Raw genomic sequence first — 1,080,270 nt, 5'->3', positions numbered from 1 at the left:
TCTATCTCACGAAAACCGCTAGCATAAAACATTTTTTATGCAATAATTGAGCTCCTCTACTTGTCAACCTGCAGACGCAAGCTCAAGGCCTTTGGATTCATATACATATCTTGATAGGGATCACTTCAGTTCCTGAAATTCATTAGAGTGCTGGACCTTTTATGGTTTGTATGTCTAAGCTGTCGCTAAATAGAATAGAATAGCTGCGAAAGTTTGCAATAAAAATTTATCGGATATTATGTACTATGCATCTAATAGAAGGGAGCACCAACCATTTTGAAACACCCTTTTAGAAATTACCATAGAAGCACATACCCTATCCGCTCCTTTCGCTTTAAATGACAGTCTTGGTACAAGCTCCCCAAAGCGCTATTATGCAGTACCCTAGTAAGTATGGACCTACATATGTCTGTATTTGTAAGCACTTATTGAATTTTTTATGTACATATAAGCAAAGTGTACACATATCCCATAAATGAATATGATGCGTTGTCGGAACCAGGCGAGCACAATATACCGACATTAGCAATCTATACAAGCTGCCACACGCACACTACTAAAGTTTAGGTGCTTATGAAAGTTTACACAAGTATACATACGAGTATGCATGCATGTATGTATGTGTGTATGTGCTATATGTGTTGTTTGCATATAGAAGATTACCTCCGATATGCATCGCAGCACATACACGCATAGCGGGATTCACCATATGTACAGTATGTTTTATTGCATTATATAGAATTGGTACGAGAACATACTCGTCGTGCCCATAGAAAATAGACCGAGTGCACCGAGCCTAGCAGCGCCAGCGCGCACTCACTCACACGCTCGGCAGCAGCTCAGCTACAGCAGTCCGACATCTGCCCATCACCGGCAGCCCACAAAATGCTGATCCACATTTCGTGCATGCGGCATGTGGTTTGATGGGGTGATGTCATATTTTCGGGTGGTCGCCACTGGGATTCGGCTGCCCCGTTGCTGCGCCTGCAAAGTTTAGAAAATCAATCAATTGGAATTAGATTAAAAGCAAGCGTCCGAGCGATGGATGCTGGCGCCCATAGCTACGAAAGTGGCGGTGTCATTTGATGCGCCGGCTGAGGGGATGTTGATGCAAGGCTTTCGTGCACAGTCGGCATCCCCCTTGGCAAATAAACGCTCCCTACTGAATTTTGCTAATTGTATATTGTCTGTGTTGTTCAGCATTTGCGGCTGCTCGCTAGTCATTGTTTGTGTGTCATTTGGTGGTTCCCGTTATGTTAAGCTGACCTGCGGATCTTGCAGCAACAAAAACAAGAGTAGCACTGCCAGCAATAAAAGCAAATTGGCACCAAAAGCGCCACGGTCACATTCGTAGCTATGACAGTAACCCCAGGGAGTATGACTTTTGGCCCGAACCCATGTAAACTTTCTCTTCACTGGCTACAGACTGCTGCACGGTGCTTATGGAGCTCCCATCCAGGCAACCAAACACAAGGTGTGCGTTTGGCGCTTATCGAACACCCATTGCTGGCCTCCTATATACAAGCTAAAAACTTATACATATAAGAATATATATACATACATACATACATATATACATCTTTATGTACTTTCGGTCGCGTTCTGTCCTCTTCAGCAATCGTTCTTGCCGCGCTAGCATCTCTTGCAGGCCAAAGTGGCATCAAGTGCACTTTTATATGTATATAGAAGTACATACAGACGTGGCTATAATCATCTACCTGTGTGTATGTAAGACTACACTAAATGCGCTTTTGGCTGCACCTACTCCCTCTTCCATCTACTTATATACCTACAGCCAACGTCAGCCGTGTCCCAGCCACTCCCGAATTGCTGGCGATAACTTCTCGGTGTAGCACCAATGCAACAAAATCAAAACACAACAACTAGGAGGTGCTTGTAACGGTGGGGAGTCGGAGGCGCCTGAAATACCAACACCAAATTCATGGCACAGCGCATAATAAATGACCTAGCAACAGCCGCGTTGCAGCTCGAGCCAAGCGTCGGAGCGTGAAGACGGAGTGGCGCAGTGGGCGAGGCGTATATAACAACCACTATATGTGTATGCTGGGCTATGGGCAAGGTGCGACGCGGTGTGCGTACACTGAAGCTTGCAAACTCAGCTATGTGTTCGTACTTAGTATACCTACACGGCGGTGGGTCGGTGGCATTATGTACGCGTTCGGCAAGTACTTCGTATGCGTTCGTTTACAGCTTCGTGTTTTATGTGGCACTTCTTATATTTTATTTACATACCGATATCTGTGTGTGCATAAATATATGTATATGGATGTGTGTAGAATGGAGCGCTGAATAAAAACGGGTGGCAACGTCGTTGGTATGATATTGCAGGAATTGGCGCTATGGGGGTTAAAAACCATTACCGATTGGATTACAAACTAACTTAAATAATAAATTTATGTATTTGTGTTTACATAAATATGTTTGTGTCTTTAGGTGCATATGTACATATGTATGTATGTAAGTACAAGAACATGCTTTAAAGTACATACACACATACTTATACACATGTATCCATGAATGTACGAGTATCTTTTCCGAGCTTTCGTTTTTACAAATTTATTTGTGCTACGTAAATATGTATGTATATCAGCTTTGGGTTAAAAGGATGTGAGGGTTTATATATGGTAGTGCCAAGAAAATAAGTTGTAAAGAATTTATGTAAAATGTAGTATTCGGTTCAATTGCAAAAATTAACTTTATTTATTTGAAACTTTAAAATAGGCGCCTGACTCTTAAACCAATTCTCTGTAAGCTTGTTATAAGCCTTGACTGGGATTGCTTTTAGTGCCTTCAGCGAATTGTTTTTTTTCGGCCTCAGCCCATTTTTTGTGTGATGTTCGCTAGATTTTTGGACAGTTTCGACGTCATATTCATAAAACCACGTTACAAATGAATGTAGGGTCATCTGCTACGTTATCAGGCATCTGTTTTGCGACCTCTATGGTTCGAGTCTAAGATTAACACGCTATATCCAAAATATTAAGCAAAATGTGTTAAGTCGATGATGTCAACACCACGATTTTCAAGCATTGTTGTTACCGTTATTAATAGAGATTGGTGGACGACTCACTGAGGCAAGTTTTCAATGGCTTCAGAGCCTTCACTGAATACTTTGTGTTACTCAACTACTTGTATAAATGATAAATAGACTTGACAAAACACTTTTGCAATATTTTCAACGATTCCATTGACAATTATTTGAAACCAAAATCTGCGTATTTTAGCTAGGAAACGAAAATGGAACCGGTTGCAACACCCTTTACCCATTGCAGATATTTATATACATAAGTACATACTTATATTACAAATATGTGCATAAAAAGTACATGTGCTCGTAAAGAAAATGGCACAACTATACTAAAATAAGAAGCAAACAACTCGTTGCGAAAGTAGCCACAACAAAGCAGAAAAAATAAAAATAAATAAATAACGGATGCACTCACATTAACAATTTAAATAGAAATAGCAGCGTGTTGCAACGCCATATTTCTATGGAAGTTGCAGTTGGCGTTATTTATTTGCTTTGCACCAACTTTTCGTTTTCATTTTAATAAACCGAAGCCTTACATATACATACTTATGTACATATAAGAAACAGAGACTGGGCGTGAAGAAAGCAGACTAAAGACAAAAGATAACGTGTAGTACATACATATAAATGTAAGCATGTATGTACATACATATGTATATGCGAATATACACTATGAAGTATTTAAAATTTTCTCCAGATGAGAAAACAGTTCATGAAGAGCTGAAACTTTGCGATAAATAATCATCGGTCATCAAGAGATGATCATGAGATGATTTAGATTAGAATGATCGATGATGAAACTCTTTTCCTTAAAAATTGAGTACAGATTAGCAACAGGAATGCTCACGCCATAGCTCATTTGGCCCCCAACAACATCTTTTCCTACAAATACTGTATTTTTAAGACCAATTAGAAAAATTATCACAGCAAGCAATGCTGGCGTCGTCTGACTCACGGTTTATTTTTTTCTTTTGGATGAGAAGGCACAAAATGCGTTCCGTATCTTCAAAGCTTTTGTCACATTGCCATAACAACGGTATGTGCCCTTAGCCCTGTCAGTAAAACCTCTCTCCCCACACTATGGAATTCCCACTCACACAAGAACCACGTTTGCATTACTTCAAGATTGCGTTTCATTTTTTTCATTTAAAGATTTACATCTGCGCTTCCGTGTACAGGTCTCGCTTTTTAAATTACGTTCCTGTTATTTTCCCGGACTTCATTTAACTCCTAAGCCTAGTTCTCGGTGGCTCACTCGAAACTATTCCGATAATCATCATCCATTCATCGCTAGCTAACATTGCCTCTCATTCACTCAGCTTTGGCAAACTTTTTGTTTGTTTTGAACTATTTTTTGTCATTCTTAGAACTATGTTGTTGTAATTTTCATTTTTCTTGTCACGCCTGGATTGGAGCTTCGTCAGCTCGGTTATAGTTATGGAACCTATCATAAACCTGAATTTTCTAAATAGTACGCGGGACGGCAAGGGTTACTGAAAGTGGAGGAGCTTGCTTTTAGTGCCCGCTGCCACCAGCCGGTGCATACCGAAATTCGATTACAAAACATTTTAGCAAATAAATATGACAGAGAACATGCAAATACCCAAAGATTACAGACATTTACATGTACATATTCGCTCCTGCTCTCAATTCATTGCCAGACAGCGTCTGTCGTCAGCGCTCCAATATCCCACGCACACTCCCCCTCTCAAGCAAGCAGTACTACCAAGCGCCGAAAACCCCAGCAATAGCTCCCAATTGCGCTCTCACTCGCTGCTCTAACGTCTGTATATAAAAACATAAATACATACATACATACTTATGTATGTATGTAAGAGTGTAGTTTGCACATTCTAATGCAACGAATTGTACAAACACTCTCAAAGCCTGCCTGCCTGCATACACTCAATAAAAACGCAACGTCGTCGCCGTTGTGCTGTATCTATTTCTTGTGGGTCCCACTCGCCTGCTCGTCTGCCTGCTTTTGGTGAGGTTTCGCAAAAAGCTGTTGTGCCAATAACAGCCAGAAAACTACAAAAACAAAAGCAACAACAAGTCACCGTAGCGTATTGGTATCGCCTGCTGTTGGCTCCACGTTGCGCCTCAAAATACTGTTTGTGTGTTGTACATATGGATGTAAATGTAAATGTGTATCTGCGGCCATAGTCGGCTGCCATACAACAGTGCGGTCGCGTCGAGTATTGCCGTTTCCAACTAGTCTCGTGCCAGAGGCCCCGTCGCAGCGGGCGGTTTTTTTCTTTTTTCCACAATTAATGCGCGTTTACTCTACTCAACAAAATGTCTACTGCTGCTGCTCGCTGCTTCTTCTTCTTCGGTCTCTTTTCCGTGTATAAAATTACGTCGTGTTACGTACATATACATACTTATTTGTTATTGTTGCTGCTTTTATATAGGTACTGCGGGCGCAAGTACACAGCTGCTGACGCTGCGATGACGTCGCCGGCGTCGTGTTGGTGTTGTCATTTCGGCTGTTCATATTGGAAATCGTTCGCTTACTCATTTGCTCGCACACTCATTCGCATAGTTTACTCGTGCGCTCACTCTCTCGTACCTACGTATTTGTTGCTGTTGTGCTTTATATTCGGTATGAATGGGAAACTTGTGTATTCTGTTTGTTTTTGTTGTGATTACCTTCAAGCCATGTGCGCGCGAACATGTGGTGCTGTCATTTTGGCGTCGGCTGTTGTTGTTGTTTCTATTGTTATGTGGAATGCCAATGGGAAAATCGGAGTGGTTTGGTAATTAATACGAATCCAAATTATTAATACACACAGCGCCAGTGAATGGGGACCGAAATTAGTTACATACATATGTACATACATACATACTTTAAATAGATAAACAAGCAAATGTATGGATGTATGTAAGTATGTATTCGGTGTGTATTTATGCCAATTTTAAATAACGAAATTGTGTACATATGTATGTATGTATCTACTATTCGAATCTTGTCTTAAAAAGTTATCGACAATTACATACACTCGTGGCCACGCAAACCATTTTCGTACAAATACATTGTTTTTTTTTTTTTATAGTAGGAGGAAGCATCGAAAGCCGGAGTGCGGGACTTTAATCCGCTAAACCTAACCTACTCCCACCTCATGTCTCTCCCACGGGACCACTAGACAAAGCATTACTTCATGCGTACAAATATGTACATACATACATACATATATGTATGTATATGCACTTTAGCTGTAATTATAAATAAAATAACGTATAAATACCATTTACCGTATGTCCGCCTATTTCCGGAAAATTGTGAGACGAGAACGGTTAAGCATCCTGAAAGCCAAATGGTCTGGGCGTGCTTTTCTTTTTATATCCGAGGTCCTTTGCTTTTTATTGATGGGATGATGAATGCTCAGAAGTATGGAGAAGTTGTATCCCATTTTATTGCGCCCGTCGTAGAAGAACAATATGGGCATACTTCTGAGGCCATCTTTCAGGACGACTCCACACCGTGTCATCGGGCTAAATCGGTAAGTTTTAAATGCTAATAATCACCGATATATCCTCATGTTTATATTTAAGAAAAATGACATCTGTCTACATTTTCTTTTTTTGCAGGTTCAGGAAATGTTTGCAGACCTTGGGGTATCGCATATGACATGGCCGGGAAATTCTCCCGATTTGAATCCGTTCGAGAATATTTGGCATGCCATAAAAATGAAAGTAGCTCAAGACCGGCTAAATTCAAAGACCGAACTGAAAAAAATACTTAATAAGGTGTGGGAGCAGGGAATTTCAATTGAATACCTTGAAAACCTCGTTGTTTTAATGCCAGCCCGGGTCGAAGCAGTTATAGCCGCCAAAGGTGGTTCAACTGCATATTAAACCTTTTAATTAAATTATCATATCAAAAAAGCGGCCACAAGTGCATGTGTGTGCAGGGTTCTAGCACACGAATTCTCCAAACGGTTTTTAAAATAAATATTTTTCTTACTGGGTAGTTACCGTTGGCTTAGTGTTTTTTGCTTTCATATTTTTATGTTTATTATTTTAGCGTTTGTTTAGCTTTATCGGCAATTTATAGTATATGTGAATGTACTTATGTATTGTATACAGCAAATTTACAAACGTGCTTACAGTCTGTCACTAAAATAGTCGTACGTCTGGTGAGCGAAAATACATGCATCGTATACATATAATGAAAGAATTTTGTAGCATACCTGTTTCAACAAATCAATTCTACCGTTCGTCATATGCGTATTGGCGTAATAAAGGCTATTTTAACGTCCGTGCCGAAAAAATTTAACCCTAGTAGGGTAACGATACGTCAAAAAAGAGAACTCATTAGAGTACGTGGAGAGAAATCCGGAGCCTGGAGATGATTGTAGTTAATTGCTAAAGAAAAATCTTTTTACACATCACGAGGCTCTGTGAGAACTCCACGCTCGGTAGGAATTCTCTGCGATACCCCCCATCGTTCACATGTACAGAAACAGTTAAAAACAACAACTATTTGCAATGTTAATGAGAATTGAAATTAAGCGATCCATTTCAGAACTTTTTCAGTCTTTAATATTTTATGTACATATTTACTATTTTCCATAACAAGTCGTCAAAGAGAATACGCTTACTATTATGACACACTGTGTATTTAAACCACTACAAACAAACATATTTATTTATATTTTTTAATGATTGGGGTTTCTACTTGTGAATTGCCAGTGTTGGTTTGGCGCGAAGTGTTCATTGGTTCCCACGTCCTACAACACCGCAACACCCGCATCTTACTCCAAGTATATACATATGTATGTACATTGTATGTATGTGCAAAAAAGAAGCAATGTATGTACATACTATATGCAAAGGTATCGCTTACTTGGCGCTCTATGATCTCTCGGCTCCTATTGATATGTACTTTGTATGAATGTTGTACTATCTATAATATCTCAACCGCATAACGGGCACATACAGATATGAACATACAGATTTACTGTATTTTGTTTGACCGTCGGCAGTTCATTCGCATCTGCTACTTAGCTTGTTTTAATTGCCTTATTTATATTTGAAATGTTAACTTGATATGTACATACATATGTATGTATGTATATCTGTTAAAGTAATTAAAGTATTACAGCATGAAAAAGTGAAGGTGTGCTGGTATGTACATACATATGTACATATGTATGTATGTATGTACTTAGGTATGGTTTCCCCTAAAAATTCGATTCGGGCTTAAGTAATTTTGTTGGCACATATCGTGAATGTAGGTATCTTTGGTGCCATACCGTTTCCATATTCCTGTTCATCAGCCTGCTACTTAGCATCTGCTCGGAAACCTTAAGAACCTAGTTTAACCCCTAGTGACTCGGCGCGAACTTCTTTCCTACCACTTTCTTAGAAGCAGGGTTTTCTGTTTTTACGCTAACGAATAATTTAACAAATTTTGGACCTGACAAGTCACGTTTGAAGCTTCTATATTTTTGTCTAAAACATCTTCAGAGGTTACGCATTATTTACCTAGCGGGATTCCATACTTCTTTTACTTTTACTTTTTTCAATTGGAATCAGGGTTCGATTATGGTACTCGCCCGAGTTATCTATTAAGGGATTGTCTCAGTGTGACCCTCTGAAAAATCACTGATTTTCGTGATTTTTTTAATGTTGAAATTAACTAATCGGTGCGGTCCACTCTGTTCCCTTTCTACAAGAAATAATTTAATAATTTGGATTTCGAATTTTTCGAAAATATCACACTGAGACGATCCTTTAACAGATGTACATATGTACATACTTACTTACATATCTAGGCATCACGATTAGTTTATTTAGGGTAAATAATTAAACATATTCTTCCTGGAATCAGTTAAAATGTTCTTGGAAGCATGTTTAACTATTTTCGCATTATACATACTTATATTAAATACATTGTATGTATGTACATAGGCGTTAGTCTAATCTGCTTTACGTGGAATTTTAGGTAGTAAATATAAATTTTTCTACCGTGTACCTGCTGCCAACAAAATGTACATGTATGTATGTATGTATGTATGTACGTAAATAAGTACTTCTAGGAATACAAAGATTAACAAATGCATACACACATATACATACATATGTACATACATTCATACATTTTCATATGTAAGTCAAACGCCATTTTGAAAACTTGAAGCCTCAAGTCACAAACAACGACCATTAAAACGGGCTCTGTGAGCATCTGTGCAAACATTAATAAATTATCATGAAGTTACCACCCCTAAATTTCAATATAACTTAGTTGAAATAAAATTAAGTACACTTACACACACACAGAAATATTGTATATGTATGTATGTATGTATAGATGTACATGCATACACAAGCAGAAAAAATATCAGCTACATGTACGCTTCGGAGAAAAATCGACTTTACCAGCGCTAGCGATTAAATTTTCTAGTAAAAAACGTCGAGATTAAGGATAATAAAGCACAGATACATACAAAATATACATACATATACACATACCATATATGTACATGTGTATGGGCATATACGGTCTTTTTAAATTTACGTACCTCTTCTACGCATTGCTCACTTTGACCAAAAACCATTGAACGTAATCCACCGCCAAATATCCGCTATGCCAACAAATAAAACAGGCAATAAAAACCAAGCCCTTCAGTCATATACTACATAAATCTTCTCGCACCAATACATGCAAGCCCATTCAAAACTAACACATACACACACTCAGAAAAGTACAGTAGTGAGCATTCAAGAATGCATTGAGCACTGTACCCACTCGATATTTTGTGTACCCATGAAGTATTTCCGTCGCTTTCACTCATCCTCAGTTGCCAACTGGCTACATACCAACGGAGTCATTGGAATTCTGCAACAATATTATAGATACAAACCGAGTAGATATGTAAGTACGTAAGTATTTATACTACATATATATACTTGTACATACATATATTAACGTTATCTGCTTTCACTCTATACAAAATACAGACTAAACTAATAAAAATATTAATTCCAGTAGGTACATGTACCGATAGGTATTACTAAAATAAAAAAGTAAAAAAAGTAAAAAAAAAATTGAAAAAATCATTAACCTAGTTGGTCGTTTTGTCTTACAATTTTAGTCCAAATAATACTTGAAAACCCTTGCATGCACTAATATAAGAAAATCGTTTAGAGCCATGGCAACGGTGCACTATTAGTCAATTGTTTCACATAGTCTCATAAAGTTATAAGTTATAACGAACCGAATACATAGCATTCAGAGTTGTATTTGCGTAAACTTATTTTAGTATGCAATCAAACAACAATTTTTTTTTATCTAGTATAAAAATTTTCATTCGGCGAAGCGGGATATAGGTCTACATCGCAGTTCTTCAACGTTTCCAATTTAGTAGTCGGTAACTTCTTATCTTTTGACTTTTGCTTCTGCCCCAACGTCACTGCCAGTGATCAAGTTCACTTTTGAGCTTGAAACGTCGCGTTGTTTATACAAAAGGCCTTTGAATCTATCAAGTAGTCAGTTAGATTTTCCATTTCTTTGGTTTTCAAAGTAGATACTTTTTCATGAAGCTGAAAACTCAGTTGAACTCCATCCAATACTTCTCTAGAAAAGCACGTCTTCAAATCTTCGCCGATAGTATCCAACAGAATAATGTACACTGAGACTATATACTTAGTATTCTTCGCAAAGTTCGCATGCAGAAATTTTCGCATTTTGTTTGTCGGTTGAAAAGTGGCTTGCTAAGTTTGAACGAGGCGAAATGAGCACCGAGGACGTTGCAGGCAGTCAACGCTCTAAAGAGGCTGTTGCCTGATGAAAACATCAAAAAAAGTTCCCAAAATAATTTTGAATACCCGTAAACAGAAATTATTAATCGTAATAAAACCGGATTTTTGCGTTGATATCTAACATTGGTCGAAACATGGTTCCCTCTTTATAATTGGCAGTGTGAGAAGCTGAGTTAACTCAGAAGCCGATGCTTTCATCAAAACAGCTAAGTGAGGACCAAACTAAATTTATGGTCTGATTTCCACAATTGCATAGCATCATGAACATTGTTCTCTGCTGTGATAAGAAAGCAGTTCAAAATCAATCATATCTTTGTAGTTTTAAATTAAATGTCTGCTGATGGGACAGAAAAAAGAGTTGAGAATTAAATATCCTCTTTCATGGCTATTTCAAATACTCTACAGTCATACATCCATTTTTACTATGTATGTACATAAGTACGTATGTATATCTAGTATATACATTTGTACATACATAAGTACATATGTATGTATTTCCTTGCGTTCTTAACTTTTCAGTTGGGCTATTTGATATTTTCATGTCCAGATACATTTGAACGGTTAAAGCTGCCTCACTTTTGGTAATCAGACACTCGGTACATGGCACGAAACAAGGACCTTTATATACACATACATATGTATATATTTATGTGCTTGCTTTTAGTTAATTTTCAACCCTGTTTGTGAATTTGGTTTCCTTTCCTCCTGGGTTTTAAGTAAAAATCCTGCAGCCAATATTTTGACAGCTAAAGTTTCGATGCACAAGAAACATACATATGTATGTATGTAATTTTGAGCCAACGTTCTATGTATATATGTAAGTATGTACTTAGATACACATTTTTGTTCATATACAAGTACATAGATACGTATGTATGTACATATGTATGTAAGTATATGTAGCTCGCTGAAATTTAGCTGCGAGAAATTATACAAAATTCAATTTGGTAATATTTTTAAGTGGTCTTATGACTAAGTATAAGACCTCTGAGCAGAGTAAGAAGATATGGTGGAGTAGAACGATAAAGCTCAACTCTTGGTACATCTTCCTAATGTATACATATGTATGTATGTATATAGCCCATTTCGTTAAGAAAGATTTGAGATGTTTTTTTTGTCAGGCCGGGTCAAATTTGATCATATGGAGATATTTACTGTTGAATGAGAATACCTTCTAATATCCCCTTTTTGATGCCTTACAGTCAGGGAAATTTATCCATGTTAGTTTTGATTTTTCCAGGGGGAAGTTCAAGAACTTATTCTGGGATTTCTCAGTACAATAGTTATGCTTTTATTCAGGGTATAGTGTTTCAAATTTCTTTCTATTTTTGTTACCATCGAGCGACGCTTGATTATACTAATATACTTTCATGTAAAATACCGTTTACGTAAATACCGGCTCGTGACTCAGTTGGACTATCGGAGAACATTTGCAAAATATCTAAGAACAGTTTTGAGCCTAGGAAGTAAATTCATAGCTTGATTTAGAGTTGAGTTGGAATGAGATCTTACATTATCTTTCAAGTGGGGTGAAAAGACTTTTCGGGCAAATTTCTGATAACAGGAAGATTAAGGATCCATTTTAACTGACAGCTGCTTTCAAACATACTACACTCACGAAGAAAAAACTGCGTACTCACGCACACTCTGCAATAAAAAGCTATGTAGAAATGTGCAGCTGGCCAATGGAAGTGGGCAGATGAATTTGGGCAATATATTAAAGTTATAAATTCTTAGCAGAGTGAGTTTCAAAGTGCAGGCAGTGTGTTGTTTTGGTCCAACCGGCAGGCGTAAGGAAAGGAGTGGTTATAGAGCTGCTGGTAGCTAGGACGAACGTGCCAGGGATGCAGAGACGAAAAAATACGTAGGTAGCAAACTGCAACATAGCGCATAAAAACAACAAAAATGTAGAAAGAAGAGATGGTGCGCTGCTGCAGCGGACGTCGGACAAAGTTCAGTGGCACAGTACAAATTCTCTGTTGTAAAAAGAGATCAATGTCTACACAAATTACATTTTGCTGAAAACTAGGTAGCATTTTCTTAGCTAGAATTCGCAGCTGCTTTTTCAAAGAACCCCGCACAAACTCCTAATTGCCTTTCCAGATTTTATCAACATGCCGAAAACAAAATGATTATTGTAAGTACAGGTCCCACAAAAAAGACCTATTTAATAGAGACTGCTTGAGGAATTTTCAAGTAAGATGTTGGTTCACAAGAAAAGTCCTTGCTGTACACTGATTTTGTACCGATGCACTGTGAACGGTCTTTATATTGGATCTACTCTGAAATAGAGCGGCTTGTGGAATCTTGAACGGTTGCTTCTGTCTTATTTATTCGAAGAATATCGACACTTCGAATTCGGAGAAAATAGGCTTGGATTGTGGATTCTGAAGTTTCTTCACTTTGTCAAGGTATTCACATACAGGTAGTTTAAAGAAATGGCAATTCTTCACAAATTTTGTTTATAACCCGTGCGGAGTGGACGGCAGAACGTGCAATTTTATGTCTGATGAGATGTTTACCTGGAATGGCATACTATTACAATGATGAGAAGTAGGTACGAGACATAAGATTAAAATTCGTTTGTTTTCTATACATATGTACCTACATATATACTTATGTATAGAAACATAATTAGTAGAAACAAAGGCCACACAAAAACAAAGGACCCACTCTTTAATACGAATCGTGGAATTTGCCTATCAAAGGAGAAATTATAGTGAAGACCACAAATAGGTACCTTCCCATGCTTATTTATGAAGGTTACGTAGAACATAAGTTTGATGCAGTTCGTACCTGCTACCTAAAATGTCTTACTAGAAATTTACTCAAAGCCGTATAGGTAGGTGGGAAGCTACTTACATAAGTACATAAATAGAATCAAATTTGAAGGAATACTTTTGGAACCCTTCTTAATAGAGACGGTGCATACATAAATAATTCAGGTCTTCGACGAAAGGTTTGTCATTTTTAAAAATGTGTAGGTCTGTGTGAGAAATATCTGGAGATGAGCACCTCAATTTCAAGTACTGATTCATTATTGTACCTAAGGTTAGGTTAGGTTAGATGGCTGATCAAAGATCGCACGTGGACTACACGTAGTCCTTTGTGATGCCATAGAAAATAGAACTCCCGTGTTCGGACTTACAGATCGGCAAAACGTTTGGTGGCCGATACAAATTTGCAAATGCGCTTGATATCTACGCCCACCAGTTCGGAAGGTATGTGCCCCAAGTGTCTAAGTCTAAACCTCCCGAATGCGGGACAGTCAAGAAGGAAGTGCTGGCTAGTTTCTGCCGCATCTTCCTCTAAGCAGCTTTTGCAAGCGGCATCCGGTAAGATTCCTAGTCTTACAGCATGCGTGCCAATAACGCAATGGCCTGTCAAGAGCCCCACTACTAAATAGGCTAGCCTTACTTATTGTACCTAAACACAGCAATACAATTTTGTAGGTTACAACAAACTTTTTTACAAAACATTTAACCCTGTTTTTTCATCAAACCAAATTAACGAAGGGATGATGGAAATTGAAAAAGAACTTTAGTTATCAATCTACGGGGGCTACCAACCGGGACCACCACAGCTCCGTTTGCATACATACTTATGTATATTCACCCAAATTCCGGAAAAAAAGTCGGCCAACATCATGTTAAGCATAACGCGCGTTATTGATGGCAATGACATTTTCAGACTAATATCGAAAGAAATAAAGCGCGATGATACTACCATGCCACAATCCGGACCAAACGTTTAATTTGTTGGGATGCAATTGCGTTTCGTGAATCAAACGAGGATTTGAGACACCTCAATAGCGAAGCCAAGAGGTCAAAAATGGGAGAACGCGAATTTGCGTAAAAATCCTGGCCAATGGCCAAGCGTTGTACCAAAGTGAAACGTAATATGATGAAATGCCAAGCACATTGACAAAATTGGACACAAGCCCCTAAACAAACATGGCCGCCATAAGCTGTATGTACATACATATGTATGTATGTACGTAGTCTCTGTTGGTAGAGCAGATGTTAAAATTGAGTTCCTCAATTTTTGGTCTTATTCTTCAAATTTAAGTGAAATATCGCCTAAAAAATATTTATATTTACATATTTTTCTTTCTTTTCTTTATAATAATTTCTTTATATTTCTTTTCTTTATAATAAAATCAACCAATTTCGAAACAAGCTCCCTCAGCATGGCTCTCAAAAGGTCTGAATTGATTGAGATTTTTATATAGAAATCTACATACATATGTACATATATACTATGTATGTATGTATATGAGTATACGCAGAAAATTGTATAAAGATTTTGAAAACTCATTATATACATATGTACATACATATATAAACAAGTGTGTATGCATGTACTTCATTACTTTGCAAATACAAATGCAATAACATTAGGGTGGATCGAATCGAATTTAGTGACAGCATTTTTAAGATGAGGAGGCTTTTTGGTACGTTCTAACATAGACAAACTTGATTTTGTATGCCTAAATCAAATCAAGAGACTACGTACTTCAAGAAATCTGGTTTTTACTGCCGAAAATAAACGATTATCGGAGAAAACTGCAAAAATCGTATCAGAGTCACTTGGTTATGGCCAAAAAAGCCATTGAGGTTTACTAAAGGCTGGCGTTACTATAAAAATGAGACAAAAACACAAGTGCATTAGAAGAACTAATCAATTTTAATGTTGGTTCGGAGCTAGAAAGCTCTATATTGACGATAGAGGGAAGAAAGACCTTAGAAAAGAAAATTTTCTCGATTACCGTAAACACTCTTTGCGCACCTTAATGTTCGCAAACATACATATAGATTACATTTTTATTTGAACCCGTTTGTAATTTCAAATATTTACTTAATTATTTCTTTGCTTGCTTCTAAAATTTCATTTTGTACTTTTTATTGGCATTTTGCTTATATTTTCCAGCTTTTGGCGCACACAAATGCATTTGAAAAGAGCAAAAGACATACATATGTATATACACATATAAATATGTATCTAAGAATTTCTGCAAATGAACTATCTATGTACTTATATACATACAAGTACATCTAAAGGGTATTCGTTGACTTGTATGGGTGTAGGTATGTGTGTAGGTATACACTCAGCCGACGCTTTTCATACTTCTTTGTTTCTTTTATGTTTTTATTTTTAATTTTTTTTTTTACTAATTCTTGTTTCTCATTTTGCACAAAGTTCAAATAAGCGCGACGGCAATACATACATACATACATATATATGTATGTATCTACCTAGCCTATGCAACAAAAAGAAAAACAACAAGAGGCTTGTAGCAGCAGATGCAACAACACTATGAAAAAATTGGAAAAGAGTAAAAATACAAATGACAGAAAATGGCAAAAAACCTCCAACCGGTTTTCGGAGTGCGCGACTTTCGTATTGAATGGAATTTTTATTTGAAATTGCTTGGTGGAGGCTGTGGGAGCGGTCGCGGCGAATTGGGCAAGAAGCAAAGTCAAAAAAAAATATAATGAAATAAATAATAATGACGGCACATACATACATACATACATACAAATTTATGTTAATACATATAAGTAAGTAAGCGAGAATTAGAAGCAAAAATTCGAAAGGAAAATAAAATAAGGGAAATGGAGGCTAATGCGCAGGGAAAGCGCAGAACTGCCAGCCGCGTAGTTGCTATTCTATGAAAAAATGCAGATCAAGAAATTTTAGAAAATTTTTTTGCAGCTGTCGATTTTTGTAGCATGTTACATGTATTCGCTCGAGGCAAGATCATACAAAGTGAAGGGATGTTTGAAAGTTGCTTATGGATGCAAATATGCATTAAATTTGTGTTGGAACAGAGAAGGCGTAAAAATTTAATAAACCTAGTGAAAACAATAACATTTCTTTTTAATTATTAGTAATAAAAACAGTTCATTGAAAATCTATAAAAAATAGTCTCTTGCAAAAAAATAAACCGAATTTTTCTCAGAACATAAGTATGTATGTACATATGTACATTTAGAACGGTAGCGTTTTTGGGAATAACGATTCTTGGCTAATGAATCTATCAATCGTCCAAATTTAATGTTGATGTTAAGCACCGAAGCTATACCCTGACCCGATCTGAAAAAATTTTTTCGGATATTGAACAATTGCCTCATTTATTATACATACATACATACATAAGTATGTATTTTTATGCTCACTTTTCGTATTTAAAGATTTGTATCGAATTGCTTTTCGCTCGCCATTTGACAATTAGCACGAATATGAAAATCAGTAGAGCTCAAAACCCCCCTCATAAATTGTCTAGCATTAAAGCCATTTAATTTCAGAGAAAAATCTATAATTATCATAGCGTGACACACATTAAGAAATATGGTATGAAATCAGTATCGCACAATGCACATAAAAGTATATCTATATGTAAGTATATGTATGTATATGTACATACATATGTATGTATGTATGTACTTACTCAGATGTGTACATAGAAATGTATGTACATATGTACATAAAAATATTTCATTGTATATAGGCTAGCATCCCAGTAGGAACCGCATGATATACGAGAGCAAGTTCATCTAAAAGCAAAACAAAATATTCATTCAAAAAATTAACAAAATTATTTACAAAAAAATAAATTCTTTCAATTTTCTTTGCCAATTTTGCAGCACTTTTCAAACTGCGCACCAAAGTGGGCTCTGATTCGGAAAACTGAATTATACAGAGAAAAAAATTCATTTATCAATGAGTTTTCCTGCACGGCCGCTACAGCCCGCAGCCATACCATTCAGCCAAAACGCTGTAAACAAAGACATGATTTATCGTAGCAATTTAATTTGTGCTTAAGCCCAGCAACACGAAAATTAACCCAACACAAATACCAATTACCAAAGCTGCGTTAGTATTGAGCACTTACACACAGATACTTCGGTATACACAATAGGGTACACGTATATATGTACATACATACGTATGTATGAATCCATACGTATGTATGTATGTATTGTAAAGAATTATATTAGTATTTGTATAAGTTTTCATTTTGCTTTTCACTATTTTTCGTTTATTCTTTGCTCGAAAACCTCGTCGCTGCCATTGTTATTTAGACAGAGTGGGTCATGTGATCAGCAAGTACTCGTGGTAAGTTCATAGATACCTACATACATTTGTAGTATGCGAGTATATACACATGTATGTATGTATGTATGTAATTTCAGGAAGGCAGGCGCTGCTCTTTCAGTATATAAAATGTATGTTCATATGTATATACTCATATATGTAAGTATCATATCTTAGGTTAAGTCTTTTTCTATAAAATATTCGTATTCTCATCCTGGTTATTATTTCTCACCACCCAATCGAGAACTCTGTTGTTCTCTCGCTTGTCAATGTTTTCCAATAAAAATAAAATTTCCATAAAATCGAAAAACCAAAATGATACATTCTCAAACGCAAATTTATGTATGTATGTATGTACATATGTACCTCAAACGCCAACTCTAATTTGCCTATATACAGAATTGTGAGCCAAAAATATGCATGTACATACATACATATGTACATATGTACATAGATATGTATGTATGTACTAGATAATTTACTACTAGTCATCCACGACAGGCATCAGACTAGTCCGAAAAATACTTTTAGGTTATAGTTTTAGTAGTAGTTAGAATTGGGCATATTTTTGGTCCAGAGAGCAACTAGTCCCAAAAAGCTGAAGAGTCTAATTACCAAACGACTGGAACTAGTACTAGGACTTCGGTCCCAGACTTTAAAATATGTATATTATTTTTGCAAGGCCGATCTCGTAGAGTTGCATTACTAGCGCACAGCTTGCTAACTGTGCAAAGCTAGTCATGGAGTGTCTGTTCTCACTAGAAATAACATGAAGCTACTTCTTCATCAAGCTTGTTAGGGTAACTGGTCATAGCGGTATCGCTGACAACTACAAAACCAATGAGCTAGCCGAAGTCGCACCTTTGTCCCACTAACAACGGTATGAATGGATCTCCAATGGCGTCCTGCTTTCTAGCACTGGACTAGTGGCTCTCGCATGAGCCTAGCAGGCACTCGTCGACGATTAGCTCTTGTGCGACTACGAGATCTTGGTGTAGAGTAAAATGAAGTTATATATAGAGGAGCGTGTGGTAGATATATCCAGACACTTTCTTCGCCATTGTCCAGCCTTTTCAAGACTAAGGCTGATACATCTCGGTAGTCTTACCTTCGGTGAACCAGAAGACATAGCCGTATCAACGAATTCGTGATAGACTCAAAGCGCTTTGTCGATTTGTAAGGCACTTATAATATAGTATTATATAGAAGTTATAGGTATCACAACAGACCGGCGTTTTAAGCTGTCTGAATGAGATATCTGTTAGCACCGACCTCTTAACATAACCCAGTATGAGACTAGTAGTATCACAACGGACCGGCATTCTAAGGTGTCCAAGTGTGATATAAGTACATGTATTAACCAAATCTAACCTAGTGTGAGACTAGTAGTTCTGATATCGTAGGATACCGCCACATCAAAAATATCACTCACTTGCAAAAAAAGTCAAGAAACATAATACATTTCAAGCACATTCGACAAAAATTGATCCTATAGGCTACGCATATAAATTCCATAATAACAAACAAATTTTCCATGCCCACATTCCAAATCAAACTTAAGAGAAATTACAAAACCTTTATAAAAATTCGGGTATGTAATGAATACGTCTAACGTATAGTCTTACGGACGTAATCCAGGGTTCTGTAAACCACGTAGCCAAGATGTTATTGACCTTCGTGAAGTCCAGCTTTCAAAAAACTGTACAGAACTTAAACTTCTCTTCTGGGTTTTTATGTACTATCCTACTTTCTCAATGTTTGGTTAGCAAACATCTGTCAGTTAAGTTAACGAAGACTCCTTCTTTCGATAAATACATACTTATGTATATGTATACAACACATGTATATAAAAAAAAGAATTATTAAAGAAATGGCTCTTTAGAATGAAAATTTAATACCTTTTTCGCATAAGAAACGCTTGTGAATTAAAGCCTTGTCGGAAACGGGACGCTGAAGAGAGTGAGGTAAAATGAGAGAGAAAATTGTTCAGAACTAGTATAAAACTTTCGTAATATACCTACATAAGTATATACACATAAACCTGTACATACATACATACATATTAATTGTAAAATACTGCTTGACCTCTTTTGAAATTCCGTATCGCCCTCAACTTAAAGGGGGGCAAAACTGAAGAGGTACATCAGTTCCGTGCGTATTTCTACCGATTAATACAATACTTGTACAAACGCAAAAACAACAAAGAATAAAACAAAATGAAATGGTCGTGTACAGCACTACAAAAACAAAAAAACGATTAAATTGGAGAATAACGATGAAAGGCAATATTGGCGATTTTTACTAGACTCTGTATGCCTGAGGGTATGTACATATGTAAGTATGTTTGTGGGTCTCTGTGGAGCAGACTCATGCTCTGCATGGTTGTTTTTGTTGCAGCTGCCGGTCTGGAAATTGCGAAGTATGATTGTTGTTCGGACATTTTGGCCAAACTTGGGCGGAGGCAACGGTTGCCGAAAATGACTGGCGATTGCCAGGACGGGTGACTGGCCGTCGGTGGGAGAAATTTATTACTGATGACTCATCAAAATGCATGTTTTTCTAAAGTTTTTGCCAAATCAGCTGAAAAATTAACAAAACTGAAACGGTAAAACTGCAATATGTGGCAAGCGCAACATCAGCAACAACACAAACAACAAGTGGTAACAGTTTTAACAAAAATATCGAATGAAATGGGAAAATAGACGCGCACGCAGACATAAATATATACATATGTACATAGTTACATGTACAAAAATGTACAATATAAGTATGTAGTATGTATGTATATGGACATGCACATATACATACATATGTACATATATGTATGTATGCATACATTCATATGTACATATGTATATTGATAGAGTATCTGTTAATCTAACTGTGCATGTGTGAGTGATGTTGAAATTTTCGCCAAGTAAGCAGCATAAATTACTCGAAATGCATACTAAATGTGTACACTCGCACTTACATATGCACATACATATGCAAATTGCCACAGAAAGCGACAGCACGTAAACAGCAACAACAATAAAACATGAGCAAATATAATAAAAACAATAATTAACGCTGCAACATACGTACTTACACGCTTATCCCATTTGTATATACATGTATGTGCAACAACAACAAAACAGTATAATCAAAAAAAGTTTCTTTGTTGCTGCAACAAAGATTTGCAAGTGTGTTTGTATAAATACGAAAAAGTGTTTAAAGCCAAAAACAAATGAGAATTCTCGCTCAGTTATCGTTGCAAAAACAAAACCACAACAAGAAGTACACAGCGCCAACTACAACAACAGCCACAGTCTATGTATTTGTTGTTTTGTTGGGTTACAAGTAACAAAAACAACACCAAAGATTATTCCACGTTCAAATTGCAACAAAAATGTACCGTCACATCGCAATACTGTGAATTGTGTGAGCGAAAACTGAAATATGGGGCAAGATGTTGCCACCTGAGGTAAATGTGAAAAAACTAGGAAAGTATGCAGAGTTCAAACCTGGCTAATGCTCAATTCCGGTGGACCAAAACAAAATAAGAGACGACTGCTAGCCGGAGTATTGAAGTCAGTTGCCCTATTCGGCGCCTAAATATGGGCTAAAGCCCCCGAAATCAAATCGTATCGTCGCGGCCTATTTTCCACGTACACCATATGCACGTTAAGAGTATGCTCCGCGTTTCGTACGGTATACGAAGATGCTGCCCTAGTAATCGCGTTACATCCAATAGACCTCGTAGCCAAAGAGCAAAAACGATGGGAAGACAGCCGAAATGGTCGCTGGACATTTCGGCTAATCCCCAATATTGAACTATAGCTAAAAAGATCGCACGGTGAAGTAGATTTTCACCTAACCCAAATTCTCACTGGATTCGGCTGTTTCAAATAATATTTGAAACGATTCAAACACGAAGACAACGATATATGCGATTATTGCAGAGGCGAGATCATCGAGAATGTGGAGCACACAATGTTCCATTGTGCGAAATATGACGAAGAAAGGCAAATTTTAAAGAACGCATTGTGAATAGAACCAACCCCAGAAGATCTTGTGTTCCAAATGATCTGATAAACAACTGAGAGACGGTGGGCATTTATACAGACAGACCGACATGGCTGAATCGATTATATTAAATATATGTGACCTGGTCTACGAAAAGGGAGCTAACGTGCGAAAACTAGTTTTCTGGGAAAAGCTGTTAAAAATAATCGTCAGTTTCTCGTTATCTCATTAATTGTTCTCCTTTTTTTTGACACCTAAGCCCCCTTTCCGTAGACCAGGTCACACACTTATGTGTATTTCTCAATGGAATTTTTAAGGTACATTTTCTACAAATTCGCAGCTCGGCTTTAAGCGTTCACAATCTTAGTTAGGCCAGCAATTTTCTTCGAGTGAAAAAACGTTCTCAAGAGTGTTTTTACAAATAGCGAGATGAGATTCTTTGGATTTCGGAATCTCGTCTACTTTAAAAAAATTGCTAGGCTTTAGAGCGCTCAAATATCTTCGTAGAATCTGGCAACTATTCCAGCTTTATAAGTGGAAGTACTTTATATACTTACATACATATGTACATATTCATGTAAATATGTATTTGTAAGTGTATGTGCTGCATTGAAGATCGCATACACCAAATACAAACAGCAACAACAATCCAAGGTAACCCACTGCATGTTGTTGTTGGTTGGTGCACAAAAGTGTAGGAAGAACAAAGGCGTTGGCGTGACTGTTGGTGGGGCAACATTGATAGTAACAGTAAAATGGAAAATTATCAATATGTATCTATGTACCTATGTGTTGTTGTGGCTTATTTACTATGGTAGTGGTAGCCAAGTTAATGAAGTGGTCGGTGCAGTCGAAGCGCATGGTGCGGCGAGGGGTTTAACGGTAAAGCAAAGATAAAGCTTTGCGCAACATTGTGGCAGTTGCAGTGCATGTGCTGAAGCGTTTGTGTTTGCATAAATTTTACAAAATTACAATAACAAAGCTATTAAAACAAATAACGTTCTCGATATGCTAAGTGTGTGTGTGCGTTCGTACGTGTAATTGTTGACATGCATCCAGAAATGTGTGTGTTTATAGCTATGTACATACATACATATATATGTACATATGTATTGAAATTAAAGTTTGCATATAATATGCATATGTATGTACATACATACATATGTAAACAATAAGCGAAGACTTTCCGACAGTGAACTGTTATCTACGATTATATAATAAACTGGCAAAACCTTAGAGGTGTTACCACAAATATACTCATACTTGCACACACATACATACATATGTATGTACCTATACATATTAACGTATGCAGGGTTTGTCCGGAAAGTAATAGGACTGAGTCGATTTAAAAAAAATGTGTTGATCCAATCGTTACAATTCTTTAGAAACTTTCAAAATAGGCTCCTTCTGCGTCAATGAAGCGCTGCCAGTGCGATTTCCAGGCATTGAGGGCATCACGGAAGGCATTCTCCGGAATAGCCTTGAGAGTCGAGGCTTGGATCCCCTCTGTCGTCTCAAAATGTTTGCCTTTTACCGGGCAAGGAAAAAAACTCCGGGGAGGCCACATCTGGGCTATAGGGAGGCTGCGGAGGCATTTAGATGCCGACCTTGGTTAGGTAGCTGTTCACAAGAAAGACGGGTGAGCGGTTGCGTTGTGTTGTCGGCCACATCTGGGCTATAGGGAGGCTGCGGAGGCATTTAGATGCCGACCTTGGTTAGGTAGCTGTTCACAAGAAAGGCGGGTGAGCGGCTGCGATGTGTTGTCGGACCAGATTGACCGTTCGTTTGAGGCTCTTGAGGACTTCCACGTAAAACTTGACGTTAACGGTTTGTCCAGGAGGAACAAATTCATCATGGACTATGCCTTTGATGTCAAAATAGACAATGCACATCGTTTTCACTTTGGATTTGCTCATTCATCAGCGACCTCTTCCCGGCCCGCCAAAAAGCCTTGATGCCACCGAAACGTACTAATTCTTGCTAAAGCAACATCTGGGTAAGCCTGCTTAATCATATCGTAGATTCGCCGTTGGAAGTATGGCTGGAAGATTGCTTGTGCTTTATGTTCTGACATGATAAATTTTATGGATCAAATATTTTTCTGAGGCGTACTCCTATAATTTTGAACACAGCTGTATATATGTATGTGTGTACATACACACACATAAATTTATGTATGTATATAAACAAACACACTTTTATACTTCCATAAATTCATATATTTTTCGCTGAAACAACGCCTACGAAAAAGCAAACACCACAAATACAACAGCCGCCATGCAACACCAACAACATACGAACAACCTCAAAAACAATAACAAACAATTGAGTGAGTGGCTTTTGCTTTGACTACGCCTCTCCCGCCGCTTCCCAGTGCCGTAGTTATTGTTGTTGTAATGCCTGGTATATGTCTATAACAATGGCGATGGCGATGGCGACGGCTTAAGCTTGGTGTATTTACGTGGGTGCAGCCGTGTGGGCGGCGTTGGCACGACTGAAACTGCTGCATGTTGCATGGTAACGTGGGCGGTGGTGAGGCAAGTGCGGGTAAAAGAATACACGAATGGTGGATGTCACATCCAACGGTCGGCTTGACTGCTGCTCAAATGTCGAACAACGGTAGCGCAAATAATAAATCGGTTTAGGTCAGGTTGAGTTCAGCAAAAGTCCATTCTGGTTGATCTGCCGCCGCGCCACTACAACAAAATAATGACAATAAAATACAACAACACATGGCGGAGAGCAAAAGTTTAGTGAAGAGATTTTTACTTATCGAGTGCAATTATCAATTGAGCTCGGGCCAAAGTGGATTGTACTAGGGGATACGGAAAGGCCGCTAATCGGTTTGTGGCTGAGCACAGCATTGGATATGACTTAATAACTTAAGTCCCAAAGAACGACAAGGCGATGGAAGAGCGACTGAAAAGAATGTTGTTGAGATAATTGATTCGCCACAACCTTGAATAATTTTTGGAGCAAGAATGACCTTGAAAATTTTTGCACAACTCAAAATACAGCGTTTCAAGATAAAGGAATTGAAAGTTTTGGGAGCAGATTACACTAAATTAAAATGGTCTTACAAATACGCACATATCTCCGTCACTATTTGTCTAATCAACTTCAAATTTTCGGAGAATATTCTCAAATACTAAGTACATTCGATATATGTATGTATGTATGTATGTACATAATATGTATGTAAGTATGTATTTGCAAAAATAAAAATCGATTTTTTTTTAAATACATACTATTTATATGTATACATATGTACATTAGGGTGCACCTTAGCTATACGGGAGAAAAAGAAATATAGCGTACAGGGTACCATGTTATTCAAAATTTGGTCACACATGGTCACTTTACCCTCGTTGCGGCACGTCTTCCCATTATCCAATCGCCACAATTTTTTGCAGAACATAATATTATACTCTAATGCAACTTTTTGGGGGGTGTGATGCCCTGTACGCTATATTTTTTTTTCTCCCGTATAGCTAAGGTGCACGCTAATGTACATATGTAGATATACATACAAATGCTTGTAAGTATGTGCAAGTGATTGGTTGGGTATGTACATATGTATGTACATGAATTTGTATAAAAGTGTGCGTCTGTATTCCAAAATATAGTCTCACTTTCAGCACTTTATTTTTAATTGCATTTTTGTGAATATACAAACCGGTTTAAGTTTGCCAAAAAAAGTAAATATTTTGCTGCATACTTGTTTGAAAACAATGCAGAATCCTTACTACAGCGCTCTCTTCCATCTACAATGCGCGGTTTCAGGTGATTCATGTTAGTATGAAAATATTTAAGTAGAAATAAGATAAAATAAAAATTCAAAAAATATAAACGAGATCGTTAATCATTTGATCGTATACTGAAGCATTGACAAGCGAAATGAATCACACGGAGAGCAGTTCAAAGCACTCGGAGTGTGAGCTAACAAAAAATAAAATCATGAAAAATACATACATACATACATACATACATATGTATGTATGCACATACATGTACATGTAGATACTTATGTACATATGTATATAGCATATTAAAAAGATTATTGGCTTGAGATAATTGGCTAATATGAAAATATAATATATTACAATAAAAATAAAATTTTGCAAAAAAATATATGTATGTATTTTGAATGTATTTATAAAATTACACAAATGGTTGCCAGTAAAAGATATGTATGTATGTATGTTTATTCACCCGCTATCAGTACAATATTCATATAGTATGCATCTATATACATACATATGTATGTATAGCATATATTGTATGTATGTATATGTATACAATCATATATTGTTTTGTCATTTATGTGTTTATGCAGTCATCAGTTTATCAGTAAAACTTATAAGAAAAATACACACATACATACATATACATATGTATGTATACATATATGTCCATACATAAGTATATTCATAAGCATATCAAATATAGAAAAATTAAAATAATCACGTTTTATATTATAAAAAGATCTACATGTATGTATGTATGTATGTATGTACACCGTACTCATCATCATATTCATCATCACATTTGTTGTTTTTTGCGCGTTTCACTAGAAAGCCGCATTGCATCATCATTTCAACTATGTAAGTCCACGCACTTATATAAATACTTATTTATAAAACCGATTACTCAGCGCTACATCGCTAAAAAGCCCCCACTCTAAAGCGGGTATTACCAGTGAGTGTGTAAAATTATCAATTCACATTGACAATATCACATACATACATACATATTATATAGTTACATATCCATGTGCATATTTATAGCTGCTAATTGCGTTAGTCCCAGTCTGACTCCGAAAATTCATTAGCAATTAGATAGGATACCACCACAACTCTGGTGTCGAATCTTCTTCTTTACTGGCGTAGACACCGCTTACGCGATTATAGCCGAGTTATCAACAGCGCGCCAGTCGTTTCTTCTTTTCGGAAGGTGACGCCAACTGGAGATTCCAAGCGAAGCCAGGTCTTTCTCCAGCTGGTTTTTCCAACGGAGGTCTACCTCTTCCTCTGCTTCCCCCGACGAGTACTGCGTCGAATACTTTCAGAGCTGGGGCTCGGACGACATGACCTAACCAGCGTAGCCGCTGTCTCTTAATTCGCTGAATTATGTCAATGTCATCGTATATCTCATACAGCTCATCGTTCCATAGATTGCGATATTCGCCGTGGTCAACGCGTAAAGGATCATAAATCTTCCTTTCTCTCGAAAACTCGTAACGTCGACTCATCAGATGTTGTCATCGTCCATACCTCTGCACCAAATAGCAGGACGGAATTAATGAGTGACTTATAGAGTTTAGTTTTTGTTCGTCGAGACAGAATTTTACTTCTCAATTGCCTAATCAGTCCGAAGTAGCTCGAAGCTGTTGGTAATTTTTCATGGGTAATGGGTCCAAAACTCAGTGCTCAACCCTGTGGAGGAGATGTTTCGCCTTCTCACTTTAGCTCGCCCACAAACGGATGTTCTTTGTCTACCCAGAGGATACTTGGTCTAGGACCGGCCACTCCTAAGTGAATGGCAATCAGAAAACTTTCCTCACTTGCGTGAACTTCTACTCATGACATGATGTCGAATGCTTATGAGTATTACTCAACTTGGTTAACAGTCAATCTTCTTTCAGATCACTCGAAACATCGGGCAATTTCGAATACTTATTAAATATTTTAAAGAAATTCTTCAAACGACAGTGAGTTTTCAGATAACACAAAGGTACGTATGGAGAACTTTCGCTAAGACTGCATAGGAGCGATGGGGTTTACTACTATGTCAGAACTCTACATTACATATATAAAGTTGGTATAATACCTCTATAGGATAGCAACAAAGTCATATAGTTTTCTCAATCTTTAGACTATTTCAATAAATTTGATTGAGAAATGTGTACTTCGAAGTGAGATTGTTCCAAATATCTACCCTAAGTTCTCTAAATAGTTTTTAATGGATTTGGATAATTTTATGAGATTTAAGTTTTGTGAAAGATATTTTTGAAAAGATATCACTATGAGCTACACACATACTTATACAATGAAAGCCAGGGATTATCCATCTGAACAAATAATTCGGGCATATTGGTGTGTCCTACGGTGTGATATGAACTTTCCGGCAAAGCCAAGTAAACCTCAGCCGCCGACCTTCATAATTTGTCCATTAGAATCCGTTGCACTACATGAGAGACGGCATTAACAGACGAACCAATTCGATCACAGACTAGACAATCCGTAAAATAAAGTTGCTTGAAAACTTTAGCATGCTCCAAGGCGTTGTGAAGCCGGTTTCCATTGTAGATGAGTCTTTGTTTGTATCGAAACAATGTAGTAGAGAGCCTTACGGCGGTCGAGAGTCGATTCGAAATATTACAAAAGATTAAATCTGTATATCGAGGTATACGCAAATAAGCGTCTTTGTTATTAAAAAGTTTGGTTAGCGCTAAGCCGCCGACCTGTGATATTAGTATGAAGTTCCGAAGTCGAAATCGTAGATATCGATGTTAATGTGGGTCATTACTAATATTATTGGCTTATTAGGGTTAATGCAGAGCTGCTTCACATTAGCACAAGCCTTAACTGTACTAGGTACTCATATATTGTCCACCCGAAAATTACCAGCTTTTCGGAGGTGGAGATCCGAGTGTTTTGTACATTTTTCACTTTCCTGTTTGTGATATTCTTACCGCATTGAATGTATGTGTGTGTATACTCATCAATAACAAAACAAAAACAAAGTTGAATGACATTTAAACATTTTCCATTAACTTGCGTGTATGTATGTATACTTTGTACATAAGCACATGCATACGTCTGTACGTGCGTATGCACGGCAGTCCCATAATAAAGGAAGAAAGAAACTCGGCTGTGGGGAGGGTTTCAATTTAGACAAGCACATAGCCATATAAGCATATTTAAAAGTATGTACAAAAGTGTGTGTGCGTAAATGGAATGGAATTTTAACGGTGAATCCATAGTTTTCTACTTGTGAACTTCATATATATACATACATACTTACATACATACATTATTTTGAAAAAATACATTTACATATACATATGTACATACATGCCTTTGTATGTATATAAACAATTACATACATACATACTTACATATATGTAAGTACACGAAGTAGGGACTGTGTTATACAACTGACCATAACATTTTATTTATGAGGCACATAAAAGTCTATATTTCTAGATAAGTATACATATGAATACATAAAGCACTGGTATATACATACATACATGTATGTGGGTATATAAGTGTGCTTGTACATATGAGCATATCCGAATATAATGCACTATGACTGCCACTGAGCTCAGCTCGACGCCACTCATTCCAGGCAACTCAACTCTGTGCACCGCAATAAAGCAAAGAAAATCCAATTTTCTTTTCTGAATTTATGGAAAATACTTCAGTGCAATTCACATGTACATACATACATACATATGTATGTATATGATGCAGTAGGTGGGCGGGCGGTCGCATTGGGGCGTGGCACTGACGCTTGTTAAACTTTTATTAACTGTTGCTGCAGCTGCGAAGCTTAATGCAGGAGAAATTGCACATAACTATGTATGTAAGTATATATGTAATATATAAAACATACAAATATATACATATGTATAAATATATGTATGTATACATATGTATGACCAAGCAAGTGTTTGCATTTTCCCACTCTATTTTCTTTTGTTATTGTTATTCTCCAGCACACGCTCACTGGCGCAAGCAGGTAGTGGTGGGTCGAGGTGGTGTCTTTGAAGTCAGCCCATTTGTGGATTGAATTGAAAATTAAGTTTATTCAATATGCTTTTGTTTTTTTTTGTCCCTTTAGGAATTCGTGCATAAATATATTTTCATATATGTACATACATACATATGTACATATGGTATGTATGTAAACCATCCTTAGCTACCCTCTGCTTTGAACGGCACGGACAGCGCTTATTTTTGCGGTCGACAGGGTTGCATTATGTACATACATACATATGTATGTAAGTATGTGTTTTTTTCTTTTTTTTTCATCTCGCAATGAGCCAGCACTTAATCGGATTTAAATGCATTGCAAATTTTATATACATACATACATATGTATGTACACAAATGTATGTACAAAATTGGATTTCTGCTGAGCTAGGCTTACCAGATGTGTTAAAATCTGTGCCATTTTTTCTACTTTCTCCAGACTAGATATGGAAGCAAAGCAAATGGGTCTGGAAGTCAACGAGGGCAAGACGAAATATGTATCTCCTGTCATCAAACAAACAGTCCTCGCACCCGCGACTAGGCTCCCATGTCACTGTTGACAGTCATAACTTCGAAGTTGTAGATAATTTCGTCTATCTTGGAACCAACATTAACAGCAACAACAATTTCAGCCTCGAAATCCAATGCGGAATAGCTCTTGCCAACAGCTGCTACTTTGGACTGAGTTAGCAATTGAGAAATAAAGTCCTCTCTCGACGAACGAAAACCAAACTCTATAAGTCACTCATCATTCCCGTCCTGCTATATGGTGCAGAGGCTTGGACGATGACAACATCTGATGATTCGACGTTACGAGTTTTCGAGAATAAGATTCTGCGATAGATTTATGGTCCTTTGCGCGTTGGCCACGGCGAATATCGCATTCGATGGAACGATGAGCTGTATGAGATATACGACGACATTGACATATGTAGTTCAGCAAATTAAGAGACAGCGGCTACGCTGGCCAGGTCATGTCGTACGTATGGACGAAAACATTCCAGCTCTGAAAGTTTTCGACTCAATACTCCGCGGGGGAAGCTGAGGAAGAGCAAGACCTCCACTCCGTTGGAAAGACCAGGTGGAGAAGGACCTGGCTTCGCTTGGAATTTCCAATTGACAGCACGTTGCGAAAAGTAAAAACGACTGGCGCGCTGTTGTTAACTCGGCTATAATCGCGTAAGCGGTGTCTACGCCAGTAAAGAAGATGAAAATTTAAAATAAGTTGCAGTCAAAATGATGAAGAATGACATTAGTGCACAGAAATGAGGATGACTTTCCAGGATTAACGCCACCATTTCGCCTGTTTGTAGAACATTTTTTCAGGTTTCATCCACTGAGAATCACTGCAGCAGTGGAGGACCTTATTTTAGTACCGTCGGAGATCGCGTGTAACGCGAAATGTGTTTAATTTTTTTTCACTACTTTGTGTAATTCCAATATGTATAAATATACCCTTAAAATTTTAATTTTTTTTATTTTTGTTTTCAAATTCTCAAAAATAACCTTTTCGGAGACTGTTACAGTGGTGTGCCCCTTAAAAAATAATATAAACATGTGTGTACATAGGTATATATACTGAGTACATTACATTTTTTTGCTTTGCTAAGTACTTGGAAATAATCGTGAGTATGTACTTATGTATTCACATATATACATACATATATGTATATGTATGTACATAAGTATGTAGGTACTACCGACAATGCCGTCATTAATCTGCTACACGTGCGCTGCCACAACAGCAATCATATTTTTTCTGAGCTTCAAGTTTGCGTCTTTGTCTCGTTTTCATGCAGTATTCATAATTTAATGCCATTTAACTTTTAGCTTGAACTTTTGACTTTGCAAATGGATTTATCTGTGTAAAATTACATTCATACATATGTAAATACATATGTACTTATGTATGTATACAAATAGACAAATGTATGTTCATATGTACATACATACATGTACAACGGAGCATATTGGCTTGCAAAATACATACCATTCGCGGCTATCATTAATTTCGCTGAACAAACTTACTTTTAATTAATTATTTAGCAAATCTGGAGGTATTATACACTGAGATCAGCCTCCGAGGAATAACCGGAATGTTAATACACAATATGTATGTACATACATATTAATATGTGTGTATGTACATAATTATATACTTGTAGCTTGGTACCAATAAAAAATTTTATAATCCGCCACCCACCACCACCTTCTCTTCCATGCAAAGTACTGGTCGCGTACTGGGTGCAAAGCCAGCTCCCGAGGGTAAAATAAATACCCATTAGTACTTTTATTCATATTTACTTATGTAGATCAAAGTAAAGTACATCAGACACATACATATGTATATAAGTACATATTTACATATGTATGTATGTATGTACCTCATGCATGCAATTGCTTTTAATGCAATAATAAATCAAATTCATTGCAACTGATTTTCTCTGGTGTAATAAGCAATGATACATACATACATATGTATACATTGGTACATTCGTATGCATATATAGTATGTATGTATATGTGAGCATTGGTTAAATAAAATTGCATATATGTATGAACAACGTATTTAAATAAAGGTCGTATATATTAAACATATACACATGTATGTACATATATATATACATATGTCTGTATACCCTTTATGCTTGTATGTATATTTAAAATATTTATTTAAAATCAGCCAAGAATGATAGACAAAGAAAATACAACAAAGACTATCGAAACCGAATAGCCGAAACATGCCAAGACGATGCCGAAGTTGAAATCGCTAGGGGATACATAGGAGACAGCAGTGTGCTACTCACAACGACTGCTAAGTTTGTTGTTGTAGATGCCGTAGTATTAAATTGCTTAAAGCAAAATTGCGAAAAATCTCACAACAAAATTAAAAATACACATACATATACATATGTATGTATATGTATGTACATACTATATACATTCTTATGTACAAGCATAGCGTGCTAATTTTACAGTTACAAATATTTGCTTTTATTGCAAAGCCATTGGATTCCGTAATCTGTGTAAATTACCGTAACATGTAAAATAATTAGGCCTGAATAATAGAAATTTTGGAACGGCAGAAGCCTAAGTAGTCATTAGAAACGATCCAACGAACATTTTTAAGATTCTAATATCCTGTAGTTTTCATTGGTAGTGTTTTTTATGGGACGGGTCCCAAACACGGCACACAACCTTGTGAATGTGCTTTGGCTACCCAGAGAATACTTGGTCAAAGACCGGAAGTCGTGAGCTGCTTGAGCCATATGTAAAAGAATTATTCAGATCAGAGAACTTTCCTCCCTTGCGTGAACATCTACACATGACTCCATCCTCCCACAGTCTTCACACTCGCGACTAGACACCCACGTCACTGTTGAAAGTCATAACTTCGAAGTCGTAGATAATTTCGTGCATCTTGGAATTAGTATCTACACCAACAACAGCGTCTCTTACCAACAGGTGCTACTTCGGACTGAGTAGGCAATTGATAAGTGAAGTCCTTTCTCGAAGAAAAAAAGCAAAACTCTATAAGTCACTCATTATTCCCGTCCTGCTATATGGTGCAGAGGCTTGGACGATGACATCAACTGATGAGTCGACGTTGCCAGTTTTCGAAAGAAAAGTTCTGCGGAAGATTTATGGTTCTTTGCGCGTTGGCCACAGCGAATATCGCATTCGATGGAACGATGAGCTGTATGAGATATTTAAGTATTTTTTTCTCAATAAGGGTACAAATAGACACAACACCAAAAATATATGTACATACATACATATGTACATAATTTGAAATATGGATACCAATTAAGGCTTAATATTCAGGCGCCGATATCTACATACATACATACATACATAGGTACTTATGTACATATGTATGTATGTTTGTATATAACCACATCAGTAACTAAGGAAAAACTTATTACATTACCAATTACCGTTATATGTGGCTTTTTAGCTTTGCATGCGGTCAAAAGGCGTGTCTTCAAATCGCTGCCGTGAACATTATTTTCATGTAATTAAAAATCGCGCAACAGCAACTCAGAAGCTCATACATACAACAGCAGTAACTATACTTATGTACATACATATGTACATACATACATACATATGTATGGGTTTAACATATGTATGTATGTATGTATGTTAATACAAGTATAATGAAGATTTTTTTATTTTAATTTTCTAATTTGCCAACGATATTGAGGCCAACTTCGGTGCTACTATGTGCCGTTAGAGGCGATAAGTCGCAGCCCATGGAGCATAGCCTAAACACACACTCCTATATATATTTACATACAAATACATGTGTGCCCACATGGTTATTCTCGAACAAAGAAATAAAAATAAACCAACAACCTTCATTGCAATTTCCGTTGGCTTTTTAGTTGTTGTTGTTATTATCATCCATCATATCATATCATGTCGTCTCATTCGTTAAGCACTCGAAAATTAGATGAAAGGAAATAACAATAAAACACAAGCATACATATGTACATACAAACATATCTAAATACTTTAGCATCGGTATGAAAAGATAAACTCACACATCCACGCACACACAGAAACAAAAAGTTACATACATACAAGAATTTATTTGTGGAATGGCCATCAGCAATCACCGTCGTCATTTTCGTCACTGTATTGCTTTATTGCTGTTTGTGTTGTTGTTTTTGCCCCATTATAGCTACCACTTGGCTGGCTGGTTGGCTCGCTCGCTGACTAACTAACTGACTGGCTCGCCAGCCTCAGCAACAACGGCAAATGCCGAGCAGGGCCTCGCACGCACGAGACTATCTCTAGATAACAAAAACGGCAGCAGCAGCAGCACCGGCATCAGCGTCAGCACACTCAAATATTCACAAGCAAAAACCAAAGCGAAATGAAAAATAAACACACACAAAAAAGAAAGAAATGAGCAAACGAACGAGCGAGCGTACGAAGGAACGAATGCGCGTCGCAATGAATCGGCCACGGCGGGCAACAACCAGCCAAGGCAATGCGCTTCATACGAACCGGCTTTGCAGGGAGGGCGAGTGTAGCCGAGCACATGAACATACGATACGGGTCGCGCAGGGTTATGCGGACAAAATGAGCGTCATTCACTCGAACTTTGCTACGGCGTCGCAGTGCTTAAAACATACAGATATTTGTCGATATGTTTGTAGTATATAATACATATGTAAGTAAACACAAGTATACTCTGTCCATACATTGTATGCTTATACAAAAGTTTATGTATGAAAATGTGCGCTTAGATATGCGATTTTTAATTTTTTACATATATATGTACATATGTACATATGTAAGTTAGCAAGTAGACCCATCGTCGATTATACCAGGCCATGCTCGGTACATGCCGCCGTTCGCATCAACATTGCCATCATCGGGTTTCAGCTGGGTAGAGTCGAATCGACACTCGGGTATTGGGGTCTCAAGTTGCTAGTCAAGTACAGTCATCACTGATTCGTTCGTTGATTACGAAACCATTATTGCGAATGGGGGTCAGATGTTTTTTTTTTTTTCAAAAAATATTGCAGTAGGTACATACATACATATGTACATATGTATGTACATACATACATAATTACACATTCATTACGTGCAATAATACATAATGCAACGATAATTTGGGAACAAATTAAATAAAGAAAATATCCAACGAAAAAAATTAAAAGAGATATAATGTAGAACTAAACAGTTTAGTTCGTAGGAAGGCACCTATTTATGTACATCTATTAATCCACATAGAATATACATACATACATACATATGTATAAATAAATAACTGTAAGGTGAGTTGGTAGTTATAATGTATTTCCAACTAACTACATATGTATGTAAATATACATACATACATATGTACAAACATGTGTGTAGGCGGAAATGCGATAAAATTTAAGGTTTCTCGGTATTTTATGGAAACTAAGTGTGAGTCAGAACTAAGCGAGCAATAATTTAAGCAACAATTAATAAAAAACAACATCAAGAAAAACTTCGACTGACCTGAAGTCAGATAATTAAGAATATACATATGTATATACATACATATGTATGTACATATGCGTGTATAATCTACATATAAAAAAAGATAAAAGTTTTCCATAGAAGAACTTTATTTTGATCGTTCAGTTTGTATGGCAGCTATACAGGGTTTGTCCTAAAGTAAAAGGACTGATTTTCTTTCGGCGCGACTGTACTTCAGAGCGTGCGCGCACCGACTGGATTCGGTAGAGGGCGTTCCTAGCTAACGTACGAGGGGCTGGTCAGTTGCCTCAGAGCACCTGGAGAGTCAGTACAAACATTTTCGCGCGACGTGTTTCTGTGAGTGATGTAAGCCGAAAATGCAGCGTTCGCTAGAGCAGAGAGGCGACAGAGACGTTTGTTATGATGCGCCTCCTCGCCCAAAAAGGGAAGAATGAGCAAATCCAAAAAGAAAACGACGCCATTGTCTTTTTTGACATCAAAGGCATCATCTGCCACGAATTTGTTCCTCCTGGACAAATCGACAGCGCCAAGTTTTACGTAGAAGTCCTCAAGAGACTCAAACGAAGGGTCTCACGGGATGTGTGCATAATCGATATCACGAAAACTGAGGGACTAGTTCGGGTATATTCGGACAGACGGACAGACAGCTGCTATGTATGTACATAAATATGTATTTTTTAGGACCCCCACGTGTTCTTTTGGATGTTAGAAATTCTTGAATAACTTATGTATGTATATATGTATGTACATAAGTATGTATAGTTTAAAGACCACCACTAAGAAATAGCTGCTCAGATATTACTAAAAATCCACAACCAATTTAACACAGCAGGCACACTTAACGACAAAGAAGTAACTATAGAACGGTTGGTTCTGGGCAAAAATGGACTTGATGTTATCCGTTTGTGAAAGAATTTGATTGATCCATTGTCTACGTACACCGTTTACTATTGCTCGGATACGATGAGACTTGCACACCGCTTTTCAGAGGACATGACATAATAAAAAAACTTATCAATCAGAAACACTGTAGCCTCGATACGGAAATAATGAAAATCGGTCAAGCATTCCAGCTTTTCAAGTCAAAAAGACACATACTATGTACATATGCATGTACATAGGTAAAAAGTTGCTGTGAAATAACTACTAATGTATGTATGTATGTAGCTAAAATGTAATCGAAAAAATATGTCATGATTATCTTTCATATTATCACTTTCGTCTAGTTAATTCCAGTTATTGCTAAAAAAGTATGTTACTAAAGATAAAACTCGCCAAAAATTAGTATACATATGTACATATGTATGGATACATACATACATACATACATATGTATGTAGATAGGTTTAAGGTACCTTCCCACAGTAATCAGAATTCCCAACAAACGAAACCACAGCAATAATGGTGTCTGCCCCCCTTTGTACCCGCACACAGTTTCCACGAACCCAAAAGCCACAAAAAGTCCCACAATGCTAAACACATTCCATATGCTGACACGCCTGCCCCCCACCATACCATTTGCGAAAAGCGGCGTTCCCCTTCATTAAGTCGCAAGAGCTTCTTTTCATAGTCGAAAAAAAACGAAAGCCCAAACGAAAACAAAACAGAGAAAAATTCAATGACAACACACACAGCACGCTTTTTATGTGACGAATGATGTTCAGCAACGGGGGGGTGCAGCGCTGAGGTGGCGCACACTGCTTTGATAGTACGAATGCGAAAAGTGTGAAAAAGCAAAGATAACAACAAACACCGAAAAACTATCAGAACAACAAAGAAATAAGCAGCAGCAACAACGCTAATCAAGGTAAACGAGAGTTATATGAAGTGTCGCTGGGAGCCGAAGGAGCGCCACATTTACAACGAAGAGAGGGCCAATTTGTGAGCACAGCAGAAGACCGAAACAGAATCAGAGTGCCACAAACTGACAGAGAGTTGATGTAATTGTCACAAAAACAACAATGTGAGACATCAACAGAGCCAAAGGTTGGAGACACCGTCGCATGGGCGCAGAGAGCAGTTTTGGCGAAACGAAATTTGTAGTCAGTCTGTGTGGAATCGCAAGTATTCTTTTTTTCAGCTGTGCCTCTGTTTGGCGCGCAGGAAACCCAAATAACAAAGCAAAACACTGTTGAAAAAGAAATTAAAGAAGACTTTAAGCGGCGAAAACCTGAATTAACAGCAAAAAAGCAACACATTCAACGCTAGAGAGAACGACAGCAACAGGAAAGTGTCGCCCGATTGAGAGGAAGCTGAAAGGAAGCAGCAAAAGGCTGGTTAACTAACAGGAAGTGTGGAGGTGGCACGCCAAAAGCATGGCACACCAAACGAGGGGAATAACGAGCAAACATACACACACATATATATGTGTACATATGTATGTGTACATAATACCATTATATACCGACTAATGGCAAATACGAGACGACTGTCTGCCTATAAAAATCTCACGAGACTGCCGCACAGCCTCGGCTGCCAATACCGGTACCGGTGGTGTGCTTGGCTTGCGACCAGCTGGCGGTATTCCTACATACACACACATACATATGTAGCTGTCAATGTTGGTGCAGTGACGTTGCTTGGCAAGGTGCACGAGCTCGTGCAAGTGGGTGGGTGGCTGGCTGGCTGCTTCGCTCGGCAGATGGTCAGTTTGAGTACTAACCGAGAATTGCTTCGGCCGCGCACGAGAGTAATATCTACATATTTATGTATATGCATGTACGTGTGTATGATGTGGAAAGGTTGCAAGCACAGCAGCTGCTTGCCAGACTGACTAAGGGAGATTGGGTGCCGGGGGACGTCGGTAACAAACTAATGCATTCTTAGGACCCATTGAAAAAATTACTCAAACATTCATACATATGTACGTAAATATATGGACGTATTTACGCGTAATTAAACAAGAAACAGGTTCACTTAATTCGATTTGCAAGTGCTGTGTAAATATGTACTTAGGTATAATAATATGTCAAAAGCAAATAAACTGTCAAAACAAGAAGCTCAGAAGTGAGTATGCTGGAAGACAACAAGTACTGTTTCCCTTGTAAAAACTGAGCAGATGGCTGAGAAATTATACAAATTAATTATTTAATCTAATAAATCAAGGTTCGTCTTCTTTAGCACTGCGCTCCGAACCCTGGAATGGCGATTCCAAAATTGTAAAATTTCACCAAAAAACATTAGCGTCTACTGCATAACACAAAATATTTCCACAACAGCCGGTTCTATGCAACGGCTGTTATTTCGGCGATCTAACTTTGTTTGGATCTCTGTTCTGGGTTATCGCGAGTGTTTGGTCACGTGTAATGTGATGAACCAAGGCTGTCCAGGCGTCCAGAAAAACAGACTTGGTCCTAGCACACACATCCATATGTACATAAATATGTAGTTAAAAGATATGTAATCAGATGATGATTTGAAAGTTTTAAATGGTCTGATATCAATTTTCAGATGCTTCTGAATGTACATACATTTTACATACATACATACATATATAATTTCGAAGTTGTAGATAATTTCGTTTATCTTGGAACCAGCTTTAACAGCAACAACAACGTCAGCCTCGAAAGCCAACGCAGAATAACTCTTGCCAACGGGTGCTATTTTGGACTGAGAGGAAGGTTCTGCGAAAAATGTATGGTCGTTTGTGCGTTGGCCACGGCGAATATCGCATTCGATGGAAGGATGAGCTGTATGAGATATACGACGACATTGACAAAGTTCAGCGAATTAAGAGACAGCGGCTACACTCCAGCTTTGAAAGTTTTCGACGCAATACCCGCGGGGGGAAGCAGAGGAAGAGGCAGACCACCACTCCGTTGGAAAGACGAGGTCGAAAAGGATCTGAATTCGCTTGGTATCTCCAATTGTCACAACGCTGCGAAAAGAAGAAACGAAGAACTTCTACACATGACTCCATTGGTGAAATACAATAAGTATTCTGACCGAAAAGAGGTTAGGTTTTTTTGCTATTATGGTTTGGCCAATTATGTTTGCGTGTTACATAAAAAAGTAATCAAAATACATACATATGTATATACAATCCATATAAACACTCCTTAATATTTACACTTGCTGCGATATAAAGGTAAAGATAAATATGTAAGTATGTAAATCGCCCCAACCTGTTCAACTGATTCTCATATTTTCGCACACACTTTTGGAAATTTTATTTTATCTATTTTCGTGTTTTTTTTCAGTAGCAGCGCTATATAGAGAAAGTGGGTTGGATTGGCACCTTGAGATTCGTTTATAAATGCATGTATATACATACATACGTACACAAATACTTATATGCTTGTCCATATACATCAAACTCATATACATACATATGTATGTATGTACATACATACTTGCTTACATACAAATATTGCTGTATTGCGTGAGCTATTGATGTAACGCACACCGGGTATAAAGGTAGTATATGTATGTATGTATATGTTGCTATATACATATTTATGTATGTATATGTTTCATCTGTCTGTCTATATGTATGTACGTCTGTCTGCATTTTTATTGATAGCGGTTTCTTCACTGCGGTTGTGGGCTAATTGGGCTCGGCCGCAGCAAATTTATTTTGCTTCAAAGCTTAAATTAAACTATAAAATTGGAATTTTGCACGCCTCACGAAATGCTACGTGATGATCATTTGTGCTGATATATGTATGTATGTAGTACATATAGTAAGTACGCATGTACATATGTACATACATACCATGTACTTATACTTATGTAAGTATATATGTATATGTAAATATGTATGTATATACATAAATATTACTTATATATAGTAAATTATACTTACATACATATGTATGTATATAAATATGAGCATCGATATAATTTCAGTATTAAAATACATACATACATACATTTGTATGTAAGTATGTACATTAGGGTACTTCAAAACATTTTTATGCTCTTAACAGACATCGCGAGTGAAGTATTTAATACTTTTCGGATGGTCTCGTGGGTTACTGATTTATGGCAATTATTTTTAAGGTACAAATTTGATTATTCGCGCCTACTGAGATTTGGTGGTATGCCTCCTGAGTGTTTTAATTCCATCGTATTTTCGTTTTCCATGCATTCCTTAAATAAGACACAGTCAAAAGCATTTCTTCTTCTTAATTGGCGTAGAAACCGCTTAAGCGATTATAGCCGAGTTAACAACAGCGCGCCAGTCGTTTCTTCTTCTCGCTACGTGGCGCCAATTGGATATTCCAAGCGAAGCCAGGTCCTTCTCCACTTGGTCCTTCCAACGGAGTGGAGGTCTTCCTCTTCCTCTGCTTCCCCCGGCGGGTACTGCGTCGAATATTTTCAGAGCTGGAGTGTTTTCGTCCATCCGGACAACATGACCTAGCCAGCGTAGCCGCTGTCTTTTAATTCGCTTAACTATGTCGATGTCGTCGTATCTCGTACAGCTCATCGTTCCATCGATGCATTTAACATGAATAAATATTTAGACATACATACATACATACATTGTATGTATATGTATATACATACATATGTAAATATGTATATGCATAACTTTACCTAACCTGGAAATATTTTAACATATTCTTTTGCTATTTATAGATTTCTAAAAAGTACCGAAGAGTACAGTTACTTAAGTAGTAACGCAGTGGGGCCAAATGTAACGGGATTTTTTCGTTTTTATTGTTTACTTGGCAAGTCAGAATATGTTAGTAAATAAATTTAAATATGAGAAGCTGCTGCACTACTAGTTTCATGATCACAACTGTATTCTATTATTATTAAAAGTAATGTATTTAAAAAATCCATAAGTACATAACTGTACCTAACCTGAAAATATTTTTACCTGGTCTTTTGTTATTTATAGATAAAGAGGAATAACGAATACCACAACTAATGTCCATTCCAAGGCTATTGAAAACGAATTTTGAGTTTCGAAGGTCAAAGCGGACAGTACGAAGGGAAATGAATAGAAAATAGTTTTCAGGTACTTAGTTACGTACATATCCTGGGTACATCACATTCAAAATAATCATGGTTCTATATAATGCAACAAGAATATCCCGGTCCCGGTTATAACTAAGAACAGAACACCTACATACATACATACATACATATGTAGTATATTACTACTAATAGACTTATATAAGAATCACTTTAGGGTTCTACAATTCTAAGCCACATTTTATCTACTTATACTCAAGATGAAATCTGACCCGGATTGGTCCATTTAAAATTCGCCCTCATTACGTACTACCTTCATTCGGCTAATGGTGCGTTCTCTGAAGAGGATTTTTCAGTTTCGAGAGACAGAAAAACATCATAGGGTACCATAGGAGTGCAATTTAAATATGTATATCAGTCCAGGTTAAATTTGAACTTGTGTGTATTCGCATCTTCCATCTTAAAGATTTTCTCTCCGTATTTCTGGCTTTCCATTACCCATGCAATAGGGACTTTGGAGATCTTATATGATTCGTAGAGATTTTCCTTGAAATACGCCGGAGCCACTCCAGTGTTTCGTTTTTTGCCTATTGCGTTCATATTCATTTCTTTGTTAATACCGGGACCGATGGGCCACAAATGTTAAAATAGAGCATTTTTTTGGTGCGTTCTGCTGAATTTTACAACCTTTGGACATAGTCCATTATTAGTCTATATGTATGTAGATACATATGTATGTACAAGTAAGTATGTATGTAAGTATCTTGCAAACATATTCCAGACTTGGAGAGGTTTGAATTTGATTGTATCAGTAGAAAAGTAAATCAAGGATATTCAGCAGAAAGGACATGCTCAAAGATTTTATTTCAGGAGAATGACAAAAAAATTACCGCAAGTAACAGAAAATCTTCTCAATTCAATGAGAGAAAATGGAAAGCATACAAAGTACTTAAAATATGTTTTCATCTATTCTTGTTCTCTTGTACACTTACCTTTGACGCCAGGAATATGAAGTATTTAGACTTTTCTGCTCATATCTTCTGTTGTTGTAAGAATTTCGTGTTTTGTTTTTCCATCAATTTGAAGAGTACACACACATACATACATACATTGTATAAGTATAGTATAAATTCGAAGATCTATAATCAAGAACTCTTATCTGTTAATATTTAGTATTTCAAGAATAAATTTAAAGCTTGGTTCTAACACAGTTCACTGTACCAATTCACACACCGACTACCACTAGATTTAAGAGAGGTCCGCGAAACCCATTGCTATTACGCAGCTAATCAATATGTCCAGCAATGTGCGAAAGCTGGAAAAAACTGACACAAAAAACATCCATAAAGTGAATTACACAAACAAGTAAAAGAGTTAAAGGTAAGGAATTTAAATAAAATTAAAATCCAATCACCCACAACCCCTTAATGCAGCCCTTTACCTTTGCGCTTGTCGGTCGACATCGGCTTTTTTTATGAATAACTGCGTACAATACAACAAAAATTTTGCGGCCAGTCCAAGTACATAACGGCAGCAACAAACAAGCACAAAGCCGGTGGCGTTGACGTCGACCGTAGCAGCGCAAATAAATAGAAGATGGAGAAATAACAATAAAAAAAATTATGTGGAAGTAGACAAAAGCCACAAGCAACAACCACCACGACCAAAACCAAACGCCCCACACGTGCATACAAACGTATCGGCGGCGCTGCACACACATGCATACAAACCGAGCATTCAATAAAACAATAAGCAAAAAAGTGAAATATTCCACCAATTTGCTTTTGCCTTTTTGTTGTTATTGTTTCTGCAATCGAGCACTCATATTTTTTGTTGTTATTTTAATATTTTTTGGCGTCTGAAGCGTGCGAGCGAGCAAGCGAGTGAACGAATGAGTGCACGTGTGTATGTGACTGTGTCTTCGACAATACGAATACTTGTAGTCGCTGCTGCTGCTGCCCGCAATTCGCCATCTACTCTCGTTCGTTAGCTGCGCTTCGTCGCTATCAGCAACACACACCCAAACACACAATTGTGGTGCCTCCGCAGCGAGCAAACGAGCGCGCAAAAGCCATAAGAGACAGCTAACGAATTTCAACCGAGCCGCTGAAACGGGGCCTGCCAAATTGTTCGCATGGCCTTTTCTTTGCCTGCCATATTAGTGTTCGCCCGTTCGCCTGCCTTCGCTGCGGTCTCTGCCACTGTCATCGTCATCACTGCCTTCATTGTTGTTGCTATTGCTTTCGTTGCCGTTGTCTGGCCTGGCCTGCCTGGTTAGCATATAGTACGACTGTGACGACGACGCGTCGCTGTCGACGACGCAGCTACGGCGACTGCGAGCAGTGACAGTGATGGTGGTGGTGTATTTTATGCACAAAAGTGTGCCTGTGTGCGTTTTGTGTATATTGGGGGCTTCAACTTCAGTTCGTAGAAATAATTTTCGTTACGACGATCACACTCGTTTATGTATTGCGACGACGTGAAGACGTAGCGAAGACCGCGACGCTTGAATTTTCGCGCACAATACAAGCACTTGAAGAAAGCATACATGCATATGCACACACCTAATTGCGATTAGAAATTCATTTAAAACGTTGCTTATACAAATTTATTTACGAAATTTTTAAGCCAACATCAATGTGTAGTGCAAACAGAAATAATTAACGAAAGTAGGGAAAATGAAAAAATTAAACGAAGAAAATATGGAAAGAGTGCAAAGCAAATAAACGTGTGAGTGAATGTGGTGTGAAACTGTGGGGAAGGCCCCTATACAAGACGAAATTATCTGATATTTTTGCGGAAGAAAAATTGTTTAAGTGAGGTTCGATAGGTGAACTAATGCCTAAAAACATTTTGCATTCACAAATAAGAAATTTTAAAAAGTGAATTTACAATATTTAAATGTTACAACTGCGGGCCGATACTGCTGTTTAAGCGGATGGGCATCGAGCCCCGCTATCGTTTCACTCTGTGTGTGTTGCCGTCTGTGCCATGTTGACGCGACAATACGGTAGCGTATGTGCGTCTTGTGCCGATTAATCTAAAAAAAAGAAAGCCTATACAACAACAAATTAATAGCAACAAAACAACAGAACCACAGTACAAAGCAAAAGGAGAAAGCTTTGCTCACGCGAGAGGAATACGAAAAAAGTAACTGTGTGCACACATTTACAAATTAATAATTAACTTGTGAATTCCCCTATTCAAACGAATCACTCTTTAAACAATATGTAATAACAATAGTGACGTTATTAATTTATACACAAAGAAAAAAATAAGTAGAGGTCATAGAGTGAAAAATGTAAAACAATAGAAAGCGAAAATTAATGCAGCACTACAAGAATTGTAAAAATAATTAATATGTTAATTCTAAATCCTACTACCTTTAACCTTCTGCTTTATGGCTGTATATTTTAAATTTCCAAAAAGTGATTTCATGCGTTTATTGTGATTGGCGCGAGAGAATCATTTGATATTCAAAAACGCACAAAGTGAAAAGAGTCATAAATTAGAAAACATAATCACAAATTGAAACGAAACAAAATAAGCAAATACCCTATTTGTTTATCGTCAATTTACGCAAAATATTTTTCCAGTTTCATTAAAATTAAATCTGCCAGCTGAGATAGACTCTGTCGCAATGTCTGCCGATATACAGATAGTCAGCGTGATTGGAGCCAACGGTCAGCCGCTGCCCATTCAAGGCAACAGTATCGGTTCGAATTGGAGTGCACCTGTGAAGCAGGAGCGCGCCGATGAAGCTGAAATTCAAGAGTTGGCTGCTAAAATGGTGGAAACACAAAAGGCAGCATTGGCTAAACAGCAGCAACAGGCTGCGCAACTGGCTACGCGACAACAACAACAATTGGGCGGCATGCAACCGGGCGTTCTTAACAATACCAACCAACCAAATATTATGAATTATTTAACACGTCAAAAGAACCTGCCGAACGGTACCAATGCCAATGCCAGCAATGGCAGTGGACGCAATGGTTCACAACAAAATGGTAACGCTAACAATGGTGATGTTAGCAGTGAGAAGAAAGCACCATGTGATGAAGAGTCACAGAAGGGTCATTTTGGTTGGACTACATTTGGCAAAACATACATTCCCTATATTTATCGACAGCAGGAGAAGTACTGTTCGGTACGCATGATTGAAATGAAATTATTGGGCAAATATCTAAATTGCTTGCATCCGGATATTTACTCGAGTTGCACATGTGTGCGCAGCTATTACATTACAGAGGCGGAGGCGAGACTACTAATTGAAATCAATATAAAACACTGTGATGGTGAATTTGGACGAGACATATTCACTCAAAAGGATTTGGTGGTGCGGCTTTCAGATGCAACCAAGTTTTATCAGTTCCTAGACATATGCTATCGCAAACTCATGTCTGGTAGCAAGTCACCTTCGGAGAAGTGCGGTTTTATACGCATAAATAAGGAGTCGGTAGTACCGTATACGGTGCGCAACAACGAGCAAGTGGTGCCGCTTTTCTATTTCGAAGGCGAAACAGAGAATCTCAAACAGAAAGCCGACTATCTGTCTGGATGGGATCTGGCATATTTAAAGTTTTGTTGCAAAGTTCAGGGCATACGCAATGAATTGTTCTCCAGTGAAAATGTTGCAGTCATATCACTCACAGACATAAAAAGCTATTTTCCCAATGGCACCGAGTTTGAGGACTATTGGCCCAGCAAAGTTGTTGACTCAAATCTGCTGATTGGCAATCGGTCAAATGCTAATAATTCTGTTAATTGGACCCGCCAACCATCGCAGCCACCTCCGAAAGTGATGTCTCAATCCAGTTTGTTACAAAAACAAACTGCTGCTGCAGCGGTTGCGGCACAGCAACAGATGCTGAAACGTGGCGCCAATGCTTATGCATCACAATCGCCAGCAGCGGCGGCGGCGGCTGCTGCAGCCGCGGCCATTCAACAACAACAGCAACAACAATCCAACCAACGGTTGCATCAGACAAACGCCACATTAGCGTCTGTGCAGGTGCGCAACATAAAATTCATCTATATGACCTTTAAAAAACTAATTCAACCAAATCTTCGTATTTTTCTTTCATGTAACGTTCTTCGAAATGGTCTTCTAAAATGGGTTGTTTCTCTGATGCGATTTTTCTAAAATTTTTTGCAAATAGGCTTTAACAAACAGTTGGATGCAGCAACAACCGTTAATACATGCGCAAATGTTGGCATCACAGGTGAGAAATGAGAGAAGTCTATCTTTTGACAGACAGACGTGTTGTTAAGCGTAATAGGATAAAGAGGGGTAGACAACTTTTTCTGATTTGATATAATTTTTTAAGTAAATTTACCGCTATTATAGAAATAAAATATTTTTAATTACAAAACATTAATTTTTGGGTTCTTTATTCATTGCTCACCAGCTACAAAGTTAGTTCGGACGCACTGTTGAGCACAAAGCAAAGTCAGTGTAAAAAGTACAACAAACCCGCTTTAATCTAATGTCTGCTTACTAGTTCGAATGCCTGACTGCTTGCCTATATTTGGCCTACATTTGGTTTCTTGCTATTTCGGGTTTCTCTTTGTTGGCATATTTCTTCTGATACTGCCACAATCTATGGAAAATGTTACTTACCACCCGTAATTTCTTATTAGCGTCTTAATCTATGTATACGTATGTATGTATGTATAGAGAACCTTGTATTTATGTGCCAAATACTGACTAAAGTTGTTTACGTGGCTCTGACAGCGCCCATTCTCTTTTGAACATATTCCGTGCATATAAACGTGTTATACCATATGTATGGATGTATTATGTACAATATGCTTCTTGGAAACTATTGTTATACTTTAAATATTATTAATATTGCAACTACACAGTTATGCTTGCGTTTTTACATTTTCCTTTAACCGTTTTGTTCTCGGCATGCTATAAACAAAGTGGCTGAGTCTAAATAGAGATTACAGGTGGCGTCTATTCCAAATTGTTTAACTGTTCTTAGCAGGAATTTAGTACATAACAAGTTTTAGACCATTTATGTATAACTGTTTAATTTCTTAAATAAAGTACTCTTTTAAGAACTCGAATAAATTTAAAAATTTAGGAATCTATGCATTTATACCCGATGTAACAGTTGAAACTTCTATAATACCTTTATCTTATATGTATATGCGGTAAGCAAGTCACACCCTTAAAAATACATTTTGTATACTTTCAGGCGCAACAGTCCCACCCAAATTCACGTGCTGCTCAGTATCAACGCAGCCCTATGGAGAATATCCTGCTGGGAAACCGGCCGGCCTATGCTGCCTACAACAATCAAGCGATTTCTATGCAACCCGTGAATAGTCACAATCAAGCGAATGCACCGCCACCTTTGGTGCGTTCAGGCGCAGGTCAAAGCGCCAACCATATGTGAGTATGAATAGATGTTTTTATAGAACTACAAATATTACATTTATAACTCTTAAACTTTTTACTCAATTCAAAAGTTTTTTTTTTTAACTTGTTTGCAAAATTATTAAAAGTCTATACAAGAGTTTTGACTGAAAGTTTATCTGTTCTAAAAGAAACTGTTTACAAAAATGTGTTTTTCAAATTTAGTTGTAATTCGTTTTTCGATTACTTTATATTTAAATTCTAAACAAGAAGAAAACTGAATTTTATTTCTGTTGGTGCATACGCGCTTCATCTTGTCAGTTATGTTTTTTATGAAAAGTATGCACCATACAGTAAAATTGTATATGTATGTTTTTGCTTTTTTCTACGTAAACAAATTTCCTTTTGAAGATTGTTTTAAATTTGGATACATATTTGAAATTGTTTTATTACAAAAAATCGGTGGTTGTGCACGCATTTAATTTAGTACTTTTCACCAAACAAAATTCGTTTTCCCCCTTCCTCTTATCGATATTGGGTTTCTTATTGTTGTTATAGATTTTTGAAAAAAATTTAAGAAATTATGCCATGCCATGAAACTTTATACAAATATATATTTTCCAAGTTATAAGGTTAACTAAGCATTCAAATATGCTTTGATTTATTTTTACATCACATACCTTTTTGATGCCATACTATGCAGTTTGTGCTTTAATTTCCATCAAAAGAATCACATATGTATCTATGTGTGTGTTATTCGAGCACCGTATTGTTTAACCATTTAGTTGAAACTCATTTTAAAATAAATTATCACTCGCAATAATAACTTAGGTAGAAGTAGTCAAAATGTGATGTATGTTTCTAATTCATATATATTCACTAATGGCGCCATAAACTCTGCCACTAAACAATTCGTCACTTTTGTTGTATAATAATTACTTTCAATTGCTTTAGTATCACGATTACATGCATACGCAATCACTTGAGAATTTTCTACATTTAAAGGCTTCTTTTTGAATAAAACTCGTTCAGTTAATAATTTTCACAAGTAATGTTATTTTGTACATTGTTGCAATTGTCAACTGTCAAAGTGATTGAGCAAGTTGGAGTGAAGGACAAAAGAAGTAGTGCCCATGCTTGCGTGTACAGTGCTGCATTATGCGGAAATAAAAGAATTATGGCTGTTATTTTTAAACAAAAGTTTTCTTTAATTTTGCACCTTAAAGCAATATAATTTTTCAAATTAATTGTGGTTTATTGCGGTATAAATTGGAGTAGCGTGCAAAAATGCTTAAATGAATATTTCAAATTGCCTTCTAAACATTGAAATATATTTTATTCTCGTTTGCTGTAACACTTAATAGTATGTTTAAACTTTCGCTTTATGTATTTAAAAGCGTTTGCGCTTCTATTGAATTCTCAACACAAATCCTTTGCATGAATTTATTTTTTTCCTATGCATTTCTACATATGCTCACAGATTTTCCATTTACAACTTTTTTCAATCTTTTGTTAATATTGAATGTCTTAATTGAATAGCTGGCATCGAATAATAATTATTTGTATCTTAGTCACATTGATTTGTAGCATTTGTTGAAGAACAAATAATTAAAATTTATTTTTATGTTTGATGAAATAACTTTCACTGTATATCATGTAATCTAAAAAAGTAATTTTAAAAAGGAACTACAACATTTGAAAAACATAAATTTTAACAACAATTGATTAATTTTACAAGTACCTGTACAATTAAATAGTCAAACATAAATGTAAACAATCAACCCAGTCTGTATCCCTCCCAACTTCACTTGTTCATTCGAATATTTGGCTCTCTTGCTCTCACCTTTAGCTCTTTGTATTGAATCTAACAACATACCAATAATGTTCAGATATTTTTTACCCTAGATACATTATATATAATGCGTGTACAAGAACAACGAAAGTAGCGTCAATTCAAAAAGTCAATGTGGTTTAATTAAAAGAGAAAATAAATACTCTGCTGCAATCATTTGCTGTTGATAATACATTAAATTGCTTACAAATAATAATTTCCGAAAATACATAAAGTATATACAACTGCGATAAACATAATAAATGCAGCTAAATTAAAATAATTAAGAACATCTTAAAATTGAATACCGCGTTATTATGGAAATTACTTTAATTAATCGAATTGCAATTAAATTTGGAAATGTACAATTTTGTAAATAAAAACCATTAAATAAATGAATAAAAAACTATGCGCAACGCACAACGTACGTGAAACTGACAAAAATATTCTATATATAATGTTTCTAGGTCAAATGTCGAGCAAACTATGCTGCAACAACAAACACAACAGCAACAACGACATTCTTCCTCTTCCGCCTCCCCGCATGCGTCTGCCACTCATATCCAAAGCCCCTCACACCCTCTTTCGCAGTTGCACTCTACCTCCGCTGCTGCGTCCAGTGCTGCCAATTTGTACAATTTTAATTTGCCCTCCACTGCTGCTGATTTAGCCTTTTGGAATCAGTTGACTCCATCACAACGTCTGTTGCTTACACAGCAAATCAAAAGTAATGGCACAGTGGCGGGTACTGCAGCTGCCTCAAGCGCTGAGCGTTCGAATAACAGCGGCATTAATATTAGTAAACCCCCTGCGTTTCCGATCTTTCCCTCGCTACCATTGGATACTGATCTTAAAACTATGCTGGATTACAATCCACACAAGCATAGTAGCAAGAGCAGTACGTCCTCGAGTAGTTCGGCCAATGGACAGTTTATGAAACCAACGGTACCGCCTTTGATACCGGTGAGCAGCTCAGCGGATGTTTTAAACAAACGCAGTGCCACGGGTACAAATACCAGCTCTTTGCGTCATGCAAGTGCGTCGTCTACATCCGCTTGTGCGACAGTACCGTTAAATTCAACAGCATCATTAGAGGATTTTGAAAAAAAATTCAAAATGACGGACGAAATGAAAGCTGTGGTACAGAAGGTACTTTCTAATCCCGACTTGTCCACGTTCATACAGACGAATTCGTCACAGAATTTTGTTCCTTTTATGTCGCCACCCATATCGCCGGCGCCGTCGCTGTCCATTGTGCCCAATCCAAACGTAACCATTACGCCACATATACCCTCCCAATATGCACATTCACCGCACGCATCCTCTGCTGGCAGTGGTTGTGGACGTCAGAAAAGCGTCATTTGTTCGACGAGTGCAGCGCTGACCGTGCCCCCCTCACCTTCCACGTCAAATTCCACTTCCACGCCTTCACCATCGCCAACGCGATTGCACGGCTCGTCCGGCGGTTCAGGCAGTGGTGCAAGTAAGAGTGGCGGCCATTACTCCTCCCAACACTATAATAGCCATCAACACCACCACTCCTCCCACCATCACCACAGTCAAAATCATCACCAGAATACGCCACCAATGGAAGTAATTGATTTATCTTCCCCCCGAAGGTCCGTTCAAGCTGCCTCCGCTTATCTACAACAGCAGCAAGAAGTGCATCAAGCAGCAGTTGCCGCAGTACAACAGCAACATCGCTTAGCTGCCGCTGCTCAACACCATGCGCAACAAAATGGTCGCGCGACAGGTGGCTCTTCGGCGAATGCGAACTCGGCGAGCATGCATTTGCAACGCCATGCTGCGATGGCCGCAGCTGCCGCCGCTAATAATGCGCAAAGACTGTCAATCATACCCGAAATGCAGCAGTACGAGCGCGCAGCCAGCAACATGGGCAATCAACCATATAAAGTACAGAAGGTTTACGTGGACAATCGGCTGGTACCTTGCATCAATATGAAGGCGTACAATGACTCCGATCAGCTGATGACGCTAACTGATTTTCAGAAGAATTTCTTCCCGCACGAATCCTTGGAGAACTGTAAGGTGCTGTTCGAGACATTAGGTGTAGAGCTGTACAAGGGCAATCGGTGAGTATATCGAAATGGCATATACACTTGCGGTCAATAAAAATTCACCATATACATACATATGTGGACAATCTTCAGTTATAAAACTGTAAACTAGAAAAAAAATCTACATCTAGTAGGTAGGTACTCAGAAATTATTTTTGAAGTGAAAACTTCTTATGGCGCGTTGGGCACTTTTGTGGGTGAGCATTTTCAGCCGTTCTCTAGACAGATGAGATTTTACACAGATATACTCCGCGTGTATTCTTATAATATATGTATGTATACTATACGTGCTCTTTGCATGGGCATTCGGTCGTGCTTTCGCGACAGACGAGATTACATACCTATTGCAATTGACATTTTTAAGTGAGTTATAGTCTTGTGTCGCCTGCAATTCGAATATACTTGTATGCATACATATGTACAAACGCATAATTTTGAATTTGCACAGAAATAAAGGTGTTTATGAGTGTATGCATTTGTTTAAAATCTGATACAAATGAGTTATACCGTGCGGAGGAAAGGAAAACATCGAGTGATAGGTTGGTGATTGTGGAAATATATAAGAGAAAAAACGGGTAGCAAGTACTCAATCCGAAAAAAAGTTATTGTCAACTTTATAAGTAATCAATCCGAAAAAAGTTATTGTCAATTTTATACAAACAGGAATCAAAAGCAAAAAAATGCGAGCATCTTTCATATTTTCGCTACTTATACTTGTAGTTGTACTGATTAAAGGAAACGTAGGAAAACCAGAAAGAATATACATATGTATATGCTACGATTATAAGTAGCTTTAAAAAAATCTACATTTTTATTTTTTTTTGATTATAGATTTGTCTTGAAAATGGATCCGGATGATTCAAATGATGCTCAAAAAATAAAAAGAAAAAACTCGATAGATGAATCCACTTATGAGGATGAAGTAGAAAAAAGAAAACAAAAAAGAAAAGAATATGATAATCGATACAGAGAGAAACACCCACATAAGTCAGACTTGGCGAAACAAGCGAACAAAGATTATTGTAAACGATACAGAGATAAACGAAGAACGTTAAATTTATTATCAACTGACCAAACGTTATGAAATTGGGTTGGGCCGTATGCCAATAGATGAAGAAAATAGCAGCTAGAAGCAAAAAAAAAAAAATAGAATAGTGATGTTTTGGAGGGTAAAAAGGAATCAGGTCGTAGTTGAAAATCAACTGGGAGAGCAACTTTTTAAACAAATTGCTCATGTGACCTTATTTCAATTATATTTGGTGGTGCGTTTTTATTGACCGCCAGTGTAGATACATATATTTATTTATACAATTCATGGTTATATAATAAATTTCGCTTATTTTTATTAATTAGGCGACAACTTCAAGTACTAATGGAAAATGACCGCTCACATAATGAAAATATACCGTTGGTTCAAGTTCGTGATGTCATGAAATATATGAAGCAGTTATTGTTTATGACTCGAAACCAAGATCAGCCGCATTCTAAGCGGACACGCATAAGCTAGGAAATGGGTTGGGGAGCACAACATATACAACAACAACAACAGCAACAACATCAGCAGCAACAAGCTCAACAACAGCTTCAGCAACAATTGAAACATAAATCACCAACGTCGTCATCGTCATCGGCGGCTGCTGCACATCTTCAACAACAGCATCAACAGCAAAACGCAGCCGCGGTCGCTGCAGCTATGCATGCACCCCTTAGCACACATGCAGCTCCGTTGGCGCCACCACCACCTCATCCTCACACGCACCCGCATTCGCTTGATATGTTGTACTCCCAAAACCGCCAACAACAGCAACAACTCCATCACTATCACCAACACGCACAACAACAACAGCAACAACCGCTTTACCAACAGAGCAGCGTAGGCAGTAACAGCAGCACTGCTAGCCATGATCACGGCTTTGGTTCTAAAGACGCTGGCAACAATTCATCAACAACAAAAAACAATGGCAACGCTTCCAGTGGTGGCAGTAGTAGTAGCTCGTCACGACATTCTTCGGCAACTTCCAATACTGCTGCGCAACAGTTGGCTGCTGCAGCCGCAGCAGAAAGTGCAGCCGCTTATAACTTCCTGTGTGGTTCTGCTGCAGCAGCCGCTGCCGCCGCCGCCACAATGCTAAGTCCACCATTAAGCGCCAACTCTACATTAGCCGCCGTCAATCCCTTCGCCAACCCATTTGATTGGCTAGGCGCAAGCACTGCCACGGTGGACAAACAAATACGCCCTACTCCAGCTGAAAAGCAGGCGCGTCCGGTTGATGCCAGCCGCTATAATAGAGCTTCTCAACAACAGCAAACGCAGCAGCAACAAAACAACAGTGCGTCAGCTGCAACGCCAACATCAACTTCGGCAGTAGCAGCGGCTGCAGCAGCTGCAAATGATTTTATGTCTCTCTTTAGCGCCGCAGCTGCTGCTGCTGCGGCTGGTGAACACGCCAGTTCACATCGTAGTTCTTCGAATGCGTCTGCTGCGTCGGTGGCAAGCTCGACATCATCTACAGCGGCGGCGAATGCGAGCAGTAACGCGCATAAACTTACCGCAGCTGCGGCGGCATCGTCAGCTGCATTGGCTGCAGCCCATGCGTCGTCTTTATTCTCTCCCCCTACGGTTGCAGCGGCCAATGCATATCATTTACAGCCGCCAAGTGCGGCAGTTGCTGCAGCCGCAGCGGCCGCCGGCACACATGGTCTGCCCTCGCCGACAATATATCCGCCAACACCACCACCGTCAACACCCTGGATACATCCATGGTACGCGGGGGGCGAGACGTTTTGAAATTGACGCGGACATGCGATCTAAATAGAATCCTAAACACTGAACATAAACGACGGAACACCCTGTGTTAAAGGTGGTGAGCGTAAGTGTGCGTTGGTGTTGTTTCAAAATTAACCAACGAATTAATTTGTTGCCTACTTTTCAAAGTTGTTCTACAAATTGTTTTATGTTGTGTTTTGTACATTGACACGTTATCGAATATATTCGCTTCATATTGAAAGTGATCATAATTTAGACTAATTTTTGTATACCAATAGTTTCGATATTTAACTTAAATAATTAGTTGATACCCTAATACCCTGTATAGTAAAATTGAAAACTATACATACATTAAGTTATTTTAAAAATTAAAAGTGAAGTATGAGCATAAACTTCAAAAATTATATAAATGTACATCTCCCCATAGACCATGCAAAAATTTTTGTTGTGTAAAAAAAGAACTGAATGCAAATTTAGTAATAAAAAATAAATACGTGAACTGCAATGGGTACTAACTGAAACTGGAATGTTTATGATTATTTGAAAAATAATTACAAAAAAAAAAAAAGAAAATAAATTAAATAATCAGAATTGAACCTAGAACCTAGAAGGTACACTATAGTTTCGTAAGATTGACTGTATAAATAGCGCATAGCACCAAAATTAATCATCTAAGCTAGAACATAAACGTGGAAACTACTGAAAGCGATTACTAACGGCAACTAGTAATAACTATTTAATTAAATAAGATATTTTCTAGTTGTTAAGACCAAACTATGTCAGAAATCAAATTTCGTTTCATACATAAAGAAAAGAGCAAAATTAATATTAGCTATGTAGATGTAGATATGTATTTGTCTATTAAAACAATTCTTTAATTTATAGTGGAAAACACCTACTTATAAACAAAGTGAACAAAAAATCTAATTACTAAATTTTGAAATTTTAAGTGGCTTTGTATATATTGACTGAAGAAGGAAGAAAACGTAATCAAACTTCCGTAGTATATTAGTAATATTTAGTTCATTAACTAATTTAGCTTAAGTTACAGCATATTTATTATTTAATACTGGTAATTTGGCTAAAAGTTTACAAAAAAATTTAGCAAATGCTTTTTAAGTCAAACAACTTCCAAACAAAATGGTATCGAATTCGAGAGCATGTGACATTCGACCATTGTTGCTATGCGGAGCCGCTTGAAACGTTAAATTTGTTAATCCGTTTTATGGATTCAATAAAAGTATACAGCTTGTTAATTTAAATATGATTATCATATAAAAAATATGCAAATAATCATAGCAGAAAGTAATTTGTTATCATAAAACCTGGAAGTATTCGTTCGCTCCTTATTAGTTAGAAATTACAGTTACTACAGTTAATATGCTTTCTTTGCAGAGCATGAACGTGAGTTTATTTTTTCTCTTATTAATTTATTAGATATGAGATCCAAAAGATTATTTGATTATTTTCTATTTATTTTGCAATAAAAGCATAGAAAAATGAAAAACAAAGACTAGAATTATTGGTGTTATATTTAGTATTAAAATTTAAAATAAAATAATCATGTGCAGATATAAAATAAAAATAAAACCAATAAAAGCATATGTAATAATAAAAGTTGATATATCACATTTGATTAATCAGTAAATTTAGGATTGCATCATCAAAATATGATGCATTGTAAATACAAACATACGTATGTTGAAATGAAAAACCGTTTATAACTATATGAATATGTGCCAAAGTAAGTACAAGAGCCTTTGAAAAATAAGAAAAAAAATTCTTCGATTGAAGCTAGAATAAAAAAGTTTTCATGCAAGAGCTCGATTTTGATCGTTCAGTAGTTATGTATATGCTATAGTGGATCGATTTGAAAACTATTTCAACATTGCCTGGAATATTCTGTGCCAAATTTCGTGAAGATGTCTTATCAAAGAAATGAAGGACTAGCTCGTGTATATACAGGCAGACAGACGTCTAAATCGAATCAGCTCGTCAAAATGATAATTTATGTAAAAAGTTCATAGGGTTTCTGGGTGTTACATATGTGTGTATAATAATCTCTACTTACCTGCAGTTTAGACTTTTTGATTAGGTGCCCCTGTGTTGACCGCCTGCTACACTGACTTCCCCTTTGGTATTCATATAACTTAATACGAAATCTAGATATTAGAGCCTTCAACACTGCGGTCACTGTTGCCCCACTCAGCTCAATACAACAAATTGATTTTAAGAAGAAAGTTTTACACATCTTACCGAATATAATTTTACTTTTTTTAGGTGAGGAAACTATTCGAGTATTAATAATTCATTTTTAAGTAAAAAGGAAGTTTATTTAAAATAATACGTATGAATTCGATATATATTGTAAAGCGGCGCGTCCGGGATTGAAGTAATGCTTGTTTCCTCAGTTCAATGAAGTTGGAGTGTTGCCAGTTTGAAGAAAAAAGAAATAACCGCATTAGTAAATAAATACTTATATAAATTGAATCGGTTAACTCGTTAATTAGCAAAGAGAGCTTGTAGAGATTTCCGTTAAAGTTTCTGAGTTTCTTAAGACAATATTGGCAAAACTAACTAATAAATAAATTAATTAATTATATTAAACTAATCGAAGCGTTTGATTGGCGCTGGGTAAATAATTGCAAAAAGCATCGGAAAATTATTATGTTCACAAATTTCATTATGGTATTTCCAAAAAATATTAATTTTAACATAATTTTTAATGTAATCGACCACTTTTACCGATATTGAATAAATTTTTTCTAAACCAAATACAACCCTGAGCTGACAATCTGATTGAAATTTTGTGGTAGTTGATGGATGAAGTGGGACAGAAAATTATATCAGCAACAGCAAAAGTTGGAGATAGTTAACTCGCGGAACAAAATTTTTGAGTGTTTTATACGCAACGCAATATAAATTTATTGTAAAAATTTACCAGGTAATTCTAGAACTAAAAAAATTTGTCATATCTAGTATTTTAAATATGAGTAATACCGATATAATTCACATTTTGGAATGAGTGTGAAATTAGTTTTACTTGTGAAATTTTCTGTCATATCGGTGATCAATTACACTACCACCAATCTGCCAATCGGACAGACGACGTCCATCTTTTTGAACCGTGGCGGATTTGTCCATGTGCGTTGATACATATGTATATTGATGGACATGTGTAAGTGTATTTTTGCAAAATTGCACTGCATTTTTTTCCATTAAAGCGATTTAGAGTAAAATTTCGCAATAATGTGACGAACGGATGTTTAACATCAGGTGTATATGATATAAGGGATTAGAATCCAGAAAAACAGAATTGTCATATCCGCAAGCAGCTGCAACCAACCTAGAATACACTTTGGTACTACACGTGCCTGTCATTTGGTTGGTGAAGGGGTAAAGTATAGACAAATGGTTAGGGATGTCGCGGTGCACATACTCCTTAAGAATTTTAATTGCTTCATGAAATAAAAAATAATTCTCTATCATAGCTTTGCGTTATAACACAAACAAATGAAGATTTCGCAATATGTATATATAGTATATGTAAATGCTGTTTCACCGAATGTATTATGTCTGTAGTATATACATACGTACACTAAGCATTAAAAAATGTTTATTTTATGTACTTTTTATATACCATATTAATACTGATCTCTTATTTGCAGTTTAAACGCATTTTACTTTCAAATAAATTGTGATTCGTATCAATTTACAAACCCGTTAGTAGTGCCTGTAACTCTTCAAGTGGAAGAGAGTGTTTCTTTATAACACTAGAGAGCGACACGATTTTTGTGGAGCACATAGTGTCGAAAATAATCCAGTTTTGCACCGTAACGCAACCAGATACTGCGCATCGCAACCTACCATCTTAGCTTATTGTATTATCAAAGCAGCAAAATAATAGCAAGAAGACAACAAAATCCACACAACTGCAAAATTCTTTTTTGAATTTTTCTTTTATTTTGGTTTGTTTGCTTTTCGTTTCGCAACCAATCAATTTTGAAATTTAGAAGTTGCTTCTGACAACGGTGAACACATTTAAAAAATTCTGTAATCAAAAATCAGTGGAAAATCAACGTAAACGTCAGTTGTAATCTGAGTGGAAAGTTTACATTGGATAATTCATTATCGGACAATACTCTTTGATCTTCGTGTGAATTGTGTTGCGCACCCCAAGGAGGGGAGTTACTTGTTTTATATGACTTTTGAAAGATTAATAGGTGAGTACTTATGTAAAATTAATGTGTTTTTGAACTCGTTCTTGTATAATTATTGTATAAATTTTATTTTGTTTGATAAAAATAAGGCATATCTCTTTGTACAGAATGTTATCAAATTTTTCAGATTATTGAATAGTAAACTAATTGAAAAATTTTAAACAAATAATTTTAAAACAAGTTTTGACACAAAAAAAGAAGAAAATTCACATCCCGTTCCTATCAATATACATATATTATATGTATACTTGTATGTTTGTGAGTGCAAATTTTAAAACTAGTTACTTTCATTTTTCAATCTTATTTTGTACATAAAGTAGACGAAAAGTGGACGCGAATAACAATGGACTAGCCAACTCATAGCCTTTGTTGGCTTAGTCTTCATTATAAATCAAAACAAAATAAAAGTAGCAAATTGTATGCAGAAATCGAAAACCAGTTCACTAGCCCCGTGATTATGCAGTCGTGATTTTGATTTACGAATTGTTTCATTTGTAATAAATCTTAATTGCATTTCATTCAGTAAATTTTTTTCTCACGTTATTTCTAGACATTTTTTAGTTTTAGTAGAATTGTTTGCAAATCATTGTTTGATTTAGTTATTATTATTATTATTTTTTAAATTGCTGTGGTATTGAATCATTTGCGTTGTTTGCAAAAAGCTCAACATAAAATTTCTACTTCAGTTGCAGGTGAAAAGGTTGAAAATAGATAATTAGCTCTTTGCATTATCTTTATTTAGCCTTAACTTTTTCGAAAATCGTTACAAAAGTGCTGCACTTTTCCAGTGCTTTGTCAGAAGTTGCAACACCGATCTAGTTATACATAAATTCCATGCATACATTTTTGTCTTCTTTTATTATTCACCCGACTGCACCACAAGCATTGCCAAATATTGCCTGAAATTCGCTATGCAGTCTGGTTGCGTTTATGGACTTTAGTTGTTACTAAAAAATTTCTTGGTATTGTTGTTGCCTAATGTGTTTTTGTTTTGTCTGCTTTTCTTTTAACCTATTTATAAAGCCTAATTAAGTAGATTTAAATTCAATTTGTGGCATTGAAAGAACTGAATTAGTTTTATTGCATTGCAAAAGGGCTCAGGGTTGCACTGTATATACTTACATATGTACATACATATATACACACCTATAATAAAAAGGTGTGTTTGTGCTCTGCGTCAATGACTTGATAAAAGGAAAAGTTGATGTACTATAAATAATTTCAAATATATTTCGCACGTTCACAAACCACTGTTGATTACGTGTTACATTGTGGTTTGAAATTTGTGGCTTAAATAATAAAGTTGGTTCTGAGTTTAATTAATTTCCTTGGACGGAAATAAACTTTATCACTAAATACCTTTTTTTTTATTTATTATACCTTTCATTTCTATATGCATAATTTTTGCATTTCTCATTCACTTGAAATATTTGTATATATGTATGTATAAAAGCTTGTGCACTTGTCTGAATGTATGCACTTGAGTATATTTACATACCTACATTCCAGTGCAATTCAATACCACTTATTCAGTCAGTTTGTATATAGTTATGTAATAAAATTACAGAAAATCAACTTGAGATGGTGCATTACAGCGCATATAAATATAAATTCATACTTACATATATGCAAATATAGTTTGTGTGTGCGTGCGTACAAAGAAATTTTGCATAAGTATCTTGCAGCGCTTCTGATTTAAACCAACGAGTGTCGAGTCTTTGTCTACGTGAACGCTTAATATACAGTTTTCCGATATTTTATATACATACATATACATATATGTATATAAATTTAACTTGAGCACTTTCGTTTGTTTATTTAGCAAAATTTTAATTTGATCGATCAGCTTTTGATTGTGCGAAAATTAGCAAAAAAGTGAACGTAACAAACGTTGATAAGGCTTCAGCATTCTGCATTTCCAATAGTTAAATACAGGGTGCTAAAGGCTTGAGAATGCAAAATTTACGACAAAAATTCCCACTCCGATAAAGGTTGCTTTAACTGTTCACCTACTTTACATAAAACCTATTTTCCTGAAAACAATTTTCAATTTTATCAATTTAGGTGCATAGAATGACATTTTTGCCTTCAGACTTTAACCAATTTATTTTAAAATCAAAATAGTAATTACTTTTTTTTACACAGTTTTGCATTTTTCATTACTAAGCAAGTTCATATAATCCAACAGTTAATTAAATTCACAGTTGTGCATAATATACATACATACATATGTATGTGTGTATGTAAAATATATGAATCGCCCAGATAAAAATAATTTTGTTTTAAATAAAACTAGTCAACTCAGCTGTTTTTGTGGAACAATGATATGTGCGAATGTTTCGGTAAATATACGTTGAAAATTTTGTTTTACAAAACTAGAACTCAGGAGAAGAACAATAGAATGTGACAAAAAATATACACGACGAAATAATAAGTGTGAGTTTAGCTGGTAGTGTTATTTTTGTACCGTCATATTTTGAACTATGTAGTTTTGTTCTTACAACTCAAAGTCCTTTTAACTCTCCGTAATTTAATTAAAAGTAATACTTACTTTAATTTTTTTCTGTATGTGTATAAAAGTATTTTTTTGTAATTTTTTTTTATTTCTAAATTATTTTTGTTTAAAACTTTTGTAAGTAAAATTTTTTTCCTTTTAATTTCAATATATTTTTTTTTCCAAAATACTTTTTTTAATATTTTATAATTTTTTCCAAAATATTTGATATATAGAACATACATACATATGTATGTACATTGTATATATTTTTTAATTTGAAATAATTTTTAATATTTTATAGTTTTTTTCAACATATTTATTTTTTCAAAGTATTTACTTTTTCAGATTATTTTTTTTAATACAAAATATTTTTACTAATATTTTCTTTTGATTTTCTAAATATTTTTTGATATTTTAGATATTTTTGTTTTAAATTTTTTAAATATTTTTCTACATGTATTTTTATTTCATACTATGGTAAGTCATTTACGCTCGCACCAGTTCTCACTACTCGTTTTTCTGAAAAATCTTGGCAATTTCACACATATTCAAACTTTCGATTGGGTCATAAACTGTCGCCTTCATGGCAATTAGCAGGCAATTTTACGTTAACAATAAACAAAACAGATAAATATGTGTTATTCTTGCGAGCGCAATAACGTTTGCTCACAAATTTGAAACAAGCGGTTAGAGTAAATTTTTTTTATTACCAAGAAAAATGAGTAAGCGCCATTTTTTGAAGCATAACAATATAATCAAGTGACAAGCAAACTCTTTTCTGTGTCCAAAACTGTAAATTAGTGAGATATTTAAATTTCTTAAACACATTTTAATGCGTCAATTTGCTTAGAGATTCAAACAAATAATATTTACATTTTTGGTCATTTGTTCTGCTCTCTTTTTTTCCATATCTATGTATCATTTCGTGTTTTAATCTTTCTCCCGCGCTCATATTTTGTTGTTGAGACATTTAATTTTTAGTTCGCAAAGTTTGTTAAACTGTCATACATTTTCAAGGTAGCGAAAATTCTAATATTTCCGCAAGATCGTCAGCAACTTTTATTTTTAGCATTTAGTAGCCAAGCGTGCAAGTAAGTAAACAAGTATTTTCCTGCAAAGCGCTCTGTAATTTGATCGATACGCGTTATTTCTCGCTAAATATTTTCTTGGTGATGCCAATTTTTGCTGCTGAGGGAGTTCGCCCTCCCGCCGCTACGCTAATTTCTATTTTCCAATTATTTGCTTTGTTTGCATAGAAAATTGAAATTTTCCCGCTTTTTCCTTTGGCGATTTGCTCATTAACGTGCTGCTAGAGGCGGATCGGATCCTGATTTGTTTAATTTGTTTGTTAACCGCTTTTGATGTTTTTATGTCGCTAATTTACAACTTTCCGCGTTTTCAATTTCACCGCAGCGCTAATAAGGACCCCCAGTTAGTTGGCACCTCAATTAGATGCACCAGTAATTATTTGCTTGTCTTCCCCCTCAGTTGGGCCTTACATCTCACAATTTCACCACGCTTTGTACACACTTTTTCCCAGCAATTAATTATGTTTTGTTAGCGCATAATTGGGCCTTTTACACTTGTTAAATCAATAAGGCGCGTCTAAGGACACCTTTGCGCCGCCATATTGCGCTTACTACCTGCGCTGTCTGGCCCACCTTTTAATTTTTTCCCATCAGTGTTGTGTTTTTGTTAGCTTTTAACTTGTTTATGTTTCGAAATTGCATTCACTGCGCCTAACACAAGGCCAATTAAATTGTGCGTACACAGTGAGCTCTTGCTGCCTTTTTATGAGGACATATTTTTTCTTGTTTACTATGCAAAACCAACAAAGAAAGCGTTATTGAAGTGGGCTGGTCCCTCCTCACGCAGCAGAGCTTGACCTGTAGGAAATTTTGAGTTTAGCAGTAAAAAATTTGTCAAGTCGTGATCTAAAAATGTATAGCACACATGTTTTTAGTTAATTGTCAAGTTCTTCATTTGACAGCTGGAATGAAACAATGTGTAGGTGTTATTGAGTAGCAAAGATTTTTTTACATTGTTGCTAATAACGTTTTCTTTTCTCACAAAATTATTGCCATTATTCTGTCCTATTGCCGGGCTGTCAAAGTTGCGTGTTCTTTTCACAGATTACTGCTTTCTGACCTGAAAAAAGTAAACATTTGCAGCCCTTCTCAAATCGTAAGAGTGAGAGTTGTTTATTTGTCGTTTTCACTAATTATTTTTTTTAAATCAAGTTTTTCCACTAATTACACAGTACAACAGCTAATCTGGGGGGTAAGAAATTCCAAGTCAGGGTGATGGTACTAGGTCAGTATAGTAAAACCCTTTAGTTGGTTGACTTTTTTGTTCTTTTCTCATGTAAAAATTGGAACATTTACATATATGTACATATATGTAATGTTGCCATATAGTGTTAACTTTTTGAAACATACTTCAAAAAGCATTTTTGTTATTTATTTTTTTTCAACTTTTTTTAAATATATTTCTTTTTGATTTATTTCTATTTTTTTTATTTTTTTTTAATATTATTAGTGCTTTTTTACTAAAACATATTTAAGAAACATACTTGAAAAGGCATTTTTGTTATTTTTTTATTTTCTCAACTTTTTTAAATAATTTTTTTTAAGTTTATTTCTAATTTTTTTAACTTTTTAAAAAATTTTTAGTTTTAATTTTTTTTAACTTTTTTAAAATTGTTTATTCATCTTTCATTTTTTTATTTTTTTAAATTTATTTTTACGCATGTTTAATTTTTCTTAATATTTTTCTTTTAATTTTTTTCAGTTTTAAATTTTACAATTGTTTTTTTGGTTTTTTTGGTTACTAATATAAAATAAATCGACTTCAAAATATAATAAAATTTTTATAATACACTTTAAAATTTTCCTGTGGCTTTTCTTTACTTTTTCCTTCTATATTTTTTTGTTTTACTATTTTCCAAGTCTTATTGTCCAATTCAAACATTTTACATCTGTGTTGTCTTGTACGAGTATGTACATATGTATGTATGTGTATAGCTCCTCTAAATTTTCACGATTAGCTGTGTATCTGTGTGTGTTGTGATTTTCCTGTTAACTGCAGCTGTTTTTCCGGCTGGACTCGAATTGCGCAAGCGCTGCGCTCTGTAGCAAGAAAAACTGTCTCTGAGAGTGTAAGGATAGTAATTGAAAGTTTGAAAGCCACTGTAATGAGTAAACCATTATTTTTATGATACAAATATTCTTGCTTATTCAAAATTTTATAAATTCAATAAAAGTTTGAAAGCAACTTATTTTGAAAAAAACTAAATTTATGCTATTTTTGTTGTAAATAACTGTAAATGAAAAAGACAAAGTTTGTTAATTGTGGTCTTTGCTTCGTACTTTTCGCATGAAAAAAGTTTTTTATCATTCCCAATTTATAAGCTAACATTAAAAAGCAAATAAGTTGAGAAGTTATAAATCAGATTATTGCCAGAATTAAATAAAAATTAAGAAACCGCAATGTCGTTAAAAAATTATTATTTTTTACTTTTCTTTCCTTACTTTTGACACATATTTTTAATATTTAAAAAAAAAACTGTAGTTATTATTGTATTCACTGTATTTACGGTTATTTTCACGACTGTTTTTATCAATTTATTAACGGTATTTGTTTTTGCCAAGAAAAGCACCATTTTGTAGTTACCGTAAAAAATCTTTAGTAGCACTGTATTATACTGCACACATACATACATAGTATGTACCAGCACACCTTGCCCTCTGCGCTGAGCGAAGCCTAGCCACATAACGGTAAATAGAGAATACTCATACGTACAGGATTATTGCACTTGAGCACGAGACACTGCCAAACAAACAAGCCGACCCACGAATACACACACACACAGGCACAGAAGTCTCGGATTTGACACCACCAGCAGCGCTGCTTGCGCGTTCAAGCTTCGTGTTTAGTCGTTTTTTATTTGCCATGCTGTCTGGATGTGGATTTTCCAGCAAATAGTCAAAGCCTCTCAACGTAAAGCAGAAATAAGTGAATAAAGTTAAATTAAATAAATTTTAAATAAAATTGTAATTACAAAAACAAAAAAAAACGCTACAAACACTTAACACATACTAAAAGAGGAATATCGAAACTTGCGACTTGTGTGCGTTTTGCCACTAGAGCGGCTGCAAAGCGTTCGTTGAATACAGAATTTCACAGCAAATCGAATATTCATTGAAATTGAAATAAGATTTTTAGAATTAAAAATTTAAAAATTAATGCTAATGTAAACGTTAACGTCGCCAGCCACATTAAACAAATACAAAAAGTAATATACTACACACAAACAAATACCAACATACAAACAAATAAACGTCTATAAAGTGCAGCATTCGGTCAGCAGCGGTAGCAAAAGCAGCCAGCGGCCGACTGAGGTCAATCCAAACGCGTGCAACCGGAAAGAGGAAATCAAATTTGGCAAAAGTGCGACTTGCTTTGCGTTGCCCAACCACGGACAGCGCAGCAGATACAAAAGCAAAAAGAAAAACAAAGCGTATAATTATAAAATATCACCAGCGTCGGCGGCAGTGCCAAGGAGCAAGCGACAAAATCAGAGATCAGCAATTGTGCGCGCGTGTGTGTGTGTGTGTTTTACTGCGCGAGCGGCAGACGGGCTTTGTTTTTGTGTTTATCGCACGCCCAAAGCCGAGTCCATAAATATTTGCCATTTGGTGCTTATGTCGCCTAAAAGCGTGCTACCGCAAACAGTTGCTGCCAGCGTGTACGCCTAAAAGCAGGCTATAGCAAAGCGTTAAACTGCAATTTTGCCAATCTAAAACATTAAAGTATTTCCGCGCTGCGAAAAGCAGAAATTTTGAGTGCAAACTTCTGCGATTTTTCGGGTTTCCATTTGGATTTTCGCGTGATTTTAGTTATTCTAGTACCGTTATAAATTATTACTCTTGGCTACACACGTCCATCGGCCGTTTAGCGAGAAAAACAACAACATCATATGGTGTGCGGTTTGTGGGTGTCATCAGTGGCCTTTAACGCCCTCTGCACAAACAACAACAGTAAGTTCATTGTGGCAGCAGCACCAACAAATGTGCTAAAAACTATACAATTTTTGTTCGCAAGTAATGTGTCGGCTGAAAAGTCACGCATGGTTTTCTAGAAGGATTCGAAGTTGCGGCTGGTGGCTGAGTACTTTTCGAAATTGAGCAGTAATACGCTGTTTTGCTTTAGCTGTGAATATTGAGCCAAGGCTAATGCTTTTTATATAGATCTGGAAGACCCTATACTTACATTTACTCAAAACTATCGATATTGTTTTTAGTAAAATCATCAAAATTGATTTCGAAACGTGCTAATACCACAATTATGGGATAACGTGCATCTTTCGATGTTTCGCATTAAATAATTCTGTGTAGTAGTTTTCAAAAATGTGCTTACTTTTTCTTGATCTCGTTTATATCTAATGACAAAATACGAAAAGACTTTTTCGACTACACATATTTATACATTTTTTTTTCGAAGAACGCAGAATTTCATACAAATATTTATAGCGAAACTAATATAAATAATAATAAAATATATAAATTATAAAAATAATAAAAATTTTAAGCTTACGAGCTTCAGAAACACTTTAAAAATTACAGGTTTAAAAGATTTTTTCAAAATACAAAAGAATTGTCGGCATTACATAAAATTTATTAATACTATTATGTGAAAGAAACAAAATTTGCTTAAAAATGTCTGAAATTTTCATATGTACATATGTATGTATGTCTATAGGATAAGTTCGAAAAAATTGTTTGAAAGAAATTGATTAAATTTTTCGAAATTAAGTCCTTAACTACTCTAAAAAGCCTAAATTTCTATACATATTATTCTCTAACAAAAATTTAATTTTTCGAAATTAAGTTTTCTATTTCGAAAATTCGAAGTTTTGAAAACTGCATAAAAAGCTCAAATTTCTATACAAAAGATTTCCAAGTAAAAAATGCGTGAGGAATATTTCATAACTCGTAGGATTTTTTGAGTTGTAGTCAAGGGTTGTAGGGGTCACACCACCACCATTTACTAAAATGACAAAAATAGCTGTACGTGATGGAAATTTTTTGATCTGAAATAATCACAATTGTTGAGTAGTGTAATTATTTTTGTTGCTTGTATACTAGTCTTTCGGCTTTGTAGAACTAATATCATGGAATTTTCCAATAGTGATAGTTTTTGTAACGGTACATAACCTAATATGAATTTTTTGTTAAATTGATTATAGATGTTAAATTGTTTTCCATGCAAGCGCTTAAATCACCCCGCCACCCACCCGTGCCATTCATTTTTTTTCGGTGAGCATAAAATTGCTTTGCTGGCATTTTTTATTGCTGCTTGAGTGCTTGCCTGCCTCCCTTCAGAAGTGAAAAGCTCAAACTGCATGTTTTCTCATCATGCTACCGTTTAAAGTTACTTTAAATCTCGTGTAATTAGTTTCTGTTTCTGTTTTCGTTTCTACTTTTTTGCTTTTGATGTCTTTTCTAATTTTCTTTTATTTTTTTCATTGTAAGTTTTAAATTGCAATCAATTTACTTGCGTATCTTCACTTGAAAGGATTCCCCACCCACATTTTCGACTTCTTCGTGACTGAATTGCTGTTTTTTTGATGTTTTGTTGTTGCTTTGCTTGCTGTTTGTTGGCTACTCGTATTTTCTGCAAATTTTGCAATTTTCGTGCTTTTGTTTTAAACTTTTGTTTGTCTCGTAAATGCATCACTTCGTTATATTCATTGCATTCGCAGAGCAGGGTTTCCATTTCATGCTTCGTTTATTCGCCGAACGTTCTTGCTCCTCGCTCACAGTATCATTCGTCCGGCATCAGCGCCATTACACGCACTACTTAACCATATCCGCTTATGAGTATGTACATTTGTATGCGGACATAGAGACATACATACATACATATGTATGTATGCTTCTTAATTTGTCCTATGAAATGCACATTCGAGATTATTCCAGTTGAATTTGCTGGTATTAAAATTTTGGGTCGATACATTTTGATTAATTAATGTTTGAAATTCGAATATTAACAAATTCAACTCTATATTAAAATTTTTAATTTTGAAATGTATTTTCGAAATTAGATTTCAACTGTTTCAAAATTGGTATTTCGAATGTTCGAAATTCGAATATAAGGGAATTAATTTTTTTTACTTTAATACTAAAATTTGTGATTTTGAAATTTTTATTCGAAAATAGTTTAGAAATTATAGTTTCGAATTTAATAATTTTCGTTTAGATTTAACTATTAAAAAAATTAGTATTTTAAATTAAATGTTCGGAATTCAAATAATAAGAAAATAAACGTTTTTACTTTTATGTTAATGCTTTGTAAAATTTTTATTCGAAATTAGTTTAGAAATTATAGTTTCGAATTTAACAACTTTCGTTTTTAAACTTTTGTTCGAAATAAGATTTTAACTATTTTCGTAAAATAGTTTTTCGAAATTAATGTCCAAATTCAAATATTAGAAAATTCAAAATTTTTACATCTGTATTAAAGGTTTTCATTTTGAAATTTTTGTTCGATATTGGTTTAACTATATTCACAAAATAATTTAAATTTAATATTAAAATTCATATATTAGAGAATTCAAAATATTTACTTCTACATATGTATGTACATATATTAAAACTTTTCGTTTTGAAATTTTTGTTCGAAATTAGTTTTTAATTATTTAAAAAATGGAATTTAGAATTTAATGTTCGAAATTCTATTATTAGGAAATTTAAAATTTTAATTTCTCAATTATTAAAAAAAATTATTTTGAAATTTATTTTCGATTGTTCGAAATAAGTTTTTAATTATTTAAAAGAATGAAATTTAGAATTTAATGTTCGAATATTAGGGAATTAAAATTTTTCATTTCTCTATTATCGAAGTTTTTGTTATTTCGAAATTTGATTTTACGTTTTTACATCATAAATTTTTGTTAAATAATTTCCAAAATTTGTTGTATACATATAAATGTCTGCTTATTTTCACGTTCTCTGCGCTTAAGACTTGTCATTTGCTGTCCTCGCGTTATTTGAATATTTAGCATTTCTTCTGACGTTAATGGCAGTTCTATTATATTTTCTTGCCTTTCCAATAAATCTGCTGTTTTGCCGCAATGTCCTTGACCGTTGCCGTTGCCTCAAACCTCACTATTCCAACGCGTCTAACCTCACTCTGCTCTTCAGCCGCCACAGCCTACCCACTAAAACGTGCCTAAACGCTGCTGCCTCTAACACTTGTTGTGCATGAGCTCTGCCGTCACGGTACTTTTTTCTTCCATTTCATTTTATTTTCTATTTCATTCGCCGCTTTGCGCTCTGACACGGCATATCTACCACTTTTGTGTGGAATTATAAATTTTTTACAACTATTTTCCACTCTATTTTATTCCTCATTTGTGACATTGCGTTTTACAACGTATTTGCTTACGCTACGCTGCGTTGCGTTGTGTGTGTATGTTGATCCTTTTTAATTAAGCAAAATATATAGTGCTGATTGCCAAGTAAACAAGCATGCCATTTCCTTTGCGCCCAACAGCAGGCTTTGGATTTTTGAATAATTTATGCAGTGAAGCGTGCGAGTAGGTCATACGCTGTGGGGGACGGGGTGTTGCCGCTATGCATTAAGTCAAACAGTTAGCGTATGCCACAAATCACCGGGGAGCACAGGCAACCAGCGGTTAGAAAATGCTGTTGACAGCCTTGAAACACATAAATATACATATATGTATGTGACCAAATTGGCGACACTGTAGTCCACAGCTAGGCGCTAAGGGGTGTTTGGTGTATGTAGTTGATGTGTCATTAATAGCACTGCGGCTACTTTTTGTTGATTTACTTAAATATCAGGTGCGAGAGTCAATACATTTAGGGGGTTACTTTTACTTTTGACTTATGCACGTGTTTATTAAAGCGTTCAAGGTTCTGGCGTGACAGCGGTAATTCTTGAAACCCGTTGTAACTGCTTTGCATTAAATATTAATATTAAAAATTGCCGCTGACCACGGCACTTTCACTGCTAATAGGCGCGTTTGAAGGCTGCTAAATTGGTAACCGTTTTTATTAGGCAATCAACATGCAAATGTCAGCTGACTAATTTGACTGTTGTCATAATTTAATTTTAGAAAATACAGCAGATTGTGTAAATTATAGAAATATAGTAAATTTATTTATAAATTTATTATTAAAAATTATTTTTTAATTTTCAATCATAATATATAAATACTCGCTTCTTTATTTGCAGAAACACCAGTATTCAAAGGAGCACCACCAACTCCACCTCAACGGAGCAAGTTGGTTAGTTCGTGCATGAATTCACATAGGCGATACTTAAGTCATAGGTAAGTAAGCCACACACGCCTACTTTCAATAACATATTTAATTAATCTATTCCCATTTAAACACAACCAGCGCACCAACATACGTTTTAGTTGTCAAAAAGCGGCTCAGTCCAAAAAAACAGAAAAATATTTAAAGAAAATTGCATACACTCTCCGCTGCCTGGTGTTTCTATATCCTTGCAAAAAAAAGTCAAGTAATGAGCAGCAAATGCGCAATTTAATTTTCCAGCTTAAACGGCCATTAATTTCTCCACATATTTAGCGTGTGTGCGCATATTTAAGCAATTTAAGCGCTTGCTGGCTGCCACCATTACACTAGCAGCACAGCAAGGCGTTCTCTGTGTGCGACAGGCGCCTGTGTGGCGTTGTCCGCACGGACGCGCTTTACCCCACTTTATGACGCTGTGTGCCGTTCGGTGTACTTAACACTGGCTGACAGCGCTATGTCAAGAATTTCATTCAATTTTTAAGTTATATATCCTCATGTCAAAAAGAGGGGCTTATAGCATGTTGGTGCGCCTAATGGCTTTCAGCGCTTTATATCATAGATAAATCAAACTCACGCCGCTTCTAGTGCAAGGCTGGCGCACGCTTTTGTGAACTTTTCTGGGGTATTTTGAATAAATTTTTATTATTGATTGTTTTTGGGTATTATGTTAGAAAATTTAAAGATTTTGTTGAAAGGTGTTCAGTTTTCGGACACATTTTCATTAAAAAACGTTTGCATGTGCCCTAAAGTTAATGTAAGGTGTATAAAGACAACGTTTTTTGATAAAAAAGGTATGCAGTTTTTTACTTTTAAAAGGAAACGTCGGACACATAGTATAAAAGTGATCAGCATGACGAGCCTGTCTGTCTGTATATACTTACAGTTTTTGAGAAATCGATTTGAAATTTTGCATCTTTTTACTTCAAAACACTGCTCATATGTCGGAATCGCCGATATGGGTCCACTATATGATATAGCTGCCATACAAGCTGATCGATCAAAATGAAGTCCATGTATAGAAAAACTTTTGATTTGATAAGATATCTTTACGAAATTTGGCATGGATTATTGCCCAAAGCAACAGTACAATCTCCGTATAAATTGTTCAACTCGGGCCATTATAACATATAGCTGGTATACGAGGTTTTATAGCTTCAGTGCAACATGGACTAAAGTTTTAATAGTTTTTTTTTCAGATACTTTTTTCTAATTTCTTTTTAATAGTCTTTTATTCAAATAATTTCAAGTTTTTCTAATCTAATCTCCACCTGTGTTTTCAACTCTCTTTCAGGACTTCAAAATTTTCCAGTAACAGACATCGGAAGCTGCAACCTTTTAGAGAAACGTGAGCCAATCGCACATCATTAGGCACCACGTTTTCCAATTTTTCCAAATATTTATAAAACATAATTGTAATCCAGATATCTAGCAGCAGCAAACATATAGCACTAAAACTGATAAATGTAAAAAAAAAAACAACTAAAAGAAAAACATCTTTCATAAGATACAAAAAAATTTACAAATATATTTAACAAAAAAGTCCAAAAATTCACTTCCAACCTCAAAGTGGGGTGAAAATTGCATAAAAGTTTCAAAAACTGGAGATTTGTAAAGCAGAGCACATAACAACAAACAATATAAACAAGCAAGTAACAGCCAAGCGTGATTTCCAATTGCGCATTGTGGTTTGATTCAAAATCGAAGTAAAATCCAAAAACCAACAACAAAAAAGCACACACAGCCGTCAAATTGCAGTAAATTACAAAAAAAATTGACAAACAGTGGAAGCAAAAGCACTCGCAGCGGATATTAACAAGAAAATCATCATAGCAACAGCAATAGCACCGGAAAGCAACACCACTGTCATAATTAGGAACCAATACCAAGCGCCAATTGAAGTGAAAGGAAAAGCGAACTTCATGAATTTATCAATAAAGAAATACAATAAATCAAAAAATAAAAATTTAAGTACCATAACGTCTTCGGCATCGTCTTGGAGGGCGTTTCGGTGCTACGACGTCGAAACGACAGCATACAACGTAGAAGAGCAAGCGTACGCCGCAACCGGAGCAGCAGCTGCCGCAGGATCCACAACTAACTTACTGATGTACAGTGCCATCAATTGGTCACCTTGTTGAGGTTGAAAGCCGAATGCGAACGTAAGCCATAATATATTATCTATATATAGTATAACGGCTAGAAAGCGCGAAGCGAAGCAGCAAAACGAAGTGCGTGTCGCCGAAGAAACTCGTACGCAACGCACGAGAGTTGTCGGAAATCGCTAAAGCAGAAATCAAAAGCAAAATTTTAATTTTCAGCTAAATCTGTAGCGTTTATTACCCATTCTCAGTTTTTATATGAAAACAAGAACAACAAAAACAACAGCAGAGAGTAGTAGCAGCAGAAATAAACTCTAAAACCAACACATCGCGAGACAGCAAAGTGTGAGCCGCAAACTAAAATAACCATTAATAATAAAAAATATATAAAATTTAATATCACCGAGCCGCAAGCGCAAGCTCAGCACTTTCGTCGACGTAACAGTTAAAAGGAATATTGCCAAAATTACGCACAACGAGCAGCGCGATTTATTATATACTGTATATCTTTACAATTCTTCTATACGTAAAAAACGCAAAGCAAAACGCCAACAACAACAGCAACAGTCAATCAAAAACATTATTCAAAAAACACAAATAAAATTAATATAAAAACATCTAAGGAAGCACAGTAAGAAGGAAATAGCAAAAATGGGTTCTGTTAATGTGAATCGTAATGTCACCGACATTTTCTACCGTTATAAAATGCCACGCTTGCAAGCTAAGGTCGAGGGCAAAGGTAACGGCATCAAAACCGTTATTGTTAATATGGCTGAAGTGGCACGCGCCATCGGACGTCCGGCCACCTACCCGACCAAGTATTTTGGCTGCGAATTGGGCGCTCAAACACAATTTGACTACAAGGTAAGACATTCTGGGCGGAAGTTTATTTTGTAATGTTAGCTGGGTTGCAGAAATTATTAATAAAACCCATTTTCTTTGCAGAATGAACGTTTCATCGTAAATGGCTCCCACGATGCCAGCAAATTGCAGGATCTGCTCGATGGTTTCATACGCAAATTCGTCTTGTGCCCGGAATGCGACAATCCGGAGACCGATTTAACCGTCTCGGCTAAGAATCAAACCATTTCGCAAGCATGCAAAGCTTGCGGTTTTCATGGTCTCTTAAAAGTCAATCACAAGGTTAACACGTTCATTTTGAAGAATCCGCCAACCGTCAATCCAGCTGCACAAGGCTCCTCATTGACCGAAGGTAAACGTTCGAAACGCGGCCAAAAGAAGAATGGTGAGAATGGCGTGGATGGTGATAAAGGTGCCAGCAACTCTGGTGGTGAGTCGGATGGCGGTAGCGGCAATCAGGCCAGTCAAACCGAGGCAGAAATTAGCGCTGCCATACCGGAGAAGAATGGTGATGACGATGATGATGATGCCAATTGGAGTGTCGATGTGTCCAAGGTAAGTTGAAGGCTGCGAAATTAAAACCCATAAAAACCAATGCTTTCTCCTTTTCGACATACTAGGAAGCCATACGCGCTCGCTTGCAAGACTTGACCGACGGTGCCAAGGGCATGACAATCTCTGATGACTACGATAAGACCGAAAAGGAGCGCATTGACATCTTTTATGAGTTGGTCAAGAAGAAGCGCAATGCCGGTGAGCTCGACTCCGTTGCCGTACACAAGGAGCTGATGATCGAAGCTGAGCGTCTTGATATTGTACACAAGGCAACTCTGGTCTTAGCCGAGTTGCTCTTCTCCGACAACATTACACAGGAAGTGCGCAAGAATCGCAATCTTCTGCTGCGCTTCACACACAACAATCCTAAGGCACAACGATATCTCATCGGCGGTTTGGAGCAGATAATCGCTTTACACGCGGCCAAACTGATGCCCAAGGTGGCTGGCATTTTTAAACTCTTCTATGATTCGGACATACTCGAGGAGAAGTCCATACTGGAGTGGTCACAGAAAGTGAGCAAGAAATACGTTTCAAAGGATGTGGCCACTGAGATACACGAGAAAGCCAAACCGTTCATACAATGGCTGAAGGAGGCCGAGGAGGAGGAATCTTCGGAGGAGGACGAAGACGATTCCGATGTGGAGATTGAGTATAACGATCGCGCACGTGTAGAGCCATTGAAGGCAGCCGCTGTGGCCACTGCTGCCAAGAAGATTGTCGACGATGATGACGAGGGCGAAGAAATCGACATCGATGATATATAAAGAGGGTGTGGAGAAAGAGCAGTAGCAGTAGCGTATGCGCAGTTCAAGGCAGCGGCTTTGCAATTGAAATGTGAATAATCGTCTGCGAATTATTGCTAAAGCAACCGTAGTTTTAAATCTTCCATTCTTTCTCTTTGCGTGTTTTTTATATAAGTTTGGACTTTATGCGCTCTGGTGCCAATTAGGCATGAAAAAGCAGTGTCTTTCACACGTCACATTACATTTTGACTGTATCTCTGTCTACAAATATTCCAAATTTTATCTCATTTTTCATTTCGCTTGCTGTACACTACACCAATAACATCCTAACTGCTGCAAAAATTATCGGTTACTCTCTCTTCTATATCATTGAAATCTTTATTTTTTGATTTATGACTTTATTATATTTAAGCTTTTTTGTGTTAACGGTATTTACACGTAATTTCAAACGGCAGAAACTAAAGACGCAGCTTCGATTTTGTCTCGACGCCTCACAAACACCGTACACAGTAAAAAAAATATTTCTACTTACTAAAAAATGTATAAATAATATTTATAACGGTACTTATATGCCAACTCCGTACACACATACATATACGCCATATTGTTCTGTCTCTACGCTTTTCACACGATAGAAACGCCGAGTGCTTACTTTTCCGAAAATAAAACTTTTGCACTAAAACTGAAGCCAAAACGTTGCAGAAAGCTCAATTATGAAGTAACACACATCCTATTTCCCAATATTGCCTATATTTGTCGCAACAGTTGAACACACAACAAGGAAAAGGGCACCAAAAAGCTTTAGCGTTTTTCGAACTGTCGTAAGTTTTGAAATTTATTATGCAAGTAAAAAATGTAAAAAAAAATACAAAATATAAAAATGTAAAAAAAACAAAGAAATGCTGTTATTTACTGAAAAGTGAAAAAAAAACGTGATTGACTGTATTTGAAGAATATCGAATGATTTTGAAATAAACAAAAAAGTTACAAATAGTCCCAACAACAACATGCCTGATGTCAAGGATAATAAATATTCTCAACAAATGTCAATTTTTACAGTTAAAAACATATATTCTTTGTAGTTAGTTTGTATTTCGCAGATGCATACAGTTAGGACCCGAATACTGTAGAATATTTATATGAGAACCGTTATAGCTGTGAAAAAGCAGACTTAAGGATATTGGTAAAAATAATCAGAATCAGAATCTTGGTGATGGCGCACAAAATGAAAACGGATTTCAGTTTTACAATGATTTCATTCGTGTAAATTTTTTAACGGTAACAAACCTGTACTTTTAATACACTAAGTACTCATAAATCGTAATTTCAGGCTTGTTTTTGCAATCAGCCTCAAAATCTTATGAAACGATCGCAGTTTTAGCCAGCAGCAGCTTATAATGATATCGCTCTATGAATATCAGGTGATGCTAGTCGGAACTGCAGAAACTGCTTGGAACCCTTATGCCAATATTAACCGAATTACAAAAGTTTAAGAACTAAAAATAACAAGGAAATGGTTCTACTATTTTTTCGTCACAACAGTAACCAAAGCAAATTACTTCTAGGTTTCTGACCTATACAATTGTGCCGTTTTGGGTGAGTATGGTGGACTTGTTGTTGTTGTAGCGGCAAAAAACATCTCTAAATTAATTTGAGCGAGAGATGGTATCTCTGTTTAGTTCTGCAGCTCGAGGTTACGAGTTCTCGAGAGAAAGGTTCTGCGGAAGATTTATGGGCCTTAGCGCGTTGGCCACGGCGAATATCGCATTCGATGGAACGATGAGCTGTATGAGATATACGACGGCATTGACATAGTTCAGCGAATTAAAAGACAGCGACTAAGCTGGCTAGGTCATGTTGTCCGCGTGGACGAAAAGACTCCAGCTCTGAAAGTATTCGACACAGTACCCGCCGGGGAAAGCAGAGGAAGAGGAATACCTCCATTCCGTTGGAGGGACCAGGTGGAGAAGGACCTAGCTTCGCTTGGAATCTCCAATTGGCGCAACCTTGCGAAAGAAGAAATGATTGGCGCGGTGTTGTTAACTCGGCTATAACCAGTAAGCGGTTTCTACGCGTGTAAAGAAGAATTTGAGCGAAAGCTGCCGAACTGGCAGTCCTTGGCCGTATAAAAATGAACGACTCTGTTTCTGCTAGCATCCAAACTACAGGGTCTTTTTTATTAAACCGAGTCTTGCTCCAGTGGTACTAAGAAAGACACTATACCAAGTGTTGTTGTAGCGGCAGAAAATATTCCTGAAGTAGTCTAGGGGGAATGATGTCGAATTCAAAGTCCTTGGCCGGTTAAAAAGCCGGGTCATTTTCGGTTACTTAGACTTGACTGTAATTGGAACGCACATACCTCCCTGTCTGATTGATCTATACATGCGGAAAGCTGGAATTGCTTCTTGAATCGTTCAAAACTACGTCTTGGTCTTGTAACAGACTGAAACACTTTGCTAACTTGACATTTACATGCTTACGTGCTTCTTGGCACGCATGAGACTAACTGCTTTGTTTATATCTTGAAGACAACTCTTAAAACTCATATGATACTGATTACACCCTGTCGAAACGGTTCATTTCGTGCACTTACAGCGAGGCGGAAACTCCTTTCGTTTTGGGAAATGGAAAAATCACGCTCAGATCTTTGTTGAGTTGAGAGAGAACTGCCTTATTTTATGTGAAAAATATCACTTGCCTTCTAAAATTTCTTCGTAGGAAAATTAGAACGTAAAATTCTCAAAACATTTTAAGTTATAGCCACTAAAGTAAAATCAGCGCCTTGGGGTAGGCAACAAATTGCAGCAATTCTACACAAGCTGCCTGGTAAAAAGTGTATCCTCCGTTATTCGTTCGAGAGAAAGCTTTCATTTGCGCACGAATACGGTGACGCTAAGCACGAGACACGATGAAATGGAGCGTATAGAGCACACAATACAAGGTGAGCGTAAAAATGTGAAGAGCGAGCATACCTGTAAAGGTTGTTGTTGCTTTTAGTTGTGTTGTCAATGTTCTTGTGTTTTGTTTTAATTACAATCGGTTAACCGTTTATATGAGATGTTGCGAATTCGAGCTGCTCAGTTGGTGCGTGGCGTTGCGACAGTTTGTTAGTGGCTCATTGCCTTCGCTGCTTTGCCGAAGACATGAATATTTAATGCACGGAAATTGAAATGTATTCAACATACGAACACACATGCGGGAATAAATTGCTTGCTTCGTGAGTCGTGTCGTAGTGTGGGCATGAAAAAGAAAAGGAAAAAATGTATTTATTAATTGTTAATATGCAAACAAAGTGTTGAGCGAACAAGAATCTGTGAAAACTAAAAGAAAATAACAAACTTCTGTGCAAAAAATAAATATTTCGCGTTGTGCGTAGCAGCAGCGAGAGAACTTAAGCGTAACAATAAATAAAGTAAGCAGCGAGCATTAGCTGAGCAACGAAAAACGTGTTCCGAGCTCAAGCGTAAGCGGGCTGGTGGCAGGCGGTGGCTGCGGCAGCATAAGATCAATAAAATTCAGCACCGGTGGAGGCAGCACGTCACAAGCGCATACAAATCTGCTTGAAGAAACGCTCGACCAACGAGAAATCGGAAGTCATTAAACGTAAGTGCATCTCATTATTTATTTTATGCAATTTTGCTTTTTTCTGTATTAGCGTGTGCTTTTCGTGAAAAATTATCTTTTTTGCGCTCTTCGAATGCTCTTGTACATAACAAGCTTTTGCTGAACGAAGGGCCAGCGTTATTTTGAAAATAGTTCTTCTATAACTTCTAAAAAAAAAGTTATACACTACTTCAACCTTAATTTTTATAGCTTACTCTGTACCGAGAGTACCTATTTTATTTATAGAACGTTAAGCAAAATGATGAAATATATGTTCTGTAGTCCATTAGCTGACTCAGGCCTTATCCACTAAGTCATCCTTATTGGGTTCTAAAAGCGGTTGAGACGATTGCTTCCAAATTATGTAAATTCGTACGCTAAGTCTTCCAAACGGACCGAGAACTATCGCGAAACGCATTAATAGCTGGTTGAGGAGGAAAGAAACATTGGCTTGAACATTAGTTTCGACCATAACAAAACAATAAGTGACTATTCTGCGGAGAGTTCCCCCAAAAGTTAAAAATTATACATTATTTCCATCATAAGTGACACTCCGCGAAGAAACGCACTTTGAGTTGCAAGTACAAAATTATGTAGTTAACGATATCGTTCAGAAATTTGTCACGGTTCCTTTTTTCGCAAAGAAGCTGCTCATTTGTTGGAATTACCGACGTCGGACAACTATAGCATATAGCTGCCATACCAAGACACATATTTTTATACCCTTTTATGTTATAAAAATTGCCTCTGTGAAGGGTGTTATAGTTACGTTTTATTTTTTTTACTCATCTGACTTCCTAGTTCTAAGCGATCTAAAAATATATACTCATATTTTTCCACAAAATTTCCGATATGCTGTTGCGCTGCCTCTGATTACTTGGAATCTATAAATACTTCTAACTTATTTGTTCCCCATTCCCCGCAATTGATTTATTTTCTTTACCAGCAGGTGCAGACCTATGTACCTGCACATGTGGTACGTGTAGTTTTTTTTGTAAATAAACATCTACTCGTGAGTTTCCACACTAATCAAGCATTTCAATTGAAATTTTGTTGTTTCGATATTCTGCCTTCGCTTTTCATCAACAATTTTATTATGTTTTGCAATCTATTGAGTGGTCATAAAAAACTTTGCACGCGTTTCTAAGTTATAAATATAGATAAGTATGTTAGCAAAGTTACATACAAACTTACATACAAACAATTTTTAACGCATGTTAGAAACCAGATGAATGAAATCTATATGTATGCATATAAATATTTGCATACAAATGCTATATTTTCGCATACGTCCAAAGAAGCGTCCAGTTCGGCTATTTATAAACCAAGCGCTTGTTCTTTTACGCATCATTATTCCATACGCAACTATTGTTATAACACGTTTTCAACGTTTTTGCTTTAAAATAGCTTTTATAGACCATACCGAAGTTCACACATAAACATATAACTTTTAGCCATTACACAAACAAAGCTCGGCAAGCTTACTAATGATGACTTGTAAATATTTTTGTACTTCTGTCAACTTATTGCGTCCATGCATCTGGCTCACATGCAGCCTGCTTACAAGCGCTTTTTTCACATATCCTTTGCTTGGCCAGCTGGTTTGTATGCATATCAAATCTACTGGGCTTATGGATTGCTTTATTGAGTAAAATATAGCCGCTTTTGACGCAGCGTCAAATGAGATTCCATCAGACATTTTCGGTAATTTTCTATTTATCGCGTTGTGATGAAATTTATTGTAGGGCTTTTAAGTGACGAATTTATTAGGGTTGTGGGGAAGTAGGGCTGCTAATTAGCTGGGTTTTTATTAAATAAAATATATTGATTGAAGTGGTGATGATTTGACTTCAATTGAATTTATAATAACAAAGTAATATGGCGTTCACACTTTGGCAAATGTTTAACAACCGCAATCTATTATTTCTACAATTATAGGTAAACATATTTCCGCTGTACGTACAATGTTGTACCCTCGATTTTTAAAGCTAAGCTTTATTATTGCTTTAATTGCAAAGGCGATTAAAAAGATTAAGCACAATGATGTGTCGTGTATTCGGTAAAAAGATTTTCAACGCTTGATTATGTATAAATACATGCTTGCATTTCGCAACCATAAAAATAATAATTTTTAATATTAAAAAAAAAAAATATAAACAAATATGCACATAAACTAAAAAAAGCACTTAATTTTAAAATATGACGGTCAAGCATTTAGTTTTTTTTAACAATTTTTAATAGAGCAATAAATAAGAGGATTAGGTCTAATCTAAATATATTTAAAAAAGAAACATCTACGCTGCCATTATAATATAATTTTGCTCGACACTAATAAAACTAAAGCAGATTTCTTATTTTTTATATCATGAATGCCTCGTCTTTCATAGTACTTCTTGCCGACTGGTGCTCATATGTATTTACATGCTTATACATATGTATGTGCATATAACTAGTGCTATAAATCAGTAACTAATTTGCAAAATCACATTTCATCAAAAGCACTAATACTTCTTAGAAAGAGTACTTGTTTTTCTTGTTATTAGCTATTTATTTATTACGTTCTACATACAAATTTATCATTGTCCATGTTTTTAAAAGGGAACAATTAACGATTTGTATAATTTTTCAACTGTTCGTACTAACGTTGGTAAATGATTAGCGAGAAAATCATTCTATAAAGTGTATTCTTCGTAAATCGATATAAAAATATCGTTTTAATAATGATATGCAACAACAAAATATATACACCACATTAGCAACAGAAACAAAATATTAAATAATTTAATTTTAATTTGGTGTTGTTTTTACGTATAAAATAAGTAATAAGTAACTGTTTTACGACCGCTTCCACATGTAAATATTTTTAAGAAACAGAAAATTTATAGGATTCTGTTATCATTTCTGTTTCTGTTACTATTGTTGCGTTTGTGTTCTTTAATTTGAATTTTTAATTCTCATAAAAAAGCCATGCAAACATAAGGAAAACTTAAGATTAAATGAATATGGCAAAATGTGATTTATTATATACTGTATTCGTCAGTTCCGTTATTGTTTGGCCAAAAAGTTATTAATTTATAGAATATGTTTCATAATTTAATACTTACATATCTCCAATTATAGACGCGTGCAAGATTGTTAATTGGCGCTACTTGAAATCGAAAGCACTGCTTTCCGGGGGACATATTTGCGCTTATGCAGCGAAAGCGCACTCAAGAGTGGACGCCATGTTTGTTTAGACAGTTATCTGTTATTTAGTAAAACACATAGACCTCTTTAAAATTCTGTTTGTAATTGATGTTTTTTGTTAATAGTATTTTTGATAAACAAGAAGCAAGTCCATATTAGACTCAGGTTACTAGAGATCATCGCATATCAATCGCGATTGCGCATATCAAACGACTGCTTATTCAATAGTTCTGCTCAATGTTTATCTGAAGAGTTTTGGAGTATCGTTAGATCAAGCGAGAATCCAAAACTATGGTCTTTTATTAAATGTTTTTTTAACTAGCTTAAGAATTACAATCCCTTCGTAAAAGGGGAAAGTTAACCACAGCACTTTCGAATTTTTAAAATCTGATAAGAGACTTGCAGAAACCGGCATTATCGTTGAGAGAACGCAGTTCTAACGCGATTTTTTTTGAAAAACAGAAGAGCTGTGCTTATCAATTTTTTACCCTGTTTTTATAAACCCACTAAATTCTTATAAATAAATTATCTTTGCGTGTCATTTTGCATACAGTTCGGTGGGTCATAAAGATTAGCCGACTCGAATGTTGATATATGATAAATAATTAAATACATATTTATAGAGGTATACACCGATAAGGAATTTATAGCTTCATCATGTCGAAATACTTGAAGATGTAGTTACGTTTGATTTAGATAGCGTTAGTCTTCTACAAGTCGGGAACTTTCTGTAATAGCGCTTTAGATGATAGAACAGAAAACAAGAGTGCTTCATATTGCAAGGTTGTGATTCTATTTTCCGCCTTTTTTTACTTTTTCGCTTTACAGACTTAAAAATTCCCCGCAGAATGACTGCCGTCACTATGGATGTGAATAAACTGCCACACTCTCAGGACGGCATTGAGGTGCAGATGGATAGTTTAGACTCGAGTCATGCTTTCACGAACTCGCTCGAGGAGCCCATTCCGCCCAAATCCAACGTGTTCAAGTCGAAAATTTTCATCGTTGCCGTTACCTTTTCTAGTGTACTTTTTACCATCATGTGCATAGGTTTTTTGGTACACTATGAAATGGCCAGTGAGGTCTATGCTGGCGAAGACATACCCTTCTGGAATGTGCAGTTGCCGCCGGAGCAAAAAGTGTGGTATGAGAAGGGCATTGAGGAGCTAAAGAATGCGCTGAGTCGTGAAATCAATCGGCGCCGCGCGAAGAATGTTATACTCTTCGTGGGCGACGGCATGGGTCCGAATACTGTGACAGCGACACGTATTTATGGTTTCAAAGAGGAGGGTTTACTTAGTTGGGAGCGCTTTCCGCACATGGGTTTGCTAAAGGTGGGAGCTTTTTATTACCTCAAATAACTTTTTTTTACATTTTTTGCGTCTTACAGACATATTGCGCCGACAAGCAGGTGCCTGATTCGTTTTCTACTGCCACGGCGCTTTTTGGTGGTGTTAAGGTCAATTATGAAACGGGTGGTGTTGATTCGAGCGTCTTGCTTAAAAACTGCAGCGCTTCGCTGGATACTTCGCATCATGTGCAGACAATACTAAAGTGGGCTCAGCTGGATGGCATGAATACGGGTTTTGTGACGACGACTCGCGTAACACACGCAACGCCAGCCGCTTTGTACGCGCATACATCCGATCGCCGTTGGGAGTGTGAGGCTAAGATGTCAGCGGAGGCGCAACAAGAGGGTTGCAAGGACATAGCCAGGCAGTTGGTGGAGGATGAAACGGGTCGAAAAATAAATGTGATTATGGGCGGTGGACGTCAAATGTTAGTTTCCGGCGTGACGGACAACCCAGCCGATCCGATCGACACTTGGGGCTGCATATCAAAGGACGGACGCGATTTAGTGACCGACTGGAAGACCTACAAACAACAGGCTGGTGAACGCTACGCAGTTGTGCAAAACAATGGCGAACTGAATGCATTAAACGGTGACTCCGTGGACTATGTTTTGGGCATTTTCGCAAATGGGCACTTGAAGTATGACCACGAGCGCGATCGCAGCGACGCGGGTATGCCATCGTTGCGCAACATGACTGTGAAAGCGTTGGAGGTGTTGAAGAGTAAAGACAAGGGATTTCTGCTAGTAGTGGAGGGTGGCATGATTGATCAAGCACATCATCGCGGTACAGCTAGACGTGCGCTCTCTGAGGCGCTGGCGCTGAATGAGGCAGTCGATGCAGCGGTGCAAGAGATGAGGTGAGTTGAAACATGCGGTTCCAACAGGACGGCATAAAAAATTAAAGAATTTTCTAAATCTTTTAAATTTCTAATTGCAGTGACCAGTTGGACGAAACTTTGATCATCGTAACCGCTGATCATTCGCACAGCTTAACTATAAACGGTCATCCAGAAAGGGGAGCTGACATACTCGGCGTTGCTTCAACCTCCAAGACGGAAGGCACACCATATACAACACTCACTTATGGCACCAGTTATAAAGGTTTCCAAGCCGATGCTAATGGTAATCGCGTTGATCCTACCACTCAGGACACTACCGCTTGGGAATATACACAACAGGCGGCTATAAATACCGATGAAAATTTGCATGGTGGCTCCGACGTCACAATACATGCTAAAGGTGCGCCTAAGCCGAGAATTACGAAAATTTGGTCAAACTTTAATATCGTTTTTTTTTAAATTTCATTTCAGGCGCCATGGCCTACTTGTTCCACGGTGTACACGAACAAAGCTATGTGGCACATGTGATTTCGTATGCACTTCGTATCGGCCGCTTTCGTGATAGCACTATTACGGAATCGTTGGCGGAACTAATGCCGTTATAGTATAAAATTAAATTGGCATAATTATTGGATGGTGCTACGCATATACAAATTTATATCGGCATACAAATAAAGGACGTTACACACACTAATTATTTCTAAAATTTCGTTAACCTACAGTTGAAACTTTAATGCGAAAATAGAAAATTAATTGCGTGTAAGTGTGCGAGTTGTTCGTTATAGATAAGAAAATTTGTAAACTAGATTAATCGATTATTTATTAATTGTGATATTGTATGCTATTGTTATTTTAAGTTAAAACAGAAATAAAACTGACGAAAATATTAGAAAGGTAAAATAAAAATGTAAAATATGGTATTTCCTTTCAGCATTATAATTATAATTATTGAATTATAGTTACTTTAAAAAAACTTCTAAAATTCAAATTTTGGAGATATTATTGCAAAAATACATTGAATATCTCGAAAATAACTGTAAAATTGATTTTTTTTTAAAGCGAAATCAAAATCTATATGCCATGAACACTGGCAAATAAAATTAACAACAATTGGCTATGGTAATACCGTCGTTGTTGAAAATCCAATCAGCTGATAGGGAAACAGTGTTGCATGTTACTTTTTTGGTGAGCCAACAAATGTTTGTGAACTAGATTATGTTCACATTTTATAGTTCATAATTTGCCCTTAAATAAATACGGAAAATATTGTCTTCAAAGAAAAATTGTTCAAATTATCTGCTTTCAAATTTCGTAACTAAAAGTTATTATATTTATTGCGTATAAACTATTTGGGGCAATAATTGTCAAAGATGGCAACACTCAACGGCGCGACTTGCTCGCCTGCTGATTACTTATTTTAATCAGTGCAATTGGGTTTTAAATCGCGTACAGCTGTTTAATTTATTAAGTGCTGGAGTTTTATAAGAAAAAGTACTTTTGATTTGTGATAAATATTAACTGAGCAATAACTAAATTTCCCACCTTCTGCAAAAGTTAGTGAAGCAAGACGAACAGCCAACTACGAGAAAGGTGATTGTAATTTTTTGCTGTACCGTAGAGTGTCGTATGGAGTAGCTGATATTGGGAAATATAGCCTACTTACTTCTTTTTTTAATAACTTTACATATAGTAAAGTATTGAAAATGAAATTAGAGCAACAAAAAACAAATTGAAATACATACATATGTAAGTATGTACATATGCTATTGCGAACATTTGGAAAATTGTATTTGTATACGATGATGCAGTGGAGTATAATACAATGCTTGACGTTATTTATAGTGAGCGGGCAGAGGAATTGTAAGGCGCCGGCATAACTCATTAAATTGTACTAGTGTAAACTGCATTGTACTGAAGTAGTCATAATCGAAAATGAAATACATTGTGGTGTTGTAATGGCAAAATTCCATTTGACCAGTGCATAGAAAAACCGCAAACACTTTGGTGACACATTTTTGATAAGTGGCGGCTGTGTCTAAGCTATAATTCTTATGACATCTGATTGCCATTTTACGCTGACTGAATTACAACGTTGACTTTCTACGCTAACCAGTGTCATTAGGTACAATTTATATTACACATTTTATCCTCATGGAGCAGCACCCATTTTTACTACTTGCCACACCACCTGGTACATGTGACGCTCCAATTTCAATACAGTGCTCTTGCATAACTTGTCATGAAAACATGTTCTAAGGAAATGAAACTAATTTTGGTTTTAATACACCCACGCGTATTAAGATTTATGTGTTATTTGTGTCTGGAAACAATTTTAAAACGAGTGTGGAAGTGTCTTCTGGTCATGGCAGCAGTTTTAATGCATAATGCCATCATTTATTTCAAACTGTTTTATGTAGAGACACGGTGCTGTTTTGTAGAAATCTGTAATCTATTGCTCGCTTCATGTGACTACATGTAGTTATCATGGTTGGCATATCTTCCTAACTTGCAAAGTCCAAGTGTATTGTCGCTTAAAAATATTAAAATACATATGTACATACACGTTTGCGAAAGTGGGTTCTGGCTTGTGTGCGCATTAATTTAAGCCGTTTCGCAAACCCACGTAGAATAAGAACAAAATGTCGAATGGAGGGGGTAATAATTACAATCGTCAATTGTAAATGATTCTGGCTACTTTGTGGAGCAGTGTCACACAAGTTTACAAACCACTGTCAGTTTGCAGCTGAAACAGCGATTGGAATCAATTTAAGCAATAAAGCGATTCTTACATCATTGTCGCTAGATAGGTTGCTGCTATACATATGTACGTACATATGTTTGTACATTTACAACACACTTGCTAAAAATACCTGTCTATGTTATACTGGTTTAGAATGAGCAGTCATCGTCATTTCATCATGACTATGGGATGTGATCAATTCTACTGTTCTGTAAGCTCACCGTAATTTATGCTCAGAAACTGTGAAGGAAGGGCACTCAAGAATCAGTTGTTAATATATTTTTGTTGCTTGAAAATCGAAACAGTAAAAACTTTTAAATTATATATGAAATTCTCTTAGTGTTCTATGTTTTATTTTTTTTTGTTATTTTTTTATATGGTAGTCTTTTCCACATTCCCATATTAAATATTCCGTCATTATCGTCGAATGCACCTTATATTGCGTATGTCTGTCTGAGTTGCCTCTAATTTTCCTTATATTACACACTTTTAGTAATAATATACTAAGTACGTGTGGCTGTGCGGTGGCGCTTGGTGTCAACATGTCTGCGAAATCGCCTCTACGGCGTCATTTAGCTGCACATTTCATTTGCTTTCGTCATTTTGAAGATATCTTTTGCCAAATACAAGTGCATGTGGGCGCTTGTTGTGTGCGCGTGGCGCCTAAGTGTGGGGTTTTATGGTTCAAAGAGTGTATGTCGGAAGGGATGATGATATGGCGTAACTGAGTCAAGGGCGGTAGTATATAAAATGTATAATATGTGCTAATATTATAATGTTTTTAATATATGAAGAAGCACATTATTTATTTGAAAATTATTATACAACTAATTAAATTTCTATGTATGTATGTACATAAGTATGTATAACTCTGAAAGCCATGGAAATGTTAATATGATGTCATATTTTGCTCCAATTCCACGTCGATATTACTATACACATATTTGCATATATGTATGTATATGTATGTAAATATACATTGATTTTCGCTCTCTACTTTTCACCTTTAACCCAGTGTTAATAACATTCTATTATTGTGTCTTTAAAAAAGAAAAAAACATGCACTTTAAAACAATTTACTCGCCATTGTCTACACTTTGCGTAACCATTATCAGTTGCCTTATCACATTGTGTGTTTACTTTTATTTTGAGTGTCATTTTCCGCTCGCTCAAAGATGCTGTAGCTGTGTTAGAGTAGACTATAGCTCAAATTGCTCCGAAATTCAATGAGAGAACGGCAAAGCGAAATCCGATAATCGCCATGCCAAGTTTATGATGTACATACTTATATTATACTTTATGGCCTTGCCTATTCTTGCCTTATTCTTAAAGTAGTGTTTAAAAAAACGTGATTTGCTGATAAGAGTGATAAACAAGAAAGCACGTTAACTACTTGATACCCTTCACAAATAAAGAGCGAGGCACTAGTTCACCGTCATTTCATTCTAGTTGTTACAAACTTCGTGGCAAGCTTATACTCTGTATAGGATATAAAAAATATATAGAATGCATATATTTTCCAAATATCAACAAATGACTGTAAAATTTTTTATTGCATGAGGCACATTTTCTAATCTTATCATTTGATATCATTTCTTATTATAAAATGCACCGTTATCATTATTCTTTAGCTATCTTATATTACAAATTTCTTATATATCATTACAGCTACGTACAAAGGACGCGCACACTACTAAAAATACACAAGAACAATAACACAAATAAATAAACTGTTTTCTGGCGACGCACACACAAGTCGCCGCAACGAGCACAATTACTAAGCCAGCACAAATTATGGGCGCTAGCAACGTCCTACAACAGCGCCTGCGTGGCAGCGGCTGCTACATGTCCTTGGCCTGTTCCATTGGCTCGATGAGTTTGGCCTGCGGCAGCCTGCTGCAGATACCCAATATTACAGATCGCATTTCGCTGCAGCGTGGCCTCTTCCTCACCTCGCTGGGTTTCATATACTTTGTGTCGCTGACAGATTTCTGCAATAAGTACCTGTTGAAGACGAAACGCGGTTTGCAGTTTCGCAAAAAATATCGCCTTATGATGTCGGATGTGCTGGAGATTACTAATAAGTGAGTACACGTGTGTTGTAATTAGTTATGAATCACGTGGATATTTATTTAGCGCTTGGTATGCTCGTGTTTAAGTGCTGCTTCAGTAAAAGACATGAGTATGTACATACATACATATTTACTATGTAGACTAAACGCCAAAATTTTGCTATTTTTAGAATTATTCTGGGTTCAAAAAGTTTAGTTCTCATTTCGTATAAATTTTATTAAGAAAATATACATATATACATATGTATATATAATGAATTATTTTGTTTTAAATTTTGTATATTTTTTATCTCTGTTAATTTTGATGTCGCTATTTGACTCATGCAGTTCTTGTTTTACCATTATTTTAGCCAATATTGTATTTTGCAGTTTCGCAAAGGTTTTAGTGTAAATTATTTTTTCAATTATACATGTTCATTGAAATTTCATGAGTCAAATCAGTTCGCGGTTTCCATTATTTTAGCCAACACTGTATTTTAATATTTATTTATTTTAACCGCAATAAGCTTGCACCCAATTTTGTGACATCAAAGCTTAACAGCTTGATTCAAACGAATACATACATACTTACCTACATATATAGTACATATGTACATATGTATGTATGTGTAAGTATGTATGTCGAAATAAAATTGTCAATTGTTCAATGCGTTTAATTGCGTGCTATCGAAAATGTTAAATATTTATATCAATCGTGTCATAACCAAATGTTCATTAAAAATATAAAGATAAGATACATACCCACTTACACACACATACGTTTTGTACTTTGTCAGCTGTTGCGGTTGTTAGTCTATTAATTGAGTGTTTGTTTACCTGGCAAGCACGCTATTATCGCCACAAAAAATATAAAAATTAATTGATGTTTGCATTTTGTTTTGTTTACCTGGCGGGTGATTTTTTAAGAGCTTTTTTAAAAAAAAAACGCTATTATCGCCACTTTATTTGAAACGTTAAAAAATATAAAAATTAATTGTATAGTATGTTTGCATTTTGTTGGGAATTGTGTAGTGAAAAGTGTCTCTGTAGTGATCAATAATATATAATTTTCGGAGCAAGTGAACAGTTTTCGGATTAAAGAGGGCAACAGGCGCTGTTGATACTTTTTAAGCCAAGCACATTAAATTTAATTCATTATTATTCGTTAAAGCTATGTATGTATAATGAAAGTGAAAGGCTTTCGAACCGAAACTGAGTTAAAAAAACAAAACTAAAAAGCATTGAGCATCTTTCTCTTTGACACCATGGCCGTGATCTGAAGCAGAATTCTAACCTCAAAAAAACAAATAGAAATGTTTCCATACAACAGGCGCTGTTGATTCCGATTCATTATTATTCGTTCAGTTTATGTGGCAGCTATATGCTATAGTGGTCCGAAAGCGGCGAACAATGTTTTTCATATTAATATATTATGTACTACATACATTACTAGTTGTTGTAGTTTTAGCGGTATAATTCTGCCGAGTTGTCAGTTTTTGGTCAAATTCCACGCATCGCGAAGCTATAATTAGCATTTATATTCTTAAATTTAGTCAATTAGCCATATTTTTAGATTTTTGTGCGATTACTTATTTGCAATTTTATCTATTTTTACACTTTTAATAATGTGTTTTTGCTTGCGTTGCATTTGCTTCAAAGTTCAAAGGCTTAGGATATGGCATTTACCATTTTTTGCTACTTAAAACGAGTGACAAGTGCTCTCTGAATCGATTTGCATATTTGCGAAAAGGGGCACGAAAATTAAACGCTACAGAGTGTTTGACAAATACCAGGTGCTTAATTTGAATTTAAGTCTTTAGGTGAAATATATTTGTAAAGTTTACTAAATGACGAATAAATTAGACCGCATATAACCGCAATGAACGGAAAAGATGAGAAGTACGTCAGTTTACAACTTTATTCGAGATGTCACTTTCATAAATAATCAAAATGTTATTGCTGTCATCCGTTTACTCTATCGACAAGCGATTCCCGAAAAGTTCCTGCCTTGCGGGTATCAAATAAATAGAGTTTATCTCTTCTGAGCTCCAAATTAGTAAAGATACCTGAAGCCTCTCTAGAAACGAGCAACTTGTCGTTAAATACACCGATTGTAGGCAGCGGTCACAATGTCCGCTCCAGATTTCACAAAAAAACCTCACAACCAGTACAACTCTTATATTATGAACTTCAATATCGTTCACAAAAAAATTTTATAAATAAACTTGAAGTAAGATATACAAAATTCTATATACAGGTCACATACTTGTATGTATGCAGATATGCAATTTGGTCCTTCAAGCGACGGCCTATTCAATCCTATTTAAGCTGCCACGTTCCCATTGAACTTCCCGCTAATGGCTTAAGGTCTGACAACCGACAGGCATTTGGCTCGACATGTTTCGATTTCTGTGAGTCTTTCGAACGTTTTACCCGCTTGTTTCGCTGTATTAGCTGACGCAGCGTGATGGGCGTGTGAAAGGATATGGTGTAGTCACTGCATGGATTATTTGAATCCGATTTATCGGTTTCTTTTGGCGTGATCATATCCGATTTTTGTACTAATCTGCTCTCGTTTGCAAGCCTCAATTTCGATTCGTGACCTCCCAGCCAAGTGCTTAATTCTTTGTTGGACTCGGACAGCAATACACTCGAGCCGCTACTCGAACCCAGCGTACTGCTACTGGTCTTGGTATTTATACACTGCACTGCTTTGTCCTCGCGCTGCTGCGGCTTTGTGGCCTTATCCTTTATATGCCTGCTGTGCTTGATACGACGACGAAAAGTTCGGTAGTGACGAAATGATTTCTTCTTACCAACGCCAACACGCGTCACTTTGCTTATTCGCTCAACACTTCTTTTGGACTCTTTATGCAGCGCCTTAGGCAGACTCAGCATACTAAGCCGCTCAGCTATTTTGCTAATGGGCTTAGTTTTTGTTGTGGTCTTAAAGGCTTGCGTGAGGCGTCGCAGTATAGCTATGCTCGTGTCTCCTTTTTCTGCGCAAACCGCTTTACCAAACTCTGAACTTTGTTTTAAACTTTGGAAACATTTGAAGCTGCTCCTGCGCGGGCACCAAATGGATATGTCACTTAGTTTTTGCGTGAAATCTCGGAAATTAGTCTTTCGTAAGCGGTCGGCCTGGGAAGTGGCTGTTGAAAGCTCCAACTTTGGCGTTTTACGCACCGATGGTGAAATTGGTGCCAGTGACACTTCTTTTAGTGATTGATGCTGTAGAGCTCTGCCAGCTATCTGCGCATTGCCTGTGAAATTTGTGGCTTTTAAAGTTTGCTTCCTCTTCTTCAGCGCTACCTTCATTTCCAGAACTGACTGTTGCATATTTACTCCTTTCTTCAAAGTATCGGCAAGCTTCTTCTTAACGATTACTGATTTGCGCAATACTTGCGTATTGAGTTGTTCTGCGCCACCTTCCACGCGCTCGCTAACGGTGCGTCGTTTCTCGTTCTCCAAATTCTTTTTGCTCTTGGCGAGCGCTTCTTCGAAATGTGCGGAAAGCGAGTACTTGTCTCGGCGTCCCCTTGACCCAATATACAGGCTACGCTTTTTACAATTAGTTGACACTGGCGGTGTGGACTGTGAGGAGCGTGGACGTTTTTTCCTACCAGGGTGCGTCCACATATAACCCTCCTGTGAAGAGTTGAACGACAGTTCACGTGGTTTCATTATCCATTCCACAGCTCTGGTATCATATGGCTTTTGCACCGACGTTTGAGCGCGACAACGACGGAATCCATTGCGCATCTTCTCGAATACCACATTATGAAAGTTCCAGGCGCCAGCCCTATTGATATTCGTCTCATGCTTCGGTTTGGCGCTAACATAGGGATTATTGCCGGTGTTGAGCGTCACATGCCACAAATAATTGCTGTTGTTGCACTCACTTTCATGATGAAACCTTTGGTCGCCGAGTTTACGCATTTGACACACATCTTTGAGTCTAATGGGCGGGTCGCGGTGATATACTCGCTGAATGGTCTTTGCGATTTTATTGTGCGGACAAATTTCACCTTTATCAAATAGTATGGGCTCGTAAATTGGAAATTTTGGCATTTTTTTATTTATATTTTTTATTGTTGTCTAATTTTGTAAATTGTCTGCCGGAAAATAGAAGAAAACAGCTTTTGAGCGACGAAAGCGACTGAGTCGAAAGAAAAATTACAGATGTTCTTAAAATTCTTTTACAAGACCTGCACTACACAATTTTATTTCGTACAGTAACAAAGTACAAAAGATTCCCCAAGGACAGAAAGGAATTCAGATTCTGAAATACATATATGATTATAGGAGATCCTCTTAAAAAGAGCTCGTGTGTTCTTTTCATTTATAACCAATAGTATATCTTCGATGTGATTCCTCTCGAATCATTGCTCAACCCTGTGGTTTTCAAACCTACTCTTGGCCACTATTGTAGGTCCGTTGAAAAATATTCTTTATGATCCCTGATCAACCCGGTGGCTGTAAAACTTATACTCGACGACAATAGTAGGCCCGTAGTTAGTTCTATATTGAGTAGGAGCAACCATATATGTAGCTCTGAGAGACTTCAACCTTTTTTGTAAGAGTTTCATTTGATCCTCCTTTCTCTCTCATATGGGCGGAGGAGTTCTGTGGCGAATCTAGCTCTCTACGCTACCAACTGTAGATGACCCCGAGAAGTTTTTTTTGAATACTCTGTCTTACCTTTGACTGCGGAGCCCTGCACATCAATCGAAAATAAAAGGAATTAATTTCAAATTTCTTCAATTTATTTATTTTTTGGCTAGAACACAGTTGTCTCAACTGCGCATGTTTTCGAAAGCGGTTGTGCCAGCCGGTCATGCAAATTTTGTGCTATTTTCAAAAAGTGTACAAAAATATTTTACAAATTTTATTTCCAAATTGACCGCTTTCTATGCGGACGACTTTCCCCTGCCTTTCAAATAGATATTTCTTAGACGAAAAATCTTCGCTTTCGGCGGCGTTGGGGTTTTTTCTTCGTTGGACTTGTATTCGGTAACATGAAATCCGGTAAGATCTTCGTGCTGGGTTCTTGTTTGAACATATCCACGGAGCTTAAATTGCGCGGCAAATAGATAGCGCTATTGGCGTTACGGTAATACTCCATTTCGACGACGGACAAGGTCCTTTGCAGCTTATTTTTATTGCGCCAACACATTCCCCTATTCTGTACCGTAGAATTGGCGGTCAGTTTCCTGCTATTAGCTCGCTTGGGTAAACCGCCGCTGAAAATTGGCAAATACTCCATCTTCAGAAAGTTAAGGCCCACAATGTGACTTTCAATGCTTCTTTTCTGTAGCCAAAAAACAAATGGAAGAAATTAACGAAAATTCTATACGACAGTTAGAGCTTTGGTAACTTTTCATGACGCGCAGATACCTCAGCTCTGTTTGTGGCGCAGTTTTAGCAAAAACTTACAATTGAAATTGCGCGGTTTTTAATGCTTTTACAAAGTTTTTTATGGTAAATTTCGACGAATATATTTTATGGAAAACTTCTTGTTAAAGTGAAGAAGAGCATCAAATGTCGGCTCTAAAAAAAAATTGTAAGTGCAGCCAGAGATCGTTTGTCGTTATAGAAGTTTACACAGGGAGTTACTGAACGCCATTTTTAGAAAAACTGGGGCACGTTTCGTTAGGTCTTGCAACATCTGCGTGGTTTTATTGGAATACGTGAGAGACCGCTGATCTTCGTTAGGGACGCCGATCGTTTGCTTATCTAAGCTGATTTTCTTTGTCTAGTGATCTAGTTGTAATAGATTGTTTCCGACATTGTGGATGAATATTTTTAGTCGACAATAGATGTCACTTCGAGGATTTCACATGCATCGATGGAGTTAGAGTAGATTTCTGGGTTAGTCATATGATCTCTGAAGCATTTCTTGGGCGTTTCGCTTGGCTGAGACTGGTCCCTCATACTGTGTTGTGAGTCAGTTGGATGGGAGAGAAAAGCTCATACGACTATCAATTTTTATTGTGTATTTTCAAACGCATAATTACAAATATGTGAACTGTTTCATAAGCTTGTAGTTCTTACTGTTATGTGGATCTGTAAAAGCTTACCGTTGAAGCGTCTTAATCTCGATTTGTCACGGTTTGACAAAATCTGTCTTGTTGCACATTTCGCACATAACAATAACAACCCTCCAGCATATGTAGAAAATGGCAAATTCTAAGCATTACTAACCCCCGGCAAGATTTTTCTCGAGTAAAAACTGAAATAATACTGGTTATAGCGGCCAAAAGATGCCAGCGCCATTACGCTGTAAATTCAGCTGCTTGCGTTCCTCGTTCCACACGCGCGTCGGATAGTGTATGGCGCGTTCTAAACATTCGCCGGTTAGCGTGGTACGCTGCAGATTTTTAGCGCGCTCAGCTTTCTCCTCAACTTCAAGCGCCTGCCTAACCGTGCCCTTGCGCCATAATTGCTGCTTTCGTAGCAATTCGTCCTGGTATTGGGTGTAGCTGTCACCCTCGCTGCCACCATACTCCACTGTAATACATTCTATGTCCGAATCGGTCTGCTCATCATCCGTTATGCTGAAGCGTTCTGCGCGACAGTGCTTAGGTGTGGCGTGGATCGTCGCTGGTATAAACGCCGGACTCAAACGTGGTTGTGGCTCATAATTTAGTCGCCCGTTTGCGTCCGCTTGTAGTTCTTTGATATTTCGATGTGCGCCTGTTTTCTTGTAAAAAGCTCTACAACGTGCGCAGCGCTGCTCGTTTTGTGTCTGCAAGCCGTCCGTTTTGCAGGACTCACTGGAGAGTCCGCTCGAGCTTGCAGCACTTTGATTTGCCGCTGAAAGGATATTCAACATTTTTAACTGCATATTCTCGGGGTTTGAGCTGCCGAAACTTTCCTTAGTATTTTCCGCCTTCCGCTGTGATACCGCCGACATCTGCGACTCTTGACTTGAAAGTTTCGGTAATTCCTCTTGTCTGCCGCTTTCCAAACGCGGACGTGTCGGGCTGTAATTCAAAACGCAACTTAGCTCTATGTTGGATTGCGACTTTTTAAGTTGTTTGGCTCCCAGTTCGTTAGAGTCGTTGGCTGTCTTCTCCTGTTTTAAGCGTTGTGCTGCTATGGCGGCTTGCTCAGGCCAGAGTCGTGTGATCTGATGATTCGAATCGCTTTTTTGCTCTATAAGCGGCCGTTGATTTGCGCGCTTCTCCGCGCTCGAGCTCTTCGATATTGATTTCTTCTGTTTCTCAGCTCGGTAAGTGCTACTGTTCACGGGTAAAGGTATACGGGATTTCCTAGCAAATTTATTGTTTAATTCGTGTAGTCGATTTGTGACATGCGGTTTGTCGTGTTGTTGTTGTTGAAGCGCGCTTTCAACCGCACTGAGACCACAACTCTCGGACAAAGATGGTGTGCTATTTGGCGACTTCAATTGTCCGTTTCCACTAACTAGTTGTGACGGTTTCACTGCAGGTTCTATTTCAGACTTCGATTGTTTACCCGTCATATGCAAAGATTGTGCCATTACTGTGGTAGGACCGAGTTTACACTTACCGCTGCTTGGCATCGTTAACATTTTACTTTGATTAATTTTAGCTAAACGCAAGATTTCTTCGGGCTGCGCAATGAATTCATCTGCGGCGTAGAGTTTGCCATCCGGGCTGGAGAGTTTGGTCAGCAGTGTTCGCAGCGAGTGCTGTGGCAGCAGCTCGTTCATGGTCAGTTCGGCGCAAATTGCCGCTCTTTGTTCCAATAGCATATCAGAATCAGATCCTTGTGCTTCTCTAAGAAAATTGGCTTGCGTATTGCGTTCGGCATTTTTATTAGACTGCGGATAGCCTGTTACAGTACCACTCGCATGTTCTTTCTTACTTGCTTTTGTGTTTGCGTTCATCTTTTTTATTGATCCGTGGCCACTGGCGGCCTTGAGGGAGTTAGCTTCATAGCTATTATTAGATTTAGGCACCATTGTTCGCGCCATATTTCTGGCGTTACTTAGAGCATACTCCTCTATGTCGTTAAAGGCGGGTTCAATTGCTTGCTTACAGCATCCATCTGCTCTGCAAGTTTCTTTAGTTGTTTTAAAAGCTTTAGGTTGTGTGGCTCTCTCTTTACAAGCGCAATCATCCCTACACCTTTTGAGCTCATCCCTTGCTAGCTTGGGTGGTCCTGCTTGATATGACTTAACCGTAATTTTTCTCCGTGCCTCTATCCTATCTTCATAGTAGCTGGCGGGCACATACTCCTCATTTTTTTTAGTGGTTTCCTTCTGGTTTGTTTTGTCCTTGCGTATGCGTATACTTAAACGCTCTTCAGAGCTGGTGCTGTTGTTAATTTGTGGATCTGCAGTATTTTTATCGCTGTAACTCCCCTGTTGCGCTTCCACCGAATTTCTTCTGCTCCCTTGCTCGCTTTTACTTACTGCATCCTTCCAGCTCTTATCACCTTTACGTTCCGTTGCCATACTATTTTGCATTAATGTAATATATTCGTTTTCGTTATCTTCAGCTGATTTACTGCTCTTGCTATTTCTGCTTTGTTTTTTAGTCGATTTTCTTTTATTTTTTGTCGGCTCTGGGCTGCCGTTGCTGTAACGCTTCGGGCTAGATATTTCGTTATTGGTGGGGCCTCCACTTTGCAGTTCTATGGTTCTTGTGAATGTTTGTGTCACTGTTCTGCTTTCGATTGGATCGCAAATGCATTCAAAATTTCTTAGCTTCGTTCTCTCACTTTTAGGTACCGATATTGGGATTTCGTCTGATTCGCAAGTGCATACACTAGTTCGTGGAGCAACCCTCTCGCTTTTAGGTGCTGATGCTGAACTGTCGTCTGTTTCGCAAGTGCATTCAAACATCTGTGCTTTAGACCTCCCACTTTTATGCCTGACTGTTCGGGCTTCGTCAGAATCGCAACTACATACACCGGCTTGTGGATGAACTCTCCCTGTTTTTGGCCTGACTGTTGGGATTTCGTCCGGTTCACAAGTACATTCAAATGTTTGTGGTCCTGTTTTCCTGCATTTAGGTGTCCATGTTGAGCTTTTGCCTGCAACTTCGTCTAAATCGCAAGAACATACACCAGATTGTGGCTTCATTCTCTCACCTTTAAGCCTGACTGTTGGGTTTTCATTAGAGTCGCAGGTACATACACCAGGTTGTGGCTGCATTCTTTCAACTTTGGACCTGACTGTTGGGTTTTCGTCATAATCACAAGTACATACACCAGCTTGTGGTTGGACTCTCTCTGTTTCAGACCCGACTGTTGGGATATCGTCTGGTTCACAAGTACATTCAAATGTTTGTGGTCCTGTTCTCCTGCATTTAGGTGTCGATGTTGAACTTTTGCCTGCATCACAACTGCATACACCGGCTGGTTGTTTGATTCCTTCTGTTTTAGGTCTGACTGTTGGTCTTTCAGCAAAGTTACAAGTGCAAACTCCTTTCCGATTTTCATATGAATGTGTTCTATTCTGCAATTCGTCTGTTACAATTTTTTGTATGTGACTTTTAACCATCTCATGCATAATCTCTGTGGCGAGCTCCTTAGCTTTCGAAGCGCAATCGCATACACAGTTTTCATACATATTTTGTGCTTGTGTTCTGTCTCTTTCACGATCTCGGTTCCTGCGGTGCTTTCTTAGCAAGTTCGCGATAAACTCTCCTTCATCTTCTTCATCCACGAAGTCGCAAGCCGAATGATAATCACATGAGTCATACTTGTTCTGCCTTAGCGCATTTATACGTTTTGATTTCTCTTGCAAACGCTTTTTCCTTATTATCTCTCTTATGATTTCCGATTCTGTATCCGATAACTTGCTGCCGCAATTGCATTTGCAGCGTGACTTACGTTCCATGCACATTCGTGAGGGTAACTTGGGCTCATTGTTGTCAAATTTTAGTAAATACACGTCGTCATTCACTACAGGCGTGCCAGTTTCGTCCATCAGATCACAGGCGCAAACTCTACACTTTCTTCTATCCCGATTGAGCTGCATAATTTGTTTCACGACTCTTGGATTCGTCGCTGCCAAGCCATCTGCTAAGCTTTTTGGTAAACCATCAACCAGTTTATTTGATCTCTGTAACTGCAGTGACGTGCTGTCCTCACATTGTTCCGTCTGTGTGCCAGCTGTGTCTCTAGCCATTCGGCAAATCGCCACAATGCGACTGCAACACTTTTTAAGTTCTTTGCATGAGGTTCGACTTAGACTATATTGCATATCATCGTCACTCCCGCTATCCGTGTGCTCATATTTTCCGTGGCGCTTGCGACGCATGTCTCTTTCGTTGTAACTACTGTATTCCGAGTAACCGTTAGAGGTTTCATCACAATCGCTGTCGCTAAAAGAATCGCAGTGACGTTTTTTTCTTTTGTTTTTATTTTTATCGCGTTTTTTGCGTAGGCACTCACGTAAATAATCGCTGTTACAGCTACCACTTGAAGTTTGTCTCTGCATTTCTTTATCTGTACTGAATTCCTCATTCATTTCGGGTGTATTCTCTTTTTTGTTGCTATATTTGCTTTCTCTATTTGGTTTAGATTTTTTGTTAGCTGCAACTTCCCCACTTTTTCCTTCGCGGTTAGTTCTCATTGGCCCGCCTTTCTTGCTCTTGCGACTCGCTTTCTCTGACTTTCTACTTCCGCCTTTTTGATTTCCGTGATTTGCTTCGTCTACCAGATTTTGGCTATTGCTATGCTTCACTTCTTCGTGTTCAATTGTTCGACTTTCGTTCGCTTTAATTTCAACGTCTATGAGATCGCTGCTTTTTCCATTGCTCTCCTTCAACCCATCGCTATTGAAAACGTTGTAATTCTCAGTTTCTTCTACAGAATTTTCTACTCCTGCAAATTGCCTCAAACCTTTATAATAGGTATCCATGGTAGGATTGTTTATGGCATCTGTGGATAAATCTAATTTTTGGTTTGGAAGATTTGTTTGTTGAAGGGACTCGTTGCCAAGGCTATAAACATTTTCTGCTTTTTGGGTTCGACTTGGGGTGGCGTCTGCTATTTGGCCGTTTGATGTCAGATACTGTTTGGATGTCTGTTGTGTCTCTAAATATCGAAGCTCATTGATGTTTTTGGCAGTTCCGCTAATATTGATTCCATCATTGACCGTTACATATTGGTTTGACGCACTTGCTGGCTGCCTGGTCTGGTGGGTTTGCTCACGTGAGTTCCTGAGCAAACTGAATTCGGTATTTTGCTTTCTTCCTTCGACTGAAATTGGCTGTATAGGTTGTTGTGTTACAGTAAATTGTTGACTAAACTGCGTTGGTGTTTCAGCACGCATATTCGACTGTTCCAGAGATTCTACAGTAGGCATTGTCTTTTGTAACGTCGGCCCTTGTGGTGTGCGCGAGAGCACATATTCCTCGACATGGGATTTATATATGCCTTTCGGCAGAGTTCGTATCGAGGCATGTATTGCTGCGCCTGTTGGTGGTGGGGTGCATGCTACGGGTTGTCTGCTTGCTCCAGGCATATACTCTTGCGGCATGCCTGAACGTAGCGGCATTGGAGTAGGTTGTGAGTAAGCCACGCATGGATATTGCGGAAATGAATAGCGTTGCGTTGTAAATTGGGCATTTTGCACTTTTTCCTGTGCTTGTGCGGGCAACTGCGGAGTCGGTGAAGTTGCAACTGTTGGTGCGAGTGCCTGTGGCTGCGTTGCTGTTGGCGCCAATTGTGGTATCTGACGATATTCTCCTTGTTGCATACATTTACCAGATGTCTTTTCAGCCTCCGTATTTTGTGAGCAAATGCAATTCTTGTTAAAACTGGGATAACGCGTGTTTTGAGTGGGTACATGCGTTATATGCGTTTGATAGACTATTTGCTGCGGCAATTGCATCCCAAAGTGAGCATAATTTTGTTCATAATGGGGCGTGTTCGGTGGTATATCCCTAACTTTGGGCTCGTCTTCATTTGTGATACTCGTATTTTCTATTATTGCTGGCACCTTTGGCGCATAGGCCTCCCGTGTCGGGGCAATACTATTTGTTGTCGTTCCATCCGTCACATCACCCAGTGTACGAAATAATTTATCCATAAATCTCAACATCGCCTTCGTGGCGCAAGGGTTTTCATTTATAGTTGCGGCATTTGGAGGAGTATTTTGAATTCCTGGATGGTTAGCAGTCTGTTCCAAATAATTCCCACTTGGTCCGTCTGCTGTTGGTCGTGGTCCTTGAGCGTTAATAGCCGCTGGTGGATGCTCCCTTGTAATACGCATACAATTTTTGGTGTCTACCCCATTTCTTCTCCTCTTGTAGTCGCATTCGTCATCGGCTTTGTAGACCGAATCATAGTGTGTTCGGATCCTACGGCAATTCTTTCGTTTTCTCTGCCTACCTTTACTGCTGCTTGTCGTAACAGTAATTTCGGAGTCACTCTCCGTCTCCCCATCAGTACTATCACTGTTATTTGCGTACCTCGAGCTAGGGTAAGTAGAATAATCGCGTTCATCTGTCGCGAAGTGCTTATTTTTACCGCGACAGTTGCTATATTGCCACACATAATTATCGCCTTCATAATGTCTCCTTCCGCCGCCTTTTTGACGTGTTATTTCGCCTTCAACGCAAGCGACCTGAGGTATACGGCCGTTTTCCTCAACCGTCAAGAGCCGACGAGACATTGTTCACATTTATAATTTTACGTTTGAAAAATTGAAATTTTCATTTATTATATTTTCAAATATTTTTCATGCCCAACTTCTTTGAATCGTTTAGAGCGATTGCCATCGAAAAAATATTTAAGAAATATGTATATTTATTTCCACTCAAAAGTAACAACTTTGGATTTAGTACTACTTGCTTTACTTGGGGTTTTGAATAGTATAGAATAGTACGAATAGAACAGTTTAGTTTTCGGTTCTTTTCGGATATCGTGGGGACACGTTCACCTCTTACAATTGCACTGCAACGCTCTGTTCTTTTTGACTCGCATCAGAATATACTCATAGCTTTCATTGTTATTCGGTGAGCATAATGGGATTGAACAAAAATTTTCATTACAATCTACAACCGTGACATTCGGTATGATTCTAACACTGGTGGCTGATAATTTTTGTAGACCATTTTTATAACCATACGGATAGATGGGATAGTTTGTGTTCGCCCCGTTAACCGCCTGACTGCCTGCGCTCTGTACATAATTACCCCCTAAGCTCTCCCGGCCGGCGACACCAGACTGAGTCGAACTCCTTACCGGGTGTGTGAAATGCATATTCTCTGGATCGAATTCTGTGGGATACCTCTCCATAAATGTAAGACTACTATGCTTCTCAACAGCTTCCAATGGCTTAGAAGGCTCTTGTCCGTATTGATGTGATTGCTGTTGTTGTTCGTAATGCTGCTCCATTGGAGGAGCTAATTGATGAGCGTGTTGTTGATTTTGTTCTGGAACTTCAGTGATCGGTTCGGCACTACCAAACGATTGCCTTGGAGCGTTTTCTAATTGATTCTGATTGTCAGTTACATTAGCGAACTGGCCGTTGTTGACATCAAATTGCTTGCCTAAAACGCGGGTTTCAACTGGCTCTGTAAAATCACGTTTGGGATTACTTGGATAGAAGTAAGGTTTTTGTACCATGCCGTTACCATGCAGTTTCTCTGGTGGTGGTAGTGGTGGTGGCTGCGGATGCGGCAGTGTTTGCGGTGGGGGCGTGTATTGCTGGGGTCGAGTTGTCGACGTTGCTTCTGGACTTTCGGTAGGACTTGGCGTAGCAACATCAATTTCGAGTTTCGTGCCATTAGCATTTTGTAGTGTGCATAATTTTTTGAACACCAGTTGGAAACACTGCAGCATTTGCTCTTCACTCAGCTCGCAAAAATGTTGTCCGTTCACAGGCGTCACGCTTTGTTCGCGCGCGTACGCCATTTCCTTCGGTGCGGCAACATTGTTTTTGCCGCGTGTGCAGCTGCAAAAGTCTGCATTCCTATCGTAACCGTTCGAGGGACGTCTATCATAACTATACGACATTCTTTCTTCGTCATGATCGGCAACACTATTGTTGCGGCGTGTGCAGCCGCAAGAGCCTACTTTTCTATCGTAACCATTCGAGGGACGTTTATAATAATTATGCGACATTCTTTCTTCACTGTCATCGTAGTCGTCGGCATGCTTGTATCGTCCACTTCTTGAACCCCTATGCCCGTTGCTGGTGCTATTCCGTGCATGTTTCGATGTATGCTCGTCAATGCTTGTACCACTGTCATAACTATATCGCCTTGGTTTTCGCGTGTGTTCGTGCTTCTTCGTTTTATCCTTACTGTTTCTCCTTCCATTGCCGTTATCGGCCGGCAAACTTTTTTCTTCGATACGAGTTTTAACATATTGCAGAAATTCATTGTCTGTATTTGTTTCATCGGCTCTTGGTAAAACAATTTTATTTCGACTATCCAATTTATAAATGATGGTTTCCATTCGAATATCTCCATCGAGTTTTTGCTTATTGCTGCCGCCCTTGTGCCGCTTTCTCTTGCTCTCCACATCGGATTGCGGTTGTCGTTTGTTGCGTGACTCAAAGGAGGATTTTCTTTCCATTTATGCACATTTGTAATTTTGCGTTTGAATATTTGTTTGTATGCGGTGAATTTTCTTTTCTGATTTTGGTTTACAACAAATTGACACCTTGTTTACACATTTTGAAAACTTTTAACCCTTCGGTGGGGCTCTCGAATTAGCCTTACATCCCAGATCTTTCGAAATAAATCAAGCGCTCAGTTTAGCTTAGGTAAATAGGCTGATATTCGTGAGACCACGTACAATGCCACTTGGACTGCTGGATACACTTGTTCGTTGAAATCCCCGGAACTGTAAAGTACGGATCAAAAAGACCGTTGTATAGCTACCAAAGCCCTAGAACTAGCCGCAAATTTATTCAGTCGGCTAGTATCTACTTCAGGTAAGTCGGCAAGTTCGCAGAAAATATGGCAATCAAATTGCTTCAACCTTACTCTGACCGAAGCTTGACAGTGAAGGGGACCAGCAGTTGAACAGCGAAATGTTTCACGAAAAATTACTAAAACTGTGTCTTCCCTTTTTAACTCTCCTTGAAAACATTGAATTTAAGCTGGAGCGGTGTGGTCAGCTTGTAGCTCATCTCACCTAGCACTTTTCTCGTAGTCCCACTATCGAAATTGACTCGCAATTGACTAAAGACTGTGGGCTTGTCGGAGGGTTGTGCACAATGCGTCAAAACTTTCCAAAATGAAAGAAATGGGAATGGAAATAAATATGTATATTTAATTTAATAAAAAGATGATTTTACTTCTTAAACAAAAAGGTTTGCGTTAGCAGAAACTATGAAATCTGTAAACTATTAGAAAAATAATTATCAAATTATACTTTAACTTTTTCGCTCCGGAAAGCTACGTTTATTTCTTGGATCCTTTGCACATATTGCAGTTGACAAATTTAACGCGAAGACTACGTCTTACATGAGACCACCCACATACATATTTGCATTGGCAGTCACTGCGGTCACATATAAAATGTAGTTGCTTGCCTTAATTTTGACAACCAATACCGTAAGCATATCCCTTGTGGAAATTCTTGTCGGACTTCCTGCGCGTATCGCTGTTTAGTATGAGACTGTAGGTCATGTGCCTGGCATGCGCCAAGGACACGCCTACCTGTACTGGTTTCCCCAGCACATATTCAGGCACATACGTGTTCTCAATACCCGAATCACTCGTGGAGTTCTCAGTTTGCTTTTTCGTTTTGACTTTACGTTTAGGCGTCTTATACGTAGCGCTGGACACTTTTTGCAATTTCCTTTGACTATCTTTATCTTCCTCGGCTTTTGGTTTTTCAATTTCTTTAGTTTTCTTTTGGGATTCTTGTTTCTTTTTAGATTTGTTTTGTAAACTGGACCTGTTCCTTTTTATCGCGAAACTCGAACGGTTTTGTTGACAGTAAGTGAGGCCTTTGGATTTCTTGTCGAATTCGGTTTGCGATAGCAGTATTGGACATCGCTTTTGTTGCATGACTAGATTTTCAAATTCTTCATAGAGCGCACTGCAGTAAGAAATATTTTCAGGTTTCGGTTTGAGGGTTGCTTCATCTACTCTTTTTTGTTTTTTCATGTTAATGCCGTGTTGTGACTTTCGCTGCCGTTTAGCTTTGTTTGGTACACACGTGCTTGAACAGCAAGTCCAAAAGGATGTGCCTGACGACTTGCTCTTCGGTGCTGCATGCTTAGTTTCGCTCGGAATCGGCGCGTTCTCTGTTTCATCTCTGGCAGGAATATCGTCTAGATCGCCATCACACCAATCCCAGCAGGTTCGAAATGACGTTTCCGATTTTGTTTTAGTTCTAGGTCTACTAATTTTCGTTTTGCTTTGATCTTGTCGTGGAGGACTTTTAGATTCAATTGGGGCAAGTGGTTTAATGGGTTTTGGTTTAGTACTTCTCTTTTTGCAAAATGCACAGAATGCTTCGAACGGATTTTGGGCCCTCTTCCTAGTTTTGGATTTCATGGGTCTCCTTTTGGTTCCCTCCAAAGTTTTTGGCTTACTCTTTTTATCAAATGAACAGCAAGAAAAAACAGAAGTGTTAGATGGCTTCTTTTGCACCTTTTCTGTGCTTTTGACTTTCACAGGTTTTTGCTTAGGAACATCTACTTTCTTTGGCTTATCCTTTTCGAAGATTGGGCAGCAGGTTACTTCAGACGACTTCTTTTTAACTTTTGTCTGTACATTGGTTCTCGGTGGTTTCTTTGGAATATCGTCTGATTTCTTTTGACTATCCTTTTGGAAGAGTGAACAACAGGACGTTTCTGATGCTTTTCTTTTAATTTTTTCCTTTACTTTGGTTCTAGGTGACTTCGGTTGAGAATCATCTGTTTTTCGTTGCTTATCTTTTCTATAAATTGAGCAGCAGGACGCTTCAGATGATTTCTTTTTTGGGGGTTTTTGTTGAGTATATTCCGATTTCTTTTGTTTATCCTTTTTAAACGCCGGGCAGCAGGATACTTCGGAAATTTTTTCTTTCACTTTTATCTTTTGTTTGGTTCTCGGTGGCTTTGATTCGGGTGATTTTTCGCTCTGGAAAGCTGGTTTCTTTAGAAGTTTTTCCTGGTTTTTGAGGTTTTTGGCATCGTCTTCCTTCTTTGTTTTGCTCTTCTTATCGATCGAACAGCACCACATATTAAACAAATTTCTTCGGGTATCATCTGATTTCTTGGGCTTACCTTTTGTAGAGATCGGACAGCATGATTTGCTTGCTGGCTCTTTTTGAACTTTTTCTGAGATTTTCACATGTTTGTGTTCAACTTCCTTTTTGGTCTTATCCTTTTTTGGGATTGAACAACATGACACATTGGGCGATTTCTTTGGTAACTTGTCGTGATCTTTTGCCTTCGGCGGCTTTTGTGCAGTGTCGTCTAATTTCTTCGATTTCTCTCTTTTAGAGAATGAACAGCATGACACGGTAGATTCTTTCTTTTGAGGCTTTTCCTCATCTCGGGTCCTCAATGGTTTTTGTTGAACGTCAGTTGGTTTCTTTGATTTATCTGTTTTAGGGAACGAACAACAGGACACATTGGAAGATTTCTTTGGTAACTTTTCTTGCTCTTTTGTATTTGGCGACTTTTGTGCGGTGTCTTCTAATTTCTTAGATTTCTCTCTTTTAGAGAATGAACAACATGACACCTTTGATTCTTTCTTTTGTGGCTTTTCCTGGTCTCGGGTCTTTGATGGTTTTTGTTGAAGATCAGCTTGTTTCTTTGATTTATCCGTCTTAAGGAAGGAACAACACGAAATATTGGACGATTTTTCTGGCAGTTTTTTATGTTCTTTGGACTTCCGTGGCTTTTCTTGAGCATCGTCTAATTTTTTTGATTTCTCTCGCTTGGTCAAAGAACAGCAGGATGCAAGAGATGTTTTCTTGCGGGGTCTCTCGGGACTTTCGGCTTTTGGTGGTGCTTCTTTCTTTGACTTCTCCTTGTTAGACAAAGAACAGCATGACATAAAGGATGACTTCTTTTCAAGTTTTTTACTCTCTTTCTTAGCACCAGGTGATTGCTCTCGCACTTTTTGTTGGCTAACGATCTTCGCGGGCTTGTGCTTAGAAAAATCCTCCTTCTTTCTTTTATTGTTTATGGCGAACGAGCAGCAAGATACGTTAGAGTCTGTCTTGCGCACTTTTTCAACTTTTTTTGGCTTCTCCGATTTAGGATGGGGCTTGAAAGTTACCGCTGGACGTTTCACATTTTGTATTTTCGGTTTGTTAATTTGTCTACCATTCTGACATCTTCGTCTCAAACAGCCAAAGCAGAAGCAGTCTTTGTGTTTTATCCGTTTGGTACGTTTTTCCTTTCTGTCAGAAGAATAGAAGGAGCTATCTGATTTACTCTTACCAGTTTTAGGTTGCTTTCTACGTTTTACATTGATTTCTGCTGATTTGGTCATTCTGGGTGTGAATGATTCATCCTCGGACCGACGTTTTTTTTTTTTTGACTTCGAGCCGCAACAACCTGGCTCCTCTGGTGTAGGTGGTGGCGGCGCTTTGCGCACCACTTTCGGTTTCTCTCTTGCGTATGTTTGCTTCAATTTTTCCAGTAACTCGATTTCTTCGGGTGTCAGTGGACATTCCAGCGATGCTGTCGGCTTTTTACTTTTCTTGGGTGCGCTCTGCTCCAGTTTATACGCCTCGAATTCCTCCTCCTGCTTATCAGCCTTGGATTTTTTCTTTCGTGTGCCACAACATCCTACCTCGGATTTTTTATCCTTATTCTTTTGCTTCTTATCGTTCTCACGCTGGGATTGTGAGCGACGTTGACGCGAGGAAGCGTCACCTTTACTATTTCTCGTTCTTGTCTTTGTTGTGCTCCCGGCATCAGACTTGCGCGACTTATGCTGTTTATGCTTGGCGCTGTATACTGAGTCATCACTTGAGCTTTCAAGATAGTCAATATCTGCATCATTTTCCCTCTTCTTGTCCTTCTTCTTCTTGAAGCATGTTGTAGCTGTTGTCGGCTTGTTGGCTGTTTGTCGCTGCCTGGGTCTGGTGGTATAGATTGATTTGAGCTCTCTATAACGTCTAACCTCCTCTTGTGTTTTGAATCTTCCATGCAAATACGAATTCGGTCGACTGCGGCTCTTCCTTTCATGCTCTCTTCTCGGAGATTCCCTTTCTTTAGATTTTCTTCTTTTCGATCTCTCCCTTTCTACCCTTTCTTTGGATTTTCTTCTTTTCGTCTTTTCCATGTCTTCCCTTTCTTTCGATTTTCTTCTTTTTTTCTCTTTATCCACCCTTTGCTTACTTCTTGATCGTTGCGACGATTTTTTGAAGCACAAAAATCCTTTTGATTTGTCTTCCTCATCCTCATCTTCCACTACCGTTCGTGAGTAAACTTTCGATAATCTACGTAATTCCTGTTGCACATCTTCATCTAGCATCACATCACAATCGCAGTCACAGCCGTATATGTCCGTTAACGATTCGCCCATTTGCTTGGCGTGCGGATTGAACCAAAGTTCACGCACCTCCTTCCCCTTCCGCTTGCCGCGTGCTTCATCGCGCTTAAGACTCGATTTGGGCTTCGCGCCGCGTGGTTTAGCTGAAGGCATTATGAATATACGATATGGGTATTCTTTTTTACAGGATCACACAAATATGTAACTGTATTGGAGAATGCGTGACCGCAGGTTTTCCACAAATCAGTTAAATTTTTGTTGTGTTTTTATTTAAATATTTTTTTTTTTGCTCAATTATTTGCGCATGCTGATCGCGCTAATTTTGGGTAACGTAATCCTTTACGTTGTTTTATTTGTAATTTATTAATATTTTTTAAACGTAAAAATTTCGAATTTGTTTACAAAAATGAACAAAAAATTTTGAATATAAAATATCAATGAGAGATAAATTGTTGAAAGGAAAGCAAGTGCCGAAAAGTTTGATTGAAGATCATTTGTAAAATTCCCTACATAACGTTGCATGTAAGTGGGAATCGAAGAGAGGAAAAGTGTATGATTTTTTGTAAAAATCTGATAAACTTATGGTAATTCTATCCTGTAAAATCTTGTATAAGTCCCACCGATGTCATTTGCCTATCTTGAATACGCGATTTGATATCACTGCTGGGTTGCAGCCATCGATCTTGATTACTCGAACAGCCCGATTCAGGGTCGTAAATAGCACGTTAGATAGAAACCACCGTCAAGTCCGAAGAACCGAAGAAAAAAGCTTTTAATCCCCGCAACCACAAGAAAGATCTACTGATTAAATAACATAAATATTCGTGCTTCCGTATGATATAAGGTTGTCAAATATCTCCCTTCCGCCTTTTTCCTCATTATTCAATGCTTTATAAAACGTGTTACAGTGATCGGATTTAGTTCAAATACATATATACATATACATATGTATATCATCTAGACGGCAACTTCATAATACCCCCCTCGTAGAAGCGCCCCTCCTTATTTGCGGTGAACTCGGACATCCACTTTTCACAAGCCTCGTTTGAGTTGAACTTTACACCAACAAGGGCGTTCGCCATGGACAGGAATAGGTGGTAATCACTTGGCGCTATGTCCAGGGTATATGGTGGGTGCGATAAAACCTCCCATCCGAACTCCCATAGCTTCTGACGAGTCATCAACGAAGTGTGTGGTCTGGCCACAAAAACCTTCCTGGCCGCCAATCCCGGCTTGGCCACTGTTTGGGACGATTCACCGGCCTTCGACCACGACCGTTTTCGCTTGATATTGTCGTATGTGCTCCATTTTTCGTCGCCAGTCACCATCCGCTTCAAATGTGAGTTGAGTTCGTTCCATTTCAGTAGCATATCGCAGGCGTTGATTCGGTCCAGAAGGTTTTTAGCGTCTTCTTGTCAGCGCTTTTGCACAATATTTGCCCGAAACAGTCTCAGGAACCATCGTTGGTAAGTGGTCTATATTTATATCCTATCTGCATATGTGATCAAGGATACATACCTTATGCCTTCATTTCAATTTAAAAATATATTGAGTTTTAGCATTTTTATATAAATTTTTTTTCGCTACATTAATACAAAATTTAAATTGTTCATGAAGAATAGAGCTGTTTGTACAAAAATTTTACAGACAAAAATATTCAGAAAAGTGCACATGAGTCTTATCCTTCTCCAAATGTGGCACTAGGCCAAATTAACGTTGCAACTACATCTCACACGTGTTCGCTTGTAGGCCGGACCTTTATAGTCACATGTCAAATGTAGTAGTGCCCGTTAAGTTTGAAAGGCAACCTCGTGCCTACATCCTTTGTAAAGATGTTTGTGGTATTTTTTCTGTGCCTTAAGGCTCGGTAAGAGACTGTACCTCACCTTACGCGCTCGAGCGATGACTGCGCCTGTTCGCTGTGGCTTACCCAGCACATATTCTGGCATATAAGCTTTCTCCATGTCCAAGTCGCTGGTGGACTTCTCGCTTCGTATTTGAGACCTGCTTCTCTGCTTTGAATTTTGATTTGGTATGGTTTTTTTATTTTTTTGTTTACTTGCTCTCTTTTCTTTGGTATTTTGGTTGGTTTTTTCTCCCTTTTGTTTTTGATGCTCTTGTTTCTCTTGCTTCGATTTTAGACTTGATTTGGATGACTTCGTATCTGCGGCCTTGTTTATTCTAGTTTGTGAAATCATTATTGGGCATTGGTTTTGTTGCATGATTATGTTTTCTAATTCTTGATAGAGCGCCTTGCAGTAGGAAATGTCTTCTGGCTTAGTTTTAACAGCACAATTATCTTCTTTCGATTTACTGTCTTTGTCCTTTGATAGTTTATGACTGCTGGAGCAGCAGGAACAGAACGATGACTCTGATGGTTTAGTTTTTTCTGCTTTTTTGTTCCCTTTTTTCGGTTTTGCTAGATCTTCCCCTACAGGATGGTCGGGTGCAGCCTTTTCCTTTGATTTCTCTTTTTTACTTCGTCGTGAAAACAGAGTGTATTTTTTGATTGGTTTCTCTTGCACAACTTCTTTTTGTTTGGCTTTCGATGGTTTCGTTTTCGAATCCCTATCACTTGTTCCTTTTGAGCAACACGAAGATTGTTTCTTTTGAGCTTGCTCTTGACTTTTTGCTTTTGAAAGCTGTGTTTTGCTACTTGAAGACTTCTGTGATGCGTCTAATTTTGTGGACTTATTCTTTTCACTTTTTGAACGAGAGGAGCAGCATGATGTTTCTGATTTTTGTCCTTTCACTTTTTCTTGACTTTTCACCTTTGTGGGCCTTTCGTTGGGTTTGATCAGCTTCCTTAGTCTATAGTTTGGAACCTTATCCTGGCTAGTAGCTTTGGAATCTGTCAACTCTTTTGATCTACCTTTTGAATTTTGTCACGACTTTTACTTTTTGTTGCTTTCGTTTTGGATTCGTCCAACTTCCTTGCCTTTTCTTTTTCTCCACTAGAGCGACAAGACCAACAAGATGTTTTCGAAGGCTGCTTTTGAACTTTTTCTTGACTTCGAGCTTTCGGAGGCTTTTGTTTAGAATCAGCTGGCAGCTTTGACTTATCCTTTTGAACTTTGTCTTGAACTCTACTTTTTGATGGTTTCTTTTTTGATTCGTCCGGTTTCGTTGTTTTATCTTTCTCACCATTGGAACGACAAGACCAACAAGATGTTTTCGAAGGCTGCTTTTGCACTTTTTCTTGAGGTTTATGTTTAGAATCAGCTGGCCTTTTCAACTTATCTTTGTCTTGGCTTTTAGTTTTTGATAGTTTACTTTTTGGTTCATCCACTTTCTTTGCTTTTTCTTTTTCTCCATTGGAACGACAAGACCAACAAGACGTATTAGAAGATTGCTTTTGAACTTTTTCTTGGCTTTTAGCTTTTGAAGGTTTTTGTTTAGAATCAGCCGGCTTCTTTGGCTTATCCCTTTGAATTTTCTCCTGACTTTTACTTGTTGATGGTTTCTTTCTAGATTCGTTCGGTTTCTTTTCCTTGTCTTTCCCACCACTGGAACGACAAGACCAACAAGACGTATTCGAAGACTGCTTTTGAACTTTTTCTTGGCTTCTTCCTTTTGACGGTGTTTGCATAGAATCAGTCGGCTTCTTTGGCTTATCCCTTTGAATTTTCTCCTGACTTTTACTTTTTGAAGGTTTCTTTCTAGATTCGTTCGGTTTCTTTTCTTTGTTTTTCCCACCACTGGAACGACAAGACCAACAAGACGTATTCGAAGACTGCTTTTCGACTTTTTCTTGGCTTCTTCCTTTTGACGGTGTTTGCTTAGAATCAGTCGGCTTCTTTGGCTTATCCCTTTGAATTTTCTCCTGACTTTTACTTTTTGATGGTTTCTTTCTAGATTCGTTCGGTTTCTTTTCTTTGTCTTTTCCACCACTGGAACGACAAGACCAACAAGACGTATCCGAAGACTGCTTTTGAACTTTTTCTTGGCTTCTTCCTTTTGACGGTTTTTGCTTAGAATCCCGGGGTCTCTTTGTCTTTTCTTTTTGAATTTTGTTTTGACTTTTACTCTTTGTCATAGGCCTATCTTTTAGAGTTTTGTCTTGGATCTTGGTTCTTGAGGGTTGCTTCTTATCTTTTTCTTTATTTGAACGACAAGACCAACAAGATGTCTCGGATGACTGCTTTTGAACTTTTTCCTGACTTTTTGCTTTGAAGGGCTTTTGTTTGGAATCTCCAGTTTTCTTTGGTGAATTTTTATGTACTCTTGCAGGATCTCTGGCAAATTGTTTGTTATCCTGACTTTTGCTCCTTGTAGTTCTTTTTTTAGGTAGATCCGATTCCTTTGTTTTCTCCTTTTTGTCACTAGAACGACAAGACCAACATGATGCCTGAGATGATTTTCTTTCAATTTTCTCCTGACTTTTGCTAGCTTTTGCATGTTTCTGTTTAGAAACGGAAGATTTGTTTGGATGATCCTTTTGAAGTTTTTGCTCACTTTTGGATTTTGCAGGACGCCTTTTAGATTCATCTATGTGGTTTGCTTTTTCTTTGTTATCGCCTGAACGACAGGACCAACAAGATGATTCGGATGTTTTCTTATCAAGAGTTTCCTTACTGTTGGACTTGGAAGCTTTCTGCTTAGAATCAGGATGTTTCTTTGATTTTTCTTTTTTAAACTTTTCTTGACTTTGATGCTTTGATAGCTTCTGCTTGGAATCATCTTTCGGTCTATCTCTGTACAGTTTCTCCGTACTTTTATTTTTCGAAGGCTCCTTTTTAGATGTATCTGATTTTTTTGTTTTATTCTTTCTAAAACAAGACCAGCATGACGTGCCTGATTGTTTCTTTTCCAGTTTTTCCCGACTTTCGACTTTCGAAGCTTGTTGTTTTGAATAACCTGACTGTTTTGGCTTCATCCTTTGAACCTTTTCGTGACTTTGTGTAGGTGAAGGTTTCCGTTGTCGTTTCTTGGGCTTTTCTTGAACCTTTTCGCCACTTTTGACTTTAGCTGGTTTTCTTTTACTGCCAGCATATGCTTCGGGCTTGTCTTTTTTATGGCCTGCAACAAGATTTTTATTATTTATTGTGGCGATAAGAGAAGTTCCAACTTTCTTACCTTTTTCCTTAATGTTGCTTTGTTCGAAATTATTTTTGGCTCTTAAGCAAGGACAGCAAGACGTTTCAGAGCCAGTATCCTTTTTTAACGAGCTTCGTTCTGGTTGTTTGGATGACGGTTTTGCTTTATTCGGTTTTGTTAGAGGACGAATTTTACCTCTGGCTGTAGCTTTTCTCTTATCACCAGGCGGTGGCCTCCGGTTCACGGAAGAAGATGAAGTTTTTACTTTTGGCTGTGTTTTCGATTCAGGTTTAGGATGAAAAGCAGGCTGATTACGACGTCTTGCCTTTCTGCCATCTGCTTGTTGTGGTTTATTTTTCGAAGAAGATAGCGGTGTTTTTGGGGATGACTTGGTTTTCGGCTCAGGTTTAGGATGAAAAGCTGGTTGTTTACGCCGATTTACATTCACATTCCTACCTTTTTCTTTTTCTATAGGTTTTGTGACTTGCTGCCTGCGCTTCTGCGGTTTCTCCGGCGAAAAACTTACGGCTGTGTGAGGTTTTTTTCGTTTCTTAACTAGTTTGGTTTTTGTTTGTGGTTTATCGCCTTCAATCTTTTGCTTCTTGCGACATAAGAAAGAGCAGCAAGACGTTTTCTCGGAATCCTCATCTTTTGGCGGGTTCTGATTTTTCGTGCCCTTAATGTTTTTCGGTTTTCGCTTAGTGGTGTACATAGAATTAACCGATTTGCTCGTATCTATTTCGTTTTTATGTTTAGCACTTATCCCCACAGATTTTGTTTTTCTGGGCGCTTGCTCTTCATCCACTTGCAGAGAAATCATCTCCCGTGTAGGATATTTAAAAATATGTTCTTTATTTCCATTCTTAGAATCAGACGAATCGCATGAACAAAATGGTTCGGCTGCCTTATCGTATTGCTTACTCTTGGAGTCATTGGTTTGGGTAATCCATTCCGTTGCCTGGTGCTGCTCGATTTCTTTAGGATAATTATCCCCACAACTGCACTCACAATAGTAACATTGTTCACATAAATCAGCCTCTGCCTGCTGCTGTTTCTTTTTAGAGTTCGAGCCACAACAGCCCGTTTCCTCCTCTGTTGTTGTAGCTGTTGGTGCTGCGGGTTTCGATTTTTGCTCATGCTCAGGTTTCACTTCACGTGTGTAAGTGGCTCTAAGCATTTCTAGCAGCTCCATTTCTCCTGCTGTGGGTGCACATTCCGCCTCCAGGTTTGGCCTTGGAGTTTGTTTGTCAGAGCAATGCGCAGGCGTGTAGGCTTCATATTCCCGTTGCTGCTTTTTAGCTTTCGATTTTTTACGCATTCCGCAACAGCCAACCTCAGAGTCTTTGTGGTCATCCTTTTTTAACTCCATATGCTCTCTTTCGTCTGCATACATGGGAGCATAAGATCGATCGCGTGGATAGCCGCTGTCATTGCTTCCTTGCGGTCTTGTTCTTGGTTCCGTCTTAATCTTACGTGATCTGTGCTGCCTTTGCGCGGCCGTGGTTACTGAATCAGCACTTGAGCTTGCGGCATGCTTTTTTGGACTGCGTCCTTTGGCTTCAATCGTATTCTGGGGGTTAGATTTTGTTTCAGTATCATTTTGCTTATCTGAATGCTGTGGATTTCTTGGTTTTGTGGTATAAATGGCTTTAAGTTCACGATAGCGTTTAGCTTCCTCACGCGTCTTAAATCGTCTATTCACGGGAAACGGTCGATTACTGCTGTGACTTATACTTTTTTCATGCACTTTTTTCGTATTGTCTTCCTCTTTTGACTTCTGCCTTTTTCTTTGCTCCTTTTCTTCTCTTTGCTTGCTATGTGAACGTTTTGTTGATGATTTTTTAAAGCACAAAAACCTTTTGGTTGGTTCTTTCTCCTCTTCCTCAACCGAACTCACCTTTCCCTTTTTTGTTTTCGGTTTCGGTTCCGTTTCCTCTTCATCTTTCATACCCGGTGGGTTCTTATGTGAGTAAGCATTTGCTAATTTTCGAAGCTCTCGTTGCACATTTTCGTCCTGCCAAATGTGACAATCGCAGTCACACAGGCATATGTTCATGCGCGACTCGCAAATCTCCGTCGCATGCGGGTTGAACCAAAGTTCGCGCACCTCCTTCTGCCTAGATGTGCTGTGCGCTTCAGCGCGCCTTTGATCCTGCTTGCGCTTGGCAAGACAATGCTTAGCGGTTGAGGGCATCTTGTATTACAAGCGGCCAAGCAAGCTCTCCGCGAACCAGTGCACTATTTTCACGAATATTTTTGCCTTTACATGCTAATTCTGGTTTGGATTGTGTCGGAGTTTTGTTGAAATTTTAGAAAATATTTTTTGTTAACATATTTGCACAGAAATTTTATTAAAAAAAAATTTGAATGTGAAAAAGAAATAAAACTGAGACAAGACACTTGTCGGTGATGACAATGCATGATAACTGAAATGCTACCGTATTGTGTGGAAATTAAATATTTTTTTTTTTACTTGCTGAACTCTCCGCGCTGAGCCTCAAGCGCTTCCATAAATCCACTTTATTATTATATCAAAGCTCACAGGCGCTACATTTTCATTTTATTGGTGGTCGCACTCTTCTGCGCGGCAAATTATAATTACTCGTGCCGCGTCGACCTCTGCGCCTTGGCTTACGCTCATCCGCTTCCTTTTGCTCGCGCGCCATGCGTTCTGAGAGCACGTGAAAATACTCCTCTAGCGACGATGTGCTCGGCGTTTCATGCGGATCTTTATAAATGTTCCGATTGTGTCGCCTTATAGCATTGATTGCTTCCACGTATTTCATATTTGTATGACTACTGCTTGGTAAGTGGTCAATATTTGCTGTGCTATATCTAAATTTCCGCTTCTTGTACACCTTTTTCAACTCTGTTTCACTTGACGCCTTTTCTTCCAATGTCGTCACTCGCACTGGCGCCTTTTTACGAGCTTTCAAAAACGGCAAACAATTTCCGAACCTCCCGTGTGATATCGTGCTTTCTATTTCGCGCACTGTTTTTTTATCTTGCAGCGCACACTCTGCATTAGACGCGAGCACCTCAGGGGTTCTTGAAAAAAGTTTCTTTTTGTTAACGATTAGCGCGCTTTTACTTTCATCTTCATTTTGCAATGACTTTGTTTCAGCTCTTAAGCAATTCAATCTGAACGCCAACGTCTTTTCTCCAATTGTTCGTTCGTTTTTCACACTCGGGCTTGCAGGCTCCTTCTCTTTCGCTGTGGGTTTTGGTGGCTCCATAGCTTTCACTTGTTGCTTTGGTGTCTCTTCATCTTTTACGATCTGTTTTAATGATTTTCCATTTGTTACCTTTTGTTTTAATATTCTTGCTCTTCCCATCACTCTCTGCTTTAACACCTTCTCCTCACTGAGCTTATGCTTCAAAGCTTCGACATCCTTCACCGACTGCTCCGCAAGTTTAGTAGGGTATCGTGTTTTCACTTTTTCTTTGGCAATTCGCGTTGCTTGTAGACCACGCTTGAGTTTGCGGCAAAGCGTGTCCGTCTTACATTTAATAGCTTCGTTCGCAACACTCTTATTATTATCCTTTATCACTGGCTTTTGCGCACACTGCGAAGAATCGGGTTTCCGTTTCGGCTTAAAATAAAGCATGAGGCGTTGTAGCGTGCGTGCGCTGCGCCGGGTTGCTGTGCTGAATTTTTGCGGTAGCGCTTGTACGCCACTCTGTGGTTTGCGCGTACAACTCTGGTTCGTTGGCAGCGGCGCGACCCTGTTGGTACCAGCTGTTGGTTTAAGATGTTGCGTCGGTCTCTTTGGATTCACATTGATTGCCTTTGCTAATGCGTTTTGACTTTTCCTGCCGACAGCGCCGACCCTGCTGTTTCCAGCCTTGATTACAGGTGGCTCTCTACATTGTGTTACAGGTTGATGGCTTTTGTTAACTCGTGGCGTTGAGATACAGTTATATTTTGGTTGTAATAGTATTCTTAAGTCGCGGTTAACTCTTCTTAAGTGCTTCAAGATCTCCATCTCTGTGCGTACGAAATGTGGTAGTTCTTTGCGTCTTGTTTCATTTTGGCGCATATTCTTTCCTTTTGTTGATTTCCAACCCTGATTTGGCTTGTTTGGCGATTTATTTGCTTGTTGTGCAGTCTGTGTGGTTTGAGGCAGACCGGTTGGGGTGTTCCACTTTTTTGAGCTCTCTGATGTTCCACCGCTAGGTTTCTGTTGCTCTCCCGAATTTATAGCATCTTCCATGCTAAAACTGGTTCCGGTCTATTGTCTAAACTAGAATTTTTCTGCTAATAGCATTTACTCTTTTTTTGCAAGAAACAATCAAAAAATATAAAAAAATGTTATTTAATAAAAAAATATTCACTTCTTTGTAATTTTGACAATTTACAATATTGAATAAATTATTTGATAAAAGCACATGCTTGGCGCAGAAAGTATGTGTTCAGTGAGTTCTAAAATATTACATGGCTGTGTTCCCTGCGACACCACGCTTTTTTAAAGAATTCTAAATCTTCGAAAACGAGAGCACTCCCAGCTGTACAAGTTTTTGTAAACTACGTATAATGCCCATCCTTGGGTGGAGATAGCTATGCAACCGTGTATATGGCCTTCTAAAGCTCTAGATAAGCTCGTCTAAAGTTCTGCCGGTTCTTGCTCACAAGATTTGACGATTATTAAATTGTCATTCCGTTGCAAGCTTTGGAGCTAATCAAAGCTTAGCAAAACCTCAGCGTAAATAAAGAAAACACGCCCTTAAAAGCCCCTAAAAACCAAAATTGAAACCGGTCGCAGTGAAATAATCAAAAGCTCCGTTTACAGTGAATATTTATTGGGACAATTTAAATACATAAGCGGACATTTTTAGATGAGTCAAAGTAATCTGTAAATTGCATATCACCACAAGACACATTGCTTCTATGATTGGAGTTCTAATATGAAAACATGACACACTACTACAAGCTACGCTCATATGCTATGAGCACAATTCCGGGGGTCTAAGACAGCTGAACAATTTTTCATAGCGACTTAAGCTTCTGATTCCTGCACACCATTTGACGACTTTTTCTTCAGTTTGCGTCTTCTTCGAGAGTTCGGTGGTGTCGATGGCGGCGTTAGGTTTTCCGTCGACTTTATGTTTAGAGAATGCGAACCGATTGCGTATGCGATTTCAATGCTGTGATTTTGTTGTCCGAGTATGAGTGCGTTGTTCCTCACGAGCGGTATCCGTATAGAATCTGCCAGCGGCCTGTGCTTGTGGCGCTTTCGTGGCTTGTTAATCTGTTTTCTAGATGCTAGCCGGCCTTTTGCTTTACTTGATTTTCCCGCATCTTTTGCGTTTTGTTGCTGTAGTCGTATTTTCTGCGTGCAACTGTTGGTGGTTTTGTCGGAAATACCATGTTTTTTGTTATGACGCTGCATGAGTTGAGTTTTGATGTGTACCAACATTTCTTCCAGTGACGATGTGCTCGGCTCACAGCGTGTTTCGTTGTCCGAAGTGGAATACGTGGATTTGAAGTCTTGTATGACCGCGCATGATTTGATGGCCGCCTTACTTGATGAGGGAACGTCATCAGCCATGTGATTTAGAGAAATTTTGGTCACTGCTGTACACGAAGAGAACTCGGGTTTCGAGACAGCTCTTGAATTTAACGATTTGTTGAATTTCACGGAAGAGTTTGTTGCAGTTTGGACCAGCAGACGTTTATTACTTTTCTGACGCTGTCTTAAGAGCTCTAGAGAATTTTGCGCAGATAGCTCGTAAAGTCCCGCGTGACGAAGACTTGAATTCGCACGGTATTTTCTCCACGGCAAATTTTTATTTCTATAGTGCTTACATGTACTCTTCGGCACTTTGACCCTTGCGTTGAGCTTCGCTTTCGTTTTTGATTTGATTGGTACATTGGAACACGGTTGTATGGATCTAGCGCTCGAATACGAGTGGACGCTGCATTTCTCACAAACTCTGTTCTCGTCACATAATTTGGAAAGCGATGTATGCAATTTTTTCGAATAATTTTTCTGTTTTGTCTCTTTTTCTATCGCGTCAACTTGATTTTCGCGTATGCGCTCAAACTTTTTCCGTTGCGCATGGAAGCTTTGTAGTGTGTTTCTACGTTTCTTTACCAAACCTATATGCTCCAACGAATCACGTGGTTCAATTGACGCAGCAAATCCTCCCTTTTTATATTTCCTAGACTTCAGTTTCTTAACTTGGACCACAACTGGTGCTTCTTCTTGACAATTATCCAGTTCAGCTTCCGTGTGAGAAAGTTTCTGTTGGCAAACTTCGTTTGCCGCTTCGTGTGAGAGTTTGCTTCCCACTCGTAGGGATGTCTTTAATGACCGCTCACTTATTTTCAGTTTTTTCATCTCAGTAGCAATTTTTGCGAGATCATCCACCTCGGAGGAAAAATCTATCGTCACCTTCTTATCCACTACATCGCTCTGCGATATATCTCTGCCTGCTTCGGCGCGGAAATATGTCATTTGCGTGAGCTCCCGTTGCCTATCGATGTCTTTAAGCCTTTCCAGTTCTTCACAACCTAATTTTGTTTTCCCATGTACTATACCGCGCGATTCCGTCCTCGCGTATCTACGCATGTTCGCCATTTGCAGGCTAATTTCGGAGTCTCGCATGCGTGTTACATCCCTCTTATGCCATATTAGTTCCAATTTATTACTTTCTTTTGTTCGTTTGCTCTCATGTTGTTTGTCCACTGTCATTTGGACGAAAAGATCTTTCGGAACCGGGAAATGCTTATGCCGATTGTTGTCCTTGATTTCCGACCTTTCCTTATTATTTTCTTTATCCTCGCGTTTCTTATGCGTTCTAGCTGCTCTTTCCTCTCTACTCTTTCGTTTGCTTATAACACTCTCCTTCTTTTGCACTTTCTTCGTGAGCTCCGCTGTGGCTCTGCGGTATTCCGCGTTCAAAATGTTTCCGAAAATCGATACCCCCGATTTGGGTCGATACCCTGAACTCAGCGCAGCAGCCAATTCATAGTTTTCTTTCGGTTGAAATATGCCTCCGTTACACACATCGGCTTTGATATTTGACCGTATTTTTATGCGTGACGTTTCATTGAAGTTTTTTTTTTGCTAAACTCTCCATCCTCCCCGCCAGCCATACGTTCATTGTATTTACTTTGCCTCAAACTTGAATTCCTATTTTTTGTGGTGTTTGGTGAGTCCGAGAAGCATGTGTCGCTTATGGTCTGTATGAGTCCGCGCCGTTCACCCTGCCGTGATCTTGATTTTGCTCTGCTTTGCCGTTGTGGCCTACTTGCGCGTTTATCCGTTGTTGCCGTAGTTGTCGAATAACTCTTATGGCGTTTCTGAAGTCGCTCGCGAAGTACGTCGCAAAAGGGTGCCCGCTCACCCTTTGTATCGACGCCATACAATGGATTTCTAGCCAACATGGCCTGCTCGTGCTCCTCCAACAAATTGAGAAACTCTGGGGAAATGTGCTTAAAGCTTTTCGGGTCCATGAGTCGCTGCTCACCATCCCGTATGGGTCGTGCCAACTGCAAATGCTGATGCGGTTGGTACGACTCACGCGACGAGATGCCAAACATTTTGCATTTCTCACTCAAATTTCCGCCCATGTTCTGCTCACGCTGGCACTCGTACCACGTAGTAGCCGTATCCGGTACGTAAATACTCGACTTCTTCGCGGCAGACCACAAACTGTCGGTGATCTCATTGCAATCAGTGCGACAAGGTACATTGTTGCGACCCAGCTGTTGCAAACCCATTTGCTGGTTCAAACGTATGGCCTGATTGGCGGCATCAGGCATGACATTACTGTTGATACTGTTGATGAAGGCGCTATAGTTCGAGGGGCATAAGTAGTCTTGTTCCGCTTGTTGTTGTTTCACTCGTAAACGCTCCTGCTGGGCCTGATATTTATTGAAGGTTGGCTGGTTTTTGTTCGTAAAGAGATCTGGGCCATAATAATTGCCGCAACGTGAAGCTGCCAAAACTTGCGACGTTAAGTAGCGATAACAGTTAGTATTACCGAAATTTCCGAAATTCATGTTGCCGAGTTAATGATGTTCGTACATTGGAGACCGAAACATTTACTATGTAATATGTACACTTAATATGGGGATTTAGTTCGTTTTTCCTAATTTTTGTTTTTATATTTTTTCCGAAATGGAAAACGTTTAATATACGAAAAATTTTATTTGAAAGTGACAAAGTTCGAGTTGTACTTTGAGAGGTCGGGTCGAAATGCTAAAAACAGATTTTGAAAATAAACACCTTAGCTGGAGAGGCGGAAAAGGGTTGCCATGCTGAAGGATTATGATTTTTTTACTTGATTGCGTGCTTGCTCGAGCTATTTGCTTGCTTGAAGGCCTTAGCGGAAGAACGCTTTATGTGTACCTATACTTAACAGTGTCTTAAACGTGTACTAGGTGTACTAGGGTCTGGGCCTGTAACAGTAGGTAAGAAATAGTTGCAATTCCCGGGCCTTTTAATTGCTTTCCATATTTGTAAGATCATGGTTTAACATGATCTTTGCTATTTTTCCTCGATCCCCGCTCGGGTTTCCCTACTTAGAACATATTAACTGGGGATCCGCTCTTCATATGGGTATAAATTCGGAGGAAAACTTCTGTACTTGTCTTTGGTCCCATTATATATTTCTCTTTACTGGTAATCTCCTTCTTCACATATAATTTCAGACTGCATTGAACTCTGGAGACCAATAAGTACCTCAAAGTCTTAACTACAAAATTTGAATATTATGTAGAGAGTAGTTCATTCCAGTTGCGTAAACTTTGTAGAGGAATCTCTTTTTCAGTTTAAAAAATATAGCTTTTCTGAACTTATAATATATATAATATTTATATTATTAACCATTTGAGAATTGCAGACATTCTAGCCAAGGGAGCAAAATAATTAACTTACATATTGTCTATCTTTTCGCTTGCAGAATCGTTTCCGCTATACAGGCCACATTCTCTTTTCTGGTCGGTTTCATCGTATGCAAGTCCTCGTGCAGCAAATCGTTCGTGTATGCCTCACATTTCCTAATGGAGGCATATGGTTGGTTTGGCACCGCTTACTTTATGTACGACATTTGGTCCATGTACAAAGTGCACACACAGAAAATCGCCGACAAATTGAAGCTGATGCGTTTGAATGCAGCCGCCTCAGGTGCAAATTCATCAAATGGCGTATCACTAAAGAACAACAGCAATGGTGTGTCAAGTGCTGGCGGTGACAGCGGTGATGAGTCACCTGTTCGAGTGTCCGCTCAGCAACGCGAAAACGATGACATCTACGATTATGATGGCGAATGCGTGCAAATACCGAAGGATGGCAAATGGGATTTCATCAAATATGTGATCACGCATCCGGTGATGATGATACATCATGTTTTCATTGGCACTTTCGGCCTGTTAGTCGTAACGGTGAGTGTGTTACGCTTAAATTTTGCAGGCTTTCTATTAATATTTAATATTTTTTCTCATTTAGTACATACGCGGCGGTGGTCACTGCATTTACAGTTACATGTTCATGATGGAGTTCTCCACACCATTTGTTTCGATGCGCAGCATACTGAGCACCATGCGTTTGAAGGACTCGCGCGCATACATCATAAACGGTCTGCTAATGTTAGGTTCCTTCTTTGTGTTTCGTGTCGTTATGTGGCCTTATGTCATGTACCGTTATAGTGTGGCTATAAATGTGAGCTTCTGGCAGGTAAGAAACGTCGACAAGCGTCTATTTTGTAGTGTTTGACTTGACATAAAATTCAGTAAGGAGAGCGGTCTATTATACGATGTCAAATTGAAGTATTAGGTTATGTTGAATTACAAAGAGGAATTGGCTATGTTCATGGGGGGCGCACTGCACGCTGGACATTTGTATGTATGTATATTTTTGGCATGCTGTGTGTGGTTTTTGATTACGCAGGTCGCTCTGCATATGGATCTGGTGGTTTGGCCGGTTATGTTATGCTGGCTGATGTAACGTATTTATTTCCCAAAATACTTTCTGTACATCAGTGGGTTTCTCAGTAGACAACAGATCTCTCTTCTAAGTAAAAATCAGACAGTTATAGTTTTTGTGAGAATACCGCTTCATGTATTAAATTAACCTCTCCTAGTTAATGTCTATTAGAAAACCGTTATAGATAATCTTGATCTCAATAATTTACTACTTGCATTTTTCCTTTCAGGCATTGACCACTTTACCACGAGGTTGCATTATTAGTATCATGATACTTTTCCTACCTCAATTGTATTGGTTCTTTTTGATGGTAAAAGGTGCATTAAAAGTGAGTAGAAATATCTAAAATACCAATTAGAATTAAGTAATTATTTTTTAAACTCAAATTTGATTTTTTTCTCATTTTACAGGTCTTTTCAACGCCCAAACCAAAGGAAGCTGCACCGAAAAAACTCAGGCAATCGAAAAATAATAATCTCTCACCGGTAACACCGAACGCTGAACATGACTTTAGTCAAATTTGTGCAAATGAGGCAAACAACGCTGGCACCAAACCGTCAGCAATAGTCCACCGGCAACCATTAGAAACCAATAATGGTCAAATTTAGATAGACCCACAAACAAGTTGAGTTTTAGAAGCAGCCAAAAGCAGTTAATCGCTATAATAGTGCGCAAACTAGTAGAAAAAATCCTAAGTGGCCCGGCGCCACATGCGAAATTTTCGTTAGCTGCTACGCTGCGCAATTCAATTAAGTTTGTACAAATTGAGTTTGTGATTAATATACTTATACATACCTACATACATTGTACGGCACAATTTACTGAATAGCTAAAAATTTATGTAAAATTAATTAAGTGACGATTAACTCTCAATTAACTTGTATGCATTTCCAGAGTCTTCTGTTATAGATTTGATTTACGCGCTGCTGGACAAGCCACAAAATAACATTCTAAGCAAAGTTAACGTATTAATATTTATACAAAGCAACTGTTTAACTTAAAAAGCGAGTTGTGACTCCAAAATATTGAAAATATTCTTTTTTGCAACGATTGTCTTCTGGTATGTTCTTCTACTTATTGCTGTATATGTATAGGTGTATTTGTGTAATAGAGCGTATACAAAAGCTAATTATTTTAGCATTACACATAATCATTTACAATAAATAAATTACTTTTAAACATTTATTAATATTATATACGAAATTTACCACATAGCAACTTACATATTTGTAAATGTATAAAAAACAGAACAAATAGCTATTATTAATAATAATTTAAGTCATGTAATTTTGTAAAATTATAGTGAATGCAGTACAACTAATTTTTCTAATAATTTTTCTTCTTGAGTTCCTTTAATTACTAACATACGCAAAGACATAACAATTTGTGTACTTGAATATTGATTAATTATAAAATTGAATTTGCACTTACATAAATTGCCCACATAACTAATAAACAAATGTATGTATAATAGATGTGTATTTAACAAAAAAAAATGCAATTTATAAGCATTTATCGAGCTTCAGCAAAATATGTAGAAAAATCAAAGCAAAACAAAACAAATAAAAATTGTACGTGATGAAACATGCAAGTTCTCGCATTTTGCTGTACTTTCTAGTGATGCATTTTAATGAGATAAAATGTTTTTGTGTTGTGAAATAGACTACTATACAACGGTATATGTAAATGTACACCAGCAAAATTCACAAAATTTCATGTGCTTAATGTTATCATGTGTGCAGAAAAATAAAGATTACTACAAATTGTGTGGCTATTTCGGGCGTTTTACTTAAACAAATCAAAGGTGTAAGAGATCTGGTTTAGAAGGCATGACAAAACGTAGATATCAGCTTACCCACTGTCATTCTTAATATATGTTGTTCACCAGCTAGTTAAGGCTCTGTTGTTGTTGCTGATGTAAGAGCAGAAAATATCGCTGATGTAATTTGTGGGAATGCTACCGAGTCTTACCGAGTGCTTGGTCTAATTTCGGATTCGTCGATCTGACTCTCGTGGGAACTGTCGAGGCCCTTCTAATTAACGTCAGGACGTGTTATGTTAGAAAAAGACAACAAGAATAAAAATGCGTGAGTTGTAGCAAATCACCAAGTGAGTGCTCTCAAAGTTTTATTCTGTCATGTCAGCTGACATTCGGACACCTGTGCCAGTAGTAACCGGAACCGAGAGGAAGTAGCTGCAGCAGGTTGTTGTGCAATTAAATTAGCTTTTTTTTAACACAATCTACAAAGATAAAGGTTGCTTTTTCACATTCTCCCATTTAAAATTTCTGTAATTAAGGAACTTTATCGTCCATAAAGCTTTTAAATTTATAAACAAATTTGCGCTTTTCCTTTTCCTGGCGGAAAAATATGTGGACAGTAAATAAAAAGCATGTGTTCCACAAAGGGGATTGTATAGGTGGTGAAAAACATGTGAGTGGATAAAATTTTGAGAAAATGTGATTAACATAATACATTTTCGTAAAACAAATACATAATTTTCATATAAAAATCTAAATGTGTATTGCAATAAGCAAGAATATAATTAATCAGTAGACTATCCAATACAAAATCAAAATTTTTAAATGTAAAGTCATTAAAGTGTGGAATATATTATTCCTGAAAGTGGCAACACGTGGCCAAAGTCAACTTTACTGCTCGGCAACTCTGTGTGGCTCAGTTGATTTCGGAATCTCGGCAGGTACGGAATAAAAAATAGTGCGAAGCGTGTGAATTGTGCGTTGCCTCGTTTACGAACATAATTTCCGGATCGCGTTGTGAAAAAAGTGTATTATAATAGTTTTGTGCATTTGAACGTGTCCGGCGAAATCGCATATAAACCAAAAATGGTGAGTAGAAGTGTTATTTGATCGCACGCTATTTGTATGTGTGCTTAAAAATTGTTAATCGTCAAGCACACGCTGTTCTATTCTGCAGCGGGTGCTGCGCTGCCGAGGCAGCCCATAAACCAAACCAAGTCAACTTGTTATTACGCCTCAATAGAGTTACTGGTAGTGCCTTAAAAATTGTGCCATGTCCGTGTTGTTAATTTCTTGGCGAAGGCTAGTTAAGATTTGTGCAAATCATGAAATCTTCCAAATTTGTTTGTCGCTTGAAAGCAGCGCCTGCTGATTATTTCGTAATTTTTTCATGTAGTAATATGCTGAATGCTCGCTGGTGTTTAGTGCCTTCGCATGTTTTGCATAATTTTTCATTGTTTGTATTGTGTGCATAAGCGGAGCGTTGGAATAAATTTATTCTTTAACGTGGTCATAATGTGACCATTGCATGAAATTTTGTAAGTTGAAAATCAACTATTACAATGAGTATTTTGCATTGCTTTTGTAAAGACATTCGTTTTTGTTTTTTCCTCTTTGCGCGTTGCTATGTCGTCGTTTCATCCAGTCGCTTATCTTCGTTTGTTCTTTTCGTGTGTTTTGTTCTTTAGCAACTCGTTGCGTTATTCCTCGTCTTTTCTTGTGCTAATGCTGATTTTATACAGGTAACCAGTATTGTTATCTCTTTTTGACACATGCGAACGAGCGAGTTTCTGACCAGCTGTTTTGAATGTCGATTTGCGAATTCGTGCAGGGTTGTGTTGGGAGAATTTGCAATTAATTTTTGGGGATTTGTGAATATTCAAAATCAGGATTTTCTAAAAATTTCATAAAATTAACAGGATGATTTGTGAAATTTTAGCAATAAATTTATTGGAAAAGCTTTCAAAGTAAATTTGATTTATCTTTTCTTTCTACTAAATACTGGATTTTAAGAAGTGATACAAAGCGGCTTCTGTACGTTGTGATTGTCATCAGACCAATAAATCATAACAAAGTGAGAAAAATTACCATTCCATAAACATTTGGGTATATGTAATTGGTAAATACGCTAATAAAACAAAACTTTTTTTTTTCAATTATAAAACTAAATTTGTTGGTTTCTTGTCGAAATTGGACCTATCTGGATTCTATAATATTGGGAATTAATTTGGTCGAAATTAAAAAAAGAAAAAATATTTCTAAAAATAGTAGGTTTTTTAAATTTAGAAAACCATAGCGCGCATTATTAAATTTTATGAATATATTCGTATATGGGTGGTTTTGGAAATCTTTCTGTTTAAAGGATTTTTATTTATGGATTTCTGGCAACACTGAGCGCGGGGCATTCCCGTATTATATTGACAAAATGATAAGATTTTAATTGCTCCGGTTATTTTTATTTTTAAGCCCTTAGTATGCGTCTATATGTATTAACTTTCCAGTATGAAATTTCAAAAAATCGTGTGCCTCGTGTGCCTATTTATAGCCACCACGTTCAATTCGATTTGGTAAGCTTAATTATAATGAAGCTTAAGTTCTGTGCGTCCCAAAGTGTGCTTGTAAATATGGATGTATGTTTATACGAACATATGTATGTATATAAGTTCTTGTATGTATGTTTGTACACTCGCTCTCAAACCACCCTACTGTAGCTAGCTGTAGGAGCTTTCTGCTTGGCTCTGCAGGTTGCTATTTCCTGAATATACAATGTCATATGTGCAAGCTTCTACAACAACAAGCCAGTTTGACAGCGCATGCGCGGGCGCACACCCCTTATCACATCCTGCGAATACATATGTATGTATATAAAGTGTTGGCGCTTACACACAATTTGTGTGTGTGTATATCCTCGCCCATCAAATTTTTTCCATGCATTTTCTTCTGCTTCGCATTTTTTCACAGTGTACAATTTGAAGCTGTGAACATGTGTTGATTTTTTCCGTTTTTGTTTTGCTCGCACTTTTTTACCAAGAATGTGCTACATTTTTCGCCTCGTTTTCTGTCGTTTTTTCGTATTTTTTTCATTGCGCCATAGGCAGCCATGTACATGCTCCTGCTTTATCGGCGTTTTCTGTTTTTATTTTTATTTTCGCATTTGCAGCAAGTGAAAATAGGAAAATAAGCGAGCGTATCCTGGGCATTATCCTTTTTTATTTTCATGCAACACACATACACAGCTGTATGTATATGTATGCAAGTGTGTGCAGTTAATGGCGCATTTTTATATAGGACACAGGACATTTGGTGGCGAAACTGCGCTGCTTTTGTTATTCTAACAGTTTTTTGTTTTGTTATTTTTTAGATTTTTCCGATTTATTTTTTCTCATTCATTTGTTGAGCGTTTACTCTCATTGTTTAGTTTGCTGCTTTCTTTTTGAAGGTCGTTCGCTCTTGGTTTTGTATTTGTATGCTTATCGGTCAAGGAAGTGAAATCCTTCAGTGTCCTTTTTTATATTTATTTATTTTTCGTTTTTCATTTACTTGTGATGACTTTACGGCATTATTTGTTATTTTTCCTAGTTTATGGCCCCATTAGTAGAGGAGCGGATGGGTCGTCGAAAATTTTCAAAGTGGGTATTCAATGCTGAAACTACATACATATACATACATATACTTATTATATCTGTATACTTCTCTATAATTATGGGAAAAAAATATGGAGATTTAAAAAAATAATATTTCGAAATGGATTTTTTTTTGGTTATGTACGTTTTTTTTTCGAGGTTATTTTATTTTTTTTAGGTTATGTAAGTAAACCAAATTCTATAAGTCACTCATTATTCCCGTCCTCCTATATGGTGCAGACAAGATCACAAGACAAGATGACAAGATCTGATGAGTCGACGTTACGAGTTTTCTAGAGAATGGTTCTGCGAAAGATGTATGGTTCTTTGCGCGTTGGACACGGCGAATATCACATTCGATGGAACGATGAGCTGTACGAGATATACGACGACTTTGACATAGTTCAGCGAATTAAGAGATAGCAGCTGTGCTGGCCAGGTCATATCGTACGTTATCTGTAGTAATAGATTCCAGCACAAGAAAATACATCAAGCTACCTGGCTGGCTCCGGATCGAAAATCCACCAACCAGCCGTGACTCCATCCTCCGAATATGCATATGTATATACTTACGAAAAAATCTCTTTGTAGTAAGAACCTGTCATAAAAGTTCGTATATGAGCTTCTCTAGGTGTAAACATATGCATTTTCAAGAGCATTTGTTCAAAATTACTATAGAAAACACGCAGCCTACGTCGATAGCCATGAAAAAAGGGGGTTTGGAGGTTTTTTGGACAGCTTGTATTTTTGTTTTAGGCATTTGATAAGAGAGGGATTCGAATGGAGTTGCAAACGCTTCACTATCAGGCTAAAATCTTTGGCCTGCAGCTAAAGTTCGCAACAATAGTTTTTCAGCCTACAAAATACGGTGCATTGAGGTGTGAAAGCACTACACTGGACGTGGTGGGGGCTGCTACCGAGATGATGGCAGGTGCAAGTTTGTGCAGTTGTGCATTTTCCACGTCCACGCCCTGCTGTACAAGCTCCCTGTGGAGCTGTGTGCACTTCGATCGAGTACTAGGCCTCGGCGTCCAGTGCGACCTCCTCAGAAAATGCGACAGAGCGCCAATAATTGTTTGTATTGCGGCTGTTGGCAGTTGTTAGCGCATCCGTTAGTGGTTGTGGCAGCCGAGGTGTATTTATTTGTACCCCTGCAGTTGGCGGTGGTGGTATTTTGAGCATAGTTTGCCGTTGTATGCTCGTACATATACCCATATTGGGTATTGCTCGCTAATTGAGGCACTACTATGTGCCCCCGCTTGTTTTTGTTGTAGCCGTCTCGCTGCTTCCAACTATTTTGTGCCTTTCAAAAGCCTACTGTCCACACACACACACACACAACTCAAACGGACATAAATCCAACCATCGGTGAGTATTTCATCTATACCAGCCGCCGCCCACCCGCACGGCAAGCGTCTCTCCACGCATTATATACCAGCTGGGTGTTTTATAGCCGGCACTGGCTTGCCTCCTACCCACCGCCACCCACCGCCCAGCGCTCTGTTGTGCTATATGCTTCAATGTTTGCTTTGTTTTTGTGCAACGGCTCTTTGCTGTTGCTGCTGGTGTTGTTGTATTATTATATCCTATCGAAAGGGTTGTTACGCTCGTTTGACGACTCTTTCCTGGCTTGCTTTTGCGCGCCTGTGCCACTGCTGCTGTGTGCGTTGATATCCTCCGTTGTGCCTGTGCCACACAGCAATTACAACAACAATAACGGCCAACAACAGCAGCAGTGAATTTGTGCTTCAAAATGAAATTTTGTTAAGCTTGTCGAGAGTGTGTGACCCGGTCGTCTATAGACACAGCGCCAGTTGATGAGTACGTTAGTTGCTGTGAAGACGTCAGTACTTTGCGCTCCCAACAAAACGAAACACCCAAAAGTACCAGTGTGGCAGCGTAGTGAAGAGTGCATCCTGCATTTGGTGTTACTAAAAAGTGTGTTAAATTGCTGAAGGTGCCGTTATTTAGTGAGTTTTTAATAGTTAGATTTTTTCTGCTTAACGGGGAATGTGCCTGAAATCTCTAGCTTTACTTCGCAGCTCGCTTCCGCGCCCAAATACCTTTAATTCGGCGATTTTGTGTACGCCGCTGAATGGCTATCGATTTTTGAGGTGGCAACATTTGCCCGAGAATACACAACATCGCTTATACAGCTATTAAAACGAGTTAACTTTGGCAGTAACTTTGCTGGGGGTCTGGGGTTGTAGATTCAAGCTTCTTTCGACGTGTTTTGTGTGAAAACAACAAAGGCGTTCTCGTTTCAGGCGATAAGAAAATGCACTAAAAGCTAGTTTGGGCCACAAAATTAAAATTTAAGAAATTTATGTCGAAAAGTTCAAACAAATTGCCATAAGAAAGACTTCTTTATTGTACGAAAGCAGTTAATAAACTTTTAATGGGTTGAGTGAGCCTGGTGACAATGAGATAATGAGATTTTCTTTTAAAAAATACCCAGAAGGAAACGGCGCAGTCCACATCATCAGATTGGCGAGCTGAGTCGAATTTGCCGTGTCTGTCTGTCTGCCTGTATATACGCGAACAAATTGCTCAGTTTTACAGATACTGAGCTGAAATGTTTGCTCACGTCCTTTTTTCACCAGGAAGGTGCTCATTTGTCGAAACCACTATAGGGTACCGTTCAAAATCTAGTCCTTGTATGGAAGACAAGACAAGTTTCGCATGAATTATTGTCAAGGTGCTATAATCTCCGAACATACTGTTTAGATCGGACCACATGGCATATAGCACAGAATTTCACCGATCAATATCTAGTCTCTGTATGGAAACTTTTTTATTTGTGAAAGGTGTTATAGCTTCGGTGCTGTCGAAGTAAGCTTTTTTCTTGCTTTTTCGTAGCAAAAGTTCTGTTTAGTACCACAGACAGTTTAAGAAATTCTTTAAGCACCTTCTTCCCATGGACCCTCCTTTTCTGAAGCCAGTATATCGTTATTTCGGTCTTCTGCAATTGGTTTGGCACTGTAAATGGTTCTTCTATATATCTTAAACAACTTACTTACATAACTCACTAACTTCCATTTGTCATAATGTTCTCTTACTTTCAGGCTTCTTTGAAAAAGTCCATTGATTTTAAAGACGATTTAGATGATGATGATGATTCCTGTTCTGACTTCGATGATGATGAAGATCCAGATAAAATAGAAGTGCCAGGTGAGTTGATTTGATGGTTTTGGAAGAGAGTTTGTAATTCTCGACCGGTTTATATAGAATTGTGTTTGGAGATTAGGCAACTGGTATAAATATAATAGAATAATGTCTTGTTTATATACATCTGATTAAATTTGACCCTTATAAACAAAAAAATCCCGTATAAACCTGGAATTCTGCCGAGTTGTCGTTCCTTGACCGGATAAATAACCTTGTTCTTTCCGGTTACTTATCCCCGTTTGTCGTGGGAATGGAGACTTTTATTTGTCAATCTTAGTGGCCTTCTTCATTCAACTTCTCTATGTTCAGCAAGAGGTATATTTTTAATTTGGATATACACTTACAGTCAACCAAAATAGACATTTAAATTTTTCCGTCGTAACTAATGATATACCATCGAAAACACTGTTTCCAAGCGAGGTCTGCCTTTACAACAATTAAAACTGCAATATTTCCCACCCGAACTGCTCTTTCCTTTTGCATACTTCTGAAAGTTCGTACAATCTTTCTTTGCCTTACTCTACCACACCATCATCTACCACTTTGTTGAGTCTTTACGTTTCATTACTACAAATTTGACGCCCTGACACAGCTACAATTCATTTCCAAATTAAATTCTTTAAATACACGAAAGTAAGACTCAGCCGCCTCGCATACACACACTTACTCCCAGAGATCACGCACACTTGCATATCAACCCAAATATTTATCCGTAAAACCCAAGCAGTTAGCTTATTTATGCCAACCAACAAGCAACCACCCATTTAAACACATTGGACTGTGGATATGTGGCAGAGCGAAGACTCCCGCCACACATAAACGCCACAGAGCTTTATTTAAAATTTTCATGCAAACTACATTCACGAATTTAAACGCCAACACCACCAACAACCCTTCAGGATAGTCCAAAGTTTCCCCAACCACTGACAAGAGGTTTTCGGGTTTTCGAAAAAGAGCTTTGCAAACAGCATACAACAGTTTCATTCAAGTGAAGATGGGCACCAAAGCGCAATGAACGCATGGTACACGAGGCTGGATGGCTGAGTGCGTGAAGCCAGTTGGCCAGGGAGTTGCTGTTGTTGATGGAATGGCTGTTGGCATGAAGTGTGTCCCGTGTGTCGGCAGCGTCAGTCGAATATTTGCTGCAATCGTTAGTTTTGGGCCGGCAGCGCTCAACTTGCTGACAAAATACAAAAACTTACAAAGTCGAAAGTTTTGCTGCTTTGCCCTTTAAGCGTCACATACAAACACACGCGGCAGGTTTTTGTCGCTACGCACTGTTGTGTAGAGCTTGTGTCTTCCACGTCTATACTGTTTCGAAAATCAACGCTGAAAATGTCCGTGCGTGTACTTACAGCTCCATACCTCGCTCTCTTGTTCTTCCATTATACGTGTCTCTGCCGGGTTCTCCGCATTCTTTTGCTCCGCTCCTCTGTTATAGCTGTATTTTCATGTTGTCAAAATTTTGTGCACAAAAATTCGATGCCCCCATTCCCTAGCCGCACTCAATCACGCAACCATGCACATTATTTGTATTTCTGGCTAACCTCAGCTCCTGTCCGTATGCCAGTTTGTTGCTGCAGCTCATATTTGCATTCATACTGCGGTAGAATTTTGTGATAGTTTGACATTGTGCATTCCTGACCCCACAACCGGGTTGTTTACACAGAGTACAATGGTTTTGCCAATTTCGTAGTGCGTTAGTTTGCAGAAATTTGTTATTCCAGTGATCAACTTTGTCGATGTATTGCAATTTCCTAAGGCTATAACATTTTTCTCAGTTTTACGTACAGTGCCATATCTAAACTTTTCCATAGTCCTATGAAATGAAAGTTCCTTAACTTTACTGGTTTCTAGGCCTATCGTATAGAGTTCGGACACGCACTTGTTAGACCACGGGTTCGCTCTAAACATCGTATTTTCGCATTATATAATACAATGCAATACAAGAGAACTTTGAAAGGTCGCTATAGCCAGCACGTACATCACCTTAAATACCTAGTTTACGAGCTCCAAGCTAGGGGATACTCAAACAGCTGTCAAGTTATGGATAAGTAGAAGATGTATCAAGCGGTTTTATGTATACACAACTCCGTTCCCACGACAGTCGGGTAAAAGTAACTGGTACGGAATCGAATTTGATCCGGCCAACGACTGTCGGCACCGCTCCTCCGAATTACTTTAGAATTGTTTTCTGTCGCTACAGCAGGAACAACAATGTAGTATGTATACACCACTTTTTGGGTTGACAAAGTAGCTGTCTGTAACTACCAACTGTCGATTTGTGTGGGTAAAAAATCTCCGCAGGGATTTCGACTAGATTGTGCGAGATTATTGTTTATCATCGGAATGATAAAACTCTTCATAGTCGTTCCGTTTGTATCTACCCGTCTCTCTGCGGAAAAGAAGATCTCAGTTCGAAACTTTTCAGACAAATCGGTGTACTTTTTATATACATATATTCTGCAAGTTTCTGAAGTTCTTTCCGTGTTCAGTCCTACACCATCGATAAGATTAATTAATGGAAACCTATACAATATCTCGCTACATCTAGTTCGACATAGCGACTTCTGAAGTGGCTGGGTACGTTTTCCATCGCAATTTTCTGCCTTTTGAAGCTTAGTTAAGAGGACTGGAGGTAATTCCTTGAATAATCAAAATTTATCTAAGTTTACTGATGGTCAATAAGTTGACAGTTTACTTTTTCGGGTAGGAAACCGCGCTGAAATACATCTGCAATCGTCGGAATCTACCTTCCTGAAGTTATGAAATTTAAAATATGTGTTTTTTTTTCATTATTCATAATCCCAGTAACTAGTTATAAGTTTTCATCAATTATTTCCTTCCTGCAGTAGGCGTATATCAGGTGTATACTGATCCCATGCGCGCTGCAGTTAAATTGCAGTTACCTACAACTTCCCAATTCGTAATCCTTCTCTCACTCACTCCTTTGGTATCCCTCCCGACTTCCTTCAATAATTTGCGTAGGGCTTCATACCCGAAGCATGCTGCAGCTCTGTAGGTGCCTTCCACGCGTGTGTGTCCACATAATGCATGTGTATGCGTGCATGCATTGTTCTGCATTCACGCAGTTGTCCATCGAATTGTTGTGCCAGGACGAGCGACTTTGTTGCTGCTGCTGTAAACGTTGTTATTGGCCAAGGCATTGCTCATTCCACCAATGGGCGAACGTGTTGCTCACAGTTGGCTCCTCGCTCTGACAACTTTTGGGCCGAAATACGCACCGTTCGTCGGCCGTGCGGCCGACCCATACATTTGAAATTTATGCCGTCCGTTCGTGTGCGTGTTTGCGCATATGTATTGGTTTGATTGCATTTACTATTGAAAATTAGTGGAATTTCGGTGCTGTACACTCGTACCCCACTGATGATTACATAACTCAAGCCTTGAACCGCTACACATAGACACTCGACTGTGTGCTTGTGGGTAGGCTTGTCATTCGATATATTTGCACACCTGCTGCTAGTTTGCTTTAACCAACGCCTCGATGGACTCAGCTCCTTACATAGATTATAATTATAGTGCAGAACTTGGCAACCCGCACACATCCTTGCTTCACTTACACTTGTGACTCGTTCTCAAAAGTTTGGTATACTACAGACTCTTGAAGTTCGCCCTTCACCAGCATTTTTCCACTACCTGCCGCTGCTTCCATCTTCCGTGCTTATAGGAGTTCCGGTTGAAGAGGTGGTGCCAGAATTAGCTTTATGAAAATCTTATTACTTAAGTTGTCGGACTTTGGCAGTTATGTGGAGCTAAGTGGCAGTTCCTGCGAAATGGAATGCTTTGTCCACAGGTATTAACTTCCTTGTATTGAGAATAAATGAACTAGAAGGATTATAAGGAAGTATATCTGTACATCCTAGAGCCCGGAGTGAGTTTGAAGGCGAGATTTAGAAAGTCGCTCAGGCTGGTTGGTTGAAAAGAGAGGCGCATAACCGCCGGACCGCAGACGGATGCACTTAGGTCATCATAAGCCCCATTGTGCTCTAGGGCGGTAACCAATTTAAGTGTTATCCAGAAATTCTTTCGATTTGTTAAAAAACTTGATTCTTTTCCATCTCAGCTGCCCAATGTCTCTTAAGTTGGAGTATTCGATGCGGTGGAATATGTTCCTTCTCATACGCCTGAGGGCTGGCCATTCGCATAGATAATGTCCCAGCGTATCATCATCCTTAGCACATGGTTTTCATTCTGCCGAATCCACTTTCCCCATTTTCTGAAGATGGGACCTTAAAGGTAGGTCCCCATTCAATTTGACTAAGCTCCCTTTTGCATAGAAGTGGGTGCTTTAGGTCGCTTAAGTTAACCCAAAGATGTACCAGAGAAGTTTTTAGCAGCATCAAAAGCTTTAGTTGAGGAAAGACTTTAATACTTATTTCTTAATAGTCCATACACTTTTGGAGTTAGCTATCATTACTACAGGTCATAGTGAAGTCCATCTTCATCACTTCCCACAAACCTCGATTAATTTCCATATATTCCTGCTTGACTTTAAATTTGGTCTCTGCGAATTTCCAGTAAATTTAACAGCTTGAAACCCTCCATTCACTTAATAATCCTTGCACTCCTTCAAGAAAAATATAACACAATAATTACCCTACCAACCGCACGAACACTTTTACTTTCTAAGCGAGTTTCCCACGCCCGTCCATCACGCGCCCGCTCCACCCCGGCAATTTGTCACGAAATGTGTGGAAATACAACAACAACTACATTCTTAAGCAAAAACACTTTCGTTTTCATGGAAGAATATTTCCCGAAAGCAATTAACTACTCCTTCCTCCCAATGACCATTAGCTTAAGTGACACACATGCACACACGAAGTCGTAGGCTGCCGAGTGTGTCTCAGCAAATTGGCCACAAAATGTACTTAAGCCACTCAACTGTAAGAAATGTAAATATAAAACACTTGTAGGCATTTAAAATGTAAATTCTAGGCCGCAAAAAATATGTGGTTGTGTGTGTGTCTACGTTGATGCCATGCCATGATGTGCCGTGCCATGCTTGTAAGCATTACTTGAGCTCGCCAGCTGACCTAAGTGACCGTTGTCTGGCCGAAATGTGCAAATTTTAGCAATATCTTAAACTGTCAGCCGTTTTACACATGCATCCTGGCTCCATCCTGTCCGTCTTTATTGCCTTGTCTTGCGGCTGCATGCGTACGTGTATCCTTCCTGCGTGTCCTTGTCAGTTGCATTCTTGATTTCTCCTCTAATTTGGCTAAGGCATGGCCTACTGCTTGCTTAGATTTGGTAATCCATGCATTTTGTGCGTTTCCTTCGTCCTTTTCTTGGGCGCACTTTCACACTGGCTTACATATGTATGTACGGTGTATGTATGACCTTTTTGGGCACACAAGCGCTTGTTGTTTGGAATGTTTTCCTATTTATCTCAATTTGCTACACTTGTTCACCAACATATTGACCACTGTTTTGTTTGCGTAATCACTGTTGTCCTGCGTGTAATATCCTGTTTACCAATTTGACTACTATTTGAGTAAAACAATGAGTTCTCCACGGCTAGCTGAGAATGTAGTCCAGTGTGCCTGGCTTGCGTCTTCGTTGTCTTCAGTGTCTTTAATGTCTATTTAATGTTTCTGCTTGGACTTGGGGAAATTGTGAAATTGTGAAAACTGCGTAATCGCTTAAAGATTTTAAGATTTTAGTTGCATAAGAATTTAATAGGTTATTCTGTACTGTTAACAAATTGCTGTAGTATGGCAAAATTCACCTGAGACTGACACAGCGTGTTCAAAAACAGGAATATGGGAAATTTGAGGCTTCTTTTGTATTGCTTTAGGGGCTTATGTTTTACTTGTTTGAAGAAAAGGACAAGAAAACCCTCGAAACCAAACCAAATTTTGTAAAAAAACAGTAGCTCCTTCATAAATGATATCTGTCATCTAATTATCGCTTGACAACTCTCTCGTGGTTTTTATGTCAGTTCTTGAGGGTTTCTTGAAGTAACTATAGGCAAGAATTAAAGTTAAGCAACCGGTCTCCAGCTTTTGCTTCTTTATGGAGGAAAAGGCGACAGAAAACATTTCTGAAGTAATTTCGAGGAATGGTACCGTTTTGACAGTCCTTGGCCGAATAAAAATCCGGGTCAGTACCGGTTGCTTAGACCCGACTGTCGTGAGAATGGTTTTCTTGGAAGGTCTTTGGTAATAGTCACACGCCGCTATTTTTTATTTTTATTTTTTTTTCATTCTCGACTCTTATTGACTGGTAACAAAATAAGCCGCTAGTTATGGTTCATTCCTGACTCTTATTGACCGGTTGTATTTTAGACGAGTTATGGTTTAGAGTTATAATCTTTGGATGCTGGAAAGATTTTGAATCAAGTTAGAACAAGTTCATCTGCTTCCATAAATAGATTTAGATTACTTTAAGACGAATATACAAAGGAATTAAGAATACCGATTTACAGAGAGAGATCTTATAAATGACGGTCTAAGGCACTCGCTTCTGTCTTATATTCCGATGTAGCACCGCGAGTAAGAATATGAGGGCTTAAGGCACTCATTTTTGTGTCTAAATATCCCGAAATATAATAGCTCCGTGGGTAAAATATTTAAATTAACTAATATCGGCATGTCTCTTAGCGGAGACCGAACGAAGCCTTTGACTAAAAATGTGCTGTTTTATGGTTGGAATGCAGTAAATCAGACCTAAGTTTTACAAATTCCTTTTGCTATAGTTTAGTTTGTCATGAGCAAGCCATAGACCTACGATCCAGCCAACGGCCGTCAGAACCCCATTTTTTATAAATTTCGGTTTTGCTTCGAGTTGACTTGAGATCTACCGAACCATAATTCCGAGCTTGTCCCAAGCAAATGCTGGACTATGCTGTACTTCTCAATTCTTCGAAGGGAAAAGTGCAGTTGAAACATTCAGCTCTTAAAATAATTATCTTAATTAGTAATTTCAAAGCTGTCTTGCGTTCCTTTGGGATTGTTTTGCAGAGTTATTAGTATTGTATTGCAGCACTGTGCTATGCCGACCGCTGACCACATAATATCTTCGTTCGACAACAGCAATGCAAATTAATACACCCATACCAGAGCAGCTGCAGTCAAACAGGTCTTATTCCTATAATATTTGGTTACTAAAAATCGTCAATAATTCATCGCTTGCATAGTTTCGGCATGACAACCGAAACTCAAATATGGAATTCGAAATGCCACATTCAATGGAGACCACTCACATTTGCTGACTGTCGGGGACGGAACGGGTGGGGGAAGGCAGGCGTCGGAAGTACAGTTGGATGGGCGTTATCAAATAATTATAATTATGTTTATAATGTCTTCAGCAGCAAATGCATTTGCGTCAGCCGCAGATATTGCGATGCCAAGGATAGCGGAAAATGAGCCAAGTCGAGCTGAGCTGAGCTGCGGTGGGTAGGAGGTCCAGCGAAGTAGCCGTAGGTGGATGTGTGGTTGTTGAAATTTCGGACGTTGTTTGCTGCGCTAACCTTGGCTCCGTGTGTGTGCGTTTTGAGCACTGACCGCTGGTTAGTTTCCGCTTGTATAGGTGTACTTAACGGCAACTTACATGCACATAAGTGCTCAAGCAAACGCATATGCTTATGCTAATTGCATAACAAAGACCTAATGCAATTACTTCGAAGATGGCAGCGATGCTCGGCGCGGTTGCTTGTTGTTGGCCGAGTGGTGTGGGTTCGGTGATGTTTTCTTAAGTTTTGCATTTGCAATAACTCGAGTGTATACACAGTAAAGCTACTGCAGCTTGTTTGCTTATGTGTGATTGCTTTAGTTGCACCAAGCGGGTTCGGCGGGGTTTTACAAGCGTGGATGCCAGGGCGTGGCTTGTTTGCCTCTTCACAGGTCCGTTTGCTGGTTTGTCAAAATGTTGTAATCCCAGGACGAAACGCGTCAAATTTGCGCAATAAGCTGCCAATTATACGAAGTGAAATATGTCGAAGTTGAGTGAAAGCTCAGACTACATGTCGCTATCGCAGTGCAAAAACTGGTTTGTCTGGGACAGATGTGTTCCTTATAACTGCTTCTGACATTTGGAGTGACAGCAAGCCCCAAAGTGTGGGAGGAAGAAAAAGTTGTTACAGAAGATTATTCGGATAATGGTGTCTCAGTTAAGTCTTTGTCGCATTTCATGGTCACTGAAAATCTTGCAGCTGAATGACAGGTGCTTCCTCTACTTTTCGCTTTTCTAGGTCTAACAGTGCGGGCCTCAGTCTTGATTTATATTCATTGATTCTGGGCTTTACTCGATTACCTTTGACTTTAGGTTAAGCAATGGCTTCGTCAGAGAACTGAATACCTTGTCTGATAAGTTAGACGGATATAGGTATAGAGAAGCTCTTCGGACGGACAGGACAGAGTTTTGTCTGTCGAGCGTGTAAGACTTTTTCCTCAATTCTTGGAAAGGTTAGTCAGACCTGCTTGCAAAACTTATATGCATACTTTGAAACATATAACTGAAACAAAAGATCGTTGGAGCTCCTTAGACATTATTGAAGACTAAACAACTCTATTCATGATTTAAGCCAGGATTGAGGAATGCGAGCCATTACTTTCGCAGTGGCTATTGTTATAAGAAAGCACTGATATCACGGCTGTTTTAATTGCAGAACTTCAAAATTAACTACCAACGGTAATGAAAGTCCATTTTCATAAAACTCTGTTTGAAGCCAGGCAGTGGCTCAACTAACCACGCTTCGGACGCTGTTGGCGACAAATCTTTGCAACTTACTATGTGAACACAAATATTTACACAACGTGCTTTGACTAATCACCAGCAGTTGACGACACTGCCCAGCAAAGAAAGTTCTTAGCAGCCGTCAGTGCCCCCTCCATGCCTTTGGCCGCCTTTGTTTGTGTTTCACCGTGTGTTTTAGCAAAACAAATGAAATCTACCACGCTGTTGCAATAACACTTTTGCTATTCATAAGTCCTCACGCGCCCAACCATTGCGTTTCTGGATTTCTTAGCGCGTCCCTCCCCCGCTAAAGCCCGCAAAACTCGTGTTGTTCGGTCTGTTTATCCTTGAAGAGGATGTATATGTGCTTGTGTGCCTGCTTATCCTTGCTGCAAACGCAGTTTGTCTTCGCCCAACCCACACCCCGAACCCAGCATGTCTAAGTCGCAAACCCAAAATTCGTCTTCTAATTAATAATCAAGATAAACAGGTCGGTCGCTGCCATGTTTAAATTATTATCGAAATATTGCTTATACATAAACGTGCATATACATATATAGTATACTTAAATATGTGCAAGCTAACGGTAAACAGTTGCTAATTATTTACATTTCCGAGACAGCCTTTCTGCGCTCAGCGTGACTTGCGCCCAACGGCATATGCATTTATATTATAAATAATGCAAGTATATAACTGTTAATGCAGTTGGGCACATAACTACACACACACACACACACATACGTATATAGCAAGCAGCTTTGCATTCTGCATATTTGTCGGCGCATCTTACGAAGAAACACCAGTTTAATCCCTCAATTGGTTGGGTCAAAGTTGAGTTATGGCGTTGGAGTGGGCGCGCGGCGTACATATATACATATTTGAAACTGCATAATTGACATGAACGGCGTGTGGCTGTGTGTGCGTGCATAATTATATAGCATAACTCCGACCTCGAGAAGCTTGTAATGCACTAATTGAAATGGTAGTTCGATTCAATCAAGGGTACACTAGTAGATTATGCGCTTGAGAAATGCTCTTAGCAGCTGTCAAGGCGTAGATATGTATATACAATTCTACATATGTATGTACATACATATATACAGTCGGAAAAGAAAATACATATGTATGTATGTCGTATAACCTTAAAAAACTTCTGGGAGAAAATAAAGTAAGAAAGATTTTCCATTGGAAACCAAGAACAGCAACCAACAGCATTCTAAAAATAGTTTTTGGGTCGCTAGTCCCTGACTAGACCTTCCGATTACATTGACCGAACTGTCTAGAACGCAAAAAAGTCTACTCTGCCGTCTTGGTTAACTTAACCATGACTAACTGCCTTTTGAGGCGATATACTGGACTGCTTTCGTCGTAATGAACTTATAATTGTATTCTAAATATTTTAAAACGATTAAGACCAACATTCTTTACGGGGTTTCTCTGAATGTTACGATCAAAATACTGTCAGAAACATTTAGAACACGGTTTCGCCAATATCGTTCGCTTTATATCGCGGCATTCCGGTTTGGTCGACAAGAAACTGTTGACATTATTCCGCAAATCGTGTATATCTTTCAAATACTACATTTGCAAAATCGGAAAACATATTCCGGGGAATCTCTTACGAAAAGATCTAGGGACAAAATTATTTTCCGAAAGTGCAGGAAGCGATGGTAAACCAACGGTCAAGTTCTCGTGAAACCCAGCTATCCAGTAGTAGAACACATGAGGAGAGGGGAGCACCGTTCCCATTCTGCTAATAGCGGAGCTAGGGTACCCTTCTTTGGCAGCTCTTCGGCTTTATAGTTGAATGCAGTTTCGCTGCGGCCTGCCACCCATACTAGTCTTATCGCAAAGTGGCTCGCTGCCATTGATAATGAGGTTAGGTATTCTTTAATCAGCTTTGAAGACAGGTTAGTGAGTCACCGAACACTTTCATTGACTCGTGTTAGTCTTCGGCTTCCAGTAGTTTTTCTTTGTCATACCTTTGTTATCGCTTGCTTCTTGAGTGGTAATCTTTATTCGTTTATGTGCTTGAGCACTCATTTAGCAGTAAATCTTCCAATTAATCTTCTAACACATGCATTTACAGTTATTATTGCTTTTTATACAAGACATAATGATAGCGCAAAGGTCGTAGTGTCGTAACCCAATAAGTTAATGAATCTCTCGCCTTTAAGTGTGCACATACATACATATGTATGTATGTACTTTAGTCGTTTTTTACTCTTTTGTTTCTCTTTTCTAGTGTGTGCTCATACTTTTGACGTCATTTTTCATGAATTTCACTTATTCTTAAGATAATTATGAATTTTATTTTTTTCAAATGTTTAGCGGGCACGCCAGAAGATTAATGTTTCAGAAGGCTTTACTTCATATTTATAGCTGCAGATATAGACTATGTTTATGGGCACAATATGTGTATTTATAGGGTGATCCATTTCGAGGTTCCTTATTTTTTTTTTAAGAAAACACACAGAAACTTCAAATTTAATGGAGAATATTTATTATCATTCGAAAGATCATTCTTTGGCGTTTATTTTGTGAAGGTAATCTCTGTAAAATGTTGGCCGCGGCTACGTCTCAAATGGTCCATTCGTTGAGTCCAATTTTCGACGACTCGTTCGAGCATTTCGACTGTCATTGCGTGTGTGTTTTGCTCGAAGGCCTGAATCGAAGCGTGTTTGTCCGCATAGACTTTTGATTTTACATATCCTCAGAGGAAAAAGTCTTAACGGTGTGATATCACACGATCGACCGGCCCAAAACATGAAATTATCTGCTCACCGAAGTGTTCCCTCAATAAATCCTTTGTTTGGTGCGATGATGTGTGGGAAGGAGCGCCGTCTGGTTGAAACCAAAAGTCGTCGGCATCACGAGCTTTCATTTCAGGCATCACATAGTCGGTTATCATGGCACGAGAACGGTCGCCATTGATGATTACGTTCTCACCAGCATCATTTTTGAAGAAATATGAACCGATGATTCCACCGGACCACAAACCACACCAAACCGCTTTTTTTTCTGCATGAAATGGCAGCTCTTGAATGTCTTCAGGTTGCTCTTCGTACCAAATGCGGCAGTTTTGCTTGTTTGCATATCCAATTATATTTCAAAATTGTGAGAAATGGGCCTCATCGTTGAACAAAATTTGGCTCGTAAACGTCGGTTCTACTTGGAACTTGTTAAGAGTCCATAGAGCGAAGCAATGTCGCTTGTCGAGCGGCTTCAGTTCTTTTACAAGCTGTATTTTGTACGCTTTCAATTTAAGATCTTGATGTAAAATGCGCCAAGTCGCTCCATACGTCAGACCGAGTTGCTGCGAACGGCGCCGAAGAAACTCTCCACGGGTTTCGTGTACACTCTCAGCTATGGCTGCTATATTTTCTTCGCTGCGTGTTGGACGTGGTCTTTTCGGTCGAATGTTATCCAATAATGAATGCTGGGTTTCAAGTTGGGTGATCGTGTAGCGAATAGTACGCTCAGTAGGCCGATTATGTTGCCCATGAGTTGACCGAAACGCCCGAAAAACAAATTCTTTACCGAACGCGAATTTTCGTAATAAAGTTGAATGGTTTGTCAACGTTATACAGGCGTAAGTCTTTCCATGATGAAAAGCCAAACAATACTGAAGCAATGTGTCATGACAGCTTACAGGACTCACGCGTAATTTGTCAAAAAAGGTTATGAAAAAAGTACCTTTACTTGGATCACTCGTTATTATATTTTTTCAAGAGGCTTAACTTATATGACATGGTGGAACTCAGGAATAAATATTTCAAATACAGTTAGAAAGTGCTTTGGAAATTAATTCAACTTATTTTATTTTTTTTTCTTAGCGATCGCTTATTATCCAACCTTAATTTTTGTTAATTTTTTCCGAAAACGCAGCGATTTTTTGTTAAGCCTTCTGTTAGCAGCAAACCAAAGTATCTTTTTTGGTGGCAAATCGCCAGTGTTTATTTTTGCCGACCACGTGCATGAACTCACTAACGTTGTCGCAAGGTTTTCCCCTCTACGCTCTGCCGCTCATGCTCAAGCGTGTGGTTTATCAGCCGCAGCGCGAGCATTTGCCGCTTTCTCGCTCGTCTGATTTGATTTTTGCTTCCGCTGACCACTCACTTTGGCATTACGCACAAGAACACGAGCTCCGCAACATTTGAACGATTTCAAAATTGTTACAAAATGTTTTTTATTGGTTTTTTGCTCTTTATCTCTTGGCGGCCAAGCGCCGCGTTTGACAATGTCAATTTGTATTTTTATTGTATTTTCTTCTGATTTTCGGTTGTCATGTAATTTTACACGACCGAGTGACATAAAAGGCGTTGTGCGGCTGAAAATCAAAATCAAAATAAAATTGATAATAAGTGAGAAAACCTGTTGGGCGACCACGTGCTTGTCTAGGCGTTTAAATTTACTCATCTTTCATTAACAAAAATCTGCGTATGTATGTGTGTAGCTGTGTACAAACTTAAAAAGAGGGGATTACTAAAAATCAAAAACAACGAGGAATGCTAATGACGTCATTTTTATGTAAACTCAAAAGTGTCGAAATGCGGCGCTCTCGCGCTTCAGCACAACGACAGCACGCGGTCAGCTGCCGCGCTGTAAATGTGCTTGAAAGTGACGGGAACCAAGCGGACAGAATTGTTGAAACACGTTTTTATGCGTTCGAACAGTTTTCATTTCAATTTATATTTTTGTTTTGCTTATTCTATTTTTAAAACTTTTTTTAAATATAAATCCTTTCGGCCTTACAAGAAACGCAATAAATCTCTGCTGAAACTTCAATCGCCTAAATCAAACAAAAGGAATTTTTTGTCGTGGGCAGGGTCAGGGCTGTTCAATGCGTACCTTCATACTTATTTTATAGTAGCGTGCATAAAATGTGAAGAGCAGTTGAGTCATCCCCATATTCTACAGAGAATTTTTTTATTGCTGCGAGGGAAATTCCTATAAATTTAGTTCAGATTTGCTGAAGGGGTTGCGGTTTTTGTTGTAGAAAACATTTCCGAAGTAATTTCGAGGAATACTCCCAGGTCGACAGTATAAAAATCTGAATCCCTGTCGTTTACGTATACCCAACTGTAGTGGGAACTGCCGCGGCTACCGTCTTTACAGTCGCCTAATGCTTTGGACTACAATAACTTTTGTTTCATAAAGTATTTTGAAAGATCTCTATCATACCTTACTCGAGTCTCATGTCGTTTAGGCAGAGTTAGTAGGTTTTGATTTAACCTTTTGTCGCTAATGAGCTTCAGCCCGTTGTGAGCGCCTACTGCTTTACTACGTCACATCAGTGGGTTAATTAAAGCGGGTTTCTTTTTACCATTGGCAACCTTTTCTCTACAACGCAAACTCTTGATGGAAGCTGCTACTTCTTCTCAACCTATTTCAGGAAATTCTTACTCTCAGTATCTAAGAAGCTGTCAGGTTCTTAATAACATAGTCAATGTTTCAAAAATCTGTCAGGTTGCAATTCAGAGCCACTCGCCTCTAAATATCTCGGGTTTTCAATTAAACCGTTAGAAACGCTGAGGGACACACCAAAGGGGTTTGAAATATTGTGATTGCAAATTTCATATCAATAAGAATGGCCAATCCGGCTTCCGTAAACACAGGAATGACAACCTGATAACAGACACACAGAGTGCACTCGAAATTGGGAGGTCATATTTCTTGAACCTGCTAAATGGGGAAAGCAGTGCTGCAATGGACGAAGTAGAATCGGCACCAACAATCTAATGCGGCTTAAGAACAACATAGCCCAGGGGCCAATTAATTATCGGCTGAGCTGTTCAATGCTGGCGGCGAGGAGCAGGAAACGAGTAGATTCCGTACGAGTGTACTCTGCCCTATCTACAAGATGTGAGGTTCCGCAGTCTGCGATTATCGCGGGATCAGCCTTCTTAACATTGTATATAAACTTAAGCCCGTTGCAAATAAACTGATTGAGCCTTATCAGTACGCCTTTAGACCTGTCAAATCTACCATAAACTATGCCCCAATGCGTCAAATCTAGGAAACGATCCTTGGCAACGACGCTATGTTTCCATGTCAGCGCAACCTTTTCCAGAAAAAGAAGCGAAAGAGGTTGGTCTTGTGGTGAACGAGGACAATGCAAAATATTTGGAGCTCACACACAAAGATTCCTCGCGTCTTGAGAACTGCGTCACTGTTGGCAGCTATATATTTGTAAAAGTTAAGGACTGGATATCTTGGAACCAACATAAATTCCACCAATAATCTAAACCTGGGAGTCAAGCTGATAATAACTCTTGCCAATCGGTGCTACTCAGAGATCGGTAGGCGATTGAGAAGCAGATCCCTCTCTAGGTACTATGTACAGGTCTCTAGGTCTCTAGGTAGGTCTCTCCTTATTTCCTTCTATCGAAATATGGACGTTGAGGAGCCGACATAAGAATGCACTTGGAGACGCAGATTCCTCTGAAGAGTAATTGTAAAATAATTAAATTCGATCAGAAAATATGCGAAAATAATTCTTTGATGATAAGAAGCACATTTTCTTACATTTGTACACACATCCACACAATTCAAACATACTTTTCCTTATTACTTTTCGATTGCACATCCACACCGAAACCACATTTTTCAATTATTTTCCCACAAACCGGCGAACAGTGTGTTGCCACTGAGCTTTTACCCCACACACTTACACAAACACGCGTTTCAATAAAAATGGAACTCGGCCAACCCTCATTTGAAATCGAAATCGAAATGTATAACAAAGAATGTAACACATTTTTATGCCCTCGCACATCCACACACAAATGCGCTTGTATAATTTAGTTTTTTTACTTTTTTTTTTGCGCTTGAAACTTGTTGCTGAAATATGCAAAGTACACTCGCGCTACAAAAAACTATTTATATACATACATATATACCTATAACTCACAAAAACACATGTAAAACACGAAAAGAACGCGCTCATTATCAGCGCAACTCTACAACTCTTTGCTATCAGTCGTTTTGTTTGTATTTCTATTTCGTTTCTGGCGCGCACGCGGCCGCCGCCAACAACACTGACCAACCAGCCAGCCGTGCCGCCAACCAGCAGCGCAACAAAAGCGCTTTGTCAGTGAGACAGCGCTGCAAAAAAGCTGGGCAAAGTAAAAAAGCCAAAAGTCCAAAACAAAAAAGAGCAGACAACATAAATGAGAGCGCCAATGTGATTTGAGCAGAAGCAACTAAAAATGCCGGCATTTTTTGTTTGTATTGGTTTTCGTTGGCAGCGTGGAGCGGTGAAAAAGGAAAAAAATGTCGGACAGCGACGCCGCAAATGTAAATAACCAAGTGTCCCATGGGGGCAATCATATGATTTGTTGAGAGAAACAAACACAAGCAAAGAGAGCGAAAAAATTCGTAATTTTTGTTAGTTTTTTTTAGATACTTTGATATCAAATCAGCTGATTGATCATTGAAGGCAAATAATTAAATGTTGCAAAGTGTTATATTTTTATCTAGGTCAACAGATGAGGGGTAGAAAGAAGTGTTAATTTGACGGCAACATTTGGACCAAATTTGAAGAAAAAAGACTTGAGTTATGTTTGAAATTTAAGGTCAACTAAGGAAAGGTCTAGAAATATGCCTTTTCGACAGAACTTGAACGAAAATGATTTGAGTCAAGTTTAAGTAAGATTAACTAACGACAGGTCGTAAAAATAAGCCTTGTCAAAGCGACTTAATGTTCTATTTAAATGGCATACCAAAGCTGGTTGGATCTCTGGTTATGTAATATTTTAACTTAATAATTTGTCTGAGCAATTAGAAATTAGCTTCAGTATTTCGCCTGAGAGCGGTTCTCGCAGTTTTGAATATACGCATTTGTTTCAAAAGTTTAAATCTGTTTTGATATGAGATGAGTCTGAAAGACGAAAACTAAGCAACGAATTCCTTGGACGTTGGAGTCAGGTTTGTCGGTTTGAGTGGTTATTAGCTCTGCTATTCGCAATATAGTTTTGCACTGATACACCTGACCTCTAAAGGGCCGAATTCGAGCCGTTAGTCCCACTGTTCCTCTAAGTACCCAGTACAGATCCGGATTTGTATACGGCCATCGACTGCCAAGTGGACAACATTAGATGTCCTGTTAATTGGGGCTGTCGGATCTGGGTACAGATCCTGTGCCAAGTGGACAACGTTGGACTGTTCTAGGAAGTGCAATAGATATCGGATTTGTATATGGTCAGATCCGTTGGCCATCTTTCCTTGGGACAGTCGTATCCAGTGCTCAGTAAAGATCCGGATTTGTATGCGGCCAGCAATTGCCAAGTGGACAACGTTGGCCCCACTGTTCTTTGGGACAGTCGGATATAAGTACTCAGTACTGATCCGGATTTGTATACCGCCAGCGACTGCGAAGTGGACAACTTGAAACAGTCGGATCTAAGCACTCAGTACAGATTCAGAATTTGAACCGGCCAGCGACTCATTTGAAATGGTTCATCTTCTTTTTATATTTTTAGCGAGCCCCTTGATAATGTTTGACAAATGGAGGGTCCTACAAGTTTTGAGCCGCCTCCGAACAGTTGATGAATTTTATTAGAAGGTCCTTCATGGTAAAAAGATATTCGTAGATCTGCGTTGGCCTGTGAAGGATGACCATTTCCAGAAAAATTTCTTTGAAATTGGTAGGACTCTGAGATCGAACCCATGTCTTTCAGCGTGGCTGCCTTAATGTCGGTCTCAGTCGCTGAGGCACCAATTAATTCCTCGAGTAAACATTTGGTTGAACTTTTCTAATTATTTTTAATCTGGGTTTTAGCATTTTTAAGAGAGGAAAGTTGGCTTCTATAAACTCTAAACCGCCTCGGAATTTCCAATATGTTGGCCTTGAATTACCGTTTGTTGCTTTTTCTCTATACACTTTTTCCAATTCTATAAACGTAAGCTATTATTTGTATTCTTTATTAAATATTCGATTTCTGTGCTCTTTTCCAGGCGGTGGTCGTGATCTACAAACCGCGGTTATATATGCGAAAAACAGCGGACACAAACCAAACAGCGCCAGCAGCAATAACAACAAAAATATTAGCAATAATAATAACTCTCTATTAACAACTAATCAACCGCGTATAAATAATTCTATAATAACAACAAAACCAACAGCAGGCGGTGTTTCATTACTGAACAACAACAATATGCCGAAGAAAAGCACAGCAGCACCGGCAGGTAAGCAAGCGAGCGAGTGAACGGGCTAATCTCTAACAATAATAATGGGAACATATGCGAATCTAATTACGCTAGAGCTAGTCATTAGCTGAGGAACAGCATGCAATTGAAAAATATGTTTTTATAATGCAGGTGTACACAGTTTGTTTGTAAATTTGTAAATATTCTGTGTTTTCCTGGCAAAAAAGTGGGCTGGCAACACACGCCGCTTAAAAAATAACTGTTGACTTGAAAGCAATAACGTGACTTTTTCGAAAAATTAAATTAATTGAATTGCAAATTTACATAACCTCAAACTGTGCACAATAAACGCTCCGCTCTCTGTATGACTAGTGTATAATGTAAAATTTTGTATCGTCTTTTTTATTTGTTTCTTTTACACGCCCGCAATCAATTAACTAACCAATCAACCGTACAACTAACCAACTAATTAACTAAATATGTAATCACAATCAATTAAATCACCATCAACCAATAAAATGACAAATGCATTTGCAATATATAAACATAGCCATCGGAATGTCCAACTATCCGAGCAGTTCGGGCTCCGCTGCAGCAGCAGCAGCAGCCGCCGCCGCTGCGGCCGCCGGCTACACCGGCCTACCAACGCCACTGCCATTCAGCGCCAATCAGCTGATGAATATGGCCGCGTATGCTGCAGCCAGTGGCGCTGGTGTTGCTGGTCCGGGCAATGTACCCGGCGGCGCGGCCGGCTTAAGCGCGCTGCTCGCAGCTGGTCTCGGCGCGGCTGGCGGCCTCAACGCACTGCCCAACATCGGCGCACTCACTAACACTAATGCGGCTGCCTTGGCGGCGGTCGCTGGTGCTGGCGCGGGCGTGTTGGGCGGCACAGGCAATTACTATCAAACAAATTCGAATCTGAATATGGCAGCGTCTTTATTGGCGCAGAGTAAGTCGAGTAATGTTGGTAACAAACAACGTTTTTTCCTCCTCAAACGCTAGTTAAGATGTTCTACACTAACGACATACTATGTACCAGTAGTTAAGCGCTAGAAGTTTAAAAATATTTTTGAAAACATACATATTTATAATAGTATTAACTTTAGTTTTGTTGGTAAACTAAAAATGATTGTGTGCTTTTTCAAAAATAACATTGGAAAACAGTTTTTTAAACAAAATAATTTTATGCGTATTGGCGGTAGTTACTTCACAAAACAAAAACAAAGCATACATTTGTTAATTTGATTTTCTGATTTTTTTTAAATACATACATATGTGAAAATACTGAAAACTATATGTGTATGCCAGCACACTCTACCAACATTTACTCAACACTTGCATTGTGTACATTAAAAAACAATAACAATTAACCCAAAAATACCAACAACAAAGTCTACTAATTATAAAAACATTAGTTTGACGTTTTTGGATTATTTTGTATAAATTTATTTTAGATTATTTTTTATATTTTATTTTTAATTTTTTGTTTTTTGAAGATCTATTTCAAAATCATTCATGATTTGCTTTGCTAAAACTCATTATATTAGCATTTATCTATGATATTCATATACATAGCTTAATAAAATGTTTATCGTCTCTCAATCACACATGTCTTTCACCTATTTTCGTATTTGCTTCTTTCCCCTTTTTTTATAGTGAGCATGGGCCTTGGCTATGATGCAGCGCCAACAGCCGCGCCCAGCGTGCCCGCTAACGCCAATCCGCCGGCTACCGCGGCGTCATCACAAGCCAAGACCAACGCTTTGATAATGCAGAAAATACAAGCCTTGGTCGCGGCTAATCCATCTTTTCTTACCAGCGGCATACCGAATCACGTGCTGGCACAGCTCTTCATGCAGCCGATGAAGGTAAACCAGACGCAGCGCCATAATGAAACTAGCACAGAGTTAATTTTAAAATGTTTTCCAGATGGCGCCCGCCACTGTCACTGCTGCGCCTGCACCTGAGGAGGAGGAAGTGGACTATGAAGAAATGGGTGTTGCCGAGACTTACGCCGAGTATTGGCCCGCTAAATGTAAGTTGCACGCGCACAACAGTATAAAATATCACTTTGTTTTTATAAATATTTCGCTTTTTTATTTGCAAATTTAGTGAAATTGGGCAAAAAGCATCCCGATCCAGTGGTCGAGACCGCCTCGCTCTCCTCCGTCGAACCCTGTGATGTTTACTACAAACTCTCCATTCCACCGGACACCATTAATAGCGGTTACTTGAGCGCGCTGCAGTTGGAGTCCATTACGTACGCCTCTCAGGCGCACGATCACATGCTGCCAGATGGCACACGTGCAGGCTTTTTGATTGGTGATGGCGCCGGTGTGGGCAAAGGTCGTACTATCGCCGGCATAATCTATGAAAACTATCTGAAGGGGCGCAAAAAGGCGCTCTGGATTTCGGTGTCCAATGACCTGAAGTATGACGCCGAACGCGATTTGCTGGACATTGGCGCGAGCAAAATCGAAGTGCATGCGCTGAATAAGGTTGGTAATCATTATTTACAACAAATTTCAAATTTCGACTACATTAAACACTCATATTTGTACTCATCGCCGCACAGTTCAAATACGCCAAAATATCTTCAGATGTGAATAACAATTGCAAGCGCGGAGTTATATTCAGCACATATTCAGCGCTCATCGGAGAATCCAATAACAAGACTGGCAAATACAAATCACGTTTAAAGCAGTTATTACAGTGGTGTGGCGAAGATTTCGATGGCCTCATCATATTCGACGAGTGTCACAAGGCCAAGAATTTGTGCCCCGTTGGCTCAGGTAAGCCCACGAAGACGGGCCAAACGGTATTGGAGCTACAAAATAAATTGCCAAGGGCGCGAGTTGTCTACGCTTCGGCCACAGGCGCTTCAGAGCCCAAAAATATGGCTTATATGGTGCGTTTGGGCCTCTGGGGACAGGGTACTGCATTTCCGGCATTTAATGACTTCATTATGGCGGTGGAGAAACGGTAAGTTATTTGTATGCTTTTGCGCAGATTAACGGTTATGTAGCGGAATGCAAGATAGGTCGGAAATATGGGGTGATATACATATACACCCCATACATGGTACCTCAAAACCCGATTCCCGCCTCCAGACCCGACGCCAGTTTACCTTTGTTCCTTAATTCTTCTTCCAAAAGTGACCGAAGAATCATTTCATATTTGCAGCGGCGTTGGCGCTATGGAAATCGTGGCTATGGACATGAAATTGCGTGGCATGTATATAGCCCGTCAGCTAAGCTTCCACGGTGTGACATTCAAAATTGAGGAGGTGGCGCTGTCCAAAGAGTTTCGCAAGGTCTACGATCAGTCTGTGGAGCTGGTAAGCGCGTGTGACGCTTTCAACTGCATAGAAAAGCAATTGCATAGTTTGTCTTCTATTTCAGTGGGTCGAAGCCATGCAGAAATTCACCGAAGCCGCCGAACTCATAGACGCCGAGAGTCGCATGAAGAAGACTATGTGGGGCCAGTTTTGGTCGTCGCATCAACGTTTCTTCAAATACCTCTGCATTGCGGCGAAGGTTAATCACGCAGTGCATGTGGCGCGCGAGGCGATTAAATACGGCAAATGCGTCGTCATTGGTCTGCAATCCACGGGCGAAGCGCGCACGCTCGAACAACTGGAGAGAGATGATGGAGAACTGACTGATTTCGTGTCCACCGCAAAGTAAGTACCGGAAAATGAAATAAACAGCGCCATTTCTAACGGTTATGTCTGTGTTCTTAACCCATAGGGGTGTTTTTCAATCACTGGTGGAGAAGCATTTCCCCGCACCCGATCGCAACCGTATCAATCGCATACTCGGTTTGGGTGGTTATTCCGATGTGAAGACAAACATTAAAAGCATAATTGCGGAAGTGACCAGCAAACGTGAGACCGCGAGCATTAAAGAAGAGCCTTGCTCTTCGTCATCCAGCACTGTGGGTAGCAAACGCAAAATGGGGCGAGAGGATGCACGTACAAAGAAAACGCGCAAAAACTCGTGGAATGATTCCGATGATGATTCACAAAATGAATCGGAAGATAGTGATTTCAAAATGTCCCACTCAGAGTCTGAGGAGTCCGATGTGGCCGCGCACTCGGACAGCTGTGAGTCCTCTGACTTTAATCCCTTCTTCAGCGGCTCTGACAGTGATAATGATCCGTGGGTGGCGCGCTCGAAGAAGAAGGCCAAGAAGAAGGCAAAACCGAAGGACACAACTGCCAATAGTAACAACAACAACAGCGCCAACACAACAGTCCCTACTGCTAGCACTACAAACACTAACGGTGTATCAGCCACTGTCAATGCGGTGGTACCAAAACGCAAAGGTTTGTAGTTTTGATTTTTTAAATTTTCATCCTAACTTATATTTTCGCATGTATCACTTAGGGCCAGTCTCCACACAAGATCGCATACAAGACCTGCTGCAGAAGAAACAAGAACTGAAGGGTACCGTTACGCAAATAGGTGTTAACGGCATCAAATTGAATTATGGTCCACCACCGAAGGACGCCATTGAGCGTGCCTGTAGCATGAAAGAGGAGCTGTTGCGTAAAATTGAAAGACTCGGCGATCGCTTGCCACCGAACACGCTCGATCAGCTGATTGATGAGCTCGGCGGCCCCGACAATGTGGCCGAAATGACCGGCCGCAAAGGACGCGTCGTGCAGTCAGACAATGGTTCTATACAGTATGAGTCGCGTTCCGAACAGGATGTGCCATTAGAGACGCTCAACATCACCGAGAAGCAACGTTTTATGGATGGCGAAAAAGATGTGGCCATCATTTCAGAGGCGGCATCTAGCGGTATTTCATTACAGAGCGATCGGCGCGTGCGCAATCAGCGTCGACGTGTGCACATCACACTGGAGCTGCCATGGTCCGCTGATCGCGCCATACAACAGTTCGGACGTACACATCGTTCCAATCAAGTGAATGCGCCCGAGTACATATTTCTCATATCCGATTTGGCGGGTGAGCGGCGTTTCGCCTCGACAGTAGCGAAGCGTTTGGAATCGCTCGGTGCGCTCACACATGGCGATCGTCGCGCCACTGAGACGCGTGACTTGTCTCAATTCAATATAGACAACAAATATGGACGCACCGCCCTTGAGACGGTGATGAAGACGATCATGGGCTACGAGTCGCCACTGGTGCCGCCGCCCAATGACTATAAGGGTGACTTCTTCAAAGACATTGCTGGCGCGCTAGTCGGTGTGGGTATTATAGTGAATAGCGAATCCAATCCGGGCGTCTTGAGTTTGGACAAAGAGTACAACAATATATCGAAGTTCTTGAATCGCATACTCGGCATGCCGGTAGAGCTCCAGAACAGACTTTTCAAATATTTCACCGACACGCTGAACGCCATCATCAATCAGGCGAAGCGCGGTGGACGCTTCGATTTGGGCATTTTAGGTAGGTCAACACAGTTTGCTAGTTATTTTCATATTATGGTTGTTTAATTTTTCGATTTCTTCCTCATTTTCGCAGATTTGGGCGCCGCCGGCGAAAATGTAACGCGCGTCAAGCTCGTTCGCTTCATACGCAAACACGCCACCGGTAAAGCACCCGCCGAACTGCATACGGTACGTGTGGAACGTGGCATGATCTGGCAGGAAGCTATTGACAAGTGAGTAGTAGTAACGTATACCGGCCAACGCAGCAACGAGTCCGCGGACACCACAGCTGCAAAGGATACAAAGCAACACTACATAACCTCAATTTTTGCACTGCCATTAATTGTCTTTACAATTTACAGATACGCCGATTTAATAAGCGAATTTGAGGGCTTCTATGTCTCGCATCAAGTGCGCAATGGCAAGCGCACCGCTATTCTTGCGGTGGAAATTGAAACGCCACAGCCACAACAGCAATCCAACAGCAAGAAAAAGGAGAAGAGTCTCAACAAAAAAGACATAATGTATCAAGTATATCGGCCAAACACGGGACTCCAAATACGTCACGAATCATTGGCAGAGTTGGAGAAGAAGTACAAGAAGGTGCCCAGTGAGGAGGCGGAACCACACTGGACGCAACAGTATGACGCATCGGTGAACACTTGTTCGCACGCTTACTGGAACGGCAACTGTCGCAATGTCAATTTGGGCAATGAATGCGAGGTAAGTAACCGAAGAAAGTAGAATTAAGACAGAGCACAGCACAACAACAAGGGAAAGGAATTACGTTTTATTTATGCAAAATTACTCAAAACCCATTTCGGCTATTTTTATTTTTATAATTTTCTTCTGATTGTGATTTGTTTGAAAACTGAAAGTTCATAAAAACATTATATTAAGAAATCATTGTTGCTTGTTGGGTACGCATATATGTACATATTTCCTAACTATTTCACTTGCTCACGCACTTTTCTTTTTTACAGGTTGGCTTGCGCCAGCGTCTATATTACGTTCTGGCCGGTTCCGTGCTCTCCGTTTGGACGCGCGTCGAGCAGGTGTTAGCCATGCGCAACGCCAACAACAAAATGCAAGTGATACGTTTGAAGACCACCGAAGGTGAAAAGATTGTCGGCACGCTTATACCGAAGTCTTGCCACGAACTGCTGCTGCAAGATCTCAAGTCCGATGCAGAGCGAATTGAGGAGCTGAAATTCTAAGATTTGAATAAAATGAAAATAATTTCAACAAGACAATTGAAGTGCAGCGGAAGCTGTGAGAAGAAGAATGTAAAAATATATAAAGAAGAGTACGGCAAAGGATACACAAACACGACCCAAAAAGCGCAAATGGCTTAAGTCATGCTAATGTGTAAAATTAGAAGGGATTGCATACACACAAAACAAAAATGGAAGCGGATTGGATAAACTACAAATCTATGTAAACGTTCCCTTTACCATTTAGTACGTAGTGATTACGCTGGATGCTATGGTGCGCCTGCGCAACAGTCGAGCAGCCACTTAGTTATTAGTTATGAAACTAGCTGTCACACATGCATATATACAACATAAAAAATGTGTTTAGCGTGACTTGGCATTACTTCTACACTGTAAATGTTAATATATATACAAACTAATGCATAAATTTATCATATTATATGCGTAGTAAACAAAACAAAAAAAAAAAACATATAAAAATGAAATATATATATATGGAATCAATTTGCATATGCAACAGTGCATATCTAGCAACAAATCGCTAATGTATACTACTACATATGTAAATGTGTATTTTTCGCGTGCACGGTGGCACCCTTACGAAGGGTGCACATGCGCCACCTTCTTAGTTGGTAGTCTCGTATTTAAATAGTTACCTAATGTTATTTTGTATTAATACTATTAATAGTATTCCTTATGTTAAAACAAGGCAAATTCATTTCGTCCAACTGCCTCGCGGAAATGAATTTGCTAAAATGCCAAGTTTTTTGCAAAGAAAAATGATTCTATGATTCATATAAATGAAAACGCTTATCAATGGACTTTTTTGTTTTTGTAATATGTATTTAATTTTAAACTTAAACATTACAATTTATTATAAATACATACCACATACAATACAAGCATACATATATCAGAAATTATTGCTAATAAAAATATAAAACAAATCATATAAATCAATAAATGCAGAGGATAATATGAGAATATATAGACACAGTGTTTGTATTGAACAGCAACGGCTGTGAATATTCATTGGGGGTACAAAGGGGAAATGTCAGATTTTATGGCTTCACGCGGGGTCTGCTCGTAGTAGTCAAATGTTGGTCTAACATTCTGATATATGTATTTGTCGTAGGCGACAAATCGTTCAACTGTGAGGCAACAGTTTTATATTAGTTTTAATCTTTTGATTTCTATATAAATTTTTTGAAATAAATTTTTATTATTTTTTAATTAGTTTATTTAATTTAATTTTTTAAATTAATTTAATTTTATTTTATTTTTAAAAAATTATATATTTTTTAATTAATATAATTTTATTTTATTATTTATTTTAATTAATTTCATTTAATTTTATTTTATTTTTTTAATTAATTTTATTTCATTTTTTTAATTAATTTTATGTTATTAATTGTTTTTTTAATTAATTTTGTAATTTTTTTTTATCAGTTTTCGTTTTTAATACAATTTTTTCTGCATTGAATTTCTGCCACCTGTCGGTAGAATTTGAGAAAAAAAATTCAAAACCGACAGTTTTTGAAACCGATAACAGCAACACCCTGTGCGCGTCGATATCTATTCGGTTTCATTTCAACTCAGCTGTTCTGCGAAAACAGCTGATAAACGGCATCCATTTGTTATATTTTTTTACGTAAAAAGTACAAGTTCCACAAAAATGAATCTTGCGCGAAGTTTTAAATCGAATTTTATTACAAACACCATAAAATATGGAAATATTAATGAAAGCTGCACAAAATTATTAACACAGTTGCGTAGAAAAAGTGTGCAAGTAACAGCTGGATCAGGCGCAGTTGATGATGGCAAAAACGACGCTCCGCAAGAGTCGTCTGAGGAACGCACAACACATTTCGGCTTTCAAAAGGTGAAAGAGAGTGAGAAGGATCAGAAAGGTGAGCACCAATAAAATGTTACACTGTATAACTCTTACACATTTGCATATACTTCTTTGCAGTGCACAAGGTATTTGAGGATGTGGCCAGCTCCTACGATCTAATGAATGACGTTATGTCCGTTGGCATACACCGTATCTGGAAGGATGTGTTCATGGATCGTTTGGCGCCTATGCATGGCACACGTCTGTTAGATATGGCAGGTGGCACGGGCGATATTGCTTTTCGTTATATACGCCAACTTGCCGCGAAAAAAAATAAACTGCAACGCCATAGCTATGTAACTATCTCTGACATAAATCAACACATGTTGGATGTGGGCAAAGAGCGTGCCAGACTTCAATTGCTCACCGAAGAACACCTGCCAGATATAAGCATCAATTGGCAACAAGCCGATGCGGAGCAATTACCATTCAAAAATGACTCTTTTAATGCATACACTATCGCATTTGGCATACGCAATTGTACGCATATTGACAAGGTAGATATTTTTATTGTTGCTATTTTTGTATGCTATTTGCATGGGCAGAAACGTATTTAAGGTATGCGGCAAATTTTGCTTTTGATGTGACACCAAATAATGTATTGTGTAATTCTTAATTGTATACTTATTTTGTAGGTACTGCGTGAGGCATACCGCGTCTTGGAACCAGGTGGACGATTTATGTGTTTGGAATTCAGCCATCTGACGAATGGTGTAATGCAATGGATGTACGATCAATATTCATTTCAGGTAATACCGCCGATGGGACAAATTTTGGCCGGACAATGGCAACCATATCAATATTTAGTTGAGAGCATTAGGCAATTTCCCAAGCAAGAGGAGTTCAAGAAGATGATTGAGGAAGCAGGCTTCGAGTTGGTGTATTACGAAAACTTGACCTTTGGCATTGTGAGCATACACTCAGGTTTTAAGCTATAATTTGGAAGCTTTTATAAACATACAAACACATAATTATACAAATATTTAAGTTTAAATATTTTCCTACGAAAAGTTTATTTCTAAACTTTTTAACTACGCATGTAACAAAATAAAGTAATTTGTAAATTTATATATACAGTGATTTTATTTTTCTGTTATACATATTTCAACAAATTAAGTGCTAAAGTTTTGGCCGCTTAAACAAGTTAAGCTTAGTAAAGTCGCGCGACCTTGTTGCTTCAACTTTCCCACGTACTTTATTTTATACAAATGTTAATAAAACTAAATCCAATTGTTGTTTGCTTTACAAATCACCAGAGTACCCGAATACTAACACAAAAACTAATAAATACAGTTTGTGTTGGCATTTCTATGCAGGTTAATATATATTTCGCAATTTCTAAGCGTCAAAAATTTTAATAAAACGTTTTGACATACTCATGCACATGTAAATACACAAAAAAAATCATTTAAACATACATATGTATTTAAAATCAGTACACGTACACTAATTGTTTATACGAGCGCTAATTTAATGCTTTTGCATAAAATTTGAAGAAGTAATATTTATGGGCGGACGACTGTGCATAGTACCTTTTTGCAATATTTGTGACTTTTTTTTTAAATGTAATATTTGAAAGCTCTCAAATTTATAAAATTAGCAATAATAACTTCCATAAAAATCTGGTTGACGCTTGTAGGATACATTATTTTTCCTTCTGTTTGCATATCTCTGTATATACATACATATGTACATAGTAGCATCAAAACGAAGGCACTGTAGAAGGCTTCTACACACTGAAGCCAAATCAATATTTTCAAAAAAAATTGTTTCTTTTGTTTTCTACGACACACATACATACTTGTGTAAATATTAATCAGAAATATGGAAACGTTAATCAGAGAACGTTTAACGTTCTCTGCGTTAATTTCCGAACTGTCAAATTTGTTTTATTTATTTACAAATCATGTTACTCATACGCCATGCATTGCTGACACAGTGTGATACTCTGAAATTTTTTTGTAAATATTATTAAAAGATTATAAACATATGTATGTACATATGTGCTTTTGATATGTGAGTGTTTGTATACATTTGATTCGTGTTTAAAATGACCAATGCCACCCAAGCATGTACATATGTATGATATAATTTCTTGTAGTACACACCCAAATAAAGGTGAAATTTTAGCCGCATAGCATAGCTTTTATGGGCGCAGTCGTAATATTTGATATGTATGTATGTATGTGCGAGCACATAAAAACAAATCCACATACAAACAAAACAAAAAAGAAAGAAGTTAAACACATATCACCCCAAACAACAACAAATCAACACATGAACAAATTTAGTCATGCAGCAATAACAATTTGAAAACGACGATAACGTCAAAAATAGATGGACATATTATTTTCAAATAAGCGTTAGTATTTGATGCAAAAGTTATATAATTACGCCGTATACTCTTTTGGCAGACTTGATATGTGCCATTGGTTTTTAAATAAATTATTAGGAGGCCGTTATTTTTTAATGAGGGTTACCATTTCTTTAAAATTTGGTATAAATATATCATATTATAGCTATAATATTCAATTTAAATTCATATGCATACCTATTAATATAAACATTATTTTTTCTAACAATTAAATTTATTATTAATATAATATTATTAACTACTTTTAATATTAACTCCTTTAAAACGAACAAAATATGTTTCAATTTTTTTCTGAGTAAATTTTATTCTGATCATTAACATCGGTATCTGACGCACCCTGTGCGTTGCACAGCATCCACGCTATTGTGACTGTCAGCTGTTTTAGTATTTTTCAGCTTCCGTTCTTTTTCAAGTAAAAGTTAATTTGTGCGCGTATATTGTGTACGTTATTAAGTGTTTTTGTGTTGAAATGTGTTTGCTTGTTACTGCATATCGTAGTGCATTCATTAAGTGTAAATTAAGAGTGAAAGTACGTTGGAAAATGAAGCGCAAAGAGCAAATATTGCGGAAGGTGCTCTTGCGGGCAAATGTGCTTTTAAACCACAAGTGAAGGATTCTTGCAGGTGCGTTCAGTATTTAATAGTTATAGTTAGCATTAGTGACTATAAAATTACTTGAAAATACTCTTCCGGCGTTACATTAAGTGGAAGAGGTTTATGTGCACATAGGTGCACAGTCATCACATTTGAGGTTATGTGTAAATTGTTAGTGTGGAAGGATTAAATTGACATTTTGAGGATATAACAATCAAATTGAATACTCCAATATTTGAAAAATAAACAATTGTTCACCCATTTTTATTTTAAAATATTTTACATTAGAATGTACATGCATTGTTCGTATTTGCCGGCAACTCTAAGCAAATTTCCAACAATCCAAATTTGCAAAAAATTCAAACGCTTTAAAATGCAATTATAATGCTAAATTATCGAGAGTCGTAGGAATTTTAAGCTTTCACTGCCGTCACACAAATATTTACCTCACTACCGTCTCCGCGCTCTCCCTGCCTTGCAACGCTCAAACTGCATAATTACAAAAGTCAAATTTCGTCAAATCGAATTGCATACATTTTATATTAAAAAAAAACATCTAAACAAATTGTTATTACTGCTTACTGTATTGCTGGCGCATTTAACACTTGTTGCCTTTATTGCTGCTGTAGCTTTTGGGCGTAGCTAAGCGTGCGCGCACGCGTACTGCTCAGTATGCCGACTTTTGCGTCGTGCACGAATGTGCTTAGAATTTTAAATGATGCCGCCAATAAACATTGGAAGTTGCAGGCGTTGCTTGCTCAGTCTTTTGTGTCTTCTGGTATTTAGTTTTTGTTGCTAGATTTGTGCTGCTTCACTTTTAGCGTGTATGATCTGCTCAGTAAATAGTTTTTATTCGTGTCTCTTACTCGAGTATGTTGTAATTTGTTTACAGTACATTGAGATACCAATTGTCTTGGCTGCTGATATAATTCACCGAACTGGAGCACAGCTGTTGGTTTGGCTATTTGGCAAGCAAGTCGTTGTGCTGATTGCCCTAGATCTCGTCTTTGGCCAACTGACGCAAGTTGACATCATTTTGCTTTTAATGGTTTTGACTTCGTTTTTATTTCGTATGCTTGAGGAAGATCTACGAAGAGATCTTCAGTAGATAAAATAGGGTTTTGAGGAATTCGCGAAATTTGCTTGGTATTTCCTTACAAATTTCAAGAGCAAATTCCTCAACCAGTCCAAGAAAAAGGGGAAGCTAAATGCTTGGTTGAAATTACCAAAAATTGGTACCATTAAAAGGTTTTGCTTATAAATTCGGTCTCTTCTACTTGCCCAATTTTTTCTGCTGCTACAAGCGTGAAGTTTTTCTCTGAAAAAATAATTTCCTTATATAGAAGGACATATATCCATTTGCGTTTAAATATCTATATTTAGTATACATATGTATATGGACAAAATAGGTGCGTGAGAAATCCGCATTTATAATTCTTGCCGTGGTACAGAAATTGCGTACGTATAACGTTTCGTGAAGTGGTCAATAATACCAAATAAATTCGCTCACTTTCGATTTCGCGCGGAGAATGCCAATCAAGGGCAATGCGGCGACCGAAGTTGTCAAGTCAGTGCCGATCGATGACTACAAAGTGAAAAATAGGCAGTGAAATATTTAGACTTAGTGGAAGTGTAAGTGAAATAAAAGCAATAAAAAGAAAAAAGTCAACATTAATGCAGACCCAGGAGACCAACGGCCTATCAGCGTCGAAATATTTATAAGTGAGTAACCGCAAGTACGTGTGAAGCATGTATTATTTGTTGGACAATGCGCAACTTAAACTGATTAGCGTATTGGCTGATTGACCAGCTACTTGATTAGCTGCTGTCAGGGGTATTACCTGTTTGAGCTGTATGATTGAGACGTTCCGGGGTACAACAGGTGGAATTTAACTAGTATTACATAGTTTTCTGGCCAAAAAATGCAAATTAAAAGCAGGCATACATAAGCGATTGAGCACGTACGTCTTCGATTGGACGTCGATTGCAAAATCGCGCTGTAGCAAATCGTATTGAAGAAGCGTTGCTCGCTGGCAAACTGTGGTTGGAGAGCCATTGTTATGTATGTACGTTTAAATGCCTCTTCGACGCTTGCAATAGGCGTGTGCAGTCCGCTCAACCACCCAACGTCCAGCAGTTGCACATCCGCTTTATAAATACACCATCTGCGTAGGAAGCCCATTTTATTGTTAAACGAAAGGCAGACGCGTACGCGTCGTGATTTAGAGTGCGTACGTTACTTCACAACAAACGTGAGACTTGTGAAATAGACTTCAATTAAACGCTACAAGTGTTATATAATAGCGAACAATTGTGTTAAGCGACGATGAAAGTGAATTTATTAATAGCCCTCACGCTATTGGCAGTTATTGCTGCCAGCAACGCCGTGAAAGTTCGTCCACTTGGTAGATACGGTCAGAAGCGTGCTGTGGAAAGTGAACAGAAAAAGGATATACAGTTAGTAGCAGAAAAAACTGAGGACGCGCCAATTGAAGAGAAATCAGACAAACAGTCAGAGTCCTTATCACCGTCTTCAGCACTCGATGAGCTGCAGCGGAAGGAAGATGTTGGCAAGGATGTGCACAAACGTGGCATCTACTACAATGGTGGCCTAGGCTATGGTGCACATGCTGCCCAAGCCGCATACTGGCCTAAATCCTATGCCGCACATTATGGATATAGTTTGAACTTGCCAGGCGCCTCTGCCTTTTCCAATGTAGCCGCACACGCGCACGCCCACGCTCATACACCCGTATACGCGACTGCTCCAGCTTTCGTTCAAGCACCTGCCTACTCTCACGGACCCGTGTACGCCGCACATGCCCACGCGCCCACAATATTGAAGTATCCAAGCGCTGGAGGCTATCATATTAAACAGTTTGCCTCTGGTCCCGCCGCGTTTCCTATCGCCTCATATGCTGGTTCTAACATTGGATTAGGCAACACTGCCATTGGTTTTGGTACTGCAGCTGCTGTACCCGCTGTTGCGCCTCCGGCTGTGCAGACATTACCGCATTTGCATGTTACTCCGTTTGCGCCCGCTGCTGCACCCGCTGTGGCACCTGTGGCGCCCGCCGTCGCAACTGCTGCTCCTGTTTCGCCATTCGTCTTGCGTCCTGGTGGCGCTGTCGTTTCTTCATACAGCGTAAACTATCCTCGTTTCCCTCAAAAACCAGTAGTAGCTGTGCCGAATCTTACCCCCGTCCAACCGGTGGCTCATGTGCACCCAGTGCAACCGGTACAACCGGTACAGCCGTTACAACCGGTACAGCCGTTACAACCGGTACAGCCGTTACAACCGGTACAGCCGTTACAACCGGTACAGCCGTTGCAACCGGTCCAACCGTTGCAACCAGTGCAGCCATTACAACCAGTACAGCCGCTTCAACCAGTGCCGGCTTTATCGCCAGTACATCCGGTTCAAACGGTCCATTCTGTTGTGCAAGTACAACACACGACTCATCCTTTGACATCTGTACAGCCGCTACATCAGTATCCTCATTATTTCCAGACGAGCTTCGTTCAGCCACAACGTATCCCTGTCACTGTGCCAGCCGCGCCTGTGCCCGCAATACCAGCTATTCCTGCCGTACCGGTTTCACCAAGTTTCCCTGCCGTTCCCAGTTTTCCTCCAGCGCCCGCTTTGCCCGCAATTCCCACATTCCCCTCAGCACCAGCTTTTCCTAGCATACCCGTAGTGCCTGCAGTTCCCAGCACGCCAGCTGTGCCAACCACGCCCACAGTGAGCATACCAACGGTACGTCCCACGGCTTTGAATCCCAACCCTGTTTTTCCTATCGGTGTTCAACCACCCCGTCGGCCCGAGCAATCACCCACCTTCGTAAGTATACCAGTGCAACCAGAGGCGCAGTTTCCACCCCTTGTACCGTTGCCCGGTTCGCAAAGACCGGAAGGTGGTAGCGCCGAGGCAGCACCGCAAATCCCAAGCATTCAGCCAATCGCTGCACCACAGCCTGAGCCCGAATTGCCCGCTGTACAAGGAGCTGAGGAGCCCTGGAAACCAATACTTTCCTACGGACCACCCAGTGTTAACCGACCAGCGCTAACTCTATTGCCGCCCTATGGCAGCTCGCCGGGAGAGGGTAAGAAAAAAACACGAAGCGACTATTAAGGACTTAGATGGACTATGTATTACTATTTTTTCTCTCACAGCTTACTTGCCACCAGTCGCTTCGGCGCAACAACAGCAATACCAGCAGCAGCAACAGCAGGCTGGACTTTTCGATAACCTATCGGATTCAGAAATCGAACAAATATTCGCACAGGCGGCCAATTTAGCAGCGAAGCATGCGCCGCAACATCAACACCACCGCACTTTCTCTCACTATTAGGTGAAGGGAGGTAACAAACTTTAGCTTTTAATCTAGATAAGTGTTAGTGTGTGAACTCAACTCAAGTATTGAAAAAGTTTGGAGCGGAGATTTCGAATGCGGAGAGTTTATAATAATCTTCGGAGTAGATACGAGGAGATCCATGATGCTTCGTGCGCAGCGTCAGTTTTTAATTTAAGCTCTTAAGTTATTCAATTATTTATTTACAGAAATAAAATTGTAAGTGAAAATTTAAAAAAAGTCGTCTTTGATTAAATTCAATATCTAGAACGTACAATATCGAAAGTTGGGGATTTCGGGATTCATATATGGTAAGGGCCAGCTCAGTATAGAGACCAAAATATGAACTGAGACCCCAATGATTCTTAAACAATGAAACCGGGAATATCTCTTCTTCATCTTTGGTACTATAACTGATGATCGGGTTGGGCAGAGAATACAAAACTTCGTCAGTCGCAATGTTCCATGTGAACGTCATGGCCTAACTCGAATATTCCTTGGGTTTTTATGTGCTTTATATGGTATATCCATCCATTTTCTTCGATATTCATCTCCAAAGATCTTGCAAAGAACAGTTCTCTCGAATGCTCCAATCCTTCTCATCTCGGGTCGTCATAGTCCATGTTTCTGCGCCGTATAATAAGGCGGGCACAATGAGAGACTTATAGAGCGTAATTTTTGTTCGTCGAGAGATGAATCTGCTTCTCAATTGCATACCGATCCTAAAGTAGCACCTGTTGGCAAGAGTCATTTTGCGCTTGTTATCCAGGCTTAGACTAAACCGAGGAGGTGCATGGCTAATTTATAGAGCTATGATGCTCGAAAATGCTTTCTTTATCTATTCCTGTCTCAATGAGCTTCATAAAATTAGCTAAAGCTGTATAAGATTTGAAATAAAAGTCTGAGCTTTCTAATTTTGTCGTCTTCGGAGCTTTACTTCATTGAAGTCTACGTCATTTGGATTCCACTAAACCATATTACTAATTTCGAATTTACCGCCAAAGTTTATTCAACGCCTAAAAGCTCTAAAATCCCAACGTCTAGAAGCTCTAACGCACTCAACGCGTGAAAGCATGCGAGCTTTTTTTAATGGAACAACCCTCTCGCAAGCGCTACATTTGCACCCCTATACTCCCATTCATCCGAGTGCAATCTGCCACGCCGCTTTTTCATTCATAAATTTCTGTTGTGCCGTTATTTTATTTATTCAGACTGATTCCGCTATTGCCGGAACTGTTTTGCTTTGCCGCCATAATGCTAACGCTCTGCCGCGGCCGCCGCCAACGCTTCGAACCTCGTGTGTATGCGGTTGTCGTCTATGCGTTCGTTTTTATATCGTGCCTTTGCCTTCTTTTTGCTCTGTCATTTGTTGCAAGCACGCAGCTAGACGCTGCGCCTCTCTGGGCGACCAGACGCGGCTGACGCTTGATTGCTGGCTGCTGTTGGCTGTGCGCTTCATCAGTTCTTCAGTTGATAGCGGCAAGCGGACGCGTTTAGAAGTGCCGCGAAGACAGACAATTCGGAAACTTGCGGATGAAATTTGAAAATTTAAATTCAAAAGAAGCGCCGAGAATAAAAACGGTTTTAGTTTGTGAGGTGAATGAATAAATATTTAAATATAAAAATTTTGAAAAAAAATTCAAAAAAAAAACGAAATATCAAATGCTAAATAATAATACAATTTAAATAAAAGTGTGGAAAAAATTCGAATTCAATCCAAGTTTATGCAATTCATTGGGATAAGTCCAAATTACGAATAAGCCTAGTATTTAATTGTGTTTAGTTGACTTCAAAAGTGCACTGTCTCACCGACGCTACTGGTAAATAGTTTTATACGCATAATTCCAAAACAAAAAATTAATAATAATCCATAAGCTTTACCAATAATTAATGCCGCAACGGCGTGTGGCTTTCGGTGATAAGCATCGCGATGTACGCAACATTTAATGCGGTAAACATTGACAGTTACCGAAAGGTCAACTGAAATGGCCTTGAACCGCACGCAATTTGACAGGTGATTCAGTCGATTTTTAGCGGATTAACAAAATTAAACAAAATTAAAAAAATGCATATAATTAAAATTCTCTAACGAAAGTCGAAGTGACTTGCGTGTGCGGGAAAAAGTGTGGGCGTTGCGCCGTTTTGTTTACCTTCGAAAATTTTTGCTTACATAAGGTGTTTAACTCTCCAAATTAATGCGCTAATTTAACCGAACCACCGCGGCTGAATGCTAGACATTTAGATTTCACTGCTTTTTTCTTTCTATTCCTCACATCTTCATATGATTATTGCGTTATTGTTTTCTTTAGTCTTGTTTTTGCACTCATCACTCAATTTGAAATATTACTGTCAATCATAAATTTCCAGCGAATTGCCGGCCGCTAAAGAAAAACTTGATGTTATGATACTTTGCTCGGATATTTGCCTTAATTCATAAGCAAATATTTCGATTAAAGTTTATTTGAAAAACGTGCGGAAATGGTGTGCTGAGTTATCAAAGTAAAAAAAAATTAAAACCTAATAGCAAAATATTGTTTTAAGATCAAAGCATATTGCTGGAAAACAAAGTCTTTTGTTGTTAAAAATTTAATGGCTACAAAGTAAAAATTAGTTGACATATAACTGAAAAGAATTTTAATAAAAATTTGTAGGTAATATAAAGTTTATGTTTTTAACATATTTTGAAATATTTAATTAATTAATTGGTATGCAGATTTTAAATTTTGTGTCTTATGTTATGTATTTTTCAAAGTTTTGTACGTTAAAAAAAAAAACAAATTTTAAGTTTTAACTTTTTTAAGTTTTTAAATATTTTTTTAATTTTTTATTTAAATTTTTTTTTTAATTTTTTGTTTAATTTTTTAGTTTTAAATTTTTTTAACTGCTTAGTTTTCAATTATTTTTTTTAAATTTTTTAGTTTTCAATTTTTTTTTATTTTTTAGTTTTCAAAATCTTAAATATTTTTATCGCTAAAAAATGTTATTTTTTGTTGTTTATTAAATTTTTTTAAGTTTTATAGTTTTACATGTATTATTTGTTTTCGAAAAAAAAAATATTATTTTACTAATTTGTACTTAATTTTTCCATCTTGTAGTATGTTTCACAAAAATTTAAAATTTCAATTTCATTTGTTTCACAAAAATTTAAATCCTTAAAAATTTGTTTCTTTTTTAATTTTTTTTAATTAAATAGTTTTATATATTTTATTTCAGTTTTTTTTCTATTTTTCAAAAATTTCATATTTCTATTTTTCAAATTTTTTTTATAATATTATTTTAATAATTTGTATTTAAATTTTTCATTTTGCATGTTTCACAAAAATAAATCATAAAAATGATTTCCTTCACAAAAATTTAAATTTTGAAGTTTATTTGTTTCACAAATAGTTTTTTTTTTACATTTTTATTTTTTTGTTTAAAAATATTAATTTTTGTTTATCAAAATATTTTATTTTTCAAAATTTTTCATTTTTAAAATTTTAATTTTTTTCATTTTTCAAAATTTTTTATTTTAAATTTTTTTTGTTTCTTAAACTTGTTTATTTTTTAGTTTTAAAATTTTTTATTTTCAAAATTTCTTTATTCAAAATGTTTTATTTCCAGAATTCAGTTTTCTTTTTTTAATTTTTAATTTTTTATTTTACAATATTTTATATATTTTTAATTTTTCTAAATTTTTTTTAAATATTTTTTAATTTTTCAAAAATTTTAATTTTTTTAATTTTTGATTTTAAAAATTTTTGTTTTTAAAATGTTTTATTTTTCAAAATCTCTTATTTTCAAAATTTCTTTTTTTTTAATTTTTACAATTTTTCTATATATTTTTTATTTTTCTAAAACTTTTTTAAAATTTTTTTATGAAAAATAATTTCACAATTTTATTACTTAATAAGGGAGCTTTCATCGAAAAGCTGCAACAAAAGAAACTTTATTTAAAGCTTTTATGGCGCTTTTTTTGACTTCATAAAAAATTTTGCAAAATAATGATTCTAGCTCTGTTTTCCATCCAATAAAAAATTGTTTAATGCAATAAAGATTAGGTAACCTTATAGCAAGCAAATTAAAATTTATCGAAATTAGTTAAATTTTATTGAACTGAAATTGTTAAACTGGCTTTCATTAAACTTTGCCACCACAAACCAATTTTTGCGCACAGAAACGCGTCAGACATACCTTTTCCTCATCACAATTGCTATTAAAATTGAAATCAAACCATATAAGTCTATTTACTTGATTAATTGCACGAGTGAAAATAATAACATGCTTCCGATTGACTCTTTCTCACAATTGGTTTGTCGTTACGCTTTGTGCATCTTAATTCTAGACGCTTCGACGGCTTCATTTCTTACTCACACACACACAAACACACCTGAACATTTTATTCATTTGCTACAATTCGTTCGCGTATAGAATTGAGTCAATATATTTAACATACATTTAGGCAAATTAGCATTTTATATGCCTACTCTGCCAGCGGAGCTTACGCCAGGCACTTACATACGTTCAATCTACTGCCGCTGATGTGGTTCAGTAGCTTGTAGTAAATATACATATATTATTCCATGTTGACAAAGTTTACTCCACGTTTCTAGGTATTTGTCTACTTCTAAGCTGGTTTCCTCACTTAATTTCAACACACCCAAAAACTTTTTTCTTCTTCATATACTTTTTTTTAATTTTCCAACCAAAACCGTTATAAAATCTGTATGTCCACAGAAGCACAGAAAATAAAATGGCATCGCACCAACCATAATTTCATAACCTTCATTCCACCTGCCACGAATTTACTCTGAACCTGAAATTGTCAGCGTTAGATCAAAATCCCCCATTGTTACCGTGAAGCATTTGATAGCACCCATAAAGCGAAATCCGATGGCATACATACCGAGAGATTATTGATACCTGTGACCATTCTCTAATTTGTAAATTGTAATGTTTATTTAGCTGCTGGATTTTTATGACGTGATATGCTTCTGTGAACACGATGGTCGAAAGTTTTATGTTTAGAAGGCACGTGACTTACCTGCATTGAGAGATTTCAAGCAAGAAGTGCTTCTATAAATAGTTAATAAACACTAGATTAGTTTTAGAGTTGTATTCTCGATTCGTAAGGGATGTAAAGTTTAAAGTTTTATTCTTAATTCGTAATGTTTGCATTTAGTTTCTGTTTTCTATTATCTAAGCATCCCCACTAGATCTTTCGAATGTCAGATTTGTGAATACACAATATCAATGTCTAAACTTTTGAACTCAAAGCTTTCAAGCTCGACTTTTCATTGAACTTTGTTTTCATCGGTCAAATCTGAGTTCTAAGAGCTGAGAAGGTAAAGGCCATCATCGACAGGTATTTGAAATGCCATAAGTTTTAATAAATTCAAACCTTAACGGCGGTTACTGAGGAAAATAGAAGTTTACGATTGGTACGTCGTCTGGCGACGGTTTTTGGAGAGATTTTTAGCAAGCAAATACGGTTTTATTAAAAGACCAATTCTGGGACCAATAGTCACCATCGACTCAGTGGACTTCCAACATTTTTTTAGAAGGTAGAAAGTGAGTACGCCCAGCATCGCTGTATTCAGTGCTATTAATTTTCAGCAGTTATTAGCTTTCGTCTTTTTTACACCGCTTTCCGATTGAACTTTATACACTCATGAATCCTTTAATCCTCCAGTCAACTCGCCACATATTAAATATTTAGACCACGCTCATACTTACACTAGTATTTGTTGCTGGCTTTATTTGCCACTCATATTCACACGCATAAAATAGCTAAATTAATAGCTGGCAATTGTCGCTATTGTGGAGCTTCAAAGCAAACAGAAACTGTACAAAATAGAAAACGACACCAGCACGAGCAATGAAAATCTACAAGAGTCTGAGTAAATAAAGAAATAAAAGTGGTTTTGGTTGGTAGAGTTCCCATGGCATAGCATGTAATTACAAAGCCAATGTAAGGGCGCTGGAGAACTGTAGTTGAGTACTAGTATAGGGCTTCACTCGTAGAAAAGAAAGCGCTGTTTGTGCCTCGAACTATGTTTAGCTGAAATTGTATACAGTTATGTTAGCAAAACTACAATTTGTTGCAATAGTTTTTTGCGAGTCACAAAGAAGCTGAAAATATGCGCTTTACTTATAAGGGAGATTATTGAGGCAAGATTCTTAAAATATATGACCCATTTCTCCAATTGAATTGGCAATAGTGAAGGGAGAAAAGAGGGATTTTATTGCAGATTTATATTTTCTCTTACAGGTTTTCTTTACTCTTTGCCTTAATTTTTTAAAACTGTCTTAAAAATCGGATGTGGCTATTCTGATAATTTTTTAGTTTCGGTTGATATGTTTTCCTTCTTTGACCAATTTTGAGTACTCATATGCGCTTTTAGATTAAATAATCGACATTATTTTAGTAAAATTATAAAATTGTGCACTTACTTTTTATGCCAACATAATTTTTAAACCCAAAAATTGCACAAAATTAATAACTTATGCCGAAAAATAGAAAGAAATTCCGATTTATGACGCTTTGTAGCAAAAATTTAATTTAAAAGAATATTAATAATGCACAGCTAAAAATTATGCGTCGGCGCGCAGCATTGCCTTTGAAGTGCCGCATTCGTGCCTAAAGTGTGCTAATAAAATTTCGGTTGGTTGCCTAAAAGTATGCTAATGGTGTCATAAGTATCCTTAGTATCCTTTAAGGATAATAAGACACACTGGCATTGATAGCATTTCGATTGCTTTCTAAATTTTGAGTTTACTCAAGAGAATTTAATGGAAAACCACAGCAACTTAAAGGGATAAAATGAAATTTTAATTTTTTGTTTAATTTTTAATACAATTATTTTAATTTTTTTACATATGAAAAATTGCTTCCTCAACTCCTTTACTTGTTGCTCACACCTAAATGCCGCATGTTATGCCTCTTGCTCCATACTGATTAATGACATGTTTCTAGGAATTTTCCAAAATGAAAAAATAAAAAGTGTACTTGTTGAAAAGTCGTTAATATGTATAACTTCACATGTGCTGGAAAACATGCCGCCACGTACAAACGTTACATAATCACAGTCAGATTTACCCAAACTCCCAAACTCTGCTATAACGCCGCAAACTATGCAATAAAATGAGCAGAAACGTTAATGTAAATTGCTTAGAAATTCTTGAACTTCGTTGTATATGGAAATTTGTCTATTTGACCTTTGACATGCAGGCCAAATGTACCCATCGACACTTATTAATGACTCTCTTAAACCCTTTTTATTGGCAGTGACAGCTTGTCCTACCAAAAAGAAAAAGGTCCAATGCTTTTGCTTGGGAAATCTTTTGCATTTCTCGTCTTATTGTTGAACATTTTTGCCAGGCGAAATCAATACAAATTTGTTCAAGTGCGTAAATCTTTCTTACTCCCATCTAAAGTCGCTTATGGAAATCACAAAATAGTTGGCTGTTTTTCCAGTCACTAAAGCGTGTGTCTGTGGCAACACCGAAGCGCCTTCACAATCCTTTTTATCCGCTCTCAACACACATTCAATGCTGTCTATCCTGTCTACATACACTTATGTTTATGTATGCACATATAATTTAGTGAAGATCCGGTGTTTATGCATCACTTGTCAGTTCAAATTCATTCCGAAGCATTTTTGAATCTTTAATGTAGTCAACAAGTGCCTTTTTAATGATTTTAAGGTTGTTTTGAAGAGTAATAAATTGCAATTTGTTAAGTTGGCGGCATAAGCATTACTATCAAAAGAATTAATAATATTACATCTTTTTTTTTAGAAGCTTTAGTCTTAGTTTCCAAGTAGATATACTTGTAAGAGTATGTTGAACGAAAATTGTCTGTGAGTATTTCCTTTATCCTTTAACCTTTGACAAAAATTCTGCTCTAAAATATCAAAACTTTTGACAACTTGTGAAAATGACACAGAAGTTAATTTTTCTTAAGTTCTTTGCTTTTTTCAATAACATTTATTCGAAATTCGTCGTATTGGGTGTATGTATTTGCTAAAGTACAAGCCTAAATGTAGGCAACATTTTTAATCTAAGTTTGTTGGCAAGAAAAAACATTGCCTACATTTAAGAGGATAGTGAAAACAATTAGCAAAAAAAGAGAAAAAATTTGTACGCACATTTTACCGAAAAAATTGAAATATCGAAAAGTATTTACCTTACTGCGAATATACGCACTTATTTATTATTTTTTTTGTAATAAAACATAATTTTTAGATATTTATTATTTTTAAATCTTTTATAATAATTGTCAATAAATAACGAATCATTTGGTGATAGCGGAGTCGATTTTAAAGTGATTTACAAATTTTTCTACAAAGAATGTTGCCTACATTTGGGATTTTGCGCCTGGAAAGAAGGTTGAAACCTCTAGAAAGTCGTAAATAAATAAGGAGTGACTCGGTGGTATAGACAGAAAAAGCAAAGCTTCGAAACGACTTAAACATGAATCCGTGGGGCCTACAGTGCAAAATTGTTGTGCAGGGCACCACTCCCCTCACTTAAATGAACATAAAATGTACGAAATTGTTAATGCATTATTTCCTAAACACGTAATAAGAGGCGATGAAACAAGACCGACGCAATTCCCCAACGAAGTCGGCATGTCGCTTTTTCATGCCGGTTTCTACCGGAGCTACGATGGTACATTAAGCCTCGATATACCCGAGCACACATACCTAGTCGTGTAAGCAGACGACATTGCTGCGCGAGTCAGAGGATTTAAACTTGCCATCCAAAAAATGAGCTAGTACTGCTAACAAATAAGCATATTAGGATTATAGTAGATATGAGGACAGCAACAGAGACTCTAAGAACACAAAAAATTGTTAATTACCTGGGTGTAAGGTTAGTCTATAGGCTTACTTACATGGCAAACATCCAACACGCTGCGGAAAGGCAACATTGAATGTGTTGTTCTCTGGAGCAGAGCTATGGGCAGACCTAGTGAGAAAAAATAAGCGACGGAAAGCACTAGAAAAAGTGCATCGCACAGCTGCTCTAAGGTAGTATCGGCATTCCGGGCAGTCTCAGACGAAGCTGTGTATGTAACAAACGGACGCTGGAGGAACAAGGTACAAATGTCACCACCACAAAAGAGGATATAAAGAATTAACTTGTACATGGCTGGTTGGATAATATAGTGCTTAACACGGATATTTTAAGGACCAAAAATTGTCCAAATTCAACAAAAACTGTTCTAGCCCTTCTGCACCGAAAAATATGGACTCCGGAACCTATAGTTGAATTTTTACTGCAAATATCGGTCAATGTGTGAGATTTATAATTGAAATTCAGACATAATCCTTTTCCTGCAATAGTTAGTGGAATCGGGTCAATACTTCCCCTAGCTCCCATATACCTAATACAACGATTTTCGAACATCTAAGTGACTTTATAGCGTATATATCGGCCAACATGTGAGTCATCTCAAAGTTAATGAGCAAGCGTGTTTTACTGATAACAGTGTGTCTTTGTGTCTATAATGCATAAAATTGGGCGAAAACTTGACCTAGCACTCATGTAACAAACATATAACATCCGGGTGACTTTCCTCCATATGATTGGTGATGATATGTGAGGTACCTTAAGGAATCTCAGGGAACATTTTATTAAGGTATTTCCCTGGCTTTGATTCCTTACTTGTTTGTTTTTCTTTTATATACGGTCCACAGTATTAATAAAAATACTCATTGCTATAAGAGACACCTTAAATTTGCTGATGACTTGGCAAATTCTAAAAATATTTAGAAAAATTATCTAATTTCAAAAAAATAGTTTACCATTGGAAGACCACTTTCACACCTAAAATACTTAAATTAACTTCAACAACCATTCAGCAAATAATTTGAAAGAAATAATTTTTTCGGTCGTTTCGTGACGTCGGCAGCGCAAGTTAAATACTTTGTTAAATAAATTTTGTTTACATACCGTATAAATGAAGACACGCACACATAGATAAAGCGATAAACACGGCAAACATGTGAGTTCCTGCGTGATTCGCTGTTGTTTTCGACGATTAAGTCTTAACCAAAAATAACAACTTACGTAGCCGCAAAGGCCAAGCGAATGTGAATTAGCGGTGAGAGACGCAGACAGCTCAGCAGATAGCGCTGGAATGCAGATTCGCAATTTCAAATAGGAATTCCTAATCATTAATGAAGTCCAGGCAGTTCAGGCAGATATGTAAATACCGGTCGGCGAAGCGGCGAAAACATTTTAACATCGTTTATTGCGCGAAGTGGGCGAAAATAGAAATATCTATTTATCTACATATGCCTGGCATACGTACACATATACATACATGTGTGTGTGGAAATCCAGCAACAATTATAAAATCATTGTATTTGAGTTGCGACGTTGTGATTGCCGAACGGCGCTGTGCAGCTAGCAAGGCAAATGTAGAAATCAGGTGTTTGTTCTGCTTCAGCTTCGCTGGGAAGCTGTTTTATATTTTTGACGTACGAGCTGCTGTCGTTTTGCTTATAAAAACACACTTAACAGCGGGCCATATAAATTAACGCGAACAGTTAGTTGGAGTGTGTATGTGTGTGTGTGTGAATAATATTGCTCCAAAAAAATCTTGGCAAAGATATATGCACTCAATTGTTACATATATTATTTTGTTGGTCGAAACGAAAAAAAATACTCAACTTGCTGTGTACATAGCGAAAGACGAATCCAGAGGATATTAATGCTTATCGTTATATCTCGAATTGTGTGTTGACGTTTTAGAGAAAGAGAAAGCTGCGGAGGTGATATTCCTATGCCGATTATAAATTCGGGCCTGATCTGATTACTTGAACTCGATATCGTGGAAGTGACTTTGTAAAAATGCTTCTGTAACATTCAGATAACATAATTGATCAGCGAGACGAGCTGAATCGATTTAGTTTTGACCGTCTATCTGTTCATCTACATATATATACGACAACTACTCCCACGGTTTTTGGAATATCGATCTGAAATTTTATCTCCACATTTCGAGGGAAAATTTCTGAATACCGTGTATGAGCAAATTCAGAGGTACCTTAGCATCGTTAGCAACGGCCTCCCCACAAATCCTAGCAACACCGAACTGGTTTTATTCGTTAGCAGTACAGAGTCCCGGAGGCGCATCTACCATCAGTGGGAGGTACCCGTTTCAAGAAGCTCTCAACCACCATCAGTTGTGCTGCCACAAGGTCTTTCTAGCCCTGAGTAAATCGTAAGAGGTCTATGTTTTATTTCAATGGTTGTAGAAGTTCCAACCAGACACTGCCCGATTGGGATTCATGCAGTAGAAAGAACCTGTTACCGGATGCCAGCAGTGGCACTGGCCAGGCACGGTGCCTGTTCTTCTGATATAGAGTCAACTGGCAGCCAGCTACCGTTGAAGCCACCTCATGACTTTCAAATCACAGCACTTCGCGGCGTGAGCGTCACCCAAGCACTGACCAGGCACGGTGTCTGCTTTCAATTGAAACATTTCGGTAAAAGTTTTGCCAATTTTAAAACAAAATTTAATGTTGGCTCTTTGTTCAAAGCTCATTTTCGCACCGATAACACAAACATACTGATACTTAAAACGCAATCACTTCACTTCCAATCGATGAAATGTCATGAAATTCTCACTGGACAATCGATAAAGATAGCAGATTTAACGCACCAGTCGACATATATGTAGATGGCGAAACCAGGGGGCCATCCTGTTTACTTTGGAACCTACCTTGTAAAGCTGCCATTCAAACTAATTGATCAAAATCAAAATAAATATATTTTTATAGTATAAGATATGCAGCGGTGAAGGGTACTGTGACTAATAACGAAGTTTTCACTGTGTTTATAGACTATAATAACTAACTGTATGTCAGCTTCCGCCAAATTATGTACAACAATAGCTAAGAAATAAGTGTCACTTTGTCAATCCTGCTGCCAGGAGGCTATGCTGATATTAATTCTTATTAGGTCATTCTGCTAAAGTAATTTCCATACTTAATAAACTCTGAAGTGCTTGTGGGTACGGGTGTGTGTGTAACTGCTTAAAAGAACCCGTCTTTAAGTTTCAGTCAACATATCAGTCGAACGCCAGAACGTCGACCGCGAATATTGTGTAGGCGCAAGCACGTGTAGCTGGCGACTAATCTCTTAATCTTTTAAGCGTTCCCCTGCAGCAGGCCAATAGTTAGAAGAAGTGGTCTGCTAAACATTATTTATAAGCTCTAATGAGCGCTGCGTGTTCCCTCATTAGAAATGTGTGTCTATTATTTAGTTGTAGCCAAGATGAGGATGAAGCGCCATATATTGTAAAAGGAAAGCGACGAAGCCGAAGTTGTATTACTTATGTGAGTGCTTATCTTAGTTCAACGCGCTCCTTACACAATCACAAAAAGCCACAATTAGACAAATTGCGCTCCTACTGCGCCGCTTCTAATTGTCATGCTAGAATTACTACTAATTCAGCTGCCCGATAATCGTATGTGGAACGCATATCATATGCCGACTGAACACTGTTAGTTTATTTCTTTCAAATTTCGCAATAAATAATTCAATTAATCAATGCCACCCAAATATTCAATCAATTGTTTATTGTTTTATTGCCTACGAGCGAACAGATCAATTAAGCATTTGTTACTCGTAACAATAATAAAGAAGCGCAATGTACAAGAGAATAACAATAAAAACCCCATACAGTTGCCAATCAAATATTTGGGATGTGTTTAGGGGTGTGTGTTTTGGGCGACGGGCCATTAAGTTGGTAGTCGATACCAGGTAGTAGAGAAATTATTTTGATTATTAACTTAATTGTAACACTCAAACAGTCGGCGGTTGACCAAACTAACAAACATTTGGCAGCTGTGCATGAAATTTCTAGAATTAAAAAATTGTTAAAGAAAATTAAAAAAAAAAAACGCATTTCTTAATTGTATGCCCTTTTAACTGCAAAAAAAAAAAAACTATTGAAAAGTAAAGTTAAGTGGCAACTCTGCTCTAAACATACATTACTGAAAATCAATTTTTAAAAATTTCATGCACCTCTCTCTTTGCTTAGTAACTCCAAAAGTGAATAATAATTTGACTGACAAAAAAATTTTAGTGGCAACACTGTCCTAAAATGCAACTGTAAAATCCATTTTTAAAAAGTCTTCTTTTATTTTCATGCAGCTTTTTGCTTAGTAACTCCAAAACTGAATAATAATTTGAAAAAATTTAGTGGCAACACTGCTCTTAACTATAACTGTAAAATAAATTTTTAAAATGTGTATTTTTTTATTTTCATGCAGCTTTTCGCTTAGTAACTCCAAAAGTGAATAATAATTTGAATGAAAAAAGTTTAGTGGCAACACTGCTCTAAAATCTAACTGTAAAATCAATTTTTATAGAATTTTTTTTTCCTGCACTTTTTCGCTTACTAACTCCAAAAATCTATAATAATTTTTTTGAAAAAAGTTAAGTGGCAACCCTACTCTGTCATAAAGCTGGAAACTCAATTTTTTAAACTTTTGTGTGCATATTTACGTTTATATAAATTGCGACAGTATTTTATTTCTTTTAACTTTAACTTTAAAATTGAAAAAATGCATACGTGGCAACTCCAAAAACTAAAAAGAGTTATAATTATTCTTTTTGTTTGTAACTGATTAAGTATTTAGTATTATTTTTTTATAAACTGCATGCTCTAACACCTGCAAATATTTAAATAAAATATTAGGTGGCAACACCAGTTCAAAAAATTTTATATTTATACTATGTTTAGATTAAATAATTTCATTGAATTTCGATTTTAAATTACAAAAAAAAATTACAAAATGCATAAGTGGCAACTCTAAAAATTAAAAAAATTTACATTTTTTGCAATTTCTTATATATTATTATTTTTTTTTAAACCTTTAAAACATGCAAATATTTAAATAAAATAATAGGTGGCAACACCAGTTAGAAAATTTTAATGTTTATACCTGTTTAGATTAAATAATTTGATTGAATTTTTTCAGTCAAGTGCGTACCTGCTGCATACTTTCTTTTCAGTACTTAATCATTCTTAAATACCCACAGAACTACCGTTAAATATTGAAATATGTTTGTTGGCGTATCATTCAGTTTTTGCAATGTAAACAATTGTTTGTTTAGATATTAAGTAAAATGTTCTGTTTACGCGATTTTCGAAAGAATAAACTATTTTAGTCACATTCTTCAAATATTTTGCGAAGCTTCCACTTTTCAGCACTACTGTTTGCTGGGTTGCTTGAAGCGTTCAACATCACTGTTGCTCGAACTTTCTTTACTCGTGGTCATGCGGGTTGGCAACTCCATGTCAAACTGTCAGTCTGATTTTCGGGAATAACGTTAGCTAATTAATGGTTATATATGTGTGTATGTATGGTTACAAGTTTCTTGATATAGACATCTATTGACAAAATACGAAAACACTTTTTCGACTACCCATATTTTATTCCTTGCATGTGTTATTTTGCTAAATAGGACATTTTCAACAAATTAATTTTAAATTTTATTTCCAACAATTAGTTTGTATATTTTGTACTCACTTGTCAAGGTTAATGCAAAGCTAAAGAAAACAAAAAAAAAAAACAAAAAAACAAATGTAATAAAAACACTTCAAACTACATAGAAAATATAAATAAAATCAAAAAACGGAAATAGAAAAATTTAAAAGTAAACAAAATTAAAAAAAATAAATAAATAAATTAGAAATAAAATAAAAAATATCAAAAAAATGTAAAAAGTACAAAATTTGAGCAACAACAAGAAAAACAAATTATAAACAAATAAAAAATAAAAAACATAAACAACAAATGACCGCGCTGAAATGCTTAAAAACAGACTACAAGTAAATATAATTGCTTTGCACAATAAGTACAAACGATTATTGCAACAAGAACAACAATAAAAATAGTTGAGAAAAATTATTCTAAACAAAAATGCTTTATAAATTGTTAAAAATAGCGCAGTCCAAAAAAAACCGAGAAAAACCTCAGCGATTTGTGCGTGCAAAACAGCATTTGCATGTATGCGTGTGTGTGTGTAGTGTTTGTGTGCTTATGTGGCACACTGTAGTTTATAAAATGTTGCCGTTGATGTGATTATTTGCTGGCAACACATGCGATATCTTGCAGATGAGCCGGCGAGCAGCGCTCACTTCACAATAAATACATAAACAATTGCTTTACCGCTGCGCCGCTCATGTACATAAGTGTGTGTGTGTAAGTAGTTGCACAGTGTTCCGGTGGCATAGTTTCCATGTTTCCTTTTCGAGCTGAGGGGGTGGCGAGTACAGCGGCGACGCTGTGCGTTTGTTTTAATTGTGTATGCGTGAGCGTGTGCATGTGCGCGTATTTCCCGGCGGCCGCTGATGCAAGCGAAATGCGGCGAAATTGTTGCACTGCAATTTTGTGTGCAAATCGGCCTTTCTAGTCACTAGAGAAGCGCTAAATTTAAGGAAATAATTATAGAATACGCTTGCACATTTGCCTGTCAATAAAAATATATTTAGAAAATTGTTGCTCATGTTTGTGTGTGTGTGTGTACATCGAATTTCATTCAGTTTATAGTAATATTAGACATTGTTGCCGCCAATTGCGCTGTCTGTGGCAGCCTTTGTGTATGTGAGTGCCAATAAAGAATCATTAAAATTGCCAACTAATTTAAAAATGTAAGTGCATGTGTGTGTGTGTCGGCAGAAGTGCGAGTATTTTGCCAATACTTGTGCGGAAGAAAATTTTTATATTTTATCTAACTTCTATTACTTGCGTATATATTTTTGGCTAACTTGGCAAAGGCCATGGAATAATTAACAATTTGTAGCATTTGTGAATAGCGCATATAATGGGCGGTAATCGAATTTTGAAAAGTAATTAACCTTGATTTTTTATTATTTTTATTTATCGTTGAGGCAATTTGTGAACAAATTTTAGACTAAATGTTGTTGTGTTTACAAAAACAAAATTACCAGCGGATGTTAACGTTTAAGCACAAATTTAATAGAAATAAAAAAATAAAATTGAGAATAGTTTTGAAAATAATTTTGGTTGCGTAGTTATGAAAGAACCTTCATACAGAACAAAAAACAAAATAAAGAAACAAAAACTTTTAATTAAATTATACAAAAAAAGTATTTAATTAAATTGTTATTATTTAAATTATAATTGTTTAATCTATATTAATTATTATTTTTAGTTATTTCTTTTGCTAATTAAAGTATTATTAATTAAATTATATTAATTTTTTTAAATTAAATTTATTATTTAGTTTTCTTAAAATCATTCTAATGATTTTAGATATAAAAAATCTTATTTTATAAAGAAAAGAATTACGAAATATTATTAAATATTTTTCTTTTTTAATCAAATAAACTCTAAAAATATCACAAAAACTTTTAATTAAAATATGCTCATTAATTAAATTATTATTAAATAAATTATAATTGATTATATGTATTAGTTAATTTTGTGTTATATTTATTTATATATTAATTAATATTATTAATTAAATTATATTATAAATTTTTTAAATATATATAAATTATATATATAATTAAATTAAAATCATATTAATAATTATAAATAATAAATATATATTTTAAATTATATTAATAATTAAATAAATAATAAATATATATTAAATTATATTTAATTAAATTATATTAATTTTTTTTAATTAAATATTTTATTTAATTTTCTTAAAATCCTGTTCTAAATATAATAAATCTTATTTTAGTAAAAAATACGACTAGAATTACGAAATATTATTTAAAAATATTTGTTTTAACCAAATTAATTATATACATTTTTTCTATAAATTATTTTTATAGTTTCAAAGTATAAAACCATCCTATATTAGCTAAATAACCAACTCTAAAATTATGAGATATTTTTCTATCTGTTTGTTTAAATATTAATCAAAAAACTTTTCGATTAATTAGAAAAATTAAATTTTTAAATTCCAATAAATCATAAAAATATTGTATAATTAATCATTTTAATAATACAATAAATATTAAAAAATACAAATTTTAGTGAAAAAGAGCAGCATTTATATTACGAAATATATTTTTTAATTTTTTTGTAATTAATTAAAAAAAAATTTAAAAAAAATGTTTTTTTTTTTTATTTTTTTAATATTTTTTTTTTAATTTTTTGATATTTTTTTTTCTAATTTTAAACCAAAAATTTTCCGACTTTTTTAAGTTTATTAAATTAAGTACTACTTTCTTCTATTTTCAGTGAGTTAAAGTATTATAGTGAATAAAAGAAATTCCTCCGCAAAATGTGTTGCGTTGCCTGAGCTTAGATTTCGCTCATTCGCCTCTCTGAGCAAACACATCTGAACCGGTTTAATGCTGTCCCTAACAATTATTTCTGTGATGAAACATAGCACTCGCTTCGTTTATGTGGCGCTGGCAATTGGTAAGTCAATTTTTTTCTTTTTTTATTGTTATACATAAATTTGTAATATTCAATAAAATCTTTAAAGCAATTTCGCTCCCAACATTCTAACACGTCAAACGTCAATTAGTGAAATGAAGTAAATTTACATAAGTTTCTGATCTCTTCTCTGCTTTAAATGTCGCCGAAAGAATTTTTATTCGTGCTTTGATGGCTTCACAGTTAATTTTTAAGAGTTGCGCTTTTATGGGTGTGCGTGCGTGTCTGCCTCCTGTTTTAATAAACGGACTTACAAACTTGTTTGCGGTAATTTTCTGTTTAAAAAATGTAATTAAAATGTTATTAAACATGCTGAATAACGGTAAATTGTGTTCAGTATTAGTTGTAAGCATTGGGGAATGCTTTCTATAATACACACACACACACATACACATATAGACATATTCGTGCGCCTGAGTATATGTGTATGTATGTTTGCTAGCTTTTCCATTAACATTTTAATTACAATTTTGGGTTGAGTTTTTATTGTGCGCTTCTATTTTAATCCCTTTTAGCATGACATTTAATATCACAGACGCCCACAGTCGGCTGCATAAATTATTTGAACTTTTTTCGGCCACGGTACTTCCACTGAGTTGCGCACAATGCAATTTCACCTGAAATACATACATATGTACATCGTATTATGTGTAAGGACTGGGTTTGTGCTGGCGTGGTAACTAAAAAAGCTTGCTAAAATACCGTTATTCTTTGAAATAATAGTTAACATACTTATGTATACACCAACTATTGTTTCAACTTTGTTTAACCAAGTAGTCGGACACGTTGTGATTTGTAATTTTGTGGTGTATGTGTTTGCATAAAAGCACCGTTTTTTTCTTTTCGAGCGTTACAGCTGACATAATATTGTGCTCTTTCTTTCAAAATCTAATGAAAATACTCAATTAATACATTATATTTCGAAATTCAGGTATACCCAAATGTACGATCAGTTCTCATTGAAAATAAGCGAAAACTCAGTGCTAAAATAAATACCATAAATTCCGCTTATTTTGTTTAATCGAAGTTCATGGCCACCCGCACGTCTTCAACTAGTTGAACTTGATCCAACGATCGGTTTCAACGAAGCCACGACTGCCGTTGATACACTCTGCCAAAAGTTTAATGAAGAGTGTCACTTTGTGAGAAGGAGTATATGTATATATGTGTGTGTGTGTGTTTACGTTTGGTGGCACATGACATGCCGCAGGTAACTGACATTGTCTGCGATTATCAAATCGCAAATTCAAGTTTACGTTTGGCGCTTGGCATAGGCGGCTTTGGCAAGTCGTGGGCATGCACTTTTGAAGCCAACGGAAGTAATACTACCTCTCTGGCTTTCTTTTGACAGTTGGCTTTGAGTCAACAAGTCGTTTTTTAAACGGTGTCTTATATAAGCACTTGAAGTTGGCGCTCTCTTCTTCCTAGCAAGCAAATTCCTGTTTTGTTGCATACTTTTAGGCACCGTACCTTAGTTTCTTAGCAATTTTAGTGAGTTTTTACGATCAGGATAAAAAGTTTTGATCATGTTTTGTCTTTATAATCAAGAGTGGATTGCTCTAAGTTAACTGCTTTAACCCTAAATGTATGCTACATATTAAAATTTAGTTTTGAAATATGCTTTAAGAAGTCGTTTTTGAAGTATATGAGTGCATTGATAAATCAATGAGTATAAATAACTAGAAAAACATGAACTTCGGGTGCACCGAAGTTGCATATCTTATAGCATAAAATGGTATAAAAAGATCTTTATTTTGATATTGAACGGTGAGTTTGTATGACAGCTATATGCTATAGTGGTCAGATCTAGATAATATATTCGGGGACTGTAGCGTACCCTTGAATAATAATCTCTGCCAAATTTGGTAAAGATATCTTCGAAACTGAAAAGGCTTTCTATACAAGAATTTGATTTGGAATGGTCGGCTTGTATGGCAGCTATATGCAATAACGGTTCGAACTGAAAAAATTTCTTTGGATATTGTAGCGTGTAGCCGTGGACAATAACCTACACCAAATTTCATGAAGATTTCTTGTCAAATAAAAAAGTTTTTCATACAAGAACGTGATTTTGATCGACTAGTTTGTATGGCAGCAATATGCTATAATGTTCCGTTATCAGCGGTTCCGAAGAATGAGCAGGTTTTTGAGGAAAAAGGAACGTGTGCAAAAATTCGGTTTGATAACTCTAAAACTGAGGTACTTGTACGCGTATTTTCAGACAGAAAAACAGATAGGCGGTTTGATGCATGAATGGACGTGGTTTAATCGAATCAGCTCGTCATGCTGTTCTTTAATATATATATATTTTAGAAGGTCTCAGGTGTTTCCTGCCTTGTTACAAACAAAGAACCATATTTTCGTGATACTAAATGTATGCTACAGATCCAAAGTTCATTAATTGTAATTGTTAAAATGGTTTATCTATTTAAATTTTAAACATAATTTATTATTTATTTTATTTGTGTGTTCCTTTTTTGCACAAAAATCGTGGCGGCGGAAAATACAAGTGTAAATCGCGCACCACCTTTTTTGTTTGCTTTTCTTCTTAACGAAATAAGTAATTTATGACTTCATTTCCTTTCCAATACATAATTTATTTATTATATATTTTTTTTGGACTTACTCAACGAGTGCAATGTAAGCCTGCGAAAATCCAATGCGAAATTTATGGACTGCGAATAATTCGCATATTTTCGCATTACGATGCGCACCGAAAATCGATTAATATAAATTTAATGAGCCGGCGGAGCGCAGACGAGAGCGGCCGGGGAATCGATGTGCGCGAAATGTCCAAAAGCAAAAAACAAGCAACAAAGTAAGGAAAATGTTAAGCACAAAAATAAATAAATTTTTTTGTATAAGATATAAATCAGAACTTCTTTATAATTGTCTAAAAATATATTTTATTACCTACCGATAAGAAAATGAAGCAAACACGCGCACGCACACATAAATACGGGCAGTTATTTTGTAAATTTCGAAATTTTTTTTATTTACTTTTTGCTCGGTTCTTAATGACCCTGTGACTGCCACCGCCGCTGACAGCCGCTGTCAACACTCTTGCTGCAATTGTTGTTTTGACGACAGCAACACGGGTGTTTTTGTTTATCACTGTTATTAACGATGAATGAAAAAATAACAAAAACAACAGCAACAGCAACAAATTATTTACAGATCATAAAACGTGATGCACAAGCGCAAGTTTATTTTTGTTTTTGTGGTCGCCAGCGTGGGCGACAGCGGTCGGCAGTGGTTGGTGTCGACGCGGGGAGGGCTGTGTGATTACAATACTAATGCCACATACATCGAGTTGAGGGGCGTCAGGTGGGCGGTTGTTCAAGCAGTAAAATCTACTTCCCCACCGTGTTATTGACACTGGTTAATTCAGTTATTGCCGCGCACTTTTATGCCTTTTCACAAGTTGCTCCCTTTTAAATGTTTGTAAATAGCTAAAAGTGATTAATTTTTTACACATTGCCTTCAATATATTTGCTTTCACACATTACGTTTCCATGAGCGCAATTGTAACCGAAGGTAGTGGAAAAATTGTGAGCAGTTTTCAACACTGTTTATTTTGAGAGCCTATTTTTAAGCGGTTTTTATTTATTTTTCAAGGGTGTTTTTTCCTTAAAGAGTTTCCACGTCAGTGGTTTCGTCTTAAATTAAATTAAAACAATTAATGAATGGCTAAGTTCGGGTATAGTTGAAAATTTCAGACTGTTGCAAATTGCAAGAACCAAAGCTTGGAAAAGTCCTTCAGTTTAGTAGAAAGAGATTATTTCTGAATTTCTGTAATTAATTCTGTTTATTACATATTGACCGATAGATGCAGTATAAAATGAAGCGGAAGTTCGAAAATACTTATGCTAGAAATATGGGAGCTAAGAGAAGTGTTGACCTGATTTTACCCAATTTTGGCACAAGTTATAGTTCGATTTCGTGATTTTTAGGCGCAAGATAAAAAATTTGTGTGCTGAATTTATGCAAAGTTGTATTCTTATTTATCATATGGCAAGTAGGCATGGTTGTCACTAGGTTTTGCATCCTCCATATTCACAGGATCTAATAGGAATGTTTGGATCTCTTCACACACCGAATTTGGTAAAAATCGATCAAGTAGTTCCTGAGATATAGAATTTCACTTAAAGACGGTCGATGCAACACCCATCGTCCAAGCTTTATAACTACTCCTGTAAAGCCCTATGTTTGTTTAAAGAGATGCTAAAGTGACTTTTGCTCAGCGAGTTCGGTTGATATAACTTTTACGGTTTGAAAGTTAAAGTCTGATCCCGCCCATCTGCAAAAACAACCTCTCTTGGGCGCCAAGGAATGTGTGTACCAAGTTTTAGCAGCATATCTAATTTCACTTGCACGGACAGACGGACGGACGGACAGACAGCCGCTTGGAATTCAAATCGTCTCGACTGATCATTTATTATATTTAACATAACTCGATATACATATATCTCGATAAGTTATAGGTGATGTAAACAACCGTTAGGCGAAGAAAGCTAAACTAAAAAAATAATACATTATAATTTAATTTAATTTTGAGGCACCTTGTATTATAGTCTGTAGCAATATATTGCAAAAGTATAAAAATAGAAACATAAAGAAATTATGATGTTATGCTAAGGTGGAGTTGTCGTATAGCTTTGATATCTTGGAATACTTACTTCCCTCATTCTTGGGAAACCTTACCACTTAAGGTTCTACTAAAGGATGAAAAAAAATTAGCGATTAGTTTTTTGCTTTGTGGGTTTAAAGTGAACCTAGACCTTGCCTACGGATTCCAATGTTTCTTTCTTCTACTCTTCTTCTATATTGGCAACGTTTCTTTCAGAAATTTGAAATTAATGATAACTGGCTCAGGCGATGGAAAAAATCTCATCACAAAATATCAGAAAGAAAAGTTCAAAGGCAAAATTTTTATATTTCGATTGATTTTGAATAGGGCTTAATGTAGGATATTTTCGTCTTAAACTTGCTTCTTCTTTTATTGCGCTTGCTAAGCCTAGTTTGCAGTTCTCGACGAAGTAAAATTCAGGGTCGGTTACGAACGGTCACGTGGAACCAATCGTCGTGGGAACAAATGGTTCTTGAATTAGTAAAGCATGAAACAGGATGAAAGATGGAGTCAAATATTTGAATTATTTAAGTTTGGGTGTAGTAGGAACAATTTCAGCAGAAGACATGGTAATTTCCCAGTCTTAAAAAGTTATCCAAAAATATTTCTAGGTGTGCTACACAGTGAATGGCAGTTGTAAAGCGTTGCAGCCTGAAGTCAAAGCTATCAGCGCGGACTTTGTCTGGTTATGGTTTCATAGATTTCGTTTAAGAATTCGGTCCAAATTTGTGGTGGCAATTTTTTACTTTGGCATTGCCAAATTGTTCTGGTTCGTTTCTATATTCAATTGGAATGCCTAGACTTGGACTGTGTGTGACCAAGACCCTAAGATATTGTTTATTATAACAACTTTTTGAGATTTTTTTTAATTTTTTCGCTATTATTTTGACTATTCAAAGAGAAAAAAAGAGAGAGAATTAGACGCTTCATTGGTTTCGTTGCGAACCTTGTTGTTGCGGAATATTATTCAATTAAGCCTGTGTATTTCTATAGTTGACTTTTACTGTTATAAAAATGCGCATTTCTATTTTACTCGTACATCCTCAATAAGCGCCTGATGAAAATTTATGCCCATTTTCAACACTGTTCTTGCACAGCCAATCGTCTTAATTCATTTTCAAAGACAACGAGCAGTCAATGCAGAGTCCGGTAATTAAAATCGTCGATACTTTTACGAGCTCACCTGCAACGGCATTTATTGCGCACACGTTTATGCCAATTTCCCTTTGTTTTTGTTATTTTTTTGTGGACATAATTGTGTTGTACGAGTATATGCCTCGCTGCCCGCATTGTCGAGAAAGTCAATTTTAATGCATAAATAAAGCAAGTTGAAATGAAAATCAGACGACCAAACACCGTGACCTTGGTCATTTATGGGCAAAACAAGATATTTGCGTCGGAATCAGTAAGGTAAAAAATATAAAAGTAAAGTGTAAAAACAGCAACAACATAAAAAAGTGCAAAAAATTTAAGTAACGCGCACGGAAATAGTAAAGAACCAACAAAAATAACAATCGAAATGCAAAAAATATCAGCTACAACAACAAGGCGGGGATTGCTAACGATGCAGGAAAAGTAAATAAAGTGCAAATAACAATAAAAACGTAACCGTAAAAGAAAAAAATAGAAATTGGCGAAGTAAACGTCTGCGAGGTTTTACAGTGAGAGAAATGTACCTAGCAACGTGTAAAGGGAGAGCGCGCAGCAGAAATGGCGACAACAACACGAAACAGGCAAATTGCACATATTTCACGATTATTCCAAGCGGCGAGTGCTGCAGCTTTAAAGCAGAAAGCGATAAAAGCTGAAGAAATGGCGACTGCGGGCGACTTGAGTGCGCGGATGTGCGTGAGTGGCAAATGTGTCTCATTTGTAACAGTGTAGGAAGTACCGAATCCAAGTGTCACAGTTCAGAAAAGCTCTGTGTTTCAAAAGCAAACTTTTTATGACATACATAGTTTGAAATTGAACACACGGGTATTCTTGGAATAACTTAAGAAAAAATATTAATCGTCTGCAAAATTCTAGTTAACCTCTTTAGAGTAAAAATTGATGATCCCGATTTCGATATAATCCCGAAAATATAGAAATCTCGAATGACTGTAATTCCGAAGTATCTAAATTCCGAAATATCGAAATCCCGAAATCTCGAAATCCCGATTTCGATATAACCCCAAAATTACAAATTCTCGATTTCGATATAATCCCGAAATATTGGAATCCCAAAATATCGAAATATTGGAACCTTAAAATATCGAAATCCCGAAAAGTCAAAATCCCTTATAATTGAATTCCTAAAATGCCAAAATCCGATTTCGATATAATCCCGTAATATTGGAATCCCAAAATATAGAAATCGCTAATAACTGAAATCTTGAAATATCAAATATCGAAATCTTGAAAAACAAAAAAACCCGAATTATTGAAATCCCGAAATATCAAGATCCCGATTTCGATATAAAACCGAAAATTGAAATCACGAAATGTCAAAATCCCGATTTCGATATAAACCGAAACAAATTTTTCAATATTTTAAACATTTCGGGTCTGAATACGTCATTGTGGAAAAATATAAACATAATACATTGAAACAAAACTATAAAAATAGGTGGCAACAGAATAGAGCTTGTTATCAAGAAATCCGCAAGTAAACCTAAGAATGGAAGAAGAAACGCATTAGTAGAAACACAAAAAGCAAACACCGTAGACCGAGAGAAGCAAGGCTAGCAATACAAGTCAAACGAAATGGCGTTACACGTGTCGGTTAACATTCAGCGCACGAGCGGCACCAGCCCCGGCAATATGTGAAGAGGAGTGTCAAATAGCGGCAAATGCAAAATCGCAAATAGTGACAACAACCACAAGAATAGACAAGTAGCCAATGTTCACGGTCTTGTGACAACAAAGAATTTTCCAAGTGCGTGGTAACGTCATCGCACTCGAAATGTATCGTCAGGCGGGTGAAAGTGCAGCAAACGATTGTGTATCAATCCAGGCAGCTACACTACCACTACAACATACATACATTACTACAACAATAAATTTTGAAATATTAAAAGCTTGTGGCCTCAAGCCACCACATCTGAGAAATTCAATTGCTCACTCTCGTTCGGAGGGGGCGAGTAGTGCCTGAGTTCGTAGCGCTCAGCGTCGCACTGTCGTCTGGAATTTGCGTTTGGCCGTGTGCCATGCGTGTGATGGATGCGGCACTTCCATGTGGATGCGTGGTCACTTGACATGGGGGCGCCGACATTTGTCAATGCTGTTTACTCACAGCGACAAGTTATTGAAACGCGCCACTGTGTGTGTTGATGTAGAAAGTGTGAGTAATTGTAATTGATAGTGGGAAGTTGCCAGTTTTTAGTTGGTCACTTTTAGTTGAAAACCGGAAAAGCTTCCATTTTGCGAGTTGACCGAATAGCGCTTTGAGTGAGTGTGACTCTTCTTTTGCCGGAAGAGAAATTTCTAGAATGTATGTATGTATTTTGGTTTGCCTCTAAATGGGACACATTCTTCTAAATCTAAACGTATTATGTAGAGGTTGTTCACTGCTAGAGATATGTCTGTTTTTGTTATTGTTTTCTAAAGGGTATATATTTCAGTCTAGCCGACCTTGACATTGTTACCAACGAAATAATAAAGTGAGAACAGTTTATATGACAAAGTATTTACGCCGTTACGTATAAGAGAAGCTATATTTATCAAAATATTATGTACACGAATTTATGAAATGAGAACAGTTTTATTGCGCACAGTTTTTTGCGTCTATGATGTGAATGAGTAACCACTGCTCTTTGCTATTAACAATCCCAGTTTTAATTTTGTTATAAATGCAAAAATTATAAAGTGAGAACAGTTTATATTACAAATTATTTGCGAGACATATTGTTCCTAAACATAAGAGATTATATAATTGTCAAAATATTGTGTAGACGAGTTTATAAAATGGGAACAGTTTTAATGAGAACATTTTTTTGTGTCTACGGCGTCATCGAACCACTAAGCTTTGGTTTTAACAAACTTATTTGCAATTTTGTTGTAAAAACAGAAATTACAAAGTGAGAACAGTTTATTTTACAAAATATATGTATATGAACTTAAAAGATTTAAAAATTATTAGATTTTTAGGTAGAAAACGAAAAATCTTTATACGTTAAAGGAACAGTTCGGGTACAAACAGTTTTTGTGCTGCCTTAACCAATGTATTACTTCATTAAATGTTCAAATGTGACCACAGTTTTAAGTATGTTAATTGTATTACACACTTCAAAAATAGTATACTTATGAACAGTTTATGTATAGATAGGTACTTGCATATTACATATTTTACATATTGTCCGTATTTAAATTGTTGAACTGAAAGATATTACAGTCAATACTTAACGAAAATTATACCCAAATACCATGCAATCCTGTCCTCTCAGCATTAACAACGCCTCTTACACTTCCAAAATATATATTAATGATTTTTCAACTCATTTTCTTTCACAGTTTGCTTGCTGCCCACACCTGCCACAACATTCCTACCGCTAACGCTGCCTACCACCACAACAACAACAGCAGCAGTGACAGTGAGCACTGGCCTGGCGACAGCGGCGGTCAATGAGCCAGCCGACGCAATTATAGCGCCCGATGTAATGGACCAATGTCCAATGGGTTACTTCCATTGCAATATTTCGGCGCAATGCGTGCCGCAGCGGCTGAACTGTGACGACAAGGCGGATTGTGATGATGCCTCGGATGAGTGGAACTGCGTCAATGATGTGGACGCGAAATTTTGGGATCATTTCTTTCGTAAGCAGCCATATGGGCGGCACGACGACGTGCCGGTGGAGACTTGCTGTAAGTGCCGGAGTCTAGCTGTACGATTGTAGTTTTATATGTGTGTGTATGTATGTATGTATGTATGCCTGTGCCTTTGGGAGTGTGTGTGCTGTTTGGCAAGTCGTATGAGTGACACTTAAATTAACAGTTATTGGCACTAATTGCCTTGCCACATGCAATGGCATTGAGACAATTGGCGCTGGCGCTAAGTGATAGTTTGTCACTTAATTGCTTAGCAAAAGTAGTCCCACACTTTTCGCTCTATATTTTCGGTCATTTATTTTACGGAATTGTTGTGAGAAACGTGCGATGCTTTGTTGTTGCCGCAAGTTGATGACCAGTGCCATTCATAATACCTTAAGCAGGGTATATATTATTTGCCACAAAGTTTCTAATACCCAGAAGCCTCAAGGGAGACGAGCTGAGTCGATATAGCCACGTGCTTCTGTATAACTGTAGATACGCAAAGCAGTCCCTCAGATTTTGGGATACCGATATAAAATTTTGCACACGTTCTTTTCTTCTGATGCTTCTCTTTTGTCGTAATCACTGATATCGGACTGCTATAGCTTATAGCTGCCATAGGAACTGGCCGACCAAAACTAAGCCTTTGTATAAAAATTTTTTATTCAAAAAGATCTAAAATTTTGCATGAATTATTCTCCAAGATAATAACATAATCTCCGACAAATTTTTCAGAGCGGACCACTATAGCACATAGCTGCCTTGCACACTACTCTCTCAATAACACGTTCTGGTAGGGAAACTTTTTTATGTGACGAGATATCGTCACAAAATTTTGTGTGGCTTACAACCTACAATTTCCGAATAAATTCTTCAGGTCGGACCACTATAACATATAGCTGACATACAAGCTGAACAATCAAAATCAGGTTCTTGTAACAAAAATCTTTTTATGTGTAAAGATATCTTCATGAAATTTGGCATAGATTATTGTTCAAGGCAGGGTTACAATCCCCGAAAAAATTGTTCAGATCGGGCTACTATAGCATATGGCTACCATACAAACTGTTCGATCAAAATCAATATAAAGATCTTTTTATACCCTTTTATGCTGCAAAAAATGCTTCAGTTAAGCATGTTATGGTCTCGATGCAGTTGAAGTTTACGTTTTTTCTTGTTTTTCTTATTGCTCTTTAGACTTAATTATTACAAGTATTCCCTGCGTTGCTTCTCTCTTAATTCCTTACTCATTTTCACATTTCTCATTCGCAGATTGGCTCAACAGCACCAATTTCAGCTGCCTTTGTCGCGGTGATGAAATTTTATGTCGCTTCCAGCAGCTAACGGCAATGCCCGCCAATCTGCCCGCCACGGAGCTGGCAATGCTGTGAGTATACTTCACCAATGAAAATATACGCCTATATAAATTCATACATACGTACACGCTTACACTTATAACTATTTATGTACAAATTGTAGCTGCAGTGTCAGCCACAGCCGTGAGGCATACACTTCTACATACACACACATACAATACATCTTTACTCACGCGCGTGTGCTTGTGACACTCTTACTGCGGGATGAGCATCACAAATTGCCTATCATGCGCATAATGCCTTTTGCCACTAACGAAAAAATACTCGACTAACGTCGAATAATTAAGTTTTTCTTTATTAAATAACTTTTGAAACTTTTGAAACTTTTGATTCCTGTCACTGCGCAGCCAGGCAATGCTCGCTCATGTGAAATATTCGCTTGTCATAATTTTATGAATATTTTTCCTTTTTTGTGCTGAAGCATATTAAATTTTATATCCATATTCTTTTTGTTGTAGCACGCTTTTATTGATATTAAAATTAATTAACACATTAACTGTCATATTAAATTGCCTTTATCAATTAATATTTACTAAGGAAATATTTATACTTCCTGTTGCAGTGATTTAACCGGAAATAATTTCCCAAACATTGACGAAAACTTTTTCGCACAGCTGCCAGTGGTTGAGAGCCTGTAAGTATGCAATAAATTATTCAAATTATGTTATTCGCAGTAGAAAATTAACAGTTATTACAGAACTATTATTGCGGACAGTATCAAAAAAATTTGAATTACTTTTAAACAAGATAAAACGTTAACTTCACATCGAAGCTAATATACCCTTCACAGTTGCATTTATTTTAGTAACTATGTGTTTAGTTTGTATGGAAGGAAGCAGTTTCACAATTTTCTCGGAGATTATATTATTACCTTAAGCAGTAATCCATGTCAAATTTCGTGAAGATATATCTTCAAATGAGGAAGTTTCCCATGCAAGCATTTGATTCCGATCTTTCAGTTTTTATGGCAGCTACATATTATAGTGGTCCGATATCAGCAATTCCGACAAATGAGCAGCTTCTTGAAGAGAAAATGACGTTTGCAAAATTTCAAAGCGTTATCTTAAAAACTGAGAGACTAGTTTGTATACGCAGTTCAACATACTGATCATTTATATATGTACATATGTATATACCTTATAGGGTCTCCGACCTTAGAACCTTATACTTATATAAAATAGTTATTTTTGCATGGTTCTTATGCGTAAACCCAACCGTTTAAAAGATATTAAAAATTATTTCTTCTTATTAAATTTATAACTCAATGAAAAAAAATTTTTGAATGATGTACACATAGTTTTGTAGGAAATTTTGTTCAATCTACTACGATATTTCTCGCGCCATACGACGCATTCATCGTCAAACTCTCTGATATTAGGGTGATTCAAAAATACCATTTTTTTTTTCGTTTGGTACCCTGAAAAACTAGACACCTCTAAGAAAACCTCCCCAAAAATCTATTCATAAAAATTTTTTTTCATTGAGTTATAAAATTTACTGAAACTCAAAAGTCGCTAATGGTTACCGTTGATTTTTAAATTTTTAAGAGACCATATTTTAGAGCATTCAATTTCCTACATAACCTAATTAACAAAATATTTTTTCAAGTAGTTGGAAGCGAGATATAAATTTTTCTATCTGATAATAAGAAAAAATAGAAAACCGTTAGGCGGAGGACCTGTATATATCTTATAGGGTCTCCGACCTTAGAACCTTATACTTATATAAACCATACGCATTCCGAAGACTCTCTGAGATACCATTGAAAACGCTGTAAGTATAACTTTTACTGAAACTCAAGTCGCTAATGGTTACCGTTGATTTTTATTTTTGCCAATTTTTTTGCCTAAGGTGTATTTCATTTTCTTCCATACCATTCCAAATTTAATAATTTTATATGCAAGAAATTGAGCTACACCTGAACATGAATGCAAATTTTGTTGGTTTTTACTAAGTTATGTACAAGGTTTTGAATTTTGATTTTTGTTTTAATATAAACCATATTTTTCCTTTGACACTACGGCTGAGCGATCCGAGCATCTTGTTCCACCCAGGTGGCCTCGGTCTACCCTTTGCTCGTATCGGAGGCAAGCGCTTTTTTGTATTAGTATTTTCCTATGTAGATCTAAGTTGGTATTCTTAGGACTTCTGAAGATTATATTTTTATTGAGGGCTGAGAAAGGTCAGAAAACGAAGGTGTGCGAAGCACCTCCCAATTCGTGATTATTTTGCTAGTATACATTGTTACACAAATAATGTTTTTCGAGGTAGGGCCAATATATATTATATTGTCACTATAAAGATAAGTAAAGACTCACCTCGTTTGTTGGTATCTCTGCTACCCCATACTGTGTGGTGCGCATTTGCTTTTTCGCCTATCATCAGGGGTCGTTTTGCTTTATCCGTCGCGTCCACCAACCTCTGGAGTTCTACTGTTGGCGCTTCACCGTCATGAGACATGTAACAGGAAGCAAGGATGATACATGCCATCCTTTACAGCTACTACAGTCAAGTCATCTGAAGAGAAATTTTGATCAATAGATGACTGCATACTTTGCTTTACCAATATGGCTTATTTCTCACCCTATTTGTTGCATTCGGGAAGTAGGTATAGTATGTCGGCGACTTTAATCCAGATACCTTATTTTCGGAGGTTATCCATGGTTCCTGAACTAAAACCACATCATAGCCGATGCTCTATAAGTTGGGGATGAGTTCGACAGAGACCACTTTTGCTCTAAGCAAATTTATTTAAAGACCTTCACTGTTTTGTTTGGCACCGTTGCTTGACTTTCAACGGATCGCTGACTTTTTGGCTGCAATTAGCCCAAGCCAACCTTTCTTCTTCCTCCTTCGTCCGGTTGGTCATGCAGCCAAGCCTTTCATAGACTTTCAGGTCGCCTTATAGGTCGCTTTTGTTTTCAACACCTCCTTACTTGATTTTTCCCTCGACCTAGTCTTTATCGCCGACATAGCACCTTTGGCATCTCAAGGAGAGCGTAGCAGAGCTTTCTTTTCTATTCTGCTCACGCTTTTGAGGTTCGAGTCTTCACAGACTGTAGCACCTCTACGTTGCAAAGCGGGTTCGGCAGTAACATTGCAACTACCGTCAACTGGTCGCCGACCATAAATAAAACATTACTAAATATGTTTTGAGTAAATAAAAAATTAAAAAAAATCTTTGAAATATTTTCTGAATAGAGAATAAAAAAACTTAAAAAAAAAGAAATTATATTAAAAAATATATTCGTTTTTTTTTAATTTTTAATTTAATTTTTTTTTTAATTGTTAATAAACAATTAAATTAAAAAAATATATATATTTTTTTAGTTTTTAATTTATTGTATTTTTTTAAATAAAATATGTTCAACCTTCTTTATTTATAGTCTTTTTATTATTTAATTACATATAAATTAGCGCATTACATTAACGCATTTCAATTAATTTCTTCCTCTTTTAAAGCTATTTGGATGAGAATAAAATCACCAGCCTATCGGAAAATTTATTTTCGGCGGAAAATTCCCTGATAACGCTGTGAGTATAAATATTTCGTTATATAAAATATTATTATTAAAATTATTGACATTTAAAAATGTTTATCGTAACTTTTGCAATATTCAAATAAATTCTGTTAATATATTTTTGAAACAAAAAAAAAATTTAAAAATTTAATTCAAAACAAATTTTATATATCTAATTCATATTTTATGTAAATTTCATTGAATTTTATGAAAATAATTTTTTTAACAATTTAACTCAAAGCGTTTTTTAAAATATATTTAAAATATAGTTTTTTTAATTTTTCATAGCAAAGTTTTTAATCTTTTATTTGTTTATATAACTTTCTTAAAGTTCAATGTGTGCTAAAAAAATCAATTTTTTTTATAAATTTAATTCAAAAAATGGGTATATGAATATTTATTTATATTAAGTATTTTTGTCACAAATTACAATGGTTTTTAATTATTCAAAAACGTAAGAACATAATATTTTAATTTTAAATTAAAAAATATACACTTTAGTGCATCGAATATTATCATTAAATTTGCATAAATATGCCTTCCTCGCAAATAATTAATATTAGTTGCGTACACATTTTGCCTGCCTCATTAGTCAAAAGTGTTTGCTCAAGTGGCACTCATATGAAAAGTAAATGAGCTTCAACTAACCGTAAAATCGTGCCTTTGCATACACTCTATTAATCATTTCTTTACTTTTACAAGTGGTTCCTTTCATTTTGCCATACATAATGAAACACAAGCACCCACACACACACAGACACTAGAGCGCACCGTTAGTGGTAATTATGCGTAAAATATGTGTCCTTTTGGCATTTACAACGGCGTACGCTCTATCAGACACCTACACAACTACATGCGTACAAGTTTGCGGTTTATATATCAAACGTGCGCCAGCGCTGTGAATGTTACGTATACGCCACGTTGCACGCGATACTTGATTTCTCACTTTAACAAGCGCGGCAGACGCCGGCACTGGCACTGTTGTTGGGCCAATCATATTGTTGTTGTTGTACAATATTTATGGTTAATTAATAAAAAGTGTGCCACAAAGCGTTGTTGCCGCTGTTGTTGTGGTGAAATCGCTTAATTAGTGGAAAGTTACGTATACGTCATGGCGCATCGCGCTAGTAAAATACCAGAAAGCGTGTGTGCACGCTGCAGCAAATGTGGCATTTCACAGATAACACTATCGAATTACGCCGTTTATGACTTAAGTTGCAGCAAATGTGCGCCATTTAAGTGAAATGAGTGCAAGGTGAGTGTGTATTCCTGCACTTTTCATTGAAAAACCACACGTGACATGAAATATACGCAAAATATTGTGTGCCATACATGGTGGGTGTTGCATTTTTGTGTAATTGCATAAACGGCGACAGTGTTTTGCATATAAATGTCCGTTATAAGCCATTTAAAGGCCAACTAAACGCACTAGTCGGCAGTAAAATGCTTACTAACTTAAATTCTCGGCTCATAACTGTGGCTGGACTTGATTCCAATGCCTGGTTTCATCCTGCGCTGCATTTCTGTATGCAATAATATGAATGTTCGGTATAAATTGCGCTCATGTTTCCGTCTACGTGGTGTCGCCTGTCTTTTATAGACCGCCTTTGCATTACTTAAGCTCTGCAACTACGCCTGCAATTTCAATTGCGCACACACGTACAGGTCTTTAGATGTTGCTGCTGTGTTTCGCCGGCCATTTCCGTAGTCATAAATGTCAGACACAAACGTATCTTAGCCATGAAGATATTATTTCCCAGCAACTTGTGTTCTCTGTTGTACAAAAGTATTTCTTCCATTTGCATTTTTCCCTGCATTTCTGTTTTTTTTTCTCTCTTAGCGAACATGTTACGTTGATTTCTACATATTCTTGCGCTTTATTGGCTTGCAAATGCTTAGCATATGCAGATAATTTGCACTAATGCGGCTTACTTAAGCAAATTAGACTCTTGTTTTGCGTTTTATTTTTCAAATTTGATGTGTTTATTAAAAAGGATTATTCCAAAGGAAGCAGAAATATTTTATTTCATCGCAGCTTCAGCAAGCTTTTCGTTTGATAGATCCAAACTAATCAATTATTATGGAGTTCAGTCACTCTGAGACCTCGAGATGCAGTTGTGACTCAATTTTGATAATTAATTATGAGCTAAAATTAATTTTTTGTATTCTATTCAATATTTATTGTACGAAAAATTGCTTTAAATATCACGAAAATTTACTAATGTGGTGAAGATAAGCAGAAAATGCTGCAAAAACTGATCTTGAGAGTTTGTGCCAAAAATTTGTTGAACTCTGCTAATTTTTATACCCTAAACAGGTTATATAAAGTTTGTCAGAAAGGTTTTAATACCCATAAGGCAGAATAAATTAAGAATTTTAAAATTATGAACAAAGTCTCACTATTTTTTGCTCATAGTAACGTAAATGTTCAGCGTGACGAACTGACTCCCCATTTGTCTACATATGGGTGAAGTACTCTCTCAATTTTTGAGATATCGGTATGAAATTTTGCACAGATCATTTTCTCCCCGAAAAGCCGCTAATTTGTCAGAAACGCCGATATCGAACATCTATAGCGTAAAGCTGCCATACAAACTGAACGTTTGAAATCAAGTCATTGTATGGAAAACTTTTTAACTCGAAAACATTTCTTCACGAAATTTTGTGTGAATTATTCTCTAAAACAATGGTATAATCTCTGAAGAAACAGTTCAGATTGGACCACCACAGCATATAGCTGCCATACAAACACTGACCCTTAATTTAGTCCTGGTAAGGAAAATTTTTTTATTTGACAAAATATCTTCACGAAATTTGGTACAAATTATTGTCTAAGCCAACGCTACATTATCCGAATAAATTTTTCAGATCGGACCGATATAGCATATAGCTGCCATACAAACTGATCAATCAAAACCAAGTCCTTGTATGGAAACTTTTTATTTGACAAAATATCTTTACGAAATGTGGTATAAATTATTGTCTAAGGCAACGCCACATTCTCCGAATAAATTTTTCAGATCGGACCACTATAGCATATACATATGTAGCTGCCATACAAACTGATCGATCAAAACAAAGTCCTTGTATGGAAACTTTTTATTTGACAAAATATCTTCACGAAATTTGGCATGTGTAATTGTACAGGGCAGTGCTCCAATCCTTGTAGAAAATGTTGAGATCGGACCAGTAAGCATGTAGCTGCCATACAAACTGATCGATCAAAACAAAGTCCTTGTATGGAAACTTTTTATTTGACAAAATATCTGCAGGAAATGTGGTATAAATTATTGTCTAAGCCAACGCTACATTATCCGAATAAATTTTTCAGATCGGACCGATATAGCATATATGTAGATGCTATACAAACTGATCGATCAAAACCAAGTCCTTGTATGGAAACTTTTTATTTGACAAAATATCTTCACGAAATTTGGTATAAATTATTGTCTAAGGCAACGCCACATTCTCCGAATAAATTTTTCAGATCGGACCACTATAGCACTATAGCATATATGTAGCTGCCATACAAACTGATAAATCAAAACCAAGTCCTTGTATCGAAATTTGTTTTTAATGGTATTATAGCTTCGATGCAGTGGAAGTAAATATTTGTTCTGGTTTTTCCTTAAGGCAGTGAAAATATAATTTTTTTTAGAGCTAAATAGTTCAAAAAGTGTGGTCTCTGCGTTCCTTCCAGTATTTTTCAAAGATTTTTTGTTTAGAATTGTTTTTAAAGCGCCGCCATAATTTTAACTTTTCCAAAGCTATCTTCTCTGCTGCTTATAATTTCTGTCATACAAGTTAAAAGGAGTAATTTCATGCTCATACTTTGATATAAAATAATTTTAGTTCCAAGAAATCTTTCTATGTGTCTCAGTTCTTGTGCTTTCTCAACTATCATAAAAATTCAGAATTTGTGCCAACAATCTACTAATTTATGTTAAAACTTTAGCTCTGCAAATACACAGTAAAACAAATTCTGTACCGTTGGTAGAACACGTGATTCTACTTCTAAATTTTACCAGGAAATCCCATGTGACTTTGCTCTTAATTTCTATGAGCGCCAACTTTTATTTAGCAGCACACAAATTAGCATAATCATGAAGGAAAAACTTTTCATAAATGCTAATAAAAACGTCATTATTACTTGGAGAAGTAATTAACTTCCCCACCTAACATACTATATTACTTATTTTGTCACGCAAATTGCATGTGTGTTACTCATACGCACCGGTGCACCGTACAAATTGCACGTGCCTCAAGATGTGCAATATAAAAAGCGAAATGTAGAAACTGCAGTCGTCAGCTACACACCGACACACACACACACCCACATACCGTCATTGTATCGCTGGGCGTGACGAGTAAATAACAACCTTTACTTTACAGATTCCTGCACAAAGGACACACAATTTGCCTAAATCATAATTATAATGACCTGTCATACTTGTAATTTGCTAGTCAACTCGCTTGAATACAATAAAATTGCCTCAACAAAGCTGGAGATTTTACAAATTTGTTGTTGTGGTTGCAGTTTGGAACTTAATTTTGGGAAAATAGTGTCGGCAGCGTCGTTTGTTTGCACCGATTTCGGGTTGCGCGTGGGCCAAAGTGGCTGGGGGAGTGAAAGTTTGGGGCGCATTTGTACGGCGGTTGGCAGTGGGCGGTTCTTCGGCCACAAGCAGCCCGTGCCATTGTTTGGCGCGCAATTGTTGTGCGGTTTAGTTTATGAACTTGCAACGCCGAGCTGCACTTATCTGCAAGCGAGTGGAATGACGCATATTTTTTGGCACAAACTTGCTGCGTTTAGTTGTTGTGGTTCCCAAACTTGGTTCAAATAACTTTACGTTGACACTGTTGGCTAAATTTTAATTTCCGTTAATTTGGTAGCATAATTCAATTAAAGTATTGATGTAGAGAAAATTGTTTAAAATGAGCCTTGCCACCAGTTTAAGAAACAAATTTAATAAGATTTATATGAAAGCTGCTTTACAGACAAAAAACGTTTAAGAAAACTTAAAAGTCGATATATTTGTGAGAAGCGTTGCCACTAATTTCAGTTTATAAATTAAAACAAGTAAAAAAGGGATAAGTTCGGTTGCATACGAAAATTGTATACTCTTGGCACATGCAAGCATCACAGCAGTGGAAAAATTTTATTATATATATTATATTTAATTATATTAAAGTATATAATAAAATTGAAAAAAAGTTAACTTTAGCTGCATCGAAGTTCTAATACCCTTAACAGGGGCATAAAATGATCTAAAAATATTTTAATATTGATACTGATCGATCAGTTTGTATGGCTATATGCTGTAATGGTACAATATGAACAATTTATTGATAGATTGTAGTGCTGCCTTAGACAAGAATCTATGACAAAAAACGAAAGGAAAAAGTACAAATTACTTTGTATACTATGTCAGCTATATCTTATTGTAATGCGAAATCAACCGCGTAATAAACAGTTTTTAGAAAAAAAGATCGTGTACAAATTTGTTTACATTTTAAGAGGCAAATACCCATTTGTTCACATTTAGGCAAGTCAACAACCTTTGTTTACATTTTGGGTCATTGATCCTTTTGTTTACATTTTATAACGTCAATGAACTTTTTGTTAACATTTAGCTAAGTTCACAACCTTTGCTTACATCTAGCCAAGTCAACAACATTTATTTGCCTTTTATGGGGTCAATTTGGGAGGTCAATGACCTGTTTGTTTACATTTAGTTAAGACAGACACCTTTGTTCCACACGTATAAGAAATGAAATGTAGCCATATTGACATCAACAAAACAAGTTACCTAATGAATTTAGTTAGTTTTTCAAAAACGGTTATATTTATTTTTGATTATAAAAATTTAATTTAAAATATAAATGTTTTTAGGAACATATTTATAGTTGAAAATATTTGTTTGAAGTGTTGCCACCTATTTATTCATAACTTCTAATTTCTAATTTAATTCTTTAATTAATTTCAAAAATAAAAAAATAGACATCAAACAAATCAGATTGTATAATAATTGTTGTTAGTGTTGCCGCCTGTTTCATAAAAATTGCATTCATTTACTTATTTTTACTTTTTTTCAAACAATATGAAAATTTGAGTAATAAATGTTGTTTCTGTTTCAGCATCCTGTCGGGAAACCGCATAAAAGAACTGCATAACTACGATTTTCAACATTTGGAGCGTTTGACTGAATTGTAAGTATATGTTATCGTCAACACGGTGTACGATCATACATGTAGAATTATATTTATAGACTTCTTTAAAAAAGCTACTCACAGAGAGACAAAAATGTCACCAATGTAAATTAAAGCCATTCATGAACAATCAAAGGCTTTTGCATATTTTTCAAATCAAATACTCACAGAAGATTTAAGTAACTGCGCATAAAATTATACACAGCAGCACATCCACAACCATTAAGGCAAACATTTTATCTCAAGATGATTTTCTTGAAGACAAATTATAGAATTGCCATAAATCATTTTCTTTCAATATAATCACATTGTAGTACCGTTCTCTCTCTTAAAAGGCATACTTACAACTACATATATATACGTATATATACACATATACATACATGAGCCCTTATGTTGGCCTATAGAATTTGGAAGAATCGCATGTTTCTTTGACTTAACTTTTCATTTGTTGTTGTTTGTTTGCAGAGACCTGCGCGGCAATCGTATTGAAACCTTTGAAGCGGATGTGTTTTGCATGCTGCAGAGTCTGGAAGTGCTGTAAGTAAGAGGGGATTACCAGATAAATAACAAAAATTTTAGATTAAAGAGTGGGGGGTGGAAAAATAAATAGAATAAATATAATTTCTAGGAAGTAAATAAGTTGTAAGTATTTGCTACATGTTAGAGTATTTAGGTGGGCAGTTTCGGCTGTAAGCAGAGGAATATGTTTGTAGTTAGGTGTTTTTTTATTTAATTTTTTTTTGCAAAATTTTTAATATTTGTTAGAAAATAAATAAAAAAATTGGTTTTTATAAAAATTATTTACAACTTTATTACAATTTTTTTTAAGTTATTATTCTTTATTCTAATCTTTATTAAAAAAATAATAGTAATAAAAGTTATAATAAATTTTTAAATAATTTTTATCAAAAACAAAAAGTATGAAACCTCTTTATTAAAAAGCCTGAAAAAATGAAATCATGTTTTTTCATATTTAAACATAATTTTCATAACAATTATTTTTGTTTGTTATCAAAAAAGGTTTTTTTTTTAATAAGTTTGATCAAAAAAAATTTAAATAATTTGAAATATTTTTTTTTTGTTATTTTAACATAATTTTGATACAAATTATTTTAATTTTTTATCAAAAAAAGTTCCTTTTTTAATAATTTTGATAAAAAATAAATGGTTTTTTGTTCATAAATTTTTATTATATAATAACCAACTATTTGATAACATTGTTTTTTTTTATAAACTTTTTTTTTTTAATTGCACTAACTTTTTATATTTGAATTTAAACTCAAAAATCTTTTGTGAAAAAATTTAAAATTTAATTACAATTTTTTTTTAAATTATATTATATAGAAAAATTGGTTGAGCTGAATACTTTTTTTATTTTTGATAAAAAATTGTTTAGAATTTTTTGGAATAAATTAAAATTTTTGAATAAATAAAGCAATTTTTTTGGAAGGAATTAAAAAAACATTTATAAAGATGTATTCAAAATTTTTTCCCGAACAAATATTATTTTTTTCTTTTTGTTATTACAAATTAAAAAAATATCTTTATGAAATTATTTTTTTTTGGTTGAGGAAACTATTCTGCTTTTATTAAAATTATAATTTTTATAGTATTATATATATTATTTTTATATATTTTTAATTCTCTTATATTTGATTTAAAAAAATTATGTTTTTGTTTTCATAAAATAAATTATTTTAACTAAAATTTAATTCAATCAAAATCAAAGAAAAAAAACTCATAAAAATAATATATAAAAAAATGATTATAATTAAAAATATGTATAAATATCTTTTTATTACAAACAAAATTTTTGGCTTAACTAAAAGAAGATAAATTAGTTCAGACACAAATTTTGTTGGTATTAAAAAATATGTATATAGTACATATATACTTTTAATTGTAATAATTTTTTTTATATGCATATAATTTTTGAGTTTTTTCTTTTATAACCACATTTATCAAAAAAAGTTGACAAATAATTGTCATCATATTGAAGAGCTTTGCTTTTATTCAATTACGTCAACAAACAACTCGACCACATTCGTGAAAATGCTAAAAGAATCAATTTATGAAGCTCTAATGGCTTGTATTTATTTTTGATTGATTGATGATATGGAAAGTGAAAGCATTAGCCACAACCGCCTGCCTGCTTTCAGGCACCACAAAATGTATGAAAATGCAAAAATCATAGCGCGAAATGTTGCTCACTTTTGTAAAGCAGAAAAAAATTGCAAAAATAGAAGAAAACTCTATAATATGTTTCATAAAGTGTCCGTCACACTTAAGCGCTGAAAAGAGTAAATTAATAAAATGTTCCCTTTTTTATTTTATGCACTTTGTGTCCACGATTATCAGCGCAAACGTGACCTTTCCCAGTCAAATAAACGCCAACATAATTGAATGTCGCTACTAAATTACCGTTAGTGACGCACAAAAATTTAAATATTGATTGTTAAATGTTCGGTATTTAAGTGCCAAGGACGTGCGTGCGAGTAGGTGCGTCATTGGCCTACACGGCGTATACGCAACATGACAAGCTGTGCTCATGCATAATTTGAAAATAGTCATTTATTTGCACAAACGATTAATTGCGTTTGTACGCAAGCGAAATTTATCTCTTAAAATTATTTATTTTATTTAGTTTTACAATATTCAAAAACTTCCTATAATGTAAAAATGTGTGGCAGGGGAAATAGTCGAGAACATTGTGATACATTTGAAAGCCGTAAAGAAGAGCGAGTAAAATTTTTTGTTATTTAATATTTTTTTAACTAAATTTTTTTTTTTTTGTTTTTTGTATATATATATGTCAATCCAGCGTTGCCAGGTATTCTAATTTTGCTTAATCTTCTTTTATACTCAAATTTTATTGAAGTAAATTGAAGTAAGCGGATTAAAAATTAAAAGTGAATAATGTCGCAAAGGAAAAACAACGGTATTAGAAGTTACTAAGTGAAGCAAAAATAAGGAAAAATATTAAATTCGGTTGCGACGAGGATATAATACCTTTCATAAGCGATTTTCTCATAACATAAAAGTGTATAAAAACAACATTATTTTGATTTTGATACTTCACTTTGTATGACAACTATACGCTATATTGTACCGATCTAAAAAATTTTTTCGTAGATTGTACCGTGAACTGTGCCAGTACTCCATGCTAAATTTCGTGAATATATCGTATGAAATGAAAAGGTTTTTAATACAAGACTAGATTTGGATCGATCAGTTTGTATGACAGCTATATGCTAGGGTGGTTCGATCTAAATAATTTGTGCGAAGATTGTAGCAATAACTTTTTCAATCATTTCTGCCAAATTTCTTGAAGAGATCTCGTCAAATAAAAAACTTTTCCATACAGAGATTTTTATGTTTAATGGGTTAGTTTGTATGGCAGCTATATGCAATAGTGCTCCGATATCGGCAGTCTCGACAAATGAGCAGCTCCTTAGAAAGAAAAGCATGTGTACCAAATTTCAGATTGATATCTCAAATTATTGTTAAGGTTAAGGTAAAGCTGAAGGAATATTTTAAGATTGGTTTGGGGATACGTTAAAGTTAAGTGTAATGTAAAGTTAAAGTTAGCATAATGTTTTATTTTTTTTATTTTGGAAAAGATTATCTAAAATTAAGTTTAAAGTTTAACATTAAGTTTAAGTTAAGTTAAAAATATTAAGTTTAAAGTTAAGTTCGTAATTAGGTAATATAAATACGGGTAAACATTTCGTATACTTTTTATAGCAAAAGCTTTTTGGTTCTTAATACTTCATTTGTCTTATTTTGTAAGCTGAGTGCAAACACTATTGCTTAACTCTTCAATGATGCACTCATCAGTTTCACATATTTTCCTATTTTACAGTTACCTCAATGAGAATCACATCCATCAGATCCGTCCGGGCATGTTCCCGGTGCTCACAAAGCTGCACACTTTATCGCTGGCGCACAATCGCATCGCCGACATCGAACGGAACTCGTTTACATTCCCGCGGTTATTGCATTTGTAAGTATGTGCGTGTGTGTGTGTGGGTGTGTGTGTGTGTGTGTGAGTTTGCATAAATATTATTTAACAGCACCGGGTGATAGTTACGCCAGATGTGGTGTGGGTGTGTGTGGGCGAGTGGGAGCGAAGATGCGTGTATAGTTAGGGGCGACTGAAAGGGGATTAGAGCGAAATAGCTCACTTAAGTACACAAAGCTCCAAATTTGTGTACGCGTATTATTACAAGCATTACAGTTGTAGCTGTGTGAGTGCTTATGCTTACGCTCCGACACATATGCAAATGCAGATTTTAGCTTCCAAAATATTTTTTCGCACACACATGACCCTCTTTGGGGTATGCCGGCATATGGCGGTGCACTTGCACTTAGAAATAACTTAAACATGTGCTCTTGCGCATATTTCAACTTTATTTGCTTGATGGCGCACCCCTCGCGAAATGCTTGGCAAACAAGCGCGTACAAAAACACACACAGAGAAACATTTATACCAACGGTTAGCTGAAATTCACACACAAATGCTTAAGAATTTATGCGCGCCAGACGGAAACGTGGCATTCGGCAAATATTGCCAAATATTTCAATGCAGTTGTTGTTGTACATGCATTGAAGCAATAGTAAAGACAACAACTGCCCTTAGAAATGTACCGGTATGCACACAATATCTCATCCTGTTGTTAACAAGTTGGCAATGTATCGAATTCGCTCAAAAGAAGAGCCCCTTAAAAACTCCAATTTCGGCAGTTTATTGTCTCAAATATAATTTCTAATAAATTTAGTTTTCTTTGTCTGCGCAAATGCACATTTTCATTGTTTGCAGGCATATTTTGTCTTTGCTTTACTGTACATAAAATGTTCATTCCATACAATCTATTGTTATTTTTACACATTTTCTTTTGTTCCATTATTTTCTTTGCAGATTTTTAGCCGGTAATCGACTGTCAGTGCTGCGAGCACGCACTTTTTGCCCACTTCGGCTGCTGCAAGGACTGTGAGTATACATTTGAAGTACTTTTGTATAATTACCTAGTAATTTGCACAGAAATTGTGCTACTGTTTGAGCACAGAGTACTCTGTATCAAGTGTTTTTGCTCCTGAGAGTGATTTATGGCTTTAGCTAATGCTTTTTCCGCATATATTGATGACAGAAATTAACCTGCATGAAGCATAAAAAGTATGACGTAACATACTGAGGTCAGAATAAGGTTAAAATTTTCGTTGAGGTTGAAATTTAAGTTGAAATTCAAGTTGAGTTGAGGTGGTAGTTGAAATTCTGGTTAACGTTGTTGTTGAGGATGAAGTTGAGGTTTATGTTTCGGTGAGGTTGAGCTTACGGTTGAAGTTGAGGTTGAAATTCAGGTTGAAATTGAGGTTGAAGTTGAGAGTGAAGAAGAAATTGAAGTTTATTTTGTGGTTGAAATTCAGGTTGAGATTGCGGTTGAGGATAAAATTGAAGCGGAAATTCAAGTTGATGTTGAGGTTGAGATTGAGATTAAACTTCTGATTGAGATTGATGTTGAGGTTGAGGTTGAGACTGATGTTGAGGTTGACGTTGAAATCGAAGTTTAAATTAACGTTGATGTTGAAATTAAATTGGAAATTCAGATTGAAGTGGAGGTTGAACTAGAAGTTGAAATTGAATTAAGTTGAAGTTGAGGTTGACTTTCGTAGTGAAGTTGAAATTAAAGTTGAACATCTTGTTGATATTGAAATTGAAATTCAGGTCGAAGCTAAGTTTGTGATTAAGGCTGAGGTTGAAATTGAATTTGAAGTATAGGTTGAGGTTGTGGTTAAGGTCGAAATTCAAGTTTATGTTGAGGTTAAGGTTAATTGTGGTTTGAAAATAGATTTAATTGTATTAAAGCGTAAAGTAAGAGTCAACCGTACAGAAGAAAAATATGTCTAAAATTCCTAAATACTTAAAGAAGGAAGAATCCATTTCATAACACCAATATTTATTGAACAAGAGGCAACTTTAAAAATAGACTTGTTGATTTTGTTGAGATTTCGTTGTGGAATTTCAAATTCGATAAATTGACAAGTTCTTCAATCAACGTAATGCTTTGTTTGTTGTCCATTAGGAAATGAAATAAGATATCCATTTATGTATGTGTGCATATACATTCTAGCATGCAGACGTGTTAGATGCCGGCGGGTACTTGGATAAAGTTGAAATTCAATTTGAGCAATTTTCTTTCATTTAATGTTCCAGTTTTTTATAATGTATTATTTTAGTCAATGAGTGTAAACGACAATTTGAGTCTGAAATGTTTTAAGCTCTCTAGGCATTTAGTTGCAGGCCATTAGTGGCGAAATCTGATAGCGGCAAAGCAATTTCGAACTGGAAGGAATTTTCTCATTTCTGTTTGAAGACCCTCCGTCTTTCAAGTTTCATATGAAAATGTGCAAAAAGAATTTGGGGAAACAAAATAGTTGATTTTTCCATTGTTCTATAAATATTCAGTTTTATTAAAATTTAAACTTGTATGCAAGGTGGGAAAGCACGATTTTTCATGGCCACTGAGGCGTATACGCAACCAACGAATTGGCACATAGCCACTACATATGTGACAGCCACATTATACACAAACGCAGAAAATGCCAAAGCGACTAAAGCAATCGAAGAATTGTGTAGCGTACGTATTTCGAAATTCTTAAGTGTTAGCGTCAGCCTTAAAGCATAGTTTCAGGCGCATTATCCCATAAATGCGTTGTATTTAGGCGGACTGACGCCAAATTTCTTAAGCTTCAAGTGCACATTTCTTGTTTAGTAATAATACGCATATTCAAGGGCACTTGGCGAGACATTAAATTCAAAGAAAATTAAAGCAGGGATTCGTAAGGTCAAACACGTCGCTCGTGTAGTGTGTGTGTCATGCAGATCAACGCTGACGGCATGTCAATGTCAATACAATTGGAAAAACACATGGCCAATGCTGTGCCATAGGCCATTACTATGAAAATATTGGGGTGAAGATAAAAGAAAATAAATAAACAGGTTACGCTTTTTGGCTACAAGTTGCGTGGTCGTTAAAGGATAAAGAAAAATAATACGAAAAGTATATTTGATGAAAAGCCACAGATCTGCAGCTGAAGGTCACATGAACAACTTATAGCTTAGCAAATGTTTATTTGTCAGCTATTTCTTCGAGCCTTGCCACCTTTTTATCAATGCTTATCTATTTGTGGGCTCGCTTTGGTTAGGGCAGCTACTGCAGATTGATAAGCTGTTGCCGCATGGTATTTACTCACTGCTATCATAGCTTAGATTAGTTTTATGTGGTTGGGTCCCTTTTGACTGGATTTTTCCGCTTTTCTTTTGGCAATCATGCTGATAATAGGCAATCAATAGCAAATTGGATTTCGTAGATTACATTCAGCAGCCAAGGCGGAGGCAAGGGGGCGTATTGAATTAAATAAAATACATATACCTGCTTACCTAAACTAAGCATAAGGAAGGCGTTAGAAATGTTGGCAGGAATTCATGAAATATTGTGAATTTTTTTTAGTTATGTTGTTGTTGATTTGGTTTAAAAACAGTGCTTTGTGTTACAAAATTTGAGATTTTTTTTAGGTTTTTGATATCTCTTGTTTATGTTTGCTTCAAAGCTGCTTAAATTCATTGAGCTGTAAACGTCTTCACAATTGGTTTTATTCATTTGGAAGCCTTGAATGGCTTTTGGCATTTATATAACTTTTATTTTTATTTTTATTTTTACTTTTTATATTTATTTTTTGACATGTTGCACGTAACTTGTTGTGTCCCACGTGTGACTCTTGCTAGTTACGCATCTATTGGTATTTTTGCCTTATGAAAGTTTAACAATGATGTAAATTTGCTCTCTGGAGCCAACTTAAAGCTTATACGGCTCTCCGTGTACTATAACTTCCAGACATGTAGCTTGTAATCTTCACAGCTGAATCCACTTATATACCCGAATTAGTCCATTGGATTTTGAGATATCAATCTGAAATTTTGAAGAAGTTATTTTCCTTCTAAAAAACTGCTCATTTGTTGAAATCGGCGATATCAGATCACTAGAGCATATCTGGACGATCGAAATAAAGTGCTTGTATGAAAGTTTTTTCATTTAACGAGATATCCTCATGAAATTTGGCATATATTTTATTTGAAAAAAGCGATACAATTTCCAAACGAATTGTTTAGATCGGACCACTATAGCATATAGCTGCCATACAAACTGACCGATCAAAATCAAGTCTTTGTACAGAAATTTTTTTTACTTGACGAGATATCGTCACGAAATTTGGCATGAATTATTACCCACAGCAACATTGTAATCTCCGAAAAAATTGTTAAGATCGAACCACTATAGCATATATCTGTCATACAAACTGGCCGATCAAAATCAAGCTCTTATATAGAAGACTTTTTTATTTGACAAAATTTCTTCAAGAAATTTGGCATGAATTATTACCCACAGCAACATTGTAATCTCCGAAAAAATTGTTAAGATCGAACCACTATAGCATATAGCTACCATACAAACTGCTCGACCAAAACCAAGATTAAGATCGTTTTATTCTCTTTTATGCTGTAAAAAATACACCTGTGAAGGATCTTATAGCTTGGGTGTCACAGAAGTTAACGTTTTTGTGCTTGTTTTTACCTTTATTCTTTACTAAGAGTATTAAAAATCCTCAGAAGCTGGTATTTGGAAGATTAACTTTCAATATTTTTTTCAGTCCACTTCCTTTTCCACTAAGCGCAAGCAAGTTCTTTGCAGCATTTTTCGATCGATACTATAATAATCTGCACAGATATACATATATACATAACAAAAGGGTCAGTCGTGTCACATAGCTATCGTATAACTTTTCTCCGCTGCAAATTTCCATATTTTTAAAAATTTTCTTTCATGTGAAATTCTCACTGTTTGAAACAGGTTGCTGCTTGTGGCGTTGAAAGTCATGCATGGCCCCATATACACTAGACTTCATTTCGTATACGTATTTGTATTCATATGCATAAACTAGACGGCTAACGGTGGCTTGTGCCTGATAGCTTGTGGCTTTAGTCCAATGATTTTCATTTCCAGCTTTTTCTGCTTTGCCTGCATAATCTACATTTTCTTTACTTTTTCAACGCCCTCTATTCCACCAGGCACCTGAACGACAACCGCTTGGCGCAATTTGAGTTGCACGCCTTCGATTGTATGCAGAATCTCACATCGCTGCTGCTGACGGGCAATGAATTCAAGACATTGGATCCGCGTGTCTTGCAGAATCTAAGCAGTTTGAATTATATGTGAGTAGCGCAATATATAATACGGAGTCTGCATATGTAGAGTAGCTGTGTGTGTGTGCGCAAGTGCAACGCCTTAGCAGTTTATATGCCTTGCCATCCAGCTGAGGTATTCACTTCATGCGCCACACGCCCTGTCGCTGTGCAAATGTTGACTTCTTACTCGGTTTCATTTCTCAATGCCACAGCAAACGGAAGACAGTTTTCCTTTTTCTTCTGCCTTCATCGATATCTCTGTTTACTTTGTTGCAGCTACTTCTCGTGGTTCCATTTGTGTCGCGCCGCGTTGCATGTGCGCGTCTGCGAGCCGCGTGGCGACGGCATTAGCAGCACTTATCACTTGTTGGATAATCAAATATTGCGCGGCAGGTAAGTGCAAGCGTGGCTAAAGGGTGCATATTTACGGTTATTTTAAGCATATCTTGAGTAATTGAAAATGCATAGAGGAGAAGTGGGTGGGACTGCTTTAACTGTACACGAATTGAGGCACTTCAAGAAAAGAGGTTGCGATAGATAGTATTTGATGCGTTTTGTGGACAAGCCAAAGTGCCCCTTTGTAGTGCGATAACGGTGCATTTAAATTTACATGCCCCTAGATATATATATATACATATATATATATATATATATGCCCCTATATATATAGCATATATGTATGTATATATATATATATATATCAAATCGTCTTTCTAACAGTGCGCAAACTATTCCTTCAGTTTTTGAGATATCGCTCCGAAATCTTTCACATATCCTTTTCTCTCCAAGAGGCTGCTCATTTGTCGGAACCATTGGTATTCGACCACTATAGCATATAGCTATCATACAAACTGAACGATCGGAATCAATTTCTTGTATGAGAAGCTTTTTCATATGACGAGATATCTTCACGAAATTTAGTGTGAGCTATTGCCTAAAGCAGTGACGCAAACTCCGAAGAAATTGTTCTGATCGGACGACTACAGCATATAGCCGCCATACAAACCGACCGATTAAAATCAAGCTCTTGTTAGGAAAACTTTTTTAGTTGGCAATATAGCCTTAAGAAATTTCGCAAGGATTATTGTCTAAGGCATTGCTATAATATCTCAATAAATCTTCCACACCGGACGCCTATAGCATACAGCTGCCATACAAACTGAACGAACGGAATCAAGTTCTTGTATGGAAAATTTAAACCTGTGAAGGGTATTCTATTCTTCGTATAAACTTTTTTGCTTATTAGATAGCATAATGACTTTTTATCTTCTTCCATTAACATAAAATCCCTTTGACTTTTGAGTTGTAGTTATAGCAAATACAAATTGGAATTTGGTATAAAGCCAAAGCAATCACATTTAGAATTCGAAGCTTTGAGTTTACTAAATTGATATTTTTATGCACATTCACATATATTTATAAAGGTATATAGTACTGTGCTTCAAATTTGCTTTGCTTTCGCTGCTGCCAAGCAAATTGAAGTAAAATTCTTGAAGGTTACTTATACGCCATGACAGCTAAAACAAATATTTTACTGATTATCTTTTTCCTTCAACTTAAAAGAGCACCTGACGCTCTTAGCATGCAAATTAGCTAATGAAAGTATTTCCGGCATTTTTTCCTGCCCTCACTCCCACCCACTTGTCCACCAAAGAGTGAAGCTTAAAAAGGTAACAAGCGCTAAGTCACTTCAAAAGAAATATCTCCGCCAAACACGTTCGCGCAACAAAAGGCAAATATGAACTAAATGTAACGGAACGCTAAGCAGTTAGTTGGTGGCACAATAACAAATATCTGCAGCCTCTAGCACGTGCTGGATCTATTTGCCAGCTGTTGACTGCCAAAGTGCAAGACAAATAAGCGGGACACCAGACAACAAGCGAAAAATTGTGTTTTCAAACTAAAAGTTTCGCGAACGTGTTGTAAATTTTCAGCGTAGCAAAAAACTTTGCTTAGAAAAAATGAAATATGTATATGTTTTTGTATATTTTTTGTTATTATTTGATGGCTTGCTGCATGAAAAGTTTATGCGGCGCGCAGCTGACGCCCGGAAAAGTGAAAGTTAGCGCACTTTAAGTTCAGTAACTAAAATTGTATTAAATGTTAAGGCCTTTCCATTATAAAGGGTGCCTCTAGGCGAAGTTTGGTCGCTAGTCGCTAGTCGATGTAATAAATATTTAATATAAAATATAGACATTAGCACTTGCGATTTATTAACTATTTATCTGCTTTGTGCGTTGACAGTGTGTGGGTAATGGCCTTTGTCGCCACCGTCGGCAACTTGCTCGTGCTGCTCGGCCGCTACTTTTACAAATCGCGCAGCAATGTGGAGCACTCATTGTATCTGCGTCATTTGGCCGCCAGCGACTTCCTCATGGGCATCTACTTAACGATAATTGCTTGTGCGGATATTAGATTTCGCGGCAAATACATTTACTACGATGAGTTATGGCGACAAAGCGTTTGGTGTGATTTCTCGGGTGAGTATACGAAGTGAGCTGAGTGCATGGTGGCCAGTTTTGAAAGAGAGAAACCAAGTGCAATAAAAAAAACTAATTAAATCGCCAAAAAATTGAGAAATCATAAAAAAAAAATTAAAAAATATTAAAAAAAAAATTAAGTAAAAAATTAAGAAAAAATTGAAAAATTAAGAGAAAAAAAATAAAAACTATTAAAAAAATTAAAACAAATTAAAAAAAAAATTAAAAAAAAAAAAAAAATAAAAAAAAAATAAAAAAAATTAAAAACTTGCTATCTTAAATCTTAAAAAATATTCAAAAAACTAAAAGTAAAAAATTATCATTGTCATCATCTTTGCCATCAAATATTTATTGAAATTTCGTGCACAATTTTGTCTGCCTATTGTTTGCATTTACGTGATTCGCCTTATTTTTGTCATTGCTGTTTACATTTTGCTGTTTTATATGTCCTTTCCAGGCTTTCTCAGCACATTCAGCTGTCAATCATCGACTTTGCTGCTAACATTGGTTACATGGGATCGCCTGATGTCCGTGACACGTCCTCTAAAGCCGCGCGATAGCGGTAAAACGCGGTAAGTAAACAATAAATCAGTACTACTGTGACTCAGTGACTCTCTACTGAGAAGAAGTGAGAAATGATAAATTGCATGTACATAGGTCGTGTGTCAAAGTGCAAATTGCTACTGCGTGTTGAAGGCAACAAGTTATGTTAGTCATTTGTGTATTGATGACAATTTTCAGTCACAAAAAAGTCATAAATATTTCAAAAAAGCTCTGAGAACTTCTTAGGAAATTCAATTAAAGTTATTCTGAGAAATATTTTAAAGTTTCTAAGCTCCATTCTTGCAACTCGACTCTCATTGATGAAAAAAGCTGTTGCTAAACAAACGAGGACTTGAGTTCGATCGCTCAGTTTGAATGACAACTATATATTATAGTAGTCCGATTTGAACAGTTTCTTCAGAGATTACAAATTGACAATAAACTATTTAGAGACTTGACGCCATCGACTGCAATATTAAGGTCAAGTCTGTACTCCTTCATCCAGTTTGTAAAGGGTTATTAATTCGGAGATCTAACCCCGTTTAGATCGGGTTATAAAGAATTGGCTTATACTTGTACATTTAAAACCCTTAAATCATTTAAAGAGAACTGCTCTGGAGAGACTGTACGGACAGTCATAATTCTAGACCACTGTGGTTAGGAAAGGGTTCCTTCAGGTCTGTCTTCCTACACTCCTATAGTTCCAAGTTATGTAGGTTTATGAGATCAGGTAGCAGATCCTTTGAAATCTTCGAAAGATGATTCAGAGTAAACACAAGCTATGTTCTCTTAAAAAAAGTGAGGAGGTTAATCCTTTATTTGGGGGAGAAAGTAGATTTGTCATTGCCTTGTACTTAGCAAGGTCTTCTGAAATATTTTCAATTAAATTTTACCTTCTAATCGTTCAAGCAAGTTTTCTGTCATCTCCTTTAACAGCTCGAAGCAATTTCTACCAACTTATGCATATCCCTCATATTTATTTGTTATTGTTTGCACAAGGTTCGAAGCCACAGCCTTAAACCAAGGAATATCTTCGCACGCCACATACATTCTTATATACTCACGGTCAGCGTTCTGTGCGCTTTGCATAAATAAAACGTGACTTATGGTGGCTGAGGTGTGAGCTGACATGGCGAGCTCGTGTGGCTCGAGTTCTGCTGGTCACCCGCTTTCTGTGCAGTGACCCTCCCAGTGTGTAGTGTGACTTTATTGCAGAACAGCTGGATGAACGTCTGATTGCGTGGCGGACTGCTTGGGTTCCTTGCTGTCTGGTACACCGCCTGCAAGTGTTGTTGCTTGCTTATAAAATTCGAGCTTTTACGACACGAACACTTAGACTGTGAAGCGCTGGTGACTGAGTTTAGTGCGATTTTTTTATAACTGCATACGGTTTTTTATTTTTATTACTCTTATTCTTGGCTAGTCTTCATTTGCCTTCTATTTTTCCGATACATTAAATCATTAATTTTTTACGTTTCCTAGCCTGCATTTTCAAGAGCTTAACACACAGTAGAATTTAATGGCTTTTAGCAGTAGAGCGTGAAAAGAATTTTGGTTAGAGTGAAATAGATTTCAAGTTGCCTCAAAATGTCATAACCCATCGCCTCATAATAAGGCGACTAAGCGTTCTTGATAGAGCGATGTCCTGTGATATTTTTGGTATCAAGATGGATGGCTCAATTTGCAAGGAAGGAAATGTTCTCTGTTGTTATGATGTTGTGGGAATGTTATGATGGTTCTTGAGCTTCTCATTCTGCGCTTCTGAGCCTTCAGTTAGATTGTAAGAATCATAGGACAATATGTAAAATGTCTGTGTCTCTATAGGTGAGAGCCTCAAACCGCATTGAAGCTCAGGTGATGATTTTACGTCACTGAAAATACCATATTTTTTCCAAAAACAAACCTATGTATGTCTATGAACAGCAGCAAAGCAGGACTTTTATATAATTTTTTTTAAGTGATAAGTGAGACTTGTTGACTATAGATCTCTCAAAAACTACGAAAGCTCTCCTTAATGTCAACATTTTTTCAACAATCCACTTGCTTTGACTCCTTGCTCTCACTTCTGCAGGTCATAAAAGTTTTTTTTTATATTTTTTTCCATTATGCAGATAAATCTATTTGTCCATTTCTCAGTTTGCTTTCATTTCTCTTTCGTTCGTTTTTACTTATAAATTTTGTTTTTCTATTTACAGTATCGTTTTTCGCCTTGGTCTGCTATGGGGTATGTCCTTCGTGCTTGCCGCTTTGCCTTTTCTGCCGATAAAATATTTCGGTGGTCATTTCTATGGCACTAACGGTGTTTGTCTATCACTGCACATACACGATCCATTTGCAAAGGTGAGTGAGAGTGAAAAGTAAACAAAATATACGTACATTAAGTAGAAATTGTAGAATATATATATCTAGCAAAAAATGAGTAAATACCCAGTAAACCAAATCTTGTGGAAAATCCGAAAAATATGCAACAAACAATTTCCGTAGTTGTAGAGTAATCTATATATTATTAGAAGTAATAGATGGGTTGAAAAGTTCGTAAGTTATCATAGAAAACATTATTTTGATAAAATTTCATTTATTTCTTCGTGGGCTTTACAATGATTATAGCGTTCAACGAATTTTTCAATACCATTTTTGTAATACATTTTACTGAAGCCTCAAAATAAGCTTCAGTTTCCGCGATTACCTTTGCATTTTTGCCAAATTTTTTTCTAGCGAGCATTCTTTTGAGGCTAGAGAACAGGAAAATAATCACTGGCAGCCAGATCTGGAGAATGCGGAAGCAATTCGAAGCCTAATTCATGAAAACTCGGCAGCATATCCATTGATTTGTGACACAATGCATTGTGTTGATAAAAAAATCACTTCTTTCTTCTTCTAATGCGGCCGTTTTTCGCGATTTTTTCCTTCAAACGCTCCAATAATGCAAACCCATTTGAAGATGAATAGTATACGAGTATCTAAAAATACTGATGTCATAACCTTGTCATCCGACTTTTGCATTTTGGTTTGTGATCGGTTCATCATGTACACTGCGCTCGGCTGATTGTCAATTAGACTCCGGTGTAAAACGATGGAGCCATGTTTCATCCATTGTCAAACGAAGCATCAGTTCGTTTTTGCACTTGATAGGTTTTGAGCTCGCACAGAGCTTTCGCATACTCAAATATTCATTCGCAATATATCCAATACGTACCTTTATCTTTAGCGTCTCTTTATCGATATCTTTATCTTTAGCGTCTCTTTATCTATATCTTTAGCGTCTCTGCGCTGTCGGACAATTTCACTTATGGGCATCCGAAATTATTTTGGGCACTTTTTTTGATGTTTTCGTCGGTAACAGCCTATTTTGGGCGTCCGTCCACTGCCTTCATCGTTCAATTCCAATTTACTGCAAGCCTTTTATTTTGAAAGGTATTTAGTTTAGGGTGACATGACTTGGCTAAATTAGCATTATTTGACTCTGCGCCTAATTGTGGACAACATTTGTTTATTATTATATTTTTTTATGGAAAATTTAATGATTTTCGGCATTTCGGTAAGCTTGGTTTACTGGTTAAAAATATTACATATAACTCTACATATTTTTGATGCATTTGGTGAAGCGTTAGCAGGCGTCGCAGGCACTTTGTTTACGCAAGTCACCACTTTTGTCGCGCTATGTAAATTACATTTCGATTTTTTCGACTTTTTCTGCTAAAAAATTGTGATTTTTTAAAAATAACGCTGTTAAGTGCGCGCTACTTATTTACATGCACCCTTCCATATTATTTCTAAGTCCCTCATCATTCAATTATTACGCCATAAATTTGTTTCTTTTGATTTCTACTTCTGTTCGTTCACAGGGCTGGGAGTACTCCGCGCTGCTGTTCATACTCATCAACACCGTCTCGCTGATTTTCATATCGAACTCGTACATTCGCATGCTGCAGGCGATACGCGACTCGGGCGGCGGCATGCGGAGCACGCTGAGTGGACGTGAGAATGTCGTTGCTACGCGGTAAGTGATCCCTATTTGTTTTCCTGTCGCTTGCTGTGTTTATTTTACTTGTTTGTACGGGTCAAAGCGGCCAATGTATGCGAGGAGCGTGAAAAACCAAAAACTAATGAGAATTGGTAGAAAACGCATTAAATTTGATGGCCGGCGATTGATGAAATGCTTTGGGTATTAGTTACGCGCCCAAAGGAAGCAGGAGCAAATGAGCAAGCGCGTTGATTTTTTATTTCGATTAATACATTTTCATCCAACCTAATTGTCGCCTACAACTGGCTTTTCAAGCTTTTGGCACTTATTCAGCTCAAAAAAACGTTAGCTGTATAGACTGCTGAATGCCCAAGCGTTTTGAGATTAGACCAACCCTCTGAAACAGTTAATGCTGTACATAAATTCAGCAAATTTTCTCTAAGTGAAACCGACTACATGTAATTGGTATTCGGAGCTTCGGTGTGAGTCGGAGTGCTTACGATGGCAAGTCTTTCAAAATTTTGTCTATATATATGATTCGGGTACCGAAAAATACTTTACCAAATAACTTCTCGGCTTAAGTCAGAAACTTAGAAGCATATTGGGGTAGGAAAGGACCTTGCTGAAATCTAACATATTCTCAAAAAGTACTTCCGTAATTTAAATTGGCTTATTTATCGAATAATTTGACAACCTTTAAAGCCTTTGGTGCTTAAATGCTGAAATTGTTTTGAAAAATGCTAAGAAAGTATAATTCCAAGTAAAGCTAATGAACCAGGTTTACGCTGGCGAAGTCAAAAAGAACTTCAGAAAAGGTTGAACAGTGGAAAAAGAAAGTACTTGTCAGACGTAAGAGGGGATAATAAGAATATACTTTCGAGCATTTGATTACTCCGGAAGTCGTATGAAGTTTAAGATAGTTAGTTTTTGTGCAGGCATAACTCTACTCTGTATTTTATCTGTTGTCAACCCCACTATTTTTTATAACGCACCAATTTCTCTTCCATTTTTCGCACAGTTTCGCGATAATCGTTACAACTGACTGCGCCTGCTGGCTGCCGATAATTGTCGTCAAGGTGGCAGCGCTCTCGGGCTGCGCCATCTCACCCTCTCTCTACGCCTGGCTCGCAGTGCTTGTGCTACCGGTGAACTCAGCTTTGAATCCGGTGCTTTATACGCTCACCACGGCGGCGTTTAAGCAGCAGCTGCTGCGCTATTGCCAAGCGGTGCCCACCTCCTGCTCACTCATGACCGATCCACGCTCACAGACGCAAACCGCCTTCGACTCGAACCTCAGCATGAGTTTGGGCCACTTCAGCAGCATACGCACGAATCACAGCCACAATTACAGCCGCTCTTCGAGCAGAAAGCGCTCGCAGAATAGACGCCTCAGTTATGTGTGATGCCAGCGCTGCAGCGAGGCGAGTGACAAGCTGGATGCAGAGCGTTGGAGGCAAAACCACACGCATGCAATGGACTGCTGAGCCGATAGAGACTCTGGAATGAGACTGTCTTCTTATGTAGTTTTACTTTAGTTTTAGCAGCGAGATTCCTTCATTGCTATGTTTACAAAAAAATATTATCGAAATAGTTTTTAAGGCGCAAGTTGGCAACAAGCTTCCAGTTTGAAAGATGTGTAATTGTTTACAAAGTAGAAAAATATTTAATTTAAAAATTTTTGTGAAGCCAAAGAGAGTTTCAGAATTTCATATTAAAATATTTATTTTTTAAATTGCAAGAAGAGAGCAGCAATCTGCACTTTTTCACATTGTATTAAAAAACTTTTCTGGAAATTTGTTACTCTAAGCCAACGTATGTTGTGATCTTTGAAGTATTATCCATACATATTACAAAAAATAATAATAATAAAAAATAGTTTTGTAATTATGTAAATATTTACTTTTATAGTCATAAAATATTAATGAGAAACTTTTTAACTTTTACTGTATGAACAGATAATTTATATGTCAAAAACTGCTTAAAACTGTTTGCAAATTTAGCAACTTTATTGAAAGAAGAAATTAAAATTTATGTAAGCAGCGTGTTATAAGCGATTTTTAATATAAACGCTTAGCGAAATTTGTTAGTTTTAAGTGAAAATTGTTGTAAAATGCTTTTAAATAAATAAATATTGTTTTAAAATTGTTTTCGGTTTCGTTTTTTGTATCAAAATAACTACAAAATTGCACTGAAAGTGCATTGAGAACTCCCAAAGTATTTTAGTAAAAAAATGCTAAAAATCGTTTAAAATATATATATATATTATACAAAACTAACTGGCAAGCACTGCCGTTACATACCAGAATTATTTGCTAATAGTAACCCAAGAAATTCCCATGTTTTAGCGATTTTTCCCGTAAAAACCGTCGATTTTAGTTACATTTTTAATTCTAAAAAATGTTACGTGATTGCAATTTCTAATATTTTCCAGTAGACTTGTAGCCCATGCGTTTTTACAAAATACAAAATTTACAGAACCAAAATCGGTCCAGTAGTTTAGGAGTTATTCGCGTTTTTGTGTTTTGCGGCTACCTACTGCTTACTCCTGGTCGCCTGGTGCAATTCCCAGGATTTTGCGAAATTCTGATTGCTTTGTCGCGGAACATTTTGGCTGCTTAGCGCCCTCTGTAGTACAATAGTGTCCCTGCTAACAACAGCTTGACTGTGCTGTTAAAATGAGCTGCTGTAATGTTTGGGGCGCTGTTACAGTGCTTGCAAGTGCATAAATTGACCACTTTTAATAAAAATTCGCAAAAATTGGAATTTTAACGAAAAGTAACGAAATTTTTAGCAGAATGGTGAGAATAATGTCTAGACTATGGATTGCCAACAGCACTGGTGCCAAATAATATTTTTTTATTGTAAAATTTTGCGAAATTCTTATATAGTAATTGCAATTTTTTAAAACTATTTTTTTGTAATTTCCCGAAATATTTTGTAGAATTTTATGCACCTATATAGTGTGGAAACAAATAAACTTTTAGATTCCTTACATTTACCGATAAAATTCCGGCGTTTTAGCGCCTTTTTCCCTAAAAACCGTCGATTGGAGTTACATTTTTAATTCTAAAAAATGTTACGTAATAGCAAAATAATTTTTTTTTAAATAGGATTGTAGCCCATGCGATTCTACAAAATACAAAATTTACAGAACCAAAATCGGTCCAGTAGTTTAGGAGTTATTCGCGTTTTTCTATTTCGCGGCTACCTACTGCTCACTCCTGGTCGCCTGGTGCAATTCCCAGGATTTTGCGAAATTCTGATTGCTTTGTCGCGCAACATTTTGGCTGCTTAGCGCCCTCTGTAGTACAATAGTGTCCCTGCTAACAACAGCTTGACTGTGCTGTTAAGATGAGCGGCTGTAATGTTTGGGGCGCTGTTACAGTGCTTGCAAGTGCATAAATTGACCACTTTTAATAAAAATTCGCAAAAATTGGAATTTTAACGAAAAGTAACGAAATTTTTTGCAGAATGGTGAGAATAATGTCTAGGCTATGGATTGCCAACAGCACTGGTGCCAAATAATATTTTTTTATTGTAAAATTTTGCGAAATTCTTATATAGTAATTGCAATTTTTTAAAACTATTTTTTTGTAATTTCCCGAAATATTTTGTAGAATTTTATGCACCTATATAGTGTGGAAACAAATAAACTTTTAGATTCCTTACATTTACCGATAAAATTCCGGCGTTTTAGCGCCTTTTTCCCTAAAAACCGTCGATTGGAGTTACATTTTTAATTCTAAAAAATGTTACGTAATAGCAAAATAATTTTTTTTTAAATAGGATTGTAGCCCATGCGTTTTTACAAAATACAAAATTTACAGAACCAAAATCGGTCCAGTAGTTTAGGAGTTATTCGCGTTTTTGTGTTTTGCGGCTACCTACTGCTTACTCCTGGTCGCCTGGTGCAATTCCCAGGATTTTGCGAAATTCTGATTGCTTTGTCGCGCAACATTTCGGCTGCTTAGCGCCCTCTGTAGTACAATAGTGTCCCTGCTACCAACAGCTTGACTGTGCTGTTAAGATGAGCTGCTGTAATGTTTGGGGCGCTGTTACAGTGCTTGCAAGTGCATAAATTGACCACTTTTAATAAAAATTCGCAAAAATTGGAATTTTAACGAAAAGTAACGAAATTTTTTGCAGAATGGTGAGAATAATGTCTAGACTATGGATTGCCAACAGCACTGGTGCCAAATAATATTTTTTTATTGTAAAATTTTGCGAAATTCTTACATAGTAATTGCAATTTTTTAAAACTATTTTTTTGTAATTTCCCGAAATATTTTGTAGAATTTTATGCACCTATATAGTGTGGAAACAAATAAACTTTTAGATTCCTTACATTTACCGATAAAATTCCGGCGTTTTAGCGCCTTTTTCCCTAAAAACCGTCGATTGGAGTTACATTTTTAATTCTAAAAAATGTTACGTAATAGCAAAATAATTTTTTTTTAAATAGGATTGTAGCCCATGCGATTCTACAAAATACAAAATTTACAGAACCAAAATCGGTCCAGTAGTTTAGGAGTTATTCGCGTTTTTGTGTTTTGCGGCTACCTACTGCTTGCTCCTGGTCGCCTGGTGCAATTCCCAGGATTTTGCGAAATTCTGATTGCTTTGTCGCGCAACATTTCGGCTGCTTAGCGCCCTCTGTAGTACAATAGTGTCCCTGCTAACAACAGCTTGACTGTGCTGTTAAAATGAGCTGCTGTAATGTTTGGGGCGCTGTTACAGTGCTTGCAAGTGCATAAATTGACCACTTTTAATAAAAATTCGCAAAAATTGGAATTTTAACGAAAAGTAACGAAATTTTTTGCAGAATGGCGAGAATAATGTCTAGGCTATGGATTGCCAACAGCACTGGTGCCAAATAATATTTTTTTATTGTAAAATTTTGCGAAATTCTTACATAGTAATTGCAATTTTTTAAAACTATTTTTTTGTAATTTCCCGAAATATTTTGTAGAATTTTATGCACCTATATAGTGTGGAAACAAATAAACTTTTAGATTCCTTACATTTACCGATAAAATTCCGGCGTTTTAGCGCCTTTTTCCCTAAAAACCGTCGATTTGAGTTACATTTTTAATTCTAAAAAATGTTACGTAATTGCAATTTCTAATATTTTCCAATGGACTTGTAGCCCAAGCGTTTCTACAAAATACAAAATTTACAGAACCAAAATCGGTCCAGTAGTTTAGGAGTTATTCGCGTTTTTGTGTTTCGCGGCTACCTACTGCTCACTCCTGGTCGCCTGGTGCAATTCCCAGGATTTTGCGAAATGAAAAATGCGGCGTGCCGGCTGCTACAGTTTGGCCGGCACTGTAGCGGGTGGGTGGGAACTTCGCTATGTGTCTTGACTAAATGGTGAGTTGTGGTGGGTGGTGTGTGGACTAACTTGTGGATTGTGAATTGGGTTTGTGACTTTGCTGGTGTGTGTATAGGCTAAAAACAGGGTGCTAAGTGAAATTAGGTGTGTGACTTTGCTTAACTTCCTGTTAACCATAAAAGCAAAAAAACACATGTTTTTATTGTTTTTTTTTTTAGAATTTTCTCATTTATTTCATATTTGCTCATTTACATGTAAATCACTTCAGTTTATTTTTTTGTTTAATATTTTGCAATTGCGTTAATTTGCATAAATTCTGATACTTCACCACTTTATAAATATATGCGCTAATATTACATATCTAAGTGTATGTGTGTGTGTATTATTAGGTGTGTATGTATATGTTTTATAGCCAACTGACACTTGCGAGTTGAGTGCTTTGCTGGTCCTGTCTGTTAGAGTGACCTTCGAATTTGCCTAACATTTGTAAATTTCATTATTTTTTATGATTATGTCATTCTGTTTTGTTTTTAACTAATGGATTAATATAATAAAAATAAAAAAAACTATGGTAATTAAAATTCAAATAAAATACAAAAAATAATACCTTGAATTTTCCACAAAGCAATCATAAACCAAAAAATTATTTTACAATTTTTCTGAGCTTTTCGCGCAATTTGAGTAAAACTTTTCCATATACAAAGTAGATATGTATGTATGTGTGTTTACAGAAGTGCAATACTAAATAATAACTGTAAATTTATATTAAGCAAATATTTCGTTAACTTAAAAATAAAATAGGCATAACTTAAAACGAGATTTTTTTTTATAAAATTCATAAAAAATATTTGCCACAACTTAAAATTCAAAATATTTTCTTACAAAATCTAGGGCTTAAAGTAGGTTGTTTAGTTGCTAAAAGAATCTATTTACAAAATGTGAGTCATAAATTTTAAATACATATTTATAAAAACTAATATGCAATAGTTAAAAGTGAAATAAAGTTGTTGTAGTTGCTAAGCTGTCTAGTAATTTTCCGCAGCTGTTAGCGAACAAGCTTCAACTTTTTTGACATTTTCACAATTCATTTTTGTAATTTTTCAACAATTTTTTTCAGAATTTCATACATACCTATTTCAGTGACTTACATATATAATAATACAATATTTACAAAAATAATATAAGATGTGTAGTGGCGGCGACAAACGATGGCGCAAAAATTAAGTATATAGCAAAAGTATACATGGGAAATCGGTTTGAAACTTTCGAAAGCTTTTCAACTGGTGCGAAAGCTGCTCAAAACTCTAAGCTTCCGAAAGCTCAAAATTTGGAAAGTTAACTAAATTAAGTAGAAAGAAAAATTAGTCACCGGGAATCGATTTTGAAGCTTTTAAAAGCTCTTCAGCTGTTGCCATAGCTTCGAAAAAGTCGAAAATCTTATTTAAAAAAATAGTTGAGGGTGAAAGCTCTGAAAAAATGCAAAGCACACAGTTTCAAGTGGAAGCTTTCGAAAGCTCTGAAAAATAAGTCGGCAGAATGTAGCTTTTTACTCTAGCTCTTGTGCTTTTTATGCTGTCCTTTATAAGTTTTTAACATTTTGCAAGTTCTGGGGTGCTTTAAGGGCTCTCTTTTTGCAATTTTTTCGTATAATTCCTCACATATGCATATGAGCTATATTTTTGTCGCTTGAGAATAGAAGTTTTGCCCACTTTTTCATCACTTAATTTCGCACCATCGCAAATTTATATTGTTTGTCCTCGCTTCAATCGGTTCTTTTAGGTTTCTTATAGAGCTGCATATGTGCCTATAGCATTGCCATGTCTACATATAAATATTACAATACAAATTACATTTGCTTGACGCATTTTAAAAAATATTAAAAAATAATAATAATACAAAAATATTTCATTTATAATATTACCGTTACATATTTACATGTGTGTGTGTGTTCACTTACTCCTAATGCTCATTAGTTATGCTAGTTGTCTCAAGTTTTTAATTAACGTATTCACATCAAGTACCGTTAAGTACTAGTTACACATCCACATTCACATGTGTCTTCTACGATTTCTGCGTCCCAATTTTTACGATTTTTTCTTACATCTTTAATTATACAATTAACATATTGTTTTTTACTCGGTAGAAACTTAAATTTAATGATATTTCTCGCTTTGCTCGTTTTCTCACCAACATTGCTTCATAAGTTGCTTGTAAATTTTGTTGATTGGCAGAGTTGCCAATTATAATTATCTAATAGCCGCTATGGAATTTTCGCTAATTTGTGTGAAAATTTTACACTTTTTTCACATTTTTCTTTTATGCAGTTTTTGCTGCTTTTGTCGCATTTTCGGCTTACAGTTATGATTTAAGTGAGTTCACATATTAAATTTAATTTTTTACACATACATATACATATATAAATCGCTTTAATCGTCTTTACAACGCCATCAGTCTTTAACTTAGGGATTAAATTGTGTACTTGCTTAAAACTAATTATTTTTTTTTTATTTAGTGAAATTGAAAAATGCTTTTAGAGGTGATTTTAGGTTTGGAAATATTAATTTTTCGAAATTTTCAAATAAAAATGTGAAGCTACGCAAGGAAAAGTAGTAATGCTTTTAAGAAAATATTTAAAAAATTAAAAAAAAATATTTAAAAAAAAATATTAAAAAAAATTACAAAAAAAACAAAATATTATTTAAAAAAAAATTAAAAATTTGAAGAAAATAAAACAAAAATTAAAAAAAAATAAGAATTATATCATTATCTCAAAAATTTTAAAGAAAATTCAAAAATTAAAAAAATATGTCACAAATTGAAAAAACTCATAAATTTGATAATTAAAGCCAATTTTCAAAAATTAAAAAATTTTCAGGAACTGAAAAAAATAAAAATGAGTCAAAAAATTAAAAAGAGATAAAAAATTACCAAAAATTACAAAAAAAATCCAAAGATTAAAAAATTTAGTCAAAAGTTAAAAAGTCAAAAATAAAAATTTGAGAATTAAAAAAGGTGTTTCAAATTAAAAAAAAAATCGAAAGTTACAAATACATATATGTATATGTAAAAATTATAAGAATTAAAAAAATAAAAAAGAGTCAAAAATTAAAGAAAAACAACAAAATTTTAAAAAGTCAAAAATCATAAAATTTTTAAATCTTAAAAAGATCCCAAAAATAATCAAAAAACATTAAGAAATTTACAAAAAATTTAAATATAAAAAACACAAAATTTAAAAAAGTAAAAAGAAATAAAAAGTTTTCAAAACTGAAACATTTTTCTAAAATATAAAAACAAATTATAACATTCAGAAATAATTAAATATTAAATATAATCCTAAATTTAAAAAAGGCAAAAATTAAAAAATTATAAATATTAAAAAAATTTCAAAACTTAGAAAGTTCTCAAAAATTAAAACAAAAACTAAAAATTCAAAATAAGGCAAATTTTAAGAAAAGTTAAAAGCCCAAAATTGTAATAATTAAACAAAATTTCAAAAATTTAAATAATTCCAAAAATGAAAAAATAAAACCATATAATTTACAAAACTTAAATTTCACTAATTACTAAGTTTGTAAATTATTGCTTGAAATTATTTAATATTATTTGTGACATTTGCATTTGTTCTGTTCGCTTGTAGACATGGTAAATTATAGCAAAGTAAAAAAAAACCAAACAAATAAATGAAATAAAGTTAAAATTATGATTTGTGATGCCAAAAGCCTTGTTTTGAAATTTATAGAAACAAATTAAAATGCAAAAAGCATTTTTGATGCCAAAAGCCTTACTATTTTACTTGAAAACTTAGCTCAGGGAAAAAAAATTCAAAATTTAAATTTTCAACAAAAATATGTGAATTTTCTTTCATGCAAAAATTCAAATTTTCTTTTTCTTTTATTTCTGATTTAAGTACTTTTATTTTTATGGCTATATGCTAATTAATTTGAAAAGTAATTACGAAAACTTTAAAAAAATTGTATTGACGGAGATTCAAAAACTTTCAAAATTATATTTTAATTCATAAAATTTTTGACACTAACAAAAAAGTGAAATATTTAACATTTTAAAATTTTTGAAAATGTTTAAGAAATTTTTTAATATAGAAATTTCAGCTGTTTTAAACTGGCAACCCTTTGAAAATATTATATTCAGCTTTTAATATTTAATTATCTAAATTTGAAAGAAATTTAATTTTTCATTTTCTTTTTTAAATTTAAAAAATTTTGAAATTTCATAATTTTTATTGGATTTTTGTTTAACAGAAATGTTGAATATTTTAATCTGGCAACACTTCGAAAAGATAATGTTCAACTTTTCACATTTACTTTTTAATTTTTTTTGATTTACAAGTTTTCGAACTTTTAAAATAATTTTTGATTTTTTTAATTAATAGAAATTTCAAATATATTCATTTGTCAACACTTTAAATAGATAACATTCAACTTTTCACATTGAATTTTTCAGATTTTTAGAAATTTAAAAAATTTCGAAATTTTGATCGGTTATTTTTTTTTATTAGAAATTAGTCTGGCAACACTTTACAAATTTTATACTCAGCTTTTAACATTTAATTTTTCAGATTTTTTCAAATTTAAAAAAAATTCAAAATTTTAATTTACTTTCTTTTTTATCAGAAATGTTGAATATTTGAGTCTGGCAACACTTTGAAAACATTATATTCAGCTTTCAACATAACATTTGTCAGTTCTCTTCTTCAAATTTCCACATTTAAAAATGTCCAAAAATTTTAGCTTAGCTTTTGGCACTTTCAAATTATTTACACGGCAACATTAATTTAAAATTTAATTATATACAAAAACGAAGTATTATTGTTTATGTTTTTTTTCAAGATCGTACACTTTTTAACATGAAGGCACATTTGACATTTTTGTTCTCTTTTTTTCAAGTGTAAATATAAAGAGCATAGTAACAAGATTTATTTACTAGAATTTACAATTTTTTGTTCTACAAAATAAGACAGCTTTTTAAGGAGTCTGTATTTAAAAAAAAGTGTTTTTGTAATATTTGAGATTTTTGTGTTTTCGATAGATAAAATTTACAAGCATTTCTGTCAATGCTGGGGAACACTTTATCGCTTTAACACTGCTTCGAAGTAGCAATTTCTCATTTCTTTTAATAACAAAAAATCTTTCGTTCGTTTTTGTAAAATACAGCGAAGAAATTGTCTTCGTTAAGTACCGCACAGTTTACATTATTTTACTGACGAGGAATTTTAACTTACTTTGTAGGTAACGGCGTCAAGGTAGAAGACAGTTAGGAGGGTTACGCTGGAATGAGATGATTTTTAGATGAAACTTTGCAGCAGACAGGTCGGTGGCAACATATGTTTGGTTCACTTGTTTGTTTTCTAGTGAAGCTTTTATACATTTCAAATAACTTTTAGCAGTTACCAAGCGCCTTCACGAGCGCGCGTTTTGACAAACTCCACAAGTTTTTAGGAGCTTTCACGCACTTTCAAATTCGTGATACAAAAAATTTTTACAGCCGCTTTCTTCATACCACCTAAGACCCACTGTTTTGCTTGCCTTCAGCCAGCTTAAAATTCCGCTCAGAATTATCAGAAAAATTCGTTGCTGCCCGCCACACCCTCTCGCCAACGCTCATAGTAATCTGCCGCATTGCCTGCACCGCTACCGCTACTGCTCTCTCCCACTCTCCCGCCCATCCAGCTATTGCTGCCGCCCGCCCACCAACTGCCCAGAAATCACCGCTCACTCGCGTGTGTGGTCGAGCCAATGCCGCCACCATTGCCGATGGGCCGCTTGAAGAAGCCCAGCGTGTCGAGTGTGCGGAAGGTGCGTCGTATTAGCTCGTCTTTGTACTTCCAGATCGTTTTGTCTTCGACCGAGTTCTCGCGGTACTCCTCACAGCTCTTTTTCAGCGTATTAACGCAGTCGGCGCGATAATGCTGCAGCTGTGCGTCGGTGGTGTTCACCGGGTAGGACTTACAGACGCCACCGAGGCAGGCGAGCGGAAAGTGATTGTGCAGAGTGAGCACGCGCTCCGGGTCGTGGAAGCACTTCACATACTGATTGGGTTTGGTGTAGTTCTTGGCGCGATGCACGTGTTGCAACATGTGCATGTACTTGGGTATGTCTTTGTGCCAGCCGTGCTCGTGCTGTTGGTCGTCCAGGAAGTAGACATTGCGGAAATTGTAACTGTTGTAGCCTTCGGGTTTGATCTTCAGCGATTCGGGCACTACCTTCTCCATTAGCTCCGACCAGAGCACGAAGTTGCCCTTCGGCATGATCACTTCGTCGATATCGAGTAACGCAATGTACTTGTATAAGTAGAGATTCTTGTACAGACAATCATTGTAGGGTATAACCTCGTTTTGACGCTTGTGATTCGTCTTTTTCGTGAGGTAGAGATGTTGGAAGCCGGGCACATTCGGTTGTCCGCCCGGTAGCGTCAGCGGTATGACTTGCACTTTGCCCTCTTGCTCATAGTGGCTGAGCACTTTTGTGATATTCGGATGCACTTGCAGATTGTAGAAGTAGATCTTATCGGCGCCCAAAATATTCAACATCTCGATCCACTCAATCAAACGCACCGAGAGATCATCGTAGAGGAAGTCCAGACCCTTCACGCAAACGGCGAAACCTTTCTTCTGGTCATCTGGCGGCCGATTGTAAATGACGCGCAAGTTATTTGTCGCCGTATCGCATTCCTTCTCCACCATTGATACCGAGCTGGGCACGACGCCGTGGAAGGGTTTCGGTATTTGACATGCTATCAGATAAGGCTGATAGATGCCCTGCTTGTAGTTACCCCACTTATTGTACCAGATGTATTTGTATTCGAAGGTCTTAACAATGAACGGTTCCTTCTGGCCATCGAACCAGAACTGACAGTACGTCTTCACTGTCGGCTGTATGCGATCGATCATGCCGAGTATACGTACCGTGGGACCAATACGCGAGGTCTTACGTATGTCATAGTATGCGCCGAACAGCTGAAAGGTGCCGTTGGATGTGCGCATTGTCTGCCAGTAGATGTTATTGAACTCCAACTCGAAGATGGATGGATATTTGGCGCAAGTATTGGACTTTTGCTGGCGAAAGTTCTTGTTCTTGCTCCAATAGGCGATGGGGAGCGAAGGGATACGAGACTCAACATCGCGCACCAGCTGATCATCATCCATGGCTGGAAGCGAGGCGGAAAAGAGACAAAAAGAAAGCGAATGAATTAGTAAGAAATAGAAATTTAGATTAGAAGCTGGGTAGAAAAGTTTCACGGTCCTGAAAATATTAGGACGGGATTAAAACTTTCGTTTCCAAAAAGATTGAGTAAGGTTGGACTGTCGTGTGAAAAAGAGGACACTACCGGGATATGTCTTCGCGGACGTCATAAGGCGTGTAAAGTGTTCCTCTTTTCGGATAGGGAATACGTCTTCGCGGTAGTAATATGGACAGGTCCCCACATGGGACTAAAGCGTTTCACCGTCTTCTTTGTAGAGACAATAAGGTAAGTTTTAAGTGACATACAACGTATTCTAGCTCGTTTCTATTTATTGTCGGACCGTTGAGAAAGAGACGTGTCATACCTTGGTTCGTAACAATTTCGGGACGACTTTTATCTCAGTATAGATTGAGTGCAACCTAGGAGTATGCAGTCATATGGACCACTTAGGAACTTAATATAGACTTTCACTAGGATTCACTCACCTGTTCGATTGTCCACCAAGATCTCCGAAGGATCAAAGCGATCCGTTGTAGTCGAAGTAGTCTCCGCGTAGCGCAATATATCCTTCTGCAGCAAAATGCGGCCGCTCAACGGCACGGCGCTATACTCCTGTGAGACAATATTGGTGCCGTGCATTTTGAAGAGACCGATTATGACGAAGGACCACACGCAAAGCGAGAGCAAAACTTTCAAGATAATCTTGGAACTGGCCATTTTGCTGTGTTTGTTGCTTATAAGTAATGATTGTTGTTGGAGAAGTTAAGTCTAAGTTATTGTTGTTTTTGTGTTTGTGCTTGTGCTTGCTTCGGCGGTAAGCACGTGTTTTCACCAGTCACGGCGTATTATTGCTGTTATTGTTGTGGCGCGTCGCGGTTCCTCTTTGATGAATGTCGGAGACTCTCTGCGGCACACGAAAATTCCATTAAAACTTCGAACAACTGAAACGAGACAACAAAGCATTTGGAGCGTAAGTAAAATATGAAATTTATATAATTATTTGGGTGAAAGGGAGCGAGAGAGAGGGTGGGAGTCCCCAGTGAAATGCTGAATGGCTGTAATCGCTTTGTTCGGCCATCTAACAGACGTGCCATTGCATTGACGAGACAAAGCGCATAAAACATTTAAAATAATTGCCACATTTTATATTACTTGCGGCTTTGTTGTAATTGCTATTGTTGTTGTCGACAAATTTCTTGTTTTTATAGCTCAAAATAACAATGTTTGCCAACAAATTATGATTGAATATGAAAATGAGCGCAGAGTGGGCGACGAAGCAAAAAGCTACAAAAGCCCGCAACAAAGCTCCGTAGGTAAAGCTTCGCTGCGTTGCGAATGCGACAACAAAGCGCACTTACGATTCTCCGAAGTGACATTCAAACTCAAAGCGGCGTTGAAACAAAATAAAGCCATAACGGCGCTTGAATGGACGCGAAAGTTGTCACTGCGCGCTTTCTTGCGGCCTGTCTGCTACCGACTGGACGTGGCCAGTGGTTAAGACGTAACTTACGGCATTCTTGTTGCGTTTGTTTTAATTGCCGCATCAATAAATAATGCAAGTCATTACGGCAATGCATAAAATTCGCATTTCGGTAGAGACGTTGAGGGAGAGACCGAGTACCGCGCTCCGCGCACCAAGCGGCCAGAGCCAGAGCGCGTTCGCAAGCTTATGCCTATCATTTGTAGGCACGTCGGCGTCTTTATTTGCAATTTTCGCAAATTATTGCCACTAATGAAATGTTCGTCGTTTCCGATATGTCTGCTGCCCTTTTAGTGTTGTTGCTGTCACAACATTGTTTTGTGGTCGGCGAGCTCCTGTAGCGTAGACACGTGTATGTCTCGTCTGGTGCTTACTTATTATTGCCACAATGATAGAATTTTACTTTTATTGTTGTTGCTTGTTCGCTCAATTATTTGTCGCTGCTTTGGTTGTTAACTTGTAAACGACACGAAGTTTTGTTTTTTTATTAGCCTTTTGTCTGGCCGCGTCATTTCAGTCTGAGCTTTTGTTGGCTCAATGAGTTGGCTGAGTGGCTCAGTGGCTGAATGGCCGGCTGTTTGGTTAGTTAGCGCACACTGTTGATTTGTCTGGTGGCACATTCTATTGCACAGTGGTGTCTGCTTGGCTTTTTTGGAGACGATAAATGAGACTTCAGAGCTTGTGTCGCTAAGAAAGTACCGATTTAGGATGAAGGAACGAACTGGCTGCTCACGTCAAGCCACAGTAAAGTTCAGTCATGTTTTCGGGTGTTCCGAACTTGTAATCAATATTTTACTTAAATGAGGTACTTAGGCAGATTGAGTACGTAAAAGAGACGCTTAGGTCCATCGATCCGAGTATTAAGACCAAAATGTTTGGTTATGTAAGCGGGTTCGGTACTCAAACGAGGGATCAAGCCATCTACATAAGTCCCTTCTTTTTATATGGTGTCTAATACGTGTGGTAAATGCTGTGGAACCGATCTCTCTTCGTCGGGAAAGCGAAAATCGCTTATTCACAATATACTTGATTAGCCTTTGTATCGATCTCCTCTAATTTAACTGCTTTTCTTGCGACCTACGCACACTGTCGGCGTCCCCATTGAGTGGCCACAGTTGACATCCACCCACGCCGGTTTTTGAAGACTTCCAATCTGTAACATTGTTTGTATGTGACTCGACAATAAAGGAAAGCACAATAGACAATGCCGCAGTGGGCTTAATATAGCCACAGCGGAGAGACGGTAAGTGGAAGCAAAGAGCGCAGCAAGCAGCAACAGTGTGCCAAACAAACAACGGCTGCACGGACGGACACGCTTTCCGCCTTGACTTCCTCCCATTACAAACCCGTCTACTTCCTGGCCGCAGAGCAGACAGGCATGACCAGCCGGCTGGCTGTCAACTTGCAGAATACACGTAATTTGTTCCAGCAGATGGGCGGTGAGCGCCAGCAGACATATCAATATAAGAGCTTAGGAAGACAGTGAGCTTTAAAATAGAAAGAAAATAAAGAATTACTAAAAACACCGCAGATATTTGAGGGAAAGGCAGTTCGAGGTAGAATAGAAGACAGGCAGACAGACTGATAGGCTGCAAGGCCGACAGGCCGACAGGATGTAGCGCCAGATAGCGCTAAACAGACGATAAGTGTCCCCTTAAGTAATGCTGATGTACATAGATGACGATGATGATAACTTGAGGACGAGCATGAGGTGCAACTTGGTTTGGTGATAAAAGTAAAGCACGTGCGCCTGCCGCCCGCTTTGTGTGGGTGGCAAGTGACATTTGTGGCAGGTGCGGTTGGCTGTGGCACGCTCGAGTGTGTGTGTGTGTTGTAGAGTGATAAAAATAACTGTGGCTACGCCGGTTGGGTAGGAGAGGCAAGTTGGTAAGGAGACCTTAAGTGGAAGTGGAGCGGCAGCAAGCTGCTTGACTGTGCCACTTGGCAAGCGCAGCGTCAGCAGAAAATCTACGCCTATACTACCGTTATGTCACACACACACACTGATTCAAGTGTTAGCAGCAGCCATAAGGAAGTAGCCTTTTAGAGCGGCGCAAAATTTTAGGGCCACACACCGGAAAGGACACTCTCTGTGCGCTCTCTATGCGGTGCTTGAAGTAAGCTCGGGTCCTTGAAGCTGAATGCCGTGAATACCATGAATGCCATGCATGCATAAATAAATGCGGGAATGAACATACGAATGGCGCATAGAAAGAAATGAAAGTGAGAAAGACAAAAATACAACAAAAGCAGCAACAAGGACAAAAAAAAAGGACACACGGTGGAAAGACATGAATGAGCGTATATATTAAGCTTAGAATGAATGAATTTGTTAAGCATAATTGACGCTGACATTGTAGACGAGACACAGGGATGCTGCGCATGCCACAAGTAGCGGTATGTGTGAATGTCCTTACATACATATGCATGCTGTTTGTCTTTGGCTACCTCACTCAGAAGATTTATTGAGACTTAAACGTTGCTCGCTTTTTATTTTTCCCGAGTCTATGTCTTCTTGGTTGGAAAAAAAGCACAAAAGCGAAAGTGAGACGTCGTAAATCACTAGCTTGTTGTGTGCCATGATTTTTTCCGGCGCTGCAAGGTGATGAAAATCGACGCCGTATGGCTAGTAATCCACTAAGTGGCCATCAAATTTGAGCTGCTCAAAAAACTACGTCAGAATATTTGTCACATCGAGTTTATTGGCATTGCTATAAATCTTTATTTTATATGGTTCAATTGGAATGCGGAAAAGCAGTAAAAGTGTGATTAAGTGGGAATGATTTAGGAGACACAAGGAAAGAATGAATGTATTAGAGTATAAGTGGATGGGTATATCAAGTGAGATGGCATATAAAAACAGGATGGAGGAAAAGTAACTTTGACTGGTGATTTCTTGAGCATAGCGAAATACAATCGGTGAAAACTTTGAAGGCTTAGTATCCTTCTTTTCTCAAAGCCTATCGACGGAACTGACGACTTAGGTCCTCTGCCTGACCGGCCGAGCATTTCAGATAAACACGAAAGTCGTTGTGCCTAGATAACTTTCGAGTCAGTTTAGTTTTTGGATAGCGGAAGAGGTAATACAAAATATAAGGACAAAAAAGGCATTGGGTGTTTCTAAGAGGGCCTTCAAGGCTTGATCAATCAAAGCTAACTGAAACTTGTTTCATTTCAATGATAACCAAGGTCTTTTGTTGCAAATAAGACTGGAACTATAGTGCCAGTGAAAGACCAAGCAACACTGAATAGAATCGAAAATTAATATAATATCTTTTCCGCGAATGGTCGGCGATAAATGTTGTCGATTTGAGTATAATAAAAGCTAATTTAAAAAGGCAGCTGCTGTAATTTGCAATAACAAACGTTTCTCGAAAAACTTTTAAACAACGAACAAAGCACGACGAGTACAAAACGAGCGGAATTGACCGAGTTGCTTTTACCTGCTGCAAAACGAGATACCCCAAATCCATTAACGTAATTTATTTCGTTTGGAAACCTTGCAGCTGCAACCCTTCAAAGCATTTTTGCAGCTTCCCCCTTTCCCACGTCACGCTGCGGTAAAGCAAGAAAAGAAAGGTAAACGTTGCAAAAAGTGGAGAGAAATATCAATAAAGCATTCAAAGTCAGTCTAAACGAAGCCAGAAGCGAAAGAAGGTGACAAATGTCTTGTAGCTTGCACCTTGGAAAACCTACAAATGTCAGAGACAAGTGGCAGCGGACACTCCGCAGGAAAGCTGAAGTAGTGCGCCAACAAGCAGGGAACGCAGCAAAGCAGCGGGAAATGTGTGCGAAACTGTTACGTTGCAAGGGGAGACTGAGCCGCGGTGTACAATTCTATGTACATATGTATGTATTTTTACGCGGCAGTCAGTCAGTCAGCGAAATTTGCGCAAATGTCAAGGGACAAAACTCATAAAGTGTGTGAACAAGTGGGAACAACAAAAAAGAAGAAAAAAAACGCTTCAGAACGACACAACGATTGTTGATTGTCAACGGCGCATATGACTCATGCGAGGCCAAAGCGACGAGCGGTACACGAGCACAAGCGGACGCCTGCAATTCACGGAGTCAGTCATTAAAACTCACTTGCACTTGATTTTTCCCCCTTCGCTCCTTTTGTTTGTATGCCCTCACTTTACATACTTACATCTGTTGTCCAGATAAACAACTTGAGAAGTGCATAGAAGATAATGAAATGCGAAAATTACTGTTGCGAGTTGTTGGAGTGAGCAGTGCGGACTGCAGTTGATGTGCGGGATGAAGCATTTTAATTTGAATTAATTTATTTTTTATAAGTTTATGTCTGCAGAAAGTTGGAAAATGCACGAACAATTTTTGTTTGTGGTAAAATTCTGGGGTCCACCCAGAATTACATAGAACAGATACAATTTTTAACACAAACATTATGCTTGTGAAAATGTTGCTTAACAAATTAGAGCCATAAAGCGAAGTTAAATTTTGGAATTCAAGAGAACAAAGCAGCAACCTTACAAAATTGTTGCCAAACATGTTGTGCAACATGTTGCTTGATAACCACAAAATATACTAAGCTTTATATACATACATAAATACAAATAAGTTATGAAAAAATCCATAGAAATACACAATTTTAAAGCTTTCGAAACGAAAATGTTTACAAGAAATGTTGCAGATTCATTACAAAAAAGAACTAAAAATTATATAAAACTTGAGCTAGCTAAAATACACGCAAGCCAACTTGATTCCAATTTTATTCAATAAAATGTGTCTAAACAATGTTGAGCAACATGTTGCAGCAGCATTGAAAAGGCTCTTAACTAACTATAGTAGGTGAATTTATTCAAATATAAAGAGTTTGTAAAGAAATTACGTATATTTCTAATAAAATGTGTCTAAGCAATGTTGCGCAACATGTTGTAGCAGTATTAAAAAAGCCGAAAACTAATTAAAATCGCTGAATTTATTCAAATTCGTAACAAAATTACGAATATTTCCAATCAAATGTGTCTAAACAATGTTGGGCAACATGTCGCAGTTCTGTTAAAAAAGCTTAAAAGTAACTAAAATCGCTGAATTTATACAAATAAAAAGAATTCGTAACGCAATTACAAATATTTCCCAACAAATGTATCTAAACAATGTTGAGCAACATGTTGCAGTAGCATTGACTTCAAACTAATTAATATTGCTGGATTTAGATAAATATAAAGAATTTGTAAAGACGTTACGAATATTTATAACCAAATGTGTCTGAAAAATGTTATGCAAGATGTTGCAGCAGCATTGAAAAGATCTGAAGCTAATTGAAATAGCATAAATTCAACAAATATAAAGAATTTTTAATTCGTTACGTGGTTACAAATATTTCCAATCAAATGTATTTAAACAATGTTACGCAACATTGCTTATAATGAAAGAATGAAGCATATTTGTCACGTTTCCTGCGAGGCATAAGCGGATTCCCAACTAAAAAAGCAAATTTCAATATTTTATAATTATTCCCAACCCTGCTGTCGGAAAACTGCCTGTCTGGCTGCCAGCTTCACTCTTGCTGACTTCAGCATGCATTTTTTTACAATTCTACTCTCACAGCTCAAGCGGAGTCGAGCGCTGCTGTTGACTGTCTGTAAAAATTGCTATCATTTTAATGAAGTTGCTGACACATACGCTACATGCGCTGCGCTAGAGAGGCTGCCACGTCGTGAGTACGAGAGAATGAGCCATCCGGTGGCGCTGGCACTTAAGTATTTTGTCGTATGCTCGCACACACGTATGCACATTCACCCGTCTGTGTGTGTTTGTCATTTAATGCGCCGCTGATGGTATTTAAATGATGCGCATAAATTAACAAACACTGCAATGCTTTTGCAAGAAGCGCACAAAAAGTGCATGAAACCATTGCAAAAAGAAGCGAAGAGTGGAAAAAACGCGCGCGCAATGTTGCTGTGCATGACGCTGCTGCATGTCGCAGCGCTTAATAACAGGTCTGTCTTCCATGCAGCGCGACGGCTTTGTTGACTTGATATGTTTGCATTTCTTATTCATTTGTTAATGAAGTGGCAAGCTACAACAAGCATAACAACAACAGCTACAACAAGTTGTTATGGCAATGAAGCAAAGCAGTCCACAGGGAGCAAAACAGAGAATTGCTTGCAATATTACAAATGGCAATTTCCCTTGATTTTTCTGCATCATTCACTAATTTAAATTCGAAATGCTTTGCGTTTTGATTTTTTAGAATTTTTTGAAGAGTTTAGGGATTGGACTGTATATACTGTATAAATGAAGAGCATGAAGTGGTGAGTCGATTTAGCCATATTCATATGTATAAAAGTCCTATAGTTTTTCAGAAATCGATCTGAAATTTTGCACACGTACTTTTATCTTTAAGAAGCTGCTGGCGTGTCGGAACTGCCGATATCGGACCACTATATGATATAGCTGCCGTAAAAACTGTTCGTTCGAAATTAAGCTCTTGTATGGAAAACTTTTTTATTTGACAAGATATCTTAACGAAATTCGGCACGGATTATTGTTCAAGGATTCAACAAAATCTCAGAATAATTTTTTTTAAATCGGATGGCTATACTATACAGCTGTCATACAAACCGAATGAACAAAATCGAGTTTTTGTATGAAAAACTCTTTGATTTGTGAATATTTTTGTAGTATAGTTCCTTTGCAAGCAAATTTAACGTGTTTTCTTGCGTTTTCATTAACAATATTTCTACATTGTTACACACACACACATAGGTACTTTTCACACATAAAACCATAAACGAGTATGCAAAAATTCTCACTACAGCTTTGGACTAAAAATTATTTGCTTCAATTTTTAATTCTGCATATTTGACTAAAGTGCGGTTAAGTTATGAACTTAACATGCCACAAAATCAAATACTCAAATATGCAACAAACAATCACACACTCGCATACACAATCACTTAAAAATGCCATGAATGCAATATGAAGCCACAAAAATACCGATTACCAACGCAAAAAATGTCAAAAGCACTGCATGAAATATATTTATATGAACATATACACTCATATATACATATACCTACATATTTACATATATATGGCGCACATATACGCATGCCAGTTCCCATTTGAAATCGAACCAAGGCAATAGAGCAACTGCTAAATTATATTACAACGAGATGTGCTCAATATGGCCAGCGTTTTTCTGCTAAAAACGCGTTAACATGCATATTTGCATGCATTTATATTATATACGTACATATATAATTCATGTATATATGTCCGCATATCAACCAGAAATACTATCGGTTAAAAACACCGCAGCTAATGCCGTTGAAATGCAAACGACAATGCCTGAAGTTACAAATTTCATTAATTTCGCATTTTCATTTTCAAATAATTCATTAATACATTATTTACATACTTCATGCACTAATAAATAAATAATAAACACGGCCTAACACTGTTGCGCTGTGGTAAGGCACTGTTGCACGCCGAAATGCGATAGGCGCTGTGAAATGACTTTTTGCGGTGTTTGGCGGTCAACAGAGTTGCCATGCCCCCGCTGAGCAAATTGTTACTAATTTTTTAATATTAACTCGCAAATATTACAGACAAAAGTATTTTGAAAAATTTTTACATATATCTATATATTTGAGCAATTTCGCACACGCTGGCAATTCTAAGCCTTTTTATGTATGTAAATATCTAAAGCACGTAATCGCGCAACAGGCCGTCAGCAGCTCGCTTGGTTTACCAAAAAATGTAATTAAATGCAGATAATTGAGCCAATATTGTGGTTTTATTTAGAAGCCACAAAAAATAAATAAAATTTTATTAAAAATATGTGATATTATTAAATTAATAAACACATTTTGTTTGGCTTATTGATATGTGTTAGTTTGCACAAATATTTGTGGTCTTAGTCGCTTGTCAGAGGACAGTGTATAAGGAATTAAAAACTTAATACAAATTTTAATCACATATCAATAATTTAAACCATACGAAACTTGGAAAATATTTTCTGAAAAAAAAATAAAACAATTTAAAATATTTATCTTTTTGAAAGAATAAAAAAAATTATTTAAACAAAATTATTAAAAAAAAATTATTCAAGAAAGAGTATTTAAATAAAAAAAATATTAAAAAATGCTTGAAAATATTATATATGAAACCAAAAAAAGGTTTTTAAAAAGTTTCATTTATGAAACAAAATTCAGGAAATTTTTATATTATTCAAATATTTTTTTAGAATGATTTGAAATATGAGTTATTGAAAAAATCTATTGAAGTATTTTAACAAATCGTACGGACAAAAATATAAATAATAAATATAAATAAAAATATTTTTTGAAAACCGTATTTATAAAAAAAAAAATTTATATATAATTAAATAATTTTTTTTTCAATATATTACTATTTAAAAGTTTAGTTTTTCTTCACGCTATTCGTATTTCTGAATGTTATTATACATTTTTATTATTTTCAATTTATTAATTTAGTATTCGCTTCGAAAATATTAAATTTTTTATATTTTAGTTTTCGGAGTTTTCAACATTAAAAAAATATTTTTTAAACATCTGAAAAAGTATGGATTTGTAAAAAAAGATTTCAAAACTAAAAAATAAAATAATTTTTTTTAAATTTAAATTAAGTGAAAAAAATTTTTCAAAACCAAAAAAATGTTTTTTTAAATATTTTAAAAAGTTAAAAAAAAACAAATTTTTCAAATTTTAAATTTAATTTAAAAAAATGTCAGAAAAAATGGTTCAAAATTAAAAAAAATCCAAATTAAAAAAAGAAATATTTTTTAAACATTTGACAAAGTATTGATTTGTAAAAAAATTTCAAATAATATAATTTTTTCAAAATTTAATTTAAATTAAAAATATTTGAGAAAATAATTTTCAAAATTAAAAAATAAAACAAATTTTTCAAAATTTAAATTTAATTCTAAAAATTTCAGAAAATAACTTTTCAAAATTAAAAAAAATCAAAATTAAGAGAAAATATTCTTTGAACAACTGAAAAAGTATTGATTTGTAAAACAATATTTCAAAATTAAAAAATTTAATAAGTTTTTCAAAATTTTATGTTAATTAAAAAAAAATTCTGGAAAAAAAATTTTTCAAAATTAAAAAATCAATTTTTCAAAATTAAATTTAACATCAGGAAAATTATTGATTGGTAAAAAATTTACATTTACAAATTTTATTTTTCCCTTCGCGATCCTTATTTTCAATTAATTATTGATGATAAATTTTTTAAATTATTTTTAGTACAATTTGTTTTTAATTTATTTCAGTACTTTTTTTAATTTGTGAAAATTATTGTTGATAAATTTTCACTATTTTTTTAAGTTAATAAACCACTCATTGAAAAGAAAAGAAATTTGTCATAATTTTTCGAAATAATTTTTGGAAAAAGATCATAAGAATTTTTTTACTTTTAGTTTTTCATAATTTTTCAGAAAACAAAATTGTCGAAAGTAGTTGTTTTTAAATCATATCCGAAAAAAAAATCTTAAAAATTCTTTGTCTTGGTAAAGAAATGTGTTTTCCTTCATAATTTTGTTAACTTAAACAACAATCAATTATTGCCAAATTATTTCATATTTTTAATAATTTTTCGCTTATTTTCGCTTCTGAACTTGACTTTTATGATTTTAATGCCACAATTTATTATTCGATTGACGACCATTCATGAGGCTTAATTTTCACTTTGTTAGCGGCGCAGATTTTTCTTTCGCAAATAATTTCGATATTTGGAGCGCGCAGACGCTGCGACACCATTTGCGAAACCGTAAGAAATTAAAAACTAATTAATAATAATTTCGTTGTGGTGACCCAAATAATTGTTTACCACATTTTTATTTGTTTGCTTGCGCCTTTGGCAAATTTTTCGCTTGAATTACTTTTCACATTCGTTTATAAAGCAATATTTCATAATTTAGAAGTTTAATTTTGTTTTGGCTGTTATTGTTTTACTTAAATTATTATTATTTATTTATTTTGAAATTTTCTTAATTTTTTTTTATACAATATTTCAATAGAAGTGGCACAATTTAGAGAAAAATGTCAAAAGAACCACTTTCAAATGCATGCCTGACATCAATAGCGCAGAGGCAATTCATCAAGCTGTCACTTCGGTCACAGTCGACAACAAGCGTCACATGCCAGCGGCGGAGGCAGAGGCAGAGGCTGACGCCCAGAACAATTGGGAGCGTGTTCGGAAAGCAGTAAGCAGCTTTGCGGAAATGGGCGCAAGCAATATTAATGAATTTTAAATTTTCTAAATTTGGGCAAAAACCCGACAAGCCGACAGACAGCACGACATGAGCGCACTAAATAAGGCGGCGCAGATCAACTGGCGGCTGCGAAAGGAGCCCGTGGAATGTTGTGTGGCTGAATGTGAGCAGCGTGTACAAATAGCTGCATAAATTAAAGGCGGCTGAGACCTGTTTTTCTAACACTTTGACAACGCAAAGGCGTTGCTGGGAATCAAGAATGGTTGCTACGAGCTTTCAAGAAACACAGGGAGAATGCCGATCAACTGTAAACGGTATCTACGCAAGAATATCTAAACGGAATATCGGTGAAAGACGCTCGAACACGTCGCGCTGAATTAAGCAATACACCTAGTGTGAGCTGTTGCTGTTACTATTGTAATGATTAGCATACGACGACGCTGTAGTGTGGCAGAAAGTGGCGCATGCGCTGAAGCGACGGCCGTAAAAACTGGTCTGACCAAGCATGCGCGCGCAGGTTAGAATGTGAATGAGCGCCGCCCGTAAATACATACATATGTATGAGAGACACTGAAGACAAATAACCAAAAACAATGACAACAAATATGTATTGAAATATAGGAAAAATAAAGCAAATGCAGAATAAATAGCGAGCTGACCTAAATTTGAGAAATCTAAGCACTGAACACAAACAAACGGCATAAAATCTTAAGAAATAAAAAACAAATGAAAATATCTAAATAAAAACAAAATCAGAAAATCAGCAAACAGGCTGTAAAAGTTACCACAGATGCGCGAACGTGCGAAATTGGCGTGACGACATTAAAAATATATTAAAAATACATAAAAATAAAAACGTTTGTATGTATGTATGTACGAAATTTCGAAAAAACCACAAGAAATTTATAAACAAAAGCGCACATGAGCAGAACTAGAACGCAGCTCATGTTTATGAAATTAGTTAAGTGCTGGTAATGAGTGAAATATCTGTATGTAAGGTGAGTAGAGTGTGTAGAGGGTGTGGTGCATTTGGCACAAAAAAACTTTGAAAATGCCTGGAAGACAAATTCTGCGCATGCGCAAATAACATGTTGGCAAGTCCGTAAACAGCGTAGAAAGTTGCCTGTGGGAGACTTAGGTTACAATAAAGTTGAAAAAACAATTCATAAATACAATAAAAAAAATAAAAAAATTAAAAAAAAAATTCAAATAAAAAAATTATAAAAAATTTAAAAATGAAAATACTTAAAAAGTAAAGAACGATTGAAAATTATAAAGAATTAAAGAAAATTATTAAAAACTGTAAAATATCATAAAAAAAATTTTTAATTAAAAATGAAAATTAAAGAACGATTGAAAATTATATTAAATTTAAAAAAATTTCAAATAAAAAATTTAAAACTTAAAATATACAAAAACAGTAAACAACATAAAAAATTAATTAAAAAAATAGTGATAATAAATATTATAACATATGAAGAAACTAATTTAAAAAAATTATTAAGATAATGGAAAAAAAGAAAATGGAAAAAACTAATAATAATTTAAAAAAATTAAAAAAAAAATCCAGAGAATAAATTAAAAAATTATAATTTAATGATATATAAAAAAATTTAAGAAAATTAAAAAATGGTTAAAAATAGACTAAACACAAAATTTCCCAAAAATTTCAGTTTTCGCAAAATAAAATAAATAACAAGAAAAGTAATTCAATATAAAATGTTAAAACCCACAAAAACGTTTTTCGAACACGAAAAAGCTTTTTGCGCCAGCACTCGCATCTCATTTTACGACAACCGCAGGCGTTTCGTATCAATCATGCGCATTATTTGCCTAAACTTTTTGCGCAAAATCTTTTATTGTTCTGCCGCGCAAGTCGGTCACAGCAGTTGTGGCACAAATCACGATTGAAGACCACTCATTAAAGCACCGTTAGCTGTGGTTATGCGTTGTACAAATTGAGTGGCGATAAAAGTAATTGAAAATGAGGTGTGAGAATGTGACGAGGAAAGAACAAGGAAAAAGCGCAAATGAAGCCATAAGTGATCTACTTGGCGATTCATTTTTGATTAACGGGAGAATTGCTAAATTAAATTTTATACTTTACTTTGAATGTTTTAGATATGGTTACCACAGTGGGAGGATTGAGAAGTGTGAAAAACTTCATTTTCAAAAGCCCAAAGAAAAGCTAATGTTTTTCGATTTCAAAATTATGAATTTTGAACCGCGCTTTAGATAATATGTAGGACTTGAGAAGTGTGAAAAAATAGTTTCAGCAGAAAAGCAACGTTGTAAGTACCGTACAGAGATAGCTTCTAGGAAATACTAACTTTCTAGAAATCTTTTCTTTCAACAGAAGCTAATTACAACGATTTTAAGCCAAGCTCACATGGTTTAATAGAGAATCAATCACCAAAATAAAAATACGTAGTATGAATGTTAATTATAACCTCGTATTTTTTCAGAGTTTGAATGTCTAATTTACATATTTCAAAGGCTAAACAATTATTTCATAAACCATATGAAAAGTACTGATATGAACAGCTGATCGAATGAAATGTAAAGCACTTACTTTGTAACGCCTAAAAGAAGGCAAACAAGCTCATCAAGAAATAAACTTCTTACAAAGTTTAAAGTTTTCACTGACGCTCATTTTCAAAACTCAAAAAGTCAGATTTAGACTCAAAAGTATTTTCAGTTGCTGCAACACAATTCGCCATATTTTTTTAATTTGTGATATTTTAAGCAGTATATTCACTGTATTTCGAAAACACTCACTTTAACACCATTTTTATTGCTTTGCTAATATTCACACCGTTATTTCTCAAATTATAAACACTTTTCGAGCAAACCGAACTAGTTTGCAGAATTATGCCTGATCACTGAAGCACACACACCGGCACCTTTCGCTAAATCTCCACCAACGACTAAGCCAACTGTTTGGCCGACTCGTGCCGTTAACGATTGGCAGCGGTACAAATTAGCAAGCGAGTTTGACTATTCGCCTGACCGCGAGAAAAAACAAGCAGCAGCAAGGAAATACAGAACTAGAGAACGAGCACGAGAACCAGTTCAGATCATTGATCTTTAACGTGGTGCGCAGACCAAAAAGCACAAACAAACTACGCGTGAGCCGTAAACCCCGCAGCTTCGACTGCGTCAGCGCACACGCACCGCGACAAACTGTTTCGTGTAGTAAAAAGTTCAACTTTTTTACTGCAAGATCATATGAAGCGGAGTTCACCGTGTTTTTATTTGAAAGAGCATACGTCTACGTTCGAACGCCATAGCCGGCGTCTTTGTGTATGTGTGTGCGGACGAAACGTGTTTACGCGGCTAAATGGTTCAATTCTCGTTGATTTTTGGTTTAAAGTCAGTTTGGTAAGCTGATCTACAGCTGATCTGGCGAGTGATCTTGCGCACAAGAGCCCGGTTTAAGCGTTTAGCTGCTATCTTACTTTGCAAATTGCCTTTTCCAGTTGCGCGTGGTCCGTTATTATCGACAGGAAGCGTTAACTGTTTACTTTCGAATTTATGTATTTTCCCCTACTCTACTCCAAGTGCCATAGCTACCGTTCTAAGTGCATCTAACGGTGCATCATCGGCTTCAACATATCAGCATACATGTGGGTTTAATTACAATTTAACCGTTTTGTAATTTACTCGCGCGAATGTGCTCGTAAGCACCGAGAATTCCAAATAAATTTGTGCGATAAGCGAGCCAACGCATGCGACGCAGCCGAGTTCAAAGCGTTTGTCGCATGAGCAGCCTCGATCTGCTGGTATTTTATGGCGCGTAATCAACGAATTGCAAATAAAAAAGGCGAGTAAATGTATATAAAATTTGAATTCTGCGAATTATGCCAACTACTGCCGCTTTTAATTGCACATTTTCTATGCTTGAAAGTCACTGGGTGCCGGCTCCAGACGCTAAGCGCGTTCGCCATGCACGATCGCCGCCATATTTGCAATATGATCCATGGCATGTCAGTTTTGACACGATCAGTCGCCGCAATTGCACAGCCAGTCGGTCTGGCAAGGGTGCAGGCGGCCGCAGTGTGGCCTGGCCGTAAGTGAATTGTGTCTGCGCTGGTTCCTGCTAGCTGTAGCAGTGTTGCAAGATCGGCTGTGGCGGCAATGTTTGATTTCTTCCCCACTTCGTTTTGCGTTTTTATACCCGTACACGATATAGTATGCCATAAATGCGCAAACGGCGACGATCGTGCAACATGCAACGTGAAAAAGATGAGTAGAAACGTATTGCAAAATGAAAGAATAAAATTGCGTCTCGAAGAAATGTGATACAAGCTTGCTAGTCTGCAGGAATCGCATGCTGGCTGAGGGATCATTGATCACAGTGCAATCTACAGAATCGAGCAGATACATTGAAGATGCCGTGACCATGGAGTGAGGAAGTTGTTGGCCTTTCGATTGTGGAGAAGCCAAAACAGTATGATAGCGATCGCTACTTTGACTTGCGAAACGAAGAAAATTATCTTGCGAGTTTATGTGAGGATCATTAAAAATGCGTACACCCAGTAGATGATAGCAGTCATAAAATACAGTTTTTAATGAATTAAGACAAATGGTGAAGACAAGCCAATAAGTTTCATATTCTGCCAAAAGCGTACTACTGAGTAACTGATCCTCGAGTGGTCTTGTAATGGCATTATTGAAAGAATTCATAGGAAGAAGGCAAATGAAGACATGTATCCTCAGCTAACCGTCGAAAATCGAAGTAAAATTAGCGCTGTATCATTCTTATGAAAAAAAATTCATAAGCTAAATTCTTGAATTCTTGATATGTGTATGGTGATCTTTGAACTTAAATGGTTCTGAGGAGGACCAGCTGTGCGAATTTGTAAGTGAATTCATGCCTACAGTTCGTCTGATACTCATTTTCTTCGCCAATATTATGCCCTTAAGGGCACTGCCGCTACACTTTCCGCTCGGTTGCCTGCTGCCCGTCGTACTGATCGTGTATAATTCGCAGCCAGTCTTCAGAGTGAAGGCAGGCAATCAACCCAATCAAAAGTTGACTGTAATTATTGGTTATCAGCCAGCTTTTTTTGCTTACAAAACAAATAAAAGAAGCATAATGCGGGGTTTGTAAAAACGGCTTGGCGCAATTTGGCTTGCCACTAAACGCAATACGCGTAATTTGCTGACAAGATCGCATGCAAGGATCACTTGATTTGCCTGCTCATTGCGGCGTAACAGACGAGCCGCTCTAAAATGCGTCTTATAGTATGGCTGTGGGAAGGCAAGCGCTCGTTATGCACACTGTAATTTGCAGGCCTGTGATATTTACTTTATTTGCACAGCTGCACGATCGGCGCTGCTGCATCTTCGCAATTAAGTGAGTGGTTGCGGGAAAAAATTAAACGCGTTTCATTGTATAAATGAAGAAAAAAGGCTGACTAAGTTTCACGCTTATAAAAATTAATTTTTTGGGGTTTCGGCGCGTTCATAGCGATCGACGCAACACGAGCACTGAGTCATGATCACGTTTGCCGACTGTTAGTTTTTCAAAGCGTGTGTTTGTGTTCGTCTCGCTTACAAATTTCTTTAGTTTTTTCCCTTAAAATTTCTTTGTTTACACAGCCTCCATAGTGCTGAGTTATTCTACCTTTGTGTGTGTGGCGTAAATTGCACGATCACCTTGTTGAAAAGTATTATTCAGCTGTGTTTCGGGAATTGCTTCATCTTTCGCTTTACTTATTTTTAGCCCGCTTGATTCTTTTTTATTTGTTCACTGATCGTGCTTTTCTCGATCATCTTTCCGCAGATATTTTTGCTGGCAGTAAAGCTTCGCGGCGAATCGAATTTGACGCGATCAGTTGATCAGTAAACAATGCTGAGTCAATTGGACGCAACTTGTTTGGTTTTATTTTTATTTTTGGCATTTTTTTGTTTTGTAAGCCTTAACATTTCCTTATTTGCGGTTTGGCTCAAACAAATTGGTTTTGGCTGGTGGTTATTTGATTGATTGATTGTTGAACTCAGCCCAATTGTGGTTGTCTTTAGAATTTCTCCACCAATTGTGGTGATAAAATGCTTATTGATACAAAGGTTTGGAATTTTTGCGCTCACAAACAAGTTATAAAGAAATATTTTTTTATAAATTTCGTGAAAATTAAAAAAAAAATATTTTTTTGAATAAATTAAGTTGAAATTTTGCTAATTTTTTAACAAAAAAATTAGAAAGAGTCATAAGTAAAGAAATAAATTTTTTGGTTAAGTTCTCAGGAAAATTAGACGACATAATTTTGAATTAAAATTATTCCTTTTGGAAAATTTAATTTAAAAATTGTTGTAAGAGCTCTTACGAATGAAAAATGATGAAGCAAGAAACACTGGTTTTTGAACAGGGTACCTTAACAGTATTCATTGTTTTTGATTTAGAATATTTTCACTAATTAAGCCGGAAATATATATGTTTGATTCCAATTGTGAAAAATCAACTAAGGCCCTGAAGGTTTATCCTTGACATCCGGTTTATACATAAACAAGTGAAGTATGAGACAATGTTTACGACCAGTTGGTTCAAGATTCTAGGCCATTGAAGGTAAACTCGGCGAATTCATACTCGGCTTTGTTAATGAACTCGGGCTAAAATGGCATTGCGGAAAAAAATACAAAACGTTTTCATTTAACAATAGATAATAGTGGATTAATGGATCTGTTACGTATATCTACAGTTCCAACTATGGAAACTACATATTCACCGACGGATCAACGGTTGAAATAAGAACAGGAACGGACTTTTTTTGTAGTAATCCTTATACAGAAGGCAGCTTCACACTAAATGACTACACTTCAGTCCTTCAGTACGAAACTATGGGCATAACAGTAGGTGTCAAGTGGGCCTTTGCCCTAACCAGCATGTCCATAAACTTTCTAGTTAATAGCTAAGTAGGAATGATGTCTATTCAGAGCGCCAATACTAACTCAAGGGACGTTGGGCAGCTGGGGTGGAAAAGAATCAGGTTTTTTTCCTTGAATTAATTTTCAAAAATATTTAATTTTTATTTTAACTGATTAAATTAATTAATTTTAAATTAATTATTTTTGAAAATTATGTTTCTTTGTATTTAACTTTTTTTTATTAATTTTAGATTAATTTTATTTTTCATCAAATTAATTAATTTTTAATTAATTCTTTTTGAAAATTATGCTTCTTTAATTAAAAATTTTATTTATCTATTTTTTTTTTTATTAATTTTAAATTAATTTTTATTTTAACTGATTAAATTAATTAATTTTTAATTAATTATCTTAGAAAATTATGTTTCTTTAATTAAACATTTTATTTAACTTTTTTCTTTTATTCATTTTAGATAAATTTTATTTTACATTAAAAATTAATTAATTATTTTTGAAAATTAATCAATTAATTAAAAATAATTTAGATTGTTTATTTGAACACTCTAATTTATTTTTTCTATTTTTACAATATTTGCTTACAAATCTTTAATATTTTTCAAATTTATTTCAAATGTTAAAAGTTTCGCAAAATAAAATTAATCAAAAAATAAAATATACTTTATTTAATTTAAATAGAAAATAGCAATAATTTGATTTAATTTTAATAAAAAATTATAATAATAATTAAATTAAAAAAAAGCTATAAATTAATTTAATTTTTTTAATTTCTAAAATTTTTAGCTAAAGGAAAATAAAAAAATAAAAATCTCAATTCTAGATTATTTCAATTAAAAAAAAATTATCTAAAAAAAATACTTAATTTAATTAAAATAAAAAATAGCAATAATTTAATTTAATTTAAAAAAAAAATAATACCAATAATTAAATTAAAAAAAAACTATAAATTAATTTCATTTTTTTAATTTCTAAAATTTTTAACTAAAAAAGTAAAAAAGAGTTTAACATTTTTCAACTTTATTTCATTTGTTAAAAAATTTAAAATTTTGAAAAAGAAAATTAGTCGAACAATTATTAAAAAAATAATTTATATGGAATGTTTATTTAAAAAAATGTATTTTTTTCATTTTTACAATTTTTGTTTACAAATGTTTAATATTTTTCAAAATTATGCCATATTGTAACATTTATTAATTTTTATTTTTCATGGGGCGTCACTCAAACGTAAAATGTATGCTCTTTTCCTGCATTCAAATTACCATTTAATTAACATGCAATGCAAATATTAGTTTACGGCACACAAACATACATAAATAACTGTATGTATAGGTATATAAACATATGCATATATGTATTTGTATGTGCTTATATATAATATAAACAAATACTTGCAGCAAGTGCTTTGTCCACTTAATTGCATAATTATTATGTCAATGTCATTTGTTGAAAAGCAAAAACAAACAACCAACGTACCGGCGATACAACAAATATGGCGTATCAATACGTGGCGGCTGCGGCGAGCGCGAGCAGCGCGAATTCGCTATTAAAATTCACAACTTCCGGTGCACGCATGCAACATATTTGTTGTTTTTGTGGCACTTACAGTGGTTTGCTTGCGTATTTGTGTGACTGGAATTTATTAAATAATATAGCTGCAACAACAACAATAACAACTGCGAGATATATGCAAATTCAATAAAATATAAATAATATTTGCGTGATTTAAACTCGTTTTGAACCTGAACCTGAGCGCACGAAGCGCTTGTGGTCGATAACGCGGGCTGCGGTCGCTGATAACGGTGGGGCCGCTGGCAGCACAAAAACAGACAGTTCAATTTCGACTGCATTAATTTTAATTGTTGTTGTTGCTTTATTTAGTCGCTGCTGTCATTGCTGCGCGCCCCATTAAAACGCTCCCATATCGCGGCTGCCAAGCGTTTTTCTTCCGCTATCGCTGCCGCTGAGCATGTCATTCCACGGGAAGTGCAAAGCATTGCAACGTCACACACACATACATACACATGCGCGTGCATACACACCGAGATCCAATTTGCACTTTTTCCAGCATTTCGAAAGTCATTGCTGGCATATGTATGCGCCCAACGCTCGCGGCAAACTAACGAAACGGCGAAAAATATGCAACGCTGTTTGCGAAAAGCGAAAAAAAGTTGCAACAAAAATATTTGTAAATACTTGTAAAAGCAGCAAACAAACGAAAAACGCGAAGAAAAATAGTGCAGCGCGAAATCAACGAGGAAGCAGGCAGCAGGTCAGCGACGCAGCAGTGCAGCGCGCCGGCCGCAGGCCAAGTGAAAATCTAATATAAATGCAACACTGCATAAATGCGTTTTTCGCACACGCACACATACATATATGCAAACAAGTATGCAAATATAAATAAAAAGCACACTCATGTGCAAAAGTTTGCGTGCAAAGCAGCGCACATCCGCCTGCCGCTCGTGTTGCATAGTTGTGTTGCAAATAAAAATTGTTCCGTCTATTTGACTTTTTATTTTGTGTGCGCTTTATTTATTTGCCATGTTTTTGTAAAAAATATTACTTTCCACAATAAAAGCAGAAAAAGCTTTAATCGAATATGAAATGCCCAAACTGGAATTCTAAAATAAATCTAAAATACATTTTTAATTTCAAATTTCGCGCTTCGGCATGACAACTGCAACAATAACAACAGCAACAACAACTTTCACGTGAAACGTCAATGAAATTTTTTCGACTGTTGCACGAAAACGCCATGAATAATGGACGGCGCCGCTTGCAACAATGCCAAAGTTCGCAATCGCAGACAGAAATGCATTCAAATTTTTGAAATTACACACATAACGGTGCGTGTAAATAGTTAATGCATAATTATGCACATTGCAGTGGAAATTAATTTGCGAAAATTAAAAGTTCAAACGATAATTGCAAGTGAAATATGCGCTTTGCAGCATTCGAGCGCGATTTACAAGCCGCAGTACAGCTATTTGAGGTGAGAGGCTAATTATGCATATTCAAAAATATTTCGGAAAAATGCTCATTTACAAAAGGTAATTATTAATTCGTGGAAATTTACTTACTTTAATTGATGATTTGGCTGAAAATAGAAAAAAAATGGAGTTACAATTTTTAAGCAGATTTTCTTAGAAAAAAAATTATTCTAATAATGTGTGAATTTAACAAAAAAAAATATTGAGTTTTGTATAAAAAAAATATTAAAAATTATTAAATAAAAAAAAATAAAAAAAGAACAAAAATATTTACATATATATATCTACATATATTTTTGTTTATATTGGGTAGTCGAAAAAGTCTTTTCATATTTCTAATCAATATAAAAATATAATTTTTAATTTAACTTATTTTTGGAAAATTTAAGAAATTTTTTAATCAGAAATCTATAAAAAACAAGAAAAAACGTTAACTTCAGTTGCACCCAAGCTAGAATAAGCCTCACTAGTAAAACAGTTTCTATACAAAAAGTTTATTTTGTTTGTTCGGTTTGTATGGCAGCTATATGAACAATTTATGCGGTGATTGTAGTATCGCTTTGAACAATAATCCATGCTAAATTTTGAGAAGATATCTCTTCAAATAAACAAGGTCATATAATAACCTGATTTCGATCGTTCAGTTTATATGACGTATGTATATGTTGTAGTGCTCCAATTTAAACAATTCTTCGTATATTACAATATCGCCTTAAAAAATAATCCATGCCAAATTTCGTGAAGATATCCCATCAAATGAAAACGTTTTCCATATAAGCAATTGATTCCGATCGTTCAGTTTATATGGCAGCTATATGCAATAATGATCCCATATTGGCGGTTCCGACAAATGAGCAGCGTCTTAGTGAGAAAAGGACGTGTGCAAAATTTCAGATCGATATCTCAAAAACTGAGTTCGCACAGAAGGTGGAGGGTGTTCGTAAAGGCTACATTTGCAAATAAACTTGAACGTGTCCACAGAGCGGCTCTAATTGGCATCGCCGGTGCACTGAGGACTACACTACAATAGCACTTAATACTCTTTTAGACATAGCCCAGGTGGACATAACCGGCAGGTGCATGACTAAAAGAGCGGGATAAGGCTCAGAGATGGGTATATGTAGGTGTTCGAATAAGGACACGTCAAAAATTTCTACTCCTTCAACCGCGTTCCTGAAAACTTTGATAACTGCCTCGTATTGGTTACTTGTGGCGGCTTTTTCTCTGGTAACACATCGAAAAGAGGATATACGGATGGAGAGTAGTCGCGGGAGAAGAGTACGGATAGATCGAAGCTGGGTACGAAGGTCGGAGGGGGAGTTTTCTGTAAGCAGTTCTCAGTTAGCTTTAGGCTACCTAACCGCTGTAGTGACATTGCCGAAACTGACATTAGCCGTGTCAACTAATGGGTGCTGGGATGAAAGCGCTTCGTCAATTTGTAAATGATATGATAAATTATTTAGTTGTTTGAGGTAACACAACGGACCGGCGTTTTAAGTTGTCGAAGTACGCAAATCATTTTGGCAGGCCAAAAATTTACCACAATTTTGGGTAAAATTTAAGTTTTTTTTAAAAAGCCGTCATGTTGACAAAATGTTGATATTTTTTGAACGCGAAAATGATTTTAGGAAATTAAAACTATAAAAAAATTTAAATATTTTTGGTTTTAAAATTTCCTTGGTAAAACCCATAAAAAATCCACCACACAATTACTTAATTAACTGCCTTGCGATGCCAACGCATTAAATCCAGCGGTTTTTACGTTGGCTGACAACCGCGCCTTACCCTCTCATGCGAGCGCGTCTTCGTGGCCACAACAGTCAGCTCTGACCACCTTTCAAGCGCTGCTGCAGTAAACCGCAAATCAAACGGGCTTAAGTGTGTGCGGCCTATTTTCACAAAGGCCATTTTCCTGCATTTTTTCTTCCGTTGGCTTCTTAAAGCAAAACCAACAGCAATCAACTGATCCACCGCACTTCCCTGTTGTTGTTGTGGTTGCATGTTTTTCCTCGTCTTCTTTGTAGGCTACTGTTAAGCAGCACATTAAGCCAGTAAGTTTAATTAGCGTCAGAGGCAACAAAAGCGTGCAGCCGACCGAGCGGCCTACAACACACTCACATGCGCGCACTCACACTCGCATTCGGCTCACTCATTTGCTCGCTGCACTTGTACTTGTCTCAACTGAAAAATTTCCAATTTGCCCTTTGACACTTGGCCTAATTGGATTTGCGGTTGCCACTCGTACCAGTGCGTCTGTTCGTCGGCTTGGCAATGCCCATATAAGCTCCATGCAGTGACCATGGCCAACTGTTGCTGTGTAACTGCTAATGCTACCCCTGCTCTTGCTTTGCTTGTTGTTGTTGCCATTGTTGCGGTGAACGTATCTAATTTTTCTTCAAAGCCGGCTGGTCGTTATGGTTTCTTTCCGTCGCCGGCAATAATGAGCTGCAACGCAAGGAAAGCTGGGACATTGGCACTCCATTAAGGACGGGGAAATGATTGCGGAATTAAAAAGAGAAGTGCAGGGCTACGTATAGAGGCTTCTGTTGAAGATTCAAGACTACAGATGTAAGCTCTCAGCGGAGAAGATGACAATTTAATTGAAAATTTTTGAAAATACTCGAGTGCGACCTTCTGTAACTAGAGTGTTTTTGAAAACGCGCTTCTTTAAACTTCAAGTTCTAAGAGAGATGTTATGGATACAAGTTCTGTGAAAACCCTGGGAATTTGAGATTAATTTTTTTATTTTGTACAATAAGAGGAAGAATAGCTCGTCCGAAGTCCGTTGGACTCATGAGTGTAAAGTCGTCGAATCGAATAGTTTGGACAAGAAGAGTGATTTTCGCTAAGCGAGCTCATGTTTAACGAGAAGTAACATTAGGTTACAATTAGTCTGGTTTAGAACGAAGTTTTACGGTGCAAAGTTGGAAGTAGGCGTCGCCTAGGAATTAGCACCAGAACCATAAGAAATTAGACAGAATTTGTCACACCAATTAGCTGCTATCGACCTTCCACTTGGCTTTGAAGAGCGATAGAATAAAGCATGGGGGACCGAAGTGAGCATTTCCATATCGTCTTCTGTTATTTTTTGACCGTTAAGAAAATCTAGTGAGAGAAGAATGTTGATTCAGACTCAAAGTCTATATATTAATCACTAGCCTAATGTTGTCTAATTTAATTTATCACAACTTCGACTACTTTTCTCTATAAGTGCTCTCTTTACGGAATAACTGTTAATTAATTAATGAAAAAAAGATTTGTATGTAAAGCTAGAAAACACACACGCCTCTTTCATTGCCGGTTATTGTGACACGGCCAGCCACTTGTATACAATCGCCGATAGGTGTTCCGCCAGCATTGACACTTCATTAAAAATAATCACACTTGTCAATTAAAGAAAATGTTGCACGTACTAAAACAAACTCGCGGCGACAGCAGGCGGACACCGACTTCAATAACTTTGACTGTGACTGCGGCGGTGACGGTGACGCCGACCGACACGGCCAACCTGGCGAGACAGAAGCTTTACGATGCGCCATAAACGTACACATAAGTCTAGAAGTGGGCACGTAAGTGCGCGGGGCTGTACTTAACACAACAGCGGACCACTTAATGGGCCACAAAAAGTATGAAGTAGGCAAAATGAGGAGCAGAGCCACACAACGGTGTGTCTATGTCTTGGTTGGTGCAGAATATTTAAAGACGCTTTGCAGCTAAGATTCTTTGCCGCAGTAGCAACAAGGAAATTAGAATTTGCGAAGCCCTGAGTACATTCAACTTTCATGCGAGCGCTGAGCGTACACGACAGTACTTATGAAAATTATGTAGACACGTATGCCGTTAAAAGGCCCTGCGGATAAGCGCGCGTATTGAGCAACAGTGCGATGGGCGCATTTGAGTGCCTAAATACGTTTGTGAGTGGAAATGTGCTTCTGCAAGCGCTCGTGTGTACATCGCTTGATTGGTTTGGTTGTCGTCGGTTGAGTATTTTCTTTTCTACTTTGCATAGATAGGCTGGGTTAGCTAGGTAGGAATGGCGTATGTGCTCGTTAAATTTTAACATAAAAAATATTTCGCTTAGCAACACGTTGCGAGTGCTGGTCTATTATGAATTTTAGAATTTCAATTATGCCGTTATGAGAAGTAGACAGACAGTGATGCGTACTCTTGGGGTACAATGATGGGTAATATATAGACAAAAATTTAATATTGTGGAATTGTAGCTTTTAACAAGTCTGCCAACAGTAATATCTATCTGTCATCTATCTATCAGTTTATCTGAGTACAACACTCTCCCGAGAATTTGCACGCTCAGATATTTACAGTAGCCATTACTTTCAGGTAAATAATAATATTCAAAATTTCCGAAATTATAACTTTTTAGTATATTTAACAGGCTAACAATACTAAAGTGAAAATCTCGATTAGTCCCGAAATGTTTCGGGATACCGAATAAGAAAATCTCCAATCCCGAAATATATACAATCAAAATTAAAAAAAGAGTGGCATAAGAAGCTTTTAGAAAATCCGCCGCCAGCAATATTCTATCCCTCAACTACCATATTCTCGGGAATTAAGACGCTGAGACTGCCACTGTATGTACATATGTAAGTTCTACTTTTTCAAGTAGAAAATTATTCCATTATTTAATTATTGTTAAATAACTGTTTTATAAAAGCAGAGGATGCAGAAAGTTTGTGGTAAATTTAGTACTCAGAAAACCCCAGCATAAATTTTAGTTAAAAACTTTCCTACGTACTATTAAAAGGAAATAGAGAGGATATCAAATCACTACATAAAATCTGGTTATACCGTTTTTATGAAAAATCAAACTCAATCTGCACCAAAAATTGCATAAAAAGTTTAAACTCGCCAAATTTCCCATTCGTTGAAGTGGAGCAAGCATACTTTTAGGCGATTACCATCACCGCAATACTCATTTTCATTTATTTACACATATGCTTGCCGGCGCCAAGCAATTTCCAGCTCAAAACAGCACTCACATGCTTGCAACAGCCACACAAAATTACTGTTGTTACGTGCCACACTGCCGCCACTCACGGCGCTACACAGCAGCTCCGCGCTAGCCCTTCACCCCGCCGCAGCACTGCACACTCCCTTCAATGCTCGGTGCTCAATTCCAAAGCCAAAACCTAACGCTGGCACTCCAATCAATGTCGATCAAAGCAAATTTCTATTGGCGGCGACAACACCAATATTGCTGCTGCCTGCTTCTGATGTCTGCCGAAGTTGTTGCTTTACTTTTGTTGTTGTTGTTGGATTTCCTGTGTTTTGTTGTCCTTCACTCTACAAGTGTGCTTGTTATTATTGTTATTGCACAGCAAACTGTTGGCGTGTTTGCCGCTTCATCGTCGCACTTGTCCTGCTCACCTCTCCGCTCTTCTTCCTTATTCACTGCTACTCTACTCATCCTCTGCTCCTTCGCATATTTGACTGCCTAACAGCAATTTCGATTGGCTTGTGTCACTCGCTGGCTTGTACAGAATTTGTGAATTTGATTTTCTTGTCACGTCGTCAATGTCGTCGTACGCGCCGACGGTGCTGACGACAGTGTCGGCTTACAAGCAGTCGGAAGCCAGGAGGAGTAGCTGAAAACAGTTGTAGCTGTGGCAAGCAGCAAAGGAGCAGCAGTCCAACACGCTGTGGGCCAAACGTGGCCACAAAGCTTCGAACTGTAATGAGCGAATGGAGTGACTTGGCGATCTTCTGCCCATTTGCAGTCAAAGCAAGGCAGTTGGTGTGGGGTGGGTAGCAAGACGTTCGAAGGGTTCTCCTGAGGGGTCTTCGAAGTCTACAGACAATTGCTGGTTGCTGTTCTTCCAGCAGCATATCACGACGATTGACTTTGAAGCTGAATGCAATCAAGAATGCTGTAGGTACAGCGACTGCCAGAGGCCCGACTGCATATGCCACCGAGCCTGCTTGCTTCTCGCCTTATGAGCCATGTTGCCTGCTTGGCACTTGCATACGCTCGTTCAGTGGGAATGTCATCTTGCATGCAAAATGCATTTGAACGGCAAAAGATGAAATGAATAAAATTTAATATTCGTAGTTAGTGGCTGCTGAGCGAGCGAGAGAGAGAAAAAATGCCGAAGCGGAAGAAGCTGATGCAGTCAATGATTGGAGATTGACTGACAGCAGGGAAGACTGCGGCTTTGTAAGAGCGTAGATAGCTAGGGAAAAGATAAGAAAGGCAGTAGGCAACTGTTGAATGGGGTCCGAACTAGAGTTTGAGAATCCCGAAATGCGCGATTTTCGCGCGATAAGGAAGAAGGAACAAAGTAATTTATAATAACATGATAATCAAAATAAAGCTATTGATGAATCCTGAACATTTTCGGGATCCCGTTTTCACCAGTCCCGAAATCGCGTTTTGCGCAAAATTTTGCAATAATAATAAAAAAATATGATTGATAAATCCCGAAAAATTTAGGGATCCCGTTACAACTATTCACCAGTCCCGAAATCGCGTCTTGCGCAAAAATTTGCATTACGAAATGCTCTAACATATATGTATATATGTAACGGCATATTCCATTTGTTGCCCACTACTATCACTGCGGCTGCCGCACTGCCTCGGCAATCGAGTTTAGCAAATCATAGTTGAAGTCGTTGATTTAGTGCAATGGCGCGTTAAAATACTATGCTCGTGCATAGTACATATGTTGGACTATTAAAAAGAATTTCCAATTTCCTTGCCGAAATTGCCAACTACAACTACAAGTACAAAGTGCAGCGGACTGCTCAGGTCCACGGCAAAAGCCAAGCGGCAGCTACCAGTAGCGATTGCAGGTGGGCTGTTGTGAGCTTTATAGATATTAATTTTTAATTTGTAATTTCAACGGCACTAAATTTGTTAAATTTCAGTGTAATTGAGTATGGATGCACATGCACACACACAGAGTAGCATTTAAATGGCTTTGGCTGAGTGGAATTCATTGTGGATGCTGCAAATTAGGTCGATTTGGCGCCTTAATGGGTTGTTGCGGGATGGAAAGAGAGGTTTGAAGCACTAGTGTGCTTGGTATATGAATAGGTAAAACAACAATAAATGCATATATGGAAATTAGATGCAACACACGGTCTTGGCGAACAAAGTTAAAGTTAGCAGGAAGCGGAATGAAATGAATTTTTCTTAGCTCGGAAAATTTTAAATTTTTAACTTTTTTCTAAAAAAAAATATTTTTTTATTTATTTTTATTTATAAATTTATTTTTTTATTTAATTTTTTATATATATTTTTTTAATATTTTTTTTATTATTTTTTTTTTGAATAAAAATCAAGTGAAATTAAAAAAAAATAGTTATAAAAAAATTGAATGCAAAAATGTATCAACCATGAAGATTATTTTTTAAAATAAATAAATTTTTAATTTTTTTAATACTTTTTTGCAATAAAAATGAGAGATAAAAAATAAAAAAACTGGAAATTAATAAATTTTGAATAGAAATTAAGTTAAAACTATAAAATAAAAAATAAATTAATAATTAAACTCAAAACTGCCAAACAGCAAAGTTGACTCCAAAAAAGCAACTCTGAAACTTGTGTTTCGCTTTTATGCCCAGATTTACCATGCATCCATTAATATTATATGGCACATATGTACATACATGTAAACCCATAAAAACATACATAATTTCATATAACGCGATATTTTTTGTCTATCTACTAGACTACTATCAGCAACTGTCGCTTTAAATTTATGTCAGTTCATTTTAATTGCAGAGAATAATAAAAAAGGGTAAACGAAATATAAAAATTAAAAAGTCAAACAAAAAATGGGTTAATAATAAAATAATAGTGCAACTAGCAACATTTTGAAACTGGCTTTAAAAAAGAGTTGTCGGTTTCGAAAAGTTTCAAAAAGTTGGAAAAGTTTTGCTTTGCAAAAGGGCAGAATGAGCAAGGCTGCACAAAGTCAAGCATGTAAGTATGTATTATGCCAATTTGAGTGGCATTATTTATATGCAGAAATGTAGTTAAATAGAAAAAAGAACAGAAAAACAAATAGAAAATAAAATAAAGTAGAGCATAAACGGCATGAAAAGTGCAAAATGACAGAAATTTTAAATTTGCACCAGTTGGCTGCAAAAGTCAACCGCATTGTTGGCAAACGGGACTGTTGGCTGACACACTAAGTGCTGGCAGGTTGGCCTGTAGGAAATTTTACTTAGTACTAACCAAAGCAGCTATGTTACTTGTATATGTAAATTGGTCAGCTCATATCTTTCTTTGAATTTCAACTATGCAATGTGGCAAAATGAAAAAAAAAAAATTAAAAATTTTAGTACTTTTTACTTTTTAGTACATATTTTCGAACAATTTATACACATTTTTGAAACTTTTAAGCCCTTGAGATATTGGCATAAGCATTGCCAAGAAAAAGTATTTTTCAGAACTTTTTAGTACACTTTTAGTACATATTTTTGACTATTTTGCATTTGATATATTGGTTAAGTAGAGGCAAACTAAAATATTTTTTTGTACTTTTTAGCACAGTTTTAGTACACATTATTGACCATTTGAAAACATTGATATTTTGGCTAAAGCATTGCCAAGTTAAAATATTTTTTAGAACTTTTTAGTACCTTTGATATATTGGCTTGACTAAACTATTTTTTGGTATTTTTACCACATTATTGACTATTTGAAACCTTTGAAGTATTGACATAAGTTTTGTCAAGCTAAAATATTTGTTTTACAGTGCAGTACATGCTTTAGTACACATTTTTGAAACTTATAAGCTTAGTACTAACGAGCGAAAATAATTTTTTTTGTACGTTTAGTTCATATTTTTCAACCTTTTAAACCCTTGATATAACGAAATCAACATTGATAAGCTAACATATTTTTTTAGTACATTTTTAGGACACATTTTTTAACATTTTCAACGTCTTTATATTGACATAAGCTTTGATAAGCTAAAATACTTTTTTAGTACTTTTTGGTACAATTTTAGTACACATTTTTCAAACTTTTAAGCACTGGCAAGCGCTAATTATTTTTTAATTCTTTTTAGTACAATTTTAGTAAACAATTTTTAACTTTTTAAACTTTTGACACATCGATGTAAGCATTGGCCCGCGCTTGTAATGTCTATTAGTACTCCAGTCCGGTTTTTAGTACTAATTTTTAGTAACAATTTCCTCAATTTACAATTTTTCCTATATGATAATCAATGCAGTCACAAATTTGGTTAACTTGAAGGCTTCTGTGCAAAATAAATTTTGCCTACCTAATTTCGCAATTTTAGTACACTTTTTAGCACTACTACTAGCTTTTTTGGTTTTATGTTAATAATTTTAGTACTTTTCCAAATATTTTCTAGAGAAAACTGCTGAAACTCACAATTTTGGCACCTATTTTTTAGTACTTGTAAAGTAAATGCATACAGCAATTTTTAGTACTATCTCTTTTGATTACCTTTGGTTCAGTGTTTACTTAGTTTTGGTAGAACGGTTTTAATGCAGTGTCATTACAATTTTAGTACACACTATTTCATACAAGACTTTTTTGACTTTTGGTACACAGTGTAACTAAAAAAATTGTCGCCTTAAAATAATTTTTTAAGTTTTTTCCTACAGAGCTTCTTCCGTTATATGGCTGTGACAGTGGTTTACGTGTTAGAACCAGGCAAAAACAAGAGTGCGCAAATTGGCTCAAGGTTTTCCAACGCCCATTGGCAGAAAATGAAAGTGAAAAAGTGTAGTTGGAATTATTATGGAAAAAATTGCATTAAAAATGCGAGGCATAAAAAATGCAAATACTCATAACAAAATAAAAGTGCAAGTGAGCGCAGGCAAATGTCGCGGCGTTGACTGTGTGAGTGTTATTTGCATATTTAAAGCAAATGTGCAGAGGTTACATAACAAACATTATTTTTATTTATTTAGAACGAGGTGTTGTAGCGAGAGGAAAAGGCGAGCAGAGTGAAAAAATCGAGTATTGCAAGGAAAATCGTGCAAAAAGTGCAATAATAGCTGCGAATTGTGTCGCCACGCCGATACTGTCACGCTCTAACGCTGACAGCTGACACGCGACATGCGACACGCGCCGATCGGTCAAAGTTAAATGTGAGACTGCAATGCAAATGGTGGGTGTTGTTGAAGTGCGACTGAAAAATGTTGCAGTGCGGCGGGGCATTAGTTGGTGGTGTGATAGGTGCCTTTGCTAGGGGTTATGTGGTCTTTGCGGCGCTGCTTGGTGCAAGTTTACGAAAAGTAGGCAGTTTGGCAGGTGAGTGGTTCTTACAAGGGTCACCGATAAGCGAGTTTTTTATGTTATTAAATGCTTGCCCCTTTTTCTTAATTGAATATATTTACATATACACATATATGGAATATGTATGTAATTTATGCAATCACGTATATATTATTTAATATATATGTACATATTATTTTTAATATTAATTTTCACTATTTATGACACATCATTTGCCAATTTGGCTGTCAACAAAAATTCTTATCAAAATTCAACCAGCTTAGAGCCGTAAAATAACAAAAAATTATTGTTACATTTCAACGAGTAGTATATGCATAAATACAAGCATATTTACTAACCACATTAGAGACTTTTAATTTTTGTGGTCTACAATGGTTATCAAATTTAAATGCATATCGTAATTGATCGGCTTGCGGTTATTGACAAACACACACACATGTCGAGTGTAGAATTCGTGTTTGCATATTAAAAAGTCGTTTAGGAATTGTTAAAGCGTAAAATGGCTTCATGGATTATGCGCAGAAACAAGGAAAAAATAAATTAAGCAAAATGTTAAAATATTGGCTAGTCGAAAAAGTATTTTCGTATTTTGTCAATAGTTGTCGTTGCAGTCGTATATCTCCATTGCTATCAATTACATTGTGTCATACCGTATAGTGTTGGAAAGGTGAGATTTTCTAATTGGAAGATATGCCAGCAGATTTGAAGCACCATACAAGTCAGGAGCTAGAAGAAGAGAAGACTGTAAAAAAACTGTTTTGCGGATGCTAGGCTTTGTATAAGATGAGAATCGAAACTATCTGTCGAGGATTTCTTGACGACGTTTCAGCGGTTGTGCGAATAGAAGTTTTTTACTGATGCATTTATTCAGAAACACGGGGTGCTTCAGAGAGGAGACAACTGATTGAGGGGATTTCAGTCTCGGTTGTATCATGATAGGCATCCTAAAGACCTAAGTGCGTCGTCAGAAAGTCCAACCACCTAACTACCTACTTAAAAACAAACAATAAAAAGGCAGTATCAAGAAAAAATTATAGACATTATATATAAATGGCTTTTATAATCACAATATGCAGCTTTGTGTATAATATTACAAAAGTCTATTTTTCTTTTGAAAATTGCAGTTAGTTGCACATATTGTCATGAAAATTGAGCAAACTGATTTGTGGCTTCAACGACTTTTTAAAAATAAATTAACAATGTCGGATTACACTAAATAATCGCAGTTTTTTTGTATTCAATAATAGTTGAATTAACTACCGTGTTTAAAAATGATTGACAGCAAATTTAAATAAAAAAAAATATATATTTTATTATCTGTAATTTTTTGCGTTTAAACATTTTATCATGCGCAAAAATATTTCAAAAAAATTTACGTACAAATTTGCTGCGTTTTTACATTTTTACATAACTTTTTAGTCGCTTGCGAAGAGATATTATATCACCCAAATAGTTATATAATTATTATAATGAACGCGCATAAAAACAAAATTGAGGAAAAAGTAACATTTTCGCGCTAAATATTCACGAGCAGTTCACAAATTTAGCGGCAATTAGAGCTTTATAAAATTAATAACGCTACAAAAAATCTGAATTTGTGTGTGAAGAAAAAAGTGAGTGGCTGTTGGCTATAAACATTTATGAGCTTATTTAGTAGGTGAAAAAGCGAAAGAGAATGCTTCATAAAAATTGGGTGCTGACTCAGTGAGGTAAAAACAGAGCAAAAAAGCGCATAAGTCAAAAGAAGAAAATTAAAAAATAAATTGTAAATTTAAATATTAAAAATTTTAACTGAGAAACTTTAAATTTAGAATTAATTACTGAAATTAAAAAATAATAATTCAATTAAATTAATTATTTTTAAATTAAATAAATAATATTTAAAAAAAAAATCACTTAAAATTCATAAGTTTAGCCAAATAATTGTTTGAGTAACCAAAATTATAAATTATTTTTCAATTTTCAGTCAAAAAAAATTAGCAAGGCTTGCATTTTGTATAAATAAATGAGTTTTGCTCCCAGAATTGCTTTTAAGCAACTATTAGGTATTAATTTGCGCATTTTCAATTCATTTATTTCCTTTTTTGACAAATATGGCAACGCCACAAAAACTTTTCAATAAAACTCTCTTGCACTTCACTTAAATTATTCATTAATATTGCGCACATATGCATTTTATTAGCGATTGCATTCAAAGTGTTTTATAGTAACCAGACAGTTTTTTTTTCATGCAACGTCATTGTTCCACTGCGAACGCCTGAAAGTGACAGTTGTCACACTAACCTCAAAAAACTGCGAAAAAAGAAAAAATAATAGCACAAGTGCGAAATGAAATAGAATGCGAAATAAATTGAGGGATGCGGCAATGGTATGCGACAAGACAAAAATAAATTAAAAATAATAATAAATTAAAATAAATATAGATAATTTAAAATAAAAAAAATTAAAAAATTTAAACAAATTAAAAAATGCAAAAAAAAAAGAAGTTAAAAACTAATCTTTAAATTTTTAAAAAATAAGTTAAAAAGTCCAAAACGAAAAATACAAAAAAATTGTGTCAATCAAAAGATAAAAAAAAAAATACTTTCTTAACTTTTTTAAATAAATAGATAAATTTAAATGTTATGGAAATATATTAAAATTAAACACAAAAAAGAGAAAAAAAAAAACAAATTATTTTTTTTCAAACAGTTTTAAAGTAAAAATTCAAGTAAAAATTTGAAAAAATATAAAAAAAAAGTTTTAATATAATATAAAAAAATAAGATAAAAATTAAGTTCTATATTTTTTGAAAATAAGTTTAAAATGCCAAAATCGAAAAAAATTATGTCAACCAAAAACATTTATTTTCTTAACTTTTTTTTAAATAAATAAAAAACAATTTTTTTTAAATTGTTAAAAATATGGAAATATAGTAAAATTAAACATCAAATAAAGCACAAAATATTATTAAATATTTTTTTAAAAATTTAAAAAAACAAAAATATATACATATGTATGTATATAAATATATAATATCAAAAAAAAAAAAAATAAAAAATAAAATATAAAAGAAAAAATAAAAGGCTAAGTATAGGAGATAGGGTTGGCATTGAACCGATTTATCTATTTTTGAAAAATTTTAAATAAACATTTTAATAAAATAAAAAATATAAACATTTTGGAAAAAATTATAGAACTAAAGACAAACAGAAGATGTTTATATTGCATAGATTCGACCATAAAATCCACATAAGAATTATTTCTGCACATTAAACTGTGTGCGCATATTTGGCAAGCATTATTGCCGAAAAAACATCAAGCAAATAATGAAACTGTGGCAGCAGCACAGCAGCAGACAATGGCACACACTGCAGCGTCGATTTTGCTGTAATAAAATACCGTTACACAGCCGCAAAGTGAAGGCAGTTAAAAATGACTTGTTGTTGCTTTATTGGCGCATTGTTGCAAGCGACAGGCATTGTTTGCACGCATGTGCGACTGTGTGTGTGTGTGCGACATGCCCAAAACTGCCATCCATGGCACAAAAAAGTACATAAAAGACGCCACAAAAAAGAAGCGAAAAGGCAATGAGTAGCAATAAACCAATAAAAACTAATGAAATCGAGCGTTTTGCGCACACAAATACACACACAAATAAATATATATAGAAATATACATATTACCGAAAAATATGGAAACAAACAAAGGCGGAAAATGGCATAGTTTAAAACTGCCATGAATTTTATTTTTTTTCCTTCCATTTTTATTATTTTATTTTTTTTTTTTTTTTTTTTCCCAATTTTTTATTTTTTACAATTTTTTATTTTTTCATGCCACCAAATAGTGAATGCTGTTTGTTTGCCGGCTATGCGGGGCAAATCGCTTGCGACCTCTGTCGGGGTTATGTATTTTTGTTTGCATTGCAACATTTTTCTGCAATTTTTTTCATATAAAATTTGGTATTGCTTTCCATTTCCTTTTTTGTCAATTCGATCACTGCTTTGTGTGTCGTGACGCCGGAAATGTTGGTCAAAGCGAAAGTGAAATGTTTTTTATTTAATTTTTTATTAATTTTTTCCATCTCAAATTTCTGCTGTTTGCTTTTTATATTAAAGTGAGTTGCTTTGAATTGACACGCGAAAATGCATAATTGCCACATTTCTGAAGCAAACAAGCGGCTGATGTAATATACAAATCTTTATGCAACGTGAGAAAACCGAGAAATATTTGTTTGTGTAAGCCACAAAACATAAAATAAAAATACTCATAAATAATAAATTTAATTGAAAAATGAGGAGCCTGAAATGCAGCTGCCGTTAAAAGTAAACTGGAAACAAAAATTATTACAATATTTTCGAAAAAAGTATTGAAAATTTTTCGAAAAAAATACTGACATTTTTTTGAAAAAAAAAAGAATTTAAAATTTTTCCAAAAAAAAGTATTCAAAAGTTGTACTCAAAAAAAGTATTGAAATTATTTCGAAAAAAAATATTGAAATTAAAAAAAAATTAAAATTTTTTCGAAAAAAACTATTGAAAATAAAAAAAATTAAATTTTTTTCGAAAAAAGATATTGAAAAATTTTCGAACAAAAATATATTGAAATAAAAAAAAACAAGTTATGACAATTTTTCGGACAAAAACAATAATTTTAACTTTAATTTTCTGATAAAATGATTCCTAAATGGTTTGAGAAATTCCAATAAAAAATTAGTGCTAAAATCGAATGTCTTGTGCACTATTAATGACATTAACACAAAATCAGGCGACTGTTCTTGCACAAAACAGTTGGGAACGAAAAAAAGCGGTGAATGAATTTTAGCTTGAAACCTCAGCAAATTTATGACTTGACGCCCGCTTAGTGTCCAAAGCAGAATTCTGCTGTAAAGATGCGGTTGTGCATAGTAAATTTGCAATTTCGAAATTTATTGCAAGTAACCAGTAACTAGAACAAAAACAAAAACCAAAGGCGAAAAATAGAAATACTAAGAGCGGAGAAAACGAATGAACAGTTATGAATATAAAAGCGTAGCAAAACGTGCTGTTATATTTACCACAGTTTTATTAATGCATATACAAATAAAAACCAGGAATGCATTTGGTAAACAATGTGTGTCCACATATTCAGTTGTGTGCGTGTGTGTGTGTGCTGTGACAACAGTTAGCTGAAAGGCTGCCACAAAAGCCGGTGCCAAAATGTCAGAAAAACGGACAATAATGTAGAAGCGCACACACGCTGTGTGCAATTACAAGCAAACAACAAATGCAACCCTGCTGACGTGTGCATGACTTTTCGACCCGACTGTGTTTACAAACCGAGACAAAAGGCAAAATTTGCTTGCTAAATACAATAAAATGCTAATTTTGCATGTAAAATCGGCACAAAATTTGTAAATATAAACTAGAATGCAATTAAATAAAGCGGCAGGGTTACCATATTGTGTGACATGAAGAATTTTTTCCAAAAATTAAGGGATATGCCATATCATAAAATATAAAGAATTAAAGAAAAATTAATAATAAGGTGATAAAAGCTAATTTAAGGTATTAACCCACTTATAAAGTAAAAACTGTAATGGAAAATAAAAGTATGGCAACTCTACACTTTGAATTTTCTTAAATGATGCAATCTGTGGCAACTCTGTACCTACAAATAGTTTCAAAAAGCGAATAACCTTGTAATTCGTGTAAGTCTTGTCTACAGAAGCTACCTGACCCTTTCGTCCTTGATAGAATTCGACGGTTTAGAACTAAATTTCGAAAATGCTTCGAAAATTTTACACAAAATTTGTTGTTCGGAAACTAAGCCAAACGTACTTTGCTCCGAACTATTTCTTTACTTGCCACCAAACTGTCAGTCCTCAATGTAATATTCAGTGAACTTGCTCTGCTATCAACCGAGGTTAGAATGGTTTTTTCGACAATCTGATCTTGCTTTCCATCTTCTGGTTTATAAATGTCTAATGAATGATTATAAGTGTCTTTTCGGTACATTCGGAGCGAATCACTGCCCTGATTTACTGAAGACACATGCCTAAAAAAGGTTAAGCTCGATGGAACAACGAGATATCTGTCCCGAACTAACTTGAGGTGATCATTTTGAACAAAGGGACCAGGTTTCGAAACTGAGTAAGAGATATTAACGCAAAGTTATAAAAATTGTAACAAAGTTTCCAGAAGGATGGAACCACTTTCTCGATTTCCTTAAGTGGAATTATCTTAACAGTCTACAATGTAGACCAGTGGGCCCTGTTCACCTTATCGAAACTTGCTATAATGACACAAATGGACGATTTTGTATGAACCTTTTATCTTTTAGTTTCGCTCACTCGCTAAACGGATTAGCCTGTGGGAGGACATTTCCACTTTCGCCACTTTTAACTATGCGTTATAACGGTGCAATAAAAACTGCTAGATAAATAGGAAAGTTAAGGAAAAGCTTCGTGCGAATACTTTGTTCTTGCTGCCGCTGACTTTTCCGAACGCGCTGCTAAGTCCTGCTGACCCGCTTTATTTTTTGCTCAATACAGCACAGAGCACTTGCACACAATTGAGTTTTTATTTCATTACCATAAGTAAATTAGATCCACGCACACACACACACAGAGTAAAAGCGAACGCGTATAAATGCAGTTCTAGGTTAGGCAGTGGTCTGTTCGTGGCAGGACGCGCTGGCAAGAAGGCCGCGCCACGCGAAAACAAACTAAACGCAAACCAGCATGAAAAGAGAGTGAGTGGGAAAATGCAGAAAGGAACGAGAGGTGAGGCACAAGCGGACTTGTGCGGATGACAACACTGCGTTCGCTGTTTGTGCGGCTCAGCAGCAAGTCGAAAAGTTGCAAGCTGCTTAGGTCCTTTTTATGCGCGCCCACCAAACGCAGCCGACGTGTACACCACCGCTCAACCGGCATGCAGCGCTGTGTGGTAATGCAACACTGCTGTTTGTATGCTGGTAGCGGAGGTTGTCAGCTTTTGTCGTCGGGTAAGTAAGGTGGTCTCTGCCATTTTCGGCTGTCCAGTGTCGCCATATTTACTTTTAATTTAAATGCGCATAACGTGGACGTGGACTTTGCTGTGAGCGCGCGGGGAGCATTGGCACGTTGGCTGTTCAGCTGTCAGTTAGACAAGTGGAAACAGACAGACAGACAAGCTGATAGATAGAGCGAGCAGCGACAGACGCTTGTCGTACGAACAGACATGAAATACGCCCTACCCCTCCATGGAATGCAGACGCCGAGTAATTCAAACAAATCAAGTGCATACCTTGTCCGCGACCACACCACCGTGCTTCTTCAAGCCTCGCGCTCTAGATGCGGTTTGTTTGCCACAGTCTGTTGTCGGCGCTGCAGCAGTCTGCCCAACAAGTTGGCGAAAAAATGGACGTGAAAATGCTGGAATTAATTTGATAGCGTTGTTGACATTCTAACGGATTCGATTTTTTACAAACATCGCGTTAGAACAGTTGGCGGCAAAGTGACAGTGAAAGTGGGCTGCGTTTGAAAAACAGTCCGAGTTGCGTCATGATTTTGTTTCGGTAAAAAATCGCGTTGAGTTGCACGATGATCATCGCTTTCATCATCAACGCGAGCAAAAGTGAAATATTTCATGCTTATAATTAAATTGCTGATAGCGTATTTTGGCGCTGATGCTAGACAAATTACGTCATTACTAAGGTAAGATGATTACATGGACTGCTGCTAAGGAAATACGTTAAAGAGGAGAGAAAAGTGAGAGTACGAAAGTGAAAGAGGAGGCGAGCTTATGCCTCAAAGACAGAGAATTGACGCAAAAACGGGAGAGAATTAGTAAAGCACAGTTTCCAAGGTCGAAATGCAGGCAGAAGAAGCAAGTTATAGAATGAAAAAAAGCAAACTTTATTGGGTCATGTCGATAAACACTACTAGTGTGGTAATCCGTTTTCATGGAAGGTGATCTTTTTCATTCCTAGTACATTTGGGGTGCTTTTGGGTCTAAACGGAACCTCGATCGTAAGGAGTATAGTTTGGATTAAACTTTTTAAAACGGTACTGCTAAGTCTGGCTCTTTTTTGAAACTCTGTAGAGTCCAGCACTATAGTCGAGGTACATTAATCTTTTCGTCTCATTGGACTGGCTCTCGGCAAAACCGATTAAAGTAATCAGAAAGGAATAGCTATTTTCGGATAATTGTGAAAGCTTTCTTGTTAAAAATATGTTCCAAGCTTTTTTGAATTTTATAGTGTTAGATGAAAGCTTTCAAATTTTGTAAAAGTTCTAGTTCTTTATAGTGTTAGGTGGAAACTTTTAATATTTGTTAAAGCTCTATTGAAAAGTAGATTCCAAATTTTTTACAGGTTTTAAGTGTTAAATGAAAGCTTTTAATATTTGTGAAAGCTCTATTGTTAGGAACAGGTTCCAAGCTGTTTAGAGCTTTATAGTTTTAAGTAAAAGCCTTTAATGTCCTTTTTAAGTAATTTTCTTTCAAAAAACGCTTAAGCTTGTTGGTGTGTGATTTGAATTTAAATTAAGCTCACAAAAGGCTCAAATGGATTTTTTATAGGAAAACGTGTTATGGAAGCTTTGTTGGTTTTGCGTATTCCTAAAGTGCTCTTAATCATCGAAATATGCTTTTTTATAATCTTTTTTCACTTTCTTTCACAAACTGCTTCTTTACAACCCTTTCTTCCCTTCAACATTCTGAAACTTTTTCTTTTCATCAAGAGCTTATTTAAAAATTGCTGACGGCTTGCTTTAATTTCACTTCACAAGTGCCACATCCTTTCTACGGCATTGCCAGCACTTTTCGTTTAAGCGACAAAAATTTTTAAATTTATTTATCTTTTTCATCGTTTTTTTCGCAAACTGCCAACAATTGTGAAATGCCAAAAATCGTTAAAACTTTTCAATGCAATTGTGTGCAGTTCTCTGCGAGGGTGACACACAGCCACTGACAGACTTACACGCATAGCACAGCACAGCACAGCACGGCGTTTATATTTATGTGCTTGTAAATAAATATTTTCATAATTTGAAAAGAGCTGACAAAGCGCTTTTGTGTGCAGCATGCGGCGACGTCTGACGGTAGGCGAACTGATAGATATGGGCTACTCGACATGTTATGTACATGTGTATGTCTGGAGTTACGAATACATGTTGTAGATGAAGGAATAGGCAAGAGAAAAGATTATGCAGCAGCTGTCAGAGCTGAAGCGCATTATGAAGAGCCATTTTGGGCAGTGACAATTTGTTATAAAATTTAAGAAAAAATTTAGAATAAATACTTAGAAAACTTAACAAAATAGGAGTTAAGAAATATAATTTAAAAAAGTTAAGTAATTAATTAAAAATTTAAAATAATTAATTTAATAATTTTGAAAACAATTGATATTTTTTTTTAATTTATGTAAAGAAATATTAAATTAATTATTCTAATTTTTTTAATTACTTAATTCATTTTTTAATGCATTTAATTAAACTAATTTTTATAAGTAATGTAGTTAATTAAATTAGTTTTAATGTTTAATATAATAAAGTCAATTATTTAATATTATCTTAAGTATAAAAAAATTAAAAAAATAAAAAAAATAAATATATTTTAACAAAAATTAATTAGGACAAAATTAATTCGCTAATTTTTTTTTAATATTTATATTAATTCATTATGTAATTATTACAAAAAATTAGTTCATTAATTTTGATAATTAACAAATAAATAATTAATAAAAAAAATTAAAAATAAATATTTAAAAATTTGACAAAAATTAATTACATAACAATGATAAATTAACAAATTATTTCAAAAGATTAATTAATTAATTTTGATAATTTTTTAATGCATTTAATTAAATTAATTTTTATGAGTAAATAATCTAATTAAAAAATTAATTAATTTAACTAAAAAAATAATTAAGAAAATTAATTTATATTTAATTTCAGTCAAATTAAATTGTAAGTAATTTACAATAATTTTAACAAATTAAAGAAAATATTTTTCTGAAATTTTTTTCTTATTTCAATAAAGCCGTCTGTGAGTTGAAGCCAGGCAGAAACAATTTAAGTGAAAGGCAGAATAAGGAAATTGACGAACAAGAAGTGGCAGTTACCGAGGGAGCGAGCAACAAGAAGCTGCAAGCATACGCAATGAATGGAATTCTGGGGCACAACTGAAAGAAACTGGTAAAAAATATTTCTATGAACATGAAAAAGCGACAGAGAAGGCGCCTAATGAATAGAGAAACGCACATACACACACACATGCAGCTGGCAAAGAAGTTTCTTAAAATTTTTTCCTCTTTAGTGCTTGCTTGCAATGCGGAAGACAGATGAACGTGCGACAACGTTGCTGTGAGTGTCCACGGCAGGCAGCAAGTGGAAGAAAAACTTACACTCTGCCACACAAGCCATGCAACAAGCGCCCAACCACACACTGCAGCTCATTCAACTACAACTTGTAGTGGCACTTACAGCCAAAAGAACTATTATCAACGTCATTTTGTTGCAAGCAACACACAAGAAAGTAAATGCGCATAAGAAAGCGTAGAAGGAGCGAGCGCATGTGGAAGTGGGAGAGCTGAAGCAAAAGCAAACGCATAATGGGCTAAGTACCTCGGGGTGCTGGCGAATACTCGGCGAAAGGAGCAAAGGATCGAATTTTTGGCATGAAAATGCGAGTCCACGGAGGTAGAACATTATCGAATGTGCTGAGGAAGAAGAAGAAAGATATTCAAAAGAGGTTGAGAGACATAACGCAGCTGAAAGCAGAGTTCCCAAAGTTATGGAAAACGGGACTAAGCTGTCCAAACTAGATGGGAACCAACTGCCCACCCTCAATTTATATAGATTATGGTCTCAGCTTTGCAAGAAAAAATTCTCTTCCAAACTTTTTTGATCTCGAAACTCGATGTTCGCTTCCAGATCTCCGAACGACCTTGCGACTTTATTTTCGACCTGTGCCTCCTGTAATGCCGACCAGTGTACGCAAATACCCAACTATATAAGAATAAGGGAACGTCGTGCTCCGTCTACGTGTGCTTCCTTCACTCCGACTGTGGCTGATGACGATGACAGCAGCAATATTGCTTGAGCAAGCATGAATAGTTGTTTGCCCGATTCGAGTGTGTGTGTGTATGGTTGTTTGACTAATGGCACCGGGAAGAGTGGGCGACTGCATGACTAGCTGAATGATTAGATTGGAAAGCTGCTGCGGTGGCGTCTGCGGCGGCTGTGTGCAACACAAATACGCTTTGCATTACATGCAACGCTGTACGTGCAACATATGGACAACAACATGTAATTTTAATGCTTAACATAATTGCATTTGTAATTATTTTGTCTAATTTTTTGCTCATCATCCCTTTTGCTAGCTCCCTCTCGGTATACATATGTATATTTGCAACTCACCCCCCAAAACCCCCACCTAATGACAGTTAAATACCTCGCTATGGTATACTTTCATTAATTTTTCACTCGTACTTGTCTGTCTTTTGTGGTTGCGGTGCTCTGTGTGTGCGCTGAATGTGGCATATGACGGACGGAACGACAGACAGACAGACCTAGCTTCTATATAGCGTTGGCAGCTGATGCCATGATAGTTTTGCTTTTGCCGGCGCTGCTGCTGGAGAGCGGGCGAAGCAGATTTGTCACAGTCAAAGTGTTGGCGGTGGATTATGGTGGCTGCTGGTGGAAGCTTAGTAATATTAATGTGCGGCAGGGTTTAAGGTAATAATTCATAATTTAAAGCAAGCAGAAGATGACAAAGAATATTTTTAGATCACTCACTAGCAAGATAAATGGCAAGAATAAACAGTAAGGGTATCTTTAACGAAGAATTCTTTAACTATTTGAGGAACTTAAGGAAATCATGCTATTATTTAGTAAAAGAGTTTTCAAAATGGGTCCAACCTTACTTAGGTTCTATACTGAAGGCCTTCGAGTTTTATTTCGTAAACTGGATAGAAGTGATCTTAAGAATTTTTCTTAGGTTCTATATTAAAGGAGTGAGAATTTTAATTTGTAAACTGAGTGGTCTTATGAACCCTACTTGGGTCCATACTCAAGGACTGCGAGTTTTATTTCGTAATCTGGTTAGAAGTGATCTTAAGATTTTTATTTGGGTCCTAAACTCAAGAACTGCGAGTTGTAAACTGGATAGAAGTGATCTTAAGAATCTTACTTATTTCCTATACTCAAAGACTGTGAACTTTAATTTGTAATCCGCCTTAGGAACCTTATTTGAGTCCTATTCTTCCGTTTGTAAACTGGGTGGTCGTTTGCTCTTCACCTTGGTCTTATACTCAAGGGCTACGAATTTTAATTTGTAGACCGGATATAAGCGGTCTTAAACTTCACCTAACTTACAAGTTATTTGTCGGCGAAGTCAAAACGAAAGATAATAGGAAGTTAAGTTTGTCAATATCACCCAGACCAGAGTAATCGCGAGATATCACAAAATTTGCCACCGTTCCCAAGACGGTCGGGTCTACGAAACCGAAACGGACCCGGATTTTCATCCAGCGAAGTTCTGTTAACTCGACAACATTCCTCTAAACTATTTTAGGGATGTTTTCTGGTGCTACAATATCGACAACCAAATTTTGCATCCACTGGACGGTAAGAAAATCTTGAAATGAAAGTTTTTTCGTACCTCATTAAAGATATTAATTGGAACTTCAAAGCAGCTTTTCAAGCGTTTTCCTTAAACCTCATCCTACTTCTTTCAAAACGAACTGCGACTTTGGAGAGCTTATGGAATCAAGTTTGAACAGCGATCACAAACTCGTTCAAGGTTGCTTAACAGCAAGAGCAAAAAATAGTTAAAACAGTGCTGTGTGTCGGATATGATCTCTATATTTTTGCAGTAGAAATTTAGTCTTCTTTTCCAAAAATATTTCGTTTATGGTTCGCATGTCTCGAACTCAGAATTTCCGGCATTTACCAGCCTTCCTTAAACATTGCGCTTTATAGACCTCTTGACGCCGTCGCTCTGTACCGGTTGATTCCAACCCAATAGGTCCTGTTCGCACATCGAGCTCATTTCATTTTCCGCTGGAGCTTGTACTTAGCTCCCAAATTATCCACTTTCATTGCATGCATTTCCGTCATTCTTCTTCTTTATTTTCCTGCGTTATCCATCTTACGATCTTCCTTCTTTTATGCACTCAATGGATATCTTCCTACAACATTCTGTCCGACTAACGCAATGAGCTTCTTTCAATTACGCGCAAAACCCGTCAGTCGAGAAAAACTGATTGCTGCGCATTTCCGTCTTCTGTCCGCGCTTTGCTCCTTTTATTTTACACACTTTTCACATGCAATTGGCACATAAAAGATCATTGAAAATTTCACCTTTTAACTGCACCATTGACGCAGCTCTTCACTCGCTGCCTGCGCCGCGTCCCTGCACAACTCTGCGCGCGCTTCCATTTTGCCGGTTTCGTACGGCATTGAATTGCTACTTCGCCACGACTATTGATACGATTTTCAAGTGTATTATCCGAGGCAGCGGGCCACTTAAGTGTCCATAAACTTGGACTGCATTGCTTACTTAGTTGTATGCCGCTGTGTTGGAGTGAGTGAAGTATGCCTGTGGTCTCATTGTATGCTCGTACTTAAACTATTGACAGCGCTGACCGAATGCTGTGTGCGAATGGTCAATGTTAGACGGACGTGCAACGAGCGCGAGGCCGCACTCTCCAAAGCTGGGCCGGGCTTAGTGTTCAAGTACAGCAGTTTTAGTGTTGTTGCACTATTAACTATCTAACTAGTTGTTCGCAGTTTGGCAGCAACGGGCTCGGAGCGTTGTGCGCAATTGAATTGAATTCGCTTGTAAGTTGTCAGTTGTCAGAATGTCGGCTCAATGCCCGGCTTGCTGGTTGTTTTTGCAATAATGTGCGAGTTGCCGGCACTTTAGTCATTTGCACGTTGGCGGTGAAGTGGCCGCTGCAATATTTGAGTTTACTTTATAGCACTTTAACCGCAAGCGCAGTGAAGTTTATTTGCTCAACTCTTCTTTATTGCTTATAACGGTTGAGAAGCAGTCTCGCATCTCTTGTGTAAGTAAAAAGTGTCTTAAACAAGAGACTGTGTTGGCTTAACCTTGTTTATAGACGTACTGTGTTTAATTTTCGCACAGATTTTATGCCGGTGTACTATCCTTCCGAAAAGAGCACTTCAAGCTCTATGGCTACTGTAGTCGGCAATTACTAGGCAATTACTAGAGCGTAAGACTCCGTGGACCTCTTTTGCTATTATGGAACCATCTGCAGCTAAGTTCCACAGCTCTCAAACAATTCTTCTCTCTTATAGTTTTTTACGCTTCCTTCAATACCGATTTTTAGCTCATCACTATTTTCTTTCCATAACTTTTGTACTCCATAATCTCGTTTTCTTTGTTATCAGTTCCATTTATGATGTCACTCAAACGCTTCTGATTTCTTTTTTAGTAGAAAATTTAGTTTACTCACCATTAGACTTGATTTCGAAATGTTATATGCTCTCATTGTTGCTTACACTCTGCACCCACACGCCTCACATTCTCCGCTGTCGCCTTTTGTTCGCACTGTTGCGCGCTGTATGTTCGCGGGATTAAGTTTTTCATTTTGATTAATGACTTTAATTTGAAGTTCTGCTTACCCAGCGCGCATTGTCCCCATTACCGCCGCTTTATCTGCGTCTACGATTTCAAAATGTCACTGCGACAGTTTTAAATCTTAGAAAAACTTGCATTGGTGTGTTTGAGAGTGCGTTGTCAGCGCCCACCCGCGCCAGCGCCAAGCAACTGTCAGTTGTGTCAGCCAGGAGAACTGACGTGGGTGCGGCTCTTATGCGCTTATAGACTTGTTCTAAGCGCGTACTTCGCGTGGGTTAGCCGCTTTTCGTGTACGTAGATTGATTTATGCCTTCCTTGTTGTGGCTAACCGCGACGGATCGTGTGAGAAAGCAGTGACCGGTGTGCGCTTTTCTTGTTCACTTAATTCTGTTGAAGAGTAAAAAAACCGACTCAGCTTGATTGCAGAATTTCAATCATAAATTACTGGAGTTGTTGGCAGATTTAGGTTAGGTAAAAAGGCTGATATTCATGAGACCACGAATAATTCCGCTTGTACTACTTGAGACGCTTGTCCGTTGTGGAAGGGGTAGTTTCATGGACTTCCTACGTTCCCTACGGGCCCGAAGGCTTACACAACATCGCAAGTGCTGGTTGCTGACCAACGCTTTCTGAGCTCACGCGAGGTCCATAGATCCAGCGCCCGAGTGTACGAGGACAGTGGAATACCTGCCCATTCCCATCCTAATCGGATTTGATTAAGTGTGAACTTTTTATCGCCAGATGTAAGAGTCTAAGAGTTCGGACTCGACGAAGATTGAAAAGCTGGCTCAGGAATATAGTTCCAGTTCCATAAATTTAAAAAACAGCATTGAAAGCATTTCAGAGCCTTTCGCAAGTCCTTTAATACTTTCGTCTGCATAGTTTTTTGTAGTCTGTCTCCTTAAAATGCTGTTATTGACGCTTCCACAGCTTTCCTTTACGGCTCAAGCTCTTAAATTTTGCGTAACTTCCAAAAGATTGGCTTCTCCTAACCAAAGCTAGTGCGTTGGCGTACCGACGAGACACTTTGCATGCGGTCAAGCGTGCTGCGTGCTGGTCGAAAAGTTGCACCATTGCCATTTGTGGCAACTGAACTTCCAGCTGCGGCTGCAGCATATCTATTTCTCGACGTAACCCCGCACAGAGTCCAAGCAGCGCCGTCGTACGGACACTTTACTTTGTGTTGAGTGCCTTTAATGTTGCCACAAATGCCATGCAACAATTATTTGCGAGTCAACAACAGCATAAAAACTTTTGCAAGTTGTGCGCTTTGGATTTGTAGGCGTTGTTGTTGTTTTCTATGGATTGCCGTTGCGTGGGTGAAGCAGGCAGCGCCCATGAATTTGCGGTTGCACGACTGATGAGGCCGCATGCCGGCGTGCTGAGTGTGCCTCGTTTCGGCGGGTGGCGTGGGCGGCTACGGTCTTCGGTCCAAAAAGTTGGCAATTTCAAATGCCATTTTAAATACTTTATAATTCGTCGGTTGGCCCAACAAATACACAGCTGCATGTTGGCCACTTGCTCGAGTACAACACTGCGTTTTTACGTTTCAAGTGGTGTTTGTTGCCTTCGAGTACTTTGACTGTGGCACTTGCGACGTGTATAATACAGCTGCTTGACTCGATTGCTGGCCGACAAAGTTTTCGCCAACTCGCACAAACTGCTTGAATTTGCAACAACAAATTCGGTGTTGTAAAAAAGTATTAAAGGAAAATCAGAAGATTCTTTCAAGTGTGTTTAAATTGTGCGACATCTCTGGACTTTCTTGGACAACGAATTTGGCATACAAGTTTGCGGCGCAATAAATTGATTTTCACACGACGGCGGTGCTAGGATTGCGGAGGCCAGTTACGGCGATTTCTGGGTCAACGGAAGGCGTTGAAGTGCCAACAACTGCCAGATGGCGCTGCAAAGCAACTTTTGCTATAAATGCAATCTTTCATATACATTCTCTATGTTTTATTCCCGACAGTTACCGAAAGTATTGATCTATAACTAGATACGTGCGGTTTTTTTGTTCAAAATATAAAGGACAGAAGGTATAGGATTTTCCGACAGTTTATGGATTTCAGCCCAAATGAATTGTGCCGGATTGGTAGCCAAGAATAAATCAAGTAAATTTTTGATATCCTGCCTTGATGTGAACCGTATTCCAGTGCGGGCCTTCTGCATCGAGCGGAACAAATGGTAGGCAGAAAGATTAAACTCTGTGCTATAAGGCGGGTGAGTCAAATTTGCAAGCCGCTGTTTTACAAATAGTTTTTATCCAGTCTTACAACACGAGACGGAGCTTTGCTGCGTCTTGTTACAAATTCTGGGTCTTTTCCGACAATCGCTCGTTTCAATTTGATGAGCTCTTGTCGACAGGGTTCTCTAATAGTGGTTTCACACGGTTTTAGAAGCTCTCTTGGCTTTAGAAACTCACAACACAGCACCCGCTTTGGTCCTAACAAATACAGATCGCGTTCGTTGCTGGGCCTGACTGGCTAGCTTTCGATACGCACGTTTTTGTGTTGTCGTAATGCTTCCGATTTTCATCACCAATCACAAAAGGACTTCTTTTTGCAACGTTCAAGACCAAATAATTGCCACATTGGAGCGCAAGTTGCCCAAATGGACACTCAATTATAACACGCCACTTTTTGGCAACTTTTAAACTTTATTTCGAACTGTTTTTTGCATTTTCTTTAAATCTAATAACCTTCGCTTTCAGTGCAGTTCGAATTCGCAAGGCCTTAACTTTCTAGCATTACCGCCATTTCCGCCGTTTCCTCGCCAATTGCCGCTTGCCACGGCTTGCTGTGCATTTAAATAAACTCGCACTTTCCACTAAGCACACTCGTATCCACAAGCGAACGCGATTGCAATGGTGGCTTTGCACGACGCTCTTTTCCAACTGCATGCAGACCAACGAGCGACAGGATGTGAATAGGATAATGGTATAAAGTTTTCAATAGAGTCGAATAGCAACTTCCGTGAAGTCGAAAATAAAATAAATAGAAAATTGTACAAAAAATGCAAAAAAAATGCAAAGAGTAAAGCAAACAACAAAAATGGAGCAAAGCTGGGAAAGCAACCCACTTTCGGTAAGCAAAGAAGCAAAGGAAGAGCACTGCAGCAACTAGAATGTGGCACAGTTTACCGCTGCTGCAAGCAGATAAAAAGGCAGGCATTGTTGCAATGGTAAACTAGCAATCGACAGGCGCTTAGAAGCTGGACGTCAACGGTAAAGCGGGTGAGGCAAAAGCAGGCATACAGAGAGGATATACCGAGAGGATTGACTGGCGAACAAAGACACAAATAACTGAAAGCGAGTAAAAAGCGAAAATAAATGGAGTAAATAAAAATAAAGGGAAAAAAATATAAAGAAAAAAAATAGGTGAACTGCGAATAAGCTACTGACCAGCTCGAGCAACACAGCGAGGAAGCAGAGCCACTAAACAAAGTGTGTCGTCCTCGCCGCTAGAACATGCTGAGCGAGGTTTCGGTGCGGTTGGCGGCTGGACAACTTTAGCTGCATACGTGTTTGGCGCGCAGCTCTCCAGCCAATACATGCACGCTGTTGAAAATTATTATTTGTGGGATGTTATACAGTATTTTGTATTTGTGTTGCATGCGGCTGAGTGCAGAAGTTGCTGCGCCTATACGTTGTAGATAACACGCTCAAACTTTATTGACACGAGCAGCAAGCTTTTTATTTCATGCTTTTGTTATTTCTGTTGTTTTGTAGTAGCGCGTTTTTATTTTTGATTTAGTGGCGGTGAAGAAGTTTCGAAATACCGTTAGTGTGTATTGAAATAAATTATGAGCGCGGCAGTTTGATATACGGGCCTAAACTGGAACGTTAAAGGATAGAGACTAGAGTAGAGAGACTAGGCGTATTGAAAAAGGCGCTACATATGTATTTCTTCCATCTCAAAAAATGCGACTGAAATTCTCGACTGGTTTAAAAAATTATGTTTATATAGCAGAAAGTGTCACAATCGCATCTAATTGCAGCCATTATATGGTAAAAAATAGTGTAAAATATTTTTTTCATTTCAAAAAATTAGTATGGAATTCTCGACAGGCTTTTAAAAATATTTTTATATACAAGAAAGTGTGTGGAGCGCAACTAATTGCAGGTATTATGTAGTGGGACTCAGAAAGAGCGCGGAAAAACAACGAAATGGCAGTGCCAGTGATGCTAGTGGCCAATGTTTTCAAAATGCAAGCCTGCAACGTTACCAGCAGAGTTTCAGAACTAATTTTCTTCGTATCAGTATCATTTCTTTCTTAAAGATATTATACAAGTATTTGATTGCTCTTTTCAACAGCTAATTTCTATTCTATATACATATATGCCACCACCCGCTGTCTGCGAGTATATTTCGCACTCGTTGGCACTCGCACTTCGGCACCCTGACTCATGCACCAACATGTTTACCAAGTCAAACAACGAATCATAAAATAATTTTACACAGAACTTTTACTTGTTGGCATTTCAACAAATTTGCACGACAACAACAGCAGCAAGTGCAAAACATGTGCATAAATGCAACATTGTTTCCGACACAAAAATGCAAGAGTGATGAGACACCAGCAAGCCAGCAAGAAAGGCATAAGTTTCGTGCTAATGCATAACTGTAAATGTATGTCAAAAGCAAAAGTCTGAAGAACAGTTGAAGATAAATGACGCCCACAAAAAAAGCGCAAGAGTTGCGCACAAAAACTTGCAGCACACAACTAAAGTGAGGCAATAACTTTGCTTGATGCAGATTTAATTGCATAAAGCATAACGGGAATGTGTGTGGTTGTGTGCGAATGCAAAGTTTTTGAATTTTTGGAATGCCAGAAACTTGTGCATGAATTAAACAAAATCAAACTGTAATTTACTCAAGCCTAATCTGTGGGGCTTGTTGGCAAAGTAATGGTTTTACGCAGGATTGGATGGTTTTACACGCTCTGGCTAGGCTTTAGGGTTAAGTTGGTATGTATTTCATTCTCAGAATGTCTAGTGTAGAATTCAGAAAATTTTCGACGAGTTGGAAGGTTCTTCAGACAGTTTTCGTGTCTTTTCTGCAGTGATGGATGCATTCTCATATCTTTGGATATAGAGATGTATGAGTTTTAGTGTTTCTCTTCGACGAGTTAGCAGTAAAACTCATAATACCGAAGGACAAAATCGGTATGTGGTAGGTCGAAAAACGAATACCATTCAAATCCAGAAAATAATAAGTATTTTCGGTGCCAAAGTACTTAACAATGTTGAGACCACAAAATGAGCGTGTAAGGATAACGTTAAAACTTCGTTCGGTTCTTACTTGTGAAGAAACTTAAGAGAGATGGAGTCTTAATTGACTAATATTCTTAGTAAGAAGTGCTAATATTTTGAGTGTTCTGGAGCAACGAAGTGTTGAAACCTCCTTCATAGTCTTTTGCGCCCATAAAACCAAAGGACAAAATGAAAATGACATTGTTGAACTCGAAGCTCTTGGAATAACATCTAAAACTATAAAATGAGGAGTCTTTTTTGTGCGAAAATGGTTAAGATTGTGGTCGTATAGTCAACATGAGTGTGTATGTGCAAATCTAGCTCTTCTTAAGGTTCGTATTAGTGAAAAGAGATTTCTGAGAAGAAACTTAAGGAAGCGATAGTCTCATATAACTAAAAATCTGAACAATAAATCTAAAGTTTTGAGGGTTTTAGAGCGACAAAACCTCTTGTTGAGACCACTTTCTTAGTCTGTTGCACTCATAAAACCGAAGGAGAAAACCGGAGTGTTTAATACTTCATTCACCAAATAGTGGTCGGGTAACATCAAGAACTGGCTAGACTGGCTAGAAAACAAAGAACATAAGTTCAGAGGTCTTTCGAGTTTCTTATCAAAAAAGCTAACAATTGCTCAGTAAATTATAAAACGTGTTCTCCCAAACTGAGAAACTCATTGATTCGATCCTTCGAACTTCATAATAAAAATGTACTCAATATGGCTCATTTGACTATCGGCGGATATTGCGCTATATTCAGAAGAATTCTAACTATTTTTGTAGAGAAAGATTTAAACCAAAGAACTATATAGAAGAAGCTCATATTTGGAAATCTTTTGTGAGATTAGAAGCTCGTATTTTGAAATATTTTGTCAGATTATGCAACATCTATTTGTTTTGTGAGAAGTGCATATATTACATCATCATCATTTAGTTATGGCCTTGAAATAAACCTAGTACCCTAGATAGCTTGACACTTTGAGGTTATCTTATATTTTCTGTCTAAGTATTTTATTTGTTAAGTCCATATCTCATGAAAATTTTCCCGCGTTAAGACTTTGAAGAGATAACGTGATTTAAGATTTTATGCTGGTAGACTAACTAAAAACAAAGTAGATCGACACTTACCCTTTAAAAAGACAGAAGTTGATGTTCTTCCGCAGAATCTGCAATATAGAAAAAAAGAAGATATTACTTTTATGTGTCTTATCAACATAAAACTACTTGAAATGTCTTGTCTTAATCAATTTGAAATTAAACCAGTTTGAAGAAACCGAGCGAGTGCGTTAAACCGTAATAAAATGTTTATGAACTTTCCACGTATGAATGAGTTTCGTGACAGATAATAACAAATCCAGAGTGGAAAAGCACAAAATCCAAACAAAGGTAGACAAACAAGATAATGCAAAAGCAATGATAGCGAAAGTTGCCACGGCAGGCGCATAAATGACAGCTGCCAAAATAACAAAAACAAAAAATAAAAAATAAAATTAAAAAGAAAAATAAAATTAAATAGAAACCAGCGAAAAACGGCTGCACGAAAAAGTAAAAACAAACTCGTTTTCTATTGGCAGGCAGCGCGCCACAGCAACAGCTGCCACAAACGGCGGCAATTGCCACATTAAACCACTTTCATTTATGCATTAGTGACGACGGCGCAGCCTGATTAAGCCGAAAGTGGTTTGTGATTTATGAAATTAGCCGGACAAAGCGTCGCAAAACAGTTAATAACATTGGCTAATGCTGTAAACTTGCCAAAGCACAAGCTTGAGTGCTTACATACTTTCGTGCGCACTTACGTACGTACTTGCATGCTTGTGCACTTAGCTGCATACTTAGTTACCTAAAGGCCTACAAGACAAGGTAACGTCACACTTGTTGCTTATAAAGTACTTACGAACTTATGTTGCATATATGTACTTATGCGGTACTTATGTATGTACAAGTATGTGCTTAGGTACATATCGTCACCTAAAATGCAAAATAATATAACAACACTTTTCATAAGTTTACAGGCGAAGGAAAACCGATATAATAGCAGCAACTCATATTGAAACAAAATTTGAATTTTGAATTTTGGTTATAAATTGGATATAAATTAGTTATAAATCGGTTATATATTGGTTATATCCCACAGCAAAAGCTGGAAATTTTCTGCTACATATATGTAATGTGATGTAGTGAATCGTAAGCAATAAAAAACTCAATTTTTATGTTTTTGACGATACCTTGTTTTACATTTTAGGTGACGATATGTAGTCGTGCTCTCATATTTAAGCGTGAACTGGCAATTTTATGCGTAAAGGACTAATACACTTAGATAATAATATATTTGAACGCTTAAATGCTTAAGTAATTAGATTCTTAAGAACAAAAAAAAAAGTTTTTTATACAAGAACTTGATTGGGATCGATTAGTTTGTATGACATGTGATCCGATCTAAAGAGTTTCTTCTGATATTACAGCGGTTCATTGAATAATAATCTATGCCAAATTTCGCGACGTTACCTTTTCAATGAAAAAAGTTTTTCAAAGAAGAACTTGATTGGGATCGATCTTCGGATCAGACTTCATATGGTCTCCGACGTTTACTTCTGAGTATGACAAACTTCATATATAAATACTAATGAGTAATAAAGTAAACAAAAAATCAGAAAATGCCAGCGTCTAAAACACTTAAAATTTATTAGAAAAGAAACAATAAACTTAGATATTTGCACAACATAAAAAGGCGACGCTCTCATCTTGAGTCGTAAAAAGGGATTGCTGCTGCCCTCGATTACTTTTCTCATTACAATTTTATTATTTTAGATGAGCATTAGAAAAAATTCTGCCGAACTTCTGGCGCGTTGCTTGGCAACCCAAAAAGTTGACTGTGTCGCGCGCTCGACGCGTTTGACACTTTGCATATCAAGTTCCAACATTGCGCGTATTATGGCGCGGCCGCTGCGAGCTGCCCAAATATATTGTCAGTTATGGCGCGGCTTGCTGTAATGCGAGCAAACGCCAGCGCGCGTCAAAGCACGTCTCGCGGACACAGACACACGCGCACTTGTTGCCAAGCGGTAGCGCGCATTTTTTTCATATTTTTTTTTTTGTAATTTAGCACTAACAGCAGGTGCCGTCGCCAAACTAGAGGAGCGCTTGCGTGGCGTCGCGCACAAAACAATTTTTCTATGTTGCCGCGTAGCGTTTAGTGTAATTAATGCAAATAAAAATATAAACAAATGAAGCGTCTACGCATGGCTGGCTAGCGCGCTGGCGGAGGCGCGTTCAAGCGGCGCTGCGAACAGCGTTACTCGTTAACCTCATGAGTTAATCATCATAAACAGCAGCGTATACCTCATCATCGACCTCAGCTCAGGCAAACCTAACATCATCAGCTTATCCAACATCATGCGTTTATCCGTAATCATCAGCAGCGTTTGCTTCTGACTGCTGAAGAGGTAATTGAACCGTGTCTAACCTTGACTTAGGCGCTGCTCAAGTGCGCTTTATGGCGACTTTGACTTTGTGGTCGCTCGCCGCGTCAGCTGTTGCAAGGCAATTTTTGCTTTTGTTTTTGTTTGTTTACGTCGCTGGCGTTTTTTACCTCACCTCGATGGCTTCTGTGTGCTTGGCGCTGCTCAAGTGCGTAATTGTGCGCAGCTGTTACTGGTTTTTGTGGTTGTTGTTGTAATTAGTGTTGTAAATGTTTGTACAAGGTGCCATAACACTTTGGGCATTGTGTGTGCTTTTGAACTTGAAAATTTATTGACCACTTTTTTCGGCGCGCGTGTGGCAATAAATCGCTTTAAGATGCTTAGTATTTGGGTAAAGAGCACTCGTGGGATCTTAAATACTTTAAATGGATGCAGTAACTTTAGATTGTGGATGAAGTGATGTTAGAGATTGTGGCATGGAGGTCAATGTGTTTGAATAGACAGATGCGGGGACTAGATTAGAGGTTTTAGGCAATGACGGACTGATGAAGAAACCCTGAAAAAGAATAAGCTCGGAATAAGAAGCTGCACAATTTAGGTTAAACAAAGAAAAGGGCATAACTCTTGCCAACAAGTGCGTCTTCGGATTGAATAGGCAATTGAGAAGTAAATTATTCAGCGACCTCTGTTCGAGATGCCTAAAATCACAGTTTTTACAACGCCGTCGTCTGACGGTGGATTGTTTATATTACGGGTTTATGGATATCAGAGAAGCTGCAGTCTCTAACCGGGTATACAGTGTTTATCCGGATTTCGTAAGGTTGATTTTCTTGGGAACCAACCTCCGATTGTATCCGTGTCTGATCGAAACTCAAATTACAGAGTTCTTAGAGCTCAAACACTCTCAGCGTTTTGAATAAATCATCAGCAGAGGGTTTCAAAAATATATCGGAAGTTGGTGTACTAAGGCAAGCCGACTTTCTTCCAAATTTCATACAAGTTTTGATAAATTACAGCCAAGACGGTATACTAAATTTCTAAGCAAAAATAGTAGCCTAGCGGAATCTATGATTATTGCTTTTCCTAATAAAACAACATCAGGCGAGCCTCAATCCAAAAGCAACTACTCTTAAGTTAATGCATCCGCCATACACTTTATGAGAGAGACTAGAAGAGTTTGTAATTACTACCTCAACTTTATAGGCAGCATTTTTTGCACTAAAATCAGTAAAACTTTTCAGCACGTTCTTAATCCGTTACTTCCTCTAAATTCTTAACACGTCGCAACAGGTTTATCCGAAGCGACGACCCACAGTCATTACCCTACTTCATTATTTACACTTTATTATTCTCCATTAACCCCAAACCGTCTTCTTGCTGGTACTCTCTGACAGCTCCATTAGCCGCCGCAGATCTAGGTATACGAGTACGCGGTGGCGCACCCAAAAGGAAGAGAACCAGCGCGAAAAGCGGCATAAAAGCAAAGCTGTTAAGCGCAAGATCGCCAATCATTCGCTGATTCACTGGGCAAGTGTAAGGCCGCGTTGTCGACCGACACGTAAACACATGAACTTCCCACGCCAGCTCGCCAGCTCTTTCGACTCCCCTCACATTAATTACTTAATTACAATTTCCTTTCAGAATTGCGCGCAAACTAAATCTAAGTTAATCTACAGCGGATGTTCTACCTGTTGGACGGCGATGTGGCGCGCAGCCACTGCAAGCCCAGCGCAATCTTCTTGCAATTTGTCATAATTTTTATATGCGTATCGACAAAACCGGCCGAGCCGACTGACCGACTGGGCCGTACGCTCACTTAAAGGCTGAATGAAAATCGCATGAACGCACAAGTGAGCAAAGTGAGACGCGTACAGGCGGTGCGGGGGGCCATCCGGAATGTAGCCAGCCTGTTGGCGCTAGAAAGTTGCGCGTGAGATGCTATTGACCTCGACGGCAGTAATGAATGACAGCGGAGCGTTGCAAAGATTAATAGCGCAGCTGTGCGCGGCGCGCGTTGCCGCTTTAATTGGTCCATAATTGCGGTAATACGCAACGATATGCGCAAATTTGTGGTAGCAGCCGTAATTTCGACTTTAAAGCGACCGTTTTTTAGGGGAAAAATGTGAGACGTTTAATTTGTGGCTGCCGTATGAAGTTTGAGGAGTGTGAGCGCAATATTTATGTGATTATAATATCGAAATGAAAGCAGCAGTAGCTGCAGCAGCAGTGGAAATGCCAACGACCAGGCGCAGGCTGTAGAAAGAGTGGATTTGCAGATCGCAATGGGAGCACCGCACAAATCAACAGCTAATTGGCATACGTTTGAGGTGTGCCATGGAATTTCAAGTTTTACAGCTTCGCGTCAAAAAAAAAAATAGAAAAAATATGGCGCGTTTACCAGAAGCTGGTGGCGACAAGCGCACATTTACAGCTTACTGCTCAGCGCATTTTCAGCGCTTATGGCAGACCGCAAACAGGCTGCTGCTACTTAGCAATCACATACTCGTTTATTGGCCCGTATGTAGGCTGCTTGTGGCATTAAAAAAACAGCGCTGACAATTTAAACACGAGCTGGAGTGCATTAGAAGCTGTGGCAGCCCACAGAAACCGGCTTGACGTGTTGCCGCTGTGCAAGAAAAGTTGAAATGTTAGATGCAGGCGTGGTTATATGTGCGGCAAATGTGCAACAAGCAATGACAAAAAAAAAAACTGAAGGAACAATGTGGTAAAATAAAGCGTTTACACGAACGTGGCTTGGAGGAGGTAACACAGACTCTCGGTGACGCGGATAGCATAGGAAACATAGGTGAATGTGATGCAATCGTAGACAATGGAAAACTTTGCTTTAGAGTAGTAATGGCCGCTTTTGTTCTGGTTATTGGGTAGTCGAAAAAGTATCTTCATATTTTGCCAATAGATGTCGTATGTACATATATCTCCAGTGCTATGAATCACATTGTGTCATACCACATAGTGTTGGAAAGGTGAGATTTTAAGCAAGCCGCCAATGAAATTTGTGAAGTTTACGGAGATGATGCTGTATCAGGTCCTGTAGCACAACAATCGCTCGCTTCCGTTCTGGAAATTTGGATGTGAAAGATGCACCTCGCTGTGGTCGACCTATCGTTGAAAAAGTCAATGAAACATGAATTATCTGTGAAAAATTTAATCGACCGAATTAACACCTACGATTCTTTGCTGAAACGAAATGACATCGAACCATTTCTTAACAGGAGATGAAAAGTGGATCTAAAACGACAATAATGTGCAAACAAGATCAAGCTCCAAGTGTGGTGAAGCTCAACAAATGGTCGCAAAGCCAGGATTGACGCCAAGAAAGGTTATGCTGAGTGTTTGGTGGGATTCGAAAGGAATCATCCACTATGAGCTGCTTCAGCCTGGTCCAACGATTGATTCTACATTTTACTGTCAACAACTGATGAAATTGAAGCAAGCAATCGAAAAAACTGAAAACTGATCAACAGAAAGGGCTTCGTCTTCCATCAAGACAACGCTAGACCACACACATCTTTGATAACGCGGCAAAAACTGCGAGAACTTGGCTGGGAAGTTTTGATGCATCCTCCATATGGCCCTTACTTTGCACCATCGGATTACCATTTGTTTCGGTCAATGCAGAAATCCCTTAATGGAGTAAAGTAGGCTTCAAAAGAAGCCTGTTAAAATTACTTGTCGCAGTTTATCGCTAAGAAACCAGAAAAGTTTTACACTAATTGAATAATGTCTCTGGCGGAAAAATGGCAAAAAGTTGTCCACCAAAATGGTACATATTTGGTTCATTAAAGTTCATTATAAATACATATAAGAAAAATAAGTTGAAATTCGATTAGAAATACGAAAAGACTTTTTCGACTACCTAATATTTGACATAAATATATGTTTTTAATATTTTTAAATTCACATTTTTAAGGTTTTTCTGTAGATTCTTTGAAGTAATTTTATAAAAAAAATTAAAAATGTTTTTCTGAATAATTATGCGACATTATTTCACATAATTTTTTTTTTAATTTATGTATATATTTCTAAATTCACATTTTTAAGTTTTTATTTTTGTAAAAAAAGTTTAATTCTATTTTTTAATTTTTAATTGTGAATTTTGCTTTTTTTATTTTGTATTTCTGAAAAATTAGACTGGATTATTTCACATAAATACATTTTTTATACTTTTCTTTATTATTTTTGTATTATAAATTCACAATTTTTGCAATTAAACTTTTTGCACACGTCGCAACATTTATGATTTATGCATTTTATTGCAGCGGGCCACTTTACCAACACTTCACTTTATTTCTTTAGCGCACGCTATTAATCTTGAACTTGCTCCACTAGCATGCGGCGCATGCGTGCGGCCACACGTTCGAGTCTTTTTTACTTAACTCTGTCGCACTGGACAATGAGTGGACAAAAAGCCAAAAGAAATAGCAGACACTATTGCGCTTTTGAGCAAATATATGTCTATGTATGTATGTGTGTGTTTGAGTTGGTGGCTTGTGCTTGAGCACTGCTGCTTTGACTGCGCGCATGCGTTGACTGACGCTGAAATGTGGCCAGCGCGTGACCGCAAATTACCGTTAAACACAAAGCAATAAAATGATTAATGATTTCGCGTATTTATTGCAATTTTCTGGGTTTCACAAACGTTTATGCGGTTCATTATGGCGGCACTGGCGCTAGTTTCTTCGCACTATTCGAAAGCGTTTGAAAAGTTTGGCGAAACATTTTAATGGTTTTTTAAATTTTTGTGGAGCGAAAAATTGCGATTTGTACGCATATGAAAATTGCTGAAAAATTTAATTTTTTGCGCTGTTAATTAACTTTCTTCCGCTCTGAAATCTGCTGCCACATGTCACATTTTAATTAAGCGCGCACACGAAATCACTTGGCTTACAAGTTTGTGTGTATGTGTGTGTGTGTGCGCGCGGTTATGTATTTTGCGCGGTGTTAATTTGCAGCAGTTAATTTCTTTTCAGCGCTGCAACACACAAAATTCCATTTATTTACTCAATTAGTTGACGTCTATCCCTGTGTGTGAATGTGTGTGTGTGTGAGTGTGGGACGAGCGCGAGTGAGCAATCGAAATGCGAATGCAGTTTAATTTACATTTGTAGCACATCAGTTCCGCTATGCGTCAACAACAAAACGCCCATGTGTATGTACATATGTACATATATAAATAAGAATGTAAAAAAATTTAGTGTCGAATACCGAAATCGCAGTATCGAAATATCGGGATTGTGAAATTCAGTTTAATATTTAGTTTTATTTAATGCAAATAAATATGAATACAAAAAGGAGCTTTAGTTCCCGAACCCGAAATTTCGGGACTGCGATTTCGGGATTTCAGTAGTATGAAATTTGGCCTTAAATTTTAATTGAACTTAATGCTTCGAAATATAAATATAAAAAAGCTGTTGTTACTGATCCCGAAATTTCGGGACTGTGACTTCGGGATTTCGGGACAATAAAATTAAGATATAGATTTTGTTTTAATTGTAGGACTGTTTTAATTTAATCGCATTAAAAAATAACATTTTTCTATTTTTTTCAGTGTATTCTATTTTGATACAACCGAACCAATTAAATTTTTCAAAAAATATTTCTATTTATTTTATTAATTAGAATTTTAAAATCTTTAAGTTTTGCTAAAAATAATGAATTAAATTTATAAAAAAAATTCCTGCTTAAAGATCAGTAGTTCCCAAACCGCTATTTGGAAATGCCGAAATTTCGGGTTTCACAATTTGTGCCGTTGTCCAGCACTTGCTTTACTTAACACACACATATAAAACAAGTTGCGCACATTTGTTGAAAAATAAATATAAAATAATTAAAACGAAAAAAGAACGGTGCCATACACAGCCACACACACACACACAGTGACGGTTACAAAAGCGTCAACGCCACAAAACGACACAACTCAATTAACACCATGGTGTGCTTTACCATAGATCGGCGTGAGGGTGTGGGTGAGTAAGCGTGTGAGTCCATGGAATTTGCTGGCGATGGCGTTGACTTCGGCGAACCAATTGAATTGATGTTGCCACATGCACATAAACACACACACTTTTACTTTAAGTTATGTATGCGCTCATTCGTGTGCTTTTTGCACCAGCTCAGCGCAGAGTCATGCGCAACATATTGACATTCTGACAGTCGCTTTTTAATATAAACAACAACAATAACAATAATAAGCAAAGCACTGTGTGGTGTAATCAAGTGAATGACGAGAATGAAGTGCAGTTTGTTGACTTTCAGCGCAAAAAGAAATAATCATTTGGCAAATCATTGTGGCATTACCATAAATACCACATATACATATGCATATATGTATGTATGAACATTGAGGTATATATATTTATGAAATATAAAAAAACGTTGAAAACGTGCACTTCTTATAGCATAAGAGGGTATAACCTGATCTTTGTTTTGATTTTGTTCCTTCAGTTTCTATGGCAGCTACATACATATATGCTATAGTGGTGCGATCGGAACAATATTTTTGGAGATTGTACTATTCCTTTCGTTAATAATCTTGTCGAAATTTCATGCAGATATCTTGTCAAATAAAAATGTTTTCCATACAAGCATTTTATATTGATCGATCAGTTTGTATGGCAGCTATATGCTATAATAGTCTGAACTGAACAGTTTTCTCGGAACTTGTAGCACTGTTCTGGGCAATAATCAATGCCAAATTTCGTGAAAATATCTTGTGAAATAAAAAAAATTTCCTTACAAGGACTTGAATTTGATTGGTTGATTTGTGTGGCAGCTACATATACCATATGCAGGCGTGGTCCGAAATCGCCGATGCCTTTTTTCAAATGTCAAAAATGCCACAAATATTTTTCAAGTACCAATATATAAAGGCATGCGTCACATTATGTATCTCTGCACTTAGCTATTTCTTCTTATTAAATCAAATCTTCCACAAAGCTGCGACCTTCACCTGATCTTTCAACACTAACCACACAACAAGTGTTGAAAGTTGCACTAAATTGAAATTTTCTAATAATTTTTCAATGCACAAAATTAATTTAATTGCCGTAAAATATTTAATATGGCAATGTGTAGCAGTTAGCTTTTATCGGCTTCATTTCGCTTGCGTAACTTTCACGCAGCTTTTTGACGATTTCAACGCCGCGCCGTGACTCGCGCAAATTTTTCACAAAACTTAATTGCATTCATAACTATTGTTGTTGTTGTTGGTTTGATTGTGAAAATATTTATCGAAACTATTGCTGTCGGCGCTGTCAACGCGCCGTCGATTATGTCACCTGACGTCGGCAAAAGGTGTCGCTCGCAAGGCGTTTGGCGGCGCTGCGCGTGCGTTGCAAATGCGCAAGGTTGAAAGCGAAGAAAATTTTTGTGACAAAATAATAGACGATAAATGGTGCAATTAACCGAAATCATTTGCACTTTGTCGCCCGATTATTTCTACGCTGAAAGCGCGCGGCCACAAAAGTGACGACGGCGCGCATGCGCAACCACAAAGGAACCTTGAAAAATTACGTTTCCGCCTGTAAACGTTTAATTAAATGTAACTAAAGTGGTTAACGCGCACAAGAAGAGGAAGAAGCGGAGGAAGAGCGCACAAGTAATTACAGTTAATTGCATGTATCAATTTGCAACGCATACGCCGCAAGTAAACGCTGCGCTTTTGTCATAAAATGTCGGCAATATTTGTTGCGCTGTTAACAGAAATAACAATAGCTGTAACAACAACAACCCACGTGATTTAAAAACATTAACTGACATCGTTGCATTGCCGCAAATAGCGCCAACGCCTCGTACATGCAACAGAAAATCGCGGACGGAAGTGGCGGCTCGACAGCGCTTGGCTCTAACGCTGCGCCCGTTGTCGCGCGCAGTCAGTTAACATTGGACGTCTGTTATATAGGCTTGGCGTTACCAATTCGCCGAGTCATCAAAATAAATTGATGCATTCAAGCTGAGAAGAGGTGCCAGCATTTGTTTGGTGTCAACAAGGGCCTACCACAATGTGGAAAATTGGCTGTTGCAAGCGTATAGTTGTTGCGCTAATGGCGCTGAAGTGCTGGATGCCGTAAAAAATACGGCCTCTGTGACAGTTATTTTTAGGAATCAGGTGAGGATCGAGGTGTAGTCTAGTGCTCTATAGCCATAATTGGCTGAAAACTAGTTTGGAACTCAACTTCTTCGAGCATCAGAGCGAGTACTGCGTTCCTCTATTAACTATTCATAGACTTTGGGATAATTTCTTTCTAAAATTATTGGCCTATGGGGTTGAAGACTTCATTGCTCGGCGGAGCAATGAATTTTCTCTCTATTTCAGTCTGGCAAGCTCTTTAAAAGAGGGGCGTTCACCCTATTGCATTTCACCAGATTTCCTCTCTGCATTTAAAGAGCTTGCTCAGCGCTCTTTAATAAATTTCCTTTTAGCTTATCGTGTTCCGAGCAATATGCTTACTGCAAGATTATGTTAAAAAATAATTGGGTTCCAAACTCAACTTATTTGTTTTTTTATATTTATATAAATAAATAAATAAACAAATATGTATCATGAAGCTTAAAATCTCACCTTTACAACACTATATGGTACGACATAATGTGATCCAGTGCTACTGGAAATATACGACTGCAACGACATCTATTGACAAAATACGAAAATGCTTTTTCGACTACCCAATATTTTTTTTCGAGATATTTGTATACATAAAACTCTAAATCGAATCGATTTGAGCTTCTAATAAAATGGAAATTTTGGAAAATATATAAAAAATATATAACATATAAAAAACAGCAGAAACATTTTTTTTTTTGGTTTTGTATTAAACAAATTTTCGAAAAACAATGATAAAATAAGGAGAAAAAGTTTTAATTATTAAAGATAAGACATAAGAAACAATATTTTTGCTTTTATAATCAAAAAATTAACAAAAAAATTAAAAAAAAAATTATAATAAAAATTTAATTATTAAAAATATCAGAAATACATACAAATATTTTCCACAATTTTTTTTATTTTTCATATGAATTTTTTTTTTCAAAAAAATGTATGTATGTATATAAAAACTGAAATCGAATCGACTGTTTCGTTTAACAAACAATTTCTTGAATTTTTTTTCTAATTTTCAAACTATCTCCACTAATTTGGGCGCTTTATGTTGTGAGTATTGTATTATTATTACGTAACAGCGTAAAAATATTACTCGACAAAAAGCCACATTTTAAGCATCACTTTCGCCACAAGATGATGAGCAAAAAGTTAAGATGCCAGCGAAAACAAAAAAAAAATGAAGCCAAAAATTAGTAGCTGGGCATGAAGTTTGCAAAAAATAAAAACAACAAAGACACAAAGAAATATGTACAACATACTCTATATATATGTATGTATGCATATGTATAAGCGTAAAAGAAAATTGAATAAATGCGCTTAATACAACGCTTAGAAAGTGTTTTGATAAAAAATTCATATTCCTCGTTATGAGTGTGTGTATACATATAAATACGTGTGTGTACAAAGCCACAAGTTGTTATATTTTTATGAAAAAAGTGCAAAAAATTTCAATTCAGCGCAAACAAACAATAAGCAGATCGCACTGCTGCCGAGTTGAGACTTGAAAATGTAGCAAAACCGACAAAACTGCGCACACACCAACACAAAGGTACTTACACAGGTACAGTTAGTTGAAAAATATAACAACTGTGCTGCGGTTGACAAGGTATGACAAGTTATTATTGTTGTACTTTTAGTGGCATTGTGCCCAGCAGCCACATATGCCCACGAGTATATAGGAAAATATATGAGTGTGTGTGCTACGCTTGTGTTAGTGTCACATTACGTGACTTTATTATCTAATCGCATATTACTCTGCTCATCTGTCAGCAATGATGTGACAGTTGCGGCAGCCAACAACAAACACTTGTTATTATTATTGTACCTTTTGTTGTTCTTATTATTGTTGTCATTGCAGTACAACACGACGCTACTGTAGCTAGCGTACTTTTCAGCGCTGCTGTTGGCTGTCGCCAACGGACGGCGGTAAATGCGACTGTCAGCGGCGCGTACGCAATGTGGCTGCGCAAATTGTTTTTGTTGCTTGTTGTTGTTTTTATTATCTCCATTTGATGAAGTTGGTTTACTTAATGACACTTTAGTTGACTTTCATTGCCTGTCGCCGGCTAAAAAGCGTAAAGGCGGAGCAAGCGGCAAAGTGGTGCAAAAAATGCATAGCAAAAAAATGCGAGGCTGTAGTTGTTGTTGCAAATTAAAAGTGAAAGATGTTGCGAAATTATTTGCGAATACAATTTTTGTTGCAGAATGCATGACTCTCTAATTAAATAATTATTTTGCAAATGAATGCGCGAAAAAAGAGCGTCAAAGTGGCAAGCCGCGCTGGAGAGGTGAGTGGACAAATGCGAAGTGCAATGCCACGCTAATGAGAAAAGTGAAATTTGTGTGCAAGATGGGATTAAGCCCGAGAAAAAAAGGTAATTAAGTGGCTTTGAAATAATTAAGTGAAGGTAAGCACTGCAATTATCGGCTGCAAAAAATGGCAAAGCTAAGCAGCGGAAAACCCCAAGAGCAGCAGGGTTGCATTGAGAAGTGTATGAGTTAAAAGCAAGCAAAGACGTGAACTTTGGCAGCGTAGAAGCTATACATTCATCGCATATAAAAAAGTTTTCCATACAAAAAGTTGATTTTGAGTGTTCAGTTTGTATGGTGGCTATATGCTATAGTGGTCCGATCTGTACAATTAATTCGGAGATTACATCATTGCCTCAGATATTAATCCATGCTTAATTTTGTGAAGTTATCGCTTCAAATAAAAAAGTTTTCCGTTCAAGCATTTGATTCCGATTGTTCAGTTGTATGGCAGCTATATGCTATAGTGGTCAGGTAACGGTGATTCCGACATATGAGCAGCTTCTTAAGGAGAAAAGGACGTGTCCAAAATTTCAGAGCGATATCTAGAAAAAAGGAACTAATTCACGTATCTACAGACAGAAAGGCTCGACTCAGCATACATAGATTTTTATAGGGTTCGTGATGTCTCTGTTTGAGTGCTACAAACTTCGTGGGAAACTTAATATATACCTATATATGCTGGTCTTCAGCTTTTGTCTGAAATACAGTTTTAGTCTAATGCTGACACACTCAGAAAACTGAGAAGACAAGTGCTGGGGTGACAGAAGAACAGTATTGGGTTTTTGGCATCAATTACCCCTACAGATGGAAAAATGAGCCGTAAGAAGACAGAGAAAAAGAACAAGCACTTTATTTGATAGACTTAGATACATATTAAACCGTTAGACTAACATCGCAAGAGAAAAGATGTCACTCTCTATGCAGAACTCAGACGTTTAGTAATTGAAATTTTCGAACCAGTAACCTGTACGAGCAAGTCCGACTGAACTATATTACAAACTGCTTTATTTTTCGCTCGTTAGTCAGTTTAGCACTTGTAATTCTCTAAACTTTTATAAAATAATTAATATACAAAATATGTTAATAATTGCAGGGTTCTTTTAGCTAAGGATTCTCACAAATAAGTATATTAATACAAATTGTATAAGGAAAAATCAAAAATTAAAGGATATTCTTATAACTCGAAAAATTTAAATAATTGATACAGCTGAGGACCTGATTCTTGTTACAAATGACTGTAAGCGCTTAAATCTACACTGTTTTTTGGAAGAGTTATAGCAAATTGATACGTTTTTACATAAAGATATTTCTGAATAACCAAGGTTTAGCGGTAAGCGGGCTTTATACATCTAAAATCAGCCTTGAGAAATATATTTCTGGATCTAAATGTTTACTTACATGCTTATATAAGGTATATCAGTGTATCAACAAAACTTACCTGTAAAGAAAGAGAAAAGAAATTAATAATTTTTCGCTGAAGATATTTTGATGTGATGGCAAACATGAGTAACTATAGTAAATAATTATATCTTAGCGGGCTTAAACACCTAAAGAAGACGCAAATTGTAGAAGAATGCATAAGGAGACGAGTTATACGAGTTAGCAGATGGACAGAAGCAATAAAAAGAGGGCAGCGTATCTCACATAATTGTTTTCTGACATACATTAGTGCCATTGAGGTATGATGAAAGATCTATGAGGGTAGTATTCTTATTGATAGCAACGAATTATCAATAATGCCAAAGCGTAGTCTAATTTTGAACCATCTACCCCTCTTCTTTTATTCTGCCAGTCCAAAAGTTATTCCAGCTTATCGAAATAGAACTCTGATGCTCCATTGCCTATTGATTACAATAGTAATTTTCGTTCCTTAAGAGAGCGAGAGGTAGGTCAGTAGTGATATTAATAAATTTCAATTATGGAGAGTATAGTACAGTAACTACCGATTTCACTTTTCTTTTTGTGAAGCAGCTGCCATGGGAGAGATCACTATGTGCTTCTACCTCCACCTACTCTCCACCTTCTACTCCTTGGCTAAATTTCATTTTATTTTTAGAGAAAATATATTTCGCAATTAAAATATTTGAGTCCCTACAGAAATTCGAAAATCTCCCCAAATGCATAACAGCTCGTTAGCGCTATGTACGAGTGCTCTGCAAGATACTGGGCCAATATGATACCACGTGATTACTGTGGCTGCATACGAAAGCGATACGAAGCACATGCGTGTCATTGTACGCTTCAACAAATCCATTTGCCTTCGTCTACAGCCCGCACTGTAGCTGGCGCACTCTCTGCCATACAGCTCACCCTCAGCGATTTTCAAGTGATTGAATGTCAAAAATCATTATGAATAATTGTTTTTGTTGTTTAGTGCAATGAGTGTGTGTTCTTCATCGAAGCGATTGTGATTTTCGATATTTTGCTGCTGTGCCTTGTGGCGCTTTGCTGCTAAAATACATATGTATGTTGTAATTGTTGTTGTAATGCATGCAATGCTGTTGCGTATCTGTCAGTTTATCTGTTTATCTGTTCGCAGTGATTAACATTAGCGCTCAACTGTGAAATCGGTCATGAGAAATCATGGTCAATTACTGAAATTAAATTGAAAATTGTTAAGGGGAGAGAGGTGAGCGAAGCGACAAGTGCGTTTGCTGTGTAATGCGTTGTAAGTAATGAAGAGTGAAGGTTGGAGGTGAAAGGTGGGAGGCAAGGCGCCATTACATCAAATTAACTAGATTTGGCTGTGAATGCAACAATGCGGATAACGGAGACGAGGCTTTTAATCGCTGAATTGCTAATTTAATTAGCGATTTAATTTACTGCAATGACTTAATGATGAAATAATTGACTATTGTATGGGCATTTTCTGGGAGTTCTACTGCAATTTTTTAAACTTTGAAGTAAACAATAAATCATAATAATTTCACAACTTTGCATTAGTATAATGAAATAAAAATACTTATAGAGTAATTACGGCAGAGTAATGGTAAAAGTAATAGTATTGTAATCATAAATTCGGGCTTAACATTTTTTTATCGCGCGAAATCGCAATTGTATGTAGCAGAGCATAGCTAACTCCTAACTAAAGTAATGATAATGGTACTGGTAATTATATGCAAGACAGTAATCAAAAACTAAATCATATTTGAAACTGTGGTGACAAGTTGAAAACGGGAAATAACCGTTATTTTTTTTTAGTTACAGTTATATAAAGTAATCAGTACTGGTACTGGTAATTACATATGCTGTAATAATGAAAATGTAATTTAGATTGGAGACTGTAATGGCAAATTGACACCGTCACATAATCGGTAATTATTTTTAACTACTGCAATACCAAGGTAATGATAATGGTACTGGTAATTATTTACATAGTGATAATGAGAAAGTAAATGGTAATGAAAGCTGTAATGGAAAATAGTCGATAACTTTTTTTTCGCTAAAGCAATAGAATGCTAGTAATGGAAAAGTAATTATAGCGTAATATTCACTAAATGTTTTGGTAAAAGCATTAGTAATGGTAATTATAGTTGTTATTGTCATACCATAGCGCATTAGTACTGGTAATGGTAATGGTAATCATAAAGTTAAACTGGGAATACCACTGATTTTAATGATGAAATAGTAAAATAAATGATCACATGAATGGAACAAAGGACGATGTTATAAATATATATTTTTAGAGAGTTAAGAGACGAAGACGAATTCATAAAACTGATGGTTCTACGGTACTGGAGTTGTACAGGATTTTAATCGGCCAAGGGCACTTGTTTTGCTTATCTAACTCTGTTTGAAACGATAAGGCTGAAAGTTAAATGAATATCCGGCGAAGAGCACATGGATAGAGAGAAAATATAAAACAAGGAGAGCGAAAGAAAATTCATTAATGACATCAGCCATGCAAACAAATTAAAAACTTTTTCGTTTAATATACTTGATTATTTGCTTCACTTTTTTCCAGCTTCAACTGAGGAAAGTAAGCAACATTTCAGAACCTCAAAGGCTGTCAGCTGCGCTGCAATAACAAAAATTGCCACTAATGCGCGGTATGCAACATGTTGTGCTGCCGATGATGCATGTGGCATTATTAATGCATTACTTTGTCCGCCCGCACATTACATTGCATTACAACAGCAAATATTCGCTGGCGCGTCGATTGGCTTTCTGCCGCTGAGCTGAGCAGCTGCCTGCAATGAATTTAAATTGAATTGACAATGAGCCTGTGCAGCAGATTGCAGTGCGCATTTATTGTTTTTGTAGCTATTATTGTTGCCGCAGTGGCTGCATTACAAAGCGAGGTAGTGTGCGTGCGTGCGCAAAAGCGCTGTCAGGCTATTAATCCTTTTTTCGGCGCAAAAACTGCCGCATCAACGACTCAATTAGTGCGCGTGTGTGTGTGTGTGCGTGTGCATGGAAATTTGCATGCAAGCGCGCTGCAAGTGATTTTTTCGCACGCCTGCACAATTTTTATTAAATTCATTCAAATTAACTCGCAATTTGGGTCAACTTGAGTGCTAAATGCGGTTGTCCGCACGCCGAAAGGACTCGCGCGGGGCTGTGGCGAACGTAAGATGCCGCATGCCGATTATGACGTTGCTGATGAGCATGTGGGAAAATGCTGCGCTGCGTGTTTGCTCAGTGGCTGAGCGCTGGAATGTTTGAGCGGCGGCCGTAAATGGCTTTGAGTTGGGGAAAGCAGCAGCGCGCTGGCTTATTCACTCATTTGCGAACTTATGCGCTTGTCAATATTTGCAATTCTGTGTGTGCTGCTAATTTTTGTTGTTTCACATGGCGCTCAAGTGAGTTGGCTTAACAATGGCCGCCTCATTGGCATTATTGGAAATTTTCAGGCGCTTGCAGTCGCATAAAACCCAACTTTGCACTTAACTATCAGTTGTTGTTGTAAATTGTTTTTGTCCCACTCTACATATATTATATATGCGGCAACAATCCTTTGCGCAAAATTTTGATGAGATTATGTTTGAGGCCTCTTTATCATTCGCAAATGTAATATAAGTAGGGATATATGTATGTACATGGATATACCCAGTGACAAAAATAATAATAGAGTAATTGTAATGGTAATTGGTAATGTTTTTTGGTAATGGTAATGGAAATAATTAATTATATTTGGTAATGGTAATTTGTAATGGAAATCAGTAATCATATTTGGTAATGTTAACTGGTACTGGTAATGGTATTTGCAAGCATACAAATAATACGAATGAAGAATTGTAATTTTTAATGGAAATTAGTAATGGAATTTGGCAATGGTAATGGTATTTGTAATCATACTAATAACTATAATGAAGATTTTAAAGTAGTGGTATTTGTGTATTGCATTATTAATAAAAAAACCAAATACATTGAATAAAAAAATGGCAAATATATAGCGAACATTAAAAATTATAAGACTTTCAATGTAATGATTATAGTAATGGAAAAGCAAAGGTAATGAGAAAGCATCGATAATGCATCGAGAATAAAATAGGCATTTGGGTTGAATGGATTGCAATAATTTTCAAGCTGATTCAAATAGTAATCAAGCATGATTACGTAATCAAAGAAAATACTGAGAAATTTGTAATGATTACTTTTTTAATTGTAATTTAATTTTTAATGCATTCATTTAAAATAAATATCGTGGTACTAATTATAGTAATTGTTAGGGTAATTGAAATAGTAATTCAAAACCTTTACATAAGCGAAGAAAAAAATTTTGAAATTTGTAATGATTCTCTTTCTTATACTGTAAACTTAAATTTAAAGAAACTGTTGTGATAAATTAATCTTAATTAATTGCATCAATATAAAATAACCATATACTTATAAAGAGTAATGCGAAACAATCATGAATTCGAAAAAAAAAAATTGAGAAATTTGTAATGATTACTTTTTTACATTGTAATCTTATATTTTTTAATGCTTCCATATAAAATAACTATTATGGGGGTAATAATTACGGTAATTGTTAGAGTAATGCAAATTGTAATCAAGAACGATTATGTAATTAAAAGGAAAAACGGGATGAATTTGCTATGATTGCTTTTTTGCCAATTGTATACTTAGTTTTGATGCTGATTAATGTATCTACAAGCGAAATCTTTGGCATCTTAAAATTTTTAAATACACCAATACAAAATAATTATTGTATTTGTAATGATTACAGCAATTGTAGCGATAGTCTAACTAGTAATCTTAAATTCTTTTAGTACATCCACATAAAATAACTGTTATGGTTGCAATGATTATGGTAACTATAATATAAATAGTAATGCAAAAGTAATCAAAAAAAAACAAGTGTCGAAAAATGTACTGATTACTCCTTTTCATTGCAATCTGAATTATTGTGATGCTGTTTAATATAATTATGTACAGCGAAATATTTATATGGGAGTTAGTAATCATTACTTGTAATTGTAGTCTTAATTGTAGTGGTAATCATTACTGTAAAGAAAATTGTAATAGCTTCAAAAATATTGAATGTTACATTTCAGCTCAGTGGATAATGATAAACGCTGTGCTGGTAATGTTAACGGTATTCAAAGTATTGTGCTCATGCCAACCATATCGATTATTGTCACAGCTTATTGCTGTTGTAGGCGTATGCAAATGTTTTACATATAGATAATTTTGTTTGCATTACTGTAGCAGCTGTCCGCATGCAATTCAAGCATCAGCGACGTGGCCTGCATGCAATTTGCGGCTGAAAAATGTTTATTTTTACACTCAACCGCTTTTTTCCAAGCGCCTTTTTCGCGCGTAAATATGTATTTGTTTGCTCACATGTAATGACTTTCACTGGCGCTGCTCGAAAGGCAATTAAAGCCAGCCGCACAAGCTGTTGCATGCATGTACTGACACTAATAGGCATTTGTTGTTGCTGCGCGCGCTTATTGGCGATGTTATTATAGCACCCACACACACACACACACGCACAAACATGCATGTTTACAAGTTTGTTGTTACTGTTATTATTTTCATATCAGTTTGTGTGTGTTTGCGCAGCGCGCTACTACATTTTTTTATTGTAATTAAGTTGCTGGTAGTTCAGTTCATAAATTGCATGTTACTCATACGCCCTGGCGTCAGCGCGCGCTAGACTCGCCAACGCTGCATACTTAGTGCAGTGTAAGTACGGTTAGACGCTAATTTACAATTAATTGACAATGGCGAAGCTACTGTTACTTTTACCACATAGACAGTATATACAAATATATATATATATATATATGTATGTATGATGTGCTTATTTATTTTATACAAACATTAATATTGTATGGTAAGTATATTAAATTCTGCTTCAGGCTTTTAGTAGCAATTTGATATGGCATCGTACAGCCATTAGCCACTCTGCTGCATGTGTATGCATGTGGCAGTGTGTGTGTGTGTGCTGGTATTGGTGTGGGCAGCGGAAAAATTGTAACAAATAAACAGGTCGATTGAGGTAAGCACAAAACATCACAGGCTAATGAAACCTAATGCCACTGTTCATGAAACACACACACATATATAATTGAATACAAATCCACCCATAGCGTATATATACACACATATGTACATACGTTAATTTATTTATAAATTCTCTATGCTATCAAAACAAGGGCATCGCTTTCGCTGCCTTAATCCATTTTATTATAATATAATACTGTACTTATAAATACATAACGGTAGCCATTAGTTGCCGCTGCCGCCAGCTGTGCTTTCCGTTGTTATTATTCATATTTGAAAGCACATTAGTGCAAATACATATGTGTGTGCTGTTGGTAGGCGTATCGATTACAGCAACAAAATAAAAGTGTAGGAAAATCATTAAGGCGCACAACAACTGTGTTAGAGGCAAAAAATTGATTGAAACACATAAATTTGTATTTAGTTCGAAAGGTAGATAAACTGGTTGATGACTGTGCGGCCATTAACGGTAAGGTAAATGTACTGGTTTTGCTAAACAGACACATGTGTGTGTGTAGACTATGCTGGTTCGTTGCGTAATCGAGTAGGAGTGCATTTGTAAACAGTTGGAGGGCAAGAGTGGCATTAAAACGAAAGTTTCAGGAGTAATTTCTTGTAATTAATTTTTGTAATCATAATTTAGATTTTTTTTTTAATAATCTTAGGTTATTACCAAATAGGCTATGTATAGCGCTATTATTATGTTCAGATGCAGTGAAATCTTAAAAAAGAAATAAATTAATTAAAACTGTAAATATCTTTCAAAGAAAAAAATTGGAAAAATTTAAATTTTTTAAGAAAATATTAAAAAAAAATTTAATTGTAGAAAAAAATTTGAAATAATTCAAAACATTAAAAAAAATTAACATTTATTCAAGAAAAATTCAAAAAATAAAAAGTTTTCCAGAGAAAATTTAAAATTTTTAATTTTTTTTTCAAAAAAAAATATATATGTATATAAATTCAAATTTAAATTTTTGAAAAATAAATTAGTTAACATTTTTTTATTTCAAAAATAAAAATCAAAAAATTAAAAGTTTTCCAGAAAAAAATTAAATTTTGGGGGAAAAAAAATGAAAATATATAACTTTATGAAGAAATTTCATAAAAGAAAGTATATATTATTTGAAAAATTAAAAATATAAAAATGAAATTTTTGGAAAATAACTTAAAATTTTCAAAATGAATGAATGAAATTCTTGGAAAAAAATTAAAAATTAATAAAACTCTATGAAGAAATTGTATTAAAAAATTTTATAATATTTGAAAATTTTAAAGTAAAAAAGTAAATTTTTTGGAAAAAATCAAATTTCTATAAAAAAATTTAAATTTGAGAAAAAAAATTTAAATTGTAGGAAACAACAAAATTATATATTATTCGAAAAATTAAAAATTTTTCTAAAAAAAAAAAAATTAAATTTTATGGGAAAAAATTAAAACTTAAAGAAGAAATGTTATAAAAAATATAATATTTTTTAGAAAAAAATTAGACAAAATTTAAAAAATTAATTTAAAAAAAATGGATTTTTTTTCAAACAAAAAGCTTTTACTTACTATTTCATTTCAATAGCTGAGATTTTCTTTTATAAAAAATATTATTTTTTTTTCAAAAAAGAATGGAGTAAAATTAAAATTATTTTTTCTTAAAACTATACGCAAATTAATAAAAATTAAAAAAAAATTAATTGAAATTTGAAGGAAAACTTTATGAAGAAAGTGTTAATATTTTTTTAAATAAAATATATAATAATTTATTTAAAAACAAAAATTAAATAATTTTAAGAAAAAAATAAAAATTAAAATTCACTCAATTAGGACAAATAGTGTGCAACCATCGCCATGCTTAAGACATTTCTACAGTACTTTCGGGCAAAAATATAAAAATATTACAAAAAATATTTAATTTATGTAAGTGAAGGCTATAAAGCTTGAAAATTTTGAGCAGAAATTGTAAAGGCGCAAAGGAAAGCGCCTTTGGATAGGCTACAATTTTTTTAATTGCTTCATTACACAATAAAAGAAAAAAATCAGCAAAGATATGCTTTCCACTTTAGGATTTAATAGGAAATGCACCCATTGGAAATAGCAACACAGTCTCTTTTGTGGTAAAAAACCAAATTACAGTGGGACGAACTAGTATAGACTTTAATAAAGCCGCTCGCACTGAGTTTTAAAGCTGACTTTAGAGCTATGCACCAGCCTATAAAATAGCCATTCTAGTTAAATAACTATAAAAAATATGCAAAAAGCCAACATGCCCATATAAGCGGCAAACAACAATAACAAAAACGCTAGTCAGTCAGTCATTGCCGACAGTGCTTAGTTGTGGCACAAGTTCAGCACAAGCTTAAATGGATCTGACTACATATTTGCAAACATAATAAAAATAGGCACGCACTGGCATTAGCAGTTAACTGTCGGGCGGTTGCATGGAACTGGTTTTGTGGCGCACACATACACATATGCAAACATATTTAGTGATCAAACAGTAAGTAAGCGTAAATGGTTTTTAGAAATGCAAATGAGTGGCAGTGCGCTGCCTGTGTACTTCGAGCTCAAGCAAATACATTTTTAATTACCATTATAGTTTGAGTTGTGTGTATTTTTTTAGATATTTCTTTATTAAACTACTATCTAAAGTACATTTATTTGAGTCTTAATTGAGTGTGTATGAGTCAAAGTATGCCTCGCGCGTTTCTAGTAACATTTTTTGCACGCACAGTAATGCCGAGTACATTAGTGGCTGATCAAGTGCTGTGCAGTGTTGCTAATCGCTTCGCGAATTGTATGCTACATAGAATAGTACAAAGTATTTCTAATGGCACTAGCACCTTTGGCACGCACCTTGGATATAATTTTTGCACGAGGATTCAAAGTGATGCAGAAAAATTAAAGCAACAATGGAAATATTTTTAATGCTAAAATTAAAAAAGGCAAAACTTAACAAAAATATCAATTTTAATCATGACATAAATAAACTTAAAAAAATTTCACAAATTAAAAAAAAATTTAAAAATTAAAAAAAATTAAAAAAATTAAAAATAATTTAAAAAATTAAAAATAAATTTAAAAATTTTTAAGTTTTAATTTTTTAAACATTTTTTTTTTATATATTAATTAATTAATTAAAATTATTAAAAATAAAAATAGTATGTAAAAACTCACGATGTTAGACGTTGAAATTTAATTTTTTAAGCACATGTTTAAAAAAAATATATAAAAAATTAATAACAATTATATAATTAAAAAATTTAACAAATTTTGAACTAAAATGATTAAAACAATATAAAACCGAAAATTATAAATTTTAAAAAATAGTTTAAATTTTAATTATAAAGAAATTTTAAAAAATTAAAAAAAAATAATAAAATTAAACAATAAAAAAAAATCAAAAAATATATCAAAACAAAAATTTTAAAATTGGACAAAAACGTCAATTTTAATTATGATATAAATAAAAATATATAAAGCAAGTTTTAAAATAACAAATAAACAAAAATTAAGTAAATAAAAAATTAAAAAAATTTAAAAAAAATTTAGATTCAAAATTATAACTTTAACAACAATTTTAATTTTAATTATTACATAAGTCAAAAATTATTATGTTAGTTACACGTATTGAAATTCTCAAAATTTTAAAATATTTTTGTTTTGAAGAAAAAAATTTAAATCCATAAAAACAATTAAATTTTTGATAAAAAATACAAAATTTGACAATAATTTTCAAATTGAATTATGAAATAAAATTTCAAAATTTCAAAAAAAAAGTTTAATTGTGACATAAGCATAGACAATTCTTCAGAAATTAAAAAAAAAAATAAAAATAAATCACGAAGTTTTCTCAAACAACCAAAACGCCAGCAAATGGTCACGAGCAGCAATAAATGCCAACAACAACACAAAAAATTAATTAAATATTTACTTTTCAATTAGTTAAGTACGCATTTTAGCAGTCACTTGAGCGTTTAGCATAGTTAGCATGTTTATGTTGTTTTTTCTTTTGTATTCTCGCATTTTATTTACCATTTTATTATGCAAAACTTTGCAGCTTTGATGGATGGCCAACAGCTATGCTGATCACACACAGGCAAACACGTGAGCAGCGCTGACACTGGCATGCAGCGAGTTAAGCAACGCTTGGCAAACAATATTTTAGAATTTTACACGCTTGTCAGTGCAAGCAACGCAGAGAGAGGGAGGGACAGCGAGACAGTGCCCGGCGGAGGATGCGCTTGGAGCTGCGCTGCTGCCAATAAGTCAAGCGAGCGCAACAGTTGACTGCTAATTGTCATTGTTGTCGTTGCTGTTGTTGTCACAGCTAATCCATAGCTCAGTACGCGAAACAAAGAAGCTTACAGCTCACAACTAATAAGCATGGAAAATTTATACGCAACTGAAATTTGCTTTTGTAGTGGCAAAACGCTGCAAACCGAGTCGAAAGCTTCGTATTTTATTATTATTTATTTACACTCACATATTGTTATTTCCAATTAGTACTTATTTTGAAGGTCGCTTGCAGCTAACAATGCTAATAATTTGCATAATAGTCGGGAGAAATTAAAAAAAATAATAATAAATTTAATTAATAGAAAATTCACTTCGCGTGATTGGCGCTGAGCTGTCAAAAGCCCTTCTAATAGCTATACTTGTGATCAGGCAATTAAAAGGGCAATGAATAACGGCGCTTCGTGACTGAGTCGCAGCATGACAGGGGTTTCACAATAGTTTATTATGAAAATTTTTATGGAAAAAATCTCAAACTTTTTATTTAAAAACATTCGGCACGATCTTCCTTCTCTAATAAAAAATAAATAAAAATAAAAGCTTTTAAGGAGCTTTTTTCTTCTCTTGTTGAAAAAGTACAGAGCAACATATTAACCCATTCAGGGTTGAGTTTAACAGTATGCCTAGCTTAAGGTTTTGGGCTTGTGAAGTTTTTATTCTCTTTAAAAACGACATGATCTTAGACTCTTTGAAAAAATTAAAATTAAAGCTTTTATAAAGCTTTTCTCTTCTCTGACGAGAGAAGCGGGATAACGTTTTAGCCCAATTAAGGATAAGTACAGGAGTATGTTTAGCTTAAGGTTTCGAATCTGGGAATTTGTAAATTCCCTATGAAAACATTAAAAATAAAAGGTTTTAAAGAGCTCAAGGTTACCTAGTTAAAAGTTGAATGTTGTCCAGTTAAAGGTATCGAACCTGAGAATTTTTCATTCTCAATGAAAAAAAAAAATTAAAAAAAGCTTTTAATGAGCTTGTCCCTTTTTTTTACCACTTCTCAAACGAGACAACCTCGTAATTCATTCAGGGTTGAGTTTAGAAGAATGTCTACTTTGAGGCTTTGAGCCCGTGAACTTTATGTTCTCTATAAAAAAAAATAAGCTCTATAAAAAAAAAAAAATAAGACTTTACGACTAAATGTTAACCAAGACAAAGTTAACTTAAAGCTTTAAAACTGTAAGCTTCATTGATGATCCCAACCTGTTTAAACGGAAGCTTTCTAAGATCAAGAAAGCTATATGAAAAATTAAATATAAAAGCTTTTAAAGAGCTTTATCGTTTCCTAACCACTCGAAAAGTGAAACGGTATACAATTTTAGCCAAGGCAGGATTACTTTAAAGCTTCACAGCTTCTTCGTTTTCTTACGACATAAAGTGAGACGCCATTTATTTTAGTTAACCTGAGAGTCAGGATTAGTTTAAAGCTTCAAAGCTGTGAGCTTAATTGATGAACACAAGAAGTATTAGAACACAAGACGAAAGCTTTTAGGACCAGACCAACAAAGCTTTATAAAGCTCTATCGAACTTACATATAATTTAAATGATTAATTATAAATATAAATTAATATAAAATCTTCAGGGGTAGCAATCGACAGAAGAAGGTATAAAATCTCAGACAATGACCGTAATCACTCAACTCATCAATCTGGTTTCCGTTGAACCATCTGAAACTTTTAGATATCAGCAAAGCTCTCGTCATACAATTATTGAGGCTAAAGGTTTCAAAGTGTTTTCAGCACATTTTTGGTACTCGGAAGACTATAACAAGCTTCATGACTTGGTTTCAGCATATTTCAGGTACTTTCAAGACCATCCCCCAACTCCAAGTGAGAAAAAAATTAAAAGATGAGACCAATTGTCTCACAAGCATTAAATTCCCGATTCTCTATATCTCAGCTACACCTTTCTTGAAATTTTAACGCAATCCATCAGTTTTCATTGGAGTTCCATGGAAATCTCTATTAAGCTGATTTGAGGACCAATTAATTGATCTGCAAAAAGACTTTATTGCAGCAATACAACACACAGCCTTGGCGCTGTCACTACTTGTCAATTGTGAACTCATTTCTCTGCAAGAAACCTTAGACTTGAATTTGGCGCTATATCGCACTACTAGTTATGCGGTCTAATGATATGCCGTACCCCTTTGGGTGCCCATACCGTCATCTATGTCATTCAGAGCATACAGTACTCATCTGCAAACGTTTTTCGTCTTTGTTGTTTGCGGTAGCTGGCTTCTGTCTGCTTTAGAGTACATCGCGTATTGTCTTACAAAAGTCCAAAGTCTGACACGCAAAGACAAGGCTAATTTATTGGCCTCTTTGTGTAATTTTCCACAACAGAACCAAGCACTTAGATACTGGTTTTATGTGGTCTTACGCGCCATAATTGTCATAACGTTGAAATTTAATACGCCATAATTCAAATCTTCATCACCTTGCGGTGCGTCTTAGTTACTCTTCACACATTCTCTGATTTCTCGCGTGTTCAGTGTTAGTGCCTTGAGGTAATTAGAAACGATTAGGTGATGTGTGCAAAAGAATTATGCTAACAAAGTCAAAGCAATAGTCTTGTTAACTTATTAAGGTATACGAGCTTTGAGAAGTGCTAACGGGAATTTTGATAACATTTTTTAAATTAGAGCTAGAAGAAATTAGGGGTGAATATAGTTAAGTCGGGTAGTTTGAACGAGCTTCTAGAGACGTTCCTATTTTCTTGAAGAAATTCTAAAGCTCTGCGAGCTTTTCCCTTTTAGGTTTCTAGCTTATACTATACCGTTAGTTATAGACATAAATCATGAATTTTGCTGAATTTAAAAAGTGTTGGGATCTTAAATCTGAACTCATATATGGCTCAGTATGATAGGATCTCTCAGTCGCTCGAACAAAAAAAGCTGCTTGAATCACATATGCCGCAGTGGCTTCGCTCAAGCTCTGGAATAACCAAATAACACCAGTTTCGGTCGAGTTTGATGTGAAGTTAAGGACGAGAAACTCTAAAGTTAACAGCTTGATGTTAGAACCTGCTTGCCTAACTATTCCGACGTAACTTTTTATAGCAGAGAAGACCCATTGGAAGCGATAAAAGCTCATCATAGTGCGCTTGTTTCAAAACCCCAGCGGAACGCGTAATCTGCCCAAAGCACAGCAGAACGAAATACCGAAAATGAAAGACCAAAACAAAATTAAACTACACAAATCCATTGGAGCCGGGACATTTTAGCCGCACAGCAGCGGAAGCCGCTTGCTGGTGGTCGCTGGTCAAACAAACGCCGTAACTGTAAATGCGCCAAATTTCGTTGGTTTTTTCGTCGCTTTTAAGGGACTAACAAAATACAACAGTAAAGTTTCGAACCAAATCAACACTGCGCACATATACCACCATACGCGCTTTGTGACGGGCTCGCCGCCAGCAAGGCTTGCCGCTCACTGTGTGTGTGTGTGTGCTTGGCGTTTGCAACCCATGCGCGATTTGGCTTAATTCGCAATTTACAGTTATTTTACAGTGTCATCACCTGCCCGCCGCCTGCGCACAGCGTTGCGCACACACGGTGCGCGCTGCGTTTGGGGATTTGTTTTGTTTATCTGTAATTTTGGTGGAATTTGTGATGCAGCTTAAATGTTCGCGGGCTAGCGGGTGCGGATGGCGCGGCGCGTTGTGGGCGTTGTGCGCGCCAGGCGCCAACTAACTTTATTGCGGTTGCCTTAATGTAAATGTGCTGTTTGTAGTTTTCGACCGCCAACTTTTCGCACTAACTCGCGCAAATTGTTGCAAGCGCAGCTACCGCGCACCCCACACGCGCCTCCGCTAACTGTTTGCGTTGTGAATTGAATTGCGTGTGCAGCATGTGTTGCATGTACATGCACCTGCCACCGCCACCGCCATCGTCGGCGCTTGCCGCTTGCGCATATATCACTTGCACCTTCGCATTGGGTGCAATAAAATTTGTAAGCGGTTAGTGTATTATTTACTGTTTTACTGTTTTACGATTTGGTGGCGTTGAAGGGTGATAATTAGGCGCTTTTAATTGTGCGCGCAGTTGTTTAAGCCTTAATTGTTGCATGCAATCGTGCTAGTCGCTGCCAAAGTGAGGTGAGGTTGTGTGCCCTGCAATGCGGACAGTTGGCGCGCACCCGCAATTGCTCTCAAAATTATTGTATTTTCTTGCAGTATAATTTTTTTTTTATTTTCCTTAACGGAACACAACTTTTTTGGCAATTAAATCAACTGTAATTAACGGTAATCCAAATGAAGTTGACGCATTGAATGAACGCCTGAGTGAGTCAAGGTTTTGGGAGAGTACAAGTGAGCGTAAACGAGCATAAAAATTACGAACTCTTTATGCTTAAGAGTTCTGATCATTGGAAAGACCTGAGAGCGGTTTTATAGTATTCTGCAGCGCATCGAAGGCCTTAGTTAGTAAAATAGACTCTAATAAAGGTTCCCCAAAGTAAGATGTGCGTAAAAATGTTGTGTGAAGACAAAAAGTCGGGTGTAGTTTCTCAGCACTATTGAAAAAATTAGGTATTAGGAAGAGTAACAATGCTGCGCCTTACGCTCAAGACATATGAGCTTTCGAAAGAGCTGAGAGATGTTCTGAAGTGTTATGAAGATCGTCGGAGCTCTAAGGTAGCAAAGTGGCGTGTAACAAAGGTTCTAGAAATAAAGATGTGAGTAAGGAATGAGGATGGAAGACCGATAGTCGGAAGTAGTTTCTTAGGTTAAATAAATGCCCACCGACTTACTTAAGCTGTGGTTAAACTCTTGAGGGCAGGATTTGATAGATTTTGTAGAGTTTTTATGCTCTCTAGAGCTGTCTAAACGCTTCGAAGCGATATATTCAGCTCCAATATAGATCGAAATAGATTCGAATTTAGATTTTAATGAAGAATTTTGAAAAATAGTAAAGCGATTTTCGGTGATTAACAATTGCTTTTGCTCTCAAACCTCTAAATATAAAAGGCAGACTGCGTATTAAAGGTAGATTGAGTCTTAAAATACTTGGCTAAACTATCTACCTATCTCAAGCGGAGTAATCGAAAGAGAGGGAAAAGAGGGAGCGAGGAGAGAGACAGGAAGAACGAAACTTAAAGGTTCTTGTGGCAAGAAGGCATAGCTGGAAGTTTATTTCATAGAGAGAAGGAACAAAAATTAATATTAATTAATCAGAGATCCGTCAATACTTAAAAAAACTAAGGAACTGCGGTAAGTAGTCTACACTTGAAGAAATCTTCCCTGTACAGCTAATCATCGTATCTATTCTCAAATAGTTTTCCAGATAAGCATAGTGCTTTAGAAGCAAGTAAGAGACTTTTTCTACATCGGTGTAGGCTTCTCGCCGAACGTGGAACGAAAGGTTCCAACACACTTGCGGCAACACCAATGTCTAACGAGAATCGGACGCAGAACATAATATATTGTGTTATTATTTAATAATTTCGAAAATTTTATGTTGTACTTACATTAATCTCTTGTCGGACAGCGAGCGCTCGGCTGAAATGAAAAGAGGAAAAACAAATGATTAATTGAAATCGCTCAGGCATGAACAAAAGTACTTATCTGAGTACAATCTTAGGTTGGTTAATAAATTGAAATTCAACACAGACGCGCCTCAGCGCACAAATTAATATACGATATCGAAATTAACCGTTACATATTAATAATTAATGCGAAATTATGAAATCTTAATTCGCCGCGAAATGAAAAGGGCTGAAGCGGCGCGACCGCGGATTAAGACAGCAGGCATGTGTAGGGCCGGTACTTTACTACAATAACAACGCGTAGTATAAGAGGCGCACGTGGTGGAAACAGTGTCTGGAAAACACAGCAGATATGCTTAAGTAGTTAAGCACCCAAGTATCAAATGAGACAGCGCCAGGAATGATTTGCTGTCTGTTTTGCCTCACATTTTCTCATAAGAAAAAACAAGTCATAGCAGAAATTGCCACATAATTCAAAAGCGCACGGCGCAGAGGGCGAACCGCGTCGCCGGTCGGTCGACAGACAGACAGACAAAAGTGTCGAAGCGTCTTATTAAGGTGAGGCGAATGCAACAAGCGACGCGGCTAACAGAGCAGCGCGCGTGGGAGCTGATTGGAGGAGGGTGGGAACGGTAGGCCATCCATTCAACACCACAGATCTCGGTTTGTGTTTCTGAATGATAAACCGACGCGCTGTGAGTGTTTATGTTGTGGCGCCCTCAAATAGGCTACGTGTAGGCCACATGTGGGCGATAATGAATTTATGATATTTATTTAGTTTTCGGCATGAACATGCGTGTATCTCATAATATATATTATGAGCCAGCGACACACGTGTTGTGATTCTTGCTTTACCTAGAATTATATTTTTTTTAATATTTTTGTAGACAGCAAGCAGCGAGCAATTAAGTAGTGCGAAGACATCATGAATGTGCTGCTTGGCGCACCTGAGTGTTGTAGTTGTTGTACATATGTATATGAAAAAGCGTGTGGGAGCGTGAATCAGCGTAATGCGGTGCCAAGTAAGAAGCTTATCCAGGCATACATATCTACACAACAACAAATATAGTAGGAGATAAGGTTCAAAATACGTTTAATTGATTGCCAAAGTGTCTCTACACACACACACACATACTTAATTTTATGATGTTTTGAATGGCCAATAAAAGCGTATTATCATTAAGAAACAATAATTATAAATAGAAATTGGTGAAGTAAGCAGAAATGATAAAGCAATGCGCTGAAAATAAGCAATAAACTGTGTGAGGAATTTAGAAATTTATCAAGAATATAATTATATAATTATCTAAGATTCAATGTGTATGTAAATAAATTTAAAAAGTTACAAAAATTAATAACCAAAATTAATTTAAAAAAGTTTGAAAACTAAATTTATTTTAAAAAATTTTAGAAATTATGAAAATTTAAAACAATTAATAAATATATAATATATAATAATTTTTAATTTAAAAAAATTAGACAAAGCCATAACAGTAGCCGTTCTTTTGGACGAGATTTTTAAAGTATTTTTTTTTTAAATTATTTAATATAAATCAATAAATAAAAAATTATATATATTTAAAAAGACATTAAAAATAAAAGTTTATGTAAATTGAAAATAAAATTAAAACAAAAATTTTAACAATTTACAATTTTCAACATAAAACATTTACAAATTTAAAAAATTGTACTTCAATAAAATTAAAAATATATTTTTTAAATTTAAAATGAACTTAAAAAAACATAAAAAAATAAAATTAAGTCAAAAAAATTATGACAATTTTAAATAATTAACAAATTATATAAAATAAAAGTTCGAGGAAAATTAAACAAAGCCAAATTCAAAAGGTTAAAAATATATAAGAAATTAAAACTAATTAAAAATTAAGAAAATTTAAAATAATTAATAAATATTAATTTAAAGAATATATGAAAAATAAAAATTAAGTAAAAAGTTTAAAAAATTATGAAAAATTCAAATAATTAACTAATAGTATTAAATAAATTTTCTGAGAAAATAAAATAAAGCCAAATTTAAAAAGTTAAAAAATATAAAAAATTAAAATTAATTTTAAAAAAATTGTAATAATTAAGAAAATTTAAAATAATTAATAAACAATATAAAACAAATTTTGGAAGAAAATTAAATAAAGTCCCAAAAGTACTAGTATTTTTTAATTTTTTATTATAATTCTCTAAACGATTTTATTAAAACTCAAACATTGAAAAAAGAGGGATAAAATAAAAAACAATTGAAGAAACAGCAAAATAAAAATTTATGATATGAAGGTATAAAAAAATATTTAAAAACTAAAGAATACTGAAAAATTTTGTCAAAAGTTTGTACTTTTTTATTACCAATATTTACAAGTTTTTAAATAGGAATTCAAAAAATGAGTTTCTATACAAAAAGCTATAAAAAAATGCAACATTAATTTTTTTTATAATTTTTTGGTTCGAAAAGTATTTTTTTTTTAGATTAAAAATAACATTTTTATAAATAATTTTTGGTTAGAATTTTTTATGAGTTCCAATTAAACTAGAAAAAACATTTCATGAGTAAAAATTATATTTTTTTATTATTTCCTTGAAATACAATATTTTTTTTATAAAGGATCAAGGTTTTAATGTGTAATTATTTATAACATTGAATTTCATTGTATATAATTTAAAAATTTTGAGCACACAAGCGTCAAATAATTTAATTATGTAGGAAAAAATTAAGATTCTCAATGTAAGCCTATCAAAATTATGACAAATTATCCGAAAGGTCATAATTCTTGGCTAAAATTACAGCATTTAAAAACGCCACTTTTGATTAATGATTTTTAAATCAATTTCCTAACAACCGAGGTGTGGAAAACAAATTTTGAACAAATGCAAAGCCGTCGCTATTTGTATAAATTCACGCTCAGATTTTATCTAACGGCTTAGAATGAAGTTATTATTATTATTTTTTTATCAAATTATTAAAAAAAAATCAATTATTTGTTCAATAATTTTTTTGTACACTTTATGCTTTATTCTCTTATTACTGCGCTTTTTGCCACTGCTGTGCGCCATAATTATTATCCGAATTCTTTTTTATCTGCCTAATCGAATCTCTCAACAACTCGCCTTGATATTGAATTTGTCGTTGTTTTGCCGTTTTTTCGTGTAGGCGTTTTTATAGTTGCTGGCGCATTATTTGTACATTACTTCAGAAAAGTTATTATGCTTTGGCAGAAGCAAAAACAAAAAGTTTGCGCATGAAAAATGATGGATTATTTGACACCGTGTGCCAGCTTGGCCAAACATATCCGGGTGATTACTCAAATAAGATTATTATTATTATTATTGTGTATGTATGCATGAATGTGTGTAATAAGAATTTGTAAGAAATCAATGACAAATTATGAACCCGTGTTGAATAAATAATTGAACCTTCAGCAGGTGATGAAGGCGAGATAAGAGTTTTTGTAAGCGGAAGTGGCAGCCGCAAATGCAAAGAGGGGAATATGGATCGAAAAGCGAAACGAAAAGATTTTAACTTGTCATTCATAGCATATTATTGGAATTTGAAATTTATAAAAATTTTAATTGCTTTTATTGAAATGTATTTTTTGGAAAATATATTTTTTAAGAATTAATAAAAATTTTTTTTTTTATTTATTTTAATAATTGAATATTTTTAACAAAATTTAAATTTTTTTATTAAAATTTAAAATAATTTCGATAAAATGTTTTATTGAGAAATATATTTGTTAAAGATTTTTTTAATTTAATTATTTTAATTAATTGAATTTATTTTATTAAAATTTATAATTTTTTTATTAAAAGATTTACTTTGGTAAAATTTAAATTTTTTAATAATTGATTTTTTTAATTAAAATATAAAATTACTTTTTATTACAATTTTTAATAATTAATAATTTAAAATTAATTTAAATTTTTAATAATATAGTAAAATTAAAAAACACTGAGATTTTAGGCAAATAATTAATTAGAATTGCTGACGTAACTGCCCAAAAATGTTGAAACTTCCGACAGCTGATTGATAAATAAACATAGAGTCGGGTGGATACGGTTAAATATGTGGTCATTAATTAGACGATATTAGTAACAAATGCAAAGCTATGCATGGCTAACAACTACCTTAATCTCATCAAGATAAAAATTATTATTATAAAATTTAGGATTTTTCATATAATTAAAGGTGTAAAATTATACATTAAAATCTTACAAATATTATTTTTTTTAATTGCCAACATAAACATTTTTAGAAATAATTTTACTCATAAAATTAAAAAAATTATAAAAAAATTAACAAAAATTATAATTTTTTATACTTAAATTTTTTTCTCTATTACCTGTTATGTTGCAAATAAAAATTAAAAAAATTGTAATTTTAAAATTTAAGTATAAAAATTAAGAAATATTATAATTATTTTTAATTTTTTTTATATCATAAAAATTTATAAAAAATACTGAACAAAAATTTTTAATATATATTTTTTTATAATTTTTTTTTTTAGCTCTGGCAGGCTAATTTTTTAGCTACCAAAAAGCTAATTTATATAGCAGTGTAAGTATAAGGAAACAAAAATACACTTCTTTAAAAAATTCAAAATTTTTCAAGTGGCATAACCTTTTTATAATTTCTTTTTTAATTAATATCTGATTTTAAATGTCACTAACACTATTTATTGCAAGACCTTCACGCAAAATTTTGTATTCTCATAAAAAAAGGAATCTCTCTGCACTATTGCTTAACGACCTTCGCGCAATTGTACGATTGGCGTTTCATAAAAATAAAAATTTGCCAATTCGACGTACAAACGAGCATATAAATTCCAAACAAAAGATAATAAGCTGCTGGTGAAGCAAACGAGTAAATAAGCAGGCAAGCGAATCGCCAAATGAGCATGACGAACAATAAACAAAATTTATCGGATAAATAATTGGAAGTAATATGAGTGAGAATAAAATAATTACAAAAGCAAAAGCAAAAAATATCAGTAAAAAACAATAATATTAGCAAGATTGTCAAGCGGATTATTTTGGAATTTAATTGGAAAGGGTTTCATTGTGTTTCAGAAGCAAATTTCTATAATAAAAAATATTTATAGCCAATAAAAATACTTTAAAATTAAAAATCTTCTAAAAATTAAAATAAAAATTAGACTACCTAAAAAATAATTCCCCAAATTTCTATAAAAATAAACATTTATAAATTATAACGGTAAAATTTTCAAAATACTATAACTTTTTGTCAATTTTCCCTTTAGAGACATTATTTCATCAGTGTAAATCGAAATTTAGAAATATATGACTGCAACTACATCTATTGACAAAATACGAAAATACTTTTTCGACTAACCAATGAATGCGTTGCTATGGTAAATTTGCTCAGAAATTGGAAAAGATCCATTAGAAGACCGAAACATTTCTTTATAGGTAAAAAGCTAAAGTCAAAAAGTAATAAAAAACCTAAAAAAATAATAAATAAATCAAAAAAATTGAAAATATAACTATTTTTTGTCTACATCCGTGCTTATCCACTTATTTATAGCTACACATATGTATAGTGCGTGATTGGCATACAGCAGCGTTGATTTTCACATGAAGGAATATTTAATGTAAACAACTGAATATTAAAAATGTGCGTTTGGCATGTACAAATATATAAAAAGCAATCGCAGCATTAATAAAAAAATTATAAACAAATAATTTGCATGCCTGATGAGCCATTGTAAAACACTAGCGAAGCTAAAATACTAATAATAAAAGTGATATCATCAAAGCGCCAAGGAAAATCCAAAAAAATCGGCGAAAAATACATAATTTACGTTTAATGTGTTAGCAATGTTCTGAAAATAGTTTCAATATAAATTTTGTAAGATAAAAATATGAAAACAAAATAATAAAAATTATATGGTAATTAAGCCTTCTCATTAAGCAATGTCCACGGAAGTCGGGAGCAACAATAAAACGGCATAAAAATATGCTGTGGTTGGAGTAATAATCTCCAAACTGCTGTCTATGAAACATTTAAAATTTATTACTATCTACAACAACAAAGCGACACCAAGCTATACACATTTAGCTTTGGATTTGGCGTCTAGATGCTATCACATGCTTTATCATCATTCTCAGCGCCAAAACGCGACGCAATAAGCACCTTCGCCGACAGCAGCTTACACAATGTGGGTAAATGAAAGCCAAAGCCTTTGGAATATTACCACACATCCATATATAGTATATACATATGTATATTTATGTATATATGTACATATATATAGTGTATAAGCGAGCTGAGAACTACAGGCAGCAGCGATTACAATTGCCAACTTGATTAGTTAATTGCTTCCTACGGCAACCCGACCGCTTAAATGATGAAGGCAGCGCGCGCAGGCAAGGGAGAGAGAGATGGGCGGAGAGGAAGATGCGAACCTATGGTCTTTATGATAGGTACTAAAGCTGTAGACATGCTAGAGTAGTTTATAGTAGACTGACTCACAATGTAAAGAAATAAAAAGGCACAACAAAGCTTAGAAAAGAATTAAAAGCAAAAGCAATAACAGTAGACGGCAAAAGGCAGCTTAGAAGCACATATAATTAACTAGAAGGTTCGCAAATGTTTGCTTGAGTAATGATTATTTTTTTCTTACTTCATTTATTCTTAACATTTTTTTAGTTTTTATATTTTCTTTAATTTACAATTTTTTAAATTTTTTGTTTGATTAATGATTATTACTTTTTTATTTTTTTCTTACTTTATTCATTAATTTTATAAAACTTTTTTTATAATTTTTTTTTTTTATTTTTTTAAATTCATTTAAAATATTTTAACCTTTTATAAATTTTTATATTTTTTTTTTAATTTTTATACATTTTTTTAAGTTTTATAATTTTTTAATTTTAATAACTTTTTTTCAATTTTTATAAATTTTTTACATTTATTTTTTATATTTTTTAAAATCTATTTCTTTTTTTGCATTTTGTTTATTGTTGTTGTACTTTTCCATTAAAGCGAACCACAGCCTCAACCCTCTCTCTTATATAACTAAAATATTTTGTGCTAATCATCATTTATTTATAGAAATTTACATGCGAGTTTATGCTGCGAATTTTAATGACTCCTTATGAAAGGTGGCTGAAACAACAGCAACAACAGCAGCATCGATGTGGTATTGAACTCGGCTGGGAGTTCAACTGAAGGCAAAGTATCTAGTAGCGTTAATTAAGCAGAATAGGGGAGAGATATGTTAAATGAAAGGTCGACGGCTAGGAAACTCGTGGCTTACGTAAGAACTGTGAGATAGACAAACAAAGAAAATGGAAAAATATATTTAAAAGTAAAGTAAAAGTAACTGAGTGTCTTGAAACATTTAAAAATTGATTTTTTTCTACAGACCGTCAGCAAAGGGACGACGATATCAAAGCTAAGTATATTCAATGTTAAATAGATCTGCATTTCATAAAGTCCAAAAGTCCAAAATGATATAAATATCAGAGATGGCTCTCTTGGTAAAGTCTAACAGCGATTGATGAACTAAAACTCGATACTAAATAGGATCTGTCTGTCAGAAAAAGTTTCTCGAGGAGTTGATACATTTTATATAAGTAATTCACTCCTTTGGTACTCAACTGATATGTTCCTGTCCTCGTGGACTCGACTTCGATCAGTTTATATTTTTTTACTTAATTATTCCAATTGTTCTGTTCTGTTCTGCTGATATGTTCGAGGTCTTGGCTCAGAGAGAGAGCTTGGTGGTTCTCTAAAGTAATGATAAACAAAATTTCGACAGACAGCTTTCGGCGCTCTTGTCGTTCTTTACTCTCTCTATTCGGCACTCTCCGTTTGAAAGCGAATTCGTCTCCTGTTTTTGTTCTTTCTTTGAAAATCGGTTATATATATCCATAGCGAGATTTCACTAGACTGGTAACTCAAATATTGGTTAGATGTAAAAGTTGTTTTTCTTTATTTTGATCTCGCCTTAACAGAGTGAGCGCGATAAAGTATGGCTGCTTGCTAACTAATAATATCAAAACTTCGGAATTCTGGTATCAAAACACTTGCTTTTTTCTTGAAATACTTTTTTTTGATTGAAAATTTAATAATCCAGGGTTTTCGAGACTCTCACAGCTCATGTTAAAGCATATTTGAGAACGAAATTGACGCTTTTACTGCGAATTCTCGCGGAAGAACGACTCATTAGTAGAAATTATCAACTATTTCTTATATTAAAGAAGAACCAAGGGCTTTATTTCAAACGGAAATCATTAGCGCGGAGACTCGTTAAACTAAAAGTAAAAAATATAGATAATTTCGTTGGACGAAGTTTACGTACTGAGACCTCGGCGCTCTTGTCGTTTTATATTCTCTCGTCTTAAGGATTATAATACGATCGGGAATCATCCGAGCGTTGGGTGAAGAGACATTGTGAGAGACTTATGCCTGTGTATAGACATACTTTTCAAACTAATTTTTGATATATGTTATTCTTAAAGAAATTTCTTCAAAATCGCTTTATCACAAAAGCTTTTTCTTTTCAAAATAGTATTATTATCCATTTTATGAACGCTCCAACAAACGAATCAATTTCGGGTCGAATTGCCGCAACTTGCATGGAGCACTCAATAAACGAAGCAATCAACTTATATTTCCTTGCAGAAGCGGGTTCATAAAGTATGCGACCCTTAGAATCTGCAGGAAATATCCGGCGTATGCCTTTACAAATCAATAAAATATTGCTTGCCATAATTACAGACATAAAGTGTTGCCAGGCAATAAGTACACACACAGTTGCTTGAAACCAATCACTCTCAGAGCGGCACACACTCAAACCAACAAAAACACACACACACGTAGAAAGGCAGTAAAAAATGCTTATTATTTTCGTTTCGCAATTTTTGTCTGCGCTTAACACGTTCTTCCATGTTTTTCACACTTTACAACCACACATTGTGTGTGTGTGTGCGTGTATGCGTGTGAGTTCATATAAAATGGTTGAAGAGTTGCAGTAATTCTTGTAACCCCTTTGTGGCGGCTGTATTCAGCGAAGGGTGTAAAGCAGCGGCGGCTGTGGCTTGCTGCGTGTTAATATGTTTGTATATACATATGTGTGTGTGTACGAATGGCAATACCTTTGCTATGCGTTGCATATTAATGTGAGTTTTTAAATTACAGAAGCGATAAAAGTGAAATTGGCGAGCGTGTCGGGGAAGCGCACAGGTGGCGAATGTGAGATAATACCCTGTAGGAATGTTGAGGGATGATGCATGTGTTTGTTGTAGGGACAGAAAACATGCCTGAAAAAAACTTCGAGGAATGATACAGAGTTGACAGTTCTTGGCCAGTTAAGAACTCGGGTCCCTTACGGTTACTTAGACTCCAATTAGCACCACCTTGCAAAAAGAAGAAACGACTGACGCGCTGTTGTTAACTCGGCTATAATCGCGTAAGCGGTGTCTACGAAAGAATCTGACAGAATTCCTGGTCTGAATTCATTCAGCTCCGATGTATTTGGATTCACACTTCAACGGCGCTAGGTTCAGAGATCACATGAAAATAGTAAAGGTATTATGGATTTCCGTTTCCTAGCTAGCTCTTTGTAATAATCTTTATTGTACGGCTCCTACATGGGTTTTTGCAGCGACTATGTGTGATTTGTGAGTTCACGGGACCTGCCGAAGTCATGTAGTCGGTTTGCTGGCTGAAGCCGGTAAATGAGTTTTTGATTTTCAACACTTGAAGACACTTTGAAGCCTTTGCAACCGCATTGGGAAGGAATATAGGGAGTAAAGAGTAATGCTCACGCTGGTTTTTAGAAAAGTCACTCGCCTATGTTTGATTTTTAAGGGGTTGTGACTAAAAAATGGTCACAAAATGCGAGTTAGAGTCGAAGTTACTTTGAAGTAGAAAAACGAAGAAGTAAATGATAATAAAAATCATTAAAACTCTGTAAATGCTACTTAAAAAATTCTGCCCCATGCTTTCTTCAGCAAAACTTCACAAATTTCAAAAACGCAAAATAAAAATAACTACATATTTCCGTTCACCCTCCAACACCATTAAACAAATCCTTACATCGGTTGATGAATCAGCCGAAATCCTTCAACTGCCAAAATCTCCGCCGGCGCGTTTGTACGGCAGCATATTGCTGTCACTCTCGCTTAGCAGCGTCTGCGTCACTTCCGCCTCATTTACGCGGCGATTTGTGGCAACCCCAACGAAAGCGAGCGCTAGGATCGCCAGCAAGTACCTGAGGGTAGCCAGGACATGCTGTTGCTGCCACTCAACAAGCTGCAAATTGATTATATGCGATTATTTTCAAGTGTCAGTAAATCGTAAACAAAAGCGTGATATATGACAGCGGCCGCGCGCACCCCTCTGACAACAAAAATACAAAAAATACAACAAACAATGAAAAAGTGAAGCAAAAGTAAATAGCGAAGACAACAAACAGCCCCGAGACAGCACGAACTAACTTACAGCGCATGGGGAAAACGGAGACGCAAGCTGCCTAGTTAGCGATGCTGCAATCAGGGTTGCATTTTTTAGTGTAAATATGCTGTGTTTTTGCACGCGCAGAGCCATAAACAAAGCTTAAAAGGCTGTACGGGAAGCTGGCTGTGCAAAGGACTTAACAATGTAAAGTGCAGCATACATTTAGGGCGCCAAACTTGAGGCAACGTGCATTCTTCAGTGTCCAGTTACGCGCTTTCGGCGCATTTCAAGCGCTAACAACCAATATTTGTTGTTGCTAAACGCGCTTAGCTGACGTAGCGAATATTTCGCGCAATCAGTAAAACGGCCAAATGGTCCGCACCACACCTCGGAAGTATGCTATGCAAGCCGGTGCGGCGCAAGCTGGCAGGTCGGAATGTGCCAGGGGCAACTAAAAGGTTGTAGAGAAGCGTGCAGCAGAGATTTAAAAAATGTGCAAAAGTGTTGTTTGAAAGTTTGCAAAATTTTGATGTGTCAAAGCATAAATACAGGGTGTTACAAAGTACTAGTAATTTTTTTCCTTCCCTTTTATAAAAAAAAAGTTTACTGAGTGGGAGAAGTACTCAGAAAGCTTCGAAATAAAATGTATTTAATCTTTTCAATACTGCGCAGTATGAACGATTTAGTCTGTTCAATGCTTTGTTACCACAATTAAATATACAGGGTGCTACCAAAAATTTAAAATTAAAAAAAAAATTATCACTGAATAATTTTTGCATCTTCTGAATTAAATTTAACAAAATTTTGATGTGTTAAGCTTAAATACAGGCTGTGGTAAACATTTTTTTGATCAAAAACAGTCTAAAAGCTCCGAAATATTAAGAATTTATTCTTTTCAATACTTTGTTGCAACAAAATATATACGGGGCGCTACAAAAATTTTGAAAAATGTTATAAAAATGTATCACTAAGGCATTTCTGCCCCTTTTGAACATAGTTTCTTAATGGAAAAATATATTTTTCATTTAAAATTCTAGTCTCACTCTTCAATTTCAAGTTTTCACCCCGAAGTAGATTGATATACATTATAATTTATACCGATTTTTGCTATTACCCTGCTTTCTCTACTTAAAACTATATATTTTGCTGCGCAATGTCCTGCAGCATTCAGGCTCCTGCTGCTACTAATAAATCCATGTCAATTGGCAGCTCGCGCCGGCGCTTTTGTTCCAACTACAATAATTCAAATCACACGCACACACACGCACGCACGTACATTATCTCCCTGCCACCCTCGACCTCTTGCCCCTGTTATTGTCTATTGTTTCTGCTATTGTTGTACTGTGTCTCTCTCGAAATGATTAAAATGCAACAGACACGCCAGGAAGCGTTGCCAGCTGTTGCCCAAATGTGCGTAACAAAGAGCCGCTGCAATGAGCTGCTCTTGTTCACACACTTAATCATATAATTCCCTACACTCACTCACCCAGCCAAACACACTCACACGCACGATTTACTTAGTCATATGCACTTAATTATGCTTGCCTACTGTTGTGCGTTCGGGTAATTGAATTTGAATAGCATTGCAGTGTAGGGTCAATTTTATTGCTTTTTTCCTCGAATTCGAGTTCCGTTACATTCTATCGAAAATTTGTTTCGCAGCAAATATGAAATTAATGATGCGATGAGCATGCTGCGTTTGATTAGCCAGATTAGTTAATATAAAACTAGCGGAAATTGGAAAACGTTGAATGTTATTTGATTCATTACATTTAGTTTTCAGTGAAATTTCGACAAAATGTGAAAGCTGTAACGAATGCGAGTCGTTGCTTTATCATTACTTGTAAAATTTCTCTAAAAAAAAATTCCAAAAATTTTGTATTTGGATTAATTTAACAATTTTTAACGATTTTTTATGTAGTAAACCACCTATGAAAGCTCAAATTGTGAAAGCTCATATTGTGAAAAGTGCCAACATTTTATTTTTTCCGTGCAGACTTAACAATTTCTAACGAATTTTTATTTGGTAAAGCACTAATGAAAGCTCAGATTGTGAGAGCTTATGTTATGGAAGCTTCATTGTATGCTTTTTATAATGATTTTCGTTTGATCACTCTGAGTTAGAGTGATATACACGACAAATTTCGCTCTTACTTCTTTCAAAAACTTCTGAAATCCTACAAAATTAAAGTTAAGATTGTGAAAGCTTTCTTTTATATTTTTTATAATTATTATTACTTATACTACACCAAATTAACATACAAAATTCCGCACGTGTCGTATTTTTGTTCTATAAACTTTCTTAAATTACTTATAGCACGAAAGTAAGCGAATTCGCCGCTTTCTTGGCATATATGAAATAACTAATGTATTTGTAACAGTATGAACAGGAAAAGTTAAAAGAGTACTAGCGAATTACAAACCAAAAGCAGCAGATGCACCACCCTTATAAGAAAATAAAAGTAATAGCATCAAAAAATAAAGCTTGCTGGAAAGCTTTAGGCACTAACAGGTTTATTTTATATCAGTTGAATTGAAAATCTGCATATGATTGATAGCTTTATTTACTGGCCAAAGCTATCAGAAATGTAAAAGCTTTTATGGTGAAAGCTCCGTTTACGTAAAAAAACATAAGGAAAACATAAATGAAACATTATTTACTGACCAACGCTTTCATAAATATGAAAACTTTAAAGGTGAAAGCTGCATTTATATTAAACATTTTAAAGAAATCGTATTGTATAAGGTATTTTGTCAAAAAACATAAGCATAACATTATTTAGTGGCAAAATCTATCAGAAATATAAAAACTTCCATGGTAAAAGCTGCTTTTGTATAAAAGTCTCAGGAAATCGTAATATGTAAAGCTTTTTTTATCAAAAACAAAAAAAAATAATATTGTTTACTTCCAAAAGCTCTGAAAAACATGAAAGCTTCATGGTGAAAATTTTATTAGTATAAATAGCTTAAGGAAATCTTGATGTGTAAAGTCTTTTTTTATCTAAAACACAAATATAAATTTATTTACTGCCGAAAGCTGTAAGAAATATGAAAGTTTTTATAATGAAAGCATTATTTTCATAAAAAGCTTAAGGAAATCATTATGCAAACAATATTTTAGCAAACCCACAAACAAAAATTTTTATTATGCCGAAAGCTTCCAAAAAATAGTAAAGCTTTTATGGTGAAAGTTCCATTTGTATAGAAAAGCTTACACAAATCGAAGAATGCAAAGTATTTTATCAAAAATATAAACAAAAAATGTTATGGAAGCTGTTTGCATCAAAGCAAAATCTTTTTAGATAGAAAAACTTTGAAATTGTGAAAGCTTTTGCATACAAAACATTACAATATTGAATATTTGATATTTTGTAACATAAAAGTTGTTAATATAATTGAATATGTAAGCTTCTTCCATATGCATTTGGTCACAGAAAAGTGTGCACACAGGATAAGTTCAGAAAAAAAGTGCGTCTTAATAAGTGAAAGCTTTTCTCATTCAATAAAATATACCCTAGTGCCCAAAAATTAAATATAAAAACCGTGATTTCTTTAGCTCCTGGCAAGCCTTTATTTACAGCTAATTAGCACAGTCACACTAGAGCGAAAATTCTATACCAGAGTAATCCACCCCGCAATTCAACCGCCGAAAGTCAAATAAATCAGAAAGTCAACTTGAAGTGCTTCCTTCTAGCCCCCACTACTAACATTTAATATTCCCTTTCAGCCGTTCTCTATGTTTATTTCGTTCAAGCCCTGTTTTTCGACGCAAAACAATAATAAAGTGACAGTCAAATGCCGCGCGGTAGCATCCGGTTCAACCCACACCCTCCACCAACTACTCGCCTCCGCCCACAAACCCATTTCAAACACCATAACTCTTGACTTCAGGCACTTTTGGTTGCTCATGCTCATATGTGGCTGCCGTTGTTGCTACTGTTGTTGTTGGCACGATTTTAATTATGCCACTCGGAGAGTGAGTTTAAAAATGAAACCGAAAAAGCATGAAAGTCAACCGAAATTTAACAACAACGACAAAAATAAATAAATAAAGCAGTCTTTGATTTTGTTTATGCGCTTGTAGATGTGTTTGTGTGTGTGTATGTGTGCCTTTTTCCAGCAAAAGGCGCAAAATGTGTTTGGTATTTGCAGCTAAAGCCCATGTTGTTGTTGCTTTTGCATATGTGCGGTTACGAGCATGTGCTTTTTAATATGCACACACGCACATACACACACATGTGTTTTCAAAAATAATATGAGTGCAAAAAAATAGGAATTTCTCTGTTCTTTTTTTCTGCTGAAAAAAAACGCCAAAATAAATAAACGAAGCGTGTTTTTAGGCGCTAAAGCGGCTGCCAGGCGCAATGCAACATATGTGCGGACACAAAGCAGCTTTTAGGATTTTCATACAAAATTGCGGTTGAATGGTTGTGAGTGAGCCGAAGTGTGGTGGAGAGCGGTGGAGTGACGTGCAAGTGGTCTGCAGTGGTGTGTGATTATTAGCGAGTGGCATAAATTGAGTTGGAGTGGGAGAAAGAGTAGGTAATGCTGCCACGTCGTTTCGTAAGCTTTTAAAAGGCTCAGAAAAAATTAGAAAAATAAATTAAAATAAAAGAAAAAAAAAGAAAGAAATCCGAAGTGCATCAAACCAAAACTAAAAAAATTTTACAAAAATTATTCAAAAAATTAAAATTAAAAAAAAATCAATTAAAAATTAAAAACTAAAATGTTAAAAGGGTTAAAAGAAAACTATTACTAAAATATTTAAATAAAATATTCGTACATATATTTTCGCTTTTAGATTTCAAATCAAAAAATTTTTATATTTAAAATAAATTTGAAATTAATAAAAATAATAAATATAAATTTTTTTCTAATAAACTTAAATTTCGAGCAGTTTTTTAGTAAAATTAAATTTCGAAATTAAAAAAAAAATAATTATCAATTTTTTTAATAAAATTATATTTCAAAACTTTTTTCCATAAAAATAAATTTTAATTTTTTTTATGAAAGAGAAAATAAAAATAAGTTTTAAATGGTTGGCATTTCGAAAATATGTTTCGCAGTAAAACTCTACCCAACTCAATTTAATCACACCGCTTATCCCGTTGCCACTTTTTCGATATCCTGTTGCTTCTTCAAAAGCCTCTCTCACACACCTATCCCCACACCTTTCATAATTTTTAATAATTTTTTCGTCAACATAAAGCCAATTATTCGCCGCATACCGCAGCGCACATCAAAGCAGAAATAAATAATACAAAAGAAACGTAAATTCCCGTTGACAAGCTGGTGGAAATTCAAAGCTGCTCCACCCACACACGCACAAGCACACGCATTCAAGCAAATTTCATATTTTCCGCAAGCCTTTTTCATTAAAATGCTTTTTGTGACAGCTCTACCTGTGAAAATATACTGGAATGCATGCCCCCACCCCCGCAAAGTATGCGCCAACCAATAAAGGTGGCACAAAGCGCGCAAAAACGGGATAACGCGTTGAGAAGAGAATTTAAAAATCTAAATAAAAATAACGCAACCAGCTCCATCAGCAGCTGCCCCGCGGCATACTTTTTTATCGCATGCAATTTATTAAACGCAGCAAATATTTCGGGTGTCGTTATGAAAGCATTTCGCGCTTATTTTTAGTGCCACATTTCACTGTGCATGTTTTTCGGATAATTCTTCGCCATGGCAACCCGCGAGCGGGCGCACGCACGCCAGCTGTTCGGCGTGGCATTCGCACAACATTGCCGTGGCCGCCGCCGGAAATATTTATTACATTGAAAATTGTCAAACTTTGCAGCAATAGCGTTGTTGTTGTTGGCTGCTCAACGCGTTAAATCGTCGCGAATTAGCTGTTTTTACTGTTGTTGCTTTAATTTTTGTATTTTTTTATACTTTTGGCACATAAAAAGCGATTGCCGGTAGTTTGTAAAGATTTGCTTTTGAAATTTTCTCTAATAAAAACGTCTTAAAATCGGCCAAAGTGGATTAGGAAATAGCTAGGAAGTTGGGCAAATAAATTCAAGTTATTTGGCTGCAAGCAGTATTTTTATGGCGAAAGTTGTTGAAGCTTGCCTAATATGAGAAAAAAATTAAGAAATAACGGTAATGTTGCAACTCATAAAATGAATAAAATTTAATGGCGGTCGCTTTAAATAATTTAAATATTTAAAATTTAAAGAATTTGTGCAGAAAGCCGGAGAGCGGTAGAAATGTGTCAGAAAACGTACGTAAATAACGCTCTTGAACGTTTAGCAGGTATACCTTTAGGCGCTTGAAGTTACTTGGGGGCCTTCGGCCTTAGCACAACAACGGGTTACTATATACGTTTTAGTTTTGCTTAAAACAGGTTATTGATTGTAATTTGAGAAAAATGCCTAAGAATACGTACATTCAGCACTGCTAAAGCATACTTTTAGGCGTCTCAAATGCAATGGAACTTCTCAAGCAAACAGTAACTAGTAAGTAATGTTTTTATCACATTTAAATTAGATGAGAAAGCATTAGAGGCCCAAGAGTTTACTAAAATACATCGAAAATAATAAACTAGAAATCAATAAAGCATACTTTTAGGCACCTGAAAACTCTCAAAAACCGTCTCAGGAGACTAATAGCTGTTAAATGCCGTTTTCACCACTTATATAAAGCCATTAGTATATAAAGCCTAAAATACCGACCAAACTAAAATAAATTGAAATAACTAATTTAAAATTGAGACTGGCATACTTTTAGGAGCACAGTATAAAAAGTGATAGTTATCAGGTAATTACTGCTCCAAAAACGAGCATTGTCGCAAAAACAATATTTTAAATTTAGTGAGAGTTCGCTTGTCATTAAAGCAAGCATACATTTAGGAGCCATAACTTAAATTGAATTTCTCAGTTAAACAATGATTAACTAACAGTTTTTTTTATTATCATTAGTATATAACGCCAAAAACACCCCAAAGTGACTCACTATTTTGAAATAATTAAATTAAAATTCAGACAAGCACACTTTTAGGTGCTGAGTACGAAATTTGGATTCCGCAGGCAATAAACGGGCTAAATAGCACATTTAAACAGAAAAAATTATTGTAAATCTACTGAAAACACATTTGGTGTTAAGGCAAGCATTGATTTAGGAATCTCGAATTTTCAGGCCTTTCAAATCCGATATAGAGCTTCATAAGCTCTAAAACTACATACAAAATTTTAGGTTATCTGCATCACTGATCCAAAAACAAGCAACAAATTTGTTCAAAATCGACAAAAATACATTTAGTATTTAGATAAGTATACATTTAGGAGTCAGAAAATTTTGGCCTTCAATTTCGGTATAGATAATAGTTAAAAATGTACTGTACTCTCTACATCATCGGTCTAAAGACGAGCATTTCAACAAAAAATAATTGAAAATATAAAGCAAAAATATCTAGCACTAAGCCAAGCATACATTTAGGAGTACAAACATTCTAGGCTTTTAAAATCCGTTATAGAGCTTTATAAGCTTTGAAGCTATACAAAAATATACCGAATTTTCTAAAGTTTTGTTTTACAGTTTTCCTTATTTTTTATCGCTCATTTGTGTAGTCTTCCTTAATGCCTTTTTATCTTCTTTTTTCTTTTATTCTTCGGAAATTTATTGCAAATTCACGCAACTCAATCATATAAAGCGCACATTACCGAGGTTGAGTATTAAAAAATTTGCCTGCAATTTACAAATTTACCGACAAATCTACCACAGGGATCAAGTCAAAGCAGTTGATACACAGAGCAAAGGTTAAAGGTCACTGCTGGTGTAAAGCAAATTATTGGTTTAATGGAAAAGAGAAGTGAAAAAAGAGCGAAAGTGAAATAATGATGCACAAAGAACGAAATAAAAAGATTTTTTAATATTTCTTTTTGTAAGAAGAAAGGAAGGGAGTGATATAAATTACAACGTAAATCTTTGATAATGCCAGCAACAACAACCACATCAACATTAAGCATATTGCCTATAAGCCATGGAAGCAACAATGAGCTGAGAAGTGGCGGCAGAAATGGAGAAAAGATAACAACAACAAAAGCAGTAGTAATTTCAGAAGTCGATAGCTTTGCTTATGACCAACGCAAGCTCACTACCACCACTACACGCATTGTAATATAGTAATTTTTATTGCCATTTTGTATATTGTTTTTATTTGGCGACCGCTTACCACTACACTAGCGTTAGTTAAATGTTATGCATGTAACGGTTTGCACTGCAATACCCACGAGTATGAACACACACGCACACAAACGCACATACACATACAGGGAAGCTGAAGCCAATACCCACAAGCGCAAAAGGCACAGCGGGCAAAAAGGGCTCATATACATATTTACACACACATTCACATAGACGGGCAAACCCACTCACACCGCCACAGCGTAATAAAGAAAAACTGTAAAGCATTTATACTAAATGAAAATCGTTGTGTTAAGTGAAAATGAAATAACAAAGCAACTGAAGCAGCCAACAAGGATACTCGAAGCTGTGGCATGACCCAGCGGCCACCTAAGGGCAGCTGTATAAATATCCCAGTGACCCTGAGTGCCGTTTGGCTTGACTTGCAATCTATTTGAGGGCGAAAAAAGGCAGATAACAAAAGCAAACAGACACATATGCAGATATGTATGGATGTATGCATGTTTGTAGTTATGTATTTATATATGTAAGTGTTGTAAGCATTTGTGTGTGTGATTTTACATTTCGCTAGAGAATTATTGAAAATGCGCATAAATGAAAATTTGTTGACCTACAACCCAAAGCACAGCCCACGCAGGCACATATATACACACACACATAGTGGAAATGGACGAAAAGGGACTAGAAAAATATGTCGTAAGAAAATTGTGTCCCTACAAATCAGCTAGCAACATATAATTTTTAGCTTATAGTTCAGTTTTTGGCCGATAGAAGGAAAAAGTCAGCATCAAGTAGCCGCATGACTGGCAGGCTGGCATACTTTGAGGCGCGCATGCAAGCAAAACTTGCACAATATTTAAATACAATAAGCAAATGTTTTCTTTTTTAAGTTCGGGCATATATACAATTCTTCTGCTATTACTTCTTATACTATTACAAAAAAAATGTGTGTGTGCTACTATATATATTGTATATATACTTATGTGGCGATGTATTTCTTATTATTATTCTCGCCGGACCTTTCGACTCCAAAGAGCTGTTTATAGACGAAACTAAGTCCATTTTAGAAAGCCAAAATTTGTTTTATATTATCACAATCAAATATTTATTTATTGCAAAGCGGATAACTCGTCGAGAATGGACACATTTTGATAACTTGATTGCCTGTGTTTGGGTGCCTTGGTATATTTCGTGCCTTTTACAAAGTGTTTATGTATGTGTTTATGTTTTACGGTCTACAGAATTGCTGTAAATAAATGTGTTTGTACGCTTTATGCTATATCAAAGCGCTTGTGAATGTATATTATTTATGGAAGAAGAAAATTTTGATGCATATCTGCTTTTGAGAGGAAAATATTATGTCCTTAAAGTACGCTAGTGTTCATGAGAATAAAAAAAATACATAACTGATGATTATGGATTTTAGGAATTCATAAATCAACGGTAAAATTAATACTCAGACCGAGTGAATGGGTTTGCTAAGCTCCCCAAATGAGAGATATCCGTAATAAATGAAGGAGAGCAAATTATGTCATTGAACACATTAAATCAAGCAGATTTCAGCATAAAATCTTCATTTTAGAAAATAGCAAATCGAAACCGATGACCACATTAACTCTGGAATCGAATTAAGGCGGGTTACATAGTGGAGCCAACAGCTCTCAAAGCGCCAAAGAGAAAAATCATAATAAATGAAGATAGTTATGCTTGGATTTAGGCTATATTCTTAAGCTCTTTCAGAAAAAGGCTGCTTTCGGGAGTTCAAAATATAAAAACATGGTTTAAAAAAGGTTAGAGGCAAAATGTATTGAAAAACGAGAACAAAAACGTAATTCTGAAATTACAAAATATTTAAAAATTAAAAAAAAAAACATTTGGTTTCAATGGGAGCTATAAATACAAATAACAGTATCCAACGAAAATAAAAAAAATTAAAAATGCGAAAAAAATAAAAAACGTAAACAGAAAATATTATTATTATTATTATTTTTTTTTTATATTTTTATTCAGAACATCTGAATTGAAAGCTTACAAAACAACATAAAAATCAAAAATTTTAAAATGTTTAAGATTTTAAAAGAAAAAAATATCAAAACAAAAATTATTTTAAAAATTGAAAAAATTAAAAATAAAAAAGATCGTTTAGAAAAAAAAAATATGCAATTTTTTAAAAAAGATGCAAATTTTTATTTTTTACCAAGTAAGAAACTAGCAAAAATTTAAACAAAAAAATTAAAACAAAATGTTTTTATTTAAAAAAATTTAGAAAAGTCAAAACTTAAAAATTATATTAAAAATTCGGAGCATTTTTTAATTAATAAAAATATCAAGCAAAAACATTAAAATTTTGAACGTTGTTAAGAAATTAAAAAGAAATAGTTAACCAAAAACATTAAAAAAAACTTAAAAATTTAATGTTTTAACTATTATTTTCAATAAATTTCTAACTTTTTTATAAAAAAAATTTAAAAAAAATTAAATAAAAAACGAAAAAACATTAATAAAATATTGTTAAACTATTTCAAGATTATTTAAACAAAAATTTAAAACAAAATTAAAAATTAAAAAAATTATAATTTATAAAAAATTTCTAACTTTTAATAAAATTGCAAAAATTTTTTACGTTTTTCAAAAACCTTAAAAAAAAATTATATAAATAATAAAAAAATTTTGAAAAACATAAAAATAAAAGTTTTAATATAACTATTACTGTAAAAAATTTTGTAACTTTTATCTAAAAAATTAAAAGTATACGTGTACATATGCATACAAAATTAAAAAAAAAAAAACAATACAAAAAATTAAAATTTTGAAGATTACTTAAACAAAAATTATAAATAAAAAAACATTAAAAATAAAGAAAAAATAATAAAAATTATGATAGATTTGTCTTATAACATTTTCTACATCTTTTCTAAAGGTTTAAAACAATTTTTAAAAACATAAAAAAATTATATTTTAAATACTCTCTAGCTAAAAAATTAAAAACAAAAAAAAAATAAAAATTAAAAACAAAGAAAAATAATAAAAAATTAAAAAAAAATAAGAAAGTTTGTTTTAAAACATTTCCTAGCTCGTTTCTAAAAACTTAAAAAAAAATAAAAACAATACAAAAAAATAAAAAATTTAAATATTTCTCTAGCTCATTTTTTACCTTCTCGCACAAGTTCAAATTAACTGCCTGTAACATAAACATGCACCCTTGCGTTTCCTTCACTTTTCATTTTCCATTTTTGTCATCACTTGCATTTTTTCTATAATTGTTTTTGTTTTTTTTTGTTTCGCCACCACTGTGCGCTGACCCAAATTCCAGCAGCGAGTCAAGCCCATGCTCACATTCACTCACTCCAAAAGCAGACAAATAGCTGTGTGAATGCACACAAGCGAACGTGCCGAGCAGTCGCCCCGCCACCGCTCTTCCTGCTGCGCGCAGCGTACATGAAGCTGGAAATTCCTTGCTGCCCTGCCAGCGCGTAACCAAACAGGCCAACAGGCGCGCAGCGAGCGAATGAGCTAACAAACAAGCAGTGAACTGAATGAAATGTAGTCAAAATGTTATGCAAATGTGCAACAAAAGCACTGCAAAGTAAAGAAAGCCTTCAAATAATTGCTCTTGTGTGTGAGTGAGAGTTGTGCAAAATAGTTTCGACTGCATTTGAGTTAGGGTTCGCTGCCGCTGTTTGACTACAAACATGAATGTAAGGATATAAATTGAAATTAAATTAGAAATGGCATAGTTGGCTGGAGTCGTGAGCTGGCAAACAAAGCGGAGACAGGAAGCAAATGCTGTGTGAGACAGCTGCGCAGGCGTGCGGATTTTGGTGGGAAGTAAAATTTCAAAGCAAAATATCGATGGGAAGTATGTACTCACTATAAATATTCAAAATTATCCAAGTTGCGACTGTGCACACATTTCAGCGCCTGGAGATATGTTACATATTTTGAAAAGCATTCGAATTTTCAGTATTTATAGCAATAATTCTGGAAGTAGCGTAAAATTTAGCTGATTCTGAGTCAATAATTTCTTACACATAGACTTTTCGAATAATTATTGAAACACTAAAAAAATTTTCGAACAGCCTAAAGGTAGGTTTCAATTTTTTAATTTCGTTAACGTTTCATATCTAGAATGAGTAAATTATGTAATTTATGTATATAAAAGTTTTTGTATTTGAAATTTCGTTTTATAAATTTTGAAAAATTTCATGAAATTTCAAAATTATGAATTTTAGAATTTTTTTTAATTACAAATTTTTACTCTTTTTTTGTAAATATGTTAGTCTTGCAACATTTTTCACATATTCTAAAATGTTTTTGCTCGAAACTCAGTTTTTTAAATTTTGAGAAATTATGTGTTTTTGAATACAAAAATTTTAGTCTTATTTTTTCGTAAATATGTTAGCCTTGCAACATTTTTCACATATTCTAAACACAAGCCACAACAATGCATCACTGAATATTTTTTTTATATAATTATATTCAAAAAAAAATTTAACTTTCTTGTTTTTCTTTTAATTTTCCACCTGTCAAAAATTGTAAACTAAATTTTCCAAGCCACTGCTCAATCTTAGCTCCAACATCGCCCACTCAATTGCACTCGCACACTTTTGCTGCTAACGATACGCTTCTCATACGCTTGCTTAGCAGCTTTTCAAGCAATACGAGCCCTTCAAATCTATTTTCATTCCACTTAACTGTTGTGCCGTCTGCGCTTCACTTAACTTCATACACTCTTCATTATGCCGTTTCTTGAAGTCGTTCATGTATATGTGTCTGAATGCACTCGCGCTTCAGATCGACACACAATAAATACATTTTCCTCAAACACTTGAGACACTTTACTCCTTAGTTTTAACCCACTATCGAGCACTTCGACTCTCCGCTGCCTCTTCGCCGGCGTAAAGATTTCATTGTGTTACAATGTTCAATTGTTCTGCGGACTATTGCTCCTCTGTGCGCGCGTATGTATTCTTCTACAACGTCTTTTTCTTCTTCATCTTCGTTTTTATTTGTTTGCTTGCCGCCGCATGACCCAGAAATCAAACTTGATCGACTTTTGTTTGTTGCAAGGCATTCACACACATGTCGCGTATGTGTGTGTGTGTATGTAGATGTGCGTGTGTTGCTAGGCAGCTGTCTGCATCTTCACAACGCTCGCAATTGAGTTAAAATTTTATATTATTCTTTAATTTCTGTAAGCTTAATGGCCTCCACTCCGCTTCTCTCGCTCCTCGCCCTCTCTTTTGGTTGGCTGTTTGATCTTTTCACGTTTTTTCTAGGTTTTTTCTGTGTAAATTCGTCTATTTGTTCTGCATGGAAGTTTTCCGTGATCTTTTCAAGCGTGTTCTTTTCAGCTAGCGTAAATTGTTTGCGCGGCGCGTCTGGCTGGCTGGCCGGTGCCTCGCTTTCAAGCTTGCCGCCGCATTCACACGCTTTTGTGGCAGCGCTCTTGTTGCCCATTTGATGTTGTTGTTTGCATTAAATGTCAATTACGGCGCGCTCACGCGTTGCCCTTGTCACGTGATTCACCGTTAAATATTGTAAAGACCTATTCATCTTAAATGCTTTGATATTATCTTTGGAAAGCGTTTGTGAGTGGAATAAAAGTGTTCTTTAAGAGTGGAGAATGGCTGAGCGGCTTAGCAATAGTGAAGGGCATTTGAAAGTTACAGTTAGGCAGATTTGGAATAGTTAATATTTTAAAATATCAAATCCACACATAAATTAATAAAAAAAAAATCAATATTTGGTAGATCCGAAAAAAAATTTCAGAAAAAAAATCAGGAAAAAATATAAAAAGCATAAAAAAAAAATTAAAGTTGTAAAAATTTCCGGGAAACAGAAAAAAAATAAATATAGCGAAATATACAAAAATATTATTTGAAAAACTTTATAGAAAGGTTTTGAAATTTTCAAAACTGTCGGAATGCATATCTTTAAAAATTTATTTAGTATGAGAAAAGTTGTTGAAATTTTAAAATTTTTTCAAAAAAATTTAATAAAAAAATAAAGTGAAATACAAATTATTAATATTTTCATCGAAATATTAAAATTTTTCGAAAAATATTTTTTGAACAATTCACAAGAAAGAATGTTGAATGTTGAAAAACAAATAAGAAAAATTTTAAAATAAATTTTACTGAAAAATTTGGATTTTTTTATAATTTTCGGAATATTGTATATATGTGTGTTTGTACATACATATGTCTTTAAAAATTCATTGTGAGAAAATGTAAAAAAAAAATTGAATATAAAATAAAATCTTACAATATATTTATTTAAAGTTTTAGAAATTTTCTGAAAATATTTTCAAAAATGTTATGTAAATAAAGTTGATAATAAATATTTAAAAAAGTAAAATACAAATTTTCATATACTTAATTGGAAGTTTCTGGTTTTGAATTTTTTGGAAAATAGCTTTAAATTTCAATTCAATTTTTTTTTTAATTCAATGTCAGAAAAGTTGTTGAAATTTAAAAATATTTTCGGAAAATAGTAAAAAAACATAACGAAATATAAAAAAAACTAAAAAGCAAGTATGTTTGCAAGTTTTCGAAATTTTTGGAATACCTTAAACAATGTGATATAAAAATAGTTGTTGAAACCTGAAAATTAAAATAAAAATAAAAAGTTAACTTAAAATTTAAAAAAAATCATTAAAAGTTTTTAAAATATTCGAAAATAAAGTTTTTCAAAATATAATATAGGAAAAGTTATTGAAGTTTGAAACATTTTCAAGCCAAGCGTGAATAGTAAATGAATTTTGAAATTTCATGTAAAGATTTTGAAATTTTCAAAAAATTCGGAAGATATGTATTTCCAAATAGCAGAATGTTTTATTTTTTTCGCTAAAAATTAAAATTTTTTAAAATCTTTTCAATTTGAAGAGAAATTTAAACTGATTTGGTTTTCGCTTCATAATTTTTTGTCATATTTTAATAAACTCTCGTATTTTAATTATTTATTTTTTATATTTACAAAAAAAGAAAAGAAAACTTATTTCAATTTATTTTTTTATATATTTTTTTAATTTTTCTTTGACCGTAAGTTTAAGAAACTCATAAGAGATTTTATAAATTTTTTTTTCTAAATTTCTCTCAATTTATCTCTTTACATATTTCTGTTAACCTGCTACCCCAGCCTTCAACCTGAAAGGCACGTGAGCTTATAAAAATTAAAAAATAGTAACTGTCAAATTCTGACATTTTCCATTTGCTGCCTGTCAACGCAATATTGAACCATTTCATATAATTTTTAACGATTCCGACGCGAATTGCAAATATTTTCCCGAATTTTTTTGTTTTTTTTTTGGTTTGGTTTAGAAGCAAATGGAGGAAATGATAAATGAGCACACTCAGCTGGCCTAGGATCACGCAAAAAAGGCAAAAACAAAGTACTTAAATGAAATGAAAAAGATGAAAAATCGCCATAAAAAAGTAAGCAAGAATTTCGGGTATGTCAACCTTAGATACGCGGGCAGAGGTGTGTCGACAGTGTGACAGCAGAAAATTGTCGCCTTATTGAATATTTCTTGACGTAGCTGCTAATAAAGCTGTCAGTTTTTGCCATTTCGCAGGCGGACTGCAAGAAAAATCGTTCGTCCGCTTTTTGCGCGTTTGCAGGATGGTCAGTGCTGGCGTTTTTCCCCCTTTCTGCCTCGAAGGATGGCTGCCGAGCGTAGATAATGGATTACTGTCATTACTCGCAAAGCGAAAAATATGTTTTCCACAGCAATTTTATGGATTATTGAGCAACTGTGCGCTGTTTTTACACATTTCTGACGTGTCTTCAGTGCGCTTAGCGTTATTCATACCTTCCTAGGTTTTTTTGTTGCTTGCTTTGGCGCACACTTTGACAACTTACTGCTGCTTGACACTGGCACTTGCGCATTTAACCGTTTTATGCGCGCTTGACATGCCAATTGGCAATTTGCATAATCAAAATTATCACAAAACTCAAATTACCGAAATTATTTCGGTGCTTACAACAACAATAACAAGCGTTTGCTGTATGTAGCGCCTACAAGTTCCACGCGTGTAATTTTTCGGCAATTTGGGGTTTTTGTTGTAGTTTAATACTATTTTGTGCAAATTATTGTGCCATTTTGCGCTGGTGTCCCACAGTTCAATTACTTTGGATTTAAAATCATATATTTAGACATGTTGCATGCCTCACCGGTATTTAGCAAAGATTTATGTCGCAATTTTGAGTAATTAAATGCGAATTAGTAACGCAAAGTGACATCAAGTGGCATAATAATTGGCAACAAGCACGAATTGATGTGATAATATGGCAACGCTGGTTGGCAGTTTGGTGGAATATATTATATACATATGAGAAACAAGACGCCAAAGTTGTGACAAAAAGCTGCTAATGGCATAGTATACCATAGATACAAGAAATATATTTTGAAAAACTTTTGTATATATTTTTTATTATTTAGCGAGTTTTGAAAATTAAAAAAAGTATTTATTTTATTGAAAATTAAAAAAATATTTTTAGTAATTTTAATAATAATTAAAAAACAATATTTTTTTAATTTTTAGCGAGATTTGCAAATTTAAAAAAGTAGTTATTGAAAATTAAAAAATGTAACTTTTGAAACTAAAAAAAAACTTTTTCTAACTAATTTTTTTTTAATTTAATTTTAATTTCTTCTAATTAATTTTTTTTTTAATTTAATTGAATAATAAAAAAATATTTTTTTGAATTTTTAGCAAGTTTTGAAAGCAATTAAAAAGAAATTAAAATTAATCAAAATTAAAAAAAAAATTAAATTAAAAAAGTATTTTTTGAAAATTAAAAAAAAAATAATTTTTAGCGAGTTTTGAAAATTTAAAAAAGTATTTATTACAAATTTTTTTTAAATTTAATTTAAAATAAAAAAATATTTCTTTTAATTTTTAGCGAATTTTGAAAGCAATTAAAAAGAAATTAATATTAATCAAATTTTGAAAAAAAATTGCTATATAAGTTTTTATAAAAAAGATCGAATAACTAAAATATACATATGAAGCTTTCCGTTGGGTTTTTCACTTTTCGGCAAGTTTTGAAAAATAAAAAAAATTAATTATTCTCAAATTTTATTATAATAAAAAAAATGTTGTAATTAAAACATAGCATTGCAATATGTTTTTTTTAATATTTATCAATATTTGAAAATTAAAAAAAAAATATTTTGGTGCAAAAAATGTAATAATGAAATATGTATATCATGCAAGTTTATATAAAATTAAAATATTTTTCAAAATACTTACATATCGTGATTTTGTTGGAACTGTAAAAGAGAAAAGATAATAAAATTAGTTAAAATCTTTCAAAATCATTTTGAATAAGAACGTTGGATTTTTAATATAATTTTTAATACTATGTACATACATACTTATATGTCTTGCTTATATAGAATTTTTTTTTCAAATTTTTTTTTTTTAATTTTCTATTTTTGGAAAAAAGGTTGGGATTAAAAGAAAGATTTATTTTTACAATATTTTTTTTATTTGCCAGGTTACGAGGAGATTTTTTTTTCCAAATAATTGTAAAATTGATTTATTTTATTTTCTATTTGCGAAATTACATATTTAATTTTAGTATATTTTTTAGTACTTTGTCAGGTTAGACTGTGATTTTTTTCCAAAAGTTTTTTAAAAATGATATATTAAACTGTAATTTAATTTTTATTTTTTTTTATTGCTTAATTTTTATTTTTGAAACTTTCAAATTTCGTAGACATATTAACATCAGTATTTAGCATAAAAGCTAAAATTTCAATCAGAGAACAACAAAAACCACCCAACACTGGTCTTGAAAGTACACTTGCCTTTCCAGTAACCTTAACAAAAGATCTTAAACGGCCATCCAAACCACTGTATGCCGCTAAAATTGGCACTACGTGAATTTTTATTGTAGTTTTCGTATTTTTCTTTTGTTTTCTCCATTTTTGCGATGCTGTCTTAAATGGGAGCGATTTTATTTGCTTTGCTATCAGTCAAAAATCTATCCAACGCCCTCAACAACCGTCAATGGCAATGGAGACTTTCAAGGTCGGCGTATTTGAAGCGAAGAAGTAATGCCAACAAAAAAAAATCAAAGAAACTTAAAAGGCAAAAAAACGGAAAGCAAATTAAATTATTCGACAAATAAAATTATGCAGCACTCGAAATGTTTGCTCACCATTTAGAGTTAAACAACAAATTAGGAAACTAAAAATGGGCAGCACGCGCAGAACTTGGGCAGACAAAAACTTTGGTGGAATTAAGAAATAAAAAAATAAGCATGTACAAAATCACTAAATTAAGAGGAAAAATTAAAAAACTAACATTTTATTAATATTAATTTTTTTCAAAATATACTTTTTCCAAAAATGTTTACCAAAAAATTTAATTTTTACAAAATAATAATAATAAAAATAAAAACTTTTTCCAAAATATATTTTTTTGGAACGAAATTCTAAAAAAAATTGTTCCAACAAATTTGTTAGCTATTTTTTTTTTTTTAATAAAAAAAAAATTTTTATATTTTTTTCCATTTTTTTTTTATCTTAAAAATTTTTTTCAAAATTTTTTATTAGTTTTTTCAAAAAAAAAAAAAATTAAATTTTTTTTTTTTTGTATTCTTTTTTTTGTCAAAAATATATTCTTTTTCTATTTACTTTTATTAATAATTATTAAAAAAAAACTTTTTTCCAAAATATATTTATTTATTTAATTTTTTTTTCGAATTTTTCTAAAAATTTTTTTCCAAATATTTTAAAGGGTTTATTAGTTTTTTCAAAAAAAAAAAGTTTAAAAATGTTCCCTTTTTTCCAAACAAAGCATTCTAATGGTATTTTTAATATACATACATATTGTATATTTATAGTTTTTAAATTTATTTCGATTTTTTTCTAAAAACAATTTCCAAATATTTTTTTGCATTTATTAGTTTATTTCAAAAAACATTAAATTTTTCTTCGAACTTTCCAATTTTTTTTTATTTTCCAAAATATTTTTTCTGAATTTATTATTGGAAAATAAATAAAAAAAATTCGAAAATATTAGTCTTTTCTAAAACAAAACTTTTCAAATACTTTTAGCATTTATTAGTTAAAAAAATGACCAATTTTTAGGATTTATTAAATTTTTCGAAAAGAAAATTTAAAATTTTTGTTTCCAAATTCTTTTTTGATTCATTAAAATTTTGAGAAAAATCAATTTTGAAAATACGATTTTTCTAAAAAAAATTTAAAATTTTACAATATTTTTCCAATTTTTTGTTTTTTAAATGTTTTGCCTAAATTTTCCAATTTTTGTTTTAATTTATTATATTTTTCCATACAAAAAATATAATTTAAAAAAAAATTAGACATTCAAAAAAGTTCACTGATCAATCGATACACAATTCAAACCGATTCTCCACCAGAAGCAATCAGCAATTTGCTCTTGAATTTGCTGCGCGCATTTTTTATGCTCAAGTACCTGGCGGAACCCATTCGCATACAAACAACCGTTGATCGAACAAACACCTTGAATGTAGCACGCTGCGTTGGGCGCAGCGGCAATTAATCGACGCCATAAAAGGCTTGAAATTCAGCCACTTCTTTGTTGTTGTTTTTTACCTTATTCGCTGCTGGGGTGTTTTGTGTGCATAAGTGAGCATTCAATGCTGACCATTGGCAAAATAAAGCAGGCAAGTAAGTCTACAAAATTCAATTGCATTCCGAAGTATTGACGAGCTACTCAAAAGTCAGCTGATTGCAAGCGTCAAGTGTGAGATATGAGTCAACACATTAAGCGGCAGAAATATTTTGTTAATGACTGGAGGAGATAAATGGAATTGGAAATAAATATTTGTACATACATAAGTGTTCTTTCTGATTATAAAAATCATTAATTTTTTTTTTTGTCAAAAATATATAAAGACTAAATTCTGAAATTTCAAGTATATCAAAAAAAAAAATAAAAATTCAAATAAAAAAAATTTATTCTTCGTTTCTGATTATAAATAAATAATATTTTTTTATTAAAAAGAAAAATATATATATATATAAAGTAAACTCAAATTCAATTATGAAAAAATGCTGAAAATTGGAATAAAAAATTTACTTCAAATAATTAAAACATTATTTTCACAACAACTAAATTACTTTCCTGTCAAAATGCTGTCATCATCTACTCACTTGTTGCTGCAACAACTTAAAAAAAAAACACAATTAATTTCAGTCTTAACAAGAAATTCAAGCATTACAAAAACAGTAACAACAGCAACACAGCAACAGCGTGGCCGGCACTTTCAGCTTCTGCTGAGTGACAAATGGTGGATTTTGTAATTAAATTTAATTAAAACCACAGCAAAGCCACACTACAAACTGTCACATCAATCAAAGCAAATGGAAATGTTCAAAACACCGAAGAGTGCGCGCGAGCGTAATTGAGTCGTAAACAAGCATATGAGCGAGCGGAGAACTCTTGCGACTGCATGACACAGCGCACGGTCGGCGTTTGCTGCAACGTGCAACAAAATTGAAGTGTTAAAATTTTCTTTAAAATATGCAGTTTTGAAAAAGCATAGGGGAAAGGGAGAGTGACAAATGAAGTGGCACTGCCATACAAACATACATACATACAAAAATGTTAGATATCTTGCGAATGCATTGAGACAGAGGTAAACGGTAGTTGTTGTTTTTGTTTTTGTTTTTATTTGACACTTCTGACAAGCTGTTAAATTACAAATGCACTTCGCACCGAAGTTATAGATATGGGGTGGTATTCTAGGGATTTTTTCATTAAATATATTTAAAATATATTTTCAAAAAAATGTATATAAATGGTCTTTAAATTTTTTATAACTGGAAACAATTGCCATTGATTTTGAAACAGTTTAATGTTTTTTAATACTTTAATCACTTTGTTCATCTTTCAATAAATGAATATTTAAAAAAATGTAATAATTGAAATTTTGAGTTTTCGTCTTTTAAAAAAATGTTTTGAAAATTAAAGATTATGTTTTGAAATTTGTTTTGATTTTTATCTTTTTTTTAATACTTGAAATAGATTTTAAAACATATAGAAGTAATTTTTACTTTTAATATTTGAAAATATTGAAACTGAATTTGAAATATTTTAGATATTTTCAAATAAATTGAAACACAATGTTAAAAAATTTGAATTTTTAAAAATTTTCAATATTTTAATAAATGCAATTTTTTTAGTTTTTGAAATTTTTTTTCTGAATTTCCTTCGAAACCTATAAGATTTTTGATTTGTTTTTTTTTTTTGTTGCTCTTTTAAAAATTAAAAAACAAATTTTTTTTAATTGTTTTGAGTTTTTAAGTTTTTTTTTAATATTTAAAATGAGTTTTGAGTTTGCAACATATAGAATTTTTTTATTTTCTTTTAATATTTCAAAATTTTGAAATTGATTTTGAAATATTTTTGACTTTTTTTAATAAAAAATATATAGGTATTGTTAAAAGGTTTGAATTAAAAAAAAATAATATTTTAATATTTTATTTATTTTTTACTTTTTGAAATTAAAAAAAAAATGTTTTGAATTGTTTTGAATTTTTAAAATTTTTTTCAAAATATTTGAAATGAGTTTTGAAACAAATAGAAGTTTTCGTTTTTTTTACATATATTTGAAAATTTCGAAATTGAATTTGAAATATTTCAGATTTTATAAATAAATAAAACTATAATGGTAAAAGCTTTAAATTAAAAAAAAAAATATTAAAATTTGAATTTTTTTTATTTTTTGACCATGTTTTTTTTGAATTTCTTTCAAAACTTTTTTATAATTTTTGATTTATTTTATATTTTGTGTCCTTTTAAAAAATAAAAAAAAATTGTTTTGAATTTATTTATGATTTTGTTTTAAATATTTGAAATGAATTTTGAAGCATAGAATTTTTTTTATTTTTTTTTTTAATATTTGAAAATTTTGAAATTGAATTTGAAATATTTTTGATTTTTTTAATTACATATATTATTAAATATACATACATATGTATTATTATCAGGAGATTTTTTTTACATTTAAAAATTATTTTTTAATTATTTTTCAATATTTTTATATATTTCGTTATTTTTTGTTAACTTTGAATGTTTTCGAAATTTATTTATAAAAATTTCTCTTTTTTTATTGAAACTTTGCTGTTTTTGAATTATTTGACTTTTTTTATTCTAGATTTTTTTCAAATAATATTAATAATAAATAATTTAATAAATTTTGATAATGATCGATATTTCATATTTCAGAGTTTGGAAATAAATTTTTTTGGAAATTTTGAAAATTTTTTTTGGAATTTTCTTCGAAAACAAAAATTCAATTAAATAATCATAATTTATCAAAAAAAAAATTCGTCAAAATAAATAAATAAGTTTTGAAAAACAAACAAAAAATTGTTGATATATGGAAATTTCTTTTCAAATTAGATTTTTCAATTTTATTATAATAATTTACCCGAAAAAAATTTTATTTGACGATTTTTAATTTTTTGTACCATTTTTGAAAAAAAAGTTTTTTTGAATAAAAAAAGTATATGAGCATTATCAAAAAATATTTTGAAATTTTTTTTAAGTTATTTATATTATTTAAAATACATTTCTTAAATTTTAATGGACGAAATCTCGCAACAAAAAATAAATTAGCTCAAAAAACTAATATCCATCCAAATAAAATCGAAAAAATAATTTTTAAAAAAGATTATGGAAATACACTACACCTCTCTCTCTCTCCCTCAAATTCTTACCCTTTCTATATTAATCATATAACTACCGTTCATTCTCACTCTTCACCCAATACTGCAATTTTTAGCACAAGCCAACTACCGTTATCTTTATCCGCTTGCTGCACACTAATAAATTTTAAGTGATTCGATAAATTTTCATGTGACCGGCATGCGCTTAAATTCGGTTTTAATTAAAGAAAATCCTTTAGAAAACCAACAAATCGAATCACTGATTTGTGAACTAGCCGAGCGATCAAGCGTGTCACCAAAGATAGACATTTATAGAGTCGTATATACATATGTACATATGTATATGTATGGAAGGATGTATGTATTTATTATGTGTATGTATATATGTACTCTTTGTATATATGTACTATATGTCTGTATATATATATACTATGTTATATACATATGCAATCGCTTAACATTTAATGGCATTAAATTTCATGTGTCAATGGTTGTGTGTGTGTGTGTGCGGTTGTGCTTGGTTTGTGCTCTGCATTGGCATCAATTAAAAATCAATCAATATGAAATGTAATCAATGGGAATTTTATTTCAAAACAACCCAGCTATTTGCTTATCTCCAACTACCGACAATCCTTCACGCACACACACATACGCGCACACTAAGTTGAATAATCAAAGTTTGTAAGCGCATATTTGATGTGTGTGCGCCACAAACTGTAATGAATGCATTGAAGAAAGTAACGGTAAACCTTTGCAAATGAAATATATACATACATATGTGTGCAAACAAGAAATTTGATCACTTTGAGAGGAGCAGGAAGCGTGGATGGAGAGGTAGGAACCAAAAGGACAAGCACACTGCAGTGACACACACACACGCACCGACAAAATTCGCACTCATGTGTGCCACTTGGTTAGCTGAAAAGCACATAACTCGAGCAATATGCTTTAAAGCGCTCAGCTATTTATGGCTCCATTCGTAGTTTGTCGTCAAAGCGTCGGTTTGCGCCCGAAATCTTCGAGCACTTTAAACGAGGCACACGTTTTCCCCACGTGTATGTATGTGTGCGTGTGTGTATGTGGCATGCTGCATGCACCGCACTCTCTTCTGCACCACTTTCGTTCTTCTTCGCCCTCCGCTGCTCCTTGGCGCGTAAAATATTATTTCTTGTTGTTTATACTCCTTTTCGGTCATAAACGACGTTAATAGGTTAAACACATTAGGTCAAAGTGCATATGCGCTCACTTTACCCTCTTACATGGTTGCGCATGTGTTTGTGCGTATGCATGTGCGTCTATTTTTAAGGACCAAATGCAGTTTCAGGCGGCAAAGTAAGCGCTTTCTCGTGTGTGTGATTTTGAGAAGCTTGCAGTGCGAAGAGAAATGAAAATATACAGTTAATGGGTTGTGAAATCACATATTTATACCGTTAAACGAATTTTAGTTTCTTCGTAAATGTGCGGACTTTAAAAGAGATAAATAAAGAAGCTTCAAATACTTTAGTTAGTTTTAGCTGAGAGCTTAAAAAGGTGAATCAGAACAAAACCAAATCCTATTGCTAAAAGAACGAGAAATATGGGGAAGTTGGCTTTCATAGAATTCCATAAGTCATTTCATCGTGAATTCGAGGAAGCTTTCAGTTTCTGACCTCGAGTAACTCCCATTTATCCTACTAAATGTGCTAACAGCACTGAGTTGAGCTTTTTTTTTAAATATGTGGGTCCGAATTCAACGAAAAAATTAAAGAAATTTTTGTTCGGAAGTTGATCAGTCAAAAAGCGCTTCGGCAATTTGAGCTTTTTGTAACGAAGTATCACGAAGTCATTAGAGATTGTTGAAAAAATGGAAGGCCACTTTTATACAAATTCTTCTGACGATTATAATCAACGAAAGCTCTGAAAGCTTCGTTTTTTTAAAGCTCTAACAGAAGCTACTTTTAGCAAGCTCGCATTAAATAATTTTCAAGATCATGAAGTTTTTGAAAGCTTTTGGTTTAATTTTTGACGAAACTGTTTAGGAAATTCAATGGTTTGAGCATATGAACACAACTCGGGAACTTGAGAGTACTCAGAGAGCTCTAAAAAGTTTCATAAAAAATCGGTGAGGAAGACCGTTGGAATAAAAAATCTTCCATCGATTGGCATCAACTAGAGCTTTAACTGAAAAAAGTTTTATAAAATTGATTAATGCTCTAACGAAACTTTTCTCGTAAAAGCTCTAATTCAATAATTTTTAACTTTTTGAAGATTTTAAAAGCTTTAGATCGTGATTTTTCCACGAAGCTAACCGAGAAAATTCAATGAAAGAGCACATGAAGACAACTCAGGGATTCAGGGATGAAAGTACTCAGAGAACTGAAAAAGGCTTCATAAAAGATCAGTGAGCTTTGCAGCTTTCTTCATTTGCAATTTTCTCACTTTTGTCGGGTTGCGTTGACAGAGTATTATTAAAAAACTAAGCTTTTGGTCAACCTTTCTTCCACTTCTTCAACTTCTGGGTTTTTAATATAAATAAATTCTTAGGATCTTTAAGCTTCAGTATTTCATATATTTACATCCTTCGGAGCTTTTGCAGACCAACAACGGTGTATTGAGTCCTTTCCCTTTAGCTACTACGCATTTCTCTCTTCTCTTTGGCGCGTGTGCCCCACTCTTACATATCCGTTACATCGATTCGCCATTAAGGTAAGTGAATTTTAATTTGGCCCAAACGCTAAGCAAACAAAAACTGAACCGAAAAACTTTGGCAAAGGTAAATTTTTGAAAGGCAGCTGCTCTGTCCACAGACACTGCGATGGTAGAAGGAATCCAACACATTCCTTTTGCACTCAACTCAATAGGATGTAAATGAAATTGAAATTTGAGCAAGTGTGTGTGTGTGTCTGTGTGTATGTGTGCGACTGAAACAGGATGTGCATGTCTGGCAGTTAGAAGTAGAAAAAAGACAACTTATGCAACAACAATACATGCGGCACTCGTTTTGCCGTGTGGTATGCCTGTCACATATCTATGTGTTTGTTGTTTTTGCTTTTTTCATTGTCAAACGCCGAAAAAATCCAAAAATTTATGGCGCTGTCACTGTTCGATTTCTGCATGAATTATGGATTTGATATGATTTTTTGCGGCGGAACATAGACGGTGGTGCGCAGATACACACACACATGAGACTATATAAAAGCGAAAAATCGTGTAACAGCACAGGAAATGAAGAGGGAGGGGGAAGAGAAAAAGGGTGGGAAAACGATGTTTGGTGTAGAATTTTAATTGATTACACGCGCGCACACAGACATACGCTACATATACAGCATACACACATACATACGGACATAAAGATATATGTGTGTGCTTAGCGCATATAACCATTTGTCGCCGCTCTGAAAGAATCTTCACTCTGAATAGCTAAAATTTCGTTGGCCATAAAAAGCCAAACGGTTTGAGGCAAACTCTTGTTAATTTTATGAGTTATAAAGAGTAGATGACTTGAATTAAATGTGATTTAATAGTTATGAATAAATTTATGATAGAAATCATGCTGAAAAGTGAAGTGTTGATACGCATAAATTAGGTTGTGGGGAAAAAGACGACACAGCTTGTGTTAAACTATGCGCCGAATATGAATTATGAAAGCTATAAAGACACCAGCAACTACTGGAATTCCAGAAAAAGAGGGAATGTGAAAAAGTATATATTTTTAGTAGAAAAATAACAAAGAAGAGCTAAATAAAGCAAAATACTTTAATCCAAGTGCTTCAATAAATGTCATGACAGCTCACGGTACGCAAAAACACTGGCCAATAGCTTAAGTCAGTCGTCTGTGGACTATATACTAGTATTGTGAATACTGTTTTTGAACTTAGACAAGCATAAGTTTGTAAAAACTCGAACTGAGAGGTCGCAGACTGCCTTGAAAGGTTAAGTTAGGTTAGGTTAAACAGGTAGACAATAAGCCGCGCATAGACCAGTTTTAGTTGTTTGCGATACCAGATGGAGTTCAGTTCCTAGGTCCAAGTGAAATAGTCATCCTTTAGGATGCCTGCGCTTGACGCGAATTTCAACAGACTTTGCGGCCTCACTATCGGTACCTCCTCCAGTGTATCATACCGTGGACACCCCAGATGCTTAAAGCGGGACAAATGCGCAAGAGAAGCTCCACTTTTTACCTGGTGCCCTGCTCTAAACATTTCCTGCAGTCTTCTCGATTTACCTTGAAAGGTTCAAAATGGATAAGAACTAATCATCAGATTGCGGTGTTTGCTCCCGGAAGTTCATTGATGAAACTCAATCTGGATTCAGGTTATATCAAAAAGCAAAACGCGTATTCCGTCTGAAGGAGCTTGGAAATCTCATGTGAGCGCTTGGCTTTCATTCGGTATTCGCAGAGCGATGATAAGAAATATTTAATATTCTTAAATAGACATCTATATTTTGGACAGGTCGAGTCGAAGCATAGCTTTTTTATAAAATATACCACGTATGGCTGAATGCGGGAAGCTCCGCTATACCTTATGCCACAGCTTATCGGTTCTCTCAGGAGTTCCCGAAGTTAAGAAAACATATGGTACCTCCCTTAAAACTTGTGCTAGACATATAAGCAAAATCCAAAGTCTTGAGACAGGTCGACTATTACTAATCGAGCTTCACATAGCTTGATCATTGATTCTTAACTCAGCAACTTTTAGTACCCCAAAGATTCCCATAAAAAATATTGGTAGCATCTCAAACGAAGCAATAAAGAAGCCTGGAATTAACTTATATGAAGGATATCCATCGGCCGTTTCTAGCTTAGAGTCTAATTGTAACCGGGAATGTTGTCTGGGTTGGTTTTCAGGCTTGGCAACTTAAATGGCCTCAAGTACAGATAGACAGACACTTCTCAGGCTTGAGATAACTATGGAGCAAAGAAATCATCGATTTATTTTCGGGCGGAAATCGGGGAAATCAGCATAAAGCGCGACAGATTGTGAAAACCCCTTAGGTAGAGCTAAAATTTAGCGGCAATGGAATAAAAATTTCAAGACTGGCTAATGGAACAAATAAGTTGTGAGATTCCTACCAGAGGCTGAAATCGTATACTTCCGTATAACCTCATTAAACCAGACAGAGCAACCCCAAAGGCCATCATTATCTAATTGGTTCAACGCAGCTCACAAAATTCGCAAAAAGCTAGCTCCTATTTCCACAGAATCCACAAACTGCAGAAAACTTTAATAATTTTCACGGTAGCACCTACGAAGCTGCCATTGCTACGATTGTTAAACTTCTGCTGCAACCAACAACTGAAAGCTTACGGGAAAAACTTTGTTTGCGGAACTTCGTCGCTGCACACCGACACACATTTGCCGCACATCCTTTTCCAGCGCTCATTACCAACCGCAGTCGAAGAAAAGTAAAATCACGAATAAATGTAAACAGACAAGAATATTCAATGTCATCAACTCAACAACTTAATTACCCAGCACTTAAGCGAGTCAGGCGCGCGTAGCATAACCTTCATTGTGGGTGTTTCTGGTTGGTTTTGCTTTTGGTTTTGTTTGAGCGAAGTTACAACCGACACTTTGCTGCAAAACAACGAAATAACGAAGAGTGCGGCAACTTTAATGAGCAAAACGACAATTACGAGGCGCTGGAGTTGAGCGGGTGATGGCGGTGATGGAAGCTCCACAGGCTTTTTATGCGAAAGTTTTCAGTTTTGTATGCCGAGAGGCGCTTACAAAAACCACCTAATTACAACACTGCTGTGGCTGCTTAGAAGGTTTGTCGGGCGCTGGTGAGCTCGAGGTTTTTTGGTCTCTGAGTCTTCACCTAATGACCTAAAACTCAAAGTCTCATTCGCATACTTTTTCTACACTCTTTCTACGCATGATTGTTAATATTTGCTGCGTACGAAATAAGTAGCACTACTCGGCTCGGTCGGTTGGCAACTCTCGCCGCACAAAGCAAGGCAAAACAATACCAAGAAAACGTTGTACGTACATGATAACAAAAAGCCCTTGACAAGTGGGAAAGTAGCATCAACTATGTGCGAGCGAAAAAACTGCAAACCACTTTCCTTTCGCCCTAACCACACCGCCCAGCTGCGTCGCACCCTGGTCCACTGGCTCTTTGCATGACCAGATACATGCGGATTGCTGCACGACGCCGCACAAATGGCCTTCTCGGCATCATCATCATCATCAGCCGCAGTCAGCCAACTCGGGTGACTTGTGTGCCAAACGTCGGCTGATAGGCCGGAGGCTGTTGACGCTTGTACGCTTGAATGGGATCAGTGTTTTGTTGCTTTTCCTACTATTGCCACTGCTGTCATTATGTAAGGAAAAGGCGCTGACAAAGCGTGTAGCTGACCTGCTAACCAAAAAACAAAACCGGCGCAAGAGCAACCGTGCCTCATCTGCTTGGCCGCGCCGACAACTGTCGGTCCGACTGGGCAGACAGTCTCTTTGCGCCTTTGGCGTTCGACCTGCTCTATATATCTCACACAATACCCAGTACTTATGCTAATGTGTACATGCTACGCAGTCGGAGCGGGCGTGTTGGGGCGCACAGTCGACGCGCAGTCACCTTCTTTGGCCACACTTGCTGTTAATGTGTTTTTCATTGCACTCGCGTGTATTGTTTGTCATTTTTTACACAACGTTCTACATTTTCATCATCAGCGGCAACGCGGTGCTTTCTTTGCACGCTGTAGTCGGTCATGTTTTTGGGCTGGTTGTGTGTTGGGACAGTTTCTGCCAAGTGTAGCCTACTCATCTCGCCAATCTAAGCGTCATTTGCTTGCCGTCCATCATCCGACGACCAGTGTGGGCTGGGAGCTCGTCACATTTGTGTTGCTGAAATGAGCTTGACATGACGGCTCGCCTGTCCGCACATAAATGTCGCGCGCCTTACAAGTCGCACAAGCCATACAAGCCGCGCTTCGCCAGCATCGTTCCTCTCTGGTCTCCACGAACTCTGGTTTGCTGTTAACGTCTCCACCTCGACCGTGCTGGTCCCACTGTGAGCCATTACCATTTTGAGCATGTCGGCGCGCATTGACAGCGTCTCAGTTGTCGCTTGTCTCGTGGCATCAGTGCTGTTTCAGTGCCTTTTTTGGCTTTTCGGCTGGCTACCCGTTTTTTCCTACTTTTACAGCTTTGCCGTTTACAACGTTTAGGCCTATCGGCGCTTTGGCTTTATGCGCGCCGACCTCCGTTTTATGTTGGACGCTTTTTGCTGCAATGTTCCACTTTGTATGAGTGCTGACAATTCTCCGTCTCTGCGCTGACTCTTTTTACATGTCGCTCTTGTTTGCTTTCAGCTTTCAGCTTTTGTTATTGTTTTTGCCTTTTATGACAAGCTGTGACTATTTGTTTTGGTCGCCAGTGCGTCTTGTTTGTTTGTACGCTTGCCCGGCCGCAATGAGCTTGGGCGTAATTTTTTATCAGCCTGCGTTGCTTTCTTCCTGCCACCCCTTTCGATAGGCTCGTTTTTATGGCTGCATTTCAATGTGCTGCTTTTGCTGTTTTTTGTTGTTATTTATGTTGATTTGTTTGTTAGCTGTCAAAATGCAACAATATGACAGCTGACAGTGCTGTTTTCACAAGCACATTACTGTCCGCACTTGGGCGAACAATAGTGACCAACTTAGCAACTAAGCCGTTGGCTTGTGGGTGTAGGAAAGGGGAAAATTTATTGGAATAGTGGGGTCGCATTGCGGAAGGTCGTTTCCTGCGCTGAGTGACCGCTACACTGACCTTTTCGTAACTCGCATGTGGGGTATATGCGCATAACGCTGATAAGAAATATACGATTACCTCGTTACTCGCTTGAATTGCGTAAATAAATTGCTGGTGATTTGTACAAATTGGCCTAAAATGTACGAAACTCTGCTTGGGGTTGCTCCTAGAGTGTGTGTATAGTCACAAAGTGGACCTTTTTTCGGAATGTCTACAGTCTGCAAGATAAATTGTCGCACGTTACCGCGTATCTGTCATGTGACGTCAAAATGTCAGCACAAGTGTGGGGATACTATAACTGGGAGCATAGCGAGACGTACAATGTACTGTGATTTGGTAAGGAGAGCCAAAAAAACAGAGAAAAATACTGATTTAAGCAAAAGAATTTCTTTTTTCCAGCACTAAACTTATCAGTGATTCCATGTTGAGGCTTTCAAGAACTAGCTTAACCGTTTTAAAATGGATGAAATGTGTGGAAAAGGAACTTAGTCTGACTTCGTTTTCAAATGGTCAAATGAGAAACTGTCTCGCAGTAAATGTTAGGTAGACTTCCTTACCAAAAGCTCGGAAGAAATACATGCTAATACCGAGTACCGAATAGCGAGAGGGATGTAAGGTAAGTCGCCTACACGCGGTGCATCCTCAGTAACGCTAAATGACCTGCGGCTTACGCAACTTGTGAAAACCTGACCTCGGATTCGACTCGTGCTATGATTTCAGGTTTGAAGCTTTCTGATTTGGTTGAATTCTGATTTGGTGGTCGAAGTATTCCATCACCTGAGTATATGCGTGTGACACTCGGCAAAAATGGCTGGCGGGTTAGTACCGAGACTGCCTCCTCCCCGTTAAAACCCTGGAAGGCTACGAAGTATGTTCCTTTCCCGTCATCATTAAGTTGATGTGATAGGTGTCGGTTCAGAGGATTACCTCTTTGAGTTAGTAGGCTCTGAAAACATTGTCCCACAAGGGCGACAGTGTCCCGGGTAGACCACTGTCTGGAGTGAATGAATAGTACTACACAAAATCTCCCTTATTCAAGCGTGACTACGGGCTAGGGATAGTAAGATAGTCAGCAGAAACATGCAGGCCTGATACGTATGTAAGTAGGGCGGAGGTGCGAGGCGGAATGGAACCTTTAATAGATTCATAAGCAGCATGCCAGCATACTTGAATGGGCAAGAAAGGTGCTTAGTAGTGTAGAGGAATCCTCTCTAGGTAAGTGCTAAGCGGGCTGAATCAATGGAACAAGGAATCTGCGATCATAAAAAGCAAAATGAAGCCATCACCCTGGCGGAGTGGAATTGGATTGCTATATCCACAGTTTTCCTGAAGATAATCAATGAAAGCCCCGGAGGGACCTCTAAAGTGTGAGAGTTCGGGTTAGCACCACGGAGTTCACAAGCTAGTTAGGTGTAATTTATCCTCACGGTCAGGATTTGCACTTCAGTAGCGGTTCGAACGACACTGCTGTCAGAACATTTAGGGTTTGATGCCTGAACGGGTGAGGTTGTGTCACTGTGTCACTTATCATGCTCTTGGATGCACATCCTGACGCTTAGTATGTAGTGAAATTTTCCGAGACGGACGAGTGCAGTTCTTTAATTAACAGTAACACATGTATATTCATTCGGAACAGACCTTGATTATATAAAGAAACAGTAATCTTAGGAGTATTATTTAGATTTATTTGAAGAATATATTATATCGCTCCCCCACTAATCGAATCTTTCGATCTTTGGAGTCGCAACTGAAGTCTTGCAGGTAACTTTGTTGGGTCCGCTTTCTTTTTGGCAACGGTATTCCTTCCCCAACATTGTAGCCCTTTCTTACGGTAATTTAAACATTTCGTCATAAATTTCGACACTTTAGTTGAACTCCGCTTATTTTCCACTGTGCGCATATCTTTCTCCTTTTAATCCTTTTATTCTTTAATAGTTTCCACTGCAATTTCGGCTGTGACGCAGGTATTGTCTGCTCGCACGGTTTTGTCACAAAGTTGCATTGCGTTTACCTTCGCCGCTTGAACTTTCTGACTCTTCAGCCTTTACTTCTTGCGTCATATGTGGAGCTGACATTCCTTGCTTTCCCTACTTCGTTCTTTCTCTTACTGAGGGTTTTATGCCAAAGTTATGCTTTATGCAAATTTATGACTTCCACGCACCGCAATGACACTACACTGGCATTGGCTGAGGCCGCGACGGTGGCGGCTGTAAAAGTTCCGTTTCACCATTTTTATGGGATTCTGTAAAACTTTCAACTGTTATTCAAACAAGCGACGAAATAAAAATGTAGAATGCGAAATGCGCATATAAAAAATGGAAATAAATTTGTGTGGAAGAAATTGCATTCACCATTGGTGAGGCTCGTTTAGAAGCCGAGCTACGGCGCGGGCGGGTGTGCGGCAGTGTAGTGTGTCAGCACAGCAGGAAGTCGAAATTGCGGATTTTTTAAGCTTTGACACTTTTCCCTTGTTGACTCTTCAACGCAACTGGCAATTTCCGACTTTCGAGCATTTCATTTTTTATTCTTCAATCTTTGTTTGTTGCTTTTTGGCTACAACCAGAGAGTCCATAAATAACTCAAACTTATCGTTTGTTGTCAGGGATTGAGGTTAATTTAAAAATCGAACTGTGCGAAATGCAATGTATTGCTTGCCAAGGCGGCAAGACATGCTGCGCGAGTCCACACAAAACCGAGGAAACAAAAGCGCACAGCAATAAATAGTTATAAATTGATTTCCGAACACTTTCACTGCAGTGCAGCGCCGCAGACGCATTCCAATAAGTAACGGCAGTTATTGTGTGTTCTTTTCACTCTGTAACTGTTGTTGACATGCCCGCTGTCATTTGTCAGCGCGCCACACTTCCAACGACGCGCAGTTCCGACAGCACCGCGCTCTCACTGGTTTGTTCCACGTTGCCAATCGGCGTTGCAGAGTCACTGACAGACTGTCAGCGCGTAAGTGACGCAGTGTATTTGCCGCGGAAGATGGACAACTCGCATTGGCAGCATATATATGCAACCCTGCTTGCTGCCAACGACAAATATTCGCGCATTGCAAATGTTACGAAACCGCAAAACCAAATGCAAACACACATACACAGGCGGAAAATGGCGCTGCCGCACGCCAAACGCCAGTCTCAGTACGTCAGTGGCCGGGCAGTTGTCGTGGAGTTTGTCGAGTCGCAGCGCAAAGTGCTCGATTGCCACTGAATGGGCTCAAATGTTGCAGAACACGACAGCGCAGCGTGGGATTGCTGGTGGATGTCTAATGTCTACGCCTGTTTGTCGGTGGGGCTGGTGGGTGATAGGTGCAATTTGTTAATGAGCGCCAAGCGCACATTGCGGCGGTATGGCTGCGGTGTTTTGGGAAGTAATTGAGTTCTGGTTTTTGTGGCGGAGCTGGTACTTGAAGCGCGGTAGCGCTGCGCAAATTGCGGTGCAATGCATAGTTCATCAATGCCGTGGATTGCTGGCAGAGTTTAGGCAAGGATTTGCGTGGGGTTGCGGGAGTTGAAACGTTGGAATTGCGAGGTAGCTTAGGCTTAAAGTGGTGCAGCTTCCGTTGCTGAGCTGAAAACAAGTGGATGAGTGGAAATCTGAAAGCCGATACACCAATTTGGCAGTCAAACATGATTGGCACTGCGCTGACGAAGTTGAAAGGAGGTCAAAACATTGCTCTTCGTACAGCACATATCTCCTCATATGGACTACCGTAGACTGGCCTTCATGTTAATAATCGGATACTACATTGTCAACTCTCGAACTCTCTTCGAAAACTCTCTCTCAAACGAATCTTAACAGGACCCCGAAATCTTAGTTTCTTTACAACGTTTCGAACTTGGTTTTGTCCAATTGTCTTTTTACCTCTTTACAGTAAATGAGAGTGGGAAAAGATCGAGGATAACTCTTACCGGGTTTGGAGTTTCCAGAGGGGACCTGTAGTGTTCGGAAAACAATATTTTATTTTCTACAGCAACTCATTACCGGGCTTGGGTTTTTCTCTACAGTCCTGCCTTTGAGTATTCTCCTGCGATTATAAATGTTCCCCTATATTATCTTCATCCTTCTAGACGCTTACTTGAACTAAAAACTAATTTCTGCAGCTCATCTCAAATCTATCAGACATTTGTCGGACTGTCGGTAATTAGAATTTTTTGTTGCTCTCTTTTAAGTATACTTTTCAGACTTTGTTTCAACTTTTTTCTTCATTTTACTGCTCCACTGAACTGCCATTAAGTCATCTAACCAGAAGACAGTGGACGTTGACTGGACTCCAAAGCGACAAGTTTGCATAGTTTATAGCCTCTGTTCTCCTTCTACAATTTTCCACTTTTTCTGAGTAGAATTCTGCTGTAAGTAATCACTCTTTCAGTTTTACTTTTTAGTTTGCTTCGTTGCACTTTCTCATTTCTTTCTTTCACAATCGTCTTAAAGTTAAATTGTCATTTCTCTTTGTTTGCATTTAAACTTTGCCATACACTTTTTCACTACCGATTTGGCTTTGAATAGAAAGAAAAGGTTGCAAACTTTTGCTCCTCTCCCATTCCACGTTCCTCTTGCATTTAGTGCTTGCCTTTATTATAGGTCGTTGTCATGCAAGATTGTATGGGGTTGCATTAAAGGCAGGTTACAATATTTGCAGGAACAAAATAATTGTAAATCGACAACAATCGGCTTACAACAACAAGTAGCGGCGTGCATGTAGTGCTTCGTTTCGCTCGGCACACGTTGCCTTATTGATGACTTGTAATGCATTCTTGTGTGGCACGTTTGCTGATTAATTTTTATTTCGCCTGTACTTTTTGCTTTCAGCTGCAACAGCAAACAATAGCCACGAAGCAACCTTGTGATTGTCAGCGCACCAGCAGGAGAGCGGTAAATAGTAAGCCGAAGCAAATGTCAAGAAAGTGAGGTATAAAGGGAGCCGGTGAAGATTAATGAAATGAATTGTGGGAGGGGAGAAGAGACAGTATACAGTTAGTAGCAAAAAATTCTGAAGAAAAGTCTAAAGAATCAAACTGACAAGTAGAAGTAATAACAAGGAAGCTCAAAGCAGCAAATGAAATAAGAATGGCAACATCTTAAGCAACAAAACTAAGTGATAAAGAGAGAAAAAAACTCGAGAGGTTTAAGAGGACACAAAGTGTACGGTTGTACGGAAAACTAAGGAAACTGAAAAGCACTAAGGACGAGTAAATGAGTTTAGAAATAAGGAAAATACGAAAAAAGTCAAGAAAGAAGAGAATGGCGAGAAGCGCTCTGAATCTAAGATACAACAAGACCAGAACCCAAAACTTAAAGCGAAGACAAAAAGCAAATACGAGTATTACCAGCTTTAAACTGAGAAGCGACGTGTGGTACTTCCCATTTTCAAAATGGTTTACAATTCATTTTTGTAGGTTGATTGAAACGATGTCTATGTATCATAGATAGTTCTGACCCTTAATAAAGAGAAAGCTGATATCCTTTCTAGCGAATGATTAACCAAAGTAGAACTGAAACCCAGAAGAGGTCCCCTAAGCTGCACCAGACCATTCAGATCCTTCAAGTGTTTTTTGAAGCAATGGATTCTAGAGGAATACCACAGGTCTTGGAACATAAGCAACATAGAGGATACCACAAAGCTACTTTGGGGTAATGTTGATGGTGGACAGACCAAAAAGCTTCTACTTCTAAACAAAAGGCAGCTTAGTATTGTTGGAGCTATTCCAGGCCACTTGCCCATAAGAGCCCACCTTCAGAAAAAGGGAAAAGTGGATACAAAGCATGCGCGGAGGATGATGAGACGCTGGAACATTGTCTATGCGAATGCCGATCCTTCAGCCAGGTAAGAAGGGATATACTCCACGGTTTTCAATACTTCAATTTAAGAGACATTGGTCGTCAGGAGTGGAAAAAAATCAGATTTTTCACTAAATCCACTCAGTTGCTAGATAAGACTTAACTTGGTTGTCACCCGGGAGCACAATCGGATTTATGATGGCCTAAGGGCGGCAACCTGCGATCCAGAGCTCATGACCCTGCCTTTTCAGCTAACTAACAAACCAACCCTAGAAGGTTCACAACTAGCTATGTAGCAATTATTCGTCAAGCTAAAGACTACTGATTAGTGACAAGTCAAGGCTCAGACTTACAAAAGTATGTCTCCAAGACAATGTCTTAAATAAGGTTTCTTAAATTTGAAGTATTCAATAACAAGTTAAGAATCAAGATATTTCCAAAATTATGTCTTTCAGAGAACATCGCTTACAAACCTTTTTAGAGAGGAAGTAATCATATGGCTTGTAAAGACCCAGAAATTTAATACTCAAAGCAGAGTAAAGTCTTTCCCGCCGAATGCAATCTCTGCCATAGAAATATGTTGGAATAGAGTGCAAAAGTTCCCTTTCTACCTCCAAATTCATCATTGCTTTGCTCGCTGCACCACTCTCTGATTGCTCTAAAATTTCCTACCACAAATTGGTTAGAAAGAGGAGTGTTTCCACTGACAAGAAATAACCAGAAATACCGTAATAATGCTAGATGCGCTCGGCAGTCGGCAAAAAGAGCACGTGACGAACACATCAATGCAAGCTGCGAGGGCTGACGGGGGCAAATTGATGCCCGCAAAGCGTGTATAAAGCTCGTTGTAGCTCATATTGATTGTTTGGAACACTGTTGCTATCAGACGTGCTGCATTGGTTTGCCACAAATTATTTCTTGTTGTTGCTGCTCCTGCTGTTGAGCGCCGCTGCCGCTGGCTACAGTTGGGTGCAGTCAATACGAAGTAATAATAAAAATATGCCAAACTAATGGTCACATGAGCGAATTGACAGTTGTGATTGGTTTGCTGTTGCACTAACTTTTCATTGTGTGGCATTGCTGAAGTAGCTGCAAATATATTTGTCTGCCTGTGTGTGTGTGGTTGGTGGAAAGGCTCCAGTTACCTGCTCATTATGCGATTTTTTCTTCAATTTTCCGGTTTTGCTCTGTTATTTGCTCATTTCATTGGTTACTTTGTTGTGTTGTGTTTTGTGGCATTTACTTGGTTTGCTGGTTATATTGATTTCGTAGCAGTGAGTAAAAACTGTTGAGCAAAAAATGCCAATCAAAATGATATGCTGGTGCTTTTTGCAGTTTTATTTCTCGGTTGTCGTTTTTCATGCTTTTTTGTGGAATGTTTTCTTTTTCGCCTTTTTATTGTTTCAACATTTTGTCTTTGCTGGCATTTGTTTTGTCATAGCTTTGTCATTTGCTGCGGCAAAACTAAGATTGACGCTAGTTTTACACTCTAATGTTTATTAAAGACTGGTTCGGTTACTTAATAGCAATCGCTGTGACACGCCTCTTAATATACGTACTTAGTAGTAGTTTAAAAATAAGAAGAAACAGTAAAATTTACTGAAATATTTGCGCTGAATTCAGTTTTAAAGCGCTGAATATATGCCACGGGCTGCTTCTCTCAGCGTTACACATTTATATATGTATTTGGTGTAGTAAAAATGCTGCTGAATTTAGTTTTTAAGCGCTGAATATAATTTAAAACACTTACTGCTACCGCTTTCAGCGTTACACATTTATATATGCGTTTGGTGTAGAAAAAATGCTGCTTAATTTAGTTTCTAAGCGCTGAATATAATTTAAAATGCTTACTGCATTATAGATTTCAGTTAACTTGATAGTTATACTAAAACATGTGCGCTGAATAAATCTTTCAAAGACTTAAGTAAAAGTATATGCCCTGAATAACTTGAAATGTTTGCATTGATTTATTCCAGTTTAAATAATCAGAAGTGAAAACTTGTCCACATTTGCATTTATAAAAAATGTGGTAAGCATTAATTATAGTTGATCTGGCATTGGTAGAAACTTAGCTGAATAACGATATGCAGTTGAAAACTATTTTTGCCTAAGTATATAAGAGATATGAAAAGAAACCTTAAAAATATTTTAGTATATTTTTTTGTGCACTTAAATATATGTTTGTGTATATTAAAATTATTTCTTCTTCTAAATTTTTGGAAAATTCTAAGCGCTGAATTAAGTTTGAAGTTTTATAAAAGCTTAATTATAATTAGATTAGTTTCGCAAGTGTATTATATTGTGCTTTTACACATAAAAATTGCGCTGAATTTCATTTAAAGCAGCTGAATAGTCGCAAATTTTTGCACTCTTATCAGATAGCATTATTTGTAAAATTCTAAACTATTCAGCACATTCACTTTCTTACTGAAAGTGCAAAATCACGCTTAACTATAAAAGAAAATCCCATCCGCCATAGTGGATTAATTTCTTTTACTCAAAGAAATATTTTCACTCTTTTACGCTGGCCTTTGTAATATTTCAATCAATCAAGCATTGCAAAATTGTAATGACTTGTGGTTTTTTGAAATTTAATGAAGTATGACGGCATTCTACACACTGCAAATTAATAAGTAGAAGATTTAGAAATTCTAAGCTTGATAAATAGTACAAGCACATTAGTGATTTTTTATTGTCCACAAAGCTTTACACTATATTTTTTTAATGTGCAGTGCTTATTATCCATAAGCTATCGGCTATGACAACAAAGCCACGCGCTACTTTCTCAGCGTACTTTACAGTGACATAAAATGACACTTTTTATTTTATTGACGGTAGAAAAGCAAAGAAGATATTTAAATTTTAATGAAAATGTTTAAATTTGCCGGAAACTGAAAAACTTAAGTTTGAATGCAAATGATATTTAGTACAGCTTTCAAAGCGCTGAATTAGAGCTACTGTAACTAAACCTCACGCTGAATAACAAGAATATGACTTTTTTAATTTTAATCGAGAAAGGAAACACTGAATTCTACCTGATGTTCGAAATCTTCAGTAAAAATTTGCCTTTTTAAAAAGCATGCGTTGAATCCGCTAAACGGCGTTGATTTGAAGCTAAATAATGTTGAAAAGTATTGGCTTCATATTGCTGTTAATTGGAAAGGCGCTGAATTAATGCCGGTGTAAACAAACCTCACGCTGAATAACATGTACATAGGTATTTTTTGTCGAAACCTTCAGTCAAAATTTGCAAACATGCGCTGAATCCGCTGAATTATTGCCGTTATAACCAAACCTGGCGCTGAATAACGCAAATATTGGGTGTTTTTCATTTTGGTCGAGAAAACGAGGTGATTCCCCTGTAACCAAACCTCGATCTGAATAATATAAATATGACTTTGTTTCATTGGTTATTCATTTCTATTGAGAAAATTGGTGCTGAACGACAGCTGATGGTCATATAAGTTGGTAGTAATATATCTAATCAAACACTGAATCTGCTCCACTGTGCTCTCGCTACCGCTGTCCACTGAAAGTAAACTTAACGCAAAAACCTTCACTTGCAACATATTTGCAGAGCAAAAACGCGCAAAAACAACTACAATGTGGCTCTATTATACCTACAAGAAAGAGTCGCAATACCAGCAGACGGGTGGAGAACAACAAAAGCATCGGTAAAAATGTGAAAAGCAAATCAGAGCAGCAGCGCCAATGGTAAAAGACGGCAACGAAGAAAAAGTAAAAACACGCTGAATGCGATTACAAGAGGCCGGTGATGAACGCGGACGCGGACGCAGCCGAGCAGTGCACATGCTGCGGCAGTCAAGCAAGCGGAGCGCGTCAACGCGGCTGCCAGCCGATGGCTGATGGCAGGTGGTTGCGGCTTCGTTGGGCGCGCTGCCACTGCCGCTGTCGCTTTGTAATAATTAAAAAATTCTTCACGCTACTGTGATTTGCAGTGTCGGCATTGTAATTACGCATTGTTTGTTGTTATTGCTGCTGTTGCAGACAAGCGATGAAAGTGATGCCACGCACACACACACCCATGCAGATCGCTCGCTTACAAATTGCTTGGCACGCCAGTGTGTCTGTTTATGTGTAGGTGTATGCGTGTGCCATTAAAGCTTTACAGTAAGAGCAAAAACAACAACGTTGCACTAATGTAAAGATGTAAAGACGTTAATAGCAACAATGGTAATAAAATTAAAAGGCTGAAGATGAAACTGATGTTTAAGTAAAGAGCCGTCCGTCCGTAGGCTGGGCCGTTTGCTACAAGTGAATTGTTTGGAAAAACACAATACACAATAATGGAAACGGAAAATGTGCAGCTTGAAGGTAATGTTGCATGCGCTCACATGCATACATACACGCACGCACACTAGCCCATAGATATATGTAAATACGCTGGTAACGGTAAGCAGTTGCATATGCTTTGCGGCCTTATGCTCGCATTATGTCTTCTTAAGTGCACACACACACACGCAGACAGGCGCTGACACGCATACTAAGCAACTCTCAGATTTATGTGCTCATACACTTACTTACTCATTTACTTATTTACTTAGTTAAAAGCGTATTTGCTTGGCACTGACACTCAACTTGTCACTCTTGCGATTTTTTTCTGTTATTATGACAGAAATTAGTGCTGCCACGTTGAGTTTGCATTGGTTTTTTTTGTGCTTGTACATTTTTCATTATTCTTTGGCATTTTTACCGTTATGGTGATGCATATCGTCGTGTAATTTGTACAAAATTTATTAATTAGCTGCAGAGAGTGATGTATGCCATATTAAATGTGGGTAGGTGCGGCATAAAAGGCATACATGCCCGTAAGTGTGACAAATAAGAATATGAAGAGTAATAAAAACCGAAACTCAAAGTGACTTTTGCTGTTAAGCCATTAAATATTTGTCGAGAGTTAAGCTAAAGTGGCTTAAATTAGGTACAAGAGTTCAAAGGGAGTATTACTTAAACGCATAAAGCAAAGTGGAGTGGAAAAAAAGTTTCTCTTTTGAAAAATTGTTCACTTGATATGACTTATTGAAATATCTGCGCTGAATTGCTGTTAATGAAGCTGAATGAGAAAAATCGTATTAGAGGTGAAGTAATTAACATACTATAATAAAATGAACAGTAAAATATATTAAAAAAATTGCGCTGAATAGCTATTAATAAAGCTGAATTGTAACAACTACAAGGGAAATGAAACAATTAATAAATTTGCTGTCATCAAAACATAAAAGAGTGCGCTGAATTAGTCTTATAGTTACCAAATGAAAGGTTTGGCATTTCGCACAATTGTAATATATGAACTACAACACAACTGATAAATAAAAGCCATGCTGAATTAAATTTAAAGCCGCCATGTTACAGTAAAAGTTATTGAAGCGATTCAATATGCAGAAAAAACCTTATATTAAATAAAAATTTATAAAGTCTGCGGCAAACAAGTGATTTATTACTCAAAATGGCAATAATTTGTATAGAAAATCACTTTACAAACTGCAAAATGCCAATTAAAAGAGGTGAATTCCCATTAAAAACTGCCACAATTGCGCTGAATTAACTTTACAAATACTTATTTAGAGTTTTGAGTAATTATGCATAATAATATGATAGAGCTGTTAAGTAAAAACCATGCTGAACTAAGCTTAAAGCCGCTGAATTACAATAAAAAAAAGTAACTGAAACAAGAAAATATGGATGAAAAAGCTTTTAATGAATGCATATTTATAAAAGCTGCCGCAAAAAAGTCATTACCTACTCCAAAAATTTGTATTTTGTACAGAAACTATTTTCAAAAACTGGTACATTCTGTTTGTGAGAGATGAATTCACTTTAAAAACTGCTACATTCACTCTAAAATAAATAAATTTGAGAGGGTTTGTAAAAATTTATATGAAAGTAAGCATTAATGAGATAGTAATAACAAACCGTGAGAAAAACGAATCGTTAAATTTCAGCAGAACGAAAAAATAGTTATTATGTTGCGTTTTAATGCAAGTTATGCTTAGTTAAACAGCTCAATTACTAATAATAGTGTTATGAAACGTTAAGTACCAACAAAACTAATGTTGAAAAGCTTCAAAATCGCTGAATTGTAACGGTATATAAAAAATGTATCATGCCGATAAAAATAAGAGCATAAGCAGATTTCACTTATACATTAACCAAGGTATTGTTCTATAGCAAGGCTAAGGCTAATTTACGAAGCAAATCATACTATATTCTTCAGAATTATGTGAGCAGAATTGCACAAGTGAAAATGTTATAAATCTAGCTTAATAAACTTTCGCTGAATTGTTTAGACAATAATATGTGCTTAATTCCTTCGAATTATGTAAGCTGAATTGCAATGCACAAGTGAAGGCAATAGATTTAAATTAAAATGATATTAATTTTACTGAAAAACTTTCGCCGAATTGTTTAAAGAGCAGCTGAATTAAAAAATTGAAGCGGCTGCTATAAGCAAATGGTAAAAAATTATTTATAGAAGCTGAAAAAACAGCGCTGAATTGCATTTGCAACTTTTATTAAACTTTTTTCATTCTTTAATATAATAACCGCTTGTTTTATTTTTACCAAACATATTATATGTACATAACACATTTATTTTTTATAGCAACGCTAATGCATTGCATGTGTCGGCTGACACGCATGACTGCCTGCTTAATTGATTAGCCGCGGCTAACAAGCTGCCGCTAAGTGCATTGGCGAGATTGCGTTTGAGTGCAACGCTGATTGTAATAAAATATATTATGCTTTTGCATAAATAAATAAGCATGTTATAAAAATATAAAATATGTATAAGCATACAGGTCTATAAAAAAGTAAAAATCAGATATTTATTAGCATAAATTTCAATATTGCTGGCGGAGAGAGGCGTATTTGCCTTAACACTCTAGAGCGCTTCAATATTTATTTTCATTATTATCACTTTTTCCGAGAGTTTTGCAGTAAAATAGCAGCAAGTGAGTGGAGAAAAATCACAAAGACCTACATGTAATGAGAAGGCAACACACTTGTATGTACGTGTGTATCTGAGCGGCGGCCAACGGCAAGCATTGCGATTTTTTTTTTAATTTTACAGTAAAAAATCTACAATAACTAGCTACTTTGCGCTGATGCTGCGAAATAAAATAAATTAATGGAATTTTCACTTTTTTGCACGCACACCAATACAAGGAAGCGCGCCCACATGTATGTGTGTGTTTGTATAATATATTTCTACTTCCCAACACTTGACTTCAAAAGTGAAAAGTGTTGAGGAAAAGTTGTGAAAATCGCAACATTTGGAGCATGAACACACACAAATGTGCGTATTTTTGTGTGCCACATTCTGTGGCATGCCACACAGCCTCACAAAAGAAACAGCCACAAGAAGTGTAAGCTTTTTCTAAGTCAAAAACAACTTTAAACGCATAAACGCGCTTTATTTAATTGCTTAATGCGGTTAAGCGATCAGGAAGGGAAGAAAAACGTCTAAAATAAATAGAAAGAAAGTCAAAAGTAATTATTTAGATTAAAAAACAAAAAACATAATAGGAAATGTAAACAACTTCAAATTAAACAAAATTTTTTTAATGACAATAAAACTTCAGAAACTAAATCTTGTTTATAGAAACCAATAAAATAAAATAAAACGATTAATAAATACTGGAATAATATTTAAAACAATAAACAAATTTTCCCAATTATAAACTTTAACCGTATCTTTACCTCAACAGTTAGACCCATAGTTTTGTTGTTTCAACGTTGACAGCTTATGAGATAACAGTTATCTAGAGATAAGTAAGACAGTTCAATGTCAGAGATTGCAATTTTGCACAATAACGTAATCATGGTAAAGACAAAAAGAAATATTTTGTTTATAATAAAAAAATGTGTGCTTATACAGAATTTTTAGTCATTGCGCAGTATAACTGCAAATTCAGCTCATAAGCATACAAACAAAGTAAGAGTTGAGCTGGAGAAAAAGTTAGTACAATATTACTGGAGTTCAGCGCAATTCAGCTAAGGTATGTACTCAAAAATACTAAAAAAATACGAAAAAAAAACTAAAAAATATCAATTTGTTAAAAAAGTATCAATTTGCTATACTTAAATGTATTCAGCGCAATTCAGCTAAGGAATTTATTAAAAAATACAAAATATCGTATTTATGTATACAAAAAAAGTACATATGGATGTAATTCAGCTAATATTTGACTAAAAAAACATACTAATTTGTGCAAAAGATATCAAATACCTTTGTATAAATGTATTCAGCGCAAAATGAAATTCAGCTATGCATAGGTGTAATTAAGCTAGTTTTTGACAACAAAATATATTAATTTCTTCAAAAAGTATTAATTAGCTATGTATAAAATTCTTCGGCGCAATTTAGCTAATGAATTAATTGGAAAAAACCAAATAATTTTACTAATTTAAAAAAAATCAAATTAGCTGTGCATAGATGAAATTCAGCAAATTTCTGCATGAATATCGCCTTCTCATGTAAATATATGCTCTCCGAAATATTAATACTGTAATTCAGCTAGCTTTTCATTAGAAAAATACACTAATTTGCGCAAAAAGTAGCAATTAGCTTGTATAACTGTATTCAGCGCAATTCAGCTAAGGAATTTGGAAAAAAAAATATAAAAATCGCACTTAATTGTTAAAATAATACCAATTAGCCATGCACAGGACTAATTTAGATAAATTTTGATTGAAAAGCGCATTCTGATAAAAATATTTGGTCGCCACAACATTATTTTTATATTAGAAGTGTAAAAAAACAATTTAGCAATATTTCAAAAGCTCTTTAAAGCAATATACGAATCAAAATCGCAATTCAGCTACCTAAATCTATAATTCAGCGCACTATTAATGCAACTGAGTAAAAGTACATATCACACAGCTTGTAATTTAAGTACTTAGATTACCGCGCAACCAATTCAGCCACTTATCTGCGCGTTTCAGCGCATTATTTATGCAAATAGTTATCAAAAATAACTCTTCAGCGCATTATCGGAAATTTAAAAACAAAAAATTCAGTCCACTTCGCAATTGGGTTCATCATTTTTGCAGCTTAGCGCTTATACTATAATTTGTATGCAATTCAGCGCAGCATAACCTTAACATAATAGACAAAAAAGCTAATTCGGCGCTTCATTAATGCGTTTTCTCTCATTGCGGCAAGTTTAAATGGGGCAAACAGCAATTCAGCGCAACGCATATGTAATTCAGCACAACTATATATGCCACACTTAAGCTGGTTATTTAAGTATGCAGCTCATTGTTACGCATTCACAACGAAATTATTTGTTCTGTTTAAAAAAAGCTTTTGTTTGCATATAATATTTATTAAAGGAAGGAATTTTAAATTTTTAGCGGCGTTAAATACGTTAAAAATTTTATAAAATAATTTAATATGTAAATTATTTGTTTTGCTTTTTGAACTTACCGTTAGTTTTTTGCTTTATGTTAGTATCACTTGCGAGGCCGCGACGGAAAATCTGCAATGGAAGTGGGAATAAATATTTTAGTATCGAATTAATAGTAAAAATGAAAAATGAAAGAAATTTTGTCTTAAAAATAATAATGGAATTTAAATATAAATTAAATAATTTATAAAAAATGCAAACCAAAAAAAAATTTATTAGACAGATTTTCTAAAAAACGCCAAATACATGAAAACCCTGCAACAACTGGCTTGAATTTACCCCATAAATTTAAAAATACACGCAAATAAGCAAAAAAGTCACTCAAAGCTTGAAATTATAATAATAAAAAGTACGCTTTAGGAGTCAATACTCAGTTCAAAAAAATAGGAAACATTTGCGCAAATATTGAATATCAGCAGCGATAAAAAGACCACATAAAATAAAAACAAAAATAATATATTTAAAAGCAAATCAGAGAATATTACAACAAACCGGATTTAACTTGAAACAGTTTTTTTCTGCCAGCAACTAATTATACCGTTACAAAGCTAAGCAGAAGCGTGTCAATTGAAAATAAAAGTGCAGCAAGTAGATCACTTTCATTTCCACCATGTTTATATCCTGCAGCCGCATGCATCACTGCATCAGTGACTGCCAAGCATGAGCACAAAATAAAACAAAATCAACAGAAAAGTACAAAATTAACAAAAACATATACTATAAATACAAAATAAAGCACAATAAATACAGCAGCAAATAAACCGACTTTGCTTTGTTGTGTCACCACCCAGCGCTGACAATTGATTTCCTGCCACGCCCACCCACTCGCAAATCCAGCTAATAAATATACGCTTGAGCCCTGATAACATGTTGTATACACACATATATGTATAGCTGGTATATAACTGCTTATTGACCTGTCTCTTTATGTGCTTGTTGGGCGTCTCAACCCGGCAATTAAGTCAATTGCAGGCGTTTTTCGCCAAACCTTCAGTGCTGCACGCCCACACAGCACAGCGGTGCTTTCGCAAGGAGTTTCCAGCTATAATACAAGCTGTAGCAGCGACTTAGTGGCCAAGAGCTGATAATTAAATCGCTCGACTGGCGGTTGGCGGAAGATAAGTGGGCACATTTTCTTCCGTTTTCATTTCGAGGCACTCCTGCCTCTCTATTTGCGCTCTTAACTCTGAAAGAAATAGAACTCCTTTACTATTTAACTCCATTACTCTTTTGCGATGAGAGTAAAGTCATTAAAGTCGCTGAGCTGCAATATTTTCTGAGTTGAAAGGAAGCCAAAATAGATGTGGTGGAAGAATGTGAAAGACAGGAATGCTGATAAAGTGTGAAGAAAGTACTAATCGATGTCTCTGACTGTTCTAAATTTCAACGAAATAAATGCAACTAGCAAACATTATGTATTCGTAATCATTATTTATTAAAAAAAAAACAAATTCAAACCTTTTATTAACGGTTTCTAAGCAAATATCTTATATTAATAAACCCATGGAGAATTACAGAAATGTACAAATGAAATAAGCAGATGACAAAGAAGCATTTACAAAGGTTTGATAGCGCTACAACTTTATAGAGCTGGTCATATATATATCTTATTGAGCGATGTACATATATTGCTCTCAGTAAGATATAAAATGAATGTAATATAAATATGAGCAGCTCTATGAAGTTAAAGCACTCTCAATGAGCGTAAAAAGAGCAATACTGTAAGCTGATTGGTCAATATGAGACATAAGCTCTCACAGCGCTGATTTTTTTCAATAATTGAACGGCTGACTAATATTTAGCGATATGAAGGAACTTTTCCGCGAATAGAATCATATATGCTTAGTATGTCTGTAAGCCGTAAATTTTCGCGCACTTCCTTGAAATATTTCTAAAATATTTTTGTAAATTTTCTGTTCAATTTCATGGAATATATGTAGCACATTTCATATTATTGCAATGCCAAGCAAATAATATTGTCATTTCATGCAGTTTGCTTTGTGAGTTTGCAATACGCGGAAATTTTAATGAGCTTTACTAATAAGAGCAAAGAGCCTCAGTGATTAATCAAAATATTCGCGCAGTCGTAGGCGTTTACCGTTAACTGCAAAGCTTCTGCCGTCGCTCTCTTCCACACACACTCTGCCCGCATGTGCACACTCATTAGCCGCCTCAGCAGCATGTCAATGGTATATGCGACCCGGCCGCAGAGGGGATTTTTCGCAATCTTGTTATACTTAAATGTGGATTACTGGCTGGGGAGCACGTGGAGAGTGTGAGCAAAAAAAAAACAACATGCAATGCGAATGCGGAGATATTATAGCGCGATGTTAATGAGTGTCGTCATGGTGATAATGAGTTCATGAGTGTTTTGTATTTATTTCTGGCATCGATGACGTGGTTGATGGTTTTTGGGTTTGGGTATAACATGGATAAGATTTTGTATAGATTACTTTGAGATTGCGCAGTGGTTTGAGTTTTTAAATTATTTTCAATGGAAATATGGCAAAGTTACGCTTGGAAATACAGTCTGCAGAAATGGAAATTTCCTCAATTTCACATAAAAAAATAAAAAATAAAATAAAAATAATTTTATTATGATTACAGGCATTTCCACTGGCGGTCGAATTAATCATTATTATCTCAGCACAAGTACGTATACTTTTGCGTAAGCAATACTAGGCCGCTCTCTCCGATTAGCTAATACTAACTAATAACTAACGGTAGAATATTAGTAGGGAGATAATAATAATTGGCGAATATGGGTTAAAAGCCACGAGCGCAAATTATGTAAATTGTCGGAAGCAAAAAATAATTAATTACGCATTAGTATTGCATATCAAATATTCTGACACTTACACTAATGCGTTTCCAATTACTAAATTTTTTTTTGTCGATTATCGAGTTCGCCTGCTTTTGTTGCCAGGTGATTACTTTTTTGGACTAGAAGCTGAATTTTTACCGCTAATTATACTTCTGGCTAACAAATAATTAATGAACGACTTTCAAGAGTGTATTTTATGGGTTTTTGCGTCTGCCATATTTACAGTGGCCAAAGAGGGGGAATGAAATATTATATAGTATATTATTTTTAGTTGAAAAATTAAACAGATTTCATATGAAATTTTTATTTTATAAAAGATATCTTCTTAAATTTTTATAAAAAATATTTTTTTAAACATTTTATTGAAAATTAAATTTTTTTTAAATTTTTTTTTGTATTTAGAAATATTTTTTATTACTTTGAAATATATTTTTTTTTGGTTTTTGCGACATAAATTTTTAAATTTTTTTTATTTTATTATATTTTTTTTATAATGACGATTAAGGCGTAAAAAGTAGTTTACAAAAAAATATTTATTTAAAAAAATTTTGAAAAATTAAAATAAAAGTTTGAAAATTAAAAACAAAAAAATTAAATACAAAAAAATTGCAAATTATTAACATTTGAAATATTTGTTTTTAATTTATTTTAATACATTTTTAATTTGTATAACGAAGAGTAATGGATTCTTTATAAAAATAAACAAAAAAAAATTTAATTAAAAATTTTATATATTTTAATTAACATTTTTTTTGTAATTTTGGCTTGCATTGAATTATCAGTTCCGTACGCGATAATTTTCTAAACTCTGCGCAACACCACTACATACATATGTAAGTATGTACAATTGTGCATAATTAATTAGTTACACGACATATTTTCAGTGGCCCTGCTGGTCGAAGTTTGGTCAGTTGGTCAGCGTTTTTGTAGTATTTAATTTCCTTGTGGTTGTTGTTGCTGTAATTATGGTTGAAGCAACTATAACTATCGGCTATCGGCATTTGTTAATTGCTTTTAATTGGTAAAAGGTCATTTGCACATATTAGTTAGTGGCACACGCCGAACGAGAAACGCACACACATGCATGTACGTATGTACATATGTATGTATACACATATCTATGTGCATATATGTACATACATATGTATAAATAAGTGCCTAGGCATATAATTTGGTAAATAATTACGCACACTTGCATTTATATTTGTATGTATGTATATTCGTGTATACGCTAATGTATAGCTTATGGCAGAAGCAGATCACTAAATCGTAAGGCGATTATTAATGTTTTTGTAGTTGTATTTGTGTTGCATATACACATGTGCATTTGTATGTAAATATATTAAGTGATGATTTATGGCCTCAATAATATTAACCTGTTCGTAAAAGCAAGGCAGGAGACCTAGTAGAGAGTTGCTGAGGGACGTCTTAGCTTCAAGGCCATGTGTCAATGTTCGACTGACATCATTTTTGGAACCTATTGCACTTAAAAATATACATACCAAATGCCTTAGGTAAATATTTATGTTTAAAAATAGTTTTTCAGTGGCCGTTTTGGACCTGTTTGGAACTAGTTCATTTCTAAAATGTGATTTTTATAATTTTTTTACAACTTTAATGTTGATCAAGGCTAATTTAAATATAAACCCTTAAAAAATTACTGAATTAATAACTAGCCCATTATGGACTGGTCTGACACTAGTCGGTTCAGTATACTCATTTGCTATTTATTTTACTGCAAAAACACTTCAGCATGCTCATTTGCTGTATATTGTACTGCAGAAACAGTTACTAACATTTAGAAAACTAGTCTCAAACTAGTTCTTTTTGGACTAGTTTTATCATAGTCGATTTTCAAAACTCAAATTACTCAATTACTAGATTTTATATATTTATCTTCGTTTAAAAACCAAAATTCGCATTGGTTTCGGACTAGTTGTATTAGTAGTCATCCAAAGTCATATCTGAACCACCTTCAATAATAAATTAACATATAAGTATGTACATGTGTAAATCGAGCGCGCTTCATTATTGCTTATTATTAGTAAAATTAATAAATATTTACCCTAAATTTCGGCCAGCAAGTTGTGGCAATTTAAATGAAACGAAAAGCGTAAGCGCGTGGCATAAAGTGGGAGGAGAGTTTGTCCTGAATTATCGACGTTTGTGCTTAATGAAAGTGAAGTTTCTCGATAAACAATGAAATTATCAATGGCATGGCGTGATAATTGACGCATTAAGCGCTTTTAAGATAATAACTAGATACTGTAAACTGTATATGCTTTGACGATAAGTCGCTATAACTTCGGTGCTTATCACTAAAATTAATCGTTCAGGCAATCAATGAATTTGAGCACGCTTTAGTTATGAAATATTAATGCGCATTGCACACAAAGATAGCAAATTACTCAAAACCAATGAGGAAGAGCCGACTAATAGCACATATACTTATAATTTTGTGCGCATAAATCGTTTGAGAACTACTATGTAAGCGGAGCGAAATGCGCGCTCTAAACAGCGCTTGTTGGCGTGTGTATATATGTAGAGTGGTATGTGTATATAGTTTACGGCGGCTTCTATAATCTTTATTGACAAGCAAACAATCAATAAAAATAATCACACCAAATTTATTGGCCTAACGGAAGTGTCTGATAAACTCTGGCGCCATATTTAGTAAGTTGCCTAATTGATACCAATGAGCACCCGAATTGAGCCATAAAACAATTAACACATTCTAAATGTCAGCAGAAATTGATTATTGGGAGACTTGGGGGTGAAATCGGAAACTGTTTGATTTAACAGCGAGAGATAATAAGTTTTGTGTTATAAAAACATAATTGTTCCTTAGCTCGATAGCAGTTAAGGGAGGTCATAATTTGGAGATGATTAACTTATGGCTTAGAAATGTCTATGACGCTTTCGACAAGGTCATCGAGCTTCCTACTATGTTTTAAATCCGACTGAACCATTTCAGAGCCCTTAATTGAAACTTTAAGAAAAAACACCTGAGAGATTATTTGTGAGCTGTAACTGCCAATGGCAAGCTTTTATTAAATTCCAGCAACCTCATTTACATAGATGGCAATGATAATACGAACCCGGCGAATTGGCTGGAATTGATATTACGTATAGATGCCTCGATAAATTTTTTACAGATTTTAGCCGCTTTGCCGAAAATCAACGGTCGTTTTCGGTCTTTTTGATACATAACTAGGAGCTTTGAATAACACAACGGACAAGCGTCTTTAGTCTGTTCAAGTGGACTTATTCGTAGCCTCACAAAAAATCATTTGAACTAACCAGCTACAGGATCTTTTATGGAATAATATTTATAAACTGGACCTTCTGACCACGCAGATTGAGTCTGTCCTCATTTTGTGGTTACAAAGCCTGTAAAGCCTTCTCAGTGTGAAAATCCTGCATCCGGCAATCACTTTCATGGCTGAGTACACAGTTAGATGGCAGATAACTTTCACGGCTGAGATTTTTTTGCATGAAAATATTTTTGACGAGGGTAAGTCTTATTCAGGTAAGCACACAGAGGTACGAGAATAGAAAATCATTGGACGAAAAATTAATAGAATAATCCGAAGAATGAATTTGTTAAATTGAATTATGCATTGGAGTGGAAGTGATGCGAGCGAGCCTCGACAGAAGGAAAATTATAAACAGTTAGTACTACTACTAACACGATTTTGGTGTACCTGTTCGGCTAATAAGCAAAGTGACTTATTGGAAAACAACAAGCGCCCCTAAACCGGCACAGTTTAAACAAAGAGCGAGGAGAGTGCGGAGCCACGCTTACACAAACACACACACCCAAGAGAGGGATACTTCCAAGAAGCGAAATTACTTTGTATTTATATTGGTATTAACAGCAGCTTGACTGAATCATATGTAACGGAACGCAAATGCAAAATGGTGGATATATACACACCTCTATATGTAGATACCTGAAACCCGATAAAGAATCCTTAAAGCCGAAGTCAGTGGTGTGTGTGTGCGAAAATGGCATGCGACAGGGATCAGTTTAAATAGTAAACGTTCGAAAAACGCCCGATAGTAGTGGCGAAAGTGGCAGCTGTGACATTGCAACATTTTGTGGCACGTATCAAATAGGGGTCTAAAGCGATACAAGGCAGCAAAAAAAGGGTATAACGAGTTGAAGGATTATAACAAACGTGTGCGAAAGCGCAAGTAGACGGCGGGACGTAGCGGGCAGGGCGGTGAGTGAGTTAAGGAATGAAATGTGGCAAGGACGAGAGGATTGAGGATTGATGGCCGCAAGTGAAGGGTTCGCCGGCGCGTTGAATGTCGACTTAAGCGAATGTGAGACAGCATGAGCACACAGGCAACTTTATTTATGTATTTCTGATAGATAACGGTGTATGTGTATTAAGTTGAGTGTGTTTATGTGTGTGTGCGCGCTCCAGTGACACATTATGGCGATCCGACCAGCGGCTTAGATTAATATCTGCCATGCGTTTACATGAGCTTAATAAATTTAAGCCGATTTATCAGCAAAAGCGGTCAACAACAACAACAACAATAGCAAGAAAAACAGGAACTAAATAAATAATGCAATAAGACCGATTTGACCTTTAGCTGCGCGTATCTCCTTGCTAAGCATTTGCTATAATCACTCATAGAATTTTCCTTAGCGCCCTTCACGGTTGTCTTTGGCACACACACACACAATCATGTCAGCTGTTGATGTGTTACTCTTATTATTTGCTATATTATTAGCCGTGTTTTGATACTAACTACTATTGTTGTTGTTGCTGTTAATCCTTTTATAACAGCCGTTGGCTCAACAACAAAAAGAACAATAACAATACATGCCATATAAGCAATGTTGCAACACATACACGCGAAAGGCTCGTTGGTCTAATGAATTCTTATTGCCAATTGACGTTGAAGCCAACTTTAGGGCGGGGCAGTGCGACGTCCATGGCGAGGCATGTGAACTTTATTTATGCAAGCAAGCAAGACATCGCTGTTTGTTCATGTACATGTGTAAATGTGTGTGTATGTAGGACAGCAGCGGTGTAGAAGGGTTCGTTGCATGTCTAGAGCGTGTTGCTTGGCATGTTGCATGCAACATATGGCGTTAGAGAAATGTGGAGATGTTAAGCAATATGGCAGAGAAAGTCAAATATGAAATATTGCAAAGAAAACAGGCGCTGAGAGAGGCGGGGTGACGGCAAGAATTGATGAGAATCTTGTGGTGTTGGGCAAAAACAATGTTTGACGTTTAAAATGAAGACATACATTTATTTTATAAATTGTGAAAGAAATTGTTATAAAGGGAAAGTACTGAATAATTATGAAAATTTTCAACGAATGAGATTTGAATATATATTTTTTCTTAATTTTAAAGCTTTTTGAATCGTATCCTTCTGAAATTCAAAATTTTTTTTCCAATTTTTGTAGTTAAAAAATATTACTTATTTTTTCAATAAATTAAAGAAATAGAAAATAAAAACTTAAACAAAAAGTAATTAATTTTTAAAATTAAGGACAATTTTAATTTTTTTAATTTGCAAATAATATTATTTATTTTTTCAATAAATTATATGAAATAATTAAAAATTTTCACAGCTTCGAAAAATAAAAAAAATTATTATTATAATTAATAATTTAAAAAATTATATAATATATAACTAACAATATTTAAAAAAAAAATTTAACAAATATTTAATAAATATTAAAACAAAAATAATTTTTTTTTTTTAGTTTATTTCGATAAAAAAAATTATATGAAATAAATGAAAATATTCAAAAAAAATTGACATTATTTTAATCTTCTTTTATATAAATATTTATTTTTTATTTTTACAAATTCAGAAAAAATTTAATTCTTTTACAAAATAAAATAATTTAATTTAATTTAAAAACATTATTTTAAGAAACAAAAAAAGATATTTTTTTATTAAAAAAATAATAATTTCTTTAATTGTATTTGTTTTAATTTTTAATAGTTGTAAAAACCCATAAAGCAAAATAAAAATTTTTTCTTAACTTGATTTTAGTCTTTTCTATAAAAAAATAATAATAATTTTTTCAATACATTAAATCACACAATTGAAAATTCAATGAAATTTCAAAATTCAGATAAAAAATAATGTAAACAATGAATATTTTGTTTTTAATTTTTAAAATACAGCAAAAATTTATTTGTCTTTTAGATAAAAAATAAAAAAACTGTTTTGAAAAATTAAAATACATAAATTAAATTAAAATAAATATATTTTTTTCTGTTCCAAAAATAATAATATTTCCTTACTTTTGTTTGTTTAATTTTTAAAAATTGGCAACAATTTTGTTAACAAATTTGTTCGATTAAAATTTTTTTTGACCATTTTATGCCTCCAAATTGATCTTCGACAACGTCTTTCCTTCCAAATTTTAGGCTTTTCATATAAATTTGGCACTTTTTGCTTTATAGGATTTTACTGAACAATTTTTTATTTAGTTTTGTAAAATTTCAGCGAAATGTTGACAAAACTGTAGAGAAGCATAAATCTCAAGAGGACACTCCCCAGGAGGGCAGCAGAGCGCAAGAAATGGACAACAATAAAATATTTGCATGCGCACACTTTTATTCACGCACACATATGTATGTATGTACGTGTTTGACACGCCTCGGTATTGCAATAAAAAATCAACCAAAAATCGAATATTGATTTAAAGTTTTTCAATTGAAATTGAAAATTCGGTCATTGCAATTTAATACCAAGTGAAGAAAGAACAAAAGCAGCAATAAAAACAACAGCGTGGAGCGCATGCAGCAGCACTGCTGCGATATCCAGTGTGAAGCTGCCTTTTGAGTGTTTGCAGCGTGATCGCCTGGCGTGAGCAACCCCCCTTTGTTCTGCCTGCAGTTTGACAATCTTTGATTTACGCGCCGAAGTCTCTGCGCTCTATTGTCTTAACGTGCGCATGCAAATATCTGTGAGCACAAAGGAATGCAGCGACTCCTCTTCGCCTTGGAATGCAAGCGCTTTCAGTTTTTATTGCTTTTATTGCAGCGCACGTTGTATTTGCTACCAAATTGGTGCATGCAACATTTAATTGTATGCTTAATCACCTCGTAAAATATTTTCGAAAAGTCACGATTTCGAATTTGCTGATGCGGCATATTAATAACGGATTGACTGGCAGATAACAGAGGGGTGAAGTCGGTAGCTATGACTTGGCAGAGTATATAGACATTAGCAGATGCAAATGGCAGGAATTTGTGCACTTAAAATTTGTGAGGAAATATTATTAGAAACACTGAAGCACTGAGCAGACAGAGATGTGTCGAAAGAGTTGATGAGCTCATTGCTCAGTGATTTTGAAAAAAAATTCAAATTAAATTAAAATTATATAAAGCGTCACGCTAAATAATACTTTAGAGCTTTTAAAAGCTTTTAGTATTTTCGAAGTTCCTGAAAGCTTTAGTTTTTAGCGAATACTGAAAAGCAAATCACAATTTATAAAAATTAACTCAATTAATAAATCCATAGAGCTTTTAAAAGCTTTAAGCTCTTTCAAAGTTTTTTGAAATTTTCGTTTTTAGTATACATTAAAATAAAAATGGGACGAAATATTGAAATTTGTAAAAATTCGACGCGCTTATATTTATGTGAAGCTTTATTTTGTTCTAAAAAAGCATTCACGCAGCATTCAAAAGCTTTTTTTAAGCTTTAATAGAGCTTACAAATGCTTGTGAATCTTCAAATATTGCTTTTAACAACTTTTTCGAAGCTTTTAACGTTTCTAAGAAATTTTTAATAACTCTGGTAGCTTTAAAAGCTTTTCGAAGCATTGGTTAGTTTTGGAAGATAAGAAGCTTAGTTCAGGGCGTTTCACACACATTTTAAGTACTAAAATTATCCACTTTTTGTTGTAAATAATTTTTAATCCCAGTTCAAAGCTTTCTTGTGCTTTTTCAATGACTTGAAGTGCTCTTCAAACACTTTCACAACTCAATTGTAAATTTTGTATTATGATATAATAACAAAATGCGCTCAAATGCGCTCAAATGTACATATGTATACACTTGGGAATCTGAGTGCCCGTGTATGAGTAACATGAGCACTTTCTGTACAAACAACAAGTGCCAGGCGCAATTTGAGGCCAACAAATTTTCTTCGATTGTGTGGCCAATGGCTTGTGGCACATACACACATGTGGAGGTAAGTGTGTCAATTGCTTGGGAAGTTCGGGTCAACCATAAATGTGTCACGGGGCAAATTCGAAGAAATTGCATTTACAACAACAACAAGAAGAACGCAATTTGAAAGCATACTACAAGTGATGTTTGTGAGGCGATTGAGCATTTGGTGAGCCAAGTTGTAAGTGCCAGCGGCTGCCACAACTGAAAGCTGTAAAAGTAATAACAGTAAAATAAGTTTGGGCCATATAAATGCAGTTAATGGGAAAAAAGTGCAACTAAGCGGTTTATTTGCTTGGGCATTTTCTATTGATAAGTCGCTAAGAAGCTGGCAAAGTTCGTGAATAAACTGCGAGGTGATTAAGGCAGCGGAAATGAAAGTAATGCAAGACGAATGGCATGCGAAGATATGGAGAGGGGGAAAATTGACAATTGAGTAACGGAAGTAGCTGTCAAAGGATACGCACATAAAGCCATCATAAAATCAGTGGCACAGAAGAGAACTTATCCAACGGAGAGAAGAAAACGCATAAAAATGCCAAATAATTAAAATGCTTGGGGGAATAAGAAAAGAAAGCGGAAGAGGAAGAGCAGCGCAAATAATAAAAGCGTGAGTGCTAATGTATAGCTAATAAATTCTATGCTTAAAAGAATGCAATAAAATTAATGAAGCGTGTGATTGCGGCAAACGCCGAGTGATGTATTCAGCCACACTGCTCCGCAGAATTTTTGCCATAGCCAATCAATTAATTTTTTTGTTGCAATACATTTGTGTGGCATATTGCAGAGTAATCATGAAATATGATAGCGTGGGAAAGAGAAGGGGACATGAAGAGGGAGGGAAAGTCTTCATTGATATTTAGTACAAGAGGAATTAGGCAGCAAACTCAGATGGCAGAAAATGGAAAAAGTGAAAAAATTGAAGAAAAAAGGAAAAAATTACAAAAAAGTCAGAAAAAAAATATTTAAAAAAATTTAAAAAAATCAAAAAAAAAATTAAGTAGTAAAATCCAAATTTTAAATATTTTTTTTAAATTAAATTTTGAAATTGTGTTAATTATTTAAGTAAAAATCAAGTTAACTTTCCATAAGAAAATACCTTAACAAAGCATAATATCTTTCACAAAAAAATTTCCATGCAAAAATTTGATTTTTAGCGTTCTGTTTGCATGGCAACTATATGCTATAATGATCGGAACTAAACACTATATTCGGGGATAGTAGCGCTGGTTTTTGCAACAATCTATGCCAAATTTCGTGAAGATATCTTGTCAAATAGAAAAGCGTTCCATATGAAGACTGGATTTTATTTATTTTTAATTTTTTTACTTTTTATTTAATTTATTGCACTAAAATTATGCAAATAAAAATCTTTTTAATTTGAAAACTGTATTTGTCATTTATTTTTACTTATTTTTTTATTAATGCCCAATATTTTTCATATTTGATGAACCAATATAGGGATTATAATAAATCAATCAAAAAGCCACACAAAAAAATGCAAAAATTAACAACCAACTCACTCAGCGTCTGATTACTTTTAAGCCGCACGGTAAATACAAAATCGAAGCCCATAAATTGTAAACCAAACTCGGTTTTTGATTGCGCTGCAGCTTAGCGCGCCTTTCTATTCAAATTGTTGTTTTTCTTTCATTTTCGTAGTTATGAAAAAAGCATTGTGTGGCATGCCACATAAATCACGGTCGCTTTGCAGGCGATGAAAAATAAAATATGGTAAAAGCGAAAAGTAAACAAAGCGCATAAAAATTTTGACGCTGAAAAAAAATCTCAAAAAAATATTTGCGAAATATTTAATTGTGTTAGAGGGTACGAAGCATTAAAACAAAATACAGTGAGTTGCACATGAGCGAACCGCAAGCGTGTATTGTATATTGCATGCCACAAAGGCGAGCATACATGATATTGCAAGCGTTGATTGAACAATTTTTCGATTGTGAGTAAACAACCACTGTATATAGAGCAGGCAAAAAACAATGTAACTTATTTAGAAGCCGAGAGTGAGTGTGTGTGTGTGGCGGCTGCTTTTGAGGCGGCATTATGCCGAGGTGTTAACCAACACTTTTTCTTAGTTCTCGAATGGGGTTAGCGCTGCAGCTTAATTAAGGGCGATTGTAGTATTGAAATTTTCAAAATTCGTGCCAACATTTTTTCACACAACGCACACATGCACACATACACCTATAACGAAACAAATAAATGCTCTCTATTGTGTTGGATTAAGAGCACAATTGTTGATTGTATGCCAGTAAGTGGCATGAAATTGAGGCGTCAACAAAAGGGTTGAGTGTTGTGCGGCTTGTGAGTTGATTAGAAAATCCTCAAGGAAAGCTGCAATTTTCTAAATAAATGTGTATTTATATTTGTTGCATAAGAACTTCATATGACGTTCCAGCATTGTGAAGATCAAGTAGATTTGATTTCAGTAAATAAATTAAAAATAATCTGTAAAATTCCTTCAACCTTCTAAAATGCCTATAACTCAGTATTGGATCGAGTTACTGAGTTAGTTGAACTAAACTCACTTCCGATTGTCCAAACCAAATAAATTAACCTTTTTATATACCATTTACAACCATTAATTTACATTTAGCATGGACAAAAACACATAAAACAAGGGTTGTTGTCTTGGATGAATGTAAACAAAGATTGGGAACTTGGCTAAATGTAAATAATAGGGTCAATAACCTTGGCAAAATGTAAACAAAGGGGTCACTGACCTTAACAGAATGTAAAAAAAAAAATTAATGACCTTATCAGAAGTTAAAAAAGTTCATTGACCTCATAAAATGTAAACAAAAGCATCAATGACCCTAAATGTAAAAATAGTTGTGAACTTGATGAAATGTTTCATTGAGCTCATAAAATGTAAATGGAAGGATCAATAACTTCGGCAAAATGTAAACAAAAGGGTCAATGTAAACAAAGGCTGTTGTCTTAGCTAAATGCAAACAATGGTTCTGGACTTGGCTACATGTAAGCAAAAGGTACACTGACCTCAGGATTCTTGATCTCGCAATACATTTTGTGGTGAACTTTTGAGATTTTTCGGCATATTATATTAACAAAATACGAAAAGTATTAGGGCAAGTGAGAACGCACAGCTTTGCAGACGAAATAGAGATAAGATTTGAACGAATAATAGAAGATACAGATGATGATAAATAACAATGAAATTATTGCAGCTGAACAAATAAGATGTTGTAATCAACAAGTCTTATCTAACTTTATGATGGGTTAAGACGTCCACATGCATACATATTTACATAAATAAATATATGCTTACAAACTCAAGTATTTTGTGACCAATTTTGCGAACTCTTACACCGCGCTGCCAGTTATCTCGAATAGCATATCTAAATTGAATTGCTTACGTTAATTTAATCTCAACAAAAGAATCACTACGCAGCACTTTCATGCGGCTGCAGACAAAATGAAGAAAACTAAAGAGCTACGCCAAAGAAAGAGTGAGGTTAGGGCACAGAGTGTAGGGTTCGCAGATAGGCGTGCAACCAAAAAGAGCAGCTAAAAGTGGCTTCACATGCCTTTTTTGTACTGTAGAGCGCAGAATTTCAGTGGAGCAATTAAAAATCACAAAAAAAACGAAGAACAGCGATTATGGCGCACAGGAAGCGCACGTAAAAAAGCGGCGAACGTGTTGAGTGAACGTTGAATCCTTTGCCTCAACTCTCATATTAACAGGCCGCACGTGTTGCACATGTGATGCCATGATGTTGCCACCATAGTTGTGTTTGTAAGTGCGCCTGTTTGTATTTGCAGCAGCAGCAGCGCAGAATGCTAGGCAGACAGCCGCGCAAACACAAGCGTATAAATTTCTGCAAACACACGCATGTGTGTGAGTATTAGACTGTGTAAATATTTAGTCGCATTTTCATGATCTGCCATGAAATATTTTGCGCAAAAAACGAAGTAAAGCAAAGCGTAACAGAAAAAATACGAGCGATAAGGGCTGACAGAAAGACAGCCAAGTACGTCAGACTACTATATAAACATACATATATTCGCCGGAGTTTGTTTGACGACCGAGCTGCGTGATGCATCGCTGACTGTTGCTTCCGTTACTTTATGCGCGTATTTTTACGATTTCTAAAACTGGCAAAGGGCAAATAAAATGTTTACGATTTTTTAGAACCTGAAAAGGGAGCATATCGCGAGTGCTGAGATGAGCAGTAAAATTTGAAAGAGCCTTAGAATAGTTTACAGCCATGCTAGTTTGGAATCTGCGAACGCATTCCAAAGCCAAGTAAAATTGCGAAATAAAATTATTATGCTAAAAAGCGCCTTTATACAAGTTTTGCAGCAGTTTTGTTTTAAGTTTAGAAAAAGCGGCCTTAGGTCAAATACTTTAGAGCATTTTAGAAAAAAAAAACTAATTTCGAAATTCGAACTTCATGTTCGAAAAATTGTTTAAATCATTTTTATGAGAAATGGTAAAGATTTTATATTGAAATAAACACAAATTTAGAAAATTAAAAATTTTTAAATAAAAAATAATTTTCGAAAAGTATAGAATGTGTTCGAAAGCGTATACAAAGTATATATTTGGTTATGAAATAAATAGAAAATTATTTCGAAACTCAACTTTAAAAATTTAAATTTTCGAACAGATTTTATATGTATGTACATATGTATGTATGTATGTAGATACATATTTATATTTGAAATCAGGTATTTAAATTTTCTGATGTATTGGCGTTCGAAAATAGACTTCGCATTACTCCATATGAGTTCATAGGTTCGTTAATACACTTACAGTGTTTGAATGGAATCTCTGTCTGACTCATTGCTTGTATTTCGAAAAAAAATAATATGTTAATGCAAGTTGTTTTGAATAATTATTTATAACATTTGGATTTGAAACCTGGTATCATTATAATAATATCAGTTTTTCTTTTTTTAGACGCAATATTTGTTGGAATTTAACATTTATTGACTATTTTCAATTATACACTTAAAATCGAATTTTAAGTTCGAAAAAATTTAATGTTAATATACTCATGATTTTTTCCTAAAATAATAAAATTTGAGTTATAATTTTAATTAAGTTTAATTTCGAAAGTCGAACTTTAAATTCGAACTCGAAATTTTAAATTTATTTTTTTTAAACTGAAAATTGAAAGTTTTTTATAAACCATTCAAAATAAAAAAATGAGCAATTTTCTAAGGCTGAAGTATTATTAGAATTTCGAAAGTTTGTTCGAATTTTTTTTTTGGCTTTTTAAAAAGCAAAAATTATTTAATTTTCTAATTTCGAAATTTTGTTCGAAAAATTTATTTCGCGATATTTTTCTGGGCTTTCGTAATATTAAGCATTTTGCACACTTTTCGCGGCACCAATGTTTACAATACGCCATTTTTGAAGCATTTCCAACACAATTTGGTGCTAAAAATAAACACGAAACTATAAAGTGAGCAGCTAACTGGAAGGCAACTACCGCCAAAGTTGCTGAAAAACGTGAAAACGAGCGTGAGATAAGAATAGGCTGCTGGAAAGCAGCCAGCCGCCCAAATGTGGCAACAGATGAATTTTTAAAGGCAGCTAAGCAACAAGAAAAATTATGTGATGTTTTGGTAAAACAGGCGAATAATGTGTAGATGAGCGAAGAAGCAAACATTTTAAAGCAACAAAAAACATTAAAAAATATGCGAAAGCAGCAAATGCCAAAACCACGCGGCCCACTGAATTTGTAGGCCTAAACAAGGAAGCTTACATGTGGGCGCAGCAAAGCAGAGCCCAACTGTGTATGCGGCAGATGATGAACAAATAAAATAAACTGCTTAAAACCTACTTAACGACTTGAGAGATGCTTATGTGTGTATGGATTAAGAAGAAGAAGAAGAAGCATGCATTAGAATAGCTGTTAGAAAGCGGTTTAAACTGGTAGCCGCGTCACGCGTTAAGGCAAACTGCGCTGACTAAGTGCATACAGAAGGCAACTGGAGACTGCCTTTAGTGCCACATTGCAAAAGTATATAACACACATGTGGCATGTGGCATGCAGCTTATAATCGATACTTGAATTGCATGTTGGCGAAGAAATACCAAAAGGACGACAAATGTCAAGAGGCAGCAGCCAAAACTAAAAATACTGAAGCGACAATTTTCGCCGCTGTGAACTTAGTGGAGGAAAAATTCAGACACTTTTTTAAGGAAAATTTTTAAATCGCAAAAAAAGTCAAGAAATTGCAGCACAAATGGGAGAGCGGCACAATGCAGTCAAAACACTCAAGCGAATTGGCGTTGCAAGCAGCCGAGCGAGCAGCTGTGTGTCGTAAATCGATATTGGCTGCTAGTGACTCGTGTAATAAAGCAAAAATGCGGAAAAAAACAAAATAAACTCAAATAAAATGAACGAAAGTAAGCCGTACTTGGCTTTCGAAAATCATCGGGCTTGCGAACAAAACGAATTCCTTCGATTACGAGTTTGAGGAAGTGAACTCTGTGTCCTATTTTATTAGGCAACCAAACGACGGCCGGCGTGTGGTGAAAGGTTATAGTTGAGCGATTTTTTGGGTAAAGAGTTGGAAATCAATAAACACCAGCACGCAGATGTCTCGACGAGCATTTGAAGGAGATTACGATGCTGTCGAAAACTTGCCTTATCTCAACTACGAGGAAATTGAATTGTAGATAGACCAGCCGGAGGGGTTTTACGAAAAACTCTGATAGCCGTTTAATTTTTCTTTAGTTTTGGAGCTCAAAGGGGTTTCAGAGGGTTAAGAAGCGGCGACTAACATACCTTGTACTAGTATGATTTGAGTTCCCGAAGAAGATCGCAGAAAATAGTCGACAAAGCCATGCGTGCGACATTGACATCAATCCCCTAAGAAGAGCGGGGTTCGAAAACTAAAACAGACTGCGATCTCTTAGGCAACTTTGTTTTTCTGATACCTGACTATTCTTAACTCATCCTTTCCAGAGCGTATTAAGTATGCGAAGCTTGTAATACATTGAAGAAAACGTCGGAGTTACTATATATTATATACATAAGTATATATAAATAATAAGCTGGACGTGTTGATTTGATTAAGTCTTGTTCAACTGTATAACCATTTGTATGTCTCTCTACAAGCTAATTAGTCTCTCAGTTTTTGAGTTAACATTCTAAAATTTTGTTCTCATCCTATTCTCACCAAGGGGCTTCCCATTTGTCGGAACTGCTGATATCAGACCACTATAGCATATAGCTGCCATACAAATTGACCGATTAAAATCAAGTTCTTGTATGGACAACTTTTTTATTTGACGAGATATCGAGATTATTACAGATTCCATCGCCATATTGTACGAAGAAATTGTTCAGATCGGATGACTATAGCATATAAATGCCGAATAAACTGACCGATCAAAATCAAGTTATAAATTGTATACCCTTATATGCATTAAGAAATACTCCTTTAAAGAGATAGTTTAATATAGCTTCGGTGCTTTACTTTAAACCCATTTCTTATTTATTTCAGCTCAAGAATTATTTAGTGTACTTTCATGGTTCTTTGAATATGGTCGTTTTCTTTTAAACCATACCAATTTACTATATAATCAAAAACTACTATTACTTCAGCAACACCTATGTGAACAATTAACGGAAAAATCTTTGCCAAACCAACAACAATAATAATAACATTCTTATTTAATTTTTTTGTTTTTCGTTTTATAGCGGTGAATGACCGTTCGTTCGTTGGCTTTCACGTGCGAATTATTTCGAAAAAATAATTTAATTTACGATATTCAGACGCTCGGATTATCTAATGCGTTAATGAAGTGTTCATTTGCACCTTTATTTTACATGTTCTTTCGTAAACTTTAAATGAGTGGGGCGTTTGCGAAGTGCGTTTCAGAAATTGTAAGCGCACAACTCATGCAGTCCACGAAGTTGCTTAATGAATATTACACGAAATGGGTAGCTTCAGCTAACAATTTACACACATTCAGCAGCATTTAATTTGTTTATTGGATTTTTAATTTTTTTTATGCTTTTTACACAAAATTTGCTTGGCAACTAAAAAATCTTTTGCTTGCTTTTGCTTGGCCTTTCAAAAACGTCAATGCACTCACTCACACAACAACTCATGCCACATGCCACGTATGTACGCACATAATACAAACATGCTTAGTTGCATGAGTACCTGAAATTCAAGCGAATTCTCAGTCGTTGGCGCGCCTGTGGCAGCAACATGCGCTTGCAACAAGGCATTCCACACCAGCGGCTGGCTGCCAGCAGCAAAGAGTAAACGGCAAGAATACAGGAAAAGAACAGCCAAGAAAAAATCTAAAAAAATATATATAATGCCAACACAATAAAAACAAGTGAATCAGCTAAAAACCAACCCAAAAAAAAACAGCAACAACATTTGTCAGGCAGTTGGCCACAGCAGAAACTAGTTGACTTGCCAGCGCAAATTGATAAACTGCCTCGGCTGTGGCTGCCACAGACGCCGCGCTGCATAGCCACCAAATGCCACTTGATGTCTGCCAGTGCGCCACACACACATACAAGCACATATGCATGCAGCACAAGCGCCTTATATGCCCCTTTTGTGGATATGTATGCGTGCAGCGCTCCAAGCAGCGTTGTATTTGGTGGCTCTGCTTCAGCGCCGCTTCACCCATTCAAGCGCAGCTCGGCACTAGTGGCTGCATAACCACAACAAGGCAACAACAAGACACAAGTACAAGTACAACCACATATGCAGACATGGATATGCCCACAGCCACATCCATGCATACATACACTACTACGAAACGTGTCTTCGGCCAACAACAGGTATTTCGAGCGCGTCTCAAGTCTACACAATCAACCGCACAGCACACATTAGTCTAAATCTGTACGGTAAACCGGTTTAAGCATTTTGCCTCACCTTTCTATATTTTCTTAATAAATTATCGTTGGCCTTTCTTTCCAACGTTTTGCCTCGGTCGCTACAAATTTTTCCATTATTGCTATTATTGTTATTAGTATTTGTGTGTGGGGTTCAGTGTGGCAGAGTTCATAGGTTAAAAGTTGTCATCTTCTGGTGTCTGCGGTGCACTCGGACATTTCCTTGTGCAAAGGCAAAGCGTTGGCAAAAAATTTGTTGTAGAAAACGAAAAGAAAAAATATAAATTTTGCTGAAACCTGCTTTATCATCGTGTCCATTATGTGACTAGTTTAGCCATTTTTCTCTTATCCGCAAAGTTCATCAGTCGCTTGAGCATGCTCAGCGCTCGGTATGAATTTCAAATAAGGTGCGCTACTCGGCTCGTAGGCAGATGGTCGCGTTGGCTTATGCAATGGGTAATTGGTAGATACAAATCATTTATGAAAATTGGGTTTGGATGTTGCTTTGGTGTTGAAACAATTCCATTTTAGTCAAAATATACTTAAAAATACGAAAAAGGTATTTAAAAAGGTTGTTGTCTAAGCTAAAATCGAAAGAGAAACATATGTTAAAGGGGAAAGAGACCGCGAGAATTAAAAGAGAGAGAAAGAGAGCCGCTAGTACAATGTATATGAATGAGTGGAGTACAATCAAATTAACAGACTTATGACATAACCTCAAAATGATCATCAGAAAACAGATCACTCTTCAGTCAATACAAGATAAAAACACGATTGAGTCCAGAAATTGAGTTATGTGACTGCAGGCTACAAAGCTAACTGACGATTTCGTCGGAAATTGACAATGTTCGAGTTCCAGCAACCGAGAAAGAGAGAGATATATAGAGAGAGAGAACATTTGTTGAATATTGTATAGTAGACGTAGCGCTTCCGGATTCATATCTCACAAATGGGATTCTTTGCTGCTTTTTTTTTAAGAAATCTAATATATATATTTTTTGTAGATATCTTTAAAAAAAAAGCTAAAATATACTGCACAAATTTCCAGTATAAAAGACAGAGAGATAATTTGATTTTGAACGGTCTTTTTGTTGCTCCTTTTAAGGAAATCTGATGATATAGCTTTAATAGGGAGAATTTATTAATAAAAGCTAAAATATATTATAGGAAACTTTGTTCTAAAGATTCCGAAGGCTTATATAAATGGCATAGTCTAATGCTCTCCGGTAATTCGAGTTAAAGAAAAAGCAAAGACAACCAGGGTGTGGTGACTTCAAATGAAAAGAGAGACCGAGATAGAGTCGTAAAAGATGTGATTGAGTTGCGATCTTTAGCGCTGCATTTGTATAGCAATTCATTCACACACCTTAGTTGACATATAATTCTCAGTAGGCTTACCAAATTTTTGCGTGACATAAGTAAATCATTTTTATTAAAACTGGAGCTCTATTTGAAGCTGTCTTAAGTTGAAAACTAGTTTCAAAGAAGTAAGGAGTTAAAATTCTAGATTACAGACTAAGCATGGCCTTATAATTCGCTTAAGTATGAAGAAAGGCTGTAGTCAGTAGCCCATCTTCTGCTCCACACTCAACAAACGCAACAAAAAGCGTCAACGCTGCTTATTAACAACGGCTCAGTGGCTTAGTCAGCCATTTCCAGTGAAGTCACACATCTCATTTATTCAGATACACAATTATTTAGCGATCAAGTGACGTTACAAGCTATTCTGATGCCGCAACGACTTCAATAAATACCATAAAATTTGCTGCTCACAGCCTCAACTCGCAGTCAAAAATAACTGTAAGCTCATCGTTTAGGCATTTTTCTCTCGGACATCTTTTGTCAACGTAAGTTAATAGTCGCATTTGCTGATTATTTTAATTTAAGTGCGTGATTTGCGCATCAAATCAAGCCATAAAACGTTTGTGCGCTGAGCTGCGCTTCACCTTTGCCTCTTCACTACGCTCACGGGCACTCTCTTGACGCTACTTAGCGCTGTACTGCCGCTTCGTCTCCAAGTCTTCGCTTCTGCGCTGTCTAACCATATTTTTGGCAACAAAGCCGTCGTGTTTGCTTGTTTGCTTTCAGTGATTACGTTACGCCACATTCACAAGCTTAAATATTTATTTAGTCTTCGATTAAAAGGCGAATTTACGTATTACTCATGAGTATGAATGACTTCCTGCTGTTGAGGCTGCGCTGACTATTCGGACAGCCAAACAAGCGAGGTGATTTTTAAACGCTCTTGCTATTGTTTTTGGTTTTCTGTTGTTTTGGTGCTTCGGATTAAGCATGCGTGGCGTGTATTTCTATTTTCGTGGCTGGCGTTCCGACTTTCGAGCTGAATTCGTCACGGCGGCGGTTTTCAGCCGCTTCTCCACTTCAGCGCAGCCAAGCCATCGATTTTTCTTCGACTCTTGCCTACCTATTAACTATTTGGTTTGAGGCTAGTCAAGGCAATTCCAAATGCGCGTGCTTGTAACGCTGCGGGTTTGGGCGCGCTGCCGCTGAAGGTGAACGCTGGCTCAAACGCTTTGTCAGAAATCAGCTTAGAGCTTTGCGCCAAGCACAACAACACCAAATCGAGTGCACTTCATGTCACTGCAGTCATTGCATTGTGTGTGTGCATGTGTCTGAGTCGGCTCACGCTGCCTGCACCGAATGTTTTTTTCGCCGTCTTTGATTACCGCTGCTCTGCTGGGATTTTCGACTAAATCACTATATTGCATTACGGCTTCAGAATTGGAATTGCATTCATCATTATAAGCCGAAATGTTTGATTGACGTGAATTATTGGATTTTCGGGCTTATTAAAGGTGATTGCGTACACGTTGAGATGATTGATGTGGAAACGTGTATGTGTGCCTTCTAGAAGCACTGAAGCGTTTGAACTTTGCAGCAGCAAGCTGAAGTATTTCGCTTTGAAGGCTGCGGGTACCATTTCAGATGGTAGAGTTAGCCCCAAATATGAACTCTGTTAGAACAAAAGGAACATAGTAGACTTAAGCCGACGATTAGCAAAGCAGAACTCAACTGAAACGAACTCGACGGAAGCTTTAAGTATAATCCAGCGTGAAGACCGTATACACTAATCCAAAAGAGCTGAAATCAAAAGATTTCGAGATACATATGTACATACATATGACACTAAATGCTGAATTCCACGGAGGGCTAGGAGCGCAAAAAGGGAGCTCTACTAAAATAAACATAAAAACTCAATTTTTAATACAACGCTATTTGTTTGAAGCCTTGAACCAACCTCTACCTCTTGTATGAGATCTAAGAAGTTCTGTTCGAAATTTTTTCCTACTGAAATACCAAGAGTATAAGAGAAGAAAATTCTGGTGCTCGCCTTTCTCACGACAGTTGGAGTTGAGTAAGTGGAACGGACCCGGATTTTTATCCGGCCAAGAATTTTTTTTTCAACTTCGTACCCTTTACCACGAATACAGCTATTCACAAAGATATATTAATAAATTTATTATATATCTAAGTATTTTCTATATACAAATTTATCAAATACTCGCCTTGACGCTAATTTCATAAGTCAACAGTTTTCGAAATTTCTACATTTGCATAAGCATGATTCAAAGTAGACGCTTTAAAACTGAAACCATAAGAAAATTGGTAGCAAAACAAAATGTAGCAACAGATAAGATACTGGAAAAGTGATAATGCAGCAAAAACAAAAACAAAACTAAGTGAAATAACAAACAGGTTTAAAGCGAATGACTAAAAGAGCTTAGAGGAAATAGTTAAGCATTATAATATTTTATAATCTCGGCTGCTTTTTGTTAGTGAATGTGGCATAAAATATTTGTAAAATTTCAAAAATTTGTCATAAATTTCGCACACGTTGAGGTGACTAAAATAACGTCCATTTCGCAGAAGAGAAAGTATTTTTAAAAAAGTTTTTATAATCGCTTTTTAATTTTTTAAAATTTTGAAAATATTTAAAAATTTTAGTTTTTGAAGATTCGAATCAAATTCAGAAATTGAAGATTTATGAAATTTTCGAAATTAAAAATTATTAAATATCTTTTTATTTTAAAATTTTTAATATTTCTACATTTTTAAAAATTTTGAAAATTCAAATTTTAAAAATTTTTGAAAAATTTAATTTTAACTAATTTTTAAATTTGAAAATTTCTTCGATTTACGAGATATTCGAAATTTTTTAAATCTTTAAAATATTTCTTTTTTCCTTTAAGGTAAACTTATAATCGAAAATTGAAAATAATTTATTTTTTTTATTTAATTTTTAAAATTTTGAAAAATCTTCAAGTTTTAAAAAATTTTCAATTTTGAAAATTTTGAAATTAAATATTTTTTTAAATATTTTTTAATTTATAATTTATTTTAATCTTTCTTAACTTTAACTCCTTTTTTATGTTTGGAAAATTTCAAGTTTTTTTTTAATTTTAACAATTTTACATTTTGGAATTTTTTTAATTTATGAAATTTTTCGAAATTTTTTTAAATATTTATGTTTTTACTTTCAACACTATTCTTTCCAAATCAGTTGAGGCAACTTCATAATTCCCTTTAGGAAAATTCCAAATAAAAGGTACATGTACTCACACATACACATATGTACATACGTACATATGCATGCTTATATCTATAGAAAGCGCTTGCTGACAGTTATTAACAATAAATCGATTTAAATGCCAGCAGCAACAGCAACAGGCAGCTGACGCAGATGAAAGTGATGCACTTATGACGAAATGTGAGTTTGCTGAACCCTTTTTCGGAATTGCAATTTCTCAGTTGAACAACAGCAACAACAAAAATTATAAATTTTAACAAATGCATTTCAATTCTAAAAAACGTTGTAATTGTAATTACATTACTAACGAGCACAAATACATCCAATTCAACTGAAATTCAATTTGTCCGCTTTTTTGCCGAAGAAAACATGTCATTTATCTCGTTTTTGGTAATTGACATTAATTCAAAATTTAATAACGTAAATTTCCATGTTTGCTTTACTCGGAAGCTGATTTATAGCAGCGTGTTGGCATTAACATTGAACTTACTTCTGCCAATTGTTGTTGTTGGTTTTTGTTTTAAAAAATTAAAAAAAAATTTAATTTTATAATTAAAAGTTTCCCAACTTTATTGAAATAAAAAGTTTTTGAAATAAAAAAGAAAATTAAAAAAGAATTTTTTTTAATTTTTTAAATAATTTCATATCTCTTGAAAACTAAAAAAAATTACTTGTAAAAAAATTTGAAACATTTTCTAAAATTTCAAAATATTTTTGTTTTGTACTTCTTTAAATAATAATTTTTCTTGAAAATTAAAAAAATTATATATGAAAAAATTTGAAAATGTTATAAATTTTTTTTTTTTTTTTATTTAAGAAATTATTTTTCTTGAAAACTTTAAAACAATTAATTGTTCTAAAATTTTATAATTTGTTTTTTATACATTTTAAATAAGAAATTATTTTTCTTTTTTCGTGTGTTCGCTCCAAATTTCATGACTTGTTTCCTAAATTTAATTTACTGTTATTAGCTTGTATTTACACACTTTTAGCTGGTCCCAAAGCAAATTTTAATATATTGGCGCTGCGCATGTCCATAATGAGGCTTTTCACACACCAGCCACGAAGCAGCCCCTTACCCTTCGCACCCACACACTCACGCACCCGCGCTGCATTTGTAATTGACTTTTGTTTGGACACGCACACACACACATACGCAAGTGGAATGCGCTTGCAGTCGACTTCATTAATGGTAATTCACAGAAATACATTTTTTAGCTTGTAATTGTAATAAATTTAAATTGTAATTGGTGCGCATTAATTTGAGTTGAATTGAATTGAGTGCGATTAGCGTCTTGTAATGTTCATAATAATAATAAACTGATTTATATTGCGTTTTTTACCATTCACTCTTCATTTCGCAGCTGTTAATTTTTATCACGTAATGAATAAATACATAATGCGCGCAATAATTGCAATAAACAGTTAACTGTTGCTATTCAACAGCCAATGAAAGCAATGAGCGGCAGTTTGAGTGGAATGCGCAATGAGTGTGAAGAGAGCTTTTGCTTGATTTTTATAAGAAAAAAATGTTTGGCAACAAAATTGGAACGAATAAAGTAAGCATTTTTTTTGAAAATTTAATTCAATTTTAATTTACAAAAATTAAGAAAATTTAATTAATTTTTTAAATAAAATGATTATAATTAAATTTAGTTGTTATTTAAATGATTGAAAAAAAATTAAAACAATGCAATAATTTTTGTGATGGCATAATTATAATTAATTAGGATATTAATTTAGAAAATTTAAAAAATTAATTAATTTTTTTAAAATTAAGAAAAATAAAATACTTTTCCAATAATGTAATTGCAATTAATTTAAATCTTTATTTAGAAAATTTAAAAAATTAAGACAAATAAAATTAATAAAGAAAATTTAAAAGCATAATTAACAGTTTTGATGATATACATAATTCAGTTAATTTAAAATATTTATATAAATAAAAGAAAAATAACTTCAAATTTCAGAAAATATTTGCTTTCTTCTAATAGAGCAATTCGTAAACACAATTTTCTACCTCGAACAATAGTGCATGCACACACACGCACAAACACACAGCTTTCGAATTTGCCACAAAAATGCCGGCAAATACATTATTTCAAATGCCCAAAATTGCCTAAGTTTGATGTTGTCAGCTGCAAAAATTTCTCTCGCATCTTAAACTCAATTTATTTTCAAGCTTTTTCATTAATACCCTTTGTTTATTTATGCATTTATTCTTTATTTATAAACTAAATTTTTTTTCTGAAAATTTTTACCAATTTTCATTTACCGATATAAACCGACAAATTGATTTACTTAAGCACTAATTGATTTTGCAATGCAATAGCAACTGCTTTTGCTTGTTTAACGAGCTGGAAAATTGTGCAAATGCAGCATGTGTGATAACGGAAAGTTTGGGTACAAGGAAATTTTTGTTTTAGTGCCGTTTTTATAAGCAATTGTTTTGATGAAATTAAAAATTTATAAAATTGCAATTTCGGTTTTGTGTGAATATGAAATTCGAAAATTAAATTTGATGACTTTTTTTAATATTTATTTTAGCAAATTTACGCCGAAGTGCACAAGCAATTACACAGAGTGCTTTAATTGGCTATTTTTCAAAAATTTTTATTTAGTAATTTATTACTCCAAAAGTAGGTTTTCGAAATGGTTTAATTTTCTAAATTAGTTAATTTTTTTTATTATCTAAATTTTTTAAATTATCTGTAATTTTAAATTAATTAATTTCTTTTTTAAATTAAAATTTGATTTTTTTAAAAAATTTAAAATTAAAATTAAATTTAATTATTAATTTTTTTGTAATTTTCTTAATTAAAAATAAAAGTTTATATTTAAAGATATAAAAAAAATTGATTTTAAATCCTAAAAATTTTAATTAATTTTAATTAAATTTAATTACACTTTATTTAATTATTGAAATTTTATTTTGTGGTAACTTTCTAAATTAAAATTAAATTAAAATTCGCCAAAAAAGCAAATTTAATGTTTTCCATTTTTTTTTAGTTTCATTCAAAACCCAAGCAAACGCTCACTTGTGCTCAACATTCCACTCAAACTCCCGCTCAATGCAATTTTATTGAATTACAAAAACACCAACTCGTTTTTTGTAAAATATATTTTTAATTCTCAGAAACTCTTTTTTTGTTCTACAAGATTACTCTTTAAATTTGTTTTTCGCCTAATTTCTTCAGCACGTGTCAAAGTCATTTGCCAGCACTCACAATGACAACTTTTTAAATGTCAAGTTTTGTTTATTACAAATTTGAGTAAATTTCATTTTGCAGCGAAATTGCGAATTTGACATTGTGTCAGGTGCAAAAAACGCATGTCCGAGTTTGATGAGTGCAAAGTACAAATTTATGTACAAGTTTTTGCAAAATTACAAAAACAACAAATGCGACGTGTAATAAACAGCAGCAACAACATTTTTGCTGCATAAAAAGTGTGTGAGTGGTGTGTGTGCTTGTTCTGTGTTGCCAGCAGATGTGCTAGTGTTGCCAGCAGCGAGGGCTTGTTCGAGGTTTTTTGCTAAAAGCTAGGGAGTACACACATAACTATAAAAATTATTGCAAAAATATGTAAACAAATTAATTTAACACGAAGCAAAACACGAAACTTTAATTTATAATATTTTTGCATTCTATTTTCTAATTTTTTTATAAACAAAAATGTAAAAAAATTGTAAAAAAAATTTAAATAAAAAAAATAGTTTTTTTTTCACATTTTCATTGAATTTTTCTGACATTTTTTATGCCCATTTGTTTACATTCCCACTCGTTGTCGCACACTTTCATGGTCAATGACAGCGAAAATGCATCAGCATTACATTTGCCTGTGGTAAGTTCCGCTTGGAATGCCAAGCGTGTTGTTGCAGCAAAAAGCCGGAAATGTCGAGCGAGAAAAGATGCACAGACTGACTAACGGTATAACGAAAGCGAGTTGCAAGGTAGAGCTGAAACTGAGTTTGAAATATAAGACTTAAGACAAGCAAGAATGGATGACAGCGGCGAGAGAGTGTCAAAAGATGGTTGGATCAGAAGACAGAAGGAGAAAGAAATCTTGGCAATGGAAAAATATATAAATATTTGTTTGGTATACTATATAAAAAAGTGACTCTAAAATGGAGTTTTTGTAATAAAATTATATACAAATAAGGTTTTATGATCAAGGAAATTTTTAAAATTGTTCCACAGCTGTGAGACTAGAGCTAAAAACGATTACGAGGATCGTCTCACTGGGTGCAGAGATGTCGGTGGAACCATGTAATTTAATCTCTTAATTTGCTGAAACATATACAGTCATCGAGGCTTTAAGCTCAAAGTAAAATCGCTGAAAGTGATGAACAAAAGTCTGTCGAAACCGGTTTCCAAGATTTACTGTGTTGATTAAAGTGGTAAATACAGTTTTTCGGTAGTTTAGGAGATCTTTGGATAAAATTTCTAGTAGAAAAAGAGGAAGACATATAGGAGGAGAAAGATAGAGACACATAGAGAATGCGAGACTGAAGAGGAGTGATAGAAATACATGGAGAAAGAGAGATATATAAACTTAAATAGAGATATATGGAGATAATCTGTGAACTTTTTGATTCGAAATCTGATGTTTTTTAAGAAAAAATTGTCAAAGGTTACCCAAAAAGCGAAATTCTGTTGACTTATAATTTTTTAAAGAAGCTAGTCCTAAACAATTTCAATCCAAATAATTGACTGCTTGCTACAAATAACAAAAATTATCTAATTCAAGCATGAAGAACGTTTGCATATGAAGTTCTAGAGCTCATCGACCGAATTAAACTGGATCTCAAGCTAAAATTGAACCACATATGTATGTAAAGAAGATATTACCGGTGAGACTCAATATGCCTGATTTGTGATCTGGTGCCAAATCTGCGCTTTGTCTTCGCGCCAATTATCAAGGTTATTAAACTTATGGTGTACAATGTCGAAAATGGAGCCAGATTTACAAAGTATTTGTATATCATTTTTGCAACGCTTTAAAAGAAATCTACAAACAAATGTGTTCCGACACCCTTGAGATAAAACTCGCTCGCATTCCCCTACTTACAGGGTTACCGAACGCACACACGCATACGCGTAAACAAAGAAGGTACTTTTATGAAAATCGAGTGTGAGTAGAGACAGGTAATTTGATATCCTGCATGAGTCTACTTACATACAATCCATACATACATACACCATCTACAACCATGTTTGTGTGTGTGAATGACTAGAGCAAAATTGAAATGCCTCATTGACGACGTGAACCTAAAACTCCACGCAATTAGAGTATCGAATGCTCGAGAAACTCGTTTCCGACCAAGTACATCTGCCTGCTGGCAGCGAAGTCAGCTCTATGACACTTGTAATAATAGAGAGGGATCACGGCAGAGCGCAGGGAAACTCAGCGCCAGCGGCACTTGTGTGGATCTAAGTATGCCGAGCGCTGCAGTTAAATGCTTGCCTGCCTGATGATTCGTCGCAGCGGGGGATCTGCGGACATATTGCTTTCTAACGGCGCGGTGATCCTGCAAACAAAGGACTCATGTGTGTATGTATGCGTACGGTTGAAATGGAAATGTACAAAGGCGGACGGGGATATTACGCAGAGCACAGTGGGTAGTAGAGTAGCAGCTGCTGTAGATACGAAAGTAGTACTGTGCGCTTGGCATCGTGTCGAATATTTACGAAAACGGAGGGTGATTTAGACTCGCTAGCGTTATTCGAGAAGCGCTGTGCGTGTACGATAGGCAAATGAGAAGAGATAACTTGGAAAGTAAACAAAAATAAACAAAATGTCTCAATAAGTTAAACTTATCATAATAAAAGTGTCACAAACAAATCATATTCAAGTGGATTTGGTGATAAGAATGTGTGCAAGACGATATAATAACGACTTATGTGACAGCTCAATGCTATTGGATGAAATTCGAAGCACAAATATTAACTTTTATCATGAAACTATAAGACTGGGCACATAGTGAGGCGAAGCGCAGGGCAGCAAAGAGTGCTAAAAGTACAGACGAGCACCAAAATCTATATTTAAAGTAATTAGTAAGCGTAATTCTAACATATCTCTACTTCTCAGCTGTTTTCGTTCAACATTTTTGCAAAAGACAAGCCACTCTGTACTTAGCCTTAGGTCCTGAAAACTTATGTACATACACAGTTTTAGTAGCAAAAACTTGAAATAAAATACAAAAGAATTTGGAGAGCTCTTCTTTAATGCCCACAATATATGGTACACCAAGCCAGACGACTAATGCTAAACATTAAAAACGTTGCCAGAAACTAGAACTGTAAAAAATAGAAAATAAATTGCAAACAGCTTTCAAAGGCGCATAATCCAATCATTGCCTACTTCACTGCAACTAGTTTCCCACTAACCCAAATCTGTGGTCAAAGGCTAATCGCGCGCAAGTAGGCAACCATGTTAGTAGCATCGATGAAAAAAAAGATGCATTTTGAAATTAAAATATAAAAAGTGCTAAACAATCTGTACCGCCACTTGCTCTAAATAGCTGAGATCAACAATTAGACTGACATTTATTGCGCCAATTTGTACAGGTAACCCCTAGAGCACACTGAAAACGCCAAGCATTAACGCTTCTGCATAGCGTACAACGGTAAAAGTGGCGATTGCAAACAATTCTTGGCAGTTGCTTTTTTATTTTGCATTATTTTTTTTATCTCGCTGTTGCTGCAACATAAAAAATGTGTTGAAAAGTGGAGCAAATTTTTTTCACAAACGTAAAGCGCTACAAAATACTTTTAGCTGTGTATGTAGCTGGCTTTGAGCTTTCAGTTTTCTTTAATTGTATGTTTGCCTATATATGCGCTGTGCTCTAGCTGACCCCGGTGGCCTTCTTTTGTGGCACACTGCCTGACTACCCCAACAGTTGGACGCGGCCAGACTCTGCTAATGAAGCGGGCGGTGAGATGAGTTGAAGTGCGAAATTAGCGCAGACTGAGTGTTGTCTGCTTTGACTGAGTTTCGTGACGATTTTTGCTAATTATTGGCTGTTTGCGTAGCTGATTAGTATTGATGCTACTTTTATTTGTACGAAAACTGAGCAAAAGCATTGCATTTATGTGTTCCACAAGTTCAGTTTCGCAACAAATCGTTATTGTGAGGGGTTCCACAAGTTCAATCTTGCTAAAGAGTGGATTTAGAACCACCATAGTATTTGATATAAAATAGTCTTTCATCAAGGCTTACATGTATATCGAATTTTTGAAATTGAGAGGTGTTCCACAAGTTCAGTTTAACGAGAAAACGAATTCAGTGCCATTATGTTTTGAAAATATTTAAAAGTTACATTTTATCGCTGCATATGCATTAACATTGCAAAATAGAGAGGTGCTCCACAAGTTCAGGCTTATTTAACATAAAAAAGCGTAGCAGCTTTTGTCTGAAATCGAGTTATAACTTTAACTATCCAAGATTCAATGCTTGTGCTATTTTCATCATTAGGGTAGTGCTACTTTGGTGCTGAGGGACGACATTTGCTTAGACTCTTCCGAGTTTTCCCCTCACTTCTCAGCCGTTCCACAAGTTCGGCGTTTCCGCACCTGGACCTCATCTAGCGTAATGACAGCGAAGTAAAGCGTCCATAAAAGTAACGATTGACATCGTAAAATGGAAAATTAAAAACACAGGTTGAAATCTAAGCAATTGCTTTCGAAAATCGAAATTTAACGACCAGCAACCCGCTTTGATATAGCAGTTGTTTTAAATAATTATGGTTGGTTATCAACAACAGCAGCAGCAGCTGTCCGCTGTCAACATTCCAAGCTAAGTACCCACGCTAGTACTAGTTGTTTAGTGGCTTGGTTGATGGCGCAATTTGAGCAACTCACTCACTTACTGAACTCGACTCTAACCACATTGAGTGCCACTACCCCCCGCACCACACACGAGCATAAGCATTACAAATATTTCTGCTATTTATTCAGTGACGTTGACAGCTGTTGGTAATCCAATTTTGCTCGACACACAAACACACACGAGTACCTGAAAAAATATAAATATTTGGCAGTATATTGAGGAATTGCGGCAGCGGCAGCGAGCAGAAGCGAAAAAGCGCGCAAAAAGGCAGCGAATTCGCGGAAAATTTCATTGAAAATTCTAAACGAAAACAAAAGTTGCAGAATTTGGCGCAAAACAAATACAATAACTAGAGTATTTTGTTGCAACATAATCTGTGTGTTTGTTGTAATCGGCGCTGTTATGTTGGTTCATTAATTGCCAGCGCGTACACACACACTCAAATGTGATTTTGAATAAATACAAAGTTGCTAATTCAATTAGCGCGTAAAGTGTGTTGAATTTTTTGAGGCAAAAAAATTTAATTGAACTTTTGATTTGTTTTTATTTTTTTAAATAATTATTTTTCTTTAATTTTTATAATTTAATTAATTTTTAAAGTTTTAAAGTTTTTTTTTTGAATAATTAATTTTTTTATTTAATTATTAACTAATTTTCATTCATTCCAAATAATTTTTATAATTATTAAATTCATCAATAATTAAATTTTAATTAATCTGTTATAATTTTAGAAATTTTTTATTTATAATTTTTATGTTTTATTATAATTTGATATTTTTAATTTTCATATTTTTCAGTATTTTATTATAATTATATTTTATTTATAGTTTTAAGACATAATTTGCTTTTTTTTTGTAAATATTTTTTAAAAATCAAATTTAAAAATTTGTTCTAATTTTTTTTTTGATTTTGCTATCGTTTTTCACCGCTCCACACTTTATATGCATGTAAAAAACATGCTCGATAACGCTTCGTTAGGCAGCAGCAAGCGGCAAATTGGCATATTTGCAAATAAAAACTTTAATGAATAACGATGGCTGACAACAACAATTTTCTGTGCCATAAAAATAGAAAATGGCTAGAAAAACGTTTGCAGACATTCAAATTTCAATTTATATATAAATAGTTTATTAATTGTTGCCACACATTGCGAAATCTAAATTTACTGGCACATTTTCTGACGAAAATATCTGTGTCATTAATTTTGCACAAAATTTTTTAATCACTCTAGGAAAAAATATATTTGTGCATGAGAAAAATGTTATTAATCACTCGTGTAAAAAATTTATTTTCATATAAAAAAATTATTACTTTTCAACTGAAAATGGAAGTCAGCCGTCATTGGAGGATATTTCAACACCTCAATATTTACTGAAAATTCATAAAAATAATTTTTGGTGGAAAAAAATATATGTATTTATAGAAAAAAAATTATTTATGGATAAATTGTTATTTATGCGAAATATGCCGATTTATAAATACATATATACATATACATATATATTCGAAAAAACATATTTTTTTTTAATATTTTTTAATTTTTTTTTTCAGAAATTATTTTTTTGTTTCTAAAACTGCATAAATATAAATTTCGCAATTATTTTTGTGTTAACGAGCTAATTGTTGAAGTGCTATTGATGACATAAATTCGCTGGATTTTCGGGCGGCAGAGCAATTTTATGTCAACAAGCTTTTGCTAATTTTCATACAAATAGTTTATTTGTGAACTGGGAATTTAGTTTTGCATTGAATTGAAAAGCTATGCAATAATTATATAACCGTAAAGTTAAAACAAAAATTTATTGAATTTGCCGCTTGTTGTTGCTTGGTTATTTAAGAATTGCTTATTTAAGAAATGCTAAAATATTTGCATTTTTTCGGAATTTGTTTTTTGCTTTGTTCATTGACAACGCATTTATTTCCATAATTGGAAGTGTAAAAGCAAATTTGGATTACTAAGATATGTGGAATTTTTCCAAACATTTCTGTCATTTAGTGCAAAAATCTGGCTGATTTATAGCTTTTTTTTGTAAATTTTAATTTATATAAAAATAAGAAAGGAATTACATAAAAGTTTAGCTTCATTGGCCAGGAAATTAACCAGCAAATTAGCGTAATTAGCAGTTTAGTAATTAATGCTCTAAATAAGAGAGGTAATTTTAACTAAAACAATTTGTTAGCCAAGTTTTTTTCTTATTAAATAAATTTACAATTTTTAACTAAAGTAAAACGTAATTAGCAATTTAGTAACTACTATTCAAAAAAGTGACAATTTTTAACAAAAAAAATTATTGCCAATTTTTTTATCAAAAAAATACAATTTTTAACTAAAGGATAACGGATTTCAAAATTTAAGCTTTTAAATTTTTTTTATTTTTTTTTGTAATTTTGTGATCGTTGACTTAAAACATTATTGCAATATTAAAGATATTAAAATTTCTCTAGTTTATGTTTTTTTAACTAATATTCGAAAAAGCGATACCTTTTAACAAAAAAGTTGTCTATTTTTATTTAAAAAAATAATTTGTTTAACTAAATAATTTTTATTGAAAGTTTCAATTCTGAACAAGTATTTCTTAATTAATTTTTTGTTTTTTTTAATTAAATATTTTTTTAAATTAAAATAAAATTATTTCTTTTTTTTAAGTTTCAATTTTGAACAAGTATTTTTTAAATTATTTTTAAATGAAAAAAATTGAAAAATAACAGAAATTTTTTTAAATAAAAATTGATTTATTTTTTTAATTTTCAGTTGTTGACTTCAAACATTATTGCAATATTCAAAAAAAATTACTTAATTTTTTGTTTGTTTAAACTCTGCACACATTTCTGTTTCATAACGTTTCGAATATTAAATATTATTTTACTCAATATTTAGCTTTTGTTTTATTTAAAATGAATAAAAAAATATTTTTTTATCTTTTTTACTGCAAATGCACACACCTTTGATTGCATGTTTCCTTTTATTTTTTCACTGCACACAGTACCCTTCCACTGAGCCCTGCAAAATTGTAGTTATTTTCGAGTGTTTATTTTTCGCTTTTGCTTGTTTACCTTATCCCTTTCAACGGCAGTGCTTTTGTTCTGGCTAACACTGTTTTGATGTGTAATTTTTCACTATTCCCTGCTTGTTTGCATTGTTCATTTTGCTCCGCATTTCAGTTTTTTCTATTTTGCGCACATTGTTGCAATTTCAGGGCGCTAGCAAATAGCTCAGGTGTAGACTAAAATATAATAAAAATGTGCTCGGTAGAGGTGAGCAGTACACAAACGCGACTTGTAAGGGTTAATAGTGGAAGTGGTGTGATTATAAAGGGGTAAAGAGCATTCTAATGCTAAAAGAAAGAATTTGAAACTATATTTTATGTTTCAGAGTAACTAGCTCGTGTCATTTATAAGTCTTCCTAATTAAAAAAAAAAATATATTAAGTGAGCATAAAAAACCGGTTAGTTTTATCTGTAGAACCTAAAGTTTTTGGGTTATGGCAATGTTTTTAAACGCAAATCAATATATTATTTAAGGAAAGTTGGCAAATCCTAATAAATTTGAAAGCAAAATCTTGATTTTGTGCAAATACTTGTAATTTCATGTGGAAACAAATTGTTTCCATTAAGTTCTAAGTCTATAATTAGAAAAAAATAAAGGTAATTTTGGTGAAATTTTCACTAAACACTTTAAAACAGCCTCAATAGTGTCAAAATATATTAATTAACTAAAAAAATATTTGAAAGGAAGTTAGTGAAATTTCTTGCCTGTAATCTACTAAAATCAAAGTAATCGATATGAATAAAAATTGGTTAATCTTTAGAGTAAAAAACGATTGTGAAATTGAGATTTTTTACAAAAGTTTAATCAATATAAAAATGGTGGCAAAAATTAGAAAGAGTGCGCTATTAAATTCGAAGAGTTTTAAGTACAAATTAGGCATAAATTTTGGCGATAAAAAATTAAATTTTGTAAAATTTACTTTAAAAATCAAAGATTGCTTTTAAGTAATAAAAAAAAACAAGAAAAAATTTTACATTGAGCTGTACCGAAGCTATAAGGGTATAAAAAGAGCTGTACATTGTTTTTGATCGAACAGTTTGTATGTCAGCTATATGCTATTGATGACTGATCTAAACAAATTACTCGGAGAATGTAGCGTTGCTTGGAAAATAATCTGTATCGAATTTCTTGAAGATAACTTGTCAAATAAAAAAGTTTTCCATCCGAGCACTTAAGTTTGATAGGCTAGTTTGTATAGTAAGTAGCTATACGCTGTAGTAGTCGCATCATGAATTTTTTTTTTCGTAGATTATAGGGTTGCTTTTGAAAATAAGGTATACCAAATTTCGTAAATATAACTCGTCAAATAAAAAAGTTTTGCATACAAAAGTTTGATTTCGATCGGCCAGTTTGTATGACAGCTGTAAGCTATAGGGGACCGATCTGAAAAATTTGATCGGAAAATGTAGGGTTGTCTTGAACAAAAAGCTATACCAAATTTCTTGAAAATACACTGTCAAATAAAAAGTTTTCCATACAAGGACTTAAGTTTGATAGAGCACTTTGTATGGCAGCTAAATGCTATGTGGACCGATCGAAACGATTTGCTAGGAGAATGAAGCGTCGTCTTCGAAAATAATTTATGCCAAATTCAGTGCAGATATTTTGTCAAACAAAAGCGCTTTCCATGCTAGTTTCAACTCTCATTCCACTTAATATTATTATAAAATATCTGTAATATTGTAAACTGTGCAACACTTACATTTACTTATTATTCTCCGGCTCTGCTGCACTCATGTAATGCCCAAAGCGCGCTGACAACGTGTTGCTTGTATGTTGTTTTTATTTTTGTTTTCTGGCTTTTCGTATTTTTTTTCTAGTTTTGCACAAAACTCCTTCGACCGGTTTGCAGCTTTGTTTCACTTATTTCGCTGCTATATTTAGCATTAACAATTTCTTACAATTATTTTTTTATTTTATTTTCCACGCTTTCTTATTCATTCACGGCAATGCAGCGTCTACGCAAAGAAATGCTGCACATGCAAACGCTCACGGCAGCCAACAAACACACGCACTCACTTAGCAAACACTGAGCAAAGCATAAATCAACAGATTTGTTGTAGTTACTCATCAGTCGATAATCGATAAACAATTGTCCGTCTGCACGTCAGTCAGTCAGCGAAGCGCGTAAGCAGGTAACATTCGAATCGTCGTGCCTGCAATCACTACCTGTTCTTAGCTGCGACGCACCGGCATAAATAGCGAAGAACCAAAAATCATAAACACACGCACACACACGCCAAAAAAATACAAGACTTTTTTGAAAGAAACTCAAAACAATTCAAAAACAAAAGATTGCAAGCAGCATTCAAGTGACTGCGCGACGCTGGAGATTGCAGCAGCAGCAGCGTCTTCGTTTCCTAGTTATTGCTTATGCACACACGCACATACAAACACACACATGTGCATGCGGTTCTCCTTTCAGACACACGAACGGTGTATTTGCTTTGCCTGATTGATTCGTTGCGCCGCTAAGCAGTTGTTGTTATTGCTGTTTGTATTTTATTTTCCACTTTTTCGCTTGCACAGCCACGGAAATTTTCATTCAACTTCGTGATTCCACTAAAAATATTTCCAACACTTTGTATTTTCAATTATTTATATTCACAAACACTCGTAAACAATTATTTTCGCGTAATTCCCGATTTTCACAAGCGATTTACCGATATTTCTGAATGGTGCTGCTCGCGAAATTCACACTGCGACATTGGACACCTTGCGTTCGTGTAGTGAAATTTTTATACGAAAATTTTTATACGTCTCCGTTCGCCTTTAAACCCGAACTATCAAACACGTCTAAACGGCACAAAAACCGGCACGAAACTAATGGAGACAAATGCTCGCACAGCGCAGCAAGCCAACCAACTTCTAATACAGAGCTCGGTGTTCGCGCTGCTGCGAAGTTGTTCGTTCGCTGGTTCGATGTTGCGTTGGGGTCGAGTGCGGCAGCGCCAAACTGTGAGTGCGTGTGCATATGTGTGTGGAACTGACTGTTGAGCATTTGTGGAACGCATTTTTTGATGAAGGCGAATATGAGCTAAGCAGATGATTCAGTCGGAGGTAAGAAACTGAACAGGTGAGAACAATTAGGCACTGGTGTCATCACACTACGTCTATGAGGATAGGTAAATCATAGGATCGCTTGACTACCGTGAGGAATAAGTTTCCTAAGTGCAAGAGTCGGGTGATGCATCTGCGATTTGAACGACTTGGACCAAAACTACAGACTAAAGCATATGTATATTAATTCCTTATCTAACTGGACGAAGTAAATCTTCAGGTGAAAATTACCATCAGAAAAGGAGCTGCAGATACTCAGTGATTTAAACCCAGAAGCTGCCGTTTGTTGGACCCCCGCGCTTATTCGTAACACAGCTAGGCTCAAATACTTGTTCTATCTATGACTGCCTCACTATTTTCTGTACTTTATGTACATATGTACATAAGTAAATCCCTCAGTATTTGTCTCACGAGACCACCATCAACATACAATCCACAACCAACGAATTCGTTGTTTTACTCAAATTCGTTTCATAAACACATTCAGACCGTCAAACATGTTGCATACAGGTAGCAGCAACAGCATGCAGTCCATAAATAATTACCATTCACTGCATCTGCTTCTGACAATCTATCTTTCGATAATACGAGAGTGCCGTATGCAATCTCTCGTTCTCTTTTTAAGGTTTGCTCGCAAAGATGCTGTCAGCGAATCAGCTGTTTGTGTTTGTGCTGTTAAGTTATAGTCGTAACCGTGTTGAGTTTTCGAAAAACATTAAATAAAACTGATGGTTCTTCAGGGTAACCATTTATATACATCCCTCCTCCTTAAAGGGTAGAATTATTGTACTCTCGAGCTCTGTCGAATATCTCGGAGTTATCCAAGATAAAGAGCTAAGCTAACACAATGAGGGGCTTCCAAAGCCATTGCCCCAAAGTAAGGTTTATAACCGCACATGGTCCCGACCCCGTGGTATGGTGGATTACATTAACGAAAAAGAGCTCATGATTTTAAGCCATTAGAGCCAGACTAAGCGTCACTACGACCACGGTATAATACTCGACCTTGTTAATGAAATCATGTTAAGCTGGCACTGCGATCGAATAAAGGAGACCCACGAGGAACGTAACACATCGTTTTTATTCCCTAGTAGAGAAGATTTGACCTATGGTTCTGGTACTACAATTCTGCTCTTACCAGCAAGTCCATAAAACTTCTAGTGGATAGCCAAGCGACAATTAAGCTAGCCGAAGCGCCTATTCTAAGACTGTTAAGTCTCACTGCGTAAGGATATGTAAGGATTGTGCAATAACAATACTTAACTCGATTAATATCATCTGGGTACCCGTTCGTATGTATAAGAAAAGAAGAAAATGAAAGGCAGACGAGCTGGCCCTCTGACACTGGCTATTTATTTGTTCTTCTGAGGTGTTCTTTGAAATAAATTTGTGAATTTCATTTATTTTATGAAATTTTATTTTCAAAGAAAAGTTGAGGAAAATTTCGGAACTTTTCACATCGTTACAATCTCAGGATATGGCAACGCGGCCAAAAGTCATGCACTTATTGCACAATGCACTGTTAAGCCGTTAACAGAGCCACGCATATTTTAATGCGCTCACCGAAAGTCAAAGACTCTCATACACTCGCTCTCTCCATACATGGCTCTCCCTTCGCCAGCACTAACCTTACACTAAATATTTCGTGGCGCATGGAATGTTAGCCCTGACCATTGCACATTTTTATTGTTATTGTTGCGTACGGCACTTTTTGTTTACATGATTTACTTTGCTGCTTGTTGGTGGTGACTTTTTGTTTGTCTTTACTTGTGTGAATGTATGCATGCATTCCACATTGATGAGCTACGCTCTTCCGTATTGTTGTTGCTTTGCTTATTTGTTTTTCTGTTTTTTCGTTGCCTTTTCGCACGCCACCCTAACCTACCACATGCTCGCTAGCACACACATACACACATGCATGTATACATACATACATACATATGTAGCTGGTTATTTGCATAGCCCATCAACAGCTGTGTCTTCAGTGGCTGTTAGCCGAGCTCTGCGGCTTTCGAGCGTCGCACCGCCGGGAATCGGAGTGGCGCAAGGGAGCAACTATGCAGGAGCACATGTAATGAAGCAAACATTTTTTCACAAACACACACACACAGGCATTCTAGTATATTTATGTGTGTATACATGTGTTTGCATTTAGCATATGAATTCTGCGGTTATCAGTGCAGGCGCCCAAGAGACAACAATTCCGGTCGAAGGCATGGCAAGGGGGAGCGCCTGTCTCTGGTATGCGACCGATCGTCCGAACGCCCGGCCAATCAGTATCTGTGCTGTCAGTTCGCTCGAAAATGCATTAAATTTTATTGACAGGGAAATATTTGCTAACAAATACTTGCATTACAAATGTTTACATAATTGCAATTCTAACTGAATTTCTGATAAAATTGATGATTCGACGAAAACAAAAACAATAAAAATACGGTGAACGGAGATTTTCGCTTGTAGGTAGGCGCTTGAGGAAGAAAAAAATTACAAAAAGAATATTTGAGGTAGAATAGTTAGATTACAGGCTCCTATAACGGCATTACGAAAGCAGGAGTTAGTAGCCGATGTAAGGAAGTCATGAGCAGAGCGCGGGGAGTGCGTAGAAATGGATCAATAGAGCTGCCGGTAACAAATTTAATTCGTTTTAAAACTTTCAAACACAAAATTTTATTTCGAAAAAGTCAAAAAAAAATTCTATATTTATAAAAAAATATATTTTTAAGTACGAACGGCTTAAAATTTTTTATAATTTTGCAAACAAAAAAAATTACAACAAAAATTACTAATTTTATAGTATAACAAAAAGGAAACAGAATTTTTGTACCAAAATTTTGTAAAGGCTATATAAACCTCGATTTCATCATTTTCGATAAAAAATGTTTTGAAATTTTTTATTTTTGAAAAATTGATATTAAATAATTTATGATTTCAATAAAATTCGCAAAAAAAAGAGCTATAAAAGTTTTGATATTTTATATTTTTAGTAAGTAAAAAATCAAAATAAATATTTTTTTTAGTAAAAAAAAGTTTATAATTAAAAACAAAATATTTTGACGACACAAATTTTGTATTTTAATAAAAAATAATGCATAAAAATTGTATTAAATTTTACAATTCTATAGTTAGAAAAAAAAATTCGACAAAATTTATTTTAATAAAAACTATTGATATAAAATCTTGGCGCAAAAATTGTTTAAAAACTATATAAATCATTACTTTCGTTAAAAAAAATTCAGAATATGGACTCTCACATTAATCCAGATCTGTTTTGAAAATGTGTGTGACAATTATTAATTTAAGTTAAAAAAAAAATATTTTGACAAATGAGTTTATAATTTAATAAAAACATATTTTACAGTACTTTTGCAGAAACAAAAATTAAAAAAAAAAAAATCGATTTCTTTATTTTTTAATAAAAAATTGTAAAATAATAATTTTGACAAAAAAATTATGGTATCAATACATTCATAAAAAATTCAAAAGAAAAAAATATTTCGAAAAAAAATTTACCATTTTAATTAAAAATATTGAAACAAAATTATATGAAATTTTTTTATTTAAAAAAAGAAAAAAGTAGAGAAAAAAAATTATGTTAATTATAAAAAAAATATTTCGAAAAAATTGATTTATTATTTTAATAAAAACTATTGAAAAAATTCAAAATATTGAAACAAAATGATACGAAATTTTGTTTTAAAAAGAAAAAAAGTTGAGAAAAAAAATTATGGTTTCAATAAATTAAAAAAAAATTATAAAAAAAATATTTTGAAAAAATTAATTTACGATTTTAATAAAATATATTGAAGAAAATTTTTGGAAATATTTTTTTTTTATTAAGTTTATGATTTTATAGAAAAAATATTTAACAGAACTTTTGTAAGAACAAATTTTACAAATCTAGAAAAATTTTGTCCGGAAAACTATTTTTAGTAAAAAAATATTTATAGTAAAAAATGTTTTTGAAAAACTATTTTTTGCATAACAAATTTACCATGCTATAAAAAAATTAAACAGAGTTTTATGGCAGGAAAAATTATTAAGCTATAAAATTTTCGAGTTCATTGTCAAATTTTTGTACAAAAAAAAATTTTAATATTTTTTGTAAAAAAAATTTTTTAAAAAAATATTTTTTGTTAGCAATTGTTTTGAAAATTTTTTTGATAAAACTATTAACTAAATTTTAAAAAGCTATAAAAGTTTTGAGTTCTTAATTTTTAGTAAAATAAAATTTTTCTTCGAAAATTCTGTTTCAATTTTTTTTTTTGAAAATATTGTTATTGCTATTTTTTCCAAGATTATATCAAAAATTCAAATATTATGAATGTAGTAAATATCATAGACATTTCCAAAATTAGAAAGAAAAACATGTTTAAACCAAAATGTGGCAGTACTGTCACAACGGTAAATTAATACAGGGAACCATAAACAATCTAGCACAAAATTTGACTTCGGTTTTCGCCATACTTCAGTGGTGACAAAGTCGTGAGTTCGACTGCACATAATCCATACTTTCAATAGCGATTAATAAACAGCGTCAAGTTTCGAGCAAAGAAATCATTATGATCTTCGGCTTGCCGAATATATGCTTTCCGACATGTTTGATTTCAACGGGTGGCCTGCTTGCCATCGCCGCAACTGTATGCTGCTGCCGCATCATGGTGAAAAGCGATAGGGTGGTCCCCGATCTACCTTTAGAAATGGCACCATTATAGTGGGTATCCGAGTCAGAATATGGCGACTTTGACGACCTTGACGACTCCACGGCCTACGATGAACATAGCGTATAAACACTTTTTTGGACTAGTTGAAAATCTGCCGAATATAACGCAACCACTCCGCACCTACCTTTAACGACAATATATATGTAATTTGATCTCATAACCGACAATAAAACGGATAACCCAAACCAGGTAATACAGTGCCTTTGCAGTTACTGTGTTTTTACAATGGAAACAACGAATTTAAACAAAATGGCAACTACGAATGAATTGGACAATGAATGATTAAAACAGGGTATATCTCGATTATTTGGAACAGAACCAGTCCAGCGAACACTGCAACACAATAGACCAACTGTAAATTCCAGGTCAAGACGTCAGATTGATTTCTAGCGTTCGAGACCCTTTTTATCCACATATAATTTGCAACTTTGTGGCATATTGTAGGTTTTTTCTTTAATACGAAGAAAACACGGCAAGACACGTGCCACATTTTTTCAGTTGTAAATCTCAATATTAGTACAATAAAACAAAACCCCGATACCCGCCCCACCAACAAAATAAATGCTGATTTTTATTTTTTTAATTTGGGGAGTGAGTGATGCGTTTGCATTTTAGGTGTTTAGAAAAATCCGAAAGTAATAATTTTCAAATAAAAAGTAAAAGTTTTTAAGAAATTAAAGAACAAAAAAATATTTTGAAATAAATAAATTAAATACAATAATATATTTTTGGATTTTGCTTAGCAAACTTTTAATTAAGTTTTGAATTTTTAATTAAAAAATAATTTATTTCTGTACTTAAAATTTTTATTGTTTTTTTAAATTGTTTGAGATTTTTTACACAAATTTCAAAAAAATAAATTCGAAAAAAAAATTTTAAAATATTAAAAAAAATTTGGACTTTTTTGTTAAATTATAAAACAAAAAAGTTCTAAGTTTATTTTAAATTTATAACTAAAAAATTTAAAAATATAAAACTTAAAAAAAATTTAAAACTTCTGAAACAATTTTTTAAACAAATTGAATATTACTATATAAAGCAAAAAAATTATAAGTTAAATTAAAATATATCTATAACTAAAAAGTTTTAGATAAAATATATAACAAAAACGATTTGAAAAAAAATTGAGGATTAAAAAATAATTTAAAACTTTTACCAAAAAGTAAAAAGAAAATATTAAAAGCAAAATATAAAACAAAAATAATGTGAAGTTAATTTAAATATCACAAAAAAAATTTAGTTGAAACAGAAAACAAACAAAATCCCAAGTTAATTTAAAATATATAAAAAAAAATTTAAAAATTTTGGAATTTTTAGAAAAATTTAAATATTAAAAAATTTAAAACTTTTGATAAAAATTAAAAAAAAATTGAAAATCAAAATACAAAAAAAATAATGCCAAGCTAATTTAAAAAATAATATAAAACAAGTTAAAAAAAAATAGTTAAAGTATAAAACAAAAAACAAATCTTAAGTTAATTTAAAGTATATTACATAAGAAAACTTTTTCAAAATGAAAAAATAAATGTAAATTGTTTAAAAATATTTGAAAAAAAAATTGGAAATATACAAACATATATTTTACAGATATTTAGAAAAAATTGCATATCAAAATATTTTTTTTTTAATATTTGCCTAAAAAATTTGAAAAATAAAATAAATTACATAATTAAAATAGTGAGGTTAGGTACTTTGCGACCAACAGCTTTTTATTAATTACAGCTTTAATTTAACTTTTATTTGGGCATGGCTTTTCTTAAAACTAGCCTAATATAATTTCTCACATACACACAAAAAAAACTAAACACAGGTGTCATAAAACTTAAAAGCGTAACAAACGCACTCAACTAAAAAATACGAACAGCTCACTAAATGTACAAATAAACGTAATAAACAATAAAACAAATAACTGCAAATTAAAATCTAGCAGCGCTCTCTCGTTTGCCCTGCACAAGGCGATCGGCAGCGGTCGCGCTGCTTGGCAACTGTTACTTTTACAGTATTTCTTCCTTCTCCAATAACGCCTCCGGCGTGCCCACTACAATGTTGTACAACGACGACTGTGCGATAAAGAACATATAGGCGAGGAATACAACGAAAGCCATGAGAAGTAACACGCAAAAGGCCCACACGAACAAGAGTTCGAATAGATCTATTTCATCGAATTTTTTATAGATGTAATCATTGATTTTCTGTGACCAACGACGATTATCCACATTGTCATTGTTGCGCTGATGTCTGTTTCTTTTCGCCATAACGGTGTATTAGACGAGAGATTTTCCCCACTTGCTTCACACTTTTGATGAAAATAAAACTGCGGAATTGTCAAACGCCTACCTTTGCTGGTTTAGCATGACGGTGCAATAAACGACAGACTTGCCACATCACTGCATGAATATGGATGAAAAATAAAATTTCAGATTCATTTGAAAATCTTTTGTCGAATAATCAAGTCTGGCAACGCACGCGCTTTATTTACAGCTACAAAGAACAGCAACGGCCAGAGTGCGCTTGCGATATTTTCACTTAAAAATTTGTAAAAAAAAGTGAAGTGAAATGAACGATTTAATACTTGGTTTTTTGATTGTTTTGGTGATTCTACTTTTTATCGGCTTATCGGTAATTCTTTACTTCACGTTTCGCGCTTGGTTCCCGACTCTGGTGGTGCACCCGAACAATGATGATAATCCCGAGCAGAGAGAAACCGCTTTCTAGAGCTATTGGCGCCCAATGCGTCCTAGAAGAACAAGCAATGCAGCAATGCAGCAATGCAGGGCATAAATATAACAACACCGGACTCAACTAATTTTTATTTCAATATTTTATATTGCGTGTTTTTTATTTGTTTTTTTTTGCTTGCTTTGTGCTGTCTTACTTGTACTGTATATGATTTTCAAAAGAAATTGTTCCTTAATAAACTTGGCTTAGTAAAATGAAAAAAAAAAAATGTTTCCAATTATTTTTTTTTTTCTATAAAACATTTAATTTTTGGGAAAGCTCGGCAGAACAGCAGCGGACAATGTTAATGAAGCATGTTATTCTAACATTCGATCATGTAACAGCGCTGCTGCTGTTAGAACGACGCGGAAGCCAGGCAACGCACAGTAGTCAAGTACAAACAGTTTACTGAAACAAAAACTTTATGGTGTAATATTAGCAAGAAAATTAAAAAAAATTGTTGTATAAAAAAAGTACTTTGAACTTCAAAAGGACACCGACCGATAACTGTTCAGGGTATAAAAAGATATCTGTGGTCTAGATCATAAAATGATTTTAAATTAATGCAATATCTCAAAGGGTATTCTAGTTCAAAATTTTCTCAAAATCCTTGGCAAATTGGAATTTTGTATAAAAAGAGCATCTTCAGTGAATAAAAGGCTCAGAAACTACTGACGTAGCAATGAAAAAACGTCTCACGTCAAAATTTACGAAATTGATTACACAACTCGAGAAAAAACATTTTTTTGTTGCTCAGAATCTCTTAATCAAATTTTGATGCTGTCTAATGACCAGATTACGCAGATTACGAGCTTGTTCATGAAAAAATTGAATGCGCTCTTGTTTATGATAATTGCATTAATTAATTAATCATATTTAAGAAATATAAATTTAGTTTTCCAGTCCAGATAAGAGGTCTGCGCACCGTTTTCATGTATACAAACATTAAGTGAACCCCACTCCATCCCTCCTTACCGAAAATATGCGAAGAATTTTGCAAAAGGTTATAAAGTTTTACTTAAAATCAAACATGTTTATATGTATCTGTCATTAGAAATACAGAATGCACTGCTTTACTCAATGAAAATCTTCAAAGTCCCTCGCAGGGACTTGTCAGAAACAGTAAAGCTGCCAAAAACCCAGATATCGGTGCAGTCTACCAATTAATGTGAATCAGAGGCAAAAATCTACAGCAGAGCTATTTCCAGACCAACATTATCAAAGAAAAATTCGTCTTTTTTCGGTAACATACTATTTTCAGAGAGTTCTCTTAGACACCTTTCTGCTAGGTAGAGATTTGAACAAAGCTTTATATGAAAACTAACTTAAATGAAGTACGAAAAGGTTCATTGAAAAAATAAAACAACATTTATAGCTCCACAATAAAAAATTTAAGTAAATTAGATCTTGTACTGCCGATCTGCTAGACTTGGCGACGGCAGTTTAACTGCTAGGAGGGTTTCCTTAGAGCTTTCTGGAAGAAATACAAAAAGAAAATTTCGAAAATTCGAAATTCAGCATCAAAGCTGTAATTGTAGACCATTTGGTTAACAACTTGGGTTTTCAGAATTTAGTGGACACGATTTTTCAATATTGTTTAAGGATTGCAACGCCATTTGTGTTACTGTACAGCGCTCTTACAGTGCCACTGCAGCGCTGCACTCAATTTTGAGCATTAACAGAAGCACTGTTAAAAGTGAACAGAATCATGTCAGAGGCAGGTGTGGTTACTGCAGTTGTGCTAAGTGGCTTCGGCATTAATATTTGAGCCACGCACACCTGTGAGGGTCTTGCAAATGACGCGTAGACAAATTTATGTAAATCATTATTTAATTCATGTATGGCAAATGAGTTGTATGAATGGCTTTGGCAATGAATTCTACGATAGTAAAGGCACACATACGCCGATCCATATAAATATATAAGCACGTAGGCGAAGCAAGAGCATGGCATTTATATAATAAATATTATCGAATAGTTAAATGCGGAATTTGAAGTACAAATGCGAGCTGTAGCGTTTGGAGAATCGAAAAAGAAGGGCTAGCACACTTATTTGTAAATTCCACACCACGCCCGCATACTAATTTGAGTATGTAAATAAGCGTTTACAAAAAGAGTAACAATTAAAAACGCGCTGAGGCTATGTTGAAGCGCGCCAAGCAATACCAGGAACCCCCAAGCAGCGCCGTAGCAAACAAAGGTCAATAAAGCCTATGTCAAGGTCTGCCGCGGCTAAAAGTGTAGCAGAGCTCGTGTACGTGTGTAAATTTTAAGAATGCGACCCTCAGCCAGCAGCGGCTGGTAGTCAGCGCTGAGTGCAACCAGCAGGAACGCCAACGACTCAAATAATTTCGGCTTTTATGGAGACTTCGGTTGCAGCGGCGGCCAACAACGTCAGGGTTGCTACACATTTACACACTTCCTTCCAAGCGTGCCTCTACACACACATACATAGGTGTTTGTTGTGCGCCCACAGCACATTAAAGTGCAACTTAAGAAGAACGAACCATCAAAGCGACACGCAAGAGTGACCAGAAGTCGTTAAGGCCCAAACAAAAGGCGTCGGGCAGAGCAGCAAACAACAATTAAAAGTGTGTGGAAGAAATAAAATCGAATATAAAGAATAACAAAAAAATCGGTGGAAGCAAAGAGCGCGACAAAATGTAAATAATTGCGCCCGTAAATTTGTAAAGCAACGAGGAAGTCTGCCTGAAGGGTGGCTGGTGTAGTGGGAGCAAGAGATTTGTGGCCAGGCGCTGGTTGTAGAAGTGAAAAAAGATGTGGAGAGAACGCCAAAATTTTGCATTCACTTGCTTATTGCAAGAAATTTAAAAATTTTGGTTAACAACCTTAGTATACAGGCTTTGAAGGAAACCCTCTCTGAATTTCTGCCAACCTATGCACAAAACGTACGCTGAAGCACTCACAGTTGTTCCAATTAAAGCAATTTCATTGTCACCAATTACGCATTTGTGGTTGACAAATGGGTCCATATATTTGTTCCCACTTCAGAAATCACCGCGACACAGTCAAGTTCTCTCAGAGAGCTTTTAACCTCGATGAAGCTCGATGCTTACAGCTGTACGCTATATTTAAGTGCCCAGAGACTTTAGAAATAACCAAGATGCTCCGATGTAACCAGAACAAATACAATGAAATGAAAATATATCCTCTTGAGATCATCATGTAACAGAAAGCCTGATTCTTCGAAATTCTGACTTTCATTCACGTCGGTCTCTCTGTAGTTAAAAAAGACGATGGCAAGTAACCAAAACACATATATTTTCGAGATTGAAAGTTAACCCATATGGCTGGTGGGCCGAGGAAGCTTCTCCTACTCTACTGGCTGGCGACGAAAATTCAAAGACAGTCGGATAGTGATTATAAACCTAAACCCATTTTACTGATAGCTCATCGGTAACACAGAGCTACACACCGAAACTTCGTTTCTGCTGAGATTTGCTGAGATCAGATAATGAAATGCAGAATTTTGAGCGTCTCTGGTTATAATTAGAACCTCAGCTATAAAATAACTCTACACATCATTTACGGGGTCAGTTTTCGAAACGCAATTAATACTTGCTTCGGAGGCTTAACTGAGTCGGATGATTAGTTTATAGTTTAGTCCCAAGCTGACTTTGCCTAAAGGCAGATTAATGTCTTTATTAAAGGCTAATATAGACAGTTGGTTAAAGAAACATGAAAATCTTTTACTAATGCGGCGCCGAAGACAAACGGTAGACTAGAACTTGGAGATAGGCCGAAAAACACACACCATTTAGTTAGCTTAAAGTTAAAGTGGCTTGGAACTGCATTCACTGAAAGCTTCACTAACTATTTTTTATAATATTGTATTTATAATTTTTTAGATTATGTGGCAACCCCTTTCAGTTGACTTGCCTAACAAACGGCAATTCAAAGGAGACAATAAAAGCGCGACAAAGACAGTTACACAAGTTTGAGGACCAAATCGAAAATAATAACGCGAAACCAAGTTTTTGTTTTAATAATAAAAATAAATTAAGTTAATAATTAGAAATGGCGCTTTTAATGATGAGCGTAGTTGTTTTGGTGGTGCTCATTGTGGTGTTCATTTATGTCTGCGTCAGGTTCATTGAGGAAATCCAATATGACATGCCAGCAGTTCGAGCATAGAGGAGAGACGGAGGCGGTGGTGAAATTTCAAAGAATGATTTCATACATACATACATACATATTTGTTGTTTTATAAAGATGATGTGATAAATAAATATTTAAATAAACATATGTCCTACAGCTGAATGGTATAATTGATTTTCTTTTTGGTATAGAAAATTCGGAAATAAATTTTCTTAATTTGAAAAATAATTTAAAAAAAATTTATTTTTGTTTATTGCTTTGTTTTGGTTTTGGTTAATAAGTTTATAAACAAAATATATTATTTTTTGACAATAAAATGCTATTAACTTACAAGAAAACACACTTATCAGTAAATTACAAAAAAGAGTGTTAAAATGAAGAATTGAAATAAAAAAATAAATAATTTGAAATTGGCTGTAGAAAAAATATAAAAAATTTAGATAAAATAATTAAAAAAATTAAAAATAAAATAAAAAAATTTAAATTAATAATTTTGATAAAAGCAAAAATTTGAACAGGGAATATTTTTTACTGTAACAAAATATTTATGTATAATAAAAAAAAATTTAAATTTGACAAAAGAAAAAATTTGAACTGAGAATATTTTTTTTATTGCAAGAAAATATTTCAAATTAAAATAATTAAAATAAAAAAATTTAACCAAGAAAAAATTTGGACTGATAATATTTTTTAACTGTAAGAAAATATTTCAAATTAAAATAAATAAAAAAATTCAAATAATAAAATTTACAAAAGTTTTCCGAACAATTTTTTTATTGTAAGAAAATATTTCAAATTAAAAAAAATTCAAATAACAAAATTTACAAAAGTTTTCCGAAAAATGTTTGTACTTTAAAAAAATATTGGGAATTAAAAAAAAAACATTTAAAAATTAAATTAAAAAAATTTGATAAAAAAATTTAACTCAGAATATTTTTTTTTTGCTGTAAGAAAAATGTTGAAAATAAAAACAAATAAAAAAATAAATTTACAAAATTTTCAAGATATTATCTTTTCTGTGTAAAAATATTAAAAATAAATAAATTCACTAACCTTTCTATAATGCTTTTTTTACTTCAAAAAAATATTGAAACTTAAAAAAATAATTTAAAAAATTAAATAAAATTTTCTGAATATTATTTTATATTTACAATTAAAGAAAACAAAAAGATTTAAAAAATAAACAATAAGTTGGAGAGAACTATTCCGAATACCTTTTGTTTTTAATGTAGGAAAATCTTGAGAATTAAAAAAAATAAAAGTTTAAAAATTAAAATTAATAAATTTTACAAGATTTTTTCGAATGCTTTTTTCTAATGTAATATATATTGAAAATATAAAAAAAAAATTAAAATAAATCATTTTGGCAGAAATTTTCAGTATATTTGTAGTACTGTAATAAATTATTTCAAAAAATTAAAATCAGTCAAACACATTTTTTCATAAAATTTTCTAGTATCGTAAACAATTTTCGAGAATTGGAAATAAAAAAAAATATTTAAAATGTAAATTTTTTATAACCTTTAAAGAAATTTTATTATTTTTATTTAAAAATAAAGTAAAAAATATTTCACTTAAAAATGTAAACAACTTTAATTTATTATTTGTATTCAATTAAAAGAAATATTTATATTTATATTAAAGTACCAAATTAAAAAAGATATTTATATATTTTTATTGTAAAAAGTATTTTCTTAGCCAAAAATTAAAGAAAAAATCAAAAATTTATTTATTAAGTTTAAATATATTTCGTTCAATTTTATTGCAGCAATATTTAACTTCTTCATTCATTTTTGTTGTCAATAACAAAAAATAGGAAATGAAAGTTTAATTGAAAAATTTAAAATTAAAAAAAATCTGGCAACTCTTTTTAAATTTCAGTGTTGATCTTGCATGAAAATCATGTATTTACGTCTTACTCTCTCACTGCATGGTTGACGCTATCTTAGAACAACGGTACTTTGGTCGAGCGCAGAGAACCCCATATTAACCAAATAACTGCGTAAGAACCAACATTAAGATCGCATCAAAATAAAGAATCAGAACTAAAAACTAAACAAAACTATTTCCTAATTTGTCAGGCCAAAAAATAAAGAGAATATGGCGTACTTCAAGTTACTCGTAACGTTACTGGTAGCGGCGATTGTGGGTCTCTCTTACTTCATTGTGGTTTTTTTTATATATTTAAAAGGAATATGGCAATTAAGGCATCCGCCGGAGGGAGTGCGTGAGGGCGATAATAATTGAATGTATTTGATTGCTTAAACTAAATTTTAAACTTGGATATTTAAAAAAATGAATTGTAATTGTGGAAAAACAATAAATTGCAAAAATGTTTTATAAATGAAAAGTTTTCGAAAATGCTTACCGGAGAAAGACTTCGGGCGATCTTTTTTGGTAAGGTGTTGGGCTGTAAGAGAGAGAAGAAAATATATAAGTATTATAAAAACATTTTTATTAATAAATTTATACGAAATTAGTAATATTTTGTGGAAGCAAGTAAAGTATGATATCTAAAAAAACAAAAACTAAAAGGTGAATCTTTTGAAAATTTTTTGCAAGCCCCGCGGACGCAAAGATAATCACAGTCGGGTTTCTTGGCTTCATGTGCGCAGTTTCGGTAAATTTAATTTGTTCTACTTTCTTTTTTAAGGTTCGTAGTGCTAAAAGCCCCAAATTTTGGCTGGAAATTCTTCTGAAGTGGCAATTTTTGGGCTCATATTAGCACCAACCAGCAAGCCTTCCAGAACACAACCCCCAAAGTTGTTGTTGCTGTCGCGGCAACGAACAATCCACAAAGCCGTTTGGAACTATACCAACTCTACAAAATTTGTGTGCTGCTTGAACGCAGAAAGAAACCAAAAAAGAAGAGGCGGGGTCAGAAGTATAAGACATATACAGAGCTCAGGTCCCTAAAATCACCAAATTTACTATAAAACTACTCATTATCTACAAAGTGCAGCAGAATTTCGAAGACCCTACCGACTGCAGTTGAAATAATTCCCCTTAAGTGCAGCTTTGAAGATTAGGTGTGTATAAAACAAGTAAAGAAAACTTTTGTAAGGGGTTTTCCGTGGAGCTCGTTTTTTTCGACCAGAGGTCTATATTTAACTTTGCTATCGGACTATCGAATCCTGAAACTTTTCACAAAATTATGAAATGAGTCTTGGCAGCTCAGCCGTAACACTATTTCCCAGCTCTCTCTCTCTCTCTCGCTCTCTCTCTCTCTCGCTCTCTCTCTCTCGCTTTCTCTCTATAGGAGGCATGACTGCTGCTAAATTACTTTAATGTATTCTCATTGTTCAATATGTTCCTTTTTAGTCTTTTTTCAACTCCGATATCGGGCTTCCAGATACCAAAAGTATTCCGAAAACAATGACATTTGGCTGGGTAGCTCTCCTGTAACATTGCCACTCCCTCTCTCACTCTCTCTCAATTTAAGGCATGTTAGCTCGTTACTTTCTTAAATTTTCTTCATGTGAGCATTTAATATTTTCATATTATTATTTCATTTCGTCTGATAAATTGTCATTATCATTTTTAATCGTCTACTCGCGACATTTTCGGTAGCCACCTTACAGTAGCTTCAAAATAAATGCCTACAAATCGCTCGGCTGACGCATAAATATTTTTCGTTTTCATTATCTACGCATCCGAAACACTTTGAAACATTTTTTTGTCTGTTTCAATTCTTTTCGAACGTTTTGCTCATATTTAAATGCCCGTTAAGGCATTGTTAGTGCGTACGTGCGACGGTGTCGTTGGTGGCGAGTGACGCGACGCTCGTCATGAAAGCTTGTTGGGGCCTATCGCTGTCAGCTCATCAACAATGAGATGTCTCGGTGTCGCAGAGCTGCCAAGTATGCATTGTTGTACATAGTTGTTTTTCTTTTATATTTTGATTTTTTCTTGTGTCTTCTGGTCACAGTGTTGCACGTACGTAAGAAAATGAGGATATCGACAATGTGGTGTTTGAGGGAAGTCGAAAGCTGGGTAATATCTGGTCTCATATATGACTACTAACTGCAAGTTAGCCGCTAAGTAGTTTTTGAGAGAATCAACTCTATATAACCTAAGACTGCAGTCACCTATTGTTGTGGTCGTCTGCTAAAGAGGCCCTCTTGCCATGACACTTAAACGGCTATAACTTCGGTAAAAATTTGAATTTTTAAAACTCCTTTTAGGGAGATATTTTTGAGTAGTCAAACTATGAATTACAAAAATTTTGGGTATTTTAAATTTTTTCCATTTTTCTTTTAATTATTTTCTAGACCATAATATCCCTATAAGTGAAGCTTTGAATATCAAGAATGCATAAGAACCCATAATGAGGGGACTTTCATAGAATCCGTTCTTTTTGCGTTGAGAAATCTATTTTCGACTCTCATATCGGACTTTAGAATCCCAAAACTATTCAAATTCAAATATTTTCTATCTTTACTCTCGACAGAAGCTCACTGTTTTTACTCACTTCCACGCAAATATTTCTTACACACTTTTTTCCACACTTTGCGCTAAATTCTTAAACTGCTCCGCTTGCGCTTCACACTTTGGCTAATAGATAAAAACACATTTACAGTTATGCAACACTTTTGGCACCGCCATTATTCTTGAAATTGTTGTTTTTTTGTTGCCACCAAAGATAGTACAGTTGTTGCAACTTCTGGCGCAGCGCGTTGCCTGCAACAGCGTAATAATAATCGTAATTGCAAGCGTCGCTTTTACATAATGAATATTGCTGCGCGCGCGCGCTCAGCAGCGGAATCCATTTGCTGATTAATTTTCTGGCCATATTGCCGCGACGAGGAAGTCACGAAGAACACAAAAAAACAGGAGGCAAATTAAGTGTGAGAAGCATAAAGTTAGGTCACAAAGGGTGACCGGTTGCAGCAAAAACGGTGTTATAAGCATTTTTGGAAAGGCTGCTATATTACGTATACACTGTCATGGCCAAAATTCATTGGTCGATAGGTTATTGCAGATATATGTATCTCTCGTTCTATGGCACTGACGTGTGGAAGACTTGGCCCGTTTTACGTCGAGATCTTAAATTGAACTCATAAAAAATACAGCTTGTTCAAGTACTGAAGGAAGCGGCAACGCTTCGCTCTATGGGTTCTTGAAAAGTTCCAAGAAGAGCCGACGTTTGCGAGCCAAATTTTGTTCAGTGATGAGGTCCATTTTTGGCTCAATTGGTATGCAAACAAGCAAAATTGCCGCATTTGGCGGGAAGAGCAACCTGAAGAGATTCAAGAGCTGCAAACCCATCCAGAAAAAACGGCTATTTGGTGTGGTTTGTGGGCCGGTGAAATCATCGGTCCATATTTTTTGAAGCAGGATGCCGATGGGAACGTAACCGTCAGTGGCGATCGGTATCAGGCCATGATAACCGACCGATATTTAATGCCTGAAATTGAAGCTCGTAATCTCGACGACATTTGGTTTTAGCAATACGGCGCCACTTCGTATAAATCAATGGATTTATTGAGAGAACACTTCTGTGAGCAGATAATTACTCGTTTTGAGCCGGTCAATTGGCCAGCAAGATGGTGTCGATATGTGATGTCTAAAGTCTAAGCGGACAATCCCGCATAGATTCAGGTCTTGGAAGAAAACATCACGTCTCTAATTCGACAGTCACCCGTCGAAATGTTCGAACGAGTCATCGAGAATTGGACTCAACGGATGGACAACCTGAGACGTAGCCGCGACCAACATTTGAAAGAGATAAAGAAAAAATGAATTGATAATTTACTCTATACCAAAATTTGATTTAATTTAAAGCTTATCTAAAATTTTTTAAAAATATTTTTATAATAATATTTCATCTTTAAATTACTATTATTTCAAAAACTAATGAAAAAGAAATTAAAATTAACTATATAAAAAAATTAGTTTAATATCTTAAAAAAAAACTTAATTAGAACATTTTTATTAATTTTTTATATAAAATCATTTTCTTCAGGTCAGATTTCTCAAATGGAAATAATTTAAACATTTAATTTTGTGATCTAATCTAATTCAGAAAATTAATTCATAAATTTTATCTTAAATTATCTTAATTAATTTATTTTTTTTATAATTAATGTCACGAAATGATTAAAAAATTTACACTTTTAAATTTAATTTCTATGAAAAATTAACTTATAAAATTTAACTTAACTAATTTGAAACTTTTAATTTTTTTGTTTATAATTATTGTTTTATTTTAGGATTTTCAATAATAAAAATGTAAGGAATACAGTTGTCAATGCTTATAAAATTTACACTTTTACATATAAATTCTGTAAAAAAAAGTAATTTATACATTTTAACTCCATTAGGATAAATTAATTTAATTTTTTTCAAATTATTGTCTGTTTTATGATTTTTTTGATAAAAATATAAAAAAAGCCAAGTCATCAATGATTATTGAAGTTAAAAATGCATGTATGTATATAAAATTTAACTTAATTAATTTTAATTAATTTTTTTTATAATTGTTGTCTTATTTTATAATTTTCAATGATAAAAATATAAAAAAGCCAAGTCGTCAAAAATTAATGAATATAAGCTTTAATTTAATTTATTTTAATTAATTAAATTTTTTATAATTATTGTCTTATTTATATTCTTAATACTAAAAATCAAGTATTAATAAGACGAGTCGTCAATGAGTATAAAATTAAAATTTTTAAATTCAATTTCAAAGAAAAAATTAATTTATAAATTTTAACCTAATTTATCTTAATTAATTTAATAATTTTTTTTCAATTATCGTCTTATTTTATGATTTTCAATAATAAAAATATAAACAAGACAAGTCGTCAATGCTTATAAAATTAAAATTTTTAAATTTAATTTCTGTAAAAGAAAAATTAAATAAAAAATTGTAAATTTAGGTTACTTGTTTTTAAATATTTTAAGATTGTCAAAAAAGAGAACCTTGCTTAAAATATGATAAAAGAAAAAAAGATAATAGAGAAAGCATTTCAAGCGAAATTGGTTGTTTTTTCTGATTTTCTCAAAAAAGCCTTGAAACCACTTCATGATTTTCAAAAAGTCAAAAACGAGTTAGGTCAAAATATCAAAAAGAAAGCTCAGGCGAAGGTTCACAGTGGTCGTATTGGTCTGCCCCTATACAGGGCGAGGGCGCCTCTCCTTCTGCGCTGGTAGGTACGAACTGTGAGGTAACAGTGGATGAAGAGCACAGTCAGCATAAAAAATAGCGCCAAAAAGAAGATGCTAAAGCTGGCGAGAAAAGGTAGCTTTGAGTTTTGAAGTTTTCTTTTTTTTAATATTTAAGTTTTTCTATTTCATTTTTGCTGATAGACTTTTATTAAATAAATATTTACCGATTGTTATGGCTTTTTTCGTCTCCAATTAATTGAAACATGTTATTTTTTGTGTCTTTCGTAGTTACTTTGTTGCCGGAGAGTTGCCAACTTGAAGTTTTTACAAGTTAAAAATTAGTTAATTTGAAGTGGCGTGAATATAAAAGAAATTAGTGCGCAAACAATTAAAAAACATAACTCGAATAAAAAAAAAACCTTTAAATTATTTAAATTAATTGTATCTCAAAAAAAGTGTGCTAAAAAAATTTAAAAATTTCTCACTAAAAAAATTGCTTTAAGAAATTAGAAAAATTACTAAATTACGAAAACAAGTTAATTAATTAAGGAATATCATTTAAACTATTTTGTAATTAATTTTTCATGATTTCTTGTAAGTAGTATATAAAATAATTTAAAGTAATTACATTTTATTATAGTTTACTAAAAATTATAGTTTACTAAAAAATTTAAAGAATTCCCTTTGAAAAAATTTAAGAAGATTACAAAAATTAGTTAGTTCTAAAAAAATTAATTACTTAATTAGGAAATATCACTACAAATTTTTTTTCATTAATTTTACAACTTTATTTAAGTTTTTTACCATTTTTATGCCAAGTTATTTTTTTAAATTACTCTTCAAAAATTTTTAATTACTAAAAGATAAAAATTAAGAAAATGAAAAGCAAACTAGAAAAGGTGCAAAATTTTAATAAACAAAAACACATTTATTTAAAATAAAAATCATAATTTAAGGAAAATTTCAAACAATTTTTTAATTAATTTCTTATTACAATTATTTTACCATTTTTATATGATAACTTATCTATTTTTTGATTTATTTTTTTTATTTATTTAAAATAATTATATTTAAAAAAAGTTTGCAATTTTAAAAATTTCTCATCAAAAAAATTTAAGAAAACTCGAAAAAATTAATAATTATCATAAAAAAAAATTAATTAATTGCGAAAATCATATAAAAATTTGTTTATTTGCTAAAAAAATAAACAAAACTAAACAAATTAGAAGAATTAATAATTCCTAACAAAAACTATTAATTAATTAAGAAATCATTTTAACTAATATTTAGTTTCTAAAGCACTGAAGAAAATTAAAAGACGTTTCAAAACTTAAAAATTTCCGAAAAAATTATTTAATTATTTGAGAAAAACCGCTTAAAAATTTGTATATTAACTAAAAATAAATAACAAAATCTAAAAACAATTTGAGAAACTAATAGATTTAAAAAATAAATCAATTTATAAATTGGGAAAGAACATTAAACAATTTTTTATTTACTAAAACAAAAATAGAAAAATCATTTTTATGCAAATTATTAAATTCTAAAAATAAAAAAAAAAAATTAATTACAAAAATAATATAAAATTATTTAATACTGACAAAAAAATTACTTGATTAATTAAGAAATTTTAAGAAATAAAAAAAAATTAATATAATTTCGTGGCTTGAAATTTCAGAAAAATTAAAAACAATTTAATTAATATTTTTAAGTTGCATTAAAAAAAATACATTGTTTATAAAAGCACTTTTAACTAATTCATAAATATACAAACAAAAAAACTATAAAAGCACGAATTTCTTAAAGCTATCTTAAACTTGGCTAAAGCTGCGTCAAAAAAAAATTTTATAAATTATTATATTTCAAGAAATTAATTAAGCACTTTTAAGTAATTTATAAATTTCTATACAAATTATAAAAGCGCCAATTTCATAAAGCTCTGAAAAAGTTCTGCTAAAGCTGCGTCAAAGATTTCGGCTCAGGCACTTGCATGTCGTCGTAAAATCGCAATTATATACTCTAGTGCATTGTTATACTTTATAAATAAATATAAAATATAAAAGCAGACAGTTTATAACTTAGAACAACAACTACTATTTATCCGCATCCGCGTTTAGACCGCAGCGGCTTCGCCAAACTCCAGCTCCTCCACTGGTCCGCCCAGCCGCACATTCATCTGCGGGTGGGCACGACTGACCACCTCGTTTACGCTCACCACCAACAGCGCTAAGCCGTGCCGCTGTAGTTCCGGATTCGGAATCTGCCGAAACGGTTGCATCTCGATTGCATCCGGATGCACCAAATTTTGTTCACCCGACGACCTACGTATAACCATGAAAATGAAGCAGATAATGATAAGGACGATGATAACCAACACTATTAAAATAATCAATTCGATCAACATTTCCATTTTTGCTGCCTTTTATTATTATTATTTTTTTCTTTCGAGTTCAAATTTAAGCCTGCGCCCTCTCTACGCTTTTCTTGTTGTTATTATTGTACAGTTTATTTAACGCTTTTGTATTGTTTTGGTATGCTTTTTCGCGCCGAAGTGTCAAGTTAATTCTCTCTATCTATATATTGCGAATTTGGCTCCGAAAAAGGTTACCACCTAACACCGCAAAATATATTGATTCATAGATTTGGCCAGTGGCGACATAACCTCAAAGTAATGAACGAGTTAGCTCATTGTGATAATTGAAATGGCAAAGATTAACTTAGCCATATTCCAAGTATCATCCCAGACCAGATCCGGCAGTATTCATAAGAACTGATCCTGGAGTCAAATAATGTGTTTTTTGTCTTTTGTTTGAGTAGAAATCCGAAAAATAGTTTTGGAGAGTTCGATTTCGGAAAATATTACAGATGAATGCTTTCGAACGAAATTCATGTAAAAAAAGTCCGACAGATGTCGCTAAGGTCAATATTTAGATATAATTTTAGTTTAATAGTCGAAATTCGTCGGAAAATAATAGATATGCTATTTTTTTGCTTTGAATTCAAAATTTTTGATTTTCAAAATTACAACTTATTGGTATTTAAAAGCTTACGAATATTTTTTTTTAATTATAGACATGTATGTATGTATACCTACAAATGTCTTGAAAAAATGTTGTTATTAGTAATTTTTGTTATTAGAAAATTGAATCGTGTTTAATACTGTCCGGTTTTAAAAACCAAGTTTTCGAACTTTCTTTCGAGAGAGAATTCATCTGAACTGGAACCGAGATTTGCATCATCGGATTTCGGTAAGGTGAGACAGTGGAGACTTTTTTACGTGGCGGGTCACAAACAAAGCGCACGACCCTGAGGAAGGATGGTTCACCTTCTCACCTTGTTCTAGGCCACCCAGAGGATACTTGGTTTAATACCGGAAGTCGTGAGCTGCTTGAGCCATATGTAAAATATAAAAATCGTTTCTGGCTACTCCCAAGTGCATGACGGTCAGAGAACTTTACTCACTTGCGTGAACTTCTACACCGGACTCCATCCAGTAAAGAGCTGATGGAGAGTTAATTATAATATCTCAGCTTTAAGGCAATAAGAATTGAAGACAAAAAACTTTTATAGTTTATAGATAAATATAAAGAATTAAAATATACAAAATTTATTAAAAATAATATAAAAATGAATGTAATTGAGATTTAAATCAACAGTTTTTCATTCAATTACAAATAAAACACTTCTCCACGACTGTCATCGGAATAATCACTAGAGGATAAATCACTGTAGTGAATGGTATGTGGCCGCCTGCGTATATAGGTCGATTCGTCGCTCTGATCTGAGCTGCTATCATCGTTATTATCCTGCAATGGTCCTTTCTCTACATCCTGCTCTGTTACAAATAGCCTCACACGGAAGCAATTCAATACCATGGCTATACCAAGCGTCAGCATTACATAAGGATAGAACACTAGAATTAGTGATAACATTTTTTCAGCGGATTCTCAAGCTTATTTTGCTTGGCGCTTCTATTCGTTAAACTGTTTCTGAATATTGCAATAGCAAGCAAATATATTTATTTACGCTTCTTTTAGTGGTCACCAGTTTGGCTTTAGTTTGTTGCAGTTCTTGAGAAAGACGTCAAAAGCAACAGTAATAGTTTTTGCAATTTCCTTTACTTCGCTTTCTTCGTAACACAGGTATGCATAGGGACGTAACCAAATGTTTGACTTATTTTTGCACATTTTTTAAATTTTTTTGAAGTTTTATAGCAAGTTTTTAAAAATTTCCTTTAATTTTATAGTTTTTACAGCTTTCCTATAATTTTATAGCAAGTTTATATGCACTATCTACGTCATATATAATTGTACTTCTTTCTGCTGAAAAATTCGGCAATTATTTATTTTAAAATAGTTTTATGTTTGCTATAATTTTTATAGTAGACCTATTTATGCAGTAATTTCTATGTAGCTGTGGCATAAATAGTGATTCTATGTTAAAATTTTTCCAATTTTTGTCATAATATTTTTTGTGTGCTATAATTTTATAGCGTTTTATAAGAGCTGTCATTGGTTTAAAATAAGAAAACATGTTAGCTTCCGTTGCATCGAAGCTATAATATCTTTCACAAATGCAAAAAAAATCCTTACAAGAATGTTTATCGATAAGTTTGTATGCCAGCTATACTATATGCAATGGTGACTCGATCTGAACAATTTCTACGAAGATTACATCGTTGATCTGGACAATAGTCCACACCGAAAATGATAAAGATACCTTGTCAAACGAAAAGCTTTTCATACAGGTACAAGCACTTGATTATACGGCGATCCGACATCGGCGGTTCTGACAAATACGTGGAGAGAAATGGGCGGGTCCAAAGTTTCATATCGATATCTCAAAAATGAGGGACCAGCCCGTATATTTACAGGCGAACATGACGGAATTTAACGGGCCTCTTTTTGGGTGGTACAAACATCGTGGCAATCTTAATGTACATACCCTGCTCGAGGTATAAAAATACTATGGAGTAGCAGTATCGAACCAAATATTTTCACATTTGGTATATTTTATAACATATGTATATAGTAGAAAGCGGTGCTTTATTATTTTTAAAGCAGATCGTAAGAGAGCGCATGAAAAAAAGCAGGCGAGGAGAGGTGAGAGTGTACCAGAAAAAAGGGATACCTTTAACAAGAAAGACGAAGAGCTTCCTCTTACTCTTAACAGAAAAAAGAGTAGAGAGAAGCAGAGAGTGAAAACCGAAAAATTAAAAATGAAAAGAGCACGAAAAGCCATAATTTCTTTCTGTGTCGATAGTCCAGATTGTCCAAAACCTAAGGCAAACTTGTTTAGTAAAAATATTGGAAGCATCACTTCTGTGGAATTATTTTATGTATGAATGATTAAGGAATGCGAATTATATAATTTCATATTTTCTCATTTATTTTTTAAGTAAATTAATTAATTTATAAATTAATATAGATTAAAAATTTCTTGCTTATAAACGAGTTTCTAATTAGCTTGAGTATAATTTGTATGTAATTTTACAGAATTTATCGCTGAATCTTGTCGTCAATTAAGTAACAAAACTTAAACAAATTACTATTTCATAATTTATAAATTAAAATAAATAATAAAAGTAAAATGTAAATATAAAGTTTGTACCATAATCTGAGTAGCACTTATTAACAGTAACTAAGAACGAACCTTTATATAAAGCAGTTTAAGCAAAGGAGTCCAGTAGCTCTCTTTGCCTATATCTTCTTCCTCGCTCAGTCCTTTCACAGAACCGTCGTGACAGTTCTATTCTTTCCTGCTCGTGTCTTAAAGCTAATTGCTCTAATCTATATTCTAATTCTGCTCTTTCTTGCACATTTAGTTGCCAACCATATCTATAATCTAATTCAGGTCTTTCTTGCACATCTCGTTGCAAACGTCTTCGGTTCTCCTCCCTTCTTCGTGCGTTTCTACGTTCTATGTACACTTCGCCTGTTCTTTCGACTGTATATAGTGTAATGCATAGATAGACCACTCCAATAATGAAGCCAGTGAACACGGCAAACAACACGAACAGAGCAATATACATTTGGGTTTTCATATCTTCATTTTTCTCATCAGATATTGCAAATTCATTATGACTGAACTGAAAAATTCGTCCTTTATACATAATTTATAATTATAGCTTTGTATATGGTCGTTGACAAAATAAATTATTTTCAGAGGATTCTTCCACAATGTCGCTACTACACTTCGTTTCAATTATTCGCCTTCTCTGTGTTGCCACCTTACTTAAATAATCGCAAGACAGTGAGCTTGGCTGTGGTTCACAGCTTTGGAGAGCTGCTTGTCACAAACTCTCTTACTTTCTTACAGAAAACCTTCCTTCCAACCTTCTCTCCTAGCTTCAACCATTCGATGAAAAAGCTCTTCTCCAGCGGATCATCCCCTTCCGAAAGTAAGCTGCGAAAAAGTCACCACGAGTAGTATCTACGAGGCAGTGTTCCAAGATTTCCTGAACTTAAGAACACACTTCAGTAATGCACCTGAAGGCAATTACCAACGCTTTTGATGAAAAAAAAATTTGCAACAAATTTGGTAACCAAAGATTTTCGCAAGTGGCAACGCTGTTTATAGCATGAAAGACGAATAGTAAAAGGGGTAGAGAGAAGCAGAGAGGGAAAACCGCGCGAAAAACCATAATTCCTCTCTGTCAATGTCTATTGTTCAAAACCTAGAAATGCTTATGAATTTATATGTTCTCATCTATTTTTAAAGTTAATTTATTAATTTATAAATTAATATAGATTAAAAATTGTTTTCTTATAAACTTAAGTATAATTTTTATAATATTTTACAGAATTTATCGCTTAAACTCATCGTCAATTAATTAACAAAACTTAAGCAAATTACAGTTTTATAATTTATAAACTAATATAAATAATAAAAGTAAGAGTAGAACGTATTAACATTAATAATATCGCACTTAACCTCTCCCTCAACTATCGTAAGCCTCTCTTCCATACGCGCGCAAATTTGCTCATAAGGCAGTATCGGCTGAGGATGCCTGTTGTTGTCTTTCTCTTTGCCTATACTCATTTCTTTCCCGGAGCAGTCTTTGTCCTCTTTGCCCTTTTAATTCGCGCGGCTGCCGTCTTAAAATTATCCGGTCTTGACTAAACTCGAAATGTGCACTTTCTGGTTCCCAATCGATTCCGTTCTCTAGCCTTCTGCGTTCGAGCTCCCTTCGAGCTGCTCTTTCGTTTAATTTATATCTGATCCATCCGTAGACCAGTACAAAGACTATGGTAAAGAGCACAGCAGACAGCACCGTCAAGATGTAAGGAGCTTTTGATTCTAAAAATTCTTTTTGCTCTTTAGTTACATGAAGTTCAAAAATAAAGAATGTCTGAAGTAGATGGTGATTAAATACTATAATTTATAGTGTATCAAAATGGCACATAAAGTGCTAATTGAGCCCGATAGGGCTGCACTCCTACCTACCATAATTTATAGTTGAAGTTGTGCATTTGGTGGTTGATAAAATCTTTTATTTTTCAGATATTATTTTCCTCAATGTCGCTACTGCACTTCAATTAAATTATTTGCCTGCTCTATGTTACCACTTTACTTAAATAATCTCAAGGCAGTGAGCTTGGCTGTGGTTCACAGCTTTAAAGAGCTGATTCTTACAGACTCTATTACTAACTAACGGAATAATACATAATAATAATACACTTTAATCAGCTGAAGCATGAGCTAACGATGGGTGGTTAGAAAACAATTAAAAAAGGAATACAGCTACCAGAACTCTAAATGACTGGATATTATGACCAATGTTATTAAGGTGGTTGAAAATTAGACACTTCCTTAAGGTATTTCAAGAAAACTGGACGTGTATTGCGGGAAGGTCGGACTGGCTCTTTCAAGGGCAATAGAAGAGAATTCTGTACTCTCTCCTGATGCGGTGGAGAAGTGCATCGAAGTCTTCAGCACTGCTTCTAAAGATTCGCTAGAGAGCTCCAGTCTAACTACTTCACCATCGGCAGAGGGAAACCCTCTGGTTGAAAGCCGAGTTTCGTGTAGACAACTCTTTAACACGGGCCGCAAAAGTGTGGCAACTAACGACTGGGCGCTGTATATGGCAGGGCTCACAATCTATATGTCCGAAATAAGGAATACCAAGAGTAATACCGTCATGAATCTTCAAAGTCTCTAGGATGGACAGCGCCATATCAGCGCAACTGTAAAGAACGGGCACGCTCTCGTGCAGTTGACTGGTTCCCATCTATGCGAACTGCATTTGACTGGAATATATTCGTGGGGCTTAGAGACAGGTTAGGACTGCGTTCATTCTGAAAGCCGGTAAGAGATCGCATGAGTCCGCCAAGGATTTTTGACCCATCAGTCTTTCATATTTTTTATTGAATACGGACGAGGAAGCTCTCATGGTAGAACAAAAACTTTTAAATACCTTGTATGAGTTAACTCAGGGGTACCTTAGCATTGATAAGTGGTCTCTCCGTAAATCCTAGTAAGACCGAACTGGTTTTATTCACTAGTAAATACAAAATCTTGGAGACGCATCTGCCACTAATGGAGGGAATGCGTCTTCGGTTTGGTGATAGCGTTAAATATATAGGGCTTTTTCTGAACAGGAAATTCTCGCGGTAGCCAAACATAGAGGAAAGAGAAAGGAAAGCTTCGCTTATCCTGTATTAGTGCAGGAGAGCCATTGGCAAAAGGTGGGGTCTCTAACTAAAGGTACTTCTTTGGACCTATGAAATCAAAGTTAAGCATATAATTCTATACGAATCATACCAACTATGGCACTAAACGCCATGCTGCACATAGCACCGCTGGACATAGCCGCAATGTGTGGGGCCACTAAAACTGTCCTCATACTCAAAGAATCTGGACACTTTGATAACTTCCTCGTATTCTGCATGATGCTTGGATTACTAGGCCGCCGAACTTAGCCCTGGGTGTCGTTTTTCTGCTCACATTCGAGGCAGGCATGGCAGAGAAGGACTCGCTGGACGAGAGGAGCAATAAGCTTTCTTACGGATAGATCAAAGCTTGTGGGCAGGATTGGTGGAGGAGTCCATTGTCGGGAACTTTCCATCTCCAATTTTAAGCTTCCTGACAACTGCATTGTCTTCAAAGCGGAGGTAGCCGACAAAAAGTAGCAGCAGCTCTACTGCTCCAGCGCATAGCCTCCTTCAGAGTGGTGACTATCCAAACCGATAGTAGGGTAGCGATATTTGCCTTAAATTCGCTGACTGTGCACGCAAGATTAGTGAAGAGGTGTCTAGACTCCATATCTCTAGCATAAAGTTATTTTAGGATTAGACCGTTTTGGGTACCTGAGCACAGCGGTATTGCAGGAAACTGTGCGGAAGATGAGCTTTCTAGGATAGCTACTTCAGTCTCAATACATGCAGAATGCGAACGGTTTGGAGCTCCGTTGCCTTCCTGTGGTTTGCTAGATCCGACCAACAGTAGTCACAAGGTCCTTCCAACCTAACCCACTCTGAAGTTCTGTGAACTAGTTCGTATAAATGTAGACGGATGAACGGACGGACAGATGACATGACGGTCTTTAAAGGGTTTTTGAGGCTCCCTTTGGTTGTTACAAACATCGTGGCAAGTGTAGCGGTATCAAATGAAGAATTTTCAGTTTCGAGGCATTTTTTTATTATTATATCGGCTGAATTTTGAATATTGGAAGCATAGTGAGGTAGGATCCTCATTGCCTTATTATTTTTAAAGCAGATCGTAAGAGAACGCATGAAACGAGCAAGAAGAAGAGGTGAGTGTGTAGCAGAAAGAAAGGATACTTATAACATGAAAGATTAATAGCTTTCCCTTTATTTTATCAGGAAAGAAGGGATAGAAGGACGACCGAAAGTCGAACGGCATACGAAAAGCCATAATTCCTCTCTGCGAAAGTCGATTGTTCGAAACCTAAGGCAACCTTATTTATTAAAAATATTAGAATTATCACTTCTGTGGATTTATTATATGTATGAATGATTAAGGAATGCGAATTATATAATTTTATATTTTCTCATTTATTTTTTAAGTAAATTAATTTATAAATTAATATAGATTAAAAACTTTTTGCTTATAAACGAGTTTCTAATTAATTTGAGTATAATTTGTATGTAATTTTACAGAATTTATCGCTGAAGCTTATCGTCAATTAATTAACAAAAGTTAAACAAATTACTATTTTATAATTTATAAATTAAAATAAATAATAAAAGTAAAATGTATACCAAAATCTGAGTAGAACATATAAACATGACTAATTTCCTAATTTGCCTCAATTGTCGTAAGATTCTCTTCCTTAAGTCCGCACACTTGCTTATAAATTCGTTTCAGCTAAGGATTCTTGTTGTTTTCTATCTCTTTGCCTTCGCTCATTTCTTTCCCGGAATTGTCTTTGCAGTTCTAACTCTTCCTGCTCATGTCTTAAAGCTCTCTGCTCATAACTAAACCCTAATTGTGCACTTTCTTGATCCCAATCGACTTGGCACCTCTCCTCTGGCCTTCTGCGTTCGAGATCCCGTTGAGCTGATCTTTTGTCTATTTCTAGTCTAATGCATAGGTAGCACAGCGTAAGGATCGTGCAAAGGAACACGGCAAGCATCACATACAGAAACATATACGCATGTGCCTTCAAATATTCCTTTGCCTCTTCAGATGGTTTTGGAAATTGAAAAGGCATTCTTTCATCAAATGCAGGGTTAAACATAATTTATGATTAAAGCTTTGTATAAGTTGGTTGATAAAATATTTTAGTTTTCAGAGAATTCTTCCACTATGTCGCCACTGCACTTCGTCTTAATTATTTGTGTGCTCTATGTAGCCACTTCACTTAAATAATCTCAAGGCAGTGAGCTTGGCTGTTTTTCACAGCTTTGGAGAGATGATCGTTACATACTCTCTTACTAACTAACGGCATAATATAAAATAATAATCCGCTTTTATCAGCTGAAGCTATCGATACTGGGTGGTTCGAAAACAATAAAAGAGTAGAAACCGAAAGATGCCTTCGAGAAATGCAGCTACCCGAACTCTGAATGATTGGATCTTATGACCAAAGTTATTGAGGCTTGCGCGAGAAAGGTGTATATTCAAATGATTAATGGACCCAGTCACCATGAGAAAAGTCTCCACAATATGCTTAACATTTATCACTTACTTATCTAGATATTTAGTATTTGGTATTTTATGTCGAAGAGCTGTAGAAGAATTATTAGACTAATTGATTCGTGAGGTTACAATATTGTGTGTCGAAAAGTCCTAAAATAAGTACTAAGTTAATTGAATTGTGGCGCTATAACTGTTCAGATGTCGCTATCTGCGGGTTCGTGGCGCGTATACCAGCGGTATGCACTCTTTCCTCGGGACCGTTCTTACGCTTTGATTTCTTTTTTGGTTTTTTAGGTGCCGCCTGCTCTGGTGTTGCGGCAAGTTCAAACATTGGGTCTTCGTACCATTCCACTCCGACTTGGTGTTGCCTACGGTTTCTATTACGGAGATTTCGTTGCCGTTCCCTGCGTGCTCGCCATAGGGCCATACGTCGCTTGTAGCCCTTTATAAACCAAACACAGAAAACAGCTATCGACACATACAGTCCAGTGACCACGTAAAACCAAGGGTCTCTAATTAAGTCATGGAAAAAGTCATCGCTCATTTTTAATGCCTTGACAACGCTTTTAGTATTGGTTTTATTTCTGTTTAGATTGTTGCAACAGTTTACCGCACACTTCCACTAAATGTTGCGTATTCCCGCGCTTAAACTGTCATCATTAAATTGTTGTAAGAGAAGGCAGATATTTAGCAGTTAAGTTAGTTGTGGTTTCACATTCTATACTCAAAACAAAGCTAGTACTTTTGACAGCTCTTAAACAATGTACAGTGGTTAGCCAAAAAATTCGGTCTTAACGTTAGCTACAAGATGATGGAGGCCCATAAAAGCGAAGGCTCCAATTCTTTCCCTAAAGAAACCATTTCAATTATGGCTGGCCCAATGAGCCGTCCTTTCAAAAATATTTGTAATCGCTTAACGAATTACGCGTACTACCATAAACTACATATAACGATTTTCGATATTCTAACAAGTCGAATGCCTCATATCCATTCATATTATGAATTGCGATCCTCCGATTGACGTTTTCCACATCAACCCATTATAATAAATATGGCCTCATCCTTTAAGGATGATTCTAATATAATTTTCGCTAACGGGAAGTAAAACATAGTTATAACACTAATCGAGTCTACGACCTATAATATAGCTTAATAAGATACCATATTTGATTATAAACCATTCGGGATTTGCTCGAAGAACCAAGTTGAACCCTTTAGACGTTGAACAATACCAAAAGCTCCGTCAGTATCAGAAAATACTTCTCCGAACCGCAGAGCTCAAGGGCAAGACGAAACATCTCCTGCCATCAAACAAAGAGCCGTCACATTCGCGGCTTGGCTCCCACGACACTGTTGACAGTCATAACTTCGAAGTCGTTGATAGGTAAGGTTAGGTTAAACTAGTAAGCCAAAAAGCTACGCATAAACCTGTTTTGGTCCTTTGCGATACCAGATGGAGTTCAGGACCCAGGTTCAAGAGAAGTAGAAATTCTTTAGGAAGCCAGCGCTTGACGCGAATTATAACAGACTCTGCGGCCTCATTATAGATACCTCCTCCAGTATATCGTACCGTGGGGACCAAGATGCTTACAGCGGAAGTCATAGATAACTTCGTCTATCTTGGAACCCGCATTAACAGCAATAACAACGTCAGCCTTGAATAACACTTGCCAACAGGTGCTACTTCCTACCGGGTAGGCAATTGAGAAGTAAAGTCCATTCTCGATAAACAAAGACCAAATTCTACTTCAAAAATTCACCCATCATCCCCATTCTGTTGTATGGTGCAAAAGAATGGAGAATGACAACATCTTATGAATCGGCATTAAGAGGTTTCGAGAGAAAGGTTCTGCGGAAGATGTATGGTCCTTAGCGCTTTGGCAACGGCGAATACCGCAAATGGAACGATAAGCTGTACGAAAAATACGACGACATTGACTTAGTTCAGCGGATTAAGAGACAACGGCTAGGTCACGACGTCCCAATAGATGAAAACACTCCAGCTCTGAGAGTATTAGACGCAGTACCCGCCGGGCGCAGTAGAGGAAGAGCAAGATCCCTAATCCGTTAGAAAGACCAGGTAGAAAAGGACCTAGCTTCGCTTGGAATCTTCAATTGGCACCAAACAGCGAAAAGGAAGAACGACTGAAAAAATTTAGTTTTGCTTTTCTGTTAGCTTTTGAGCTTTGCTTGTTTTATTTTTTTCTTACTCTTCAATTTGCATTTAGTTTTTGAACATTAATTTTGGTAAGCATTTTGCTTTTCGAAACAAAAAAGTATAAAAAAAATTTATTTTTAATTTTAGATAAATAAAAAACTAATCTCAATAATTTCAAAAAACAAATGAGCAAAAAGTCTTACATACTGACACTAAACAGGACATAAATACAAATTGTTACAAAATAATTTAAAGTAATTTGGAATAATTACAAATAGTACAAGGAATAAACGCACATTTAATAAAATTAAAATTACAATTTTTTTGGATTTATAACTAAATAGAAATTAAAAAGTGGAGAAATATTTGTTTTCGAACTGAATATGTTTGTATGTACATATAGCGTTAGATCTTTTATATAACTTGAACGGTATTTCTGAAATTTAGGCGCCCTTCTAAGCCTAACCAAACCACGGTCTACCGCCGCCGTACCTATCCATACCACCGCCACCGCCTACATGTTGCCCACCGGGATTCGGATATTTTACCACTCTGCCTACCAACCAGCTGGACAACAGGTACATAAACACCACTACCATTATTATACTGAGGAACAAAATTTCATGATAGTGCAAAGGCATTTTCTTTAATTAAATTTTTTATATTTTTTTCTCAATTTGGTTTCGGCGTAGAACGAACTGTTAAATGAAAAATATTGCAATATTTGAGCAACGGTACATCGCTACTTATATCATGACAGTGTGAATGACAGAGCTGCCAATTAGTTTACAAATTTCATAGATACGCGCACAGTAATGAGCAAAATAATTTTTAAATTTTTGTAAAAAGAATGCAAACAAAAAAATTTATACATGAAAATATTTTTCTCAATCAAGAATTTTAAAAAAAATATTTTAATAAAAACCACAAATTTTATTTTTAATTTTTATTTTTGTAAAAAGAATGCAAACAAAAAAATTCTTACTTTTTGCAAAATTTTTAAAAAATATTTTTCTAAAAAAATTTTCATATCTGAAAATATTTTTCAGTCAAAAATTTTTTTAATAAAAAAACAAAAATTTTATTTTTAATTTTTATGCAAGAAAATATTGCTTTTTGCAAATTTTTTTAAAAATATTTTTCGGAAAAATTTAAAATAAAAATATTTTTCTTAATCAAATATGTTCCAAAATTTATTTGAATATAAAATACAAATTTTATTTAGAAATAAAAAAATTACAACTTTTTTTAATATTTTTTCTGTAAAAATTTCGAATCAAAATATTTTTCTCAACTAAAAATTTTTCATAAATTATTTAAATATAAAATACAAATTTTATTTACAGAATAAAAAATTATTACTTTTAGCAATATTTTTAAAAATATTAAAAAAAATACAAATATTTTTCTCAATCAAAAATGTTAAAAAAATTTATTTTCTCAAAATTATTTAAAAAAACTAAAAAATACAACTTTCATTTTTAATTCTTGCAAAAGGCATATTAATAAAAAATTTTGAAAAATATTTTAAATATTTCTTCTGAAAACAAAATTTTTAGTTATTTAGCAAAAAATTTTCAATTTCAAATATCTTTCTTAAGCAATAATACTGTTCTGCAGTTTTTCTTGACGTCCGTCAAGTATTTGAGAAGTTCTCGCACCTAAACCTGTTACATAAGGTCTTGCCTTACTACCGGCTGCTAAAGTCATACTTCCATAATCGGACTTTCTAGGAAAGATGTCGTGAGTCGGATCTGAGTTGGATGATGCAAGGCAGAATGATACGTAAGCGAACCCACGTTAAGGTTTGCGCAGCTACATTGGCTCCTCAGATTAAGATGCCGTCTCAGTTTCAAAAACAAACTACTCAAATATATAGCAATACTTAGATCTCTGGAAACTCAGCTAATTAAAACTTAATCGGCATATCTCCGGTACACCAAAAATAGCACTTAAAGCGTACTACTACGAAGTGGAGCCTCTTTCAGAAATGTGAGCATTCACTCCGACAGCAGAGCGGCAATAGAATAGAACGCAAGCCGCAATCGCTATAAGCTGTCCAATTGTCAACATGACAACCTAGCCTAACCTATCTCTCGCGTTTGAAGAACCATTATAACGTACTTGCGATCCAACTGCTGGATAATGGTCAACAATGTTAAATCTTTCCTTTCGTTTCAATTAAACTCAACTTCATTTTTGTAATATACTTTTAATTTTACAAAAAAAAAATTATTAAATGTTTAAAAATAATATTGCATAGTACTTGATGGCACACACTTTAAAACTTTTATTTTTGTGAAAAAGGAACAAATTTGGAAAACTTAAAAAAAGGTACAAATAAATGTTTGAACACTTTAGTACAAAAAATAAATTTAAAAAATTGGACTTAAATTTTACACATAAAAATTAAAACTAAAACTAAACATGATTGAAAGAGATTCTAAAAATAAAATTTCTTAACCATATTATATTTAAAGGCAAGACATTTTAACATAATTTCCAAATTAAGATACACAATCATCACATCAAAACACTAAAAAAAAACTATTATCACATATATGTACATTCCCAATATTATTTACAAAAAAAATATATTTTTAAAAATTATTTTCCAAAGCATTTTTGTAACAAAATTTTAAGCTATTTCTTACTTCATCTTTTCGTTTTGAAACTGTAAACGGTTTGAAATTTTCCGAACAACAAAAGCAAGAAGAGAAATTTCTTAATAAAATATTTTTTCTAACAAAAAAATAATTTAAAAAATTTCCAATGTGCTTTTAAATTGTATTTTTGTAGTTTTTTTTTGGAAAATTTGAAAAGATACACAGTTTTCTGAAAACAAAAGTTCAAAACTTATAGTTTTCTGAAAAAAAAATTACAAGAAATAAGTCAAAATAATATTACGTTTGTTTGAAGCAGTGCTAAGCAAAGGCAATGAAATTTTCACTGGCACTTAAATATGTAAATTTAAAAAAATAAAAAAGCTGAATTACTTGTCTTAAGAAAACTTGAAAAAAAACTTATAGTTTTAAGGAAATAATTAAAATATCATTCAAAATTTCAAAACTTTTTACGAGTATTTCACGTTCAGGAAAAAGCCAAAAATTCTGAATAAGATCTTAATTTTTTTCGCAGTTCGCTCAAGAGGAGTAATTCAAAATAAAAATCTTTAAAAAATATAATTTATAAATATTTCTAATATCTTTAAAAAGCATTATTTTTGAAACAATTTTATTGCACAAAAATAAATATTTTGTAATTTTTTTTAATAATTTTTGTTAACGCTAATATTTTTCCGAAAAATCTGGGAAAATGTATTCACACTACAGTTTATAATTTTTTTTTGAAAATTGCATTTAATTTTTTTTTTTTTTTTTGAAATTTGTTTTGGTAATACTAATTCTTGGAAATATTTTTTATAAAACACAAAAAATAATAAATTTTCCAAAAAAAAAACATTACGAAATCTGAAAATTTGACATCAAACTTTAATATTAAAAAGAAAAATCAAAATATGAAGCAACGAAAATTTTAAAAATAAAAAAAACTTTTAAAAATAAGTTTAAATTGCAAAATATGAAGCATACAAATTACAGGGAGCAACATTTTTTTTAATTTAAAAATATTTTTGAAATTTTAAAAGAAAATCTAAATTTTAATTTCCAAAAACACATTTTTTCAAATAATTTTTTTTATATATAACAGATAAAAGTTAAAAAGTAAAAAAATTTTTTTGTTGACACTCAAATTTTGGAAATATTTTTTATAAAACACATTTTTTCAAATACCTTTTCAATCATTTTTCGTGAATCGTAAATAAATTCAGAAAAATTAGAATTTTTGAAAATTTGCTTTAAAAAAATAGTTTGGTTTTGAAAACTTTTTTTGCGGCACTCCAATTTTTGGAAACACTTTTTGAAACACATTTTTCAAAATACTTTTTTCAGTACAAATAGACAAATACTAAATATAAAGCATAAAATTAAGAACAAAATAATGCTTATCTAAAATTACAAAATTATTTTGAAAAATTAATTTGGAGTTTTCCAAAATATTTTTATAAAACACATTTCTCCAAACCCTTTTTTCTTTAATAATAGACAAAGTTTTAAGAATCTTTTAATTTTGAATTTAAAAAGTACTTTAGTTTTGAAATTTTTTTTTGACGACACAAAATTTTTGGAAATATTTTTTATAAAACACATTTTTTTAAATACTTTTTTCAGTAATAATAATTAAATGTAAAATAGGCAAACTTTTTTTTAATAAAATACACATAAAAAAATTAAATCATTAAAGTTTTGGAAATATTTTTTATAATCACATTTTTTGAAAATATTTTTCATTTAAAATTTTTAATTCATAAAAAAATTGTGCGAGACTAAAATAAAATTTAAAAAAATTTCCCAAGAAACAACATGAATTTTTTAAAATGGTGGGAATTAAAGAAAATATTCAAATAAAACTGCATTCAGCATTCGTTAAACTGTGTGTGTGTAAACGAAAACTGGCAAATCGCGCGCAGAACTCAACACACTCAGTTGCCACCCATTGTTGTGTATGTTTGTATGTATGTGTGATTGTTTATGAGAAATTGGCAGCACAAAGCCTATTAGTGAGAAGAATTATTAATAAAAGTTCAGTTAAACGTTTACTTTTAACCCTGCCTCCATGTTAATTTATAAAGCTGCAGATCAGCTTGATCCCGCTCCCGCCGGAACTGTATCTCGGGCAGTTCGAACTCGAATGGGTCCTCGACGTTGACAAATAAATCACCATCTTCGACATAATATTCATCAATATCGTCGTCACTGTCCTCTTCACTATCGGAAAACTCATCAAATTCCAAGATTACGTCACCACTTGAATGCGTGCCCCCGACGCCACCAACACCAACAGCAACTGTATCATCACTACCTTCCGACCACAGAAACCAAACGAATGTTATCATCAGCAGAGGGAATGTCAGAAAGAATAGATATTCATAACCAAAATACATGTTTGAATCCTGTTTTGGCCTTGTTTGCTTTTCAAATGCATTCGCATAATGCGCATTCCCGTTAGGATTCTCTCTTTGCAATTTTAACTGCGCCAAAAAGAGAACAGAGTTGCCAATTTACCGCATTCGGCAAAAGAAGTGGAGAAAAGGCTAAAAAAGTACATAAAAAAGCTGATATATTCGAAGTAAAGTATTACGGAAAGTTCTTTAGGAAACTGATACTTAGTACCGATTCAAATATCAGATTCTACTCCCAGCATAAACAAAGATCAACGCGAAGAATGTTCAAAATCATCGTTATTTAAGGCAATAACTTTCACAAGATTTCAGAGCTTTTCGAACACAAAAGCTTAGAAGTGAGGAAAATCCATCGTTTCGCTTGAAGACATAAACTTTCACAAGCTTTCGGAGCTTTTCAAAAACAAAAGCTCGTTTCGGATTTTCAAATAATTAATGCTTAGAGGTGAGGATAGTTGTAATATCCATCCTTTTGCTTGAAGACATAAACTTCACAAGCTTTCAAAGCTTCTTGACCACAAAAGCTCGGTTTGGATTTTCAAATAATAAATGCTTAAAAGTGAACATTGTTGTAAAATCCATCATTTCGCATTAAGACAAAAACTTTCACGAGCTTTCAAAAATTCTTGAACCACTAAAGCTCGTTTCGGATTTTCAACTAACATAATTATAGCTTAATACAGAGGTTCAATGCTCTATAATTAGACGTTAAAGAAAGTGTTATTTTTCTGAAAGACTAGGTAAAATTAATTTCACAAACTTTCAATAACAAGTGGCTTTAAAGCTTTTTCGGATATAAAGAATACAAGTCTTCTATCTTGTAGCTCAGTAAGAGTGAACTTTTGATGGTATTTAGAAATGTTGAAAGGTAATTCTAAGATTTCGCTCATATTGCTTGACAGGCCTCTAACATAGAGGAGAGTAATGAAAGCTCTTACGTACAATAAAGCTTAATCGAAGCTGGCAGATATGATTTCTACGAATTATTAGCATAAAAAAAACGTAATCAATGAGATCGAAAAAAGTTCCAAAAGTTTAACGAAGTATTTCTAACGTTATATGTGAGTTACCAAGAAAAAAATCTAAAAACCAGCAAGCCAGCTGCTCCGTGACCGTTCCGGTTGTGCAGATATGGGATCGGTTTGATCAGCTGTTGCTGGGAATGATAAGTACCCTTACTAAATTTGTGGTAAGCTTAAAACGGTTAGACGATCTTTGATCATCTGCTGATCCAGTTTATGGGAAATACAAAGAACGAATATAGATCTAAGTCAGATCCAACGTTTTTGGATCAACTCTACGACCGAATCTAACCCAATAGAGGATCGGTTTAGATTGAAAGTTTGTTGCATTGACATAGGAGGTTTCCTGACAGTTTTAGCAATACTACCTACATAATAATCCTTATTCGGGTATGTTATGATTAATCACTTAATTATAGATCTTTATTTTAATATTTAAGTCTATATATATTTCAAAATCATTTAAGTCACAAAACAGTTACATTTAAGAAACACCTACGTCTTTCTACAAGCTTCAACCATATATTATTTAATCTCCATCCTGCCTTTCCTCAGCCACCTCGGCCACCTCCACCTCTCTGGCGGTGGCCTGCAGTGCGCGCATTCCCACACCATTCACTGGATGAAACCGCGTCTCGCGTCTCCGATACACTTCACACTTGTTGTAGATGTACGCGTAGAACAGCGCGCTTAAACAAAGCATAAGAAATCCTAAAATGATGAAAAGGGGCGTGTCAAGTAGCATACTAGATTTGTTTGTCCTTTGCGTTAACAGAAAGTTTTATGTTTTTTTTATAAGAAGATTTACAATTATTTTTGATTTTATCTTATGAACATTTTCTTTGATACTCTTGCTTTGTGTTCACTTTCTGTTTACTGCAAATTAGCGGATATTTCGTTGCTCATCGAATAATATGCGACAAAGTTGCCAGGTGTTTAAGAAGGTGCATTTAAGTGAAGAATAAAAATATATATATTTTGAAATTTTTGGTCATAAAGTTTCGGTTTTTGTTTTATTAAAAATTTACTTTTTAATAATTTATAAAAATTTTAGATACAAATTAAGTGCAAATATATCAAAAAATTATTTTGTTTAAAAATTTTTGGTAATAATCTTAATTAAATTTAAAAAAAAATTTAAAAAAAGTGATTTTTCTCATAAAACACTTATAATATCTTCGAAAAAAAATTGAAAACACTTAAAATAAAAAATTCTGAAATATATTATCCCCAATTCTGTTTCCAAAATTTTTGTTTCTGAAATCCTCAAAAATATTGAAACTGAAAGTTAAAAAAAAAATTATTTGGATTCATTTTTTTTTCTCGAAAATTTTAAAATTGTTTTATAAAAAATCAGAAAAAATATATTTTTCCAAATTTATTTTTCCCGATTTAAACTCAAGAAACTTTTTGTAAACAAATTTTAAAATTTTTTAGCTTTAAAATGTTTAGTAAAAAACGTTTTCAAAATGTATTTAGAAATTTTTGTTAAAAATCATTTTGTGGTTCCTCTAATTGAAAGTTTGATTTTGTATATAGAAAAATTGAAATTTCCAAATTGATTTGAAAAATGTTTGACAAAAAATTTATCAAGAAAGCTTTCGACAAAAGTTTTTTTAAACAGCTATGCCGATAGAAAATTTTTTATGAAAAAAATAAAACAATAAACAATTTTTACTAAAAAATTTGTCGATAAATTCGATAAAAAATTTTTTCGGTAGAATTTCTTTTTAAAAAGCTATGCCGATAAAATATTTTTTATTAAGAAAATAAAGTAATTTTTACTAAAAAAAAATTGTCGATACATTTTTTAATATTTAGTACAAATATGCCTCGATAAAAAATGTTACTGAAATTGCACGTCTGTAATTGTTTTTTTTTTTTTGAGCTTAAAAGCTCTTTAAAAAATTTTTATTTAAAAAATATCTCGATATAAAATTTGTGTTAAAAATTACTCCATAAAATCTTTTATTATAAAAAGAGGTCTACGCAAATTTTGTATGAAAAACAAAGATTTTTAGTTTTTCGGAAAAATAAAGCGATAAAAAAATTTTCGATAACATAATTTAAAAGAATATATTGATAGAAAATTTTGTTAAAAACAATTGCTTGAAGAAAGTTTATTAAAAAAATATCTCATTTACAAATTTTCAGTTAACCAAACATCTGAAAAAAAATTGTATTAAAAAAATTTTCGAAAAAAATAACTAATAAATAAATATCTCGATAAAAAATTTGTATATACCAATTTCTACACAAAAAATTGTATTAAAATAATTTTTTGATGAAGAAAATATATCGAGATAAAAAATTTTATTAAAATATATCACGATAAAAAAAATTATTAAAAAAAATGTATCGATAAAAAATTTTATTGAAAAAAATCACGATAAAAATATTTGTTAAGAAAATACGGCAATAAAAAATTGTTTAAGAAAAAACATTTTTTTATTAAACCAATTATTTAATTTTTTTTAAATTTTTTATTAAATGTATCTATATACAAACATTTTTATTAAAGCAATATATAAATACAAATTTTATTAAAAAACTCCTCGATAAACAAATTTTAATAAACAATTGCTCGATAAAAAAATTGTATAAAAAATATTTCTACAAATATTTTTATTTTTAATTGCATTATAAATTTTTTTTAAACGATATATTTTTTTCTTAAAAACTCTACAAAATAATTTCATTGAAAAAACAACCCTATAAAAAATGTTTATGAAGAAATATATCGATAAAAAATTTTCATTAAAAAAATACTACAAAAAAGTTTTTTATTAAAAAAATATCCCGATAAAAATTATCAAAAGTATATATTGGCAAACAATATTGATAAATATCTAGTCGATACAAAATTTTTATTAAAAAAATGTGTTATTTAAGAATTGAATTGTTATTTGAATAAAAAAATTTTTATTAAAAAATATCAGAAAAAAATTTTCGAAAAAAATATGATTAAAAAATATTTAAATTAAATTATATTATTTTTATACAAAAATTGGAAAAAACCCACATCCAAAATTAGGTATTTTCAAAAAATCTTGAAAAAAAATGAGCAATTTCATTCTCTTAAAAAAATATCTATTTTTTCACAATATCGGAAATTTCCCTAGATTTCATTTAAACAAATTGTTTTAATTTCTCAATGCTCTGTTGATTCAATGTTTTATTGAATATATGGGCGATATGCCGCCAACTACAATGCGAAGTTTGTGCTCTCAATTTTACATGATATGGACATTTGTGGTGGTAAGACAGTACAATAACGAAAATGTCGAACATAATTAATACTTATAAGAGTGTACAAAAACCATTTATCACTTAAATTATAAAATCGAGTACATTTTATAAATTACAAATGAATATAGTTTACAAAAGTACAGCCTTAACTGGTAGGTGTGTGTGTCAAGAAGGGCTTATGCCGACCGATGTGTCATTGTCAGAAAAATAAATATCAATACTTTACTTATGATATACAAATGAAAGTATATGGTGAATATAAATAAAGTAGAACGTTAAGTAAAAACTAAATCTATATCATGATTTTCGCACCCCCGTGCTGATATGTTATACTTAGTTGATATGGTGTGGTTGGATATGAGTATTGGTTACAGGCAATGGTTGAGCACAACTTCGGTAGATGGCTGGCTGGCTGGAATCCTTAAACGGAGTCACGGTTTCTGCGTATGCCATCGTTCAAGGCCCGCATACCCACGCCATTTATTTGCTCTATTTCGCGATATTGAGACATTATGCGATAGAGATATAGTACGATTCCTGCCATCATAACGGCTGCTATAAAAATCCAGATCAAATAGAACTCCACAAATTCGTCAAAAGTCATTATTCGCCGTGAATTATTCCAAATTCGGAATTTTTTTGGAACTTTTAGGTCTGTATAGAAGCTGCTGCCGCCTCGAAAAGACCGTTTGCTCGCATCTTCAATACCATTTCGCGCCTTTTTTGACACTTGACAGCATGTCAAAATCTTAGCAACAAGGTTAACAGATGAAGATATTTTTTTTTAATTTTAAAAATTTCAAATAAAAATTGTACAAAAAAGTGGCATTGCACTTTCAAATAAATTTTAGACAGTCTAATTTATTAAAAGTTCTCATTAATGGCTATTGCATTTAAAGTAAGCGGCCTTGAACACCATTCCTAGACCAATTTGCACGACTACGAGTCCTACGTTAAGGGAATTAACCCGGATTTTATCTGGCCAATGGGTGTTTTTTTCGGAGATCTAACCTCGTTTGGATCAGCAAGTTTTAGATTACCATTCACAGACAGTCGGATCGGCCCAGGAAAGGGAACGACAAGGGTTTTTATCCGGTCAAGAACTGTCAACTCGGCACCATTCCTCGAAACTACTTCAGAAATTTTTTCTGTCGCTACCAAAACAATATTAATATGGATGGTTCGAGGGTATACCTACAACAAATATACCACACGCACTTCTTCCGATATATTTGACATTTCATAGAGTTGAGTTTCACTCATACTACCCATAGGGCCTAATCCCTGCTTGGAACACAATATCTAAGGGCTTTGATCGAACCTACTAACAGCTTTTTCAGATGCATCCTAAAAGTCACGCAAAACAAGTTTGACTTGGTGGCTTCATAATTACGGCCCTCAATCTCCTCGGATTTAAGCAAACTTCCTCTCGGGCCTCTCTTCTCAGCAGCATTCCTCAAAAATATTTTGGATATGGTTTATGCTGTTACAATAATAAAAATGAGCGAAAAAGTGCGAAAATACCCAAAGAAGATTTTCGAAGGCTTACAGAGAGATCCCAAGTAACATGAAACCAAGATCCAATCAACAACCTTTCGAAATATGCAAGACAAAGCTCGCGCAGACGCAACTGTCATAAAGATTCTTATGGACGTATTCGTTTGAAGCTTTTGGACCACTACGAATCGGTATTCTAATGACCAAGTTGGATCCCTGTTAGAATTAACCTCTGACCAATCCTCTAAATGCCAAAAACCTAAAATATCAGAGTCAGTAAACTATTACTCACACTCATGAGGAAAAGTAACCCACATATGCTAACGTACCTTAGCTAAAAGAAGAAAGGCGAAGAAGACAGATGCAAAAAACGGTACTCTATTGCGCATTTCATGTGAGTGGACAACAAAAACGCTGATAGGTCAATCGCCCAAAAGACAAAAGCCAGCTTCTTAAGCGAACATTGTTGTTTTAAAACAGTACGTTTTATTGTCCTCTCTTGTCTGACTTTTTTCTATGAATTTAACGAACAAATTTACAGTTTTCTTATAAGAAAATACATATTACAAATAGTTTTAAGCAGCTCCTCGTCCATTGCGCTAAACAATATGTTCTCCGAAATCTTTGTCATCAACTACTTCAATAGTATCGCCCCTAAGCTCAATGTCTGTATCTCTTCTGCGCTGAGCTCGCGTTGTAAATTTCTTCTGGAATTTCACTTTACCTCCTTTAGGTGCTTTAGATGCTGGCTTTACATTTAACTCCATGCTATGTCGTCTTCTTGCCTGTTCTATTACTGGCTCTACTTGTATCTCTAAATGTGGCTTTGGTTCATTCTTTTTGTCGCGTATGGTGTAATGTTTCGAAGTGGACGGTGCATCGCGCATCGCTTTTCGCTGGGAGATTAACTCCTTTTCGGCTTGTATTGCAGCCTCCGTCACCTTTGATCTGCGCTTTTCTTCCTCGGTCAATTTTACGGGCTCTTTCAGGTACAAATTGAGTAACTCTAAGTCCGGCTCCGAACTAGGTGTTAATTTGCTTAGTCTCGCCGCCTCATCCGCGCTATCCGCCCACTGATATCGGTTGTTGGCCTTTGAACGCCAGAATCGCAGTCCGAAGCGTCTTCTGCGCCTGTCGCCTCGTTTCCGGGGTTCGGCTCTTCGATAAATGCAGGCCATGAACAAACAAACTATACCACTTAAGAAAATAAATACGTAAGCAATCATAAAATTAGTATCCATCGACATTTTGAATAATTATTGTTGGGACTCGGTTTCCAAGTAGAGACTTTTAATTTGCGTGCGATTTTTCGAAATTTTTTATTGAAGTAGTTGACTTAACTATACTAGTCGCGACCTTTCTATGACCTGTGGAAACGTTGTTAAACAGTTTTCCATGGAAAGTTAGTGAAGAAGTGGCCAGACTGGTGTTTTTTTTTTAACAAAATATAAATAAAAGATTTTGTGTAAAAAAATTAACAATAATAAAAAAATTATTTTTTTAATTAAAAAATTATATTTATAGGCGCTTTTAATTTTAATTTAAAATAATCTACTTACTAGGCCAATTTAATTGTAAATTAATTAAATTAAGTCAATTAAATTTTATGTCAAAGAGTTTAGTTAAGTAGCTCTAATTATAACCTTTTTTTTCCAATTAATTTTAATTAATTTAATTTAAAAACTATTAAAAATTACTTTTGTGAAAAAAATAAAGTTACAATTTTTGATTAATTTTAATTCGTCAACTCTGCGCTTCATGCCAATTTTACTTATTTTTAAATTTAAATTAATTTAATTTAATTTGGAAAAAACTATTCAAAATTATGTTTGTGATAAAAAATTGTTTTTTAAGTTTTCAATTAATTTTAATTATTTTAATTTAGAGAAAAATACTCTGAATTTTCTTTTAAAAAATTAATTTTTAAATTGCCTATTTTTGTTTCCTTTTATATTCAATTAATTTTAATTTAATAATAATAAATAATAAAAATTAAATTCTAATTTTTTTAACACATTTTAATTTTTTTATTTTCAATTAATTTTAGTTAATTTAATTTAGGAAAAAAATTACATGTGAGTAATTTTCGTTAATTTAATTTAGGAAAAATTTACTATTGTGATTATTTTTTTTAAGTTTTCAATTAATTTTAATCAAACAAAAATAATAAAAATTAAATTTTTAACAAAACAATATTACGTTCATTGTTACTTTCCTAAATTTTTAATTTTAAATTAATTTAATTAATTTTTTTGAAAAATATATTCAAAATTAAATTTTTGATTAAAAAAAGCGTTTTTTTTTTTTTAATTTTGAAATAATTATAGTTAATTTACTTTATCAAAATAATATTTGAGGACATAAATTAATTTAAGTTATTTTTAATTTAAAATAATTTGCACATTAATTAAATTTATTTGATAATTAATTATTGCTCCAAATTAAGTTAATTAAAATTTAAGTAAATTATGTTATTTAATTTAATGAAATATTAAAATATTTTTGTGTTTAAGTTTGAAAACCATTTTTTGTTAAGCTTTTTAAATTTAATTTAATTTTTAGAAAGATAATGACAATTTTGTAAATTCTTAATTGTTTTTATTAATTTTAATTAAATTAATTTTGAAAAATTGTGTTTCTCTTTAATTTTGAATTTATTTAATTTAGTCAAAGTAATTAAAATTAATTTTTTAAATAAAAAATATTTATAGTGTATATTAAGAAAATTTATTAAGTAAAATTGGAAGTTCTTAATTAATTAAGACAAAACAGTTTACTTAAACAAACTTAGGCGTTATATTAAGCACAATTTTATAATTTACAAATTAATATAGATTATAAAAGCACAATTCACAATCTTAGTCATAAGAAATAAAATTTTTATATTTGTTTAAAATATTTAAAAAGAGCTTTAAAGTTTTCGCTAGAAACATGAAAGCTCAAAGCTGTTTTCATTCTCTAAAATTTTATAAAACTTAAAATTGTTGACTATTTTATAATTTCTAAAAATATATCTAAGTAGCCCATAAAAGTCATATATTTTGCGTCAAAATACTTTCAAACGTAATTGAGAGCTTAAAACTTTAAACTTAATTGCCATTAAGCTTGTCATTTTGCTAGTTGCAACTCTGTGGTTTTCAATAACAGTAAACTACTATCCGCTAAGCTCATTATGTATCTCTACCGTCACCAATCTTTCCCTCTCCTGCTGAGCCTGTCTCCTAGCCGCGGCTTCCAGCTCATCCTCAATCTCCGCCTCCCTTTCAGCCTCGCACTCTTCTAATAGCGGTGGCAATTCAGCCAGTTCATATTGAGTGACATTACTCTCCTCTTCATCAGCGAAACGATGCGGATTTCGTATAAGATTGTATGCACACACAACGAAAACTATGAATAATATAAATATGCCGAAGAACGGATATAGCATATAAAGAATCTTCATGATCACAAGTTTTTCTCCGCAATTATTTTTAAGAAACTTTTATAGAGGAAACTACTTCTATGAAACTGCACTTCTTGATGACCTTTTTATGATTCTCGTTTTTAGTTGAGAAGAAGCAAAAAAAGTCGGAGTTGATTTTGCGGACAAGAGACCAAGAGAGAAAGTTCGCGAGAGGGAGAGAGAGCGAAAAAGAGAAGCAACGAGTTAATATATAATTTATAGAACGCGCAAAGCTAAGAACCGTTGCTTGAACTATAATGACAAAACAAGTCTTCAATAAGGGTATTCACGATCCCAAAATCTGGTGGTATATAACCAGTATTTAAATTTAATAAATTAAAAATACTTTAAATAAAACTCCGAAACACTTTTTTGGTCAATGCATCACAATTTTGTGTGCAGACTTTATTTCGAATGTCTCACTAGTGGTCCACTGCCAATGCCCCGTGCGCTTGGGGAAACATTGCCGGACCTTTATGTTTACAATAGATAGTAGATACAAATACAACAAAACACACAAGTGGGGCTAACGCCCGGCAAGCGCTTATAGCACTTATCTAACATATTCGGGACGTATCATCCGTGCTCGGTAGGTGAAGAACACTGCCGCCAAACAGTCCCTGAGATAGACAAGCGCCACGATGCTAACCATAAGAATCAGACACCACAGATATGGTGCCATAATACCTTAGTCGAAAGTAATTTAATTAGTTTTGTTGATTTCTTCGTTTATGCTTTATGGATATGTGTGTGAATGAGGTAGAAGTCGAGCTTGTGTTCCGTCGGAGAGTTCACGAAAAAAGAACGCTTTTGTGAGCGGCAATGTTGTATGTTTTTTCGTTTGTTTTAGGCATTTACTGTTTTACGAAAGAGTGGATAATAAAATGAAAAATACAGTAAGCCATATTGCCAACTTTGGCGAATAATTAAAAAATTATAAAATTAAAAAAAATAACTTTCTTTAATTAAAAAAATTAATTTTTACTTTTAGTTTAGTTAAAAAATAATAATTTTTATTTTTGATTAAATTAAAAAAATTAATTTTTATTTTTAGTTTAATAAAAAAAATTATCTTTACTTTTACTTAAGTTAAAAAAAATTAACTTTTACTTTTACTTTCATTAAAAAAATAATAATTTTTAATTAGAAAAATTAATTTTTATTTTTACTTTATTAAAAAAAAATATTTTTTATTTTTACTTTAATTAAAAAATAATAACTTTTTGAATTTTGAAAACTCTAACTCCACCACGTGAAAGCAGTTTCTTTTACAAAAAGTGGTTTTTACTGCAAATAAATCAATTACATTGCCGAAAAAGACGGCAAAGAAAGAGAATGAGTGATTGAGTGAGTCTTAATGCAGTTAGTGAATTTAGAAGGATCCAAAAAATATGCACATAACTGTATGCATGTGTAGACACTAAGTTTCAGCAGACATATGTGTGCTCATGCAACAACAATCTTTCAACTGCGCAACAGATGCAATTATCAAAGTATTAATTGAGTGAAGAAGCTTGCAGTTTTGTCGGTTTGTGGCTTGTCGGCTTGACTGCCAACAAATGTGCGCGCTTTCCAACCCAGCACAACTTTTTTCTCCACCCACCAACAACGCCAGCGCACCAAAACATTAGATAAAACAAAAGCGTAAACAAATGAGTGTTTCCCCCCACTAACTGCACTCATAATTGAGTGGCATGCACTTGTCTTCCCTTAAACGCGGCATTTCAGTTATTTTATTTACCGCGAAAACTTTTCAACTACAAACCAGGTCTATCACCAGACACATGTGCATAAAGCTGCTGCAGTTTGTCTAACTAGAAGAGGCGGAAGGCAGCCACAGCAGCTGCGGCAGTCAACAACTCTAATGCAACAACTCACTTTATTGCTGTTGTGGCTGCAACACAACGCTCCCGTTGTCCACGGCCCACGATTTACCTTGCCTCATGTGATTACCCTGCCAATTACGAGAAGTGAACCGCCACTCGAACTTTTGTTTTGAGTGTCTCATTCCGCGTTGAAGTGCCATTGTGTGGCGGCGACGCCGGCTAATGGACGACAATGCACTTAGAGGTTGAAAGCGCTGTTGTGACTGTCTGCCGACCGCATGGTGCTATCAGTGACTGCACAGCGGGAGTATGAATAACGGCTAATGTTGAAAGCCACTCAAGGCTTTGAGCATGTATTAGGCGCGATTTTACGCGGTTGAGTGCTTTGAAGAGGCTGTTGTTGTGGCATATTGCTATTATAATGACTTCTTCATATGGTTCAACTCTTTTACCATGAAAGAGTTGAGCCCCCCACTGAAATTTTGTTTTCTAACAAACACATGAAATACTCATTTGCTTTGAGTTTCTTTTCGAGTTAATTTTGTAACATTTCAAAAACCTTGCCTTATGGACTATAAATATCTCAATGTGCCATTTTACTATTACTTTATCTAGAGGTTTAAATGCTATTTTGACTCTACTTGCTGAGTGAAATTATGAGTGAGTTTTTTATTGAATGCCAGACATATACATTAAAATACATACAAATTTAATGCGTGGACAATTTTTTAAATGGAAAAACTATTTACCATTAACCAACGACTGAGTAGATTATTGAGTGGCTTTAGAATAAATTAGAAAAGGAGGAATAAAATGGCTTAATTATCTCCCTTGACTCGTTTTTACTCTGTTTTTACTTTTACTGAAAGAAATTTTGGAAAATACTTCGGAGTGTTGAGTAACTTTTTGAGTAAATTTTGTAACTAAACTATACCACTAATTATAGACACTTAAGTAGCTATTTTACATTTTTACTGTTGCTTTCCATGTTATTTTGACTTTCCCTACTAAGTGAAAATTTGAGTGCATTTTTATATAATGGAAATACATGAAATACTTATTAAATGAAAAAAAAAAACGAAAAATACCGTTCACTAATTCAGTAGATCATCGAGTGATTTTTCTGTGTTGATCACTTAATAGTTTTGAACAAATTTTTGCAAGATTTTTATTTTTATATTAAATTTTGAGTAAAATTTTTAGTGTGTATGGCAAATGGTTAATTTCTAATATTTGAGAAGGTTTTTATTAGAAATTTTTTTAGTTTTTCTTGCTGAGTGAAATTTTGAGTGAGTTATTTTACAGCGTATAAGAAAGTTAAAATTTATTGCATTTTCAGAGTATTAAATTGAATGTACCTGAATCAAAAGCAAATTTTTATTGAAATTAATATTTACCGTTAACTAACGATTGAGTACATTATTGAGTGCTTTTTGAGTAAGCTCTGAAAAGTAATACAATGCTTCATTTATAATTTCGAGAAGAATTTTTACGACATTTTTATATTTATATTTTTTTTGCTGCTGAGTAGAATTTTGAGCGACCAATTTTCAACGTTAATATTTATACTACACTTTCTAATTGAACTTGACGTTGTGATTAAGAAAATTAAAACCTAATAATAAAATATTTGAGTGCTTTTTTGAGTGAATTAAATATTGAACAAAAAATAAGTTATTAGTCTTCATATTTCAAATTTTTCTTAAAAACATTAATTTTCTTTGATTTTTTCTAACAGAAATTACTGCTTTAACCTTTTGATTTCTTTAATTCGTTTCATACCGTTGACCTATTTTTCCCTTTTCCACCTTTTCACTACATTTACTTCAGCTGAAATCTGTAAAAGCAATCACTGCAATATTGAGTGTCTTTTGAGTGCATTATTTGCCGCGAGTATCTTCGCAGCGCAATTTCACTTTTATGCGCATTACCATTCACTTAACACTTTTAATTGCTTTTATTCAATCCCATAACTCTGAATTTCCCTCATCATCATCTGCACGCCGCCATCTTTTATTTGTCCTTTGGCTCACACTCTCACTCAAACACGATGCACCGCATATACATTGCACAGCAACTCATTTTAATCACTTTATCGCTTCGGAATGGCCATTTCGGCGTTGTCTCAGCTGTTTTTAATTGAAAAACTTTTGTTAATTGTCGTAGTCGCCATTTGCTGACATTTTTTTGGTGTTGTTGCCTTTGAACTGCCGGCATTGTTGCAGTGTGTAATTGTTATTGCAATTGCAGTTGCCATTATTGTAATTATTTTACAGACTGCGTTCTGTTTGGTTTTCTTCATTTTATTTTTATTTATTCGTTTGGTGTTGTTGTTGCATGCTGGTGGATAGCGCATATTCACGCGACGCGTAAACAAATCGGGAAGTTTAATTATTAAGCGCCTGCAAGTATGCTTTCCTTCGCAACTTTTGCGCACGCACGCTGCTGACCTCGCGGCGGACCCAAACAGCGCGCTGCACAAGGGTTTGTGTATTTGTGTTGTGGACGCATGTGGCATGGCACTCGGCAGTCCTCGACGCGCTCATCATGCGCGCAATTAAAACTGTCATCATTAAAACTTATGTTGACTGTTGCTCAACTCGGTTGTTGTTGTTTTTGCTATTATAATTGTTTTGCGCCTGCTCTCATATTGTCGTCGCGGAAATCGCAACACTGCGACCATCCTTGGCGGATGTTGCGGCCGTAGCCTTATGAAGCGCCGTTACGTCCACCAGCGCCGCCGTCGCTGGCAGTCAACAAATATCAAAATGAACGAGTAAGCCAAGCAGGATGCGGTTGCGGAGTGCACCAGCGCCGACGCAGGATAATAATATCTTTATTATGGCATGAATTGCCACTTTCAAGCAATTACGCAGCAACATATAGCTGATTGCAGAGCTCTTGCGGATCGAGCGCGTGACTGCGCTCGCTGTTTCCCGACTTTATTTAGTGCCTGTGGCGCTCAAAAAGCAGGAAAGAATTATTGCTGTGTACGAATTGACTGAAATATCCGTGAATTTATCGGTTATTCGTTAGCGTAATTAACTGGGTTGAATAAATGAACGAATTTACGCTTTGCAGTGCCTTAGCAACATGTTGCGGAAAGCAAAAATTTTATGAAAATATGCAGAAGCAAAATATTTTGCTGTTAAAATTGTTTAGGTTAAAAATTAAAAACTTGTGCCCCGCAACATGTTGCAAAAGTTGTGCAACATTTTATGTTGCAGCAACATATAAATTTTTTTGATAAATAATACTTTTTCGAGATTTATAAAACCACATAAGTTTTCGAATCTATTTGTCATGAACAGCAGCATTGTTTATATATAAGGAAAAATTATGTTGCTGCAACAAACAATGTTGCACAAACTTTTTTTGGTATATGTGGTTGTGCATCATTTTTTGTTGCAGCAACAATATTTTTCCTGATGAAAGCTGTGATTTCTGATTAGCGCAACGAATTGAGTTTAATGACTGAATTAACTGTAGTTTTGTAGTACCTTAGCAACATGTTGCGGGAGACAGATATTGCAAAAGCAAAATATTATATTTTCAAAATATTTTTTTAGAATAAAAAATAAAAATTTTATGCTCAGCAACATGTTGCGAAAAAATTTGCGCAACATTTTTTGTTGCAGCAACATAATTTTTTCTTATTAAAACAATGTTTTGAAGATTTATTAAACATTATAAGTTTTTCATATTTTTATTATCAGCAACATATTGATTGGCATTGGCGCAACACATTTGTTGCACAAATTTTTTTCTGAAAAAATCATTGATTTGAAAATTAAACAGAATAAGTTCTCGAATTATTTTTACATGCTCAGCAACAAGTTGCGAAAAAACTTGTGTAACATTTTAATTTGCAGCAAAGAAAAAATTTTGATAAAAGCATTATTTTACAGATTTATTAAAGTTAATAAGTTTTCTGATTCATGGTTTTGTAAACTACGACATGTTGCCGCAATATTTTGCGTCCATACATTGCTGGTTAGGTTCACGATGAAACGAAATCCAACATTGACAACTCAGAAATTTTTAATTAAAAAATTTATATGCATGAAAAAATTGGAAAATATGATTTTTTTCATATGATTCCAATTTATTTAGCCAACCGGCAAGTTGCGCATTAGTCTGTCTTGCATGGCAACAAATCTTGGAAATTTTAAATAATATTTACAACATTTATTCAAATGAAATAAAATAATAAATTCTGCAAATACCTGCTTTTGGTAAAACAAACTCATTTGCTATGCAATTTATGCGTTTTATAAACTTTATTTATGCACACGGCTCGCCGACACACGCTGAGCCCGCAAGCTCTCACCGCTCAAGTCCTTGAGTCATCCATCTTCACGCAACTCCTGGGCTCAACTGCTTGCCGGCTTATATGCGGGATATATTTATTTTCTCATATTGAAATGCGCCTATTTATACGGTTTATTTGTTTGTTGTTGTTGCTGCTTTTGGTTTTTATACGCTCTTTACTGAATTCATCAGGAAAAATCGTGCATAATTCATGAGTGTGTGCAAAGATATGTGTGTGTATGGGTTCGCAGGCGGAAGACAGTGCTCAACGCAGGTGTTAAAGTCGACTGCGAAGCATGATGGAAGAGTGGAGAACCGGCGGAGGGGAAGTGGTTGTAACTTTGATATGTGACTTTCAAGCTCTGGCTGCTAAAATTGGCTCGAAGTAGCATGAGGATTCGAGGAGTAAGACAATGAATGATTGCTTAGTTTACTTTCCTAAAGTAATACTTCTTTTTGAAGCAACTGTCTTAAGAGGAGACTAAGGCCGAAAACAGAAACGATGAAAATGGAGGTTCAGTCTCACGACATTGTCTTCTACTTAAGTGGAAAGGATTCAGATTTTCAGCCTCATGGCTATTGCAAGATTCTTTTTCTATTCCTATAGCAACAAAATGAGCAATATGAGTGGCAAGTTGAGCTTAAAATGCTCCAAGCACTCAATGAAGCTTCGGGACATATGTATATGTCCAACCAGGTTTACTTCGAGGATACCATATTTCAGAGAGAGGAAAGCAACATAACAAAAGAGCGAAGTGTAGATTTTTCTTGAATTACAATTGACGATAATTTGGGTTTGAACCACGATGTCTGAAAACTAAGAGAGAGGCAGGATTTGATTGGTAGCTGTTGGAGGAATTGTGGGGATGAAGGGAACGGTATCTCAGAACCAACAAAGGTGATGTATTTTATCGGTTGATGTTAATGAAATTGAGGAAGAGAAAGCATGCAAAGGTAAAAGAGGGAAAAAAGCCATAGAGCTGGTTCTTAGAGATACTTATATGTCAAAAGATTGAAGGAAGGGTGAGGCTAAAAGTAAAGGAAAGACAAAAATGAGATACGGATCAACATTGGAGCTCTTTTTTTCTTACAAAGGTCTTCTTAATTATTGGAAACTAAAATTTCGAAAAAAAATTGGAAAACAAAATATTCAGATTTTTTACAAATTAATTTTATTTAATTAACAGGTCAAGATAGGAACTTTTGTTTTCATAAAAAAATGTATTTATAAGAAATTCTACAAAAATTTGGAAAATAAAGTTTTTTTTTGGAAAAAGAATTTTGAATTTTATGGAAAACAAAATTTAAATTTTTTTCGAAAACAATATTTTAAAATTTTTTGAAAAACAAAATTTTCAAATTTTTTAATAATTTTTTTTTTTTAATTTTTAAAGGAAAAAATTGTTATAAATAATCTCCAAGAAATGTATATAAAAAGTTTTGAGATTTAAAAAAAATTTTATTTTTTGTTGGTAAATCAAAAAAACTTTTGAAAATTTACTTTTTAAGCAATTTTTGGTTCTAAATCAATAAAACCATATTAAGGATTCACCGGTTTGCGCTGAATGCCACTAAATAATTCATTTATTCATGCGCTGTCACACAATGTTTCATCGCTTTGTGTTTTTTTTATTATTCATCGCCCTCATTCGCTTGTTCGATTCGTCATTTCAAGTCAAACAAAATATTTACTCACACACTTATTGGTGTTGGTAATCAATATAATGGTAATCGTGATTGTGGTTGCCAGTATTTACGCACACACGCACATAGCACAAACGCACGCAGTCATCCAAATGGCGCTATGCTTTTGGGCAGCACTGTACAAATGGACTTACATGTGCGAGCGTCTGTGGGTGGCTGTTGCTCTTGGTAAAACCCCAACCGCAAGCTCATTATGAATTCGCGGTCAGTCTGTCAGCGTTGGAAGTGGCACTGGAGCGGTGGATTGTGAATTAAGTTCGAAAGCTCGCAGCGCGTGGTTTTTGCGGTAAAGCAATGAAAACAAAAATAATACAAATAACTCTGGTTGCCGCAGGTGTAAAATAGGTGACGACATTTTTAGGTCGCGCTGGCTGTTTACCTGTTGAGTGGGAATTTTATTCAGAAATTTATATTCTAATGGCTGCTAGCTAATGAGCGCGGTGTCAACTTTAGTAAGAGCTTTGAGAATTAGTGACAGTCTGATGGACCTGAAACGAATTTCTACCCAGCTAAGCTATCTCAGTTATATAGGAGACTTCAATTAAGTTTAACTACTCGCACAATATACACTAAAACGTCAGCAAGGACTACGGGTCCAAATAATTTATTCATGGTTTCATACAGCAACTTAGAATAGTACTTCGTATTTTTTTTACCACATTTACATTTACCAATGTTTACACAATTCCCCTCATTTTACTCTAGCAACCCCTCCTTGTTCATTAATCTTCCCCTTATAAATGACAAGCGAATGCACTCCTTATCTGCGTTTTAACTACGGAAGTGCGCTTCTTTTCCAAACAAATTTTATATCATTGAACCCGAGCCATTCCGCCAACAAAAACGAACAATAAATATATGCGTACAAAAAACGGCGATTCAAAACTCAAAAGCGAGGGTTAAAAGTAATTATTTTTAGTCGTCGAAAGTCAACCTCCGGGGAAGCGATAAAGCTATGACTTAATTTCGTTGTGTCTCCCTCTAATCTTTGTCCGCATTAACCCTTGTGTCAGTGAAAACAGCGGTGATAACTCACAGAGACAACAAGTTAATTATAAATGCCATACTGATTGGTTAATTGTTGTTTTACAGTTGTTGTCCGAATGCAGTTGTGAAGGGTTGTTTTCCTCGAACGAGTTTTATGGGCTTTATACTAGGCAACTGCTTAAAGGTTATAAAGAGGGGTTGAAATGCTCATGAATAATTCGCGAACAAAATTTGTTGCTGTAAATTGTGACTTTGAGAGCTTTTAACAAAAGTAAATACACTTTTTTGCTTGCAAATGGGATTAGATAAGTTACACTAACCAGAGAAGTTCGTAAAAGTTCAAAGATCGGCAACAAAGAGATAAAAATATATTTAAAGAATAGTAAAAGCTTTGCTAAAAGCTCGTGGGAAGTTTGTGAAGGAATAAAATACAGTTATTAACACAAAAAAATTTTATAAGAAATAGGAAAAAACTTTTTTGAGCTCTTAAGTATTAAAAAGCTCTTAAGACCTCTTGTGAGAGAATAAATGATTTCAAAAATTAAGTTTATAAATAATTGAAAACATTGTTTATCATAATAAGAACAGAGTCGATTTTTTACCAAAAAGACCTTTTTGTGCTTTCAAATATTAAGTAAAAGCTCTATTTTAAGTGATTAATATTATAGAATAAAAAAATTAAAGCTTTGATCAATATTATAAGAAATAGTTAATTTCTTGTAGAAAACAGCTTTTTTCGGGTCTTTTAATATTGCCAAACAATTATATAAACTTCTTTGTACGTATTTTAGCAAAAACAGATTTAATTAGTGATATTTTTGCTATTGTATTTCCTACTTTTGGAAGCTTTTTCGAGCTTTTAAGTATCATCTAAAAGCTCTTCAGACCTCTTCTAAGAGAAAAACGAGTCACAAAATAAGAATCGAAATCGAATCGAAAGATTTTAGATATTGAAAAGCATTATGCTATAGCTTTTGGTGAAAGCTCGTCGTGAAGTAAAAGTATTATTTTTTATAAATATTTCGAAAACCGGTTTGCAATTTTTGGTAAATGTTTTATATAATTATCGAAAAGTATTTGGTGAAAACTCCAAGCTTTGTCTACAAATTTGACAAATTAAACTTAAATACGAATTTCTAGTCGATAAGTATTCTGAATTAGTAGAAGAAAATGGTAAAAATAATTCAAAATCTTTTGAAATTCAACTTGGGATAAGCTTTTAAGTCTTCGCATCAAACTGCATGAACGAAATGTAAATAACGTTTACCATTCCGACTACTCAAAAGCCACCGAGGAGTAAACAACTTTAGATGCGTTAAATTGTCAGGTATGCAGAGACTACTTTCGCACTTAACGGCGCCAATTTGAGATTTTTGTTTACACAAATGTCTGTTTTGAAGTATGTTAAGGTGAAAAATAGTGAGCGAATTTAAGCGAGCGTTAAGAAGAGACAATTAGTTTGGCAAAAAAATGGGAGAAAAGAGTGTGGAAACAGCACTGGACAGAAAAGCTTTCAGAAGCTTCTACATACTACCAAGCCAGAAATTCTCGAATATAGAATTCTGAGATCTCTCAGCGATATGGAGTTTTCATATTTCAATTAGTGATGGAGTTTTTGTAACTTGTAGCCTCCATAGATTTCAAGCAACTGCAAATGTCGACATTAGGTGTTGAACTAAGGGCCGCAAGAAGCTTGCAATATTAATGAGACTCCAAATTCAGATTGTTTTAAACTCTGTGAACATTGAATAACAGTAGAAGATACTGCTGCAGCTTAAAATATTTTTCGCCTACCTCACACTTGCACTAAAAGCCACCGCCGTCTCAGTCTCGGCCGGCTGACTCGGATTTGCATATCACTTGAGAGACAGCACCACGCCATGCTTACTTTGGGTTTCTTCCTTTGGAACTGACTCGCTAGCTTTACTCTTGCAGTGTGAAGTTGTCTCTATTCAAGTGAGTAATTCCTTGTATTCTATTCCAACAAGCAAAGCTTTTTAATGTCAGATCTAAGTTGTTGTTTTTTTTTACTTTGCCAGCCATGACTTACGAATGCCAAACGCGCAAGTTATTTTATTCTCCATATACTCTCTTAACTTTGCCCAACCGATGTCTCGTTGCTTTGAGCCGCCCGCAGTCCGGTTTCGTCTGCGCTTTCGCCCTTTGAGTCTGCGAGCTCATACCGACTCACTCGCTTCACTTGTGCGTTCTACCTCAGCCACCTCAAACCGCTTCTCTCGCGCTAAAGAGCACTTGCCTTGTAAAAAAGGCGTTTTGTGGCAGCAATTCACGCCAGTGGCACATCAAACTTGCCGCATAAACACATAAATCCAAGTAAATCCAGCAAAATTGAACCAATAACGGTGATGAAGTGGGCAGCGCGGCGGTTTCTAGCTAAAACTTTTCCGAACTATTTTTTCTACGCTTGCTCAAAAACGAAGTGGAAGCGTACTGAAAATAGTAGTTGTATGAAAATTGCAAATTTCAAAGTTGTTGCAACAGCAATGTTGCCAATAAAGTTTATGCAGCATTTGCCGCAGTGGCTTTTCGATATGCAGAGCAGCACTGGCGGCCTTTCCGTGCACCACGAGTCTGCTGCCGCTGCTTGCGCTTGCCTTCGTGTTAAATGCAAATGATGAATTGTTTGCTGTGTGCTTTTAGGCGCTTTGGCGGCGGCAGCACACGAGCGCAAGGGTTATACTACAAAACGAGCAACAACTACAACCGTGCAGAGTGCTACACTCGCAACTGTGCCACTTGAAGGCATTATGGCAACACTACGGTCCGCTGCGCCACTTCGCCTATTCACCCATTCATTCATTATGGATGCGTGCGAAAATGCATTGCCGCCGTTGTCGCTATTGTTGTTGTTGGCGCACAGCCATTGAAGCGCGTATGTGCGCACTCAAACACAAGTATTAGTTTCACAGGTGAAAAGCGAAACTTTTCGTTTGCCCCAGCCAAAACCGGCAGCGCTGGAGCCCTGCGCTCGCTCAGCTTCGGCGCGGGCGGAAAGCTGAGGCAAGTTTGAGAAATATTCGAAAATTTGCTGAAATAAATAAACGGATAAAATAGCATGCGCACAAAAATATTATAAATTGTTTGTTAGTGTCGATGGAAGACATATTTGCCTGGTCGGAGAGCGCAATAAATTTCGAATTTAGTTGGCGTAAATAACAAAAATTGAGAGGTGGTTGGTGCCAAAAAATTACAAAAAAAAACAAAAAAATTAAAAAAGATGTAAAAAAAAGTTGCAAAGTGCACATATAAAGAAGAAAGGTGTGGAATTTTGTCTGTGAGCGGAAAGACAGTTAACGGAATCTGCGGAAAGAGAGTTAGCGGAATTTTAGGTGCCCTGAAAGCTTTGAAATTTATTTTGTTTTTATGCAGATTAGAAATGTATATTTTTGTAGAAGAAATTTATTTATTTTTTTTTTCAATTTGAAATTTGAAAGTGAGGAAGGAAAACAATTAAGTTTGGATTAAAACGAACATTTTATTACCATGATTTCATCCATTTTAAGCAAGAAGATAAACTGTCCTAAGAAAGAGATGTTTTTGAATTTCATTTAGATATCTCGGATAACGACCGCTGCATGCGGTAAAAGGTTAAGCGAATGTTCTAAAATATTTATATTTCGTAGAGGGAATTTGAGGAGCTTAATGACCCGATTTTACCCATTTTTGGCACAAGGGCATGCTGTCATGACTAGACATCTCGTCCGACGATTGACCGATCCGAAGTTCGAACAAAAAGCATTGCGAATTTTTTTAATTTTCTTGGACTACGTGTTATCGAATTCGATTGAGGAAATATAAACTATCGATTAAATTTTACTCAATAATTTCGGAAAAGAAGGAACGACTGTCGTGCTGTTGTTAACTCGGCTGTAACCGTGTAAGCGATGTCCACGCCAATAAAGAAGAGATTTGGGTATGAGCCGGGTCGCCACGACGTTTGAGTCACAATTGCTCACTTTCGACCAAAAACAGCGTCGCGTGACATTGCTCCGGAGATGTTGGACTCAGTCCGCGACAACACAAATCTACTACAGAGGGACTTAACTGAGGACAAATCATTAGTTCATGGTTATGACGTGGAAACCAAAGCTCATCACAAGGTTTGCCAGACAGTTTTCTTCCTTTGCAAGGGCGTCGAGCATCATGAATTCTTGCCAAAGGGTTGCGCGGTCAATAAAGAATATTAACTGTCAGTTAAACTCAACTTCGAAAAACAAACCGCCAGAAACATCCGTATTTGACCAAAGACAGCATATTAATGGTGCTGCAGCCATCGTAATCCCCAGACGTGGTCTCCTGTGACTTCTTTCCCCCTTAAAATTCTGATGATCTGTTACGATTGAGGATACAAAAACTGCATCGAGGAGGAGCTAAACCAGATAATTTATTAATTCTTGTTAAGAGCTTTGAGGATTGAAAAAAATGCAATATTTCTGGCGGTGAATAATTTAAAGGGGTTAAAATGGATATTCATGAATCAATACCTTACAAAGATATACAAAATTCGTGATACTTTTTACTCTGATAGCTTCAACTACTGGGCCCTCACTTGTTCTAAAAACACATTTTTTAACTCAGTCAAGTCACAGAAGCTTAGTAAAGCTCTTGGGTTAATGGTTGTAATGCGCTCTCTCACCGAATACAACTGTTCGACAGCTTGACTCCTTCTTCCTGCAATGGCGGGGCAATCCAGGGACTCAGGTGACTCTGCTGCGTAGTTGCAAACGCGACATTGATTTGTGGAACAATAACCTATTTTGTTCAGGTCACATCATAGCCTGCAGTGACATGTATAAAATCCCAAAAGCTGCCTTGTTTTTTTTTTTCAATAGAAACCCTGTTAAGCACTTTTATATACTCCAGTACCATTGTTGATTTGATTTCGACAGATGAGATAACCTGAACTACCGCTTGACTATCACTATATATGACAATTCGAGCCCTGTGATATGTAGTTCCTCTCTGGAATGATCTCAGCACATCTGCTAAAGGAATAGACCGCAGCTTGAAAAATTCCTGGAAACCTCCTCATAAGCACTGACAGTTTGGTAAGTGGTCTTATCATACCGGCTCCAATTACATCTGTGGTTTTTGAACCGTCTGTAAACCACTGCATTGTGCTACTACCAAATTACTCTTCAAGCATGGATTCTGCCATTTGCTATTGCGGCCCTACGAGACTTTGAATCCATTTTCAAAGTAATTTTTCTGGGTAATATCGTCGCTTGGAAAGAGTACCAGAGGTAGACTTGTAGACTTTGAAGTGAAAGAGTCAGTTATTTAAAATTGTGTTATATGGATAATAGGCGTAATTGTCATGAATATCTTCACACAGTAAATTTCGTAGGCAGTTGCTAAGATTTTGGATTTTAGCGAAAGGTGGGCTGTATCACGAGTACAAGAACAAAATATGTAGATTTTAAGGTTGCAGAATTTTTCAATACAGAGAAGAAAATTAAACGAGCGGACTGCATTTTATTTCGATATTTCTTACATAACCAACATACTATGTGGGAGCTAAGAGTCTACGATTTTCTCCGCCAAATTGTTGCTTGTCATCAAAAGCTGAATTTCCTAAGCGTATCGCTTCCTACACTGTAGTTAAATTGTTTTTCTATCTCAAGCCAAACCAAAAAAAACTGAACTGTGCTGGTAGGAAATTCACTTTCCTCTGTCATTACAAGCAATCGGCGTTGCCACCAGCATGATGTGAGCTCTTCTACACAAATTTCGTACACAAAACGAAACAAACGAAAACTAATGTAATTGAAATGATCTATGAAATTGAAACTGAAATGTTTCCGAGTGGCGCCCGCTACAGCCGACGACCTTGAAGCGACGCGGCAGCATTGCTATTGCAACTCGAACGCAAAGCCGTGTAAATGGAACTCACACGCTGACAATGGTGGCCGTTGCTAACCAGCGCAATTAACCGACCGCCAGCGGCAATTTGACACATGCGAGATAAAGTGTGAAAAAATAAAAATTGGAAAAATAGAAAACCCAAAAAATAATGTGAATTACTCAACGCGGCTCATTTGCCGCTGATGTGATAACTATTTGCTGCTTTTTATATTTTTTGAAATTCATTCAAATGCATTTTTTTATTTTTAATTTTTTTGTTTAATTTTCGTTGTTGTTGTATGGTCATCACTCATCCGTAATTCGTAATTGCTCAAATGTAATGCACTACTTTTGGTTTCATTTGTCCGCTTTTCACTATTTTTTTTTTGTTTTCTTCTTCTACACTAAACGGTACTCAGCTGACAGTTGCCACACCGGCATCAAGAAGTGACAGTCACTGTACGAGCCCTGTTACTGATCACCTTACAACGAAACTGTGGGAAACGATTTAATGATGCAACTGCCGCGCTAATGGCTTACGAAATACTGTGAACTGAATTGTGGCGAATACGAGTAATGGGGGCAACTAAAATGCGCGAGAAGTGATTAAATTGCAATGAAGTGAGGAAAACACATTAAATTATTATAATAAAAATAATTGACAAAAATATAATAAACAAAAAAATACATAAAATTTTAATGATGTTTTTGGGCAGGGTTGCCACTTGTTAATATATTTGGAATTAAATAATTGGTAAAGAAGTATAAAAAAAGAGCAAAGTTAAGAAAGTTTAAAGCTAGTTTCATATAGTATTGTCAGCTATTTCTTGAGCAGAGTTGCCACCCACTTAAACGTTTTAAATTAAATAAAGCATAAATGCATATAAAGCATATTATGTCTACAAAATTAGTAGGGTTAGGAAAGTTTAAAGCAAAAAATATTTTTAAAGGGAGTTGCCGCCAGTTATTTTTAGGGTTGCCATTTGTTAAAATATTTTAAATAAAGAAATGCTTAAGGGAAATGAGGAAGAATATAAGCAAAGTTAATAATGATAAAAGCTGAAAATATGAAGATCGTTGTCACATGGTTTTTAAGCAGAGTTGCCACCCGTTTAAACATTTAAACTAAATAAAAAACAAAAAGCTCGATAAAATGAATAGAATTCGGAAAGTTTAAAGCTTAAAATATTTTTAAAGAGTATTATAGGGTTGCCACTTGTTAAAATACAGGCTTAATGAAAAAGAAGAAAAAAAAATCAAAAATAATAAAGATAAAAGCTGAAAGTATGAAGAGTGAAAAAGTAAAAGAGACTACAAAATAGAGTAGAGTTAGGAGAATTTAAAGCAGTAAATATTTTACAAGAGAGTTGCCACCATATTTTTATAGGGTTGCCACTTCTTAAAATAGTTTAAACAAGAAAATGCTTAAAGAAAAGACGAAGAAAATAAGCAATTTTAATAAAGATAAAAAGTTGAAAAAAATGTACAGTGTTGCCACCTATTAAAATTTTTATATAAAATAATTTATATGATAGATCTGGCAGTACAATCCGGGTAGCAACTAAAAACATTTAATATTGTTAATAGTGTTGGCTGTACAATGTATGTGTATACGTGGTTGCCAGCTGATAAAAAATTGCAGTACAATAAAATACATAAGATAAAAAGCCCTACAACATACATAGATGTGAAAGTGAAAGTATTTTAGAAGGCCTACTGCTTGCAGTTTCTCGAGAAGGGTTGCTACCTATTCAAAAATATTATTTTCAATATTTTTCCGATATTGTATAGAACAAATATAAGCAACCCCACAAACGGAAATGTCATATGAAGGTGAGTCTGTTTGAATAGACGCTTTAATAGCAATCCAGAAACCTTACAAAAGGCTTAAAGATGCTTGATAATGGTTGCCACCAGTATATAATTTAAAAAAATATTATGATTAAGAAAGTTTTCTAATAGATATAACCTATAAAATGGGTATCAAACCAAAAAGATTTAAGAAATATAAATCTTTAAAATACTTTTTGCAAGAATGGCTCCCTACAAACTGGATACCAAACATATTTTATAATTTTTTTATCGCTTTTTTGAAAGGGTTTTTGGAATGTTTGACTCTTGCAAAGTGAGTATTAAACCGAATAAAAGCATTGTTTTGCTTTTGCGACAAGTAATTTTCATCAAGTTGGTAGTAGGATGGGCACAAAACGTTTCCTTTCACAATCCGTGTAGCGTCTTTTCCTGCTTCGGTTTGATTAGAAATCAACCTAAAAAAGCGAAGGCCAATGCAAGCGCAAATGGAGATTTGCAACTCCGCAATTTAAATTTACGAATGCAAAAAAAATATTTGTTTACAAATACATAAGTGAAAATTAGCATGGCAACAAAAGTGCCAAGGCCGCGCTGCAACACATTTAAGTAAGTTTTCGTAACTACGAAAAATATTTTTTTTACCTCGGAAATTTTTTGCAAACTAAATGCCTGCCTCTGTTATTGCAACACCACCACTACGGTAGGGCCGTTGCGTCAGTCACTGTCAGCGTGCCACAAGCGTTGCAAGTCCTCCTTTATTCGTCTACAACAACCAAGCCGCGTTAGCAGAGCGCTGAACTGACGAACTTTACGCCCGCAGCGCTGACAATTAACCAGTTAAGCCATTCAAGTGTTGCCACAAATCGCTACTGCAACACTTAATCGCCTGCAACACTTGCAATTATTGTCTTTGCATTTTCGATGGGCACGACTTTTAGATTTTTCAATTGTTGCCAAATAAAAATCCACAAAAAATATTGAAAAGCAACAACAGAGGCGGGTGTGTTGTAACATTGAGCTTGGGAAGAAGCCAGTCGACGGGTGAAACTGCCGAAATTTGAGGCACTAAAAGGGTGATAGAGGTTGCAAGAGGCTCAAAAATAGCAGTGGAGGGAAATTGCCGAAGATTTATGAATAAAAATAATCGAAAAGAACTAAATAAAAAACTAAATTTAATAATTCCAAAAAATTATTTAAAAAATTAGTTACGTATATTATTTAGGTAAAAAAACGAAATAATTTTCAAAATTCAAAATTTTAAAAATATAAAAAGTTCAAAAATATTTTTAACAATAAATTAATTTTTAAATTTCTTCAAATTTTTTAAGCTTGTTAAGTATATTTTTTAACTTTTTGAAAAAAACTGGTTGAAAAATTTATTAAATTTGACAATTATAAATAAAATTATAAAAAAAATTGAATATATTTTTTAAATTAAATTTATTTTTTATAATTTTATGAGTTAGTTAAGCAAATTTTTTGTAAAAAATTTATAAAATTTTGAGATAATAAAAGTATAATAAATTCAAAAATATTTTTCAAATAAAATTTATTTTTTATTATTCTTTACGTTAATTAAGTATTTTTTTTTAATTTTTTGAAGTATTTAATAATATGTATATAATTTTTTTTTTTAACAATAAATGTTAAGAAGTTCAAAAATATTTTTGGGAATAAAATTAATTTTTAGTATTTCTTTTAATTTTATAAGTTAGTAAATTAGTAATATTTTTTTTTACTTTTTGAAAAAAAAAAACTGGTTGAAAATTTTATAAAATTTTGACATTTAAAATTTCCAAAAATATTTTTTTTAATAAAATTTATTTTTAATAATTTTTATAATTTTATAAGTTTGTTAAGTATTTTTTAATTTTGATTTAATAATTTATTAAAATTTTGAAAAGTAAAAATAATATAAGTTAGGAAGGTCAAAAATATTTTTTGAAATAAAATTTCTTTTTAATAATTTTTATAATTTTATAAGTTTGTTAAGTCTTTTTTAATTTTGATTTAATAAATTATTTTTTGAAAAGTAAAAAATAATATAAGTTAGGAAGTTCAAAAATATTTTTTGAAATAAAATTTCTTTTAATTTTATAAGATAGGAAAAAATTTACACTTTTTTTAATTTTTTGGAAAAAACTAACTGGTTGAAAATTTAAAAATTTTTGATTTTTTTTGATAATTTTATTTATTATATTTATTGTAAAAAATAAATGGTTGAAAAATTTATAAATAATTTACGTTTTGAAATAATTAAAAGTTCAAAAAAATTTTTAATAAAATTTATTTTTAAAATTTTTTATAATTTTGTAAGTTAGTTTAGTAAATTAAAAAAAAAAAATAAATGGTTAAATAATTATTAAAATTTTGAGATTTAAAAACAAAAAAGATCAAAAATATTTTTTAATAAAATTTATTTTTAATACTGTTTACGATTTTTATAATTAAAAAAATTAAATTAACGATAATTTAAAAGAAAATTTGAGAATTTAAAATAATGAGAAATTAAGTTAAAAAATTTACAAAATGTTTAAATTTTTTTTAATATTTCGTGAATAAAAAATTTGTAAAAAAATGTATTATTATGAATTTTTTTTTAAATTTTTGATATAAAATTTCAAAAAATATTCATCAAATTCTAAATGTGAATTTAAATTTCTTCAAACACCTTTTCGGAAAAATATTAATATTTTTCAACCAATTCAATAATTCATCAAATTTTCAAAACTGAAATTATAAATAAAAGCAACAACAAATAATATAAAATGCATTTAAATCGGCTTATTAGTTATTCTTTGTTGTTATCCAACAAATGTAAGCAATTGTAGCATTTATAGTTGTTGTTGTTGTTGTAATTATGATTGCAACACGCGCCACAGCAGATTTAATATCACAACACCAACAGCACTCAGCCTAACTCCAGTACACATATTTATCTCTTTTTTTCATACATATTTGTGTTATTTTTATTGTTGCTGCCTATCGTCACGCTGTCAATTCGACGCGGCACGCGGCACACAGTCAGGCCGTGTATGACACTTGGTAGCTGCCGCAACGCGTAATCAAAACCGAAGCCGCCTCGAAAACTGACAATTATCTTTACAACCGACACGTTCGCAACTCAAGCGCAAATGTGTTAAGAGGTGGTGCAACAACAACAACAATAACAATGACAACGCAAATAATATTGAACAAGGTGAAGTATTTAGGCCGCAACGCAGCATTTGTTTTTTGTTATTCTACAAAAATGACATTTTTCGATATTGTTGTTGGTCTACTGAAGTAGATAATGTTTGGTTGTAATTTTGAAATTGTAAATTTTCGATTGTCAACATGTGATCGAAAGTGTTGTCACTTTAATTTAGATGATTTGGTGATTTGATGAAGCGGAAGTCTCAGTCTGCGGCCGGAAAGTTCAGTGAGTGGGTGCAAGGTCGAGAGAGAGCTGCGCTTGACTTAAAGGATCTAAAAGGCGAAATCCATAATTGCCAACCGATATTCAACTGGGGAATGTCAACCTAAGTAAAACTAAAATGGTTTGATTTACTAGAAAGCATAACATCCCAAACGTGTTATTCATCGCTTTGAGCGGTTAACCTGAAATACCTAGGGCTAATCATTAATAGAAAGCATTCATGAAGGTCAAATATTGAGTAGAGAGTAAGGAAAGCATCGGATGCGTTATAGCTTAATTGATGTAGAGGAGCTATAAGGAAAAGAGCTCTACGAAAAGATAGTGAAGCCAATAATATTCTGTGTTGTATTCGCCTGGTGGAAGGCGGTCGAAAAGCTACACCTGCTAAGAAGGTTGTACTTTGCTCACTTACCGGCTGGGGATATGTGGATGGAAAGGAATCACTGAAGTAGGAGCCCAGTGAACTTTTTCACGGATGGGTCGGAGCTAGGAGGGTAGGTAGAAGAGGAAGTTTTCTGCAAAAAGCTCTATGTGAATTTTAACTTTAGGTCACCGGACCAATAAAATGGTTGTTATTAAGGTGGCGATAGACGTACAGCTACAAAGTGCAGCCTCTTTCAGGGAGGTGAGCATTTACTACGACAGAAGAGCGACAATACTAGCGCTGAGCTCGCTAACTAGTCAAGGTGTGTCAACGAGTGTCCTCACTAGAAATAGCATTAAGCTACTTCATCATCAGACTTGTTTGGATGCCCCGCTCACATCGCTATGAGACCGAATTGTATGTCCAATGGAGTGCTACAAGATCTCTGATAGGATTGACCTCTCAACGTAAGCTAACATAACCTAAACTGACTAGACAGATATTTTAAAAACTTTTCAAAAACTTCTCTAAGCAATTTTCGAACTCACGACAAATTTTAGTTTGATTAAAAACCACATATGTGCATCAGATCTTTTGTCAAAAATGTTTTAGATCAGATTGCGATTTGCAAAATACACATTAAGACCTGACATAACCTGACACATCTCAAATTTAGACTTAACGAAACGCTTTTAAAAAATATAAATATGATATAAGAGCGAATTCAAAATAGAGAAAAATCCTTTATGGCACAACAACGAACTAAAATCAGTGTCTAATTTAAAATTTAATTTTTCGAATTTTTTTTAAACGGTTTGCATACTTATATCTAACGAGTGAATTATAGTATAGCTTGACTTACCAGCAAATTTTTGATTGACGAATGAGCTGCCATAAAAACTTTCAATTTTTGCTTTTTATTATTTTTTTTTTCAACACAAATTTATTCGAGGCCACTTTAAAATGCACAATTTAACACCGAAACACACAAAATTATAAACCTGAAAAAAATATAAAAATATGTAAAAAAATATTAAAAAAATATTTACGTCAATTAAAATATTTCTTTTAAAATATGAAAAAGTTTATAACAGTTTACGTAATATAACTAAACACATTTAAGATATTAGTAATGAGTTAACAAAAAGCCATTTTGCATTAATAATGCTCAGCCCTTTTTGTGTCACTCTTTGTTTGTTTGTGTATTTCTTTCGTTGCTTAGATTATTTAGGTCCGCAATCAAAAGATTGTCCTCGAAAGAATTGCCATAACATTTATTGATTTATTCGTTTGGCATTGCAGTGATTGTTGTTGTTGTGATTTTTTTTATGAAGCACCTTCTGTTAGTCACTCATTCTTAAGACCATCAAGTGCTGAAGTTGCAACACTTGCTGCTTGAGTGGCAGCTAAAGACGGAATATGCAAAAAAAAGCGCGCCGTCGAGGTCACAAGTTCACTACACGCTCGGTTTCAAGCGTAATTTTTAATTTTCTTGTCAATCAATGTAACTTCGAATTTATTGTATTTAAGGTAATTGATTAGGTGTATAGCTTGGAGGTCGCCGGCAAATGAGTTTGGTGTCAGAAGGGCCAAGCAAAAGCTGGTGGCAAGACAGGGCTAAATTGGCTTGATGAGGTAAAAATCGAATAAACACAATACTCAGAATACAATTACAAAACAAAAAAATTTGTACCTAAAAAAAATTTTAAAAATAAAAAAAAAATATAAAAAGTAAAAATAAAAATATATTAATAAACATAATAATTAACAATTAAAATACATATAAAAAAAAATTATATATGTATATATAAAAAAATAAAATACAAAGAAAAAATAAAAACAAATAATTTTTAAGTAAATTTTTCGTTAAATAAAATAAAAAATAGTTTGCAATAGAGTAATAAAAAAAATATTAAAAATTTCCATGTAGTCTTTAACAAAAAAAAACTATATAAAATGTGAAAAAACCAAACAATTTTTATTTAATAAATTTAGTCAGTATTTTCAGTCAACGATTATTAGCCAGACAAAACTGAACATAAACGTCAAACTCAAGTTTTTACATTTTGACAAGTTTGACATTTTGACTGCGTGTTGGACAACTATACCTCAACGAATTTCTATGCCTCTCAAAATTATATGGTATGTGCATAACAAAAAAAAAATACCCAAAAAATAAGCAAAAAAAAAATAACAAAAAAAGAATAACGAAAAAAGTAACAAAAAAATATCCAAAAAAATGCCAAAAAATACCCTAAACAAGTACCCAAAATAATATCCAAAAAGTAATCAAAAAATACCAAAAAAAATATCCAAAAAATATCCAAAAACTAAAAAACATCAAAACAAATACCCAAAAAATTTGCAAAAAATAACCAAATAAAATATTCCAAAAAAATATTAAAAAGAAATACCCAAAAAAAATATGCAAAACATAACTAAAATTGTTCAATCTTATAATTATTCAACACAGCCAAAAGATACTATTTTCTCTCATCTACAAAAGAGTTCGCTACTCTTTCTCTTTGTACAGCCACTCCCACTTACTTTCTTATGTCAAAGATCACTCTCTCTACCTGTCTCAATCATTATTTAATTCTTAATGGTAATTAACTTTCCATGTACTTTCAGTCAAAATTTAGCCACTGACTTCTCCATTTACTCTCCATTATATGCAAATATATACTAACCCCTCTTATCCACCCCACCGTGCACATTTTCCGCCGCATTACTTTGGCATCAATCCTCCATTAAATATCAACCAATTTCACTTTAATCACTGTCATTTGCGTTAAAATGCATATCCAAAACTAAATTAAGTTGACGTTGAATTGCTTTTAAATATTTCACTACTCAAACTCGTGAAACAGAGCTGTCAATGTCATTGCGGTCACTGACGTTCGACGTAAAGAGTCGGTGCGGTGTTATTTAGTGAGCTGGCACAGCGCGCCGAATATCAATTAAGTGCATCAAGTAGGGAACTTGACAAGTTGACAATTGTCACTTGAGTGAAGAGATGGTTCCATTGGCGAGAGTGGGGAGAGAGAAAGTTCAGTAATGTTAATGTTAAAGGAGCAATTTCAATTATTTCGAAAGTTTTGGAACTAAAACGTCTTTACTGCATTTTGAGCTCGTTAGATATAGTTTCAAGTCTACTGACTGAAAAACATAAAGGATGAGGTAAATGGTTAAATAATTTCGTAAATACTCTCGGCAATGATCCTTTTATAATACAGTGTAGTACCGTTAGAGTTGGAACAATGAGCTGTATAAGATATACGACGACATTGACATAGTTCAACCAAATAAGAGACAGCAACTACGTTGGCTAGGTCATGTCGTCCGAATGGATGAAAACGCTCCAGCTCTGAGAGTATTCGACGGGTCCAGAGGGAGGCAGAGGAAGACCAGGTGGAGAAGGACCTGGCTACACTTGGAATCCTTAATTGGCAAAAAGGGTAAACGACTGACACGGCGTTGTAAACTCGGCTAGAAGCGTGTAAGCGGTAGATGCGTTTGTGGAATATAGCAATAACCAACTAGAGCTTGGGGAGCCGATTTTAAACTTGAAATCTACAGTTCAGTAAAGGATCCAGTGTCAAGTAAGGAAAACCGGGGCTTTATGTGAAATCTATTGGAAAGTTGCTGCTTTGGTATACTCACATGTCTTATTGTATTGCAGTTGTATTGGACTGCTGAAGAATTGGATTTGGACTCAAGCCAAAGTATTTAACTTTCATAGAGATCAAGATAATTTTGACAAGCACAGGACTTGGGGCTCCTCTTAAATTGTACGAAAAAGTAAGGATCTTGAACCAGCGGAAACGGTTACGTAATTATTTTTGGGAGGATATGTCTAGATCCTAATTATTTCGATTGATGGCGTGGTCGTACCAAAGTCCTACACTTCTTCTAATGTCAAAATGGAGTTTGTATCATCAGCCGGACCTAACCTCGCCGTCTAATGAAATTTAATGTTTCTCCATTCCGCGGTGCAATCAAAACTTTATTGTTTTTCGTATTATATGGGATTTCGGTGGATTTTCGAGACCTAACATCATTTCTGTTAAATTTTCATATTTCTTCTGGTCAAACTTGGCATCCGTAATTACGCTGATTCGATTTAACTATTAATTAAGCACTTAATTAATTGCTTTGTGTGTTTTAAACGACTCTCAATTGAACATCGTTCGCGTTCCGCAGGCAATCAGCGCCGCTGAGGCGCGAGCGGAGTTGATTTGCTATTTGTCGAGTTGCCAGAAAATCAAATATTAGCAGGTAAATAATTAATTAGCTTAAATGCAAATAGAAATTAAATGCAAACAACTAATATTTGTGTATAAACAATGCAATGTTGTTTTTGTAAGCGAGCAGCGGCAATAATAAATACAATATGCTCCAACAATAACAAGCCGCTTGAGTAGGCGTCACTTGATGGCGCGTGTTTTGACGTGTAACTGGGGAGTTCACTGGCAGCGGCGCGTCAATAATTGGCCAGAATGAATTGCAATTGATTAAATTGCACAGAAATGAAAATTAATGATGACTTAATGGCTGCTGTGGCGAGGTGACGGCCGCTTGCACAAGCGCACTAAGCGAAAGTCATTAGAAATAATTTTCTTTGCTTGATGTGACAGTAATTGGTGTTACGAAGCACTTACACACACTCGCTTATGTATTTCCAAGGAAGTGCTTTCATTTGCGGTTGGAAAATTGTTAAGTTGTATGCCGAACATGATTTAACGCCAATTATCGGCAAATTTGGGCAACTAAAGACACAATGATGTGTACAACAGGAAAAACAAAATGTAAAGTGTGTATGTAGCCAACAAAGCATTAACAAAATAAGATGGTAAAAACTGTAAAAAATTTTATCATAATTTTTATAACTGGTATAAATTTTTTTTTTAATGTTTGCTTAGATTTTTACGGTTCTGAAATTGGAAAAAATTAATCGTAAAGTTTAGGCAATAAAACAAACTGGCCTAACGTATTTTAAGATGATAAAAAGTTTAAAACTTATTTTTTTTATTATATTTTGTCTCTAAAAAGCATCTTCAATTTAAGGCATAGTCTCATGAATTTTTAAAACTGGTATAAGAATACCTAGCACTTTTGGTTAATCATTTATGCAAAAAAAAGTAAGCGAAAAGTTTTAAGCAGTAAAAAAAAACTAATTTAACATATTTGAAACTGGTATAAACTTTCAAGAAATAACTTTCGTACTCACCTAATATTAAAAGAAAATCGTCATTAAGTTTAAAGCTTAATATAAAAAATTTCAAAACTGGTATAAAATATATATATTTAACAATTTTATTTAATATTTTAGCGCTTTAACATTGGAACATAACGAACGAAACTTTGAAATTTTGTTCTTCGTTTATTTAATACCGTTGTTGTTTTGAAGTTTAACAATGAAAAATAAATTTGGTATGAAACTGGTATACTTGTTTATTTGTTTTGAGTTAAAAAAACAACGAAATATAATGTGGTAGTGATTAAACTTTAAAATTACGCCTATTACTCAATTATATGAAAAAAAGCGAAATCTTCAAATAGAAACAATCTTCAATAGAAACGGTTGTATGTATGTAAGTACTTTCCATTGTGTTTAATTGAATGTGCATGCCCGTGCAATTTTAAGTTTGTGTTAGTGTGCTCTTGACAGCTGAAATTTCGCAACCGCAACAATTGAAGCAGAAATAATTTGCATAATTGCGTTGGAAATTTCTTTGTATTTGCATGATTTGAGATCCTAAATTAAATTCAATGGGCAGCACATATGGAAAAGTGCTTTAGGAAAATATTAACTTAATGCGTTACCGAACTGAGAGAATTATTCAAATGTGCTATATTATTTTAACCATTATTATTTTACCAGTTTACAAATTGTGTCTTTAATGTGCCGTTAAAACTAAAACTTATATACTGTAATGTAATAAAATAAAAGATAATTGGTCAACTTACTTGACAGCACATCGTGAGTACATAAAAAATGGTCTAATGTATGTGACTGGTATAATCTATAAAAGTGACTTTAAACTAATGCAATTTGCATATGAAAGGCTGAGAAAAATTATTTCAACCCATATCTAGACTTCATAAAAACTGGTATAAAAATATGGAACTAGTCTAATTTATTTAAGTAAGATAATATTACGCAAATAAGTGTAGTATACTAAATATAGTATTAAACAGTGAAATTTAAAAATTTTCCAAACTGGTCTAATTTTTATTTAACTTTTTAAAGTAAATTAGAATAAAATTAAAATTATGCGGAATGGAAGATTATTAACTTTTTCAATAGAATTGCTATAATGAACTAACTAAACTAGTTAATGACGTAGGAAAACTGGTATACAAAGTCCAAAAATATGTGATGACTATTATTTGCTTGCTAAAGTCAAAAACATCAAGTACTAATCTATATAAAGACCACATTTTGAAACTGGTATAAATCCGAAAATAGAAATTTAAAAGTTAAACTTCAATCTTTAAACTGCGCTGCGGTCTCCAATTCAAACATACACACCATACAATCAGCATTCAATTTATCCCATCGAACTTATGCGCTTAATTTACTTATGAAAACTCACATTGAATGCCAGAATTAAGGGCAGCAGAGAAAATACGAACGGGAAATGCGCACGAAATGCAACAAAAGCAAACAGCAGTGGCCACCAAAGTGTGGCTAAAATGCAGAAAATATGCGAATGACTGCGCTGGTGTGGCAGACACTTGAACGGTGGCAATAGCGGCGGTGGCAAGTTGCCGATAAAGTGGATTTCATCACTTAATCTACTGGCACTGCGTGTGTGTGAGTATGCGCTTGAGTGTTGGGCACCAATGCACCAATGGAATCAATGAACTGCAATAATAACTTGGTTGCCGAACTGCCCGGCGATTGTGAGCCTCACTGCAACTGTTGGCAAGCAGACAGGCAGACAACCCGTCGGAACAAAAGCGAAGCGCAAATGAGGAAAATGATAAAGTTTGGAGCTTGCAGAGTGCGCGGGCAGCGTGGAAAGTATGCGAAAGGCGCTTAAAGGGGTGGGGAGCGTAGTAAATACGTCGAATTGCGTTGTGCCTGATATAAGAATTGAAATTGAAAGCCATGGCGCCTGAATGTAGGCAGGGCGCGAACTTAAATTCGCTGCAAGTCGCAGGCAACGATTAAAATTTAATACACCGCCATTAACGAGTAAAATGCGGGCATTTTCGCGAATGCCGAGAAAGCTTGTTAATGTATTTAATGTACGCGCGGCGCATAAGAGTTAAATCGTTAGTGAAATGTTGCATACTTTTGCGCGCAATCGCTTTTCTTGCCGAATCGAATAAATATGCAACAGAAATTGAGTCAAAAGCGAAGAAAATGAAGTAAAATAAATGCAAGCCCACGAGCAATTGAAAAGGGAACGCGTGCGGAGCGTGGAAAATTATCAGGCCGTCATGCCATGGATGCGTGGTCAGGTCGTCGCGCTGAAATTCGCAGCAACTGCAGCAATTCACGCGTGGACCCATGAATAAGGCTTGTTCATACATATTCATATACGGCTGGCTTTCAGCGCAAAAAGCTTACGCCCATTCACTTATCTTTCCATTCACGTAAGGCCATCGCTTCGGCTTCATCATCTTTTATGCCAATCGCACACACACACACATACTGACGGAATGAAGAAATGAATTCCGTGGAAAATTGCTGGAAAATTGCGGAAAAATGTGCAGCTTTTTCTGGCATTTCTTTCACCTCGCTTTTTCGCATACAATGCCATAATCACAGAATTCGCGCAAATTGGCCGAAAAATGCAGACAACCTTTTTCAAGTAGACAACGCAACGGTCAGCCAAAAAACCGGTCATATATTCAGTGCACAGACTATGCAACCCTTCCCCAAAAGAAAACCAAAGATAAAAAGCATAAAATATATAAAAAACTGAAAATGAAATCATTTTATGCCCATTGCATGCTAAAATCGTCGTATGCAGTGAAAATGAGCGCCCGCTTCCTAACAAATGAAGCATACATCTCGACGCAATTTAAGGCCTCTATGCACATATGCCCATATCTTCTTTGCAGGGCAAAACACGCAAATATGGCATCTCACATATTTGTTATGCGAGTAGGCATGTGCCACAGACAGGCTTGCCACAGTTCACATGCCTATGCCACAATGTAATAATTTTGAGATTTAAGATAAATTATCTTCACTAGGCAGGCACGTGAGTTTGCGCTTCGGCTGATAAGGAAATTGCAAGCAGAATTATTATTATAAAAAATATAAATTAAACTACTGAGAATAGTGTTTGGGTAAGTTGGAATCACGTTTTTTCGAAAGAAAGTACTATATCTACATACATACATATATGTATGTATATGAACTGGTATAAAAGCTACTTGGCACGATAAGCGAATGTAGAACCATTCTTTTAAAGAAGTAATATCATATATTGTCACTAATTATGTAAACCGGTATAAAAGCAACTTAGCACTTAGAAAGCGAAACTTGTATGAACATTTTGCTAATTTCCTTTCAAATTTGCTTAAAAGCGCCAATGATTTTTTAAAAACTAGTATAAATTTAAATACATCTATAAAATGCTTTTGACTGAATATGTAATAATAAAAAACAATTTAAATGTAAATGATGCAAAAAAATAAAAAAATTAAACTGGTATAAATGAAAATAACGCAATTACCACGTAATATATGTTTTATGGCCGCTTTAAGAGTAAATAAGCAGTTTACTAAACCTTCAAATTTCAATTTAAAAACTGTTATAACTAGACAAAATATTAAATTTTTTAAGTACCAAAAATTTTCAATCTGAGGAAAGACCAATAAGTTTAAAAAATCATAACTTTAATTGGTGATTTGAAAAATCTTACCTTTTGCGCAAAACACTGGACTGGAAACACTCGTGCTTCGTAAACTTTTTCATTTAACACTTTTTCACTTTTTCACTTATACACTTCTCCACTTAACACTTATCACTACACTTTTTTATACATCATTTCACTTGACATTTTTAGATTTATTATCATTAAATTATTTTTTAAGTAATTTTTCCTTTCATATGCCTTTTTAAAAATTGGCAACTGTGAGCCTGCCCAAGACCTTTCTTTGTAACAAACGGATAAACATTTCATTCTCATGTTCTCATCGTATTTTTCAGTTGTATTGAGTGACATTTGCTTTGTTTTGAAGTTGTTGGTGCTGAAAGAAAAATAGAAAAAATATAATTAAAAAGGCAATTTGAGTAATAAGACGTAAAAAGTGGCAATCCCGTCAACCTAATTTATTCATATTTATGTGTATTAATATTTACAAAAATAGTTGGAAGTCAAATACTTAAAAATAACTGAATTATTTATCTAATCACGTCAAATATACACAAAAACTGATATAAATATAATATTTACTCTAAAAAATCGGACATTATAGTTCTTTACAATTTTAGAAACCCAAATACTAACCTAATCAGCCTAAATTACTGCATTTTTAAAACTGGTCGAAACTGGTATAAACACAAATATAGCTGATTTCTTACGTATACCGTCTTAACGATAAAACAAACACACAATAACAACTGGTACAATTTTAAGACTGGTGTTGCCAATTAAATTTTTCATATAAAACTATTATATAGTAAAAATAAGCTTTTAAGCAGTTTTGCAAGGTTTAAGGTGTTTAGTATTAGATATTAGTTGTTATTTACAAAAATTTAACTATACCAACAACTGGTATAACTTTAACTGGTATAAAATTAAGTATTTAATTCAAGCAAATGTATACTAAAAGTTGTAATAAATTTTAGAAATCGATATGTTCAACTAATGGCTTTAAATAATAAATTATTCAAACTGGTCGAAACTGGTATAAACTCAAATATAAGTGATTTCATACGTAGGCAGTCGGAACCTTAAAACAAACACAAAATAATATCTGGTATAAAATCACATTTGGCTCCTTGAATATTTATACGAGGCTGAAGGTGTATAGTATATAATATTGCTTGTAAACTACAAAAATTTAATTATACCAAAAATTTTTATAAATTCCAACTGACATAAATTAATTTTTTCCATTCGAAATTTTATGCCGACAATTGTTTACAATTTTAGAATGCGTTTTAAATAAAAACAAAAATCAAAATGAAGAATGAAATTTCATATAAAAAGCTTATAAAAGTTTAAAGTTTTCATTCTAAATTGTTTTAAAACCTTCAAACATGTATGTTCGCACGCAACCTCATTTCAATTTTTTTTTACTTCGCTCCACTACACCTTATCATCTTTTGCATTTGTTTGGCTAATTAAGGAGTCTTTCTGTCAAGTACCCGGCTTTTCATTTAACCGGTTTGGCAAGCCTTTTTATCCCAGTTGCCTTTTTCAATCAACACATTTGTTTATTAGCCGCTTTTTTGCTGCCCCAGCGGAAACGGTAATACCCCAGCATGTTTACGTATATATGTATGTGCATACATACATACATATGTATCTCTGTATGTATGTACGTCTACGAGCACAGTTCAATCTGGAATTCTCTTTTCCGCACATTTTCCTTTGAAGTGTTGACTTAAAAGCTACACTCTGTGTCACAAAATGGAAACGAAAGTGTGTGAAGGGGCCAAGAAAAAATAAACGGTTGTCTGACTCATAGCGACATGTTTGGCATAATTGACAGAAATGTCAAGTGATGTCAAATTTTTTGACATTTTTCAAGCATTTTCCGCATACGAGCGCATGCTGCTTCGGAGTGAGTAAAAACAGGTTGATAGAGATTTGCAGCACATTCCTCCTCGCACTGTTTCGAACATTTTTCTAACGTGCAACACTGCTGTTTCGCGCGCTGTCAGCCGATGCTTTGTCATGCACGCCATTGTTGTTAGACATATACTCAGGCACTCATACATGTGCGCATGGCATCCACTTGATTGTGTCAATTGAAAGGCGTGTGTTGCAACATTGTCCTTTGCTTTGGCTGATTGTTTGATTGCCAGCAATTTTTTTCGGAGCGTTCTATTTTTGCCAATAACCGAAACATTGTTAGTGCATGCAGTTGACAGCAGTGAGGTGACGTGGAAAAAATTGATACATTGACACTAACATTTTTGCATACATTTGGGCGCCAAGGCAAACGCTGCAACGCACACACACACGCACAGACGCGCCGAATTAGTAAACATGGAAGTGTCAGGCAATTGAAAGTGACACCAGGGCAATAATACATTCACATGAAAATATATATTGAATACGAGTGCGATAAAGTGTGTTGAAGTAGAGGGATCGATAGATGAGTAGTGCTGTATTTGTATTGCCGCTTGTAACAATAAATATAGCTGACAATTGAAGTGGCAAATGGAGAGCATATTGTTGCGGTGAATAACTAACTACTGAAAGTCGTTAAATTCAAGCGAAACGCATTTTAGAGCATATCTTTTTCAACAATGAAACAACAAAAATATAAAATATTAACAATAATAAGTAAATATTGCAACTGGTATAAACATAAACAGCTTAAAATAAACGTAAAGATCAACTTTTTGAAACAATCACTAAAATTCACTATTCACTTTAAGTTTATGTGGCACAAGCTGATCTAAAATAAATTGGTAAAAAACTGGTATAAATCTTGAAAACAAAAACAAAACGAATTTATCGCAAAGCCGAAACGGTATATTGGTATAAACATCAATTATTATGTGAAACTGTAAATACTAAAACTGGTATAAATATGCATAGCTCTAAATATACTTAAGGAATGGTTTTTTTTTTATAGAATAAGTACAAATATTGGTTATCTTGAGTTTGGTAAACAAAAACTCGTCTAAAATAAATTGATATAAAACTGGTATAAATCTCTTATGAAAATAACAAACTCAATAGCAACAAATTTTGTACAAAGCCAAAGCGACTATTCGTATGAAGGTAAAGTATTATGCAAAATAGTGGACGTTGAAACTGGTATAAATATGAAAGAACAGATTAAAAAATATATTTTTAAAAACATAATGTATGTACATATGTATATAACTATAAATAATATTAATATAAATCCATAACCTTGACTTTAGTAAACAAAAAAATGGTCGAAAATAAAATGGTTGCAAAGTGGTATAACTTTGAAAAAACAGAACAAAAGCAATTTAGTACAATACCAAACAAATTTAAAGAGAATTTATTAATCATTCTGCCCACGATTATAGATTTTTCATACCAAGGGTAAGCTCACGCAAAGTTTATACCAGTTCAACTAATTTCAATAATTTAATTATGGAACATATCAGAACTAAAATTTATAAACTTTAACATTTGTGATGATGAGCAAAAATTGCATTTTTCAAAAAACCAGCATACTGTTATAAATTTAATTGGTATAATGCTTCCTTACATTTTTCACTTGCAAAAACTTATATGAAAAAGACTGGTATAAACCGGATTAATTATTAGTTAGTTAAATGCAAAAAACCGAAGAAATAAACTAACTAGGAGACTCAATTTAAGTAAAGGGTATTAAATAGGAAACTGCTACAAACTTGTATAATTAGAAACAGCTAAATAACACAAAATGCAAAAGCCGGAATTTAAAAATGGCTAAACAGCACAATTTTGTTTAAAACGAAACTGTGATTCTTCCTAACAGATCATATACGATTGTGCTTAGTAAATGACTAAATGAATGCAAAAAACTATATACTATATGTATGATATTAACTGGTATAAGCAGGTATAGTCAGAAATCAATTAAATCGGACAAGCGATAACCGCAGTAGTTGCGAGAGCTTAAATATGTGCAAAAACCTGAATGAGATGAACTGGCATAATATGAAATTAGTTTAAAACCAATATGATTTGAACTGCTATAATCTGGTTTAATTTAAAACTAATTAAATAAGGCAAATGATAACCATAGAAACTGTGAGAGCCTAAATTTCTTCAAGAACCTATATGACTTGAACTGGTATAATAACAGATTAATTAAATATGGGAAAAATGGGGTTTTTGAAGATTAATTTTATGCAAAAATCCATAAGATAAAAACTGGTATAATCTGGTATAAACTGGTATAATTATAAATAAGTGAAATACGACGACAAGCGAACCCAAGGGATCAAAATGACTTAAAAACACAAAAATTCTCAACTCAAAAATTAACTTTAAGAGTTTCATGCAACAAAACAAACTGAAGCTCTGCTTAAATCGGTTAAAGTGCGACGCCGATTCCCCCAAACAGTGAAAACTTCCCACAAAATAAGAGAAAACGAAAATCGATATCTGCCGAACCGAATTTTCGTCGCCTTACCACAAAAGCGCACTAATGAATTATGTGCTACGCACACGCTTGCTGCACGCATTAATGCCACATTTTCGCAACGAAAACGAAAATGAAAATCCAAACTGACATGTTTGCTGCTGCGACAAATGACAATTTGAAAGCAATAGTTGTTGTTGCTGCTGCTGCGAATGCATAAGACAAGCGGTTTTCAAGTGAAGATGCAAGAGCAGAGGGGGGAGAAGGAGAGGCAGGGTGTGTGTGTGCGGGTTCTCGTTAGAGACAAATCTTGCTGGTAAATGCAAGCGACTGGGGCACGCCGCATGCTTGCGCCAACTGCGTGGCGGTGTCTGTGACAGCTTTTGTAATCGACGGCGACAATTTGAATCATTGCACTTGTGGCATGTGCCCCACAAATGTACAACATGGCACAAAACACAAGTGCTGCAGCGTGCGCGCGCCACCAAACAAGGACGCACAGCTACACACACACCAATATACATATATGCAAGCCATGCGCCCGATATCCGTTACCACACACACATGCACACAAGTGTTTATAGTAGCGTTGCACATTACAAGCTACTTGCCACATGCATTCGCTCACTGTCGCATTGCTGGCGCCGCAGTGTGGCAAGTTCGCAAGTGTCATTGCCATTTTACTTTCATTTATTTTGAATTTTTTTCCTCTGCCACGACTGCCAGCTGCTGCCTGCGCTGACTTTTTCATTTATTTATTTATCTCTGTGCCACACAGATTTCATGGCTGCTGCCAGTCACTATTGCTGCCGCAGTTAATTCTATTTCGCTCGGCGCTAGCAATTGCCGTTTGCCTTTAGTCGAAATGTGTAGTCTGCTTTAAGGCGCTTTAGCTGCCATTCGCTATCAGTTGCTTATCGCTACAATTGCACGCCAAAGCTTAGCGAAAGCGCTGTGTGTATTATTTTTGCCATTATACCCTGTACGTCAGCTGGCTGTGGAAGCGCGTGTCAACATTTGCCTTGGCGCTCTGCTGCCGCATGGCGGCGCTGCTCTTTGTTGCTTTCTGCAACACACTGTCATTTATTTTTCGCTGCTCCGTTTGCTTGCTTTTCGCTATAAATGCAATATAATTTGTTGCCTGGGGAATGCAGCTGCTATTGCTGCCGCTCCGCTTGCTGCTCATTCGCTTCATATGCTGTCTAAATTTTTACAAATCTCAAATATTTATTGTAGATAAGATAACACAGTACATAATAAGCGTATGTGCATGTGAATCTTAATATGCATAATTTTCTTGAGAGAGGCTTTAGGCAGTGAAGCGATGCTGCGAGAATACGTGTGGATCGCTTTTGGTAGAAATTGTAAATATAAGCATTTTTATAGAAGAAAAAATTGCAACGAAGTATATTGGATGAAAGGAAGCGACACATTTTTAAATTAAAGATTGAAATGGTGAAGGAACGATATGGAATGGAACGGAACGACATGAAATGAAACAGACGAAATTAAATGAAGAAACTGACGTATTTGAATTAAAGATGAAAATGACGAAGGAACGAAATGGAATGGAACGATATGAAATGAAACGGAACACAATAAAATGGAATATAAATTATAGGAAAGTTTTTCGGGTAGTGCAACCACATGAAATGGAACGGAACGAAATGGAAATGGAAATAAACAGAAAGAAATTGAATAGCTAATACTGAAAAAAAATTATTCGAACAGAAAATATAAGAGAATATTTGCAACCAAATGAATCGGAACGAAATGGAGATAAACGGAATGAAATTTTATATAATATAATGGAAGAACATGTAATAGAACAGGAAACATAAGCGACTATTCGCAACGAAATGAAATGGAACGAAGCGATAGGGAATAAAATAAGGAGTAATAGAAAGCAAAGAAAGCTTTTGCAAAGAAGCTTTGTTCCAAATTGATGAAAACTCAAATTTTCAATTATTGCGTTTAAGCACTTCTGAGTGAAGTCAAGTTTCGGTTAAATGTTTGAGAAAAAAACATCGGATAGCCCCCACTTGAGATTAGCTTTTCAACACTTTTGCCGCCAATCGCACAAAGTTACGCACTAACCTGAGTTGCTAGGCTTCAATGGCTACTACAATTGGCTTACTCAGCAACATAACCTAGAAATCATAATCCCACTATTGCTGCACCAATTTCTCAGTCTCACTTTCATTGCCTTGATGCCATTATCTGCCTAACTGCATTTACCTTTACTAACCTCACTATCGATGCAGCACTGCATGGAGCATGCCGCGTGCTTTTAAAATTCTTTTTAGCCGTTATTCGGTCCATCTCTGGCAATTTCTGCTGTCCTCGGCTGCCGTTTTGTTTGGCTTATGTGTTCACAAAATTTGTTTGGCATATTCGCTTAGGCGGCTCACAGTCAATCCCCATCCCTGCTTGCCGCTTGTTGCAACATTTGCATGTATGCGCCGGTTGCTGACACACGGGCAACATCGGCTCGGGCGCAGGCTGGTGTCCGTTGCCTGTTTGCTGTTGGCTTGTTGAGCTCCAACCATTTGCTGGCGTTTGGCGTATCTGATCCGCATAGTAACCCATTTTATTAGGGGTAAGGCTCGGCTGCAAATATTGGCGAGTCAAAGAGGAGACCCAGTAGGAAAAATGTCACGCAATTTGAGTTGATGAAAGAGAGGAAGTATAGAATGGGCTTGATTTGTAAAAAGATGTAAGCAAGTAAGTCTTTCTCCGCAAATCAATGCGTCTACGCTCATTTGACTGTTCGCCTTTCTTCAACCTCTTCAACTCTTGACCCCTGGTTCCATTACCGAGCCCTTCCCAATTGAATTCATTTTTTTTCTGGCTGCCGGCCATCCTCTATGATCCCCACATTCCTCATACAAGCCCTCTGCAGCTAAATTCACATGCTCTCACGTATTCTACTTATATGTGTGCGTGTGTGTGCTTGCCGAGCCTTCGTTCGCTTGTAAATGAATTAATGCGAATATGCGAAGCGCAAAACTGACAACGAAATTAGGATAATGTCGGATGTGGCAGCGACAAGGACAATGGCAATCAATGTGCCACACTGCTGTTAGATTAACTAGTAACAACAACAACAAAGGAAAGAGTGGTACACTGTGGTTAAGTGGGCTTTGAGTTAATTAGCGAAGCTTTTCTGCTTTTAAAGAAAAATTTCACAATTGAAATTTTGTAATAAATTGTGTTATTAATTTAAGAAAGTTTTCAACTATTTGTCAAGATTAAAGGCAGATTTTGCCATGTTATGGCTTTTTTTCAAAGGCCTTAGTTCATTAAAAATTTAATAAATATTTTTGAATATTTACAATTTTTTTTTTCAAATTTTGTTTTTTAGGAAATTTTTCATTTTTTCTGATAAATAATTATCTTTTTTTAATTAAGGGAAATTAGTAAAAAATTTGAATTTTCTAAAAATTTTTTTTTTTTTTTATATAGAAATTTATTTTTTTAATATTAAAATATTTGTTTTCTTTAATTTTTTTCAAATGTTTTTTAGAAAAGATTTACATTTTTCTAATTAAAAGTTGTTTTTTGTATTAAGGGAAATTAGTAAAACAATTCTAACTTTTCCAACAAAATTATTTTTGCATTTTTTTTTTAAGCAAATTATTTTCAATTCAAATTTTTTACTTAAAAACTTTTATCACATATTTTTTTAAGAAAAAGGTTTGATATCCAAATTCGCTTAAAATGCAGTTAAAACAATTCCTTTTAATATAGTACATATACTTCATACATACCTACCATACATCGGTTTTAAGAAAATTTAAATTTTTCGATTTTTATGGGAGTTTAATTTAAAAAAAATTAGAAATTGTAAAAAAAAAATATAAGTGAAGTTAGCAGAAAATTAATACGCATTTCATAAATTTAGTTTCCAAAACAATTTTTTTTTAAACAAAATTTTTCAAATTAAAATTTTTTGGTTCAACATTTTCATTCATTCTAAATTAAAAAAAAAGTTTCAATCGAAATTCACTTAAAATTGAGGTAAACAATTAAAACTAAAATTATAAGCAAAAAATATATTTTGAAATCCAAATTCAATTAATTTTGTTAAAAAATTTTCGCAATTTTTTTTAAGTATAAAAATTGTCAAAAAAAATTTAATATTTTTTTGAAAAATTATAAATTTTCCTAAATTTATTTTTGAATATTTTTTTTTATCTACTTATCTCAAATTTTCGATCAAATAAATTATTTTTTTAGAAAAAAATCAAAATTTTTTTCGAAAAAATATAATTTTTAAGATAATTTTATAAGGATATAAGCAGAAATATTACGAATTGGTTAAAAATTTATTTTCGCTTATTTTTTTCTTCAAACACAATTTTTAAAATAAAATTTTTATTTTCGAATATTTTTTTAAAGAAAATATTTTACATCAAGATTTTTATTTGTGTATTTAAAAAAAATTGAAATTCAAATACCTTAAAATTCAGTTAAAATCTTTTTCAAAATTTTATTTTTCAAGAATAAAATTTTTTAAAGAAAATTTAAAAATTTTGTAACCAATATTGGAAATTAGCAAGAAAATTAAGAATTATAAAAAATGTACAATCAATCGTTCAGTATATTATTCTTTTTTTCAAATAGTTATTTTCGAATATTTTTTCTTTCCTCAAATAAAATATTTTAAATCAAAAACAATTTTCATTTTTAGAAAACCAAGTTTATTAAAAATTATGTTAAAAAAATGTTTAAACTTTTTCTAATAAGAATACAAATTATGTAATAAAATTTAAGATTTTTCGATTATTAAAAATTATGTTAAAAATTTTTCACAATGTATCTGTTAAAAATTACTTTTTTTTAACAAAATTTAAAATTTTTCGAACAAATGAAATATGGGAAATAAGCCGAATGATTATAAACATTCCAAAAATTTAATTTCGAATATTTGTTTCTTCAAATAAAATATTTTATATACAAATGTTTCTTATAAATTTTTTATAAAAGTTTTTTAATTCACTAAAAAATTTATATAACATGTATTTGATATAAAAGATGTTAGAATTCACTAAAATTTCAGCTAAATACAAATTTTCAATTATTTCTTTGAAACAGACAATTTTTTTGGAAAATTCAGCAAAATTATAAAAATTAGCAGCAAAATTATAAATTTGCTGAAAATTCTTCTCGAATATTTTTTTTCCTCAAACCAAATATTTTTATTTTAAAATTTTATTTTAAAAATTTTAATTTTTAGTAAACAAAATTTTTTTAAATCCAAATTTTTTTATGTTTTGTTAGCCACTTCTGTGAGTTAATTCCACCTCCCATCCGCATTTTTTTAATTTTCACTACAATGTAAATTTTCTACGAAATTCGAAGCAAATCAATGGCAAAATGGCTAAATTCCACCGCCACCGCACACCACCGACTGCCGCTTCAGCCCACGCCTAATATGATGAGCGCATGAATGCGTGTTTGCTTTTTGTGTGGCATGCCACCGCAATGTTTGCGTATGTCCATTTTCCGCCTGACTTGCAACGGCTCGGCGCAAGCTGGCAATAATGCACGAACAAACACACACATATAAACAAAGCCGCATACATACACATACATGCATATAAACGTAGGTACAAGTTGATGTGCTGCATGCAATAGCTATGCCCCAGCCATGTTGCAATGTTGCAAAACAATGTTCTAATGTTGCAGTGACGTTGCAGTTGTCGTTACATGTACACGTTTTTACAGTTGCTGTTATTGTAGTTGTAATATTTGTTCATGCCGCTGTGTTGATTTTGTTTTCCTTCCTCCAAACAACTGTTGTTAGTTTTATTGGCGACGGTGTAGTTGTTGCAATTATTGCTAAGTAAGGCGTTGTTTTTGTTGTTATATGTAGCAACAACAACACTGTGCTTGTCGGCTTTTTCACATGCCCTTTTTGTTTTATTTACTGATCACGCGAATTGAAACCCTCCTTGGAACAACCCACTATTTTTTTAGAACCAAGAAACAAAGTACACGTGTTTGCTTCTTCGGCCCACTGCCACGCCCACAAAATGGCGGAAACCGAAAACCCATAAATAAAGATATTAAAGTGAAATTTGGCACAAAGGATCCCATTAGGGAGGGGCATATTTGGACGCAATAGTTTTGGAAAAGTGTTCGTGGCTCCGCCCCCTACTAAGTTTTTTGTATATATCTCGGAAACTACTATAGCTTTGTCAACCAAAACTCTACAGAGTCGGATAATAACCACGCCCACCTCCCATACAAAGGTTATGTTGAAAATCACTAAAAGTCCGTTAACAGACTAACAAAAAACGTCAGAAACTCTAAATTTTACGGAAGAAATGGCAGAAGAAAGCTGCACCCAGGCTTTTTTTAAAAATTGAAAATGGGCGTGGCCTCGCCCACTTATGGACCAAAAACCATATCTCAGGAACTACTTCGCCGATTTTAATGAAATTCGGTATATAATATTTTCTTAATACCCTGATGACATGTACGAAATATGGGTGAAATCGGTTCACAACCACGCCTTCTTCCAATATAACGCTATTTCGAATTCTATCTGATGCCTTCTCTGTATAATATATGTATGTATATATTAGGAACCAATGATGATAGCGGAATAAAACTTTACAAAAATACGGTATTTGAAAAATATATAAATGACGTATAATGAAATCTCGATTATCACTTTATCATGCGAGAGTATAAAATGTTCGGTGACACCCGAACTTAGCCCTTCCTTACTTGTTATATTTGAGCTTGTAACACCACAGTCGTCTTTTTGTTGCACAGTCAGTTCTTTGTTCCAAGGTAATGGTCGATATTCCCGTAATATGTAGGCAAAGCTGAGCATAAGGCCTTAAAACCTAAGATTGCCTGTGTCTCACTTAACAGTTCTCAATTATTATATACCCGAAGCAGGAAACCTTACATCGTTAGCTCGCCTATTTTTAACCATGTAAATTTTCTACCAAAGAACCAACGGAAGTACCATAAGCAGTATACCAAGTTTTCCGGTATCAAGTTCAGGCCATTCCGCTCAATGCATTGACTTCATTATTTGAGTCAAAGCATCTCAAAGTGCTTGAAATACAACAACTAACTCGGTAAACTCCTAATCGGGTCCAAGCCAATAGTTAAGGCGATTTGTCATAGCTCAGACCTAACTGATAACGCTTTTCTTGTGTTTCTTTGTCTTCATCAGGAAGATAATGTTTTTCTCATATTTTTGCTGTCTTCGAATTCACTTTATGTTTTTGAAATATTAGATTTCTATGTATTTGTTCTGTGAGCTTCAAATTTTTTCCTGTTTTCATACAGGCTTCACGGAGCACAGACTAACTGAAAGTCTAACTGCTTTGTAACTGATAGTCTAACTGCCTTGCAACCGAAAGTGTAACTAAAAGTCTAACTGCTTTGTATCCGAAAATGTTCCAGTTTTTGAAGCGAAGGTCTTAGATTGCTGTTTGAGTGAGATCTCTGGCAGAAGCGACCTCTTAAGCTAGACCCACTTTCTGTCAGGTGAATCCTTAAACCACTCTACCCCTTAATACCAGACAATAAAAGATAATTTTGCCTAATTTTTTATGGATTACTGCTCCTTTATGCTTTGCGCTGTTCCATGACTCGTTCCTGTGCGACTGTAAGATCCTTTTAGATTAGAGTTAAACACAGGAGTTACAAGTACATCTATTGAACAACTTGCCCTTAGCACAGTTTATCTTGAAGCAATCATAGGAGTTCTTACTAGACACTGTCCACTAGGCATTAATGCGGGAATGCTGAAAATCTTGTCGTACGCAAGTTGTCAAAGTTTTACGGAGAAGCGTGAGGTGGAAACATCCAGGCACTTTCGCATCTATTGTTCAGCCTTTGCAGAGCTGAGGAAGAAACATCTCTGTAGTCTTACATGCGGCGAACCAGAAGAGCCTCAATAAATTTATGATAGTCTCAAGGCGCTTTGTCGATTTGTAAAGGTCTTATATGATCCAGTATACAGATATTTTTCAGGTACCACAATGGACCGGAGTTCTAAGCTGTTCAAGTCAGATCCCTTTAAGGATCGACCTTATAATCTAACCTAGTATTATAGTAGTAGAACCACAAAGGACCGGCGTTCTAAGCTGTCCAAGTGAGACGCCTCATTATATCAACTCATAATCATAACCTAGTGAGTTTTCTTGGGGTATATGGTAAACCAGAGGTTGTGAATGTGATCAGAAACTTAACAAACTGCCCAATGGTATTAATTACTAAACTTATAAACAATAAGCAACAACATAAAAATTGTCTATAAAATGTAGCGATAGTCGGCAGCGATGAAAATATACTCAAGCACGGAGCACAAAAAAAAATGTTCCTTAACTCCTGAATGGAGAGTAAAATAAGCAATTACAACAAAAAACAACAACAATAATAGTAGTAACATACATTAGAGCTAATAACAAGCCAAGCAGCGGCCACATATAAATAGAGAGGACAAGCATACAACGCTTGGGGTTGCACCTGGCACCAATTACCGACACTGATATAGGAGAGGACAGGAAGTGGGAGCCCCAGGAACTGGTAACGACACGGCCACGACAGCGTCTCAACACTGACCGAGTCAACACCGAACAAATGTGTAGACGAGAGGCACACAAAGTTGTTGCCAATAAGCAGTCGCCGCAGGTTATAGTGCCGCAACAACAACGACAACAAGCAGCAAATACAGTAATAAAATATTGGTAATTGTTGCCAATACATCGGCGTGGCCATAAATAAAAATGCTGACTGGCAGCAGCGCCAAGTAGAGCAGTGAGCGCCGAACGACCGGGCGTATACGCAACCTTCAGCGCGCTCGAGTGCCTGTGCCAATATACCCCGCACGGCCGCCAAACAAACGGCTGTGATTTATTTGCACGTCGCCGGTTGTGGCATATTGGCGAGTGCCGCTTTGTGGTCGCTTATTATTGTGTAACGGTGCTTGCGTTCTTTCGCCACTTCTTTGCTTATTTATAGATTTTTTGCAGTTTGTCGTTGTTGTTGTTGGTATTCCTTTTGTTTGGCCAGCAAAGTGGTCACCTACGACGTTTGCATTTCATTCCACTTGATTGCCTTTTATGTGTTTAATTTGGCGCTGTGGCAACAACAAAGAGAGAAGAAAAACGAAAGTAATAACAACACAACTACAATAGCAATAACAAAACGTCGCGCAACGATGCGAAAAATCAGTGAGTGCGACGAAAAGGTCAACTTTCTTTATGGTTTCACAACCGTGTGCGCTCCCTCTCCCTACCACTCTCCCTCTCTTACTCTTTCAATCGCAGCTAATGAAATATGCGCCATTCGTTTGTCGATGATTTATTGAATTTAATTTCATTTTATTGCGTGTGCCGCATACTAAATGATTTCTGGCCCTGCGGCACTTAACCACACACTCGTGCAAACACACACACGCACACGACATTTGGCTATAGACACGGTCAACGATTAAAGTTGTGACTCGCTTTGTTTTGCTCCGCTTTCGTTGCTTGAACGATTGCAGACTAACAGCAACAACAATAAAGCGTGAGGAAATTGTCAAGCACAAGTCTTTTGTAGTTGTTGTAGGAAATGTGTGCTGGAGAAATGCTCAAAAATGGCAAACGATTTAAGCTTTCCTTTACCGTTAATGTTTGCTTTGATTCCTTTGTTGTGTCGATTTTAACACATTTATTGTATTGAGTGACTTTTGATTGCGGTGATACCATAAAGCAAAGTGCGTTAGGGTAGGGATTACTCGGAGTGGAAACCGGAAAGCTTTTGTGGCAGCTACAAAGTACTTAAATCAAATTATTTAAGTTTAGTCGATACGTAAAAGTTAATCACAAGAAAAAACTTGATGAAACGTTGCTAAATTTTTGTTTTCAGAAAAAAGTGAAAGCTCTGATTTCATAATAAATTTTAAAAAAGCTGCATAGACATTCAAATCAAAGTTATAATCATAACTATTATTGCAAATTTTGTATAAAATTGTTTAAAATGTATTTTCTTTTTTTGAAAAAGTGTAAGTTCTAATGTCATAAAAGCTCTATAAACATTTCTATCGAAATTTTCACCGTAGATATTTTATTTGAAGTTTGGCAAAAGATTTTTGAATTTTTTTTAAATAAAAGCTCGACATTTACATATATACATATGTATATAGATTTTTACGAAAGCTACATAGACATTTCTATAAAATAATTTTATAAAAACAGTACATGAAACTTGGTGAAAAGCTTTTTGGATTTTTGAAACAGTGAAAGTTCTACATTTATATTAAATTTTTTAAAAGTTTCATAGACTTTTCTAGCGAGGCTTTTACCAAAAAAGAATTATTTCAAACCTGGTAAAAAGTTGTTGGCTTTTTTTGTTGTTTTGAAATGGTAAAAGCTCTACCTTCACATTAAATTATACAAAAGCTTTAAGATATTTCTAGCGAATATTTCATAGTTAAAGAAAGTTTTTGGTTTTTTTATATCTGAAAAAGTGAATGCTCTAATTTCATATTAAGTTTTATAAAAGCTTCATTGACTGTTCTAGTAAAGTTGTCAACCTAAAATCATTATTTCAAGCTTGCTGAAACGTTTTTAAATTTTTTTTTATAAAAAAGTGAAAGCTCCACTTTTATCAACAATATTTAAGAGGTTTATTATTTCTTGAAATTACTTTAAAAATTGAAAGAAATGTAGAAATATTCAGCTTACTGAAAGCTTTTTAAGTTAATAGAAATTAAATGAAATAGAAGAATAATAAAATAAATGAAGTCAAGCTAAAATTGAAAAAATTTAATTGAAAGTGTTTTCCTTAGAGCTTTCATTAAAAAGATTTAAATTAAACAATAAAAGCTCAAAGCTTTTACATTTTTGTATCACTTTTGTGGAATATACTTATGTAAATATCATTTTAAGTACACATTTTTTCTTGTTTTGCAAAGCCCCTTCATAAATATTAGTAAATAGCATATACCAATTTTCATTCTGAAAGCTTAACTTAAAAGCTTTACTGAATCTTTCATACAAAGCTTTGAAAGTAATATAAATGGTATAAAAGTGACTATATTTATGAGGCACAATATGAAAAGATTTAGGTTTATTAAAGGCGAATTCGTCAGAGCTTTCACTAAAGAAATAAAACTTAAGCAATGAAAGCTCAGAGTTATCGTACTTCTTTACCATCATTATTAAATGTACTGTTATCGAACACATTTTTAAGAAACTCAAAGGAATTATTATTATTTTAAAGCAAATCTAAATAAATGAAAGCTTCGCATATTTGTGTAGCACTTACAGCCGCATTATAAACTTTTTTGCTGCTGCTGCACATTCATAATCTTTAAAAGAATCAGCTTGAGTGTATAAATATTGGCTTTTTGGTCGCTTGGCTCACTGCCGAAATGCCAAAATCGTAAAACAGATTTGCTTTTAAGCCATTTTAGCAAAACAGTTTACAAATGTGCTTTCACACTTAAGTGACAGTTCAGCCAAACACAACAACAACAGCAACGGAACGCGCTGAGAGCGATGGTTGGGGCCACAATTTCGCAGCCCAGCGCATTAGCGTCGACAGCAAGACGCGGCGACTGCCGAAAAGCTTTTAAAGGGGTGTGTGAAGAATTTAAAAGGAAGCGAATTTACTTGCTGGCAAACATAAAATACATTGTAAAAGGGTTAAGCAATGCGCATTGCAATTTATTTCACTTTACGGCAGCATGAGCAGAACAAATGTGAGGAAATGTTAAAAAAGAAAAACGAAAATAAAGAAAGCTGAGGAAAAAAGTGCGATAATAAAGCAGTGAGTAAAAGCTGTGCGGAGCAGCATGGACGCATGCGATGTCAAGAAAGTGTGAAAAGACACTTCCTTTTGGGCGAGGAATTGGAACCGACAAAACCGAAGGCGAAACGCGCCGGACCGGAAGACGATACAGCGCCTCGGCTGGGGTGGCCGGCGTGGCAGGGGAGCAGCCAGCGGAGTTCAATGCCGAGCAAAGCGAAGCAAAAGTGTAAAGCGCCAACAAATGTGCGATTTATTTGTGTGCATAAATTTAGACAGCACACACACACATATGCGCCAAGCATTTGCCACTTCATTGCTCTTCATTTGCGTGTGTGTGAGTGCATGAGTGTGAGTTTAAATATACATTTTCTGTAGCGATGTATATTTATTTGCGACTGCACTTTTCGCGATTTGGCAAAACGAATAGATTTGCTGCCGCGCTGCCTTCTTGAAAGGCGCTAAAAGCATTGCTGTTGCACACACTTGCACATACATTGGGGCGCCAATAAATTATGGCATACATTAAGGCGCTTCAGCGAAAAGTTGTTAAAATAGCAGTTAGGAAAAATTGCTGTGTTGAAAGCAAAAGGGTTTAGCTACGCCAAAAGAAAAATGGCAGAAAACCAAAAACAACAAAGGGAAGCAACCAACATGTAGGCAACAACATCGCCAGGTATGCAAATTGCCGCTGCAAGGCAACAATCGGCACTTGTACCACAAGTAAATGGAGGAGCAACTACAAGCAAAGGAAAAAAATGCTCGAAAACAAATTTAATACACAAGCAGTAGGCGGACAAGTGAGTAATTTTTTCCCGCGCACAATGCACGACAATTCAATTTTCATAAATTTCGATCGCGTGCTGCTAAATTGCAAATTGAATAGGGCTTACTCCAGCACAAGCATATGTGATTATACTTATATGTATGCATGTGTGGCAAGTGGGTAATTGAATTCCGCGAGAAGTTGAAGTCTTAAATTTCATGCAAGAAATCAGCTGCCTAAAACACATTCACTCACTTAAAAGCTTGCAAGAAGATGGAAAATATTGCAAGGAAAAATTAAAAGCTTACATGATTTAATTTACCGCTTATTTTAAAGAGACTGGTATTCGTTTGTTATAAAATTGAATAATAAGTGGAAAAAAGAGTGAAAGATCTCAAATATCCTTTTAGTCGACAAATAGTTGTTTGAGTTTCTTATTGGTAGAAATTTTGTCTTAGAAATGGATACAGAAAAATGATAACCTTAAATGAAAAAAAGCTTGATCATTTAAAATGAAAGCTTACTAAAAAAAAAAGGTGAAAGCATACCATTAATAAGTCACAAAATTTTTTTATACGACAAATAGTCGTTTGAAATTTTTATTGCTAGAAATTTTATCTTAAAAATGGATACAGAAAAATGCTTAACTTAAATAAAAAAGGGAACATTTAAGAGCTTTTGGCTTGGAAGAAAATAATTGCGAAAGCTTAATATTAAAGAATGAAGCTCATAAAGATATTTTTATGCAAGAAATTTATGTTTGAACTTTTTATTAGTGGAACTATTTTCGTTAAAAGATTTTGTGAAAGCTTATCATAAAAAATGGAAAGCTTTAAGATAAATTTTTCATTCAAGAAACGACTGTTTGAATTTTTTATTGGTAAAACTTTTCTCTAAAAAATAGATGCAGAAAAATGTATAATGCAAGTAAACAAATTAAGCTTTTAAGAGCTTTTTAAAGTGTGGAAGTTGTTTATATTATTATACGTTTCCACCAAGAAAAGTTGTTTTATTTTCAAAAATCTAAATAAACTATCTTACTCTACAAAGATAAAAGTCTACAATTTTCTATATTTTTCTTATTAAACTAACTTACATAGTAAAGCTTTGGTTAGTAAATTTAGCAACCTAGAAAAGCTTTCTCAAGCTTAAGCATCAATCTAGCAAAACTAAAGTTGTTTAGTAAAGCTTTTTAGACGTAAAAGCTTTACTTTGAAAAGGATCGACAGCTATTTTGACCATATGAATATTAAAATAAGCTGACCAAAACTAAATTCTTTAATTGTTGAAAACTGTTTAATTCAAACCTTAAAAAATGACGAAATAATATTGTTGAAAATTATTTTGAAAAGCAATAAGCTTTTCAAAGTATTTCAAAATATATATATTTAGAAGCTTTCATTTCATGCTTATATTTATATAGTATAAATAAGTTATTTTTCGTAAAATGAGAATCGTAAAAAGCCTTTTAGTAAAAGCTCTATGAAAAGTGCTGAATTATCGAAGAAAACTTTTTCAATGCAACAATATTTTAAATAATAGAAACAGAAAAAGTGCAACAATCTATATAACAATGTGAAATAAGAGCTTATAAAGCTTTGTAGGATATGTGAAAGCTTCATTAGCAAAACAACGGCGAATGAAGCAAACTTTTATGTAACTTAATAACTTAAGTATTTCTTTTTAACTAAAGGCTCCTAAGTGAAAGCTCCATGAGAAAGCTCCATGAAAACAGAACTTTTCATTGAAAGCTTTACTAATGAAGCGATATTTTCAATAACAAAAACAGAAAAACTTCTGTTATAACTATACGAATGTCGAAAAGAAGTATGTAAAGCTTCTAGGTCTAAATGAAAGTTTCACTCGAAACATATATACATTACTACCGCAGAAACATTTTTTTATTACTTCCTTTCGCCTATAACTATTTGCTCCCCCGCGGCACTTTAACGCTTTTCAATTTCGCATGCATCAAGTAACAACAACTACGCACAGCTCATAAAAAACGACTCACCCGTGTCGAACACTTGAACGCACTTCAGTCGAGCACAATTTGATGCCGTTCACGCGTTGCTGCCACAGCCACTTGCAACCAGCAAGCCTCGCATGGCTCAAAAATACCGCCTGCACACACACACGCACACATACACGCACGCAAATTGCGAAATGGCCTATATAACAACTATAAGCAACAACAGCAACAGCAACAACCACATAAGCAGTTTCGCAATCAGCATATTTTGCATAAACAATGGCGCAACACATATAAGACGCCCAAAGCAATCAACGCCGGCGGCAAATGCTTGCAACAGCTGCTGGCAGCTGCTAAATGTGCATGTGTGTGGGTGTCTGTGTTTAGGCAAGGATATACATACACATGTACGTGAATATGTGTGCGTGCGCGCAAGCCATTTCTCCAATAAGCGCCGCCGGCAAGGCGTGAAAATTATTTATGCGCGCATATTGCGTGTCGCCGTCAAAAACAAAATTGCCTGCGTGTGGCAGGCATGTAAGCAGCGGCGGGCGTTTGGTGCGGGTTAGGGAGCGCAGGCAGCAGCCTGGCTTCAAACAAACTCCTATTTGAGGCAACATGTGACGCTTATTGCTGTTGCCACCACCTGTGGTGTCTTTAGAGCGCAACCGGATAACAGGTAATTCTGGCAAGGTTTTTGCATGTTTGTGCCACAAGCAGTTTATTTTCAATTTGCATTCGCACTCACGCATAAATTCAACAACCGGATTGCGCGGGAGCGTGGAAAAGTTCTGGATTTAAAAAAAAATAATACTTTCATTGAAATTTTTTAGTTATGTACAATAATGCTTTAATGACATACCAAAGCTTTGAAATAAAAAAGGAAGCTCACGAAAAGCTCTCATTTGTTTTAGGCGAAATGTGAAAGCATTAATCAGACTAGTGAAAGTTCACGACGTATAAAACTTTATAAATGTAATGAAAGGTATATGAAAGCTCCTGGAAAGCTCTCATTAATTTTATACTGTGCGAAAGTTTTTATAAGTGGAAAAAGCTTTTGCGCATTGGCCTTTTTTTGTCACTTGTCATCCACTTAAGATTTCACTTATTTTTCTGCTCTTAACTGAATGAGCTTTTTTAATAGCTTTTTGTTACAGCATGCATTTAAGCTTTAAGAATATTTTACTTTGTCAAAATATGGTTCCCCAAGTAAGAATATATGACATGCTTTATAATTTTTTTATTATTGTATATGAATATACATATATTTTTTTAATAAAAAGCTTTGGAGCTTTGCGTTTTTTTGTCTGGCAGTTGGATGAATTTAATCTGTTGAAGAATGTACATTTTTTCCACACTTTTATTTATAAGCTTTTGAATGCAACAAGCTGTTAAATTTCCAGAAGCTTTGAGCTTTTCAAGTTCGTCACGATTACTTTTACAGTTTATATAGTTAGTTTGATTAAAAAAAACATATGATTATAATTAGTTACATATGAATATATGGTATTTTTTTCAATAAAATTAAAAAGCTTAGGAGCTTTGCGCTTTTTAATGTGGATATTTTAAGCTGTTTGAGATTACGTATAATGTCCTGCCTGTAACAGAATACACATTTTAAAAGCTTTTTATTATAGCAATCTTTTAAGCTTTAAGGACGTTTTCCTTTACCGAAAAACACACATACAAATATATGGTATTTTTTTCAATAAAATTAAAAACTTTGGAGCTTTGTGCTTTTTAGTCTAGTTTTTTTTTACAGCTGTTTAAGATTGCACTTATTTTTCTCATCCCACATCTAGCATTATTATTTTAGGAGACTATGTATGTATATAATAAGCTTTTAAGCTCCCAGAAGCTTTAAGCTTTTCAAGATCGTTAGGACTACGTTTGCGCTGCAGTTTCCATATATTTTTAAAAGAAAGTCAATTGATATTTTAAATTTCTAATTAAATTTTAAGGCCTTGGGAGCCTTAAGCTTTTGTTTGGTATATACTCCAGTATAATGTAAAATTGTTTAAAGTATACATATGTACATATATCTAACTATTATTATACAATATAACTATAATTTGAAATTTTATTAGCAACACGACACACAAAAGCTTTATGAATTTACTCTCCCTTACTTTGGTTTGCTGCCGAAAGACGTGACTTTTATATTTTGTTTTTCATTAGTTATTTAATTTCTAGGTTTTCTCCATTTGCCTCAGCTGCTTTTCCACAATTTTGAAATTTTACTTTAGCTTTTTTTCTTAAATGTCTCTGACGTGACACAATGTCGTCTTTGTTTCTTATCACGACAATTTTCATCAACTCGGTGCTTTCACGAAATAAACAGAAAGTAAACTTTTATATGAAATATAAAATGAAAATGTTTGTATACGTTTTTTAATAATATTATTTTGGTAGATTTTTTTTATTTGAGCTCGTTTTCATTTAAGGCATGACATTTCAACATTTCAGCTTTATTTACTGTTACTTTTTATTCCAGATATGACTTTCTTTATTATTTTGTTATTGTTTTCTTTGTTGAAGAAAATTTGGCATTTCAACTTTTTCGCACGTCTTTCGACTTTTTCCCCCCTCGCCACTCTTTCGCCGCACTTTTCGACTGTTCTCAGCTCGGCGTCACACTTGAATGAATTTTCAAGTTAATTTGAGCTTTTTTAAAAATTTCGCTCACGTACTAAATGGCACACAAACAAACCGAGCGAATGCTTAGGCACATATGAGCACAACCACACAGACAACTCTAACTAAATTTGTAGCTTTGTGAGTGTAAGTTTTCAGTCGCTTGGGGGGCACGTGCCAACTCACCCAGCTCACAAATGTAGACAAATGAAATGAATCGAATCGATGACGGCAATATGGTTAGGATGCTGCCGGCGCAGTGAGCGCTCTGTTGGGGCGCGAAAGCTCAGCAACTCATTGGAGTGTCATAAAGTTTAGCTGAAAGTCAGGAATTGAATGGCAATAATTGTGGCTGGCAAGCAATGCATTCCAACAGCGCAGCTAGAATAATGTATATTAGTTTTTCCTTCTTTAACTTCAACACATTTTGGCAGCTAAGCTTTATTTTCATGCTGGTCGTGCTTTTGCGCCTGCTGGTGAAACAACAAGGAATTCTAAATTTTTTGACAAATTTTGGAAATTATTTGGTGCAGACTTCACGTAAATTAGGGATGGAAATTTGGCTCCTTTACAGTAGGTAATTCGAAGAAATGCTGCTGTTGGGTATATATTTTTACAAAAGCTTTTTTAAAACAGTTTAGCAACAAATATTACAAAATATGGAATTAAGAATCTCTGCCGTTCTGCTTTTGGTACTTTGTTTTGGTCAAAGCTTTTAGAGCTTTAACAATTTTGCTTGATATAATGAAAGTTATGAAATTGAACTTTTTTCGAAAGCTGTTGGTGCACTATTTTTTTTAAGTTTTCACAGTTTTGCAAGAAAAAATGAAAAGAATGGAACTCAAAATCTTTTTCAAAAGCTCTTCAATTTTGAGTCGGTATAAGGAGCCCTTAGAGCTTTCGCAGTTTTTAATGAATTAACAAAAGATATAAAATCGAAAATGTTTGCCTACCAGCTTTTGGTATTGTATTTTTGTCAAAGCTTTCACAGTTTTCCAAAAAATAATGAAAGGTATGGAATTGAAAATTTATTTTTCGAAAGTTCTTCAATTTTGGAAGGAATTAACATCTTTAATGAATCTATACATATATATAATAAAGCTTTAAATTAAGTACGAAAGCTTCTGAAAGCGAAAGCTTACATGTTCTAATATAATAAGCTAGGAAATTATTTCATTTTTTTCCTGAAATGCGTTTGAAAGCTTGTTTGTTATTGAGAAAAAGCAATAAAAAGTATTTAAAATATTATACAAGTTTTGTATTCTAAAGGTAAAAGCTTATACAGAAGTGTGAAAGCTCCAAACAAATGTAAGCTTTCTTTTCGCTATGAAAGCTTGTTTGTTGTTGTGAAAACGTAGTCAAAAGTATTTGCTTTGTTCTGCAAAGCTTTGTTAAGTCGTTTTTAATATAAATAACAGAATATGTACACAGGCGACAATGTGGGCATTTCAGAAGCCTACATTTGAGCTTTTTACAATCAAGAATGTAATTCGTTCAGAAAAAAATCAAATGAAACTTGATTTCTATATAAAAACCAGAGAAGAGGATAGACTGATGAAGATTTTAAGGCAGAATGTTGAAAATTAATAATCTCAGCTTTAAAGCTTCGATGAACAAAAAGCTTTTGCCAAGAAAAGTTTTAGAATGGAAGAATGGATATAGTAGTCAAAACTTTTAAGACAAAATAAAATAATTAATCTCGGCTTTAAAGCTTTGAAATAAAAAAAGCTTTCGTCAACAAAATCTTAAAATAGCTTGAATAATAGATTAACTAGTGACGATTTTTAGACGGAATATTGAAAGCAAATAACTTTAGTTTTAAAGCCCCAGTGTACAAAAAACCTTTTGTCAAGAAAAGCTTTAGAGAACTAAAAGAATGCATGGAGTAGTGAATATTTTTAAGGAAAACTATTGAAAATTTGGTAAATAATTATGTGTAATATCAGCGCCAAAGCTTTCAAGTAGAAAAAAGTTTTAGAAAATTACAAGAATGGATAGACTAGTGAATATTTTTAAAAGAAATGTCGAAAATAAATATTCTTAGCTTAAAAGCAGCGCAGTACAAAAAGCTTTTGCTAAGAAAACTTTTAGAAAACTTGAAGAATGCATAGGCTAATGAAGACTTTTAACGACAAAATTTTAGAGATAAAGAGTTTCAATTTTAAAGCTTCGAAGTACAAAAAAGTTTTTCAAAACCAAAACCTCAAAACAGCTTGAGGAAATGGGAAAATCATAAACCTCGCTAATAAAGCAAAAAACCACACCGAAGCACGTTTGGCAAATTTTCTTGACTCGTATTTTAATGCAATCAGGCAACGGAAGTTTTCAACGGATTGCCTGTCACGCACACACACACACACACCTCTTATAACAAATACACAAAGTTGCAGTCAGAAGAAAATTAAATATATGTGTGTAAGTGGGGAAAATTGCAGTTGAAAAGTGTGAGTGAAAAATGACAAGAAAAGGTGATATATGGAGAAAAGTTCACTGCGATGCATGTGTGTGTGTGTTTCTGCCAGTGCAGCGGTGGCAGCGGCAGCAGGGCGACCGCGCTGTCTCCAGCGGACTTTCAAGTGAACTCTCGACTGTCACGTGCAAGTGTCGCAAGTAAACACAAATACACCTATCGAACAACCAACACACATATACACACACACGGATACATGTAAGAGTGGCGTTGTGTACTTGATGTTGTTTGGTGCTCAGCAGCAACTACTGTGCGGCGACATGAGCTGTGGGGGAATTCGATTTTGAGTGGCATTGCTTGTGCATTATAAATATATACTATGTCTGCGTGTGTGTGTGTTGTTGTGCGACTGCTTGTACGACAAGTTTATGTTGCACGTAAATTTACGCTAATGACATTTAACGCTTCCGCCACACACACATATACACACACACACATGCACGCAGTCAGCCAAATAGAACAATCGCTTGTCACAAAGTTGCTCTTTGGCATTTGCTGTCTGCCAGTGTTATACCCCAAGCGAGTGTCGAGCGTGTGTGTATGTGTGTGGCAACACTTGCCAACGATAATATTGAATTTTGCAGCAGTCAATGTGGCAGACAAAGAAAATCAATTCCCGCATTGGGAGCCGAACTTGCCACAGCAACATGCTGGCTTAGTGTGTTGTTGTTGTTGTTACTGCTGTTGCCACAGCTAATGTGTGGCATGAATTAAGTGGCAACAGTTAAGTGAATTTGAGTTGCATGTCTATGCGACATAGCAAATGAGCTCTGCTTACCCATATACTTCTCATGTTTGTTTGTGTGACTATGTGTGTTTGTATTTGTGAATATATGCTTGAAAGTGTGTGTGATATTGCGGCTGCGTATGGGACTCGCAATTAGAAATGTTTCGCAGCAGACAAGCGGCAATGCGTCAAGCGGCCTGGGCAACACTCATTGCTTGTATGTGTATTAGGAATGCATGACAACCACGGAAGCGCATTACTTCCCTGAAGTAGTGTGGGTAGATATGTATGTATGGACAAATAACAAACTCCAATAAGTCGGCCTTCCGCTTTAATGGTTCGGCAATATTCTTTAGATGGTCTCACTCGGAGTATGAAACTTGGAGATTAGCCGCAGATCGCAAATAGGCATCTCGAAATACTATCTTGCTCTTCAAGTAACTGAAGCCTATTCTTATTCCGATTTCTTTCTTTTTAAGCTTTACTTCACTTTTATAGCTCCTGGAGGTCTCACACTTGGAAACATTGGAAGAGGTATCGGTAGTGAGGCTGCAGAACCTATTGAAATTCACGCAGGCAACTTGAAGGATAACTATTTCTCTTACGACCCCCCATCTGTCATCACTAAGAACCAAAGCCAATCTATGCGTAACACATGAGCCTATCAGATTAACCTAAACTAACCTGTAGATTACTGAAGGTCTTTCCGGTTTGTGCTGCATTGCTTCCTGGATTGTAGTCGAAAAATTTTGGAAACACGAGAGTTTCCAACCTAAAAAATCGGTTTCATAGGGAGCTTCAGTATCACTGCTCTCTCGATTCTTCGATTTAAAAGCGTCTGAAGAGCCACGAAACCCGAGTTTCGCATTCTGTTGCACTAATTATACTACAAACTTAGTCCGAAGCGTCCAGTAGTGACTCGCGCTTACTTTTTTGATCTTAACACTGTCTATAACTGGAACTCTGATATCATCCACTGTTCCACAGTTCATGAAGGTGGTTCTTGGACATTGCGACTGATATTCGCAGATTCCAATATTTTGAATCTGATATATCACTTTTTTTAAAACTACTAAGTCAAAGGCTTCGCCTTCAGCAATCAATAGGAGGAATAAATTCAACCGCAAAACATGGAAAAATTAGCTACGACGAAGGTCGAGAGAAAACTATATTCGGAGAGCGATCGAGGGAAAGTCAAGAAAACTAAGTTCGTCAAGGTCTTATTTGGAAAATGAAGGTTTCGTTCCCACGAACAACTCTCACTAGGTTCAGAACCTGGATGGAAGAAGAGAGACCGGATTGAAGAAGGGAGACTGGATTGAAAAAGGGAGACCGGTTTGAAAGAAGGAGGACTGAAGTAAAATCAGACGCTTCTGATCGCCATCGGCAGCCGAAAAAGTATAAATCAATAACTGATACGTTGATAGAACATTCTGTCTGCTTTCGTGATCTTAAACAACTTCAAACTTGATTCGAGTTAAGAATATAGACGATGGATGAGTACGAAGCTGGACAGAGACAATTAATCAACAGGAGAATATACAACAAAAAAATTAATTATATAATGATATAGAGGACGAATTATCCAAAAGTCTTACCATTTGATCTTTAGAGGCTCACTCTTTCAACAAGAGGCCTAAGACATGAAGCATACAAATCAATGTAGGAAAGATTGAAAGTAACTAAACTCAACATGAATGAAATTCCCTCTTTTTAAGTCAATCTAACGAAAAGGTGACTACGATCTCTCAATCTTGAAGTGGTTCTTCAGGGTCTTGACTGCAGTCATTGATACGGCAAACTGGATTCAGAAGTGGATCTAAATTTTCAACGTCAGCCACTGTACGGACTTGCTGTCATTCTGACAACAAACTGAACTCACAAACCAGAACTGGCTGAATTATAGCCTCAACGAGCTTGCTACTTCACTAACCAAGTTTTAGTTCCCAAAACATAAATTTCAGCTTTAAAAGCTAACAACTTTTGATCCTTACGTTCGGAAAACCTTCTATTACAAGTCGATAGTGATTATTATTATCTCAAAATTTATTGCCTTTCATTTTAGCTTGAAGCAGAAAGTTCAAATGGTTCCTTTAAATCTCGACTGATTTATCGAAATCGCGAGATAGAAAAACTCGCATACAAATGAGATTTCGAAGGAGCTCAGAATTAATAGCAGCGAATTTTACGCATCGCCAAAGCCAGCTCAGCTCCAGTTACAGCGTAATTAAGCGAATTAGCTTAAGGAGCAAAGTTTCTTAACCCGAAAAAATGGCAACGCAGCAAATTATATTGCTAACAACAATATCAACGGTAATAATGCGAAATGCAAATTAAGTAAATTAGAAAAGTTGCAGTGTTGCCGAACTAATTTACTCGAGTCCCGAAAAGTACAAACTAAGCAGCGAACTCCAACCGCTTTGACTCGGGTTAACACGCAGCCCGAAAGCGTTAAATTAGTCGCCTGCCAAACTCAAACTTCGCAGACATTACTTGCTTGCCTTGCACTGGGATAGCAAAACCGCTTTGCACACTCCTCCCACAGCGCTGGTGCCCTGCCCCCCGCCTCGTTAGCTTCGTTATGACCGAAACTGATAACAATTTCCAACTCAATTTTCTTGTGTTGTGCCCCGAAAGTGCGCTAAAACACATTAACAATTTCATTTAACCAGCAAAAAGTGGGCGGACGTTGGAAACGAAGTAAAATAACAGTAAATTGTTAGCACAACAAACCAACCACTTTGCTTCGTTTAACTCTTTTTTGTGCAGTGTTTTGTTGATTCTTCTTCTTTTCATTTATTTTTTTCTGCGCAAACACTTGCAGTCCCTCAACCATTGATAGTCGCTTAAATCGGACCGGCTCGGGGGTATTCGGAACGTTTTAGTTGATGTAGTTGTTTTGTTTTTTATTTCATCGCCTCATAAAACCGCAAATATGCATGTGAGGAATTGCACTGGAGAAGGTTTTGTTTGCTGAGTTCTTTTTGACTTCGTTAGCAGTATTTAAAGGAAGAACAGTGCAGCGAAAGGGAATGAGGTTAACCGATAATATCTACAAGGAAGGTAGTTTCTTGGTCAAAACACTGCACCCACAAAAACAACCTATCTGTCCCCGCTTTTTGACAAGATCCCTTCCCTATTCGAGTTGAAAGAGATCTAGGGACCTAAATGGATCTCCAATCATCACATACCCGCGAAACCTTTTCTGGCATCCCAAGTGGACATGGTTGTGATTAAGGTTGAGCTTGAGGTCGAGAAGGAGGTTAACGTTGAAATTGAGATTGAAGTTGAGGTTGAGATTGAGGTTGTGATTGAAGTTGAAGTTGAGCTAGAAGTTGAGGTTGAGGTTGAAGTTAAGGTTGAGGGTTGAAGTTGAGGTTGTAGATGAAGTTGAGGTTGAAGTTGAAGTTAAAGTTGAAATTGAGGTTGAGATTAAGGTTGAAATTAAGAGTTGGGGTTGAAGTTAAGTTTGAGGTTGAGGTTGAAGTTAAGGTTGAGATTGAGGTTGAAGTCAAAGTTGAAGTTGAGGTTGAGATTGAGATTGGGATTGGGATTGAAGTAGGGGTTGAGTTTAAGATTCAGTTGGAGGTAGTTGAGATTGAGATTAAGATTGAGAATGAGATTGAGATTGATAATGAGATTGAGATTGATTGGTGGACATAGACGTGGACGTGGACATAGTTGAGATTGAAGTTGAAGTAGAGATTAAATTCGAAATTGAGCCTTAAACCGGCATTGTGGTCGAGGTTAAGTTCAGAAATTAGACCAAAGTGAACCAATTAGCATGTGAAAATACTATAAAGCTAGAGATTAGACTGAAAAAAGTATGAGTAAGTGAGCAAAAAGTCATTTACAATTATAATATAATTTACTTCCCTTAAATATTAAAATTTATTAAAATGAAAATTAAATTAATTTATTTAAATTTTTGAGTGAAAAGTCATGTCACGCATTTTCTGCGTGATTTTTGTTGCTACGGCACTCGTTTTGGATGCTACGCTTGAATGGCGCGCAAAAAGATAATGGCTCCGACGATGACGGTGACCGACCACATTTACGCCGAACAACAGAAAGGCTTGACCATTTTTATGGCCACCAACAAACAACCGCTATAACAGTAAGACACAAACAAACAGCAAAACGCAGAATATACACAGCAACAACAGCAAAAACAAAGAGAGAACATACATATATAGCCATTGGTAGTGGCGCGTAACGCCAGCAACTACAACAACAATAAAGTAAAGAGTAGCAATAACAACTGACAGCACAAGCTGGGAAAGCGTGCGCTAACCGTACATTAAGCGCCAGCAGCGCGACGCATAAACAAAAATAAATTTGCAGTAAAAATAAATGACTGACGGGCATGAACAACAAATGCAGAGCAACAACAGCAACAAATTCCTATACATATGTAAATGCGGCCGAATAAACAAGTTGCTGGCACTGCGCAGTGGAAAAGTCCGAAAGCAAAGCTTGGCAACCGGAAGCGGGGCGCGCTGGAGGGGGTGTGTGAAACAATAAAAAGCGCGCGAACAGCAAAAGGGATGCCTTATTGTGCCACACACACACACAAGCGCACAAATTGAAGCACATAAATGCATATCAATGGCAAGGCAGCATTTTCTAGGCCAAAAGGGATGAGCGTTCTAACGGTCAAAGGCCTAACAATGTTTGTTAATTAACGCAGAAGCAAAAAGTATAGAACAACGCAAATGAAATTGCAACAAATGTAGCTATGCGGGCTAGTATTTAAGTGAGAAACAAAAAAAATGTTAGGAGAAAAATATATTCTCTAACCTTCAGTGGTTCGGTAGCTGAAAGGCAGCGTGTGGTTGTGGCATTTAATTGGCGCCCTCAACGCTCGGTCGGTATTACCGGTTTAACTGTGGGAAAATTGGTTTAGTTGGCAGTCCTTGTTTGCTTGTACTAATAGTTTGTTGTAAATTCGAAAGGATACTGCGTAGTTTGGGGCTACAAAGTATGGCACGAGTGTTCAGCTGGCAGATTTTTATCATTTCATGGTCATAAATTAAGTAAGAAACTTCTGCGGTCAATATATGAGTCTAAAACCACAAAATAGGAAGCAATAACGCATCACAAAAGCAAATTCTCACTACAACAGATCGAACTCATACTACAAGAAAGCTTTCAGCACCCTTATAGGATCAATAGAACACGCTCAGCCATTGTTGTTGCAGCTACAGCTAGAATATTTTAAAAAAGTCACGAACTAGTCACTGGATTAATATTATTGCATAATATTCCAATAAATGGCTTTCTTATAAATCAGATTTGCAACGCAAGTTCATTCACTGCTTTGGTTTCGCGGAAAGCTTAAAGCTCAAGATTTAATCAGTATAAATACAAGAAGTATCAGTTTCCTGTTATTATCGTGCTTGCTCCAAAACAAACATTCAACATCCACTTGTATTATAAAATCTCCTCTAAACGCTTAAAGCTCAGGATTACAAGAAAATAAAAAGACACATCAGCTGCCTGTTATTACCTTGTTTGCACCAAAAGCAACTTAATTTTCAGTAGTTGTAAGATAAATCTTTTTTATAGCAAAGCTTTCTTCAAAACCTAAAAATCTCACACAAATTTTATGTAGAAACCTTTAAACAATTTAAAGTGCGAGTACATTGATTTTTTTTACATCGAAAATTTTTGGTAATTTCAAAAACCCCTTCAAAGCTTCAAGGCTCTCTTCAAAAAATTTAAAAGCTCAGTTTTCGAATCGAGCGACTATCGGCGCTGAAAGAAACACGGAAGTACCAAACGATCTAAAATATATCTAATTACAAAAGCTTCCTCTAAAAGCTTAAAGCCCACAAAAGTTTTACGGTAACGGTTACATTGGAATTTTTGATAACTTCACAAAACACTTCTTAGCATGCAAACTCTCATAAAAAATTTGAAAGCTCAGTTTTCGAATCACATTATATCTTATGAAAGCTTTGAGCTCAAACAAATTTTTAGTAACCCCTTCAAAGCTTTCCTCATAAATGAAAATTTTAAGCTCACTTTTGTAGTAAGATTACTATCGTATGCATCTTATTATGAAAGCTTTAAGCCCAAACAAATTTAAATATTTAGTAACCTCTTCGAAGCTTTAAAGCTTTCCTCAAAAATTTTAAAGCTCACTTTTGTAACAAGATTATTATCGTGCTTGTGCCAAAACAACACGGAGTTTCCAAAAATTTTATGATGAACGTACATATGTATTTTTACAAAATCAAAAGCTCGCGAAAACTTTACGTAAAAAATTTTAATCGAGGAATTGTATATAAAAGAATTTGTCCGGTTATTTCAAAAAACGCTTCGAATCTTTAAAGCTCTGCATAAAACTTTGAAAACTCACTTTTCAAATAAAGTTTGTTTGCGCTAAAAGAAATATTGAACTTCCAGTAGTTTAAAAATATACCTCAGAAAATAAGTTTCCCTAAAAGCTTTAAGCACAATATTTCAAGAGAATAAATACATATATGTATATAAAATTTCACTTTCAATAGCTTTAAGAAATATCTTTAAAAGCTCCGTCTAAAAGTACAAAGCTCTCAAAAATTTTACGAAAAAACAACTCGAAAATTGTGCGCTGTGTATAGTTATTACATCACGTTGCCAATTTTTGGCAATATCAACCAACTTTCAAAGCTTTAAGGCTTTTCTTAAAAATTTGAAAGCCCCCTTTTCAAATCACGTTTATTTTCATATGATTTACCATAACATAACACATTATTACTGCTATTAAGGCCAATAAACCAACTTTTGCAATAATTAAGCTCCTTAAAACCGCTCATAAACCCGAACATATAGCAAATGGTACGTTTCGAATATATAAACTAACTAATACAAAATGTAAAACTATTTAAACTGCGAAACAACGACGTGGTTTATGCCCTGCCGCATGCAAATAAGTTCTCTTTAAGCACTTTAGTGCCACACGCCCAGATTTATGCCAGGACCTTACGGCTTTATGTTGGCCATCAAAGTTTGCAGCTCTTTCACTTGCCACATGCCACTTGCCACAACTTAAACCATTAAGCGTTAACCACCCAAAAAAAAAACACTGTTTATGGCGCACTTAAGATGTAAACACTAGCTAATTAAAGTGTCTGAAAGGCATATGTAGCATACTTTTCGGCGCGCAGATAGTTGTTAGTAGCTTTAAGCTGCTGCTGCCGCTGTTGCGGCTACTCGAGTAGAGTTTAAGTAACTTTTGCTGTATGCGGGCGCACTTGAGCGGCACGCAACGCCATGCATGACAAATATCTGCACTGCCACGCCGCCAGATAGTATGCAAATGAGTTGCTGTGGCAAGCACAAGTTGCAAGTTGCTAGTTGCGAGTTGCTTTCAACAATATTTGCCTGTTGTTTGCTGTTATTGAAATGTCACTTGCGTGTTAGTGTACTCTCTTAGAAATAACAATATAAATAGAAACAACAACAACAGCAACAGCAACTGTAGGTGTGTAAGCCAGCGTTTCACCGCAGACACTCGCATGCGGCGTGCGACTTCATTAGAAAAGCGCGTTGTGGCAAGAAAAAGTTTACGCAGATGGATTGTTGCAGGCATTGTCTGCAAGTGTGGCGGCATGTTTTCATGTATCTGCGCAGGTTGCCGCTGATTTTGCCACTTGTCAAATGCAACTTCGGTGTAAAATCAGCGGAGTGCGACTCAAGTGCAATTTTTTTTCTGATTTTCACTTTATTTTGCAATTCTTGTAATATGCCGTTGCAAAAGAAACACGTGCAACATGTTGCAACAACCGGTAAATGCGGCAAATATAGCAAATATGGCGTATATGCTTCTGTGCCGTTGTCGCTGTTGAAAAATAACGAGCAGATTTGCATGCGCAAGTGGCGTTGCACATACACAGGCAGGCGCGCAACACGCATACAGCGGCAAATACACGCCCGCACATACACGAATTTATATGCAAATGCCGCTGTGTAGCCTTGAGCGTAGATTCTCTTCAGAATTCACACTCATTTACATACGTGTATGTGTGGAGCCACACACACACACAGAGAGAAACAGTTAGAAAAAGTGCTGCGCCTGTGACACATTGCGCACTCTTGCAAATAATAATGCATTGGAAAATTTATTTTCTCTTGCCGTTTTTTCCACCGTTAGTTTAGCAATTCAAATTCTCACTCATTCTCTATCTCAGCGCCTGTGTCTTACCGTTATGCAAACATGGCTAAAGTAGATTTCGCAAAGCGCAAAAAATCGCAAAAAAGTTTGCAAAAAAAGTTAAAAAAAAATTCGAAAAATTGCTAAGAAATATTACAAATAATTTGCAGGTGGCAATGCTGCGCAAGGCAACTCTACACTTGGCAGTCTAACGCAGCGCTGCGCCAGCAATTTATGCAAATGTGCGCCTGTAAAAAATGCCACTGTGTGTGTAAGTTCGTGTTTTTGTGCGGCAGAAAAGTGTTATTAAAGTAGTGTCATGCAAAAAGCGGCTGAGAAAAGCTGCACCGCCAGCAGCTACACTGGAAAAGCATTACTTCGCAGTCGAAAATGACAGCAGCGACTGCTCCGTAAGAAAAAACGGTATGCGACTCTGCTAAGAACCTATAACTTGAGGTTCTTGAGATTCCATGGAAATATTTCATACAGAAGGCACGATCTTGAAAAGGATCCGTAGGTTGCTTTAGTTTCCTATACTCAAAGTACCACTAGTGAACTTTAAGCCAAAAATATCCAAACTTTTCACTCAAATGAACTAATTAACTTCTTTAAGCCTTTGGAAATGCCACTTAGTACTTTCTATGACGCAATGTGGGTATGCTTATTCAAATTCTACCCAAAAGAATTCTCACAGTGCAATCACTTTCATTCAAAGTGCCAACGCCGTCCAAGAACTCAAGTGTCCACTTCACTTGGCTTGGCCCGCACTTCAAATACTTCAAAGAATTTTATTGATTTCATTTGCACTAAATCGTGAAGCAGCACCGCCAGCACAAAGGAACGTCAAACGAATGCAAACAGATAAATAATAAAAAGAAAAAATTGCAGAGAATTCAGAAAAAGTAACAGCAAGTGGAGGGAAATGTCCGACACCGTCCGTGTGCAGATAATTTAGTTTAGGGCAAATGGATTGAGAAAAGCCAGAGAAAAGGAAAAGTGGTATAGAAGAGTCAGCAAAGGTGGTGCGAGGCAGTGGAAAGGTTGAAGGGAAGTGGTTAACACAAAATAGTAAAAAACAGTGGTCTAGTGAACATGTAGAATGCTGAGGACTCATAGGTGGATTAAAGAACATATACAGAATAGAAATTAGAAGATATTATATGAACTTAAGGAAATTAAAAGTATATGTTCGACGGATCACGGACTTCATTCCAGTGGTCAACCTAGCTCTCTATATTACGCAAAGCTCAGCGAAGTTTACAACAGCTGAGTAGTGTGCTTAGAAATTAGAGCTTTTAAGCAGTCGCAGTAAAAAACGTGTGAAAGCTTCAGTGCCGTTGATGGCGTTTGACTGAAAGCCTCAGCTTAAAAGTTCCAAGGCCAGATCTTAGTTTACAGGGAAGTATAAACTCTTCTTTAAACTGTAAATACGAAGAAAAATTAAACAGCGTTCATAGCGTTTGAGTGGAAGCTCAAAAGCTTTAAGTACAAATATTGACGAAAAAATTGGGTATGAGAAAACACCACATACGGGCTAGAGAAAAGTGACCTGTTGTCAAAGCAAAGCTGGATGGCTATTTTGAGTTTTAAACTCGAGCAAAAAGCGTTTCGAAAATGTCTTATTAGTTTTCAATTTTCAAGTGAAGCTTTTTGGAAATAAGCATAAAATTTTAGTACAGTTTTCGAAACTGAAAAAAGGTTTTTGAGAAAGAAGCTGAAGCTTTAAGCAATATCAGTAAAAAAAAGTGTGAAAGCTCCAATATCGTTTATGGCATTTGAGTGAAAGCTCCAAAGCTCCAAGCGCAGATTTTGGAAGTTTGTCCAAAAAAGAGTAAAAACTCCAGTACCGTTCATGGCATTTGAGTGAAAGCTTCAAAGCTCCCAGCACAAATATTTGCAGATGGTCAAGTATAAGACAGACAATTGTATAGTATATGAAACCACTATATACGGAAGTTATTGGGTGGCGTGGGTAAGTATAAAAAAAGTGAAAAACAATTTTTGGTAAAGAAGTTGAAGCTTTGAAGCAATATGAGTAAACAAAGCAGTGAAAGCTCCCGTAGCATTCATGGCATTTGAGTGATTTTGGCAGATTATCCAAAAAAACATTAGAAGCTCCTGTACCGTTCATGGCATTGGAGTGAAAGCTCCAAAGCTCCCAGCACAGATATTGGCAGATTGTCTAGTAAAAGACAGACAATTTTACAGTATAAGAAACCACTTAATATGAATAGTTACTCCTCGTGGCTAAGTATATGGCTTATGAGCTTTCGTCTTACCGCAAAGCTTACTGCTTACTAAAATTTCAACGTTTCCGTACCAAAACATACCTAATTTTGAATTTCACAAATATCTCATTTCCAAATTTGAGTTCATACCTTACAACAACGATTACAACAATAATTACAACAACAATATGCAACATGACACTGAGATATTTAACACTCTCCGCGCTTGTTATCTGAATTTACACGCTTAACGCAAATTAAATGCGAAATTCACCGCAGTTGCAGAGCGCATAACGGTGGTTTCGCATAACTGTATGCAAGTATGTTGCAAGTAATAAGAAATTTCGCAAGACTGAAGTTGACATGGAAAGCTGCACAAGCAAGTAAAAGGAGTTGAGTGCGATAAGAAATGAAGAAGTGTGAGTCTGTGCATGCATTTATAGCGGATTACAAAACACACACACTCACAAGAACACTTAACCCCTTAAGGCCCCTCAAATTACTTCATTATCAGAGGCAGAGTTCGCAATTTATTTTTGGCAAGATATGCGCGCATATACTATCACACACACACACACACACACTCAAAAACAACAAAAACATGAACACGCTCTCCACTGACGCAGTCCGTCTTTTACTCAGTTGCCACGGCAGTCGCTTGAGTGTGCGGCGGGCACAGCTTCATTTCATGTTGCAAGTGGCGTCAGCATGCGATTACTTGCCTCAAATCACCTGCTGTTGCTGAAATTTTGTTTTTATTTACTTGTGCGAGCTGCTTCTTTTGTTTCTTCTTCGCTTCGTCTTCACGCTCGCTTTGTTCGCTTTGCTGCGAATGACTGAATTCGGTAAATTGCGAATGCAGCCGGCGGCGTTGCATGCTACATGTTGCAATATTGCAAGAATGTTGACAGCAGCAGTGGCATGCGGCAGCTGTTGCCATACGCACACACACACACATACATACGCAAGCGGCTGCTGAAATGAATGCAAGCAACCAATGAAGAATTTCACGGACGGACACTGCTACAGATTAAAACCGCGGGAAGGGACAGGAGTATATAAAAACGAAGTGTGTTTGAGTGTGCGTGCAACAACGGTAATGAACGTAGTGAGCGTAAGAATGTGGCTACTTGACGTCTCACCTGCCACTGTTGCAAGCTTTTCCTTGATTGCATGCCACAAATGCATGCAACACACAGCCTTACACACGCACAGTTGATACGGCATGCCTTGCCACCACCCCAACTAGCCTGCCACGCAGTACCGCTACACAGATGCCATGCCAACGCTCGCCGGCATTCCGTTTCGCAGAACAACCCGAGTGTTTGCTGCTCGGACACAAGCAACGCTGTGTTGCACGAATGCCAAAGCTAATGCTTACATTGCAACACTGCATCGTTTCGTTGTTATGGTTGCCTCGCATGCATGCATCGGTGTCTAAGGTTACAAAAGCGCCTTAAGGTATGCTGTAAAAATAAATAGCAATCTCGGCTGCAGCTAGCAAAGCAGATATTTGTGTGCAGCTGTGCGCAAATGAAACGCTGTCGCCAATGTGCAACAACAACAACAACAAATACAACGCAGGCAGCACCTGCCACAGACGTGCGCAAATCAAGATTTCCTACACTTCGCTCCCCGCTGCCGCCGCACCGCATTGCTGCATGCCGTAGGTAGCTTGCCACACCGGCAGCTGATTGCAGCTGACAGCTGCTACCCCCATTTTGCCATTTGACTGAATTGCCGTTGTGGCATTAAACTAAACAGCAGCACACCTTGCAATTTTTCTACGAATTCCTTTCCTTCTCTCACTGCTTGCTCCAACTTGCTTTTTCCGGGCAATGTAAACAAATCGACAACAACAACAACAATGATGATAATAATAACGGTACAGGTTGCAGCAGTGTTGTCAGCTTAAGTTAGTTTGTTGTGCTTGCTGCTGCATGTGGCAGCAATACGCATTGCTATGTCCGCAGGAAATGGTGCACTTGCTGTTGCAAGGCAGTGGGGCAGTGAAACAGTGTGTGTGGCATGTGGCAAGTTGAGCTGTTGCACATGTACACAAAAGCTGGCGAATTCTATGCTGTTGCAACACACATACATACATACATTTTTAAAATTTGATCTGCTTTGGGGTGTTGCAACAACTAAATTTGTAGCTGTAGTTTTAAACTTTTGGGCAAATGAAAAATTTGCTGCTGAAAAATACTTTTCATATAAAAAAAAACCATAAATTGCAACAAGTGGCAACCGCATATTACTAGCGTATAAATCAAAATTTAATTTAAAAAACCACTCAAAATTAAGAAAAAAATTATAATTTTATTTAGAAAAAATTAAAAAAAAAAATATTAAAAACTAAAAAATATTCTCTATACAAATAAAAAACGGCTTATCACCCAACAATACTGCTTCAGACCTGGTAAATCAACACGGGGCAATTGAGAATTTCGTGAGGAGTGCCGAAGAAGCACACTGAAGATGCAACTAACACAGACAGGTTTTTATACTCCCCACCCTTGAAAACGGAACGCCTTCAACAGCGCTCGATGGGAAAACATGGTTAAAGCATTGGCGAAAAATTTAAAAACATCCACAAATCTCAGCCTAATGGTGGGAGCTATTCGGAAGATAGAATCTTGTTGTATCAAACCGCTGAAGAACCACGACTCTTAAAGATTACGTCATAAGTTGCGCAAGATCAATCCTCTGCGAGACCTCTGGAACGTGGGCTACGACGGCATACTAATCCTCGTTATGCCCGACGAATCTTACTTAGTTAGCTACGCAGATGACATCGGCGCCAGAGACAATTAGAAATACTGAAGAAGCGCGTAGAAAGTTAAAACAGGGGAAGATCAGAACACAAATGTCGCATAACGCGCGAAGTATTAAACTTGCCACTGTAAAAATCGAGCTGGTATTGCTAACAAGGAAACATATTCCGACAATAATAGATAAGAGGACAATAACAGAGACACAAACGCCATAAAAGATTATCAACTACCTGGGTGTAAGATTAGACCCCAAAAAAACCAACCCATTAGAACTTTCCAACTTAGCAAGTTGATGGCCAATATCAGAAGACCGATACAGAAAACATTGAAGCTTTTGATGTCGACAACACTGAAAGTCTTGTTCTACGGAACAGAGTTATTGGCAGAATCAAGTACGGACGCAAAGCACTAGAAAAGTGTATCGCACTAAGAGTAGCATCGGCAAATCATAAAGTCTCAGGCGAAGCTTTAGCGGTAGTAAACGGAATCACGTCCATCGACTTACTTGCGGTCGAAAGAAAGAAAATCTGGACGTTGCAGAAACAAGCACCAAATGTCACGACCACAAAATAGGAAATAAAAAACGATATCTTGAAACAATGACGAACTCGTTCGGAGCAAGGACATCACGGTAAATAGACGGCCAGGTTATAAAAAATATGAAGGAGTGTTCCTACAGGAAATGGACTTTTATACCACACAGCTGTTACCCGGGCAGGGATATTTTAGGAAATATCTATATAAAATGTGGAACGTCGAAGAGCGTATTGTATATACACACGTTTTTCAAATGTAACCTGGTATACACAGGCAACTCCATACATTGATCGGCCCGCTGAATGCGGACAACATCATAACTGGAACTGGAAGCACATAAAGAATTTCATAGAAAACGTACTGCAGATAAAAAACGGGACCTGGACGCAGGTCATGTAAGTAATGTAACGAGAAATATGAAACGTCACATTGAGGAAATGAGAAAGCGGTTCGAGGGTGGGCAACGGTTCCGTAGAGAAGAGCTTTTAGCGAACTGCAAGTGGCATACACCAATACTGTGACGACACAATGGCGATGCGAAAGGCATTTTCCACCTCCCACGAAAAAAAAACTGCTAAATATTAGAAAGATAACTGATTTTTGATATTTTTGCTCTTCATTTAATTTTCTAAGCATTTTGTTTTATTTTACTATATTTCATTCAATCAATTTATTATTTAAAAAATATCCAAATAAATGTTTTTCTGAAAAAACTTTTATTTATTTTTATAAAAAAAAATTATTTTTATTTCATTTTTTTATTTTATTTTTAATTATTTGTTTTTGTCTCCTTTTTAAAGCATTTAAAACCATTAGTACAATTTAACAATTTGTAAAATTTTATTAAATTATAAAAAGCCTTAATTTGGTGTTACTTGAAATAATTTTATCATAAATTATACTTATGTAACAAAATCATTTCGTTTCAAATTTTCATATTTTTATTGAATGTTATTTCTTCACATTTTACCAAAAAACAAAATTTAATTCAACTGAATTCTCCAATTAGAGAACTTTTGCTTTGCTTATAAAAACTCTAAAAATTTCTCTAGCGTAACGGTCAATATTATGCAACAATTTTTGTACCTTGTTTTTTCCTCATCCCGTTGTTTTCTAACCCTTAAATTATAATTTTATGAACAAATAATTATTGATTAAATCAAGCCAATTACAATAACAATAAAAAACCATGTAATTACCCGGCAACAAAAGCGTTCGAGCGCAATTTGTATATTAAAGCTTGTTAACAATTAAGCAAAAAATGAGCGGAAACTAGAAATCACCATAAAAAATCAGCGAGAAAAAATTTATTTTATTAGAATAACAATGCGGTGGATGCAAAACATCGAGTGCTGCGGATAGTGCGCGGCCAATAAAGTTAATAGCAATATTCATTGAATTTAATATGCAGATTAAATCACGCATTGGTGGGCGCTTAGAGTGTTCCAGTTGGAGGGACACACGAGCGAGTTTTTTTTAAGTTGCTTAAATTGAAATTTTTTTGGTTTCTAAATTATTTTCACCGTTGGTTGAGTTTCTTTACAATATTTTTCATCCAAATTCAACTGAAATAAAAATATCTAGTTTAGGTCAAGTTAGGTTAAAAGGTCGATGCTAACAGGTATCTCACCTGGACAGCTTAGAAGGCCGGTCCGTTGAGGTATCCAAACTCTCATACAGTATATACTGGATCATAAGACCCTTAAAAAGAACCTCGACAAAGTGTGTTTCCAACTCAACCTTCTCCATACGACTTTGACAACTAGCGCCTGACAAGATTTTCTCCAGCAACTTTTCTTCTTCTTTAGCAATTTTTGTGGAGAGCAAATTTAAAAATAACCAGAAATAACTTTTTCTTAACCAAATATTGAATAACGAAATTTAATAAAAAGGAAAACACATCAATTGAAAACGCAGCTAAGTGCAACGTCACAAGAACACAGCTGAGTAATTGGATGCTCCTGCTATTGCTAGCGAGCGAACGTGACTTTCCTCTAATTTGCAGCATTGAAATGAGCAAAACTTGAGCGGAGGCCATAAGCGTCGAAAATATTTGATTATACGAAATTGGAAATTTCAAAATAATTGAAAATAATAATACCAATTGCAACAAATAAAGTTTTATGAAGAATTTGAAAAAAAAAATGAGCTACATTTTTTAGAGCAAATTCTAACGTAGCTACTTAGTACATCACTTAAAATTAAAACAAAAAAAAAACTAAACAACTCCATTTGTCTCCTCAAGTAATTTAGTCTCGAACTATCTTCCCCACTACCCCACCTTTTCCCCGCCAACTTCTCTTTTATTTGAAATTCATTTATATGTGGCCCGCTTTTAGGCGCTGACGCATTTGCCAGATAGTTTAGTAGAAAGCTTTCAAGTCCTTCAGTCTTTTTGACTCGAACCAACACAAAACGGGAAATCAAAAATCTTAAATAACGCAAAGTCATGCTATTTATGGCATTTTAAATGACATAGACAGCAATATTGACGTATGTATAATATATCAGTAAATTGTGAGGTCCTTTGACGTCGTAATGTCATTTTAGGACATTGACTTTAAGCACATTTGTGGACAGCTGATTGCTGAGTTCAAACGTTGCATACTAAATATGTTTGCTGACTAACGCATGCACACTGAGAAAAATACGAAATTTAAGGGCTGATAGATTTTGACACCAGATTATTAGTTTTTATGTAAACAGAAAGCTTTCGGTTGAGCGTTTTTTAAATTTCAAAATCTCAATACAAAACAATATGAAAAAATTGCATTCAGCTTTCGTAAACGTTTGATTATAAGGAGAGCTTTGCTAAAGCTTTTGTAGCTGTAAGCTTTTTTTTGAGCTTTTTTTCAAAAATCTTATTACAAAACAGTTTGAGAGAATTGTATTTAACTATCTCAAATATTTAATACTAACAAAGCTTTGTTAAAGCTTTAGGGCCATAAGCTTTCAGTTGAGCTTTTTTAATATTTCAAAAAATTTTAAAAAAATTCCATTTAACTTTCTTAAACATTTGATTCTAAAGAAAGCTATGTTAAAGTCTTAGGGTTTCTAAGCTTTCGCTTAAGCTCTTTTTTTAATTCTTAAAACCTCATTACAAAACAGTTTAGACAAATTTAATTCAACTATCGCAAACGTGTGATTATAAGAAGATAAAGCTTTTGTAGCTTGGAGCTTTCGTTTAAGCTTTTTTTAATATTTCAACACTTTCTTAAACAGTTTTGAAAAATTACTTTTCATTTTCTCCAACGTCTATTTCTAAATAAAGCTTTATTGAAGCTTAAGTTGCTTCAAGCTGTTGAGCTTTTTTAAAATTTTAAAACTTCATAGAAAATAGTTTTGAGGAAATCCCTTTAACCTTCTGACAAGTTTGATTCCAAAGTAAGCTTTGTTAACACTTTAAGGTCTTTAAGCTTTCCATTGAGCTTTTCTAATATTTCAAAACTTCATTACAAAACCAATATTGATTCTACAGAAAGCTGTGAAGGTGAAACAATTTTAACTTTCTCAAACGTCTATTTGTAGAGAAAACTTTGTTAAAGCTTTACGGGCTTCGAGCTTTTATGCATCATGCAAGTTAAGTGCTATAGTGTAAAGCTTTTTAGATATAGTATACCTCTAATAAGTTAAAATAATGCAGAAGAGAGCTTTTAATTATCTCCAAGTTCTCCCAGAAATTGAAGTCATAATTTCCAAGTATACGTGGTCTAGAGGTTGTTTTGAAGGTATAGATTGAGAAATTCTTTTTCAAAATACGTGGTAGTCTGTGAGCCCAAACTTTGAAGCAAACTGTACATGAAACATTCTTCCAAAAATCTATCAATCCGAAGCTTCCCCATTCACTTGCAATTTTCCTCACTGTATGCACTCACAAAGCGCAATGTTTACGTTGTTAAAAGCAAAAGCAATTGTTGCTCTTTAATCCATTATTAGTAGGTGAGCCCATTATGGTCTTAACTGCTAAGCAATATCGGCAACAAAAGGCAGTAACAAGAATAACAACAGGCGCCAACAAGCAACACAAGTAATAAAGCAAAGCACTTGCCAGGACACATCAGCTAAGAGCTCTAAGGCAGGCCACAAATCGAAATCTCATTGGGGATTTCAATTACCTACAACCCGGGCAGTTTGTTGTTGTTTTCGTGCCCGCCGTGCCCAAGAAGCGGTCGGCAAAGTAAATTGAGAAATGGGCCAGTATACATGTAGCTATGTAAATATGCATGTAATGGAGCTCCATAAGTACCTATACATAACGGTATTTGTACTGATAGGCAGATGAGCATTGTATTTTGCCCAGCTTTGCTAGTATTTGTTGAAATGGAGCAGCCGAAGTGGACCGCAGTCAGCACTGAATAATTAATCAATAAATGAAAAGCTAACGGACAATGATGACTCATTGACTTAACGACTGATTAAGAGACTGACTGATTTACGTACAGGTTAGTTATATTGGAATGACATTATGGGCATTGAGTAGAGCAATATTGAGACATCAACAGAAGGCGACCATAGAGGTCGATAGAACATTAGACACGTCCTAAAAGAAGCTTAAGTAGTTCAAGTAGACAATACGGTACAGATAACCGCTCAAATGTTGTCCAAGGTGTAGAAATAATATCCATGGTGTTTGGGTTTCTTCATAATCGAAACCCAGAACCAAAACCTTGGTGAATGTCAGAAAAGGTTTTCGGATATGATAGAAAAACTTTCCGCTATACCTTAAGTTTAACAGGAAAAATATATAACAGGATATAATGTCCGAGACGGGTTTTCTGTGGTTTACAGTCAAGTAGGGATACCAGAGTTTCTAACGGAGAAACTCGAATTGCAACCGGGTTACAAAATTAGAACTTTTCAATTAATTTAGATTTCCAGAAACTGCCGATTATTAGCTTAATTTCGCATTTGCGCTTTCAAAGGCAACTCATTTAAGTGGTTCGAGCTTCAACCCTCTCTGTACGCCTTCATAAGCCGTTCCCGTTCCTACTTGACCCACCGACACATCAACTTTTCGGGCCACCTGTCAGCTTACAGCTCATAAACACGCGCCATCATTCATCCACTGACCGCTGCTGATGAATTGCTGGCGCAACATAAAAACCCGCTGCCAAACAGGTTGTACCTTTACACAAGGAGCGAGCACGCACACACATACGCACTCGTCAAAAGCCTGTCTTTACAGTCAATTAACCGTTGCAACGCGAAAATAACTGCACAGGCGCTGTCAGTGTGCCGTACAAGGCCACCGACGCGTGGGTCCATTGGCAGCTGATGTATCGCTGACAGTTGCTGACTGGCAGCTAAGGCGGCAGATCGGACAAACGAACAGCGCAGTCACTGCTGCCTTGACGGTGAGCGGATAAATGAATCTTTGTGGCACGCGAAAAATGGCACAAAGAGCGCCTTGTCAATATTATTGATTGATTGATTGTTGTCGAAATATATTTGGCCGCCTAAAAAAATGTGCCAAAAGGGAAAACTCTAAATTTATGGCAGCCGCTGATTGATTGTTGTTTTAGATACACTCCTGTGTTTGCTTAGTACTCTCTTTTAATTTTGGAGCTCCTTTTAAATTTCATCTCAAATGTAGCCGTTTTTTCAGTCAACTGTTTTTAGTACCCTTTTCATCTTCAGCTGTCAAGATATTGCCAATCGGTTAATCTACTTTTTTTTAGTATAACTATTCCTCGTCAGAACAAGGTGTTGCCATATTAATAAATATTCGTATACATTTATATTTTGGGGATGTTCCAAAATAACTTAATCTCGAAGGGATGAAACGCCTAGAAATGTTAAACTTGTTATGGATAGAGAACTTTTTCCGGAAAAAGAGCCTAATTTGACTAAGGCAGGGCATACGCGAATACTAATTCGTAGTAAAGTCGTAAAACGGGGAACCGGTCAAAAGTAACCCGAAAGAACAGATGTATTTAAGATATGTTTAAGAAAGTAGACGAAAATAGGCGAATTTTGAGAAAGGATTGGATAGAACATGATCAAACAGAAGATGACAAGCAAAAACGGAAAGCAGTATCTAATACGAGCAAAAATAAATTAAAGCTGGAAATAAAAGACAATTGAAATAATGGAAAAATGGAAGGTAGGAACAAACGGAAATATGAAAGTAGGAATGATCGAAGTAAGAAATTTTACGAAATATGAAATGAATTATAAAAGAAGTAAGATATGGACGCTGATGGTAAATACTACTGGGTTGAAGGGAAGGGTTCAACGAAAATGTAGAGAGACTTTCGAAAAGTGGTATGAATATGCGAAATAAAATAAAAGGCGTAATGGATGGACGGTGGACGAAAGGACTACAAGTTGGAAAGGAAAGGGTAGGCATGCTTTTGGAGACTCTGGCGAAGTGGCTGGGATTGATATTGAACCCCTTAATAAATTTGTGATGAGCTTCAAATCTTTCGTCGATCTATGAAAAGCTGCAGTGGAAGGAGTTTCTGAGTAGCATAAAGAAAAAATATCTGTACAAATGAGTTTCATCGATTTTGTTTGGAACAACGCTAAGTGTCAGCATCAAAATCCAACGCCGGCAGTGCTACTTCGGACTGAGTAGGCAATTCAGCAATTCGATGGAACTATGAGCTGTACGAGATATACGACGAAATTGACATTTAAGAGACCGCGGCTAACCTGGCTGGGTCATGTCGTACGAATGGATGAAAACCCCTGGGAAAGCAAAGAAAGAGGAAGACCTCCACTTCGTTAGAAAGATCAAGTGAAGAAAGACCTGGGTACACTTTGAATCTCTACATGGTGTCAAACAGCGAAATGGAAGAACGACGTAACGATGAATAAAAAGAGAATATAAAAGAGAACATGGCGATACGGGGACACGGGGACAGGGAGAAAAGCCAAAATGTAAAGCTGGACTAAGAAAAAAATCAAAAACGCTACGTCATAAGCCTAGAGGAGAGGACGGCGGGAAGTAATCAAGAAAGTGGAATATATAAAGGTAGAAGAGTAGGAAAAAATTTAAGCAAAAGAAAAATGCAGCCAACAACTTTTGAATGATGAAAGTATGGAAAATCAGAATTTGAAAAATAGTATGGATGGATTTCGAATGAAGGAAGTAACGAAAATCTGAAAAACAGGACGGATGAGTAAAAAAAAGGTAAAAAAGGTTAAGTAGTGAGTATAAAGTGGACAAATCTAGCAGGCTACTAAAGGTATGGAGTAGCCGTAATTACGAAATTAAGAATTTTAGTTATTTTTTGAAAATCCACTGACATCTGGCAATGCTATTGAGACATACTTAGAGAATTTTGAGTTATTTTTTGAACATCCAACGGGATCGGGCAATATTTCTTAGGGAAACTTAGAACAAAATTTCGAAAATATTGAATTTTGAGTTTTATTTGAAAATGTAACGGGATCTGACAATGCTATTAAGGCAAACTTAGAGCAAAGTTCCGAACTGCTTAGTTGTTCCAAGCTCTAAGCAGGCAATTGTGCTTTCATACTAGCTCAATTGGTGAGAACAACAACAACAAAAACACCTAGGTAGCAGAGACGAAGTGAGAATACGCATCTCTACATGCGAATAAGTAGAGAAACCTTTGTATTAATCCAAGCGTGTGTGGGTGTGCGTGGGTAGCTATCGTCGATGACTGCGTAACTCAGGGATTCAATTCATTTGCTTACCTAACAGCACGAAGTTATGCAAATATATACATGTGTGTGTCTGTGTGCAGGAATTCTGTAAGCAAAACACAAATATTTCAATAGCTACACACACACACACACTTGCATAAAAGCACACTAACGCGTACGTGTGAATTTTATTCGAGTTCTTTGTGCGATAAGAAAATCGGAGTACACACACACACACACACACACACTACAAACTTTTTCGTTTGCTCTTGTTGTTGTTATTGTTGCTTTAGCTAAGTTGTTGATTTGTTTGGCTTCGAATTGGTTTTGGTTGCGATTTGAATTTAGTTGCTTCGATTTACTTGCCTTTTTCAACGCACAGCGGCTGCCAACCTGTCAGACAATCCAATACCAAGCACACACACATATAAGCACAGTGTTTACCTACATCTGCATATCTAAAGCTATCAGCCAACGAATTTTATCAGCACTCGATAGCCCCTTGCACGCGCTTGCCACGCAAACCCTGCTTTGCAGCAACTTCGTTCGCATGCCACACTCGGCTGGTGTGTGTTTACATTTGCCCCGCACGCCAGCTCTGCACCGACGCTGCCGGTTTTTATCAGATTTTTGCTGAAATTCATTGAATTTGAAAGATTTTCCAATTTCCTTGCGCCATTTTTCTTTCACCAACCGGTGAGCCAGTCGAACGCTGCTACGTATTTCATCATTGGCCCGCCTCTGCGCCCTCCGCACGCCGCAAAGCCCCACAATTAAGCTGTGTCGGGCGGTTGTGTGCGTTGCTCAGCTTAACGGTATCGAAATTGAGGCACCTGCCCTGCGTCGCACCTATTCGCACCGAGGAACCGGCCTCCCAGCTCAGCTCGGCTCATTCCAAGTGGCATTGTGGCAGGCCGCTGCCACAAAATGTAAATCACTTGAGAACTGCCAACTCAATGAACGAGAGTTTTCGGTTTACTTTGCTATGCGTTCAATTTCTGTTTGTTTTTCTTCTATTTACGGATTCTCCAGATTTTGCGGTATTTATTTTGCAACTTTTCTGATGTTTGTTGTTATTCCGTTGCCAATGGTTGTTGTTTTTTGTAGTTCACTCTGGCTGTAGCATTGTTGTTGTTTGATTTGTGTTTGTTGTTTTTATTTTCAGTGTTATCTTTTGCTCATAGTTATTGTTGTTGCTGTTGCTGCTGCTGTGATTATTCCGAAAAACTTTATCGGCAGTTTATTAAAGGCTTCTTGTCTGCATTCTCGCTACAAATGCGCCCATGTGCATGTTTGTGTGTGCGTGTGTGTGTGAAATGCTCAAATTGACATACTGACAGCTCGATTGCTTTGGAGGAATTACATTGAGCATGACATGGTAATCACTTGCTTGTGGGTGCCATGCACACACTCATATACACACACATACATGCAAACGCAAAAATTAACGAATCACACAGAAAAAAGCAGCTCTTATGCCGCAACGCCTAAAAGTGTGCTTACATTTGTGAGAATTACGCTCAGCCGCAAGAGTTATGTGGAAGAATAGCAACAATAATAGCAAAAGCAACTAAGCTCAATGTTTAGCATGCTTTAAGGCGGCGTTGCTGCCTTAAATTGTGATTGTAGCTTGCTTATGCGCGTCTTATATTTCGCTCTTGCGCAAGGAATCCTCCCGTTTATCGCTTTTGCTAAATCTAAGCTTTTTGTATTATGGTATTAGTATTACTCACATTTTCTATACGCTTGCCAGCAGCGTAATCTCCAATGAGTAGCTCGTAATCCAGTATATTAAAATATATTGATTGCGCCTAAAGGTAGGCAAGAAAAAAATGGTAATACTTGCTGAAACGTGCATTTATGAAGGTTATGGAACCAAATATAGACGTAAAAGTTACTAAGAGAAGCGCTCTCAGCTTTAATGACATTCCGAACAAGCTCTCAGGCAAAAGGCTTCTGTGAAGGTTACTGACTTTTACACCATAAGTATTGAAGTATTTTCGGCAACACTACATATATGCAAATTCGAGGAAAATCTTCGTATATTTCAAGAGCGCCAGAGATATGATTTCCAAGTTAGTAAGTCGTAAGAGCTTATAAGGCTCTTCGTAGCGCTTATACTAAGTCTCTCTGAGTTAGGTAATGCAAGGAAGCTGGTATAACCAGAATCTCAGTGGGAAACACGATAAAAACCATCTGAGTACTCGGTCATAAAGGAATAGAGAATAGAAGGAAATGAAAAGGCAGTCAAGTTGGCACGCTCGGGAGCAGCCAGGAATATAATTCGTCTAAGCTGTCCGAGAACATTTACCCCATTCAAGGGTTGTTTGAAATATGGGCACTAGAGATCTTGGATTACTAGCTACACAGTGCATACCACATAGGTACTTTCGGGTAGTGCTGATAGTGGATAGATAACTTAATTCCGTGTCGTAACTTTATTTCAATACCTTAAAGGCCTGAGAAGATCTGACAGATGGCAAACTGTTATGATAAGACGACTAAGGCTTCAGAGCTCTGCAATTCTATGTTAAAGCTGTCAGTTCGATTTTGTTCCTAAAAGATCAAGGTCTTAGCAATTCTTGCTGTCCAAGAGCTTGGAGAGAATAAAATTTGGGATACTGGACGTCTATTAAAAAGCCTTATTTTTCACTAAGCGTAGCTGATACTTCAACTCTATAAAATCCGACATACATTCAACATCTTTGTAATTCAAAGTCTGACTCTTCTGATTTTTATCAGCTTATCCTTTGACAGCAGTCCCATACTTAAAGTAACTTAGGCTTATTTAAAAAGTGACGCACTCTAAAACTTTTATTCAAGAAAACCGTATACTGACACAGCGCAACAAAGAGATGTCGTAATACCGACTAAGTGCCATTTTAAGGTGACCAGAAATATAGAAAAATGGATTTTCAAATGTTGTTTGAAGTAAGAAAGGTAGGAACGGTAAGAGGAAAAGGCTTTAAGGCAGTAGTCTGAAAATATCTTCTGTCTACGGAAAGATGCTTTGGTGTTCTAGCTTCGATACTCGACACGACAAGAGCTCCAGCTACAAACGATTCCACTAATGGGTTCCAAATGGAACAAACAGATACGCGGAAACTAGCTGCTCCTTTCATATAAATATTATATTTGGACCATATAAAATATATATATATGTAAATGATAAGCGCGAAGAGCTGAGTCGAGCTAGCCATGTGCAACTGTTCGTCTGCCCCCTTTTCCCCTGTATATATGCCAACTATTCGCTGAGGTCTTGAGTTGTCGTTCTGAAATCTTATATACGTTTTTTTCTCGACAAGCAGCTGCTTATTTGTCGGGATCGCCGATATCAGATCACTATAGCATATAGCTGACATACAAACTGAACGTTTGGTATCAAGTGATTGTATGGAAAGATTTTTTATTTGACGCAATATCTTCAAGAAATTTGGCACGGATTATTGCCCATGGCAAAGCTACAAATTCCGCATAATCTGTTCAGATCGGACCACTAAAGCTTATAGCTGCCATATGAACTGACCGCTCAAAATTTTTATAAAAATATTTTTATACTATAAAAATGCAACTGTGAAGGATATTACAGCTTCGAAGTCAATGTTTTTTTCTGCTCTTCCTTCTCTTCTTCCTCACCTGGTCACCTTATTTCTTTTTTAGTCCTTTCTTTAGTATTTACTCCTTTTCATCACTTCGTCCCTCCTCCAACTGCAAAGCGAATGACATTCAGTCCCTTGAATAGACTTAACTACCAACACAAACATAAAATAACAAAAAAAGACGCCACCACATTAAGTAAACTTCATAAACGCTTAGCTAACACTGCAAAGACTGACCGCTTATGGCGAAAAACAAATAAAAAGTGGAGGAGAAAACAAACAGCTGCTTAAATGACATCAAAGTGAGCCAAAGGATGACACACTTAGAGCAGTTGGCAGTCAAAAGGGCTCGCTACATTGACCTAGCGTCAGGCAGGAATGCAACCCTGCTTCAACCAAGTAGCTGTCCCCAGTTGTGTTTCGCATATTGCTGCCACGATAATTGCATTTAATGCAGCAGCATTTGCTTATAATTGCATTGTAAGCGGAAAAACAGCGCACGCGCCAAGCAAACCGAGGCAAATAGGAAGCAAAGTGAAGTAGGAGGATATTGCATAGAGAGAATGGCAGGAGCTGCTGCCCACTGAAACGTTGCTGACGTTGTAAATACTTGGCTTGCTTGCCTCAGGTCCACAACTAATTGAGTTAATGGCTTGGAAAATCTATTTAAATTCTGCACAAATAACTTTACAGCTGCATATAACGGTAGTTGGTGGCTTGTTGTTTTTAGTTTCTATTTATGTTTTGTAATTGTATTTGCATTTGCTTTTGTGTTTGTGTTTCTGTTGCTGAGAATGTCAACCGGATGCGCTGGTATTTAATAGGCAAATATAAATTGGAAGCTGCTTTGGCAGTGTGGGAGAGCGGGGGCGGAAGGTGCAGAGATTGCGTGGTGTGCGCTAGATAATAACGGAAATCATCAAAGCGCTGTTTAGTGTGTAATGAAGGAAATTAAAGAGGCTGACGCTGCTGGCAAGTAAGTGAGTGCGGGAATGAGCGCGTTTAAGAAGGCGCCAAAGGAAGCTCGGAGTAGTGGAAGTGTAATGAGATTTAAATGCTTAGAAAAAGTTGAGAAACGAATGACTTTAGTATAGAATTTTCAGACATATTTAAAATAAATTAATAAAAAATATATTAAGAAATTTCTTAAAACAGATTTTAAGAATAAGTTTTTATGGAAAATTAAAAAAGAAACTTACCAATAAATGAAAGTCACAAGCGAATAGAATTGAATATCTGAAAAAAAAATTAAAAATTGTTAGTTATTTCTGCTTAAAAAAAATAAAAAATCGCGTAATTTTTGTTCAAAATAGTTTTTGAGGCATTATTATAAAACAAGTTTGTAAAAGCCTAGTAAAACTTTCCTAACCCCAGATAGGAATGACCTTGACTTCGATCGGGCATTTATTCAAATTCGGAGACAGAAAAGTTGACAGAAGTCAAATATGTTAAAGAGAATAACTCATCAATAGGTTACCTTAGGTTACACTGTCTCCCTTTCACGCCATACATAGACCTATGGGTTGTGTATAAAGCCAGATGGAAATTTATTATTAATACGAGCTGCGGTTTACGATGTGCAGGACGTCAATGCTTTTTGTGAAGTTTTATAGATGCTTGAATCTAATTGTAATAGATGGAAGTTGTGTACGTATAAGCAAAAAAGGTACTCCAGCGTCTCTCTCATGTTATGGACCTTTACCAGGGACCCGTAGTCTTTTCAGTTGTGTGAGTAGAAAATGACACTCTTGGCAATCTCATCAACTATTGCGTTTCCAGGAACGCCCCTTCGGTCTGTGCTCGGCAATGACTTTTATATGAACTTCAATGGCCAACATCTGTTATGCGGCCATCTGCATATGGACAAGAGATGCTTTCTTTTCAAAACGAGGATTTTTAATAAAAATCTGGAAAAGGCACGCCTCATACTCAAAAAAGTTTATTAAAAAGGTGTTAAGTTTATCTGCAAGTATCACAGCTGACAGAGGTTACTCATATAACTTAAAAAGTATTTTGAGAGAAGAAGGAGAAACCTGAACCTACATACCTTGTATGCTCAAACTAGAGAAGCTACGCTTGACAGCATTGTCTTATACTCAGTAACATGAAAATATATATATATATTATGCACCTAAAAGTAAGAAGATAAGCCATTAGGCTTCGAACAGCAATTTTCTGGTTAAATTTGCTTCAAACTATCATAAAACTCAAGTTTTATCTCATCCGAGTCTGTTTAAACTTTTTCATTGGGGTCGTGGCGGGTCACAAACCCAGAGCACAACTGTCTGAGGGGATGCTTCGCCTTCTCACTACCTTTGTAGTGAAACTATCCTTTATAGCGCAAAACCGACATACTTGTATGAAACACAGGGGTTATGGCAATTGCTATCACCAAGTCTGAGAATGTTAATGGATGCCCTCAAATCACCAACAACCCAAGCAACTCGCTTGCCGCCACTTTTCAAATAAAAGTGACTTGCTTTGGTAACTAGCGATAAAAAACATACAAAACTAGCCAACTGACCCGTTCTAAACACCCAATATATATTTCTTGCATGCAATATGTATATTTAATTACATATTTGCATAAACCCGTTGAGAATTGTAAACTACATGCGAATGAAAACTTATCAGCCATTTTCATGAAGCTGAATACTAAACTTCGAGCGACAAAATATGCTGTATATATTTCTACACACAACATTTTTTATTACCTTTCCTTCTTCTTTCTCATCTACGAATACTTTTCGCAGACACTGCCTCTACCACCACCACTTTCCCGCTGTTCAACATAAATTTATGCGCATACCGACTTGTCAAAATGTGTTGACAAAAACTTCAACATATGCAACAAATAGCTGCTTGCCGCTTTTTCCATTTTTTCACAACAACAAAGTTGGTTTTTGTGTTGCTAACAAAAGTTTGTGCAAAACTCCGTTGAATGCGCCTGTAAGCATGCTACTGTGACATGAAGATGAAGTTATAAGCTGAAAGCGGAGAGCGGAATGCGTGTTTATTTATTTCAATTTTCAAGCCACTAAAATAGATGATGTGTGTAAGGGTCTATAAGGGCGCATTGAGGGCGTGGCACACCATTTGCAGGCGAAGCGCGGGGAGAAAAGCATCGCGCTACACCATGGCGGCAAAAATTATGCAAAAACCCCATCAAAACTAGCAAAAACATTTCAGCGATTTGTCTTGCTGTCTGTGCGCTTCTTCCGCTTGCCACATAACTGCTTGCTGCTTCGCGAGCTGACAGCTCTTCGGTGTCTTTTTTTGCTCATCACGTTTTACTGGATGTTTGTTTTTGTTGATTTCTTTATTTACTTTGAAAGCGCATTGTTGATTTTATTTACACTTCGCTAACGGTGCAGTCTTTGCTTCTTTGTTTTTGCTAAGCAGCTGTTTGGAGTGTCTGATATTACTGGCATACGGTTCAAGAGCTCCATACAAAGCAAATACATATAGTCGGGATGCACAAAAGAAAGAGCTTTGGAGTTTTGGAAAGTCATTCCGAACTTTTTTCTATACTTTCCTTTCCAAAAAAACGTAAGAAAGAAAGCCGGTTTCAGCGGAGCTTCGACATCAGAGACATCTTCTGTTAGTTCGAACCCGAAATCAAGAGGTTCACCATCTAAAGCCGAATTATTTATAATTTTTCAAACCTTTTGTCAACGAAGTTCCGAGCTTCGCAAAAAAAAAGTTTGATTTCTCGGCTATGCTCGTCCGCTTTTCAAAAACCGACTACGGAGCTGTGGTAATATACAGTCTACAACCGCACTCTTTCAACGCTGTCACACATCCACTATCTGGATACTGAACTTCCCCTCGCTTCCGGCATTCCAGCCTTCTTCCTTATAAACCTCAAGCACTTAATTGCCTCAATTCAGCATCACCAAAGCCTCGAAAGTGAGTTAATAATGAAGGCTTCGTTTGCAGCGCGTTCGTCCTTTCAGTAGGTAAGTACGCTGGTTGACCGACGCCGACAGATTTCCGCATGTGAGCACACACGGTCGGCATTTGAAAGAAATCAGATTGCCAACTTTTACTGGAATTAAAATAGAGATTGAAATTGAAGGCAAAGGAAATGGGAAATTTTCAATTTCAATCGAGTAAATAGCATGAAGTGGTGCGAAGCGCTGTGAGTTTGTTAGCTGTTTGTGACCAAGAGCAAGCAATGAAGTAATGAAAATGAAAATGAAGATTGCTGATTGGAAGATTGTGAAAAAAGGAAGAACAAAACTGGAACACCTACGAAAAGAGGTATAAAGTGGAAGAAACGTTGCATTCATTCGAATGGCAAGAGTAAAACTAAATATTTACTTGACACGGCTAATGAGAAAAAAAGGACGAAGAAAGAGCAGCGCTTATGTGCCGCATTCTTAATTAGAGAATATCTTCTTCAGCTTCCATTCATGGAGAGCTAGTATTATAGACAGTATATGAATGAAATCGACAAGCAGTGAATCAAGTCTACTTTTTCTTCGTACCGATTATGTCAGTTCAAAGCAAATCCGATGGAGATCGGCTTGACTCCCAAGCGAAATCAAGTTAGCGGTCACCGGAGTTCAAGCTAGCGATCCCGCGAGTACATGCTATACACAAGGTTAGGGTAAAAAGAAGTCAAAATAGAGTTCAAGGAACTTCAAGCTGTAGGTAGAGCGAGCGATCAGGAGAGTAAAAGTTGAGGGTCCGGCTAGATCAAACTTTGCGCCAAGGCTGATTAAACTAAAATATGATGGAGCTCAATCTATGAAAAGGGTGGTCACCTTAGAGGTCGAGATCATACTAGGGGTGAGGGACGAGAACAAGATATAGATCAAAGGAAATCAAGATAGATGTCAAGAAAGTTGAAGCTATAGGACAAGAGAGGACCAGTTAGCGGTCAAGAGAGGAGACGCTGCGAGTCCAGCTAGATCAAACAATGTGTCAAAAGAGCTTATATGTACCAGGATTTGAGGGAGCTCAAAATATAGTTAGAGCGATCGCTTAAGATGTCAAAGGATGTCAGTAAAGTCTGGTTAAAGCGAGATCCTGCTAGGAGTCTCGTGCGGACAAGCTTTGGATGCAGGAAAGTCAAAATAAAGGTCAAGGGAGTTCAAGCTATGTCAATAAAGAACCAGTTAGCGGTCAAGAAGGGACAAGCTGCGGATCAAGCCAGATCAAACTAGGTGTAAAGGATGCTTAAATGGGATTCGAAAGAGCTCAAGCTAAGATTCGAGAGAGGACACTTTATGGATTAAAGGATGTCAGACAAGTGAGGGTTAAGCGAAATCATGCTAGGACAAGGTAATTATCAACGGAAGTCAAGGTAGGGATGAAAGAACTTTAAGTTATAGGTAAAGCGGGCACCAGTTAGCGGTCAAAACATGACAGGCTGAGGGTAAAGCTAGATTAAACAAGGTATTAACGGTGCTTAGACTAGGATTCGGTGAGCTAAAGCAAGAGTTCGAGGGGGTTCACTCTAGGATTAAGGGGATGTCACTCAAGTCACGTTGTAAATCTCAGGAGAGTCCAAACTGCATTCTTATGAGCTCAAACCTGGGTCAAGAGAAGTCTCCGTAGGGATCGAGGGAAGTCAAATCAAATGACAAGCAAGAAGCCATTTGAAACTTGTAACAGAAATATGTCAGAGGAAAGTTATGGACTAAGTTTGGTTCAAAATATTTGAGCCAAATTAAATTTCACTTGGAAGTACGAGGCGTCAGTAGAGTAGTACTTTCGAACATTATTTTTGTATGGAAGCTGGGCTTGGTTACGTACTTATATGCCGATTCCACTCATTTTTGCAATGTGCATTGAAACGATAAAGGAAATTGTTGCGACTAAGTTCAGTAGCTTGTGAGATATCTACATTAAACCTGTTGAGGCGTCGGACCACGCCCACTTTCATGTTATTTAGTTAACGTCATTAAAATAGAGAAATTCAACGATTTGTACGACTCAAATCCGTATCCTCACACCAAATCAACTAAATCGTTTGTAAAATCAACGTTTTGTGAAAGCTACAAACTCAACAACAACAATTTCGCAACAGACACCCGCAACCGCGTGCGTAGCATCATCATCCCCACCGAGTTGCTCGAAGTGTTGACTTGCAAATTGCACGCCCGCTGACTTGTCCATTGCAAAGCGAATCATGACGCGCACAAATTTCGTCGACCCGTCTGAATAGGTCAAATAACTGTCGGGGGAAATGCGCTAAAGTGCCGTCCCATAGCGTACACACTTGCCTGCGAATGTTTAATATCAAAGCTTACTGCCTTCCACTTCACTTGCTCGCAACGCGCGCGGGTCGTACTAGCCGCGCGACGAATTGCGCGCCATCAGCGTCACTCGCAGCGCCCGGAATGCAATTATGCTGGTGTTTGCGGAATGTGAAAGCAACGCCACTAATGCATAAAGCGAGTGCAGGTGTTAGTTTTATTTCGGGGGCAACGACGGTCACCTGCTGGCGCGCGGCAGCGTCCATTTCAGCGCACTCTTGTGCTTTTCGCACGCTCACCTCACTTTTTAGCAATCCGCGCACTTTCTAAAAGCACTCACTTTTGATCGCTAAATGCAACGCTGCGTCACCAAGTGCTGCTTTGAGGTGCGAAAATGACATTAAGTTGGCGGTGGGCGGGCGGAAATATGATTATTTTGAAACAAGTTAAAGATATTTGTTGAAAAATATCTGCCAGCAAGGTTGAAGAATATGTTCATTAAACTTTTGATAATAATTTAAACAAATTTCTGCAATCAATTCAAATTTCCGGAAATTAATAAAAACGAAGTCATTTTTGCAACTGAAAACAGAATTCAAAAATAAATTTCTCTTTTCGAAATTAAAATTCCAAGAATATTCACAATTTGCTGCGTAAATTGCTTAGATTTTCACAAACAAGTAGCTCGTTAGCTTTCTAATCCAGTTTCGCACGCTCAAAGAAAATTGCATAATTCCACTTGCATCTTGCAACACAAAGAAAATAACTGCACACAGACGAATTCATATGGAAAACATGCCGGCAACACTTCCTGCTGCCGATTTCGAGGAAAAATTTTACAACAGAAAAAATTTGCTTGGGACAGAACAAAAAATTGCATATGTGTGGCTGTGTGTATGCATGATAGAGAAAATTGCCAAATTTCCTAAAAAAAAAAACAACAAAAAAGAAACAACTTCGCTGCAAGCAAATGAGACAATCCTATATGGAGCAAGAAATATGCTCATGAATACAAAAACAACAAAGATAGAGGAGAGATTAAATTTTTCAAAAGAGGCAAATAAGAAAAAGAAGGCATTGAAGCTAAGTGGGAGTGTCAGGATATTTCGAAAAAAAAGCGTAAGAGAATTTTATCCTGGAAGAACGGTTTTTTGTATGTGAATCGTTTCGTGTGTTTCGAAGGTCAACTAATGAATAGAAATAAATATTATAGGTCAGCTAATATATCGAAATAAAAAATAGCTGTTGTCGGGTGGCAAATGTTCAATAAAGGTTTGGCAAAACATCCCTTTATTTATTCAAAATATCTTATTTTTATTAAAAAAAAAATCTGTTTCTTCAGAAAAAAATTTTCTTTTCGCAGTTACCATAAATTTATATGGATATTTTACATACATACCAGTATTTTAAAAGGTATATTTTTTGTTTTCAAAATACCCTTATTAGTATACGAGTATTTATTAATAAAATTATTCTCTTTCAAAAAAGGGAACTATTAGTAAAAGTGTTAAAGTTTCAGTTAAAAAAAATCTCGTTATTGTTTCGGCAAAATATCCCTTTAAATTACCTTTTTATAAACCTTTTCTTCAGAAAAAAAACTTCATATTCAAGTCTTTTTTAATACCCAAAAACTCACCGCAGTTATCATAAATTTATAGGGGTATTTTAAATATGTATATATTTAAGGTATTTTAAAATGGATATTTTTATTTTTTAAAATACCCTCAATCTTATACGAATATTTACTAACAAAAACTTTCTTTCAAAACAGGACACTTAGTTAAAGTGTTGAGGTTTTATTTTTACGAAAAAATCCCCTGAATTCAAATTCAAAAATCCCAATAATTTATTCCTTTTCATTTAAAAATTTTAATTACTTTTTTTCGTTTTTCTTGTTATAATGTCATTTTAAACAATTTTAATTTTTAATAATTTCGTTAAAAAGTATTTTATTCTGCTCTTTACTAAATATACCAGTATTTTTATTCATCCCTTAATTCTACATTAAAATTTTTGAAAATCAAGGGTTTCATAAAATTTGCGCATTTTCAAACAAATACCTGAATTTAAATTCAAAAATCCCACTATTTTTAAAATTTCCTCTAAATTTTTTTCGTTTTTCTAAAAAATTATAACTTTTAATAGTTTCACTAAAAAATAATTTTACCTGCTTCCTAAATTCACACTTTATGTTTTTAAAAACATCTTTTTACCGAATAAACCAGTATTTTTATTCATCCCGATATTTTTTGTAAAACTGTATGCAAATTTATGGATTTCAAATAACTTTCATTGTGTATTTTTAAAAATACATCGAGTTGCAATTCAAAATTCCCAGTATTTTATTCTGTTATCATTACAAAAGTTTATTTTATTTTTTTCTTTTTTGTCATATTTATCGATACCTTTAAACGTATAAAAATTTATTGCTTTATTGTATTCAATTAATGTTTTAAAATACCTGCGTAAAATGAAAACTCCCAGTATTTTATTCTAATAATATTCAAAAATCTAGTTTGCAATAGTTTTTGTTAGCAGCTCGATTTTATTGAACTCAGCGCTAGGTGTCTTATAAATAAAGACATTTTACTGTTTTACTTTATTAAATTTACCGTATTCCACTTCCGTCTTTTATATTTAATTTTCACTATTTTTCGTTTTTCGTACATCACCGCTCGTTGCCTTATTTCCTTTACTTCCCTACTTGCTTTCCTTTCACAACCGCCTATTGTTAAGCCTTCGGCCATGACCGTGGCCTGCAACGGATGTGGTTCACCGCAGGCACTTGTTGTTGCTTTAGCCGGAAAATGCAGGCCGCCATTCAGCAACAGAAATTATGCAAATGGCATGCAAGGCTTTAGTCAAATATTCTGCGATAGTAGCTTTTGTTTGTATTGATTTTTAGTACTTTTGAGTTTGCGAAAACTTAAAGCGCGCCTCAAAGCTTTAATTTGAGAAAGTTCACGCTTGCTTATACAATTAAGCTTTAAGTATATACGTTTCTCTAATGTTCTTTCCATAATTTCTCTTAATACCGCGCCAAAGCTAATTAACGCCTGAAAAGCCACTATGCGACGCGTTTCGCCAAAGTATTAGATCCACTCTTCTACTTGCGCTTCAGCGCTTTCATTAAAGTTCCTATTTCCACTATTTGCTGCTGTTGGTGGCACGTCAGAGGACGGCTTACCTTAATTAACCCATAAATACAATAAACAAAGTTAGTAAATAGAAAAGCTACTAGGTACATGTGTGTTGTGAGTATTATACCTAAATCCACTTAAACGCCTAGAAAAATTAGAGTGAAGTAGGTGCAGCTCAAAGAGAACTTACACTGCGAAAAAAGTCTGTTGCTAACGCATTCGTCAGTTACCCACCTCGATATAAAGCTGCCGTGTAAATTTGACCACCGAATCGGAGTTTTTATGAAGCTCTCGAGAGAGACTTCATTTTAGGCTGTTTATTTCAGTTAGGTTTGACAATATTTAGTGTTAAGTTGGGTAGGTACTTCCCTAAAGCTAAGTAACCGGTCAACGCGCTTTGACATTCTTGATATGTATAGATATTGTCTTCGGGAGTCTGCAAAATATATAATTCTAAGCAAATATTAAAGAGAGAAGCCACAGGAGCTGCCGTTAGAACATCTTTAGTGTCTTCCTATCGAATTTTTTAAGAGTCGTGACGAACCATTGAGTTCCAAGTTCGAAATCTACACAGCGTAAGCTAACTATTTCTTAGCGGTTCTTCTGACTCCCTCAATTTCTACAGTGTGGCCTGCTTTAACAGCTTCACAGTCTAAAAAATACCTAAAGACACCTTCGGCAAGTTTCTTAAAGCATATCGTTAGTACTGATATGACGACAGCTTAGCGAGCGCAGACACACAGCAACCGTCTCTCTGCTCGCATGCCATTAAGCGCAGCGTTGGCCTGATTTGGCGCGCACAAACTGTCACACGTCTCGCTCTCGACACCAGCCAAGCATGCATAAGTAAGTGAATAACAAGTCAACAGTAACAGCGTGTGATTTATGATAATTCATTATCCTGTTTTACTTGCCTTACCAAGGATTTCGTATCAATTAATCATGACTTTTGTTGGGCTTACTTGTAATGAGCACGAAGTAATCATACAAGCAGTTGGATTGTGAGAAATGTGATACATGGAGGTGAGTGTATGTGAAACACTTTGTGTAGAATAGGTGTGTGTTTGAAGGTGTGTACAACATATGTTTTTGGATGAGAGAACCCAGCAGGAATTGGAACCTGCGCTTTAATTTGTATGCTGAAGGTTTAGCAGAAAATTTGGTTAGGTTCTAGAAGAAATATAAGAAATCACAAAAAAATTTTACAATTTCTGCAGTGCACACTGCAAGACAAGTGAGAAGAAACAAGAGAATAATCTCTAACTGAGCGCTGAGGCATTTCAGTCATAAAAATTTCCAAAACAAGAGAGTGATATATTGCAGAGGGGTCTTCATTCAAGTTAAATTCAGGATGTTTCAATACGCATCGTAAATTTCTAAGGAAAAGATTTCTAAGAACCATACAATTTTTAATAACTTAATCCTCTAGTGGACTTGAGTTATTTTACCAAGAGTTTAGACTCTTTGATATTACTTTGAACGGCTTTAAAAGCGATAACAAGTTACAAATTAGTCCTAAATGAGTTAGATATCTTTTTAAAAATATTAGAAAAAAAAATAAATTTATCATTTAATGTTATCCTGATCAGTTCAACTTGTATGAGTTTTTTCGAAACTAGTTACGAACTAGTTATAAATGGGCTAGTCCAACAAACTTCACAAATATATTTAAAAGAGAAAGTCTATCATTCCTACTGCCTCTCGAGGTTATGTAAATATGCGATTTGTTGTTGTTGCTGATTTCACTGTAAGCTGTTGTGATTATGCACAGCCGGTTTGCTGTGTTTGGCCTAAAATTACGCATATTTTGGAGCGCTTAAATTCCATGTTATATATTCATAGTGTAGTATTTGTATTGTATTTATAATACACTATATGCATATATGTATATATAATTGCAATGCTTTTATATTAAGGAAATTTAAGCAATTATTGCATTGTTTTCTCTATTTGTTTGCGTAATAATTTATCTATTGTCTACCTTTAGGCGCTATCCCCATTTAATGTTCACAACGGGTGGTCTCGCAAGCCTCCAACACTTAATTGGCACTCAGCCGTTCCTACTTACACTCCTTACGCATCTCTCATATATTAATTGCTTAAGTATTTCACATTTGTCGACTTAATTTCGATTTTACTCACTGCAATTATTAAGTTTTCCGCAATGAAGGCTGTTATTTACTGATATTTTGACTGGTTTGTGCATGTGTGTACGCACTTACATAGATATAAATATTACTTGGACTCGTACGTTTGCATACAAGCCCATATATACTCGTAAACGCCCACAAATATGCAAAGCATTTAATTTAAAAATGCTCAATCAAATATTTGGCGTCACAGAATTTCAATTTAAATAACATTTGATTTAATTGAGTCTATTCTTGCAGCATGTATGCATAGAACTTTCGATGATAAATATATGGATTATTATGATCTAGCAATTTGTGTGTTACACAGTGTAACTTTACAGAGTGAAGACTGAAAACTGAATACTGTGACGATTTTTTAATTCAGCTGAGGAATTTTCCTCTTTCTAATAATTAAAGAATATTCTGTCTATTATAATTTCAGTTTAGTTTTATGTATACATTTTTTTTAACTAGTTACGAACTAGTGCTAAAGGGGTTGATTCAAACAACTTCATAAAAAATATTAGAAAAGGCTAATACACCTTGGCATGTTATCTTCCACATTATATTTAATTTTCCATTAGTTTTAATTATATTTCTTCCTTTCTTTCTTTTTACAAACTTATTACGAACTAGTTATAAATGTGTTAGTTTAGTCATCTTTATAAAAATATTAGAAAAAAATATATAAATTGCTCCTCAAATGTTATCCTGATTAGTTTAAATTGTATATAACATTTTTCCAAACTAGTTACGAGATAGTTATAAATGGGCTAGTTCAGCAAAATTCACAAAAATATTTAAAAGAGAAAGTTTACGCTCTGAAGCGTTGAAACTATTATTGTAGTTGAACTACTCAAATTTTAACTGATTTTTTTAGTATACACTCAGTGTTGTTTGTTACTAATCTCTCTCGAACTAGTATGCAACTAGTGACGGGTGTAAAATGAACTAGTAAGTAACTAGTTTACAGTTGACTGTTGTAAAAAAAACAAATATGTAACCGGTTCATAACTTACTGTTGAAAAACAAAGTTTTTGACCGATTGTTTAAGTGTACACTCAGAATAGTTTCAAACTAGTCTCTTTCGAACTAGTTTGCAACTAGTTCACATTTGACGGTTGTGGATAAATAATAGATTTAATACATATACATCAAGAGATACGTGCATTTGCACCAAACTAACATTTTTTATACATATGTACTATATACAAATAGTGGTGTAAACGAGCACTGCAGCATAAATCTTTGGATTCAGCACTTAAAATACAAAATGTGAATGCATTTATTGACTCAGCATTTATTTTGCGATTTAATTGAGTTATGCCAACCACTAAGCTGATCACATATCTCAAATGCTTAAAATATTTTTTGTTGCACAATTTGTTGTTGCTTCCACAAGCCTGCCTGGCTGCCTTCAAAACGCATTTGTGTGTCTGTGTGAGTGTGTGCAAGTGTTGACAATCGAACTATGCACAAACACACAAAACAATTATGCTGAATAACAATTTTCGGTCACTTGACATCACTTTATAAACTCATATAAGCACGTGTATGTGTACATGGCATTGTGAATGTGTGTGTGTGTGTGTGTGTGCCTTCAATAAACTTTCTAAGCACTTGATATGTCAACCGTTGAAAGGCAAGTGAGCCTACTTCAGGGCAATCGAGCGCAAACGAAATGCAACAAATGCTCCGAATGTCCTCTGCTTGCAACAAATTCATTACAGTGTGAGTGTAGGTGTATGTGTGCGTGTGCGTGTGCGGCCTAGCATGTCTTGCATTGTTGTGAATTGTGCGTAGGAAAATATTTACTTTGACATTTTAATCGTTCAAATCGGTCGCTCTTGGTGGTTATGCGCCTTTGTGATTTTTGCCAACTGTGAATTTGTGTTGGAAATTTATGTTATTTACCGTTTAAGTGCTTTACAAAAGTGTTGCGCAAATAAGAAATTGCTTTTGTTGCAATTTTCTAAAAGCAACACAGCCTAAAGGTAGATTATACACTAGGTGGGCAAGTGAAAATGATTGATGCAGACTAAATGGCAGTAAACTGCTGAGTTTAAGTGTTACATACTTTTAGGAGTAAATATTTTTAATGAAAGCAATGGAAAAACCACAAATGTATGAAATATTTGTGTAATAAAATTTCTAAAGCGGAAACTTATTTGCTTAACACTGCACATTTGGCTTTGCAAACGTTGCTTGAAGGTTTAGTGGGCGCCTAAAGGTATGCTACGATTTATGTACCCCAAGATTTGATCGCTTATAAGAATTGTAATGAAAAACTAAACATTTTACTTCAATATATTTCAAGTAAGGCACAAGAATTTTAGTAGAAAAAGACTACTTTTAGTTAGATGAGACTAAGACCCTAAAAGTAGGCTACACAGAAGTTGATAAGCATTAATTAGAAAAAAATAATAACTCATAAAGTGAGCTAAGCAAAGCGTTTTTATATAATGAAAGCTTCTCAGTTCTCCACATTTTTCCATACTCCCGTTATTTTCGTAAAATAACCTCACTTTCTCATCCAACACCGAATTGCGACTGAAAACTGGAAAACTTGCCACATGTAAGCATGCCACAAAATTAAATTTTGTAAACATTTGTAATTCCTCAATGGCTTGCCACAAAACTTTGTGGCAGCATGACCAAAGCTTGTTTCTGAATGCCGGTTAACACGAATACTTCAAGAAAAATGCCACGTTTCCGAAGTAGTCGTTGTTGTATCTGTTAAATTTCGTACAAGCTTTATGTGTTTTCTTGCAACACAGTTTCTAATTGGAAAACTGCGGTTTCGACGGGTATTCCGCCAGCGTAACTTGCAACAAATAGCACAGTTGCAACATATTCTCAAAGTGACACGTGCAACATAAATGTCTGTGAAACATAGTTGTTGGTGTTGTTTAAAGAAAAAATGTTGTTGTTGCTGTTGGGAATACAATCTTGTTGTTGCACTAATGTTTGCATTTTTGCTGTTTCAGTTATTGTTTTAATAGCAAATGCTATTTTATTTCTTTTGTTGTTGTTGTCGAAAAATGTTTTCTTTATTGTTGCTGTTAATAATTTTTTTTGTTGTACTCATCTTTGATATGATAGCAGCAAATTTGCTGTCTGTATTGTTGTTGTTGTAAATGTTTTTTCTGTTCTTTTTATTGTTGTTGTTGCAGTAGCGTAAGTTCTCGTACCCTTTATAGTCTCACTGCATTTATTTTGAGCGCCAGTCGCTTGTAGTTTTTTTGCTTCGTGGCAAACCTTTCACTGGTATTGTTTTTGTTGTTGCACATTTTGTATCTAAATAATTAAAATGTTTTCTGCTGCCATATTCACCGCAAAGTCTCGCTCCATGCCGTATTTGTGACAGCGGGAAATGTTTTGTGCATGTTGCTATGCGAGCGAAGGCAAAAAGAGGGAAGGACATGCTGCTCTCTCTTCGCTCTGTACCATAAGACCAGCGTTCGCCAGCTTTCGGATAGTTTTTGTCAACTACCGTTATTGTTACCTTTGCTGACAGCTGTCATGGGTCACATTATGCAATATTTATCATGTATGAATAGTCTTCGTGTCAAAAGGGAAATAACAACTATTTACTTAGTTGCCTCCGGCTTGGGGACGGAGGAAGTGCAGATGCAATATTTACGAAGCGCAATTAAGCTAAAGAGACATGAGGTGATTTCATATACAATTTGTGAGGTTAGGTGTTTGACAAGGTGTAGTATTACCTTGTCGATTACTGGTGATGATTTACTATTTTAAGATTTTTTGCATCATCTTCGATATATTTTCGTAGAACTAATAGAATGTTCGGTAGAGCCGAGCTTTGAAACCCGATGTTATGAAAAAATGAAGTAGAAGTAGACCTGAGGAATAGCTTTCACATTTGAAATCAAGTCAAGGCGTCAAGTTTTGATTTGCTGTACCATAAGTTATGAGTTTAAAAGCTTAAAAGCTCGGTGGAAGAAGCTTTGCGTGTTTATTCATAGATTTATTACTTGAAAGACACCCAAGAACTTTGGAATTAAATGCAACAAGCTTGAATCTTTTGAAAAGATGTTAGACTTTAATTTTTTATACCATAAGTTCAAGTAAGAGTCTAAAAGCTCAATGGAAAGATCTTTATATTTTTATTAATATATTTATTACTTGAAAGTCGCACAAAAACTTAAGAGTTAAATTCAACGTGCCTTAATGAAGGGATGTTGAAACTTTGATTTTTCGTACCTTCAGTTCATGTAAGAGCTCAAAAGCTCGATGGAAGGAGCTTGACGTTGTTATTGATAAGTTTATTACTTGAAAGTCGCCCAAGAACTTTATAATCAAATGTAATGAGCCTTAATCGTTTGAAGGAACGTTTGAGGCTTTAGCTTGATGTTCATTAAATTATGAAAGTAAAAGCTTAAAAGCGCGATGGAAGGAAGTATATGTTTCTAGTGAAAGATTTATTACTTGAAAATCCAAAAAGAACTTAAGGGTTAAATGCAATGAGCCTGAGTCGTTTGAAATGATGTTTGAGCTTTTATTTTTCGAAACTTAAATTCAGGTAAGAGCTTAAAAGCTCGTTGGAAGGATGTTTGCATTTTTATTACATGAAACTTGATGTATAGATGAGATGCATATTTATAAGGCTTTGATTTGTCGTCCTTTAAATTGAAGTAAAAGCTTAAAAGCTCGACGGATAAAGCTTTAAATTTTTACTGATAGAATTATTATTTGCAAATCACTTTAGACTTCTATAAAGAAACCATTCGCCTTAACGCCCGAAAAGCTGCTTTATCTATCAATCTGAGGCAAGCTTCACGGACAGTCTTGATTGAGCTTTTTGGAACCACCAAAACTAACTTTCAGCCACACTTTTTATGGAAAAAGCGAAAAAACTCCGAAACTTTAACTTGAACTCCTCTCACATAAAAGTCTATTGAACTTTGCCGCAATGCTCGAATATTCCTAAAACCGTTAACTTTTACTACGCACTAAGTGAAATTAAATATTTAAAATGCGGCAGTGCAAAGTAAATCTGCACGAATGCACTTACTTAAACTCAAGTATGCAGAGAATACACTTGCCGCCCACCACAAAGCCACACCCACTGATTTCTGTGAAAATCAGCAATTTAGCATACATTTGGGCGCACACACACACCCACTAACCACCGATAGTGCAAGCAATGCAACCAACATGGGCGCTGCCTGGCCACAATACCAACTGCTAACCACAACGAAGATATACCACAAATTTCGTACCAGAAAGCCGCTCCACCCCTGCCGCAACAGCGTTGCCACATTCATGCATATTTCTCATCTAATTTGCGGTTGCCACAGTTCAACGTTGCTGGTTGCCACTGCATTGCTGCTGTAGTTCATGTGTGTTAAGCGAAATTAAGATGCCAAAAAGTATTTATAAGCGCCTTGTGGTATGCAACAATATGGAGCACATGCGATTTTACCCTTTTTTTGCCGCTAACTACTTCACACCTTGTTGTAAAATGTAATTGAATGCCGCGCTGAATGGAATTTGTGAACTTCGCACATCAGCGTTTGTGTGTGTGTGTGTGTGTGTGAGCTGATGGCAGCATAGTAGTTTCGCAAGCATGGCATACTTTAAGGCGCGCTCAGAAAGTGTTTGCGCACATTCGCCAATAATAAAGCGCACTTAAACTAATTATACGCGCACGTACAGCAACGCACCCACACACAATTGCATTACACAAAACTTTGCTTGACTTTTAGCGCGGCACTGCGCTTCAAAAGACTTGAAATGAAAATCAGAACATCGTTCAACGCCTGGCGGTATGCAACGAAGACGCTATTGAAAATAGCGCAAATTCTTTCGGCAGTGCAACAACGACGACGCTCACACTGAGCAATATGCTACATGAGCAGATAATAGCAGTATATAGCACATACACACATATAGTAGTAAGTGTGCGTGTGTTTGTGTGCTGTAAACTATTTTAATTAACCGAAAATTTACGCCCGCATTTGCATGCGTTCCAGTTGGCGTACGTGTGTGAGTTCATCACTTGGTGCATGTGTGTGTTCGTGCTGCATCATTTATGCACGCGATATTGCATATTTTAAGGCGCTTGCCGCTGGCACTTTATTGCCATCATCGCTGACGGGCGTGGTCGTAACTCAGCGCCGCAATTAAGTATGCAATGCATTAATTTTGACGTCAAAGTTGAGTAGAGTCCTCAGTGCGCGGCATTGCATAAAGGATTTTGATTGCACCGTGCAACAAAACGCAGATTTTATGGCGACCAAAATTCGGTTTAAAAACGAAATAACCTCAAGTAATTACTCAAGTAAGCAACTATTAATGCAAATGTGATATTTCATGTGAGAATTATTAAATTTTATCAGATAATGTGATTATAAAAAATTAACATCATATGATATGATGTGATGTATGATGATGTGACGTGACTTGGTTTTATATTATATAAGCCAAAATAATTTCGATTTAATTATATTATGACACAAACTGATAAAAAATTAATATCATACGACTTATTATGTGATGTGGTGATGTGTCGACGTGATGACTTATTTTGACATAATTTGAATTTTTGTGATTATTCAGAAAAAAATAATTTGTTGTATTCCCAATTGGGAAAAAAATTTACATCATATGACTTAACGTGATATGATTCTTTGAAATCATATGATTTCAGATAATTAACTTAGAAGTGAATACATATGTACATATTTTGTGTAATAAAAATTTAACATCATACGATTTCACGTGATGTTATGAGCTGACGTGATTTAATATATAGTTATAATATAATATTAAATCTCAATAAATGTTTAGAATCATATGATTTGACGTGATGTGATGATATCATATGATTATTTTTCAATATTTAGAAATGAATTCGCTGGTTGTATTCTCAATGAAGAAAAACAATTAGCATCATAAGATTTCACATTATGTTATGATGTGACGTGTTTGACATCATATGATTTTTTATCAGTAATATATGCTTTTTTTGTCAATGACGTATGTAAGTAGGACGTTATGCCCCATTATGAGTTAAAAAGTCTTGTGCCATAGGGTGAAATAATATTAAAAGCTGAGATGCGATATCATATGATGCATATGGACATCATAAGCGGTGAATGATATTGTTTTTTATGATTTATTGCCACAACATATTATTTTTAGCGGTTTTAAAGCATCAATTCTTCGTTTATTGTAACCTAGAATTATACGTCGTTTATCTTTACATAAGATGTGATGTGATGAGATGCAATGCAATATAAACTCATTACTTCTAAATGCTTCAATCATGCCTTATAATGAATTCTTGCTAATTTTGCACAAACTCTCAGCTCGTTGATAAAAAATTCTTTATGAACTTTATTTTACTTCGTTCGATTCCACTTTGTTTCGTTCCATTCCACCTTATTTCAAGATATTTAACTTATATTAAACTGTTCTACGTTTCGTAATATATTTTCCTTTTCAATGAGCTTTACTTTTTGAAGATAATTTCATTTAAATGTTGACCGCGGCTGCGTCTTGGCAACTTTTTACGACATTTATACTTCATTTTAATTTGTTCCATTCTACTTGTTCCGTTCCATTCCACCTTGTTTCAAAATATTTAACTTATACTTGTATTAAACTTTTTTGCTTTTCATATTATATTTCCCATTTCAATTAGCTTCGCCTACTTCATTTTAATTCGTTCCATTCCACTTTGTTTCGCTTCATTCCAATTTGTTCCGTGCCATTCCACTTTGTTTCAAACTACTATTTCAGTTGTTTACCTATGTTCACACTCTTACTTCAATTTTAAACTTATTTCGCTGTTCCATTCCATTTCGTTCCGTGTATTTGCGTTAAAACATAACGCATCATTCTTTATTTTTATTTGCGGAATAATTGCTATTATTATATATATAGTTCCTTTTTCATATTTTCCATCTTACCAAGCTATTTGATTATACAGTGCACCTTATTCCATAACCCTTCTTCCTACAACTCTCAACATACCAAAAAAAGAAGAAATTTTGCAATTAAACTTTACTAACCAAACTTCATGAAACCCTGTTGTTTTTGTTTCTTAAAGTTAATCAAATTGCAAATAAACACATGCAAATGAAACTGCCAAACAAACTAAACAAATTTTAATAATATTTGCAGACATTTTTGCACATATGGCAACATACACCCACCCAAATGTACGAAACCGGCAGTCAGAGCTAGCGAAACATTTAAATTAATAATATTTATCTTTATATATACGAGTATATAAATTTGTACATAGTATAACTGTAAGCATAATCCTGTGCTCTCCCTGCTCACTGGCTCTGCAACTTTGCTAAGCTGTCTGAGCCGTTTTATCGAATTTTCCAAATACAAGTGCTGCAGTCAGCAAGCTCAGCTCCGGCGTTCCATCGCAGCCATGTGTGTGTTGCTTGCAGGTATGTGCGGGTGTGTGACGTCGCCCTTTGCGTGGCAGTCGGCTGGCTTTTAGTTCGATTGATTTGTCTTGCAAAATGCTGCCATAACAGTTTCGAGAGATAAACGTCAAGCGCTGGCAGCCACTGCGCCCTCAGCACTCGCTCTCATCTGCGCTGTCCAACCATGCTAGCCATACATTCATATACAATATATAGGTGTGTGTGTCTGCGCTCGTGCGGCTTATGCGGCAACTGTAGTGCATTTCTGGTGTGCAAACAGTGCAAATAGACTCAGCTGCACACACTTTCGGCTCGTAGGCAACGCTAGTTATTTTATAAGTACGAGTGTATTACAATATAAGAGCTTTGCGGCGACTTACAAAAATGCTGCAAGAACAAAAATAAAAATATGCTGCACCGCAACTCGCCTGTTATTGCAGCAGGATTATCAGGCTTAAGCATTTGCAATTTTATCGCTCACTTAGTTGTTTTTGTTGTTGTTGTTGTATATTTCTTTTAACTTCATTCTTCACTGACCACTACGCATACATCCGTAGATGCCGTAAGAACGGTAAATATGAGTTGCGGTTGCGGTTGGGGCTGGTTAAATTGTGGGGGCGTGGCTGCGGCAAGTGGATTGAGGCTGAATTTAAATTTAATCCCTCAATGTTTGTCTTCTTAGCAAGATAAATATGTTGTTGATATGCGAATGCGCTTGTGTTTGCTCAACTTAATGCAGACTCTGGCAGCAATAAATATTTACTGCAGGAAAAGAAAAATATTCAAAAAATATTGCAGCAAGCTCAACACTTTACCGGCAAGCATTTAGCAGCATCTTAGATTATGAGGATGAACCAGGTGTAGGTGCACTGAGAGAAATGGAAATATCAGGAGTGGGGACGTACTCAGTAAATCACTGAGTACCAGAGAGAAAGTCGTATAGAGACGAGAGAGTGAAAAAAGAAAAAATGAGAGCCAGCCAGAAGAGAGAGATGAGAGTTAGAAGATAGAGAGAGAGATAGAGACAGAGACAGAGACAGATAAAGGCAGACGGTGTTAAAAAGATTAAACTAGGAGAAAGCGGATAATGAGAGAGACTGACAAAAAAAGAAAGTGAAAGACAGCTAAATTGAGTGGAAGAGGCAGTGGAAAGGAAAACAATTAAATAATTGAAAAAGTGAGAGAGAAAGAGAGAATGGAAAAAAGAAGGAGACAGCCAGAAAAAGAGAGAGACAGACAATGTACATAAAAGGAGAAAAAACGGCAGATAGAGACAGATAATGCTGAAGGAGAGACAAGGAGATATGGCGAGAAAGCGAGAGATAGGGAAGGCGAGAGAGAGAGAGAGAAGGCGAAAATGTACTTTAATCGATCAGAAGCGTATTTAATTATAAACCAATAATACACTGAGGGAGGGAAAAGAAGAGATGACGAGAAAGCGAGAGAATGGGAGTGAGAGAGATAGAGAGATTTATTATTTATTTTAATTTATTTGTCACTTCGGTAAATTCGCTCAGGAGCGTGATTATAATCAATCTAGAAATATCAAGAGGCAGACAATACTGTAGGAGAGAAAAGGAGAGATGGCGAGAAAGCTAGAGATAGAGAGATCGCGAGAAAAAATCAACTTTTTACTTCGTCTTTCGCTTCGCTCACGAGCGTAATTAAAATCAAACTTAAAATACCGAGTACATATTTGAATTTCACAGTTATATTCCTTAGTCCAATCCTTATCAGTTTATTTCAATCCCTATTTGCATACCAGAATAGATAATTCTACGAGGATTTCTTACAGTTCGCTTGGTTTATACTTTCCATTAAAAGGAAGAGTAAAAAATTTAATATAAACAGCTGGCCTAAAGAAAAACCTTCTCAGTCAATAGGTATATAACTGTCCAGAAACATCAAGTTCGTTTTTGAACTGCCCACTTAAATTCCTGGTTCATAGTTCTGCAGGAAAGTCTTACATACTATCAAACCTTAAGAGATCTTTTTAGTTCCCCTCCGTTCTTGAGCATATCGTACAGCTGACAGATGATTTTACGAAAAAGAGAAAGAATTTTATGAAGCTCTTTTAGCGCATAGCCTCCTTTGAAAAGAAAGACAATCTTACTTGCTATAATATCTTATCAGATTATTTCAATTCCACACTGTTCCTGTGTTTATTGTAACATCAGACAGATATTGATGATTAAACAGGAAAAGAGAGAGCATTCCAAAAAGTCCCTTTAGGGAAGTAATAAATTTGAGATGCTGAGCTAGAAGTCGAAGGAAAAAGTCATTATTTTTAATATCTCTCTCGCTCTCTCTTACAATCTCTTTTATTCTCTCTCTATTACATTTATAGGACTTCGTCTTTTCTCCAAGATTCCGATCATTCCTCTAAATATTTCTCAGTGCATCAGTCTCTCAGATTACATCAGGTGCAAGTTGCATATTTTTCCAAGTATACTTTACCGGCAATTGCAGTCATTTGTTTGTCTTTAGTCATGAAGGAGCGCCACTTAAGCTGGTGAAATAAGAATATGTGTTCGGCAATGAGGAGGAGAAGAGTTAAATATCGCATTTATGGTACATTTTGTATGCAACAGCAGCTGATGCCGGAGCGAGCTGTGGAAGGTGATGCTTGTAATGTGGCCTGAGTATGTGGAAGAACGAGACGAGGGGAGCGGCGCGCTGCTGAAGCATATGAACATAAAACTAAAGTGTTTAACTGCTGTAAATATGTATTTGTTTTACCGAGATTGCACTCGGTTAAAGAAATTAAGCGAACAAAGCAAAATAAACGAAAAATTATATAACGTTTGATATAATTTTATCAGGCAAACGACAATCGAGGTTAGGAGCTGTTTGAGTCAGAAAAAACATAGTGGATTCCTACATCTCTCGGACAGCGGAAGCACAAGGTATCGAAGAGTCTTTTCGATTATTCACTATTACTTCTGACGTACTCCAAGTATTAAACAAGAGATGGGTCAATGTCTGCAATACAATCCGAAGCAAGCTATAGATCGTCGTAGAGAAGTGTGTGATAGAGACAGTCCTAGAGACTAAATTAGTGGTAAATTCGATACCTAGAAATTTAAAGTCTCTGCTATTAAGTATAAAGACAGCTCATCCCCGCTCTATACATGTTCCGGACCAAGCTTCGCTTCTGACACATATTTTAATGAAACGTAAATCTAAAAAAATACTCTGGAGAAGATTACCACTATACAAGCAAAAGGTCGCAATTCGGAATAGACTGGCAGAGACTAAGTAAATGACAATTTCAGCACCTGACAATTTCTAGCTTCCACTATCAGAATATTAAGGAACCTTTTCTCTTCCAAGAAGAAGTTCCAGACGAAGCTCCGATTCTCTTACTAACTTTAAACTAAGCGTTAACTTAAAAATGATATAGAGAAGATTACTACTATACAAGCTAAAGGTCGCGATAGTAAAGAGTCTGGCAGAGCCTAGATAAGAGATAATTGAAACGAAACTCCATTCTCATAAAAATTTCAATGAAGCGTTGACCTAAAAAGAAAGAGGAAGACTTAATACTATCCTCTTGGCGTTAGAGCTGCGGTACACGCTAGTTCCAGCGCTTGTCAAGCACAGTAATGAGGAACTATTTTATCATTCGACAAGGACGACTTAAATTTTTCGCTATGCCCACAATTTCCTGTTGGGTTTCGTGCGCATCTCCAACCCAAATAGGTTGCAGTTGTCGCTTGTAAGCAACAAAGTTAGCAATTCAATTGCAATTTTGCACAATAAAATGTGACACAACGCACAGCAGCTAAGTGGGAGCCACCGAGATGAGTTTGACACATCAGGGTGAGGCAAAAAAGGCGCCGAATAAATAACATCCAAATTCCGCTGGGACACAGCCTTGATTACGGCAAGCCGACATGAGCAGAGGCAACTCGCAACTGGCAATGATTTGCGACCGATAACAACAAAAAATTACAACAAACAAATAACAACAACAATTGCAGTTAGGTGCCGTGTGGCAAAGAGCGAAAATCGAAAATCAATAAAAACCAATTCGAATGCATAAATCATTGCAACAAAATAAATATCAACAAATGCCACGCTTACAACAATAACAACATATCTTGCCAAATTTCAGCAAACGCGATATAAAATATCGGCAGAGCAACAGCGCCAAAGCGAGCCAAATCGAGTCGAGCCGCGGCTATCGATTGCTGTGGCAGCCATAAATCATGCCGTTTGCCACATGCCACACACGCGCGCACAAAGCAACGACAAGGCAAAAAGTTGTAAGCCAAAAGCGGCAACTTGTGCTGCATTATGTTGTTGCTTTTTTACTCATTTTCATTTTTCTCAAACTCGCTGTTCGGCGTTGGCCGTGGGGTCACACAAATTTTTATGTATGTAAACAGCAAATTCGTTTGTGATATCAAACTCTCGCACACGGCGTGCAAATATTTGCAACAACAGCATATACCACACACGCGCACGAAAGCTTGCCACACGCTTGGCCATAATGCTAATCGAATTTATGAGTATTTGTTGCAGGCTAAAAGTTGGTTGAGCGCTTTAGCATAGTTTTAGGCGCCGCGACCGCCTACGCGCACGCAAATGCACTTTTATCGCCCAATTTCAAATGCAAATTGCTGTGGTCCACCAGCTGCGCTCAGCCTCGCTCTACTCGGCGGCCTACTTCGCCGCTTGCTTGTTTGGCCTACAACTAGGCGCGCCGTTTTATTTTATTCGCTGCCAAAAACAATCACTAAACGCCGCAAATTCAATTCAATTTCGCATTTGCCGCGCAAAACTCGTTGCCACAAATCGTTTGCATATGTATTGTCAATAATTACATATTTGCAAATTATGTTGACTTGTTGGCGCGTGTCGCAGGCGTTTTGCGCCGGCGAGCATGCCACGAATTCAGCTGAATGAATTGAGACATTATTGAAAACATTATAAACATTTACACTGTTATGTGGGGAGTTGACGCATTTGTTATCAATTGTGTGCATACTTTTGGGAGCGCACTGCCGATAATGATGACAAGCGCGGCTATTGGGCACTCCATTTGTGTGGTAAAATATTGACAGTGCGGTTATAAAATGTAAATTTGTCACACTGGTAGTCGTATATTGAAATTAGTTTTCGAAATTTGCATGAAATGTAGTCTATTTGTAGGTGGAAATATAAATAAATCGCTGAAAGCTCATAAAGCTACCAGGCACAGTTAGCACAAGCCTTTATTGATTTATTTTAACTGAATGCTAATGAAATTAATTTACAAAAATTTTATTTTTGCCAATCGGTTCGATAATTTTCCTATCAAAAAACGAAGCGACATCTGGCAGCATATTCTTATACTATTTTTTTCGGGACCAGACTTTTAATTTGATGAGTTGATGCTTCTAGTTTGCCAAATCAAATCAATTTTTCGTAGAAAAGCGATTTCAGCTACTCTGCTGAAATGAAATGACACGAAAAAGGCATAAACCAAAGTTTGAGAATCTTATTTATATCAGAAATAGCGCTTCAAGTTTGGTCCTGGTCTTTGTTGATATTGTTATTGGTGCAGCGATTATCTAAATCCTTTCTGATTTAGAGTAATTGGCAGCTGTCAACGAAATCATTCAACGGTAGGCCCAGGAAACGAGCAGTTTCGACGGATGCCGACCACAGGAAGAAAGGTGTTAAGTGAGCCGGTTTCATTGGGCATTCAAAAAGGTGATAAATGTCGTGCGAGGACTCGTTGCATACAGAACACAGATTCTGTATATCAGGGCCTATTCTGGATACGTAGGCGTTTAACCTGCTAGAGTACCCGGTACGAAGCTGCGCTAGGATCACTTATGATTCACGTGGCAACTCGAGCGCTTGTTCTGTGATTTGTAGTGTTTAGATTGCAGGTGCGCCATTCGCGGGGAGGGAGTCAATGAACATGGTAATAGCATCACTGTGAAAGAGTCCAGTGTCTGTCTGAAATTGTTCGCGATTTCTGCAAAAACAGCCAAGCTGAAACATCTTGGGGAGAAGAGAGATGTGCTAATTTTCTGGAAGTAAACGGACTTCATTGTGTAAATGTTGGGGGACATCAGGGTACAGCCCGGAGTGCGGTGCTCTGACACGTCTGCAGCTTCTCCATATACGTCCTACTGCAACCAGGCGATCATACTGGGGTAAGGTAGTTGATGACCGGCCGGCCGATTTCCATTTATGTTGCCAACAACGTCTCTTTATCTGTGGCTCAAGTGCTGCCGGCCAGCGACTTGAGAATCTTGTTGCGGCTCTATATTTTCGTGACATTCGCGATAGTGTGCGGAGTGAAACAGTGCAAATTCTGTCAAATGTAACAACTAAAATTTTAGGGTTGCTTGCTGTCAAGGCCTGAAGGATGCCGTAATCGCACGAAAGCTGGTCATGGGTTAAAGCTTTTTGAGCTCAAGTGAAATCTATAGGTCCAGTGCCAGAACGCAGGATGATAACGGGGATCTAGCTCATACCAACGTCTATGTATGTGCGATGAGAGTACCGTCCCTTGTGAACTTATCGTTTCTGACTTTAAATCTCCTAATCACTAAGGAAAATGAGGAGAACCACAATGTTCATCCAAATCGATCCATTTTCCGATGAAGTGTCGATTACCAAATTGACTCCTCTGAACTCACTTTTCTTGACGGCAACCTCAATTTGGCAAACGTTTTACAGAAATATGCAGCGAGACTTGCCAGGCTCTTACAAAAGAGTTAAAATATAACAGCACTTTGTGGAAGCACTACTACAACAACAACACATAAAAACAACAAGAAAAGAACGACCACAACCTAAAACGACAAAAGTGCATTCGAAATAAATGAATTCCATTGCGTTCAAAGCTCTAAATGCCGGCTGCGGTTTGTGTTGGCGCAGGGCAGGGCGGGCCGGTTGTCGCAGCGGAAGTGCAAAACATGGAAACGGAAATGCAAAATCCGTTTAGTTCATTTGAGTGCAAGTAAACAAAACGGAAATGAAGCAACAGCAAGAAAAAATAATGCAAATAGAAATAAAAATAGCAACAAAAACAACAAGTGAAGACTTTGAATAAATATTGATACAAAAATGTAGCAGAGCGCTAGAAAACAAAAGGATAAAAAAGAAATAATTGCGGAAGAGTGTGCATGAAAAAGAGGAGAATGCGGAAATAAAAATTCGAGTCTAAACAAAGAAACATGAGAAAAAACTGTGAGGATTTGAGCGGATTTACTCAACATTTTATTTTTTTATATCAGTACTTGGCTTTATACGCTATTTTTACTTCCACACTTGCTTCGTTTCTTGCTTTACTCTCTCTACTTTTTTGTTTTACTTAATTGGCTCTCATTTTTTTTGCTTTATTTCATTATATGTTCTCTTATTTCACCGTTCATATTTTGGTTAATTTTTATTTGCTTCCTGTTTTTCTTCTTCAATTTAAGGTTGCCTACCGACTGACAGACTCTGGCCATACTCGAGGTAGATTAATTCCTTGTCACGCAGGCCAGCCAAGTTCATGTGGTTTTGCACTTTTTACCATCCTTACAGACGGATACCGCAGGGTAATGGTGATAAAGTGCTAAACTTTGTAAAAACTGGGTTGTTGCCTTTAGGTCTAGACAAAAAATACAATAGTATTGGATCTTAAATTGTTGTCGAGTAGTACTTCGACTCTATCTTGGGACCATATTGAGCCTCAAACACTTTCTTGGGACCCAGCTTAAAGTTTCATTCATTACAAATATAAATCTGTTAATCGACTTTTAGTTTCGCGGCGTGGCAAGCATTTTGAAAACACCTAGATACTCAAACTCTCAGTCAGAATTAGCGTTAGACTACTAGACTACCGTTTCAGACAGAAGAGGCTGCTTTCAAAGTGGCGCTAGACGTACTGCTACGAAGTGCAATCTGGAGCTCGCTAACTAAGCGCTCAAAGCCAGTCAAAGAGTGTCAGTCCTCACTGGAAATAGCAGCAAGCTTCTGGGCTTCAGTGGCGCCTTGCGTTCTATCTTTGGATCAATGAACCTCACGTGACTTAGCAGGCGCTGGTCGACGGCCTGCTCCTGTTCGTCGACTCCTTCTGGCCTGAAGTAGAACGCAGAAGATCTACTGAACTTCTTACTATGAGCAAGCTTCATCTTGCCGCAATCGTAGGAGTATTTACTGAACACTGTTCAATAAGCATTGTTGTCAAAGTTGTATGGAGGAGGTGAGTTGGAAACATTCATACATTTTTTCTTCCATTGTCCAGCCTTTACAAGAGTGAGCCTTAAACATCTCGGCAAACTAGAAAACATAGCCGAAACCGATATTAAAGATCTCAACATTTTTGTTTTGAAATCCAGTAAAGATAGAGAGTTTTTTCGGTACCACAACGGATCGGAGTTCTAAGTTGTCCAAGTGAGACCCATCTTGGGATCGACGTCTTAACCTAAGGTAAACTGGCTACCCAAACTGTAGTAAATCGTCAACTACTGCTCAGCCAGAGAGAAGTATCTGAGACACCATCATCTTATGATTAGATTTCCAAAAGAACTTTAATTTCTGCGATGTATCTAAGACAAAGGCTTCATTTTACAACGCTGCTATAAAAACATGAAAAATCACAGTATGACGGCAAGCTTAATATGAGTGGAAAACAACGGTGCGCGGAAGATGTACAAAAGGACCACCGACGTCTTCTTGCGTCAACGCAGGCACTCATCAATCAATGCCAGCGGTTTTTTCTTCGCTTTGCACATTTTTTTGGACACGCCACGTCTTGCTCTCCCGATGGCTGTCGACACTACAATAGCTGTAGCAATTCTGTATGTATGTCGTCCACTGAAGTAACGGAAGGTTAAGCTGGACGTTGAAATGCGGTAGCGGACGCATCCACGGGCTCAGCGTAGTCGACAACCGACAACGGGACTTTATTATAGCGGAGTGAATGAATGAAGATACATATAAAGGAGGGCATAAATCAAGCTGGATAAGCAGCAAAAAAAGCGAAAAAAACGCAAGCAATGAACCTTAAGCTCGGGAAGATGACAAGCGTTGCAGGCATACACTGTATTTCGAGATTGCAGTGATGAACTGTAGAAAAGTAGTGAGTGCTTAAAGCTGTGCAAGAGATTTACATAAATTAACGATATTATTAAAATTAAGACGCTCGTTTTAAGAATAGCAACTTGATTTCGTTCGTTAATAAAATGCATCAAAAAAAAAAACTATGAGATACCTCTCCAACAGAAACACATATTCGTAAACAGAAATCACTTTAGTTCGTATATTTTTTGAATAAATTTACACTTCATTTGTTTCCATGACGTCTCTTTTTATCATGCTTCTGTTTGGGGGAGCTTCGGTCTCCGGATTTCTCCAGCACAAGTGATTGCTGACGTTGCCACGCCCTTAGTGAATGCAATGATTCTGCCGAGAGCCGTTTTAAAAGCTCGTTTGGAATTTTTTTAGGGAAGTTCTGTATCCACGTCCAGGGTCTTTCTTTATCAAATGGTTCATGGAAGGAAACCGGATGGAAAACCTTCTTGCGCTCGTCTTTTAAGAGCTTCACCACATTTAGTAAGGAGAGCTTCTTTTCTTTCTTTTTTTCCTTTTCCTCTTTTCGTTGCTCTTTTATTTCGGCGTGATAATCGTAGGGTATTGGAGATTCATCGGGTATGGAAACCTCCATTTCCATGCCCGGACGATTTATTATACTGTAAAACAAGTTTATACTGTGAATTCGCGCCCTTTCACGTGCTCGTTGTTCTTCCGAGCTTAGCACAGCAGTATTATGCATATCTTTTAGGCCATAATTGACTCCACTGAAGAAATCGCCGAACCATGGATACATATGACCTGTATAGCCTGGATCGAAAATGTAACCGAGTTCAGCTGCGAAAAAATCTGCCCAACGTTGTGGATCGAAAATTTCCTCTTGTTCATTCAGAATTTTTCTACGATGGATAGAACGCCTCTTGTACTTTGCACCCACACCCTTTCTTGGACGATTAGCAAAAGTATCGACCTCAGAATGTTCAGGAATTTGGGCCTCATACCTTCTAAATTTAGTATAGTCAAAAGGACCGCGGCCTGTTCTTCGGCGTAGTATCCTGGGCTGCCTTACATAACCAGAATCTATTAAGTCCAAATAAGAAGGCCTCTTGAGAGGCGCTCTAAAGCGTCTCATATTTTTAACAGCCTCTGCGTTACTTAAATCCTTTATTGTTCCTTGACGAGGTTGTGTAGAGTATCTTGAAAAACGAGGATCGTTGAATTCATAACCAGTAAAGGTTCCAAATCTATTTCTTTGACTAGAAATGAGATAGCGTCTAAAAAATTCCATAGCTTCAACATTTGTAGGGTGATCATTTACTGGAGGAGATCCGAAAGTCTGTCCGACATATCTTGGAAATTTAGTGTACGTAAAAGGTCCTTCTGGTGCTAGTTTATAATGTTTATGTAAACGACGTTCTCTAATGTACGCCAAATCAGCTTCAATTCCACTTGAATCTCCACGTCGGGGTATTACGGTATGACGCATTACCCGGGGTGCATCACGGATCATAAGGCCAGTTGCTCGACGCGATCCTCTACTCTGTCTTGTATTTATAGAAGGCCTATTTACAACTAAGTATTTCGAAGGATCAGTGCTTCGACGACCACCGGTAGTACCCACAACGCCCGCTTGTCGAGCAACTCCAACCTGACCCGAATATCTTGCAAAGGAACCAGTTTTTCCGTGGCGCGATACACTACTTTTTCTCAAATAACCAGAATCTCCAATATATTCGGAGTCTACAGCTGCTCCAGATGCTCTAGCTACATTTTCATGAGCATGAGTACGACCGAAATATGTCGGAACTGCGCGTTGCTCCAATTCATATTGTTTATAATCATCCATATTTTTTTCTTGATGTGGCACACTTGCACGTCGTAAATATTTTGTTGGCCTTGTGCTTAAATTGTTAGCATCTTCCAACTTACTTAGGTCCCTTGCTGCTCTCATGAAATGACCATATAGAGGGGCTCCAAAATGTTTCAAATATTTATAAGCTTCCATATTCCGAAGACCACAAGTCATTTCAACAAACGGCACATAATGACTGGGTTTAGTGCTTCTCAGACCACCAGCAGGTCTAATTTTGCTGGGCTGTTTAGTTTCATCTGTAAAGTCAACGTTTCTAATACATTCTAAGCCAGCCACATTTCTCTTCACATTGGCTTGCGGAAAGGCGCCCACACGTGTTAAATACCTATAAGCTTCCATATTACCAAGACGAGCAGCAATTATGGGTGTTTTCCCTTGTTGATGAAATCCAGGCTTACCGCTTTCAAGATCTCCAGCAGCAGTAATCGTATGAATTGGGCGAGGGTCGATCCTATAATTTAAACATTCTGGATCTACAGAATGCTTCAGGCCACGTGGTGTTCCAGCGACAGGAGCTTCATTTACGGTGTTGTAAGCAAAGCCTTCTCCGCTTCTCAAATTTGCAACAGCTTTAGGGATTTGTATTGAAGGGCCATTCATGTTAAGAATATTGCCCTGTCGTGGATCTGGAATATACTGCAGCGCTCCACCTGTATGCACTGGAAGTCCAAAAACTCTCAAGTTGCCAGGTGCAAGGTTGGAGATATCTCTATTTGGCTGAAAACCTTTCATGCACACTAAATCAAAATATCTCAAATCTCTCTTTTGTCTCTCAGCACATGGTGAAGCGTTGAGAGCGCCATGCTTGCCATCACGACAAATTTTGGGTTTTGAAAACGTTTTGGATCTAAAACCATCTTTAGGTAATCTAAAGATACTGCTAGCTTCAAAGGCTTGATAATTCTGTGCCGGAAGTGCAGCTGTCGGACTTGTTACGAAATCGAGTTCGACAGCTCCAGTTTTCGGCACTACTTTATATCCTATGTCATGTCCAAACCAATTTGTGTGCCTTCTTCCGCTCCAAGGAAGATGAGCAAGCGCTTGACTGGCAGCATTTAATGGTCCAACACCACCAGGTAATTTATGGGCTGGTTGGAATGCCGCCGGAGCAACCATTGGAAAATTATCAGCGGGTCGAAGTTTACCGGCAAGCTTAAGGCATCTGCTATCTTGAAATGACCCTTGCTTTAGCGTATTTTTAGGTGTGCTCAGTGGATCGGAGTCGGCAGCGACAACGTAATTAAGTTTTTTCAAAAAATCGAAATTGTGTATAAACGGTATACTGGGCAACACCTTTAGTCTAGCTTGTTTGTCCGCTTTTTTATTAGTTTTTCTTTTAACGCATTTTCCCACATTTTTCGGCTGCTTACATTCGGAAAGTCTTGTAGTACACGTGGTATCCTTTTGCAAGCTCCGCCTTAGAAGACAGTTTCTGTACATTTCGTGCCCAAAGTTGCGTATGAAGTTCCATTCGTCTCTACACATATAGCCGGCATTTCTTGGAAATTGTCTACGGCTCTGTCCGGTATCTGGACACTTGCTTAAGGTGTTTAATAAAACGGTACGACCAGTTTTCGCGCAACACGATCGCCAAAATGGTACAGACATGATAATTTTGAATTTTTCTAAGATTTTCCAAAAGAATGAATCGAAAGTATGTAATTTATGAAAACATTTGTTTAAAATATTTTTCAAACTTCAAACCGAATATTTAAAAGCTGCCAAACTGCGATTACCAGAAAATGTGACCCCAAATATAGTGTTGCGAGGGTATAAAAATAATTGTCCCAAAATAGCACTTAACGCATTTGACTTAGAAAATCAAAAATCTTTGAGAATCTTATCAAACGCGACATGGGCGTCGCTAGATACCGTTCTGTTCTAAAGACTTCGGTTTTTCTGTCCCAAACGAGTTCGCTTTATCCTCGACTACGCAAATTTAAATTTTATAGCTTAAAATTCCATAGAAATTTAAAGGATTTTTGTTCGAAATACATATCTCAGTAATTTAATCTCTATAGGCGGACTTCCTCTTGTCTTTTTTACTTGCTGGTCTCGATCTACATCAAACAGAGTATGAAACATATTTTCCCCCTAAATATCAGTGATTTATTCGCTAAATTCCTACGAATTCTGAATCTCCATCAATCAAAGTCGCTCCAAGGCTTTGAGGAACTTATTAAACACGATATCTGTATCTAAACTCTTGACTTGACTTTTTCTCTCCCAAACATGACTTATATTTTACCCCCTAAAAAGTCTATCGAGACTTATAGTATATGAACTTCCTTGTGTCTATTGCTTACTTCTTGTTCGCGTTCGTTTCATCATTCATAGTATCACTCTAGATATTTCTTGACGACTTTTTTGGGAAGAATTGTTTTCCCTTCCAAACCATAAGACTCTTGAAACATTGCGAGCAGTTATATTCCCATTGAAGTCCTAAAAGGTCAGCGAGTTGTAGGTCCTCCAGCATTTTGGTTTGCATTTCGTACTTTTCCATTGCGTCGTCGCAATTTACGTAGGTGTAATGTTTAGATAAATCGTTAATCAGCCACGCGAGTTCTTGCTTCTCTTTAGCTGCTGCTAGCTTTGCTCTCAGTTTGGGTGAAACTATTTGCTCGCCGTGAGCTGCTCTGTAGTTGACTATACCTCCATATTGAGTGAATGGACTTTGAAAGTTTTGCTCTTTGGCATACAACAGGCCAAGGCATGGGTTGTGAGCTTCGTTGCACCCGGAATTACCACAAGATGCTGCTTGAGCACTAAACGGTTTGTTCCGCGTGCGAACTCCAGCCACAGCAAAGCCCCCTTTTGCTCTGGAAGCGCCCCCACCTCTAGTGACGTATGCGGGCGAACGAAAGTCGGCAGTTCCTCCATACCTGGGATCGCCTGACATGTCAATTCTTTTCTGAACTTGAAATGCAGCGGGAGAATTCGGCGCGCTGGGATTGGGGTCACACCTACTCCACCCCAAGTTAATAGCGCCTAGTTCTGGCGCAAAAGTATATGCCGCCCGCAGAGCAGGACCCAAAGGACGCCAGTTAAACTTTGAGTCTTTGTCTGGCGTGCCACTACATGAGAGACCATCAGAGACGAAGACGGCGGTGAACGGAATCGAGGGCGCTTCTTTAATCCTCTTTTTACATTTAGCTCTGCGCTTGGTTCGCCGTTTCCGGGCGGTGCTTTTATTCGGGCAAGCTTTACGTCGCATTTTTGGTCGGGACAGCATTGTGTTTAAACGAGACGGGGCAGGCATGCATTTCTGGCTTGGAACGGTGCATGCTGTCTTCGAAGAGTTCTTCACTTCATCTACGCCAATATGATTAGTTGACTTAAGCAGTTTTCTCTGCAAGTTCTTATTTTTGCTAGAAGATCGATGGAAATCGTCCACGCGCTTCCGGCACGTACACATCTTCAACCACTTACCGCCAAGTGCCAGCGAGAAAATTAGGGTACATATGGGGTTTTTATTAAATTTAATCCAGTTTTTTTAGAAACGTAAACAATTTTTATTTCAATTATGTCAATTTGGAATTATGAAATATACAAAAAGATCTACGAAAATGTCATTGGTTTCATAATTTAAATTTTGATTACATTAACCTGCTATAGGTTTATAAATTTTTGTTCAAAATATTTTGTTCCAAAAATTGGAAGAGAGAGAGAGGACTCTTTGGAAAAAATATTTACTCCAAAAAGTTTTACCGAAAAAATTAGTGCCGAAAAATCACAACTGCTGATTTTCATGGGAAGAAAAAGTTCCAAAAAATGTTATCCCAAAAAATCGCAATTGTAGAATTTTTAGTACCGAAAATTTTTGAATCACAAATGCTCAATAAGCACAATTAGAGCGGTTTGGCTTCTGCTCTTATTTGATAAATTCCATCGGCTTTTAGGAAGAATTTTTCCCGGTTTAGTACAACCCATTATATTACTTTCGTTTATCTCTCCCATTCACAAACGCGCTGCTATGTGTGTCAACATTCCACGCACTTAATAGTCGTCATCGTCTTGGTCCTCTTTTGTGTTTTGACTTCTTAAATTCTTCCGTCCACGCTTCTTTCGAAGCCTGGGATTTTTTATACCACCTATAGCTGCTCGTCTGAGAGGAGAATATGTCATGGCAATAATCTTCTGCTGGCGTTTCCACTTTTTCATATCATTTACAATATTCTCTGATACTCTTTTCAAATATTCCTTAGGAATACGTTTCGGGAAAGTGCGCAGCCAGGTCCATGGTTTGTCGCGATCAAAAGGCTCATGAAACAAAACACGCTCAAAAGCTTCATAGCCTGGCATGGTCTTTAGAATTCTGATAACCGCAGATAGACGCAGCTTTGTTTCCTCCTCTTCTCTATAAGAGGGCATCTTATATGATAAAGCTCTAAAGAATTCCTCTTGTAGTGTTTGCCTCAACTCCTCCACACTGTCTGTATCGGTTGGTGGCGGTTCGGTAACATCTGCGTAGAATTGACTCATTGTTTTTATGAAGCTCTTCATTTTAATCTTCTCTACACTATGCCGATAACTTTTTACATAACCGGCTGTTGGATATGATTTTCGTCCAGTTCGCTCGAGATCCCCATCAATACGCGGAATTCCTATAGTGCCAAGACCGCGTTTCATATTGTCTGGAGATATTTTAAGCTCTTTTTCTTCAATTTTACTAGCATGAACATCCAGATCTTGCTTATCAGCTTTGATTCTCTTCACGGTGTAGTCTAAAACATGTTTAGATTTGTGTCTCTGGGGGACTAATTGTTCAATAGTTTCCGGATCAAAATAATTGGTTAAAGGCACATATAAGGACTTATCGACCTTCTCCTGGCCGGCGTATGTCGTTGCGGTTTTTTCGGTCTTTGCGGTCTTTGCAGTTCTTGCGGTTTCTGCACCTTTACCAAATGTCTTTTTAGCCATCCGCTTGTCCAAGACCGCATCCAAGTCTCCTTGCATAAGCCATTGCAACGTTTTCCACTGTCCGTTCGAAGTGGCCTTCAAGTGACGAGCTAACAAATAATTTTTGTGCGTCTCATCGCTGAATGTGCGTATGAAATGCAAGGCATGCTCATCCACATAATCGGGGTCTTCGTGGCGCTTTCTATTATAACTGTTAGCAGAGCCGTATGCGTGCTCGCATTCGTTCCTGAGCTTGTACGTGCACTGACAAAATGGTATAGACATTTATATTACGAATTTAGTTAAAATTTTTCAGAATATTTTCTATTATATTTAATATTTTTATGATTTTTCATATTTTCATGATTTATGATTTTCACATTTTGATGTACTAATGCTTTCAACCTTATTTTGAGAAATTCAGAAACGAACTAAAATATCGTGGTGAGTAACTTGACTTCACAACGGGGTGTAAAGTAAAGTATCGGTAAGTCTACGTTTCCGCCATTTGAAGCTGACATTGACTCTGTAGCTATAAATTTCAGATTCGCTCCCTATTTGACGTAGTTGTTTTTGAAATCTGCACTCCCTAACTTGATCTTGACCTTTTCACACCCGACATTTCTTTGTTCTTAGACTACTTATTCAATCTTTCTTCTTCAAGGTGCAACGCGATATTAAAATATTAGGAAAATTGGACTTCCTTATCTTGCGGGGGGATTTTTCAGCGCCTGAACATGAAATAATGATAGTATTAGAGGCAGACCTTCACTAAACGCAGACGCTCGAAAAGGAGCACAAGATGTTATCCATAACTTCAGCTGTATCGCAACTGTATCATACTCGCAGAAAGCCTGAGCTGACACAATGCAATAACAACAGCCCATAGAATACCAGAGACCTATTGGCTATTAAGTCCAGACTCGAATATTTTCGAATCAAGAATAAACAACCTAATGAAATGGACAATTTTGTCGAGGTAAAGTGAAAAAGTACGTTCAGAGAATACGAATTGCAACCGAGGTCACATATCTCTCTCAAATAATGTCAATATTACTAACATGGGCAAAATCTTAATTTTTATTGTATAAATTTTATTTCCAAGCGAAATTTCGAAATCAAAGTCCGACACTTTTCTGTTTCGGCCGCTCAGCGGCGCCATAGAAATTTATATCATACAGTAAATTTTGTATACTGTTAGCCTCCATGACCATGCGCATGTACCGCGCCATGGCAGGATCCATTTCATCGATGCTCAGATCTTTAGATGGCTCCGGCTCAGCTTCAATTTGTTTTGACTTCCGTTTTACGACCTTGAGCGGCTTTAGCGGCCCCTTTGGCATTTCGTAGCGCTTCAATATATTGCAGAACTCCGGCGAGACGGACTTACAGCACTTCACGGTCATTCGTGTATCTTTTAGTATTTTTGGAGGTGTGTCAGCTGGCTTCTTTGCAGGTGTAAGCCCCTTACGCAAAATGCTGATACGCTCCAAACATTGCTGACGGTTAAGTGGCGGTTTCTCTTTAAGCATATTTGGGTCCGAAAGCGCTACCAATACATTAAAAATCGCAGCTCTTCCGTCTTATTTCGAATTAGCAGTTCAACCGAAAGCATAAATGAAAAAATTTCGTACTAAATTTTCTCCAAAATTCCGAACTGATTGAAAAAACGATTTTTCAAAGCTTATTTCTTCAGACATTCAAGTTTACATAGGGTGCAGAAAAATTCTTTTTAAATGAATTTGAATCATTTTAAATTTACACTCAAATAAAACTCATTTTCGAAGATCAGAACAGAGTGAGAAGTCTTTAGAAACCGAGTGTAAAGACAAAAGAACTGAAACAGCAGCGCCAGGATTCCTTTAATGCAATAAAAACATTATCCCATTTCGGGACTTCGAATGCAAACGGACTTCTAGTCTTCAGGACTTCAAAGACAACATCGCCTTTTAGATCTTGAGCTCTAAACAGAGGCACGATAGGAGTAATACCCCTACAAAATTGGACCGCACTGACTACTAGCTGGAGACACAAGCCTTCTGTACTGAGGTTGGAGAGTCCTAAACTTTGATACATATCAGACCAACCTAATGGACTTTAAGGAAACCATTAGCACATTCCTTCTCCTAACTCTAGACTCTCATATCTTCGAACGAGTTTTGAATCTATGTCCGCTCTTTGGTATTTTCTCAATAGCTACTTAAATCACTGCCACAAAACGAGCTTCCAAAACTCAAGAACGAGCACTTTATTGGCAGTGTAACGGTACAAAATGACACTCTTGCCACACTTTCCTACTTTCGCCTGCATACATAAGGCAATTTTCACTTACTTTTCTCTCTCCCTCTCTTTTCCCCCACTCTCCCGTTTTGATTTATTGCCTTGCAAACAGTTTGCCATTTCTGTTGTGGGCACCAAGTTATGCCTTGAAAGCTACACCGACAACTACGTAGCGGCAGACGGACCGCAAACAGGTCAAGCGAATATCGTTCGATGTCTGTTGAATTTATGCATGTTCGCAAGTTTCGATGATGCATCGTTGCCATTGGCAATAACAATGGATGAAGTGTGCGCCATAAAATGCGGTCGGCGGTTGATGTGCGTTAGAAGGAAATGAATTTTTGGCAGAAATACAGGGAGGAATATGCAAAACCGCGACGTAACTGAATGTCTACAACTTGAATATGGAATAATTGAAAGATGGACTCGTGTATATAAAAGTATTAGGGCTTCCTAGCTCGCGAATGCGTAAAATATTCCTGCGGTATCTACGAATATTGGCTATGGAACCTCTAAGGCTTGGGTTAGGGCTTCGTTGTCTTCCCTTTAAGATGGGAATCAGACTTGGATTACTATATTTAATCCTTTAAGAAGCCTTGTGGTGTTTAATTTCAATATTGCAACAGCACTGAGAGTAGGCCAGCGCTGGCCAAGCTCCCACGAAACTCAGCTATTCAGTAGTATAACACACGAAGAAAGCAAAACACTGCGGGATGTCCGTTCTAGTTAGCTTGCCAGCTTTGCATTTTCCAGCGATTCCGCTATTACTGTTGCCAACCCAAACATACTACTAGCTAACGTTAGCCAAGTTCAGCTAACAATTATTTTCGGTGGCTCAGAAGCTCTGTTTTAGAAACACTAGAAGAAAGTGGTTTACAAGATATGACCAGAATAAGGTCCCCGGACTATAACAAAGTATAGTTCTACAGAACCTTCAAGAGGCTGTTAAGATTATAAATCAACTTTCTTAGCAACAACAACTGGAGAAATAAAAATGTGGTTATCTGAATGAGTGTTCCAAGCAAGCTTACCGCGGCCTGCAACCAAGAGGTTTCTACAAAACACGATATTTCTCTGAGATTTGCTGCCTACATTTTGAAGAGATCGAGCAACATGTTTAACGGTTCTTGAGGATGCTAACTAGAAAAGTAAATACCTGTGCTCATAAATCTCCAACAGCAAGACAACTTGTGCAGAATGGCGGGCAACTGTTAGGAGGCAATAGAAGACTCCAAGTGAGTTAAATCTCAGAAGCTACTTGTAGTCTCTCGAAGCAACGCATCATTTCCCTCCTCTACTCCTCAAATAATTTCAATACTTTGTATTTCTTTTGAACTTCTATGCCGCTCGTCCACTTTTTTTTTACATGCTACGCTCAACCCCCCTTTAGCCCACCTCATTGGCTTCATTGTAGTGTTTATTTGGCATGCCAACATTCTATAACTCTTGCATGTTTCGACACTTCGACAACTTCGTCACCAACACTTGGCTGGCGAAAGTTTACGCATCGCCAACGGCTGACGCAACGATCGCCGAGCAGCCAGCGAGTGTTGTAAACAATGGCAATAAAAATATTTAGTGGCGAATTGTGAGGCAACTAAGCTTGTAGACAAGGTGCTCACGCCGTAAAACGGCAAATGCACGAACTGAAGTAGTCGAAGAAGCAGCAAACAACAGCAAAAAGCAGATCAGCGCTCGTACAACAACGCAAAAGTTTACACGCAACATGAGTTCTTGTGTTTTTATTGTTTTCGTGCACTCTCTGCGGCACATTTGCGAGTTTAGTGCTTGAGCCGCTGCAGCATACCATACATATTTGTTGCTGCAACATGCCACCAACGCTGATTTGCTTCAATTGAAAAAAAGCAAATAGTTTGACTACCCACGCAATTTACTCTGGAATTTATACCGTCTTCGATTTTTTTTATTTGAAAACAAAAAATTCAAAAATTAAAAAAAAAGTGTTGTCAACTTTCTTCGTGCCTGCTTTGTTAGCAACTATTATGCGATTTCTTTGTGCGCGTTAATACGCCAAGAGTGCATATTCTCAGCAAAATTCAATTGTGACAAACAAGAAAAAATCTTTGTTGCACCTGGAACATGCAGCAAGCGGCACGAAACTTTCCCCAAAGTTATGTGACGCACTCGGCCGAACTTTGGCAAGCCAGTGGAAGTTAAATAAAAGTGCGAGCAGAAAAATTCCGAAGTTTTACTTAACAAAAAAATATGAAAAACAGTTAAAAGTGAAAAAAAAGAAAATAGTTTAGAAGAATTTTCGAAGCGGGTGGCAACAAGAATCACCAAAGCATCGGCGTTTGTGTCATTTTCTCAAGATTTAGTAGCAAAAGTTTGCGAAAATATTTCTTTGACTGCACTTTAGCGAGTAAGTGATAGTAGTTGCCGCAATATGCACTCACGCTATATATTTCTCTTTTATGTTTTTCGCAAATTCACTTAAAATTTATTGCGCCAAAAGATTGCAAATTTTTGGTGGAAAAATGTTCGAATGTTAGGTCAATAGCAGAAACTTTACGTAAGAGTTTTGGCATTCAGGCATGTAAAAGTATGTTGCCCTTGCAACTCAAATTTAGCTTGTCAACATTTTTGGAGTTAGCAACATGTTGCAACAAGGGCTAGTGATGCCTAAATATTAGTTTTTTCTTTTTTTAAAGTGTATAAAATGATATAATTAAACTTTACAACATGCTCTTGCAACTTCTAATAAGCTTCACAACATATTTTACGGTAGCAACATGTTGCAACATTACTAACAACTGCTGGTGAAGCATAAATATTAGTATTTTATATCATTTAATTAATAAAAATGTTACAAGTATTGATAGCAACATGTTGCGTAAGTTAGGAAACATGTTGCAAAAACTCAGCAACATGCTGCTAAGGAAAATTATTATTTTTTAGCAAAAAACAGATAAATCTTAAATACAACGTGTTGCATAAGTTAGAAAACATGTTTCAAAATTGCAGAAACATGTTGCTAAACAAAAAATAATATTTTTACATAAATCACTTAATCTCATATACTTCACATATTTAGAAAAAAAATTTTGCAACATGCTCAACGATAAATGTTGCAAAAGAAATGAAAACGTATTTTCTATATACCGAAATATATGTATGTACGTATGTACATATGTATGTTCTAAGCATACACAGGCATTTATGCACATATATACATATACCTCATACGCCTCAAAAACTTTTTGCTTGACTTTGTGCATGATTTGCCAGATTGAAAATTTTCCACTTTAATGTCACCAAACCCAAACCTGAAACTTCAAAAAGTAAAAATCACGCCAGTTACAACGCTTCTGCGACAAACGCACCCATTTATAAAAACCTCAATGACATATAATGGCAGTGAGTTTAACGTTGCGAGCTGCTGAACTCACATTGCATTGACATTTATTGCAATGATTCAACCAAAAATGGAAAAACCGAATTCAGCGCAGCAATAAAATGGAGAAAAACGTATTTTTGAACATAATATGAAAAATTTTGAAGGTAAAATGCAATAATAAATGATAAAAAAATTATGATTTCTAAAATTATAATTAAATTAATTATATTATAATTTTTAAATTATTAAAATTAAAAAAAAATACAAATTTTAAAAAATTATAAAACAAAATTTATTTATAATTATAACTAAATATTTTTTATTATAGAATATTTCAAATAAATTGTTGTTTTTTCATGATTTAATTAATTTATTTTAATTTACTTTTATTTTATTCTGCTTTAAAATAGAGATATACATATTATTTATTTATCGTGATTATTAATTGTTACAATTTTAATTTTAGTTTTTAAGCTTAATTTTATTTTATTTTATATAAATTCAATTTCTATTAATTTATTAAAATAAAAAAAGAGAATAAATAGAACATTTATTATTACAAATTATAAATTTTTAAAAGTTTTAATTTTTTTAATTATTTCAAATTATTAATCTCTTTTAATTGTATTGAATTTTAATTTTTTTTTAAATTTTTTGAGCAAAATGCAATTATATGAAAAATAATTTATTTATAAAACTTATAATTAAATTAAAAAATTTCTAATTAAAAATGTTTCTAAAATTAAACAATTAAATAAAATAAAATAAATAAATAAAAAATTATAATGAAATTATAAATTTTTAATTAAATTTTTTTTAAAATTGTTTTTAATTAATTTAAATAAAATTAAATTACAAAAAAATGAACAAAAACTTAGTTTAAAAAAAAAAATAAATAAAAAAATAAACAAAAAATTAGAATAATAATTAAAATATATGTATGTATGTATGTATATTAATTTAATTAAAAGTTTTTATTTAATTTTTCAATATAGAATATTTATAATAACAAATTATAAACTTTTAAAAGTTTTAATTTTGTTAATTATTTCAAACTATTAATTTTTAATTTCCTTTTAAATGTATGAAATTAGAAATTTTTAAAATTGTTTGAGTAAAATGCAATAATAAAGGAAAAATAATTAAAATTAAAATTCCAAAAATTATAATTAAATTAAATACTTTTTAATTATAAATGTTCCTAAAATTAAACAATAAATAAAATAAATAAAAAGTTATAATTAAATTATAAATTTTCTAATTAAATTTTCTTAATAAATTGCTTTTAATTAATTTAAATAAAATTAAATTACAAAAAAATGAACAAAAAACCATAATTTTAATTAAAACATTTAGTTTGTTATTATGGTTGTTTTTTTTAATAAATTGTTATTAATTAAATTTGTTTTTTAATATATTTAAGTAAAAGATATTTATTTGTTCAAATTATTAGGTTTTAAAACCTTTAATCTCTTTAATTATTTGAAATTTTTAATTTTGCAAAATTTCAACGTTAAATGTAAAAGAAATTAAATTTTGTTAAAATTTTAATTAAATTGATTTTTAATCTTTTTATTTTTCGTGATTTTTAATTTTTAAAATTTTAATCTTAGTTCTTAAGCTACATACGTTTGATGATATTTTACTTACAATAATTTTAGTTTCTTTTAATTAATTTAATTTAGATACATTTGCAGCACTACAAAAAATTAATTTCTACAAATTATTAATTTTTAAAACTTTTCACTCCTTTCAAATATTTAAATTTGTTAATTTTTTATTTTTTTAATTATTTTAAATCATAATTTTTTTTAATTACTTAAATTATTTATTGTTAATTTTTTGCAATTATTTGAAATTATTAATTTTACTTTTAGTTATTTGAAATTACATTTTTTTTAAATATTTCAAATTATTTTTTTTTAATTTTTTTAGTTATTTGAAATTATAATTTTTTTTAATTATTTGAAATTATTAATTTTTTTAAATTATTTTTTTAGATTTATTAAAAAAATCCTAGTTTAAGGAAAAATTATACATTTTTTTACTATTTAACTTTAGTACATTCCAAGTGCACATAAAACTGTTGCACGTTTCCAACCAGCCAACAAATATTTTAAGTCATATTTTTTACGAGTGTCAAGCAACGGCGTGCCACATACCTCCGCAACACAAAAAACTTATAGCAGATAAAGATACACATATGTATGTCTAGGTGTGTGTGTTTTTATGCCCAAAGTGTCTCACAAAAGTTGCCTAACGAAGTGTTAACAAACAAAACGCGCTGCTGAGCAAATTAACAGCTACCTGTTATGCATATGCAACACAGCTTATACACACACTTATATGCACGTGTGCATGTGTGTGTGTGTTAGGCACTAAGGTATCGCTCACCTGCCGCAAGGCTTCCGCGTTGAGTAAACTAAAACTTAAGTAATGCTAACTAAGCCAGAAAAGAAGCAGAGGAAGAAGAAGCAGCGGCAACAGCAAAGCAAACGTTGCAACTCATTCTGCTGCCAACAAGCAGCAAATGTGGCAAAATCGTGTCTAAGCGACGTGGAAACAATGATGCTGTGGAGTTAGTAGACTATACTTGCCACAAGCGAACTTCGCTGGCAACGCAACGTTTTGCACCGCTTCTAACAGTGCGGCGGCACAACGGCGCATAACACAGCCGCACCATTGCCAATTAACATATTTAATTTAATTAAATTGAATCGCCAAACAAAACTTAGATGAAGCTGATAGTCGGCCGATGAGCGCGTGGGGCAACAAGCGCACGTTTTCGAAGCGAGACGTGCGCAACAAAGTGCGATAAACTGAATGTGGGCGCTTTTCAACAAATACAACAAATATAGACACAGTTTCTAAACTGCTTATACAGGCATTGCAGTTATTTTTTTATAAAGTTTAGAAATGTATTTACTCACCACGTGACAGCTGTGACTTCGTGCCCAAAAGGAGAACTGCAATAAAATAGAAACAAAAATATGTGAAAAATTTGGAAATAAGAATTTTTCAAAATAACGGTAAATTATCTATATATGTATATATACATACATATGTATATGGAATTTAAAGACGGGCATAAAATTCATATAAAAAATTGCAAAATTTTATTCAAAAATAAAAAAAATTTTAATTTGTGTTGTTTTCAAAAATATCGGTACATTTTCGACTTTTGCGTGGAGAACAGATATTTAATTTTCTTTTTCGACATTTGGGAAAAATATTTAAACATTTTTGTATTAAAATAAATTAAATTAAATTTAAAATTTTTCAAAAATAACGGTATATTTTCAAAAAATTCCAAGTTTTGTTTAAAATAACAATATTTTAAAATTTATAAGTTTTCAAAAATAAAGGTAAATTTTCAATACTCATACACATATGTCTGTATGCCAAATTTTTAAATTGAAACCCAATATTAAATATTTTTTGGATAAGCTTTCTTTAAAAAAAAATCCAAAATTGTGTTAAAAATATATTTTTTTTAAGTTTTCAAAAATATCGGTAAATTTTAGGCACATGTATATGTGGAGCTTTCTATATTAAAAACAGATATGACTTATTTTTTGTTAAAGATTTGTATGAAAATGTTTCAAAATTTTACTTTAAAAAATTATTTTCGAATTTAAGTTTTCAAAAATAACAGCAAATTTTCGAAACACAAGGTATTTCTCAACCGAAAACTAAAATTACACATATTTTGTTGAAAATTTGTATAAGAACTAACAAAATTTTGCTTACAAAATTGTTTCAAAATTTAAGTTTTCAGAAAAAACGGTAAATTTTTGAAACACAAGAAATTTTTTCAAATTGAAAGCAGATATTATAGCTTTTTTCCCAAATTTTTATCAAAAAGTGCCACATTTTTATTTAAAAAATTCAGAAGTTTTTAAAAATAACGGTAAATTTTCGATACATGTTAAGCTTTTTATATTAGAACAAGATGTACATAACATTTTTTTCCTGAAGATTTGTGTAAAAATGTTTCAAAATTTTGCTTTAAAAATATTATTTCAAAATTAAGGTTTTCAAAAATAACGGTAAATTTTCGAAACGCAAGAAACTGAAAATAGATATTATATTCTTTTCCTACAATTTGTATCAAAAAGTTACACATTTTTATACAAAAACAAAAAAGTAATTAAAAATTCAGAAGTTTTTAAAATTAACGGTAAATTTTGTGTATATGGTATATGGAGCTTTTTATGTTGCAAAGGGATTAAGTATTTTCAATAAAAGCAGCTAATTAACTGTCGCCTAATTGCTATAACTATTATTCAAGGCGGGACTCCAAATGAACTCTTGAATTATTGAAACCATTTTTCTAGCTTCAATTTACCGGGAAAATAATTTTTTGATCACATAACTTATCAGTAGATACCCAAGTAATCCTACCTGGCAAGATTTCCACCAATTCTTGCAGCGACTCAAAGCCCTAACGGTAGTAAAGAGTATTCAAGAGGCGTTATTCCCACGAAAGTCGGGTCGACATCACCGGAATGGAATCTTATATGTATATACGGGAACCAGTCCCTCAATTTTCTAGTTATCGCTCCGATATTTTGTACACGCCCTTTTCTCTAGAAGAAGCTACACATTGATTGGATCCGACGATAAGATATAGCTGGCATACAAACTGAACGATCGGAATCAAGTGCTTGTATGTAAAGCCTTGTCATTTAACGAGATATCTTCAAGAAATTTGGCATATATTATTTTTAAGGCAATAATGCAATCTCTGAAGAAATTGTTCAGATCGGATTACTATAGCATATAGCTGCCATACAAACTGACCAATCGGAATCAAGATAAAGATGTTGTTTACTCTTTATTGCCGCTTCGTTGCAGCCAAAGTTAGTGTTTTTTATTCTTTTGGAATTATTTCAGCCACTACAACAACCACAACATCTATCTAACGCACAGGGTTGCACTCAAGCGCCGCAATAATGAAAAATTCTGCTAATTTCGAATACGTGCAACAATTTTTAGTGCACTTTGATGCCAAACTTTCGCTATCACTAAACTAAACTCAGCTCTAACTCAGTCTAACTCTATTTTTGAATTAATTTCCTACACTTAGTGCGAGCGAACTGAATTCAATTTCCGCTCTTCAAGTGCATTCACACTTTTAATTTGTTTAGCAAAGTACTGGTTGCCATATAACCCAAACAATAATATGAACCAACAACTTGATTATGCAGCAAAAACTATGAGAATCGGTGTGTGTGAGTATGTGTGCGCCTTCTTATGCATGCGTATGTGTGTGGAGAGGCCGAAGGATGTGCCAGGACACAGCTGCTGCCGAGCAAACTGCAGAAAACTGACTGCGAACGGACATGAAAAATTAAATGAATGGGAAATATAAAATAAAAGCAAAGTACGGAGTGCATAAAAGAACAATAAAATAAATTTTTAAATGTGAAAAAACAAATGCGGAGCTCGGCAGCGCATCCCGTTTTCATTTAAAAACTTTCAAGTGACTTCTAATTGCATTTGTGCAGCAAACTGTGCGCATTTTTTTGCACTAGCGGCACTACAAGCGCTTTACGCACTAACACAAGCGCGCTCGCCACACGCACACAGGCAGCGCGAGCGCGTAGACAGCGGCGGCCGCATCAAAAAGTTTCGTCATTTTTTCGACATTAAATGCGCCGTGAAAAGCGAAACTTTCGCTGTAAGCGATTACAACCACACATACGCACTCACATGTTCAAGTACACACACACGAATGTGTGTATATGTGAACAAATATTAGTGTACTCGGCGCGCCGCGCGGCGCACTTGACAACTTAAATGAGCGCATTAGTTGAAAGTCGACCGCGGCTCTGCGTGTGTGTGTGTAAATACACGTGCGTACATGTGAGTGTGTGTGGTGGACAGTAATTTCCTAACGGCTGAAAGCCTAGGCGCTCGCCCACTTTATAACCGGAAGCTGCTTAGACGACCGGTAGCAGCCAATTTGCCGTGCATCCTGTGAAGCGCCGACCCGCATGCTGCGTTGCCGCCCCATTATTGTGGTAAATAGTTGGTATTTAGTTTGGGGCATGAACTCACTGCCTGTGCCTCTCCCAGCGCGCTGACCGCGCATTGCGGTTTGCTGCTAATGCAGTCGTGAGACCGAAGCGCTCACATACACACACATGCACTTGGCTAACCAGCAAACACTGCGTTAAACGCACTCACCACTCGCTCGCCCAACCAGCATAATGCTCGACACAAGCGCCAAGCCGAGTGCGTAAACGCTGCGTCTGCTTACTCATATATTCACATGGAGCCGAAGACTTGCGTTAGCGGTTTTTTGTGTGAGTTAACAATGCCTAAATAGTGGTCTCTTCTGCTGGGCATTGTGGTTGGCTCTTGGCACTACTTTGGCGTTGTTGTTGTTGTGTGCATAAATGTCGCATTATGATGGAATTATTTCTTTGCTGTTGTTGTTATTTCTTTTTGAGCTTAGCATTTGTTTAAGGCTTAAGTGGGGTTCTGGGGATCACCAAAAATTAACTAGAGGAATATTGTTGAAGAGATATCGCATAACCAGTTACACGCTGGGATTATTCGCTTTTTTCGATAAGGACTCTCGATCATTTTTTTTTTTTGGAGTTCTAAAACTGAACCTCGCGGCAAAACCCGCAGAAACCCGCTTGGACGGCTGTAACGTTACTCCACTGTGATTCCCAAAACTCCAAACCCATAAAAATCGCCCTACCATACGTTATAAAATATCTATAAAAATTCCAACGACTTCGCAAGGTTCGTCGAAAGTGTGTCTACCTCGAAGCTTTAACCCCTGCCGTGCAAAAGCAAAAAATTTGAGGAGACGTTGTCTAGATGATATCGTCTCGCCTTATTCCGTACAGTTTTGACAATTTGCGGCCGACAAGTTATGTAACTTAACCGCATGTGAGATTGCCTACCTTGGCGACGAGATGAACTTAGCTAAGTGCAAATCGTTCAGAGGATCTCCTACGTTCCACTTTGGTTCAAAAGAGTCTTGCAGCCGCACAATTTTTGATTTTTGACCAGCGCTAGCCATGCTCAACGGAGATCCATAGCTCCAACGCTAGAGCGCAAGAGGACAGTGGAGTACCAACTCTTTCCAATCTGATGAAGTACTCTCTATCAAGCTCATCGGCTTTGCAGTTTCCAGCGGTTCTGCTCCGACACGGCACCCAAAAAATTCAGATGACAAAGTAGATTGAACCTCATGATAAAGGATTCGAGCATTTCTTGACAAGTTTTGAGAGCAATATCAGAGAGCTAAAGGGACGCTCAAGCTCAGTATTACAGTTTTGCTAGCGGAGTGAATGTTCGCCTCTCTGAAATAAACTACACTATGGATTAGTACATCTACTGCTACCTTGATGGCAGCCACTTCCGCTTGAAGAAGAAAAAGGACCAAAACCAGAAAGGCCGCTCTACAATTTTTCGAGTATATATGGAAATCGGTGACGAGTTACTTCGAAGTCTAATTTGAATAAAAGGAGGTTACAACAGGAAGATCAATGTGGAAGTGGAAGATTGAGTTCATGGGAATGGAAACTGGGATACTAAGGGATACCATTAGCAAACAGTCCATCGACAACGTTCCATCGAGACCGAAACCTAATATAGTTGGCAGTTTTGTCGAAAATGGAACGTTTATACAGTGGAACTTCTTTTAGAAATAAAAAGAAAAAATCAACGATCCCTCGTGGGATGGTTGTAGAGCTCCATTAGATTCAGCAAAAGCTCAGTAACCGTTTCCAGGACTAAGGAATCTGGGAAGTTTCGTAAAAATAGAAGAGGAAAATCTACTACTAGTTTCGTGTGGATACAGCTCGAATCCAAACCAATCTTAACATCCTACCAAAATATTTCGGGAAACTGGTTAGATAAATTAATCTAACTCTGGAAGGTTACGACGGTCTCCCTGTTACCGAGTTTTCAACGTCTTCATTTCTATATAGCTTCCAACTCAGCCAGATTATTTTGGGAGACACTGTAGGACAAGCAAGTTTAAAGTATTAGTTAGATCCATCCTCCATTTTCGTTATTACCACATTTTAATACAGTTACTTGCAACATTTTTTCCAACAGTTTGCATGCACTTGCCAGAACTCCACAGTAGCCGCGGGACTGCTACTTTTTCTTGCCATCTCACGTCGCGTCACTTATCTACATCAGCATATTCTCGTCTTCCCACACCCTCACCGCGTTGCCTGCCGTGCCACAGGCGCTCACTTTACTCTCATGTCAAGTGATTTGTTACTTTTATGAGGCAATGCGACACTTCACTTGATTAGGCCACGTTGTACGTGCAACAGCAACAACGGCAGCGGCGGCGGCACCGACGACAGCGATGAGCTTTGCTTCGACTAGTTGTTGTGTAACTGCAGCAGCCGCCGCAGAAGACACTCAGCGTAGGAGAGACACAAATCTTGCGCTGACGTGATTGCCGACCGCGTCCAAACATAACTGGCTAGTTTAGCTCGACTTGGCTGGTCCGTGCCGCACGTGCGCCTTAACCGCGCTCAAAGTGCCACTTAAATATGGCTTAAAAGTAGCGGTTCTTGTTCAAATGAGTGTGTTTGCGTCGGGGTGTGACGAGGGGGAACATGAGTTATGACAGCGCCGGCAGAGCAAACAAAAATGCGCTGGAAAGCAAGTAATGGTGATGAGTTTATTATGCGCTCTGGGCTCGTATACATAATAAATACTTAAACGACGTTTTTTCTTTGCCATAAATTATGTCTTCGCATCATTTTTTGGTTCACGAGGTGACTTTGTTGTGAGGGAGGTTCGGCGGCAGTACTAAACTGTGCGTTCCCTCTTGAAATCTTACTACAAAAGACAGCGAACACCAGAGAGATCGCACCACAACAGATTTATAAAAGGATCTTATATCTAAGGACCGAACCCTGCAAGCTCCAATATTTTGGAACTCTATTGAAACAATGTTTTCGACTGGACTACTTTCCCCATTTTGAACGCTACGGATCATCACTGCTATTTTCTGTTAGCTCACGAGTACAGAAAGCGAAGGCTCTTCATTCGAACCCAAGACAGTCTACGAAACTGGTTAGTATCAAATTTTGTTCTTGACAAAGAGAGTCAGCATGAAAGCATTCATCAAAAATATTTGGGAAAGGTGAACTTATCACAAATCTCTGAAGCTCAAAAAGTAGAGACTAAAGCTTCGGAAGAAAGCTGAGAGAATGGAACCCAATTTGGTTCTAGTTAGTTGAAAATCGAAACCTGCAACGACAAAACACCAAAATGGAAGTTCTTGACATAGAGCTCAAAACCGGAAGAGTATATCATATCTTAAGGATCGGCTGTAGACCAAAAGATTCCCTTTCTCTCATTCCTGGCCTTCAGAGTTCGTTGAGGACTAGAAGGGCATATATATATTTACAGGTTTACAATGTTGGCTGTTAAAACTCCAGAAAATTTGATGGGAAGAAACGAATTCGTTCCCAAACAAGAAACGTGCCGTCCGAACCAGGGTTGTAATCTCAGCAGTGTTCCTTTAAGCATCTCGAACACTTTACTACTTGGAAGCTATTACGTTAAGAGATTAGCATTTTCCGTCGAAATTAACGCAACCTATTGAAAAAATGTTGAAACCTTATAAAAATTGTTTAGCAACATTTAATGTTGCGCAACAAATGTTGCTGCAACATATATGAATTCTTAAAAAAAATGTAAAAAAGCGTAAAAGAAATATAAGTAACTATTTTTTTAAGTAAGATTTCTCAACAAATAAATGTTGCTGCAACATTTTCGAAGATATCACAACCCATTATTTAGCATAAGAACTATGCATTAAAAATACAAACAAACTAGAGAGCTTACAGTAATAAAAACAAGCGGCTACACAAGCTCCCCGGCAATTCCGCCAATAAAAATATGAAATTCCCACCCGCAACAATGTTGCCACAGCTGACATGCACTCAACACCCTGCCATCACACATTTGATTTATGCGCCGCGACGATGTAATAAACGCCCATCAGCAGCGTGATGAGCGCAGGACAGCAGACAACATTGTAGCTTACACATATAACAACAACAACACCAACAGATAACAGCGCGTTCATCAACATTTGCCCGCCTCCGTGACACTAATACTAGGGAGGGGACCCAACGGGCAGCTGGTCGGCCTGTAAAGCGGCGAGTTGACCCTCATTGACGATTTATGTTGCCAGCGGTGACAACAACAACAACCGCATGTTAGCAATAAAAACTGACAGCGCCAGCAAGTTACAATGTTTGCACATAATTATAAAATTTGATGCGCTGTTAGCAGCTTTTTTGCCTTCGCGCGGCCTTTTTTCACGCGGAACTCATTATTCACTGTTGTTGCCACTTGCTTTTTGTTTTTTCCAATTATTTATTCTTCCTCTTTTCATATTTTTGCCATTTTCATAATTCTTTTTGCCTGCTTTCTTTCTGCTGGTCGGCAAAAAATGTTGCCTTTGCCGCAGCGTCGCCTTCAAAAATATGTTCGTGGCTGCGTTGCGCTAATTTGGTATTTTAATTAAAATGTCAGCAATATTGAGCGGTTTATAGCGAAGTTTGCGGGAGACGGAAGCGCTTTTTTTGGACTTTGCTTTTTGTTTCTCGCTTAGCTGAGCTTTCCGCTGAATCAAATGAAATATTATCGTCATTATTATTACATTAAATTGACTTTTATCAGCTTAATAGCAGACGTTCTTCATTACTTTGGCGGAGGAAAAATAAAACCGGCGAAGCCGAAAAGTATACTATGAAAAAAATTAGACTTCCGTGTGAGAATCGAAAATCGAGCTTTGCCTACATTTGGGAGTTAATTTTTCAAATATACTTTTTATTTAATTTAGAAAAAAAATTATTTAATAAATAAAAAAAAAACAAACCAATTTATAAAATTTTTTCTATTCCATTTAGATACTAAAAATAATTATTAAATTGATCAGAAAAAAATTTTTTTTGAAATTTTGTTTTTGAAATTTTTCGAAAAAAGTATATACATACATATGTATATAAAATTTTTTTTAATTTTAAAATTAGAAAAATATAAGTACTCGAAAATAACTGTAGTATTAAAAAAAATTTTAATTGAAAACAAAAGATTTAAAAAAGTTTTCAAACTAAAAAACAAATATTTTTCATTAAATTTAATAATTTTTAAAACAATTGAAATTTTTTTAAAATTTTTGAAATTTCGTTTTTAAACATTTTGTTTGGAAAAAGTAAATTTTTAGTAATTTTTTTTATTCATAAAGTTTAACAAATATTAGGATTCAAAAAAATATGTTTTAATATTTAAAAATATGTAAATTAAAACAAAATTATTAAAAATTATTAAAGTTTAAATTTTTTTTATTCATCATTAAGCTTAATAATTTCAAAACACCCGAAATTTTTTTTAAAACTTCGTGTTATCCAATCTGATAAAATTAGTTACTTACATGATTATTGAAATTTTTAAAAAATTTATACATATTTTTTTGGAATTATTAAAAAAAAATTTTGAAAAAATTATAAAACAAAACTTGGAAATATTAAAAATTCTATAATTAAAATTTTATTAAAATGAAATTAGTTAAAAATTAAAAAAATAATATATGTATTCATCATTAAATTTAATAATTTTTAAAATAAACCCAATTTTTCAAAATTTTCGAATTTTGTTTTTTAATATTTCGTTTTAAATATTTTGTACTTTTTTATTTATAAAGTTTTAACAAATTTAGTATTCAAAAAAATGTATTTTTGTATTTAAAAATATGTATGTATATAAATTAAAACAAAATTATTTAATCTTTAAACTTAAAATTATTTTTAAAACATACGAAATTTTTTCAAAACATCGTTTTATCTAATTTAATGAAAAATTGGTTACTCAAATAATTATTGAGATATTTAAAAAAATTATACATATTTTTCGAATTAAAAAAATTTTTTTTAAGATTTTGAAATTTTTATTTATAAATTTAGAAAAAAATTGTAAAATAAACATTTGAAGCACATATTAAGAAAATCGATAAAATTTAGAATTATAAGCAAATACAATTTAAGAAAATTTTTATTTATAAATTTAGAAAAAAATTTAAGACAAAAATTCGGAATATTAAAAAAATTTAGAATTTCCCTTTAAATTTAATTATTTTGAAAACAAATGAAGTTCTTTCAAAACCTCGTTTTATTCAAATTAATACAAAAATGGGTAATCGAAAAATTATTGAAATATATAAAAATATACAAGTATATATATTTTTTAAGTTTTTTCGAAATTTAAGAATATTTTTATTATTTATTTATCACAAATTTAAAACAAAATGGTTTTTAAAATTTTTTTGAAATTTTCCAAATTTACACAATTTATCATTAAATTTGACTTTTTGGTTTACTGACAATTTCAAAAAAAAAAATTTGATTAAAAAAATATATATTAATTGGATAAGCGAATACTACGTAGTTATACAACCCACTCATTTACCTACTGGCCAACAGCTCATTAGCACATATGTATGCCGTTAACTGAAGTGTTCTCAGGTAGATTTTCCACCTGAAGCCTTAGCAGCTTAACGCCTTTCTGCTTGGCTTATTTGGCTTTTCGCTTAATTCTTGTGATTACTGTTATTTTATAGCCAGCATTAACCGGATATAGAACTGTTTACCGTTATTTTAAGCGCACATATGTTTATTTGTTTTTTTCTAAATATTTTTTGAACTGGTTGCATATTGTGCCCCGGCCTCGTGCTTTGACCTCTCAATGGCCCTTTGGACTTGTTGTTGTTGTTGCGTGGTTCTTAACGGCTCATTACAGACGCTTCGCTGCTTAGTTTTAATTGAGTTTGTCATTAAATGTGCTTGCTTACTAAGAAATTGCGTATTTTTTGCAGCAGTCAAGCGTAAAAGAGCTAAGTGGCAAAAAGACGATATTTAGCAATTATAAAAATGGGAACCACTAGAAATATTTCAGTGTTTGAAAAAAGAAAATTTAAAAAAATAGTATTTTTTCATAAAGTGAATGATGAGTATTCTTAGGTAAATACATATAAGCATATATGGTAGTCGAAAAAGTCTTTTCGTATTTTGTCAATAGATGTCGTTGCAGTCGTATATCTCCAGTGCCACCAATCACGATCACTAAATATATACATACATAGAATAGAGTATATAACCTTCAAATAAACCGCAAAATTTGGCACACATTCACTTACACACACACACATACATGCAACCACAAACATTCACTGCTGTTGAAATAAAAACCCTTTTCAATCTATCACTTTCCATTTCCATTAACATTCTTATCGCTGGAATCCAAAAATGACTTCTTTCTAACACATACACTCACACGCATCCACACTCACACCAATAAATTCATATTTGCCAAATCAAGGCAGCTTTTGTATACAAAAATGTCAGCGAATGCGTAAACAAAGGGAGAGCGAAGAAAAAGTGTTTAAGTTTATGGCCAAAGCAATGCTGATGCAACAACAATAACAAATATAAATATTGTTCTTATTGCTGATGGCCTAAGACACACATACCCACACACACTCACACAAATGACAAGCAAAAGCGCAAATGTATTTTCAGCAGCCGAGTGACCCTGATCAAGATGGTGGAAATTTAACAAATAATGAAATTCAAATTAATTACTTTACGTTCCAGCATTATTTTGCCTCTTAATTAACTCATTACCGCTAGTGCTGGTTGCTCATTAAATATGCAAATTTCTTGAAGTATTTCGCTTGACTTTTCATGATTTCAATTTACTCAGCCGAGCTCTAAGTAAAGAGATACAATTTTATGAAGAAATAAAGTAAAGAATTTAAATTAATTCATACAATTTTTTGATTAGCCCTGATTATAAAATATTTGAAAACATTAATCATTAAAAATAAAAATTTTAAAAATTATAATTTAAATAATTAAATATTAAAAAAATATTTACAATTATAATTAAAGAATTTAAATTATTTCTTAATAATTTTTGTTTAAACAATTATAAAAACTATAATTAAATTAATTAAAAAAATAATTATAATTATAATTAAAGAAATTAAATTAATTCCTAATTTTTTTTTTTTATTCTGGTTCCGAAAAAATTTGAAAACATTAGTAATTAAAAAAATTAAAAACATTATAATTAAATTAATTATTTAAAAAATAATTATAATTAAATTTGTTAACTTTATTTTTATTTTTAATGTAAAAGTAGTATGCGTACTTTTTTTTAACAAAATTAAAAATAAATGTTTTAAAGTAAGAAAAATTAATTCATAATTAAAAATACTAATAATGAAAATTATTAAATTTTTATGTAAGCAAAAAATAAAAATTTTTGTTAATTCTGAAAAGATGCATTAAAAATGTTTGAAAATTGATACTGAAGTATTTCTAATTAATAAAAATAGTATATTTATGTGTTTTAACAAGAAAAAACATTTTTACTAAAAATTTAATTACGAAACAATTTCTTACATTAAAAAGAAAAAAATAATAATTAATAATTAAATTAAATTACTTAATTAAAATAATTAATTAATTTAAAAAAATTTAAAAGTCAATTTATAATTAAAATATTTAATTAATTAAAACACATTGTTTATATTAAAATAAAAAAATAAAAAGTAAATAACTAATAATTAAAAAAAAATTAAATCATAATTAAGAGTTATTAATGAAAATAATTAAATTACTTTGAAAACAAGAAATAAATATTTTATAATATCAAAAAATTTTATATTAATATAAAATTACTATATTCTTCAATCTCGCTTTGCTAGAACCCGTTTATAAAAGAAATAACTGTAAATTTTTTTTAAATTCCTAATTAATCCAATCAACTATAGAACTCGCTAAAGCTCTTGGGTCACATTAAAAATCGATTCCAAATTGAAGCCAATTTATTAAAATGCCATATCAACTGCAAGTGCCATTTATTAAAAACACATAGTGAGTAGACATGCAGCTTGGTATGAGTCCACCGCTCCTCTGCCAAGTGTTGCCTGCTTTGCATAAACGTCGACGCCGCCGCTGACACCGACACAAGCAGCCAAGCAGCCAACCAATGCCGCTAATTGAATTAGCCACACAATTCTAGCGGCATCACACAGCCAGCAATGCTGGCGTGCGGATAGTGATTATGGTTGTTGGTGTTGTTGTTTTTGTTGCTAATGCATTATTCACAACCGCAGCAAGCATTGAACGTCATCTACTTGAACGCGAAATTGGCTTAGTCACTTGACTCGATTTGTTGCCGGCGGTGCAACGCTGTCTTGTGGAACGTAGCCACTTATGGCAGTGCATATGTGCATTAGGGTGGTGCTCAAAGGAGAATATTCATGATTTTCAACACTCTTACTCGCTCAAGGGGTAAGCATGTGGTGCAAATATCATACAGAAATTGTTGGTCTAATCGACGAAACTTAAAGCGCGTTATACGGAGAGCCAAGCTCTGCTAACTCTAAGCCTTTGTTGCCAAAAATTTAATATTTTCAATAACGGAAGTAACAAGGAGATTATTAAAAGACTCATCTAATTATACCCTGAACAGCGTATATTCAGTTTTTAACACTTAGAAGGAAAAGTCTAAGCTCCTGAGCTGAACTGGTTTCATTTAGCCATCATTGCCTGGCTGTCCGATCGTCTGTCTGGCTACTCTCTCAGGTTTTGAGATATCACTCTGAAGTTATGCACGAGAACGAGATCTTTTCTCTTTAATAGGCTGCTTATTTGTCGTAATCGTTGAGATCGGACCACTAAAGCATATAGCTGCCATACAAACCAACCGCTCAAGCTCAAACCCCTGAAGGAAAAACTTTTTTATTTGAAGAGATATCTTCAAAAAATTTGGTATGTGGTATTATCTAAAGCAACAACGCAATCTCCGAAGAAATTGTTCAGATCGGACTCCTTTAGCATATAGCTGCTATACAAACTGAAGGATCGAAACCAAGTCCTTGTATGGAAAACTTTCTAATTTGAAGAGATATCTTCAAGAAATTCGGCATAGATTATTGCCAAAGGCCACGGTACAATCTACGAAGAAATTGTTGAGATCGGACCGCTATAGCATATAGCTGCCATACAAAAATTTACAAACTAAGATATTCTTTCTTTCTATCATTTAAGCGCTACCCTAAAATACATGCCTGTAGCCCTTAGCAATTCGCTGTGTTGTTGCTTTTGTGCTTCTTTGATAGTGTTGCACTAAATTGCTGCAGGCACATGACACATGCCACACATACGTGTTGCAACACTCGCTGAGGCCAGAGCTCAACGCTTGCTACAACATCTCTCCACCGGCATTGCTTTCTCACTCAGCGCTCTGCCCCTCTTTCTTTCACATAATGCCATCACTGCCAATTTTTACTGTTTTCTACTTTTAGTCCATTGTATTTATTGCTTTTAACATTATTGCATGCCACACGCTTTCTTGCTGTTGCTTTGCTGTTTGTTTACATAACATTGTTGTTGTAATTGTTTTTGCATTTTATTAGCGCAATTAAGTTAAGTTAATTATGTAAATTGAATATAAAATACAAGTCGATATTTTGGCCTAAAAAAAGGCAGTTCGAAAAAACAATGTAACGGTGGCAACCCTGTAAGGGTTGCGGCGAATTGGCTAGCTGCCAACAAGTCTTGCATTTCTGTTGATTTTAATATTTAATTTTTTTTAATTGCACTTTTTGACTTTACCGTCAATATTTTCCGCCAATTTATGTGCATATTCAATTTATTGGCTTTAATATAATAATTATTAATAATTTAATTAAAGCTTTCGCGGCTTAATTGAAATTGATGATAATTTTGTGCGAATATGGAGGATTTTTTGTGCGGTTTCGCCGTTTTTTTTGGCTTCGCGAGTTAAATATTTGATTTTTAAAAATTAGTATTCATATTTTTGCAATTAATTATTATTTTTGTAATTAAAGCGTGGTTTTGTAATAAATTTTTAATGCAAAGCGAAAATATGTTGTATAAAGGAAATTATACAAAGACCGTGCATGGTGACCAACAAACTAGCTGAATATCAGCTCATCGAGGAGCTCTTGAGTTAGAGGTCCACATGTAAACGAAGTATAAGTACTAACTCGAACATAAAAAGGTAACGCAAGTATAGGTTATTGTCCTCAAAGCAACAAAGCAACGTAATGGTTAGTCAAAAGGTGTGCCAGACAGGGAAGTATCGACCAAATTGGGACCACTAGAAAACGAAGCAGTAACTAAAGGGTCTGCCAATAAGAACGACCATTTTTGGTCAAAATATGCAGGCAATTTTATGAAATTTATGATCTAGACAAAACGTCGGCCAAACGGCCACCATGGAGCTCGCTTTGCATATCTACGCCAATTTTCGACTACCAGTTGTAGCCTTTAGGCTGCCGTTTCGACTACAGTGCGCAGAAAGTTATCTTCGAGTTCCTCCTTTAGTAAAGAGTAATCTATTTCGAGATTCCCTACTATTTAAAATAAAAAGCACAGGAACTTCAAATTTAATGGGGAATGTTTATTTTCCCACGAAATAACATTGTTTGGCATTTATTTTTTGCAGATTAACTCTTCCAAATGTTTGCCCCGGCTACGTCTTGGATGGTCGATCCGTTGAGTCCAATTTTCGATTACTCGTTGGAGCCGTCCGCATAGACTTTACACATATCTCCACAGAAAGAATTTTAACGGTGTGATATCACACGATCTTGGTGGCCAATCGACTGACCCAAAACGTAAAGGTATCTGCTCACTGAAGTGTCCTCTCTCAATAGATCCATTGATTGATGCGATGTGTGGGAAGTGGCGTCGTCTTGTTGAAACCAAATGTTGTCGAGATCACGAGATTCAATTTCAGTCATCAAATATGCATATGTACATATATAATAATAATAGACTTTAAGTCATATGATCTTGTCAGCCATTTGACTGCGCCATTTCTCGAAATTAACGAGTATCTTAACTTTTTTAAACGTGAAACATGAGGCAGCGCAACATTTTGTTGGAAGTAGATTTCCTGTCTAATTTTGAAAGAAATAAGACCCAATAATGCCGCCATCCCACAATCTGCACCAAACGGCAAATTTTTGGGGATGCAATTGCGTTTTCTACATTTTACTTTTTTGACGAAGCCATTAAACCGGAAATGGACCTCATCTGAGAAGATGATTTTTCAATGAAAATCGTCGTTGGTTTCCATCATTTCCAGCACCCAATCGGATGCAAAGCCAAATCCACACGCAAAATTTGACAACGACGAGAAACTCGACGCTGAACCGGCTGATTCAAATTGACCTCAACACTGGCTTGAACGGCAGCGATATTTCTTTCACAACGGGCTTTTCTTTGACAGGAAGGTGGTACGCGGTATCGTTGAGATTATAATCATTATAATCATTATGGAATTGTGAAATTATGCATTGAATAGCGCGCTCAGAAGGAATATTATGATGACCGTGTTTTGCGCGAAGAGCTGTTACGTGAATTTGCTTAATAATCTTGGACAATTTTCAAGCGTTGCACCAAAGTTGTGCCAAACTGACATGATGAAATGTGAAACCTTACTGAACACACTGTCAAAATCACGTCACCTCCATTGGTAGCTGCTTTACAGTGATTTCCGCCATTTTTGTTGAAAGGACAATAATTTCCGAGCTTGTGAGCTGAGTAAGTCCGTACGATCGAACGAAAGGAAAAATAACTAAAAAAGAAAAAAAAATCCGTGGATTTTTGTGGATGTTAGATGGTCTGACTGACCTCCATGCTTGTATATTCAATGTATTTCAAAAAAAACTTCTCCATCGAAAGAGCAATATTTAGTAATTATTTAATGAGCACACTTGATAGCTGGAGATTCAATGATTTCCTTGCCGCCTTTCGAATATGCATGCAGCACAGTGTTATCTTCATTAAAATTCAGTGTGTTGCAGCCTTGCTTATTGAAATATTCATGTAAATGAAGCAATTATTATGTAATCACAATTAAGCAGCTGTCATTTGCTTTGCCAATAAAATTAGTTAGTTCGACTTGATAAATTCAATTCCAGGTAAATGTGAGGAGAGAGCGTAATTAAAATTCAGAACCTAAAACCATTGACACGGCACGGGCAGCAGATTGCTGGAGACGAAGGCTTATATTTGTGTATATAATAAAAATATATGTATGTATGTATATGTACGTGTAGGTGTATATAGAATGATATCTGCTTAATGCGATTTCATTATTAGCCTACTTCATTAGAAGCTAATTTAAAGCAATTAATTGATTGCCAAATTATGAGACAGAGCAAGTGATGAAGGTGTTGAATATTAGGGAAACAGTATACTTTGTTATACGCATATATACATATAAAGATACAATATTGTATAATTACTTAAAATTTTAATTTTTTTTATTTAATTATTTTTTTTTTTACTAAGTTTTTTAAATTTAAATAATACTCGTTTTTTCAACTCTCAATTTTGAATATTTAATTTTATTAAAATTTAGAATTCGCAGTTAAAAATATAATTCCTCGGAAATATATATTTTGATGTAAACAACAAAAAGTGCAATAAAACAGAATTTATAAGAATAGAACCACGCGGAGGCATGTGATTTTCAAAAATATTCCGACCTTTCCAAGAATTCCAAAGAAAATGTAAACTTAAAGCATGTAAAATATACAGACATACATGTTATATATGCTGATAAATACAGTCATATGAGCCAAGTGCAAGCGGAGAGAGAGGTCTGCGGGCGCTTTGAATGAGCACGTGTGTGTGTGGCTGCTCACCAGCAAAATAATGCGAAAAATATTACAAAATTACACAAAATACATACATATGTACACAGGCAAATAATTTGGTTTTAAGAGTAAATTGTTCTCATAAAAAAAAAAAAACAAAAATAACACAAAATACACACAGAAACAGAAATACTTTGAAAAAATTAAACAAAAATAATAAAAAAAAACAACACAAATTAAAAAAATATTTTTCAATCAAATTTTTTCTTAATTTTAAATTAATTTGAAATTAAAATTTTTATTGGTTTAATAAAAAAATAAAATGACAATACAAAGGTAAAGAAAAAGTTTTATAATTAAAAACAAATTCAGTTCGAATAAAAATTAAGAAATTTAATTAAAAAAATTAAAACACAAAATAATAAAAAAAGCATTTTTGAATTAAATTTTCTTTTAATTTGAACGAAAATTAAACCAAAAAATTCAAACAAGCAAAAAAATTTAAAAAAACATTTGAAAACAATTAAAATTAAAAAATAACAGAAAATACATGCAGAGGTAAAATTGAAAAAATGTAACTAAAAAAATTACCAGACAAACATTTTTCAATTTTAATTTTATTGTAATTTAAAAAAAATTAAATTAAAAATAACATACAATACAAAGAAATGAAAATAATTTGAAAATTAAAAACACTTTATGTTCAAATAAAAATTAAAAAAATTACAACAAAAATTAACTAAAAAACATTTTCCAAATATGTATAATAAAAAAAATTAAATTAAAAAATAACACAAAATAAAAATGCAAAGAGTGAAAATTAAAATCGAATAAAAATTAAAAACTATAATTAAAAAAATTAAAACAATTAAATGCACATTTTCAAATAAATTTTCTTTTAATTTGAACGAAAATTACAAAAAAATTTAAAACAAATTAAAAAAATTTACAATAAAATAAAAAACAAAAATAAAATACAAAGGAAAAGAGTGAAGACAAAAAACTAAAAAAAATTTTAAAAAAAAAAAATTAAATATAAAATATAAAATATGCAACTTCACCGGTTAAGTGTGAAAATTAAAAAGCAAATTAGTTCCAAAAAAAGTTAAAAATAATCAAAAAAAAATTTTTATTAATAAAAAAATTAATTAAAAAATAACACAAATTACATACACCGGTAAATAATTTCGCTTTTTAGAGCAAAAATTAAAAAAATATTGAACAATTTAAAACAAATTTAACTAAATAAATTAAAATTAATTCAAAATTTAAACTGTATATGTGTACTTGTGCGATCTCCTAATATTCAGTATCTTCCACACACACTTATTCTGTCACATCTACATAAATGTCTATATGGAGCTCTAAAAGCATATTTACGTTTACATAATGACTTCCATGTGCAGTGGCGATGCCTTTGAATCTTTATTTTTGAATTGGCTGAAGCATAAAATGTGCTAAACAAATAATCACGCTCAACTATGAATGGCTGTCTGCAGCGCTTCTCAAATCCAACCAGACACAGGCACACTTACGCACACTCAAGTAATATACTATATGTTCACGCTTGTTGTTGCTTGTCTGCACAGCAAACATACAACGTTAATGGTATTTGTTGTTGTTGTTAAAACATCAGTCTGCTGAACCGCACAAACTGCAAGCACATCTGACTGTCTGCTTATTTAGCTGAGATTTCAGTCGAAAAAGTAAAAATTTCAAATAAAAAAAATTAAAAATAAAAAAGAAAAAAGAAAAGAACATAAAATAAAAAAATAAATAAAAAATACTAAGAGCAGCTAAAAAGAAAAATATGAGTGAAATAAATCACATAAATGCACATCTCAACTTCGTGGTGCAGCTACACGCAAGAAACACTTCCTGGTGGGGCGAAATATTAAAGTGTGTAAGCTGCTGCATTTAAGTTGCATGCGCATCTAAGTATGTATGTTTGTATGTACGTATGTATATGCATGTAAACATGTGTAAATATTTCTACAACACTTTTTCTACTTTACAAGCATTAGCTGCGCTCCATATTCAAGCATTGACAGACATATCCGGTACAAGCAGTCAATAATGGCAAGTAAACGGAATATGCGAGGGAAACAGGAAATTGTTGTTGTTGTGCAGAGGAAATTTTTAGTGTAAATAAATTAAAGATAAAAAATTTTGAGTTTTTTGGACTAAAAAAATGTTGCGAGGCGCTGAGAGTAAAATGTTGTGGACTGCGGCCGCAGTCACGTGATTGATTAGAATTAGAGAACTAGAAAAAATATATTATTTCTTTTTTTTTGTACGCGGAAAAGTTCTAAAAATCTGAGCTCATCATAAACTACATTCTAATAGACTTCCAAAGTATTGTACTAACGGCATAAATGGAGTCTTCAACCCTTAGAGATTTCCCAGTAATACCCAAGTTAAACTTTTATAGTGCAGCACAAGAACGACACGCTACGTTCGTGGTCAAAAAGTTGGTATTACTAAAACAGGAGAGAAAAGCTGCTGACACTTTACTATACTTGACAGTCTGTCGACTGCCTTGGCTTTAAAGATATAAGGAATTAAGTCATTGCTCTGTAGGAGTATATACGCCTAACATACTGTTGAGAAAACTTTCATCAAAATCAAGGTTTTCCATCACAGATCAAACTCTCTCTCTTTTGTCTCGAGATGCGCTCAAGTCTCTGAAGAACCTCATTTTGATCAAATCAAAACGTCTCCGCTTTTCATAGACAACATTAGTTCTTAGGAATGCATCTGAATCTGCAATCCTCTGACTACTTTCTTCAGTATTCAACACAAGACCCTATACTAAGAGTTTGAGCGCCAATATAGGTTATCTATAGGTTATCTATATGCCCAAACATGGAGCAAAATCCCTCACACAGTCTTCTTCTTCAAAAGTTTTGGCTCCTCGTACTTTTTTCTCTTCTAGGAACGCAAATATGCGTTTAAAGAAATATGCCACGAGAGAATTGTGGTAAAAAAAAGAAAGTGGTTGCCGAAAAGTTCTCTTTGAAAGTGCAAACTTTGCTTTAGAAAATTACTTCACCTTTTCGGAATGCGTGTGCTGGCTCAAACAAGGTCTTTTTGTTAATCTAAGCAAACCACGAAACACCTTATTAACTGCCATAGCCAATAGCAATAATTTTATTTGTTAAAAGAATGTCTAAAAAGTTTGAAATTAACTTTTTCTCACAGCCGTCAACCAGAGTCATCTTTGTGGCTTTTAAGCGCACAATGAAAGCTTGATCAGCCTCTTGGCGTAATCGATGCGATTGTTGACTTGATTTATGTGCAAAAGCGCAGATCAAAACAAAAGCCGAAATGATGCGCACACATACTACTTTATGCTCTCATAACGGGTATAACTGTTTTTGTAGCTTTTCAAAAAAGATTTTTTTTACTTTCAACGCGCCAGTGACTCATTACACTGGTACAAATAGACAATATACAATCTATAACCGCAACTGACAATTTGAAAGCAGCTGCTACATACATATTTCTTCCGAAGTAGTTGTTTTTGTTGATATTTTCGAAAACTATAGCCATTAAATTGGTTTGTGTCTTATTTATCTAGCGTCTGCTTTGTTATCTACTTGTTTCGTATTTTTACGCTTAATCATCGTTATGTTTATTTGTTGTTGTTGTTGTTGTCGCTCGCTCGCTCGCTCTGTTGCAAATAGCTCAAGGTCCACCTAATTTTAGTGTAGACACTTCGATTCCATTTCGTGCGTTTTGTTTTTTTGTTCCTTTGCTTCTTTCACTTTGGCGATTAGAAACAAAAACAATAAAAATACAAGTAAGAAAGAACTAAGTTCGGGTATAACCGAACATTTCATACTTTTGCAACTTGCAAGGGTTGAAGCAGAGAAGTACTCTCAAGTACATAAGGTCCGTTAGTTATATGGGGTCCGAGCGAGTTTTCGCACGATTTTATTCATTCTAAGCATTTCTGAGTCGAATGGTAACAGGAAACGAAAAGTGGATCAAATACGACAATAATGTGCGAAACAGATCATGGTTCAAAAGTGGTGAAGCTCAACAAATGGTCGCAAAGCCAGGATTGACGCCTCGAAAGGTTATGCTGAGTGTTTGGTAGCCTAGTCGAACGATTAATTCTACATTTAACTGTCAACAACTGATGAGATTGAAACAAGCAATCGAAAAAAAAGCCAGGACTGATCAAGAGTAAGGGCTTCATCTTCCATCAGGACATACACATATTTGACGACTCGGCAAAAGCTGGGAGAGCTTGGGTGGGAAGTTTTGCGGCATCTGCCATATAGCTGTGACCTTACACTATCGGACTACCATTTGTTTCGGTCAATGCAGAACTCCCTTAATGGCGGAAAGTTGGCTTCAAGAAAAGCCTATGAAAATAATTCTCGCAGTTTTTCACTGAGAAACCAGTAAAGTTTTACACTGATGGAATAATGTCTCTAGTGGAAAAATGGCAAAAAATGGTCGACCAAACCGGTACATTTTTGGTATATTAACGTTCATTATAAATATAAAAAAATAGTTGTCGTTTGATTAGAAATACGAAAAGACTTTTTCGGCTACCCAATATTTGCGCTGGGCAAATATGGTTGTTGTGGCTTTAGTGGTTTAAGAAATATGTGCATTAAACTTATCTATTTCTTCTATATTATTTGGAGTTGTATTCTCAGGTTTAACACGGAAAAATCTCGAGGTGATATACGATCTTAGAAGAACACAATACTCAATCGGAAAACGTAATTTAAATTTATCCATAAGGCCTTCATGCCAAACCTTACCGAACACCTGTGCCACGTCAAGCAATACGGCTGATCACACTTTTCCCTCTTTCAGCGATTTTCCTATTTCTATTGTACATTTTTTGTTCGTGAAGCCGAACTGATGGGATGGGATCAACTGCTTTTCAGTGATGATAGGTTTTAACCATTGGAGGATTGGTCTATATGACGAGACTATGGTGATTCTTTCCAGATTTAGGAAACATGACAACTTCAGCAACTCTCCAGAGACTTGGAAAATGTTTACACGGATTTATGCATTTAAAAGATAGGTGTACTTTAATAAACTATTGTGTGATAAATATATTATATAGACCCATCTCTAACAAAAACAGCACCCTGTGTTAACTTTAAAAGTTTCTAAAGACAAAAAATATTCTTTATCAATTACAAGTCAATAATAAGAAAAAAATCTAGAAGACGGACAAAAGTGCGCCGATAACGGGCAAAAGACTTCTAATAACAGCATTAACTCATTAGAAAGCTTTAGACATACAAGAAGGTAAACGTAAAGAGAATGGGAAAAGCAACTAAAAAACCAAGAGAAAACTATTAGTAGACTGATTACATTGATGACGCGCCGACAGACAAACATCCATTAAATCCTTTAATGGAGGACAAAAGACGCACGGCTAATAAACTTAGCTAAGTCAATATATTTGTTTGTTGTATTTGTTTGTCTGCGATGCTGTGAGCTAACTAATGCGATTCATCTCGTCTCGACTCGTCTTTTAGCGTTTCATCTACACTAGACTTAACTCTCCGTCGTCCTAATTCTCCTTCGTCTCTCTTCCCGCTTAGTGCCCATAAAGTAAACGTAAAGTTCGCCCCAGTGTTATGATTTGCTATTAAAAGTACCGTTGCTGTTGTTGCTTTTGATTCATACTGTCATTATTAAAAGCAAAGCATTAAAGGCGCTAAGTAGTAAAGTTTTCCACAGACTCAAGCAAATGCAAAAAGTTGTTAGAGCCAGCTGAGCGCTCTTTATAGGTCAGTGTGCTGCTCAGAATCTAGACGGCTGCTCACACAAGCTCACGAACATAAATTGTAAGAAAACAAAAGTCGAAAGGATGCCCGAGTAATCATCGGCCGGGCAATGAAAGTTGATGGAAATGAGCAGAATTCAAAGGAAAAGTGGGCGAAAGCGAAAGTGAGCAAAGTAAGAAGTAAAGTAAGGCAAAATTCGTTTAGTGGGTTGCTCGGTTACTTTGCACCAAAGGCAATTAAAATTTGCGCCTTTCACTTTTCTTCTGTTATCAACATACGCAGACTGCTGCTTATTGTTGGCACATTCTATGACTTCCTATCCTCTTGGGCCTCAGAATAATTGCGTCCCGACAGCGTAGGCTGTTGCTAGACTGAAGCTTTGTTTGGTCCTAATGACAGTTAGTGGTTGGAATGTCTTAATGGGAAAGTGCGAAATTTTGGTAATTAAGTTAACAAGTTGTTTTTGTTTTTGTTGTTTGGCCTTATAATAAATAGACGCCTAACAACGGCAGTTTAATTCATATATTTCAGCAAGCATGCATTAGAAATACCAAACAAGGATATTTAAAGTAGGGCCTTCCTCCATTAAGATCATCATTAGAAATCTGTTGTTATTGCAGAGGCTGCTGCCGCAACCGTACACTACGCTTACCACTACCACCAATAATCGCAGCTTTTGCACTTTGGCATTTCGACGGTTCTTGAGGCGTTTTTGCCTAGTTGTTTTGCGAATCCGAGAACCTAAATTATACCATGTGAGTCAGCGATTTAAAAGCTTCAGTTAAAGTTATTGCAAGAGCTCTATTCCAACCTTCCTAAGGGATAAGGGATAGATAATGGTCTCTAATTTTTCTACCAAGGCGCCAGACTTTTGCAAGGCTTTCTTTAGCCAGGTCAACACCCGGAGGGCAATGAAGCTTTTACTTTTATCCAAGTCAAAGGCCTTAGTCAACATTTGGGGTAATTGAACCCTTTGCTTAGAGTTTATAAAGTTAACGTCCCTTTTATTTACATTTAGCCAATACAACAACCTTTGTTTACATTTTAAGAGGACAATGACCCTTTTGTTTACATTTTGTCGAGGTCAATGACCCTTTTGTTTACATTTAGCCAAGCTCACAACCTTTAATTACATTTATCCAAGACAACAATTTTTGTTTACAATTTGGATCAATGATCTTTGTTTACATTTTACCAGGTCAATGACCCTTTTGTTTACATTTTGTTTTGTTTACATTTTATGATGTCAATGACACTTTTGTTTACAGTTGGAGAAGGCAATAACCTTTGTTTATATTTGAAGACATTATCTCCGATTGATTATTGGATTTTGTAAGTAACCGTTTCATATCAAAAGCACACTCGGAGGTCTGACTTTGCCTTCTAAAGGTACGAGCGGTTCCCCATTTTCACGTAAATGATTTAGAATTATTTTAATTTAAACTTTCTCCACCGACAGTCTTCTCCTTTTGCTTTATCTCGACAACGAAATTTTTTTCAAAATGCTTGTCGTTTTAGCTTGCGCTTCCGCCGATGGCAATAATGCGAAAATATGCAACTGATTTGGTTTCAGTAAGTGTATATTCAACACATGTTAGTTTGAGTAAGTGTCAGCGAAATTGCTGTTGCATGCAACGCACGAACCGGTGTCACGTGACAAATGTCAAAAACTGCTGCTTTTTTTGCTTTTGACAAGGCTTTCGCTTTTTTATGGTCTCCCCATTTTTATTTGCAGTTATTCTCCTCGGGGTCCATGTCAATTGACAATTTACATAACGGCAGCGTGTCGCTGAAATTGCCACCGATTACGTGGCGACAAGATTGACATGCAAAATTATAAAATATGTGGAAAACTGGAGGGAAGAAGGAAAAGAAAAAACAGAAAAACGGTAAAAAACAGGAAGTATAATATAGTGAACATATTGCGATGATTCGGACTTGAGAAACTAGAGGTTGCTTGAGCTCAACAAAGATGATATCGATGGCGCAGCTCGATAATTTGATTTGAAAAATTCGCCCCTTGAGATCTATTTAATTCAAGCTCTTTTCCTAATCGTTGGCCTAAGACTTTGAGGAAAAGACAGAAATAAAGAACTGTTTTTTCATATGTGTTGGGGCTAAGAGCTTGTTTTCAAGCAAGTTTTCATTTAATCAACCTCTTCTCCTATTCTTTGGCCTAAAACTTTGAGGGAAAGACAGAAATAAAGAACTTTATCAGATGTGCTGGGGCTAAGAGCTTGTTTTCAAGTTTGCAGATCTCAGAAGTCGCCCTAAAGCTTTTATTAACACACTACAGGGTCTTTTAAACGGTAGTTGAAGAGAACGAAAGCCGAAGATGAGATACTGATACATTAAATAAATATTATAGTTTTCAGAAGGCTGAGTTTTGCAGTGAAGAGCATAGTCAATAAATTTCGAAGTGAAGAGAAGAAATGTTATGATCACTGAATCGATCCGGTTTGTGTAGCTACTTTTTTGTGCTCCGGAATCGCTTGACAACGGCTACTCCGGACAAGACAGGCCTAGAATAAGAGATGGTCAGGATCTGATGCAATCTCAGACTAGTAACCGTTTGAGAGGGCGTGGATTTTCTACAGATTCATAGCACTTAACAGAATTGTCAAGCCTTTGTATCATCTATCTTCAAACAAAATTACTTTTTCTCTTCTAATCCAGCTTTAATAATTGAAAATGTTCATTTAATTACCAAAAAAAATCCACACAAGCTCCACAACCTCAATCAACTTGAACTCATAAATTACATTAGTTATGAAATCAATTAATTCTCCGTCCTCAAAAATTCTTAATGAGCCAGCAAATCAAAAGCGAATGAGCAAAGTTCGTCCGCCTATGGAAACAGAGCTTCATTACTTCTCAGCCACTCTCATGCAGCGCTCTTCTGCTTCTACGCTCAACCCAAACTTCCGCAACTAATGTAAATTGCTACAATTGTTGCCATAATTCAGCGCTTTTATTAGCACATTTACAACAAAAATCGAAAGTCATAACAACAACACTTTTTTTTTTGGAACATTTTTTTATGTAAATTTTGTATAGCCAACTTTTAGGAGCAGCTGTTATTTAATTAATCACTTGGCAAAACTTTTTGGAAGCATTTAAAGCATAACGGTACTATGGATAGCTTGTTGGCGCACTGAAACGAAAGGTAAATGGAAGGCATTAATATTAAAGAGCATAAAACTGTTGATGATTACAGTTCAAGTGGAATTTTCGAAAGTAAAGTACAATAATGGGTGGTCTTGTTAGGAAAAACTTTTTAGAGACTAATTTAAGGAGGCCTAAATTCAGGCTACAGGAAAGCTTACTTATTCTCTTTTGATGGATACTTGATTTTCAAGGTCGAACCCGAAGACTTCTTTACCTAAAGCTCTGAAACACTTGAATGGAGCCACCAATAAACTTCTATCTGCTGAAAAATCTGGCCAAGGGTTAGTGTAAAGTACGGTACTGAATAGACGAAATTAGGTTAAGAGGTCGATTAGGTCGCACTTAGACAGCTGAGAACACCGATTCATTGTAATACCTTTATACTCCTAAGTATTGATCGAAAATACTTTCAAAAATCGACAAAGTGTTTTGAGTCTACCACAAATTTGTTGAGGCAGCTAATATGAAATCCGGCTTTTTCACCAGATTTGCCGAAAATATGAGTGTCGAAATGTTTCTACCTTAGCCTTGTAAAATCTGAAGAACGGAGAAGAAAGTGGATATATGTTGCCACGTCACCTTTCATATAACTTGGACAGTTAGCTACTGAAAAGATTTTCGGCCTTACCGCAATGTCTAGTAAAAACTCCTAAGATTGTGGCAAGATATATCTTGATATGATCTGTTCTCTTTAAGGACAGAAGCTCAGTCGCACGGGTGTTAATACATAGTTAACTATCGTCTGCTAAACTTTTATGAAGTCTAGAGGTCCACCACTATAATGCAAGAGAATAATGGAGGCCCAGCTCGTGTCCCTACAGATGTAAGTGGGATACGAGTGGCCTCTCTAGCAAGCTCATCGGATTTACAATATCCAGCGATTCCGCTGGCATGCAAAACCAGTCTTATACTACAGATTCCATCAAAATGTATATAATTGTAACCCCGAAACGCGAAGGAGTTAGAAAGTTCCAGACTCGGTATGCACATTTATTCGTTTCCAACCTTTAACTTGCGTCTGTGTTTCACTTAAACTTCACAGCGTTAAAACAACTTGACGAAAGTCAGGATCACCAAGCTTTCTTGTGCCATTTAAAGGTACCTGAAGCCATATTTCGAAACGCGTCGTGTAATTCTTGACCTTAGTCAACAATGTTGCAAAATCAACTACAATGCGCACTGCAACCATGCAACATCAACAAAAGTAGAGCTCAGCGGGTATCAACACATTTCTTTTCAGTTTACTTAACCTCAATTGGCCTTGCCTTACCCAACAACCTTCTTGCTGCAAAATGTTGCACAACGCTACATGCGCTGCAGTTGCCGCTTTCAGCATTGCTTTTGTTGTACGCTAGTTAGCTTAACAAGAATTACTATTTTCTTTAACCAAATAAACGTGATTCCCTCCGCGGTCTTTGAATGCCTTCTTTAGCTTCGCTTCTTTCGCTGCGCTTTTTGCTTTGCAGGCTGTTGTTGCACGAATGTTTTCCGGCGCCGTGTGCAAGTATTTTTGTTTATTTCTGCACAACAAAGGCACCTTCATTGAGTTGTTGTCATTTCGACTGCTCACCGATTGCAGTTAACGGTGTAGCGCAATTTGCTGACGAGCGGCAAGAACGCGCGTCTCTGTTTTGCTTGATAATAAGTGTTGTTCGTTGTTGCTACTTCACTGCTGACAACCGATTGTTAATGTTGTTGACAGACGACGTTGTCGGCTTGTAAGTGATTTTGTTGACTTTGACTTTGATTACTTGGCGCTGTTTATATGTTGGCTTTATCTCGCTTATCTCGGTGTCTTCGGCAAAGTAGGAATATTTGAAATTCCATAGTGCTAAGTTGTAGTACAAAGCACACAAGATTTAAGAGATCTTGGTTTCTTTTTCAGAGGACCGGAATCATAAAAAAGTGGACATAGTTGTACCACCATCGGTGAAAACTCGGTGGCTTCGACGAACCAAGGAACCACAATTGTACGGATTTGCATTTGGAGATGCCGCTGGATACGTCTACGAAACTAAAAACCTTTTCTTTAGACGCATAAACGATATTATTCAAATATTGTGGTAATCAATGGTTATGGTCTGATATCAAGACGAGAATACCAAAGCCTTTTTGGTATTCTGATGATACCGGAAATTCGCTCAGTAAAATTCGAAGACTAGCGACTAACGGTGCTCAACTTCCTTCGCTATTTATGTTTCCTCTATTCTAATAACCGCGTTACAAAGACTGGTAGAAATGACGAATTGATCACTGAAATCTCAAATGACTGGATGAGTCGGAGAACACGTCTAATTCCTTGTACCGATCTCTTGACTCCTCGTTCCCATCAGATTGATCTGTGCTGGATAAACTAGTCTCTAGAATACAACTAATTCCCAAGCACCGCTTTCAAGAATCCTAGTTGCTGTAAATTTCATTCGTGCTGGAGGAACAACTTAGGAGTTAAGTGTATTCCAAGAGTGCTTACAGAGATTTTCAAAGATTATGAATATTTTATCTGTGTTTATGACGTGAACAAGGTATATTGAGTTTGCAACAATGTTTGTAAGACCCCGACAGGAAACGTCGGAAAACCTATTAAATACGAGCTGAGTCAATGACCGTCTCTCTGTCTGTATTTATACCATAGAGCTCAGAGCTTGAGATATCGGTCTAAAATTTTGCATATGTTCTTTGCTCATAAAGAAACCGCTCATTTGTCGGAACGACCGTTATCGGACCAGTGTAACATATAGCTGCCATACAAACTGAACGATCGAAATCAAGTGATATCTTCAAAAAATTTGGCAATGATGTTTATTTAAGGTAGTTATGTAATCTTCGAAAAAATTGTTCATATTGAGTCACTGTAGCATATACATATGTAGTTGCCTTACAAACTGACCGATCAAAGGCAAGTACTTTTTAAGAACCTTTTTGTATCCGTTAAAGGTATTATAGCTTCGGTCGGGAAGTTAACATTTTTTCTTGTTTATTCTCTCTTTATCTCTAGACTCGATGTTAGGGTTACCTCTCGGTTACCTTCGGTCAGGGGAGCCGAATAAAGCAAGAAAAGGGTTCAAAAGTCAGTCCAGGTGCTATAACTCCACTCTCTACTATCGGCTGAACTTATGTACCCAAGAAAATGTATTGACATATGCTTTCAACTCAACTGTCTATTTGCTGCAAAAAAACCAGCCAAACATAACCTCAAAATAAGAACTTCATAAGCGACACATGAAAATCGAAAAAATGGAGGATATTTTGATCAAAAAAGACTGATAAAAATGGAAAAAAAATGTATAAGTTGTAGTTCGGTTTTAACTCAATTCCATCGATTGCGTGCATCAAACTGCACACAACTCTTCGCACTAGCGAAAAAACACAGTGACATTGCTCCACTTGTGTCTCTTTATTCCACAGATAATAAACGCTTGCATGCCATTAATGGCCAATAAAATTTAATTTGCGCAATCTGTGCGCATTTAATTATTTTTAGATTATCAAAAACATTTTTGCATAAAATTTGCTGTAGAAAATAGCAGGAATAAATATATATGTATGTTCAAAACAAAGTCCACATGAAATTAAAAAAAAAAAATTATGAAAAATGTTTTAAAAAATTATTTTAAAAAAATTAAAAAATAAATTATATAAATTGAATTGAAAAAATAAGTTTTTTATAATTAGCTTAAAATTTTGTTCGAAAGCAAAAAAAAATTTTAACTTTTCAGAGAATTTTTTTTTTTGATTATAAACATTCTAAAACCAAATTCAAAGGCAAAAAGGTTTATCATATTCATCACAGAAAAACATGATTTACTTTTGTGTAATTTTTTATTTGTGAAAAAATCTTTCATCACTTCTAAGAGATTTTTTTTATATTATTTTAAATATTTTAAATTATTATTTTTTATTTATTACAAAAAAACCAATTCAACGTAATTTTTATTCAATTTTTTATTTCCAAAAAAAATTTATTAACCCACTTTTGTTCGCTTACAGCATTCACTTAACAGTTTATTTGCCGCTCATGCTATTGATGGCCGACAATTTCATTGCTATTAACTCAATATGCCACACATTGCGTGCATTGATTTTAATAAAAAAAAATACTTCTTTATTGCTTTGTTCTTGATGCGAGTACAGGGCCATTCATGTGGCATGGCAGAGCGCAGTTCAAACTGCTGAAGCGGTGATGCGCTCCATTTGACAGCATTTGTGATGTGTGAGTGAAGAGACAATGACGTTTGCCGCGTCTTTTATTGTTATTGTTTTAATTTTACTATTATTTATATTTAAAATTTTTAATATTTGGGTGCACGCAAGTCATAGCAATGCATGTGCTGTCGGGTTGTATACGAGGGTGGGTTAAATAGTAAAACGGTTTGTCCGCCGGTATATAAACGAAATCGTCCCCTAATTCTTGAGTGCTTAAACCAGAACCGTTGTATGGAAAACTTTTTTATTTGATGAGATATCTTCACGAAATTTGGCATAGCATTTTATACGAACCAATCCTATCATCTCCGAAGAAATTGATCAGATCGGATTAATATAGCATATGGCTGCCATACAAACGGTTAGCTCAAACTCAAGTCTCTGTATGGAAAACCTTTCTATTTGACGAGATATCTTCACGGAATTCGGCATAGATTATTATCGAAGACATTGCTACAATATCCGAACAAATTGTTTAGATCGAACAACTATAACATATAGCGGCCATACAAATTATACTATCAAAATCAGGTCCTTGTATGGAAAACTTTTCTATTTGACCAGATGTACCCACGAAATTTGGCATAGATTATTATATAAGGCAGCGCTGCAATTTCCATTTTGAGTTTTATTTTTCATGTGTGTCACGCTATACATATAACTTTATGCTTTTTACACATTTTTTTGGCATTATATTTCATTTTAGTAAGTTTTACAACTTCTGAACATCCCCATGCCCTGTTTTTGACTTGAAATGTGAAAATATTAAATGACAGATGCACACCAATACACATATACATATAATTATATATGCACTTGCTTTAATATTCACACATTTGCATATGCTCACTTTAATTTGGGTCAAATGCTGCTGCTGTTTCTTTATGTTTCCATATTTTTCCGCACGACATATTGTATAAACTATTTATATATGAAATAAATATGTGAGTTTTTACACATACACAGGTAAATGCACATATGTACATGTACATATGTATGTTGTCATAAATGCTAGCGATTTTTATGACACATTTTTTCAGCGCAATAAAATTTTAATAAGCTTCGCACGTCATCGACAAGCATGCAGTTCCAGTATTTTAATATTTTTGCACTCTTTTGTACATTTTCTTATTTTTTTCCGCGGATTTTTTAATGATTTTTCAGCCGTTGTGCTTTTTTCCGCAACTGTTGTTGTTGTTGGCTGCTGTGTTGTGGTGTTGATGGTGGCATGAATTGTGTATGCCTTTTGTGGTAGCTTTATGGCAGGATATGTTATTGGTGATGTTGTTGTTGTTATTATTTTTTCTGTTGTTGCTGAATGGTTTTCATAATTTGCACGCTAACGCAGCTCAAATAGCTGTTTGCTGTTGTTGCTGTATTTTAATTGTTGTTTTTGCATTTTTATTATTATTGTTGCTTTTTTTCAAATTAACACGCTATGCTCACTATCTATCCACATACTACAGGCGTACACATGCACACCTATCACACATCCGCTCAGACATTGCTCGCACAGCGCAGGTTAATCATACGCCATGTACGCCACATTTGATACGCTTTATTTTTATCACTCAGCTCATAATGCAACAATTAATTATTAACAACACTGATGCGATTAAATGTAGCATCAATGGTTGCGAGTTAATTGCACAGCGTATGAATGATGAAAATAATGGAGTTTTTTTGTCTGTCTCAAAAGAGCAAACGAACGGCAGGGGAGAGAGAGCGAAAGTGATTGCAGGCAAAAGCGAGAGTGTGAAGTAGCTAAGGGGGTTGTGGAGGCCGGCAAAATGCTCGAGATAAATAAAATAAAAGCAGGTCGGCGCTCAGGTGGCGCCGGAGTGTGCATTGTCTGCCAGCGATTGGCAACAACAAAAACATATATAACTTCAGTAAAAAAAAAAGAAAAAGTTTTTGCAGTTGCAGCCACAAATCACGGATTTTAATTAGACATATCGCATTTAATTGCTTGTCAAGCGTCATATTTTGCAGTTTATTTGCTTGTTATACAAAAGAAACGCTGATTATAAATTTTCCGTAAACAATTTTAATTGCAAAAAAATTTGAATTTGTTAATTCTGAATAATTAAAATTAATAAACGCTGAAATTAAATTGTATTAATGTTTCTCTTAAATTAAGTAGGGAATAAAAATAGAAAAATTTTTGATTTATATATTAAAAAAATTAATAACCAAAATTGTTAAAAAAAATATTTAAAAAAAATGAATACAATATTAAAATTATAATTAGCTTGAAAATAAAAACCTAAAAAAATTTAATTTTAATGTTTAAAGTTATTAATACTTTTCAGTAAAATTTATTTTTAAAATAATGAAAAATAAATTTTCAAAAATTTAATTTTTAACTATAATATTAAAAATGATAATTAACTCGAAAATATAAATTTTAATGAATATTTATATTTAGTTTCTAAAATTTTCGGTGAAACAAAACAGGCACATACATTAGTCTAATAGCAAATAAAAAAAACGTCAAAACAATAAATTTTATAAATTTTCTTTAAATAAAAGAAAAAATTTTCAACACATAGATATTTTTAAAAGCAAAACAACTACAAACAATTTAATTTAAAAAAAAATTAAAACTTAAAAAAAAAAATCAAATCAAAAAACAAATTTTAAGGATAAAAAAATAAAAAAAATAAAAAGTGGTATAAAAATATAAATAAATTTATGTACAAACAATTTTTTAACTATAAAAAACTTTAAAAAAAAATAAAAAAACTGCACTGCAACAACGGAACAAAGCCAGGCCCAAACGAGCACTCGCGCATGTAATGAATACTTATATAATTAGCGCTAAAGAGCACTATCATCATCGATCATCAACGTTTAAATGCCGATGACACACAATAATGTTTTTGTTATTGCAAATTATAGTTGCACTTAAATAGCGGCATGATTGCATGACTTGTCGATTGGCAACATGCAACATCCGCTCAGGGTTGAGTTCAAAAACTGGTAGCGGTCGCGCTGAATGGGTTCAGGGTTGGAGGTATAAAGCAAAGCAACAAAGCAGAAAATTAAAAAGAACAAAAAACACAAAAAAATTAAGAAATAAAAAATTTAGAAAACAGGTTAGCAAAAAATTTACATATACTTTAATTTTAATAAGAATAATTGGGAAAATTTTAAAACTAAAAAAACTAAAAAACTAAAAATAAAAAAAAACTTAATTAAATTGAAAAATTATAATAATATAATTTAAAAATCAAAAATTAAAAATAAAAAAATTAAAATAAAATTGAAAAATTATAATAATATAATTTAAAAAATCAAAAAAGGTTAAAAAATAAAAATATTAAAATAAAATTGCAGAAAATAAAAAAATTAAAAACAATAACATAAATAAATAAAGCAACAAAAAATTTAGAAACAAAATGGAAAAGATATTTAAAAACACAATAAAAAATTTAAAAAAATATATAAAAATGTTTAAAATTACAAAAAAAGTTAAAAATATATAAAAATTTAAAAGAATAAAGAATCAAAAAGTCCCAAAATGTAAATATAAAGAAATAACATATTTGAAAAAAAAAAATAAGTTTGAAAAATAAATTAAAAAATACTATAAAAATTTTTTTTTTTAAATAAGAAAATAATAAAGAAAAATCAAAAAAATTGGCAATGTCAAATAAAATTAGAAAATAAAAATTATAAATATAAAAATAAAATTGAAAAATTATGATATAAAAACAAATTGAAAAAATGAAGAAAGAAAATTTAAAACAAATTAAAAAAGAATTTGACAATTTCAAAAAATGTTAAAAAAAACTTAGAAATATTAAAATAAAATTGAAAATTTTTGAAATGGACATAATATATTTAAAACAAAATCAAAAAAAAATTTGGACAATTTCCAAAATGGTTAAAAATTAAAATAAAATTGAAAAATTATGAAATTATGAAATTATAATTAAAACCAAAATAAAAATGTTTAAACAACTGCCATAAATGCTTAAAAACCAAAAAATTAAAAACTCAAAATTAAAACAAAATCAAAGGAAGAGCTTTAAAACTGGAACAAAGTGGGTAATGAGTAAATAATGAAAGGCAGGAAAAAAAGACAAAAATATGAATTCGAAATAATAAAAAAAAAATGTTGCGTACAAAAATACCAAAAAGAAAATAAAGCAATAATATCAAAATTTTTTTTTAACAAATATTTGAAAATATTGCAAAAAGTATTTCAAAATATTGCCAAAAAAAATATTTATATACATAATATATAAGTATATGTCATATTATACACATATTTTTTTATTTATTTGATATATAATTAAGGAAAATTTAATTAGCAAAAATGGTAAAAAAAATATTAAAAAACAATATGGAAAATTTTCTTTGCAAAAAACATATTTTCCAAATCAGAAATTCCTGTTTTTTGTTTTAAAAATTTTACAAAAAAAAATTTCCATATAAAATATTACTTTTTGTCTAAAAATTTTTACAGAAAAAATTTCTTTTACGGAATTTCGGTGAATATTGAAAAATTCTATAAATTTCCATTCAAACTATTAAAAAAGGCTTCCATTTCTATATCCTCTACTTAAATTAGTTTAAATTAAAATGCTTCTGCACTTTCTTTGTATTCTGAGCTTCCTCATTGTTTTCTTTTAATTTTTGTCGCCTTTAATTGCATTGTGCCTAGCAAATAAATGTAATGAAATTTTTTTGTTGTAATTTTTTTGCCGACCCAATTTCCGTCATTGTTTTCCTTTCATTAACGCTGCCTTGTGCCTTGTTTTCGCTTCGTTTTGTGAGTTTCATAGTATCTTTGCGCTTTCTTTTGCGCAATTTTTCGCTACTTTTAATGCTAGTTGAAATTTGTTTCACACATTTTTGTTTTGTGTTTTTTGGCCGTCATTACATTGTTGCCTTTTGTATTAGGCCTTCTAATTTAATTTCGCTAAATAAATACTTACTGCATTTTGGGCACTTGGTGTTGCCGTTGCAGCTCCTTGGGTCGCTTGCGCGTAAGCGTGTCATTTCAATTGTTTGCTGTTTGTTTGGGCAGCGCGCGAAAAATTTAATTAATTTGCTGAAAAGAAAAAGAAAAAATATAGCGTCAGTAATGAAGTAAAATGTTGAGGAAAAAATTTAAAAAAAAATTAAAATTTAAGAAAATATTTTTTTTTCTTTTCTATAATTACAACTTACAATGCGTGTTTAGAAAATTAACAAAAAAATTTTAAAAAAATTTAAAAAAAATTAAAAAAAAAAATTTAAAAAAATTTAAAAAAAAATTTAGTCATTTAAATTAAAAGTAAACAAAATTTATGAAAATATTTGTGATAATCAAAGTTTGTATTTTATATTAAAAAAACCGAAACAAAAACTTTTGTTGATTTTCAGTAATTTTACAATTATTCTATTATTTAGATAAAATATACAATAGTAGGAAAAATATACCCAAAAGTTAATCAATTTTTACGAAAAGAGGAGTTAAATAAATTATATTATAATTATTATCAACGAGGCGTCAGACCGATTCTTTTTCACTTCAGCTACCCAATGCCTCTTAAGTTGGAGCTTTGGCAGTCATGGAATATGTCTCTTCTCATCTGCTGGATGGCGTTCGCTTAAAAAACATTTCAGCGTCTCATCATCCTTTGCATAGGCTCTGCATACCGCCGAATCTACTTTACCATTTGCTGAAGGTGGGATCCCATTAAGGCTAGGCGGCCTGTGATGACTCTACGTTTCCCGTTGCCTAGAAGTAAGAGCTTTTTGATCTATACACCATCAACACTACCCGAAAGTAGCTTTGTCTATACCCTGTGTTGTTAATGTTCCAAGACCGGAGGTGTTCCTCTAGTCCCCGAAAGGGCCAGCTCGTCTGCTTTTTCATATCCTTCTATTCCTATTTAACTTGGCACCGAAATGATACTAACTGAGTTACCTTCTTCTTCTTATTCTTTACTGGCGTAGGTAGAGTTAACAACAGCCAGTCGTTTCTTCTTCTTTTCGCAATGCAGCGCTAATTGGAGATTCCAAGTGAAGCCAGGTCCTTCTCTACCTGGTCTTTCCAATGGCGTGGAGTGCTTTCCCTGGCGGGTACTGCGCCGAAACCATTATCCTTAGTGCATTTGCTATGGTCGTCACCTAAAGGGAGGCTTCTCTTGCTTCACAATCATTGGTGGCGTTTTTTACATAGTTCACCTTCTCACTTTAGCTCGCCTTCAAATGGATGTTCTTTGGCTAGCGGAGGATACTTGGTGTAAGACCGGAAGTCGTGAGCTGCTTGAATTACCTACTGAGAGTTAGTACCTGCTTAAGACTTAACAGTCTTCGTATTGACGCTACGAATAGACTTAATTGCCCTTTGGATATCCACCAGAAAGTTTATGGACTTGCTGGTTTGAGCAGAAACCCATGTGGTACCTTCCGTTATAACCACAATTTCTGCCTGAAAGACTGACTTGTATTCATTTTGTTTAAAAATACCTTCTTTGCATAGATTGCTACAGAAGAAGCGCGCTCTTGTTCCTATTTCACCCACTAATCCCACGGTGCATATGTAGATTACGCCGTTGGAACTGTTGATCACAAAACCATTGATCCATTCTTCTACATTTGGGAATGAAAACACTGTTTTTACTTCCTCATGGGTCTCCTATTCTTGCTCACATTGTCAATTTAGTTCATTAACTAGTGGAGTTTATCCCCGTAGGTATAGACCCGCCAGTTCTGAACTCAATGGCCTAAAATCATGAACCGGCTGGCCGTAAGCATTACCTCATTCTTCACTTGCGTACATATTGGCCGAACGTCAAGGTTAATTTACAGAACCTTAGTTGACGTAACTTTCTTGTGCACGTAATCCCGAGCATGTAGGTCTGTTGCACCTGTTCCAGGGATCTAGGTCTAATAGGGCATTTTTTTATCATGCTTCCACTTAGCAGCACAAGTCAACAAAATTCTGGCAGCTGTCTCATGCAATAATTTAGGCATCATTGGTTATAAACAAGGTCTGTTCACTCTTTTTTTCTGCGTAAGCGTTGCCAATTGCAAAGCGTCATCGTGAGGTCATAAACGCTTGCCAGAGGAAACGCGCTTCTTTTTGTCAAGCGACAGCTGGGCAAATATGGCACACTTTTTCGAGCGGACACATATGTATGTATGCATGCACATTCAACTACATATACATACACATATGTGTATGAGCTGCATGTGATCATATTTGTTTTGTGCGCTCATACTTTGGCAGCCCAAAAATGAGCTTGCTTGTTTTTTCATCACACACTTTCACCACAAACTGGCTGGTTGACAGTGAGCGCAGCAAATTTACAATTGTTTACTGTTGACTTTAGCGGCCATTAAATGTTAAACGTCAGAAGAAACAAACGGCGACGCGCAGTCAGCGCAACATATGCCTGCTAAAAGCGTGCGGCTGGCCAAAACTTGTAAATAAATAACGGTAGCGACTGCATGCCAGCGCTGAAATATTTACTTAGCTTCACGGGCGTTGCAGGGGATTGTGCTGCGCGTTTTTTTGTTGTTTTGCAGCCATGCAATAAACGGCGTACGCCAACAGCGTACGCGAACAAATAAACCAAATTCACTTTTGGCACGCTATCGCCGCCGGCCACAAAGTATTGGCAACAATAGGCGTACAACGAAATGGCAAGCCTAACTTTGACCTCAAATTACGGCGCAAGCATTGGGCGCCAGGCATTTGCTCCAGCCAACCAGTAAATTTGTGTGCTTTTTTCCTTTACTTGGCTGGCTGCTGGCACACCGTGGCGTATAAGCAACATACTAGTCGCAGTCGAGTGTTGATTTACTGGCTTTACTGTTGCTGAAGTGCGCTAAGTGGCTTAGAAAAATTTCAATTTCTCGCACTTGCACTCACTTAGCGCCGCAACGCTTTAGAATTCCACCCACACACGCTCCGTCAATCGCAAAGCAGCCGCTGTTGCTCATACGGTTTGTGGAAAAATATGCTTTCAGGACCTTAGCGCGGCAATTGCTCTCTTTTATTGCACAGTGGCTTGCTAAGTCTGCGCTTGAGCGACACGCTCACACACGCATATATATATTACCCAGCGTCAAACAATGGCAACTGACACTTTCACCGCTCACTTTCCCTAGTTTGCTTTCTTTGTCTCAATTCGCATGAAAGCATTTGAATGCCTCGTCGACAGCGGCAAACGAGCGCCACACAATAACGATCAAGGGTAGTAATACTGTGCAGCAATTGCTAGACAATACCAGCGCTTCCAAATGCAGCAAGGCCAATGAATATGAGTTACCCCGTCCTTTATACCACGGATCCAGTTCAAATCACTGCGGTCAACTCGGCAGTTAGATAAAAGCTTTGCATGAACTTAGCATGGTTTAAGAGAAGGAAGATCGGCGTGTTGTTCTTTGGGTCAACGACTATAACCCGTCAGTTGAATTCATTGCAAAATGAGCGCGTTGAAATAACTATATACGAGGATCACGTACTCCAAACCCGATAATGATAGTCCTCAACAGACGAAAGCACGGCTTGAGCGGAACTTGCTTCCAAAATACTATTGTGAAGATAGTATTTCTAGCTTCTTCTTGCTTATTCGCGAAGACACCCCTTACGCGGTTATAGCCGAGTTTACGACAGCGCGACAGTCGTTCTTCCTTTTCACTGCTTGACGTCAATTGGAGATTCCAAGTGTAACCAGGTCCTGCTCCACCTGGTCTTTCCAACCGAGTGGAGGTCTTCCTCTGGTTCCCACAGTGGGTACTGCGTCGAATACTCTCAGAGTTGGAGTGTTTTCAGGATGGATGATGTGTTCGGCGGATGGAGCCATGTGAAGAAATTCACGCAACTGAGGAAAGTTCTCTGAGCGGCATTTACTTGGGAGCGGCCAAAAACGATTATTTTACATATGGCTCAAGCAGCTCACAACTTCCGGTCTTAGACCAAGTATCCACTGGGTAGCCAAAAAAACATCTCCTTGAAAGTGATAAGTTTAAACATCCCTCCACAGAGTTGTGCGCTGGATTTGGGATGCGCTACATAAAAAAGCGCCCCCAAAGAAAAGACACACAGCTTCGGATGAGAGACCTACCTTTTAATTACGACAAGTTTGTTTTATGGATGTAAAGGGTGGGCTCTTTTGAAGATCTTAACGAGCTCGAACTAATAGTAGACTGAATTTTTTGACTAGGCAGAGTCATTTATATCGAAAGTTATGGATATAAAAATTTTCTCTTTTCCACAGTAAGAGGCATTCCTGACCATGCAAAAACAAAGGTATCAGATTAGATGGAACTGGAAGATTTTACGTCGAAACCTATGCTTAAACCCAGCATCTGTTAAAATTAGAAGACCTGTATTTTTAACACCACTTGGCTTAAAGACATCGAAAAGCTATCGCTTAGGATAGCCCCCCTCCACTCAGCTAACTTCTTTCTATACACTCGTCAATCTTCACGCCATTCGCATTGTGTTATTATCATTGAGAGAGATTAGATATTCAAGCGAATGACAGATGGAGCAAATACAACGAAACCCCAAGCAGTCGTGTGTGAACAATTTATGCGATTTACTTGCGCGTGCCTTTGATGCGTTGAGCATGCGAATGAAACGTCGATGATAACCAAAGAAAGATAAAAAATAGCAGGAAAAAAGAAAATTTTTGAAACCAACAAACCTAAGGAGGTTGGGGGTTAAAGCTTAGGCGCAATATCATGACAGCTTCAAGTACGCTAGTTGTGGTTTCTCCCGCCATCTCTTTGCAAGTACCTTTGAGTCTTCGCACTCATGCCAGTGCTCACTTTCATACAAATTCGATTTGATTCCTTCAAGTCCTTGAAAGCGAAAATCTTTTAGCCACACCGGCACTTCTTTAGCGCTTATCTGCTTAATCAAACGCATCATCGAGCGCCTTTCGAGCTTTACGGTTTATTTTGGATTTCGTAACTATCAGCACCATACAGCCAAAGTAAGTGGGCCGTGCCACAATTTAGACACGCACTCGCAACTAAGCACAACATCTGAGTCACACTTTAGCTGGCGTTAAATTGAAAAAAATGAAGTGAGGGGTGGTGAGATTAAGCTAAAACTTAAAGCCACTTCGAAAAATAGAAATAAGTAAGTAAGCTTCGCAGCATTCGCAAAGCAAATTGATTCCAAAAGGCCAATCACGGCTTTCACTTTTTACCTCATATTAGCTGAGCTACCCTGACCCTGGACAAAAAGTTATAACAGTGGACTATATTAGAGCAAACCTGATAATAGGGCGCTCGCGTGCTTACAACAACTTTAAGAAGAAACCTCATATCTAAGGAAGACATTTATATTCCGGTCTAATGAAACCTTCAGTAGTCAATTTGTGAAAACCTTGTGCTCTTACAATTGCAGAGTCCAGATAAGTACAGCCAACTTTTCACAGCGTTCTTACAATACAAGCTGTGTTTGATAACTGTGAGTTTTTAAGTAGCTATTCTGGTTGAGTTCCGAAAGATGATTAGAGCTCTGCACTCAGAAACTGCTTGAGAGCACTTTTAAAAATCAATTCCAGCAATGACTTCGTGGGTTTCAATTCAGATACAGTAGACGAGAGCAGCACAAAAATTCGGAACGGAACGGAACGGAGTTGGATCCCATTGGCGTCTTGCGTTCTAGCACTTGACCAAGGACCTCACGTACACTTAGCATGCACTGATCGACCATCATCTCCTGTGCGACTGCGAGATCTTTCTCGGTGAACTACTTGCTACTTGCTACTTGTCTCAACAAATTTTTGAGAGACTCTGTCGATTTGTAAGGGTCTGATGAACCATTGGAGTTTTTAGTAGGTAACACAATGGACTGGATAGCTTAGATTCAAGTAAGATCCCTGTTAGGATCGCCCGACAACGAGTCAGTTTTGGTACAGTCCACTATTTGTCACTGAGTCATTTGTTCTTGGCTCAGAAATAGTTGGTTTCTGACATAATTTAAAAGTTGCGTTTGGACCACAGACATCGATACATGTCGGTTCCATTAATCAAATCTCGACTGTAGCTTTCACACGAAAGTTTTCCTTTCGTTTTTTTAGCCACAAGGACTCCCTTTCTCGCGAATTTTACTTACAGTCCTACGTTTAGCACTTTTCGCATGCAAAATTGTTGTTTATGCTGATGACGCTGATGAGCAACACTATTATGCTAACGAATATAACGATAATGATGATGATCCTGATGATGATGGCAGCAATAATAAAAGCAAAAACGCTGCTGACTATAATGATGCGCGTGTCGAAGTTATTGCTGCTGTTGTTCTACATGTTGTTCGCACGTTTCTTATTTTTTACGCGCCGCCGACATTATGCCACAGCGCTTTTTTCGCCCGCGACAAGCAGAAGCAACACATACTCGTACATATGCATACACATGTAACGGGCACATACCTGCATATTCACATTGCATGATATGCCTCCATGGTTGCTTGCCACAAGCCATTCGCCAACCGCCAACAATTGTTGCTGTCACTGTTTATTGTTGGCAATTTGGCAAGAAGTAAAAACAAATGCGAAAAAATCGCTATAAAAAGCGACGAACGAAACAAAATGATAAAAATCGCGAAAAGTGGGATGAGGAATGAGAGCGTCTAGCGAAGGCGCAGAGGTGGAGAGTGTGCGGCAGCAGCAACTGGGAGTGAAATTGAAATCAGGCAAATGTAAGTAGACAAGCAACAAGAAAATCACTTTATGAGCTGAGCAGGTAAACGGCTTGGGGATTGCTGTCAAGGTGTGTGGCTCACGGCACTTTATTGCTAGGAATAATATTATTTACCGAAATGTAAAACACACGTCGTAAAAGCAAGGGATTTAATATTAAATTATATTACTTGCGAAGGCAAGAAGATTTTATAGTATGAACATAGAAATAGAATATAATAGATCATCTATGGAGCTCACCTCGAACACTGAGGGCAATAAATGTGTAGAATTCCACTGAAGAGAGCTCAAAGTTGTACACTGCAGATCTGGTATCTCTACAAATATGTGCCGAGAGTGAGGAGAACTGATAATTACGCCCTACAGAACTGGTGTCTCTACCCAATTTTGGATATTATGCGATAGTACGGGTACACATTTTCAGTTGTATATCCAAATCTTTTAGTTAGAAAAATATGCAGCGAGTGAAGTATTCGAAAAGTGATTTTCTGGTACCGAAATAGTATTTTTTGACGTTCTAAGACTGTGAGAACACATATTTCGAGGGTAACAAAATATATAACACATTTTAGATGACCCAAGCTCCTTCGATCGAGAGAACTCCGCAAACTTTCTGAGGAATTCGAGGTGTAAAGGCAACGTTTTATAAAACTGGAGCAAAAAAACACATCGAAGAATTATGCGTAACAATTTGAAATATTCGCAACAGAATAAATTGGAATATCCGAAACAGCAAGAACGAATTGGAATGTTCGAAAAGGAATTAATAACGGTGCAAAATTGCATCAAAATGTAACGAGGAACGAATTGGAATATTCAAAGCGGAATGAGTGGGAATATTTGAAACAGCAAGAACGCATTGGAATATTTGAAACGAAATGAATTGGAATATTCGAAACAAAAAGAACGAATCGGAATGTTCAAAACGGAATCGTTTCAAAAAATCATGGAGAGCGAATTGTAATATTAGAAACAGAATAAATTGAAATATACGAAACGTAATGAATGACGGTAAAAAAAAGTATAAAAATTCATGTGGAACGAAGTGAAACATTCGAAACGGAATGAATTGGAATATTCGAAACAATAAGACACATTAATTAGTTTTTGTTAAAAACATTCTTAAAGAGCAAAACAGTCAAGTAAGCAGATCAACTGGAATTCAGTGGTGCGTAAATGCTCTGCAAAATCTTTAAACATGTCAACTCGATTCCGCGACTAATCCGCGGTAGCAGCAAACCTACCACAACACTCAGTGCAAATGTTGGCGCATAAGTCTTGATTAAGTCCAGCCAACACAACTCAAAATCCCAACCAAAATATGTACCAATTGTGTCGGTTACGTATACGTCTCGTACAACACGAACACAAACATAGTTGTTACTGAGTAACTGCCACTGACATGCGATGAAATTTATGACGCTGAACACTCAACTGACCTGCACTAAGTTACTACGTGCAAAACGTGGCGCACGACGCACACTTACAAGCATGCAAGCACACGCATGTGTGACCCAGCGGGTACGCAGCAGTACCGTTACGGCGTACTTCACGCAACTGATGCTGGTATTTACTTCGAGCAAAGCTTGAAATGTTTTTTTATTATAAAATTTTAGTGTGTGTTTTCTATTATTTTTTATTTCGATATTTTTCACATATTTACTGTTATTCCTTTTACAACTTTCTGCTAAATGAGTTTGTCAATATTTGCACTCCTTTCATATTTCCTTGAAACAACAACAAACTACATTTACCGTAATTTTTAGTTTATTTCATTTTGCACTTTTCCTTTTTCTCGCACCATATTTTCGCCGATTCTCGCTCCTGCTCTGCCTCCCTGCCTCCTGTTCGCGTCTCCATGTGTACCACGTGCCCGCGTTTAGCCATGTCGGTCACGTTTCTTGGCCAACATATTTCACTCGCTGCCACACAATCACCTTTCGCGCCGCACACTCAATCACACACACGCGCGCAGCTTTCCACCACAACTCCCCATCCTCGTATCTTGATGGCTGTGTCTTACATGTGTAAATGACGTTAGCTGTCGGTCGGCTGCTTGTTTGGGTCGTGCGGTCACACAGCCGCTTGGCGATTCGCAAGCACGCATGTGTAGGAGCGGAGCGAGTGCCAAAAAGCGGGGGTCGGTGAGAAGCAGTGGCAACATTCTTGCAATTTATGTCCATTTAGTGTGTTCGCGTGTCATAAAATGGCGCACACACACACATTCTTTCAACATTCATATACTCACATGTACTCATGCGCTTGGTGAAGTGGAAAATCAAATATACTACCAGCAAATGTAGACACATAAACGCAGCCATTCCGCGCATTGTGCGCGAACATTAGGTGCCAGCATTTTGCCCCAAAGGTACACATTTCATATATATATATACTTACGTACGTACTCATACATATGTATGTTTATAAAATCTTATGATTTTTCAACATTTGTTGAAGCGATAAATTTTCACTGCTTATATTTTTATGGCAGTTTTTATGTGATTTGAGTGCATTAAGTGAGTACTTGGTGCAATACTTTCGGTTTTAATTTTTAATATATGGTATTATTATTATATAATAATGTACCTAAACTCACACGGATGCCTATATTTATACTCATACCCATACTTATACTCATAGTCAAATTCACAATTATACTCATATTTAAACTTATACTCATACTTATACTCATACGCACATTCATACTCATATTTACACTCAAATTAATATTGGTTTTCGAGAAAAAGGTTCTGCGGAAGATTTATGGTCCTTTACGCATCGGCAACGGGGAGTACCGCAGTTGATGGAACGACGAGTTGTACATAGTTCAGCGAATTAAGATCCACCGGCTACGCTGACTAGTTCATGTCGTCCGAATGGCTGCAAACACTACAGATCTGAAAATATTCGATGCAGTACCCGTCGGGCAAAGCAGAATAAGAAACCTCCACTCCGTTGGAAAGACCAGGTGGAGAAGGACTTGGCTTTGCTTGGAATCTCCGATTGGCGCCAAACAGCGAAAACAAAGAACGACTGGTGCGCTCTTGTAAACTCGGCTATAAGCGCTCAAACGGTGTCTACGCCAATAAAGAAGAAGATTCATGTTTATAATCATAGTACTGATACGTATTCCTGCAAAACACCTTCATAGCAAGGTCTTAAATAAAGTCCTTCCAGAAAACACTGTCTATTGGTAGCTCACCTACGCCGTACTTTAGAAACTATACAACCATAGCCACAATTCCAGAGATGAAAATAGTGAATTAACAATATATGCGAGATTCTACTGTAGATTAGAAGCACTAAAATCGATTTATTGGCTGATCGTTGTTTTCGGAAGCATGTTCCAAGCCTTAGAATTATATCTAAGCACTACAACAACTAGAGGCAACTTCAAATCAAATCAAAGTTCGATATGTTCAGCTAAGCTTAGCGTTTTGGTGGTTTCAGCTGAATCCAAATCCACATTAGCCTTAGAATCCACTGTAGACTCGACTTTCTCTTCTGTGTGGCTACTAGCGGCTTCTACTGGTGTATCTTCCACCACAGTCTCTGGCGTATCACGCAGCTGCACCCCTCGCAGAAATCCCAGCTGCCGCAATACGGCTTTCGTTCTCTCCACTAACGGCTCCTTATAGCGCCATATCAGATCATCTGTGACGGGATTCTCTAGCGTCTCAGGTACGTCAGGTTCACGATAATGTTGCATTTGACCTATGGTCTCATTGACGGCTAGGATGCCACAACCACCTGCCCAATTCATTGGATAATGATTGTGTACACCGGTTACATAACGTGCACTGTGAAAGCATTTCGTAGCCAAACCTGGCTCCAGATGCTCGGCCACGCGTGCTACATGTTGCATCATGTACATATATTGTGGCACAGCATCGCTAAACGGCTTGCGTTCGGGATAAGCTGGAAAGTAGACATTACGAAAACATAGTGACGTCGCGCCATCTGCACAATCATCAGCGCCTGAGTCGGCCTCACCGGTTTGTGCTACGTCTGACCAACTGCGGAGTGTACCCACAGGCATGATCACCTCATCTATATCCATTATAACTACATACTCGTACTTGTACATATTGCGATAGAAGCAATCATTCAATGGTATCAACTCATTGACGCAATGATTGCTATACCAAGCTTTTATCGCCTCATAACTGAAGTGTGGTAAAGCGGGTTCGCCGCGTGTTAGTGATATACCCGGTGCTGAAACAAACCCTTCAGCTTCGTAGTATCGCAGCACTTTTGTGGCATTCGGATGTATGCCGAACGTAGGCAATGTTACATGTTCGGCACCCAATAGCCGTAAAAGCTCCAACCATTCAACCAAACGCACCGAGTTATCCCGATAAGGATTAAAGAGACCGGTCGAACAAACCGCAAAGCCACGTTGAGCTTGATTTACTGGCGGTTCATAGATCACTCGCAGATTGTTTGTGGCGCGCGCACACTCCGAAGCCACTAACGAAACAGTTTTCGGCACTAAATGTTGCACTTCGGTCGGCAATGCGCACTCAACGAATTTGGGAAAATATAGCTCAGGACTATCAGCCCATGCCTTATACCAGATCTCCCGGTACTCGCGCACCGGCACAATGAACGGCACTCTGTGCTCTTCATACCACAACTGGCAGTAACTGGGAGGATAGTCTTTATAGTCAATGTCAATCACATTGGTCGTAGCGAGTATGCGCACCAGCGCCGCGCCTTCCCGGTCGACCACAGCTGTCCGATTGTCATAATAAGCGCCAAAGAGGTAGAAAGTCAGCGGTTCGCTGCGATGTACTTGCCAATAATTGTTGTGGTATTGTAGTTGCATCAACTCGGGATATGGTGCACAGCTGTCGTTGAGACGTAGATTATCGTTTCGATGCCGTTTTATAAAATCCAGCGGCAGAGATGGCAACTCTTGTGCGATAAGCTTGTGTACAGCGTCCTCACTCGGCGCTAAAGCGAAGTTGGAGTAAGATAAGACTCAAGTTGCCAGAAAACAAAAATAAAGGAACAGAATGCGAACTCACGTGGACGTCGGTCTACAAACAGTTCTTCCTTCAACGAACTCGATTTCGATTCGTCTTTGGCGACAGCGTACTGGACCGTCCAAGTGCTGATCCACACCAGCTGCCAGCAGCAGCCTTGAATTGTTCTGAGCCGCATCGTAACTGAGTATCTTTTAACAGACCATCCTTAAATTGTAGTTAGTTTTATTACGCATTCTTGTACCTTATCACCTCGATGACAGGGTAGATAAAATAAGATGATGTCTAAAAAACCATTAATATTATTACTTTTGTTGCATTTGTTGGTATGTTTTTATAGAAACATTTCCGACAAGTAAAATCGCGTCCAGTCCAACAAAGTCGCAAATTATTTCTCTCTCATTCCCAGTAGGTAACGATTTATTAAGAAATCTTTGACCCATCTTCTTTTATTTTTCGGCACAACTGGTTCGCTACCGCTTTGAACTACTGCGCGAAGCATCAACTTCCTCTCCTCTTTACGCCCGAAAGACTCACGGTCACATTTTTGTCCATAACGAATATCAGACTTTCGGTATACTTGTTCTTTGACTCATAAATATCCTCGTACTTATATTTGTACTAATATTCATACTTATACTCATACATACGTATCTATATTTAAACTCAAATTTATAATCAGAACCCATACTTATAGTCTTTCACATATTCATACTCAAACTTATACTCATAGTTATATCTATATTCATGTTGATACTTTATTAGTACTGCCAGACAGCACTAGCCTTTAAGAGCTCATCAACGCCATATTATAGAAATTATCCCAAATACTAAGTACCAAAAATACCCAACCCCTATAATAAGTTGATTTATATAATACAGGGCTTGTCCGGAAAGTAATAGAACTGATTCTCTTCCGCCGCGACTGTACACCGACCGGATCGGTAGAGGGCGTTTCTAACGAACGAGCGGCTGGTCAGTTCTCTCCGAGCACCTGGAGAGTCAGGACAAACATTTTCGCGCGACGTGTTCCTGTGAGTGGAACAAGGCGAAAATGCTGCATTCGTTAGAGCAGAGGTACGCGATTAAATTCTGTGTGAAAGTCGGTAAGTCTGCGAGAGAGACGTTTGATGTGATCAAGCAGGCTTACCCTGATGTTTCTTTAGCAAGAAGGGGTGTGTTTCGGTGGCACCAGGCCTTTTTGGAGGGCCAGGAAGAGGTCGCTTATGAAGACCGGAAGAATGAGCATATCCAAAGTGAAAATTACGCTAATTGTGTGAATTGAATTGAATTTATTCCTCTTAGACAAACCGTCAACGCCAAGTTTTACGTGGAAGTGCTCAAGACTCTTAAACGAAGGGTCAATCGGGTCCGACAAGACATCGCAGCCGATTGAAAGTTGCACCACGACAACGCATCGGCTCCCACCGCCTGTCTTGTGAAAAGCTACCTAACCAAGACCGGCATCCCAATGCTTCCGCAGCTGCCCTACAGCCCAGATGTGGCCCTCGCACTTTTTTGTTTCTTTGCCTGAAAAGACCGATGACGGAATCCAATCAGCTACTCCGGAAAATGTCTTCCATGTCCCCTTCAATGTTTGGAAATCGCGCTAGCAGCGCTACATCGACGCAGAAGGAGCCTATTTTGAAAGTTTTTGAACAATTATAACGATTGGTTCAATAATTTTTTAAAATCGACTCAGACCTATTACTTCCCGGAGAAACCCTGAACATAAATATAAAAATATAATATATAAATCAACTTATTGAGTTATCTTCATTTTCAGAATCCTTTTGCAAGTTTTAGAATTAATTTTTAGCGCTGCAGCAACTAGGGACTTCAACTCAAAATTCGATATGTTCAGCTAAGCTTAGCGCTTTGGTGATTTCAGCTGAATCCAATTCCTTGGAATCCACTGTAGGTTCGACTTTCTCTTCTGTTTGACTGCTTGCGGCTTCTACTGGTGTATCTTCCACCACAGCCTCTGGCGTATCCGGCACCTGCACCCATCGCAGAAGTCCCAGTTGACGCAATACGGCTTGCGTTCTCTCCACTAACGGCTCCTTATAGCGCCAAATCTGATTATCTATGACGGGATTCTCTAGCGTCTCGGGTATGTCAGGTTCCCGATAGTGTTGCATTTGACCTATGGACTCGTTGACACTACGCATGCCGCAACTCGCTACCCAATGCATTGCATAGTGATTATGTACTGCGGTTACATAACGTGTGTTGTGAAAGCATTTCGTAGCCATGAAAGGTACCAAATGCTCGGCCACGCGTGCTACATGTTGCATCATGTACATATAATGTGGCACAGCATCGCTAAACGGCTTGCGTTCCGGATAAGCTGGAAAGTAAACATTACGAAAGCATAGTGCCGACGCACCATCTGCACAATTGTCGGCGCGCACGTCGACCTCAGCGGTTTGCGCCATTTCAGTCCAACTGCGGAGTGTACCCACAGGCATGATCACCTCATCTATATCCATTATAACTACATAATCGTACTTGTACATATTGCGATACAAGCAATCATTCAATGGTATCAACTCATTGACGCAATGATTACTATACCAAGCTTTTATCGCCTCATAACTGAAGTGTGGTAAAGCGGGTTCGCCGCGTGTTAGTGATATACCCGGTGCTGAAACAAAACCTTCAGCTTCGTAGTATTGCAGCACTTTTGTGGCATTCGGATGTATGCCGAACGTAGGCAATGTTACATGTTCGGAACCCAATAGCCGTAAAAGCTCCAACCATTCAACCAAACGCACCGAGTTATCCCGATATGGATTAAAGAGACCCGTCGAACAAACCGCAAAGCCACGTTGAGTTTGATTTACCGGCGGTTCATAGATCACTCGCAGATTGTTTGTGGCGCGCGCACACTCCGACGCCACTAACGAAACAGTTTTCGGAACTAAATGTTGCACTTCTGCCGGCAATGCGCACTCAACGAATTTAGGAAAATATAGCTCAGGACTATCAGCCCATGGCTTATACCAGATCTCACGGTACTCGCGCACCGGCACAATGAACGGCACACTGTGCTCTTCATACCACAACTGGCAGTAACTGGGAGGATAGTCTTTATAGTCAATGTCAATCACATTGGTCGTAGCGAGTATGCGCACCAGCGCCGCGCCTTCCCGGTCCACCACAGCTGTCCGATTGTCATAATAAGCGCCAAAGAGGTAGAAAGTCAGCGGTTCGCTGCGATGTACTTGCCAATAATTGTTGTGGTATTGTAGTTGCATCAACTCGGGATATGGTGCACAGCTGTCGTTGAGACGTAGATTATCGTTTCGATGCCGTTTTATAAAATCCAGCGGCACAGATGGCAACTCTTGTGCGATAAGCTTGTGTATAGCGTCCTCACTCGGCGCTAAAGCGGAGTTGAAGGAAGATAACTTTCAAGTTGCAGGAAAACAAAACTCAAGGAGCAGAATACGAACTCACGTGGACGTCGGTCTACAAACAGTTCTTCCTTCAACGAACTCGACTTCGGTTCGTCTTTGGCGACGGCGTACTGGACCGTCCATGTGCTGATCCACACCAGCTGCCAGCAGCAGCCTTGAATTGTTCTGAGCCGCATCGAAACTGAGTATCTTTTAACAGACCATCTTTAAATTGTAGTTAGTTTTATTACGCATTCTTGTACCTTATCACCTCGATGACAGGGTAGATAAAATAAGATGATGTCTAAAAAACCATTAATATTATTACTTTTGTTGCATTTGTTGGTATGTTTTTATAGAAACATTTCCGACAAGTAAAATCGCGTTCAGTCCAACAAAGTCGCAAATTATTTCTTTCTCATTCCCAGTGGGTAACGATTTATTAGGAAAACTTTGACTCATCTTCTTATAATTTTTGGTACAACTGGTTCGCTACCGCTTTTAACTACTGGGCGAAGCGTCAACTTCTCCGCAGTTGTATGCCCCTAAGATTCACGGGCCATTAACATAAACCGCAGCAGGCAGGCAGAGTCAGTTACTTTTGACATGTAATGTTTTCCCAAGAAATCGTTCGAATCTTTAGGATAGATGACTTTTTCGCAAACAGTGTTAGCTCTCGAAAATGTTTCCTATAGCCCCAGCATACCCACATTGAGTTTACAAAGTTTGTAGTTCTTACGCGATCAGCAGGGGTAGAGCCAGGATAGAATACAAGGGAATCACATAGATCGGCTTCCATCATTCCGACGATTTAAGTTGACTGTTAGAAAATCTCTGCACAAGGTATGTAGTAAAGATATTTCAAAATGACTACTATAATCGCGGAGTATTTACTTTCTTTATACAAAGTAACACATTTCGTAATAGTTGCTGATGACTGCAGTCTCTAACAAATATCAGACCCATTGTAGGCTTGTACTTTGCTCTTTGACGTTGCGCCACAATGTATCCACCGTAAGAAAATATATGGCTTTTTATCTTATCAACTCACAAAAGCCAATGAATTGATAACTGCAAAACAAATAAATAGAGCCTTTATCGGGTGACAAATATGTATTGGTAAACTGGAGCTACCAGCCGTGGCGAAGCTGTTTGTCTGGCAGCAAAGTACACAAATGTATACCATATACAGTTAGGTAAATAGAATAAAGCGGCGGTAGATAACGGTCCGTAATTTTTCAGGAAGCAGCGTACATAAAATTTTCCTTTTAGTCTTTTAGTCGTTAGGGGTATACAAATATGGTTATAATCTTTCGGGTGAAGTCCGAGAGCCAGGGATTCTTTTACAGTCAGCGGTTCTGGTGATTTGTCTGTGGTCCTTATAGGTGAAAACAGCTCCTGATCTACCAAAAGGTAGCGAAGCTACTAATACTGTTATACCGAACTCTTTTTCTAAAAAACATTTCAGTAAAATATGTAAAATGTCTCTTCCTAATAATCAGTGATCATGCTGACAGAAGAGTGTATTGTAGAGATCCAGAGGAGCGGACGGAACTTGAAACGACTTCGAAAAAGAGTTTGAATCAGCCAGTCCACGTTTAGTCAACAGTCAACAATAGACAGGCTTTTTACGTATGAAGATTTTCCAAGGACTAATCGATAGAGAGTGGTGAATAAACCTTTGGATTTAGCTATGAATTCCCACAGATTTGGGACAAATTTTATTGGGCAAAACAGAGTCTGATGTCGACCGAATGGACGAAAACCCTCCAGCTCTGAAAGTATTCGACGCAGTACCCGACGGAGGAGGCAGAAGTAGAGGAAGACCACCACTCCGTTGGAAAGACCCGTTGGAGAAGGACCTGGCTTTGCTTGGAATCTCCAATTGGCGCCAAACAGCAAAAAGGAAAAACGACTGGCTCGCTGTTGTAAACTTGGCTATGACCGCGAAAGCCAATAAAGAAGAAGAAGAGCCTGCAATTTCAATATTTCGGTCCAGTTCACCATAGGAGAACTTTCACCTAGGATAGAGTACCTCAAGAATACGCCTATTTGCAGTAAGTGTTACAGAAAACAAGTTTTTCAAGAATTCTTATGACTAATCGAACTAAAAAGTGAATTACAAAAATATATGTGGACTGATAAATACTGCTCAAAGCGTTTCGCAAAAACAAAAACTAGAAACATAACTACTTTTGCAGTCGCCGATGTTGTAGCGCTGTGCTCTTTGAGTTTATGACGCCCATTACATTCACACACACATACCGTTATGCCTGATTACACACGAACCAATGTCAGAAAGCGTCTGTTATCGGCGTTTCGCGATAAGATAAGATAAATATTTATATGCCTTTATATTGGCGGTCACAATGGGTTACCTTGAAGTCGCAGCGGTTGACAATTGCTTTAAGGCAGCGCCAATTCAGTTCGATACGGGTCGCGCACAAAGGCAGTCGAAAATCCGCAATAAACGTGTAACGGGAAGGAAAATGCACAAACTGCAATTGCTTTGTGTGATCACGGTGGCGATCGCAGCCATCTGCCTACAGTGCAAAGGTCAGGCAGCGGCGTCAAATAGTCAATTAGACGCGCTGAAGAGTCAATTTCTGCCTGCTGAGTACAAAAATCGCAATTTCACAGTGGGTACGTAGCAATAAAACTTTGTGGCGTAATTTGTATGCAATCAATTTTGGTTTAACTAAATTCCACGCATTTTCTGCCACCCACCAGATGAGCTGAAGAAAGTGCTGCGCGAAAAGTGTAAGAAGGCGGCGGGCGGTGAAGAGAACTCAACACTGTATCAAGAAATTGAGAAGGGCAGCACTGTGCTGACCAGCTGTCTGGCCGGTTTGGCCAATATGACAGCGTTGCAGCAGGAAATTGAGGCGGCACGTCCCATCGGCGAGCTAGACACAGTCTTCAATAAATACTGTGATAAGGCGCCCAGCGCTGTCAAGTGTCTGCGCGACTTCAATGCCAAAGTACAACCTTGTCTGAGCGCCAAGGAGAAGCAGCAGAATATAGTGCTCATGCGCATCGCGACCGGCCTGGTGGATTTCATGTGTTCGCGTGGCGGCGATCATATAGCACTTTTCGTTGCCGAAGAGGGTCCCGAGTGCTTGGAGGCGAATCGTGATGCCATCAATATGTGTTTAAACAGCTCCTTCCATGAATTCCTGCCAAAGGACATTAAGGTGCCAGATCTCTTCGATTTGCCCGATTTGGTGTTGGAGCCGGGTCATTGTGTCGATCTGGAACGTTTTCAAAGCTGCACCATACACCATTTGGAGCAGTGTCGCGAAATTACACCCGCCAATGTTGCCGAGGCGGTGTTTAAGTTCATTAAGAACGAAACGAGTTGCAATCAATTTATGCAAGCGAAGGCCAATGAGCGTCCGATATTGATGAAGGCCAGTGCTGGTGGCGCCGGTGCGACAGTGCAAGCAACGAGCTTCTTCATTTTGTTACTGGGTAGTAGTTTGATGTTGTTCATGAGTCATATACTGAAGTTTTGAAGCGGTCGATAGTAATTTATAATGATTATTATTTCATAAGTAAAACGATCAAATATTTTTTCAAACAACAGCGATTGTTATCGATAAGAGTTGACTAACGTTTACGTTCGATATTTTTTGGTACATTTTTGATAATATATCGATATATTTATTAAACTGAAAGATGTTTCTTTTTTATTTGTTCATACTTATTTTATTTTAGTCATTCTCTAGTTACTCTCTATGATATTTTGCCTAAGTTTATATATTTTGAGGAGACATAAATTAGCATTTATAATGAAAGATGCGGTTTATTTCTCCGCGGAAAAGACCATAAGCTCGGAAGTTTCAGCGAAGTAGTTTGTGAAGTGGTTGGCCAACGAAAATTGGATCTTTGAAAAGTTGGAACAAATGAAGGTTTCTCTAACTCATGAGCAGTTTAAAATCCCTAGACTTTTCCTTTAAGACTCAAGGGTCTAAAAACTGTAGAACTGAAACTTAATTGGACTGTTGACCACGCGGTCATTTAACTCCCCTTTTTCTTATGCTACCCGCATTATCGCCGTAAATAGGACAACTTTTTTAACACCGGCTCCACCCTATTCACCAAAGCGTCCTTGTAACGATAGATGCTTTCATCGAGTATCTTCGTTTCCCAAGTCTCTGAATTCTCTAACTGACGATAGTGCTGCAGTTGCGCCATCGTCGGCTCCAAGTCCCGCCAACGACAACTCTTCAATGCGCCTAAGTTGTAGTGATTGTGCAAAATCAGCGCCTCGCTGCTATTTTGAAAGCACTTAGCGCCTTTACCAACTGCTTCAGGTTCCTGGCGATACACATGCTGTAACATGAACATATGTTGCGGCGCTGCGGACGTTTCAGTAAAGTTCACACTATCGATAGGAAAATGCACATTGCGCACACAAACACTCGCATAGCCCTCAGGACAGTTAGGGGTACGCAAATGCTCCATTTCGTCGATTAACTGTTGCCAAGTGGTGCGATTGCCAAGCGGCATTATAACCTCGTCGATATCGACAGTCACAATATATGAATACTTGTACATATTCCGATAGAAACAATCATTGTAAGGCACCAGCTCGTTCACGCGCTTATTCCCAATACTCCTGTGGAGAAAATCATGGAGATATAGCGGTTTGCTCACCATCTCCGAACCCATACTCAGCGGATGTACTTCAACAAAACCCTCCTCCACATAGTGCTCTAACACACGCTCCAAATTCGGATGCAGAACCAATTTGTAGGTGATGACCTTACGTGCGCCCAACAGGCGCTGCATTTCCAACCACTCAACCAAACGTGGACCCATATCAGCATTAGGATAATCCAAACCCTTTAGGCAAATCGCGAAACCGTGCTGTGTCTCATTACCGGCCGGTCGTTCATATAGTACGCGCAGTATATTCGTGGCCCTGTCACAGGTATTCATCACCAAGGAAACGGCGCGGGGTGCGACCGCTTCCCGCGTTACCGACGGCACCGCACATGTGAGTAAATGTGGAAAATAATCAGCATCGGTAATCCACTTGATGTGCCACACGAGATGTTGTTCTACCACGGGCACAATGGTCGGTTTATCGTCACTGTCATACCATAACTGACAGTGGATCTTATTTTTCGGTGGTTCCTTGTCATTCAACATGGCAAGCACGCGCACCACTGTGCTGGACTGTATGACATGGGCGCGCGCATCGAAATACGCATTGAAGAGATGATAAGTGAAGTTGGCATTGTGAAACACCTGCCAGAAGTCGTTGTGAAAGCGTAGCTCTAGCAGGGATGGCGCGTGGGCGCAAGAGCTATTTAGGCGCATCGCTTCCAGGCGGTGCCACAAATCGAAGGGCACATTTGGCAACTCTACTTGACGTAGTTTCATAATGTCTTCCGCTTGATTTGCTGCATATTTGATGGAAGGTTTAAGGAGCATGCGATAACTGTTATTACTTTTCAGCTTGCTTCCGTTCATTAACAAATGGGGCTGCGTTACAGCCGCTGTTACATTGTACCTGGCGCCCATCTGCTTACCGCTTTGCAATGACATTTGGTATGTCGTAAATATCACCAATGTTATGAGTGTCCAAAATGCAAAAGCGGAGATTCGTAGTAAAGTTTTTGTGCTCGACGCCATCTGCGACACTTCTTTCGTACTGAGCGCGTAATAAAAGTTCACTAAAGTCGACAAATTCTGGAATGTGATTGATAAAAGTATTGGCAAACAGCGTTAACGCAGCCAGAGCTGAGCCATGATATCAATTAAGTGAAGCTATTTCGAATGTTTTAGATGTAACACGAATCATTTTTTTATCGCTTTAAAGTCTATTAGGTACAAGAAACTATAAAGATAGCAAAAGTCTGCACTGTCACACTAAAAATTTTAGAGCTGTTTTGTTTTTTTAAGTAACTTCTATGTTTTTAGATACTATACAGATTAGTTAGCTTAACTTTGCTTGGATGGCTGGTCCTCCAAGATGGGGATCCCACTTCGATGTTGTTTTTGTAAAGTCATAAAATGGAACCCCAGTATCTCATCTTATATGTCAACAATGCGTCTTAAAGCTCATATAATTCTGCTAAGGTGTTTAATCTCTGCTAGCTCAGTGGGTTATCTGAAGGTGTGAGCTCCAAAGTATTTAAGCTATGACCTCGCAAAGGCGGAACAAGTATCCGGTAACAGTTGCCATGCGGCGTGGACGCCGAGAGAACAATTACAAGTTAGAACAAAACTATTGAGAACAAAGAGCTTAATGAACATCTTGCGATCGACCTTGAGCCAAACGGATCTTCCGATCAAGAACTGATGGAAGCCCAGCGCTGACCAAGCTCCCGCGAAGCCTATTTGTCCACCATTTGAAGCCTATTTGTCCATTTGAACGACCAGTTAGTGAGCTGTCTGCAAGTACGACCACCATGCTATAGGAATGGATAATCACTTGGGAACAGGAAATTAACCGCTAGCTTAATGGCAGCAATCTCCGTTGCAAAAACGCTACAGTAGTCAGGTGGTCTGAAACTGAAGTTGATAGATAACTCCTAACATTATATCACTCTATCCACCTTCGCCCTTAGATTTGACCCATCCGTAAAGAAGCTCTAGCCACAGCGGCTTCTACTGAACCACATTTCCTTTCCAGGTATATGGACAAAGGAAAAACTACTTTCGATGCGAAAAGCCACTATTCGTCAAGCGTTCAAGAGTAGCAAATCGAACAAACCATACTAGTAGTTGATCAAACTGGCAATATTTGTGTTATACTTCTTCATTTGACGGAGAAATACTTAAGTCCGGCGCAGTTTCTGTTGCTTTTTTATATAAATTGCTTGATTAGAGAGCAGTGTGCAAAGACAGCGAGCAGAGAAATAGCGAATCGAATCTTAACTTTTTCAAATTCCATGTCAACTGTATAAATATTGTGTTAGTGATGAGGCTGGTGACGGGTAGGTTGACGTACGCAATGTCAATAAAAACATACATAAATAATTGTTTATATATTACTTGTTCACGTTTTCTAATTCTTATTTCTATTTTAAAAACAACAACTTTAAAGATCAAAAAGTAAATAATATTTATATGAATCGGTATTGCTCTCCGAAGTCGCGTGGCTGCGTGTTAAATTTGCACACTGTCAATATACAGGTATTTGGTTAGACCGCTTTTCCGAAACCTTCACTAAATCTTTATTTTTGAACCGCGATTGTGACCGGAAAGCAATGACAAACCCTCGAGCAAATTACATCTATGACAAGGCTTCTTATAAAATAATTTCAATAAGAGACTAGCAAAAATGAACAGAAAAGCATGTATTTTCAGCTAAACTAATCTAAACCCAAATCGCTCTTTTATAAAAACAACATTTTATAAAAACCTAACTATCTATGAAGGCACTTAAGCGATTAGTCAATAACTTACTTAATACTTTATTAATTTTGATTCACACAATTTTATATCTAATCCTAAAAACATACCTACACCTATATTCTATGCTACCCTCTTTATCACCAATAGGACAAATAGGACAGCTTTCTTAACACCGTCTCCACACTATTCACCAAAGCGTCCTTGTAACGATAGATGCTTTTATCGAGTATCTTCGTTTCCCATTTTTCTGACTTCTCCAGCAAACGATAGTGCTGCAGTTGCGCTGTTGTCGGCTTCAAGTTTATCCAACGACAACTCTTCAATGCGCCTAAATTGTAGTGATTGTGTAAAATCAACGCCTCGCTACTATTGTGAAGGCATTTAGCGCCATTACCAACTATTTCGTGTTCCCGGCGATACAGGTGCTGCAACATGAACATATGTCGCGGTGCTGCCGACGTCTCAGTATAGTTTAGGCTACCAGTGGGGAAATGCACATTGCGTATACAAACACTCGCATAGCCATCAGCACAGTTAGAGGTACGCAAATGTTTCGCTTCGTCGATTAACTGTTGCCAGTTGGTGCGATTGCCAAGCGGCATGATCACCTCGTCGATATCGACAGTCACAATATATGAATACTTGTACATATTCCGATAGAAACAATCATTGTAAGGCACCAGCTCGTTTACGCGCTTGTTCCCAATACTCCCGTGGAGAAAATCATGGAGATACAGCGGTTTGCTCACCATCTCCAAACCCAAACTGAGCGGATGCACTTCGACGAAACCCTCCGCCACGTAATGCTCCAGCACACGCTCCAAATTCGGATGCAGCACCAATTTGTAGGTGATGACCTTACGTGCGCCCAACAGGCGCTGCATTTCCAACCACTCAACCAAACGTGGACCCATATCCGCATTAGGATAATCAAAACCCTTCATGCAAATCGCGAAACCGTGTTGTGTCTCATTGCCGACCGGTCGTTCGTATAGTACGCGCAGTATATTCGAGGCCCTGTCACAAATATTCATCACCAAGGAGACGGCGCGCGGTGCGACTGCTTTCCGCGTTGCCGGCGGTACTCCGCATGTGAGTAAATGTGGAAAATACTCAGCAACGGCACCCCAATTAATGTGCCACACGAGCCGTTGCTCTACCACGGGCACAATGGTCGGCTTATCGTCACTGTCATACCACAACTGACAGTGAATCTTATTTTTCGGTGGTACCATGCCTTTCAACATGGCCAGCACGCGCACCACTGCGCTGGACTGTGAGATATGCGCGCGCGCATCGAAATACGCATTGAAGAGATGATAAGTGAAGTTGGCATTATGAAACACCTGCCAGTAGTCGTTGTGAAAGCGCAGCCACTTCAACGTCGGCGCGTGGGCGCATGTGTTATTTAGGCGCATCGCTTCCAAGCGGTGCCACAAATCGAAAGGCACATTTGGCAACTCTGCTTGACGCAGTTTCATAACGTCTTCCGCTTGGTTAGCTACACATTTGATGGGATATGGAAGAAAATATAATGGTTAATGGAATGCGATTTTAGTCGAATAGGCGCAGCTTTTTTACTTACGTATGCCATTTATTAATAAATCGGTTTGCATTATAGCCGATGTTGCATTATACCAGGCGCTAGTCCGTATACTGCTTTGCAATGACATTTGGTATGTCGTAAATATCACCAATGTTATGAGAAGACAAAATGTAAAAGCGAAGGTTCTTAATAATTTTGTCTTGCTCAACGTCATCTTCGTCATCATCATCTGAGCGCTTAAAGAAAAATCGCTAAAGACGAAAATATTGCAAAGTGACTAAGGAAAATTTCGACAAACAACACTAGCGCAAACAAAACTGAGTTCTGACATAGAGACATTGAGTAACTCATAGACCGGTTAGTGCTACCAAAAAGCCTTGAAATGTCCATAAAAAGTTACGCTAAATATTCCACCCTACTATAGTTTGAACGGTCAGACATTAAACTGGTCATCAATGTGCTCACTGTTCAATACTGCGAATGTGTGTGATGTGATTCAAGTATGTCCTGGATGTTAGAGCTTGGGTCACTTAAAAAATAAAGTTTTGCGTACCGGTCGTTCCTATATTTCTGAGATCTCCAGCTCTCCATCAATCAAGACTGCAATAGCCGCCGTCTGGCAATACGGCTTGCCTGAACTATGAACTTTCAGATTTATTTTTTCCAACAAGCCTCATAGCTATACGATGTGGGCTCCAAGTAAGCCAGATATTGTCAAGCTTGGATAAGTTTCTTGTTAGATTCTTCCAAATAAAACTAAGTTTCATAACAGTTCGATTTTTTAAGGTTTCTGATCCTCTCATAAACTGCTGCTATTTGCATTATGTAAAACTGACACTTGGAAATATATACATACATATGTTATTTTCCAGGACTTTTCTTGAGCACTCTACAAACTAGATTTCCGAAATCACTCGACACAATCGCCACTATTTCATGCAGCAAGCGTAAATAATCCATTTTCACTCTCTCTTCCCTGTACGCGCAATTTTTGAACCCTTAAATATTCAGTATCAGAAATCAGCTTTGCCGCTGCGCCAAAACTATCTCTGCGACTATACTCACAATATAATTTCTTAAAAATATATAAAGAAACGTTACAAAACCGACGCGCCCAACTCAAGGACTCACAGTGAGTGCTTTGAAAAAAATACCGCTAACTTTTACCGTCTTTACGCCCGAATAGTCAAATTTATAATAAAAAATTACGGGAACAACGCAGAGCTTATAGTGTTTTGAAATTTGGAATAATATTAACTACTTAAAATGCCATACCAACTGTATAAATATTGAATTAAAAAGTATGCTAGAATCGAGAACGTCAATAATTAGAACTTGTTGTCGCTGACATATAAATCACTTTTGTTTTTATTTATTATTTTATTATATTAATTTTTACTAACCCCGAAACGCTTTGAATAGTTGCGCTGCAAGGTAATGGGCTCTGTCGGAACTTGGTTCAAAAGCTGCACCAAAAACTTTACAAAATATGTTTTTTCTGAGCAGCGGTTGTCTCCTTATAACGGTAAGGGTCAATAAGATAACTACAACTTAGATTTCTTTTTCGAATAAGCAACGCCAGACCGATCAGCTGCTCGTATAGGTGTAGGTTAGGAATATATATGGTAAATATCGGGTAAGTTTCAAGGATACTGCCTCTTTATCTGATTAACTAAGCTGTAATTAGAAATAAAATATGATTTGATAAAGAGAGAGAGAGAGAGAGAGAGAGAGAGAGGGATACAGTTAAGCATGTGAATGAGAGCTAAAGCCAACTGAGTTGAGTTTGGTTTGAGTTAAAAAAGAAAGCTTGTGAGTGCGGTCAGAGTATAGACAAAAATATGTTCAGACGGTTTCGAGTTAGATTATAAAGTCCTAAAAGTAGTATCATAAATCAAAAAATCAGTTTTCAATAATTTCGTTCGAATTTTCGGCCCTGTTTCATACTAAAACAAGCTGCCGACTTTATGACGAATATATATTTATTTTATTTCTAATTTTATCTACCGATCTGCGACTAAAGCAAAGAAACTATACAACAACCAATAGCTAAACCAATATTTGCACAGCTTTATTCATTGCATTTCGTTTGTCATAAATTTGTATACAAAAGCTTAAAGGGAATCAGTTCAGAATAAAATAACTAAAAGTATCATAGTAGGTTATACACGCACGAACTTTTTTTGTGAAACAAATATTTTTGAATTAAACAATTTTTTTGCACGCTCTCAAGACCAAAGCAGGCAAATAATGAAAAGAGTATTCAAATGAACTACCGTAAACAGAGAATTGTGAAATGCCTCATTCAATACCACACTACTTTGGCTTCGAAACTACAGAGAGTGCTACAGCTACATGGACACAAGTCCAGCACATTACTGGATTGTCTGCCGAAAACCTTTACAAAGTGCAAAGCTATCTCTAACAAACAGACAGATTTCTGTTCCGCTCTGAGTGTAGGTTTTGCCAACAAAATCGGTTGGGAGTTACAAAGCTCTTTGAACCTGTATCCGATTTCTTTGTATTTATTCATTCTCCATATTCCATTACACTGCGCTTTCTATGCGCGTCGCCTCCACAGCCTTTACTCTAAGTAGCGTATCACCAACAACAATAACCAAAACAACTAAGTTTCCTCCTACATGCAATCATGAAACGCTTGTGCTTGTCTATTCGTGCTTGTTGTTGCTGGCGGAAGTTGAGAAGCCGCAAAACTTCAACTGTCAAAAGTTCTTTAATTGCCCTTAAAATGCAACAATGCGTTGCTTCATTGCTTAATTACATATTTTACAGCCACAGTCCGACACGTATTGCACGCGTTGCGCCAACTGCAGAGTTTCTGCTATATGTACTAGGCACTTCCACGCCTTACCACACTATTTCGTTCCGACCTCCTTGCGACTTTTCATTACACTTCCGTCGCAGCACTTTGTCGCAGCACTTTGTCGCAGCACTTTGTCGCCGCTCATGGCACACACGTAGGAGAGCGGTAGGTAGTTAGGCATTGCATGACTGCGCCTTAAATGCTCCAACTTGTTTCATGCACACTTCTTCGTTCATTTGCTTCGACTTTTCCTACTTTGCCAGCTTTTAACGCTTGCCTAACGAACCGTCAAACCCCGAAATGCAATCATGGTTGGCAAGTTCGCAGACAGCAAATTCAAATATTGAGAAGGAGTATGGAAATTAAAACTACTTTGGTTGTAAATAAGTGTTCGGAATATCAATTTTGTAATATTGGAAGCTTTTAATTGGTTAGAGTTAGATTCGTTTATCTCTTTTCATACATTACAAAGCAGCGCTTTGAGATCATTGGATCCAACTTATCCATAGAACTGAAGAGTTTCTCATAGTGAATGTTCATAAGAAGATTGTACTGATATATCCTTGTGAGCTTTGAAGTCAAAGTACCATAACTTTTAGTTCAATATAAGCTTCTACGACTCCATTTCGCTTAGAAGCCGAGCCCATTTGCTTGGTTCCATATTTTTGTTTTTTTGTCACTGATGTTTTTATCACAACTGCATAATCCCGAATATATAATCCTTATTATACATTGAGTTCAATTTGTGAGAGTCAGCTACGGTCTGTCTGAGGGAGAAGCTGCATAGGAGTCTGAAACCTCAGTTGTGAGAGAATTTTGAAAGCTGTGGCTGTGGATGGAAGTACTTAAGACAGAACCGCTTCTTTATAGAAAAAACTTAGCTTCTCTTAGTATACAGCAACGCAGGTTATACATATATGTATTTATATGTTGAATATTCGCACACACTATAAACTAAACATAAATTATACAGTACCACATAAAAGGTTTACAGGAGAGGTGGCAATATCGTACAAAATCTAGCATCTATTTTGATGCCTACAGCAAACAACATGTTCCACCTCCCTCCAATCACCAACCAGTGCTTAATTATGCTTATAATTTTTGGTGCATTTAATTGCTGCCGACATTCGCGCGAAGCGACCATAAATCGGAAATTATTTGGCGGAAATGAAATTAAGCGTTGCGCAAACTGTTCGACAAACGGAAATTGGCGAATAATCTGCTGCATGTGCAACAACTCGTGCTGAAAACAACAACAAAAGAATAATTCCAGCGGCAGTAGCGCCGATAGGCCCACAACGATGCATTTCTATATACATATATTGTACATATGTACATATATAAGTGGATATGGCTTGTAAAGTGGTTTGAAAATGAAGTCATCAGCAGCTTCTTTGGACCAGTCTGAGACTGGTGCATTTGTAATCCATACTTCACTAAAAAAATTTCATGTTTGAACCACCCTGTGTTAGTAACTGCGCTGTGTCATTGCTATGGAAAGTTAAGATACCACTGTAGTAATTTATATTATGTACTCTTAACAAAATAATAAAATTGAACTATTTTAATAATAAAAACTAAGTTCGTAGGTTAAAAAGGGTTTCTGTTTCTATAATTTTATTAAAAGTCGTTGGGGCCCCCCTGTATTAACGTTATTAACTAGCTGTCCATGCTAAAAGTTTGAAAAGCACTGTGTTTACTTTAGTGGCTTGAATAAAAACCACTGCGCATAAAGTGACCAGTTGATACATCGTGGTATATTTTCTTTAAACTTTAACATAATTTTTGCATAGTTATTATTTTTAAAAATTTTGGTTAAACTTTATGTCAAAAACATATATTCTCCAAAATTTTCCAAATAAATGAAGTTTTAATATTTTTTAACTTTTCAAAATTTTTAATTTTTCCAAACTTTAAAATTTTAAAAAATTTTAAATTTTATAAATTTTTTTTACTTTTTTCCATATTGTATTATGTATTACAAATTATATTTTATTATTTTACCACTTTATGTAAAAAAAAAATATTTTTCATAATTTTCAAAAATTTTCAAAATTTTAAAATTGTTCAAATATCAAAAATTTTCAAAATTCTTAAATTATCAAGAATTTTAAAAATTTTCACAATTTCAAAACTTTTCCAAATTTTTCTATTATCAACATTTTTTTAAATATTTCAATTTTTGAAAATCAATAATTTAGAAATTTTTTTAAATTTTTATTTTTTATTTTGCTTTATATGTATAATAGTGTTAATACGCTAAACATTGAATTTGATTACTCAACAGTCAATTTCTGTTTCATTATCCCGTTATACATATGTATATGTACATATGTATATTCCCGTTTAAATCGCTTCTCAACTGTTATTAAAAAGCGGTAATTCACACCAACAGGGGATCAAAAGCAAATAAACAGAAACACATACAAATATACATTCGTATAAAAATCATATGTATGTATGTACATACATATGTCAACAATCTGGCTGAGGTTTCAGTACACAACAGGCAGCTTGGAGTTAAGCACGTTCAAAACTTTGTAAATAGTTAGCACACGGAGAAGCATTATTGAAATTTATTGTTCATTAAAATACAGTTTTGGAAAAAACCAACAACAACAAAAACATGTTCGCAATAAGTTCTATGAAATTGTGCACCTTTGTTTTGCTTATTTTTTGCAGCGTGGCAGTGCTGAGTGCTGCGCAACCGGGCTATATTAGTGAGTTAAGAGTAAAAATAGTTGACAAAAAAATTTATGAGACTTTATAAAAAACGAATAACAAAAATTTAAGAGAAAAGAAACTTGTAAAAATGTTTAAAATTGTATAAAAAAACTTAAAAAACTTATTTAAATACAAAAAAAAATTAATAAAAACAATGTATAAAATTTAAAAAAATGAGTACTACAAATAGTTTTTTATGCGTTTTCAAACTTTTTAAGTTAAAATTATGTGTTAAATTAGATTAAAAAAAAAAATAAAAATAATTTTTTTTTCTAACTTTATTAAAAAAATTAATAAAACAAATTTTATGTACAGTTTATTTTCATTACTTTTATTATTATTATTATTATTTACATTATTTTCATAAAAAAAATATTAAAAAATGTTTACTTTTATTCCTAATACTTTTCTCTAGCCCCTAAATCATGTCCATCTCATGAGACCTACAAGCCCTGTGGTCCATCCTGTCAAACTGAATGCGCGACACTAAACCAACCGTGTTTAATTAATTACATACGTTGCCCAGATGGTTGTTATTGCGACAAGGGATATGCGCGCGATGCTAACGGTGCCTGTATACCACAAGAACAATGTCCACCCAAGCAAAAAGGGGCTTAAATGTAAATTTACGAAATGTATTTAATTAAATAAAATGATTTAAAAAAAAATATCAAAATATTCAAAAATATTTTTTATTTATTTTGTATTTTTTTCTTAAAAAATCTTTTTGTGATGATAACGGCGCGCATAGGGGATTTTTCTCATTTATTCACAAAAATATATACACATTTCCGCGTAAATAGCATATGCTATTGTTGTTGTTTTATTAACTGTATACAATTGACCATCAAAAGTCAACAACAGTTGTATAAATAACTATAATTGACTACAAACGGCATTGAACTCCACCAATGTTTCATGAGCTCCTAAAAGTATGCTATTAGTTTGGCTTATATGCTTATTTGATCTTTAAGTGTGGTGTTTTGGAATATTGCTGTGCTATAGAAACTTTTAACACAAACACACACGTAAATTTTATACACAAGCAGCACTTTATATTATACACTATACAATAGGAATACAAATATACAAATTTATAACTTTAAAATATGGACATCATTTAATTTTACAGCAAAAAATTTCGGTTACTTTTGTGTGTAATTAAATTCCGAATTTAAGTGATTAATCTGCATATGTGAACTACTCCCAAAGAACTGAGTTAATAACTAGTTAGATTGAAAGTGGTTACGCAACTACTTCACTATAAACCAGTTTAAGCGTCTTGGCTAAAATTTTAATATGTAAATATGCTACAAAAATGAATTAATAACTGCCAAAAAAATTAATTAATAACTAGTTATATTGAAAGTAGTTGCCCAACTAGTCTACCATAAACTAGTTTATAACTAGTTTGTGCGCCATAGCTAATATTTTAAGAAATATCAAAAAAAAACAAGTAAGGAAGGGCTAAGTTCGGGTGTCACCGAACATTTTATACTCTCGCATGGTAAAGTGATAATCGAGATTTCATTATTCGTCATTTAAATATTTTTCAAATACCGTATTTTTGTAAAGTTTTATTCCGCTATCATCATTGGTTCCTAATGTTTATACTCGTATTATACAGAGAAGGCATCAGATGGAATTCAAAATAGCTTTATATTAGAAGAAGGCGTGGTTGTGAACCGATTTCACCCATATTTCGTACATGTCATCAGGGTGTTAAGAAAACATTATATACCGAATTTCATTGAAATCGGTCTAGTAGTTCCTGAGATATGGTTCTTGGTCCATAAGTGGGCGGCGCCACGCCCATTTTCAATTTTTAAAAAAAGCCTGGATGCAGCTTCCTTCTACCACTTCTTCCGTAAAATTTAGTGTTTCTGACGTTTTTTATGAGTCGGTTAACGCACTTTTAGTGATTTTCAACATAACCTTTGTATGGGAGGTGGGCGTGGTTATTATCCGATTTCTTCCATTTTTGAACTGTATATGGAAATACCTGAAGAAAACGACTCTGTAGAGTTTGGTTGACATAGCTATAATAGTTTCCGAGATATGTACAAAAAACTTAGTAGGGGGCGGGGCCACGCCCACTTTTCCAAAACAATTGGGTCCAAATATGCCCCTCCCTAATGCGATCCTTTGTGCCAAATTTCACTTTAATATCTTTATTTATGGCTTAGTTATGACACTTTATAGGTTTTCGGTTTCCGCCATTTTGTGGGCGTGGCAGTGGGTCGATTTGGCCCATCTTCGAACTTAACCTTCTTATGGAGCCAAGGAATACGTGTACCAAGTTTCATCATGATATCTCAATTTTTACTCAAGTTACAGCTTGCACGGACAGACGGACGGACAGACGGACGGACAGACAGACATCCGGATTTCGACTCTACTCGTCGCCCTGATCCCTTTGGTATATATAACCCTATATCGGACTCTTTTAGTTTTAGGACTTACAAACAACCGTTATGTGAACAAAACTATAATACTCTCGTTAGCAACATTGTTGCGAGAGTATAAAAATAGTTAATAACTCCAAAAAATTTAGTTAATAACTATTTATATTGAAAGTAGTTGTCCAACTTAATTAAATCTTTTTAATTAAATAATTGTAAGTATTTGACAAGCTAGTTGCGTTGTTACCAGTTAATACAAATAGTTAATTTACTTTTGGTTACACTACTGGCATATCATAATCAAAGATATGAGAACAACATATGAGAAGAGCCCACAAACCTAATAATACCTGCAAAAAACTAATGTTACTTATTTTTATTTCCGATAAATAAACAATTTCATATTTTCTTTAACAAATACTTTACTTAAGCCCTTCGCAATCTGGGACACTTTCTGCTTGTTGGCAACGCTGCAGTGTCTAGTCAACACTTTATACACCACACCTGCACCAATTGGCCAAGTGACAGGTAAAACACGCACACATGCCGAACAGCAATAACAACAACGCTGTAAACATCAATAACACAACATTTGCAGAGTTGACCAGCATTCAGCGGCCGCTCACAGCGATCAGTTCTCTTCGGCAACGCGAGCGTGTTACAACTATCAGAATTCGTTAAGCGGCAAAACGCATGCGCCAAGCCACTATTTACTCACACAAGCACAAAGTGGCAACCACACAACGCCAACAAGTGATATACGTATGCGGCGCGTTGTGTAAGCAGCGCATGTGCGCGTGTGCAGAAGTAGAGAAGTTGAAAATCTATATGTAAAAGTGTTGGGGAAAAAATGCAGAAAATCATGCACGAAAATCGGGAAAATGCTGAAAATTTCGTTAAAAAAGCGTTGAAAAGCTTATGTGCTATGATTTTCGAAACCTTCAAGCGCGTGTGATGTGCGGAAAGTTCAATAAAATTTGCTGGAAAAACAAAATTTTTACAACGACAAAAATGCGCAAAGCTGTATAGGTAAAGAAAAAAGAGAAGTGTAGAAAAATTCCAATAGTAAACGTGTCGTCACAGCGCCCGAAGCGGCGAAGTGTGGTAAAAACAGAAAACGAGTGCGAAAAAGTGTATGCGATTTGTTTGAAAAGAGTGAAAAAGTCAAAATGCTTATTGAAAATGTTGGTAAAGGTATATATAAAAATGATTTTGCTGCATAAAATGAAAGAATAAGGCATACTAGCCTCTCAAAAGTGTACTTCGAGGCAGTGTACGACGTTTTGTGGCACACATTCCTATACCAAGAAATACACACACGCACACAGAGCGCAAGATTGAATTCGCACGCAGTTGAAGGCGCACTTGTGGCGTGCAGTTCTAGTATTTCACGGTGAGAAAAATATTACGAAATAAACAAAATAAAAATATTTACAAAACCACAATGTTTAAGATATATATATTAATATATGGTAGGTCCCGCCTTCAAAATATCAGCTGTATTTATATACCATACTATATATAAATACTACAACGAATTTATATATTTTATAAAGAAAATTATGAAAAAAGTTAGAAAATATTTATAGAACATTTTTGTCTCGTTTAGGCCTGGTTTGGTTGGCATTGCTACAATTCCTAAAAATCTACTTATCGAAATTTATATATTTCACAAACGAAATTATAAAAGTAAGATTGAAAATATTTTTCTTAACGCTTTGTTTATTGACTAGTTTATTTTTCACTAGTTTGTGACTAGTATCATTATTATTGCTAATGATTAATGGATAATGCGATATTATTTCCACTGACCGAACCTTATATATTTTATGAACAAAATTATAGAAAAACATCAAATAAGAGTTTCTTGACGGTTTGTTTATTAACTGGTTCATTTTTGACTAGTTTGTGACTAGTTTCATTGGCAATGCTACAATATTTACAAGATCAACAGTTAACTAACTGGTTACAAAATATCGAGTGCGTTAACTAGAGCACAACTAGTTACGGTAGAACTAGTTTGTAGGCTGTTATGAAACGAGTTAGATCAAGCACAGCGTATATCATAAAACATGCTTCAATATAATATACATGTTTTTCAAACAATTGAATAAGCTTTAGGACATGCTACGAGCCAGCAATGAAGAATAAGTGGCTTTCTATTTAACGAGTCTACATTGACCCCCAAACAAATAGTTACAGCCTTAACACAAAAGCCTGAATTAGTATTTTTGTAGAAGTTGAAACTTTATTTTGATGACTTTTAGTCGATCTAACTACATACTTTGTACTTAGAGCATTAATATTCAAAAAATCGTCCAACTTGCCCAAAGTAAAATGTGTGTTAGTTAGTTGTTTAATATCCCCAAATGCGCTTAGACTCATTTTTCATTGAAAATTTTAAGCACACCAACTTGTAAACACCACATTTCGTTGACTCAGTCTTTTAGATTTGAAATTCTCAATCAACTCATGAATTAATTTAATAAAGTTGCTCAGGAAAAAGTTTGTAATTCATAAAATCTTCTAGATTGCAAAGTAAAATGTTTGTTTATTAGTTCATTAAAGTCCTCGAAATCATTTAGAATCATTTTTCATTCAAAATTTTAAGTACATCTCCCTTTATACACCACATTTCGTTTGCTTAGTCATTCATATTTGAAATTCTCAACCAACTCGAGAATTAATTTATATAAAGCGATTAAGAAAAAGTTTGCAATGTATTGCTCGGTGTGAAAAACATGCTTATTTAGATCAATTCTGCAAGAAAACATGACGCTAAATGCGCTTTTCCGTCCTCTTCACACTTGCGATCTAGTATTTAATAAACTTTATTATCCCATAACTTTCGAACTGGAGCACATCCGTTATTTTACTACATACTAAGTGGTGGCAGTGCTTTTCAAGCATCCACTATAATTTAAATTTATTACATATGGCAATATATTATTAATTTAATGTCAACTAAACAGTGTCTTAGCACCTTTTAGAACAATTTCATACAATGCTTGAATCACTGCAATCTTCTGTCATTTGCTTTGCTACTTTCTTCTACTAAAGTGATCTTTTATTTTTATTTTTTGCCTTTTTTGTGATTATTGTGACACATTCCACAAGCAAAAACGTGTATAAATAAATAAAACTGCATAAGAAAGCAAAACCCGAGAAGAGGCAACAATGGGGGCCAAACAAAGCAGATAAAAAAGAAAAAACTACGCACCAACATCGCATGCCAGCGCTACAAAAACAAAAGAAAAAATAACAAAGAATATATATTTTTACACAACAGCAAAGTTTGTAATAAAAACATAAATGGCCTGAAAGAAATGCCACGGCGCGCTGGCAGGGCAAGCAGAGAAGTTGCATAACTTGTTTCTTAAAAATTTCGCACCGTGCGCTTCAGCTTGACATTATTTGCTTTTTAAAGCATTACAAATGCAGCGCAGCAACACAGTGCCATATTCGCTTCGCTGCACTTGATGATTGCCCAGCTTTGTGGCACTGCTGGCCCCAGCAGAATGATACCATTAAATTGCTTTATTATGCATATGCATGCATACAATTGCGCCGTAAATATATGCAAATGCTGTAGAATATTCATAAAAGCGTATTTCAATGATTCGCAAGCTGTGCATGAGTCAATCTGCGCCGCCAAACAGTCTGTGCTGATTGGGAGTATTCAAATGATTTCGTTCGCAGGTGGCAATCACTGATTTATAACGACTTGTTGTTGTTATTATTATTTTGAAAATTGCTATAGTTTGCAATGTGTTGCTGTTCCGCATTGTTATTGCTCTGCAAGTTCATGAACGCAGCGCTCCAAAGTCCACTGCTGCGCTCCCACTGTCGAGCAAGTTCGTCGCTTAAGTCTTTTGTTTTTATCGCAAACCGTGCAGGCGTTGCAGTTCTCCGCTTGTATATTTTTTTCTGTACTTTTTTGTAAATCGGCAAGCCTTCGCAGCAGCTAATTAACCAGTTGTCACTGCTGTCATGTTTGTTGTATTTTCGTCTCTGTTTTTTTTTTTATTTTTTACTAAGAAATTATTCAAGCGATAAAATATGGAAAAATCGAAATGTGACTAATTGGCGGTAAAAATGAAAGATTTCTTCAGTTGCACTACTTTCTGCTTTATCGCTTGTCAATTTACCAATTATTTTTATTTCGATACAGTTGAAAGCTGTCATATGACAACAGCAATAACCCACATTATGGCTATATTGCTCCATAAATTGCAATTGGCTTGTGTTATTATTACAAAAAATTAATTTTCTTACTAAATAATACTGAAAACAAAATATTAGAAATTCAAAAAAGACGTTTATTATATTAAATATAAATGAATATCCAATTAAAGCTCTAAACAAAATTTTTAAAAAATTTTCAAATATTTTTATTTGTTAATCTTGAAATTCCAAAAAAAATTTTAAGTAATTTTTCTTGTTTTTTTAGTTTCTTTTTTTTATTTTTCCGAAATTTTTAATTTTTCTTAATTTTCTTTAAGTTCTTAGTTTTTAGAGTTTTTTTAGTTCTTTTTATTTTTCTTAATTTGTTTCTTAATTTTTGACTTTTTTAATTATTTCAAATTTTTCTTAATTTTTTTTTTAATTTTTTAAATATTAAAAAAAAATATTTATTTAAATAAGAGAATTAAAAAGAAATATTTTTATTTTTTATTTTTTTTTCAACTAACCAATTAAATGCAAACCAAATAACTATAAAAAAATACCACACAAAATTTTGATCTCTAAAATCGACACCCTCTCAAGCCATAAATCAAATGCTTTAAATTTAATTTGCATAATTAACAAATCAACAATTCAATAAAACCAAATTTTATTATTTAAAACAAATATGCTTAGTAGGCAGAGGAAAGCAGTTGAGAAAAGTTCAAAAAGTAATACCAAATTGATTACGAAATAGTCTCAAAAATGTAAAAAACCCAACCCATTTATTATCAGACTACACAAACTGGCACAATATGACAAACAGCAGTCCAGCCATACGCAATTTAAATAATTAAGTTGAGAATTTATTATCAAATACAACAAATAGCCGAAAAGCCGCGAGATTTTCAAAGTGACCGCCACGGCAACTGATGAGCCTATGCAGTGGCAACACGAGTGAAGCAGTACAAATAAAGCATAGTGTAAGAAGTGGTATTAAGAAAACAACAAAAACAACAATAAAGAATGCTAATCATCACACTAATTTATGCAGACAAAATGGTTTCGTAGGTTAGTTGAGTTTTATATGAATTGAAAATGAAAGACATGAGGGCGGCAAAGGCAAAGTAAAGAAAAATTTCAATTGGTAAAAAATTAATATAAAATAATAAAATTAAAAAAAAAATTTATTAAAAAAAAAATTTAATTAAAAAAAGAATTAAAAAGAATTTTAAATTAAAAAAAATTAAAATAAAAAAAATATTGAAAAAAAAATAAATAAAAAAATTAAACAAAATACAATACACAAAAATAAAGAAATAAAAAAAGCAAAAAAAAACTAAAAAAATCTTTTACAATTTTTTATATAGCATTTAACTTTGCGTGCTACTTACTACTTTCAAATTTTCTAAAAAAAAATTTTTGAAAGTTACAATGCTGTGCTCCTTTGTATAGAAACAGTCACTTCTTTTCCTTAAAAAATTTTACAATTATATACGACTTTTGTATTTTGTTTGCTTTTGTTGGCAATAAATCATGCAACAGCACTTACTGTCACGCTAAGCGCTTATGCAACATACTGCGCTGGCACTGCAGTGGCAGCCACATAATTGTCAGCATTAAAGTGAAATATTTGCAAAATTCAATTAAAACATCAAAGCGTGCAAAAATAAATAAAAACAAAAATAAATTCCGCCAGCGCTGTCAATGTCAGCTGCGCGAACACGCCGCGCGTGCATACACACACACGCATGCCTGCCTATGCAAAATAGCTGCAAATTAGCCGCGCTGCCATGCGCTGCTGACGACCAGTCCGCAACGCACACACACCGCATTAGCGTCTATTTAAGCGACAAAGTGGCGTTGTGCGCAGCAACGCATGCAAACCGAGTCGCACATGTGCCTCGGCTACTGTTGCGATTTTTGCAATATTTCGCAATTTTCGTTGCTGTCGCCAAGTTGTTGAAAATATTTTCAACATTTTCCGTGCTTTTGCTACCTCATTTGTTGCCTCCCCGTTGTACTTAAAGTTGATTAAAATATTTAGAAATCATTTAAATTACTAACTGTAGGAAAAGGCGGCACCGTCTTGCTGCCGAATCACATGCGATGTGGCGCGCGTTGTCGCTGCAACTATTTGACGGTTGTCGGAAAATATTTGAGCTTCGTTGCGGCGCTCAGAGATGCGCGCTACAGCGGCGAGCACAAAAAATGCTTCCTAGAGGCATTTTATTTTAATGCAGAATAGAAAAATGGACGAGCAATATACAAACAAAAATTAATTTAATTAGTCAAAAAAATTTAAATTAATTTAATATAAAAGTTTTATTTCTTCCAAAAAAATATACAAAAAAATTTAATTAATTTTTTTAATTAATTAAATTAATTAATTTTTTTTTGTAAATATTTTCGGAAAAACTAAAATCTTTATATTAAAAAAATACACAAAATTTAAGCAAGTTATGCGCAGTGCGAAATTGTTAAATTGATTTAATTTTTTTATATTTTTCAAAGCAAAAAAATAAATTTTTATAGTTTTTTTCAGCAAAATACACAAAATCTTAACCAACCAGTGAAAACTGTACATAGCAAAAAATATTTTTTCACAAAAATAAAAATAATTATCTCTAAATTCATTAAGATACATATATGTATGTATAAAAAATTGTTTTAAATCTTGACCCTTCGACACCCTTTATCACCACGAAAATAACCAAAAAGCTGAAAAAAAATTAATGAAAATATTTAATCACGTGTGCGCGATCGGTTTACCGCTATTTGTGGCACCTGCGCCACCTTTCACTATATCAACATCCAATGTATGTGTGTATGTGTGTGCACTGGCTGCCGCACTCAGCGTGCACATGACCACCACCATCTCCGACACCACGAACACGACGACTGCGACTGCGACGATGACCACGACCACAACCATCGCCATCTCGGCGCAATTGCCCAATTTTCTTAATCGCTATCTTCACAGTATTTACTTTAAGTAAAAAATAATTAGAAAACTTTAATATCAAATTGTGCGCCGACTCGGCCGCCTTTCACCTGAGCGCCAGCAAGCAAAGTCAGGCAGTCAGGGTTGAGATAATCGAATCGGCGCAAATAAAAAGAAAACAACAATAAAAACTTTAAAGAGCACATGTGAGTGTGAGCAACAACAAAAAAAAAATTTAAGTAAAAACACAAAATTCATAAAACCAAAAACAAAAACAAAATCGGAACAGCGACCGAAAACTGGGTAGCAAAGAAATATTTTTAAAGCCTAGAATGCCTGCGAACAGAAAAACAATTGCGCTTACATTGTTATTATTAAAACGGTGCTTGTGCGTGTGCCTGTGTGGGTAGCGCACCTGCGCGTGAGCTTGCCACACTGCTTTGCCGCATGTCAATTAACCATCAACCACTCCGGGTGTTGCACAACTACACACACACACACACATGCTCGCAGAATTCCCACTCGATTACCGTAAAGAAAATTCAATTAATGCTTATCTCACCATATTGCCAGCATTAGCACAATAATATTTACGAATAAAACAACAAAATTCCAGTGAACGCACAAAATTGCGGCATAAATGTCTGTAATTTGCTGGTAAATTGATCGGCAAAACAAGAAATGAAAATGTCGTAGCGCTGATTAAACGGTCGTCATGTTGGCAGCCCATTTGACAAGTCGCCAGATAATGGCATTTCTGAAGGAGGGAAGGTTTCCTGCAGTAATATTATTTTTTCGGTGCTTTATTTAATTTGGTTCGCATTATCAAAAATATAATTAATTTAAATGACAAAATACGAAAAGACTTTTTCTACCCAATATATAGGTTAGCCTCAGAAAGCTTTCTGTGAGGTTAGGTTCAGTGGTTGATCCACAAGATGGGCATCGCGCTAAGACAAATACATATATTCATAGAACGGCCCGATTTATAGGGAGTAAAATCACTAATGCCGAAAATATTCTATGGATCATTTTGAACAGCTATGGATCTAAGACCGACTTCGGGCCACCGATTTTTAAGCCGAAATTTTTTGGGAATTATAAAAACCTATTAATCATTCTGAAAGTGTGAGCACCCTAGTACTAAATCATTGTTCCCACCTAGGCGAGAGAGTCAGAAAGGAAGATTTGAGAAATTTCTAACTCGGATTAATTCAAACAGCTTCAGCAACTAGAATCCAATAAGATTCTCAACCTTAGAGTGTGGACGCCAATGGTAAAGCCTATCTATCTAAGAGCGAAGAGCTTACTGAAAGTCTTGCCAGCAATCCACTGTTAGTCAAGCTCCCATGAAGCCCAACTATCCATTAGTAGAAATCACGAAGAGAAGATATGTGCTTACAGTGAGATTTTCGTAGGGATAAGGTGTTTCTATATAAGGCATTGACGCAAAGCCAGACCAGATATAAGACAAGGAGCTCCATATCAACAATTAAATGCCAATGTGCAAAGTAATAGGACAAGCCGCCACCAGATCATACGATAGACGGTTTTGTGAATACGGTTGGTCGTCTTCGAGAATAACGCTTGATATATTATAAGTTTAGGAACCATCCTCAGTTGTTTATTACATTATATGCAACAACTTCGTCTATTTTCTGAAACGGCGAGTGTCGTCTTGCGGATAATGAAGCTTCAAACAACATCCTATGTGAATTCTGGCACTATTTACAAAGCGCAAACCTTTTTGGGATAGTCCAATATAAGAGTAATCCCATCCATCTGGAGTCGTTTAGTTCATGAATCTCTTTCTGATAGCTTTTTTCTTTTATATCAAATATACACGACGTTTGTTTGACAGTTTCTATCGGGTGATGAAGCCAAGAAGAACTTTTTCAATAATTTTGGGGTTTGCTTGGAATGAACTTTGAAACCACGGCCTACCGAATGGCCGACTTCAGCCAAAATGGAGTACAAAAGTATGCCTGAGTGAACAGTTGTAACGTTATTTAAATTCAAAAACGTCGTAACGGTATTTTTATGAGCCACTTCATTAAGCGCTGCTGCCATTTTCGCTACGTATAATTATTAACTCGGTAATAAACTTACATTTTTCCATTAAATTACCACTTTTCTAGCTGTCTTTACGCTGATTAACGGCAGTCACCTGATACACAGCGCTTTTACACTTTTTGTTTCTCTCCTAACACATCCGTTTCAGCTAACTTCCATTGCAGCTCCGCTTATGATTAGAATTTATTTGCATTTCTTTTGCTTTGCTGCTACAATTATTTTGCTTAATGCTGTTTTTTGTTGTTTGTCATTTGTTCTTCGCAAAATTCTCAGCGCTAATGAGATTTTAATTGCCCCCGCCGTGCATGAAGGTCAAAGCCGACTTTATTACCAACCTCATTCGCACAAGCACACTCAGCACGTCAAACCGCGCTTCGTGTGCCTACCGTCGTCGGCTCATCAGGCGTTCTACAATAACAACTGTCAATTTTCATAACCTTACTGGCTTTACACAAACAACAACACGTCATGACGGCAGCTTAGACTGCGCTACCGCTGCGCCTGCGCCCTATGCTACGCAGCGCCCACTTTCGTCAGCTCTAATTATATCTGTTTGATTGAATTTTAAATCATCTAAATGTGTATAAACAAAGCTACGAAACACGCGGGGCATAATCATATGAAAACGAAAAAACTAATGAAATCTATATAAAAAATACGCTCGACAGTGACGCCACCATGTCCGCACAGCCACTTCCATGCTCATGTCCACTTCAAACATAAAAGCAGCCGCAAAGTGATTTCTTTTTTATTCATTATTTGACTTTCCTGTTCTTTTTGCGGTTGTTGTTGCTGTTGCTGCTGTTCACTTTTCCGTTCGGCTTTTATTTGTACAGCCTTTTACGTCTATTCACAGCTTTATTTGCCTTGTTGTTAGCGAGTCATAACTACAAAAGGTTTATTATGCTGCTTGTCTTTCGTCTGTCTCTCTGTGTTTCGATTTCCGCTTCTTATTAAGTAGTCCATCAGATTCGGCAGTCAGCGCCGCAGGCTGATGAAAGCATTAGATTTGGGCAGCCTGTACGCGGTGAAATGGTTGAAATAAAAAACTTGCTCAAAAACGTCTTAAAATCGGCTGGCTGTGGTAGTTTATAGATTAACCTCAGTTATTCGGCGCTTCAGCTATGCTGTTCTGCTTATTACACTCCCTCACGTACCTTTCTAAGTCCGTTGTGTGCTCAAAAGATAACATCTTTGCTATTTGTAGAGAAGTAACTGTTAAACGAAAGGAATTATGCAATAGCGATCTGTCTCTGTCTACAAGATTCCTGCTAATCTATTACAATATCACCAGCACGATTAAATCCTCTAAAATACACGCATTTCATCAGAAAGTTACACTAAACAGCTTATTATTGAATTAAGAGGATCCATACTCTAAAGCTGTTTATATTGCTGGATTTTAGATCCCTAAAGAGCTCTGCTTCTACTAATCGTAATCAGTTTGAAAGGAAGACCATCAAAAGTTAAATTGCTGAGCGAGTTCTGGACTCAATCGTTGTGCTTTACTCATGATTCATTCCCAAATAATAAGTAATAAAACTTAATATTTTCTAAACAAGAGATGAAAATGCTTTTGTGGACTTGTGGAGCACTCACTCTATTGAATTTTATATATAACTTTTTAAAGTCTAATTCTTGTATACCTCGTTTAATATAAATAATGAAACTTTATATTTTTTCATCAAAAGATGACTAAAAATGCGTTTGCGAACTTGTGGAATACTCAATCTATAGAAATTAGAGATAATTTAGCAAAAGTAACTCCTGTATGTCACGATTAATATAAGTAATGAAATTTTCTGAGCAAAAGATGATGAGAAACGCTTAAGTGAACTTGTGGAACACTCAATCTATCAAATTTTATAGATAATTTAGCAAAAGTAACTCCTATATACCACGATTAATATAAAAAATGCTACTTTATGAGCAAAAGATGACGTGAAGTGCTTAAGTGAACTTGTGGAACACTCAATGTATCCAATTTTAAAGTTAAATTAGCAAAGTCTTACTATTGCACACCAGTGCTAATATAAGTAATGAAACTTTATGAGTAAAAAATTACGAGAAATGCTTAAGTGAACTTGTGGAACGCTCAATCTATCAAACTTTATAGATAACTTAGCAAAGACTACCAATTGCACAACAGTACTTTAAAAGTTAAAATATACAAATTTTAGCGAGAATCTGACGCGATTCGAATGTTTAAATCCCATGTTTTCTACATCATCAGTTATTTAGAGCATTTGTAAGCCGTTTGTCTAATCTCAAAGAGTTGCGGCAAAATAGTAGTATTTCAATTGTTTTTTATACCCACCGTATTACCGTTATAGTGCTTAAATAATAGTTATAGTGAAAATTATGTGAATAAAATCGTCAAACAGCAGCTCTTGACAGTTAAATGTGACAAAATAATAGCATTTTTTTTTGTTTTAAATGAATTGTCAGTTTCTTTTTTTTCGGAAGATAATAGAAAACATAAAACACTAATAATATTACATAAATCTCTAATGATCCACGCTACAAAAATACAGTATATACTGAGTTGCCTCAGCTGTCAACTGACAAGTATCAGCTGTCAAAAAACTAATATTGAATATATAAATATATGCCATATGAAAGTCTGGTGTATAGGAAGCTAAAAGAAGAAGAGGCGCAGCGTACAGTAGCCGTTTGCCGTGAAGCGAAAAACTCGATAAATAAAAATAAAAATAAAAATAAAAATAAACATGATAACAATAACGAAAACGCTGCGTAATTTTGTTGTCAAAAATATGCAAAGCTTCGTACATGTTGCAATGTGCTTTCGGCGCTTTATTGGCACTTATTAATGATTTCCTTTTACATGAAAACAACACGCATGTTTGCATAATTTTTCACTTAGCTCGCGCTTGTTCTTTCGCGTTACGATTTTTTTTATTTTTCTGACGTTTTACTTAGCTTTAACTACATTGTTGCGCCCAAATTCCAACCTCCTTGCGGCGAAAAATTCACAACATTCCTGACGCTTCACTCTTTTTGGCTTATTTTTCGCAGAAGATCGTTTTCTTTTCGCTGTCGTTGTGCTCCGCTTTGCTGGCCGAAAAATTTGCTTAGCATTTCTTGTTGGCCAGCGCCCAAAAGCGCAAATTCGTGTGCTGAAACGTGTGACAAATGACCGTAATTTGCCGCTAGCGGTATAAGCTGCAGCCCGCTGCTGACTCAATAGCCGAATATCTCTTTTCATTAATGCTGCTTATCACATATTTAGTAGGTCTTTGCCTCCGCACGGCAAGCCGCAATATATTTATGAATTAAAGTAATGCACTTTGAACGGTCGAAAATTAATAGTCCCGTCATTTGCCATACGCTTTCGTATACCAGTACTTGTACTTGCTCGCGGGTACGGGCCAACGGCATAGTGTGACCACCATCGTGGCGCTGGCACCACCGTTAACCGGTGTGTTCAGTTTGGCTGATATTGTGCGCTTTGAAGACATATTTTTTATGAAAGCATCAAAACGATTGAGTCATAAAAATTTATTACACATAACGAATTTATAATTTCTGACCTTAGGTAAGATATGGTTTTCGTACGCCGTGACTTCGTGCTACGCGCACGACTGTAGCAAATGCAAAGCTGCAAGCGTAACTTTTGGTACCGAAATTGCACTGTACCGTTACTAGCAGTTAAAACGAAGTCATTTGGTCATAGCATTATTACGAGACGTCTAGTTTGTGTTGTAATTCAGGATTTCTTAAGGAAAATGTTTAAAACTGCGATTTGCAATTTGTCAAGGAATTATATCTTCCCATCGCCAATGATTAGGATGACTTTCTTAATTGACTTATTTCTTGTTATTTTGGAACAATGTTAATATTAAACCATTTACAATATTTTTTTTTTTTTTTTTTGTTGAAAACTCCTACTTAAGTTATAGTTCCATATCTCCAACTACTCAACAGTTACTAACTTTAATCAGCTCCTTTATAGATTTCTGTTATATATATTTCCAAACGACCATCTTCCTTTGACTTTCAAAGCCCATTAGTTATTTTTGGTTCTAAAGAGTTTCACTTCCTTGACCATTTCTCATTGTCTTAGACTCTTAAAATATTATCAAGACATTTTAGCAAATCCAGCCACTTTGCTTTGTATTTTTTCGGCTATACAGCGTACCTTCATTAGTTTGACTTCTACTTCGGGTGATTTAATTATCAGAACAAGATCTGTCAGATCAACGGTCTTTGAGCTCCAATATTATATTATATATATTTCCAATATATATTTCTAATACCGAAAGCTCTCCGTAGTAAGCAAGCCAACAAGGGAACCAACAAATATCCTGCACTATTTACACGCTACGAAACGACATCTTTTCGGGCTTCGCCCTGCAAAATAGGCTGCTTACGTCACTCAAAGTCTTTCTTTTCCAACAAGTGCTCTCCAGGATCTCTCAGAACCAAGCCGTCCACCACAGCGAGACATGTGCGCACATTTCGGAAATTCTCAGAAAAAGTAATCACTTTCAATGACATGTTGTCGCTAAGATCACAACAAGCATTTCCACAGACAACAGGCACAAAAGATTTTCAATGCAAATACGTAAATATGTATGGAAGCAGCTCAAGCTTGAGAGTACACTTAGCTATGCGCTTGTCACATGTCGCCGCCAAAAAACGTAATTTATTTGCGTATTCAATTGTCAACGTTGACGTAAAAGCCATAAAGTGCAATGCTGACAGTCATCCAGGCGGCAAAGTGAGTAGGCAGCCGAAAGCCAGCCAATACAATGATGAAGCTACTCACCAGCGATTGGCGGTGAAAATAAATGCTGCTGATGTAGGAGATGACAATGAAGTTGGGACGCTAAAAAATTGGCAGCAGGAATGCGCAAATATTTATACATACCATTAAATTTACTTAAGAATCTTAGCGATGGCGGTATTAAGCATGGTATTTTTATGAGTGGTTACATACTTTGGAAGTAAGTGTAAAGAAAGACGAAAATTCCCATCAAATATTGATATTTTCAAAGCTTTTCGCAATATTAGTTATGTTAAACACTCGAAGAAATAAAAAAAACCGTTAGTTTTGTTTTCAGCGAAGCTGTAATACCCTTCATAAGTCAAGAAATTTCCAAATAAGAATGTAATTTTATTCTTTCAGTTTGTATTGCAGCTATATGCTACATATAGTGGTCCGATATCGGCGGATCCGACAAATTAGCAGCTTCATGGGAAGAAAAGGATGTGCGCAAAGTTACAGATCGATATGTCAATAACTGAGGAATATACAGACGCAGACGAACAGGCCAATGGCTTAATAGACTCTGCTCGCCACACTGTTCATTTATAAATATTAGGTTGTCAAATATCTCCCTTCTAAAAGCGCGGACAGAGCTCGTATCTGGCAATACTATACATCTTTGAAAGGTCTTGACATAACCTACAAGACGACGCTATGCATGATTAATTTGGATATTGCGTTAAACAGTTATAGACGTGTAAACGTGGAGTTCACTAACGCCGAAATTCGCGATATTTTATAAATTTTTCCTTCGTTAAAGGCAAATCCGCTAGAGAAACGTTCCGTGAGATTAATGGTGTTTTGGGAGATGGTACTCTATCACTTCGAACGGCGGAGGAATGGTTTCGACGATTCAGAGCGGGTGAAAACGATACCATGGATAAGCCAGCCGGCGGAAAACCTGTGACGACGAATACCGATCAAATCATGGAAAACATCGAGTTAGACCGGCATGTGGCATCTTGTGACATCGCCCAGAAGATGGGAGTTAGTCACCAAGCCAAATTTAAAATCATAAACAGAAGGCTGGATACACAAAAAAGCTTGATGTTTGGGTGGCGCATGTTTTGACGCAAAAAAACCTTCTGGACCGAATCAACGCCTGCGATATTCTGCTGAAACGAAACAAACTCGATCCATTTTTGAGGCGGATGGTGACTGGCGACGAAAAATGGATCACATACGACAATATCAAGCGAAAACGATCGTGGTCGAAGGCCGGTGAATCGTCCCAAACCGTGGCCAAGCCGGGATTGACGGCCAGGAAGGTTTTGCTGTGTGTTTGATGGGGTTTGAAGACATGTGCTGCTCCCATATGGCCAGACGCTTAATTCTACCATCTACTGCGAACAACAGGACAGCTTGAAGCAGGCGATCGACCAGAAGCGTCCAGAATCGGCCAACAGGAAGAGTGTAGTGTTCCACCAGGACAACGCCAGACCAAACACTTCGTTGATTACTCGTCAGAAGCTACGGGAGCTCGGATGGGAGGTTTTATAGCATCCACCATATAGCCAGGACATAACGCCAAGTGATTACCACCTGTTCTTGTCCATGGCGAACGCCCTTGTTGGTGTAAAGTTGAATTCAAAAGAGTCTTATGAAAAGTGGCTGTCAGAGCTCTTAGCAAATAAAGAGAGGGGCTTCTACGAGGGGGGTATTATGAAGTTGCCGTTTAGTAAGAAACACATTATCAAACAAAACGGCACATATTTAAACTAAATCCGATCACTTTAACACTTTTTATAAAGCATTGAATAAAGAGCAAAAAAGGTGAAGGGAGATAATTGACAACCTAACATATGTTCTAAGGTCTTCAACGTTTCCTTCTTCGTGTCAAACTTAATAGACCCTGTGGTATAAATATATCCACGACTTATGTATATGTGTAGCTGCTGTGACACGCTTTGAGTAAGGCTTTTATTGTTGCATATCGAAATAATAATCTTTCTCATATTTTTTAATAAATTTTATTCTTTTCTTTAATTTCAGCCAACGCAAAAAAGTTTTGATATGAAAATGTGGCAATATTTTTCACAGTGTCTGAACATGGTATCAGCTGTTTGAATATTAAATACGACTTTATGTATTATTCGGTAATTCAACTGCAGTCATAATCACATCAATGACGAACTATGAGAATTTACTGAACTTGCCGCTCAATTGCAATGCAAATGAAAATAGCGGCGGTCTGGCAACACAGGAAATTATAAAGATGTCGCAACGAGACTTTTCGGAGGTGAGTACGAAAGCGAGTTTTATTATTGTTACAACATAATTGCAACGCCAGCCAAAGTATTTCGTAAGATTATTTCTTTCAATGAAATGCAATTCTCAACCAATTTATGTTGGTTTATATTTAAATAACAGCGCATAGTTGAGTATTAGAATTTAGGACTACAACACCCGGTAGTGAGAACAATTATATAGCTACTTCAATGTAGTCTTGATTTAGCCTGAGTGCAGTGTTGCACTTCAATTGCAACTTAAGGCAATAAGTGCTGCCCGTTTCCCACAATGACAGTCACAAAAGTAAACACACTACCAAAAATCACTTTACCCAATTAATTTGTCTTAAATAAAACGTAAACGAACATACTATTCCGCTCACATTCTCAGCGCAGGCGCAATGCACTGTATTTCAAACTTCTCAGAATCGACGTGCAACGAATTCAATTAAAATAAACTGTATGCAAATTAAGCATTGCTGTAAAGCACGTCTCCTACACATGCTGCGCGGCGCGGCGCGCTGCCACACCGGCTGGCAGGGCGGCCCACACTATTGCATTCGGGCAAACAAAGTGAAATAGCAGCGTGTAACTGTGCTTAAATTGCCGCGCAGCAGCTGGCCGTGGCATATGAGTAAACAACAGCAGCCGAGACTGTCACAGAGACAAACTGTCAGAAGCAGAACCTTAAACATTCTTTTTTTATTCGTGAATTTCGCTTGTTTCAATTTTATATATTTTTTGGGCTTTTTTTTGGTTTTTGGTTTTCCAATCACGACTCAGCCATTAAATGCATTTAACTGATTTTAAATTAAATACCTGAAATGGACAATCACGACGAGTGGAAATAATCAAAAACTAACACGGGCTGACTGTTTTTGGATTTTTTTTTCGATTTTTTCTTTGCTGCCTGATTTTCGCCTCGCTTTTTCTAACGATAAGAATGAAAAAGTTCAAGTTCCTCGCCGAGGCGCGTAGTGCAGCTGTTTTCTCATGAATAAAAAATAAAATTAATTATAAAAAATTGTATAGAATAGTCAGAAATGCTTTGAGAGCGTAGAGATAACGTGATTTTATGTGTAGTGATTGCTTGATAAGAAATGGGTTAACAAAACTACAAAGGTGGACCTCTAATATACCATGTAATTGGTGTACCACTTGAAAAGAGTTAATAAAAATTATTATGCGCCGAGAATCTCGCTGATATTTTGGACTCTAACACATATAATACAAAATTGAAAAATTAGATAGTAGAAAGGAAAACCTTTAATTTTGTGAAGATATCTTGTCAAATAAAAAAGTTTTCCGTACAAGGCTTAGATTAGAATCGGTCAGTTTGTCTGGCAGCTATTGTCCGCAGCTTCTTGAAGAGAGAAGGATGTGTTCAGAGCGATAACTCGAAAACTGAACGTATATACAGGCAGACACAAAGACAGTTTTAATCGTAGTTTCAGTGGGTAATGAGACAATCCACAATCTAAGAGACAGCAAGAAAGTTTAAGGGGGTAAATTTAAGTATAAGTTCAAGTTCACTTCTTTCAGCGGCTACTTATAGGTCAAATTGATTTTTGAGGATAACAATAAAACTCTAAAACCCCTGTTTCGGGATAATTTCAGTATCTAAAGGAATTTAACAAAAAGACGTGTAAGAGAACCACAACATTTTGGCAGAGTGCAAAGCTCTCGACTACGCCGTTGTGACAACTTTCAATATCGACATGTTATATATTTTTAGTGACCACCTTTTCTCCATCATATTTTCACGTTAGAAGCTACACAAGAGCGCCTCTAGTGGCATACCAAGCGCTGGCTTGTCCTTCAAATAAACGCTGCTACCAGTTCTCGGCTTTAGCCACGCTTAGCCGCTGCTCTAATTCCTGTGCACACCATATGCCAAAAACAATAAGAACAATGAGAAAACAAAAATTGAAAAATATGTGGATATGAAATTGTTAGAAAAACTCGTTTAGCGATTTTAATCGGGTTGCAATCAATGCGATATCGACATGAGAAATGCGCAGCAAGTACAAGGAAACACAAAGCAGCAACAACAACAACAAAAACCACGCCATTGAGTATGTGGCGTAAAACAATGCCACAAAATCGAATCTAAGAAATCAATGGCAAACAAACGAGGCGAGACCGGGGTTGTGCCTGCGAAACTGGCTGCGCTTGTAGTTGTGCTTGTGGTTGTGATGACTGTGGCTGTGACTGTGGTTGCGACTCTGTCTAAAACTGATATTGACGTTTCAGCCGGCCCACGAAAGCCTGCTGACAGCGGTAAGCAGCAACGCCGCCGTGTCTCTGCCACAGCTTTGCCTGATTTTAACTTGAGCTTGTTGTTGTTGTTGCAACAACTCATTATTTTCAGTTTTTTGTTGTTCTTTCATTTTTTACTTTTCCTTTGAGGTTTTAAATGTAATTCGATGATTGTAAGCAGATTTTGACGTGACTTGATGCAGTGAAGAGTGCGACCAGCGCGACCGAAGCTCGCAAATCAAACGCGAACTAACACAAAACACAACTCGACACCAAAACAAAAACAATAGCAGACAGCATTTAAACATTTCAGCGGTAAACTAGCAGCAGCAACAACAACAGCAAGGGAAAAAGCGATTTGTGTAGAGAAAAAGAGCAAACGGCAATCAAACTGAAATAGCAAACTCATTGAAGCGCGCAGGAAGCTCAGCGCAGCGTTGAAAGATAGCGAAAAAAATTTAAATTAAATTTTAATCTCGACATGCGCATCAAAGGTGCAGGTAATCATAGCGAAAAGGCAGCCAAGCAGCCAACGAAGCTGAAGCCAAAACCCAAGCTGTAGCAATAAAACTTGCTGAGTGGACGAAGTGCGCGGGCGATTGGGAGCCGTGTGCAGCTTAGGCTGTAGTTTGAGTGCGCTTAAGCAGGCTGATGGCAGGCAACAGGCAGCAGGTGTGTTGTTGGCCCAGCCAGGACATGTTCAAGTGTGGCTGCCTTCAAGAGCTTAAGCTTTCCACACACATGTGCAAGTATGCATGCCTCGCGAAGACTGCGCCCGCGCCTATACCTTAGTGGCTGACTGCCTGGCTATACCTTTATTTATAGTTAACTGCCGATTATTCGACTTCCACTTTTATTAAACGCTTTTGCGCCATTTTTATTTAATTAAGAACCCATCAAGCGTGAAATCGAGCAAGATGTGCCGTAAAGTGTATTAAAACTGAGTTTTTCAATGCAAAATGCCCAATGCATATGCATAAACAGATAAAATACTCATAGGAGCAACAAAAAAGGGATGGAAAAAGCATGCTTATGAAAAAAGAACAAGAACAACCCCAATTTTGACCAACTTTTAGCGAGTTTCAGCTTTTTATGCGTCTACAAACATATTTGTCGTTAGATGCATGATATTAAAAATAAATATAAAATATTTAACTTTCATTTTCTTCGTCAAAAGCACAGCTTTAATTTCATTACCACAAAGTGAAAAGTTTAGCTCCATACTTCGAAACCCCAAATTTGCCGCTTTTAGAATTCTGCTTTCCACACGCTCATTCCACTAAACTCTAACATTTGACTTCAGATTATCCCAGGCGAAATTCAAAGCCATCTTTAAGTTCCCGAGCTCATTCACGGAAGCTTATATTAAGCCACCGCTGCCTCCAAAAATATCGTTCAAATTCAGAATTAAAATACAAAACACAAATACTCCTCCCACTAGACTCTAATATTTAGCTTCAGATGATCCCAAGTGAAACTCAAAGCCATCCCTAAGGTCCCTCTGCTCATTCTCGGAAGTTTTTGAACGATGAGTTTTGTAAACAAATTCGGTTTTCTTGACATTGCAAGGCAGATGCATCGAACTGAAATGCAGATCCGTCTCATGCGGTTCCCTTTTAAATGAAACTAAATATCAGTAATAAGAAACGGGATTAACGAATCAAAACATATGTACGCCGTGAAGTTATCTCTCTTTCAGTCAATATCACCGACCCCATACGAGTTGATCTAGAGTATCTCCCAAGAAAAATCAAAATCTCAAGACACAAATTTCCTCCAAGAACCAAAACTTTTCAAAACAAACAATTTAAAGAGTCTTCCAAACAAACTAGAAAAAACGTGTTACCAGCTCAAGTCGAGCAAACAAACCGCGGGCTCATCAAGTGCAAGTAGATGGCATGACCACCAGAAACCAGCACATCTACTACTCGTATAATACACAGCTAGTTGAATATTAGAAAGCAACACAAATACACAAATTAAGAAAAGAACAAAGTATGTTGAAAAAATATAAACACAGAACGAATAAATCGAAAAAGTTAATTTGCTCGATGGCGTACGTTCGTTTTCCTCATGTGTGTTTGTGGTATTTGAATCAAAAGAATGTTGTGCGCTTAGCTAAGAAACATAGATGCTAATGAAGATTATGGTTATGCGGATGAAGCGAATGTTTTTTGGGCTGAACGAACCGCAGAACGCGCTGATCACAGCGCAATCAGGACGCGTCTGCGGTATATGGAGAATGACGGGCACGATGTGATGTGATTTGATTTGATGTGGCGGAGGAGATTGCCTTGGCGGTCGTTTGATTGCGTGAAGGTATGCTCAGGCAGGAGGAAAGTTCGTTACCTTAGAGAATAGACAGTCGTGGGACGGTGGAAAAGTTAATAAACCAGTGGGACGATTAGAAGGTCGAATGGACGGAAACGCCAACGTAGAAGGAATTATAATTATTGAAAAGAATGGACCGTTAACGCATGAAGTGTCGGTAGACCGATGGAAAAATAGAAACTGTTAGAAGGTTTATCGAAAGAGAATGCTGAAGGAGAACGGCATCAGTTTCTGGATCCAATCTGGATCCAAAGAATGATCGACAAATAGAACTGTTAAATAGTTTCAATAGAAAGAAAGACCGTTGATGTGGCAGACTTATGATCGTCGGAACATAAAGTAATACGGCAGATTTTTGGAAAGTTTGCAACGTCGCTTTGAATTGAATATTGAGGCTAAAAGAGAAAGAAAAATGGTGCATCAAGCACATGGACTACTATTTGCCGTAAAGTACTCTCTGGTAGAAAGCAAGTCAGTTTCTGGGGAGGTTATATGATCATCGGAACATATACGAGATCGGCAGATCCTTGAAGCAATTGCAGGTTTGTTCAGAACTGAATATTTAGGCAGAAAGATAGATGATAACCGGAACGGACCTGGATTTTTATCTGACCAAGGACTGTCAACTCGGCAGAATTCTGCCGCTACAAGTACAACAACATGATACATCGATCGCATAGATGGACGATTGAACGTATTTAAGCTGATGTATCGTTGATCGAAGTGTTTGGCTGTCCTTCAATTTATATAAGGAACTCTGACGCAGAGTTAAAAATGGCTCCTGGGGCAGATGGATGGTCGTCAGAAGGTCGTGAGCGATAGGTGCTGAAAACCGTTGCAGAGACAGAATACTTAAGGTAAAAGACAAAATAAATAATTATACGACCACATAGACGGTCGATAGAAAGTATTCAGGATTAATATATCCTCGGATTAAAAGTTTGACTGCCGTTGAACTTATTTAAGGATCTGCGAGGCAGAAAAATTAGGATTTCTGGGACAGGTAGATGATCGTCGAAACATGTGCGAGATCAATAGATTTTACAAACGATTGCTTGGTCGTTCAGAATGAAATATTGAGACGGAAGCAGAAAGAAAGATGATTCTTCGATCACATGGACGGTCGGTGGGACGCATTTTGACTGATAAATCGTCGGAGAACGGGTTTAGCTGCCGTTGAACTTATATGACTACCCTTTGAACGAGGCTTATTAGGAATTTATGTAGTGAGACGATCGCTGGAATTGTTCTAATGCCAATAGGACCACCCGAATGTTTTTGACTAGCTTGCGTAGCTGCAAATTTACTGCGAACTTCACAGAGTTTGTATAGCTATGGACTCACGCAAGCGCGTACGGGTGTGACCTTGTTGTTAGCATTGTTTTTGTCTCCCAATGCTTTTCTTCTTTTATTGTTAGTGATTTGTTTTAAGATTTTCGTGTTTGTGTTGTTGTTATTTTGCTTACCGCGCTTGTCTGGATTTTGTGGTAAATCATTGCTGACGCTGCGGTCGTTGATCATTATTACGATTAGTTTTATTGCCGCATGTATGTGTGCATACATACAAACATACAGACAGACAGGCCGGCAGATGTTGCAAGCTTCGGGCAAGCAGGCAAAGGTACAAAAAATACACGGCCATTTAAATTCGATTTTTTTTTTTGATTCTTGTTTTTTTTTTTCTTGCAGAGTTGTATTTTAATTGATGCGTGTGAGTGTGTGTGCGCGTGTAATTAGAGGCGCGTGTTTGTTATAAAATGCGCGAATTCTTTTCACTCGACTAGCATTAATGAAATATATGTATGTAGGTTTGGAAAGGCAGAGAGGTTACACAAACAAATCGTTTGCGCTTACAGCGAGCTCCACGAACACACACATTGATTCAATAAAGACGACACATGAATGCCTCATAATTTAACTGTATAGTTGCTGTTTTGGCTTGCCACTATTTTTTCCATGCTGTTTGTTATTGTTGTTGCTATTACTGTTGCAGTTGTTGATTACGACCACTGTAGTGCATAACCGCACCACCTGTGTCCGCCACTCGCGCGCAAACCGTGCGAATGATCAAGCGAACATGAAAACACTCAACCACACACACACATATGCGCACATGCGCACAAAAGAGCATACAAAACGATGCTGTGATGCGGTCATGCGGCCATGCAGCCGAAGCAATCGTGCAGATACACACGTCTAACCAAGGAAAACCATGCTGTCGCACCGTTGCACCGACACTCCGCGCCGCTCAAGTCAGCACTGCATCCGTTCTATTAAGCTCAGCGCAATTTACACACGGCGCGACGCGTCTTGCCGCGCCATCTGCCAGCCAGCCAGCCAGCCGGAGTCATTGAGCCAGCTTTATCACGGCCTTTACTGTGCTATTAAATTCAACTGCCGCCGCACACCGCGCGCCAGCGCTGCCAATGAACGCTACTGCCATTAGGCCGATTGAGTCTGCTGCGCTGCTGCTGTGGCCGTGGCTGTGGTATCTGTCCGTCCGGCAGCAGAGTTAGAGTTAGCCACACGTTCACTGCGTCTGTGCGCGCTCCAGCGTAGGCTATGGAACCAAGCAAGCGAAACGTCGCATTGAGACGCCGCTGACTGACGCCACTGCTGCTGCGCGCCGCTGCTGGTGCTCTACACCTTTCGACTAGTCGCATATCACGCATTCTCGGAGTGAGTTTGAGTTACTGGCGGGCTAAAGGCGTACAACAAGAACAATGTGTGCAGCATCGAAAGCAATAACAATAACAAATAATGTGCAGGCGCAGCGGTGCATACACAATACCTACAACAACGACAACAATAAAACAACAGCAAATCATAAATAAATGAGACAGCAAGAGAATTGGAATGGCCGAGCGGACGACACACAATAAAAACAGGTAAATTTTTGCTGCACATACACACACACACACGCACGCATGGCGGAGCAATGGCGTTGATACATACAAAGCAATTGAAGCAGAAGAACAGATAATAATAAGTTTACAAACAGAGATTGCAACAAATATATGTGGTTGCTTAGGCGCTGCGCTGTGGCACAACAAGCGAGCAAGCCAAAGAGAGCAAAAAAGGCAGCGAGACACCGAAATGGAATGCGATCATTGACGTGCGGAATGTGTTGATTGGAATTTCGATGATTGAATTATTTTTAATGGTTTACATGGAAACGCAGGAAAGCTGTTGGAGGTGTTGGGGCGTCTGCCTCCATACTCACATATGTACTACCATATATGTATGTATGTATGCGTATGGTGAAAAAGAGGAAATAAGTATGACACTAAAAAGCGGCGTAAACACGACTAACACTAAGACAGCCGACGCAGTTGGCATTTGTGTCAAGCCATTGACAAAATATTGACGACTCACCAATTATCTTAGAAAATCCATAGGGACTGAGCGAAGAAAGCAAAAGACAGCACGTGCCTCTTATATGAAGAATTGAGTAGAGAGTAATGAGTAATGCGATGCATGTGGAAAGAAAGCCCGGCGGTGCCAAAGCAGAACAAACTGAAGGCATGGAAGCAAACTTAGAGCTTTGGTAGTCTGAGATATTCGCAGAAATCGATATGAATCCAGTCTCATTTTTTCCTGCTCGATATGACTCCGGTCTCAGCCATATCCTAGTCTCATTCTTGCAGTTTTTCGCAAACTAGAATTTGATTTGATAATTCCAAAACCCAAAGAAGATTCATGAACAATTTTACAGAAGCTTTCTGCCAAGCAAATAGAATTTGACGTGCCATGCGCTGATACCAACAGATCCTAAAAGAATTATACTGGTTCTTTTGCATCTTTCAGTTTCCTTTACGACCTTGAACAACAATCGCGATCATTTTGGAGATCAGTTTGGTAAGAGGCTTCCTAGGCAATACTGTGTTAAAGATCATTTACTGAAATTCATAGAACTTGATTTAATAATTTCAAAGTCCAAAGAAGATCCTTGAACAATATTGCAGAAGCTTTCTACTTTGCAAACGGAACCCGACGAGGCATTGTCTGACTCATCTCATCTTAACTCATCTTTTACGATCTGACGTAGTTCTTAAGAACCGTTCGATATTTTAACAATAATCGCCATCGCAATTTTTTCTCGGTGAGGTCATTTTGGTCGAGATTCCTAGATAATACTGTGTTGGAGATGCTCGACTGAAATCAATCGAGAGCGGCCTCTGCTCCGGACAGTTTGTTTGAGAGTTTTCATTGCCGCCTATCCAGTCTTCGTTCGTTGCAGAAACAGTATATGAAGAACAGAAGATCGGTCAAATTTGTGGAGAGATTACAGGGACCGCCGACCATGATTCTGATGGCAAGATATTGAATGTTCTGTGATTCGCGTGTTCCATGTATTATTATCTGTAACGAGTTTCACTTGGGTTTTCCAAAAGTCATTTGTCTCTTTATTTACATTCCGACGAATAGAGCTGCAGTACTTGGTCCTACAACTTGTTCCTTATTGTCCAAAACCCGACCGATTCAGCAGTCCGTTACATTTATACTTTTGATCAAGGCATCTATCAAAACCACTGAAAATTCCGGTTGCATTTTGTGTCTTCAAGAAATGAAAATTGTTTCAGTAGTCATTAGCCTAGGCTTTTTGCATTCTGTACCCATATTAAATGCTTTCCTAACCTCACTTAAAGATTTCGCATATATATTAAACTTTGCATATACTGAGAAACTGAGAAAGAAGACAGTGGCACAAACTAATAATGAGAGAAAGGATCCTTCTATTTTGCCTTATCCAAAAGAGCACGATTTGGCACTACTTCGCGATAACTACAGGAAAAATCAAAAAAAAAAAATCACACAGAATCGTCAAGAAAGCAGCAGCTAAGCAGGAAAGAAGCAGAAAATCACCATAAAAGACAAGCTTGTTTGGTGCCACAACAACTGAGGATGCTGCATACAATGTTGTATTCAACTACACTTCCAAAGTAGCACAAACATAGCTTGTCTATTAAATGCCAACATTTTCCATACAATTTATGATTGTTTATGATTTTAATAAAAATCAGCAAAATTACTTAACATAAAAGTAACGATTTTGAAGCGTCCAGTTGTTCTATCTAAGTTCATGCTGCTCACATAAATCCAAATATAAGCGCTTGCTTGTCGCCTACATTTCGCCATTGCGCCGACGTGTCTCCTCTCGCGCGCGTCAAACGCCAACTCAGCCCGGTGAATTTCAGCAAGTTTGTCGCTTAAGTCTTTCGTAAAGTCAGGCAAATTCTTGCCTTCCAACATTTATTAGCGTTTTACATTAGTAATCGCCATTTCACTACATTCGCCATTATTATTATTACACATATTTTACGCGCGCTAATGTTTTCTTCACGCAACAATGTTGCATGCCGCAACGCGCGTAGCGTAAATGTTGCGCGTTGTGTCGTGCGTTGCCGCGCCTTAATTCGCCTTACGACAACATTACATTGCAACACTACACCTCGAAATGTCTTCTTATCGGCGTTCTTGTTTTCAGCTTACAGCTCGCAGCTCACAGCTTAGCGCATTTTGCTACAATAATAATATTACTTTAGCCATTCCTTTTTTAAGTTTCAATTTCATCCGTCGCATTTGTTGCAATTGTTTTTGTGCAACTTTTTTATTTCATCGCGTGTTTTCGGCGCGTCTGCGGCGTTGCCTTGCAGTGCGTTGTCATCTGAGCTACGCGTTGACAGCTGTAGCCGCGACGTTGGCAGCGGCGATGCGTCGCAATGATTGTTGCAACTTGTTTGCAACGTCGTGCTGCACACGCGCCCGGCCTCACCGTCGCCATTGCTGTGTGATATCATTTTCTACGGCGCCTCTACGCATCGCTGCTTAACTTTTGCTTTTTCACTTGACTTTCGTCGCGTTCAACTTGCCACACAACCGTCGTCTCGACTGCTGTGCGCGCTGCCTTTTCGGGTTTCCATTTCTATTTCGTTTACGCAGCCTCGTTTTTTATTTGTTTAGTTTGTGTTGTGCTCGGCCGTTTGTGTCGCCATAAATTCATTCAGTGCATTGATTAAATTTCAATTTGCAACCATTTGTGGCATTAGTGATTATGCCACGTAAATTTGCGCATTTTTATGTGCGCATTTCAAATTGCATGCGCCGCATCGCTGGAAGGGCCCGCGCGCAACTGGGCTGCACACAAATGGCTTTTTCGCAAAATTATGGCAATTAAAAACGTTTAATGGATTTATGATGACTGAACGACAGGCGCGCGGCTAGACATATGCATATACCGAGCAAATAGATACGCTTGTGCGTATTGTGCGCCAGTTGCGATCGCAATTCGATTTCGCAGGTGGATAGTTGCGTAAATATTTTCAATAAAAGATTTCAATTGGCCTTTGGTTATAAAATTTTTGTGAGATAAAGATTTCAATACAAGTTCTTCTCTAGATTCTGTTGGCCCTAGTTTATATATATGGTTCATACCGAGATGAATATCCAATAACAGATTGTTTAGGAAGATATTTCTCTGTTAGTCTATGATGAGTAAATTCACTGGACACGGAAATGTGCTCGAAGAAGTCTTTTGGCAAATTTTAGTATATGTAGGTCGTAGTTTATATCCTTTCGAGCTTAGAATACTTCGGGCTTTAAATTATCCAGACCGAATCTGAGCTGGTACACGTTTAATTTTTAAATTGACTCCAGTTTTTCCCTCCGCCTCCATTAATCGCTGGAGTTCTTGCCGCTACTGGAGTTCAAATCTCAACTTAGTCTAATAAAGAATTCTTAAACGCCAAAGAAATCATGTTCCGGGAGTGATTTTTAGGATACCAACGACTTGCCGGTCCATGGCACTACAAAGATCTAGCTCTGTTCAGGCTAAGTAGATCTACCAGTCGAGGGAACGATTTCTTTTTACACTTACTGCTGCTTTCCGAGTTCGGATCCCTACCTTGTGTATTAAAGAATTATTAAAAACTAAGGAAATCTTGTTCCTCGAATAGTTTTGAGGATACCACCGAGTTGACAGTCCATGACTATATAAAATCTAGCTGTCTTAAGTCTAAGTAGACCTACCAGTCGAGGGAAGGATTTCTTTTTACACAGGAAAAGAGGTTTGGGTGATCTCCGAAGGTTTTGACATCCTCTCCTTCCTCTGTATTAATACCTGCTGTTCTTGCTGCTACTGGAGTTCGGATCTCAACCTAACAGAATATAGTTAACCTTTCCTAACCTAAGGGTAAATATGTATGATGGATCGATATGACAAATAAATAGATCTTTGAGACCATTTACCAAGGCTAACACACTTCTAATGGCGAAAGGGATGTTCACCTTAAGCAAGAAACGTACAATACTTTTCTTCTTAAATACGGAAATTATATAACAGTACCATTTAAAGAGTTCCGTTAACTAATGGCTGCTAAAGACAGTCTACACTCGCTCGGGAGCTAAGAAATGAGCAGCTTAGCAGTATTCGAGCCAAGTTAATTAAATGCACAAAAGTTTTCTGACAAAACATTGTAACAAACAGCAAATATTTCATAGGAAAAAATCAGCAGTAAACATATTGCTGCCATTTGCAACAACTGGCAGCAACGGCGTAGCAGACTTGTAACGTGACCTCAATCAGACCTCGACAGTGGCAAGCCAGGCCAGTTATAGCGCACACAATATATGTGCTGTCAGCCATTCGCGCGCTCCTTGCAGCCTGAACTTATTATGCGCCGCAGCACGGCAGCCCAGTCACCGCCAAGTCAGGCCAATCAAAGGTGGCGGTAGTCAGCGTGCTGAAAGTAGTATTGTGGCAGCAGCAAAGGAATGCGGCTAATTATTTTATAGCGCGCAGTAAAAGAAATGTGGCAGAGCACCGCGAACGTTGCAAAGGAAGCAGAAAAATGTAAAGCAATGTCAGAAATATGTTGAAAAACTGCAGCACCAAATGCAAAAACAACAATAACAAAAAACTTAAAAGAAAGCAAAGCCCGAAACGTGCACGAATCAGCAAATATAAGACGCGCGGTAAAGTCACATGCCGCTAGTATTTGCTGCGCGCGGATTTGCAGCGTCATTTGCGTTTCCTTTTTGGTGCGCCAAGGGTTAAGCGCTTGTAAATTGTTGGAATTTTTGTACGCGCGTCACATTTTTCTCTTTTGCCAAACGGCAATTGCACAGCAGTGTTACACGGCATTGCTTTGCTTGGAAAACAATGTTCTTGCTGCGCCGCGCTCAGCTTACACACATTGCTGTGTACTGCCGCGAAATGTTTTTGGCATTTTTATTTGCGTTTAGACGGTACACGGACTAGCGGGCTAACTGGTTGTGTGTTGGGATGGCGGACACAGCGCGCGAGCGTCACCTTCATGCTGCTGGCATGCAACATGACTTTTCCATGCCAATGGGCGCCAATTTTCGAAAAATCCAAACAACACGGCACAACAATTGCAACACAATAGTACGCGATCAGGCGCATAGAACAAGCGCGCGCTGTCTCAAGCTACAAATCTGCAAGGAAAGCGCTTGTTTTAGTTTGACATTGGTTTTGCTTTTGAATTGTTTGTGATTGCTACGAGGCTTGTGCGCTTGTCTGTTTTTCCCTTTACAGTGCAGCGCAGACTGTAGCGCGCCGCGACGCGGTAAAAGGGCACGCTTAATAGAGGCCAGCGAAAATCGGACAAAAAAAAATACTAAAATAATCACAGTTTGTTGCTGAAACGACATGAAGCGCTGACAATCAACTTATTGACAGGCCACAGACGGACGGACAGACAAACTAAAGTTGCAGACGGCAAAGCCGAGCACAAGGGCAGGCGAGTATGAAAAAAACACAAATTTAGCAACAATTGGCATTAAGGATCTGTGTGTACGACTGACACTGAAATACAAACTACAGCAGCGTTTCGCGATCGAACGACTGCCGTTGTACTATAGGCTGGGCGGCTAAGTTTGTAAGTTTAAGGCTGAGAATGATGTTTAGCTATGCGGTCGAGGGCAAGCTGACTGCTGACGCTTTGTTCGTTTAATTTCGTTGGAGTGTTTGTTTGTGTGTGTATGTGTGTGTGTGTAGTTGCGCCGCGACGCTGTGCTGACTGTGCCAGAGTTTGAGTTTGAGGATGCACGAATGACAAGATGCTGACATTGACGTTGAAAATGCGACATGACAGCGGAACACGATGAAAGAAACAGGATGCATGTTGCCATTTTCGTGGTGCAGCAATCTCTTTTTTTCGTTTAAAATATAACACATACATTTTTTTCTAAATAGTACCCCGAGCGAAGGGTACACCTAGAATGAGGGTGATTGGAGAAAGATAAACGGCGAAAAAACTAAATGTGATTAAAACATCCTTAAGAAGCTTAACGAACCGAAGAAACGAAAAAACACAAGCAAAAACGCAAGTGGCAAATGAAAATGAGATTCAGTAAAAAATTAAGAATTTCAAAAAGAGGCATAAAACATAGTAACATAACATAGCATAACATAGCTTAAATCAGCATAAAAGCATTACAAATAAAAAAATTATATAATAACATAACATACAGCAACATAGCAAAACATAACGTTACATAACATAACATAACGTTACATAAAAACGTAAATCAACATGTAAGCATTTCAAATTTAAAAAAAATTTAGAAATAACTTAACATAATGTAACACAACTTAACATAGTGTAATATAACTTAACGTAAATCAGCATGTAAGCATTTTAAATAAAAATATTAGGAAATAAAACAACATAACATGACGTAACGTAACATAACATAACATAACGTGACATAACTTAGCATAAATTAGAATGTAAACATTTCAAATAAAAATATTATAAAATAAAATAATATAGCATAAAACAAAGTAACATAGCATAACATAACCCAACATAGCCTAACGTAACATAGCACAACATAACTTTACATAACATAACTAAGCATTTCAAATAAAAAAATTATAGAATCAAATAACATAGCATAACATAACTTACTTAACACAACGTAGTATAACGTGACATGGCACAACGTATCATGACGTACGAAACCATAATACAAAATAACATTACAAAGTATAAAATAACATAATAACCGCACGGCACAGCACAATCAATAAATAAAGGTCTCTGCATACGCCAATAGTTAAAATATGTACGTCATTACGTGCTTACGTAATTTATTTGTTCCGTTATTAAGGTTCATACAACTCGACCACATAAACAACCCCCCTTCCATATATTTTATGACTGCGCTAATATATGTATTATAACATTGAATTAAGTAAGTTTCAGTTTCCCAGGGCGTCATTATCTTTGTGATTATAACACGCTGTATTGACATGAGCGTCGCTGCCAAGAAGTCTTGGGGAGAAAAACAACAATAAACATACAGGGCGCTGATAAGCCGCCGTGTTTAGCGCGTCGAAATCTTTGCTTTCTCGGCTTTGACGTAGAAATGCTATAAGTGTGAGCGGTGGATAGTGGGCAGGGCCGCTTAATGTGCCATAGATGGGTCGGAGGAGAGGAAACGTTTGTGATAATTGTAGAAAAGTTTTGCGAAAAATTCCAATAATACAACATTACATTAATAAACAATTCAGCAGCAGTTGAGCAATGTGTCATTGAGCGATTGTTAGGAGACGCGCGTTTGATAACAAATTCGATTTGCAATCTGGAATATTAACAAATATATGAATGAAAGTGGTTTCCGAAAGCGCCGTAGTCATGCGAATGAAGTCCAAGTGGGCTAAAGAATATAAATATGTTACATATAGTAGAATATGACCTAGCAAAAATGAGGATGACTGCAGAAAATTTGGGGATATAATTCTCTGAAAGAACTTTTGTACCAGATATATTACCATATGCAAGGTACTTGGGATAATTTCGGGTAACTGCAGCCTGAAGGAGAATTTTTATTAACTATGTCGACTTCTTACAAACTCTTTATAATATCAGTGATGTCCTCATGATTCTCTGAGCTCCGAACTCACAAAATAAATTTCAGAAAAGACAACCATCAAAGTGTTGGACAAAATTCAGCACACGAATCAAGAGAAAACCAAAGATTTGTTCTACAAAAGAAGTAGTCTATAATGCTGTACTGGCTGCGAAGTTTCTTTGTATCCAAAGTAGAGTAGATAGTAATATATCGTCTACCGACGGACTGCTTATATATTATTATAAAAATTGTTGTACAAGATTTTAGAAACTGTCTATACCAAGTTTTGAGGCCACAACCTGTCGTATCTACTTAGTACATCTTTACTCCGCTGTTTTATAAGGCGAATGCGGAAACGTGCTAAAGAATTCAAATTTGCTTAATATCGGCTCAAAATGGCTTTAACTTGTGTCAAATAAGACAAAAATGCGCGAAAGAAGAGTGCGAGGCACAGAAAAAAGTTTGATAACGCGAGAAAAAGATTGATGACCTGAAGATATGTTTCGAATCAGCTTACTGAAAGAGAGCGCTCTGGAAGCAAAATATTTTTACTCTTCACTAAGGAAAAAACTAAACTCTCTCACTAATGTCGCACTTCTCAAGCTCCAGCTTACACCACCAAGCTTTCCTTCGAAGATACTCGCCTGGCCGTCTTTCCATTATATCTTATACTTTTGCACTAACTACTCCTATCCACCGCTCTAACAGATATTTTATTGCCCAACATCATTAAATACCTCGTGCGTCAACAACGCAACCCGTCGTCCTTGATCGCCACAAGATTCGCATCGTAAAATGTATGAAAGAAAGAGCCGCAGCGTCAGCAGTATTCGCCAAAACATTTTGCACACATTGTTCTATAATAGAAATAAATTCTTTGCGATTTTACAATTTCCTGCTGGCCGCGACCGTCAACGCTGCTATTGTTGGTTTACCGCGACTGCGTTGTATTGTTGGCGTCTGGCAACGGGAAGCGTTGGCGCCATTTTTATTAGGCAACAAAACCGAAATTAGCAAAAACAAACAAAGCTGTAAACAGTTGCACACACATACTATCGTGTCTGTGTACCAGTGTAAGCGCAACAATGGCACAGTCGTCGTTTCAAAATGTTTACGCTTGTTTGGCTGACTTTTTGTTTGATTTTCGGCGATCATCAACGTTGCTACAGTGTCATTGCTATTGTTTTTGTTGCAACAATAGCTTGTTTTTGTAAAAATTTTGCTATTGCACTCTTGTCTTATGCAGATGCGCAGCTGTGGCAGCTGCGCGCATAGATATTTTCCCGTGTTTGCCCATTTCGCTGCGATTTGCATGCGCGCTCGGCCACTTCCGTCATGCGATTGCGCGCGGCGCACACCTCGCCATGGCCACCAACCTGCCAGTCGGCCAGCCACGCTTTGGCAATTTAAATTCTCGCTTGTTATTTACAATTTTTGGTATGTTGCGCGCATGTTGAAGCCGCTGCTGCTGCTGCTGCTGCTCCAACTCATGGCTGCGGCGCGTCTATACATAAATTTCAGCTATTTTCCATGCTTTTGTTATCATTGTTGTTGGGCGCTTGTCGTTTTTTCGGCATTTTTGCATAGTCATCGCATTTAATTGCCACATTAAAAATGTAAACATTGAGTTGCTGTTGGTACTGCCGCCGCTGCAACCAAAAATGGATGCGCGCAACAGCATGTTGTTCCGCGGATCGTGGGTAGCGCGCTAAAAGCATTTGAACGCGCTTCCGCATAGCTAATTTCAGTCATTTAGGTTTGATTTCAGTCTTAGACATATACATACTTGCAAGCCAAGTAGTTGCAACAAAATATTTAAAATCACATTTTGTGGTTTTTTCGCTTTGGAAAAAAAATAAATTTCATAAATTTCTTTTATGCTCAACTTCACTTGTTTGCGTACTTGGCGACCTTTGCCTATTGCTGACCCTGCAATATCCGGTTATTTGGCAGCCTCAAAGCTCAGCTCTACGCCGAGCTATGGGCTGACGACGTTCGGCTCCAGCTCAGTGTTGACGTGCGAGGCGCAAAGTTCAGCTACTTCACCTCAAAACCTATTTTCAACGCAAATATTGCAAAATTGTAGCTTGTCAAGAGTTGCCACACAAGAAAACTGAAGGACTGACATCTGAGAAATTAAATACAGTTATGGTGCTTCACAAAAGAAATCTTAATGTGATCAAAAGTTAATATAAGCCACTAGATACCGTTAGTTATTCCGATATTGAGAGTGAATTTAGTTTACTACAGCACCTGAGGTCTCGCAGCTATACCTGAGCCTTAGATGACCGAAGAAGCTGCGCGTTAGCTGACAGCGTACGATTGAAAGAGTGATCACGAAATCCCCCTTGTATAGGTACAAAAGGTATAGCAAAGACGTCGTGCTTGAAGACTAATATCCAAACCTTGTCTGGAGTAAGATTCGCAAGGAGTTTCTAGCAAAACAAGGTCAACTGTGGAACCTGACAAAAACTATTGGGGCGACGACGTAGACTACTAGGTAGGAGCCTATAAATAAGTTCGATATAGGTACCTCCAGTTGCACTCCACTCAACCAAGGATCCAATAATAATGTTCTGATTTTAAGAAACCGAAAGCCGAAATTCTTTTGTATGCAAAACCTAATCTATAACTTCCAATTCTCTTTGGTCACCCTTATCTCCGCCAAGTGTGGTGCTCTGCAACGCGCCGCGTTACTAGCCAAACACCACTCCATGGTCCATGTCCAGCGCCAGGCCGCGCGTTTTCCATATGCCGTTGTTACAGAAAAATTATGGCAATTTCAGCGCAAAAAGTAATTTGCAATCTGTCGGGTTTTGCTATAAAAATTGAGTAGCGGCAACGAGTGATGCGCACAGTTTCTTTCATTCTTTAGCTGTTTGCGTCTTTTTTCATGGCATGTTTCCATTTAACCATTCAATTTTTATTTTTGTTTTCGCTTAATTTCAGCGCGCGTTTTCTTTGACCATATGCGTTCGTGCAGCTCGCCGGTGATTTGTTGTTGCTGCCATAGCCGCAGTAAATGGTTATTTTTTATTAGCAATTTTTTTCATGCCAACGACTCTTGCAATTGTCTGCGTAACGCTGGGCGTTGTACGCGCGCATGTGTTGTTGTAGCGAAACATTCCAAACAAGTGAATTTATAAGCATAAACGTGACTCAACCGTTGCGTGGCGCGGCTGTCGGCTGTCGGCCGCTGCTTTGCTGTGTATGTGTGGGGCGAAGACCATTGCGAATGCTTGTAATGGTGATTATGATATTGATAATGTCGGTAGGAGATAATTTCGCAGCCGCTGATGGTTTTACTGCTGATAGGTTTCGTGGCTACGTCGCGTACGAATATCTGCGTTGCAGTTTTTCGCTCTTTCCTGAAAACACTTACATATTTCTTTTGGCGAGCATTCGATTAGTGTTAAGACTTTTTAACGCTGCTTACGCGTTTAGTTACGCCCAGACTATTTGTGATGGCTGTTAAGTGCCACTGTGTTACAAAAATATCCACAACTTGTTAATCTGCATGGCGTGCGCTGCATGCGCTGAGCCTTCACCACCGTCACCATGCGGCTTCGCTCAGCTGCGCTTATTTCCTTTGCATATTGCATGCGCTGGTACGCACTGCGCGTCCAGCTTAGATTTTTTTGCTGCGCGCGCGCATTTGCTGTGTTGGAATGTGGCTAAATGCCTAAGCGTGCACCTAATCGCTGCACATTTTCCCATCATAAAAATTGCACATGGATCGGCGCGGTCTCTGAAGCAGGTTTATGCGACCACATGTACATTTCTCAAGTTATTATAGTTGCGCAACATAACTGGCGTACGCAACCACAACTAACTAACTGAGCCAATCTTTCTTTTTCTACTTGCAGAATGAGCCCGAATGCACACCGGAGCTGCCGGCCGCCAACCGCGCACTATTTCTGGAGAAGGTGCGCCAATCGAACGCCGCCTGCCAGAGTGGCGACTTTGTCACTGCCGTCATGCTTTATACGGACGCGTTGCAGCTCGATCCGGGCAACTATATACTCTACAGCAATCGTTCAGCGGCACGCCTCAAGCAGGGTCAGTTCGCGCTCGCACTACAGGACGCCACAAAGGCACGCGAATTGTGTCCGCAATGGCCGAAGGCGTACTTTCGGCAAGGTGTCGCACTGCAGTGTCTTGGTCGTTATGGTGAGGCGTTAGCTTCATTTAGCGCTGGTCTGGCGCAAGATACACAACACAAGCAGTTGCTGGCCGGACTGATGGAGGCGTCAGTGAAGAGTCCCCTGCGACATGCGCTGGAGCCCACATTTCAACAACTGCGCGCCATGAATCTAGACCAGTCACCATTTGTGGTGATATCCGTGGTCGGACAGGAGCTGCTACAGGCTGGTCAATATCATTCTGCAGTCACAGTGTTGGAAGCGGCTTTGCGTATCGGTTCCTGTTCCCTGAAATTACGAGGTTCTGTCTTCAGCGCCTTAAGTTCGGCGCATTGGGCGCTTAATCAGTTAGATAAGGCCATTGGTTATATGCAGCAGGACTTGGCAGTGGCTAAAAGTCTTGGCGATACGGCGGGAGAATGTCGCGCACATGGTAATCTTGGCTCGGCTTACTTCAGTCAAGGTTCATATAAGGAAGCGCTCACGGCACATCGTTACCAACTTGTGCTCGCGATGAAGTGTAAGGATACGCAAGCCGCCGCTACAGCGCTCACTTCATTAGGACATGTTTACACGGCTATTGGTGATTACCCCAATGCCTTGGCCAGCCACAAACAATGCGTGCAACTGGTGAAGCAGATCGGCGATCGCTTGCAGGAGGCGCGTGAGATCGGCAATGTCGGCGCTGTTTACTTGGCAATGGGTGAATTCGATTCGGCCGTTGATTGTCATACACAACATTTACGGCTGGCGCGCAAGTTAGGCAATCAAGTTGAAGAGGCGCGCGCTTACTCGAATCTCGGCTCAAGTCATCATTACCGACGCAACTTCGCGCAAGCAATCACTTTTCATGAGCAAGTGTTGCGCATCTCCAAGCAGCTGGGTGACCGTAATATTGAGGCGCGTGCATATGCTGGACTGGGACACGCGGCACGTTGCGCTGGTGACTGCGTGCAAGCGAAAAAATGGCATGAGAAGCAACTAGAAATGGCGCTGGCTGCACGCGACAAAGTGGGTGAGGGTCGCGCTTGTTCCAATTTAGGTATTGTCTATCAACTACTCGGCGAACACGATGCCGCGCTTAAGTTACATCAGGCCCATCTAACTATCGCGCGGCAGTTGCACGACCGCGCGGGTATGGGTCGCGCTTATGGCAATATTGGCAATGCCTACTCAGCCGCTGGACTCTATGAGGCGGCCATCAAATACCACAAGCAAGAATTGACGATCAGTAAGGAGGTGCACGATCGGAGCGCTGAAGCATCCACACATGGTAATCTCGCAGTTGCGTACCAGGCTTTGGGCGCGCACGATATGGCGCTTATGCATTACCGCGCTCATTTGAATATCGCGCGAGAACTTAAGGACACGGCTGGTGAAGCCTGCGCTCTACTAAATTTAGGCAATTGCTTCAGCTCACGCCAAGAGTTTGCTCAGGCGGTGCCCTACTACGAACAGTATTTGATGCTCTCACAGGAACTGGGCGATGTGGCAGCTGAGGGTAAAGCATGTCACTTTCTGGGTTATGTCCACTACTGCATTGGTAATTATCGAGAGGCGGTGCGATACTACGACCAAGACTTAGCATTGGCGAAAGATTTGCAGGACAAAATAAATATGGGACGCGCTTACTGTAATTTGGGTCTAGCGCATTTGGCTTTGGGCAATACGCAAGCTGCTCTGGAGTGTCAAAAGTATTTTCTCGCTGTGGCGCATATGACAAATCATCTTCCAGGCAAGTTTCGTGCGCTCGGCAATATCGGTGACATATTAGTGCGTACAGCTGAGCATGAGGAGGCAGTTAAAATGTATCAACGGCAACTTACACTTGCGCGACATGCACGTGAACGACCGCTTGAGGCCGCAGCTTGCGGTGCGCTCGGCTTGGCACATCGTCTTATAAAGAAATTCGATAAAGCACTCGGCTATCACACACAGGAACTGGCGCTAAGGCAGGAGATGTCCGATTTACCCGGCGAGTGTAAAGCGCATGGTCACTTGGGCGCTGTTCACATGGCTTTAGGGAACTACCAACACGCGGTCAAGTGTTATCAGGAACAACTAGGACGTGCTCAAGAGCTGCAGGACTCCGGTATCGAAGCTCAATCTTTCGGCAATCTGGGCATCGCCAAACTTAACATGGGTCTATATGAAGATGCCATCGGTTATTTGGAACAACAATTAGGCACCCTGGAACGCGTTAATATGCCAACTACACAGCATGATCGCGCGCGTGCACTTGGTCATCTGGGCGATTGCTATGATGCCTTGGGCGACTTTGAGGAAGGCATTAAGTGTCATGAACGTCATTTACAACTTGCTACTGCGCTGCAAAGCTATCGCGATCAGGAACGCGCCTACCGTGGTCTGGGACATAGCCATCGCGCGCTTGGTAATCTGCAAGAAGCACTCGTTTGTTTAGAGAAACGGCTGGTTGTGGCGCACGAACTCGGTAGTCCTGAAGTGAAAGCAGTTGCGTATGGAGATTTAGGAAATATACACTCGGCGCTAGGTAACTACGAACAAGCTGTCAACTGTTTGGAGCATCAACAAGAAATCGCGCGTGAGTTGGGCGATCGCGCTTTAGTTTCAGATGCCACTAGCGCCTTGGGTAATGTCTATCAACGTATGAGCGATGCCGATGGCGCATTACGTTTGCATAAAATGGATTTGGAAATGTGTGAACACTTGGGCGCTGGTGCGTTACAAGCGCGCGCTTGTGGAAACTTGGGCGCAGTTTACGAATCCATACGCAGCTTTGTTGATGCAGTGAAATTCTACGAAAAACAATTGGCGTTGACAGCAGATAGGCTCAGCAAGGCATATGCTTGTGGTTCCCTCGGTGAGTACTTTTTTAAACTATATTAATATTACGTAATTTTTTCTGACTAACCGCTATTCACATAGGTCGCGTTTTTCATCAAATGGGTCAGCATCCTCAAGCCATTAATTTTCTGCGACAAGGTCTGTCGATCGCACAATCGATCAACAAATCGGAAGAAGAGGCCAAAATAAGATATCAACTTGGTAAGTCAGGCGATCATGTAAATATGTAGTTCCTTTTAATTTCTTGGTTAACACGATTTCCTTCCAGGTCTTGCTCTACGCGCTTCCGATGACAACGAAGACGCGCGCACACAAATGGAAACAGCCGCACAGCTGCTGGAGTCTGTGCGATATGATCAGCGCAGTCCTGAAGGTCGCACAAGTCTTTTCGATCTGCAGACGTCTTGCTATCACATTCTACAACAAATTCTTGTCGCAACTCAACGCAGTGAAGACGCATTGGTAGCCGCAGAGCGCTGCAAAGCACGCACCAGCCCAGACACGAACAGTATATCTCGTAAAACAACCATTACTTGCAGCGAATCCATCTATGACATTGTTAATCGTACCAAGACCAACGTACTATACTTTAGTTTAGCCGGCGATGAACTCTATGCTTGGTTTCTCCAACCACAGAAGGGAATTGTGCGTTTCCACGTTGTACACATTAATGAGGAGACCCTTAAGATATCCAATGAGAAACTTACAGAACTCTCAAAGAATACACGACAAAAAGGTAGTCTCCTGGAGCGCTATATTAACATGGTGCGCGATAATTTGGGCGTAAACTCAGATAGCGTTCTATTAGAAGGCGATGGTAGTGGCTGGCGATCGAGTTCCGAAAATCTACTTGATGATTTTGCCAACGAACGAAGTGGTTTCCTGCGCATGGTCAATCGTAACCACTTGATGAATTCGTCCAACTACTCCTTAAGTTCGTTATTCAGTTTGGGCTCTGTGGGTGGTTCAGTGGCAAGTCTGCAAGGCTCTACACGCTCCATAGGTAGTCTACAGGGCTCTACACGCTCGCGACGTGCACCCACTTTGCCCGCTTGGCAGGGCCCCACTTGCTTACATACACTCTATAATCTACTCTTGGAGCCATTCGACGACTTGCTGCCATCAGGTTGTTCAGTTTCACGACAAGGGCGAAAGGAGCTCATTTTGGTGTTGGAAAATGAACTTTACCTAGTGCCATTCGCCATATTACGCAGCTCCAAGGAAGATGGCGAATACTTATCAGAACGTTGTTCAATAATTACGATACCCTCGTTGCAATCGCTCCGTTTGAAGAGCAAAATCCTACGCACACGTGAACTTACGGAAAATCTAAGCACTGCCTTGGTAGTCGGCGGTCCTCGTATACCTTCCGTACTGTCCGAAACGTGGGGTTGGTCGGAATCCCCTGCTTCGTTGCAAGAAGCCGCTATGGTTGCTGATATGCTACAAGCAAAGGCCATTGCGGGCTGCAATGCCACCAAAGAAGCAGTTATATCTGAGCTACCAACCGCAGAATGTGTACACTTTGCCGCTAACCTCAGCTGGAAGCTGGGAGCGGTAGTGTTAAGCCCAGGCGATGTGGTGGATTCGCAGACGCAGAAACGTTATTATCAATCGACGACCGGTGCTGGCACACAGGAGGAGGAAACTAATGAACTTTCTGGTGGCAATATAGAGTTGCCACAACTCTCAGACTTTATACTGTCCGCTGCAGATGTGCTCACCATGAAACTCAACGCTAAATTGGTTGTGTTGAGCTCCTATCACTCGATTGAACCCATTACTGGTGCAGGTGTTGCCAACTTGGCAGGTAGTTGGCTATGTGCTGGTGCAGGAGCTGTACTTATATCTCTATGGCCAGTACCCGAAACAGCTGCCAAAATATTATTGCGCGCGTTTTACTCCGCGCTCTTACAAGGTGCACGCGCTGCTAGGTAAGTTCCCTCTAGTATGGGTATAAACAGGAATAACACCCTTTCCTTTAATTTTTCACAGAGCTCTCGCCGAAGCCATGCAGACAGTCCAGCACACTAAACATTTTGCTCATCCTGCCAACTGGGCTGGTTTCCTTCTAATTGGTGGTAATGTGCGTCTTTCCAATAAAGTTGCCATGATGGGAAATGCACTGTGTGAACTAATGCGTACGCCCGATAAATGTCGCGATGCTCTACGTGTCTGCTTACACCTAGTTGAAAAGAGCTTACAACGCATACATCGTGGTCAAAAGAATGCAATGTACACAACACAGAAAAGCATTGAGAATAAGGCAGGACCAGTAGGTGGTTGGAAAGATCTTCTGATGGCAGTAGGTTTTCGCTTTGAGCCTGCTGCTAATGGCATACCATCAAGTGTTTTCTTTCCGCAATCCGATCCGGAAGATCGTCTTTCACAATGCTCCGCTAGCCTACAAGCCTTGTTGGCATTGACGCCGCTCACTTTGCAAGCGTTGGCAAAGTTAGTCAATAGCGCCGATGTGGCGGATGATATCATTACACTTATAAGAAATGTTTTGGCACAATTTCCGCCCAAAGGTGCCGCTGAAACGGAGGCCTGCATAGAGATACCCTTGAGTGTGCGCTTGTGGCGCGTGGCAGGTTGTCACGAACTTTTGGCATCCATTGGTTTCGATCTAACAGAGGTCGGCCAGGACCAAGTAACATTACGTACAGGCAAACAAGCGAACCGCCGCAACTGTCAATTTGTACTGCAGGCTTTGTTGGCACTATTTGGTAAGTTAATGTGATGTAATCTCATGGGAACTCTTTTAATTAATATCTATCATACATTCTAGACACTCAAGAGGCACCGAAAAGCTTGGGTTTGGACTCATCCAGCAGCTGTGAATCGCTCGCTGACGAAACACACGCCGAATTACAAGTATCTGTATCCAATCCAGCACTCGCGTTAACATCAACACCTACAGCAACTACATCCCACCTATTGGCAGATACCACCAAACCCTTGGGACTTGGTTTGCCATTGCCACCACTTAATCGCACACGCGTGATTAGCAGCAGCGGCAGCGCATTTATATCGTATGTACGCCGTCGCGGTGAACCAGATGGTGGACGTACTGACACTGAATCTATACCAAGCGCGCCAGACAGTGCTGGTTCAGCACTTTATCCCACGCAGGATTCTAGCTTGGCCAACACTACTGACAGCGAACTATCAGATGGTTACATCTCGCAAGCGCATATTAATAAAACCACAGGACCTCGTTTAGGTTATTCCAGTTTACGTGCACCCGTACGCGTATCACGTCCTGGTGGTGGTGGTGAAAGTGATGCCGCATTTACTCCCAGTCCTCCGGTGACTACACAAAATCCAGTGGAGCAAAATGTATCCATGGCGTTAGCACATCAAACTCGTATACGTAATCTTTATTCAAGCGCAGGTATGAACTATCTAGGTGATAGTGTCATTCCAGAAATGAGTGTTGTGCCAAATGGCATTTCCCGACGTCCAGACAGCTCCAGCTCGGCTAGTTCCACCACCGACTGGGAAATATCGGGACATGCAACGGTCTTACGACGTAACAATCAACCACCTCCGCATCCTGGACATATGCCTCCACTGCCACCACCTAGACAAAACTTACCGTTGGTCGACAGTTTACGACCTGTGCCACCAATGGCGCCTGTCTACAACAACCTTGGACCCACTACATCGTTGGTCGGTCCCACCATGTTATCAGCTAACTTGGAATCTACAAGCTCTGAATCAGAAATTGAGCGTGGACTTGAATTAACTCAGACGCCGATGTCACACTTCCGTCTTAAACCTAAAATTAAACTGGGTAACGCACAGTCATCGGTGGCTGCACGTCTCAGCAAAGAGCATGCACTCTTCATGGATCGACTTAATATACGTACAGAAGCTCCTACAAATATGAATGCGAACCACCAAGGTGCTTCTGGCACAGCCAGCGCACTTGCTGGTAGTCGCAAGCCTTTAAGTCTGCCCGAAGAAGACGATAATGCGCTTATTGTAAACGCATCGAATCTATACTTCTCTCAAGCTGATACCGAGCTGCTAAACGAGGCAAAGAAGGACCTCAAATCAACAGCCACAAATGCTACAACGGCAATTAGCAATCAAAGTGCCGCATCCAAAGAGGCGAGCAAAGTGAATCAGAAGAGTATACAAGACTCAATAATGCGACATATGAATCGCGAAACTCCCACCATCTCGGAGGTATACCATGAACGTAATCTTGGCCTAGGCCTAGCGCCACCACTCTCCAAATTACTCCTAAGCAAGAACTACGACGATGAGCCCAGTGTGAGTAGCAGCAGCAGCAAACTTAGCAATACCTGTACCATAAAGAGTATTGTTGATGCTGTCAGTGAGCTGGAACTCAGTGGTACCTCCTCCTCATCATCAGTGAGCACGGCTAACACGAAAACTATGAATATACCACCACATAGCACAGCCAATAGCATTAGCAACCCGACTAATGTCAGCAGCAACTGTGGCGTTACTAATACAAGCAGCAGCAACAACAATGGAAATGTGCACAATACCGTCGCAACCACAAAAGAGACTTGCTCCATTTGTGGTGAACCCGCAGACATCATTTGTCGTTGCAAAGCGGCCACGGTACAAAAGAAAGGCACACTCAAACCCTGGCTAAGCAATGTGCCTTCGAGTATAGTGAAAGCCAGTGAACTGACCACCGCCGATATATTGGAACGACAGCATAAGATCAAAATGAATGTCGGCACGATCAAAACGAAAGCCGAGGTAGTCACAAATATGACTATGACAAATGTTAAACGCGCCAGCAGCCCCTTCAACGAGTTCTGCCGTCGGGATGAGGGTGATGGCAGATCCGTAGCGGACTCACAATGCAGCAGTACCTACAAAACGGCGGCGGCGGTGTTGGGTAATAACGCTAATGGAAATGGTGGCACAGCGAGTAACAAGGAAGGCGCAAAATGTGCTACTCAAACCGGAGGCAACGCTGTGCTGGGTAGAAAGATGTGAAGAATTATGAACAATACGGTCGGGTCTACGAAAACGATGTTGTATTTATTTACGAAGTTCTTCATATAGCAATTACAAATAATCGCACATATCGTACGTATACAAAACACTAAGGTATTGACTGGAACTGAGCTGAAAATAAGCCGACAATATATTACGTCGGAGATTGTTGTCATGCAGGAAGACAAACAAATAATGCTTATTCAAGCTTGCAAACTAAAGTTTGATTTGCAAAATTTTATAAACGAACTTTTCTTTCAAGAATAATTAAGTAATTATATTCATATTTAATAAAAAAATTTAATTAACTTAGAATCACGGAGGTTTTAAGTAATTTTAAAATAGGCAAATAGCAATTATTATCTAAAGAGTATTTTTAATCATAAATAAGATATTATTACAATGAATGTTTTCAATTTATTAGTAAAATAATTAAAACTCTTTAAATGTTTCTAAAGGATAAGAAGAAGAGAAGTGTATTTTACTAGAAGTTGTACAGTTTTAAGCTTAGAATACATATTTCTTAAACTTAATGTACTATCATACATTAAACCGTTAACTTGCCGTATCTTTTACATTATTTTTATGTAAGAATTATTTTCTCTGTATTGATTTTGAACTAAAAGACTCAATTGTGTATTAGTTAAGTGCGATTTGCATTTATTTTAATAAATATTAAATACTGAAAAATTAAACTGTATTTTTAATCAAACGTAAAACACGTCAAAAAGTAATAAGACCTTTATTATGAGTAATTATGAACTCTTAACCATTTATTTTGTTCACCACAACATGCCACTAAATCAAACTTATCTAACAGACATTATTTTAGGAACAAATTCCAACCTCAAACAGCTCCTGTCTTGTCTAATCTCTCACGTAAAGAATTAACCCAAAAATACATCAACTGTGACACCATAAATCACAGATCTCGCTGAAAAAAAATTCAAAGAATAAAACTCCAAGGTCACGAATTCCAACAAGAGCCTTTTCCTTTCAAAGCTCGCGTGCGGGATCGTAATTGCTAAAGGCCAGTTAACGGAACCAAAATATGATCTTCCTCTGATAGCTTCATAATTTTAACTCAGCAAAGACTGAAATGACCCCAAAACTTTTGTGCAGACATAAATCACAGCAGTCTGCTCATAATGATTTAGTATAGTAATATTCTATACATAGCCATTTTCTATATATATTTAATTGTTATTAGATTTTAATTGTTTGTCATTTTTTGGTTTGCGATAAGGAAACAAACAAATTACTCAAGTAAATAATAGATTCTGATGCTGTAAACAATTTTTTTAGTGGCTATAAATAATTGCAACAATTATAAAAAAATTATGCGTAGAATAGATTATTTGGGCAAAAATAGGAATTTCACTTAGCAGATCAATACCAAGAAAAAAAATTTATATATAAAAATAAACAAAAATGTATAAAAATAAAAGTCTTAAAAACTATAAAATATAATAACTTTTTGACAGAAAAGTAATTTTTTGGCGTACTTACCGGTTAAGTAAAAACCGCTCACTAAAAAGGTGTTTCCAAAATATATTTTACGTTCATAGATTAATTAGAGTTTTTCATAGTTAAAATGTTTAGGCAAACGTTAATAAGAATTTTTTAAATTATATTTTTACGAAAAACATTTTCCTTAATTTACACTTTTTGCACAAACTTTGAACACAAAACATGTGGCGCTATAATTTTTTGCACTTAGATATATTAACGGCATTTACTGCTCTTTTAGATTAAATTTTTAATTATAACATTATTTTTTTCATTTAACACATATATTCTTATATATATAATTTACTGCACTTAAAATGATTAATGGCATTTACTGCTCTTTTCTATTATTATTTTTTTATTAAAACACGACTTTCTTTTTTAAATAACACACACTTTATATTTATTTTAACAACTTTTTTGCATTCATTTTAACTTTTTTACTTAAATTACATTTTTAAACACAGCCAACTTATATTTTTAACGGAACACATTTTGATAAATTTTTATTATTATGATTTAACTTTAATGGCATTTCCTGCTCTTTTATTAAACACACTATTTTTTTAATTAACACAAAATTTCTTTTATTTATTTTATCAATTTACACTTTTTTGCACATTTTTTACGAACAACACTACCACTATATATTTTCGACGAAACAGGCCCATATTTATTTTTTATTACTACATTTTCACTTTAATGGCATTCACTGCTCTTTTCTTATATATTTTCGCTTTTACAAAAAAGCAAACCAAACAAAAAAAACACCATTATCACATATTTTGCACATTTTTTATTTTATATTTATTTATTTTTTTAATGGCATTTACTGCTCTTTTTAATTTTCATTGAAAGCTTTACTTTCACTATTCACTCATTTTTTTATTTATTTTTTTTTTCTTTCTTGCTTATTTTACACTTGTTCTAAACACATTTTTACAAAAAACGCACTTTTTTAATATTTTCATTTTAATGACATTCACTGCTCTTTTTAATTATTTTTATTAGCACACTATATTTTTTAATTTACACATTTTTTATTTATTACTTTATAAAACATTAATTAATTTTCTCATATTACCACTAGCGCTCTTTTATATATTTGACCTTACACTTATTTCTCTTTTTAATCAACACTACATTATATATTTTTTACGAAACACTCTTATACTTCTTAGTTATATTTTGGCATATCAGGAAAATTCAAAAGTCCGAAATGTGTGCGAACATTGCTGCATATTTCTCTCTTTTAATGTGCTTTTGCACATTTTACGTCTTTTTAATACATAATTTTTACAAATTCACATTTAATGCACTTTTTTGTTAACTTTTCCGACAGTAAACAACTTTAATATCGCCCTTATATCCAAACTGTGCATGTTTATGCATGCTGTGATAAACTCACAGTTACATATCACTGGGATTTCATTTGGCAAATATAACCACGTTTCCGCATGTTTTGCAAATATTCCGACAAATACAGTTGCACACAAGCACAGTGAACATATTTTAAACAAAAAAGTCCAGCTGCATTTAAGTAAACATTTATATTTTACTAATTTGTTAATGCAGCAAAGTGCATGTGGTTTCCAACGAGTAACGGAAGAACTGAAAAGGAGAGAAACAAGATGGTGAGTGTGACTGGGTTGCAATATGTGGCGATTGGCAGCATTTTTTGCCATTTCAAATTTTAGGAACAGTGCTGCCAAACATTCGTGCGGATATTTAATAAAATGCTCGTTGCAAGTAAAAATTATGTACACATACATACATACATACAAACATGGATACACATACGAGTATACGAATATGCAGACAAATGACAATAGTCCTGTATTTCAAAATTAAAGTAGAAATAAGAAATTAAATACCGAAAATTTTAACTAAATAAATTTATCGATATTTTTCTTATTTCGTAACTATTATAGAAAATTTCATGCAAGTTTACTAAATTTATTATAGAACAATTTTTTATCAATTTTACAAAAATTAAAGCATACGAAGAAGAAAAAGAAGGAAAAGTACGAAAATATTACATTTAATTTAAAAAGATAAATTCTTAACAGTTGCTAAGTTATTTTGCGAAGATATATTTAAATAGATTTTAATATTTGCCATTTATTATTAAATTATTTTTGAACAAAAGTTTAGGATTTTTTTCGCTACTATTATATATGCATACATACACATGTTCGTATGTAAGTGTTTAATATATTTTGATCAAAAACCCGTATAAAAATACCCTTAATGTTAAAAACATGCTCAGAATTATTTATTATTATTTTTCAATTAAATTCTAGACTTGGTTTTCTTTTCTGACCTCGATAAACAAGATAGTTCAAAGCATTTAAAGCCTTTTGTTAAATCGAAATTACCTGGTATTCGTTTTCGCTTAATATTAAAATTATATTAATTATTACCAAAATGTTTATCAAATTGCTTATATATTCTTTAATTACTAATTCGATATCCAAAACCAATTACACTTGTCTTAGCAGACAAATAAAAACAACTTTGCAACCCTTTCGACGCCATCACTGTGTACCGCGGCCGCTCGTGTTAAAACAATGCATTCTTATTTGCCTTTTAGTAAGTGCATTTCTGCATATGTAACACACACTTCATAAAATATAAACACTACTGAACACATTTAGCAAAAATTTGTAGTGAAATGTTTAATTAAACTTAATAAAAACTCACTTTTAACCAAACGTAGTCAAGACGCTGCTGCAATCACGCGATGTCAAACGATTAACTGTTACATAGCGAATGTGCAATAAATAAGCAATAACGAATTGACAGACAGTGTTGCCAATAAATATCGTTTTATGTAGTGTCTTTCTTCCGCTGGCATTTCAAATAATAGTGGAAGTAGCGATAAATGACTTTTGCTCTTCCGTTCAACACATGTACACACATGTATGGACATGCACACAAACAAGTGTGACAACAGCGGTTTGTTTACATTTATGCACTGGCGTAATAGAGATGACATAAGTTACAATTCACAGCTTTCTATTTACCTATGTATGTATATTTTTATCGTTCAAATACGTAAATAGCAAGTATGATTTGTTATTTTTGTTGAAATTATATTTTACATATGTATGTACATAAATGCTTAAAGGTATTGTGTGTTAGAAGTGTGTTCAGTTAAAGCGCTGTTGCATTCAATTACGACACGTGTGTGTGATAATTTATGAGTTTCTTCAATTGAAATGTGCAAAAAAGAAAATTTAAGTGAAATCCTACAATTGCCCAGCTGTTGTGCGATAAAAATAACTCGCACAATACGTAGTAATCAAAATGGAAACAATTAATTATCTAATATTGGAGAAAGAGCCACAAATTCATTGTCAGGGGCATGTCTGCCGTCAAGTGAAACTGGATTGCGGCGGAAACTGTTACGAAGCTTGACAAGATCAATGAAAAACTTAGAACTAGATCTGCGTAAAAGAAGGGGAAACGAAATTATTAAATAGTTTGATAGTGACATGTAAGATGACCAGTTGATGGCAGCTAATTGAGGTTAAGTTGATTTGCCTTGAGATTTTTCTTTATAATTGTACATAAATAGCTTCATTGTGGCGCATTTAGTATATGAAAATAGTGCTTAGTGCTACTGTACGGCGCTTTAAGCATCCCAATAACTTTTCCGCGCCGCTATCACATCAGTACGATTTATTGCCTTACAAATATACATATATGCTTATCAATAATTGATCCTTATTTTTCAGTCTGCCACAACTTCGCAGCGATAAGTCAAGGTCAAACGCCGGATGCTTTGGAATTATGATGCAGTAATAATGCAACAACCACATTAAAAAATATATATATGCTGCAAATTAGCATCTAAGGCAGCGCTGAACAGCAAACCAAATTTCATTTTACATCGATTGACTATTATTAAATGCATATTTTTGCTTATTTCAGGACATTAACTGGCTATATATATGTACATAAGTAAATTATATTCTAAAAAAAGAGACTTGTGATAGGCTTCGAAAATGATTAAGATTCTCCGTTCATAAATTTAAATTATAAATAAAATGGACCATCAGTCTACGCTTAAGAATGTCTAGATTAAGAATACCTTAATCTGTCTACGCCAGTAACGCTGATAACACATATTGATGTACATATATGGTATATAGTAATGCAGTAATATTTGCGCTCCAAAAACTTGTAAGAAGCTTTTAGACAAGTGGGCGTTGTCGCAAAGGCGAAATTTTGGGAGTTTTTGAGCGCCACATATTGTTTATATATTGATAATCAATGCTCAAAGGAGTTGGAGGTGTTGCTGTGGAAGATCTGTAAGCTGATAACAAATGAAAAAATTTAAATTTTGAAGACACTTAACATTTATATAATGAAATCAAAACAAGATGCTATGTCCATATGTATGATTATAGTTGTGTATTTTCAACTACGAACTAAAGTACTTTAGTGATAAACTTATCAAAACAGCGCAGATTATCAAATAATTGGAAAATACTCGCAACTGATTATAATATATGTATGTATGTATGCATGATTATATAGTTGTACTAGCACATAACATATTTTCTAGCTTGACGTTTGTAAACAATACTAAGCATGTCAACAAGGTATCGCGTGCTGCAATACATACATACATACACACGTATATACATACATACATATATGTAATTAGTATTTAAAGTAGTATGAGTTATCTTAATGGAAAATTATTAACAAATTAATTGTTATGACTGCATATTCATATGTACATACATATGTTAGGAGGAGTATATTTTGTAATATTTCTTATATTGGCAGCCACATTGCATTAACAGTTAATATATTATAATACGTCATTCAAAATTTGAAGCTGCCCAAAAACACCAAGTAAAAAATCGGTACAGTAAAGTAAGTAAAAATAAAAAATAAAATAAAAATAAGAATAAAAAAAAAATAAAAATAAAAATAAGAATAAAAAAAAATAAAAATTAAAAAAAAAAAAATAAAAAAAAAATAAAAATAAAAAAATAAAAAGAAATTAAAAAAAAAATAAATAAATAAAAAAGTAAAAATTAAATTAAAAAAAGATAAAATAAAATGATAAAATACAAAAACAAAGAAAAATAAATAAGTATAAATAAAAAATAAATAAAGAAAAAATAAATAAAAATAAAAAAAGTAAAAAAGTTTAAATATAAAAAAATAAAAATAAGAGGATAAATAATAAAAAAGTAAATAAAAATAAGAGGATAAATAATAAAAAAAGTAAATAAAAATAAATAAATAAAATATATTACAAATTAGTATTAATAACAAAAACCACAATGCAATAAATTCTAAAAAACTTAATACAACAATAACAAAGAAATCAATCCAATAAAAAATAATAAATATAGTAACTATAAAGCATACTTAAAAAATTTTCAGAACATTATCAGCTGAACGTGTATGCTTGTATGCATTTGCGTTCGAATGCATGGCATTAAGCATTAAAAAATGGAACTTCAAAAAAACGATTAAGTATTTTTAACTTATAATGAAGCAAGAGCGCAAATTGAATATCAAAAGCCGTCAAAACATAAAAGTGAGATTAGAAATTCCGCGCTGACGAGTATGAGAATGTAGTAGCACGCTTTTTACGAGTAAATGCTTTATCTGAAATTTTTATTTTTTTCAATATTTTTATAATATTTTTTATTGTTGTTTTATTTGACCATTGCTCGCCTCCATGGGACAGCACTGCCTGTGCGGTAATCGGTTTATTGCCGCCCGCCAACCGATCGTACATCCGATCGGCGCTCGCTGAGCGTCTTCGCGTTACCTTCGCGCACCTATAAAAATTGCTCCGCGTTGTGCTCAACAACTCAAAAGTGCCTTAGAACTTGTAAAGTGCGGATCGTAAGCGATCGTACGTGAAAATATAGAATAATAACACTTTAATTTTATAAAAACTGAAAGGACTTTCCTTAAGTAAAAAAATTAATATTAGAAAAAATTGTTTTTGTGCTACGTAATTAGTGATTATCCTTAAAAATGCGTCTCTTGTTGGATAAGGTAAAGACGAAAAGGATTTGTGCAATTATTTAACAAAAATTGTAAAACAAAAAGTGTTTTTCTAATTTTTTGTAATAATTTTTAGAAAGTGAAATAATTTAATAAAAAATATATATATACATAAATATGTTTTTAAAAGATTTAAATAAAATTAATTCGTAATGCAAAAATTAATTAATTTTTTAATAACAAAATATTTTTGCCATTTTTTGAATAATTTTTGGAAATAACATATTTAAAAAATTTGTTTTCAATAAAATTAATTAAAAAATAAAACCGGCCCTAAAAATCAATAATAAAAAAAAATTTAGTGAAATTTTTGTTTTTAAATTTACTAAAAAAATTGTTTGTCAAATATGTACATGTGTACATACATATGTACATATTTTCAATCGCTTTCGAAAAATATTTCTTTATTTGAAAAAAATTGTTATAATTGAATTATTTGTAGCAAATTGAGCTCATCGATCCTTCGGAGCTCTTGCGCCCCGAACCAGCTTTTGCTGACAAATGTCCATCGAAATTCCGTGATTACAGCATCAATGAAGAAGATCCTTTGAAGGAGCGTGTACGCAGAACATATCGTGAAATGCATCTTAATCAAACAGTGGACTTTGTCAAAAGTAAGCGGACGATAACGATTAAACTACTTTTTTTTTATAAAAAAATTCAAAATTTTTTAAATTTGCAAAAAACATCAAATTTTTTTCAGAATTAAAAAAAAAAAACAAAACCAATGTTAAAAAAAAACAATAAAAAAAGAAATGTTCAAATTTTTTTGATAATTTCAAATTTACAAAAAACAATCAAAATTTTTTCAGAATAAAAAAAAGCAAAACCAATGTTAAAAAAAATATAAAAGGAAATTTTTTGATAATTTCAAAATAAATGATTTTGAATAAAATTTCAAAAATTTCCAAATAAATGTTGAAATTTTAATTAAGCAGCTGAATTGTTTAAGCATTACCTTGAGCTCCCACATTTGCACTTATTCAGTCACCCACTCACGCTCTCACTATTTCTCTCTCACGCTCTTACTCTGCAGGTCGGCATGAGCGCTGGCTGAAATTCAACACCTTCCAGGCGACCGTGCGCGAAGCACTCGAGAAGCTCAACGATCTGGTTGACGAATCTGACCCCGACATTGATCTGCCGAACATCGTACACGCCTTCCAGGCGGCCGAGCGCGCACGCGAGGAATACCCCGAGCTCGACTGGCTACATCTGACCGCGCTCATACACGATCTCGGCAAAGTGATGGCCTTCTACGATGAGCCACAATGGGCTGTAGTGGGTGACACCTTCCCAGTGGGCTGTGAATGGGGCGAACACATTGTCTACCGCGCCGATAGCTTCGTAGGTAATGTCGACGGCGAGAATCCCAAATACAACACGAAATATGGCATTTATGAGCCAAACTGTGGTGTTGACAACTTGTTATTGTCCTGGGGACACGACGAATACATGTACCGTGTGTTGAAACACAACAAAACTAAATTGCCACATGTGGCATGCAACATTATACGCTTCCACTCGTTCTATCCATGGCACAATGGTGGCGACTACAAGCATTTGGAGGCACCAGGCGATGAGGAGACCAAGAAATGGGTGCTGATATTCAAGTGAGTGCACGAGAGAACTACAAAAAAGTTCAAAATAAAAAATATAGTTGAAATAATTCTACTGACATTACCTCTCTCTGCCTATCTTCGCTTTTTTGATTTCTACAGCCGCTACGACCTGTACACCAAGAGCGAGAAGGTGCCCGACATTGACGCTCTATGGCCTTACTACCAATCGTTGATTGACAAATACCTGCCCGGTGTCTTGGAGTTCTAAGTCAGCGACTTGAGCTACTCGAATGCAAATGGCGTTAAACTCCTAAGTGACAATAACCGCAAATTGAGCTGGAGCTCTAACTACATATTGTACACACATGCATATATGTACATATTTAACATACTACTTAATTAGACTATTTTATAATATTGAAATAATTAGTTTTTAAGCTTTTAGACGGCAACGGTACATACATATTCGTATCCAGAGCTGTTAATGGACTTATGTATACATTTTTTATACAACAGAATGTTTTTTATCACAAACAAGAATATAAAAAATACATATAAAATAAATGAGCATTTACAATTTTTGGCATTTTTAATTGATCAACAATATTAAAAAAATTTTGCAGACGAGTTTTTAACATTTTCGATTATTGTTTCAATAATATGGAAGAAAGTCAAAAGAAAAATTTATAAATAAACAAAATTAAATATAAATGAAAAAAACCCAAAAAAAATATTAAAAAAAAAAAAAAAAAAAAAAAAAAAAAAAAAAAAAAAAAAAAAAAAAAAAAAAAAAAAAAAAAAAAAAAAAAAAAAAAAAAATCAAAAAAAAAAAAAAAAAATTAAAAAAACATAAAAAATAAAAATTAAAAAAAATTAAAATTAAAAAAATATATATAAAAATATAAAAGAAAATTCAAAAAAATAATAAAAATATAAAAAATAATAAAAATATAAAAAAATAGAAATATAAAAAAAATTTAAAAAAGTAATAAAAATGAAATTATTAAAAAAAAAACAAAAAAAGAAAAAAATAGAAAAATTAATTTAAAAATGTTGAAATTAAGAATTAAAACAAAATTACTTTAAAAAAATTAATAAAAACATTAAAAATTAAAAAAAAATTAATAAAAACATTAAAAATTAAAAATAAATTAAAATTTTCAAAATGGTAAATAGAATTTATGAAAAAGAGAAGAGAAAATAATAAAAAAAAACAAATTATTTCAGCAATTCATAAAAGAATATAAATATGTATATTAATTTGGCTGTATTGTATGCGTACATTTATTTTATTTTTCAGCTTTTTTATTGTATATCTCATTTTAAAATAAAAATAAATAAAAATAAAAAAAAAAACACGAAATTAAAAAAATTTATTAAGAAAATACAAAAAACAAAAAAAACTGTTTCAAATATTAAAAATTTCAATAATTACAAACAAATATTAAAAAATGTTTTTTTTTTAATTAAGAATTAATTAAAAACAATTTGTTTAAAAAATTTATAAAACTATTCAAAATTAAAAAAAAAATATTTTTAATGCAATTTAAAAAAGTAGCAAAAAAATAATTAATAAAAACAATATTTACAAAAATTATAAATAAATTAACTTCATTGTACCTTTTTGATTTGTTTGCGACATTTGATTTCCAATTTTGAAAAATGTGAATTTTAAAAAATGTTGATTTTAAAAAATGTGTGCATATTTGTTATCAAATTTCGCAAATGTTTAAACATTTATTCCATAGAATAATAAATTTATGTATGTAAATGCAATTATGCATAATATTCTTCAATTTCACCACAAATTCTTAAGCCAGCATCACGTTTTCAATATCGTGAATAAAATATTATCGCAAAAAAAACAATAAAAAAATATATATTTAAATATTTCTGCAGAGAAACGCCGATAAAAATGTCTTCCTCTTAGCCTTGAGAAATTCTTGAGAAGCAGCGATAAGAACACATAAGTGCATTTATATAATACGCTTTATTTCCATATACAAATGTAGCGTTAACAAACAATTACACTAACAACGATATGCAACACGTGTCACATTCGACTTACATAGCTAATATGAAAGAGAAAATCAAAATAAAATGCATTTGTGATAGGCTTGAGTTGCATGCCGCGCCGCGTCGGCCGCGTCACAGAGTAAAGCAGCTCAGCGCGCACCAAATGTTTGCTGCCTTATCGCTCAGCGGCGCGACAAAATCCCCCATAACGCGGCTGTTATCACTGCTGATGTCGCTCGCTAGTCTACTTTTACGTGGCGTCGGTGTACGGCCATTGGCGGTGCGTTAGCGTTCATGCTTCGTCTTCTTCCTGTCTTTGCGCGTGGGTGTGTCGTAACGGCGCTGTGTAGGCGTTTTGGAGCGGTCACGTTCACGTTCTCGTTCGCGCTGCTTGCCATCACGTTGTGCGCGGCGCTCGCGGTGTTCACGTTCGCGCTCACGCTCCCACTCACGATCGCGTTCCCTACGCGCCTCCCCCGAAGCGCTGCGTTGACTACGGCTTTGTCTTTTGCTAGATTGGCGTTCGCGCTCATATACATCGTCGCGCTCGTGCGCGCGTTTGCTCCTATGCTGGCGTTCATGTCGGCGGTCGCGCTCCTTATAGTCTTTGTACTCTTCAGCCAAGTTTCTGCTGTCACGGCTGTGCGCGCGTTTCTTCGATTTCTTTTTGCGACTGGCAGATTTTCGTGATTTGGATGACTTTCGACTTTTGGATTTTTTCGCCGTCTTCGAGCTGGACTTGTGTCTGCGATGCGACCGTGAGCGCTCAGTGGTAGCATCAGCATGTGCGCTGTCATCGCTCAAATAAGTGGTCACTGAAGCGGATGCAGATGACGTAGATGACGTGCTCGATATGGACTCCGTTGAGCTGTCGCTGTCCTCCTCGTCGCCCTCCGTCGATGGACTGTACGTGCGACTGCGGCGCCGCTGCTTCCTTGTACTCTTAGCGCTGGTTGCTGGCAGCTCATCAGGTGAGCTATCACGTGCGCGTGAGCGTAGTTGCCGTTTACGTTCGGGACGCGGCTTCGGTAACGTGAGGCGTGAGATGGGCTTGATTTCACCCACCAGCTGTACATCGTCATCATCGGAAACGGTCACTGTGGCAGCAGGTTTACGTTTGCTGGCTTCTTTAGCAGTTTTGGCTGGATTGCTGGGCGTAGTTTTGGTCGTAGCGCCGGCGATATGTGTTGTGGGTATCTCAATCAAACGCAATTTAGCCTCCTCATCCGATTTGCCATCGTCCTCGGGGCCGTACGAAGTTATCGGTATGGAATGTACAGATTCCTCAGAGTCAGTGGCATTTTCTTCGGCATTCGCGTTGGCATTGTCCATTTCGCTTGGTGAACTCTTGGCAGAGTCGGCAGCAGAGGGCGCGCCTATGTAGGGCGATTGAGAATTATTATTCATAAAAGGAATTTCAAAATCTAACTAATAATCATGCTTCAATGACTTAATTTAAGTTCTTAACTACATATTTATGATCACTAAAGGTAGAAGTGAAGCCGTAAGATGGCGCTGATTCGAATGGAAAACGATGCTCTAATATTTTTATGTAAACGACCAGTTTAGCCCCACAACTTTTTTTTTAAGATTATTTTTACTACGTTTGTTTGGTGCAAATATCTCTATGGTTCTTACAAACGAAGATTCCTAATGAATCCAAAAAATATATTTAAACCTCAGCGGCGTCAATCTTCTAATTGTTCGATTTTTTGTCCGCTACGAGGCTTTAACGAGTCGAAGTCAGTTTGACGTAGAATACTATCATTAGCTGGGGGCTGTATAATGTGCCACAGGTAGGCAGGAGGAGAGGGCTCGCTTTGATAACAGCGAAATATATTTTCGAAATATGCCAATTATGCAAATACAATGTTCATAAATTATTCAGCAAAAACGGTTTATGTGTTTTGCGATTGATAGGAAAGTTGCAAGAGATTTTGATGCCAATATTTTTTGGATTTTTCCAGATTTATTTGCTTCTTCAGACCTTCAATGCTTTTTCGATTTTTTTATTTTTCCCCATAAGTAGTGCCGCTGCACAAAACCGCTATTTTGCAGATGTTAAAAGTATGAAGAAGCTGTAGTGAGAGATCGAGAGATTATAGGATGCGACTACAGTTTAAGTTCACACGACAGTGAGGTACAAATAACTGGATCAAACTGGCAATTTTATGCGCCCAAGGACCGTTAGTTCGGGAGCTTCATCGAATATGAAGAATGGTTTTTGGCACTACAACAACAACAGTCCTTTAAATGACGTCCAACATAAAATTCTACTAGTAAAGATGTTGTTGTTGATGTAACGGTTATCCAGACCCTGTTTGGGTGGAAGGGCGCTAGTTAATTGCCATCGAAACCATCTAGCGGGGGGTCCAGGAAACATGTTATTTCGGCTATTTCGACGTGATCGGACCAAACCAAGGAGATGGTTAGTTATGCAGGGGCATAGATATAGTATGTTAAAGTCGATTTTGGATAAATAGGAGTTAAACCTGCTACAATATCCAGAACGAAGCTACGCAAGAATCGCTCTCGTTTCTCGCGGCTACTCGAGCTCTTCTTCTGCAATGGTTGGCGGTTTGACTCCCAACGAGAGATTCAGGGAAGATATTAATAGCTCAACTGTGAATGGTGTTCGGTGCTTGCTTGGTAGCCCTGTTTTACCTTTAATTTGATTTAAAAAAGCCATCGCCTTGCGTTTTCGTTCCAACTGCAATTGCTTCTCCTTGGATAAGGGACCACCCAGTTTCTCTCGCGCAATTTTCGCCAATTTGTCCTTCACCTTCTCCTCGGCTGTGAGCAGATAAAAAGTGATAGAAAATTATTAATAAGTGCTGCAATTTTCACCACACTACTGCCCACCTTTTTTCAACTCTTTTTGCCGATGTTGTTGTTGTTGCTCAAATAAGGCATTGCGCTCCATTTCGGCTTTGGAGTTCTTCAATTGCACTTTCGTCGAATTACTGCTGGCAATGCCACTGCTGTAATCGGCGTCATAACGGCTGCCGCTGGACTGATGCTGATGCTGACCGGACGGCGCGCGTATGCTTAGCAGCGCTGGACCCGTTAGCGCAGTGTTTTGTGTGCTACGGCTGCCGACGCTTGCGGCAATTTGCGCATTTCTGGCCATCAGCTGGCTTTCGACCAACTGTATGGCTTTCTGCACATGCTCAGGCACCGTACGCGCTTGCGCTGAGTTAGCCGGCTTAGCTGCGCACTCCTCATCATCATCGCTGGGCTCGCGCGGCAAGGCTGGTTGTAGTATGGCGGCTGCCGACTCTTCCTTTGGTTTAATCGAAAAGCAAACGGGCGCTAAGTGAATAAAATTATTTTTGGTGAAACATTTGGTAAAAAATAGTGCATGTTAAAACTTACATATCGCTTTTTCGGCCGACTGCAGTCCCTTTTTGCTCATCAGCGCTGCCGCCACCGCTGCAGCCTTGCGCTGCTTCTGCTCTTTCGATGCTGCATCCTGATCGCCGGTCACTTTGTACAAGTAATAAGGATAAAACTCGTTATCGTAGAGCAGGAATGTGAAACGGTCGACGCTTTTAGCGCGCAGCGTCTCCTCAAATTGACGTCCATTCTTCACTACATAGGTGGCGGTTTTATCAATGATATTTTTCAGTGTTTCCGTTGGTACTGGTATAGTGAGCACTGGTTCGGGTTTCGGCTCGGGCGCCGCTTTCGCCTGCTCCTCCTCCGCTTCCGACTCCGTATCAGAGGCGTAGTCTTGCGCCAACGCTAAAGCGCTGGTATTCTTCAATATCTCCACTTCGGTTTTCACATTGCCGCCATTCGATTGCGAATTCGAGTTCGAATTGGTGACGTCATCGGACTCTGCCGACACGTACGTGCTGCCATTGTATTGCAACAACACGGGCGTGAAATTCCCGGCAGTCGGTGTGGTGGGCGTGGGTGAATTCGAGGTGGGCATATTCGCCAACTCGCCATCGAGTACAGCGGGCAGCGGCACACCTTTAATTTTGCTTATCAACTGCGTGTATGCACAGTTAGCCGACGGCTTATACTTAATGGTGGGCACTGCAATGATTGGCTTGGCAGGCATGCTGGCGGCAACGCTTGCGGCAACGCTTGCACTGACGCTACTGCTGCTAGTTGTCGGCGGTTCCAGCGGCTCCTTTGCTGCTGCAGTCTCTGTGGGATAGGTGCCGTTCTTTATAGCGTTCAAAAGATATTTGTAGTATGGATTGAGCACGCCATTTATGGCAAGGAAGTCGAATTGTACGTTGTTCGACTGTTTGGCCTTCAAGAGTATCTCCATTTGCATACCTTGCGAGGCTATAAACCGCGCGGTCTTCTCAATGATTGCATGCTGCTTCATTGTTTCGGGCTATGAAAAAGTAAACGTTAATTAATTCGTTTGGAAAACGCGCACTCAGTAGTTTGGGGACTCACCAATTGTATGCTAGCCGGCACTTCGAAATCCTTGGGCAGGCTAAAAGCCTGCTCAGCTTCGTCGCCGCACGGCGAATTGCTGTGCTCCTCGCGATTGGGTCCGTGTGGCACAACACCTGCGCCGCCATCGTTGCCATACTGAAAGTCCACTTGCGCATAGCTACCGCCCTCGACATCCTGTTTGAGGCGTTTCAAATCCTCCTCTACAAGTTTTCATGCGGACAATTTATTTGTATGAGAGGGGTGCGTAGGTGGTGTTGTGGTTGTGCGCAAATAACGTTTTCGTCGATGGTCAACCAAATAAAAACAAAAATGGCAGAGAAAGAGAAACCAAAATGAGTCTTCATTGGCAGTGACTAGAAGGCAGCTACGCCTACACAAATTTGCAAAATCGCAATTTGAGTGCACAAAATTATGCGCTGTGGCATAAATGATTTGCTTGAATTTTTCTTTAATTTCTTTTATTTTTTTTTTTTTGGATTTATTAGAGGTTTTGCGTGATTTCTTTTTTTTTTTTTTTTTGTTTGTAGAAAAGATGCTTTTCGTTTTGCAATTGCATTCTCAAAATAAAAGAAAACACGTTACACAAGCATATTTTCCGTACTTTGTTTTGTTATAAATTAAAAAATAAAACAATTTTAAACAAATTGTAACAGCCATTACATTTTAGAGAAGTTTAGTATGAGTGATGTATTGTTGACGGCAAAGCGCCTAACGGCATGCGACGCTGCTGCTGCGGCTCACATCTGCAATGGAACATTAGTGTGTGGTGAAAAAATGCATATATTTACCTGCAACATGCGCTTGCGCTCTTTTGCACACACCTCGCTTTGGACACCGACGCTGGCTGCTGGCTGCAGACTGGCAAGGCATGTGGCGTCCCAATTTTCTGCAAACGGCGTACACGTTTCTTTTTTACAAACTACTTACGTGTTAAATATTTGCACTTTTCGTTTTTTCATTTCGTTTTTCGCATTTACACTATTTCTTAAGCTTAATTAGCTAACAACATAGCTATCAATGTACAATTGCTTATTGGTCGTTCAGCTTGAATTATTACATTGTTCTTGTCATATAATATATGTATGCATATAGTACGTAAGGACCGTTATTAAATCTTTACACATATTTACAATAAAATGTTTTAAATATAAATCTGTTGTTGTGGTAAAAACATAACTCTTTGCTTAGTAGTTTAGCAGCTTGACGAGCCTTACGACCGGTCCGCCATGCCTAGTAACAACACTGTTGCTTACCTTGTTGCAGTATATGATCCTCTTCGTTGTTGTATAAGTATAAATAACGCTCTTCCTCGCACAATTGCTCGGCACGTTGCTCATCGGCGCTTAGGTAATCGAGTCGATTGCCGTAGCCGCCCGGCGGCGGTTCATGTTGCGCCAATTCGGACAAAGCACCACGTACGTCATATCTGTGCGTCGGCAGTGATTATTGCGAATTGGGCGTGGCACATACATGCGTATATATATGATTTTTATGTGGAGAATTGGTATATGTGGTTGTATGTTTTTTGTGCGCGCAAGGAAGTAGCGTTCGGCGGATGAAAAAGAAAGATAAATGTAAATTAAAAACAAAAGCCAAAACAAAAGTTTTAAACTAAAAGGTGGTTTGCAGGTTAAGAAATAAAAATATAAATTATTTTTTAAATATGCAAAAAAATAACAAAAGAAAAGGTTATAGTTGTATGTTTACAATGCAGTAAGCAATATAACTAAAAAATTTTCTTTTGCTATGTGAATGCAGATTTTTTACAAATACAATAAATTTTCAAATTGGTACAAATGTTGTATACATACCGTTCCTGTTGCTAAAAATGATATTTGCGATTAAGTGATTATTAGAAAATAAATTCGTTTACAATGCTACATGATGATGTGAAATTATGATGACATAACGCCTCCCAAGTGAGTACACATGGTACAAGCCAAGTTGGCGTGTTTAATTAGCAACACAAATCAATTGCAATATTTGTTACTGTTAAATTAATTCAGGCGCTTTCTGTGTCTGCCGAGTAGCAACCATTTAGATTCACATGTATGGTTGTAATTTAGAAAAAATATATACAAAGTCTGCGGTATTCGCTAACATTTCTCCATACGTATAGTATCAATAATAAATACAATTTAAATGCACATAATTAAGGACTGCTCTAAACATTTTAATACGCGTTTGTTATATATGATAGTTATTCTAGACTTTTTCAGGTGGAATTGTTAGCGAATTTTGCAAAAATCGCTGGTAATTTCAAATATACAGAATAAATAAAGAAACAATTGTTTTATTTTAAACAATATTTCTGCCACTTCAATTAATAGTTCATAACTAATTTCCATAAAAAACAATTACGAAAAACGCGTACAATTACGATTTCTATAACAAATCCTTAATTTTTACGGAATTTTTGAAGCTACACTTTCGAAACACTTTTTAGGCGTAAACAATGTACGAGCGCACTGGCAAATAATCGTTAGCTACTAAAATCACCAAATATACAAACATAAAAAATTACAAATGTAAATAGTTTAACTTGTATAATAAACTCACAAAACGCTTGACGACATGCTAAAATAAAAAAGGGTTTGTTAAGATTTTTTAATTCAAAGCAATAACATTATACAGTTCGCGCAGTCTTCTGGCTGTTATGCTTTAGGACGCGCGTATATATGATGTAGTTCTCTTGTAGGTTATATTACTATGTAATACATACGGTACTAATGCACGAAAAATCATAATCGTAGATATTACAGTTTATAATAAAAAAATATAAATATATGTATTAAATAGTTACAAAAAAGTTACAATAACCTATTTTAAGTAGCAACAATTATTAACCTGTCGATCTTAAGCGTTGTGTCACCCATCCAAGGTATCATATGCTTGCCCTGATCGATTTCGCGCGCTTTATCATCGTCACGAAACAATTTACAGGCATATCCAAAAACCAACAAGTCCACTTGACGTGCCTCGCCAGCGTTGAGGCCACCGCTGTTTGATGTTGATGCATAACTATTGTAGGTGCCATTGTTTGAGGAGCTATTATTACTGCCACCTTTGCGTAGTATGCCACCAACGCTACCACCAGCATACTCTCGCACGGGCGGACGTGTTATATTGAAATATGACATTTTATCCACATAAAAACTTGCTGCAATCGCAACACAAACGTTGTTTAGATATTTTGACGTTGTTTTACACTATTTTATTGTTAAATTTGCAATATTTTTAATTTTTTCACAAGTTTTCCACATCCGCATAAGAATAATCCACTGTCAGATGTGCAAAGATTAACTATTACAGAGCTGTATAGGAAATGTCACAATTTTCGACGAATAATTGTCAAATTTTCTATTTGTTCGCAGGCGAAAACTACGCACGAATGAATGTTCGTTCACGCGTTTTTGGTAAAAGTTGTAATTGTGAATACAATTGTTGCAACAAACCTTTCATCTGACATTCGCCGTTGTAAACAAAAATTATTCCTCCCTTTTTGTAAACAAATGCGAAACATATGCTAGTAACGCAAAAAGTGTTTATTGTTTCATAAATAGTAGCACATACAAATATTTCGTTTTGCACCAAAAGTTGTGGAGTAGCTGAATTGTTTGGAAAAATGGATACAATTGCAAATGAGGATCCATTTTCTATTGCCCAAAGCAAGAAAATAGATCCGATCGACAATGAAGATCCATTTTCCACGGCACACATGCCCACAGATTCTTTTGAAGTAACCATAGAAGATATCAATCGCTTAGATGAAGATGATTCATTGGACGAAATTGATGGAGTTGAAGATGACTTGACCATATTGGAAATCGCCATGGCGAAAGCTATTGAAAATGTAAATCCTGCTATCTTCATGCATCTAATATGTCCACGTTGTGGCGAAACATTTCATTCATCTGCTCATTGGCAGCAACACTTGCATAATGTGCACTATTTCAATAATTTAAAAATGTTACCTGGCACTGTAAATGAAGGTAGTACAATTTTTTATACAAAAATTCTTTTATACATTTTTTAACTCTTTATTATTATATTTTTAGACGAGCAAACTTATCGCTGCCGAAAGTGTCCGACAGAGTTTAATTATCTTGAGTACCGTAAAATTCTACATCACAGCCTTACTCATATGTCTTTTAATGCTTTCTATAAATGCAGTTTATGTGACCATTTGGAGTATACGAACATGGAAATGGTTAAACATATCAAAAGACATATGGAAGTACATATGCTGAAAGCAAAAATTAATGGCAAACTAGTAAGGAGCAAACGATTTTCTTTAAGTGAAGGCATTGATTATGAAAAATTTCTGGTTTATATGTGTCCGCAATGCCAGATAAATTTTAGAAAACACGAAACTTGGTTGCAACATATTAACGACAAGCATGCGCTCTTTGCCGAAGAAAAACTGAAATTTAAAGCTATAGAAATGGACGAGTTGGTCGAAAAGAGCACGCATCTTATCACCACTTGCGAAACATGTGGCATCATGCTAACAGCCGACAACTTGGAACAGTGTCAGCGCAAGCATTATCTAACGCACCTACGAAATAGATCTTTCCGTTGTGCAATATGCAATTTGCAATTCAATTACAACAATGAGATTAAGATGCATATGTTGTTAATGCACTGCAAAAATGCAACCACTTACGACGAAGCCATATTGCCCGGCAATTTGCGTCCCAGAAACGCAAAATTTGACATGAATATTAAGTTTTTGCCCGATAAAACGGCAAAATACCTACAGCACATAGAATTTAGTTGTCCAATTTGTGGCGTTAAGTTTGAACATCCCGATAATTGGTGTTCCCATATTAATGAGAATCATGATTTCTTTAAAGCACCTTATATGGCATTGATTATAACCAATTTCGGTGCGGCACCTAGCGCAACCAGGGCCTGCAAGAAGAGGCGCCTACAACCATATTGTGTTATTTGTGATCGGGTGTTAGATGGCTGCAAAAGCTATATACATTTATGGGTTGAACAATTACGCCATGCTCCGTTTAGATCATACAAGTGCAGCATTTGCATGGAACAATTTTTTTCAATACGCACATTGATGAAACATTTTCGAATATTGCATACTAATTTAGATGGTAGTGTTAACACAGCGCCAAAGCAGCGCAGAATTCATACTATGGAAACATAATTAAGTGAAAAATAAAATGTAATTTATGTAAACAGCTAAAAGACCTTTTTTGTTGATTGGGCAGAGCACACTTAAATTCCATTCGTAGGGCATGCTTTCGTCCGACCATATTTAACAAAGAAGCTGATACATGTTCCTTATCAGATCTCCGCTGCCGTATGTGAATAGCTCGGCCAGCAATCCATCGGCCCCCACCGCTTTGTTATTCTTCAGGCGGGTAATTGCTATTCGAACTTCTTCATGGTCGGGTAATGGAACGTTCCATCGTCATCGATCCTATCAAAAATAATGTTTTTAAGCTCGAAGTAAATGGATTAACTTGTTTACATTCAATAAGAGATCTCATAAACAAATATGACAGTTGAAGATTGTTCCTTCATTCACAACAGTATGTGAACGAATATTTTGTCAACATTCGTGTGATTGCTTTCGCTAATTATTTCAAGAAGAAGAACTTATTATAAAAAATCACCGAAATAACAGAATTTACTTTTCAATTGATAACCAATCACCACAATTTTTTTCATTTAACCGAATATATATACATATATGTCAAGCAAAAAGCAACAGCCTGCATTTCAAGGAAAGGAATGTTTCAGTCGCATGAATTTTCTCTTCCAATCGTCCATGCTTATGGCTGGCAAAAACAACGCGTTATCTGCCTACTACGGCGAACTATGCCTTAGTATTGCAAAGAAAGCTGTGCTTAAAATGTAGGTAAATATCAGAAAACAAGAATTATATTTACAATTCATTACATTTGCAGTGATCCAAACATAAAGCGGCAGATGTGTAAACGTTGTTCTCTCGCACTAAAACCAGGCATAACCGCTGACTTGCATGCTGAGACGCGACGGAAAAGACGAAAGGCTTTGAAAAATAGTGATAATGTGGATGAAAACACAAGCATGATCTTGACGTGCCATCAATGCGGGTTTAGACGTCAGTTTATAGTCAATCCAAATTACAATTTTTGGCTGGACAATAAAGAATCTGTGGTGGAGTCGATCACTCTAGGCAACAAAAAACCCGAAAGTGAACAAAAGCAGTCACCAATTAGCGATAAGGAAACGAAAGAAACCACTACAAAATAGAAATAAACATTCCACTTTGCAATTTTGCATTTAGGTGAGTTAAATTAAGTGTAAAATATACAACTTGATAGCCATACAATTTTTTTTGCAGTATGTATTTTAGATAACAAAATATCTACAGCTTGTGTACTATAATCATTTATAATCTGTAATAAAAGGCTTACATGATTGAAAGATCGGAGATGGTTTTTAAACATTCAAGATTATTGCATCATGATATATTCAGACAAATTTTTTGCTTACTACAACTCCACGTCAGCCCTTGTACTTGATCTGTTTTCATTCGTGTAATCAACAAATGCTGACTTATCAAAATGGCACTGCTTATAACAGTCATAATTCGATAAGGGCACAAACGCGCCCCACAAATTGTCCTCCTAATCATTCGCGAATTATCACGCAACTAATTAAGATGTTCGCTAGGCAATTTAAAATTAATTTCTTGCGCAAATTGCCGATCTCGCGCTACTCTCCGACATATAAACGCCTACTTAGCGCATCTTTAACTGAGGGAAATGTAGTCGTCGTGCAGCAACCGAATGGCGGCGAACCGTTACAATTTCCCAGCGTTTGGCTACGCGATAACTGTCAATGCAGTGTATGTTTTCATGATAACACGAAGAGCCGACAAGCCAATTGGAAGCGTGCTAATGTGGAGACACGCATTCGAAGTATAAATGGCAGCAATGAAAATAATGCGTTAACAATAGATTGGCAGGATGATCATAAGTCCACTTTTACATTAGCTTGGCTACAAGATAGAGACTTTGCGCCAACAAATCGCAAGCGCTACATTGAAGAAGTATATAAGCCAACGTATCAATTGTGGGCAAAATCAGAATTCAAAAACGTTTTGCGCACTTTCGAGTTTATAGATGTAATGACACAGGACAAAGGTTAGTAATATTGCAGTAAGAAACGCATACTATGTTGTATGTATGTACATACATGTATAAATTTTGCAGTACTTTTGGAATGGCTGGAGTCTCTGGCAATACAAGGGTTTTCTATAATCAAGAATTCACCACATAATGTTACTGTAGCTAGGCAATTGGCTGATCGTATTGGCTACATAAAACGCACTACTTATGGGTAAGTAAATATAATATCGTAATATAATATCGTAAATTAATTATAATGGTTTTTAAAATGATATCGACAGTGAAGAATTCGAAGTAAAGTCCAAAAACAACGCACGTAACTACGCCTATATGATGACACCACTGCCCTTACATACGGATATGCCATATTACGAATATAAAGCAGGCATAAATATATTGCACTGCTTGGTGCAGTCGCAATCGCAGGGCGGCAGTAATCTGATGGCAGACGGGTTTTATATCGCCGAAAAACTGCGCAAAAAATTCCCGAAATTATTTGAAATACTAGTAAAGACACCAGTTGACTGGTATGACATTGGGAAAGATGGCGATATGTCGTTCCATAATATATGGCGTGCACCCACGATTTGGTAAATAATTTCTTATTTAAAATTTCAAATTACTTTGATTAAACTTTCGTTGATTCCTCTAGTCTGGACGTGGATGGTCGTTACCATCGCATAAATGAGAACAGCACAAAGCGAGATAGTCATTTCACTGTGCCTCTGGGGCAGGTAGCACCTTGGTACGAAGCTTATGACAAATTCGTCGAATTAGCATATGCTGAAGCTGTCGATTTCAAAACTGCGCCTGGTGACGTTTTTGTATTTAACAACTTGCGTATGCTGCATGGACGTACTGCGTATGAAGATTCGCCCGCCAACAAGAGGCATTTAATCGGTGCATATGTTGACTGGGATATAATTTATTCAAAAATACGTATTATTAGGTCCAAAAATGCTATTAACTATTAAAATAAATGATAGCATGTTAATCCATGAACGTTTATGTTCTAAATTAATTTTTTCATCTATTAATTTTTTTTGCATTAGGTAATTTTTTAATTAATTTTTTTTAATTAATTTTTTTATTAATTAATTTTCTTTATTAATTAATTTTCTTTATTAATTAATTTTTTTATTAATTTTTGTATTGTATGATTCGTATTTTTTTATTAATTACATTTTTTATTCATACAGTTTTTTAATTAATTCTCTTTTATTAATTTTTTTTTATTAATTAACTTTTTTTAAATTAATTATTTTAAAAATTAATTTTATTTTTTAATTAATTATTTTAATAATTAATTTTTTTTTATTAATTATTATTTTTTTATTAATTAATTTTTTTTTGTTACTTTTTTATAAATTATATTTTTTTGTAATTATTTTTTTTTATTAATTATGTAGTTATTTTTATTAATTATTTACTTTTATTGAATTATTTTTCCATTAATATCATTTAATCAATCATAAGAATAATATGTTATCGATAACCACTCGCACATGGCAACTCTGATGTGTTATTTCAAATACAGCTGTTTGTTGTTGACACAACTGTCATAATTATTTATATAGTTGTGGTGAACATTAGACTTTGCTTATCACTCACCCACATAGTCCTGTAACGTTTCATAGAAGCGATCGATATTGGTTTGGAAGGTCTCCCGCAGTGTTTTCAGATTTATTTCTAAGCATTCCATTATTAAAACATCGACATGTCTTTACGTCAACTTGTTGATGGGGACTGTGGTGGCGTTAATCCACTCATGCAACTTGGGGGACAATTTACACGAGATGCCGCACGCAAAGATGAAGGCTTTACGAATACTCAGTTTGAACGTAACTTAAGATCGGATGAACATCTTGTTAACGAGTTCCTAGGACAGGTGACGGCTCCGCCACAATCTTTCCAAATGGATGCCCTACTACAAGAGATGCGTGAAATAGAACAAACAAACGCCATGGCAGTCCATCAAGCAACTCGTGGTATGGATAATATAAGCGGTGTTAGCAAAGAATGGGCAAATGAATTTGGCATACAACCGTCAATGACAACAAACGCACAAATGGTCCATATGCAGCCGCAAAAGCAACAGTTAGTGCATGTGCGTGAGTTTTTTGATGATGAAGGACCTGGCGTATCAAGTTCGTTTCTTGGAAATACACCAGCAGCGCCATTTATCCCACTACAAACATTGCCAACACCATACCTAGCCATATGTCCACCATATATACCAAGTACGGAGAGGTTTTTTGAAGAAGCCAAATCACTTACTAAAGAAGATACAGAAAAATTATTGCCCCAGACGTCCACTAACGAGTATATTGAAGATTGGATCAACGATTATGAAGCCAGTGCAAAACAACGTCAAGAAGCCACTGGCAGCTATAATGAGAGTTTCTGGCAACGTCTCCAGGATGAGTGGCAAAAGTTATCTGAAGAGTCTGAGCATCCTTGGTTATCTGAATATGGCGAAAATTACGATCCATATAAAGAGTATGGCTTTGCTGAAGAAAATCCATTGGAGGATGTGGAAAATGCATTGGAGAAAGGAAAAGAATACATGCAAAACGGCGATATACCTAGTGCAGTTCTTTGTTTCGAAGTGGCTGTCAAAAAGGAGCCAGAAAACGCCGATGCATGGGAGTTGTTAGGCATGGCACAGGCAGAGAATGAAAATGACCCACAAAGTATAGCGGCCTTAAAGCGTTCTTTGGCTCTACGTCCAGATAACAACCGTGTGCTAATGGCACTTGCAGTTTGCTACACCAACGAGAGTCTACAGAGTCATGCTCTTCGCATGCTAATCAACTGGATGGAAGTAAATCCGAAATACAAACATCTACTGCAACAGCATCCAGATTTGCAAACTAATGGTGATGTCATGGCTTCCTCGTTAATCGTTGGTAGCAAATTGCAAGCGGTGCAAAATCTCTTTCTCGATGCTGTACGTTTGAATCCACAAGAAGTCGACGCTGACGTGCAAGAAGCTTTAGGTGTGCTCTACAACCTATCCTCCGAGTACGACAAAGCAGTCGACTGCTTTCGTGCCGCACTACATGTTAATCCTCAGAATGCAAAAGTATGGAATCGTCTGGGCGCTAGTTTAGCCAATGGCTCACGTTCTGTAGAAGCAGTGGAGGCCTATCAACATGCGTTGCAGCTAGAACCGGGCTTCATACGTGTACGTTATAATGTTGGCGTGTGTTGCATGAACTTGAAAGCATACAAACAAGCCGTTGAACATCTTCTAACGGCTTTAAATATGCAAGCAAATACGACGGCTGCGCGCGATTTACCTGACGGCGCAGGCGCTATTGGCGGTGGTCAAGCGCAAATGTCCGACTCCATTTGGAGTACGTTGAAAATGATTATCTCCTTAATGGGTCGTAGTGATTTGCATGGCGCTGTAAATGCACGTGATCTCAAAGTGTTGAATGAAACGTTCATGGACGCAGTCTAATAACGCGCAGTTTTATTTTTTAAGTGTAAAACTTATTATTACGTTTGAAAATTTAAATATTGATGGTGTTGGCTTGGTTTTGCAAACTAAATCATATACAATGCAACTTTTAAATAAAAATTAACAAATAAGCTAATATAAGCGTTTTCTTTCAAGGTTAAGCGACATACCTTTTACTACTGCTGTTGTGTATTTATGTACAGTTGGACTCGAATCCTCAGATAATAAACTTGACGTACTTTGAGCAACACACAATTATTTTGTATTTTCTATAATTCTATGAATTTATTTCATTAAACTATTTAAACAACTACGTTTCACCATTTTATCATTTTCACCACTGACAGCCGCCAAAATATTTGATTTTTGTTTGACACTTGTCTTTCCTGTTCGGTTTTTTGGCGGAAACAATTTGTCACAGGGAAATTCATATTTTACTTTAAAAACATTTATTTTACGTTGTTTATGTTCATATTTCGTACACTTCGTATAACACATACATACATATGTACATATAATATAACTGTACTTCTTATAAAAAGTTATAACTCAAATATGCAGTTTAATTTACAGTTAACTTGTATTATCTTAAATTTTGGAAATGATGAGTACACTGAGGCATCTTGTATAGCAGTTCCGTTTACATTTTGATTATATTTCCGACGAGGGTCGCAACCATATCGTACCAATATAACGATATCTGAACATTTTCATTTGCTGGCTAAAAGTTTCCTTATGATTATAACGAAGAGTAGTCCAGTAGTGAACGCGCCAACTGCACAGCATATATGTCTATTTTGAGTTGGAGGGGAAACAATTTTATAGGTTAGGTCTATTTTCATAAAGTAATATTTTGCACAACACGAATTAAGCGTAATTTTTTTTAGAAAGATTTGTATAAATTAACAATCACATAGATAGATATTTGAGCCTTTGGAAAATATGTTTAAAAATATATAAATTTCAACATTGCATTGGGTTTTAAGCAAGTACACAACACTGATTGCCTGGTGGAGCAACATCTTTATCAGCAATGATAGTGTTAGCGGCTTCTGGGTTTACTATATTAGCCGATGATTGTGTTGTTGTTGGTGGTAATTGTAGTGGCAATGATGGCGTTGGTGTAGTGCTATGTTAGAATTTTTTAGAAAATTGGTAAAGGAAACAGCATTTAAACAAAGCAAAAGTAAAAAACTAAAAGAATGACACAACAATGCGTATGAACAAAAAGCACCAATACATACAAAAGCGAATGTTGTAAATGAATAACACTTATGAGGCTATGACATATGTACATACATATAATAGGACAAATTTAACTTACACATCAGTCTACGATTTGCAAAATTTTACTTTTTTGGTCGAAAAATATTTAAAGCTATAAAAAAACAATTGATTTTGAAACATTGGCTGGCTGCGATATGGTAAATACATATGTATGTATGTATGTACAATGTGACGCAAAAGCACTAGGCGTAAAACTCAACATTTTTACACAAAACAAAAAATCAAAGAGATAGCGCTATTTTGAGGCGAAATCGGACATAACATTATCATATCCAACAATAAAAATGCTGACGTTATTATTAACGCGAGCTGCAAGTGATAAGCTTTCATCACATAGTCCCTTATCAGCTAAGACTTCAATATTCACCATATTCGGGGCATCTGGTTATCAATAACTGAGCCGACGAATTTCATTAATAGTAGATGATATACATATATTTTGTACACTTCATATGTCTGATGAGAATAAATTGAATTCAAATGGCTTCTGTTAACATATACGGCTTTATGGAAAGCTTTATGTGTGAGAACAAATATTTAATTGCCATTTAGAGCATAATATATTTTAGAGCTGAAATACAATTGATATAATTTTATGACACAATGGCTTGAATGTTGATGTTATATGCACATACATATACATATATGTATATATTGAACTTGTTTGAATAAGTATGTATACAATGAACTATTACATTGCGTCCAAAGTTTTTTGTCGCGCAATTATACATAATACAAATTTTAATTATGACAAATGGACTTGTTACATGCAAGGCGCCTGGTAGGTAGGATGAATAGTTGCGTGTAATGAAATGGTTTTGTTTTTTCGCTGTTCGAAATGTTAGTCACAAATATAGCTGCTTCACTTGCTCGTCTATGGAATTTTAATATCTACATGTTTTCAATTTGGGTTCTTGAACTTGAAACTATGTATTTATTACCAGAATTACTGCTCGCTTTTCTTTTCACTTTTTGTAAGATTAGAATTATGTAAGCTTTAGTTAGCTTTTTTAGTCACAAATGCAATCATGCAAGCGCACTTTATTAAATATTAACGTAGCTTGATACAGCTATGTATGTACTTACCTTACTGGCAATTTACACGTTTTGTCGACCTCGAGATCGCCTATGTAATACTTTTTAAGCATTTGCCTACAATAACAAAGTGAAATTTAAACATTCCCATGCAAATATTTGCAGTGTTTAGGTAAGGTGTACAAAACCTACTTCGCTTCTTGACTATGTCCAACATCCTGAAAATCCCGTGTGGCGTCACGGCCACCTACTTCGTCTAATGTTTCTTCGCCTCCGGGATGCTATTTTAATATTTTTTATTTACACAATATTAGAATTACAATACAATTATTTTACCTCGTTTCGAAATTTAGTCACATCATACACTTTTCCTTCGATTATTATCCAAAGATCATCTGGTTTATTGTGCTGTTTAACAATTTCTAAAGTGTACGTTTTGGCCGCCATTTATATATTAATAAAAATGCTTTATACAACAATTTGGGATAATTTAATTTTTCAACTGCGAGCGCTTTGACAAACAACCAACAAGAAAGACGACTTGATTACTAATGACAGCTGTGAACAGCTGAGTAGTGCGTTGTTAAAATGTGGCCTATTCACAGCGCATGACAATTGAACTAGATTTTATATATGTATACATATATAAATATATACAGCCTTATCCGGAATTTCGCGTGAATAAATCATTCCCTTGTAAGGCTGGTTATTTTCAATTACTACTATTTATTTCTTTGAACTGCTCGAGATACATATGAACATATATTTAAATTTTATTGGCATCATATTTGTGGAATTTCTTTGATTTTTATCCTACTTCACACCCTTTATCCATGTTGCATACAGATGCCCTCAATGTGACTATGAAGGTTCTCAGTGATAAGGAAATATTTTAAATTACACATAAAAGCACAAGCGTATTGTACTTGGCTCTAGGTCTTCTGCCTTCCCAAATCCATTGGCAATTTTATATGAAGCATTGCCATGAAAACTCGATTTCCTATTTCCCCATAAAAATACAAAACTGAACAGTTTTCTTGAAATAGTGCATCAGATAATTTATTTTCTTTTAAACATAAAAACGGTATATTTCAATTTTTAATCAGAACTGATGTAAAAAGCGTTAAATTACAAAATAGAGCTAAATTAACGAGATACATTGAATACTCTTGAATTTTGAATTTGGCGATTTTCTATTTAAATTTAGAATGCGCCTCCGCGAAGACGTAGCACCAAATGGAGTGTCGATTCCTTCTGTATATTGTAGTCGGACAAAGTACGTCCATCCTCAAGTTGCTTGCCGGCGAAGATCAAACGTTGTTGATCTGGTGGGATTCCCTCCTTATCTTGGATTTTGGCTTTGACATTCTCAATGGTATCCGAAGGCTCAACTTCCAAGGTGATTGTTTTGCCGGTGAGAGTCTTCACGAAGATTTGCATACCACCACGGAGTCGCAATACCAAGTGGAGGGTTGATTCCTTTTGGATATTATAATCGGACAAGGTGCGTCCGTCCTCCAATTGCTTACCGGCGAAGATCAAACGTTGTTGATCTGGAGGAATACCCTCCTTATCTTGGATCTTGGCCTTAACGTTCTCAATGGTATCTGAAGGTTCAACTTCCAAGGTGATGGTTTTGCCGGTGAGGGTCTTCACGAAGATTTGCATACCACCACGGAGACGCAATACCAAGTGAAGAGTAGACTCTTTTTGGATGTTGTAATCGGACAATGTGCGTCCGTCCTCCAACTGCTTGCCGGCGAAGATCAAACGTTGTTGATCTGGTGGGATTCCCTCCTTATCTTGGATTTTGGCTTTGACATTCTCAATGGTATCCGAAGGCTCAACTTCCAAGGTGATTGTTTTGCCGGTGAGAGTCTTCACGAAGATTTGCATACCACCACGGAGTCGCAATACCAAGTGGAGGGTTGATTCCTTTTGGATATTATAATCGGACAAGGTGCGTCCGTCCTCCAATTGCTTACCGGCGAAGATCAAACGTTGTTGATCTGGAGGAATACCCTCCTTATCTTGGATCTTGGCCTTAACGTTCTCAATGGTGTCAGATGGCTCAACTTCCAAGGTGATGGTTTTGCCGGTGAGGGTCTTCACGAAGATTTGCATTCCACCACGGAGACGCAATACCAAGTGAAGAGTAGACTCCTTCTGGATGTTGTAGTCGGACAATGTGCGTCCGTCCTCCAATTGCTTGCCGGCGAAGATCAAACGTTGTTGATCTGGAGGAATACCCTCCTTATCTTGGATCTTGGCCTTAACGTTCTCAATGGTGTCAGATGGCTCAACTTCCAAGGTGATGGTTTTGCCAGTGAGGGTCTTCACGAAGATTTGCATTCCACCACGGAGACGCAATACCAAGTGAAGAGTAGACTCTTTTTGGATGTTGTAATCGGACAAGGTACGTCCGTCCTCTAATTGCTTACCGGCGAAGATCAATCGTTGTTGATCTGGGGGAATGCCTTCCTTATCTTGGATCTTAGCCTTAACGTTCTCAATGGTATCTGAAGGTTCAACTTCCAAGGTAATGGTTTTGCCAGTGAGGGTCTTCACGAAGATTTGCATTCCACCACGGAGACGCAATACCAAGTGAAGAGTAGACTCCTTCTGGATGTTGTAGTCGGACAATGTGCGTCCGTCCTCCAATTGCTTGCCGGCGAAGATCAAACGTTGTTGATCTGGAGGAATACCCTCCTTATCTTGGATCTTGGCCTTAACGTTCTCAATGGTGTCAGATGGCTCAACTTCCAAGGTGATGGTTTTGCCGGTGAGGGTCTTCACGAAGATTTGCATACCACCACGGAGTCTACCACGAAGATCTTTTTGCATTCCACGTCCCACGGAGACGCAATACCAAGTGAAGGTGAGTGAGAGTCTTCACGAAGATTTGCTTCTGGATGTTGTAGTCGGACAATGTGCGTCCGTCCTCCAATTGCTTGCCGGCGAAGATCAAACGTTGTTGATCTGGAGGAATACCCTCCTTATCTTGGATCTTGGCCTTAACGTTCTCAATGGTGTCAGATGGCTCAACTTCCAAGGTGATGGTTTTGCCAGTGAGGGTCTTCACGAAGATTTGCATACCACCACGGAGACGCAATACCAAGTGAAGAGTAGACTCTTTTTGGATGTTGTAATCGGACAAGGTACGTCCGTCCTCCAATTGCTTACCGGCGAAGATCAAACGTTGTTGATCTGGGGGAATGCCTTCCTTATCTTGGATCTTAGCCTTAACGTTCTCAATGGTATCTGAAGGTTCAACTTCCAAGGTAATGGTTTTGCCAGTGAGGGTCTTCACGAAGATTTGCATTCCACCACGGAGACGCAATACCAAGTGAAGAGTAGACTCCTTCTGGATGTTGTAGTCGGACAATGTACGTCCGTCCTCCAATTGCTTACCGGCGAAGATCAAACGTTGTTGATCTGGAGGAATACCCTCCTTATCTTGGATCTTGGCCTTTACGTTCTCAATGGTATCTGAAGGCTCAACTTCCAAGGTAATGGTTTTGCCAGTGAGGGTCTTCACGAAGATTTGCATTCCACCACGGAGACGCAATACCAAGTGAAGAGTAGACTCCTTCTGGATGTTGTAGTCGGACAAGGTACGTCCGTCTTCCAATTGCTTACCGGCGAAGATTAAACGTTGTTGATCTGGAGGAATACCCTCCTTGTCCTGAATTTTTGCTTTAACGTTTTCAATTGTATCGGAAGGTTCAACCTCCAGAGTAATTGTTTTACCCGTCAAAGTTTTAACGAAGATTTGCATACCACCACGTAAGCGTAGAACTAAATGTAGAGTGGATTCCTTCTGAATATTATAGTCGGACAGTGTGCGTCCATCCTCCAACTGTTTGCCAGCGAAAATCAAACGTTGTTGATCTGGGGGGATTCCTTCCTTATCTTGAATTTTAGCTTTGACATTCTCAATGGTATCGGAAGGCTCAACCTCCAAAGTGATGGTTTTTCCCGTCAAAGTTTTGACGAAAATCTGCATGCCACCACGTAGACGAAGAACCAAATGAAGTGTAGACTCCTTCTGGATGTTGTAATCGGACAGAGTGCGTCCGTCTTCCAGTTGTTTACCGGCAAAGATTAAACGTTGTTGATCTGGGGGGATTCCTTCTTTGTCTTGAATCTTAGCTTTAACATTTTCAATAGTATCGGATGGTTCAACCTCCAGAGTGATGGTCTTGCCAGTCAAGGTCTTCACGAAGATTTGCATTTTGGAAAGGGTGCTACAATAACGAAATCAATAAAAAAAATATGAAATTATTTTGGTGAAAAGTGAAAATTTTTAATTTAATCACAAATAGTTAATTTATGAAGAAACTGATGACTAATCCTATGTTGTTATTCACTGCTTGTATATGTTTGTATGTAAGCGCTTTATGTAGTCATTACTCTTCCAGAAATTTCTGTTGCAATAGTACTCGTTTACGAAAAAATTACTTTTTGATTAAAAATTATAATTTAAAATTTAATTTTAGATTTCAAAGTAAAATCTTTCAAAAAGTAATTGCTAATGAGGTCAGCTATGACGCCATCTTGAAATTATGCGCAGAGGAAAATTTTCGATCGATTTCACAAGTGCAGCGCTGCTTGCATATGCAGATACACATTTCTACCAATTTTCCATTGCTCTGAACAAAGTTATTTTTTACACAATTGCACGAATTGAACTGGCAATGAAATGCATTTGCATAATCAATACACTCACCTTAACCTTCTTTTTCACAAAGAAATTAGTTTTTCAATAAAAAAAATAGTGGTTCTCCTCTGCAGTAATTCTCAATATAGTTTGCTTATTTGCTTTAAATAGATTTTTCCTTATATATATATTTCAAAGCTCACTTATTTTCACAGAAAATTATCACAAACAACAAGCGCTGGTAAACCTTAAAGTGTTTCACTCACAATTATTAAATACCGTTTGAGCAATAGCAGGCTAGTGCTCGCTTTTTATACCTATGCTCGTATATAATGGAAAATATACAAATTTCCCTTATTTCACTGGAAGTGCTACGCAATGGCCGTTATATACAAGAAGAGACACATTGGCTATCTCTTTTGTGTACTTTTTGTTTGGTTTTTATGCTACGCTTTATTCCCACGCCATTTCAGCATTTCCGACTTTAAAACATATTATATTTATTTCTTCATTGTTCAAATCATTCGTGGTTTATGAAGTGCAGTTGAAATTTGCGAAAAATGTTGCTTTTTTGACGCATTCCCTTATTGCGTATTTGTGAAAAAATTATTTTCTCAAATCTTCTGTCTCTTTCGGGGGTTTGGTACATTTTCTATGCAGTGTTGGTAGCGCGTTTGTATTTTTATGTTATAGGTTTTTATTTTATATTATTTATCTGCAAAATATGCTATATTTGCAGTGCTGCTCGATTGTAAACACTTTGTTATGAATTCTCTTTGTTATTGCAAATATTAACGGGTCAAACGTTAAATGATGGGCACATATTTACTTGCGCATTCGTTTTTTTTTAATATTTGCAAATAACGCTTGCCAACACTGTGTTTAGTTTGTTCTTGGGGCTTGAAAACATCCCAAAAGTTGACATTGGAAAGCTTATGTACTGGAAGCGATGGTTTTTTTATTTCATTATATACAATTATATTTTACCCAAAGGCTGGAAACAGCTGACTCTTATATGCTCGTTATTGCATTAGCCTATACGGGTTATCTTTGTACTTTGGCAAATAATCTATGAAGTGCGTTGAGCAGCCGCAGTTATATACATACATACATACACTTATATATATGCACATATATATGTACATACATACATATGCATATTTAGTGCTTATATAAAACGGCTGTTCTTGCACCTTCCAGAAAAGGGGAACGTGCGTTGTTATAAAAATAAGATTCTTCTTCTTAAAAATAAGATTACTTGCACTATTTATTTGCGTTTCATTTATAGAAACAAATTTAACACATTTCTACTAGCATTTTAGTTGTACACTAATTAAATAACTTGGTTTTTGACAAAATTGTACTTACTTTTTGTTTGCTTACACTTTATTTGTTTGTTAAATGGCTTTTGTTGTAATTCTCACGTTGCAATTGCATGTGATCACTAGTTTTACGAAAACTTCAAAATTTTCTTTAAATTGACAAAAATATTCAGATTTTCAGAAGAAATTCAATTTTCTTAGAAATTAAGCAAGCAAATGTTATATACTCATTGTTTGCGACAAGTATTTTTTAAAAGAACTTTTGATTGATGAAGAGGGGAATTATATACATATACATAACTATATCATATATCTACATACATATGTATGTATATAATTATATTTTCGATACATACACATGCTTTGGTTTTTTTTTTATTTTTTTTTGTTTGGAAGGGGTTTAAAATTTGGTATTTATGTACATATGCATATACAATTATCATATATGTACATATGTATGTACATACAATATCACTAAATTTTACAGTAAAACAATATTTTCTAAAACATGCAAATCACTAGTTAAAATTGTGAAATAAATTATCGCAAGTGGATAGCGATGAGTGGTCTTAACTATAAATGTTAGTATATAAGTACATACATACGTTTATATAAATATCTGTACATAAATATGTATATATTTAGGTTTTTATGAAGTAAACAGTTGTATCAACATATATGTATGTACATATATACTTATGTATGTATGGATATATCAAACTTTTAGCAAAAGCCATTTGGAGTATTTAGTACTTCCTTGTAAACTCGCTGGTCATATCAAAACACTGCCAAAAATATGCATGTTTGTAGATACATAAGTACATACACATGGAAGTATATTTTCACAAAATACAGACGTATGTATGTATGTGCATATTATGTATGAACTTGTGTATTTTCTAGGCAAAGGGAAAAACTGTAGGCAGGCCAATTTAGTAGCCCTGACCGACTTTTGTAAGCATTTCCGTAGTCTAGATGCACCCATACATATCCACATACATATGTAGCATAAATATGAATATAGTATGAGTTTATATATATGTACATATATATCCAAATAAGTATGTATGTACATACATACATATGTACGTATGTATATAGAGTATATGGACGCCTCTTGTTGAGTTACTTACTTTCACTAGAGATTAGTGCCTTTCTGCATGAATAGCTTTTTTCTTTAGAGTTTTTGTAAAATACTATTTTCTAAACAGCTGAAAGAAAATTTACGGGTTACTGAACCGTTTTCGTCTAGACAATTTAAGTGCTAATCAATATGATGCTCTTTGTTTATCATTTACATATGTACATACATAAGTCCAAGAACTTTTCCAATATTCACCCTACAAAAATAATATTTCCAATGGCATATATAAGTTGGTGAGCTAAAAAGAGGGTTTTGGACGAAGCAGATGCTTTGTCGATTACGAAGTAAACGCCATGTATATAAATATACATACATACATGTGTATATTATATACTTGGTAATAATTATTAGTCAAGCAGTCAAAAACGCAAAAAGAGCGCGTTGACCACAAAGAGACCAATGAACGCCAGCGTTGTCATTGGGATCTCCACACATACATATGCTTGTACGCATGTGTGTTTTTTAAGTCACAGCTGTTTTGACGTTTCGAAAAGGAAGTGTTTTGTTTATTATTATTATTTTCTCTCGTTTAACAATTTAATTTTTAGCTTCTCTGTTAACACATTAACAATACATAAGTATATAATCATAATACCAAATCGCCGGCGTGTGAAAATTATAAATAATTTTCGCGAGCGTCATTTTCCACGTTATAAACATAAATAATCTCCAAAATATAAACAATTGTTTGAAAAAACAAATGCATGCACAGTACACATTTAATATACATTTGTATTTATGTACATATGTATGAATGTATGTGTATTAGTTTAGCTAACTATGTATTAACAAAAGAAATTTTGTTGTGGCAGACGTACGTTAATTTGCTCACGCTGCGCACCTCAAGGTCATTTCATGTACGACTTCGAATTATTATCAAAATTGTTTATAAATACGAATTAAATTCAACAACTTGCAAAAAAAAAAAACGCCAGTATTTAGTAAAGAACGCTAATATACAGATAAGAATGTTTGTCAACATGAAAGCTTGTGTTCAAATCGATTTAAAAAACGGCAATTCATTATATTGATAACAGCTACTTTGTTAATAATAACTCTAATATTTTTTTCAGACGCTTATCTTCGAACCGGGTTTGTCAATTACACTTACAACGAAACCGTTAACGGCTGGCAGATGTTTTATTTTTACACTACTATTGCCTTTAATGCAAAAATATTTTAAAAATACACATATGTATGTATGATTATATGGATGTGCGAAAAACTTAAGTTATATTTACCATGCTGGCTTAAAGCTGTAGATTGCCTGGAGATGCATTACCAGATTTGAAGCCCAGCGTTTGACAATAAAGTAAAGACTATTCGTTCGTGGGCTTACAATCCATTGAAATCCAATCCGGGACCTTTACAATATATTTGTACTTGGCGTTGTGCTAGTTGATGATGGCGATACATGCGGAAATCATGACTCAATAACTATAAAATATTGCAATCTCCAACGATGAGATTTAAACTTAATTGAATGACTTTTGGGCTTAAGACTTGCGCTCATGGCGTTCGACCCTGTAGAAATTTCTATAGTACTTTCAACTTTCTATATGAATTGCTGATAATTTCGGAGTACTACTGGGTGAAGAGTTGTTTAACATTTGACATAGCTTTATACATAATTTCTGAAACTTAAACATACATACATAAATATTGTCAAAATTGTGTATAAATATTGCCAGCTAAAACAATAATACAATGTCGAATTTCAATAAAATTTTCAATAGTACCACCATCACTGGACGCGCCAATGTGAGTAGTGCCAACAATGCATATCATACATTTGCATATTACATGGAACAATTTATTGGCAGGTTGCCAAAGCGACTTACGCTTCCTTCGCCTTGTTCTACATAATACATCGCTTACGCAAACGCTCAAAGACTGCGACGCAATGCAGCGACTGTGAGTGTAAAAATTGTCACGATGGAAAAGCCGCAACGGCAGATCAATATGATAGAGATGCCAGCGGCAGCGCGTGCGATGTTGAGACTTGGCGGCGCGCAATTGACGCAAATAAGCCGTCAACAGCAAATACCGGTGGTGCTGTTGGTAATGAAAGCGGCATTACGGTGAATACAGTCGAAGTGGCAGATGCAGGAAGTGCCGTTAAACGCGAAGTGCACATTTTGGGGCCCGTAAATGCGCATAAGCAGCAGGCAAAAATGAAATCCTGCGATGCCGATGATTAATCGATATTTATACAATTTTTTTTTAAGGATTTTTTTATGAATTCAATATTTTTTCGAGTTTTAACTTGACTTTTCGATAATAACTAAATTTTGAAAACTTAACAAAAATAATAAAAAAAATTTTAACAGCTAATGAGTATTATTATTATTACAGTAAATTTAAATAAAAAAATACATATGCATGAGTGCAAAAAATTTTATATTGAAAAAACTGCCATCAAACTATAAGGTTCACTACACACATATATGTAAATACAAATTTGAGGTTAGATTTTGTGCGAAAAAGTTGTCTACGCCTTTTATCGTCTACTAACAATATACAAACTATATACATTATTATTTTTTGATTTAATAGTTTTTATTTAAATTTTGTTCTTTTAATATTTCATGAATTTGCGTTGACTCGCTGCATAGCAACTGCGCATTTTCAAATACATTTTGCGTTTATTTTTCATCATAAAACACTACAAATAAGGTTTTCGGGTGAATTTAGATCCACTTTTAAGGTTTTGCTACATAGTAAAAGCTAAAATATGTTACGCATAAAGTATTTGCTAAATTTCCATTTAAAATGTGTTTTAAAATATTTGTTTTTGTAGTTCTATGTATGTGTATGTGTGTACGCGTGTGTTTATTTTTGAATTTAGTTTATATAAATATAATAATTTAGTACTACATTTCATAAAAATATTAGAACAGTTGATTAAATACACATACATATACATATGTAGGTACATATATAGATTATTATATTTTTAAATTAATAAAAAAATATTATGCACATAGCATTTTACTAAAAAAAAAAGAGACGAAAGCATAATTTTTCAAGTCTCTAGCTAAACTGTCGCTAAAAATCATAATAAAAAAAATCTGAAGATTATCATGAATCTAAGAATACGTGTATGTATACTCTTATAATAAAATATTTTAGATAAAGGATAGTACCTAAACTATAGGAAATAACACACGAAGCTATGCGTAAATTAAAAAAATAATAATTTTTTAAAATAAAAATAAAAATTATGTTCCAAAAATAGGTAAAAAATACATATTGAGATATTTAAAAATTTTTAAAATATATTTCAAATAATTTAAAATTATGTATTCATATAAGTCATGCAACAGAAAAAAATTAAATTATATTTATAAAATAATAAAAAAAATTATTTTCCAACTAAATTATATTTATAAAATAATAATAAAAAGATTAGTTTTTGTATATAATCCAAAAATTTGTTTTTAGTACTAAATTATTTAAAAAAATGTTAATAATATAAATCAAAAAAATTGATTTCAATGCTAATTTGCTAATTACTAAATCACTAAAGCTACCAAACAAATTATTTATGCTCAAACATTTTTCATATTTGTTGCTAAAATTAATACATATTTTTTGTTGAGTAAATATAAAGTTATAAAATATTTTTTATTCAATATCTTTGTTAAATCCATTTTTAAAGTTTAGCAGGTTTTGTAATATTTGTTGTGTTGCTGTTTTTTGTTTGTATGGAAATTCACAAAAAAAAACGAATACATAATAAATTCATAGAATGCAGAAAAATAATGGAATTGCATTTAACTCAATGTTTGAAAGCCTGCATGTATGTATGTATATGTGTGTGTAGATGTATGTGATTTACATAAACATATTTAGCTGCAATAATTTTTTTCAATGTCACACAATATTTTTGCGTTAACACTTAGTAACATAATTATTTTTTGCGCAATAAAATTTATGTGTTTTAATACTATTTTAACGGAATTTTGGTTTTCTGCAATAATATATATATTTTTTTGCAACGGATGTGCGGGTTTATGCTGCTAAAATATGGAATTCTATAATTCATTTGATTTTCGAAATTACACATGTTTGGTATGCCTTTGAGGCGATTTAATTATTTCCTTTTTGGTTACGCGGTTTTCGCTTCGTTTCTGTGGGGTCGTATGGTTTCTTTTGTAAGGTGCTGCAAGTATAACGGAATATGTCAATATATAATATTTAAGCAAAAATACTTCATTTATCATCTCTAAACTTATTTTCGATTTTTTTATATCAAAAATAAAATAATTTTTCTAGTGTACTTACCAAACTACGTTCGCTGCTACTATAGACTACATTTTGCACAAAATTTATGTATGTATTTGTATATGCATGCATGTATGAATATCCTTGAAATTCATTATCCAGTATATTTGTATTTTATTTTTATCCTTTGTTTAGCGTGAAACCCAGTTCACGTTCCACTAATAGTTAATTTTGATTTAGGCCTCATTACTCGCAGCCGATTCCAGATCGCTGTCGTCCTCGCTGCCTGTCGCTTCGGTGGGATCACCCATGGCAACGCGTGCATACTCGTCCGTGTCAATGCTTTTGCAGAAATGTATGGCGTATTTAAGCTTTTCTAGCAGAACAGCCTGTTCGAGAAATAATTTCAATATATTATTTGGATACATTTTTTAACTACGTATTTTCGATTCATACATATGTATGTATGTATTAAAAATTTATTTAAATATTGGAAAATTTTATTTTCTAATTTTCGAAGTTGATTTTTCTTTAATCTAAACGCAAGTGTATGTTTTATATAAAGAATTTTTACGAACCTTGCAAGAGTAACGCGGCATTTTTAGCAAAAAGAAGCAAGTATAACTCTCCGGTAGAAAGTTGTCGGGCGGGCTCTTTTCCAGCACCTGCAATACAAAGTCCCGACCACGAAAATCGGCAATAGTGCGCGGTAGGCGTGTGCGGCCCCACACAAAGCGTAGAAATAGCGATCGTTCCTTAAAAAAAAAAAAAAAATCGCATATTACCATGTGGAATTGGAACGTGATTAAAGATTGAATTGCACTCACCTGGTTGGAGAACTCTTCCATCACTTCCCAGAACCATGTCACCAACGAAGAATTCGGATCGAAACCCTTGTATGTGGCCACGGACTTCAGCAGTCCCAGAGGTATATCCGGCGAGCCGCAAACCATCGCTTGCAGTTCGGACGCCGAAAAGAGTGACAGCAATGGTACTGGTATTACCTTGGACATGCCGTCACGCACCGCTTTAACCTGCTCATCGAATTCATGTAGACGGAAATTCAAAGCCAAACGCACGTATTCATGGCGATTTTGCGGCGAGATGCGCGTGTAGCGCGTAGACAGTGGCACCTCATGTCCTTTGGCCGATGATGTGGAGAAGGGCAGCTCTAGTGTACTAAACACTTTCGGATCGTCATCCATGTTACGTATGCAAAGCAAACCGGCGACATAATCACGATCCACCTCTGTGAGATCGGATGGACGTAGCTGTTCTCCAGCTAATTGACGCCAGACCGCTTCTGCCAAACTGCAAAGCAATGAAAACGTTAAATCTATTGCAGACACAAAACTTCGACGCACTTACTTCAAACTTAATGGCGAGCCTGTGCGGACCGCAATACCCATCAGCACGCCAAGGAAACGGAACATGTTCATCTGCAGCACGGAGCCGAGTGTCGGGTCTAGTAGGAAACAGTCTCGATTAGCACCAGCCTCGCCGCGTCCATTTGGTGTTGTTATCAGCAGTGGCACACTGCCATTCTGCAGTTCATCGCACATTTCGGCGATTGATTCGCTGTAGCCGCCGCCACAATCGTCTACACTCTCGCCGACAAACTTCACCTTCCACACGCGATGCGGCAGAGAGAGCGCTTCTTGCGTAAGAAGCGGCAGCTTCTGCACCATCTGACCGAAAACGCTTTTCATGCCATCAATGCCGGCGAGGCCATTACCAGACTTGTTACGCGAGCGCTTCACCTGTATGCGGTTGAGCTCAATTACGGGTCCATGTTGCTTGTCGCGCACCATAGTTGTTTGTATGACCTTGCGGAAAGCGGCCTCTTTGATGGTATACACGAGCACATCCTTTAAAGCACCCAAGCTGAGCTCACCTGTAGCAGAGATTAAAGAAGAATTAACTGATTTATGAAGACTCAAAGGTTACACGAACTCACCTGTGATTGGCAGCATGGCCAAACAAGGGCACAGCAGCTCCGAGAAATGATGTAGCAGCACCAGACGTGCATGTAACGCCTCCGGCGGCATTTCGCGCACCAGGTCATATTCGAGCGGTGGATTGGGTGGTGGACGCATGCGATCGGTCAGTTGTGACGTGGACATAGCAATCGTATGCGCAGAACCGCAAGTCACCTTCACTATGTGTTTGTTCTGCAGTGCAGCCACTAGCCGTGGACGTTGTATAGCACTTACCGTGCCATCGCCGAGTTGACCTTCATCATTGTCGCCCCAAGTAAAAACTTCACCCGCATCGGTGCAGGCTACACAATGAAGCGAGCCTGTTGCAATCGAGACAATTTTTTTACCTTGCAGTGCTGCCACTTTTTTAGGACGACGCACATGATCCACAGTGCCATGTCCGAGCCGATGGAAATCTCCTTTGCCCCACGTGTAGACAGCGCCCGATTTGGTGAGCGCCACCGAAAATTGTGAACCACATTCCACCTTCACAACGCCCAAACCAGCGAGGCTTTCTATTTTATAGGGTAGCTTGCAGCCATCCGAACCGCCGCGTCCCAGTTTACCATAGTCACCGTCACCCCAACTCCATACATTGTCGTCGTCGGTGATACAAAGTGTCTGCGCATCCCCAGAGCCACAAGCCACATCAATGGCGCGATAGCCTAGCAAAGCTTCCACAAGTTTTGGACGCAATTGATCCTCCGAGTCCCCATGTCCCAGACGGCCGTAACGTCCTTTTCCCCAGGTGAGCACATGACCCGACGAGGTTATAGCCGCTGAGTGCGCACTACCGCAAGCGATATCCACTATACCAATACCTGTGAGATCCTCAATGAGCTTCGGACGGTCGTAACTCATGCGGTTGCCATGACCGAGCTTGCCATCTTCACCCTCGCCCCAAGAATATACTTCACCTTCAGTTGTTAATGCGAGACAATGTTTGCCGCCCGAATTTACAGCTACTTTCTTCACAAAAACGTGTTGCAGGGATCCTATCAATGTTGGTATAGCCCAGGAATCTGTGCCGCCTACGCCAAGTCGACCACCCGAACCATAACCGGTAGCAAAACACTTGCCATCAGGTGTCACTGCGAAGAGTGTTTGCTCGCCGCCGGCCAATTGGACGGGTCGCAACAGACTAAGTGCCTCACAAGGTGTTGGTGTCTTAATACGGCTGCCTTCCAATCCTCCCAGCTGACCACGATGGTTGTGGCCCCAGCCGTAGATTGTACTAGCGCCGCCCCAGGAGAGAGCCCAGTCGTCCGGTCGTCGATTGAGCCACTGTAGCAGCTGGCTGTCGTGAGCGCTTTTGAAAACCACATGGTCCTCGTGTAAAAATTGTAGCATATCATTGCCTGTAGAGGGCGCCAGTGGTGGCAGGTTAGCGCACACACCAGAGATGATACTACCACTATTCGGTTCGTGTAGGGAGAGCGACATCATTGAGTCAATTAATTGTATGACATTGCTGGTGCTAGGCGTCAATGTGTTAACCATAATTGAGCTGGATGGAGGTGGTGGAGGCGTTGGATTGCTATTCGTGCTACCTGCAGACGAAAGCGATGTTGTTGAGTTCATCATCGAACCGACGCTGCCGCCGCCTGGTGAATGACTTGGTTGGGGCGGTGGCATCATTTCGGCGAATTTCTTACGCACCTCCATGCAGAATGTGCGCGGCAATTCCGTGCGCTTTATGAGCGACTGTGCCACGCGTACAGCAATGCAGTAGCGTTTGAACCAAGCCCACTTGTGCACATCAGCCGGTGGTAACGCGGCATCCAACTGCATATCGCAAGCGAGTGCCGCCAGGGTTTTGAAGTAATCGGAGTGCATGAGGTGTATGCCGCCACGTACTTGCGGCTCCTCATACTCATATTGACGCAACAATTCCGGTATGAGGGGCAATAAAATAGAATTTAGCGAAGGATCCAATGGCTTTGGTGCATGTTTTGAGAGTAGTACGGAGTGTAGCTGTTTTATCGACCAAATGCGCTGTGTCGTTGTGAGGGAGTTGAGCTGCGCGCAGGCCGCTAAGGCGGCTGCTAACCGCAACAGCACGCTTGTGTTATGCGGCCCCAAGCGCTCATTCAGCAAAGCCATCACTAGCGGCATTGATGGCTGCGAGAGCACTGCGCGGTCAGAGCCGCGTTCATGCAACGCGGTCGCTGGCATAATTGCATGCACCCAAAAGCGCCAGCCCCAACCATTTACTGAGCTGTCCGAGGTGAACTTCCAACGCATCTCATCGCCGAGTATACGCACTTCGGGTGCCCATTGCGCGTATTCACGGCCGGAGCGCACGGCGACTACGCGACCAGAAGCATCCATAATTACTAGCGGATCGTTTCGTTTCTCTGTGCTGCACTGACTGTCAAATTCTATGCGAAGCGACTCGGCGCCGGGTATCTTCACCTGGCCCACAATTGTCATGTTGTCCACGTAGGGATGACTGCTCTCGCGCATGACAGGTTTTGGTACTTTGCCCAAGCTATAGCGCGACGTGCATAAATCTTCAAGTTCTGTAATACAGGTCTCCAACAACATGGCGCCAATAGTTGGTGAGTTTGAACCGAGCGCAGTGAGTGTATCGGAAATGGTCTGCGCAGTGCTGAGTGGTCCTGTGCGTCCAGCGACACTCAACTTAAGCAACTCCACTAGGCTTTTGGCTTCAGCCTCACCTAGCAATGAGGTGAAGTCATCCAAGCCGGTGAGACTGATCTCCTCAATTATCTCCTCCTGGTTGGTCATGGTGGCGGCCAGCGCAGACATAGCGCTGGCGGACATTTTCGAATGTTTATGTGGTGCATTACTGGAAATCGATGCCGAAAGTGAGAGTGAACCGGTTAAGCTTTGGAATGCGCTTAACGGTCCAGCCGGTGCGGGCACAATTTCCGCCTCTGGCGAGGGTTCGTGTACGGCCGGATCGGTGGCATCGGCTGGCGCCTCTCCACCACCCTGTGCGATTACTTCGTTATTACAGTTGTTATTGTTGATGTGGCCATTATGACCGCCCAATGTGCCATGCGGTGTGCTGCTTGGAGCGCCAATTGTAACGTCTTTACCTAAAGTAGCGTTAGTGCCTTCATGTACATCGAATTCGCTGGAATTCTTCTCGTGCAAGTTCACTTTACTATGGCTGGTTAGTGCAGCGACGATCAGCTGGCGTGCCTGCAGTATGCTCATGGCATTCAGCACATAGTTGAGCGCAGTTTGACGGGCGCCATCGGTTTCAAGGGAGAGCAAGGTCTCGCTGAGACTGAACTTCGCCGTCGGTTTCGACATATTTGTTGTTGTTGTTGGTGTATTTAGATGCGTATCAGTGTCATAAATACCGAGGCTGCTGCCTCCCAGTGGATCTTTGGAGGTCGCGAACGGCACAGGACCTTTCTTCTCATCCTCCGATGGTGATTGCGGCAAACCCCAAGCGACAGCGTGCGAACTGCCGCAAGCGACACGATTGACAAACACAGAATCCAAGCCAATGACCAGCGCCGGTTTCTTATTCACCACAGTATTACCAGAACCCTGTTGCCCGTGGTCGTTGTCGCCCCACGCATACACTTGTCCGGTATCGGTGACGGCCAGGCAATGCAGGGCACCCACTGCTAGGTGGATGACTTTACGGCCGCGTAGTGCTTGTATCGGTTGCGGTTTGCGTACATGTTGGTCACTGCCGTGGCCTAAACGATAATAATCACCCTTGCCCCAAGTCCACACCTCACCGGTGCGTGTAAGCGCGAGGCTGAATTGTGCGCCACACTCAATTTGTATGACACCGATGCCGGTCAGACGCTCGATTTCGTGTGGTATCGAAGAACCTTCTGAACCGCCGCGGCCCAATTTGCCGAAATCACCATCGCCCCACGAGTAGACAATACCATCTTCGGTTAGTGCTAAAGTTTGCGCGTCCCGACTGCCACACGCCACTTGTATAACACGTTTACCGCTCAATGCTGTGACCAATTTCGGCTTCAGTTGCGTAACATTGTCGCCGTGTCCTAATCGTCCATATTCGCCTAAACCCCAAGAGTATAGTTCCCCGGCAGATGTGATAGCCGCACTATGCGATGAGCCGCAGGCAATGTCACGTATCTTCTTCGCACGTAGCGCCTCAATAAGTTTTGGTTTGTCCATTGTAAGCCGGTTGCCATGGCCCAGCTTGCCATCCTCACCTTCGCCCCAGGAGAACACTTTACCGTCCAATGTTAGAGCCATCGCATGTTTACCGCCCGAGTGAACGGCTACTTTCTTAACGACATACTGATGCAAAACTGGTATCTGTCGTGGCACTGACACATTAACACTGATGCCCAGGCCAAGCCGACCGTTCGTACCCTCACCACATGCGTACACCTTACCATCCTGCGAGACGATAAATAACGACTTCGAGCCGCCCGCAATATGTATGGGTCGCAAGCGACTGATAGTTTGTGAAAATGTTGGCACTTTCACTTTGGAACCTTTAAGACCGCCCAGTTGCTCCTTGTCGTTGAGACCCCAGACCATTACAGTACAAGGCGGGTCGCAAAGCGTCGAGGATTTAGGATCAGCGTTGCCATAGGTGCTGCTTAAGCACGAATTGGAGTCGCTCATCTGCTCATATTCACAAGCCAAGAACGAAGCATTCATTAGCAGCAGATCGAGATCTGTTTGTTTGCGGCGTCCGATGATGTTCAGGCCGTGTACTTTACACTGTATGCCATTGTTGCGGCACTGCTTGATTACTATTTCGATCCAGGGGTAGTACTGGCGCACATCGCTCATCAGCGTTACTGTAGTATCGGTGTTTTTTATTGAAATCCATGAGTAGTCCTTCAAGTTCCCAATACTGTCGCCGACGCGCACCACTACCAACGAAGGCTGATGCGAGTGATCGCCCGGACTGACCACAATCGAAAGACTGTGCACCAATATATGTTCATGTATCTCCAAGCGGATCCAATGCTTGGTCTGACTGCTCGATGAACTTTGCCAGCAATAGGGACTGCGATCGAGTAGATGTTTCGCGGTTGCTTCGTTCGAGGACACCGTAAGTGAGCGTATACAACGGGACCAGTCTTCGATGAGATCGCTGGGTGTTGGCACCGCGCCGCTGTTCAGACCAAGTAGGCCGCCTGTAGTGCCTGCTACTTGGTTACCACCCACCACTTCTATGTCATTCAATGTACCCTTCCAACCAGCATGTTGGGGAAAATCCACGGTGACATCTTTCCCGCGTACTGCGGTCACTGTGCCGACACTGCCACGCAGCACATAACCCCACTTGTAGCGTGACACTGCGCGCAAGCGTACCTGTGTGCCGACACTCACCTGTGCGGAGCGTTCGCAAGCCGTCTTTTCACGCGGCATTTCCAAGAGCTCGATGTGTACAAAGCAGACCCAATAGGTGTTTCCGTGTAGCTGCCAGTCCACCTGCACGTTCAGATCATGTAAGCCCTCTGTATCCACCTTGAGCACTGTGCCAATATCACCCTTTTTAATCTCCTCAAAGTCGCGGCAACAACGCACTAGCATGCCGGGGCAAACGAGCCCGCGCACATACAATGCGTACTGATCGGCCGAGGGAAAGTCCTTGCGCGTCTCAAATTTCACCAGCTGTTCATGTATGGAGGATCCCTCTACGGTATCGGAGCTGCTGTCCAAGCTCTCGTTGTCTGAATCAGCTTCCGGATCATGCAAGGTCTGCAGCTTCGCTTGCAGTGAAGTGTCGCTAGAAGAACCGGCGGCTGGCACACTACTACCCACCAATGGCGGCTCCAGATAATCTGTTGCATCGATGGTATTTGCGCAAACGTCGGGGTGCTCGAGTATCCACTGCACGATTTGCTCAGGTGTTGGTATCACCTCCGGATGTATGGTCAACTGCTTGACTGCCAATTCTACAGACTTTTTAGAGAAGCCCATTTCCATGATTTGCGCAATGAGCGGTGTAGCTTCTGCATCATGCTTCGGTGCTTGTGGCTGACTGCCACCGGTGGCCTCATCCAGCATACCGACATTAAAGACTGGCACGCCATGTATCATCGTCGGTTGCATGGGCGGTGTTGGTGCGGCAAAAGCGCCACCGCGTCCGGCGCTAGTCGAGGCCGCTTCATTCAGCTCAGTGTGCACTTTAGCAGCGAGCACTTGTGCGCAATTCAGCGCTGCAGTTGACAAGTCACTATAAGTGTAGATCGCCTTTATGGGCGACGGTTGGGTGGCACGTATCAAAATACTTTGTATGAGCAACTCAGTGTCAGTAATTGTCGGTTGTGCAGCAAGTTCATCACAGTTCGTGGCCTCAACACCGCCACAAGCACCCTCGGTGTTCGACTTACCTTCACCGCTGACGTTCACAGCGCCGTTGGCTTCCTCCGAGAGACTCTCTTCGGAAGAATAGGTACACAAGCCGGGCGAGCGTTGTTTCAGTATCTTCCTTAATGCCGCCTGATGCCGATAGAGCACGCAATTCGCATTTAAAACGGACAATTGGATTTGTTGCGCTCGCAGTAAACTGATGTCCACCATGTTGGGCACACATTCCTTGCGTTCGCCAGGACCGAAGAGCAGCACAGCCCAGGAGTTTAATAACATCTCATTTAGCGGCATACGAGAGAGGCTGAAAACCGAATAGTCGGCACATTCGAATGCCACGTTCAGCGAGATCTTACGGAACTCGCCATTCAGGGTTTGACCATCCGTGCTGAGCAGACACTTACCTTTGTTGGTGAAGCCACATATGGTGGCAGTATTGCCCTCATAGCAGACTTGTAGGCCGACGCGCGGTCGTATATCGCAGCCGCCTATGGTACAAAGTACGCCCATTACATAGATATACTCGTTCTCCAAGTGTTGCAGGTCCAGGCCGTCTTCGCCAAATAATTCGGCAGCGACACAGAGCTTTTGTGCCAGAAACGAGTTTATTGCCGCGTTCCAATAGGGTAGCGTGTGCAGACGGCGCAGTAGAGTTATGATCTCCTCGGCGATGGTGCCCGAGTGTGAGGCAGTCAGCAGCACGCGTGTCTTGCAGTCGCCCCCATTTTGTGACAGCGATATGTCTTGCGGGCAGTAAAGCGTAATCTTGCCCAGTGTGGAGAAGAGCTGACGCACCAATAAAGACATGCGTTGGGTATGTGCATCGTCGGTCCAGTGGATGAGTATACTCTGCAGAAGCCGTAGACAGTGAATATTGCGGAAAAGATCTTGCTCACGCGTCACAGGCTGCTCGAGCAGGCTAATGTAGAAGTCGATCCAGGTGGACGAGGACAAATATTTCGCGAGCGATTTCGATTCACCTAAGGGCGTTAAAAGAGTTGTTGAAATAAAATATAAAATAAAAGTATAAGAAAAGTATGTGCTCACCTGCAATTGCTTTCAGGAAACCTAAAGTGGTCCAATTGTCCAGACCGTAGATATTACCAAGTGTGGACTTGGGATCGAGTACAGATCGAAACATGCAAGATATGCAACGCACGGCACTCTTATCCATCTGCGCGCTGTGTAAACCAATGCCTACCGAGATGATTTGTAGCGTTTTAGTGCAGGCGTAACGCAGCAGCTTGGTCGGGTGCGATTCGCCATTCAGCTGAGCATCGCAGCAGAGCTCATCCTTTTCCGTTTCTGTGTCAGGTGAGATAATATTCAGAGCGCTATCGGCTAAGCGTAGATCATATTGACCCTCTTTGCCCATGCGATAGGAGTTTGTAGCGCCGGTGTACCACTCAACACGAACCCAACTGAAAGAAGACAGAGAGAGAGAGTAAGTTCAGATAAAGGAATACATACATACAAGAAAGAATTCCAAGTTTCTACAAATTTGTATGTAACCCCTTACCCGTCTTCGCCCACTTCGCTAATGATGCGTCCCTCACCAGGTGGATTGCCATCCTGATCGCCCCATTTCCAGTCTGCGCCCCGCACGATACGCGTGCCGATCTTCATTAACTTCGCCAGTTCAGGTCCGGTTAAGTTCGCTTTATTGGATTTTTGTTTTAAAATTGTGTCTTCATACACCACTGAGAGATCGTAGGTGTTCTTTACCGTCGGTATCTCGCCACCGGTCTGACTGAGCAAACCGAGCACCGTGCCGAGTGTGCCAGAATTCACGATTAAACTCAACTCATTGGCACTCATATCCTTGGCTAGGATGCCGAACACGCTAAGTAGAAAACGGGCACGTGGCAGCTTTTTCAAGAACACATAGGTGCCCAGATTAGAGGTATCCTTGCCGTTGCCCGCATTGTACTTGCCCTTCAACTGTATGAGGTCCTGATTGACCAGCCGCTGCAGTTCGCGCACAGCCCACTCGAGTACGCGTGATTCTGCGAGCAGCAGATCGGCTTTTTGAAAAGCCGTTATCATGTTAAGATCGTAAAGCACGTTCAACGTTGCCTGCTTGCTATAGCTGCACTTGAGATGCAAGCCTAGGTAACCGTTAAGCATATTGTACTGCACGGCGTCGAGCAAACCATGCACCTGTAACATGGCGTGGAGCATTTCTAGACCCTGTCGACGTATTTGGTAGCGTTGCACCTGACAGTACATAGCGCGACGCACGGTCTCCACATCGCACACCTCTTGCATCACAAACTCGACAATCTCCTGCATAATGGGCACATTCAATTCGCCGGAGAAGTACCATTTCTCGCGCAGCTTGCGTAAAAGATCGTTATTGAGACGCGGTTCGTCATCTGCGGGCTTCTTGTCTTCGTCGAAGTCCAGTTCATTTGCCTGCAATTTGATTTCTTCATTGGAGGTTTTGCGTTCGCTGAGTATAACGTTGTTGTCGCCGCTGTCAAGTAGGTTCTCGTTGGACAAGTTTCCGCGTAGTGGTGGCATGAGCACAGTGGCGCTGGCAAGTGAGCTGCTGTCCGCCGTGCCGACGCCAGAGTCTTTCTCAGCTGGCTCTGAGGCGGCGCCATCGCTTTGCAGTAGTGATTCCTACAAAAAAAGGGAAATGAGTGCTAAAAGCATAAACATTTTTTAATGAACCAACTTACGTGAGACTGATTCAGCTTTTGCGCCACATTCTGACTCTGTATCGTCACATTGAGTATATCTTCCGGCTTGGCGCAGGCCAGTTGTTTCTTGGCCATGCGCATTTCGGCTATGATGCGTCGCACGACGTGCTTGAAGCGCGGCAGCCGATGTAGTATGGGCAATTTGCGTAGCGCCTCCTGTTCCAAACTCACTGCCGGACGAACTTCGTATAGCAAAAAGCGTAGACGCTCCAGCATGGGTGCGCATACTTCCTTATAGCTGCGATTTAGCTGCTGGCGTATGCGCACCACGGACCATTTGGTCTGATAGATGAGCCGTATCATGTCGGCGATTTGGCGGGGTGTCTTAGCTACAGCAACACCACCCAACTCGCGCTCCAACACGTTTAGTACCAGACCGCCCAGGCTCTGATGGCGTATCAGCACTGCGGTTAGTAAACGCTCCAACTCTTGCACGGGATGTTCGTGTGGGAACTCTTGGTGCCAAATTAAGTTGTTATCCTTGCAGTAACGTTCGGAGAGTGTCATCCAAGTGACGACCAGAGGATCGGTTAAGCGCGCTTCACTCAAACCGGATATAAAGCTTTCAATGCGCTGCTGCACACTATTAATATGCGGTTGCGCGATTACAGCGACGCCACCAACGCCGCCACCGGATGTGCTTACGCCGCCAATCCCTCCACAAACATTTATACCGTGCGCAGGCGGTTCGGTGGGTGTACTGCCGGCGGTGCTGGCGCTGCTACGCGCCTCACCCTTCTCCTCGTCGAAGGGATTGCTCGGCTGCAAGAGCTGCAGTCCACCGCGTAGTATGCTGGAGCGCACAATGGTCTTGCACTGCAACTCTGCTGGCTGCTGTGCGGGGCCGGTCTGCAAGAGATTCACAACGAGCCCCAGTAGGTAAGCCAGCGCACGTTCCGAGTTGAAATGCGTGAGCACTTTGCTTTGCTGCACATGCGGCTGAAAGGGCGAGCAAAAGGTGGAATAATTGTGGTTTTTGTGTGATGGTCAACATACCTTCTCCTCTGTCACGTATACCGCGTATCGTCCGACCTTGTAGTTGCTCAAAATGTGTTCCAAACAGTTACGATAGATGGATGTATTTAGTTCGACGGTGAGATCCTTGCCGATGCTCGTTGCCAGCAGCTCATTAATGGCCGAATTGTCGTTTCTGTAAAAAGGTAGACATAATTAGTATGATCTCGAGTTATTAAGCTACCACCTCCAGACTTACTGATAGTCGCTGACGTCACATACATAGCCATTAAGTATGATCCACTTGCCCCCATCGAGTATTTGGTTTTCGAAATCATTTTTGCGTATCAAATTCACATCGTCCTGAGTCTGCACATTCACGCCCTTCTGATTACCGCGGCATATAATGCCTGGCCAGCCCATGTCGTCCGAGTCCTGTATCTCACTGTCGCATATGACACGATTCAAATTGTCCAGCGCATGCAGCAGCGGCAGAAAAATCTTAGTCCATTCGAAAGCGGGCAAGATCGTCGGACGATCGCGTTTCAGTATGATTAATCCGATTAACAGCTCGTATAACAGTGTATCGGATATATCGGTTTTTATGATGTCTGCCACGCTCTCCTTGCCTTGCAGCGCGATTTCGTGAGCCTTCTGCAGCGAAAGTATGCACAGCGACACCGCGCTCTGCACATATTTGCTGAGCAGCGCCTCGGCACCGCTGATCTCCTCCTGTTTCGACTGGTGTATGTGTGCGAAAAGTAAGCGCTGAAAGCGATGCAACAAATCCAGACTCGGAGTAGTATGCTCGGCAATCGTCGTCGATTGTACGACTGAGAGCGTGGTGAATGAATCATCTTCGGCCTTTGAAATACCAGCATTTATTAGTAGTTGTGTCAAACGTGCTTGCGTCAACGCAGAGTTGTTGCGTAACAGTTGTTTGATTAGATGTAGTAACGGTAAATTGTGTCCATTATCGGTGCAGTCATTAGCTTCCAAGCGTATCGCTTGCTTGAGGGCCGTTTCTAAGCCGCCTTCGGCCATCAGTGAACCGACAAGCAGATCTGTCATGAAGCGATGACCCGAGGAAGAAATGCCCGACTCAGAAGGCAGCAGGGAAGTCAAAGTTTGTGCGCGCTCCGAAGCTGTGGGCAATAACACGCTCCAGCCGACCTACAAATACACATTAAATATGGCTTTAGTTGATTGAAATACTTGTATTTCCAAATGCCACATACCTGCAGAGTCCATTGCGCTGCCTCTTGCATGGTTTTAAGTACATTTGAGCCACCCGCCAGGCTAAGTATGCGCGTTTTCAGGCTGACCAGCAGGCGCGAACCTTCGGATAAGCCCACAGATTTTGGCGTGACGCCATTTACAATCAGCGCGTGTAATTGTAGACGCAACAGATTCAAGCAGGCCACAGCAATGCACTCGGACTCCTGATTCGGCGTTTGACGATTGTTGCTGTCCTGTCCACAGACTATGCCGAGCAATTGATCAAGCAGCCTAAATGTGTGTTCGCTGAGATCGATGACAAAAGGTATTTTCACTGGCACCCCTTGCACCGAAGTCTGACTCCATATAATGCTTTGCGCGGCGCCGCAAGCAATTCCGTAAGCTTGCACTGAGGGGTGTGTAGCGAGTATCGGATCACGCAATATGGGCTCCTTAGAGATCGCGGCGGGACACACTTGCTGGAAGTCGTTGCGACCCCAGCCGAAAACTTCGCCTTTATTGCTCATAGCGAGACAATGCCAAACGCCGACCGAGACGTCTACAATGACCTTTGACTGCGGAGGAAGAGAGGTAAGAAAGGTTCTTAGAGTTCACAATACAAAATACTTGTCAACAGACCTGCAGGGCGTTTATCTGCTTAGGCGTGTTGAGACACTGCACATTTTTGTCGAGCAAGCCATGGCCCAAGCGGCCATCGTACGCTTTGCCCCACGAATACAGCTTACCATCGCAGCTCAGCGCCATTGAGAACTGCGAGCCCGCAAACACACGTTTAATTAGCGGCAATGTTTCGATTAACTGCGGCAGTTGAGAACCATTGCACGAGCCGTTTCCCAATTTACCGTAATCACCGTCGCCCCAAGCAAACACCAAACCCTCCGCCGTCAGGCATAGCGTATGCGAGTCACCGCTGCCTAGCGCCACGTCGATTATGCTATGCTCGCGTAAGGCGTACACATGTGTCGGCAATAGTTTATCGTCTGAGTTGCCATGCCCGAGTCTGCCGTAGGTGCCGCGACCCCAAGTATAGAGGTTGCCGTTCATGGTGATAGCGGCGCTGTAGGTGCAGCCGCAATACACCGCCTTAACACTATGCTCCAGCGATTGTATTTTGGTTGGCTGTTCGCGCAGTAATGAGTCGCCATGCCCCAAGCGGCCACCCTCACCGCAGCCCCAAGAGTATGCATTCTCTGTGCGCGATAAAATAAATAAATGAATTTTGCGAAAAAGCCGTGTTTTACTGATTAAACTTACCCATATTATCCACGGCCATGAAATGCCGGCCCTCGCAATGCGCCGTCACAGCCGCCACCGGCACGTCGCTCATTTCCTCAATAATCATCGGCTCCGTCTCCGGTTTGGCGATGCGCCAAGTATACATCTTGCCTTCGTGTGTGAGAAAGAGCACGTACTCCTCGGAGAAGGCGACCTGCTTCACTTGGAAATAGAAATTCAGCACAGGCGCGGGGTAGTGCGCGCCCGCAACAGTGTTTGCAGCGGCTGTCAAGCCTACAGCCGGTTCGGCGGTGAAGCCATATTGATCGCGGCACAGTGATTGCCAACCGAGCGCGTAAATGCGCTGCTCATGCAGTTGTGGTGATGGGGCAGCGGATGCGCTCTCCTGTGACGCCTGTGCGTGTAAAATTGGTTTCGCAGATGGCGGTTGAGCGCGCGTAGGTAGTGGCGCGCTTGCGGTACTGGTAGGCAAATGCGGCTTTGCGAGACGATCGAGATGTGAAACAACGACCACAGCGGCTTGTTTCAAGTCCACATTGGTGGTGTCTTGTTCGGGTAGCGTGAGAAAGCGTAGAAAGGATTCGGTAGCGCTGGCCGGTGCCGACTCTGCCATATTGTTAATGCCATAGTTACCAATGCTCTCGTAACGCCGAAGTATGGGCACTAAGGGCGCGCCTGTGTTTTGTGGCACGTCGCGGTTGTCATCCGTCTCCTTTTCTTTCTCCCAAAGCATCAACAGTAGTACGATTGCCTCAAGTGTGGCGGCAAGTGTGCCCTTTTGTGCGCCCAGCTCCAACAGTAAGCACAGAGCGGTGTGGCGATCTTCACGCGGTGCTGTACACCGCCCGCCTAAGGGATCTCCGAGCGCTACTTGGCGCAGAAACTTTATAGAGCGCTCAAGTACTTCGATCCACAGAGGTGACACCTGCAAACGCGAGAGTTTAATAATTACAAATAGTTATCGGCATATACAAACTGAAATGCTCACCTGTGTGGCATCAAAGAGCGATGCCTCCGGCAGATCTTGCAGCGATTCCAAAGCTTCACTTAACAGCTCGCTGCACATTTCAGTGTCTTCACCAGAACGCCAAGCCCGTCGCAAGAAGGCGAAGGAAAAGTTAAGCGCGGCGCGTGTGCCGACCCGAGCCAAGCCTAAAGTGGCGCGTTCATTTTCCTTTATGGGCGATGGCACGTCTACGGTTGAGAAGTGCCTTAATTTGTTAGTTGCATGGTGATTCATCTCCCTAATACGCAACGGGCTTATGCCACTGTTGACAGCGCTGCGTTGATCCTCATTGAACTTGCACTTGTCCGCGGTCGATGAAACAATACTGCTCGGCATGCCAATGTTGATGTGACACTGTAGCTCCTGTTGTTGCTTCCAGCGCGAGAGCGCCACAAAATACCGTTCATAGATGAAAAGTTGCTGACGCAAGTGTATGGCAGAGAGACAGTTGCCTGCCGCTTGCAATGAAATGTCATGCAATTCGGCCAATAGCGTATTCTGGCAATTCAATTTCACTGTGGTGTTGGGACTTTGGCCCCATAGCCATGATTCAAAGATGACTTCTGACGAAATGCGGTTAGCGGCTGCATTCTGCACTGCTGTGGTCATTTTCTTTATGGCTGAATCGGAGTCGAGCGTACGGCAAGCGGAGCAGTTGCATGCTGACAGAGGACCGCAATAGTCGAGTGGGCAGCAGGAGCATTGCAGCTTCTGAACGCCACAGTAGTGCTTACCATCATCGCCGAGATAGGAGAGATGACCTGCCGCATTGAGTACAGGCGCTGCTGGCGAAGAAACTAATTCGCAATCTTGTATGAGATTATTCCACAGCACGGCAGCATCTTCGACGTTGCGCAAGCTTGAGATGAGATCGGCGCGCAACCATTTGGCATCGAGGAAAGGCAGCGGACGTAAATAAAGATCAGCAGTGGAATTGCACGAGGACATAACTAACGTCACTGCTGCACCTTATGGTAAGGAACAGTGTTATGTTTTTGTTTTAGGTTTTATAAGTACTGACAAGTTGATATTGTAATGAAAACCGCAAAGCTGCGTAGTTGTTTGTTTAATCGAGTCACAATTTGTATTAAATACAAATACGCTACTGATAATTGAATTTTAAAACTTTTGACTTCTCGATTTGTTTAATGAGTTTTTACGCTATTGAAATACTGTATGATCGCTGTGCTACAATGAGCTGTCGTGCCAGCGTTTACATTTTGTATTTGCTTATCATGCAAATGCTTTTTTGTGACGCTGATAAATATATGTATTTTCTAATGCTTGATGCAAATCCAGTTATGCTAACACGATTTTCAATTAATATTTACGTGGTTTCAATTGAACGTAAAGTTTGCAAAAATTATTCAATTTAATTTTGTTTTTTGAATCACGCGTTAACCTCCAGCCTTGCCTTGCCGTGCTTTAACCAGCGAAGCGAAGCGGCTGTGTTGGTTCACACACGCTGCTCAATGTTGTATATAGCGAGCGTATGTGCGCTATATTCCACAATACTGCAATTACACCTCTTCCGCCCACAACGCTTCTGTTGTCAAGTAGTCGCGTTCAGTTTTGTGTAGCCACTGCCCCTCCCTAGTTGTTGTTAGGTTCGTCGTGTCGTCGCTGACTTTGATGTCGTCACTTTCGCTTTTGTCGATTTGTTTTGACCGTGTAACAATTTATATTGATGTTTTGTGGTGTTGTATTGTTCTCCTTCGCTATTACTTCCACTTCTATTCGATTTTGTACATATTGAATTTTTTTGTTTTTGCAGCTGCAGCTGGTATAGGCCTTTGGGAAAATTCAATTTTGCGTAAACTGCTGCCGCTGATACTAATGATTATCACAGAGCCTCAACAGATACGCTTCGCACGCGTCGTTCTTTCACACACACACCCGTTGACCGCACCGCCTCCACACCACTTCCTCCACCTTTTTACAAGTAAATAATAATTATTTTATTTCTCTTGGTAATGGTGCAACTAACTATGAAAGCTATTGCACCCTTCGTCAAGCTGATTTTACTTACTACCCTTCCACACTATTGGCGAACTATTTATTCTACACACATACACCCACCGCACGCACACCACTCACAAAATTTTCACAGCTCGAAATTTTTCTTCGGAGTTTTTCAAATGCAATTTTTCGCTATGATCTCAAAATTTTTGACGGAATTTATAAACGAATTTGTTGTATCGCTTTTCTACTACAACTATACACTAGTTTGAATAACAAATTTTAACTTTTTCTTTGTATAATTTTCATTGAAAGGAGCGCAGCAATTTTTCCAGCTAGTTCAATAAAGAATCTCAAGAAAATTTTCGATTGACTGCAGTGCTGCCAGCAGATTCCATACTAAACGATGGATTCGTACCAATAAGACCCAAAAAATATCCAATTAGAATAAATCGTCCTAAATGAGAAAATAATGGAACGTTGCGTACAAATGCTACTTCTAATAATTAGCACGTTAATTTTGTTTATTAAAAATATAGGCATTTCGAAAATTTGATGGAAATGAGGTAAAACTTGTATAATGGAAGAATGTTTACTGAGTATTTTATGGTTCATATTTACTACCAATATACAAAAAAAATCCAAAACAAGTAGTAAAATATTGCTGTAAACTTACAAAAATCAATGTAAATTAAACAGTAATTTTTTTAATGCCGCGAATAAAATATCCACCGACTCAGTATGTTTTCCAATTGTGTTGGCAGCACAAGTAGTACTTTTAGCAATCTGGCAAACATTTTTCACTACTCTACTACATTAATGCTGCGAACAATCTTTTACATAAATTCAACAGCTGTTTTTTGTTTATAAACAAATGCGAAAAGCCGGATCGTCTAAAAACATAATTTACGTTGAAACAGAGAGCAATATGTACCAGAATGTGTTTAATTGAGGAATATTAATATATATACATTTGCAATCGAATTATATTCTTTGTTAAAAAGTAGGATCTAACGGAAAACCATTTGTTGACATTGTTGTTATTGTTCTTGTAAAGTGTATGTCAACAAAAATAAACATCAGCTGCGACACCTACTGGTAATCGACACAAAACTAAAGTACAAAAAATAAACGAAAATATCGAACCATGGGCGCACAGTTTATTGAGTGAAAAAATCATTTTTGCACGGCATTTAATTAGTTTATATACTTTAGTCCGAACAAACGACGGTCATGCATGACGCAGACCTAGAAGCTAATGCAGATAGTGTTAATTATCTCATTACACAATTATGTAGCAGACTTGCAAGTCAACATGGCTTAAAGGAGCCTGAGTGTAGCACAGCAGTGCGCGAACTAAAGTCAAGCGCCTTTGAAATCTTGCTGAAAAGATCGCCAGAACCTAATGTATATCCAACAACTGCTGATACATTGGAATTCGATCCTCAACGTGCTGTGGATATGCACATATTCGCCGCTAAGCTGCATTCGCGCGCCGATCCTATTGTTTGCGCCCGTTATGCGGCACTTGAAGAGCAAATGGCAGCCATTAGCAATGTGCTCTACTTCACCGAGGATAAAGGACGTGACATGCTGCAATTATTGCTCTTGCTGCAGGGTGATGTGCGCAAGGAAGATCAAGTGGTAAATGGATTTTTTTTTATCATTTATTCGTACATATGTAAATATTCTTGTATTTCTAGCCTGTGCCCAGTCCGCCCACGCTACTTGTACCTGGTCCATTCACCCTTTTCGCCAGCTACGAAAATAATAAATACTACCCCAAACAACAAACATGCGATCTATATAACCCACAACCGCGCTTATTCAAAGGTATAAAGGATATCGAGCCGCTTGATAACCCTTATCTACCGAAAAATTTGCTGGGTGAGGAACGCAATTTATTGGCAAAAATTGAACAAAAATATGGTGCCAAGCATACGCGTGCACCGGCCACAGCACAGGACTGCACATTCACCGCGATGACGCGTCGCCTGTTAGGCTCTACGGTGCGTATAAACTTGAATACTTTTCGTCTACTGACCGACAATGAACCGCCACCACAAACAGTTGTCAACATAGCGAAAAAATCAAAGGTATAAATAATATTGATTGTTACATACTTGTATAGATTTATGCATAATTTTTATAGTTAAAGTTAAAAGCGTCCGACGCACAACACGCGTTGCCTGCAGTTGAAAAACAGCAAATCTTGGATGAAGCACCGCGTATACTCTCCTGGAACTGGCAAAGTTTGGGTTGCCGTGGCGTGCTGCGACAACGCCCATTCGCCAGCGAAGCAGGCGTGATGCTCGATCTCAAGTGTCATCTAATGCATACGCGCGGACTGAGATTTGAAACGCTTATAATGACCAGCACTGCATTTCTGCGTGATCTAAAGTCACTTACTGTAGGCATTCAGTCGGATATATTTCAGCATGACGAGCGCATGATCTTCCGCATGCACCCCTGCATCACCGTGGAGGGTTTGCTGCCAGAGACAGTCAGCAGCTACGCAGCGAGTTTCCAGGAGGGCGGCACTTGCTATAAACGTTTGCAGACTATGATACAGAAGAAGGACTATAAGTTGATATTTGAAGGCTTCATATTTCGCGTGAGTAGTGTGAGAGCTTTCGCAAACAACAAGTGCATATTTTTTCTACTTGCAGGCACTATGCAGCGCCATAGATGAGTATCTACTCACCTTTCGGCAGTATGTCTTCGCGCAGCATGATGAAACGCTAATTGCGTACTATGCGCGCATGCGCAAAGCTATGCGTCAAATAAGCAATCTGTCCTTTACGCTGGCCGTGCACACAGACGGTATTTATTTGTTGGTGTAGTAAAGTGCGAGTTTATTGTAATTGTATGCTTATTCGTCATTTTCACAGTGGACGCGCATGTGGCGATGCCGATAGGCTCACAGTTTCTCGGCTATTTGTATCGTGAGATCGTGCACACAACCGAAAAGGACTATATAATGCTATTGGTTTACATATTAAAGTCATGCTGCCATGTTTATTTCAAGTATAAGCGAAAAATTCTTTTTTTTTTTTACTCTTTACTACGCCAATTACTAATTTTCGCAGGCATTTGCAGAAATGGATCTACTACGGGCTATTGGACGATCCATCCAATGAGCTGTTCATTTGCTTCGTGGATCATTATCGTCCCGACACGAAGTACTTCTATGATAAAGCCTACTTTGTGCGCAAAGAATCCGTGCCGGGCTTCTTCCAAGGCCATGAGGATGACATTTTGCAATGCGGCAAGTACACAATGCTGCTGAAAGCTTACAAACCGAACGTAAGCGCATATAATAAATGTTTCTTATTTAATTTTGTGTTTACTGAACCCTTTTGCCTTCCACAACAGCATCCACTATTCGCGCTCGACTACCCGCTCATATCAGTGTGCCTCACGTATGAAGAAATTCAGCGACTCAAGAAGAAGTGCATCAAATATAGAGAGCATGCACGCGCCGCGTGTGGCAACAGCGATGTTAGTATACGTCAAATATTTGAAGCACGTGAGGCCAAGAAACGCCAATTTTATCAGCGCGCATGCCAGCGCACACGCGAGAACCTCGAAAAATGGTCGCTGGAGCAACACGACCTCGCGTTGTTGGCTGCTGAGCAAAAGAAGCGTCGCTTGGATGAGCTGACGTCACAATTGCAGGATGCGAAGCAGCGCAAAATCGATGAGCGTCGCGCCAATGTTGAGCTAGAGTTGCGCTTGCTGCGTGAAACCGAAAGGCTGGAGGAGCAGCGTCTGTTACGTGAAAATATTAATCTGCGCAAACGTATCGAGTATTATCAGGAGCTCAGCGATATGATGCGCACCGATGCGGGCGGTAAAGTGAGCGCCAATCAACCTACAGTATCAATCGAGCCACAAGCCGAACTCGCGCAACCGTCGAAATTGAAAACGCAGAGTGAAGGCAGTGGTGAGAGCAGCGCGGCGGCACCACAGACGCCAGGCAGTGGCGGCACTGATACCGATTTTGAATCCTGCTGTGGCGAGGAAGCGAAAGATGCCGATGCTGACGCGGATGCCGATTCAGCTTCATTGTATGCTGAATGCTTGTCGGAAGAATTCGTGCAGAAATTCGCAGAAAATGAAAACGAGCTGCACGCGATTTGTATTGAGCCGTCGGCTAAATGCGTTGGTGACACCGACGCAGATAAGACATTGGTTACGTTGGTGGCACCGCAAGTGGCTACCTCGGAAACGAGCTTGCATACCGCGTTGGGGTATAGCGCGTCCCAAACATCAACTTTACTGGCAAATCCATCCCAAAGCCCATTTTTAAAGCGCAGCTCCTCCGATGTGATCAATTCAAATGAATTGGCCACTGCTGGAGTAACGCAAAATCCCAGCAGCACAACGGTGACAATTTGTCCAGCCACCCGCACTGAGCCATTGACATCAAATATTAGCAGTACCACTGTCACCATGGAACCTGCGGCTGTAGCAACTCAGAAACGTAGGTTATATTAATTTTTTATACATTTTTATATCTAAATTGCCTTTAACACGATTCTAGCTCTTTCGGAGGCACAACGCAATAAGCTGCGCGTTCTCGCCCACGAATTCGGCACATACAGCACAAACACTCAACAATCAACTCAGCCAGACATCAACTTAAATACCCTGCCAGATGACGAGTTGACAGATTTGCAGCGCAATCGTCGACGCATGATGCAAAACGATCTATTTTCCGAGTACAATAAGAGTCCGCTTCCCGATCGTGCACAGCTTAACCTCAACTTAGACACGGAGCGCGCACGCAATCGTCGACGTGTGCTCGAAAGCGAATTTGACATACTAACTGGGCATACGCCTTCAACTGTTACATTTACCGTAGAGCAGGGCACAACGCCTATGTCCACCACCTCGGATACACCGCTCACAGATTGTGCCGCAGACCTACCGCCTGCTGCAGCGCAGCAAAGAGATTTAGCTAATGGCAATGTTTCGTCGAAGTCCGCTTTAAAAATCAATGTGGAACTCGCTAATGGGCAACAACAACAAGTAGCTGAAAATGCGACTGCTATGGATGGGCTGCTCAGTTGCCAAACTGCGGAAACACAGGAAGCAGCGCTGACGCCAGATTGCGCATTGAATACTGCTGGCTTGCAAGCAAAACAAGGATTTGATTTTGTAGACACCGCTCGTGTAAAGAAACATCAACAGGCAGTCACCGTAGAGGCGACTATGCAGCCGGACTCCATGTCCAATTCCTCCAGCGCTGACGAAACGGAGGAAGTAGCCATTCCAGTACAAGACTATAATGATCCCTACAAACGTAGCAGGGAGTTGCTAGAGAGTAATTTTACCTGCGCGACACGCAGTCCTTATATTCGCTTGAATATGAGCAAAACGCCAATGATCGTGGCGGCCAAGAAGTCGCGTGAGTCGTTGCAGCAATTGAAAGTAAACAGTATGAGTGTCATTACGTTAACAGAATTTCTGCAAAAATCCGTAATTTTGCCGATGACCACGCATCTCGGCTTGGTGAATAACGAAGTAATGCGTCTATTTCTCGAAGAGTTGCATATCTTGGATCATCTGCGTAGCTTAAGGCATTATTTCTTTCTCATGGACGGCGAGTTCGGCTCCATAATTTGTGATGGCATTATCGGTAAATTGGAGAGTGGCGCAACCCCAACGAAGCTACTTAACTATCAGATGCTGCATTCGATACTCGACACAGCGCTCAGCTCAAGCATAACAGGTAAGTGAACGTTTACTAACTTAGCAGTACCGATTTTGTCCCTGGAAGTAGTGAAACTCTTCGACGAAGAAGCTTCATACTCCTGATGTCTCTCGTTGAACATTTACATAGGCCTGCAATGCCCTCCTCTCCAAACAATTTCTATTGGAAAAAATATCATCCCTGCAGTCGTGTTATTGACCCGAGCCGCCTCCTAGGAGCTTCAAATAGTCATTCCTTGATTACAACAACGATTCAAAGCAATTGGTCTACCAGAATACGGACGCATTTAACTTCAGACACGCACTGGATGCCATTCATAGTGGGTCCGCTAACACTTTCACCGGCTCTCTTCTAGTAACTGACGTACTTTGGAGTTAAGCCACTAACCATTGCAGACGAAAAGTTCGAGGTGCTTTGCCATTCTAGAGTGATCCTTGCTTAACTTCGTTCTGCCTCTTGTAGCAGGTTATACCCATACTTATCCCCGACATACCAAATATATATCTTGCTTGCAGTGAATGAGTCTAATCACCTCTTTGCAAGCTCAATAAATCCCACTTATCAAACATCCTAGGACTTAAAACTGAGACTTACCGATTTAAACGGGGTTAGATCTTCAAAATTACAGCCCTTGGCCGGATAAAATCTGGGTCAATTCCGGTGAGTACAACCCCTCTCTTTATGGTCCGATCCCGTCGAAAAGGCATGTTTGCTAAGCCTCCCGTCAGATTACTTCGATGGCAACTAGACCGAACCTTACCACCCAAATGGGGATTAGGAAACCGTTACACCAACTTTAACTACAGAATAAAACCCTCAACTTCACAGGCAATGACAAAAACGCTGAGAATCTCTCCTTCACCATAAACGATGTCCCGCAGAAATTCGACCTCGCCAATCCGGGCGTGCTGAATGTGCTTAGTCTCAGCTATCGTATCGAGTGGCCACTGAATCTCATACTCAATCCTGAAACACTGGAACAGTACGGCAACATTTTCAAATATCTGCTGAAAGTGCGTCGCATCAGTTGGGTGCTGGAGCGTGCATATCAAATACTCAAGGAGGCGTTGAAAAAGCACGGCAAACAACTGTTACAGTCGCCACAATATCGTCATGTGCAGCTGATACGCCACAAATTCTATCATTTCGTTCATGCGCTGCAAAATCACATAACCGCGAACGCGTTGCAGGCCTCTTGGAAGACATTCAAAGACGATCTGCTGCAGGCCAAGTCCATTGAAGATATCTATCGTAAGCACACAACCTATGTGAAGCGCATAAACTTCCTGTGCATGCTAAATCGACATAGTGCGGAGTTCAACAACACCATTGAAAATATATTCAAGATATCATTGCGTTTCTACAAGTGAGTTGACTGTATTTTGTATTGTTGTTGCATGTTTAGTAAATTTATTTTCCACAGCAATCTTAAGTCGCGCGAGTTCAAGCAGCGCAGCGGCGATGAGCACTACACACATTCACGCTACGACAAGCTGTCCAATGACGAGCAAGAGTTCGACAAAGTAATTAAATTCACCATATACCTGGGCACCAAGATTGTTCGTCACGGTTATCAGGAGGAGATTGGACAACTGATTGCCTTGATTAATGTGAATCAGTACTACAGCGCAAGCACGATACCGTAACGCTTTAAAATCAATTAGCTTTATATATCCACCCACTGAAGTTTTGTCTTAACTTTGTAATCTCTGAATTTAATTTTGAAGCTCGAATTTGAAATGTTACTATGAATTAATGGCTAAATATTCTAATTGTATTATTTAGTTAAAAATGTGTTGAATTAATAAATAATAATTAATATTGCCTTATGTTGAATTAAAAAGTGATATTTATTTTCTTAACAGTGCAATCCGTTTAAGCCAGATTAAGTCGACAGGGAATATCAAGAGACATACTGTGATAGTCCGGAATGAGGAATATTGGGTTAGCGAAATTAATGACTGGCCGACCGATTTCCCTGTAAATGGCCAGCAACGTTTCTTTGTCCTTACTACCGGAGTCGCCTTGAGGATCTTCTTACGGCTCTGTACTTTGATATTGATCGCAGTCGTATGCATTGTGAAGGAGTATGGACTATCAGTAATTTCCAAAGTTGTGACGTTGTTCAGTGTTAGAATTTTAGCCTCATCAACAATAATGTTGGTATAGACTGCATGTCTTCGTCCAGTAGGTCTTTAAGTTCGCTGTGGATTTAGTACGGGGGAGTTTTGGACTTTTTGTAGTTAAAAAGCGTGAAAGGTCCAGGATATAGGCAGACTTTCCGGAAGTCGTAGTGCTGGCACTCGCCTATTGAACTAGCTAGCTGCTGATAGTAAAGTCGCAAACTGTGATAATTGCAGCCTTAAAGTGCTCTTCGGTGCTCTTAAGTGATACGTGCTCTTATTTTCATAATAATTTACTAAATTTTTATGAAATATTTAGCAATTTTATAAAAATTAGTTAACTCGAACTGAATTTTAAATATAACTAAACTTTGACCGTCGCTTCAATCACTTCCACTTTATTTGACGAGCAGTGCTGCCAACGCAGCGCAAAAGTCAGCTTAAAATATCAGTGAAAAGTCCGTTGAATACCAATCAACCACAATTTTAAGCACACACGCATACAAAACACAACAAAGAGCGCACTTCAATTCAGACGGAGAGCGAGCAGCATTGCATTTGCCATGCGTGCATATATGCATGTGTGTGTGTGTGTGTGGCAATTGGCTCTCTGCACGCATCTTCATTCGTAGGTTTTTGGTGCGCTCGCACGTTTGGCATGCAAACAAAATTCAGTATTAAATTGAAAATCTCGTTGTTATGTCGTGTCCGCACGGTTGGAATTTTTCGAATCCCCCTCTCAAACGGCACCGCCACACTCCCCGCGGTTGCAACTAACCGAATAGACAACCAAGCTAGCTGGCTTGCCCACCCACCTTAGGCGGGAGTTGTGTTGTGTGTGCACACAGTGCGGCTGCAACAGCTTGCAGGAGAACACACGAAAAACGGTACTTATCCTTCATTTTGTTGTGTGATGTGTCAAAAATCACGAAAAATTCATTAATAAGCGAAATGCAAGATTGCTGCATGGAAATGAAGTGGAAAATTAGTGAATTGCAAAGTGCGAGTGTGCAAGTGATGGACTGCAAAAGAGTGCGCGATGACTGGACAGCAATAGTAGACAGCAGCAGCAGCGAGTAGTGTAGTGAGACAAAGCGTGCGGTCAAGTTGGAAAAAAGATTTCGGTGCCAGCAAATATACGAGTATACGGGTAATTTATTGAAAAATAAGTTAAAAGTTTATGCGAGAATGTTGTGAGCGTGCAAAAGCGTTGGTAAAAGCAACAAAGTAGTGAAAATCTGTGTGAAAAAGTGTAAATACCACAGAGCAGTGAAAAAGTGAAGAAGTCAATGTGGAAAACTTCCAGTTAAGCGCACGACGAACGTATGCGGCATGGAGGGGGGCGTGTAAAAAAGCGCTATGTCGTACAAAGTATGTTGTGTACGACGGGTGGTGGGGCGAACGAACGAGTGGGAATCGCAGTATGCGTTGCGAGCGCTGGACTCACCAACACACACACATACACACAGATAGAGGCATAAGCATATTTACATACACCGACACACGCACACACGTGATACGGGGCGCTATAAAGTGTTTTATGTATATACAGTTGTATAAACGAAATGTGCGCCCATAATGCACAGTGCGCGCATACACCTACATACATACATATGTATACACATACATATTTATTTATATACGTGCATGCGACAGAGCGCGTATAAAATTATGTTGTTATGTGTGTGTGTACAAGCACTAAAAGGCTTACATATTTACATACATACGTTTTAAGCTAATGTATACATACAATAAACGCTCCCGCTGCTGCATGGCATGCAACAAAAAATAAATAAATGTATGAATGTAACAAGAAAAATAAGCGAAATAAAGGCAGACGTGCTATAGAAGCGGCTAAAGTGACTGGATGATTTACTGACTTACTGACTTATTTTGACTGACGCAATGACTGAATCACTGACAAAAAGGCGACTAAAGGAAAATTTAAAAACAAAAAAACGTTAACTTCAATTGCTTTGAAGCTAGAATACCCTTTACAAATAATGGAGTTTTCAGTTTGCATGACAGCTATTAGATATAGTGGGCCGATCGGAATACCTTGGTATAATTTAGCGTTTTCTTTGACAATAATCCATAACAAATTTCATGAGGATAGCTCGTGACATCAAAAAGTTTTTATACAAGACTTTAGTTCAGTTTATGTCGCAGCTATGTATGTATAGTATATGCTATGGTCCGCTATCGACGGTTCCGACAAATGTACGGCTTCTTGGGGAGAAAAGGAGTGCTATCTCAAAAACTGGGGGTCTACGGACGGTCTAAATCAATTCAACTATAGAAAAACTGAAAGCAACACTAACAACAGGCAACATTAACAATTATTGAACCCAGCAAATATATTAAAAATCCATAAATATTACTCTCCAATATTTACATGTCTTTTAAAACAGGCAACTGTAATCCTTTTTAAACAAAAAATACATTATTACATTCCATAATTTACTAAATTCTAGTAAACGCGCCCACTTTTTAATGAGTCGCTGCCGCTGTCAAACGCTTACAGTACGTACCGCAGCAAGGCATACGCGACGAGAGTGCAAGCAGCGTAGACACACACACATAACATATGTATGTATATGAAACAACGCTCCAGGCATTCCAACTAGTAGTGATGAAAAAAAACCAAAAAATACAAAAAAACAGAAATTGTGTTATTTTATGTGCTTAATGTTATTTCCATGCTTCATACACTTTCCGTGTAGTTTTTTGCCTTTTATTACAAATTCCCTACGTACTGCTACAGCAGCTTCGTCAACATTTTCGTGTATCAGCGCTTCTGTGTATCTACAAGTTTTCTTATTTGAACACAAAAAGAAAAAAACTAACTTTCAACACAGTGCCAAATAATGACTGCGGAGCGCGCAAGCATTACCAATTTAAAGTGAGCGCAGAGAAAGAGAGTGAGTGAGTGAGCGCTTGCGTTTGTTTGTGTACGTGAGTGCATGTTCACTTGCAGTATCTGTGTGTGCCGTAGTTGCAAAGAGGGTGGGTGGGCGCACGGCAGCAAGGCAGCTATAAGTGACAATGCTGCCCAATCACTTGAAGAAAAAAATCGTTTTCTCAGCTGTTCGTACGCAAAAGCAGCGCTGTCACTTTAGTTGGTAGAGTGCCACTATAGCTGTCACGAAACTGTCAAAAATGCTATTTGACGTTTATATTTAACAGGCGCGCTCACATGCGCACGCACACTAATTCACTGTACAGTGTATGTGTTTGACTCTCGACAGGAAATATACGACATTGCTGCTCTTCCGCTGCCAGCAACGCGCGCTCGCTCTCTGTATGTGCATCTTCATTTGTTTATTTACGTTGCAGCATTGCCAACTTGCGTATTTTTATTTTATCATATGTTTATATGTACATTCCAATAAGAAGCCAAGTATGCGGTTGTGCGTGCTGCGCATGTGTATTTTTATTTATATGTGCGGGTGTGTGTGCGTATATGTTGGCTTCACGCGCAACTCGATTACGTCCATTAACTGACTATCCATGAATAATAAAAAAGTGTAGTAGAAATTTTAATTGAATTTGTTGTATATTTTAATTGAAAGCCGCTTAATTAATAATTCACCGTAATCTCAGCCGACAAAGTGCTGGAAATAGCGAAGTGACAGTGACAGCGCTGCTATCAGCAGTAAATGAGTGTCAATGTGAATGTCAAGCATAAAATTAGAATTGATACGCATTTATTTACATATAAATGCAACTATTTGTGAATGAAAATGTGTATGAAGTGCAAAAAAATAAAAAAATACAAATAAATAAGTTTAAAAATTTCTGCATTAGAAATACTGATTTTTTCTAATAAATAGTTAAAAAATTAAAAAAAAATCACCTAACAATTTTTTTATATTTGTTGAACCATTATAGCTTCAAAAATACTAAACATTTGAATTTTGTGTCAGTGTGTGTAATATTCAAAATTAGCAAAAATGTAAAAATTCAATTAGAAAATGTGGAAAACAAAGTGTTGCCAATTGGTATGTGCCACTATACTGTCCGTTAATTCATAAACCTAAAATGCAAATCAACCATTTGGTTGTCACCAAAATTATCGGTTTCTCTGCGGCTGATCAGCAAAAGTGTCAAATTGGAATACGTCGGCTTTAATCTTTAGTTTGAATTTTCACGGACCAACAAATGTCAGTTGGATAGAGCAGAACAAGCATTGATCAGCTGTTTGCACGTGCAAAAGTAAGTAGCGATAGACATTAGCAAAAAAAAACAAGAAAAACGGTAACTTCTGTTGCAGTGAAGCAGTTTGTTTAGTTGCCAACATTTTGACATCATTTTTGTACTACGATTTGTCCTTTGCTTCATAATAGGCCTTAGTTTCGGCGGTCATCTCTTCATTCAACGAAAATTTCTCCCCAGCGAACATTATTTTGATATTAAGAATAGGAAATAGTCGCTGGGGACCAGATCTGGAGAATATTCACTTACTTACTTATTCAGTACTTCACGATGCCATAAGCATACCAGCCGATTGTGGCGTTTTATCGACGCTTTGGAGCGGTTTTATAGTGTGTAGTCCACTTGAATGACTGGTGATTGGATTTCGAAGTGAAATGATGGAGCCATGTTTCATCCATTGTCACATATCGACGATAAAACTCGAATTTATTACTCTTTATAGTCTCCAAACACTGCTTCGAATCATCAAGTCGTCGTTTTTTTTTGGTTAAAAGTGGCACCCACTTTGTACAGAGCTTTATTACACCCAAATATTCGTTAATAATATGATATCTTAAGAGTGCAGGCACTTCCAGAATTATTTTGTGGACTTTTTTGATGTTTTCGTCGGTAACAACCTCTTTTGGGCGTCCACTGCGTTCACCGTCTTCGGTGCTCTTTTCATCACGTCTAAAATGGCATACTAATCATTGATGCCATTGTAGTAGTCATCTTTGCGTCAGGCCGGCGACTTTTCAATTGACCTGTTAATTGTAGGGCTTTGATTTTCTTCTGGTTATGTTTGAATTGAAAAAGATCTCAGCAGGTCTTGAAGCACAATTTCTTCTACTCAATATTATTTGAATATCAACCAAACTGCGGTACAAACTGGCCTGGATTTTTCCGAATATCAAGTTACAGAGTACCTTTCGTTGAGCGATCCGATCAGCTTGAGTTTTACTTCGAGTTTATGTAAAACAGACTTAACGCACTCGTCTTTCCGTATTCTGACGTTAAGGTGGACCTCAAATACTTAGACATTTTGTTTGAATTGGAGAAATGTTCAAGAGCATAGTTCCTTCGTCTCAATATTACTCCAAAGAATATCAAACCGTGGTTAAAAGCTTTGGCGATACCACTGCTCTGGAATGTCTATTCTGTCCCAATTGTTTCCGATATACATATGTTTACATAAGTATATCGATGCTACGGATCACGTTTTGTGCAGAGATCCGATCAACTTGGGAGTCTCCTGCAAGTTAGTATAAAAAAGTTATAACGCGCTCGGCATTCCGTATCGCGACTATGTAGAAACGTGGACCACACATAATTTATTTTATGTATTCATCTAATATTTATATATCGCACATACTTCACTGATTTGATTGCCCACCCAGCAATCAAAACAATTTAGGCGCCAATCACGCCCACCTACTTCCACGCTCAACAATTTCCAATCACAACAAAACGCTACATTTGTTTTCTCCGATACAAGCGTTGCTGTTTTTTTTGTTATTTTTCTATTTGGTTCGCATGTTTGTTACGTTGTTTACAGGTGGATCGCGTGTGTTGATTTTCGATTTACTACTTAACTTCATTATCTCTTCACATAATTTAACGATAATGAGCACGGAAAACCGAAAAGCGATAGCAACAACAACAGTAAATAAACAAAAAAAAAAAAAAAAATAACAACTGCTGTCTATTTAGCTGTGGTGTAGCGGGAGCGAACTCCGAAAAGATAGATGAAGCAAATAATAACAAATGTGTTGTAAGGAAATATTAAATCCAAGTAAATTATTTACTCGCGGTGATTTTTTAATTGAAAAGCAAACAGCAACGCAAGGTCGTTCCGAATACTAGCCGCGCTCAAGTGAAGGGGTTTCTGACTACGGTGCTTTGTTTTTGAACTCTTGGCTGCCAACGGGTTGTTAGTGTGGTTGTCGGTGCTTAATGGAGTACTCGTAGTTTGTAGCCGCCAGCGCTGTGTTATCGCGCTACGCTGTCTGGCCGCTTTTCTTGATTTATTTGTTTTTTATTTATTTACTTTTTGTTTATTTTTTATTTGAAATGTGTTTCTGTGGAGTTGCTTTGTATCTGTCGAAGTTTTTTGGCAGCGTAAATATGCATTTTTGTATGAATGAGGTAACTGAAAGCAATCTTTAATCTTTTTGAAATTGAAAAAAGTTTTTGTGTAAAAAAAAATTATAAAAAATTCAAATCACATATGGATAGTCTTTTCGTATTTCTAATCAAACTTCAACTTCTTTTTAATTTATTTATAATAACAAATAAATAAGCAAATATACATCATTTTGATCGACCACTTTTTGTCATTTTTCTGCTAGAGACTTTATTCCATCAGTGCAAAACTTTCATCAGTTAAAAAGGAAATTGCGAAATTTCCCGAATGGAAGCGAACGAACCATTGTTGTGCTACACGAACTGATACAGCACCGTCTCCGTAAACTTCACAAATTTCATTGGTGGCATTCTGGCCTCTTTTATACAAAAATTTCAAAATATAGCGAAATTCTTCATTATTTTCACTCATTTTTGCACAACTGTAACTTTTTTTTTAACTTCCCCCAATTTAATACTTTTTTTGTTTTAAAAGAAGCTTAAAACCTCACCTTTCCAACACTGTATGGTATGACACAATGTGATTGGTAGCGCTGGAGACAATCGACTTCAACGATATCTACTGACAAACTACGAAAAAACTTTTTCGACTGCCGTAAAAGTTTTGTTTTCTCGTTATTTTTTACAAAATCAATTTATTGCTATCTAAAATGTACAAAGAAGGCATATGCTTATTTTGCTAAGAGCAAGCTACAAATGTAAACAAACCTTCGCTTACTCTCCGCTGCCGTCACAATTCTCTTCACGCTCTTTCTTTCTCTGTTTTGTTTGCGTTTTCACCATTTAAGTAAATTGCTTTTCTGTGTAGACAATATCTGACTTTGCCTCGGACTTTTCAGACAAGCTAAGATAAATCAGCACTGAATTTCGCAGATTCTTCTGAAAATTCAAACAATGACAAACCCCTGCTCTGAACTTGCCTTATTTTTCTACTAACATTTTGGTCACTAGAGATTACGGTATTTAGGGTTTTGGACAACAAATATACGACCCTAACTTCTCAACTTCATGACTTGCCCCATAAAGACCTAACTACTACTATTTTCTATCACTTCTTTCTAGGTCAGTAGTCTACAAATTGTCAATAAACTGATATTTCAGGTTTGAATTATTTAGATTAAACTTTTCAAGAGAGAGGGAGAGCGACTTATGAAGGATTTAAGAAGTGTGTTGTTGTTGTATCGCCAAAAAATATTCTTGTAGTGATTTTGAGGAATTATGCCATGTTTACAGTCCTAGGCTGGATAGCAATCCGCTTTCGCTCCAGTTACTTAGACCCGACGTGCGTGAGAACGGTTAGGAAGTATGTCTACACCTGTGGGTCAAATAAATATAGCTAAGTACCCTTTCTTCTTTATGGTAGGTGTCTTGAAGTTTTCCAACTTGTTTGAAATCGATACTGAAGAAAGAGTCTTAGCAAAAGTGTGAACCGGTGTCGATCCTAAAATTTTAGTATAATTAGTTTATCATAGTTCATGAGTGTGGATGGAGCTTCGCCATTGGATTTAGCATGGTGGTCACAATTTGAAGAACTATCCAGATAAAAAGAGTTAATGAAGTATGCCCGGGTTATCTAATGACCTATCTGAATTTGGTCACTCCTCACAGTTTTATCAGTTTGTACCACCTTATCTTTCCTATTCTCGTAGGAATGTATTTCTTTCGTCACATTCATCAGCTACTCGTTTCAACATCACTTTTTTTAAACCTGATGTGAAAGTCTACATAAAACCTACTACATCCGCAGCATTCATCCAAGAGGTCCAGGGTGTCAACGTGTACGCGTGACATAACTATCAACGCCTACAGAGATGTCAGGTGTAATTACGTGCAAGAAAGTTGCAGAGGAAAATTGAATAAAGCAGAAGAAGAATAAGAAGAAGAATAAGTGTTGATAAACGCTGGCGATGCTAACCGATTTCCTGTCTACCTAGTACTTGGAAGCGCCAACATCCACTGCCTATTCCTGCTCTACTCTCTCAACACTTAACTCTTTGTTATGCGTTGAGCCTGTCATTACCGCCATAGAGCCTGCTCAAGTGTGCGGGCGTAATCATAATTCATAGACGAATTGCATGGGTGTGAGGGTATATTTCGCGCATTTGTTGTTTTTGCTACTGCTTTTGCTGTCAGCAACACATGACGTATGTCGCGCAGAGACTCGCATCCTTCCTTGCGCCTCGAGCGACAGCCTGACATACAAGCGAGTGCGCAAAGCGCCTCCGAGGTGAGTACACAAGTGAGTGTGGATTTCCGGTGGCGTTGTGCGACGTCTGACATCGAGCATCCGCAGAGCGTTGAAAATGCTCTGCACTTAACTGCTTACATACTCGTGAAAAAGTGGAAAAAATGCCAGTTGCTGCGCGTAAGCAAAAATGTTGAAGCGCTTGAGCGCGCGGGTGGACAAGCGGCTTGACAATCAGCTACTTATTTGTTGCTGTTGTAAGGGGCGCAAAAAAAAAACAAAAAAAGCGTAGGCAACCAGCGTATTTCTTGATGGTTGTGGGGCGGCGTGCGTGTTGGGACTCTTGTTCAGCCAACGAACCGGAGATCACAGCGCTGTAGCGTTGTGCGGAAACGTCGACGGATGCACGACCGCACGCACAAACAGTTAAACTTATAAATACAAGCATAAGTTATCATACGCACTACTGTGATATAAGACGCGTACAAACAAATACATACATACGCACATATACACGCGCAAGCTAACGGTTTTGTTGCGTTTATTTGTTATTTGCCTGCCACCAACAAGCAAATATACAAATACACAAACGAGCGCAAACACACATACAAACAACGGCAACGCAATGCGTGACAAATACATGCCGCTACTTACACCAGTAATATGCATGTATGTACGCACTGCTTACCATATGTATTGTTGCTGTTGTTACAATAGCTTGTTTGTTGCTGTACATGCAAGCGTCGGCCGTGTTGCGCTGCATTCATTTATTTTCGTTTCTGTTTCCTTTTTGTTTGCACTGGTGTTGGCTTTTTCGCGCTTTGGACGCTTGTATGGCGCGTTGCTGCCGCTAGCTTCCATCCAACATGCAACAACGCGCGTACGGCTTTTCATGGCATACTTGCAGGCGTTACGTCTTGTTGTTGCTTACAGTTGTTGTTGTTATTATTTTGTGTTGAAAGTTCTCTGCTGTGCGCGCTTTTTATCTGCCATATCTGGCCATACCTGCGTGTGTATGTGTGCGATCGCAATTCGTGCGCGAAAAAAGGCGCGAAATAGCTTTCTGAATTGTTAACGAAGCGCTTTTTAATATTTTTTCCATTTTCAGTTAGCATTTATGCTTTTTATTGTTATGCTTCAATTGTGAAATGGACAAAGGGAGTGTAATAAGCCAGGCTTAGTTCTGTTATTTTTGAGGAAATTAATTTACAAAAGACTCCCGGAGCTGCGATGGGTGGCTCAAGCTTATTTCGATATGGTGAATTGGAATCACAAGCTCCCAAATTTGATTTGTATTCATACAAGTAAATTTTCTGGGACCAGTAAAGTTCTTTGCAGGGGAAATGAAATACAAAGCTCCAAAATTAGATTCTGGGCACAAAGCGGTATTGACCCGAAAATTCGTTGATAAGCTCTTGAGCCTTTGAAATTCCGCAGCGATCAGTCAACCAGTTGAAAAGATCTTCCCTGTATAGTTAACCGATGGCTTTCATTATCCTTCTGTTAGCCGACTGACAATGATAGGTGGTTAAGCTCACCTCTAACTTTGTAAGAAAGCATACTTCATCATTCCATATATGTAGAAATTGTATTTGATGTATGATAGACATTGCGACGTCCCATGAAACTACTAAGAACTTAGGAATTCTGAAGGCATCTGAACTCAATTGGCTACTGGTTTTGGGACTGTTGGACAAATGTTTATCAATAGATTAAATAATATTGTGGTAAGCGTCGTCATAAAGCATTCAGTAGGGATTGCTGATTTAAAGCTTGCAGAAACTTGTCAACATTTATCTCAGCTCTCGATAAGCCTCCAAATATACAAGTACCATAATTTTTACCAAGTAAATAGGGAAAAACTTTGCGTTTTGAACTTGAGAGCTCGAGAAATCTAAAGATGTATTTATGAAACTTTAACCAAAGTTCAGACCGACATAGATCACATATAAACCCGCTGAACTCAAAAGCAGTATATCTATAGACTTACAGACGAGTTTCCAAGGTTTAAGGTTTAAGAACACTGTTCAAGCGCGAGAACTCCAAAGATCCAAATTTTGAAACTTAAATCACACATCAGACGGTAAAAGACCACCGAGTACTTTGCTGAACGCTGGAACCTTATGTCCACTTATATGTATACTCATAAACGAGTTTCCAAGGTTTACACTCGTACATGTGTGTACGGTGTTCATACACTATTCAAACTTGGGGACGCTCCATCTTTTGTTACTTCAATTAAACTTTAGACGACCACAGACCACACCTTAACTTGGTGAAGTCTATTTAAGCTCGGAAACTCTGAAGACCCAACTTTTGAAACTTTGTTAGAACTGCAGATAGTCATGGACCACATATTAACCTGCTGAACTCAAAAGCAGTATGTCTAAAAACTTACAGACGAGTTTCTAAGACTCTCATACCTCTATTTGGAAACCTATTAAGCTCGGGAACTCTAAAGATCCAACTCCTGAAACTTAGAACTTAGCCGGTCACAGACCACACATAAACTTGTTGGACCCAAGAAGTTGTGATTCCTCTCCGCTAAATGGTGGAGGCCACCCAAATGAGCTTTGCCCACCATTAACCCAATTTTCAGCAAAATGTGAACTCTTTCGTGCACAATATTAAAATTACTTTGCTGAGCGCATAATGCGTCCATACAAATATTTACAGAGCCTTTCAATTAACAACGCACTCAACACACAACACAATTCAACGCGAATTCTTCAAAATCCTTGCAACTAATTCCCGAGGTTTTGTGTAGCGACTAAAACCAACTAACTGACTTCGGCTGTTATGGCGAATACCAGCCACATGGCAGAAAGTTGAGCACTACACGGCATACACTTGCCCACAAGTGCTTGTGTCCCCATTGTGAGCTCATAAAGCAGGCATTGTCTCTATACGACTGGCGCGAGGGTTGCCTGCGCGCTTGGTGTTGGCTTTCAAATACTCAAAAACTCAAGCGCTCGACAAACAGCCAACGAGTCAAACTACACAGGATGCGCGCTGAGCAAGAAAAAATTATAATAATGAAACGTTGCAAGTTGTGGCGAAAAGTGGGTGAAACAGTACTTATAACACAGCAACTGACGCGAGTTGTGGACGCGTGCGGCGCAAGCAAACGGCAGGCAAGCTCCAAATCCGTCTAACAAGTGGATTAAGTGCGCGAAACATGTCACCAACAACCGGCAGACAGTAGATAGGCGAGCGGCCGCGCTTCGTGTAAGAGCTGTGAGTATGTGCGCGCAACTGCCTCGGTTTAAAAGTGTGCTAGCTTGTGTGGCGCACTCACATGTCACTTGTGGTTACACGGTCGACAGTTTATGGACTCAACACAAGCCGCCAACCACCAAACCCCCAAACTACTAAGGCAGCGCGACTTCGTACGTTATTGTTGACGTGTATTGCATGTAGTGCTGTGTATGCCGCTGCCGCCTCTACATCTGCCGTCGCGCTTCCGCAATGGCAAGCACACGTCCTATCGCCACCTCATGCTGTCGCTGCTTCAGTTCTGCGTACTTTTTACGCTACTTTTTTGCGCTATTTTTTCACGCTACTCAACATTCATTATCCGCAACGCCAGCACACCAGTGCGCTGCTTCATTTGGATGCAACGTTGCATTTGTAAAACTCCTTTATGCGCTGTCGCCGCGCTCAAGTATTGACATATGCTGATTTGCTGGCATCACTTATTTTTTATGGATCCCATATAGTTTTGCATCCTTTCGCCGAGCACTTCTGGCATTAGAGGTCTGCTCATGAATACGCTTTGCTTGACAATCCTTTACGACGTGTGTCATTTTATAGCTGTTATGGCTATTGTTGCTGTTGTTTTTGGCTTGTAGGGATTTAATTCACTAAGCGTTCGTTAGGTTAACGAATCGGCGTGGCGTCAGTATACATGAACTGGTGTTGAGCAGACAATTACCGACAGAAATGTGCCATGAAGGCGATTAAGCGCCGATAGAGGCGCGAAGTGAACGTTTGGAGCATAGCGTGTGGAAGAAAAAAACTTAAGTTGTTCGGTAGTTGAAAAAAGGACTTCTAATTTACGAAACGCCACCAAGCGGTGTTTGTAGAGTGTTACCATCCTCTGTTCTTTTTCGCGTTCTCTGTTTTCGCTTCGTGTTTAGCACGTGCGAGTGCTTAGCCCGTTAGTCAATTGCGTATTTGAGCGCAACAAAACTAAGCTTTTAGTAAGAAGTTTAATGAATGTGCTCTAATTATCGGCGTATTTGAAATGCTTGTATTGTGAGCGCTTTTTAATAGAACTTTACTTTCTTTACAGGGGAATGGGACCTAAAAAGCGTCTCATAACAGCAGCTGCCGCCGCCGCTGGCGCCACTACCACAGAGCGTCAGCAACGCTCGTCGAGCAACCCAGTCGCAACGGCGAAAAAACGTCCTACACCGGGCAAAGCACACTGTTCGCCAGTGGCGCGTAAACCGATTGCCGTTGCCAGCAACGCGACGACGGTGAAGCGTAGTACGCACGGTCGGACGCCGTCCCCAGCTAAGAAACAGCAAACAGTGGTCAGTAAAGAGCACGAAAAAATTAAGGAGGCAGAGAAAGATAATAAGTTAGAGAAAACTGAAATTGAAAGCAAAGTGTTCGAAAATCTTGACACGAATCAAAGCGAAGTGGTCAAAGATATTGGCAACGCTGAAGCTGCTGAAGAAAGCTTAGCAAAGGATCAACCGAAAACGAAGCTCGAACAACCTGAAGATTCAGTTAGAAATGTTGCGCATACAACTAAGTCTACAAAGCGTACGCCCTCTCGAGAGAATGTGAAAAAATCGAACACTTCCGAGACGAAAGAAAAGTCTTCCTGCACAACAAACAAAAAGGTGGAGTCGGAGAAGCAAAAGGCTGATTCGGAACCACCAAGCACATCCGCCACTTCCGCCAATAGCAATAAAAGCAAGGTGGAAGATCGTAAAGATGGGAAGAACAAAGCAATAAGTAAAATGCTCAAGAGTCTTGATATACAAATAAGCGGTTTCGATAATATACTGCCAAGCGAGGAACGCATACAAGACACGCTAAAGTCTTCGATATCAGAGAACGTGAAGACGAAGTCGCGTGCAGCTGCGGTTAAAGTGATAGCGAGCTTAAATCCGCCAAAATCAAACATAGCGCGTATAAAAGCTCGACAAGAGGAAGATAAAAAGGAGAAGGCTAAAGAAAAAGATAAAGACAAAGATAAGGAAAAGGAGAAAGACAAGGATAAAGATAAAGAAAAAGGGAAAGACAAAGGTAAAGAAAAAGAAAAAGAGAGAGTGGAAGAAAACGATTCAAAGTGCAAAGAAGCAGAAAAAACAATTGATGCGGCAGAACTCAGTAAGGAAATCTCAAACATACACACAGACGAATCTCCAATCATCCTTGACGAAACCTTAAAATCGAATAAGCATACGTTAGACTCTGTCAAAGAAGACACTACAAAGAGTAGCGAATCTCAAGCGGCTCCCAGTGAAACGGACAAAAATCCTACTGCCAAAATGGCACCCAAAAAAAAGATAACGGCTAAGCGTGCCAATAAGACCGACGCCAATCAAAAGAGCAAAAAAGCGCCTTCTCAAAAATCAAACGATGATGAGTCCAAAGCACAGAAACAAAGTGGCAATCCTAGAAATGATGCCATAGTTGGGACACCTTTAAAGAAGAGACTACTTAAGGCCAAACTTTTAAAGAAATCTACTGAGGAGGCCAAGGAGGAAAACGCCGGAACCAGCATGCCAACTGAAGAGAAATCAGACCCGCAAGGTTGCAAGGCTGTAGAACCACCTGATCCACCAGACAAAGATAACGGAGAAACAAAGGCTGAAAAAACTCCTAAAAAAACGCCATCGCCGAAAAAAGTGAAGACGAATCCAAAGAATCCAGACAAGTGCAATATACAGGAACCTGCGAAGACAGTTGTAGAACCTTTAGAGCTAATAGATAAAGAAGAAACATTAAGAATAGTATTAGATGCTAATACAGAGGTAGTGCAAATGGATATAGAAGAAATGCCGGTTTGTGCAAGCGCTCCCAAAGAAGTGGAGCACAAGAAGGAGGAACTGGATGTTAAGCCACAAGAAGCGGACGTCGAGATTGTGAAGCTGGAGCCACTGAAACAGGAAGAAATCTCTGAAAAAGCGGGGAGCTCTGCCCCGTGCTCACCACTTATTGGAAAGAAGCAAATGTCAAATATTAAGCATAGATTACAAAGCAAGTACAAAGTGCCGCCAGTGAAGTCCAACCCCACTGCCAAGATGGCGGGTAAGAAATCTAAATTTGCGCAAAAGTTGGCAGTTGACAAATCAAACAGTTCTGCTGCCAATGATATCTATGACTTTCGTTCTGGCTCTGAAGAGGAGGATAATATTAAAATGGATCTTCCTACATTGAAGAATCTACGTGAATTCGCCGATGAGGAACACAAAACCAAATCCATTAAAGAGAGTCTCAAGAGTAAAGAAACCTCGTTGGATATTGATGAAAAGAAAACAAAAGTGGAGGAGGCACTAAAAGAAGAACAGTTGCTAGAAGGGCCGGAAGAGATTAAAAAGTTAATCGAAAATTCTCAAACTGAAGAAAAAGCAAAAGAGGACACTGATGAAAAAGAAGCTGACAAATCACATAAAGCTGATGATGTTTCTCGAGCTGTTGCTCAGTCTACATCTAAAACTAAAAAGGTAGTCAAGTCAAAGGTGACAAAGAAAGTTTACAAGAAGAAACCCTTGATAACAAAGAAAATTATAAAAGCAGTCAAGGGAAAAATGTTACAAAAGACGGAAAAATCAAAAGTGAAGAGCAGTAAAGTACAAAAAGACTCCTCCACGGCAAGCAGCGACTCGGAAGATGAAAAGAAGCTAATCGACTTTGGTCCTAAACGTCATCGCATGGCCTCACTAAATGCCTTAGCCAAGGTACAGTGTCTTTATGAGAACGAATCACGCACAGCGTATGAGCTGGGTCTGTCAAAAGCAACACAACTTCCACCCAAGATCCGCACTGTGGATGGTAGTGAAGATGAGAAAGACAAAGAAAAAGAGAAGGATAAGGAAAAAGAGACGGATGAAAAAGGCAAATCAAAGAAGGATAAAAAGAGCGACGAAACTAGCAAAGCCGATGAGCCGCAGAAAGCTGAATCAGATGATGAACCACAAGAGGTGGAACCAAAGCGAGAATTGCGTCATGTACCCGGCGGCCGCGGACTCGGTAAGCATTGGGAATTCGAGGAAAGTGGTGACACTGAAGATGAGGAGATAGACAAAATGAAACTGAAGCGCAAGAAATTACAGAAAAAGTTGGCGAACAAGAAAGAAAAGGAAGCTGAGAAATTAAGAGAAAAGGAAAGAAAAGAAGAAGAGGCCTCGAGTAGCAAGATTTCCAAAGCTAAGGAAGACAAAGACAAAGAAAAAGATAATTCTAAAGAAAAGGATACTATCAGAGTAAAGCGCAAGTATACAAAAATTAAGAAGCCATTGAAGAAGATAGTAAAATTGAAGACCGATACTTCCGATGGTGGTGAAAACACCGAAGTAAGCGATAATGAAGACAAAGCCCAGGATAAAGAGAAATCAAAGGTGCAAAAAGCAAAACTAGAAGCTCGAAAACCACCAAAGAAGCGCAAGCGCATGCTACGTGAGGAACTAATTGGCGATTACAAGGGCATTTTGGCGCGCAAACGTATGGCGAGTTTGAATGCCAGCGCCATAGTTGCGGCCACTTACGAGGTGGAACGTCATCTTGATAAAAATCTTGCCTATGGCAGCTACGATAGTACCGATGGTGAGGAGAAAACATCTACGCCGGCAAAAAAATCTAAGGATGTGGCAAAGGACTCTAAGAAAGCGCCCACAGCCACAGTAACATCCGACGAGACTTTGAATGCAAAAGATACTGGCGAAGTCACTGCCAATACTACGGCCACAGCCAATAGCTCGAATGCGTCTAATGCCAGCGGCACTGCTAGAGAGTCGAGGCCGTTGAATTTGAATGAAGAGAGCAACGACTCAAAATATTCAAAAGATACCAAAGAGACAAATACAGATACAACTACCACAGCCGGTTTTCGCGATTCGGGCAGCACAAAGGACGCTAAAGACTCCAGTCGACCGACTTCATCCAGCGTCGTTATCGTACAGGATACCGACGTAACTATCACGGGTGTGTATGTGAACTCCACAACGGGTTCTGGTCAAGAGGCATACTGTAAAATGCAATACCGTGTCCAATCGAGTGTTACCGAGGAACGAGTGTTGCGTCCCAGTTCGGTAGATCCACCTAAATCTTACACGCCGTTGAGCGCGCTCTCTAGCATGTTGCCGCCAGGTGCGTCAACAGGTGGAGCAATGAGTGACGGTAAGTTATAGAGTTTTTATCATTTTAATTGATATTAATTTAAATTTTTCTCTACCGCCCCACACAGCGCAAGTGTCACCACCACCACCACCGCCGCCCACTGCAGTCGGCAATACCTTACCTGAAGCACTCAGCGGTGCTGGCATGTATCACGCCAGCGATTTGGGACTACATCCCGAGCATGGTGCGCCTGAACATGGCCCACCACCGCCCTCGTATGCAGCCGCCGCCGCTGCGGCAGCTGCTGCCTATCATGCACATCATATGTCGCCAGCTGCAGCCGCCGCCGCTGCGGCCGGCATGCATGTACATCATCAACATCAATATGCACACGCACATGCGCATCAATATCCTCAAGTAGGCGGTGAACATGGCATGCATGCTGGGCCTCCAACCACAGCTGGTGGTCCGCCACCACCGCCGCCACATCTCTATCAACCACCGCCACCGTCACATTACGGACCGCCGCCGCCACCACCGCCCACATCGAGCGTGGTTGGACCGGTGCGCTGTGATGTGGTATCGCCACCACCAACTTATCGTTCCAGCGTCTATGCGCCACCAACTGGACCGCCGCATCAACAGACAGCGCCCAGTGGCCTGCTGCCACCGCCACATTCCACGCTCTCCATGACAGCGGGCAGCGGTGCGAGCGCCTTCTGCGCGCCCAACATTCATCATCATCAAGCACAGCATCAACATCAGCACCAGCAGCAGCAGCAACAACAATCAGCAGGACCGCAACAGGACGCAAGTGGTGAGTCTCCAAAGCAAATTATTTTATATTTATTGTTTATGTGTATATATACTCATAAATATGAGAAGGGTCAGTAACATTTTATTAACAACAAACCCTACAATGATCGTAACTGTAGTTGTATAGTTTATATATGTACACAACTTGTGGTTACATTTCAGTTAAGCTCTCTAATGCATTTATATCTTGTCTTCTCCGCTATTGCTGCTATGCTGCTTGATGCTCCCTACCTCGCCCACACTTTAACATTCATATAACCTCCTCTCAAAGCAAGCAAGTGTAACGGCACAGTTCGTCTCTGCTCATGCCAATTAAATTTTTAATTGGATCTCGGGTAGGTCGTGTTCTTCAGCTGTTGTGCTTAGTTCATCCGGGTTAGTTGAAGCATTGCGAGGGCCGCCTTTTCTGCCGCCGTGCCAACTTAAGTAAAAGCTTTTTAACCCCTAAAGTGACAGATTAAAGAGCATAGAGCGGAGCTGCTTTTGTAATTTGCGTTTCTCCTGTACTGTTATATGGGTTGTGGTGAATCTATGAAAGTGTCTAGAAAAGAGCAATGAAGGTCTCGATTTATAAATACTGCATACAATTATTCTTTCAATTTTCCGATTCCAAGATATGAAAAAGTAGCAATTTTAATTATCTTTACACCACCTTGTAACGTTCGCCCTCAGTCGCTCTGACCTAATCAAAACGCAAAGTTTCCCCCCTCATCTCTATCACATATTTACCATGTCTCCAAGTGTCGCTTCATGCATATTTAAGCGAGCCTGCTTATGCTTTGACATTCCGTCAATTCAATGGTTATGTGTTCACAGTTCTGTTGAGGTTAGGCCACACTGCTGTCTTGCTTGCTACACACGCCCCTTTCACCCATTCACACATTACGGTACTTTCGTATTTGCATTAAATGCGATTTAATTTATCATTATAAGCGTTACTAGTGCGCCTGTCGACCCAAATGGCTGGCTGACTGACTGCCTGACGAATGAGCGTGTTGGGAATTTCGCTTAACAAGCTGCCGAATCTTGTCAACATAATTTAATGGCTGCCAGTTTGGCAGGTGGCAGTGTTGTTGATTTTATAGCTGTTATTGTTGCTGTAGTAGTATTAGGCTGATTTAAGCACTTAAGTGTATGCTAAACATACATTTGTTTTCGTGCCGCTCATGCTTGTTGCTATTGTTGTTGTCTAATGTGTCAATAAAATCGAAATCTGTGTTAATTATTGCTTTTGCGGTGACACTTCAGCTGTTGGAATTTATGCACTAAGACCGTCGGAATGTGCTTCTGTGTGTAGACTTGCGGTAGGCAATATCAAGTGAAGGAAAATATAGTAAGAAAATGTCGAAGGCAAGTGGAAGTTCGATAAAATATGCGACAGTAAGAAGCAAAAAAATTATTTTATGTGTCTTAGCAGCTTATTGACAAAATATATGGAACTGCTCCCAACTTTCGCAGGGTTGTTGTCTCTTCCAAGTGTTCCGATCTAGTGCTAGTCTCTTGGTTTAACTCCAACTCTTTTGAACCTTTGATATTTTGATGTCCAAATTTCGTATCTAGATTAGAGCGTTTCGACCTTTCCTTCGACTACCTTGTGGACTTCAGTCTGTGTCTGGATCTCGTCTCAGAACATGCCCGAGCTTATCCAGTTTTCCTTTGAGCATACCGACCTCCTGTGTGTTTCGTTTGTGCGTGCCTAAAAGTCCGTTTTGCAGACGGTGATGAGCCAGAATGCAACGGTTTTTTGAAAACTTGTAGATTTTGATTATCAGAGAGATGCCAGGCTTCCTAGTTGTATAGTAATATGGGCTTTGTGGGCTTAACATTGGAGTTTAATATTTCTATTTTGATATGCCGCGAGTTAATCGAGGAGCTTCAAATCGCATTCAGGGTGCGGAAAGCTGGCATGACCTCCTTTATGCGGTGATGTCTGCCTATGATCTATGATCCTTAGTTAACAAACATAATACTGCTCAAGAAAAAAAGGATTTCACATTTTCGAGTTCTATACCATGGACTTGGAAGTTATTTGCATAGCTTGTCTTAATAAATCTTAAATCTATCACTGGTCTTGTCAGAATCCATTCTACTCATCGGCTCTTCCAATAATATGTATATCGATTTTTGTATTCAAATACATGAATATTTACTTAAAGGAATTTTTTGTCAACTTACAACTGTAAATTGAACTCATGGAATTCAAGAAGTTAGTTCTGCGCCTAAAATTATACTTCGACATTTTTTTCACATACATTTCTGCACACTTGAAAAACTATTAAAATGTTCTGCACTTTTAAATAACTGTATCATTAAGCATGCACACCTAAAACTATGCTTCAAAAGTTAAGATCACTACTTTATTACCCAATCATGCAATTACTGTAAAATATTTCTATTTGCGCTCTCTAAATTAATATTCACGCACGATTAGCGTTTAATTGGCAGCACTTAAAGTTTCTGAATGTGGAGATGGAGTGCGCGCTGCATTAATTTCTGTTCATTAGAAAATTGTATGTAGCACGTAATATAGGCAACATGAAAAGCATTTTAGTTTCAGAGAAATTATTGGATGAAATTTTAGTTTCTGCAGAGAAATGTATGAAATGAAATAATGAAACTGGCATATTCTGCAAAGTCTGCTTGCTGTTTTGAAACCATTTCTCACCCCGTTATGTATTTGGTATGTTCTTAAAATTAGTTTTTTACTTGCTTGCTTTGGAAACCCGTCGTGCCAATTCATCAGCGGCTAAAGAATGTTTTCAGCTTCTATTTCTGCACACTTAATGCTAACATTTAAAAATAAAAACCAATAAAAAAGAAATAAAAGTGTCTCAACTGCAAAAGTTTGCGCTCAACGCGTTAAATATATAGCCTACAAATGGGGAGTGCGAGAAAAATGCGCAACTCGAGAGGAATCGGCAACAAGATGTGTGAACAAATTAATGAAATCAATTTGAAAAGTTCTGCACTTGTCACACACATACACACACACGACATACAGAACTCACAGGATGCCACAGCGGCCGAGACGCACACACACTTATAAAGCGGGAAGAAAGCAATATATAATGACAACCGGCAGACAAACTTAGTGCGCTGCCTTAAAGGTGGCTGCAAAGCTTGCCTCGAATTACAAGTTGTCTATTTACTATGTTCGTTTTTGTATTTCTCATACACTATAAACGTCCTCACATACATATAAACACAGCTGCAAATGAAAATGGAAAGGAAAAATAAGTTTCTCAACATGAAGTTTATTTCTTCATTAAAATGTTTTACTGCTTCAATATTACTTTTCGATTTTTCTTCCTCCCTGTGTGCTTTTTCTTTGTGTTCCACATCCACATTTGTTGTTTTATTTATTGTTGTCACTGCTTGCTGTGCGCTACAAGGAGTTGCATCAAGTTTTCAGCGCGTCTGTTTGTTTGCCAAGTGTTGACTGCGACCGGCACTGCTGCAATATGGATAGAAGTAGTTAAAGTGTTAGTTGTATAAAATATTTAGGTGTAAAGTATCTCTGAAAGCTCGTCTTACTTATTCATGCGCTTATATAGATTTCGAAGTTTACAATTGTAGCGATTAAATTAAACGTGAGTGCCGCAAGTACAATTCAATTCAATTGTAGACAATTCAAGCGCATCAATACTGACAGTGAGTTGGGGTGAAAATGTGCACCGAACTCTAGACGAAGTATAATGGGAAATGCACAGACATACATACATATACAAATAATGCAATAAAAATTGTGTTATAAAGTTTAATGAGCTCACTGCACGAAAATATGTATTAAATGTGTTGTAATGAAAGTAAATATTGAGCGCCAACATTTAATATCGAAAATCGATAACCAGCAACTGTGTTTGATAACGTATGGGTGTTTCACAAGGCGCTGTTCACATTGCAATTTTTAATGAAAAATAATTAAAATATAAAATTGGCGCTGTCAGAAAATAAAAATATATACTATATATACTTACAGTGTGTAAAAATAAACCACATTTATTTTTTATGCGATGTTCTATTAACACACAGCACAAAAATATTACCAATAACTTACGTAGTAGCGCACACATCCACCCACAATTATACAGCAAAGTTCTTTCAACTCTGTCGCTTACGCTATTTTAGTACTTTTTTCTCTATAAATATAACACATAAAAATAAGTTGGCTCTTGAGCTCTTAGTATACTGTGAATTTAATGAAATTATTATTGCACTTATAACTTGCGCTGCTTACCGCCTGCTGTCCTGTGGCCGCACACACACGTGGCTAGTCGCTTTTGTTAGTGTGGTGTTGAAATCAATTTAATATTGACATAGCGTGTTGTTGTAGGAATTAACTTGAGTAACTTGCCAGCCGTGTGGCATGACTGGCAGCCTGCGAACGACGCGGTAGAAATTGATATACTGACATTTAATTGCACCTTTTCTCATTTCCTTTGATTATTTTGTGTGCTGGCGAAGAATAATTGAAAAAATGTTGATTAAAGTTGGATCGAAAAAGTGGCAAGTGGATTAATGAGTTGAGGATGCTGGCCTAATGCCAAGATATTGAATGATTTCGCAAAGTAATTTCGAATATGAGCAATATATAGCTAAGAAGGGCAAAGAGTAAGAGCAGTTGGCTAAAATAGAAAGAAAAGAATAGAAAACCAGTGCGCATACTGTCGAAAATTTACGGTAACGCAAAGTGCCACTTTCTAACTTAGATTACTTTTCTACCTGCCTTCGCTGTTTGCTCTGAGTACGCAAATTATGCGAGAAAGACGGCGTTAAAAGCAAAGTAAAATAAAGAAATATGTGTAATAAACAGCAGGTGCCAGAATTACAAATGTAACGCTTATAAAAATGATTGCTTAACGGTGCGTAAACAAACAGGTAGGGGCAGACGAAAACAAATAGCCAAAAGATACGACGCAAACTGCGTGACATTAATATTTCGAGTTTTGTGTGTGAGTTGCTTGAGTCATAAAGACAAACGATATATAAATAAGTTAGGACAGCAACCTTTCTTTAAACACTCAATGATTTGAATAAGTAAATGTGGCCTACATGCAGGCGCAATCACTTCAAATGGCGCAAATCAATTTCTGCCATGCATTTTGAAAATTGAATTTAGTATTTGTATTCCACTTGCTTTGATTTGCCTTTGTTGCTTTACGCTCAAGTAGTGCAAAAGTGAATAAAACTTTCATTGCGCCTAAATGTAGGCAGCATTAGCTGCTTATCATGCGCGGCAGCAAAGGATTGCTGCATAATTCTTTCAACTTTGTTTTCACCGCACGCCGCACAGCATTGCCATTACGCTTGTCGTTATTTTATTTCATTTCGCTCTTATTACATTTCATTCAAAGTTCAAAAAGAATTTCTATTAACGCCGACAGCATTTCATCATTTTAGGCGCGGCCGAAAAAAAAGCACACACACGCGCGCGCACCTAGCTGCTCAATTGAAAGCGCATAAGAAAGCAGGCAGTAAGCTGCTAAACTAACACGAATGACTTTGTTGAGTGCCGCCCACCCGCCGACTGCCGCCAGCAGCGTCAAACGGTCGTGTAAGCGAAAACGGAAAACGACAAAGAATGACAGGGTATAAAAAGTAGGGAAATTCTAAGAGCGCCGTGTTAGTGTAGGCAGTAAAGAAAGTAAGCGGCGACGCGACGCCGCCAACGGCCTATTTGCCATGCAGCTTTGCATACTTTTAGGCGCGCACAAAGCAACCAACACATAGCGCTTGCCATGTAGATTTCACTTGCTGCCTGATGATGACGGTGTGCTTTGTAGTTCGCATAAATAGTAGTAGTAGTAGTAGTTGTTGTTATTGTTGTTGCGTCACAGCTGTCCTCGTTACTTAACATGGCTGGCTTACAGCGCTTTGCCAGTAAATGTTTTTGTAAATGAGGACGAAGAATGGGGCCTGCGCTTGTCTAAATGTGTAATGTATTTTTATATGCCTAACGGTGTGTGTGTGTGTGTGTGTGTCCGCGCCTCACTGTAGTATTAGTAAAGGTAAATGACATCAATAGAGGTTGTGTGGGGAAAAAGAAAAAACTGAAAAATAAGTATAAGTAAAAAGCGTATGGCAAATAGGTAAAAATGGAAGGAAACGCTCGCTTAAAGACGGTGGAGCAGCAGGCGCGGCGGCAGCAGAAAGCGATGGCAAGCGCCCCGCTATTTTCATATGCAGCGCAGCATCGGCATACAAACAGATACACAATGAAACAGCGCAGTAATGTCGGCAAGTTATTACTTCCTGCTGCTGTGCAACGCTTTGCCGCCTAAATGTATGCTTTTCAAATAACTGAATGTGGCGTTTAGCAGCGTTGGCTGGTAGTAGTTCGAATATTTGCCGTTAGGCTACATGCGTGTACACCCCAAGCAATGGCGGGTTGATAAATATTCACACACACTCACACATTCATACATAGAAATGCAGGCTTATTACAGCATATCAGCATATTTGGCCAGCAACTAGACTGAAAGTGGGCGGGTTTTTGGTGACACGTATACGTGTGCGCGCGTTTGGGTACGTGTGTGCCTTAATCGCTACATAAGCCCTCAAATTACTAAGCATTTATATATTTGCAACAATAGTAGAAGCAGGCAATTGTTTGATGAAAAGCTCTACTTAGCTTACTTTTCAGTTGTTTGCATTGTTTGAGGTGTTTGGTTTTTATTTTATGAGGAAAAAAGCATTTTAGTTCGATTTTTTTTAAAATTCATTCCGTAGAGAGCCCTCTAGAAGTTACAGCTCGAAAATTGAGGGTATGTTAGGTTAGGTTAGATGGCTCAATGGCTCTGATGCCGGGATATAACACTGAGACTGCTATTTACATTCCTTCGTGAAGTTAGTTAAAAATTTCCGTAGATCGATATGAGTTATCGACAAAGGCTCTTGAAGTTATCACAAATCTGCTTGGGTGTTTTTTTTCTACTTCTGCTATTTCACATGGATGTCTAAAAGTATGAGATCCGAGTTGTTTTAGCCTTCAACTAGGGCAGGCGAGAGAAAGTGTTGAGATGATAAGTCAAACTCTTCCAAGCAGCTTATGCAATTGGCTTTCCAGTAAAAAATTGAATCGAACCGTGTCCAGTTAGAACTCTTTCGACTATTAAATGGTTGAGTCCGAAGAGTATACTAGACTTCTTACTATTTACCCTGGGCCAGAAGGACCTTGCGACTGAACGACGTCTGTTGAGCTAATCTCAGACCTAACCATCCATTAGTGAACCGCACAAAGTCGACGTATCCATTCTGCAGCCTGAAATTCCGAACTCATCAGCTTTTCCTGTGTTTGACCATTCACTCAGTGTGATCATACACTAACTTGATGCTAGAGATACGGAGCCTAGACATTCCTTCGTTTGAACGTAGAACCAGCGAGGTCAAGGTTAATATCATTGCCCTACTATTGGTGTCAGGACTCTGCAGGATGCTGCGCTACGGTGCAGTAGATCTATTGCTACCTTTACGGCAGCCACTTCCGATTGGAAGACGCTACAATGGTCAGGAAGCCTAAAACCGGTGTTGATGGACAGTTTTCGACAGTGTACTCCTTCATCATCTCTCCCCACAAGCTTTGATGCATTCGAAAAAGACTTATTGTTCCCCTCCTTCTCCAGCGAGTTCTTTCCTCCCGTACCTACTCGAAGGTATTTAAGCAGAAAAACTAGAGCCTGCCCTAGGCTTCGCGCGGCAAGCAATGCAAGTAACTGAGAATGTATATTCACATATTTAAGCCTCAATACCCTGTTATATTTTACTCTTGTTTCACTTAAAAAGCTTACCTTTACTGACTCTCCGAGAGCTTTATGGTATTCCAGAGGATTGGGTGTGTATTTATAGGAGTTATAGGTTGGGATCGTTTAGGTTGGTTTCGTCCACGTTTAGTCACGCCGCAAATTTTTCTTTCTTTCTCCAGAAAACCTTTGAGGTTTCACTCTGCCAGATCTAGAATACATGCCCTATTCCCTTGAAACTTAACGCACATCTTATGCAGTCAGTTTCTCAACTCGTCCTACGTTCAACTTGAAAGCACTCGAACTTTCCACGAATGCCATCAATGTCACTTGATTTTCATTACGCTTAATATCCACTTAACTTTCTCTTATGTCACCGCCAAAAGTTCAACATATTTTAAGCGTCCACCGGATTTTATTGAAGCTACGCCACACTTTGTCTGCTTAAATGGCATTCGCACTGCCATACGCCGCTTATTTATTCACTGCGTCTTTATGGCGAATAATTAAAAATATTTTTAAGTACTCTGTAATGAAAGAAATTAATTTCCATTTTTTTGGTTGAGCAAAACAGAGGTGATATCGGTCAGCCGTGCTGTTGACGCTACTGGATTTTCGGTGGAAATGTGCGAAAAACCGAAATAAGCGCAATGAAGGCAGGGCACGATGCGCGGCTGCTGTGAGAATCATTTGACTTGCACTTAAAAAGCAATAAAATTCCATTAAAACGCGCCGAGTGACTGCTTGCCGCGTTTTTCAACTCCTTTACGAGCAGCGGCCAATGGCTGGCACTGCTACTGGATTTTCTCTTTTATATAAGTACACAGCCCTTTCAGCGCTTTCATCGCTTTCAACGGCTGTCATGAAGACAGTCATGCGTTACCTGCAAGCAGCGGTTAAAGTAGACCGCATTAAATGCAAAAATCTGCCTCGACCGCAATAAAACGAAGAATGATGTAGGAAAGCGCAGGTGCGTTGTCAACTTTCAGGCGCAGTCCAACACCACCGTGTGACCGTGAGACGCAGAGGGCTGTTGTCCCAGCATTTTATGCGCTATCGCGGTAGTAAATGAAGCAATTAATTTAAACATGGTTCATTAAAAAATTATTGAGTGTCGCGCGCATACCGAAAAGCATTGCCTGTGCGCCTTGAAATATGCTAAAAACAGTGTTCTGGCCATGGCGCTGATGTTGGTGGCTGTGTTAAGACAAACATATTTTTACTGCCTTACCGCGAGTGGTTGAAGTTTGCGCATTTGTTTAAGCATAATATTTTTAAGCACGCCGAGTTGTTGTATTAACCTGAAATCCATTGTATGCTTGCGTCTTACACACGCTTTTGCTGTACTTCGGCGCTGTGTTATTGTCGGCGGCAGTCATAAAATATATCAGCCCAGCGCCAGTAAGCGCGCAAATGCTTATAATGCGCCACAGAAGCGGCAATGTAGTCGAACAAATGAAACTGAAAACCGTCTATAAAGTAATAAAACGGCGCGAACGCCGCGCGCAATTTAAAAACCTATAAATTGATAATAACAACAAAAAATCGACTGCACGGCAGAATTCGCGTGTTGCAAGTAGCCTAATATGCTGGCACTGCAGTTGCTGTCGTTGCCACTGATGTGGCAAGGTTATAGCGTCCGACCTTGTCCCAATTTTCCTATCGCGCAGCGTTTTCTGTGCAAATGTTTGTTGTTTAAACTTTATAGTCATTGCTTGTTGTTGTTGTGTCTGTTCTGCTTATTATTGTTGTTACAGGATTTTCTAGTTTTCTTGCTTCGTCGAAGTCAGTTCAAATTGTCTTGGTAGTCACATCGCGTTGTGTTCCACTTGTTCACTTATGTTTTTCGCCAGCGGCGCAGTGTGTTTCAATTGTTCAGCTATGCAAATTTCAGCGTAATGTACACATGGTATGCTTAGCAATTTAATGTGTTCCACTTGTTCACTAATTTGGCCTCAAAGTAGCGATTTGTTTCACTTGTTCAACTATGCGAATAATAATTTGTGCAGGGTAAATTTTTGTGCTGTGGTAGCGAAAATAGCAAAATTCGAATCGTAAATGCGAAGTCCAAACTTCGAAAAGTCAAGAGACTGGATGTTTTTTTGTCTAAGATTAATTGCAGAACTCGCTTGGATGCCGCAATTGAGCTTAAGGGAGCTAATACCAGAAATGAACATATTAGAGGCATGGAAAGATATTTTTGATGACTTACGGTTGTATTTTGGACAGTCTCCAGTAGGTTTTGGTATTGCTAAATACAATTTTAATAATTATTGATTTATCATGACACCTTTTCCCATAGATTGGACCACTTTAAACTTAGCTGTGGCTTCTGTACACTGTTTGGTACTATTTATTTCCAGAATTCTCGCAACAAAAAACTGTCACTTATATAGGAGCTCTCATAGATCTCGCAATTTTGAACTTTGGCCGCCACACCATAATTTGCTGCGTGTTAGCTCAGTTCTAGGCCACCCATTTAGATTTCTCTCCTTCTTCCAACTTTCTAGAAATATTTATAGGTAGATATCTCACGCGCTGACCACCAAATTGACGACAAATCGACATAAAACTGTAACGCTCGTTAAACAGAGGCGACCACCCGACGCGCCTATGACAGTAGGCGCAACAACAGCTGTCTATGTAAATAAATGAGGCAATGCATAGGCAATTAATTACAGCGTCCATCAGTCTAAGGCACTGGCAAGCGGCAGGCAATGCCCGTAAAAGCCATTAACTGCTACAACAAACGTTATTAACTGCTCAGGGTTGCATTCGTGGCATATAGAGCAACACTTTTTATGACATTTTATTAGCGCAGCAAAGAACTTTTAATAGCTACGCAGCAGAAAATGTCTCGGTTTAGTGTTTTAATGGCACGCGTGTTGGCATTCATTAAAGCTTTAAACAGGGTTGCATTTTACTACAAGTGTATTTCAAGCTTTAATGGCTATGTTTTATTGAATGAGCTCTTTTACGCACATACATATTTTGCTAAATCCGGCGAAATTTATGTATGTAAGCACTTATGTAATTAAGTATATAATATGTATATATATGTATATGTTTATATGTACATATGTAGGTATATACAAATACGATTTAATGCAATTTTTATAACTAAAATTTATGATCTCTGTAGGCATAGCAAACATATTGTAAAAACTCACATAAGTGCTTTTCATGTTCACTCTCTAACACAGATGTCAGCCATTTGATTGGCTGTTTTCATTATGCATTTATGACATATGTACCGTTATGCTTATTTATGACAATTTCATGACAGCTTATAAATATTTTAATGCATAAACAGTTGTAAACAAATACATTTGGCCATTAAATGCAGGCTAATAGCTTTCGGTGAAGTCGGAGAATCCTTAAAAACAACGTAAATACGCTCGGCTGTGCTGTTTTGTCATTCGGCTATGCTTGCCGTCCGTTAACTGTGCATAATTTATTTTGATTTTACATTTTCAATAAATTCTGCATAATTAATCGCGTATGTTGCTGACATTTAATCAATTTTTTCTCATACTGCGCCTGAAAATATGTTATAGGAAGCACTTTCGAGCTTTAATAGTTCTCTCTCCAAAATTTCTTCTATTTTTTTTTTTGTTGGTGTAGCGGCAGTAAACATCTTTAAAGTAGTTTGGAGAAATGCTGTCGAGTTGACAGTCCTTAGCCGCATGAAAAGCCAAGTGCGTTCCAGTTACGTAGACCCGCATGTCATGGGAAGAATTGCTTCTTGTCGCAAGGGCGGCAAATGTTAGTTGGGTCGTCAATTCAAGAGCTCATTACGAGGTCCTTCAATCCAAATGTTAATGGAGCTCTTTATCGAAACTCCGGTAATAGTTTGAATAAAAATTGTGTCAATTTATACAACGTACTTACCAAAATTCATTTCTCGTGCTTATTGACCTACTCTCGAGAAGAGAACCATCTAGTCACGTTCTTGCCAACTCTCCAGTTATTGTCAGATAGAGTTGGAAATATCTCGATAGTCGCACTTTCGGCGAAACTTGTGAAGTAGCTGGAGTTAATATTAGCTACTTTAACAAGTCTAAGTCACTCACTATTCCTGTCCTGCTATATGGGCCAGAGGCATGGACGATGAAGACATCTGATGAGCCGACATTACGAGTTTTCGAGAGAAAGGTTCTTGGGAAGATTAATGGTCATTTGCGCATTGGCCACTGCGAATACCGCATCTGATGGAACGATGATCTGTATGAGATATACGAAGACATTGACATAGTTCAGCGAATTAAAAGACAGCGGCTACTTTGGATAGGTCATGTGTCCGAATGGACGAGAACACTTCAGCTCTGAAAGTATTCGACGCAGTACCCGCGGGGGGAAGCAGAGGAAGACCTCCACTCCGTTGGAAAGACCAGGCAAAGAAGGAGCTGACTTCGCTTCGAATCTCCATTTCGCCACCTTGCGAAAAGAATAAAAATCTGCCGCGCTGTTGCTACCTTCGTCGTGATCCATATCCAGAAGTTTTGGGGTTCACAAGGGACTAGCGTTCACAGCTGTCCAAGTGGGATTCTACGTTACTTTTGGTGTGAGGATCAGCCCTACGACCTCTAAGATTCAATGCTAAAAATTTTTCCCGAGTAGAGAATTTTGGTGATTCCGTATATTGGCTTTAACTTAAGTCTCTTCCTCTACCACGAGTAGCTCATACCATTTCGAATCCTTTCGAAGCTTAGAAATATACATCTAAGGAGATGGTACCTAGGTGAAATTTTAGGGATGACATTCTACATCCTTAAGAGATCTTAGTGTAGGTATGATTGGTTATCTATGCAATAAATTGGAATTATCACAAAATTTTGTTTCCAAGGCCGAACGCTTTGTCAATTTCAGAATCAGGACATTGTTTGTGTTTGGTTTCTTCTGTAGTATGGCGGATATCGTTGACTGGAATATTCAGTAGTTCGGTTCTAACTATAAAATATATAACTATATAATATACAAATGATAAACCGAATGAACTGAGTCGATTTAGAAATCCACCTGCTCGACTGGCTTCCCTCCCGTTGTAGATTAAAACGAATTAGTTTTTCAGTTTTTGAGATATTAAACTGAATTTTGTGGTACATTCTCTTCTTCCAAAGTAGCTGCTCATTGGTCGAAGCCGCCTATATCGGACGACTATAGGACATAGTTGCCATACAAACTGCGCGATCCAAATCAAGTGCTTGTATGGAAATCTTTTTTAATTGACGAGATATCTTTACGAAATTTGACACGAATTATTATCGAATCAAGCGCTGCTGTATCTGTACTTATTGTTCAGTTTAGATCACTAAAGCATATAGCTGCCATATAAACTGATCGATCAAAACAAGTTAAAGACCTTTTTATGCCCTTGTTTGCTATAATAAGTGCGCCTGTGGCGGGTATTTTAGCTTCGAAGCCACCGAAGTTGACGTTTTTTCTTGTTTTTCATATTTTTGGCTTAAAAATTCTGCAAATGAAGCTTAAAGCCTTCAAATCCGCGGTCATTTTTAATTTTGTTATTGCTTTTTTTTATCAGATTAAACTCACACATGAATTTTGTTGCTTTAAATTATGGGCTATTAAATGCAATAAAAGTAATTGTCAGTTGCGAGTTGTAACCGCAACAAAGCCGACGGAAGTTCACGTGCGCAATAACTCAATCAAAAAGTAACAAAATACAACAACAACAAAGTAATATAGAACGCACATACATATGTATATTAAGGGTGTGAGAACCCTGACAAATATGTGTAAATGTGACACTTCTTTGTGTGGGTGTGCATATTATTTATGTAAAATATAAACACTCTTTTGCTCGGCAGTACATATCTATTATTTATAACAACGAAAAACGCCGCCAACCACCCACCCACCTGCGCAATAAACGAACGCCCACTGCGGCCCACTGCGGCCCAGTCACCCACTCAGCCATGCACTCACACCGCCCACCTTCGGCGTGTCGTCACCTTTGCAAGTCATAACTCACTCACTCACCCACTGGCTGGCACGTCCGCCTCGTCCGCTGCCAGGCTCGCTGACATACGCCTCGTCTCACTGGCTGTTGCTGTTGTTGTAGCGGTCTCACTGGCTCACTCAGCACGCCAGCAGTTGATCGATCGATAAAATCGTTTTGAATGAAACTGCAGCCAACACACATTTGTGTAGCAGCGTATACAAAAACAAAAGCAAAAAAGGCTGGCAATCAGCAACATCATTATCATCAACACCATCAGCATTGCTAGCACCAGCGCGAGCATACCAGCGCCATCAACATCATCACAATCATCAACATCAACGCCGCTGACAGACAGCAATAAAACTATTGCAACAACAACACTAACGCGCTCCATATAACCGGCACATATCATCACAATCGTTTGCCCACAGCAGCACGTTGTTCGTACGCTCTTTGTTGTTCGCCGCTCGGCGTTGAATTCTTTTAGTTGAACTTCGCCGCGTATTTGCAAATAAAAACAAAAGTTGCAAGTGGCGCTCAGTTGACGTGCAAGCGTAGAGCGTGGCATACAGAGAGAACGATAGACGAGAAACCGGCGATAAGTGAGCGCCGATTTCCGTAAGTTTTCGCCAAAAGTTTGCCTTCGCTTAGTGCTCACTTGAGTAGTGAATAGCTGGCGACAAGTGGGTGAGCACAAGGTTGCTTTGGGAATTTGAGTAACCGGAGCCAGAGAGAGCCAGAAAGGCAGAGAAATAGTTCACATGTGTAGTTGTGGTGGATATTTGTTGTTGAACTCAGCGCATATGTTGAATTTCAAAATTCGAGTGCATGTTTTAGTATTAACTTTTCACTGATTACAGTTACATTATTTGAATTTTAACGAATTTTAATTGAGTAATGTCAGAGAAATCTTAATTTGTCGAAAAATTATGTTTTTCATAAACATTTTGAAAAAAACATAGCCTATCCTCAGGCGCGAGACACAGCGACTAGTCGTTACAGTAGTAACTGTTTACTGATTACCGTTATGTCATACGAAATGGTCGGATTTTTAATTGAGAAAGCATATTTTTGACAAACGCTGAAAAAAGTAGCACATCCTAAGGCGTAACAGAAAGTTTTTGAAAAATATGATCTCTGACCTTAAATATGCTAAATATAGCACGTTTTTTCGAAAATGGCAAAAAATTACGTAATTATTACTCCAAAAATTATCAAGTTAATATATTTTTTTCAAGTTTCAAAAGTTAAACAAATTTTAAACTCAAAATTTATATTTTTGTTTAAATTTAAAAATCTTTATAAACACCTTAAAATAAAGATGAAAATTTTTTAAAATATTAAATAAAATTTTTTTAGAATAAAAAATATTAAATAAAAAAATTATTTAAAAATAATTAAAATACTTTTAAATTATTAAATAAAAATATTTAAATTAAAAAAATTAAAAAACATTTTTTTAATAATAAAAAAGTGATAAAAAAAATTAAAAAAGTGATAAAAAGTTAAAAAAGTGATAAAAAATTAAAAAAAAAATTGTGCTGGCAATTAATTTTTTTTTTAATTTTTTTATCCCATTTTTTTTTTATTTTTTTAATTTTTTAATTTTACATAACCTGAAAGTATCTCAAACTGTCAAAAATTTGTAATTTTAAGTAAAAAAGCTATATTTTATATTTTAAATTTAAAAAAATTGAAAAAAAAATTTTAAATAAATAAAAAAATTTTAAAAATAAATTAATAAGAAGTTTTTCATAAACAATTTAAAATAAAAGCGCAGCATTAAAGTTAGCAATTTCAAAACCTTATACTATTTGTTTTTAACAAATAAACATTATCTAAAAACCAACAAAAAAAATTAAAATAACTTTTTATTTAATTATAAATATTTAAAATTAATAAGAATAAGTTAAATATATTTTAATTATTATTTCTTAAATTTTTTTATTGTAATATTATTTAATATTTTATGTGATTTTTTAAATTTGAAAAATAAATTTTAAAATTTTTTTTCTAAATTAAAATTTTGTTAAAAATTTTTGTTACTTGTTTTTTTTTTGTTTTATCATAAATTTGGTATTGAATTTACTATTTCCGTTAATATTTACAAAAATTAAAATTTTTCAAAAATTAAAATTTGACAAATATTTTGGCATGTTTTTTTATTATTTACAAGATGACTATTTAAAAATGTATAAAATTTTGTTAATTTTTTATTTTAAATTTAAATTTCAAAAATCAATTTTTAATATTTTTTAAGCTAAAATTTTGTTAAAAAACTTTTTATTATTACCTTTTTGTAATTTTTAATATAAATTTGATATTGAATTTTTTTTAATTAAATATTTTTCAAAAAATTAAAATTTTACAAATATTTTGGCAAGTTTTTTGTTTTTTTTACAAAAAGTTACAATTATTCCAAAATGTATAAAATTTTGTTAAAATTTTTATATGATTTTTTTTTACAATATTTTAGTTTTTTCCAAGCCAAGTCAAGTTCTCCGTTATTTTTTTCATTTTTTTCTTGCGTTTATTTTTTTTTACAAAAAGTTAAAACTTTAAAAGTTTTTAAAATTTCGTTAAAATTTTTTATACCAATTTCTTATGATATTTTAGTTTATTTTCAAGCTAGTGTATTCTGTTACATTTTAAAAATTTTTTCTTGCGTTTCTTGAATTCAGGAATTTCGAGCTTGTGTGAAAAATGTGAATTTCAACAAAGCCAAACACGCGCACACATACACCGCATACACACAAACATACATGCATTTAAGACACGTCTACTGACGTTCTACTAACATTCCGAACGTTTAGGAAACAATAACCTTTGACTTCCTTTTTGTACTAGCATCTCGCATGCACAAAGGCAAGAACAAAAAATGCGATTTGTATGTGCGCGTGTGCGTTCATTCACCACTCTACAAGCGCGGCAGCAGCACTATAAACTCTTCAACTTAAAAGCGGCATTTTATATACTTGCTTGACAGAATATATGTAATCTAAATAAATAAGACTGCTTGTTTGTGTGTATATTTTTATTACATATTCATTACACCAATAACACACATTTAAGCGCTGCGCTGTAAGCGCTCTCTAACTAATTTTATTTATTATCATTCCCTCTTTAGTAGCACATTTTATATTTTATACTCGAATATCTATAACACACGTTCGCCCATTGTTGCCTACAAATAGGCGCCCGCACACTTCCACCGCTGCTTTTCATTTAACACGCCGCGCGCTACCCATAAGCTGCTATATACTCGCGCAGCACATAAATCACACCCAATTTTTACTTTTGTTGGTCTTTGTCTTCCTTTTTTGCTAACCATTCATTGCAAACGACAGGCGCATGCCGGTATTTTCGACGTTGGTGCGGACAAAGGTGTTCGCATTCCTGCTGCCAAAATTCCATTCCACAAGAGCAAATACAGAAGCGGCACGAGCAAGTACGTAGCGCCTTTGAAGTATAAAAAAAAAAAAACAAAATGTTACTGCCACAATTTCGCCATATAACGGTGGCATTTTAGCTGCTTGGTCGGCTAGCAGCATCCCGGCCAACGTACTGCCGACAGCGACTTGGCGTAGCGCGGTTGTGATGGTGTTCCTTCAAGCACGCTCCTACTACGCCGCCTACATTGTAAATTTTTTCAACTTAACTGGGAAGTTGCGCGTAAATTTTAACACTGAAATACACCAATAAAGTGGGAAATGTGATAGCACCCTTTTGCTGTAGCATGCGGCAGACGCGTGAAAAATTTTTCGAGTTTCATGTTGATACTCAGCTAACTCTTCATTCAGGCATATAGACTCACATCAAAGTAGCTAATCACATAAAAATCGCATTTATGTTTATATAGAGTCCATCACGCGTCCAATGCGCTTTCTGTGAAAGTCTAAAGCTCAGCGTAGGCATTCATCAAACGTCTGCGAACTCAAATAGCTCGCTCTTACAAATGTATATTTCTAAAGAAAGCGTGTCAGCCACCACATTCTCCCACTCAACCCCACTTCACCGGCCAAAGCAAGTAGGGCGCCTTAAAATATGCTAACTTGTAATGATATGTGATAATAAATATTGTAGCATATGTGCAGGCGCCTACACATATTTCCTTCTAAGGCTGATTAAATCGATAATAATTGTTACATGAGCGTGCGCGCACACACACAAAAACCAGCTTTGTAGCGTTTGCTTTGAGCACAAAAAAGTGGTATTTCGAAAACCTGCTGCTCAACGCGACGTGAGCGCTTACTTAACCCGCACACAATTTCCATTACGACCACATAAATGTGGGTTATAAACTGAGAGAAGCATAATATGGTTGCTTAGTTGGGTGCTTAGTGGTTTAATAAGCAGTTATGTGGCAGTGAGAGGGTGCGAAAATATATATTCCCTTAAATTTATGTCCAATTTTTATATGTATAGGTGAAGACAACTCGGGGAGGTACTAAAAATCCCGCAATTTTTGTTTCTTAAGATCTTTTCGACACGTACACAGTGGGTTTGGTCGCTGGACAGTTGCTGGGAGCTTTTCTGCGGGCAGGGTAGTATACTGTAAGTTCACAGACCTCTGGAGCCTCGAAACAGTTTGAGCTCAATATCCCACGCATTGAGAGAACTAGTCACAGTCTTTATAATAGAGAGCTCGTTTTTTAAGCTCCACCATTCTCAATGAACTCTTTTTTAACAAACACTTGCGATATATGTACATATATTATTGCCAAAGAGGCTCATTATACCGATACCCCAACGTAGTAAGAAAAGCTTAGGTTTTGTAACGATGCCGGGGCACAACAAGGAGGCTAAGATCTCAAACCCGTAATATTTCTTCTTCCTTTAACTAGTAATTGCTTACTCTTATTTCGCAAGTGTTGGTAGGAGGGCAGATCCTTCTCCACCTGATCTTTCCAACGCAGTGGATGTATTCCTCTTCCTTCGCTTCCCCCGGCAGGTACTCGAATACGTACGTCGAATACTTTTAGAGCTGAAGTGTTTTCATCCATTCGGACGACATAACCTAGTCAGCGTAGCCGCTGTCTTTTAAGGATGGGAGTGACTTATAGAGTTTGGTTTTTGTTTGTGCCTATTCAGTCCGAAGTAGCACCGGTTGGCAAGAGTTATTCTGCGTTGGATTTCCACAGTGCCGTGAAAGCCAGGTAGCGAGTGCGACGACTTGCTTGTTTGATGACAGGAGGTATTTCGTCCTGTACTCGTTCACTATTATACCCATTTGCTTTGGTTCCTTACGCCAGCAGCTGTACACTCTTATAGAAGATTGTACCTGCTCGATTTAGTTATGCAGCTCGAATTATTTCTCCAGCAACAGATTGAAGAAGTCGCACGATAGGGAGTCGCCTTGTCTGAAACCTCGTTTCGTATCGAACGGCTCGGAGAGGTCCATCCCGATACTGAAGGAGATTTTGGTATTGCTCCACGCCAGTTTACACAGCCGTATTAGTTTTGCGGTAATATTCGGGAACCTCCAAGGGCACTGCTGACATGTAAATGAGATATTGTAATCGATCGCGGATGCAACCCTGCATAAGGAAAAAAGCAAGAATAAATCTAAAAAGTACTGCAAATCCCGAGAATCCGTAGGGAGAAATGGAGGAACTCATGAAGTTGAACATGGATCTACTTTTCTTACTCAAACTCACAGAATAGAGAAATTGAGTGAAAAGCCAAATAATTAAGACTAAAACTAGCTGGCGTTTATCATAAACCCCGCTGAGCCTCAAAGCGTAAGCTGAGCTGAAGTAGTGAGAAACTAAGAAGCACTTGAACAAAAACCCAACGGTTACTAGCAGAGTTTACGAAATACAGTTATTAAAGAGATGAATGAAGCCTAACTCAGTTAGGCGGACGAATTGGAAGGTGAGCTCAAGTGGATGGTTAAGTAAAGTGGGCAGAAAAACCAAAGTAAGCAGAGAAGGCTTACAGTATCAGTACCAGATGACTGCAAAACAGCTGTTACGCTGCTTGGTGGTATACCATAAGTAGTAGCAAACTGTAACGTTAGCTAGAAGGGTTTACTGTTAATGTCGCAGCACGATATGAAGAGGAAACCGATCTGTTGAAAACTTACAAAAAATGTAAAGGAATCTATAGGATGTTCTCAGATCCATAAAATTCAGCTGATGCGGTGGGGGCGAGCACAAGTGCAGCAGCCAAATCTTAACGGCAGAGGCAGCTGTAAAGAGAGAATTTTCAGCTTCGAAGTTAAAATCTCACTGTAACGGTACTTAAAGCAAGGAGATAGCTGTAAGAAGGGCAGCCGAGCGCACAGCCAACAGAAAACCATTCTGTACCTTACACACTAACAAAAAATGCAAATGTAATATGTAAAAACTACTCACTGTCTTTGAGAACGAAACGCTGTAAGGAAACAAAACAAACGAGAAAACGGAAATGAAAACAAAAATAAATAAAAAGATGAATGAAAAATATTACTTCGTGCGCGCGCTTACAGCAACAGCAGAACAGCGCGTGAGAAATAACTGTAGCTGTGCCGCTGTGCTCGCATAGCGAGAGAACGCAAGAGCGCCACATTTTAAAATTTACAAAAAAACTTATATTTTTCCGATTGTTTCTGCTGCGGCGCGGGCGTGTGAGGCAAAGTGGAGCCGAGAACCTTACAACAGCCGCGTGACTGTAGAGAGACCTGCAAGAGCATGCTAAACGTTTGCTGTTATTGTTGTTGTTATTTGTTTGCTAAATGCGAGCAATTGTTGTTGTTGAGTCGAAGAATTTTTCACTACGTTTGCAATGGCAAGTACGCGCTGGTGGGAAAGGGGGGAGGCGGCGCTGTTTTACGTCTGTATGTATGTATGAGCGTGTAAATTGTTGTTGTTTTTGCTAAAGCAGCTGTGGCAATATGCGTTGACAATTTAGTATATAAATATGTATATATTTACATATTTCGCCTGCTGATGGTCTCTTTAGCACTGTGTTTGTTTTTTTTTCGATTTTTGGTTTTTGTTTGTTGTTTTCTTGTTTTCTTGCTTTTATTCTGTTAACTTAACTAAAAGCAAGCAGCCATTCCCTCAACGTAAGGCGAAATCCATACAAATTTATTAGTGACCCTACACACCTATCTAAATACACATACACACGCGCGCGTACTTATAGAATAAGTTTTGTGGCGCTCACACTGTATGCTGGTCGCTCGCGCTCTACTCGCTGCCAATTTTAGTGCGCATTTAGCAGTCAAGGCGAAATGTTATGGAAAAATCGAAACAATTGAAACGCCAATAGGCGACAAATCCGCGACGCGTTTAGCAGCAACTAAAGTGCAAATGTGTAAATAAAATTGAAAAAATAAAAACAAATTTCGTTAACAACGACAAAAGTTTGCTACAATAAAGCAAAAAATATGGTTATTGTGTTTTAAAAGCACAACAACAAGCAAGTGTGTCTGATTTTGTGCTTGTTTTGGAAGAATTCTAATACAACGTTTGGGACTGCTTGACAGACAAAACGTCAGTGGCTGCTAACTGTAAGTGTTGTGCAAAAAACAAGTGTGAAATAATAATTTCGATTTAGCAGAGCCTACAAATGGTAAACGTGTAATAAGAAGCAGCAGCAGCATTCCAATCAGCGCTACAATGCTTATATGGTAATATATAGTTGTGGTTTTTTGTGTAATTACTTCTATGTGCATATATGCATACATACAAACGCGCGACTACATCACTATATATGTACATGCATGTGTAAAAAAAATTATTATATACTTACTTGTACATATATAAACATACATATGTACATAATATCATAGTATTTGTAGCAAAAGCCGGCGATTTGTTGACGTGGAAAATTGTGAAATCACAAACCATTATTTTGTTGTTGTAATGCAATATAAAAAAATATATACTTGCATATATGTGTGTATATAAATAATAACAAAAGCATTTCGAGTATTAGAGTAATACTTAGCAAGATAAAATAAATGTCAACAATTATAAAGCCATTAATATTCCGCTATGAAGATATGCAATAAAAAATATGCGAGAAAAATAGCTGGATTTGCATATATTCATTATTCATTGCGACTTTTAACCAAATATATTGTAAAAATATTAAAAAAAAATATTTAAATTTTAAAATAATATGAACTTTAAGATATATTAGAAAGTAATAATATTAAAAATAAAATTATTAAAAGTCATTAACAAAACTTAAATAATTAAAGTATGAAACACTTTAAAATTATACTTAAAACACATAAAAAATATATATATAACATACTAAAATATATATATAAATTCTAAAAATATATGAAAATTATAAAAACTACAAAAAAGATAAAAAAAATATTAGAAAATATAGAAATATACAAAATAAAGTAAAAAATAATAAAAAATATGTATGAAATACATATGTATATGTATAAAAACTTTGGAAAAATGTTTATAGAAATTATAAAGAATATAAAAATAAAAAAAACAACCTAAAAGATAAAAAATATTAAAAAATAAAATTTTCCAAAATAAATTAAAAATAAATAAAAAAGAAGTTAAAAAATGTGAGGAAATATTAAAAACATATGATAAATCTGAAAAAGGTATGAAAAAAGCCATAAGAAAATATAAAGCAAGCCTTATAAAAAAAAATCTTCTAAAAAATAAAAGATATATACGAATGTATCATCTTACTAGTGTGGTTCGCTCAATCAAGAGTTTCGTTGCTCGACCCAAATTCAAATATAAGGACAGTCGAATATCGTCTACCAATAGGGATGACGTGATTTTGACAGCTTATGACGGCCATGTTTGTTTACGGATTTGTATCAAATTCGTATCAGTAAGGTTTGCCATTTCGTTATGTTAAGCTTCACATTGGTAAAACGCTTGGACATTGCCCAAAAATATTACAAACATTTATGATTTCCGAGAAATTCACCCATTCGCTTTCAACGAAAAATCATCTTCTCAAATGAGACCCAGTTTTTGCTTAACGGCTTCGTCGACAAACAAAATTGTTGCTACTGGGGGGAGCCAAATGCTCTTTTAGTTCTGGAAACACAGTGGAGTCTCAAAAAATTAACCGTTTGGTGCGGATTGTTGTGTGTCGGCTTCATCAATCCGCTTGATCTACAAAGACATACTTTTCTGAACTGAACAAAGATCGAAGTTCCAAAGTAGTAGATTTCTAGCATATGCCGTTATTCCTGGCTAAATATGTACTAACACCCTTAAGTCGTTCTTCGGCTCAGGCTACAATCCAAGTAAACGAGCTTCTGCTTCCAAATGCTTCCAAATTTTCAAATAAAGTGCACAGGAAACACTTGGTCATGGTCCACACCGGCACATTATCTTAAAGCATTCCATTAGCTCCTTGCGAAAGACCTCTAGAGCTTATCAACAACCCTTTTCCACGTATACCATGTAAGGAATACGATCAATATCAAGCACACTATAATATGTGTTTGCAATATTTCGCAATAACAACAAGAATCGTATGACGACCAGTCGTTATCGACTGCGCCCATTTCACACAGGAATACCGTTAGCGACTAACATTCCAGAGAATACAAAGGAGCTCGACTTGTGTGTGTACAGGATTGCCTTATGTCGCCGTACATAACTATTTGCTAAGTAACAAGGCACTCCAACTACACGAACTGAGTGTGCAAGCAGCTGTGCGCTAGTTCGAATTTCGTAGGACCAAGTTTGAGTTGGCAGCATCGCAAGTTCGTTTTTTTTCTATTTTGTTTATTTTCCTTGACAAATTTTCGTTTGCTTTCCACGTTTTTCTTGCGCTGTGCCTGCATAGCTGCTATTCGTCCTCGTCCTGCACGTGCGCCGCACCACGAAGTCGGCGTAAGCTCTCTAACTATGTAAGCTGTAAGCAACAATGTCTGTCTAAATGTGCGCTGAGTCAGTGCCCCAAACATCCTTCGGCGTTTACTCTTTCAACGCCATTCGTTGTGGGTAGTAGCCGCACGTCACTGCCGCCTGCTATCCTCCATAGTTTCTTAACTTTTCGGCACTTATACTTTGAAGCGGCGCAGCAGACGGTTGCCACGAAACCAGCCAAGCCAAGCAACAGTCGCTGCGCGCAGAAAGTGCGCTGACAGCGAGTACGAACCTTTGCCGTAGACGCCGCAGTCGGCGTCGTCGTCGGGCATTCCCTATTTACCAGCCAACTGGCTGTGCTTTAACTTTGTGGCCGTTACAACGCCAGCAATGTTGATTCCAGCGAAAATCTCTAGAAGTTTCCCACAGCAAGCCGATATCTGTTTGCTTTTAGTTGCGCCACCGAAAAGGGATAAAATAATATTCACGCGAAAAAATAAAAATAAAAAACGTTTAACAGAAATTAGATGACAGCAACTGCAAAGCGGAAGTCCTGTAGGATAATCAGGCTGCGAAAGAGCGCCTAACATTACGGTCAGCGCGAGCGCGTCTCTGCGAGAGCGTGGAATGCAAAGAATGTGCTGAAGAAAAATGTTAACAACTAGCCGAGCAAGAGTCAGAGTTCAACTCACCGAGTGACGACGTCATTGGTGTTGGCGTTTTTCGTCACTTGCTGCAATATGTTAGCGGCAACGGCCAAGTAGCAACGCTGTGCAGTCACTCATGTAATGACAGGCGTTGCAAGCGCAAGCAAAGTCTATAAAAACGTCAACAAGAAATCCATCAAAATACATACTTATAATAAGCACTTTTTGTGGCATGAAATATTGTTGCCGCAAAAACTGACACTGCTGCGTCACATGATACTCGTCTTGCATATAAGGCAGCACGCCGCCACTTGGTCAATACGTTAATACGCCAAATTTGGTAGCATGTCCGTTTGTGTGTCATGCTCATATTTGGTGGCAAGTGAGTGGCAGTCGAGTGTCAATGTGTTGCAGCAGCACGTGCACGTTGCAGACTGACAGCATGCTGCCACACCGCCGCTACAATGTGGAAACGAAACACGCGCCGCAGAGCGCACGAAAATAAAATGGAACTGCGCTCCGAGTTAGCTTGACGCATGTGGCTAGTTGTAGCCGGCTTTTCGCTGGAGCAAAACAAATTGGGAAAATAAAAATGTCGTTGGTAAAAGCAGTTAGTTGCAAGACTCTTGAACAAAAAATACGCATTAAGCGCTTGTAACGTTTACAAATACAATTTTTGCCTGAAAATAGCTTTCAAATTCTCGATGGGTTTATAAAATAATTTAGTACTACCTGGGGACTTCCGCTTTTCGAAACACATTTAATTTTTTAGTAACGTCCACATTTACTTCATGCGATCCGATGATCCGCTGCGGAAAATTTCAACACATAAGTTTAGATATGAACCGCCTCGCGCACCTAAGCTTACATGTCGCCTTAAGACCATGCTTCCGCTCTAAATCACACACAGACCCATTTACTACCTTGTCGCCTTGTGCCACACAATCTCACTCTAATTTCGCACAAAATCCTAGTAAAATTTCTCGAACTATCCTTTGTTATGTGTCAAGTGCCACGTTCACTCGCTTAGTTGCCCGCCCACATACATTTATTAAGGGCTGCCCTGCCATACACATTCCGAAGGCTGCAAGCCACCGTTTGACGTGCATATCGACTAACTGCTGTCACACAGCTGCCTCATGTAAGCTCAATACGGCACCGTCTGTGGCTGTTTCGGTAGTTTTGCCACATGCTGTGGCAGGCGAGTCAATGCACCGTCGACGAGTGTCCCGATTGACGCGTTTACGAACACAAACGTCGTTACATACCGGCATGCTGAGTGTTAAAGTAAGGCAGTGAAATCATCGCTGCTTTGCAACGAAGATGGCTTGCGAGCCCCGCCACACAGTCGCCCGACACCGATTTGCATTGCCAGCCATGGATGGGGTTATGCGAATATCCTTTAAATGTTCAATGACTTGCTGCAATTGATATGCAATTTGGTCGATGGGCGCGTGTGTGTATGGAAGGATAAGTGATTTGGTAGCAGAAAAAGGGGAAAAACTGTAGGAAACCGTTGGAAAAAAAGAGCGCAATTGTGAGAAAGCTGGGAAAAGTAGCGATGTCTGCCGCAGAGGGGCTGTGATTAAATAGTAGATTGTGTAACATCGGAAATATTATAAATGCAGCTCTTCAAAGTGACACCCATCCAGGCGATATACTTGTATATGCTTTATAGATAAATTATTAGAGCTCCATACTTTTAAAAGACATAAACTGTCGAGCTGAACTTTTAAAACAGAAAAATTGTGTTTTTCGAAGCCGAAGCTCCCGGCAGTTGGCCAAATGTCATTCACCATTCTCTAAAAAAAGGCTTTGTCTTAAGGAGGATTTTCTTCCTGACGTGGCACTATAAATAGGATTTGTCTTCAGCTTTTCGCCTCATCTATCGACACAGGCAAGTTGGAGATTGCAGCAAAGCGGGTATAGATAACCGCTTCGCTGACGGCTTACTTTATTCTGGGTCAACTCCAAGTCTCCCCTTCCAAAAACTGTTGGATTACTTTATTCCGAATTAAACGAGTACAACTTCACGTCTTTCCTTATAAAAACTGTTGGAAACCCGAGCGATCCCCATTTTTTATCTGTTACTAAAATTTTATCTATCTATTGTTGTTGTGAGAATTCGCTGACACCTATCAATCCACTGAATTTCATTCGATCACGAAATTATTGCCATAATTGCAGGCCTCTGCGTTGCATCATGCACTTCGGTATGCACATAATTAAGTGTGTGCCTCATCAGTGATTTCACCGTCGATCGTACTCGTAATTATGGGCGATTACTCAACCCGAATGTGGTATATACGCTCTGCTAGTGTGTGTAATGAACTATTTCACCATTTGTATACTATATTTTTAGAAATAATAGAACACAAAAAAATTCATGATTAATCACGTTTTACGTTTTGCGAAATGTTTCAGTATTATTCGGGTTCGATATTTCTTGGCTACTAGAATAACTCATTAAACATGGAAGAAGCTCTCGCTGTCCTTTAAGGTTTTGCTGTGAGAGAGGCTGTGTATTCTTAAGCCTATATTAGTTTAGAATGAATAATATAATAATATAATGATCTAATACGCTCTAATACGTCCCGACTTTTCAGACTGAAGATATGCCAAAACTCCTTGATTAGTAGTTCTATAGATACTAGAAAAAAGTATTTATTATATCAACCCACAGCGTGTGTACTTACTGCTACTTGTCCTCTGAGTCATACCTGTTTTTGTTTTTCGTTTAATTTTATGGCCGATTGCTAAAGTTTGGTGTTTCTCAGTAGGGAATTTTTGCGGGGAAATTTTCTTTTTGTGTTTATCAAGCAGAAATTGTTGATAAAACGCACAGTAAATAGTTGCTCTTATCAGCGCGCGCGGAACTACTTGTGGCGTTACTGATTTAATATTTTGGTCACCAAATTCCAAATTTCTGCTTATCAGTACACATTCTATTCTAAAATTAAATAGCCTTCTGAAGAAGTAAATAACTCTTTAAAGTATAATGATGAATCACTGGTGAGATGAATGAAGAAAGCTTCAACTTCGTTTTAACTAGTTCTCCGAGTTAAACTGAAAACAGAAAGTCTAATCCTGTTGGATGCAAAGTCGACAGCATTTGACTCAAGATACCAGTGTAGACTTAATAATATCGAACTATGTAATTGAGATTTCGGAAAGTAATACGAAAAGCGTATATTTAAGGAGCTACAGTTGGAGTTATTTGAGAACAGAGCCCACAAACTCATTTTATTGATCAATCAATCAGATTACACCATATACTTATTTTCATAAAAATCATTCCACTGTGGGATCCCTTATTGCACTTTCGGGTTCTTCTATACTGAGATGATCCCTTTCAGACAGTAACAATTTTATAGTACGGAAAAACTAGAGACCTGCGCTTTGGTATTTTTCGAAAGAAGGAATCTTATCAAATTCCACAAGTACATTTCGGCTCCTAGTTTGGAAATGAAGCTGAGCTCGGGTATACATATATAGAAAGGGTTTTATAAAACGGATCCTATAAACCCTATAAATTGGATTGATGGAGATTGCTTCTTGATCTACAACCTTAGCATCCAACTAATATTCCATCGATTCTTACTGTTCCGACTAAGAAAAACTCTATTACGTTTTAAAAACAGTGGTCCGCTCAGAAAGGGGAAATGTCTTTCGAAAGCTCATTGAGTACCAATGATATTAGCGGACGTGTATAAAAAGGTTTTTATAAAACTGCTTCTATCCTATAAATTGGGTTGGTAGAGATAACTTCTCTTCTTCTTCGAACGATCCTTACTGTTCCGTCAAAGAAAAACTCCGTTCCAAGTAAAAACAGAGTGGCACACTCAGGGAGAGAACGGCATAACGAGAGCACATCGTGTATTAACAGACATTAGCTCCGACGTATATGGAAAGGTTTTATAAGGTGGTCTCTGCCTTATAGAGATTACTTCTTGAACTCCACCCTTACCATCCAGCTGATACTCGATCGATTTTTATTGTTCGGACTGAAAAGAACTCTATTACTGTTGAAATAGAGTGGTGCACCGCAGGGAGGAGAACAGTATTACTAGAGCTTATCGGGTACCGGTAACAAGTGGGAATGCCGAGTCACGCTCTTTGGCTCTTATGACCTAAACTCTTAAGTGGCAGCTATGGAGATTGCAGGCGAGTTGGAGCTCACATTAAATCACGCAGTTCGATTTTTTTTAGATTTTTCAGTTCATACAGAGTCGTCAGCATAGAGCACAGCGGCTATCGAGGAAATTTGCATAAAACCGCAATTTACATACATATATACAAATACATCCAACTACGGCGCTTGTTGCGTGTGTATATATTGACATTAAATAGACAATTCAGAGCAGACCATCACATTCACACGCATACGGCTCACTATATGTGTGTGTGTGTCTCTCTGCATATATTTGTTTTCGAGGCGACCGGGTGCCAATAGTTTCATCAGGTAATTGCTTGTTTGGGTATCAGTAGCAATGGCAGCGCGCGAGCTTTTTTCAATTACAACAATAACAACAACAAAACATTAGCTAACACACATACATATATACGTATATTTCGTATGGGCACACACTTGAAAGGCAAATTAGATGAGCACGAGTCAACTGCGGCCGGTGATGACGCAAACGCTAGTGTACACCAGGTGTTGTTGTTATTGTTGTCGGCATTAACGCCCACACGCGCCACTTGATGCCATTGATTCGCAAATGACTCTTTTGTCGCTTTTGCACCTACAACCTTTGATGGTATGGCGCCTTTTTTCAGCGCGCGCAGAGTGGTGTATGCGCGTGTACGGCGCACAACCACATCGAAAACCACTCAACCAAGTAGTTCGTCAATCCTTCTGTCCATCCTCTCGGTTAGTCAGTTGGCGCAAATAATTGAATTCATTGAGCTGATGAGTTGATGAAGGGTGTCAATGCAAAATCAGCACTGACTGCTGAACGCCACCGAGCTCGAGCACGACACTTTGGGCGAGAGTTTGACTTGCTGGCTGCCTAGATTGGTTGGCAGTTGCACACACTTGTGCGTGTGTCTCTATATGCGTGCGCTTAGTTTGTTTGACAGTTGTCAGCAGCCAGCAGTCAGCGTCGAGGTGTGTTTTATCCTGCGGCACGCAATTACATCAGTCACAAACACTCATGTGTGTGAGTGCTCACAGCGACTCGTGTGGATATAGAGAACTAAATTAATATTTGTGTAGATGTGCAGGTGTGAAATGGCAAATATCAATAGGCAGGCACTGCTGCCACATGCTCACATGTACAAGTACTTTGTATGATAAATGATGATGATAGATTCCCTTTCAGGGGTCAGTGTGTAGGTTTGTGTGTATCAGTGCAGTAACGATTGCAATATTTAAAGAATAAATTCGATACTAAAGTATAATTTGCCTATTTAAGAACTTTAGTAATTCAGTTATGTAGCTTAGGCTAGATCGATCTTAACAGCGATCTCACTTCAACAACTTAGAACGCCGGTATTTACTGTAAGATCTTTAGTAAGTAAGTGAAATTGGTTAGATTAGGTTCAAAGGCCGTTCCTAACAGACCACTTGGATAGCTTGGAACGCTAGTCCGTTTTGGTCCTCATAAATAGATAACGTGCTTTGAGCCGATTACAAATTTATTGAGGCGGCTAATGCCAGTTTCTGTTGTTGATGTTTCAAACTCAGTCTTGCAAAAGCTGGACAACGTAGGATAAATTGCTTGGATGTTTCCACCTCATCTTCTTTCATTTTGATGATTTGCGTCCCAAAGAATTTTTACCTTTGCAGTTTGAATGCCTATGAGACAATATCCAGTAAGAACTCCAACGTCTACCGCAAGATGAACTTTGCAAAAGTCAAGTAGTTAGGTAGATCTCTTGCGTTTTACCGCTGATCGTCGACTAACGCTTCTAAGCGCAGGCGAAGTCCGGAGGTCCAGTGCTAGTTCACAAGTTGGCAGATCGTTTCAACTCCGTTGTCAGTGGGGGTAAGACTGTCTCCGTTTGTTAGCTCAACGGCTATGCATTTACCAGTGATTCCGCTATTACCTGGCATGCAAACCAGTCTGATAATAAAGTAGCTTGATACTATAGCCTGTGAGGACTGACACTGCTTGACTCCTTCAAAGTTAAGTACGTTTAATGCGACCTTAATAACAGTCTAAAAATCAGTATAGGAAGCCTAAAAGGTCCGGCAACCTGAAGCTAAGTTTGACGCAGAGCACCTTACAGAAGACTTCCCCTCTAACCTCTCTTGCTAACTTCGACCCATCAATGAAAAGGCTCACTACGCCCTTCTTAAGCGACTTCTCCCTGTCCACATATGGCTGGTCTGTATTTGAGCCGAGTAAGATCCACCAGGCGTAGCCTCTGCAACGCAGTGCTTCAACTTTCAGGGATGCAAGTGAAGCAGGAAAAAATTTCAGCGTCTGTCTGTTAGGGATCCAGACCCATTATTAATATAAAATGCTTTTTGAAGAAAACTTTTTTAGAAGTATAAAATTTAAATTTTTTTTTATAAATTTTCCAAAAATTTGCTCGTGCGAAAAATTTGCTCGTGCGAAGATACGAGTACATATATTTATGTTTCAGAAGCAGACGGAAGGCATTGCTGTAAAAGGCGTTACTTCCCCCTCTTCTGCAATTACTTTGCCCAAAAAAATGACAAACTCCACTTTAAATAATATTTCACTTCATATATAGTATTTAACATTTTTTGCTTTCTTATTTAAATTTTTTCTGCGTAAGCACGCTGCAAGCTGCAATTGCATACAGTTTTTTGTAATATCACTTAATATTGTTGTTGTTTTGGTTGTACACTGTCATTTACTGCGCTGCGCGTCATCAGTATCACTTACATGCATACATACATACGTGTGTATGTATGCGTGTATCCATATCACACTGTGTCTATGCAGTTGAGTGGCATATTACATTAGCCTTGGAAAGGACATTCGCGTTGTGCTGCTTGCCTGCCACTCTGCGCACTCCGCACGGCATTCGCCACTTGTCAGGGGCGTTTCGCATTCACTTTGCGCGCAGTTGTTTGTCGTCGATATGCGTTGTACTTTCACTTAATATTCGCTTTTTGTGCGGTGCGGAGTGCATTCTCTTTTGCATTGTGTTTGTTGGGTGCCAATTGTTGCTATTGTTTTTGTTATACTTGTAGGTGGAAATTCGAAGTGTTGATTGGGCACCGCCTATTTAACGCTGTCCAAAAGTGATGGCCGCAACGCGCAAATAAATAAAAAAAAACATCTCTGCGCTGTTTTTTCGTGGTGCGAAATTACGCAATACAACATTTTATGTGATTAATTTTTACTGTTGGTTTTGTGGGAAGTGATTTCGGATGAAGTCGCACAAAGCAAATTTATAGGAAATAGACTAAACCGGCTATAAGCTAGTTTTGCGAGCTTATCAATCAATAGTGCCTAGTTGGTTAAAATCTCCCCAGCATATCCTCGCTTCCTCTCACCTTCGTCTGTTCTATCAAACAACTATGTGTGCTTGTAAAATTTCCTTTCTTTGTCATCCTGATTTTTTTACAATTTACGACGTCACTTCTTCAACTCCCAACGTGCTCTCATCCCAACATGTCTTCGCTACAATTTTCAATACTGTAAGCCTGACTGCATAGTAAAATTTTACGTCAAGTTAATAAAATTTTAAGAGCATGCAATTTTTAGATCTTCTTTTGCCTCACATTTGCTTCGAACCTGTTATAGTAGCCCCACCAGCCCATTAGTGGGGTGGCGCTGACACTTCTCGTCGCCGCTTCACGCTTCTGCCTCAAATCACATGTATAGGTGTATTTGTATGGTTGCTGTCCTTGAGGTATTTTACATGCGTTGTTGTAATGTCGCAGTGGAAAAATTCGTGAATCCTTAAAGGTTCCTTATTCAACAGCAACTGACGCCACAAAATGTGTGTAAAGCGCATAAGAAGCTTTAAATATGTAGGCGTTGTAGGAAACGTGTGTATGACGTCATATTGTGCTTTGTGTAGGCTAGAGCAAGTGTGAAATGAAGCGAAAAAAGCAGAAAAACTAGAGGATATAATTCCAATTGGCCCAAATGTTATAAGTAAAAATGTGTTCTCATTGGTATTTCAATTCCAATAAGATTTAGCAACCAAGGTCAAGCTTTATATATAGAAGTTTGAAATATTTTATTTGTAAGAAAATCCACTTCACAGAAAATTTTAAATATTAATATATTTTTAATTTGCATGTTATAGTTAAAATGTGTAAAAAATACTATTGCGTATATTAGTCAAATACGTTAAATGTATGCACTTTTTTCCTTGCAACTGTAATTGATAAAAATAGTACATAATTTCACATCTGAATATTTACACTTATAGATATGTACATAAAAAAATAAATTCTAATAAGTATTAATTATTAAATATTTTAAAATAATTGGAACACGCTGTAACTTCTTACTTTCTCACAGTCTGCATGCTGCTTAAGCATTGCATGCCATGTTTGGTTATCGATCATCGATTTTGTTTGCTCATACAGTTCGGTCGCATCGTTAGTTTTCGCACGTGTTATTTTTGACAATTTATTGTTTTGGCAAATAATTTTGCAGTTTTTGTGTTAATTATGTTAAAATACAAGTGTTTGTTAAGTGATAGTTGAATTTAAAGAAAATTATGAAAGATTGTGTGTTGTGAATAATCAAAGTAGTGAACGCTTTTATGTTGAATTCTGCATAGGGCGTAGAGGCGTGGGCACAAGAATGTACACGATTTTATAAAATGCAGGTATGTTTGTAGTTAGAAAGTAAGAAAGTGAGAGGCTTAAGTTATATAAGTAGTGCGCATAAGTATGCATATGTAGGCATATTTTTGAAACTATGTGTGTATATAATTATTATAAATGTCGTTTGTGCGAATTGTTGAAAACGATTCGTGCGTACATAATGACGATGTAGATCGCTGATATTCGTATCCTTTTGTGGTATTTATAATTTGAGAATCCAATTCCGATGTGCTATTTGGATCACTTTAAATATCTTGCAATCACGTGGAAACCGGATTATGACTGCGTTTCTACTCGCTCCGCCCATTGTTCATGTGTGCTATCTATATGAATATGTAGCACCACATACTGCCTTCTATGCCTGACTATTCATTGGCTCTTATTGCCCTACATCTATTGGCAGTACTCTCATACCTGCTTTGCTCTGTTTGTTGTTGTAGTTAATTCGCATACGCATAATGAATTCACTTGACTATTTTCTGTATGTTCTTCGGGTTTTCCGTGTTCCCTCTGTTAGTTGCCACATCTGCAAAAGTTTGTGTTTTGTGTTGTGTGATTTTTGGCAGGTATTTCAGCATAGAAGTCGCAATTTACTTGCTCACCTTCTAAGTACTACATATGTATGTATGCCTGTGTGTACATATATAAATATTTGGGCTACCTTTTGCTTGTGTGATTTTTGCGCTGCCCTCCTTCCTCTCTCAACTTTTGCTACCTTGTTGGATGTCTAAATATTAAGCAGCAATGTTTTAGTGTATTTTGTGTGGCCTAAATTTTTTTCCCGCATCAAAAGGCAAGTTGAATGAAAATGTTTACATTCGTTGCGCTATGCTGTCACTTTTTATTTCGTTTATTTACAAACATTTTTGTATGGATGCTTTGTTTGTTGTTCTTATTGTTGCTTGTGGAGTTGTTTTGGATACTGTAATGCCTCACTTCATATCAAATTGGGATTTTACTTTCTTTATACACTGAGTAGTTCGTCCGTCCATCTGAAAATACGCGAATTAGTCCCTTAGGTTTTGAGATATTGGTCTGAAATTTTACACACGTCATTTTCTCCCCAAGACCTTGCTTATTTTTCGGAATCGCCGATTTCTTACCACTATAGCATACAATGGCCATACAAACTGAACCATCGGAATCAAGTGCTTGTATGGAAAACTTTTTAATTTTACCTGGTAAATTCACCAAATTAGAAAAGTATAATTGCCCAGGACAACGGTACAATCTCAGAACAAATTGTTTAGATTGGACGACTATAGCATATAGGAGTCGTACAAGCTGACTGATTAAAATCAAGATAAAGTATACCCTTTTATGTTATCGGAAATGTACTTGTGCTATCATAGCCTCGGAATAAACGAAGTAAGCAAAAATCCAGTTCAGGTTAACCCAATTATGTAAAATTTTTAATATCGTTTACCTGTGCCCCTCCGCCTCTCCTCCTTTCCCTTTAAAATTCATCGTCAATTTCAAAAATTCTTATTTGCGACGAAAATCACATTCGCATTTCCCATCGAAAGCCACAAAACCGAAAGCCGCATTTTCATGAAATTGAAAATGAAATCGAATCGAAATTGAATCTGGCAACTGGCAACTGGCAAGTGAGCAGGACAACGATGCATTTCCCCGAAACACATTTAAGTCAACACAAAGATGAGAACGTAATGTGAAAGCTTGTTGTTGCTTATATATTTTTTGTTGTTGTATTGTTTCGTATTTCACTCAACGTCGATATTCGATTGAATTCGAAAGTCAAACAGTAAATCGGCAGCAACAATCATGATTGGCATATAAGGCATTGAAGGCAAGTGCAGTGGACGGCAGATGGAGGCAAAGATACGATGAAAGTGATACATGCAATTGCAACACTGTAGGGAAAAAGTGTGACATGCATTCCGCTTAAGCAGGTCACTGAAATATATCTATGGTATGCCCTCTATAGTAACCAAATTTGACCTCTGAAGACTTGGAAACTATATACTAGTTCGGACTAGAAGCTTTACTTAGAACAATCTCACACAGAGGTTATTGCAATTTAATCTGAATCCTGTTGTTGTGCAACAGAAAAAATTGCCAATTTATTTTAAAGAAGCAGCTGAGTTGACAGACCTTGAATGGATAAAGATCCGGCTTCGTTTCGGTTACATAGATTCGTTTCTCGTGCGCACTATGATAGAGGGACTTTCACCTTTGCGTCTGAAAACAGTTCAGAATTAGCTCTGGCTCTCTTCATACCATCGTCATAACTAAAGCTTGGCTGCCTCAATTCCATTTTCCTTTGTGAACTCAAAAAACAAAACAGCGCCTCCCATAAATGAGTAGGCCTACTTATAAGGCCAGCAAGACACTACGCCAAAGCCCAGCTGCCAATAACCGGTTGGTCAGTCGGTCATCTGAGCATACGGCGAGGCAGACGCCAAGCTGGTCACTTTGCCTGCTAGCTTGCCCGCCAGTCGATACGTTTGGCCTAAAACTGTCAATTTTCGTTGTGCCTTCGGATACTGAAGGTGAGCTTCGCCAACAGGAGCACACATCCATTATCAACATTCCGCATGCTCTTAGCGCGCAATTGTTGCTGCTGTTGCATGATAGTGTAGCCGCAGCCAAAAGCTGTTGACCCAAATTTCTGTGCCTGTTTCTGTTGTGCCTTAAATTTGTGCCTACTGCCAAATTGTGGCAATTACATGTGATGGCTAATAACAGTGCGGAGAGAGGGAGAGGGTGTGTGTTTGATTTCAGCAGAAACGTTTGCAAGCAGCGCATGTTGTGGCCCAGCAACGGATATTGTAGTTTAGGTTTACAAAAGACGCCAAAGAATGCGAGGCGGCGGAGGAGTAAAGCAGCGCGCAACAAAAGAAGGATGAGACACGTACATATGTAAATGTGTCTCTACAGCTTTATATGGTGTTGTCAGCAACTCTTTTATGCGTGCGTGTCCTTGACGCACACAAGCGCTCACCCATACCGGTCGTGCATGTCGCCATGCAAGATGAGTGTAACAACAGTAGTACAAATTGCTGCATTGCACGCACGTGCCAACTCACTTGGCGTGCGTTGCAGCATCATAACCCTCATCGACAATAACAAGAACAACAGCAGTAGCAACAACAACGCTAGTGTGATTATTGCCATTATCGGGCAGTGCGTCAAGTGTAGCATGTGTTCGGCAGCCGAAGACTGGCTCTCGGGCAGGCAGGCAGGTGTGTAAGTGTTGCATAGTCATGCATCGATGTTGAATGTCATAGTTCTTTGTTTTTGTTACGCCATGTGGTTAGTGTTATGGACAGACGGATTTGGGTTCTACTGGGGGGAATTGTTAGGGGTCTTTCCGGAAAGTGGTAAACAGGAAAATTTGGTACTTTGGTTACGAGCCCAGTAAGATTCGCTCATAACCCATGTATTTCTACGACAGTCGGGTCTAAATAACCGGAACGGACCCGGATTTTTATCCGGTCAATGACTGTCAACCGGGAAAATTTAGTGCTTTTGTTAAGAGCCCAGTTTCCACGACAGTTGGGTCTAAGTAACTGGAACAGTCCCGGATTTTTATCGGTCCAAGAATTGTGAAATCGCAGAATTTGGTGCCATGGTTACGTGCTCAGCAAGATTCGCTCTTAACCCACCCATTCCCAAGACAGTTGGGTCTAAGGAACTGGACCCGGTTTTGTATCCGGTCAAGGACTGTTAATACGGAAAATTTGAAACGAACGAAAGATTCGCTTATAACCCACCCGTTTCAACGTTAGTCGAGACTAAGGAATCTGAACGGACCCGGATTTTTAGTGGGCCAAGGACTCAACCGCACTAATCTCACGATAATTGGGATAACTTGACTAGTATTCCAGTGAATTGCAAAGCTTTTAAGAAAATTTTCAAACACTGTATGAAGTGAAAAGTATCAGCTAACAGGGACTGATAACCGTTCCCAAGAGCGACTACGGGCCTTGATTTCTATTCTATCAGGTACTTCAGAGATGTTTTTTTGCCGCTACAACAACAACATGGATTGATTAAATCGTGTATAAAGTAATCTCACGATAGTCGAGCTAACTTGACATAAACTCGACAACTTTTTAAAAATATCTGGTTTACAACTACAACCATGATGGGCTAGAAATTTCACGAAATCGTCTGCTCAACCCCAATACACTTGTTTTCTTTCTTGTTCTTTTTTTTTTATTTTTCACCTTTACGACAATTTTTGTAGTTCTGCTGCGTCTTTGCTTGCGGTCGTTTTGTTTACGTATTTGCAACGCCCAAAAGCCAGCAAACGTTTCACTTTCAAAAGGCCCTGACCGCTGAGCACTACACAAAAAAGGGACAAAGAGAGGAAATTTGCAGCTGACAACCTGTGCGCCGCTTGAAAGGAAATTTCCAATATCCAACGATTGACTTTAATTTTTTGGCTCTTGACGAGAATTTGCCTTTCATTTTTTGTTATTGTTTATATTTTTGCTGTTATTGTTGCTGTTGGTTTTGGGAAAATACTCGTTTACCACATACATAGGTCAACATTTGTGCGTTTATGTGAACATGGATGCGGATGTGTGTGCGTAAACATGACTTCGATTTGACCTTGCGACACAATTCTGTGCAAAGGCAATCACACTACTCCGCAATGCTTCACACATACACGTGAAACCGTAGAGACGCATACATGCAAATGCTCTTGTCTGCTTGTTTTTGCTTCTACCGTTAATCCGCTGCTGGCCAAATTTCGGCCGTCGCTTCGCCTCACCGCTGCGCAATTGAATTTCGCATGCAACACTTGCAATTTGCATCACATGCAACACCAGCGCACATACCCACTCGTTGCACATATGTATGAATAAATTTGTATGCGCGCCGCATGTTCACATGGCAGCAAATGCGATTTTCGTTTCAAATTTCATTTATTTGCCACAGCCAGTGGCCATACACGCACACATATACAATGGCAAGTGGCAAAGCTCTCTCCTGCACGCCAGCTGGAGGCCTAAGCTATCAGCTATTGATGCTGTAAATACCTTGGCAACAAGCAACGGCATTTGGGCGACCTTGTCAGGCAGACACACGCACGCACATGCAACCACTATCGTTTGCCGCACCATACGGACAGCAGCAAAATTTTCCGAATTTCCATTTTATTTTGTTTACATGCATAAATTCGTACATATGTCGTTATTGTTGTTGTTTTTTTATTACCTAATGCTTTTCGGCAGAGCTGACATTTTGTTGCATATTTGCTGTTGAAACATATATTTTTATTATTATTTTTGCAAAATAGTGCAACATAGCCACACACTCACACTCACACATACCCATACACTCATACACATATGGAAATCCATTTCATTTCTAATGCCATTTGAATTTTGTTCTCGCATTTGTTGTTTGTGGTTTCATATCGGATTTCACACACTTCCTCCATGGCAAAGCCATTGCAATTTGTTGTTGCTATTACTGAGTTTTGTTTTGTTGCACTAACTTTTGTTGCAATTAGTAAATGTAATTGAAAGTGATTTGCAAATCATTTTCACTTTTCATTTTGTTTGTTCTTTGTTGTTGGATTGTGCATTTTTAATAACGGTGTTAACAACACACTGTATACAAAGTGCTAAGCCCACTCGGGCCATTTATTTGGCTTTATTTTGGTCGCATTGGAAAATTACTGTCACATATAGTGTGCTTTCAGGCGCTAAGCGGATGAAAACCTATTTTGTTGTTGTAAATTGTATCGAATGGAAATTTGTATTTTTATACTCATTGGTGCATCGAAAATTTCTCATCGTCTAATATTTATTATTTATAGGATTACGTGCCGAGCAATTTGGTGTGAATCTATTGCGATTTGGTGTGACTTTGAAAATGCGTGCGTGAGCTTTTAATTATGTGCTTTTGGCACCGTGAATTATGCTATATTCCAATAAATAAAAATATAAAAGAATAATTCAAATATATTCCGAAAATAGTAAACGAAATGCAATTTGTTACTATCGAGCGCTTTTAATTCACTTGAGCTTTCAAATGAATAAATGAGTTATTTCTAGTTTAAAAATGAATCAAAAATAATTTATAATAAGTTTGCTATATTATAACCAGAGTTATTCTCATAAACTGCTTTGGAAGCTTTTATTTCGATTTCGCAAATTTGTTTGAGCTTTCAATATGGTATGTAATGTAATTTGTAACTTTCGGGAGCTCTTGAAAGCTCTCAATTCACGTGAGCTTTTATTAGCAAAATAAAAATACAATTTTCTTAAATTTTAAATTTTTTTTAAAAACAAGCTAGAATTAGTATGCTATAATATAAGCATATATGTATCATCATATAAATAGTTTTGAAAGCTTTTTATATTGATTTCAAATCTTTGTTAAGCTTTTAATGAAGCTTTCTATGTTTTAGCTATAAGATTAAAATACGTAAATGTATGGCAATCCAAAATGTAATTTGTAATTCGAGAGCTTTTGAAAGCTTTCAATTCACGTGAGCTTTTATTAGCAAAAAAATAAATAAAAAATTTTAAGTCCATTTTAAAAACAATTAAGAATTAGTATGCTATAATAAAATCAAATTCCTCCAAGTTCAATAGATTTGAGAGCTTTGGTTCCGATATCGATAATTTCTTGAGCTTTATATAAAGCTTACTTATAAATGCTCGCATTGATCTATTATGTTCAAAATATAGTAAGAATATTTGAAAAAGCTTTTTCCTTTGAAGCTTTCTTAAAGTTTACTATCCTGAAGTATTTTCTTTTTAGCTTAAGTTCCATTTCCAGCTTCTATTTTCCAAGTTTAAAGTCTCTTCGATTCTTTACTTTTTGCTCCCTGCTTTTTTAATTCCTAAAGCTCTGCAAATATTTATTGACCAGATTAACACGAAAACTCATACATTTCAAATAAAAACATGCTGCGAACAACTGCTAAAAAAGCATTCAGTTCACCAGCTACATCAGTATTGGTGCTACCACATATTCATACGCATGTTTGCTCCATTTTTGTCGATGGCTCTTGGGGTGTGTAGCCTCAACGGATATGCTTTTAGCGGCAAATTTACAAAGTTTAACGCGAAAGCCGGAATCAATATACTGATGGAAATGGAAAGCGCGAACGGTGAATTGCCGCGGGGCGGAAACACAGAATTTATGTGTTGCCCCGTCACGCATAGTCGCGCAACTGAAATTTTTTTAAATTTTATTATTGATTTTTGTTTTTGTTTTGTGATAACTTCTAAGCGCCGCGTTGTCACACCAAACACCTGTTGGAGTTTTCGGATTTTTGACAAAGTTTAGCCCATCTAGCAGTTAGTTTTTATTTTAGTTTTCGCTTAAAATTCTCCATTTTTTACGCGCTGTGATAAATCCATTTGCGCGCCAAACTGCTAACTGCAACAACACCAACAGTAGAAAATATTGCCCAGTTTGTGGCAGCGCTGTTTGCGGGGCTCGCGTATTTCACGGTTGCTGAGCTCAGCGGAAATGCCACCTTCGCACGCAGTCGGGCAGCCGCTGGCGTTGGGGGCCTAACGAAATTCAGTTACCGGCCACCAACATTGTTGCACCGTAACTATTTTGCTGTTAGATCGATGGGCAGCGCTGAGCATGTCGGTAGGTCGCATGCGACTAACAGGATATGGCGTGTTGCAGGATGTGGTTTGGTGGGTGGCACATCGAATTTTCGGATTCCTGATAGATTTTGAGGTTTAATGGTTGTTGTGGATTGCCAAAAAGTTTACTGTTCTTTAAGTACTATTTCATGTTTTTGGAAAATGCAGGCATTTGATTTAATAGCAACATTTTTAGCTTTTAAAGATATTAATTGAAAAAAATATATACTATATATGTATATTGTTTTTTTTTTATTTTTTTTACAGAAATATTTATTAACGTAAAAAATTTGCTTTAATTAAAATAGTTAATTTTTTTTTTTAATTTAAATTAAAAATTTTATCTATTTTTTTTTTTAATTTTTCTGAAAAAATTATTTTCGAAAATTTAAATATTTTATTAATTTCTTACCTAACTTACATATGTATGTTCCTTAAAGTTTTCCTACACAATTGTACTTATGTTGCATTTTAACGTAGTTTCTGTAGCAAATTTTTCAGTGTAAGCTTGGCATTATTTACCATAAGGAGTGTGAACGCCACATAATCAATCAAATTGTCGTTTTTCGATAATTTCTCTTATATGTATTTTCTGTTTGAGTACTTCTATAGTAGAGCTCATTGTTCTACAGTTTGCGCCTTCCTTTCGTATTAATTATTTTTTAAAACCCATGAATTGAGTTTTAAGCGCTTTTTAAACAAAAGCCGCACACAAACAAAGTGAGCCACTTTACCTTCTTTACTTAGCATCCATTTCCAAAGCAGCGTATTTTTGTGGCTCCTCCACATTGAGCGCAAGGTCACTCCAGTTAACAGTCCATTGCCTTGAGGCACACCGCCAACGCGGATAGCCCACATGAAAAATCCTTCAGATCCTGCGCAACTTGCAAAGTTTCACTTACAACAGATTTAATTTTAATTTAACGCTGTTTGTTTTTGTGGTTTTTGGTTTTAATAAATTTTTGTCGGTGTGCTGCTTGTGTGGATATATTATATAATACATACGTACAAATGTACGCATGTACAAGTAGTTGAAGCGGCTTAACGCCACAAAGTCACCTTGAACTTACCTTGAAAGCGGCGATGCGAGGCCGCCAGCCTGCAGCCAACGCGTAAGTCAGCCAACCGTAGCACAACGATTTGTTTTTCGAGAATGTGAAGAGGCGTTTGGTGGTTGATTTCTCGCAGCAACAGTGTCATAAATCAGGCGTTTCATTGCTCAAAAGCACAATTTGAAGCTAGTTTGTAAAGGAAGTCAATGTAAAAGTTGTAAAAGGTGAAATATGTGCTTAACTACGCCGGAGTCTGCACGTGGAAAGAGTAAGCAACGCGCACGCCGGAAGTGCCTACAGCAGGCGCAACACAAAATTGGCGCTGTGGCAACGCTCAAAGTATGTCTTAAGTAAATGTTGCAAATGCAGTTAATGCCTGCCAGCAAACCAGCCACAAGCCGCCAAATACCGTACAGCACTTAGCTGCCACGCGTATTTACTAAGCACTCAGCAACGCGCTCGTCCATGGGTTCGAGCTTTCAAGCTGTAGACGCTACGCACATACATACATACGTGTACTCCTGTTCTATTGATATAAGCAAGCGCTTGTACCATAAGTTTTGGCGTTGTGGCATTGTGCACAGCGCATCCGCCACAAGCAGCTGCTAAACTATGAGCGCCAAACTCTTAGTTTTTGCTCATGCCATTGTTGCTATTTACTCTTTGCTGTGCAAAAGTTTTGGCAGCCGCAACGGCATTTGGCGTATAAATTTTGTCAAGTGTGCGCGACGCTGCTGCTGCTGGCTCTTTGACTTTTGTGTGTGTTGCAGTGATTTTTAGTTTTTGCTTGTTGCTTTCATGCTTGAAGACGCAGTTTATTGTGTCGCTGAGCGCAGAAGTTATACTTAGTTACGTAAATCCGTTTACTACGCCTCTGCGCTTGAAATGCAAAACTTCCGCGAAAGCATTAAAAAATTTTACTTAAGACACATATAAACAAATAACTGTTATATAGTAATATAATAAGTCATAATGTATTTGAAAGTTTCGCTGCGTCAACTCGCTATATCTACTCATAATAATATCCACCAGCGCGCTTACAAGTCGCCGTCATATATGCTATGCTTTCTCTATCCTCAGCTACCACCGAATGCACATCCTATTCCAACCTCTTGCTTCTTTTACCCTTTCTGCGACCCTAACCGCCATGTGCTGTGCAACTCTGCGCCGCATTGTCCTTCGCCACTCGCATAGTTTTACTACTTGTCCACCCTTTGCCTTACCCGCCCTTTTCTTGTCATCTTCCTAACTTGTGTCCTCCTTTTCTATTTATTTATAAATATTTGCCCAAAAAACTGGGTTAAGTTTTTTACGGTCTCCTTGTGACCCAACCAACGGGTTCTTAGCATTGCATTCGTTTTGTGTTTACTTTCGCCGTTGTTTCGAGTTGTTCGTCCGTTGCTTAAGTCGTAAGTTTCTTTTCAAGTGTGCCTTTTGGGTAAGCAAACGCAAGGATCTGCTGTTGATTTGTGAATGTTATTCAAAAATAATATTTTTTGAAAAAGTTTGCTTACTTTCTCCCTTTAAGGACTTAGAAAGGATTTCGCGCGCTTGGTCGCACGATTTTCAGGTTGACTGGGAATCAGAAAAATGAACTAAATTGATTTGAAAGTCAAAAAGTTACACAATATCAAGTACAGTATGCCAATTCAATAAAAATATTGTCAGTAATCGATACTGTTGAAGTGATTTGAATTTTCTAAATTTATTTTTTTTTATTTATTTAGACCCTTAACCTCCTATATATTTCGGCAATATGCCAGTCGATGGCTCTCTTTTTTGCAAATGTGTCAAAAGACCTAGGGTGCGAAGATATCCGCCTGTTCGGTGGGATGTTTGAAAGTATGCGCTCCGAAGTTTTTAAGGAAGTGTTGAGTTATTTCCAACTCATCTTCTTCCAAACAGCTTCTTGGATGGCGTCTGCTAAGTTTTCAGCCTTACAGCATGGACGCTAATAGGGCAATGGGCTGTTAAAAGCCCCACAACTAGGGAGAGGCTAGCAACGATCCTGGCTCTCTTGTTCGATCCTGAGCCAAAAGGCCTTTGCGACAGCGCATGTACCGATGGTGGCCCAACGCTGCCCAAGCTTCCGCGAAGCCCAGCTATCAAGTAGTAGAACATAAGCGGACACGAGAGCACCGACCCGTTCCTATTGTAAGGGTTGCCATTCCTTGCTAACTCATTAGTCTTAAAATTGCCTGCGATTTTGCAGTTGCTTTGGCACCCATACCAGTCTTTTGACAAAGACAGTCGATTCTATTGATAGCGTGGTTAGGCACTACTTGACCAACCCTGAACGCCATGAGTTCAACGTTAGTATCGCTGCTCTGCTATCTGATTGGATGGTCACCTCTCTGAAGGAGGCTGAACTCCGGAGCAGTAAATCTACAGCTCCTTTAATGACTGCAACCTCAGCTTGGAGAACACTGCAATAGTCAGGAAATCTGAAGCTGGGGTCGATAGACAGCTCCTGATAGTAAACCCCTCCACTAACCTTCCCCCCAAGCTTTGACCCATCCGTAAAGGAGGTCGAAGAGGTCGAGCGTTACCAGAATAGAAACTAATTGCCTCGTGTTATTCGAGCGTTTTTTCGAAAATCGCTCACTTCAATTTGATGAGTTGCTGTCGGTAGCGTTCTCTATTAATGGTTTCAAGAAGCTAATAATACAACATGGTCGTCAGATGTTCATCAAACTTTTTTACTGTCCCGTAAAGAGGAAAGTAGTTTGTAGAGAAGATAAGTCGAATTAAGTCAACAAGTGATGAACCGCCTTATACCGCTATTTACTGTAATTCTCAACAGCTTAATAAAAATTTTACTAGACAAGCTAATTAAAAAAAAATCCACTCAGATAGTTTGTTGAGAATTAGAGGTACATAGTAAAAGGCGAATGAAAAAATTAATTAATTACCTAAAATAATTAAGACTACGGGTTTTTACCGTTTATCATTGTTTTCAAAAATAATTTCCTGCCCTTTTGATATGATAAATGGTTTGTTTTTGATTGGATTCCGTCAATTTTCAGAAACCACTGATAACCGGTTATAAATGAAGAATTGCACACCCATAAAGTAAAGTCCGTTATTGTACCTACTTCGTTAGCAACAACTAATCGAACGTACAGTGTTTGGCATACGCAATTGTACCTTATTCGCTTTCCTTTCCTCACTTTTTGCGTTTTTTCTGCATTTTTGCACATATTTAGATAAGCTGGTCGCTGCCGCTAGCCAGTGTGTGGTAGAACGCTTTATGCTCAACGTGCACGCTCAACTATTATTATGCGTTTCCGTTAATGGAACTTTACGAGCTTTTCGTTGATGGATTTAAATTGTCTGCGTAGCATGATGGATCACCTCTTTTGGCTGCTATACAGCTATACATTACTTCATATAATCTCACTTAAGCATTTCCAGCGTGTGATTTGTGTGAAGCGCGCTGCGTAAGTTAACAGTTCAATAATGAATTGAAGTATGGGTTGGCTAAATCTTTTAATTTACTTTTACTGATATTCAAGCCTTCTTTCTCGTGGAAGGTATATGGATTGAGTTGCCAAAATTTTTGTCCTAATATTGTCTTGCCAAATACCCTCCCCAAGCTTAAATGTAAACTTTGTAGATTCTGGCATTTTCATGGACTTGAAATTAAAAATATCTGGTTATCTGTTAGGCAGCGAAATGTAATTGTAAGACCTAATTCGTATTGATACCAGAGTCCGGCCGATTTCAACTTCTTTCTCTGGTTCAATCGCCAGTTTATTGTTTTTAATAAGGCTTTAAGACTTGTCACCGTCACAAAAGACGATTCTCGTTTATATTTCTATTAGAAAGCATAATAGTTAGGAAGTCACTAATTGATGAATTCGATGTCCAACGAACTTTAATAAACGTTATTGAGGGTGTTCGAACGGTTGTTGGTACCAAGCGGGGGAAAGATTCTAAACGTTGTTTTGGTTCTGGACTCTTCGTATTCCATAGACTAGGTTCTCTTGAAACAGATGGCTCACTTTGAAATAGGTACGAATGCCGATACAGAAAAGTTTACAACATTTTGCTCGAAGTTTTAGTTCTAAGATTTCCAAATGGAGTTGTCGGACTGCTATCGGAGGAAATAGTAGAAAAGTCTCTTCTTCTTCTTCTTACTCATTCCGTTGACAAACCTTCCGAAATCGAGAGCCATTTTAGTATTTAGCGCTGATAGAAATAATCACATAGTTTACCTGTGGCCATAACGACTATAGAGTTCGTAAAACTTTTGGATTCCATTAGGAATTTTAATATGTACTTGCATATAATTGCAACCTAAGTTGTTGCCATTGAGTCACAGCGCAGCGACGACTAACAGTCACATAGAATGCTTGTTTTATTACAGCGAAAATTCCTTCTCACACTCGTCACTTCCGCCCGGTTCGCTTGATTCGCTGGGCCAGTCCTTTGTCTCTGACTATTTGTGTAAATAAATTTCTCATGGCTTACCCGAACATTGGTCACCAATTTACGTTGCCCGCTTACCCTTGTACGCCGCGCCACATCATCACACGCCTACCGCCGACCGGGAATGGATTAACTGCTGGTTATGTGACCAGTCAATTTATTACTCGACTCGCATCTGTGTAATTTGCACTAATTTAATTATAAACATAATGACTGTAGTCGGGCGGAAAAGTCTGTTATCGCTTTTGTTATTATACGAATTGTTGCCGCTAAATACGCGCAGCTAGTTGGATTGGCGGCAGCGGTGGCGACAGGGCTACGAATCGCATTGGCACTGTTGACGCGCTGGTTGTTTGCTGCCATTGTTGTTGTTTTGTATGTGTAATTGTCGTAGCCGAACAATTTGTAAAACATTTTGTTGTTGAGTAAATTTACGAAATTGCGTGCGCATAATTGGCTGCCGTTATGCACGCCCCGAACGCCGCGCCAACCGTACACCATGCGACACGACACTAGTCGGAGTTTGGTGGTCGCGTTGCTTAGGTGGTTTGCCGGCTTGGCGTTTGTGTTGGCGTTAGTTTGCCTGACTGACTCGTTGTGTGCCGCGCAGCAACAACAGCGGCAGCCATGTCGGTTGCAAATTGCGCTACATGAACGTTTTGTCGCAAATAGTTGAGCGCGCACGTCAATGGTCAGCAGCAATGGAATCAAATCAACGCCTAACTGCCGCTTATGACATTATGCATGTGCGAAATATTTTTGCACTTGCTTTAATTGCAACTACCACACATTGCTGCACGCACTGCCTGCGCTGAGCGCTTGCCACGCGCACGATGCATGAAAAAACTCATTAGCAGCTGAGCGCGCACACAAAATCAGCTTGTTTGCAACGACGTGCCAACGCGCTCGTTGCCGCCTCATTTCACGCGTTATTTGTTTGCCGCTAAACAAGTGTGACTATTTGCCGCTTGCAGGCGGCACGGCGCGCCACAGTGATTTGCTTACACGACGATTTGTGATTTTTACGATTTGCGTTGCTGAAATGCGAAATGCGCATGCAAGTTGTTGGCGACGGCACATTTGAACATTATTTGCGTGTCTTGCGCGCGCTTGCATGTGCCTTGTTACCACCGCTTAGTCAACTAACGGCGCACGCAAGCCGCAGCAACGCTACCCACCTCGCCGCGTCGCATTCGTTGTTTGTCAGCGTAAATGTAGTTTGCACCGTTGTTTACGCGCATACAATTTGTTGCCGCCAATGTGCGCGCAATGTTACTGATTAGCTGCTGATTGTTGCATGCAACAAATGGTACACGTATTCTAGCTGTCAAATAATATCTAATCAGCGATATTAATTTAAATATGTTTAATGTGCCATAAGCATAATGATATGAATCGAATACTGATGTAAATGCTTACGCTGGCGCTACCGAAATGTGGCACAACAGTTGTGGCGCCTGCTGTTGTATGAAAAGCTCAGCGCCGTGCCGCGACCTTGACCCGCTTGTATGCATTGCAGTGGTGTCATTCATCCTCTTTTGTCATGCCATTCACAGCAACAGAGGCGCTAAAAAGATAAATGGCAAGGACATGAAAGCTGTGAAATGAAGAGGATACGTGAAGATTTATAGCTCTGCGGAACAGATATCATCTAAAGTGCTCGTAAAGAGTGGAGGAGCAAAGAAACAGTAAAGCTCTGAATGAAGATTAGATTTCTTCGCTCGAAACGAATACCCAATACCAAAATCTGTGTAGAGGATGATACCTTTAGTGTCAGTCACAACTTTGTAAGGAATATTTGACGTTAATAAATTCTTAATCCTTTGAGGGTTCTGCTGCTTCGGCATCCCTAAATATTCAGTTCAATTAATTTACATATTGAAATAATTGTCCTATCTTGTCCAGGTCGTTTTGGTTACGTTAAGCCAACAGTCTGGTTAATTTGGAATTCTTGTATCTCTAGAACTTCGGCTGATATCTTTCTGTGTTCCAAAATTAAGGAAGCACTCGACAAGATATTTAGTCACATTACGCACGAGTCCATTGGACAGTGTCTAGTCAGAATACCTACAATTGCGACGAGTTGAACTTTGCCAAGAGCAAGTAGTTTAGGAACCTTTTACGTTGCACTCTGAGCCTATGGATTGCGTATCCGCAAAAGTCCTGGTCGTTGATTTAGCGTAGGCTGTCAAGGGAGTACCGATTCGTTCCCATTTTTATAAAATCTGGGTAAGGTACCTTCTCTTGCAAGCTCATCGACTTTGCGGTTTTCGGCGATTCCGCTGTGACCAGCCATCCAAACAACTTGGATAACAAAGTAGCCTGAAACTAGTGATAAGGAGGGCAGGCATATCTTGACTAGAGGTCAGCGCACTGAAATCGAGATCAAGGCTAGCATGCCATTTTGCTATCCGAGTGAGAGCACACCTCTTAGAGTGGAGCTGTCCACTTATTGCTTCCTTATGACAGCCACCTCCGCATGAAATGCACTACAGCGGTCTGGTAACCTAGCGCTAGAGTTGATGGAAAGCACCCAACAGTAGACTCCCGCTCCCACGTTCCTTCTAAGCTTCGATCAATGCGTGAAATACCGCCAGTCCGAAGTTTGTTTCAGATTTTGGAAAATCTTTTGCCTTTATTTGTCTTATCTCATTAATCTCGAATAACACCTGTTCTATACATTGGTCCATCACCTGTAAAACGCACCAATTTCGAAGCAAAAAGTTAAAATGCATTACAAGAGCCTCACCTCCGCACGCAAGCTGCCATGCAACCTATTGTTGTCCCATTAACATTCCACAAATGCCCAAGCGTACGAAGAACTGAACTGGAAATGTTTACACACCGAGTCAGTTATTAAGCCTACTACTGGAATATGCAAGCAATTTCTGTAATTGCTACAGTTAATATCACAACTGAAATCTGTCTGGTTATGCTGTTGCCGTAAATGTCGTGTTCATATGACTTAAAAAGCAGTTAAGAGATTTGCAGATATGTCAACAAGAGTGCCACCATGCCCATACCAATCGCCGATTTGATGCCTGCGACACGCAGTGCGAGAGCAGCTTACCACACAAAAACACTACGACAACAACGGTCTAATGATGTTGCTGTAGCCGTTGCTGCTGGCGCTGCTGATGAGGGAGCCGATTAGTGTGCGGTGTGTTTGAGTGCGCGCGCGGTGGGCGTTTGCTGTTGAATACGTGTAAAGTTGTGAACAATTAAATTCGTATTAATGCGCGCACTTGTAATTTCACCACCAACAAAAACAGCAAATACAAGCGGTTGCCCTATGTTTACAAAGACTGCTGTTGCTGCTTAGCTGTTGTGCGCTGTGTGGCAGCTTAAGCAATGCGCTGTAATTTGCTAATATGACGCGTCGCTATGTGGCATGCGGCGGCAATTAACCACACGCGGTGGCAACTTGGAAAACCTTAACAAACTATGGCAAATACCTACATACTTATGTTACTTAGGTACTTGAGAGGCATACAGCAGCCGTGCATAGCTGTCATGACGAGAAATGTGCGGCCCTTAACTCAATGTCGATTACTTGCTGCCTCAGCCATATGCTTGTGAGCGTTATAATTAGACCTATCCTGTACGCCACACCGCGCGGCAGTGTGAGAAAAATTCTAGCATAACGCGACTTCCTTTTTGAATAAATGAAAGCAATAAAATCCAATGCGTTTGCAGCCAGCGCGTTTGCAGCAAATAAAAAAAAATAGTGATTCGACGGCGTATGAATGAAATGGCTGCGAGACCGCCACAGCCAGCAGCGCAGATAAACTGCAATTATAAATAATTCAATTTGTGGCGCAATGCACTTTCTTTCCTTCGGCGACGCGCCAACCCTACGCACGTATACGCCAGAGTGTGCGCGCGTTGTTGCAGCGCCGCAAAGTTGCTGACGGCTAAGCGCACGCATACAGACGTTTGTGTCCACAGCTCTGACGTGCGGTGCGCGCAATTTCAACAGCAGCCATAATATAAAGTGTTTTTTTGCTTTTACTATTTTCATTTTTGCATTTCATGCGCTTCAATGGTTTTTCACTTAAAGCAGGCGCATCCTTGAAATTGAAGTGTAGTTGCTACTGCTGTTATTTCTATTGTTGTTGTTGTCGCATGGCGTCGACATAACGACAAATCCACTTAAGGCCACTGTGTGGCATGTTGATCCGCGTCGCTGTTGCCATAGCGAATTCGCAATGCCATCGCTTGCAAGGGCGTTCGCAGTGCCAGTGGCATCTTGCAAGGCCGCTGTCACTGCTTTGCTGGCCGCGCCTCACCTTTTCGCTCCAAACGCCAGCTGCTATATGTGCATTTCGAAATGTCTTTATATAAATAAATTTATTTGTGTGCATGTGCGCTGTCATCCATCGTGCAGCGCCTTGCGTCAACATTTCAACATTGAGCAGCCAATTTTATTATGTCTTCAACACTACAATGATGTTTTTATCATAATTTTTTTTTTACATTTTAAATGCGCGTACGCGTAATCCAGTTGCACACGCCGTAAAACAGGCGTCAGTCGCCGAAGAGCCGCCGTTTTGATATCTTCCTTTTAAAAGCAACAAACTCAGCAATCGCAATGCGCGGCCACACTGCCAAAGCACCATGCGCTTAAGCACACACACACTCCACACCAAATAAGATCTGCCGCGCCGAGTACTGCTGTGAGTGGGTTCAGTCGCGCGCTGTTGTTCCCATTCGTTTTTGTTGACGCGTAGACCTTGACATTTTCCTCCTTGCGCACATTGTTGCTTATTGTGTTTTTGGCGTTGTTTTTTGCTCTTAAATGCTGCTCTCATTTGCATCTGACTGTCACATACAGCGTCGGCACCCATTTAGTCGCTCTTCTAAGCCATTAGAACCATTAAAGTCGTTACAGTTCTGCCATTTTTTTACTGCTGTCTAATTTGCAAAGGTTTAATTTTCGTTGACCTTGGAAAGTTAAAAGGTCACAATGAGTTTAATGCAGTGTGCCAAGACAAGTCACGACATAGCTTCGTTTGCGCGTCTTGTAATGAGTTGATATGAACTTACTGAGATTTGGGTGAGCGTCTTTCTTGGGTTTCCTCAATTGGAAAAAAAGTCTAAAGTGCTTTTGTCAGTTGAAGGTGCGCTTCAAATTTGATTGTCTTCATTCGGATTCACTTTATACGTAAGTTGCCTTTTATATTCTGGGATTTGGCAACCCTGGTGCTTCAATCTTGCAACTCACAGCTTAATCATAAAGTTTAACATTTCTGATGTTATACATACTCAGCACTTTTTGCCCTACGAGCGCTATTTGTGTTGCTTACAGTAACTTAAAATATTCCGCTCGGCCAAAAAATGAAATTAAATCGAGATTTCTTTTACAACTTTCGTTAACACAGTAATAGTCCATTGGTCAATTTTTGATGATGAAGCTTACATTTGTTAACGTTGGATCCCACACTATTTTTTGTTGGCTCAAAAACAGACTCGTGCCGAATGACGAGAAAAAAATTTCAAAAATATTGGGTCGATCACTTTTGGTCGACAAGATGTAAGTGATCTAGCGTTGTCCTGACGGAAGACGAAGCCCTTTCAGTCGATCAGTTCTGGCCGTCTTTTTCGATTGCTTGTTTCAATCTCATCAGTTGTTGACAGTAAAATGTAGAATCAATCGTTCGAGCAGGCTGGAGCAGCTCATAGTGGATGATTCCTTTTCACCAAACAAACTCAGCATAACCTTTTGAGGCGTCAATCCTGGCTTTGCGACCATTTGTTGAGCTTCACCACGCTTGGGCCATGATCTTTTTCGCACATTATTGTCGTGTCCAGCAATGGTTCGCAGATGTTAATTCCGTCTTTAAATTGTTTACAGACAATTCATGTGGAAACCAAACAGCGAACTTCTTTTTGTAGCCACCCCTTTTTAAATGGTTCAAAACCGTTTGATGTTGAATGCTAAGTTCCTTACGGATGCCATGGCTGCTTATGTGTCGGTCCTGGTCAATGTTTTGTATTATTTCATCGACCTTTTCACCGATAGGTCGACCAGAGCGAGGTGCATCTTTCACATCGAAATTTCCAGAACGGCAGCGAGTGAACCATTGTCTCCGTAAACTTCACAAATTTCATTGGTGGCTTGCGTGGTATTCTTCCCTTTTTTATACAACAATTTCAAAATATAGCGAATTTCTTCATTATTTTCACTCAGTTTTGAACAGCTGTAACTTTTTTTCAACTTCTTCGAATTTATTTTTTAATGTTAAATTAAGCTTAAAATTTCTCCTTTCCAACACTATATGGTATGACACAATGTGGTTGGTAGCACTGAAGATATACATACATATGTACGACTGCAACGACATCTATTGACAAAATACGAAAAGACTTTTTCGACTACCCAATATTTATATAACGAAGCTGTTATTAAGCGGTAATGTCCGAATTTTCTTATCGTAACCGCCGTTTCGACTTCAAAATTTGTCGTTATTTCTTGCACAGCGGATTAAGGATCTGATTCTTGATTTTGGAGCTCCGTATTGACAATAAGCTGGAAGGTTAATATTTCTTAACGTATTTTATGAATGACTAATGAGCGAAAAAAATCTATAGAACTTCTAAAATAATGAATTTCAGAGAGTCTGGAGTATTAAATTCTATTCCAACAGTAGTTATTGGTTTCAGAAACTTTTGTATATCGTGTAAATATGCCGTAGGGATCTCTTGTGAACTTGAAGACACAAAACCCTTCACTTGTCAAGCTCAAAAACAGTGAGTAATAGCAAAAACTTGAGTTCAACTCGTGGAAGGCGCGCTTAAATCTGATTAATCACAGCTGCCATGGCAGCGCGGTAATCAGTTTGTCGGCTTACAGGTCACCGAGTTGCCCTTGACTCGCCACACGAGCACCCTTTCACACAAACATATGTACTTTTCATGGCATACATTTAATTCACTGCTGAACGTCAACGTGCCCGACAATATCCGTTTCGACAGCTGCTTATTGACGCCTCGCCGCAAAGTTTTAATCCTTTTTAAGGCAGACACTTTGCCACTTGTTGCAACACTGTTTTATTTCAAAATCACCGTTTTGCACTCTATCACGTTGGCAACGCGGGTCCATCTGTAGCCGTCGAATCGGATACGCCCTTCTTGCTGTAACGCCCACTACTCCGCCTCTTTAATGCTCTTGCTGCCGCTGCTGTTGCCGCTGCGCGCAAACCGTGATTAAAAAACGACAAAGCGGAGTGCAAATAAAATGTAATAATCAAAGCAATCACTGCAACAGCAATTGGAAACTGCGTTTGTAGCGCGGTATGCGCGGCAGCCGCTATATATACATATATATGTATATGTGCAAACGGTAGCTAGTGTAGTAATCAGCCGACTACAACAAGTAATAATGCAATAAAATAGTTAACAGTAGCTGCTGGAGCTGGAACGCGGCAAACGCCAGCAGCCATAAGCAATTTATTGCAAGTTCTTATTCATATAAAAATACTTTTATTGCTTTTGAATTGCTGTACACTCTTTTTTTCTGCTTGCCACTTGATTTATGCACAGCTGGCCTGGGGTCAGTTGAATGCTTTTATATTTGCACGCAGTCGCTGATGCGCGCATACACCCGGCAAGGCAGCAAAGCGTGCAAAACTTGGTTACAGTTGGTGGCTGGCACCGTCATGAAAGGTTGGACGGACAACGAGAAATGCGGCGATTCGGTTGCTTCGGCAGCAGGTTAACACCGTTACTTGCGCTCATCACAAACTGGCCTGAGCGACGCGTCTGCTGTGCATGCCACACGGCAAACCAGTTGCTGCGCGGCCAACGAGAAAAACGAGCGAACGCCTGCATTCAACGTATATCTTCTTTATGCGTTCCTTGCATGCAGCTGCCCGCGCCACCTGAAGTTTGCGCGTTATAGCTTTAGGTGCGCGTTAGACGCGGCGCAGCAACATTTCTCGCCATACTGCGTGCTGTGTGCATATTGTATTTATTGCACTTGCATATAACCGCAATATCTGTTTGATAACGTGTCAAACAGTTAAGTGCTGCTATTTTATTAACTCACCGGCATTTATCCACTTCAACTGCGTCCGCCACGCGACGCATAAATGTGTGCGTTGCGTAGGCAATTGCTAGAAAGCTTGTCCGCGAATTTTTCGCGCTTACACGCATTTTAAGTGTGGTATTTTATGTGACACATTCACGCGCGCGCTCAAAGTATCACACGCGTCGCAACCATTAAACACAGAAATTTGTATCTGCTGTTGGCTAGCGCTGCGACAGTTAAAAGCATTTATGTGCCACGGGCACACAAGGCTACATTTCGCCAAAAATCCGGCGCAGCAAATTGCGCTCAGGAATTCGAGCACTCGCGCGGCGCCTCTCATGCTGCGCCTTCCGTTTTGTTGTCCTGCTCATTTGTAGCGAGTGCGTAGTATTTTATGTCTTGTAAATGCGCGCGTTAAGAATTGTACCACCAGCGCGTAGTTACGACCATGCCTGCCCTGCTGCGCCATGTTATGGCTGCGTTTATCGCGACACGCGTATCTTTGGCACTGTGGCTTTCATTCGTTTTATGTTCGCGCTGACAGTTGTGGCGACAAACTCATGCATTCGGCATCCAGCGCGCGAGTTATGGGCATGTGTCGTCATATTGGCTGTCATATTTCGCCTTCACATCTGATTTATTGGTAATTTAGCGTGCGAGACAAGCGCCAAGTGTGCGACAACTTTGGCGTATTACGAGGTATTACGAGTTTCGCGTGTATAAGTGTTGTGTTAATGGCTTCTAGGTGAAATTCATAATTTTAATTTTGTTATACTATGGACTAAAGGGATTTTTTACCATAGTAAAACACATTTTTTCGGAAAAATTCGTTTTTTTTTTTGTTCAACATAGTTCATAGTTTAAGAATGATACACTCATTGTAGCGACCCTCCAACTTTCCGATACGATTTTTGTAGCACAATTTGTCATTTACTTCAAAATAGGGCGATCACCTCTTCATTCGACAAACAAATTTTCACAGTTCTTTTGAGATCTGAGAACAGGAAATATACACTGGAACCAGATCTGGAGAGCGAGCATTCTTTTGAGATCTGAGAACAGGAAATAGTCACTGGGAACTAGTTCTGGAGAATACGGTGGATGAGGAAGCAATTCTAAGCCCAATTTTTAGATTTTTACCATCGTTTTCACTGGATTTTGACACGGCGCATTGGCTTGGTAAAAAGCCCTTTCTTTTTCTTCAAAAGCTGCCGTTTTCGGCGATTTTGTCCTTCAAACGGTCCCTTCTATTTTAAGGTAGTCAATAAAAATTATTCCACGGGCATCCCAAAATGCAGACAGACGCCATAATCTTGCCAGCCGACTGCGTTTTTCCACGCTTTGGTGCGGTTTTATCGTGTGCAGTCCACTCGGATGACTCATGTTTCACCCCTTGTCACATATCGACGATAAAGCTCGGATTTATTACGCTTGAACATCTCCAAACACTGCTCCGAATCATCAACTCTCCGTTGTTTTTCGTTAAAAGTGAGCTCGCGCGGCACCCACTTTTTCTTACCCAAATATTTGTGAATGAGAAGATGTACATGTTCATTTGATATCCTTAGCGTGCCTGCTATCTCGAATAACTTCATTTTACGGTTATCCAAAATTATTTGGTGGACTTTTTTGATATTTTCATCGGTAACAATCTCTTTTCCGTCTCTTTCGTCTTCCACTGCGTTCACCGATTTCGGTGCTCAATTCATCAAGTCGATTTTACCGGGACAGCGTTCGGAAACTAGTCACCAAGTTAAGGTTTTGCTTCAACTGTATGTTTTCCCTTCAAAAAGCCATATTGCATCAACTCGCGAAATTCCTTTTTATCGACTTTTTTCACAATAACAAAAGTTGCTTCACTCAAAATGATACCTATAATTCACAAACTGCATAATATAATTCCGACAGCAGTCAAATTTATACACGCGACTTTTGAAGGTTAGGACTAACTAGAAATTGTATGGATTAAATTCTTGTAGCGCCATCTATGTGTAAGGCCTGGACTGACAGCCGCAATAATGGCTGTCGACTCGATGTTGCTTGTGTGTAGCACCTTTGAGTTTATAGACCCGGTTTCTGAGATTTTTGTACGACTCGACCTATAAAAAAGTAGAAATTTAGAGTCTTATAATTCAGGGAAAAATTTGGTCTGGTTCATTACTCACAGGTATGAACTCAAAATGTTTCGAAGAAAATGCGATTATGTGACTAATCTTTCGACCTTTTCCTAAGGTACGACTCAAGTGCTAGTATACTAGTGTATTTGAATTAGAAAGAAATAATAATAGTAAACGAATTGGAATGCTTATGGGGGCCTGCTATACTTTTTTCGATTCATAATACTTACTTTGTAACCACAAAATCATTTTTACTAGGTAAATACATATGTATATGTATAGTATTAGTACTCATGACATTATGCGAGAAAAATTTGCACATAAGCCACTGACCGCACATTTCGTACGCCATTCGAAGCTAGAAGTTAGTATGAATTGTCAAGGCTGAAAGCTTATCGCGAAATTCCTAGAAAACTTTAACAAAAGCTAAATAAATGTTATTGTGCTCAGAGCAACACACACACATACACACAAGTACGCGATTTATAAACAAATGCTTTTAGACATATCATCTATATACTCATATGTTTGTGTATTTGTCTCCGTATATACTTACGTATGTGCTACTGAGCGGCTGTGTAATTCTTCAGCGAACTATTAAAATTTATCAATAAAACGGAAATGCCAAGATGCAGTGCATTCGTGCGGCTCGTTCTAAGAAATAATATTGCGGTGGCGTACCCCACCACCCCTTCGCTAAGCACATGTATGTATGTATATATGTATATGCATGTGCAATTAGTAGACATATGCAAATTGTGCTTTTCGCTTGCAATTCGCTCGAGCTGCAGTGCGCATTTAGATTTCAATTGTAACGTTACGCGACGCGACGCAACAAAATGGGAGACGAATGCCTTGTGCGGCTGCTAAAAGTCAACAATAAATTTTAATTAAATCTCAAAGTTGTTTAAAGTGCACGAAAAGGTAGACAATAATGACAAAACAAAAACGATCAAAAAGCATAATTTAAAAACAAATAGGAAACTTAAGCAATTTTAAAAATAAAAAAAAATTAATTAATTAAAAATATAAATAAAATGTAATTTAATTTTAAAGTTAAAAAAGTGAAAAATAACATATAAAAATTAAAATAAACCAGACAAATTTAAAAACAATACAGAAAAATTATTTTTCAATTGTTTTTTAAATAAAAAATATTGTTTTTCTGTACTTTAATTTTTTTCATTTAATTTTATTTTGTTCTATAAAAAATTTCTTTTGTTTAAAACAAAAAAGTAAGCAAATTAAAAATATTATAAAATTACATTACATTTAAAAAATTAAGAAGTTAAAAATACATACATACATAAAAATTAAAATAAATTAGACAAATTGAAAAAAATATAGAAATAAATAAAATTTTTTCTATTGTTTTATTTAAATCAAAAAATATTTTTTTTGTGTATACTTAAATTTTTTTATTTAATTTTATTTTTTCCATAAACAAATTTCTTTGTTCTTAAAGTATTTTTTTAATTTCTTTTTATTTTAATTTTTTTTCAAATTAATGGCCTAATAATTAATAATTGGATAAAAAATATTTTGAAATAATTAAAAATAGTAATAAAATAATTTGAAAAATGAAATATTAAAATTAAATATAAAATGATTTCAATTAAAAAATAAATAAAGAGAAAATATAAAATTATATATAATAATGATTTAAAAAAAAAATATTGTGTTTGTTCTTAAATTCTTTCATTTGCTTTTCTTTTTATTAATAACTATTATTTTTTGTTCTTAAAATATTTTTTAAATTAAGCTTAATTTAATTTTTTTTTAATAAATAATTATCTAATAATTTTTATTTATGTAGATAAAAAACAATTTTTTTACAATAAATTAAAAAAAAATTAAATTAAATTAAAATATAGACATAAATATGCACTATATCAATAAAAAAAATTAATTTCAATCAAAAAAAAAATATTTTTTTTTGTTTAAATAATTAATAGTCATAATAAAATAAAGTTTTTAAGAATAACTTGAAAAATAAAATCAACTGAAAATATACATATATTTCAATTAAAAAAATAAATAAATTTCAATTAAAAAAAAATACAATTAAAAAAATAATTTACAATTTAAAAAATACTTTTTTGTTCCTAAATTTTTTATTTAATTTAATTTTTTCATAAACCATTATTTTTTGTTCTTAAAATATTTTTTTTAATTTAATCTTATTTTAATTTGTTTTTTTTTTTTCAAATAAATAACAATCTACTAATCATAAATTGATATTTTTAACAATAATTTGAGAAATAAAATAAAATTAAATAAAAATATGTATTTCAAATAAAAATATATTATTTTTAGTTTTAAATTTTTTATTTTAATAATTTTTTTTATTAAAATTTTTTTTTGTTAAAATAATTAAAAGTAATAGTAATTTATTAATTAAAAACAAAAATCAGAAATAATTTTTTATTAATTAAAATTAGTTTGAAAAAAAAAATAATAAATTAAAATTTTTAAAATTAATTTGAAAACAAAAAATGAAATTTTTAAAATTAATTTGAAAACAAAAAATGAAATAAATTCTTATTAGTATTATTGACACTTTTTAAAAAGTCAAATAACAATTAAAAAAACATCGAAATTTTTTATTAGTCAAATGCATGCAAATTTCCAAAAAATTTAATTTTGATTAATACTGGCAGCATGAAAATGGTTAATAATCTAAAATTCCACTAGAAAGCGCTGTTTGTTTACAATCGAGTATCGATAAATAAAATTTATAGACACCGCGCCCAAAATAATTTTTTATGAGACATTGCGTTACAGCAGCGCATAAACTTTTTATTGTGATTGCTATTGTTATTGGGTCTCGTGCAGCAAACGTTTCGCGAAACTATACATGCATAAGTGCAATAAAGTTGTTGTTGATATTTATGGGTGAGCAGCGATAAATCCGCGAAATAGAAAATAAATATTCATACTTCTGTTTGCATATGTGTATGTATGTGTGTGCGTATGCATGAATGCACATAGAAAGCGCCAAAATAAAATTTTCCTCTATTGATGTTTTATAGCAACAACAACAAGCTAGCAAACAATAATAAAGAAAACACAAGTGTGCTGAAGCGAAAAGTGCAAATAAATTTCGCAAGAAAATAATCCGGAAAATATTAACAAAATAAGGCAAACAGTGAAAAGATCTATGCTCAAGAAAGAAGCGCAGAGAACCACAAAATCAACAGAGTAGCAAGTGCTTAAACCAAATGTAAACACAGCAGCGCCGCCGTCAAGTGAAAAGTGCTCCGAATCTTTCAAGTTTCGAAAATTAATGGAATTATTTCGCTTGCTTATTATTGTGTGTGCAAAATATATTTGATAATTGCAAAAATAACTGCTCGCTGTGCGCAGAGCGGCTACAACACAAACAACTTTACAACTGGCAGTGTTTAATGAGCTTGTCATTCGCATGTCAATTGCGCAGTTTGGTGTGAAATTTGTATTTGTTTTTCATTTAGCGAAAATGGCAAAGCTCGAACGCTGCGAAAATTTCCAGTTTTATTTAAAATAAAAAAAAAAAAATCACCTTGCCTCTTTTCAACGATTTGCTTTGGAAAGCTTCACAAGCCTGCGATTCAGCGTTGAAGTCTTGAAAAAGCATGCTATTTACAACTTATATGACTATAGGTGAGTGATAAAAAGTTTTTTTCCCCAAAAAATAGGAATTTCACGGGGTTAATGATTGTCCCAAAGTAAAAAATATATGTAAGGAAGTTGTTAAAGAAAATTTAGTTCGTGGAGTAATTATTCGGTAAAGTTTCGATGCCAAAAAATAAAAAAAAAATTAAATAAAAATGTTTGTCCCAAAAATTTTATTGTCAGAAAATGGACAAAATAAATAGTTTTTTTACAGAATTTTTTAACGCCTTAACATTTCTGTAAGACAATTTTTGTAAAAAGGTCTTTATTTTGTACCAAAGAAGTGGATTTACAAGGTTAATGATTGTCCCAAAGTAAAAAAAAGCATATGTAAGGAAGTTGTTAATGAAAATTTTGTTTGTGAATTAATAATTTGGAAAGATTTCTGCTTCAAAAAATAAAAAATTAAATAAAAATGTTTGTCACAAAATGGACTACAGAATCAGTTTATTATACCCAATTATGTCGCGCTGCAAAATATTTGTTAGACGAAACAAATTTTGCCATAAAAAATATATATTCAAATATGTCCCAAATATAATATATCACGAAATTTCATATTTTCGACTCGAAAATATTATTTTTTGTTATCTTATATTGGTTTTTATTCATAAAGATACTGAAAATATCTTAAATTTGTATGTACATACATACATATGTATGTCTTACAGACATGATCCATAGAACATTTTGCGAATTTCCGTTTTTTTGACCAACTACAGATCCACCCACTCTAATATCTAAAACAACTGTCCTAAATTTGTAAAGCGCTAAGCTGTCTGATTGTTTGAATTTTCTTAATTGTTTTTCCAAGTTTTACAATAAAAGAAGTCATGTCCCAAATTATGGGATGCTACTGGAAAAAATTAAAAAAATTAGGTTCATTAGAGTTTGAGGTTTTTTCTCCAAAATAAAAAAGGTTTTGTTTAAAAATTTTCGCGTTAAAACTATTAACTGTTTAAATTTAAGACTAAAAAACAGCTGTCCTAAAATTTTTCGTTTCGACTGAATTAAATTAAATGCAAATAAATTAAATTGGTGGCTAATAATGAAAAATTTAAGTATGTATAAAGCAAAGCGTTTTAAAATTTTTGTCCTAAAAATATATTTTACAAATAGTAGCTTCGAAAGTGCCCAAAATATGTATGCACTACCGAAATTAATCAATGTTTGTTAAAAATATTAATTATGCTCGAAAACGTTTTGAAATTTTTTTCCTAAAAAAATTTTTTTTTCACAAAAGAAGCTTTCAAAATGGTTCTAAATTAGTGGATCCTAATGAAAATTTTAAGTGTGTATAAGAAAAATGAAATCGATCCAAAAATGTGTTTGGGATAAACTTTAAAATTTAAAATTTTTGTCCCAAAAATATATTTCACAAAAAGTATCTTCAAAATTGTCCGGAATATGGTTTGCACTACTGAAAATTAAAAATGTTTGCAAGAAATATTAATTATGCTCAAAAATGTTTGTCCCAAAACGTTTTGAAATTTTTGTCCCAAAATTTTTTCTTGTCACGCATGTGGTACAAAACTTCATCAGTGATTTTTGAAATAATTTTGCAAAAATCTGCTATTTGAAAAGTAAAAAGTTTGTCCCAAAACTGAAAATTTTAAGTTGGTCTAGAAAGTTTTCGAAATAATTTTTTTTTATTTAATTTTGCGTCGCTTTGAAATAAATAATTGCTTGCGTTACTTTTCGCTCAAGCAGAACAGGGCCGGTTTTAGCAAACTCCCACTACGAAATATTTTAATAAACTTACGAAAAAATTGTGAAAACAATTTTGCATTCTACATTAATGAGGTTAAGTTCACGCTTGAGGGGCTTTGCTGTGCTTTCTATAATTTTGTATTAAATGTTTTTAATTTTCTGGTTTTTTTTTTGGGTGTTTTGCTTTTTCATTTTCGGAAATGACAACGTCACATATTGACCCCACGTGACTTTAAGATAAAGTTTTCAAAAACAGTACAAAAAAACTAGTAATTGCTTTTATTATTATACTTTTTTTGTTTCAAAAGTAATTTTGAGTAATTACGCAAAAATGGGGGACGAACACACATGCACATACACACATGGCGTATTACACGAAGCTGTGCGCATAGAACAAGTGACTAAAGTTTGCGTGTTTCGCATAAAAGGAGAATAGTAGAAAATATAAAAACGCCATTTCCGCAATTTTAAAGTTGTTTAATGTATGAAAATAAAAGAAACACGCTCGTAAAGCAACAAAGTGACGTAAAAAATTTGCAAACTCGCACAACAAATTATACACAAAATTCAAATGATACATAAACGAGAGGTGGAGCGTGGTACATACAAGCCGAGGCCTCGCGTAGGCTTTAGCCAGCGGCAGCGGTATAAATTCTCACGCCACGAATGGTCAAGATGTGAAGCGTGTAGCTGGCTGAGCGCTCTACGTCGGGCCACACATTGTGAGCCTACAAAGTAAGCGCAAACTACAGCGTAGACCCCACTACCTACGTTTGAGCATCGCAATCACACAACCCGGCCAGTCGCGTCAACGGTTACATTTCACTGCGCATGCGTAGCTGACGACCACCACAAAACCATCATACTATATGTTTGATATGTTTGTGAGCGTGTGCGGTGAAATGGCACAAGCAAATAACAAGATGTAAAGATAATGGAAATTGTGGCAGGTGAAGAAAATGCAGAGAAATGTAGAGCGTGAAGCTATGCGCTAAGTATGGTGGTGACTTCCTGGGCAGCACCGACAATGAAAGACGATGATGACTTACGAGTTAATACAGCAGATATGAATTAGCCACTTTTAAAATGATAAAAAAATATTTAAAAAACGCTAAGAGAAACTAAGGGGTCCGTTGAGCTGTAAGAGAAGTTGGGGAAAAAATCACGAAACGAAGTCATAAGCTTCAGACGGAAATAGGCGTTTTCGACCGACGTTTAAGTAGTTCTCTATATATTTCACGATTAAGTTCACTTTAGCGCTTGATATATTGCCATAAGAGAACTCAATTTTTTCGCTCACAATAAAATTAAAAAAAAAAAAAATGGATTCTTAAACGGCTTATAAAATAATATCTATTTACTTATACATATGTGGTTTGAAGCCAGTGTGCTATAAATTCCACATTTAAGCTCATTCTAGTGGTCTGATATATTGGGTAGTCGAAAAAGTCTTTTCGTATTTCTTATCAAACTTCAACTTATTTTTTTATATTTTAATGTACCAAATATGTACCATTTTGGTCGACCACTTTTTGCCATTTTACACAAGCTTCTCTTGAAGCCAACTTTACTCCATTAAGGGAGTTCTAAATTGACCAAAACAAATGGTAGTCGGATGGTGCAAGGTCACGGTTATATGGTGGATGCATCAAAACTTCCTAGCCAAGCTCTGTCTGTTTTTGCCGAGACATCACTGATATGTGTGGTCTAGCGTTGTCCTAATGGAAGACGAATCCCTTTCTAGTGATCAGTTCTGGCCGTTTTTTTCGATTGCTTGCTTCAATCTCATCAGTTGTTGACAGTAATATGTAGAATCAATCGTTCGACCAGGCTGGAGCGGCTCATAGTCGATGATTCCTTCCCAATCCCACCAAATATTCAGCATAACCTTTCGAGGCGTCAATCCTGGCTTTGCGACTATTTGTTGAGCTTCACCACGCTTGGATCATGTTCTTTTTTGCAGATATTAATTTGGTGCATCAAATTTTTAAATTTCACAATTCATGTGATACCCTAACAAGAGCTCAATACTTTGAGTTTTGAAGTCACAAGTCAGTTTTTTCGTTAATAGAGAATTAATTCTCAACCATTTTTAGAAAAAATATGTACTTACATAACCAACCCATAAATCAGTTTTTTCGTTCGTTACTAAAATAAGTAATAATGAATTCTTAAACCGTTTATGAACTAATATCTACTTATAAGAGTACCACCTTGAAGCTAGTATGCTAGAAATTATTACTTTTTTCGAGCGGTATGGGCTCAGATCTTTTATAAATGATACCAATTGATTCTAATAGCGGGATTCTGTAACCAGTCTCTAGTCTCTATTTGAGACATTTTGAGGCAAAGTCTCAATTTGAGACTAGTTACTATTCACTAAACAGTCTCTAGCGTTAGTCTCAAAATATTGAGACCTGGTAGTTAGCAGGTCACAAAACTAAAAAGAACTCTTGTCTGCCATTTTGAATATACTGAATAGAGATCATCATAGATATTAATCGATTGTCGTTTCTTTATATTTTGTAAGCAACTCAAACACGAAAAGGTTAAAAATAAATCAATTTTACATAAATTTCGTAAATATTATGAAACAAAGTCAACATATATTTTTATTTTCATTGATAATTATGTTTTTTGACTATGTTATAGAAAATTTAATATTTGTTATCGACATATTTATTTTCATTCAAGTGTAAAAACATCTCTGAATAATGAAATGTAATAGATTTTGTGACTGTCACTTACAGAATAGCAATATCATCTCAAGTCTCAAAAATTGTCTCTAACTTAAAATCTCAAATTTAGAGACTTGAGACTGTCTCAAGTTACAGAATCGCACGGTAAATCTCTTTTCCTGTAGTCTTCTGACTCAAAACTTAACTATTATTTTTAGGCGCTATTATATCTTTTCTTTCATTCACACTAATTGGTAGCGCATCCACCACAGTCTTCAAATATAGAGGTTATTTGTCAACAAAGACGAGGTCTATTTGTTATTATTGCTGGATTAATGTTCCAAGTTCCTAATGAAGGGGTTAGAATGGATTCTGATCTCAGCTAGCAGCTTCCCACAGTTTCATTTCTATTCTACCGATACTTTTAAGTGTGATCCTGCCTTTCTTTTGATATCTAACTTTCCAAATAGTCAAGGCTTTCAGCAATACCGATTTAGATCGCCAAAAAATAGGTGGAACTTATCAATCTCTGTAGAAAATTTAATATTTAATGCAATTATTTGCGTTATGACTTTCATAAAATCTCAAGCAACAACAAAAGCAACAGAAAATGCGAGCAATTTGCTTTGAACTCGTTGACTTCTCAACACATTTGCATATAAATACAGTAAAACGCCTTGCGTACTTGCCATCATACTCGGCCGTTCGGTGCTCAAAAGTCTCCAGACTAGCTTGATTCCATAAATATATTCGCTTATATATATACTTATATATATATATATATACCTAACTACTTGTATTTCCAACGACCTGCTGTGCAATTAGCACAAAAATTCATTCGCACATAACAAAGCAACATTATTCACGTTCTCAAAACAACAACAACCACCATTATAAAATAGAAAAAGAAATCATATATTTATTTCTGCTAGGTAAGAAGAGTCAAAGGCTAAGATGTAAAGAATCTACAAGAGGTATTTACAAGAAAAGTCGCGCAATTTGCTAAAAAGAAGCCATTGCTACAAGTACATTTGCTGTTTTACAGTTACACGAATAACGTGCCTCAGCGACGGACACTCAAGCGAAAAAGAAAAGTATGTGGCGAAGAACTTAAACTACGCAGAATGTTGGTTTTGTGGGAGAAGTTGAATAGTAATCAAAAATTGTAAGAAGTACATAATATAATATAATAATTGTAATGGGTTAGGGAGAATATTTAGCAGTATTAGAGTTATGTTAAAGTATTGTATTGTATTTGCCACATTAACGCGTTCCTTGAAAAATGTGTTTCAAACCGTTGCGTTGTTTTTATTTGGTGTTAATTAGAGGTTTTCGAAACCAAGACGTCTGTCCACATAAGTGGTTCGAAATGCATCTATCTAACGAGGTTTATGATTCTCGGGAAAGCCTTGCTAGAACCTTAGTCGAGCTCTGGTCAACTCGAGTGACTTTCACTCAAAGAGTATATGTAATTATATGTAATCTGTATGACTTGAAGTTATTTTTCTGGCAGCTGGTTCCGATGGATCCATCTACCCATGATCACTTCGATATGATCTGAGCGACTTATTAGACGCCACGCAGTTCTATATAAGAAAGGCAGCCACTGAGCGTGTGCATTGCCATATCTGATCAATACTTAAGTCACTTTCACTCAAAATGTGATCTGATTGCCTATGGTAGTTTTTCTGACAGCTGGTTCCATATAAAGAAAGCAGTAACTACTCGGGTGACTTCCATGGATCACTTTTATTTGATACAAAAGACTTACAGTGATCTCGACGGCAGCCAGTGCTATTTAAAGTGGGTACACACCGAGCTGGGACATAAGTAGGTGATTTGACCTGAGAACCACGGTGTGTACTTGCAGGAACTAGCTCTAGATACGGCGATTAAGCGTCGTGTAACTATCTTGAATCGGTGTCGTGCCCGTAGAGCCTCGAGCTTATCTTGCAGGCACAGTAAGAGCCGACGATCTTTAGAGCTTTTGCATTTGACTTTAATCATAAATTTAAGTAACTTGAGCTGAGTTTTTCGGTGTGTCGTTGTAGAAGCTAGCCCTAAATGAGGCGAGCAGGCGTCGTGTGTCTATCACTAGTACATGTATCGTACAGGAAGAGCGTCGAGTTGATCTTCCAGGCACTATATAGGAGAGCACGTGCTTTACAGTTTTCGCGTCTGACCTTGATTTAGAGAAATCCGCCTCAAACCGGTTCTCTTCTTGCGCGTTTCATAACAGCTTTTCACATTTTCTTCGCAATCTTCGCAGTTTTACGAACATTTTCTTCTGTCTGTGCGGTTCACTGTTATGCTCACAATACCCGGCTAATTGCAGTCAATGCAAATCTTGTTGCACTGCGCGACACACAAACGAAACTTGTAGAATTGCATGCCCGCCTGCTGTTGATGTTGCTTTTGCAAACTGCTAGCAGCATTGATGTTTAGCAAACGATTGCAATTGCAGGGTGTTGTTGTTGTGCTTATTTGGTTTTGTTGCTTTTACTTATTTTATTTGTTGTTGTTGTTTTTATTTCTTTCTTTATTGTTGCTGTTGTGTTTTTATTTCTTTTATTTGCTGTTGTTTTTTTATTTATTTTTTGTTGTTGTTGTTTTCATTTGCTGCATTTTTTGTTGTTGTATTCGTCATGCCATAATAACAGAGTTGAGACACTGCAAACACTGTTTGTTGCTATTATTGCATTGTTTGTCTGGCTGTATGGCCGGTCTGTGCTGGTTGTTGCTGATGTCAAAGCCGCACCTTAAAGTTTGTTTGCGCGCGTCGCAAAGAAAAACAGAACGCGGCGCGCAATTACGCCTGAACGACTGAACTACGCGCTGTGTTCGTATTTTTTTTTAGAATTATTATTTTTTTTGTTTTATTTTTTCCATTTGTGACAAATAATTTCGCAAAAAGCGGCAGGCACGCTTTGGCCGCAACGCTTTTTCTGCGTTCAGCGTTGTATTTCGCCGCAAGCAATTTAAAACAATTTAATTGAAATATACAAATTTCGTTATTTTTTTTTTTCACAAAAATATTGCGCACATTTTTTTTTGCACACAAGCCTCTACTGCCTGCGCGTTTAACTCATGTGTCACTCGGCACTTTTACGCGCGTAACTGCATGCTGCATGTTAATTTCTTGCATGTGGCAGCAACAGCATTCCACAATACAGGAAAGCGGAATGCGCGCAACAAGCAACACACGACTGACAACAACAATAACAAGAACATTTGCATATAAAAAAATTTGTTGCAAGCAGCTGTGCGAAAAAATGCCAAAAACAAAAATTCTAGCAACAAGCACCGCACGCTTTGCATACGCGCACATAAATAAACATTACGCGTCTGTCGCATGCCCTCTAGCGCTGTTGCGGCGCTGCTGCATGCGATTTGTTGCAATGCGAAATCAATCAATTGTCGCTTGACAGCAACAGCAGCTTGTACTGAGCAAATGTGGCAGCAAGAACAAGCGTGTGCTATGGGAATTGCAACAAAAATAGAAAATACATGTTGGCTTACTGCTCAAAGCTCAACAAATTTGCACGCTGCTTTCGGTCGCTCTTTGTTGCGCACATATTTTGCATATTTTGCAAATTTATTTTTATTGCGCACTGATTTTTCCGCCTTTGGTTTGCTTCGTCAATCTTTCTTGGTCGTATGTGCGGCAGCAACATGTTGTCGCCGGCGGCGCCTAATTTCTGAAGACTTCTCACCACAATTTTGTCAAAAATTTTTGTGTTTGCTATGGAATTGATATCGTTTCGTAGTTTTTTTTTTTTGTTTTTATTTGCTTTCGACGGCGCTACCAGTCTTCAATATTCGACTGTCAATTAGCTGATTGCTTGTTTTCTCCTGTGTTTTGTTGTGCCGCTAAGGCTTGTTGCATTTGCTTATTCGTTTTGACATTTTTCTTGCCGCGCGCATGAATTTGTGGGAATTTTGAATTCAAAAATAGCTTTAGAACGTGTGCACAGTCTGCTGGCGGCGCTGATTATATGTATATTAATCGATATATTTTTATTTTATGTTACCGGGGCGTATGAGTAACCTGTCGATTTATGAGTCATTCAGTTATAAAATCGTGGAAATGAAATAATTTTTTTGTTACCTTGTGGTTGGAGCTAAAGTTCCGTTATGTTGTGCTGACAGTAAAAAAAAAATTCACCTACCACCGCTGTTGTTGTTGTGCCGACAGAAAAAATTGCTGAAGTAAGTTGTAGGACTGCTAATGAGTTGACAGTCCTTAACCGGTTAAAATACCGGGTTTGTTTCGGTTATGTGTCGTGGGTTTGGAAACTGTGCTTCGGTTATAGAAATCTCTCAACTTGCGAAAAATTAAATTTTTATGAGCAGCAGCTAAGGCGCGCACCGACAGCTCAAGCAAAACAGAGTTATGCGTTTAACAGCGCGCCTCCGGTACTAAGTGCCTTATTCATTACTCATCCCTAAATTATACTTATTTTTTTGCGAAAAACTTTTAATTCAAGAAAATGGCAGCGCTTAGCCTGCAGCAATTGCCAATTTAATGTCAATTTTCCGCGCTTATTCCTTCAACCTGCACTACACGCCAACAAATGCTACAAATGTGCTATCAGCTGTCACAGCCATGGCGAGCGACCTTGGCTCGTGAAAATGACATTAAATTACTTTGTCAAAAGGAAAGCGGCAACAGTGAAGTATTAGAAATGAAGGGATTGCGAGCGAAAATGCAGACTTGTTTGGAAGGCGTTAAGAGCTGAAGCTCAAGCTGAAATGGTTTGCCCGTAAGGCGCTGCCGTTATTACTCACACATTTAACCTGGCTGTCTAAATGAAAATTGAATTTTATTATTGCATTTACGCCAGCGAAGGATAAGACAGCACAAATATAAATTGCGAAGTGCAAATAATAACTTTTCTATGTTTGAACGTTTCTATTTACGTATATGTAATCAACATTAGACTGTGTTCGCACTACAATGATAATTTATCTTTGCAACTGAGTAAATATATGGAGGAAAGTTGAGGGGATATGAAATGTGGCAGTTAAGTTTGGTGAAACTATGCAAGGTTACAGTACAAAATCGATTAGCTGTTAGGTCCAACAGTAGAGCAAAAAATTAAACGTTAGAAGCGTTGATTAAGGGGAGCAACGATATTCCAGTAAAGATCGAAACAATTGCAATTCCCGCGACAGCCGGTTCTAATGTACCGGAATTGGCCCGGTTTTCATCCTGCCAAGGGTTTTGGTTTCGAAAATCTAAGCTTCTTTCCGGCGAATATTCCTTTCTCAATAGATACTTGCTACTAAACAACAAGAGCAACGATTTTCTATTCAAACTAAGAGCGCGTATGGTTTTTGGTAAAAAACATAAATTTTGACATTATTCTCCCAAACTCTTCTTCTTTCTTTTCTTGTGTTTAAATATAATGTTTTGAAATACCGTCAGCGTTAATTAACGGTCCTTACTTGAAGGTTTTTCATCGTCTTTAGCGAGTCTTTTCACACGAGTTTGGAGGTTTTTACCGCCTTTATGGAGTCGGTTGTATGAAAGTCCGATATATGTACATGACCGGAATGGGCACAGATTTTATCGATCTTTACCTGAAGGTTTTCCACCACCCTGAGCGCATCCGTCCCCTCGACAGTCGGGTCTTCATAATCCGTCTCCTCGACAGACGGGACTTAATACCGAAATAAACCCTTTTATCCGTCCTTGCTTGTATTTAGCGACTTCGTCCCACCAAAGTCGGATCTAAATAACTGGAATGGAACGGAATTTTGTCGGTCCTTGCTTGAAGGTTTTTCACCAGCCCGAGCGAATCCGTTCTCTCCACAATCGGGTTAGAATAAACCAGATTTTAGTCCGTTCGCACGAATGTCAAATATAAATGACTGGAATGGCCCCGAATTTTATTGGTCCTTGCTTGAAGGATTTTCACCACCCTGAGCGAATCCGTTTCCTCAACAGTCCGGTCTTCATAACCGGAATAAACCCGGCTGCTGGCCACAAGTGACAGCCGCGCCTTTGCTAGCTGACTCAGCTACGAAAACTTCCGAGTGTTCACCCGAACTATTATCGTAGGACTATAAGTTACTTACAGTACTTCACAGAAGCACATACTGTTGGCTCGCTAGCTCTTTTGTTGCATTGAAAGCAAATTGTTGTATTAAAGATAATAATCAAAACATAAAGTCATAACTATACAGTTGGTATGCTATTGTAAGCGCTGCAGCAGATGCGCCACAAAGGCAAGCATACAAGTATGTGCAGTATTGACTTACGCTTATGCGTGCGTTGGCGAACGCAGCCGTGCGTAAGCCGGCGTAGGTACGCTCATGCGTTTATAAGCGCAGTTTGCGCATTTACGCGCTTACGTGCTAGTAAAGTTGTTTGTTATTTTTTGCAATTTGCATAAATAGATCATATATCCAGGACACGCACACCAATGCAAATTCACTTATATGAAGTTATGTGTTTTAACGCCGCGCATGCCTTAATACTTGCGCTATTTATGCATATATATTTTATGCAGCAAATAATTTTCACATTCCTCATGTAATATATGTGCGTGTGTGTGTAATGCTACTTAGCGCTTATGTGTGCGAGTGTGCAGCCACTCAACGGTTTGACGCTCAGCGCACTTGTTAAATTATGTGCAATAAATTTCATATGCAAAGTTGCTGAATTCATACCGAGTACCGAGCATGTATGCAGTGCATAAAAGCAAGCATTACAAACGACAGCTCATGCAAATTTGCAAACATAGCTATAACTGTGTGTGTGTGTGTCAGCCGTTACAGTTTCAATTTTATTTCATTTGCTGTATGTATTATGCATGCCGCTTGCCGCATGCGGCAGATAGAAGCTTGCAAATGCGTTTGTTGGCTGCTGATAGTAAAATGAAATATATTTTACAAAATATCCATATGTGGCGTAAATATCTATAACTGCGGGAAAAATGTTAGTGTAAATAAACTCAAGTGTTAAATATATTTATTTATGTACTTTGCTTTTATTTGAGTATTATTGGGTTTTCCGGTCAACATGCCTACATTTACTGCAAAAAAAATTTAATTCATGCGTATGCCATATGAATATGCAAATAATGCTCAAAGACCTTTCAAAATATATGCACTGCACACATATACACTAGGGTGCTATTTTTTGTTAATAAAATTTAATTTACACATACTTAAAGCAATTATCAAAAATCTTTAAGTTGAGTTTTTGAGCTTCTCTTAAAGTTAAGGCACAGTACGATTATCCTTACAAGAGCTGCAGTTATAACAACTTGAAAATTACTAAATTTTGAAATTTGGAGAAATCATGCTAGCTGACTATATTTTTAACATCAAATATAAACAGTTGTGAGGGTAAGAGATGCAAAATTAATTTTTTTTTAATTTTTTTATATATTTTTTTTATTTATTTTTTTATTATTAAAATTTTTTTTATTTTGTTTTTATTTTTATTTTGTTTTTATTTTTATTTTTTATTATTATTTTTATTTTTTATTATTATTATTTTTTTTTAATTTAAGTTTTTTGGAGCACCCTAATATTTACACATACTTCCATATCCATCTCCTCGAGCGAAATATTTTACCACACACAGACTGCCTTGCCTGGCAGTACATTTGCCTTATTGTATTTGTAAATCATAAATCGAATATGCAAAATTTCATACAAGTATGTAAATACTTGTAAAAATGCGGAACATATTTCACACATAATCACTTACATATGCCAGCTATGTAATGCCTTACATTTATCTGATATACATTCAATTTGATTGTCACGGAATCATGTGAAATGACATTTTAGGCACTTGTAGAGTGGTTTTCATTTGAATAATTGTTAAAAAGAAAAAAATCAACCACAAGCTACATAAAAATTGTAGCATGTCTAATCGTATTAAAAAATCTGAACGTGTGAGCAGCTGCTAATAAGACTTTTGCTATCGATTATTCTTATCTTTATACCAATAAGTCAGTGTCTGTGTTATTTGTGTGTTTAATTTGTGAAAATATTTGAAAGAAATTTAATATTAAATTAATATTTGGGAGTTTTGATTTGCTGATGAGATGTGTCGCGATGTAGTTAGTACCCAGTAGGTGTTAAATATGGATTGTAAAAATGCGTTCGGAAAAACTGATGGCAGTGGAAGCACTGAAGAACAATGTTTTAAATACCGCACCACGCAGAGGAAGTGCTTCACCCTTTGGTCCCAAGTGGTAAATAATCGCCAAATATAAACAAGTGAGCAATGCGCTTTAAGCAAACATTTTTTTTTAGTCAGAAACCACGTTGAAATAGTTTAAATTAATGTGATTTGCTACAAACTGCAATTGCTTGCATCCACAAATTCAACATATTATCCAGCATTATCGGTGAGCGCGCGTAAATAAATCCACAAATATCGCCACTCTAGAAGCAGAAGCGTTTGTCAACAGCTAAAGTTGCTACATTTCAAATTAAAAATTAAATATTTGCAAGGAAGAGCAGCAGCTGCTAGCACTGCAAACGGAAAGCGTATCAAAAGTTTCGCGCTAGTAGCAGCGGACAATGTGTAGCAGAGACGAAGTAAAAGCGAAGCGGAAGATGTCAAGTAAAGCAGGAAATGCCAAAAGTTAAGAAATTACAGCAGCGGCATGCAATGGCGCAATGTTGTAGCAAAAAACAAGAGCGTTGCAATGCCACTGTAACCGGCAGTGCGCGGCGCGGACTCGGTAAATATTTAGCAGTGGCTTTCGCCGCCACTGGCGTTCGTTGGCGACCTTAACGTCCTGCCGCGTTGCTATCGCCCTACACTTCACGCCGCCTGCATGTGTATCAGCTGCGCGTGCTAGCTTTGCTATCATGCCTTACGCTTTGTCGACCTTTGCTTATTTGTTTACTCGCACGCCTGCCGCTTGTTGCTGCCGCCGCAGTCACGTTGTAAGCAAATTAAGTGTTTAATTTTCATATCCTACGTATTTGAGCGCCTTAACTCCGCGGCGGCTTCAGCAACAGGCAGCCGCTGCGCCCAGCGTTGATTTCACCTGCGGCTGCTAACAGTGTGAATGCCCGTCGCCCTTTATACGCTTTTCTTTAGTGTTGCTTGCTTGCGTCTCACATTACGCCGCAAGCATCTCACTCACTCTTCATTCACTGCTCAGCGCTTTCAGCGCTTATCCATTACACTTCACTTAATGCTTGAATTAACATATTTTCCCTGCCAACTCGCAAGCGCACAAACTCTTCCGCCGTCGGCGATGCCACCGCTGCTGCAGTGATGACAGGAAATTCTAAAATTAATAAACGCTTTCATAAGTGGCACGCGAAGCGTAGCCAAAGCATTCCGGCGGCTGCAACGCTGTTTGCCTTTTTTAATTAATTAAGTAGCTGCGATTTTGCCGCCTCGCCTTTAACGTTGCGCATTTATTTTTCCTCCGCTGTTCTGTTCGGTTTTTATTTCGCATTTTTATGCTGCTCATCAGTTGCGGCTGTGGTGGCTATAAATTGCCAAGTGAAATCGCTGAAATCGCGCGTTTATTTATTAAAATGCACTGCCCGTAATTGATGGTCGCTTTAGGGTTGCCGACGCGCATAACATATACATACATACATATGTACATACAAAGCATTTTAGCTTTGTGTGGGGCATGGGGGCACATCGCATTGTTGGTTTCTCATGTAAGCTTCCAAAGGGGATTATTTGAAGCGGTTTTCAAGGGATAAGCGCTGATTTTGTAAGCGCGGCAATTGACCTTGTATGCATGAAATTCCTTCCATGACAGCGTTGTATTTGATATCAAGGCAAGTGTGTCAAGGTAAAGCTGTACAGGAGTGCGAATTAATTTATTTTCTAAAAAAATCTCCAAAAAAATTGAATTTATTTCCTTAAAAAAACTTGAATTTAATTTTTTTTCCAAAATATTAATAATTTTTTTCTAAAAAAATTAATTTAAATTATTTCCCTATATTTAAATTGAGTTTTAAAATATAGGTTTGAAAAAAAAAACAAAAAAAAAATTAATTAAATTGTTTTAGAAAAATATGAAATTTTTTATAAAGAATTTATTAATTTTTTTTAATTTTTTTTATTTCATTTTTAATTTAATTAATTTTAATTTAAATTTTTTGAAATTAATGAAATAAAATTAAAATATAAAAAAAAAACAAAATTTAAATCAATATTTTTAGACATTTTTCAAAATCTAGATTTTTCCAGCAGCTATTAAAGCTAAGTTAGAAATAACTTTTAAATATTTAAAATCATCGAAATGTAAAATTCTAACAATTAATTTTTCTCTTCTCTTTCCAGGTATGTACCGAACTTTTTATTGCTTTCAATAATTTCCATAAGTAAAATGTTGTTGAAAAAGCGTATTGCCACAAAAACAACTCATTATCCGCCCTAAGCATAGCGGTAAGTGTCTTTAAAAGTACTTAACACGCCGCCAACCGCCGCTCGTTAAGCCCATTAATTTTGATTATTTAAGACGCAATAGATTTCTTGACTCATTCTGTCGGTGTGCGATTGTACATGCACTCGAAATTCAACTTAGTATTTCGCCTCTAGTCTGGCAGCACTTCACACACACGCTCGTAAGCACGTTTACTACAAACAAACGCTCGCACGAGCAATTCCCTTCACAGCAATTCAACATGACTTGTCCCCAGTGATGCACGGCGGGGTCATGTGAACTGAGGCAAAGAAAATATTGCAAGGACGTGCAAAAGAGTAGCTATAGCGGTGAAAAAAGAAAAGCTGTGAGCCAGCAGCAAGCGTATAGGTTCTTTATATACATACTTTGCAGGCAGCAAGTGAGGTTAGTTGGTAAACTCGTAGGTGAGATCATGAAAGGCACTCGTAGTCATGCAGTAGATATTATTGTAAGTCTACTGACCGTAATGGAGTTGCAATTTTGTTTTGAGTTAGAAAATAAAGCTAAAAAATACGAGTTAAACAACTTGAAAGTTGGCTACCAAACGGAAGGAAAGCCAACAAAGGGAAAGCAAATATATGCTAACGTTTCCTGTTTGTATTTGCAGATAGTCATATCCTGTGTTATGCAATTTTATCTTACAAAATTTTATAGCGGCAAAGAGGTCCTTGTGGAATCGGCCAATAGCCTGATTTGTATTTGTATATTCTTACCGAAAGAGAATTTAAGAACATGTTTTGCAAGCTTTTAGTATATCTTGTACAACTGCGAGTTCGAGTCTCAGAAAAGATTTCTGAACCAAAGCTGAGTAAAGCGCAGTTAAAGCTTTAACATTCAGCTTGCGTGATGTTTGTGTTTGAGGCTCTTATAGTACACCGCACAACGCGATTGGTGTATAAGTCTGAGACTGGACCAATTTTGGCTCCGACGACCCACTCTGTATATCATAGAAATATAAGCTAGTTCCAAAGGTTAAGTGAGCCATCAGACTATACTATTGCTGCCTGAATTCATTCCGACCAATCGCAGACTTACCTAATTTGTTTTCAGTTTTTTGCCTCTTTTCCTGCTGAGCTTCGTAGGCTTCACTATATTAAATTGCAATGAAAGTAACTTGTTTTATTAGTGTCGTTCCTTCACTAAAGTTTTGCATTGTGTCTCCAAGCTTCACACATTTGATATTATCACCAAAATGAGCATTCAAGTTTGGCATTCAAGTTTTTCTATAGGTTGATCCTAGTCTTCTGCATTTTAGTTTCGAAAAGTGGTTGCTAAATTACCGTAGGTCTTATAGTCCATATAGTCTTTTATTCTAACAAATATAGGTCTCTGATCCCAGCTGGTTTTAGATTTCTTTGTCAAGTAGTACTAAATTAACGAAAGACTTCTTTTCCTTTGGCGCTACAACTGAGGGTCGGTCTGGACCGAGAACACAAAACTTTGCCAATTGCTGTCTCTTTCATTTGTGCAGTCACACCAGTTGTACATGCCAAATGCAGACAGTATCCTATGCACCTGGTCCTTCCATTGGATTCCATTTTTTGCTTCTGTTATGTATCTATGGGCCTCGAATCGAAGGAGCTTTTCGCAGAACCATGGTCCTTCATGTCTATGGCATGGTCTAATTATTGCATTCGTTGGATTTTTACGCGTTTAATTTATCCATTTCGCTCTAGACCTCATACAGTTCGTTGTTCCACCTTCTTCGGTGGCATCATCGCATTGTGGAGAGCAGTTCTCGCGAAATTATCGCCTCTAAAGTCGGTTATTCTGTCAATTAGAGGTCTCTGATCCAATGTGATTTCAAATTCTTAGTAGAAGAATCCCGATCGTTCAATATAATTACTAGTTAATTTTCCACTTTAATTTTCAAAGGTTCGTGGGCGTCTCCAGAAACTTTCTCGCGGAATTTTCGTAAGACTTGCCATCTCCATAACCATTAGAGGACTCTGTTCCAAGGTGATGGTCAGATTTCATTGCGCAAACTCTATGCTGAATTACCATAAGTACTGAGACCTCCCGATGGTTCCAATATAATTACTGGTTTTTTAGGAAAACCTGGCGTGCTGAGTTTGGCTTCGCTTCTTTGATAAGTTTTTTTTTCGGCGAACCTTTGGCAAAAAATTTATGAATGAAGCTTTTACAAAAATAAAAAATATGAAATACAATTGAAGACTAAAAATAAACGCGCAAATGTCATTTGAGAAATTGCTTCAATTTTCTCGCAGCTTTTCTTTGCACTTACGCGCACCGCATTTTACTCTAAGTTCACACGCCGTTGGGTAGCGCTTACATGTGGCTAAACAAATAACCGTTGGCTTAACCGTAGAATTGGTGATGATGTGCCAGCGCGGTTATTGCGTTTAGCTGTGCACAATAAGTTTTGCACTGAGCAGAACTCCACGCACACACACACATATGGACTTGCAAAGGCAAAAGTTTTGCACACTGCCAATTTTGCTTTTTTCTTGATTTCGTTTGCTTACGAACGCGGCTACCGTTATACGCCACTCGTTTATCAGCAACTAAGCGCTCTAAGCATACGCAAACGCCGCTTCAGCTGCAAACTTATTGTTATTGTTTTTGGTTTGCAACTTTTTTCTGCTTGTTCTGCTGCAGCTAAGCCAAGTGATAATCTCTAAAAATCTTTTACCAACTTTAAAGTATCGTTTGCAACAATAACAACAGCAATAATACGTGTTGTAGTAACAGTAAAATAAAGGTTGCACTGCGGGCCATTTAAGCATTTTGTGCGCATGTTGTAAAACTGCAATTGCAAATCGAAATGTGCTGCCAGAGATTTGAATGCGTTTTTGACGACGCTTAATTGCTTGTTGCACAAGTTTCGATTAAAAAGTGTGGCATTAAAATTTAATTAGCGGAATTGGTTGTGCAATAAAAGCACATGGACGCGCGCGGATGAGCACATTAATTGAGAATTTGCATGTTTTGCAATGTCAATTGCAAACTATTGTTTTTTTTTTTACTTTTCATAGCGCCTTTTTATCTGCTGCAGCATGTTTTCCGCAGCACGCGCACTTTTCCGCTAAATCGCACACTTATTTGCGCACAATAAACCGCGACACTCGCTTATGCGTGTGCGTCGCCAGCAGCCAACAGGCAACGTATGGACGCGCGTACGCGGCTTACTTATGTATGCGCATAGGTCAGCGCTAAGGCGCTTTGCAGCAGCGTGGCACGTGCCACATGCGCTAATCTGCTGGCGAAAGCTGCTTTTGTTGGGCGCGCGTGCCGCAAAAAACATGCAATGCGTGACTTTTTTCTGCATGCTTTATTGCACTTTTCGAAGTGCAAACATTTACTTTTTTGTTACAGTTATTTGTTTTACTTTTTTCGCTCGATCATGCGGCGACAACCACAGTAGCCACTGGCAAAGAAAGCAGTGCAATGGCGAATACCTCTTACAGCAGAATCGCATGCCGTCACCCACTCGCGCGCTACTCGCGGTCACCAGCAGGTCCAACTCGGTAGCACTCTAAATGCTGCCAACTTGCAACGCTGTGTGTAATTGTAAGCAGCGTATTGCAATTTCTGTTCGCAAATGTAGTTGCGCCGAGCTATGGCTTTCGTATCAATACGTGTGCAGCATATAAGACTTCTTAAAAGCAGGTTTGCAATCCCGAAACCAGGAAATACCATTTTTTCCGTGCGACGCGTGCCGTGTTGAAGTCGTTGATTGCGCGAGATTGATGAATCCTACACATCGACTCTAGCTTTGAGCAAGTTTCTTACTGAATTTGTTCCATAAGTCTAAGTTAACATTCCCGCAACCTAGATTTTGCACTGCCTGCCGAGAGCCGCAAAATTCTGGCAAAATATTTTTAAAGTTCTGCAACCAGTCCCCTGTAGGATTTGTATCCACTATCTCGGCGTATATGACAGTCACAAGCGCAAGGCATAATCCCGAAAGCCGCGAAGTCTCGCAACTGCTTCGGTTTTGCAAGTTTTAATGTCATGTCGTTGTGATCGTTGTCGCACATGTTGAACTGGTTTTCCAAACCAAACTGCTTCCCCCTTGCAGTATGTATGTACATATTTAGCGCTGCCGAACACATCTCGCGCTTACCGTACGGCATGCCGCGGCATTCGTCGAAATCCATTAAAAATGTGTCAGTCCGTTACGGCTTTGTTCACTCGTACACCAAAATGCTGCTGCTGCTGCAGTGGCAAGCAAGCGTTGACTGCTTTCAGCCATGCCGTTGGCCGCGCGCGTGGCTGCTAAGTTTTAGTTTCATGTTTACGGCGCGATTGCCATATGCAATTGCTACTTTTTCGTTAATCTTTACGAATTTGTTGGTTTTTCTCTTTCACTTATCGTCACTGCAGTTTGATATTTCTTTTGTTTGTTTTCGAACATTTCCTGGTTTGAAAAAAGATGTAATAGATTTTTCGTACACCGGCCGCGCCGCGCTGCAAATCAACGCTACTGTAGCGCACACAGTGGCAACGCTAAGTTTTGCTGCCTTTGGGCAAGCTTGCTTTGCCTACTTGTCTTCCTGCTCCTGGCTGTAGCTTGCGCCAGCTACAGCATACATATGCTCCGCAGCACACAATTATACGCTCACTCGCTTATCCTCCGTAGTGCAGCAACACTTGGTGTGTTGCTGTGCGGTTTGCCTTTTTTCTTACTCGATTTTTAGATATGTCTGTGTCGCTTAGTTCGTTGCACGCTTGCTGGTTGGTTTGCTTTTCGATAGGTATTATAACAGTAAAACGTGCCAAGTGCTCAGGTTGTCGGGGCAGGACTTGTTGTTGGCGCATAAGCGCTTACACACTTCGTTGTTATACATTTTTGTTGTTGTTTGGTTGCTACAGTTGTCGACTTGTGAAGTTGTTGCGGTTGTCATCAGTGGATTTTTCGGTATTGGAGCATCATGCGACGCCGCTACACACCAATCAACACGCGCTCACTATTGCAGCGTCTGTCTCCACTTCGACTTCGAATGGCTTGGCTTGCGGTTGAGCGTTCTCGTCTCGCCTGCAACGCTTTAATATACTCCATGCCATGAGTTACTGCTCCACTACTTTACCTTCCATTACATGTTCGTAGCGCTTTGTCTGGTATCTTCCCCATTACGTGTGTGTTTGATGCCCTCACTGGCGGTCCATTCTCTTGGTTCGTTTTTGTATGCTGACTGCAAGACACTTCTGCTGCTGCTGCTGTCATGTCCATTTGTCCAACAAATGTTGGTGATTATTTTTTGCATTTTTCGTTTTTGTTGAAAAGTGAGATATCGGTCTGAATAATGTATATTTTGGTGCATAACGAGTACGAGTGGAATGATAAGGTACATATTTATTTGTCATATGCTATATGCAACTCGAGTTGAAGACGAACATTTCTATTAAATGCATACATTTTGGATGTTTTTTTCCGATAGCTTGCTTCAAACTCATCAGTTGTTGATAGTAAAATGTAGAATCAATCGTTCGACCAGGTTGGATCAGCTCATAGTGGATGATTCCTTTCCAATCCCACCAAACACTCAGCGTAACCTTTCGAGTCGTCAATCCTGCCTTTGCGACCATTTGTTGAGCTTCACCACGCTTGGACCATGATCTTTTTCGCACATTATTGTCGTATTTTATCCACTTTTCGTCTCCTGTTACCATTCGCTTCAGAAATTGTTCGATTTCATTTCGTTTCAGCAAAGAATCGTAGATGTTAATTCGGTCCATTAAATTTTTCACACACAATTTATGTGGTACCCAAACATTGAGCTTCTTTTTGTATCGAGCCTTTTTTAAATAGTTCAAAACCGTTTGATGAGGAATGTTCAGTTCCTTAGCGTTATTATGGCTGCTTATGTGACGGTCCTGGTCAATCTTTTCCATAATTTCATCAACCTTTTCAACGATAGGTCGACCAGAGCGAGGAGCATCTTTTACATCGAAATTTCCAGAACGGAAGCGACCGAACCATTGTTGTGGTACACGAACTGATACAGCATCATCTCCGTAAACTTTACAAATTTCATTGGTGGCTTGCGTGACATTCTTTCCTTTTTATATACAAATTTCAAAATATAGCGAATTTCTTCATTATTTGCACTCGTTTTTGAACAGCTGAAACTTTTTTTTCAACTTCCCCGAATTTTATTTTTTTTGTTTAAATGAAGCTTAAAATATCACCTTTCCAACACTATATGGTATGACACAGTGTGATTTGTAGCACTGGAGATATACGACTGCAACGACATCTTTTGACAAAATACGAAAAGACTTTTTCGACTACCGAATATTTTATAACATTCCGCAATTAATTGTTAAGCTTTACCACGTGATTGCTACTGTTCACGACGCGTCTATATATTATCCACATTTTGACACAGTTGGGATATTCGTTAATACTTAATACGTCATCTGAACGCACCAAGTCGGGGCGCTATTTGCTATAAAGGCAGCCATTTGCTGTGGAAGATGCGCGTACCACATTTGACATCATTAATTCTGGCGTTGACGTTTGTATGCTGAGCTGTCATTACAGTTGGTGCTGTGCGCTGTTTAAATATAGAACATAAATAAACGCAAAGTGTACACACAATATGTTCTAGCAACTAGCTATGTGTGAACCTATCTCTGTTTGCATATCCGCCTGTTGCTTCGGGTACTTAGTATATTTAATATCCGCTTGTAACGCCACAAATCCGGTAGCTGGCAGTGGCATTACTAATCGAATTGTAACGGCCCCATTTGAGTGTGTGACTGATGGAATAACGCTCAATGCCTGCGCTTACTGTTAATACCGAATGCGTGCCTGCAACCGACAGCTAATGATGCGTGCCGTTGATGATGTGCGAAATGGTAATGAGTGAAAAGAAAACGCGTTTTCTATTTCAACTTTTCTATTGACATTTGTGTGAAATGTCATGCTTGTTGACGTTTGCTTCAGTCATATAATGTCCGAAAAAGGTCAATTTTGCGTTTAACTGTTTAGTTGGCGGTTGTTTGCTTAATCTAATCAGCAAGACTTCAGTGTTGATTGCATTGCATATCGTATTGTCAATTTACCTGCTCTAACGGTATTCTGTGTTGTTACAGAAGGTGATGCATTCTCAGCTTTAAAAATCATTCATGAAGCTGCCGTAAGGCTTTGACGTAAATAATAGGTTATGCTTCCATTTGACTTATTATTAAGCAAAAAAATGTATAAGCTGTAGCTAACAAAGAATCTAGCGCTATTTCAAGTTTAATAAGCGCATCGTAACCTGATTATCGGAAAATAATTGCTCCGCGCGCACTGTTTGCTCGAGCTTATTTCGTATTTTTCTTTTTGCCATGCACTTTATTATTATTAGTTTTATTTTTGCATACTCGTTCTGCGCCCTGAAATGCTTTGAAGACAGCGCTTTAGACAATAAATCATTTGCAGTTGACTCGCGCACGGCAGAAGTTATGTAAAAAAATGTAAACGCTCTGAGTGCTGCGCTCACGCTCAACTGTTGCCCATTTTACACACTCTTTCCATCTTTGTATGGCTGTATTTTCATATGCAACCGATGCGATGCACGAAGTGCGCACCGGCCCTCATCGTTGACCAATCAAATGCTGGCCATTGCTTCGTGGCACTTCGTATATGATACACGAACGGCTACTTCGTTGACAAGCAAACACTTGAAGGCTTCAAGTGCGAAAGATAAATATCATCGTTGTTGTCATCGTGCGGCACGAGACTTTGATTACTGAGCGTGCATAAATTGCTCGTGTGAGTTTCATGCTCTCCCTCTCTTTCGCTCTTCTCTCTTTTATTTTTCTGCTCAGCTGCCATTATGTATGATATTTTTATTCCACACATTTTTATCATTATATGACTTGGAAGCTCGAGAGCGAGCAAATCTCTCTTGTGGATTTTGTTGTCAGCAAAATATTGCTTCGTTTTGCAAATAATTGAATTTTTATACTTTTCGCAATTTCTCATGTGTCGCGCCGTTTGACCGACCGTTTTCGGCTAACCGACCAACCGACTGCACGACATCGTAGCACGTATCTCTCTGTTGGTCAGCTGCGCTAGTTGTTTTTGTTACTTTTGCAATGGACTTTGACTCTACTATAGTGTAACTTCGCACAAAAGTTGCAACAGTATCAGCGATAACAACAACAATGCCATTTCCAAGTGTATCACCGTCACATTGCTTGCTGCTATTTGTTTATTTAGTTTTTACTTGCATCTACTGCCGTTATTGTTAGTGTGGAATCTTGCCATGCTGCCTCGTTCCGTTGCATTTCTATTTGGATATTAGTATTTGCAGAGCAAATTCATGTTTTTTCAATAATTTGGTCATAATCTTATCATCGCTATGGGTTTTTGTGGTTTCGTTAGGAGATTCTGGGCAATTTTTATTCCAAAGAGCTAGAAGCAAGGGTATATTTGTGTTGACTCCAACATCTGCTTATCAGATCCTGAGCTCTTGATCCTAATATAAAAACGCAATTTGAGTATCATCGTATAAAGACGTCATAGATCTAGGAAACTTGCTAGTTCCAAAACTTGCAACAATATCGAATGGACTTCTCTAGCTCTAAATTTTTGTAAAATCCGCAATTCGGATACTTGAAATACTGCTCCTCATGGAAAAACGTGATCAGAAACAGTTCTGGACAACGGTAAAAAGTCGATCTAGTCAAGAGGCATTTGGAAAGTTGCCTTCTGATGTTTAAATCAATTCGGTAGTTCAACTCCTTCAGTGAATTTTGTTTTATCTCTTCGATCGACTGAAAGCGGTTTCCACGTGGGGGAATTTCAGTTCTGGGCACAAGAAGCCAAATCTGGTGAATACCGTGGTTGATCGATGGTATTCATTGCGTTTTTGGCTTTAAATTCGGTCACAATCGTGGCTCGATGCGATGGTGCATTATCATCGTGTAAAATCTATGAATTGCTCTTCCACAATTCCGGCCGTTTTCGACGGATGTTCTCACACAAATGCCTCAGTGTAGCCAAATAGGATTCCTTATTCAGCTTTATCGCGACGAGTCGAGCAGAAACGCGTTTCAAACCCAAAATATTTACCAGAATCGTTAGAACGGACTCGCGAGACGTATCGAGCTCTCTTGCCACCTCTCTAACACTTGCCTCACGATTTTCAAACTCCATATCCATATCCATAGGTCATCCAGAATGAGGCATGTCTTCAACGATTTTTCGACAGTCTTTGAAGGCTTTGTACCACTCGTGGGCTTAAGTTTTTGAGCTGTAACTTTTTCTCAACTTTCCCGAATTTAATTTTTTTTGATTAAATGAAGCTTCGAATCTCACCTTTCCAACAGCATATGGTATGCCACAATGTGATTGGTAGCACTGGAGATAGAGGAATGCAACGACATCTATTGACAAAATACGAAAATACTTTTTCGACTACCCAATATATAGATGTGGAGCACACGACGCCACAGCAAGTATTGCTAAGGCAAATTGCTGCCAAGTGAACAAGATTTGACACTGATATGTGCTTCGGAATAACCAAAATATTAAATAAAATAAACAATAGTTCCGACCTTCAAATCAGGTTCATTGAGTTCAAAAATTCGTTAGTGCAAATAAAAACTAACCTTCCGGCAATACGCCTACACGCTAAGAGACCTACTCTATAAGTATGCATGTACACGCCTATGTGCGTAGACGCGCGTAAACTTTGTGCAAACATTCAGAATTTTTTATTAACTTTAATCTCAATTTTTTCCATATTTTTTTTACTCATTGGCAAAATAAACAAAACGAGCGAAATAAAAAACGCCGAAAACAAATACTTTGCGCAAAAAAGCAACGATTCATTTGAAGGTCTAGCGCGCCAGGCAGCCGCATGATAACGTTTGCGTATGTATTTGTTTATTCGCATATATGTATGTATGTATGTATGTACGTGATTCTTTCGGCCTTCACACCAATCGAAGAAGGAAGTTTGGCTTTGCACAAATACATAGCAGCGATACTTAACTTGACGTTATCACTGGCATTTGCACCCGTTCGCAAAATAGTCAGCCGCGTAGCAGCAGCAGCGCGTTTTTTTAGTTTTTGACAGACGAAAGCTCCGTTAGAGAATGCGAGGTCGGTCAGTCCACGCAAATACAACAATATTCTTATATAATACGCATGGTCGTGAAGTTCTCTTGCTGTCACTTGTAAATCCCGAGCTTCATATATTTGTTATAATTTGTACCGTTATCAAATTTTGCCTTAAGTATCTATAATTAATTATCAAAGACATTTTATATGCGACAAAGTAATAAATATGTAGCTACTTTAAGTGTCTTATCGCTCCGCTGTTTAAACTTGAAAGTGTCCACTTCAGTTGGCAATTTGGGAAAACGCTATTACGGTTGTTACTCATCGGTTCTTATCAGTGCAAGACATGAAGTTGCTGCGCGTGAACATTTTCGTTTAGCTAGAAATTTCAAACACTTGAAAGTTTGTTGAGGAGGCATTGTTAGATCGATTTGTTTCAAGCAGTTTTTTTTTAAGATGCTTTAGTGAGTTCTAATCACCGTTGATTGCTCGAAAATACTTCAAATTGATCGCGTAGTTCTTGAGGTCTGTTATTCTTGAAACATTTCTTCAAAATGTTATGCCAGAGATTCTTGAAACATTTCTTCAAAAGGTTAGGCCAGAGATTCTTGAAACATTTCTTCAAAAGGTTAGGCCAGAGATTCTTGAAACATTTATTCAAAAGATTAGGCCAGAGCTTCTACAATCCGAATTCGAAAAAAACGCATTCCATCATTTAGATCTTCTAAGAATGTTGTTTGATTGATAGAAAACGAACTCAGACCGTCGTTAGGCCGATTTTGTTCCTGAGTGGGAACTACTCAAATCGTATTCAATAACTCAGTAGATTTGGCAAAATACCTGATTTTTTTCTATCCCAACTGCCCTGTCCACCTGTCTTTTAAGTTAAGCATTGGCAGTCGTGGAAGATATAAATCTCAAACGGTTAGGGTTATTCGTAGCTCATCAGCCTCCGCGCATCCGCCGAATTCACTTTACCAAATTTTGAATGTGTGATTTTAGACCAGAGGATGAGGTACCATTTTGTCTGTCCACCATAAACGCTAGCCCAAAGTATCTTTGTGGCATGCCCCATGTTGCCAGTATTCCCAAGACCTGAGGCGTGCCTCTAAGATAAATGGCTTCAAGCAGCACAACCCTGGAAGGTGCTGAATGACCTGGGCAGCTTAGGGGAGTATATTCTCGTCTGACTCCGGGCCAACTCTGTGTACTCAGATAATTTTTACCGCGTTTTACACTGAGAGTTTCATTGCATAAACCAATGATAGGCGCTGCGCATAGCCTTAATTGCCGCTTGGTTGTACACCAACTTCTGGACTTGCTGTTTAGAGCATAAGTCCACTTTGCACCATCTGTTATGTCAACAATTTCAAAGAGTATTACTTGTTTGGACTATTTCTTTCATTAAATGCATAAATAATCCTTGAGTTAAAGAGTTCAGGTGACAATTCAGTTCAGTTGCATATGCGTGGAACCAGATATAGTTGGAAGCCTTCATTGTTCCCAAACCCTGATTAATTCCAATTCGAAACATTTGCAATCAATCAGTGAAATTGAAGCAGTTTCGAGGAATTATACTCCTTCTCCTCTGACCGTTATGGTAATTGTTAAACCTTGAGAGCTGTTACCATTTTAAATAGGACCGTGAGCAGTTTATATATTTCTAGAAGTCTGTTTTAAGAAATCCATTCATCCATCCATCCCAATAGGAGCCATATAATTTGAATTTTTGAACATATTTTAAATATCCGCCCGTGCCAAGTGGAACATTATATTTTCGAAAATAATGATCGTCCACACACTTTAATACCTAAAAATATATACATATCTAGTCCCAAAAATTGCCCAAAACACGTGCTAATACTTTAATTTTCAACAAACAATATCAAAATTTAAGTAAAAGCCGCACATCTAATCCATTTAAGCCAACTTAATCAGCCCAAGAGCTTCAACGAATGTTCTAGAAGTGACGTCGCATGCATACTTGCCGCTGCTTTTACTTCTGCCATATCTTCTTCCACAGCGTACAGGCGTAATGTGCGCGGAAAACTGTCAGCGTTCGATGCAAACACACACAAATTCTTACACATATGCGATGCAAGGGTTTGACTCATTGTGAGCCCGAAAAAATTTCATTTATATGAGAAATAACTGCCAGCTAGTTGCAAGTAGGCACACGAAGCAGGCGATGGAACGATGGGCCTATGTCGGGAAAACGTGAAAACGAGTGGAAAATTTTGCACAGAATTCGCAAAGTCGCGGCGCCTCTGGTTTGTGTGTTTGGCCAAATGAAATGTAGAAAGCAAATGAGTGTGAGCGCGCACTCCGCAGAGAGCGAGAGCGAAAGACAGAGAACGCGTCAGCTGTTTACCTCTCTACCAGCGCTCCACTAAACCTCACACTTGCGGCGCACTAACTGTAGCGCTGCTAATCGTGGCAGTACGTCAGACTGTAAGCATTTTTTTGTTTACACAATTTTCATATACTTTTGTATCTTTGCGATACACCGCGGTCGGCACGTACTCGAAGAAAACGCAGGCGGCAGTTGGAGGCGAAATGTGAGTTGCTGGTCGTACGAATTTGGGGTGGGCCTGTTACTTGTTCGTCAGACGCTCACGACTCTCGCTGCAGCGTTCTTTCTCGAATGTTATACTCACGCTCTCTGGTGAGCGTACAGCGAACACTAGCAGTTGCCTATAGTACGATTGCCGATTCGCTGCATGCTTCAGTATTGCTCTACCTGTCGAACTAAACAAAACACACGGAACGCTAAGTGAAACGTACGTAAGCCAGAAAACAAGTAGCCAACAGCTGCAACACACACCCGTGCTCAAATGTGCGCAATAATGGTGTGTAAGACGGTCGCGACGACGACAACTTACCGCGTAGTTATAAGTTTAGATACAATTTGCACGGACATATCTGTTGTTGCTAATGTCGTGCTTTTCCACACGCTGCTCGCATAGCTTACTGGCATACATACATACATACATACATATAAATGTAAAGCGCAAACATTTTATGGTTATTTTGTGTGAGTTTGTTTTTTCGCTGTCACTGTGCGCGCGGGTGCACTATTGCGGCCGCCGGCGCTTGCCGCTGTCGTTCCACGCCACTTCAATACACCGCCTGAAAAGCAAAAATAATAAAACGTATTTAGAAAAACATTCACACAAATAGCGCGTTGAAAACAGAAAAGTCAACAACAACAAAAATAATTATTGTAAAATAGCCGGTTGTTAGTCGCTCGCTGACTAGCTGGTTTGGTTGGGTGCTTGAGGTGTGCGCTGGGCGGCAACGCTGCGCTTGATTATTGTTGTTGTTTTGATTTTGCTGTTTGTTATTTGTGTGTGTGTGCGGCTGACTGACTCGCGTTTCGTTTTTTTCGCCTGAAACGTGCGCGTGAAATGTAAATAAGAATCATATCGAGATTTGTTGACTCGTTTTGTCGCTCTTTCTCAGTTGGACCATAGGAAATGTGGGATTAGCTGGCGATTTTTATACACACACACACATGCATATGTGATGAAGCGTGAATTTGTAAAATTACAGATAACATTTTAATAAATTTTGGCGTATTTACACAAAAAATTCCGAAGGTGTGAAAGTGAAAATTTAGAAATCGCGAAAAAAAACTAAAAATATTGTTGACAAATAAAAAAATATATACAAAAGTGTACACATAAATATGTCTAGCATTTTAGCCGCATAAATAAGCTTTAATAGTGAAAGAAAAATTGCCCATAATTTTGTAGTTTGTTGCAAAGCAAATAAAAAAAATGTAAATGTGCGAAAAAATTAAATTAAAATTTGCCACAAAATAATATAAAATATAGCAGCGCATAATAAATAGCAAAAGTGCGATAAATAATGCGCCCAGCAGATTAAGAAATGTGTGTTAACCAACAGAAACGCCAGTGAAAGGCCACGTATAAAGCAATGAAACTATGAAAATTTTCAAAATTTCTTTAACACTTGTTTGTTTGTTTGTTTTGCTTGCTAAGCTTATTCTGCGCCAAATGTGTAAATTATCAGGCGCTTTACTGATTCTTTCATATATTTTTTACAAATTGTTCAGATAAAGCAAGAAAAGCTGCTGTTGCTTGAATAGATTTGTTTACACAACCGGCAGCTAAGAGGCGCCAGTGCACACATGTTTGTTGAAAATAAATTGAGTTATGAAAAAATAAAGGAAATTTAAATTCTGCACAATATTTGCAAGGTTCTATAAAGTAAATAATAAGTGGTGTTTAAAAAGTTGTTAAAAAACGGAAACAATAATTTACAAAAATTATAGAGATTTTTAAATAAAAAAAATTGTGAAATTTGGTATCAAAAAATTATGAAATTTTTAATAAAAAAAATTGAAATTTTTAATAAAATAATTGAAATTTTTAATAAAAAAAAATTTGAAATTTTGAATTCAAAAATATTTTGAAATTTAATATTTGAAAAAAAAAAATTAATTAAAGTTAAAAAAAATTTAAAATTTTGCATTAAAAAAAACAAAAACAAAGGATGATTAAATGTAATGCTCGATTTGGAAAAAAAGGCATGTGTAAAAAGTGCACAAAAATTAATAATTTTTAGTGCTGGAAGCTCAAATAAACACCATTTTTACTTAATAATACCTTTTAATTATAAAGCGTGTTAAAATTATGCTAATATTATACATAACTACATTCGATATTCAACAAATGGCGCTTTATGCAGTTTTTGGTCTAATTTTTTCACAAGTGTTCATCACAACATGTTGCCTCTTCCGCTTCCAATGTGCTAAATAACTGCTATTAATAAACCATGAGAAGGCAACATATCATCGGCATGCCAATAATCATATAAATGTGTATAATATACATAAATAATTCAATTAAGAATTGGCTTAATAAACTACATAAATAATTTCAGCATGTGTTAAATAATTTAATGAGTTCAATCAACAAAATGCAGTAATTTAGTTATTACTTTGTCAACGATAGTCGACTATTATCGCGTGTATTGTGTTTGATTTATGATTGCTCGCTTACAGTGTGTTCACACGGTGGCTTAATTAACTGCACACAGTTCATGCATATATAAAATGAATGTTTTTGTGAATCCTTTCGCCAATTTATCGAATTTGTGTTAAAATGAAGCTGTAAATATTGCAAATTTTGTGATAAAAAATATGAAAAACTCAAAAATCCAATAACAACAAAATAGGCGCTTAAAAAATTAAGTTTGCTGAGTTAGTAGTGCGTTTAAAAATACAAAAATCAAATTATGAAATGAATTTTTGAGCTTCATTACTGAATTGTTGGCTGTGATTTTTTGAGACAAAAATTTTATCGCTTCATTATATTTATAGCAATGCAATTAAAACCTTTTTTGAAATGAAAATTATTGGTTTTGCTGTGGGTCTCTTAAAAAGTTGCCAAAAATTATGTCAATAATAAATTCTCGAAATCTTTTCGAGTAAAAACGTTAACTTTTGAACTTTAATACCCTTCAGAAATAAAAAAGTAAATAACTTTATTTTGATATCTCAGTTTATTTGGCAGCTATATGCTATAGCAGCCCGATCTGAATAATTTTTTCGGAGATTGTATCGCTGGCTTGCACTATATGTCAAATTTCGTGAATAATTTTTCAGAGATTGTACCGTTGTTCACAAACAAACAAACTCCACGGCGGTTTACACAAAGACAACTCATCAAATAAAAAAAATTTCATAGAAGTACGTAATATTGATTCTTCAATCTATATGACAGCTACTATATGCTATAGTGATCCGATCTGAATAATTTTTTCGGAAATTGTATCATTGCCTTGGAAAAGTATCTATGCTCGATTTCACGAAGTTATCTCATCAAATAAAAGTTTTCCATACAAAGACTTGTTTTGGATCGTTCAGTCTGTATGGCAGCTATACCAACTAGTTGAATAACTTGTTAAAAACTATTCTTTACTAAAAATATTTTTGTTTTAACAAAAATAATTATGCTTTGCTTGCTTCATCTGCAACTTTGCTCAGCAAGTGCGTTGTTTGGTGTACGCTGAGCTTTTGCTCGCAAACAATTTTCTTCCAAAGGCCGAATGTCAATTAAAATATTCATTCCTTCGGTGCTCTCACATCCTTTCCAGTTATGTGCCTTCCCCACCACTGTCCTCATTACACTTTGTTGATGGTTTGCCTCTTCTTGTTCCGCCTGTGCCGAAATATTGTTTTTGTGTTAAATTTACCAGCTGCGCCGGGTGTTCAATGTCAGCGCACACATGCAACATCTACAATATAAATGCCAGGCATGAAGGAGCAGCCGTCCTCTGCGTCACACAATCATCAAAGACAAAGAGGTGCTTCTTAAAGAATAGAATGAAAAAAAAAAAAAAACTGAACAGAAATAGCACCAGTAGCAGCAACAGCAACAGCTGAGCGTCATGGTACGCGCCAACTGTTGTTGTTGCGTTCAGTAATAAAACAACAAATGGTATGAATGCCACTTACTTTTGGGTCGTTATGATTTGCGCAAAAGGATAATACGATGGAAGAGCAAGACATTACAAATACAGTTATTCAATGATGAAGCCGTATATGTAGCTATAACCATAAAAAACAATAATAATAGCAACAGGAAAGGCTCAAAAGCAACAGCTTTGCCGCAACCACAATTGCTGTGCCTACGCTGTAAGGGTTCCTTTGCGGCACGTTGTTGTTTTTACTTACTATTATTTGGTTTGCAACCACCGCAGCGAACGTCAGCAAAACTTACGCACATGAAAGCTTCTGAATGTCCTGTATTCTTATTCTTATTGGCGTCTTGATTTATTCTCCACGCACATTTGTTTGCTTCTTTGCTACGCCACTACTTGCTTACTACGCAGTTAGCTTTTGATTTTCTTATACGCGTCTTCAGCAAACGCTTTGTTGCCTGTGTTCCTTGATTGTGCAGCGCGCAACAGTTGTGAGGTTTGCCTACATCAATCGCGCGCACTCGCATTGGCAGCGCCGATTTTCAACGCTGTCAATCGTACCTGTTTGCCTTAACCTGAACACCGCAGGACTTAAGCGCCCTATTTTTGTCAATAACTGTATGCTGTGATGTGTGCGTCCTTTGACGCGTCCTTCATGTTGCTTCTTTGTATTATCGGCTGGTCGCCTGTTTGTTTACTCTGCTGTCTTCTACATATGGGTATATGTCTATATCTCGGCGCCGCTCTTACTCTGCTGTTTATTTTTCTCATGAGTCATCAGATCTCATTTCAAATTCGGTGAGAATTCGCTTGAATGACTCATGGTTAGTGCTTATAATGGTTATAGCATGAAACTCTAGTATTTAAAAACCAGCAATCCCACAAAATATTGTTCCAATATTCGGTTCAGTGTAGTTACCCACTAGTTACCTTTAACGAAATTTCGTTTGTATGATAAGTAATAATTTAAAAATTGAACTTTAGTACCCAGGGTGCTATAGAATTTGATACACCAGCCATCTTTTGTCTTATTTCTATAATTTTCTAAAATATTTCTATAAAAATATCACCAATTATTAACATAAGTGTGATCACCTTATAAACTTCGGAACATATGCGTTTAAACTGGTGTACGTCTAACGTGGATATTTCATCTATGAATCGCCAGCTGTCTTCGATTCGCCAAGCGTTGGAGAGTAGCGAATCGAGCACACTATGCCAATTGCTCAAACAAACTAGTCTAACTCACGAATAAGTCCTCTGACTACTGCAGAATCGTGTTGCGCTTCTATCTTTGGTCTACAAATTCTTGTTTTCGCGACGAAAAACATTTTATAGTGAGCTCTTAGTCTAAATTAGCCAGCAGAGAAATGGCGAATCGAAGGTATCTACAATTATTTAGACCTAACCTCAATCACAGTCTAGAGCGGAAGCTTTCCATCATCATCAGCGTGACGTTCTAATTCTTCCGCCATAAAATTTCACCATTTCTAATCTCACAACTCAGCTGATATATAAACAGATAAACAAATCATATTCTTTGGCATAAACCAAGGAAATATACTCGCTCATATAATTCCAATGAAATGGAAATGCGCAAAACTAAAAGCATAAACAAAGCGTTTGCCAATCAAATCAAATTCACAAAAGGCAGTTAAACCAAACATATGAAAAGTTTTTTTTAATGTTTAGTTGTGCTAAAAACAGCGAAGCAAGTGAAGAAGAAATTAAATAATCAAAGCGAGAATGGACGCATGAGTGATTGAGTGACTAAGTAGTCAATAAATAATTAATTTATGCGAGAAAATGTACGTTTAGAGCAGTAAATTGAATTGGAAAAGGAAATCATATGAAATGAAAATAAAATTTGATTACAAAAATTAGAGCACTTTATATGCGTAAACATAATTCAGACAGCACTAGTTATGAAATGATCAGTTTGAACAAGGAAGTATGCAAAAAGTCGATAAAAGGTGAATGCCAGTAAAATCGATAACACAGCTAAACAATTTCAAGTTTCAAAAAGGAATAAAAAATACTTAAATAAAGCCTAAAAAATAACAAATTTATTCTAAAATAACAAATTTATTTCTATAGAAAAATATTTGAATCATAAAATATTAAAGAAAAAATTTAGATAAAAAATTTACAAACAGCTGGTGTTAAGGAGACATTTTCAATAGCTGATACTTATGTGTGCGTCGATAACAATGTTCATTTCTTACGCAATCTGAGACGTTTGATGAGTGGAAACAGTCTATTATTGTGTAGTCGACTGCAACGAGAACTATTGACAAAATACGAAAAGACTTTTTCGACTACACAATATTTAGTTGTTAGGCGCTTAAATAAGCGATGAAAAAAATTAAAACTCAGTTTATAAAAGCAAGCGAAGATTTTTTCTGACTGAACTTTAAATCTTCGCACAGCGGCAGGCTTATAATGTTGCACAATTCCACTTGTAGGTCACGTTGCGCATTTTTAATGCCTGCTTTTGTATTGCAACAGTGTTGCAACTCGAGCTGTGAGTCATTGTATTATAATGCAGCTGTGTATATGTACGGCTCATTTAAAAACGCATCAAGAACAACAAAATCAGCTACACGCACACACACCACACATTAGCTTAATGTTATGCACTTTTCAATTAAAACACTCAGTGGGCGTCGGAGCGTTCTAGAGTTAATGAGTCAGCTGACTTGCGGGGGTGTGCTGCTGCTGCTGCCTGCAGGTGGGATGGGCGGTCTTGTCTGTAAATGCGTAGTTAAAAATGTAATTAGTATTTAAATGCGGTGGATGAGGTAGGAAGCATGCGAAAAAGCAACGAAAAGGTAAAGGAAAAGCAAAATATTCGTTAAAAATTATAGTATAAAAAATAAATTGTGTAAATGAAATAATTGAAATGCAAAAAGTGTAAATAAGTGGAGGGAAAGCGTTAAAGGTCACAATAAATATTTTAAAAAAATTATTTACAGCTAAAAAATATTTTTGTTAGTTTTTTTTTTAAATGTCTAGTAATTTTTTTAATTAAAGAAAAAAATCAATTAATTGTTTTTATATTTTAATTAGTTATTTATTCTCTTTTGAATATTGCTACAAAAATAAGTGTTTTTATTTTTTTTTGGTAATTTTGAATTTTCTTTTAAATTAATTATTACTATTTTTAATTTTAATTTTTTAGTTTTTAATTTATATTAAAAAAAAAATGTTTTAATAAAAAAATTTAATTAATTGTTATTTTATTCGAATTATTTACATATGTATGTATTCACTTCTGAGAATTGCTACAGAAATATATATATTTTTAATTAATTATTATTCGTTTTTAATTTAATTTTTTTTTTTAATTTTGATTATTTATTTTATTTTGTTAATTTTTAATATCTTTTTTTTAATAATTAATTTCTTAATTTTTTTTAATATTTATATTACTTTTTTTAAATTGCTTTACAATAAAATAGTTCTCTTAGCTGCAGAAATCTTCAATTTGTCTATTTTATTATTACTTTTATTTTCAACTTTTCTATATGATTTAATATTTTTGTAAGTGTTTAATGATTTTTTTATAATTGCTGCCTTTAAATTAATTATTTTTTGTTACTTAATTAGATTTTTCATTTATTTTTTTCTAACTTTGTTTAATTTGTTATATTTGTTTTTTAATTTTTTAGTTTTTTTCTTTTATTTTATTTTTTTTATATATTATTTTTTTTACATATTATTTTATTTTTTATATATTATTTTTTTTTTATTTTATTTTTTTATTTATGTTTTATTTTTTGCTTTACCACAAAATACATACATACATACATATGTATGTCTCTTTGCATTGCTACTGAAGTCTTCAAATCGTCAATTGTATGCCTAATTTTGTTTTCCACTTTTCCATATGTCCCATTTGTTGTTAATTTTTTTTTCTTCAAATATTTCCATATTTCTGCTCTTCTCTGCCTTGCCGCTTGCGCCACCACATAATTTCAGCACACACTTATTTAATTTTCATTAACTCACATGTCAATCTGCTTAAGCAGCACTTCAAAAATAAATCAAATTAAGCTGTCAATTTTCTATACGCAGCAACAAAAACAACTAACAATAGCATATGAAGTAGAGTCAAACCGAAAATTATACACAAGCGATGCGCTCCATTGATATGTGAGCAATTTTTATATTTCTATATTCACAACTCTCGAAGCGAACGCTTCAAAGCAAATAACTTCATTAATATTAAAGAAAAATCAATGGACAACGAAAGGCAGCTACAACAAAAAGTAGACGTCGAATAAAGCAAAATAAATTACAACATATCAGCAAAAGCGAAAAGTAAAAGAGAAGTTAGAGGTGGAAAATATCAGAGGGAAGTGGGTTCATTTTGTCTACTAGTGGGAACCGTTACCAGCTGCTGTGTGGCCGTCAGTTGTATGGGACAGACTATAAGGTGTGGGGTATGAGACAAACTCTTGAGATTATACATATATCATCAGTACATATACTATATGTATGTACAACTGCATGTATATAATGAGTCGCTTATGCTATCAGAAACAGACACAGGCAGTCAATCAACCTGCAGAATTGTTTGGTTGCAAAGAACTCTGCCTTTACTCAATGCGTTTAGACTCAAGACAAGTGACATTTCACTCGAAGCTTCGCTCTAACTGTGTTTTATATCTGATACGAATCTCTAGTACATCCGCCTATGATTTTTAAACACGACCAAATGTGTTTAAGACAAAAAAAAATATTTTTGCTTGCGCACACCAGCAATTGTTTATCGAAATAACACTGGTTTTAGACTGCAAATTTACGTCTTGTATATTTGAATATATAGTATATAATATATTGCTATACATTTGTAGCTCATCCCCCCAAAAACAATACTATTTTATAAATATCATTTGTTGTTGCTTGAATTCTTGTCAGTCCACTTGGGGGAGCGTAGCAGCAGCAGCTTGGGAATGTAGTTATTTGCTGTGTTATAAGCAATTCTGGCTGCCCGAAATTTTCTTTGGCTCATTACTCATAAAAAATGAAGACAATGCGTTGAGAGAGCAGCAAAAGAAAGGAAATAGTGGGAAGTGGTGGTTAGGAAAATGAGCTGGGGAAGAAAAATTATTGAAGCATAAAGTTGGAGAGGAAATGCGTAGGTGTGTGAATGCAATAAAAAACTATAGCATGAAAGATGTATGTATATAAATTTAAAAAACCAAAATTATTTTATGGATTTAATTTAAAATTATTAAAAAAAAAAATAAAATAAAATAAAAAAAGGAAAATAATAAAAAAATGCTTTAGAAGTGACTTCATGCTTCAAACATTCAACAAAAAATAGTTGTTAGACATTTAAATAGCCAATAATGCATAATAATGAGACAAGCGTGTGAACACCATGTAACGATTGACAGTTGATTGCAATCGATTTTTGTGCTTTAAACGTAAATTGATGTATACTAATTTATTTCAATGAAAAAGTGTGCTTTGTAATATATAACAATTTTTTATAAGAGCTTTACTATCGTAGCAAATTCTTGCTGTGACTCACAGCTGCGCATTCAATGGCTGCTTGCGCGCTCATACAGCTTCCAGCAACGCACAAGATTCACAGCAATAAATAACAAGCTCATTTTGGCAGCGATTTTTTTGTGGTATTCTTTCTCTTCCTCTCTCTATTATTCAGTGCCAAATTGTGGCATCTGTATCTACTTGAGGTGTTGCTGAAGTCGTACGCCGATGAAGTATCTGTGGAAGCTGTGGCAAGTTAAGCAAACAGTCGTAAATGCAGTAATCAAATAGCGACAGACAAAGTTATATATACATACTTAAGCTTATAGCGGTAAAGGAAGTAACACTTGAGTGGCTGCGGCGGATTAAGGCGCGTACGCACACGCGGTAAACCACCTAATGTTAAACCAAAGCCGTCCAAGCCACACACCATAGCTCAAGTGTGAGGCGCGCACTCGTCGTCAAGGCGCAGGTTACTTTGGGGACCTGAAGTAACACTTTGTTGGCCTGAACAAATAAACGAGTGCAGCGCACTGCTAAATAAACACAATAGCACAAGTGTACCTTTCTAACTGATTTCATAGCACAACATGCAATGCACGGCGCTGCAGTTGGTGGCATTTTAAGTGAGTTGTTGTCAAGTTTTTGTATGCTTGTTATGGCTGAACGTCGTCGAGGCATCTGTTGAAGACAACGCGATTTTATAATTCAATCATAAGAGTCTGTCTATGTTGCAATCCGCAGCAACAACAACCACAACATTTACCAGACTTACACGTGCGACAAATCAGTAAACAAGTAAAACAGTTTTTTCATGCTTTTACTGCATTTTTGTTTACGTTGCTGCCGTTCACACTTTTGTCTGCTGCAAATAAGTAGCAGCGACGACTGCAGACGGCAAGTCAGCAACGGACTGATGTCCGCGCGCTTATGACAGCCAGCCGTGCTATAGTTGAGCGCTGTGGTTGTTGTAGCAATTACCACTTTGCATTTTCAATGTCTGCATTTTTCTCGATTTGTTTGCACGTCCGTCTGTTTGTCTGTCCAGTTGTTGACGTACATATGTGGTGTTTACGTTGTAGGTGCGCCATTGCAAGCGCCAGCGCCAGCGCTGCTATTTATGCGCATACCAGCCAGTTTCAATGAAGTTCGCCTTGAATGCCGGGCGTCGTTGTCGGCCAGCCGCTGGCTGCTCTTGCTAGCGCGATCTATGACTTCACGGCGTTCTGCGCTTGCTCGTATTGCGAACTTTGCGCGGCTTGCTTGCCTGGCGCAAACGTTTATGCTGAGTTTGTCACCAGCCGTGCCGCTGCTATTGGGTTGGAAATTAGTGGCATGCGCGTCGTGTAAGCTTTCTTATTAGCAAATATTTTATGCTTTATTTGTTAGTATCTTTCAGCTTTCTTAAAAGATTTTTTCGCATTCTTACATCCTGTACTTGGGTCGGTAATGCGACATGCTCGCTATTTACTCTCCTTAACACACAGTAGACACATATTCAGCTAGCGTTGACTCGTGTGGTGGTCGCAGTTCACATTCATTATGTCAGACCTCGTGTTGTTCTCTTTAAAATTTGTACAGAAATTAGATAAATGCTCACATTCAAGCTCAAAAAAAGTTTCTGCTATAGTTGGCTCGAGCCTTATGTTGTTGTTGTAACGGTTATCTAATACCCGTTAGAATGGTAAGGTTCAGCTCTAGCCTTATCGTAAACATCGCTAGTCTACAGTTAACATTTCTTCTTCAGCAAAAATTGCAACTTCGTTAGTTTCGGGTATTCGGTTTAGGGTAGCAATACCACATAAATACATATCTCCTCACACATTTAAGCCAGTAGGAATATTAGCATCGTTTTTTCTATATTTCCTTATTTGTGTTGCTTTGCTACATTTTTCTCAACTTTTATTTTTAATTTATTTTTCCGCCTCGTCCACTTTTTGCCAAACTTGCTTTCAGTCGCGCTTCGTGCGCTCACCATTCCGTCATCTTAATATTTAATGAAGTGGTTAACACTTTTCAAGTTAATTTAATTTATTTTTCTCTACGTAAATATGCAAATATTCAACACTGTGTCACAATTTCTACATATTTACTGACATATTTATTTCATTTGGCCGCCATGGCGCATAATTTTTACCTTCAAATAACGTTTTTTGGTTTCATTTGAAAGTTTTGAATTTTTTGTCTAGCGTAAAATTGACAAAATAAACATCAACGTCCAATAGAGCGCAGTCCATTTTGGCAATAAAGCGATTAAGAATTATGAAACACAGGTGGCAACGCAATTTACGCGGCACCTTACGGTTTGCGAACATTGATACGTTATATGGCATGAATCTTAATGTGTTTTTTTTTATATAATACCTGTACATGCAGACACACATTCATAAATTGCTTATGTTGCTGCTTTTTCAAGCAAAAAATATGCCTTTTGTCAAGTTTTGTTTGCTATTCAACTTTACGGCTGTCTCGTGGCCTAACTAAGTTGCTGAGCATTAAAAATTCATAGATTCATTCATTCACATTTTGAAATAAATATTTATGACACCAAAGAAACTTTTTACTTGTGTTGCTCATTAGGCTGGGTACACAGTGGCGATCAGGTGAAAAGGTCAGTGCTTTGAATTTAAGGAAAATGTTGAAATATGCAAATTGGGATTGTAGAAATGTTGCGAGCTGTTTTAAAATTTGTTTGAATATAAAATTATTATAAATTAAAAAAAAAATTAAACAATTTAAAATAATTTAAAAAAATTAAACAATTTAAAATAATTTACAAAAAAATTAAGGAAAATAAAAAACAACAAAATTAAGAAAGTGTAATATTAAAAAATATAAAAAAATTTTTAATTGAATATAAAAAAATTAAAAGAAAAAAATTAACAAAACGTAATAAAAAATTAAAAATATAAATATAGAATTGAAAAGAATTAAGGAAAATAAAAAAAATACAAAAAAACTTAATATTTATCATTTTTTGTATTAATTAATATTAAAATTTAACAACAATTAATAGAACCGACAAAAAAATTAAAGAAACAATTAATTACATAATAAAAAAATTACAAAAATTAAAAAATGTTATGAATAATTTAACAAAAAGTTAACAATTTGTCTTTAATTTACCAAAAATTAAAAGAAATATAAAATAAAATAATTTAACACAATTAATTACAAACAATTTAAAAAAAATTAAAAAACAAATTTAATTAGTAAAAATTAATAAAAGTTATGAAGAAAGGAAAAAAAATTTAAATAATTTGACAAGAAATTAACATTTTTTTTAATGTATTTTAATTTTACAAAAATTTAACAAATTAAAAAAAAATCTAAAATGAGGACTAATCTAACATTTTCTTTAATTTATCAAAATTTGAACAAAAAAATTAATATAAATTAAAAAAGTATAAATAATTTAAAAAAAATTGCAAAAAAAATTAACAAAAATTAAAATAAATTTAAAAAATTAACAGAAATAAAAAAAATAGCACAAATTAAAAATAAATTGCAAAGGTAAAAAAATCAACTAAACATAAATTAATAAGAAATTTGTAATAAAAAAATTATGAATAATTAATTTTTTTTTTGATTTGTCAAAATTTTATTAAAAAATTAATAAATTTAAAATAAAAATTACCAAAAAATTAACCAAAAAGTAAAAAAAAAATTGCAAACTAAAAAATTTATGAATAATTAAAAAATTATGAACAATTAATTTTTTTATTTATGAAAATTTTAAGAAAAAAATTAACATAAAAGTAAAAATTAAAATAATAACAAACAACGATACTCCTCTTTATGTTTTTTTTTTAATTACCCACCTCAAATCGTTTAGTTGCACACCACTCCGCCACTGCAGCCAGCGCAGTTCAACGACCACGTCTGGCGCAAAATGTTGCATTCACTACTTATTTTTACTGCTTACCTTTTTTCAAATATTTGTAACTGCAAAGTTTTTTTAATGGTCTTTTTTGCAGTTCATAAAATCAAAATTTACATAAATTATCAACAATAACTGCAAAATATGCCACTAAATGCAACTAAATTTGCAAAATTATTCAAAAGCACTTGCGCACCAAAATATGCTGCCAGCCACAAATAATAATAATTCATAAATTTGCTGCCGCAACATGCAACCTAAAATTTTTATGACTTCATTTATATGTACATATGTATGTATGTATGTATGTGCTTTGTTACGCTTGATTTCTTTGTGATTTTGCTGTATTTTTTATGTTGAAATTTTATTGCCGCAAAGTGGTGTGTGTGTGTTTGTTGGCTGCGCGTCCCAGCCACAGCGCTTGCCAACCTGTCCATATGTTGTCTGTGCAGCAGCTTTCGGCTGCACGTTGCCAAGAATCTGGCTGACGCTTATGCCAAAAGCCAACGTACATAGACACACATATACACATGCACATATGTATGCAGCAAACATATTGAATCAGCGTTGCAGGTTTGTATGTGACACATGTTGCCATGTCCAACTATTTAGAATCACAAATTTCTCGCGGCACAAATATTACGTGTGTGTGTGTGTGTGCGTGGTCTCGTCTTGCGTCCTCTAGCTTGTGTCTGGTTGCATTTCTTTCCACTTTGATTTGCTTTTATTTCTAAATAATTTTGTTATTTTTCGATTTCTTATTGCCAAAGAGATTTTTATAATTTGATTTATGTTTGAACTAAATAAATGCAAATATAATTTGGTTTATTTGCAATGCAGCGCTGTGTAGCGGAAAGGCGCGGCGAGGCGCGTATGGAATATATTTATTTAGAAATTCTCTCGCACTGCTTAGTAACACACAAAACACGCAGAAAAATACATTTTAATATTTATTCGTTAAACTTTATATATAAAATGTAAAAAAAATAAATTTTAGAAAAAATATCAAAATTAATAGAAATTAAAAATGAATTCGTAGTTAAAAAAAATAAATACTACAAAAAAAAAAATCGAAATTCAAGAATATTTTTAATTAAAAATAAAACTTTAAAATTCACAAAAAATAATTTAATTAATTAATGTTTGTCTTAAATTGTAGAAATTTATATATAAAATATAAAAATTTAATTTCCAGAAAAAATATCAAAATTAATTGAAATAAAAAATTAATAATTAATTGAAAAAAAAAATAAATATTAAAAAAATCAAAATTCAAAAAAAAAAATGTATGTATATAACTGAAATAAAAATTAATAAAAAATATTTAAATTAACATTAAAAAATAAAAATTAACTAAAGGTTCAACCAGTAATCTTGTCTTAAAGCGTAGAAATTTGTAAATGAAAATAAAAATTTAATTTTAATTTAAATTTTCAAAACTAAAATAAAATTTCAAAATTAAAAAAGAAATATTAATAATAATTGAGTAAAAAATTTAATACTAAAGAATATCGAATCTAAAAACAACCAATATCAATTCAAAATGGAATTAAAAATTAATTAAAGTCTAAAAAAATTAATTTAAAAAAACTAATTTTTATCTTAAATCGTACAAATTTATTAATGAAAGAAAAATTTATTTCCCAGAGAAACTTTTTTAAAATAAAAAAAATTTAAAAAATTAGAAAAAATTAATAAAAAAAATTAAATTAAATTAAAAAAGAATTAAAAAATATATGTAAATTAAAAATAAAAATTAATTAAAAATATAAGTATTGCTACACTGAATTGCTTATGAAAAAAGAGAATAATCGTTAACAAAAAATTTTGTTCTTTTTTCTCTTTACACCAATTTCTTTCCTCGCCGAAAAAATTTCTTTGCAAATTTCATGCGCAACCGGAAATCATACACAACAACTTGTAGTTTACACAGTTTTGTGGTCTTTCACACGCCTCTTTTTCGCAACTGCACCTTTCAACGTATATAATTACTCGCAGGCTCTGCTAGCTACTTTTCACTCTTCTTTCATTCAATCATGAGCAACCGTAATTATTAGAAAATAGTTTTCTTTTCTTCCATTATCCCACGGATACCGCCTCTTATTCCCTATCTTTATGCCCTTCCAGCAATTTTCCCACTCAAATTCAACAAAAACACTTTTCTTCCACCAAAATGTAACAAAAAGCATTTAATCTACTTTGTTGCGGCTTAAAGCATTGCATACACACACACTCGTAAAATGCAACAATAGCAAAAGGGCACTTATCTTCTAATCTTTCTACTGCTCTCCATGAGTGCACGAAAGGTGAAGTATCGCGAAGTTCAAAACTACTACAATGTGCAAAGATCATTTAGCATTGCAAACGAGTGTCAACAAAGTCCACTAACGGTGGGTGTGTAAATAAGTGATCGAAGTGTAGTGTGTATCGATATGCCAGTTTCTGAGTGAGGCATAAACGATACTTGGTAATAGCAAAAAGGAAATATTGAAGTTTCAGATGCGAATTCGAGGTTTACGATAAATTATATTAAATGTTACACAGAAATCGATTTTTTGGTAAATTTTACTTAATTTTTTAATCTTCTGCATTTTATCGTTCCTACATCTCTAGTGAAACTTCTGTAAATATTTGTTGCTTGTAACGTGAGAAAAACAAAAGTAGTAAGCAGTAGGTAGTTAAACTTAAGGGTTGCTGATTGGCGTCAAACAAAATGTGGTAAGGAAAGTATGGTTAAAATTAAGGGAAAATTAGACAACTGTTGAGGTTAGATATGTATGTGTATCACAATGTTTTTGTTTGGTGATGAAAAACTGAATTCTGGTTAGGATTACGCGAAAATTAGACAACTTGTTGAGGTTAGGTATGCCAAAACAAAATTTTTTCGTGCTGAAGCATTGAATTTTGGTATCGAAGGATGTTCTTAAAAGATAAAAACTCAGTGCAGAAAGCAACAGATTAGTAATATATTTTTGTTATGCACTCAAATGCTAAATACAGCCATTAATTGTATTTGAATATGAAAAGAGCCACAAAAATCATTTTAACAGCATTCAAGCAGAAAATGAGCGACCAAAAACAATATTTACACACAAAAGCAAATCCAACAACATTTGCGTCTTGTGTAGGTTGCCATTTTTGTTTGCTTATCAGCTGCAAAAAATAATTAGCGGCGTGTCAGCGAAATTAGCATTTAAATTATGGCCATAAAGTAAGCGACAACAATGCGACGCTTTTGAAAGGCAGACCAGCAACTTAAAGGTGCTCATAATGTTGGCACACACGATATGAGAAGTTTTGGAAATTATTTAGAACTCAGTGTGTAAATTATGTTGTATAACATACACATACATACATGCGCAATATAAACTGCCAGTACGCAGCAATGTTTATTTGTACAGTTTGTGAGCAAGCAAAGTTTCCGATATACACACATAATTGTTGTTCTGTCATAAAAGGCGCTTCCAAAAGTAACAGCCAGCAGACAAACCGTGAAAATATACAATTTGCCTCACAAATCTCAAAATCTCTTTGATTTCATTTGACATTCACCAGCTTTTCGACAATTTTTTTATAACCTTAAAGTTTTTTATAGCAACTACTCGCAGCACCGCCTAAAAGGTATGCTAATTCAGCACGAAGAAGTAAATAAATTTATGCTAATTAGTTTTAACTTGATTTTGTTTTACTGCTTCTACGTTTTTTTTTTGTCCGAGCTGTTGCTGCTTTTTTGTTGTTGCACGTCGCGCTTTCGTTTATTTATTAATTGACTTTGCGCACACATTTCAACAGGCTGTCTCAAACTTTGTCAATCTAGCGGCTGACACGTATAAATTTCAGCTGAAAACGCCTGCTTTATTAAGATTTTACGAGACGATTTTCGAGGGTTTTTAAACTCATAAAAAGTGTGAGGTCAAAGACATTTGCATAAACGAAAAATGTATCAAGTGACGGCAGCTAAGTGTATTTTCTATGTTATTGCTAGTGTCAGCTCAGTATACCAACAATTGCCGCACTGATTTTCCAATTCTTAACTGAAAACCATTTTCGCTTGAAAGTTCTACGTATGTATTTACTTCTAAGCATGAAACTTATAAAAATCGACACTCTGCCGATAAACTGGTCAGGCAAGCTATAATGCCGTGTGCACACCGAATAAAGTGGCGCAATTTTAGCAACAATATTGCTAATTTAAATATAATTACGAGAGTTGCTCCTAAAAACCCAACTATGCATTGCTATTTTGTCTGCTAAAATGTTTTGTGCAATTCAATTTTACTTTAGTGGCGGCGCCAATAATAAACTCTTCTGACCGCGGCCATTGTTTGCTGTGCGAAGGCTGCTCGTTCGCTATTATTCGCCGCTGTTTACTAAATTACTGGTATTTTATATTGTTTGCTGTTGGCTATAAAATTAGCTGCAACATAATTACAGTTAATTGCTGCATACAATTTAGTGTTATTAAAATGCAAGCATATAAATGTCTCGCACATAAAGCGTAAATAAAAAATGAGAAGCAGTGCGCATAACTGCGGAATTGTGGCAAAAATCGCAGCAAGCAAAGCGTTGCAAGAGCAAATTCAACATTTTCCGCCGTGTTCTGGCAGCGACCACAAAACGCGTTAGTGTGTTAGGCAGTAGCAAACAAATATGCGCTCAGCCAACTCGTCGGCTATAGCAATGCAACACTGTATAATAAAGCGTGATCCATTTCCGAGTCCCTACTGTTTTAAAGAAAAAACAAAGAAACTTCAAATTTAATGCGGAATTTTTATTACCATACGAAATAACATTCTTTGGCATTGACTTTTTGAATTTTCGATGACTTCAAATGTTGGCCGCGGCTATGTGTCCGATGGTCCATCCGTAGAGATCAATATTCGATGACTCCTTCGAGGCAGAATACCGCCAAGTTGACAGGTCCGTACCGGTTACGTAGACCCGTCTGTCGTAGGAACGGGACACGACAACGGTCGCCATTGACTGTTACATTCTCACCGGCATCATTTTTGAAGAAATATGAACCGATGATTCCACCAGCCCACAAGACACACTAAACCATTGTTTTTTCTGAATTAAATGGCAGCTCTTGAATCTCTTCCGGTTGCTCTTCGTTCCAAATGCGGTTATTGAAAAAAGTACCACTGCTTGGATCTCCCGTTATTACATAGAAAATTTAAAAGCATTGCAATCTTTTATCCTTTACATCGCACTCGCATATTTTCCGTTGCGCATACGCATACATTGTTTCCACAATTTTAATGGTCGCAGTGCGCGCTTCAACAACAATAATAACACCCGAGTTTCGGCGGCGACAAAAATTAAAATTGCCAAAATGTAATATAAGTAAATTAAATAAATACCACAAGCAAAACAACAGTAAAATAAAATGTTGTAAATATTAAAATAATAAAAGTTAATGTGAAATGAACCGCGAAAGTCGTAAAAGATCACACAAAAGCCAAGCAAGCGATGCAAAAATAAACAAACGTGCAGCGCAAATGCAGTGGGCGTGCAAATGTTACGCGTGTGCGGTAATTAGTGGGTGTCTGCTGGGATAGCGGCGTGGATTGGGTGGGCAGTAAAGCGTGTAGGAATACCTGCCGAGCGCGCATAATAGCGGGTCTTTAATGCGCGAAATTTTTGTTGAAATTTTGCAAAAATTTTAAGAATTTTTTAGTGTTTCTTATTTAAAATAAAGTTGGCAGCTAAGTGGTGCATTAAGCATAATGAAACGCAACAATTTTTACAACAAAAATAAAAACAACAAGCTGTCAAACAACAAACATAACAATCAACATTGCAAAGCGTCAATAGTGTCAAAACAAAACCGACAAAAATAATATCAATAAAAAGCAGCAACAATCGACAAGGCAACTATTTAGCAATAACAAGCGTATAATAGAGTAATCAGTTAGTGAAGTGCGCTTTATTGTTGTGTAGTGTGTCGCCAGTAATTGAATGTTGAAAGCGCCAGCGACAAAGACGCGTCATTGCGGGCGTCAGGCGGACGCATGCAAGCAAAACATCGTGAGCTAGCCAGCAAACAAGCAAACGTTCAAGCAAAAAAAAATATTAAATATTTATCATTTTAATTATGATTACAGTTCTCATGTTTTCCTTTACTACGTATTTAAACAAGTGTGCGCTAAACTTGAAACGTCATTTGTCATATGAAACAGTTTTTATGCTATACTAGCTGACAGCGCTCCTGTGCGCTCAAATGTAAATGTCAAGTCACTCAATTGCAAACAAAAAAGTGTCAGATATTATTTTGTGCATATTTTTCAAGTGCTAAAGAAAACGCGTGCTATAAAAAAAGATTAAATAATAAATAAAAATATCTTTGTTATTAAGCATAAGTTAATTGCCAACACTGAAATTTGCATGGCAATTTTCTTGTCATCAGCTGTCACAGCATAGCCAACATTGTTGCCGGTGCTTAAAAAAAACAATCCGCATTTGGTGGATTCGTCGCTGCAGCCAACACGGTCGTCAACAACGCCCGTACCAAAGCCGCACGCATGCATGATTTCACTATGTGGATTAAATTCGGATTACCGTATTTGAAATGTTTGTATTTTTTATTTACGTTCACACATTATTTTTTAAGTGTATGCTATCATTTTTTTTTTCAATTTATTATAATATTTTATTAATTTAAATGCAAATATGCTAATTGAGCGTGTGTGCCATGTGTTATACGGCTTACGTGTGCACATAGTATAAGCGTTTATGCTGCGACTATCGATACTCAAATTGCAATTAGGCTTTCCATCAGCAGTTTTTCGTGCAGACGTCATTAGAATAAATAGTTGAGATGCGGTTATGAAAAATATGTTGGGTTTTAAACACGTATTGCTTTAAAGAACTTGCGAGAGTGGGGCGAGAATTATTACTGGAAGAGGGTACCATGCGAATTGCTTTCATAGCCGATAACCCACAATAATATGTCACCGCAAATAATTTGGAATTTTTCGGAATAAATCTGCCAGTTTGATTTGAACCCTTACATACATACATATAGTGTAATTATGTGCTACAGAGCAGAAAATATTTAGATTATGAAACTTTACTGTTTTTGTGAATTTTGTTTATACCCTGGATAGCACATTTCCTTGTATGGAAAACTTTTTTATTTGACGAGATTTCTTCATGAAATTCGACCTATAGTGTTATCCAAAGTAACGGAACAATCTCCGAAGATAGTGTTCAAATCGGATCACTATAGTAGATAGCTGTCATACAATCTGATCAATTAAAGTGACGTTCTCGTATGAAAAACTTTTTTATTTGACGAAATATCTTCATGAAATTTGGCATGGATTATTCAGATCGATTAACTATAGCATATAGATGCCATACAAACTAAATGACCAAATAAAGTTCTTATATCAAAAAATGTTTTATTTGACGAGATACCTTCTCGAAATTTAGGCTGGATTATGGTCCAACAGTATAATCAAAGAACAAATTGTTCAAATCTTAGCACTATAGCATATAGCTGGCATACAAAGTGAACTATCAAAAGCAAAATCAGTATATTTTTATACCCTGTTATGCTATAAGACATGCAACTGTGAAGGGATAATAAGCTATAATAAGCTTCAGTGCAGTGAAAGGTAACGTTTTTTCCTGCTTTATCTGAATTTATAAAATATATTTATTTTTTTGTATATTTTTTTATCTGAATTTATATAACTTTGTTTTTAATATTTTTTTTATTTTTTTTGTTTTATTTTTTTTATTTTTTGTTTTTTTTCTAATATTTTTTTTGTTTTTTAATTTTATTATTTTTTAACAAATTTCTGTTGAAACTGACACACATACGTCATACATATACATATATGTACATATGTGCTTACCTAAGTGCATTAAGTAGGCTTTTTTTAACCACAAAAAATAACCCACTGATAAAACTTAACGGCTTTCCAGAAATACTCTCGTATCCGTTGTTGCTCTTGTGTTTTGATAAGCTTTGCTGTTTGCTGGCAGCTCCAATTGCAAAGCTTTTAAATGCTTCTAAGAAAACGTTGGTAAATATTTTGATAATTTTAGTGTAGAATTAGGTCAACAAACAAATATGTTAGTGCCACATTTAATAAAAAAATCTGTTTAAATAAAACTGGTTAAATAAAAATAAGTAAATATTTAGTACAAAAAATACATAAGGGGTTTTACCGCGGCAAATAGTTGGCGCTTGATAAATAATGTAATAAAAAATAGAATATAAAACAATAATACAAAAAAAAATATTTGAAAATTTCTGTTAGTGAAAATAAATATTAAACTACATAAAAATTATAGAAAATATTAATTTAAAATAAATATTCGACCTTCACAATTAAAAAATGTAAACAAACTTGCTGACGGAGTCATAACAAAATGTGAGAATTAGTACAGTTATTGACGTAACTGTCAAAAATAAACATACTTTCGTTGTGTTGCGAGAAATTCAAAGCCAGCTGACATTGAGCAATAAATATGAGTACACAACGGCAAATATAACAACAATAACAACTACATGAGAGCTAAATGTACAGAAGTCTACCATTTATGCCTATAAATTTATAATAGCTCGCGATAATTGCAATAATCATATGAAAAGCTAAAAAAAAATTGCGAAATAAAAGAAATAATAAAAAAAATTAACACAAATATATAAAATTTATCAATTTGAAAAGCGAAAGTTGTGCATACAGTGCATAAAAATATCTGCAATAAATTTTTTTTATAAAATAAGTGATAGCTGTGTTGAGATGTTATCGATAAGTTTGGTTTTTTTATAATGCCTTTTTTTGGTTTTTTTTTTTAATAAAAGAAAATTTATGTCCAGTATAGCTTAAATCTCCATTTTTTTTAGAAATACCTAGCTTAAAAATAACAAAGCTAAATCTCCAATTTTTTAAGAAATATCTGTAATCTGTAAACCATTTAAGTCTTTCCAACACCCGCAATATTATAATTTTACTACCTTTAACCCTTTCAAATTTCTTTATTACCTCTTTACACCTATAAGCTACTTATTATATAACGCACGTGCGCATGCGTCGCACTTATGACTCTTTCTTATTTTTCTTATAATTTTTTCGTACACTGCACACAAGTATGCTTCGATTTTAAGCAAAACTACTGCTGTCAAGCAGCGTTGTGTCTGAAAATGTGTTAATTTTAGCTGTACGTGACACATCGATCGCCTTTGCCGCCTCGAAAATTCAGCGCTTCAATATTTGTCGTCTTCGTCGTCGTGCGGCACTAAATGTCAGAAATCGGCGGTTCTTTAATTTAGTAATTTATGTGCCCACAATATTATACACAAATATTTGGCTGGCAGTGTGCGATCGTGTGTGACTGTGTGCCGTTGTGGCACAGACAATTCACTTTTGTGCGCGCTGCTCATTTGCATTCCCATTTATTACACATACAATATAATATATATATGTATGTATATGTATATCTGTATCTGCGTATTATCATGGCGCATGCATCAATATGCAGTCGCACCTCGTCGCGTCGTTGCGTGCTTGGACGCCTTGCGGCTTTGTGTCTCCGTCTGGCAGTTAATAATCGTTTTGCGTCATTGTGCCGATGTCGGCGACGAGTCATATCAGCATTGCCGATGCGCTGCGTGCGCCGTCAGACCTTTTTGACACTTTCCTTTACTGTCAAAATGAGCAATTAGAAATGTATGAATTCTGAATGCATTCAATATGTGAATGCGTGAAATTTACTAGCTGTCAAATTTGAATTTTTTTTACTTGCAGCGCTTGCTTGTCAGTCCCGAAATTGATGTGTAACATAAGCAGCTAAAGTAGCTGTCAAATTTTTATGTCCGCCTTTGTTTACCGCATGGCAAGGGAAAGTGATCGGCGTATAAGTTGAAGCATTTGAATTTATTATGTTTTGAAAGTATGGGTTATTTTTAGTGTTAGTGGATACTTAAAGCAGTGTTCACACAACTTTATCTTTTTTTATCTCGAAAAGTTTGTTATACATATGTATATCGTCACCTAAAATGCAAGAAACGTATCACTTTTCATAACTTTAGAGGCGAAGGAAAAACAATATAATTGAAACCACTAATATTGAAACAAAATTTGAGTTTTGGTTATCAAATGGTTATATATTGGTTTGAGTTTCGGTTATAAAATGGTTATATATTGGGTATCATACACTCATATTGAAACAAAATTAGAGTTTTCGTTATAAAATATTGCTATATTGGCTATTATATCTGAAAACAATTTTCATTTATCATTTTCATTACGTTGTTTTGCATTTTAGGTAACGATATATATTATTTCTTAAAAGAATTCAATTCAGAATCTATGTAGATATTTTTCTTGAAAACGTATATTTTTTAATTTTCTGTGAATTTGGTATATTAAAAATTGTAATATTTTCCATTTTTTTAAAGCAACGACATTTAATTACCACATTTCCTATTTTTCTCGACAACAAAATCGTCGTAAAAATTAAACTTCATAATAAAAATAAGCTGAAAATGTTTCATAATTTTATTATCCATAATTTCTCTTTTTGTTGCCTAATTTTATTACTTTGACTAGCAAGCTTTTATAGTTTCCTATTTGTATTATATTTTCTGCTGTGTTTCCCCACTAAAATATCAATAATTAGTTAAATTTTCATGCGCCATTTGTGCGCCTGCTTCCAACTAAAAGCAAATAAACAAATGAGTCAGCCCACTAATGCTATTAGTGTGTAGTTTAATGATTTTATGGCTTATTTTTTCGAATCAATATTTCGGAGTGTGTAATAGTGTTTTCTGGTGATTATTGCTGGTTTAGTTTTTGTGGTACAGGATTTTGTGCCAAAATTAAAACTTAATTTTTATATGAACAATTTTTGAAATTTTGATTGCAAAGGCAAACAAATGTCTCTATTTCACAAAAAATTTTTATCAAGATTTCTCAAAACAATTTAGTTATATTTCTCAAAAATGAGTTTCTATTTGCCAAAAATTAATTTATTCAGTATGTCTCCAAAAAAATATTTATCAAAAAACATTTTTGTTCAATATAAATATATCACAATATTATTTTAATTTCTCCAAAAAAAGTAATTTTTCAATATGTCTCCAAAAATTTTCTCTATATCTCCAAAAAAATATTTCTATAAAATCACTTAAAAATTATTTCCTTCCCAAAAAAGTTTTTTTTTTCCAATGCGTTAAAACAAAATATTTTTAAATATATATATGTATGTAATTCCAGAAAAATGTTTTATTTCTATTTCTCCTTTTTTTTCTATTTGCCAAACTAAAAAAATTTAAATTTTTGTCAAAAAAAAATTTTAATAAGTCTCCAAAAAATATATTTTAATTCTATTTTGCTTTTTAATGTATTTTTGCTTTGTGTGCTCTTCACTCGGCGCCACCATCTATGTGTCAATAATAATGTTTGCCGCGTGTGCCACACACTGTTGTGTTGTTACAACAACAATTTTCCAGAATTTATAGACATTTTCTGGCCGCTCATGCACTCCTCCATGCACAATTATTATTTGTTCTTTCATTGTTGTTGCGCTGTTTTTTCTTCAGTTTGTTGGCAACTTAATTATCAACGGCATCCTTTCCATTTTATCTGCTTCCTTCAATATATTTCCACTTCAACAGCAATATTTTGTTATTTTCTCGCTTAGAGTTCTGTTTCTTTTCTTCAACACCCTTGGCTGGCATTTGTCTTTCGGTTTTATGTTTTGGCTTCTTATCTACGCTGCGCTATTGCTGGTGAGCGCCTGCGGTGTCTTCGTACGCTGTGCGCCCTGCAGCGCGCTAAGCTCTGCCCAAGGCGACACGGCTTGTTTGTTGCTGGCAGGCGGCAGCTGCTCATATAATTTATTTACTACAATGCAACGTCATAAAAAAAACACAAAAACATAAAATCCTACATGCACACATTCGTAAATGATAATAGAGCCTTCTTCTTGTACGTGGGCCATATGTTGTGCGCTTCCTGCCATACATCCTGTGACTGCCTGCCTGCCTGCCTGCCTACCGCACAAACACTCACACACGCTTAGCTATCTACCCTACAGCCTAGCTAGCTCTATCAGCAGCAAAGCGCCCACACACACACTGACTCCCAGCATTGCCTATGTTTACTACTTCATAATCCGCCAGTTAGCCTATATATAGACTATAGTCTGTGGAGTGTGCTATTTATGTGTATTGTGTATTTTAATCCATGCTCACCGCACCGTTATTTGTTTGCGCCGCTCTTGCACGTTCACATTTCAATTTGGTGCGCCGAAGCACTTATCAGCAGCGTCCTTTGCGTGTCCTTTGTTAGTTTGTTTGGCGGCAATTTGGCAGTTTCCGCGCATGCAAATGTGCCAAGCCACACGCTAACACGCCGCCGCACACCATCCGACTGTAAAGTGTTGAAAAGCAAAAACAACAAAACACTTATATCCGTGCGATTTTGTTTACCTCAAACACATGCGTTTTGTTCATGGCTTTTCAATAGTTCGCAATTGCATTCGCTTTTTCTACATTTCCATTGTGTTGCTGTGCTATTTAAGTGCATTAACTGCGCTTTTGTTGAGCAGCAGTTGCGTTGCAACTCAAAATAAAAAACAAAAAACGTTTGTTGTTCCCAATATTGTGCATTTTATTTCGCACAAAAACTTTCTGTGTCTGCTGCCTACCGCAAACTTTGTGGCGCACACTTTGTAAAGCGTCAAGAGAAGACAATAAGTTTGTCTTCCAGATTTCACTTTGTGTGTTCAACTTTGGATAAACTCGCAAATCTTGCAAACTTCTGAAGCTTGTAAACTATTTGGAGTGAAATCATATTACAGAGCGTAGGCAAAAGAAGCTTTGCAAAGTTGTTGGAGTATCTTAGACTCGCTTTAATTACAACAAAAATTTAATATTCATAGGAAGTGAGATCTTTGTATAACGGGTGCATCTCACCGATCTTAAATAACATTAGAAACACGTAGTCGAACTTAGAACCATAGAATATCAAATGCAAGAAACGCTGCGATGTTTTAATAATACTCTGATGTTGGCCTAGGAATCGGTTACTTAAAGAAACTGAGGCTCTAAACTCAAAATTCTACTTCGTTATTGACTTAGAGTTCCTGAGGTTCGATTACTTAAGGAAGCTAACACCTGCTGTTGGCTTAGAGTCTTTAAGATTCGGATAAATTAAAAAAGCTGGAACTCAAACTTCAAAATTATACTTAGCTTTCAGTTATCAGTCCTAAAATTCGGTTATTTAAAGAAGCTGGCACTATTTACTCAAAATTATATTCAGCTATTTTCTTAGAGTCCTTAAGTTTCCGGTTACATAAAGATCCTGGAGCTCTAAACTCCAAATTAGATACTACTGTTACCTTGGAATTCTTAAGATTTGGTTACTTAAAGAAACTGAGACTCTAAATTCGAAATTCTACTTCGTTATTGGCTTAGAGTCCTTGAGATTTGGTTACTCAAAGAAGCTGCGGCTCTAAACTCAGAATAATACTTAGCTATTGGCATAGAGTCCTTAAGTTTCCGGTTACTTAAAGAATCCGGGGCTCTAAACTACAAATTAAACACTGTTGTTACCTTAGAGTTCTTTAGATTCAGTTACTTAAAGAAGCTGGGCTTTAAACTCAAATTTATATTTGGATGTCGGCTTAGAGTTCTTGAGATTAGGTTACTTAAAGAAACCGCGGCTCTAAATCCAAAATCGTAGATGTTGGCTTGCAGTCCTTAAGATTCGTGAATTTAAAGAAACTAGGGCTACTTAAAGTGAACTTTTGGCTTCCACAGTCACTACAAACTAAACTTCTTTACGTCTCTACTGCTAATATCTTTGCTATACAAAAGTCGATAAAAACGACTGAAAATATCCTTGAGAATAACGGCTAGTATTTGATGATTTGGCAAGCTAAGAAATTCGATTACCACAATCCATCGACGATCTGTTCCTTTCTCAAACTTAAAATTCTTTCAAGAAACCGTCAACAACGATTGTTTTCGATCTCGTTCTCTCGATTGTTGGGTCTACGTAAACTTAAGGGACCCGTATTTTGAGACGACCAAGGTCAGTCAACGCAGCAGCATTGCTGCAAATTACTGCAGCGTTTTTTCTGGAGCTACAACAACACCCATTATATTTGATTAGTATGCTCTTGATAGTTTTAGTTTGCTTATTAAGCTCATCTAAGCTTCAGTATTTCTCTCTTAGTTGTAAGCTCCGTGAGAGTGGAATACCCTTACGGTTTGAGTATTGAATGCTAAAGTTTGTCGCTTCGATTTCGATCTGAGAAAGTATGTTTATAAATAGAAGTCCTCCAAGCAGTTTTATACCGGGGTTTCAACATGCTATCTCCTCTCATCGCACTTTTAATCTTCTTACTCAGCTCGGCGTATATTTCTCGCACTTTTTATTGGTTCCATGATTCTAATTTTGTTTACGTCCACGATTTTTGACTTCATTTACCATTTGGCATTTCACATCGTTATATATTCGACAACCCGAGCCTCTGGTTCACAAATCTGAATCCCCACTTAAAGCCACAAATCCCCATGAGGTTTTACCAAAGCCAATTTGAGTTATTTACACAATAATTCGCAACACTTAATACTCTTTGCACTGGCGTGCAACCCCAGGATTGTCCTACTTTCCAAAGGGGCACAACTGAAATCCCACAATAGCGGCATTGGCTCACACACATCTTGCTCATCACAGGCAATTATTGGTTTGCATACAATACTCGGTTGTTATTGCTGGTTGCATATTAGCTTTATTTTGATCGTTGGCTGAGGGTGACTTTTGTACTCACCGCAGGATACGGTATACAGCATACAGCTGCCAAACGCGCACACACACACGCAGCAGCACAGCAGATAAAGTGAGGCGACATAATGAGGTCAGCGTGGCACTTCATCATTAGGAGAGTGTTTGCACTGTTGCCGCTTGGCTATTTGTTGTTATTGCTCCGGCTTTGTGGAGTGTTGCAAGTTGCAAATGCGGCTGACGGTAGACTGCCGACTCCACATGTCCATGCTTGCCTGCCCACAAATTACTGCTGTTGTTATTGTTGCTAATATATGGCAATATGGCAGATTGTGTACTTTCCCACTCGTTGGGCTGACTGCCATACGCCGAGCGCCATGGGCTATAAAACAAAAGCCACGACACATGCGTACCAGCAAACAGACAGGTCGCTTTCAACCTTTCCATTGTCTGTGCGGCGTTGCTGTTGACGTTGCTAGAGTGGCGGAGTGTCGGCAACACCAATTTTGCTTGCAACACCAACATGCCACATTATTAGCACCACACAAAATGCACCATAACAATAAGTGGCGAAGTGGCGGCGCAGTTAACCAACGCTCGCATGTGGCTCATCCTGCTGAAGTATGTGGTGTGACGGCGGGGCAGCAGGCAGGCGGTTGGCTCCAGAGGGAATTAGCATTGCGGTTTAGCAGCGACGGTCGCTACCAAGTGCCGACGAAAGGTGTGCCAGCAAAAGGGCATGAGTGTGTGTTTTAGCTGCGGGGCAGCAGCTGGACGTGGCAAGAGATGAGTGCGCAGAGATAGGACACTGCGGCACTGACGTTTGTTCGACGTCCGGCAGCCGTGTTGTGCGTTGCTGACGCTATTTTTTTTTCGACATACGCTTTGCGCATTGTCTTAGCCAAGTTAAACGTATGAATGAAAGAATGAATGAGTTTGGTACGGCAGTCAGGCAGTCAGGCAACCGGGCATACAGGCTGTCGGCTTGGCAGTTGAAGCAGGCAATTATTTTATTAATGCAGTGCATTTTGTGTGTAATTTGCATTCAACCGCAAAACAGCAGCTAAACGAAGAAGAAAACACAGAAGAAACAAGCGTGACGCTGCAGACGACCGCAAATGCGACGCAGACAATAGGCATGCATGTAGCTTTATAGAATTGTTACAAACACGCTGTAATAATGCAAGTAATTGTGGCCGACACAAATACTCATAACTGAAAAAGAAACGCGACCTGGTCTGCTGCATGTAAATATAAACCAGAACTGTCTGCGGTGAGAACAGGTGCCCACAGCGTTGCGCGTCTAGCCACGCTCGGCAGCAGACGTGCCTAGCGAATTCGTGGCAATCCAGCCGACTGCCGTGCGATCGTGGGTTTGAAAAGAGAGCGCACAAACATGCGCGCAGTCACGTAGAGCGCGACGCGCGGTGCGGCAAATCAGTACGAACCCTCGAGGTCACCTGTACTTTCCTGCTAAATGGCTCAATAAATTTCAGGTGCTTGTTTTCACGCTTTTAATGAACTTCTTAAGGTTTCGAAGTGATGCACCTTTTTCTATGACGCGCACCGATTCTGCGTAATATTGAAATGCATTTCCGTTAGGCATGCAGTTAAAAAATCAAGCGTTTTAATAGTTGGAACTTAACTTAGTTCTGTATTCTTTTCGTTTATTTAAGTTACTTATTCTCACTTTCCGTTTATGCCTGACTCATTAACACTTTATTTGCACTTAAAGCGCGCCGCGTTGCTTCCGCATAATTCTCGCGTTAACGCAAATTTACTTACGACCCACAATTGCCGAGTCCTAGACATACAATTCACGCCGCTGCTGCGTAACTGCAAAGGCCAAATGAGCGCTGTAAATACAGCATTAGCGCGGCTGTGGGCGTGTTAAACACAGCTCAGTAATATCAAAGCCTACACAACTGATAATTGCGCACGGCGGCAAAAATGAAAATAAAAAAATACGCAAATATGGCTGCCTAGCGCTGTCGCTAACTGCTTTCTTGTGTATTTCTCACTTCACTTGCTGCCCATACATACACAACACAAACACATGCAGAGCGTTGAAGTTGGTAGTTGATTAGGCTTGCGGACGTCTGCTTGGTAATTGAATTTCTCCAGAATAACTCGGCTGGTAGCAGTGCGCCAAAGCAACTGACCGACCGTCCATCCACGTGCAGCTCCACAACAGCCGCCGCGTCGTTTCGTTTAGGAAGGAAGTCGTTTGCATAATTACCGGGTAGCCGGGTGTTTGTAGGCCAACAGGCCAAACTCCGCTGGACAGCCAGTTAGTTAGCGCTCGACTTGCTGACCGGCTTAATTATTTAAGGGTTGTTGCTGCGCTGTCTGTCATTATTTATCGCTTTGTTGTATGGATTATTGCCGGTTTTATCTGCCGCGCTTACATTTCTGTTCTTGTTTCCTTGTCACTGGGTTATTATCAGCAGTGGTTGTCCGTCTTTAGCGCTTATCTCGCATGCAGCATTTTGTAAAATTTTATTATTAATACGCCAGTCTTTGGTATTTCGTGCTGCGATGCGAGTGTTAAGATAAGCGCGCATTTTTAAGTCGCGTACTAGCGTCCATATGTGTATGTGTGGGAAAGCAGCTCAGCAATGCGTGGCAACCATAAATTAAGCGTACGCCTTCTTAGCAAAAATGCGCCTATTTTTCCGACGCTCAATATCAGCGTCTGATAAAAAACGTCACTGCGCATTTTGTTTTGTTGCTTTTTCCTCCCTCTTTACTTATTTTTATTAACTGCCTGCTGCATATTTAATTAGTCGCTTCCACTCTGGCTGGCCGTGGTATGCAGCGCGGCACTCAATTGCAATTTGTAGTTGGCCTTCAATCAGCAGACAACAGGTTGCCATTTACTTCACTTTTTATTATAGTTGCTCTTCGCACCCTTTTTCGCAAATTTTGGTGATCTTTAAAGAAAACCGTAATTTATTACACAAATGATAGCATAATGATGTTCAAATTATGGTAATTTTCGTTTTTTTGTGCGAGTGCTTCATTAATTCTACCAAAATTATAGGTTAAGTAGAGTTTTTCGTCTGCAAACAGATGACATTTTTATCACATGCGGCTGATGCGCGCATGCCAAAGGGAAGTGGGCGTGGCTCAGACCGCATTTCTTACAATGTAACAAATTGCATATGGCGTTGTTTAATGAAAAGGCGATGAAGGAAGTATACCAAATAAAAGGAAAATTATTATTACGCATTTCTTTCAGCGGTTGACTTCACTAGCATCACGTTGCGTCATCTTAAATGCACTTTTATTTGCTGTCAATAACATTTTTGATTATAAAACAGGCTTAGGAGAACCAGCGCAGCATCTGACATCCCGTTTCCATTCGCGCTGAGATCCATATAACTTTTCTTAAGTCTATGCCAGTCAGCAAAAGCTTTCAAAAGCATTTTCGTAAGCGCGTAGCAACAATGCCATTTCAATATATTGGAATTGTTCTAACTGCCGAACGCCAGTTCACTTTTCGTAAAATTTCATTTATTATGAAAAATCTATAAATGAATCATACAGAATGGCTTTTCGGTCAGAAATTTATCCATGTACGGGTCTACAGAGAACACCATGCTTGAGGGTGAGTGCGAAGTAAAACCTTAAACCTTAAAACAGACCAAGCGCATTTACCCATTTTCGCAATACACGCATTTAAGCTTAGTTCGGCTTTCGTCGTCTACTCTGCAGGTACCCTAACGTACTTACTAACTAGTCAGTTCAAGTACGTCTATGTTGCGGTTCGCAATATCTTAGCAAATATTAAATATTTTCTTTGTTTTCTCTAAATGCATCCTTTTTACTCCTACTTCAACTACCGGCGTCAAGCGCATTGCCCGCTTGAGTGTTGCCAACGCTTTTTCAAGTGTAAATCAGAAGCAAGCGCACAGTGCATTCGTTCGCCACTTTGGGGCGCTGCGTCAACATGTGGCGCGACACATTTTGCCTGTCGTACACTGTTGCCAAATTTCGCTTGTTGCATATTTTCAGTGAAGCGCTTAATGGTGTTATAAACGAGTAAGCGGTGTACACGCTAATAAAGAAGAAGCTTGATGGTGCTTTTAAAGTTGCAGGCAGAGTGGAAGCTTAAAGCTGAGCGGAAATTTGATGTTGCGTAAATGGGGAAAATGCGCTCAGCTCGGCTTTAAGCGTCCACCCTAATGTGTTATATTTTTATTTATTTCTTCAGTTTACTGTTGCTGCATTCAAGTCTGTCTTTTCCAAAGGTCAACTTTCTTTCTAATTATTTATGCTTTATCATATTAAAAGCCGCTTTCTGTTGCAAAAGCGCCAGCTGCTCATTCAGTAGTCGCAACAGCTGAAATTTAACTACTACATTTGCTTACGCCGGAACAGACTACTATCTCGATTAATCTGCATCATTTTTCTTATTTCATCACAAGAGTGCGCGGCTGCCTTTCATATTTTTTCTTTCTATTTATTTTATACGATTCATCCAGCACTTGCGGCCTGCGCGCCTCAACTGTTTCATCTGCTTCTTGCTGCGCTGCGTTGCAAATATTTTACAAGTTGTCTAGACATTTTTTATAATTTAAGTGCAGCATTGCACAACACAATGCGAAACCAGCGCACAGAGAAATCATCATCATCTATATCTATAGAAATCAAGTAAAATACATATTATATTATAAAGGCGTAATGTACCTGTACAATATGTATGCTTAAAAATTAAAAGGTGAACAAAGCAACTGCCAACGCATAGTCTGCATTTGCTTACGCGCGTCGCAGCGCAAAAAAAACGAATTTGCCTGCGCGCTAGTAATTGTGTAGTAGTTTTTTGTGTAACTCCTCAAGCTGACAACGACACTCAATTGATTGTGTCTTAGTTGCTATGCTGCGCGCATAATGACAGCAAGTACGCGCGCGCGGTATCTCCAGCTACCATCAATAAGCGTCGCTTAGCCCGCGTTGCAGCAAACGGCGGCACACAGTCATATATGCGCTTAGTACTTGTCAGCGCAACCACTAGGTACGTGCCACACGACCGGTTTGTCGTTTTTTGAAATTTATTTTTTCGCGCGTTTATGCTATTTTTTTCCTTTTGCAAAATATTAACCAAAAATGGCAAAATGCATGCTTCTTTTTAGTGTTTATTTTACGTTTTTGCCACCATTTACTGAAGTGGCAACGGCGTGCTGCTGCGCTATTCAGCCGTTCCACAAGTTTATGTACGTAATATGTAATGCGAATGCAATTACATAAGGCACGTAATTTTCGTTTAAATTTTGTTTTTTTTTTTTACCAAACAGTTTTCCAACATTTTCATGCGCCCAAATGCAATATATAAAACATGAAAAATCAATTTTACGATTTTGAAGCTTTGTTTGGCGATTGCGAAACACAAGTGAGGTTAGTTAGTGCGCACTTTGTGAGCTGTGCAAAAGTGAAAAACTGCAATGTTGATTACATTTTACGACAGGTGCGATTGGCAGCAATTTCACGGCATATTTTTATTTATTTAATATTTTTTGGGTTATAATTTTATATAATATATTGGTCATTATTGCGACAAGTAATTTTCACAGGCTTCTCTTGAAGCTAACTTTACTCTATTAAGGGAGTTCTGCATTAACCGAAACAAATGGTAGTCCGATGGTGCAAGGTCAGAGCTATATGGTGGATGCATCAAAACTTCCCAGCCAAGCTCTCCCAGTTTTTGCCGAGTCCTTAAACATGTGCGTGTTGGAATCAATCGTTTAACCAGGCTGGAGCAGCTCATAGTGGATGATTCCTTTCCAATCCCATCAAACACTCAGGATAACCTTTCGGGTCGTCAATCCTGGCTTTGCGAACATTTGTTGAGCTTCACCACGCTTGGACCATGATCTTTTTCGCATAGGTCGATAGGTCGATAGGTCGATCAGAGCGAGGTGCATCTCTCACATCGAAATTTCCAGAACGGCAGCGAGCGAACCATTGTAGTGCTACACGAACTCCGTAAACTTGACAAATTTCATTGGTGGCTTGCGTGGCATTCTTCCCTTTTTTATACAACAATTTCAAAATATAGCGAATTTCATCATTATTTTCACTCTATTTTGAACAACTGTAACTTTTTTCAACTTCCCCGAATTTAATCTTTTTTTTTGGTTAAATGAAGCTTAAAATCTCACCTTTCCAACACTATATGGTATGACACAATGTGAATGGTAGCACTGGAGATATACGAAAAGACTTTTTCGACTACCCAATATTATTTTTTTTTGTATATAAATTTTTATATTTTTTATTATTTTATCCACTTAAGTCGAAAAAAATGTTTTAAATATTTTAGCACATATTATTTTGCACTTACCAAAATAGTATTCGCAATTTAATTCTCACATTCATTCACTGGCAAAGTTTTCCAATTGTACAAATGAATTTTCAACGTCATTTTTTAAGTTTGCCAAACACAAAAATTGTAGAATTCACAGTGTCATTGCATTGCATTGCCACTCAACGCACAGTCGTTGTTAATTTAAATTACAGTTATTTACTTGTTTGCAATATTCAGCGTTGCTGTTCTTAAAAGCTGCCTGTTGTATGCCTTTTCGCCGCTTTTGTTGTAATTTTGTTGCAGCTTTCGTGCGTTGGCTTTCAAAACTTTGCTTTCATTTTTTCGGCTCTTGCGCGCCCGCTTTATAATTTTTACTCGTTAATTTATTTATTATATTTTTTATCGCGCTGCAATATGCTTGGTCAATAGCGGTGGCACTCCGCAATGCACAAAGCAACATGCAACCATATTGTAGCTGTTACAACAGCCAGCAGCAGCAGCTGGCAACTTTCTCCTTTCACCCGAGACAACAGCAGCCACATTGGGAGGGGGAGAAGAGCGCATAATAATAATGAAAATGTCAGCGCAAACAACAGCAACAATGGCAGCATACAATGCCAGCGAGTTGCAGCATGCATTTCGGTGGCGCGCTGACAACAAAATTGCATTGCTGCACAACAGCCACTCAGCAAGCACAAAGTGACCGGCCAGTGGCACAAAAAGTGGCGCGGCAACAAACAAAAGCGCAACAAAATAGTTTCGCCCGCAGTCTGATTTTTAGTCAGCCTGCTTTTCATGCAACTTGCATATAGCTGTTGTTGTTAACGTGTTTTTGTTGCCTTCATGATAGCTACTTTCATTTCTGTGCAGTTTCAAAAAGCAAGCGAAGAGCTGGCGCTTCTGCAGCGTGGTACACTTTTCAGCGCTGGCCGGCCACTCTGCATAAAATTTCACTCATACGCCGCAGTTGCGCGTTGTTTTCGTTAAACTTGTTGCCATATTAAATTCTATATTCGTTTGTTGTTTTTGCACTGACCCAATTGCGGCGTCAAGCGGCCTTACACTTTGCTATATTTTGCAGGACAGCTTATATTTGCTGCTGCTGGTCTATTTGCGCGCAGTTGCCAATACAAAACATATTACTTTATATTAATTCGGGGCTTGACGTATATATAACGGTGTACTTTTTTAAGTTGTAGTATGCTTTTGCCGCATGCGGGCTTTAAAAAGTAATCACATTTTTCATGCAACGCAAATCCGTCAGGCTTTGTTGCTTGTTCGATGGCGTGCAACAGTGTCACTTACGCTGTTATTGTTGTTGCTGCAGCGGCTGTCAAAACTGAGTGCGCGTCGCCGCGGTGTTGACAAGTGAAGCGCGAGTGACAACAAAAGCCGCGGCAGCGCTCATCAGCGCGGTAGCTTTTTTCAACGCTCTTACAAAGTGCTGTGCGAGTATTTGTTGTTGTTTATGTGTTACAACTCTTGCGTTTTTCTCCATTCTTTCATTCTTTGTTTAACATTCTGTTTATAATTTTCGCGCATTCTCGCAATTTTCCAATTGACAAAGAAAATTTTAATTTAAATTGAAAAAAATATCGATAGCCGGCGTTGATTAACTTCTTATAACGTGTTCACACGTATACTTTCTATTTGGTACTACAAATTATATAAGGTCATTTAAAGAAAGCTGGATACAAATTGAAGCTCGATGCTTAGGTGCCACTCGAGTTAATAATATGTTTCCAACAAAAATTTGAAGTAATTGGATTCTTCTTCTTCTTTATTGGCGTAGATAAGAGTAGGAGAGTTTGCAACAGTGCGCTGTCTCTTAATTCGCTCAACTATGTCATTGTTGTAGAATATCTCGTACATCTCATCGTTCCATCGACTGCAATATTCCCCGTTACCAATGCACAAAGAACCATAAATCTTTTGCAGAACCTTTTTCCCCGAAAACTCGTAACGTCAGTCATCACATTTTGTCTTCGGCCATGCCTCTGCACCATATAGCAGGACAGGGATGATGAGTGACTTGTAGAATTTTGTCTTTTTTCGTCGAGAAACGACTTTTTTCTCAGCTGCTTACTCAGTCCGAAGTAGCACCGGTTCGCAAGGGTTAGCTGCGTTTCATTTCGAGGCTGACGCTGTTGTTTGTGTTAATGCTGGTTCCAAGATAGCCGAAATTTTCAACGACTTCGCAGTTATGACTGTCAACAGTGACGTGGCAGCCAAGTCGAGAGCGCGACTACTCTTTGTTTGATGACAGGAGTTATTTCATCTTGCCCGTGTTCACTACCAGACCCATTTGCTTTGCTTCCTTATCCAGCTCCTTTTCGCGCTGTCAAAAGCAGCTTTAAAATCGAAAAAGCGGTGGTGTGTCTCGATCCTCTTTCACTTTTCTATTCCAAGATTTGGCACATGGGGAATATCTGCTCAGTTGTTGATTTACTAGGCCTAAAGCCACACTGATAAGGTCCAATAAGTTTGTTGACGGTGGGCTTTAATATTTCACACAATACGCTCGATAGAACCTTACATGAGATTTTGAGGAGACTTATCCTACGAAACGACATACATAATTAGCCAGTTAATGACACCAAAATCTCCATCTAGTAAACCATTTAAATTGTTATCTAGGAATCGCTTGCATTGCGTGGTGGGTTGGCAAGCAATTAAACGTGAGAACTTTTCGCACAATTGCAACTAGCTGCTAACGGGCGGCAATTAATTGCACTTACATGCGCTCAGTACATTTGCGCAAGAAATTAAAGCAACAAATTGTCGAAAACTCAAATAAAACTGTACAGACACTGACGTACGCAGCGCGTGTTGAGTGCAATGTCGCACTTTAGTTAACACACCTGCTCGTTATATATGTAAGCCATATAGCCATTGCTGCCAAAATGCTTGTGCTAAGTTGCCAGTACTGATTGCTCACTTACAAAATCGAGCACAATAGCACGTACTTGCAACGTGTTAGCTGCTGCTGCTGAGTGCAGAAAAAACAGAAAACGAAACTTGCAAACAAGTTTTCAGCGCGACAACTTTGCTTTCAGCTTTCATTAAGATTTCTGAGTTCATTTTGGCGCACAAAAGAGGTCGTGAAAGTGGAGGCGCAGCGCAGCCGGTAGGTGGGCACCAACACTCGAGCGCTTGTCAACGAGTGAAGTGAAAATTTGCAACTACGTTTGATGGCAAAAAATGTGTGCAAAAAAGTTTGCCATACAAAATTTTAGACAGACTCTACACTAGCAAGACTGTTGTAAGGTCATGCAGGACATGGGCGAAATCGACAGCCACGCCAACTAGCCAGCTAACTAACTGCAGCAGCTCCTGCGTACAGCAATGCTTCCATGTGTGTGTGTGTGCGCTCACACGCGCGTGCCGATATGAGCACTTGGCGCGTATGCTCGAGCGGTTGCACAAGTGGTCGGACGGACAAACAGCCAGCCGCCGCCAGACAGACACAAACTTAGCAAAAAGCAGTCTGTCTGCTGTGTTTGTATGTAATGTATACTGCGCGCTGCTGCACCGCAGCCGCACTGCTGTGGCGCTGGGCGGTAACTTGAGACGCGCGTGTGCACTCGAATAACAGTACTGCAGCGCGCGTCAGCCTGAGCGCGTCATCAAGTGGCTTGGGGGAGACTGCTGCCGGCTGCGGGCATTAACTTTACAGTTTTTTCTTTTCACTTTGCACTTCACACTTGCTGAGTGTTGAGGAAAATTTAAGGAGGCAGTTCCGTAGTGCGTTCTTTTTTTCTGGCTGCTTGCCGCCAGAAGCGCTTTTCTACGCTTTCGTTTTGCGTTTTTTATGCGTAGGAAAGGCGAGAAAATTAACCGTGTGTGCAGTTTGTGCACTCACAAGTGACGCAATGCGCACGTAAAGTTTCAGAACAATTTGCTGCTGTCATGTCGGCATGCTGCTGGCCGTCAAAGTGCTTTTTTCACATTTTTTTTTTGTAGAAAAAGCGCGTCTTTCTCTCTTTTTTAATGTTTTTACTATTGACTTTTTCGTTTGTAGTCAAACAGTGCCTTCTTTATTTTTGTTACATGTCATGCTACTTCTATTTTTTGGAATTTCGCACTGTTGGTCACCCAAATACGCCCGTTACCCTTGAAGCTTTTGCGGCTGTGTTCGAAGTGGTAAAATAAAATTTTTTCCATTGCATTGACTACCAACAAAGTTGTCAACTTCAAAATCTGCCGCAGTCAGCGACTCCCAATCCGCTAAGTTTTTCGTTTTTTATTTTCTCTAAATTTTTTTTTTCAGTGTTCGTCTGGTTCCAAGTTTCAGTCACACGCTACGCAGTAAACACGCTTTTTTAACTGCATTGCGTGCCTTGTTTTAATGTGTTGCAAAATTTTGTCGGAGTGCGCTCAATCACATGTCTGCGTGCGATCTCCACTGCGTCCAGTCCGTCCAACGGTTGGCTAGTGAAATTGCACTTTTTATGCGCGCATTAAAACTGTATTTTTTCTTTGTGCTCTCTATGTAAATGTGTTAATATGATCTGCGCTTTACGACTTTTTAATCGGTTTTACGCATTTTTCTCTGTATGTTGGCTGCTAAGGTGCCACAAAAGTCTGTTAAAAATTTACGAACGTGCAGTTTGTGGCAAATTTGCTTGTCCGGCGCATAGCACATGCGTTAAATTGATACCGTTTCATTAACGTTAATTATGCCGTTATGCCTTGCAATTTGTTTTATAGTCTGCCTGTTTGCACTGTTTAAAAGTTGAAGCGTGTAAGCCACTTGTAAGCATTATACGGTGCTTGTGTGATCATTGTGAAAAATGTAATGCAATCTCACTTCCAATTTACGTGCATAAATTATAAAATACTTTAATATACATAATTGGAAAGAATAATTAAAATATGAAAAAAATGTGCAAATGAAACAGTGATATTAAAATCAGCCAGCAAACAGTAAGGCAGAATGTAAAACCAATTTTAAGCGGCGCCAAATAAAGCATAAAATTCACTCTGAATTTAGTAAAAAACAATAAAAAATGCTTTTATACACTTTCTGCTTAAAAAACTAAATTCTCTCCCCGATTTCTCCTCCACCACCCTGCGTATACAAAATCTAAATTATAAGCACTAAAACAAGTGACCGCAAAATTCATTTGATGTGGCAACAATTTAAATGTGTGCAATAAATATTGCCGAACCGCAGCACAGAGCCAGCGGAGTTGCGTCAAACAAACAAACCAACAACAAGGCAGTCGATAATACTAAAAATGCAAACAGCAATAAACAAAGCGAAATAATAGACGCAAAAACAATAGCTATATACAAAAACAACAATAAATATACGCCAGCAACAACAAGCACAAACAAACAATTAACTTGTTCGACGCTTGAACCGGCTACGCAGCAGCAGCACCGCCCCCTTGAAAGCAGCTAACAGCACTTAATGTGGCAGTGGCAACAGCCTCTGACCGTAACGCGCAACTGGAGGCCGGCTCGTGGCCAATAAATTCCAGCGCGCAAAGCAAGATAAAAAATGCCAAACAGTAAACATAGCTACGCACATGTATACATATGTATACGTATTATTTGTACATATGTATGTATCACATATACATATGTATGTACTGAATGTATGTATGTATTATATGTAGGTGTGTAGTACGCGCAGCGTTTGAAGTGTGTGTGGGCGAACCTGATGCTTTAATTATTGTTGTTATTGCCGTTAATGGCATTGTAGTGTGTCTGGTTTTGATGACAGCATATGCGCTCGCTAATTTGATTGAGGGTCATGTCGCAGAAATGCTACCAAACGAAGCGTTGGATTTAATGCGTTTTGCCTTTGATCGCAGGTGAAGCATACATACATTTTACTATCACTTACTTATTGCGTGGCGGTTGGCACAATATTTATACCCTGAATAGGGTATATTTAGGTTGCTAAGCAGTTTTTAGCACCCAGAACTGAACATCGGCGACGTAAAAAGGATCTGTGTGACGAGCTGTATTGATTTAGCTCGTCCGTAGTCCCACAGTTTTTGAAATATCGATCTGAAATTTTGCACACGTTATTTTCTCCCCAAAAAGCGGTAAATTTTTCGAAATCGCCGATATCGCACCGCTATAGCATATAACTGCCACACAAACTGATCGTTCAAAATCATGTCCTTGTATGAACAGCTTTTTTAGTTGACAGAATATCTTCATGAAATTTGACAAGTATTATTATCCAAGACAATGCTACAATCTTCGCATTTATTGTTCAGATCGGACCGCTATAGCATATATGTATGTATGTAGCTGCCGTACGAAATGATCGATCAAATTCAAATCTTTGTATGGGAAACTTTTTTAGTTGGCATGATACATAAGTATCTTCATGAAATTTAGCTCGGATTATAGATCAAAAGTGAGATAAAGATCTTTTTATATATTTTTATGCTATAAAAAATTGATCTTTGAAGGATATTATAACTTTGGTGCAAACAAAGAAAACATTATTTCTAGTTATTTATTTTTTATTTATTTTTTTTTTTTATTTTTTTTTTATTTATTTATTTTTTATTTTTTTTTTTTTTTTTTGTATTTTTTAATATTTTTTTTTTTATATATTTTTTTTATATATACATACATACATATGTATATATTTTTTTATATATATTTTTTTATATATATACATATATATATTTTTAATTTTTTTCCTTTTATTATTTTTAATTTTATTTTTAACTTTTTAATTTTTTTTTATAAATTTGTTTAATTATTTTTTTATTTTGACTTAATACCTTACCCCCAAATGATCTTTCAAATGCCCATAACTGCTTTAATTATGCTTGTTATCGACTTTCGATAGCTAACTCTCCATGCTTCTCACCACTATTTGCACTCTTTAATTTTTTTGTTCATTAGATTGACATTGCAAATTATTTTCAAGGTTATATATTTTTAATCCAAACGCCACACCTTCAACTTGTATTATTTTGCTGCATTTCGCTGTTAGTTACTATCATAATCGTTATCGGCGTCACATGACTGTCACTTCGGTTGTTGCTACTGATCACCACTTCAGCATTCGCCGCTACCACTTTTTACACAACAATTTAACACCTTGCTGTTGTTTTTGTTGTAATTGCAGCTCAGCTACCTGTGTTTTCCTCACTGCCCACCATTTAGCGGTCGCGCCTATCGTTCATTGTGGTTCCTCTGCACCACTCACAACTTGACCGCTGTCTGGTTTTGCTACTGTTCCGTCGTCTTCTATTGTTGTTTTTGTATTTATTATGGAATTTTGATCGTTTACTCGATTATTCCGCTGCTAACTGCTGTGCGGTTGTGGACTGTCTGCTTGTATGGTTCCAGTGTTGTTTTTACAACTTCTTTTCATCGCTGATTGGTGTGTTGTGTGTGCGCTGGGTGGGTGCGATCAGGTATTATGGTCTGTAGCGAGTAGATAGCTGTGCGCATATAATACAAAGTGCGGTTAGGTGGTTAGTTCAAAATTTGTATTAATGTTCTAAGCCCTCAGGTGTATTCTTATACTTTAATATTAACCAAACATTTTCTTAAATATTATTTTTTCAAAGCAAATGCTGCAAGCAACCCTTTTTAATCCCCATACCTCCTCAATATTTGCACTTGTTTAGCACTTGCCTGCAGGTTTGAACCAAATTTGCTTGTGTAAATATAACACTTGAGCATTTGTAACCTAACCCCAGACTTTTCCTTTTTGTTGCCCTGTAATGGCAGCAAAAAGTGAGAAAGTCAAAAATCTTGAAGGAGCCAAATCCATAAAATTGAAAACTTCAATCTCACCTTTTTCGCACTTTGGCCGCAACTTGCAAGACGCCAGCCATAAAACCGACCACATATTTGTAAACTTTTCCCTCTAACCTTTTTAGCATCTTTGCTTGCTTTCGAGTTAGTGTTGCTGTGCACCTACATATATAAATATAACTCAAAAACGTTTTGAAAAGTGTTTTTGCTTGCTGCTGGAAAGTATGGCAACCTTTTTGTAGAGAACTTGTGCTGCTAAAGTCAAGCGCGGCACAAAAACTGTAACCTAACTAATATGCAGCTAAAGTGGCGGCAAATACTGTTACGCTGCCGTTTTTGCTGTTTTTGTTGCAAAAGTTTACCTTTTGGATATTAGAATAGCTACACATGCAGTAGATGAAATTGATTAATATTCAACAGTGGTAGGTGGCAACTAAAAGTTCAATATGCAGCGTTGTTGTTTAGTTTTGTGTATAGTTGGCAACGCTTGACAGTGTAAAGCATTTGGTATCATGCGCTTGGGTAGTCGAAAAAGTATTTTCGTATTTTGTCATTAGATGTCGTTGCAGTCGTATATCTCCAGTGTTACCAATCACATTGTCGAATACTATATAGTGCTGGAAAGATGAGATTTTAAGCTTCATTTAACCAAAAATTAAATTCGGGAAAGTTGAAAAAAAGTTAAAGCTGTTCAAACCTGAGTGAAACCAATAAAGAAGTTCGCCATAATGATGTCTCTAATGTCTCTAGCGGTAAAATGGCAAAAAGTGGCCGACCAAAAAAAAAAACAAAAAAAAAGTTGAAGTTTGATTAGAAATACGAAAAGATTTTTTCGACTACCAATTTGTATATGAGCCTTTCTACAATTTTTTTTTTCATTCTATATTTATTTGTTTTCGTCATAATTTTGTATGCTATTCAGTTATGTTTTTTTTTTAGTTTTTTCCTCGCTCCAAAAAAAACTTTTTTTCTACAATAACAAATATCCATAGAATTAACTTTTTTAGTTCCCAAGCAACTGAAAAGTAAGTCTCAACATCTGGCTTCAGTAAACTCTTTATCACTTGTACCGCATTCCTTCTCAGCCATTGCTTGGTGCCCCTTAAATTTGTGAAAAGATATCAGTTCCTTTCACACGACAAAAAAATTCTGAAAACTTTTTCAAAATGCGAAAAAAATGAAGTACTAATCCATTCAATTGCTGAAAAGATTCATTCAAGCAGCTTCATCACAATCTCAATGAAACCTACCCTCGCCGTACACGAGCATAAATCACACACAACAGCAAAAGCAGGAAAAAAGAGTGGCATAAGTGACATAGAAATCTTATATAAGTACATATCTGCCATACGCAACGCGTGAGACTCTGACTAAAAGCTGAGGCTGCTGAAGACATGAAAAAATCGAGTGGCATCAACGACAGCTGTCAGCAGCACAACTCTGTCTGCACCCAGCCAACTAACCGCCACCCTACAGCAGACGGCGACGGTCACTGAGTTCACACAGCCGCGCTCGCACCATTCCAGCAAACACGCTGTCTGCCAGCACACTCTTTCAAACGCTTGCTATCTACGCGGCGGTGCTTTGCATTATTCATTGTCATCGCAGCGTCTTGCAAGTTGAATTTATACGCGTTTGTGTGCGCGCATCACCTTAACTGGTTCATAATTCAGCCATTGCAAATGTCAGGCCACTGCGGCGCTGCACTTTCACCAACTGGCGCTTATGCTTCGGCAATGCTTCGATTGTGTTCACGTTGACAATGAGCGCTCGCAAGCTGTGTGCGCATCCTCAAATCCTTCAATGACTTCTTCAGCGGCTGACTGGCTGCACAAACACACGCGCGCTCATACACTTATGCCCAGCCACCGATAAACATGTGCTATTTACATACACTCATGTTACTGATGCGCCACTGCCTGCCACCGTAGCGACGTGTGGGAAAAAGCTGGCACTGTGTGCGTAGCAGTTACCTTAAGAAACGCATAAATCAAATTGCAAATTTAGTGCAGTGCGCAGCGCTGTGTGCCATTTCTGTGCTTGTTGCTACATATTTCTGTGTCTCACAGCCCGAAAATGGCGTCTTGGGAAAATGTGCTAGTCGTCTGCTGCGCCAACTGAGCTGTTGCTGCGATGTTTTTCCCAACTTTTGCACCTTCCAGTTGTTTTTGCATTTTTTGCTGCCACAACTTCTTGTTGTTGTATGTTCATTTGTGCTGTGCTGTATGGATTGTTTTGTGCCATTTACTTCAGCAAAGCTTTTATTTTTTATAAACTTTTTGTGTGTCTTCCGTTACGTGCCGCCTTGCTGCATTTCGTCTGCCGCTTGACAGCGTACAAATATCTGTGCGGCATACAACTCATTCAACTGGCCCGTTGAGATTTGTAACATTTGCTCAAAGGCATTCTGTAAATTTCTTTTTGTTTCATTTGTTTCTTTCATTAATTTTATTGTATTCACTTAACGGTGTCAATTTTTGGCTTCCTTGTTTGCTCTATTCGCTCAGATGACTTGCTCCGTTCTTTATAAATGAATATTCGAAGCTTCTTTAAGTTTTCGATACGCGTTTATGAAAACTGCGCGGATTAAGAAGAGCTAGCAATAATCTATAGTCTATAGCCTATAGTTAGATTGGGCTGGGTTTATCGGGACGTTGAATATTCTTAAAAAAGTCGGAACTCTAAAAATAATAGCCTGAGAGCTTGGGAGATGCCTAAACACACAATATTTCGAGATTTCGTTCTCAGTTATCTCAATAAACCTTATTTCTTCCAAGATTCTAACATATGTATACCCGAAGCTACTTAGTACTAAACGCAAGATCAAATATGAACTGTATAGGACCATATAAACTGCGCCCTCAAACCATATCAATATGGAATATGGAAAAATATTAGTTTGGGAGCTTGAGTTTCCAAAGCATGCAATACCGTGAGATCACTAAAAATACTAATCTGATAGTTTGAGTTTCCAAAACATCTAAGATCTCGTGGTTCCTAAATTCAGTCGATCTTATCAGCCAAGTTTTCTCAGAAACTTATTTCTTCCAAGACGATCACAAATACTAGATGTTGGAAAATATTTCAGTGATCTGAACTACATAAAATATGAACAGGACAGGTCCTAAACCACGTGCTTAAACCGAACCAAATTTCGAACTCTTAAAAAAATACTTATCCGATAGTTTGAGTTTCCAAAACACCTAAGATCTCGTGATTCCTAAATTCAGTCGATCTTAAAGCTTAGTTCTCTGCCAAGAAACCTCATTTCATCTACGATGATTATAAATACTTCTATCTATAAAATATTATTTGATCAGAACTACATTTAAGTTCAAATATGAGTCGGACAGACCCATATAAACCCAACTCCAATCGATCTTCGAACCCGAAACTTGGAACTTGAGTTTGCAAAACACACAATATCTCGAGATTCCTAACTTCTGTCGATATGCAGCCACGAAACATTATTTTTTACACGACGTTTGTAAATTTACGTGTTTGGAAAGCATTTCAGTGGTCAGAACTATTGTGTTTAACTTTAACTGAATCGTAAGTGTTACTGGTAGTGACTTAAAGGACAAGATCAAAAGGTATTCTTACCTAAGCTTACTTAGTGTAGGTTGGAGAAGGTCTCTGATAAGACAACTTCTGTTCTTCGCATTCTAAATGATTCATGTTTTCAATGTCTCCATCTATTATCTATTGATTAGTAATACGAAAAGACTTTTTCGCCTACCCAATGTAACCAATTCCAATCTTAATTTCATGCGTCCTCCATTTTTATATTAAAAATCGCTTCTTCTGTTCGTCAATATTCCATGAATGATTAAATTTCCTTTCTTCTGCTCATTATTATTATATAATTTTCACATTTTTCCTTTAATTTTCGCTTCCTTTTCCGACTTACAACGCTTAATAGCTCTTCAATATTTAATTTTGGGCGATTCATTCGAGATTTTTCTTCGGCTGCAAATATATTATATATTTTTAATTTTTCTGCTGCCCGCTTTACCGCAACTTTCTTTAACGCGCAACGCTCGCGTTGATGTGCGCGTTCGCATCTCCTTGGAATACTTTCTTCTCATGTAGTATTATTATATGCCGACGGGTTGTATCGTTTACAAAATCCACAATGCAGCAGCGCGGAGAAAAGCAATCGCCGCGTGTTCGATGCCAAAGCGGCAGTGCCAATCGTGTGCAGATGTAACCCTGTAGATACAACGATACAACTTTTATATGCAGCTGTAACTTTTTTTTGTTTTTCTAGCTGCAAATTTTTCTTCCTCATGTTGCTTTGCTGTACGTAGTTTCCTCCGCTTTACTTTTATTATATTTTTTCTGTATATTTTTTTACTCTGCAAGCCTGTAACTCTCCTGTGGAATTTATTTTATGTTACTTGCCAATTCGTTTTGTACGAAAAAAATTTCCTGTTTCTGCTGCCTGCTGTGCCTGCTACCGCTTACAGTCACCCAGCGTAGCTTCGTTATTGCCGCGCCGCTACATTTCTCACTGCTTGGTTGGTTGTACCCTTTCGGCCGCGCGGCGTACTGCTTGTGCTCAATTTATTCTGCATGCCGCTGCTCCGGTCGGGCATATCAATGCCAGCTGCTTGATTGGTTTACCATCGATTTAGATTTGTGTTGATTTTTTGCATTTTTTGTTGTTTGCTGCTCAGCGTCTTGTGTGCTCGCTACGACGCCTCGCTCTTGCTGTTTGTGTGTGTTTTTTTTTGTTGCGCTGCTAAGCGTTGCTGTTACTACTGTGCGTTTCACCATTTCTGAGCCAGTGTCAATCAGGCGGTCGACTTTTTTTGCTTGGTTTTTTTCGTCTTTAAGCCACTTCCTCTTTTATATGCATTACGCAAGGTTTTGTCTGTCGAATGATAGCAACAAAAAATGCTTGCCTTGCCACATAACACAAATTAAATGTTTTATGTATATTTATGTATGTATGTGCCTAAGGCACAATAGCAATAGCTTTCTTGGCCTAACTCAGCAATAATAGCCGATAGGCGGCGTTTTGGCTTCGCACAAATTGGTAGTAAATTGATTTGCACTTAATACGCGTGCGCTAATGTACTTGCCGTCAATGACGATGCCAATAAAAATGTGAAAGGTAATGCTCGAATTATTTCGACGCTGAGTGCGCAATGACAGTGCAATTTTCGAAGTGATAATCTTACAGAGTTCGTCGTAATGCGTTAAATATTCCGCCGTTGCCGAGTAAGCATGAAAATGGAAAAAATAGTGAATTAGGAAGTAGTTAAAAACTAGAAATGAGTGGATTTCTTGCTCGGTTATAGCCCAGTTAACAACAGCGCGCCAGTCGCTTCTTCTTTTCGCAAGGTGGCGCCAATTGGAGATTCCAAATGAAGCCAGGCCCTTCTTCACCTGGTGTTTCGAACAGAGTGAAGGTCTTCCTTTTCCTCTGCGGGTACTGCGTCGAATACTTTCAGAGCTGGAGTGTTTTCGTCCATTCGGACAATATGACCTAGCCAGCATAGCCACTGTCTTTTAATTCGCGGAACTATGTCAATGTCGTCGTATATCTCATACAACTCATTGTTCCATCGAATGCGATATTCGCCATGGCCAACGCGCAGAGGACCATAAATCTTTCCCAGAACTTTTCTCTCGAAAACTCGTAACGTCGACTCAACAGATGTTGGCATCGTCCATGCCTTTCTTTAACAGAACTGTATAATTTAGCTCCCATAGCCTGCAATCGTCGAAGTGAAAAAAATAGCTCGTACAGCTCGTATTTCAAAATGCCTTTAAAGTTCAGTTCCATAGCAATATACATATCTCAGTTGCATAATACGATCCAAGTGTTGTGAAAAGATTGCTGAAAGTATACTCTCACGCCGTCTAAATAAATATACTAACTCTGAGCTTTTTCAAATGGGTTATGAAAGTATATCACGAACTCAGTGGACTCTTACTTAATGAACTGGATTATCTGTCAAAGCTTTCTAGTCACGTCTCAGCTGAGCAACGGTTCAAACTCTTCGTCAAAACCCTTCAGCGAATCAAACCAAAGCTACAATTGTTCAGAACTGGACACTGTAATCCTTAGTAACAAGGTCATTTAGAGCTCAGAGTCTCTTTCCTCCTTTACTAAATTAAATCGGCATAATTTAGAAGCAACTAAGCCAATAACGAAATGCGTTAAAAAAGAAGTGTTAACAACAACATTAAAAGGCCGCTAAAACAATCAGGCTGCCGGCAATATGCAGCAAGTGGCAGCAACGGCAGGTGGCTCTTGCCTGTTTCGCTGCAAAGGGCCCTAAAAGAGACCCAAACAAGCCAGCTGGGCGCTAAACAAATTGCGATATTAAAGCAAAAACAAAATCTTTACAAGCAGCAACAAAAACGGCATAAACAACTGCCGCCGCCGTCGTCGCCGCCGTCAATGTGCTGTAAACACCTTTTCGTCGCTTGTTTGCTTGTTGGCGGCGAGTTTTGATTGTCGCTGCCGCCACTTTTTCACCTGCTGTTTGTTGCTACCGTTGTCGCAGTTGTTGCTTTGTTATTGTTGCTAGGCATTTTTTCATGTCGCCTTGGTACGGCCGCTGCTGTTGTTGTAAATCATCAACATGCGACGTAGGTAGGCAATCAGGCAGCCAAACTGTCAGTCACTCACTCAGTCACTCATTCACTCAAGCAGCAGAGTCTATCAGCGGCAGCGATGTGTCGACGTGGTCGACGTGTTGCAGCAGCAGCAAACACATTCATGCCCTCTAAGCGTATATTTGGGGCGTTTGAGGCCCAATGTGCGGCTTGTGGGCCTATTAATTTTGATGTTTATGATTAAATACCCATGTCTCGTGTCTGGTTCTACAGTTGTTTGCCGCACGTACAGGCGCGAGCTGCTTGCAGCCATGGAAAAGGTATCCTGACGTGGCGGACAGACGTCCAGCACCAAGTCATGTAGGCCAATTGACTTTGATTTGTACATGCCACCGCGTTTCATGTTTGTGGCATAAACGCTGACAAGTCGACGAGACGAAAGTTGAAGTTTAAGGAGTGAAAAAGCGTAACGCGCGCTACTTGCTACCTTTTCGCTGTACAATTAGTGTTTTGTCTCCAATGCCGCAGTTCGAAAGCCTTGCAGAACCGCGCTTCTTCTTTTTTCTCACCTCTTTTTCTTTTTCCACCTCTTTTTCTTTTTTCTCACCTCTTCTGGTTTGAAAGTTTGTTTTTTCGTCTCCGTACCATATTCTACGAAGCAGTGAAGTCCAAAGTCACGATAAACTTGTAATTCCGCGCAATTAAAAGTATGCCAGACACATACAAATCGAGCGAAAAAGGTGCGATGTCTTCACTTGGATTGAAAGATGTCAACGAGCTGGCGTTGACAGGACTTGCTTGATGGCGGAAAAATGTAAACGAAGCGTAGACTTGTCAGTCACTCGATGGGAAGCTAATATTTCTAAGAGTTTTGTGCTCTGTTTATTAGTCACGGCTGTTGAAAGCGGTTTAGGAAAAGGTCGAAGCACTCTTGTAGCGTCCAAAATATAGCACAAGAAGCTGCGCTGAAACAGCTGTTGGAGACTTCTTTCTATGTCTATTAAGTAAAAAAGTGTAGGGCGCACCCAGTTTAGGCTCTTCTAGTTATTCGTGGACTGAGATTGGTGGCGAGAGTACCCGTGTCTGTAATTTCGTACTTAGACGAAGTTTACAATGGATCATAATAGTAAAAAGTGTTAGAGTTTAACTCAAAACTCCATATTCTTACGAAATAGTACAAAACTCCAATTATCTAATCGACTCTAAAATGAGTTTCACTCCAACTCAAATCACGCAAAACAGTTAGTCAGTTTGTATGGTATAAGTAATTGATTAGAGCGGCTTGCATGGCAACATAATCTACATACCAATATTTTAATAAATATTTAACTAGCTTTGGATGAAATCCAATTAACCCAAATGCTTTTGACACTATCAAACCGCAAAGCTATTAATAAATTCATAAAATTCACGCGTCACGCATTCTTCGCCAGCGAAAAAAAAACTATAAAATTATAATAATTTGCCGCGCTAAAAGCGTGCCGCGCCGCGCCGCAACCGATTAAGCGTGCGGCGGCTGTTAAGGCTTTTGACGTTAATCTGTAAAGCTTCTGTAGGCGTGAAAAAAGCAAATAAACTTTGGCAAAGCCGTCAGCCGGTGAGCGCAATGCTTTTTTTGGCGTGCAGAAACGTTGTCGTTTGACTGGCACTAATGCAGCGTGGAGGTAATGCCGGTTAATTTGTTGCAATGCAAGGCGCTGAAGCGTAGGTTTTTTGACGATTTGCTGCAGTAGAAATATTATGTTTTCATATTTTGATTTTTTTTTCGTATTTAATATGAATTGATTTATTATTTTTGGCATTTTTTTCTTTTTGGTGGTAATTTTCTTGTATTTTAGTGATATAGATTTGACATTTTTTAGAAAAGTATAAAGAAAGTATTATAAAAAAATAAATTTTGATTTTTTTATTTTTATTTTTAATTTTTTCTTATTTCTTTTTTTATTTATTTTTATTATTTTTTTAATTTTTTTCATTTTTTTTTAATTTTGTTTAATTTTTTAAATTTTTGTTTAATGTTTTTTATTTTTTTTTTTAATTTTTGCATTAGAAATTTTTATTGTCTCTAGCGATTTGTTTCTGGTCGTTATTTTTAATTTTTTTTAAATTTTTTTTTATTGTTACTTTTATTTTTTTATTATTATTTTAATATTTTATTTTTTTTTTGTAAGAAATGGATCTGAACTTTATTTTCAAAAATATTTAAAATTTTTTATATAAGTTTTTCAATTGTTTTCAATGAACACTTGTGCTTTGCAATTAATTAATGTATTTAACAATTTAAGCCCAGCTAAAAGTTAAATAGTTTTCAAGTTTTAGCTGCACAAAATCTCAAAGCATAATAAGAAAAAACCCTTCCTTCTGCTTCTGCGCCAAAATATTTACATTATTTATGCAAATGTTTTGCAACAACAAACAGGCGTTACAACAGCTGAGCTGAAGTGTCGCTGTAGCGCAACGCCTTCTCTGCTATTTTGGTTTTAACCTAATCAAGCGCGTTAAGCGCACGTAAGCCAAGTTAATATGCCGCAAGCGCTGTTTAAGCTTATTAAGACGCGCTAAGACATTTTGTAAGGCGCATAGCAAAACAAACAAAGACGACAACAACAAAACACACACATAATATTTTTCCAAAACGGAATTTGGAGAAGTAAAAAATGTGTGTAGTCAGCGTGGGATTAAGTTTTCGTTTTTTACGCGTTTCCTTTTGTTGTCAGCAGAGTTCAATGTAACCCAAACCCAATAAAAAATTTCGTATAAAAATAAAAGTGTCGAAATAATGATTATAAATGGAAATCAATAAAAAGCGCAGCTTACAATAGCATTTGAAATACAAATATAAACGAAAAAATCGTCATAACTACGTACATATGTATGTATGTGGCAACGCTGAGAGCAGCGAAGTTATACAGGCCATTTGGTGCCGTCACGGACGTAACTAAGCCGCATGAACATCACTTAAGCAAATGCTTTGATGTCTTCCCCGTCTACTTTTAAGACTTCGAGAGTGAGCCGGTGAGCGCCACGCTGCTGGCGATCGATTACGCGTGCGCGCACGCATTCTGGCTTAATTAACTCCGCAGTGATGTTTTAGGTTACGTGTGCTAACGAGCCAGTCAGCCTCGTCTGCTTCAACGATAGTATATACATATGTACATATGTATGTATATAAATTTTTGATGAACATTTTCTAAATGAAGCGCCGCCATCGCTACAAATTACTACGCGTTCAATTTAGCTTTAGCAGAGCGGCGGCAAAAAACAAACAACTTAAATAGCCAAATAAAAGAAACACCACTTTGTATTCTTGTCGCCGTAACTTAAGCTCACTTGCGTGGTATATAATATTTAATAAAGAGTAGATAGCATAAACGTTGAAGAATGCTGTGTGGCACGTTTGTTGGCCAAGGTTGTTTCAGCAGCTGCCACAGAGGCGTGAAAAAATTTACCACATCGCTGCGTTGCAACGACCGCGTCGCGCCATGCTACCCGTTCAGCCGAGCAGTTAAATGAACTTGTGAAACGGCACAGCGCTGACAAAGGTATTGTGCCGAAGATTTGTGCAGTTGGTGGTCTGCTGCGCGCCGAGTGGCATGCTAACGAGCCGAAGAATGTGACGGCGAAGGGCATTGTTTTTCTGAACAAGTGGCTTAATATGTGTGGGAATTCTTAGAAATTGGAGTTAAGTGGAAATAAATGGGAAGAACTCTGCTCGATATACTGATTTGCAAAAAATAACATTGAATTTTCGAGAAATTGCTTTTAATTTAGCAGCTGTGCTCTTTTGATATGCAAAGTTCTATAGTTGCTTGGTTAAGAAGAACTTGGAATTTCATCTAACACTTACTAGAGCTCCTTACGTTCGGAGAGCGCATCCTCGACAAATAGTATCAAAACATCAAACTGACTTTCTGATATTAGAAGTCAAATAAAATATTGGTCGACTGCACCTAGTGACGTTCGACCCCCTTTGAAATAACTGTAGTTAGCTATTGATTTTGGATACACAGTAAAATATATTGGATTGGACAAATGATTTCAATAAGTGCTAGCTCGTAAGTAGGGCTGCCTTGGTCTAAAATCTGAACCGAACTTGCCATAAAAAATACGCGTTTAAAACGCGAGTCGCTTGCTACAAGAAAGACGTCTGCTGTAGTCGTTTTACAGACGTTACATTCTTCTTGTCAGAAGAATTGTTTTATGCGGATTGTTTTAGCTTCGGTACTCACCTTCGACCTTACCGTCTGGGATGGACAGTCCTGCCAGAAGCTTAGCTACTACCGGCATCGCTCTCAGAATCATTGTACTTACTGACAATCCTCCTAATCACGACGAGATAACAATCATCGAGGAGAAGATAACAATCCTCGATGAGAATATAACAGCCCTCAGTAACATTGCGGTTCGAAGTTCTCACAGCGGTAATCTCAAAAGAATATCAATGTGATCAATACCTTGCATGGCAATGAATTTAGTTGACAGAATATAAAGGCAGATGTATTGGCTAAATTTATAGTTATTCGACTGACGGTCAGGTTAAAGGTGCTCGATAACACTACTATAATATATGAACTCAGCCCACACGTCTTTTTTGAGTTCGTGTAGACTTTTCGAATAACCTTCTACTAGCTTCATGAAATGTTTTGCCGATTTAATAACAGCAAGTACTTACTGCAAACACCTCTGATTAACTAAATCCATATTTATAATCCCTGCGACCTTCAACAAAACCACAAACATAATCTACATCCCCACAACTGCATAAATACTAAACGCTTCCGCGAAGCTTCGTCGTCGTTGGCGCCGAGGCGGATTGTGTTGTTGTTGATATTGAAGTGGAAGGAAAAATCAATAATCCTTCAACATTTCAAAAACATACGTTTCAACTCCATTTTGTCGTGTATCAACACTGTTTAATGACACATTTCACACTGTGACTGTGTGTGTGTGAGCAATTTTACACTTGAAAGTATGGCCGAAAGCATGACAAGGCTTCGCTGATGAGTGTACTGTCAACACTGGGTTGCATGTTCGTTGGCAAGAGTGCGCTGAAAGCGGTAGGGTTGTATGTCCTTGAACTTAACGATTGATGGCAACGCCATTAAACTGTAGCACGGCGAGTGCAAAGTCGGAAGGATTTTAAAAATTGTGACGCGAAAGCGCATAAGGGAAAATATATCACTGCTGGAGTGTCTAGGAAAGACAATTTGTGTTACATTTTTAACAAATATTGGAAAATATTTTTATTGTGGTATAAATCAATACTCCGAAATGAAAAAAAATGCTAACTACCGTTCGTTCATTCATTCAGCCTCTAAAATCCATTATATTTAATAAGTTTTTGTACACTTTTTCTTCCCTGCTTGCTCTTTACTTTTTGATGACGCATTTCCCTCACTATTGTGTCTTTGTCGGCCTGTCTACCCACGCATTCATGCCGTCGCTCTGTAACTCACTTCCGGTGCCTTTATCAACCGCCTAAATCTCCACACAACTTTGCTGGCGTCTTTCTCCAACCTCAAGTTTCATTCCTCATTCCCTCAAATTGTTCGCCTTGTGCTGCTGTTTCCTGCGCAAACAAGTGTTACTCTTTTTGTTGGGTAGCTGGTTGGGAATGTTTGTTTTTCGGCACTTTTGACATTCTAATCAAGCTGACTTAAGCCGCAACAGCTTTTGACAGCCTGACAGCGAGCAGCAACTGCGTAATGTAAATTCCACCCTTAAGCCACTTGTGCACGGGGGCATGCAAATGGCATGAGTACTTTGCAAATGTATGAAGTTGTATGTGTTTACACCCACTAGCGCTTCTCATTGTCCTTGCCAACAGCAGACGTCGTAATCATTTCAGCTTCTTCCCTTAGCCATTTTTGCGTTGAAATTACGCACTTATCAGGCGAGTGAAATCAACAAGCAACATTATTGCTGCGTTATATTATTTCACAAATCGTTTGGCAACCCTCGTACACTAGTTATCGCCTTCATTATCACTTACGCAATGATGAGCAGTATTCTTTATTGGAAACCACATTTATATAATCATCAGCATAATGAACGCTATCAATATCACTGCTTGCGCGACAAGCTTTTAGCACGAACGTCAACGTCGCTGAAGTGCCGGAGCCTTGCCACACAAAATATCGCACAAGCGAATTGCGAGTTTGCAGTCTCCTTTTTGCTTTGTTTGTCTAGTTATTATGATTTTCACGTTCATTTGCTGTGATTCATTTCACAGTTTTACATCTCATTTAGTTGCTGAGTAAGTGTCTTCTGTGCGTCCCCACGTTAGCTTTGCGCATCTTCACAGTTATGCTTTTACTCATTCCAACGAAATGGTACATTGGCCAGCTCGTAAAACATTCGTTTGAGTCTCAGTTCTACGCGTCTGCTGTGACGTTTCGACGTTGCTTAATTTGCCATCAGCGCCGAGTGGCCTCGTAGGCATGTCTTTGTAATGAAATCATGACTCTAATATTAGAGGTTTCGATTGAGTGCGCAAATGGTCGCGCGCATTGATTGAGAATTAGTAAGCGAGAGTGTGGTGATAATTATGGTGATGTTGCCGTTGGCGCCGCGCCGTTTTTACAGCACTTAATTAGCAATTTGCTGTCCGCGCTGCACACTTGGTTCAAGAAGCGTAAGAATTTACGAATAATTATGAATTTCGATAAGAATTTCCATTAATTCAAGGAAATATAGTTTATGAACTTGTGAAACGTTTTGCGATTAAGCGCTGATTACTTAGATACTGAGTAATTTTGAATGATGATTTAGTGGAATTTTTGAATTAGTTTGCTTGATTTCCGGCGTCCAATTATTATTTTTTAAATAATAATGTTTACATAAAAACAAAATCATTTTGACTCCACCAACAATGAAAAACTTTTGCTGTATTTTAATTAGAACGCACCGCGCAATTTCAGAATCGACGCGTTTACATGCCGCATACATGCAACAGCTTTTACTCATTACCACTTTTGTGTATCACAGAAAATCTCATTGGAATTTTTAGCCCGAAAAGCGACAATTGCCGCGCATACCAACGGCAGTCGCGCGATCGCATTGGAGTAACCGCGCAGACGCGCATTATGACGCGGGAGAAGCAGTGCAGAGTTTCATGGCAAAAGCGCGCCGCCGAAAATCGCATTATACGTAACCGAACGATCAGTGAAGCAACGAATTTATCCAGCAACACAAGCGGCCATATGTACAGGTGCTGCTGGCTGCTGGCTGACCCGTCTGGTTTGCTTGCGGCTGTTATCGTCACCACTACCGCAGTGCCAACAAAATCAAAGGGAAACACCAGCAAAGCCGCTCAAATGCTACCGCAACAGTTGGCACTTCTGCCGCTTGGCGGCTGGCTACCACAATTGCCGTTTACCACCAACAAAGCGCGATAAAGCCACTATCGGTTGTTTAGGCAATCATTTGCACCGCCAACACCGATTTATATAGTTACGTGCCTACGTACATATAGACAGACAGACAGACATGCATGAATGCCAGCAAAGCGCACACTGCCAGCGGCGGCTCGGCGCGTTCGTCGATCATTCATGCCAGGTTCCTATGGCCCGTAATTTGCTGTTTTTTTCTGTTTTTATTGTATCGCTTGCTGGCCTGTGGTTGTTTTGACTCTTGCTGTTGCCGTTGCCGTTGGACGCGCGCACTCGCGTTGAGCTCTCATTTTTTCCCACCTCTTTAACGCTTTGGAGTTACCAAGCCGTTGAGGTTCAGTGCAGTGTTGTTTGTGTAACTGTTTTTTTGTGCGCTTTATTTCTTTTATATTTGTGCAGCAAATTTCCCAGGCTGCTGCCGGTCAGTCACAAAGCTAAACAGCCATTGGCACGCATTCGCGTCTCTGTTGCTGTTGTTATTTTTGTTGTTACGGTTCATTCATGCGTGTTTTGTAAGACATTCATTTTGTTGTGCATAACTCCACTTGTAGATACGCCGCACTTGTTGCCGTTGCTTTGCGTACGAAACATTGAAACAAAATTTAAAACAAATTTACGCGTAAACACACGTAGAATGTTCGCCGCTTGCAGCATACCGCAAAGACGGCATGCATACAATAGCTGAGCTACGCTGCGTACTTGAGCGGTCGGTGATATTTGAAGCGACGTTGCGACGTTGGTATTTAAATGCAGCGCGCATTTAGCGCGCCCTTCCGGCTCACTCAAGCATGTGCGCGGCGACTTAGGTGTGGGAAAAATGCTTTGCATTCGAAGGGTCTTAATATGCGCATGCACTTGTCGATATGTATTGATAAGGTCAGTGGTCTTACTGCAGCGCTTACTGCTGTTTCATTGTGGGTTTTGGTATATCATTTGCTGGGCTTTTGCTTCATTAACAGCCGCTAAAATAAAAGAAACTTTGCACTTGTATATTGGGTAGTCGAAAAAGTCTTCTCGTATTTCTAATCAAACTTCAACTTTTTTATATTTATAATGAACTTTACTGAACCAAATATGCACCCTTGTGGTAGACCACTTTTTGCCGTTTTTGCGCTAGAAACATTATTCCATCAGTGTAAAATTTTTCTGGTTTCTCAGCGAAAAACTACGACAAGTAATTTTCACAGGCTTCTCTTGAAGCCAACTTTACTCCATTAAGGGAGTTCTGCATTGACCAAAACAAGTGGTAGCCGTTGGTGCAAGGTCAGGGCATCAAAACTTCCCAGCCAAGCTCTCCCAGTTTTTGCCGAGTCATCATACATGTGCGTGGTCTAGCGTTGTCCTGTTGAAGATGAAGCTTTTTCTGTTGATCAGTTCTAGCCGTTTTTTTGTTGATTGCTTACTTCAATCTCATCAGTTGTTGACAGTAAAATGTAGAATCACTCGTTCGACCAGGCTGATTCCTTTCCAATCCCACCAAACACTCAGCATAACCTTTCGAGGCGTCAATCCCGGCTTTGCGAACATTTGTTGAACTTCACTACGTTTGGACCATGATCTTTTTCGCACATTATTGTCGTATTTGATCCACTTTTCGTCGTCTGTTACCATTCGACTCAGAATTAGTTCGATTTTATCGATCGTTTATGCTTAGAACTGCTATTAAAATTTGATTTACAAAAATTAATTGTCTTGGTCACACTACAATTTCTATTAAAGTACGAAAGTCAAGCAATTGTTAACTGAGCACTGGAGACAATTCTATCATTCGATGAATTTATCGATTATTTTTCTTACGTGTGTAAAAATGCAAACAATGATTAAGCTTTTGCAATAAACTCTGTGCTTTAAAACCCGTTGGCTGGCGTAATTCCTTACCACGCCGTAGCACTTCCGCCTCTAACGCCACTGCTGCCAAACAGGAAGCATTCGCGATTCTTGCTTCCGGCTGCCTGCTGTTCTCAACGCTCATAGCTACTAAAATTAGCCGACGCACTAAGCTGCGTGAAAATGGAAAATGCTGGCGAATTTTTTAAAAATATACGCAGGCGAATGTGTGCCAGTAAATAAATATAAAATATGCCAGCATTTCACGCGCTCGTTAGCGTTGCCAACTGTGTGGAAAATTATTTATTTTACATTTGCCTAATATTTATTTGGCACAGTCAGCAGACGGTAGGTAGGCAGCATAGCGGCAGCTAATAAGCGCCTTAAACGCTAGACTGGCATGCACAATGGTGAGTACAACAATAAAAATGTGAAAGCATGGTAAACACGAGATGTTTTAAGTCAATAAGTAGCTGTCGATCTGACATTCATTGCCTGCTTGCTGTGCGCCTTCGGCTTGGCCGCTGCTTTGGTCACCTGCTGTGCGCTGTGACGCTTAAAAGTTTATTTATTTTATAACTGCTCGGAGTTATGCGCATTCGTAACATTTTATTGCTGCTTTTCTATGCACAAAAGTGTTCCGCCAACTTTTTGTTTTTGCTTCTAGTGTGCGGCCAATTGTGCGAGCATGCTAAGCACCAATATACAATCATATATATTATATATAGCATACTTGTATATACATACTTATAAAATCTCCTGACAATAAACAAAAAAGTGGAAAATTTTTAAGGAGCGCAAATAATTTGCGGCTTCGATGCTGGGTGCGTTGAGTTTTTTCATCACATTAACATTTTTGAGTTATTTTGCTTTTTCAAAACAAAATTGTGTGTGCAATTTAGTATAAAAATATTAGAAATGTGTTGGTGTGGTATCAAACTTGAGCGATAACCGATAAATTTAAGCTCTGCTTAGACTGCAGATAATTTTTCAATACGGTAATAAGGTGTTTTTTTTTAATTTTATTATTGTAGCATTTGAAAAATTTAAAAAATGTGGAAAATAAATATAACGGGATATTTTAATAATATTTTTAGTATAAAAAGGTTATAAAAAATAAAGTGGCAATAACTAAATGTGGCAATTAAACTTAAAGTAACCAAGAAATTTCCAAAATTACGTAAATTGCAAATAAAAAATCGGAATTTATGTTCTCTGCAAACACAACTAATAAAAATTATGGGCATTTTTTCTTTGTAACTGTTTTATTCAAAACATAACTAAATTAAAATCCGTCTCTCCTATGCAGAATATGCCTAAATATCAAGGAAATAATAAAATATTAGTGCCGAAGCAGAAATAAAAATTTGCATCAAAAAGTTGCAAAACATTACAAAAATATTATTGCACAAAAGTGTGACAAATCGCCGTTTACTAAACGAAACTCCAATCAAAAAATAAATTACAAACTATAAAACCAAGTTAAAGTGCTGAGCAAATCAAAAAACAAAAAGGAAAGTTAAACAAATTGTAAAATTAGTTGCCTTATCGTCGACAAAGCAAAGAAAAATCAAAAAAATAAATAAAAATAAAAATTGAAAAGAAACGCTTCCTTGTTGAAAACAGAAAAGCAATAAACATATAAATTTTGTACATACATATATTTTTGTAACAAAAGCACAATACAAACAAACAAATAAATAAACAAATTATAAAAACATCGTAAAACCAGCCATAAAACAACGCTGATATTAAAAAGCGCAGAAAAATTAGCAACGCTGAAAACGAGCAGCAAAACTGCCGGACAACATGAAAAACTGTGAAATGTGCGATTTGCTCAAACTGCAGCAGCAACAGCAACAGCAGCAGCAACGGCAAGACAATTGCATCAAAACTACTGCAGCACAGCTGATAAAATCACTGCGTCTCAACACGAATCCGTTATGCCAGCACCAGCACCAGCAGTTGCAGCAACAAACGCAACCACAGGCAGCACAACAGCAGCGTTGCTCCAGTGTTGGCAGCACAGGCAGCGCTTGCGACACAATCTCCTCGCTGTCCGGTTCGGCGCTGTCACCAACAGCCAACAACAACAACAATGCCTGCAACATACACCAACACGGCCTGCTGCACAATCACGTCGGTGGCCTTAAAAGTGCGCACAGCAGTAGCTGCCTCTTGCCGAACAGCGCCGCGTCGCTTTCCAACGCGCTAACGAGCGCCGCCGCCGCAGTAGCCATGCCGCCGTACAGCAGCATGTCAGGCGCCCCGCTGGCAGCTCAACAAGCGGCGAACGCAACACTGCCAACCACGTCAGCAACCAGCATATTGCCGGCAACGGCGGCGCTTGGCGGGCTCGGCGCCGCGGCCATGGCTGCCAATTTAGCTGAGTCGTTTACTTTATTGCATCAGCAGGCGCATCAGCATTTTCGCGATATACTCTATGCGGCACACTTGCTGGGACGAGGTAAAGAAAAGTAGTAGAGAAAAGTCATTTATTATTTGCGCGTAACTCACAAAAAAAAATATAATATTTCAATTTTTTTCTGAAAGTAAACAATGAATATAATGTAGCAAACAGTAGATTTAACAACAAATAACTGCGTTATATAACAGCAAATCGCGCCCAAAATACTTTGCATGCTGCGAAAAAGTACGAAATTCACACAAAAATGTCAGCTCGTAATTGTGGGCGATTATTCAATGAAATTATATACATTTATCATTTTTTGTTGACAGTTGAAAAAGTCGAGAGCGTAGATATGTATGTAGTAGAGGCTGATGAACAGCAGCAATTTGCAGAATATTGTGGGTCACATAAAAATGATTAATGACTCTGTTTGAACAAATGTGTATTAATAAAAATCAGGCAAATTAGCATGCAAAAGAGCTGATTTTAGAATGAATCTGTCGATGAAGAGGTAGGGACAACATGCGAGAAATAAACACATAAGGATTATTAAAGAAAAGTTGTGAGTTGGTGAAGTTGTGGCTAGGTTTTGCAGTATTAGTTGAGTAGTCGTCAATATTTTTACAATATTTTGTCAATATAAATTCGTATAAAATACTCTTTAGTCACAAAGTTGTCAGTCTATACCAAGTGTAAACGTTGAAGTTGAAAAAATATAAAAAATTCCGACAAAAAATCGATAACTGATAAAAAAATATTGATAACAGATAAAAATATCGATTAAATATAAAAATATCGATAACAGATAAAAATATAGTTAATAGATCAAAATATCGATACTGAATGGAATTTTTAATAATGTCGATAATAGATAAAAAATATTGACAATACATAAAATATAAAATATCGATAGTAGATAAAAATATCGTTAACTGATAAAAAAAGTTTTGATAACTGACAGAAATAACTGAAAGAAACTGATAAAAAATGTTTGTATACAATAAAATATCGGTTAAATATACAAATATCGATAAACGGTATCGGTAAATCAAGCAAATCAGCTATTTGTCTTTATACTAATTATCTGCACATTCTAAGCATTCTGTGCTTTCTCAAGCCGCCGCAGATCAAGTTCATATGCAAACGTTTGACATCTGGAAACTTGTGCACCATTTTCGTTTGACCGCCGTAACCCATTAATTTGTTAAAAACAAATAACAACCAATTAACGCTTTGACAGCACAAAGCTTTCAACTGTTATCGCGCTTGTCGACCCTAGGTTAAGCCAGTCCACTGTCGCTCGGCAGTGCGCGCTTATCGTCAAAGCACATAAACAATAAACAAAACAAAAACAGAGACGGAGACGGAGACGGAGACCGACCGAGACAACAAAAAGTTGACAAATGTCAAACACAATGTCACGCTGGCGCGAGCGGACAAGAGTGAAGAAGTGTAAACTAATAAGCACGACAAAAACGAAAAGCAATAACAACAGCTGCAGCGTACTTCGCAGCAGAACAAGCTGTCAGCAAATGCACTCGGAACAAATTCAGTCCATTAGTGTCACAAACGCCCACAATTTGCGGTGTTATCGCTGTGTATGTAGCGCGTATATTGCTTTTCAAACAATGTTAAACAAAAAAACACGAAATATTTATACAAATTTATTTCGTATAAAATGTATTTATAACAGTTAATAAATTTCTTTAATGGTCGCGTACATGACTTTATTTTAAACGCAACTGTCAGCGCCCATCTGTCATGATGCCATTTAATGCAGCTGTCAAGTGTTGACTTTGTTTAAGCACTTGTTTGTCGGCTGCGCGCGAGCAACAGATGATCTTTGCAAGCAATTTGTCGCAGTGTCCAGCTAAGAACTGTTGGCTTGCGCGGTTGCTGCGAGATCTGCGCAGTTTATCATTTGACACTTATGGTTGTCAAAGCGCACGATTTGCGCACTTATGCGCCAAATACATACCACACTTGTGCTGCTGCCCTACACAACCATTCTTTTCGCGATGACGGCGCTCACGTGAATTATGCAGCCGCGCGCCATTTGCTTGCTGCTCCATTTTTTCACAGCGACATTTGTTGCTACCGTCAGCGTAACCGCCTTTTCAGCCCCAAGATGAGATTTTTGCGCGTAGCAGCAAGCGCTTTTGTGTCGCATTTTGCCGGTTTTGGATTGTGATGGCATGTGGCAGGGTGTGGCGCGCGGCGGCATGCTGCGATATGACCATCAATAACTTTGTGGCGCTTGCGGTCTAAACACGCATACATATACATATGTATGTATGTATGTTGGTATAAATAATTTGTCACGCAATCAATGTGGCATTAAATCATAACAGCAGCATAAAAGGCCAAAACGCGTAATAGAAATGTGAACGCAATTTGACAAATGCGAGTGCCGCGCGTCAAACACAGCAAATTAGACATGTGTCACATTCCAAATCATGACCTGCCGTGGGGGGAAGGTGAACGACTGTTGCTGCGGCCATGTGACGTTTGACGTAAAAGCGAATACATATGTATATGTTTCTCTTTTTCCGCGTGTAGCGCTGTAGTCAGTCTGACGGTCGCCATTTGTGGTGCTGTGTTATACTGGTTATTGGAAGGTTTGGCGCCAGTCCTTTAAATGTAATTAAGTGCGAATTTATTTGTCGTTGCCGCAATTTTGTCAACACCCCTTAATTTACTGCCGACGCCTCTATGAAGTGCTGTGGTTGTACACAAATATTGTAGTAATCCGCGTTTAATTGAGTTTAAGCTGCGGCCCACCGCGCGACTGGTGCGTAATAAAAACAAATTAATGGCTTTTCGGGTTTTTCAGTGCGAAAGTCTGGCGCAATGTGTTGTTGTATAAGTATATTTGCTTATAACATCAGCTAAGAGTTTTGTGTTTAATAGATATTTATTTAAGTGGGTATTCTAGTCTAGAAGTTTGTTAACATCGATTTTTTTTCTTTAAAATATGTAATATTTCGATAGTTTGTAGGTATTTTCAAAATTCAAATCAATATTTCCTTTAGAGCGTTTTTCAAAATTCAAATTATTTTCAAAGTTAAAGCTGGTTTAATTCGTGGCAACTAGAGCGGTTGGAGCGCACGACAAGTGCTTCTCGAAAGAACTTATCATATCTCCAGTTCTAAATAGTCGATTTTCTGGAAATGTGGCATGAATAGCCTGGAAATGTCTCTGTATCGTTGACCAACAAAACAAAAAAAACTTTTTTATATTATAATGTGTAATAAAAAAATTAAATTTTTGTAAAAAAAAATTTTTTTTAATCACAAGAAAATTAAATTATAAAAAAATGTTAACAATAAAAATAAAATTTTTAATAATAAAAAGTACTAATTTTTGTAAATTTTAGTTTATTAATCAAAAAATTTTCATTTAAATTTTAAACAATAAAAAAATATACATATATTTTTACAATATAAAAATTTAATAATAAAAAAATTCTAATTTATAAAAACAAAAAAAGTCGACTTTTTCTGAATGAAAAATTCTAATTTCTATTAATGAAAAATTATCGAGAAATATAAAACAATAAATTTTTTAAATTAAAAAACATTAATTTTTAATAAAAAAAAATTTATTTTTAATAAAAAAAGTATTTTTCTTAAATTCTAGTCTGAATAAGTAAAAAGTACTAATTTAAATAAAAAAAAATAAATATAATTTTTAATAATGAAAAAATTTTAATTTTTAGTAACAAAAAATTTAAGTGAACTCTTATTTAAAAGTGAAAAAATTATATTTTTTATTATTAAAAACAATCGTGAAATTTAAAAAATAAATTTTTTTTATTAAAAGTTTTTTTTATTAAAAATTTTTTTTTATTAAAAGTTTTTTTATTAAAAATGTTTGTTTATTAAAAAAGATATATCGGTTATATATAAACATATTGATAAGGAGTAAAAATATCGATTTTTTTAAGTTTTTTTTTATTAAAAATTAAAGTTTAATTATTAGATTCGTTTTTCTAAATTCTAGTTTTAATAAATAAAAAATACTAATGTAAATTAAAAAAATAAATATAATTTTTAATAATAAAAAATGTCTAATTTACAAAATGCAAAAGTTAGGAATTCAGTAAAAAAATTTACCTTTATTTCTGATTAGCCGCCGTTTTGGTCTTTTTTCAATTTTTCTTCGTGGTTTTTACAATAATAACAGTTGTATTAATCAATAATCAAAATCTTTTGATTTTGAAAATCAATACAAGGGTCAAGATCAATGCGAATGCAAATTTTTTCTCTCCTCAACTTCAAAGGCGCATAAATTTTTGATTTTTTTAAATTTATTTTGTGTACTCTTGAAATATGAATAAACAAATGATAAACAATTAATGATAAAAATCTAAATTATTATTTGTATCAACTGGCAAAAAACAAAAAATCGCTCGAAATTCGGGCCTCTAGACTAGAATACTATCTAATGATATAATTTTAGATTTTCCTTAGAGTGCGAAAACTATGTTTATGAACCAATCGTTGAACGATTTAGTCGGTAACGTTATCGATTTAAATGGATTGACTTGTCTTTAACGGTTCGTGAACTTTTGAAATTAACCTTTGTCCAGTTTTTCACTTGTTGAAAAGAGCAAAAAAAAAGTTAAAAAACAGTGAAACAAATAGTCAAAATATGCCGTGAAAGGCAAATGCACAATTCATAAAGAAAAAAGCGCTGAAAATTATTTATTCGCCTATTTTACATACTCATCACATTGTACATACTCAGCACAGTTGAAGTACGTTTTATGGCGTACGGGCCAACCGCCGGTGATAGTCCACTTAAAATATTCAAAAGTCACTTTTTTATCTGTCACACTTTATCAGCATTCACGCAGGATGTCAAGCGACAAAAAAATAGAAATGAAAACCATATACTATTGGTGGCTACACACACGCCTGCAAATGCATAAATAAGTAATAAGGGGTAACATGTGCGCCTACTATCGCCCAAACAGCAGGCAAACCCGTCACCGCATAGCTGTCAGCACACTTTTACATATTCACAAACGAACGCTGATTGAGCAGGCAAACGAGCAGACACTTCGACTGGCCACCTTCTTCCATCAACTACCCAACAGACATTGAGCCACGTCCACTGACTGCTCAGCAGCTCAGCAACTGCTCAACGCTGGCAGTTTGAAAAATTGTCAATTGTTGAGTTTGTCACGCTGACAAAATGATGAATTGGCCAGTGTGTTTTGTCAGCGCTACAGCAGACGCATACTGCCAGCAGCAAGTGGCATACATATACTCGCACATATACATATATACATTTTAGCTACGCAGGATTTGCCTGCCGTGGTGAGTGTGGCCTGCTGATAGCTGCATGAATGCTTTAGCCACACAACTGCACATCGATGTGTGTGATTATGTGCTTTGTTGTTGGTGCTTGCGGTGCACCACTACGTATGCCACCAATCGGTGTTGGTACACAGGAAGCATTTCAGCGCATCAAACCAATCACACGGGTGGCGGCAACGGTGGCATAAGCCGCGTATGGGAAATATTGCATATGCACACCTGCAATCGTACACTTAATACACGTACATATATGTATGTATGCATACGCTTTAGCATATGTGTCGCATTAGCAAGGCTGACCAGTTGCACCTGCAATGATTGGATTGTTCTGATTTCGCCGATATGGCGGCTGCTACTCTCGGACCGCAGATGAGGCTGCTGTTACGGTTTTGGTTTTGGTTTTGCTTTTTGTTGTTGCATATATGTATCTCGTTTCATGGCCTTGGTATTGTCAGCATACATATTTTGTTTGAGTGCATGTGTGTCTTGTTGCATGCAAAATTTGCTTTGTTGGTGCCGCTTTAATTCGTTGGCAACGCCAATACTGCCACGAATATTCATACGAGCGTAAAATCGTTGGCATATTGATGCAAAGCGTAGACTTTCAGAGCTTTATTTTGTAGCAAAAAAAAAATTATAGCAAAATAAAAAATTTATAGCAAAAATATTTTATAGCAAAAATTTTATAGCAAAATAAAAATTTATGGCAAAGGTTATATAGCAAAAAAAATTATGGCAAACATTTTCAACCGTAAAAAGTAAAAATTTCAAAAAAATAATTTTTCCATAATATTTTTTTGAGTGAATCTCACTTCAATCACCTGTACATACCCTTTCTTTCAATTCCACTCAAAATCTCGTTTCACCACTTATTTGCACAATTTTGACACAAATTTTGCATTTTATATGGCTTTTCCTTGTCGAGTGGCAGCAATTTCCTGCGACAATTGCTACACTTCAGCGTGATTGAATGCGTTCAAAAGTGATTGAATGGGCCCGCCCTCACACCGAGTTGCCGATTACACGTTGACTGTGCGCATGCATATATTTTCGGCGTTTTTGGGTCAATGAGGCACATTTTGCTACGCAAATAAATGTCAATCAAGTGCAGGATATTTATAACAATCATCAAACTGGGTGAAATTTTCAGTTAGCAGACTCTCATATTCATATATTTTTATACCCTAAACAGTGTTTATTAAGTTTGTCACCAAGTTTCTATGATCCAGAAGAAAAGTTCGAAAACCATATATGTATGTATGTATGTACATATAATCTCTATATGTGTTTAAATGATCAGCGTGACGAGATGAGAAGATTAGCCCAAGTTCGTCTGTCAGTCCGTCTGCCTGTATGTACGCGAACTAATCCTTCAGTTTTTGAGTTATTGAACTGAAATTTCGCACAAGTCCTTTTTCCCCCCAAGAAGCTGCTCATTTGCCGAACTACTATAAGCTATAGCTGTCATATTCACTGATCGGTCGAAATCAAGTCCTCATATGGAAAACTTTTTCAATTGACGAGATATTTTCACGATATTCGGCATAGAGTATTGTCCAAGGTAACGGTACCATCGCCGAGGAAATTGTTCAGATCGGATGACTATAGTATAAATAAAATCTAGTTTTTGTATGAAAAACTTTTTTAAACTGTTTCCCACCCTTCACTAATTCCCAATCACCTATAAATGAAATTAACACAAATCGCTGATTCTTATAACATGCGGCAGATCAAACCATGCTAATTATTACGCATCGTGTATGTGCTTATTGGCAAGCTTGCCCTTCGGCGCGTCCTCAACGGGCCTCTACCGACACTACGTACCGTATGTGGTGGTGTTGGCCATAAAAATGCGCCTAATTACGCAGAACTTATGATGCGCCACACCTCAGTTCACATTCAAGCATTGCTTTAGCCGCAACGCACCATCAACTTTCCGCACATCAACAAACAACTGTCAACAAGCAGCAGTGCTGACGTTAGTAATGCAACCCCTCATTGAGCACTTCTCGGTGTCGGCCGTCATACTTAGCCGCTTCTATGTTTTCTCCTATTTCATTTTGCCATTAAGGCGCATTCACTTGCAACGGCTCGTCAACGCCACATCAACGTTCGCACGCCTCGCAGCAGCGCGCGTATTAGCAACAACAAAATCATTGCCATCATAATTATCATTATGATAATCATACGCAATAGTAAGTGGTGGCTCTGACAGCCGCGGCTTTATTGGCGCTTTTTTGCCATTCATTCATTGCCTATTTGCACTATGCGTGCGCGCTCCCTTAGTGCATATATGTATATGTGTGTGATTGCAGCTACTTGCTGCAATTATAACACTTCAAAATTCCTCTGTGCTGTCAGTGAGAAGCGGAGAAGCGGCCGCATCGTAATGTAGCATGCATAGCGGCGTTTAATTATTTATGCGCTGATGACATTGATGATGGCCACGTTGATGCCGCTGATGGCGATGATGATAATGCTATGTGCGTTGCTTTACGTCGCAGGCGTCGCAGAAGGGAACGCGCGTTGATGATGCGTTGAATGCGTTAAATGGCGCATTATTTATGCGCTTTACTGCAAGCGCAAAGCAATGAATTTGAGTCGCACAGTTCGCTTTCGATTTAAAATGTAAATTTGTCAATGAAAGCTGGTTTTGTAATCAATTAGTTGAAAAAAAATTCATAAGTTTAGTGGCTTGTAGTTAAGTAGTTAAATAACAAATTTAAACTTAAGGGAATATTGTAGTCCAAAGGTCCGAATTTTCGGGTTTTAAATTTCAAAAAATAAAATTGAGTTTTCCTTTCTTCCATACTTCGGCTTAAAACGGTTTAGTTGCGACGCCACTGAAACAGCTATAATTTTGAAAATCATTCGAATTTTGAAAACCCCTTTTAGGGAGATATATTTGAATATTCAACGTGTCAAAAAAATCGATTTTTTTAATATCCACTGAAATATGTAGCTATAATTTTGAAAATTTTTAGAATTTTGAAAATCATTCGAATTTTGAAAACCCTTTTAGAAAGATGGTTTTGAATATTTAACCTACCGAAATACGAAAAAATCGATTTTTTTATAATATCTATGCTAAAATATCTCTATAATACATTGAAAACTTCAAAAAACTAGTTCACTTCAAAAAATATAAATTGAAATATAACAACCGTTAACTAAAAAACCGAACCTGAAAAAATTGATATTCCTATTGATAATTCCTGCTAACCAACAAGCAAAGCGTGTCCACACAGACACTTGAGTAATTTGCATGTCGCGATCCGCATATGGCAACAACTCCCGCTATTTATACACGCAACTAATAATTATGCACATGTGACACATATCCGAACCATTTTATGTATGCTTGTGTCACACTTGTTTAAGTCTTTTGACGCGTTCATCAACTCGTCGACTAATTATGCGCACAATTTGCGCGAAAAATGCGCATACACAACTGAAATAGTAAAACTTTACCATTTTGCAGTCAAGTAGCGCTAAATATCTGGGCGTCAAGTCGCACATAATGCAAAAATGTGACAAAATGCGCCCGACTGCTGGGCTATTGCCGCCGCGCATATACTTAGTACACTACTGTCTGCACTACTGCTGTCAGCTAAACGTTATGCCGGCAATCAGTTTGTCATTTGCTCATTCTTTCATTCATTCATTCATTCATTCATTTATTTATTTATTTGCGTCGTTTTGGCGCTTTAGTTGGAAATTCATGATTTTGTGTTGTGTTGCACGTTGAAAGAATGCAACTACTGGCTTCAGCAATGAACCGCACTAAGGCATATACATTTTTTTTTTTTTCAAATATATGAACAAAATATTTTTAATAATAATTGTGTAAATTGTGTCTAGTCTCTTGTCTCTTGAATCCTATGTGTGTGAACATGTTATTATTTGAATTCGGCGACTGTAATCGATAATTAATCGTTTCTGTTTTTATTGAAACTTCTTCAGTTTTGCATTTGTTATAATGATTTCTTGCATATTTTGTCAACTCTAATAATTTTTACGTTTGTCTCTATTTATACAGTAGGTTTCGTGCGCGCTGTGAACACGTGATCTTAAAGCACTTACCAAGTGCCTGCTTAATATGCGGCAAATGTGTGGCACAAGTCTTTGCGATTTGTTGTTGCTACGACGAGCTTTTATAAACGTTTTGCCAGACGATTGATTTTACATTTGTTCTAAGCCAACTTAGTTTTAGCTGTTGCAATTTGCATACATTTGCACTTCATATACTCATATACATACATACATACATATGTACATATCGAACAGCTGCACATTATTTGCGCATTACTTTATTGGCAGCAACGGCAGCGGCGATATTGGCTGTTTTTTGCTGCTGCATTCGCCGTTTGTTTGCATAAATTTATTATCTTCTGTCTGCCTTGGACAAACGTGAGTTTGCTTTTGCGGGTTTTAAACGCTGCTGCGCATTGTTAGTAGCTGATTTATTAATTTGAATTGTATTTCTACGTTTGCTTTTCATTTAGCCACTGCATTTTTAATATTTGCACTTTTAATTCCGCGTAATTATCACACTTTGCAAATGTTTGCTCTTTCACGCTACACAAGTGAGTGTAAATTGTATTAATTTCGCACTCGACTTATCGCAGGGCACTTCTGAAAAATCAGCGCTTGTTGAATTGGCGCGAGCACATTGTTCAGCGTAGGTAGAGCACTTGTCATGAGAGTGCACCATTACACTTTGCAAAAAAATAATTACAAATATTTTTTATTTACTTAATGCACTTTATTTTTTGTTTTGCATTTTTTTTAATCTGTGTTTTTTTTTAATTTATATTTTTTTCATAATTTTTTTTTAATTCAATTATTTTTTAATTTTGATTTTTTTCTTAATTCGTGTATCTTTTATTTATATTTTTTTCTTACTTTTTATCTATATTTTTTTCTTACTTTGTATTTTTTTATTTATATTTCTTTCTTAATTTTAAATTTTTTAAATTCTTTTTTTTTAATTTATTTTTTTTCTTAATTTGAATTTTTTTAATTTAATTTTTTTTTCTTAATTTGTATTTTTTTAAATTTATATTACATCTTAATTATCTTAATTTTTATTTCTTGTATTTATATTTTTTTCTTAATATGTATTTTTTTAATTCGAATTTTTTATTCATATTTTTTTCATTATTTGTTTTTTTTTTATTTATATTTTATCAAGCACACTGGCTTCAGTAGTCTTACACAAATCACAATGCCGCTATAAACCAGCATCCTTCCTCAATAACAGTTCAAGTTTATTCTTAAACAATGTTTATTTTCAATCATTTTCTTCATGCTCATACTAAATGAATTCCTTCTGCCTTTAATACCCATCGCCTCCATTTGCATTTGCTTGCTATCAAGCCTTATCCATCAGACACATAACGCTAATTACTTAACACCTTTCGTTAAATATTTTAATGTGTTGGGCGTGCTGACGTGCAGTTGTCATAATGAAGCCATCAAACCATAAACATTGCAAGGCAATTACAATTCAAGACACAGCTATGACTGGAATTTACAACAAACACATATATATTTAAATGCACACACACACACTTATGTATGCAGCGCTATGTCGATATTGCTGTGTGTGTTTGCCTCGTGTTTACTTGTTCTGGCTTCCGCATTTTTATTGCTCTCCCAGCCGCAATCAATCGCAATAGAAATATAGATGCTTTGGCAATAATAAGACGTCTACGAATTGAATCATGCCCCAACAACAAATCAAGCAATCAAACGCAAACATATTCCATGTCAAAGACCTTTGCTAACGACAATCCTGACAAAGCCCAAGGCAAAACTGCTTTGGCGCACTCCTTGCGCGCTCGCCTTTCCAGCGGAAACAGGAAGTGCGCGCAAGTAGAAGTGTGCGAGAAAATGAACGCTTCAACGTTTGTGTGTGCGTTTCTCGTAAACGCGTGTGTTCGTACGTTGTCGTACATGTTCGTCGTGTCGCGGTGTCGACATTAGGCAACCACAATTTTATTACCATTTAAGTATGTTGTGATTTTTATTGCCGATACATTGCAATTGCGTGGATGTGTATGTAGGTGTGTGCGGCAAGGGTATAGCCATTAGTAGTACATGCTTATTACAAGTGTGTGGGCTTGTACGCACGCTGCATAAATATCAGTATGTGAGTTTACCTTTATTTATTTTGACATGTCATTGACTCGCAAAGCTAAGCGCGGTTGCCGGTCCCCGCCAGTGGCTGAGTAGCGTTTCATTCTGTGCTTCGTCACAGCAAGGTGCTAATATGCTGTCAGCCGTGCTCTACGCTTGCTTAGGGGTTGCTGTTTATTGCGCTCATGTTCGCAAACAATTTAAGCCAAAATTACCGTCTTGCCCATATTGTTAGGTTATTTCCGCTACATAACCTAAAGGTCTGGTTTGGTGGAAGCATGTTGACAGCTGTTCGACATTTTTTGTTTTTTGTACATATTTTCACTTAAATTATTTTTATGTGTTACTTTATTATCTATAATATTTAAGCACTAGCCGCCTCAAGTGTATGTCAAAGTTACTTATGTCATTGTGACATCAAAACCTTTCTTTTTATCTTTTATACAGTTTTTATGCTTTTTATTTATTTTTCTTAGAATTGAAATTATTGACTTCAAGAGCTTCTTCTAAGAAGTAGTATATTTTCTAATGGACTCGTGTTTCCTCTCTGTGAAATCTTTGAGCGAAACCGAGAATCTAGGAAAAAAAAATCGTAGGAATAGCTGGCTGGGTCTCCTCATATGGCTGGGTTCAATTGATGCGATGTCAAGTGATTATGTAGAATAATTGTTGGCACTGCTGCCTGGCTAGTACCCATGAGACTCGTCAAATGATGTGTTTATGTGATCTGGCATGCTGGGCTTCTGGCAGCTGTCTCTATATAAGAAAGGCTGCCAGGGCGGCTGGGGCGGCTGGCCAGTGTCCGTGTGACTCTGTTAAGTTGATCTGCTATCAAATGGTATGTTTATGTGATCTGAAGTTTTGAGCCTCTGGCTGCTGGCTCTATATAAGAAAGGCTGCCGGGCAGCTGGCCAGTATCCGTGAAACTCTGTTAAGTTGATCTGCTATCAAATGGTATGTTTATGTGATCTGAAGTTTTGAGCCTCTGGCTTCTAGCTCTATATAAGAAAGGCTACCGGGGCGGCTGGCCAGTATCCGTGAGACTCTGTTAAGTCGATCTGTTGTCAAATGATGTGTTTATGTGATCTGAAGTGCTGGGTTTCTGGCAGCTGACTCTATATAAGAAAGACTACCAGGGCGGCTGACCAGTATCCGTGTGACTCTGTTAAGTTGATCTGTTTAATGTGATGTGTTTATGTGATCTGTTAAGTTGATGCTGGGCTTCTGGTTTTGAGCCTCTGTCTCTATATAAGAAAGGCTACCAGGGCGGCTGGCCAGTGTCCGTGTGACTCTGTTAAGTTGATCTGTTGTCAAATGAGATGTTTATGTGATCTGAAGGGCTGGGCTTCTGGCAGCTGGCTCTATATAAGAAAGGCTACCAGGGCGGCTGACCAGTATCCGTGTGACTCTGTTAAGTTGATCTGTTGTCAAATGATGTGTTTATGTGATCTGAAGTGCTGGGCTTCTGGCAGCTGTCTCTATATAAGAAAGGCTGCCAGGGCGGCTGGCCAGTGTCCGTGTGACTCTGTTAAGTTGATCTGTTGTCAAATGATGTGTTTATGTGATCTGAAGTGCTGGGCTTCTGGCAGCTGTCTCTATATAAGAAAGGCTGCCGGGCGGCTGACCAGTGTCCGTGTGACTCTGTTAAGTTGATCTGTTGTCAAATGATGTGTTTATGTGATCTGAAGTGCTGGGCTTCTGGCAGCTGTCTCTATATAAGAAAGGCTGCCAGGGCGGCTGGCCAGTGTCCGTGTGACTCTGTTAAGTTGATCTGTTGTCAAATGATGTGTTTATGTGATCTGAAGTGCTGGGCTTCTGGCAGCTGACTCTATATAAGAAAGGCTACCAGGGCGGCTGACCAGTGTCCGTGTGACTCTGTTAAGTTGATCTGCTATCAAATGGTATGTTTATGTGATCTGAAGTTTTGAGCCTCTGGCTGCTGGCTCTATATAAGAAAGGCTGCCAGGGCGGCTGGCCAGTATCCGTGTGACTCTGTTAAGTTGATCTGTTGTCAAATGATGTGTTTATGTGATCTGGCATGCTGGGCTTCTGGCAGCTGACTCTATATAAGAAAGGCTACCAGGGCGGCTGACCAGTATCCGTGTGACTCTGTTAAGTTGATGTGTTTATGTGATCTGGCATGCTGGGCTTCTGGCAGCTGTCTCTATATAAGAAAGGCTGCCAGGGCGGCTGGCCAGTGTCCGTGTGACTCTGTTAAGTTGATCTGTTGTCAAATGATGTGTTTATGTGATCTGAAGTGCTGGGCTTCTGGCAGCTGACTCTATATAAGAAAGGCTACCAGGGCGGCTGACCAGTATCCGTGTGACTCTGTTAAGTTGATGTGTTTATGTGATCTGGCATGCTGGGCTTCTGGCAGCTGACTCTATATAAGAAAGGCTACCAGGGCGGCTGACCAGTGTCCGTGTGACTCTGTTAAGTTGATCTGTTATCAAATGATGTGTTTATGTGATCTGAAGTGCTGGGCTTCTGGCAGCTGTCTCTATATAAGAAAGGCTGCCAGGGCGGCTGGCCAGTATCCGTGTGACTCTGTTAAGTTGATCTGTTGTCAAATGATGTGTTTATGTGATCTGAAGTGCTGGGCTTCTGGCAGCTGTCTCTATATAAGAAAGGCTGCCAGGGCGGCTGGCCAGTATCCGTGTGACTCTGTTAAGTTGATCTGCTATCAAATGGTATGTTTATGTGATCTGAAGTTTTGAGCCTCTGGCTGCTGGCTCTATATAAGAAAGGCTGCCAGTGCGGCCGGCTAGTACCCGTGAAACTCTGTTAAGTTGATCTGTTGTAAAATGATGTATTTATGTGATCTGGCATGCTGGGCTTCTGGCTGCTGGCTCGCATATAAGAAAGGCTGCCAGAGCGGCTGGCTAGTATCCGTGAGGCTCTGTTAAGTAGTCTGTTATCAAATGATGTTTATGTGATCTGAAGTGCTGGGCTTCTGGCAGCTGCTTCTATATAAGAAAGGCTGCCAGGGCGGCTGGCCAGTATCCGTGTGACTCGGTTGAGTTGGTCTGTTATCAAATGATGTGTTTATGTGATCTGAAGTTTTGGGCCTCTGGCTTCTAGCTCTATATAAGAAAGGCTACCAGGGCGGCTGGCCAGTATCCGTGTGACTCTGTTAAGTTGATCTGTTATCAAATGATGTGTTTATGTGATCTGGAATAGTAGGCTTCTGGCAGCTGACTCTATATAAGAAAGGCTACCAGGGCGGCTGACCAGTATCCGTGTGACTCTGTTAAGTTGATCTGTTATCAAATGATTTGTTTATGTGATCTGAAGTTTTGAGCCTCTGGCTGCTGGCTCTATATAAGAAAGGCTGCCGGGCAGCTGGCCAGTATCCGTGTGACTCGGTTGAGTTGATGTCATGTCAAATGATGTGTTTATGTGATGTGGAATGCTGGGCTTCTGGCTGCTGGCTCGCATATAAGAAAGGGTTTGTTATGATGCGATTACGGTACTTTATTTTTTTCTATAATTTGTATTACCATAAACCTCCACCTAAAAAAATCAGCTTTATAGATCTTAAAATATCCTTTGAAAGCCTATGTATATATATATACATATATGTAATATACAATATTCCATATTGATATTTATTTAAGTTTGCATGTACTTTGTAACTCCTCAGAGTCCTCCACCGCCAGCAACCAGCTTATAAAACGCATATTATATTAACCACGCGCATTTTTAATAAACTCCAACTTGCCATACGATGTTGCTGTTGTTCATAGTAGATTATACGGAATCACGAAATTCGTGATGTGTCACAATACGCGCGTACACACACACTAACAAACAGTATGCGCCTTAAATACTCTTACTCTACAACCTATTTCATTTGAAATTTATGTGGCGTATTGATTGACAGACACCAGTTGATTAGCTGCATTGTCACCGATTCTAATGTGAAGGCTGCCGCTGCCACACTACCACTGCCACTGCCCACCAACCAAAGCGTTAGCTTGAAAAGTGGCAAGCAAATGCTAATGAGGTAGTCATTGATTCGGTGCTGACTGTCTGACAGTGCGGGGAAATTAGTGATGAATGTGTCGGTGGGTGGGTTCTGTGTATAGCCAACAATACGTAGCAGCGACAGCGTGTGAAGCGCGTGTAAAATTAATGCCTGCTTTGTGGTGAATGTGTGCATCTTTATGCGATAACCTAACCACAATCGTGTGCTGCAAGTGACAGGATATAAATTTATAATTACTGCAATGTGACTACGTACGTATATACTATATATGTATATGTATGTATATAAATAATGTATGTGCAAGAGTTATTTTGTTAGCCTGACACTTTTTTGTGTACTATTTACATTAAGCTGTCATTTAAACTGTGGTTCGACAAGGCGTACTCGGAAAATGATAGTTGTCACGACGATTCATTTCTATTTAACACGAAATTGTGGTAATTGAGTTGCGTTAGTTTCACTTGTAAAAGTGCTGTTATTATATTATATGAATTAGGTGTAAATTAATCTGAGTTGATGAACTATTAGCTCATCAGCTGTTTATTACAACTGCTGTTTGTTCTCAAAATGCGGTTATGTAAGCTAATATTTATTACAGAAGTTTGTATTATTTTTATTATACTATATCTATTTTTTCTAGGGAGAAAAACAATTTTCAATCTTTCCTCATGTACTAAAATTCTTTCTTATCGGCACAGCACTGTCTGTATTAGAAAAAAATGCACATCACTGTTGCAATGGAATAAATATCGATACCAAATTGTTGTTTTTTTTATGAATTTTCGATAAATTTTCAGCACTTGGCAACTTGACTATTTTTATAATACTCCATTATCCATTACTTTTTGCATTAAATGAAAGCATAGTCAGAATCCAATTTATGTCAAATATGCATCGTTTTATTCGATAAAGTTTTGCTATTTTGTAGGTGTATATTTGTAATTTCATAACGCCACTCTCAGAGTAATCCTTTTTCTTATTGGCAAAAAACTGCGACAACCGAGTTTTACAAGCTTCGCTTGAGGCGAATTTTTAAGCAACAAAATCATTCCCCAGGCAGAGAAAGAAGTGTTAATTAGTTAGTGCTAGGTCCGAATTATAAGATGGATCCATAAGAACCTCACAACCAAGCTCTTGGAGCTTTTAAAAAGCCGCTGGCGTTATCCCCTCCTATTGGACAAAGCTGACCGTTTGCTTTCTTCAGGCGGTGCGATTGTTGACAATTTAAGTCTGAGTTTGGCCGTAACCGCATACTAGATGATTCTCTAACAAACCCACCAAATCCATGAAAAAACCTGCTTGATCAACAATTTTGGTTTGGGCACCGTTTGTGTCGGGTCTGCTCGATTCGACACCGACCGTTTTCACTAGACGTTGTCGCATGTGAAGCCACTTTTCGTCACCATTAACCACGCACTTAAGAAACCAAGCGATTTTTGCGTTTCAGCGGTGATCTGAAGATGGATGTGCGGTCGATAAGGTTTTGTTGCGTTAACTTGTGTGGCGCTTACACCTACGTACACCTTCTTTTCGCATCCAGCCTTATTTAAATGATACGAATCGGGTATTTTATACAATGTTTAACCACTGGAAAATCAAAACAGCGCTTACATGACGGCCAGACTCGACGATTTCTATTACTTTATCGATATTTTCAACAATAGGCCTTCGCAACAACAAAAATAACAGAAATACTAGTAATTAGGAAGACATTTTAATTTTCTTGCATTTTACCGTTACGAAAGCTTTGTCCTATGTCCACTCATCCTAATTTCTATGCAATCCTTAACACTATTTTCAAAAACCAAATCGATTTTCCCACTTTGTACTTGGCCAATGCCTTTCTAACCTTTGCCGCTTGTGGACGTAAAAGTCAAAATGTCAAATTTCCACACTACAAAAGTCAAATTGCCACTAGCAGCAGCAGCAAAGCAAACGCTTAACGAGCGAGAGAAGAAAACGAAACCAGGAAATTTTCACATTTAAATTTATAGCTTTCTTTAGCATTTTAGCTTTGTCGCTGTTGCTATTTGCCGCACATTCACTGCAACATTGTTTACCGTTGCTCTTGGCTGCTGTTGGCGAAATGCAGCAGCAACTGTCAATTTCATGTGGTCGTAGGCAAAAGCCAAAAGCAAAGCGTAAAAAATTAAAAATTAAGCAAATAAAATAAAAACTTGTTTTTGTTGTTGTGCCGATTGCCCGACTACCTAACCGAACAGCACCAGCTAGCTCTGCCTACCTCTAATAGCCAATGGAAGCGCACACGCTGCCACATTCAGTGGCGGCAGCAAGCGCAGCGTAACTGCAATGAGCGCGCGTTTTTACGTAAGATTTTTCTTACAACGGTGGCAGCGAGGCGAAGCAGCGGCAGCAACAAAAACATGTTTAACAAGCAACAACAATTGCAGCGCCTGCAACCGTAAAAATATGAATGCGCGATAAATAGTCAGTTTTTGTTGTTATTCATTTTCGGGTTTTCTGCACATTTTCCGCTATACGCAAACAACGTGCAGCGTATGTTAGTGTGGTTGTTATAGCCTTGCATAGTGCAGAATGCCTTTTAATATGAAATTGAGCGATGAGAATGTTTTTTGGCGGGTACTGAGGCAAATGTCAACTTTATTATATTTTGAAGATTAACGAGCTCATGTTGGGCGCTTTCGAAGAATTTTAGTGATCCATTACAATTATAAGATTTAATTTACAAATTTCTCTCACAACGTCTAAAATTGCTTTGTACTATGTTTGTTAACTTTCAGGCTATTACCAACCTGCCGGTCCATTGATCTCACCACACGTCCTACCAACTGTAGCCGCTGCACCACCGCCGCCACCTAATGTGCCACTTCTGCCGACAGGTGTTACCTCTGCTTCCGCTTCTGCTATCAAGAAATCTCAACAAATACCCGCGCCGCTTAGCTCTGATCCGGAGCTTGCTGCCGGCCAACAGCCTCCACCATCGGCTACAGCCGCAGATAGCGCCGACAGTGATGTGCTTATTACCGGTGGCGATTTGACACCGTTCCGCTATCCGCCGGTTGCACATAGCGGCGCGCCCACCACACAGCACCAGCAGGTGCAGCAGCAACAGCATCAACAGCAGCTTCACCAACAAGCTGCCGCCGCTGCTGCCGCAGCTGCTGCTGCTGCGGCCGCCGCCGCTCATCAGAGCTCACCATATCCACGTTCGATGCATGCGCAGATGCACTACTCGACTGCGTATCCGGCTAACTATTGTACACCATATCCGGTGGAAGCGGTGTGCTACTCACCGCCCGCCTATCAACCCTACTTTTCGACCAAAGTCTATCAGAGCGCAGGTCCGCCACCACCTTCGACATACCGGCGCTATCCATACTATCAGCCAGGTCATCCGCCTCCGCCGGCGGAACTGTACGAACAGGGACCGCCACCACCACCACCGACAGCGACAAGTGGTGCAGCACAACCCAGTGGACCGCCACCACCAACGTCCATTCAGGGACCACCACCACCAGCACCGCCCCCCGGAACACAGCTTGTGCCGGCTGGACCGGCAGCACACGCACAACATCTCGAACACTATCCAGGTCCGCCGGGCTATTATACCGGCTATAGTCCGGGCGGAGGCGCTGCAGGGCAGTGCTATACGCGCAGCATACAGGGACCGTATATGGGTAAGGAAAAGTATGGTTCTCACCTAATCGGTAGTTACATTTGTGGGTAAGGGGTGGGCTATATTAAAAAAATCGAATGTTGATGTCGTATTTTGGCTGACTACACCTCTGTTGCTTATTGTAACGCGTCTTTAATATATAACTTTGCTTCTCATTTGCAGAATATCCACCACAGTGTCCGTGTCCAATGCAACAATCGTGTCCAAAAAACGTCCATACTGGGCCTCATATTGGTAGCAACAACGGCAGCAACAGCAACAGCAGCAGCAGCAGCTGCAGCACGAACAACAGCAGCAACAGCAATTGCTCAACGATGAATCATTTGAACAACAACAACAATACGTTGATGAATGGCAGCAACAGCAGCAGGGAAATCAACAACAGCAACAACAACAGTTCGAATATGACGAACCACAGCCAGAACAGCAGGAGCAGCAACAACAACAGCAGCTCGATCAACAATTCATTGACTACCAGTAGAGGCCCAGTTAAAAAATCGACGACGACGACAACAGCGACACACGCCAGCGTACCAGTAACAGCAACAGCTATGGCTTTAGCGTCAGCAACGCCAACAGAAATCGACGATCTGTTACTGTTCGGCAAGCAACATACGCAACAGCATTTGGATCTGTTGCAAGCGGTTAAGTCCGAGCTGAAGTTAGAGGATTCGGACAATAAAAGCCAGTACGAGGAGAGCGTAGTACAGCCTCCGACGCCGCCTGAAAGCTATACGACCAACGACGAAAAACTCTTAGATACACTAACGGAGCAAGAGCTGTCCTCGGCGTCTTTGCCGGCGGCAATAGAAGAGGCTAATGCAAAGCTGCTCCTACGCAGCGATCAAACTGACAACAAAATGGCAGTGCCGGTGGAGAGCAGACAACAGGCAACGCCGCAATACGCGGGTAATAACTGTAACAATGTGCCGCCTGTGCTCGAAGCCTACGATTTGACATCTGTAACGGAGACACCTCCACCCTCCACACCAAATTCAACTGTAGCTACCAATAGCAGCACCAACTCCACCACAACCGCCACCAATTGTGCTGCATTTCCGATCTTGGGCCGCAAAGCGCGTATTGGCAAGACGATGGCGCGGGAGATGGTTTACGCAGGCGCCGCTGCAAACGTGACCGCGCAGGCGCAAAGCAGTTTACAAACACATTCGACACCAATGATACATGTGCGCACGTTGCCACAGCAACCGCATGCAATTGTACAACCACAACAGCAACTGCAACAACCACCACCGCAGACCCAGCCGCAACAAACACAGACACAATTTGTGACACTTCAACCGGAGCAGCTGTTGACTGCTATCACACCAAATCCTTCACCGCAAGTGCCAGCCACATTAAGCGAGTCCTTTCCAGCCGCCGAGACTGCGCAGACGCCTTTTATATTGAAGACAGAAATCAAGGCAGAAAAGATTAAGCTGGAAGACGATGAGCCGTTGTTAAACGCTGTGTTGCAAATGCAACAACAACAAGAGTCTAACCACAATCATGACAAAGACAATGAGAAGGCTGAATTGAAGCTTATCAAGGCTGAGCCACTAACATTGACCTGTGAAGATGTGTCGACCGAAGTGTCTGATGTCACGGACACGCCGACATTAAAACCGTTAGGTATGTATGGATTTTTTATAACAATATAATATTCCAGTTCTCACTAACCCAACTTTTTTCTTTCTCCACCTCAGTAGGTCGCATGCGTCTTTTACCCAGCTGGCAGCAGCCACCAGTAATTCATTGTGACATTGACCTCTCGACGACCTCAGATGATGATGTGCTCGATCTTTGCCACAGTCCGGCATTATCTTCTTCGGGCAGCTGCCAAAAGTCACGCCTCAAGATACTTAACCTACCCAAGGCACAACTGCAGTGTAAGAAATCTTCACCTAACGGATACAAAAGTCTCATTAAGCAAGCCGAGCCACGCACATATTTGTGCCTGAGCGGACGAAAGCTGGATAAACGTGGGCGTTACAGTAAACTTCAGTTACGGCAATCCAAAGTGGGTGGCGTCAATGCGACAATACGCCGACGTCAGCTGGTGCTGACCGATAAGCAAAAGAAGCAACTGAAGTTGCGCAAGAAAAAGTTACAAGCGCTGGAACGCCGCAAGCAGGAGATCTTAGAAAAGCGTCGCGCGGCTGCCAAACAGGAACGGTTGCAGCGAAGAAAGCAGCAAAAGAAATCAATAACACTCAATGACATAAAACAAGAAGATATAGAGCCATGCGCGGATGAGATCGTCGATTTGGTAGAAGAACCCGAGCAGACGGAAAGCGAATTCAGTGAAACTACGCAAACAGATGTGCCAACAATGCGCATGCTACTGACCGAGAGTAGTAGCAATAGCAACAGCAGCAGCAGCCTGAGTACGCTACGCATCACGCCGAAACCTTCACCGAAGCGCGGCAAGACACCGCGTAAAACTTGTATACCACTGCACTTAATCGAAACCATCGACTCGGTGGCACGCGGATATTTCTCAGAACCCGAAACGTCACGTTGCAATGGCACGCTAAATCAGTACACCAACTGTGATGCTGCTGACGTTACGGAGCCTGCCTCGGACAAGGCAGCATCTGAACGTAAACAAAAGAAAGACAAAAAGGCGAGCGCAGAGAAGCGCTCCAAGTCGGAGACGAAGAAACCTATTAAAACCGCAACAGCAGCAGCGCACACAACTGTGCCTGAGGCTATTGATGTAAACTACACACTTATGACGGCGACAGCGCGTGCCGCACAAACTACCTCAATAACCGAACCTGCGTTGGGTCCGTGCAATGTAGAGCCTAACACAGCCTTGGATTTGACACAGGTGACGGAAGAAGCGTACGCCGAACCAACGGCAACGTCGCTTGAAGAGATTGTTAGCAGCAATAGCAGCACAAATAAAATGTCAAGCAAGTCAAAGCGTACGCCGGCTAAACGGAAACCTGCAAAAGCAAAAAAATCGAAAAAGCCAAAGTCAAATAAGAAGAAACTTAAACAGCAAGACTGCGACTACAACACATATGCTTTGGAAACGTCTGAGGAGGCGCCACTGCAGACCACAGAGCAACTGGCATTGGAGACCAACAACAATATATATGACAAATGCAACGCGGAAGGCAGCGCAGTGGAGGAGGTCGAAGATAGACCAGCACAAATGGAAGCAGAAGAGCTGGATGAGACGCCAGCGCTACCAGAAGTCGTGCAAGAACAGCAGTATGCGCAGCCACTCGATAAACATTCCAATGCACAAGTGTTCCTGCCGCCCGTACCGCCAATGCCGCGCATTGTTTGTCAGCCGCATCACGGTACTAAACGCACGCGTTCGCGCTCGAAATTCGGCAGCCGCAAGCGACAGAAGGTGAAACATTCCACGGTCTCCTTCGAATTAGACGACCGCCTACCGCCAGCCACGCGCGGCGATGTCGTGCCGAAGTGGAATAACGGTTGGACGTGGGAGGGTGAGCCGTTCCAGGGCGCGGTATTTTTGAATGTAAGTTTTGTGTACGCTGACAGCGTAGTGCGAACATTTATATTTAATTTTGGTTTCGTTTACAGAGCGACGACCCGCTAGTCATACGCACCTGCTATCCCGCCATGCGTCACTCGGAGGGCGACATAATACGCACACGCGACTGTGTGCTGCTCAAAGCGAATGAGGATAATGATCTGCCATATGTAGCAAAGGTGGCGCACCTCTGGGAGAACCCCGAAGATGGTGCGTAAATTTTTAGGTTATAACTCATTTAACGTTAGTTTATTTTTTATGTGTGTGTTTCTTTATAGGTGAAATGATGATGTCTTTGCTGTGGTACTATCGACCCGAACACACCGAGCAGGGACGCCAGCCTAACGACAGTCCCGACGAGGTGTACGCCTCCAGACACCGCGATCACAACTCAGTTGCCTGCATTGAAGATAAGTGCTACGTGCTCACTTTCAGCGAATATTGTAGGTGAGTGCAATAAAATGAAAAGCAATAGATTTAAAAGTTAAAAACATACTTTAAAAACTTTGAAAATGTATGCAAAATTATTTTTTATTTCGCTTCTCGGCGCGCATTAGAACTTTGCCTTATATTAATTATTTTTCGAGATCCGAAGATTTTCGGTTCATACTTTTTTAATTTCTAAAAAAAAATCGCTTGCTCTCTCTAACCTCTAATTGCTCCGAGTTTAAACCAATTTTTTAATTGTAACGAAAACATATCAATAATCTCAGCATTCTTCCAAACCCGAAACGCGTTCAAATACCCTAAATAATCGCTGATTTGTTGTCATTTTCCAGATACCGCCGCCGTCTACGCGCTGCTGAGGAGGACATCGAAGAGGAGGTCTCCATAGTGCCCAAACGCTCCAGTTGTTATAGCATACGCACCGTGCCTGAGAATACAAATCCAGAACTGGTTATGTTCTGTCGACGCGCGTACGAGTTTCGCACGAGGCGGCTGCTAAAGATGCCCAACAAACAGGATTACATTGTCGTCAACGGCTAGGCCGGCAGCACGCCCAACAGATAATACTTGGGAAAATTGTTTTGCTTATAGTAGCAAATGCTGGAGGCAGCGACGCAGTCACTACGCTTGTATAAGGTACTTTTGCTGAACTGTTGAGCACAACAACAATTTGCTGCTGAATTGTTTGTAGTTTGAAAACATTTCGGCAAGGCAAATAGGGTGCTGCAAGAGCGTCAATCAAGTATGCTGTTCAAATTAGTAATGAAAAGTCATTAGGGCCTGTAACGGTAATTATTTGTTTGCATTATTTATTTTTAAGTGAAATATTTAGGTGACTTATTTTACACTTTCCTACAATTCGCTTTTCCCTTTACATTTATGTACGTAAGCCTAACTTAACATAAGCTTAACTTGCTGTATGCGGCTTTTCGCCAATGTGTTTCCATTTATTAGCGTTTATTCGCAATATTCGCTCGTTACATATACATATATTTAAATATTTATACTTTCTGTGTATGCATAGGTGTTTATTTCTCTCTTATTGCCGTTTATTCGCAACATGCCACACACAAATGTGGCGCGTGTTTTCGACGTTTAAAACCAACTATTATTGCAAGCGCAAATGTATTGAAAAAAACGCATACACACCAAAAAAAAAAAACAAATACTAAGTTAACTGTTTAGCTGATGTATGGAAATTTAACCAAAAACAAACTATTTAGACACACCCATATACTATATTAGGGTCCGCCAAAAAACATACACAGTGGACCCAGTTATCTGCTGTTATAACTGGGAATAACAAATAACGAAACAAGGGACCAGACGGACTACAAGCAAAATCTAAAACTTTGAGCGCAAAACTAGAAATAGAAAATAGTCAGTTAAGTTTAAGCCGTAATAGTACTAAAGTATTTCGTAAAGAAACAGAAAAAGCCAACAATCAACTTGCAGACGAAAAGCTTGTAGAATTTTTTATAAAAATATTTGCAATACATAATTTTATAAATTTATTTTTCAAAGAATATTTTGGAATTTTTCGAAATTTTGGGCATTACTATTCGAAACTTTTTCGAACTAACGCATTTTTTGCTCAAATCTAAATTTTTTAAATTCATATTTTCTTGCTATTACAAATTTCAATTTCCCAACACTTTTGATATTTTTTTTTGTTTTAAATTTTTTCTAAAATTCATTTTCCAAAAAAAAAATTCAAAAATTTCAATCTTTTAAAATCAGTTTTTTTCTATTTACTTTTTTAACATAGCATTTTTTGTTGTTGTTAATTCTATTTTGGAAAAAATATCAAAAAAAAATTATTCATTTAAAAAAATTTAAATTTTTAAATTAAAATTCAAATTTATTTAAAAAAAATATTTTTGCTTTAATTTGAAAAGGTTTTAGGAAGTTCGAAAATAGATTTTTCACACATTTTTGAAATTAATTTATTTTTAAATTAATTTTTTTTAATTTCAAAATTTTTCCAAAAAAAGTAGATTTTTATTTTTATTTTTAAATTTCAATATGTTAAAATCAATTTTTTTGTGTATTTTCTAATTATTTTTTCAATATAGTTATTTTTTCTTATATTTTTTCCAAAAAAAAGTAGATTTTTCAAAAATTGCAATACATATATTAAAATCAAAAATTTTCACATAAAAATATTTTTTGAAAGAAAAATAAAGAAATAAAAATATAGCGAAATAAAAAAGTAAAGCAATTATTTCACACTTTTTTTTAATTTTTAAAAGAAAAATATTTTTTTTTTACTTTTTGAATCACTGCAACTTGTGTAGCTTCTCCTTTGAAATATACATACATATATAGACATATGCAGCTTTTCTTTTCAAAACAACTGTTTGCAAACAATAAATTTGAGAATCAAAATTTTAAATGCCGTAAAATTTAACACAATATAAAAAACTAAACTGGAAAGCGGAAAGTGAAGAAAATCAGTAGCGAAAATAAATATAAAAAACCGTAGATAAGCACAAAGTATAACAGTAGACAAGAATATAAAAAACGGACTCAAAAACATATTTTTACAACAAAAACCCAAAAACTCATCATAACGAAGCGCAAGTGTGTAAGGCCCAGCAGGTCTAAAATTTTGTGCAAATCCCTGAATTATGAAAATGTAGTCGATTTTTGTAAGTAATTTTCAAGTGCTGGCGATATTTTCATACACTTTATGTTTAATTTTACTTTTAAGTTTGTCAAGCAACACAACATTATAGCTTAAGACAACAACAGCAACATGAGAAATGTAGATTTATTTCCATACACTTATTTGTAATTATAAGTAATTAATTAGTTTTAAAATGAAGAGACAAAATACATTTGTATGCATTAAACGCGGCTGTTCATATGTATTATATAAGTATGTATTATATAATAGTTTTTTAATGCAGTTAATTATGTTAAATTATGTATAATTTTAATGGATAATCTTATTTCCAACACTCTCACACGCTCTCAGCCGAAATGTTGTGGCGACTCAAGTGCTAAATATCAAATATTTCCACACTTTTGCGCTATTTAAACATAAATAATTACAAATGACGCATACATACATACAAGATATACTCGTTTATGCTATTATATATATTATACACTCTTCTTTGTTTATGTACGTTAAATTTTGATTTTAAAATATTTGAAATCGTTTTAGGTTAGGTTAGTCGTTGAATACTTACACTTGATTTGTTTATACTTTTTGTTTACGGAAATGAAATTTCACCAAACATATAATTTATTGTACATTATTAGTTTATATGTATATACATATGTATATGTATGTACGCCGTTTCAAGCAAAGCAACGCCAAAAAAAATTAAATTGAAAAAATTATAATTTTGACAATTAAAATTATGCATAAAATATGCAGAATAATCCTTATTAGTTTCCCAAGCACTTGGCAACGCTATTTCGCTATTAAAGTTTATAAGAATTTATAAAAAAATAAATCATATGTAATTAATATTATTTTGTAAATATTTGTATGCATAAAAGTTATAAATTTTACCTTCGACTAACAAATTTTTAACATATTTACTAAACATTAACATACACACACACACTTACAATAATTGTACACAAACTACAAACATTTAAATAAATGTGCGCTATGAAAACAAAATAGTAGAAAAAAACAAAAATTATATTTTTTGTGTTTATTTTATTACATAACTGGGTTTTTAATAATAAGGTGTTTTTATTTTATTTAAAAATTTAAAAAAAAAATTTTAAATTTCTAAATTTTTTTTAAATTTGTTTTAAATTTTTTTAAAATTTTTTTTAAATTTTTTTTAAATTTTTTAAAGTTTTTTTCTAATTTTTTTGAAATTTTTTTTAATTTTTTTTTAATTTTTTAAAGTTTTTTTTTAATTTTTTAAAGTTTTTTTTAATTTTTTTAAATTTAAAATTTTTGTATTTTTGAATTTTTTTCAGTTTTTATAAATTTTTTTTTTCAAATTTTAATAATTTTTTTTTATTTTTCTAAATATTTTTAATTTTTTCAGTTTTTTATAAATTTTAATTATTTTTTGAATTTCTTTTTAAATTTCTATATTTTTTTCAAATTTTTATTAATTTTTTTCATATTTGTTTAATTTTGCTTAAAAATACGTGCAAAATTACCTACATTGCATTTTGACAAAATTCTAAAGTTTTTTATGTATGACGCATGACATGGAGTCCGGCTTAAGTGCGCGGCTGAAATTTTTGTGGCGCACAGTGCGACCAGCTCAATGCACCAGGCGCGCAGAACCGTGCAGAAGGTGGCCGGCACTTTTCGGGCGGCGTATCTGTTGCATACTTTTAGGCACCGGATGACCGTCGCGCGCGACACCTATCGGATGCAGACAAACACGTGCAGGTGTGTGCCGTTGCATGCTTTTAGGCGTTAAATTAAAAACTTGAGCGGATGTGTATATGAATGAAATAAAATGCAATTTTAAGTTGAATTATGTTATTTTATTTAGACTTCTGATTATAATTCACAGTTTATTGCAGTTATATATTTTAAATATATGTAATATTAAGGATGTTCGTTTGTTGTGTGGCTGTAAATAATAAAATAATTTCTTAATTTATTTTTAACATATTTTCATAATCGTAAATACGAAAATTCAAAAATAGAAATATTGAGTTGGTTGTATTATTAGGGTGTGATTGAAATATTAACATTTTTTTAAATTATTTTGGTAATGCTTGTAAAGTTTTTTAATAGTTTGCTAATTTCTGCTACTTCACGCATAAAATTTTAGACTTGCTGGCAGAGGGAAATGCAAGGACATATTTTAGTCTTAATTGGTCTACGAAACAAGCACTAAAAGATATTATCAAACATTATTTAAGCAACTGGCATGCCCGTAAATATATAAGTACGGCAAACCTATATACATGCATATATACATATATACAGTATAGACTCAAACATACATATAATGCAATACCTAACCAATCATCAAAGCAACAGAAATCATACATACATACTATATGTACGTGTAATTATTATGGTGTAGACGAGAGATAAATATGTAACAGCAAAATTTAAATGAAATAATAAAAACTATATTAATGGACGTAGTAGAATATGTGTATAGGATTATTGTCCTGATAACATAAAAATTTAAAATAATAGTGCATATGAAAAATGAATGTAAGCATGTAATAAATAATATTAGAAAATTAATACAAAAAAAAAACAAATTCTGCAAGTGACATTTGAGGAGACAGCTGATCGGCTGCACATGATTAGTTAGTTTTAAGCTTGTTTTAGGGATTCCAAAGTAAACAAGGTATACAGACTTAAAAGTCTAAACAAAACAAAACAACAAAAATTATAGAAACAAATAAAATCATGTAGCAAACTGTGTGGTAACTAGAAAATCCATTTACTTAGCAGTAATATGAGTAAAAAAATGGAAAACTAAAACATAAACAAACAAAAAAATTAAATTTAGCGCTATATATTAGCAACAAACACACAAACAAAAACCAAGTGCAGACAAGTAAGACATTTCTATAGTAAAATTAGTCAAATACACACACGCTTTACAAAACGTAATGAAATATCAGGCAGAAGTATATACATATGTATAAGTGACTTAGCGATGTATGTAAATTTATTAAAGTTGACAAGTAAAATTAAACAAAAGCAAAATGGGAACACATGTGCAAAAACAAAAAGTAATAATAATAAAATAAAAAGCAGACACCACTGTCTAGCAACATTGTTTGCTGGCAGCGCCAAGTACACTGCATGTATACACATAGTTGGCAACGCGTGTGCGACAGCAGTAACGGAAGTCAAAGCGCCGTTTGTTTGTTTGTTGTGGAAAATTTTTCAGCAGTCAAATGATTTTACCAAAAAAGTTAATAAATACGAAAAAACGAAAACAAACCGACAAAAGACAACAGCACCGGAAAATCAATTAGTAAAATAATAATAAACAAAATTAAATTATGAAAAACACATGCATACGTACGTACATGATACATACATAAATGCATATATGAAACACATACTATATTTCTACGTATTGCAAAGAAAAAACTACATACATACATATGTTGATACACATTAGTAAATTCAGTAAATAAGTAAAAGAAAAACGCTGAAGAAAAATTGTAAGATGAATCTCCTCAGTCAATGAGTTATTTAGTAATTTAAATGTGTTATCAGCTGACCCTTCCAAGCAACTTTTTCTAAAAATCCGACGCCTAATAGGAAAGTAATGCAACTAAACCGAAAGATGAAAAGAAATTTTTCACAATAAAAGCTACATACACACATACAACAATTGACATGGCCTTCCCTGCTTCCTACTTAATTTCCATTCATGCTAATAATAAATGTTAGTGGCAAAAACAAAAAAATAACACAAATGCCATATGTTATAGCGTACATTATTGAAGCAATTATTAATTGTCAAGTTTAAATTAAATAAGTATATGAAATTGTTTAAATTTAAATTCTAACACTCTATATACGAGATACAAAATGAATGCAGATAAAAACACATATTGCATGTATGCAGGTGCAATAATTATACATACATACATTGTATGTTGTAGGTATGTGTTGGCATTGTACGTGAATGCGTTGATGCGGCAATAATAACTCTAATACACGGTACATACATGTATTTATGTAAGTTGTAAACCGTAAATAAGTTATGCAACTGAACACTTGATTAACTGTTATTTTTAAAAACTATTTGAAGAAATTGCATTTAAGTTTTTTGTGAAAACAATAAGAATTCCTTAACAACCGACAATTCGTATGAGAAATTAAAGTCTATTAAAGTAAAGGATTACTTGAAATAAAAAAGAGATGCCAGATTAATTAATAAATGTTCGATTGTTTAAGTAAAAAGGATACAGGCATACATACATTGGAACAAGGATTGAATAATTAATGAAATGGGTCGAAAGTTATGAGTCACTGTGCAAAATATGAAATCAATAAAAATATCAATATATACACATTATTTATTGGTTAAATAAGCGTTTTGTATTAAGGCTTTATATGGGAGGATAAGGGATAAACTATATGCTATATGCTCTAATAGCATACGCATATTAAGTAGTAGAGACGTAACATTCTGAAAGCGTCAACTGTCATTGGAAATGACAGAGCAGGATGGGTTAAACAATTTTTCTCTAAGCGTAAGTAAGTATTTTTTTTCTGTACTTTATATATACAATTTCCTGTATATATAATTTTACAACTTTTTTAAAAGTGTGGTTACTTACGTAAAAACAAATTCACTTATGTCGGAATTTAAATATATATTACGAAAGTATTAAGTAAAAAGTATACTAGGCAACGTCTACACCCTCCTTTATGTTCAACGAAACAAAATAGTAAACAAAACTGAATCAATTGAAAGGTTTCGCTGGTTTGAATTTTTAAATAAAGGATGTTAAAAGAAATCCTATTACTTTTACGTGCAATGTTGGAAGATGCTTTCAATATCAGCCATCTAAGGCGACGATGTGATCAAAGTGATAAATAAATGAAATTATTCGAAATACCTTGTTCCTTATGAATCATTTGCACAGAACGTCAAGACCTCCTCTAGTCGCTTTACGTTATCAGCCATTTTTGTCACAGCGTCGGTTAATCCTTGCATCACAGTAATGAATTGTTCTTCTCGCTGGTCACGTCTTTTCATACTCTCCAAGAGGGTTTCATACATATCACTGAGTGTTGCCGATTTTCGTTTTTTCGGAGCATTTGTTGTATTTCCGGCTACCGACTGTGTGGCAGACGTGTGCTTGTTTTCCAAACTTGGCAAAACTTCTAAGCTGGAAGATATATTTGAGGTATTTGAATGTGGCGGCAAAATAATAATTCCTTGTGAGCTACCCTCTGTGTTTTTTGAAACACTTGATTGACCGAGCTGTATAATTTTTCTTTGAACATTATCGGTTGTTGTAGGTGTATTGTTTTCAGTTGATGTGCGCGGAATAATAAATATTTTTGCCTTTTCTGTTTCTTTAGTCACTTTTTGGCGGGGAATAACAAATATTTCAGAGCGCGAAGTGTCCTAAGCAAGAGAAGAAAATATTTTTAAATGCATTTAATTAAATATATACATATGTTATAAATATACCGGAAAACCCAATGCTGGAATATCTTCTGTGTTAGAGTGATTCGCCTCGTACGTTGGGTTACTGTCCTCCGAAAGTACAATGTCATGTTTGGTATCTAATGTTTCCTCAAAACTATGTGCGACCTAAAGAACATTTGTCATTTTAATAATCGTTTTCATCGCAAATATGTTTGTAATTAGAAGAATGCGTACCTCAGCTTGAGAGTCTTCTTGACGACTATGGTCATCTTCAGAGCTATCAATTTCTTTTTTGATCTTGATTAATTCCGTTTTCAGTACGCCCTTTAAACATGGAGAAGAAATTTTTATCAAAGGTGTAAACATTTTTAAGTTATAGCTCACTTTAATATTGTCTGCTTTGTTCACCATGTTTTTTGCGCCAACGCCTTCAGCAACAGCATCATTGTTGGTGGAATTAATTGCTATGTTTCCATTTTCAAAGAGAAGAAAAAAAGCTTTGTAAAAGTTCCCTTAACAATGGGTGTTCAAATGGTATTCCTATACGGATAAGTGTACCTAAATTCACTTCCTCATTTAGTGAGCGCTGTCCGAAGTTCAATAAAGCGAATTCATCGAATTGTGGAACCCCGCTACTTTTGCCTCGGCGTGCCCGACACCTTAGTTGACTCCGCCAAGTACTCATACTCTGAAAGAGTGGTATTTATCGATTTAAGTTTATTACACATGCATATAACCAATTACTCACCTCCTTCCATTTATCGGCTGAACGACAAGCGCCATCCATTGAATTCAAATTTCTCGCCAATCCTTCCCATAAGTGACTTACAGTGCCGAACTTCGATGTTAGTATCTTCGGATGCTTATTTGCAAAGTTTACAAAGAATAAGAGTTGTTCCATAGAGGCTCGGTTTTTCCTATAACTTTGTATTGTTTTTTTTTTATTGATTTGTTAATTACTTTTGTTCCAAACATTTTTAAATAGTTTGTTCACCTGTCTATGGCGCTTAAACATTCTTGCGGTTCACTCCTTTCAACGCCTGCTCCCGATAAATTCAACGAGGGCACTGCGTCTGATTGTAATCGGGCTCTTTTTGGGTTTGCCGATGTGAAATCGTTTGCACAGAAGTGTTTGGAGCACAATCTTGAACTTTGTGTTAACTTGACGCCAATCGCTACTTCCCATTTACTTCTCATATACTCATCGCGTGGAGGCGAGAACATTGAAACGGCATTATTCCAGCTACTTTTACACACTGAACATGAATTACCAGGCATCACCGCTATTTTTCTTTATATCAATTTAGAATGAAAACTAAATTCCTAATGTACACGGATTTTATAAGTCGTCAAATATGCGTACAAAACGAACTGTCAATGTCAATCACATCTTTGTCACGTTTGTTGTTGGAATTTTCCAATAGCATCGTTGCCGAAAATTTTCATATGACATACCCTGTTGTAACAGCTGTTGCTTATCAATCGCGTTGTTGACGTATTTCTCTTGCTTTATTATGGTTTAGATTTTGATATGCTCATTCGTAAGCAGACTTTTTGAGTTACCAAAATTGAAAAAAAATTGAGAGCAGTTTAAATTTTTAAAGAAAATAATATTTTAGGAAAAACTAGAAGATCTTTTACCGAATACATTTTATATAGTTTTCAGTAATAATTAAAAAAAAAAAATACTACTTAGTCTTTATACCTTTACTACGGCTGTTTTCGGTATTTTCAATGTCATATATTCTGGTCACCTTGCTTGTGAGTAATCTATGACAACATCAACTACTGGACCTTCTTACTAATAGTGGAAAGTGAAAATCGCGGAATATTGTAGAAATTTTATATAAAACATCTTAAATTGTTTGATTAGAGCGCGCTGAAATGACGGACGCGTTTTCCTATCAACGCACCGTACAGAGTTTGGCTCGCGTATTGGCGCGTATAGAGCCAACACCGTGGGACAAGGTAAAAATTGATTTTCACGGTCAACTCATATCACAAAATCGACTTTTCACCTTTGACTCATATTTTTAATTGTGTGTAGGTGCAATCGCTTTTCCGCTATTGTCCACAAGAAAATGCCGCTGGCGTTTTTTGTCTCGATGCTAAAGCGCAAGATGCGGTCATTGCGTTGGGTATTTATTTCCTAGAAAGTGGGTGTCAGCATGAGCAGCGCATTGTACCATATTTACTACGTCTGGCGAAGTGCTTGCCAAAAGCAGTTTGGGTAGATGATGCAAAGTGGAGCAAAATCGATCGTAAGTGTTTTTGTAAGTGAATATTTGTCCCAGATACTTTATTTTCAATTGGGTTGCTATATTTTGTCAATAGGTATACCATCGGCAGAAAAGTTCAGCTTTTGTTTGAATACTTTACTTTCCGATATAGCTTCAAAATGCCCCGATCTACGCGAAGAGATCATACTCAATCAAGTGGAGACACTTAGTGCTTTGGCAAATATTATCAAATCTAGTAAGGATAGCAGCTCTGCGCCACCACCCATAATACTATGCAAAGCAACTGTACCATTACTATTTGGTTTGGCGCGTTCTATGGGCCGATATGCAAGCCAAGATCCGTCTTTATTGTGTCGCATATATCCACGTGAAGAAATGCCGGTGGTTAAACAGAACATGCGTGATGGTGGCAGTTTCAGCTCCAGCGAACGCATTGCTTGCTTCTCACAATTTCGCCCTATCATACCACGTTCCATGTCTGGTAGCTTGAGTCAAGACTCCAACGAGCTGCGCATGCGTCAATTGCAAATGATTAATGGAATTAAGCAACGACCACATTTACAAACGTATTTCTCTGTGCCATATGATCCGCGCACTCATTTCTTCACCAAGACCGGTTCCAGTTTTAATCAATTCCCCAATATGCGCGCCTGTGAGACGCCAATTAAAACTAAGAAGTCACTCACTGTGCCACCATTTCCCATTCAGCATCTACAGACCATCTTCGCAGTAGCCAAGAAATTACTCACCAAAGAGACACTGGAGCACTTGGATGAGCAGGCGAGCGATATATTTGCTCTGCATCAAATAAAGGGCTATTGCTACAAAAGCTTTTCGGAGACGCTGAATTTGGTATTAGTGACGCTGCTACGTGAACTTTTACAACACCAAATCGATTTGCCAACACCATTTACGAAGGACGTGCAGGAATTTGTGAAACGTCTATTTTTAAATGGACAAACGGAGCTGGCAAATAAGCAGCAAGATCAAGAGAAGGAGAAGCGCGAAGAGAACGGCATACCGGTGGTGAATAAATACAAGGTGAACGTAATGGCAAATGCCGCCTGCGTCGATCTGCTGGTCTGGGCTATACGCGATGAAACGGGTAGGTGATTTGCTGTTTAAAGTGAAAAATCATTTTCTTTTCTCTTGCATTTTAACACAGAAACACACATACACACATACATACATATATAGTTGTAAATTAGATTAGCATAATTACATACCGGGTACTGAATTTACGTTTTTTTTATTTAATTTGAATTATTCTTTTCAGTTGATGAGGAGTACAATGTACCTTCATTGCAGTTGGGTTTAAAAATTTTATTGAAGAAAGGTTGTTAATTTTTTAAAGCTTTTGTTTTGTTACGAACCCACTTTTTACATGGTTCGGCGCATGCTCATATGTTATTTCTCGAGAGAAATGAGAAGAAATCCATCAAATACTAATTTAATTATGCATATTTTAATAAACTTTCATTTTCATGCCAAACTTGTAGTAAACAGGAGTTGGACATATTATGCCACATTTTTTACCTTTCCTCTCCAATATATTTTTACGTTTTGAATGCAGTTTATACCGTTATTTTCGCCTATTTTTGCGTTTTACTTTTTTATATACAATTTAACGCCACAACCCAACTTAAATTGACATTCGATTCCTCCTTTTTAGAGGCCGACAAGCTTTGCGGTCGACTGTCACAGAAGCTCAACTCTGTGCTGAGTCATAAGATTGTCTTAGACCACATGCCATTGCTGATGGTTTGTCTCGAGGGTCTTGGCAAGTTAGCGCAAAAATTCCCCAACATTGCCGGCACATCCATATCGTATTTGCGCGACTTCCTTGTCGACCCAAGTCCTATATTGGCCAAACTGCATGCTTATTCGCAGCAAACGCTGGCGCTGCAGAAAAAGGAGAAGGAAAAGTTGGCGCCTTTCAAGATCGTGGTGCAGAATAGCGAATCGCGTTCGACGGTGGATATTTATGGTGAAAATCAGAAACATGCGGGCATGCGCTCGGGTCAGGCAGCCTTCGAGGCATTGCGCGATGCGGCAATTGAAAATTTGAGCATTGCATTACGTTCTGCGCACACGTTGGATCAGTACTGTGTGCCGGCTTTGGTGGCTAACCTCTCGAATCGGTTGTTCACAGCAGAGAAACACGAATCGTAAGTACTGTTATATGTAAGATTGGCAAGGACTTCAATATTTTCGCTCTCAACAAATAAATATAACTTTTCTCGACCCACACATTCCTTTCTATATTCGCTCTCTTAGTGAATCTACTTTGGTAAGCCTCAATATTATTGTGATGCTCGGTCATGTTGCCGTTACGCTCAAGGACACTTCGAAAACCACGCAGAATATCTTGCAATTCTTCATTCAACGCTTCTGTAAGGTACCATCCGAGCAGAATGCGCTAATCGTCGATCAATTGGGATGCATGATTATCTCTCAGTGTGAACCGCATGTTTTTGAAGAGATTATGAAAATGTTTTCGCGCATCACAGTGCAGTCGGCATCGTTGGCCTACACGTCGGATCAGGAACATCGCAAACAATTCAATAACGTGTCGGATGCAGTGGTCAATGCTTTGGGTAATATTGCTGCCAATATACAGGGTGACTCGGAGATGCTCGAATTATTGGGCAAACTGCTCGAACTCTTTGTGCAGATCGGTCTGGAGGGCGAGCGCTCCTATGACAACAATACACCAGGTGCGCAGAAGGCCAGCTCCAGTGCCGGCAATTTAGGTATGCTAATACCAGTAATTGCGGTGCTGGTGCGTCGCCTACCGCCGATTAAGAATCCACGTTTGCGTTTGCATAAGCTATTCAAGGATTTCTGGGTGTATTGTGTGGTCATGGGCTTTACAAATGCTCGTCTCTGGCCAGCCGATTGGTATCAAGGAGTGCAACAGATTGCAGCCAAATCGCCCTTACTCATCTCGCAGACGACACACAAATCCGACATGCGTGAATTGAACTATACGTCGGCGATTAAAAGCGATTCGGTGAGTTTGAATGAATTACGTAGCCAAATACTCCTCCTGCTGGAACATCCAACGGCCGATGTTACCGCTTCGATCAACAAGTTGACCTTTGCGCAATGCACTTATCTCTTGAGTGTGTATTGGTTGGAGACTTTGCGAGTGGAAAATTCAGAAGAACCCAGTTTGGAGCCGATTTTGAGCTATCTTTGCGATAATGCGTTGCAAAAGGATAAATCTGGAATTTGGCAATGCGTGAAGTGGTAAGTTGCCAATCAACCAATAGTGCCCAAGCGGAGAGCTTCCATTCATTTTTCCATTCCTTCATAGTGTTGCCGATCAAGTCTTTGAGAAATTCCGCAATGTGCTTTTCGCACATGACGAGATCCGCGAAAAGGTATTGGAATCACAGGCAATGCTATTGCTGGTCTACTTCAATCACATCCACAAGCAAATCCAGTTGGTTGCCGATCAGTATCTATCACAGTTAGTCGATAAGTTTCCACATTTGCTATGGAATCGTCGCGTGCTCTGGTGCATGTTGGATATTCTGCAATTGCTTGCATTCTCGCTTACGCTCGACCCGAACGAAGAGACACCTACGCTGCGCGTCGTATCTACGCCTTACACCTTGCAACTTATGGACTCATTGCCTGCACGCGAAAGCCGCCTGAAGGACTTTGCCGATCGCTGTCAAGGTATCGTTAATGAAGCCATGAAATGGGCACCGCGTTCCACACGCTCGCACCTGCAAGAGTACCCCAATCAGATACCCACACAGGTACTGGCGCACCACAGTGGTCTAGCTTTGGCCTTCGATTCGGTAGTCAGCAGCAATACGTTGTATCCAAATGCTTTGCCATCGATTAGTAAGCGTCCAAATTGCGTAAATAGCAATACGCCGCGCTTCGTGTCCGTGTTGTGTCTGCGCAGCAAATACGCTGGTGAAATTTCTGGCATGTTGTCGGTGCTAAGTGAGGAAGAAAAGGCGGGCTTAGCTGACCGCTTAGTGAAGGATGTATGGGACGCGTGTGCGGAGAAGAGTGACGCAAGTCACCGTGGCGCCTTGTGGCGTGCCACCGCCTACTTGATTATCTGCTCCGATGTGAACCGAAAGCTGTTGCATGCAGTGGGTGAGTCGAGGTTCAAGCATAAATTGCAGGAATTATAGATATCTTATAAACACTTTTCTCCAATAAACTCTTATTTCTGTTTTTCTTTCGGTCGATTGCTTTTAGCCACCTCACAAGTTGAATTATTCACCGAATATGCCGTAGAAACGGCTGTGGAGTGCTGGCAGTGGGTGTTGACGGCACGCCAAGATCTGGAGCTCTGCTTTATCCAAGAGATGGTTAGCGCCTGGCAAACGACTTTCGAAAAAAAGTTGGGCCTCTTCTCTGACGAGGTAGAGACCACCATACCATTAGCCGCCTACGACGGCTGTAAGCTGGTCTCTAAGCCCATTCAAATAGCGCCACATCTCATTTGGCTGCAGTTGCTCTCCGAAATGGTGGACACCGCCAAGTATTGTAATCGCGACAAGGTGGAAATGTTTTGTCTGCTGCTGCATCGTTGTCTGCCTATTTCGAAAAATTCGAAACAGAATCGCCAAGTATCAACGGTCGGTTGTCGTTTTAAGCTTCTGCAATGCGGTCTCTCGCTACTGCAAGGCAATACAATACCGCGTTCGCTGGCGCGCAACATATTACGTGAGCGCATATATAGCAATGCATTGGACTATTTCTGTGGTCCGCCCACATGTCCCAACCAGAGTAAGGAGCAATTGTTGGATGACATTCTGATACTGTTGAAATTCTGGCAGACGATGCGCAGTGAGAAGAAACATTTGGTCACCTCGGAGGTTGGCGAATACGATATAACAGCGGTGGCGTCGACGCAAATGCTCTCCGTGAAGCAGAATGTGGAGACGGCATCGCTAATTAGTGCTGGTGATGTTGCGCGTTCGATGTCGACTGGTGGCACTGGCGGCTGGTACAACACAATACCGCACTCCACATCTACGCTATCGAAACGATCGAATCGCTCGAAACGACTGCCGTATCAAAAGGACTCGTACGACAAGGACTATATGAAGAAGCGTAATTTGATTTTGGAATTACTGGCAGTCGAGCTGGAATTCCTCATAACATGGTATAATCCGATTAGTCTCCCTGACTTGGCCATACCCGGTAAGTCCCTCGCTCGGAGCCAGATTTGTGCTTGGAATTTTAACACATTCTTCGTATTTTCCTACACAGGTGAAGAGCAGGTGAATGAATGGCGTGCACGTCCCTCCAAACCCAACTTGTGGCGCGATTACGCACGCCTTGCTTGGACCTACAACCCAGCTTTGGCCGTTTTTCTGCCGTTGCGAATCAAAAGCGCCGATTCTATTGAAGAGGAGGTCTCTCGTTTGGTATGCGCCGATCCCATCGCGGTTAGCCACATTCCAGAGGCACTCAAGTATTTGTGCAACACGAAGAATCTGCTACACGAAAGTCCAGATCTGGTTTATATACTTTCCTGGGCTCCTGTCAACCCCATACAAGCACTTTCCTACTTCTCACGTCAATACCCATCACATCCGCTCACCGCACAGTACGCCGTCAAGACGCTCAGCTCCTACCAAGCTGAATCGGTATTGCCGTATATTCCACAGTTGGTGCAGGCATTGCGGCACGACACCATGGGTTATGTTGCAGAGTTCATTAAGAACATTTCGAAGCGTTCTCAAATTGTGGCGCATCAACTCATATGGAACATGCAAACCAATATGTTTATGGATGAGGACCAACAGCATAGGGATCCAAATTTGTTTGACTGTTTGGAGGCGTTGTCACAGAATATAATTTCTTCTTTCTCTGGCGCTGCCAAACGTTTCTACGAGCGCGAATTCGATTTCTTCGGCAAGATCACAGCAGTTTCGGGTGAAATACGTTCCTTCCCGAAGGGTATTGAACGTAAAAATGCCTGCTTGGCGGCTCTGAAACGTATACAAGTACAACCAGGCTGCTATTTACCCTCGAATCCGGAAGCTATGGTGCTGGACATTGACTATAACAGCGGCACGCCCATGCAGAGCGCTGCAAAAGCGCCATACCTGGCTCGTTTCCGTGTCTATCGCTGTGGCATAACAGAGTTGGAGACACGCGCCATGGAGGTGTCTAACAATCCGGCAAGTATTTTAATTTTCTTTCGAACTATTGTGAAATAACACAATTTGCTTGGTTACAGAACTCGCAGGAAGACGCCAAGACGACGCTGGGCGTTGAGTCGTGGCAAGCGGCGATTTTCAAAGTGGGCGATGATGTGCGTCAAGATATATTAGCGCTACAGGTTATAACAATTTTCAAAAATATATTCCAACAAGTCGGTTTAGAGCCGTTTCTCTTTCCATATCGCGTCGTGGCTACAGCGCCCGGTGTAAGTATTGTTTTTATTTTAAACAGAAAACCAATATATTGAAGTAATTTTCAGTGCGGTGTCATTGAATGTGTGCCAAATGCTAAATCACGTGATCAACTTGGACGCCAAACCGACTCCGGGCTCTACGAGTATTTCCTACATCAATACGGTGATGAAAGCTCCAAAGAGTTTCAAGCAGCGCGTGCCAACTTTGTTAAATCCATGGCAGCATACTCGCTAATCGGTTACTTGCTACAGATCAAAGATCGGCATAACGGCAATATTATGATTGACAAGGATGGCCATGTCATACACATCGGTGCGTGGTTCATAAGCACACACTTTATATATAATATATTTATGATCTCGTCTTTTCACTAACAGATTTCGGATTTATGTTCGAGTCCTCGCCCGGTGGAAATATTGGTTTCGAACCCGACATGAAACTCACCGACGAAATGGTTATGATTATGGGTGGCAAGATGGAAGCGCCTGCCTTCAAATGGTTCTGTGAGTTGTGCGTGCAAGCCTTCCTCGCTGTGCGGCCCTATCAGGATGCGATTGTTTCGCTGGTCTCGCTAATGCTGGACACTGGTTTGCCCTGCTTCCGCGGTCAGACTATAAATTTGCTGAAGCAACGTTTTGTAGCAACCAAGAATAATAAGGAGGCTGCGGCGCATATGTTGGCGGTTATTCGGAATTCATATCAGAACTTCCGCACACGTACTTACGATATGATACAGTATTATCAAAACCAGATACCATATTAAACGACGGTGGAATGGTGTGTGCGGTAGAAAGTGTATGTAAGCGTGTCAGTTTAAAAATGTATGAAAAGTTAGGAAGGTGTTTCTCTCATGTGTGTGCTCTCTACACTGTTATTCGCTTATTTTCACCTCTAAAATTGTTGGAGATTTTTTGCACTAATTTGTTATTTCTAGATTTTAAGTGTACGACTATTAAAATGATGCTAATTTTTAGTGATTTTCGTGTGATCAAGAATGTTTTGTTAAATATGATATATTCTTGTTTCAAACTAATATTAAAACAGCATATGTCATTGCATGTATTTGAAAAATAAATAATTGTGGTGTTACTGCTTAGCAACATGTTCAAAAATTATAAAATTACATATTATAAATTAACCACAAATAAATGTAGTAAAAAATTAAAATTTAACTCAAAAAATAATTGATTTTTTTTTATAAACAAAACAAAAAAAATTACTTTGTTTGACCGAAGCTATGATAGTCTTCACAGCTACAATTTGCTATACAAGAACTTGATTTTGATCGATCAGTTGGTATAGCTTTTATATGCTATAGTAGTCTGGTAGCAAACTTAATAAATTACGGATATACTGCTTAATAATCGCGTGTTGTATCAAAAGCTAAAATATACCCGATCCAGCGATATTTATTATTTTAGCGACCACAAACATATGCATTTTTTTCTAATCAATAAAAATACACAACATACACAAAAACCGCGTTTATGCACACTATTCGCTCACTACTGTATGCAATAAAATATACATATGTAATAGTATATACAAATAATGGAAAAAAGTGCTGATTACGTACTTGTAATGCTCCACAACATGTTTCAACAGTTACGAATAGTTTATTTACCATATTTCAATTCAGACTATTTGATTCGACGTTTCTTGTTTACCAAATAATGCGTTGTGGCTCCTTGAAATTTTCCCATCTGATTTCTCTGGTAAAAAATATATAGAATGTGAGCGCATTGAGCACCACATAGCAGCCCAGTTCCAACCACTCTGCCCAACGGCTTTTAATAAGCGGCTGTGTGTGCAGGCGATAAAGTACGAATGGAATGAGAAAGTATCGCAGTTCGAGCAAGCGCTGAAAACATAGCACCAGAAAAACAGCTATCCAAAACATCAATTTGAAGCTTGTGCGCATATGCCGTAGACCTGAATGTAACAGCGCCAAGGCAAATACATAAACGGGTACCATGGCGTATTTGAACCATTCATAACGTCCATAGAAACGATTCCATATGTAAAATATGTAATGACGATTGTCTGCCAGCAAATATGGATGTATGAGTGTATTCCATTTAACGGCTAGAATGCCTGTGCCAAGCAGGAAGAGCACGATCAATTTGTCACGCGATAGCCAATGTAGTGTCGGACGCAATTCATGCAGCGTATTGGAGACGCCGAAAAACAAAGCAAAAATGCTGAAATAAAATAACTGAGAAAACACAATACATTTTAAAGCTATAAGCACTTTGGAATAAATGTATATAATGCATACCTGCGGTACATGTATGGTCGCTTCATGCGCCCGCTTATCGCCAATAACAATGGAACCATTGAGAAACACGAAAAACAGAAAAGGCAGTATTATGATTAGGTAGTAGCAGCCTTTACGTAAAATTTGCCAAATGCTGCGTCCCAGTAGCCGATATGAAGTGAGTATGTCCAAAAGCGTCTAAGGCGTAACGTACTAATTAAAAACCAAATTTACTATTGGAGTCAAGTAAACCTACCTTGGGATTCAGTAACTCCACATGCTGTCTTTTAATGCCTTTGGAACGCGCATAATTTCCTGTAAGTACATCTAGTGCTGTTATACCGAAACACATACCCACCCAAACCACATTAGTCTGCCGCATCAAAACACTAGCAGCAGCTGCAAAATAATTCGATATTAAAATATATGAAGAAATTCGCAAAAATATTTAAACACTACCAAAGACAGCAGCTTGCAGATGTGACTCTTTGTGCCAGTAGTAGTAGAATAGAAGTATTGTCGTTAGCGATAACGTATCAGTATAGTAAAGATGACTAAAGAAATATAGCGGTGGTAGTGCACCTACAGTGAAAGCATCTAATGCGGCAAGCTGCCCATGTGCACCACCCAACAACCGGCGTCTTATTTTATATAGCAGTAACACATTTAGCGCAGCCGCTATTAGCGATATGCAACGTAAACCCAATGTTGAGCAAGCACCGAATGGTATGAGTATCAGCGACGCCAGATATAGGCCTGGGAAGGTGGTAATTTTAGGATCCCACTATAAATTAAAAATGGTTAGTGATTACAAAGTTTAATCATTTAACTCTTTCATACGCACCACATCGAAGCGTTTGTTGCAGAAGTGCAGACCTTGTCGCAAATGGAATTCCTCATCAATTACCGTGGGTGCAGTGGCATAGACACGCAGGAATAAAGGCAGTGAATATGCTAAAAATAGTATGGGCAATAAAACCGGCCAGAAGTGCTTTTGCATTTCGCCTACTATAATATCCCCAAGTAACAAATATTGATTGTAAATTAGTGTTGGTGGAAAAGAAAATTCACTGACAAGTAGATAGTTTTGTTTACGAATGTACTTATAAAGCAGAATGCATAAAACCGTTCTAATGCTTTGCCAACTCTACAATTGGAAGTGGGTTGGAAATGTAAAGTTGGCTTATCAAATTGGTATAGAAAATACTAATGTAAATTGAATTTGGCAAAAATGTTCACTATCCGAAATTTTTAACAAATGTATATATAATCTAATATATATTTACATTCGAACTTGTTTTAACACCCTTACGTACGATTTCTAATCTTGAGCGTATATTACAAAACGTTATGAATAATAGTCGTTCTTGAGTAAACACTTAAATTTTATATGGATTAGTCTATAAGAAAAGTTGGCAGCTCGTTGACGAAATGGCAGCTAGTTGGCAACGCGCTAAATTCTGATTGTCAAGTTGGCAGTACTGCACCGCCATATTGATGAAAAAAGGAGTCGTCGTTTCTTGATTTCTCGGCGTGTGGCGCTGGAATTTTCTGCATTAAATATATAAATTCGCTGCATATCGTTCAATAATTGTCTAAGTTACATTAAATCGGTGAATTTGCGTTAATCGATGTGATCTAAAAGTAATTTCGTGTACTCTAAAAAACGTTTGGAATACGGCGAGTGTTGGATCGTCATCGTCGTCGTAAGCGAAGGGGAGAGAACCGTAATTGGTAGTTGAAAAAATTGACAAGTATAAAAGAAAGAGTGAGGGGGAAAAAAAGTTTTTTTTTTTACTTTTTCAATGCGAGTTTTTCGTTTTCGAAAGTGTATTTTGCTTCTCTGAACCCTCGAAATTTTTCCACAAAGTGCATTTGAATTTTTAACGTAAGGTGTGGTTTTTAAATGTCATAAAATCTGAAATTTTATAGAAATCTAAATATATTATATAAAAAAATACATATAAGTGAATTATATAGTGTGCGGATTATAAGACAAGAGCAAACGGCTGGAGAAAAGTGTAATAGAAAAGGAAATTGTGCGAACATCAAAAACGAACAAGAATAAAATAAAAAACGTAAAAGAAGAAAATCAAAGGAAAGGCAAGGCAAGGAATCAAGTGCTGTGACTGCCGAATACCTGTGCGAACGTGTGTGAACAGCGATAGCGCGATTCGGGCAAATAGCCAGCCAACTAACCATAGTCGTCAGCGCAACAAAAGCAGTGGTTCTGTGGTTCCGTGAGTGCATTATGAAATTTCAGTGGCGTTTAGCTTCAACGCATATGATTTTAGTATGTTTCATACTAACTTTTAATGAGAGTTAAAAATCTGTGCAATGGCTAATCAAAAGTCTTATGATGTGACAATGTGTATTTGCTTGATTTTTACTTATGTTTGCTCAGATTGTATATGATTAATTAACGATATTTGAAAGAAAATTCCCTCACTATGTGAAAATAGTCACAGGGCAGGAATAGTTGCAGGCGGGTTTAGGTAGACAAAGATTGAGACAGCCTGAGTCTGTCGCTATACAGCTTCACTGGAAAAGCGCTAAAGTCATGTAGAAAAATGTTTGACTATCCTTGAAACTGAGTCCTACACCAGGAAGAGGGAGTAAATGAGAAAGCCAAGAGCATGCGAGCATGAACACGCGCATACGCAACGTCAACGACTCTGCAGTCGCTTTCGGCACGCTGCTGCTCATCGAGAAGCGAGACAACAGAGGTTTCAGTTTCGTGTTGAGAACGTGCAAAATAAAAGTTTCATTTGAAATACGTGCGTTAAAACGAGTCGAATGCTTAGTTGAAGCAGTTTTGCGTAAAGGGTCGTTGCTGCCAACTGCTACTCCAATTGGGATTATGAGTTTTCTATTAAAATTAAACTGGTGAACGTTCAAAAGGCAGTGTGGGATAATGCTCTCAGTGATTGTATGTGCAAAATAAGAATCGTGATAATTTTACGTAAAGATGTGCTAATTATTTAACCAATTGTTTAAAATGTTAGAAAATTTGCTAGAAAATTGCAATTTCCTTATGACTATTTCGGTTTCATTCGGAAAAATTTTGTAGGCAATGTGCCGCAATGGTATATACAGAATTTTTCTAGACTACAAATCGGCTATTAGTGTGCTCTCATCTGTTTATTCCACTACTGCTGTTTTCAGTTGTTGCTTTCTCCACACATTTTTGCTAAAAAAAAATCGTGCGTTCGATATCGCTACGCTGTTAACATAAAATATGTACAAATATAGTATTGCGTCGTATATTTGCAGGATACGGATTGTCAATACGTTTGCGTGTTTAGAAAATTTGAATATTAAAATTACAATTTGTGCCGAATTTATTTGCATCTTATAATTGCTTATTATGGAAGTTTTGCCGTTTTTTTCCCCAACAGCTTCGTTGCACCTTGCATTCCCAGTTTATTTGCTCATCATTGCTATCGTCAAGTGCGTTTCTAGTCCCCTTTGCTGCATTACCGCATTCACCATATTTCTTTGTTCTTTTATTGAACGACATTACTATACATTCTCATTTCCGCTATTTTATTCTTTCTATCGTTACTGCATTAAATGCATTAAAGTGAAAGCGTATAAACGAGACGAAACGATAGAACTTGAAGCAAATGTCAGTTCTTCTTCGTGTTGCTTTGCGCATTTGTTTCTTGTGACATTTCGATACCTACTCATTAATTTTTCCGTATATCTCAAATTATTATTTTGATATGCTTTGGAGTACAATTTTGGATTTTAGCTAGATAGTAAAGGTGTTTGAATTCACTCATTTCATTTTTTAATTAGGGCTAAAGGTTGCGAAAATATAAATTAGGGGGAACCACATCTTATACCTATTTGACTCCATAGGTTTGTTCAATGAACGTTGTCGTTTAGAAGTATCTATATAATTTTAAATTATTAAACTCAGTATTTCTCATGATATAGGCCGGTTGAGATAATTTTTTTTTATAATTAGTTCTCTAAACATGTTAACCTATTATTTACATTTTGATATTTAGCTATTTCGAACTCGTTACGGTTGTTCACTGCATTGTAGTACTTTTACTTTTTTTTATCAAGGGTGTATATAATTTCATAGTTTTAGTATAATTTGAACTAAAATTTTTATGACAGTTCAGTTCAATGAACTGTCTAAACATTTTTGCTATACATTTTATTTAACTACTTTTGTTCGTTAGGGTAAAGCATAATTATCTATGCTATAAGTCCTATTTTTTTTTTTATTAATTAGTTTGTTAGAAAACCCTTATAACGGGGTTGAAATACGTATAAGTGTAAACTGCAGATTGTGAACAGCAAAATTAAAACAATTGAAACAGAAAAATATAGGCTTACACATCGGCAATATATTAGTTAATCCCTTTCTCGCCAAGGAGCCGATCATTTGTCAGACTCGACAATGACCTTTCCGATCAAAATCAAGTTCTTGTATAGAAACTTTTTAATTGTGAAGAGCATAAAAGTGCTGTTACCAAATTTTAAATTGCCGGGAAGGGATGAGTGCAAATAATATATGAGGCGGTATTCGTTTTTAACAGTAATAAATGAATATTCACAGAAAGGATATAGTGATAAGAGCAAAGATACCAATATACATATTTTTTTCTAATGTTTTTGAGGTAAAAACAAATAAAAATTCCTGTAAAGTTCCGTTCCGTAAGTGTAAAAACTATCGTTAAAATGTTAAAAGAACAATAGCAATCATAATACAACTGACGTCATTTAAGTGTAAAACACATGTTTCTATCTGTACATCAAAGCGGTGCTAATTTAATAACGGGAAAAAAATAATTTCTTTGTATAAGGATTCGACCAACATCTGACTTGTGCTCTTAATTTGATTTGCAATTTAAACCAAATCCAGTGAAATAAGTAAAGAAATACTATAAGATCATATGTATAATTCGGATAGTATAAGCAAGTAATTTATCTGCCAGATAGACAATATCTCACCCTCACTTTCTACAAACAAGTCAATTTATCATGTTTCAATGCAGAAAAATTAAAAAGTAAGAGAACACCTGTCTTAATGTCGCAAGTTCGTGGTGCAACTCATTGTTTATACACTGCTACTAATACTTTTAGCATTTTTTTTCTATGGCAATATTCACTTGACAACGAGTGCTGTGAAAAGATTGCAAGAAAGAAAATATACTAACACAAACATTAAGGTATTTCAATTGCATTGTGGTGAAAAGCGTTGGTTCCATTGACCATTCAAAGTACGGTAGTGCTGTAAATCGATGGAATATGTTTTGCAAATTACACTTGACACATGTACACATATATGTATATGTACGTATATAAAAAATAAACAAAATCTGCAATAAAATTATAATAGGGAAAACTTAGCTGACATCACTGTGTGATAGTTTCTAAAGGATAATATATTACTCTTTGTTATAAATTTTTTATATATTTAAATTTATTGCCTTATGAGCTGTTTGTTGCATTTATTTTGAACACAAATGTGTTTACGCTTTTGGTAGCACGTCTTTCATACGTTTGTATTTTTGCTATCGCTATAATGCTCTCTTTCACTTATCTCCTCTACACTTGTCGCAATGTCAAGCCACACAACGAGGCAGCATTTGTTTTTCGTTATTTTTTTTATTCACTATTACGTCTTGAAAACACTTTGTTTTTGCTTTCAATATATATACATATATATCTTTTTGTATTGTACTAAAAAAGAGAATTAGTCACACTGACCTATGTATGATTTGTTGTATCGTTTTGATTTTTTTTTGTATTTTATTTTTCCCCATTTCGAAAGCATACGATTTATCATATATAATTTTTGAAGATATTTTACGAAAATAACGTTATGCGATTTAAATATAAAAAATAATAGCTTTGGAAGAGGCGCGTCCGTAGCGTGAAACTTATTCAAATATTGCTATATTTAGCCCGACTAAAATTTCTAATAACTCTGATAGCTATTTGTGTGATCCGATCGTATTTTTATTCATAAAATAAAATTATATATTATTAATTTTTATCATTATTTTATATATTTTTTTATTATATCTTGTCAAGAACAGTCTAACCACCCGTAAGAAAGAAATAAACTTAAATATATTATTGGTGTTTTAATATTATTTTAGGACATTATTTTCATTTAAAGTGACAATTTTTAATTATTCTAAAATGTGAAATCAAGTAAAAATTATTAAAGAATGGACGTTAAATTTTTACCGAATCTTCCTGACATAACCTTTACTCCAAAACATAGTTCCCCAACTCAAACTTCTTTTTAATTTAACTGTGTAACGTCATTTTTACGGCACATTAAGTCTACCAATTGAGCACTGACTACGTATTGCCTATTTTTAGGCGTCTATACGCTATGGAACACTGTCTGCGCCTTAGTTTACCGCACCACATTCCAACACTCACGCACACATGCATGCGTATTTTAATTTTGGAATACTAGCATAAATTAAATTCTGTAACGCCATGCCAGAAAGCAATTCCTAAACGTGTGGGTGTGTGTAATCGATGTGAATAATCGATTCACACGTTCAGTTTCATACGCTTGACTACTGCGCCTTGTTGAGTTTCAAAAGTAAAAACAAAAAATTGCTTTATAAACGCGTTAGTGTGCGTGTCTATTTACTTTTTAATGAATGAGTGTGTGTTTGTGAATAATGGGTTATTTCGCCTAAAAGACTGCTATCGAAAAATTCTACACTATGCTTCCCTTTTGAGCAACGGCGCCTTATTGCTGCCCCTGCTACTGACATTTTTAATAGCTGTCAAACATTTTTTTGATTCATAATAAGAGAAAACCCAAAGCGTTGGTTAGACTTGCTACTCACGACATGATTACGCTGAGCGCGTAAACGAGAGCCTGAGAGTACACACGCCGCCTCTGAGTGTGTCCACCTAGCAGTCTTTTTCGTATGCAATAATTTTAGGAGCACTAGAACCTCGGCTGTGACGAGGACTTATCGCGAGCACTTGAGTACTTAGATATGTAGTGTGGTAGCTATTTTCCAACGGCGCCAACCGCAGTGCCCAACAGCCACCAGCAAGTGATCCATCAGTGCTGTAGCGAGTAGCAGCAGTTGTTGTTGTTGCTGTCATCATTGGCTTATTTCTCGTAATACGCGCTCGTCGCTTGAGCCGCCCTCGTCCCCATCGTCGCTGTGCGGTTTATAGTCGCATTGCAACAATATTTGCCCTTTCGTTGAGCACGAACTCACTCATTCTTGGCTGTCGACGAAACGCAACGAAGAATTACGGAAACGCGCTGCTTGCAACTGCCTACGGAGCGCAAAGCTCAACGCGTTCATTTTGCTCGTTGTTAACGAGTAGAAGCGCTGAAAGAAAAATCGAAAATTTACTTAAACGGCGAAAAGTTGCGAATCAGCAAAAATGAGTTTGTAATGAAAATTAAACTTTCCAATTCATACAAACAAGAAATTTTATTTAAAGTGAAAATTTCACGATGTAGAGGTTAGCAATTGACAAAAAAAAATTGATAAAATAACAAAGCAAAAGAGCGTTTGCAAATTGCAATGGACCCGTGCGGTGGTCAGCACTGTGGTGGCATAAAAGGCGATAAAAAAACCTTTGGTTTGTGCTGAAGTAATGTGAAAAATGTCTAAATATGTTTCGCTTTTAAATTTGTGATAGAATATATGCATTTGCAGGTGTCGATAATAAATGTGACATTACGTGCGCCTGTGTGTATGTGTGCGAAAAGTTGCTAAGTGGTGACAAATTTTCCTTCAAACATTCGAAAAGTTGCTCATACGCCCTGTGCGACGAATTACATGCTGAAAGTTTGTTATAAACGGGGGAAGTGTGCTCAATAAGCAATGGAAGTGTGGAAAAGCAGTGACGAATGATTTTGAAGCGTTAAAATTTTTCGAAAGTGTGAAATATTGAGGGTTTGTGAAAAATATACAGTATAACACAACCTTTGAGGCACCTATTAGACTTAAGCTGTGTCGAATTTTTACGCCGAAAGTCAAAGTTAAAATTTAAAAATTTTCAACGGCTTTGCATCAAGTTCTTCAAATTTTACAATAAAGCTATATTTATTGTTATTTGCCTGCCTTCAAACATAATTGTCGTGAATTTCCTTAACGTTCAGAGTTTTGACCACATTTTTGTAGTCAATTATCGTTCAGCTGCTAGAAATCCCCTCCCATGTTTTACTTACTCAAATAAATTGAGCAACCTTTCGCTCTAACCTCACTTTAACATGGCGTTCTCATTTTCTAAATTCGTTGGTTTTCTGCTTTTGCGCACTGATTTACCGTTCGTATAAATTTTGAATATATGTCTTGTTGTTGTATTGTTTACTTTTACCCTCTTAAGAAATTTATGCTGCCACATTGGGAAATTCCTTCGGTTTTGGCGTTGCTTTGGCAACTCTTTACGCTGCACTCAGCTACAATTTCTTTTTTACTCTCCCTATCGCGTGCTCATATTGGTGGCATGCCAGAGGCAAGCTCAAGTGACGTAGGATTTTAACGAAATTATCGGTGTGTGCGTACAATAAGTTTTTTTGTAGAAATATTATTAATATTAATATAGCATATACATAATATTATATTTATATCATATGTATTTATGTTATAATTTTTTTAATGATGTTACAATTATTATAATTTACTATATTTTTTTTTTAATTTACCGGATATTTCCATTTTTACGAATGGAAAGATTGTTCCATAAAATGTCAAATACACCATCTGCATTTTTGAATGCCTTTTATTGTTGTAGAGGAAAAACGCTGAAAGTCGTTATTTTGGTAATTGTGTCATTGTCACCAGCAGGCGATGGGCCAGGCAGTCGATATAGATATATAAATATATACATATATGTGTGTGTTTATGCGGCGAATGTTTTAATATATCGCCTGATTACTACAACATGGAAATGGCAGGCGACAACAACAATGACAGCCAACGAATACTACTAGCCCACTTTTTGGCTGAGCTGTGCCTTCGAGTTACTGCACATTATTGTATGTGCGTCTGTGTTGATTTACATATGTAGTTACGGCAATACGTCGTTTGAACTCGTCGTCTGTCGTGCACTCTGATTTAATATCGACTACATATTCGTGCTTATATACACATAAATATAGGATAGATTGATATTTTTAAGTACATATATGTATATATGTACACACACAAAATTTGGCCGCTTCCTCCTCGCGTTTTCATCCTTTGTGCTGGCTGCCAGCATATTATCGCACACATACATGCCACTCAATAAGCGAAGTACAAGTAACGTTATTTCAAAGCGCTTCTAAATTCTATTAACTGACTGGTGGCCTGACTGGCAGTCTAACCGACAACGCTTCTGTCAATTTTTCACTTGGCTACTCGTCAGTTACTCCTCTGTGCCATTACCACAAACAATTTCCAATATTATCATCATAATAATCTTCGACGCGTTCGTCTCCATCATCCACTTCGCTGTGGGTGTGCTCCTTTTATTTGTTGATTAAAATTGCATTTAAATTACGGATTTCCCCATATTTACTAGTTATATAATGTATAAGGCAAAATTTTGCCCGTCGTCACCATGCCCAACACATTGCTGCAACGTGCTTATACGCAATGAAATTTTTAAATGCAATTTGCGTTGTGACATGACAGGCAGTTATTGCAGCAAATTGCATTTCATTCCTGGTGACAGTGAGGGTTGAAGAAGGCACCTTTGAAAATATGTACACTGCGGATTTAATTTAAAATATGCATACTGCCAGCCTTTAAGTCTAATAGTAGAAAATACTTGATTAAAAATCTCGCCCGGAACCATTTCCGAGTTCTTCAAAGCAATTTTTTCCCTCTAATAGCGCAATTTGTGGCATACGACGGTTCTTGTTGTAGCGACAGAAAGCATATACATTTATTGTAATTTACCAAGAATGCCTAGTTGACAGTCCTTGGCCGGATTAAAATCCGGATCTGTTCTGGATCCGATGGTCCGTACATAAATTCTTTGTTTTTTCCGATGAAACTTCGATTGGCTTTAATTTTGACACTTTTAATTATTCTTATTTTTATTGTGCGCCTAAAAGTATGCTATATTTATGCTTTTAAGCTCTTTAATTCTATAAATACAGTGAGTCGAAAGTGTACCTTGAAAAGTTGTACAAAACACTGATTCTGAATCCTTTTAATTCTAAAATATCGATAAATCTGCTAGATGTATCATGAAAAATTAACAACCTAAATACAACTATAGTACTTTCTCGGTTTTCAAAATTTCATACACTGCATGAAGCCCGAAATATTTTCCATTTTCTCACTTGAAATTGATTTCTCTTTTATGTATTTACATTTTCCGAATTGAATTTTTGGGCTTTGTTTTGTACTTGGCCCCTAAATGTAGGCCAAATTTTTTAAGTTTATTTTTAAACTGGTTTTTAATGCGCGCCCCTGAAAGTAGGCTAAAAACGCATTACATTTGCATAACCTGCCTAAAAGTAGGCTATATTTATGCTTTTCAGTTATTTAACTGTATAATACTGCGTAAATATGAAATACTATTAAATCCATTTTGAATCTATGTAAGCAACAGCACTTGAATGTACTGCTAACACGCGTTTTGCGGCATGTTTACCAATCGTGACCTACAGCTGGTTAAACAACAAACATTGTTATTGTTGCTTTTGTAGGTATTTTGCTGTATTAATGCCACTCGGACTGCCTGTATGTGTACCGTTTGTCTGCCTGACGCTTTGCTACCTTCATCGGAATTCGGGCCATTAGTTATGCTGCACTTGAGCTGATTATTTATTAAAATATGTGCGTCGTTGCGTACATACATTTGTATATACATATTTGTGAATAAGTACATTTGTACTCAAGGAGTCTTCGCGTTTTTATTTTTTCTTCTTTTTCCGCTCAGTAAAAAAATTTCCAGTGGCGTTTGATCGATTTTTTCCTTCAGCTCTGACTGGCGGGATCTTACTGGTTCAATAACTTTTTTCTTTTGTTGTACTTGCAATTTTTAAAAGAACTCTATTTATAAACTAAATGCATGCGTATCGAGCGCGTGTGCAGGTACATTTGAAATGCTTAAAAAAGGCTTGTACTGGCGCTCTCCGGAGCTATGTCGATACGTGCCTTATTATGCTGTGCGAAATTCGCACGTCATACTCGCAATTTGCATATTTATTGCTGTTATGTTGTTGTCTGGCGCATTGATGATTTGATTTGGTTTGATGGCCACCAAATATTTAAAAAGAAAAAAAATCGCTGCTTTGTATTTTTAAACTTTCGATCAAAGCGTTGTTTTTGTACTTGAAAATCTTGTACATAGGTGTGCAGAAATATGCATGCGCGTGTGTGTGCCGCACTGATTTGTTAAAAACTGTTGGCGTTTGTTGTTTTTGCTGATGACGCCAACGTAATTGGGTCAACGAGCAACGGTCATATTGGACCAAAGACAATAAGATGCCGACACACACACGCACGCGCCACTTTACCGCCTTTAAGCGCAATGAGAAGCATGCTTTGCACATACACAGACACACATCTGCACGTATTTTTTGTACGCTTTTTCTGCTGTCTTTCTATACATGATTTATTTGATGGAAATTTCGTCATAGTTGCCATGTTGCGCACACACATATGCACAGCTGTATGTGAGCATTTATTGTTGGCTGCAATTTATGTGTGTATGGTACATTGTGTATTTTTGCTGTCGAGGCATTGTCTTTCGCTTACACTTAGTCTTTGTGCTGCATCTACCGTTGAATTTGAGTCCTTTCTACTGTGAAAGCATATTTTGCCCTTAGTTTATTAGTTGCCCTTCTCATGTAATTAATTAGTGGTGCAAATAATTACTTCTTCCTAACAACCTTCCTTCGCCCGAAAGTATGCAATAATATTTTGTAGTGTATTGAGTGTGTAGTGCCTTTGGAAATTTCTAAGTTTCTTTAATCTACTTAAGCTACAAATAATGAAGTGGAATGTGTTGCGACGCCCAAATGTATGCTAAACGGTTTGGTGGTGGAAAACTATCGTATTTCTCATATTTTTTTACTCTGAACTTTTCAACTTTACTTTTTTCAAACTCTACAGCAAAATCAGTGGGACGACAAAATTCAAAGAAAACAACACCTAAACGCCAAAATGTTTGCTACGATTTTGAATAAGTAAACTCAATATTAATAATAAATGTGAAAAGACGCCATATTTTGTGTGAATATACATTATTTGCAATCTATTTTAGAAAATACTAAGCCAATTGATAACAAAATCATAATTTGAAATATATTATTTTTGAAATTATTGCGTTCAATAAACCTCGAAAATATAAATAAACCTTTCTCCCTCGCTCTTTCTCAAAATTATAATTATAGCAATAAACACAATTAATTTAAGTTCTAATTACTCACATTTTATTATTTTCTTTGCTTTTTTCAGGTTTTTTAAATTAAACTGTTTCAAAAGCTGTTGCTTGGCTGCATAGGAAATCGAAGAAGCACAACAAATACGCAGAATATGTGTATAAATAGTAGTTTCTTCAAGCCAACATAAAAACTACACTGCAGCAACAACAAATAAACTTTTTGGGACACAAATTTTCAAAATACAGTAAATTTATTGAACATTTTTGTGCAATTGAATTAAATTCAAACGGAGATAAATAATCACTCACTAACACAAAGGCAGTAAAGCGAAGCAACAAAAAGTATAAAGCAAAAATAAAGCGATAGTGGAAGTGAAATCAGCGCAACAGATGTTAGAGAGCAGCTTACGAACTGACTGATTGCGCAAGAGGAAATACATTGCTAAACTGTCGCTGAAAGCAAATATCCAAAATCAAGAAAGTGAAGAAATCATCACTTTAACCGTGCAACAGAGCCACCAAATAGTGCTACCATACGCCGATTGGCCGATCGATGAGCAGTTGCCGCCTAAAAGCGTATATAGAGGTATGTCTTATGAGTTCTAACCTCTCACGAATTTAATGCAAGCTAAAATTTTATATTTTTCTTACAATTAGTTTATTGGATAACACGCCACGTTTATCGGCTTCCACAAATCAACTAAAAAATCAAACCAAGAGCTCTTACAAAGTAGCGTTCCTGCAGTGCAAACACCGCAAAACGTTGTCAACGCAGACATATATATAAATTGAATTTCGACTCCTTTAGTGTACCGCTGTAAAAGCGAAGAACTCCAAGCAAAATTAGCGCGCCCGTAGCAGTTGGTACAAAAAATACCGCCGCTGGTACAACAGCGACCACCGCTGCCACTGCTGCTGCTGCTGGCACTGTCGCCGTCAAAAGCGTCACTCTAGCTGCTGCCGCAGTAGGAGACACGGACGACGATATGAGTGGGCGTCCAAGGACAACCTCATTCGCTGAGGGCAACAAGCAGGCACAACAAAATCTCGTGCTTGGCGGTGTTAAAACAAGTAGTAAGTACAATATATGTCTACAAATATTATATTTGGTACAATAAGTCTTAATAGTTTTCCATATACTCAGTTAGATTTTAGCTAGCAGTTTCTTTGTTTTTATTAAGGCAGATTTTTGGTTGCCACGAAGTTGTGAACACTTTAACGGAAACTTCGGAGGCTCTATGAAACTAAATGCATAAATAAATGATCAGTTGGACGAACTGAGTTGTGTCCGTATATACGCAAACTTATACCTGGGTTTTTGAAATATCACTCTGAAATTTTGCACATCCTTTTCTTCCCAAAAAACTGCTCATTTATTGCAACCGCCGATATCGGGCTATAGCACGTAGCTGTCATACAAACTTAAGGATCAAAATCATGTCCTTTTATGGATAATTTTTGTATTTGACGAGATATCTTTACGAAATTTATTATTGCTTCGATGCAGTTAAAGTAACTTGTTTCGTTTAAACGAAGGTGTTGATGGCACCTCACATATAGTTTGTTTTTGTATACAAAATATAAATATGTATTTTAGTTTGTCCTAATCAGAAGTTTAAACTTATTTTTAAAACAGTAAATTTGCGTTTTATATCAATTTCAAGAAGCAAGAATTTAAATAATTTGAAAAATTAAATAAATTTTTTTGTGTACCGACAAACAAGCGCACATGTAAAGATTACCGTAAAATGATAATGAAAACAATTATACACTCAAATTCGCAATTTCTTATACAGTTCCATCGATTGAGTGAGTTAGTGGAGTGCGAGCAACCGATGAACACTCTGAATCTGCTGAGAAAAGGTTTGAGCATTTGCTTATTAATAAGGCCGTTACTTTAGAACTGTATGACTTTATGAAGAGAAGCTGCGGAGTTGACAATGTTACCACGCTAGTAGGGTCTACGTAAATGGAACGATCCCGGATCAGAATCCGGCCAAGGACTGTCAACTTTAAATTATTTTAGAAACAGCAACAACAAGTCGAAATACCTTCCTTATAGTGGGATTGTTGTTGTTACTAATTGAATGGAAATTGTGTGCCCCAACCTGATTATACTGTTGTTGTGATAAATGAGACCCAAATATGAAATGTTCACGAAGCGCTGTTGCAGTGAGTTTTTACTCGTTAATTTATATTTGAGTCTAAACGATGATATTTCTGATTGCCACACCTACCAAGCTGAAAACTGTGTGCAGCTGAAAAGCTTCCATTTCAGATGATACTGGATCTGTTAACTATTGCCATTGTGAGCCCTAGGTCGATCTTTATTTTAAAAGTGCTATTGTACGCGCCCAAAGCATTTACTACCTACTGTTCCGTTCCCACGACAGTCGGGTGCAAGTAACCGAAACGGACCCAGACTGTAACTCGGCACGAATCCTCGGAAATTACTTCAGGAATGTTTTCTGACGCTATAACAACAACAACTGTCCATTTAAACAATTTTTTTATATATTTTTTTTGTAAAATGACGTTTTCAGCGTTTGCACGTTGGGCCTTACAAAGCGTTTTCAGCACTTGTTGCGTTATTAAACGCATATAAGGCACCAATTGCACTAATACACAAAAATCTTCGCATGCTCTCTCTCGTGTTCTGCTCTCTTTCTCTCGGCTATGGATCGCTGTTGATCGCGCCGCAGAATGCTGTGTTGCAAACACATCACTTCGCTTAATACTTAAAATTGTTTTTCGCCTATTATTTCAAAATTTTCTTGCCCATAAATTTCAATTTTATTTGTTTTTTTTTTTTTGCGGCGAGCGTTTGCTACTTTCATCATCTATGCCTGTAGCTGACGGTATAACCCGGTGTGATGTTTTTCATTGCCACTGGCACGTTGTTGGTGCTGCCTTCGGTTATGCGCGCGTTATATGTACGAGTACATGTGTCTGACAATGTTGCTGACTCGTTTAGAATGTTGCATTCTCACGCGACGTGTGCAATATGCTCTTTGGTATAATTGAACTTTTTCTTAATTTCTTTTCATGCTCAGCGCTTTGGAGTAATGTGCCTTGCCAGCGTTTAGTTTTTTGCTTTTTTTTGTTTTTGTAGAGTTTTTACTTCTACTAACACTTCCTGTCTTTTCGCTCATATGTACATATATTTTTTATATTCGAAATTAGACGCGTTTGCAGTTTGTGTGTGGCGGTGGCAACAATATGTAACATTAGCCACATTGCATTATTGTAACTGCTTAGCAACTTTTGTCTTGTATTTGTTGTAACTTATTGCATTGAGGAGCACCTCACTGCCTGCTGCCACCTTCTTCTAATGCCAACTGTTCCACTGCACTCACATTGTTACTACAGCTGCCTTTGTTTTTTGATACGCCTCATTTTACCGCTGTTTATTTTAAGTTTTTTTGTTTTTATTTAAAGTTTTTAATACTTGCATGGTTTTCTATTATTGTAATTGTTTTCTTTGCTGTGGTCGGCGCATAATCGATAAAATTTTATAGTTTCGAAGCAGGACACGCGAACGCAAGCATATTTACAAGCATGCATGTAGGCAACAGAACAGCGCTACATATTTTCCAATTGCAACCGTGTGCCCAAAGTTTTCTCAAATACTTAGAAATCAAATATTTATTTATTTGCATAATATAGAATTATCTGTTCTTGGACTCAGTCTCAAGGTCCTTTAAGGTTAAAAATTTCCAGAACTTTCATAAAGCGTTTATAGATCTATTTTTCGGAGCGAAAAAAACTATCAGCAATACAATCGTAACTACCTGTTATTGTTGTTGTTGGATATTTACTGTTGTAGTGTCGGTTATTTCCGGTTTTGATGCGTTGCAATAACCTAGGTTCAGCAACTAGCAACACAAAAACATGTTTTTAACAAAGTGCAAAATGCAATGTCGAATTATGGTAATTTTCTGTCGAAATCATTTTTTTTTAATCCAGAGCGTTTGCTCTCAATTGATCGTAACTGCACACGGCGTATGTCACTTAGCAACATGTTGCTGGTTGCTTGGTAAATGTTGCCGGTCACTTGGCAAATGTTGCCGGTCACTTGGCAAATGTAGCTGGACGCGTTGCCAACACCAGTCAGCCAAATAACACTACTTTTGTAAAAATGAAATTAACAAAAAATAAAATTTTGAGGCGATTGCTTTGACAGCTGGTTATTGTTGTTGCAAACAGAAAACATTCCTTTTCATTTCAAGAAAGGGTGCCGAGTTGGTAGTCCTTGGCCGGATAATAAACCTGATCTGTTCCGGTTACTTAGAGCCGATTGCCGTCGGAACGGCGCTTTGACAGGTCGCTGCATGCGTTATTTGCATATACTGAACCATTATATAGTGTACCATTCGTGCTGAGCACGTATGCGCTGCAACGCTGTGCAATCTCAAGTTTAACATGCCGTGTTTCATTGATTTTTCTATATTTTCCCACTGCTGTGTTGACTTTACGATTTTTCTTCCGTACTGTTTTGTTACTTTGTACTTTTTCGGTCTGTTTTTTGTTGTAAGTTTTGTTAGTCGCGCGTTTCGCCAGCTCGCCAACGCCGCGCCTCGCCGCCCTTGTCTGCTAACACAATGCAGCGCACAGTTCATTTATATTTCTAAATTCGTTTCCGTGCCGTTTTTTGTTTTTGCTATTCTTAACCTTTTTACGCCAAAGTTCTGAATTTATTTGCTTACAGCTGCTTTTGCTTTTCACCACACATTTATTTTTTTTGTTTTGTTTTTTTTTTTATATATATTGTGTGCTCTTTTAACATTACACTTGTGCGCTGACGCTGACGGCGCCGCGAAGGCTACTTCTGCCGCCGCTGCGGCTGCCGCTCGCTCCGTTGTATTCTACTGTAATTGCCAGCGCGTTCGTGCGCTTGTACCAATATACATATTTATGCTTGTGTATGTGTGCAAGTTTTGTATGAATTTTCGTGTTGTGCACTGCTTTTCAGTCCATTTCGGAATTTTGTTCAGTACACATTGTGCGACGAGCTGAGCAACGTGCCCGCGTCTATTTCTTGATTCACGTTCTTTTCCGCGTTCCACTGCCGTTTGCCGCGCGCTCGCAACGCCGTTGAAATTAAAACGCACGCGAGCACTAAAATACAGCTGAAAAACAGCTAAAAAAGCGGTTGAACGGTTGAAACAAAAGCGACACAGTGCAAAATCGAAAGAAGTGAAAGACAAATAAGAAATTTAAAATAAATACAAAAACAAAACAGTTGCGTTGGCGGCAATGCGTGCGGCGCTGGCGTCGACGACGTGCTTTCTATACGCCATATAATAGTTCGTGTGTGTTTGTGTGTGCGTGTATTGTTTGAAGCTTTACGCAAGTGCCGCAGTCGCAGCGCTCACCCGGTGTTACAGAGGAAGTAGTGCCGCTCTGACTACTGGAGCTACGCTGCGTGCGCGAGTGTAGAATTCTCTATCGCTGTGCATATATGCGTGTGTGTGTGTGTGAGCGCTTCTGTCTCTTCAGACTTAAGGTGATCGCGTTGCTCATTTTTTGGTTTTCTCCAAATTTTTCGTAATTTTTATTTCTAAATTGTGCTGTTTCGAAAGTGAAGTGCTGCTCTGTTTCAAAATCTGCTACAAAATTACTCTTTTTACATAATTATACATAAATATTCTTGATCTCCAGTGGTGTGTTTATGAAGCTTTGCGCTTCTTCTAAATGCAGCTCGTGAAATGTTGCTTAATCGTTGTGCATTACTCGAAGGTAATAAAAAAATGAAAAATCAGAAATAAAAAACATAAAAAAGTCAAATAAAAAACAAGACAAATCATTACCTTCACTATCTGTCGGCGCATTCGAATTATTTTATTCGCTTTGCTGCCACAGCTCAGCCAGTTGCGCGAGTTTATTTGTTATATATAATTTTTATTTTACATTTATTATATCTCTCTACTTATTTCTTCTTCTTCTTCCGCGGCACTAACATAATCGCCGTTGGCTTTGTGGTGTGTTCTACTTCTTGTTTTTCTTTTTTTTAATTATTTGTATTTGTTATTTGCCATTATCGCCTTCGTCACTTTGTATTTGCCGTTGCCGCGCACTAATTTGGCCGATCGTTTGCTTAGACAACGTTCGACCTCGGCAAAGTGCGCTAAAGTGTCTTCCGTTCGTAGACGCTTCACAACGGTTACTCATTTTTTGCGCCTACAAATATTGTAGTTGTGGTGGAGCAGGTGGACGGCGGAGCGCTGATAAAAAAGCGGTCTGGCAAAATTTACATTGGAAGTTGAAGTGGTATGGAGTAGGGTTACAGCGCTAGGAGAGTTTAGAGTTTGTTTAGCGTGGTTTAATAATTATGAATTTTAATATTCAGAAAATTCAAACTATGAAAAAATTGAAATATTAAAAATTTGTTTAATAAAAGTAAATTGTTGTTTATATAATAACACTTATATAACGACGTCTGATAAGTATTACGAAATATAAATGAAATTAAAAACCAAAAAAATTATTTATTTAATAAATGATAAATTTATTTTTGAATAAAATAATAAAAAAATAATAGTTGTGTATCAATGCAATAAATATAACAAAATATTTAAATAAAGATATGTAAAAAATAAAAAAATCGCGACTGACATAAAAAAAAAATTTTATTTACAAAAATAAAAAGAATCGCGAAGGACATAAAACAAATATCCTTAAACGAAAAAAAATTTTAAAATAAAAAGAAGGAAATTCATGAAAAATATAAAAAGGAAATTAAATAAAAAAAAAATGTAGAAAATATATAAAAAGAAAGATTATATATGAAATAATATAAAAAAAGATGTTTAAAAGACATTTAAAATCAAACAAATTTATCAATCACTTTTAAGTTCATATAAAGCAAAAAATACAAAAAAAATTAATAAAAATAGCTAAAATAGCTCAAAACTATAAAAGAAACATAAGAATTACAATTTATTTAAATTTGAAAATATAAGTTCTATTAAATACGAAAAAATAATGGATCTGGTAAGGTTAGGTTAGATAATGTGAACAGGTTTTTCCTAACAGGAATGTCGTTTGGACAGTTTAGAACGCCAATTCGTTGTGGAACCGAAAGCTTCTATACGTCGGGTGCCTTTTATATTTCGGGATTTGATAATACTGGTTGCGATTGGGCAATTACTACTTTGTTGGAGAGTTTGACATTTTTGATTTTATTTATCCGTACTCGGAACATTTTGATATACGAGCGCTATTTGTGTTATTTACAGTAACTTGAAATATTCATCTTGGCCTGAAAATGGTATTAAACGCGAACACTTTCGAGAACATTATATTTTACAATTTTCAACGTGGTTTAAGGCAACAATAGTGCATCAATGAACTTAATTTAGTTTTTGGCGATGAAGTTCTATTCAGAAGCAGTTTTTATCGATGGTATAGTTCAATTCAATTGAGGTCGTAGATTAGTAGAATCTCGTAAAGGTCGTCCAAAATCAATTGTTGTTTCGGAAACTTGACGCTGTGCGCAAATTGATTTTTTAAGATCGAAATATAAAAGGCAACCCTCGTAAAATTGATCATTAGACCCTCACAAATCGACAAAGCGCTTTGAGCCTATCACAGATTTGTTGAGGCGGCTAATGTCAGTTTCGAACTAGGTTAAGTAAAAACAATTCATAATTCTTTTATGCATTGAATTGAAGGTTTCTTTAGCATTTAGAATGATCCCATTTGAGTTAAATATGCAGGGGTTTGTTCGTTAAATTATTGCTATTTTCAAGGTAATATCATAATGCCACTTTCATAGGGAACTTCCTCTACTTGCTTGCTGACAGATTCGGACTGTAAGTTAGATTCATAAGAGTTCCTAACCAAGTTTTCAGAGCTTCTTGCGTTTTGTTATTGATGTCTGTGGCCTGGCGTTGTCTTGCTTAACCCAATTCCTCTCCTATTGACCAAAGCTGGGCGCTTCTTAGAGCTTTCTTTCTTCAGATGGTCCCATTGGTGATAACACAGCTCCGAGTTAAGAGACAATAGCCGCTGGCAAAGCTATCCTCGCATTAAGGACGCTGACTAGGCAGTGGCAAGAAAAGGTATCCAAATTCCATCAGTATGTGAACGAGCGGGGTTCCCCTGTCTTCGCGCATTCGCATGCTGAATTTATGGGATTTTGCGCAAATTCAGCAAGCGCTGATCGGTGGATTAAGTGGACACTGTCCCATTGCCACTCAAGCGGCGAGGTTAAAGATTTTGGAGGACCCAACTTATTAAAATTGTAATGAGAAAGATGAGGTGTAAACATCCGGACACTTTTTTCTCCACTGTCGAGCTTTCGCCAGTTTGCAGCATCTCGGTTGCCATACTCTTTACGTACCCAGCGAATTGACTGTAATTGATATCAGCCATCTCAAGAAATTTGTGGCAGGCTCTAGGCGTTTTTTTTTTTTATGTACGACGGTGTTTTTGATCCTAGCAGTCCAAGTTGGGTTATTCGTAGCTTCACGAGAAATCAGCCCATTTACGTAACCTAGTTTGGTCGTCAGGGAGCAGCTCATAGTCAATCCTGGCTTGCTCGCCATTTGCTTCGCTTCCTTGAATAAGATGTTTGTGTCAAAAATATATTAAACCAGCACGTACTCTTTCCATACGTGCATACATTTATTTGACAAATGCCATTATTCGCACTCTGTACTCATCGCCTAACCACCGTCATATGACTGCGCCAGCTTGCGGTAAAACAGCTGATTCATACGCTTTTGATGTCACACCGCAAAGCAATGCAATTTATTATAAAATTTAGCCAAAGCTAATGCAAACCGCTGTTGTTTTTGTATTTGCTTTGGCGTAATTTTTCAAAATCGCAAATAATGTTAAGATGTAGCTGCCTTGCTTTTGTTGTGCTCTTGCAGGAGCGTTTTGTGTGCGTGATAAGGTGCAAAAGCCAATGGAGAATTTCAACTATGCTTGATCATTTGTCGCAATTAATTATTTCTTTCCTCAACGCATACACGTGCGCCATTTAAAATTGTCTAAACGCACACATACATACATTTTACCATGTTGTTTTTGAAAAAACATTGACGAAATTAAAATATATGCTGTCCACACCTTTTGCTTGCCGCTAAAAATGTGCGACATTGCCGCGTCACTACTAGATTTTAATTTACATTTTTCTTCGCTTTAAATGTCACCTCACAAAAGCGGCAGAAAACCGGGGGCGAAAATGTCAAAAATGCAAAAACAAAAAAAAAATGGCAAAAAATCATTAAAGAAAAATCGCAAAAAAATGGCAAAAAAATAATATTTCAAAAAGCAAAAAAAAACTGAAGAAATATAAAAAAAGAAACGTGAAGCACATGCACATCTTGTCCGCGCTCGCTGGCCTTTCGTTACTACACAAGCTCATCAATATATGCTTAACGTTTGTCACCGAAAATGACGCAAATGGCGCTTTGAATGTGAAAAATTAAGCGAGAAAGCAAGTCGCTGCCGCCAGCCATTCATTGTAAACTGCCTGTGGGTGCTGCCGCAGCATGGCGATTTTTCGGTGCCGCAGCCGCAACGCACAATATCAAGACCGCATCGCCAGCGCAGCGGTCATGCAAATCTGAGCGCCAACTGCCTTTTGTCTACCTGCTTGCTTGCCGTCTGCCACCCGCTCAACCGGCGTTTATGAGATGTCGTGTTTGGCTGCGCAACTGTTGTGGCAGCAATTGCTTGCCGCAGTCGTGTACCGTGTTATTGACCCAGATACCTGAATACCCAGAAAAATGTAAATTTCTGTTGCGGCGAGTGTTGCTCAGCAGCCGCAAAACGCCAGCACTGCCCGGCCCTGTCTTGCCCAGCCCAGCCGTTGGCGGTTTGTGCACTTGTACTCGAGTGAAATTTGAAGAAAATGAAAATTGAGAATAATTATGCATAAGCAAATTTTCACTGTTTTCCGTTTGCACATTTTCACATTCACACTAGAAAGTAGCACCGTAGCACCTGTGTTTTCTCAATACTATATGTTTTCTATATTTTTCGTGTACGCGTTTTCTTTGCCTGCGGTTGCTCATATATGTAATTTCATTTTTCTCTTATTGAAATCGGTAAAATTCCACAAAATATGTAAAGATCTACATATTTATGTATGTATGTGTGTACGCGCAGCCATTTGGCGCAAATTGAAAATATATTCATTGGGTTAGGCTGATTTTTGTGTAAATTTTTTTTTTTGATTTCGAATTTGAGTTTCTATTTATGTATATTCCTCCGAGTTTTTATGTGCATTTCATATTCAATTCTATTCGATTTGTTTTTTTAATATTCTATATATAATTATGTTTTTAGTACTTTTCTAGATTTATTTTTTTGTAATACTATAATTTTTTTGCTTATGAACGTTTCATTTTGTTTTAAGTTCAGTTGTTTTTACTAAATTTTATCTTTATTTTTTTAATCAATTATTTTATTTTATTTATTGTTTCAATTTAGTTTTCTTAATTCATTTTTTATTTTTTTTTTTACTAATTTTTAAATATTTTTTTGTTTATCATTATATTTTAATTTAATTTTTTCATTACTATTTTATAATTTTATTTTTTTAATTATTAATTTCGTTTTTCACTTTTTATAATTATGTTCTTAGTTTTTTTAATTATTTATTTTTTATATTTTTTTCATTTATGAACATTTCCTTTCAATTTTAAGTTAAGTTTTTGTTATTAAATGTTGTATTTAATTTTTTAAAACGAATTGTTTAATTTAATTTTTTTAATTAATTTTATTTCATTTCTCTTTTTAATTAATTTTTATTTTTTTATTAATTTATTGTCTAATTTGTTTATTATTATTTTTTATTTTAATTTTTTATTTTAATTTTTTCAATTAAATTTTTTCTTACTATTTTATATTGTACATATGTATGTATATTCTATGTATATATATTTTTTTTTTTAATTTATAAACGTTTTATTTCAATTTTGAGTTATGTTTTTGTTACTAAATTTTTTAAAATTAAATATTTAACTTAATTTTTTTAATTAAATTAATTTAATTTAATTATTTTCCTTTTTTTAATTTAATTATTATTATTATTTTTTTAATAAATAGTTTATTGTTTTTTTGTTTAATATTATTTTTTATTTCATTTAATTTTTTTAATTATTAATTTTTTTTATATATTGTTTGCTTATTTATTTATGTTTTTTACTACTACATTTACTACATTTAATTTATATACTTATTTTTTTTTTGCACTCTGATTTGTTGAAGACACCTTCCCCTTTTATTTACTTATTTCTTTAATGTTGACTCATAAGAGCCCACAATTTACCTCCATTTCGCAGCATTGATTACTGCTTGGCTCTATTATTTGAACTTGCTGGCAAAATGCCAAAATTCAATCGAAAGCAATCTATAAACACGATTATAATTAACGAACTGACATTATATTTTCGCATATCATTCAATTAAAATTGTTTGCCAAAAGTATGGGTTTCATCGCAAGCCAACAAATTTTTAGTGCAACGAATAACTGTATATTTGTTTTTGAGATAAATTGTCGAAAATTTGAGAGAAATAACGAAATTGACGTTATTTATGCCGTTATAAATATACAGTACTTTTCGAATAGGCGATAACTGTTGATTAACGAATTTCTTATGAAAAGGGGGGTTAGAAATATATAAAAAAGTATATTTAAATTATAAATAATAATTGAAATACAAATAAATAAATAATAATGAAACTAAAAGATCATAAAAAATTCTGAAAAAAATCGGAAAAATTATAAAAAAAAATTCTGACAATCGTCAACATAAAAAAATAAATTTAAAAAATAAAAAAATTAAAAAAATATAAAATCTGAAGAAATTTAAAAAAAATATAGAATAATTAAAAAGAAAATCTAAAAAAATATTAAATACAAAAACTAATAAGCTAAAATGTAAAAGTACTTATTTGGCTCTGTGAATACCTTCATTCATTTTCAATTATTTTTATTTTCAATGCTTTGCCTTGTTTGTGTGCAGTTTTTGTCACTCTTCTTAAAAATATGCGCATCCCAAGTGTTTATCCCGTGATTTACTGCAAAGTGGAATAGAAAAAAATATGCAGATGAATCCGAAGCCATTTTCATATGGCAGCAGGAAAAAGAAACATAAAAATAGAATTGAAAGACAAAAAAACCAATCAAATGATATAATACGTGACAAATGCCTGATTGATTGGTGATCTTCGCTGCGCTGGCTGAATGATGTCACTTGTCAGCCAAATGCGCGTATTTGTTGTTGTGTGATCAAAAGTGCATGACAGTTGCCAGGCGACTAACGCAAGCGGTGAGCGTTGTTGACATAGCGACCAAGTGCTACCGCACTCAAATACTTTGTAAATTTATTACGTACACTTGCAATTTTATCACGTTTATGCGCAGAACGATAGCCAGTTGGACTACAGCTGTTTTGGCTGCTAGGGTAGTAGTATCTATGGTTTAAATTCTCAAAAACCAAACTTAATACCGTTTTATAATAATGTTTAATGATAATTAATATTAAATATAATAATTAATAATAATTATAATAATTAAAAAAATTAATAATAATTTATTTTGAAAATATATTGGAAATTTGAAAAACTACTTTTTATCAAATTTAATTAATAATTTTTTTCTTCTTTTCAGGTAAGTGTCCCAAAGATTTTATTTATAATACAAATAACTCCACATATAAATTCTGGTAAGCTATTCTGAACATCAATTTTTCAATAACTGAATTAAGTTTTGAGGCTCAAATTTAAAATTTTCATAAAAATATTGCTTTTTGCTGATTTTTTTAAATTAAAATGTGATTTTTAGAAAATTTGTACAAGTACTATAATGCTTGTATACTGTTTCTATGAAAAACATTTATTGTGCAAAAAATTAACAGCAACAACACTTTTTTTTTCATTTGTCACTCGATGGCACGTCTTCGGTAAAAAACAATAAAATACATTTAATTGGTTCAATAGTATTATTAAAAATACTAATTTTTGCGTTTTAGTTTCCATTTCCGATGTTTTTAAGTTACTCAATAATGTTTTAGTTTTTTGTAACAATTTTAGTTTTTTATTTAACAGTTTTCGTTTTTATTTTAATTAATTTTTCTTTATTTATTAAAATTACATTTAAAAAATTTTTTTTATTTTTATTTTATTAACTTTAATTGTATTTAAATATTTATTGTATTTAAATATTTTTTAAACTAATAAATTTTATTTTAATTTAATTTTTTTTAATATAATAAATATTATTAAAAAATTTATTTATTAAAAAATATTAATTCTTGAGTTTTTGTTTCCATTTCCGATATTTTTTGTATTTCATTATTGTTTTAGTTTTTTTTGCAATAATTTTAGTTCTTTTTTTAATAGTTTTCGTTTTTAATTTATTAAATTTTCTTTTCTAATTTTAATTCTTTTTTGTTAAAATTAAATTTTAAACTAATTTTTTTTTTATTTTTTTTTTAATTTTAAATTTTTTTTAATATAATAAATATTATTAAATTATTTTTCAAGCTTAAATAATTAATTTTTCGTATTAATAAATGTATTTTTTCATTAAAATTCTTGTTTTAATTTTTTATTAAAATGTTTTAATTGTTTTAATTTCAAAAATTTGTTTATCTATTTTAGTTAAAATTTTTTTAAATATTTTTTTGTTGAAATATTTTTTTTTAATTCAAATTTATCTTTTTTTAATTTAACAATAGTTTCATGCATTGATTTATTTTTTATTCTTCCCGTATTCCGCTCAACTCCTACAATTCTTTTTCATTTGTATCTTTTGCAAGCAAGCAAAAAAGCTCGTAGTTGCAAAATCAATTTTCTTTTGTGACCGAGCTTTTACTGATGGCATACGTACACATACGCAGCTCCACTCTCTGTTGCTGTCACACACATACACACACACACACTTAATTGCATTGTCGCTCATTTTTTCGCTCACACACATGCTTGTCATTGCATATTTTTAGGCTTCACTGCAAATGTTGACAAAAGCCAATCATGCTCAGGAAATTGTTGAGGAAATTCGCATTTCCAGAAGAAGTCAAATGAAAATAAATAGTAATGAATTGTAAAAGCGATGAAATGGATTGAAAATTGCATAGTGATGCGTTGTTGCCAAAATGCGAATAATTGAATTCAATACACGTTACTCATACGCTGTGGTGTACATCAATGTCGATGTGAAAATTAATTCTAAAGCTGTTAAAAATTCTTAAACTGTAAAATAAATTTAAAAAACAATTAAATAATTGATAAAACTTATCAAGTTTCTGAAATACTTCAATATATGTTATTAATATACCATTAATTATGGGTATTTGTGCGTATCACAAATCTCTATCTGCAGTTTTTATATTTTGCATCGAGTTTTTCATTCATAAATTCCTATTCAAAGTAAAACCAAAGAAAAAGTTATTTCAAAATTCCGCAACAACCCACAAAAAACGAAGTCAATGACTGATTGCCCCATAGTCTGACTTGAAATTGGGCTCAGCGTTGCGGCATCTAAATTTGCCTGCCCACAACTCGACAAACAACAGGTTTAGGAAAGCAGCCGGCAGCAGTTACTACGTCGCAGTTAATTCTCTCTTTTGTCAAGTAAGCGTCAGAAGCACCTTTGTTGTTGGCGCCGGCTTTTAGCGCATGCCTTGGAGTGTTATCTTAGCAGAAAATGAGTCAGTCAACAAACAGTGCGTTTATTTAAACGTGACTTTGTTGAGTTATTTACCTTTTTACCCTCGCTCTCTCTCTCTCTCTCTCGCTGAGCATAAAAGATCAGTGTACACTCTCTTTTGGTGCTTTTGGCCTCATTGCCCTGCACCGCTTATCTTTTGTTGGCGTTGCTGGTTTATTGATACAGATTTCATATCTTTGCCATAAACTCTGCCGGAATTCGATGAAGCAACAATAATAAACTTACAAAATTAAATTATTTCATATTTTCTGTCTTTTGGCCTATCGCTGGCCATCTAACACGCCGTTATTTGTCTTTCCATCGGAAATGCATATAAAGGTGCGTTTGCATGGCGCAAGGCGACAAATTGCCGCAGTGCGTTTTGACAAGTGTCGCGCTGATGTGTAAATTGTGAAATCACGTAGCGTTTTACCGAGTTTTGCTTTGATTTCGCATTTTAATTAAGCATTTCTGATGGCGTTCGGCTTCTTAGTTGTAGAGTTAGTTAGAGTTGTTGAGTACTTGAGAATAGGCGCTCGGGAAAACCAATGAACTAGAAATACCAAGTTGACAGACATGAGCCGGATTACGTGACATTTCGTTTTAAATTAAATGAATTGGTTAAAACAGGAATTATTTATTTTTTATTTTGACAATATCGGAATTATTGTTTTGTAATTTTTATTATTTTTCCAAACTTTTATAATTTTTTAATCTTTCTTTTTGTTTAGTTTTTACATATTTATTTTTTTGTTTTTAATATTTATTATATAAATACATACATATATATGTATGTATGCCATTTCAATCATTTTTCAATTTTACTAAATTATGTATTATTATTTTTATTCCTTCAGTGCAGTTTCAGTTATTTTTTTTTAATTTCTATCGTTTTCTTGGTTATATAAGGTATTTATTTTGTTAACAATATTTTTATAATTTTTTTACATATTTTTCATATATTATTTTTTTATATATTTTTAAATTAAAAAAATTTAATATGTAAAAAATTTCAATATTTTTTTAAATTTTTTTATATATTTATTTTTTTACTTTTTTATTTTTTTTTAAATATATTTTTTTATAAGTATTATTTTTTAAATTTTTTTATTGTTTCTACTGTTGTGTCCAGTACGGAAATACTGCAACAAAATTTTCGTCTTCCATTCTATCGCATTTTTTTGTATTTCTGATACGCGTGTGTTTGCTCTCTGACCCTTTTGACTTTTTCAGCGGTCTCTGCCTTTCGCATGCATAATTTTGTGTTTTTATTGTTGTCAATGCCCTATCATACTTGAATAATTCCATGTATTAATTTTTCACGCAGGAGACCGGAAATATTTTTTTCTGTATTAATTTTCGTTACATTTCATTAAACACAAATAAGAAAAAGCTGAAAACCGTACGTTAGCTTCTTACAACTCCCAGCTGCTAATTGAATGAACGCTTACAACATATTTTGGAAAAAATATTGTTTTTGAAATTTTTACATTTGTTCATATTTTTTATTAATTTATTTTTTAATATTTATTATTTTAATTTTGGTACCTATTTTGCGGAATTTTTTTTTTACATTTTTAAGTTTTATTTATTTAATATTTATATATATGTATGTATTTACTGTTTTAAATTTATTTTTATATTTTTTATATTTATTTATTTAATTTTTTATTTTTTTTATTTAAGGTTTCGTTTTTTGTAATAATTATTTTCTATGTTGAACACTGCGACGTGTTTTAACCTAAGCAAGCTGAATTTCACGACCCCTAACTACATACATACTTTATTAAATTGCCAATTTCTGTTCACCTCAGACAACAATTATTTATTGTTTTTGTTGTTCGTAGTGTAGAGCTCATCAATACCTTCCAAATGCAATATATGTATATACATACATATAGAAATTGTTTATGTTTGTAGCACTTATGTTTTGAATGCTCTGAGTTGAAACTCGCACTGCCACGAGGTGAGCCGTGCTCACGAAGTTGAGCAGTTACTCACTGACAGAGTTGTCAGACTGTCAGGTTTTCGATATTCCTTACAATAATGTCCAAAACTATGTATACAGTTGGAAAATTGAAGTGAGGTTATGAGCGAAAAGGCTTCGAAATACAACGCTCTATAGTTTTTTGAGCTTTCAAACAGAAAAATTTAGATTGCTTAGCTTTCCACATCTTTTGAAAAATTTTATACAACTTCTAACTTAAGTAGCGCGAAAATCTGGCAACACTGTGTCAACTTCTCCCAACCGCGATCGTGGTGATCTTCACTTTCCCCCACTTCCACGGCAACTTGTTATCCAGCACACCGCAACAACAACAAAAAACGCGAAGCACACAGCAAATTCCTTCATGTTGCTTTTCTAGTTTGTGCTGTTGCTGTTGTTGTTTTGCTTTTAGTTGTTGGCGCTGGTTGGTGGGCTATCGATTCTGCGTCCATCCGCCAACAACACCATCGCCCGCATCGTTTGCGCTCGTCACCGCTCCAACACACACTTTACAGTTTAGTTTACTTGTAGACGAGCTACGAAGCAGTCAGAGTGTGCAGTGGTGTATTTTCGTGTTTCTACCAACGCGTGAGTGTGTGAATTCGGTTAATTAAAAACGCCAACCAAAGTATAGCAGAACAAGCTGTGCGCGCATTCGTATTCGTATTTTACGATAACAACAATAACAAATATAACTAGAGCAATACGTCCCCGTCGCCGTCCGTGCTCCGATCGGTGGTAGTGGTCCCGATTTCGTCAGCGATTTCGCGTTTTCGGTTTCGATGTTTTTTCAGCAGTGAATTCAAATTCGTTTTACTCAATTTAAAAAATCTAAATCAATGGGTCATTTTGCAAATACAACAACAAGCAATTGAACTTTCTGCCATTAGTATCGATTGTCAAAAATCGAATAGTTTTTGAATCGTCCCGATCTTCGTAAACATTACGAAAACGGATCTAAAGCGTCAACGTCGTCGCATTCACGATCATCGATGTGTCTGTTCCAGTAAAATTCAAAATTGCATAAGCAAAATTTTTCTACATTCAAATACAACCACGTACGCACAACAACGTCGTCCGCATTTGAAATTCCATCAAAAGCGAAAAAAGCGAAGGAAGAAAAAGTAAAAAGTGCGGCCGACAAAAATATAGTAGATACGTGAAAATTTGTACGTTTCAAACGACGACGAATAGTAGCAGCACATTTGCTGCGCTATTTTGGGAAATTTTTCAAGCATTTAGATGTTTTGGGTAATTAAAAAACAAAAAATATTAAATTTTTGCATCAGAAAAACGAAATCGATATGAAAAAAATATATCACTAAATAAAAATGCAACGAAAACGAACATTAAAGAAACATGAAATTGAAAAAAATTAAAAACAGACTGATAAATCGGGAGCTTTAAATTCTGAAAGTCAAATTTTCAAAAAAATGTTTTTAAGACATTTTCAAAAATTTCTAAAAATACGAAAAGAATTTTTGAATTTTGCAAAAAGAAACTTAAATAATGTTTATACTTTTCAAAAAAGTGGAGAAAATATAATTTTCCAAAAAAAATTCTGATAAAGTTTGAAAACCCCTTCAAATTCGAAAAGAAATTTGTTTTTTTGCAAAAAAACTTAAATAATGTTTATACTTTTCAACAAAATTAAAAAAAATTAATTTTCAACAACAAAATTCGAATACACTTTGCCTAATTGCTGAAAATTCGAAAATAAATTAGCTTTTTGCAAAAAATTTGCTAGCTCCTCAGCATTGCTCGCTTTCACACAGTCGCAGCTGAGCAGCAGTTAGCGCCGAAGCTCAATGACAAAAAGTTCGCAAATACTCTACTTAACCTATTTTTTATTCGCACAAAAAGAGCAAATTTTTTTTTATAAAGTGTATGTTGTTGTTATTGTTTGTGTAATTGTTTTTGTAATCAAACACTTGAATAACACGCGCCAATCAAATTTTAATTGAATTAAACAGCAAAAGCAGCCGCCACAAGCAGCTGCTGCTCTTAACGCCTCCAACAAGCATCGGTCGCGCCCACCTACCCGCTCACCACTTTGAAAAAGTCGTGCTTCCACTTAGCGATACGACTTCCTCTCCATAGACTATAGCAGCACTCTCTAATATGACTCTTCATTTTATTGAATTTGCATTTCGCGTTTTTTTTTTTTTTTTTTTCAATTTTTCGCAATGCCTGGAATTATTCATATAAACATGTTATATTAAGAAAAAAAAAACAAATGAATTCGTAAAAGTTGTCAGAACGTGTCTTAATCAGTAAATATGCATATTTATTGTTGCTACTCTACTGGCAGTTATCGATTTTCGATATGTTGTGCATTTTTGAATACAATGAACGCTATTAATTTGCTGAAGTTATAAAAATACGATTTCATGAAAATGCGTTAACTGTTAATTAGTGTTGTATTCACAAACTTCAATTGCTGCATTTTATCGTTTTTTTTTTGGTCCATAATTTTTACCCAATTGCATAGCCGCATAAGAGTTATTAACCTCCTTCGCTGCTGTCACAAGCCATTTCAAATTTGAAGTGCTGATATGCACTCTAACAAAAAGTCAACAACAAAAGCAAAAAACAAATTTTATCAATGGAAAATTTTCGCAACATTATGACCTGCTCACGCTTCTCCTCAACCACTTTTTACTGCGCGCTCTAGCGATTTTTGCGAATTTGAACCGGTTTCTTTCTATTTATTTATTTCGCCTTTTTTTGCCATGTCGAAATGGCTCTTTTTTAAGTTACTGCCTTTTATACCTGTTCGTTGATTTTTACCTGTATGTATGTACGCTCGAATTTTGGCCAATAAGTCTAGTGACTGGCAGTAAAAAGGCAGCAAAGCTGGCAGCCTCTTCTTGCTTTTCTCCACATTAAACGCATACATAATACATATAGTACGTAGTTCATATATTCTCCGATGACTACTCTTAACGAAAGCGGTCGGTCGTACGTCGTGGGCTCGCTTGCTAGCTTAGCAAGTCTATGCAGGCTGGCTTAGTTTCATGTATATGTAGGTTTAAAGTACATCTCTACGCCTGCTCTTTGATTTACTTGCCGATTTGAGCGTAGTTTATAGCTCATTCATCTGAATTTCTCGGCTGCATTATTTTCCACATTCGTATGCCTACATTCATAAATGGAGGTGTGAAGTTATGTTTTATACTATTTTGTCTGCTATACTCGGCTCCTTTTAGGCCGAACTCTTCTTTTTCCGTAATAGTATTGAAGGAGAGAGACCAGCGGCAACTCAAATTTCTGTCTACATGGTTGTTCTTTGGTTGAGCACCTTAGAAATTTCTGGAAATTATTTTGCAGTCGTTGACACGTTTGCTTAAACTGTTAGCAAGTGCTTGTACTTAGCGACTTTAATTCGTTTGGTAAATTGATAAATTCCTCACAAGACGTGACGATATTTGGACTACATACATACATACATGATGTACAGATTTTTACGTTCTTAAACTTTTGAGAAACCTTTTTAAAGGATAAATTATAGCTACCAGCCGCTTTTGATGTAAGCGTTTACTTAACGGTTGAAAGGGGTATTTTAGCTATATAAAAAAGCAATCCGTCTTGTAACACGTCAACATTACCGAAAATCCAATATATTGCAACTCATAACTCCTCTGAGTAAGAAAGTAATGAACGATTACCTGTGCACAAGAGTTTCGGTTAGATTTTTCGGATTGATTTAACCGATAGTTCGCCAGTAGGGTTATTGCATAGCTCTCAAACGCAAGGTCATTCATTATAAAAATAACGAGCTTAGTTCATAATGCTTGAAAATTTGTAGTAGTAGTTACATTCCGCAACATCCGCCGCCGCCACACCACTTGGAGAAATTTCGGCCTCATTATTACTCACACGAGCGACGTCCCTACTTATTCTTTCACAATTCTCCCTTCTTGGCACTTTTTTACGGCTTTGCGGATCACTCAGCCACATTCCTCGGCAGTCAGCGTTTATTTTAGTACCAAAATGTATGCGCACGTTAGTCTTACATCATGGCTATGTGCACACTTCGGTGCGTGCTGGTGGCTTTTTTCGTTATTCTATGTATGAACGGAGGTATATAATTTCTGACATTAACTTATCGAGGCATCGGCTATGTGCTCATTCCCAAAATGCATGTTTACAGTATTAGTTATCTTGCTCACTATAAATACATTATACATTTCGAAACTATATACATACACTCTATATATATATATGTATATACATATATACATATGTATATATAATATAAATATTTATTTATTAGTATAAATGTAAAAATACGAAAAGACTTTTTCGACTATCCAATATATTAGAATTTCTAAAATATAGTGTTTCTCCCATCAATTCCTAAATATAAATTTCTCAATTCTGCTTTGAAGCAATATCATATGCTTATCAGCGCACCGCATTGAGCTTAAGTTACCACGTGATTCAGATTTTCGAAACGGAGTTCATTATCGTAACCCAACCGCTTGCAGTTGCTTGCCCTTATGCACATAACTTTGTATGTGGTTTCGGTTAATCCCCTAGGAAGAGATATGCTTCTTGGAATACGGCACCTTATGCTTCACTCTACATATGTACTTATTTCTCTCGGCTGCTATATTTTCTTATATTCCTTATTGAGTTTGACGGCCTTCCGTCCGCTTTCGACTTCAGTCTTATGTGCCCGACGTGCTGAGCTGCCTTCAGTTAGACGGTGTTTCGAGTCGCATGATCGATTTTAAATGCTGCCGGCGCTGCTGCTGTTAGCTGGCGCTTACTCGCGCATACAGCATAAGTTTACACATGTCTTACTCGGCCTCTCCTATGAAATGAGTGCCCAAAAAGAGTGGAAGAAAAACAAATAAATGCAAAAACGAGCAAATATGTAACATTCGAAGCAAAAGTTCGCTGCGAATCGCGTAGTGCGCGAGTCACACTGAAAGAATTCAAACAAAATTAACTTTAAGAAGATAAATAAAAAACCGGCGAAAAAACAAATACGAATTGAATGAAAAAGTGTTGAGAAAAAGACCAGACCACATGTTCGAGTCAATGGAAAATTTCCAACCGGTTTAGGGCAGCGCTATAGTGTATCTCGTCTGTTCTGCTGCTCGCCTGTTTAGCGGGGATTTTTTTGTAGTTGTTGCTTTTTTTGTCGATTATGCGAGCAAGAATTTTTTTTTGCTTCTGCAGTATCAGCACATGATTTTTTTGTTGATTTTTAATTTAATAGCAGCGATTTATTTCTCGAACGTTTATTTTGATTTCTGTATTACTGAGTCATTACACGACAAGCACGCTCGGCGCTTTTGACCTTGAACTTTATCCTGCTTGATTGCTGGAGGTTGAGTATAATGAAGTGTCGGTCTTTTAATAAATTTGATTTAGAGGAGGAAGTGCTTAAGTGCTTAGGGTAGTTTCCACGAGTCAGTATTTCACAAGCAGCATAATTCTATTGAAGTGCCAGCGCAGTCATATATGGTATTTTGACTCTTCTGTTTCAACTGTAGGTCTAAACAAAGTTGTCCATCATCCTTAAAAGCACTTGTATTGGTGGTTTTGATTCTGCTGATTGTGAAAAATATTGTTTTTTATGCTTCAACTCTAGGTCTAGAGAAGGTTGACAAACATTCATAAAAGTATTTCAAAGTACTTTATACTGCAACCCTGGATATAGGCCTCGAGACGACCGACATTTCCCAGGCACCGTAAATCTAAAGAACTGTCAGTGCTGATTGTGATTTAAGTTGCCTTTTCTGGTTCAACTCTAGATCTAGAGAAGGTTGTGAAAGATCTCTAAAAGTATTCTCATTCTCATTCAGCCTCAAGACCGGCATTTTAGACCTTATACCCCTTGTTAGTCTCCAGAAGACTATGGTTGTAATCGACTTAGTCTTCATGAGTCGTGAAGTTAGCTATAATTTATGCGGCTAAGTACCTCCGTGCCAGCAGTTTATGGTCTATTCATAAATTGTTGTCAGTATGTGCATCTCTGGGCTCTGTATTTATGTTGGGTAAGCAGCGATCAGCGACTCAGATTAATTGTAATTCCGGTTGATGCACTAATCTCGGGCACTCTCTTCTGCATTTTTTCCATTCTAATGTATTTTCTAATGGCCGCTAATGCGATCATTAAACATTGCATGCATGCCGGGCATCAACGTTGATCTCAATTCCACGACTGGGGTGTGGCAAAGCACAAAAGCATACACACTTACTTTTGTACATGTGTATGTGTGTATTTAGTGACATGCCTTCTGCGGCAGGCGATCCGCTGTATGGCAACATGGCTTTTGCGTGCTTCGTACCTTCAGACTCATTTGGTCAATAGGTGCAGTTGTTGCTTGAAAATATGCCAGTTCTCATGTATGTATGTATGTATTTATGTACATGTTGTTCTTTGCAGATGCGTGTTGCATGCAACATCGATTCAACGGCGCATTCAGAAAGCACAGTTCCAAGTGAAAAAACGGCAACAGCGACAGCTGCCAACTCAATTGCTGCCTGGCTGTTATCCAAGTTGGGTGGCAGTCGCCACCGTTAAAGGAGGCTGGCAGGCAGTGGCGTGGCGTGTTGGTGGGCGACTGCCGCGCTGCTGCAATTTTTATGACTATATAGGCTGTCTGTGACTGTCTGCCTATTTTATTTTTAAATTATGCGCCATGCCTTTAAGTGGTTGCTGTTGTTATTGTCTTTGCGATGGCTGGCATCGTGTCTAGTTTTCGTCACTGTTGTTGTTGCTTCTCTTGTACGCCGCGACGTGCGTCGCATACACCATTCTCTCACGTACAACAACTGGCGGCCGAACGCGCTTCGTCGATGAATCGTCTTGGTTGGCATATTTTTCGTTGTTACGCGTATTTTACAATTCAAAGACCTCTGCCGTAGCGCTGACGGCGCTCACTTACATTACAACCTTCTTACATCCTTTAGTTTTTGTTGTTCTTCCCAACCTCGTTTGTTTTCGTTTAATTTCATTAGTTTTGTTTTCTATATTTTTACTTAACGTTGTGCTATTTTTATACACCTGTAAGCGATATACTCATGCCAGCGCACACACTAGCCATACACTCGGGCATGTCTCAGCTGCTTTATGCGCTGCCTACAAATTAGCCGCAACAAAAGCGACACTGCGCGGTGTTTTACAGGCTGTCGGCGCCATATTTGTTTTGACTGTCGGGCTGACTGGCTGATTGGCCGGCGCTTGTGTTCATAATTACCCAGCGATTTGCACGTCAATTATGGTAAGCCTTTTTTGGCTTATTACAGTGGAGTGGGTGGATCGGGTGGTAGATAAACTTACTTACAGTGGCGGTATTTGCGATGTAATAGTCATTATACGCTGAAGAGAGTATATTAAATTTACCATGAAGTTCAGAAAACCCTCAAGTTATATATGTAAATGGTCTACGTCCATCTGTCTCCCTGTATATAGGCGAACTAATCGTTCAGTTTTTGAGTTATCTGTCTGAAATTTTGCACACGTGGTTTTCCCTCCAAGAAGCTGTTTATTTATCAGAACTGTCGATTTCGGACCACTACGGCGTATAGCTGCCATACAAACTGACCGATCGGAGACAAGTGCTTATGTGGAAAACTTTCTCATTTGAAGAGATATCCTCACGAAATTTGGAATAGAGTATTGTCCAATGTAATCGAATGATCTCCGAAGGAATTGTTCAGATCGGACCACTATAGCATATAGCTGCCATACAAACTGACCGATCGGAAACAAGTGCTTATATGGAAAACTTTCTCCTTTGAAGAGATATATTCACAAAGTTTGACATGGGTTTTTGTCTAAGACAATAGTGCAATCCTTAAAGAAATTGTTCAGATCGAATCACTCTACCATACAGCTGCCATACGAACTGACCGTTCCAAAGCAGGTCTTTGTGTTCAAAACTTTTTATATGACAAGATATCTTCACGTAATTTTGCATGTACTATTTTCCTACACTATTCCATAATATCCAACCATATTGTACAGATCGGACTACTATAGCATATAGCTACCAAACAAACTGCTCAATCGAAATATAGATAAAATTCCATTGTTGTGCTACACGAAATGTTACAGCATCGTCTCCGTTAACTTCACAAATTTCATTGGGGGCTTGCGTGGCAGTCGCAAAATATAGCGAATTTGTTCATTTTTTTAAATTTCTCCGAATTTAACTTTTTTTGGTTAAATTAAGCTTAAAATCTCACTTTTCCAACACTATATGGGATGAAATAATGTAAGTGGTAGCACTGAAGATATACGACTGCAACGACATCTATTTACAAAATACGAAACGACTTTTTCGACTACCCAATATTTATTCTCAATTTGCAAATATTTGGAGCAGAAAAACTTTTTATGCATTAAATATTTTACTTCATTAAATTTGGAGCAGGAAAAGCAGTAAATCTGGTTGCTTCTTTTTTTTTTGTCGAAAAAGACACACTCAGACCGATATTTTTCCACGTAAATTAATTATATTTTAATGATAAATATATTCATATATGTATGTATACTTCACATATATGTATATGTATGTATGTACATATAGGGTATTTCACGCAATCACTTACTGAATTTACTGCCACTCAAGACGCTTGTCTCGTTGTTATTACGAATGCAGTATTGCTGTTGTTGGCTATCATATTTGCGCTTGCATGGGCTATACATATAAACAATGGGCTGGGATAATCAAATTTGGTTCGCTCATAAATTTTATTTATTGGAGTCAATGAAATTTGCACATTACACAGAAGTGTCAAAGAGTTGGCGCGGATGAAAGCAAGCGAGCGTTGACATGTGTTGCGGTAAAAGCAACGCAGGTGAAACAATACGGCAGTCTCTTATTGCACAGTTCGCAGTCGCACACGTAACACATCGAGTGTGACAATTACTATGCGAATTATATGTATGCCTTATTTTGTAATAAATTTTTATAAATAATCTGCTTTTCTGTGAGTTCTCACAGCGCAGATGCTTCCGTATTTGAGCTTTTGAATTTTCTTTTCATAAATTTCATACAATATTTTAGTAAAATGGCATTTATTTATGATACGTTGATAATTTGCAAAATAAAATTGCAATCTATTCAACTATGTGTTGTATTTACTCTGGTTGTATTGCTAAAATTGTTCATAATTATTTAGTTAAATGTTGTTTTGGCCTCATTTCTGAGCCATTTGCAACCATTCGATGGAGAATAGGAAGTTCATTGAAAGAATGTATTGAAAAAATTGTCTTTAATTATTGTATTGAATATTTTTAATTTTTCTTGAGTATCTGCATTCAATTGGTCCAAAATAAGAAGTTCAGCGTAAAGACCTTTGCATCTTTTCTCATTTCTTTTACATTACATGCATTTGATCATATGCAATTAGCAAGAATAATTCGGTACTATCACTTTCAACATACCAGAACTTAACGCTTATCGTTGTTATCGGTAAATTTAAATCTTATCGTTGTTATCGATAAATTTCATACTTCCAATTCGTTTCAAAAAATTTAGCACTTAACATTTGTTGGTGGCAAGTGAATATTATTACTTAATTCATTTATTTTTATTAAATTCTGAGAGCACTGCCGTTGTAATAACGGGGAAACTCGCACATAACTTCGTTTGCGTACGCCTTTTTCACCATTCCACCAGTTTTTCGCAATTATTTCGCTATATACATATATAGCAATTGCAAATTCATAAACGTTTGTGCGCTTAGTACACAGCTGTCTCCTCTCTATATCATATGGCCAAGCGGCTGCGTTACCAACCACACCAACTATGAGGGTCAAGATCTTTTTTTGTATATAGTATGTATGTATGTATGCCGCAGGCATTGCTGGCCTTTAGAATTTTTTTCGCCGATTTCTGCTTGCCGCAGTTTTGCCGCTTATTATTTGATTACGCGCTGCTCTTACGTTCTTGCAATTTAATTCATATTTCCATTACTCAATTTATAAATTTTTATGCGCCCGCTGCTATTAAGTTATACACATATTTGCTTTTATTACATGCGTATAAGTTATTGTCTCATTTAATTTATTGCCACGAATTTTAGAGGCTAAAATGCTGACCGCTGATGGCTTGGCCGGTCCTCTAAATTGCAAGGTCGAACATTTGTTTATTTATTTTTTATATATTTATCGTTTGAAGGTTAAGGACGACGCCAGACATTACTTGCATATGCAAGTTATGAAATATTCCAAATTTTGCGTTTTTAGCGTGCAGTTTATATTGCAGAATTTATGTGTTATTAAATGGATAAACTAAAATTCTTTTACGACGCATAATTTTGCGTTATATGATAATATACATTGTGACAAAAAAGTACCCTGATTCTGTAAATAAAATGTAAAATATTCAATTATTCATCTATATTTATTTTGTCGCCTTCAAAGTAATGCCCACCAGATGTAATACACTTATGCCAACGATTCTTCCAGTCCTCGAATCGCTTTTCATGAGTACTTATTGTGATGACCGGCAGCTCTTACAGCGAATTTTGTTTTATCTCTTCGATCGACTGATAACGGGCTCCACGGTACGGCAATTTTAGTTTGGGGAACAGAAAAAAAATTGTACCGACCCAAACCTGGTGAATACGATGGTTGATTGATGGTACTCATTGCGTTTTTGGCTTTAAATTCAGTAACAATCGTACTCTTTTTGAAAAAAAATCAGTTGTATCGGGACGAGTCGAGCAAGAACGCCTTTCGTACCCAAAATATCCATCAAAATCATTCGAACGGACGCGCGAGAGATGTCTTGCCATCTCCATAACTCCATACGATTTTCAAGCACCAGATCCTTCACTGTTTTAATATTTTCATCAATTGAAGATCCAAAACACGGCATGTCTTCAATGAGCGCTCTACCGTCTTTGAAAACTTTGTACCACTCGTAGGCTTGTGTTTTTAATAAAACTGAATCACCGTAAACCTTTTTCAACATTTGCTACGATTCCGCATACGAAATTTGGTTAGAAATAAAAAATTTGAGACAAATTCTTTGTTCTATATATTTATCCTTTGTAAAAATCGCTATGCACTCTTGAGGTGTACCGACATAAGCAGCTGCTGTAAACAAAACTGCTTGACAGATCGTGCTCATATTTGGCATAGTAATTAAGGACAGTCCAACCAACTTAACAAAATAATATAATATTATATATATTATTTTTTAAATCGTTAACTGCCGAATTTATTTACAATTTTCGAGTGCTTTTTTTCACAATGTAGTACATACATATGTATGTACCTGTTTTTTCATTTTTTTGCTTACAAATAATTTTCTTATTTTTATTATTTATTTTATGTTTATTATTATTTTTATTTTTATAATTTTTCTATTTTTTTTATTTTTTTTATTATCATTATTATTTTTGTTAATAAATGCTTTCCTATTTACCTTCACTTGTTGAGCCACGACAATCGATTATCGCTGACATTAGTTTTCATAATACCCTAAAAACAACCTATGCGCCTGATTCACATTACAAAGCACGTGAGCCATTAATAAATGCACATCTATCACGCACAAATTTGGTTTAGCAATTCGCTTTACCTTCTCCTCAATACGTGGTAATTTTGCACGCCTGAAAGCATTTTTAAATACCCTTTACGCATAACCTTCACGCTTGCCTGCACTGTGCAACATAGCTAATTTGCTTTTAGCGGCATTAGGCATTCGCCTTTGCTTTGTACTTGAATTGTTCAATTGAAATTGCTAATTGCTCATGACTACTAGATTTTAATAACAATTCTGCACAGCAAATCGAAAGCGCAAATAAGTCATGTAATTGCAAGTAATCAAATGCAAATATTTGCATGAAAGTACCAATCAATTCACATGCCCTTGTATGAGTTTTTGACTACAAATTTATTTGTTTACCGTGTTAAATACTTAGCGTGCATTAAAAGAAAATGCCTTTGAATACCGTTGAATTAGCGCCAGTCGTTAACGCTTGCAGCGATAATTGCTGGATTTCTATTTGCCAGCCAACAATGTTGTCTATGTGTGCACAGGGCATTATTCGCACATTTCCTCATACAATTGTTAGCTGCATTTCTTCCACCCACATAGCACTCAATTCAATTAATATAACTGTGCGAATAGAAATCTAAATTGATTAGCTACACATATTCAGCTACATACATCAATCAGCTGTTTCGCGTGTGTTCGGCTTTAAATTACAAACGACAACAACCAGCACAGCGCTGTTGTCGAAGCGCTAATGCGACACGTATACGCCCCTGAGGCCATTTGCCATTTCCGTCGCACTTTACTCTGTGCTGTGGGTCTTATGTTACATACTACATTTTTGCAAGACGATTTTTTTTATTGATATTTGCTTTAGTTTTTCGCATGAGTGCACTAAATATTTCAACTATTAACTCCTAGCTAAAACGAAGATTTTCGGCAGCTTAAAGGCACAAAAAGTTCTCTAAAATGTATTAATTTTTATTTATGTAGTCTGATTATAAATTATATAAATATTTGACTGACTGATTAGGCTAAATATGTGCTAATAAGTGCGCTGCCTAATTAGGTTATAACTGGTTAAGTGGCTCGCAAATTGCACTATGCCTTTCATAAGTATTTCGCATTTGTTGCTAATTTAAAAGACAACAAAATCTTTTTTAATATCAATATTAACCACAATTTATTAGCATTTCGCTCCATTTCGCAGTCAACTTCCAGATACTTTGTATCAAATATACATACATATGTACATATGTAAGTACATGCCCGTTGCAAAGTATCAAAGTATCCCTCGTACTATTATTATCAATTAGCGTTATCTTTCTGGAAATGTACACTTTTATGGCTTAAGTACTATTTTTAGCAGTTTTTAAAAGTCGACAGCTTGATAGATTTATTTTGTCTACTAGAACTAACAGCAATTATTATATTTTTTGTGGATCAAGTTTCAGAGCATAGTTAGGTGTCATTTAATATAATTTTATTGTTACTATTTTTATACACATATACAGTTACGGACAATAAAATAGGATCATCCATAATAAAATTTTTCCTGTCTAAAAAAAATTTCAATTTGATTTAAATTGAACTAAAAAATATTTTTATTAATTACTTAATGTGAAATGCTATTGTATGTATCTATATTCTTCTTTTTTTGTGCTATTTAAACTTTTTTACTTTTTTGTTTTTATTTATTTATTTTTATTTTATTTTTTTTTGTTTTTTTTTTTTTATTTTTTTTTGTTTTTTACTTTTTTTTTGACATTTGTAGAAAAATTATGAATATTCATAAAACTTATTTAACTAATAACATAAAAATCTTTAAGAAGCACATATTTGGTCATCTGAACGCCATGTAAGCAAAGTCCTACCTGCTATCGATAACTCTCCACTTTCAATGTTACTGCATATCTGCAACAATATTTATTTAGCTTGTGAAATCAAGTATTTACTAGTTTACTGAAAGATTTAGTAACTCGCTGTTAGTAAATTACTGCAGTTTAGAAATACTGTTTCTCCAGCACGCCTAGCGATACAAAAGCTTCTTATCACTTGCTTTTAATAGACTACTGCGCTGGAAAAGTACTTGTTTACCTAGTTCATTACTCTTATACTAATGTTTTTGTGGAAAATTCCGCTGTTTATTTATACACTTAAGGCACGCTTCACTGCTATCAGTTCAACAGAATGTGCATTTCAAAATAACGAACATGTTTTTAGCCTTTGATCGTCTTTTTTTTTTTGCTTTTAATACGCACTTTACACACCTTCCGATATTGCAATGATTACCTGCATATTTTTATCACTTCTTGTTTTTTTTATGTACTTAGTATTTCACATCAAAAATTATCTAATTTGTGTCAGCTTACGACATATTCAATCAGTCCCTACCTTATCTGACACTTCGCCGCTTTATTGCGAGAACGTGTATTGTAATAATCCTTAGCTGCCACTGTATATTTCTAAATGTTTATACCAAACGGGCGAGCTCATAGAGGAACATCGAAAATATCGTGCTAATAAAAAAAATTGTATTTCAATTATGAGGCAGCAATAATCTCTCTTTTTTGCTTGCTTATCAATACGTCTCTACTAAATGCTTATTTATGCTGATTATATTTCGAACGTGATTTGCGGTGGCAGCACTTATCTGCCCAATTCGTGAGCTATATTTACATAGCGATACCGCAAATGAGTGAAAACGCTTGCGTATACCTTTGTATGTGTGAATGTATTTTTTTTGGATTATCGATAATGGTTATCTTCACACAAACGCGGGTTATTTGACCGTGCACACACACATTGACATTTTAGTTTTTTTTATTTTTGTATTTGCTTACTAATAGCATAGCACTTCATTCAGAAAATCGCACTGTCCTTGCATGCCTACGACAATGTTCTACGTGTGCGCGCTCCTGACGTCATAAATAAAGCAAACAAAAAAGATAAAATAAATAGTAAAATAAGATACATACGTATATTATCATAAATATGTAGCACATATGTACATATATAATTTACACAGAAATATAGTAAAAATATTTGTTTTTATCTTTAAACTGGCAAAATGGTTACCTAAAATTGCACAAAAAATTAAATTTGAAAGTTTTTATAGCAAATGTTTTCTAAATTTTAATACTGACGTCAAATTCCATGCAAATTATTTAGTTATTACTCATTATTTAAATCCCAATACTGGTGTGTTTGCTTCTTTTCTTGTACATACTAGATGCGGTTCGCAAATATATTTTTGTGCTGAATTATGCGCTTATTTAAAATTCAATTATCCAAAAGTGAAAAGCCGGCAGGCAAATAGCAATAGATAACTATCGATTTTTGAAGTGCTGATTCATCATATGTTTGCAGAATATTTTTTTGCTTTTTAATATTTAAAAAATATTTTTTGTTTCGATTTAAATTTTTTTTATTTTATTTTTTTATTTTTTTATTTTTATTTTTATTTAAATAATTAATTTTAGTTTTTTATATTATTTTTTTATTTTTATATTTTTTTAATTCCTTTTTTTATTATACTTTTTTAATTAATTTATTTAACTACTTTGTTTTTTAATTTTATAAGTTTAAAAATTTATTCATTTTAATTATCTAACCTTAATTTTGTCACAAAAAAAATATTTCGTTCAATAATTTAAACAAGCCGATAATCGACTCTTGATGTTATCGATACTCCTTCCGTCACTCTGACTGTCAGCTGAGCTCTAAACCTTTGTTTTGATTTGTGCCAATTATGTATTTTCTGTGCTGAAATCAGAATAATAAATATTTGCCTTGGATGAACTGCAAATCAAATTATTTACGCTTGATATTTAAATAGTTCTAAAGTATTTCCACAACGGGGTATTTGGAATTTATTCTTGTATATTCTAAATCTATAAATGTTTGTAAACGCAGTACACATTTTTATACTAGTGATGTGAAAAGTAATGCGTATAAATGCATGTTTATACAACTAGCCACATGTGCCGTCTCTTGATTACTTTCCAACGCTTATAACTGAATTTACTTACAAATGTATATAATTCAGTACAATGTATTTTTTTAGTCTATAAATATAGTTGAAATCGCTGGTATATCAGCTTTGAAAAAGCAGGGAGGGGGAGTGGATGCTTACATGTGATATTCGCATATGACTGCAATTTGCGGCAACTTTCCTTTCGATTTCCACATTATATTGCTAATGTCTTTTTTATTAGCCTAATCAATTAAACACGTTCGATTCATTATTGCCTACTTTTTTATTGCTAGTAGCAACCGGAAATATTGGCAATAAAGCATTGCGTTAATTTTGCGCGAGCGTGGGTGGCAGTTTTGGCTGCAGCACGTCATATATTTACGCTCATACCAAAATATATGCCAACTTCAATTCTTCTAATTTCGCTTATGCGTGTTATGTCTATACTCGAGATAATTCTTCAGAAAATAACAAAATCCGCATAATGCCGCTGTTTCGATTTTACGCTATGTAAAAATGTGAAATGAGTCACGCGTGGGCCGTGCTAAATTTTACTACAAGCTCATAAAAATGTTTAGCAAACGCATACTATCGTTTGTGTGGGAAAGGTAAGCAAAAATAATTAAGCAGCTCTTCCAAAAACCACTAATGAAACTGTTGAAGTTGCACGAAATGTTGATGTGATGTTAGGATAATGTTTTGCTGCGTGCAGACATGCAACATAGTTAACATTTTGCTGTTAAAAATACGGTAATTTCTGCCACACAAAATACAGAAATTAAAATTTCGTTCAAAATAAAAAAATACGGGTGTATTTAACCCTGGACGTGCTTTGTTAATCGATTTGACTAACAATCATCGTGTTTTGGAAATAGCAGCAAAATATCGATGCCCGTCCTGGGTTAAAATGTTTACACTAAAACTTTCTTCCGCATCCGTCATCGATTATTAAATATTATCGATTTTTTCGCACCTCTCTTTTCTGCATTATTGTTTTTTTTAGGGTCAATGACACTTACGCTCAAAAGCTGATGGCCATATACTTATGTATATAGTTTTATAATTATAATTTGTTATTTTAAATCATTAACTTTGCACGAGTAAGCAGTAATTTCCATTCATCTATTTTCTATCTTGCTTCATCTTTTCTTGGAAGCCTGCTAATTTCTTGAAATACAATCAAAACGAAATTGCCGCGGGCCAAAATAAAAAAAATAATGTGCAAATAACAACTTTGTAACCGAAAGTAGCAAGCAAAACAAACCAAAGTATAAGCATATTTAACCGCTCTTACCTTTTACTCGTGTGATTTCACTTTAGTAGTCATAAAGCAGCAAAGACAACGTGTGAACAACCTCTAATCAATAATTGAATCAACAAGGCAAACGTTAGTAATGGACTTTCGATATAAATTCTTCACTTTGCTTAGCTCAATTGTTTATTTTAATGCGTTGAACTCATTAAAACTTTTCAATAGTTTCGCGCATTTATTTCGCAAAGTACCATAGTTGCTGCACAAAAGTCAGTTGTAATTACACTTTTCTACTTGCTGCACTAACAAATCTTTAGCGTGTTTAGACCACTTTCAACTTTCCAACACACCAGTTCAGCATCCCGCGACCTTTATTGAAATCACGCAAATGGTTAGTTAAATGCGACTCCACATTTTCGAACCTAAAAAGGTTTTGTCTGGCCAACTGCTAGACTAGTTTTGGAGCGCACCATTGCGCTCTTCACTATGTAGTCTTTAACTAAGTTTGCTACATTTGAAGTGCGTTATTGCGGTGCGGCGCCTGACCGCTAGTGTCTCAACCATTATGGTTTCTACAACTTTTTTTTGCGTTTCTTACCCGCTTTACTGCTCGAAAGTCATACAAGTAATATGCTTTTATATATGTATATTTGAAAATATTTTTTGTATTATAAGTGACCTGCTTGCTGCTGAATTTTACTTTTATGTGCCGTCGTGTCTTGACGTGCTACCAGCAAGCGTCAATACATTTATTTCGGGTTTGCAATTAAATTTTCGCCACCTTTGCTTGAACTCAAGCACCTTTCAGTTCACACGTTAGCCCGCGAGCTTCGAATAAAAAATTCTCACAGCAGAGTTGCTTAAGTAGAACTTGGCAAAAAAAGCGAGTTAGCAAATGCTTTGTTGACTTTCATTTGTGCAACTTCTCAGACTTCTCAGACAGTCGTGATTTGTGACCTCTGACTACTGTAGTCCATTTTAAGTTATGTTCAACTATTTACTTGTAAGGATAATTTTTGTCAATGGTGGCATAATGTATTCAAAAATTATAAAGAGTTTAATACTGATTTAAAAAAAAATTTGCAAATTTCACTTAACATTTTTAAATAAATAAATATTTTCGTTTATTTGCATCTTCCCACTTGGACTTGAAAGCGTCGCCAATCACGCGAAATAACCAAACGCATTTATATTGCAACTATTTGCCTTGCAAGCTCCTTTTTTGTTTATTATTTTCAATATCTGTGTTGCTGTTGGCGCGAAATTCATTCACGAATTTGTTTACCCTTCACCGGCCAAATGCTTCCCAGCAATTCCCCACATTTATTTTCATGGAAACTCAATCAATTAATGCGCTGGCATGGCGGCTGGGCAGCGATGTGCCTAATAGGCTGCGCTTTAAATTATTAACAATTATAAAATTCATGAGCGACTTAGCATTCAATTCGCGCATACGCGTGTCGTTGAGCAGGGGTTAATTGTATTGCCTGCCAGCGGCCCAAACGCGTCCCGAGTCAATGGCTCTTTGCATGATGCAATATTTGAAAACTATTTCATGCGAGTGCGCTAATTGCCAATAACGGAAAGGCGTACGTACATACTTACTCTTAGACGCATGTGCAATTGTTTACAGAAAATAAAACTACGCTGATTATATACATATGTATATAATATATTTTGTATTGGGGTTTTTTTACTCCTTCTAATTATGTTTGCTGGTTTCTTCATTGATTGTGATTCGCCCAATCCATTTGTTTGGTTGAATGTGTTGACGACATGCCTTGGCTGTCAGTAAGTCAAATATATTTGCCCGCTTCGGTAATTTGACGTTGAGTTCTTTACATTCACCATTTCATTCATATACATACATACATACAATATCATAGCAGTAAACAAGCTCTTTTGCACGCTTTAATACGGCTTTAATATTTCCGCAAATTTCCAAAGTTTATCAATTAGTCATAACGTCTAATTAATGTGCGTCTGAAATACGCCACAAAAGTTTGTTTTTCTACATAAATGAGGATTCCAAGAATGCCAAGCTAACAACATTCGAGCTCAAATTTACGTCAGCCAAAGTGAACATAGATTTGGTTGTTTCTTTGATTTCTAAAATGCTGATGGCGTCAATACCGTTCGCTTTCCAAATTAAAACTTTATTATTTGAACAATTCTAGAACCAATTCTTGTTAAATAGCATTTAATAAATATTTGAGCTAGGATAGCATTAAAGAAGAGTAAACTTTATTTATCCGTTGTATGTACAATCGATAACTGTTCGATTTTCCCTCCATATTGCCATTTGAAATTTATTCGCAAAAAATATTAAACCAAAATTATCACTTTATTTTTTCTATATCTCATACCTCAATTACCAATCTATTAATATCGAATACTGGCAATAGTTACTTTTTATTTTTTGTATTAAGTTTAGCACTTTACTTAATTTTTAAGTAAGTTGCACAAATAACATTTTTGACTACTTCTAAGACCATTGCCATGTTTTTACTGCGTAGTTAATTTTTTAAATATGCTTTTGCCTTTACTGTTTACTTTTTAAATGTGTGTTGGCTTACAATTCGTTTCATTTTTATTTATTGCCTCTTTCTTCAATGCCAACTGAACAGCAGTCGATTTGTTTGCTTGATATTTGAGCGATTTTGCGCTTCACTGCGTCTTTGGCTTTAAGTTGTAATGAGTCACCATGTTGTTGTTTTCAGAAACTAGTTTTTAAAGCAAAATAGAAATAATAAGAGAGATAATGTATAATACATTTAGTTTGCATTGACCTTTCATACGAATTTCGTTGTTACAATTTCGGCCAAATAACCCTTCTTCGACTTTATTTGTAAAATAGCTACAAATATTGCAACACATTAACGTTTACCAATTGAAACATAAGATTTAGCGCATTCTTTTAACTCTCCTCATTCTTCAAGCAACCAGTTTTTTCGTGCTTTCGTACGAAAATCCCTACATTACGTTTTCAACTGGCTATTTAAGGCCGCTACTAAAGCCACAAAAATGATTATATGCATTTAGTTGATGACTAAGTGAGTGCTTTGCATTAATTTTACAGTTTTTTTATTGCAATAAATGCATATGTTAAACATTTGACGTAAGTGCGTATTAAATAATTTATATGCGCGGGTTATTGACGCTGTAAACTTCATTGGAATTTCTGCTACGTCAGTTTCGTGGTATTATGTCAGTTATACTACGTTGTTTAGTAATTTATTTCGACAATTTTTAATTTCCAAGAAAGAAAAAATTTATAAATTGCAACTTTGCTTCTGCATGAGTTGCCATTTTTAGTTTATAAAAGTCTGTCAATGCTAAGCCTAGGCGCTGTATAAATTCTAATGTATTTATTATCGATTTTCGATATTATTGCCTAGTGTCATACCAGTGTGTTACTACAACTTTGTAGATTTTAATTTTTCATAAAATGAACTCAACAATGTACTGAAAGTGTGTTTTTTTTTAATATTGCATTTTTCGATGTCCTACGTAACGAAAATGAAATTCGTGTAGTCAGGTGCATGTAAATATCTTCTCCTATTTTTGTTTGCTTCCATTCTAATGTTTTGCCTAGGAATGTTGGTTTTGTTTTATTCCACGCTTAAATTTAAATTTTTTGTGTCTAAATGCAAATAAATAGAATTCGAACGGATATTACAACGCAAACATAATGCCTAAAATCGAAAATGCGACTTCCTGTTACACGTTGTACGTAAATATGTACGTGTTACTTTTGAAAAAAGTCAATTGCGTAGAAAATTATTTTGCTTGGCATCTGCTAGATTTTTGTTTTCGCCATTACATTGCGAATTTATTAAATTTTATTATACATTTTACATAAGTATGTACATATGTATGTATGTGCGCGCCATATTAATGGCAACGTCATTAAAGTAACTGAAGCGTATTGATGACGATATGAGCACTTAGCTGCTTGTTTACATTAAGCAAAGTTGAAGTAAAGATCAAAGAAAATGTAGTACAAGCTCGCAGGCACTACGTGATAAATAACGCAAACCTGGAAAATACTGAAAGAAAATGTAAAATTGCATAGGCCAAAGCGTAGTTGGCAAATATTTTCCAAGAACAATTGAATATAAGTATGTAAGTCTGCTAGTTAACTTTGTAAACAAATTATATTAAGTTGTTTAGCATTCCGTATCATAAACGACTGCTACCGACAAAAGCCACGCGCACATACATATGTAAGCGTGTGCCGCCAGTGTATTATGTGTGCTGCATTATTGTGTGACGAGTTGTAAAATCGTAATAAAAATGATAATAGCAAGTTTCAAGTGCATTATTTGCCAACACATTAGAAAAACAGACACGGGCATGTCTGTTTTACGCGTGAATGCCTGATTACACGAGCGGTGGGCGGCTGTTAGCAACCCCAGTAGCGACACTAACAATTATTGCGAACTACTTGCCACTTGCGTGTAGTAATTAGTGTAGTAGTATATGGACAGCTGTTGGCAAGTTAATTACTTACAATTCGCTTATCAGCTTTAGACGCTGCGCGCTTGAGTGATTGCATTTGAACGCCCTTGACTCAATTCTCAAGCGTTTAGAAGTGTGGAGTTGGCATTAAATTAATATTAAACTATTAAACTTAAAAGTTGTCTCAACTAACCTAAAAGAGAACTGACCGCTTAAACTCAAGTTTTTGTATGGAAAAATTTTCTATTTGAGAAGATATTTTTACGAATTTCGGCATAGATTATTGTCTAAGAGAATGATGCAATCTTCAAAGAAATTCTTCTTATCCGACCACTATAGCATACATATATGTAGTTGCCATACAAACTGACCGCTTAAAGGCAAACTCTTGTATGGATATTTTAATTTCTGGAGAGTGTTATAACTGCGCTGAAACCAAAGTCAAAGTTTTTTCTTGTTGATAATTCTTCTACACAACCGCTTTCTTTGTTCTTTCCCAGTAATCGCGTTAAAAGCTTTACACCACATTTTGTAATTCATGAAACCACATTTAATCTACCGCAATATTGTTGCAAATTTTGCATTACTATTTTTGCATATTTAACTTAATGCAATCTGCGTTGTGGATGCTCTGCTTTGGTCGCATGATCTCATCCAGTTAGTTAATAGTCGTGAACTGGTTATTTGCATATTTGTTTCTGCTAAATACGCCCTTTATTTCACAATCAACGCGGCAGTATTTATCTGCTCGCCGGCCACAAAATGACGAGTGTTTTAGCATACTTTGCACATTTGCTCATCTATTAGTTCCCAAGTGTGTTTTCTTTTTCGCCTGAACTTTGTCTTCAAACTCAAACCACAACAACAATGTGCTAATCTCAGCATCAACCGTCAACAAGCCGCTGACTTTTCCACCTCCCACTTTGCTTTTTTCTGCACATATCGCTTGATATCGTTCAATCTTGCCATCTTCTTTGTTGTGCTTGCGCAATTATGATCTTTGTATATTTACATTATTATTATTATTATCTCCCATGAAAGCGGAAGCAGCTTGTCTTTTTCACATGTGTGTTTGTGTGCATAATCTTCACAACTTTTCCATCAGCGCCGCCGGCAGTGTCAACTTCCAACCTGTCACCTTTGTTGATCCTTTCCATAATGTAAATTGAATCCTTTGTTTCTTTCTTTGAGTATTTGTAGTAAATATGTATATGTTTACAAATTTACTTTTCCGTTTTAATGGGCGTCTTTATTTGCTGTATGCTTGCAGAACATATTTTCTTTGACATATGTCCGTCAGCGTACAGTAGCTGCGCTAGCTGAACATGCGAACAAAGAAATACCTAAAATTATATCCATTCCTTCTCGAAGTTTTATTTGACTTTAAGGCTTTATGTAAATTTTTATCTCTGTAATACAAGTAGACTGCTAAAAATCTGATTCAGTTACAATTCTGTTTGAATGCTCGATAAATTTTTCTGTTAACTCGATAACTTTTTGAATGCTGGGTAGATTTTTATGTGTAATCGATAGCATTTCAGGACAATTTTTTGGTGGAAGCTCTACGTTTTAAAGGGTTTTTGTGAAATTCTAAAGCTTTCACGAAGCTTTTACGCAGGTAGTTCTTACCTGTCATGTTAACTTACTTTAGAAATGGTTAAATTTGCCATCAAAACTTTTCTGATACATTTGAACTTTTTTTGAACAACAAAAGGTACTATTTATTTAAACTAAATAACTAAAAACTACTAAATATTTTCACCAATATTTAAGCTTCACGTGGTAAAGACTTTTTTGGAGCTTGCAAAATGAAGTAAAACTACTTTTTCACACACTTACACAAAATGTTATGGACAACTTGTCAGCCACTATTTGCTTTTCTGGAGTTCGGAAGCTTTTACGAAAACTTTGTAATAATAATGTTATTTGGCGTTAAAAATGGTTATATAGGAAAATAAATTTTTCAATATATTCAAAGCTTTTTTAGAGCTTTCTAATTGAAGCAAAATGATTTTTTCACACACAACATTTCGGTAAACTTTTGCTAAAAGTTCTATGCCTTTTATACAGTTCTGAAACTTTCGTATAAATATTTTTTATTTAGTACTATACTTGGTTAAAAATTGTTAAATAAAAAAATGATTTTCGATGCATTGAGAGCTTTGCTGAAGATTAAAAAGTTAGCTTTCGAATTTTTTTGGTTTCATACACACACTCAGTGTTATGGAAAACATTTCTGATGATTTATGTTGAAAGCTATATTTTTTAAAGTGTTATCTTACTTTAAAAAATGTTTAATAAAAAGATAAATTTGCCATCAAAGCTTTATCGAGAGCTTTTGCTGAAAGCTTTTACTTTAAAAATTATTAAATAGAAAAATAAATTTGTTACCAAGGCTTTATCGAGAGCTTTTTTCAAGCTTAAACATTAAGCTTTTGATTTTTTTGTTTCACACTTTTCGCTTACACTGTGCGTCTTGTCAGCAGTTTTCACTGTCACCGCTGCTGTCTTGGTTACCGTTTTTTCTTCTCTGCTACACTTAATAGCATTTTCTGCTTCACGTCGAATGCGTCAAGCAAGTTTATCGATTTCTTTTGTGTTAAAAATAAGAAGCACGCAAGAATAATAAAGGCAGGCGACAGTAGAAATGCTATGAATATGCAAGCAAAGTAATACTAAATACAATTGCCTAAGCATTTATTTAGAAGGCAACGGAATTTGAAAGGCGCAGCTTGAGCACGGATGGACGTGCTGTCAATTACATAAATTAGTTAAATTGCTTAGAAGTAAATAAAGGAATACGCAACACAATATTTGAATTGCGCAGGCAGAGATAATCCGTTAAGGTCAATGCATTTTTCCAGCCTTTTATTAAATTGCTTAATGTAATAGTTTTTTCAGCGCGCCTTGCATAATTTCGTCGTCCACTTTTATTCGAGTATTAATTTTTAATAGTTATTGTTTCTAAACTATTTCAACATCATAAATCGTTTTTTGAACTCCCCGCAGTTGGTTAGAAGGATACTTTTCCAGCACATGTCGTGCATGTCGTGCACTTAATTTTTTTTTGTTATTTTTCTGCCATAAATTTTTCATTTTACTGTTTTAAATAGCCGAACAACGCCTTTAACTCTCTGTGTTCGTTTCGTTTCAACGCGGTATTGACTTTTGACACGAAACTTCGCGCACTGTATATTTCCACGCCATAGCTGCTGTTCGGTCAACGTGGCGTATGATGAACACGTTAAAATTTTGACGTGCCAATTGGAACGTTGCTCTTAGCATTGCCTATCAGTTGAAGAGGGAGAAAAGGAAGAACACACAAATGTAATTAATCATTCTATTGATTTATTTACGTACACAAATTGATTAGTTGTGCCATTCGAGAGTAATATAAATAATAAAAACAACAGCAAAATATAAAAAAACATGCAAAACTTATTTGCTTTCAATTTTACCGTGTCGCAGCTCAGCAAATATTTGCAATTTGCAAAAGTATATTTGCATTTATTCGCGTTCACTTTTATAAGAACAAAAAAACAGCAAAACAAATAGTAAAAATAAATATAAAATTGCGTAAAGGCTTGCTGTGATTGTGTTATGGCGTCTGTCGCCCGTTGCCCGCTTCAGCCGTCAGCTACTTGCGTCAGTGTCATTGTGCTTACGGTTAGTGTGGTTTATTTTGAGTGTTGCCAAAAACATAAATTCAATTATTCGGAAGGCTGCCATTTCTACGCATTCGGTCGCAAGTTTTCTTACACAATATTTGCTACACGCAGCTTCACCTTCGCCAAGTGCAGCATAGAAAGTGAAATTTCTCATGTTTGCAATTTATTTTCGCTTTTCTATTTCTATTTTCACTATATACTCAATATACTATAGTGGAATGTCAATAGTTAGCGTAAGCTATGCAGATGTCCTAGACCCAATTGAAAGTGGTTGCACCATTGCAAAGAAGCATTGCACGCACTTAGACTTGAAATTTTGGCGCGCATTCTCACACTAATTTTTTACTTATTTAAAATATTTGTTTTATTTTATATTTTTTTTATTTTATATTTTATATATTTTTTTTATTTTATATTTTTTTATTTTTATTTTTTTTTTTATTTATTTTTTAAATTTATTTTAAATTTTTTTAAATTAATTTTATTTTTTTGCTATTTTGGTTTTATTATTATTTTTTTTGTTATTTTAGCTTTCATTTTTTAATTTGGCATTCAAGTATTTTCTAATATTCAATAAATACATCCGTAAATAATTCCGTTAATGCGGAACGCGAATCGATGAAAAGAATTTAAGGTCAAAAGGCACTAAATACGTGTTGAGCTTGTTGGACTTAATATTTTTTTTTTTTTTTTTCTATACAATTTTTGTAATTATTTTTTTATACAAAAATGTTTTACGTAATTTCACCATTTTTAGCGCGTGTGTTAATTAATTGCTGATAAGAGCCGACTTAAAAATAGCTGATCCCATTGATTACTTCACTTTGGTAATTAGCGTGTTCTATTATTAGATGCCATTTTGTCCATAAAATCAATCCTATAAGTTTAAACACATTAACACACTACAATTTGAACTAAAAAGCCGAAACCGTGAAGTAGCACTTAACATACGTTTTATAGGTGCAGTGGAATACTTCTTACAGCTGCACTCGAGCGTGGATTTGTTAAAAAATATGAACTCCTTTGTAGTAGCAATTTCGATCTGCTTAGTAATACATTTTTCTACGCAGTAATGATATGCTCGGAATCAAAAGCGCTGATCAGTTATTTACCCCGTGTTTCTGATTGATTTTTGCATGTCTGCTTTTTTACAACTTTTTTTCATATTATCAACGAACTTTTGTAACTTTTATGGCATTATTTCAATATTCGAAGGCTTTCACTAGAGATCTGAGAGCGCTTTAGAGCTTTTGTCTATCAAATAAATCATAGGAAGAATTTTAGCAACCCTTTTGAGCATTCAAAAGCTTTAAAAGTAAATATTTAATATATTAATCAAATATTCTAAAGCTTACATTAAATGTCAGAGAGCTTTTACAATCTTTACGATATTTTTGTTATTTTTTTGCACTTGTCGAATGAAATTTCTCCTATTCTGTGCTATTCCACGCTATAATCGCCAAAATTATCATTTCTTCTGCGCATTAATTATGAGTTCTTCGTAATATAGACGTAATTGTACACTGCATTATTCATATCAAATCCGTTCATACTCATTTAAGTCCTTATTTTTGACTTTAGCGCATGCAACACGCAAATTAGCGTGCAATTAAATGTAAAGGACCAAAACACGCGTTTGCATATATATTTAAAAAAAAACTACAAAAATAGTTTTAGGACCAAATGTTTGAGGCATTAGAATTTTCTCTGTTACACACTTTTCATTTGTATTAGCCATTGACAGTTTGTTTGCATAAATTTTCGAAATAATTAATTAATGACCAGTAAATTATTAACGATTTCACAAATTTAACTAATTAATTTCCTCACATGATTAATATTTAATTAGATTGACTTGAACTGTCATTATTTGTAATAATATAAACTGTGGTACACACTGGAACTTCATATTGAAGAACTTAACGTGAGCACGCACTGTCAATTTATTGATTCACTCTTATTATGTGAAGTCGTTTCGTTTAGCAATTACTCAATGCTTTAGCTTTTAAAGTGTGTTTTGTCACATTTTTCAACTTAACTGTATTTCTTGCAATTTTTCTTAACTGCAGCTGCAAATTCAAACGAATTTTAAATTTTTAATGCGACCATTTTCTTGCACTCCCCTTTTCCCCGCTTATACAAATATACACTTTGAATAGATCAACTCAAATGCACGTGGCAGTAATTCAGTAAATGAAGAAGGAAAAAATCAATTTCCTTGCTTTTCTTGCTTCATATGCGGGTGTGAGTAGCACATAGACTACTAGGAAAACATTTATACTGTCATGCGTCAATAAGCGCCACGGGCTGTGTTGGTCAACATGCTATATACCAACAACAGTAGTAGCTATAGAAAGTACACCCGCACCTGTTAGTTTGCAAGCCAACTAACGCAGGTGTGTCCGAAAAAAGCTGGCCACTTAGAATGAGGTCATAAGTCGAGTGTTAGTTAAAAAAGGATTTTTAATGTCTGCAAGTCGGCACACACAGTACTAACTGTATTTGCTAGTTTGTATGTTGAACTGTTCTTGCAGCTGAAGTTTAGTCAGAGTGAACTGTACAAAAAGACACCCTCAATTACATTCAAATAGTCTGCCCACAAGCCACTTTCGGTAAGCATTTACACAATTTTTTTTTATAAAATCTTGTGTTGTAGGGTATCAAATTTCACATTTCATTAACGCCTTCACAAATTATGTACACAAGTTGTCGTTTATTTTTCACCAAAAATTATACATTAACTTGCTGCGTTGTCAAACGCTTTTTTTATACTTATGTTTAGCAATTTCTTCTCGCCTTACTTTGTTTACTGACATGCTAGACTACGCGCTTGATCAATCTAGTTATAATCCTTAAATTTTCGCTGTGTGCCAATCAGTCACTTGAAATTATTTATACTAGTTTTCGGCAGATTTTTGACGATTTCTGCAATATTTGCAAATGTCATTTAAAGTAGCCTGAAGAGTTAACGCAATTTCACAAGTTCTTGCACTGCTGGTACTTGAGTTTATACCGTATGAAGTGTACAGATTAGTTATCGATATCAGCCTTGAGTTTGATCACTCACCACTGATAACATATCTTTAAACAACTTTATTTGTTTTTAAATTTGAAGTGGGCACTTGCATGACTGTTCAATTATTACGAAATTTAAGTAAACAAAAAATGTTAATTTAAATTTTCTGTATCACATACACACATACATGTGTACATATGTATCATATTAGACTAACAAGTGTGTTCTTGTGAAATTTACGCCCACTTGGCATACGAGGCTAAAATTCTAAAATATTTTCCGTAAAGAATTAGTTTAAATTTCTGTTGTTGAAGTGTTGCAATATACTTCCAAGTTTAATCTCTTTAATTAGTAATACATATATTTAAAACTTTTAAATATTTATTTCATATTTTCATCAAGTCACATACATATTTTTTTATTATTTTATTTTTGTTTTGATTTTGGTTATTTATTTTTGTTTTGCGCTTCATTATCGCTCTAATTACCAATAATTTGCGTTTTAAGTACTAATTTGTAAATGCTCCATGTAAGCCCTTGATAACATGACTTGGACTCGTGAAACTCACATGTAACTTTGTATGTGTGTGTGTGCGGTTAACATATTTACATACTTATAAATAAATGTAAAAGCCCTTTCCGGCTTATCAGCATTTTGCGGTTGAGCCACAGGCTCACGGCGACTTATCAGCGCTGCTTTTTTATTTTTGTCTTCGCTGCTAAGTACGCGGCGTCATTGCAAGAATTGCAAATGTGCACATTGACTAAGCCCCAGCACTAGCTTGCTGCTCTACCACACATTCCATGCGTTGGTGCTAATGAGTTTCAATTATTTTTTCCCCCCGTTTACTTCTTGTTTGCCATTAATTTCCGCTAATTCCATTCAACGTAATATACTATGCAACAAATATAAATTTACATATGTATGTGTGTATGGATGTGTATGTGAGATTTTTTTTTTCCACCACACCGCCGTGTTGACTTCGCTGGGTGCCTCCGTGGTTCTATTACCTGTCGGAGCAATTATGTACTTCGGCTTTTCCACACACTCGCACACACACATATACATATCCGCTCCATTATGCGCTCTACTTGCCCATAGTCGGTTACGATAGCCACTGTTTGGCGCCTTCGTGTTTCTTTTTCGGCTGATGCGGTGTTCGTGCCTACCCGATGTACGATTCGCACATTCAGCGCTGCGTGTGTGTGTGCCTGTGTGCGTGTTTGTGCGCTGAGCGGATATCCAACTTTCGCTTTTCTATTTTCCGCGACCGCTTAAGCAGCAGTGGGTGGGTGGTTGGCTGGCAGCGGGTGGACATTTGGAAAATAGATAACATACATGTTACACATACGCCATGGACGCACATACGGACTTTGCACACGAGTGGATATATGTACATATATGCATGTACATGTGAAAGTGTGTGTGAGCGCTGAAATTGTTAGCTGCCGTCGTCCATTGTGCGCGCTGGTATGTGTTTCATGTTCGCATTCGCACTCACTTTCGTGTGTTCGCGCGCGTGTGAAGTCGTATTCGTATGTGTACGCCGAGGCATTTTTTTGTTGTAATTTTTAAATTCAGCATATTCGTGGCAATATGAGCGGCAACATGTTGTAGTTAGTAAGTCAGTCGGCGTTTGACAGTCACAGTAAGAAGAGGCTATAAACGAGTCCAATAGCCGATGATAATATAACACACGCGCTCATTGCAACAACAATAAGTAAAAGCGAAAAATTTAGAAATACAACAACACGTCAGCGGGTTTGGTCTGCAATACGTGCAAAAAATTCGACAAAATAAAGAGAAATAAACATTTTTATTGAAATTTTCAAATTCGTAACGAAACATAGAAATATAATTTTGTAAACATATCGATTTCGGAAATACAAAATTCATACGAAAGTTAATGCTAAATGTTTGCGAAATTTCTCACCACACAAGTAATGTGTTTTTACCGTTAATTTTAGTAAACAAGTGCAATGTGACTGTTTAGAAACAAAAAGTTTCCTTGAAAGAAAAACGCCACTAAACAAGTGTTTATAATAAATTTGTGCTCATTGTGCAAAAACAAATATTCAAAGACCCAGTGCATGCGTCCTCAGTGTCAGCGTGAATAACTTTCAGTGCAAAAAAAAAGAACATTTAACTACAGTGCCTTCTAAAGTGTTTTTTTTTTCATCCACTGAGATTGTTAAGCCAATTAGTGGCATTTCGAAAGAAAGACACATAAAAAACAACTGCAAATTGTAAAAAGTGCGAACAGCAAGCGGGCAACACATAATTAAGTCGCCAGTCAGCGCGTTGTAGTGTCACAGTTATAGTGCATATAGATAACGTTAAAGACCGCAAAGACTAACAAAGAAATTACCCTAAGACCAACACTTCAACCCTGATGGCAACAACAGCACCGGCCAGCGCCCCCCTTATCAGCCACAGCAGCTCCGCCAACAGCAGCAGCAGCAGCAAGCCGATTACCATACCCTTGCTTGAGCGCTTCACCAGCCAGCTATCCACTGGTTCGGCCGACAGTGGCGTCGTTGTTGGTGGTGCTAATTCTTCCAGCAGCAATTCTGTGGCGTTGACTAGAAAAAGCCTTGCCGCCAACTGTTCATTGGATACGCGCTGCAATTCGCTATGTCTGCATGGCACGAATGTCAAATGGCAGCTCCAGAAGCTGAAGCAGCCCACCAATAAACAGTTGCTGTCGCAGGATAGTGGCATCGATGCCGTTGTCGATGGCGGTAGTGGCGGCACATTGGCCGCTGATGGCGACGCAGATTCGACTGCCGGTTCGCGGCAACAACTTAAGTCCATGCAGTGTTCGTCGTCCAGCAGTGAGTCGCTGGGCGGCAATTCATCGGGCCTGTCGCTGTCCAAATACTCGGAGGATGGCGGCGAGTCGGAGAACTCGTCGGGCATTTGCATGAGTGTCGGCAATGGCCGACGCATTAAGTATCGCAATAGCGCCAGCACCTGCACTCAAGGTTTAGAGGACCGCATCGAAGAGGTAGACATACCAGACGATTACGACGAGGAGGAAGACGACGTGGATAATGACGACGTCGATGTAGACGAAGACGATGATGAAGTCGATGTGGGCGTAGATGATGATTTGGACGTGGATGAGGATGAAGACGTTGAAAGCGATAGCGATTCGGGTAATAACTCGGGTGTTGTGGGCGAAACAGGCAGCGCCTCCATGCCCACAACGATCGGTACACTCAACGGCTCCTTTGGCAAGATCGTGCCAACGAAAGCGCTCGGCGTCAAAGAACCACCGGCAGCGATTCAATTGAACATCAAGTCGTCGCTACATGCGCCGCAGTGCGCCTCAGCGCCGGTAGGCAGTGTTACTTACTCAACGTCCCACCACAAAGCCAATGAAACAAATAAGCCAACCACTAGCAGTAGTAATCATAATAATCTAAACAATAATCGTAGTAGTAGCACTAGAGACCATAGTAGTAGTAGTAGTAAACCGCAAGCAGCCACTAAGTCCAAAAATCCCGAATCACAAGTATTGGCCACTGATGGCAATTATTATTTTCCGCTGCTGAAAATCTCCGACGATCCGTACATTGATTCGAAATTGATTAACAAGAAGGATGGCCTACAGGACACCATGTACTATCTGGACGAGTTCGGCAGTCCGAAATTGCGCGAGAAATTCGCACGCAAACAGAAGGAGAAGGAACAGAAGCAACAGAAGGCGCAAAGGAAGCAAAGCAAACGCGAAGAGGAGCGTAAGAAGCGCACAACATTGGCGCCGAACGCCACTGCTGCATTCACGACTGACAAGCAAACCGCTAACAGCGGCGCGACAATGGAGTCCAAAAAACCAAGCAACGTCATAGACGCTGCTGCAAACTGTGATGATAGCTCCAAGGAGCAAAGGCAAAGTAGTAGTTATAAGCACAAATGCGATGCTGCGGCTGGGAGTGAGCACAAGACCGCTAATGAGGCGGATACGCGCATTACAGCGAGCAACAAGTCGCTGTCGACCGCATCCTGCGTGACCTGGAATAAAGTATTTCGCAAGTTCAAAACTGTTTTAGGTAAATGGCGATTTTTTTAGAGTAAAATTTTTTCTAATTCTGATATGGTTTTTGAAAGTTTAAACATTTAAAAAAAAATATTTATGTAAGTCTAAAAAATTTTTTTTTGAAAGTTTCAAAGATATTTTTTTTTAAGTTTAAAGATTAAGAAAAAAATTAAGTTTAAATTTTTTTAAAAATTTAATTTTTTTTGTATTTAAATTTTTTTAAGTTTAATTTTTTGAAAGTTTCAAAAACATTTTTTTTTTTTGAAGTTTTAAAGCGAAATTCAGTAATTGTTTGTCGTGTGATGTTCAGAATTGCAAAGCAGTCGTAAAATATGTTTTCGAATACTACAGAGGCTTATAACATAATTCTATGCTCTTATCATACAAAAACATTTTTAGGAAACAACTTTCAAAATTCGATTATTTGTTTAGTATTTAAATTTTTAATTAACTTACACATTTTTCTTCTCTCTTTATAGGTAAGTCTGATATGAGAACGCAAGCTATAGCCAATACTGGTAAGGCACAAGTTTTTATAAAGTCAATAATTGTTCGACATTAGAAAACGTTTTGAAGCTTTGTAATACATATGTAGATTGGAAAACATTTATAGTGAATGCAGGCTTGTTGCCTATTTTTAGGCGTGCAGAAATTCGTGAATTTTCTTTGTAGTATTGTAGGAACTGTCTTACGTTTTTTAAAGGTTTTATAGACGTACATACATACATATGTATGTAAATTCGATAGTGTTTGTAATTTGGAAATTTTTATGTAAAATTTTTTTTTTTATGAACTTTTTTCTTTAAATTTATTATTTAATTTTTTTCTTAAAATTTATAATTTAATTGTTTTTTTAATTTAATTTTAAATTTCTTAGTTAATAATTTAGGCAGGCATTTTGTAATGTGCTTTTTTTCAGTAATTTCCGTTACTGTTTGTCAAAAGTATTTTCCGCTGTCAATGATATGGTTCCATTGTATGCATAAGTATATATGCATATTTAATTTTTTTTTTTTTTCAAAATGGAAACAGCCATGCCAGATTTGCCCCAATTCATTGCCTCCTACGTATCCTATATTATATACATACAGTGTGCGACAAAACTAAAGCACGGAATCTGCCTTGTCGGTATTTAACCGAATAAAATCATAAAGTAGGCATTACGTGATGTTTTATTGATTTGTATTATTAGTTCATGTATTCTTCTTTTAAAATTAGTAAAAATTAAACAAATTAACTTACTAAAATATTATATAAAATTAAATATATGAAGAACTCCAAAAATCTGGTGCGACAAAACAAAAGCACATAAGTAAGAATTTACATTAATTGCACATTAATTGTTTGTCAAACGGTTTTTAATGATCAAAAATGTTGGATATGTGTAGTTATTACCTAATTAGAAAAATATTAATGCATATTCAGTTGCAGTTCGTCATTCAGTACGGTTGGTTGTATGTTAAAGAGAAAGATATTTCAATGGCTCGAAATAAGTATTCTGTTCATTTTAGAAAAAATTTGTTAAGGATTTTAAGAAAAGAGAATCGGTTATGACTATTGCAAAAAAGTTTGGAATAAATCATCCTAATGTTTCCCGAACATTTAGCTGATTTGGCAAATCAAGCTCTTTGGTTACAGCGCATAGAGGTAGACGGCCGTGGAGAGCAACCGAACGAGAGGATAAGGGAGTCATTCGGGCAATAAAAAAATACCCTTTTATATCGGCAATATCTATTGTAAGACAATTACGGTTAAATATATTACAGAGATCCATACAACGTCGAGCTGTCGATGAGGAATTTTCATGCTACCTGTAGCAAGTTATTGCAAAAAAGCCGTATTATTTATTTAAAGAACAGACTGGCGTGATTGGAATTTGTGAGGATGCACATAAATTGAGTGATTACCAAATGGCAAACTGTACTTTTTTCTGGCGAATCGAAGTTTAATATCAAAGATTGAGATGGGCTGAAGCTGGTAGGCAGACCGAAGGGACAACGCCTAAATCAACGTTATAAAACAAGCGCGGTGAAACATGGTGGAGACAATGTACTAGTGTGGGGTTTTTTTCCAGGGAATGCAATAGGATAAATTCATCATATAAACAGTATAATGGACAAATATAAGCATAAAAATATTTCTCAGAATATTAATGCTGCCACATGTTGCAGAAGAAATGGCTTTAAAATGGAGTTATCAACATGACAACGACCAGAAACACACTGCTATTTGTGCAAAACAGTGGTTTGTTGATAACAGGAATGAGGTTTTGAAGCGACTCGCACAATCCCATAGAGAACCAATGGTAAATTGTAGATCGAAAAATCAGACTTGAGAATTGTAAAAATAAGGCCGTTTTATACATTCAAGTGAAGGTAGCATGGAAAAGCATTTCCTGGGACACATCAAATAAATTAATTGAGCCAATGCCTAGCCGATGTGCAACTGTATTGAAAAATAAGGGATACGCAACCAAATATTGAAAGACATAAATTTTTCAATCATAAATTCAATTTCGTGCTTTTGTTTTGTCGCACCCGATTTTTGGAGTTCTTCATATATTTAATTTTATATATTTTTTTAATAAGTTAATTTGTTTAATTTTTACTAATTTTAAAAGAAGAATACATGAACTAATAATACAAATCAATAAAACATCACGTAATGCCTAATTTATGATTTTATTCAGTTAAATACCGACAAGGTAGATTCCGTGCTTTAGTTTTGTCGCACACTGTATGTATTTTACCAAGTACTCAAAAAAAAATTTAAAGAAAAAACACGAATTTTTCTATTTTTGTGGTAATTTTATTTTTAACAGCACTTTTCCGGATATTTTTGTAAATTGAAACTGAGTTTCCTTAAATGTGGCACAGCTTGCCATAATTTACTCGTGCAAAGCGTTAAATTAACAATTTGCTGTTTTAAAACTTTTCGTCGCTACGTCATAAAATTAAAATTTTAGTGCTTTTTGACACTTGGCTATTCAAACCTATTTTTCCTGTTATGTACATATTTATTTCGCATTTATTTACATAATTCGTATTTAACTCAGCGATGACCGAGTTAATACGCAACGCATATCGTTCTGAACTTTGATTGCTGCCTTGTGGCCAATATTAGTGGTGGTCATATACTTAGCACACATCACTCTACCTAAATGCAAACGATGTTTTCTTCGTAATGTTACAAAATTCAAAGGCGCCACTTTGTCTAGACATGATCAAGGCGCCAAGCTAAGATATCGCAAAGTTTCGTCGCTTTTTTTTTTTGCTACTGTCTTAAATAGAAGGATTATTCAACGATCAGCAGCTTTTGGGAGTGGACACATATTTAGCACACTTCTTAGACTGTCGAAGTTTTTTAAAGTTTTAAGAAATATTTATTTTCGAATACAAAAAATTTTGTTGGTGAGAGATTATTTAATATAAAAACTGTGGTTTTGAATTAAATTTAAATTTAAATTTACTGATTGGATATGGCTAGAGGTTTGTGTTGCACGGAAGAAAAGCGGGCTATAATTGTGAAGTTAAGAAGTGAAGGGCAGTCGGTAACCCAGATTGCAAAAACGCTTGGGTGTTCAAGGAAGCTCATTTATAACGCAATTAAACATTTTGACGAATTTGGGACAGTTAAATCCGCGGTGCGAGCTCCTAGGCCTCGAAAAACCACCTCCAAAGAAGACAGTCTAATTCGTTGGATTTCAAAAAACGACCCATTCAAGAGCTCTAAACAAATTAAAACCGAAGTTTACGCAGTATACGGAATAGAGGTTTCATCTAAAACGATCAGACGTCGTTTGAATGAAGGCGGACTGCGTGGATGCATTTCACAGAAGAACCCGTTTGTCTCTAAGATAAACTTGGAGGCACGCCTTTCATTCGCACGAGCCCACATCAACAAACCACTTTCTTTTTGGAAGAACGTTCTCTGGAGTGATGAATCTAAGTTTTGTAGATTTAGATCTGACGGTAAACGTTACGTCTGGCGCCCGAGTGACCAGCAGCACAATTCTAGGTATACACAAAAAACAGTGAAACATGGAGGAGGAAATATTATAGTGTGGGCGGCCTTTTCTTGGCACGGTGTTGGACCTATCGTTAGGATAACGTCAAAAATGAATCAATTTGTTTACAAGAACATGTTAACAGAACACATGATTCCATTTTTCGACGACCATATGCCTCTAAGGTGGCACTTCATGCATGATAATGACCCCAAACATACTTCGCGTTTGGTGAAAACTTTCTTGGAGGAGCAATGCGTTCCCATTCTGCAGTGGCCAGCTCAGTCACCTGATCTCAATCCAATTGAGCATTTGTGGAGTGAAGTTTAGAGAAGGATTGAGGGCAAAAAACCCAAAAATTTAGAAGAATTGTGGCAGAACATCAAAAGTGTATGGTTGAGTATACCTGTGGAACAATGAAGACGTTTGGTGGAGAGTTTGCCTAAAAGATGTTCTGAAGTGATCTAAATAAATGTTTTCCAACGAAATATTGCGGTAAAATTTGGTTCGGAGCGGATTGCCAAAGTTTTTGTAGGTAAACCTGAAATGTGCTAAGTATGTGTCCAACGTAGTAATCATTTATTCTTACTTTTTTTTTGTAGGTTTTGATTACATCGTCCTTTATGTTATTATTTAAGTTAATCTATCTCTGAAATATGAATATATGTGAAAATATTTAAGTTTTTAGTAAAGAAATGAATTTTATGGAACATTTTTTCATTACAAACTTATTACGAGTGTGCTAAGTATATATGACATATGTACATATATATTTTTTTTATAAATATTATTGTTATTTTTTTTTTCTAAAAAATATTTGTATAAATATTTATAAAAAGCAAAAATATTTTTTTTAGTTTTTATATTTTAAAATTTTTATTATATTTTTTAGTGATTTTTTTTTAATATTTTTTTATTAAAAAAAAAATTGGATACATATGTATGTTTTTATTAAAAATAATGTTTATAAAATTTATAGATATTTTTTTTAGAAAAAATATTTAAAATTTTGTTTTAGAAAAAATATTTTTTAATTTATATTTATTATATATTTTGCTTTATAAATTTTTTCCATTTCCTTTATTTCTGGTTTTTTGTAAAAATTTTTTGTTTTTGTAAAATTATAGATAGGTTTTTATAAAACATATTTTTTGTTAATTTTTTATCTTTTATAATTTTGTGTTTTTAAAAAAAAAATAAAATATACATAGATACATTTTTATAAAAAATAATGTTTATAAAAATTTTAGATATTTTTTCTAAAAAAAATGTAATAGATAAATACAAAAAATATTTTTATAAATTTTATCTTTTTTATTTTTTTTTGATTTTTAATTTTTGTTTTGTTTTTTTTTAATTATAGATATTTTTCTATAAAAAATATTTCTGTATTTATTTAGTAATGTTTTTAGTATTGTTTTTATAAAAAAAATTATCTAATTTATTTTTATTAAATTTTAAAAGTATGTAATTTATATGTGTCTATGTGTTTATAGTGTACGATTTTTGCTCGCATAATACAATTATGAGAGATTTACACATACAAAGTTGCAATACACGATAAGACTTTTATTATTATTTTTTTTTTATTTCCTCTACATTGATTACAAATAACCGCAATGCGATTAAGCCGAGCAAAAAGAAACGTTCTTCAACACGTCATTTACAAAAATAATTCAATGAACGCACAGCAGCACAAGAACAAATGCGTTATTTATCATTTCACTTTGCTGCGTGCATTGGCTGCCATAGCTATAAAGCTGTGCCCCTTCCCCTTTTTACATGCTCACTCAGCTTAGACTGCTTGTCAGTCTTTTTGTCACTTGCCGATAAGCAGGCGCTATCAGCATGACTGTTGCTTATTTCACTTTGCGCAGCCTCTTTCATACATACATTCTCTTTGTTTTTATAAAATTATATAAATTGTATAATTTTCTCTTGTCTTTTTTCCTTTAGTTTAATACTAAGCTTTGTTTTATTTTTACTATTTCTATACAGTTTTTAATTGTATTTTTGCACAAGTTTTTTCGTAAATGAATTTTTGATTGTGTTTCTTGAGCGCGGAAAAATCTACTATCTGTATAATTTGCACAATGAAAGCGGTCATTTAGGTTATCGCGCCTAAAAAGTCAGCTGTTTTATGGAGTGAGCGTACGACGACAGGAAATATTCAAGATATACATAAATAAAACTCCGTAAAAAAAAGAAAACGTAAGAATAATGAACTTTTTTCACTTTGGGTTAGGAAAAGTATGAATTTTATGAATTTGCGAATATTTTTGTTAGAATCAAATTTTTTCTGCACATGTGAACAGGGTATTATTATAGCTCCCTTGCGTTAAACAAAATTTTAAGAATAATTTTTAAAACTTTTAACATTTTATTTTATATTTTTAACTGTTTATTTATTTTTTTTTTTTGATTTTTTTCGCACATTTTTATTGCGCGTGTGAAATACCCTGTTTTTATATAATTCACACTGGCACCCCTATATTTTAAAAATATTAAGTGTAATTTTGAGAATTTAAAAAATTTAGATATTTTCTAGCTTTTTTTCTATTTTCTCTTGAACTCACGCATTTTTACTTGACGTGTGAACAGGTAATTAGTAGTATAGAAATTGCACAAGCCTTCCTGTGTTAAACAAAATTTTAAGTATAATTTTGAAAATTTCAACATTGTTTTTTTATTTTTAGCACAGCTAATTTTGTTTTTATAATTCTAATATTTTCGTTGAGGTTATATCAATAAATTTGTGCTAATCAAATTTTGAGCATTTATTTCTGCCATCAAATTTTGCAGCTGCTGCTGGCAGCGCAGTTAGAGACATTAAAAATAATAACTTGTTTACTAGACATTTTAGCAAAGACATTTCTGCTCAAGCGATATTTAAAATAAACAATTAAAGTGAGGAAAAAAGTAGAAAAAGACCTGTCCATCCGGCTAAGTCAAAATGCTACGGTGATTTGCCTATTTTAAATATAATACATACAAATGTACATATGTAAATAAGATGCGTTGTGCACTCAAAAATACATATGTATGTATTCTATATGTACATATATATTAGCGTCTAGTATATGTATACATAATTTTATATATTATATTTGTTTTAAAGAAATGGGTGTGTCCGAAGCTGCCTCTCATTTGACTTTTTTCAAGTAATTTTTTTATATTTTATTTTTTATTTATTTATACAAATGTTTTTTCCAATACTGTATTTGTTTATTATCACTGATTCCTTCATTGCCTTACTTTTTGTTTTTTATTTATGTTTTTCGTTATTTTTAAATACAAATTTTTGACGCACTTACAACTACATATGTACATATGAGCATCGTATGATTGGCGGCATTTTTTATGCCTGACTTATTTTGGCAACATTTCAAAAATAACAAATAATTAAAAAAAACAGCTGTATTACTTTCCGAATTTACGCACATTTAGACTTTCCTAAGCGTACTTTTAAAAATTTCGTGTTTTAACAAATTTGTCAAAATTTATCTTTAACACATTGCTGGCGCTGCTAGACTACAACCACCATGCCAACACCCACTCAGTGTGGCTAAAAAATTTCAATTGCAAGCGACAAGCAACGAATTTATGCTATGCGTGTGCGTCTGTGTTTATTCTAATTAGATATCGAAATTTCGTTAATGCCAATGTAAAAAAATATGCTTTTTTTATTTTTTCGAAAAATGCTGTCGGGAAAGCTCTTCTATTTATTTCTTTTTAAGCTCCTAAATGTAGGCTATAGTGTGTATAGAGACGGCGTGTCGTAGCACACGTAGCATATATTTTTTACTTTTTGCCTAATTTTTGTGCTAACATACATTCAACTGAAACGTGCCGAAAACACTCATGATGTATAAAAATAAATATTTAACGAAATATCTGCAAATATTTTCGACTGACACTTATGTTATTGTGAGTTTTTGTTATTAAAAAGTGTGCGGACTTATGTTTTTTTTTGCCAAACATTCGTATAAATTCTTATTAATTTTCAAATAAAACATAAATTTAAATTTTCGTATTTTTTTTATTTTTGATTCGATAGAAAAGTATTTTTATTTGGTACTTTTTATGTAATACTCTATTAAAATTTTTTATTAAAATTTGTATTTTTTTTCTTTTAATTTAATTTTAAATTTCTTTGGTAAACATATTACATAATTATTAATTTTTTTCAATTTTCATTTATTTTTTCATATATTTTTAATTTTCGTATATGTTTTCTTATTTTCTTCATATTTATTTTTTAATTGTTATCTATTTTGTTTTTAATTTTGCGTTTTTTAAATTTTCTTTTATGTTTTTTTGTATTTTTTCGATTATTTTTATAAGTTTTAGTTTATTTTTTTTTTTTTGATTTTAGTAAATTTAAAAATTTGTTTGACATTTTTTGGAATTCATCATAATAATATTTTCCGTAATATTTTTTAATTAAATTTTCCCAGAAACCTATAGCATACGAAAACTTACCATCGCACATTAACGTGCATAGCGCATTTAATTTTAACTTTGTTTTCCAAAGAAATTTTATATCCAGTATAAAAAGGCTCAAAGCATACAATAATTAAGTATCCATAATTCAAAAAATAGAAAAATATACATAACTTTTGTAAGTACAAATTTTCCGCGCATGCTACTTTTTGCGGTGACGCCACAACCGCAAGCAAAATTACCACTTTATACTATGTACATAAATTCTATCATACGCAACCAATTTAGCACCTTTCGTCAGCTTTTCTTCGACGAACTAGTTATTCGTCGCTTTTACAACACTCATCCATTCCACCACTTACTGTAACACGGAATTTCTGCTGCCTCAAATAATATTTTTACATATTTATGCATCCACAATTCTTTGGCTTCCTTTTAATTATTACCGAACACCGTTGGCCGCCTTCGATGCACCTTCTGCCGAAACTACATACATATGTACACACTCACCTCATTTCCCTTAGCGTGTTTCGTAAACATTTACCTTTTCCACTGTTTGCCTCACCATTGTGCGCTGGCGTTGCAGGCTTGCCGCCTGAGGTCACCGCTTATTTCGCTTGCTGGAAGCGTACAATTTAACTCTTTAGTATATTTCCCTCTTCACTCTGTACAAACTAATTAATTTGCTAGTTTTGTGTGAAAATTTCACAGAATATGCAATAAAGTTGGCTCCCGCGGCTATTACATAGTTCTAGCAAAATTTGCCTGACCTTTCTCTAGATAATTATTGCTTATTCATAATTTTTTGAGCCTTTCCTTTTGTGTCTGTAGACTAAAAAAAAAATCTAACCCACTTTTGACGCCAATTTATTGGTACGTTTTCCTTCTTTTCATTTTATTTATTTTTGTTTTTCTTTTTTTTTTTTTGAATTTTCTTTTTTATTATAATTTTTTTTTTTGCATTTCTCACTATGTTTTTCCTTTTTTCTTCCATTTGTAAAATTGTATAAACACACGTGTCTGACAGCATGTCTTTTCTACAAATTTGCCCCTTACAAATTGTATGTGAACAGAACATAAATGTGTGAATTTGTTTTCCTTTTTCTGAGTGTTTGCACCTGTATGCATATTTTTAGCAATTGCAAATTTTCTCTTAATTTATTTTAGTAACAACATGTGGCTTCTTAGTACTTTTCTATCGTTCGCTATTTCTTTTTGCACCCTTCGTGCTTCAATTGGCAGACCTCCATCGATTTTCTATTGTCTTTTATATACATACATATGTATGTACATGTATAACCGTTGTTTTTGTACATTACTTTTTCTACATTACTTTTTGCGTTATGACGCTCACGTTTTATTTCTTTTACTGTAACTGCTGCCACGATCAACAGGATCGCGTGACAGAACATCAATTGATGTTTTCGTTGCTTTTCAAATTGCTTGCAAAACATATAAACATGTTTAAATTGGCAGCGATTTCGATTAGCTCTCTTTTCTAATTCTATATTGTCAATAGTTAAGTAATGCGCGGATGTTCACATATAGATGGTATGAGTATAATACTCATGATCAGCAGCTATGGCTCTGCTTATAGTTGTATTTGATATATCGATAACGAGTTTCCAGCTCTGCTGAAAATATTTAATAACAAATATTGACCTAAATACAAAATATGTCTACAAATATTTACATTTCTCCAGCCCCTTAGCGTCCTTAAATTATTATCACGTTTTAGTTAACCTACAAATTATCAGTTTCCTCAATCACGCCTCCAAAAGTACACATAAATTCCATTCAATATCTGCATTCTTGCTATATTTAGCTGCAAATTGATTTCATATGCGTGCTGCCTATTTTTAAACCGATATACATATGTATGCATATATGTATACAGCACTAGTTCCGATCGCTTCAATGGCTCTGATAAACAGTGGCTTATTTTTATCACAAACGCGGTGACGTCGTACGTACATATTATTGCAATCTTGTGATCTATCTTTAGACGTGTTAATATGCTAAACATGATGCTTCTTCCCTCTACAAACAAATACAAATACAAACAATCATAAATTTAAGTTTCACGAATTGTTTTGTCACGATCACATGTCATTAGCGCTCTTTAAGCCAGCACGCCGCGCATACTTATATATTTACATACATACAGACAAACTATACAATATATTAGACTATACAATAACAATAAAGCACAAACAATCACACATGATAGTGTCTGCCTCAATTGGTGTGGAGCAGTTTATTGAGCGAATTAGACAAAAGTATTGAGTACTCATACTTTGATACGACGCTGGCTATGTTCATAGAGCAATTTCGCTAATTGACTGATAAAAGAAAGAAAATGTCGAAGAAATTTCGATAGCCTAGAAAGAAAGCAATTTTTAGCGTTATTTTTTCTCTATTTTTGCTTTTTTGCAGGGCGTCCCTAAGTACGCTATAATATTGCTATTTTTAATATCAATAAATGCACACGAGTGCCATGAATTATTTATTACTTTGATATCAAGCGATAATTAAACAGCGTTCGTTATTTAAACCACTATAAAATATCGAAAACCAAATTATTCTGACTGAAGTACACACACGCTTAGCTAATTCGCCTATATAAATACATAAAGGATTTTATTATATATTATTTCAACTAAATATATGCAAATCTGTAATTAGCTAAGCGACGTTTTGTCTAACTGACGTCTGCTGATCACAGCCAAATATAATATAATCGATCACTTTCAATGAAACGCCTTTGTAAGCAAACATAACAGTGTGTACACACTGTATCACATAATTACCTAATTATCATGTGCTCATGTGATTTTTACAATTTCAACTATAAAGTAATTATACAGTCGCAATGTCCACAAAAGCATTATAAAAATGTTTGATAAGAGCGCACAATAGGTTTTCGCTAAGTAACGCTAATTGCCATTTTATACCAACACCAGTTAAGACAGCACAGCTCTTTTTCGCATTTGATTGACGTTGATCGGTATTTTTGCTGGATTTCAATTTCCTGTCTTTATTTGTAAGCAAAACAGCTTTTTCAGCCTGCCAAGCCAGTAAGCCCTAAAATTCACATACTCTTTTTTAGTGTGAGCCAATTTATTATTTAAATATTTGTTGCAAATCAAGAAAAAAAAATAAGATGTGCAATGGCTGCTTTAAACCAAATTGTTTAAACTAACTTAATTCACATAAATGTGCTAAAAAATTCATATTTTTATCGCAGCACAATTAACACTTGTTTAAGCAAATCTTGCACTTTTTAAATTCAAATTTACTTGCTTTTTTAATGTTGGATTTTTAGCTTTATTTTTTCGCTATTTTTGTTTTTTGCAGGGTACCTCTAAGTACGCTATATTTGGCTTGCAGAAATTGTTCTTTTAAAAAAATAAGTGACAGATCCGTGTTGTGTACTGTTTAATTAAAGAGAGGGGCGAAAATTAATTTATGCTAGTGGCAAGAACTAATTTATTCAAGTGTCCATCTCCAGTGTAGCTACCTCAGCCAACACTCGTGAATCTGTTTAAATACCACTGAAGATATTTTCCACTCATCACTGCCATAAGTGCTGATCAATAAGTTTTAATTAATTATATTATTTTTTTTTTGCTATTTGTTATTCGCCTTCATATCAGCCAGTAAATATTTGTGCAAAGTGAATTCCATGCTAACTAACTAAACCAACCGTTTTTTTTTTGGTTAGTTTTAGTAATGAACAGAACTTATTGGTAATTTTTTGTTCTCAAACATGGGAATATCTCTTGCTATTAATACAATTTATTTATTAAATATTTGATTTCTGTAATGTCCATGCGTACCACAACAATATGCGCCCGCGGAAAACGCCAGCTGTCGTAAGCCCATTAAATAATACAACTATGAAGAGGGCTGGCGATGGCGACATTGACATTGCGGCGTCTGTTGATGTCTTTATTAATAGCGTTTGTGCTAACTAATTATTTTTTTGAAAATCTCTCCTTGCAACATTTTACAAATTATTTATTACAATTTAATTGCTCTTGGCCTCAGTGCTTGCTTGCGGGTAGACAAGTCTGCCTACCTGTGTCTTCGCGCTTCACCAAACGCTTTTAATGAGTTCGTTTGCGTACAATTTGCTTAGAAGCTTTTCTAGCTGATATTAGATGTTTCATTGTACCATAACAATTTAAATAATTTCGTTGCAAATTAAGCAGCAGTGCAGGAATGATGAATTCATGTAAATTAAGTGAAAATAATGTGCGCTTATTTGTCAGCCAGAGAAGTGCGCCAATGCTTATCGCATGCGATATATTTTCTGACGTGCAAGATTTTTGCTTTTCAATCCAAATTGCAAATTGCTCATGGAATCAAGATTTCGTCGAAAATCAATATTTCTCTGCGCATTAAATATGCTGGCGTTGACACAAACGGTATTTTTTGCTTTTTTTATGCGCTTCCTGTGCATTTGATTATTATCTCTCAATAAAAGCTAGAGTCTGAAATGCAAATATTGTTTTGTAATAATTTTGTAAAACGTTTAGCTGCAGCTTGCATTCGTTCGGTACTGTTTGCTCGCTCACTCATTACTCGTAATTAATTTTCGACAGTTTTCGTAATTACGCGCCGCAAATCAAAGCGCATTTTTCATGCGACCCAACACAAACCGAAATTTGTCTACCTTTGATTCTCAATAGTTTATTTATTTTGGCCCATAGCAATTTAAGACACTTTCAGCAGCGGGCGTTAGCTGAAGTGTTGCTTCGGCGAGCACAGAAAGCGGCGGGTGTGTGGTGAGCCGCAATGATTTCCACTATTTTTTACACTATATGTTGCTTGAATGCGAAAAATTGCATTGCAAAAGAAAACACAACCGAACTGTTGGGAGAAAAAATGAAGAAGTGCATTCGTCGTGTGGCATTCGTTGTTCATTGCGCTGCTTGGCGCAGTTGCTCTTCATTGACGACAATCGAAGATCGTTTTTTTATTTATCTAACGCTGAGATAACTTTGATTTCTGCTCGTTTTTTCATCTTTCACTAATCAAACGTCATGCCGATAGCTTAGAGCGCACTCAAGGAAAAATAAAAAAGTTCGTTTAGCCGATACTAGAAAGAACTAAAAAAATCTACAAAGGAGCAGTTGCCGTGCGAAAGCAATTATTGTGGCTGACAGCGAGTCCCCCGTGATTTGCCAAAGCAGCATTGCAGTAGTTTCCGCTGGTCGTCAATGCAATTAACTCGTACATTTAGTGCAACTGCAACGGTCCATTTTTTATAATTTGTTTTATAGTGCTCACGCGCGTGTCCCTGTGTTGTTGGTATCGTTTTGGTCGCTTAATAAGGCGATTAAACTAGGTCAAAACCAAATTGTTAAGTGAAGTGGCTTGCAGTGTGCAAAAAAAACATTACAGAAAGCAGACGAAATTGTGTCATTGCATTTGAAAATTTTAAAAAACACCAAAGTCAAGTTAAAAAGTAAAGCAGCATCAATACGAAAAAATTGTAACGCTTTAAAACGCTTCCAAAGCGTTACTTCGCAAACCAAACTATTTAAAAAAAAGTACTTTTTCTCCACTCGTGCGTAATCGTTTCGACGATTACATAGTAAACGCCTTCAAAGTGATCAAAACGGGGCGCCCGCGTAAAATAATAAAAATCGTACGTAAGAAAAAGAAAAATGGCAGCGATGGCACCAGTGAAACTGACACCGAAAGGCGTAGTTCCACCACATCGCTGACCACAACTACCCGCTCTTTTGACACAGACGATGATAATGGTAATAGTATTGGTGATAAGTCAAAATCTGTTGGTATGATACGCGTTTCTTCCGCCGGCGCTGCATTAACAAAGCTCCCAAATACTACAGCAAATGCATCCGGTGTTAGCTTACAGAAGAAGCCGCCCATTGCGGCGGAGACGCTCAAAGCCAAGCTACTTAGTAAACAAAATGCATGTGATAGTACCGACACAACAACTAGTAGCGAGACGACAACGACCACTACAACTACGACATCCACTGATACGTCGTCCAGCAGCAGCGGCAAACGCGCACCGCCACTATCAAAAGTGAATGGCCTCTTAAGCCGCACCAATTCGAAGCAATATGATCCAAGTAATATGAGGAAAATAATAGAAATAGCGCAAATTTGTGTGAAATCGAGCGAGCAGCACAAAAACGAGTTTTTTTTTTACTATACAAAGTCAAATGTAGTGATTTAATTGCATCAAATCATAATAATCATAATCGATATACATACATACAGCAACCAAAGCAACGATTTTCGATACCTTGCTTAAGCTGTAATTGCTTTCGCCAGTATATAGAGATTATTAGAATTAAAAAATTTTAAGAATTGTGTCTACAGAAATCGTTAAAGATAAAAACTTTGTTAGATTTATAATGGAAATCTTTTAAATCATGTAGGTAGTTATGTATTTACACATGCATTTTGCAGCTGACAATTAATTTTCTCACAAATTATGATAATTGCTTTTAAGCTGCGCCAGCATTTTAACAAATAATTTCATACTAAATTTTTATAGCAATCTGTTTTAGTGCTTGTTATCTCTCGTGTGTGGCGCTACCTTACACCAGTATTTGCAAATTGTTTTGACCAACTTTTAAATTCTGTCCTCTTACGGTCGCCGCCAGCTGTGACGCTTCTCTAATGCTGAATATTTACCACGGCTCATAAAATGTTTTATCATTTATTTACTGTTCTTGTGGTTTATTATTTTACACTATTTGCTGACATTCATTGCGCGTTGAGCAGGAATAGTTATAGAATAGAGTTTACTGCACCTTAATTATTAAATTATTTTGCAACTGGTTATAATTAATATTTTTATTTTTACATGTTATTTGGTTTTTTGTTATTAATTTACGCAAACAAGTAATTGTATATTTTAATTGCTCTTTAAATCCACTTAAGATTGTTTATGTTTTTGCTATAATTTTATCTCACTAAACTCTATAACCCTTCAAGTCATGGCAGTTCGGATGCAAATTTTATTCAACAAATCCAATAGTTAATCCTATCTAGAAAAAGTGTGATCACTATATAAAGTATGCTCACATACTAGCAATTACCCAACAGTAGCTGCAGTTATCGATTTTCGCTAATCTTAATTTTATAGCAATTGTTCGTACATAGTATCTGTATGTATTTACCAAAATATATACATAAGTATTTTAGTATTACCAAAATATATACATATATGCATTTTACAACTTTTACTCTACTTTTAATAGTACGCTCAATTCTTCATCACCTTGACAGGTGCACATGAAAAAAGTGACAATCACAACCTTCGCTTTCTACTTTAAGATACAGAAAAATGTTGTAATTTTGCCAAATTTAATTGAAATAAAAATATTTGCCGAAAACAGTAAAGTAAAAAGACAAAAAAAAAGTGATTGTTGACTTTAAGCGTCCAAAAAATAAACAACAATTTTTATAGCAATTAAAAATTTTAAATTTACTACTTTTGAAAATAATTAGCTTACTGCAGCTGTCATACAAACTTGCTTGCTGCTTACTGCGGCATTTGGATTGACAGTTTAAATGTCAAAGTTAAGGGCAATATGCATTGAGGAAGGGAATAAATACATGTCAACACCTGCCACAGCTGTTTCAAAGCAGCAAGTTAAATAAAAACATAAACCATTGAAATAGTAAAGGAAAAGGCATTGCAAAACACTGCTTTCTCTTCGGTCTTGCTTCCTTCAATGAGATTTGATTGACACATACTTGCCATTGGGTTCAGAGGCAAACGCCCATCCACCCGCATACTACAAGCAATAGCATTACGCTGTATTTTTTCCTCTTCAACGACAACTGTGCACTCGTGCCTTACACGTAATTTTTTTGCTGGCTTCTAACTTACACAACAACGTGTCTAGTTTATACAACTTAAAGCATGTGTTTACTCGTGTTCCAAAATTAGCTTACTGTTTTTGTATTTGATCACTCACTGTATTTTATCAACAAGGCGAAATTAAATTCTTTGTTAACACTTTTGAGACACTGAGTACACAATATATATGTGTGTGTAAGAACATAACGCTAAAGCTTTTGTCTGAGATAGTAGCAAGTTTAGCGGCCTAAAATTTCTTACTTTCATTACATGCAACTCTGTGTGCATGTTGGTGCTTTTGAAATGTAAACAAATGATAATAAATGCAAACAGCGATTATTCTTCACACAAAGGTGTATATTTATCAAGCGTATTAATCTTCCGAGATTTCCATTGGCACACAGACACATACGCGCAATTAATGCAATAAAAATTAAAGCCAAGAAATGGCAGTAATATTTGTGGCGATAAGCGCACTACTACATAAAAATAGCCACAGAAACAAAGCCCGCCACTGTCGAGAGTAAATTTATTATAACTTTTATTTTTTATTATTATAATGCTATTGTTGAGAATTTACTGCGGCAGATTGTTAATATATATTTTTTATGCTTTTGCTAATAGTAGTAGATGTGTGTTTATGGCTTTGTTTTTAGCAACGCTCCAGTTTTCAGTTGGCAACCAAATTAGTACATGAAAAGTAAAAGAAAAATTAATATTGCTGATAACCAGTTGCGTAAACACCTCATTTTTTTGCGCTGCTCGCTCATAAAGTCATAATTAAGTCTAAAATATACGCAAAAAAAGTAAACAATTACTATTTGTAACCAATGACCATTTCTTTACACCACGCACTTTGCTCTACGCGCGCTATTTCTTAACCCCTGTCACCCTGCCACCATGGTCAAGGTATGCGTCAGCTAATTGGTAAATTAAATGGTCTATGGCCTGAACATAGCGTTGCGAATTCTATACCAAAAGAAATCGATCCAACGAAAGAGAAACTGGAAGGTGCCTGGGAGACGATAGGTAATTTGGAGACCGCAGCAACTGTATTTTTGTGAAATTTATTTTTAAAATAATATTTTCAAAAAAAATCCGCGTATAAATTGTATTTATACAAATAAATAAATAATTTTTAAGTTAAACGTGTAACCGCTTTCTAAATGCAATTTTCGATTTTCGATGATATTAATTTGACAGCAATTTTATTTATGTACCGATGTAGATATAAGTATGCATTTAGTACTATTTTACCAAAATATCTTTTAGAACTTTTACTCTACTTTCAATAGAACTGAGCTTAGAAGCAATAAAATTAGAAACTTTTTATACTAGTATTAGTGTTAATGTGTTATAGAAACTTGTGCCTTACTTTGTAAAACTTTCAGTTAAATGTCGTGCTGTATACGTATACATATATTTTTTAGTTCAACATATTATTTATAGCATTTTTAACAAATATACTTAATTTTCAATCCTCCAGGCAGAGATGGTTCCAAGATTACAACAGTCGTCGCCACACCTGGCCAAGGTACTGACCGTGTGCAAGAAGTTTCCTACACAGATACCAAGGTGATCGGCAATGGTAGCTTTGGCGTGGTCTTTCAAGCGAAATTATGCGATACCGGCGAGCTGGTAGCTATCAAGAAAGTTTTACAAGACAGACGATTTAAGGTAAGCATTTGCTTAGCAAAATAAAATTAATTACTGCTGAAATATATGTAATATATACATATGTATATGCTAACTAATTGCTGTCATTTTTTCTTTCCCGCAGAATCGTGAATTGCAAATTATGCGCAAACTGGAGCATTGTAACATTGTAAAACTTTTGTATTTTTTCTATTCGAGTGGTGAAAAGGTGAGTATCTTTTTTCAAAAATCAAAAATGTTCCATTCTATTTTCATTAACGTATGAACGCACACACGCGCCACAACTAACAACAACTACACATTAATCAAATAATTTACCAGAAATTGCATAAAATGTACTAAGCATAACGCCTGCACCGATTTATAACCATACCACTCTACCTCATATGGCCAGCAGCTAGCAACACTACAATCAAGTGGAAATGTGTCATATGATGTGTGTTTATTAATTTCATGCAAACATGCGCAGTTCAAATATCTATTAATTGCCAACAACAACAACGTATATGAATGCACATTTGTTTGGTCAACTTTAACCACATAACTGCAATTATCATCACATTTTCGTGGACCTTTCTTACTTTTTAGTTTCCTTTCTCAATTATTTCATACAATATGCCACGCCAACCTATACCTATCAATATTTTAAGTTTAAAAACTAATATATCAATTCTTTTTTTATATTTATAATTATATGTACAACTATAAACTGCGCTTTGTTACGCAAAAAATGCATTTCGAAAAACAATCGAATTTCGCAAATATAAAATTTACACAAATTGTATGAAAATTTGTGTACGCGCCAATTTCTAAAAATTGTTTTCAACTTTCCAATACAACTCTAAAACCAAAAACATAAATCAAACTAAAAATGCAGTTAGCCGAATTCCCGATCGATATTGGCATCTTCGCCAGTGTCCTTAAACCGCAGGTAGCTAAAAAGTGTTACATGCAAAAAATAAATCAAACAAATTTGTAAAATATCAAATATCTTAGATACTCATCTCATCGATAAGAAAACAAAAAAAAATATTACGAAACAAAAGTTACTAAATTAAACAGCAACTACGACGACTGTCGCAACAACAGCAAACATAAATAAAACGTATAACTCATGTCATCACGACATTTGTTTTGTTAGTGCTAACTAAAAATTCTTAAAAATTACTGCTATACTCTACTGTAAAAGCTTGTTGCAGTAAAAATGTGAGAAAAATTTACAAACTGCATTGTATATAAAAGTACACACTGCTTGCAATTTTTCTACTACGCTCCCCACACATGATAATTAACTTACTGCTCGCGTCGCTGTAAAATTAATACAAACAAAAATAAAAAGAAAAACTTGAAATTTCAAAATGTAAATATGCAATACATAAAACTTAGTGGTAATTGCCAGCTACTACACGACGTAATAATATTCGAAAAATTATCTTACATACTCCCCACATTTTCTCACCATCCTAACCGATTTAAAAGTGTTTTCGTTTTTTATCAAACGTTTTATTATACGCCAGTCGCTAAATGTGCGCTCTTTCTGTGGCTGTTCTGCATTTGATTACTAAACAGTTATTTAATAATGTTATATGTTCCCGTTTTCTCTTTTACCACAGCGTGATGAGGTATTTTTGAATTTAGTTCTCGAATATATACCAGAAACCGTATACAAAGTGGCACGTCAATATGCCAAAACCAAGCAAACGATACCAATTAATTTTATACGGGTGAGTAAACGTGTTTTTCTTTTCTTTACATTATAATGAAAAAATACATATGTATGTATATAGAAAAGTTATTTTATATAACGTATTTTTCTTATAATATTTATTTACTTACTTTATCTTAACCTACAAAAATCGATAAGAAAAAAAATGATATAGTGTGCCTTAGAAAAAAAATATATTTATATATTTATTGTTATTTATATATTTATATTTATTAAAATATATTTTTACATTTCTTATTTTATATATTTTTATTGATATTTTTTTATCTAAATAAATTTTTTAATATATTAATTTATATTTCTATTTTTATATTCAAAAATATTTATTTTTAATATTTTAATTTTAATTTATATTTTTGTATTCATAAATATTTATATCTAATGCCCGCCTTTATTATTTCATCCGCAGCTCTATATGTATCAACTATTCAGAAGTTTGGCTTACATCCATTCATTGGGTATCTGTCATCGTGATATCAAACCGCAAAATTTACTCTTGGATCCAGAGACGGCTGTGCTGAAATTGTGCGATTTTGGCAGCGCCAAGCAACTTTTACACGGCGAACCGAATGTATCATATATTTGCTCGCGGTATTATCGTGCACCGGAATTAATATTTGGCGCCATTAATTACACTACAAAAATTGGTGAGTTTCAAAAAAAAAAATGTGCTGAATATAAATTATTTATAAGCCGTTGATATTTTTTTTGTGCCCATTGCAAACCAAGCAACTATTTGACTATCCTTTCTCTTCTTTCTCACTTTTAGATGTGTGGAGCGCCGGCTGTGTATTAGCTGAATTACTACTCGGCCAACCAATTTTCCCCGGCGATTCTGGTGTCGATCAATTGGTTGAGGTCATCAAAGTTTTGGGCACACCGACACGAGAACAAATACGCGAAATGAATCCAAATTACACGGAATTCAAATTTCCACAAATTAAGAGTCATCCATGGCAGAAAGTAAGTGCTAAAAATATAATTACTTTAATTTAATACGTAAAAAAACACGTAATTATAAGCAGTTAGTCATTGAAGTTGAAAGTAATCGAAAGTCGATAACTCCAGATGCGTAATACAAACTGAAATTAATGTAAACAAATAGAAAAATGTTAGGTTTTGAAAAATTGCATGTAAACATTTCTACAAATGTATCGGAAAACAACGGTTTATTGTCTATTTGTTAGCTCAGAATTTTGTGCGTACTTGTTCATCAATTATTGATTTATCGAGTTTCGACTATTTTTTCAGTTACAATTTTAAACGTTTTCACTTAGTGTAGCCAGTGTATGCGGTATTTATTTAATTGCTGCCTTGTACGTACAAACATACGTATGTTTCATTGTTAGTCGAAATTAGTATCTTACTCTTAGGCTTTCGTTAATATCATGTTCTATTCTATTTTACGCCACCCATTACCAAACAGCAAGCAACGAACCACCCACATCATTCACTCCACAATATTATTTGAATTGTTTCCCTTCACTCTTTGCCACTTTACTATAGTTTGCACATCCATATTATATATAATATTTTTCCATTTACGCTCTAGTTAGAAAATTTCTTATATGCCATTCGCCTTCAAATTGTCTATTTGTATACAACTATTTGTCTTTGTATTTGTGTTTAACCGAAGTGTGAACTATTTGCAGTCACTACTTGAACGTAGCCAATTTTCAAGCGCCCTAAACCAGAAGCAACGTTGGAGAGTAAGCAAAAAAAAAAACTAAAACCGAACCGAACACGCCGACATAACAACAATAAGCAAAATTTTCTAGTTAACACACACAAGTAAACAAACTAAAATCACAAAAAATATACACAAAAAAAAACTTGTACAAGCACAAGTGCAGTACGAAAAGCTCAAGAACCTAGTACTTTGAAGATAAGTTCAAAAGCAAAAGAAACCAAAAAATTGTGAAACCGAACAAAAGCAAATTAGTGGCTTACCTACCACCTCCTCTAACTGTCGGTATCGATTTAAATATTTACCTTAACTTAACGTTTCATACACTTGAATTGTATTGTTTTCACCACTGAATTGGCTGCCTCATGACTGACTACGCTAACTTTCTAAAAATAACTATCGATTGGCTGTGTTTTTTAGTTAATTTGATTTTCCTTTTGACTTGAAAACAAAAATTGAAATGTATCGTCCGCTTTGAAAACAATTAAATTAATAATACGTATGAATTTGTATCTACGTGCGTGTGTGCGTGCGCATACTACACGTTGCTTCCACAATATCGGCTCACACTGCAATTAATCCACATACAAGCCAGCAGCGCGCCTACATTTCGCCGTTCCGTTTCACCTGCTGACCCTAGCATATACTCGAGTACGTGTGTCATGTAGGAAATTGCTGTAAATACATTACAAATATTTGCATACTTTATTCATTTACTTTCTGTTTTGTTTATCTTAACCTCACTTAGCAACAATATCACACATTATCCTTCTACATTTTTGCGCAAACGGTCAAGTTGCGCTACTCTATCACGCCTATCATGTTTTCTCACATCCAAGGTTCAAATATGGGAGGGAAATGGAAATATTATAGTTTTTGTTTAATTTCCCTGCTTACACCTCAAATATATACACATGTATAAATTATGAACATATTTAAGCAGCCACGACTTTTTCATGTGTATAGAAAAGATGAATCGGGCTTTTAGAAAAAACTTTTGCATAGCTATAAAATTCAAAAACAAAATTGAAAAAAGTTCAAGAATTAAAGTAAATAAAATAAATAAACATAGCATACCTTTAGGCGCATAAATGAAAAACAGACCATTTTCACTATACATAAAATTCATAAAATCCCCTGCCACTTACATTTTTTCAAAGCTTTAATAGTATACATTTCTTAAAGCACATTTCAGTCAAAAAATAAATTCTTTTTTAGTTACTGTACATATTTATTTAGTTGTAAACAAATGCTGAAGCTTACAATCCAGTTTGTTTCATTGGATTTGACGGAATCGTTCGCCCTTTTTTCCAAACCAAGTTTTAATATAAACTGCGTTCCTACGTTTTTTCCTAATTTTGTATAGTTTTTGAAATGACAATTTTTCAAATTCTAAAAAAAAATAATTTTTAATACAAATTTATTAATTTTTTTTTCACTTATTTCTCATTCGCGCAGGTTTTCCGTATACGCACTCCGACAGAAGCTATCAATCTGGTATCACAACTGCTCGAGTACACGCCCAGTGCACGTATAACGCCACTAAAGGCGTGCGCACATCCATTCTTCGATGAACTGCGTCAAGAGGGCAACACTACATTGCCCAATGGTCGGCCTATGCCGCCATTATTTAATTTCACAGAGCATGGTAAGTGTGCGCAATCATAGTTTAATTTCCAACTTTTCCAATTTTGTGGACTTCAATATTTATTCGTGTCCGCTACGTTTTTACAGAACTATCGATACAGCCAAGCTTAATCCCACAATTGTTGCCAAAACATCTGCAAAATAACAGCGCAGGTCGACCGGTTGCCGGTGCTGGTGGCGAGGGTGCTTCTGGCTCAGCATCAAATCCGTCAAGTGGCGCCGGTACGCCAGGCGGCGCAACTTCCCAAGCAACTTCAGGTTAGTACTCTTTCGAAACTATAAAAATTCAAAAAACAAAAGTATGGAAAAAAACAAAAAATTTGGCAGAAAAATTACATAAAAGACATTGTTAATTGTTAATTTTTGCGGTTTTATGTAAATTGTTGTTACTGTTTTTACCTACACTTGTTCTGTGTTGTGGCCTTACCGAATTGTATTTACAACACTAAAAATTAAAACTGAGTGTATCTTCGCATGCTGCGCCGTTGAGATTGAAAATATTGAAAAATATTATGAAAAGGCAAAGAAAATGTCGACGTTTTGTAGTTTTTTTTTTAATTTGTAGGCGGTTTTGGTTTTTCTAGTTTCATACTCTATTATTTCTACAGAATTCTTTATTACTATCATTTATAATTATAAACAAAATTCATGGAAATTATGTAACTAAACATTCATTGTTTTTAATATGGCATAACTTTATTTATTTTTTTTTTATTTTATTTTGTTTTAATATTTGTTGATTGAAATTTTTGGTTTCTGTATTAATTAATTATGCTTTTTATTGTAATTATTTTTTTTTGTGTTTTGTTTATTTTTTGTTTTTATTAATTTTTTGTTTTATTTTCGTTAATTTTTTTCTTTTATATATTATTTTTGATTTTATTTTTATGTATTTTATCAATATATAAATATGTATATACATATATATATATTTTAATTTTTTAATAAAGCAGTTTTTTATTCCTTTTTTATTTTATATTAATATATTTTTCTTTTTTTATATTAATTTTTTTTAGTTTTTAATTTACTTTTTTAATTATTTAGTTTTTTTTTTTAATAATTAATTTTTTTTATTTTTTTAATTAATTTTTTTTTAATATTTGTTGTTTGAAGTTTTTTGTTTCTGTATTAAGCATGTACTGTCCATATTTCAACTTCCTTTATTTTGTGAACTCACTCCATTACTAAGTTACTCTAAACTTTCTTCTTTTGTGTTTATATACTCCTTTCCCTTTCTTTATTTTATCTGAAAATATATATATGTTTGTATATTTTTATTTTTTTACAGATTCATAGTGGCATAGTTCTTTCTTACGTTATGTTGTAATAATAAAAGAATATAAAAAACAAACAAGATTTCTTTAACAATATTAAAAAAAACAAAAACAAAAAACATAAAATTGTACCTATGCATACATAGAGAAGCAAAAATAAAAAATAACTAAATCAAGAGCAAAAAGAGATAGCAAAGAAAAAGAAAGCAAGCACAACAATCACTATATCTATCTAAATATACATATATAATATATTTATATATATTTAGTAAAAAAGCAAAACATATAAATTTAAATAAAGCAAAATTTCTGCAAAAAATATGTAATTATAAGCGAAGCACTGTAAGCAAGCAAAATTGCAACTTAGCAACTTAGAAGCATAAGACGGAGCAGCAGAAAGCGGCACAAGCAAGCAACTATTTCTTAAACCAAAACAAAACAAAAACAAAAAACAAAAATAAGTAAAGTACAGCGCGCAATTAAGCAACAAGAAAGCCGCACTTCTATAAATATATTCATAATTTTATGTAAAAAATTTGCATTAAATTTGTAGTTGATTTTTTAAACTTCTTTTTCTGTTTTGTATACGGTTTTAAACTTTTACAATTGCGCTGCTATAATTCTGTTTTTATGAGAAGCTGGCGGAAATTATTAAAAGCATACAAGAAAGAAAACAAAAAACTTTTTTGTTAATTTATGCAACTATTGCACAACACACACTCAGCCTCTGCACAAAATGCGTCCATTTTTGGTGTTATTTAAAAAGTTGGCAATTTTGAAATTTTTCGTAAACAAAAAAAAATAATTACGAAAATTTTTTAATTTAATAGTGTAGTTTGTGACTTCCATCCATATTTTGTGTTATTTCAAAGGTTGTCAGTTTTAAAATTTTTTGCAAAAAAAAATTGTAAAAGCGAAATTTTTTTCCTACGCATCGCGTTTGAAGTAGTGAAAGTTGAGGACCGCACTTTGAAGTTGGAGCGCTTGTGGGAACCAGTTTATGCCGTGCAAATCTATCGAAAGTCGATAACTAACAGGGTAAACCGCTGACTGATTCTGATGTGGACCGCGGTGCCGTCAACAGAGCCTAGAAAATATTTCAAAGAATTATACAATTTTTCAACACTTAATCACCCATGTAAAGTGAAAACACTCATGTAGTCAAGCGTAAGCTTAACTTAATAGCAAACAACTTAAGTGTGAAAATCCTTAATTTTAATGCGCACTCAAAGTACTAAGCCTGCGCACTTATGAGCTTTTTCACTATAGCAGAAATTTTAAGAAAATATTTGTTTTTAATCACCACTTTATATTATATACCTAAACGCTCACACACAAACTATTTTATTTAACAAAAAATTTAATTATATTATGTAAACATATTTGCATGAAACGAAGAAGCTAGTTTTATATATAAAAAAAAAATATGTAAACATAGTTTTTTTTCGTTTGCCTTGTTTGCCTTATTTTAATTTTATTTAATTTTTTAACGCAAATTAAGTCAAACCATGTTGTAAATTTTAAAAGAAAATATATAGCGTGGAATTAATTGTTAAATACAATATACATTTAAAACAAAAACAAAAAAATAAATGCTTTAAAAATAGAGAATTAAATTTATAATAATTATTATTTGTAATGAACAAACGACAAAAATATATGAAAAATTAAAAACAAGTAAAAAGAAATAAAAACAAAAATATTATATTAAAAAATGGAATTTGGGTTTTTCTCACTGTACGCCTAGTTATTGTTGTAGTTGTAGTAGTAGTCTTGTATTTACCGTTGTTTTTTGCTATTTTTCCGTTCTATGCTCCGCTTTTAGCTAGCAGTATGCTAAACGTAATTTTTTTTAGTAAAATTTCAGTATTAGAATTTTTTACCGTTAGTCGTAATTTTTATACTTTTTGTGTATTGGTTACAGTTATGACCATTTTTTAAAACATTTGAATTTTTTTTTATTTGCATATTTTTACTCGATTAAATATCTTGATATGTTTTATATACAGAAGGAATTGTATATTTTTTAGATGTAATAAAAAATTGCCAGTGTAAAAAACTTTTAAAAAATCATTAGTTAATCAAAAATTATAAATTAAAAAAAATATATATATAAAAAAAACGCTAAAATATAATAGTAAATAAATTAAAATATTAAAAAAATATTTAAAATAATAAAAATATGAAAAAAAAATTATTTAAAATAATTTAAACATTTAAAAAAATATATTTGAAATAATTAAAATATTTAAAAAAATATAATTGAATTAATTAAAATATTAAAAAAAAATTTTAAATTAATTTTTTAATTAAATTATTAAAACTTTTCAAATAAAAAAAATAAAATATTAAAAAACATTAAAAAATTTAATAATTTTCTAAAATACTAGTTCTTTAAACTAAAAAAATTACCTAAAACTTAAAGTAAACAATCGAAGAAATAAATTTTAGCTACACCAAAGACATACCGATATTTTTATTGACGTATTCTCCAATATATAAGATAGCACAATATATGTACATACGTTTTGTCATTTTGAAAATATTTTATGACTGTGGAATAAAATTTTTTAACCAAAAAGTATTAGTAAAAAAATAATAATTTACAAAAACATTTATTAAAAAGAAAATAATTATAAATTAAAAAACAAAAATAATTATATTTTTTTTAAACAATAAAATTTAACATTTTGAAAAAAATTTCATATAAATGCTAAATACATTTCACAAATAATAAATTTTTCTAACATTCTGTAGTGTATCGGTGCCATATTGTTAACGTCTTTCGCAGTATTTTCTATTGCGAAGAAATTTTTTTGGCAAATTGCTTTTTTGCATTTCAAAATCATATCAATATAAATAATTTATTAAATTCTTCTCTTTTAGCACGTAACAGTATTAAAAAAATAATAATAACAGTAGATGCCAAGCGAGCGCTAACCTTTGGCTGCTATTTTAGTGTCGCATGCAATTTATTAACATTTTTGTTGTTATCACACATACAAATTTACAATAAGAATTGCCGAATACATTAATATATTTAATATGAATTAAAAAAATTAACAATTAACGAAATGTCAATTTTAAGTTATCGAAAAGGTACGCCATTTTCGCTCTCTCTCACTGTCACCTGCTTTGCAGGCTAAGAATTGTCAAATTTACTAATCAAATGTACGTTATTATTATTCTTCTCCTACCCCTCCTGCATTTCACCAACAACTCCACATGTGACTCCACCACCGTGCACACACATACATACATCACACATCATTTGTTCAACCGATTTGGGGGAATACACATGCTGCGTGCAGGCACACAATCGAGCGCATCAGCTACAACCAGCAGTGGCGGCGGCAATGCAACAGTGGCCAACCCATCGTCCAGCGCCTCAGCTGCTGCGGCAAGCAGCGGCGCGCCTTCAGCGGCACAAGCAGCGCAAGCGAGCGGCGGCGATGCGGCCAACAGCAGCAATGGCGGTAACCAACAGCAAGCGTCTGCCAGCGGTGCGGCAGCAGCCGGCGCGGGTGATGCCACTTCGATTTCAAGCGCCGGTGGCGCCAGTGGCGGCAATGGCAATGGCGGCGGCAGTGGTGGCAGCAATAATAGCGGCGGCGGCGGCGGCAATGGCACACAGCCGCAACAGACAGCGACGACAATGGGTTAGCGAGCTGCAAACGAAGAAAATGGAGGGCCTATTAATTCTAATAAGAATAATTAAATTTAAAAACATAAAATATATAAAAGCTAAAATAAAAAGAGAAACATTTAAAAATAAAATAAATAATGCTAAAAATATATACATACATAGAGAAAAATAGTACGAGTACAGAAAGCAAAAACCGAAAATATAGAATGGAAAACATTAAAACAAAACACTAACATAAAATTAATTATATCTTATATAATACATAATTATTAAAAGTAAAAAAAGCAAAAAAGGTAAAAAATTTGAAAAAAAATATTTGCAAAAAAAAAATTAAAACTTAATTTGAAAAGGAAATAACTTCGTTAAGTTGTTAAATGAGTAACAACAATAACAACAAAACAAGAAACACAGCAAAGCGAAGTGTGAATTTGATTTTGAATGTTATGATTAATTTAATTATTAGCAGAAAGCATAGTTAGCAGTACAGTGCAGGCAGTTAGTAAGCGTATAGCGGCATATAAAAAAGTAAATAAAAATGTGCATAAAAAAGTTATGGAAAATCAGTAAAACAGAAGAATACTAATCAATTTCATATTGATAGCAACTAAAAATACACAAAAATAACAACAACAAAAAATTATAATAATATTTAAATGAAAACACTATTTAAATTTATTATTAACAAAACATAAAAAATAATAAAGAAAAAACTTAGCTTAAATAATAATAATCTGAATAAAAGATCACACATTTGAGTTGTATAGTTGAGGACTACAAATGTCACTGATGCTGATTGAAAATGAGTAGGGGCTAGTTAAGGCGCATATAAATAAGTAGCGCATGAAGAATACCAGCAGTTGCAGCAGTTTAAGTACATAGCAAAACAGCAGCAACCGTTAACAGTTAGTGGTAAAAGAAAATGTAATCAAAAAATAAAAATAATAAAAAAAATAATAAATAACATAAATCACACAAAAAATTGTAAGAAATAAGCGTACATGGAACAGTGTAGGTAAATAAAGCGCGCCAGCAGGCAAGCGCGCGTACGAAACCGAAAATAAAGAACGATTTTGTCGCACTTTGCACTACTGTAAGCAAAAAAGAACTCATAACTGTATAACTGCAAGCAGATTCAACTAAAAACTTTATTAGCTAAAATCAACAGCAAACAATTTACAAATATAATTAAAACACACATAAGAAAAACAAAGCAAAACAAAAACTAACAGCATAAACAAACATAACTCTAAGTAAAAGCAAAAGAAAAAACAAAAAAATGCAATCAATCAAATGCGCTTCAAAAGCTAAACTACCAGCATGTTTGGCAACGCCATGCAGTGACAACAAGCAACACATACAAAACTAAACAAAACTGTGCATGTTTGTCAAACTTCAATTTCGGCATTGCAAACAAAAGCTAACATGTATAGCCGCAGTTTTGCCTATTTTATCGTTTTGTTTGCACGCATTTCGCCATTATGCCTTGCAGCTATTTAAAGTTTCAAATATAAACAGTCGAATGCTTGGCTGTAAGCAGTAAAATAGTGTGATTTGGCGTCTGTGCGTAAACAAAAAAATGTTACGTTATGGTGAAGCAAAATATTGATTTGCAATTTTCGCAACATTTTGTTTTAGCATTTCAAGTGAATTTAGCAAAAGTTACAGAACAAAATAATATTTTAGCTGCGTTTGAAGCCTAGCAGCAAAGCGCATTGGAAAGAAAGAAAATATAGCAGCAGAAGTTTAAATTTAATTACTAACTAAGCAAAATATGGAAATATATATATATACTAAATAGTAAAGAAGAAGAAACAAACAAACGGGGAGATTGCACGTCGCGGTAAGTTTTTTTTCGAGTTTCATTTATTATGTGTATGTCGTTCTTTATACGTTAAACAAATAATTAAATGCAATTAAACTAATTAATAATATATTAGTTTTTATTATGATTATTAATAAATATTATTATTATAATTATTATTATTTATGTAAATGTATGTATATATATGTATGCTATGCTACATGTAAACATCATTTAAGTCGTTAAGTCTAACGGTCATGTTTAATTTTATTTCTAAATACAATTGAAAAACAAAATGCAACAAGAAAAATAAAAACAAATAAATAAATATAATTAATAAACATTAACACATGTATGTTTAATTTAAATAAAGTTATAAGCTTAGTTGGCGACTGTTTGACGGCGTTGGAAGCAGGGTTGCGAATTTTTTAATTAAAAATTTTGAATTAAACTCAGTTATTCAATTTTTTTCCGATTTCAGGATTAAAGATTAAATTATAAGTTTTTCAATTTATAACTCCGGGTTTAATACTAACAATTAAATTTAAATTTTAAATTTTTCTCTGAAAAATTGAGAATTTAATTTTTAGTCCAAAGTGTTTGAGATTAAAAATAAAATGTTCAATTTTGATTGAAAATTTTATTTTTTAATTAAAAAAAAAAAAAAATTAAATTTTATTACTAAATTTAAAAATTAAATTTTTAATTAAAATTAACCTTTTTTTGAGATTAAAAATTAAAAATTTTATTTTTTATTAAATCATTAAAATTGAACATTTTATTTTTAATCTAAAACATCTTGGATTAAAAATTGAGAAAATATTTTTTAATTTAATAATTAAAATAAAAAAATGTTCAAAGTACGGTATTTTACTAAAAATAAACTTCCTTTTCAAAAGATGTCCCAAATGGTGGTAAGCGAAATACGTAAATACAGAAAACTTTACAAATTTCCTTCTTTAATTTTTAATTATAAGCTTTGGATTAATTTTTTTCAATCCGGTTTTAGAGTTAAAATTTTAAAAATTGTTAGTAATTAAAATTTTCGGTAATACAAAGAAAAAAAAATTAATTCAAATGTTAATTCGAATATTTTTTAATTATTTGCAACCCTGTTTGGAGTTTGCTGTGTAAACAAACAATATTTTAATACACAGAAATAAAAAAAATAAGTAATGCAACAAAATACAAATTGGTATATAAATAACAAGAAATAAATTAAATAAAAAACTCAACTAAATTTTTTATATTAATACATATTCATACATATGTACATAAAAAAATATAAACTGAAAACTTTATTTCTTAAATTAATTGTTGAATCTAGCAATTTTAATGCATTTTACAACTTCGTCGCAAAAAACCTATTTAACAGCTAACTTTTGCAACCTTGAGTGGTCTTAGCGCATTAGGCGATTAAAACTATTTACAGTTAGTAACCAACATGGTGATTTGGAAGGAGCTTCGACTTAAAATCTAGAAAAGCGAAACCAGAAACTGAACTATGGAGCACTAATTATGTTTTAAATTATTATTTTAAGTTTTTTTATTTAAATACATATATAGATACATATATTTTTTTATTATTTTACAAGCATTTCAAATCTCTAATGAAAGCTTAAAGAGCTTATAGCACTTTGGTAATTTTTTTCAATTTAAGCAAACGATGTTTGGCCAGTTATCACATACAAATAAGTGGTAACATCATATTGCATATACAAATATTTTCAGTTAAAAAGTTAAATATAATGACTTCAACTTTAACCGCAACATTCTCGCCAGCTTTTGTTCTGTAGTGTAAGCTTTTGTGTGCACCGGCAAGACATTTGAAAAATAAATTGAAATATTCTAAACAATAATTGTTCACGTTATGTGATAACAAAGCTAAATACATTTTTTTAATAAAAAATTATTTTTAATTTAATAATAATAAAATAAAATAATAAAAAAAAATATTTTTAATAAGAAAAAATGTATAATAACGAAAAATAATTTGAAACTATTTATCTGCGAAAAATTTAAGGGCACAAATACTCAACCGCATTGCGGCTTTAATTTTGCTAGTTTCTATTTTAAATAATACAAGAGTATGAACTTGCAAGCATGCCTATAAATTCATAAATACTTAAATAAGCGTAATAAAAAAGTAAAAAGAGTAAATAAAGTAGTAGAAAAAATATATTTGAATTCTTTAACTGTTGTTTAGCTGTAAAAACAATCATAAAAATGCATAATTAAATTGTAATCTACAAAAAGGTAAAGATATAGAAGAAACATGTATGTAGCATAGTTTATAAAAAATTAAAGCGGTAAAAAATTAAATATGAAATATTTGTAGCATAAAATACATATTATCTTTTCTTACAAGCACTGCTTTCAAGTGGCTGGATCAATTGGAAATCGTGCTTCAATAACGAGTTTCACATAACAGTTTAAAATATATTAGTTTTTAAAACATATTAGTTTCTACATTTTATTGCAAATTTTAATATTCCTTTTTTATTATTTTAATACCTTTTTTTTCCTACCTATTTATTTTTTGAATTTTTGTTTTTAGAATTCTATTTTTTTGTTTTGTGTTTTATAAATAATTTTTCCTCCCTATTTATTTTTTTTTTAATTTTCTTTGTAATTCTCATTTTTTGTTTTGTGTTTTATAAATAAACATATTTTAATGCGACTTTAATTTTCTTTTCCACGTATTTATTTATTTTTATGTTTTATTTATATTATATTTTAGATATATTTTTTTAATTAAAATTTTTGATTTATTTATATTTACATTTTTTTTTAATAAATTTTTTTTTTCAATATTATATTGAAAAATATTAAAAATGGACTAGTTTCAATGTAGTTGCGTTTAATTTTCTATTAATTTATCGTATGTAATAAATCCATTTTTTTGTTTTTTAATAAATTTAATTTTTATAACGCTTAAATTTTTAATAATTTTTTTATTTTATTTTTTGTTTTTTTTTTATTTTATTTTTTATAATGCATAGATTTTTTTGTAACTGTATTTTTTATTAATTTGTATTTTTTAGTAATTTTGTTTAATTTTTTCAATAATATTATATTGAGAAATATTTAAAATTAAAATCTACAATTTTGTGAGTGTGGTCTTTTTTTTAAGTTACATTTAGCGCGTTTTAGCGATATTATGTACTTATTTGAGATACTGACGCCCATCCAACACAGTAAAATCATTGGCTTTTTATAAAATTTTCTTTTATTATTACTCTCTGAATTTTTGAAAACCGTATAAAAATAGATAACACAGTCATTGCAATATAAAATGCATACCTGCTTTTGTAGTTCAAAATTTTTAAAAATTTTGAATTTATAGCAAGTATAATATTTGTATGTATAATTGCGATTCCATCCGTTAAAGCACACAATGCAAATTAAAAAATCGACTACGAGAACTCCTAATCGTCCGCACACTCATACGATCACCATTTCACATCTCTAACCAATATTAAATACCCTTTGATACTTAGTATTTTTTCTAACAAATTTTTAATTTTCTTAATAAGAAAAATATATTGTTTTGACATTTCGCTTTGTACAATGGAAATATCATTAATATGAAGAATAGCAAATTAAAAAGCACTGTTACTTAATCAGCTAAAACGGCAACTTGTTTACTTTAACTTAAAATCAGAAATAAGCAACAAAAATTTAACAGAATACAAAATAACTAAACATATTTCTTGAAACAGTGTTGCATTTTGCATCTATATACATACTCTATAAAGAAATGACAAAAAATTCGAAACTTTTGAAATTGTAACACCAATAGCACAAGAACAGCAGTAAACATGCTTAGAACAGCGTGAAAATAAATTAAAAAATAGTTATATAAATATATTTACAACTTATAAATAAATTTAAATGGATTATCAGACAAACATTCATATGTATTACTTTAATATATACATATTATGCATATACAGATAATGAATATAAACGTAACCCTAAGCGAAAGTTGCAAAAACTGTATAATTTGAAAAAAACAAAACCAAACAAAAGAAAAATATTACAAAAAAGCGACACATGGTTAGTTAAATAATAAAAAAAAACATACATTTAATGAAAAAAAACATAAAACTAGCAGAAGCGTTTAATAGTAAAAATAAATATATGAATATAATACATTAAAAATATGTATGTATGTATGATGATTTCGATATTCATTATTACAAATAGTAATAAAGAAATAATAACAAATAAATGAACTCAATATAAAAATCTTCAAACTTTAATTAACCTTAAGTAAATGCAACTAATATAACAGTTAAGAATAAAACAACAGTAAAAAGTCGTAAACCAGGAAACTGAACGCTACAGCAAGAAATGAAATGAAATGAAATGATTAAGTGGCGGCGAAGACGTGTAAAAATAATAAATATGCAACAAAAACAAACAACACTGTTTCTATTACAGTTAGGTGACTATATTTGTTTACTCGCCTAAAACTAGCAAATTTACGCGATTTTTTAATTATTTTTTTACAATATGTGCCCCAAAACAAAATCATATAACAAGCAGCGTTATCTATTGAAAATTTACAGAATTAAAAAGATACTTTCACCCCCCTTGAAACGCAGCTAACTTCATGCAAATCGCATGACGGATGTTAGAAACCAAAAAATATTGGGTAGTCGAAAAAGTATTTTCGCATTTCTAATCAAAATCAAATTATTATATTTTTATTTTTATAATGAACTTTATTAAAAAAATTGTACCATTTTGGTCGACCACTTTTTGCCTCTCTTCCGCTAGAGACATTATTCCATCAGTGTACAACTGGTTTCTCGACGAAAAACTGCGACAAGTAATTTTCACAGGAGCCAACTTTACTCCATTAAGGGAGTTTTGCATTGATTGAAACAAATAGTAGTCCAATGGTGCAAGGTCAGGGCTATATGGTGGATGCATCAAAACTTCCCAGCTAAGCTCTCCCAGTTTTGCCGAGTCATCAAAGATGTGTGTGATCTAGCGTTGTCGTGATGGAAGACAAAGTCCTTTCTGTTGATCAGTTCTGCCCGTTTTTTTTTTTTCGATTGCTTGCTTTAAACTCATCAGTTGTTGGCAGAAAAATGTAGAATTAATCGTTCGACCAGGCTGGAGCAGCTCATAGTGGATGATTCCTTTCCAATCCCACCAAACGCTCAGCATAGCCTTCCGAGGCGTCAATCCTGGCTTTGCAACCATTTGTTGAGCTTCACCACGCTTGGACCATGATCCTTTTCGCACATTATTGTCGTATTTGATCTACTTTTCGTCTCCTGTTACCATTCTCTTCAGAAATGTTTCGATTTCATTTCGTTTCAGCAAAGAATCGCAGATGTTAATTCGGTCCATTAAATTTTTCACAGACAATTCATGTGGTACCCAAACATCGAGCTTCTTTTTGCACCCAGCCTTTTTTAAAAGGATCAAAAAACCTTTTGATGATGAATGTTAAGTTCCTTAGCGATGTCATGGCTGATTACGTGACGGTCTGGTCAATCTTTTCCATAATTTCATCGACTTTTTCAACGATAGGTCGACCAGAGCGAGGTACATCTTTCACATCGATATTTCCAGAACGGAAGCGAGCGAATTGATACAGGATCGTTTCCGTAAACTTCACATATTTCATTGGTGGCTTGCGTGGCATTCTATCCTTTTCTAAACAAAATTTCAAAATATAGCGAATTTCTTAATTATTTTCACTTATTTTTGAACAGTTGTAACTTTTTTCAACTTCCCCGAACTAAATTTTTTTGTTAAATGAAGCTTAAAGTTTCACCTTTCCAACCATATTAGTGTATGACACAATGTGATTGGTAGCACTTGGAGATATACGACTGTAAAGACATCTATTGACAAAATACGAAAAGACTTTTTCGACTATCCAATATAATGTGCGAATATTTCTATATATCTATCACTTTTAGAAGCCACTTAGTATAATATTTACCGTTTGCTTTTATTTATTGTAGAAAATAATTGCCCAAGATTTCTTTCTCGTTAACGAGCGGGCTTCATAGACCCCTCGTAGGTTAGGTCTTAATAGTTCAGTTCTATGCAATCAATGCAAATTTTATTAAATCTTTTATAAATATAAAATTCTTCAAAAATTCTTTATATTATTTTGTAGGTATGTATGTGTATATATAAAAATGCGCAGCATTATTCAAACATTTTTCACAGACTCGCTTATTCAGACCGCATATCTCATGGCAATAAAGTAAAATAAAAAAAAATACCACCAAATAGCAGACTATTCAAATAATGAATTTTCCAAAAGGTCTGTTGGTAACTTTTCTCCAAATTCCAATCAAAAACCAACAAGTAATTCTAGTATCCGTCAATAATGTTGACCGCACCCAGTACTCCCATCAGCCGAGCAACACCTTACGCATCATATAACCATTAGCACCGCTCGTTTGTGGCAGCTCTGGCTCTGGCTCAATGCACTTGGAGGAGCATAAATAATGCAGTAACGGTACACGATATTTGCCACAGAAGTCCACAAATTTGATATGCTCCACGCGATTGTCGAAGAATACACCCTTGCATTTGGGATTTACACAACAATTGGCGCTCTGTAGATAGTCATTGACCGTGCGCGGCACAATGCCCGGACCGAAGGGTATGCCGGTACACTTGACGACACGCGCAGCGAACTCCATCAGTGTAGGCGGCTTCATAGCGATATCTTGCACGAAACGCACCACCAAAGGGTTGTCGCGCAAGCTCAACTGCAAAAATAGATAAAAATAGAAATATGTAAAAATCATACGAATCGCTTAAAGCTGTTAAATATGCGTGTCTACACACCTCTGTTAAATTTTTCAATGCGATAATATCTTTCGGCAAGTGTCTTAGGCGATTTTTGTGCAACAACAATGACTTCAGGCTGTTCAAATGCGCGATGCTGGTTGGTAAATTCTCAATGACATTGTCGCACAGCACGAGCGCCTGCAGTTGGCTGAGCATGCCCACGGAGTCGGGCACATCGCTGATTTGATTGCCGCCTAGCGAGAGTACCTGCAAGCTGGAAATGAGCGTATATTTAGTATGTATTTTTTGATTTTTTTATGAGCAAGCGAGTAAAGTTTAGAGCTACAGATTTGGAGCAGTTGCTAAGCAGCATTGCACAATAAATAATTTAGTGTGCACATTTTAAATTCAAATTTGTAGTACGAATTATGTACATAAACAACAGCTGATTTAAACATAACACCATAAATGATCAGCGTGTCGAGCTGAGTCGATTTAGCCATGTCTGCCAATCCCTCAGCCAGTCTGTCTTTCTGTTTATATGCGAACTTGTCCTACAAGGTTTTGAAATATCGATCCAAAATTTTGAGAGACTACTATATCCGAAAAAAATTTCATTTTCCAAGGTACCGTAATATCCAACTATATAGAGCTTTAAAATCAAATTCTTGTATGGAAACATTTTTATTTGTGCGGTTATAGCTTTGTGCAACCGAAGTTAACATTTTTTTATTGTTTTCGTTACAAAGAAAAAACTATTGCGCTTAGCTACAAGTTATGCAATAAATACTGGTATATACGATTTAAAAAGTCGAAAATAATGAAATTGCGTTAGTAACACTTTCTGTTTTTAACATCTTGCTCCACACTATCGCACGCAGATAACATCTGAATCCGCATAGAATCAAAAGTTTTATTTATGACGCACTTAGGTCTAGCATTACGTACATACATATGCATAAATGTACATACATACATACATATGTACATGCACAGCTGTTCACATACAAATGCCAATTTTTGATTCAAACGTGTCCTAATACATTGAAGAGCCGCCAAGCATCTATTGCCTTTTGTGCATACTAGTATTATTTATGAGTTTGTATGTTGCTTTATTGTATTTTTTAATTTATGATTACACAAAGATTCTTATCGCCAGACAAAGGCTGTCTATCGTTAAGCACAAACAGGCAATAGTGCCATTAATTTTTTTGTTATTGCGTTGGTAAACACACTTTTGATGTAAAGGCTGACATGATAAGCGCCGGCCCACACAGCAGCGTATGTCAAAATGAGAGTTAGATAAATGGAAAAACTCTAGAAAACAATTAATTAAATAAACCGAATTGCGTTTGACACATGTTCAAATTCCATTGAAAGTGAAGTGCTTAACTACGTATGTATGTACATATATGATGTGTGGGATTTATGTTACTTTTTACGTTTTTTACATTATTATTTTTAAATTGTATACGCATATATTAAAAGTACTGTAATTGCATCTTGGTAGCTGTCATGTTATTAATTTACTATGCGGCTATTGTTATTACTCATATTAATTAGTATCAGTTATCGTTATTGCTTGTTATCACTAACATGTTATCGTTTTTTCATATTGCAGGCCAATAAAAACAACTCAAGTGTTGTGCGTTAAACAAATAATCGTTAATAATTACATACATATGTATGTATATGATATTTTTGTATGCAAAAACTTAAAAAGAAATTGATTTATTGAGGAAATTACTAATTCCTGCAGAAAATCTGTTTACAACCGAGGATTTGAAAACAAAATGTGGCTGAATGAAATTGTTTACATTCAATATTGAATATGAGTTCAAATAATCGTTAACCGTGAAAACAATGGGTGCGGGTGTCAAAGCATGTAAGGTACCTTAAAATTGTGTTGAAAATTGATTTTCCGGGCTTTCGTAATAAATGTTATATCTTTGCAAACTTTAGAAGCCACCACGCCCACTGCAGTTGGATCTACGTACGCGGAACTCAGCCGTTTTTTATGCGTCCAAAGGCTGTCAACTCGACAGCATTCAAAATTATCTCAACGACAACAACAACAACAACTATATGAAAGAAAATCAAACGCTGCGCTAATGCAATTCGCTGTGGAATATTTCCGACTGAATTTTTAATCAAATATGCGTAATATCACACGTGTCAGTTCATAAATTGATTCGAAAACATAAAACTAGCTTAAATATTCAAATATAACGCCTTACATGCTACTAATGTAAAAAGAAGATCATGTTAAGAAGAGCACATAGCGGAATACTCACTAACCTAGTCGCGAATCAGAGCGTGACAAGCAACTTGTTCACTTTAGCCCCTGTTGGAAGTACAGAGTGAGTAAATAAGCATTATTTCTTGGATTTACGCTCTCATACATAGGCATGCATGCATGTTTGTATGCATACATATACATATGTATGTATGTGAAAAAATCTTTTCAATAAAAGTTAACGGCGCGGTACCAAACGTATTTCATAGATAATCAGCATCTGTAGTCAGATTTTCTTAACATATAATATAAGTCTATACGTATAACGCTGTTCGAACTGATAATCTTCGACCGAAAAGGTTCAGTGCGGCTTTCAAAGTTTTAAAAGGAAAAATAGCTGATATGACAAAGTTTTTTCACAGACAGTTTTATATAAAATTAATTTCATAACTGTTGTTTAGTTAGACAACCTTCATACAAGTACATACATTTGTGCATACATACATATGTAAGTAGTAAACCCATTTTGTTATTGTATGATATGTTTGTATGCATATAGTCAGGGCCGTAGAAAGAAAACCAGGGCTAGAAGATTACGTAGGATTGTAGCGAATTGTTGGAGAAACAAAACCTGCCAGGTCCCGGTTGGAATTGTCCCCTTGTTCACTGTACAACGATCCAGCGCGTGGATAGTTTTTTTGCTGCGAAAATACTGCAGATTCCGACTATTATAAAAAGTTACTATTGTAGAAGCAGATACACACACCAAAAAAAAATATATTCACACATTAATTTCTTAAAAACGCACAACTGTCATTTCTATCAACTCGCACAACATCAAATTCAATAACGTAACACTATTGCCCACCTTTGCATTTTCCATATATCCTTCGAAATTGCTGTTATCCTATTTGCGCCGGCGTAGAAGTAGCGTAACTGGCGCAGCTCTAGCACCTGCTCAGGGAAGTGCGTCAGCTGATTGCCGCTCAAATTCAGCTCCTTCAAGGCTGAGTTGCGCATCACAAACGATTTCGGCAATGATTTGTTGGACAAGTTGTTATTTTTGGCAATCAATGTGACTAACGGTAAATTGCAAATAGCCTCAGGCAATTGTGTCAAACAATTGGAGCTCAAATCCAGTACTTTCAAATTGACGAATTTAGTAAGCGCTGGCGGCAGTTGTGTGAGTCGGTTATGATTCAGCAGCAACGTCTCGAAATCCTTGTGTGTTTTGAGCGCCTTCTTCGCATGCAAATCGTCTTCCAGTGTGATTACGGTGAGGTTCATACGTCCATAATCCAGTGTTTTTTGCTCGCGCGAGTCTGTGTCGCTGCTGTCTGATGTATATACTTCCATTTTTCTTAATAATTTTTGTTTAATTTTCTTGTGTATAATTAATTTAATATTTTCAAAGTTTTTCCAGTATTTTTTTTTAATATAGTATAAATAAATTGATTTATTTTTGGTTTTTTTTATTAACGATTAGAAAATAGTAATTTTGTACAATTCGTGCTTCAGTTTATATTTAGTGCATAGTTCCGCGCGTGTACGTCTTACTTCACTGACTGTTGTTCAATATTTTAATTCAATCATTTATTTCAATTGTCGATTGCCTATTACTCAACTGAGTACGCGTTGTGTTGTGTGAGCATGAAATGATTATTATACTTATTCTCAATTAAGCTTCTTCGCATAAAGCATGCGCTATTTAAGTTAACTAAAGCGAAGCTACTCCGTCTGATGATTGCACACTAAGTATGGTAAACATTCGTTGGGGGCAGCCGCTGTATTTCGCCCTCGCGTGTTCACTTCGACAACGACAACACGACTGCTAGTTCTGATCAGTACGGATTGGATGTTGGCTCCGCTTTTATTTCGGGCGATTAGTATTGTCAATGTATTTAAGGTATTATAAATAAAAATTTTGGCAGTAAAAAGCTCTCGGCACAACAGACGAGAGCGATAAGCCTTAGATGCGACTCCAGCCCAAGTAAAAACTGTTTTTTACAACGATCATAGAAAAAAGACGGCAGAAAAGCATACGCGAGCGAAAAACGGTGGGCGGGAATAAGGCTTCACACAAGCACCTAGAGCATATAGATGAGTTAGGAAGGAATTGGTATTAAAATATTTGTATGTTTGCACTTCAGACGATATGGAACTGTCGAGCTCAAATCGGATCTTGAGTGTATACTCGATATTCATATAGAACCTATTATCACCGTCACTTCCAACTGTGGCCACTCGCCGTTGAAAATTCAACATGTAGACTCCTCTTCTTTTCGTAACGCCATTAGAACTTTCAAACTGCAGTTTCTTTATGTCAGGTCTAACTTAACTTAACCCTTTTTGACCGAGCCATTCTTTATTTTGGTGATGTGCGCGTTGTTTTTATTCGATATATACAGATGGCTTGTTACTCGATCATTACCATCTGTAGTAATATTTTTTTTCGGATTTGAGGTAATTTTACACATAATAATTAGGTTCGTAACCAGGTACCTGTTTTTGGACCTCCTGCAGATCTGCTGCGGAATCAAGGCAATCCAAAATTTTTCACAATTAATTTCTACAAATGTACATATTTTCAAGTTACTCATTAAATGAAATGCGATTTAAAAAAAAATCATGTTTTTTTCTGACTGAAAATTGGTTATGGCCTCTTAAGCCGTCTCAGCAAGCCGTACCTGCTTTTCATAAAAAAATAAAATACTTTTTTCGATTTTTTCTATCCACCAGGAGTAGTCTCGGCTGCGACTGAAGTCTATGGATATGCAATCCTTGCCATGCGCTGCTATTATAAACCCTCCGATTAAATAGTATGCCCGACTTCTCTTCAATCGTTCTTGCCCTGTGCATAACTAAAGATTAAGTAAAAAGCTCCATCTAACATTGTTGCTCGGAGTATATTTATTAATGTTGATTACTATTGCGATTTATAGCCTTGTTTTTCACTATAATTAGCTGAAACGTATGTACATACATACATACATATGTATGTACAAACAGATGCGCGTGTAAACTTCCTTTTTTGCGGTGATATCAGTCGGTAATCATTATCAGTGCCATTTGCACACACACATACAAACGAATTAATGAAAGCTTTCAATATTTTGTTGGGTTTAAACAAAATTCCATTATTCCGCAGTGCTAGTGTACTCAAGCTTGTTAAAGCTTAAAACTATGCTCATAAATAAAAATTTTATTTCAACATCTCTACAAAATCGGTTAAAGCTCTCTCGTAGCAACAGCTTAATATTATGTACTCAAAACATATACATATGTATGTATATACGTACGTACATACATATGTATTTCGTTGATGACTAGTGCGGTTTCTGAGTCCTTATCTCATATTACCGTTACACTTCAAATAACTGACATCTGTAAAATTTTCAAATTTTGGCGTTCTCATGCAATCTATTTCCCGTTACTCATGCAATCTATTTACCAAAATATCCAATTCTTTATGTGCAATATTTTTTCCCACCAAAAGTCTAATACTTACTAAATTTAGAAATATTACGAAGGCATATTTTTTAGGCGTTATGTAAGTTGTCTAAAATTTAAGTAATGGACTTCCAATTTGATTATGGTGCTAAGCGAACTCAAGATTAGAGGAGAAAATATGTTATCGCTAACGTATTGGTTTGTGGTCTACTTCACAATTTTTATTTATGACTTCAGTTATTTTGTTTTATCGGGACTAAGAAAAAAATTATTGTCCAAGATCTTTCATGAAAGCTTTCTAAGTTATTGGCTAGATAAGAGTTATTGACTATAAATTAAAAGTTTTTGGCCAGCCAAATATCACGTGTTCATTTTCCACACGCATTTGTGGAATTTGTATTCCAACGGTTAAAGGGTCAATTTTCAGGACATTTCAAAAAACATAATAAATAAATAAACAAAAAATACCGTTCTTTAATGGTAAAAAAAGTTTAGCTCGTCGAACTGTTATTCTAACGGTAATTTCACTATGGTAACTGTATATGAAATATGTATGTATGGTAACAGTTGTAGTTTCGCGCTCGCTTCTTTAAACTTTTGCTGTTTTGTAGCGACGGAAAACATCCCTAAACAAATAATTTTGAAAGGTGCTCAGCTGGCAGTTCTTGGCCGTATGAAAATCCGGGTGCGTTCCAGTAACGTAGCCCCGAATTTCATAGAATGGCTTTCTTTACACCCATGTATTGCACTTATTGACATTACGGCGCGCAAATAGTACCTAAGTGTTATTTAGCTTCCAATGGCGTAATGTTATCCCGAATGCTGATGAAATTTAAATCGACTGACGTGAAATTTAATAAAATTGTTTCATAAAAACTGTAAATTATTACTTTTTTGCACAAATTAATCATTGCAAACGTCAAATATGTTTGCATTTGCATATGTTTGCAGATAAGGCAATGTCACTTTGACAATAAAAAATTTTGTTCGGATCTATTGGTTGTAAACGTAAATAGTGGAAAATAGTTATATATGTGCATACGCCACTACCGAAGTGCATACGTATGTACATATGTATAAACATACAGACATATGTATATCTATAACATTACTGATAATCGCCGTCTACAATCAGACCTCCCCTCCCTACACATACACCCTGTAAATAACTATATTCATATTACATACATTTGTTTTTTCGTTAGGCGCTTATCAAAATGTGTACATACATATATACGTACGTACGTATATTCACACTTATGCCTTAATATACTCGTGTTTTTGTTTTCACAAGTATTTAAATATAGTAAACACCTTATACATACTTATATGTATATTTATAATCAAAAAATTAAGCAAGTCATCGCAATCAACTGCTAACCCAAACACAGTAAATAATTAGCGTGTGTTTATACACAGTGACCACACATGCAGTATTTATTGCATCTTTTCCGAAAGCAATGTTATATTCTCGTTCAAATCCTTTTTATGGTATTTTATTGTATTTAGTCCAAAGGAAATGTTACTAATAAAAGTTGCTCATATATACATCAGCTTATCTAGCTTCGAAATCTAATTTCGCCCGCTAATTAACTCCCTACTACAAAGATATTTTTCCCGTTTTTTCTTATCTTTTTTCAATTGTTTTTCTAAAATTGTTCGCCTTTCTTATCAATAATTAATAAGGTCTTATCAACCTCTAGTTTCATATAAAGTTCACCTCATACCAACAAATCCTATTTGAGACCAGACGTTGCCTGTATTTAGGGTTATCTTTGTACATTTATTTAATTATTATTTATTATTCGCATTAAAAATTATTTTTGCAAATTTTATGCAGATGTTGAAATTAAATTCCAATTTTTACCGTGCTTTAATATATACATACATACGAGTACATACATATGTATGGCATAACCTTAAATTGAATTTGAGATTGTCAATAAATTACGAAATGAAAACTTAATGTTGACGCGATCGGTAATACGTTCTTACGGTTCACGAAATTGTGTATTTGTCTTTGTCAAAGAAACGTTGTTGGCAACTTAGCAATAGGACGGTCAGCCATTAATTGAAACGCAGACGAAGGAACTTCAGACGTGTCCAAACACTGCACTGCTACGACAACAGGATCCCTCTTGAAGTTTCTCATTGAATGGCTGCATAGCAAGGCGTCCATGCTTCCCGTTGAGGAACACAATGGATCACTCTCGAAGAAGTTTCTGTTTTGATGCATTCGTAGAAATAATTTTTTGATTGCGTGGACGAGATTGCACAATACTCCGACCAGACTATGCACGGCACGTCATTCATAGTTATGTCATTATCACATTTACCGCCCTCCTCCTAGTAAATGGCGTACTTGGAGTCAAACAACCGCGTTTCCTGAATCTCCCGTTAGATTATTTTGACGTGTGTATGTGTTAGTTTCTATGCAAATTATTTCAAATATACAACAACACTGCAAGTTACCTAACTAAAGAAAGTAAGTTGGTTAAATAACCGGTTAATTACCCAACCGCTATCAGGGATTTCACTTAAAGTTTCTGCGAGTATATTACGACACTATTGACAATTGTAAACGGAACTCTTGTGTATGTGTGATCGTTCATCTCTTTCTTACACAGTGAGCAGAATGAGTTGCATGGTAAGTTTCCGTGCTAATTCCTTCTATGAATTCGAGTTTCGGTAGCCGTAACGTTATAGTTGCATACAACGTAGACTTCATTACTGTGAACGACTTTTCAATAAGAAGCAGCACATATAATTCAACCGTTTGACATTTTCAACTGTCATCAGCACCTCTGCAAAAACAATAATTGCAGCCTGTGTTAGCACAAATCCACCCAAAGTTTAATATAGAATTTATCGCGAAATCTTCTAAAAATTAGTCTTAATAAAGCAGATAAAACAATAATTATTTTGTGAAAACTAAAATAATCAGAATGTCGGATCTCGATAAGTGGATTGAGACAGTTAAGGAATGTAAATATTTGCCAGAGAATGACTTGAAAAAGCTTTGTGATATCGTGTGTGAAATTTTACTTGAGGAATCCAACATACAACCAGTTAGCACGCCCGTCACAGTATGTGGTGATATACATGGACAGTTTTACGATTTGGAAGAACTTTTCCGCACAGGTGGTCAAATACCTGATACCAACTATATTTTCATGGGTGATTTTGTAGACCGTGGCTATTATAGCCTCGAAACATTGACACGTCTGCTTACATTGAAGGTGAGCTTTCAAATTCATTTGATTTATGTCATTTTTTCAACATTGATATATTCTTCGTTTATACTAATAGGCACGTTATCCTGACCGTATTACGCTGCTGCGTGGAAATCACGAATCGCGACAAATTACCAAAGTGTATGGCTTTTTCGATGAATGTTTCACAAAGTATGGAAACGCTAATGCATGGAAATACTGTTGCAAAGTTTTTGACCTGCTGACAATTGCTGCGGTTAGACTGGCAAAGATTTAAATTAAAATTTTGTACTAATCGTTTATTTTTAGATTATTGATGAGGAGGTGCTATGCGTGCATGGTGGCCTCAGTCCAGAAATTATCACACTTGACCAAATACGTACTATAGACCGCAATGGTGAAATTCCTTATAAGGGTGCATTCTGTGATCTCGTCTGGTCGGATCCAGAAGATATGGACCTGTGGTAAGTACAAAAAGGACGTTTGTTTTTTGCAAATTATGTTTAATACATGTGCATTTTTAGGGGCCAAAGTCCGCGTGGTGCTGGTTGGTTATTCGGCCAGCTTGTGACAAAGGACTTTATGAATATTAACAATTTAGAATTGATTTGTCGTGCACATCAGCTGGTTAACGAAGGTATTAAATACATGTTCGATAGTAAGCTTGTAACAGTGTGGTCAGCGCCCAACTATTGCTATCGTTGTGGCAATGTAGCTGCGATTTTGACGTTTAAAACTGCGAAAGATCGCACAACCAGTATTTTTAATGCGGTGCCAGAAACGGATCGAGTCATACCACAACAGAACACAACACCATATTTTCTGTAAAGAAACATATCTATTTGTCCACCCGCCCACTTGTGATTGCTCGTCGTGGAGTATTCTTTGCCTTTAACGTTTACGCTGTGTTCTTCTTTACTCCACGTTTTTGATATACTCGATTTACCCTAGATTCGATATATGTATAAGGATCAAAAAAAAAAAAAAAATCTGTTAAACATACATATAATAACAATAGCCAAAATAATATAAAATGTTCCAGTATTGCTACCAACTGCTGCAACTAGCCTGCAAAATATCACAACTTGTTTGAATGCGTATCATCATTTTTTATTACTACATAAAAAATACTTTGGTTTTATACATAAAAAAGTTGTATGAAATTTGAGAATGTGTAAAATTTGTTTTAAATATTCCTCAACTAATTTTAATGTATTTAAATTCGTGGCCTACGGCATTTACTCAAGCTATGTTACTTAATAATAATTCGTAAATATTGCCTAAGACCTGTGTGATAAAAGTTGCACAGCTTCCTCAATTTAATGCCCTCTGCAATTAAATCGACATAAAAGTGTGTATAATATGTGACTAAATGAAAATATCCGCGCAATTTGCAATTAATGTTGATAACATAAAAATCTCTTCCGTTAAATTGGTCAAATGCTGTGGAGTAGCTATCAGTGTTGGTGCAAATACAGTGGCTAAATTATGCTCGTTCATTTTGTTAGCCGCGTAATGGGAAGCCACTCTAAAAAAGAATTCACAAAGTAATCAAGAAATAACAATTTAATTGGCTGAATGTTGAAATACCTTTTTAAATGCTCCGCCATAAATTTGAGGCAATTGTAATGCGCTGGCGGTAAACGTTTAGCCGCCTCAGTCATATTACTTATCTGCTCTGCAGCGTTAGGGCTTCCTATAAGAAGTAAAATGTTTTTTCAATAATTGCTAATAAACTTTCATAGACTTCAGTTAATTACTTGCTGCTTGCATAAAACTCGGGTAAGCCTGAAAAGTGATGAGCGGCACAGGCAGTAGACGCAGATAGAGTTTCAACGTGCCAGCTATCACATTTACATTGCCATAAGCGCCCTCCGACATGTCCGTCTTTTCGCCATCACGATCCAGCGCTAATTTGAGTGCGTCTATTTCATCTGCAAAGCCCGACACACGATATATACCCTCTTGCAACATACCACGTGCCTCAACCTCTTCCACACAACGTCTCACAACGAATGGTACACTGCTCTGATACAGCTGCACCACCGTAGTCAAATCAGTGCCAAATACACCACGTATGAGCTTCATATCCGGCACACATTTGGCCGGCACTAACTCTGCACATTTGAAATGCGCCATGAAACCGCATGCTTCACACTTCATTCCCTGTGCAGTGAAACCCCAAAGAAAATTCGCACAAAACTCACACCAATTGAGACCCTTAAAGTTATGCACCTTAAAGTTATGTGCCTTTTCATAGACAAGTGGTAGTATCAAGTCGGCGGTATCACTGGCGTCCTTCATTTTGTTGGTAACTTCTTTATTTATCGGCGCTTTCACACTATCGCAATCACCATTGACATCCGTGTTAGTAATTTCTATAACACCACAATTGTCTTTCGCTGACACCATTGACTTGCCAAGCTCATGGGATAATGCCCTCAATTTACGTCGGTTAAGTGTCATGTATGGGCTCTGTTGGTAGCAATTGCGCGTTTGCTGATTAATTTGTAGTATGATGGGAGCAGCATGTAATTGCATGTAAAAATTAACCAGGCCGTCAGCAACCAAATCGTGTATGGTATCATAGTGCTTAGATTGTTCTTGCAAGTAGTGTCCTTTGCCAGGTTTGTAATAAATCTTAAAATGTTTGGTACGATAATTAAAACGCACGCTTAAAGTAAAATAATCATCTGCTTTGGGACTACGACGCAACAAGTAAGTGCCATCTGTTTTATTGGACAAAAGTTGTTCAGCTTCTAGATGTCCCATTGCGCCGTGGTACTCTGGACCATAACAATGGCCTTCATTATTGATGACATTTAGTGTTAAGGGCCGTGTGCGGTGTAAAGGCTTGGGCGTGGGCGCTTCCAGCTGTATTTTATACACTAACAAAGAAACATATTAGCTGTGGTCAGGGATACAAGGCACATAAATAATACTTACACTCTGGTTTCCATACCTTCTGCACTGGTGAACTGGGCTCCACAGATATAGTGGAAGGTCGCGACATTGCGCTGCGATTTTCCGCCGTTCAATTTTTACTATTTTCTACAAGTTTGTATCATTTTTTGCAAATTAATCTGTTCGTTGAACTTTCATAGAAAATTGCATCCATAGAAAACTATATGAAGTTAATTGTCAAATATAATAGCAAAAAAACACACACATACACAGGAAACAGGGCGATCACGGTACAAGTACATAATTTAACATGTTTCTAGAGTAGTATAAAAGTTGTATTGATACAAAAATATTATTATTCGCTATGAAAGTATGTAATATATATACTATATATGTATATACATATATAGCATAAAGTAGGTAAACAATTATTAATCGCTTGCATTCATAAAATGTTTGCTATATTGCAATCACTCTGTATTTTTATACTTGATAAACTGTCATGCCAACAACGTTGCTAACCCTGTTCAGATGAAATCAAAGAAGCAGGCATAACAAAACAAGAATTTTCCATTTGAAGTGTTTGATAAAAGAGAATCAGAAAAGGTGAAAAACGCTCATATCGGTGAAAAATCTGTGAAAACTATTAATCACGAATTTGTGTGAAGTTAGCAACGCGCTTGAAATTTTTATTAGTTATAAATTGGATCTATGACGAGTAGTACGTAAAAAAGTGAGAACGGACACGCAACCAAACAAGAAAAAGAAAACATTGAATAAGATTTTAAGAGGGGTGTGCGGTGCGTGCGGCGGTATCCAGACCTATAGAAGTGAGACCTTGAGAAAAAATACGACGAATATTGCTTAGGACAGTGTAGGGCGAAGCACCAAGGAATGGCGTATGATCTCCAGCAGCCATTGTGAATACAAAAAAATCGGAAAAGTTAATAATTATTTTACAAGTGAAAACTAGTTGTAGAGATATTGTACGAAAAGTGTTTGTCCATAATGCCAAAAGTAATGGGATCAATTGATGCGGAAGGGAATGTGACAGCCGGGTCACATAGTGGACGTGAGGCACGCAATTTAGCCGAAAAGCAACGCCGGGACAAAGTAAATGCAAGTATACGGGAACTAGCTAACATAGTGCCACAGGCGGCGGATTCATCGCGACGATTAGACAGGACCGGTATACTAAGGTGTGCAGCGCATGGCTTTCGTTTGCAATACATATTTGGTAAATCAGTGCCAAGAAAACAGACAATGACAGAGCTCTCACAAGATCCGAATTTTGCGGATGCGTTGACATACTTATTAGACAGCTTCTTTATAACACTAACCTGTCATGGACAAATTGTCGTAGTATCAAACAGTGTGGAGAAATTACTCGGACATTGTCAATCGGATCTCTATGGACAAAATATACTGAGCATAACACATCCAGACGATCATCCGAATATGCTGCAACAACTAATACCACGTGACATGGAAGCGCTATTCCGTTGCAGTCACGAATATCAAATGCAGCAGCAAAATAATGATAGTAACAGCAATGAAAACACTGATACGTTTTTGAAAGACATCAATGAACGCTTGCGTAATGATAAGCGTTCATTTGTTGTACGTTTAGCACGGGCGGGTACACGTTCAGAGGCGAATCGGAAGTATGAATTGGTCCGAATTGATGGCTGTTTTCGACGCAGCGACTACTCTTGCTCAAATGGCACATTTCCTATTGTTTCACATGTTTTGCGGCGAACACGTTACAATGGCACTGAAGGTGTCCATGCAATGCAGCATGATGTTATAGCACAAGCCGCACTGCACGGCATAAGTGGCAACGATGTGGTGCTTGTAGCTATGGCACGCATCATACATACACCAAAGATTACCCATTATCTAACGAGCGAGAATAGCGGACGCATGGAATATAGAACACGGCACTTAATAGACGGACGAATAATTGACTGTGATCAGCGTATCGGGCTGGTGGCTGGATACATGAGAGATGAGGTAAGGTTGTTTACCACTATTTTTAGCATTAGGCATAAAAAGTTAAAAATCACAGTTGCACATATACACACACATATGTATGTGCATGTAGGTACATATTTATATGTAATATTGTAATAGATAATTAGACAAATTTGTGTGGCAACTAAGTGCTAAAAATGCAGGTATTGCCGTAAAGAGTCATTTAATAAATAAATATAAATAGCTCAATTATTTGCTTCGGGTAGGTTCGGTCGGTAGAAGTCTCGCTTTGCTGAAAGTGTATTTTTGCTCTGTTTGTTTCTCTTAGCCGCCTTATCAGTCAAAGTACACGTATTTGTATGTACATATGTTTATTGCTTTTAGATGATATTTGCGTTATTGATACAATTATTTGTATACTCGTACATATGTACATATATACGAGCGCTTATTCTGCTCAACAAATGAATACAAAACAGCTAAAAAGTATAAAACAAAACAACTAAACGATAAAATGTTTAGCATTTTTTATTTTGAACAGCCGAAAACAATATGGTTTTCTGTCCGTCTGTCTATTTTCATATGTACACACAGCTGTTCAGCAGACTTCAGAGCATAATATTTGATTTCTTGTTGTCAAAATGACTTTGCTGGATTAGTAGAATTAATTAATCACACATTTAAATAATATTGTATTTAAGCATATTTTAATATGTATGGTTGTGTGTAGTATTTGTTTGCTATTCTGCTCAACGGTAAAGACATTCGCGTTAAGCGTATTGAACTGCCATTCAACCGAAAAAAATCAAATGATCAAGTAGGTAATCGCCCAAATCAAGAGACAAGAAAAATCAAAAAGCACTCGGGTTTTGATTTAACTCTTTTGATTTTACGTAAAAAATGTAAATTTTTATTTTTTTATATGTTCGAGGGTACGTACATATCTACATACATATGTATGTAGGTATGTATGTGTTCAAACGGGTTTTGTGAAGTGTATGTGTGCTAATAAAATAAAAGATTGATTGATTTTAATTTTATATGACCAAAATTATAATTTTGTTACATTGAAGAATTGGTGGTGGGAAGCATTTTTGAAGTAACAAATAATAAAAATAAAAGAATAGCTAACAATGGCGTTATGGCTTAACTATGTACAGCCGCACAGTTTATTAATATATTACAAGTATAACTTACTATAAAAAATTGCAAATCAGTAAATATGTACATACATACATATGTATGTATGTGTATGCATTCTACTAATGATAAGTTAGAAAATAATAAATTAAAATGGGCGCAGTGATTGTGTTGGTTAAAATGACACACATAAGTCTACATACACTTTGATGTAAACATGTATGTATGTATGTACATATATATTTAGGTATTTTGTTTATGGCATACTGTGAAAAAATGCTATATACATACGTGCGTAAACACACGTACCTACAAATATAAATATACATACATATTTATATATCTACAAGTAACAATTCGTATGCTTGCCTAAGATAGATATGTACATATGTATGTGAGTCGACGCACACCGCCAGCGCTATTAAATGGTTTACGTTTGTTAGAAATAGAATTGGCTATAAATATTTATTTAGAACTATTTTATTCGCATGAGCTTTCACTTATTATTTTATTTATTAATGTTATTTTTATTTATCTTTCTTTTTTTTGCAATATTTTTCAAAAGCTTGTAAATAAAACAATTTATCTAATCGCAGTCCGTGACCCCTGCGGGAGTTGCATATATGTAGAAGCTGTAGGTCTGTTGTATAACATGCATACATATGTATGTATATTTTTGCTGATATCAAACAGCTTCGTAGTTTAAATAGATGGGGGAATAGTAAAAGAACGCAGATACATTTATACACATACATAGTATGTACATATGTACGTAGCAGTTAATTTTATACAAGTAAGCATTCATAAAAAGAGACTATCATTCATACAATATAATTAATAATGGTCTGGCGTGAGCCATCCCGACGGGTTTAGGCCAAGTTTTCACACATAATTAATTTCCTTGTTGACAAAGGTGTAGTTTTTTGATTTACAGTATAACGCTGCAGCATTGACTGCATAAAAAAACATCATCAATTATTAAAATGGTTCATAGTATGTACATCTGTTTGTGATTGACACAAACAAATAAATTTTTATGTTTAAACATTGCATACATCATAAGTAAATATGTATAAGAATCGAACTATAAGTTTTTCACAATTTGAGGTTATGTTCGGCACTATCGTATGACGTCCGGTCTGTGGCTGTATGTTATATTTTATATTTGTTATAAGTAAATGCATACATACATAAATGTGTGTTTTGTGTATTTATATATTTGCAAATATGTTTCTAGTATGTAGCTTGATTAGATGGCAGACGTACTGCAGATAGCATTGAGGAGTTCATGGTTTTTACGACCAATTATATGCGAAACTTTATCTACACTTGTATACATAGTATGTTTGTATGCGCGTGCTAATGTACATATACATATGTATGTATGTAAATTGTGTCTGTATATTTCTATTTACTTATTTTAAGTCCTTCGTTGATAATTCTAGCATATGTATGTATGTATTTGGGTTTTTGTACTCATATACATACGTATATGATAAATATGTACATACATATGTGACTAGTAAAATAACTTCTAATTTTTATTTTTTGAATCCACAATTTATTTAATTTTTTATATTTATTAAATTCTTCTTATTTAAATTCATCAAATACAATGGCCCTGATATGTTCATAATAATTGAGGGACTAGTTCCGTATATACATATGTATATACAAACAGACAGACAGACATCACTTTGATTACTTGCATTTTATTTATTTTTACAAATAGTTTTTTTCTCAGTCGCACTTCTTTCGCAATTAAAATTTTTATTTCTTTGAAAAATAAGCAGGTTTTTTATCATAAATTCAAAATATTGCCACGTTGTCCTAGATAATGTATCAAATGAGGCTTGCTAAATGATAGACTATATATTTTATTACAAGAAAAGCTGGCAGCTCGTAATAAGCATATTCTTATTTTTTTCACTTTATAAAAAATAAAAGTATTTAAGATAAGCTCACTGTTTCTGGTACTAGGCATAGCGTAGAAATGCCAATAAAAGCTGTTATAACATTTTTTTCTATTCTATTTTTTTCTATTCAATTTTTTCTATTCTACTTTTTTCTATTTTGTAGTAAATTTCTAAACAAAGATAAGCTATTGTAGGTGATATAATCGTTATTATGTACCTGTGTTTACTGTTAAATGTCAATGAGATGTCGTGAGTATGTGTGAGGGTTTGACTTCTTATGACATATTTGTTTACATTTTAGTTGAGGATTGTTTTCAGTCAAACAAAATAAATCATATTTTCCAGGATGTTACTGCTTTAAATTACTTATTAATGCACGCGTACTATTTTCATCTTCCATTGCAGGTCTACAATCTTAGCCCGTTCTCTTTCATACACCACGATGATGTGCGCTGGGTAATTGTTGCGTTACGCCAGATGTACGACAATTTTGACGAGCAAGGTGAAAGCTATTATCGCCTACTCACACGGAATGGAACCTTTATTTATCTGCATTCGCAGGGTTACTACGATACCGTAGACACCGAGCGTAATGTCTACTCTTTCGTTTGCATCAACACGCTGTTGGATGAGGAGGAGGGCCGTTATTACATGGAGGATATGAAGCGACGCTTTTCTACAATTATACATTCGAATTTGCCCATCTCTTCAACGGTGGATGCACCTGCCTCTCACGATCCCGTACGTTTGGAACGCAGTGTAATGTTTTTAATTGACAATTTACAAACACGTCGTACGCAAGGTAATGGCACAGGCTGCGGTGAAGATACCGCTACACAGGCAGACAATGAGCGAACAAAAAGTCGACGTCTGATGTTGGTGCCGCCGGAAGTCTCCTCGGTGCGCAGCTCAATCATGCAATCGTTGTCCGTGGTGAATATTGCTGCTAAGAATTTGCGCAGAAATATACGACGAAAAGCGCGTAGAGATTTGCGTAGAGCGCAAAGAGGGCCGCAAAGCTGCAGCGATAGCAGTGATACATCCATCTCAATAGATAGCAGTGATGAAGATGTTGCGAATGATCAAAACACTGCTTCGTCCGATTCCATGTACATAGATGCAACGCAAGCGAATTTGATGCGGCCAAGCGTGCTGCAGATGAATACAGGGGCATCCACAAGTCAGCGGAGCGCGCTGGAACAGCGCCTAACTGCATCGACAAATGGTGAATTCGATGTGAACAATGCAACACATACACCCGCGTTAAAGCGTGCACGTGCAACGGTAATGGCAGCTAGTTGTAGCAGCGGCAATTGCAGCGGTGGCAAAAAAAAGAGCACCAAAATATACATTGAAGAAATCATTCATCAACCGAAAACTTGCATGAGCACGCTACTAACGCCACCCGCAACCACTATGCCAATTGCAAGTACGACAGAAATCCATGAAGTCATCAACAATTCTTTGGAGAACATCGATCAGTCACTGCAGAGCATACAAGCGAATGCACGCAATTTGTGCCAACAACATGCGCAATTTTTGCCTCTAAATGTGCCACAGAACTTCAATCAGCAACTGGATGAGATTATTGTGGAACATCAGCGTCAAGCTGAGCAGCTCATTAATATCAGAAATGAGTACGATGTACATTTGCAGCAACAGTTGACGCCACACCAACCGCCCGAGTTACAACAAACACAATTGCCCGCATTTGATGACTTAGCTGCTATAGATCTACCGCTATTGCCGCAGTTGGTATTTCCCGGCGATGAACAACCGCCGCACATCGATGCTGTGCCAAATGCCAGCAATTATATAGAGGCGAGTGCTACAATCCTTAGTGAGTTGGAAAAGCGGCTATAGTGTGTGTGCCAAGTTTGGCCGTGGTGGCTGGTCACTACTGTGACAATAACATTGTTGTAAGAGTTATTTGCGTATACGCAGCGGTGGCGCCGACACCTTCCATTTGTGTCACAACACAGCGTAGTGTAACCGGAGCTGGTGAGTGTGCAGCTATTTTGTGTCTCATCGTGTTAATTCAACTACAAAAACACTTCAAACAACAAAAAGAAAAGTTCAAAACAAAACTAATTCACTAACAAACAATTTTCCAAACAACATTGATATAGTGTGCCAGGTGGTGGCGTAGAGCATATTTTTGGTGATTTCACTACAAAGAACAAAAAAATATTAAACTATGTGGTGGCTTAGTAGGATATTAGTACACTTAACCTAACTGGTGTTGAGAATTGTTGGCGTGCAGTTAAGATAACAAAAAAGAGTTATAATGTGTTGAGGCAAATAAGAAACAAAATGCAGCAATTAATTGACATTGAAAGTGAAGAAAAAAGTGTAAAGAAAGTTTTAATAATTGCACAATAATAAAGTCTTGATATTGTATAACGGGTTTTCAAGTGATTGTGCGTTTTCTGTGCACAAATGCCGGCACGAGCTTATCGAGTTAAAAATAGATAAGCAAGTAGCTTTGAACAGGAAATGCTATATGCGCAGAATGTTTAAATGTGGAACATTTTTTACTAAATAAGCCTATCGCAGAATCTGTGAGTTACATAATACAAAATGTATCATTCGAACATTGTGTTTTTTTAATTGAACATTTTTATAGAAAGTGCAAGTGATAGTGCAAATAAATTTTATAATTTAATATAAAAAACAAAATTTTTTAAAATAATTTGATAACATTTTTTAATTCCCTTATACTTTGTGTAAAAAAAAAGTTTACTGTGGTTTTCAACAACATAAAACCAAGTGCCAGCTAAATTTATAAAAAACAATTCTAAATGCATTATGAAGTAGTCATTTACATTTTTTTTGTAATATTTGCATTTTATAAATTTTGCGATTAGAAACCCAAGAATAACCAAATAAAAAAATATTAAAAAAGTGCTAATAAATTTTTTTGAGTTCAAAATAATTAAACGAAAATTCTACAATTTTAATATTTTTCATAAATTATGGCAAACAAATCCATACAAAATTTGAAAATTTTTTTAAAGTAAATTTCGCTTTGAAACAAGTTGAAATGAAAAATTAATAAATTATATGATTGTTCAGAAAAAATAGAATAAATAAAAAACAAGTTTGGCTAATAAACACTTGTGGTAACAGTCTTTAAAAACATTACACTAACATTGAAAGAATAGAAATTTCTTAAGAAGAATCTATAAAAAAACACATAAATATTAAAAAATCTCAAATTTATTTGACAATTGATTGAGAAATCGCGTAGACAGCTATGCAAACAATTTATTCAGCAAATTTAAAAAAAATGTATAAAACCGACAACGAGAGCGGTGGTTTGATAATAAAAAATGTAATATGCAATATTGGCCAAAAGTAAGAGCTTGCGCAGAGTATTTTTTATATATATTCGACAATTTATAATATTAAAAATTATATTTTTTATAAAAAATAAGCGAAATCAAATTAAGAAGATATTTTTCTTTACAAAAGCAAATAATTAATTAATGGTACTAAGATAAGAAATCATTGAAAGACTAATAATTTTAGCGTGCTGTGCAAGTTTTGAAAAGATTTTTTACAAAAAGTATAAACAAACATCTTGAGAGATAGAATGAACAATGTACCCAAAAAAGTATGTGAATATACATACATGACATTTATTTAAAAATAATATACATATGTATGTATATGTGTACACATATAAAAATTTTGCTTGGAAATTATATACAACATAATATACATATGTATAATATATAACGCGGTTCGGTAAAAAATATATAACAAAAAAAATATATATATATTTGCTTCAAAAATAATGATGAGAGATAATAATAAGGTTTTTAAAAAAATTTGCTTGCATATTTAACTTTTATACAAAACAAAAAACCTAAGAGACAACCTACGACGTCTTGGCTTCCCAAAAACCCAGAATAAAACTTGTCAACGTATTTTTACTCCAAACGCTTTAACTGCAAAAAATTCTCAACACATAAATATAAACAAAAAATTGTTATATGTATATTTTATTTTTAAAACTATATATTTTATAAAATATTTTATATCACTAATAATTTTTAATGCAGGTTTTAGAAATATGTTTCTAATGTATTGTTTTATATTTTATTTTATAATCGTTTTTCTTATACAACATTAACATAAACCTTAAGTTTACAAACAATTAAGTGCAGCAAAACTTGGAAAATTTATATATTATTATTTTTTGCATTGTTTTTTATTATTTAATTTTAATTATTTTTTCTAAGCAGTAATTAAGTTGTGAAAAAGTAAACCCAAATGATTGACGAAATTTTATGGCAAAGCAAAATGAGTACATTTAAGTAATATCACTGTTTTTATTATGCACACATCCACACATCAATATGTATACACGTTTTTAGCTGTTAATGGTATATCTTAAACGAATAAAACCAAATAGTTTTTCACTAAGAAAAGCTTACAATAAAAATATGTATAATAAAAACTTATATATACATATATTTATGCATGCAAATCTATGTAAATATGTATGTATAACTCTGCGAGTATATGTGCGTGTCGAAAGCCATATTTGGAGCGTATTTAAGGTGCGGTGCTGTTTATACAATATTTTGCACATAAGAGGAGTAATATAGAAAGCGTAAGATATACAAATATATACATACATATGTGTAACGTGGAACTCGTACTATTTTTATTAATTGTAATAATATAAGTAATAAACTTAAAAATAATAAAGGAATATGTCATTCGCAAAAATACACTATTTTTACTTTCGCTGCTGCAAGGTAGGTTCTTGGGGAAATCAATTCTACAAATCTTCAACTAGCTAAGCGGAAAATTTCATGCACATATCACAAAATTCCAACAAATAACAGAGAAAATGCAATATTTCAAAATTTGTACATTTCGTACCACGCGAACAGACCTGCGAAAACGCATTTTTACAAATTGTCAAATTG

General features: G+C 36.2%; 43 protein-coding genes and 2 long non-coding RNA genes across 70 annotated transcripts; 26 read left to right on the top strand and 19 right to left on the bottom strand.

Moving 5' to 3' along the window:
- The first annotated feature begins 5,371 nt into the window (after window positions 1-5,371).
- LOC126760051 (uncharacterized) lies at window positions 5,372-7,025 on the top strand. The gene is made up of 3 exons (XR_007667147.1): window positions 5,372-5,811; window positions 6,109-6,555; window positions 6,644-7,025. It is a non-coding gene; the product is annotated as an uncharacterized LOC126760051 (long non-coding RNA).
- A 37,018-nt stretch (window positions 7,026-44,043) lies between these two features.
- Window positions 44,044-53,527, top strand: LOC126760048 (uncharacterized). The gene is made up of 5 exons (XM_050475387.1): window positions 44,044-46,606; window positions 46,755-46,817; window positions 47,799-47,995; window positions 50,258-51,883; window positions 53,222-53,527. The coding sequence occupies exons 1-5, from the start codon at window positions 45,236-45,238 to the stop codon at window positions 53,373-53,375; spliced, it is 3,411 nt and encodes a 1,136-aa protein (XP_050331344.1). The 5' UTR covers window positions 44,044-45,235; the 3' UTR covers window positions 53,376-53,527.
- Window positions 53,379-55,562, top strand: LOC126760050 (hybrid signal transduction histidine kinase L-like). The gene has a single exon (XM_050475396.1). The coding sequence runs from the start codon at window positions 53,379-53,381 to the stop codon at window positions 54,654-54,656; it is 1,278 nt and encodes a 425-aa protein (XP_050331353.1). The 3' UTR covers window positions 54,657-55,562.
- Window positions 55,563-57,469: 1,907 nt separating this feature from the next.
- LOC126759699 (uncharacterized) lies at window positions 57,470-70,710 on the top strand. The gene is made up of 3 exons (XR_007667049.1): window positions 57,470-57,579; window positions 58,304-58,858; window positions 70,614-70,710. It is a non-coding gene; the product is annotated as an uncharacterized LOC126759699 (long non-coding RNA).
- Window positions 70,711-72,043: 1,333 nt separating this feature from the next.
- Window positions 72,044-76,030, top strand: LOC126759696 (eukaryotic translation initiation factor 5). The gene is made up of 3 exons (XM_050474713.1): window positions 72,044-73,662; window positions 73,744-74,214; window positions 74,280-76,030. Exons 1-3 carry the CDS (start codon window positions 73,450-73,452, stop codon window positions 74,979-74,981), a joined length of 1,386 nt encoding a protein of 461 aa, XP_050330670.1. The 5' UTR covers window positions 72,044-73,449; the 3' UTR covers window positions 74,982-76,030.
- A 1,610-nt stretch (window positions 76,031-77,640) lies between these two features.
- LOC126759692 (alkaline phosphatase) lies at window positions 77,641-84,855 on the top strand. Its single transcript, XM_050474710.1, has 5 exons — window positions 77,641-78,563; window positions 82,578-83,083; window positions 83,140-83,960; window positions 84,041-84,342; window positions 84,414-84,855. The coding sequence occupies exons 2-5, from the start codon at window positions 82,598-82,600 to the stop codon at window positions 84,545-84,547; spliced, it is 1,743 nt and encodes a 580-aa protein (XP_050330667.1). The 5' UTR covers window positions 77,641-78,563; window positions 82,578-82,597; the 3' UTR covers window positions 84,548-84,855.
- A 497-nt stretch (window positions 84,856-85,352) lies between these two features.
- LOC126759697 (ceramide synthase) lies at window positions 85,353-124,879 on the top strand. Of its 3 annotated transcripts, none has more exons than XM_050474714.1 (6): window positions 85,353-85,532; window positions 88,351-88,766; window positions 122,084-122,564; window positions 122,629-122,856; window positions 123,335-123,433; window positions 123,516-124,879. In XM_050474714.1, the coding sequence occupies exons 2-6, from the start codon at window positions 88,477-88,479 to the stop codon at window positions 123,711-123,713; spliced, it is 1,296 nt and encodes a 431-aa protein (XP_050330671.1). In that variant the 5' UTR covers window positions 85,353-85,532; window positions 88,351-88,476; the 3' UTR covers window positions 123,714-124,879. The 3 variants fall into 3 exon arrangements, with proteins under 3 accessions (XP_050330671.1, XP_050330673.1, XP_050330674.1); XM_050474716.1 differs by lacking the exon at window positions 85,353-85,532 and adding an exon at window positions 85,567-85,688; XM_050474717.1 differs by lacking the exon at window positions 85,353-85,532 and adding an exon at window positions 85,960-86,064.
- Window positions 101,541-103,280, bottom strand: LOC126759695 (uncharacterized). Its single transcript, XM_050474712.1, has 2 exons — window positions 102,314-103,280; window positions 101,541-102,253 (listed from the first exon to the last, which is right to left on the bottom strand). Exons 1-2 carry the CDS (start codon window positions 103,257-103,259, stop codon window positions 101,613-101,615), a joined length of 1,587 nt encoding a protein of 528 aa, XP_050330669.1. The 5' UTR covers window positions 103,260-103,280; the 3' UTR covers window positions 101,541-101,612.
- On the bottom strand, window positions 104,019-108,503 carry LOC126759691 (microtubule-associated protein futsch-like). The gene has a single exon (XM_050474709.1). It carries the CDS (start codon window positions 108,287-108,289, stop codon window positions 104,225-104,227), a length of 4,065 nt encoding a protein of 1,354 aa, XP_050330666.1. The 5' UTR covers window positions 108,290-108,503; the 3' UTR covers window positions 104,019-104,224.
- LOC126759698 (trichohyalin-like) lies at window positions 109,791-115,549 on the bottom strand. Its single transcript, XM_050474718.1, has 3 exons — window positions 113,213-115,549; window positions 111,581-113,155; window positions 109,791-111,008 (listed from the first exon to the last, which is right to left on the bottom strand). Exons 1-3 carry the CDS (start codon window positions 115,365-115,367, stop codon window positions 109,927-109,929), a joined length of 4,812 nt encoding a protein of 1,603 aa, XP_050330675.1. The 5' UTR covers window positions 115,368-115,549; the 3' UTR covers window positions 109,791-109,926.
- On the bottom strand, window positions 115,670-117,508 carry LOC126759693 (neurofilament heavy polypeptide-like). The gene has a single exon (XM_050474711.1). The coding sequence runs from the start codon at window positions 117,385-117,387 to the stop codon at window positions 115,729-115,731; it is 1,659 nt and encodes a 552-aa protein (XP_050330668.1). The 5' UTR covers window positions 117,388-117,508; the 3' UTR covers window positions 115,670-115,728.
- A 919-nt stretch (window positions 124,880-125,798) lies between the features above and the next one.
- On the top strand, window positions 125,799-157,110 carry LOC126759690 (protein strawberry notch). Of its 2 annotated transcripts, XM_050474707.1 has the most exons (15): window positions 125,799-125,953; window positions 131,553-131,658; window positions 149,317-149,547; window positions 150,059-150,457; window positions 151,165-151,376; window positions 151,438-151,543; window positions 151,621-152,006; window positions 152,084-152,490; window positions 152,692-152,845; window positions 152,910-153,190; window positions 153,258-153,835; window positions 153,897-154,925; window positions 155,001-155,139; window positions 155,269-155,629; window positions 155,890-157,110. In XM_050474707.1, exons 1-15 carry the CDS (start codon window positions 125,951-125,953, stop codon window positions 156,121-156,123), a joined length of 4,626 nt encoding a protein of 1,541 aa, XP_050330664.1. In that variant the 5' UTR covers window positions 125,799-125,950; the 3' UTR covers window positions 156,124-157,110. The 2 variants fall into 2 exon arrangements, with proteins under 2 accessions (XP_050330664.1, XP_050330665.1); XM_050474708.1 differs by lacking the exon at window positions 150,059-150,457.
- A 614-nt stretch (window positions 157,111-157,724) lies between these two features.
- Window positions 157,725-159,082, top strand: LOC126758926 (2-methoxy-6-polyprenyl-1,4-benzoquinol methylase, mitochondrial). The gene is made up of 3 exons (XM_050473377.1): window positions 157,725-158,030; window positions 158,093-158,511; window positions 158,650-159,082. Exons 1-3 carry the CDS (start codon window positions 157,796-157,798, stop codon window positions 158,950-158,952), a joined length of 957 nt encoding a protein of 318 aa, XP_050329334.1. The 5' UTR covers window positions 157,725-157,795; the 3' UTR covers window positions 158,953-159,082.
- A 4,225-nt stretch (window positions 159,083-163,307) lies between these two features.
- LOC126758663 (calphotin) lies at window positions 163,308-165,333 on the top strand. The gene is made up of 2 exons (XM_050473014.1): window positions 163,308-165,084; window positions 165,155-165,333. The coding sequence occupies exons 1-2, from the start codon at window positions 163,308-163,310 to the stop codon at window positions 165,331-165,333; spliced, it is 1,956 nt and encodes a 651-aa protein (XP_050328971.1).
- A 1,400-nt stretch (window positions 165,334-166,733) lies between these two features.
- On the top strand, window positions 166,734-221,624 carry LOC126758664 (relaxin receptor 2). The gene is made up of 18 exons (XM_050473015.1): window positions 166,734-167,153; window positions 182,562-182,744; window positions 191,884-192,234; window positions 193,453-193,567; window positions 194,119-194,190; window positions 195,252-195,329; window positions 197,019-197,090; window positions 203,216-203,287; window positions 203,756-203,827; window positions 207,153-207,293; window positions 208,209-208,280; window positions 212,415-212,558; window positions 212,808-212,924; window positions 214,776-215,011; window positions 215,469-215,583; window positions 217,750-217,894; window positions 219,400-219,554; window positions 220,537-221,624. Exons 2-18 carry the CDS (start codon window positions 182,675-182,677, stop codon window positions 220,919-220,921), a joined length of 2,412 nt encoding a protein of 803 aa, XP_050328972.1. The 5' UTR covers window positions 166,734-167,153; window positions 182,562-182,674; the 3' UTR covers window positions 220,922-221,624.
- Window positions 221,625-230,019: 8,395 nt separating this feature from the next.
- Window positions 230,020-690,614, bottom strand: LOC126760257 (uncharacterized). Of its 3 annotated transcripts, XM_050475749.1 has the most exons (14): window positions 690,404-690,614; window positions 613,287-613,402; window positions 578,424-578,459; window positions 535,370-535,406; window positions 484,575-484,902; window positions 476,549-476,687; window positions 423,167-423,208; window positions 370,930-370,981; window positions 342,569-342,588; window positions 314,711-314,741; window positions 284,786-284,823; window positions 253,709-253,725; window positions 232,539-232,994; window positions 230,020-232,017 (listed from the first exon to the last, which is right to left on the bottom strand). In XM_050475749.1, the coding sequence occupies exons 13-14, from the start codon at window positions 232,768-232,770 to the stop codon at window positions 230,576-230,578; spliced, it is 1,674 nt and encodes a 557-aa protein (XP_050331706.1). In that variant the 5' UTR covers window positions 232,771-232,994; window positions 253,709-253,725; window positions 284,786-284,823; window positions 314,711-314,741; window positions 342,569-342,588; window positions 370,930-370,981; window positions 423,167-423,208; window positions 476,549-476,687; window positions 484,575-484,902; window positions 535,370-535,406; window positions 578,424-578,459; window positions 613,287-613,402; window positions 690,404-690,614; the 3' UTR covers window positions 230,020-230,575. The 3 variants fall into 3 exon arrangements, with proteins under 3 accessions (XP_050331706.1, XP_050331708.1, XP_050331709.1); XM_050475751.1 differs by lacking the exons at window positions 423,167-423,208; window positions 476,549-476,687; window positions 484,575-484,902; ... (2 more) ...; window positions 613,287-613,402; window positions 690,404-690,614 and adding an exon at window positions 407,883-408,987; XM_050475752.1 differs by lacking the exons at window positions 370,930-370,981; window positions 423,167-423,208; window positions 476,549-476,687; ... (3 more) ...; window positions 613,287-613,402; window positions 690,404-690,614 and adding an exon at window positions 407,883-408,987.
- On the bottom strand, window positions 445,321-446,186 carry LOC126760260 (uncharacterized). Its single transcript, XM_050475755.1, has 2 exons — window positions 445,840-446,186; window positions 445,321-445,781 (listed from the first exon to the last, which is right to left on the bottom strand). Exons 1-2 carry the CDS (start codon window positions 446,169-446,171, stop codon window positions 445,757-445,759), a joined length of 357 nt encoding a protein of 118 aa, XP_050331712.1. The 5' UTR covers window positions 446,172-446,186; the 3' UTR covers window positions 445,321-445,756.
- On the bottom strand, window positions 568,588-570,251 carry LOC126760258 (uncharacterized). Its single transcript, XM_050475753.1, has one exon. It carries the CDS (start codon window positions 570,138-570,140, stop codon window positions 568,953-568,955), a length of 1,188 nt encoding a protein of 395 aa, XP_050331710.1. The 5' UTR covers window positions 570,141-570,251; the 3' UTR covers window positions 568,588-568,952.
- LOC126759373 (uncharacterized) lies at window positions 623,318-625,175 on the bottom strand. The gene is made up of 2 exons (XM_050474108.1): window positions 625,040-625,175; window positions 623,318-624,965 (listed from the first exon to the last, which is right to left on the bottom strand). The coding sequence occupies exons 1-2, from the start codon at window positions 625,173-625,175 to the stop codon at window positions 623,413-623,415; spliced, it is 1,689 nt and encodes a 562-aa protein (XP_050330065.1). The 3' UTR covers window positions 623,318-623,412.
- On the bottom strand, window positions 626,778-628,672 carry LOC126760256 (uncharacterized). Its single transcript, XM_050475748.1, has 2 exons — window positions 628,460-628,672; window positions 626,778-628,385 (listed from the first exon to the last, which is right to left on the bottom strand). Exons 1-2 carry the CDS (start codon window positions 628,593-628,595, stop codon window positions 626,842-626,844), a joined length of 1,680 nt encoding a protein of 559 aa, XP_050331705.1. The 5' UTR covers window positions 628,596-628,672; the 3' UTR covers window positions 626,778-626,841.
- Window positions 628,925-632,075, top strand: LOC126760259 (27 kDa hemolymph protein). Its single transcript, XM_050475754.1, has 2 exons — window positions 628,925-631,041; window positions 631,129-632,075. The coding sequence occupies exons 1-2, from the start codon at window positions 630,768-630,770 to the stop codon at window positions 631,911-631,913; spliced, it is 1,059 nt and encodes a 352-aa protein (XP_050331711.1). The 5' UTR covers window positions 628,925-630,767; the 3' UTR covers window positions 631,914-632,075.
- Window positions 632,449-634,210, bottom strand: LOC126759372 (uncharacterized). The gene is made up of 3 exons (XM_050474107.1): window positions 634,202-634,210; window positions 633,858-634,098; window positions 632,449-633,800 (listed from the first exon to the last, which is right to left on the bottom strand). The coding sequence occupies exons 1-3, from the start codon at window positions 634,208-634,210 to the stop codon at window positions 632,449-632,451; spliced, it is 1,602 nt and encodes a 533-aa protein (XP_050330064.1).
- LOC126759371 (uncharacterized) lies at window positions 635,907-637,529 on the bottom strand. The gene is made up of 2 exons (XM_050474106.1): window positions 637,355-637,529; window positions 635,907-637,270 (listed from the first exon to the last, which is right to left on the bottom strand). Exons 1-2 carry the CDS (start codon window positions 637,527-637,529, stop codon window positions 635,907-635,909), a joined length of 1,539 nt encoding a protein of 512 aa, XP_050330063.1.
- LOC126760261 (chymotrypsin-elastase inhibitor ixodidin) lies at window positions 642,626-643,542 on the top strand. The gene is made up of 2 exons (XM_050475756.1): window positions 642,626-642,862; window positions 643,282-643,542. The coding sequence occupies exons 1-2, from the start codon at window positions 642,769-642,771 to the stop codon at window positions 643,482-643,484; spliced, it is 297 nt and encodes a 98-aa protein (XP_050331713.1). The 5' UTR covers window positions 642,626-642,768; the 3' UTR covers window positions 643,485-643,542.
- On the top strand, window positions 646,464-689,482 carry LOC126760262 (tetratricopeptide repeat protein 28). Its single transcript, XM_050475757.1, has 7 exons — window positions 646,464-646,661; window positions 661,231-661,477; window positions 680,804-683,921; window positions 683,987-684,106; window positions 684,174-685,839; window positions 685,901-686,634; window positions 686,697-689,482. The coding sequence occupies exons 2-7, from the start codon at window positions 661,364-661,366 to the stop codon at window positions 688,892-688,894; spliced, it is 7,950 nt and encodes a 2,649-aa protein (XP_050331714.1). The 5' UTR covers window positions 646,464-646,661; window positions 661,231-661,363; the 3' UTR covers window positions 688,895-689,482.
- A 5,627-nt stretch (window positions 690,615-696,241) lies between the features above and the next one.
- Window positions 696,242-698,587, top strand: LOC126758673 (inositol oxygenase). Its single transcript, XM_050473024.1, has 4 exons — window positions 696,242-696,439; window positions 696,891-697,062; window positions 697,485-698,061; window positions 698,170-698,587. Exons 1-4 carry the CDS (start codon window positions 696,419-696,421, stop codon window positions 698,276-698,278), a joined length of 879 nt encoding a protein of 292 aa, XP_050328981.1. The 5' UTR covers window positions 696,242-696,418; the 3' UTR covers window positions 698,279-698,587.
- Window positions 698,588-699,984: 1,397 nt separating this feature from the next.
- LOC126759381 (protein suppressor of white apricot) lies at window positions 699,985-707,762 on the bottom strand. Its single transcript, XM_050474116.1, has 7 exons — window positions 707,296-707,762; window positions 705,702-705,874; window positions 704,446-704,648; window positions 703,402-704,380; window positions 702,889-703,338; window positions 702,691-702,819; window positions 699,985-701,402 (listed from the first exon to the last, which is right to left on the bottom strand). The coding sequence occupies exons 1-7, from the start codon at window positions 707,586-707,588 to the stop codon at window positions 700,312-700,314; spliced, it is 3,318 nt and encodes a 1,105-aa protein (XP_050330073.1). The 5' UTR covers window positions 707,589-707,762; the 3' UTR covers window positions 699,985-700,311.
- A 202-nt stretch (window positions 707,763-707,964) lies between these two features.
- Window positions 707,965-709,656, top strand: LOC126759384 (zinc finger protein Xfin-like). Its single transcript, XM_050474130.1, has 2 exons — window positions 707,965-708,440; window positions 708,507-709,656. The coding sequence occupies exons 1-2, from the start codon at window positions 708,074-708,076 to the stop codon at window positions 709,613-709,615; spliced, it is 1,476 nt and encodes a 491-aa protein (XP_050330087.1). The 5' UTR covers window positions 707,965-708,073; the 3' UTR covers window positions 709,616-709,656.
- Window positions 709,657-709,748: 92 nt separating this feature from the next.
- On the top strand, window positions 709,749-710,910 carry LOC126759387 (ribonuclease P protein subunit p21). Of its 2 annotated transcripts, XM_050474134.1 has the most exons (3): window positions 709,749-710,328; window positions 710,382-710,743; window positions 710,801-710,910. In XM_050474134.1, the coding sequence occupies exons 1-2, from the start codon at window positions 710,165-710,167 to the stop codon at window positions 710,707-710,709; spliced, it is 492 nt and encodes a 163-aa protein (XP_050330091.1). In that variant the 5' UTR covers window positions 709,749-710,164; the 3' UTR covers window positions 710,710-710,743; window positions 710,801-710,910. The 2 variants fall into 2 exon arrangements, with proteins under 2 accessions (XP_050330091.1, XP_050330090.1); XM_050474133.1 differs by having other exon boundaries at window positions 710,382-710,910.
- A 96-nt stretch (window positions 710,911-711,006) lies between these two features.
- Window positions 711,007-712,611, top strand: LOC126759386 (gamma-butyrobetaine dioxygenase). The gene is made up of 4 exons (XM_050474132.1): window positions 711,007-711,605; window positions 711,675-711,801; window positions 711,872-712,180; window positions 712,243-712,611. Exons 1-4 carry the CDS (start codon window positions 711,008-711,010, stop codon window positions 712,562-712,564), a joined length of 1,356 nt encoding a protein of 451 aa, XP_050330089.1. The 5' UTR covers window position 711,007; the 3' UTR covers window positions 712,565-712,611.
- Window positions 712,612-713,158: 547 nt separating this feature from the next.
- Window positions 713,159-715,311, top strand: LOC126759383 (peroxisomal targeting signal 1 receptor). The gene has a single exon (XM_050474129.1). The coding sequence runs from the start codon at window positions 713,308-713,310 to the stop codon at window positions 715,054-715,056; it is 1,749 nt and encodes a 582-aa protein (XP_050330086.1). The 5' UTR covers window positions 713,159-713,307; the 3' UTR covers window positions 715,057-715,311.
- Window positions 715,312-715,482: 171 nt separating this feature from the next.
- On the bottom strand, window positions 715,483-717,942 carry LOC126759388 (cytochrome b5). Of its 2 annotated transcripts, none has more exons than XM_050474136.1 (4): window positions 717,715-717,938; window positions 717,571-717,659; window positions 717,430-717,495; window positions 715,483-715,848 (listed from the first exon to the last, which is right to left on the bottom strand). In XM_050474136.1, exons 1-4 carry the CDS (start codon window positions 717,823-717,825, stop codon window positions 715,767-715,769), a joined length of 348 nt encoding a protein of 115 aa, XP_050330093.1. In that variant the 5' UTR covers window positions 717,826-717,938; the 3' UTR covers window positions 715,483-715,766. The 2 variants fall into 2 exon arrangements, with proteins under 2 accessions (XP_050330093.1, XP_050330092.1); XM_050474135.1 differs by having other exon boundaries at window positions 715,691-716,185; window positions 717,715-717,942.
- Window positions 717,943-718,410: 468 nt separating this feature from the next.
- LOC126759382 (polyubiquitin-C) lies at window positions 718,411-723,424 on the bottom strand. 11 transcript variants are annotated; one of them, XM_050474128.1, is made up of 5 exons: window positions 722,108-722,322; window positions 720,993-721,625; window positions 720,432-720,536; window positions 719,795-719,917; window positions 718,411-719,566 (listed from the first exon to the last, which is right to left on the bottom strand). In XM_050474128.1, exons 2-5 carry the CDS (start codon window positions 721,610-721,612, stop codon window positions 718,582-718,584), a joined length of 1,833 nt encoding a protein of 610 aa, XP_050330085.1. In that variant the 5' UTR covers window positions 721,613-721,625; window positions 722,108-722,322; the 3' UTR covers window positions 718,411-718,581. The 11 variants fall into 11 exon arrangements, with proteins under 11 accessions (XP_050330085.1, XP_050330082.1, XP_050330083.1 ...); XM_050474125.1 differs by lacking the exon at window positions 720,432-720,536 and having other exon boundaries at window positions 718,411-719,110; window positions 719,339-719,566; window positions 719,795-720,145; window positions 720,888-721,625; window positions 722,108-722,320; XM_050474126.1 differs by lacking the exon at window positions 720,432-720,536 and having other exon boundaries at window positions 718,411-719,338; window positions 719,795-720,145; window positions 720,888-721,625; window positions 722,108-722,321.
- Window positions 723,425-724,970: 1,546 nt separating this feature from the next.
- LOC126760309 (uncharacterized) lies at window positions 724,971-726,940 on the top strand. Of its 3 annotated transcripts, none has more exons than XM_050475858.1 (3): window positions 724,971-725,082; window positions 725,578-726,265; window positions 726,328-726,940. In XM_050475858.1, exons 2-3 carry the CDS (start codon window positions 726,212-726,214, stop codon window positions 726,703-726,705), a joined length of 432 nt encoding a protein of 143 aa, XP_050331815.1. In that variant the 5' UTR covers window positions 724,971-725,082; window positions 725,578-726,211; the 3' UTR covers window positions 726,706-726,940. The 3 variants fall into 3 exon arrangements, with proteins under 3 accessions (XP_050331815.1, XP_050331814.1, XP_050331813.1); XM_050475857.1 differs by having other exon boundaries at window positions 724,973-725,361; XM_050475856.1 differs by having other exon boundaries at window positions 724,973-726,265.
- Window positions 726,941-727,034: 94 nt separating this feature from the next.
- On the bottom strand, window positions 727,035-745,680 carry LOC126760308 (probable E3 ubiquitin-protein ligase HERC2). Its single transcript, XM_050475855.1, has 15 exons — window positions 744,130-745,680; window positions 743,160-744,066; window positions 742,524-743,095; window positions 741,905-742,459; window positions 740,926-741,839; window positions 740,709-740,862; window positions 739,692-740,651; window positions 738,527-739,632; window positions 738,055-738,428; window positions 730,689-737,987; window positions 730,100-730,625; window positions 729,559-730,042; window positions 729,310-729,486; window positions 728,792-729,120; window positions 727,035-728,669 (listed from the first exon to the last, which is right to left on the bottom strand). Exons 1-14 carry the CDS (start codon window positions 745,093-745,095, stop codon window positions 728,968-728,970), a joined length of 15,147 nt encoding a protein of 5,048 aa, XP_050331812.1. The 5' UTR covers window positions 745,096-745,680; the 3' UTR covers window positions 727,035-728,669; window positions 728,792-728,967.
- Window positions 745,681-747,217: 1,537 nt separating this feature from the next.
- On the top strand, window positions 747,218-753,519 carry LOC126758333 (gamma-tubulin complex component 6). Its single transcript, XM_050472567.1, has 10 exons — window positions 747,218-747,750; window positions 747,810-748,202; window positions 748,259-748,720; window positions 748,776-748,929; window positions 748,998-749,133; window positions 749,196-749,412; window positions 749,482-750,592; window positions 750,653-751,843; window positions 752,654-753,191; window positions 753,249-753,519. Exons 1-10 carry the CDS (start codon window positions 747,340-747,342, stop codon window positions 753,469-753,471), a joined length of 4,836 nt encoding a protein of 1,611 aa, XP_050328524.1. The 5' UTR covers window positions 747,218-747,339; the 3' UTR covers window positions 753,472-753,519.
- A 1,141-nt stretch (window positions 753,520-754,660) lies between these two features.
- On the top strand, window positions 754,661-943,883 carry LOC126760708 (uncharacterized). Of its 2 annotated transcripts, none has more exons than XM_050476549.1 (10): window positions 754,661-755,098; window positions 757,840-758,163; window positions 766,764-770,827; window positions 770,895-771,584; window positions 937,246-938,142; window positions 938,304-939,773; window positions 939,851-941,640; window positions 941,706-941,865; window positions 941,934-942,102; window positions 942,435-943,883. In XM_050476549.1, exons 3-10 carry the CDS (start codon window positions 766,768-766,770, stop codon window positions 942,640-942,642), a joined length of 9,444 nt encoding a protein of 3,147 aa, XP_050332506.1. In that variant the 5' UTR covers window positions 754,661-755,098; window positions 757,840-758,163; window positions 766,764-766,767; the 3' UTR covers window positions 942,643-943,883. The 2 variants fall into 2 exon arrangements, with proteins under 2 accessions (XP_050332506.1, XP_050332505.1); XM_050476548.1 differs by having other exon boundaries at window positions 939,848-941,640; window positions 942,435-943,882.
- Window positions 943,884-946,556: 2,673 nt separating this feature from the next.
- LOC126758758 (uncharacterized) lies at window positions 946,557-951,738 on the bottom strand. Of its 2 annotated transcripts, none has more exons than XM_050473136.1 (8): window positions 951,181-951,738; window positions 950,935-951,109; window positions 950,745-950,874; window positions 950,571-950,650; window positions 950,421-950,510; window positions 950,229-950,351; window positions 949,648-950,162; window positions 946,557-946,667 (listed from the first exon to the last, which is right to left on the bottom strand). In XM_050473136.1, exons 1-7 carry the CDS (start codon window positions 951,462-951,464, stop codon window positions 949,656-949,658), a joined length of 1,389 nt encoding a protein of 462 aa, XP_050329093.1. In that variant the 5' UTR covers window positions 951,465-951,738; the 3' UTR covers window positions 946,557-946,667; window positions 949,648-949,655. The 2 variants fall into 2 exon arrangements, with proteins under 2 accessions (XP_050329093.1, XP_050329094.1); XM_050473137.1 differs by having other exon boundaries at window positions 950,935-951,103.
- A 236-nt stretch (window positions 951,739-951,974) lies between these two features.
- On the top strand, window positions 951,975-959,947 carry LOC126758753 (phosphatidylinositol 4-kinase alpha). Its single transcript, XM_050473128.1, has 11 exons — window positions 951,975-952,154; window positions 952,234-952,447; window positions 952,521-953,531; window positions 954,099-954,594; window positions 954,704-955,678; window positions 955,746-956,548; window positions 956,654-957,604; window positions 957,674-958,590; window positions 958,650-958,838; window positions 958,893-959,139; window positions 959,205-959,947. The coding sequence occupies exons 1-11, from the start codon at window positions 952,071-952,073 to the stop codon at window positions 959,588-959,590; spliced, it is 6,273 nt and encodes a 2,090-aa protein (XP_050329085.1). The 5' UTR covers window positions 951,975-952,070; the 3' UTR covers window positions 959,591-959,947.
- A 448-nt stretch (window positions 959,948-960,395) lies between these two features.
- On the bottom strand, window positions 960,396-962,241 carry LOC126758760 (putative Dol-P-Glc:Glc(2)Man(9)GlcNAc(2)-PP-Dol alpha-1,2-glucosyltransferase). The gene is made up of 5 exons (XM_050473138.1): window positions 961,929-962,241; window positions 961,544-961,868; window positions 961,341-961,483; window positions 961,106-961,282; window positions 960,396-961,042 (listed from the first exon to the last, which is right to left on the bottom strand). Exons 1-5 carry the CDS (start codon window positions 962,082-962,084, stop codon window positions 960,491-960,493), a joined length of 1,353 nt encoding a protein of 450 aa, XP_050329095.1. The 5' UTR covers window positions 962,085-962,241; the 3' UTR covers window positions 960,396-960,490.
- Window positions 962,242-990,638: 28,397 nt separating this feature from the next.
- LOC126758754 (cyclin-dependent kinase 11.1) lies at window positions 990,639-1,056,042 on the top strand. 5 transcript variants are annotated; one of them, XM_050473130.1, is made up of 11 exons: window positions 990,639-991,341; window positions 1,019,906-1,021,993; window positions 1,039,771-1,039,961; window positions 1,040,065-1,040,148; window positions 1,040,818-1,040,871; window positions 1,041,554-1,041,664; window positions 1,042,076-1,042,313; window positions 1,042,436-1,042,629; window positions 1,044,812-1,045,001; window positions 1,045,088-1,045,258; window positions 1,049,586-1,056,042. In XM_050473130.1, the coding sequence occupies exons 2-11, from the start codon at window positions 1,020,331-1,020,333 to the stop codon at window positions 1,049,936-1,049,938; spliced, it is 3,249 nt and encodes a 1,082-aa protein (XP_050329087.1). In that variant the 5' UTR covers window positions 990,639-991,341; window positions 1,019,906-1,020,330; the 3' UTR covers window positions 1,049,939-1,056,042. The 5 variants fall into 5 exon arrangements, with proteins under 5 accessions (XP_050329087.1, XP_050329086.1, XP_050329090.1 ...); XM_050473132.1 differs by lacking the exon at window positions 990,639-991,341 and having other exon boundaries at window positions 1,019,562-1,021,278; window positions 1,021,540-1,021,993; XM_050473129.1 differs by lacking the exon at window positions 990,639-991,341 and having other exon boundaries at window positions 1,019,561-1,021,993.
- Window positions 1,056,043-1,057,785: 1,743 nt separating this feature from the next.
- On the bottom strand, window positions 1,057,786-1,062,585 carry LOC126758761 (leucine-rich repeat-containing protein 58). Its single transcript, XM_050473139.1, has 3 exons — window positions 1,061,600-1,062,585; window positions 1,058,553-1,058,769; window positions 1,057,786-1,058,473 (listed from the first exon to the last, which is right to left on the bottom strand). Exons 1-3 carry the CDS (start codon window positions 1,062,085-1,062,087, stop codon window positions 1,058,111-1,058,113), a joined length of 1,068 nt encoding a protein of 355 aa, XP_050329096.1. The 5' UTR covers window positions 1,062,088-1,062,585; the 3' UTR covers window positions 1,057,786-1,058,110.
- Window positions 1,062,586-1,066,187: 3,602 nt separating this feature from the next.
- Window positions 1,066,188-1,068,471, top strand: LOC126758762 (serine/threonine-protein phosphatase 6 catalytic subunit). The gene is made up of 4 exons (XM_050473140.1): window positions 1,066,188-1,067,420; window positions 1,067,491-1,067,649; window positions 1,067,703-1,067,857; window positions 1,067,918-1,068,471. The coding sequence occupies exons 1-4, from the start codon at window positions 1,067,127-1,067,129 to the stop codon at window positions 1,068,219-1,068,221; spliced, it is 912 nt and encodes a 303-aa protein (XP_050329097.1). The 5' UTR covers window positions 1,066,188-1,067,126; the 3' UTR covers window positions 1,068,222-1,068,471.
- Window positions 1,068,472-1,068,573: 102 nt separating this feature from the next.
- On the bottom strand, window positions 1,068,574-1,070,510 carry LOC126758757 (N-chimaerin). Its single transcript, XM_050473135.1, has 4 exons — window positions 1,070,340-1,070,510; window positions 1,069,154-1,070,281; window positions 1,068,984-1,069,089; window positions 1,068,574-1,068,921 (listed from the first exon to the last, which is right to left on the bottom strand). The coding sequence occupies exons 1-4, from the start codon at window positions 1,070,404-1,070,406 to the stop codon at window positions 1,068,762-1,068,764; spliced, it is 1,461 nt and encodes a 486-aa protein (XP_050329092.1). The 5' UTR covers window positions 1,070,407-1,070,510; the 3' UTR covers window positions 1,068,574-1,068,761.
- Window positions 1,070,511-1,070,612: 102 nt separating this feature from the next.
- On the top strand, window positions 1,070,613-1,080,067 carry LOC126758756 (uncharacterized). Its single transcript, XM_050473134.1, has 2 exons — window positions 1,070,613-1,072,310; window positions 1,075,733-1,080,067. Exons 1-2 carry the CDS (start codon window positions 1,071,306-1,071,308, stop codon window positions 1,077,188-1,077,190), a joined length of 2,463 nt encoding a protein of 820 aa, XP_050329091.1. The 5' UTR covers window positions 1,070,613-1,071,305; the 3' UTR covers window positions 1,077,191-1,080,067.
- The last annotated feature ends 203 nt before the right edge of the window (window positions 1,080,068-1,080,270 follow it).

This window comes from Bactrocera neohumeralis, chromosome 5 (assembly GCF_024586455.1).
Source record: "Bactrocera neohumeralis isolate Rockhampton chromosome 5, APGP_CSIRO_Bneo_wtdbg2-racon-allhic-juicebox.fasta_v2, whole genome shotgun sequence".
Classification (NCBI taxonomy): Eukaryota; Metazoa; Arthropoda; class Insecta; order Diptera; family Tephritidae; genus Bactrocera; species Bactrocera neohumeralis.
The sequence above is the reverse complement of the archived record's forward strand: the minus strand, read 5'-3'. Positions and strand labels throughout refer to the sequence as shown.

Coding starts and splice junctions, on each gene's coding strand:
- LOC126760048 (XM_050475387.1), top strand. CDS start 45,236: ATGTCTGCCGATATACAGATAGTCAGCGTGATTGGAGCCAACGGTCAG. Junction 46,607..46,754: donor CCACATTAGCGTCTGTGCAG/GTGCGCAACATA, acceptor TTTTGCAAATAG/GCTTTAACAAACAGTTGGAT. Junction 51,884..53,221: donor GAGCTGTACAAGGGCAATCG/GTGAGTATATCG, acceptor TTTATTAATTAG/GCGACAACTTCAAGTACTAA.
- LOC126760050 (XM_050475396.1), top strand. CDS start 53,379: ATGGGTTGGGGAGCACAACATATACAACAACAACAACAGCAACAACAT.
- LOC126759696 (XM_050474713.1), top strand. CDS start 73,450: ATGGGTTCTGTTAATGTGAATCGTAATGTCACCGACATTTTCTACCGT. Junction 73,663..73,743: donor AAACACAATTTGACTACAAG/GTAAGACATTCT, acceptor TTTTCTTTGCAG/AATGAACGTTTCATCGTAAA. Junction 74,215..74,279: donor GGAGTGTCGATGTGTCCAAG/GTAAGTTGAAGG, acceptor TCGACATACTAG/GAAGCCATACGCGCTCGCTT.
- LOC126759692 (XM_050474710.1), top strand. CDS start 82,598: ATGACTGCCGTCACTATGGATGTGAATAAACTGCCACACTCTCAGGAC. Junction 83,961..84,040: donor GCAGCGGTGCAAGAGATGAG/GTGAGTTGAAAC, acceptor TTCTAATTGCAG/TGACCAGTTGGACGAAACTT. Junction 84,343..84,413: donor CGTCACAATACATGCTAAAG/GTGCGCCTAAGC, acceptor ATTTCATTTCAG/GCGCCATGGCCTACTTGTTC.
- LOC126759697 (XM_050474714.1), top strand. CDS start 88,477: ATGGGCGCTAGCAACGTCCTACAACAGCGCCTGCGTGGCAGCGGCTGC. Junction 122,565..122,628: donor TCGGCCTGTTAGTCGTAACG/GTGAGTGTGTTA, acceptor TTTCTCATTTAG/TACATACGCGGCGGTGGTCA. Junction 122,857..123,334: donor TAAATGTGAGCTTCTGGCAG/GTAAGAAACGTC, acceptor TTTTCCTTTCAG/GCATTGACCACTTTACCACG.
- LOC126759695 (XM_050474712.1), bottom strand. CDS start 103,259: ATGGAAAGAAAATCCTCCTTTGAGTCACGCAACAAACGACAACCGCAA. Junction 102,254..102,313: donor ACCACCAGAGAAACTGCATG/GTAACGGCATGG, acceptor GTGATTTTACAG/AGCCAGTTGAAACCCGCGTT.
- LOC126759691 (XM_050474709.1), bottom strand. CDS start 108,289: ATGCCTTCAGCTAAACCACGCGGCGCGAAGCCCAAATCGAGTCTTAAG.
- LOC126759698 (XM_050474718.1), bottom strand. CDS start 115,367: ATGCCCTCAACCGCTAAGCATTGTCTTGCCAAGCGCAAGCAGGATCAA. Junction 113,156..113,212: donor AAGCAACATTAAGGAAAAAG/GTAAGAAAGTTG, acceptor ATCTTGTTGCAG/GCCATAAAAAAGACAAGCCC. Junction 111,009..111,580: donor GAAACCATCAACAAGTAAAA/GTCAGGAGAAAA, acceptor AAAATTCAAAAG/GTAGATCAAAAGAGTTGACA.
- LOC126759693 (XM_050474711.1), bottom strand. CDS start 117,387: ATGGAAGATGCTATAAATTCGGGAGAGCAACAGAAACCTAGCGGTGGA.
- LOC126759690 (XM_050474707.1), top strand. Junction 131,659..149,316: donor AGATAAAATAGAAGTGCCAG/GTGAGTTGATTT, acceptor GCTCTTTTCCAG/GCGGTGGTCGTGATCTACAA. Junction 153,191..153,257: donor GATTTCGTGTCCACCGCAAA/GTAAGTACCGGA, acceptor CTTAACCCATAG/GGGTGTTTTTCAATCACTGG.
- LOC126758926 (XM_050473377.1), top strand. CDS start 157,796: ATGAATCTTGCGCGAAGTTTTAAATCGAATTTTATTACAAACACCATA. Junction 158,031..158,092: donor GAGTGAGAAGGATCAGAAAG/GTGAGCACCAAT, acceptor ACTTCTTTGCAG/TGCACAAGGTATTTGAGGAT. Junction 158,512..158,649: donor ATTGTACGCATATTGACAAG/GTAGATATTTTT, acceptor CTTATTTTGTAG/GTACTGCGTGAGGCATACCG.
- LOC126758663 (XM_050473014.1), top strand. CDS start 163,308: ATGAAAGTGAATTTATTAATAGCCCTCACGCTATTGGCAGTTATTGCT. Junction 165,085..165,154: donor TGGCAGCTCGCCGGGAGAGG/GTAAGAAAAAAA, acceptor TTTCTCTCACAG/CTTACTTGCCACCAGTCGCT.
- LOC126758664 (XM_050473015.1), top strand. CDS start 182,675: ATGCTGTCCCTAACAATTATTTCTGTGATGAAACATAGCACTCGCTTC. Junction 193,568..194,118: donor GCCACGGAGCTGGCAATGCT/GTGAGTATACTT, acceptor TTCCTGTTGCAG/TGATTTAACCGGAAATAATT. Junction 207,294..208,208: donor TTCCCGCGGTTATTGCATTT/GTAAGTATGTGC, acceptor TTTTCTTTGCAG/ATTTTTAGCCGGTAATCGAC.
- LOC126760257 (XM_050475749.1), bottom strand. CDS start 232,770: ATGGCCAGTTCCAAGATTATCTTGAAAGTTTTGCTCTCGCTTTGCGTG. Junction 232,018..232,538: donor CTTGGTGGACAATCGAACAG/GTGAGTGAATCC, acceptor CCTCGCTTCCAG/CCATGGATGATGATCAGCTG.
- LOC126760260 (XM_050475755.1), bottom strand. CDS start 446,171: ATGTATTTTGGTTATGAATATCTATTCTTTCTGACATTCCCTCTGCTG. Junction 445,782..445,839: donor CTTTATAAATTAACATGGAG/GCAGGGTTAAAA, acceptor TCTCACTAATAG/GCTTTGTGCTGCCAATTTCT.
- LOC126760258 (XM_050475753.1), bottom strand. CDS start 570,140: ATGTCTATACCATTTTGTCAGTGCACGTACAAGCTCAGGAACGAATGC.
- LOC126759373 (XM_050474108.1), bottom strand. CDS start 625,175: ATGCGGCTCAGAACAATTCAAGGCTGCTGCTGGCAGCTGGTGTGGATC. Junction 624,966..625,039: donor GTTTGTAGACCGACGTCCAC/GTGAGTTCGCAT, acceptor ACTTCGCTTTAG/CGCCGAGTGAGGACGCTGTA.
- LOC126760256 (XM_050475748.1), bottom strand. CDS start 628,595: ATGCGGCTCAGAACAATTCAAGGCTGCTGCTGGCAGCTGGTGTGGATC. Junction 628,386..628,459: donor GTTTGTAGACCGACGTCCAC/GTGAGTTCGTAT, acceptor ACTCCGCTTTAG/CGCCGAGTGAGGACGCTATA.
- LOC126760259 (XM_050475754.1), top strand. CDS start 630,768: ATGGGTTACCTTGAAGTCGCAGCGGTTGACAATTGCTTTAAGGCAGCG. Junction 631,042..631,128: donor AAATCGCAATTTCACAGTGG/GTACGTAGCAAT, acceptor GCCACCCACCAG/ATGAGCTGAAGAAAGTGCTG.
- LOC126759372 (XM_050474107.1), bottom strand. Junction 633,801..633,857: donor GAACGGAAGCAAGCTGAAAA/GTAATAACAGTT, acceptor CAGCAAATCAAG/CGGAAGACATTATGAAACTA.
- LOC126759371 (XM_050474106.1), bottom strand. CDS start 637,529: ATGACGTTGAGCAAGACAAAATTATTAAGAACCTTCGCTTTTACATTT. Junction 637,271..637,354: donor TTTATTAATAAATGGCATAC/GTAAGTAAAAAA, acceptor TCAAATGTGTAG/CTAACCAAGCGGAAGACGTT.
- LOC126760261 (XM_050475756.1), top strand. CDS start 642,769: ATGTTCGCAATAAGTTCTATGAAATTGTGCACCTTTGTTTTGCTTATT. Junction 642,863..643,281: donor TGCGCAACCGGGCTATATTA/GTGAGTTAAGAG, acceptor ACTTTTCTCTAG/CCCCTAAATCATGTCCATCT.
- LOC126760262 (XM_050475757.1), top strand. CDS start 661,364: ATGACGAACTATGAGAATTTACTGAACTTGCCGCTCAATTGCAATGCA. Junction 685,840..685,900: donor CAAGGTGCACGCGCTGCTAG/GTAAGTTCCCTC, acceptor AATTTTTCACAG/AGCTCTCGCCGAAGCCATGC. Junction 686,635..686,696: donor GGCTTTGTTGGCACTATTTG/GTAAGTTAATGT, acceptor CATACATTCTAG/ACACTCAAGAGGCACCGAAA.
- LOC126758673 (XM_050473024.1), top strand. CDS start 696,419: ATGCGTCTCTTGTTGGATAAG. Junction 696,440..696,890: donor TGCGTCTCTTGTTGGATAAG/GTAAAGACGAAA, acceptor AATTATTTGTAG/CAAATTGAGCTCATCGATCC. Junction 698,062..698,169: donor AAATGGGTGCTGATATTCAA/GTGAGTGCACGA, acceptor TGATTTCTACAG/CCGCTACGACCTGTACACCA.
- LOC126759381 (XM_050474116.1), bottom strand. CDS start 707,588: ATGTCATATTTCAATATAACACGTCCGCCCGTGCGAGAGTATGCTGGT. Junction 704,649..705,701: donor GGATCATATACTGCAACAAG/GTAAGCAACAGT, acceptor GAAAACTTGTAG/AGGAGGATTTGAAACGCCTC. Junction 703,339..703,401: donor GTCGGCCGAAAAAGCGATAT/GTAAGTTTTAAC, acceptor TTATTCACTTAG/CGCCCGTTTGCTTTTCGATT.
- LOC126759384 (XM_050474130.1), top strand. CDS start 708,074: ATGGATACAATTGCAAATGAGGATCCATTTTCTATTGCCCAAAGCAAG. Junction 708,441..708,506: donor ACCTGGCACTGTAAATGAAG/GTAGTACAATTT, acceptor TTATATTTTTAG/ACGAGCAAACTTATCGCTGC.
- LOC126759387 (XM_050474134.1), top strand. CDS start 710,165: ATGTCAAGCAAAAAGCAACAGCCTGCATTTCAAGGAAAGGAATGTTTC. Junction 710,329..710,381: donor AAGAAAGCTGTGCTTAAAAT/GTAGGTAAATAT, acceptor TTACATTTGCAG/TGATCCAAACATAAAGCGGC.
- LOC126759386 (XM_050474132.1), top strand. CDS start 711,008: ATGCTGACTTATCAAAATGGCACTGCTTATAACAGTCATAATTCGATA. Junction 711,606..711,674: donor TGTAATGACACAGGACAAAG/GTTAGTAATATT, acceptor TAAATTTTGCAG/TACTTTTGGAATGGCTGGAG. Junction 711,802..711,871: donor ATAAAACGCACTACTTATGG/GTAAGTAAATAT, acceptor TGATATCGACAG/TGAAGAATTCGAAGTAAAGT.
- LOC126759383 (XM_050474129.1), top strand. CDS start 713,308: ATGTCTTTACGTCAACTTGTTGATGGGGACTGTGGTGGCGTTAATCCA.
- LOC126759388 (XM_050474135.1), bottom strand. CDS start 717,825: ATGGCGGCCAAAACGTACACTTTAGAAATTGTTAAACAGCACAATAAA. Junction 717,660..717,714: donor TGACTAAATTTCGAAACGAG/GTAAAATAATTG, acceptor ATATTAAAATAG/CATCCCGGAGGCGAAGAAAC. Junction 716,186..717,429: donor ACGTGTAAATTGCCAGTAAG/GTAAGTACATAC, acceptor ATTCTAACATAG/CACTACACCAACGCCATCAT.
- LOC126759382 (XM_050474118.1), bottom strand. CDS start 721,612: ATGCAAATCTTCGTGAAGACCTTGACTGGCAAGACCATCACTCTGGAG. Junction 720,146..720,887: donor CTCACTGGCAAAACCATTAC/CTTGGAAGTTGA, acceptor CAAAACCATCAC/CTTGGAAGTTGAGCCATCTG.
- LOC126760309 (XM_050475858.1), top strand. CDS start 726,212: ATGTCGAATTTCAATAAAATTTTCAATAGTACCACCATCACTGGACGC. Junction 726,266..726,327: donor CCATCACTGGACGCGCCAAT/GTGAGTAGTGCC, acceptor ATTTATTGGCAG/GTTGCCAAAGCGACTTACGC.
- LOC126760308 (XM_050475855.1), bottom strand. CDS start 745,095: ATGTCCTCGTGCAATTCCACTGCTGATCTTTATTTACGTCCGCTGCCT. Junction 737,988..738,054: donor TTTCCTGAAAGCAATTGCAG/GTGAGCACATAC, acceptor TAACGCCCTTAG/GTGAATCGAAATCGCTCGCG. Junction 729,487..729,558: donor TGGAAGAGTTCTCCAACCAG/GTGAGTGCAATT, acceptor TTTTTTTTTAAG/GAACGATCGCTATTTCTACG.
- LOC126758333 (XM_050472567.1), top strand. CDS start 747,340: ATGCATGACGCAGACCTAGAAGCTAATGCAGATAGTGTTAATTATCTC. Junction 749,134..749,195: donor TGCTGCCATGTTTATTTCAA/GTATAAGCGAAA, acceptor TAATTTTCGCAG/GCATTTGCAGAAATGGATCT. Junction 753,192..753,248: donor ATATCATTGCGTTTCTACAA/GTGAGTTGACTG, acceptor TATTTTCCACAG/CAATCTTAAGTCGCGCGAGT.
- LOC126760708 (XM_050476548.1), top strand. CDS start 766,768: ATGGGACCTAAAAAGCGTCTCATAACAGCAGCTGCCGCCGCCGCTGGC. Junction 938,143..938,303: donor CATACAGGGACCGTATATGG/GTAAGGAAAAGT, acceptor TCTCATTTGCAG/AATATCCACCACAGTGTCCG. Junction 941,641..941,705: donor AGGGCGCGGTATTTTTGAAT/GTAAGTTTTGTG, acceptor TTTCGTTTACAG/AGCGACGACCCGCTAGTCAT.
- LOC126758758 (XM_050473136.1), bottom strand. CDS start 951,464: ATGCCTGGTAATTCATGTTCAGTGTGTAAAAGTAGCTGGAATAATGCC. Junction 950,651..950,744: donor AAATGAGGAAGTGAATTTAG/GTACACTTATCC, acceptor ATGGAAACATAG/CAATTAATTCCACCAACAAT. Junction 950,163..950,228: donor TTCCAGCATTGGGTTTTCCG/GTATATTTATAA, acceptor TCTCTTGCTTAG/GACACTTCGCGCTCTGAAAT.
- LOC126758753 (XM_050473128.1), top strand. CDS start 952,071: ATGACGGACGCGTTTTCCTATCAACGCACCGTACAGAGTTTGGCTCGC. Junction 957,605..957,673: donor CCCTGACTTGGCCATACCCG/GTAAGTCCCTCG, acceptor TTTCCTACACAG/GTGAAGAGCAGGTGAATGAA. Junction 959,140..959,204: donor TGGCCATGTCATACACATCG/GTGCGTGGTTCA, acceptor TTTCACTAACAG/ATTTCGGATTTATGTTCGAG.
- LOC126758760 (XM_050473138.1), bottom strand. CDS start 962,084: ATGCAAAAGCACTTCTGGCCGGTTTTATTGCCCATACTATTTTTAGCA. Junction 961,283..961,340: donor TGGAGTTACTGAATCCCAAG/GTAGGTTTACTT, acceptor GTTACGCCTTAG/ACGCTTTTGGACATACTCAC. Junction 961,043..961,105: donor CGACCATACATGTACCGCAG/GTATGCATTATA, acceptor GTGTTTTCTCAG/TTATTTTATTTCAGCATTTT.
- LOC126758754 (XM_050473130.1), top strand. CDS start 1,020,331: ATGGCAACAACAGCACCGGCCAGCGCCCCCCTTATCAGCCACAGCAGC. Junction 1,040,872..1,041,553: donor CCAGTGTCCTTAAACCGCAG/GTAGCTAAAAAG, acceptor CTTTTACCACAG/CGTGATGAGGTATTTTTGAA. Junction 1,045,259..1,049,585: donor AACTTCCCAAGCAACTTCAG/GTTAGTACTCTT, acceptor TGCTGCGTGCAG/GCACACAATCGAGCGCATCA.
- LOC126758761 (XM_050473139.1), bottom strand. CDS start 1,062,087: ATGGAAGTATATACATCAGACAGCAGCGACACAGACTCGCGCGAGCAA. Junction 1,058,770..1,061,599: donor GATATATGGAAAATGCAAAG/GTGGGCAATAGT, acceptor GCTCATTTCCAG/CTTGCAGGTACTCTCGCTAG. Junction 1,058,474..1,058,552: donor CATTGAAAAATTTAACAGAG/GTGTGTAGACAC, acceptor CTATTTTTGCAG/TTGAGCTTGCGCGACAACCC.
- LOC126758762 (XM_050473140.1), top strand. CDS start 1,067,127: ATGTCGGATCTCGATAAGTGGATTGAGACAGTTAAGGAATGTAAATAT. Junction 1,067,421..1,067,490: donor CACGTCTGCTTACATTGAAG/GTGAGCTTTCAA, acceptor TTATACTAATAG/GCACGTTATCCTGACCGTAT. Junction 1,067,650..1,067,702: donor ACCTGCTGACAATTGCTGCG/GTTAGACTGGCA, acceptor GTTTATTTTTAG/ATTATTGATGAGGAGGTGCT.
- LOC126758757 (XM_050473135.1), bottom strand. CDS start 1,070,406: ATGTCGCGACCTTCCACTATATCTGTGGAGCCCAGTTCACCAGTGCAG. Junction 1,069,090..1,069,153: donor GAGTTTTATGCAAGCAGCAA/GTAATTAACTGA, acceptor TACTTCTTATAG/GAAGCCCTAACGCTGCAGAG. Junction 1,068,922..1,068,983: donor ATGGCGGAGCATTTAAAAAG/GTATTTCAACAT, acceptor ATTCTTTTTTAG/AGTGGCTTCCCATTACGCGG.
- LOC126758756 (XM_050473134.1), top strand. CDS start 1,071,306: ATGCCAAAAGTAATGGGATCAATTGATGCGGAAGGGAATGTGACAGCC. Junction 1,072,311..1,075,732: donor CTGGATACATGAGAGATGAG/GTAAGGTTGTTT, acceptor CTTCCATTGCAG/GTCTACAATCTTAGCCCGTT.